At 45.9% G+C, this 1153433-nt stretch overlaps 1 protein-coding gene across 3 annotated transcripts; it reads right to left on the bottom strand.

The window, feature by feature from the left end:
* Window positions 1-395009: 395009 nt before the first annotated feature.
* On the bottom strand, window positions 395010-1116602 carry LOC138520143 (protein IWS1 homolog A-like). 3 transcript variants are annotated; one of them, XM_069632628.1, is made up of 24 exons: window positions 1116350-1116602; window positions 1017790-1017947; window positions 893595-893654; window positions 869772-869849; window positions 852542-852617; window positions 850467-850546; window positions 838784-838864; window positions 823972-824056; window positions 777353-777414; window positions 755521-755598; window positions 729437-729514; window positions 727307-727384; window positions 723627-723707; window positions 707483-707560; window positions 704962-705036; window positions 702831-702908; window positions 699539-699616; window positions 697410-697487; window positions 592510-592614; window positions 583693-583809; window positions 519297-519410; window positions 472138-472254; window positions 440358-440471; window positions 395010-395157 (listed from the first exon to the last, which is right to left on the bottom strand). In XM_069632628.1, the coding sequence occupies exons 2-24, from the start codon at window positions 1017922-1017924 to the stop codon at window positions 395125-395127; spliced, it is 1959 nt and encodes a 652-aa protein (XP_069488729.1). In that variant the 5' UTR covers window positions 1017925-1017947; window positions 1116350-1116602; the 3' UTR covers window positions 395010-395124. The 3 variants fall into 3 exon arrangements, with proteins under 3 accessions (XP_069488729.1, XP_069488730.1, XP_069488732.1); XM_069632629.1 differs by lacking the exon at window positions 852542-852617 and having other exon boundaries at window positions 850467-850544; XM_069632631.1 differs by lacking the exons at window positions 852542-852617; window positions 893595-893654 and having other exon boundaries at window positions 850467-850544.
* Between the last annotated feature and the right edge of the window lie 36831 nt (window positions 1116603-1153433).

Here is a 1153433-nt window from a genome sequence, read left to right as displayed (position 1 = left end):
TATACCCACCCAAACCCCCAGTTCCCACGTGGAGACTAAGAGCTGAGGCCCTTCTAGATACAGCCTTCCGAGAACATATAAGAGACAGTACTGAGGAATACTGGCAGAACAACCTAGATAGCGTAGACTACATCGGTACAGCTTGGGAGGCTTATAAAGTTGTTATGAGAGGAGAGATGATAGCTACAATTGGGGGTACCCTGAAGTCCATCACAACCTCCCTAGAGGGCGCAGAAAAAGAGCTGAGTGTGCTGGAGAGTAGGGCAGACTCGACCCCAGAACATATACAGGAAATAACTGATCTGCGACAAGCCTGCCTGTCTCACTGGGAGTCGCTGGGGAAATTGAGCTATGCTAAACACACTGAAAGGACGCACGCACTGGGGGATAAACCTGGTAAACTCTTAGCTTGGCTCTACAAGAGAGAAATCCCCAGGACGCCCATTTGCAGCATACTCAGACCCGACGGCACCACAGCACATACCCAAGATGAGATCAACTTGGTCTTCTCCGAGTTCTACCGTGAACTCTTCTCCAAGACCCTGCCCCCCCACCGACACTGAGATAGAGGACGCCCTGGATAGTATAAAGCTACCTAAACTAGACGCACAAGTGGCTGAAACCCTAGAGGACCCAATTACCCCAGACGAAGTGATGGCTATAATTAGATCCCTACCCTCTGGGAAAGCGCCAGGCACAGATGGAATTTTATAAGACATATGAAGATGCCCTCGCCCCAATGCTAGCACGGGTATTCAATGAGGCTTATGAGCGCGGCATCCTCCCAGATTCCATGAGTGAGGCCACAATAATCCCTCTGCTGAAGCCTGGAAAGGATGGAATAGGCTGTGGGTCATATAGACCACTTTCTATGCTAAATGTTGACTGCAAAATATTAACAGCAATCCTTGCCAATAGACTACGCAGAGTGATCCCTCAGTTGATCCACCAAGACGAGACTGGCTAGGTGCAGGGGCGCTCCATTACTGAAAACCTGCGTAGGTTACACCACATTATATACGGCACTGAGCACAGCCCCCATAAATACGCAGTGGCGTCACTGGACGCCACCAAGGGCTTCGATTTATGAGATGGGAGTGGTTGAATGCCACTATGGGTAAAATGGGAATTGGACCCGCCTTTCTGAAATGGACCCAACTGGTCTACGCCAGCCCCACCGCCAGGGTGCGCACTAACAAGACGTATTCTGTTAAATGGCCCCTTTACAGAGGCACCCGGCAAGGATGTCCACTGTCCCCTATGCTTTACATTATTGCCGCTTTGCCTGTAGCTGCATATCTCCGACAAGAATATGGTGACGGAGTCATTGAACTAGATGGGGTGACTCACCTCGTGTCCATGTATGCAGATGACATGCTACTGTACCTACACAATCCAAAGCACCTCCTGCCCTACATATTAGAGACCTTAGATTGTTTCCATAGACTTACGGGCATTAGGATTAATAAGGACAAGTCTTGCCTCTACCCCTTGGCTGCTTTGTACAAGGAGGAATATAGATCCCTACCCTCACTAGACCTTAAATGGCAGGTGACATCCTTTAGATACCTGGGTGTCACTATACACCGCAACCCCAGAACATATCCTTAACACAGTCAGGGCCAGAGTTTCCCTAGAGAAGTCCATGATTTTTTGGGGTAAACTCCCCCTCTCGGTGGCAGGGCGAGCAGGTCTTCTCAAAATGGTGGCACTCCCCCGACTATTACATTTCTTCACCAACGTCCCCTTCAACATTCCCCCCTCATTTTTAACAGACTTGAATAAACTCTGCAGGAGATTCCTCTGGGAGGGAGGTAGACACAGAGTGGCGTTGGAAATTCTCCAAAGACCATACGAGAGGGCAGGACTGAAAGTCCCTAATTTCGAACTATATTACCTGGCTAGCCAGTTGAGGCACGTGACGCAATGGATGGCTGACGAAACCACCACTGATACCCGACTTCTCCAGCCTGCCCTGCCTCGACTGCTACTTCGGGATATACTATGGGTTGAGAAAGAGGCCCTACGGCATTACCCTTATCTGGCTAAGCTCGGGACCCAACTCTGGAGGCGTGCCTGTGGAAGAGTGGGGTCGGCAGATCCACTCTCCCCGCAGATCCCTATCGCCACAATCATGGCTAAACATCCATGGGGGCACACGGAAACACACACCCAATGGGAGCCCTGGGGTGTGGCGGTGCTAGGGGACCTCACCCGTGAGCAGGAACTAATGTCATTCATCGACCTCAGCGAGTCCGCAGGTCTACCCACGGGCCAGTTTTTGCTCCACAGAGCAGTAATCCAGGCCATAAAGAAGAGATGACCTGAAGCTACTGACCTGGTCATAGAAAATGAGATCATCGAGTCAATGCTCGACACTGCTGAAGGAGGCCATGAAATCTCCAGACTCTATGAGACTTTGCTGCAGGGCACTACCAAGAACGAACTCAAATGCAAGGGTAGATGGGAGACCGAATTGGGAATAGAGTTCGAAGATAAAGCATAGGAGAAGATAACCCATTACCACAAAAAAATCTCTAGGAACGCCCGCCTACAGCTCATCCAACTATACATTACCAACAGAGCCATATCTAGGTTCAAAGGAGCCACAGTCCAGACATGCCCCAAATGCAACATGCCAAAGGCTGGAATGACCCACATGTTCTGGGGTTGTCCTGCGGTTCAGAGGTTCTGGGCCCAGGTGAAGGAAAGGGTGGCAAATGTGGAGATAGCAGTTGAAATTCTCGACCCAGCAGCTTGCATATTGGGGAGGTACAAGCAGAGCAGCAAAAACAAGTCCCTTAATAAGCTCAAAGACTTAATATATATAACGGCGAAAAGACGCATAGCCATGGGTTGGAAAAGCGCAAAAGACCTAAGTGAAGCCCTCTGGTGGGCAGACCTCAAAAGATGGATATCTGCTGAGACTGCTGCCTGGGAAACAGCAATCCAAGTGCAGAGATTAGACTCCAGCAAGGAACTACTCCGTTGGGTGGCATTAACTGTGCCATTGCTCCACCCAGCGGCGCAAGATAGCGCCTCAGATAGCACAGACAGTCCAGGCCCGCCAAGGGGCCAAAAAGAAGATTGAAGTTCTAACTGTGGTCTCGGAGGGAGTGGGCGGGGAGGGGGGAAGGGGGCATGTTATATGTTTCTTTCGAATTACTCATATGGTAATGATTAATCAATGATCTTCTGCTTATATCATTGTTGTAAAGTTAATAAAGAAATTAAAAAAAAAAAAATTTAAAAAATATCTACGTTCACCATCCACCTGATTTATAGACCACCCGGCCTTCTGATATCCTTTGAGGGAGACATAGCTACCCTTCTCACTACCAACACCAAACCTCTATCAAAAATGATCATCATGGGAGATTTCAACTTGGGCTGAATGACCCGCCAGACTTCCAGGCTACCACCATTGCCAACACCATAGAAGCACAAGGGTCTACCTTCAGAATCACAGGCCCTACCCACGACAAAGGATGCACACTAGATTGGTTAACTGACTTGAATTGGCTCACCAAAATCTTAGCTAACACACCTTGTCCTTGGTCAGACCACAATATCATTCAATTTAACATCAGCTTCTCATCTAAACCTAACATCCTACTGCAGCCTAACCCAGCGGCTCTCGCAAGAAATCACAAGAACATCACAAAGGACAACATACTTCCCCTGCTACTCGCAATCATCACCCACATAAACACCACCTCTAACCCTACCAACCTAGTAAACCTCTACAACCAAACCCTACAAGAGGCCATCGACAAAGTGGGCCCTTGCAAATCAAAACCCATTGCCCACTCCAACTCTTGGTTCACCAACAACCTAAAGAACCTTTGCACAGCCAAAAGAACAGCAGAGAACATCTGGAGAAAAAACTCAATCAAAAACAAATGTCTTTTCAACTCCCTAGCCACTGAATGCAAGACAGCCACCATCCACTAGAAAGGTAACACCTACAACATGAGAATCGAGAACGCCAACAAACTCTTCACCATACTTTGGGAGCTTGAATCACTTCCCTGTACCCAAGACCACTGCATCAAGGATCTCACTTGGTGTACGAACATCCAAATGCCCTATCTGACAAAGTCGCCACACTTCACAATAAAATTAAAGCCAAATCATCTAAGCTTGTCCCACTCAACCGGCTACCTGACCTGCCCCCTCCCAACTACAACCCCATCCCCAGTTTTGAATTCACCCCGATCTCCACCTCTGAAACGCTAAAAATCAGCAAAGGTCTTAAGCCATCTAAATGTCAAGGTGAGATCTGCCTGAGGAACTTGCACCGTTTATCACAACCCTAATCACTACAGTGCTATTTATTTTGAAAATCCTTGACAGAGTTGCGCCCTTACAAATTCAAATATACTTGGAAACCCACAACCTCCAAGGCTTCCGCCAACCAGGCTTCTGTCCAGGCCACGGGACAGAAACTGCCCTACTGGACCTCAACATCCAAATGGATCAAATCAAGCATAAAGGCAATCTAGCAATCCTCCTCCTCCTAGACCTGTCTGTTGCATTCGATTTTGTCAACCAAAATATCCTTTGTCAACACTTGGAACATGCAGCCCACTTCTCAACTAGCGCCATAAAATGGATCAAATCCTTCTTGGCAGACCAGACTACGAGAGTCTTTTCTTCCACCGCAGCAGCATAACCCATCCCTGTCACATGCGAAGTACCACAAGGCTCTTGTGTCTCCCCCACTCTCTATAATGTGTTTACCAAGCTGCTCTTTGACCTCCTCGACAAATTGGGCGTCACATACACTATTTATGATGACGACACCCAAGTACTCCGACCTATCTCGGGTAACTTCGACACTGACATTAAAGTCCTGAATAATATCTATCTCATAATTCCAGCCTGGATGATACAACACAAGCTTTGTCTGAACGATGAAAAAACCAAACTCCTCATCATCTGCAACCCCCATAGAGTAAACTCACTACCGCAAGCCTACAACGCCTTCAATATTTATGGTCACATCATCACAGTGGCCAAGGAGGTAAAACACTCTATGAGTCTATTTAGACTCCTCTGTGTCTCTTTCCAGACAAGTCGATGCCACTGCCTCATTGGCAGCCTACATTGCCAAATTGATCACAGCTAGCAGACGCTTCCTGATGACAGACAATTGCGTCACACTAGCCAGAGAACTCATCCTATCGAGAATCGAATACTGCAAATCCGTCTTTGCAGGCTCAAACTCCCGAAACATTAGTTAGCTGCAAATAATTCAAAATAACGCAATAAGAGCTGCCCTCAACATCTCCAAAATGGACCACATTTCCACAGCCAGGTGAAATCTCCACGGGTTACCAGTACGAGATCGCATTAAATTCAAGGTTTTGTCACTAACTCACAAATGCTTGTCCAATATTGCCCCAACCTACCTTGCCAACCACGTCGCCAAAGCCCAGACCAACAGACCTACCTGATCTGCCTACTCACATCTTCTGACTATCCCTACATTCAAACTGCAAAAAGCTGGATGCTGCAGCTTCCCAGTAATCGCGGACAAACAGTGTAATTCTTTGCCACCAGCTCTCAGAGAGGACTTGCCTCACTGGTCGTTGCGCAAAAGACTGAAATTGTGGCTGTTCTCCAAAGAAGGTGGCATGTAACCTGTTTGGAACCTGTTTGTAACCTATTAATGTACCTGCTTCATGACAACCTGTATGTAACTCAACATATATGTAAAACCTTTGGTATGTCTGTAACACCATGACCACAACAAACTAACCTGTAGCCATATTCTTAAGCTAAGCGCCCAGATTCCTCAGGGCTTGGTCGCGCTCTACAAATGTACAAATAAATAAACAAATAAACAAACAAACATGGGAAGGAGACCGCATTGTTAGACCTTAAATCTTTCATTGTGGGCATTGTGTAAAAAGGTCACTCAGCACTCCTGATGGTATTAGAGATCTCTGCAGCATTGTATCTCATTGATAATAAACTCCTGCAAGAGAGATTGAAAGGCATCACCAACTGTTCAGAGAGGGCCAACCAATGGATTGTGTCATTCCTGGGTCCTAGTACATCAAGAGTAGGTGAGAATGTGCATGCCTCCCCTATTATCACCACATGCAGAGTACCACAGGGTTCATGCCTATACCCCCCCCTATTCAACATCTACATCAGACCATTACTTGACCTCCTTGAAAGCCTGGGTGTCCAATACGCAAATTATGCTGCCGCAACTCAGGTACTCCTGGAGTTGTCAGGTATTCATTCAGACGATGCTAAGGCCCTGAATAGGGTTTATATGGCAATTCAATCCTGTATGGCATTAAACTCCCTGGCCCTTAACAATAACAAAAACAGAGCTTCTCATTATTGCATCCGGTGCCTGTCTAAAGAAATTAGACGAATTGCACACACACTTCACGATCTTGGGTAGTCAAATACCAATCATCAAATGTGTGAAAACATTGGGGGTATTCTTGGACTCTGAACTATCAATGAAAAAGAAAGTGTCTCATATGCGTTCATCATGTGGTTACGTGATTAAACTATTACACCAGATTAGACCCTACTTGACTACTAAAACCAGATCCCTACCTTCAACTGCCCTGGTAAACTCCCGGATTGACTACTGTAACAGCCTGCTTAATGGTACATCACAAACTAACCTGCACCGCTTACAGACAACACAGAACGAAGCAATCAGGGCAATCTCTTGACTCTCTAAACAAGATCACGCTACCTCGCACAGAAGGACCTTACATTTGTTGCCCATCAAACAGAGATTACTCATAAGATATGGGCCTCATTACGAGGTGGGCGGAATGGGTTTACCAGCACCGGTAATGGTGGCGATGCCAGTAAACCCATTCCACCCTATTACGAGGTTCCCTTGCGGGACTCGCTCAGAACATCTGCTCAGACAAGACGCCCTTTACGGTGTCGGGGGGAAATTCTGCCGGGGTCGGCCGGGCCGTCCGCAGACCTCCGGGCAGGGAGGCCCCAACTCCTCCCGTATATCCCAGACGAGATAGAGTATGAGACACACACAAGGAGCAAGGTGACTCTGCTGTTTATTTAGAAAAAACGGCAGGGATGGGTCAAGGAGCGTACGCGTTCGTCCTGACACACACACAATCGTGGGGCTCGCAGGCCCTTTTTACTGCACTATGACGCGCTACTTGCGTCACTTCAGAAAGTTAACAAAAAACCTATCGCCACTCTTAATTGGTTGCTCGAGTGGTAGGGTTAGTATAGTACACATATAGAGAATGATATTAGTGGACAAGGTGTAGTCAGGTGGTATATCTGGGTTGTCCCTACAATTAGATACATAAGAATTGTTACATGAAGACTCCTGAGGATTGGCTAGTATTACTGACGTCTGAGATAATAGCCCCATGTTCTGATTGGTGCATCCGTGAGCTTCCCAGCCTGGGACCACCGTTGTTCCCAGCTCTCGGTGTACCTGTGTTTGCAACAATGTTTCAATATGGGTACGTGCAGACAATGTGAGGATTTATTCATAGGTGGAAGGCTGACCGCTCCCACTGTAGCAGATGTCCATTGAGCCTTTCAAGTGTATCGGCCTGTGTCTCGTAGTGAGGGACCCAGACGCCTTTTCTCTCCTGGGCTTTGGCATCTCGTCAGGTTCGGCTTGGTCACGTGGGGAGGGACCGTGAAAGAGGCAGAATTCTGCACAATTAATATTGTTTTTTCTACTGCGCGTCTGGTTTAATTTGCCGGCGTGCCTTTATCGTTGAGGCGCGGAGTGCGAGGTTGCAACATCGTGCCTTTGATGATTTGTTCTTGGATGTGGGTTTGCAACATTGCGACCTTGGCTGGTTGCTCCACCGGGTTCTTTCTGCAGGATCAGCAACCTGACTCTTGCTTTGTTAATGTCCACGGGAGCTCTTGTTTGAGGCCTACTCGGCCTGGTGCTTAAGTAGTCTGTTTGGTGCATAGGTGCTTTTGGGTTATAATGGCATATATTTCCATGACCAGTATCGTGTTTCCATTATACCTCTCATGGTGGTAACGGGTTTCAAGAGAAGCGTGAGCAAGCGTTATAGATGAGTTCATGATGCGTCTTGCGTTTCTGCATTCTGAAAGCCTATGTAAAAATAATAAAGATGCACGTCCGTGAATATGCCTGTCGCCTACGTCAGAGCACTGAGTATGTTCTTCGTGTAGAGTGGTGTGGAAATGTTAAGTGTGTATATTTGTACAGATGTGCTTCCCGTTGTCTAGGTCGTCATGGCATCTCTAACGACGTGTGGTTTTTAGTCTAGCTGATCCGAGCCGCAGGTGTCGGCATGGCCAGTGCGGGCTGCTGGGCAGGCAGGTGGACACATCCGTATGTTCCTGTACCAGGGTACCTGGTCGTCTGGTAAATGGACAAACTCTTCTCGCGGCGGGTGTCTGGGCCGTGACCCTCTAGGCCAAGCGCGAGAGGTGAAGGACGGGAGCCTGGTCTTCCATTCTCCCACTTCAGTCCCCCCTCTGGTCGACTTCTCGACCACAAACATATCCTTCTCGTTATCTCCTCTTACCCTCCATATCTTAGTTATCCCTCCGAGATGTCCATAATGGTTTACATGATCTTCAAATGACCAATACATATATTCACATGTTCCTCCAGGAGTACAGTATACCCATCTTCCTATGTAGCTCCTGGGGTTCCTTGGGTTCTCGATCTTCACTGATGGTGGGTCTAGATGATTGGTGATGATTTGGGTGCGCAACTTCTCCCTTTCTTGTATTATCACACCTGTATGCTGGCCGTCATCTGCTGGCATTAAGGGGTGCATTCCCACCATTTCCAGCAACTCGTCAGTCGTGCGTGCCTTCTGGGCCTTCCAAAATCTAATTATGATCAGAGTAGCTCCAGCCAAAATAGTACACCCCACTATTATTTTCAGTCCATCTGACAGCCAAGATGGCATCCATGACCATAATAGTGAAAACCAGCTCTTATCCTTGTCTACACCGTTACTTTCATCCATCATTTTGGAGTGCATCTGGGCCAATTGTGAAACTGCTTCTGTCAGTGTACCATTGTCAGCATCGTTGGCAGGTATGAACGTGCAGCAAGATTGTCCTATCTTTGCACAAACTCCTCCTTCCATTGCTGTGAGAAGGTCCAATACATATCTGTTCTGGAGTGCTACCATCCTTACAGCTCGCAGCTCCTCTTTAATTGCGTTGAACCCATTTACTGTTGAATTGATGGTCATCATTAGTTCCCATCTGGTTATTTGGAGCCATTTTGCGTTTGCGTATGCCTGCAGTCCCGGATGTATTATTGAGGAGAAGAACATTGCTGCTCTGCTGAATAGTCTGTGTTCTGGCGGTATTGATGTTAGTTCCGTTTCCGACCTTCCCCACAGGTAATTTCCTGTCAGTGGCTCTCCTTGTCTTTTTCTCCTATTTAGGACAGTATCATTGCTGTTGGTCCTGTTCTCTTGCTCCTTCTGAAGTGGTGCAGATCTCTTTCTTCTCCTATCCCCTTCATCCATTTTAGGAAATTTCGCCACATCGACATTCTTCTTAGGTACCACTAGTGATGGTACATTGACGTGTACCATTGTGCACACACCATTCCACAGGGGAGGCAGTGTATGATATGCCTTTTCTCCGCAGGCCCAATAATGGTCCATTATTACTGCTGTTCCCGCTCCCCCCTCAGGTAACTCCATCACGCTTGCACAATTGGTGTTATATCCTACGTCCACCTCTCCTTTATGCTGGTAGCATACTTTGGGCGCAGTCAATGGTAGTATAGTTATTGGGTCTTCATCTTCTTCTACCCACGTGAGCATTGGTACATACTTGATCCACGTCGTCCAACATCGATGATTGTGTGTCTCGATAGTTGAGATAGTTTCTTTTGTTACCATGTTGCTGCCAATCACTCCTATCTCCCAGCTGTTGCCCAGATACACCTTTCCTGTTATCGTCAGTAGCGGCCTCTCCCAGCATCCTTGTTTACCCGGAACTTCAGTGGCGTACCAATCACATGGTAGATACTGCAGTGTTACCTTCTTTGTTTCTCCTTTTGCAGGGCCACTTGTTATGTACCTGAATGCTTCAGCATGTAAACTGGTCTTGTGATAACTCAGATAGGTCTTGAGGAAGTTGTTTTCATATGGGTATGAGTCTCGTGTTTTCCATGTCATGTGCACTACTGTTCCTTGAAATCTTCCTTTCGTTTGGAACAGGGCCAAATATATTATGCACTGTGCTGTTTTTTCATCTATTTCTGTGGCAACAAATGTTCGTGAAGCGCTCATGGCGTATGGTATTAATGAGCAAACGTAACAGCTATCCTCGGTTGTCTGCTTACCAATGCGGGTCATGTGCTGGTACCATATGTTGTTTGCGACGTGTGCTGAATCTTGTACATAATTATCAATACCTTTATTGTCTGAGTATGTGCTGCGTTTAACTCTATTTTGCTTGGGTGCAAAATTACTATTACCACCTGACGTAACACCTGTTGCAGCAGGGAACGGGGGTATATTAGGTTTGGGTGCAGCAATAAAATCGATAGCATAGCTGTACTGCCAGACAGAGGCAGCCAAGAACCCGGTGATCATAAAAATCCCTATTATTTTTATTACATATGCTAATCTCACCGGCATTTTGCTCTTACCTTGCTGCAGTCCTGGCAGCGTATTCTTGCGACGTTAAAGTTGCCCGCCTAAAAATTCTCAAAAGTGCTCGTTATTAAATGTTAGTTTTGTTTCCTTTAAGCTCTCCCTATCAAGTAGTCATTCAGTGCCCAGGCGAAGAGCTGCTCCCACGCTACTCTAAGTGATCGGTCTCTTAGGACCGGCAAGTATGGGCGGAGGTGGGGCATGTAATATTCTATGGCCAGGAGGAAGGCTGTGTAGTAGACACGTACCCTTCTCCTTTTTAGGTATGTTGGCCTTTTTATTTCGTATACAAATTGGTGTGACAATTCTTCTGGGTAGTTATCGTCTGGCAGCACCATCTACGCCTGTACACTGAACTTGTTAATTAGCTTTTTCTTAACAATACAATATTACGCAGTTCCTGTATGTGCGAGAGAAAAAAGGAGAACATTCACGTGTTTACATGTGTATTGGTGCAAGCAATGTCCTTCAGTTTTAGTTACAACTGTACTTAGCAGTCAATGGGGGGGGTTTGCGCTCAGATGGCGGAAGTATTTTTACTCTTTGAGCGTGTGACCATGGGGTGGGCAGTATGGGGATCACCCCCTTCTTCGTCAGTTATCGTCTCCGAGGGAACAATTGGGTCGTTGTCTGTGGTGGAACTTTCTTCCGCTGTCGGGGATGTTGTTGCTGTTCTTCCAATGGACCTGTCGTTGGCGCTGGGGCGGGTCTGCAGTTTGTAGATCTTTACGTCATGTAGGTGGTTCCAGGCACGCTTATCCTTTAGTTTTACTGCTCTTGTTGATACGTCCTCTACCAGATGGGGGCCAGTGAACCTCTTCTCGTTCCACTTTCTATTGAAATTGCGAAGTAGCACGTGGTCACCTTTGGCAAGTTTGCACAAGTTCTCCTTTCCCAATTCTGTACTTGCGCCTTTTTCTTGATTGCTGGTAGACCCGCCCCGTGTGCGCTCGAGCTGTTGAGACACAAACACGACACTAGTAATCAAAGAAGACACATATTGATACATTTCATCACCTAACACACTCGCTGAACTTTCGTGGTCGGTGAATGCCCTTGACGTTGGGGTTAGGGGAAGGCGCATTTGACGTCCAGTAACCACTTCGTGAGGGGTGAGGTGGTGGTCGGACCCTGGCCTATTTCTAAGTTCAAATAAAGCTAACGGAAGGCAATACAACCAACTTTTCTTTGTTGTTTGTTGTATTTTTGCAATTGCCTCCTTCAATAAGCCATTCAGGCGTTCACATACGCCATTAGCCTGTGGGTGGTATGCACATGCAAATTTGTGTTTAATGTTCAGCAGGGATGTGATATGTTGGAACATTTCGTTTGCGAAATGTGGGCCGTTGTCTGATCTTAACACCTCGCACACTCCCCACCTGGGGAAGACCTCCCTTACTATGAATTTGGCTGCTCTAAACGCATCAGGGTGTGAACAGGGCCCTGCTTCAATCCACCTAGAAAATGGGCATACTACTACAATCATATACCTATTACCTTGACATATGTTGATCATATCAACATAGTCAATGTGAAGGTGCCGAAAAGGTCCTTCTGGCCGGGGTATGGTACCTCTTATCACTTTTAGAGTATGACCGGCCGTAAACTGTTGACATGTGAGGCAATTGCTGATAAAATTTGACACATGAGAGTTTAACTCAGGACAAAACCAATCTTCTCTAATTCGTGCTGCGATTATTTCCTTGCCTGTATGGGCAGGGTGATGTAATTGGCTCAGGGCGGTATTTAACAGTGCCAACGGTATTACAACTTTCCCCGTGCCACCCTGGCGCCATAGTGCGTCGGTTGGGGACATTGTACATCCTCTTTTTACCCATACTTCTTTTTCGGCCATTGGTGCAGCCGCTTGTAGTTCCATAATCTGTGTGGCTGGGAGATGGGTGTACCCTTCTTTTATTAACATCTCCCTAGCTATTCCCCTCCCTCTCCCTCTCTGTGAGTCTGTGGGGTTCCATATCTCACCAAAGTATGCAGCATATTTCGCATGTGCGTCTGCTGCTGCATTCCCTTTTGATACGTAGTCTTCTCCATTGGTGTGTGCGGTGCACTTGACTAGGGCTAGTTCTTGGGGGTCGTTTATTACTTCAATTAGTTCAGCCAACAATAGGGCATGTTGTACTGGAGTGCCATCAGCTCTCCTAAACCCTCTTCTTCTCCATTTTGATAACCCTGAGTGGACAGTGGATGTAACATATGCACTGTCGGAATATATGGTTACTCTTTTATTAAAACTTTCCTTTAATGCCAATATGAGTGCAACCAGTTCTGCGGCTTGAGCAGAGTAGTGCTGTGGTAATTGTACACACTTCATAGCCACACACACCGGCGCCTCCATCATTTTTACTACTGCTGCCCCAGTCCTTCGTATCCCATCTCCTTGATCAATAGTTGATGACCCATCAATAAACAAAAGCTCACCTCCCTCTAGTGTGTTTTCTTCAACTTTTCTAGTACATGAGTACATTTTAGTTATTTGGGTGCAGTCGTGGGCGTAATCTCCCTCTTCAATTACTTCTGCTAGGAACCTTGCAGGGTTAACCGTGCTACATCTAACAATTGCTAGTTCAGCCTTAGACAAAATAATCTCATAACCTGATGCCCTCTGTGTCGTTAGTGTGGACTTAGGTTTGTTCAATATCGCAAATAGTGCATGTTCCACAAACAGTGTAGTTGGACACCCCATAGTTATTGCTGATGCTTTTTCTACTGCAAAGGCAGCTGCAGCGAGACCTTGTTCACAAGGGAAGTGGCCTAACATCACAGGGTCTAAGTGTCCGCTGTAAAATGCTACTGGTTTATATCCCATGCTCGTTTTTTGTGCCAAAACTGCCTTCATCACTGCTGAGTCGCAATGTGAAAATATAAAAAAGCGTCGCTCATAGTCTGGGGATGCCAGTACTGGAGCAGTTGATATCGCGTCTTTCAATTCGTCAAATGCCTCCCTCATTTCCATAGTCCATCCCAACTTTTTTCTCCCCTTTATTTGCTTCCTTCAAACCCTCAAGCAGGCGTCCTATGTATGAGCTGTAATCAAATACCCATGCTCTACAGTAGTTGCACAGCCCCAGAAATTGCTGCAGTTCTCTCAGTCTGTGGCACGGGAGTGCTTGAGATGGCCTGTGCTCTTTGTGGTGCAATCCTTCTTCCATGTTGGGATATCAGTTGGCCAATGTAAAGTACCTGTTCCTGACAGTATTGTATCTTTTCCATGTCTACCTTGTACCCCTTTTCAGCCAATATTGTCAACATCTTTAAGGAGTCCTCTCTACATTTACTTTCGTTTGTACTGCAAATTATTATGTCATCCACATACTGTAACACTGTGCTTTCCACCTCAACGTTACCCAAATCCATCTGTATTACTCTATTGAAAATTGAGGGTGATTCACAATACCCCTGTGGTAATCTGGTATGTTTCCACTTTGTATTTCGGTAAGTGAAGCTTGTCAAATCTTGTGAGTCTGGGTGTAATGGTATTGAGAAAAAAGCATTTTTAAGGTCAATCACTGTAAATCGTGATGCTTCTGCTGGAATGCCACACAATATTGTGGCCGGGTTTGCTGTTACTGGATACTCTGCTTCTACTATGTTGTTCAAGGGTCTGAGGTCCTGTATGAAGCGCCAAGACCCCCCTTTAGCCTTGCGCACCGGGTACACAGCTGTGTTACATGGTGATTCTGAGGGGACCAATATGCCATTGTTTATAAGGGCCGTTATAGTTTCATATATGCCTTCATCTGCCTCTTTTGACAATGGGTACTGTTTCACTCTTGGTAGTATGGCACCTTTTTTCAATTTTATCCTTACACCCCCTATGCTTTTTATGCATCCCACGTCATAAGGGCTAATAGTCCATAATGATTTGGGCACCTTTGACATATCCTCCTTAAAAAATGGGACTGGGGTGCCTGCGGGTGCCTCAAGTGCCATTGCAATTTTCTGTGCTACTTGTTTGTGAGCCACTCTTAGCCATATTTCTACACTCATCATGAACACCATTTCATCTTCTTCCTTTTCTTCTGAGAACAGCTCTTCATCTGACACCTGGGTCAGCCTACATCCTTCTGCTAGTGCTATCACCGCCCTCCATGCTCTCCCTTATTTATCTTGGGCGTGCACAGCAACATAATCAGCTGTTGCAATAATGCTCTCAATGTCCATTACAAACACCTTCCCTTCCAGTTCATTAACTGGTGTTTCTGGTTGGAACAGATAAGCTGCTGGCCTCCTCCATATTTTCCCTTCTATCCCTGGCATCCATGCAAATGCCATGTCTGTGCCATACTGGAATAGCTCGCCATCTACTGGCTCCGCCCTAATCGCTGTCTGTCCACAGTATGCTTGCAAAATCTGTCGTGCTGCGAGCATGTTAATCCCTGGAGTAGAGCAAATTATGCCATCCTCTGTAAAGGAGATCGTCATATTCAACCTGTTCATTATGTCTCTCCCCAGTATATTTACTGGTGAGGCACTATAATACAAAAGTGGAACTGACAGATCATAATCTCCAATAGATAAGGGAACGTTATCAGTAAATGGAACCAACCCTTTAGCCCCAGAAAATCCTTGGGTGTTCATGGCTTCGCCTGACATCTTAAATTTACCTTCCCTTATGCAAGACCGGGTTGCCCCGGTGTCAACAAGAAATGATAATTTTTTGTCACCTATCGTTACCTCTATGCGTGGTTCCTCCGCACTATTAGGTGTTACTGACAGGATGGGACACACCAAGGCCGTCTGTGGGCTGACCTATTGGGGGTACAATGATTGGCCATTCCCTGTGTAAGGGTTGTGTCCCAACACCGTCACCCTACCCAATTGCGTTTGTTGAGTTTGGGGTGGTGGTTGTATTAACGCTACTTGTTGTTGTGGCGGTGGCAGTTGCTGTGTTATTTGTTGTTGTGGCAGTGAATAGGTTTGTGGCTGTTGTGTTGTTTGTTGTTGTGGGTCACTCCCTTTTTGTGACATCTGCTGTTGTTGTATGCCCTGCTGTTCTTGTGAGGTCCTAGGTTGTGCTTGTTCATTCCATGCTGGTGTTCCTGGCCTGACCCTACATGTACGTGACATGTGTCCTAATAGTCCGCAGCTCCAACACACGGGTGGTTCCCTGCTTTGCCATGGGAAGCTCCCTGTGTTGTCCTGGTATACGGGTTGCCCTGTGGGGTAGTAATTTCTAAGTCCCCCAGCCTGTTGTTGGGTATTATATCCGTATCCTCTCCCCCTCATAAACCCTCCTCTCCCTCTGTTATAACTATAATACCCAGTTCCTTGCATTGGGTACCCTCCTCCCATGTTTGGTGCGTGTAATTGCAGAGGCGGCACTTGCTGTATTACACCTTGTGGAGGCGCTATTTGGGCGGGATCTTGTGCAGCCACTACTTGCGTTGGGCTTTGGGCCATTGGTGTGGGCGTAGTTATTAGTGCCCCTTCCATTGTGTATTTAGTAAGTTTTTTCTGTACTAGTTTGGCCTCTTCTGTTTTCCTATCCTCTTCCTTTTGTTTCATTTTTCCTTGCCATGTCCTGCAGTGATGTACTATAGTCAGTTGTATTTCTGGCCATGGTTTTGCTTCCATCCCCACTACTTTCTTTAGTTGTTTCTGAACCCCTTCTGGGAGCCCTTGTACTAGTATATGATAAAATATGGCTGGTGTTTTGTCCCATTGTTCTCTAGTTTCCATGCGCCACTTCTCTTGAATATCCTGGATATAATCAACAGGGTCCTCATTTTCACCCATCTTACGGGAAGTAATGGCTCCTATGTCTGATGTGTCTGGGTACTGCACTCTCAGTGCCTGCCATAACGCATGTCTACAGTTTGCAAATGGTGCCCCATCATGCGATGTGTTCGTTATTGTTACCCCATGGAATCCCGCTCTTTTCCAAATGTCATCCGCTCTATCCCCTAATATTGATATTAACAGGCCCTTCACATCTCCTACTGCTAGTTTCTGTCCTGCGGTGTGTTTTTCCATTTCATATATCCACTTACCCCCACCTCCACTTAGTGATGGGAGCCTACATTTTATATTTTCTTTATCCGTATGTTTCCAAGGTACATACTGTGGTCTAACCCCTCCTCTCTCCAACAGTGGCATTAAATTCTGTCTTGTGTCACCCTTTACGCTCCATAATATTGAGTCTTCACACCCCTCCTCTTCCCCCGTTTCCTTTACTACTTCAAATTCTTCCTTACTACCTCTGCTCCTACCTCCCTCTTCTTCCTTTCCCCTTTTTTCGTCATTTCCTGTGTTCAATATGGGTATGTCTATTTGTCTGTCTTGCCTGCGACTAGGGAGGTCCCTAAGCCGACATGCATAAGGTGTAAGTTCGTTCATGAAGGGCGCGAGCTTTATTCTGTGCAGTGAGCGTGCGGTGGTTGAACATGTATGGTGTGACGTGGGAGGGCGTGATGGAGATGTGGGTGGCGTGGTTTCATGGGTTTGTGTTTCCCCTATTCTTTTCACTCCCTCCTTACTCCTCTCCAGCTCCTCCCATCTTCTACTCATCCAGGGCGAATCTATGTTTGTTCTAGTGAGGTATAGCTTATCTAAGCTTTCCCTTTCACTCTTTCTTCCATCCTTCTCCACTCCTTCTTCCTCCTCACTGCAAAAGTCATTCATAAATGGCACCCCCCACTCTGCCTTTTTTCCTTTTATTGTTACTGTTTTTAAGTCTATTAAGTCTCTTTCTCCCCTTTCGTTGTTACCAACTGTTCCCCCTAGTGCTGATGTTGTTGCTACCTCTCTACTTTTATATACATCTCCCCATCTTTCACTCTCCCTACTCCTCCCTTCTCTTCCCCCTTCACTTCTCTCCTCCATTTCCCTACTATTTTCCTCCCTTTTTCTTTTCAATTCCTCCATTACTTCGTTGCTCATCTGTTCCAATATTCTTTCATCCTCTTTCTTCCTTTCCCATTTCACCCTTTCTCTTTCTACTATACTCTCTATTACCTTCCCCTCTTCATATTTCTTAGCTGTCTCTGATAGTACCCTCCTTCTCCATATTTCCATTTCCTTTTCCTTTTCTTCTTCTTCCTTCTTCTTCTCCCTCAGCACTACTCTTGATACCCTGTCTGCTGCTGCTTTTACCCTTTCAGCTTCTCTCCTTTGCTCCTCATTTTGTTCCCTTAATTTTTCCAATTCGTTCTTACCTTCTTTTCTTTTCCTCACTCTCTCTTTTTCCTCCCTCTCAAGCTGTTTGATCAGTTCATTCTGCTCATCCCTTAGCTTTGCTAATCTTTCCTCTAAAATCTCTTCCTTTTGCCATAATAGCTCCTCCCCCCTCATTTCACTCTCTCTTGCACTGTCCTCGTCTGTTCTCTTTACTACCTCCCTCTCTTCTCCAGTTAGTGAACCTCGTAATTTTAATAATATCTGTGCAGCTACCCACTCATCATGTCCTATCTCTACAGTCTGCTCTTCTCCAATCTTCCCCACCCCCACTGCCATTTTCCTATGAGCCACATATGGTGGAGGGCTGTATGCCGGGTTCGAGTATCCTTCAGCCGCCCTGAACTGTCCTTCTATTTCTCCTAATTCTCTTAAAGGGTACAACCCTCCTCCCTCTGTTTTCACTCCCGGTGTTATGGGTGTCTCATTGTTCCGTTCCTTTTTTATGTCGTTTGATTTATCAATCTTTTCTCCTCCCTGTCCTCCGTTCCCCGTATTCTTTGTGCTTTCGCACCCCTTTTCCCCATCCGTTCCTTCTTTCTTAATCTCCTTTTCTTCCGGTGTTTCCCCCATAGTGAACATTCCATTTGGTCCTGGTCGGGACCCCTGGAACATCCTCCATAAGTTAAACACCTCCACATGGTTTGCCAACTTCTTCCCCTTGTATGTATTGTGCAGATGGTTTAGTAGTGAATGTTGGGCATATGGATCGAAACTACCATTAGGCGGCCATGGTGTTAACATTTTGTTGTCCGTCCCCTGGGTCCACTCTATGCTGTACTTAATTAATTTCTCCCTATGTGGTGGCAGTGTGGTGCATATGTGTTGTAATGGGGTAGTGAGGGTGTTCCCCCACCCTCCCGACCCTCTCCCGTATGACATAGTTGCCCTCCCCTTGTTACCCTTCTCTTTACCAGCAGTTTACAATATACAACCTCGTATTGCTTACCTTGCCCCGCAAGTGTGGGGACTTACGACAATCCCTTGACAGATTATGCAATAATAATAAATATGATGTTATATTATATTCCTTCCCCTACGGCCCCCTGCGGCCGAAGCGCACGCAGCCCCCTGCGGCTGCGTACCCCTTACGACGATCTTATACAGTCGTCCTGTTTCTCCGTTCTCCTCCCCCTTTTACACTTGCCGTGGCCGGCGTTCTCTGTGCGCAGCCACGCCCCTTTCCCCTTCTCCTCTTTCAATCCACTCGTTTATCGTTTATCTCCGTATCCGCTCCTTTATCATTTTTCTCTTCCCCACCACTCTCAACCCAAAGTTTCTTGTGCTCGCGATATCTTATTAAATCCCTACTGGTGACGTCACCGATTTCTTCGAGCTACTGGTATATTCTTGTTATGTTCTTTAAGTTCAAAATACACTTGCAATCTACCCCGCTAACCCTACAGCTGTCTTCCTGTCTCTCCTGGAACAAGGTAATCTCATCAATAATATAACCGGACTGCGCACGCTGCGTCGCCTCGCGTGTGATACGCCCCTCAACAGGAGGGCTTAACCAGCCAATTATCTTCCGTTTTGGGCAACTATGTAACTAGCTACCGCCCACAGGGAAACGTCATCTACCTATCGAGTTTCTTGCTCGAACAATAGGAAACCTCATCTACTCATTGATCAATAAATGTCAAGTCGTAGGAAACCACACACACCCACCCTCACACGTAGTCGCAATTTAGGCCATCAGTGTCTTACGAGCGGCTGCACGTGATGTTTTCGTGCCCCGCCCCCCTCTTTCGCGTAACGTTAGCCGACTGTTCTCGCACTCGTTTCGCTACCATTCATTCCATTGGCAACACTCAGTTAAACCTTCGCCGCACATCTGTACAATACCTCCCTCCTCCCTTATTTACTTCCTCCCCCTCCCTCACAATTTCGCATTGCTTGTGCGTGTCATGCTCACCAAGTTCTCTCGATGCAGGGCCGCTCGACTGCGTGCACCCCTCCAAGCGGCTCGCCACCTCCCCTCGTCTGGACCACGTCTGGACACTCGCCGACCGCGGGCGGGATACTTCTCAACCGGCTCCCGAGGGCCAATATCCGGATTGCGCTGTCCGGTCTTCTCGCAGCTCCGCGATGGTCCTGTAGTCCTCAGAAGGGGGCAACGGCAGAGGGGGCCGCGCCGCCGGGCCTCCTCGCAACGGGAGTGCCTGGAAAAACTAAAAATAAAAGTCGATCTTAAACAGATCTCAGCAGTGCCTCCAACTTGTCGGGGGGAAATTCTGCCGGGGTCGGCCGGGCCGTCCGCAGACCTCCGGGCAGGGAGGCCCCAACTCCTCCCGTATATCCCAGACGAGATAGAGTATGAGACACACACAAGGAGCAAGGTGACTCTGCTGTTTATTTAGACAAAACGGCAGGGATGGGTCAAGGAGCGTACGCGTTCGTCCTGACACACACACAATCGTGGGGCTCGCAGGCCCTTTTTACTGCACTATGACGCGCTACTTGCGTCACTTCAGAAAGTTAACAAAAAACCTATCGCCACTCTTAATTGGTTGCTCGAGTGGTAGGGTTAGTATAGTACACATATAGAGAATGATATTAGTGGACAAGGTGTAGTCAGGTGGTATATCTGGGTTGTCCCTACAATTAGATACATAAGAATTGTTACATGAAGACTCCTGAGGATTGGCTAGTATTACTGACGTCTGAGATAAGAGCCCCATGTTCTGATTGGTGCATCCGTGAGCTTCCCAGCCTGGGACCACCGTTGTTCCCAGCTCTCGGTGTACCTGTGTTTGCAACAATGTTTCAATATGGGTACGTGAAGACAATGTGAGGATTTATTCATAGGTGGAAGGCTGACCGCTCCCACTGTAGCAGATGTCCATTGAGCCTTTCAAGTGTATCGGCCTGTGTCTCGTAGTGAGGGACCCAGACGCCTTTTCTCTCCTGGGCTTTGGCATCTCGTCAGGTTCGGCTTGGTCACGTGGGGAGGGACCGTGAAAGAGGCAGAATTCTGCACAATTAATATTGTTTTTTCTACTGCGCGTCTGGTTTAATTTGCCGGCGTGCCTTTATCGTTGAGGCGCGGAGTGCGAGGTTGCAACATCGTGCCTTTGATGATTTGTTCTTGGATGTGGGTTTGCAACATTGCGACCTTGGCTGGTTGCTCCACCGGGTTCTTTCTGCAGGATCAGCAACCTGATTCTTGCTTTGTTAATGTCCACGGGAGCTCTTGTTTGAGGCCTACTCGGCCTGGTGCTTAAGTAGTCTGTTTGGTGCATAGGTGCTTTTGGGTTATAATGGCATATATTTCCATGACCAGTATCGTGTTTCCATTATACCTCTCATGGTGGTAACGGGTTTCAAGAGAAGCGTGAGCAAGCGTTATAGATGAGTTCATGATGCGTCTTGCGTTTCTGCATTCTGAAAGCCTATGTAAAAATAATAAAGATGCACGTCCGTGAATATGCCTGTCGCCTACGTCAGAGCACTGAGTATGTTCTTCGTGTAGAGTGGTGTGGAAACACTGATCTGGAGTGTCAAAACACCATTGTACCACAGGCTGCTCAACTGCTTTTGGAGTTTTGGAGCGTGTTAGCGCATCTACATGTATTTCACCAATCAGGTGTTCTATAGAAACAACTCTCCCATCACAGCTCCAATTTTGGCTAACTGATCTGCCTTGTCATTCCCCTCTTTATCCTCACCTGATGTCTTCAAATGGCCACAGACTTTTCTGCAATGTATTACCAAATCATTTTCTGACACAAGTTTGTCTATGGCTTGAATCATCTTGTCATGTTTAAGTGTTTTTTTTTGTTATAGGTGAGCATTCCTTTTCCCTTCCAACCAGGTAAATATTCTACAAAACTATGTTGTGCATAATCAGAATCGGTTACCAACACTATCTTTTTGAGTTTGTTTTCTACTGCAGTAGCGACTGCTTTTTAAATAGCAGCCAATCCTGCCACCTGACTACTTCGAGGCCCAATCCTCATGCTTTCTCTTGAAATGTTGTCCTATTTAAATCAGATATTTCCTATTCCTGCAACAAGCTCTTTTATTGTGTTATTTTCTACATGGTATACACAACCATGTACATACACAGTTTGCAAATCCCTATATACCTCGTCATTGAACGCTTTGTGTGGGGATTGTTCAAATGCATTCAAATCTGATCCTATCTCTGTGGCCTCATATACACATTCTGCTGCACAATCATGCAAATCTGCTAGCCCTTGGGCAACCAGGCTCTTCTTATTTTGTCAATATCTCACTTCTACAGGAAAACCCTGAAGTGCTAACGTCCAAGAAGTAAATCTGGACTGGGCCAAATTCCCATATCTAATTCTCTTTGCAGAAACTGCAGAGGCTGATGATTTGTTTCAATAATTACTCTTTCCCCTTGAATTATAGGATGGAAATATTGCAATGCCCAAACGGAGGTCAGGAGTGCTTTTTCACATTCACTGAACTTAGTTTCAACCTGTGACAATGCCTTGCTGGCATATTCAGTAGTTTTGTTATTCACATCAATCTTTTGATATAGGTTTGCTGACATGCATTGATCAGTGAATCCTACCTTTACAATGAAATCATGGTTCTTTATGGGATATGCTAGACATGGCGCCTTCATGAGACATTATTTCAGCCTGGCCACCACTTCACATTGTTCCTTTTCCCATTTCCAGGGTACACCCTGCTTTAGTATGATATAATATGATATGATATGATATGATAGGTTAGGTTATTTATAACGTGCTTAATACCCAGATGTTTCTAAGCGCGGACCCGGGGATCGAACCTGCGTTGCTCCTTATCATCTTACTTCCAACGCGAGCACGTTGCCGCTGAGCTATCCTCCCATCCCGAGACTCACGTTAAAGGTTGTGTAATCGCTTCATAGTTCTTAATAACTTTCCTATTGTAACCTGTCATCCCTAATAAACCTTTGTAACCCTTTCAGATTGGTAGGATCTTTCAATCTATGTATCGCCTCCACTTTCTTCTTTTGTGGGTTTAACCCATTCTCGGTCACCTCATGACCTAAGAAGTTCACTTTCACTTTACACCATTGTGCTTTCTGTAAAGATACTTTGGCTCAAGGCTTCTGTAACTGGCTAAGTACATGTTTAATCTAATTGAAATGTATTTTCAAATCCTCACTCTTAATGAGCACAACATCCAGGTAAACCATTGTCGCCCTTTCTGCTGCATCTGGGAGCACCTTGCTCAGGAATATCCCAAATTCACTCCCACTATTAACATATCCAAAACGTGTCCGGGTCTAGGTGCATATTGTGATTTGTCAGAAGAAAATGCAAAAAAATGTTGGATATCTTCAGGCAGTGGTACACACCAGTATCCAGCTGTAAGATCTAATATGGTTATAACTTTGACCCATGAACCTGTGCAAGACCCTGATCAATAAATTGAAGTGGCCACCTTGAAACTGGTACCCTATTGTTTAATTCTCGTAGATCTGCGCACAAACACCATTGGCCGTTAGGTTTCAACACAGCCTATATGGCAGTGTTTGATGTGCTATGAATGGGCCTAATCATTCCTCTAGATTCTAAATTTGTAATGATTTTAGCTAGTGATTCCAAACATCACAAGGGCAACCTATATTGTCACACAAATAGTAGTTCCCTACCATGTCCTTCTGGTAATCTGGCAACATACAAAACTGTTAATCCACAATCATATGCGTCTTTGGCAAAAAAATCTTTGAATTCCTTAAATATTTTTCTCAATTGGTCTTTTTCTTCTTCATTTGTGCATGCATCTGCAGCCTGAATCTGCTCTTCTACCATTTTAGAGAACTCTGGGAAGTCCTCCAACGGAGGAACCTCTGTACTTCCCTCCAACCGTGTGGCTGTATCCCTTTGGCAAGTCGATACATTTAAATATTTTGGAATATTGACTTCCATTTGCATATGCTGCTTTTCTGTTTTAGCCTCATTTAATTTTAATAGGATACACTCATCTTGCTGATCAGCACACTATTTCACTTGGTTCTTAAGGATACACAGACTTAACTTTAAAGATTCCTTTAGGTTGGGAGTCCAAAGATTCTGGCAACTCACCCTGCACATTCACATACCTTTCAGGGATGTTCCCAATCACTACATTACTGAAGTCTGCAGTAAAATAAGATTTCTGTATTGCCATTCCTATTGCTGAATCCTCTTCTAAATGAATGTACTGGTACCCTCTATTGTCTACCAGAATTTTAATGGGTCCATCCCCAATCTCTGTCAGTGGTGTATATTCGCATTCTAGCCCTTGCTGCCTCATGAATTCATTTAGACATACAAATGCATCTGAATCTTTTCATTGTTGTCCCTTTTTGTATTTTAACACTATTGTAACTTGTCTGGTTAGTGCAGGGATGGTAACCTCGTTTCTCACCTGGAATTCAATTGCATAGGGCGCCTTCTTCATGATAAGCTTGTCTTTTATCCTCAAATTCAGGTGCAACCCCTCCTAATCTGGACCAAACCTTTTGATTTAGGAAGTCTAACACCATACACATTCTGTGCATGATGTCATTTCCCAAGTAACATTTATTTTGTGTCCCGCTCACGATCCAAACATTGGGTCTGATTACACGGAAGGCGGTAATCCAGGGTGCTATTAGCACCCTGGACCATGCCGGTAAATTACCGGCACCGCCTTGGTGGAAAGGGGAATTACCGCCCTATTCCAAGGTTGGCAGGGCGGTAATTCCCCCTTCCACCATTGCCCTTCCCCAGTCCCATTTTTGCCCCATAATAGAAAGTTTTGACTTATCTGAATGACTTAAAAGGGGATGTTTATTTTCTCCAGGAGACACACCTGTTGAAGGGTGATTTGGATGGTTTGGGGAAAGGTTGGGTAGGGAGAGCTTTCTTTTGAGTCACGGTCAAGGGGTGTGGTTATTCTTATTAGGAAACATGCACCGATTAGGGTTGTTAGAGAGATATGTGACACGGAAGGTAGAATGGTTGCTATTTTAACTAATATTCAGGGCAAAGAAGTGACCTTTTGTAATGTTTATACTCCAACGTCAGATGATGGTACCTTTTTCAGAAAGGTGGCTCAAGCAATTCAAGACCTTAAGTCCAGTAACATAATCTTGGAGGGGGACTTCAATACAGTTATTGACTCTGCCATGGATAGGAGTAGTACCAGACATTGCAGGAGGATGGACATGCAATCTCGGGCTTTACAGGATCTGCTGGAGGATCATAATCTAAAGGACTGTTGGAGGATTGACAATCCTTCAGTGAGAGAATATACTTTTTATTCCGGCGCACATGCTACGTATTCCAGAATTGACATGGTTTTGATGGCAGGAGACATGTTACAAAACTATAAAAGGAGTGATTTGGGTAATATTGTGCTGACTGACCATGCTCATGTTTCAGTGGATTTGAAGCGGAGTTACACTATGTGTAGATCTAAATCTTGGAGACTAAATACTAGTTTGTTGGACAATCTAGAGGAGATTAACAAAATTGCAACTGAAATTGACTATTTTGTTGAGGAGAATTGTACTGGAGAAGTTGGATCTGACATGATATCGGAGGCATTCAAGTGCACGGTTCGAGGTATGTTTATTAGTCTGCCGATTGGTTTGAAGAGAAAATGGGACAATACACAGACTGTACTGGAGTTGAAGATTAGGGACTTGTCAGGGGTTCTGATGGTGGATCCTACGAGAGTGGACTTGCTTCCCGAGTTAAATAGGCTGAAAAGGTAGTTGAAGGAGCTAATATCTATTAGGGTGGATAAAAAGTATTTCCATCAAAAATGTGCTTACTTTGAACATGGGGAGAAATGTGATCGCTGGTTAGCGTATAGATTGAGGTTGAGGGAGTCTGAGCGCTCGATTATGTCTATTACAGACTCCAGTGGTCAGGTCACATTCACTCCGGAAGGTTTAAATGACGTGTTCAGACATTTTTATGAGGATTTGTATAAGAATGAAAACCATATTGATGCGGCGAATGGAGATTTTCTGGAGGGTATTCAAGTTCCAGATATTTCAGGGGAAGAGGCTACTTTACTGGAGGGGGATATCACGGTGGATGAGGTCAAGAAGGCAATATCAAAATTGAATGTTGGCAGGTCACTGGGGCCAGATGGACTGCCAGTGGAATTCTATAGGTGGTTGCCTAATTCTGCGTTGACGCTTTTGACAGACATGTATATGACCTCCAAGGCTAGGGGTATACTTCCTGACACTACTAGACATGCTACTATTTCTGTCTTTTTAAAGAAAAGCAGGGATGAATCACTGGTGTCCAGTTACAGACCGATTAGTTTGATTAAAGTGGACAATAAGATTTTGGCTAAGATTCTAGCTCTGCGAATAGAAAATCTTTTGCCTAAATTGATAGATCGGAATCAGTCTCGTTTTGTTAAAGGTAGGATGACGTCCAGTAACATGAGACACTGCTTTGTACTATTGCGAAAGCGTCAGAGTTGTCTAAAGACTCGGCTGTCCTATCAGTTGATGCGGAGAAGGCATTCGATAGAGTTGATTGGCAATCCATGTTTAAAGTATTGGATAAGATGGGTTTTGGGATTCAGTTCTGTTCTTGGATTAAACTGCTGTATACCAGGCCTACAGCAGATGTTAAAACTAATGGTCGGAGATCGAAACCGTTTGAATTGGAACGTGGCACGAGACAAGGTCACCTTTGTTATTTGTAATTACTATTGAACCTTTGGCTATAAGATTGAGAAATGAGGAGGGATTACAGGGCATTCATTGTTGGGGAATGCAGCAAAAAATTTGGTTATACGCAGACGACTTATTATTGGTCGTTATGAACCTTGGAGAGTCAGTGCCGGTTCTCGAGTCCTTTCACCATTGCTCTGGATACAAGATCATTTGGGCAAAATCTGAGGTTTTACCATTGGTTCCGCTGTGCGACAAACAATTTATTACCAGGTTGGGTTTTAAGTGGTGTGCTGATAAGCTATTGCACTTGGGGGGGTTTGGATTTTGCCCAATGTTGCTGATTTTGTGAGTGTAAATATGACTATGGTGTGCACTAATTTCAAATTGGATTTGGAATGATGGTTATTGTTGAACCTTTCCCTTTGGGGGAAGGTAAACGCTTTGAAGATGGTGTTGACTCCTAGAGTAAGCTTTGTTCTGAGTATGATCCCAGTAGACATTGAGAAACATTTTTGGTGTGAGTTGGATAGACTCATGCAGGAATTTTTGTGGGATCGTAAACCTCTGCGTCTGAAATTGGCAAACTGCAATTACCTTTATCTAAAGGTGGGCTGGGGGTCCATAATTTCAAGGCATACCATCTGGGTTTTATGTCTCGGTATATATTTTTGCTTTTTTCAAATCGGAGCATGATGATTGGGTGTGTGCAGAGTCTAGCCATGTAGAACCTTTGTTGCCTGGGGCTGTGTTGACCAGTAAGCCACGTCAGGCTAAGGTGGTAGGCCCACTGACCAGGAGTTTGCGGAACTCATGGGTGGCATTGTGTGAGTGTTTGGGTTTCAAGGCATTGAAAGATCCGAGTGCTTCCATTTGGCTGAATCCAAGTATTACACATGAGGGGAAAATGTTGTTCTGGCATGATTGGTACCTGGCTGGGGTGCAGTGGATTGGTGATCTGTTCAATGGCTTGAATTGGATGACGGCTAGGGAGATACAGTTGAAGTTTGACATTCCTACTTTTTGCCTGGCAGATTATCGGAAGATCAGGAGGGCGGTGGGGGTGGTGGATATGGAAAAGAAAATCAATACGAACATGCTGGGTTGGGAGCCTGGAGTGAGTGGATGTGGCCTGGTTAGTTATGTTTATAGGCTGGTTGTGTCGAACTATCAGGCTAATGAGGCTTTAAGATTGGATTGGAATCGGAGAATTGAAGAAGATATTACGGAGGATGATTGGATGTGTATTTGTGAGAATGTGAAGCTGTGTTCTTTGAGTCTTGCAGACAGGTCGTGTCAAATAAAGATTTTGAATAGATTTTGAATAGGACATACTGGACGCCTGAGAGAATGATGAAGAGGGGAATGAGTGACAGCTCAGAATGTTGGGCATGTTTACACGAAGTGGGCACCTTTGAGCTAATGTTGTGGGAGTGCTCAAGGGTGAGAGGTATGTGGTTTGAATTTGACCAGATCTGTGAAAGGATTCTTGAAGTGAAGGTTCATATGGATTTTAAGACCATAGTGCTGGGTAGTGGGGATTTGTTGGACGACCGGACTACTTCTCATAAGAAATGGATCTTTCGTGGGGCAATGGTGGGGAAGAAGCTAATTTTGAGACATTGGAAAACATCTACCCCTGTTACTATTGAGGAATGGATTGCTGAGATGCATTCTTTAGCAGATATGGAGAGAGCGTTGTATCGGAGAGAAAAGAAAGATGCATTATTTAATAAGATCTGGGGCAAATTTCTGTTACTGTATTAGATTTGTTTTATTGCTTGTATTGTGACTCCAGGGGGGCAGTGGGGTGTTTCTGATGTATATAGTTAATGTTGATTTGCTGTGATTGCATGATGTTTGTATTTTGTTTCTGTTTTTGTTCATATGTTGTTATGATGTGATCTTTTTTAAATAGATATTTAAAAAAAAAAAAAGACTACTACATATAGTTTGGTCCCCTGTTCTATTATCCATTCTAGTGATTTGTTTCCTGTCAAAATCACAAATTAACTGGGATACAATCTCTTTTTGGAGAGCATAAAAGTATGCAGTCTTAAATTCTACAGAATTAGGATTAAAGGCTGCATTAAAGCATGAAAATGCTCTTTTTAAGTCTTGGAGGAACTGGCGCAGGGGCATATCTGGCTTTGCAGTCATTGTATATGCTGCTTTTTTGCATCTTGTATCGACTGATAATGTGAAAACTGATGTCTGACCTCTTTCTCAAAGTCAGCCCATGACAAATGTTCCTGTTCATTGAGACCCCAAATGTCACTAGCAGCTGCTGAATAAAGCATTAGGTGAAAGTACTGCCTATACTATTCCGTAGGTATCTGGAGGGCTTTGAATATATCATGGACTGTTTCTAAAAGGTCTACCATGCAACAATCTCCTCCCTTTTTGAATGGTTTAATCAAAGTTTTGATTGACTTCATGATTATGATAGGGCTACATGGTGCATTTTGGTGTGCATCATTCTGTCGCTCATTCCTGTTCTCTGGTGGGCAGGAATGATGGTAACAACTGGAGGGTTACTCATACCCCACCAGTGGGCTATAATCAAGTCTGGCCACAGTAATAGCTATTGGTACACTGTGAGCTGGGGTTAATCTCAACTCCATTGAATGTAGTGCCGTATCCCCTTTCGTGAGATTTTAGTCTAAATATTCCAAATTCTTGCATTGTCCATGACGTCGTTCAGCCCCCTGACAAAGAGTAGAATTCTCATCCCTAATTTTATTGATCACTGCTTGCAGCTCATTTATTTGCACCTAGCACTGGTCTAATGCTCTGTCCTTCTTATCATTCTCTTCCAACAATTTAACTATTTCTTGTTCTACAGCACAGAATTCCTTATCTTTCTTCATATTATTCTTTCTAAGTGTTTGAAATTCTGAAATGGCAGCATCTTTGTCTTGTCTTATTGCATCTAAAATCCCTTTTAAGTACATTCATTCTTACTCACTCTCATTAAATTATTTTTCCTTCTGAGCCAATTGCGTATCCACATTGCTACATTTAGATTGCAATTCTGTATTAGATCGCTCTAATTCTGTTTTTAGGCACTGTAGTTGATCAACTGCATCATCCAAACTACCCTGCAGCTCACTAGTTACCTTAGTATCTTATCCTTGCATTTTCAAAGACCGGTGCAATGGAAACCATAACTTGCCACATAGCCTTATGATACAATTCTTCTCCTCCTTTCGCTCTGGGGCTCCAAATAATCTCATGAGGCATACTTGCACAATGCTCCTTTTCTCAAAAATATTTTGCAGCAGTTCTTTCTCCACTTCCCCGCAAATCCTGTTTTTCCATATAATTGCATTTTCTGAAGACCAAACTCCATGAGCAAAAAACGTGAAGTGATATTTTCCATTAAACACCTCTCACACATTAATAGACTCGACTGAGTATTATCTTACCAAATTACTTTGTTCACGATGAAATTGGCAGGTGATGCAGTTTGAGAGAGAAAAAAATATCACAACAGCAATACAAATTCCTTCATGAACCTTTGAAATTGTATTTACTTTACATGTTGATAAACATTACACATGAAAACAATCTGATTTTCTATCTGGCAAATCCTCACTTGTGGCTCATATTACCGCCAAGCTGTGAATTTCTTTGTTTGATCGGACTGGAATGCCCCTCCGTTTATCCGCCTATAGTACACAGATAAGAACAGCTGCAACCTCAAAAAGCCTGCCGACACTGGACTCTGCCTGCACATCTCAGCTTCAGCATTCAGAAGGGTTTCTGTCCGTCTCCCAGGAGGTTCCTGAACATCTGACTAGCAAACCCACTAACAGTCCCTTTTATGAACTCTATCTGCCACTCAAAAGGAATCCTTTCCCTCGCCCAGATCAGGGGTTGAAGTGTACAAAAAGAAGTAGTGGAACTATGTTACCTGCTGGCCTATCACCGCACAAACCTCATCACCACGTCCCCTCCCGCCCACAATATATACCCCGAAACACTTGCACCTTCTTTTTAAGGGAACGTTCAGTGCAGTGCACTGAAAGTGCAAGTTTCAATTTCTTCCTACACATTTATTTTAAAACGAAACCATTCCGGAATGGTTTCTTTTTAAAACAAAAGTATAGGCGCTGTAGAAGTTAATTCAAAAAAGTAGAGGAGCACTGCTCCCGACTGCTCCCGCTCACTTCAACCACTGGCCCAGATCATACTATCCCAGTATTTTCCTTTTGAGAATGCCAATTCTGCTAAGTTACAAATCTAACATCTTCTTCCTGCACACACAATGATTTCCTTTAGCAGCACATATTTCATCTTCTGCAGCTTGCCACAAACTGCTGTTATGCTGAATGAAGCCACACACCTCCTATATGCATGAGAATACTTTCCAAAATCGTTTTCAAGTTATTTAATCTGGACCGATTTGCACTAAATTGTTAAGGAGATGTTACAAGTTATTGGGAAGGTGTTAGCCTGTTAGTTTATTTTTAGTATTTAGATGAAGTGCAAGCCAGTCAAATGAAATACTATCCTGAAATAAAACATTTTTAAACATGTGCTCTCAGTGAGAATGTGTGCATTTCCATCTGGTGCATGCGCCGGCTGCAGTTTCCATTGCTTGCTGTGTTTCTGTTGCCCTGTCTCTACATAAGCACACTAACACTACATATGCATAAACTAATAGACCCCTGTAACACAGCCCCCTAGCAATTCATAGCCCCCAACTATTCAGAGCCCCCAGCTATTCCTTCGGAGCCAAGGGCTCTTTTCTGTTACCTTGGGGTGTGTCAATGTCAGTGACAGCCAGGCTCTTTTCTGTTCCCTGCGTACAAAGGAGGAATCATATTAAGGTTGCAATTAGCTTTTTGGGATTGTGGGACTTTTTCCCTATTGTTCCACTTGTCGGCTACAGGTATCATTTGAAGGTATTGTTAACGATCCAGTATAGCTGACTGCTTTGTTTGAATGGGATTATTTTTGCCAGGGCTCTCCTATCCCATCTGATGATTGTGTTCTGAGCACTGGAGTAATAGTCCATCGCCAGGCGGGGTTTTGTGAGGGCCTGAGTATGATTTATCAAAGCCTCTGACTCTGACTGGTTTGCAAGAAATACTCTGTGCTTATAAAGGTAAACGTTTATGCAGTGCTTGTCGATCTACGTACGCCTTTGATACAGTCCTGCGGGCGCACTTATGGAAGGTACTTGAGGCGCTTGGCATTCCTGCTGCTTTGCTCTCAGCTATTCAGAGCCTCTATACAGGGAATTCAGCGGTGGTCCGCTGGTGCCTTGATGGAAGCCCTTCCTGCAGCATTGACATCCATGTCGGAGTGCGGCACGGATGTGTGCTGGTGCCCAGGCTGTTCTGTATCTTTATTAACAAAGTTTTGAAGAGGCTGTTGGCTGTCCAGACTGATGTCTCCTCGCTAGCAGGTGACAAGTTCCCTGCATTGTTGTTTGAAGATGATGCAATGCTCCTTTCTCTTATACCTGCCGGTGTGTATAAACAATTGGAGATTTTTGTGGCTTTTACCAAAAGGAATGGGTTTCCCTGAGTATTATTAAAACTAAGACCATGATTTTCAATGCCAATCCCAGGAAGAAGCAGAAGCATCTATCTCTCTCCCTAGAAGATGGTGTGATTGAGCAGGTCCATTCATGCGATTATTTAGGCTTGAGAGTCACAGTGTCATGTATTTGGAAAATGCAGGTTGTGAAGGCCAATCTCACCCTCCTTAGGTATAGCGGGGCTCTTGCCAGATTTACCAATGGGCATGGGTGGTGCTGGTCTCACTGGAGGCCTACAAAGCACAAGCCTGCCAGGCAGCATTCTACGGGGCAGAACTCTGGAGACAAGTGGAGATTCAGCCCCTTGTAGTGGCAGAGACCAGATTTATGAAAAATATCTTTGGGTTTCCCACTGCTGTCCCGAATATCCCAGTGCTTTTGGAAACTGGATTAGAGGGGTACGAGACAATCTGTAAACTGCTCCTGGTCCTCTATTGGGCCTGTCTGTGGTCCAATAATCATCTATGTAAATATAGAGAGGCAGTCATGGATGTTTTGTCCCAGCAGCTCTTAAAAGTGGGCTGTTCATGTGAAATGTTATTTGGGTTTTCTGGGTTTGGGGGAGTATTGGTCAAATCCCTCAGTGATTACATCTGTTTCCAAGGAAGTGATTAAGAGTGCAGCAGGAGCAAATTCCCGGCAGGATATCTTGGGAACATCCAGGGCCTAAGAGCAGCTTGCAATTAAGAAATGGGTGGGTTCCGAAGAGTACCAGGATTACGTCTCCCTTAGGTGGGAAAGGGCTCTATACCTAAAGTTCCGCATTGGAATTCTTCTAATTGCTGTATTTTGGCACAGATGGGAAAATGCCGTTTCAACATCATGTATTCTTTGCAGCGAGCCTGAGGAGACTGTTCAACATTACTTATTAATCTGTCCAGCCACTAAAACCTTGAGGAAGTGCTTTCTGAAGCCCTGCAGGTCATTGGGTGATGCCATGGCAATGTGCTTGGATACTGCAGACGTAGAGGCTGTCCTTGCTACTGATAGTTACTTGAGTTGGGCAGGAAAAATATATATGAGAAAAGCTAAGGTAGTAGAATAATGCCTTGGGTAGAAGAATCCACTTGCGCTAGCTGTCATTTCTGGCAAAATGTTGATCCTGCTTTCATTTGCTTTCTCTGGTAAAATTATGAATTTGTCTCCTGATTGTAAGTGATTTAGGAGTTAATTAATTCTGATGTTGTTAAATTTGTGATTTTGTTACCTGTGCATTGCTTTTATGACTTTTTTGTCAAATTAAATCTAATAAAGTAAAATTTATTTTGGAGTGTATTGTTTTAAGAATTGCCTGTAGTTATTTCTCCCTGGTCAAGGGAGTTGATAGGGGTTTTATACAAGAAGTCCCCAACATCCGTTTTTTAGGATGAGACAGAGGTTCGAGTGATTGGTATTTTGCAAGAATCTCTGCTTGTTTTAATTGATAGCGTGTTTTTTGTATAGTGGACATATTTGTCTGTAAGCACAATAACTAATAGCACAACAACAGATATATGGTTCCTACCTCACAAGACAGTCAGTAGAAGTGGAGGTAGAAAAAAATCCTGCTATTTCGATTGCGTGGTGCAAGAGTGAGGGTTCCTAGCTCACTCGTGCGAACCTCGCGCAAAGCGGCATTTACCAGTCTCCCAAATGCCCCAGTGCTTACATGCTGCCGATATAGTTTTAAGTCCCAGTTACTGCTGGGTATTGTAGTTCAATAGGACTACTGAAGTAATGTTAGTGCCTGAGGTATAAGCAGATGGGAAGCTCTGCAGATCCGGAAGCTAAGTACTTTGTTGTTTGCTACTCCAATGTGAGCCTATCAGATCTGGTCTAAGCAGTTGCAGAAAGTAATGAAATGCAATTATAAAATGCACCAGCGCGTTCTGCTTAGCCAGCACTGGTTCAAATATTGTCACTCAAAGGCAAGTTGGATTCTGGTTCAAAGTCACAGCTAGGTCATGAATACATCAAGTTTAAGCAAAAGCAGAAAGAACTTAATTACAAATGAAGTAATACAACACACAGCACCATGTTCTCACGGTCACACACACAAATGAGGCCAGTGGAGAAGTGTCCCTTTATAAGTACCGGCGTTAACCGGCCTCCCAAATGTGCCAATGCTAACGCGCCACAGACGTAGTTTTAAACCCCAGTTGCTGATGGGTATTGTAGTCAATAGGACTACTGAAGTAATGTGAGTGCCCAGCGTATAAGCAGATGGGAAGATCTACAGATCCTGAAGCTAAGTACTTTGATGTTTGCTATACCAACGTGTGACTATGAAATCTGGTCTAAGCGGTGGCAGAAAGTTATGAAATGCAATCATAAAACATGTGAGTGTATTCTGTTTAAATAACACTCGTTCAAATACTGTCACTTAAAGGCAAGTTGGATTATTGCTCAAAGTCACACTTAGGTCAAGAATAAATCAAGTTTAAGCAAAAGCAGAAATAACTTCATTTCAAATCAAGTAATATAACACACAGCACCATGTTCTCATGAGAACACATACAAATGAGGGCAGTGCAGAAATGTCCCCTTGTAAGTGACAAGATTAACCACCTCCCAATCGGCCGGGTCTAGTGCGCCGTCATGTAGTTTTAAGTCCAGTTGCTGCTGTGTATTTTAGTTCAATAGGACCATCGAAGTAATGTGAGTGCCTGCCATATGCATGGATGGGAAGCTCTATAGATCCTGAAGTTAAGTACTTTGATGTTTACTACACCAATGTGAGCCTATCAAATCTGGTCTAAGCAGTTGCAGAAAGTTATGAAATGCAATTATAAAACTCATGAGTGTGTTCTGCTTAACTAACACTCGTTCAAATACTGTCACTTAAAGGCAATTTGGATTCTTGCTCAAAGTCACAGTTAGGTCAAGAATAAATCAAGTTTAAGCAAAAGCAGAAATAACTTCATTTCAAATCAAGTAATATAACACACATCACCATGTTCTCATGAGAACACATACAAATGAGGGCAGTGCAGAAATGTCCCCTTGTAAGTAACAAGATTAACCACCTCCCAACCGGCCGGGTCTAGTGCGCCGTCATGTAGTTTTAAGTCCAGTTGCTGCTGGGTATTTTAGTTCAGTAGGACTATTGAAGTAATGCGAGTGCTTGGCGTATAAGCAGACGGTAAGCTCTACAGATCCTGAAGCTAAGTACTTTGATGTTTGCTACCCAAATATGAGCCTATCAAATCTGGTCTAAGCAGTTGCATAAAGTTATGAAATGCAATTATAAAACACATGAGCGTGTTCTGCTTAGCTAACACTGGTTCAAATACTGTCACTTAAAGGCAAGTTGGATTCTGACTGAAAGTCACAGTTAGGTCAATAATCAATAGAGTTTATGAAAAAGCAAAAAGAACTTAATTACAAATCAAGTAATACAACACACAACACCATATTCTTACGAGCACACATACAAATGAGGGCAGTGCAGTCGTGTCCCCTTATAAATACCAGCGTTAACTGGCCTCCCAAACGCGCCAGCGCTTGTGCGCCATTGACATAGTTTTAAGTCCCAGTTGCTGCTGGGTATGGTAGTTCAATAGGACTACTGAAGTAATGCGAGTGCCTGGCGTATTGACAGGAAGCTCTACAGATCCTAAAGCTATGTACTTTGATGTTTGCTACACCAATGTGAGCCTATCAAATCTAGTCTAAGCAGTTGCAGAAAGTAATGAAATGCAAATATAAAAAATGCAAGCGTGCTCTGCTTTGCTACAACTGGTTTAAATACTGTCACTTAAATGCAAGTTAGATTCTGGCTGAAAGTCACAGTTAGGTCAAGAAGCAATCACATTTATGCAAAGGCAAAAAGAACTTAATTACAAATCAAGCAATACAACACACAGCACTATGTACTCACGAGAACACATACAAAATAATTTCATTGGCCATCATCAGTGAGGTGTAGCTGCAGTTTGTAGGCATGGCACGTTCGGGACCCACATCTCTGCATAACCGTCCCACTAGGGTTCACTTAAGTGAGCTTAGAGCCCTTTGGATAACCTGCATGCAATAAATGGGATGCAGAGTAACTCCAACACCAAATAATCCAACCAACTCAGGAAGATGGCAAAGATTTCTGTTTTATCTGAAATCAGTCTCACCACTATACAAATACCCCAACAGGTTTCCACAATATATTGACAAGGATTTAAAATACCACCAAATACCACCATAATAAAAGATACCACAAAGTAATAGATATAGCCCTAAAATATATCCAACCGGCTATATCTGTTTTTTCATTTTGTCAGTTGTGGTTGCTACTTCTTTTGATTATCGTTCTTGCACTGCCTCTTATGTTATTGACCAGCGTTTCTCTATTCTTACTTTTCTATTTCCAACTCTTCCGGCTGGCTGTTGATCTATGTTTTATTATTTTACTCTCTCTAAAATTCTCTTTTGCTCTGCTTCTATCCCTCACTCCTATTTGTGTGTGTCCTATTAGTTACCTGTTTTCCTTCTCACTTTCTTTGTTGCTCTCTCATGTAGCTTATTGATCTCGCTCTTTCTGTTGCTTGAATTCCTGTTTTGGATTTCTAGTACATTTTCCTTTCTCTCGTCTCCGCCCACTTTGTTCTCCTGTATTGCTTTGATTCAGAGTTGCTCTTCCTTTCTTGTTTTTCTGTTTCTCTTTTGACATAGCAGCAATAAATATCTATATTTTTTTTTTAAATGTTATAGTTTAATTTCTTTAAACTTTTCATTTATCTGCCAGTTTAAAATAGGAAGAAATTAGTTTCTCTTTTGTTTTAGATATTAAGTGGTGGTTTTTCTAGATTGAGAATTTCTTGTAAAAAGTGGCATATTGTCAGGATGATTTTTCGCGATCTGCCGTTCAATATCTCCGTCCATCTTTCCTCTGTTTTCATTGTTTGTTTGTAGATCTTCTAGTATCTGCCAAATATTATTCTTTCCTCAGATATGGCTGTGCATTCCATGACTAGGTGAAAGATTGTTTCAGGTTTTTCGGTATCTGAGCAAAATCGACAGAAATTATCAGATGATGGAATTTGTCTTGTTTTGGCTAGGTAGTAGCGGGTTGGAAGTATGTTCATTCTGAGCCTCAGATATGTTGCTCGAGTTTTGGCGTCAGGGAAGATGGTCAGGTATGCCGGGAGTTCGTTGATAGATCTGAGGTCTGTTATGCATTGTAAATTCAGAGAATATTTTTTTTTCTCTTCAAGTGTTTTTATCCAGTCGTTGTCCATTATTTTCTTTTTCGCATGCTGAGGGCGAAGTGTAAGCATTTCATATGAAATATCTTCTGTTTGCATTCGCTGTTCTGGGCTGGCTTTCCACTTCTTCAGGATTGTATTGTTCATTGCTCCTTCTTTGGCTCTCAGGATTTCGATTGCCGGTGTTTTTTTGTCAGTAAGGAGCTTTCGGTATAAGTCCAGCTTTTTCCATAGAATTGTTGAGCCGATGGATTGTAGAGCTAATTTATGCCTGATTCTTGGCATAGGAAATGCAGGTGGAAGTTGTAGGATTTTACGCCAGAAGAGTGCCTCTAGTTTTGTCCAACAGGTCTGGTCTATTGCATGTATCATTGCCTCTGTTCCGTAAACTATTGTCGGGACTACTTTTTGTTTGTAAAATGAAATTATCGGTTTGAAAGAGTATTTCCCAAATTTGCGCTGTATTGAACATCCTTGTCTTGCTAAGGATTGAGTTCATTCTTCCAGTTTTAATGTCCACTCTTTTTCGCACTTTGATTGATTTATTAGAATGCCGAGGTATTTTAAGGTTGTTACTTCTTCTAGCTGCTTTGTATTGAGATAGATTTTCAGTTGTTTCTCATTTTTGATGTTTGATGCTCTCGTTAGTTGCATGATTTTGTTTTTTTTTGTATTGACAGTGAGTTCGTTGAGGAGCATATAAGAACTTAGTTGGTTAAGACTGTGTTGTAACCCTGACGGTGTCTTGTCCAGTAGGATTATATCATCTGCATATGTCATAATTCTGACCGGAGTTGAGTTGATTTTTGGAGGGTTGAGCGCGTCCGTCTGCAAGTGGGTTTCAATGTCTGCAGTGTAGAGGTTATATAGAGTTGCAGCTAGGGGGCACCCTTGTTTTAGTCCGTTTATGACATTTATTTTAGATGATGTATGACCTTCTCGTGTGAGTCTTATTGTAATAGAGGTATTTGTGTAGAGTTGTTTGATTGGGCCCAGTATGTCGTTAGGGCATTCCCATGTTTCCAGTTTGTTCCAAAGTTTTTGTCGAGAGATCCCATCGAAGGCCATATGGAGATCTATAAACACTGCGTACATTTTTATTTTGCTATTGATGGCTTCGTGTTTTATCAAGTTTAGTAGTAGGAGGTTGATGTTAGTCCCGACATTTGCGGTGAAGCCCGTTTGTCTTGTGGCGAAGTGTTTGGTTTGAGTTGCCCATTGGTTCAGTTTTTTCAAGAGGATTGAGGCAAACAACTTTCCTAATGGATCTAGTAGTGCTATTGGGCGGAAATTGGTCGGGTCATCTTTTGGACCTTGCTTATGGATAGGAACAATGGTTGCCGTTTTCCATGACTTTGGAATTTGGTTGAGGTTGTTTATGAGTATTATAATATTTTTCATCAGGTTTGCCCATGCATGTGGATTTTTCTTTAACATTGCATTTGATGTTCCATCTGGTCCTGGGGCTCGTGATGCATTTAGTTTTTGGATGATTTTGAAAATGTCTTGGTGAGTACATGTTATTGTCCATTTATCGCTCTGAGATTGTGAATTATTTTCAGCATCTGTTCTTGCTTTGTATAATTCTGTGTAATGGGAAATCCATTGTTGTTCCGTCACGTTACCAGTCAATTTTTGTTGTTGTGCAGAGTTGTTGTTCAGGAGGTTCCAAAGATCCCTAAGATTATGTTTTTTATAGGTTTCCAGGATTGCTTCTGCGTCAGATTGTAGTAGCATCATCTTGTGATTTTTTATCCAGTTCCTGTAGCTTTGTTTTGCTGCTTTTATTTTGATGATCGATTCTGTGTCTTTGTTTTTTGATAGTTGGCGAACTATGTTTCTCGTTAATCTTTTTCTTTCAGCGAGCTCTTTGTTGTAGCAATGCTGATGAATCTGTGAAGTTTGTTGTTTAAGTGTTTTGTAATTAGATTGGAGTAGCCATTGATAGTTTAATTTCTGATCGTCTGGTAGAGAATTTTGAATGAATTTGCTTGTAAGTTGAAGTGTTGCTTTTTGAGTAATGCGAAGTTTCTTTCCAGCTGCACAGACTTCAAGTGGAATGGGGTGTTCGGGCTGATGTTGGCGCAGGATATTTTTCCCTTGTGTGACTATTTGGTTGTGGTCACTTTTTGTTGTTGTTATTATGCTTATAGTTTCTATTGAGTCTTTTAGGTTGTTGGAAAGCTATATATAGTCAATTACGGCAGAGGATTTGCCTCGAAACCAGGTTGGTAGAAGGTTTCCTTTTTCGTCTTTTGGGTGATCGATGGGTTGTAAGTTACGAATCACGGTTTCCTTGGTCCATTTTTTGGCACGAATTGTTTGATTTTCACTTGATATTGGTTGTCCATCTTTTTGCCATAAGTGCAAATTTAGATCGCCGCACAGTATAAATTCGATTCCTATATGCTTCTGGATGAGATTGTCGATTGTTAGGAAAACGCCGTCTAAGAATGCTTCGTTTGTAATAGCCACCGGATTCCAGTATAGGTTCATAATTGCTATTTTCCTTTCGCGATTAATTTTTCACCAAAGCGCAGGTTGGTTCGCTGTTTGACATGATTTTGATGACTGTGTTCTGTATCCATGAGTTAATGTTTGTTGTCTCGAGTATAGACCATGTAGTGTCAATCTTAATTAGCGTTAATAGTCCCGAAGACGGTCTTCCTTTGGTTCTTATTGGGGCTGGATTAAGAAAGGCTAAAAAGCCATCACAACTCGGGGTAATGGAGAGCCAGGTTTCTTGGAAGCATATGATCTGATAGGAAACGAATTCAGGAGAGGGTTCGTTGAACAGGTGGGAGTTTCCTCGTGTATTCCAGGAACATAGGGTCCAGTTTTCCAGTTTGTTGGTTAATGGTTATGAGATATTGCTTAATTCTGCGGTATCTGAGTAATTTAGACTATCCTTTGATCCGTATTCACGTCTGATTGGACGATCGGTGTTGTAGCTTGTCTCTGTTTCGTCTTCGCTATATGTAATTTCTTGAGTGTCCTGTCGTCTAATTTGGTGATCTTCCGAGGTGTTCGGTTGTCTGAGTTGGCAATCTTCTAGGGTCTGCTGACGTCTGAAATGGCGGTCACTTCTGTGTTTGGGAGCAGCAGAATAATCTGTTTTGTGGTTATAGTCCGTTATCATTGATTGTTTTGTCTGATTTGTCTTTGTAGAGGTTTTTCTAGAGTTTTCTTTTTTGGCGATCTCTTCTCTACATGCCTTAGTGCCAGTTGAGCAGCTAAAGCCAAGTTTGTTTAAAGCATCTTTTGATGTTGTTATTTGATCCATGGTTGATTTGTTATGTAGTTTTAGCAGTATTTTGTCGCTAGAGTTTTCATCTATAAAAATTACCAGATCGATATCTCCAGAACATATTTGGTTAAGTTTTGGGATTGTTTGGAAGAGGATAAGAATGTTCGCTCTGTTCAATACTAGTTTGTTCGATCTGGTGGTAACATTTTCTATTTGCACTATATGCTTCTCTGTTGGCTGAAAGGGGTTTATAAATTTTGGTTATGGAAGATCTTGGTGTTCTCTTGGTTGGTTTGTGTCACAAAATTCTTGATATGATTTGGAAGGGATGTTTCCAGTAGTAATATTTGGTTTATCGAAAAGTGAAGATGAAGAGATTTCCTCGTAGGTCATTTCGTTAATTGAAGTGTTAAGTCGATTGATCGTTGAACTGTCAGAGATTTCTTCGCACGAGATTGAGTTGCTGGAGTGTTGGTCTTGCTTATATTCATCAATGATTATTAGGGTGGATTCTTTCCTTTCGTGGTTGTTTTTGTTGTTTTCTTGTGAGAGTTGATCTTCGTGTGTCATTAAATTGATTAGATCATCCAAGTCGGAGCTTTGATCTTTATTTGCTGACTTTAATGTCACTTTTGTTTGTTTCTGTAGGATTGACGGTTGTTGATCGTTGTGTGTTCTTGTGGGTTTCTTTACAGTGCTTTTAGGTCTTTTTTCAGATGACAAGGGTTGAACTGTTTTTTGAATTTTTTCTGGGTTCGCCGTTGAAATTGACAAATTTCGTAGGAAAGCTTGTGAGCCTGTTTGTTTGTACGATTGTTTGGTAGGTTTCTTTAGAGGTACTTTGTTGGTGTTCCTTGTTTCTTTGAAGATACCGAATGTGTCGTTGCTGATCAGGGTTCCAGGATCATCTGTTAGTTTTTTATTTCTTTTACATGGTTTTTGCGCAGTTTTTGGTTGTGATGATGAGGATATTTGAGGATTGTTTAGGGTGTGGATTGCTTGATCGAGGATCACTTTTTCTGGTGTCAGGCATCGTGGCATGCTGTCTTGTGTTGTTTTTTGTTGTGCGATCGATTGTTGTTGCTGGTTTTTGAGTAGGACCATGAGTTCTTTTGCAAGTTGGATCTTTTCTTCCTTGTCATCTCATGCTATGGTGAACAGTCTTTGTTGCCATGTACGGGATTGTTCTGCTTCGAAATCTAGGCGCTTCCCAATCGTGTTGATAAAGTCTTCTGTATGTATTTGTTTAGTATGGATCATTGTGAGGAGCGTTGCGTGGTCTCTTATATTATCTTTTATGGCTTCATGAAGTTTGAGAAAGGGTATCATGGATTGGGATACAACTGCTAGCAGCATGTTTTGTAGTTCAATCATGGTTGTAGGAAGTCTCTGATTTTGTGCGTTGTCAGCGAGGGAAGGGTATCTGTCTGCATGTATGGGTTCAGGAGTTTGATTGTCTGATTCGTTTCCTTGTGCTGGCGTGTGAAAGGAATCTTCTTTTTCATGTTCAAATTGGGTTACTTTTTGTTCGTTTTTTTTTTTGGGAGGGAGAGCATATGATCTTTCTCTGTGGTTATTGTGATTTCCAGCCGGACGGCAAATTGGTTGTGCAATTTTTTTTGGTGCTGGTGTCGACGTGCTAGATGGAGATATCAAATGTGATGGTTCTCCAAGGATTTTTCTCATTTTTTCAGCACTGTTCATAATGGATTTGATTTCTATTGTGTCTATCGATAATTGAGCAGTTTTTTCTGTGGATGTGTTCCGAGGAGGCTTGTTTGATTCATTATGTAGTTTTTGAGCATTGTGTGATTGCAGCCATTTCAGTTTTGCCTGTTTGGCTTTTTCTCTTTTATCCATCTTTGTCGTTTGCAGTTCCGGTGTGTTTGTCTGACTTGATTGGGTTGTTATTTCTTCGTTGTGTCTTTTGTCCCATGTTAGTTGTCTTTCCTTGAGTTTGTTGTTCTGATTCTTTACTGTGTTTGTGTTCCGAATGGAGCAGAGCTTCACTTGGATATTCTTCGCTATGTATTTTGTCCAATGTCGCCGGCACGTCGCAGTCATTTGTGCTTGTGGTTCTTTGTTTGTGTAGCTCTGGTTTTGAATGAGGCAGGGCTTCGCTTGGCTGTTCTGCGAGAATTCGTACTATAATATCAGATTGTTTTAGGATTTCATTTTTGCAAAAATCGCTGTGTCTGTGAATGTTTGATCTATATTAACAGCTTGTTTTTGTGTTTGTTTTTCTAGGTTTGGTGCATCCTGGATGGATGTAGACGGTTCGGTTATAGTAGTAATTTTGTTTGAATTTTTTAGTTGGAGTATCTGTTCCATTGTTGGTTGCATGGGATCTGCAGGACGCTTCCCTCTGAGCCTTGTGTTTGGCCGTGTATCTTGTCTTTTTTTTGGCTAGGGAGGATGGGAGGTTTGTTGACGGCTCCGGTGTTTTTGCGAGCGTTAGATTACAATTAGTTCCGGTTTGCATCCTGACGTTGGTAGATTTTCTCACTTTGTGCTCTTTTAGTTATTCCCAGTCAAGGTGTCTTTATACAGGATCAAAGGGGCAGGATCCCCCGCAGTCTCATGTGTTCTTAGTTAAGTGTTTGTTTGTTCAGGGTTAGTGTAGAAAGGCTGTAGGCCGCTATAGCCTTCTCTAGCCGGATATGTCCTCAGGTGGCTTGGTGCAGGATGTGCGCGTAAATTGAGGCGCCGAAAAGCTGGTTCCAGCCGGAAACAGCAGAAACAGCAATAAATATTGAAAAAGCTCAAAATGCCATTTTTATTTACAGATCTAGTGCAGCTTTGCTAGTGGGTTCTTCTGTTAGATGTGTGCAAATGTTCTTTTGACAATGGCATTGACCTGTCTTGTTAAGAAGATGAGTGTAGAGTCGATGTAGACCCCTAGAGTTTTTATCTCCTTGGCAACATTGATAGTATTGCAATCAATATTAAATGATTTATAGCTTTGTGGTAGGTTGTTTAGTTTAGATTTGCTCCCAATTATGATTAACTCTGTTTTCTCATCATTGAGACATAACTCGTTTTGTGCCATCCAAGCCTGGATAGTGAGGTAGATTTTGATGATTGTGTTTGAGTCAGTGTCATAGCATCCTGTGATGGGTAAGAGTATTTGGGTGTTGTCTGCATAATTATTATACGTTACACCCAATTTTTCTAGTTTGTTGAAGAGGAGCTTTGTGAAAACATTATATAATGTGGGTAGCACGCAAGAGCCTTGGGGTATGCCACATGATATCAGGGCTGGGGCGGCTGCTGACGATGCAGAGAAGACTCTCATACTACAATTAGAGAGAAATTAATCAATCCATTCGACAGATTCAGGGGAAAAATGAGCAGCTGTTGCTAAATGGTGGCAGAAAATGTTGTGGTTAACCAAATCAAATGCTGCGAATAGGTCGAGGAGGAGGAGGATGCAGAGGTCCCCTTTTGTCCTTGAACTGTCCCATTTTAGTTTTTAAGTCCAAAAGTGCTGTTTCCATTCCATGGCCAGGATGGAAACCGGACTGTCTCAGGCCTAGGAGTTTGTTAGATTCTCAAAAATGTTGGATCTGTAGGTAAGCTACGCGGTCGAGGGTTTTTTAGTAAGAATGGAACTGTGGTGATAGGTCGGAAGTTGGTTGGAATGTTAGGGTCAAACGTGTTTTTTTTAGCAACGGTAGTACGCAGGCTTCTTTTAGGTCGTCAGGAACTTTGCTAGTGGCAAATAAGCTGTTGATGAGTGTGATGATGAAGGGTGCCAACTCGTTGGCACATTCTTTGATAAAGGTAGCAGGACAGGTATCGCCTTTGCATCTTGATAGTTTTAAGCATTTAATGATTCTGATAGTTACCGGTGTGGTCAACGGTGTGAAAGCAAATGTGTGAGCAACTTGTGACCCTGTGATAGGGGCGTTAGCTAGAGGGGGGAGTGGTGATTGAGTTTTGTTTTCTTGATTTCGATTTTATTCTGAAGGAGAGTGATTTTGTCAGCTAGGGTATTTTGAATGTCGGAGCACCATTGCTGATCTTTAATACAGCGGTCAGGGGTAGGGGCTGGTGATTCTAACTCACAAAGTATGGCAAATCGTTCTCTGGAACTTGATTGGGCATTTTCTACTCTCTGGTTGTAGTAGTCACCTTTAGCTTTAATAATTGCTTCCTTGCAATCATTGGCTAGCACATAAAAGTGGCCCTTATTAGCAGTTGATGGTATTTTTAACCAGTTACTTTCGGCTGACCTTTTAGCCACACATAGGGTTTGCAGGTCTGCTGTGAATCAAGAATTTGCGCGCACTATTGGTTTTGCTTTTTTAGATTTCAGAGGAGCATATCAATGGCTGCTAACATGGTTTTGTTGTTGAGGGTGACTAGTAGTGTAGGATCAACGTGAGGACAAGTGGTATTAGTTATCAGCAGCAGGACGGGTAGCAAGTTATCTCGGTTAATGTTTTTTAGACTTCTTGACGGTAAGGTTGATGTAAGAAGGATAGGTTTGAGGGGTTTGGTGATTATAGTAGTAGAGAAGAGGATGGTATTGTGGTCCGACCAAGGACATGGGGAGTTGGCTAGAATGTCTGTGATGCAGTTATTGTCAGCAAGCCAGTCTAGGGTACTTCCTTTTTCATGAGTCGGGAGGGAGATACGATGAGTAAACCCTTGCGCTTTCATCGATTTGGCCAGGAGGCATGCCTGGGTGTCAAGAGGATTGTTCAGGCCAAGGTTGAAGTCACCTAGAATGATAATCTTAGAGAGGGGTTTCATGTTGGAGGCTAAGAGAGAGGTGATATCTTCAAAGGAAGATATTGGGCCTGAGGGTGTGTAGACAATGTGGAGGGTGAGGGTGCAGGTATGCGTGAGGGCAATTTTCAAGGTAATTACTTCACCTGAGATAATGGGTTATTCTCCCGATATTCTTAGATCATTGGTGCTTTTAGCAAGGAGAGCTCATCCTCCTCCTTTGCCTGTTATTCTGTCTTTCCTATATATCGTGTAGCCTTCTGGGATGGCTAAGGAGGGGGTGGGACCTGAAGCCACGTGGAGTCAGGTTTCCGTGTCAGCAAGGATGTCTAGGTCGTTTTCTTTAATGAGGTTTGCAATGTCAAGGGTGTGGGTAGTAAGTGATCTAGCATTGATGAGAGCCCCTTTCAAGCATATAGTATTATCGGTATGGTCAGTGTTCTTGATATTAGGTTTAGGGGTTTTCAGACTTTTTGCATGTCTGTTGAATGTGTCAATTGGTCTGCTAAAGAAGGAGGAATAAGCCTTTTGAGTGGTGAGGGGGAGTGGGCTTGCTACACTGATGTTGCTGTAGCTTGTGTGTTAGGCCTCAGGGATTGCTGGGGTCTCTGCAGAGTGGGGGAATGGGAGGTAGGAGATGGAGCCATAGTGGACCCACAGTGGTGGTGTGGGCCGGCCCATGAGGAGAGTCTAGATCGCCTTATGGACGCTTAGATGGAGCAGGTGGATGGTGGTGGTGTGGCTGGTGTCTTATGGTTAAGGTGTGCCTGGGCATGTGGTGGTAGTAGCTATTTTAGTGGTGGTACTAGTATGGGTGAGTTTAGAGGGAGGCTGGCTAAGTCAATGGTAGACATATTCTCTGTGGGCTGGGTAGTGGATGATGTGGCAATGTGGGGCTGAATTGCTGGTACAGGAAAGGGGGATGCTTTAGGGAGGAAGGGAATTGGGCATGGGAGGGGGTGGTGTCAGATGCACCAAAGTCCAGCAACGCCATTCCCCATCTGTGTGAATGAGCCTTCCCTGGCCTGGATGAGTCATTGAGGGATCGTGGTATCACCTGCTCAGATTGAAATTCGTTTGGAGGGGTTAGATAGGGCTAAAAAATTGACTGACTCTGGGAGTTCAAATCCTATACAGCTGAGACTGTGACTGGCAAGTTTTAGCAAGAGCAATCACTAAGGCTGCTTAGAAGCAGTGGACTAGCAATGGCAAGCTGTGTTTAGGCTGTTTTTAACTGAAATCCAATTGCTGTCATGATGCCTGCCCCCGGAAAGCCAGACCAGGCCCAGCAACCCCGGAAGCAGGCATCATGCCACTTGAAGCATGCCCAAAAACCCCAGTTAGGGGCTATTTGGCTACAGTCCTGGCGCCTATGGCGCCAGGCTCATAAGAATAAAGTCAGTCCTGGCGCCATGGGCGCCAGGCTCATTACAGAAAACTTACCTGATGCAGACCATGCTGCATACCTACCTGATGCAGACCATGCTGCACGAAGCCACAAGCCAAATGAGGCTTAGAGGGACTATTTTACCTCAGGGACTCCTTTCCTCTCGGGTGGGGCTGTGGCAGAATACTTACCTGGGACTTCTTCCAAGGCTATTTAAGCCACACCCGAACAGCCACACGTGCTTCGCGTTATTCTGCGTGCTGCAGCGTAACGCTCACCGTGTCTTCAGCAGCTCCAGTCTTCAGCCACGCCCGTTTCAGCCCTGGAACACCTGGAACAAGAAAAGGAGAAGGAGAAGAGGTCAGAACAAAACCCTTACCTGAATCCTTGATCCAGCACATCGTCGATCTGGAAGAGAGAAGCCTTCACAGGTGCGTTGCCACGCACCTCGCAGCGCCGCGCTGAACTCACCATCCGGGGCTGCATTCCTTTACTCCATCGCGAACCCAGCATCTCCAGGCCATTCTTCAACACCTGGGGGAGACAAGAACAAATAGGTGAGCAAGGGCAATACAAACCACCCCCAAAGACTTACCTGATTACCACAGGGGAGTACTCACCTCATCTCGGGTCGGCGCAGTCAATTCAGCATCACTGCCGCACCCCGGCCCCTAAGGGGAAAAACAAGGACAATACAACCTAATCCCAAAGACTTACCTGATTTACCACAGGGGGGTACTCACCTCGTTTCGGGTCGGCGCAGTTAATTCTGCATCATCGCTGTAACCCGGCCCCAAAGGGGAGAACCACAATAGACTTACCAGGATCTTACCAGTTGTCACTTGGAACTCTTCTAGTGGTTTAAATCTGCAACCTGCAAGGAATCTGGCAGAGTGAAGATCAGACTTTTGAACTCTTACAAACGATTGAACTTTAGAGTCAATACTGGAACTCGCTCGACGCAGGATGGAGAGCTCACCTTTCCAAATCATCAGGTGAGATTAAGAGGGGACTTCAGGAGTGTTGTGTGGGCAGACAAGGGGAGTGGGAAGGCGGGTTAACACTCAGATTACGGGAGGTTAATTCCCCTTCTCCATTGCAGAAAGATATTCGTACGAGGCCAACAAACGAAGCTAAGTGGGTCTGTCCAGTCTGTCATCTCGGCTCTACGTGTTACTCTGGTGGAAGCAACAGCGGGCCAGTCCAGATCGACGCCCCCGTGGGAATCAGGTGAGCGTAACAGAACGTGAAGCCTACCCACAAATACCCACCTGGGCGTCATGGAGACCTCGGAAACTGATCAGTTGGCCCAATTATTAGGGGAACTAAGGGCCGAAGTGCATTCCGCCCACCAGGAAACCAATGCCCTCAGGAGGGAATTGATAGTATCAAAAGAACAAACTGATGATTTGGCCAGACAGCTATTACAAAGCCAGGCTGGACAAACACCTCTACCTGGACTCGGGCCAGCCCAGCTCCGGTGCCACCGAGTAACCCGGTGCAGATAAACCTTCCTGGAGCCGTTCCCTTGGCTCCGCCTGAACGCTTTGCCGGAGACCCAAAAAGGTTTGCTATATTCATGAATCATTGTCGCTTACACTTTTTATGTAGACCTGGAGCTTTCCCAAATGATCAAGCCAAGGTAGCTTTTGTACTGTCATATCTCAGCGGCAGTGCAGCGGACTGGTCCATTCCGCTAGTAAATCAGGATGACCCGATTCTTCGAGATTTCCAAGGTTTTCGAACAAGCATGGAAAGACTGTTCGCCCGACATTCCCAAGGACAGGCTTTGGATAACAAACTTTTATCCTTACGGCAAGGTAATCAGGATCTTTTATCTTACATTGCAACTTTCAATAGATTAGTTGTGGAAACCGAATGGCCTGAAGCCAAGCGAATTACATTATTCCATCGAGGGCTTCGGGGAGAAATCAAGGATGTTTTAGCCCAAGTCGTGAACCCGCCTCTAGACTGTGCTGAATATATAGATTTTGTGGTCCAGTTAGATCACAGACTTCAAACCAGAAAGGCTGATCGAACCAAGTTTGAAAACAGGGTCTTGGTTAAAAGCTACGTAAGCTCTAAGAGGGTAGATGCCTCAGAACCCATGCAAATCGAGGGGGTTAGAGGACCCTTAACCCAAAAGGAAAGAGAAAGAAGACGGCAACAGCAATTATGTCTATATTGCGGAGCTACTGGTCATTTCCTTCGGAACTGCCCTGTAAAACCACCCAAGAAAACTATAGGAGCAGCAGACGAAAACCACTTGAAACCTGACTCGGGAAACGACCACCCTCGGCAAGCGTAGAGGTCAGCTTGCCGAGCTAAAAGAAGGACACTCTGACCTCGCATTTCACCATACCCATGGTCCTTATAGATCCAGAGCAGCCATCACGCATGCACGCGGTAAAGGCGTACGTAGATAGTGGAGCCATAGGAAACTATTTGGACTGCGGATTGGCTTCCAGGATGAATCTATCTCTCACCCGAAAGACCACTGCCGACGTTGTCACCACTGTTTATGGAACCGAAATTGCTTCTGGGCCCGTAACTCATTCCACTGCAGAGTTGACATTGCTGGGTCAGGATGTACACTGAGAGGTTATGGTGTTTGATTTAATCAAGGCTCCACAGTTTCAACTGATACTGGGAATCCCTTGGTTGGAAAAACACAATCCCTGTATTGATTGGCGAGAGAAGAGACTAACCTTCCCAGAATGTGCTAACACCTGTTACCCAAAGAGAACTTTAAATTCAGTACTGGCCCCAATAATCCCAGCTGCCATACAATTACCTGCTGAATACCAAGACTTTCAGGATGTCTTTCAAAAGGAGCAGGCAAACACCTTACCACCGCACAGATCGTATGATTGTCAAATAGATCTCCTACCAGGAGCACAACCACCTTGCAGCAGAATCCATGCCCTCACGGAACCTGAAAATCTCCACTTGCGCCAGTACCTAGACCAGTAACTTGCTAATGGCTTCATCCGCCCGTCCAAGTCCCCTGCATCTTCCGCTTTGTTCTTCTTGCCTAAAAAGGAAGGCGACCTTAGAACATGCATTGCCTACCGCGCACTGAATCAGATAACTATCAAGAATCGATACCCATTGCCTTTGATCCCTGAACTACTAGACCAGGTAAAGAACGCTTGTATATACACAAAACTAGACCTTCGGGGGGCATATCATCTGGTACGCGTCAAAGAGGGTGACGAATGTAAGACTGCTTTTCGCACCAAGTATGGATTATTTGAGTACCAGGTGATGCCTTTCGGACTGTGTAACGCACCGGCGGCCTTCCAGTTCTTCATGAACGATGTCTTCCGAGAGCTCATCGATGTTTGTGTAGTCGTTTACATCGACGATATCTTAGTATACTCCCTATCAGAATCCAATCATGTAAAGCACGTCCGAGCAGTCCTAGAGAAGTTACGCCAGTATAAGTTATATGCTAAACTGGAAAAGTGCATCTTTCACACTACGGAAGTAGAGTTCCTTGGATTTATTCTGACCCCGAAAGGAATCCGGATGGATACACGTAAGGTGGACGCAATTCTTAATTGGCCTTCACCAAGCTCAGTCAAAGGAGTTCAAAGCATGCTCGGCTTTGCCAATTTCTACCGCAGGTTTATCCCGGACTTCTCACACATTCTACATCCCATTACAACACTATTGCGAAAGAATAAACGCTTTGCATGGACAGAAGAAGCCGAGAACGCCTTCCAAGAGTTAAAAAAGAAATTCACGTCCGCTCCTGTATTACGACACCCGCGCCCAGAGCTTCCCTACATAGTGGAAACAGATGCATCCAGTTCAGCTATGGGAGCAGTGCTCTCCCAAAAGGATCCTGAAACTAACCAGCTGCACCCAGTGGCGTTTTGGTCAAGAAAGTTTTCGGCTCCCGAATTAAATTATGCCATAACCGACAAGGAGCTGTTGGCCATCAAGTCCGCCTTCAAGGCTTGGCGGCACTATCTGCTGGGCGCCAGACATACCATTACGGTCATCACTGATCACCGCAACTTACAATACCTAAAGGTAGCCAAGGCCCAATCTTCACGCCAACTCCGTTGGGCATTGTTCTTCGCCGAGTTTGATTTTGTAATAACCTATCGACCAGGTTGTAAAAATGGAAAAGCTGACGCCCTGTCCCGAATTGGAATGGAAGAAACAGAAAGAGCTTTAGAACCTGTACCCATAATTCCCGAACAGAGGATCCTTGGTCTGACATCCATACACTCTCTGGAGGACATTCAACAAAGGGTCCATCAACTCTTTGATTCCGATGCCTTACAGGGCTGGGCAGAGTATTCTGTCACCAACAATCTACCTTATTACCAAGGCCGGCTATTTCTGCTACTAGAGGAACTACAGAAACTTGTCATTTCTCATTACCACGACACCTTGATGGAAGGGGATCCTGGCATTGCAAAAACTGAAACCAAAATCAAGAAACAGTTTTAGTGGCCCACCTGGCGAAAAGATGTCAAGTTGTTTGTCATGTCTTGTGGCATTTGCGCTCAAAATAAAGGGGAAAAGAAAAAACCTGCTGGATTATTACAACCATTAGACATACCACCTACTCCTTGGCATACCTTGTCATTAGACTTTATCACGGATTTACCCCTGTGCAACGGTTATAACACCATTCTAGTTATTGTAGTACTTTTTTCTAAAATGGCCCATTTCATTCTATTAAAAGGAATACCTTCAGCTTCAATCCTGGCCAAGGAGTTCCTTGAAAATGTTGTCCGCCTACATGGCTTTCCTTCCGTGTTAATTTCGGACCGGGGAAGTCAATTTATTTCACATTTTTGGAGGAAGTGCTGCCAGCTGGCACAAATTGATGTTAGGCTTTCAACCAGCCACCATCCCCAGACCGACGGTCAAACACAGAGAACCAACCAGACTCTTGAGCAATACCTATGTTGTATGCTACATCAATCTGAGGGGGATTGGAAAGACATTCTTTGGATCGCCGAGTATGCATACAATAATTCTGTACACTCAGGAACTAAACAAAGCCCTTTTTTTTACCATATATGGTCACCATCCTTGAACCTCAGATTTAGATTCTCCCCAGCATTTAGAGATGCCCGCGGTGGACCATCTCCACGCTGTTACCACACAAGCCTTTAAAGAGGCGACTGCACATTTACAAAAGGCTATGGATAAATACAAGAAGGATGCTGATCAACACAGGAGTGAAGCACCGCAATACCAAGTAGGGGACCAAGTATGGTTAGCCACCAAGTACTTACCACTCAAGGGAACACGGACTTTTAACCCCAGGTATTTGGGACCTTATTCTATTAAGGCTATAATTAACCCAGTGGCGGTCAAGTTGGACCTGCCTGGTCATATGCGTGTTCATCCTGTTTTTCACGTGTCTCTTTTGAAGCCTGTGCAACCAGGAAATAGGCTAACCACCCCACCTGAACCTATCCTCATAGACGGAGAACCCAAATTCGAAGTCAAGAATATCTTGAACTCTAAAAGGGTGAGATCAAAACTCTTCTATCTCATTGATTGGAAAGGTTATGGTCCACAAGAAAGATCTTGGGAGCCTAGTGACCATGTGCATGCACCTCAATTAGTGAAAAGGTTCCACCAAGAATTTCCAGACAAACCTAGGCCGAGAGGGAGAACAGCTTTAGGAGGGGCCTTGAGGGGGAGTGCTGTCACAATGCCTGCCCCCGGAAAGCCAGACCTGGCCCAGCAACCCCGGAAGCAGGCATCATGCCACTTGAAGCATGCCCAAAAACCCCAGTTAGGTGCTATTTGGCTACAGTCCTGGCGCCTATGGCGCCAGGCTCATAAGAATAAAGTCAGTCCTGGCGCCATGGGCGCCAGGCTCATTACAGAAAACGTACCTGATGCAGACCATGCTGCATACCTACCTGATGCAGACCATGCTGCATGAAGCCACAAGCCAAATGAGGCTTAGAGGGACTATTTTACCTCAGGGACTCCTTTCCTCTCGGGTGGGGCTGTGGCAGAATACTTACCTGGGACTTCTTCCAAGGCTATTTAAGCCACACCCGAACAGCCACATGTGCTTCCCGTTATTCTGCGTGCTGCAGCGTAACGCACACCGTGTCTTCAACAGCTCCAGTCTTCAGCAATGCCCGCTTCAGCCCTGGAACACCTGGAACAAGAAAAGGAGAAGGAGAAGAGGTCAGAACAAAACCCTTACCTGAATCCTTGATCCAGCACATCGTCGATCTGGAAGAGAGAAGCCTTCACAGGTGCGTTGCCACGCACCTCGCAGCGCTGCGCTGAACTCACCATCCGGGGCTGCATTCCTTTACTCCATCGCAAACCCAGCATCTCCAGGCCATTCTTCAACACCTGGGGGAGACAAGAACAAATAGGTGAGCAAGGGCAATACAAACCACCCCCAAAGACTTACCTGATTACCACAGGGGGGTACTCACCTCATCTCGGGTCGGCGCAGTCAATTCAGCATCACCGCCGCACCCCGGCCCCTAAGGGGAAAAACAAGGACAATACAACCTAACCCCAAAGACTTACCTGATTTACCACAGGGGGGTACTCACCTCATTTCGGGTCAGCGCAGTTAATTCTGCATCATCGCTGTACCCCGGCCCCAAAGGGGAGAACCACAATAGACTTACCAGGATCTTACCAGTTGCCACTTGGAACTCTTCTAGCGGTTTACATCTGCAACCTGCAAGGAATCTGGCAGAGTGAAGATCAGACTTTTGAACTCTTACGAATGATTGAACTTTAGAGTCAATACTGGAACTCGCCAATTCCTCCACGCCAGTGAAGTAACTGGTCGTCTACGCGCCTCTGCGCTCGACGCAGGATGGAGAGCTCACCTTTCCAAATCATCAGGTGAGATTAAGAGGGGACTTCAGGAGTGTTCTGTGGCAGACAAGGGGAGTGGGAAGGCGGGTTAACGCTCAGATTACGGGAGGTTAATTCCCCTTCTCCATTGCAGAAAGATATTCGTACGAGGCCAACAAACGAAGCTAAGTGGGTCTGTCCAGTCTGTTATCTCTGCTCTACGTGTTACTCTGGTGGAAGCAACAGCGGGCCAGTCCAGATCGACGCCCCCGTGGGAATCAGGTGAGCGTAACATTGCAAAGGCTGCTTAGAAGCAGTAGAGTAGCAGTGACAGGCTATGTCTAGTCAATTTTCTAGCCAAGGGCAGTCGCTAACACTGCTTAGAAGCAGTAGACTAGCAGTGGCAGGCTATGCCTATGCAATTTTTAGCAAACAAGCAATCACTAAGGCTGCTTAGAAGCAGTAGACTAGCAGTGGTAGGCTATGTCTAGGCAATTTTTAGCAAAGAAAAACAATTGCTAAGGCTGCTTAGAAGCAGTAGACTAGCAGTGGCAGGCTATGTCTAGGCAATTTGTGCAAGAACACAATCACTCAGGCTACTTAGAAGCAGTACAGTAGCAGAGAAAGGTTCGGTCTAGGCAATTGTTAGCAAAAAAACTATCGCTAAGGCTGCTGAGAAGCAGTAGATTAGTAGCGGCAGGCTATGTCTAGGCAATTTTTAACTAAGAAAAGCAGTCTCTAAGGCTGCTTAGAAGCAGTAGACTAGCAGTGGCTGGCTATGTCTAGACAATTTGTAGCAAAAGAAACAATTGTTAAGGCTGCTTAGAAGCAGTAGAGGGGCAGTGGAAGGCTATGTCTAGGCAATTCTTAGCAACAAAAACAATCGCTAAGGCTGCTGAGAAGCAGTAGACTAGCAGTGGCAAGCTATGTCAAGGCAATTTTTGCTAAAACAATCACAGTATAAGTGATAATTTGCTTGCGTTAGTTGGGCATCGTACCAGTTGAGGCCGAGTTAGCATGGCGAGCAGGGCACTCCGAAAAGGTTTTAAACGTAATGTGTTTAAGGACCGGTATGGCATGGGCCATATAAAGGCACGAAGCACTAGGTTGAGAGTGCAGCAATATAGGTAGGATGGGTATTGAAAAACATAGCATACCTCGTGGTGTGCACACTGTGGTACCTAATAATGGAGTTAGTAATGGTAGGACATGGCCGTAGCCTGGGAATAGAGGGGCGTGCGATCATTAAACAAGATTTGTGAATCTGTAAATCACATGGTGCTTATATATGTTCAGGACAGTGGCTGAGACTAGCCCGAAGGCGTTTGTTGATGAAGTCAATCTTGGTGATCAGAGCGCATTGTTTGGATTGACTGTAGGGGGTTAGGTTGGGCGTGTGGCACAGAGGTACATGATAAGAAGTGGGGTGGGCAGAAAACATGGATCGCAATGTTTATAATAGATAGGTAGAGTAATTGCCGTATGTCGAGCATACACAGATGAGATAGGTCGAGCTTTCACGCTGCAGAGTGTCTTGGGGCAAATACTGGTCTGTCTTTTAGCAGTTTACCGACGGTCGTAAATTCGAATAGGGGGGGCGCTAGAGAGCCCACAGACAAGATGGCAGTGTCTTTGGCAGCCCGGGAGGACATAACCCAACCCTTCGGGACCTAGATCTGCAGTAGTTTGGCGGAAATAACTGCTGGAGACCCGAGGCAGCGCCTGGAGAAGTTTGACCGACTGGTGTGGCCGTGGCCGGGCAGGAGCGGAGACGGCCCGAAGAAGGAAGCCGGAGTGAGGTGGTGGGGTGGAGGGCCCGGGTCGGGGGTCATGGCTCGGAGAAACAAGGGTTCGAGTGCTTGTGCGCTGCCCGACTGCCAGTGATGGTGAGGCCGCAGTGGGGTGAGAAGGCGGTGGAGCGGGACAGCCCAGAGCCCTTGGGAAGGTGAGAGGAGTCTGGCACGGGCAGAGCCCTGCGGTGGGGAGAGGAGGCTTGTGACCGCGGCAGAGCAGGAGAGGAAGCAGCCTGAGGTTTGGAGAGAGGCGGCCAAGGTGCTGAGGTGTGGAGGAGGGTCCGGGTCAGGTGGCGCGGCTCGGAGTTGCAGGGGCCCGAGTGCTTGTGCGCCACCCAACAGCGGGCGGCATTGAATCCACTTGACGGTGGGGTGAGGAGGAGCGGCGTGGAGGAGGCAGCGCCCGTCGGCCAGCTGTGGAGCAGGGGCAGGCCAGGGCCCAGCGAGAAGAAGAGAAGTGCCTAGCGTGGGCTGAGCCCTACGGCGCGGGAGAGGAGGGGGTGCACCCTCGGCCTTGGAGGGACTCCGGCCGCGGCCCTTGGAAAGAACTGAGGGGGGGATACCAGCTCGGTGGTGAACTGGATCCCAGGGGGCGGCGGCAGGAGTGTTAATTGCAGCGGCGGAGGAGAGGATGCTCATCGAAGAGCTTGGGTCCGGAGGCGTGACGTGACTCTGTTGGAGCCTGAGTGTTCGCATGTGGCCGGCCCTGCTGAGACAGTGGGACACCGCGGCAGGCCAGAAAGGAGGTGAGATGGAGGCCGTGAGCAGCAAGCGCGGGTGTGGAACTCCTGCACGCACGGCCTGGTCCAGGGCCTCTATCCCCTGGTCTCCTGGATCTGGGGGAGGTCAGCGGTGAGCCCCTGGAGGGGGCAGAGAAGTGTGGTCCTGTGCAGTGGCCAGTGAGGGGTGGAGCCGGGTATCATAGTGTGGTGGCAGCATAAGCGACACCTACGACCGGGCGGTGCCCTGACCACCAGTAGGGCAATTAGTGTTGTGGGACATACAGAGGCGCAGCGATAGAAAGTGAATAACGACGAGGCTGCGGCTGGGAGACATGGTTGGGAGCCCCTGAGAGTGACTGTACCGTGGATCTCCCGCCAGCGTTAGTGGTGTGATATTCAGAGGAAGGTGGGGGCGGGTGGACATGGAAGGCCCTTGGACACCGTGGCTGGCTGATTCCCGGCTCTGAGTGCTGAAAAACACATGGGGCAGGTGCACGGGGGAGCAGGTCAGAGGGGTCACAGGCCTCGAGGACGGAAGAAGGGACCTGGTGGACTCTGCTGGCTGGGCAGAGGACAGGAGCGTGCTCTCTTTTTATACAATGGGGAGCTGGAGGCGAATTGTGGGGCTGCATAGGCTCTGGGCCGGTGCGGCAGCAGCTGAGGCCGAGACTCTGGTCTTAGCTGAAGGTTGTGACTCAACTGGAAGGTAAAGGTTCCGGAGGGGTGCATGGCAGCTGGTAACCGGAACAGCACTGCTGGAGATGGGCGGCAAGAAACAAACCTGTTTGCCGTTTGCGCATAAGGAGGGACCTCGGAAGGACCGGGAAGCACCTGAGCTGGGGACAACTGCAGTTGCTATGGCTCAAGCAAAGACCAGCATGGAGTCAGTAAAGGGTTCGAGTGGAGAGTCCTCCTCCTTAGAGTTGGGAATGATCCTGGCGGGGGTGAGATCCGGGTTCGCTGCCATCAACTCCAAGCTGGATGGACTGACGTATAAGGTTGACAGGATGCAAGAAAGGATTGACAAGGAAAGCAGCAGAACCTCAGAGGTGGAGACCAGGGTGGGGGTGCTAGAGGACACTGGCAATGAAATGGCCCAGGTGGTGCAGGAGCTGAGAAGAGAGGTGAAGGCCATGAGGGTTAAAAATGAGGACCTTGAAGCAAGGTTGCGCAGGAACAATGTGCGGGTGGTTGGTATCCCGGAATCGGTCCCCCAGCGGAACCTGGAGCTGTTCATGGAGACTTTCATCAAGGATGTTCTACAGGGACCTGCCTTGTTCTCGCAATTCTTAGGGGAGAGGGCGCACGGGGTAACGCAGGTGGTGCCAAGGCCGGGTCAAAACCCAAGGCCGATTATTGCTAAGGTGCTTGTCTACTGTGACCGGGACACCATACTTAGGCGGGCGAGGGATCTGAGAGATCTTACTTACGAGAGCAGTAGAGAATCTTTCTATCCTGACTTTACCTGGCAGTTCAGAAGGCTCGCATGTCATTTGCGGCTGTGAAGAGGAGGCTGCGAGATAAGGGTATGCAGTACTCTATGCAGTACCCGTCTAAACTCAGAGTGCAGCACAATGGGAGAGCATATTTCTTTACAGAGGTGGTGACTGCACACAAATTCATTGAGAACTTACCCGGCAGGGATGCTAAAGGATCAGGAGAAGGCCCGTCGGGTCGCACTTGAAGTGATAGGCGAGCAGGCGTTCTGTATGGTTGAAAGGTGGTCAAGTAGAAACTCGATTGCTCGGATCTTGTCCTTTGGAGGGTCATGCTGGAATATAACGAGTTATGAACCTAATCAGACCAGCGGCATACATGAATGTTATTATTCCATTTTGTTTCCTATTTAGGTGTCCTCCTCTGCAGCCGACGCATGGATGGCCGCTTGGAAAGTGGTGTCTGGCACCCCCACGAGCAGTGGCCCATGCTGTTGGTTGAGCGGGTTGGTTGGGGGGGGTGATCACTGCAAGTTGGGGGTGGGCAGTGTGGGGGGGGGGTGGCGGGAGGAGGGTCAGGGGGTTTACAAGCTGCCCAGTTGGCAGGGTTGGGGTTCATGAAAATTGTTCACATCACATTGGAAGGTCCACCATGGTGGATGGGCTGGTGGAGCCACCTGGGCGAGGTACATCGCTGCATGTAATTATATAGGCTAGAGCCATGGTGTATACGCTCTTAAGCTGGAACGTGCAGGGACTGAATGACCTACGAAAGGCAAGGAAAGTCATGCAGTGTTGTGAGCGACACAGCGCTAAAATCGTTCTGTTGCAAGAAACGCACCTCAAGGGACAAGGGAAGGAAGGGGTAGCCCGCGGGTGACATAAATGTAAGTTTTATACCACATATTCGTCGTACTCAGCGGGTGTGAGGAAATTGTTTCATAAATCATTGGGATTCAGGTTTAGTGGGTCGGAGATAGACCTGGCAGGTAGGTATGTGATTGTCTTGGGGTATTTGGGTCAATCAAAGCTGACGTTGGTTAATATCTATGGTCCCAATGTGGACGATCCAAGCTTTTTTGAGGGTCTTCTGGAAAAATGTTGAAATATCGGGATACATATATTGTGTGGGCCGGGGATTTCAATGTCATTCTGGACCCGGGGCTGGATTCAATTGGGGGGGAGGAAGAGGTACACGAAAGCGGTGGGTGCAGTGCTAGGGGCCATGGACCTCCTCATGCTGGGAGGTGTGTGGAGGGTTCTGCATCCGGGAATGACAGGGTTTTCCCAATATTCAACAGTATGTAACACGTCAACCAGGATAGATTATGTGTTGGGATGTCCCTACGTCATTCAGTGCACGGTGGGATGTGAAATGCTACCAAGGACATTGTCCGATCATTCCCCAGTCTTATGGTCAGTGGATATGGGGGAGCCGGTGTGTAGGCCCAGGTGGAGGTTTAAGTCAGAAGCCATGCGGGACATTGCTTTCAAAAGTGATATACATAGCATGATTAAGAACTACTTCCAGGAAAACGCTGTGTCAGTGCAGAGCAAGGTGATGCTTTGGGAAGCGTTTAAAGTGGTGCTGAGAGGGGGGTGTCTTTCTGCAGAACACAGGGTATTGAAGACGATACAAAGAGAACTTGATGGGGTGGAGACGGAGATAAAGCGATGGGAAGGGGAGGTAGAGAGGGTGGGCTCTTCACAGTCGCTGCTCAAGTTGAAGGAAGGATTGGATAGGTTTCGGGTGTTGGCAGACAGGGAGGTGCAGTACTTTGCGCACCCCTTGAGGACTCGTGTGTGTGGGGAGGAGGGGAGGCCGGGCAGATACCTAGCAGCTCTGGTCAGGGGTGAGCGAGGATCTGGGGAAATAGCAGCAGTGAGATTTAGTAGGGGTGAGATCTTGGTGAACCCACGTGAGATAGCCAGGGAGTTCCATAGGTTTTATGAATCCTTGTACACAGCGAGGGGTACGCCTCCGGGTCCTGCCCTGAGGGATTATATTGAGGACGTGGCGCTCCCCAGGTTTGACGTAGAGGCGGTGGAGTCACTCGCTAGGCCCATAACAGTGGAGGAAGTGCTGGGTGTGATGAAGGCCCTGCCCACTGCGAAGGCGCCGTGGACTGACGGGATAACGGCAGAGTTTTATAAAGAATGGGGTTCGGAGGTGGTTAGCTATATGCTAGGGGTTTGGAAAGAGGGGACGGAGAGGGGGCTACTCCCCCCAACACTTTCTGAGGCCATCATCACATTAATTCCAAAGGCGGGAAAGGACCCGCTCGATTGTTCGTCGTATTGGCCAATTTCCCTGCTAAATCTGGATACGAAAATCTTTGCGAAGGTCTTGGCAACTTCTCCGGACTTCGGTTGAATCGAGCCAAGTCCTCTCTCTTCTTCCTGAATGAGGCAACGACACCCCTGACTAACATGGAGGGGTTTGGGAGGGTACAGGACTTGATTACGTATCTAGGGGTGGTGGTTAGCAGGAAGGCCCAGGCCCTGTTGGATATGAATCATGGGGAGTATCTAAAGCTACCTAGGGTAAAGGTAGATCGGTGGTGTAAGCTTCCCCTCACCCTAATGTGCCGGGTGGCCATTATTAAAATGGTAGTTGTCCCCAAACTTTTGTACATGTTTGCAAACATACCCGTCTGGCTGGGGAAGAGTTTTTTCAAGGAGGTAAGGTCCCAGTTGATTCGCTTGACATGGTACCCCAAAACCCCGCGGATAGGCTGGGAAACTCTGGTGCAACCATGGGAACGTGAAGGAATAGGGTCACCGGATATAGAGACGTATTTTTTTAGCAGCCCAGCTGTCCTTTGTGAGGTACTGGATGCAGGAGGGGCAGGGGCCACCACATGTCCACATTGAAAGAGGTTCAGTATACCCCTACTCGCTACAGGGACTCTTAATTTTGGGAAAAGTGGCTAATAAATGCCGATGTGAACCTGTGGCATGCACTGTGCATGCATGGAGACGGGTTATGAAAAGGGTAGGGGTAGAACTCCTGTTTGACCCGGGCATCCGGCTGTGGCAGATTGAGGTATTGGCGCCCACGTGTGACAAGTCCATAGAAGGTGATTGGAGCGGGGTGGGGATTGAAACTTTGGGGGATTTGTATCCTGAGGGAACGTTCATGCCTCAGGAGGTATTGTGGGGGGTGATGGACAGGGGCCCTCAGCATAAGTTGCAATATTACAGGATGAGGGGAGCTCTCAAAGAATGGTCACCGGTGTTCCCGGAGGTCCCTCAGACCACACCCCTGCTGCAATACATACGTACCTTCCAGGGATGCAGAGGCGTGATGTCGACAATATATAAAATGATACTGGCAGGTACTCACCCCTTTCGAATAAAGGACACTGGGAGAGCGACAGTGGGGTCATACTCGAAGATACGCATTGGGGAAGAATATGTGAAATTACGCATACAGGGCGTTTAGTTCGAGGCTACAATTGATTCAACTTAAGAAGCTCCACAGGGTATATGTGTCACCAGCGAGGGCACATAAATTTGATGCAACTAGATCTGCTACCTGCCCGAGGTGTAGGAAGGATCAGGCAGAAATGATTCATATGTTGTGGGAGTGTGCTGTTCTGGGCCCCTTCTGGGAAGGGGTGTTCAAGGTTGTGACAGACATCATTGGGCAGAATGTCCCGCATGTGATGCTATGTGGAATGCTAGGGTGGTCCCCGGGTTTGCCTGTGAAATGTCGAAAACTTTTGGCATCCTGTATGATTATTGCTAGGAGATGTATACTAATGAAATGGACGCATCCCTCCCCCCGAAGGTCAAAGGGTGGATGAAGGACTATCTGCAGTTGAGCGATTCAGACAAAGACTACGCTGCCTTGTGTGGGATGCGGAACAGACCAAAGGACATATGGGGCCCGCTGACGGCATATCTGCTTGCCAGGGATCCGGATGGGGATGATATACTTCAGCATCCGGGTACTGGAGGAGTAGGGGGAGATGAATAATCAGCGGGGTGTGTTAAGTGACTCCTGGGTGTTGCATGATGTACAGTGCTGGAACTCAGCTGCTGGGCTCTCAGTTCACTATTGTATAAGTAACATGGTTTGTGATAGAGATGTGAACCTGTTAATAAAGTTAATAAAGAGATATTTTTAAAAATAACTGTGGCAAAGTGGTGGAAGGACGCATGGATATGTTTAAACCTATTTAATTGGATGTCTCTCACAGTTCAATAAACAAAGTTTAAAAAAAATAAAGTCGAATAGAACAAGGTTAAGAGTCGGGACGTTCACTCATTCCATCTGGCTCCAACAGGCTCGGACAGGACCCTTTGAAGATAGCCTTAGATGGTAGGGCCGGCTTCCACCTGCTGGTCACCCTGATAGGCAGATAGCTTGATCAGCAGCCAATCTGCTTGCAGCTGCTTGAACAAGCAGAATTACATGATTTCGCCGGCAGCCATCTTCAAGAATATTCAAACAACGTGTATGCGAGTGAGCACTGGAAAGAATGCTGAATTTGAGATGAAACGTGGTTTCCTGCAGCAAAGTAGCACTTGATGATGAAAAGTATAACAATTCTCAGCTAGTGGCAGGCTAAAAGCTGCATGTCACATGATGGTCAGCACGAGGTGCAATAAAGGCAGATTTTGAACTTTTGGGGAGATTGCCTACTAATTTATGAGGCCACCCAGAGTTAATAAAATGAGTGGCATTGTGAAGGGTAGCAGCAGCCTGCAAGGAAGGGCATGCTGCTGCTCTCCCCCACAGGCTCTATAATCTGTCCCACCGCCCGGGTGCATAGTGGTTCTTTGGGGGTTGCAAGGAACTATTTTGTAGTCACAAAAGCAACCGATTAATATTTGAAGGCCACCAAACACTTGGCTCAGTCACTTATCGACATTATTAGGTTCCTTTATTTGGAAGTTCATTTGGCCTGAGCCATGAGTTATATGACCTGACCACATGGGTAAAGCTCACGATCCTTCTTTAATGATGATCACTGGACACATGCTTCTGGATCCCAGAGCCGATAGATCCACCAATTTACCCGTTCTGACACTGCGGCAGCTGCACAGAATTGCAGATAATCTGATTTCTACAGGTGCAGTAAAAACGAGGATGCAAGCTAGAGAGTAAGATTGGGCGAGGAATGGGATGGTATTTTCTGCACGTAGTAATTTGTGAAGTCAGAAGAATAATTTAAAGCTAGGCCTTTGAAGATCCAGTAGGAAATGTAGCCCCTACTAATATGTGGTCCCTATGCTTGAGATCCGAAATCAACGTGCATCACTGCTTCTGCAACTTTCATCATTCAATCAATCAAAATAACTATATTTTGTCAACAGGCCATCAAAGTACATCCTAACGCAAACATTTCCTTAAATTTCCATATGCACCCAAAGAAAAACCAGGAAGAAATAGAAAGAAAATAGCAAAAAATGAAATAGCCTGTGGGGACACAATAATTTGAAAATGAGGAAGACCCTTATTTAATCAAGGCACAGTTCAAGGCTCTGCACGCTCAGACCCACAATCCCTTCCCATCAACCTTGACCCCAATGGTGTAAGGTTAGCACTCAATAGAACATGGTTAATTGGCATACTTCCAGGTAATCCAGCATTTCCAGGATGAGGGCATGGGCTGATTACAAGAGTCATGGGAGTTGTCGCCCTCCCTGGGCATTCTGTGACAACCCAGCAAGGTTTTAAAAAAGCACAGCCCCGGGTCATGCAGAGCCAGTGTAGACATTTGTTAAATTGGGCATCCGTAGGTTCTTGCTTCTTGCCATGTAGTAGTACCCCATGTAGGAATGCTGTAGCACTTCTTGGCCCCCCATAGTAATTACGCTTAAACCTAAGCCCCCTCCCCCCACCCCGTGGCAGTGCTGCATGTTCTGGCTTCATTTATGTTGGTGTATTGACTTGCCATTATGCGTTGCTTATGAGCCTCCAATACAAAGGGCATTTTGTTACGGTCGAGGATATTGCCAGGCATATTAGGCTGCAGTGGCATCACTGGCTTGGACTGCGTCATCTGGGAATAATTATGGGCGTTAGGCTCACAAGGGGCAAGAACCAGGGGGTCTTGCGTGGTCGAGATTAAGGCTTTTGGCATTCTCTTGTAGCTTGGGGATTACTTAGTTCTGGTTGTCTCATTAGTCTCAGTGTCCATTAGGGTGGGAGGATGTGTTGCAGAAGTGGGCAAATGATGAACCTGGGTATTTCCAAGCACAGGCAGACAAACAGGGGCCAGAGTGGAATAGTCAAAGAAAGGGGCATATGACAGGGCGGCCGCTGCTGCTGTTGGAAACTTCTCAGCTCCAAGGGTTATGAGATCGAATGAGCATTGTGAAATAGGCACATCAGAGGCTGCTAGAGAAACAGAGGTAGCACCGGCCATGGGGGTTTCTACTGGGGTTAGAGCCAGGGGATCTTTTCCGCTGGCGGGCACTTCGTCTTTGGCAGTGATCATACAAACAGATTTGCCCACAGTGCTGCTACGTCCTTCCAATATATCCCTATTACCATCTGTGGTGCATACCTCCTGATACGGAGCAGGCTGGCAACCCGGTTGCTGGGATTACCAGGAATTGCCACCCCCATGCTGAGGTTGCTGCCCCCCTCAATGAATCTTGGTTAAGTCCCAGGAAATGATGGATCTTGTTTATGAAAGAATACCCCCCTCCCCGTGGTGGTGATCATAGTGCCGTGTTTACCCCAGGAAGCAGAGATTGTATAAATGACGGAAGTACCTTCCTTGTCATGGCTCGGCGGGCGGGTCCCCTGCTTCTCCTCATAGTTAGTAATTTACGGTTGGACTTTTGTTCTAGGTCATCATGCATCATGCAAAACAGACTTGACGACCAGCTGTTTACAGAAGAGGAGTGGCAGGTAAGGGTAGGTTGGGGGGACTCTGTCGTCTCCATTTGAGGCTGTTGCAGGGTTGGCCAGGCAGCAACAGTGGACCCCCAACCCAACTGTGTCTCACCTTACTTTGGCCTTGAGATAGACTTCCAAACAGAGACCATAAATCTTCCACTCACTCACTTTCCGGAAGATTTCAAAGATGACCCCAGTGCGACCCAGTCCCGTGCAGTGCAGCCTGCTACGCCGAACACCTGCGGAGCCAAACACTGCACCCTTGCCCTACCGCGGGTTTCACAACTGCTGGGCTAGTGGAGTTGCCTTAAGCCCAGGGAGGCGTGGCCAAAGCAGGAAAGAGGAGCCAGACAGTCTCAGGGCAGCAACAAACACAGCTGATCTGGAAATGGAAGTACATTTTAGAGTTAAAGGGATGGTCTAGTAAAAATTTTTATTTAAAAAATAGATAGGCCACATAAAAAAAAATACTAGCATCCTCCGTTTTAAAACTTCCTATGTAAAATCTTGAGCTATTCAAGCTCAAAATTCGAAAAAGCAAGCACAGGGGCGCAGCCATTTTGTGAAATGGAGGCCCTCCTGTGCTGGCTTTTGCTTTTGCGGCACTAATGAAGGAAAAGCCAGCCAGCTGTAGTAAACAAAGTCTACCGCTGGGTGGCTTTCCCTTCATTAGTGCCGGGACTCGGAGGACGCGGACCGGAGACCAGAGCGGGAAAGCTGCAGCTGAATCTCGGTAAGTGCTATTTATTTTTTTTACAAAAAATAAGCACTAGCTGCGGTTTTTTTTCTAAGTTTTCCGGGCTTGAGGAGCCCGGAAAACATAGAAATAAAACCGCATCTTTAAAAACGTATTTATGTTTGCGGTCGCTTTTAAAGCGACCGCAAACATAAATACAACGTTATTGTGTTGGAAAACGCTGCGGTTTTTCTTTCCAAGTTTCTCAGGCTCCTCCGGTTCGGAGGAGCCTGAGAAACTTGGAAAGAAAAACCGCAGCGTTTTCCAACACAACCGCGTGTGTTTCTGCCTGCTGTGGCTATCACTTTGGGTCTCCGGTGCTCCCAGGGGAGCACCGGAGACCCAAAGTGAAAGCCACAGCAGGCAGAAACACACGCGGTTATGTTTACATGCCGCGTAGTGTTTCTACCTGCAGCTGATTTCCCATTTGGGGCTCTCGGGCTCCCCGTGGGGAGCACGAGAGCCCCAAATGGGAAATGCTAAATGCTGCGTTGTCTGCCTAAATTTGCTTTCCCATTTGGGGCTCTCGGGCTCCCCGTGGGGAGCCCGAGAGCCCCAAATGGGAAAGCAGATTCAGGTAGAAACAACGCGGTTGTTTTCCGCAATGCCGCGTTGTTTCTGCCTGAATCTGCTTTTCCATTTGGGGCTCTCGGGCTCCCCATGGGGAGCCCGAGAGCCCCAAATGGTAAAGCAGATTCAGGCAGACATAACGCGGTTGTGTTGGAAAACGCTGTGGTTTTTCTTTCCAAGTTTCTCAGGCACCTCCGAGCCGGAGGAGCCTGAGAAACTTGGAAAGAAAAACCGCAGCGTTTTCCAACACAATAACGTTGTATTTATGTTTGCGGTTGCTTCAAAAGCGACCGCAAACATAAATACGTTTTTAAAGCTGCGGTTTTATTTCTAAGTTTTCCGGGCTCCACCAGCCCGGAAAACTTAGAAAAAAAAACGCAGCTAGTGCTTATTTTTTGTAAAAAAAATAAATAGCACTTACTGAGATTCAGCTGCAGCTTTCCTGCTCTGGTCTCTGGTCCGCGTCCTCCGAGTCCCGGCACTAATGAAGGGAAAGCCACCCAGCAGTAGACTTTGTTTACTACAGCTGGCTGGCTTTTCCTTCATTAGTGCCGCAAAAGCAAAAGCCAGCACAGGAGGGCCTCCATTTCACAAAATGGCTGCGCCCCTGTGCTTGCTTTTTCGAATTTTGAGCTTGAATAGCTCAAAATTTGACATAGGAAGTTTTAAAACGGAGGATGCTAGTATTTTCTTTTTCATGTGGCCTATCTATTTTTTAAATAAAAATGTTTACTAGACCATCCCTTTAAGACAGTGAAGCAGGGCCTATCCGTGTCTATTCAGTGGAACACCCTCATATAACAGTGCGGTTCAGCAACCCTCACCATTCCTCTGTGATTACCAGATATTGCGCCTCAGGCACAAGACATGATTTTGCCTTTCTTTAGATGGTTTCACCATATGTGGAGATATTTTGTCTACACTACCTATCACTGTGGGCTTTTGTTTCTTAGAAAATCTATTGCGAAAGTATTTCTTCTGAATAACAATTGTTATTATTTTTTTTTTTTCAATTTCTTCAACATTTTTTTGAAACCATGTCTATTTATAACTGGTTTTATGAACATTGATATTCTGTATTCAGTAAAATAAATGCATCCAGTTTAGAACCACCGACACTAGCATGCTGGATACACTTGTGTATCCCTTTAAATATAAAGGTAAACACATGCAGGGCGGGATAGAAAACATGCTCACTTGATCATGTGACACGCGGCCGGGTCCGCGAATAAAAGCAGCTTTGCTGAGCCGAGTCCTCTTACTTCCGCGTTCTTGCGGGAGAGACTTTCAGGCAGCGACACACTTCCTTTGCGGGTATGTTTCGTGCACAAATAGAGAACACACGGCTATTCCGTTTCAGTCTTGGGTGAAAACGCTGTTTTAACATTTCTAGTTAGCTTTCCAAATTTTGTCTAATACTATGTGTTATAACTGGGAGCCAGTCCCAAACACAGATACGCATCAGGTGTTGCTATTAACCCGATGAGCTCACTCTTTAAATCGTGCTTAATTTGAGTGAGTTCATTTAGTTCAATGAAATAAATAACCGTGGTTTGTGTTATCCTTAGAGATTAATCTTCAATTATGATACTGAGCAGAGGCGATCAAGCTTCCATCTCTGCCCTCGTAGAACAACCATACCACAATGTAAGCACTTTTCCAATAATAGGGATATCTTGCATGCATAACTCAGTGGACATACATATAACAACTAAACATATCTGGGTCTTGAAAGAAGCAAGCCAGCATCCTTTACGGATAGATGTGGCTCTGTTCTAAACTACTTTCTTTGCCATCTATGAAATTATAGAAGTAAGTCTCTCGCCACTTCAACGGTTTTAACTGTGTTAGACAGTGTTAGTGAAGTAATAAATATTATAATGTTTATCTATGGGACCTCGCACATCTTCATAGTGCAATCAAGCTCAGAAATGAACAAATCGCCTCCGAGCCCACGTCTGCTAATCCAGTCAACAAATGTGAACGACTCTTGAGGATTTTGACATTTAACACATCACATCTCCAATGTAAGTCCTTTCACCCAAGCTCTTGGTAAATGGAAAAGAGGGCTTGTTAACTACATATTGTGCTGGATGCAATTTCTAGTTTTTGATTATTATTTTTGTGAGTGCCTTCTGAGGCTTTGCCATATGAAGCCCCCAAAGTTAGTACATGCCGTAGGGGCACCTTGGTGAGAAAACTGTATAAGGGAATATTAAGCAACCCCATCATCACAAAAGAAATGACAAGCAGTAACAGCCATGTGCCAAAATAATATGGACACTAAAGAAATTCCCATCTGTAGTCAAGTCCGAGAAACTATCTTACGCCTTCAGTAAATGCTCTTTAAGAGTGATCATGCTTGTTTCTGATGTTAGTTCCGTGGATACTGTAAAGCGTGCTTACATATTATGTGAAAGTCACTTACAGAGGTCTTCATTTGCGAAGCGGTGATAAAAAGAAGGACCCTTCATTTATATGACTGTCTTATGTGTCTTTATGTGTTTTTTTTAGAAAAAACACTTATGAACATCAACCTGGGGTACAGATGAATTACCGACTAAATTGGAGAAATTTTGTCCTGAAGATGGCCCATAAATTTAGATGAAAAAAGACACTACGGATAGTGTCTAATGTTTAATCAGGCCGAAACATGTCGACAATCTGAGACACCCACAAGGATAAATTTGTGTTCTTTCGATACAAAGTGGTCACTAATTATATGTACTGTTTTGTTCACCCCATTTCTAATTTGTGAATGTTGTATTCTGCATGTCTTTGTGTACTTTGTTTGAGAAAATATGTTTACTTGTGTCAATCATGACATAAAATGGAATACAAATGTTTGTTATGATAAACTTTATTTTATCTATTTTTGATAACTAATAAATCCATTTTTTTAATATAAGTTTCTGTCGGGTCCTACCATATTTTTAGTCTGTAGAATGAATTATCAAAACTCAATTTTTTCAGTCTGTAAGCATCACCACTCTAATTGCTTGGCGGCATAAAGAGGGGTAATCAGACTCGCATCTGCACATATACTTTTTGATTAAAGTTCCCTTTTGAGTACTGATCCCCCATTATCAAAAAAGTGGGAACTTACCTGATAGAGGTAAGACTGGGCAGGGGAGAAGATTCTAGAAGAGAAAGATCATTAAAGTAAGAAAAGGAAAATCTTTGAAGGGGAGGAGAAGATAGAGAACCTCGAAAAATTGTTCCCTGAGGGGCAACCTGGCATCTGTACTGTTGGCCCGGGCTATGTGCCTAGAGCAGCCTGTGTATCCACTGGGCCATGGCAGCTGTCAGCCTAACCCTCCTCAAAGGTACCGTGCCACATGTCTGCTGCGCCCGGGGTGAAGAATAAAGGGCTGCCCAGTAGGGGCCGCTTTTAGAGAGTAGCGGGACTGGGCAACCCGGACTTGCCCCTTGTTGGCCTGCCTCATGGCGGGCAAGGCGAGACCTGGAAAAAAGTCCTCCCAATCCATGCATTCAAGGCGGCCAAGGAGCTGAATGAGTGGTGAAGAGGGCAGAGAAGTGAATAAAAAGTCCAGACCCAGGCAGCCATGTCAGAGCAGTCCAGGTGAAGAGGAGGGCTCCGGCATGCAACCCCGAGCACAGCGCAATGCAGAGGGTGCAGGGCAGCAAAATGAAGGTGGTGTTACAGCATGGTGGTGATCATGGGTGGCCCCCCAATGGCATGGGGCCACCCAAGAAGATCTAGCAGGCCACAGACTGCTCCACTGACATTGGCCGCCCCCCCCAGGGAAAGGGGGCTGCCAAAAGGCATTGTGTGCTCCAGTTTGTGGCAGTGATCTTCGGTGGCCCCCCAGGGTATGGTGCCACCATGAAGACAAAACTTTGCCATGGGGTTGCGTTGGTGGCTGTGGTGGAATCACACCCGGGCCTGGGGGCTGCTGAAAAGGTAGAACATGTTCACAGGACTACATAATGATGTAAGGGGGCCTCAAGCAGTGGACATGGCCACCCAATCTCATCAGAGGTAGCCTAGAAACCCACCAGGACAGCACCATGAAGGTACTGAAAAAGGGTGGCTGACTGTTGCAGTCACCCCAGTGTGAAATAATGTATCATCTGTTCTTTATGTCATTGTTTGTTGTGTGTATACCTTTACATGTATATTTAAGTGCATGTTAATTGATAAGTAGGGTGCATGTTAAGGGGATGTTTAGAGAGTAGATGGAAAGAATTGAGGGTGTTTGTACCCTGGCATATGTCAGGTAAGGAAGGTGAAGAACTGCTTGAGGCAGCCTAGGGGGTGAGACCATCCACGACGGCCACCCTCTGGTCTTGCGCTCCAGTGGATGTGCCAGGTATATGGCAGGGATATGTTCCATTGGCTCCACTCCATGGGTCTCCCTGTGATCTCTCTATGGAAAGGTGTGCTGATGGGCCAGATCCCTTTAGAATTAACTCACACCAAATGACCTTGGAGGGGGATTAGGAGTTAGGGGATGGAAATGATCAAAAAGAAAGTTTGTGTTTTTACAAATGAAGAGGGGTCCCCATTGGGATCCCTAATAAATACACCTCAGTGTGTGTGTCCTACGAATGTATAAGGTAAGAGCTGAGAGTGTAGCTCATTTCCTGTTAACAGAAATTATGTTTTTCAGGTGCAGCTCCTTTCGCCATTGAAATTCAGTTAGTGGCAATCATTGTGAAATGAGACTGATGTGAGTTAAAGTGGCCTGTAAAGAAGGAAGATCTGTCAAAGAGAAAGTGCCTAATACAAATTCTCCGTGCGAGTTCAGTGGGGCGGCAATCGGAGGAAGCGAAAGGAATTTCTTGGAGAAATTTATGAGATTGGAGTGAGTGTGGGTTGGGCAGAAAAAAGTGATGGTTGGGAGAGGAGGAATGGATGGTGGTGGGCTAGAAGGAATAAGCAGGAAGTAGCAGTGTGGGAAGAATGCTGGGGTGAGCATGGAGTCTTCAGGTGAGAGGCGTGGAAAGGGTAGTTAGCGAAGGATGAGAATGTGTACGAATATGATGGGGGCAGATAGTGAGCAAATGTACCAGCTTCCCAGCGCAGTGAACCCAGGGAGCTGCACTGCGATCCAGTGGTCGAAGAGAGCGGGAGCGGTCGGGAGCGGTGCTCCTCTACTTTTTTAAATTACGTTTTACAGCTCCTATACTTTTATTTTAAAAAGAAACCTCTCCGGAATGGTTTCGTTTTAAAATAAAAGTGTAGGAAGACGTTTCAGCTTGCACTTTCAGTGCACTGCACTGAAAGTTCCCTCAAACAGCAGGTGCAAGAGTTTGGGGGTTTGTATTGTGTGTGGGAGGGGGCGGGGCGTGGTGATGGGGTTTGTGGGGAGTGGGTGCAGGCGAGCAGGGAACATAGTTCCACTACTTCTTTTTGGGCACTTCGAACACTGCTGCGATCTCCTTGTGTCTCACAGGAGACTTGCCAGGAGACTTGCCTGGCATTTTGAGGTTCACTGCCCTTGTGGGTGTGATCAGATTGGCAAGCTTATCAGTATTCTCTTCTGGGATGAAACAGAGAACGCAAACCTCGTTGAGGCGTTCATGTTTGGATTACACGCATACAATACGGCATGTATCCCCTTTTCTTTCTCACTAGGGGATTTAAAACATTGTTGTCGTATAATACAACAGTTCCCATGACATCACCGCGCACCAAAATGCACAAATGATACTAAAACATGGAAACATCAGAAAACATCGAAAAGGCATTTTAGAACCACTCCCACCTCCCCAGAGAAAAGTCAGCATCCAGCCCAGGGACTCCCACGTGTCTGAAGACTCCTGGATTAGCTATTCCGGTGTAGCAGCCGCTTTTACCTCGGGGCAGGATTGGTGTTGTTTCCTTTCCATGTCCAGTTCATATGTCAGACACTAAAACACTTCGATGATATTGCCTTGTAATCTGGTATTTTTCCGAAAGAGGGCGCTGCTGGCACATTCACGAGCGAACACAGGAAATACACAGATTAAATGTGCCTCATGTTGTGGACATTTGGGGCCTGAATTTGAAAATAGTGGAGAACAGGTGTTTCCTGAACTATTTATCAGTGTTTATAACTGTGTCTGGGATGGGTGGGGTGGGAGGAAGCAGTGGTTGAGGGTATTGGTTTCAATTCTGACCTCTGGGAATATTAAACCCCTGCTATTAACCGCCCTTACACGCTCATGTGTGTTTCATAAGACACAACAATGGTCTGTGAGATGCCTTATGTAGTGTGCCCATAAATACAGAGATTTCCAGTACCTGCAAAAAAAAAAAAATCCGATATTTTAACACAGGAAATATCTAAAAGTTAACAAAACAAATGTCTGTCAGAAATCGATCATTTGCAGATGTATTAATTTGAGTGATGTTTATGCCACACATCAGTCTGCTTAGTGTATTATTTTTTTATTTTGCTTATTTTATTATAGCTCTGAAACCCGTGGGTATCCAAGCGCTGTACTTGCAAGGGCATTAGTGCAATTGGCTATTATTGAGTGTCTTAAAAGTGCCTTACACAGATTTGGTACATGCAGAGAACATGTTACACATCTCATTTAAATGAATTCATGAAAAGACCATCTGGACGTGAACCTTTGATCCTACACTTTAGGCCCTTAATACCCCCGCCCTGTCAACATCAGACTCACCCCATTGCGTTTACAGTTCAGGAAGGAGCTTAAGATACTCCTCTTCAATAAATGGCTCCTCCCTAACACCTAGATCCACACATCATGCACTCACCACCATACCTGGGACTGGGTGATCTGATCCCCACTCCTTCCTGCCCTGGTTGCTTGTAGATCCCTTGCTGACGAATTGCCCGCCCACCCACTCCTCTGTTGTTAGCTCCTCCCCACTCCCTTGTTTCTCTGCTTCCATCACCCTGTTCTTCCTCCTATATTGTAAAGTGCTCTGTTGCTTCCCGACGCTCGGACCACGCTCAATAAATACTCTAATAATAATGACAATAATAACGTAAGCCTAGATTGCTGCAGCGGGCACGTGACCACTCCCCTAAGCTGTGCCACCAGCTTTCCTAGAATGGATGACTCCCAGAAACTTCCCTCGTGAAGCAGCGTGTAGCGTAGTTTCATCAAAAGAATGCCTAGGTGATTATTTACAACATGGGCCTCATTCCGAGGTTGGCGGTAAGGGGTTAACGGCGCCGGTAATGGAGCCGGTGCCGTTAACCCCTTACCGCCGCATTACGAGGTCCTTTAGTGGGTCCCGCTAGGTGCGGCTGGTTTTTCCAGGCGTCCTTAGTGGGAGCTGCTAAAGGACCAGCATGCTAATAACGGGCCCGTTATTAACGGGCCCGTTATTAGCATTGTCCCCATTCCAATTGAGCCCTATGGGGGCTCAAATGGGAATGGGAAATACCGGGCCCTCCAAGGTTGGAATAGCCCGGTAATTCCCCATTCAGGGAACCCGGACCAGGTATGCGGAATGCGGGTAGCCATGGTGCTAATAGTATAAAACGCGAGCACATTACAAAAGACAGAAAAGACCTCCACTGGCTGGAATCCCGCATTAAATGAAAACAAAAAACAGAAGAACAGGACATACAATTCCTTCATATTTTAATCTAAGGTTGAAGCAACAAAGCTGTTGTGTTTCATGACTACCTTGGAGTGACATTTGCCTCCAGTTTAAACGATGGACCTCTTGTCTCCAGGCAAGTCAATAGGAAGCAATAGACTTGGGGGGATTTTCATGTTTTTGGGCCACTTTAATGCCTAACCAGTAAACCTGCTCTTTGGGGTGCATGAGGTGGAGGTGAAGACATGAGTTTATGAATCTGGAGTATGGGTTTGCTGATGTCAAGCAGATCCAACTGGTGACAAACAAATGTTGTCGCACTTTCTGGGTCTCCCTCCCTCGGCCCCCACATATGCTGTGCATCCTTGATTGAGTCTGAAATATGTCCACGATCTGTCTAGACTGAACCCCATCCTCTTATTATCAAACACCTGAGTGAACCCGAAAGCTAACCTACTGCAAGAACTATTGCTTGACGCTTGCACAGTGAGAAAGGTCTTTATGCAGTGTGTCCCTTAGCTGCTAAATCAGTAATGCAAGTACTTTATTTGTCCCCCAATGGGGACATTCAGAGAGCCACAAAGTCCCCCATTTTAAGAAATGTTAGGCTTCCATTGTTGACAGGCATTGCTGCGTTTGATGTTCTGGAGTTTGTTGACAGCGTCTTGTGCACGTTTTGTGCAGGGATTTGCAAAGGAGGAAAACACATATTGTTGAATAGTTCGTTTTTAGAAGTGATGTCCATTAGTATCATATTTATAATTCTATTCGTTTACACACTGGTCACATTTGACGTGATTGTATTAAGAAAGGTTGTAGCATGAGGTGATTTGTCTGGACATACTGCATGATTTATTGAACTTATTTAACTTGTATGGGATGTATGAACGAAATATCTTTTTTTGAAATATTTTTATGAGTGCTTGTTTTGTTAATTATGTATAAGCTCACATTACTTTGAGCATCTTATGTCTAGCACAGAAACAGGAGGAGTGCAGTATTTCTAATAGTTGTACAGGAACTATAGACTACATCTTTCCAAGCCTATGAGAGGATGGTTTAACGATGAAACACCACATTTGTGTCCATTTTAGAGTCAGGCAATCCAGCCATTTACAGCATAACCGTCCCTTGCCCGAAAAAGCCCAATAGTGTGATGTTTCATCACTAGGCCGTCCTACGTCAGGTTCAGAAACAGGTTCAGTAGTTGCTCTTCACGGATTGGAACGACTGAAGTCCAGTTTCAGCGCTAGGCATATGATCATCTTATGATGATGAAGTTGTGGCCACCAGAAGGATATCCTTTTAACCCCCCCCCCCCCCCCACAGAAGCGGAACTGCTGCATTACACAGGCCAGAAATACTCTACCTGGACCTTGATGCCACCAAGAAGCAATAGTGACCACCCCCCTGCACTCCCCCACACACACACCCTTGGAGTGGAGTGAAGCTGTGGCGGGACCGTGTAACATGAGCCAAACTTCAATGTGATTGGTGATTCACAGACTGTGGCCAATGAAATCCAAGTGGCTGGATATGCTTGCCTCCTTCCTTATCTTTACAAGCTCTCCCAGGAGACCAGGAGACATATTTGAAATCTAGGATACTCCGAGACAATTCCAGAGTATAGGCAGCTATGTCTGCACAGAATTGTAGATATTCGGATTTACCATTGAACAGTACACATGAGGATGCTAATCTGATGGTACAATTATGTCCACAAAGACATTTGTGAGGGAAAGGCAAGGTTTGAAACCAGGCCATTGTTGTAGAAGCAAACGCAGTTCCTTCTAACCCCGAGGCACATTGGACCAGCAATTGACTGGCAATCAAAATGGATCCCTGCTTTTGCAAGCTTTATTTTGATCTAAAATGTACAGTCCATATTCTACATAATTGCAAGACGAGGCAGGGCTCCTTATGTACATTCTGAAGAAGGAAGGCAACAATGGAAGGACCATCATAAGCTTAACACTACATGTTATTTACCTGATCGTTTCCGAAGTTAAAATATATTATTTATTTAATCTAATTGTACATGGTTTAAAGCAAACCTGTACAATTTCAGGAACACATCAATTACATCTTCAAAAAAGAATATTATACACTCCCAAAACTGTAATCAAGCACAACGATAAGATATATGATGAAAACATTAAAAACAAGGGGCTTCATTATACGGAAGGCAGTGGAGGTTAACGGGGCCGGTAGAGATGCCGGTCCTGTTAACCCCCTACCGCCTCATTACAAGGTCTCCTCGAGGGTCCCGCGAGTAGACCAGGATGCAAACAGGCCCGTCATTAACGGGCCCGTTGTTTGCATCCTCCCCATTCCCATTGAGCCCTACGGGGGCTCGAATGGGAATGGGGATGTACAGGGTCTGTGTTCCTGGAATGGGGAAATAGCGGGCCCTCCAAGGTCGGAATGGCCCAGTATTTCCCCATTCCAGGAACCGGGACCCGGTACCCAGAATGGGGGTAGCCATGCCGGAAATAGCGGCATGGCTACCTCCCCGGTCCTAATGACCGCCAATATCTAAAATTTAAAATCAAAATGATAAACAAGCAAAACACCAAAATGCAGCCCTGGACACTCACTGCTGTGGGACAGCCTCTCTCTGAAGCTGAGGAATGCTTTTTGGATAATGCCAGGTCATTCAAATCCCCCCGCAGGTGTGCTGCACTAAGGAGGGCAGAGACTCATTGTGGAGAGACCGGGCTCCTTCAAAGATTGAGGTTTTTAGTCTTTCTAAACTTGTGATCACAACAACAGGCAACAAGTAGACGTAAATAGTAATGGCGATAGAGCAAATCCCCCGGTGCACCATCATGCACTACTGCAGTCATGGTGCAGTCCATGCCAGTGCCCCTTTCCTTCATACCAAAACCCATATGGATCCAGATATTGGCAATCACATTACATTTCATGTGGTGACCACGGGGGGTGGTCTCCCACTTGTCTTACCTTGATTACAGGCCTTAGGACTTTAGAGATTGAGGATGACATGAGAGGGGCTGCAGCCTTGCACACCTCTGCCTGTCAAGCTGCAGATTGTTTCCCAGAGAAGGTTCTTTGCATAGATGTCACTAGCGAAGTTAATAGTGAAGGGTGAGGGGGCCAGTTGGGAGGATATCAGTATGAGAAGACATTTTCCGAAGTCTGATCAAAACCTGGTCTTAATATTGTAGAAAGTTGGAATTGTGGGTATTGAGTGGTCACTGGTGGAGGACAGGGTGGGGGATTCACAGAATCCCCTGAATTCTTAGGTTTCCACATATCCCCATTTATATCTAGCAGCAAATCCTGTATGCAAATCCCACCCTCCCTTGCAGTTCATAACCTGCAGGCCCCTCATGCAGAATGAGAGGGCCGAGCTGCGACTCTGAGCCAAGCAGTCATGATCTCTTTGAGTCTATTGGGGTTTCTGCTGCTTGTGCCGACATGTAAGTTCTCCCCCGGTCTCAATCTGGGAAAGGTATTAATGTGTATGGATTGTGTTCATTTATACTATTTTCCTTTGTCCAGGTGTCCATTCCCAGTTGTCACTGGTGCAAACTGGTAAAGGGATTGTGCAGCCCTCACAGTCTTTGGAGCTCGATTGTGCAGTCTCAGGAGGCTCCATCACTGACAGCAAAGTATGGTCCATTCAGTGGGTCCGGCAGCCTGCGGGGCAAGGGATCCAGTGGGTCGGGGGAATATGGCATGATGGCACTCCAAGGTATGCTCAGTCTTTCCAGAGCCGATGCACCGTCAGTAGAGACACAGGCAAAAATTCTGTTCATCTACAACTGAGGCAGATGACAGCTGACGACAGAGCCACATATTACTGCGCAACAGACACAGTGAGACAGAGCAGTCCACCATCTGCACAAAAAGGGAAGCCTACCTCGCAGCTGTGAGGGCTGTGCACTGCATACATGCCCACATATTGGCATATTCATATTCTCTGTTTCCAAGAACATCAGAGCACAGTTGGAGCCATGGAATATTTTTAAACCAGGCATTTCAGAAGGAAAACGCCATTGTTTGTGAACCTACTAAACTTTAAACAGATTTATTTAATGTTAATTACAGTATTTCTGGCACAAGCATGCTTACAAAACAATTCAAGATTTATTTACAGAGTGGAGGACTAGTGTACTTAATAATCAGTGAGAGGATGTGGATATAAAACCAGGTGATCCACAGGAGGCAGAAACATGAACCAGGGCTAAGTGATAGGATGAAGGGGTGAGGGATAAGTGCCACGGGGTTGTTGTAGAAAGTTAAGGGGTGTGGAGAACAGGGAAATGTGACGGCATAGAATGGTTGTTCAGAAAGGAGGAGAGGCAGGAGGTTGGATCTAATTAGAGATAGGGGGGAGAAGCGCAGAAAGGTAGAGAAAAAGCATTTCAGTAAATAAAGTAACTAGATATATTACTTGTTTCACAGCACAAAGCATCGCCATGAATGTTTCACGGATGAGGACTTATTTGGCCATAGTGTCTTTCAGAATTGACACCAACATTTCATGCATACATTCCCTGGGAGTAGGAATCATGAAGGGAATTTTAAAGATCTTAGAAAGCAGCCAGTCAGTGAGATCTCATATGCAATTAGCAATTATCGCCAGATGAATTCATGGATGACGGCATTGCCTTTACGGCTCTTATCTTTGCCAGAATCCTCATTCATTGAGGTCCTCTGAGGTGCAGACAGACTTGTTCCAAAGAAAAACTTTGTCCACTCACCTTTTCCTGCTTGTTGATTCACCCACCTCCCTCATAACAGATATGGTCAGAAAGTTACACCTCTTGTTCTTTTATCAGCAAGAAGACTCCAGGGTTCAGATGGGTCAATTTGACCAAATGAGCTGACAATTAAGTTTTCTGTGATGCTCTGATGACTGCCATGGTGCCTCTCGGCCCACCTGCCATAGTGGGTAGGGATGCTATTTCGCCAGCTATGGATGATGCAGTTCCAGAATGGCCAGAAAGATTGCAAAAGGCTAGAACATTGTTTATCCACAGCCCAGAGTAGATTCTATGATCAAAACAAGTCCTTGTGATAATTTCTTTAGGGAATACAATCAGCAAGGTAGTGTGGATACATGGACACCACTGTGTAAAGTCTGCCAGATTTGTCAGGCAAATTAATTGCCACAAGAGTACTGAACAGACTAGGAAGGAAGGTGGGGGTTTGACTTGTCCTTTTATTGTTCCTTCTCTCCTTCGCCCAACCGTCACAAGAGCAGGAGGTCTCATGAATATAGATGATCATTTCTAAATAAGAGAGATAGAAGGTCCCAATCCTGACTTCACCCCAATGTAGGAAGGTCAATGCAATGAAAAATGCTATTTCATTTGACTGGGCTTATTGAGAAAATCTGGGCATGGCAAGGATTGTTGGATATATTCCCTGCCACTTTCCTTTTCCTTGAGCTAGGCTAGACACCAGAAGACTTTGTACTGTGACAGACACACACCATGGCCCTCATTACAACACCGGTGGTAACCAATGGCGCTATTAGCACCATGGTTGCTGCCGGTATTGTAACGAGTCTGCCATGGTGCAATGGGGAATTACCACCCCATTCCAAGGTTGGCAGGGCGGTAATTCCCCATGCACCATTGGTCCTTTCCCATTCCCATTTTTGCCCCATAGGGCTCAATGGGAATGGGGAAGACTGTAATTACGGTACCGGAAATTGCGGTACCGTAATTACCTTCAAGGTCCCTTTGTGAGTCCCTACTTTAATGGCTGGTCCAGACCAGCCGTTAAGGTCGGGAGCCGCAAAGGGACCTCGTAATTAGGCGCTAAGGGGTTAACGGCGCCGCAGCCTTTTACGGCACCGTTAACCCCTTAGCGCCAGGGTCATAATGACCCCCCATGTCTGGAAAATGATGCATTATGCATTAGACCAGCTGCACAATAAAACCGGACACAATAATCGCTACCACACATTGTCACATTTCTGCACTTAGGCATTTTTATATTCATTCATCAGAGAAAAATGCACATGTAGACAATCAAACAACCTCAAAACTGATACAGTTGTGAGCATAGAAACATTGGAAATAAATGTTGGCAATAAATACATGATAAGGAAAAGGAAAGACGCAAAACACATTGTCCTTTGGTTCAGCAGAGCACTTCACCATCAGCTAGTACTTTTATATAAAAGCAAATGGATAATAGATACTGCTTCAATCCTCATTTACTACTTGCCCTTTAACTGAGGTCAGGATATTATGAGATTAGATATAATGGACTCTTCTACATAGCAGAACAACCCCAATAACCAATTTTGATTCAGGCAATGACCTTCATCCCTGGGTACCTTAAGAATAAAGGGAGTTATGCATTTTGGGTCAGTTTGACCTGTCCAGATTACCCCAGCAAGAGATTCCAATTAATAACGTCCCTGTTAAAACTGACTCTACTTCACTTGAGACTTTGGTGAACCCAGCTCTTCAGCCCTGTCTGCAGTCTCAGCTACACTCGGCAGCTGCCCCCACCTTCCTTCCAGCTGCCAGGATTCCAGGACACCATGCTGCTCAGAACTATGTTGTGCTGCCAGCTGCCCAGATACAGTCAGCTCTACCATCAAGTTTCAAGATCTGTCTGCAGTCTTTCGATCAGGCTTGAAGTAACACACTGAACTTGCCAGCTCAGTTTTCTCACTCCATGCAAATAGAGGTTGCAAAAAGCTTTCTGTTAAGCCCCAAATATCTCTCAAGATCCGACAATCAACAGCCCCAGGCTTTGCTAGTAGTCAGAGTTTGTTAAAGCTCAGTCCTGTTTAAAATCCAGGCCAAAAAGCCCTACAGAGGAAACCAGGCCCGCAAGTGATGCAGCAAAACTACAGGCAAAAAAGCCCCTCCTTGCAGCTGACAGCCCATTATAAACCCTTCACCAGAACAATCACCCGCTTTTATATTGATTTATTTATTTATTTTAACATTTACAAAGTGCACAAAACCCCCTCGGGCATCAAGGCACTGTTTCATTGTCTGGCTGCTATGGAGCGGAAGCTTCTGCTGCCACGTTTAACTCGATGGAACATAGGTTTGATGAGCTGATGTGCATATGCTTATCTGACTGGCCTGGAGGACAGGGCTTTCTTGAACACTTGGGCAAGGAAAGGTGGCGCAGAGTTGGAAAGGCAAATGTGCGTTATTGATAAACCTCCACCACTCTACGTTCCCGACTGGTGCACAGAAACGCTAACCCAACACAAAAACACCCTATACAGCAATAACCCACAAATGCCGGCAGTGTCCGCAGCGGTACACAGAAGCACACATCTTCTTCCCCAAACACAACACTCCTACCCGACGGACACCGGCAGCATTTGCAGCAGCACACTGTGACAAACTCCTCCTTAGCCTAACACAACACCCATACACACCCATACCCCACAGATGCCGGCTGCTTTCGCAGAGGCAGACCAAAATTAAATATTGCCCAATTCCTCGCTGCCACCCTGCCATCCCTCTGGGCTCTCTCCCTCTGTTCAGACTTTTGTTCCAGGGAAATCACGAATAACGAGATCAACTAATTGGACTAGACCGAGAGAAAGAATACTGCAGTCGTACAACAGCTAAGCTTATGGTAATGGTACCTTACACCACATCTGTGGACACCGACCACAGGCACGGCCACCCATCCATGCACCCTAGAATGCAGCTATGGCTATGCCATTCTGGTCTAGCATCACAACCAGTCATCCACACTGAAAACCCTGACATACCTCAACACCTCTGCCATTAGTATACAGCGACAACCAACAAAATAAAATTTGGTTTAGCGGGGCACACATTGAATCTCCAACACTAGAACTCTATCCTAAATCTTCTAACAGCACCCACCCATTTGCCAGACCTCCGGTGTGCTTACTGGAGCCTAGCCAGCCCTCTTAAATTCTAACCAGGCAAAAATGCACACAAGCATCTTTAATTTAAACTCTAAGAAATTTAAACTCTTAGAAACTCCCCCACGTAGACTGCGGTAACCGAGGGTGTTCCAACCACAAAGGTTACCATCTACCGGCCTCCTGGTCAAATCACCTAATTTCTCTCTGAGTGGGCAGACCTCTCCTCCTCCCTCCTGGCCTCTACCACTCAACTCCTCCTCCTCTTTGACCTAAATATACATTTAGACTCTCCTTGCTCCTCCTCTGTATTCTTCCGTGACCTCTGCGACTCCCTCTCCCTGTCCATCCTCCCCTATGGCCCGATTCACTCTGCAGGGCACACACTCGATGTCTTGATCTCCTCTGACCTCCCCCTCTCCATCACTCTGTCCATTCCTCTCTCCTGGAGCGATCACTCCCTCCTCTCACCTCATCTCTCCCTCTCTTCCCCCCCAAGCTAAGCCTACCCCAACACTGCCACCTACCTTTTTGGACATCTGGCCCATGAAGCGTGTGTCAGTTGAGGCTTTTGCCGCCACTTTCTCTCCCCACCTCCACCTTTGGCTGTCTCACATCCTGACACAGCCCTATCTCTGCTCTACTCTTCAATTTCTGATACGCTTGATATCTTGCCCCTGTCATGAGCTTCCGTTTGAAGTCCAAAGCCAAGTGCAATTCCTGGTATGACTCTGACCTAGCTACACTCAAAGGTTAGTGTAGGGCAGCTGAGAGGAAATGGAGGACTTCCTGTTCATCCTCTGACAAACTGGCCTCTCGCCTGCTACACAAAAAGGCAATACCGACTCTCTGTCCTCACCAAGAAGAGAGTCCACATTCAAGCTTGCGTCTCTGAGGCATCTAACAACTCGGCTGAACTCTTTAAAATCTGCAAGGAGCTGGCCAACCCTGCTGCAGTCTCTACCCCTCCTGTTGCCTCCCAGGCTCTTTGCAATGCCCTTGCCTCTCACTTCATTTAAAAAACCCAGGACATCCTGTCCACCCTCTCCACCCACACCCCTCCTCTTCCCTCTCCATCTGGGCTTGCTGACCCTCCTTTAGCCACCCTCACACCATCCTTCTCGTCCTTTCCTCTTTTCACTCCTGACGAGGTTGCTAGACAAGTCCGATCTATGAAAGCCTCTTCAAAACAGGTTCATCCCTGTTCCTCTAAAACCATCAAGGACCACATTGACACCCTCGCTCCGGCCCTTGTTGATTTTTGCAACCACTCCTTTTCCTCTGGATCCTTCCCCTCCCCTCTGAAGCACTCCTTTGTGCATTCTCTTCTCAAGAAACCCACAGATGATACTTCTTGTCCAGCTAACTATCGCCCAATTTCCATTACTCCCTTTCTTGGCAAACTCCTGGAAAAGTTGGCCATCTCTCAGCAAAACCTTCATTCCAATTCTGTTGGCTGTCTCCATGACCACCAGTCTGGCTTCAGAGCTGCCAGAAGCACAGAAACTGCTCTCCTGAACCTCCGTGAAGATCTGCTCTCCAACCTTGACTCTAACATTCCCTCTGTCCTCATCCTCCTCGATCTCTCTTCTGCCTTCGACACGGTCAACCATACCATTCTGCTCAACCGTCTCTGTGAAAACCTTTGGTATCACTGATCAGGAACAGGCCTGGTTGACCTCTTTCCTCTCAGATCGACCCTCCCAGGTCCAACTTGGGTCCTTCCTTTCATCTATCTTCCTCTCTACCTGTGGTGTTCCCCAGGGGTCTAACCTCTCGCCCTGGCTTTTCATCCAATACCTGGCAACTCTCGCCCACTGCATTGCCCCTTTCTGCTCAAATTTCCAGTGCTACTCTGACGACACTCAACTAATTTTCAGGCTGCCCTCTGCCACCTCCTCTCCCTCTCTCAACTCTGATTGCCTAACTGCCATTCAAGATTGGTGTGCCACCAATGATCTTTGTCTGAATGCCAGCAAGATGGAGATCCTCCTCATCGACACACCTTCACCATCCTTTCCCCTCACTCTCTGGCCGGCCTCTCTTGGCCCTCATCCTACCCCCACCTGCGAGGCTAAGAACCTTGGGGTCATCTTTGACTCCACCCTTTCCTTCTCCGCCCACATCTCTGAGGTCTCTAAAAAGTCAAATTTCTGACTGCACCTCCTCAGAGGTACTCTGCCTTTCCTCTCCTTCCGCCTGAAGCTCATGTTATCCCAAGCTCTGGTTCTCTCTAGCTTGGACTATTGTAACAGCCTCTTTCTAAATCTACCTGCCTCTACTCTCCGCCCTCTGCAATTAATCCAGAACAGGACTGCGAGACTTGTCCTTAGCCTCAAGCCCTGGTATCATATCTCTCCAGCTCTGAAATCTCTCCACTGGCTCCCAGTGGATGCAAGGATTAAATTCAAAACCCTCTGCATTGTCCAAAAGGCTTTCTGGTGCCTGGGTCCAAAATACCCTCAGCAATCCCTCTGCAAATACCTCCCCTCTCAAGCTCTTCGCTCCTCTACCTCCAACTCCCTCAGGGTCAGTCGTTTTTCAAAGAAATGAGCTGGGAGTAGATCTCTGTCTTCAGCTGGGGCCTCCCTCTGGAACAGCCTCCCTGCCACTCTAAAACTTGAGGAGAACAATCTCCGGTTCGGGAAGCACCTCAAGACCTTTCTCTTTTCTTCTGCCTTCGCTCCCCCTCTCCCCTGCTGATCTGTTCTCTCTTCTCTCCTGGTACCGTGCACCTTGCCACCCTCTGTCCTTCGGGCCCAGGTACCTGCTCACCCTGCCACCCTCCTGCACTGCCTCCTGGCCATCTCTTGCACTGGGGTCTTGTAAGAGGATCCAATTCAACACTACAGCTAAGTCAACGCCTAGTCTAGAATACTGAATGAAAACCCTTATTGATATATCTTTATGTCCAGTTCATGCGTTCTGGATGACTACCCCTATATAACACACCTCTCTTGGAATCCCCCTGACCCCACTGAGCCAAGAAGTAGTTCTGTTTTGCAAGTTAAAAGGTTTATTTGATAATTTAAACAATATATATATATATATCACACTTTATGATAAATTAATACTTGGATATCACACTTAATCTGAGTAGTAATCAATAATGGATAGTCTGGCACTAGCACACTTGTGAATAGGAACAGAAGAATAAGGTGGTAGAGAATGCTTTATATAAGTTCAGATGGATGTAATGTTGAATGAAAATGCAATACAGAAAATACTCAATATGATTTCAACAAAACAATGTAATCACTTTTCTCTGGCAATCCCCTCCCCCCTTTATGCAATGCCAGGAAATGGAAGGAAAGCACACAGTTCTCAGAAATGCAATCAAATGTAATTCAGTTCACCCCAGCAAGCTTAGACTACAGAAGTTTGAAACACAGGACCAAAATGCTTTTATATGTGCTGGCAATGAAGTGAAAAATATGCTAAAATGCTTTTAATTCCCCCTAGAGGTTCAGGGTGAGTGGTATCTAGTTAATATTAGTCCAGGCTCACTCTAGCAATGATTCAGGGATGGTTCTTAAGAGGCAAACGAATTTTTAGCAAGGAAAGCAAGGAAGCTGCTGTTTTCCCACGTGGAGAAATTTGCAAATCGCGGCAAATTCGCGAGTGCGTTTTTCGTGATTGCGGCAAAAGTGTATGGAATAGGAATGCGGTTCTTGGTTCGTTGAAAAGCCAAGGCTCCCAGCTTTCAGAGGAAAGTTACTGCAAGTCTCTAAGACAAACGGTCACAGAGATATGAGCGATATGGTAAAGGTCGTTTTTCAGATTTGAAATTTTAAAGTTCAAAGTGACAAGTTACAGCTAGCAACTAGAAATGACAGGTGACAGCTTTGCAAATGACAGGTGACAGTTAGGAGGCAGTTCTACTTAGATTAAAATAGCTTGGATTATATTATTTTAACTAAGAGATTGGTTCTGCACAGTTCTGCTAGGTACTCACAATATATTTTGAAATAAATGGGCCTCGCCACGGATCTGGTCAGGTTTTCTTCACTCGCCACGGACGGTCTCTGCGCACAGCGTCGGGGTCAGCTCTACTCTGCGGGTCTGGTCTGGGTCTCTGGTTCTGATCAGGTTTGTGGGTCCGGATACAGCGGTCTCCGGTTCAGCTGGTCTCTCTCTGGATACAACACTGCTCTCTGGCAAATGGCAAGAGTTCTTGCAAAGAATTCAAACAGCTCGCCTGGCTGTGATAATGGCAATGATTTGAGTCCTGCTAAAGAGGGATTTAGCTTGTAGTTGACCTTTCTGCTACAAATTCTGAAGTAAAGTCTTGGTCTCTGAAGGTGGATAGATTGAAGTCTCTATGTTGGTCTCTATGTTTACCTCTATGAGGTAAAGTATGGATTTTCCCGGCAAAGCGTCCCGCAGCAGATGGAATAGAATGTCCCTATCTGTCCTGACTGTCTGCTTTTATGTGTTTTGAAAGTGGGTGTGTGTGCAGCATCACTAGCCAGCCCCTCTCTCAACTGCAGATTGGCCCAATTCTCCCCTCTCCCATGATTGGGGAAGGAACTGTGAGTCAGAGTGATGCTGTAGGTTTTATGGGTAAGAGGATCCTCCCCTGGTCAGTTTGCCCACAAAATCTATATTTGATCAAAATGCACACTCCATAGATACACAGTGGTTTGAAATTGCATGTACATATTACCTATCACATGAGGTAGTCTCTGTCCCAAATCTGCTCTTCCTGGGAGCTTGCATTCAGAAATGGCAACATTTGCACTTTTTAACTGGTTTCGTAATATCGGACATTACCCCAAATTTATACACATGTGCGCAAGGAGTATGGACATTAATTGATGAAGTGTCAGATTTTTAACATGCATACATTTTAAGTAATACCTTCTTAACTGCTAGCTTGCCCCCAGATCATGCCACCGGTTCTAAAAACCTCTTAAAATGTGGGCAGAAAAATCACAAGAATTATGGTATCATTTAAGTAATTATGACAAGTCCGTACTATGAGTTATTCATCTTTTTCTAAAACCATATTCTGGCTACAGGGGGTGTGGTTTCCCAAGTCACATGTGGTAGAAACCAGTTAGTCCACTTTCTTCAAGCTCAGCCTCTGTCTCCAGTTTCTCCCCCTCCCAGTTTCTGCCAAGAGGAAGCCATTTTTATGACCCCTGCAATAAACCATCTGCCTGGGCCCTGGAAGGCCCATTGTTCAAGAGGAAGCCATTTATGGCCACTTCAATAAACCCTCTGCCTGGGTCCTATGTTTAGTCTCTAGCAGTCCCTTGGTAATTCAATCAGAGAAGTGTCATATCCCTTTTGGTGGGAACAGCAAAAGGCAGCTAGGCCTGGGAACACAGCTGTTGTGCAAGTCTCAACTCCTGTCGGGGGTAGCTGGTGGGCAGAATTCAGTTCCTTAAGCCAGGCCCCAGCTAATGTCACTTTTAGTTACCCAGTTTTCTGCATTCAAATAAAACTAACCATTTTTACATATGCAGCTAGAATGCTGATTCTAAGTTTAAAACTATGACATTTAAACAATTGCAACCTATGTGACACTCAAAAGTAGGTCACTCATTTCTTTTAAACATTTAGATTTTTAGTGTCTTTCAGTCCAAATTTACTTAAACTGCTGAAATCCACAGCTCAGCCAGTCTTGTTATAAACCTTCAAGTCACTTCAGAATATAACTTTACATTGTATCCACCTCTCAGTAAGTCTTTCTTTGGCCTGCTTTGGGTTCATCTATTCAGTTTTACACAAAAAAAAAAAAGTCTGGTGTTGTTTTAAACCGCCGGCTTTCTGATAGTGGTGAGTACTGGTAATGCAACCATTTTTGGGATTTTTCTTGGATTAATGCATTCCAAACAGGAATGGTTCTTACATGGTAGTAAATCCTTGCTTAACATTGTTTTGTTGGGGCTCCTTACAGTAAAATGGTTATGTGGAACCCCACAAAAGGGTTGAATCTTTAAAGTGGTCCAATGAGTCACGATTTCAGCAACTTTTTGACATCAGTAACAGTGGATTTTGTTAACAAAGATCTTTCTTTACACTGGTGGGTGGCAAGTTAGGTAACCATTTTGGTGTGCGCACAAACTGCGTGGTTCTCCTGGATTCTGGCGCACTTGTGGGCTTTTTGGACATCTTGGATTTTCTAAGCCCACAGCACCAAATGTTGCAGCATGATAGCTCAAACGTGGGTCAGGACACCCAACAGATCCCCCCACGTGACTGCCCTTTGAATTTGAGTCGGTGAGGAGTCGGGTGCACAAGGGTTTTGACCCACGCACTGGTCTGTCCGCATAATCTTCTTCCAATTCTGCAAATGGCACAGTTCAGCATCTTTTCCTCCATTCGGTACTGATCGATCGGTTCTCCTCGCCGGTCCTGATGGGAATATTGGGCGGTACCCTGGGCCCCCCACGTCTCTGCTCCCGGTCTCCGGATCGTCGTCCTTGGCCAGTCTCGAGGTTTTCTTTCTCCTAGGACGACAAAGGAAGAGCGGCAATACCTATTCATAGACATTTTTCCCCCACCATTGATATAGTGGGGTGGCATATAAATTTATAGTCAAAACATATGGACATGCACATTTCTTTTTGCATTCAAAAATGAAAACACCCACATTGAAAAATTTGGAATTTGATAGGCGATATGTAGGATATTTTAAGTTAGAACTGAATTAATCTGAGACAGTACCCTCTAGGATTCCAGAGGATTCCTCCAGTTGTTGCAGAGTGTGCCTGGGATGGCAGCACTTCAACTGGTTTATGTGGACCCACTTGTCTTCCCCCTCTGCCAAACCGCCTTTGGGGATGCGGATCTTGTAGGCCACAGGGGAGATTTTGTCTATAATCTCAAAGGGTCCCTTCCATGTAGGCAAACATTTTCGCTGTTTGGCCTGGTTCCTTTGGAAATTGTATAGATAGACCCGGTCCCCCACCTGATATTCCTTCCTGGAAGTCTTCAGGTCATAGTGGGTCTTCATGCTATCAGCTGATCTTTCTAGATTCCGCTGAGCATAAGCAAAAGCATGTTGAAGGTGTTTCCTTAAATTCTCCACATACTCATGAGTTGTGGAGGCATTTATCAGTGTCTGCTCTTGGGTCCTGTAGAGCAAATGCTGAGGAAGCACCATCTTGCGCCCAGTCATCAACTCAAATGGTGACATTTTGGTTGCAGATGAAGGGGTAGATCTGATGGCCATTAGGACCAGAGGTAATCGGATATCCCAACTTGGCCCAGAATCTGCCACAAACTTCTTTAATATGCTCACAATGGTTCGGTTATATCTCTCTACTGCCCCAGAAGAAGCTGGCCGGTAAGCAATATGCAACTTCCTTTTGACCCCCAGTATCTCCCACATCTTTGTCATTACTTCACTGGTGAAGTGGCTACCCCTGTCTGACTCAATCCTTTGAGGTAGACCGAAACGGGAAAAGATGTGGTTAATCATCAGGGCAGCTGCAGTTTCTGCCTTGCAATTTGGGGCTGGGAGACATTCCACCCACTTGGTAAACAAGCATGTCACAGTCAACATGTACTTATTCCCCCTAGCAGAGCGAATCACGGGGCCTACAAAGTCGATTTGTAAATCTGACCATGGCAGTGTCATCCCCCTCTTTTGGAGAGGCGCACGGTGCGTGAGGGATGATGGCTGAAATTGTGCACACACAAGACACCCCTTCAAGTATTGGTCGAGGTCCTGCCCCATGTGTGGCCAGTATGCAACCTCTCTTAAGATTTCCAATGTTGTGTGAAACCCCCTATGACCGGCGGTGGCCGCATCATGGGCGTCACTTAACATCAGGCTTCGGAATGAGGTAGGAACAACCCACTGATCGTGGCGAGCTTTGGATTTCCTTACCAGCAAACCGTCTTGGATCCGGAACATTTTTGGACATTTCATCAACACCCTTAGGTCCTCTTTCCCAATGTAATCGGTATCCGTCAGGGGAAAGTTCTCAGGGTCCTCAAGGTGCTGGTAAAATTTACCAATTATTGGATCCCCCTTCTGAGCGGTAATCAAATCAGCATCAGGGGTCTCCTTACTTCATTGTGCAATTGAAAGGTTGTTGTGAGCATTTGTCTGGGACCTAGTGATAGCAGTGACCTGGATTTCCCTCAACAGGGACTCAATCTCAATTAGATCCCCTTGGATGGCCCCGGTTTTGGCCAGCTGATCAGCTAAGTCATTTCCAGTTTTGTCTGGTCCCTCTACTTTGGAATGACCCTTGATCTTTTTCCAATAGATGGTCATCTCATTCGAGGTGACCAGATCATCAATGTTTTGGATCAACTTCCCATGTTTCAAGGGTTTGTTGTTAGCACATAACATGCCTCTGGTTTTCCAATTAACCAGGTGCTCCACGAACCCGTTCCGTACATAATCCGAATCTGTGATTATGACCAGTTCGTGGAGTTGATGCTGGACAGCAGTGAGGATGGCCTGATGCACAGCCATCAATTCTGCCACCTGACTACTTCGGGGACCAATTTTGTATCCAGAGGAGGGTTCTGGGGACTCATTCACCCATGTATTCCCTACGCCGGCCACCAGTTCTTTCACCCCGTCGTTGTCAACATGGTAAGAGCATCCATCCACATATACAGTGGGCATTCCCTCACACTTGTCTTCTTCAAAGACTTTGTGGGGGGAATTAAGGTATGCCTCCATGTTGTCCTTTATTTTTAGACTTTCGTCCTCGAGACAGTTTTCTCTGGCACAATCATGCAAGTCAGCCAGACCTTGCGCGAGGGGACTCTTCTTGTTTTGGCCATATCTTACCTCCACAGGAAAGCCTTGCATTGACAGAATCCAGGAAGTAATTCGGGAATTACTCACATTTCCAGCCCGGATTCTGTCACTTTGGAGATATTGCAGAGGCTGGTGTGGAGTCTCCACTATGATGTGTTCCCCCTGGATAAACGGGCGGTAATTCTTCAATGCCCACACCGTTGCCAGGAGTGCCTTCTCACAATCGTTGAATTTTTCCTCCACAGAGGATAAAGTTTTGCTCGCATAGGAGATTACTTTATTGACCTTGTCATGCTTTTGGTATAATACTGCCGTCAAGCACGTATTAGAGAACCCCGTCTCCAGGAAGAACTCCTTGTTTCTGACAGGGTAAGCTAGGCAAGGCGCTTGTGAGAGGCTTCTCTTGAGTTGTTTTACTGCCTTGGCTTGTTCTGGACCCCATTTACACTTGACCCCCCCTTCAGGAGATGAATCAGGGGTCTGGTGATCTCTGCGTAGCCCTCAATGAACTTTCTGCTGTAATTAGTCAGTCCAAGGAGGCTCCTTAGTTCCCGCAGAGTTGTGGGGTCTTTCAATTTTTGGAGGGCTTCCACTTTCTTTTCTTGGGGACAGAGAACCTGAGGAGTAATCTCATGCCCCAAGAAATTAACACGGGTTCGACACCACTGTGCTTTCTGAAAGGAAAGTTTTGCTCCGGCGGCCCTCAACTGGGTCAGAACATAACGGATCTCCGCTATGTGTTCCTCCACAGATGAACTTTTGATGAGGACATCATCTACATAAGCCAGGTTACCCCTCGCACCCAGGTCGGGCATGGCCTTATGTAGGAAAATATTGAACTCATTACCGGAGTTAAGGTATCCGAAGGGAGTCCGGGTCCATGTGTACTGCTGGCCCCCAAAGGTAAAAGCCAGCTTGTATTGGTCCTCCCTACTGACAGGCACAGTCCAGTATCCATTGGTCAGGTCTATTGCAGTGAATACCTGTGACCCCTGGATCTGGGCCAGCCCTTGGTCAAAGTAGGGCAGAGGCCATCGGGAAGTATGGACCCGTTTGTTGAGCTCCCTGAGGTCAGCGCAGAGTCTCCAATGGCCGTTTGGCTTCAATATTCCCAGCACCGGATTATTGAAGGTGCTGTGGACTGGAAGGATTATTCCCCGGGACTCAAGGTTCTTAATTATTTCAGTAAGGGACTCCATTGATGCGAGAGGCAAGCGATATTGCTTCACAAACACAGGAGTCATGCCAGGGTCCGTGGGGATTGGCCCTAACAGTTCATTACCTAAATCAATGGAAAAATGTCGGTCATCAACCGCCATTCCAATAATGGTGCCTGCGGCTAGAGTAATACTCTTTAAGTCGCTGTTATCCACCTCTATTAGAATGGTGTCATGTTCTATGTTGACTAATGGAGTTGGGTTTACCCCCAACCCTTGCTGTTGGAGAGAAGCGTTTAGATGTATGTAAGCATCAGGGTTTTTCAAATGTTGTCCTCTTTTAGCTTTCACTTCCAGGGAGAATTGTCGGGTCCTTTCTGGGATGGTGACTTCCTCTTTGATCTGAATTTCAACTGCATAAGGTAGCAATTGAGCTGACCTAAATGCTTTATCTGGATCATCAAAGCCCATGGGATTATCCGCTAATCGGGACAAAGCTTTGAAGTTTATTAGGTCCAAACTAATGGCAAAGCGATTGAAAATGTCACTGCCTAAGTAAAAGGCGGCAGTAACGTCTCGCACGACCCAACAATTATGGACTATGCTCTTGTTGCCAATGGAGATTTTGAGCATACACCTGCTTGGCAGGAGATGTTTGGAATTGGGTGCTTCCAGGTCCATTTCCCATTTGTCTATCAGTTTGAATGTGGGAATGGCTGGATCTTTTGGGAGTTGGCGGAACATGGCTTCGCTGATGAAGCTCTTACCGTTGTTCACACACACTCGAGCGAGAACAGAGTCCTTCCCATCATTTAATTGGACAGGGATGAACAACTGCTCTCCAATTTGCTGAATATCAGCCAGGCTCTGAGCTGATTTCACATCTTTCTGGACTATAGGAGTGGGAGTTTCTGATTGTGGATTAGTAAAGAATTTCAGGGTGTTTCCTTCCAGTGTGGAATACCACCTTAAACTGGAAGGAAGGTTGATTTTCAGAAATAGAGAGGACCCCCCATCACCAGTCTGTTGTCCTACTGCTATTACTGTCACGTCTGGAATTTGGTTGTTCTGGAAGTGGAATTCTACTTGGTCAGATTTTTGTTCAACCATGTGGCATGTGCCGTTTAAACTAACATGGTTGACACTCTGTTTTAATTTTATGGGTCGGCTAGTCTGGGTCCAGAGGACCTTGTTTACACAATCTATTAGGGGTGACAACCTTCTCAGGAGGTCATTCCCTAGTAAACAAGGGGTGCCCTCTGGAGTCACTACTATGACCGGGTGTTTCACCTTGTGTCGCCCAATTTTAATGTCCAAATCTGCCGTCCCCTCGATGGGAATTTCCTTCCCGTCAAAGTTCTGCAGTTGTCCAGGAAGAGAGGTGAGAGGAATTTGGTAATTCTCTCCCCTTCCTGCATTCAGTTCGTCAAAGGCCCTTCTGGACAGAAGGGTAGCTTGAGATCCAGTGTCCACCAGTGCCAAAATTGTACCCTGCCCCTGTACTTGTACCGGGGCATAGTATCTTCCCTCCTTCTCCTCAAGGGGGCACAGATAATGCACATTTTTGGACAACTGGTGGGCTAACTTTCTGGTTTTGGACATCGCTAGCGAAGAGATTTGGGCAGAATTCTGTGGAGAGCCTTGGGAATCTGAAAGAAAAAGTTGGCAACTGGAGATCAGAGCCATTGTGGGTTCCCCTGGCTCCGGTTCTGGGCCGCCCCCCCCCTTTTTGGAGGCAGTCATCAGGATGGGTTTGAACCAGGGGATTTTTTTGCTGTTGGTTCTGGGATGAGATGATGGGCGGCGGTAGCTCAGTCTCCATATCTCCCCAGTCTGGATTGGAACCCTTTGGGACCCATTTTTCTTTGGGAGGAGTTCCCCCATCTCTGAAGGAGAAGATCCTTTTCCCAGGATCCTCTGAGGATCCTTCTCCCTCAAATTGGAAGACCTGTATTTCTTCCACAAAACGGGTCTGTTTGGGTACTTTGTTTCTCCTACCCCCCCTCTGCTCCTTGGGAGGCAGACTTTCAGGGGCAAGAGATTTTGTTTCCGGTTCCTGGGTTTCCAGGGGCTGTTTACAAGTTGGGAAGGAAGCTTCCTCCAAGGCTTTACACCCCCCTTCCCCTTGTGCCTCCTCCCTGGGAACCGGTGTGTTATCGGGGTGCTGCCCCGTCATTGCTCTGGAGCACCAGGTCCAGAGTTGGGTGCGTTCTGCGCCGGCATGCCGATCTGAGGGTTCTGCTGAGCCCTCAGTATGTGACCCAGATCCCGCGCCATGTTTAGAACCTGGCGCTCTAACTGGGAAACCCGCTCAGGCTGATACGGGGCCCTGTTTTCTCCCCTGGGCTGATCCCGGGAAGGGTAGCTATCCCTTCTTTGGTAGTACCCCTGGTTGGGAAGATTGGGATACCCCTCCACCCTTGGCCTCCCCTCTCCCGGATTCGGTTGTCTGGGCTCAGGGAATTGGGGAAAGAAGGATGGATGATTTTGGGGCTGGAAATTGGGTGGATACCTGGGGAAAAAGTTCTGCCCAGGATTTGGAGAATTTCTGCCCTCCAGTGGGAAGTTAGGAGGGAAGTTCCCTGGGTTAGGTGCTTGGCTGGATCCCCCCCCTTGGGCTGGAGGAGTCCACACATAACCCAGGATGGGTCGATTTCCCTTGTAACGGGGACTTACATAATCAGGAGAGCGAGGGACCCCATTTGTGGGGCTGCCTCCTTGGCTCCCTATCTGTGACTGGCCCGAGGACCTTCTGGGCCTAGCATTATTAGGTGCAGGTAGGTTTTTAGGCCCCCCCCATCTCCAAATCCAAAACGGGGGCAACCTTTACCTCTGCCCCTTGGCAGCAGCAGGGGTGCTGTTGGTTTTGGGGTTTTTAGGCTGGTTTTTGTTTTCCACCGGTTTCTGCACCTCATAGATCCGGGTCGCCTGTTCAATGACCCAGTCTAAAGATCTTTTCTCGTGAAAATCCCTCACAAGCTGGGTCATTATGTATTTGGGCAAGGCATGGAAAAACGTATTAATAAATTCTCTGCTATCCGTGCGCACCCTTCTTGTGGTCTGTGCAAAAGCACGCTTTAACTCCTGCACAAATTCTTGTGGGGCCTGATCCTCCCCACATTGTAAATTGTAGGCTGCCTTGCGAGCCTCTGGAGGATTTCTATGAGTAGAAAAATGTTACAAGATGGCCGCCTTATAGGTGGACCATCTTAAATGATTTTGGTCCTCCAGCCCCGCAAAGAAACTGGAGTATTCCGGGGAGAAGGTCCACTTTACATATTGAATACAGCTTTGGCTGTCCTTCAAATGGAAAGTCTCCATCATTTGCTCAAACAACTCTAAGTGCTCCCAAACAGAATACTTGGCGTTCTTATGATAAGGCGTGATGACGCTCCTGATTGCCTTAATCTGCTTTAAGGGGTCCTTAAGCAACGCCCGTTTTGCCTTATTGGCCCTTTTGGTCCGGGTAACCCTGGTCCATTCATCTTCTGACTCAGAGGCACTGCTCCCATAGGTTCCCGTCTGTTCTTCCAGATTTTCCCGGATTCTGCGAGCCTGGGAATGGCTGGCAGAATGTGGGGACCTGGTCTCCTGTCTCCTGTACCGCTCAGAGGAGTCTTCAGATTCCTCTTTGCTGCCAGGATTTGATGGGTACCCCCCCCCCCCAATGACCTAACTGGGCAGAGGTTTTCAGGATGCCCTTAATGGGCCTACTCTCCTGGGGTTCCCCACTAAATTGCACTGTGCTTGGGTGCCCATACCTGGATGCCCGCCCATCCATTCCTATGTGGTACTGGCCTATGAGCCCCATGCTTCTGGCTGGATAGTAATCTGCCATCCCTGTGGCCCTGTGCTCATGTGCGCCAGGGGACATGGGGGTGGCAGAGTCCAGGGACTGAGAGAGATAAAGGCCTCTGGTACTAGGGCTCCTGGGGTTATGCTCAGGAGTTTCTCTTTCCCAGCGAACCTCATCTCTATCCGCCCCTGCTCCCTGTTGCAATGCAAGAGCCTGTGCCTTCAGTTCCTCAGTTAAGGCCTTACTAGACTCTATCAGTCTCTCCTGCATCGCTACCTGTTGTTGGAGTCTATCATTGTGCTGGCAGAGAGCCTCATTCTCTCTCTGTGCCTCCTGATTGGTCCTGGAGCACTGGGCCAGTCTTTGCTGCAGGAGGGTTACCTCCTGAGCTGTGTCCCTATTGCCCTGCTCCTTTCTTGCCAGAGCATCCTCCACCCTCCTGGTGTGTTCTAACAAGTTCTGGTGTTCTTTTTGGAGGTCACACAGCCCCTGGAGGGCCAAGTGATTTTCTTCTGTTTTTCTTTTTAAATGGCAGACTTCCTGGCCTAAGGTATCCCTTTCCTGACTAAGAGCCTGCATCTGTGCCGCCAGGTCGTCCCTTTGCCTTTGGAAGGCACCAGCTTTCTGGCGCTCCTTGTCAAACTCTGCCTGGGTATGCAGGTCTTTCAAAATCAGTTTATTGCTCTCTGCCTTCTCCCCATCTAGGTGGCTTTGCAGGGTTACTACCTGCTCAGCACATGCCCTATTGAAGTCTAACTGTTGCTCCAGCTTTTTCTGGCTCTGCAGTAGGGAGTCCAAACCTTCTTGGTACTCCTTCTGCAAGGCCAGAAATCTGGTATCCTGGTCAGCCTTTTCCTGTTGCAGGATGTCCATATCCCTCTTTATTTTAATGATGTGCTGTCTACTCTCATTTTCTGACTCCTGGCTCCCCTGCAGCCTCTGCTCAGAAGAGACCAGGTCAGATTGGACCTTCTCTAACGCCATCTGTCGCTTATTCGCCAGATCTTGGCTTTCAGTACATTTATCCTGCATGTCTCCCATATATAGGTACAGGTATGCCGCTATCCTAACCATCTTGTCTTGTTCATCCTTAGCTTTAGGAGCCATGTATAGTTCACTCAGGGCCACATGTAAGGGACCCTGATCTCTCCATATATCTGACCCTGTTTCCGTGACCTGTTGCGTGATGGCCTGCAACAAGACCATGCGGTCCTGGTGAGTCCACTCACCTCTCACAAATAACTTATGTAAGAAGTGCTCTCTGGCTATTTTCATATCTACCAAGGTCGTCATTCTGGAATTTGAGTTCCTTCCTGACTTACAGAAGTTTGTATTTTATTTTTGCAAAACAGACCTTTTCCTTAGAGCGTTCCTTTGAGGAGTGCTTTACAGCGTAACACAGCGTGGTGATCTGACTGGATATGTGTATCTGGTCAGCTGGCACACTGTATTAATCTGCACAAGTGATAGATCTAATCCAGAATCCCCGGCTACGAGCCCCCAATTTGTAAGAGGATCCTATTCAACACTACAGATAAGTCAACGCCTAGTCTAGAATACTGAATGAAAACCCTGAATGATATATCTTTATGTCCAGTTCATGCGTTCTGGATGACTACCCCTATACAACACACCTCTCTTGGAATCCCCCTGACCCCACTGAGCCAAGAAGTAGTTCTGTTTTGCAAGTTAAAAGGTTTATTTGATAATTTAAACAATATATATATATATCACACTTTATGATAAATTAATACTTAGATATCACACTTAATCTGAGCAGTAATCAATAATGGATAGTCTGGCACTAGCACACTTGTGAATAGGAACAGAAGAATAAGGTGGTAGAGAATGCTTTATATAAGTTCAGATGGATGTAATGTTGAATGAAAATGCAATACAGAAAATACTCAATATGATTTCAACAAAACAATGTAATCACTTTTCTCTGGCAATCCCCTCCCCCCTTTATGCAATGCCAGGAAATGGAAGGAAAGCACACAGTTCTCAGAAATGCAATCAAATGTAATTCAGTTCACCCCAGCAAGCTTAGACTACAGAAGTTTGAAACACAGGCCCAAAATGCTTTTATATGTGCTGGCAATGAAGTGAAAAATATGCTAAAATGCTTTTAATTCCCCCTAGAGGTTCAGGGTGAGTGGTATCTAGTTAATATTAGTCCAGGCTCACTCTAGCAATGATTCAGGGATGGTTCTTAAGAGGCAAACGATTTTTTAGCAAGGAAAGCAAGGAAGCTGCTGTTTTCCCACGTGGTGAAATTTGCAAATCGCGGCAAATTCGCGAGTGCGTTTTTCGCGATTGCGGCAAAAGTTTATGGAATAGGAATGTTGTTCTAGGTTCGTTGAAAAGCCAAGATTCCCAGCTTTCAGAGGAAAGTTACTGCAAGTCTCTAAGACAAACGGTCACGGAGATATGAGCGATATGGTAAAGGTCGTTTTTCAGATTTGAAATTTTAAAGTTCAAAGTGACAAGTTACAGCTAGCAACTAGAAATGACAGGTGACAGCTTTGCAAATGACAGGTGACAGTTAGGAGGCAGTTCTACTTAGATTAAAATAGCTTGGATTATATTATTTTAACTAAGAGATTGGTTCTGCACAGTTCTGCTAGGTACTCACAATATATTTTGAAATAAATGGGCCTCGCCACGGATCTGGTCAGGTTTTCTTCACTCGCCACGGACGGTCTCTGCGCACAGCGTTGGGGTCAGCTCTACTCTGCGGGTCTGGTCTGGGTCTCTGGTTCTGATCAGGTCTGTGGGTCCGGATACAGCGGTCTCCGGTTCAGCTGGTCTCTCTCTGGATACAACACTGCTCTCTGGCAAATGGCAAGAGTTCTTGCAAAGAATTCAAACAGCTCGCCTGGCTGTGATAATGGCAATGATTTGAGGCCTGCTAAAGAGGGATTTAGCTTGTAGTTGACCTTTCTGCTACAAATTCTGAAGTAAAGTCTTGGTTTCTGACGGTGGATAGATTGAAGTCTCTATGTTGGCTCTCTGGAGGTTGATGGAGGTAAAGTATGGATTTTCCCGGCAGAGCGTCCCGCAGCAGATGGAATAGAATGTCCCTATCTGTCCTGACTGTCTGCTTTTATGTGTTTTGAAAGTGGGTGTGTGTGCAGCATCACTAGCCAGCCCCTCTCTCAACTGCAGATTGGCCCAATTCTCCCCTCTCCCATGATTGGGGAAGGAACTGTGAGTCAGAGTGATGCTGTAGGTTTTATGGGTCAGAGGATCCTCCCCTGGTCAGTTTGCCCACAAAATCTATATTTGATCAAAATGCACACTCCATAGATACACAGTGGTTTGAAATTGCATGTACATATTACCTATCACATGAGGTAGTTCTGTCCCAAATCTGCTCTTCCTGGGAGCTTGCATTCAGAAATGGCAACATTTGCACTTTTTAACTGGTTTCGTAATATCGGACATTACCCCAAATTTATACACATGTGCGCAAGGAGTATGGACATTAATTGATGAAGTGTCAGATTTTTAACATGCATACATTTTAAGTAATACCCTCTTAACTGCTAGCTTGCCCCCAGATCATGCCACCGGTTCTAAAAACCTCTTAAAATGTGGGCAGAAAAATCACAAGAATTATGGTATCATTTAAATAATTATGACAAGTCCGTACTATGAGTTATTCATCTTTTTCTAAAACCATATTCTGGCTACAGGGGTGTGGTTTCCCAAGTCACATGGTGTAGAAACCAGTTTTTCCACTTTCTTCAAGCTCAGCCTCTGTCTCCAGTTTCTCCCCCTCCCAGTTTCTGCCAAGAGGAAGCCATTTTTATGACCCCTGGAATAAACCATCTGCCTGGGCCCTGGAAGGCCCATTGTTCAAGAGGAAGCCATTTATGGCCACTTCAATAAACCCTCTGCCTGGGTCCTATGTTTAGTCTCTAGCAGTCCCTTGGTAATTCAATCAGAGAAGTGTCATATCCCTTTTGGTGGGAACAGCAAAAGGCAGCTAGGCCTGGGAACACAGCTGTTGTGCAAGTCTCAACTCCTGTCGGGGGTAGCTGGTGGGCAGAATTCAGTTCCTTAAGCCAGGCCCCAGCTAATGTCACTTTTAGTTACCCAGTTTTCTGCATTCAAATAAAACTAACCATTTTTACATATGCAGCTAGAATGCTGATTCTAAGTTTAAAACTATGACATTTAAACAATTGCAACCTATGTGACACTCAAAAGTAGGTCACTCATTTCTTTTAAACATTTAGATTTTTAGTGTCTTTCAGTCCAAATTTACTTAAACTGCTGAAATCCACAGCTCAGCCAGTCTTGTTATAAACCTTCAAGTCACTTCAGAATATAACTTTACATTGTATCCACCTCTCAGTAAGTCTTTCTTTGGCCTGCTTTGGGTTCATCTATTCAGTTTTACACAAAAAAAAAGTCTGGTGTTGTTTTAAACCGCCGGCTTTCTGATAGTGGTGAGTACTGGTAATGCAACCATTTTTGGGATTTTTCTTGGATTAATGCATTCCAAACAGGAATGGTTCTTACATGGTAGTAAATCCTTGCTTAACATTGTTTTGATGGGGCTCCTTACAGTAAAATGGTTATGTGGAACCCCACAAAAGGGTTGAATCTTTAAAGTGGTCCAATGTGTCACAATTTCAGCAACTTTTTGACATCAGTAACAGTGGATTTTGTTAACAAAGATCTTTCTTTACACTGGTGGGTGGCAAGTTAGGTAACCATTTTGGTGTGCGCACAAACTGCGTGGTTCTCCTGGATTCTGGCGCACTTGTGGGCTTTTTGGCCATCTTGGATTTTCTAAGCCCACAGCACCAAATGTTGCAGCATGATAGCTCAAACGTGGGTCAGGACACCCAACAGTCTGTATCTGTACCCATACAGCCTCCCCCCCTTCTTCCTGCACTTATCCGACCAACCCTCTCTGCTGCCTGAAACCTAGCACTTGCAAATTGCTGGCTGCATTACCACTGTTTGTTGCCTTTATTATTTCTTTATTGTTATTTATCTGTTTCTCCTCTGCTTTGCATTTTCCACTTCTCCCCCCTTCCATGCACTTTTCCCCTCCTCCCTCTCCCGTGCACTTGCGCTTTCTCAATGTCACTGGGCTTAGTAAGATCGCTGTTTTGTTCTCCCCTGTTCCCCTCCCTTGCCTTGTCGTGCTCTGAAACACTTGTGTACGAGCGCGATAGAAATAAAACATCAATCAATCAAAAGCACATTGAGGCCATACAAATGGGAAAAGGGTGCTATATAAATGACAAATACAATACAATACAATGAAGTCTTGAAAATTATTATTTCTCGGATAGGCAGCTAGTGGGCATCTTTCCTGGCCTGTGAGATGTGCTCTTGCTTAGTAATATAATTGTAATTGGTTATTTATAACACACTTAATACCCAGAGGTTTCTAGGCATGGACCCGGGATCAAACCTGTGTTGCTTTGCATCATCTTGCTTCCAAGACAAGCGCGGTGCCCCTGACCTATCCACCCAAGAATGTTGAGGGCTGCATCAATGGCATTTTTCTGGGTCACCTGCAACTTACGGATGTTGTATGTGGATATACCAGAAAAGATCATACAGAACTAATCCAGCTTTGAGCCAATGAGAGCTCTGGCAATGGAAATGCAGTTTTTAGGGGGAGAAGAAAGGTCTGGCAGCATTGATTGGTTTAGTGGTGTAGGCCTAGAGGAGGTGATGGTATTAACCTGGCGATACAGGGAGAGAGTATTATCAAGATAAACTCCCAGGGTCTTCACTGAGGAGGAGACTGGGATCTTGTTGCCCATCTATGTTGGAAGTGGATACGAGGAATTCAGTTTCTTGATAATTGCTGCTGGCCCCACCAACAAAATCTCTGTCTCCTCATTGTTCAGACAGAGGCCATTGGTCGCCATCCAGACTTGGAATTTCACTGCAGTTTCCAGTGAGGGGTAGAAGGATTTGCGTGTCATTGGCGTAATTAGTGTAAGAGATGCCGGGGGAGTCCAGGAGTACAAATAAGGGTTTATTGAATATATTTTAGAGGGTGGGGGAGACACAATAGCCTTGGGGCACACTGGATGAGATGGGTGAGGGGGAGGCACAGGCTGAATCGGCAAGCACTCTACAAGTTCTGTTGTCCAGGAAGGCGGCTACCCAAGACATGGCTTTCGGAGAGAAGCTGCATCAGACGTCAGGTGGTGGCACAACATTTTGTAGTTGACCAGATCAAAGGCGGGTCGAGAGGTCCAGGAGAAGGAGTTGGGCTGAATTTCCCTTGTCCTTGAATGTATAAAGCTGATAATTTTTAGATCTAGCAAGGCTGATTCTGTTCCATGGCCTGGTCTGAAATGTGACTGGGGCATGCCCAGGATATGGTGGTTTTCCAGGTAACACTGGATTTCAGTGTAGGCTGCCCTGTGGAGTATTTTTTGGAGGAAGGGGAACATTGTGATCAGGCAGTAGTTGTTGAGGGCCTGGGGGTCTAGGGTAGGTTTCTAGATTAGGCAGAGGACCCAGACTTCTTTCAGGCTAGCAGGGAGTGAGCATGAAGTGAAGGAGGCAATGATAAAGTTAGTGAGGAATGGAGTAAGGTGTTCAGTGCAGTCCTTGATGGTGATTGTGGGACGGATATCCCCTTTACACGTGGAGGCTTTCAAGCTCTTGAGAATGACTGCAACCTCTGTTTCACATATGGATTCTGAATATTTGTACCAACCTATCTTAATGATGTCAGCTGTTACCTCCTTCAAACTCCAGCCCATTTGTTGTGTCAATCCTAACATCAACACTTGACAAAGCCTTCAAGAATCTACCAGACTTTCTTGCACCTATCTCGTGTAATTTTCCGACCTTTGGGTAATATTCGGCACATCACCCGATAATGTAACATATTCTTTATTTCCTATTTTCTGCTCAGAAAAATTGGCATTTATCTTCAAAGCCCCTTTTTCTGAAACCTCACAGCACGAGCAAATGCAGTTTTCACTCTTCGCTTTAATCTTTGAAGCTGGCAAACCACAAGCGTATTTGTTCATGCACCTGCTGCAATGTTAGTATGTTAAGGCCTGCAGCCCCCACATCTAACCCCTGCATCAGTTGTTTGGTTCAAAATCACCCCCCATTTCAGTTCCTAATGCTACAGTCACTGTCCCTTGTGAGTAATCCATGTTGGTGATTTATGTTAGTAGCCTTTGTTTCACACTACAGAGTACAAAGCATGTGGTGCACTATTAGTATATGTCAAAATTATTAGCACACAACCTCCCTACAGGTTGCACCTTGTAGTGATGAGAGTGTGGACTAGGGTGCCTCTAAGGGAGGATCTAAATAAAAACACATTCTGAGATCCTGCGGGTGAGATGGATCTCTAGTTCCTGGTGGTGTCTGATTACAAAGGGGGTGCATTAGTTGGTAAGATTCTCCTACTGTACAGCTTCTTATAAGCTTAATGAGGATACTGACTGGACAAAATCTCTTTTCTGAACATTACCCTGTTCAGTGAGCAAGCATTTGCAGTCTGAAATTAGGGGTGGTGGGGCCTCGCCTGAATGGCAGGCAAAACAGTCCCCTTCTGTTTGTCCTGTCTCCGAGAAGGGGCAAGTCTTCCGCTCCACATTTTTGTTTGTTTCTTTCTGAGCCCTTTTTGGCCCCCTATTAAAATGCTATAATCCCAGGGAATCGATACAGAGCGTAGTGGGCAGATCCCCGCAAGAGAGAATGCACTATTTACGTATGATGTCGGCTATTGCCCGGGTGTGGCCGGTGTTCCTCGTACAACCGCAGATACACATTGGCATTGGATACATGTTAACAGCAGGAATTAACAACACAACGGCTTCAACGCTGTAGAAGCTTATTCTCATGACCCGACCACCAATGCTTAAAAATGCCAGAGGTAAATGGGAGACATACATGGAGTGCCACATCACCGATAAGCAATGGTCACTAATATGAGGCTTGACGAAATACATATCATGTAATACACGCTACAAACTGATACACTTCAAAATTATACACAGGATGCAGTATACCCCAGCAAGGTTATGACACATATACCACTCACACTGAACCTCTAGGGGGAATTAAAAGCATTTTAGCATATTTTTCACTTCATTGCCAGCACATATAAAAAATTGGGGGCTCGTAGCCGGGGATTCCGGATTAGATCTATCACTTGTGCAGATTAATACAGTGTGCCAGCTGACCAGATACACATATCCGGTCGGATCACCACACTGTGTTACGCTGTAAAGCACTCCTCAAAGGAACGCTCTAAGGAAAAGGTCTGTTTTGCAAAAATAAAATACAAACTTCTGTAAGTCAGGAAGGAACTCAAATTCCAGAATGACGACCTTGGTAGATATGAAAATAGCCAGAGAGCACTTCTTACATAAGTTATTTGTGAGAGGTGAGTGGACTCACCAGGACCGCATGGTCTGGTTGCAGGCCATCACGCAACAGGTCACGGAACAGGGTCAGATATATGGAGAGATCAGGGTCCCTTACATGTGGCCCTGAGTGAACTATACATGGCTCCTAAAGCTAAGGATGAACAAGACAAGATGGTTAGGATAGCAGCATACCTGTACCTATATATGGGAGACATGCAGGATAAATGTACTGAAAGCCAAGATCTGGCGAATAAGCGACAGATGGCGTTAGAGAAGGTCCAATCTGACCTGGTCTCTTCTGAGCAGAGGCTGCAGGGGAGCCAGGAGTCAGAAAATGAGAGTAGACAGCACATCATTAAAATAAAGAGGGATATGGACATCCTGCAACAGGAAAAGGCTGACCAGGATACCAGATTTCTGGCCTTGCAGAAGGAGTACCAAGAAGGTTTGGACTCCCTACTGCAGAGCCAGAAAAAGCTGGAGCAACAGTTAGACTTCAATAGGGCATGTGCTGAGCAGGTAGTCACCCTGCAAAGCCACCTAGATAGGGAGAAGGCAGAGAGCAATACACTGATTTTGAAAGACCTGCATACCCAGGCAGAGTTTGACCAGGAGCGCCAGAAAGCTGGTGCCTTCCAAAGGCAAAGGGACGACCTGGCAGCACAGATGCAGGCTCTTAGTCAGGAAAGGGATACCTTAGGCCAGGAAGTCTGCCATTTAAAAAGAAAAACAGAAGAAAATCACTTGGCCCTCCAGGGGCTGGGTGACCTCCAAAAAGAACACCAGAACTTGTTAGAACACACCAGGAGGGTGGAGGATGCTCTGGCAAGAAAGGAGCAGGCCAATAGGGACACAGCTCAGGAGGTAACCCTCCTGCAGCAAAGACTGGCCCAGTGCTCCAGGACCAATCAGGAGGCACAGAGAGAGAATGAGGCTCTCTGCCAGCACAATGATAGACTCCAACAACAGGTAGCGATGCAGGAGAGACTGATAGAGTCTAGTAAGGCCTTAACTGAGGAACTGAAGGCGCAGACTCTTGCATTGCAACAGGGAGCAGGGGCGGATAGAGATGAGGTTCGCTGGGAAAAAGAAACTCCTGAGCATAACCCCAGGAGCCCTAGTACCAGAGGCCTTTATCTCTCTCAGTCCCTGGACTCTGCCACCCCCATGTCCCCTGGCGCACATGAGCACAGGGCCACAGGGATGGCAGATTACTATCCAGCCAGAAGCATGGGGCTCATAGGCCAGTACCACCCAGGAAAGGAAGGGCGTGCATCCGGGTATGGGCACCCAAGCACAGTGCAATTTAGTGGGGAGCCCCAGGAGAGTAGGCCCATTAAGGGCATCCTGAAAACCTCTGCCCAGTTAGGTCAGTGGGGGGGGTACCCATCAAATCCTGGCAGCAAAGAGGAATCTGAAGACTCCTCTGAGCGGTACAGGACACAGGAGAGCAGGTCCCCACATTCTGCCAGCCATTCCCAGGCTCGCAGAATCCGGGAAAACCTGGAAGAACAGACGGGAACCTATGGGAGCAGTGCCTCTGAGTCAGAAGATGAATGGACCAGGGTTACCCGGACCAAAAGGGCCAATAAGGCAAAAAGGGCCTTGCTTAAGGACCCCTTAAAGCAGATTAAGGCAATCAGGAGCGTCATCACGCCTTATCATAAGAACGCCAAGTATTCTGTTTGGGAGCACTTAGAGTTGTTTGAGCAAATGATGGAGACTTTCCATTTGAAGGACAGCCAAAGCTGTATTCAATATGTAAAGTGGACCTTCTCCCCGGAATACTCCAGTTTCTTTGCAGGGCTGGAGGACCAAAATCATTTAAGATGGTCCACCTATAAGGCGGCCATCTTGAAACATTTTTCTACTCATAGAAATCCTCAAGAGGCTCGCAAGGCAGCCTACAATTTACAATGTGGGGAGGATCAGGCCCCACAAGAATTTGTGCAGGAGTTAAAGCCTGCTTTTGCACAGACCACAAGAAAGGTGCGCACGGATAGCAGAGAATTTATTAATATGTTTTTCCATGCCTTGCCCAAATACATAATGACCCAGCTCGTAAGGGATTTTCACGAGAAAAGATCTTTAGACTGGGTCATTGAACAGGCGACCCGGATCTATGAGGTGCAGAAACCGGTGGAAAACAAAAACCAGCCTAAAAACCCCAAAACCAACAGCACCCCTGCTGCTGCCAAGGTGGCAGAGGTAAAGGTTGCCCCCGTTTTGGATTTGGAGATGGGGGGGCCTAAAAACCTACCTGCACCTAATAATGCTAGGCCCAGAAGGTCCTCGGGCCAGTCACAGACAGGGAGCCAAGGAGGCAGCCCCACAAATGGGGTCCCTCGCTCTCCTGATTATGTAAGACCTCGTTACAAGGGAAATCGACCCATCCTGGGTTTTGTGTGGACTCCTCCAGCCCAAGGGGGGGGATCCAGCCAAGCACCTAACCCAGGGAACTTCCCCCCTAACTTCCCACTGGAGGGCATAAATTCTCCAAATCCTGGGCAGAACTTTTTCCCCAGGTATCCACCCAATTTCCAGCCCCAAAATCATCCATCCTTCTTTCCCCAATTCCCTGAGCCCAGACAACCGAATCCTGGAGAGGGGAGGCCAAGGGTGGAGGGTATCCCAATCTTCCCAACCAGGGGTACTACCAAAGAAGGGATAGCTACCCTTCCTGGGATCAGCCCAGGGGAGAAAACAGGGCCCCGTATCAGCCTGAGCGGGTTTCCCAGTTAGAGCGCCAGGTTCAAAACATGGCGCGGGATCTGGGTCACATACTGAGGGCTCAGCAGAACCCTCAGATTGGCATGCCGGCGCAGAACGCACCCAACTCTGGACCTGGTGCTCCAGAGCAATGACGGGGGCAGCACCCCGATAACACACCGGTTCCCAGGGAGGAGGCACAAGGGGAAGGGGGGTGTAAAGCCTTGGAGGAAGCTTCCTTCCCAACTTGTAAACAGCCCCTGGAAACCCAGGAACCGGAAACAAAATCTCTTGCCCCTGAAAGTCTGCCTCCCAAGGAGCAGAGGGGGGGTAGGAGAAACAAAGTACCCAAACAGACCCATTTTGTGGAAGAAATACAGGTCTTCCAATTTGAGGGAGAAGGATCCTCAGAGGATCCTGGGAAAAGGATCTTCTCCTTCAGAGATGGGGGAACTCCTCCCAAAGAAAAATGGGTCCCAAAGGATTCCAATCCAGACTGGGGAGATATGGAGACTGAGCTACCGCCGCCCATCATCTCATCCCAGAACCAACAGCAAAAAAATCCCCTGGTTCAAACCCATCCTGATGACTGCCTCCAAAAAGGGGGGGATGCCCAGAACCGGAGCCAGGGGAACCCACAATGGCTCTGATCTCCAGTTGCCAACTTTTTCTTTCAGATTCCCAAGGCTCTCCACAGAATTCTGCCCAAATCTCTTCGCTAGCGATGTCCAAAACCAGAAAGTTAGCCCACCAGTTGTCCAAAAATGTGCATTATCTGTGCCCCCTTGAGGAGAAGGAGGGAAGATACTATGCCCCGGTACAAGTACAGGGGCAGGGTACAATTTTGGCACCGGTGGACACTGGATCTCAAGCTACCCTTCTGTCCAGAAGGGCCTTTGACGAACTGAATGCAGGAAGGGGAGAGAATTACCAAATTCCTCTCACCTCTCTTCCTGGACAACTGCAGAACTTTGACGGGAAGGAAATTCCCGTCGAGGGGACGGCAGATTTGGACATTAAAATTCGGCGACACAAGGTGAAACACCCGGTCATAGTAGTGACTCCAGAGGGCACCCATTGTTTACTAGGTAATTACCTCCTGAGAAGGTTGTAACCCCTAATAGATTGTGTAAACAAGGCCCTCTGGACCCAGACTAGCCGACCCATAAAATTAAAACAGAGTGTCAACCATGTTAGTTTAAACGGCACATGCCACATGGTTGAACAAAAATCTGACCAAGTAGAATTCCACTTCCAGAACAACCAAATTCCAGACGTGACAGTAATAGCAGTAGGACAACAGACTGGTGATGGGGGGTCCTCTCTATTTCTGAAAATCAACCTTCCTTCCAGTTTAAGGTGGTATTCCACACTGGAAGGAAACACCCTGAAATTCTTTACTAATCCACAATCAGAAACTCTCACTCCTATAGTCCAGAAAGATGTGAAATCAGCTCAGAGCCTGGCTGATATTCAGCAAATTGGAGAGCAGTTGTTCATCCCTGTCCAATTAAATGATGGGAAGGACTCTGTTCTCGCTCGAGTGTGTGTGAACAACGGTAAGAGCTTCATCAGCGAAGCCATGTTCCGCCAACTCCCAAAAAATCCAGCCATTCCCACATTCAAACTGATAGCAAATGGGAAATGGACCTGGAAGCACCCAATTCCAAACATCTCGTGCCAAGCAGGTGTATGCTCAAAATCTCCATTGGCAACAAGAGCATAGTCCATAATTGTTGGGTCGTGCGAGACGTTACTGCCGCCTTTTACTTAGGCAGTGACATTCTCCATCGCTTTGCCATTAGTTTGGACCTAATAAACTTCAAAGCTTGGTCCCGATTAGCGGATAATCCCATGGGCTTTGATGATCCAGAAAAAGCATTTAGGTCATCTCAATTGCTACCTTATGCAGTTGAAATTCAGATCAAAGAGGAAGTCACCATCCCAGAAAGGACCCGACAATTCTCCCTGGAAGTGAAAGCTAAAAGAGGACAACATTTGAAAAACCCTGATGCTTACATACATCTAAACGCTTCTCTCCAACAGCAAGGGTTGGGGGTAAACCCAACTCCATTAGTCAACATAGAACATGACACCATTCTAATAGAGGTGGATAACAGCGACTTAAAGAGTATTACTCTAGCCGCAGGCACCATTATTGGAATGGCGGTTGATGACCGACATTTTTCCATTGATTTAGGTAATGAACTGTTAGGGCCAATCCCCACGGACCCTGGCATGACTCCTGTGTTTGTGAAGCAATATTGCTTGCCTCTCGCATCAATGGAGTCCCTTACTGAAATAATTAAGAACCTTGAGTCCCGGGGAATAATCTGTCCAGTCCACAGCACCTTCAATAATCCAGTGCTGGGAATATTGAAGCCAAACGGCCAGTGGAGACTCTGCGCCGACCTCAGGGAGCTCAACAAATGGGTCCATACTTCCCGATGGCCTCTGCCCTACATTGACCAAGGGCTGGCCGAGATCCAGGGGTCACAGGTATTCACTGCAATAGACCTGACCAATGGATACTGGACTGTGCCTGTCAGTAGGGAGGACCAATACAAGCTGGCTTTTACCTTTGGGGGCCAGCAGTACACATGGACCCGGACTCCCTTCGGATACCTTAACTCCGGTAATGAGTTCAATATTTTCCTACATAAGGCCATGCCCGACCTGGGTGCGAGGGGTAACCTGGCTTATGTAGATGATGTCCTCATCAAAAGTTCATCTGTGGAGGAACATATAGCGGAGATCCGTTATGTTCTGACCCAGTTGAGGGCCGCCGGAGCAAAACTTTCCTTTCAGAAAGCACAGTGGTGTCGAACCCGTGTTAATTTCTTGGGGCATGAGATTACTCCTCAGGGTCTCTGTCCCCAGGAAAAGAAAGTGGAAGCCCTCCAAAAATTGAAAGACCCCACAACTCTGCGGGAACTAAGGAGCCTTCTTGGACTGACTAATTACAGCAGAAAGTTCATTGAGGGCTACGCAGAGATCACCAGACCCCTGATTAATCTCCTGAAGGGGGGGTCAAGTGGGAATGGGGTCCAGAGCAAGCCGAGGCACTAAAACAACTCAAGAGAAGCCTCTCACAAGCGCCTTGCCTAGCTTACCCTGTCAGAAACAAGGAGTTCTTCCTGGAGACGGGGTTCTCTAATACGTGCTTGACGGCAGTATTATACCAAAAGCATGACAAGGTCAATAAAGTAATCTCCTATGCGAGCAAAACTTTATCCTCTGTGGAGGAAAAATTCAACGATTGTGAGAAGGCACTCCTGGCAACAGTGTGGGCATTGAAGAATTACCGCCCGTTTATCCAGGGGGAACACATCATAGTGGAGACTCCACAGCAGCCTCTGCAATATCTCCAAAGTGACAGAATCCGGGCCGGAAATGTGAGTAATTCCCGAATTACTTCCTGGATTCTGTCAATGCAAGGCTTTCCTGTGGAGGTCAGATATGGCCAAAACAAGAAGAGTCCCCTCGCGCAAGGTCTGGCTGACTTGCATGATTGTGCCAGAGAAAACTGTCTTGAGGACGAAAGTCTAAAAATAAAGGACAACATGGAGGCATACCTTAATTCCCCCCACAAAGTCTTTGAAGAAGACAAGTGTGAGGGAATGCCCACTGTATATGTGGATGGATGCTCTTACCATGTTGACAACGACGGGGTGAAAGAACTGGTGGCCGGCGTAGGGAATACATGGGTGAATGAGTCCCCAGAACCCTCCGCTGGATACAAAATTGGTCCCCGAAGTAGTCAGGTGGCAGAATGGATGGCTGTGCATCAGGCCATCCTCACTGCTGTCCAGCATCAACTCCACGAACTGGTCATAATCACAGATTCGGATTATGTACGGAACGGGTTCGTGGAGCACCTGGTTAATTGGAAAACCAGAGGTATGTTATGTGCTAACAACAACGACCATCTATTGGAAAAAGATCAAGGGTCATTCCAAATTAAAGGGACCAGACAAAACTGGAAATGACTTAGCTGATCAGCTGGCCAAAACCAGGGCCATCCAAGGGGATCTAATTGAGATTGAGTCCCTGTTGGGGGAAATCCAGGTCACTGCTATCACTAGGTCCCAGACAAATGCTCACAACTACCTTTCAATTGCACAATGGAGTAAGGAGACCCCTGATGCTGATTTGATTACCGCTCAGAAGGGGGATCCAATCATTGGTAAATTTTACCAGCACCTTGAGGACCCTGAGAACTTTCCCCTGACGGATACCGATTACATTGGGAAAGAGGACCTAAGGGTGTTGATGAAATGTCCAAAAATGTTCCGGATCCAAGACGGTTTGCTGTTAAGGAAATCCAAAGCTGGCCACGATCAGTGGGTGGTTCCTACCTCATTCCGAAGCCTGATGTTAAGTCACGCCCATGATGCGGCCACCGCCGGTCATAGGGGGTTTCACACAACATTGGAAATCTTAAGAGAGGTTGCATACTGGCCACACATGGGGCAGGACCTCGACCAATACTTGAAGGGGTGTCTTGTGTGTGCACAATTTCAGCCATCATCCCTCACGCACCGTGCGCCTCTCCAAAAGAGGGGGATGACACTGCCATGGTCAGATTTACAAATTGACTTTGTAGGCCCCGTGATTCGCTCTGCTAGGGGGAATAAGTACATGTTGACTGTGACATGCTTGTTTACCAAGTGGGTGGAATGTCTCCCAGCCCCAAATTGCAAGGCAGAAACTGCAGCTGCCCTGATGATTAACCACATCTTTTCCCGTTTCGGTCTACCTCAAAGGATTGTGTCAGACAGGGGTAGCCACTTCACCAGTGAAGTAATGACAAAGATGTGGGAGATACTGGGGGTCAAAAGGAAGTTGCATATTGCTTACCGGCCAGCTTCTTCTGGGGCAGTAGAGAGATATAACCGAACCATTGTGAGCATATTAAAGAAGTTTGTGGCAGATTCTGGGCCAAGTTGGGATATCCGATTACCTCTGGTCCTAATGGCCATCAGATCTACCCCTTCATCTGCAACCAAAATGTCACCATTTGAGTTGATGACTGGGCGCAAGATGGTGCTTCCTCAGCATTTGCTCTACAGGACCCAAGAGCAGACACTGATAAATGCCTCCACAACTCATGAGTATGTGGAGAATTTAAGGAAACACCTTCAACATGCTTTTGCTTATGCTCAGCGGAATCTAGAAAGATCAGCTGATAGCATGAAGACCCACTATGACCTGAAGACTTCCAGGAAGGAATATCAGGTGGGGGACCGGGTCTATCTATACAATTTCCAAAGGAACCAGGCCAAACAGCGAAAATTTTTGCCTACATGGAATGGACCCTTTGAGATTATAGACAAAATCTTCCCTGTGGCCTACAAGATCCGCATCCCCAAAGGCGGTTTGGCAGAGGGGGAAGACAAGTGGGTCCACATAAACAGTTGAAGTGCTGCCATCCCAGGCACACTCTGCAACAACTGGAGGAATCCTCTGGAATCCTAGAGGGTACTGTCTCAGATTAATTCAGTTCTAACTTAAAATATCCTACATATCGCCTATCAAATTCTAAGTTTCTCAATGTGGGTGTTTTCGTTTTTGAATGCAAAAAGAAATGCACATGTCCATATGTTTTGACTATAAATTTATATGCCACCCCACTATATCAATGGTGGGGGAAAAATGTCTATGAATAGGTATTGCCGCTCTTCCTTTGTCGTCCTAGGAGAAAGAAAACCTCGAGACTGGCCAAGGAGGACGATCCGGAGACCGGGAGCAGAGACACGGGGGGCCCAGGGTACCGCCCAATATTCCCATAAGGACCGGCGAGGAGAACCAATCGATCAATACCGGATGGAGGAAAAGATGCTGAACTGTGCCATTTGCAGAATTAGAAGAAGATTATGCGGACAGACCAGTGCGTGGGTCAAAACCCTTGTGCACCCGACTCCCCATCGACTCAAATTCAAAGGGCAGTCACGTGGGGGGATCTGTTGGGTGTCCTCCCCTCTCAAGCTCTTCGCTCCTCTACCTCCAACTCCCTCAGGGTCAGGCGTTTTTCAAAGAAATGAGCTGGGAGTAGATCTCTGTCTTCAGCTGGGGCCTCCCTCTGGAACAGCCTCCCTGCCACTCTAAAACTTGAGGAGAACAATCTCCGGTTCGGGAAGCACCTCAAGACCTTTCTCTTTTCTTCTGCCTTCGCTCCCCCTCTCCCCTGCTGATCTGTTCTCTCTTCTCTCCTGGTACCGTGCACCTGGCCACCCTCTGTCCTTCGGGCCCAGGTACCTCCTCACCCTGCCACCCTCCTGCACTGCCTCCTGGCCATCCCTTGCACTGGGGTCTTGTAAGAGGATCCAATTCAACACTACAGCTAAGTCAACGCCTAGTCTAGAATACTGAATGAAAACCCTTATTGATATATCTTTATGTCCAGTTCATGCGTTCTGGATGACTACCCCTATATAACACACCTCTCTTGGAATCCCCCTGACCCCACTGAGCCAAGAAGTAGTTCTGTTTTGCAAGTTAAAAGGTTTATTTGATAATTTAAACAATATATATATATATATATATATATATATCACACTTTATGATAAATTAATACTTGGATATCACACTTAATCTGAGCAGTAATCAATAATGGATAGTCTGGCACTAGCACACTTGTGAATAGGAACAGAAGAATAAGGTGGTAGAGAATGCTTTATATAAGTTCAGATGGATGTAATGTTGAATGAAAATGCAATACAGAAAATACTCAATATGATTTCAACAAAACAATGTAATCACTTTTCTCTGGCAATCCCCTCCCCCCTTTATGCAATGCCAGGAAATGGAAGGAAAGCACACAGTTCTCAGAAATGCAATCAAATGTAATTCAGTTCACCCCAGCAAGCTTAGACTACAGAAGTTTGAAACACAGGCCCAAAATGCTTTTATATGTGCTGGCAATAAAGTGAAAAATATGCTAAAATGCTTTTAATTCCCCCTAGAGGTTCAGGGTGAGTGGTATCTAGTTAATATTAGTCCAGGCTCACTCTAGCAATGATTCAGGGATGGTTCTTAAGAGGCAAACGAATTTTTAGCAAGGAAAGCAAGGAAGCTGCTGTTTTCCCACGTGGAGAAATTTGCAAATCGCGGCAAATTCGCGAGTGCGTTTTTCGCGATTGCGGCAGAAGTGTATGGAATAGGAATGCGTTTCTAGGTTCTTTGAAAAGCCAAGATTCCCAGCTTTCAGAGGAAAGTTACTGCAAGTCTCTAAGACAAACGGTCACGGAGATATGAGCGATATGGTAAAGGTCGTTTTTCAGATTTGAAATTTTAAAGTTCAAAGTGACAAGTTACAGCTAGCAACTAGAAATGACAGGTGACAGCTTTGCAAATGACAGGTGACAGTTAGGAGGCAGTTCTACTTAGATTAAAATAGCTTGGATTATATTATTTTAACTAAGAGATTGGTTCTGCACAGTTCTGCTATGTACTCACAATATATTTTGAAATAAATGGGCCTCGCCACGGATCTGGTCAGGTTTTCTTCACTCACCACGGACGGTCTCTGCGCACAGCGTCGGGGTCAGCTCTACTCTGCGGGTCTGGTCTGGGTCTCTGGTTCTGATCAGGTCTGTGGGTCCGGATACAGCGGTCTCCGGTTCAGCTGGTCTCTCTCTGGATACAACACTGCTCTCTGGCAAATGGCAAGAGTTCTTGCAAAGAATTCAAACAGCTCGCCTGGCTGTGATAATGGCAATGATTTGAGGCCTGCTAAAGAGGGATTTAGCTTGTAGTTGACCTTTCTGCTACAAATTCTGAAGTAAAGTCTTGGTCTCTGAAGGTGGATAGATTGAAGTCTCTATGTTGGCTCTCTGGAGGTTGATGGAGGTAAAGTATGGATTTTCCCGGCAGAGCGTCCCGCAGCAGATGGAATAGAATGTCCCTATCTGTCCTGACTGTCTGCTTTTATGTGTTTTGAAAGTGGGTGTGTGTGCAGCATCACTAGCCAGCCCCTCTCTCAACTGCAGATTGGCCCAATTCTCCCCTCTCCCATGATTGGGGAAGGAAATGTGAGTCAGAGTGATGCTGTAGGTTTTATGGGTCAGAGGATCCTCCCCTGGTCAGTTTGCCCACAAAATCTATATTTGATCAAAATGTACACTCCATAGATACGCAGTGGTTTGAAATTGCATGTACATATTACCTATCACATGAGGTAGTCTCTGTCCCAAATCTGCTCTTCCTGGGAGCTTGCATTCAGAAATGGCAACATTTGCACTTTTTAACTGGTTTCGTAATATCGGACATTACCCCAAATTTATACACATGTGCGCAAGGAGTATGGACATTAATTGATGAAGTGTCAGATTTTTAACATGCATACATTTTAAGTAATACCCTCTTAACTGCTAGCTTGCCCCCAGATCATGCCACCGGTTCTAAAAACCTCTTAAAATGTGGGCAGAAAAATCACAAGAATTATGGTATCATTTAAATAATTATGAGTCCGTACTATGAGTTATTCATCTTTTTCTAAAACCATATTCTGGCTACAGGGGTGTGGTTTCCCAAGTCACATGGTGTAATACAGGGGATGTTTGGGATATTTCTTCTCTGTGAAAGATAGTGAGCAAAAGACTCTGGGTAAGTCTCTCGTAACCAGGACTAATGTCTGGCAGAGGGACTCCCAGGAACCCCCTTGTTAATGTGCATATTTAAGTAGCTTTGGGTTTCTCCCTAAGTTACTAGGGGAATCCAGACGTGGACCTCTTGATCACTATTCTTAGAGAGGCACAGCTCGACCCTACTGATGAGGTCCAACCAGACTGAAACACATGTCTAGGGTTGCTGTTGGTACTCTTGTTCAGAGGAGAATTGCCTAGCATTTCGGTGCTGGACTTCTCCTGGGCAGGACAAAGACTGATATGTTTGGGATATTTCTTCTGTGTAAAAGATAGTGAGCTAACGACTCTGGGTAAGTCTCTCATAATGAGGACTCATGTCTGGCAGAGGGACTGCCAGGGCCCCCCTTGTTAATTTGCATATTTAAGTAACTTTGAGTCTCACCCTAAATTACTAGGGGAATCCAGACGTGGACCTCTTGATCACTATTCTTAGAGAGGCACGGCTCCACCCTACTGATGAGGTCCAACCAGACCGAAACACGTGTCTGGGGTTGCTGTTGGTACTTTTATTCAGAGGAGAATTGCCTTGCATTTCGGTGCTGGACTGCCCCTATGCAGGACAAAAACTGATATGTTTGGGATATTTCTTCTGTGTGAAAGATAGTGAGCTAAAGACTCTGGGTAAGTCTCTCGTAACCAGGACTAATGTCTGGCAGAGGGACTCCCAGGAACCCCTTTGTTAATTTGCATATTTAAGTAACTTTGGGTCTCACCCTAAGTTACTAGGGGAAACCAGACGTGGACCTCTTGCTCACTATTCTTAGAGAGGCACAGCTCCACCCTACGGATGAGGTCCAACCAGACTGAAACACGTGTCTGGGGTTGCTGTTGGTACTCTTGTTCAGAGGAGAATTGCCTAGCATTTCGGTGATGGACTGCTCCTGGGCAGGACAAAGACTGATATGTTTGGGATATTTCTTCTGTGTGAAAGATAGTGAGCTAAAGACTCTGGGTAAGTCTCTCATAACCAGGACTAATGTCTGGCAGAGGGACTCCCAGGACCCCCCTTGTTAATTTGCATATTTAAGTAACTTTGGGTCTCACTCAAAGTTACTAGGGGAATCCAGACTTGGACCCCTTACTCACTATTCTTAGAGATGCACAGCTCCACCCTACTGATGAGGTCCAACCAGGCTGAAACACATGTCTGGGGTTGCTGTTGGTACTCTTGTTCAGAGGAGAATTGCCTAGCATTGCTGGACTGCTCCTGGGCAGGACAAAGACTGATATGTTTGGTATATTTCTTCTCTGTGAAAGATAGTGAGCTCTAGACTCTGGGTAAGTGTCTCGTAACCAGGACTAATATCTGGCAGAGGGACTCCCAGGCCCCCCTTGTTAATTTACCCTGTTGAATGGACACCTGCACTATGTCTGCTTGGTGCCACTAGAAAGATGAACCCAACTTTGCGAAAAATGTTGAATCTTAGCCTGCTACTGGCACAACGAGTTATTCTTATGAAGTGGATGAGCCGTAGCCCCCCTACTAAGGCTGACTGGGACAGGGATATGGTGTGGGCTAACTATAGTGAGGAACTGTATATCGAACTGCTTCAACCCACTTCTCGCCCCCGAGACATCTGGGGGAGGATACAAACAATACTTGGCGGAGGAGTCGGAAGGAGTGGACAGTGAGACTGAGCCTAATAATGTATAATACAATCTGCTACTGTTGGAATGTACTACGTGATGTATGTAAATGCTATGACAGTAATGAACCTGTACCTGTGCGTGTTAAAATAAACATTTTTTTTTAAATGCTATAATACCAAAAAGTATATTTTAAAACCACAATAATACACTTGGCACAAGTTCAGCAGAAATAATTTTCATCTTCAAAAAATTACATTTACATATCTATTATGCTTGTTCAAAATTGCAATCATCGAACAGCTAAACATTTGCATTCGAAAACACACCATTAACGCCCGGCCATCCATGTCTCTCTCTCTCTCTCTCTAATCTGCTGTGTGATTTCATGTCACATATCTTAAAAGTCTTACATGTTTTGATTCTACTTTTGTTTCCTGTCCGGGTAATACTGACATTGAATTGAGTCGTGGCTTGGTGTGTTTTCCATACATCACCACGATGTCAAATACACATTGTTCTTTCCTCAACTTCAAACCATGACAGAAGATGGAATGATTTGAGGTCACATTCCCAGCTGCTAGATTCTTGCATGCTGTGGACGAAACATGAAATTATGTACAGTAAGTACAGGATACGAATAATTAATTGGATTCCTGCCATCTGAAAATATTATGTTAGTGTCCCAAAAACTTAGGTTCACAGATTGCAGCTATGTGGGCCAAAATTTGGCCCATTCTCTTGACGGCTGTCCATACTAAGTCCTTTCATTGCATTTATCTCTTTAAAGGCATGGTCTAGTAAAAAATGTTATTGTCCCTACGGATCGGCCATGTTTTTTTAAGCCTAAGTGGCTCGATTTTAGAAAACTTTCCTATGGACCTTAGCCGAGTTTTCGTCCATTGAATGCACGCGAAAACAAGCACCAGGGAGCCGCCATTTTCTGATAATCCTATCTTTTCCCCGATCGCCCTGGCTGACCTGCTTTTGCGGCACTAAATCAATTCCCCCGCCCCTGAGCCTGTCATCATCAGACTCGTACCGCCCATTTCCCAACGCCAAAGTACGTCTCGTGTCAACATTCGCTTCGCTTCAGCTAATGACGTGTCGCCATGGAAATGGCAGGACGCCTCTCTCCTCAATAAGTATAAACAGACCGTTTCACAACACACAGCAGCCGATTTTCGATTCCATTCTTCTCTCTGTGTTACTTTGAGTATTCTGTGACTCGTTTCAGTGCTCTGGTCAGCTACCTTCGCCGCTTGTAGCCCGTGTGAACAGATACCAGTACCACCGCTATAAATTATTTTAGTTTGTTTAACACACAATGGCTACAATAATGCCCTACATGTACGAGCCTGAGTATACAGAGGAGGAACTACTGGAAAGGGAAGCATGCGAAAACGATGGGGATTCGGACGGCAGTTGGCAGGACGAATCAACAGATAAAGAGCCTGGGCCTAGTCGAATGGACAGCGTCTCCACCTGGTGCACATGCAATCGGTGCGAGCTAATGCCAACCGAGGACGAGAACTGCTGCTGCCGAGAAAACTCGGGATGCCTGGCCTACATTTCGGAAGGCGAGCCACGACCGCAATGCATCACCGAGATGCCAGACTTCAGGGCAGCCTGCCTCACACGGGCCGTGTTGAGAATAATGATGGTGCTTATGCACGAACTTCGAGCAACTGTTCGTCCTCGTAATCCGAGTAACGAGTAAGTATACTCTGCTTGTCATGCCACTCCTATTTCATGGTCTTCTACTATATCCAAAATTACATCTACATATCATTGTAACGCATGTAAGTCGTTGAATAGTGTGCATTGTCTAGATAGCATTTGTCCGTGCAGAATGCCATTAGTTACAAGAATTGTCATTGACAACAAATGTTTATTAAACTTATCTTGGTAATTTAAAAACAGTTTGTTTCATTCCTTTTCACAGGTGGTACAGGCTGGTGGCCTATCGTTCCTTTACATGGTGGCTTCACGGGAGGCTTGGACACCGCGTTCGAAGAGTGATACCCGCCTGTGCCGTTCGTGCCATTAGAGCAACATTCCCGAGTGACAGCGGTCAGTACAGGGGATTTTCTCTCGCTGTGCTGCAACCTGACCTGTATAATCTTTAAAGTCTTGTTTTTTTTTCTGTCATGAAAATAAGATAAAAATAAAACACCACATATATTTCAACAACGGTTGTCTCGATTTTTCAAATGAATCAAATGTGTCTCCATTCAAGAATGGACGTCAGACATCTGTGCTCCGAATGGGTGAAGGTCTGGTTGCTGTGAAGCAGGGTGGTCACTATCTATCTAAGCTAACATAACATATTCTCGATAATGCATGCACTAAAACACACTTGTTCAAAGTCTTTCAGTAGGTTATGTCTCTATAAAAGTCACACATATATCTATACTAACATTTACCATTGGATTATACAGTCTTGACCACTATAATACACCAGTTGAAGTGTGGGTCTGTGCTCACAAGAATCTCCGGTATGTGGCATTTGTTAATGATAAGCAACGATATACTGATGCGCGCTGGCATGGGGGGCTGTGACGGGCGCGAACGGCCAAGGTGCCAAACTGCATGTACACTTCAAAAGGTGTCCCACGCCAAGGGGCCATCGGTCACATGGCCTCCTCAGACCCTGTGTCTCCAGGCAGGCCTCCCCTGAGGCAGGCCGCCCCCCTGCAATCCACATAAGTGTGTTTCCATTCAGCAGTCTTCCTGTGCCTTATCTGCATGCCCCAGGCCCATCCATCCCACCCCCCTCTATCAAAGGCGGTTCGCGCCGGTGGATGCGCGCTGGCATGGGGGGCTGTCAGGGGCGCGAAAGGCCAAGGTGCCAAACTGCATGTACACTTCAAAAGGTGTCCCACGCCAAGGGGCCATCGGTCACATGGCCTCCTCAGACCCCGTGTCTCCAGGCAGGCCTCCCCTGAGGCAGGCCGCCCCCCTGCAATCCACATGAGTGTGTCTCCATTCAGCAGTCTTCCTGTGCCTTATCTGCACGCCCCACGCCCATCCATCCCACCCCCATCTATCAAAGGCGGTTCGCGCCGGTGGATGCGCGCTGGCATGGGGGGCTGTCAGGGGCACGAAAGGCCAAGGTGCCAAACTGCTTGTACACTTCAAAAGGTGTCGCACGCCAAGGGGCCATCAGTCACATGGCCTCCTCAGACCTTGTGTCTCCAGGCAGGCCTCCCCTGAGGCAGGCCCCCTCCTAATACCACGACATACATACGTCATTCATTCACAAACACACCCCAGTTTCTAATACTTTAAAAACCACTCGATATGTCTCATGAGAACATCTTTGTGCTTTGCAAGTCAACTCTTGAACGTGCTACCTGGGAACCACTGAGATCTATGCTAATCTGCTCGTCATCGTGCTATCCGTGAACTTCTGTGACTGCTTCGAGCATACCCATCAGTGCGCTGCCTGTGGCCATCCACCTATTCTCCCGCAACATACTGCTCTGCTTGCTGAATCCAACTGTTTGTTGGTCAAGGTAAGGCCATGTATCCTGGTCATATTTCGCAGATTTTTAAATTTCTATCTATTTTCGAGTAGAGTACACAATAGTGCTATGTTCATTGGTCTCAATGGTATTGACTTGAGTTTCCATTGCTATGCTATCAATAGATCTATTTATTTTCATCTGTGACTATTGTGATTGAATTGCATCCTTCGGGGGTCCAGTCAATAATGTTAGCATGTTTCCTTCTCGTGCAAGACAGAACATCCAAGGGACGAGTCACATGTTCAGATTTCAGTCACATCAATTATACATTTCTGCAACTTATGCAAATACTAAGCAGCACATAATGAACTGGTATTGTTCCTGCGACCAAAACAAACCTTGCATTGATCATTGTATGATTCATTTACTTTTGTATCAAATCTTTACTCTTGAAGATCGTATAATAATGTCGATATTTACTTTTCAGATTTATCAACAATGCCTGCCTGTTCGATTAGCGGTTGCCCTTCGAAGACCCATGCGAAATCTGAAGGAACTACAATGCATGTATTCCCGAAAACTGTTGATCGAATAAGAGAATGGGTCAGACATTGCGGATATCCACTGGATGAGCTGGAAAGTAGAGTCCAACAAGTCTTAGAGGACAAGAGGGGTGATCGGTAGCGCATCTGCAGCCGGTACTTTTCCTTGGACATGTACACAACTTCTTGGGTAACAAAGAATAATAAACGGCGAACGACACGGAAATTGCGCGAAAACGCTATTCCCACTCTATTCGTCCACATTCCGCCACCGGTGAGTCAAGTGTCTGGATTTAGCTTTCGGCCTTGCGGTAGTGTGTAGCCGAATGGATTAATAGATATTGTAGGTGTTCTATCCCTTGTAATAATTTCGATATTGATATGAGTGTATAGTTTTTTGAATAATGACATTTATCAATATATTCTTTTTCGATTTCATAACCCACAAACGCAATGTATATATATATGGGGACAGGGAACTGTGCTGTATTGAGCATTCTTCAAGTATTCTGTCGGCTTACATGGCTATTTTTAATATTGGCATTTCATTATCAATCATTAATTGACCTTTACAACTTCTTGACTATCCCTTGAATCTGAAGCAAGAACATTCTACATCCTTGACGTGGTCGCAGTTATCAACCACTTCTAGCGCGTATCAGGTAATCTTGCTAGGCTAATCCGCTACATACTTGTTTTATGCATGTCAAGTAATAGTTTTATTCTATCGTGTAATTATTTTACCGAATGTTTGGTTACTGCTTTCCAATTGATATACACTTTAGTTATCGTCCACTGGTGTTTTTTTTCAGTTATAATTAGTGTTATCCATACTAATGCAAGTACTGTCTTTCAGGGAGATGCTGAAGCGTCCGCCACATCTACAACATTTCTAGATGTTTTTCAACATCAGGAGGTATGGATACTGACAGCTCCATCGAGCGTCATCATCAGAGCTGGAATTCTTGTCGTTTGATTATTCTACACAATGTTTCATTCGTGGTTAGCCGTTGATATGTACCTGTGCTGTCGACCCCAGGTGTGTGTTATGTTTTCACAATTGTAATCCTTACTAATGCAAGTACTATGTTTCAGGAAGTTGATGGAGCGTCAACCCCTGCACTTGATGCAGAGCCTGACATTCAAGTATACGAATCGGCGCAACAGCTTTCGGAAGTGCGCACTACATTTGCAACATCCATAGATATTCTTCAGCAGCACGAGGTATAGATAATGACAGCTCCATCACGCGTGATCATATAACGTGATTCCATTTGCTATACTTTCTTCCCTATTAACGCAAGTGCTGTGTTTCAGGGAGACGATGAAGCTTCCACCCCAATCACAACATCTCATTTAGATGATGCAGATGTAAAGGAATCGATGAAATAAGTTGATGAAATGTGATCATATTTGGATTGTCCTTGATTCTTTTGGACAATGCATCATTTGCGGTTATCTCTTTATATGTACCTGTGCCGTCGACCCCAAGTGTGTGTTGTGTTTCCAATATTGAAAAGTATACTAATGCAAGTATTGTGTTTCAGGGAGATGCGGATGCCTCCTCTCCAATACAACCATTCATGGCAGTCCATGCAGAGCCAGAGGTATGGATACTGACAGTTCCATCGAAATAGATCATCACTGGTCGAATACTTGTCGTTTGATTGTTGCACACAATGTTTAAATCGTATTTGGCTATTGAGATGTACCTGTGTGTTCGTCCTCACGTGTGTTTTATGCTAACAATATTTTGATACATAGTAATGAAAGTACTATGTTTCAGGGAGACGATGGAGCCTCATTCCGTGCTGTCTATGCGGATACAGAAAATATAGTTGTTGCAGCGCAAGAGGAAGGGAGGACATGCGGAAACAAATCAGAGCTACAGCGTGCAGATGTTGAAGGTCCAGTCAAAAAAGTTGCAAAGAAAAAAAACAAAAAAAGGATAGTTACAAACAGTTCATAACTTTAAAAAAATGTTTGTGCTGGAGACTATTTTATGTTTTTTTCCAGTCAATTCTACTACACTCCATCTTGTGTTTAAACTGAACATCCCTTTTCCAATCTCTCCTCCAGTTACCCTTGGGTGTCAGAACTATACACACACAGACAGTGAAGCGAATGAGAGATGTGGCTTGCCAGACCGTGTACACTATGGAGGAACTATTAATTGAGGCGAGGCGTGTTCAGGCTCGAGATGCTCATGTCCAATGGCCAGAACATTAATTAATTGTGTTTGGAGACTACAGCAAAGTTGCATTGGACCATAGCTACAGTGCGACCGCACCACCACAAGAAGATGTTATTGAATGTATTGAAGATAGCTCTGAAGTAGTTGCAGATCAATTTACACAATCTACACCCGCCAAAAATTTGCCACCAAAAAACCTGTCGACATTGTTGTGTTCTCCCATCAATGTCGAAGTAATAGATGTTGAAATGACAGAGAATGAACCAGGCGCAGCATCCATAGACGCATCAGAACTTGATATCAGCAATATTACTTACCAATGTGTTGAAATCTCCACAACGTCAAAGGCCGAAACAACATTGACGCAGGATGACAGTCTAATGAAAGAGAGCAAATACATTGTATTCGACAGTTGTTTGATGGAAATTATAAGAATGCTGAAATGTGTGCATTCCATTAGAGGGAAAGTATGTGGGAAGCCATTGATTAATGTGACTCGTCAAATAAAAGGCAGTAACGTCAAAATAAATGCCGCCTGTAGATTAAATCATAGGTTCTCATGGTCTGCACAACCGATGCTGGGGAAACTGCCAGCAGGCAATATACTGTGTGCAGCTGCATCACTTTTTAGTGGCTTCAGTTTTAGAAAGTTAGAGGCTTTCTTTCAGTTTGTGGGACTCCATTTCATTTCTAAAGCACTGTACTACACATACCAACGTGATTATCTGTTTCCGGCCATTAGTGATGCTTGGAAAATTGAACAATTGTCTCTAGCAAGTACATTCGAAGGCAAACGATTCAGGCTAGCCGGCGATGGACAGTGCGACAGCCCTGGATTTTCTGCCAAGTACTGCACCTACCACTTTCAGGACATGGATAGTAAGAAAATTGTGAGTTCGGTGGTCGTGCAGGTAACACAATGTACATCCTCAGTGGCCATGGAGAAACTAGGTTTTATAAAATCAGTGGAATATCTACAATCGAGGGGAATGCACATCGACCTCATAGCCACGGATAGACACGTTTCAATTGCCAAGACAATGAGAGAGCAGTTCCCACATATTAAACATCAATTTGACGTATGGCATCTTGCTAAATAAATCAATAAGAAAATCTCGGCTGCAGGTAAAAAAAAAAAGGTTTTGAAAGTATTTTGCAGTGGTCACATTCTATCACCAACCATCTTTGGTGGAGCTCAAAAACTTGTGAGGGGTCAGTGGAAATACTACTTGAAAAATGACGGTCACTGATGCACCACTGTAGCAACGTTCACCGCTGGACAGCAAATGAACATTTCCACCAATGTGAACATGGCCCTTTGTCCCCAGAGGAGGCATGGAAGAAGAAGTGGTTGATTCCATCTTCACCGACACACAAAGCCATTGAGAAGATTGTTTTCGACAAAACTCTATCAAGAGATTTGAGAGGACTGACAGAATTCTGTCACACAGGAGATTTGGAGGTGTTCCACAATATGTGCCTAAAGTACAGGCAAAAGCGCTTGCATTTTAGCTTTCGGGGCATGAAACATCGCACTCTACTAGCGGTCTTGGCCCATAACAGCAATGTCTGACGTGAACAATCTAGGACTAGGGGTAAAGTAAGGATGCCTCGCTACACTAAGGTGTTTTCAAAACGAAGTAAGCAATGGGTGATCAAACCAGTCTATAATGAAATGCAGTTCGACTTTGTGAAAGGCCTTATTGTTGCTGTGTTAGAGAAGCACAGATATGGAATCTTGGACGTTTCTGTGCAGAGCAGTGATCCATTGCCACCGAACATTGCGACTGTGCCATGCCCACCCGAAGCACAGCTGATTGTGAAGTACAAATCCCGGTTTAAATAATTGCAATACAATTGTCTTTTTGTAAATAAATGTTATTGTACAGTGTACCTGTAACCCTAACTCCTACCTCACCATCATGGGTGGCGAACAAGCTGGGTGTCATCTTTGAATTCTCTCTATTCACCTCATATATGTGTATGTATATATTTTTCTCATGTCTCATCTCATGTAAATGTAAATGCTGCGCACTGTTAACGGAGTGGAGGCTTGCGTATTGCAAATAATAAAACAAACAAACAATAAATCTCACTTTTAACTCAACTCTTGTGGTACTTTATACTTTCCCAGACCTTCCGTCAAAAATTAAATGTCTCAATTTGGGCTGCAAAGCTCGCAGACAACGGGGACAAAATTGGGGCACTTAGAACGCGCCAGCCAAGCGGCCCGTGGCATTTGGGAGAGAAGCCAGTTCGCATTTGCACATTGAGGCGCACTACATAGACGGATTCTAAACTTCAAGTTCTCACAGATGCCTATACTACATGATGTTGCAAATAAAGAATGCGAAGGACAGCGCCCAGATGAGGCCCACAAGTCACACTGGAAGTATAAGGGTCTATTGTTTTTTGACCTTGAGACAGGGACCATGCCGAAAGAACTACATTTGAAGGGAGTGCGCAATAACGTAAGAGACGATAAGGCAGAAAATTCAGAAACTAGACCGAGTTTCAGTTTTAGGTCAGTATACGAAAAATCATTGTCAAGAGCACGGTCCGTTTTACAGACTGCATTACGAAGAGGCACAATGGAAATTTCAAATATAATGTAAGTAAATCTTTACACGCTTTTATACCGGAATGAAGATTTAATGATTGGATGCATGAATAAATGAATGAATGAAGAGCTAGGAAAAGCAAGTAAAACTGTTCGTAGTGGGCACATGGGCATGCAGGTCCACTGGTCTCACCGATCTCGGTCCTTGGCCCAGCCACTTTTCCCTGCACTACGGGACTGTCTCTGTATCCTTCAGCCACTTCTCCCGGCATTTACCTTGCACTTGCCACCAGCTGGCCCTATTATTTAATTTGTATTCAACTAACCATGTACAGCCCTTCCCCATGCGCGATCAGAAAGACGCCTGGCCTAGTAGGATCGTTGTCTGTCTGCCCTTGTTCCCCACCTGCCTTGTCACGCCTAGAAACACTTGAGTATAGGCGCGTTACAAATGCCATATCATATATCATATCATTTTTCACGCATGTAGACTAACTGTCCTTTATCATTGTGTGTTGGCCTCTTTTTATTTCGTTACTTTTCGCATTGATTTTAGAGCCGGACATACTCCATTGAACTATCCTTGCAAGCAAAAAGTTTCTGATCGGCCGTAATAAATAAAATGAGTAATATTAATGAAGTTCGGCTAGGGAGACTAATTATCATTTTTTTGTTTTCATAACAGGTATTTGATCCCTTTCTGCCACTGCCACCTGTTTGAGACACCGGCGGATGGATTCTTCAGCAGACACCTGCAGCTTTGTGTCAACAACTGGAGCACGATCACCATATTATGGGACGATCGCCAAGGGCCCACATGCCCTTACGCTGTACTAGTGGCTAGAAGCAACATATCAACCTTTACGCTGGCCTAGTGCCTACTTGATGGAACAGCCTTGCGGTTCACCGTGCTTCCAAAGTGATTCTTTTTACGAAAATGAACACCCTGTGTACCATAAAGGAACAGCGCGTGACTCAAGATGAAACGGAACAGTTATTGCGGATACAGATAAAAGAAAATAAATGGCCTAGTAGGATCGTTGTCTGTCTGCCCTTGTTCCCCACCTGCCTTGTCACGCCTAGAAACACTTGAGTATAGGCGCGTTACAAATGCCATATCATATATCATATCATTTTTCACGCATGTAGACTAACTGTCCTTTATCATTGTGTGTTGGCCTCTTTTTATTTTGTTACTTTTCGCATTGATTTTAGAGCCGGACATACTCCATTGAACTATCCTTGCAAGCAAAAAGTTTCTGATCGGCCGTAATAAATAAAATGAGTAATATTAATGAAGTTCGGCTAGGGAGACTAATTATCATTTTTTTGTTTTCATAACAGGTATTTGATCCCTTTCTGCCACTGCCACCTGTTTGAGACACCGGCGGATGGATTCTTCAGCAGACACCTGCAGCTTTGTGTCAACAACTGGAGCACGATCACCATATTATGGGACGATCGCCAAGGGCCCACATGCCCTTACGCTGTACTAGTGGCTAGAAGCAACATATCAACCTTTACGCTGGCCTAGTGCCTACTTGATGGAACAGCCTTGCGGTTCACCGTGCTTCCAAAGTGATTCTTTTTACGAAAATGAACACCCTGTGTACCATAAAGGAACAGCGCGTGACTCAAGATGAAACGGAACAGTTATTGCGGATACAGATAAAAGAAAATAAATGGCTTCCGGAGTTCATATGTCAATTGCTGAATATTCTGTAAACATTTAATCTCAAATAAATGTACTTTACCAAAAGTACCGTGTTGCTGTTTCATTTTAAAGTACAGTTTCATATTCCGAATTGTGGCGCGCTGTGTTGTGAGTTGATCTGTGTTGGTTTCTGGGTTCTGTGTGGAGTCGCGCAGAAGACGACTGGGTGTGTTTGCCTACGCAGCACAGTAACGTCACGGAGAGAGGCGGGGAATATGAATGTTTTGATAATGTCAGGCTCAGGGGCGGGGGAATTGATTTAGTGCCGCAAAAACAGGTCAGCCAGGGCGATCGGGGAAAAGATAGGATTATCAGAAAATGGCGGCTCCCTGGTGCTTGTTTTCGCGTGCGTTCAATGGACGAAAACTCGGGTAAGGTCCATAGGAAAGTTTTCTAAAATCGAGCCACTTAGGCTTAAAAAAACATGGCCGATCCGTAGAGACAATAAACATTTTTACTAGACCATGCCTTTAACTCCTTTCTCAACTTTATTCTCTCCCTTTTCATCCCTGCAGACAGTGGTGATAGTGAGTGGCTTCTATGACATATTGGAACACTCTCGCACATGTGAAGAGTCACTCTTGCATATTAGGTGACTCACATTCCAGTCAGGAGTCTGAGGGTAGTCACTCCACGTAACATTTCCTTAGCCTCTTACCCAACAGCTTGTCTGTTACCTGCAGGAGGACAGGGTGACCCTGTAGAATTTGACCCACCCTGGCCGCTGGCACTGCTATGTGGTGCAGCCCTTCCTGACTGATCATCGTCTATCAATAGCCCCTCTATGCCCACCCAAATAGCGGCACACCCATAGGGCTACATGCAACAACAAGTTGTTGTGGCAGCAGTGCTGCTGTTGGTGCAAACAATGCCCTGATGGTGGTAACTGCTGAACCCATATGCATGCATTGGTATTGGCCGAACCCCAAACCCTCTCCCTTAATGATAGGCTCACAACATGTGTCAAGTGTTTGCAATAAAAGGCCGTAGGATTTTATTGTACAGATATGAGTTATGGCAAAGACACAATATCACATATCATGATGGTATCATACTTTTGGGCACCGGGTCCTGAGGTTACCCCCTCTGACCCGTGCCGCCTTCTTGTGTCCCATGACTTGTTGTGGGCACCGTACAGTGCCTTGTACTTCTTTTTGTTCTTCTTCCCTTTTTGTAGGGTGGGCGGGTTCTGTGGTAAAGAAGCAAGAAGATTTGGAAGACACTGAGTAAACAGTGAACCTCCTGTTTGCTTGGGTCCCCGTTCAGGGTCTACAAACAGATTGTGTTTACTCTGAGCATGCTGCTCATCTTTATAGGAGCCAGGGAGGCCCTGGGTCTTTGTTGTGTATGTGGTGGGGGCTGCTGTTGTCGCAACCCCCAGCCGGACAGCCGACTGTCTGGCCCCCTCGTGGGGGCAGATCTTTTGAACCTGGGCCCTGCCTGATGGTTGTTTTCCTTATGGTGCATATTGGAGGAAGGGTGAGATGACTCTTCGCACTTCACCCGTCTGTGGCTTTGTGCTGCCGAGACTGCGTGTCTCCGTAGCTGGGGGGAGGAGAGGAGCAGGCACAAAGAAAGTTGGGGCTGCCCCTCTCTCAGCTGCCGATTGTAACAGCAGTTACCCTGCCTCGCTTGTGGGATGCCCATGCAGCATTGCCCATAACTGCTGAACCCATATGCATGCATTGGTATTGTCCGAACCCCAAACCCTCTCCCTTAATGATAGGCTCACAACATGTGTCAAGTGTTGGCAATAAAAGGCTGTAGGATTTTATTGTACAGATATGAGTTATGGCAAATACACAATATCACATATCATGATGGTATCATACTTTTGGACACCGGGTCCTGAGGTTACCCCCTCTGACCCATGCCGCCACACACGCAGGTTGTGTGAGTATGCCCTAGAGACAGCCTCTGTGAGCAAGTGTTGCGTTGATTTCTCGAAAGAAATGCTCCATGCCCTGGTTAGTCAAATGGGTGGCGTCGTGGAGGAAGAGGTCTGGGTTGCCTAGTGTAATGGCTGGGTGTTTTATGAAACCCAGTCCTCTTGTAATACAGAATCTCTCTATCTCCCTGTTCAATTTTCTTCTGGATATGTCTATAGATTTGGAGCAGTTGGCCCCTAGCCCTTTCTTTCTTGGTAAGTTGGCTGAGAAGTATATTTTAGTACCCCTCCAGTTGTGCGAAATGCCTACTAGGGAGGAGCAGATTTCCTCGCACAGGATACGTCTAGCCGTGTTGACTAGGTCGTTGCCCCCTTTGTGAATGATCAGGAATTCTGGGGGGTCCCTGCATGCCACCAATTCTGCTAGGGTTTCGTGGACGTCGGCCCACCTTAGGCCTCTGTATCCCCACCATGAAGTAATGGTGTTTCTGAAGGGTGGCCCTTCTTTGGTCTCTTCTGCCCATCTGCCTGTCCTGGAAACGAATGAGTGGCCAACTATCCATGCTGATCGAAGTGTGGTCCTCGATATGCCTGTTGTTTCTGTGGTGGAGGGAGGGAGGGAAAAGAAAAGAAAATTTGAGGGAGGATGGCTATATCAGTTGTGGTCTGATATATCTTTTATAACAGTCTGACTTCCATCCCCCTATGTTTTTTAGTTGTTGCAGTGCTAAACCTCCCTGCCATGCTGCAGTGGCGGCACCTATCCTGAAGGAATGGGTGCCGAACTGATTGGGATCCCACCCCGCTATGCTGATTGCTTTTATCAGCACTCCTTTAAATTGGTAGCGGCTTAGGGCCGATGCATCCTTGTGGATTAAAAAACTCCCCCCCACTTTGGGTCGTTGGGTGTAATAGAGGTTGGTGATGCAAACCGGAGAGTTTTGTTGCTTCATCAATGCAACAAATGTTGATGGTTCTTTTTGCACCCGTTTTCGACAGTTGCATTTCTATGTTAACACTCTCCTGTCTCAACCTTACTTCCATGACACCCAGGCCGTTTGTGGCCTTGGTGCTGAAAGCGATGAGTTCTCCTACCCGGAAAGCCCCAAAGTAGGCTAGGAAAAAGGCTGTTTTAAATAACATTACCTCATATGGGTGCCAACATATGGCTTCCAACTGGCTTGCTATCTGCACCAGTTTGCTGAAATCTGAGCTCTATTCTGCTCCATCCCTTCATTGCATAAGAGACGAGGGCGTTCTGGGTGGGGTCTGAATCACCCCGTATTTTTGTAAAATATGAAATTGCCACCAGGTGTCTTTTGGCCCGATCCCTTTTGAAACCTTGTTCCCGAGCCCATTTCAAAAATACTTCTATATCTTTAATCGTTATTAATTCTACGTGGTTTACACCTGTGGCCTTGAATACTGTTTGCAAACACTTACTGTACTGTGTTGCCGTAGTGCTTGCCACTGCCCTCTCTGCCATCTCTGTTAGGAAGCCTGTGAGGTTGTTGGCACCCGTTTCGGAGGTGCCTGGTTTTCGTTGGGCATCTCGGCCTGTGCTCTCTGGCATTGGCGTTGATGCCGTTATTCTTGTCTTCCCATTATTGCCCAGCATTCTGCTGGTATTGGCGTCATCTGTTCTTGGGCATGCAGCACTAGCTCTCGGAATCTTGTCCACTGGAAGCGAGATAAAGCATCAGCAATGTTATTATCTGCCCCTGAAATGTGCTTCGCTTTGATTACAACGTTTTCTTGTAGTGTGACTGTTGTAATGGCTCGTACTACTTTCAGTACTGAAGGGCATTTCGTAGACCTTTTATGGAGCCTACTACAGCCATGTTATCGCACCAGATCAAAAGTTCCGTATTCGCTAGTCGCCTGCCCCAGATGTGTAATGTTAGCCAGATGGGAAATATTTCTAGTAGCGTGATGTTTCTTGTCCACCCTGCTGCTTGCCATGAATTGGGTCAGTGTCCTGCCACCCATTCGGAGTCTAGTATGGCTCCAAACCCCTTGCTCCCGGCTGCGTCGGTGTATAGGACCCTGTTTGACCAGGTATTTAAAGGCGTTCGCCAAAGTAAAGACCCGTTGAAATCTCTGAGGAATTTTCCCCATGTTTCCAGGTCTTGTTTCACTTCTCTACCTAGCCGGATATGCAAGTGTGGTTTGGTGAATGATTTGATTTTGAACTGTAGGCTTCTGGAAAATATCCTCCCTTGCGGTATTATTCTGGATGCAAAATTAAGGCTGCCCGCTAAGGATTGTATTTCCTTTACTGTCCCCTTTTCTTTCGTTGTCAGGTTTTGTATTTTAAACAGGAGTTCTGCTATTTTTATTTTGGGGATTCTGCAGAGGCCCTTTGCTGTGTCTATTTCGATGCCCAGGAAAATTATGTTTGTGTCTGGTTTGGTGGTTTCTTCCTTCGCTAGGGGAATTCCCCACTGTGCGGCCATGTGCTCAAGTTTTGCTAAAGCCCTGCCGCATTCCCTGGAGTTTGGTGGCCCTATGACCATGAAGTCGTCTAGATAATGCACTATTTTTGTCCCTGGTCTCTGCTTTATGAAAGCCCATTGGAAAAAGGAATTGAATTGCTCAAATAGTGCTCAGGATACTGTGCACCCCATGGGGAGGCATCTATCTACATAGAATTTGTTGTTAAAAGTGAAACCTAGCCACTGCTGTGAATCTGGGTGTACTGGCAAAAGTCTGAAAGCAGATTCGATGTCCAGTTTGGCCATCAAGGCGTTTCTGCCGCACTCTTGCATGAGCCTTACCGCCTCTTGGAAATGTGTATAAGATACGGCGGATTCTGTGTGTGGGATGCCGTCGTTTAAAGACTGGCCTTTAGGGTAGGAGAGATGATGGATTAGCCTCATTTTCCCAGGTTATTTTTTGGGGACCAGGCCTAGTGGAGATATTAAATAGTTCTTTAAAGGCATGCCGTCCCAGGGACCTGCCACCCTGCCTAGTTGCAGTTCTTTCTTGATTTTCATTTCTACTATCTGGGGGTTGTCCCTGGCTGACTTCAGGTTCATCGGGATGGTGTGTGACCCAGAGCCCTTGAATGGGATGGAAAAACCTTTGGTGAAACCCTGCCATAATATCTTGCTGATTTCCTTGTCTGGGAAGTTGTTTAGGGTGTCCCTAAAGTTCCCCGGATTGATGGGTGTTCGTCCTGGTTATAAAATTGGGGTTTGGGACCTATCATTCTTTCTTGGCTGGTAGTCTGGTGCAGTTGCTTGCTGCATGGTCGCCATTGCAGTTTGTGCAGGCGTGTTTGTACCAACATTCTTTGCCCCATGTACACTGGTTTTTCCGAGAATTTCTGCATGGGATGTTGGATTTGGCAGCCTGCTGTTTGTTCTGTCTGTGGGTATTATTCTTAGCCGCTCAGGGCTGGTGTAACGCTCACCTGATTCCCACGGAGGCGCAGGTCTGGCTTCGAGTGCTGATGCTTCTTCAATGGTGAAGCGCAGGACTCTGAAGATGGACAGGAAGGGCCCTCTACTCTGGCTTCTCCGGCTCGCAGGAATATTCCCCTGTGCGTGAGTATTACCTACTGACTGAGTTATGCTCAAGCCTCCCACTCTCCTCCAACCCTCCACGAGACCCTTCCACGATTCCCCGTGAAGTCTCACCTTAGGGTCTGAAAGGACGAGCTCTCCATCCTGCTTCTGACGCAGGGGCGCGTTGAACCCAGTTAATTCACTGGATTGAGGTTGGATGGGAGTTCAGGTAAGCTTGATTATACTGGTAAGGCGCTGTAAAAGTTCTGTTGTAAGTTCAAAAGTTCAAGCTTTAAATAATAATGTTCATTGTCTTTTTTCAGGTGATGAATGAAGATTCCTTTGGAGACTTCTTGCAACAAAGCGCTGATGTTGATGTCTTTTCCCCATAGGGGCCGGGGTTCGGAATGCCGGATATATGGCGCCGACCCGAAGTGAAACGTGCAGTTCCAGTAAAGATCTGGTAAGTCCTAGATGAGCGCTCAGGTAATGTTTTTGCATTCGCTCATCTAATGTCTTTGGCCCTCATTAGGACCTTGGCGGAGGACCATGGTGCAATTTGCACCATGGTCCATGGCGCAAAGCTGCCAACTCCGCCAAGGTGGTTGGCGGACTTACCGCCCCATGCCGACCTTGGCGGGGCGGTAAGTCCCCAATCCCCATTTTACCCTTCCCCATTCCCATTCTTGCCCCATAGGGTATAATGGGAGTGGGGAAGGCGTTAATTACGCCACCGTAAATTACGGTGGCCTAATTAACAATGAGTCCTGTAGCGCCTTGGATTTTTCCGCCTGCAAAAAGCAGGCGTAAAAATCCTTCCATGGCGCTACGGGAACTCGTAGTCTGGCGGAGAGGTACGCCATGCACTACGCCGGCGTAATACCCTCTCCGCCAGGGTCCTAATGAGGGCCTTTGTCTTTTTTCCCCATAGGGGCCGGGGTCCTGCTTGGAAGCAGCAAGACCCGAAATGAAATGGGAATGACCCAACAGGTAAGTCTTAGAAGGAAACTGAGCTTTTCCTATTCCCTTCCTTCTCTCACCTCTTATTCTTGTCTTTTTCTCTAGGCTCTGGGAAGTGGCTGTGTATCCGGATGATCGCTGCTGAAGATGGAGGAACCCAGGAAAGGTGAGTGAAATGCAGCGCTGCAGCGATCGTAACGAAATGCTTTTAAAAATGATGTCTTCCCTTTCAGGATCGTCGGTGATGTCTCCGTGGTGCAGATTAGCTGGTAGGTCTCTTGTCTCCCTTTGCAGGTGACCCAGGATGCTGACAGGCGTGGCTGAAGTCCAGATGCAGGAGCTGACACGGTGAGCGTCCAGCTGCGAGGAGCAGAACAACGCGAAGCGTGAGTTGCTGATCGGGTGTGGTTTAAATAGCTTTGGAAGAAGTTCCAAGTGTGTATCCTTCCTCCGATCAGGTATGTATGCTTCCCCGACCACACCCGGGTGGAAAGTAGTCCCACAGGTAAAGTAGTTCCTATTCAGGCCTCAAGAGGGCCTGGATGTGGCAGCATGGTCTGCATCAGGTAAGTGCACATTAAAACACTTGAACACATGTCTAGCTTTATGAGCTTGGCGCCTAAGGCGCTTGGACAGAGGTCCAACATGAGCCTGGCGCCTAAGGTGCCAGGACTGAGTCCAAAGTGCCCCAGCTTGGGCCCGCTGGCACTCCCCTGGGGGAAATGATGCCTGCCTCTGGGGTTGCTGGGTCAGACCTGGCTCCTTGGAGGTAGGCATCATGACAGTACCCCCCCTCAAGGCCCCTCCCAAGGTTCTTCCCTCCGGGGGTTTGGGCTTGTTCGGAAATCTCCAGTGAAACCTTTGTACTAATCGAGGTGCGTGGACATGGTTACTAGGCTCCCACGATCTCTCCTGAGGTCCATATCCCTTCCAGTCAACAAGATAGAAGAGTTTCGACTTTACCACCTTGGAGTCGAAAATGTCTTTAACTTCGAATTCTAATTCCCCTTCAATTTGAACTGGATCTGGAGGCTTGGACAATCGGGTTCCTGGTTGTACTGGCTTCAAAAGTGATGCATGAAAAACTGGATGAATACGCATTTTGGACGGTAGATCCAGTTTAAAGGCCACTGGGTTGATTATAGCTTTGATGGGATAAGGTCCTATGAATCTGGGATTGAAGGTTTGCGGGCCCTTGAGGGGTAAATGTTTAGTTGCTAGCCATACCTGGTCTCCTACTTGGTAAGGAGGAGTTTTAGTTCAGTGCAAATCAGCGTTTTCTTTATACTTTTTCTTGGCTTGCTGTAAATGAGTTGCAGCTTCTTTGAAGGCTCGGGTTATTGTGGAATGCAGATGATTTACTGCGGGCATTTCCAGGGTCAGAGGTGGATCTAGATCAGAGGTCCGAGGATGGTGACCATACAAAGTATAAAAGGGGGTTTGTCTGGTTCCAGAATGCACTGAATTGTTCTATGCATATTCTGCGATCCAAAGGATGTCTTTCCAATTTAACTCGGATTGGTGTAACATGCACCGAAGATATTGCTCGAGAGTCTGATTGGTTCTCTCGGTTTGTCCGTCGGTCTGGGGGTGGTGGCTGGTGGATAACCGCACATCTATTTGTGCTAGTTGGCAACACTTCTTCCAAAAATGTGAGATAAATTGACTTCCACGATCCGAGACTAAAATGGAAGGGAAACCATGTATGCGAACTATATTCTCCAGGAATTCCTTGGCCAAGGTGGAAGCTGAAGGCAAACCCTTTAAAGGGATAAAGTGGGCCATTTTGGAGAATAGGTCCACAATTACAAGGATTGTGTTGTAACCAGCACAAGGAGGCAGATCTGTTATAAAGTCCATTGACAGGGTGTGCCATGGTGCTGGTGGAATATCCAAGGGTTGAAGTAGGCCGGCTGGCCTTTTCTTTTGAGCCTTGTTTTGGGCGCAAATTCCACAAGACAGTACAAAAGACTTTATGTCTTTTCTCCAAGAAGGCCACCAGAAGTGGCGTTTGATTTTTACCTCCGTTTTAGCGATACCAGGGTGTCCTTCCATTAAAGATTCATGATGATGGGCAATAACAAGTTCTTGCAATTCTTTACTTGGCAGAAACAACCGCTCCTGGAAGTAGGGTAAGTAATTCTTAACGGTGTAATGAGGACCCTTTTGACTCCATTCCAGTAAGGTTGAAGAGTCTAGAAGTTGTTTTACTTGCGTTTGGATATCCTCAATATATTGCAATGAAGTTAAGCCTCAGATTCTTTGCTCAGGTATGATGGGCACAGGTTCTAAGCTCGAATTAGGTTCTTCCATGCCAATCCGGGATAAGGCGTCTGCTTTTCCATTCTTGCAGCCAGGGCGATAGGTAATTACAAAATCAAATTCTGCAAAGAATAGAGCCCATCGGAGTTGTCGTGAAGATTGAGCTTTGGCCGTCTTTAAATACTGTAAGTTTCTGTGGTCCGTAATTACGGTGATGGTGTGTCTTGCCCCGAGAAGGTAGTGACGCCAAGCCTTGAAAGCAGATTTGATGGCCAGTAACTCTTTATCGGTAATTGCGTAGTTGATTTCAGGAGGAGAAAATCTTCTGGGCCAAAAGGCCACTGGGTGTAGTTGGTTAGTTTTTGGGACAGGACAGCTCCCATGGCCGAACTGGAAGCATCGGTTTCCACTATGTACGGGAGATCTGGGTGCGGGTGCTTCAATACAGGTGCAGAGGTGAATTTGGTTTTCAGGTCCTGGAAGGCTTGTTCGGCCTCAAGAGTCCATTCGAAGCGTTTGCTTTTTTTTAGGAGAGCAGTGATGGGTTGGACTGTTCGGGAAAATTCCGGGATGAATCTTCGATAGAAATTGGCAAAGCCGAGCATGCTCTGAACTCCCTTCACCGAGCTTGGAGATGGCCATTTGAGGATGGCGTCCACCTTTCGCGAGTCCATTCGGACTCCTTGAGGTGTCAGGATGAATCCGAGAAACTCAACTTCTGTGGTATGAAAAACGCATTTTTCGAGTTTTGCAAATAGTCTGTGCTGGCGCAGTTTCTCAAGAACTGCCCTAACATGTTTTCTGTGATCAGATTCTGAAGAAGAGTACACCAAGATGTCGTCAATGTAAACAATGATGCAGACATCGATAAGTTCCCGAAGAACATCATTCATAAAGTACTGAAAGGCGGCAGGTGCATTGCACAAACCGAAGGGCATCACCTGATATTCGAAGAGCCCAAATTTGGTGCGGAATGCAGTCTTCCATTCGTCGCCTTCTTTTATGCGCACCTGTGATAAGCTCCTCAGAGATCTAACTTGGTGTACACACAAGCGTCTTTCACCTGGTCGATAAGCTCAGGGATCAAGGGCAGAGGATAACGATTCTTAATCGTTATTTGATTTAGGGCGCGATAGTCTATACACGTTCTAAGGTCGCCTTCTTTTTTTGGCACGAAGAACAGAGCTGAAGAGACAGGAGACGTGGACGGGCGAATAAAACCATTGGCTAGGTACTGATCTAAATACTGACGCAAATGCAGGTTCTCAGGTTCCGTAAGAGCATAAATCCTACTACAAGGTAGTTGAGCATTGGGTACCAGATCGATCTGGCAATCATAAGACCGATGGGGAGGTAACGTGTTAGCCTGTTCTTTCTGAAAAACGTCTTGGAATTCTTGGTATTCAGACGGTAGCTGTACAGTGGTGGAAGTTGCTGTGGCTAGACCCATAGCTGGATTTCTTGGATAACAAGTTGGTTCACAATCAGGAAAACTTATCTTCTTTGCTCGCCAGTCAATTCTGGGATTATGTGTTTCTAACCAAGGAATTCCAAGAATTACTTGAAATTGTGGGGCCTTGATCACATCAAACACGATTGCTTCCCGATGTCCATCCTGACCCACCAGTGTCACTTCAACAGTGGAATGCATTACAGGCCCTGAGGCTATTTCGGTTCCATCTACTGTAGTAATGACATCTTGGGTTACTTTCGGGCGGAGAGGAAGCTTAATCCTGGAAGCCAATTCACGGTCTATGTAATTTCCAATAGCTCCACTGTCGATGTATGCTTTTATAGCATGCAACTGCTGAGGCTGTTTTGGGTCCACCAGCACCATTGGCATGACGAAATGCGAGGTCAAAGAGTTAGTTTTTAAGCTCGGCAAGCGGACCCCTACGCTTGCCGGGCTAGGTCGTTTCCCGAATCAGGTGTCTCTAATTCATTATCAGTAGCTCCAACCACCTTCTTAAGTGGTTTAAATGGACAATTTCGAAGAAAGTGACCGGAAGTCCCGCAATACAGACAAAGTTGCATTTGCCGCCTTCTCTCTCGTTCTTTCTGCGTTAAAGGTCCTTTAACACCACCGATTTGCATAGGTTCAGATACGTCGGTACTCTTGGAGGTAGCGTGGGTTTTGATCGGTGCTCGGTTTTCATACTTGAACCGATCTGCTTTTCTATTTTGAAGTCTGTGATCAAGTTGAACCACCAAGTCAATGTAGTCTGCGCAGACCTGGGGTGGGTTTACTATCTGAGCTAGAACATCCTTAAGCTCTCCGCGCAGGCCTCGATGAAACAATGTGATCCTTTTGCTTTCTGGCCATCCAGTTTCCACAATCAGTCTGTTAAAGGTGGCTATGTAGGACAGAAGATCCTGATTACCTTGTCGTAAGGATAGCAGTTCGTTATCAAGGGCCTGTCCTTGAGAGTGTCGAGCGAACAATCTTTCCATGCTGGCCTGGAAGCCCTGAAAATTCTGGAGAATGGGATCATCCTGATTTACCAGTGGAATAGACCAATCGGCAGCACTGCCACTGAGGTAAGATAGTATAAAGGCTACCTTGGTCTGGTCGTTAGGGAAGGCTCTGGGTCTGCATAGAAAGTGTAAACGACATTGGTTCATAAAGACGGCATATTTCTTGGGATCCCCCGCAAAACGTTCAGGTGGGGCCAAAGGCATGTGTCCAGGTAGATTAATTTGTACTGGGTTACTCAAACCCATTGATGTGGAAATGTCTCTGGAATTAGGTAAAGGAGTGTGCCCTGCCTGGGCCTGTAATAACCTTTTGGCTAGGTCATCAGTCCTTTCCTTAGATAAGATCAGTTCTCTTTTGAGAGCCTTAGTCTCCTGGCGGGCTGAGTGCACCTCTGCCCGTAATTCCCCCAAAAGCTGGGCCAGCTGGTCAGTCTCGGAAGTCTCCATAGCGCCCGGGTGGGAAATTGTGGGTAGGCTTCGCCTTCTGTAACGCTCACCTGATTCCCACGGAGGCGCAGGTCTGGCTTCGAGTGCTGATGCTTCTTCAATGGTGAAGCGCAGGACTCTGAAGATGGACAGGAAGAGCCCTCTACTCTGGCTTCTCCGGCTCGCAGGAATATTCCCCTGTGCGTGAAAAGGGAGAATTACCTACTGACTGAGTTATGCTCAAGCCTACCACTCTCTTCCAACCCTCCACGAGACCCTTCCACGATTCCCCGTGAAGTCTCACCTTAGGGTCTGAAAGGACGAGCTCTCCATCCTGCTTCTGACGCAGGGGCGCGTTGAACCCAGTTAATTCACTGGATTGAGGTTGGATGGGAGTTCAGGTAAGCTTGATTATACTGGTAAGGCGCTGTAAAAGTTCTGTTGTAAGTTCAAAAGTTCAAGCTTTAAATAATAATGTTCATTGTCTTTTTTCAGGTGATGAATGAAGATTCCTTTGGAGACTTCTTGCAACAAAGCGCTGATGTTGATGTCTTTTCCCCATAGGGGCCGGGGTTCGGAATGCCGGAGATATGGCGCCGACCCGAAGTGAAACGTGCAGTTCCAGTAAAGATCTGGTAAGTCCTAGATGAGCGCTCAGGTAATGTTTTTGCATTCGCTCATCTAATGTCTTTGTCTTTTTTCCCCATAGGGGCCAGGGTCCTGCTTGGAAGCAGCAAGACCCGAAATGAAATGGGAATGACCCAACAGGTAAGTCTTAGAAGGAAACTATGTCTAGCTTTATGAGCCTGGCGCCTAAGGCGCCAGGACAGAGGTCCAACATGAGCCTGGCGCCTAAGACGCCAGGACTGAGTCCAAAAGGGCCCCAGCTTGGGCCCGCTGGCACTCCCCTGGGGGAAATGATGCCTGCCTCTGGGGTTGCTGGGTCAGACCTGGCTCCTTGGAGGTAGGCATCATGACAGCTGGTTCTTCCGAAAGGGCTGCTCCCCTTTTTTGGATTAATCAATGTCATGGGATTTGCTTCCTTGCAAATTTTTGCTATTTTTGGAAGAAGAATGCATGGTATCTTCTTCCTGGGGAGGTTCGGCGTTGAGGGTGTATAAATCGTTCTGGACTTCATCCCACGCAATGGCCGGCCTTTCTGACATGCTCCTCCTAAATCTGATGTCATATGCTAGCCATGTCTTCCCCCTTTGGGTTACTTTTACTTCCCTTATTTTATCAACGTATGCCCAGATCTTCCTACCATCCATGGGGAATTTTTCTTCATATATTGTTGCTAAGATGGCAAAGGCTTGTAACCAGTTGTCCCAGTTTTTTTCGACCTGGGCGTTTCTGGCAAACACTTTTTGTTCTATCTTTTTTGGGTCTCTGAAAGCATCTTTCCCTTTGCGTTGGGCTTCTATTAAGGAAAAGATTTCAATAAATTCCTTGGCCCATATGTATTCTTTGATTGTGGTATCAATGTTCCATGCCAGTCATCTTTTGTATCTATTTAATATCTCTGTTTGGAAAGATTTCATTTTTTGGTCTAACTGTGCATTACAGATTGTTACAATGTCAGTTGTATTGCTGCCGGGTGTCCCTGTCACGCCTGTATTATCTGTGCTGGGGGTTGCCCATGCTTTTAGAGCACCTGCTGCATCTGTTGATGGAGTTGTGGAGGCTGTTGTATTTATAGCTGTGGGTGCTACTGGCAACTGCTGTACTTGTGGCGGGATTGCTGTTGGTAGGGTTACGGGTGGGTTGACAACCGTTATTGTAGGTTCTACTGTGACGGTAGGGTTTGAAGCCCCAGGTTCCCTTGTGGGCGGTGTCTGTTTCCCCCTTACTTCTACCATTAGTTGCTGTAATTCCGCTACATTCTCGCATAGCTTTGACAATTTTTTGTTACCTTTTTGGCGCCTTCAGATACTTTCCTCCTTTTTAATGGTGCAGAAACCTCATCTTGGCTGGGTGGGCTGGTAATTCCTTCCCTGGGTAGGCCGTACATGTTTTCTCTAACCCATGCCCATCCATAGTGCTCTGCATCCTCAATGGCTACTAACAATTGTGGTGAATTGGGCTTTTGTGCTGGTGTTGAGGGTGCCCGTGCTTTCCGTTTAGGCCCCATGATTTTTTATGCCTGTTATAGGAAAAGGAAAAATGTTTTATCAAGCAGTTAAAACTGTTGCTATCGGCGAGCTCTTTGAGCCTGTTCTATTTGTTGCCCGTGCTGGGTAACTGCTGGCTGGTACCTTCTTGAAAGGGTTCAAAGAAAATTGTCTCCTAGTGTCCGCTTTGTGCAGTATTCATTTTAATAAATGGGCAGCGCCCAGACAGGTTTCAATGGTATTTAAATAATTGGTTTCGCTGTGAGGGCGCCCGTGCAAAATTACAGAAAATATTTTAAATCTGTAGTATTTGGGCCCGCCGAGCTTGGAATTGCGTTCACAAGCTCTGTGTGGATGTCAAGAACGAACGAGCTCCCGGCTTGCCGTGCTACCAGGCTGGCTGTGGCTCTGCCCACGTTAAAAACTGGTTTGTGTTATCTTGCACGCCTGCCTTATCAAGCGGGGGCTCCGGTCCACTGTAACAAATTATATCTCTTCCCGGACACAAGTGTCTATTTTTCCTCCCTCGTAGCCCCAGCGCGGTGGCTCACCTGTAAGTTGTTGAATCGGCCTCTGTCCACGCTGGGCTGCTCGGGTACCTCTCTCTCCTTCGTTCGTACTGGCTTAGGATGATTATGCAGCACGCGTCTTTGTTTGTTTCGTTTTGGACACGCTCGCCGCTCGCTTTTCCTCTATGCCGAAATGTTGAAATTGACGCCGGCTGCGCTGGCTGTTTGGTTGCCTCTTCCTCCTTCGTTAAGGCTGCAATGCAATTGCTTTGAACAGTACAATGTTCAGGAAAGAAAAAAGACGCTGCGATGTACAGCAAAGCAAGAAGATTTGGAAGACACTGAGTAAACAGTGAACCTCCTGTTTGCTTGGGTCCCCGATCAGGGTCCACAAACAGATTGTGTTCACTCTGAGCATGCTGCTCATCTTTATAGGACCCAGGGAGGCCCTGGGTCTTTGTTGTGTATGTGGTGGGGCTGCTGTTGTCGCAACCCCCGGCCAGATAGCCGACTGTCTGGCCCCCTGATGGGGGCAGATCTTTTGAACCTGGGCCCTGCCTGATGGTTGTTTTCCTTATGGTGCATAACACCTTGCTGTTTGGAGGAAGGGTGAGATGACTGTTTGCACCTTACCCTTCCGTGGCTTTGTGCTGTCGAGACTGCGTGTCTCTGTAGCTGGGGGGAGGGGAGGAGCAGGCACAAAGAAAGTTGGGGCTGCCCCTCTCTCAGCTGCCGATAGTAACAGCAGTTACCCTGCCTCGCTTGTGGGATGCCCATGCAGCATTGCCCAATAGTGGCACTAGCTCTTTATGTATGGATGTCAGAAGTACTTGGTCAGCTACCAAAGAAGGGAGATGGAGGGCATCTTTTGCCAGCATGTATTGGAGCAGTGATGGGTAAAGATGCCCTCTTGTGAGGACAATCCCTCATTGCTGATCCCACACATGAAGGGCGTGGTCAAAGTAGAAAGCTAATTTCCATGTAGGACTAGCCAGGCTATGATGTCGACATTTTTGCTTGTGCATTGTGATCCATAGAAGCAGCCCTCCTTAGAATAGCCGACTTCACTGATGTGTTGAATAGGTTGCATGTCAAATTGCCTGCCTGCCCCCTCAATGTCTTCCCCTGCTATGATCTAAAATACTCCCAGGTGCATGATAAGATGGGCACTGTCCAAATCTGGAAAGTTCTCCATTACCGCCTGGCACTTGGTGAGAGATACCTGCTCGCACCTTGCCATCTGTACAAGAGCAGGTGCCACCTTTTCTTTTTCCCCCTAAGAAATCTGCGGGTGGCAGCTCTGTCTGCTCAAAGTTCTGCTAATCTGACTCCACCTGCACCACCACTTGTTCCTCTCCTCATCCTGCTCCGGTGCAGCCCCACATCTCTGCTGTAACAAATTCCTACTTACCACCATCTTCTCTCCAACTCTGAAGCTGTTTAAGGCATTCTCCAACAAACACTTTGCTCGGCAGGCAACTACAAAGTCCTCCTCCTTCATCAAGTGAAGAATTGTACACCAGTTCTCCCCAGTCATATTCACTTCCTCTGGCATAAGAACACTGCACAAGCACTGTCTCCTACACAAACCCTCACCACCTCCCCCAAAGGCAGTGAAAAACCCACCATCAGCCCTACCTCTCTTCTTCCTGAGCCATCCTCCAATGACTGTCCCAGTTTAGGCAATAGTAACCCTGGGACTGGGTGCCTGGCACCTGCTGGGCCGATGACCAGAAGAAATACACCATTCTCGTCCATGACCACCTGCAACACCACGAGTTGTCAACTCCCTCTTCCAAATCCCTGCCCCATTTCATCATTGCTGTTTCCTTGATTCTTCTAAAGGACTAACACTCTAGACAACTTTTATTTTTGGAAAAACGTCCATAAAGCTTTACGTCATCAAAAGCATCAATTTATAAAATTAGTTTAACAACATAAAATATAAACCTAACCAACCAAGCTGTTTCTAAGTGGTTAGCTACCACAGCTATAACGTTCTTATTTTGTGTTGACATACAAAGGGCAGAAGCAAACCTTAGACTTCTTACACCCATGGTTAGCAGGGCAGGTCTCAATCAAACTTGTGTCACTGCTGCATATAGTGGGTGAAGGGAAAACAATTGGGCATAACCCTCCATAGCAGCTTAGCAAAAGGGACATGCAACATAAGGACTGCCAGGGGAGAATGTCTAAGTGGAGCTTAACAAATAAGATCATCACAGAAAAAGGTTCTACCTCATCCAAACAATCCTCAAAGCATAGTACACTTTTCTGTTGGAGTGGTACACTTTATTGGAAGCAGGATGTGGAGCAACACTGGTTCAATCCCTGGGTGCACGCTTAGAAACCTCTGGGTATTAAGCACGTTATAAGTAACCAATTACAATTACAATTTATATACAGGGAGGAGCAATCCTCTTTTATTCACAAAAGAATGTACAATAGATAAGATTTGACAGGAAGCAGTGAGCTTCTGACAATGGAGTGAGTTCGAGTGACATTCTGAACAGGTTGTGGAGAAGTAAATGGAGCAGTCACCGGGAATAACACATGGGTGGATTTACAGAGATTAAGGACATCCAACATTAGACATGTGTAAGTGCAGGTAGGTGGTACTTCCAGCTGTGTTAGGAATAATGATGTGTTATATATATAGCTCCTAAATCCAAAGCTCTTTACAGAGCACATATTTACATACAATATCACCCAACCGAAATTGGTACTCATTTATTGACCTCGGAAGGATGAAAGGCTGAGCTGGCCTTGCCAGGATTCAAACCTGCAACCTGCAGATCACGCTCAGATCGCAGCAGCAAGCGCTCAACCCGCTGAGCTATCTTACCAGCATATAGGGATGTGGACATGATGGATGAAGTTCTAGAGTGGTGGCAAAGAAAGTGAGGGACAGAGTCAGGTTAGAGGCGAGGGACACATGTAAGATAGAAGGCAGATGAGAGGCAGGTTAAGAGGGTAACTCAGAGGTAAGGAGGTAGGTTTTTAGTTTAGTTTTGAATAAGTCGGTGTGGACTGTTTCTTGGATGTCCAAGGGAAGAGAATTCCATGCAAGTGGAGCAAGAAGAGAGAAACAGTGGAAGAGAGAGGAAGCACAGGGAGGGTAGGTGCCACAATGGTAGTCAAAGAGGCACTTATGACTAACTAGTTATTCATTGTGGACAATAGCAGCAAAGAGACAGACATGGGCAAATACATTATTCACACAAGATTGTCAGGCATGCAAATGAAGGTGACTAAAACTGGAAGCAGCATTTTAAAAAGTAAAACATTGTTTTCACAGCTTTTTTGGGGGATTAAAGTCAAGGTGGGAAACATATCGAACAAGTTACGCGAGGCCTATTAGGATAAACACCAACCCTAATGGGATTAAGAATACACAGAGGAAAATTAACAGGAGAAAGGACAGCAAAAACGTTTGGAGTGGGAAAAAACTAGGGTTAAAAGGAAAGATGACAAAGGGGTCCAAATAAGAAAATATGCACAGAGACAAAGGGGGACGACTGAAGACTAAAAAGCACTCAAGTCAAATGCACTGTTGAGAAATGAAACCAAATTCCACCAACACGTACCAAACCTCTCTAGAACACAAGTTGTGGACTGGCCCCCAGCAGCCTAACCAAACCGAAAAAGAGAACGTGACAATTATTTGGCTCTTCTTTAGGGATCCCAACCCCCTCCGACCACAGCCACTCTCTCCAGGTGATTTCGTGACTGATTGGTCTCCCAATCCTTTCTACTCAAATGTGTGGGATGAGTTGGGGCTCATGATTGGCTGCCGGCAAATTCCACTGGATCCTGCAGGAACTCTAAATAATGTGGTGCATATTAGGTTCAAGGAGGGAAAAGAGTGGGAAGTGGCTCACCCACCCTTATTTGGCACCATTGACCTTATTAGCACCCAAATATTCAGTCAGAGAAATTATAATATGAACCCAGATGACTGTTGGTTCTAAAACTGTGCCCATAAAGAAAGGGGCTTATTTGCCAACATGCATCCCAATAGTAAAAGTGCCTTAACGCTTTGTTTATTTTGTTACATATGGTGGCAACTGATCAACTTCTTTTGCTCATAAAGGATTTTTAGCAACTCTGTTGTTTTCATTGCAAAGTTTGACTCTCATGTATTGATTAAATAAACACTTTGCCGTTCACCATAATGTAAATTGTGGAGGATCTGGAAAAATAACAGTTCTGAGACAAACTGTCTGACAAATGTCCATTAAAAAACACTTCTTGTTCATTGGAAAGTGATTTATTGTGGGAGAAAAAAGATAAGCAACATTTAAAATCCATACAAAATGTAATTTATTCAAATAAACATAAAATAACAACACACTTTATTTTCAAGAAAAAAGAATGCCGCCGCATTTTGACATTAAAACATCACACCAATAATTAAATCCACCCAGGAACATTTGTCTACTTATGCTTCCCAAAATAAAACATGACTTTCCCTGCGCAAAAAAAACAGTACTCACCTAAAATAAAGGCAACCTGCTAAAGACGTTAACGTCCTTCTGGCAAACCTGCCTGATCTTATTGTGCCCTTATTTTAGATCGCCACTCCCAAATCACCCTCTGTTCCACTGCTCTTTTATATCAATACGGAACAGTTCCAACTCCATGTACCAGCACCTCTAATTAGGCCTCTTATAATGGAGCGGCAACCCTCCTGTGCCTACCCTAGATTGACTGCAAATCACGGAATACTCCAACATTTAATTACTCCAGTTACAATCCCTAAAAATGCACACAATATATGAAAAACACAATCACACTTTACACTTGCATTTAAAAAGGTTCTATTCTTCTCAAGTGTATCAGTGGATCTACAATTATTTGTGTAAACTTTATTTATATATTTTACCATATGTTCCTAAATTATTTGAAGCTTCAGTAGGCTTTCGACACATCGCTCTGTCTCTTGAGTTTCATTTATTTTTCAAAATATTGATTTCCGAGCTGTTCATTTCAATCTGTTTTCAGATTGAAATTAGAAAAATCAATCCGTTGAGGCAATAACAATGGCGATGGTTTAGGAGCCGCATTTTTATGTTGCACATTGTAGACTTAAATAAACACAGCGTATCTCTCTCCTATGTAAAGAATTCAATGTATACCAATTTTCAATTGTACATTTTAAATTTGGTAAAATTTGCTAGTCTGTGATTGGAGCTGAGGCAGTGTGAACTTGAGTCATCCTGCGGCTCTTTCCCACACAACTTCCAAAAGCTGGGTGAGCCAAGCCAGAGCTGGCATGCATGGGCAAAATTCACTCTTTGTTCACGTAGGATCGGGGAATCCTAAGAGCCGGGTTGGACCTCAACCAGATCATTGGAGGCTTTATAGCATGGAGTGTTTAATAGCAGGGAGGATAATTGAAGTCACAGTGAATTTATCTTCGGTGTAAGGATATGGGCAGAGCTAAGGAAGCATGGGAGCTCCAGGAAAAGGACGTTCCCTCTCAGAATTTGGGAAACTATGAGGAGAGAAGGGCTGTGAGATTTGTGCCGTTGACACTGGATGAAATACACAGATGAGCGTTAGCTACTGGATATCGGGGGAAATCCAGGGTTCCGAGCATGGAAAGACAGGAAGTAGAGGAGTGATAAATTAAGTGGTGCTCAAAGGGAGAAGCAGTGCCAACATCAAGTCCTCGCTCAGTGGAGCCATCGAAAGGTAGCGTGAGAGCTTGCAGAAGGGATCTGACTTGATCAAGTTTGGGATCATTGTTTGAGTCTTAAATTCATATTTTGTGATAGTTTTAGGAATTGGGAAGGAGAATGGATAAAGGACATAGAAAGTGCAGCAAATGATGGCGTGGCTGCAAGGAGAGGGATCCATGAAGGGACAGAAGATTTGCGGAATACGAGAGGAAGATGAGGTTGAGTACATTGCCAGAGAGTGGCCAGGGAAAGTGGAGTACAGTTATGAGCATATCTCTTTTTCAGAAGGTTGGGGTCCCCAATGATTACTTCTGGGGCTGCACCAGGAAGAGATCTGAGAAGGAGATCAGGATCATGAAAGAAGAGGTTGAGCGTGTCAAGTGCCTGACAGTTGGGGGTAAGACTGAAGGGAGCAGGTGCGAGAACCTGGGCAGCAGCGTCTTCTAGTGAAGAAGGGATGAAATCAGATGATGGGGCAGTTGGGCTGCCTGCTTCTCATTTATCCATCCACTCCACCCTTCACATTGCAGCAAGAGGGCTGAGAGAAAGTTATTCTGTTAGTGGCAATCGTGGTGAGACAGGCTGGAGTGAGTGAAAGTGGCCACTAAAGGACGTTTTGTAGGCGAGAGAGTGGACATTACGGAGTCCTCCCCGCGTGAGTTCAGTGAGGCAGCAACAATAGGGAGAGATAGGAAGTTCTTGGAGAAGTAGATTTGGTTGGAGTGAGTGTGGGAGGAGCAGAATAAAGCGATGGCCAGGAGAGGAGGACCAGATGGGGATGGGCTAGAACAGTGCTCTGCATCTGTGGCTCTCCAGATGTTTTGGACTACAGTTCCCATGATCCGTTACCAGTGACTATTCTGTATAAGGCGGATGGGAGTTGTAGTCCAAACCATTTGGAGTGCCAATGATTGCAGACCCCTGGGCCAGAAGAAAAGTAGTATGGCAATGTGCGGGAATAATGTTGGAGTGATCATGAAGTATTCAGTTGATGTGTCTTGAAAGGGTAGTTAGCAAGAGGATGAGGATGTATACGAGTATTATGGGGGCAGTGAGTGAGAAAAGGCACTATTAGGACAATAGTAGCCCAGAGCAAAGTGGTTTGGTGGCTTTCAAACATAAAATATGGCTAGCCTGTTAGGGACTAAAGAAATACAATGATCAGGCCAGTATCAAACACACAATACAATGGTTTGGCCTGCAGTGACTAGGAATATGGTGGTTAAGGGTGAAATGACAAAATACAGTGGTTAAGTCCGAATTGACGCAAGTAACAAAATATGTCACTAGTACATCTGCTCGATTGGGGAAATATTCTGTCCCTTTGTGGTGCTGGGTGTCTAAGTGAGGGTGATAGCTTGTGATTTGGAACATAAACACAGCCTGGAATGCCCTCAGGTTTACCTGCTTATTCCTTACAATATCAGAGTCGCTATTTGCTTATCAGACTGATCGTGTCAATAACAGCAGTATGCATTTGTTGTTTTGTTTTGTCCTTGGTCCATGTTCCACTTTGTTCCCCACCCTCACAAACAGGCTTAATTTGTTCTCATATTTATTTTATTGAACACTAGAAAAAAATACCTATTCTCTGAACAGGTTCTGTAGACAGACATGACAACACTCTCATCAATTGATGAAAATCAATGATCCTGTAGGTCGCTGTTCCGATTCGTCAAGTGCTTGATGTGTTTTGCACTCTGAAGCAAGCTGCACTGAGAATGGGCGCATGTGGCTGGCTGACATACCCCGCAGCAGACGTTGGGGGGAGGCGAGAGTTGGTGTACTGCTGCATACTGGGACCTTTTGTGCTCTCTGCCCACCTGTTGCTTGAGCCTGGCGTGGTGCAGTTTGTTGCAGTTAATTGTGATGCAAATATCTCGGAAACCGTGCATTCTAGGGCCTTGAAATGTATTTTTTGAGGTCCCCTCTGGTTTTGTGCCCTGTGTCCAGACTGGTCCTTCTACAACCACATTGATGTTTTGCCCATTTCAGGCAACTGTCTCATGTGTGAAGGTGCTGGAATTTGGGGAAAGGGGTGGGGTGTCCAAATTGCATGCAGCCAGTAAGGTCCGGAGGCTCCTAGCAGGTAACTATACAAAATTTGGTGCAGATTGGTGAAACAGTGTGGCATTGTATAGAAAACAATGCTTCGCCATACCACAAACTCACAAATACATTTTGACCTTTGCTGAAATCCAGGAAAATGGGTGGGGTTTCCCAAATCTCATGTAGTCAGTAATGTATGGAGGGTCCAAGCGGGCAACTATACAACATTTGGTGCAGATTGGTGAAACGGTGTAGCATTGTATAAAGAACAATGCTTCGCCAAGCCACCACCCTCAAACAAATTTTGCCTTTTATTAATAAAGATGAACCTTTCTGGGCAATGCCTCCACCATCTGCAAATGCGCTATTGTAAGTCATTTCTCGTGCAAATTGGCATCCGTATTCTTCAAATAAATGCAAATATAAAATCGAATGATCTATTTATTTTGTATTTGTTCTTATTAGAGAATTGTGCGCATAGTACAACATATCTCATGACCTCACTGCAAACCAAAATGTGCCAATGATCTTAAAATCAGACAACATTGAAAAGACATTTCAGAACCGCTTCAGCCATCCCAGAGAAAAGGCAACATCCGTCCCAGTGCCTCCCACGCGGTCTGAGGACCCCTGGATTGGGTAGTTCAGGGCAGCGGCACTTTTACATTGGGGCCGAAGAGATGTTTTTTTCTATCCAAGCTGTCGACCTTGCTACGCCCGATTACATGTCAGACACTTATATTTAGATGATATTATCTTGTAATCTGGGTATTTTCCGAAAGAGGGCACTGCTGTCACGTTCATGAGGAAAACGTGCCTCATTTTGTGGTCACTTGGAGCCTGGCTTTGAACGTGGTGGAGAACAGGTGTTTCCTGTATTGTGTATCCGTGCCTGTGGCTGCCTCTGGGATGGTTGTGATGGGCGGAAGCAGTGGTTGGGGGTACGGGTTTCCATTCTGACCTCTGGGACTTTTAAACCCTTGCAATTAACCGCCCTGAAGGCAGATCCGCTCACATGTGTCTCATACAAGCTGAGAAGTATCAGTGACATGCTTTCTTTAGTCTGTCCAGAAATGCAGAGGTCTCCAGTAGATGCAGGGACGCCCTAACTTCCCGCAAAGCGGATAACAGAGCTGGGAAGGTCCTGCTACCTTTCATAGACTCGAAGTTAACCCACAAATAATCTTTCTCAGCATTTGATCTCTTTGCAATTTTATTAAATTCAGGGTGTTTTATCCCACAAATCAGGCTGCCTAGGGCATGGCACTGCTTAGAGAAGTGGGACATCGTAACGTTTTAAAATGGCTTTACACAGGTTATGAGTACAGATAGAGAACGTGAGACACATCACATTTAAATACAGCCATAAAGGGACCAGCTGGCCTTGAGGCCATGCCGTGCACCTGAGGTCTGCAACCTTTGGCTCTCCAGATGTTTTGGACTACAACTCCCATTAGTCCTAGCCAGTATATGTAAGGGGTCATGGAAGTTCTAGTCCAAAATATCTGGAGGGACCAAACTTTAAGCCTAGATGGTCCCTGTGGGCACCTGGCCATTGTGTCACCAGCTCTCACAGAACGTGTGAGTTCAAGAAACTTTCCTCGTGGGCGGATTCTAAGATCACCGGATAATGCACCCAGTTTGACTTCGGCTCTGGGCTCCACTGAGAGCCGCCCAGCTATTCCACCGTTTGTCAATAATCTTCTTCACCTAAGCTCCCTACATTTAAACATTAAAATCGTAGAACTTTCCGATTCCTGCAACGTGCACCCAAGAAGCATCCAAAACTGTGTCCAAAACTAGACAAACTCTCCTAGAGAAACAAATCATCATTAAATGACAACCAAGAAACAAGCTCCTGAAATTGTCTCTCTAAGCTGCAGTCACTAGGACAGCGCCTGGAGGTTCCGAGGCACATTTTATCAGCTAGATGTGTGCTCCTCTTTGAAAAGCCAGGTGTCTGTTAATTAGGTTACCATTAATATTATAATTAATTATCCTCGCACATAACCCACAAGTGCTGCAATCGGTGACTGCTTTTGTACACGTTTTCGGAGTTATTTGTGCTTGTAGCATAAACGTTGCCAAGACTGCCAGAGTCGTTTTTTTTGCAGAAAAATAGCAAATACAGTTTTTCCGTTTTTAATCTAAGGACGAAGCCAGAGAGGTGTTGAGTTTCGTGACTACCTTAGTACCTTGGGGCGAGGTTTGCCTCCTGTTTAAAGGGAGGGCCTCGTGTATAGGCAAATATGAAACAACACACGTTTCATTCATGTTTTTGGGGCACTTTCATACCCAACCAGTAAAAATGTTCCTTAGGGTGCATGACTCGGAGGCGAAGGCATGGGTGTATATGATTCTGGAGTATGGGACGGTCCAACTAGTGGACAACACATGTTGTCGCCGCTTGCTGGGTCCCCTCCTTCGGCCCCAACATATCGTGTGTATTCTGAAAGGAGTCAGTCATTACGACCCAGGCGGTAAATTACCGCCTGGGCCGTGACTTTACCACCATGGCGTAAACTACGTTTACGCCATGGTGGTTGGCGGACTTACCGCCCCATTCCGAGGTTGGCGGGGCGGTAAGTCCCCAATCCCCATTTACCCTTCCCCATTCCCATTTTTGCCCCATAGGGCATAATGGGAGTGGGGAAGGTGTTAATTACGCCACCGTAAATTACGGTGGAGTAATTAACTCCATGGTCCCTTAGCGCCATGGATTTTAACACCTGCTAAAAGCAGGTGTTAAATCCGCCATGGCGCTAAGGGACCTCGTACTCAGGCGGTAAGGGTCGGCGCTGTTTACGCCGCCGTAAAACCCTTACCGCCTGAGTCGTAATGAGGCCCAGTGACCCTTGGAGGCTGCATTCCTTCCTCATATTAGCAAACACCCGAGTGAACCTAAAAGCTACCCTATTGCAAGCACTATTGCTTGATGCTTGCAGAGTGAAAGGGCTTCGGCAATTCCCTGCATTAAACACGTTAGGTCTGAGCTACAAAAGGTCTTTGGCCCCTCTGAAAATGGGGACTTTACTGGTATATGTAAGGCTGTGGACCCTATTGTTATGACATTGCCTCCATTAACTTACTGATTGGCAGAAGGGTGAACTAAGACCATGCAGACAGAAGGCCCTGGAGATACTTTCTCTACCAATGTATTGCATCTGTCCTTGAATTGGATTCTGTCCTTGAAAGATCACATCCTAATAGCAAGACTGGGTCCTGTGATAAAATCGCCCAGGAAAAGGTCGTCAGGGGCAACATTCCCACAAATGTGCACTCCCACGACAATCATGCACTTTCACCAAATATTCTAGGACTGGAGTTAGAATAATAATTATTATCTGTCCTAGAATATGTGGTGGGAGGTTTTTTGGAGTTTCCTATGGGACATTTTCGCATAGAGCCCAAGAGTCCACTTATCTTGTTTATGACTGAGCAGGAAGTCTGGCAGATGTCTGGGAAGTCACTCTTGGATTGCCTTTGTCCAATTTGGCCCTTAGCTGTTGAATCTCCAATGCATGTCATTTATCGTCCCAAATGGGGGCACTCATAGAGCCACAAAGTATGCCATAGAGCCAATTATATGACATTTTAGGTTTTTGATGTGATATTATTCATTTATTTTTATATTGATTTATATTGCGCACCACTGACCCGGAGGCTTAAGGGCGTCGAATACACATACATAACAGAAGGAAGAAAGCGTCCGCCAGGCCAGAGGAGGCCAAACAAAGCCAATATCAATATATATAGACCAATGCATACATGGAAATTAACATTCTAACTAAACAGGAATGTCTTTAGTTTCTTTCTAAAGACAGGTGTAGAAATATCCTCTCTAAGACTCAAGGGAATTGTGTTCCATGCAGCCGGGGCTGCAGCAAAAGAAGCTCCCTTTTTGACCTGCGACAGCCTACAGGCAGGAGTTTATAGTTGTACGTACGGTGTTGTTTGATCTCAAGTTATGTATATGAGCTTTTAATGCCAATTCTTCCTTCAAATACACTGGGGCTGTGCTTCTCAAACACTTGTGAGTAATCAGTATAAGGCGAAAGGAGAGTCTATCTTTTATGGGCAACCAATGGAGATTTCTGCCCTCAGAGATATGGTCACTTTTATTGAGATCCATGGTAACTCTCACAGCATTGTTTTGCACCACCTGAAGCCGGTTGATCTCGGCTTTCGGAAGACCAACTAGTAGGCTACTACAATAATCTATTCTGTAGCCCATCATAGTCCTGGCAAGTGTTTCACGGTTCTCTCTTGATATGAATGGGCTTGCATGGGTCATTAGCTTAATGTTATATGAGGCTGAAGAAACCAGACTACTCACTTGTGCCTCCATATTCAGATTGTAGTCCAGATAAACCCCAAGGGTCTTGACTTTACTTTTTGTTTTGATCATACATCCATCAATTTGAATCCGGGCATATTCCATCTCCATCTTGCAAGCTTTTGCTTCTGAGCCCACCAGCATCAACTCAGTTTTGCTGGTGTTTAGTGCGAGACCATTGTTACACATACAGTTTTGGATCAGGCTGTTTATCCTCTTTATGTTAATCTCATCCTCCATAAAGTTGTCAGATATGGGGACAACACATTGTGTGTTGTCAGCATGATTTGTGAATTCAATTTTATTGCTTTCCAAAAAATCGAGAAAGGGAACAGTAAATATGTTATGAAAAATCGGAGACAAACAGGCTAGTTGTGGTGCTCCAAGCGTAAGCTCAATTGGTTGTGCATCCGCTATATCGCTGCTTACCCTGCATTGACGTGCACTGAGGAAAGATCTGACCCAGCCTGCTGCTGACACTGAAAACCCTGCCACCTCCTCCAACCTGCTGAAGAATAGAGCATGGTCCACCAGGTCGAAGGCGGCAGAGAGGTCGAGCATCATGAGCATAACCACCTGTCAATTGGCCATATGTCGAGGATCCTGGACTAAACGTCTAACAGCGCTGTCTCTGTTCCATGACTCTCCCTGAACCCAGACTGCCATCTGTTCAAAATGTTGTAAGATCTGAGATGTATCAAAAATTGTGAGTATGCCACTCGTTCCAGGATCTTGCGTACAAATGGAGAGTTGGAAATAGGGCAGTAATTCAACTGATCCAACGGACAGAGACCATTTTTTTTCAACAGGGTGGTTATGATATGGCATTTATAACGCGCTTATACACAAGTGTTTCTAGGTGCGAGATGTAGACCAGAGAATATATTTTTGTAGTCCTCAAGATTAATGGCCGTGACAAACCCAGAGTATAGGCAGCTATGGTCTGCATGGACTTGTAGATATTTGAATTTTCCATTAAACAGTAAAAAAGAAGATGCTAATCTGAGGGTGCGATTATGTCTACAAAGAAAGGTGTGAGGTAAAGACAAGGTTTGAAATCAGGCAATTGCTGCAGAAGCAGGCACAGTTCCTTCTAACCCCGAGGCACCTTGGAGTGGAACATGACATGGCAATCCAGATGGATCCCTGCTTTTGCCAGCTTTAGTTTTATATTAAATTTAAAATCCAGATTTTACATAATTGCAAGATGATCCTCGGCTCCTTATATAAATACTGAGGAAGGACGATAACAATGGAAGGACCACCATAAACTTAAAAATACATTTTATTTACCTTATCGATCTGAGAGTCAAAATACATTACAGGACCAAAAATGTCCTCCCAGTCCCTACCTGGTTTACAGGATGTAGGAATGCCTCAAGCTGAGGGGGAGAAGGAGTGTTTTTTGATTAATGAAGTTGGTTCCAGGTTAGGATGGCAGAGACTCATTCTGGAGATTCTTGGCCTCACTTAATGATGAAGTAAGGCTATGCGTCTTTCAAAAATTGCATGAACAATATTGGGCAACAAGTAAGTGTAAATAGCAATGGTGATAGAGCAAATCCCCATGCGTGCCATCATTTGCTACTGCAGTCATGATGCTCTGCAAGCTAGTGCCCCTTTCCTTTATACTGAAAACCCATATAGATCTAGACATTGCCAGTCAGATAGCACAGTGAGCTAAGCGCCCACCCCTGATATCTGTGGCCAGTCTGCTGTGGCAGATTTGAATCCTGGCAGGGTCAACTCAGCCTTTCATGCTTCCGAGGTCGATAAAATGAGTACCACTCTGTGGGATAATAATGTCTTCTGTTATTTGAGCGCTCTGAGACCTATCGGTGTGTAGCACTATATTAGAAATACATTATTATTGGCAGCCATATCACATTTCATGTAATGCTAGGTGGCGGTGTACACCTTCTTGCCTTCCGTCCACTACATGCCTTAGAGATTGTGAAGAGTTTGGGACGGCTAGAGATTAGAGCGTATCAAGCTGCCAAGCCTACGTGGTGACTGAGTAGAGAAGACGATTGTTTCCCTGAGATGCTTATTTAAGTTGCTGTCACTAAGTTTGTAAATAAGGGTAAGCAGCTCAGTTGGGAGGGATATTCATATGAGAAGACATTTTCCTAAGTGTGGCCAAGACCTGGTCTAAATTTTGTGAATAGCTAGAATTTTGGGAAAAGAATATTTATTGGTGGAGTGCTGAGGGCTCCTCGAACATGATCCACTTGTTATGTTATTTGATATTTATATAATGCTTACTGCCATTGTTATGGCTTCAAAGCACTATGGGGTGGACGGCCCTTCAGCAGACTGTAGTCTGTGCAAACAAGGAAAGAAAAGACCATTCATTTACATGCAAATAGTTTTTCGGATAAGGTGACCATTCAATTACTGGCAGAGATGGCTAGTTTCAAACATAATCAAAATCATGCAGAGCATTGTGCTCAGGCGCACAGATGACTGGTATGTCAGTGGCTATGTGACAGAAGGACTGCATTTTTCGTGGGGCTCATCTGTATTCTATGGATTGCACTGCACAAGAGGAAAGGGTATTATGAATATACGCACCCGGGAAAGACAGATTGCCCAATCACGATTTGCTTTTCCTGGGCGCGATTGTGCATTTACCGCCCGTGCCGGTGTAAAAAAAAAAAGTCATAAAATGATGCTGCCATTAAAATAGCAAAGGGACCAATCGCGGCGGCCATTTTTTTCTCATTTGTTTTTCCTCCGACAGAAGATGGGCTCACACTGAGCCCATCTCCCGTCTGACGGAAAGAAACAAAAACAATCTGCACCCCGGTAAATCCCAGGGTGCAAATAGCTTTCACGCCTCGGCTGGGGGATGGACATTGGTTTTAACAGCATTTAACAGCTTCGCTCAGGCCTGTGAAAGCTATAGTCTACCAACCAGTAGGGCAAGTGCCGACAGTTGGGGGCTCTGCTGTATTTTACATGCAGAACACATGCACACTGAATAACATTTAGTCAGGGCAAAACAACCTGCAACCCTGCACTCCCACTCCTGGCATCTTGCAAAACAGGACCCATTTCAATAGCTCACACTGCCCCCCTCTCTCTCTCTCTCTCTCTCTATATATATATATATATATATATCTCTCCCACTTGTGAAAAGACTTGTGTATGAGGGCGAAACAAATAAAATATCAATATCAATATCCCATGTGCAGCAAAACAAGCATCTTTGTGTTGGCAGATGGGGGAAGGGCTAGGCATTCTTTAAACACAAGTCAATTACCAAAATAAACAGCTAATGGTTATGGGAGACAACTTTTGGTTCAAAGAAGGGACTACTTGAAATGTGGGTCTGCTGTCACCTATTTTGCTTTGCTTTGCATGCTGGTTGGCGGGCTTAGAGATGCCTCAAAGCTCATTCTACATGCCCATGTGCTCTGTTCAGTGGCCTTCTGGGAATTTTGCCTGTTAGGGCAGGGCAAAAAAAGCATTTGTCAGGTGTATATCAAGCATTGGTTGGGCCAGGGCTTGTATCCCTAGTCATCTTGCCCCAAGGTCTTCCTTGCTGTCTCCCTCAAGCCATAAACTCTTTTCATTCAGTCTGCAGTGAAAATCCCCATCCACCGCTTCCCCCAGGCACAGTATTCCTCAAAGACTTGCTGTATCTTGTCATAAAAAAGGGGACAAGGAGGTGTGACGACCACAGGATGGTGGAGAGCAGTCTGTTGGAAGTGACAGACAGGGATTATGAAGCCGGGGCAGATGATGGGCTTTCTAATAAGTCAGCCATCTCGAGTTTGCAGTCCCTCTGGCCCCTTTATAGCTAAGGGACTCAGGGTGGGTGGGTGGGTTTGTTCAACATACATAGGTTCTGCACACATGTCTTTGAATATGTTGTGGGCGAGTTGTAGGTGCATGTGTAGTTTACTCAAGTAAAGTAATGTGGTGAAATGATTGCCTCCTATGATTGGGTGGAGGACAGCTTTGTACATGCCTTTGAGCTTGAGCAGTGCATTCTGGAGAGGTCCTGGGGGGTATTTTATCCATTTAGCACTAAGGGGATATTGACTCGGGTGACATTTAGTCAGTTGTGTAGATGGGGACTTTCCTTTAGTCAAAGGAGATATAGTTCATACCAGCAGTGTACGCTTTCAATTGTAATTTAATTCCTATCCTTTAAATTAATCTGAGAGAAATTAATCAGTCTGCCAAAGAATGTGCATGGCTTCCAAAGAAAATACCAACATAAACTAGCGATAAACTCATTGAGTAGAAGCACATCGCCTTAACCCCTTGCATCTTTTACTGAAATACATGAGTGTAATGTATGATAGTTTAGAATAAAAATGTTAACTAATGACACAATTAGTGGTGTTTTAGCATCACAGAATCTCCAGATCCCTTAGGTTTCCACATATCCCCATGTATATCTAGCTGCAAATCCTGTATGCAAATCCCACCCTCGCTTGCAGTTCATAACCTGCAGGCCCCTCATGCAGAATGAGAGGGCCGAGCTGCGACTCTGAGCCAACCAGTCATGATTTCTTTGTGTGTATTGGGGTTTCTGCTGCTTGTGCCGACATGTAAGTTCTCCTTCAGTCTCCATGTAGCAAATGTATTAATGTGTGTGGATTTATACTAACATATTCTGGATTTCCCTTTGTCCAGGTGTCCATTCCCAGTTTTCACTGGTGCAAACTGGTAAAGGGATTGTGCAGCCCTCACAGTCTTTGGAGCTCGATTGTGCAGTCTCAGGAGGCTCCATCACTGACAGCAGCAAAGTATGGTCCATTCAGTGGGTCCGGCAGCCTGCGGGGCAAGGGATCCAGTGGGTCGGGGGAATATGGCATGATGGCACTCCAAGGTATGCTCAGTCTTTCCAGAGCCGATGCACCGTCAGTAGAGACACAGGCAAAAATTCTGTTCATCTACAACTGAGGCAGATGACAGCTGACGACGGAGCCACATATTACTGTGCGAGAGAGACACAGTGAGACAGAGCAGTCCACCATCTGCACAAAAAGGGAAGCCTCCCTCGCAGCTGTGAGGGCTGTGCACTGCATACATGCCCACATATTGGCATAATTATATTATCTGTTTCTAAGAACACCAGAGCACACTTGGAGCCATGGAATATTTTTAAACCAGGCATTTCAGAAGGAAAACGCCATTGTTTGTGAACCTACTAAACTTTAAACAGATTTCTGTAATGTCAATTACAGTATTTATGGCACAAATATGCTAACAAAACAATTCAAGATTGATTTACAGAGTGGAGGATCAGTGTACTTAATAATGTGTGAGAGGATGTGGATATAAAACCAGGTGATGTACGGGAGGTAGAAACATGAACCAGGGACTAGGATAGTAGAGCAGGATATAGCGACAGGATAGTGGAGGAAGCGCTAATTGATAGGATGATGGGGTGAGGGATAAGTGCCATGGGGTTGTCGTAGAGAGGTAGGGGGAGTGGAGACCAGAACAATGTGGTGGCGTAGAATGGTTCTTCAGAAATGAGGAGAGGCAGGAGGTTGGATTTAAATAGAGATAGAGTGGGAGTAGTGCAGAGAGATAGAGGAACAACATTCCAGTAAATAAAGTAAAGTAACTATATATATGACTTGTTTCACAGCACAAAGCATCACCAGGAATGTTTCACAGCTGAGGACTTCTTTGGCCATAGTGTCTTTCAGAATTGACACAGCTTCATGCATAAATTCCCTGGGAGTAGGAATCATGAAGTAAATTTTGAAGAACTTAGAAAGCAGCCAGTCAGTGAGATCTCATAAGCAATTAGCAATTATCGCAAGATGAATTCAAGGATGATGGCATTGCCTTCACGGTTCGTATCTTTGCCAGAATCCTCATTCATTGAGGTCCTCTGAGCTGCAGACAGACTTGTTCCAATGAAAAACTTTGTCCACTCACCTTTTTCTGCTTGTGGATTCACCCACCATTACAGATATGATCAGAAAGTTACACTTCTTGTTCTTTTATCAGCAAGAAGAATCCAGGGTTCAGATGGGGCAATTTGACAAAATGAGCTAACAATTAAGTCTTTTTGTGATGTTCTGATGACTTCCATGGTGCCTCTTGGCCCACATGCCATAGTGGTTAGGGATGTTATGTCGCCAGCTATGGATGATGCAGTGCCATATTGGCTAGAAAGATTGCAAAAGGCTAGAGCATTGTTGATCCTCAGAGTAGATGCCAGATGTCCCTGTGATAATTTCTTTAGGGAGTACAGTCAGCAAAGTAGTATGGACACATGCACAACACTGTGTAAAGTCAGACAGATTTGTCAGGCAAATTAATTGCCACAATAGTACTGAACAGATTAGGAAGGGAAGGTGGGGGTTTGACTTGTCCATTTATTGTTCCTTCTCTTCTTCCCCCAACTGTCACAGGAGCGGGAGGTCTCAAGGATATGGGAGAACATTTCTAAATAAGAGAGATATAAGGTCCCTATCCTGGCTCCACCCAAATGTAGGAAGGTCAATGCAATGCAAAATGCTATTTCATTTGACTGGGCTTATTGAGAAAATCCAGGCTAGGCGAGGATTGTTGGATATATTCCCTGCCACTTTCCTTTTCCACGGGCTAGGCTAGACACCAGTAGACTTTGTACTACACCAGACACAATAATGGCCATCACACATTGTCACATTTCTGCAATTAGGCTTTTTCTTATTCATTCATCAGAGAAAAATGCACATGTAGACAATCAAACAACCCCAAAACTGATACAGTGGTGAGCATAGGAACATTGGAAATAAATGTCGGCAATGAATACATAAAAAGGAAAAGTAAAAACGCAAAACACTTTGTACTTTGCTTCAGCACAGCACTTCGCCCTCAGCTAGTACTTTTCTACAAATACAAATGCATAATAGATACTGCTTCAATCCTCATTTAGTCCTTTCCCTTTAACTTGCCTGAAACACTTGTGTATAGACATGTTGTAAATGCCATATTATAAATGGCATATCATAACTGAGGTCAGGATAGTATGAGATTAGATATAATGGACTCTGCTGCTTAGCAGAACAACCCCAATAACCAATGTTTTATTAAGGCAACGACCCTCATCTCTGTGTACCTTAGGAATAAAGGGAGTTATGCCTTGTGGGTCAATTTGAACCTGTCCAGATTACTCCAGGAAGATATTCCAGTTAATATTGTCCCTGTTAAAACTCACTCTACTTCACTTGAGACTTTGGTGAACCTAGCCCTTCAGACCTGTCTGCAGTCTCAGCTCTACTCGGCAGCTGTCCCCACCTTCCTTCCAGCTGACAGGATCCCAGGACACTATGCTGGTCAGAACTTTGTTGTGCTGCCAGCTGCCCAGATACAGTCAGCTCTACTGTCAAGTTTCAAATTCTGTCTGCAGTCTTTCGATCAGGCTCAAAGCAACACACTGAACTTGCCAGCTCAGTTTTCTCACTCCATGCAAATATAGTAGTCAAAGTTTGTTAAAGCTCAGTCCAGTTTAAGATCCAGGACAAAACGCCCTACAGAGAAAACCAGGTCCACAAGTGATGCAGCAAAACCCCTTGGCAAAAAAGCCCCTCCTTGCAGCTGACAGCCCATTATAAAACCTTCACCAGAGCCATCACCATCTCTTATATTTCTTTATTTATTTTTACATTTACAAAGCGCTCAAAAACCCCTAGGGCATCAAGGCGCTGTTCCATGGTCTGGCTGCTATGGAGGGAAAGCTTCTGCTGCCACCTTTAACTCGATGGAACATCGGTTTGATGAACTGATGTTCATATGCTTGTCTGACAGGCCTGGAGGACAGGGCTTTCTTGAACTTTTGGGCCAGGAAAGGTGGCGCAGAGTTGGAAAGGTATCTATGTGTGATGCATAAACCTCTGCCACTCTACATTCTCGACTGGTGCACAGAAACGCTAACCCAACACAACAACACCCTATCTGGGAATAACCCACAAACGCCATCAGCGTCTGCAGCGGCACACAGAGGTACACTTCTTTCTTCCCATAACACAACACTCCTCCCAGATGGACACAAGCAGCATTCACAGCAGCACACTGTGACAAACTCCTCCTTACCCAAACATAACAACACACCTTCACACCCATACCCCACGGATGTCGGCTGCTTTCAATGCCATCCCTCCCTCTACTCAGACTTTTGTTCCTGTGAAATCATGAATAACAAGATCAACCAATCAGACTAGACCAAGAAAAAGAACACTGCAGTCATTCTACAGCTAAGCCTATGGTAATTATACCTTACACCACGTCTGTGGACACAGGCCACAGGCACGGACACCCATCCATGCACCCTAGAATGCAGCTATGGCTATGCTATTCCGGTCTAGCATCACACACAGCCGTCCACACTGAAACCCCTGACATACCTCAATACCTCTGCCATTAGTATACAGCGACAACCAACAAAATAATATTCGGTTTAGGGGGGCACACATTGAATCTCCAACACTAGAGCTCTATCCTAAATCATCCTCTAACAGCACCCACCCACATACCTGACCTCCGGGCTGCTTACTGGAGCCAAGCCAGCCCACTTAAGTTCTAACCCAGCAAAAATGCACAAAAGCATCTTTAATTTAAACTCTTAGAAACTCCTCCACGTAGACTGCGGTCACTGAGAGCGTTCCAACCACAAAGCGCACTGAAGCCATACAAATGGGAAAAGGGCGCTATATAAATGACAAATACAATACAATACAATGAAGTCTTGAAAATTATTATTTCTCTGATAGGCAGCCAGTGGCCATCTCTCCTGGCATGTGAGATGTGCTCTTGTTTAGGAATATAATTGTAATTGGTTATTTATAACACACTTAATACCCAGCGGTTTCTAGTTGCGAACCCGGGAGCGATGCCCCGATCTATCCTCCCAGAAATGTAGAGGGCTACATGAATGGCATTGTTTTGGATCAACTGCAACTTGTGAATTTTGTGTGTGGATGTACCAGAAAAGAGCGCCTAACACTAATCCAACTTTGAGCCAATGAGATCTCTGGCAATGGAAATGCAGTTTTTAGGGGAGAAGAAAGGTCTGGTGGCATTGATTAGTTTAGTGGTTTAGGCCGTGGAGGAGTTGATGGTATTAACCTGACAGTACAAGGAGAGAGTAGTATGATATGATATGATATGGCATTTATAATGCGCCTATACACAAGTGTATCAAGAAAAACTCCCATGGTCTTCACTGAGGAGTAGACTGGGATCTGGAGCCCATTGATGTTGGAAGTTGATATGAGGAATTCAGTTTCTTGATAACTGCTGGTGGCCCCACCAACAAAATCTCTGTCTTCTCGTTGCTCAGACAGAGGCCGTTGGTCACCATCCAGACTTGGAGTTTCAGTGTAGTTGCCAGTTAGGGGTAGAAGGATTTGGGTGTCATTGGCATAATTAGTGTAGGAGATGCAGAGGGAGTCCAGGAGGTCAAATAAGTGTTTGGTTAATATATTGTAGAGGTTAGGGAAACACAAGAGCATTTGGGCACACCGGATGAGATGGATGAGGGGCAGGCACAGGCTGAATTGGCAAGCACTCTAAAAGTTCTGTTGTCCAAGAAGGAGGCTATCCAAGACATGGCTTTAGGAGAGAAGTTTACAGCAGACGTCATGTGGTGGCACAACATTTTGTGGTCGACCAGATCAAATGCGGCAGAGAGGTCCAGGAGAAGGAGGAGGGCCGGCTTTCCCTCATTCTTGAATGCATCAAGCTCATTTTCTTTAGGTCTAGCAAGGCTGATTTCGTTCCATGGCCCGGTCTGAAATCTGACTGGTGCATGCCCAGGATCTAGTGGTTTTCCAGGTAACACTTGATTTGACTGTAGGCTGCCCTGTGGAGTATATTTGGAGGAAGGGGAATGTTGTGATCAGGCAGTAGTTTTTGTGGGCCAGGGGGTCTAGTGTAGGTTTCCTGATTAGGGGGAGGACCCAGGCTTCCGTCAGGCTAGCAGGGACTGAGCATGAAGTGAAGGATGCATTGATAAAGTTAGTGAGGAAGGTATAAGGTGTTCATTGCAGTCATTGATGAAGGTGGCAGGGCAGATATCCCCTTTACACCTGAAGGCTTTCAAGCTCTTGAGAATCGCTGCAACCTCAATTTCACATATGGATTCTGAACATTTGTACTCACCTATCTTGATGATATCAGCACATTCTTCAAACTCCAGCCCATTTCTTGTGTCAATCCTGACCTCAACACGTGACAAAGCCTTTGAGAATCAACAAGTCCTTCTTGCACCTATATTCTGTAATTCTGTAAAGCCAGCCCTAAGAAACCTTTGAGCAGCATTCGGAACAACACTGGATAATGTAATGTATTCCTTTGTTTCTATTTTCTGCTCAGAAAAAATGGCATTTATCTTCAAAGTCCCTTTATCGCAAACCTCAAAGCACCAGCAAATGCAGTTTTCACTCTTTGCGATATTCTCTGAAGCTGGCAAACCACAAGCATATTTGTTCATGCACCTGCTGCAATGTTAGTATGTTAAGTACTGCAGCCCCCAAATGTAACCCCTACATCAGCTGTTTGGTTCAAAATCACATCCACTTCAGTTCCTAATGCTGCAGTCACTCCCCTTATGAGTAATCCATGTTGGTGATTTATGTTAGTAGCCCATGTTTCACACTACAGAGTACATAGCATATGCTGCACTATTATCATATGTCAAATTTATTAGCACACAACCTCCCTACAGGGTGCACCTGTTATTGATGAAAGTGTGGACTAGGGTGCCTCTAAGGGAGGATCTACATCAAACAAACATTCTGAGATCCTGCATTCTGAGTACCTGGTGTGTCTGATGGCAAAGGGGATGCATTTGTTGGTAAGATTCTCCTACTGTCAATCTCCTGATGAGCTTAATGAGGATACTAGCCAAAATCCCTTTTAAAACATTACCCTTTTCAGTGAGCATAGCATTTGCAATCTGAAACTATGGGCGGTGGGGCCTCGCCTGAATGGCAGGCAAATCAGTTCCCTTGTGTGTTTCTTGCCTCCGAGAAGGGGCAAGTCCCCTGCTACACATTTTTGTTTCTTTCTTGCAGAGCCCTTTTACTCCCTATTAAAATGCTTTAATAACATAAAGTGTATTTTAAAACCACAATAATACACTTGGCTCACGTACAGAAGAAATAATTATCATCTTCAAAAAGGATATTTACAGCTCTATTGTGCTTGTTCAAAATTGCAGTCAACGAACATCTAAACATTTGCTTTAGAAAACACACCATCAACGACCAGCCATCCATGAAAACGAGATGACAAATTTGCAGACCTTTCCAAGAAGGATGTTCAAACATTTGTCTCTCTCTCTAATCTGTTGTGTGATTTCATGTCACATATCTTAAAAGTCTTCCCTGTTTTGCTTCGACTTTTTTTCTGCCCAGGTAATATTGACATTGAATTCATTTATGGCTTGGTGTGTTTCCCATAAAACACCACGATGTCAACTACACATTATTCTTTCCTCAGGTTCAAACCATGACAGAAGATGGAATGATTTGACGGCACATTCCCAGTTGCTAGATTCTTGCATGCTGTGGATGAAACATGAAATTATGTACAGTAAGCACGGGATTCCGGCCATCTGAAGATATTATGGTAGTGTCCCAACAACTTAGGTTCACAGATTGCTGCTTTGTGGACCAAAATGTGGTCCATTCACTTAACGCCTGCCCAGACTAGGTCCTTTAATTGCAATTATCTCTTTAACTCCTGTCTTAACTTTATTCTCTTCCTTTTTAACCCTGCAGACAGTGGTGATCGTGAGTGGCTTCTATGACATATTGGAACACTCTTGCACATGTGAAGAGTCACTCTTGCATGTTAGGTGACTCACTTTTCAGTCAGGCGTCTGAGGGCAGTCACTCCACGTAACATGTTCTTAGCCTCTTACCCAATAGCTTGTCTATCACCTGCAGGAGGATAGGGTGACCCTGTAGAATCTGACCCACCCTAGCCTCTGTCACTGCCATGTGGTGCAGCTCTTCCTGACTGATCATCGTCTAGCAATAGACCTTCTATGCCGGCCCAAATCGCAGCACACCGATAGGGCTACATGCAACAACAAGTTGTAGATCCAGCAGTGCTGCTGTCGGTGGAAACAGTGCCCTGATGGTGAGTGGTGCCACAGGCTCTTTATGTAGGGATGCCAGAAGTACTTGGTCAGCTTCAGAGGGCGGGAGATGGAGGGAATCTTTTGCCAGCAGGTATTGGAGCAGTGATGCGCAAAGATGTCCTCTTGTGACAACAATAATATATGATAGTTTATTTGTATCATGATCATACACAAGTGTTTCAGAGCACGACAAGTCAAGGGAGGGGAACAGGGGAGAACACAACAACGATTTTACTAGGCCAAGTGACATTGAGAATGCGCAAGTGCATGGGAAAGGGAAAGGGGAAAAGTGCATGGAAGGGGAGAGTGTGGAGCAGAGGAAAAACAGATAAATTATAATAAATAAAAATAAATAGATAATCGAGGCAATAAACAGTGGTAGTGCAGCCAGCAATTGGCAAGTGCTGTGTTTACGGCAGCAGACTGGGTAAGTCTGATAAGTGCAGAAAAAGAAGAGAATGGGGGGGTGTGGGACTGTATGGGTACAAATAAAGTCCCCAGTACCAGGGGTGGCCAGGAGGCAGTGCAGGAGGGTGCCAAGGTGAGCGGGTACCTGGGCCCAGGGGACAGAGGGTGGCCAGATGCAGAATGCCAAGAGAGAGAAGATCAGCAGTGGAGAGGCGGGGCAAAGGTAGTAGCAAAGAGGAAGGTCTTGAGGTGTTTGCGGAAACAGAGATGGGTCTCCTCAAGTTTTAGAGTGGCAGGGAGGCCCCAGCCGAAGACAGAGATGTACCCCCAGCTTGTTTCTTTGAAAAACGACTGACCCTGAGGGAGTTAGAGGTAGAGGAGCGAAGCGCTCGAGAGGGGAGGTATTTGCACAGGGATAGCTGAAGGTATTTTTGACCCAGACCCCAGAAAGCCTTGTGGACAATGTAGAGGGTTTTGAATTTAATCCTTGCATCCACTGGGAGCCAATGGAGAGATTTCAGAGCTGGAGAGATACGACCCCAGGGCTTGAGGCCAAGCACATTTCTTGCAGTCCTGTTCTGGATTAGTTGCAGAGGGCGGGGAGTAGAGGCAAGTAGATTTAGAAAGAGGCTGTTACAATAGTCCAACCTAGAGAGAACCAGAGCTTGGGAGACAGTGAGCTTCTGGGGGGAAGGAGAGGAAAGGCAGAGTACCTCTGAAGAGGTGCAGTAGGAAGTTTTACTTTTAGAGACCTCAGAGATGTGGGCAGAGAAGGAAAGTGTGGAGTCAAAGATGACCCCAAGGTTCTTAGCCTCACAGGTGGGGGTGGGAGGAGGGTCAAAGGAGGCTGGCCAGAGAGTGAGGGGAAAGGATGGTGAAGGTGTGCCGATGAGGAGGATCTCTGTCTTGCTGGCGTTCAGACAAAGATCATTGGCGGCACACCAATCTTGAATGGCAGTTAGGCAATCAGAGATAAGAGGGGGAGAGGAGGTGGCCGAGGGCAGCCTGAAAATGAGTTGAGTGTCGTCAACATAGCACTGGAAATTTGAGCAGAAAAAGACAATGCAGTGGGCGAGAGTTGCCAGGTATGGTTGAAAAGCCATGGCGAGAGGTTAGACCCATGGGGAACACCACAAATAGAGAGAAAGATAGATGATAGGAAGGACCCAAGTTGGACCTGGGAGGGTCGATCAGAGAGGAAAGAGGTTAGCCAGACCAGAGCCTGATCAGTGATACGCATGTTCTTTCCTCCCATTGTCCCTGTTACGATCATCACAAGACATTCCATCTCGGTGTCCTCGGTCACTTGACAAAACCCTTTTGCCTAAAAGCTTGTGGACATTGTAGAAAAAGGTTTGAGCATAGCACATAAAGTGGCCCTTGATGCATTGTGCCACAGTTAATGCTTTGTTATAATATGTCTATTTTTACTATCTCCATGGCATGCTGTTTGCATGTATGAGGTAATGAGTGCCCAGAGTATGCGATGCTGTGTGAGTGTGATGCTTTCCCTGCGCTACTTTAAATTCTTTAATACACAGTTATGAACCCCACCAATGGTATGTATTTTGCCAACCTTTGAAGTCTGAAAAGTAGATCCACGCCAATCCCTCATTGCTGTTCCCACATGTGAAGGGCGTGGTCAAAGAGGGAAGCAAATTTCCATGTAGGACTAGCCAGACTATGATGTCAAAACCTTTGCTTGTGCTTTGTGATCCATAGAAGCAGCCCTCCTTAGGTTAGCCCACTTCACTGATCTGTTGAATAGGTTGCATGTCACATTGTGTTAAGGATTCCAATCGGGCGTCTCACACTGGACCAGGACACTTGGACTTAGCCTGGTATATGGTGCTCAATAGCAATGCGTTTCCTTTAATTTCAATGAATTCAAATTGAGCTGATACCCGACCCGTTTCACACCCCTTTTTGAAAAATACCCCGGGTCCCGATGCATGAACCAGGCCGGTTGGTGAAAATACAATGTTTATTTTGAAAGTTCACACACATTTTAATATGGGGCAGCAATCACCATTGGGGTGAGAATCACAATGGAACTGGAAGCAGTGCACTTGATTAACCTTTTAGTAGAACATATCCAAAGCACAATTTAATAGGAGCACTTTTTGAATTCGGATATATAGCACCCAAGTTAAGGTTTCCCCCTGCAATGCTCCCTCAACCCACCAAGAACCAAATTCTGTGGATAGAAAGAAGTAGCAGGTAGTCAGGAATACGAGGCAGTGAACAGAATCAAAATCCGACCTTCACTCACAAAATAATAATAAGGAAATTGGCAAATAAATACTGAATGTGCGGTTAAATCTTTGAGACCAATATGACTTCTCACCATGACAGTCATGCATAAACCCTAGCAATCACAAGGCAAGGGATCAACAAGAAGAATACAATTAGAAAACAAGTGGAAAATGATAACATGCTGCAGCCAAGTGACACATTGGAAAGTTGCAATTTTCTCAATTCCCGTTTAAAATGACACAAACGAATTTGAGGAAAAACGGGTGAAATACTTGAATTCTCAATGCGGCTATTGGGCTGGGGGATAGATAACTATCACAGGGACGATATAGAGGTGAGAATACGTCTCTATCTGGTGAATTGAGAGAGATTTGAAAAGTAGAGTGAGGTTTATTTTTAGGAAAATATAGCAGTGAAAAAGAGAAAATCAGTTTTAAAAGTGAAAGGCAAGTTTTATTTAAACTAGATTTAATGGCTAAGAAAAGAGGAACGCCACCCGTGAATATGAAAGTTACGTTGCAGTTGTAACCCTTCACGCAGTGTACCCCTTTTCTTCAGGGAAAATTAATGTATTAAATCAAAATATACCTAATGACTTATGATCTATGCAGAAGAAAAGGAAAATAGGAAAATGGCGCTAACACTGAGAAATTCAATGACAGGGTGCACAGAGAATTCTAACAGTTTTAACAAGTTACCAGGGTAGGGATAGGATTGTTTAGAGAGTGGAACAAAGACAAACGGGTCAAGATGGGGTAGACTATGTGTAATGGGATGTGGGATACTCGCAGTTCACGCTTAGGTTTGGGACCTTTGGAACAGTCAATGGGGTTCTGGTCACTGCACCGCTCGGGTCACCAGGTAGCGGACTCTCCTGGCAAAAGACAGTTGGGCAAAGGTCTGGTCATCGTATGGCAAGTATAGCTGGGTAATTCGGGTCACTCGATGGCACAGGTAGTGGACAAACGGTCTGATCTCAGGGTGCTAAGGTACCACAGCCTTTCCCCTTTTTAATGGGAGTTTAGTGGGATTTTCTTAATTCAGGCCTTTGCTGGAGTAGAGTCAGCTATGCTTTGGCCTGGCAGTGAAATCTGGTAAGTATTGCTTTGGCCTTGTATTGGAATCTGGAGACTGGTAGGATGAATGTGGAAGATCAAGAACGCAGGTGCTGGAAATTCAGCAGAGAGAGTCCGGAGCTCTGTCAACCACTCTTATTTATAGAGCATGGTTACAACACAGAATTAATGGTGGGCAGAAGTGAGCTAGGCCTACCTCCAAGAAACGATTAGGACAACAATATGTTGGTTGCCTTCTCGAGGAGGAGTCCCAGTTTATGAGGTTGCATTTTATGAGGTAAAAAGCCATCCCACAGTCCTTTTTGCCAAAAATCAGTCATAACCTAATTTACACATTTATACATTTGTGGCACTTTGACCAATCACATGGGCAGATAACATATTGTAAGTAGAGCATAGCAGTCTAATTCTCACGGTTGTGGGACCTTGTTTCGCCCTTCTACCAGTTTTTCATGCTTTTCAGTGAGAATTATATTACTTAAAATTCTATAACTTTATACATGGGTGTGGATTATCCTTAGGCATGTAAGTATTAAAATTTGCAATGGTATTATGGATACTTTCCTTATAATACCCAATTCTCTGGCATTTGCATTCCTGATGTGTCAGTGAAGTCTATGACGTCTTAAATGAAAGCTCATAAAATCACATTTAAACTGTTAACTTTTCAAGTTTTTGCAAAGTCCTGTGGCAAAGATAAAAGTCTTACAAATTTTAATTATAAAATAGTCTTTGGAAACAAATGTTCAGTATTGTTTCCCATATATGGCTATAGCTTCCAAGCTACCCCCTCAATCCAGGGTTGTCACAGATATTTCCTTTGAAGCTTCCTGTAGAAGTCACAAGTAGGTGTGATTTTTCACTTCGCGCATCCGTGTCCTGAAAGTTCCATTGTAAAATGGCTCAGCCCAGAGCCAAGTCTGAATAGTATGTGAAGTTTCTTTGTCTTGGTCAGTCAAAGTTTTCCAGCCTAGCAATTATCACTTTCGTGTCCTGGAAGTTTATGGTGCGTCCATTTTGGGGGAAGCCTTAGCTCTGCCAACAGGAACAACCTGTTTTGGGAGCTTTCAAAATCCAGCCCATGCAGTTTAACAGTTTTCTTTTTATTTTATTTTGTCCTGAATCAAAACAAGCCTGTTGAATATACAGCCCATGTAGGTTTCCCCAGCAACAACCCCATTACATTTCTAGGCACGGACAAGCTTTCATTCAACATTGTACTTTTTTAAAACAGGCATTTTTTTTCTCTGGTTTGTAAAAGCCCATTTTGACACGTGGTCAATGCTGCTGGGATTTATCATTCATCTACTTCCCAATATTGTTCTGTAGCTGTAGTCAGCTTGTTTTACACAACAGTCTGTACCAGGCAAAAGTCTTCATGAAATTGACATGTGCACAGAAAGCTATGATTTTCTTTTCAAGCAGTGATTTTTGACATTTTGGAGCAAAATTTAAGCATTTCCCGTGTAGCTGAAGGAAAGCTCTTGTTGATTTTCTCAAGCTTGGATGGCACAGCTTGTCTTTCGGGAATAATGCTCTTTTCTGATGGAGAACAATGTGAATATGGCTGGGCATGACAGGGTCTTTTGATAAAGGTAGCGTGATGAAGAACAGGGACAAATAGCATCAGAGCAGCATCATTTCAAAGGTGAAATATTCCCTTTTTCAATGGGAATTTAGGGCATGCAGCGAAACAGCACTGCTTTTTCACTCCCCTTCTTTTGTACATGTAAGAACACACTGGCATGCTTTCTCAGTGTGCCCCTTGTTCCATCCTGCCCAATATGTGCTTGGCAAGGAGATGCAGCCATCTTTTTGTCATTGCATCTTAGTGAAGTGGGGAAGTACTGCTGAGTGGGTAAATATATCCCACAATTTCCTGCCTGACCCCTTAATGTCTTCCCCTCCAGTACCAGCTGGAACTTCATGAGAGATACCTGCACCCACCTTGCCCTCTGTGCAATAGCAGGTACAGATACAGGGGCCACTTTTTCTTCTTCCTCCTAAGAATTCTGTGGGTGGCAGCTTTGTCTGCTCATAGTTCTGCTAATCTGACTCCACCTGAACCACCCTTGTTTCCTCTCCTCACCTGGCTCCAGTGTGTCAGGTCTGAATGTATGTGAGAAGTAAGATAGGTAGTATGTCTGGGTTAGGTAAAAACATTGATCAATGTGAGAGGGGAATTCATATTTGGTTGTTGTACTTAACCTCCCTTTTACAGAGTGAGAATTCCCCAAGTCATCATGGAGGAAGTGAAGGTAAAAACATTGATTAATTGTGAGAAGGGAATTCATAATTGGTTGTTGTACTTAACCTCCCTTTTACAGAAGGAGAATTCCCTAAGTCATCATGGAGGAAGTGACGCTGCTCACTGATTGGTGGAGTGAAGGGCCTCAGGGCAGCACTAACATTCTAAACTGCCTTTCATTGTTCACTCCCTAGCATGAAGGTCCTGCTTTTGTTAAGTTCCTGTGTTTAGACCCAATTTGAAGTTTTTATTAGAAGATTTGGCAGAGAGTTCTTTGAAATCTGGTTTCCAGTTGATCAAGGACTACGTGGAACAGGCAATGCTGTTAATCTGGTGGGAGCGCAGCGTTTCTTTCAAGTGGAAAGAGCATTACCTTTCCATCAAGTTTCCTATCTTCATTAGGTATCTAGTGAGTTAGGTATTTAGGTTGCTGTAGAGAGTTTACTTCTTAAAGACATTGTCAAGTGTTAGTTTGCTGGAAATCAACTCTACTTTAAGAAAGACATTCTGTAAAATACATGTTGAATGAATACTGAACCTGACATGTGAGCTGCATGCAAAGAATCCTTGTAAATTGAAGTCATGCTGGCTTACAGCAGTGTGGAAATGTGTGGTTAAAAAAACTGTGAATGAAAAAAGACATTCTTACCTGCATGTTTTTTTAAAAGAAAGAAAGACAAGACAAGTGCAAGAGCAACAGGGTTAATTGATACTTTAAGAACGCTGCTGCAATACTTTCAAAGGGAAGTGAAAAATGCTATGTCCAGGGTTATTCCAGGTGTTGATCTGTTAATTCATGAGTTGAGATCTGGGTTTTGCTGGCTGTGCTTTCACTTACACGCAAGACAGGAACATAATGGAGTTGGAATATCATGTAGTCACCTTTTGAGAGATAAGGTGTTTTTCTGCAATTTGGAACTCTGCTGCAATAATTTCAAAGGGAAGTGAAAGACGCTATGTCCAAGGTTGATTCGAGGTGTTGATCTGTTTATTCATGAGTTGAGATCTGGTTTTTGCTGGCTGTGCTTTCATTTACACGCAAGACAGGAACATGATGTAGTTGGAATGTCATGTAGTCACCTTTTGAGAGGATAAGGTTTTTTTCTGCAATTTGGAACTTAACTTCCCTTCAAAAGAATCCAAGTCTAATTGCAGGATACCCTAAGAACTCCTCAGAATAACCAAAGTTACTTACAAGTGCAAATAACATCCTCCAAGTTGTTAATGGAGGGTTAGTAGGCACTGATCCTATGAAGTAGTTTTGCATAATAGACTTTGTAGGTTATGCTGTTGTCTGATTTACCTTTTTCCTTCCCTTCTGCAGATTCGTAGCCATTCAGAAGTTGGAGTCTGTTGTTTTTTATTTTCTCCACATCCCCTTTCCCTTGGGATTGTTAGTTCTTCAGCTGGTAATTTACACAGCTGTTGATCAAACATTCTTGAGGGATCCGTGGGGTTACAGCTGCTCCCGTGAACAAGAAAAGTCAGGACGGGACAGATGAAAGGCCATTTTTAATCCGCCTGAGCTGTTGAACCTAGCAGATATTGAGGTGGAACATTTAGAAGGGGTGATTCATGAGTTGACGGAAGAACTTAGGATTGCACATCAGGAAAATTCAAAATTAAGTAAGAGGTTGGAGGAGTTGGGGGAGATGATGTCACAGGTGCAGGAGGTTCTGGGGGCTGAACATTCAGCTGAGACAGGAGATATTGTAAGGGAGATGCAGCCCTCTGTTTTAGCAGGGTCTCTGGTATTACATCAGTATTCGCTGGAGTCAGGAGATACTGGAAGGAAGGCTCAAACCCCAGTATTGATAAGAGAAGAACCGGAGACTAGGAGGGGAGCTACTGGAGGGCAGGTTTTGAATCAGGTCCCTATTCCGTTGGCACCTCCCAAACATTTTAGTGGAGAATCTAAGAAATTTCAAGTTTTTCAAACCCAATGCGAACTGCATTTTATTTGCAGCGCTGAGAGTTTTCAATCAGAAGTAGCCAAAGTGGCTTTTGCATTGTCTTACTTAACATGGGAAGCAGCTGCCTGGTCCGTTTTGTTGGTATCCCAGGAGAATCCCATTTTAAGAAAATGTAATCTATTCAAAGAGGAAATCAGGAAAATGTTTGGTAGGGGACTGATATCCCAGGAGGTGGATGGTGAGTTACTAGAACTCAAGCAAGGAAGTAAGGAGTTGGTGGTTATGTTACACAGTTCAGAGCTTTGGTTCTAGAAACAGGATGGTCGGAGGAAAACAGAGCTTCCTTGTATTATCGAGGGCTAAAAGATGAACTGAAAGAGCCCTTGTCTGCTGTTGAAGACTGACCCACTTCCTGTGATGCCTTAATAAATTTGGTTATGCCGATATATTATTGGTTGGGGTAAAGAAGGAATGAGCACAGGAAGGTAGGGGGTAGGTTAAGAATTGTCAACGTTTGGATAAATCTTGGATGGAGGGAGTGAGTAAGGAAGAGAGGATTCGGCCGGCGGGATAGATAGGTAGAGGGCGAGGGCCGCTATCTAAAGAAGAAAAGGACAGAAGAAAAGCTAATAATCTATGTTGATATTGTGGCAGGAGTGTTCATTTCTTACAGAATTGTCCTTACATGCCCAAAAGAAGTCAATCCGGCAACAATCGTTTTCAACAGGTGGCTAACACTCTTCAGGCTGCAGTCCCCCATATTACAATTAATGTATCTTTACACTTGAACGGAAAAGTAAAAGGATCAGGACCTGCTATTTTATTGATTGGGGGTTAGCAAAGTCATTGGGAATTCCTTTGGTTGAGAAACAAGTTGTGGAACAGGTGAGGTGTGGGATGTATTTACCCATGCATCCGGGCCCTACCTCAAAACTGTGCAGTACTGACATGAAAACATCATGATGGCCAGAGCTTCCCAGAAAATGCACAGGGAAATGCAGGAAGAATAGGCTGCCACCCATTTTTGCCGATGTTATGGGCACAGAAGGACACTGCCTAAAACCACCATTGGACTACCCGCACAGTAGTCTGAAACCATTGGGAATGGCAATGCTGATTGCCAAATGCAACTAGAATTGTGGGGAATTCATTTTCTTAAATCCCAAAAATGGGTACAGTACCAGTACTCACCACTATCCAAAAGCCGGCAATTTAAAACAACACCAGATTTTACTTTTTTGTAGAAAACTGAATAAATGAACCCAAAACATGCCAAAGAAAGACTTACTGAGAGGTGGATACAATGTAAAGTGATATTCTGAAGTGACTTGAAGGTTTATAACAAGACTGGCTGAGCTGTGGATTGCAGCAGTTTAAGTTGCACTGGATTAAAGACACTAAAATCGAAAATGTTTAGATTAAATGAGTGACCTATGTTGGTGTCACATGCCTTTGTAACTGTTGAAATGCCATAGTTTTGCACTTAGAATCAGCATTCTAGCTGCATATGTAAAGATGTTTAGTTTTATTTGAATGCAGGAACTGGGGAACAAAAAGTGACATTTTATCTGAAACCTGGCTTAAGGAACTGAATTCTGCCTGGCAACTACCCCCATCAGGAGTGAAACTTGAGTCACAGCTGTGTTCCCAGGCCTAGCTGCCCTTTTGCTGCTCACACTAAGGATATGCCATCTATCTGATAATTGAATTACCTGTGCTCTGCAGGAAAGTGAACAAAGCCCTGTCCTGGCTCAGGCAAAGGTTTTATTGGCAGGAGTCGTAAATGGTCGTAAAAAGTGGCTTCCTCCTGAGGAAAGGGGAGGAGCACTGCCTGTGAGAGCAAGCTGGCTTGGCAGAACTGGATAAACCAGTATTTCTACCTTGTGCTGAGAGGAAACCACACCCCTTTGGAGCCAGAACATAACTCTAAAAAGATGAATAACTCATAGAGCGGACATGTGAAAATTTTATAAATGATACCATAATTCTTGTGATTTTTCTGCCCACAGTTTAAGAGGTTTTTAGAACCGGTGGTATGTTCAGGGGGGTGTCAGCGGAAAAGTGGATATTACTCTAAATGTATGCATGTTAAAAGTCTGAAACTTCATCAGTTAATGTCCATACTCCCTGCGCACATGTATGTAAAGTTGGGTCAATGTCAGAAATTGAAAAATCAGTTAAAAAGTCAATTATGTGCCATTTCTGAATGCAAGCTCTTAAAAACAGCAGATTTGGACAGAGACATGGCTAAATTCAGCCACACCATGTATATGTAATTTCAAGCAACTGTGTAACTGTGAAATATGTCTTTTATTATCAAATATAGAATGTGTGCAATCTGACAGAGGAGTGTCCTATCTGCAAGCCATAAAATGACATCCCTCTGACTCACAGTTCATTCCCCAATCAAATGATAAATGGAAGTTTGACCAATTAGAAGCTGAGAGAGAGGTAGGGTCAGTGATGCTAGAACACACCCACATTCTAAACACATAAAAGCAGACAGACAGGACAGATAGGGACCTTCAATTCCATTTGCTGCAACACGCTCTGCCGGACCATACAACATCCAGAGATCCAGACTTCAAATTCATCAAACCTCCAGAGAGCCAAACTAGAGACTTCAATCTATCCAGAACTAGAGACCCAGACCAGAGAACCAGAGAGAGCTGACCCAGATCACTGTGAAGTGCAGAGACCAGAGGCGAGTTTAAAACCTGACCAGATCCATGGCGAGGCCCATTTCACTCAAGAATATAGTGTGAGTACCTAGAAAACTGTGCAGAACCAATCTCCTAGTTAAAATAATATAATTCAATCCATTTTTAATCTAAGTAGAACTGCAGCTTAGCAATTGTTATTCTGCCATCATTTTTAAAGCTGAAAAAGTGTGCGTTTAAAATTTGCAAAACCAAAAACGACCTTTATTTAATCGCTCATATCTCCGCGACCGTTTGTGCTAGAGACTTGCAGTAACTTTCATTTGAAAGCTTAGAATCTTAGCTTTGAATCGCACCAAGAACCACATTCCTACCCCTTATAGTTTTACCGCAATCGCGGAAAACGCATCCGCGAATTTTGCCGCGATTTGCAAATTTCTTCACGTGTAAAAAGACAGCAGTTTTGCCTTCCATTTGCCAGAAATTCGTTTAACCTGCTAACTATCCCTGCCTCATTGCTAGTGTGAGCCTGGACTAATATTAACTAGATACCACTCACCCTGAACCTCTGAAAGGGAATTAAAAGCATTTCCAGCATATTTCTCATCCATTGCTAGCACATATCAAAGCATTTGCCTGTGTTTTAAACTTCTGTTGTCTAAGCTTGCTGGGGTGAACTGATTTACATTGATTGCATTTCTGAGAACGGTGTGTTTTCCTTCCATTTCCTTGCCTTGCATCAAGGGGGGGAGGTGATTGCCAGAGAAAAGTGATTACATTGTTTGGTTGAAATCATATTGAGTATTTTCTGTACTGCATTCATTGAATATTGCATCCACCTGAGCTTACATAAAGCATCCTCTACCACATTATACTTTTGTTCCTATTTACCAGTGTGCTACCTTATCCATTTCATGTCAACTCATTAGTGATTATAAGAAGTGTGCTAGTGCCAGATTCTCCGTTGTTGATCTTTATCATATCAGATTAAGTGTGATATTCAATTATTAATTTATTATAAAGTGTGATATATATATATTTTAAATTATCAAATAAACCTTTTAAACTTGCAAAACAGAACTACTTCTTGGCTCAGTGGGGTCAGGGGATTCCAAGAGAGGGGTGTTATATAGGGGTAGTCATCCAGAACGCATGAACTGGACATAAAGATATATCAATAAGGGTTTCCATTCAGTATCCCAGACTAGGCATTGACTTAGCTGTAGTGTTGAATTGAATCCTCTTACAAATTGGGGGCTCGTCCGGGATCGTTGGGTTAGATTTACCACTTGTGCAGCTTAATACAGTGTGCTAACTGACGGGATACATACATCCGGTCGGATCACCACGCTGCATTACGCTGTGAAGCATTCCTCAAAAGGGACACTCCAAGAAAAGTTCTGTTCTGCAAAAATAAAATACAAACTTCTGTAAGTCAGGACAGAGACCAATCTCTAGAATGACGACCTTAGTAGACATGAAAATAGCCAGAGAGCACCTCTTGCATAAGCTATTTGTGAGAGGTGAATGGACCGAACAGGGCCAGGATGTGTGGTTGCAGGCCATCACACAACAGGTCACTGAAACAGGGTCAGATATATATAGAGATCAGGGTCCATTACATGTGGCCCTGAGTGAACTATATATGGCTCCTAAAGCCAAAGAGGAACACAATAAGATTGCCAGGATAGCAGCATACCTGTACCTATATATGGGAGACATGCAGGATAGATGTGCTGAAAGCCAAAATCTGGCAAATAGGCAACAGATGGCATTACAGAAGGCCCAATCTGACCTGGTCTCTTCTGAGCAGAGGCTGCAGAGGAGCCAGGAGTCAGAAGATGATAGTAGGCAGCACATCATTAAAATAAAGAAGGATATGGATGTGCTGCAACAGGAAAAGGTAGAACAGGATACCAGATTTCTGGCCTTGCAGAAGGAATACCAAGAAGGTTTGGACTCCCTACTGCAAAACCAGAAAAAGCTGGAGCAACAACTGGACTTCAACAGGGTATGTGCTGAGCAGGTAGTCACCCTGCAAGGCCACCTAGATAGAGTGAAGGCAGAGAGCAACAAACTAATTCTGAAAGACCTGGATACCCAGGCAGAGTTTGATCAGGAGCGCCAGAATGCTGGTGCCTTCAAAGGCAGAGGGACGACCTGGCGGCACAAATGCAGGCTCTTAGTCAGGAAAGAGACGCCTTAGGCCAGGAAGTCTGCCATTTAAAAAGAAAAATGGAAGAAAATCACCTGGCCCACCAGGGACTGGGTGATCTCCAAAAAGAACACCAGAACTTGTTAGAGCACACCAGGAGGGTGGAGGATGCTCTAGCAAGAAAGGAGCAGGCCAATAGGGACACAGCTCAGGAGGTAACCCTCCTGCAGCAAAGACTGGCCCAGTTCTCCAGGACCAACCAGGAAGCACAGAGGGAAAACGAGGCCCTCTGTGAACACAATGATAGGCTCCAACAACAGGTAGCGATGCAGGAGAGACTGATAGAGTCCAGTAAGGCCTTAACTGAAGAACTCAAGGCACAAATGCAGGCTCTTGCATTGCAACAGGGAGCAGGGGCGGATAGAGATGAGGTTCGCTGGGAAAGGGAAACTCCGGAGCATAACCTCAGGAGCCCTAGTACCAGAGGCCCTCATACCTCTCAGTCCCTGGACTCTGCCACCCCCATGTTCCCTGGCGCACATGAGCACAGGGCCACAGGGATGGCAGATTACTATCCAGCTAAGAGTATGGGGCTCATAGGCCAGAACCACTCAGGAATGGAGGGGTGGGCATCCGGGTATGGGCACCCAAGTACAGTACAGTTCAATGGGGAACCCCATGAGAGTAGGCCCATTAAGGGCATCCTGAAAACCTCTGCCCAGTTAGGTCAGTGGAGGGGGTACCCATCAAATCCTGGCAGCAAGGAGGAATCTGAAGACTCCTCTGAACTGCGCAGGACACAGGAGACCAGGTCCCCACATTCTGGCAGCCATTCCCAGGCTCGCAGAATCCGGGAAAACCTGGAAGAACAGACGGGAACCTCTGGGAGCAGTGCCTCTGAGTCCGAGGAAGAATGGACAAGGGTTACCCGAACCAAAAAGGCCAATAAGGCAAAAAGGGCCTTGCTTAAGGACCCCTTAAAGCAGATTAAGGCGATCAGGAGCGTCATCACGCCTTACCATAAGAACGCTAAGTATTCTGTTTGGGAGCACTTAGAGTTGTTTGAACAAATGATGGAGACTTTCCATTTGAAGGACAGCCAAAGCTGTATTCAATATGTAAAGTGGACATTCTCCCCGGAATACTCCAGTTTCTTTGCGGGGCTGGAGGACCAAAATCATTTAAGATGGTCCACATATAAGGCGGCCATCCTGAAACATTTTTCTGTTCACAGAAATCCTCAAGAGGCTCGCAAGGCAGCCTACAATTTGCAATGTGGGGAGGATCAGGCCCCACAAGAATTTGTGCAGGAGTTAAAGCGTGCTTTTGCACAGACCACAAGAAGGGTGCGCACGGATAGCAGGGAATTTATAAATACGTTTTTCCATGCCTTGCCCAAATATATCATGACCCAGCTCGTGAGGGATTTTCACGAGAAAAGATCTTTAGACTGGGTCATTGAACAGGCTACCCGGATCTATGAGGTGCAGAAACCGATAGATAGCAAAAGTAATGCCCAGAAAAACCCCAAAGCCAACAGCACCCCTGCTGCTGCCAAGGTGGCAGAGGTAAAGGTCACCCCCGTTTTGGATTTGGAGATGGGGGGGCCTAAAAACCTGCCTGCACCTAATAATGCTAGGCCCAGGAGGTCCTTGGGTCAGTCACAGACAGGGAGCCAAGGAGGCAGCCCCACAAATGGGGTCCCTCGCTCTCCTGATTATGTAAGTCCCCGTTACAAGGGAAATCGACCCATCCTGGGTTATGTGTGGACTCCTCCAGCCCAAGGGGGGGGATCCAGACAAGCACCTAACCCAGGGAACTTCCCTCCAAACTTCCCACAGGAGGGCAGAAATTTACCAAACCCTGGGCAGAACTTTTTCCCCAGATATCCACCCGACTTCCAGCCCCAAAACCATCCATCCTTCTTTCCCCAATTCCCTGAGCCCAGACCACTGAATCCGGGAGAGGGGAGGCCAAGGGTGGAGGGGTACCCAAATCTTCCCAACCCGGGGTATTACCAGAGGAGGGACAGCTACCCTTCCCGGGATCAGCCCAGGGGAGAAAACAGGGCCCCGTATCAGCCTGAGCGGGTTTCCCAGTTGGAGCGCCAGGTTCAAAACATGGCGCGGGATATGGGTCACATACTGAGGGCTCAGCAGAACCCTCAGATCAGCATGCCGGCGCAGAACGCACCCAACTCTGGACCTGGTGCTCCAGAACAATGACGGGGGCAGCACCCCGATAACTCACCGGTTCCCAGGGAGGAGGCACAAAGGGAAGGGGGGTGTAAAGCCTTGGAGAAAGCTTCCTTCCTCACTTGTAAACAGCCCCTGGAAACCCAGGAACCGGAAACAAAATCTCTTGCCCCTGAAAGTCTGCCTCCTAAGGAGCAGAGGGGGGGTAGGTGAAACAAAAGACCCAAACAGACTCAGTTTGAGGAGGAGGTACAGATCTTCCAATTTGAGGGAGAGGGATCCTCAGAGGATCCTGGGAAAAGGATCTTCTCCTTCAGAGAGGGGGGAACTCCTCCCAAAGAAAAATGGGTCCCTAGGGATGCAAATCCAGACTGGGGAGATGTGGAGACTGAGCTACCGCCGCCCACCATCTCATCCCAGAACCAACAGCAAGAAAATCCCCTGGTTCAAACCCATCCTGGTGACTGCCTCCAAAAAGGGGGGGGCGGCCCAGAACCGGAGCCAGGGGAACCCACAATGGCTCTGATCTCCAGTTGCCAAATTTTTCTTTCAGATTCCCAAGGCTCTCCACAGGATTCTGCCCAAATCTCTTCGCTAGCGATATCCAAAACCAGAAAATTAGCCCACCAGTTGTCCAAAAATGTACATTATCTGTGCCCCCTTGAGGAGAAGGAGGGAAGATACTATGCCCCGGTACAAGTACAGGGGCAGGGTACAATTTTGGCACTGGTGGACACTGGATCTCAAGCCACCCTTCTGTCCAGAAGGGCCTTTGATAAACTGAATGCAGGGAGGGGAGGGAATTACCAAATTCCTCTCACCTCTCTTCCTGGACAACTCCAGAACTTTGACGGGAAGGAAATTCCCGTCGAGGGGACGGCAGACTTGGACATTAAAATTGGGCGACACAAGTTGAAACACCCGGTCATAGTTGTGACTCCAGAGGGCACACCTTGTTTACTAGGGAATGACCTCCTGAGAAGGTTGTCACCCCTAATAGATTGCGTAAACAAGGTCCTCTGGACCCAGACTAGCCGACCAATAAAATTAAAACAGAGTGTCAACCATGTTAGTTTAAACGGCACATGCCACATGGTTGAACAAAAATCTGACCAAGTAGAATTTCACTTCCAGAATAGCCAAATTCCAGACGTGACAGTAATAGCAGTAGGACAACAGACTGGTGATGGGGGGTCCTCTCTATTTCTGAAAATCAACCTTCCTTCCAGTCTAAAGTGGTATTCCACGCTGGAAGGAAACACTTTGAAATTCTATACCAATCCACAATCTGAAACTCCCACTCCTATAGTCCAGAAAGATGTGAAATCAGCTCAGAGCCTGGCTGATATTCAGCAAATTGGAGAGCAGTTGTTCATCCCTGTTCAGTTAAATGATGGGAAGGACTCTGTTCTCGCTCGAGTGTGTGTGAACAACGGTAAGAGCTTCATCAGCGAAGCCATGTTCCGCCAACTCCCAAAAGATCCAGCCATTCCCACCTTCAAACTGATAGACAAGTGGGAAATGGACCTGGAAGCACCCAATTCAAAACATCTCCTGCCAAGCAGGTGTATGCTCAAAATCTCCATTGGCAACAAGAGCATAGTCCACAATTGTTGGGTCGTGCGAGACGTCCCTGCCGCCTTTTACTTAGGCAGTGACATTCTCAATCGCTTTGCCATTAGTTTGGACCTAATAAACTTCAAAGCTTGGTCCCGATTAGCGGATAATCCCATGGGCTTTGATGATCCAGAAAAAGCATTTAGGTCAGCTCAATTGCTACCTTATGCAGTTGAAATTCAGATCAAAGAGGAAGTCACCATCCCAGAAAGGACCCGACAATTCTCCCTGGAAGTGAAAGTTAAAAGAGGACAATATTTGCAAAACCCTGATGCTTACATACATCTAAATGCTTCTCTCCAACTGCAAGGGTTAGGGGTAAACCCAACTCCATTAGTCAACATAGAACATGACACCATTCTAATAGAGGTGGATAACAGCGACTTAAAGAGTATTACTCTAGCCGCAGGCACCATTATTGGAATGGCGGTTGATGACCGACATTTTTCCATCGACTTAGTAAATGAACTGTTAGGACCAATCCCCAAGGACTGTTTTGACAGTGACAGTGATGACAATACAACACCAGACAGGATTTTTACCCGGCATGGGGGGAACTTCCTGGTGTACACTTCCTGCCCCTATGGTAAGGAAGATGTGACTTGTGACTTCAGGAGGGAGGAGGTGATTTTCCAAGTCCATGAGGGCTGCCTTTTCCACCTGAAGCCTCCAGTCCAAATCAGCACTCTGACCAGGGACTTCTCCACCCAGCTGGAGGAGGCCGCTGAGATAGCCAAACCAGAAGTCTTTCCAGGCTTCAGGCAGATGGTGGAAGAGAGAGTCAACCTAGCTGATGCCTGTGTGACTCTGGAACAGAAGCAAAAGTTGAAACAAGTTTTCTTGGATTTCCAAGATCTCTTTGCGGTAGACTCATATGACTGTGGTCGCACTGACATCCACACAACAACAATCCCCACGGACCCTGGCATGACTCCTGTATTTGTGAAGCAATATCGTTTGCCTCTCGCATCAATGGAGTCCCTTACTGAAATAATTAAGAACCTTGAGTCCCGGGGAATAATCCGTCCAGTCCACAGCACCTTCAATAATCCGGTGCTGGGAATATTGAAGCCAAACGGCCAGTGGAGACTCTGTGCCGACCTCAGGGAGCTCAACAAACGGGTCCATACTTCCCGATGGCCTCTGCCCTACATTGACCAAGGGCTGGCCCAGATTCAGGGGTCACAGGTATTCACTGCAATAGACCTGACCAATGGATACTGGACTGTGCCTGTCAGTAGGGAGGACCAATACAAGCTGGCTTTTACCTTTGGGGGCCAGCAGTACACCTGGACCCGGACTCCCTTCGGATACCTCAACTCCGGCAATGAATTCAACATTTTTCTACACAAGGCCATGCCTGACTTGGGTGCAAGGGGTAACCTGGCTTATGTAGATGATGTCCTCATCAAAAGTTCATCTGTGGAGGAACACATAGCGGAGATCCGTTATGTTCTGACACAGTTGAGGGCTGCCGGAGCAAAACTTTCCTTTCAGAAAGCACAGTGGTGTAGAACCCGTGTTAATTTCTTGGGGCATGAGATTACTCCTCAGGGTCTCTGTCCCCAGGAAAAGAAAGTGGAAGCACTTCAGAAACTGAAAGACCCCACAACTCTGCGGGAACTAAGGAGCCTCCTTGGACTGACTAATTACAGCAGAAAGTTCATTGAGGGCTACGCAGAGATCACCAGACCCCTGATTCATCTCCTGAAGGGGGGGGTCAAGTGGGAATGGGGTCCAGAACAAGCCGAGGCAGTAAAACAACTCAAGAGAAGCCTCTCACAAGCGCCTTGCCTAGCTTACCCTGTCAGAAACAAGGAGTTCTTCCTGGAGACAGGGTTCTCTAATACGTGCTTGACGGCAGTATTATACCAAAAGCATGACAAGGTCAATAAAGTAATCTCATATGCGAGCAAAACTTTATCCTCTGTGGAGGAGAAATTCAACGATTGTGAGAAGGCACTCCTGGCGACGGTGTGGGCATTGAAGAATTACCGCCCGTTTATCCAGGGGGAGAACATCATAGTGGAGACTCCACACCAGCCTCTGCAATATCTCCAAAGTGACAGAATCCGGGCCGGAAATGTGAGTAATTCCCGAATTACTTCCTGGATTCTGTCAATGCAAGGCTTTCCTGTGGAGGTCAGATATGGCCAAAACAAGAAGAGTCCCCTCGCGCAAGGTCTGGCTGACTTGCATGATTGTGCCAGAGAAAACTGTCTCGAGGACGAAAGTCTGAAAATCAAGGACAACATGGAAGCATACCTTAATTCCCCACACAAAGTCTTTGAAGAAGACAAGTGTGAGGGAATGCCCACTGTGTATGTGGATGGATGCTCTTACCATGTTGACAACGACGGGGAGAAAGAACTGGTGGCCGGCGTAGGGAATGCATGGGTGAATGAGTCCGCAGAACCCTCCGCTGGATACAAAATTGGTCCCCGAAGTAGTCAGGTGGCAGAATTGATGGCTGTGCATCAGGCCATCCTCACCGCTGTCCAGCATCAACTCCACGAACTGGTCATAATCACAGATTCGGATTATGTACGGAACGGGTTCGTGGAGCACCTGGTTAATTGGAAAACCAGAGGCATGTTATGTGCTAACAACAAACCCTTGAAACATGGGAAGTTGATCCAAAACATTGATGATCTGGTCACATCGAATGGGATGACCATCTATTGGAAGAAGATTAAGGGTCATTCCAAAGTAGAGGGACCAGACAAAACTGGAAATGACTTAGCTGATCAGCTGGCCAAAACCGGAGCCATCCAAGGGGATCTAATTGAGATTGAGTCCCTGTTGGGGGAAATCCAGGTCACTGCCATCACTAGGTCCCAGACAAATGCTCACAACGACCTTTCAATTGCACAATGGAGTAAGGAGACCCCTGATGCTGATTTGATTACCGCTCAGAAGGGGGATCCAATAATTGGTAAATTTTACCAGCACCTTGAGGACCCTGAGAACTTTCCCCTGACGGATACCGATTACATTGGGAAAGAGGACCTAAGAGTGTTGATGAAATGTCCAAAAATGTTCCGAATCCAAGACGGTTTGTTGGTAAGGAAATCCAAAGCTGGCCACGATCAGTGGGTGGTTCCTACCTCATTCCGAAGCCTGATGTTAAGTCACGCCCATGATGCGGCCACCGCCGGTCATAGGGGGTTTCACACAACACTGGAAATCTTAAGAGAGGTTGCATACTGGCCACACATGGGCCAGGACCTCAACCAATATTTGAAGGGTTGTCTTGTGTGTGCACAATTTCAGCCGACATCCCTCACACACCGGGCGCCTTTACAAAAGAGGGGAATGACACTGCCATGGTCAGATTTACAAATCGACTTTGTAGGCCCTGTGATTCGCTCGGCTAGGGGGAATAAGTACATGTTGACTGTGACATGCTTGTTTACCAAGTGGGTGGAATGTCTCCCAGCCCCAAACTGCAAGGCAGAAACGGCAGCTGCCTTGATGATTAACCACATCTTTTCCCGTTTTGGTCTACCTCAAAGGATTGAGTCAGACAGAGGTAGCCACTTCACCAGTGAAGTAATGACAAAGATGTGGGAGATACTGGGGGTCAAGAGAAAGCTGCATATTGCTTATAGGCCAGCTTCTTCTGGGGCAGTAGAGAGATATAACCGAACCATTGTGAGCATATTAAAGAAGTTTGTGGCAGATTCTGGGCCAAGTTGGGATATCCGATTACCTCTGGTCCTAATGGCTATCAGATCTACCCCTTCATCTGCAACCAAAATGTCACCATTTGAGTTGATGACTGGGCGCAAGATGGTGCTTCCTCAGCATTTGCTCTATAGGACCCAAGAGCAGACACTGATAAATGCCTCCACTACTCATGAGTATGTAGAGAATGTAAGGAAACACCTCCAACATGCTTTTGCTTATGCTCAGCGGAATCTAGAAAGATCAGCTGATAGCATGAAGACCCATTATGATCTGAAAACTTCCAGGAAGGAATATCAGGTGGGAGACCGGGTCTATCTATACAACTTCCAAAGGAACCAGGCCAAGCAGCGCAAATTTTTGCCTACATGGAAGGGACCCTTTGAGATCATCGACAAGATCTCTCCTGTGGCCTACAAAATCCACATCCCCAAAGGTCCTTTGGCAGTGGGGGAAGACAAGTGGGTCCACATAAACCAGTTGAAATGTTGCCATCCCAGGCACGCTCTGCAACAACTGGAGGAATCCTCTGGAATCCTAGCGGGTACTGTCTCAGACTAATTCTGTTCCAATCATAAAACATACCACATCTAGTCTCTAAAATATTGTGATTTGCATGAAACTGTCTCTTAGTTATACTGTTTTTTTTTTCAAAATAAGAATGTAATGTTTCGTTATGATGAAATGCATATGCTGCCCCACTATCTCAACAGTGGCGGAAAAACGTCTATGAGTAGGTATTGCCGCTCTTCCTTTGTCGTCCTAGGAGAAAGAAAACCTGGAGACGGGCCAAGGAGGGCGATCCGGAGACCAGGAACGAAGATCCAATGGGCCCAGTGGACCGCCCAATATTCCCATCAGGACCGGCGAGGAGAACCGATCGATCAGTACCGGATGGAGAAGAAGATGCTGAACTGTGCCATCTATTGGAAGAAGATGAGGAAACATCCCAGGTCTTGCGAGTCCCATTCGTGAAATAGAATGGCCATCGCAAGAGGGGGGCTTGTGGGATGTATTTACCCATGCATCCGGGCCCTACCTCAAAACTGTGCAGTACTGACATGAAAACATCATGATGGCCAGAGCTTCCCAGAAAATGCACAGGGAAATGCAGGAAGAATAGGCTGCCACCCATTTTTGCCGATGTTATGGGCACAGAAGGACACTGCCTAAAACCACCATTGGACTACCCGCACAGTAGTCTGAAACCATTGGGAATGGCAATGCTGATTGCCAAATGCAACTAGAATTGTGGGGAATTCATTTTCTTAAATCCCAAAAATGGGTGCAGTACCAGTACTCACCACTATCCAAAAGCCGGCAATTTAAAACAACACCAGATTTTACTTTTTTGTAGAAAACTGAATAAATGAACCCAAAACATGCCAAAGAAAGACTTACTGAGAGGTGGATACAATGTAAAGTGATATTCTGAAGTGACTTGAAGGTTTATAACAAGACTGGCTGAGCTGTGGATTGCAGCAGTTTAAGTTGCACTGGATTAAAGACACTAAAATCGAAAATGTTTAGATTAAATGAGTGACCTATGTTGGTGTCACATGCCTTTGTAACTGTTGAAATGCCATAGTTTTGCACTTAGAATCAGAATTCTAGCTGCATATGTAAAAATGTTTAGTTTTATTTGAATGCAGGAACTGGGGAACAAAAAGTGACATTTTATCTGAAACCTGGCTTAAGGAACTGAATTCTGCCTGGCAACTACCCCCATCAGGAGTGAAACTTGAGTCACAGCTGTGTTCCCAGGCCTAGCTGCCCTTTTGCTGCTCACACTAAGGATATGCCATCTATCTGATAATTGAATTACCTGTGCTCTGCAGGAAAGTGAACAAAGCCCTGTCCTGGCTCAGGCAAAGGTTTTATTGGCAGGAGTCGTAAATGGTCGTAAAAAGTGGCTTCCTCCTGAGGAAAGGGGAGGAGCACTGCCTGTGAGAGCAAGCTGGCTTGGCAGAACTGGATAAACCAGTATTTCTACCTTGTGCTGAGAGGAAACCACACCCCTTTGGAGCCAGAACATAACTCTAAAAAGATGAATAACTCATAGAGCGGACATGTGAAAATTTTATAAATGATACCATAATTCTTGTGATTTTTCTGCCCACAGTTTAAGAGGTTTTTAGAACCGGTGGTATGTTCAGGGGGGTGTCAGCGGAAAAGTGGATATTACTCTAAATGTATGCATGTTAAAAGTCTGAAACTTCATCAGTTAATGTCCATACTCCCTGCGCACATGTATGTAAAGTTGGGTCAATGTCAGAAATTGAAAAATCAGTTAAAAAGTCAATTATGTGCCATTTCTGAATGCAAGCTCTTAGAAACAGCAGATTTGGACAGAGACATGGCTAAATTCAGCCACACCATGTATATGTAATTTCAAGCAACTGTGTAACTGTGAAATATGTCTTTTATTATCAAATATAGAATGTGTGCAATCTGAGAGAGGAGTGTCCTATCTGCAAGCCATAAAATGACATCCCTCTGACTCACAGTTCATTCCCCAATCAAATGATAAATGGAAGTTTGACCAATTAGAAGCTGAGAGAGAGGTAGGGTCAGTGATGCTAGAACACACCCACATTCTAAACACATAAAAGCAGACAGACAGGACAGATAGGGACCTTCAATTCCATTTGCTGCAACGCGCTCTGCCGGACCATACAACATCCAGAGATCCAGACTTCAAATTCATCAAACCTCCAGAGAGCCAAACTAGAGACTTCAATCTATCCAGAACTAGAGACCCAGACCAGAGAACCAGAGAGAGCTGACCCAGATCACTGTGAAGTGCAGAGACCAGAGGCGAGTTTAAAACCTGACCAGATCCATGGCGAGGCCCATTTCACTCAAGAATATAGTGTGAGTACCTAGAAAACTGTGCAGAACCAATCTCCTAGTTAAAATAATATAATTCAATCCATTTTTAATCTAAGTAGAACTGCAGCTTAGCAATTGTTATTCTGCCATCATTTGCTGAAAAAGTGTGCGTTTAAAATTTGCAAAACCAAAAACGACCTTTATTTAATCGCTCATATCTCCGCGACCGTTTGTGCTAGAGACTTGCAGTAACTTTCATTTGAAAGCTTAGAATCTTAGCTTTGAATCGCACCAAGAACCACATTCCTACCCCTTATAGTTTTACCGCAATCGCGGAAAACGCATCCGCGAATTTTGCCGCGATTTGCAAATTTCTTCACGTGTAAAAAGACAGCAGTTTTGCCTTCCATTTGCCAGAAATTCGTTTAACCTGCTAACTATCCCTGCCTCATTGCTAGTGTGAGCCTGGACTAATATTAACTAGATACCACTCACCCTGAACCTCTGAAAGGGAATTAAAAGCATTTCCAGCATATTTCTCATCCATTGCTAGCACATATCAAAGCATTTGCCTGTGTTTTAAACTTCTGTTGTCTAAGCTTGCTGGGGTGAACTGATTTACATTGATTGCATTTCTGAGAACGGTGTGTTTTCCTTCCATTTCCTTGCCTTGCATCAAGGGGGGGAGGGGATTGCCAGAGAAAAGTGATTACATTGTTTGGTTGAAATCATATTGAGTATTTTCTGTACTGCATTCATTGAATATTGCATCCACCTGAGCTTACATAAAGCATCCTCTACCACATTATACTTTTGTTCCTATTTACCAGTGTGCTACCTTATCCATTTCATGTCAACTCATTAGTGATTATAAGAAGTGTGTTAGTGCCAGATTCTCCGTTGTTGATCTTTATCATATCAGATTAAGTGTGATATTCAATTATTAATTTATTATAAAGTGTGATATATATATATTTTAAATTATCAAATAAACCTTTTAAACTTGCAAAACAGAACTACTTCTTGGCTCAGTGGGGTCAGGGGGATTCCAAGAGAGGGGTGTTATATAGGGGTAGTCATCCAGAACGCATGAACTGGACATAAAGATATATCAATAAGGGTTTCCATTCAGTATCCCAGACTAGGCATTGACTTAGCTGTAGTGTTGAATTGAATCCTCTTACAGAGGGCAGTTGGTGGTTCTCAGTTGACTTCCGGGCCTATAACTCACAAGACAGTCCCTCTGTTTATGTCTCTGTTAAGGAACCATGGAGAAGTTATTGTTTTTGAACTTATCGATGCTCCTCAATTACGAATCATTTTAGGAATACCTTGGTTAACTTATCATAATCCTACAATTGGTTGGAGTAGAAGAATTGTGGGCTTTCAATCTGACTTCTGTAAAGAACATTGTTTTGGTTTCATTCAAGAAAACTTGATTGAAAGGGATGATGGGGAACGAGTGGTAGCCTTGGTCGAAGGGTGTTTGGAAAGACATTTCATATGAGCAATTATGGGTGTATTACCTGAGTGTTATAAGAAGTATGTCAAGGTCTTTGATGAAGTTGAAGCATGGGAGTTGCCTCCTCATAGGTCTTTTGACTGTAAAATCGATTTGGAGGATGGAGCAATTTTACCCAGTAGCAGAGTGTATGCCTTGACTGAGAAGGAAAATTAGTACTTGAAGGAGTATATTGACGAAAATCTGAAGAAAGGATTTATCAGGCATTTTCAGTCTCCAGCAGCCTCGCCACTTTTTTTCATTCCGAAGAAGGAAGGGAAATTGAGGGCTTGCATAGACTATCGTTCTTCAAACAAGATTACAGTTAAGCATTGTTATCCCCTACCTCTGATTCCAGAAATGATGGACCGCATCCAAGGGTCTTCCATTTTCACCAAATTAGATTTAAGGGGGGGCTTACCATTTAATCAGGGTTAGCGAGGGCTACGAATGGAAAACAGCTTTTAAAACCCGCTTTGGATTATTCGAATATCAGGTAATGCCATTTGGTTTATGTAATGCCCCGGCCGCTTTCCAATTTTTTATCAATGATGTACTCAGGGAATACTTGGACATTTTTGTCATTGTATATATAGACAACATTTTGATCTTCTCTAGTGACCTGGAGCAACATCGGCATCATGTTAGTCAAGTTTACAAAAAAGCTGTTAGACAACAATCTTTTTTCAAGTTTGGAGAAAAGTCAGTTCCATACTGAAGTGGTGGCATTCTTGGGGTTTGTGATTTCCGCTCAGGGATTAGAGATGGACAACAAGAAAGTTCAGGCAGTAAAGGATTGGCCAAGTCCCACTAGAGTTAAAGACATTCAAAGTTTTTGGGGTTTTGCCAATTTCTATAGGAGATTCATTAAAGACTTTTCCTTGATATGTCTGCCAATCACTAAGCTTTTAAAGAAAGGAGTGAAGTGTCTGTGGAACGAGGAAGCTGAAGAAGCCTTTAATACTCTGAAAGAAAGATTTATCTCTGGTCCGATCCTGTTGCATCCTAATCCTGCTCAACCATTTTTTGTTGAAGCCGATGCCTCCAACTTGGCGATGGGAGCCATTTTGTCCCAAAGACACGGTGAAACGGGTCAATTGCATCCAGTCGCATACTTCTCAAGAAATTGTTCAATTGCTGAGAGTAACTATACTATAATGGACAAAGAATTACTGGCAATTAAGGCAGCATTTGAAGAATGGCAGCATTATTTGATGGGTGCTCGGCATACTGTTACTATGTTGACAGATCATCGGAATCTGCTTTTTCTTAAGTCAGCCAGAACTCTGTCCGCCAGGCAATTGTGATGGTCCTTATTCTTTGCAGACTTTGATTTTTTGGTGACCTATAGACGAAGGAAGTTGAACGAGAAAGCTGATGCACTTTCAAGGCAATTTCCGGGAAGTGAGAAGGAGTCAGAAATAAGCCCTGGACCAGTAATTCCAGAGTAGCATTTTATTTCAGCTAACTCATTTGAGGATGAAGATCTCCTAAAGCAAATTAAAAAGAGTTTGTCTTTAAATCAGATGGAGAATTGGGCATGCTTGGATCCTAGTAGATCTGTTTCTATGGGATTACCATATTTTGGCTCAAAATTGCTTCTTCCAAATAGTAGACTTCAAAAGAAGATTTTGAAGGAGTGTCATGATTCAGCTTTGGCAGGCCATCCTAGGTATAGGAAAACATTGGAACTGATTCAACGACATTTTTGGTGGGAGAGTATGAAAGAAGATACTTTGGAGTATGTAAAGACATGTGAGATCTGTGCCAAAACAAAGAGTACTTCTGGGAAGCCTGTTAGTCTTCTTGAACCTCTACCAATTCCTCCTCGGCCATGGCATACAATTTCACTAGATTTTATTGTTGATCTGCCAAAGGATCAAGGTTGTTCAACAATTTTAGTTGTGGTAGACTGTTTTTCTAAAGAAAGCAATTTTATACCCATGAAGAGGGAGGTGCAGCTTCTAATTTGGCTGAAAGGTTTATTCAAGAGATTGTACGATTACATGGGTTACCCAATCAAATTATATCTGACAGAGGGTCACAATTTATTTCTAAGTCCTGGAGGGAATTTTGTGAGAGTCTAGGTATCGAAGTTAAATTGTCTACAGCTTATCATTCAGAAGCTAATGGGCAGGTGGAAAGAATAAACCAGGAATTGGAAAAATATTTGCAATGCTTTGTGAATGAGGAATCAGATTGGATTAGGGTATTGTGGTCAGCGGAATTTGCATACAATAACTCCAAAACGATTCAACCTCTACGTCTCCATTTCTATGTTGTAGGGGCTTTCATCCATGGTTCATTTGGCAGATGAAGGATGATGAAGGTACAAGCCCTGCTGTAAGTGAAAGACTAGAACCTTTTAAAAGGGGGTGGGTCAAGGCTACGGAAATGCTACAGAAGAGTAAGGTATCTTACAAGAAATCTGTTGACAGAAAAAGAAGTGTGAGTCCTAGTTATGTGGAGGGAGATTTGGTGTGGCTTTCTACTAGGAATCTCAGAGTGAAAGGAAGAAATACAATTTGTCCTAAATTTGTTGGGCCTTTCAAGATCGAAAGGGTGATTGGACCAGTTTCAGTTAGACTGAAATTGCCTCTAGATTTGAAGGTACATTCTGTTTTTCACATTAGTCTTTTGAAACCAGTGGTCAAGGGAACGAGGTTGGGTGTCATTCCCCAGTCTATAATTTTGGAGAACAATTCAGAAGAATTTGAAGTAAGGAGGATCTTGGATTCGAGAAAAATTAGGGGGAAATTGCAGTATCTCATTGATTCGGAGGGCTATGGACCAGAGGAGAGAACCTGGGAGTTTGAATCTGACATACATGCTAAAAGGCTGTTGGCAAAATTTCACAGAAAGTTTCCTAATAAACCAAGCCCTGAAGTCAGGGCTTGAAGAGGGGGTACTGTCAGGTCTGAATGTATGTGAGAAGTAAGATAGGTAGTATGTCTGAGTTAGGTAAAAACATTGATTAACTGTGAGAAGGGAATTAATAATTAGTTATTGTACTTAATCTCCCTTTTGCAGAGTGAGAATTCCCCAAGTCATCATGGAGGAAGTGAAGGTAAAAACATTGATTAATTGTGAGAAGGGAATTCATAATTGGTTGTTGTACTTAACCTCCCTTTTACAGAGTGAGAATTCCTCAAGTCATCATGGAGGAAGTGAATCTGCTCACTGATTGGTGGAGTGAAGGACCTCATGGCAGCACTAACATTCTAAACTACCTTTCATTGTTCATTCCCTAGCAGGAAGGTCCTGCTTTTGTTAAGTTCCTGGTTTTCGGCCCAATTTGAAGTTTTTATGAGAAGATTTGGCAGGGAGTTCCTTGAAATCTGCTTTCCAGTTGATCAAGGACTATGTGGGACAGGCAATGCTGTTAATCTGGTGGGAGCGCAGTGTTTGTTTCAAGTGGAAAAAGCATTACCTCTTCATCAAGTTTCTTATCTTCATTAGGTATCTAGTGAGTTAGGTATTTAGGTTGCTGCAAAGAGTTTACTTCTTAAAGACATTGGGCCTCATTCCGAGGTTGGAGGTAAGGGTTAACGGTCACCGTTAATGGCAACGGTGACCGTTAACACTTACCACCATATTCCGAGTTCCCCTTTGCGGGTTGGCATTTAACGCCTGCTTTTAGCAGGCGTTAAAAATCCAACCCGCAAAGGGACCTTGGAGTAAATTACGGCACCGTAATTTACGGTGCCGTAATTTACTCCTTCCCCATTCCCATTGAGCCCTATGGGGGCAGGAATGGGGATGGGGAACCGGTATGGTGAATGGGGAATTACCGGTCCCTCCAACCTTGGAATGGACCGGTAATTACTCCATTGACCATGCCGGATTTCCATGGAGTAAATAGCTCTATGGTTGCTTACCATGGTGCTATTTACTCCATGGATAGCGCCAGCCTCGGAATGAGGCCCATTGTCAAGTGTTAGTTTGCTGGAAATCAACTCTACTTTAAGAAAGACATTCTGTAAAATACATGTTGAATGAATACTGAACCTGACATGTGAGCTGCATGCAAAGAATCCTTGCAAGTAGAAGTCAAGCTGGCTTACAGCATTGTGGAAATGTGTGGTTAAAAAACTGTGAATGAAAGAACGCATTCTTACCTGCATGTTTTTTTTAAAGACAGTGCAAGAGCAACCGGGTTAATTGATACTTTAAGAACTCTGCTGCAATACTTTCAAAGGGAAGTGAAAGACACTATGTCCAGTGTTGATATTGAAAGCAAACCTCGTTATGTCTCTTTTCCTTTGCAGCGATGGAAGCGTGGCATAGCGCGATGGAACTCAGGTAAGACTGATGGAATTCGATGTTTTGGAAGCGCGCGCTCTAATATTGTTTTTCTCTTTCTCGTTATTGCAGGTCGCAATGTTCGAACAGCAGCTGTGGTAGCGGTTTGCTGGAAGTCCTTAAGCTAGTACTCACAGGTGAGTGATGTTTCTTCTTCTCTTGGTTAACACAGATTGCAGCCCAGTTGAGATGCTGAGTGCTGGATGGTTTTTTCTCAGGTAAGGCAGAATAATCTTGTTCTTGGTCTTGCAGGATTACAGGAAGATGCTAAAGATCAGGAGCTGGACACAGTGAGCTTCACGCTGCGGGTTGCAGAATAACTCGAAGCGTGTTCTGCAGGAGGGAGTGGTTTACATAGCCCAGGTAAAGTAGTACAAAGAAAAGTAGTTTCAGGCCTACCACACCAAAAACACTAGACCGCATGGCTTGGTTCTTAGAACTTGACTGTGTGGGTGCTTCCAAGTTGGATTTAAAGGCCCATGTACGTAAATGGGACCTTGTTTGAACAGCCCTTCCTTCCAAATGAGCCTGGTGCCAAAGGCGCCACGACTCGCTCCAGGAGCCCTTTTGCAGTGGTTTTAAGGCCCTAAGGGTTCTGGTGGGAGCCTGCTTGTGGCATAACTTGTGCCAGCTCACAGTGGTCATGACAAGTGCAGAGCCCAGTTAAGGGGGGAAAAACCAAAACCTAAGATTTGTGAGTTTCACTGAAGTGCAGAGCCCAGTTAAGGGGAGGGGGGGGAACCAGAACATAAGATTTGTGTGTTTCACAGAAGTGCAGATCCCAGTTAATTACTGTGTGCCCTGTGCTTCTGCTGGGCTCTTTTGGTATATTGGAATGTTCACCAAAAGAGAAAGAAGTGGAAGAGTGCCATGCTGTCCTAAAATAGTGCAAGAGCAAGTAGTTGGTAATACCTAGCGGCCACGGAAGCTGTGTCACTGGGGCGCTTAATTCAGGGTCCCCGGATGATGCAAGTAATGTGGCAGTGTAGTGTCCTAAGATCAGTGAACAAAGTAAAGTGGAGGCTAAGCTTTACTACACAGGTTTTTGTACAAACATGTTAAGAGACTAGAAGGGCTCTCTTAGCAGGTTGAGTTACCTTGTGTACTGGAACCTGGAGCTACGGTGGAACGCTTCACTATATGGTCAGCAGCGCGCCTAAAATGGTGCGTATGCAGGGGCTCCTATCTCGGGGCTATGGAACAAAGAAAACAGGACCGAGAGTGAAGCACTTCTGTTGATGGCTCTGCGGAATTGCAGCATTCTAAGCAAGTGCCAGGAGGAGCGGCGGCGCGTTGTGGAGCTTAGCTTAGCATTGGAATTGTGTCCGTGTAGAAAGATGCTGCTCGTATCTCAAGTGGAGTGCAGCATATAGTTCTCTACTGAGGCGCATGCGTGCTGAGATGTACGTAGTCTGTGGAGACTAGAGTGCAGCTCCAGGTCGCGGGCCGCCATATTAGGTGAATCAGGGCTCGGCATCGGCTGTCTGCAAACATCAATGGATGCGTGCCGCCTGGAATTAAATGCTATATTTGTGTGGCCGCTTATGTGTCCTCGTAAGGGATCTATTAAAAAAATATATTATAATAGTAATAATAGTAGCATTATAATAAAAATGAAAATAATAATAAATAAAGGCGGGCAAGAGCCACATCTATATGGAGTGCTCTAGGCGTATGTTGAAGGATGGTATATCGCCAGAGTAATTGCCTGAAGCAGTGTGTCGGGAAAGAATATAATGTAGTTATATTGAAATTATATTGAAAGGTGATAATGAGTTCACTCTACACATGTATGTCCGCGTGACAGGCATGCAAAAAAGTCTGCGTGACAGGCATGCGAAAATGTCCGGCGGCTGCCGCAACTGGGTGGCGTGCACTGACAGTGTGTTGGAAAGCTGCAGCGCAGAATATTCCTAATGTCTTATGCTACCTGCAGGGAGGTGGTTATAGTCAAGGAGCTGCTAAAGGTTATAAGGGGCTCCTGTGGTGATTTGGTGCCAGTTGTAAAGGCAACCCGCCATCAGATCACCAGGCGCTTTTATGTCTTAGACACAAGTAGGTTCATAACATGGTATCGGGTAGTGCAATCCGAGTACCCGTCAGTACGGTGGTGTCCAAGGGACTCCTCCTGGGAGTGTTTCTCGTGGTGCCTGTGACATGACTCAATTTCTAGTTATTTTGAGATATATCATGGCCTGTAGGAAGATGCAAGATGCTTAGCCCTTCATGACTGCCAAGTCATTTCATTGGATTTGCTCATTCAGGCCTGATATATTGGTTTTGAGTCTAAAAATCCAACTTTGTTCTCTCTTGAGCAGCATATCATGGAGATTGCCTCCTCGTCTTGGAAGATATATTTTTTCTATAAGTGTCCATTTGAACTGTTCGGCACTGTGGCCAATTTGTAAAACATGATTCACAAGAGGCGCAGTGGATTTTTTCGTCCTAATACAGGATTTGTGCTCATTCATCCTGGTTTTGACCTTCCTGTGTGTCATAGCTACATACCGCAGATTTCAAGGGCATGTAATGAGGTAGATCACTGCTGGAGTGTTACAGTTCGTGGGCGTCCTTTGAATCCAAGGGATTTTGAGCCCTATATTGATCTGGGTACTTCAACATGTTTGTTGGCATACTGTACAGTTGCCACATGCGGAGTGTCCAGTCAGGGAAGTACTGTTCCAAAGTGTGGTTTGCATGGAGTTGCTCTTCTGTGGTTCTTGTAAAGTTTTAACGAGTTTGTCGCGGATGTTGGTTCTGCGCTTAAGGGCGAAGGAAGGCTCCTGAACTGGCTGTTCACCTGTGTTAAGAATGGGCCACAGTGTTTTAATTTTTCGCTTAATTTTATTGAAAAGGGGTGAATAACTGAACCCTGCCATGATTTTATCTCTAGTGGGTGGCTTAGGATGCTCTTGCAATGTAATGGCTCTGGGGATGTTACACGCCCTTCTGTATGTAGTCTTGAGAATCTCCTTGGGATATCCTCTGTTGATCAGTTGGATTTGAAGTTCTTTTGTTTGTGCCACATAGTCTGTGGTGTTGGTGCACAGGCGTCTGTACCTCAGAAACTGCCCAAATGGCAAATTGTCTCTAAGTGCCCTCAGGTGATAGCTAGAGAACGAGAGAAAGGAATTTCTATCTGTGTCTTTTTTATACACTTTGGAGACCAATCTGCCATTGTCGCTGGTGATCGACAGGTCCAAAAAATGTATGGTTTCTTTGCTGGGTTCAATGGTATATTGAAGGTATGGTTTACGTGAGTTAATCCACATGTGGAACTGGAGCAGTTCTTGTTGGGTACCTTTAAAGATAAAAAAACGTCATCAATATAACGACGCCAAATGGAGATTTGTCTCAAAAAAGGGTTGGACTGATGGTAAATGTTGTCCCTCTCGAAGGCATCCACATAGAGATTAGCCAAACTGGGGGCGAAGGTTGTCCCCATGGGGGTGGGTGATATCTGCTGGTAAAAGATATCATTATTGATGAAGACATTTTTGGTGAGAGCTATCTCAGCTAATTCGATAATAAATGAAGATGGTACTTCATAAAGTTCAATGCCAGAGTCGAGGAGTCTTTTAACCATCGACAATGTGGCTAACTGTGGAATTTTGGTGTAAAGGGACTCTATGTCCATCGTAACCATCCATTCATCAGCGGGATCAAAAGATAGAGTGTCCAACAACACTAGCATCACAGTGAAATCTTTTGTGTATGACTGCATTTTGGGAACTTCTTCTTTAATGAAAAAATTCATACATTGTGAAAGGGGTTCAAGCAAAGATTGTATACCAGAGACTATAGGCCTGCCTGGCGGGGGCAAAATGCCCTTGTGTATTTTAGGTGTTGAGTAAAACGCTGGAATCCTCGGGTGACTAGGACACAAAAAGGCCTCTTTTTTGCACAGAAATCCTTCTGCTGCAGCTTCTTCTATAAGCGTGTTAATGGTGTTCCTGAGAGCTTGTGTCGGGTCTCCTGGTAAGACTCGGTAGCTGGTTCTATCTGAAAGAAGTTTGTCTACCATCTGATTATATGCATCAGTATCCATATGGACTGTAGCACCACCCTTGTCGGCTGGCTTGATGGTTATAGTGGGATCTTCGGCCAAACAAGTCAATGCTAGAAGTTCCATTATGGTGCAGTTGGAGTGTACAAAAGGTATGTTTTCTTCCATTTTGGCCAAACTTTTCAAAAGGGCTTGCTCAAATTTGGCTGATTCCATTGTGTTGGTATGTGTAGGTGGAAACAATTTCGACTTATCTCTGAGTCCTGTAATGTCTGGTTCTTGTTGTGAAGCATCTTTGAATAATTGTTTCAGATGTATATTACGCAAGAGTTGGCATATTTTGTTTTGGGTTTGAAAGGGGTCATAGGTAGCTGTAGGCAGGAATGACAACCCTTTTTGTAATATGCTTTCTTCTTCTTTAGTAAGGGGGGTCCAACACCAATGCACCAGCACCTCTAAATACGCCTCTCATAATTAAGCGGCAACCCTCCTGTGCCTACTCTAGATTGACTGCAAAGCACAGAATATCCCAACATTTAATTACGTCAATTACATCCCTCAAAATGCACACAATATATGAAAAACACAATCACTCTTCACAGTTGCATTTAAAAAGGTTCTATTCTTCTAAAGTGTATCAGTGGATCTACATTTATTTTTGTAAACTTTATTTATATATTTTACCGAATGTTCCTAAATTATTTGAAGCTTCAGTAGGCTTTTGAAATATTTCTCTGTCTCTTGAGTCTCAATCATTTATTTTTCAAAATATTCCTTTTCAAGCTGTTCATTTCAATCTGTTAATTTTCAATCTAGAAAAATCAATCTTTTGAGGCAATAACAATGGCGATGGTTTAGGAGCCTCATTTTTATGTTGCACATCATAGACTTAAATAAAAAAGCTAAATAAAAACAGCTTATATCTCTGTTGTGTAGAGAATTCAATGTATACCAATTCTCAATTGTACATTTTTAATTTGATAAAATTTGCTCGTATGTGTTTGGCGCTGAGTTAATGTGAACTTGAGTCATCCTGCGGCTCTTTGCCACACAACTTCCAACAGCTGGCATTAGCCAAGCCAGGATTGGTGCGTGTCCTCTGCATGGCAATATTCACTCCTTGTTCACGTAGGATCGGGGAATTCTAAGAGCCGGGTTGGACCCCAAGCAGATCATTGGAGGTTGTATAGCATGGAGTGTTTAATAGCAGGGACGATAATTGAAGTCACTTATCTTTGGTTAAGGATATGGGCAGAGCTAAGGAAGCATAGGGAGCTCCCGGAAAGGGACGATCCCTCCCAGAATTCGGGAAACTGAGGAGCAAAGGACTCAGATTTGTGCCGTTGACACTGAATGAAATACACAGATGTCCTTATTTATTGGATAGCGTGGGAAATCCAGGGTTCAGGGCATGGAAAAGACAGGAAGTAGAGGAGTGATAAATTAAGTAGTGCGCAAAGGGAGAAGCAGTGCCACCATCAAATCCTCGCTCAGTGGAACCATCGCAAGGTAGCGTGAGAGCTTGCAGAAGGGACCTGACTTGGTCAAGTTTGGTATCATCGTTTGAGTCTTAAATTTGAATTGTGTGATAGTTTTAGGAATTGGGAAGGAATATGGATTAAAGACCTAGAAAGTGCAACAAATGACAGAGTGACCGTAAGGACAGGGATTCATGTAGGGACAGAAGATTTGCGGAATACGAGAGGAAGCCGGGGTTGAATACATTGCCAGAGAGTGGTCAGGGAAAGTGGAGTACAGCTATGGTCATTTCTCTTTTTCAGGAGGTTGGGGTCCCCCATGATTATATCTGGGGCTGAAGCAGGAAGAGATCTGAGTAGGAGATCAAGATCCTGAAAGAAGATGCTGACAGTGTCAAGCGCCTGACAGTTGGGGGTAAGACTGAAGGGTGCAGGTGCGAGAACCAGGGAAACAGCGTCTTCTAATGATAGAGGGATGACATCAGAGGATATGGGGCAGTTGGGCTGCCTGCTGCTCATTTATCCATCCACTTCACCCTTCACATTACAGCAAGAGGGCTGAGAGAAAGTTATTCTGTTGTGCCAATCATACTGAGACGAGTTTGGAGTGAGTGAAAGTGGCCAAAAGGACGTTTTGTAGGCGAGAGAGTGGATATTACAGAGTCCTCTCCGTGTAAGTTCAGTGAGGCAGCAAAAAGAGGGAGGGATAGGAAGTTCTTGGAGAAGTACATTTGGTTGGAGTGAGTGTGGTTGGAGCAGATTAACGTGATGGTCAGGAGAGGAGGAGCAGATGAGGATGGGCTAAAATAGGGCTCTGCAACCTGTGGCTCTTTGGACGTTTTGGACTACAAGTCCCATGATCCCTTACCAGTGAATAGTCTGTATAAGGCGGATGGAAGTTGTAGACCAAAACATTTGGAGAGGCAATGATTGCAGACGCCTGGGCCAGAAGAAAGACGTAAGAAGGAGATGTGGGGGAATAATGTTGGGGTGAGCAGGGAGTATTCAGTTGAGATGTTGTGAAAGGGTAGTTAGCAAGAGGATGAGCAAAGGTACTATTAGGACAATAGCAGCCAATAGCAAAGTGGTTTGGCGGATAGAAAACATTATGGCTAGCCTGTTAGGGACTAAATAAATACAATGGTTAGGCCAGTATATAACACACAATACAATGGTTTGGCCTGCAGTGACTAGGAATATGGTGGTGAAGGGGGCAATGACAAAATACAGTGGTTACGTCTGAATTGATGCAAGTAACACAATATGTCACTAGTGCATCTGCTCGATTGGGGAGATATTCTGCCCCTTTGTGGTGCTGAGTGTCTAAGTGAGGGTGATAGCTTGTGCTTTGGAACGTAAACAAAGCCCGGAATGGCCTCAGTTTTACCTGCTTATTCCTTACACTATCAGAGTCGCTATTTGCTTATCAGACTGATCGTGTCAATAACAGCAGTATGTATTTGTTGTTTTGATGTGTCCCTCGTCTACGTTCCACTTTGTACTCTCACAAACAGGCTCAATATCTTCTCATTTTTATTTTATTGAACACTAGCAAAAAATACCCATTCTCTGAACAGGTTCTGTAGACAGACATAACAACAATCTCATCAATTGTTGAAAATCAATGATCCTGTAGGTCGCTGTTCCGATTCGCTTAGTGCTTGATGTGTTTTGCACTCTGAAGCAAGCTGCACTGAGAATGGGCGCATGTGGCTGGCTGACATACCTCGCAGCAGACATTGGGGGGAGGCGAGAGTTGGTGTGCTGCTGCATACTGGGACCTTTTGTGCTCTCTTCCCACCTGTCGCCTCACCCTGGCGTGGTGCAGTTTGTTGCAGTGCATTGCAGTGCAAATATCTCGGAAACCGTGCATCCCAGGACCTTGAAACGTGGTTTTTGAGGTCCCCTCTGGTTTTGTGCCTTGTGTCGAGAATGGTCCTTCTACGACCACATTGATGTTTTGCTAATTTCAGGCAACTGTCTCATGTGTGAAGTGCTGAAATCTGGGGAAAGGGGTGGGTTGTCCAAATGGCATGCAGCCAGTAAGGCCTGGAGGCTCCTAACAGGTAACTATGCAATGTTTGGTGCAGATTGGTGCAACAGTGTGGAATTGTGTAAAGAACAATGCTTCGCCAAGCCACAGACACACACATTTTGACTTGCATTAATATAGATGGACATTTCCTGGCAATGCCTCCACCATCTGCAAATTTGCTATTGTAAGTCATTTCTCATGCAAACTGGCATCCCAATTCTTCAAATAAATGCAAATATAAAATCGAATAAGCTATTTATTTTGTATTCTTTCTTATTAGAGAATTGTGCGCATAGTACAACATATCTCATGACCTCACTGCAAACCAAGATGTACAATTTATCATAAAATTAGACAACATTGAAAAGACATTTTAGAACCGCTCCCACCAACCCAGACAAAAGGGAACATCCGTCCCAGTGACTGCCACGTTGTTTGAAGACACCTGGGGTGGCTAGTCCAGTGCAGTGGCCGCTTTTAAATTGGGGCCGAACACATATTTTTTCTATCAGAGCCGTTGACCTTGCTTCGACCCAACATGTCAGCCACTTAAACACTTAGATGATATTATCTTGTAATCTGGATATTTTCCGAAAGAGGGCACTGCTGTCACATTCGTGAGGAAGATGTGCCTCATTTTGTGGTCACTTGGAGCCTGGCTTTGAACGTGGTGGAGAACAGGTGTTTCCTAAATTGTGTATCCGTGCCTGTTGCTGCCTCTGGGATGGTTGTGATGGGCGGAAGCAGTGGTTGGGGGTACGGGTTTCCATTCTGACCTCTGGGACTTTTAAACCCTTGCAATTAACCGCCCTGAAGGCAGATCCGCTCACATGTGTCTCATACAAGCTGAGAAGTATCAGTGACATGCTTTCTTTAGTCTGTCCAGAAATGCAGAGGTCTCCAGTAGATGCAGGGACGCCCTAACTTCCCGCAAAGCGGATAACAGAGCTGGGAAGGTCATAGACTCGAAGTTAACCCACAAATAATCTTTCTCAGCATTTGACCTCTTTGCAATTTTATTAATTGGAGGGTGTTTTATCCCACAAATCAGGCTGCTTAGGGCATGGCACTGCTTAGAGAAGTGGGACATGGAAACGTTTTAAAATGGCTTTACACTGGTTATACGTACAGACGGAGAACGTGAGACACATCACATTTAAATACAGCCATAAAGGGACCAGCTGACGTTGAGCCTATGACGTGGACTTGGGGGCTGCAACCTTTGGCTCTCCAGATGTTTTGGACTACAACGCCCATCAGTCCTAGCCAGTATAGTCAATGTAAGGTGCCATGGAAGTTCTAGTCCAAAATATCTGGAGGGACCTTGACCTACACTTTAAGCCTAGATTGGCTATTTCTGGTTAATGTAGGACTTGGTAACCAGGCAACGGGCAGTAAACAGCCTCGTTTTGGCGTTGCGTCGTGCCCGACATTTTTAATCAGGCAATTGAAAACAAAGGCGCTCGCAGGCTGGTCTCCGCTTGCAGGAGCTGTAAGTGGGTGGGGGGGGCTAGCAGGGACCAGTGGCCATTGCAGGGGGTTCAGATTCTTAAGGCCTCACCATATTTCGGTTCTGCGGCAGAAGGCATGTTGTCTGATGCACATGGGGCCACAGGCAGCAGCGGTCCCACGTTGTGTGGCACGCAGCTCCTGCTGGTGCTGGGGCCTTTAGGAGTGGAGTGGTGAGGGCTCAAGCCCTCTCCACCTCGAGGTAGAAGGCTTCTGTGGATTCAGGGCAAACAGGGCCTTTTTCTAGGCCTTCTTCGTTGGCCGGCTATTCTGTCTGCCGGCAGATATTTCTGGTTAATGTAGGACTTGGTAACCAGACAACGAGCAGTAAAGAGCCTCGTTTTGACACCGCGTTGCGCCCAACATTTTTAAATCAGGCAAATGAAGACAAAGGCACTCGCAGGCTGGGCTCCACTTGCGGGAGCTGTACGTGGATGAGGGGGCTAGAAGGGACCAGTGGCCATTGCAGGAGGTTCAGATTCTCAAGGCCTCAGCATATTTCGATTCTGCAGCAGAAGGCACGTTGTCTGATGCACATGAGGCCGCAGGCAGCAGCGGTCCTGTGGTGTGTGGCACGCAGCTCCTGCTGGTGCTGAAGGCTCCAGGAGTGGAATGGTGGGGGATCCTGCCCTCTCCACCTCGAGGTTGCAGGCTTCTGTGGATTCAGGGCTAACAGGGTCATTTTACCACCAGCTCCGGTGTAAAAAGAAAAAAGTAATAAAATGGTCACTGCCATTAAAATAGAAAAGGGACTAGGTACCTTTTCGGATGATGGCAGCCATTTTGGATCCTGTTTTCCATGGGTGCCATTATCCGAAAAGGGACCTAGTCCCTTTTCCATTTTTATGGCAGCATCAATTTTTTTGTCATGTTTTTTTCCTCCGACGGGAGATGGGCTCACACTGTGCTCATCTCCCATCTGACGGAAAAAAACAAAAAAAATCAGAATCCTGGTAAATCCCAAGATGCGAATAGCTTTCACGCCTCGGCTGGGGGGTGGACATGGGGTTTAGCATTATTTAACAGCTTCGCTCAGGTCTACCAAAGCTCAGGCTGGCGGACCGTTAAACCCCATTTCAGCCCCCCATCCGCAGTGTGAAAGCTATACTCTACAGACCACTAGGACAACTGCCTACAGTTGAGGGTTCTGCTGTACTTTACATGAAGAACACATGCACACTGAATAACATTTAGTCGGGGCAAAACAGCCTGAAACCCTGCACTCCCACCAGTGGATTCTTGCAAAACAGGACCCATTTCACTAGCTCACACTGCCCCTGCTCTCTCTCTCTCTTTCTCTCTCTCTCTCTCTCTCTCTCTCTCTCTCTCTCTCTTTCTCTCTGTCTTTCTCTATCTCTCTCTCTCTCCCACTTGTGAAATCACTTGTGTACGAGCGCGATACAAAAAAAATATCAATACCAACATGCCATGTGCAGCAAAACAAGCATCTTTGAGTTGGAAGATGGGGGGAAGGGCTAGGCATTCTTTAAACACAAGTCAATGGTTCCATGTAATAATGTCCACTCACAAATATCGCCATGCAAACAAAAAACTGTCGTTTTTTGTGGGGACATTATTATATGGAACCACAACCCCCAAACCCTTTTTTATTTTTCATGGGGGGCGGGGGACACCCCTGCAACTCCTGCCTGCCCCTGTTCCAATATATATGGTCACCTATATAATGTTGCCACAACCTTTTCCCAGCGACATTATATACGGCGACCATGTATATAGGGATATTATTACCTGATACCAAGTCAATTACCATAAGAAACAGCTAATGTTTATGGGAGACAAGAACCTTTGGTTCAAAGAAGGGCTACTTGAAATGTGGGTCTGCTGTCACCCATTTTGCTTTGCTTAGCATGCTGGTTGGCAGGCTGAGAGATGCCTCAAAGCTCATTCTACATGCTCATGTGCTCTGTTCAGTGGCCTTCTGGGAATTTTGCCTGTTAGGGCAGGGCAAAGAAAGCCTTTGCCAGGTGTACATCAAGCATTGGTTGGGACAGATGATAGAATCCCTGGTCATTTTGTCCAGAGGTCTACCTTGCTGTCTCCCTCAAGCCACAAAGTCTTCTCATACAGTCCGCTGTCAACCCCCTCTCTTCACCGCCACCCACAGACACAAACTCACCAGATATTGTCATGGTACCAGGCCTTCAGTACCAACGATACTGCAATGCTGCAAAGTGTTTCTTTATGAGAAACGTGGAGCACAAAAGAAGGAGGGGGTGGAGATTCCTCAAATATGTGCTGTATCTTGTCATAAAAAATATGGACAGGGAGGTGTTACAGCCACAGAATGGTGAAGAGCTGTCTGTTGGCAGTGACAGGCAGGGATTATGGGGCTGGAGCAGAAGACGGGCTTTCCAATAAGTCAGCCATCTCAAGTTTACAGTCTCTCTGGCCCCTTTATAGCTAAGGGACTCAGGGGGGTCTGTGCAATGTACACAGGTTCTGCACACACGTCTTTGAATGTGTTGTGGGCGAGTAGTAGGTGCATGTGTGGTTTACTCAAGTAAAGCTATGTGGTTGAAATGACTGCCTCCTATGATTGGGTGGAGGACCACTTTGTGCATGCCTTTGAGCTTGAGCAGTGCTTCCTGGAGAGGACCTAAGGGATATTTCCTCTATTTAGCCCTAAGGGGATATTGACTTGGGCGACATTTAGTCAGTTGCCTGGATGGGGACTTTCCTTTAGTGATAGGAGATATACGTCATACCAGCAGAGTGTGCTTTAAATTGTAATTTCATTCAGATCCTTTAAATTCGTCTTAGAGAAATTAATCAGTTTGCCAAAAAATGTGCATGGCTTCCAAAGAAAATACCAACATAAACATCACCTTAACCCCTTGCATGTTTTACTGAAATACAAGAGTATAATATATGATAGTTTAGAATAAAAATGTTAACTAATGACACAATTAGTGGAGTTTTAGCATCACAGAATCTCCAGATCCCTTAGGTTTCCACATATCCCCATTTATATCTAGCTGCAAATCCTGTATGCAAATCCCACCCTCCCTTGCAGTTCATAACCTGCAGGCCCCTCATGCAGAATGAGAGGGCCGAGCTGCGACTCTGAGCCAAGCAGTCATGATCTCTTTGTGTGTATTGGGGTTTCTGCTGCTTTCACCGACATGTAAGTTCTCCTTCGGTCTCCATGTGGCAAAGGCATTAATGTGTGTGGGGTTTTTTTTATACTAACATATTCTGGATTTCCCTTTGTCCAGGTGTCCATTCCCAGTTGTCACTGGTGCAAACTGGTAAAGGGATTGTGCAGCCCTCACAGTCTTTGGAGCTCGACTGTGCAGTCTCAGGAGGCTCCATCACTGACAGCAGCAAAGTATGGTCCATTCAGTGGGTCCGGCAGCCTGCGGGGCAAGGGATCCAGTGGGTCGGGGGAATATGGCATGATGGCACTCCAAGGTATGCTCAGTCTTTCCAGAGCCGATGCACCGTCAGTAGAGACACAGGCAAAAATTCTGTTCATCTACAACTGAGGCAGATGACAGCTGACGACGGAGCCACATATTACTGTGCAAGAGACACAGTGAGACAGAGCAGTCCACCATCTGCACAAAAAGGGAAGCCTCCCTCGCAGCTGTGAGGGCTGTGCACTGCATACATGCCCACATATTGGCATAATTATACTGTTTGTCGGAACGCCACAGCACACTTGGAGCCAAGCAATGTTTGTAAGTCATGCACTTCAGAAAGAAAAACACTGTTGCCCACAAACCCGCTGACCGTGGAAAGTAAATAGAGACATTACTTATTTCACAGCGCAGCGCATCACCAGGAATGTTTTACAGCTGAGGACTTCTTTTCGCTACTGTGTCGTCCAGATCCGACACCCCAATTGCAAGCACCAGTTCCCTGGGAGCAGGCACTGGGAAGTAAGTGTTAACGAGCACAGGAAACAGCTGTTCTCTGAGGTTGCCGCTGGATTGCCAATCACTACCAGAGGACTGCACGAATTGCGGCATTGCTTTACGGCTGTTACCTTCGCCAGGCAGTGTCCTCATTAATTGAGGCCCTCTGAGCTTCAGACACACTTTTTCCTACGAAAACATTGCCCACTAACCTTTATCTGCTTGTTCATTCACAAACCTCCCACACATGGGTAGAACGTTTCCCACTTGTTCGTTTTTCTGCAAAAGACTCAACGGTTTAGATGGGGCAAGCTGACTGAATAGGCTGAAGATGCCGGACAGCCGTGGTGTCTGGCGGACCACATGCCACTGTGGGGAGGAATCCTGTTTCACCAGCTTTGGCTGATGCAGTGCCAGAGGGGACATAAAGCTCATAGAGGCTATGGCATTGATGATGCACAGTGCAGAGCAGATGGCATGATAAAAAGCTGTCCCTGTGATCCTTTAATTATTTATGGGAGACAGCCATGAAGGTGGTGTGGATGCATGCGTGATGTGGTGTAAAGACTGCCCGATGTGTCAGCTTGATGCCTTGTCACAAGTGTATGGAACAGACTGGGAAGGGAAAGCAATGTTTTGACTTGTCCATTTGTTCTTCCCTCTCTCCTTCCCCCAACCATCACAAGAACAGGAGGTCTCATGGACAGGGGAGATCATCCCCAAACAGGAGAGATATGTTAAGTTTATGCTTTGGAGTCAAAGTATGCGAGTGAAGCCGTTCATGGGTTCGACAGGTTTTTACTAGGTACAGACTTTAGGTAAAATACATTAGAAAAGTCAGGTAAAATACATAGGCAGGGAGAGACATCCACCGGCCCCCTCTTCCATTAAGTGCCAGGTCCCAACTGATTTTCTTAGAACCCTCATGCGCAGTGGAACACTCCTGCAAGGTCCTGTCCAAACATTCCACAACACACTCAGTACAGCACCAACACATACTCTCAGAATGGACAGGGGCAGATCAAAACCTAACAAGATACTAGGTCTCAATCTGGGCTCCACCGGGATGTAGGCAAGATCATTAAATGCAAGGCTAAATGCAATGTCCTCTGCCTTGTCAGATCCTGAGGATATGAACGAGCTGCTGGCACCTCCTGCGCGTCAAGGGAGTATTCTCTACCTTTTCCCAAGAAAGGAAAGCCTTACTGTCAGTAAAATTACACAGTAGAGGCTGTTTCCATTTCCCGGGCAGAGACGACTTATATGACATGCTTTCTGGCACAGTATTCCTGGTAATAGAGTCAGGAGCTGTACATAGGAAGAATGAACAGATAGAGAACACATGCTAGCAAATGTACACTCAGACTGAATGGGTATTGATTCATGAATTCCCTTTGCCCCAATATAAGTACCTTTACTACCCTGTTACTCTTGTGAATCACCAGTGATCACAATGTATTGTATTGTACTTGTCATTTATATAGTGACTTTTACCATTATTATAGGCTCGATGAGCTGTTAGTGGGAACACCCTCGGAGGACCGAAGTCCAGAGTGTTGGAAGTCATGGAGTCAAAATTAGGTTGCGTGTGGGCATTAAGCTAAAAAAGGCTTAGCCGGGCTGACCAGGCTCTGGTGGAGAGCAATCAATAAACTCCCTTGGTTCTCTTCACAGAGGAATTATTATTAAGTGGTTCCATTTAATCAAAGGAAGTAGGTCTGTCCCCATGTGTTTCTAGGATTGGAGACAATCTCTGAACAAGACCACAGGAGAACGTGACAAACCTTAAACACACAAACAAAGACTCATTACCTAAGCAAAGGTCTTTGGCCAGGACTGGATCATAGGCTGATTCTATTTGCTAGGTGCAGCATGAACCGCACCTGCACTCTTTATCTAAAACTGACGTGATTGTGATTACTCGCAGTGTACGTGAGCTAATGGAATTACATCTGAAAGTTTGTCAGCCATCTTCTGTGGGCCATCCTTGAAATTGTTACGAGAACTCATCCCAGTGCTTGGAGATTAGCAACAGGTCCAACGAGGTTGCAACAACCTGAGGGGGAGAAGGAGTGCATAACCATGTATGGGTCATTCCTAGTAGTAACCCCTTCCCGGACACAGGAGACTACCCTAGGTTTTTCTGGATTATTCTTGTGAAAGAGGTGTAGAAGTCTAGGGGCAAGAATTTCTTTGGCTGGGATTCAGGATCTATCTTCTGGTTTGTATCTTTTCCAATTCACCAAGTACTCCACTCCTTTTCTAGATCTATATGAATTCATTATTTTGGAAATCTCAAATTCCTCTTCAGGACCTACCGCTAGGGGAACAGAATTCAATCTGTTTGGGGATAGTTGGGAATGTTCTGCAGTTTTCAATAGTGAGACATGAAAAACAGGATGGATCTTGCATGATGGGGGCTAGGGTCAATTTCATAGCTACAGGATTCATGTTTTTCCTGATGGTGGAAGGGACAATTTAACAGGACTTTAACTTGTAAGGGCAAGCAGGAATGTGTAAGTGTCTGGCGAACAGCCATACTTCGTCTCCTAGAACATAACTGGGGCTTGGGAGACGTCTCTTATCAGTATTTTTTTTACTTACAGTTTTTCTGAGCTTTCAACACACTTTGGTGGACTTTCATCATTCCCTCTTGAAGACTACTCATAAGTTCTTTGGCAGCCAGGATAGGGGAAGTGATATCAGAATTTAAGGGTAGAGAAACCGGATGATACCCATATGTAGCATGAAAAAGGGTACCTTGTATAGAAGTGTGAAATGAATCATTATATGCAAATTCCACAAAGGGAAGGAACGAAACTTCCCACAGTGTTCTTTGGAGTAACATCTTAAATACTGGCATATGGTCTGTTTGACCCTCTCGGTCTGACCATCGCTTTGTGGATAATATGTTTAAGAATAGTTTCATGTTATGCCCAATATTTTCTTAAGAGCCTTCCAAAAGGCTGAAGTGAACTGAGACCCTCCATCCTTGAGATGGCAGTGGTGTTTTTTAGGAACTCCAGGTTACAATGCTCTGTGAGGACCATACTATCAAGCAGTGCACCTTCTAAAAAGTGCCTCCAGGTAATTAAGGAATCCATGATCACTAGAAGCTCTTTTCCAAAGATGTTGTAGTTCTGCACAGCTTGGGTGAGGGTTCGAGAGTGGTATGCTACGGGATGCATGAGAGCCGTACTTGGGTCTTTCTGCAATAACAGGATTCCTAGGGTATGTTGGATGCATTGGCCTCTACCACAGAGGGTTGATATAGCTCAGAGAGGAGTAAGGGGGGGTCCCTGGTAACCCTTTGTTATATGGTATTAAATGCTTACTGTGTTGTCTGTCCATAGGTAGGGTTTACACTTCTTGAGTAACCGGGTTAGAGCAATGAACAGATTGGAGTAATAGGTAATACGTGTAGGGAAAATAAGGCTGTGAATTTCAACTGGGGCTGAATTATAGCAAACTCAGACTCTGACAGCATGAGGTGTGAGACTCTGGTGAGACTCTGATGTGAATCTGGTGCTAATATTTACAGCTCAGTCCACAGCTCATTGGTGCAAAAGATTGGTGCAGATTGTTAGTAAAAATTGGCTCACTTTACGAGATTTGCAAGCACAGACCCTGCAATGTTGCTTGGAAAATAAACATACATAGCTGCTTCTGCATGAACATGTGAGCTGAGGAATGTGAAAAGTCACGCTGCTCAAAGTTGAGCACAGAGAGATGACAAAGGTACCACCCATTGAATTTGGGCTGAAACAGATTCCCAAATCATTAGTCCATTCTGCAATCAAATTCTCATTTTGTTCATTAGCAACACCCTCAGTTCTTCTTTCCCTTTTACAGTCTTCCTCAATCAGAGAATTATGTTCTGCATCAAGTAAATGATGATATAACAGACCAAAAATGGCATCTTGCTTTTGTGCCTTGACCAAGTCCTGATCAGGAGTATCAAAACTCCACTGTGCCACCGGCTGATCAAATGTTCTCTAAGTTTTTGAACGTGTTATTGCATTCACCTGGATTTCACCAAGCAGGTGTTCAATAGGAAACAACTTCCTCATCACAGTCCCATTCTTGGCTCACTGATCTACCTTGTCATTTCCTTCCTTGTCTTCCCTGGTGTTTTCAGATGGCACTGTATCTTCCTCCAATGAATGATTATGTCATTTTCTGAAACAGGTTTGTCTATGGCTTGGATCATTTTGCCATGTTTGAGAGATTTCTTGTTATAAGTGACCATTCATCTCTATTTCCACCCAGGTAAATATTTTCAAAAACTATTTCGGGCATAATCAGAATCAGTGACTAAAACTATTTCTTTTAATTTCTTTTGTACTGTTGTGGATATTGTTTTTTAGATAGCAGCAAGTTCTGCAACTTGACTGATTTTGGGGCCCAATTACCCATGGAATGCCATTACAGTTGACCCATATTTCCAATTCTGCCACTAATTCCTTTTCAGAATCATCTCCTACGTGGTATTCATATCCATCTACATACACAGTTGGGAGATCCTTGCATGTTCTTCATTGAACGTCTTGTTGGGGGACTGTTCCAATTCAGTTTAATCTGTTTCTAGCTCTGTGTTTTCAGCTGTACAAACAGCTGCACAATCATGTAAGTCTGCCAGTCCCTGTGCAACTGGGTTCTTTTTGTTCTGTCCATGCCTCACTTCCACTGGGAATCCCTGCAACGCCAATATCGATGATGTGATTCTTGACTGGGCCAAATTCCCTGATCTGATTATTTTGCTTTTTAAAAATTGTAAAGGCTGATGACTTGTTTCAACAATCATACATTCCGCTTGAATAATGCGGTGGAAATTTTATAATGCTCAAACAGTGGTCAAAAGTGCTTTTTCACATTCACTGAATTTGGTTTCTGCCTGTGACAATGCCTTACTGGCTTATACAATGGATTTGTTATTTACATTGGGCCTCATTACAAATCAGGCGGTCCGGAAATAACGGTGGCGGTAAACCCGCCGCCACCGTTGTTTCCGGACCGCCTGATCCCGACTCCTGCAGGCGGGAGGTGATGTTCCCGCCAGGTTTGACCTGGCTGGTTTAACACCGCCCTCCTGAAGGCAGACGAGGAAACACAGGCAGCATTACGAGATGCTGCCGGTGTTTCCATGATCCCCATTCCCATTGGGGATTAACACCATTCCGCCTCCGTGATTCCTGGAAAACCGGGGTTGTAATGCCCCGGTAATTCCGGGAATCACGGAGGCGGAATAGTAATACGAGTCCGGCGGTAACCAGGTGGTTTTACCGCCTCGGTTACCGCCGGACTCGTAATGAGGCCATTGTGTTTTCGGTACAGGACCGCTGACATACATTGATTTGTGAAACCTATCTCCATAAATTAATCCTGGTTATTTATTAGATAAGATAAACATGGGGATTTCATCAAACAGTCCTTTTAATTTGGCTACTACATCACTTTGTTCCTTTTCCCATTTCCAGGGTACCCCTTGCTTCTGTAATATAGTCAAAGGTTGTGTGATTTCTACATAATCTTCAATAAATTTCCTGTTGTAACTTGTCATTCCAAACAAGCTTTTAGGCCTCTCTAATTGGTGGGATCCTTTAGTTTCTGAATAGCTTCACCTTTTTCTTTTGTGGATTTACTCCATGCTCAGTTACTTAATGCCCTAGAAAGATTACCCTTTTGGTACACTACTGCACTTTCTGTAAAGATACTTTTGCTCCAGCCTTTTGCAAATGACCGAGCACATGCCTAATTTCATTGAATTTTTTATTTTTATTGTTGAGGGCATCTCATCCCCCTCTCCAGCATATCACCAAGATGACAGATGTCACCGACTGAAGCAGCCCCACAGACTATAACTGGATGACATCACAAAAGTAATTATGAAGAGGCGACATGGCTGCACACACACATGGATACATTAGCCAGGTGCAAAAGAGCATGCATGAACTGCATGCAGAAACCACAAAGCAACTACCATGAACAGCCATGAAAATGAAATGGAAGCCACAGCTGCATTGAATCGAATGGAAGGCATTTATGAAAGATTAAAACACTGAGAGAGGCCTGACACACTGATTTCCCTGAGAACCGCAATGCAGAGCTGGCAGTGAAGTAACTGTGCCCGACCTTGCCAAGGGCACAGGGAGAGAGTCATCAGAAAAGATAAAAGACCTGCAAAGTCTGGGAGCTGAAATTCTTCATAAATGCAAGCAGGGAAAATCAATCTTACGTCCCTAAACACGTGGTGTGAACTTGGAGGACAAGGCCCATTCATCTGAGGCAGGCAGGAACTGTTTTTCCCATCAAACTGAAGACAAAAGATGCAAAAGTGTAACACAGCATGAAGTTGGATACTGGAATGTCCTTGCTCAGGGCCAGAGGTGTCAGAGATGTGGTAACATTAGCAGGAAACAGGCGTAACTGTGAGGTCATTCTCCCCACCCATCATTTTTGCTCACTTGCTTGCTCGCATTTTTGCTCACATGATTCCAAACGTGGCGTTCCCAGGTGAGCTGTAGTGCCCCCCGACCCTTTCCGGGCACTTTTTCCATCTTTGGGCTGTGTCTCTGTGGGCCCCTCGGGCCGCGTGCAGCCTCTGTTTCCCTACCCCCTCCTTCCTCTTCCCCTCCCTCAGCCCGCCTCCCAGTCCTTTTCCCCACCCCTGATTGGTCCTCCAGGGCCAGCAATGTTTGCTGGAGTTCAGCTGGACCGTGGGACAACGCCATTCCAAACGCGGCGTTCCTAGGTGAGCTGTAGTGCCCCCGACCCTTTCCGGGCCCATTTCCATCTTTGGGCCGTGTCTCCGTGGGCCCCTCGGGCCGTGTGCAGCCTCTATTTCCCTACCCCCTCCTTCCTCTTCCCCTCCCTCGGCCCACCTCCCAGTCCTTTTCCCCACCCCTGATTGGTCCTCCAGGGCCAGCAATGTTTGCTGGAGTTCAGCTGCACCGTGGGACAATGCCATTCCAAACGCAGCGCTTGGCTTGGCAGTCCCCTCAGCGACCCTCCAGGGCCACGCTGTACTTGTCTTAAAGGCCTCCATGTGGCCCAGTGTCCGTGTGCAGCCCATCTCCCAGCCCCCTCCCCTGCCTCCAAGTCCCCATTCGTGTGCTTCTTCCTGCCTCCCCAACCCTCCCACCTCCCCTGATTGGACCATCTGGCTGTCATAAGCGATCCTTCCGGGGGAGCCCTCTGCCCAGCAGCCTCCTGTGGCTAAGGGCCCCAAGGGCGGCTCCGACATTGGTGGCTCCAAGATGTGTCTGCAGGTGTCCGCAGGGGATGCCAAGGAAGCCAGTCGCTAACAGACACCAACAAAAACTGTGAGTGTGGCATGGATGGGGAGTAGAGCAATTACTCTACTCCAAAAAACCACTGCCACCCTATCTTACCTCCCAATAATTTAGAGTGCCATAATATTAGCATGTCCACACTTAGATAGAATTGTGAGCATTAACCTGCGTCGCATCTAGATGGAATTGTAAATATTAGCATGTCCACACTTAAATAGAATTGTGAACATTAGCCTGCGTCGCATTTAGATGGAATTGTAAATATTAGCATGTCCACACTTAGATAGAATTATAAATATTAGCATGTCCACACTTAGATAAAATTGTGAACATTAGCTTGCTTCGCATCTAGATGGAATTGTGAATGCTGGCATGTCCACACTTAATTAGAATTGTAAATATTAGCATGTCCACACTTAGATAGAATTATAAATATTAGCATGTCCACACTTAGATAGAAATTGTAAATATTAGCATGTCCACATTTAGAAAGAATTTTAAATATTAGCATGTCCACACTTAGATAGAATTGTGAACATTAGACTGCGTCACATCCAGATAGGATTTTGATTGAAGGATAGCATGCCCGTGCCTAGATGAAACCGAATGTTAGCATGTGCCACACTTAAAACTGTGAACACCAGCCTGCGCTGCATCTAGATAGGATTGTGAATGTTGGCATGCCCACACCTAGATGGAATTCTGGACATTGGCCTGCGCCGCTTCTAGATAGGATTGTGAAGGCTAGCAAGTGCCCCACTTAGACAAAACTGTGAATGTTAGCATGCTAAAGGTCAGGTAATCCACTAACCAATATAACCTCAAACTCTGCATACTTATCGCACTCAAAAACACACACAACCATCTCTCGCACCACAAGCCGCACGCACTTCACAACACTGCAACAACACATAAGCCGGAGCAACAGCACAAGCGGACTGACACCGATCCAATACCCGCACCAAAGCTCAGCACCCGGTGTATACCGAGTTGAAGCTGCCAACAGAACACCACTCCTCTCACTATCCTACTCCCTCTTCACCTTACTAACCCATCCCACCTTATCGTTTACAGATCCGCCAGAGCGCCTGGGGACCAATTCCGTTGGTGACTGTGCGCGGTACAAATACCTTTAACATTTAACATTTAACATGCTGCTAAATTTCCCAAGTTGACAAGTCTCACACTGGCCTCCTGTGGGTGGTGCTAGACAGAGCTACCTGATATGGCCAGACAAATCAGATCACCTGTCCCCTATCGTATGTACACATGCGTATACTGTTACCCAATCCCATCTTGCCTAGAGCCCAGGAATGTAACGTTTGGCTGTGATGTCACATCAGCTTAAAACCTCACTACCAGCATGTAATGAGTTGAGAATGCATTGCAACTGCAGTATTCCATGTGCCTATCCCCGCTTTTTAAGATGTATTAATAAACGCAGTAATTTGTCACACTTCTGGACTCCTCTGGTTCTTGGTACTGGAGATTTCCCTGGAGACATTGGCCCTCATTTCGAGTTTGGCGGTAGCCATGGAGCTATTAGCTCCATGGCTGCCACCAAACCGGGCTCCTTTACCGGGTTCCTGCAATGAGGAATAACCGGGTCATTCAGACATAGGAGGACCCAGTAATTCCTCCTTGAAGGAACTATTCCCCATTCCCATTTGAGCCCCCATAGGGCTCCATGGGAATGGGGATGGAGGTAACAACGTGCACATTATAAGTGTCCCGTTGTTACCTCCCTCTTCCCCTCGCGGGACCCGGTAAAGACATCTGGTTTTACCAGATGTCTGATCTGGGTCCCGCGAAGGGAACCTCGTAATCGGCCCTGACGGAATGAAGGGGGCCAGTCCCGTACCGGCCCTCTTCATTCCGTCAGCGCCTGCCTCGTAATGAGGCCCATTCTCTGGTTTCTAAATTCTGCTTCAAAGTCTTCATTTTGTATTGGCACATTGTCCACATAAATCACAGTTCCTCTATCAGCTGCATCTGGGAGTGCTTTACTTAGGAATATCCCAAACTCACTTCCACTATTGATGTAGTCAAAGGGGGTCCTGGACCATGCATATTGTAACCGGTGCATTCGAGCCCTTGATGTCTTATGGAATCATTGAGGCACACAAATGCAACAGGCCCTTCCATTTGTTGTCCCTTTCTGTATTTAAATGCTATTGCAATTTGTCTGGTAAAAGCAGGAATAGTGGGATCCTTTTTTACCTGAAGCTCAACTGCATTTGGCATCATTTGGGCACAATGGTAAGCTTGTCTTTCGCTTTCAAATTCCGGTGCTGCTCCACCCAGCCTAGACCAAACCTTTTGGTTCAAGAAATCTGACACCATACACATTCTGTGCATGATGTAATTTCCCCAAGTACAACTTATTCTTCGTCCCACTTACAATCCAAGCATTGTGATAATGCTTTTGGAACAAATTGCGATTTTCAACATTCACCACCCCACAGTTCTTTGCCCAATTCAGGGTCATCAAGCCCAAAGATTTGTTGATTTTTCTATTTTAAAACTTGGTATTTCCTCTCTGTCAAGCATTTGTTTGAACATACTTTCATGAATGAAGCTCTTTTCCTGCTCTAGGGCCAGCACTGCTTCAGTCATTTCTGGAGGCCCATTCACATGCACCAAGATCCGGGCCTGCCCTTCTTTCATGTGTATGTCTGCAAAGTTTTCTCAGATGACTCTGCAGCAACATTTGGTTTGCATCTCTCCTCATTTAGATAGAAACAAAATGGGCCTCATCACAAGTTGGGCGGTATCCCAGTGATATTACCACTGGGATACTGCCAGGGCTAATAGCGCTACTGCCAAAATCCCCAGTGCTCTAAGCGCTGGATAACGTGTTTGGCAGAACAGTAATTCCCCATTCACCATTGGGCCCAATGGGGAATTTTTGGCACGACTACCGTCGGCGGTATTACTGCGTGGTAATTGCACTGAAAATTGGCAAATTCATGGCGGATTTACCCCCAGCTCAGAGCTGGGGGTAAATCCTGCCAAACCGGTGGACCCTTAAATGCAGTGGTAATAGTGTTACCGCCGCATTTATGGGTTACCACCAAACTCGTGATGAGGCTGAATGTGTTTTCATCAATCTGTGTCTGGCACTTATTCTTGGGGTACAGAAAATCTCTACAGATTGCTTTTCATTTTCCTCTTGCATTTTACTCTGATACATGAGAATGACAGTGACACTAGGAACACAGCCATTTTGAAGGTACCCTTCCACCATACTTTCTGATCTAGCAATGGTGTGACATTCTGCACTGTTACTCTGGGTTATTATCATTTTAGGTTTCAGGATTTTTTGGCCAAAGACCACATTACCGCATTTATCCCATCAATATACGGTGACAGTCTTCTAGGGCAATTTATTCATATAAGAAATGGCATCTCATCTATGGGTCTAACCACCACCTCCTGTCTCATTCTGTGTCTCCCTATCTTGATGTCAACTTCAGTGACACCCACCACTGGTCTTTCTTCCCCATTGAAATTATGTAAGGGGTCTTCACTCTGCCTCAATATCAGCATGTCCTAGGGGGATTTCCCCTCATGTATGCTTTGCATTAATTTCTAGGACATCCCGGTTGCCTGGGCACCTGTGTCAATCCTTGCCAAATCGTTACACCTCTCTTCAATAGTAATAGGGTAAAATATCTGTCCTTTCATTCTTCTATTATGCAAAGGACATGTGATTTGTTACTGATTTCAGGGTTTATTTTCCTTAGTCCTGCCTGACCTTTTGCTAGGCAAAGGGGCATGTGAAATGCCATTGTACCCTCTTTTTTGCCCATCTCTCTTTGTATTTCTTTGTTTATCTTGTTTAGTTTGGAAACCATTTGCAGCCCAGCTACTGACTGCCCCCTGTATTGAGACCACCAGTGTTCATCCTCCTTTCCTCTGCTGCTTTTTCCACCCTGTTTGGTTGTGGATTAACATGTGGGTGAGCAGTTGTGGGTGGTTCAGCCTCAAACACTGGACCATAGCTAGGTCTTGTCGAGTGGACAGATGCGGTCAAGTTTTCCTCACTAGAGCTGCGATTAAATTCAGCTTTAGTGAACATGTTGCACTGCCGCTTTTCCAGAAATTAAAACATGTGTGGTTTCAATTCTCTGCACTAAGCATGGAGCTGATGTTCTTTATGAAAAAAAGCAGCATTCTCCCCCCCCCGCCCACTTTAGTAATTACCCCTTGCAACTCATGAATTTGTGTCTGGTAATGATCAACTGTTTTTCCTTCATTTTCATCCAACAGATTAAATATTTCACTTTCCGTTGCATGCAATTCTTTAGCTTTTTCACTACCATCCTATCTAAGTGTTGGAATTTCAGAAATGCACAAATCTCTATCCTTTCGGACACTGTCTAACACGGTTTTCAAGTGTGTTACTTGTTCCTCACTCTCTGCAAACTGTTAGTCTTTCTGATCAACTGTGCACAGAGATCACTACATTTAGTTTGAAGATGTGTGTACAGCTCACTAAGTTCTTTCATTTGTCGTAACCATTCACGTTCAGCATCTAAATTACACTCTAACTCAGCAATGACATCAGAATATTTTTCTTGCAGCCTAATAAGCTTATGCAAGCTTATGCAAGGAAAACCAAATCGGCACATGAACAAATAATACAGCCAATCTCGTGTTTGCATTCTTTTGCTTGAAAGAGTCTAAGAAGACACAGTTGTACAATACTCCCTTTTTCAAAAATATCTTCAGGGTTTTCTTTCTCCATCTCAGTGCTGATCCTGTCTCGCCAGGTTAACAGATTTTCATATGACCACTTGGCAAAAGCACAATGTTTCATCTCTAAGTAATTAGATAAATAAGGAAACCCAACTTCTGTTTCCGACATCTCGGAACCGAATGCCAATAACACAATAAAAAAGAGGAACTCAGCGTGCACACTGCAAAATCACTGTCACTTCCCATGCAATGCACTTCAGGATAGGGAAAGAGCACACAATATGACTATGCTAAACAACGCCCAGTAATTGCTTTACCACTTCCTGGCCAACGCACCATAGATATGCTGGGGTATTTTGTGGACCCCCGAGACACAGGACCACCTGCTATTATTCTTATATTGGGTTCATGAGGGCAAGCTAAAAACTGGATTCAGTGCACACTAGGGCCCAATTTTTCTACTTTCGAGGTATTTCAACAGTGGTATTTCCTTGGTGGTAGTTCATTGGTAGTTTGGTGTAGAAACTCAACATAGACTTACCAGGTCACCAGGAAACTGTAATATGGGGAATCAGCTCTTTAGGATTTGCCCCAGTTCACAGTGCTTTGGTGTATCTTACTTTACACCGCTGACTGTAGTAAAATACTGCCTCTGCTTTTTACCTGTCTATACATTATCACAAGTGATTATGCCACCAATAAACAGCCATACGCATACTTTTTTATTTAATTACATGCTTTGTAGATCGTCTGCATGACTAGAACAAAATGCCACAGGAAAACACGACATGCCATCATTGCACATTAAACATTGTAGGCGAGCTAAAAGCACAGAAATGTACAATCATTTAGCAACACATGCCAGTTTCCTAAACTGTCAAAAATGATGCAACTTAGAGCGCTTTCTGTTTCTCACACACTAGATGAAAATTTCCCTTGGTCTGCCCAGTGACAATACTGCTGCTCTCCCCCCTGTTCTAAACTTGGCAGAATACACACGTTTTATAACTGAACCTTGAGATAGCCACTGCTCTTGGCAGCTTATTTCATTTCACAGAAACTTAATCTAGCAATGGAAAATGTGGAATTTGAAACAGCTTCCCAGATGCCTATTTCACCCTTTATGAATGATATGTGTAATTTTTGGCAGTCGCACACACACGCCCCTCATGTAGCACTGGATGCTCACCTAATAAATGTCTGAAGAGTTTGCAAAACCATTGCAGGACAGTCTCTGTGTGCCCTGTGTCACGGCTTGTTTGTTTGTTTGTTTGTTTGTTTGTTTGTTTTATTCACTTATAATGCGCACCAGACCCGAAGGTAACCGGGCGCAGCAGTACAGAAAATGCGAAGCTTAGGTTGCAGGGTGGGTTCATGGGATACATACACTGTACAAATACAAAATACAAATATAGAATGCAAAATATCACGGTAAAGCAGCAATTGCGGTTTACATGCAGAATAAATACAAAATATGATCAAGACAGTCTATGTACAGGTACTGTGTGGGCGAAAGCTCAACGGTCAGGTGGGCAAAGTGGGTGGGACCATAAGATCATGATGAAATGTATGTTCTAGGGTGGGGTGAAGGATAAGTGGGTGCCAGTAGGCTATTCATTGGCAGTCCTTAGCAGATTGATGTAGTTAGCTCAGTAGTTGGCTCAGCTGTCTTGCCTTCTGTGTATCCTCCTATTCAATTGTTGGAAAAGCCTCAGACACGGGCAGCTTTGTCTGCACTCACACATGTAAAACCCCTTCTCCTCTGCGATCTGACTCTTCTCCCTTTTGGCAGGAAAGGACCAGCAAACAGCCAACCAGTCACAGTCTGCAAAGGCAGCCAAATCCTCTGAGAGACAGGCCCCTGACTCGCTCTGCACTTTCCTTTTTGAGGCCTCTCCCTGTGATCTGCCCATTGATATCTGTGTAAAGTGTAAGAATTGACTGCCCCTGACTCTTATGTCACATGTCAATTAGACTCCACCTCCTCTGACCAAACCTCCTGGAAGCTTCCAGGGAACACGTGTTTTGCCTATCACCTCTCCGCAGAGATTCAGGGCAGAAAAAGGGATGCCACATTTGTCTATGCTGGTTTCCTGCAGCAAAACGTGAACAATGAGGATACTTTGAGCAACGTGACTTTTCACATTCCTCAACTCACATCTTCATACAGAAGCAGATTTTGCACGTTTATTTTCCAAGCTATATTGCAGGGCCTGTGCTTGCAAATCTCATAAAGTGAGCCAATTTGTACTAACGATCTGCAACAATGTATTGCGCCAATGAGCTATGGACTGAGCTGTAAATATTAGCAAGTGATTAGATGTTAGTAGGTTAGGTGTTAGGAGTTAATAATTGTGCATCTTATGCTTCATTGCATTTGAGTGCATGCTATACCATGGTCTGGTATACTATGCTACGGTATGGCTACCAGTCAAAGCTATGTTCACCTTTGTCTTTTTGCTTTGTTTTGCTGCACAGCACTGAGTCAAACCAGATTCACATCAGAGTCTCCCCAGAATATCACACCTCTTGCTGTTAGAGTCTGACTTTGCTAAAATTCTGTCCCAGCTAAAATTCAGAGCCCCATTTTCCATACATAATCCTCAGGTAACAATTAGTAAAACCTAAAAACCTTTGTAATTTCTTTACATATTTTGATATGGGCCAAATAAGGGTACATTCGATCTTAGTAGGGCCCATCTCAATTCCCTGTGTGGAAAAAATGTACCCTAAGTAGGCAATCCTTTTCAGATGAAAAAGGCATGTTGATAACTTGCCATATAACTGATGCTTCTGGACACTTTGAAATACATCTCTGACATGCAGGACATGTTTGTGGTGGGAAGTGGGATATACCAGAATATTGTTGAAGTAGATGACCACGTAAACGTCTAGGGTAGCCTTAACATTTTTTTTAAGGATATGCTTGGAAGCAGCAGGGGAATTACACAACCCAAATGGCATCAAAAGGTATTCAGCATGGTTGAATCTGGTGGGGAATGCCATTTTTCATTTGTCTCCTGGATATCATCTCACTAGGTTACATGCACCTTTACGGCCAAGCTTAGTATATATACTACAATTCCTCACCTGGTTGAGCAGAACTTGGATTAAGGGAAGTGGCTACCTATTCTTGACTGTGATAGAGTTAAATTGCCTGTACTCCACACACGGCTTTAGTTCTGTATCATCCTTTCTTGGGATTAAAAATATTGGAGCCCCCGCTGGGGATGTTGAATGATGGATTCATCCTTTCTTTAGGTTTTCCTCTACATAGTTTCTTGAGTATTTACTTTTCTGTAAGCGCATACGTCTTCCATAGGGAAGGCTGGCTCTAGGGAGGAGTTTCATCCTCGAATTATATGGCCTGTGTGGGGGGAGTTTATTGGCTTGTGTCAGGTCAAACACTGTTTGGAACTCCCTGTATTCTTGTGTTAGCTCCTCCTTCTGGATAGCTCTAACCATAGAACACCACATTGTAGGACAAGTGATTGCTTTAGGGGTTGGTTGGGCTGACTCCAATTAGTGGTTGCATATCTCTTAAAAGGGGATTCTAACATGACTACCCTTGTCTTCCAATCAATGCTAGGGTTGTGATATTCCAACCCTGGAATGCCTAATATGAGTTGGAAATTAGAATTTCCCGCCTTTCCAGAATTCTTTCTTTTACATTGATATATCGTATGGCATCAGTCACCACAGTAAAAATACATATCCAGCCTACTCCTATGCCCCATCTCTTCTGAAGTAACTGGGCCTCAGACACTCTCTAATTGCATTAGTTCAGTCCTCTGTCTCTGGTTTAAGAGAATATCTTTGATATTCGTGAGATCGTCTATCGCCCTTTCTTTCCTTCATTCTTTGATCAAGACACATGATTAATGATATATATACAGAGTCTCTGTGGCATATTGATGACTGAACATATCTTGGAAGGCCGTCTGAAATGTCTCATAATTAAGGAGGATATGGTCATTTGTAGCCACATATGGGGTTTCCCAGGCAGATGCTGTCTTGTCTAGATTGAGTAGAATAAAAGCTATCTTGGTTTGGTCTGAAGCATATAATGTGGGATGATCAAAAAAAAATGAATCCTGCATTGTGTCATAATAGCTCTGAGTTTGTGGTGATTTCCGCTGTATTTGGCAGGCATGGGTTGGGATGGAATGTTGGGACAGAGAGCCAGAAGATGGAGAGTTGCCACGGTTAGCACGGGCATACTCTCAGAGTGAGTAGTTGCTGGATTGCAAGGAACTGCTGCATCCCCCTTACTAGCACCTAGGGATGACCAGCTCCTGGGAATTTATTGGACAAAGAATCAACCTTGTCTTGCAGGGTCATCATGGTTTGGAACAGCACATCATTTCACTGCCTCGAGGCTGCTGCTTCAGTTTGAAACTTCTGTAACCGTGAGGCTAGGTCTTTTACAATACCTTCCATGACTCAGAGAAGAACAAAAATGTGTCCGATTCTCAGAATATGAACGAGTTGCTAACACCTAAAGAGGAGACAAAGGGAGTAATGTCTACCAATTCCCAAGAAAGGAAGGTCATCATTTTAGGCAAATTTCACATTACAGACTGCTTCACTTTCCCTGGTGGAGGCGACTTTTAAGGTGCACTTCCTCTCACAGTAATCCTGGTAATTCGGTCAGAATCTGTACATAGGGAGAATCAACAAGTAGGGAACACAGCTTAGCAAATGCACTCTCAGACTGAATGGGTATGGGTATTGATTCATTAATTCCCTCTGCCCCAATATACGTACCTTTAATACCCTGTTCCTCTCGTGAACCACTAGTGATTACATAAATAAATGCCCTCTGTTCTCTTCAAAGAGAATTATTATTAAGTAGTTTCCTTTGATCAAATGAAGTAGGTCTAGCCCCAAGGGTTTGTAGGCTTGGAGCCAACTCCTTCTTCCTGATGGCTTCAAAATCATTTCCAAGCCACAACCCCACCGTACTGGCAGAGGAGTTGCCTTGATTTTCCTAGAGGGGGTTCCTTCCTCCCTCATAGGCACCCAGCCCTACTCTTCCATTGAGAGCCTGGTTTTCAGATTGGTCGTCACTCCCTCCTCTTCTGTGACCATTGCCACTGTTTACAGGCCCCCCAGCAGTACCACCCTGTTCCTCTCTGAATGGGCTGACTTCTGCTCCTCTCTCCTCTCAACCACCTCCAATCTCCTCTTATTGGCCAACTTCAACATCCAATTGGACTCTCCTGGAACAGTGCCCACTCTCTTCCTTGACTTCTGCACTTCTCTATCCCTCTCCATACTCTCTTCTGGTCCAACCCACTCGGCTGGATACACTCTGGCTATTGGTCCAACCATTTGTTCCCTTCTTCTTATCTGGGTCCCTCCGTCCCCCTGAGTGCTCCTCTGCCAGCCCTCCCAACCTTGTTCATGGAAATCCATCTGATGAAACGAGTGTCAGCTGCTGCCTTTGCATCCACCTTCATCCCCCATATACCCGCAACCCCTGACTCACCACTGACTCTGCTCTCAGCAACCTCCATCTGGCCATCACTAGCTCTGGACATTCTGAGCACCGTTGCTACCCTCTCTCCTAACCTTCCTTTCACTCCCTTGTCTCCTATGGCCTCTCACCCTCCTCCTTCCCCTTTCTACTCCTTCTCCCCAGTCTCACAAGAAGAAGTCACCAGATTTGTCCACTCCATGAAGGTTTCTTCCAAACAGGTTTCCCTTGCTCCTCCAGAACCATCAAGGACAAAATTGGCTCTCTTGCCCCCGTCCTCACTGACCGCTGCAACCCCTCTTTGCCACTGGTTACTTCCTCTCCTCCCTCAAGCACTCCCTTGTGCACCTGTAAAAACCTTCACAGACCCTACCTGTCCAGCCAACTAGCACCCTATTTCTATCACTCCCTTCCTTGGGAAACTGCTGGAGAAGCTGACCTTTCCACAACTTAGGGGCACTGAAAGTGCTCTTCTGAACACCCATGAAGAATTACTTGCATCTCTGGATTCTAACTCTCCAGCTGTCCTTATCCTACTCAATCTTTCCTTTGCATTTGACACCTTCAACCACTCTATCCTCATAAAACGACTCCATGATACCGTTGGTATCTCGGATAGGGCACTGCACTGACTGACCTCCTTCCTAAATGACCACTCATCCCAAGTCATTCTGTGCACCCTCTCCTCACAGACTTCCTTCTCCACCTGTGGTGTACCGCAAGGCTCTAACCTCTTAACTTGCTCAGCTAGCACTCCTCATCTCCTCCTTCTACACCAACTTCCAGTGCCACTTAGATGACACACAACTCTTTTTCAAACTTCGTTCTGACCCTCTTGCATCCTTCATCATCCCTGACTGACTATCTGCCATCCAGTCCTGGTGCACTACTAACAATCTCTGCCTCAATGCCAGCAAGACTGACATTGTTCCCATTGGAAACCCTGCTCCCTCTTTTTTTTACCACAATCTGGCCTTCCGCTATGGGTTCACCCCCTGCTTCTTCATGTGAAACCTGAAACCTCTGAGTCATCTTCAGCTCCTCTCACTCCTTCCTCACTCAGACTCAGGACATTGCCAAGAAGTCCCACTTTCAACTCTTCCTTCTTAAAAGAATCCTCCCTTTTCTCATGTTCTCCCAGAAGCTCAATGTCACCCGAGCCCTGGTTCTCTGTAGGCTTAACTATTGCAACAGCTTTCTCCTGAATCTATCTTCTTTCACTCTACGATCCCTCCCACTAATCCAGAATAGGGCAGCAAGACGTATCCTTGACCTTATGCCCAGGGACCACATCTCTCCCACCCTGAAAACTCTTCACTGGCTCCTGGTTGCTGCACAGATAAAATTAAAATCCTTCACCCTTATCCACAAGACTGTCTGGAGCCGGGGACCACACTATCTGCAACTTTCTCTTACTAAATACTCTCCCTCTAGACCTCTCTCTTCCTCTGGCACCAATTATTTGTGTGTAAAAGATTTCGCTAAACAGAGGGCCCTAGGCCGTTCTCTTTCTTCAGCTGGCTCTCTTCTATGGAACAGCATCCCCCTTCCTCTTCGTCTTGAGCAGGACTTTCTCAAATTCCAGAAGCTCCTCAAGACTTTCCTCTTCACCTCCTCCTTCCCTTCGTCCCTCCCCTACTGATTTCACAGTCGCTGAGATTGGGCACTAGTGCCCTTATGTATCCTTTGGGTCCTGGCCTTCCACACCCCATTGACCCAGCCTCTGCCTACCTCAAAGCACTTCCTCTGCACCCACCGGTCTTCATCCTGCAGGCTTGCACTACACACACACACACACACACACACACACACACACGCACGTACGCACGCACGCATGCACGCACGCACGCACGCACACACACACACACACACCACACACTAAACACACACTAAACACACACTAAACACACACTAAATAAAACAAGACCACAGGAGAACATGATGAACCTTAAACAAACAAAAAAGACGAATTACCTGAGCAAAGGTATTTGACAAGGACTGTATCGGTGCTGATTCCGGTTGAAAAATGTGGGATCCGCGTCTCCTCTCTTTATCAGAAACCGATGTGATTACGTCTACTCGCGCTGTATGCGAGCCAATGGAATGACATCTGAAAGTCTGTTGTCATCTAGGATGGGGCATGGATGTCCTCTTCTGTCGGCTATCTTGGAAAGGGCTTGGTATTTTTATGGGAACTTGACCCAGTGCTGCGAGATAGTGGTGTGTCCAACAAGGCTGCCACGACGTTCCAGAGAGAGTGATGCATGACTCTGTACGGGGGAATTCCAAGCATGCATGCTCTTATATAGAAAATCCAGGCCAGACAAGAATTCACCTAATGCTGATGAGAGTGCAAACAGGGTGCCTTTAAGGCATGATTATGTATCTAAAAAAGCATCCCTAGGTCATGGCAGGTGTGATGGCCCTCTAGCTCCTGGTTGTCTCTGACAAAGGGGATGCATTAGTCGGTAAGATTCTACAGTACAGCATTTGCCAGTCCTAAAGACCTTAACGGGAATACTGGGAAAATATATGTTTATACACGTTACCATATTCAGGGTGTAGAGGCACAGTTATCGGAGTGAGTCCACGATGGATTAGCGTATGCCCATTATGGTTATCAAACTTTCAATGACCACAGAGAGTATGGCACCAAAAGCCTCCACTGAGAAGATGGATGACTCTTCTTTAAGTAGCCATTTGCTAGAATAAATGTGCCCCAGCGTACTGGCATTTACAAAACCTATCTAGTTTGGTCTGTGCCTAAGGGCTTTGAGCACCCACATGGCCCAATGAGAGAAAGAAGACTGCTCCAAGGTTCTGCATAACATGGAGCAACATGTAAAACTATTGACTGGATATTCAATAAACCGATGAAAGCAATCATTACGTAGAACCTTTGAGAGTACAACTGTGGCTGCTAGAATGTATCTACAGGTAGGGGAGTGGAAGACATATTCCTCTTAAAAGAATGTTAACCTGCGGGAATGCCATTCCCACGGGAGAAACAGTTTAGTCTTGCACACAACAACATGGTTAAGACGTTTTTTGAGGATCAGAAGCACTCATAACAACAACATGGTTAAGAAGTTTTTTGAGGATCAGAAGCACTCATACCCACTGCCTATAGTGACAACATCTAAGCATGCCTGTTCACCCTGTGGCGTTCAGAGGAGGTATGGTTTGTAGGTGCTAACTGATTTCGGAATCAGACCCAATGGTTTCTATTCAACACAAACTTTTGAATGTGAATCATAATATTGAGGTCTTAGTGCATAGAAGATTGTATGGGGTCTGTTTTTGGCAGCTGTTTCTGCATAGATGGATGCTGATGGCCAAAGGCAGATATGCCTGCCAGACAAGGGAGAAAGGCTACACAGTCAAGTTCATGTTTGTTGTGTCGGACATAGGTTTGAGATTACAGATGGAAACAGAACCTAGCAACACAATCTGATCATGCATGCAGTGACCAAATTATTTGCAAAGAAAGCAACAGAACCCGTTCCAGTCATCAAAAGGAGATCGTATTTCTACTAGATTGTGTTCTTGGTGGAACAAAGGGATACGGGATATTCAGGATAGAAGGAATTGTTCAAACAACTCAATCAATGGAAACCAACTGTCCATTTCAAGATTGCCACCCTACAAACAGTGATACCCTTAATCAGACTGGGAGAATATCTATCATGGTAGACCTGCAAGATACATACTATCTTGGTCCAGTTCACCCAAGTCACTTGAGGTTGCTCTGGTTTTTCATTTTGGAAACAATATCAGGGATAGGTTTTAAACGTTTGCTTGAAGACTGCCCATACGGTATTTTGTAAGGTTATTGCCCTGTGGGTGGGGTATTATATTAGGAGGGGAAAATGGTTCATCCATATCTGGAGGACTGGCTGTCACAACTTGATTGTCGCGAGGATTATAGCAACCTCCATCCAAAAGTACCGAACAGAGAATAAGAAACAACTCGCTGTTCAATCTTTGAGGCCACAGGTGGTGGTTAGGTACAGGAACGCCGGAGATCCCAGGTAAGCACTGAAAAGGAAACAAACAATTACATATACAATAATGCAGAACACATATGGCAGGTGTCACAAGAATGAACAAGAATGGTCTTACCAGGGTGTGGGATAAAGGATGCTTTGAAGAATGGAGTGTAAGCGAGTCCTGTACCCTCAGTGAAAGGAGGCACCACGAAGGAGTAGAATGCTGTAGAGCTACTGCCCTGATGAATTCACTGGATGCCCCAAAATAATGATTTGGACAAACACAGTACTGAAAAGGGGCAGGGTGCTGTAAATTCCAAAAGTAACCAAGTCCAAAGCAGAATTCAGTAGAAGAAGTCTGTTAGCAAATCCGAGGTCGAGGTCCAAGTAAGTCACGCCGTTTGACAAATCCAGAGGACAAAAGAAGAGGCAGTCCGTGAAGCAAAATCCGTGGTCCGTGATTCAAAGTAGTCAAGAAACAGAGTACGTGCCAAACAACCAAATAATACAGCTGTGAAGCACGGCAAAATGCTAATCGTGTCACGTGACCTTGTCTCCCTCCGTGTCACCTGACCGTCAACGATGCGTGTACCAATGGAAACACGAAGTCGTGGTCCTACGCCACGGTAGCTGCCAGTGAAGAAAGGGGCGCAGACCACGGGACACGCAGCAGCTGCGTAGCGTCCATTCTACTGAAGAACGAACGCTCGACCTTGAACGAGCTGAGGAGAGCCTAACATGCTGCCGTGAGGTGCGTGATTGTAAAAGTGCGGATGGAGATGATGAGCACAGCCATGGGGCATTGTGGGAGTTTGAGTGCGGGGAAGTGGGAGGCATGACACTGGCCAATCAATACAGCAATGGGACAGAGGTTGTGATGGGCTGTGATGGGACACATGTCATATTTGCGATCTTCCCCAAACAGGTAGGAGTTGAGGTAACAGAAGGAATTTTATGTGTGTCTGGGTTTAAAATAATTCCTTTTATACTGGACATAAGAATGCTATTTAGTCCTCCATTTTGTCAGTCCCAAATATCCGAGAGTCTGGAGGAGAGGGGACCAAGGACGAACACACTGAAAGAGCAGCTATTTTACATTAACCTTTCACAAAATATTCAGAAACACATATCTCCAATTGCCCCCTTAATCATTGAAATGTTCTAGCTTTTTATCTTACATTATCTATTTTTACTGTGCAAAGTGATGGGACCTGAAAAGCCAGGATTGTCTAAGCATCTCAAACTTGACAGCGGCCACCCTTAATATGACTTTAAACTCTCCTATGCGTTTGGAGTGGGCTAAAGTACGATAAAGACCCCAATTCTACTTTCTGCATACAAGTCACCCACAATAAAAGACAATCTGGAATGAACCAACACTTTTTTGACATGTAAGTATTACTGGCTGGCTGCTCAGAGTTCATCCCATGTTTAACATTTAAGGCGTTGGGGTCACCAACCGTGGAGAGGTCCCTGCACAAGGCCAATTTTTCAAGGGGGTGCCTAATACCTTCAGATATCACATAGTCAGTGCCACTGCATAGCTATGAGAGCAACAGAGGGTTTAATAGCTTAACAGGACCAGAGATTTATTTATTTATTTATTTATTCATTTATTAGCATTTTTAAAGCACGGAGCAGCTATCAGCCATTGTGGCGCTGTTACAGAAAAACTTGCTGGTTACAGAGGATGAAGAAGGCTTGGTGGTTACATAGCAGACCGTGGTTGCATTACAAACTTAGAGGTTACATAGCTTGGTGGTTACATAGCAATCAGTGGTTATGTTGCAGGCTTGGAGGTTACATGGTTGCATTACAAGCTTAGTGGTTATATAGCAATCAGTGGTTACATTACAGGCTTGGAGGTTACATAGGATGCAGACAACTTAGTTACTAGAGATGCTGAGTGGGGGAGAGGAGGAGCTAGTTGAACAGAGTGGTTTTGAGGTATTTGCAAAACGAGGATAAGGAGGGTTCAGCTCTGTGTGCGTTGGGTAGAGCATTCCACAGTTTGGGTGCTATGTGAGGAAAACCGATGCCTCCGGCATTAGCTCTTTTGATAGAGGGAACGCAGAGTTGGTTGGCGTGGTGACATCTTTTTGGGCGTTTCGAAGTGTCTCTTGATATGGTTTCTGATAGATAGGAGAGGGCAGTGAGATTGATGCATTTGTGTGTTAGGGTGAGGATCTTAAAGTTGCCCCTTTACTTTACTGGGAGCCAGTGGGCGGCTCGCCTGGCCTGGGAGATGTGGTCTCTTTTGGGGATGCAGAGGGCTGCGGGGAGCGCATTGTTTTGTACCGTTTGGAGCCTATTGAAGTTTTTTGCTGAGGTGCCTGCAAGGAGAGCATTACAGTAATCAAGTTTTGCTGCTATTGTGGCACAGGCGATAGAGAGGCAGTTTTGGGTGGTTACAAAAGGTTTTATGGCATTTATAAGTTTGTTAAGGACAAGGGACTACAAAGATATTACCGCCTTCTATGGAGAAGCGTGATGGGAGCCACAAAGAGGATCACAAGAAAACGCCTGGGTTAGGTCTTCAGTCTTTTCATTGGTTCACTGATTGGAACACTTCAGCCTTGTATCCTCATAGATACTTAAGTAAGTGTTCTCTTACATACCATTTGAAACTGTGAGCTGATGGATGTTTCAGAATGTACCACTGTGGCAGAACCTTTAGGCTGGATTTACCAAGAAGCCACCATCCAAGAGTAGCCCGTTATATGTGCTATATTTAGATAACAGAGCTGATGAGATGCCCAGCCCTTCTGCCATACATTAGTTAGTCTCTTAATACCCCATGGGTCGCTGGGAGATCATTTCAGCATGGTAGAGTGAACAAACATTTCTATAGCAGCGGTTGAGATAGAAATGCATTCAAATGCTGAGTTAAAAAGAGCAGAAATCACCCTTCTGTGCACTGCACACTCCCATGAGAGTCATCCGAACAGAAAAGGACAACACTTGCCTTTTCGGGAATTTCAATGTGCAAATGAGCATTCCATCTGCGAGTTTGGAATGGGCATTTGAATGTCTGCAAAGAGCCCCCTCTGGCTCCTAGTTTTCACAGTAGCGCACAGCAGAGACAGCTGGCCACCTTGATATGCATATTCAGATGCACTTTTTGAAAAGCCTGCCGTTTTTTCATGCAAATGAAGGGCATGTGCTAGTGCTGCACATTCACTTGAAAGAAACGGTATTTTGTGAATTGGGCCCATTGACCACGTGCAAGAAGAAGATCCTCTTTACCAAGGAATTTAGGGAGATAAATGGCATTGACTGTCTGAGGGATGCAGGATATCATAGAACTGTGAGCCAGTCCCCCCCCCACGCCCTCCACCGGTGGCCGCCCTGGGAGCTGCCCCAGAGCATTGTGGAAATAGTTGCGGTTGCACCATTAAATAGACTGTATTTTGGAAAGGCATTCCTGTGATGAACCTATGTATTTACCAGCACTTGAACGAAAGTGTGTTCATGAAGTACCTACTGCTCTAAAGGGTATGTAGTGATAAAATCGCGGTAAAAATGTCGCCTGTACAAAAACTTGCGGCAAAAATGCTGTTATTTGACCCCTTAACGGTGTACCCTATTACACCATTTAAGGGGAGAGGGGGTTGCAGGGGTGTCCCCCGCTCTGCTTAAATGGTATAATGGGTCCGGGGTTTGCGGGGGTGTCCTCTGTATCCTTTACATGGATTGCGGTGGCAAAACCACTGCCTTTTTGCCACAATATTTTGTGTCCACAGCCATTTTTGCAGTGATTTTAACACATGGAACCCTCTAAAACAGGAGAATGGTATTTACACATGTGACAATAGGGAATCTACTTGCTATCTCCTTGTACTTGTGTTTGTGTTCCTGGATTTGCATAGCGTTTTCACTTAAAAGCCTCATAATGAAAAAAAGTGCACAATAAAGTAAATTTACAAATTAATCAGTAATGTAGAGAGAGAAGATACGATTTAAGCGAGTCTCAGAATAAAGAAAGAGTGGGCAGAGACCTAATAGTTAGTAGTAGAAATTTCCAGCGTTTAGGTGTGAGTAAAGAAATCGAATTAAAACAGAATTGAGCACAAAGAGGATTGGGAAGAGATAGAAGGTAATGTGATTTCGAGTAGGGACCTCGATGGAGATTAAAGAAAAAGGGTACATCTAAAGACAATACATAACAAGTGAAAGAGCAGGCATGAATCAAAAGCTATGCGGGAAAAAGAAGAAAGACGGATGTAGATGCGTGGGAAGAAAGACAAAAGAGTGTAGCCAAAGCTGTGCTAAAAATAGGCCGCACTGGAGCAAGACGATAAACAGGCAGGCCAGTTAGTAAGACGGGACAATAGTCAAGACCTGAAAAAAACAGAGGGGGAATTAGAGGTTAGTAGCCGGAGAAGACAGAAATAGATGAGCTTTAGAAATGCTATAGAGTGTCAACTGACAGGAGAAGCATTTGAGATATAATCTACGAAGGAGAAAGAAGAGTCAAAGATAAGTCCGAGATTTTGAACAGACTGAGTGAAAGGAATAGTGGAGGGAGGAAAAAGGGAAAAAGAGTAAAAGAATGCAGGGTGGGACAGAAATAACAGACAGAAAAATGGATCTGGCAGGGTAAAAAAGAATTTCAGTGTTGGAAGCATTTACGTGGAGGAAATTGTAAAACATCCAAGATTGGATGGCCAGCAGGCAAGAAAAATGATCAGAGTGCAGAGAATCAGAAAAGGAAGAAAAGGAAGCAAAGATCTGTGAGTTGCGGGCATGGAAGAGACATGAAAGGTTAAACGACTTAACACTAGAAGCAGGAGGTGGAGGGGTTTGGCCATTTAGGGAAGCATGAAGCTGCTTCCCCTCTGATCTCCATGAGCCCATGCTCGCCGGGTGGTGCAGACTCCTACAAATCCTATCAGAGGAGGATGTTTTTCTCAATGTTAGATCAAGGTACCCTGAGGCAGCAGTTGTTGTCCTTAGCCTTCATTTAGGCTCCTGAGGCTGTAACGAGAAGGATATGATATGGCATTTATAACGCACCTATACACAAGCATTTTGGATAAAAGAAATGGACCCAACTTCCAAGATGCCATCTGGGTATAGAAGGATCATGATCGCTGCGACATAAAGCAGCCTCCTGCCCACAGGAAGATGTGTCCACTCCCATTGAAAGAGGCACTTCTGAATTGGAGTGAAGTACAGGACGTACCCAAGACGTATGAAGCGATGGTGGTGCACAGAACTCTGTTCACCTTTATTGAAGGACACTCGTTGCATCTGGTGAAAGCCCTGGGGGCTGGCTCAAGTGGGGCGTCTTGGCAGTGTACACCTCTCCACCTCCCACCGTGCGCTATATGCCAAGCTAAGTCACTTGTAGCCATAAAGAGGGGCAAATGTTATCTGCTGGCAGATTCCTGCCGGGGATTCGGGGGAGGAGCAGAGGGGGGCTCCTGAAAAGAGAAGGAGAGAAGAATCCATAAGGAGTGGGAAAGAAATGGGAGTGTAAAAAGTGAAAAACTTGAAGAGGAAATGAGGGAGAACAATGTGGAGGAGAGGAGCGTTAATGGTTCCCTACAAATCATGGTAGTGTCCAGGAAACAGAATGTGATACGTTTTAGAGAGGCCTCCATTTTGATATATCAGGACCTAGTGCAAGCAACACTGCAAAAGAGGAAGAGCTTAAGGATGGTCTCCAGCTGGCTGACAGAGAAGGATGTGAGATGTAGCTGGTCCTTTCCATGTAACCAGATATTTGAATATTGAGGAAAGTCTTATCATGACGCAAAAGAAGCGGAAGTTACAGAGCTCTTGGAAAAGGGTGAATCTACCTCACTGCCTGGGGCGTCCCCAGAAAGAGAACGAGAAGAGCAAGGGGAAAAGGGTATCGGAGAAAGAATGGTGGAAGAGCGGTTGTCCATACACCAGAGGGATATGGATAAAGGAGAACATCTTTCAAATGTCACTTGAGGAGGTTGTGGGAAGTGTTGATTGAAATGATTAAGATGACAGGAAGTATAAGTGCACAGTTTGCACTGTATTTATGGGTCATATGATGTCCGAGAGGGGGGATGTGGGCAATGAGGGTTCTTGAGGTATTCAAATGGCATGGTTCAGGGGGATGGTCGGGTGGAAGAGGTGAGTTGAGGGACGAGGAAAATTTCACAGAGGGGATAGGAGAATGGGGTCGGCAGTGGGCCCGGGCTCAGGAAACTGCCCAAGACTTGGATGCCTGATTGGATCCAAGGAGAGAGAGTTTGGAGGAAGTAAGTAAGGTTTGAAGTTACCACCATTTTTGTTATAGTTAGAATATTTTATATTTTAAAATTAAGTTTGATTCAACATGGTTGGGAAGGAGACACTGGGAAGTCATTCATAATAGATATGATGTTAAAATATCTATGGGCCAAGAAGGAATTGAAAGATGATGGATGATTTGGGATTTGTGACCCTGAATGTAAGCAGTCTCAACTCCCCTCCGAAGAGAGGCTTGATATCACAGAGGTTATCAGAAATGTGGGCGTCTATTGTTTTTGTACAGGAAACACATCTCCCAGGAAAAGAAGAAAGTGGAATGAGGCATAGGGCATAGCCTAATCAGTATTCCAAATCTAGAGGGCTCAAAAAGACAGGGGTAGTGATCCTATTTGGTAATGGGATTGGATTAATTAAGCAATATGTCTACAGAGACCCACAGGGTAGATATTTTATTCTCATGGGACTTCTAGAAGGGCAGCTCTTCACACATGTATCTTCTTATACCCCCCCCCCCCCCCCAGGACCACCAGGACCAATACCATGGTGCTCTTTTGGGAAGTTGGGGAGGCTTTGTGAGGGACATGTGATAATAGGAGTATACTTCAATTGAGAGATGGATCCAGAAATAGATAACACGCTTCCCCCACAGCAAATGACAAAGGCTTCTCCGGGAATTGGGGTTGATTGAAACTTGGCTCTTCTTCCATCAGGAGAAAAAAGACTGCACTCACTTTTCTGTAGTTCATACAGGCTATTCAGTATAGACATGGTTATGATTTGTGTAACATTGGTCCCAGTGGTACTCTCTGTGGAAATAGGTCTTCTTTATCTCTCGGACCATGCACTGGTTATATTGTGAGTACAGGTTGATAGGCCTCTGGAGAATAAGAGAAAGGTATGGCGTTTGTTTGAATGACCAGAAACTAAAAGATGTTTTGATAAGAGCACATACGGAAGAGGTGATTCAAAATTATTTTAAGTAAAATTAGGTGCAAAATATGGGCTGGAGGATTATCTGGTATGCGGCTAAGGTGGTGACTAGGTGGGAATTATAGGGAAGACTGTGGCTTTCCTGAAAGCACGGGAAACCACACAAATGGCATTGGAAGGTAGTGGAGGGAGCACGCACATAAATGCAGGGGTTACCTGAAGGTGTTGAGGGCTTTGATGAAGGCACGCAGTCAATTGGAGACACATTTAGCAGATTGGTCGGGCCAGCTGATATTACAAGCTAAACAATCCTACTATATAAAGGCAAATAAAGCAAACCGATTTTTGGCTGCAAAATTACATAGGCAAAGGATGAGGAATTATATACCCGAATTAAAGGATGAGATGGAAGTGAAGCACCACAGATAAACTGGGAATCATTGAGGCATATTACAAACAAACTCTGAAGGGGGAGATGCTGAAGTCTACTGGTCAAAAGAAATGTTTAGAAATGGCAGGATTGCCTCAGGTAGCAATAGAAGACTGTGTAGTGCTTGATAGTCCCATAACCTCTACACATGTGGGTCAGGCAATTGATGCTTTGCTTCGCAATAACACTGCAGGACAGGATGGCTTTGGGAACGGCTACTATAAGATGGTTAAACCATGGTTGGTACAACCATTGAGAAATCTATTTAAGGCAATAATGACAGATGGCGTGGTTTCTCGGAATATGGGACACTCAACAACATCATTACTACTTAAACCAAACAAAGACCATGGGAAATTGTCGAGCTATTGCCTAATATCTCTTCTTAATGGAGATGCTAGGATATAATAAGCCAAAATTCTATCCACTCAATTGATGACGATCCTACCAAAGCTAATACACACGGACCAGACATGCTTTATAATGGTTCTGAAAACCTGTGATAATATTGGGAGGGCAGTTAATGTTACTGACTGGGGGAAGCAATCCGGGCAGAAAATGCCTGTTTTGGCATTAGATGCCCATCGAGCATTTGATAGTATGGATTGGATGTATCTGAGATAAACATTGGAGAAGCTTGGTTTAGGGCCTACATTTATCCAAATGGTCTTGGCAAACTTCCAAATTCCTGCCACGAGAATTAATATTAATGGGATGTTATCGGCCCCTATTAGCATGATGAGAGGCACACATTAGGGCTGTCCACTCTCCCCCCTGATCTTCGCAATGGTAATGGATACTTTAGATTTCGTGTAATCAGACAGGATAACAGGATTGTGGGGGTGACACGTAAGGACCAACAACATAAAATTGCATTGTATGCAGATAATATTTGGTTGTTTTTGGGAGATAGAGGGACGTTTTTGCCAGTTGCGATGGAGGTCCTGCATAGGCTTGAGTAAGTGTCAGGGTTCCTGATTACTTTTACAAAATCGGAAGTCTTTTGGTGACGGTTGAGTAACGGTTTTGGGGTGGGGAATTTCCTATCATCTGGGAAAGAGATGGGGTTGATTACCTGGGGGTGAAACTGACACCATCCTATAAAGAGCTATCTAGGGCTAATATCCTTGGCTCCAGGTTTGGGTCCCCTGTCATCAATCAGTCATAACTCCGAATCGCACCTGGGATGAATACAAACTATTTGGAAGAATGGGAAGGACAAGGCACTATTACTTTGGGGCATCTATATAAGGAAGGGATCCCCCCCTCCTGCTTTAAGGAATGTAAAGTGAAATTCAGGATAGGAGAAAGGGAATGCTTTCGATATACTAAAATGTGACATTGGGTTACACATAGAGAGGTGTGAACGGCTGGCACAAGAGTACCTGGGGGAATTGTAATCACTATGATGGAAGGGGTGGAACAAAAAGGCTTTTCTATGTTCTATAAGCTGTTGGATAAAGCTTCTCCTGATGACAGACTACCCTACATGGAACATTGGGAAAGAGAGTGAGATACTGAAATATCATCGGAAGCGTGGGGACATATTTAGGATAGGGCACATAAGGCATTGAAATGCATTTCCATTAAAGAAATAGCATACAAAATATGTTTTGGATGGTAACTCACCCCCCTGCAAATTAATAGAATAACTAAATCCACCTCACCTCTGTTAGAGAGAGTGTGGTGAGATCGGTAACTTAGGCCATATGTGGTGGATCTAACGAATTCTAAAAAGTACTGGAAGGAGATATTGGGACATATTAAAGATATCACAGGGATACAGCGACCCCTAGACCCTATGGTTTTGATATTGGGAGCTGTGTCAGAGGGGTTCTGTGCAGAGAGAGACGCTGAAGCGGATCTACTTTCGCATTTGTTGAAAGTGGCTAGATTGACAACAGCCCAATATTGGAAAGTAAAAGATGTCCCGCTCCTTGCACAGTGGTGGGTTAAAATATGAGGGGAACTGAATAGAGAAAATATTTGCACTGGCCAATGGAAGCTTACCAAAATGTCATGAATACGTGAGGGAGAGAGAACAACATTTCTATAAGCCTATGTCACAGAAACACTTTTCAATATTATGATTCATATGTGCCTATCGGGTTGAATGAATATGGACCCAACCACTTATGGAGTAGGAGGGGAATAGTGAAAAATAATTGAGTAAGAGGGGAAACATTCGAAACCTCTTGCATCCCTACATGTTGCTAAATTATGTTCAAAGTTTAAATTGTAACTGAGTTTTTGAGAACACCCAGCTGGTCTGTGCACCTGTTGTGTAGGAATAAGTGAGAGATTGTATATGTTTAAAAATGTAAATTAAGTTCACAAAAAAGAAACAGGAGGCGTATATGTTGAAGGTGGAGGGGTCCAAGGGAAGACCTTTGCAGAGCACTATGTAATAGGGGAAAGATGAGGTAAAGTTTACTTGCCCAAGCGGCAGAGAAAGAACGACCCAAGAGGTAGGACTGAAACCATTGAAAACCCGATTAAGAAAAAAAAGGGTAGACTATAAGTGAAAGATGATCAATGGTATTGAAAACCACTGACAGATCAAGACGAATGAGAATAGAAGGATGCTACGAATGATATGCAGAAAAAATAGAAAAAGTAGCGCAAACACTAGTTTCCAGACTAGTTTTCCAGACTGGTGTGAGGAAAGAAGAGAATTATGGTCAAGGTGAGTAGAGACATAACTTAAACAACGTGATCAAAGATTTTTGTTAAATCATGAAAAAGTGAGATTTTTACGGTAGGTGGGAAGTGTAGAAGGATCAAGAGTAGACTTTTTACGATTAAAAAAATAGCAGTAAGCTTGAAATGAGAGGATGGTCTAGAAGTAGAAAGAGAATGTTTAACAGAGATGCAAGAGAAGAAAACAGACGAGGGAAGATCTTGGTATCAAGAGAAGGAAATGCATTGAGCAGAGAAGCAGTTGAATGAGCCTTAGAAAGGAATTGAGTGGTCTCCTTTATGTTTTGGCTCACGGCCGGTTTAATAGTAGTGTGGGGGTGAGTAGGCAGTTTAGCCACTACTTATGCATGTACTCCTGCAGAGCAGTAGTCACTTTGTCAAACCTCAGTGCTTTATATACCACCTCTCCCATTGGACAACAAGTGCCACATGCATCTATTTGTTTGTTTGTTTGTTTGTTTATTTATTTGTATGGCGCACCTTACCCAGAGGCAACAGGGCACAGGCAAAAGATAATTCGAAGCTTACAATGTTGCAGAAATATACACTTTGAAGTAGTAATAAAAATAATCAGAATTACAGGAATAAGAAATATACAAATCTTCATGCATACAAAGTCAATATCTATGCAGGGGTAAATATACAGATATGTACAGGGATGTTAGAGGCGGGTAATCCTGAAAAAATATTCAGGATTACAGGAATAAGAGGTATACAAATCTTCAAACATAAAAAGTCAATATCTATACAGGAGGTAAGTGTACAGATGTGTGCAGGGCTGTTAGAGGCGAGGGCAGAATCACGAACAAAAGTATCACTATCTATACATAGGTGTAGAAAGTGCAGCTAAATACAAGGGTTATTAAAAGAGTAGTGTAGAACGGGCAACACAGGGATTTCAAATCGCAGCCTCTTGCCACCTGACCGCTTTGCCCCTCTTTCTCTTTACAGTCCTGATGAAATGAAAGTGCGTCAATATTTGGAAAGCTGGCTGCCATGCATGCCATTGTAAAAAAGAAAATAGAAAAATGTTTCCCCCCACTCTTAACAATAGTAAAAGGCGGCTCTCTCATCCTGAGCAGCACTGTTTCCCCCTCTCCCTTCAGGAGACATGGCGAATAGAAATACCATGTTTTTGGGTGTGTTCAAGTTTACATTTAACGAAGAGGAACGTGAAAAACTTGCTAGTATGGCCACAATGCTTAGAATATTTGATCCTAAGACTGGAACTGTGAACCTTGCTTGTAATGGTTGTCTCCATGCTGCTGTCCAACCAAAGCCATGGCAGATGCTGGTGCTGTAAGTAAGCAGTCAGCCAACGGGTGCCAGTGGTGTTTCTCTTGCTTTCGTCTAATTAAAGGCATGTGTGTGCTCCAACCTGACCACATATTTCTCTGTCCGAATTGGATGCAGGGTCAGAGGAGCATGATATGAGCAGTCAGCCAAACTGTACTAATGATTCATTTCTTGCCTTCTTAGAATAACAAACATAGCAGTTATTTATGCATTAGGTTATTTGTATAATTAGACAGTTGTGTACAGAGCTGCATGCAGAGGAACCTGCTTCAGAGTACGGCTGTGATACTCGCCCTGTTCTTGAGGTGCCCGGTGTAGGTGTAGATTCTACGAACAGGCAACCACGTTTCAAAGCCTTGTTCTCAGAATCCACTTATGCACTTTCTGGGAACAAACATGCTGATCCCAACACACAAGGTGCGTTGTTTTAATCGTCCAATGTGCAATCAAGGAAGTGAAAGGCAGCAGAGGAATGGTCGTAAATGGTGGGTGCAGAGGAGTGGGTCAGGCAGGGGGCAAACAAACTAGGGAATGGAGGGGTGTAGAGGATGGGAGTGCGGGGTGAGGGAGGGGAGGGGAGAGTGTCGGGTGTTCTTGGAGTGTCTCTCGGATAAAGACAGAGGGTAGTCAGGGGCAGGTTGGGAAATGATAGGGGGAGAGACAGGGGCTCTTTGAGTGTCCCATGGAGAATGAGGAAGGGGAAGGAGAGGCAGGCAGGGGGCAGGGAGTGAGAGAGACCGTTTTCTGAACTCCCAATGCTTGAAGCTCCACAGAACAGGAATTTCATAAAGATTCTATATGAAATACATACATATAACACTATTAAACAGGCACATTCGACGCAAGCTCTGTCGCTAAAATATGGTGTCAATGTTTCCACCTGAGCGGACATGGGGCTCACCTGTTGAGTAACACAAGCACTGCCATTCATGCAATGAATACAAGGAATTCCAGCAGCTGAGATAGATAGAAAACTTGCGGACTTCGTGTGATTCCTAGCTGATATCATAGACACCCTGGCTTCTTACATTACCTGGGTACTAAGCACTAGTTAAAGTCCCATACTCGTTACCCAAAAGACAATGCAAAGACTATTTTTGTTTTGAGTTTAAACCAGTTGCCTTTTTTCCTCTTCTGTAATACCATTCTCAGAACTTTTCAGCCTGCATATTTATTATGCTGGCATTCACAAAATATTATAGTTAGTACAACTGTTTTCTATCCCTACCCCTCATCACAATTCTTCATTGCCTTTGGCATTTGCCTTCCTCAACAAAGTTCCTCATTATCTTTACCCTGAGATCCATCAACCTCATTTTAGTCCCTCATTACACCCGACATCCTTCATTTTTAGTCATAGTCCCTCATTTCCTCCACATCCCACTTCCTCATTATAGTCGTGTATTACCCCCACATCAGTCATCCTCGTCTCAGTTCATTACCCCAGCTTCTCTCATCCTTCTCAGAGTGCCTCAGTAGCCCAGCTGCACTCATCCTCATCTCACTCCCTCTGTTGTCCCACAAAGCTCATCCTCATCACAGACCCTTATTTCCTCCTGTCATAAGGCTGAGCAATTACATACAGGATGCTCTAAGATTGTGGTTAAGCAAAGTATTTGCATTTATTATTTTATCAGGGGCAGGACTGGTTAACCTCCCATAGGATCTAAGGATGTAACTCGAAGGAGTAAGTATTTCCTTCATAAAACAGTGTCAGGAATAGTGCAACACGCATGTTGAGTTGGTCCAGCTGCTCCAAACATCTGAATGTGATCCAAATAATACATTCTTTAATCCCAGTTCTGTTTTCCGAGTCCTTGTCCCTCATGGGACACCTTAGCCTACAAAATAATATTAAATACAGCGGCCAATCAAAAAGATCCCAAAACGTATTCTTAACAAGTCCTTAATCTCCCTGCTACCCTAAGCTCTAACACAAATGTTCAAAGCTTTCTCTAGCAAAATAGTTCTCAAAGCCTAGTGTAGAGAAGGAGCCAAGTACCCCAACCTCAAGCATCTCGCCCATATTGCCTATATGTTGGGAACCAGAGTGTGGGACATGTGCAGTACCAGTGAAAATACCAATACCAATAAGGTTCCTGGAATCAAGGTTCTCATTGAGAAAGCCTTACTTGCATACAAGACAGTATGATGTCCATTTGAATGAAATCCAAGAAGAAGCATGAAAAAAGAGCAAAAAAGCAGATTGGTGACGTCATGCAAAATCAAACTGACACACCTAGAAGAGATGCAGAGACAAGAAAATGATGATAGTCTATAAGGCATCAATAAAGTATTAAAGATAAGTAGCATTTCGGGATCGAAATGAAGAGGCTTATGCTACAAAAACAATGAAGATATCAAGTCTTTTTACACATGTACAGATGCAAAGAAACGCAAGCAGATTAAGTATTCTTCAGGCTACCTATGTAGTGAATAGATTGCAGCAAGCAACTACACATTAGCGGAGCTGGACTAGAAAAGGAAGGCCTATTTTCTAGTATGTCGCAGTTAAAAAAGCAATTGAATTACAGGAGTGAATCTCAGAAGGGCGAGGCTGGCTCAGCCCCAAGAAGCCAAGGTCATGTTGGACTGGGATGAGCAGACATTAGTTACAATTGTGTGAAAGAACAAAACTCCTGTTCAGAAGACTTGCATAAAAAAACAAGGAAGATGTCAGAGGTTCATTAAATAAAAGTATTTTAAAGGCACCAGAGCTCAAATTTGTGGTCTTCAGTTACATGGAGGAATGGAACTGGACAAACATGATAATGAACCACACCTACGCAGGGAGTGAGAGCGCTCCTCCACTCCCTCATATTCTCCAGAGCAAGGAACATGGCAAAGGCCAAGTTCAAAGCCTTAATTGATGTGTAGACCACTGAGGTGATGATAGATGATATGCTAATTGATGGGAAGCTATGGTTATGACCAACCCACCAGCACCTGGTAGTCCAGCCTGCAGGCTGCTGGTGTCAGTGGAAAGGTACTGACAGAGGTTATAGTGTCAACCAATTATAGGGGTCCACGTAGTTAAGACCGCTTTAGCTTGTATAACCAATGGGATGTTGTGTATTTAGTGATGTTCATAGTGACCTGTTTGAGGGATGGGCTTAGTAGTCCCACCTGACATTAAAGAACCTATCACTTTCTTAGACTAGTATGGAACATATACCTAGATGTTCTCTTTAAGCCTATCACAGTTGCCACTAGGTTTTTGAAGTTTGCCACGTAGGATGACATTAGCAAAATGTAGGTTGATGTCAGTGGTGATGAGTTTTTGCTATAAAAAGGATGTTTTTTATTAAATTCTGAGAGACCATGCTGTGAGATGTCCTTTGATGTCCGTTGTACTCCCTGTTTTAGATAATTGATATTAAAACAGTCAACTTTGCCAACTTCCTGAGTCATTTTGATTATTGATATTTGAGTATCTTCTGTATCCCCATTCATCTCAAAGTATTCCTACCTTGTCTAATGGGCTGGGTTGGCTGTCCTGGTTCACGTGGTAGCAGAGATGATGGTTAAAAAAACGTTATCCTAGTAAGCTTTGGGGTACCGCCAATATCGGATGTCTTCTGACATTCGGCTGAAAGGACATGAAGCTCCCTGTAGATAGCGGAATTAGTGTAAAAAATAAGCTTGTAAGCGTAGGTGAGACAGGTCCCTTGTTTTCGGCAAAACCTCTTCACCGATTTCAGGAAGCAGAACGGTTGGAAGGTTGAAGATAATGGTTAAAGAGGCGACGGAAGTCGAAAAAAATGAATGGTGAGTAAAATTGAAAGCGGTGACAAACTGTGAATGGGTATTGAATGAAGAGAGTGATAAGGGAAAAAAGTAACAGAGGGAGGCTTGGGGAAAACAACTCGAGATGACAAGTGTCAAGTTTTTAAGAAATTGACTTGAGGAGAAGAGCCAAGAAATTAAGAAACTGTGAGATGAAGAGCGTCACATTAGAGTAAGACCAGTGTCCTGCGCCATAGCATGTAGCAGAAGGAGTCATATCTAGACTCCCAATAGTGGATGACGTAGGCCACGGACATGTTTAAAGACTGTCTGAAGAGACTGACTCAAACGCCGTACAAGTATTTTTTAGGGGCATAGATATAATCTTGAGGAACGTAGGCTAATGTAAATGTTGGCCGGCAAATCCGTCAGTATTGTCTGCTTGTCTGCTTGTTCTATGTGTTGCATAGATGTACATAGATGTACATGTGGTAAAGATATAATAGATGAATTAAAAGATGTAAGAAAGAAAAGCACAAGATTTTAGAGTTGATTATTTATTTGTTCAGCTGAATTGATGGTGTTTTTTTAACAAAGTAGACTGGAATAAAACGAGATAGAAGGCTTGGAGCTGCAACGATGGGTGCACCCTCATATTGTATTATTTTTCTAAAAATGTACTTGTTGAAAAAGTGTAAAGTGTAAAGGTGTGTATTGACAGTCAAGTGTGATGAGTCAAAAAGGAGTATATTACTCTGCTTGTACATCTATGCAAGCAGTTGTCAAAACACGCACCCAAGCTTAAGCAGTACAGTGCAGAATAGGTTAAAGGCATGGCAGAAAAGATGTTCATGCCATGGCCACAAGGGGGGGTCACTATCAAAGGCAGTTTTGCAACACATGACGACATACTTGCACGCAGCATACACGGGAAAAAAGAAAAAAGGCTAGCGAGTTTAGAGCTCTGGAAAATGTACCAGGAGGAAAGGTAAGAGCCGCCTCCTGAAGACTGCATCCTTAATATATGCAAAGAGGAGTGTGAGGAGTCTTCTGCTCCCCCCGCCGTGCCTGAAGTAAAGGTGATAATACAAAGGATGACAGAGTGTACCCATTGAGAGAACTTAAGGCAGCAACAGGGTACAGCCATCCGGCATATGAGTCGCCTGCGCATTGCAGCAACGAAAGTCAAGAGAAGATTCCTGAAAATAGAGGTGATCTCCAAAAATCTGAGGGACAAAGAGAGATGGGATAAGGAAAGAAGTGATAGACCAAGCGCATCCTTTGATATAGGATAAGAAATAAAGAGATGGAAAGGAGAAAAAGACAAAGCTGATGAGGTAGCACTCATATAGAACAAATGGATGGGCGGTCAGATTTTGCTCAAACTTGATGGATAGAGCACTGAGGAAGTAAGGCAAAAGGAAGATGGAGACGAACAAGATAGAAAAGACAGAGAACAAGAAGAAAGATTGAAAGAAGATGGGACAAGGAGGAAGGATAGACAAAGATGGGAACATCTGTATCATGACAAACAGCTGAGAAAACAGGAAAGGGCAGAGGAACAAAGAACGTACGATAATAGACCAAGGTCAATCAAAGAAAGGGACAAACTTGAAAGGAAGAGAGATGAAGAACTAAAATTAAGGATAAAAGAATACAAAGACAATTTGATTCAGGATTTATGCCCGATTAACCAGATTGTAGAGGCCAAGTTTCTTCTAGTTCCTAATCCTGCGACAATCTTATGTAGTATCCCTGTTGACGCACGATATTTTACTGCGATCGACTCGAAAAATGTATTTTTCTCCATCCCATTGCATAAGGATTCTCAAGATCTGACGTCATTTACGTTCGGACAGACTAAGTTAAAAAGCACGAGATTACCCCAGGGGTACTGTGAGTCTCCATCGATTTTCAATTGAGTCCTACAGATGGAGCAAGCAATATTGATTTACAAAGTGTTGTGTTGCAATACGTGGATGACATCTTAGTCTGTAGCACCTCAGAGGAAGAGTGCAGACAGGACTCAGTTCAGCTAATGATTATTTTCGCAGAGAAAGGATATAAAGTAGTAAAGTAGACAAGGAGATATTACAGTATTGCCAAGAACATGTGCTATACAAAGGCCAGTTAATTGAGTATGAATTAAATAAAGTTACTCCTGAGAGAGCGGAGGCTATTTTAAAAAACAGCAAAGCCCCACACGAGAAAGCACATGAAAAGGTTTTTGAGGCTATGCAATTATGTTAGAGCATGGGTCTTCGAAGATAGTTCTTATTGCAGGCTCTGAAAAAAGCACAGGTAACTCAGGAAAAAATATTCCGGACTGAGGAAATGGAGGAAGGGTTTGATGAGTTGAAAAAAACAATTTGCACAGCTCCAGTTCTAGGGATTCCCAATTATACTGAGGAATTCTTCTTATTTTCATACTAGAATGGCACAGTCATGACAGCAGTACTTGCACAGAGAACCAGGTTAGGGTACAAACCTTTAGCATATTACAGTGGGATTCTGGACCCAGTAATGAGTGGTCAGTTTCCCTGTGAACAATCTTTGGCAGTGTTAAGACGGATTTCTGAACTCTGTCCTGGCGGCGCAGAAGTTCAGAAGGCCAACCTAATTACTTGGAACAGGGTAACCTCTGGACAAGCCAGACCAATCAGGGTAGCGATCGCGGTGGTCAAGACTAGGTATCAAGAGGGGTGAGTGAAAGCCCGCAATGAGCACACAAAGCAAGGACACTTACAAACTACTCCAAACAGGTGTTATATTAAAAATATATACACATTTATTCCAAGGCCTTTAAAACAATGACCGTAGCGAGAAATCACAATACAACTCTAGTAAACCAACACATACCAAATCAATACAATATATATACAAATACAAGCGAGTCTAAAGCGTTAGATGCACAAAATGTGTAGTCCACCTAGAAGGGAAGGAAAACAGGCAGTGCGAAATAATGGTTAGACCCAGTCCGCCTTCAGAGGCACCTAACTAAAAGGAAGTCCGAGCCCTACGAAGAGTGGAGCCTTGTGCTCAAAAGTACCTGCACACGCTGGTGCCAATGGGCAAAAAGGGGAGTCTCTTCGAGGGAAGCAGGCAGTTCAGGTTAGTGCACAAATGAAGAAGAACAGAGTTCCGCGACTGAAGCGCAGCCTCCACTGTGGGCAGAAGCAGAGCGTGAGTACGGAAAGGCGTGCTGTTTTGACACAGCGGGGAAAAGTTATGGGCTCCTGCAGGAGGGCGACCAGTTCCTAGCTATGCTACAGCAGCAGAGTTGAGTTAAAGATGTCCCAAACGAAGTGAACCCACACAGTTTGTTACCACAGCAGGGCAACGGAGCGGCCGTGTGTATCTCAGCCAAATGTACACTACTCACTTCAGACCTGGGAACGCCAAGTGTACGAATCGTGTGAGAGTGACAAGGACTCGAAATACTACACAACCTGGCGGCGGTTACAGAGCAAGACTCCTGGGTAGGCTGGTCAGTCTGCTGGATGTCCCAGAGACACTTCCGAAGGCTTACGGGCAGGAGATGGTGAAGATGCTGAGAATAGCTGTTCCCGCTATTCCAAGGGTCGAAGTACCAGTACAGGCCTTCTGGTTCGATCAGAGGTAAAAAGGGTTTCACAAAGCGACAGCAGTGCAGAGGAGCAGTCCTTCAGCGGGTCACCAGCGATTCCTCGGTTCAGCCTCGTGGTTGCAGGATACTTGGCTCCTGTATTCCTTCATTCGTGAGAACTCAGGAGATCGACATGGTAGTGGCGTTTCCAGCCCCCTCTTGTCCACGGTTCCCTTCGCGCCAAAACGGAGGGGACCCAATGGGAGATCCGCTCATCAATACTCACACCATACGTGGACCTATCACGGACCACGGTGGTCCCAGGCATTCACACCACCCTAGACTCTCTGGCACCCAGGATGTGTATTGGGACCAGACATCCCAGCCCACATCCTGGAGGCACACACAAGGCCTGTAGAAGCCCGCGAAAGCATCCGTGTTTCGCGGGAAAGTACATGCCCAAATAAGGAAGGCCCCGGGTCGGCTCGACCTGGGGAAGGTGAAGGGAGCAAGATGGTCAGCGGACAGGACAAAGGAGCCTCGTGGTCTGGCCATTTTGGGAGCCAGGCCACCATTTTGGGCTAAGCGCGAGAAACGCGCTTAAAACGCCAAAAGGAGCTCAAAACACAAGAAACGATCGCGGCCACCATTCCTGTCCGTGATTCACTTGCACCGATCAGTTACAATCCAAAAAGAGTATCTAGGGCCTGTAGAAGGCTAGAGACCCAAGAGAGCAGTAACTTAGCTTACAGTGCCCTCTTGTGTCATGTTGCACGAAAGCCGCAACATGATAAAGAAACTACGGAAAACAGCGTTTCCCGGTACTGACTGTCTTAAGGGCATGTCAGTTTCCCCGTAAGAATGGAGCGAAAGCCCAGAGGAGTGCGGCAGAAGGCTACACTTCTCTGGCAAAGTCTAGATCATGGTGAAAACAACAGCAACAAGTTTAGGGGTTGCCACATGGAAGGAAAATTACCCACAATTACGAAATCTTTCCTAACACTCGCCCTTCCCAGACTATGGACAGGGGGAACTAATCCACCCCTGGATGAGTCTCTTGTTCAGGTCGCTTAAACATTCTGGACAACCCATCAGCATTGCTATGTTGGACACCTGGCCTATGCTCAATAGTGAAGTCGAAGCCTTGTAGACTTATGGACCACCTAAGCAACTTTGGATTCTCCCCCTTCATGTTCATTAGCCACTTTAAGGGGTTATGGTCAGTTTGCACAGTGAAGTGGGTCCCATAGAGGTAGGGCCTCAGCTTCCGTAGGGCCCACACAACAGAGAAACATTCTTTCTCCACTGTGGACCATCTGAGCTCTCTGTCTTTAAGCTGGCGACTAATAAAACCAATAGGGTGTTCCTTACCCTTCTCATCTACTTGTGATAGTACAGCTCCTATCCCAGTGTCAGAGGCGTCCTTCTGCACAATAAAAGGTCTTTGATAATCAGGTGCCCTGAGGACAGGGGCCTGGCACAAGGAGTCTTTTAAGCCGTTGAAGGCCTTCTCACACTCGTCGGTCCAAGTTACCTTCTTAGGTTTCTTCGGAGTGGTGAGGGCAGTCATAGGGGCAGCTATGGTGCCATAGTCTGCCATCAAGTTGCGGTAATACCCTGTGAGTCCTAAGAAGGCTCTCACTTGGGTCTGTGTAGTGGGGGTAGGCCAGTCTTGTACTGCTTGTACTTTACTGGGAAGAGGCTGTATCCTTCCTCCACCTACTTCATGTCCAAGGTAAACCACTGAGCCTTGTCCAATCTGGCATTTACTAGCCTTTATGGTCAAGTGTGCTTTCTGAAGAGCCTGGAGCACAATCCCGAGGTGTTTCACATGGTCTTCCCAGGTGGCACTATGTCGTCCAGATATGCAAGACAGAATTCGTCCAACCCATTCAACACATGATTCACAAGCCTCTGGAAAGTGGCAGGTGCATTTTTCAACCCAAACGGCATTACCCTGAATTGGTAAAGGCCGTCTGGAGTAGAAAACGCTGTCTTCTCCTTGGCATGTTCTGCTAACGCTATTTGCCAATAGTCAGCAGTGAGGTCAAACGTGCTGAGGTACTTGGAGGCACCCAAAGTATCCACCAGCTCATCTGTTCGAGGCAAGGGGTGTGCATCTGTCTTTGTGACAGCATTCAGAGCCCTGTAATCCACGCAGAACCTCAATTCAGAAGTGCCTGCCTTTGGAACCAAAACCGCAGGGCTGGACCAAGGACTACTAGAGGGTTCAATCACCCCAAGGTCTAACATCTTGTTGACCTTGGTCTTAATATAAGACCGTGCTTTGTCTGACATCCTGTATCCCCTACTTTTGGTAGGTACACTGTCTCCTGTGTCTATGTTATGTTTGCACCAAGGTGTCAAACCAGGCGACTGTGAAAACAGGGGGGAAAACTGCCTAAGCAAACTTTTCACCTCAGCCTGCTGATCAGAAGTCAGGTGAGGGGCCACTCGGACACCCTCAAAGGAGCTATCTGAAGGACCGCTTTGGAACAGGTCGGGGAGAGGTTCAGACTCCTCTTCCTCAACATCTGAAGCCAGTAGCAGTGCTGCGATTTCGACTCTTGGGACAAAAGCCTTCAGCCTATTTACGTGAAACACTTTTGGAGCCTGTCCAGGCCTTCCAAGGTCCACTAAATAGTTAACCTCACCCAGGGGCTCCACCACTGTGTAAGGGCCTGACCATTTGTCCTGTAACGCTCGAGGCCTTATAGGGTTCATGATCAGGACTTGCTGACCAGGTGTAAAGTTGATGAGGGAAGCTTTCTGGTCGTACCAATGTTTCACCAGCGCTTGTCAATTTATCACTAGCCAAGCCCATCAGAAGTACCATCCGTTTTCTGAGCCCCAGCACATAATCTACTACGTTGGTAGTAACAGGGGCATTGGGCATCTCCCATCCCTCTTTGACTATGGCTAAGGGTCCCCGTACAGGATGACCGAACAGAAGTTCGAAGGGGCTGAAGCCAACACCCTCCTGTGGTACCTCTCGGTAGGCAAACAGTAAGCATGGTAAAAGAAGATCCCATTTTCTTCTCTGAGGTTCTTCCAGAGCCCGAATCATGCTCTTTAATGCTCTTTAACGTTCTGTTGAAACGTTCCACCAGACCATTGGTCTGGGGGTGTTATGCAGAAGAGAACTTGTAGGTGACCCCACATTCTTTCCACATAGCCTGCATATACTTCCACATAAAGTTGCTGCCACGATCCGACACAACTTCTTTAGGGAAGCCAACCCTAGTAAATATGCCAAGTAACACTTTTGCAACTGACTTGGCAGTTACAGTTTTCAATGGGATGGCCTCAGGATATCTGGTTGCATGGTCGACCAGCAACAGGATAAACCTATTGCCTGAGGATGTTTGCGGGTCAAGGGGACCAACGATGTCGATCCCTACCCTTTCGAATGGTATTCCCACAACTGGGAGTGGTACCAATGGAGCTTGGATTGTCGAGCCAACCTTCTCAGATAACTGGCAGGAGGCACAACTCCTGCAGTGACTTTCTACTTGCACCCCCATCTTGGGCCAGTAGAAGTGCATGGATAACCTTTGCTTGGTCCTCTTAATACCAAGGTGACCAGCAAGGGGGACTTCATGCGCCAACTGCAGGAGGAAGGGTCTTACAGCAAGGGGAACCACCAACCTCCTATGGTCTCCTTCTGTAGACTCTGTGGGCTCACTATACAGGAGTCCACCTTCCCAATAAATCTGATGCGTCCCAGGAGGTTCACCCTCAAGCTGGGAGCAGGCCTGTCTCCTTAGGCCTTCCAGAGATGGGCACTCACGTTGGCCTTTACTGAATTCGTCCCTATCAGGACCACCTTCTACTAACAAGTCTTTTAGTTCAGGATGGTCGTTGGGGTCAAATACTTCAGGCATCGCCACCTCCTCGTCAGGCCCGGGCGATTGACCAACTTCCTCCACCGCAGTGGTAGGTGAGCTTGGGGGAATATTCTCTTTCCCTCGACTTGACTTGTTTACTCCTTTCGCCTTGGGTTTCCCCTTCGGCTGGGGCGGCGCATTGGTCTTGGCCAATGCTGCCCGTGCTTGAGACCGTGTGTAGGGTCTGTCGGCAGTGTCTCCTACGAGCCCTAAAGCTCTGAGATCATTACCTAACAAGACCTTTCCTGGGACGTTTCTCTGAATGCTCACTGGAATCCTGACTGCTGTACCATTTAAAGTAAGATTTATAGGTATTACTGGGAACATACTGAGTGGGCCGTCAGCCAACTTAGTGGGCATCAGAGTAGCTCTGGCAACTTCCTCTGGGTCTACCAAGGTAGAATCCACTACAGTTCGACTGCACCCACTATCCCTAAGAGCTGGAGTATCTACTCCATTGATCAGCACACTGTCTTTAAAGTAGTGCTTGATATTATCTGGAATCCTAACATAAGCCTCTGCGACTTTAGGCTCCCAGGAACCCAGGGAAACTAAAACTACCTCAGCTTCTATCCCGCTGGGAAATGAGTCTGAGGAGAAGGATGCTCCTGTAATCTCTTCTTCCTCGTAGGAGGAGAAGGCCAGATTAGCGGAGTGGACCCCCAAAGGTTTAACCTTACACCGGGGATCCCCCTTCACATGGTCAGTTGCTCCACAAGCAAAACAAGATCCATTGGGTCTGTTTACATAGGGAGGCTTATTGTAACCAGAGTTCTGTTTCGGAGGCTGACCTCCACTACCCTGTGAGTTCTCTTGTGTCTTACCCTTATTTTTCTTTTTGTGGCCCTTTTGAGAAGAAGATTTATCAGATTCTCCACCCTCCTTATCTTTGGACTTTTTCCCTTCTCCTGCTTACCAGGATGAGTTTTGTCCTTATGGGACACTCGATGTGACACCCATAAGTCTGCTGCAATGGCCAGCTTCTTAGGATCTATCTCCTTCGAATCGGCCAAATGCTGCTTAAGCTCCGGGGAAGAAGATGCAAAAATGTGTTCCAGCATGACAAGATTTATCATGCCTTCAAAGGTAGAAACCTTATAACCTTCGACCCAGCCAGTCAAGTTTTTTAAGGATTCGGTGACATAAGATACCCAAGTACCACCTTCTTTTTTCTTGTACTCTCGGAATCGTTTTAAATATTGGGCCGGAGTCTTTCCAAACTTTGAAATGAGAGTTTGCTTTAACATTGCGAAATCAGCTCGCTCAGCCTTTGACATTTCCATAATGGCACTACAGCCAGAATGGGGCAGTCTGCTGAGTAACCAGGCAATTTTATCAGCATTGTCAACTTGTTGGACTTCACATGCATACTCAAATGCATTCAGCCAGTCCATAATGTCATTCCTTTCCTCATACACACTGAGCAGATCTTTCGGAAACCATGGATGAGAGGAGGCCCCTGACCCATGTCCAGGACCCTTGAACCCATTTGCAACCTGAAGCTTGGCCAGTTCCAACTGGTGATGCCTGTCTTTCTGTTTTTCTGCCTGTTCGATTTTTAGTTTGGCTATGCTGAATTCAAGCTCCTTCTGCCTAAACCGCAGCTCTTGCTTCTTGAATTCAAGCATAGCCTCCCCATCAGCACTGGCAGAGGAAACATTAGACATCTCATCCTCCCTGTCCTTGTGGTCGCGGTGGATCAGTGCAGCGGCAGAACCGTCAGTTCTATCAGTGAGAGCAGCCCCACCTCCTTCCGCACTGTCCTCAGAAGTTATAGCGTCAAGCTGCGCTTCTTGCCACGCCACGATTCTTTGGATCATATCCAATTTCGTGCCTTGAGAGGAAACACCTCTCTCCGCACACATCTTTTTCAATGTTTCTGATTTGGAAGCATTTAAAGTTAACAAGGTATTTGTTTCCATACTGTTAGATGGGACTATGGCCTTTTTAAAGTTAAACTATAACAATTCACTACGTGTCCTGGTAGGAATAACTTGAAATGCCTTAGTTCGTGCGCAACACTGGATACCTTCTGTCGTATCCCACCGCTGTACATCAATTTGTTAAGACTGTCCTGGCGGCGCAGAAGTTCAGAAGGCCAACCTAATTACTTGGAACAGGGTAACCTCTGGACAAGCCAGACCAATAAGGGTAGCGATCGCGGCGGTCAAGACTAGGTCTCAAGAGGGGTGAGGGTGTCTGAAAGCCCGCAATGAGCGCACAAAGCAAGGACACTTATAAACTACTCCAAACAGGTGTTATATTAAAAATATATACACATTTATTCCAAGGCCTTTAAAACAATGACCGTAGCGAGAAATCACAATACAACTCTAGTAAACCAACAAATACCAAATCAATACAATATATATACAAATACAAGCGAGTCTAAAGCGTTAGATGCACGAAATGTGTAGTCCACCTAGAAGGGAAGGAAAACAGGCAGTGCGAAATAATGCTTAGACCCAGTCCGCCTTCAGAGGCACCTAACTAAAAGGAAGTCCGAGCCCTACGAAGAGTGGAGCCTTGTGCTCAAAAGTACCTGCACACGCTGGTGCCAACGGGCAAAAAGGGGAGTCTCTTCAAGGGAAGCAGGCAGTTCAGGTTAGTGCACAAATGAAGAAGAACAGAGTTCCGCGACTCAAGCGCAGCCTCCACTGTGGGCAGAAGCAGAGCGCGAGTACCGAAAGGCGTGCTGTTTTGACACAGCGGGGAAAAGCTATGGGCTCCTGCAGGAGGGCGACCAGTTCCTAGCTATGCTACTCACCAGTCTCCGATGCAAGCAGACCCAGGCTTCTCCGCGTCAGTTTCAGTGCTGGCAGGTTCAGGAGAGCAGGGGACGTCTCGTTGTCGTGTAGATTCTGCAGCAGCAGAGTTGAGTTAAAGATGTCCAAACAAAGTGAACCCGCACAGTTTGTTACCACAGCAGGGCAACGGAGCGGCCGTGTGTATCTCAGCCAAATGTACACTACTCACTTCAGACCTGGGAACGCCAAGTGTACGAATCGTGTGAGAGTGACAAGGACTCAAAATACTACACAACCTGGCGGCGGTTACAGAGCAAGACTCCTGGGTAGGCTGGTCAGTCTGCTGGATGGCCCAGAGACACATCCGAAGGTTTAGGGCAGGAGATGGTGAAGATGCCGAGAATAGCTGTTCCCGCTATTCCAAGGGTCGAAGTACCAGTACAGGCCTTCTGGTTCGATCAGAGGTAAAAAGGGTTTCACAAAGCGACAGCAGTGCAGAGGAGCAGTCCTTCAGCGGGTCACCAGTGATTCCTCGGTTCAGCCTCGTGGTTGCAGGATACTTGGCTCCTGTATTCCTTTGTTCGTGAGAACTCAGGAGATCGACATGGTAGTGGCGTTTCCAGCCCCCTCTTATGCATGGTTCCCTTCGCGCCAAAACAGAGGGGACCCAATGGGAGATCCGCTCATCAACACTCACACCATACGTGGACCTATCACGGACCACGGTGGTCCCAGGCATTCACACCACCCTAGACTCTCTGGCACCCAGGATGTGTATTGGGACCAGACATCCCAGCCCACATCCTGGAGGCACACACAAGGCCTGGAGAAGCCTGCGAAAACATCTGTGTTTCGCGGGAAAGTACATGCCCAAATAAGGAAGGCCCCGGGTCGGCTCGACCTGGGGAAGGTGAAGGGAGCAAGACGGTCAGCGGACAGGACAAAGGAGCCTCGTGGTCTGGCCATTTTGGGAGCCAGGCCACCATTTTGGGCTAAGCGCGAGAAACGCGCTTAAAACGCCAAAAGGAGCTCAAAACACAAGAAACGATCGCTGCCACCATTCCCGTCTGTGATTCACTTGCACCGATCAGTTACAATCCAAAAAGAGTATCTAGGGCCTGTAGAAGGCTAGAGACCCAAGAGAGCAGTAACTTAGCTTACAGTGCCCTCTTGTGTCATGTTGCACGAAAGCCGCAACATGATAAAGAAACTACGGAAAACAGCGTTTCCTGGTACTGACTGTCTTAAGGGCATGTCAGTTTCCCCGTAAGAATGGAGCGAAAGCCCAGAGGAGTGCGGCAGAAGGATACACTTCTCTGGCAAAGTCTAGATCATGGTGAAAACAACAGCAAACATTTTAGGGGTTGCCACATGGAAGGAAAATTACCTACAATTATGAAATCTTTCCTAACAGGCAGCCACTGCGTTCACCATTGAGAAGGCAGCCAGCAATCACATTATTTGTTGAACATGCTATGTTTGCCATTTTGGAGAAACCTAAAGCTACGTTGACTTCTTAAAGGGCTTCTGCCTACAAGGTGGTCATATCTGATCCAGCGATTAAAATAGTCAGATGCAATATAGTGAACCCTGCTATATTTATAGCAGAACCACTGGCAGAAGACAAACATTCACATGATTGCTCAAATTTTGAGGAATTCTATGATGAGATCCCGAGGGTTAAAGAAAAAGCTTTGGCAGCTGAGTAGATTATCTTTATTGACGGTTCATTTAGAATCAATCAGAATGACAGACAAAGATATACAGGTGCCGTTATGGTAAAGCACAGAACGAATGGAGAGTTTGAAGTATTAATAAGTGCACGACTACCGTCTCACTTTTCAGCACAGGCTGCAGAATTAGTGGCGCTGATTGTCGCGCTCAAGAAAAATGCAGACCAGGAAGTAACCGTGTACAGTGACTCTGCCTATGTGACATTGATGGTACACGCAATAGAGCAAGTTCTCCAACATCCTGAGCACAGTGGGGAAACAGACAAATGCCCCTATCTAATGATAATGATCATAGACTAGTTGGGTTGGTCTTCTACTATTTGATCAAGGAATGCCTGTATCTTGCTGGAAGACAAACTGATGTTTGCACCTTCTTGAGAGATCCGAGGACTGCAGTGGCACTTAACGCATTGCTAATTGATACAATTGAACAAGTCAATCTATATTCTGAGAGAACACTGAGAACGTCCTGAATGAGACTTTCAAAGCAAGAGATCCAAAGCCTATTACCACAGTCTTTTACGTATTACTGGAGACGCACCTACATTTGACTGGCGAAAGGATGACTTCTTTCTGTACATCAGGAAATGTGTTAATCATCCTGTGATCAGCTAGCTGTTTGAAGAACTTGTGGAGCAGATCCAGATAGTACCAGAGTATTGCATGATGGTAAGCAATTAAAGTTTACTTTTTTCTTCCTTAAAAAAGAATAAGAATGGGGAATATAAACAGAAAAAACAATGTTGCTAACAACGAGAGGCCAACACGATGAGCAAGAAACTACTGCTGCATGAAGTGGGCCTATCTATATGTTATCTATACATGCATCTTGTTTATTGTGATTTTTTTCTCACTTACAGTTCATACAGCTTACTATTTGGATCCAAATAAAACAAGGATCCCTGTGTATCTTACTATGCAGAAGGAGGGTACAGATGTGGCAACTACAAGGCAGCCGAGACCTTATGTAATTGTCCCTACTCCAGTAGTCTGTGTAAAGATAACTCGTTCTGTGACAAATGTCACTAGACATCTTTCCTTAGAAAAAGGTGTTATAGATATGTTTCTTGAGCTTCGTAAACAAGCTTGTAAGGAAAGGCAAAGGAAGAGATCTTTTATGAGCATGCAGACTACCAATTCACTGGTATAGTAAAGGAAACCTAGGTGTGGTCCTATATTGCCAGTCACTGATTCGTTTAAACAGATTCTCCCGAAATCTGCAAAAAGACTGGTAACAATCGTGAGACCATATTGTATGGAGAAGCCTGGTTTGTTATCATTAGAGAATCATTACCTATTTATGGATTTAGTTATCCATCATTCTGATTAGTAGAGATATTAGACTATCCACATTATTCTGCAACTATGTAGCCATTTACATTTTCTATGGAATGAACCCTGATATATATGAAGTGCCTTGGTAGAGACATGTATAGGCACATGTTATATTTGTAGAAACTTGTAGAGATATGTTGTTATGTGTTATGTATGCATTAGAGACACCACGCATGAGTGTGCACTCAGAGTATGCATTGAGTCTGCATTATAGATAGTGCTTGGAATGAGTGAATGCGGTAGGCACTACATTCGAGAATAGAAAGCATGAGGCCTATGATTTTGAAGCCATCCTGAATGAGACACACAGAAGGGCCGCATACTGCGAAAGTTGTTACAGTGTACGAGGAATGCATAAACAGTTTCTTAGCAGACAGAGATTAGACGTGACTCTTGCTTTAGTAGAGACACGGAAAAGGGCTGGCTTATCAGGCCCTGGCTGGTTTTCGCAGATGAGTAAGTGGGAGCAGGCAGCAGAGAGCAGGGAGCTTGCAGACAGAGACATGCAAGGATAGAGGGATTTCAATGCAGGAATATGGAGAGAGATGGATGGTATGGTAACAGAAGCACTGATAGCATGGTACAATATAGGCTGAAATGTCACGATGACAAGAACACGCAGTAATTGAACAAGTACAAGTACATGCATCACAGACTTTTAGGCACTGCTTGGATTTAGAAATGCTGACAGATAGACAGGGAGGCATTTTAGCTTAGAGAGACATGTAACCATGGATATGTATGTACGTCATTGGACACTATAACTGAAACCTAGGTGTATACTGTCTCTGAGAGATTGAGAGATCGAGAGAGCTGCTCTCTGAGATTGAAGAGAGATGTTTGGCAGTGGCATAGGAGAGGAGTTTTAGATGGAGCTTCTCTCTGAGAGAGGAAGCATTAGGGAATCATTCTGATGAGAGCTGATGAGATTGATCTGGCAGGGAGACTGGCAGAGAGAGTTGGCAGGAAGACAAGACCACTGAGAGGAGAGGCCTGTCCCTGACTGACTGGCTGGTTGCAGAATTAGCTGGAGAGGAGAGACATGGCAAGAGGGGAGTATCGATCTGAATAAGACACGTGCATGGGGAAATAGGACAGACACTCACACAGTGCTTTGGTGACATGATAGATGGGGAAATCAGACAGGGATTGTCTTTGAGTGAGAGTGTGGTGAGGATTGGAGAGGAATGCTGAATGCTGACGCTTGCATTTGGCTTGCATTATAGATCCAGCCAATTAGATTGCTTGCATTAGAAGCCTGTAAGGCTTACAGTTATTGCATTGCATTGTAGATTTGCACCCAAAGCAGAAAAGGTGCAAATTTGAGGTTTGCATTATAGTAGTGTTTGCATCATGCATTGTTGTGCATGAATAAATGTATTAATTGTTATAATTGAAACTGACTTGTGTGTTTTCATTTTGTGTCCATTGTGCATTTTATTTCGTTTTGTGCCTATTCTTATGGTTATGGTAATAGTTTATGTTTGTGTGTCCATAGCATAGTAACTTAGCAGTAACACAGTGCACAATCACCCTGAGATACAAGAGTAGGGGGGACATAGTGATCCACAACCCCCCCCCCGAGGTAGATTTGGAGAACTAACACTCCAGGCTATCTCCAAATAGTTTACTGCTCTCAAAGGGAATTCTTAGTTCAATTGTTTTCTTGGACCCATCCATGCACCAGTCCCTTATGTGAAAGTGTTTCCCTCCAGATATGGTGGATCCTATGGACATTTCTGTGTTCTGAACCCCATCATAAGAAATGTCTAAAGCAATTTCATTTGGTTCTGCATCTCCTCATGGATAGGGGCAGAATCAGCCCCTTACTCAATTACTTTATTTAGTTTCTTAAATCTGCAAGTGCCATCTCTTCCATATTGTAGCCATAGGTATTGTGACTGGAGGATAGCACAGGGCCAACGTGCTGGTCTTAGAAGAAAGATCTCACAGAACAGCAGAGGTTCAAATCCTGAATCCACACTTAGACACCAAACTCAAGTATCGTATTAGGTGTGTTATCAAAAACAATTAAAATAAAATGAATTAGCTTTCAGGGCAAAATGGCCTCTGCATAGGCTCTCTTCAGTGTAGAATCCTTATTTTATCCACAGGGTGGCAGATTGCCGCTTCCTCAACTGCTATTGAAGACCGTCATACCAAACAAACTGGGAAGGATTGAATCCACTTCAACTGATTCTGGCATACTCTTTTATTCCTCGCTCCTCAGTAAATAAAGTTGTGTCATGACCGTAAGCCTCAGAATATGTTAAGGGTCTTTCCACTCATTAAGGATGTTAATCTTGATATCATTAATCAAGAGAAACCCTACTTTAGGAAAGTGCTTACATTGATTGATCTTAGGATCTGAGGAAGGACCGGGAGCAGCAGGGTCTACAACCCCGATGGATTCAGACACCTGCAAACATATTTTGTTCACCTCTGTCCAAATATTTCCCTTTATGATCTGGATCTTCATCCAAGGATAAAGAAGAGGTGGATGAAGAGGAGCTTGGACTGTAAGAAGATGATGTTGAAGCTGAAGTAGGAGAGGTGTCCTTGCTCTCTCTCCAGGACGCCCTCTGTTCTTGCAGCACCTCCTGCACAATCTGTTTCACCTCCCTTTTAGATACAGTTTTAATCGTCTTTTTCTTGCCTTGCTTATGGGCCCCAGACCCTTTCTATTTTTATGTGGCTGGTTTTCCAGGAAAGAATGTTACCCTCATCCTCCATAACAACTTTCCTCTTTTCTTTCTTTTTCAGGGACCCCATCGTTCCCACGACTGTGAGCCCTCTTTATCATGTGAAGACCCAGCTTTTTAACTTCTGTGGGTCCTTCCGTATGTGCACACTCCTGGATAATAACATCCCTAGATGAACCCTGGATATCCACCAAAGGAGCTGGTCAATTATCTGACCCGCCCCTTTGTCCTCCTGCTGAGCAGTGCCCTATCAAGCCTCTTGTAAGTACCATACTGCCTACTGTTGCCTGCTGCTAGCTCTGAGGCTCATCCCAACTGCCTTCTAATCCCAGCACGGGCCTTGCCTCTATGTCCCCCCAATGCCTACATGCAGCACTTTCGAATGCGTAGTCATGGGATGACCCTCCCATTCTTCATTTACTTTTCATCCCAGAGATTGGGCGCAAGCACCTGTTTGAGTACAAGGCATGGAGGGCACCAATATGGAGACAGCAAACAGCCCTCTTGTTTATTGTTGTGGTACGGCAAGGAAAAATCCTGCACTTCAGAGAGACAGAACAGTCCATCTTTGCTGATAGTGAGCATGTGAGGCCTAAAGCAGTACATACATCTCCTGACAGAACAGCGTGTGCAACATCATACATAACTGTTGCATCCTGCAAAACATTGCGGCATGCAATGGTGTAAATGCCGAAATAGTACCTGACCTCAGACCAAAGCCAGATGTGAGGCCACCAAGCCAGGGGGAGGCCAGTGCGACTACAGCGTGAGTCAACAGCTTCCTCACATGAGCACACATGCAGCTTGAAAGGAACAGTGAACGCATACGATACAGTGTCCATGAAGAAAGGATGACAAGTGACATGCACGGCCTGCACACACTCACCTGCCTGAGACACCCATGTAAACAGACATGTGGATATGCCAACACATAGGAACATGCATGCCTCCACACCCACAGCCTCACATCGAACTAAAAAGCAGTGGCCACATACAGACAACCATTCTGCTCTGCCATTGCTGCACATCAAGAAAATACCACAATGGATGAGCATGGAGCCATTTAGCCCTCAGCACAACCGGAATCTGAATCAGTGTCCACACATACACCCACACCACCCCACATGCGGGGTAGAAGACACGTCACACATTACAAATTGTCTGCATGTCATACCCACAAAAAGGACAAATAGCTTGTGACACAATGACAGGGCAGTGGAAGAGAGTGCAAACACTCACCTGCTGTGTAACAAGGACATCATACCGGCTTACTGACATATCAACATTGGCTGTTCTGACATGCTGATAGTCATACAGGGATTACGCCATCCCCTGACAGAACATCCGCAACCTTCCGATCGGCGCAATGAATCCAGTGAATGGGACACAACGGAGAGTGCACATGTGGTCAATATGCATTCATAAGTTGCATGTTTGTAGTTTCATTATGCACGGCCTGAGCCTGACCACTAATCACGCCACATGCATGATATGATATGATATGGCATTTATAACGCGCCTATACACAAGTGTTTCATGCATGGCCAACTATTTGCGCACACTACATGGAGTCTGAACGGACAGGACACTGTGTTCAATGGGAGCAGAAGTCACAAAGTTCCCCAATGGAGTAACCAAAACAATCATCCTTCCATCTGAAACTGGCCAACACACTACTGGAACACTAGGAGTGCTGGACCTTGCGATGCAAACGTGATGGACCTGCTGAAGAGACACACAGCATAGAACGATATGCCCTGGTCCCACCAAGTACAAAGTATGAAGGCATATACATCATCGTCTTCATACTGAGGAGGTTGGGGGGCGGCACAGGTGTGAGTCGAGTTTGGAACCAAAAGGGAAATTGCAAGGAAGGTACACATTGTAAGGCGACACCTGCAAACATGTCACATGCAGTGGCTATACAACTTTACCACAACGAGGCACAATGCCATCGGCAACAATGGAGAGTGTGGGTCAACATGACCAAACTCACTGACAGGACAATCGCCAGGCAGGACAGAAACAAGTACAGACAACAATCTTGGGGATGCACTGATGACAAAAGGCCTGTAACTGCAGTCTCCATCATGCAGAACATCAATAAGTGACAACGGATAGAAACACACACGTCAATCAACTAATGATGCCAATACATCATTGGCATAGAGTGCTTTGATAGTGAGGGCAGGTGGCGATATGAAAATGCTGATGCGCACTCGATATGCGTACTGCCTGGTATGCAGCATTAGGGTGAGAGTGTACTGCGTGGAACAACATTGACATATCTGAAAGGTTCAACCACACACTGGCAATAACTTCACTTCACTCGAATGAGGAAGAACAGCACCATACCCACCCACTGCGGAGAACAGCTATCCCTAAACGTGAGCTTCCCTCATCCTCCCATCCAACATGACAGCCCACGCCGAACTCTGATAACAAGTGAACATGCGTAAACCCTGAGTACCTGACGTATGACACTACCACAGTTGACCCATCTGAGAGCACCACAACACAGTTAATGGAAGAAGAATACATGACCCCTTCATGCCCCCAAAGAATGTCACACCTCTCCACAATGGACCGTGCTCTCACCTCTCCTGCATTGCCACTCAGCATGCACATAAGACAAGCATCCCATTTCCATCATACCACCAGGGCACCAGGATGAGCAGCTATCACCATGTACGTCACGCAGACATGTTCATGGTGCCTGGGATGACTGTAAACTTTATTAAAAATTGCACAGATTGCAGCACAGGGGTAGCACGAGGGCATTGGTCACCATCCAAAGCACAGCATGCAGGCAGATCAGTCCATACATGTCACTGTGCATGATCAACAGTGACCCGCCAAACGGAAGGTGAATGGGCATAACTTCATGAAAAACATTTTTTTTCAGGGCCAATTTTTCTGCACACAACAACAATTTTTCTAGGAACAGGGAGAAGGAAGGCACAATAAGAACCCAATATGGGACTTGAGACCCTATGCCTTCCTACAGCTAGCAGCAGCACACAGACATGTAACCATGCTAGTAAAGAAGTGTTCTTATATCAGATGCAAAGATAGACTTGGGTCAACATCCTGGCCCTGAGCACGGGTTCCACGCTGAGGCTGTAATACCTATAGGCAAATGCTCATGCAAGGGCTCAGAAAGTACACAACTCTTTACAATGACATACATCGTGGTACACACTGGTACTCACATACTCGCAACGTTCCCACCTGTAGTCCGATAGTATCCTGATGAGGAGCAGCTGGATGTCCAAGGAACCCCTTCCAGACACATTCTGCGGAAAATACTGGCAGGAAGGAAAATGGCACTCAAATACATAGTTATTGACCGAAGGATGCATGCACACCACACACATTTTAATGATGCATCCACTGTTTGACTACCTCTCCACTAATCAGTTGAGGTAGACCACAATAAACAGTGTGTCCTTCACTGTTGCAGATGAGCCTTTGAACCCATAACCCACAAGGTTGGAGAAAACAAGGCCCCATTCACCTTATCAACATAGCAGGAAGCCCCAAGATCAGCCAGTTGTTCCAGGACTTAGGCAGGCCATGGCAGCTGCATACCAAAATGCATGGCATGCAACACCCTCCTGCCAATCCACCAATGCTCCATCCAGGGATACTGTTTTCATTGCCCTTCCACATGGAAATGTGTCAGTGCTGCGCATACTGTCTCGATGCATCGACACATGCATTGACAGCACACCTCCATGCCTGCAAAATAAACTTGCAGCATCTACATGGCAAGGCGTGCACATCACTGATGGAGTGGACACACTGCCTCCATCACAGGACTACACACCTGACATACATGTGGATGCACATGTGTATCATAACACAATCACACAGACAAGCCATGCAAATGGGCACATATCAGGGCATGAGTATACATAGCACAAGTGTGAAGACCATGCAAAAAGATGCCTTGGCCAATTTTAGGTTCAGGGTCGACAATGACTCAACCACCACAAGCTACATAGATATGAGGTACACGCATATCGGGGATGGTACATGATATGTTGCATTGAAGAAGACATCACAGTGATGAAAACAATAAGGAAAACGGTGCACCTGCCCAGGTAATGCACAATTGAAGGGTTGAGTGCAGGTAAATGAAACATAGTGAAAGATGGTAGCATTTGCAGAGGCCAAGTTGTCAAAACCAAATTGAAAAACCAAAACAATATACAGCAGACACTTTTCAGGGAGAGTGAAATGTGATTGCCACAAAAGGGTCAAAAAAACTAAATCACAAGTCACTCTCTGACCCCTCCCAATCACTGTCCCCCACAACTACAACCTCCACCTCCTCTTCCTTCACTTTGCCTTTCAGGGGCCACTGGATTGGCGAGATAGAGGAAAATGAGATGATGGGGCCCGCTGTGTGTCCCTGCTGACCAACCCTGGGCGTTGGAGGAGTAGAAGTGCCTGAGAGTGCAGGGGACCTGTAAGGCAAAGGGGCTCTCTGTGTCATTGACAGATGTTGTTTGGTGGCACAGACAACACCCTTAATCGCCCTCAATTCCCCTCTATCTGCCTGCAATTCTGAGCTCAGCCATGTGGCCTCCTCCCTCAAAGCCCTCTGTTCCTGCAACTGTCTGTCCCCTGCTTCCCTCACCTCCCTTACCACCTCATGCAGGGCCACAAGCAACAGTTAATGGAAGTCCACACTGGCCCCTCCAGGTGTGGGGACATGAGCTGTGGTGACAACCGGCTAGTCCCCTGAAGGTGCAGTGGAAGTCTAAGGAAGTAACAATTTCCACCGTAGATGGCCGAGCTGCAGTCAGCACAGATGGTCCAGGTAGTGCAATGGGCAGTGTGGACCCCCCTCCTACAGATGTCGCAGGACATTGACGTGCATCATGCAGGGCATAAGAAGGTGTATACTCCATGCGCACTCGTAATGGCCCAAGCTCTGGAAGGGGGTGCAGGTCTCACAGGGGTACAAGGGCAAGATACGGTCCAGGAAGGAGAACTGGCCACATGCAACTGGCTTGGGGACACACATGCGAGTGGTGGGGGAACAGGTGGAGCAGGAGTTGGCACACGAGCCACAGCAGATGGAGCTACAGTAGTCGCTTGGGTGCGATATGCCCTGCATACACTGTCTCTTGCTGCTCCTGTTCCTCCTCATACCTCACATGGGGCTCCACCTTTGATAACTCCACCCCCACCCTTCCCCTCCTTGTGTGCATCCTTTGGGTGGGTCACAGCTCTGACACAGTGTTGTCGTCCTGGGCCATGGGTCACTAGCAACGGAGGCTGCAAGAGAAGAAAAAGAGACACATGCGACAAGGAGCATACCAAAGCACATATAGCATGCACATTTGGTGCACACATTACGTCTACACATGCAACAGACACCAGACAAAAAAGCACATTCAGATACCAACCCAACACTGTACTGCATTATGGGTGCAGTGAACATGCATGTGGCACACACATATGGGGAGGAAAAGGCATAACAAGAGCATCATCGACATGCCACAGTGGCTGATAAGGTGGAATACACCTATCAGCATATGCAGGGGCCTGACGATGTGTATGCCCCTCTCGTAGTCCTATGGACAAATCCACTGCAGGACCCGGAGTTCCAGGCTGCTGATGCAGGCATACAGCATGAGCCCGGGTGGATACTCTGACCCCACCACCAGCAACTTCTGTGCCTTCATGCCAGTGACATGCCTCAGGTCATCCCAACACTCCTTGGCCACCTTCATGTTGTGCTGGTAGACCTCAAGCATGCTGATGTCCCATGCTATCTTGGCCCAGGACATGACTCTTGCTGCTACCTTTGTGTGCAGCGAGCTGGGACCGGTGAGGTGCATATGCTTACTGAGCACCCCTGTCCACAGGACCTCCACCTCCTGTTGTGTGAAGTTGGGGTTTTGCAATTGAGAAGGTTGAGAGGAGGGATTATCCCGGGAATGTTTAGAGTTGTCCTGAAGTGTGGAAGGTGTTGTGGTGGTATGTGCATGGTGAAAGGAATATTGGCTGGTGGTGAGGTAAGGGTATCCTCCTCAGTGGGGTACTCTGCAGCGCCCATGTGGGTGGAGGACCCCCTCCTCTCCCTCTTCTTCATCCGGAGGCCGTAGAGGTCATGTGTAGGAGTGCCCTCCATGCCCTGAGCAGGGGCAGTGGGGATGTTGCACTCAGCAGGTGCACCGGTGCCAGTCGGCATGGCAGTTTTCTGCTAGTTCATGGTTCACCCTGCTCACAAAATGCTCTGATGTATGAGGAATCAGCATCCTCCGTGGTGGCCTGCCTGCCCCGGCTGTTCGTGGTCCTCCTGCACAGCCCAGAGTCCCTCCTGTGGATCACTGTCATCCCTGCCTCCATGACATTTCCTGCTCCCTTTCATGCCAGCTGTTCACCATGTGTACTCTGTTTATTGTATCCTAGGAGGAGGAGGGGCAGGGGACACATCTCCCACACCCTGGAGGACAGCCATGCTGAATCACATCGGGACACCGGTGCATGGGCCTCCAAAGCAACCTGCCTGCAGTGAAAGAAGTGCAGAGTACAGCAGCAGAGGCAACTCCATGCACCTCACATCCTTGCACTATCACTCCCTCACCTGTGCAACGCCATCCCTGGCACTGTCACCCTTTATGTGATGAGAGAGGCCTATGGTTGTTCTGTATGCTCACTGATGGCATGTAGCCAAACTAAGGCAGAAGTACAACGTGGGGTGGGGGGCATTCCACATTGGCCCAGCTATGTTCATGAGTTACACATGTGTGTCAGGAGTGGTGCATGCAGGTAACTTGGATTCTCCCACACACATACAGTGGAATCCACACACGCCTACATGCATATGCAAAGGAGCACATGTTGAAGCATTGGCATGTTCGTGTGCCAACTTTGTGTGCACAATCTACTTAGAATCAGTGATGTTTGTTTAATGCATTGAACAGACAGGACAGTCTCATGTACTGTATGACCTGTGCACATGCTGAGGACAATTTTACCCTGTCTCTCACTGTTAGGGAGAATTCTCACCCAAGTGCTAAATTCCCTCAACCTTAGAGCCCTCCAGCTCTTTTGCTATATTTTGGGACTTTGAACTTTTCATTTCCAATGTGTTTTACTTTTGTATTCTTTGGATATGGAGTTTTAGACAACTCCATAGGCATCATCTGTTTCTTTGTGTCACACAGCATCCTCAGTGCAGTGGCACAGGGATGTCTTTCAGACTTCCCAAGGTTTAAGTACCTTCTCTGGGACTGACTACTGTCTCCCAGTGCATGTAAAGTTAAATTGACTTTACTAGTCTCTTTAAATTCATAGACCCAGCACCCAATATCTTCCTATAGAGTACTGGAGGGGTTGCCTAGCATCCCCTGGGTCTAAACACTCATGTAGCAGTCAAATGCTACCCTTTCCTCTTGAAATGGCTGGTGGCAGTGGTTTTAGAAAAACTACCCTGGTTTTTCCCGACCGCGAACACCGGTAGCTAAAAATCGGCTCAGCCATGTTTTTCAATATGGCGCCCAAGACCTCTCTGTAAAAACAGACTCCGGTCATCTTTTTTCGCTGCTTCTTTTAGGAAAGGTCCTTCTAGTGTTTGTCTCTGCACGCCAAACCAGGTTTGGTCGCTTTGTTTGATGGCCTTTGGCGGGCTTCAGTGCTGAAGCCCTCCTCTGGCGCCTGAGTGTCTAGGGTGGACAGAATGTGAGGGAGGTGCCCGAAACTCCCTGTACTTAGTCTCCTAGGATACCTGAATGCACTCTGGCGTGATTGGCTGGCTGACTGCCCAGCAAGGACAGCCACCCTGCTGGGTGAGGGACAGCTATGCTGGAATGAATGGGAGAAAACTGTTTAAAAGCAGGTCTCTGAGATTTGGAAGGCAGAGTCAACCACTTGAACGAAAGAACCGAAGACGAGCTGAAGGAAGACGGCTGCTGCAACTCTTGGACCATTGGTTTTCCTGGTGAAGCCCTGCTGCAGGTCTGAATTGCCTGAAACTCCCTCTTCCCTTGAGCTGGTAGGAACAACCAACTTGCAAGCCACCTGGACACCGTCTCCATACTGGTCGAATTTTCTTCAGAGTGCGGTTGAAAACCGGATAGCCAGTGAGAAGGATACCAGTTTGTGGACTTTAAGGCACTCACAACTTAAAACCAACGTTTAGCCAAGCTTGTGGCGTCTTCCCTGGGCAGTGCAGGAACCTCCCGACGTCCTCCTTCTTGCCCCCACGACTGAAGCTCAGGCTTTTGATTTAGTGGATCACCCACTACTTCTAAAAAGATTGCAAGAAGTAGCCAATTTTAGTGACCAAGCGGTGTCCTGGATGCGATCTTTTTTGGGAAATAGAACTAATGGGTGTGTAGCAATACGGCAGAGGCCCAGTCAGTCCCGTTGAGATATGGAGTTCCGCTGGACGCCTGCCTGTCACCGTATGTGTATAATATTTTTACAATGCCACCGTTCCAGCTGCTAGAGAAGAATAAGATCTGCTTCTCAAATTACGCAGATGATACCCAATGTCTCATCCCTCTTACAGGGGAGTATCAGGAAGATGCAAGAGTGGTTAATGAAACCTATAATCTCATTCAGGACTGGATGCGCATGAGTGGTCTGGCGCAGAACCATGATACAGCTGAATTTATGGTTATAGGTTGCAGCCCTAGACTGAAAAATCTCAGTGCACAATACAAATGTTTCCATACTGCTGATTGTGAAATACTAACCAGGGACAAGATAAAGACACTTGGGGTCACATTAGACCAAAGCCTTGCAATGAAGGCACAGGTGAGTAGTCTGGTCTCCTCAGCTGCATGTTACATCAGGCTCCTCTCCCACATTAGCCCATTTCTGTACCAAAAAACATGTGAGACAGTGGCCCAATCGATTATTGGATCCAAGATTGATTACTGCAGTAGTCTATTGGTGGGGATTGGGAAGGAAGAGGTGGCTAGATTGTAGTACAAAATAGCACTATCAGAGCCATAATGAGACTCAAGAAATGTCAACATGTCTATAATGCCAGGAGATGCCTCCAGTAGCTACCTATAGAGGCTAGTTTTGAGTTTCCCCTTCTCACCATCACCCACAAATGTCTGTCAGGACAGTATCCACCATACGTGGTGGATAGACTGAGCAAGAAACAAGAAATCAGGAACCTCAGATCAAACAATCTTAAGCTTTCATTGGTGCCAAGATCTAATGTGGCCCTGGCTAGAAGAAGTACATTCTGGGTGTCAGCACCCATGAGCTGGAATGCATTGCCCCTTGATCTCAGAAGTTGAGAGTCTTTGGAGAGTTTTAAGAAAAACATGAAAACCTGTTTGTTTACATAAAAGCCTTCTAGGAGCTTCGACAGCTAGTTTGTAGGGGATGCGTGTAATGTCTACAACCATCTGTCTAGGTACCTAAGTCCTGGGCACCCATATGCCTCCGGGCCGTTTTGGCAGCGCTCCAAACAAATAAATTAAAGTAAAGGTCAAAGTAAAGTTTATTATGAATTTGTAAGGCGTACAAAACCCAAAGGCAATTATGTTGAATATAAACAAATCAATACGAAAAGGGAACAGTTACAAACCAAACTGTCAATGTAGAAGTATACCTTCCAAAGGATAAAAGTATCCTGAGATGACATTTCTAGCAAAGCAGATCTATACACACTGGCCTACATGTGGCTCACACCACTCATGTCCTGGATTATGACACAAAATGCATGCTTCCTCTGGGCCATACCACATTTGTAATAATGTGTAATAAACATTTAAATTTACATAATACTTTCAAGTGCCTGGACTATTGATATCGTAATCAAATAATCAAATATATCCTGCATCCGAAAGCAGTGTTTTAGTCATTACCTTTGTGAGTATTTGACTTCAGCTTAATGGAAAATTATTGCATGGTTAGTGTCACATATGTTTCCCATTGGGGTCTTCCTTTAATTATTTAATACATTTTGAGCATGTCAGATTAAAATGTTTATTGAGTAAGCGTTCTTGTAGCAATTCCTTTTACTTTTCAGTCCTAGCCTAAAAAACTATTCAACCCTCTGCTTGCCACAGCTACAAATCGTAAGACACAAGCCTACTAAGCTGATAATTCACTCTGCTGCACTCAGCAGACACGTCCTCCACTGCTAACACATGTCCCATACTGCATCTGGCAGAGATGAGAGGACGAGAGAGCGGATTGGTTGATTGGAGGGGATGGATGCAAAATAGCTGACTCGTGCAGGGAATACAGGAGAAGGTGGGCAGCCATAGGAGAAGGCCATGATTGTTTTTATCCTTCTCCCGAGTCACGCTGATTTTTTCATGGAAGGAAGTGCCCAGGGCAAAATGAAAATTGGGTCACCTTCTGCCAATAACACGTGACGTTTTCTAGCCTGCCCGAGCCCTTTTTCAATTTATTTTGTCTTTTTTCCCAATACAAAAGCTTTGACTGACTTCAGTCGACCTAAAACAGAAAAAAAACGTTGTCAAGACTAACATCGTCACCCACCTTAACTTCTGAGCACCTTGTGCACTATGTTGTCCATGTTAGCACAACTTCTAGAATAAAACACATGAATCCAGTTCAGCAGAATCCTTCCTGACAGACTGAGTAGAAGTCAGAGAGTCATCCTGGCGAAGGCAGCTGAGCATTGTTAGGCAGAATCCTGTGCAGGGCCCTTAGGGACCACTACACACAATTAAGACTACAGGTGACAATACAAGTTCTACCTTTGGTACAAGCCTGTACTACACAGTTAAAGTGGTAGCAGTAGCAGAGCAGCCAGACTTATCTCAAGAGTATATGAGCAGTAGCAGAGATTACACAAAGGGACCACAATTACTGTGACTCAAGCAAACACTTACTCAAGGTTTCAGGTAGAAAAATATAAGTACATTTATTTTTAAACCATTCGTTATCAACACACTTCTATTAAATTTTAAAACCACACATTAAATACACTACAACTGACCAATTCACTTTGTACGGTAGGAATCAGGGCAAGTACCCAGTGTTTGAGAGAACCGGTATTATGGAACAATACACTTTACCGTGAATACAATTGCGATCACTTTTTGACAGTTCGGTCTACTAAATAAAAGCATATCTGCGGCAAGAAATGCTACCGGGCAAAAACACACTTAGCACCTGAGATACCCAGAGAGAATTGGGGGCAAAAATCATAGGCAATATGTTAGTTAGGCAAACAGAATCGCAGAACACTCATGGTCAGAAACGCAAGAGTCAAGGGGCCGGAGCCCGTGTGAAGTGGAACCGGGTTCCTGTGTCGAGGATCACACGTCGGATAGTTCGCGATTCAAAGTTGCCAAGAGTACTTTAGATATTGTCAAATATTCGGAAGCAAAAGTTATAAGAAGGAGGGAAAAATAAGGGCAATCTTTATAAGCGAGAAATAGGGATTTCACCCCAAATTCCTCGAGCAGGACTCAGTACCTTTTCAAAGAAGAAGCTGGTGCCACGGCAGTTGTTCCTGTTAGTTTCCTTTAGACTCACGATTCCTGGCTTTGGCACCAAGAAGGACGATGAAGGGGGTCTACACCACACAGGGATGAGGTCGACAGCAGCGACGAAATAAAAGGTGCGCTCTTTAAAAACAGGAGAGGCTCTTCAGGTGGCTATCCGGACCACTACAGCAGTGTGCAGCGATTTCGACCACAAAGGGGACCTCTGGCTGAAGAAGATGAGCTGGTTATCCTCACCAGGCTCAAGGGAAGAAGACTCTGGACTGGATCTTCTCTTAGTCGTTGAAGGGTAGATAGCTCAGGACTGCAGCAGGGCTTCATCGGGACAGGATAGTTGCAGTAGTCGACCTTTCCTCCGCTTCTCTTCGGTTCCTTGTAGTTCCAGTGGCGACTCTCTGATTTCCAGCTCAAGAGACCTGCCTTTTATGCAAAAATGCTCCATTCACACAGCCTGGCTGTCAATCTCCCAGCAGGGGGGTTGTCCAGCCCAGACAACCACCTCAGCCAATCATGAAAAAGTGTGACTTGGGTTTCCTAGGATACCTTGTGCAGGCAGTGACTACACCCCTCCCTCACATTCAGCCCACCTAGAAACCCAGGCGCATTGAGGAGGGCTTCTTGGCAGAAGCCCGCCAAAAGACAGTGAACAAAGAATGCAAACCTAGTTTTCCGCGCAAAGTAAAACACAAGAAGGAGTTTAACAAAAAGAAATGGCGAATAAACCGCACCGGAGCCAAAAGAAAAAGCATTTGGTCAAGCGGGTTTAAGTCCGAGGCTAACACAATAGCCTACAATATTACCACGGTTATATAAGATAACCGCGGTAGAAAATTAGGGTAGATACCACTGCCACCAGCCATGTCTAAATGTTAAAAGAGCGAAACAATGCTCTAGGAGGTACAGATTAAAAAGGGTTAAGGAGTAACCCTTTCCAGCACTCCATGTAAAATGGGGTGTACTGGATCTGTGGTTAATTTAAGTAAAGTTAATGGTATCTTTACCCTTTTCTGGGGGACAATAGTCAGCCTCAGAAATGGAGTCGGTGGGAAGCCTGAACGACAACCTTGTGTCACTACACGGAAGGTGCTGTGTGACACACAAAGGAAGGGGGCTACTGAATTGGTGTACTCCAGAGTCCAGAATCACTAAAAACAGGTAAAAACACATAGCAAAACACAAGTAAGAGTGGGGGAAAAGCTCACACTCTTACCAAGTGGAAAGAAATAACCCCAGAGATCCAGCAACGCTGCTGAGGGACTCACTAGGTAAGGGAAATTAGCCACGAAATGAGAATTCTCCCTAACAAGCATAACAGAGCTGGCAAGAGCAGAACGACCATGCCTGGAACCCTACATGAGAAACGAGATGAAGTATCACCCAGGACACACAGCAATGTGGGAGCCATTCAGTGGCATTTATTATGGCTTAATGGCAGATGCATGCCTTGGCCTGAGCTTGCAAATCTTATGGAGGTCCCTGCATGGGCCACTTGTGGTCTGTGCACCAATGAGTGGCAGCTGTGGATCTTCCCTAAGAGTGACAGCTGTTATGTGGTCACTTGAGCATACTTGCGCTGTCATCCTGGCCATACCAGTGCTTGCTTGTCACTTTAACCTGATTTGTTTACAGGACCTTACAGCTCGAAGATGCCTCACAGAAATGACCATTGCCGAATGCACAAATAAAATCATTTGATCATTCATTCATCTTGATGTCAACCACATTTTACTACACTACCCTTTTCTTGACGCAGCTGCGTGGCTTATCCTTAGAGACCAGAATCCATTTTTAAAATCTCATGCCTGCCCATGAGGACATTTATTCAAATAAACGCTTTCTTGAAATCTAAATTGTTGATCTCCAGTTGGGCGGGTTCATGCACCTCAGGTGTAAGTCGATTTTTTAATTGGAAGTCTCCTCATAAATCGACTCTAAAAAGATCTTTTTCAGGTTCAGCTACATCTCAATGGAACCAGAACCCTCCAGCAGTGCATACGTCTGCTGTGCTCTTAAAAATCTTTGAAGACATGGTATGATTTCAAGTTGACTTTTCTGACACTTACTTGCTTATGTCTTCCTTTTGCCCTGTTTACTCATGGTGTGCATATTACTTGCATTGTGTCGGCTCCACCGTACAGTGCCCTGCTGTACCCTTTGTGCTTGGTCCCCGATTTATATAACCTGATTATAAATATATTCAAATAATGGATATCCACCACTTACAGTTTGATGACTCTGCTTGCTCACAGAATATAAAGCACCACAGGCAGGAACGTGACACCGTTAAAGAGGCAAATAAGCCTTTCTTCAGAACACCTACTGCATGCAAAACTCAAGGGAACACATTTTACTGGCTAGACTGCTGTTTATGTGTGTAACATATCGAACATGCCACATTCTTCGGAACCACAGTGTCTCTATGTCTTTCTCACGCGTCTACTTGTGCGATATCAGACATTTAGAAATGGCAGCGCACTGGGGGTTTGCACAGTTCCAGTTCTGCACAGTAGAAAAAAAAAGAAAGATCTAGTCGCACATCTTTATCGGTTGACAGTCCAGCTGCAACGGCTCCCCCACTATCGTTCTAAATGTAGAGCTTACATTGTCACGTGTTTTGTAACCGCCATTCCCTCGGGATGTCAGCAACAAACTGAACAACATGTTGAGATGATCATTTGTGGCAGAAAGGGGGCGCTGCTGGCTTCAGGCTTCGCTGCACTGAAGGGAAAAGACCACCTGCTTTATTCTTTCATGAGCATTTCTTCAGGCAGGGGAAACAGGTGTTTCCTTCACAAGTCATCCTCAAAAGTCACCGTTTCTGGATCAGAGGAAGCAGATGACTGAACTGCACAAAGAGTCTCAACGGCATTAGCACATTTAGCTTTATTTCTCTACCAAAATCCCTCAACAGGCATAGAACAGCAGATTCAAATCGGGCTCACAACAAAAATGCTGATAAGTGCTGAGCAAGGAGGAGGGATGTAGGATACAAGCTTTAGGGGGTAATTCATAGAATTTAGCACACAAGTGGCGCACGCGGCTGGTGCACAGTATGCGCGTGCGAATGTCTGCGCCAGCCGCGTGCGCTAAAATCCATTTCCGCGCACAGCGTATTCATGGATTTTAGCTGCCAAAACCAGCCGTGGCGCACAGTGGCGCAGCGACCCTACAGCAGCGCCAGTTACGCCCCCATGAACGTTCGCGGGAACTTTCACACGCGATTGGCCCTGTGCGAGTGGGGTACGTGTATTACTGGGGTTTGCGGGAAGCTTCACATACAATTGGCCCTGTGCGAGTGGGGTACATGTATTACTGGGGTTCGCGGGAAGTTTCACACACGAAAGGGCCTGTGCGAGTGGGGTACGTGTATTACTGGGGTTCGCGGGAAGTCTCACACGCGATTTGAGCAGGGTACGTGTATTTCGGGGGGTAAGCGGGAAATTTCACACGCGATTGGCCCTGTGCGAGCGGGGTACGTGTATAACTAGGGTTCGCGTGAAGTCTCACATGCGATTGGATCCGGGTACGTGTATTTCGGGGGTGCGCAGGAAGTTTCACACGCGATTGGCCCTGTGCGAGCAGGGTACGTGTACAACTGGGGTTCGTGTGAAGTCTCACACGCGATTTGAGCAGGGTACGTGTATTTCGGGGGTGCGCGGGGAGTCCTACATGTGAATTGGCAGTGTGGGTCCTCCCAGGTGTTCCCTCTACACCCTCCACGGCCCCTGCAGGCAGCCCACACCACAGGGGACTACCCTGCACCCCAAGTCATGTCCCGCAGGCAGCCCATCCACCATGGGCATGCCCCCCAGCCAAGCCACATGTCAGCTTGCACTAATGATCACCAACTCATGTCCCCCACCCCCCAGTAGTGCAGGGCACCTGCCAGCAGGCCCCCACTCATGTCCCCCTGCACCCCACCCCGCAGCAGTGCAGGGCACCTGCCAGCAGGCCCCCACTCATGTCCCCCAGCACCCCCCCCAACAGTGGGGGGTACCTGCCAGCAGGCCCCCACTCATGTCCCACTCATGTCCCCCTGCACCCCCCAGCAGTGCAGGGCACCTGCCAGCAAGCCCCCACTCATGTCCCCCTGCACCCCCACCCCCCGCAGTGCAGGGCAACTGCCAGCAGGCCCCCACTCATGTCCCACTCATGTCCCCCTGCACCCCCACCCCCAGCAGTGCAGGGCACCTGCCAGCAGGCCCCCACTCATGTCCCCCTGCACCCCCACCCCTCGGCAGTGCAGGGCGCCTGCCAGCAGGCCCCCACTCATGTCCCACTCATGTCCCCCAGCACCCCCCCAGCAGTGCGGGGCACCTGCCAGCAGGCCCCCACTCATGTCCCACTCATGTCCCCCTGCACCCCCACTCCCCAGCAGTGCAGGGCACCTGCCAGCAGGCCCCCACTCATGTCCCACTCATGTCCCCCAGCACCCCCAGCAGTGCGGGGCACCTGCCAGCAGGCCCCCATTCATGTCCCACTCATGTCCCCCTGCATACCCACCCCCCAGCAGTGCAGGGCACCTGCCAGCAGGCCCCCACTCATGTCCCCCTGCACCCCCACCCCCCAGCAGTGCAGGGCACCTGCCAGCAGGACCCCACTCATGTCCCACTCATGTCCCCCTGCCCCCACGTCATGACGATCCTCAATCATGGCCCTTATGGCCAGCCTCCACAGCCCAAAGACCCAACCAAGTATTGCATCCACCCACATAGAAAAGGCAATTACATGATACAACTCCAAAGGCAAGAATGTAAATGAACACATGTCTGTCACACACACACAATGGGTGCAAGTGAATGTGAAAACCCATACCATGACATGCATGAAACCAATGAGATAATACCACACATCGAAGTATGAAGAAAAAAATGTATTAAACACAACATGAATATAATTAAAAGAAAACACACAACAATGGGAATAATTAAAGAAATGCTGCATGTCCGTAAAAGAATAAAAAACAAGAAATCATAATCCAAAGAAATCCAAAAGAAATGGTGTCCAAAGTCACAGTCCAACAAAGCAAATCCAGAGGAAAAAAGAAAGTGAAATCCATTGCTCCATAGTGAAAATAAAAAAAATGAGAATAATCCAATGGTGAACTATGTACAAATGAACAATCCAGGGTCCATGAGCCCAACTGATGAAATGAAACCTACCAAAAATACTACCTAATAAAAAACTATATACAAAACGTGGTGCATTGTCCAAGCGCAGCCAGAATAAAAAAGAAAAGGAAAGTAAACCTAACACTATCTAACTATATACAATGGCATCGGGCAAGTCCTGCGGCTCACTCTGTGGTGTCCCCGGGCAGGGCATCATCGAACTCCATGTCGATGTCCTGGAGGCGGGCCTCTGCCCTGGCCCCGAGGTCTCGCAGGGATGCACTCATGGCCTGTTCCAACTCCCTGCGAGTCGCCTCAAGGCACTCTGCCCGCCTCAACGTCCGATGCATAGAGAACTCCGCCCTGACCATCGTGAGCTGCGCCTCTTCCGCCCGCCGCCGCTCCACATCTATGTGCTGGCGCAACCGCAGCAACACGGAAGACACATGCATTCCAGGGTCCTCCTGCCCTCTGGCCAATGCCTGTCCCCCTGATGTCGATGGCTCCGAGCCATCATTGCTCCCACCTAGAGCCTGCTCCTGCTGCTGCTGCTGCTGTCCATGTGCCCTGTCCGATGATGCCTGCACATCCTCCATCAGCTGGTCTCCAGTTGTGGTGTCCACCCCTGCTGGACCGCCGACTCCTGACTGTGGCAGGGATGGGATCTCCATCAAGCTGGCTGTGTTGGTCAGGCCAGATCCACAGGGGGCCCTGGTGGAATCTGGGCCGGGAGACAGCAGGGAGAACGACTGGCGCATAGTCTCCACAGAGGAGGAGAGGTCCGCCAGAGTGGGTGTCACATGAAGGAACCCACCAACCAGGGCCCCTCCCAACAGTGCCACGTCGCGACGCTGCTCTTCGTGATGGCGTGCGTTCTCTGCCCAGGAAGAATGCACGTCATCACGAATTTCACGCGTGCGCAACGGGACACCAATCAGGACGGAGCCCATACGTTCATGGGACCCCTCGTCCGCAGGTAGTGGAGAGGCAGATGACATAGCACTCTCCCCTACCTGCGGACGGGCCTGGGACGGGGCCTCCCTGCTGGTGCATGGTGGTGCAGTCACAGGGTCAAGTACAGGGACATGCACAGGCCCCTCCGCGGTGACCTGTGCTGCGTCCTGACATGGCCTTGGACTACACCGCTTGCACCAGTGGTACTACCCCCACCAGGCCCCATGTGCGGCTCAGTAGCGGGCTCCTCCTCCTCTGTGGAGACCACCAACCTGGATGTCTCCGTACCGTCTTCTGCCATTGCAAGCCCCTGTGGGGGCTCACCCGGCCCTTCCACCACAGCCGTAGTGGCAGACACGGCACCAGCCCCCTCGCTCCCGGATGATGGCAAGTCCTGGGAGGGTGGCTGGGTCTTGCGTCGCCGCCCAGTGGAGGCATCCCCGCCGCTTGGCTACACAGCGCCGTCTCCGCCCTCTTCTTCACTTGACGCTGCATAGAAGGAGACATAGAACACAAGCATCAGGGTACAGTACAATATTCCCCTAGACAGGAAGCAATAACACATGAGTGGCAGTGTCCAATGTCACTTCCATCCTGTCCCTCCACAACACATGGGTGAATGCACGCAACACACATGCATGAACAGGCATGGCGCCTGCAATCAACATCAGCATCCATGTACAAGGGCCTCTATTAATCAAAATGTTGCCTTCAAACTCACATGCATCCTGGCTCACACTGATCCCATGCACACACATCACCGGAGGGTCATGCATCATGCAGTGTACACCACAGGCACAGTGGATAGACACAGTGCATACAACGGTGACCGCACTGCTTGAGTGAATCTACACATCATCAAGGACATGTGTCATGAATCCATGGCGTATCAAAGTCACAGACACACTTCTCAGACACACACACATGCGCACCATACATGTACATGACAGCAGCACCAATCCCTCACACCCCCACCATGTGCAAGAACAGACACTGGCATGCTTTCATGTGTGCATTTACCATGCAGCTCCCCATGTAGCACTGGAACTCATGCACCAACCATGTGGTTCGCACATTACTGGTCTCACATGCATGACCATGATGTCCCTGCACACACACATCCATACATGCCCCATGTCACACATACAGGCAAGTATCAGACTACCAGCACACTGCAACATGCCCTGTCTCGCACACCAATGCTTGGCCACTTACCGCTCAACTCCAGACGGGTCTTCCTCTGAAGGATCTGGGCGTGGAGCGCTGGGCATACGTGTTCCAGGACCCTCATCTGGATGTCACTCATGCTGACCCGGCCGCCCTCCGTGAGGCGCCGGGCCTTGTGGAGGGTCCTGGACCTGAAGTCTTCCCAGCGCTTCTTGACGTGCTTGATGTCGCGGGTTGCCACCCCCTCCACGTTGATGGCAACCACTACGTCGTCCCTGATCCTCTCCCGTCCTTTCTTGTTGGCGCGTGATGTTCCAAAGAGGGCATCATAATGCCCCAGGACATGCTCCACCAGGACACCAACTTCCTTCACACTGAAGCTGGTGGCCCTCTGCCTCTCTGGCTGGGGGTTGCCAGTGGTCTCAGATGGTGTTTGCCCCGACATGGCGACCCCCGAGGCAGGCGTGGGTGGGCAACTGGGTCCTGGGGCTGGGCTGTGGAGCAATGGTATCCCAGTCGGGAGTCTTCTGTTCAGCAGGGGTGGACACAGCAACTGGAACCCTGGCTGACGTGCAGGCACCAAATAGCAGGGCAGGTGGGCAGCAGGCAGTCAGGCAGCAGCAGATGACAGCGTGCTCGGGGCTCTGGAGGGCAGGAAAATGGCCTTCAGGGCAGGAGCGTGGTCTTCCATGTGTGTACGCGTGGCCAGCTTGATACAGAGTGAATTGGCACATGAAAAAAGTGCACGTCAGTGTGAAATCCGAGGAAAGGCCCTTAGCGCGTAAGCGCGTCAGCACACGTACGTGATATCAGTGGACCAAAGGCCCTTAGTGCGTAAGCACGTCTGTGAGGTATCGTGCACGGGCGTTGCTCTGGCACGGGTTGAAGATCCCACGTGGCTTTCCATTGCTCTGTACGTGCTTTTCGTGGGGTGCGGGCGTGTTTTCTCCAGCCGTTGGGGTTCACACGCTATTCCTTCACAGCGGGTGGTGTTGGCTACGCATTCTTCTACACACAAGGCAGAAGGTGAATGGTATCCCGCTCGCCCAGGGCCAATCGCGTGTGAACCTACCCGGGATCTCCAGTAATACACGTACCCCACTCGCACAGGGCCAATCGCGTGTAAAATTTCCCGTGAACCCCAGTAATACACGTACCCCACTCGCACAGGGCCAATCGCGTGTGAAACTTCCCGCAAACCCCAGGAATACACGTAGCCCACTCGCACAGGGCCAATTGCGTGTAAAACTTCCCACGAACCCAGGAATACAAGTACCCCACTCGCACAGGGCCAATCACGTGTGAAACTTCCCGCGCACCCCCGAAATACACGCATACGCTATTTTTCACACAGTGGGTGTCATGCTTGTCACATACCCCTTTTTTTTACGGCCATACTGGCCTGCCTGTTGATCGCGTATGTTTTTTTGGGCTCATGGCTGCCACACCGTACTACGTGTGTCATTTTTGCATGCAAGTGGGCTACTGGGGGGCGCTTGTCTCTTTTTGTTCTTTTTATGGGGTGCCTGTGTGTTGCATGCACGTCATTTATCCTAGGGAGCCACAGTAGGGGACATTCATCATAGCTGTATATACGGGCTTTTTATTTGCGCACACTTTTGTAATGCACAGGGACGCTACCGCCTGCCTTCGTGTGGCGGACGTGTTTAGGCCTGTGCGTGTCTTTGCCCGTGCGTGGGTTTGCCCTATTCGATTCCATTAATACGTGTGGTTCACGTGCATGTGGGCATTCTGTGAACTTCCAAGCAGTACTTCACCAGTTACGCCTTCTTTTTCACACGTTGTTCCCCATTCCGCGTGTTACGCCCCATGTCCCGCCCCCTTTTTGGTGTGGGCGTGGACGCTGTGTGCTTTCCCTGTGCACGTCGCGCACAGCGTTTGAGCTGTTGCAATGACGTGTGCGCCCCTGTGCGCCACGCTTGGGTTTGGCGCACATCCCAAGGAAAATGCACGCAGGGACTTCCATGAATCGAACACATGCGCGTGTACCTGTTTTTTCATGCTTGCGCCTGCTTGCGCCTGCTTGCGCCTGCTTGCGCCAAGATTTTCGGTGCATGTTTGTTCCATGAATCGGCCCCTTAATGTGCTGAATCACCTGTGCCCATGTTATGGAGTGTTTATGCCAGCCCAGTTCCTCAATGTGCTGAACAGAATACAGGAAGGGCATATTCTTAGAAAATCTGTGCATGTATGATATTAGGTCGGTCTGAACCTCACAATCGTGCTTTCACAGCTTGGCACTCCCAAGACCGAAATCTAAAACGTGCATAAAGAGGTCTGGGAAACCCTCTACCAGAACGAGCAAGGCCCATTGACTTGTTCTTGGGTGGATGGCCCCCGTCTCAACCATGTTTCAGCTCACTATTTTTTTCAAAGAGGAGAAATGTCCATACACATATCAGTCTTTGTCCCACCCGTGGTATTCCAGCACCAAAATGGTAGGCAATTCTCCTCTGAGACAAATTTTTCGGCCTAGCCGGGCCTCATCAGTGAAGTGGAGCTGAGCCTATCCAAGCACAGTGAGCAAGGGGTCCACGTCTGGATTCCCCTGGCAACTTAGGGTGAGGATGCAAAGTACCCATAAAGATGTCTGGGAAACCCTCTACCGGTACAACACGGCCCATTGACTTGTTCTTGGGTGGATGGCCCCCAGGAGGGTCTCAACCATGCTTTAGCTCACTATGTTTTTCACAGAGGAGAAATTTCCATACACATATCAGTCTTTGTCCCACCCGTATATAGTCCAGCACCGAAATGGAAGGCAATTCTCTGAACAACAGTACAAACAGCAACCCCAGACACATGTCTCTCTAAGCACAGTGAAGAAGGGGTCCATGTCTGGGTTCCCATGGTAATTTAGGGTGAGAACCCAAAGTACCCAAAATGTGCATAAAGAGGTCTGGGAAACCCTCTACTTGGTCAGCAGGGTCTCAACCATGCTTTAGCTCACTATATTTTTCATAGAGGAGAAATGTTCATACACATATCAGTCTGTGTCCCACCCTTAGGAAGTCCAGCACCGAAATGGTAGGCAATTCTCCTCTGAACAAGAGTTCCAGCAGCAACCCCAGACACGTGTTTTTGCCTACTCAGGCTTCATCAGTGGGGTAGAGCTGTGCCTCTCTAAGCACAGCGAGAAAGGGGTCCATGTCTGGATTCCCCTGATAACTTAGGGTGAGAACCAAAGTACCAAAAATGTGCATAAAGATGTCTGTGAAACCCTCTAGGTACTGGCCCCCGGGAGGGTCTCAACCACACTTTAGCTCACTATGTTTTTCACAGAGGAGAAATTTCCATACACATGTAGTCTTTTTCCCACCCGTAGGTAGTCCAGCACCGAAATGGCAGGCAATTCTCCTCTAATAAGAGTACCAACAGCAACCCCAGACACATTTTTCGGCCTAGTCGGGGCCTTATCTAACTCATCTAACTTAATCCTTTGGTAACTTAGGCTGAGGACCCAAAGTACCCAAAACGTGCATAAAGAGATCTTGGGGCCTCACCCTAAGTTACCAGGGTAATCCAAAAGTGGACCCATCCTTTCTCACTGTGCTCATTGAGGCCTTTGGGTGGGACAAAGACTGATATGCATATGGAAATGTCTCCTCTGTGAAAAGTGCAGTGAGCTAAAGCATGGTTGAGACTCTCCTGGGAGCCATCCACCTAAGAACGGGTCAATGGGCTGTGTTTGTGCTTATAAAGTGACTCCCAAATCTTCTTTTGCATATTTTGAGGTACTTGGGGTCTCACCCTAAGTTACAGGGGTAATCCAGATGTGGACCCCTTGCTCACTGTGCTCAGAGAGCCACAGCTCCACCTCACTGACAAGGCCCGATTAGCCTGAAACACATGTCTGGGGATGCTGGTGATACTCTTGTTTAGAGTAGATCTGCCTAGCATTTTGGTGCTGAACTGCCTTTGGGTGGGACAAAGACTGATATGCGTACAGACATGTCTCCTCTGTGAAAATCGCAGTGAGCTAAAGTGTGGTTGAGACTCTCTGGTGGCCATGCACCCAAGAACAGGTCAATGGGCTGTGTTCGTGCCAGAAGAGGAACTCCCAGACCTTCTTTTGCATATTTTGAGGTACTTGGGGTCTCACCCTAAGGCCCTGATTCATGGAATTATTTGCTTATAAAACAGTGATATGCGTGCCATTCTGCCCGCAAATCCCTGTTTGACGAAAGGGGATTTGCAGGCAGAATGGCAGGCAAATCCCCATTTTACACGCAACTAATTCCATGAGACAGGGCCTTAGTTACCAGGGTAATACAGACATGGACCCCTTGCTCACTGTGCTCAGAGAAGCACAGCTCCACCTCACTGATGAGGCCCAAAAAGGCTGAAACATGTGTATGGGGTTGCTGTTGGTACTCTTGTTCAAAGGAGGTTTGCCTGGCATTTCGGTTCTGGACTGCCTTTGGGTGGGATGAAGACTGATATGCATATGGAAATGTCTCCTCTGTGAAAAGCGCAGGGAGCTAAAGCATGGTTGAGACTCTCCCGGGGGCCACCCACCCAAGAACAGGCCAAAGGCCAATGGGTTGTGTTTGTGCCAGCACAGGGGCTCACAGACCTTCTTTTGCATATGTTGTGGTACTTAGGGTCTCACCCTAAGTTACCAGGGTAATCCAGACATGGACCCTTGGATCACTGTGCTCAGAGAGGCACAGCTCCACCTCACTGATGAGGCCTGAGTAGGCTGAAACACGTGTCTGTGGTTGCTGTTGGTACTCTTGTTCAGAGATTTGCCTAGCATTTCGGTGCTGGACTACCTTTGGGTGGGACAAAGATTGAAATGCATATGGAAATTTCTCCGCTGTGATTGAGACTCTCACGGAGGCCATCCACCCAAGAACATGTCAATGGGCTGTGTTTGTGCTGCTAGTGGGACTTCCAGACCCTTTTTGCTAAATCTAAAAGGGTATTGTCAGTGGCTGTGTGTGGCTGACTTCAGGTTCACCTCCTGAATGCATTAGTGAGAGCACCCATCTCTAAAGTATTCAGATTATTCAAGCCAGCCCCGTACATGGTGGGTTGGAATCAGACCTCCACTGACGTCATGACCCCAAGGGGATTTATAGTGACAGGTCATAAAGGGCCCGTAATTCTGAATGCATTTGTTCCCTTTTAGTTTTTTTTTGTGAACTCGGCAGGGAACAATTAATAGAAACTATTCTTTGAAAGTGAATGATGTCACAGGTCTATGTAATTTCCTTTGTGCCATAAATCCAGCAAAGGTTCACAGGCACAGCGGAAAGAGAAACTAGATAGATCACATTCAAAGCTCATCATGATAGAATCAGGTATCTAGTTAATTTAACGAATACAAAACAAAGAATGACTTTAATAATGAAAAAATATTTAATTTAAAAACAAAAAAAAATATATATATATATACATATATATATATGGGGGTGGGGTAAGGGGTTAAAACGGGTGGGGAGGGGGTTGGGTGGGTTTAAATGCATAGGGAACAGGGGTGTTTGTGGGGACCCCCCTAATAACAAATACAAACAAATCAATGTTTTTTAATTATAAAAGTTTAATTGTAAAATCATTCTCTGTAATTTAATTTGGTAAAATCACATAGAACCTAGAATCAGGATGTGCTTTCTATTATGTGGTGACTCCTCTGTATGAGCAGGCGAGCACCGCCCCATGGCCTTGCGTGGGAGATTTACACTTCAGATTAACATTCTAATATACGTTTCGAATGTTGATTTAAGTTTACATCTCTCACAGTGCCAGGCAGCACAGTTCAACTGGGTGCTTTATTTGAACGGCGGACTGTGCTTCCAACTACTGAGCAGTGGCGTGTCCCTCTGCTATGTATTACATTTTGTATTTTCTGATCGAAGCCTTTCGGGCTCTATAAACATTGTAGATTACAATAATGAGAGGCCAGCAGGGCCGCCCTCTGTCTTGAGCATGATCTCCTCAAGTTCCGGAAACTCCTTAAGACATTCCTCTTCTCCTTAAGACATTCCTCTTCTCCTCTTCCTTCTCTCTCCCTCTACCTAGCTAACCTATCTCTCTGCTCGATTCCCTCACTCCTTCTCTGTACTGCATGCTGACTTGCCGCCTGGTGTACCACAGAGTCTCACAGGTCCCTGGCACGACCGCCAGTCCTCCTGCACTTGCCTCCAGGCCTTGCACTTCACCTCATCATCACTGCGCTTGGTCAATGACCCAGGAGAGTGGAAACTCTCTGTACTTACCCAAGTCACTACCAACTGGGCACACATGTACCCCCCCCCGTGTTCCCCATTCCCACTCCCCCCTGTAACCATCTGTGCACTTGCGCGAATCCGAATGTACCATGCCTAAAGATCTGTTTCGTGTTTTCGCCCTGTCTTCCCTCCCTGCATAGTGATGCCCTAAGGCACATGGAAAAACTTCAGCATTGTCGTCAGACATAATTGCTGTTACCTCTACTGTTAAATGTATTATATGCCATCATCTCAGAATTCAAGGACTCTGAACGACTGTTGTTTTTTCCCCTTGTTCCCTCCCTCCTTGAGCACTTTGAAACACTTGCCTTGTGTATAGGCGCTATACAAATACACATTACTATTACTATAGCAAGTCTGTGATTGACAGGAGAGGAGTCAGCATGCTGTTGAGAAAGGGGACTGGCCATCTGGTTGTTTGGGGGCGGTTGTGGTGTGTTGGTGGTGTGCGCAGGTACGTGAAGTATAATTTATGTATATGCAATGTGTTTGTATGAATGTGCACATGTATGTTTGTGTGTTTGTTTTTATGTACATGGGCATGCACAGTGTTATCTGAATTCTGTATGAATGTGTGGGTGAATGAGAGATACTATGAGTGAATGTCTACATGTGTGAAGGGGGTGGGCCTCTAAATTTAGAGGGGAGACAGTAGCTACTGGAGAAATGGCATTTTTTGCAGTGCATCAAGGTTTAAGCAAACATGATAAGTGTTATTATGTGTCAAGACCGTCCTAAATTGGTGGTGCTATTCTGGCCATATATTCTTACGGTGGCATGGCATTTGTTTCTGTGCATCAAGATTAATGCAAACATGATAAGTGTTATTACATGGCTAACCTGACCCACAGTGGTACAGCTAGTCTGATTATGCTTTCCTACTGTGACATTCCATTTTTTACTAGCATTAACAGCAAATAAACCATGATGAGTGTTATTACATGGCTAAACTGGCCTATATTTGTACAGCCAGGCTGGATATACTTTCTTACTGTGGCATAGCATTTGTCACTCGCTTGAAAATCCAACAGGCGTAAGTTCTTACACAGTAATACTGGTATATATTGTTGCAGCCTGTATGAACAGGTAAGGGAACAGCCAACATGAAAATGTTTTTGATACCGGCATATATTGTGGGCAAAGCCATCATGAAAATGCATTGGAAAATGCTCCTGTGCACTGTTGGGGACTTTTAGCTATTGGATGTGTGCATGCCCTACCATACAAATCCGATTGCAAGCTGTGGATTTTTACTCACTTTTCCACAGAGCGTGTGCTGCAAAATTAACCATTTTAACACATTCCTTTTTAAATAATCTGAGAGAGAGCTGCAATCCCACCAACCCCCCGATTCCCCAAACCGCACTGCATGATTCAGGCTGATAGCTATACCCGGTCGCTTCCCAATATTCATGGCAAACAGTTACACCACTGCAATTAAAAAACATTCATCAGCCTCCATTGTTTCTGGTATGCCTTGATAGCCACATTTCTCTCAGAGCCTGCAACCGAGCTGGACATATTATTCAATTTGCATTAGTGATATGCAAAATTAATTGCATGTTGCAAAAGCTTTTTTGCAAATCAGGTCCACACAGTTCGGGTCTTATGTGTGCATCTGCATGTGAGCATCTCACAATTCAGATGCAAATGCAAGTTTCAAGAATCAGGCAAAACAACCAAGTTACCATTATGAGACAAAACTCTGGATGGGCACTCTTCAATGGATATGTTTTTTTCTCCATAAAATTGGCCTTGTTTTGGGAATAGCTTGGAGAGAGATAAAGGGCTTTGCAATGTCTATGTAAACATCAAAAATACTAAGAAAGAGCACAATCAAGGGAGCCTTGTTGGTTAGATTGAACCCACATTTGCAAAGCCAATAAAGTCTGATTTTTATTTTATCAGCAATATTGCATACACTAAAGTATCTAAATAAAATGGGTCGTATCGAGAGGCCGTGGCTACTTAGGACAGAGTTTCTCTATGGTGAGTATTTTACACTGTGTCAGTCACCACCATTGTGGTATAACAGTGCAGAGGCATGTCCAGAGAATGCCCTTGCCCGGGCTTTCCAGACATTGTTCTGTGAGAGAAGAAAAATGGGGAATAGGGAAGATAAAGGGTAAAGGGAGCGTAAGTTACATGCATATAACAGATTTGGACAAATAGGAGGAAATGAGGGGAAAGGGATGAAGTTTGTGATAATTTGTAGAATGTGTAGCGTCATTGTGGAAAGATCAAACCTAACCTTGATTGGAGAAGGGGTTAATACTCACGCTTGTGAGAAAGAGTGTATACAATTGAGGACAGTTTCTAATACATACAGAAATTGGCTGAGTGGCTGAAAGATGAGCTTGATATGGCTCGAGTGCACCCTTGAAGCATGGAGGATCGTTTGTCTAGTCGGGCATTACCATAACATGAACAATCCATAGAAACTAATCTGGGATTGCCCAGGTGGTGATCAAGCACAGAGTAGATTTAATGCAGAAGGGAAGGAAGAGGAAGGATATGGTTGTTAGACCATGCTTTAGAATGCCATAGCGTTTTGGCCATATACTATCGGAACAGGTAATGCAAGAGGGAATAGTGCATTGTTATAAGAGGAGTCTATGGTACAAGGTAATGTGTGAATTTCCCAAACTTATTGGATGACCTACTTGCTCTCATGGTAGCAGGGGGCCAAAAAAGAAAGAAGAATTTAGAGAACTGCCATGGTCTCTATAGAGCAGGGGGGCAGCGGGGGTCATTCCATGCCTAGTATTAGGTGAGCGGATCTGATACAGCTCATCGTCTTTGTGCCAATTCATTCCGGCCGTTTCCCCACATTCTTTGCAGCATTTGTATGGGGGGGAACCCCACCATATCCCCTTCTATTCCCCGGACCCCATGACCTACCTTAAATATTTAATACAATTCCGTAACCTATAAAAATGCAGCAAAAAATGCAGGAAACGTTTGTAAAAAACAATTCTGAGAAACGGCAGTGGTGAGTTGGGCCGGTAGCGAGAGAAGCATGAAGCCAGCCATCCTATATTTCCTCCAGTGAATGAAGGGGGGGGCACGAGTACAATTCAGAACCTTTGAAGTATGCAGTGTATACACTTACCCACCCACATATGTGACACTGATATGGTGAAGAGCGCAAATTAAGAATATATGAGACTTCAATCGTTTGTTTGGGCCACAATGGCCACCTCCGGTTGCTGTTATACCTATCCTTGCATCTGAGTTAAAAATACATGCATATCACCAGCACCCAAAAGCTCAATAGAATGTTTCAGGGTCTAGCTCAAACATCCCTCTTGTGTACCTCGAAGCACAATGCAATGACATCCACAGCGCCCAATGTCTAGGGTGACCAGATTCTAAAAGTAAAAACCGTTAGTCCTACTTCTATGTCAGTGGCCTGTTCCGCGCAAAGTAGAGGTGTGTATTGCAAGCCATTGGAGGAGAGAAGCCATGGAGGAAGGGGGAGGGTATGAAACACCAAACAGGAAGACTTGTGCCCGGCCCGATTTCGGGATTTGTTCAAGGATTCCCAGCAAAAACTAGGACAATAGCCAGCCATCCCCCAAATCCTGGGACAGGGTTTTAAAACCCCAAAAGGTCTCGGGACACCAAGACCAAGAAGTAAATAATGTCAATGGCCCAGCAAAACCGGGATGTCTGCTCACACTACCAATGTCAGGCTGACAAGAGTGGGAGGCAACCTCTGGTGATTATCATTCTTGGGTCCAGAGGGAAACTCCTCCCATGAAATTCTCACCGCCCAGAAGACACGTCCTGCTACACATTGCTGCCCGATGGGTTGTATACTCCCCAAGCACAATTCTGCAAATCAACCCCAAAACGAAGATACCCCCCAATCACTGGCACCCATCAAATCTGAACATTGGGCTGCCCATCCAAGTGCTGGCACTGTCCTTGCTCCACGTAAATGATGGAAGGTCGCCTTTTTCATCAATTCAGGAATGGACCCTCTCCATTCTGCGACATGTGGTTAGCCTGCTTGTTGTTTACTTCTTTTTCTCAACTGCCTCCAAGTTGGCGACCAAGCTATCCCCACTTCACACCGCACCCAGCGATCCAGAGGTATACCTTGCAAGTGAGGTGCCACCCTTGATACACAGCCTCATCTCCAGCATTCATGGCCAGCCTCCGATCCTCCTCTGAAAGCCCTGCAACCACGTCAACACCAGACCTCCTCTCCAATCTTGGCCCGCTCATGCCAGAAGTACTATGTGCACACATAGCATGTATACCCAAGAACCTCCAGCCTGGGTAGCATGCACTGCTGAGAAATAACAGATAAAACCAATGCAGTTCTAAGGCTCTAAGCCTAAAGCTATAGACGCGATTGGTTAGCATGTTCTCTGATTTTGTCGATAGCATGTATCGAATGCTAGGAATTATGGCATGACTAAAACGACATCAGTTGAAAACGTACTGTAACATGGCAGGTCGTCTTCTATGAACTTTGCCACCAACACAAATGCATTCTTGGATTAATCAATACAGTAAATCACAAATGCAAAAAAAGAGGAGCAAAGGACAACAACTCTCTACTGCCCCAACACCTTTTCGTATCCCTGGGTAGACCTGCTGCTTGTGCATGGGAAATTCAATCGAAATGCCCTAATCCCCCAAATATGGAACGAGTGCTTAGCAGAGGTATTCAATGACACGAAAGCGCCGGGTTTAAATCTCAAAATTGAAAGTATTAAGGACAACACACACGTTGATGTAAATAATTACATTATTATTTGTGAATTTCAAAAATAATCAACATAATTATTAAAAGACAGCTAACTCATGTTTCATCCCACACAGATCTTTTTCAAGGCTCAATGTTGATCTCTTGTTAGATTGAAGAGTATGTGTGATAACATTGACTGAATTGATATTCTGTTGTACCTATACTCAGTTTGAATCAGATGCAAACGCCTATTCTTAGTCCACTTGACATCAACCTGTGTGTTGTTCTTAATACTTTCAACTTTGAGATTTGACCCTGGCGCGTTTGTGACCCCAGTAAAAAAAGTGACTACATAGTTCTGCTTCACCAGGAAAGGGCCAGTTGTAGGTTTTTGCCTTTAAACAAATTATGCATTTTGGGAGTTGCAGTCTTAATGCTACATGTCAATCAATGTGCAGTTCTGGTAGAAGAAAGCAAATGCATAGCTGTGTTGTAAAATAAAATCTCCTGTAGTTTTACTACTTTCCATCCCATACATCTTGATTTGTCCCCAATCTATTGAGAGTAGATTCTCCAGCCCTTGTGTATTGCATTCTGGCTCTTGTAGTACTGCCGTAAGTAAATAATGGAAAAGAAAGGCTGCAAGCACTAGGCTGAAGGCACATTATTGTTTCCTGTAAATGACACTGAAGCAGGAGACTATGCCAACACGCGTGTGTGTGTGTGTGTGTAACACTTCAATATGAAAATCTGTTTTTGCTTTTTTGTATTGTTTTTGGTTAATAAAAACCTTTAACAAATACCATCAGTCATCACTAAAACATTTTTTCAAATGGAGATCATCACAATTTCATCATAATTAGCATGGACATTTAAAGGAAAAAGAAATCATAGCACACATTACCCAACACAATTAAAATCGTCAAGAGTATCAATCCATAACATTGAAAGGATTCATAAAAGATGATAAAAATGCATGCAGATACGATCCACTGATTATCCAATAAGTTTAAACACTTAATAAAACCCACCACGGCAATCTTGTACGATGTAGAATTGCCCTTCAAACATCTTGTCCAAAAGTGCATGTTGTCAATAAACGCTAATGAATAAAACATTTTGTTTTTTAAATAGACAATTCGTCCTGTTAAGAGAGAAGAACATGACACGATTAAATGCTCCATGGTTTTGGTCTCATTCGAGTCATTACAAAACCGGCAAAACCTTTGATTAACACTAATCAATGTAGGCCTAGCCAGTAAGTGCCTCTGGGCTGAAGATTCAGCTTAAACCTCAAAAATGTGTTCTGTATGAATCGATTAGGGTATAATGACAGAAAAGGCGCAAGAGCTCCAACTTTCTTATATTCGAACCACAAATCATCCAAAGATTAGTTCAATAGAGCGACGCCAATCCCATACATATACAAGATTCGTCCCATACCCAGGCCACTTAAATAATTCATCTCCAGTAGCACCAATAGTTTAAAGCAGTGAGTCACAGGGCAACACAAAGTTCCTTATTTGAGTGACTTTCATACTCTCTAACATGATATATGATAGGTTATTTATACCATGGGATTTAAGTCTTCGTATAAGGAATTAGGAATGGGGGTTAACCGTTTTAAGAATAATGATAAGTACTTCCACATTGACCTGACTCAATAAAGACCTGCATCCAAGCCTTAAGATCTTCATATGGCATTCACATGTCACAGCTCTGCCAGATACTTGCTAGGGCATTGTCACGAGTTCTCGTGATGGGACCTTATCCCGGTTAGAAAAACAAAACATAAACACACAAAGGAACACACTGGGCCTCATTACGACCCAGGCGCTGGACCATGGTGCTATTAGCACCATGGTCCATGCCGGTCTCCGGCATGGTGGATGGCGGAATTACCGCCCCCATCACAAGGTTGGCGGGGGCGGTAATTCCCCATTCACCATTTGCCCTTCCCCATTCCCATTTTGCCCCATAGGGCATAATGGGGAAGGCGTTCATTACGGCACCGTAAATTACGGTTGCCGTAATTAGCTCCAAGGTCCCTTAGCGGGTTGGATTTTAACGCCTGCAAAAAGCAGGCGTTAAAGCCACCAACCCGCGAAGGGACCTTGTAATCAGGCGGTAATGGTTTAGCGTCGCTGACGCTCTTTACGGCGCCGTTAAACCATTAGCGCCAGGGTCGTAATGAGGCCCACTCTCTTGAAACATCAGCACACCGTGTAAAAATCATCCTTTTTGGTTTTGGAAAATTTTTGTGGTTCAAACCACAACATTGTTGAAACCATTGTTACAAAAGAGAGAGGGGAATGGGGTTCTGAACTGGGAATATCTGGTCGGCACAGCAACCAGCAATGCCACTGCATGAAATTGCCAACTCACAAACATTTCTTATTCCAAACTCCTCTGCAAAACTATCCAACAAGGAGGTCCCCAACAAGATTTGCTCCAATCAGCAGCTTTGTAAGAGGAAAGTCAGCTGGGCTTTCCATTTCCCAGCTGAGTGGTGATTTGCCATATTGGTCTATTTTGAGGTATTTCTTAACAATTTGGCTATTTTCTGGCTATTTTGGTGCCAATCTTTGTTTTATTCCCCCCCAAGGCTAACTCTCTGCTACCACCCTCCCACCCCATTCCCGCTCCTTCTACCCCCAATGAATTCACCCTCATTACATGTGCAGTTGGGCTACTTTTGGTGAGTATCCCAAGAGGCTGCTTTGTTATTCATGTTTCCTGCCCCAACCAACTATCACCACACAGCCACCCCATGCCATTCTCTCCACTCCCACCCACTCGGCTACTCCACTCCTGCCACCTTTAGCCCCACTTGCCTTTCCCCACTCTCTCTACCCCCACCCACTCTACGCCCCCTCTCTCTAACTTCACCCACCCACCCTAGACCAATTCTCCCAACCCCCACTCCCATATCCACCATGTAAGGGAGAATTCTCAATATGTGCTAATTCCCCTTACCTTTTGAGACCCACTGTTACGCTCACCTGGTTCCCACGGGGGCGTCGACCGGAACTGGGCCGCTGTTATTTCCACCAGCGTGACGTGTAGCGCCGAGATGACTGACTGGACTGGCCCGCTCAGCCTAGTTTGTCTGGCTCGCAAGAATATTCTTATGCAAAGGAGAAGAGGAATTAACCACCCGTGGAATTGAGTGTCAACCCACCTTCCCCACTCCTGTTGTCTTCCCACTGATCACTCTTGATGTCCCCTCCTTAGTCTCACCTGATGGTTTGGAAGGATGAGCTCTCCATCCTGCGTCGACCGCAGGGGCGCGTTGATGACCAGTTACTTCACTAGCGTAGAGGAATTGGTGAGTTCCAGTATTGACTCTAAAGTCCAATTGTTCGTAAGAGTTCAAATGTCTGCTCTTGACTCTGTCCGATTCCTTGCAGGTTTGCCAATTAATCCACTCGAAGATTTCCAAATGGCACTCGGTAAGATTCAGGTAAGTCTATTGTGTTTTTCCCCTTAGGGGCCGGGGTACGGCGATGAAGCAGAGTTGACTGTGTCGACCCGAGATGAGGTGAAACCCCCGTGGTAAATCAGGTAAGTTTTGTGGGGGGTAACTGGTATTCTCCTTGCTTTCTCCCCTTAGGTGCCGGGGTACGGCGATGAAGCAGAGTTGACAGCGCCGACCCGAAATGAGGTGAGTACCTCCCGTGGTAAATCAGGTAAGTCCTTGGGGGGTAGCTTGTATGGCCTTAGAGAGTCCCCTTGCTCACCTTGCTGTCTTTGTCTCCTTAGGTGTCGGAGGGCGGCCGCGAGATGGAGAGAGCGTGATGGAATGCTGAAGTACCACCAAGCAGGTGAGTTCAGCACGGCGCCGTAGGAATGCGAAGCGATGCTTCAAAGACTTCTGTCTTTCAGTTCCGTGGCGAAATGGATCAGGATTCAGTTAAGGATTAAAGTTAAAACTCCTATTCTAACCTTTATCCTTTTTGTCTTCTTGTTTCAGGAGTCCCAGGCCTGAAGCGGGCGTGGCTGAAGATTGGAGCTGCTGAAAACACAGTGAGCGTTACGCTGCAGCAAGCAGAATAACGCGAAGCACGTGTGGCTGTCCGGGCGTGGTTTAAATAGCCTTGTAAGAAGATCCAGGTAAGTATTCTTCCACAGCCCCACCCAAGTAACAAAATAGTCCCTTCAGTAAAATAGTCCCTCCTAAGCCTCATTTGGCTTGAGTCTTCATGCAGCATGGTCTGCCTCAGGTGAGTATGCAGCATGGTCTGCTTCAGGTAAGTTATCAATAATGAGCCTGGCGCCCATGGCGCCAGGACTGACTTTATCTTTATGAGCCTGGCTCCATAGGCGCCAGGACTGTACCCAAACAGCCCCTAACGGGGGCTTTTGGGCATGCTCCAAGTGGCATGATGCCTGCTTCCGGGGCTGCTGGGCCTGGTCTGGTCTTCCGGGGCAGGCATCATGACAGCACTCCCCCTCAAGGCCCCTCCTAAAGTCGTTCTCCCCCTTAGCCGTGGTTTGTCTGGAAATTCCCGATGGAACCTCTTGACTAAACAAGGTGCATGCACGTGGTCACTAGGCTCCCAAGACCTTTCCTGTGGACCATAACCTTTCCAGTCAATTAGGTAAAAGAGTTTTGATCTCACTCTTTTTGAGTCCAAAATATTCTTGACTTCGAACTCGGGCTCCCCGTCTATGAGGATAGGTTCAAGTGGAGTGGTTAGCCTTGTTCCTGGTTGCACTGGCTTCAAAAGAGACACGTGGAAAACCGGATGGATTCGCATATGAGCAGGTAGGTCCAACTTGACGGCCACTGGGTTTATAATTGCCTTGACAGAAAAAGGTCCCAAATACCTGGGGTTAAAGGTCCGAGTCCCTTTGAGTGGTAAGTGCTTAGCGGCTAACCATACTTGGTCCCCTATTTGGTATTGAGGAGCTTCACTTCTGTGCTGATCCGCATCCTTTTTGTATTCTTCCTTAGCCTTTTGCAAATGGATGGTTGCTTCTTTAAAGGCTTGTGTAATAACAGCGTGGAGATGGTCCACTGCAGGCATCTCTAAATGCTGGGGAGAGTCCAAATCCGAGGTTCGAGGATGGTGCCCATAATTGGTAAAAAAAGGACTTTGTCGAGTTCCTGAGTGTACGGAATTATTGTACGCATACTCTGCGATCCACAGAATGTCTTTCCAATTCCCCTCAGACTGATGTAGCATACAACGGAGGTACTGTTCAAGAGTCTGGTTGGTCCTCTCCGTTTGACCGTCGGTCTGAGGGTGGTGACTGGTCGAAAGCCTAACATCAATTTGTGCCAGTTGGCAGCATTTCCTCCAAAAATGTGAAATTAATTGACTGCCCCGATCTGAAATTAACACTGAAGGAAAGCCATGCAGGCGGACAACATTTTCAAGGAATTCCTTGGCCAGGGTTGAAGCTGAAGGTATCCCTTTTAAAGGAATGAAGTGGGCCATTTTAGAAAAAAGATCTACAATAACTAGAATGGTATTGTAACCTTGGTACGGGGGTAAATCCGTGATGAAGTCTAATGACAAGGTATGCCACCGGGTAGGTGGTATGTCTAATGGTTGCAATAATCCAGCAGGTTTTTTCTTTTGCCCTTTATTTTGTGCACAAATGTCAGAATACATGACAAATGACTTGACATCCTTTCGCCAGGTAGGCCACCAAAATTGCTTCCTAATTTTAGCTTCGGTTTTAGCAATTCCCGGAGGCCCTTCTATTAAGGTGTCATGGTAATGGGAAATGACAAGTTCCTGTAGTTCCTTTTGCGGTAAAAATAGCCGGCCTTGGTAATAAGGTAAATCATCGATGACAGAGTACTCTGGACCCTTCTTTGCCCAGTCCTGTAGGGCAATGGAATCAAATCAAAGAGTTGGTGGATCTTGTTTTGAATGTTCTCCAGTGTCTGTATGGAAGTCAGGCCAAGGATTCTCTGTTCCGGAATTATGGGTACGGGTTCTAAAGTTATTTCTGCTTCTCCCATTCCAATCCGGGACAAGGCGTCTGCTTTACCATTCTTACAACCTGGTCGATAGGTTATTACAAAATCAAACTCGGCGAAGAACAATGCCCAACAGAGTTGGCGCGAAGATTGGGCTTTGGCTGTCTTTAGGTATTGTAAGTTGCGGTAATCGGTGATGACCGTGATGGTATGTCTGGCACCCAGTAGATAGTGCCACCAAGCCTTGAAGGCGGACTTGATGGCCAGCAGCTCCTCGTCGGTTATGGCATAGTTTAATTCGGGGGCTGAACATTTTCTTGACCAGAACGCCACTGGGTGAAGCTGGTTAGTTTTGGGATCCTTTTGGGAAAGGACTGCTCCCATGGCTGAACTGGATGCATCTGTTTCCACTATGTAGGGAAGCTCGGGGCGTGGGTGTCTTAATATGGGAGCAGATGTGAATTTAGTTTTTAACTCTTGGAAGGCGTCCTCGGCTTCCTCTGTCCACACAAAGCGTTTGTTTTTTCGCAATAGTGTTGTGATGGGATGTACAATGTGCGAGAAGTCCGGGATAAACCTGCGGTTGAAATTGCCAAAGCCAAGCATGCTTTGAACTCCTTTGATTGAACTTGGCGAAGGCCAATTAAGAATGGCATCCACCTTTCGTGTATCCATCCGGATTCCTCTCGGGGTCAGAATAAATCCAAGGAATTCCACTTCCGTAGTGTGGAAGATGCATTTTTCCAGTTTAGCATATAATTTATGCTGGCGTAACTTCTCTAGGACTGCTCGGACGTGTTTTACATGCTCAGATTCTGATAAAGAGTATACTAAGATGTCGTCGATGTAAACGACCACACAAACGTCGATAAGCTCTCGGAGGACATCGTTCATGAAGAACTGGAAGGCTGCTGGTGCATTGCATAGTCCGAAGGGCATCACCTGGTACTCAAATAGTCCGTACTTGGTGCGAAAAGCAGTCTTCCATTCGTCAACCTCTTTGACACGTACCAGATGATATGCCCCCCGAAGGTCTAGTTTCGTGTATATACAAGCGTCCTTCACCTGGTCTAGTAATTCTGGGATCAAAGGCAGTGGGTATCGATTCTTGATGGTTATCTGATTCAGTGCGCGGTAGTCTGTACATGTTCTAAGGTCGCCTTCCTTTTTCGGTACGAAGAACAAAGCTGAAGATGCAGGGGATTTGGACGGGCGAATGAAGCCATTAGCAAGGTACTGGTCTAGGTACTGGCGCAAATGAAGATTTTCGGGTTCCGTAAGGGCATAGTTTCTGCTGGAAGGTGGTTGTGCTCCAGGTACAAGATCTATTTGACAATCATACGATCTGTGAGGTGGTAAGGTGTTTGCCTGTTCCTTTTGGAAGACATCCTGAAAGTCTTGGTATTCAACAGGTAATTGCATGGCTACTGGAATTACTGGGGCCAGGACTGAGTTTTGAGTTTTCCTTGGGTAGCAGGTGTGAGCACATTCTGGGAAGGTTAGTCTCTTCTCTCGCCAATCAATACAGGGATTATGTTTTTCCAACCAAGGTATTCCCAGTATCAGCTGAAACTGTGGGGCCTTGATTAAGTCAAACATCATAGCCTCTCGATGCCCATCTTGACTCAGCAATGGCATCTCTGCAGTGGAATGAGTTACGGGTCCAGAGGCAATTTCCGTTCCATCTACAGTGGTGACAACATCGGCCGTGGTCTTGCGGGTGAGAGATAGATTCATCCTGGTAGCCAATTCCCAGTCCAAGTAATTTCCTATGGCTCCACTGTCTACGTACGCCTTTACCGCGTGCATGCGTGATGGCTGCTCTGGATCTACAAGGACCATGGGTATGGTGAAATGCAAGGTCAGAGTGTCCTTCTTTAAGCTCGGCAAGCCGACCTCTACGCTTGCCGGGCGTGGTCGTTTCCCGAGTCAGATTTCACATGGTTTTCGTCTGCTGCTCCGATAACTTTCTTGGGTGGTTTTACAGGGCAGTTCCGAAGAAAATGACCAGCAGTTCCGCAATATAAACTTAATTGCAGTTGCCGTCTTCTATCTCTCTCCTTTTGGGTTAGGGGTCCTTTAACCCCCCCGATTTGCATTGGTTCTGAGACATCTACTCCCTTGGAGCTTACGTGGGTTTTAACCAACACCCTGTTCTCAAACTTGGTTCGGTCAGCCTTCCTGGTTTGAAGTCTGTGATCGAGCTGGACCACTAGATCTATATATTCAGCACAGTCTTGAGGCAGATTCACGATTTGGGCCAAAACATCTTTGAGTTCTCCTCGAAGTCCTCCATGGAATAATGTGATTCGCTTGGCTTCAGGCCATTCGGTTTCCACTACTAATCTATTGAAAGTTGCAATGTAAGATAAAAGATCCTGGTTACCTTGACGTAGGGATAAAAGTTTGTTGTCCAAAGCCTGTCCTCTGGAGTGTCGGGCAAATAGTCTATCCATGCTTGTTCGAAAACCCTGGAAATCTCGAAGAATCGGGTCATCCTGGTTAACTAGTGGAATGGACCAATCCGCCGCACTGCCACTGAGATATGACAGTACAAAGGCTACCTTGGCCTGATCGTTTGGGAAAGCTCCAGGTCTACATAAAAAGTGCAAGCGGCATTGATTCATGAATGTTGCAAACCCTTTTGGGTCTCCGGCAAAGCGTTCAGGCGGAGCCAAAGGAACGGCTCCAGGTAAATTTATCTGCACCGGGTTACTCGATGGTACAGGAGCTGGACTTGCCCCAAGTCCTGGTAGAGGTGTTTGTCCAGCCTGGCTCTGTAATAGTTGTCTGGCTAACTCATCAGTTCGTTCTTTTGACACTATCAGTTCCCTACTGAGGGCATTGGTTTCTTGGCGGGCGCCATGCACTTCGGCCCTTAATTCCCCTAATAATTGGGCCAACTGATCAGTTTCCGAGGTCTCCATGACGCCCAGGTGGGTATTTGTGGGTAGGCTTCTCGTTCTGTTACGCTCACCTGGTTCCCACGGGGGCGTCGACCAGAACTGGGCCGCTGTTATTTCCACCAGCGTGACGTGTAGCGCCGAGATGACACACTGGACTGGCCCGCTCAGACTAGTTTGTCTGGCTCGCAAGAATATTCTTCTGCAAAGGAGAAGAGGAATTAACCACCCGTGGAATTGAGTGTCAACCCACCTTCCCCACTCCCGTTGTCTTCCCACTGATCACTCTTGATGTCCCCTCCTTAGTCTCACCTGATGGTTTGGAAGGATGAGCTCTCCATCCTGCGTCGACCGCAGAGGCGCGTTGATGACCAGTTACTTCACTAGCGTAGAGGAATTGGTGAGTTCCAGTATTGACTCTAAAGTATAATTGTTCATAAGAGTTCAAATGTCTGCTCTTCACTCTGTCCGATTCCTTGCAGGTTTGCCAATTAATCCACTCGAAGATTTCCAAATGGCACTCGGTAAGATTCAGGTAAGTCTATTGTGTTTTTCCCCTTAGGGGCCGGGGTACGGCGATGAAGCAGAGTTGACTGTGCCGACCCGAGATGAGGTGAGACCCCTGTGGTAAATCAGGTAAGTTTTGTGCGGGGTAACTGGTATTGTCCTTGCTTTCTCCCCTTAGGGGCCGGGGCACGGCGATGAAGCAGAGTTGACAGCACCGACCCGAAATGAGGTGAGTACCTCCCGTGGTAAATCAGGTAAGTGCTTGGGGGGTAGCTTGTATGGCCTTAGAGAGTCCCCTTGCTCACCTTGCTGTCTTTGTCTCCTTAGGTGTCGGAGGGCGGCCGCGAGATAGAGAGAGCGTGATGGAATGCTGAAGTACCACCAAGCAGGTGAGTTCAGCGCGGCGCCGTAGGAATGCGTAGCAATGCTTCAAAGACTTCTGTCTTTCAGTTCCGTGGCGAAATGGATCAGGATTCATGTAAGGATTAAAGTTAAAACTCCTGTTCTAACCTTTATCCTTTTTGTCTTCTTGTTTCAGGAGTCCCAGGACTGAAGCGGGCGTGGCTGAAGACTGGAGCTGCTGAAAACACGGTGAGCGTTACGCTGCAGCAAGCAGAATAACGCGAAGCACGTGTGGCTGTCCGGGCGTGGTTTAAATAGCCTTGGAAGAAGATCCAGGTAAGTATTCTTCCACAGCCCCACCCAAGTAACAAAATAGTCCCTTCAGTAAAATAGTCCCTCCTAAGCCTCATTTGGCTTGAGTCTTCATGCAGCATGGTCTGCCTCATGTGAGTATGCAGCATGGTCTGCTTCGGGTAAGTTATCAATAATGAGCCTGGCGCCCATGGCGCCAGGACTGACTTTATCTTTATGAGCCTGGCGCCATCGGCGCCAGGACTGTACCCAAACAGCCCCTAACTGGGGTTTTTGGGCATGCTCCAAGTGGCATGATGCCTGCTTCCGGGGCTGCTGGGCCTGGTCTGGTCTTCCGGGGGCAGGCATCATGACACCCACAGCAAATTTCCTGGATTTCTAGGATTTGATTTTTCTACCTGGGAAGAGTGAGAGCCTTTTTTCCCACTCTTCAATGTATTTTGATGTGTGTTTTACATGTGTGTTCTTTGGTTATGGAGTTTTAAAACAACTCCATAGGCATCATCTTTTTCTGTGTGCCACACAGCACCTTCAGTGCAGTGGCACAGGGTTGTCTTTCAGACTCCCCACGGTTTAAATACCTTCGCTGGGACTGACTACTGTCTAATGTAAAGTTAAATTGAATTTACTAGTCTCTTTAAATTTACTGACCCAGCACACACTATCTTCCTATAGAGTGCTGGAGAGGTTGCCTAGCTTCCCCTGAGTCAAAACACTCATGTAACAGTCAAATATTACCCTTTCCTACTTTAAATGGCTGGTGGCAGTGGTTTAGATCAAACTATCATGATTTTTTCTGACCGCTAACAACGGTAGCTAAAAATCGGGTCAGCCATGTTTTTCAATATGGCGCCCAAGACCTATCTGTAAAAACAGACTCCAGTCCTCTTTTTTTGCCATTTCTTTTAGGAAAGGTCCTTCTTGTGTTTGTCTCTGCACGCCAAACCAGGTTTGGTCCCCTTGCTCGTTGGCCTTTGGCGGGCTTTAGTGCTGAAGCCCTCCTCTGGCACCAGGGTTTCTGGGGTGAACAGGATGTGAGGGAGGTGCCCGAAACTCCCTGTGCTTAGTCTCCTAGGAGACCTGAATGCACTCTGGCATGATTGGCCAGCTGTCTTTCTGGCAAGGACAGCCACCCTGCTGTGTGAGTGACAGCCAGGCTGGAATGAATGGGGGAAATCTGTTTAAACGCAGGTCTCTGGGACTTGGAAAGCAGAGTCGACCACTGGAACGAAAGAACCGAAGACGAGCTGAAGGAAGAGACTGCTGCAACTCCTGGACGACCGGTGAAGCCCTGCTGCAGGTCTGAATTGCCTGAAACTCCATCAACAGAGAAGCCCTTCAAGGGTAACTTCCTCCCTTGAGTTTGGTGAGTGCTGTTGAAAACCGGATAGCCAGAGTGAAGGAAACCAGCTTGTGGACTTTAAGGCACTCACACCTTAAACCGACATCTAAAGCTTTTGGCCTCATCCCTGGGCAGTGCAGGAACCTCCCGACGTCCTCCTACTTGTCCCCACGACTGAAGCACAGGAACAGCGAGATCTGCTCGAACTGCCAGGAACAACTGCCTCAGCTACAGCTCTTCTTCATTAACAAGGTACTGTGCACACACGGTCCGGAAATTTTTTCGGACATCAAGAAAGTGCGTGAAACTTTCCTCAACTATGAAGGCTTGTCCTTCCCTTAACATTACATTCGTCAAACTTTTTGCCTAGCCAAATTCTTCTAACCTCTGTGGCAAAGACTTAACCGTTATCTACCAGAACTGTGCTATCCTATACAAAAGACTCTGAACCATTGACTTTGGCCCAGGCCTATTGAGAAGAATTGCTGGTTGTATTTAACTGAAATCCTTTGCCCTGCTTATGAATGTATTTGGGCTGTCTATTCTTATAATCTTGTATTTTTACCCCTTTATTAAGTATCTGAAGTGCCATTTTCCTCCCACTTCAGGGGAGCTAAACTTGTTCATTTACTTACCGGCTGTGTAATTATGGTTTATTAGTGTGTGATATTGAGCTGCTTATGCTAGTGTAGTGTTTTCTAACTGACAGAGTAAATAAATGTATATTCTTTACCAAGAAACCTTGAGTAAGTGTATATTTGAATCACTGTATTTGTTGGTCCTTTGTGTAACTTGTTCTACTGCTCACTTAAACTCTTGAGATAAGTGTGGCTGCTCAGCCATCGCTACCACTTTACTGTGTAGTACAGGCTTGTACCAAAAGTGAAATTTTGCTTACACTACACTATTACACTAGTAGTCCTAATTGCCTGTAGTGTTCCCAAAGGGTACTGCAGGTGATTCTGCCTAACACACCCTAGCTCCACTCTCTCAAACCCACACCCATGCCCTACTCGCCCATCTGACCCCGCTCTCTCTACCCCCACAAACGTACCCACCCTACCCCCACCCACTCTATCCCCACCCACTACAACCCCACTCTCTCTAGCATTACCATCCACCCTACACCAAATATCTCTACCCCTACCCACAAACTATCCCCCACTCTCTCCAACCCCACCCACGCTACCCCATGATCTCTAACCCCACCCATGCTACTCCTGCTATCTCTCCCCCCACCCATCATCTTACTCCCACTCTCTCTTCCAGCAGCCACCCACCCTACCCCCACTCTCTCTACCCCACTCCCACCTTATCATCTTTCTCTCTAACTCCACCCACCCTAACCCCACACTCTCTACCCCCACCCACCTTAACCACACTCTATACCCCTACACATCAACCCTACCCCCACTATCTCTACCCACACCCACCCACACTCACTCTCTCTCCCTTGACCCACCCAACCTACCCCCACTCTCTCTATCCCAACCACTCATCCTAATCCCACTCTCTTCCCCTACCCATCCACTGTCATGATGCCTACCCCCGGAGCACCAGGCCAGGCCCAGCACCCCCGGAAGCAGGCATCATGCCCTCGGGTAAAAGCCCAGCGGCCCCTTATAGGGGCTCTTTGGACTCAGTCCTGGCGCCTTTGGCGCCAGGCTCATGTTGGACATAAGTCCTGGTGCCATAGGTGCCAGGCTCATAAAGGGAGGTGTTTTGTGCACTTACCTGATGCAGACCATGCTGCATGCTTCAGGCCTCCCTGAGACCTGAAAGGGACTATTTTTTCATAGGGACTATTTTTTCACTCGGGCGTGGCCAGGGAAGGATACATACCTAGTTGGGGAAGGATACATACCTGGGACTTCTTTGGAGGCTATTTAAGCCACGCCCAGACAGCAGCTCATGCTTTGCGTTGTTCTGCTTCCTGCAGCTTAACGCTCACCGTGTCTGCTCCTGCTCCTGGACTCCAGCCACGCCCGCCTCGAACCTGGAAGACCTGCAAGGAAGGAAGAGAAGAGAAAGGTGAAAACCAAGGACTATTTCAAACTTCTTACCTGCATCCGGAATCTTCTCGCCAGCATCCCTGAAGAAAGACTTCCATTTAAAAGCATTGCGTTGCTCGCTGTAGCGCCACGCTTCACTCACCTGTCCTCGAGACATCTCCCGGCTCCATCGTGGCTGTCAGCATCGGACGCCACATCTCTGCACCAAAGGGAAGAGAGGAAGAAACAAAAGGTGAGCAAAAGGAACACAGAAGGAAAGCCTGATTAACAGCCATAATACTTACCGGCTTTTCTACCACATTTCGGGTCGGCGCCGCCCCGTTGCCAGGTACCGTACCCCGGCCCCTATGGGGAAAGGACAAGAGACATTTCTGGGGAATGATAAGGACATTTAGAGGGATCGCCCTCATCACTACTCACCTCGGCAGTTTAACCCCTCGACGCATCGCCTTCATTCTGCACCTGAAATAAAGGACAGATCACAGGTTAGGAAGACAACATAAAGGGGGCCTCACTTGAACTTTGAACTTTCATACTTACGGCGCATCGCTCAGGAAAGTCAAGTGGATTTTGCCAGCGCCATTCTGAAAACCAGTGAAGTAACTGGACGAACACGCGCCCCTGCACCAGAAGCAGGATGGAGAGTTCATCCTTCCAAACCATAAGGTGAGCTTAAACCGGGGTTTGGAGGAAGTTAGAGAGGAACGAAGGGGGTAAGGGGGGGCTAGCACACTATTCTGCAGACTGTTAATCCCCTTTCTCATCTGCAGAAGGATATTCCTACGGGCCAGGCAAGCCCGATTTGGAGGTCCTGTCCAATCGGTGTTCCGGGTCCTGCGCATCACGCTAGAAGAGGCCACAGCAATCCAGACTTGACCAGCGCCCCCGTGGGAACCAGGTGAGCGTTACATCCACCCCCTACTCTCACTTCCCCACCAACCCTAACTCCACACTGTCTACCACCACCCACAGTTCCCCCACTCACCCACCCTACCCCCAAACTCTCTACCCCCTCCCACCTCATCCTCATTCTCTCTATCCCCACCCACCCTACCACACTCTCTCTACCCCAACCACTCATCCTTATACCACTCTATTCCCCTACCCACTCACCCCCACTCTCTCTACCCCCACCCACCCTAACTCCACACTCTCTGCTGCCACCCACCCTCCCCCCACTCTCCCTAACCCAACCAACCTACCCCCACTCACCAACCCTACCACCACCCCTCACACATGCTATCCCCACTCTCTCTATCCCCACCCACACTACCCCCACTCTCTGTCCAACTACTCTCTCTCTTACCCCAAAGCACCCACCCTACCCCCTACTGTCTCTACTCCCACCAGCCCCGCACTCTCTATCCCAACTCTCCCTACTCCCACCCAGCCCCCACATTGTCTACATACCCCCTCTCTCTACCCCCACCCATCCTACCCTCATCCACCCACCCTACCACCAATCTCCCTATCCACTCCCACTCTCTACCCACTCTCTCCACCCCCAGTCACCCTAGACACACTCTCTCTACCCCACCCACTCTAGCCCCATTATCTCTCACCCCTCCACCCATCCAACCACCTCTCTCTACCCCCACACACCCTACACCCATCCGCCCACCCTACCACTACTCTCCCTATCCCCTCCCTCTCTCTACCCCACTCTCTCCACCCCCACCCACCCTACCTCCACTATCTCTACTGCCACCAGTCCACACTTCCTACTCTCTCTATCCCACCCACCTACCCAATCGCACTACCTCTACTATCACCAACCCACCCTACCCCACCCCACCCTCTCTATCCCCACCCACCCATATTACCCAACTCTCTCTACCCCCACGCACCCTACTAACTCTCTCCTCCCTCTCCCACCCAGCCTACCAACTCTCTCTACTCCCACCAACTCCCACATTCTACTCATACCACCCTCTCTCTATCCCCACCCAACTCCCACTCTACCCCACCCACCCAACTGCTACTCTCTCTTCTGCCACAACCCACCCTCCCCACTCTCTGTACCCACACTCAACCACTCAATCCCACTATATCTACTCCCACCCAACTCTCCCTAAAAACCCAAATATCCCCACATTACCCAACTCTGTCCACCCACCCAGCCTACAAACTCTCTCTACTCCCACCCACCCCACATTCTCTTCATTCCATCCTCTCTCTATCCCCAGCCATCCTACTGCTACTCTCTCTACCCCCACTCACCCTACCGCACTTTCTCTAACCTCACTCACCATACACCCATGCTCAAACACACCCACCTTAACCCCACTTTCTCTAACCCACCACCCATTCCCCACTCTCTCTACCCTCCCCCACCCAACTCTCACTCTCTCTTCCCCACCTATGTCCACTCACCCACCATACCTCCAGTGTCTCTAACGACACCAGCCCACCTTTCCACTCTCTCTACCCCCAGCCACCCACCCTAAATCACCATCTCAACCCCCACTCACCCATTTAAATCAACTCTCTCTACACCCACCCTATACACTCTCTCTACCCCCACGCACTCAGCATTCCAAATCTAAATATCTCCACCCACCCCACCCCTCTCTCTCTATCTAGTCTTAACAGTAGTAAGTAGAACTTATTAAAATAAACCCTTGGTATCTGCATAGGCATACACTTAAACAGGTAGGTGTAGTATCACCATAGATACTGCAATCCTGCCAATAAGGAACATGGGGACCGTCAGCCAAAAGTGTATGGTCTTCTCAAATATAGCAAACAACCTCAGCACTTATTCCACAAACATGTCTCTCATTTGATGAATAAGCTGGATCCGCAAATGCTTGAAAGGGATGCTGACACCTGCAATGGAAGCCCCTTCAACATCTCAGCCACAACTCCAGCCAGTGCATTCATATCAGATTTCAATCAATTGATTTGGAGACGAGAAATCAAGCAAAGTCCTCTACCAATTCTATCATTGCATTAAATTTCCTGTCCTGTCTATGGTATAGGACAATATCATCAGAGTACAGGGAGATCATGTGGTGCTGCTCAGCTACTCTCATTCTGACCTCTATAAATTGAGTATGACAAATTCACCATATTTATCATTGATACAAGATGCAGCAATGATACATTCGGTGACTCAATGCACTATTGTACAGACCTCAGCCGAATGCATGCTGGAATCAATGCAACTACAGTCTGTAACTTATGCAAACAATGTCTGTGACTGCAACCTATGTAAACAATGTCTGTAACTGATTACCCATGCAAGCCAATAATGTAAAGTTTGTAACCTATCACCACTGCAAACAATTAATGTAATCTTAAGAAAATCACCTAGATGCCTGCGGGCTTGGTGCACTATACTTATGACAAATTAATAAAAAAGCAGACCAATGGTTCCATGGTGAGTGTGAACATTAGTGGCAACAGGGAGCAGCCCTGCTTATTTACTCTACCCACTGGCCATCTACAAGATAATATTCTATCAGCCCTGGCCCTCGCCACAGGTGATTCATACATTAACAACACCCATCTGAGGAAAACATTACCAAATATAAAACTCTCTAACACATCCTTCATGCAACATCAATACACACAGTCAAAAGCTTTCCGTGAATCGAGATTTACAATGGTGACTTCCTGGTCATCCATTTTAAGATGATCCAGTAAGAGACGTAGCCTGAAGAGACTTTACCTTGTACTCACGCGTAGCATGAAAGCTTCTTTGTTGCCATATACAATTGAACTGACTAATGTTAAGACACGTCCTGCCAGAAACCTAGGTACAATCGAGTTATAATGGAAGGAGCTCTATATGACCCACACACCAACATGTCTTTACCTATGCCAATGCCCAATTATGCATCTCTAGCAATCTAGGATTGTACATGTCTTTATAAGCCTTATAATCTTGGTAAGCCTTATAAAATGTTACAAAGAAGCCATCTCCAACTGGTGTCTTCCCACTACTCAAACCTTCAGTAGTGTATTCAACCTCCGCTAGTGTCAGCTGAGTGTCCATTTCCTCCCTATCTTTTTGGGCAAATGTAGAAGGCTAGCCTTATCTAATACCTCCTGAATATCCCTTCCAGATCAGCCCAAATCTGCTGTGGACAAAGAACCCTGTAGTATTCTTCAAACTCTCTTTATTACTGCCTGGTCATAAACTCGCTGCTACGAGAATTATTGACCATTTTGATTGCATTATCGCTGTAAGTATGTCTCCCTAACAATGTGAGTAGAACCCTGTGAAATCTCCTATTGTAGTGCAAGAAACACTGGTGTAGATGTCATATTCCATAGAAGGAGATGGTCATTGTGGCGCCGTTGGTCCCAATCACGGGTGGCGGCCATTTTTTCTCCCAAGATGGCGGCGCCGTCCGAGGGCGGTGTTCCAGTCTTGCAAGAGTTGCGGGCTGTGGAGGCTCCTCCTCCTCAGCAGAGATCCGGTTTTCTTGCGGCAGGCACAACGCTCGTGTGCGTTGCTACTCTTCCCAGTCAGCGCTTCGTAAGTTCGTCCCTAGGCTTACCACTATTTGCATTCTCATTTACTTCTTACTAAACCTTCTTCTGTCTCTGTTTGTATAGAAGCCTTCTTGTTGCACTCCAAAGACAGAGATTCCGCTTCCTAAACTCTATTTACGAGTTCCAGTGCTGATCAAAACAGATCCTTCTCCTTTCTTCGACAACCGCTTCCATTCACACCAGGTTGGACAGTTTACACACATTGATTCGAGTCAGCTGTTTCACTCATTTCCCAGCCGCGTTGTTCGTAAGGCTTTTGCTTCGATTCGAATCTGCTGCCAGGTACCCTTCTCTCCTTCTCTTCTCGTTATTTAGGACTACCTGCCCGCCTTTCCTACCTTCTAGTCTCCTCACGTTTCCTTTTATATATATCAGGCTCCCGAAGTTACATCGCGTTATCCACGAGTCATCACTCTCAACGTTCCACAGATGAAATCCGAACGGATGCAATCTTGAGGCAATATAGATCACAATCCTCTTTATACTGGTAACTATTAGGCTACTGACATCCGCTTCTACTCTGTGTTAAGCACATACTTACCTTTCTCTAATCTGTGCCTTTCTTATTTTTCTTTACGGTACCTGCATCCAGTCACCTGGAAATGTGTTAAAGACTCGCCCTTACCTGCTCACAGAGAAGACTTCCAACAACTGAGGCGGACAGGGTTTTCTTCCCCAGAGGGTTTCCCTGGGGAGTTCATTCCTTCCTGGTGTAAGCTATCACGGGATAGGAGGGGATTCCCCCGGGGGGGCTTCTCAAATTCCACCCGTCCGGGCTACAGGATCAGGTCAGTGGGTGCATGTTTATAGGGAAACATAATTATTACTGGAAACGACAGAAACTGAACAGAAATATTACAGTTAGCAACGCCTAAAATATATATAAATAGAGATTATCTTAGTCTCTTTTTATTTTACTTCCATTCGGTTTCCAGGCATAATTGTTCTTTCCCTTACGCTCACACTGAAATGGATCCGGCTCAACAACAACAATTACTGGCGGCGGTCCAGTCACTAACGGCCGAAGTCCAGGCACTTAAACAAGAGAATGCAGTGTTACGGCAACACATGGGGAGGTCCCCTAGTTGTTCCGAGCTACCTCCTGGACCTTTACCAGGGGGACGCTTTGATGGAGACCCGCATAAGTTGAGAGAGTTTTTAGAATCTTGCACAGTGCAGTTTACGTTTAAGACGGCATTCTTTCACACTGATAGGGATAAGGTGGGACACATGATTGCTCACCTTACCGGTCCCGCTCTAGCCTGGGCTACCCCTTTAGTCACTTCAAACAATCCAATTCATATCCCGCCTTTGTGAATAGTCTTAAGACCATGTTCGGGAGGCAGGAGGTCACAGTATCAGCTCAAGAACAACTATTAGACTTCCATCAGGGTTCTTTGGATCTCTTGGTTTATATTACCCGTTTCAAACAATTGGCAGCAGGCACGTCTTGGGCAGATGACGCCTTGATTACGCTTTTTAGACGGGGCTTGAATGAGGAACTAAAGGATGAGGTCTCTAGAGTTCCTCGCCCACCTAATTTGGCCGAATTAATATCCATGGTTATGCAGATGGACTATAGAATTTTGGAAAGACGTCAGGAAAAGAGACGGCAAAAGAATTTTAGGTCTCAGCCTGAAAAGTCAATGCCTGAAAAGTCAATGAACTCCCCCAAGGGAAACTTCTCTGACGAACCAATGCAAATAGGAGCTGCTCGGGGTCCTTTGTCCACTGAGGAGCGGCGTCGACGTCGCACCTTAGGGCTATGCATGTACTGTGGTTCCAAGGAGCATTCTTTACAAAATTGTCCGATAATTCTCTCTCGGAAGCAGGGAAACGCTCGAACCCGACCGTCAGGGGAACCGCGGTTAGGGAATCAGTGAGCGGTTCCCCTTCTTCCTCCATTTCATCCAATGGTACTGACGTCCCTGACACCTCTATGTTGGTTCTAAAGGTTACTTTTTCTTGTGATTCCTTGGGTTTAGTTGAGGTTCCCGCATTGGTGGACTGCGGGGCAGCAGGCAATTTTATTGATGACATTTGGGCGACCCAATTTAGAATTCCCCGTTCTTCCAAATCTATGGCTATTCCCGTTGAATCAGTTGATGGGAGTCCGTTGGTCTCAGGTCCCATTAAGGAGCAGACAGTTCCTTTACAGATGTCTATTGCTAATCATAGGGAAGTCATCACGTTAGACATTATCCGGACTGCCCATTATCCTGTGATATTGGGTTTACCTTGGCTTAGAGTGCACAACCCCTACATCAATTGGTCAGCGGGAACATTTTTTCTGGGTTCTGTTCACTGTCAAGCTCATTGTTTTATTCGTGGTACTGATGAACTACTTTCTGCCTCGTCACGCGAAGGGGAGGGATTAAGAACCACTGTGCTAAATCAGATTCAGGGGATTCCTGAACCTTATCAATCTTTCCATAAAGTATTTTCTAATACTGAATATGCTGAACTGCCACCTCATCGTAGGGATGATTGTGCCATTGATCTACTTCCGGACCTCCCTATCCCATTTGGTCGCTTGTACGTGCTATCCGCGAGAGAAAAGGAGGTTCTTAAAGAGTATCTTCGCAAGAATATGCACAATGGTCTCATTGCCGAATCCACCTCCCCTGCTGGGGCTTCCTTGTTTTTTATTCCCAAAAAAGACTCTGCTGAACTCCGACCTTGCATAGACTTTCGCGGATTGAACAGGATTACGGTTCCTGATCGTTATCCGATGCCCCTAATAGCTGACATCCTTGAAGCCATAAAAGGAGCCAGGATTTTCACCAAGCTAGATCTGCGAGGAGCCTACCATCTCATCCGCATCAAATCGGGTGATGAATGGAAGACGGCTTTTCGGACGCCATTTGGTCATTATGAGTATCGCGTGATGCCTTTTGGATTGTCCAATGCTCCGGCAGTTTTTCAGCGCTTTATGGACCATTTATTCTCTGACATTCTCCTGCATTCAGTTATTGTATATCTCGATGATATTTTGTTTTTTTCTAATACTCCCACTGAACACATTGGTCATGTTACGGATGTTCTACAGCGCCTTCTAGACAATCATTTGTTCTGTAAGCTGGACAAGTGTGAGTTTCATCAAGACAGTGTGGCATATTTGGGCTTCATTCTATCCGCTCAGGGGGTTTCTATGGATCCCCGGAAGGTTTCTGCTATCCGAGACTGGGCTTCTCCAAATTGCGTTAAGGATATCCAACGATTCCTGGGGTTTGCCAACTTCTATCGGCGATTTATTCCCAGATTCTCTGAGATCATCTTACCGTTAACGGCTCTCCTCAAGAAAGGGGTTCCATTCCATTGGTCCAAACAAGCAGAAGAAGCTTTCACCTCCCTGAAAGACTGTTTCATGACCGGGCCTATTCTACTCTCTCCTGATCAGGGAAAGCGATTTATCGTAGAATCGGATGCCTCCCACTTTGCCCTTGGAGCTATCCTTCTTCAAGAAGATGATCAGGGGGTGGAGTGTCCTGTGGCGTATATGTCTAAGACCCTATCTCCTTCAGAACTGAACTATACGGTCCTTGAGAAGGAGTTACTTGCCATCAAACGGGCTTTTGAGGAATGGCGACATTTACTGCTAGGAGCCCAATTTCCGGTGGAGGTTCGGACTGACCACCACAATCTTCGAGCCCTTCAGAATGCACAAACTCGCAATAGCAGACAAGCCCGTTGGGCTCATTTTTTCTCTCCATATGAGATCGTGTTTACCTTCATTCCTGGCAAAAGTAATCTAAAGGCTGATGCCTTATCTAGGAAGGAATCTACTGAGTGGGCTCATTTCCGGCCCAAACCTTTATTTCCCAATGCTCGTTTTGTGCATGTGATATCCAGTTTTCTTCAGTCCGTAGCAAGAGCTACATCGGTTTTCCAACAGGATAACCCTGACCTGTTTCGGGCCCTGGGACTCACTGTATTTCAGGACTGTGCTTACCGACATCAGAAACTGTTTTTACCCTCAGCGGAACTCCAAAAATCTGTTCTTACAATGTGTCATGACTCACTCATAGCTGGTCATCGAGGAGTCAACAATACTATGGAACTGGTCCGCCGCAACTTCTGGTGGCCTAGTCTTGTGGAAGATGTTAAACAATATGTGGCTGCCTGTACCGTCTGTTTACAATCAAAGGCACCTCGAGGTTCCCCCTTAGGTCTACTCACGAGAATGCCCGTGCCGATTCGTCCATGGCAGATCATTTCCACGGACTTTGTAGTGGACCTTCCTAAATCAGCAGGATGTACGACCATTATGGTCACTATTGACTATTTCACTAAAATGGCCCACTTCGTGGCCTTGCCTCAAGTACCTACCTCAGCACAGATGGCAAGGATCTTTATTACGCATATCTTTTCTGTTCACGGCTTACCAGATACTATCGTTTCGGACAGAGGACCCCAGTACACGTCTAGATATTGGCAGCCACTGTGCAAGATGCTTGGTGTTACCCGCGCCTTGAGCTCGGGTTTCCATCCTCAAACCAATGGACAGACGGAACGATTGAATCAGACCCTTGAGGGCTACCTCAGATGCTATGTTTCAGCATCTCAAGACAATTGGACGGAGTTATTGTCGTTGGCTGAATTTGCTTATAATAATGCGCATCACACATCATTGGGATCCAGTCCTTTTCACTGTTCCTATGGATTCCATCCTACTTGCTTCCCTGTGGGGGTGTCGTCTGCGTCTTCTTTCCCAGATGTAGTCTGTCTGCTGCAGGATATCCAGCAGGGTCACCAGAAGGCTCTATCTTCTCTTCAGAACGCTCAGGAACGAATCAAACGTTTTGCTGATCGCAGACGCTCTCCAGCTCCGGTTTTTGCATCCGGGGACAGGGTGTGGTTGGCCTCTCGTTTTCTTCCTCGACACCTGGTGCCTTCCAAACTTTCTCCTAAGTACTTTGGTCCGTTTCCTGTGCCTCAACGTCTGTTGGAGGCAGCCTATCGTCTACGTCTTCCTCCTTCTTGGTCCAGGATTCACCCAGTATTTCATGTTTCTCAGCTTAAACAGGACGTGGCGGATCGCTTTTCCCGTCATCAGTTGGCTCGTCCTCCTCCTATTTCGACTCCTTCGGGGCCGGAGTTTGAAGTTGCCGGCATTTGCGATTCCCGTTACCACCGGGGCCGTCTTCAGTACTTGGTGGATTGGCGGGGGTATTCGCCGGCTGAACGGTCCTGGGAACCGGCTTCTGCCGTTCATGCTCCACAACTGGTTCGCCGCTTTCATCGTTCTCATCCAGGCAAACCGGGTACGTCAGCTCTTTGGAGGGGGCATACTGTCATATTCCATAGAAGGAGATGGTCATTGTGGCGCCGTTGGTCCCAATCACGGGTGGCGGCCATTTTTTCCCCCAAGATGGCGGCGCCGTCCGAGGGCGGTGTTCCAGTCTTGAAAGAGTTGCGGGCTGTGGAGGCTCCTCCTCCTCAGCAGAGATCCGGTTATCTTGCGGCAGGCACAACGCTCGTGTGCGTTGCTACTCTTCCCAGTCAGCGCTTCGTAAGTTCGTCCCTAGGCTTACCACTATTTGCATTCTCATTTACTTCTTACTAAACCTTCTTCTGTCTCTGTTTGTATAGAAGCCTTCTTGTTGCACTCCAAAGACAGAGATTCCGCTTCCTAAACTCTATTTACGAGTTCCAGTGCTGATCAAAACAGATCCTTCTCCTTTCTTCGACAACCGCTTCCATTCACACCAGGTTGGACAGTTTACACACATTGATTCGAGTCAGCTGTTTCACTCATTTCCCAGCCGCGTTGTTCGTAAGGCTTTTGCTTCGATTCGAATCTGCTGCCAGGTACCCTTCTCTCCTTCTCTTCTCGTTATTTAGGACTACCTGCCCGCCTTTCCTACCTTCTAGTCTCCTCACGTTTCCTTTTATATATATTAGGCTCCCGAAGTTACATCGCGTTATCCACGAGTCATCACTCTCAATGTTCCACAGATGAAATCCGAACGGATGCAATCTTGAGGCAATATAGATCACAATCCTCTTTATACTGGTAACTATTAGGCTACTGACATCCGCTTCTACTCTGTGTTAAGCACATACTTACCTTTCTCTAATCTGTGCCTTTCTTATTTTTCTTTACGGTACCTGCATCCAGTCACCTGGAAATGTGTTAAAGACTCGCCCTTACCTGCTCACAGAGAAGACTTCCAACAACTGAGGCGGACAGGGTTTTCTTCCCCAGAGGGTTTCCCTGAGGAGTTCATTCCTTCCTGGTGTAAGCTATCACGGGATAGGAGGGGATTCCCCCGGGGGGGCTTCTCAAATTCCACCCGTCCGGGCTACAGGATCAGGTCAGTGGGTGCATGTTTATAGGGAAACATAATTATTACTGGAAACGACAGAAACTGAACAGAAATATTACAGTAGAAGCATGGGGATATTCAGAAACCTAGCTGAAAAATTAAATGATCAGTAGTAAACATTCTCTTTCCATTTCCTTACCAGATTTTCATGCTCCAAATCAGTTAAATGTGTCTTTTGTAGCATTCATATACTATCCAAATGCATACTCACACATTGGTCACCCCTTTAATAGCCTTGACATTCCAAGAGTGGAGGAGTCGGTCGTCCATATGTATCTGTGGGCTGTAACCTTTCCAAAATATCTGCAACCCATCCAATTATATAACACTGGAACGGTTTCACAAGCTCCATGACGCTAACATAACCATTTCATGCAGCCCCACCTGTGCAGCATAAAATCTCCTTAACAGTTGCTTCAACATTCTGTAGGGGGAATTTCTGCTGAGCCTCCGAGATGCCAGCTGAACCCCTAAATAATAGAAAGTGAACAATACGTTCCTGGTGAAATAACGCCAAGGTGAACTTCCGACGTCTCGCACCCCTCTCTCAGGAAGGGCTCAAGTCGAGGGCACGCAAAGACCGCCCACTTTTTTCAGATGATGAACACAATCACCCTGGGTATTTTAGAGGCCACTAGCTGCAATACCCGGCGTTGCCCATGTCCTGATCGAGCGGTGTCTCATGTGCCCAGGAGGATGTTGCTCTTGTCCGCATGTCAGCAAGTCTTGCTCAGTTTGTTCCGGCATTTCATTTACCCTGGAGAAAGTTGCACTTGTCCTCTGGTCGGCAAGTCATGCTGCTGTTTGTTGTTGTGTTTTAGAAGCTCTTGATATGATTTTCGCTTTGCATCAGATGAATCTTTTCCAAGTAATGTTCGTTTTTTGTGCAGCATTTTTCAGTCACTCAATGGGTTCAGCACATTTGAGAAAATGTCCAAGAAAGATTTATTGATTGTGCTTTCTTCTTTTGAATGAAGTTAAGTAAACTGTAACCTTGCCATTTCCCATGTTTGGAGTGGCGTGATAATAAAAAATAAAATCTTTGAATTCCCTTTAAAATGCTTTAATAAACACTTTTGAACTGTATACAGCAGTAATACATTTCAAAGGAATAACCAACACATTGAAGATTTTGGTTCGGCAACAGGCATTTTTCCAAATGTTGCCTCCTTCTAGTACCTTCTGTGATGAACCGGGGTGAGCATTAGTAAATGAGGGTGTCTACGGAGAGTGAATTTTTTGCAGCCAAACATAGACTACAATCTTGCCCCAGGCAAATGAGGAATACATGGAAAGTTTAGTAGCAGTGGGTTCAACGGTGTGAATTTGTATAGCCGGACAAACATGCACACACACATCCAACATTTTTTTTGGATATAAGATTTTTGCATCCAAACTTAGACTACGATCTTGCCCAGACAAAGGAGGAATCCATGCAAAATGTGTTAGACGTGAGTTCACCGGTGTGGATTTGAATAGTCAGACAAACATACTCACACACATACATACATTCAGCTTTATATATAAAGAATATTTGTAAAATAAGCCAACATTTCCTGTCTTGTTTAAACTTATGAATTTAGGCTGTCCTTGGGACTGGAACACTGGTTGCCTGATTAGCATACCAGGCACTTCATCGCTGTACCAAATAAGCTGATAAAAATTAGCAAACAACTAAAGTTGAAATGTTACATTACTGGATTGCATGTTCCAGGGGAAACCATTTTTATTGATTCTTGGAGTTTAAATCATGCACATCTTTTAACGTTTTCAAAACACTATTAGATGAAAATATCCTCTAGTTTTTTGTGTGCGTTGATTTTTTATGAAAGGCAAATGCCATTTGTCCTGTGTAAATTGTATGGTTATGCAAAGCCAATTGAATGTAATCTGCATATTTCACCTTGGTATGCACATGTCTGGTGACATCACATCCGATTTTGTATGTTGTCCCCTATTTTTAGGATTTGACCTCTGCCCCTGTGTAAATTGTTGATCTTAATAATAGCTAGAATCAACCCCCAATGTGTCAGAAGAGTGAGCTCCCCTCTGAGCCACAAATTAATTATGCAAAAGAAAGCAAGTACAACCCAAGATGGATAGAGTTTGCCCACAACCTATTAAACATAAATCCTTTAGTGTACGGCTGTCACACCTTGTACTATACAGCAGGAATATTAAGATTGGTTCAATTTCCCATCAAATCATTCAGTCTGTACGACCCCATCCTCACTTAGTACCCTATTTCCAACCACCAATTGTGCTAATTCCCAATGGACAAAAATAATGTGTCTGATCTACGCATATTAAGTTCATGTTTCTGTGTAATGTAGGGCTGCCTTTGGATCGTCAAACCACTGTCTCTTGCTTTTCACTTCACTTTGTAGCTTTGCAGGTGGCAAAAGCATTTAGGGAATCCCCTTCGTGCTGCACTGTTTTTTGGTTTCATCAAAACGTTTTTGAAACTTCTGCATCCCCACCCTGAACTCTGGACAGAAAAATAGGTTGCAGCCCTTGTAGGTGATTCCTCCCTGTGTCCATGCTGTGGATACATTTCCGAGTTAATCCTGATATCTCTGCAGTCAGATAATCACCAGTCTAGGCAGCGATCCTAGAGATTGCAGCTGCAAAATTGTCTACTTGCATGCCCTGAATCGCTTCTTTATCCTGAAACAGCGTTCAAGATCTCTGTGGCACCATGCTCCATTCCGTCTGGCAGCCCCAGTAGGTGCACGTTATTCCATCTTCAACAATCTTCCATGTCCCTCACTTTCACTGCATACAGCCTGGTCCTTGCTTGTAAATTGGTAATTACGGCTTCAAAACTATCAGACCATGCGCTACTCATCCTCTGTGGAGGATCTTATTTGTTCCCATATTTTGGTGGACCTCCTCAACAGAAACAGCCAGATTGTCTATTTCCTCTGCAATCTGGTTATAAATATCCATGGTTCAACTCTTCAATTTGACTTCAGGTACACCGCTGTCATCCGGGGTCTGCTGACAGGGGTCCCTGCTCAGCAATTTGCATGTTCCTTTGGCAATCGTCTCAGTGATTGACCTGACTCTTTGAGGTGTGTTCCCATCAGTTTGCTTTTTTATTTATTTATTTATTTATTTATTTAGTTTTTCATTAGTGTAGTGCACACAAAACCTGAGGCATCTTTACCACCCGCTCTTGTGTAGCCACAGCATTCAGCATGTTCTAATGTCTCAATGCCCCACTTGGGTACCTCCAATTCCATTTCTTTTATAATGTTAGAACACGCAGTCGCTCACAAACTCTCCACTGCTCAAAAAAACTTAGCGACTACCATTCACAAATGAATAAGATATTGTTTCTGTTGTACTATTGCTGCCTGAGGAAGAGACTCATGCAGCCTCGAAAGCTGGCAAGCAAACACTTGGAATTAGCTAAATAAAGGTGTCATTGCTGCAAAAACCCCTTTTGTTTTTTTGCTTGCACTTTTTTTTGACTAATACATATTCTTAATTCTCTTTGGCATCGCACAGTAATGCTGTTGGAGATACAGTTGAACAGTGGCACTACATCTGTTTATGTGGAAGTTGAATTGTACAGGGCATATACAGGGGGTTTGGGACTATTCTGTGAGTGCTTTATTGTGGGGGCATTGGACTCTGCTTCTTGCAAACCTACCTTATGTATCATCTTTATTTGTGAAAATCAAGTCATAATGTAAACACTGTATAAACAATCTTGAGCACCTCATATTTTTCCTTAGCATCCTGGTGCCATCATTTAAGTAAGTTGTAGCAACATTCAAACATTTTTAGTATCCCCACACAGAACTGGTAAGACAATGTGCTGGCCTCAACATATTTTGAGCTAATCACCACTTTGCCATATTTAAGATTATAGTTGACCCTCTGTTGATGATTGGCTGTTGAGTTTGTCGATTCTTTCTGGAAGAGAGAGAGTGTCTTTTCACGCAAATGAGCAACACCATAGATACAAGGAAATGTGGAGTGTTTTTAATCATTTGTGCATGTCACTGCACTGTTGGCCACCCCTTATCCTTCTCTAGCACCATGTCTTTCTTTTTCTTCTGTTTTCCTTCTTAAATATATCATTGCTTTGTTGCTCAATATATATTGTGCTTGTTTGTACTTGCTATTTATAATTGATGTGTCCATTTCTCTGTGTTACTCCATTTTAAAAAGAAAAAAAGATAAGAAAGAGTGTTGTTGTTTTCCATTTTCCTTTGTGGTTACATAACACTCCCAATAGTTCCCCGAGTGAACTATTCTCACTGCAGTCTCCACACAGCACACTGACTGGCTGTGGGGTGTGCAACTCATAAGGTCAAGTCACCAGCAGAGCATCCAGCCAATTCAGTTACTTCATTCTGCTGCTGATTTAAAATATGTGTATTGTAAGTGTGTATTTATTGAAACGTGCATATGTTATTTTGTACCACACACCAGCACTTTGTTCGTGCTTTAACATACTTTATAAATAAATAATACATGCAGTGTTTACTAAGTGAAAGGCTGGCATTTCATGCGCATGATCTCTGTTTAGTGAATGTATGGTGTATGACCACTCACCTTGTCTGAATAGACAGGGATCAGAGCCTGAGGATACACTAGCCAGGCCGCAGCTTCACTCACGACACAGACACAGTTCCAATCATAACCAAAGGAAGTGTTCCAGATTCCTCATATCAGCCTAAATGTACATCTATACATTTTTTTATTGCAGAACCCCTTTTCATACTTATAATAAAGTATGTAATTTCTGGAAAAGCAGCACCCTGACATACACAGTGTACAGGTCTGCAGAGGGTGGGTTTTATTCCAATTGGTCAGTGTGTTCATCTCACTCATACAGCAGAGTGAATCACATTCTAAATCAAGTTTTCAACAGGTTCATAGTTGTTTTTATTCCACATGCATAATCTATTCGTGCAAATTGAATAAGACCACCCAAAAGACTTTGAAACATTCTTTTAGCAAATGCAAGTTTATGATGTGCGTCCTGATGGAGAGCAATCGCCCTGAAGCACATATGTGAGTTGAAACATAGATATAATTGCCTCTTGGGTGTAGTTTACTTGCAAGCCATTACCCTGTTATCGTTAGACTTTGGAATCTTTTCGTATAAGCACATCACAGCACGTTTCGCACACAGCCTCACGTTCTCCTTTCTCACTGACACTTTAATTTGCTGATATCAATGTAACCATCATACATATGTTACAATGCTGTGGAGCAGACTGTGTTTGTCAGGGTGCTGCAGCTAACTTCCAGAAATGACATATTTTATTATAAGTGGAGCATATTGGTCTACTCTAATAACATACATTTATAATGAATGCATCTTGTGCTTTTTCTCGACAAAATATAATTAATGGGGATTTCTTTGATTAGGATTTAAATACGTATACACAGCACCATGATATTCTATACATGTTGTGCAGTAAAAACAGTACTTGCTATAGATTAATGATCTGTTGTTGGGATAATTAGTGCATGAATTTCAAATGTGCACTAATTCCAGCGGAACCACTGACTTCAGTAGAGATAGTGTGCACCAGTTTAAAATAATGATACCATTGCAGCACAGGAAATCTGTGAACAGTCTTTAAAAACAAGTTTGGTGGAATTAGAATGTGAAAGGGCTTGCCCAGCAGCAGGTAAATAATCTATTGAGTGTCCATGATTGTACAAGAACATACATCTGCGGGATCTGTGTGAAATGACTGAGTTAAAAGTCCGACTAGCAAAAGTCTGTCCCACCCCCATTTGTTTGCATATGTATGTGTGGGGGAGACCCCCTAGAACCCTCCACCTTACGCCTATACATTTTCTATTAACTTTACCCCCCCCACACATATACATATGCGAACAAATGGGGGTCAGACTTTTGGTACTAAGTCCTTTTGACCTCGGTCATTTTGGCCTAACCCCATCTGCGCACGCACTGAAAAGTGTGTTTTGACCACAGAGTTCTACTATAGAACTAGAGGGCCAACATTCTATGTCCATTGATACCACAAACTGAGGCAGCCATGGACGCCATGCTTGTGGAATAGAAGCAGTAGCATCCCCAGCATTTTCTATGGAGGATGCTGCAAAAAATTAGCAACATGTGTTTTTTTCATGTATAGCTTTATGTTAATAAACAAATAAAAAAGAGTGCAGGTATGTTCTTTCAGTCAGTGGTGGCCTCATAAATCTAAATTGTGATGGAATAATGTGCACCCACTGTACTCCAACATCCCCTTTTCCTGTTCTATACCCTAGCATTCATTCCTGTTTCACTCTTATTTTTTGCTTAATGCTTCCCAAGTTTTCCAGGTTTGTAAATTGGAAGATGTCGATAGGTTTTTACTTGCGGTTTGAAAGGGCATTGCCTGACCCTGGTATCCATGTGTTGCCAATCATCACGGGTGAAACTGAATTGTTGGGACAGCTACTGGTATTGTGGCTTACTATCACTCAAATATGTTTGAAAATCATACACCATTTTCTCCCTGACATGGACCTATAATAAATAAAATATCAAATACTTTCCCAGATGTATTCTGCCTGACTTAACACCACTGGGTGAGAGGGTAACATTTGGTTGCAGGAGTCATGGGTTTATGTATTTCTGATCCATTGTTAGGTAGATTTTACTTTTTGGGTGAAATTCTCCCACTTTGGGAGCACCCCAGCATTTTATCTTGGATTTCTGGACTGATTCTCCTGAGTTGAAACCTTTTGCCATACTCGCATTCTTTTACTCTGACCATGGGAATGCCTTGAACCTCTTTTTAATACTTTTTAATGGAGTTTCTCTTTCCTCCATCTGTTCTGGCATCTACATGTTATTATAGCAGGACACAGCATTTTCTGTGCAGTGTACAGGAAGCTCATCGAGCTTCCCCTTTTATTTTTACATGTGTTAACAGGTGTTACCAGGGCTGGGGAACACTTTTTGTCCGACCTGTATTTTATTTTGGGAGATCAGCATTCCCCACCTCAGTGAAGTGCTGAGGGGAAACATTGTTTCCCTTTTCTCACTTTCCAGTAACCTTTAGTTACTGTTACAAGTTCATCTGACAGGCAGTGAACCTTTTGCACAACTTTTTGTGGACTTTTGTCGCAGGCTGCCTTTGCAACTGTGGCAAGGGACACAAGCGTAAACATTTGCCTAAAATGGTGGCTGCACTTGTTTAAGCCCTGTTCTTGATGACTTGGTCTTTCTTGTACCTTCTTCTACCTGCCTGTTGGGGGAGCCCCTGATGGGTCTTTTGTCTTTGGCGGGTTTCCCTTGGAAAGCCCACCAAGGATGAGGGCCTAAAAGGACAGGGAGTGGGGGAGGTGACTGAAATTATCCTACAGTGAGAAGAAGAAGAAGAAGAAGAAGAAGAAGAAGAAGAAGAAGAAGAAGAAGAAGAAGAAGAAGAAGAAGAAGAAGAAGAAGAAGAAGAAGAAGAAGAAGAAGAAGAAGAAGAAGAAGGAGGAGAAGAAGCTCCACAGCCACTTCCAGCGACCACTAGAGCTGGCTGAGTAACTGCTGCAGTACCTACCTCAACTTCTTTGTGACAGGGAAGCTCCGAAGACGACAACTTCTTCCCTTGGATCAATGGGCCAACATGTTTGAAGACAAACTGAATTCTGCAGCATCCCTTTAAGAGCTGCGACCTCCACAGCCAGCAATTCCTCAATGCCCAGGGTCCTTTGACATTTTGTGGTGCAACATCTTCTGAAGTGCAGTTCCGTCTGAAACTTGGTAGGCATCCTTCTGGACCTCCAATGACTGGATCCCACTCCTGAAAGTCCCCTCAGCTGTGTCCAGAACCGATAAATGGTACAACTTCCACCGTACAACAACCGTCCTTCAACCAAGCCTTGAAAAAGGCTCCAACGAGCCAGTGCTGTGAAGATCTTCTGTTGGGTGTCCAACTGCTCAAGTGCAGCCACCAGATCCATCTACAGGTCTTTGCTTCAGTTGTCAAGGCCAAGAATCCGGAACCTGGATCTGCTGTCTCCTATGCTTGGGGACCGTTCTGCTGCACCAGCTTCTTCGCTTACAAGGTACTGTTCAGCCCATACTTACCTGCGGCCTGATTTGTTGTCCCTGTGCTTTGGAGGAATGCTGTTATGCTGTTACTCACACCCCCCAGTCCAACAGGCCTACCTTGAGTTACATTGCAGTGCATAACCATCAGAACGCAGTGTGAAGCAATGATCTTGTCATTCATTTAATTTCAGTTTGTGTCAGTAGGATTTCTTTTTGTATGTAGGTTCACTTTGTATGCTTGAACCTGTAGGCTTTCATTTTGGATGTGGAACATGAAGTTGCATTCATAGCTTTACCATACTCTAGCATGATATTAGATTGTTAAATTGGGTTATTGTGTGAGTTGTGTACTTTTAAAGTAATCTCTAAAAAACAGAGTATTATTTTGGGTATCCAAGCGAAGTCTTGTCAAAGCAGGTTCTCCCCTGCTCACCCAGAACAATCGAGGGCCACATTAACACCTTTGCTCCATCCTTTGGCCGATTTCTGCAATCACTTCTTGCCACTTGAACTTTCCCCTGCCCATTAAAGCACTCTCTTGTGCACCACCTTCTAAAGAAGGGAAGAAAGTTTGGCTTTATATAAGACTGGTCTTGTTCAGCGACTCCTTATAATACCTGATGGTTGGCTAAAAAACCATATAATCTGTACCTCTAGAATGTAAGGGCTTGCTTGTCGCGGTTAAGTGGAATCTAACGGTACAAAACCTAAACCATCCTAAAAATAGGTATCAAGAAAGAAGATGGACTCCACAACTCATCACCGTCACGAGACGGTGCTTAAGCCAACGCGTGAAATGGACTGGTCGCGGAAACATTCAACATTGGTTTAAGCCCATTTGAAATAAGCAAACAGATACACTGCGGAACAAACCAGCGAATGCATTCGGAAACAGCACAGATTTGAAAAAGGCTCAGTTGAGCCGAAACACGTGTAATAAATGGGCACAAACAAGATTTATCTGTGAATAAAAACAGAGTATTCATCACAAATATTGGCGCTGAGTTGTGGAGTCCATTTTCTTTCTTGATACCCTTCTAAAAAAGCCATCGACCGAGTCTTCCTCTCTAGCTAAATATTGCCTGATCTCCATCACTCATTCCCTGGGCAAACTCTTTCAAAAGTGGCCATCTCCCAGATGAATCTACATACTGAATCTTTTGGTTGCCTCCATGACCACCAGTCTGGCTTCAGAGCTGCCAGAAGCACAGAAACTGCCCTCCTGAACACCCGTGAAGACTTGCTTTCCAATCTTGACTCTAATCTCCCTTCTGTCCTCATTCTCCTCGATCTATCCTCTGCTTTTGACACGGTCAACCATGCCATCCTGCTCAATCGTCTCTGCGACAACCTAGGTATTACTGATCAGGCCCTGCCATGGTTGACCTCCTTTCTCACCGACCGACCCTCTCAGGTCCAACTGGGGTATTTCCTCTCTTCTATCTCTCCCCCTCTACTTGTGGTGTTCCCCAGGGGTCTCACCTCGCTCCCAGGCTCTTCAACCACTACCTGGCACCTCTTGCCCACTGCATCCCTACTTTCTGAACCAATTTCCAATGTTACTAGGATGACACTCGGCTCTCTTTCAAGCTCCCATCAGCTACTACTTCTTCTTCTCTAATACCAGACTGTCTGGCTGCAATTCAGGAATGGTGTGCCACCAATGATCTCTGCATTAATGCAAGTAAGACTGAGATCCTCTTCATTGGGACACCCACTCCCTCCTTTCCTCTCTCTCTCTCTGGCCACCCACTGTGGGCCCTCTTCCTGCTACTTCCTGTGAGGCTAAGAACATTGGTGTCATCTTCAAATCCACCCTCTCCTTCTATCCTCACATCTGTGACGTCTCTAAAAAGTCAAACTATCAGCTGCACCTCCTCAGAGTTATTCTTCCTTTTCTCACTTTCCCCCAGAAGCTCACTGTCTCAGAGCTCTGGTCCTCTCTAGGCTGGCCTATTGCAACAGCCTCTTTCTTAATGTCCTGCCTCTACTCGTCTGCCATTACAACTTATCCAGAACAGGACTGCGAGACTTGTCCTTGGACTCAAGCCCAGGGATCGTATCTCTCCAGCTCTGAAATCTCTGCATTTGCTCTTCGTGGCTGCAAGGATCAACTTCAAGAACCTTGGTATCATCAACAAGGCTTTTTGGGGCCTGGGACTGCTCTACCTCCAACTTTCTCTTCCAAAACATCTTCCTTCTCAAGCTCTCCACTCATCCACCTCCAACTCTCTGAACATCAGACGCTTCTCCAAGCAGCCCCAGAAGCTCACTGTCTCAGAGCTCTGGTCCTCTCTAGGCTGGCCTATTGCAACAGCCTCTTTCTTAATCGTCCTGCCTCTACTCGTCTGCCATTACAACTTATCCAGAACAGGACTGCGAGACTTGTCCTTGGACTCAAGCCCAGGGATCGTATCTCTCCAGCTCTGAAATCTCTGCATTTGCTCTTCGTGGCTGCAAGGATCAACTTCAAGAACCTTGGCATCATCAACAAGGCTTTTTGGGGCCTGGGACTGCTCTACCTCCAACTTTCTCTTCCAAAACATCTTCCTTCTCAAGCTCTCCACTCATCCACCTCCAACTCTCTGAACATCAGACGCTTCTCCAAGCAGAGGGTTGGGGACAGATTTATCTCGTCGGTTGGGGTCTCTCTCTGGAACAGCCTCCCTGCCTCTCTCAAACTTGAGCAGAACCACCTCCGGTCCCGGACGCAACTCAAAGCCTTGCTTTTCACTTCCGCTTTCTCTCTTCCTCTCCCCTGCTGATGCATCCGACTGCTCTGCGCACTGGTCACCCTCTGAACTCAAGCCCAGGCTCCTGCATGCCCAGTTGCCCTTGTACTGCCTCCGGGCTCCCCAGCACTTAAGGGTCTGTATCGGCAACCCTACAGTCCCTTCTCTCTGCACTTATGAGCCACCCACTGGCTGCACTTGTGAGTTAACTGCACTTCCTCCTTTGCTTCACCCAGGGACTTCTCACCTTCCTCCTTCGCCTCACTTGCACAATCTGAATGACACAAGGCCTAGTAAGATCGTTATTTTGTCCTCCCTTTGTTTCCCCCTCTTTGTCTTGTCACAACTAAAACACTTGTGTACAGGCACCTTATAAATGCCATATCATATCATTTCACATTAAATAAACATTTGTACCAATGTGCGCTGGGAAGATATGTGGTCAAGTGCCGGAATTTTAGTCTAGGAGAAAATCCTAGCTTCCCCACTTAACCAAAGCACAACGAATGACCATTTTCTATTCAAAATGCTAGTGGCTGCACAGAAAAGAGAGGCATTGCAAGGCTGCTTTATCCACCAACATGTGGTCCAGTGCTGACACCGTTTCTGGTTGGATGTTGGCCCTCTAGTTCTATCGTAGAACTCTGTGGTTTTGACATTAATTCTTGAGAATGCCTATCCAGGTATAGAAATATTATTGGCAACAGTCAAATAGAAGAAAGATAGCCACCTAAGTTTGTGACACAGAAGGACATTGTCCGACTATGAAACGCTTAAGCAACGAGTTAGGTTATGTGCAATTACATTGCTTTACATGTTTTAAAACCTGTTTTACAAAGTATCTCACAGGCGCTGCATATGTGACCTTCTTGGAGATGGCAGTGCAGAGGAGGTCTGTCTTCTTGTAGAAGGGAAGATGGCTAGAAGCGAGGGGTATCAACCCAAGACCTTCCTGTTAGTACAGGCAGGACTGAGTCAGCTCCCAATTCCACAGGATGGCACTTCCCTGATTTTCTTGGTGCTGGAACAGTTTAAGGAACGGCAAGAAAGGCCAAACGGAATTTCCTTTTGCTGTAGCAGTTGCTGTAGATGGGTAATTCCAGGTGAAGTATAGCAGGATGTGTCAGGATACAAGGTACCAAGCTGAGGCACGATGCAGAGGCAATGACCAGAACAAAGGCTGGGCTGGACAAGGCAAGGAGAGTAAAAGAGGTAGCGGAAGAAAGCAATCCTGGTGAAGGCAGCCAGCAGAAGAAGGCAGTGAGCAGGTAGGTCAGGCAGACAGAAGAGGAGAGGCTAGAAGGGCAGGGCCAAGGCAGGGAGCAGGCTAGGAATAAGGAGCAGAATCAGAGCGAGTGTACACAGTCAGGGACAAAACTGCATTGAGGCAAAATTTATGGGCATCCCGGCTCCCGGATACACCTCCGGGATGAAACCGAGGGTTGGAGTGCGAGCGAACGCTGTGGCAAGACCAGAAGAACTGTGCATGCACAGAGCATAGAGCACAGGCATCCGCGCATGCGCAGATAATGAAGCATAGCCACTCAGGGAACCGGGAGCCAAGGAAACCGAGGGAAGCGCCATCGGGTATACACTCACCATTGCAGCATCCACCGATCCCAGAGGCTCCGACCACAAGCACCGGTGAGTGGCGTGACAACACTCCTGATGTTTAGAAAATCGTCAATTAGTAAATGGTCATGGGGTCTGACTATGAATTGCACTGATGAGATACATGCAGGAGATACAAATAAAGTACAATATTGAATTTTATCAGGAAACGTCCCTATGGGAAACTGACATACTATCACCATGCCAAGATGGCAGCCACGCTACAGGGAAAGCAGTTTGGGCTTCACAAGGCCATAGCCATGGCAACTGGAAATATACCAGAATGGATGCAGTGCACCCGACCAGTTTGCCGGTTGGATGCCTTGTGGTCTGCATGAGCAATCAATGGAAATAGGGTGAGCATATGGTCATAAGCAATAGTAAGAATTCAGGCCAGTTAAGCCAGGCTGAATCTGCCGACCATACACGACGGGCTTGATGCTGATGGAGCTTCCATTCCCCCAGGTACACTGCAGACATATACAACTGAAATCATAGCGGAATGCTTGCATGGGTGTATACAGGAACCGACTGAGTGTTGGGTAAACCAAGCTGAGAGAGTCAGTTATAACACTCACAAGCTATGTATTTAACATTAAGATTGTGCTGGATTGGTTTGTCTGGTTTTTCAGTATTCTCTTCATGTACTTATGTAGATACTGGCAACATGAAGTAATGCTGGTGTCACCTGGAGGTCAGTGGCATTTAATTATGTACCTAGATTTATTTAATTATTAAGTTGTTATCTTAGGGGGATTAACATCGAATGATGAATATACAAATTGTTTATTTTAAAAATGTAAACAAATATGAACTGGCACTAGGAATCCACACCAATATGTCCTGTGAAGAAGGATTATACTGATATTCGAAACACGTCAGCTAAAAGACCTTGACATGAATATTTTCTTATGTTTATTGTTAATTAAATCTTGGTGTGGGAAACAATATAGGCATACATACAAAGAAGAACTAGTATATGTAACTAGTGAATAGCAAATTATATGGCCCACATTTGGGTCGGGAGGCCTGGTGACGTTAGGGTCTTTTGTTACTTTAAAAATGAATTTTGTTTGAAAGCTGGACATTATCTGAAAATCGAATTTTGAAATCATAGTTTATTTTCAATTTGTGGAAATTAAAAAGGGTATATTTTTAAGAGACTATGATTGTATGTGTTTAATGTACTTCATATGTTGAATTACTAGAATGCTTTGAAGGGATTTGTTCCTGGGTTGAGTGCACTGGGATTATCAATTGGCAACAACGGATTTGGGATAGATAACACTGCAGCACAAGCCAGGTGCTGTGTATGTTTTAATAAACTGACACTCATGTGTAGTTTAGGGTAAATTAAAATGAGCGTTCTCACTTATTCTGTGATGTCACCTCCCCTCATAATTTTCCAGCCCCTTTCACAATGTCACCTCTAACTACACCACATGCCGGAAACTTCCAGCACCCTTCTGAGCATTTTGTTCATCACCCCATCCTGCGGCCGGAGAAATATGCAACATCTTACTTCCCACTTTCTTTCCTGCATTCGCCTTTGTTTGAACAATAAATGTGCTCTCTTCAAGGACCATGACACTCTTCGCTGCCCTCTCTGAACGATGGCTGCTGTTCAGCTACCTCGCATTACTTTCTGAAACTGGTGATGATCAGTGATAGCGTTTTTGTACCTGCTGCAATATTAGTACACTTGCAGCCTGTGGCCTAAAAATTCTAGGCCACTCAATTCACCCCTATACTAAGTGTTAGGAACCAATGTCACCCCCTTAGTTGTCCCCAATACTAAATAATAGTAACTCATGTACTACACTACACACAGAATTTGCTGCACAAATTCTTAAGCTCATAACCTCCGCTACAGATCCCCTCTTTTCTGCAGAGGACACTGATCAAACATGGGGACTCTGCAGAACAACTAACCTCCAGGTCTAGAAATACTGTACCCCATTCAAAAGTATTTTGACGTATTCATACACGTCTTTTCCAGCTGCATTAAAATCTCTTTTACTGCTCTTTGATCCCGTTTCCTGCCTATTTTTAAACCCATTGTCTTACTTGAGTGGATTTAATTTATGTAAAATTGAGATTCCATTCCAAAACCATATCTGATCTGCTCTAGTATAAATGTTCTGATGTATGAGAGTTGTCTCTTCCCTATTATGAATATGGGGGCATCCTCCATCATAATTCCTGATGCTGGCCCTGGCTCAATCAGAACTTGTCCATTTGCCGGTGTGGCACTTGTCCAGGTTACTAGACATGTTTTAGCTAGTATATTTTTAAATAAAATACTTGATTTTGATACTCTTTTTCTTCCCATGTCGTGCGGACTGCCATGCTGTCAGCTGAATTTCCAGCTTGCGTCTGCCAGTATCGTTCCACCTGCCGGACTCTTCCTCTTCTCGTCCCGGGGACTCCATCCAGTGGTCGAAGTGTATGAATAGAAGTAGTGGAGCTCTGTTCCCTGCTTGCCTGGCCCTGCTCCCCACAAGCCCCATTGCCACAACCCTGATGCTGGCCCTGGCTCAATCAGAACTTGTCCATTTGCCGGTGTGGCACTTGTCCAGGTTACTAGACATGTTTTAGCTAGTATATTTTTAAATAAAATACTTGATTTTGATACTCTTTTTCCTCCCATGTCGTACGGACTGCCATGCTGTCAGCTGAATTTCCAGCTTGCGTCTGCCAGTATCGTTCCACCTGCCGGACTCTTCCTCTTCTCGTCCCGGGGACTCCATCCAGTGGTCGAAGTGTATGAATAGAAGTAGTGGAGCTATGTTCCCTGCTTGCCTAGCCCTGCTCCCCACAAGCCCCATTGCCACAACCCCTCCCACACACAATACACCCCTCAAAACACTTGCACCTGATGTTTAAGGGAACTTTCAGTGCAGTGCAGTGCACTGAAAGTGAAGGTTTCAACTTCTTCCTACACTTTTATTTTAAAAGAAAACCATTCCGGAACGGTTTCTTTTTAAAATAAAAGTATAGGAGCTGTACAAGGTAATTTAAAAAAGTATAGGAGCACCGCTCCCGACCGCTCCCGCTCACTTCGACCACTGACTCCATCTTGCTTCCTCCTGGTGCCTCCTCTATGGACATCAGGTTGCAGGGAACCTTTTTGGAGAAAAACGGGTTAACCCTTTCTAAAACAGAGGAAAGAGAGCAACAGATTACCATGCACCAATGATTGTATCCATTATTTCCACCTCATGTTTTGGTTGAAACGGTTTTATTTGATTCACGTGGACAAACTTTTCAACAATTTTGAATGGGCCACGCTAAGACGTCATGAACTTAGAATTCTTATTTTTCGCTTTTGTAAAATTGAACTTATATACCTGGTCAACTACCTCATACTCTGTAACAGATGACTTCCTGTCATAGAATGACTGGGCACCCTCAGCTGCTCTTTCTAGGTTCCGCTACACAACTGCAAATGCGTGCTGCATATGCTTTCTCAACTCGTGCACATACTTGTGAATTGGGGATACTTTTACTAAGACTTTTACTAAGACTTGTTCATTGGTTCTGTACAAAAAATGTCTTCCTGCCTGTGATAATCTTATGTGGAGTGAGATTCGTAGATGTTGATGGTGTTGCTCTAATGAACAAGCAGTAGACTCTTTCTATGCTGTTCTTACCCCTAACAGCAGTGGGGATGATTGGTTGCCATGCACTTTATTCGTGTATATTCAATATGAGTTGTATATATATATGCTGTTTTATTATGTACTTTGCACTATTTGTTATGCGGTTTGATGTGTGATTAATAAAGATATGCTATTTTTATACTATCCTTGACCTGGCCTATCCCCTTCTTGGTTCTTCCAACTTATGTCCAATTACCTCGCTTGATTGATCTAGCGGGTTGTACCGTGTGATCCATCCTCTCCTTCTGGTTTCATGGTGTTACTCTAATGGCCATCAGTACTAAAGGAGTCGTAAATCCCAACTAGAACCTGCTGCAGCCACAAACCTTTTAGGTATGTCAATTATTGATCTGTTGCATCTTTCCACCCCACCACTGGGGGATGGCCAATGTGAAATATGTAACTTCCTCTTTACCCCTAAAATGTGCCACATCTTGGTCATCACTGCACTGGTAAAATGACTTTGACGCTCTGACTCTATTCTCTGGGGCAATCCAAACCTGGAAAATATATGATTCACCAACAGCCACGGTCTGTGCCCTGCAATCAAGAGCAGGTATACATTCCAACCATTTTGACATTAAAGATGTAACTGTTAGCATGTACTTGTTGCCCAGTGATGATCTTTGGACTGTGCAAATGAAATCGATTTACAAATCTGACCAGGGAAGTGTCAAACCTCTCTTAATTACCTGTGCTCCTTGTGTTGGGAGCCGGACTGCAATTGCGCACACACCAAACAGCCTTTGGTATACAATTACACATCTGGGGACATATACGGCTAATGAGCATATTCTTTTACTATTTCCAATGTTTTATACAAACCTCTGTGCCCCACTGTGTTAGGCAGAATTACATGCAGTACTGTTTGGGAACACTACACACAATTAAGACTACAGGTGTAAACACAATCTAACCTTTGGTGCAAGCCTGTACTACACAGTTATGTGGTAGCAGTGGCTGAGCAGCCAGGCTTATCTCAAGAGTAATGTGAGCAGTACAAGACGTTACACAAAGGACTTGCAATCACAGTAGATCAAAAAAACACTATTCAAGGTTTCTTAGTAAAAGAATATACATTTATTTACACAGTCATTTGGAAAACATTCCACTAGTAAGAAAGCAGCTCAATATCACACACTAATATACTACAGTACACAACCAATACGTTTCTGAAAAAACTTCAGTTACTTTCAAAAGGGGTAGAAAGACAAGGTTAAAAGAAGTTAAAGGACAATTGATTTCAAAGGCAGGGCAAACAGTTTCAGTTCACTACAACCAGCAATTCAATTCAATAGGCCTGGGCCAAAGTCAATGGTTCACAGTCTTGGATAGGATAGCACAGTTCTGGTAGTAAACGGTTAAGTCTTTTTCAATGTTTGAGGAAGTAGTTTGCCAGAAAAAGAGTTATATGTCGGTTTAGGAGCAAATAAGGCCCCAAAGTTGGGAAAGTTTCACAAACTTTCACTGCGGCAGAAACAATTTCCACACCGTGTTTCCACAGTACCTTAGTGATGAAGAAATGCTGTAGCTGAAGCAGTTGTTCCTGGCAGTTCCTGCAGATCTCGCTGTTCCCGAGCTTCAGTTGTAGGGACAAGGAGGACGTCGGGAGGTTCCTGCACTGCCCAGGGAAGAGGCCACAAGCCTGGCTAAGCATTGGTTTAAGTTGTGAGTGCCTTAAAGCCCACACACTGGTATCCTTCTCACTGGTTATCCGGTTTTCAACATCACTCTAAATAAAATTCAACCAGTATGGAGATGGTGTCCAGGCGGCTTACGAGTTGGTTGTTCCTAATAGCTCAAGGGAAGAAGTCGTCCTTGAAGCAGATTCTCTGCGATGGAGATTCAGGCAATTTGGAACTGCAGCAGGGCTTCACCGAGCAAACCAACGGTCCAGGAGTTGCAGCAGTCGTCTTCCTTCAGCTCGTCTTCGGTTCTTTCGTTACAGTGGTCGACTCTGCCTTTCAGTCCTGGAGACTCCCCTTTTAAACAGTTTTCTCCCATTCATCCGAGCCTAGCTGTCACTCGCCCAGCAAGGTGGCTGTCCTTGCCAGACAGTCAGCCAGGCAATCACATCAGAGTGCATTCAGGTGTCCTAGGAGACAAAGCACAGGGAGTTTCGGGCACCTCCCTCACATTCTGTCCACTCCAGACACTCATGCACCAGAGGAGGGCTTCAGTACTGAAGCCCGTCAAAGGGCATCAAACAAAGGGACCAAACCAGGTTTGGCACGCAGAGCTAAACACAAGAAGGACCTTTCCTAAAAGAAACAATGAAAAAAGATGACTGGAGTCTGTTTTTACAGAGGGGTCATGGGCGCCATATTGAAAAACATGGCTGACCCGATTTTAAGCTACCGGTGTTCGCGATTGGGAAAAATCATGGTAGTTTGTTCTAAAACCACTGCCACCAACCATTTCAAGAGGAAAGGGTAACATTTGACTGTTACATGAGTGTTTAGACACAGGGGATGCTAAACAACCCCTCCAGCACTCTATAGGAAGATAGTGTGTGCTGGGCCTGTGAATTTAAAAGGACTAGTAAAGTCAATTTAACTTCACATGCTTTGGGAGACGGTAGTCAGTCCCAGAGAAGGTATTTCAACCTTGAGGAGTCTGAAAGACACCCCTGTGCCACTGCACTGAAGGAGCTGTGTGACACACAAGAAAAAAATTATGCCTATAGTGTTTGTCTAAAAACACCATATCCAAAGAACATAACATCAAAATACATGAAAGTGTGGGAGAAAAGGCTCACACTCTTTCCAGGTGAAAATTAAAATCCTAGAAATCCAGCAAAGTTGCTGCGGCGTCTCAAAAGGTAAGGGAAATTAGCACATTCTTGGATTTAATACACTCCTGGATGAATCTCCTTACTCCAGTCAGTCAAACATCCTGGAGAGAACATCAGCATTTTGGTTGTGACACCCAGACCTGTGTTCAATGGAAGAATCAAACCCTTGCAGGCTGATTGACCAGCTCAGTAGTTTAGGGTTTTCCCCTTTCACTTGCATCAACCACCTCAAGGGTTGGTGATAAGTCTGAATCACAGAAGTAGATCCATACAAGTATGGTCTAAACTTCTTCAGTGACCACACAATAGCAAAACATTCTCTTTCAGTGGTTTCCCACCTTGCTTCAGGTTCCTTCAGCTTCCTGCTGATGAAGTAAATGGGATGCTCCCTACTTTTCTCATCCAGCTGACTCGGAACTGCACCTATACCTGGATTGGAAGCATCAGTTTGCACAATGAAGATTTGGTTGTAGTCAGGAGCTCTTAAGACTGGAGCTTGACAAAGGGCTTTCTTAAGTCCTTCAAATGCTTGAGTGCACTCCTCATTCCACCTGACCTTTTTAGGAAATTTGGGTGAGGAGATCACATTCAAGGGAGAGGATATGGTCCCATAGTTCTCTATGAAGTTCCTATAGTAACCAGTGAGGCCTAGGAAGGCTCTCACCTGGGTTTGAGTAGTAGGGGTGGCCAAGTTTTGTACAGCTTGCACTTTGCTAGGCAATGGCCTGATTTCACCTCCTCCTATCTCATGTCCAAGGTAGACCACTTTACTCTGACCAATTTGACACTTACTCGCATTTATGGTCAGATGGGCCTGCTCAAGAGCCTGCAAAATATATCATAAGTGGTTAACAGATTCTTTCCAAGTAGGGCTGAACACGGCGATGTCATACAAGTATGCCATGCAGAAGTCCTTGTTATGCTCACCTGGTATCCACAGGGACGCCACCAAGCCGGGTTACTCGCTGGTATGCTTCTCAGCTTTGTCCTGATGTGGTCTGCGGGGAAGGTTCTGCCTTGTGACAGAATTAGGCGTGCTCTCCGTCCTGCCTTCTTTGAAGGGGCGCGTTGTCTTTCATGGGCGAGTGCGGTCCAGTTACTTCACTGACGCCGGCCCGTTTGATATTATTCTGGTAGGTCTTATTGCTGTTCTTTAGTTTTGTTGCTATCCTGCATGCCTTTCTTTGTTTAAAATGTCTCTTTTTTTCTCCCTTAGGTATGCAGAGCTTCAGCGCGGCGAACTGGCTTGGTTGAGCCCCGCTGGTAAATGACGGCGCATTAAGAGCGCTATGATGCTGTAAGTAAGCGCTATGCACAGAGCTGCAAAGTCTTGCCTTTGCTAACCTGTGTTTTCCTTCCTTGTAGGTTGCAGTGTTCTTCAGTGCAAGTGGAATGTCCGGCGTGGTGCCAGCCGAGAGGCGACCAGCCAGGTAAGCCTTTTGACCAGTTCGTAATTTGTAAATGTCTCTGCTGCTTTCTTTAATGTTGCCTCTATCTTCCTCTTTCAGGTCGTTCTGTCCGGGAGGTGTGCAGATTCAAGGAAGCTGTTCTCAGTAGCTGTGAGTGTTTAAAGATGAAGACTCCAGGTAAAATGCTGCTGCTAATGATGTACCTTTTGTCTAATTGCAGGTTCTGCTTCTCCGAGGTTCGAGGGAATAGCTGGACACGGTGAGCGTCACGTTGCAAGCTGCAAAATAACACGAAGCGTGTTGTCTTGCTCGGGTGTGGTTTAAATAGCCCCAACAAAATAGTCCAGGTAAAATAGTCCCTAGGCTACCACACCCATAACACAATACCGCATAGCTTGGTTCTTAGGAACCAAGGTATGTGGATGCCTCCATGTTTGCTGACAATACAATAAAGTAGTTCCCAAGCACATTGTTTTTCATGGTGTATGAGACTGGCGCCATAGGCGCCAGGACTAGCCCCGTGATGGCTTTTCAAGAGGATGCCAGGCTCTAGAGGCCCGAGTCCTGACTCCACCTGGGCAATGGGTTTGCCAGAGGGGGTTTTGGGCGAGAGTCGTGACAGCACTTCCCCCTAAGGCCCCTCCCATGGTGTTCCTTCTGTCTGGCCCAGGTTTGGTTGGGAAGTTCCGATGGAATTTCCTGATTAGACGTGGCGCGTGGATATTCTCACTGGGGTACCAGGATCTATCTTGTGGTCCAAATCCTTTCCAATCAACGAGATAATATAGCTTGGTCCTAAAGTATTTAGAGTCCAAGATATATTTGACTTCGAATTCTGGTTCTCTGTCAACAAGTATGGGCTTAGGTGGTGTCCCAATCTGTGTGTCGGGTTGCATTGGTTTCAGGAGGGACACATGGAATACTGGGTGGATGTGTAGATTAGGTGGTAAATCCAGTTTCACGGCTGCTGGGTTGATAATTGCCTTAATGGTATAGGGTCCTAAGAATCTGGGAGGAAAGGTCCGGGTTCCATTGATGGGTACGAATTTAGCGGCTAACCAAACTACTTGATAATCAGGGGCCTTTTTCCGGTGTTGGTCGGGGAATCTCTTTTGTTTTTCTTTGGCATGAATAAGGTGTTCCTTTGCCCTTTTGAAAGCCTGAGTAATGGTTGTGTGTAGAGTCTTTACCGCTGGCATTTCCTAGCTGGCTGGAAGGTCTAGTTCAGAGGTACGTGGATGTCTGCCAAAAAGGCTATAGAAGGGCATTTGTCCCGTGCTTGAATGCAAAGAATTGTTATTTGTATATTCGGCTATCCATAGTAGGTCTTTCCAATTCCTTTATTCGTGGTGCAGCATGCACCGTAAATATTGCTTGAGTGTCTGATTGGTTCTCTCGGTTTGGCCGTCCGTTTGGGGATGGTGACTGGTAGATAGCCGAACATCGATCTGCGCCATTGCACAACATTTTTTCCAGAAGTTTGAAACAAACTGGCTGCCTCGATCAGAGACCAGAACCGAAGGGAAGCCATGTAGCTTAACCCACACCCTCCAGGAACACTTTTGCTAAAGTGGCTGCGTCGGGGAGGCCTTTGAGAGGAATAAAATGGGCCATCTTCAAGAATAAGTCCACAACTACAAGGATGGTGTTGAACCCTAGGCTTGGAGGTAGATCAGTGATGAAGTCAAGGGAAAGAGTGTGCCATGGAACTGGAGGAATGTCCAATGGTTGTAGGAGACCAGATGGTTTTTGTTTCTGTGATTTATTTTGTGTGCAGACACCGCAGGACTGAATATACTGAATTATGTCCTTACGCCAGGTAGGCCACCAAAAGTTCTCTTTCACCTTAGCTAGGGTTTTGGCGATCCCAGGATGCCCTTCAATCAATGAATCGTGATAGTTTGAAATAATATGCTGTTGTAATTCCTTCTTGGGTACATATAGGCGATCCCTAAAAAAGGGTAGATGGTCCTTGATGGTATATTGTTCTCCTTGAGTCTGCCATGCGAGGTAGGCATCAGGATTCATTGTCCGTTGGATTTCTTTTCGTAGTTCTGCTTGGGTTAAGGCTGTCGTGATACCCAAGAGTTTGCCTTCAGGTATAATAGGTACTGGGTCTGGAGTTGTATATACTATTTCATCTATGCCCATGCAAGATAAGGCATCCGCCTTTCCATTTCTGACTCCTGGTCGAAATGTGATTACATAATCATTTTGGGCAAAGAAAAGGGCCCACCGTAATTGGCGCGAGGACTGGGCCTTGGCTGTTTTGAGATATTGCAGGTTTCGGTGGTCTGTGATGACTGTAATGGTGTGTCTGGCCCCCAGAAGGTAGTGCCTCCAAGCTTTAAAGGCGGATTTGATAGCCAGGAGTTCCTTGTCCGTGAAGGCATAATTAATCTCTGGAGGTGAGAACTTTTTCGACCAGAAGGCCACAGGATGTAGCTGGCTGGTTTCTGGGTCTCTCTGTGAAAGGACAGCCCCAATTGTGAGACTGGACGCATCAGTTTCAATGACATAAGGGAGGTCTGGACGAGGATGTTGCAGGATTTGAGCGGAGGGAAAGCTTTGTTTAAGTTCCTGAAAGGCTTCTTCAGTCCAATCAAACTTTTTATTGTTTTTTCGTAATAGTACTGTGATTGGGTGCACAACCTGAATGAAGTCTGGGATGAACCGGCGGTAGAAGTTCGCAAAGCCCAGCATGCTTTGTACCCCTTTCAGAGACGTCGGTGAAGGCCATTTCAGAATGGCATTGTCATGATGCCTGCTCCCGGGAAGCCGGTTCAAGCCCTGCGTCCCCGAAAGCGGACATCCAGTCCCCAAGGAAGGACCCAGCCACCCCATATAGGGGCCCTTTGGACAGTGTCCTGGCGCCTTTGGCGCCAGGCTCATAAAAAACATCAGTCCTGGCACCATAGGCGCCAGGCTCATTATGGGAGTGCTTGGGTGCACTTACCTGATGCAGACCATGCTGCAGGATCCCGGCCTCCTTGAGGCCTGAAAGGAACTGCTTTACCTGTGGGACTAATTTACCATCCGGGCGTGGTCGGGGAAGGATACATACCTGATTGGAGGAAGGATACATACCTGGAACTTCTTCCAAGGCTATTTAAACCACACCCGAACAGCCACACGTGCTTCGCGTTGTTCTGCATCTAGCAGCTGGACGCTCACCGTGTCTGCTCCTGCATCCTGACTTCTGCCACGCCTGCCAGCATCCTGAATCACCTGCAAAGGAAGAGAAGAAGAGAACAGAAGAAGGAAAAGTCCTTACCTGCTAAAACCGCATCCCGGAGACATCTCGCCGACAATCCTGAAAAGGAAGACTTTTATTTAAAAGCTCATCGCGTCGATCGCTGCAGCGCCGCATTCCACTAACCTTTACAGGGCGCCTCCATGTTCAGCAGTGATCATCCGGATTCGCAGTCACGCCCCAGCGCCTAGGGAGGAAAAGACCAGAACAAAAGGTGAGAGAGAGAAGGGAATATGGAAAGCTAAATCTCCATGTTAAGACTTACCTGCTGATTCATTCCCTCTCCATTTCGGGTCCGCGCCGCATCCTGGCATTTCCGGACCCCGGCCCCTAAGGGGAAAAAGAGACATCAACGTTAATGAGCGAATGAAAAGACATTACCAAAAAATGCTCATTAAAGACTTACCTGATTTCTACAAGGATTTCACCTCTCATCTCGGGTCGGTGCCTGTTCCCCGGCATTCCGTACCCCGGCCCCTATGGGGAAAAAGACACTAGCATTAGTACATTAATGCATGTACACAAGGGGAACCTCTTATCAAAAACTTACCTGGAAGTCAAGCAAGTTTGGTTCTCACCAATCCGAAAATCCAGTGAAGTAACTGGATACCAACGCGCCCCTTCATCAGAAGCAGGATGGAGAGCTCGTCCTTCCAGACCCTAAGGTGAGACGCTACGAGGAATCACAGAAGGGTTTCGAGGAGGGTGGGAGGGGAAAGTGGGAGGCCGATTGCATTACCCCACAGACAGTTAATCCCCTATTTTCGCCTACAGAAGGATACTTATGCGAGCCAGACAAGCCAGATTTGGGGGCCCGGTCCAGTCCGTCTTCCGAACCCTGCGCATCACCTTAGAAGAGGTCACAGCAGCGCGAACCAGGCCAGCGCCTCCGTGGGAGTCAGGTGAGCGTTACAGGCATCTACCTTGTGCACGTACATTCTGATGCCTCCTGGAGTAAGGATAAAACCAAGAAATTCTACTTCGGTGACGTGAAAAAAACATTTTTCAAGCTTTGCAAACAGGCGATGTTGACGGAGCTTGGTTAGGACTGAACAAACGTACTTGACATGATCTTGTTCCGAGGCTGAGTATACTAAGATGTCGTCTATGTACACTAAGGCGCACACATCAGTTAACTCCCTTAAGACGTCATTCATGAAATATTGGAATGCCGCAGGAGCGTTGCATAACCCGAAGGGCATGACTTGATATTCAAACAAGCCATACTTAGTACGGAAGGCGGTTTTCCATTCATCTCATTTTCTGACTCGGACCAGGTGGTACGCTCCTCGAAGGTCCAATTTGGTATAAATCTGGGCATCTTTGACTTGGTCTAGCATCTCAGGGATAAGTGGCAAGGGGTAGCGGTTCTTCACAGTGATCAGGTTCAATGCGCGTTAGTCAATACAGGTTCTCAAGTCTCCTTCCTTTTTCGGTACGAAGAACAAAGGACCGGCTGCAGGGGACTTTGAAGGACGGATAAATCTGTTTGCAAGGTACTGGTCTAAATAGGATTTCAAATGAAGGTTTTCTGGTTCTGTGAGAGGGTAGATCCTGCCGCAAGGGATTTGTGCACCAGGAACAAGGTCGATCTGACAGTCCTAGGGCCTGTGCGGTGGCAATGTATTGGCTTGGTCCTTTCGGAAAACATCCTGGAAATCATGGTATTGGCTTGGCAAGGTATAAGTTGCTTCCAGGGTTGATACCGTCGCTCCAGGAGTCATGAGGATACAGACTTCGGGTTTCTCCTCTTGGTAGTAGCAGGCAGGGGAGCAGTCACCGGGGAAGGTTAATTTTCATGCCCGCCAGTCTATCAAATGGTTTTGAGCAACGAACCATGGCATCCCTAGTATTAGCCTGAACTGAGGTGCCTTGATGAGATAGAATGAAATAGGCTCCCGATGTCCGTCTGGCACAGCAAGGTTACCCTGGCTGTGCACTAGGTTACTGGTCCGGAAGCGATTTCTGTCCCATCCACGGTGGTTACCTTGTCCATAGTTGGCTTAGAACACAAAGGAAGCCCCATCTCTGCTGCCAGTTCTTGATCAATATAATTTCCAACTTCTCCGCTATCGATGTATGCTTCAACGGCATGCATTCTTGACGAGTGTTGGTGGTTAATTAAGATCACTGGTATTGCAAAGTGCGAGGTCAGCAACTCTTTCTTCTCACTCGACAAACTGACCACTACGTTTGTCGAGCTTGGTAGTTTTCCGATTCCTTAGCTTCATCCTTCTCTGTGGCCCCGACTGTTCTTCTTGGGGGTTTTACTGGACAGTCCTTCAGGAAATGTCCTGGTTTCCCCCAATTCAAACAAAGCTGTTGTTGTCTTCTTTTGTCCCGCTCTTGTTTTGTTAATGGAGGCCGTATCCCTCCAATCTGCATGGGTTCTACAGCATTTTCAGGTACACGGGGTGTGTTTTCCCTTGGTCGAACATACACAGTCCGAGGGTCCGTCTTAGACCGGTCTGCCTTTCGGTCCTGCAACCAGTGGTCTAGCTGCACGACCAGATTTATGAATTCTGCACAGTCTCTGGGTGGATCAACCACCTGGGCTAAGACGTCCTTTAATTGACCTCGTAAGCCTCGATGGAATAACGTGGTTCTTTTGTTTTCTGGCCACCTAGCTTCGGAAACCAGTCTGTTGAAGGTAGAAATGTACGTTAACAAATCCTGATTCCCCTGTCGGAGGGACAAGAGTTCATTGTCTACTGCTTGTTCCTGGGTATGGCGAGCAAAAAGTTTTTCCATTTCTCTCTGGAACCCCCCAAAGTCATGTAATAGAGGATCGTCATGGGTTACCAACGGCACCAACCAATCTGCTGCACTACCACTTAGGTATGATAAAACAAAAGCTACCCAAGCTTGGTCGTTTGGAAATGCTAAAGGCCGACAAACAAAATGAAGGCGGCACTGATTGATGAATGCCGCATACTTCCGTGGGTCACCTGAGAACCTTTCTGGTGGTGCCAGGGGCACTGTTCCAGGTAACATGATCTGTACCGGAGTGGGTGGTTTGGCAGGGTTTTGCATTAGTGGATTGCTTCCAGGTAGAGGCGTCTGTCCTGCCTGTGATCGCAAGTATTGCCTGCTAATCTCTTCAGTGCGTTCTTTGGTCAATATTAGGTCTCTCCGGAGGGCATTAGTCTCTTGTCGGGCAGAATGAACCTCAGCACGAAGCTCTCCTAGTAATTGGGCCAATTGGTCCATTTCTGATGTCTCTGTGGCGCAGAGGTGGATTTGTTATGGTAGGCTTCGCGTTCTGTTACGCTCACCTGGTATCCACAGGGATGCCACCCAGCCGGGTTACTCGCTGGTATGCTTCTCAGCTTTGCCCTGATGTGGTCTGAGGGGGAGGTTCTGCCGTGTGGTAGAATTAGGCGTGCTCTCCATCCTGCCTTCTTTGCAGGGACGCGTTGTCTTTCATGGGCGAGTGCAGTCCAGTTACTTCACTGACGCCGGCACGTTTGATATTGTTCTGGTAGGTCTTATTGCTGTTCTTTAGTTTTGTTGCTATCCTGCATACCTTTCTTTGTTTAAAATGTCTCTTTTTTTCTCCCTTAGGTATGCAGAGCTTCATCGCGGCGAACTGGCTTGGTTGAGCCCTGCTGGTAAATGATGGCGCATTAAGAGCGCTATGATACTGAAAGTAAGCGCTATGCACAGCGCTGCAAAGTCTTGCCTTTGCTAACCTGTGTTTTCCTTCCTTGTAGGTCGCGGTGTTCTTCAGCCCGAGTGGAATGTCCGGAGTGGTGCCAGACGAGAGGCGACCAGCCAGGTAAGCCTTTTGAGCAGTTCTTAATTTGTAAATGTCTCTACTGCTTTCTTTAATGTTGCCTCTATCTTCCTCTTTCAGGTCGTTCTGTCCGGGAGGCGTGCAGATTCGAGTAAGCTGTTCTCAGTAGCTGCAAGTGTTTAAAGATGAAGACTGCAGGTAAGATGCTGCTGCTAATGATGTTCCTTTTGTCTCCTTGCAGGTTCTGCTTCTCCGAGGTTCGAGGGAATAGCTGGACACGGTCAGCGTCAAGTTGCAAGCTGCAAAGTAATGCAAAGCATGTTGTCTTGCTCGGGTGTGGTTTAAATAGCCTCAACAAAATAGTCCAGGTAAAGTAGTCCCTAGGCTACCACACACAAAACACTAGACTGCATAGCTTGGTTCTTGGGAACCAAGCTATGTGGATGCCTCCATGTTGGCTGACAATACAATAAAGTAGTCCCCAAGCACATTGTTTATCATGGTGTATGTGCCTGGCACCATAGGCGCCAGGACTGGCCCCGTGAGGGCTTTTGAAGAGGATGCCAGGCTCTAGAGGCCCGAGTCCTGACTCCACTTGGCCAATGGGTTTGCCAGAGGGGGTTTTGGGCGAGGGTCGTGACTGCCCTCCATCCCATTCAGAACCTGGTTAACCATCCTTTGGAATGTTGCAGGTGCATTTTTTAGTCCAAAAGGCATTACCTTAAACTGGTAGAGGCCTGCTGGAGTTGAGAATGCAGTTTTCTCCTTGGCATGGTCTGTCAGTGCTATTTGCCAATAGCCTGAAGGGAGGACAAATGTACTGAGGTACTTGGCTGAACCAAGCTTGTCCACCAGTTCATCTGTCCTTGGTAAAGGATGGGCATCAGTCTTTGTGACTGCATTAAGAGCTCTATAGTCCACACATAATCTCAACTCCTTGGATCCTGCCTTTGACACTAGTACAACTGGACTAGACCATGGACTTATTTATTTATTCATTTATTCGTATTTTTAAAGCGCACGCTCAGCCCATGGGCATCGTGGAGCTGTTACATATAAGCATTTGGCTGGTTACAGAAGGAAGGTTGTTAAGTTTACAGGTATTTTGATTTGCGGTATCATGTTTTAGATAAAATATGTTTACAAGGCATTTAGATTAACAGTATCATGTTTTAGTTACATACATAAGACATCAGGCAATATGTGTTGTTCATGTCGGATGGGGGGGTGGGAGGTGGTTATGTGAAGAGCATGGTTTTGAGGGATTTCCGAAAGGATAGCAGCGAGGGTTCCGCTCTGAGAGAGTTAGGGAGGTTGTTCCAGAGCTTAGGTGCTATGTGTGGGAAGCCAATGCCTCCAGCTTTCGCTCTTCTTATGGTGGGAACCCGGAGTTGGTTGTCATGGGGGGTTCTTATAGGATGAAGTTAGGATTTCCTGATGATGGTTTCTGCTAGGTAGGAGGGAGCGGTGTGGTTGATGCATTTGTGTGTAAGGGAGAGTACTTTGAAGTTAATTCTTTCTTTAACTGGGAGCCAGTGAGCATTTCTTCTGGCCTGCAAAACACGATCGAATTTGGGGATGTGCAGGGCAGCACAGAGCGCATTGTTTTCCACTGTTTGGAGCTTGTTTAGATTTTTAGTTGTAGATGGCTCTATTACCCCGAGATCAAGCATCTTGTTGACCTCTTCCTTTGTGTGGGATCTTACATGTTCTGACATACTGTAACCTCGGCTTTTAACAGGTAAACAGTCACCAGTGAGAATGTCATGCTTGCCCCAAGGGGTCAAGTCTGGTTATAGTGAAAACAGGGATGCAAACAGATTTAACAGAAACTTGCACTCCTCCTGTTGTTCCAGTGTCAGATTAAAAGAGGGATTGACTCCTTTTATATTCTCATCCAAAGGCTGGCCTCTGAGTAGGTCAGGTAGAGGTTCACTCTCCTCCTCCTCTGGAGCTGAAGCTAGAAGCAAAGCTCACACTTCTGGTCTTGAGACATAAGCTTTTAGACGGTTGGTGTGAAAGACTCTAGGAGCCTCCGTAGGACTGCCTAAGTCCACCACATAGTTGACCTCTCCAGGTTTGCCCACAACCTTGAAGGGTCCTATCCACTTGTCCTGTAAGGCCATCTGCCTTGTAGGTACCATAACTAGAACTTGCTGGTGTTGAGAAAAATGAACCATGTTGGCCTTCTGGTCATGCCAATGTTTCACCAGAGCCTGACCTGCTTTCAAGTTCTCTGATGCTTCTGCCATCATGTGTGACATTCTCCTCCGGAGACCTATCACATAGTCAGTGACTCTCACTCGCTTGGGGGAGGGAGCACTCTCCAACCCCTCCTTTAATCAGGGCCAAGGATCCTCTAACTGGATGGCCGTAGAGAAGTTCAAAGGGACTAAATCCAACTCTTTCCTGAGGGACTTCTCTATAAGCAAATAGAAGGCAGGCAGTAGAAGGTCCCACTTTCTTCTAAGGGGTTCTTCTAAAGCACCTATCATGCTCTTCATTGTATGATTAAACCTCTCCACCAATCCATTTGTCCATGGACGGTAGGCAGTTGAGAACTTGTAAGTCACTGGACAGTTCTTCCACATGGCCTGCATGTAGTGGGACATAAAATTGGATCCCCTGTCAGAGAGGACTTCCTTAGGAAAACCTACCCTGATAAAAATACCAAGTAGGACCTTAGCCACAGTCTGAGCTGTAACAGTCCTCATAGGTATTGTTTCAGGATACATAGTAGCGTGGTCTACTACAACCAGGATAAACCTGTTGCCTGAAGAAGTTGGAGGGGTGTCCAGACATTTGGTCGACTGAAAACTGGTTGAAAGACATTTGGTCGACGCAATTTGGTCGAAAACCAAATGGTCGAATTTTTTATTTTTTTATATATATATTTTTCGGGTTTTCGTTTTCAAAAAAAGCGTTTTTTAGAAAAAAAGGGGGTTGGGGGGACCCCCCCCCCAAAAAAGGGGTGAAAATAAAAAAATTAAAAAATTCGACCATTTGGTTTTCGACCAAATTGGTTCGACCATTTGTCCAGTCGACCAATTTTTTTCGACCAAATGTCTGGTAACCGTCGGAGGGCCTAAGGGACAAACAATGTCAATTCCTACCCTCTCAAAAGGGACTCCCACTACTGGGAGAGGAACCAATGGTGCCACATTCTTGGCTCTGCTCCTGCCAGATGTCTGACAAGTGTGACAACTTCTACAGAATTTATCTACATCAGACCCCAGTTTAGGCCAGTAGAAATATAGAGAAAGCCTTTCCTTAGTCGTCTTGAAACTCAAGTGACCAGCCAAAGGAATCTCATGGGCTAACTATAGGAACTGTTGTCTGCTTTCCAGAAGCACAACAAGTCTTCTTTAGTCCCCTGGAATAGAATCAGTAGGTTCACTGTAGAAGAGGCCATCCTACCAGTATAACCTATGCTTCCCTGGCTCTTGCCCTTCCAGCTGGGAAGCTGCCTGTTGGCGAAGCCCTTCAAGAGTAGGACACTCTCCTTGACCTCTTCTGATGTCTGCCCTGCATCGTCCACCTTCTGCCAGTAAATACTGCAGCTCAGGATAGTCTGCAGGATCCAGATCTCCAACAGGAGCAAGGTCCTCTTCCAGCTCTGATTCTTCAGCAGCTGATTCAACCACACTAGGTTGTTCCTCACACTCAGGCTCTGCTGGTGGAGGAGTGAGTCACAGGTGTGACTTTGGACAGTCCTCGCAGGGATGTCCTTGTTGGTAGCACAGGAGTTCTGGCTGACTTCTTCTTAGAGGTTTTAAGTTTCCCCTTCTCTTTCTTTTTGGAAATTGCAGCCAGTAAGTCCTGTGGACTGGGGGTTATAGTTTCCTCTATAAGTTCCCCTGCAAATCCCCTTAAGGTACTCTCTCTGGCCATCCTAGTCTGCGCCTGTTTCCTTTTGCTGGGAGGCTTGTGGGTGCTTGGTACAACTCCAAGAGTTTTTAAGTCATTCCCCAACAGGACTCTCCCAGGTACCTCACTCTGCACACTAACAGGTATCTTGACAGTCATGTCATTGCACTGGATGAGATCTGGTAACTGTGGAAGCATTTGGACAGGGCCTCCAGCAAGCTTAGTGAGGTATTTGGGTGCCTTAGCAACATCCTCTACCTTGAAAAAAGATTCATCCACTACAGTAATGCTGGCCCCAGTGTCTCTGATGGCAGGGGTCTCCTGACCATTCACAAGAACACTGTCTTTGTAATACTCTTAAGTATTGTCTGGAATGGAATTATAGGCATCTACGTTCTGCTGTTCCCACAGACCCAGGGACACTATAGACACACCGGCTGAGACTTTCTTGGGTTCCTCAGCCAGTAGGTGAAAGTTTTGCCTTGCCATTTGAACTTCTTCCTTGGGGAGAGGGCTAAGGAGACAGTGTGGACCCCTGAAGGTTTTCCTTTACATCTGGGATCCCCTTTCACATGGTCAGTTGCCCCACAAGAATAACATTTTCCAAATGTCTTTAAGAATGGGGGTTTGGCTTGACCCACCTCTGGTTTAGCACCAGGGATTACACTAGCCTGATTCGGTTTCCCTTGTGGCTTACCCTTGTTATGTTTGGGGCCTTCTTTTGGATTGGAGGTATTAGAATTCTCTTTGTTATCTTTCTTGTGCTGCTTTCCCTCATTATTCTTCTGATTTGCCCCTGAATACTTGTTATTAGCCCTGTTGGCAACCCACAAGTCAGCAACCCTTGCTAACTTCTTTGGATCAATTTCCTTAGAGTCAGCCAAGTGCTGTCTCAGCTCAGGAGAGCAGGAATCATAGATAGACTCCAACATAAACAGATTTCTCATACCTTCATAAGTGTTAACTCTGTAACCCTTAACCCAACCATCTAGGTTTTACAAACATTCACACACCTAGGTTGCCCAAGGTGTACCATCATACTTTTTGAGGGTTCTAAATCTCTTAAGATACTGGGAAAGAGTTTCCCCAAACCTAGCTATCAAAGCTAGTTTCACACTTTCATACTCCATTCTGTCCGCTTCTCCCATCTCCATTACAATATCAGATGCAACTGGGGGTAGCCTAGAAAAGAGCCAAGGAATCAGCTGATTCCCTTTAATGTTATGAATCCCATGGTTATACTCAAAAGTTGCCAGCCAATCCAAAATATCAAGCTTAACCTCATACATACTTACTGCATCTTTGGGCATGCAAGGCTTCTTAGGACCGGAAGACCTAGAAGACTCTGGGAGAGAACCATTCTCAAGAGACAACTTTTTCATTTCAAGTGCATGATTCAACTCCATTTCTCTGAGCTTAAGTTCTTGCTGTTTACTTTCAGTTTGGGCTTGTATTCTTTTTCATTCTAACTCAAGTCTCATCTTCTCAAGAGAGACAGACTCTGGATTCAACATTGGACCTGTTAGGGCCCATGTGGCAAAAGATTGAGGCCTAAGAGCAGGTAGAGCTAAAGTGAGGCCTACATCTTGAGACTCATCAATAACATTAGATTTGGGCTCTGAAACATCATCCTCAACATCATTTTCCACATTTTCATCAGAAGTAGGTACAGCAGACTTATTTCTTTGACTTTGATATTCCAACAACTTTTCTATCCATTCATTTTTCTTGCCTTTAGCAGTGAGGGTCCTAGCTTTAAACATTTCTCTCAGCTGAACAACTGTTAAAATGACTTAGGGTCTCCTGTCTGTATCTATCCATATCAGACATGATAAAACAATGGCTTTTCTAGTGGTGCTTAGCCTTGGGAGGGTTATTTGAACAAAGGTAAGAGAAGCACTCCCAATGTAACAACTATACTTGATCCTCACCACTGTACACTAGTGTTAGGCAGAATTACATGCAGTACCCTTTGGGAACACTACACACAATTAAGACAACAGGTGTAAGCACAATCTCAACTTTGAAAAAAGCCTGTACTACACAGTTATGTGGTAGCAGTGGCTGAGCTGCCAGACTAATCTCAAGAGTATTGTGAGCAGTGCAAGATGTTACACAAAGGACTTGCAATCACAGTAGTCCAAACAGAACTATTCAAGGTTTCTTGGAAAAAGAATATACATTTATTTACACAGTCATTTGGAAAACATTCTACTAGTAAGAAAGCAGCTCAATATCACACACTAATATACTCCAATACACAACCAATACGTTTCTGAACAAGTTAAACTCCCATGAAGTGGGAGCAAAATGGCACTTCAGTTACTTTCAAAAGGGGTAGAAAGACAAGGTTAAAAGGAATTAAAGCAAAATTACTTTCATAGGCAGGGTAAATAGTTTCAGTTCACTACAACCAGCAATTCAATTCAATAGGCCTGGGCCAGTCAATGTTTTTTTTTGTTGTCAATGTTCAAGGAAGTAGTTTGCCAGAAAAAGAGTTATGTGTCGGTTTAGGAGCGAACAAGGCCCCAAAGTTGGGAAAGTTTCACAAACCTTTACCGCGGCTGAAACAATTTCCACACCGCGTTTGCACAGTACCTTAGTGATGAAGAAAAGCTGTAGCTGAGCCAGTTGTTCCTGGCAGTTCCTGCAGATCTCGCTGTTCCTGAGCTTCAGTCGTGGGGACAAGAAGGAGGATGTCGGGAGGTTCCTGCACTGCCCAGGGAGGAGGCCACAAGCTTGGCTAAGCGTTGGTTTAAGATGTGAGTGCCTTAAAGCCCACAAACTGGTATCCTTCTCACTGGCTATCCGGTTTTCAACAGCACTCTGAAGAAAATTTGACCAGTATGGAGACTGTGTCAAGGCGGCTTACGAGTTGGTTCTTAACACCAGCTCAAGGGAAGAAGTCGTCCTTGTAGGAGCTTCTCTGTCGATGGAGTTTCAGGCAATTCAGACCTGCAGCAGGGCTTCACCGGGAAAACCAACGGTCCAGGAGTTGCAGCAGTCGTCTTCCTTCAGCTTGTCTCCGGTTCTTTCATTGCAGTGGTCGCCTCTGCCTTCCAGTCCTGGAAACTCGCCTTTTAAACAGTTTTCTCCCATTCATCCCAGCCTAGCTGTCACTCACCCAGCAGGGTGGCTGTCCTTGCCCGACAGTCAGCCAGCCAATCATGCCAGAGTGCATTCAGGTCTCCTAGGAGTCTCCTAGGAGACTAAACACAGGGAGTTTCTGGCACCTTCCTCACATCCTGTCCACCACAGACACTCAGGTGCCACAGAAGGGCTTCAGCACTGAATCCCGCCAAAGGGCATCGAAGAAAGGGACCAAACCTGGTTTGGCGTGCAGAGTTAAACACAAGAAGGACCTTTCCTAAAAGAAACAATGAAAAACGATGACCAGAGTTTGTTTTTACAGAGGGGTCATGGGCGCCATATTGAAAAACATGGCTAACCTGATTTTTAGCTACCGGTATTCGCGGTCGGGAAAAATCATGGTAGTTTGTTCTAAAACCACTGCCACCAGCCATTTCAAGAGGAAATGGTAACATTTGACTGTTACATGAGTGTTTAGACTCAGGGGATGCTAAGCAACCCCTCCAGCACTCTGAAGGAAGATAGTGTGTGCTGGGTATATGAATTTAAAAGGACTTGTAAAGTCAATTTAACTTCACATGCTCTGGGAGACAGTAGTTAGTCCCAGGGAAGGTATTTAAACCTTGCAGAGTCGGAAAGACACCCCTGTGCCACTGCACTGAACGTGCTGTGTGACACACAAGAAAAAGATAATGCCTATGGAGTTTGTCTAAAACACCATATCCAAAGAACACAAAAGTAAAACACACATCAAAATACATGAAAGAGTGGGAAAAAAGGCTCACACTCTTTCCAAGTGAAAATTAAAATCCTGGAAATCCAGCAAAGTTGCTGGGGGTCTCAAAAGGTAAGGGAAATTAGCCCAGTCTTGAGAAATCTCCCTAACACACTGTTATCTCATCATGGGTGTGATGTACCATTCACCCCTGAAATGACACAGGGACCACCCATTGGATATGAACTGAAGTGGATTTTCAGACCAACAGTCTGTCTTGCAGATGAAACTTTTTTAGTCTTCATCATCACCCTCAATTCCTTTCTTTCCTTGCAATCCTCCTCTGTTAAGGGGTTATTTTCTGCATCTGACACATGATTGTACAACATACCTATGACTGGGTCTTCTTTTTGTGCTTTAATCAAATCCTGATTAAGCGTATCAAAGCTCCAATGAACTAGTGGTTGATTCCATGTCACAGGAGATCTGAAATGTGTCACCACGTCTACTTGGATCTCACCGAGCAAATATTGAATGGAAAACAGTTCTCCCATTAACGTTCAATTTTGGCCAACCGATCAGCCTTATCATTCCCTTTCTTATCTTTTCCTGCTGTTTTGGAATGTCCTTTTAATTTCCGCCAATGAATTTTCACCTCATTCTCTGAAAAAAGATTGTCGATGGTCTGGATCAGTTTTCTATGATTGAGTGTTTTTTTTTGTTACAAGTGACCATCTCTCTCAGCTTCAATCCCAGTAAATATACCACAAAACTATTCCGGGCATAGTCAGAATCGGTAACCAACACATTTCTTTTAATTTGTTCTCTTCTGGTGTGGATATTGCTTTGTAAATTGCAGCCAACTCCGCCACATCACTACTCCTGGGACCTATCCTCATGCTCACTGACGAGATACCTTCACAACTGACCAACACATTCCCGATTCCTGCCACCAATTCCCTTTCACGTTCCTTATTCACGTGATACACACATCCACATATACGGTTGGGAGATTTGTACATTTTTCTTCATCAAATGCCTTGTATGATGATTGTTCACATTCAATCAAATCTGTTTCTAATTTTGTACTATCTGTAGTACCTTCTAATGCACAATCATGCTATTCTGCCAGCCCCTGAGTCAATGGACCTCTTTTATTCTGCCCATATCTCACTTCTACAGGGAATCTCAATAATACCAATGTTCATGATGTAATTCTTGATTGGGCTATATTTCCTGATCTGATTACCCTTACTCTGTAAACATTGCCGGGGTTGATGAGTAGTCTCAACAATCAGCATCTCTCCTTGAATAATGGGGCGGAAATGTTATAATGCCCAAACAGTCATCAATAGGGCTTTTTCACATTCATTAAATTTGGTTTCCACTTGTAATAAGGCTTTCCTGGCATATGCATTGGTCTGTGAACCCTATTTCTACATAGAAATCTGGATTCTTCTCTGAGTATACCAAATATAGGACCCTTACTAAACAATCTGTCAACTTGGCTGTTGCCTCACCTTGTTCCTGTCCTCATTTCCAGGGCACACCCTGTTTCAGTAGTATAGTCAATGGTTTCATGATTTATGCATAGTCTTCAATGAATTGTATATTGTAACTTGTCATCCCTAACAAGTTGTTTGGACACTTCAAATCTGTGGGATCCTTCAACCTTTGAATAGCTTGTACCCTTTTCTTCTGTGGGTTCAACCCATGGTCCGTGATTTCATGCCTCAAGAAATATACCCTTTGTCTACACCACTGCGCCTTCTGCAGAGATACCTTTGCTCCAGCCCTTTGCAATTGTCTGAGTACGTGTATGATTTCAAAGAAATTGCTTTTTATGTCCTCATTCTTATTCAGGACATCTTCCACATAAACCACAGTTCCTCTCTCAGCTGCATCCGGAAGTGCTTTATTGAGAAAAATTCCAAACTCACTCCCACTTTTGATGAAGCCAAAGGGGGTTCTTTCCCATGCATACTGTTTTCCCTGGAACGTAAACGCAAATAGATTGTGTATGTGCTTTGCTAAAGGCACACACCAATACCCAGCTGTCAGATCTAAAGTAGTAAAAACCTTTGACCCTTGAATTTATGTAAGGTCTTGATCAATGAATGGGAGGGGCCACCTTGACACTGGTACCCTTTTATTAAGGTCTCCCAAGTGGGCACATACTCGACACTGACCATTGGGCTTCAATACACCTAATATAGGCGTGTTTGATGTACTGTTCATTGGTCTAATGATTCCTCTGGACTCTAGGTTTTTGATTATTTCTGTCAAAGACTCTCGAGGGGCCAAGGGTAGCCTATATTGTCGCACAGAGACAGGTTCCCTACCATGACCTTCTGGCAGTGTAGCAACATGCAGGTTAATATGCCCACAATCAAAGGCATCTCTGCCAAATAAATCCATGAATTCATACATTATTTTCCCAAACTGGTATTTCTCCAACTCATTTGTGCATGCATCCACAGAATGGATGTGTTCCTCTACTATTTTAGAAAATTCTGGAAAATCCTCAGAGGAGGAATCTTTGTGCTTTCTTCTAATTCTGACAGCATCTCTTTGGACAGATGCCACTCTCAAGTATCTTGGCATTTCAGCCTCCAGCCCAATTTGCAGTGTTTCCTCTGTCTCATTTTCATCCACCTGGAATAGAATGCAATCATCCTGGTGATGACAAATCACATCCTTTAGTTCATATGGGTAACTGAATTATGACAATCCCGTTTTGTTTGGAGTCTATAGGCTCAGCCATTTCACCTTGTGTGGTCACTTAGCTTTCAGGAATATTCCCAATAAATGGGTTGTTCAAATCTGCAGTGTAAAATGACGTTTGCATTGCCATCCCTAATGGTGAACCTTCCTCCATGAAAATATTCTGACATCCTTTGTTATCCACTGGTATCCAGATGGGACCATCCCCAACTGCTACGAATGGTGTGTATTCACATTATAGCCCCTGCTGTTTAATGCATTCATTGAGGCATACAAATGCATCGGGCTCCATACTTTTCTGTCCCTTTCTGTATTTCAATGACACTGTAAAATATCTTGTGAATGCAGGAATGGTAGCATCTTTTTTTACTTGAAGTACAGCTGCGTATAGCATCATTTGTGCACAATGGTATGCTTGCCTTCTATTCCCCAATTTGGGTGCTACCCCACGCAGTCTGGAACAAACCTTCTGATTCAAAAATCTAAAACCATACTCATTCTGTGCATGAGGCCATTTCCTAGGTAGAATTTGGCATTAGTACCACATACACTCCATATATTGTGATGGATGCTTTTGAATCCTATTTGCATTTTCAACATGCAGCTCCCCATAAGTCTGTGTCCCAAATCAGGGCTGCCTAATCCAAATATTTGTAGATGTTTTATTGCAAACTTTGGTATTTCTTTTTTGTCAAGCATTTGCTTGAACACTTTCTGATTAATTAAACTCCTATGCTGTTCTAGGGCCAATACTGCCTCAATCATTTCCGGATGCCCATTCATGTGCACTGGTATACATGCTTGACCTTCATTCATGTGTATCTTTGCAATGGTTGCAGTATATTGTTCCTGATCTGACACCGAAGCATCACATTGTTTAAAATAATCTTCATCACTTTGATAGGACCGTAATGTGTCTTCATCCACTTGTGTTTTCCAGTTTTTCTAAGGATCTAGATGAATCTCCAAAGACTGCTTTTCTTTTCCCCCTGCATTTTATCCTGGCATATGAGAATGACAGTGACCAGTCCATTGTAATCGGCATTTACTTTCAGACTTCTATTGCCCTCTGTCATTAAATGAGCGAGGTTGCTTTGTAAGCACTGTATGTCCCAAGCAAACTGCCTATTGTCTTTATACAATGATTCAGTTTCTGCCAATGTGATGTTCCTATCCATTCAAATCTGCTCTTATTCCACTTTCAAATAGTTAAGTTCTTCCAAATTTTCCTTGGCTTGCTTTCTTTTAATTTCCAATTCAGTTTACACACTTCACAGCGCTGCGGGTCTGCCACTAATTGTGACAACTGACCCTTCAATTCATCACACCTACCCTGCAACTGTGAAAGCGGTGACGGTGACAGCATCTGATACATCTTCTATCTGATTCTTTTTTAATGTAATTCTTTCAATTCACCCTGACATTTCAGCATATTTTGTTCATCTTTGCTTTTGATTTCTAGTACAGGAGAAAACAATGTTTTGCACCTAACCAAATAAGGTTGACTTTTTGAGACTTATTATCACAATCAACAAATCTGGCACGGCAAATGTGTAATACTGTACCTGATTCAAATAATTTTCCAGGCCGTCTTTCCCTATTTCAGCAACTAGGTGCTCTCTAAACAAATTCAATTTATCTGAAGTCCATGTACCCAGAGCAAAGAATTTGGCTTCTGCATAATCTCAAAATCTGTAACATTAATCTCGGACATGCCTCCCACTGCTTGCATAAAGCATGGTGTGTCAACTTCAAAACCACGTAATGCACAGCACTATTGACAAACACGATTCCAACATGTGCGCAGCACAGCACACTATCGAGAAATACGATGCTGCCATGCCTGACTGATGCACTTACCTAAAACATTTAAGGCCAAAGCACCAAATATGTAGTAGAAATCCTGCCACAGTTTTATACCACAGGATTTTAGCTAGGAGTCTACAGACTTTGTACTGTGTATTTGATTCTAGATGTGCATTTACCTCTACGTGCAAACCAAAAGGAACTAGACACAATAATAACCACTTCACGCTTTTAGAGTTAGGCGCTTTAATATAGGTATTCAGTTTCGTCAGCCAGAAAAACCTACTGTGCATCAATAAGCATTTTACAATGGGCACATATATGAGTCTTTGCTCAAACCTGTGAAACCTAACTGGCGTTCATTAGTGAAGAAGGCAATACAAAATGATGGCCGTTTCAACCCCTGGTTATACCTCTGCCCTTGCATAATTTTAGATTGGTAGTAAGAGTATGATATTATGACCCTCTCTGTGTAGGAGAACAGACCACCATCTAATACTTTGGATTCTGGAAACTCCATTCGTCCTTTGGTACCTGAAGGAGGGAAGGAGTTTTGCCTTCTGTGTCCACTTTGACACCTTGCCAATTAAAATACCGTGCAGAAGGGGGTCCTGATTGATTGTTGACCTATTTGTACTCACTCTCTTAAGTGGTCCCTAGACACTCTGCCTCTTGGAATGCCTCTCGGAAAGGTCATCCTGCCCTTTAATTGCCAGCACCCTTTCTGCAGGTAAGAATGTCTTTGCCAGGCTCTGTCAGGACACAGACTTCCAAAATTCCCTGTGCCATTCTCTCTGCCAGGCTCCAAAAGATAGCAGGTAATCAATACCACCACCAGCCTAAGGCCCCAGCCTTTTGCAGTCTCCCAGTTTCAAACTGGAATTGCAAAAACCTAAAGTTTTAAATTCGGGAGTAGCAAAATTAACAAGCCAAGATTAAATATAATCAGAGACAGCAGAGACAGACTGCCCAAAAGCCCACTGGTTTTCAGCTCTTGCCAGCAAAGAACCCAGCCAACATAGGCCAAATCGAAGTCCAAAAACAAATTCCTTTCCTTTATGTCAGGTTTCCTTCTCTTATTCAAGTTTCCTTTTTATTATTATCCTTTTCAGATTAGCTTTGTGTGGGTGGGAAGTTTTCCATTATAGTTGGTTAAGCCTTAACTTGTTGATTCAGAATCCTGGTTCTGACCCAAGGCAAGATGGAGCCTCACAGTGACAGCTCTGATTGGCTAGAAGACAATGCTGAACAACAATGAACATTCTAAACTGTCACTCTGTGCCTTTCATCATCAAAACCCCATCTGAGAGGACGTGTTCAGTGGCTGCTCCTGCTTTAGTATTAGGCCTGGTGGATTTTATCCTTCAGATCTCAGCAGTTGAGCGGCTACTTTCTTGGGGGTTCAGGAGAAGTCTTCAGCTGGCAGGAATTCGTTTTGAAGATAGGAAAAGCAGGAAATCTTTGTGAATTCGCTCAGGAGATAAGTGACTTTATTTCTACTGTAAATCTGTTCATCTTAATAACATTCTCCTTGAAAATTCGTTAAAAGTAGTGTTTCTACTAAAACTATTGAACTATCGGAGTGCGCTTGTGTTTCCAGTGCGGTGTTCCTTAGCGCGAGATTTTGACTGTCGCGTGCGTATTCAAGTGAGCGCGTGCTTTCTAGCGTGTGTATTCCGAGCGCGAGTAGAGGTTGGTCTCGTGCCATTTTAAACGCGCGTGTGTTTTATTGCGCGGGTGATCCTTTGCACGAAAAGCTATACGCTGCGTGAGAACTACAAAGCGCGTGTGAAATACAAAGCGCGTGTGAAATACAAAGCGCGTGTGAAATACAAAGCGCGTGTGATTTTTAGCGCGGGTGTACAAAGCGCGTGTGAAATACTAAGCGCGTGTGAAATACAAAGCGCGTGTGATTTTTAGCGCGGGTGTACAAAGCGCGAGAATCTGTTTGTCGCGTGCCATGTGAGTGCGCACATGTTTTTTCCATCGCGAGTGATTTTGCGCGTGAGAATCACTTCGTTGCGTTTGAACTCAATATCGCGGGTGTTCTTATTTCGCGTGTCTCGCAGGAGAACATTATTGCGCGTGTGGACTATTGCGCGTGTGAATTATTGCGCGTGTGGACTATTGCGCGTGTGATTTTTTGCGCGTGTGGATTATTTTGATCGCGCGTCTTCATCCGTTTGCGCGTGTTCTTCAACCAGGAAGATTTCTATGTGAAGTTCATCGATAATTTTAATGGAAATAACCTGCGTGTGCAGTTAGCACGTGTTTCCTCTTTCTTCAAGGATTCAAAGACTCAAGATAATTATAAATAGTTTGAAAAGTTTTGAAATGACAAGAAAGAACATTTTAAAGACAATCTAATTGAACTACCAGTGCATGTTGGAAAAAAGACAAACAAAGAACTAAGACTTCCAGTTTTGCCTAATGTAAGAAGTTGCTGGGAATTTCAAATATCGCAAGTAAGAGAGATTTTCAGCTTCTTATCCGCTTCTCTAAGAAATTTCAAGAGAAGAACCAGGTAGGATTCTCAATTATTAGTTAAGGATTAATGCCTTCCCATTCATAAGGTTAAGTAAGTGAATTAAGGAAGTGTATATGTTATTCTTTATCCTCTGCAGGTTCAGCACTGATTAGCCTTGACGCAGTCTGCCTGGTGTTGTTTTGTTGTCCCATTCCCCCTTTCCCTTTGGGGTGTAGTTTACAGAGCTGTATTGAAAACTAGTTCTGGGAAATACATCTCAGGGGGATTGTCGGGGGTTCAGCAGCTTCCGCGGATACAGGACCTCTCAGCCTGACAGAATGAAAGGCCAATAATTTAGTCCGCCCGAGCTGTCATGAACCCCGACGAATCCATGGAGATGTTAGGATCTTTGATTAGGGAGTTACGGGAGGAGTTGAAAATTTCTCGGGAAGAAAATGCCTTACTTAGTCAAAAGGTAGATGACTTAAGTGTTAAAGTTACACAAATTCAACAGAGGGGAGAAAGGAGAGAGGATGAGGTTTCAGGGGGCGCAGGTTCTCCACCTGAGTTAGAAAGAGAAGATCAGTTACCACACATACAACGGGCGCCTTCAGTGGCAGAAGGGGTAAGGAGTATAATTATGCCAGTTCCTTTGGCGCCCCCAGAACGTTATCATGGGGATTCCAAGAGATTTAGGGTGTTCTTAACACAATGTGAATTACATTTTATGAGTAGACCAGAATTATTTCCATCGGATGCTTCTAAGATAACATTTATGTTGTCATATCTTTCTGGGGAGGCATCTGCTTGGGCTGGGTTGTTGGTGAGTCAAAAAAGTGCGGTTTTAGAAAATTATACCAGTTTTTTAGAGATATTCCGAAAAATGTTTGATAGAAGACAGTTATCTCTGGAAGTAGATGGTGAACTTTTAGAATTAAAACAAGGTAATAGAGACTTGATTGCTTATATAACACAATTTAAGTCCCTTGTGTTAGAAAGCAAGTGGCCCGAGGTTAAACAGGCCTCGTTGTTTTATCGGGGCCTTAGAGATGAGTTAAAGGATGCTTTGTCTGGAGTAGTTGAACGCCCTCCTACTTGTGAAGGTCTGATTGATTTGGTTATTCAATTGGACTTCCGTTTGAGTGAAAGGAAGGCAGAGAGACGTCATGGTCAGAGTGATGTAAAGTCTATACTTAGAGTAGATGGACCTAAAATAGAGAGTAAACCCAAAGGGAATAATTCATCTCCAAGAATCAGAGGCCCGTTAACAGTGGAGGAAAAGACTAGGAGGAGAGATAATAATCTTTGTTTATACTGTGGAAGAGGTGGGCACTTTTTAGGAAACTGTCCTTACACTCCCAAGAAGACTTCTTCCTGTAAGGATATTTGGCGTGTTACAGTACAGAGTACAGCAATACTGCACAAGTAGCAACATTTTTTTTTGCAGCACCACCACCACAAGGGTGCGGTGCATTGCTATATGGGTTAGCAGATTAACAAGGAAAGACAGACTATTCAGTCAAAAACGATTTTAACATATAAGATGCAAATCTATTTTTACAGTTAAAAGCACACGTGTTCATTTAAAAATGCACACTATTTTTCACCTGAAATGCCTATATTGCTAGAGACACATTTGAAAATTAACAGCTAACCTATTAACCATTAACCTGACTAATAAAACCTTATTTTAATATAACCCACTAATAAAATGTGTTCTCCACTGCAGAATTAGGCATACTCTGAAAACCATTTAAATGTGTGTGCAGATTTTTCTCTTCTCTTCTCTGCCTGATTCTCCGTGTTTTTGTGCACAGTAACTGCAGGAAGGAGGAAGTCAGATTTGCAACAATTGCAAATGTATAAGCGAAGCTATTGTTGAAGAGTAGGAGGATGAGAGATGATGGATTTCATTGGGACACGTCATACAGAGGGCTGAGAGGAAAGTTTTAGTGGGCAGTATCAGGGAAAAAGACAGGCAGACATCTTTCTGCACTACTGGGGAGAAGACCTGGCTGTGGGGTCCTGACTGAATGCAGATTCCGGTGTCCTGCTGCAGTCGAGACTGAAGAGAGCTGAAAGAAAAACCTTTCCACTGGCTGAGGCATTCCTATCTGAAAAAGCTGAGAATTCCAGGCAATGACCCCGGCTTGAGAAGGCAAGCGTTCCTTTTTGCTGGAGTTAATCCAAGAGAGCCACATTCACAAAGAGAACAACTGAAGAACACTCAGATAAGGTAATTACCTAAGCGTGGGAGCCGGGTGTGTGCACGAAAATATGCAGTCAGTGTAGGATTCCTGTGCGTGTCTTAATCAAATACCAATGTTGCAATTTGAGTTCTGTTCTCCGCCACGCTCTTTGCAGTGTGACATAGAAAATGCTTTTACTGTACCATTTTATTTATTTCTGTAAAGAATGAGATCATGTCTAAATGCAACTTTTATAATACAGAAAATATTTGAAAACAGACGGGTGGTTTATTTTCTATTTACCTTTACAATGCCAATGATGTGGGGAGATTTTTAAACAGTGCAATGGTCATTTTAAGACAGATGTGTGCATGTCAGAATCAGTATGAATAATTGTGAGTAACTGTAGCATAACTTGTTGGAGGTACATGAGCCAACGGGAAGAGAGACTCTCTGAACATAGCTCCCTACCGTATATAAGGTAGTGGAAATTACCACAAGACTACCACATATAGCTCTCTGTCATAAATAAGTCAGTGAGTTCGCCCATGGTGGCACACCAACACTATCACTGGAAATGTGGTATTCCTAGAATGCAGGTCTGAGGTCTCTCTAGTGATCACACGAAAAATCTAAGCAAAGATAAGGGATTCTGGACATTGGGGCCACAAATAAAACAAGGGAAGTATGCTCACCAAAATACCACCAACCACGTATACCAAATATGCAGGTCTGGGTGCTGAAATAATGCATGTCCATTGTATTATTGTTGCACATGGCCAAATCTGAATACAAAGAGTGATTATTGCTAAGTTATTTTTCGGCGGTAATAAAATACCGTCAGGCCCCAAATCTCCACAAAATACCCTACATATTTATGGTGCGTTGCAGGCCGGGAAAGTGATCATAGAGTACCTACTGGGCGTGGCAAGCGTGTCTCACACTGCCATTTGCACATTAAAGGGAACCCATTTTATAATAGCAGTGTGCCACTAAAAACGAATTTCAGAATGTCACAAAGGGAAACCACATTCTCAGATCTAGTGCAATATTTAGAGGCAAAGTTATTTGCACATGGGAATTGGTCTTCGAACAGTACCTTAGAATGGAGTAACCGCATTCAGGGTGAGGTGCAGAAAGAAAAACTAGACAATATTTTTGCAGAAGGCAGCATAATTCAGGTCTGCCTTACAAGATTATTGAATGCAGCCGATAAAAGTGCAGAGAAAGACTGTTTAATACGGCTATGCGGCAAAATATGGTTTATTTTAAACAAGTCCCTGCGAATGCAAGAGAATGATACTCAGCTAATTAACAGGTTAAAGACTGAATTAGACGGGGCAAGTAAAAATCAGGAAATGTTGAGAGCAGAATTGGATGTATGCCAAAAAGACATGCAATTAAAATGCAGAGACTTTGATACTCAGTTATCCAAAAGCAAGAAACAATTTGAAGATAGTGAGCAAGAATTGACACACTTAAAAGCCTTAGTGGATCACATTAGGCAGGATAAAGATGAGGTTGTTTCAGAAATGCAGATTTTACAAAAAGAACATTGCGAAAAAGAAGGTGATCTCCAGAGTGCAGAACAAGAAATGATTAAAATGATCCAAGAAAGAGACAAGAGAAATAAAGAGTTCAATGAATGCCAAATGCAAATGTGCGATATGCAGGAGGCGATTAATAAAATGAGTGATGAAAATAATTATTTGCATGATGAAGCCAACAGACTCCTTAAAAAGTGTAAGGACTTAGAACAGCAAATGTGCATTCCCAGGTCCCAGGAGAGGCGGCAGGGTACCACATTCAATGGAGTGGAGGTGAATTCTAGCTCTGCCCAAAGAGCTAGTGCCCCAGTGACAGGGCCGGTGACTGAACTTGGTTGCAGCGCCCTTGGGGGATTTGATACTCCCATTGGGGGCAGCCACCAATCTCATACACCTGAAAACAGGATTGAATCACAAAATAGTGCAATTCCATGCATTGCAACAAGTAGCCCCATAAAAATAATGAAATCCATTAAAGCCCTGATCAAACCATTTAAAAAGGGAGGTGAATGCTGCATTGAGGATCACTTAGAAGCGGTACATGACATTTTTAAAGCGCTCCAGATACCTAAGGAACAGTACAGACAATATTTTCATTTAACTTTAGATGCCCCGACGGCCAGCATCATAAGGGGATTAAATGAACAGCAGAATATGACATGGCTGGAGTTTGAAAAAGAAATTAGGCGTCATTTTTCTCCTTTTCAGTCATTGCAGGAGGCAAAGAAAGTCGCGTACACTATTACTGCTGGACCTAATACATCCCCTCGCCAATTTTTACAAGACTTAAAAAGAGCATTCTCTCGCTTTGATGTATCTTTTGACTCAAATTCCAATGAGTTTAAAACCGCATACTTCTATGGGCTACAGAAAGACATCATATCCCAATTGGTCCGTGAATTTGACCGTGACAAGTCCCTTGAATGGATTGTACATCAAAGCACAAAGCTATATGAGGTACTCTATTGTCAGGGTAGAGAAAGTGATAAAATGAAAGATACTAGGCCTAAATCTAAAGAACCCTCAGCCACAGTAATGGAAATCAGGTCAGCCAAAATGTCCCTTGAGTCTGCTCAAAGCCAAGGTAAAAATAATGTGACACCTGAACAAAGGGGTAATCAACAAAGATCGCCATTTCCTGTACCAATGTTCCAATCACATGATCCTAGTAATAGAGAGAGCTACATCAGCCCTAGATATTTAGGAGATAGACCCCGGGTAAGATACCGGTCTGATATGGCAGGTATGAACAATAACCAGAGACAAAATCAAGATCAAAGAAACGATGGTCCCTACCAGTCATTGGGGACACAGAGTAGGTTTGATCCCAACACCATGATATATGGTAATCAGGATAGGCCCCGATATGTGGATCGATTTACTGATAATGGAAATCAACATAGGGGCCAGTACCCACAATCTGAGAGACAGGACATGAGGCAAAACGTGAACTACAGTCCACGCCAGTACAATGATTCCCCACCAGGGGACTATAATCAAAGGATGGGTGCAACCCGCTCCCCTCCACAAATAAATCAAGAGTTCAGAAACCATCCCAACCGGTATCAATCACCTGAGAGGTATCAGAATAGATCCAATCAGGGGGAAAACAACCAATATCGACCTAGGCCACAGAAAGAGGATCCTAGAGAGATGGAAAGGTTCCAGTGCCTTGAGGCCCAAGTGAAAATGTTAGCTGAGCAAATAGGAAAGCTCTATACAGCGCAAAAACAACCTTCCAAAGAGGGGGCTGATGGCCATAGCAATGACCGGGGGGCTTCCGAAAAGTGACTAAGTACTCATGATAACTGCAGTGCCAAAATGACAGATTGCTCTGATATAATTTTGCATAACGACTCTGAGATGTCTAATGGATTAAAAATGAAAGTACCAGTAAATGAAATTGTGACAGAAAGTGCAAATACTTCTAAAAAAGAGGTACGGTTTAACTTAGAGCTAAATAAAACAGTAAAGATTTGCACAAATGAAAAAGAAACATTAGGAATTCCAAAAGAACAAAGGAACAGATTTAAGAAAAATGACTCATGCATGGGGAATACCAGTGAACAGGGAGTAAGTGGGGATGCCATAGCTCCTTCCCTGGGCAAGCAAAACAATGACCAAACACAGACAGAAAAAGGAAATACTCACAAGGAGGGTACAAGTCAATCACCTGAAAAATTCTTTGAGCCACATATTTTTGAAGAGGCTGAAAGGGCTGGTATTACACTAAATGATCACAAATGCACAGAATTAAAAAATGACAAATTGCTGAATGATGTTGTTACACATGTTCAGTTGGGAGGTTGTAATGTGGTCTCTGATGTTACCCAGATGGATGGGCGAACAGTGGCCACACTCCAAAAAACCTCTGAACATGGAGAAATGAATAAAATATCTCGCACAGAAATGGGTAAAAAGGAGGGAAAAATGTCTTTTCATTTACCAATGTGCTTAGCCAAAAGTGAAAAAGACCTGAGAAAGGTGAGCCCTGAAATCAGTAAGAATTCACATTTCTTATGTGTATTAGAGGAAGTTGAGGACAGATATTATGCACCCATCACTGTAGAAGAAAAATGCCACACCTTCGCTATGATTGACACTGGCGCACAGGCCACAATTATGTCCAAGGAGCTGGTAAAGAGTATCAATGAAGGGAGGCCTCCACAGAGTCAGATCACAGTGAAGGCAAATCAAGGCCCAGTGCATAACTTTAATGGGGAGGAGGTGCCCATCATAGGTGTAACTGAGGTTGACATAAAAATAGGAAAGCACAGAATGAAACAAGAGGTATTGATCACATCTATTTGTGAAATTCCATTTCTGATGGGGACAGATTGCCTGAAAAGATTGTCTCCTCTCATAGATGGGGTGAATGGAGTGCTGTGGTCCTTAACCAAAAAACCATTGAGGCCTAAGAAACTAAAATCACAAAACAGCAATATAAAAGAATGTCACACCGTTGCCAAAACAAATGATGCTGTGGAGGTATATCTCCAGAATAGCTGCATACCTAGTGTCACTGTTATATTAATGTGTCAAGACAAAGATCAGAGCGACAATGAAAAACTACCTGTACAAATATACTTGGACCCAAGGAAAGATTGGCAGACTGCCATAGACGAACACACATTACGTTTCTATTTAAAAGAGAAAACATGCAAACAGAATATTGTTCCTAAAACAGATTCAGAAAAACACATTACCACTCTGGCAGAAATACACATGGAAGATGAGCAACCATGGGTTCACGTTGGTATAAATGATTATCTTAAAACAATAAAAGCCACTTTAGCGCTTGAACATGAAAGGAGTTTCATTAATGAGAAATTGTTGCAAAAAATTATGGAGAGGGAAGAAATCCCGAAATTTAGGATTAAAAACCAATATGTTTCTGGGTTGGACAGTCCAGACTTTGAAAACCGAATTACAGGCAGATGCATGCTTAAAATTAGCATTGGGCAGAAAACAATTTACCATAATGTATGGATAGTGAATGGAGCACAAAATGAATTTTACATGGGCAATGACATCATGCACAGAATGTGTATGGTGTTAGATTTCCTTAATCAAAAAATATGGTCACGCCTAGGTGGGCCGGCACCTGAATTTGAAGACAAAAGAAGGGCTTATCATTGTGCACAACTGGTTCCTTATGCAGTCGAATTACAAATGAGGAAAGATACTATTATTCCTGCATTTACAAAATAGTTTGCAATAACACTGAAATGCAAAAATGGACAGCAGATGAAAGGCTCTGATGCATTTGTATGCCTGAATGAATCCATAAAACAGCAAGGCCTGGATTATGAATACATTCCATTGGTAGACATTGGTGAGGGATCTGTAAAAATCATGGTAAATAATAAAGGTTGTCAGGATATTCATTTAGAGGAAAACTCCCCATTAGGAATGGCCATACAAAAATCACATTATACGGCAGATTTAAATAACATGGTGATTGGGAATATTCCTGAAAAATATGTAGATGCCAAGGGCGAGTTGCCAGAACACCTGGACTCTCAGCCCAAAGGAATATTTAAAATTCATTCTGTGTATCCTTATGATTCAAATGAGACAGTGTGCTGCCATCAAGAGGATTGCATAATATTCAATTTAAATGAAAATGAAACAGGAAATCAGCCCATTGAAGTGGAAGCTGATATGCCAAAATATTTAAAAGTGGCAGCTCTACAAAAAGACACAGCCACACAGTTAGAGGAAAGCGCTGAGATTCCTTTACCAGAAGAGTTTCCAGAATTTTCCAGAATGGTAGAAGAGCAGATCTCCTTAGCGGATGCATGTGACAGCGATGAGGATCGAGACGACCTGAGGGAAATATTTATGGAGTTTAAGGATGTATTTGCAAAAGATGCTTATGATTGTGGTTTAACTGATTTACATGTGGCCACACTACCAGAAGGTTGTAGCAGAAATCCAGTGTTTGTACGCCAGTATAGACTACCGCTGGCATGTTTAGAATCATTGGCAGAGATTATTAAAAATTTGGAATCACGGGGAATAATTAGGCCCATTCATAGCACATCCAATACGCCTATTTTAGGTGTGTTAAAGCCAAATGGTCAATGGCGGCTGTGTGCAGACTTAAGAGAGTTAAATAAAAGAGTACCAGTATCTAGATGGCCACTACCATTCATTGATCAGGGCCTAGCTCAGATACATGGTTCAAATGTATTTACCACATTAGATCTCACATCTGGATATTGGTGTGTGCCATTGGCAGAGGAGATACAACACCTATTTTCCTTTACATTTGACAGGACTCAATATGCCTGGCTTAGAGCTCCGTTCGGGTACATCAATAGTGGGAGTGAATTTGGCATATTTTTGAGAAAGGCCATGCCAGATGCAGCGGAAAGAGGAACAATAGTTTATGTGGATGATGTCCTGATAAAAAATGAAAACCTTAAAAGCCATTTTGATGAAATAAGACATGTGCTTGGCCAATTGCAGAAAGCAGGCGCCAAAGTATCTTTGCAAAAAGCACAATGGTGCAAGAAAAAAGTGAACTTTCTAGGGCATGAAGTGACTGAACATGGGCTAAATCCACAAAGGAGGAAAATAGAGGCCATACAAAGATTAAAAGATCCTAAAAATGTGAAAGGAGTAAAAAGTTTATTAGGGATGACAGGCTATAACAGAAAGTTCATTGAGAATTATGCAGAAATCACTCAACCATTGACTAAACTGCTTAAACTAAATACTCCCTGGAGATGGGAAAGAGAGCAGTCTGATGCAGTGGCTAGATTGAAGGAATGTCTTGTAAAGGCACCATGTTTAGCATACCCCATAAAGGACAGGGATTTCTTTATAGAAATAGGCTTTTCTGAACATTGTATGTCAGCAGTGTTATCACAAAAACACGATTTGAATCACAAAACCATTGCATATGCAAGTAAGGCATTTTCCCAAGTTGAAATGAAATTTAATGAATGTGAAAAGGCCCTATTAACCACTGTGTGGGCGCTACAACATTTTCGCCCCATTGTTCAGGGAGAAAAGGTGATTATTGAAACAAATCATCAACCTTTGCAATTTTTAGAGAGTAAAAGAATTAGATCAGGCAATCTAGCGCAATCCAGAATCACTTCATGGACGCTGGCATTACAAGGTTTTCCCGTAGAAGTAAGATATGGACAAAATAAAAAGAGCCCAATTGCTCAAGTGTTAGCTGACTTACATGACTGTGCAGCTGAACAAATAACAAATGAAATGGATGTGGAAGCTAGTTTACAGGAATTTGAACAATCACCACACAAAGCTTTTGATGAAAAAACATGCAAGGATTTGCCAACTGTATATGTGGACGGTTGTGCTTTTCACATTGAAAATGACAATAATAAACAATTAGTGGCAGGAATAGGAAATGTCTGGTTGAAATGTGAAGGCGTTCCTAGTATAGGGATGAGGATTGGAGATAGGAGCAGTCAGGTGGCGGAATTGGCAGCCATCTATAAAGCAATTGCTACTGCAGTTGATAAAAAGTTCAGTGAAATTGTCCTGGTGACTGATTCTGACTATACACGGAATAGCTTTGTGGAGTATTTGCCTGGTTGGAAAGCAAGAGGCATGGTTACATACAACAAAAAGCCACTTAAACATGGAAAAATGATACAAGCCATAGACAAATTGGTGTCAGAAAATAATTTAACAATATACTGGAGAAAAATTCGTGGGCATTTAAAAACACCAGGAGAGGATAAGGAGGGAAATGATAAGGCAGACCATCTGGCTAAGATTGGGGCTGTGATAGGAGAATTGCTACCTATTGATTATTTAATGGGTGAAATACAAATTGATGCAGTCACACGTTCTAAAGCACCAAAGGAGGTAGATCAACCGGTGGTGCAGTGGAGTCATGACACGCCAGACCAAGATTTGATTGAGGCACAAAAGAATGATCAAATTTTGGGAATCTATTATAATCATTTGATAGATCCTGAACAAAATCCTTTAACAGAAAATGATTGTATGGGAAAAGAAGAGTTGAGGGTGTTATTAAAGAACAAAACACGAATTAGATTACAGGATGGACTCATGATTAGAGAGTCCATAACAGGGCAAATACAGTGGGTAGTACCCCTTTCATTCAGGGGACTAATGCTACACCATGCACACGATGCCATAACTGCAGGCCATAGAGGTTCACAAAAAACATTAGAAATACTAAAAGATTATGCTTACTGGCCTCATATGTCCCAAGATGTGGAATTATATACTAGAGGATGTCTAGTATGCGCCCAATTTAAACCTGCTTCACCAATGCATAGAGCACCATTGATGAAAAGAGGCCTAACTCTCCCATGGTCAGATTTGCAAATAGACTATGTAGGTCCTTTAAAAAGGTCGAGCAGGGGACACCGTTATATTTTGAGTGTGGTATGTTTGATGTCAAAGTGGATTGAGTGCATTCCTGCACCAGATTGTAGTGCGCAAACAGCAGCCACATTACTGGTGAACCATGTGTTCTCAAGGTTTGGGTTGCCGCAAAGAATTGAGTCAGACAGAGGAAGTCATTTCACAAGTACTCTAATGAGCAAGGTATGGCAAATACTAGGTGTGAAAAGGAAACTACATATCGCATATCGGGCGGCGTCTTCAGGTACAGTTGAAAGAAGCAATAGGTCTGTTGTGGATATTTTAAAGAAATTTGTGGCAGAAGCAGGTTCCAGCTGGGATTTGCGTTTACCATTGGTTCTGATGGCAATCAGGTCGACTCCTGCCAAAGCAACAGGTGTTAGCCCCCATGAGGTCTTAACAGGTAGGAAAATGGTGTTACCACAACACCTACTATACAGAACACATGAGCAAACTCTAGTGAGTGCATCCACGGTTCATGAATATATTGATGAACTGAGGAGGCATTTGCAACATGCATTTGCTTTTGTGCAGAGAAATCTGGAAAGAGCTGCTGACAGTGCAAAGTCAAATTATGATAAAAAGACATCAGTAAAGGAATACAGTGTAGGGGATCAGGTGTACAAGTTTCATTTTGGAAAAAGTAAACAGAAAAATTCTAAATTTCTAGCAGCCTGGCAGGGGCCATTTCGAATTATAGATAAAGTCTCTCCTGTAGTGTATAAAATTTTGAAAAATGAAGGTGAAACAGCAATAGAGCAGTTTGTCCATGTAAATCAAATCAAACCATGCCATCCCAGACATGAGATCAGGCAGCTTGAGCATGTGGAAACGGATAGAGTCCCTTGAGAAAATAAATGGGTGTAATCAGGAGGCAGTGACAAAGAAGTTAAAAAAAGTTGATTGTTATGATGGCACATAAACACTGTAATATATGTAAAAATATATAATATAAATAAATAAATAAATAAATAAATAAATAAATAAATAAATAAATGCACATATAATGGAAGCTCATGGTTGGTGTGCAGAGAGAAAGTGTATTAAATATTGAATGCTGTTTTATATATGCTTGTTTTCTTTTAACTTGTATTTGATTTCAGAAAAAAAAAAAACAGAAAAAAATATAAACGAAATATTTTTACCAAGCATGTTTTATTTTTGGCAAAAGGTGGAAATTAGTATTGTGCTATGTACTTAATCTGTTTATTTTCTATTTTGATTTAGACAATTAACATTATTTGGTCGGAGGTTCCGGGATCAGAGGCCACGGGAGACGATGGAGTCCTGGAGTCCCCTGGATGAAGACCAAAAGATGCCTGCCTCCAGGTGGAGGTGAAGACAAAATAACCGGAATGCCAAAAGAGATGACTACTGTGGATTCAAGATTGCCAAGATGAAAGAGTACTCGAATGAACCGAATAACATCGCTGGTCGGGACATACCAAAAGAGACAAAACAAAAGTTCCGGCATATGAAGTTCCACGTATTTATTATTTTAATTATTTATTTTAACTTGTTATATTACTTATTTATTTTAGTTAGTTGTTTTATTTCATTGTTTTTAATTGACTTGGAAAATTTAAACTTAAAGTAATGCCACTTCCATTGAGAGGGCAAATGTGGAACATTTTATGAACTGATGGACTCAGATGAAATGTTGATTGCAAATTTTCATTGATGCACATGAATATTCATTTTGTTGGATTGCTATATTGTAAAAAAAAAATAGAACAAGTTGTTTTTAGGAATTGGCTTGGATTATAGCCAAGTTCTAAAAACAAAAGGAGGGTATATGTAAGGATATTTGGCGTGTTACAGTACAGAGTACAGCAATACTGCACAAGTAGCAACATTTTTTTTTGCAGCACCACCACCACAAGGGTGCGGTGCATTGCTATATGGGTTAGCAGATTAACAAGGAAAGACAGACTATTCAGTCAAAAACGATTTTAACATATAAGATGCAAATCTATTTTTACAGTTAAAAGCACACGTGTTCATTTAAAAATGCACACTATTTTTCACCTGAAATGCCTATATTGCTAGAGACACATTTGAAAATTAACAGCTAACCTATTAACCATTAACCTGACTAATAAAACCTTATTTTAATATAACCCACTAATAAAATGTGTTCTCCACTGCAGAATTAGGCATACTCTGAAAACCATTTAAATGTGTGTGCAGATTTTTCTCTTCTCTTCTCTGCCTGATTCTCTGTGTTTTTGTGCACAGTAACTGCAGGAAGGAGGAAGTCAGATTTGCAACAATTGCAAATGTATAAGCGAAGCTATTGTTGAAGAGTAGGAGGATGAGAGATGATGGATTTCATTGGGACACGTCATACAGAGGGCTGAGAGGAAAGTTTTAGTGGGCAGTATCAGGGAAAAAGACAGGCAGACATCTTTCTGCACTACTGGGGAGAAGACCTGGCTGTGGGGTCCTGACTGAATGCAGATTCCGGTGTCCTGCTGCAGTCGAGACTGAAGAGAGCTGAAAGAAAAACCTTTCCACTGGCTGAGGCATTCCTATCTGAAAAAGCTGAGAATTCCAGGCAATGACCCCGGCTTGAGAAGGCAAGCGTTCCTTTTTGCTGGAGTTAATCCAAGAGAGCCACATTCACAAAGAGAACAACTGAAGAACACTCAGATAAGGTAATTACCTAAGCGTGGGAGCCGGGTGTGTGCACGAAAATATGCAGTCAGTGTAGGATTCCTGTGCGTGTCTTAATCAAATACCAATGTTGCAATTTGAGTTCTGTTCTCCGCCACGCTCTTTGCAGTGTGACATAGAAAATGCTTTTACTGTACCATTTTATTTATTTCTGTAAAGAATGAGATCATGTCTAAATGCAACTTTTATAATACAGAAAATATTTGAAAACAGACGGGTGGTTTATTTTCTATTTACCTTTACAATGCCAATGATGTGGGGAGATTTTTAAACAGTGCAATGGTCATTTTAAGACAGATGTGTGCATGTCAGAATCAGTATGAATAATTGTGAGTAACTGTAGCATAACTTGTTGGAGGTACATGAGCCAACGGGAAGAGAGACTCTCTGAACATAGCTCCCTACCGTATATAAGGTAGTGGAAATTACCACAAGACTACCACATATAGCTCTCTGTCGTAAATAAGTCAGTGAGTTCGCCCATGGTGGCACACCAACACTATCACTGGAAATGTGGTATTCCTAGAATGCAGGTCTGAGGTCTCTCTAGTGATCACACGAAAAATCTAAGCAAAGATAAGGGATTCTGGACATTGGGGCCACAAATAAAACAAGGGAAGTATGCTCACCAAAATACCACCAACCACGTATACCAAATATGCAGGTCTGGGTGCTGAAATAATGCATGTCCATTGTATTATTGTTGCACATGGCCAAATCTGAATACAAAGAGTGATTATTGCTAAGTTATTTTTCGGCGGTAATAAAATACCGTCAGGCCCCAAATCTCCACAAAATACCCTACATTCCTCAGCAATCAAGGTACAACAGATCGCTAATACGGTGCAGACAGCGGTTCCTCATATAACCATAAATGTATCCTTATTTTTTGATTTGGAGTGTAAGGGAAATGGTCCTGTAATGATTGACTCGGGTGCGACTGGGAATTTCATGGATTGGGGTCTGGCCAAATCGTTGGGAATTCCAATTATTCTGAAGGAGGTTGTAGAGCAGGCTAGGGCTGTTGATGGTACATGTTTATCTTCTGGTCCTATTACTCATAGAACTGGTTCTTTAACTTTGGAGTTATCAGGAGGTCACAAAGAGATAATTTCGTTTGAGTTAATTGATGCCCCTTTGTTGAAGATTATCTTGGGCATGCCTTGGCTTACTCTCCATAATCCGCTAATTGATTGGAGTGCTAGGACAATTGACATGCAATCCGATTTTTGTAAAGAGAATTGCTTTTCAGGAAGTCTCTTAGAGGAAGAGGTAAAACAAAGTAATTCCGTGTCTAGTTTTCTGGCTGAGACTGGAATTGGAGGTCATGATGTGGGAGCTGTAGTGGGTCAACTTCCCCAGTGATAAATAGTTTGAAAAGTTTTGAAATGTCAAGAAAGAACATTTTAAAGACAATGTTGGAAAAAAGACAAACAAAGAACTAAGACTTCCAGTTTTGCCTAATGTAAGAAGTTGCTGGGAATTTCAAATATCGCAAGTAAGAGAGATTTGCAGCTTCTTAACCGCTTCTCTAAGAAATTTCAAGAGAAGAACCAGGTAGGATTCTCAATTATTAGTTAAGGATTAATGTCTTCCCATTCATAAGGTTAAGTAAGTGAATTAAGGAAGTGTATATGTTATTCTTTATCCTCTGCAGGTTCAGCACTGATTAGCCTTGACGCAGTCTGCCTGGTGTTGTTTTGTTGTCCCATTCCCCCTTTCCCTTTGGGGTGTAGTTTACAGAGCTGTATTGAAAACTAGTTCTGGGAAATACATATCAGGGGGATTGTCGGGGGTTCAGCAGCTTCCGCGGATACAGGACCTCTCAGCCTGACACTCACGCAGCGTATAGCTTTTCGCGCAAAGGATCACCCGCGCAATAAAACACACGCGCGTTTAAAATGGCACGAGACCAACCTCTACTCGCGCTCGGAATACACACGCTAGAAAGCACGCGCTCACTTGAATACGCACGCGACAGTCAAAATCTCGCGCTAAGGAACACCGCACTGGAAACACAAGCGCACTCCGATATTTCAATAGTTTTAGTAGAAACACTTCTTTTAACGAATTTTCAAGGAGAATGTTATTAAGATGAACAGATTTACAGTAGAAATAAAGTCACTTATCTCCTGAGCGAATTCACAAAGATTTCCTGCTTTTCCTATCTTCAAAACGAATTCCTGCCAGCTGAAGACTTCTCCTGAACCCCCAAGAAAGTAGCCGCTCAACTGCTGAGATCTGAAGGATAAAATCCACCAGGCCTAATACTAAAGCAGGAGCAGCCACTGAACACGTCCTCTCAGATGGGGTTTTGATGATGAAAGGCACAGAGTGACAGTTTAGAATGTTCATTGTTGTTCAGCATTGTCTTCTAGCCAATCAGAGCTGTCACTGTGAGGCTCCATCTTGCCTTGGGTCAGAACCAGGATTCTGAATCAACAAGTTAAGGCCTAACCAACTATAATGGAAAACTTCCCACCCACACAAAGCTAATCTGAAAAGGATAATAATAAAAAGGAAACTTGAATAAGAGAAGGACACCTGACACTACCCCCCTCCTAATGCCCAGTCTCTGGGCCTATCTTGTGTGGGTTTTTAGCATGAAACTTAGCCACTAAACGGGGGGCATGTACATCAACTGAATCTTCCCAAGATCGTTCCTCCGGTCCATATCCCTCCCAATCAATCAAATACTGCAACCTTCCCTTCACTTTCCTAGAATCCAAAATTTGTTTAACCACAAATTCCTCAGATGAATCCTCCAAAATCACAGGGGAAGGTGGTGTTCTGAATCTAGTTCCTGAACAAACTGGTTTTAAAAGACTAACATGAAAAGTAGGATGTACCTTCAACTGCTTGGGTAATTTCAATCGTACTGCCACAGGGTTGATGATTTTCTCTACCTCAAAAGGGCCCACAAATCTTGGACTGAACTTATTCTTCCCCTTAATTTTCAGGTATCGGGTAGAAAGCCAAACTAAGTCTCCCATCTTATATTCAGGTCCAGTTTTTCTTCTCAAATCGGCATATCTCTTATATTTCAACTTATTTTCTCCCAGAACCTTTTTTGCTCTATCTAAGTTATTTTTCATTATCAACAAACGATCTTCCACTCTAGGATTCCCTGAATCTTCCTCCAACACCTCAAAACTCAGAAAACGAGGATGAAACCCACGACCCAACAAGAAAGGGGACATAGAAGTAGCATCTTTTCCACAATTGTTGTAAGAGAATTCTGCCAACCACACCAAATCCACCCATTCCTCTCTAGCTTGTAAATAACACCTTAAAAACTTCTCCAATTCTTGATTTACTCTCTCCACTTGTCCATTACTTTCCGGATGATACCCAGAAGTCAAACTAACTTCCACTCCAAGTTTCTTACAGAAGGCCCTCCAGAATTTTGAAATAAATTGAGATCCCCTGTCAGAGATAACTTGACTTGGGAGTCCATGTAGTCTAACTACACCCTGCAAAAAACTATGAGCCAGTTTTTCCGCGGTAACCTCTCCCTCTATTGGTAAAAAATGTGCTTCTTTAGTAAGAAGATCGACCACAACAAGAATGGTAGTACAACCCTTATCTTGAGGGAGATCAACTATGAAATCCATAGAAATTGTGTGCCAAGGACGAGGAGGAACAGGTAATGGCTCCAATAAACCATGTGGCTTCCCAACTTGACTTTTCTCTTGTGCACAGACTACACATGTTTTAACAAAATTCAAGGTGTCTTGGCGAATTTTTTTCCACCAAAAATTCCTTCGAACCAGTTCCAGAGTTTTTCTGAACCCAGGATGTCCTGCTAAAATGGATTCATGACAATTTCTCAAAACCTTTTCTCTCAACTCATCAGTAGGTACATAAAGCTTGTTATCAAAAAAAGGAAGATTGTCTTTCAACTTTATAGCTGGATCCAGTCTCACCCACTCTTCCATCTTCTGCAAGGACATATTTTGACGAACTTCATTCAAAAAATCAATTTCTTTAATGGCTCCAGCTAACAAAAAACGTTCTGGAGCAATTATAGGTTCTGGTTCTATAATCTCTTTGTCTTCACTTCCAGGAAATTGGCGAGATAACGCATCAGCTTTTTTGTTTTGACTTCCGGGTTTAAAAGTCACAATGAAATCATAATCTGCAAAGAACAAAGACCAACGAAGTTGGCGTGGAGACAAAGTTCTTGCAGATTTTAAAAACAATAAATTTCGATGATCAGTAAGGACCGTTACTGTATGTCTTGCTCCTTTAAGAAAATGTCTCCATTCTTCAAAAGCGGACTTTATTGCTAACAGTTCCCAATCAGCAATTGTGTAGTTCACTTCAGCAGCAGAAAACTTTCTAGAAAAGAATGCAACTGGATGTATTTGACCAGTAGTTTCATTCCTTTGAGAAAGCACCGCCCCCAACGCTAAATTTGAAGCGTCCGCCTCCAAAAAAAAAGGTTTGGAAAGATCTGGATGAATTAGAATTGGACTAGAAGTAAATCTTTGTTTTAACTCTTGAAAAGCCTTTTCTGCTTCAAGGTCCCAGTCAAATTTCACTCCTTTTTTCAAAAGCCTCGTTATAGGAGCAACCAGCCGAGAAAAACCTTCTATAAATCTCCTATAAAAATTGGCAAATCCTAAGAAACTTTGTATTTCCTTAACCTTAGTAGGAGAGGGCCATTCAAGAACGGCTTGCACTTTTTTAGGATTCATTTCTAAACCCTTAGGTGAAATTATAAAACCTAAAAACTCCACAGAATCGGTATGGAATTGACTTTTTTCCAAGTTGGCAAACAAATGATTTTCTCGCAACTTTTGTAACACCAAGCGCACATGTTTCTGATGTTGATCTAGGTCAGAAGAGAAAATCAAAATATCATCGATATAAACGACAACAAAAATATCCAAGTATTCTCTAAAAACCTCATCAATGAAAAATTGGAAAGCCGCTGGAGCATTACATAGACCGAATGGCATAACTTGATATTCAAACAGCCCAAATCTGGTCTTAAACGCTGTCTTCCATTCGTCCCCTTCCTGCACACGTACAAGATGGTAAGCTCCTCTCAGATCTAATTTTGAGAAAATATTTGCTCCTTGTATTTGATTAAGCATTTCTGAGATGAGAGGAAGAGGATACCGGTTCTTAATAGTGACTTTGTTAACTGCTTGATAATCTATGCAAGTTCTAAGCGAGCCATCCGGTTTTGGTACAAAAAATAAAGGAGAGGCCGCAGGTGACTTAGAATGACGAATAAATCCTTTGGCCAAATTTTCTGACAAATATTCTTTTAAATAATCATTCTCTTTCTCAGTAAGAGCATATACCCTACTACTAGGCAAAATTGTTCCTGGCTCCAGTTCAATTTTACAATCAAAGGATCTATGGGGTGGTAATTCTCCTGCCACTTTCTCATCAAATACGTCCCAGAAATCTTTGTAACACTGGGGAAGTTGACCCACTACAGCTCCCACATCATGACCTCCAATTCCAGTCTCAGCCAGAAAACTAGACACGGAATTACTTTGTTTTACCTCTTCCTCTAAGAGACTTCCTGAAAAGCAATTCTCTTTACAAAAATCGGATTGCATGTCAATTGTCCTAGCACTCCAATCAATTAGGGGATTATGGAGAGTAAGCCAAGGCATGCCCAAGATAATCTTCAACAAAGGGGCATCAATTAACTCAAACGAAATTATCTCTTTGTGACCTCCTGATAACTCCAAAGTTAAAGAACCAGTTCTATGAGTAATAGGACCAGAAGATAAACATGTACCATCAACAGCCCTAGCCTGCTCTACAACCTCCTTCAGAATAATTGGAATTCCCAACGATTTGGCCAGACCCCAATCCATGAAATTCCCAGCCGCACCCGAGTCAATCATTACAGGACCATTTCCCTTACACTCCAAATCAAAAAATAAGGATACATTTATGGTTATATGAGGAACCGCTGTCTGCACCGTATTAGCGATCTGTTGTACCTTGATTGCTGAGGAAGAAGTCTTCTTGGGAGTGTAAGGACAGTTTCCTAAAAAGTGCCCACCTCTTCCACAGTATAAACAAAGATTATTATCTCTCCTCCTAGTCTTTTCCTCCACTGTTAACGGGCCTCTGATTCTTGGAGATGAATTATTCCCTTTGGGTTTACTCTCTATTTTAGGTCCATCTACTCTAAGTATAGACTTTACATCACTCTGACCATGACGTCTCTCTGCCTTCCTTTCACTCAAACGGAAGTCCAATTGAATAACCAAATCAATCAGACCTTCACAAGTAGGAGGGCGTTCAACTACTCCAGACAAAGCGTCCTTTAACTCATCTCTAAGGCCCCGATAAAACAACGAGGCCTGTTTAACCTCGGGCCACTTGCTTTCTAACACAAGGGACTTAAATTGTGTTATATAAGCAATCAAGTCTCTATTACCTTGTTTTAATTCTAAAAGTTCACCATCTACTTCCAGAGATAACTGTCTTCTATCAAACATTTTTCGGAATATCTCTAAAAAACTGGTATAATTTTCTAAAACCGCACTCTTTTGACTCACCAACAACCCAGCCCAAGCAGATGCCTCCCCAGAAAGATATGACAACATAAATGTTATCTTAGAAGCATCCGATGGAAATAATTCTGGTCTACTCATAAAATGTAATTCACATTGTGTTAAGAACACCCTAAATCTCTTGGAATCCCCATGATAACGTTCTGGGGGCGCCAAAGGGACTGGCATAATTATACTCCTTACCCCTTCTGCCACTGAAGGCGCCCGTTGTATGTGTGGTAACTGATCTTCTTTTTCTAACTCAGGTGGAGAACCTGCGCCCCCTGAAACCTCATCCTCTCTCCTTTCTCCCCTCAGTTGAATTTGTGTAACTTTAACACTTAAGTCATCTACCTTTTGACTAAGTAAGGCATTTTCTTCCCAAGAAATTTTCAATTCCTCCCGTAACTCCCTAATCAAAGATCCTAACATCTCCATGGATTCGTCGGGGTTCATGACAGCTCGGGCGGACTAAATTATTGGCCTTTCATTCTGTCAGGCTGAGAGGTCCTGTATCCGCGGAAGCTGCTGAACCCCCGACAATCCCCCTGAGATGTATTTCCCAGAACTAGTTTTCAATACAGCTCTGTAAACTACACCCCAAAGGGAAATGGGAAATGGGACAACAAAACAACACCAGGCAGACTGCGTCAAGGCTAATCAGTGCTGAACCTGCAGAGCATAAAGAATAACATATACACTTCCTTAATTCACTTACTTAACCTTATGAATGGGAAGACATTAATCCTTAACTAATAATTGAGAATCCTACCTGGTTCTTCTCTTGAAATTTCTTAGAGAAGCGGTTAAGAAGCTGAAAATCTCTCTTACTTGCGATATTTGAAATTCCCAGCAACTTCTTACATTAGGCAAAACTGGAAGTCTTAGATCTTTGTTTGTCTTTTTTCCAACATGCTCTGGTAGTTCAATTAGATTGTCTTTAAAATGTTCTTTCTTGACATTTAAAAACTTTTCAAACTATTTATAATTATCTTGAGTCTTTGAATCCTTGAAGAAAGAGGAAACACGTGCTAACTGCACACGCAGGTTATTTCCATTAAAATTATCGATGAACTTCACATAGAAATCTTCCTGGTTGAAGAACACGCGCAAATGGATGAAGACGCGCGATCAAAATAATCCACACGCGCAAAAAAAATCACACGCGCAAAAGTCCACACGTGCAATAATTCACACGCGCAATAGTCCACACGCGCAATAATGTTCTCCTGCGAGACACGCGAAATAAGAACACCCGCGCTATTGAGTTCAAACGCAACGAAGTGATTCTCACGCGCAAAATTCACTCGCGATGGAAAAAACACACGCGCACTCACATGGCACGCGACGAACAGATTCTCGCGCTTTGTACACCCGCGCTAAAAATCACACGCGCTTTGTATTTCACACGCGCTTAGTATTTCACACGCGCTTTGTACACCCGCGCTAAAAATCACACGCGCTTTGTATTTCACACGCGCTTAGTATTTCACACGCGCTTTGTACACCCGCGCTAAAAATCACACGCGCTTAGTATTTCACACGCGCTTTGTATTTCACACGCGCTTTGTATTTCACACGCGCTTTGTAGTTCTCACGCAGCGTATAGCTTTTCGCGCAAAGGATCACCCGCGCAATAAAACACACGCGCGTTTAAAATGGCACGAGACCAACCTCTACTCGCGCTCGGAATACACACGCTAGAAAGCACGCGCTCACTTGAATACGCACGCGACAGTCAAAATCTCGCGCTAAGGAACACCGCACTGGAAACACAAGCGCACTCCGATATTTCAATAGTTTTAGTAGAAACACTACTTTTAACGAATTTTCAAGGAGAATGTTATTAAGATGAACAGATTTACAGTAGAAATAAAGTCACTTATCTCCTGAGCGAATTCACAAAGATTTCCTGCTTTTCCTATCTTCAAAACTAATTCCTGCCAGCTGAAGACTTCTCCTGAACCCCCAAGAAAGTAGCCGCTCAACTGCTGAGATCTGAAGGATAAAATCCACCAGGCCTAATACTTAAGCAGGAGCAGCCACTGAAGACGTCCTCTCAGATGGAGTTTTGATGATGAAAGGCACAGAGTGACAGTTTAGAATGTTCATTGTTGTTCAGCATTGTCTTCTAGCCAATCAGAGCTGTCACTGTGAGGCTCCATCTTGCCTTGGGTCAGAACCAGGATTCTGAATCAACAAGTTAAGGCCTAACCAACTATAATGGAAAACTTCCCACCCACACAAAGCTAATCTGAAAAGGATAATAATAAAAAGGAAACTTGAATAAGAGAAGGAAACCTGACAGTGAGAACTACAAAGCGCGTGTGAAATACAAAGCGCGTGTGAAATACAAAGCGCGTGTGAAATACAAAGCGCGTGTGATTTTTAGCGCGGGTGTACAAAGCGCGTGTGAAATACTAAGCGCGTGTGAAATACAAAGCGCGTGTGATTTTTAGCGCGGGTGTACAAAGCGCGAGAATCTGTTCGTCGCGTGCCATGTGAGTGCGCATGTGTTTTTTCCATCGCGAGTGATTTTGCGCGTGAGAATCACTTCGTTGCATTTGAACTCAATATCGCGGGTGTTCTTATTTCGCGTGTCTCGCAGGAGAACATTATTGCGCGTGTGGACTATTGCGCGTGTGAATTATTGCGCGTGTGGACTATTGCGCGTGTGATTTTTTGCGCGTGTGGATTATTTTGATCGCGCGTCTTCATCCGTTTGCGCGTGTTCTTCAACCAGGAAGATTTCTATGTGAAGTTCATCGATAATTTTAATGGAAATAACCTGCGTGTGCAGTTAGCACGTGTTTCCTCTTTCTTCAAGGATTCAAAGACTCAAGATAATTATAAATAGTTTGAAAAGTTTTGAAATGACAAGAAAGAACATTTTAAAGACAATCTAATTGAACTACCAGTGCATGTTGGAAAAAAGACAAACAAAGAACTAAGACTTCCAGTTTTGCCTAATGTAAGAAGTTGCTGGGAATTTCAAATATCGCAAGTAAGAGAGATTTTCAGCTTCTTATCCGCTTCTCTAAGAAATTTCAAGAGAAGAACCAGGTAGGATTCTCAATTATTAGTTAAGGATTAATGTCTTCCCATTCATAAGGTTAAGTAAGTGAATTAAGGAAGTGTATATGTTATTCTTTATCCTCTGCAGGTTCAGCACTGATTAGCCTTGACGCAGTCTGCCTGGTGTTGTTTTGTTGTCCCATTCCCCCTTTCCCTTTGGGGTGTAGTTTACAGAGCTGTATTGAAAACTAGTTCTGGGAAATACATCTCAGGGGGATTGTCGGGGGTTCAGCAGCTTCCGCGGATACAGGACCTCTCAGCCTGACACTTTATTCTCTCAGCATCTTTTTAAACCTTTTCCCAACACAGTTCCTTCCCTTCATTTGCCTATGTACATATTCTTTAACATTTTCTGTCCTATTCCGTGATGTCACCACCACGCATCATTTTCCAGCCCCTTTCACGATGTCACCTATAACCACATCATGTGCCAGAACCTTCCAGCACCCTTCTGACTCAACTCCTGGCTTTTGGAAAACATTTAACACCATTTTGTTCTTCGCCCCATCCTGCAGCCAGAGAAATATACAACATCTTACTTCCCTCTATCCTTCCTCCATTTGCTGCCTTTGTATGAACAATAAACATGCTCTTGTCAAGGACCATGACACTATTACATCGCGCTCTTTGAACTTTGCCTGCTGTCCAGCTTTCAATTTCGCAATAGTTTCTGAAACTGGTGATGATCAGTGATAGTGTTATTGCTCCTGCTGCAACATTAGTAAACTCAGAGCCTATGGCTTAACAAATCTAGGCCACTCAATTCACCACTATACGCAGTGTTGGTAACTAATGTAACCCCCCCTTTGTAGTCCCCAATACTGAATGTTAGTAACCTGTGTAATACACTACACACAGAATATGCTGCACACATTCTTCAGGTCATAACCTCCCAACATAGCACCTTAATGTGAATGTGTGCCCGTGTAGAGGTCTCTGCGTTGAGGACTTACCAAAAAACTGCCTTGTTGGTTAACTTGTGCCTCTGCTTGAGGTAGCTCTTATGTTGTGCTCAAACAAATTAATCAGATTTACGTCAGGAGATTCCAGGGGTATTCGAACCTAAGTAAGCCCCTATTCTGCCATAAAGACAGCTGCAGAGGAGTGCTAGGGGTCATTGTCCTGCACAATGCATTTTTTCTGGGTATTCACGGGTATTTCTCAGTTGATACAAGAACATCTTCTTCATAGTTATGATATCTTTAAAGAAGGCTGTGTCTGTTATGACCTCAACATTTTTAAGAGGTCCTGGGCTCTTCTTTGAGTTGGTGTCCCAGGCATGTACTTATTTGTGCTTATTGACATAATTCTTTGAAAAGTGTCCTTCTATCATGAATGGAACCCTTTGAATCTTTTCAGGGCAACAGTAGTCTAAGTGAGTAGGGTGTCGTAGAGTGAGTGAAGGGAAACCGGTGAATGGCATGAGAGTGAGGTGAGGTTGAGTGAGGTGAGGTAGAGAGAGTGAGTGAAGTGGAGTGGGGTGAGATTAGATGGGGTAAGGTAGAGTGGATTAGAGGGGTGCAGAAGAGTGGTTGTGTGTGGTGAGGCAGAGTGGGAGAGGTAGACTAGGTGACTGGGGTGAAGAAGAGTGGGAGAGTGGCACATAGTAGCAAAGTAAGTTCGAGCTGGTGGGATGAGTTAGAGTGTCTTGGTTTAGAATGGTTCTGTGGGGTGAGTACATGCATTGGTGAGGTACAGTGGGATGAGGTAGAGTTGAATGGGGTAGAGTATGGTACAGTAACAGGCCACGTAGTCTTAACCTTTCTAACAAGTATTTCAATTAATCATTAGACTAATCCAATAGGTTTACACTTTTTATTGCAACAATGGTGTTACAAAAGCAGATAATTGGAGCATGCAAGGTACTTGAGGTCAGTGTACACCTTTCCCTCGAAGTTTAAGAGACCTCCTACCTCTCTAGCGCAGTCTCTCTAATCCAACAGGTCATAGTGCACTGCTGATTCTCCACAGCCAAGTTACCGCTGCTTTCTAGCGTATCCATATCCTAAGTAGGTTCTAAAGGGATTGACTTATCTATCTGACAGTTAAGAAAAACAGGTGAAACATACTCCCTTTGCACCTAAAAATAATGTATACATAATTAATTATGAACATTAAAGACCTTTGGTCAATTATAGGTGTGTGTAATTAGCTTGCTACATGTGCCAGGTGTGGTAGTTATCTGACACTTAACACCCGTTAATTTTAAAATGAATGCAAATCCACATGGCACTATTGCGCAAAGTTTCAGAGACTAATCAGTCTTAGAAATTCTCTGTCCATAATTGAATAGCAAATATTTTGAAATTAACATACTTGCTCCAAATCAGATTGACAATGATTTTCAGGGTAGAAGAAGACATATTCAGCTTTCACTTATATAACAATAGACATAAGTAACTGGACATTGTTGCAATGTAAATGAAGGGATATCACAATTCCAGTACTTGGATCAGTTCTTTAGTCTTGATAAAGTCTTATTTAGAGAGACAAGCTTGTGCACACATGTCAAGTGTCAGCTTTTGTCATTACGCGTGTAAATACATATCTCTGATGCAAATCAGGTGTTTTGTATGGATTTAAATGCAATATATATATATTTTACATTTTCCATTGAAAATTATGGACAAAGAATTTTTAAGAATGATTAGTCTCTGAAATGTTGTGCCATGTGGATATGCATTCATTTTATCTATCTGACACTCGCTGGTACTTCCTATGTGATCTAGTAGGGTAGTTTGATTGCCCTGGAAACATTTTCCTCCAGATGGCCATGTCTCCACCTGTACCACTCTCTCATGTTACTACACCTGTCTCCTTACTCACCCTCCACCCTATGCTTGAACTATTACCTTGGGGGGCTGCGACTGCTCACAAAAGTGTTCATAAGCAACATTAGCACTGCACTCTTTTCAGCATCCATGTTTATAACACACTCCATGCGGTTGCTGTGATAGTTTGTTCTCAGGTGCTCCCCTGAATCAAGTAATTGATTGCCTAAAAAAAGGTTTTGGGGAGGGTTCCCCCGTCTCGCTGAATGGTGGGTTGTTCTCCCTGCTGATTATAGGTCTGCTTACGCTGCCCACTGCTCACCCATGGCCGGTCTATGGTTTGTGGGGTAGGTGTGTTGTCTCCCATTTGTCTGAGGAATGGGGAAGCCACGCCCATTCCCATTTGGTTAACTCGTCCAAACATCCTATTTTCAGATGGGGTCTTGTCTGTTGGGCCCAGATGCATCATAATATTTGTATTTGTCCTCTAGATGGAGCAGCTTCAGGATCCATCACAGCTTTCTGAGGAGTTGGATGCATGCTGATTACTGTTGTTTCTCAGGTACCATCTGAAAGCCTGGCCAAGACGGAGGCTGATAGGTATCAAGATAGAGACAGAGCTACCAATGTACATGCACAGCTCCACGCATACTGGGGAAGCAAGGCTGAGGGTCACTCTTAACTCCCCCACACCCGTTCTGGGGTAAGCCTAGATCTGGTCTTGCCCATCTAGGCCACCTATCATAGGTTAAGTGTGGTCCTTGGCCCCCTTTGATAGGGCCAACCCATGACCCAGCCGCATACCTCCAACCTTCTTTTTGGTTCCCCTTTTCTTCAACTGACTTCTGCTGGTACCTGGGGCCATGGGGCTCCTTAGTGGGCTTTTATAACGGCAAGCACGAAAGGTGTCTGTGCCCCAAAGGTCTGTGTTTACATGTAAATCCCCCATTTTACTGAGTCTCTCCCCATGTTTCTTATATGGAATATCACGGTTGGGGTTGCTCCTTCTACTTAATACTGCTATCTGCTATCCAGGGAATTCACCACCCCATCTATCCACTGAGGCTGATGCTGTGGTCGTTTCTCTGTTCAGCTTCTTTGATGCATCTTGGTCAGGGGTTTCTTCTGGCTATGTGGTTTCTGCATGTATTGTTGCCTCTTCCATGAATATATGGTTAGTTATTGGTATCAGGCTCTATTCTTACTAGAGGACTTGGTTCCTCTCAGGCTCACTGATCACCTCTTTGGTGGTATCGAACCATACACATTCTGGGACCAGACGCAAAGCTTCCTGTGGAGGATGGGTCTTAGCTTCCTTTTTAGTAAGGGCTCCCACCATTCCTCCAGTTGGGGATCTCACCTCACCTGCAGTTGACCCATCAGCCCTCTTGCTGATCAATGTTTCACCTTCTACTTGAGCCAGTTGTTTAGTTCTTTTGTAGATCCAGGCTTCAACATTACCTCTGTTCAGCGCTTCCAAGTGCTGTCAGTCTGTGTACCTGGCCTGGTGTCATTGCAGGACTTCTCTAGATCAATTATAGACATGCTGCTGACCCAGCCATTCCTGGATTTCAGGGTAGTGCTCTCTCAGAAGTTTAACAATTTGGCTTCTCGGCAGATCTCTCCCAGGCCTGAATATTACTGGTTGAATTCTTGTAGCCTATCTCCAGATCCTTAGGCGTAAGACTTAAGGAGGGTTGGTTGGACTCATCGTTAAAGGTATTATTTATAATATTAGGGCCTCCCTATGACTTCTTTTGGTATATGCCTGACTCTGGAGCATTTGGGCAAGAAGGTTCTCCAAGTTTGCCAGTCCTTTGTTTCCAGCAGAGTTCAGGTCCAATATCTGCTCATCCTCCAGTGATAATTTCTTTTTGGTCAAGCGCCTGGGTGAATTTGAGAGCCCACTATTTTCCCTGCATTTGAGGGACTCAAATCTCTGTGTTCACACCTACTCTTGCTTGCCTGAATGGTTCAGGATGTGTCTTGACAGTGTTTGTGAATTTTCCTGAGGTTCTGGTCTTCATTCTCCCATAACTGTCTTGTGTCTGACGGATCACAATATGTGCCTGTAGCCCAGGCGATCTCATTGGATGGGATAGCTTTCTATCCCTTGAGTTTGACCCACTGTGGCTCAACCTCTTCGATGAGCTTATCAGTGAAGTTATACTTGGGGCTTGCTTTAGTAGTCTTTTTCAGATATCCCCTCCCTTTCTCCATCTCTGATGTCTGCCCAGAGTATTTCTTCCTCCAAACCCACCGCTCAGTTTTGATCTTGACCTTGCTTTGGTATGTAGGGCTGGTCTTCTGTGGTTTGGTCCCTGGATGCCAAGTGCTTCTGTACCACATCTTCAGTGGGGTAAAATATTCAATGTCTTTGGGGTTTAGTGGAGTGGTTTCCTCTCTTTGAACATTTCCCAGGACAACCCACAGGGTACTGTGCTGAGCCCTTGGCAGGTATTCCTACCTCTCTCTGTGATACCCTTGTTGGTGAACCCTGTATCAGGATCTAACCTATCCCATGATTACACCCCTTGTGACAAGGTTCACTGGACAAATGCAATATGTTTACAGTTTATATTACAAAAATGCCATTACAAAGGAAGGCAACTGGGGCTTGCAATCTAGGTAGGGTTTCTGAACACCGTTCCCTCAATCTTTTGAGGGGGCTCTTATCTCTGTGCCTCAGTCTCCTTACTCCAAATTGGGATAGTTTGATTGCCTTTGCACCTTTGTCTTCTGGATGACCACCTCTCAACTTTTTCTCACGATTCTGCCCCTCAACCGGTCTCTGTTCTCTCTCTCTGCCTTCCATCTTCTCTCTCTATCTTTGTCAGATTCGGTCTCATGGTCTTCTCTCTTGCCTTCCACACTCTATCTTCTGGCTTGCTCTCTTTCCCTCTTTGTGTTTACAGTCTCCAGCTCACTTTTGATCTCTCCCCTCTCTGTACTCCATCGCCTGGTCTTGTCACATCTCTCATTTCTCCTCACTCTACTCTATGACTCCCTCCTGATCGTATCTACTTCCCTCCAGATCTCCCCACACTGCCCTGGCCCTGCTCTCCTGGACACCCCTGCCTCTCACTCCCGCGCCTCTCTCTTTCTCTCTGTCTCAACAGTGTACCTCGGACTGTCAACTAACTGTGACAGCTTTTTATAGCCGTTTCCTTTCTGGCAAGCAGCATTACTCTGCTTCCATTGGTTGCCCAAATTAGCTAGTTCCTTGGGCTAATCTCTGTTTGGGCTATCGCCTTGGGGATGGGACTTTTCCTGGAACTGTTCATAAGCACATTTTGAGCCTTTACCTTTGCTTAGTGGTTCATGCAGTCACTGTGGTTGTTTATTCTGTGTACCCCTCCTGGATTAAGTAAATCCTTGCCTATGAAGGTTTTGTTGAGGGTTTCCTGGTATCCATAGTGCAGGTGCTGGCCAGCTGCCGACTGGTTCTAGCTCCACCATTGCTGACCCACTGCTCCACTGGAGCCAGTCTGATGTTTGTGGGGTAGGTGTTTGGTCTTCCATTCTGTTCCTGAATGGGGAAGCCTGTGCATTCCTATTTGGGTACACAGCCAGCTCCTCCTGTTTCAGGCCGGGTCTTGTTTATTGGGCCACGGCGCATTGTGGTAATTCTTTTTCTGTTCTGGGTGGTGCAGCTTCCTGGGACCAATTATCCTTCATAGGTTTCTGAGGAGTCTAGTGCATAATGGTTGCTGTATTTTCTCAGGAACCATCTGAAAGAGTAAAGAAAGAGACCTTGCCAGAGGCTAATAGGCATCAAAGTACATGCAGCTTAATGCATACTGGGGAGCCAAGGATAAGGGTCCCTTTTAACTTCCCCACACCACCTCTGGGTTGAGTCTGGCTCTGACATTGCCCTGGTATGCTGCCTACCAAGCTGAGTGTGGTCTTTAGCCCCCCAAAACAGCTTTAAATCAAGGGCCCTGTCACACCTTCCAGCCAAGAGTCCGGCGAGCACCTTACCTATGCTAATTTTGATTGTGTGATCATGCAGCAGGAGTGTCTTCAACTGCTAAACTGTCCGTTTGCTTCAGCAGTTCACCTATGATCTTGTACAGATGCCTAAAGTGAAACTTAGAAAAGGGAGTGCTAATGTAAAATCTTAAAAACTACATCTCCGTCAAAAGTAACTCCCCATGCCCATGGTCAGACCACCACGTGATCTCGTTCCAGCAGCCCCACGTGCCCTAGCCTCTACTAGCCCTCACCCCCTACTTTTTCCTGCAGCTGCCGCAAACTCACCACAGAGAATCTCACCCCTTTTCTCAGTGTACTCAACCCTGACCAACTGGAGTCTACTGACCCAGAGGCTTTAGTACTTCACTATACCACCACCCTCACCAATGCCATTGACACAATTGGCCCCCTGATGCCGGAAAGAGCCAAACAAACCATCCACTCTGATAACTGATTAACCCCTGAGCTCTCTACTCTCAGAATGGGAAAAAGACTAGCAGAATCTAAATGGAATAACAACCCCTCCCATCCTGTAAACATGCTTTTTCCAACCAATCTAAGTTATACAAGAATGCCATCAAAGACGCCAAGACTGCCTCTCTCAACACAAGAATTGCCAATGCCAACTTTGACTCAAAATAATTATCCGCTATTCTGAACGAACTAGAGACTCCTATCCCCCAAGTTACAACACTCCTCAGGGGCTCGACCTTGTGCAACTCCATTCAAACTGCCCTACTACACAAATTGATAAGTTGCAAGTGAAATTCAGAGTAAAAAAGCCAGCATTCAGCAACAATCTCTTCCCATGCATGCATGTATAAACATCAGCCATGATGCCCCACTGTTTAACTTCAGAGAAGTCACCACCCAAGAAACCTGATGAATCCTACTGAGTCTAAAGCCCTCTAGATGCAAAGGGGACATATGCCCGGCAACCTACCCTGAATCTTTGTTGAAAGATGGCAGGCAAAACACGTGTTCTCTGGAAGCTTCCAGGAGGTTTGGTCAGAGGAGGTGGTTCTGATTGACATGTGACATCAGTCAGGGGCAGTCAATTCTTAAACTTTCTGTCAGAAAACATATATCAAGGGGCAGATCACAGAGAGAGGCCGAAAAAAGAGAATTGCAAAGAGAGTCAGGGGGCTACCTCTCAGAGGATTTGGCTGTCTTTGCTGACTGCGGCTGAGTGGCTGTTTTTATGCTTTATCTTCTGGTTTTCTCTTTTCCTTTATAAATATTATATTCTTTGCTCACATTGTTTTTTTTAATGATCACATGATTTATTTTTACAAATAAATAATCATTGCGCAAGTAATATCTAGTCTTTTTGCTGAAAAGCAAAATTGAAAAAATATAAAAACTTGTCATATCTTCAAGTTACTTTCACGCTATTTAAGTGCTCCCTATTCAGCAACTGGATGGCTGTAGTAGAAATGAACACACTGAAATCAATGTCTGTGATAAAAAGGAATTACTCCCAAAACCAATTTTCAGTGACTTTAAGAGTGACAATGCAATAAAGATTGGTGGTAACAAGTCCATCACAAGGCCTAAAGAGTGCCTGCGTCCATGCCACACAGCATTCTTTCTGAGACACTGTAAGTGTTGTCAGGATTATTTGTTGCATTTCTATGAAGGAGGAGCATTTGTAAACACAAACGGCTGGTCTGAGCCGTTCAAGTAAATGTTTTGAACAGTTGGTGGCAATTGGTACAGAAGATTGATTGACACATTTGCATAGCAATTTACACCAGGTGTGTTGGAAAATGTGAAAGGACCGGGAGTTCTGTCTCTGTGTCATTTGCTGGACCTGCACTTGTTTTTTTAGAAGACATATTCCTCTTTGTTTGTGCTGTTGGATGTGGACTTGCATTTGCACTACATAAGTTTGTGGTTGTGCTACTTGATGGAGTAGCTTCTGCTTTAAGTTTCTTTAATGGTATTGTTGCGAGATCTATTAGAAGTTCTGTTTGTATTATTTTTCTTTTAACAAGTTCACCTATTTGACGAACAGGGTACAAATCCAGATGCGGTGTGTAGACTGCATGTAGTCTGTTGTACTCTACGATGCAAGGAATTTCAGCCTTGACTTTGTATAAAAATTGATTAGAAATAGTCCTTCTAGTGTATGTAGATTTGACAGTGCTACGTAACTCATACATTCTTTAAAGACTGTACGGCCAATGTCAATCAATGCCTGCTCTAGGGTTAGACCTTGCAATTTGTAAATAGTGACTGCATATGCGAGATAGAGGTCATTGTTCTCTGCGTACATACATGTCTTTGAAGAGAAGGAATTGTGCTCTTGAGCGTCCTATCCTTTTAACTTCTGAAAGTTTGTCAAATTGGATGTTGATGGACTGAATTTTTTTGTCACGTGGATATGTCTGGAAGTTAACAACTGTTCCAATTGCTTCATTAACTAAACCTTGCTCCACATCAAGGTTATGTTTCAGAATTAAACACAATTTACACGTTACCATTTAGACACAATGTTAACATTTTTTTCCAAAGCACCTGTGTTGGAGATCCAATTTTCTAAGCTATTCAGTCATGCTGTTCCTTTTTGAGACCTAGGGAGTGTCATGCCGTCCACTTCCAGTTTGTCTGGGGAGTTCATATGCACTATTGGTTGCATTTCTTTTTTTTTTACCATTGTCTCATTGAATTGTGTATGTCCTTAATACAGTTGGCATTAAGGACATACATTTTACATTTTTGTGAGCAAACTGTTGCATGACATCAGGAGCAGATGTGTCATGCCCATATAGCTCATGGATGAGTATACTATTTAAGATAAATTGTGCATCTTTAGAAAGAAGACCAATCCTAATGATTTTTTAAATGTTAGCATAGGTGAGGTCTGCAAACTGACACATGTTTTGAGTTAGTTCTCTGTATTAAAAATGTTGCCAGAGATTTACATTTCCTATGCTGCCAAGTGTGTTGCAGCATTGTTTGTGTCCGAAGGTTTTTAAAATAGGTTCACCTTTCACTGGTGTTAATTCAAGGACATCTCCAAAAACAATAACATGTTTTCCTCCAAAGAGTTCTTAGTAGTTAGTTTTAAGGACTTCTTGTAATCTGAGGTGAATCAAAGCCAACATTAGGTTGGAGACCATGCACACCTCATCTATTAGGAGCATTTTTATTTGTTTCAGAATTCTACGTAGCTAAATAGCAGCTTTGTTTGATAGTTTATAGTGCTCTAATTCATTTTGGTGCTCTACTGGAAGGAGCAGTAATCAGTGTAAAGTATTACCTCCTATGTTGTAGGGATCTAAACCTGTGTGTGCTGTTACAACAGCTGAAAGTTTGCTGTTTTTAACTTTTGGAGTAATTTGCTGATGATTTTTATTAAGAATGTTTTGCCTGAACCAGCTTTACGGCTTACATAGGAGTACAGGTTTATAATTTTGACAGCTACAAGTTTTACTATCATGCTGCAAACCATGTTCAATTTCTTTACTCACTTTTTGGAAAATGATACGTTGCTTATCATTGAGTTGTGATTTGAGCAGTGCTAAGTTTTCTTCTAATTCCTCATAGTGACGCATGGTGTTTTCTACTTCAGTCATGGCTAATTCAATTACTATGAGTGGCTCTCCAAGGGGTTCTTGGCTTCCTGTAACAGAAGGTTGACTGCCCACAGGAATGTTTTCATTTAGTTGTGCTTCAACTTATTCCTCTTGTTAACGTTCATTGTCCAACATGTTTTTGTACTGCTTGAAATTGACATTTGTTATACTGCTTTCATGTGCATTGAAAGCATCTTCAAATGAATCATGGGTGCCTAATAAATCTTCTTTTCTCTGTGATTTAAAAAGTTGGAGTAGGGACATGTAGTACAGTTCTCTATTTTGAGGGCTTTTCAATGCTAGCTTCATATGATTAATTAGGCTGGGTTTGGTAGGTTAAACAAGGCTGCCTTCACAGGTTTTGACTATGTATTTTCCTTTTTGTTTAATCTGGATTTACAGGGTCAGGAGAGCACAGTTCCCCTGGTGTTTTTATGTCTATCCCTTCCTTGTTTTGGTTTGCTATGCATAGGAAGTCGTGAAAGTCCTCCCATGCATATTCTGCACAACTAAAGTGACAAACCATGTGGGTGGGACAAGGTTCTGTTGCATGCAACGTACATCAGCGTGACGTTGGAACCAGTATTCTTTTGTACCACGCATGTTTGCCAAGAGATTTGTGATACTTGGCTGCAAAACTTCATCTTTGTCTTAATCTTTTTAAGTAGTTGGGTAGAAGACATATCTAGAAAACTGGAACCTGTTTTCAATGTGTGTGCAACATAGAGTTGCTAGTTCAGCTGTCAGAAAACAGCGTGGATATAGACATTTGTTGATCAAAAACAGATCAGAAGGGCAGGGGGTTTTGGGTACATCTGGATAGAGGTAGTAAGGATTTGTGTCCAGTCAAGGTGGGAGCATGGTGGCGGGAAAGATGTAAAGGAAGAGATGATTTGGTTTTCCAGCATGAAAACGGGTCTGAGGTGACGGCATCTCAGGTTTTTGGTGCGATGAAGCGAGCCCTGTTGGCGCTGGGTGTTAAAGCTGAGAATTTTGGGACTCCTTCTTTTAGGATGGGGGTGGCATCGGAAGGTAGTAGGATGGGTATGTCTGAAAAAAAGGTTAAGAGTTTTGGATGCTGGAAATCAGCAAAGTACAAGGGATACATTAGAGAGCTGGGAAATGGGGAGTGTTAAGTAACAAAAGGGATTTGGGCAGGAGGCAAGGGGGTTGCTGGAGAGAAAGCTCACAAATGTTTTTCTTTTTCAGATGTGGCACGGAGGAGTGGTGAGTTGCCTCAGATCTGGATATGTGGACACTGTGTAGTGAAATGGGTGGGGAAAGATGCAGGGAAAAGGGTTTTCGGGACCTAGTTCAGGTGTAATTATAACGTGCCATTGTTGAGATGGTCTGGGGCTGGGGGGCTCAGGTGGGTCCAACTGTTGCCAATGCCAGTAGGTATGAGGGAGCTTCATGGGGTTCCAGCTCCTCTAATGCAGGGGAGAACGCTTTGGTTAGGGAAACATGTGTTTCACTGTTAAAAAAGATGAAGGGGGATCTTAGTTGGTTGAGGGAGATACACCCATGGGTGGGGTTGGTTGGGACCAAGTTGATGCTGAGAAGTGTATGGAAGGGGCCTTTGTAGGGGCGGTGGAACAAACAAAGTAAAAGATTAACAGGGAAATGGGGATGTTTTGCAGGTCCTGTGGGGTGCGATCGCTGGCACACCAGGCGACCATTTATGAGGCTTTTGATTTGTTTCGGCAGGATGGTGGGCACTTGTCACTCATGGGAAACCAATACTATTTGTGTGATGTTAGGATGGCGGTAGAGGATATTATAAAGGGTTTCAGGTAGATGAGAAGTGGTATGGGGGAGTGGGGCAGAACGAAGACCTCAGGGGAGGGTTTTTCTGGTGCCCGGGACATGGCCATTTGGGGTACTAGTGTGATAAAGGAGGGGGGTTGTGCTGTTTACGTGACCAGGCTACCCCGGGGGTGAAAAGAGAGGGAAGAGGTATTGAAAAAGTAGGGGCATGGCCTCTGGGAGAAGATTGAAGAATGCGGGAATAAAGGTTGAGAGGAATTGAGGGGGAGGGGAGGGAGCAAGGGACAGTAAGTGATGAACTGTAAATTGTTTATTTGTTTTGCCGATTTTTGATTGATCTTTTAGTCTGTAAGGCCAGAGAGCCAGGGTAGTGTGTTTTTTGTAAGGTGTGGTCTGTCACAATAATGAACCTTTTCCACTTTTAAGCGAGTCTGGGATTTTATGTGCAGTAAGCGCAGAGGGGGACCCAGGGAGTACACGCACGCATTTCCCCCCGGGGTTGTTTTGGGCGCTGCCCACGCCAGCGAGCACGTAGAGCGCCTTTTTCCTAGGTAAAAATGGGGTGAGATAAGGTTTGGGAGCAAGTGACGGATGGAGGCATAGCGTTTGTCCCCACCCTCCAGCCCCCTTTTATTTTGGATTTGGGTCCTGTTTTTTCTGTTTTGGTTCCCCCAAATTTTAGATTTTTTAGGTCTAAGAGGGGGTGATGCGTGGTCTATTATTGGGGGTTGGTGATTTTGTGTGACAGGCTAAGGCAGTAGAGGGACAATGTTATGTTAAAGGGATCATATTGTTGCTGGTGTGGCATGCCAGCCTGGCTGCAGGTCATATAATAGGTTTGAGGAAGATTGGTGTTGAGGGGAGCATGGTGGAGGAAACGGGGGTAATGGTGTTGCTGGGGACATTGCCCTTTGGAGGAGGGTCGGGGAAGCAAAAATGGGTACTAGCATGGTTAAGGAGAGGGGTGGTGCTGTTTGCATGAACAGGCTACCCCAGGGTTACAAAGAGGAGGAAGAGGTATTGAAAAAGGAGGGGCGAGGCTTCATGTAGTTGGAAGATAGGAGGAATGAAGATTGAGAGGAATTGAGCGGGGAGGGAGGGAGCAAGGGACAAGAAGTGATGAATTGTAAATTGTTTCATTATTTATTTGTTTTGGCAACTGTTAATTGATCTATTAGTCTGTAAGGCCAGGGAGCCAGGTTAGCGTGTTTTTTGTAAACTGTGGCCTGTCACATTAAAGCAACCTTTTCCACTTTAAGCGAGTCAGGGATTTATTGTGCAGTAAGTTCAAAGCCCTGCATGCCCCCTTCATGTCCACATGCTTGGTTCTCTTCTCAGGTCTGTAATCGGCCCATCCATGGTGATGCTGGGTATTGGAAGTCAAGTAATATAATGTACGAGGAACTTGTATAAGGTCCACAGGGAGGCGGGTAGAAGCAAAGGCTTTCACTAGATCACATGCTCCCAGCTTGTTGCAAGACTTTCTTCCCCACACCTGTAAGCGAGGGTGCATTGCTGCTGCCAACATGAACAAAGACGCTTCAGTTTTGCTCTTAGTTTGATAAGCAGATGTTATTTTATTTATTCAAACAAACAGTGAGCTGATAGTGACCTCCCAAACTAGCGGCTGATAACTGGGTACGTTTGTGTCCCTGAGTAGTCATTTCCTGTCCCCTTCCTCGTTTTAGTAATGGCTCAGCACAAGGCTTTTTCTCTTTTTGGTCACCGTCGTCCTGCTTAGTTGGCAGTGAAATGTTAGTGGGGTCTTAAATCGCCCTTCTGGCTGGCCCATGGATGTCTGCCTCATTGTGGCGAATGCGGACACCATTATCACGAACACACAGTTCCTATTTTTAGTTTTGTTTCTTAGGTAAACTATTGCATGAGTACATATAAGGAGAAATGGCAGATGAGGGCCACACAGCTTGTAGGTGTTTCATTATGTGCCCAACCACTGACAGCACATGGCCTGCCCTTCCCTGCCAAAAAACACGTCCTCCTGGGTACTCTTTGAGCTCGCTTTACTCAAGCCTTACCATCAAACTTTCCATGTGAATTACCTATCCGACAGTGTTTTTTTACACAACAGTCTCCTGAGAGATAATGGGCCTCATTACGAATCAGGCGTTAAGGGGTTAAAGGCGCCGTAAACGGCGCCGACCCTTAACGCCTGAATCCGAGGTCACTTAGCGTCATGGTGAGTTTAACGCCTGCTTTTTGCAGGCGTTAAAATCCATGGCGCTAAGGGACCATGGTGCTAATTACGCCACCGTAATTTACGGTGGCGTAATTAGCACCTTCCCCACTCCCATTATGCCCTATGGGGCAAAAATGGGAATGGGGAAGGGTAAAATGGGAAATGGGGATTTACCGCCCCACTCACCTTGGAATGGGGAGGTAAATCCGCCATCCACCATGGTATAAACAAACATAGTTTACACCATGGTGGTAAGGGTACGACCCAGGCGGTAACCTACCGCCTGGGTCGTAATGAGGCCCAATGACTTAATTGGAGTTGTAAACCTGTTACTGCATTCCAAGTTTCTGACGCATAAATCATCATTGGAAGAATTTTGGCAGTGTATAATTTAGCAAATAATCCCACCAAAAATCCACCACCCTTTTGGGCAAATGACAAAATTCAGCCCATTGTTTGAGCCGTGTGCAACTCATAGGCATAACCGATCCATTGCAGCATGACAGTCCCCAATTTAGGTGGAATACATTTGGGGACAGCCAGTGCCTCCCCCATGCCAGGTGGTATTAGATGTACAGGTACTCGCACCAATTTGTACCAGCTGCCATCAATGGCCAGGTAATACCACTACGACTCTGCCTGGCAAGTGCCTTTCCCATGCCTACACAAAAGCCCAAAATGTTGGCCTGGCCAATGCTTGTTCACGAATGCATTGGCAGCTCATCCCACCCCATATGTTATATTATTGTCATTAAGGACATACACGAGAACACTAAAGTGAGGATAGTTTTAAACCTGGCCAGTAAAATCAGCCAACAGCAGAGGTCGCACACTTTCCACATCAGTGCAGCTCTCCATGAATTCCTACATCAGAGAACAGCCTTCGTCACACACAACAAAGGAACATTATCAGGGTGTGAAATTATGTGTGTTTCGGCATATCCCACTGTTCCAAAAAGCACGATTGGGTTATTTTTGCTGCTTCTAGAGCAACGAATGGGCTGAGAAAGGAGATACCATTCATTCTTTAGGGAGCCATTTTCTATTTTCCTGCCTCTGCAGTGGAATGATAGCAGACTCCGCAGTCCACCTCTTGGTAAATGTCTGAAATTACCTCTCCTTCCAGGGCAGGCAAACCCGCTGACAGCTTTAATAAAGCAGGGGTGCCCTGACATTCCTCCGTAGGGAGAGCTGCTGTAAAGTTCTTTTCACCTTAGGGAGTGGCCATTTCCGTGAGGAGTCCTTCCACAGGCTCGCTGATCAGTGTGTGCCAGTGTGAGATGCAGATGCTTAATACAATGCTAAATAAACACTCAGTGGGTATTTTTCGGGCCATAGATGTCAGACTGTGTTCAAAGCAACACATAGGCACCGCCTTGGTTAGAGCTAGGCAGCAGGTGGGGTTGAATTTAAAGTGCAACTGTGCTCATCCACCATGCCAGCTCATACTCCCGAAACTACCGAGTTCGGTCCCTGAAAAACCTGCTCGTACACGTCTGGGTCACCACCTATTCACCAAAACTAGAAATGAAAGGATTGCTAATGATGGCATTGAAGGTGACCCATTTAGCTTTTACGGCTGATGGCAGATCACACATTATACATATGTTTTTAATCAGCAGGAGAGTATTCTACTGACACAAAAAAGTACACATTGGTACATTCTCAACTACAATTTTAATAACTTGTTTAAATTCGTCTGTCTGGATATTTGCAGAACTCAATATGTCAGCAAATATTTTACAGGTAGAGTTCTAACATTATTACAGCATCACACCACGTCTCAGGGAAGACACGGGTTGTAACAGCCCATCAGCCCAAGGCAAGGTAGACCTGAGAGAGGTCAGGGCCTTGCATGAGGGCTGAGGGCCTCTACCCCAGTACCTGACCTCGATTTCAAGGATTAACACTATTAGCATCCCGGGCAAAGGGGCAAAGTCGCCATAGATTTCTTTTACAGCGAATTAGCAGTATCCAGTCATTTTTTCGAAAACATAGTTTCGAATGCCAAAAGTTTCAAAACAATGCATCGAAAAAGTGCATTTTTTGTAGGTAAATTTTTTTTTATACTAAAATGGGTGTTAAGGGGTTAAAAAACGGGGGTTGGGGGAGACCCCCAATTATTTATTTTTCTAAAATGCGTCGTTAATTCAAAACTTTGCCATTCTAAACTATGGCGATCAAAAATATCACTATAAACCGGAATTAGCATCATTGCCGAAAGCAAGATCCATATTCTCTGAAAAAAATACAAACAAAAAGGCTGCCATATGAAACAGTAATAGAACAGAGTCCCTTTACTTTTTCAATGTGCAGGAGTATGGTGAGGTGTGCAAGAAAGTGGGAGTCAGGAAGTGTGTTGTGGGGGAAGGTTACTCGGTAAGGGTTGTGGGTTTGGGATTCCTAGGATGGGGGTGGGGTTGTAGGGTACAGATCTCCTAGAGAGCGGGTGGGGGTGTGGGGGGGATTGGGGACTATGGCCCGGGCACCGTCACAAAGAGAGGTGCAGGGGGCTGGCAGGGAATGCTGACATTCAATGCTGTATTCTGCCAAACTTCCAGACCATCTGATTCACTAGCCCCTCTCTCCCAGATGCTAACATGTGCTTAAACATGTTAACAAGACATGTTAGCATCTGTCAAATGATGACAGGTCTATGTTAACTGAAAGGTTTACCCAGGTATAATCACACCTTGTGAACCTGTGCTGTGTTGCCCGATGCACATTTTGAAGGGGGATATGTGGTGAGGGTTGGCACTACTTCTCGCTTTTGGTGTATTGTTTTGCCATGACAATGTATTGTTATCCCGCCTTGACCTATAATCCCTAGATAACATGACACATACACACTCTGCAACTACATATTATTGAAAGCCATGTCACTGTTCATGTTGATTTGGAATTCATTAAATTTAATATCTGAATTTGATAATATCATAGAACTTCAGAACTTCAGAGCAGGTGTATTGAATTGGAACCTGCATAATATTCTCCCACAGAATTCCATCAGTGTCCGGCTGGCTCTGCATCCTCCTCGGCCTGGAGGAAAGAGATGAAAGGTCAGTTACCAGGTACAGAGCATTGACATTATCATGGCAGGGCTATATGAGGTATGTCTACCCGAATAGTCTGCAGTGCACTAGAGCTCTAACTCTGAAAAGGGCATTCAGAAGAACCATTTAGGTGGCACAGCCCTTAATGTAAGTAGTGTTCGAGGCAACTATAAGTGTGTAATATAACCCACACATTAGTCCATCTCATAAATAGTGTAGAAGTAGCAGCCCAAGTAGCTGATGCTAGCTCCTTCACTGTTGATATTGCTGAAAAGTCCATATACGTATCTTAACTCATCTAAGTAGCTCAAACAGAAATAAAACAAGAAATTGCTAATGTGGTTAGAAAGGACAAGCAAGACATTCCCGCCCATAAATGATCATTGCTTTAAAGAGTTTCTAACTTGGATGGAATCTAGTCAGGAGACCATGAGAGTGGAAGAGCCTTCGCAAACATTTTCATTCATTGCATTTGGGAAGGTGCTGCATGCAAAGAATGCAACTGTTTGCGAAAGTTCTAACACTCTCATAAACTCCTGACCAGATCCCATCCAAGTTACAAACACTTTGGAGCAATGATCATCTATGGAGGGGATTTTCTTGCTTAAGCTAAAGGTCGAGATACTTAAAATTCCTAATCATCCCTGGAGGTTTGTGAATGTTGCGATCATGACCCGATCAGATATTTGCCTGGAATGCACTGATGTTGACAAGCAGTTGAAGACATGCTTTGTTAAATTCCAAAAATGAGGGGTCCTTGTTAACTGATAAAAACAAGATCCTGCACGCCCCAAACTACAGCAGAACGTGGAGCAGCTACTTGTCTTCATGATTGCGAATGCCGATGCTATGCATATATAATACCTATGCCCACACAAGCAAAAGAAGACTCCTCTGCAAGGACAATTAACTAAACATGTATATTGGTTCACACCCTCATCCTAAAGCCATAGGGATCACAATATAAGTTGGGGATTCATAGCATAATTACAATAAGAATTTAGGATAGTGATGGGGCTAAATGTCGAAAGTAGAGCTGGCCAATTATGAGTTATATTTTATATGAATCTATGTATCATCCATCTTTTATTCAAGCATGTTAAAAGATGTAAGCTTTATGTCAGCATACATGTAGAAATGTAAAATGTTTACAGGTACGCTACTATACACATAAACACATCAAAATCAGAACTGACTTTGATGTGAGTTGTCATGTGTATATGAGAGGAATAGGAGATGTACATTGCACGCTTATATAAAATAGAACACTCCTATATGCCTCTTATACATACTAAAAACTAAAATCAAAGTTACATCCTACTTCTCCCACAGCAGGCTAATCTTACACAAAGTAAGCACAAGAGCTAAGGGGGAGAGCCCGCCCTGGGAAATCAACAAATTTACGGCTAAAGAAACGTCAGAAATAGCCCCATGGAGGGCTTTTTTAATTGTCAGTCTAACAGGCCTTTTTTTATACAGCTACATACAGAGCTAAATCGAATTGATAGCCAGTCGCTGTGACACAGTCAGTAAGTGTCATGACTCATACTTGAAAGGTGGGTGCTTTTCGAACCAAGCCTACAGCCCCAATTCTGAACGGTTAGTTACAATTTTCTATATGACATCACTAGACACTTTCCCAGCACGGTAGACAGCAATTTGAGACATTTCACCAGTATAAGTGTAAAAAACCACTATTACAGACAAACAGGAACAGGAAGCTCAATAGTTTGACAACGGTGCAGAGTTTGCTGTCATAGCAAGAATCACTCATTAAGATTTATCTCTCCAACCGAAACAGGTAAAAAGAAAACATGGGTCCCAAACGAAAATCACGGGATGCCAATGCACCAGCGCAAAAACCCAAGTCCCCACACCTATTGGCAGCCACAGAAGCAGCAGAGCACTACGGTTGGACTTGGGTGAGGGAGAATATATACGGCCTGCCAAGGGACGGGATAACCATGCCACTCACCCACGATGACGTCACTACACCATCAAAGAGACAGAAAGTGACGGATGGCCCCAAGAAAAGGTAACAAAAAACTGGCAAAATTGTGCGAAACATGTCTGAAATGCAGCAGTTATTAAGGGAAATGAGGGAGAAACAATTACCTCAAACAGGGGAACAAGAGGCAACAAACCTCAACATACCTTTAGAACCTAGCATATTGATGACCCCCCCACACCTGCAACAATCCAAGCTATACCAACACCAGCCACAGCACAGCCGCAAGCGCCAGCTGCACCAACAACTGCCCCCACAGTTGCACCAACGGCAACCACGGCAGACGCAGCAGGGGCTCTAAAGGCATGGTCATCTCCCAATACAGTTACAGTAGGGCAAACGGAGCAGAGCAACAACAATCCAACAGACATAGCAATGATCTGCAATGCCCAATTAGATTTAAAAATGAAATCTTTCGAGACTGAAATACTGAACAGATATAAAAGATGCCTTGCATGGAATATTGATGTCACAATCAAAGAAGCCATAGTTGCCAAAGAATTCATAGAAGTCTTTTCATTAATAGAAGCCCAACACAAAGGAAAAGATGCCTTTAGAGACCTAAAAAGATAGAAGAGAAAGCCATAGCCAGAAACGCCCAGGTAGAACAGAACTGGGACAACTTGCTCCAAGCCTTTGCCATTTTGGCAACAATCTATGAGGAGAAATTTCCTCATAATGGGAGAAAAATATGGGCCTACATGGATAAAATAAGAGAGGTGAAAGTTGCGCAGAAAGGGAAGACCTGGCTAGCAGACGACCTCAGATTTAGGAGAAGCATGTCAGAGAGGCCAGCCATAGAATGGGACGAGGTCCAAAACGACTTGTACATGTTAAATGCTGAGCTCCCAGCGGAGAAAGAGGCCTCCCTGAACCCCTCCAAAAATACCATAAACGCAGGTCCCAGAAATAACAATAATGAGAAGCATAAAAAGGGAGAACAGCCTTTTTGTAAGAACCAGCTGTGGGCGGCTAAGTCCAATACTCAAAGGCAAAACAAAAACCATAGTTCAAAAGCCAACACTCCATGCAGGAATTTTGGTAAAAACCAATGCTCTTGGGGTAAGGAATGCTGGTACAAACACACTTGCACAAACTGCAACAGTGATCACGCAGCAAGCAACTGCACCAGACTTCCAGCCAAAACCCCAAAATCTTAGTGACAACCACGTTTTTACAACCACAGTTTTGGCACCAGGTAGTATCCCAATCAACCCAAACAATTTTAGAGACGCGCTATTGAACTACCCAGACAGAGAAACCAGCGAAAATATTTGGTGGGGTTTCTCCAAAGGTTTCATCATACCACTTCAGGGCACAGGGTCACAGAACATCCCACTGAACCTAAAATCGGCCAGGGACAACCCCCAAATAGTGGAAAGCAAAATCAAGAAAGAACTGCTTTTAGGCAGGATTGCTGGACCCTGGGACCACATGCCCCTCAAAGAGTACATAATATCACCGCTAGGATTGGTCCCCAAAAAAGAGCCTGATTTTACCACCGGGGGTATTAGTCTTCACAGGTCGGCGCAGCTTCCACTGCATCCTAGCCGAACCCCGGCCCCTAAGGGGAAACAAAAGGACAGCAAGATGAAACAAGGGACTAACAAGGGGAACCCTCCTCACCACAAAAGACTTACCTGATTTTACCGCCAGAGGCATTATCCCCGAGACTTCATACTTTCTCTCAGCGCCTGAATAAGGGAGAAAGCAACAGGTTACATGTGGACATTATTTTATCGAACTGTGTTGGATAATACAAAACCTTACCAGAACATTACCGGTTGCCACGAGGAACTCTTCAATAGGGTCAAGCTGCAACCTGCAAGGAATCGGACAGGAGTGAAAGTCAGGCATTTGAACTCTTACGAACTACATACTTACGGCATCTTGCCAGGAATATTGGAGTCAATATTGTCCTGGAACTCACCAATTCCTTCGAGCCAGTGAAGCAACTGGTTATCTACGTGCCCCTGCGCTCAATGCAGGATGGAGAGCTCATCTTTTCAAATCATCAGGTGAGACTATAAGAGGGAACATCCAAGGTGATCAGTGGGGAGAACAGCGGGGTGGGGGATTTACACTCAACTCCACAGGTGGTTAATTCCCTTTCTCCACTTGCATAAGAATATTCCTACGGGCCAACCAAACAAAGCTAGGTGGGCCAGTCCAGTCCCTCATCTTGGCCCTACGCGTCACACTGGGGGAGACCGCAGCAGTCCAGTCCAGATCGACGCCTCTGTGGGAGCCAGGTGAGCGTAACAACAGAGTGGGTGGCAGGACACTGGCCAAGCTCATGGCAACAGGCAGGGTGGACAAAAAACATCACCCTCCTAGAAATATTTCCCATCTGGCTAACATTACACATCTGGGGCAAGCAGCTCGCTAACACGGAACTCTTGGTATGGTGCGACATGGCAGTAGTAGGCTCCATAAACAGAAGGTCTACCAAATGCCCTTTAGTGCTAAAAGTCCTACGAGCCATCACAGCAGTCACATTACAAGAAAACATTGTGGTCAAAGCCAAGCACATTGCTGGGGCAGATAATAACATTGCAGATGTCTTATCTCGCTTTCAGTGGCCAAAATTCCAGGAGCTAGCGCCGCACACCCAGGAACAGATGATGCCAATACCGACGAAATTCTGGAAATAATAGGAAAACAAAAATAACAGCATCATCGCCAGCGCCAGAGAGCCCAGGCCGGGATACACAACATGAACCAGGCACCTCAAATACGGGTGCCAATATTATAACGGCATCAACGCCAGTGCCAGAGAGCCAAGGCCGGGATGTCCAACAAGAACCAGACACCTCAAAGACGGGTGTCAACACCTCCCTAGGCTTCCTCACGGAGATGGCAGGGAAAGCGCTGGCAAGCGCCACCGCAGCGCAGTACAGTAAGTGCTTACAAACAGTTTCTAAAGCCACAGGCACAAAACACGTAGAGTTAATAACGATTAAAGACATAGAAACTTTTTTTAAATGGGCACATGACCAAGGCTTTAAGCGAGACTGGGCTAAAAGACACCTAGTTGCAGTCTCATATTTCTCAAATATACAGGGTGATTCGGACCCCACCCAAAGCACCCTAATTTCTTACGCATTGAAAGGGTGAGGCAGAATAGAAGGCCCCCAGGTAGACACCCGTCGCCCCCTTGATTTCAACAAACTGGTACAAATCGCAAACCATGTGGAAGCCATATGTTGGCATCCATACGAGATCTTATTGTTCAGAGCGGCTTTCTTCCTGGCATACTTCGGGGCTTTCCGGGTGGGAGAGCTCATTGCTTCCAGCACCAAGGCCAGCAACGGGCTGAGCATCATGGAAGTCAGGGTCAGACAGGAGAGCGTCAGCATAGAAATCCAACAATCAAAAACTGGGGCAAAAAGAACCATCAACATTTGTTGCATAGATGAGGCAGTAAACTGCCCGGTATGCATTACCAACCTCTACTATACACAAAGACCCAAGGTTGCGGGGAGGTTTTTGATCCGCAGGGATGCCACGGAACTAAGCCGCTACCAGTTCAAAGGGGTGCTTATGAAAGCAATCAACAATGCGGGTTGGGATCCCAGGGGCTTCGGCACCCACTCTTTCCGAATAGGTGCTGCCACCTCAGCATGGCAAGGAGGTCTAGCTCCTCAACAACTAAAAAACATAGGGGTTTGGAAATCAGATTGTTACAAAAGATACATCAGACCGCAACTAATACAGCCAGCCACCCTCACCCCTCTCTTTTTCCCCCCCTTCATACAGAAACACCATGCGAAGGGAGGACCACTCTGCAATCTGCATGGATAGTCGGCCACTCTTTTATCTTCAGGCGGGCCGATGGGCAGAGGAGACCAAAGAAAGGCCACCTTTCAGGAACACCATTTCCTCATGGTGGGGCTACAGAGGCCTGCGATGGGCAGAAATCCACGAAACATTAGCAGAACTAGTCACATACAGAGACCCGCCAGAATTTCTGATCATCCACCTAGGGGGCAACGACCTAGTAGTCTTTGGAGGAGAAAGTTACTTGAGGACATGTGCTCATCCCTTGCAGGTATCTCACATAATTGGAGAGGAACGGAAATATACTTCTCGGCCATCCTACCCAGAAGGAAATGGCTAGAGGCCAACTGTTACAAATCTGTAGACATTTCCAGACGGGCTAGAAAACTTTTGTACAGCAAGAGGACTGGGCTTCATAAAGCACCCAGCCATTGAACTGGGTGACCCGGACCTTTTTCACAAAGACGGCACCCACCTATCAACCAAGGGCATGGAACATTTCTTTCGAGAAATTATAGCAACTCTAGCCTCCAGGGGTTGTCAATAGGAGATACTTTTGGGGGAACGCAGTCAGCCGTCAACCTGCCCACGTGTGGTGGCACGGGCCAGAGGGGGTAACCCCAAGACCCGGTGCCCAAAAGTATTGTTATTATCTTATGATATGTGATTATTGTTATTTGCATAACCATATCTGTACAATAAAACCCACAGCCTTTTATTGCCAACACTTGACAAACAATGTGTGAGCCAAATTATTCTGGGTGAGGGTATGGGTTCGGCAATGTACAAATATGCATGCATATGGGTTCAGCAGTTATGGGCAATGCTGTAGTGCCTCACAAATCGCGACAGGGTAACTGCTGTTACCATCAGCAGGCCCAGAGAGGGGCAGCCCAACCTCTTCCCCCCACTGCTCCTCTCCTCCCCCACTAGTCGAAGAGACACGCAGTCTGTACAGAACAATGCGAGGAAGGGTGAGGTGTGAGCAATCACCTCACCCTTCCTTCATGCAAGAAAGTGCTAAGCACCCAAGGAAACCAACAGGCAGGCAGGGATCAGGTTCAAAGACCTGCCCCCCCCTTGGGGGGCCAGATAGTCGGCTATCCAGCCGGGGCTGAAACTTAACAGCCCCCACTACTATACATATCAAAGACCCAGGGCTCCCCTGGGTCTTATAAATACAGAGCAATTGCTCTGAGAAAAACACAATCAGTTTGTGGACCCTGAATGGGGACTCAAACACACAGGAGGTGCACTGTTTACTCAGTGCCTTCCAAACCTTTGCTTCTTTACCACAAACCCTCCCACCCTACAAATAAGGGAGAAGAACAAAGGAAAAGAAGTACAGGGCACTGTACGGTGCCCACAACAAGTCGTGGGACATGAGAAGGCGGGCACGGGCCAGAGGGGGTGACCCCAAGACCCGGTGCCCAAAAGTATTGTTATTATCTTATGATATGTGATTATTGTTATTTGCATAACCATATCTGTACAATAATACCTACGGCCTTTTATTGCCAACACTTGACAAACAATGCGTGAGCCAAATTATTCTGGGTGAGGGTATGGGTTCGGCAATGTACAAATATGCATGCATATGGGTTCAGCAGTTAACGTCAAAGTCAATCCTCTTTGTAATGTAAGTTTACATATGAATAGTAGGTGTATAGGCCTTGTGCATTTCATGGCATCATGCCAAACACTAGTTATACACCATACAAATGCCTGGCACACACCAAACACTCAAATACCTTACAGCACACACTCTTAAAACCCACACGCACTTATGCCACATGCTTTTACACCACATGCACCTAGGCCACATAATCTCACATCACACACTCTTACAATACACACACTTGTGATGTGCAGTGGTATAACAGAAGTTCCTACGACACATGTTCCCATAACACCGGCTCTTATGTTAATTTTAATGTTAATGTTAAAGGATATTTGTACCGCACACTATCACCACCGGAGTGGTCCCCTGGCACTCTTATGCACATTCTCTTATAACATACTTGACCCACACACATATAACACACACCATTATGACACATCCTGTACAACACATACTCTTATGACACATGCTGTCAGGCACATGCTCTTACAACACACCCACTTACAACACACATGCATACAGCACGCTCTCTTACAACACACACTGGTACCACATATGGTCTTACAACACACCATCTTACAAAACACAATTACAACACTGCCTCTTATGAGACAAGCTCTTACAACACACACTATTACGACACACACTCTTACAACACACATTCTTATGACACACATTCTTACAACACATAGGGACTCATTATGAGCATGGCGGTAGCCATGCCTTTATGGCAGGCACGGCTACCGCCATGCTCGCTACCGGCACCGCCTCCCGCAATTGGGCAATAACCGGCCCATTATGAGATGAATGGGGTGGTAATTGCCCATTTGCGTGTGGTGGTAATGCCGGGCTCCCGATCCCCATTCTGCCTTATAAGGCAGAATGGGGGTGGGGAGCATGGTTGCACCGGCACCATTGATAACGGTGCCGGTGCAATCACGAGTTCTGCTCGCGGGTGCCACACAGCCCACCAGGTAAGACTTGGCGGACTGTCAGGAACCCGCAAGCAGAACTTGTAATGCGGCATCCCGGTATGAACGGTGCCGGTGCCTTACCGGCACCATTCATACCGTGGCCGCCACCCTTAGAATGAGGCCCATACTGTTTCACCATATGCTGAAAGAACACAAACTCTTATCACACACTGTTACGACACACGCTCGTACAAGACATGCTCTTATGACACATGCACATATGTTTTTGAAAATGTGTATAGCACCTTTTTACCATCGGTAGGATCTCAAAGCGCTGTGGGTTGAATGCCCTTGGGGACTGTAGACCAAGTCAGTGGAGATAGCAGGGTAGTAAGTAGTGCTTGGGTGCACTCTGTATGTGTGCGGCCAGGCCAACTTTTTCGTGGTGGGTCGCTACAGTCTAATGCTAGTAGTGGTGTGGGGTTGTGTGAGGTCAGTAGTATGCGTGCAGCAAGGCCAATTGACATGGAGGTAGCTGAATTCTAGCAGAGGTGCTTGTATATGTATATGTGATTATGTTCGCAGTTAGGCTGATTTGTTCATAGGGTATAGCTGTGTTCTAAAGAATTGCTGGGTGTTCATGGTGATGTATATTTAAGGGTGCAGCTAGGTTACATTAGTCGAGGTGAATAGCTGCATTCTATTATTTGTTGGTGCAGAGGAGAGTGTCAGCATATTTGTGTGTTTTTGAGTATCTGCAATTGGAGGAGGTCCCCTGTTCCTGCTTACCTTTCAGTGCCTGCCAAGGTAACTATTTCTCCTTATTTTAGAGGTTCCGTGCTTTAGGTCTCCTGGAAACATTCTCAGTCTAGTGTGGGCGTCAGTGTCCGGTGACAGACCAGGCTGTGTTGTTGGTGCTGTTCCTGTCTGGCTTTGTTACTTGTAGCAGAACTGTGCATGTTCTAGATCTAGTGTAAGGTTTGAGTATTGATCAACAGGTGATGCGCTTGTGACTTAAGAGCGTAGTACCTTGACAGAGAGATGAAGCTGGTCCATTTCTCTTGGTAGAGCATAAGTGCCTGAGTATTTGTTTAGGGTGAGTGGTTGGGTGTTCCCCTACAAGTTTATGGTTTGAGTTGTGAGTTATACTGCATCAAAGATCCATGTGAGTGCTAGATGTGCAAGAGATCTGATGGGAGAGCGTAGTGTTTATTTATTTATTTATTTATTTGCATTTACAAAGTACTCGCAGAGCCCACGGGAATTGAGACGATGTTAAAAGATTATGTTTTAGTTGCAGAACATGAGTGGGCGGTTAGGTTACATTAGCACGCAAAGTACATGTCATACAGCTGAAAATGCCAAACATTTTAACCATTCGGATTTCATTATAGCGAACAAGGGAAGCAAAGGTTCCGTGGATATCCCCCGCACCCTTGCTTGCTATAATGGAATCAGGGGTGGTGGAGGTGTGATTTTGAACAAAAAAAAGAAAATGTCCCTGCAGCGCCGGTTTCAATCCACGGAAGTGAAGGGAACTGGAGCTGCAGGGTCTCGGCGGCACACAGCGAAGTGTGCTGCCAAAAGGTAAGTGAGGGTGAGGGAGCGGGGTATAGAAATACCATGTAGTGGTGGGGTGGTTATTTTGAATACGAACATTTAGAATGTGAGATATTCATCTTCGAAATGATCGTATTTTAAATAATCCCGTACATCCAAGATAGACATCACCTGGTCAGAGAGCCTAGTGCATATCTGGTGGAAGACAAAGATTCAGCCCATTCATAGCGTAAGAGCATAAGTGCTACTGGACCCTGGGTTTGGATTCCTAGGCATTCATTTCCTGACAGATTTAGGGTAGGCAAAATCTGCACGTCGGCAACTGGGCCTCATTGCCGGACATGTAAGTGGGCGACAGATCGTTATATTTAATTTGTTACGGGCAGACCAGGTTCCATGTCTACGAGTTATTCTTACCTGCCCATAATGATGGAGTGTAGCATGGGTGGTTGGTCTTGAGCACAGATTTCATGGGTGAATGAAGGTCAAATCGGTCTTTGCACTAATTCAGAGGAAGATCCAGGTTTTTAGTGCTTTCAGAAAAGCCATTTAGTCTTGGGTGTGATGAATGAGGGTAGGCACTGAGTTCTACAATGTGGACACCAGGGTTGAGTAGGCAGATCCTCCAATCCTGGCTAAATTGGAGGCAGGGACCATTAGGAGGAGGGCAGTGTTTCACCTTAGAGTGCAGATTGGGTAGTGAGGCGTAATCTTTTCTTGTAGGTATTTGTGGCCTGTTATGTGCACCGCTCTGTGAGTAATACAATGGATTTTGAAGGTGGCGCTTTGCCCAATCGGGAGCCAGTGTAGGGTGAGGGGAGCTGGTGAGATGTGAACCCTTCGTCCGAGTGCAAGGAGTAGTCTTGCGGACGAGTTTTGGACTCTTTGGAGTTCGTTTAGATGGTAGGTTGGAGCAGGCAGGTTAAGGGAATTTGCATAGTCAAATCCTGCACATGACAATGGACATAAATGCTGTTAGTAAATTGGGGTAAGTTAGGTAGGGGAAGATGCATTTGGGAAGTCTAAGATGGAAGTGGCAGGATTTATACATGTTGTTAATCTGATGTGACAGAGTTAGGTCAAAGTCCATTGTGCAGCCAAGGTTTTTGCCAGTGGTCGAGGTTGGGGCTGGGGGCCGAGGGAGTTTTGCCAGGGTGACGGTTGCAGGAATGGAGCTGTCTCGCCACACACCATGATCTCCGTTTTCCCTGGGTTCAGAAGAAGATGGTTTTCCGTCATCCAAATGTCAATGTCTGTATGACAAACTGAAAGGTCTGGGAGAAGACCGTAGGTCGATTTGGGCACTCTCAGGATGATTTGTGTGTTATTGGCGTAGTAATAATAGGTGAGGTTGTGGGCGCAGATGAGCCCGGGCAGAGGCATCATGTAAAGGTTGAAGAGAAGGGGTGAGAGATGCAGGCGCCTTGGAGTATTCCAGTGCTCACTCAGCGTGCAACAGAGAGGAAAAAGAGAGATAGTTGATTTGCTGTCTGTTAGTAAGGAAAGAATCAATGCAGTTGAGCGCTGAATCTCAGATTCCTATGGAGTGTAATCTGTAAAGGAGGATTGTGTGGTGACAGTGTCAAACACTGCCGAGAGGTCAAGAAGAATGAGTGCTGCGCATCCTTCTGAGTCTGCAGTGACTTAGATGTCATCCCATATGGAGATCATTGAGGTTTCTGTTCCGCGGTGAGGACGGAAACCTGACTGTGTTTCGTTCTGGAGGCTATTGGTTTCCACAAAGCAGGTGAGCTGGCAGTATGCAGTGCAATCAATTAGTTTTTCCAGAATTCAGGTGAGATGGGCCTGTAGTTGATTGGTTTGAGAGGGTAAAGGGATGGTTTCTTTAGAAGCAGCTTGACATGCACGATTTTGAAGGGTTCTGGGAAGTTGCCAGACGTAAGGGAGTCATTAAGGATGGAGCTGTCCAGTTATCCTGTGGAGGTGTAGATTTCTTTGAGGGGAGCGGCAGGACAAGGGTCAAAGGGGGTGCCGGGTGGTCGCCTGTCGGTTAGCAGTATGATGAACTTCTCATTTGAGATAGGGTAGAAAGAGCAGAACCGAGGGGTTTCGAAGAGTAGGAGGGTTAATTCTACAGGAGTGGGTGTTGGGTGGGTGTTTTTTGGAGAGTAGTGCTGTTTTGTGCAAGTGTTCGTAGATGGAGTTGCAGAGCGTTTGCAAGGAGGTGGTGTGGGCAGAAGTGCAAGAAGGGTTTAGGAATTCTGAGATGATCCTGGGGAGTTCTTTGCTTTGAGGGGTTCTGAAGGCTCGCCAATTGTGCTTGAGGGAGCGGTTATGAGTTTTGAATACCTTTGGGTGGGGGATGAACCACTTGGGGGTCGGTCCTTGTGGGAGGGCATGGAGCTGAGGGGGTGAGGGGAAGGAGTGAGACATTTGGCCAGAGGTCAAAGAGCTCGATGGGTTGGGATCTATCTTTGGGCAGTCGTGAGGGGAGGGCACGTTGCAGGCCTTCTGCCAGGTCAGGTATAATCCAGACCGTGTTCCAGCACTTGAACTGAGATGGCAGAATGGAGCAAGCTTCCAGAGGTGGTGGGAGGTGAGTGGAGAGAGAAATGTATGAGTGAGTGGTCTGTCCAGATGAGGGGACTAGGGGTGAATGTGGAAAGGAGGTCGGATGTGCTGAAAATAGCATCAAGGGTGTGGCCGGCAGTGTGAGTGGGTCCTGTGATCTGCTCGTTAAGGTTGAGTGCCTCTAGGCTTTTGGCCAGGGGTTGAGTTATGGGTTATTGGGCACATCACACCAGATATTACAGTCCCCAGTAGGGTGAGTGCTGGGTGGCTGTCTAATGTAACTGCTAGCAAGTTGCATAGGGTGTTGGCGAAATGTCTGTCATATCCAGGGGGCCTGTACATGAGAAAGAAGATGTGGGAGAGGGTGCGTGGCAGAGTTTGACTAGTAGGGAGTTTGACTAGTATGGGTTTTTGGAAGGTGGCTACTCCTCCTTCTCTAAAGGGTCTGTTGTGATGAGCGAGTAGTCGGATGGGAATGCTTTGTGTACTATTGGTTCGAAATCGTCTGAGAACCATGTTTCAATGATGAAAACGAGATCCCATAGATGCTATATCTATTTTTGGCCACACATTGGGCATTGATAAAGAGGCAGGTGAGATTGTGGGAGGTGGCGGGGGGGTGCTTCTCAGTGTGTCTGCTGCTGTGAGGACAGTAGTCGTCAGAGTGGCTGGTGGGGTGGTATTGGTCTCTGGAAAGGATGGTGTGATTGGTGGGACTGGGTTGGTCGGTATGGCTGGGGGAATGTGTTGTTGGTCAGCTGCTGGGATTCTGTTGCTGGGAGCAGAGAGAATGGGAGGTGGATTGAGAGAGGCAGGAGGGAGCACGCTGCCACAGGCCTTTGGGAGAGGACTGGCATGGGATGGAAGGTTAGGTTCGGTTTGATGCGGATTGGTTCAGACGACGGGGTGGCAGGTGGAGCGTGCATGTTCAGTGGTGGGGGCTTGGTCTTGTTAGGTGTTTGATGCCCAAAGGAAGGCTTAGGTGGTGGTGTTATTGGAGATTGGAGGTATGAGTCGTGTTCAAAGAGAGAAGTGGAAGGCATATGTAGCAGAGGGGTCATGCAGGAGGAGGTAGGAAAGGTGTGGCAGGTAGACTGATGCAGGGCAGGAGAAGCATGTATACCTGTGGATGAGGGGCCTCTCCATCTAGAAAATATGGGTGCTAAAGGTGTGTGCGAGAGGGTGGGGGGGGTCAGCAGGGAAAGGGGTTGAGCCGATGGTTCGGTAGAGGGCAAGACATGCCATGTTGAAATAAGGGAAAAGAGTGGCAGGCCATGGTGGAAGGGTTTAGTGGTCAAAGTGGCATGATTGTCAGGGGAGGTGTGGATGTGGCAGGTGGGATGTATGTTTGGCCAGTCATGCTGGAAGGGTTAGGGGTGGTGAGCAATGGGAGTGGGCTCTGACTGTCACAGTCCTTGGAAGGGGGTTTTGGGAGGGTGTGGGACCAGCCAGAAGTGAGGAGGATAGTGGGTACGAGGTTGGATGGTGGATGTGGTGAGGGGGATATATTGGAATGGGGAGGAGCTCCTCTCATATGAGAGTTTGGCAAAGTGCAATGCAAGGTGGACCCAGGGGTTATGTCTATGGCAAAGAGGTACAGTTGGGGGGGCAGAAGTTGAAGGGCAGTTTTTGAATGTTGGTGTGTGGATTGTGCTGGTGTTTGGGCGGTCATGTTTTCTGCAGCACCAGAGAGCTCCTCTGTTCTGGGAGTTGGAAGCTGTGCAGTGTGTGGAAGAGAGAGGGTGTAGGTCTTCTGGTGGGTTAGGCAGGAAGGGGGGTTAGAGGAAAGGGCAGTGTGGCTAGAGGTAGTTTGGCAAGGGGCAGGGTTGGGGTGTAAGTTTGTGCACCAGACAGCTCCTCTGGTCTAAGAACAGGAGTTTTTGGTAAGTGGAGGTGAGAGGGTGTAAGCCTTCCAGTAGGGTAGGTGGGATTGGGGGCTGGAAATGAGGAGAGTGTGGGCAGAGGTAGTTGAGTAATGGGCAGGAATGGGGTGTTTCTTGGTACGCCAGAGAGCTCCTCTGGTCTGAGAGTTTTAAGGTGTGTGAGGGGAAGGGGTGGTGGGGGGTTCAGTCTATGGGAAAGGTAGGGGTGGAAAGGTTGTAGATGAAAATATTTTGTTGTGTGTCAGCAGAGTTCCTGCAAGGGTTACAGAGGCAGTGCGGGAAGGGCAATACTCTTACTGCCAGAGAGCTCCCATTCTTTGTATGTTTGAGAGTGAGTGGAGTGTGGCTGTGTATGGGAGAGTGACTCTGGGTGAGTTTGGTTCTAGCAGAGGAGAGTTACATGTGGAGGCGGTCGTCTTGGTTGTCGGTGTGCCCAGCTTGAGTGTGTGTTGGCAACCATGGTGGTGTTGGCATATGGCTCAGGTGGGAGATCAGGGTAGAGGGTATGGGACAGGGGTGCTATGTCTCCGTGTCTTACAGCAGCAGTAAAGGGAGGAGTGGACAGATTACAAATCTAGTGGTAATGTGAAGCACCTAGAGTCTAGGAACAGTGGTAACAGGACTACAACCTAGAACTGAAATAAGCCACAAGTGGTTAACACTTTGAATTGAGACAGGCAGTCGTGGGATAGACAGCCTACAATTGTAGCACATTAGTAACAGGAGAAACCCCTAGATTGGAAGCACAGCGGTAAGGGTACAAAACCTGGAACTGAAACTCACCAGTATTAAAAAAACACCTAGAATTGAAGCACAGCAGCAGTGGGAGAGATGCATAGAGTGGAGACACAGTGGTAGTGGGACAAACCCCAGACTTAAGAACACACGTGTATTTTTAACACACCTAGATTTTAAATGCAACAGCAGTGGGAGAGACACCTAGAGAGGAGACACAGTGGTAGTAGGACAAACCCCAGACTTAAGAACAGACTAATATTTTTAACACACCTAGATTTGAAGTACACCAGCAGTGGGAGAGACGCCTAGAGTGGACACACAGTGGTAGTCAGATAAAACCTAGATTTGGGAATACACTTGTACTTTAAAACACACCTATATTTGAAGTACAGCAGCAGTGGGAGAAACGCCTAGAGTGGAGACAACAGTGGTAGTGGGAAAAAACCTACATATGAGAACACACCAGTGTTTTAAAACACACCTAGATTTGAAGTACAGCAGCAGTGGGAGAAATGCCTAGAGTGCAGACAACAGTGGTAGTGGGACAAACCTAGATTTGAGAATACAGATTTGAATTACAGCAGCAGTAGAAGAGACGCCTAGAGTGGAGACAACAGTGGTGGTGGGACAAACCCAGACTTCAGAGCACACCACGCCTACGTTTGAGATCGAGCACCAATTGGGGAGCCGTCTGGATTTGGAACACGGTAGTGATAGGAAAACTACACTTCAGCCAATTAACTAGGGTGCGCTGTGTTAAGTAAGGTGATAAGAGTGGTAGAGCTATTAATGGAGTACAGTAATTGTATACTCCCCACCCAGACTATACTTACCTTTATAGTCACTGCTGGTTGATGGCGGCAGATTTCCCCGATGAACATGGGCAAACACAGACTGGAGCTGCTTCTTCGGGAGCTGCCCTTTGCCTTGTGGCCTTTAGACGACAGGGCTGCCTGGGCAGAGGCTGCCCTGATTGGATGTCTTAAAGGCAGGGAAACACCTGTTTCAGAAAAACTAACTTGAGCATTGCAACGCACCATCTACCTCTTCTGTCTGCTCTTCATGGTTTTGTGGTGCTTTGTTTGCGGTACAGTGGTGCCATCTTATTATGACATCAGGACGTAATAAGCGTTGAATGGTGTCCATTTTGTTGAGGGAACAATCTGATCCAGAACCCGGGTCATCTTGCATGTGGCATATCCCATAATAAATATGTCCAAAGGTTGCGTATTTCATAGCGTGTCTACCTTTCACACATAAGGACCAACCTCATGAGTGTAGATTCATGACATTTTGGCACACACTTTAACAGCACACACTTATGACACACTATTACGAAACACGCTGTTACAATACACACTTTTATGAAACTAACTCTTATGATGCACACTCTTGCAACACATTCTGTTACAAGATATGCTGTTATAAGAAACACTTTTTTGACACATGCTCTTATGGCACCTACTGTTATGACAAACGCTACACACACACACACACACACACAACACAGACACCTATGCTGCACACTCTTATGGCACATGTTCTTAGAACACACATTGTTAGGACATGGTGTCTGTGACAACGCGGTGGAAAGGAAGGAAGATCAGAGCCAGGACAAGACCTCTAGCAAGAAGCCAATCAGACCTTGGGGGATGAAGTCATAATGGAGGTGGGCTACAACCTGGGAGACCTTGGGGGAGGAGGTCATAATGGAGGGAGGCTACAACCTGGGAGAGACAGACAATTGGACCAATCGTAATGCTCTAGAACAAGAAAGATTCCAAGGATGTCATACTGATACAGTTCTCTGGTGTTTGCCTTTTGAGTTAGAGAGAAGAGTTGGAGGAGGGCCCGGGGCCTGAGGAGGAGGTGGCCTATGAGTGGGCCTATTGACGTCCGACCATAAGGAAACAGTAGTCCAAGTTGCACCGGTTGTGCCCTATCCTGTTATAACCCGTTTATAGAGACTTGCTAAGACATTTATCCCAAAAGAAGAAGTTAGCCCTGAGAGAGTTGTTGCTGACGACCCTAACGGCACTTGAGACCCAGCTGGAGACGTCTCTCATCCGTCTCTCTCATCAAAGGAGCTGTCGGATCCGCTCGCAGTGCTTGCAGCTGTTGTAAGTCACCGAGAAGGGGGCCAGAAGCAAAGGTGAGCATCGAGTGAATGAGAGGAAGAGTGAATGAACAGAGAGGCAAAGGACCATGTTAACGGTTGTCCAGGAAGCCTTCCAAACAAGGGGAGGGGCTGGGCCAAAGAGGCTGGAGTACAAGCAACACCAGTGTGGCTGTGAACTGGAGACTTCCCCTCTGGAGAATAATAGAGAAATGAACAGGGAGACTTATAAGACAATATGAGACTTTAAGGAATCGATGGTGAATGAGCCCTAGGAAAACAGTTTCCACAGAATAGAAGACAATAGAGCCCCATCTCCTGGAGAAAACCCCCGAACACTGTTAGCCTCAGCAGAATGATTCCTGAACAGTACCTTCATCTTTTGAGAAAGAAAAGCGGATGGCATGTTTTCCCCCATTTTCCCTAGAATTAAAGAAGCCTGTTGTTTCTGCAAATAAAAGTCAGTAGGTCTAAGTGTTGAAGGCTGGTCTTCTCATTTCCAAGTACCTACATTTGGTGGCAGCGGTGGGATCAAGAAACACAATGGAAGAGTTGATAAAGTCACTAACGGAGGGACAACAACTGCTGCAATAAGCCCTTCAGATACAGAGCCAGCAAGCCCAGGCTGACCGGCAAGCTTTCCAGCAAGCCATTCAAATGCAACAGGCTCAGCTGCTAGAAGCTACCGTAGTTAGAGCCCAGCTACAAGTACCTGTGTCAGTGTTGCAGAAATACTCCCCATGGGAAGATCCTGCCCATTTTTTTGCAAACTTTGAAAGGGTAGCCCGAAACGCTCAATGGCCAGTCGAGAGGTGGACACACTATTTTGCTCCCCTTATGATGGGGGAAATGCAGAGCGCATACCAGGCCGCTAACCCCATAGGAGATACCACATACCCTGAGATTAAACGGGCCGTCCTAGAGAGAATGGGCCACAATGAAGAAACCTACAGGATCAAGTTCAGAGATACCAAGCTGTTACCCGAGGAAACCCCCCGACAGTTGTTTTACAGAATCAAGGAACTTGGGGACAAGTGGTTGCAAACCACTTCTGTTACTGTGCATGAGATGGTAGAGAAGGTGGTCCTCGAGCAATTTGTGGAGGCCCTTCCTCCTCCAATGCAGAGATGGGTGTGACAACACCATAAACCCACCCTACTCGAAGCAGTGGACATAATGTCCCCCTACCAGAGAGCGGGACAGAGGAGATTGGCCTCCTATCCTCCTCAAGTTAGGGCTGTCGGAGTCCCTAATAACATAGGCTCTAGACAGGCCAACAATCCACGCTGGCCAAATTCGATGTTCCGCAGAACAGACTGGGACCCGTCAAGACCCCGACCTAACCATGAAACTCCTGGATCAACCTTCCCTTCCCGGACCCCAAGCGCCCCGCTGCGGGGCCCCTGTTAGTGAGAATTCTCTGTTTAGGCTGAATTTCCTAACCTAGTGAGTCCCCCAGCAGCTTTGCTGGATTTTTGGGGTTTATTTTTTTCTCCTGCCAAGAGTGAGACTCTTTTACCCTCACTCTTGGACATGATTTGAGTGTGTTTCTTTGGATCTAGATGTGTTTAATGGGCTATGGGGGCTTTTACCCCATAGGGCTTCATGTGTTTTTGTGATATGTGTTACACAGCACCCTCAGTGCAGTGACACAGGGGTGTCATAGTGACCCCCCAGTATAGACTCCATACCCTGGGACTGACTACTGTCTCCCAGGGCATGTAAAGTCACCATTGACTTTACTAGTCTTAAATTCAGAACAGAACCAGTACAAACCATCATATTGTGGATGTACTGGCTGGGGCAATTCGATCTCCGTCCCCCCTGATCGAGTTTTGGCTGGTGGCAGTGGATACTACTTTTTATATTCAACCGCAAATATTTTCCTATGGGATTTCCCATTGTTTTAGGCTACTACCTTTATTTAATTATTTACGGTAGCCTCAAACATACTGCCGGTTTATTTAATTAATATTAATTCGCCGGTTGGTATTTTTTGCCAAAACTTGATTCTAAAATGGCGTTTGTGTTCTCTTCTGTGACTCCAACCCAAGTCGAGCCCTTTGTTCCACTTTTTGGCGGGCTTCTTCACAGAAGCCCTCCAAAGTGGTGCCACTCTGTCTGGGATACTTAGGAGGGGTGGAGGGGAATTTAGGCACCCTGGACTGAGTTGCCTAGGCAACTCAAGTCGGACTCCGTCCTGATTGGCCCAAGTGGTGAGCCGGCCGGCTCACCACTTAGCATGTTTGAGTGACAGCTAGGCTGAGTGGATGGGGGTTTGCTGCATAAAAGCAGGGCTTTGGGGACTGGAACTTCAGAAGTCGCCACAGAACCTAAGAATCCGACGAGGGAGAAGCTGAGCCGACCTGCCACGACACCACCACCGGTGGAGCCCTGCTGGACTGCCTCACCACTTTTCCCAACGACAGAGAGTGCATGCAGCACCATCGCCGGCACTACAGAAGGGCCTGCCTGACCCTGTCCCTAAAGGTGCCTGACTCCCGCATGGCGGGTTCCGCGCGGCACGAAAGCGAGGCTGATCCTCGCTTGATGCAGTTCAAAACTGCATCCATCCGCCGGTAGGCGGAACCGCCGGTGGCCAGCACGAAGGCCACACAAAGGCCTGTTCCTGCGCCTGTGCCCCATTCCATCAAGCCTCGCCGAGGGTAGAGGGCAGGAGCCCCCCCTCCCATCCCTGAAGCTGCCCTACGCACACGGAGTGCATGCAGCACCATCGCCGGCACTACAGAAGGGCCTGCCTGACCCTGTCCCTAAAGGTGCCTGACTCCCGCATGCCGGGCGCCGCGCGGCACGAAAGCGAGGCTGATCCTCGCTTGATGCAGTTCAAAACTGCATCCATCCGCCGGTAGGCGGAACCGCCGGTGGCCAGCACGAAGGCCACACAAAGGCCTGTTCCTGCGCCTGTTACGCGCATGGGAGCGCGGCGTGGCCACCCCCCCTGCACAATTTTTCCACTCTCCAACCGATAGACTACCACCCGGACAATGAAAACGTACTGTAAGTACATGCCAACACCGGAGACACTACTGTATGTTTATAATCTTAACCGATTCTATTGAAATGTGCGCCCAGTCTCTAACACTGGTCGCCTACAGACCATATTAGACTGCTGTATTGTGCCCTTTGGTCGCCTACAGACCATATTAGACTGCTGTATTGTGCCCTTTGGTCGCCTACAGACCATACTAGACTGCTGTATTGTGCCCTTTGGTCGTCTACAGACCATACTAGACTGCTGTATTGTGCCCTTTGGTCGCCTACAGACCATATTAGACTGCTGTATTGTGCCCTTTGGTCGCCTACAGACCACTTTAGACTGCTGTATTGTGCCCTTTGGTCGTCTACAGACCATATTAGACTGCTGTATTGTGCCCTTTGGTCGCCTACAGACCATACTAGACTGCTGTATTGTGCCCTTTGGTCGCCTACAGACCACTTTAGACTGCTGTATTGTGCCCTTTGGTCGTCTACAGACCATACTAGACTGCTGTATTGTGCCCTTTGGTCGCCTACAGACCACTTTAGACTGCTGTATTGTGCCCTTTGGTCGTCTACAGACCATACTAGACTGCTGTATTGTGCCCTTTGGTCGCCTACAGACCACTTTAGACTGCTGTATTGTGCCCTTTGGTCGTCTACAGACCACTTTAGACTGCTGTATTGTGCCCTTTGGTCGTCTACAGACCATATTAGACTGCTGTATTGTGCCCTTTGGTCGCCTACAGACCATACTAGACTGCTGTATTGTGCCCTTTGGTCGTCTACAGACCATATTAGACTGCTGTATTGTGCCCTTTGGTCGCCTACAGACCATACTAGACTGCTGTATTGTGCCCTTTGGTCGCCTACAGACCACTTTAGACTGCTGTATTGTGCCCTTTGGTCGTCTACAGACCATACTAGACTGCTGTATTGTGCCCTTTGGTCGCCTACAGACCACTTTAGACTGCTGTATTGTGCCCTTTGGTCGTCTACAGACCATACTAGACTGCTGTATTGTGCCCTTTGGTCGCCTACAGACCACTTTAGACTGCTGTATTGTGCCCTTTGGTCGCCTACAGACCATATTAGACTGCTGTACTGTGCCCCTTGGTCGCCTACAGACCACTTTAGGTGCTAGCGCTGTGCCTTATGGTCGCAGCTCGCCCTGATACTAATCCAATATGCAAACTTGGTTGCCCCTCATCATGTTCCCGTTCTGCATTCTCCCCAACCACACACCCTGCTTGGGCCACTACTACTGGCCCCATATTAACGGTCTCAGCAAGCCGGCATGCCCCCGGCATCACCCTATCCCATGTCCTACACCATTCCTTCCCTCTACTCCCCCATTCCCAAACAACGCAAGTCTCACCCCCAGGACCGATCAGAATACCATCAAGCATCATGCTATCAGCCCTGATCCAATCTCACACGTATTGCCCATTTCAGAGTCACCTCACCACAGCCATACTGAAAAATTCTCTAACCCCGTGATAGGTGTAGCAAGACACTTCCGATTAAGGTCTCGTACCTTCAACCACCCCAACCCAGTCAAATATGAACACACACCTCCCAAACAAACTAGGCCCAGAGTACTTCCCCCTCATCAAAACCATACTCCTAGCCAGAAACCCAACACTACTTCCATACCAGCTCCAGACACCCCCAATAAATTACTATCCACCTTTAAAGGAGCGCTCATCAATGCCCGCTCCTTAGGGGCGCATGCTATAGAAGTGCACGACCTCATCATGGAATCACAGCTCGACATACTAGTAGTCACAGAGTCCTGGCTCCATCAAGCATCAGGTCCCCTACTAACTCTGGCAATCCCATCCGACTACACCATATTTAGAACAGATAGGACCCACTCACAAGGAGGCGGTGTTGCTATTATAGTCAAGACTAAATTACAGCTTAGATCTTGTCCCATCGAAAGTATAGAAGGGTATGAAACATTACTTGTAAAATTTCCCATAAATGCTAAAACTACTATTAATTTAATAGTAATTTACAGAGCACCTAGCCCTAACAACCACCCAGAAACTGAAATTCCGTTGCTATTAGCTCCACTAATAAAACCTAGCTCGAAATACATCATCCTGGGTGACCTTAACCTAGGTTTCAATGACAGCCAAGATGCCAAAGCAGAATCACTTCATTCCGCCCTGAAGGACATGGGTTTCAGCCAACTAGTTAATGCACCCACACATATCAAAGGCAGGACCCTTGACTGGATCCTCTCCCTTAATACCCCCATAACCATTGAGGCCATCTCCCCTCTCTCTTGGTCCGATCATCATAACATTGTTTTTACAATCAATCCCGCCGAACCCACACAAAAGAAACCTAAAACTATGATTACCTATGAAACTAGAAACGCCCGCAAACTCACGCCAGAAAACCTCACGCCTCCTCTTTCAAAAATCCTAGATTCTACCTCGATCACTAGTGACAACCCCTGTCACCTAGCTGACTTATATCACAACTGCCTCACTGCAACCATTAATGCTATAGCACCGCTTACCACCAAGGCAAAACGCTCAGACAAGCGATCTAGCTTCTGGTTCAATGAGGACCTTATCGCCCTCAGAAGAACCAAACGCGTGCGTGAACATGCCTACAGAAAGCATCCTACTGCAGAGGCAGAAAAAGCTTACCAAGAAATAAACAAAACCTATAAAACAGCTACTATTACTTATAAATCTAATGCGTACAATTATAGGATCAGCAATGCTACCTCAGATACCAAGGAATTATTTGCCATTTTAAAAGAATTGGAAAACCCTACCCCAGCCATAAACCCAACCATCCCCAGCAAGGAATGGTGCACCACTATTCAAGACGCACTAACAGCCAAAATTGAACTACTCCAAATAAAAATCACAACTAAAAAACAATCACTAGCCAATAAACCTGCCCTCCTTAATCTAAATCGACCACACCATGAATTCACCAGCTCCCCATTCCATTTCACACCAGTATCCCAAAATGTAGTGTTTGACACCATCGCCAAACTTAAAGCCTCCAACTGCAAAGGCGATTCTGTCCCTGCATCAGTAGTCAAATCCTGTGCCCACACCCTCACCCCTATTATCACCAACTTCGTGAACGCTTCTTTCAATACCAACCTAGTACCAGCTAGCATCAAAGAAGCTTGGGTCACCCCTCTCCTGAAAAAACCTACCCTAGACCCCACGGTGCCCACTAATTACAGCCCAATAACAACTGTCCCATTTCTCCTCAAAATATTGGATAAACTAGCATACAACCAAGTCCAAACTCACCTCGAACAAAACCACCTCCTTGGCACGAGGCAATCTGGCTTCCGCCCCAACCATAGCACAGAAACGGCACTCCTTGACTTAAAAATCCAAATGGATACCATCAGAGATTCAGGAAAACTCTGCATCCTCCTCCTACTCGATCTCTCCGCAGCGTTTGATTTAGTAGACCATAATAAACTGTGTGCCACACTAGCGAAAGACTTTAACTTCTCCACCGAAGCTACTACCTGGATCAAATCCTTTCTTGCTGACCACACCTCCAGGGTCGCCATAGGTAAAGAAGCCGCCAACCCAATCATAGTACCCATTGGTGTCCCCCAAGGGTCCTGTCTCTCACCAACATTATATAATGCATACACTAAACTCCTCCTCTCAGCGCTCGACGACATGGGTGTCATCTACACCAACTTTGCAGATGACACCCAGATCCTCATCCCTTTATCGGGAGATTACACTCAAGACACCGACACTATCAACAAAATATATGCCATAATCCAAAATTGGATGGCACTAAATAGCCTCTGCCTCAATGATGAGAAGACTGAGGTTCTCATTGTGGGCTCCCAATCCAAAATAGAAGCCTTACATCCTGATTACTCATCCATCAACATTGATGGCACAAACATATCAGTAGTCAAACAAGTCAAAACACTAGGTGTCTACCTAGATGCCAACCTCACCTTGACCAAGCACATTAACGCCCTCGCCTCCTCTACCTCCTACACCGCAAAACTCATTGCTCTCAGTCGCCAATTCTTGACACCCACCAACTGTATCACGCTGGCAAGAGCTTTAATCTTATCCAGGCTCGACTACTGCAACGTACTCTACCTGGGTACCTCAAAAGCCAATCTAAACAAACTACAGCTTATTCAAAATAAAGCCCTTCGGGCGGCCCTTGGAATAAGGAAGTCAGATCATATCTCAAATATTAGAAGAAACCATCACTGGCTCCCCATCAAAGCCAGGGTCACATTCAAAGCCCTGTGCGTCACATACAAATGCATCCACTCATGTGTCCCCATCTACCTCAACCACGCCATCACCAAAAAAGTATCAAAGAGGCCCCTCAGATCTAACAGTCAACTACTCCTAGCTATCCCCCGCTACAAGACAACCAAGGCAGGAGGCAGTAGTTTCCAATATCTCACACCCACATATTGGAACACTCTTCCCCTCCCCATCAAAAATGAGCAAACGTTCTCAGGCTTCAAGAAATCTCTGAAAACGTGGCTATTTAACCAAGACTAAAATCCCCTTCCATGCTCCATGAAATATCACTGTACTTAAGCCCTGCATTTAAAGTTGTCATGTATGATTATTTTGTATTCTCATGTACTGCGCCCGATTGGCAATTTCTAAGTAATGTTTTTAACCAAGCTGTCTGTAACATCGCCGTGGTACCTAAGGGTTTGGGTGAGTAACAAATGCAATAAAATAAAAATAAATAAAATAAATAAAGAGAAGATCTCCCGCCGGAAAGTCTTCTTCCTTTGACTGGTGGGGATAACCAGTTTCACCGTCTTTTCTCCTTCCCGACGTACCTCATGGCCGCCTTGCCCGTGCCAAGCACCCCGGCAACCGGGATACCACGTTTTACCACGAAACAAAGGTACCACCTTTAACCGGAAAACTCCACGGCTGGTTTCTGCCCTGGTAGTGCAACGACCTTCATCTTTCCTCCAAGTCGAGATCTCCTCTTCCCCTGGACGACGACGCAACTTGCACCCACTACCAGGAACAACTACCACCGCTGGAGGATCCTTCCCACTTAAGGTACCATGTCCCGCCTGGCTTCCCTTGCTACCGACTGTACGGGGTAGATTTAGCCCCCGGCTTTCGAACCTGGGTTAGCCTGGGACACCCTGGCTAAACTTTCCTAAGCCTCTCAACTCTTTTTGAACCCTCTGCAAGACTTTCTGAGCCTAGTGTAACCGTGTGATCTTGGGCGCATTTGTGCTCTGCTCTCTCTAAGAGTGGGCCCAGCCTTTGGACTTTGGCTCACCAGTGTCTTTTGCTCTTCTGCCTTGCTTATAGTGTTCCTGAATCTTAGAGTGGTGTACCTTTCCATATTCTGTCTTTTTCCCTCCCTTTCTCACAAACTTATTGGAGTGCAATCTAGTTAAGCGCTCACCTCTGTATGAAAATAAGTGGTGTTTTACTGTGACTTATCTGATAAGGAAAAAGGGGTGTATATATTACAATAGCAACTGTGTTTAGAATATTTTACAATAAGAGTGCTGGAGTGTTTCAAACTGTGTGTTTTTAAATAAATAATTATATACTTTGATACCAAAGCTCTGGTCAGTGTTTGCTTGCATTATTGTATCTGAGTGCCTATTGTGTATACTTTGCAGACTGCCTAACTCTTCTTGAGGGAAGTCTGACTGCTCAGCCACAGCTACCAAGTAAATCTGGGTGGTGCAGACTGCTACCAAGTGGGTTTACTGCCAACACCTGTAGTCTTAAATCTTTTGCGGTGGTCCCTAAGGGAACTGCACAGGTTTCTGCCTAACACTGGTATACAGCGATGGGATTTGTAGTGAGTATACACTTTAGAGTGCCTGAGGATACCTTAGTACAACTAACCACAAAGCTTAGCACTGAAAAAGTAATCTTTCTAACATGTCAACTATGGAAACTTATAGTCAAGAGTCCCTTGCTACAAAAACTGCTGATTGTTAAAGAGTATTATGTAAGCATAAGAACCTCCTGACTAAAGGCAAGAAAATGGAATTAATAGAAAGGTTGTTAGCTAACCAAAGTCTGGATGATGGTTTTGAGGAATCTACCATGACAGAAAATGTAGACAACAGTACAGAAATTGATATTGATCACAATGTTGATAATCTTGAGGAAGAGTCAGAAGAGGAGGGTGAGGCTGCTGTGACTGTCCCCTAGGCCTCTGTCTGCTCTACCTGCTGTACCTACTGGGCCTTTGCCAAGTCCCACACTTAGTCCTCAATATCTCGAATTAGAGAAAATGAAACTTGAACTAGAGTTCAAGAGACTAAATATCTGGCTGAACAGAGACATCAGGAAATGAATCACGAACTAAGGCTAAGGGAAATGGAGCTCAAGCATGAGCTAGAAATGAAGAAATTATCTGTTGAAAATGCTTCTCTCTCTGGCTCCTCTAGAAGTTCCAGTCCTAAAAGACCCCGGATGCCTAAAGAATTGGTTGGTATGTATGAGCCTAAGTTGGATGTGTTGGATTGGTTGTCTCTGTTTGAATATAATCATGGGCTCCAGAACATCACAGGAAATGACTTACTCACCTGGTTGTTCTCTAGGCTTCCCCCTGTTGCAACTGACGTGGTAATGGAGTTGGGGAGGAGGATAGGAAAGAGTATGAATGTGTGAAACTAGCTCTGATAGCTAGATTTGGGAAGACCCCTTCCAGTATCTTAAGAGGTTTAGAACCCTCAAAAAGCATGACGGTACCCCTTGGGCTACCTGGGTGAGTGAAGGGTTGAAAAACGTAGAGGGATGGATTAAGGGTTACAAAGTAAACACTTATGAAGGTATGAAGAATCTTTTTATGTTGGAGTCAATTTATGATGCCTGCTCTCCTGAGCTCAGACAGCACTTGGCTGATTCAAAGGAATTAGATTCCCGAAAACTAGCTAAGGCTGCTGACTTGTGGGTTGCCAACAGGGCCACTCACAAGGATTCTGGGGTAACTCAGAAAAAGGATGAGGGGAAACAGCCTAAAAAGGACTCCAAAGAGAATTCTAATACTGCAAATTCCAAAGAGGGCCCAAAACAAAACCAGAAGGGTAAGCCACCAGGGAAACCACAGCAGAATAGTGTCTCCTCTGGTGCCAAACCAGAGGGAGGTCAGAACAAGCCTCCATTCCAGAAGGCATTTGGTAAATGCTTTGTTTGTGGCTCTACTGACCATGTGAAAGGAGATCCCAGATGCAAGGGTAAACCTTCAGGGATCCAACTTGCCTCCTTAGCCTTCGCTCCAGAAGAGGAAGTCCCCATGGCAAGTGGAAACTTTCTACTGCTGGCTGATGAACCCATTGGTGTCTCAGCCAGTGTTTCTTTAGTCTCTCTGGGGTTGTGGGAACAACAGAATTTAGATGTGTATAATTATATCCCATATAATACTAAAGAGTATTATAAAGACAGTGTCCAGGTGAATGGTCAGGAGACTCCTGCCATTAGAGACACTGGGGCCAGCATAACTGGTGGTTGAATCATTTTCCAAGGCAGAGGATGTTGCTAAGGCACCCAAATGCCTTACCAAGTTAGCTGGAGGGCCTGTGCAGATGTGTCCCCATTTACCAGTTCTCATCCAGTGTAATGACATGGCTGTAAAAATACCTGTCAGTGTACAATGTGAAGTGCCAGGTAGGGTTCTGTTGGGTAATGACCTAAAAGCTCTTGGAGTTGTGTCACATACCCCCAGACCACCTAGTAAAAGGTTACAGGAGCTCACAAAACCTGCAAGAGAGAAAGTCCTGAGAGGGTTATCTCAGGAGATGATGACAGAGATCACTCCTTTACCACTGGAGCAACTCACTGCAGTAACTACCAGATCAGGAGCAAAGGGGCAACCCAAGACTCCTAGGAAAAAGTCTGCAGCAAGCACTCCAGTGCTTCCAACAGTTACACCTGTAACTCCACCTCCAGCTGAGGCTGAGAGGGAGGTACAACCCTGTATGGTTGAACTGGACTCTGAAGAAGAGCTAGTGGGAGGCCGAGAACTTATTGGAGATCTAGACCCTGAGGACCATCCTGAGCTGCAGTCTTGACTGGCAGAAGGTGGGCCCAGCAGGGCAGCTTTCCGTAAGGGACAAAGAGAATGTCCAACTCTGGAGGGTCTCCGCCAACAGGCAGCTGCTTAGGCTGATGGGCAAGAGTCTGGGAAGTATAGGTTGCACTGGGAAGATGGCCTCTTCTACAGTGAACCAACTGAGTCTGAACCTGGACACTACAAACGCCTTGTAGTACCTTAAGAAAACAGACAACAGTTCTTGCACTTAGACCACGAGATTCCTTTGGCTGGTCACTTGAGCTTCAAGAAGACCAAGGAAAGGCTCTCACTCTACTTCTATTGGCCAAAAATTGGGGCCGAAGTAGATAAGTTTTGGAAGAGCTGCCATACCTGCCAAACTTCTGGTAAGGTTGGCGCCAAGAATGTGGCACCCTTAGTGCCTCTCCCAGTTGTGGGAGTCCCATTTGAGAGGGTAGGGATTGACATTGTTGGTCCCCTTGATCCCCCTACCTCCTCAGGCAACAGGTTTATCCTTGTTGTAGTAGACCATGCTACTAGACACCCTGAGGCAATTCCTATGAGGACTGTTACAGCTCCGGCTGTGGCTAAGGCCCTCCTTGGTACATTTATACCAGGGTTGGGTTTCCTAAGGAAGTAATATCCGACAGGGGGTCGAACTTTATGTCCCACTACATGAAAGCCATGTGGAAAACCTGTGGAGTTACTTACAAGCTCTCAACCGCCTACCACCCCCAAACCAATGGATTGGCAGAAAGATTTAACAGAACCATGAAGAGCATGATAGGTGCTTTAGAGGAACCTCTGAAAAGAAAGTGGGACCTTCTACTGCCATGCCTTCTCTTTGCTTATAGAGAAGTCCCTCAGGAGGGAGTAGGTTATTCTCCCTTTGAACTTCTCTACGGCCATCCGGTCAGAGGTCCATTGGCCCTGATTAAGGAGGGGTTGGAAGGCGCTCCTCCCCTCAAGCCAGTCAGAGTGACTGACTATGTGATAGGTCTCCGAAGGAGAATGTCACACATGATGGCAGAAGCTAGTGATAACCTGAAAGCTGGACAAGCTTTGGTCAAGCATTGGCATGATCAAAAGGCTAACATGGTTGAGTTCACTCAAGACCAGTTAGTTCTCGTTATGCTCCCAACAAGGCAGAGGGCCTTGCAAGACAAATGGATGGGACCCTTCAAAGATGTGGGAAAACTTGGAGAGGTCAACTATCTGGTGGATCTGGGCAGACCCAGGGAAGCTCCTAGAGTCTTCCACACCAACCGACTGAAAGCGTACATCTCCAGACCTGAAGTAGGAGCCTTGCTTCTAGCTTCAGCAGCAGAGGAAGAAGAGAGTAAGTCTCTCCCTGATCTCCTCAGAGGTGTACCTTTGGATGAAAAAATTGAAGGAGTCAATCTCTCTTCAGATCTGACACCTGAGCAACAAGAGGAATGCAAATCTATGTTAAATCAGTTTGCCTCCCTGTTCTCACTCTCACCAGGCTTGACCCCTTGGGGACAGCACGAGATACTCACTGGTGACTGTCTGCCAGTCAAAAGCAGAGGATACCGAATGTCAGAAAATGTGAGAACCCATATCAAGGGGGAGGTCAAGAAGATGCTTGATCTCGGGGTAATAGAACCCTCTACTAGTCCATGGTCTAGCCCAGTGGTGTTAGTACCAAAGGCAGGATCCAGAGACTTGAGATTCTGTGTGGACTATAGAGCTCTTAATGCAGTCACCAAGGCTGATGCCCACCCTTTACCAAGGACAGATGAGTTGGTGGATAAACTTGGCGCAGCCAAGTACCTCAGCACATTTGACCTTACGTCAGGCTATTGGCAAATAGCCTTGACAGACCATGCCAAGGAGAAAACTGCATTTTCCACCCCAATTGGCTTGTACCAGTTTAAGGTCATTCCTTTTGGATTAAAAAATGCACCTGCTACATTCCAAAGGATGGTGAACCAAGTTCTAGCTGGGATGGAGGACTTCTGCATGGCATACTTGGATGACATTGCAGTCTTCAGCCACTCCTGGGAAGATCATGTGAACCACCTAGGACATGTTTTTCAGGCTCTTGGACAGGCCAATTTGACTATCAAGGCAAGTAAATGCCAGATAGGTCAAAGTAAGGTGGTCTACCTTGGGCATGAGGTAGGAGGTGGAGAAATAAGGCCTTTGCTCAGCAAGATTGAAGCTGTGCAAAATTGGACAACACCTACTACTCAAACCCAAGTGAGAGCCTTCCTAGGCCTCACTGGGTATTACAGGAATTTCATTTAGTACTATGGGACCATAGCTTCTCCACTGAATGTAATCTCCTCTCCAAAATTCCCGAAAAAGGTCAACTTGAATGAGGAGTGCAATCAGGCCTTTGAAAAACTGAAGAAAGCTCTATGCCAAGCTCCAGTATTGAGAGCTCCTGACTACCACCAAACTTTCATTGTACAAACTGATGCTTCCAATGTAGGTATAGGTGCAGTTCTGAGCCAACTGGATGAGAAGGGTAGGGAACACCCCATTTGCTTCATCAGCCGTAAGCTGAAGGATCCTGAGACAAGGTGGGCAACAATAGAAAGAGAATGCTTTGCTATTGTGTGGGCACTGAAGAAGTTTAGGCCATACTTGTATGGTTCTACTTTTGTCATTCAGACTGACCACCAACCCTTGAGATGGTTAATGCAAATGAAGGGAGAAAATCCAAAACTATTGAGATGGTCAATCTGCCTGCAAGGGTTTGATTTCACCATTGAGCACAGGTCAGGGTGTCACCATCAAAATGCTGATGGACTCTCTAAGATGTATGTCATCGACTAGAGGTATGATGTTCATCCAGGAGTGGATTAAATCCTCCTGTCCCTTAGTCTGGGGGGGGGGGCGAGTGTTAGGGAGAAATCTCTGTTTAGGCTGAATTTCCTAACCTAGTGAGTCCCCCAGCAGCTTTGCTGGATTTTTGGGGTTTATTTTTTCACCTGCCAAGAGTGAGACTCTTTTACCCTTACTCTTGGACATGATTTGAGTGTGTTTCTTTGGATCTAGATGTGTTTAATGGGCTATGGGGTCTTTTACCCCATAGGGCTTCATGTGCTTTTGTGATATGTGTTACACAGCACCCTCAGTGCAGTGACACAGGGGTGTCATAGTGACCCCCAGTATAGACTCCATACCCTGGGACCGACTACTGTCTCCCAGGGCATGTAAAGTCACCATTGACTTTACTAGTCTTAAATTCTGAACAGAACCACTACAAACCATCATATTGTGGACGTACTGGCTGGGGCAATTCGATTGCCCCAGGATCTGTTAGTCGAAGGGGCACGTCTCCGTCCCCCCTGATCGAGTTTTGGCTGGTGGCAGTTGATACTACTTATTATATTCAACCGTGAATATTTTCCTATGGGATTTCCCATTGTTTTAGGCTACTACCTTTATTTAATTATTTACGGTAGCCTCGAACATACCGCCGGTTTATTTCATTAATATTAATTCGCCGGTTAGTATTTTTTGCCAAAACTTGATTCTAAAAAGGCGTTTGTGTTCTCTTCTGTGACTCCAACCCAAATCGAGCCCTTTGTTCCACTTTTTGGCGGGCTTCTCCACAGAAGCCCTCCAAAGTGGTGCCACTCTGTCTGGGGTACTTAAGAGGGGTGGAGGGGAATTTAGGCACCCTGGACTGAGTTGCCTAGGCAACTCAAGTCGCACTCCGTCCTGATTGGCCCAAGTGGTGAGCCGGACAGCTCACCACTTAGCATGTTTGAGTGACAGCTAGGCTGAGTGAATGGGGGTTTGCTGCATAAAAGCAGGGCTTCGGGGACTGGAACTTCAGAAATCGCCACAGGACCTAAGAATCCGACGAGGGAGAAGCTGAGCTGACCTGCCACGACACCACCACCGGTGGAGCCCTGCTGGACTGCCTCACCACTTTTCCCAACGACAGAGAAGATCTCCCGCCGGAGAGTCTTCTCCCTTTGACTGGTGGGGATAACCAGTTTCACCGTCTTTTCGCCTTCCCGATGTACCATCGTGGCCGCCTTGCCCGTGCCAAGCACCCTGGCAACCGAGATACCACGTTTTACCACGACCGCGAAACAAAGGTACCACCTTTAACCGGAAAACTCCACGGCTGGTTTCTGCCCTGGTAGTGCAACGACCTTCATCTTTCCTCCAAGTTGAGATCTTCTCTTCCCCTGGATGACGACGCAACTTGCACCCACTACCAGGAACGGTGTCCAGTCAATTGGTCGAAAAAAAACTGGTCGACTGCAATTTGGTCGACGCAATTTGGTCGAAAACCAAATGGTCGAATTTTTTTTTTTATTTATATATTTATTTTTAGGGTTTTCGTTTAGTAAAAAAAGGGGTTTTTAGAGAAAAAAAGGGGGTTGGGGGGGGACCCCCCCAAAAAAATAAAAAAAAAGGGTTAAAATAATAAAAAAAAAAAATCGACCATTTGGTTTTCGACCAAATTGGTTCGACCATTTGTCTGGTCGACCAATTTTTTTCGACCAAATGTCTGGCAACCCCAGGAACAACTACCACCGCTGGAGGATCCTTCCCACTTAAGGTACCGTGTCCCGTCTGGCTTCCCTTGCTACCGACTGTACGGGGTAGATTTAGCCCCCGGCCTTCGAACCTGGGTTAGCCTGGGACACCCGGGCTAAACTTTCCTAAGCCTCTCTAAACTCTTTTTGAACCCTCTGCAAGACTTTCTGAGCCTAGTGTAACCGTGTGATCTTGGGAGCATTTGTGCTCTGCTCTCTCTAAGAGTGTGCCCAGCCTTTGGTCTTTGGCTCACCAGTGACTTTTGCTCTTCTGCCTTGCTTATAGTGGTGTACCTTTCCATATTCTGTCTTTTTCCCTCCCTTTCTCACAAACTTATTGGAGTGCAATCTAGTTAAGCGCTCACCTCTGTATAAAAATAAGTGGTGTTTTACTGTGACATATCTGATAAGGAAAAAGGGGTGTATATATTACAATAGTAACTGTGTTTAGAATATTTTACAATAAGAGTGCTGGAGTGTTTCAAACTGTGTGTTTTTAAATAAATAATTATATACTTTGATACCAAAGCTCTGGTCAGTGTTTGCTTGCATTATTGTATCTGAGTGCCTATTGTGTATACTTTGCATACTGCCTAACTCTTCTTGAGGGAAGTCTGACTGCTCAGCCATAGCTACCAGGTAAATCTGGGTGGTGCAGACTGCTACCAAGTGGGTTTACTGCCAACACCTGTAGTCTTAAATCTTTTGCAGTGGTCCCTAAGGGAACTGCACAGGTTTCTGCCTAACAGCCCCCAGTGTTTTGAATGTGGAGAATGGGGGCACTTGGAGAGGTTATGTCCAAAGAAAATCAAGTCAGAGCCAATGGACATCGGAAGTTTTGAAAGAGCTGGGGGAAAGGAAGTAGATCCATGCAGTTCAATCCTAAATCACCAGATCACCTATCCCTTTGTTTGTGAGTCTGAAGTGGAAGGTCGGCCAACCAGAGCCTTGTTGGACTCTGGAAGTCTACAGACAGCAGTCCAACCGGAACTGGTAAGAGAAGTGAGAGGTTCAAATGAAAGTATACCCATTCGATGTGTTCACGGGGATGTTAAAATATACCCACTTAAGAAAATCAAGATAAAGTTAGCAGGTGAGCAAATGGCTGTAAAAGCCGCTGTGATGCCAACGTTGCCTGAATCGCTTTTGATTGGCTCTGATGTCCCAGATCTTCGCTGCCTTATCCACAAATTGGAAAACCACTGGCTGAAAGAAGCCCCCTTTTATGACCAAGACCTAAACGGCGGAAAGCCTAAGTTGAAGAAGAGTAAGTCTACAAAGAGGCTACAAAAAAGGGGCTGGATAGAGAAAAATATGTGTCCGGTGGCGATAGATTGGAGGATTGATGAACAGGGGGACAGCTTTCGCATGGCACAAGAGCTAGACCCAATCCTGAAACACGCAAGAGCCTCAGTGGTCGACAAACCGGAGGGATGAATGCCATGCTTTGTGAAAGAGAACGGCTTATATTATCGCCTTACAGCATCTACAGAAAAAGCAACCACACAACAACTTCTGGTCCCTAGCAAATACTATCAGACTGTATTAGAAGTGGCTCATCTTCAAGTGGGAGATGGACACCTCTGGGCGGAGAAGACCACTCAGAAGATCTTGGCGAGATTCTACTGGCCAGGGATTTATGGCCAGGTGGTACGCTTTTGCCAGCGTTGTCCTGAGTGCCAAAAGAAGAACAATCCCAAAATTTTAAAGGCACCCCTCCAAACCATGCCGTTGATATTGGAACCCGTTCAACGTATAGGGATGGACATAGTCGGACCTCTGGACCCTTCAAGTCGGGGCCACAAATACCTATTAGTAATAGTAGATTATGCCACCAGGTACCCAGAGGCCTTTCCCTTGCGTTCTGCGAATACTCAACAAATATGCAACGTCTTGGTTCCTTTCATGGCCAGAGTGGGGATCCCTAAAGAAATAATCACGGATCGAGGCACTAACTTTATGTCCAGTATATTAAAACAAGTATGCTACACCCTATGTATCAAGCAAATCAGGACGGCAGTATATCATCCCGAGACGGATGGGCTCGTCGAAAGATAAACCAGACGATAAAGCAAATGCTGCGGAAAACCATCCTGCCAGGAGAGAGGAATTGGGACCGACTAATACCATGGATCTTGATGACGCTGAGAAATACCCCCCAATCATCTACGGGCTTCGCTCCTTTCGAGTTGTTATTCGGCAGACCAGTAAGGACTCTCCTGGATATCCTAAAGGAGAGTTGGGAGGAGCAGCCAATTACAGAAGTGTCATTGACCGAATATGCGGCTCAGCTGAAGTCCATAGTGGAGAAATTGCAGGAGGTGGCACAGTCACATCTACAACAGGCTCAGGTCAAACAAGAGCATTATTACAACCAAAGAACGAAGTTACGTACCTTCCAGGTGGGGGACCAAGTCCTTGTGCTACTCCCTAACACAGAAAATAAGGTGCTAGCATCTTGGAAGGGTCCATACCAGATAAAAGAAGTTTTGGGCTCTGTTACTTACCGAGTCCATCAACCTGGGAATAGAATTCTCTTTCAAACATACCACATTAATCTTTTAAAGGAATGGAAGGAGCCGGTGGCCACAATAGGGGCGTTCAAGACTGAAGAGATCCCATCAAAGCAGCTACTAAAGCTAGGGGGTCACGCCGTTAAGGAAACTTCAGATATTAATACTGAGCATGACCAAATATCTCCAGAATATCTACCCTCAGCGGAAGACCACATAGGAAAAGAAGCCCTGAATGTCAACCCAGACCTTGGCCCACGTCAAAAGAAAGAACTGTGTGACCTAATCAATCGTTACACAGGGATTTTTTCTTCAGTCCCAGGTAGAACATCATTGACATGTCACCACATACAAACACCCCCAGGTACAAAGGTGAGGCTGAGACCATATAGGATCCCGGGAGCCAGACTACAAGCGGTTAATAAAGAAATAGAAGAGATGCTACGCCTGAAGGTAATAGAACCATCTCACAGTGAGTGGTGTTCACCATTAGTAATGGTCCCTAAACCAGATGGGAGCACTCGCTTATGTATGGATTTTAGAAGGTTAAATGAAGTTTCGAATTTCGATGCATACCCTATGGCCAGAATTGACGATCTGTTAGAGAAGCTGGGCAAAGCGGAGTACCTGTCGACAATTGACCTGACAAAGGGCTATTGGCAGATACCACTGTTCCATGCTGACCGTGAGAAAACAGCTTTCGCATCCCTGGCCGGATTGTTCCAGTTTACTGTGTTACCCTTCGGGCTACATGGTGCCCCAGCCACATTCCAGAGGCTAATGAACTATTTGATAAAGGGCCATGAAGAATACATCAGAGCATATCTAGACGACATAGTGGTATACAGTCAAAGTTGGCCGGATCACTTAAAACATTTCAAGGCGATATTCCAAACCCTAAAGGAAGCCAGCTTACATGTCAATCCCAAAAAGACCCATTTGGCCAAAAGAAGCCCTGAATGTCAACCCAGACCTTGGCCCACGTCAAAAGAAAGAACTGTGTGACCTAATCAATCGTTACACAGGGATTTTTTCTTCAGTCCCAGGTAGAACATCATTGACATGTCACCACATACAAACACCCCCAGGTACAAAGGTGAGGCTGAGACCATATAGGATCCCGGGAGCCAGACTACAAGCGGTTAATAAAGAAATAGAAGAGATGCTACGCCTGAAGGTAATAGAACCATCTCACAGTGAGTGGTGTTCACCATTAGTAATGGTCCCTAAACCAGATGGGAGCACTCGCTTCTGTATGGATTTTAGAAGGTTAAATGAAGTTTCGAATTTCTATGCATATCCTATGGCCAGAATTGACGATCTGTTAGAGAAGCTGGGCAAAGCGGAGTACCTGTCGACAATTGACCTGACAAAGGGCTATTGGCAGATACCACTGTTCCATGCTGACCGTGAGAAAACAGCTTTCGCATCCCAGGCCGGATTGTTCCAGTTTACTGTGTTACCCTTCGGGCTACATGGTGCCCCAGCCACATTCCAGAGGCTAATGAACTATTTGATAAAGGGCCATGAAGAATACATCAGAGCATATCTAGACAACATAGTGGTATACAGTCAAAGTTGGCCGGATCACTTAAAACATTTCAAGGCGATATTCCAAACCCTAAAGGAAGCCAGCTTACATGTCAATCCCAAAAAGACCCATTTGGCCAAAAGAAGCCCTGAATGTCAACCCAGGCCTTGGCCCACGTCAAAAGAAAGAACTGTGTGACCTAATCAATCGTTACACAGGGATTTTTTCTTCAGTCCCAGGTAGAACATCATTGACATGTCACCACATACAAACACCCCCAGGTACAAAGGTGAGGCTGAGACCATATAGGATCCCGGAAGCCAGACTACAAGCGGTTAATAAAGAAATAGAAGAGATGCTACGGCTTAAGTTAATAGAACCATCTCACAGTGAGTGGTGTTCACCATTAGTAATGGTCCCTAAACCAGATGGGAGCACTCGCTTATGTATGGATTTTAGAAGGTTAAATGAAGTTTCGAATTTCGATGCATACCCTATGCCCAGAATTGACAATCTGTTAGAGAAGCTGGGCAAGGCGGAGTACCTGTCGACAATTGACCTAACAAAGGGCTATTGGCAGATACCACTGTTCCATGCTGACCACGAGAAAACAGCTTTCGCATCCCCGGCCGGATTGTTCCAGTTTACTGTGTTACCCTTCGGGCTACATAGTGCCCCAGCCACATTCCAGAGGCTAATGAACTATTTGATAAAGGGCCATGAAGAATACATCAGAGCATATCTAGACGACATAGTGGTATACAGTCAAAGTTGGCCGGATCACTTAAAACATTTAAAGGTGATATTCCAAACCCTAAAGGAAGCCGGCTTACATGTGAATCCCAAAAAGACCCATTTGGCCAACACATATACCAAATACCTTGGTTACTATGTTGGTCAAGGAGAAATCCGTCCTCAACAAGAGAAAGTAGAGGCCATCAGTAAGCTACAGTTCCCTGTAACGACTAGACAGGTCAGAGCCTTTCTGGGCTTCGTAGAATACTACGGGCGATTCATCCCACACTTCTCGGCAATCGCTGTCCCCCTGACGAACCTTCTGAAAGCCAATGCACCACGTAAGAGAGAATGGAGGAATACAGAAATTGAAGAGGCGTTTGTGGCCCTTAAGAGTGCCCTATCGGATAAGGCCATTCTAAGGTGTCCGGATTTCGAGAAACCTTTTTATCTACATACAGATGCCTCTGGTTCAGGATTAGGCGCTGTACTCTTCCAGAGTAAGGGAGAAGAAGAAAGGCCTGTCTTGTTCATCAGCAGAAAGCTCTTACCTCATGAAATGAATTACGCAACCATCAAAAAAGAGTGCCTGGCAGTGAAATGGGCCGTAGAAACTCTAAAGTACTATCTATTGGGAAGAACATTTACTCTGGTTACGGACCACACTCCCTTGGTCTGGCTGTCCAGGAATAAGGATACAAATCCCTGTGTCTTAAGATGGTTTCTCTCACTACAACCATACTCTTTCCACACCATCCATAAGCCGGGCAGGAAAATGGCTCAAGCTGATTACTTATCCAGATTGCCTGTCCTTCCCGATCGTAAGGGCTTAAGGGGGTGGATTTGTGACAAGGCGGTGGAAAGGAAGGAAGATCAGAGCCAGGACAAGACCTCTAGCAAGAAGCCAATCAGACCTTGGGGGATGAGGTCATAATGGAGGGAGGCTACAACCTGGGAGACCTTGGGGAATGAGGTCATAATGGAGGGAGGCTACAACCTGGGAGAGACAGACAATTGGACCAATGGTAATGCTCTAGAACAAGAAAGATTCCAAGGATATCATACTGATACAGGTCTCTGGCGTTTGTCTTTTGAGTTAGAGAGAAGCGTTGGAGGAGGGCCAGGGGCCTGAGGAGGAGGTGGCCTATGAGTGGGCCTATTGACGTCCAAGCATAAGGAAACAGTAGTCCAAGCTGCACCCGTTGTGCACTATCCTGTTATAACCTGTTTATAGAGACTTGCTAAGACATTTATCCCAAAAGAAGAAGTTAGCCCTGAGAGAGTTGTTGCTGACGGCCCTAACGGCACTTGAGACCCAGCTGGAGACGTCTCTCATCCGTCTCTCTCATCAAAGGAGCTGTCGGATCCGCACGCAGTGCTCGCAGCTGTTGTAAGTCACCAAGGAGGGGGCCGGAAGCAAAGGTGAGCGTTGAGTGAATGAGAGGAAGAGTGAATGAACAGAGAGGCAAAGGACCATGTTAAAGGTTGTCCAGGAAGCCTTCCCAACAAGGGGAGGGGCTGGGCCAAAGAGGCTGGAGTACAAGCAACACCAGTGAGGCTGTGAACTGGAGACTTCCCCTCTGGAGAATAATAGAGAAATGAACAGGGAGGCTTATAAGAAAATATGAGACTTTAAGGAATCGATGGTGAATGATCCCTAGGAAAACAGTTTCCACAGAATAAAAGACAATAGAGCCCCATCTCCTGGAGAAAACCCCCGAACACTGTTAGCCTCAGCAGAATGATTCCTGAACAGTATCTTCATCTTTTGAGAAAGAAAAGCAGATGACATGTTTTCCCCCATTTTCCCCAGAATTAAAGAAGCCTGTTGTTTCTGCAAATAAAAGTCAGTAGGTCTAAGTGTTGAAGGCTGGTATTCTCATTTCCAAGTACCTACAGTGTCCTACAACACATGCTCTTATGACACACAGTGTGGTTACATCACATGAAATCAACAAGTGAAATATAAGTTATGCCCACTTTTGTGTTATTCAACCTTATTAGATAAAGTACATTCACAGCATCACATACATTTCGATAGTCACTTTACTACTGAGTACTGCACAAAGTGATTGTACTCCCTTTGCACGTGGGAGGCCCCACCCATTGAATAACCAACACAGTTTGCTACATCAACATACACGGATTGCTGTACATGACAGACCAAGTCACAGATCGATTTTCCAGTGTTTGATGTGCAGGTTACCAAAGATACAGTATGATCATTGGATTGTAGTCATATATATAGTGGAGTGTGAGGTCACAGAGTAAACATTAGAATGCATGTGTGCATTTGGCCAAATAACGCTTAGCAGGGCTGACCAGGCTCCGGTAGAGAGCAACCCATAAGGTCAGGCATGTGGATGTGTTCTGACAGGAGTCAGGAGTGAGTGCTAGAGACTCACTATGTAATCAGCATGTTCGAATGTGTCATATGTCTTCACTGCATACTGATGCCAGAGGTTTTGAGGCATAGTCTAGTGTAAGTAAGCGGAAAATTATGTGATCAGCGCAACCCAATTTGTCATAGTCGCCGCTGTATTCTTATGTGTGCGGGTAGTCTTGCTTGTGGCCAATGTCCGACAGGAGTGGTGTGTTATACGTACCTAGCAGATTCAGTGGTTATTTGTTGTATGTGTACCCTATCAGTTCATGGCTTCCACTGTCGATTCTTGCAGCTGCGTTAAAACGGTTAGCGACAGCGACAGTCTATGCTTCAACACATTGCAACTAGAGAAGCAAAGGCTATACTTACATGATCTTCTTTGTGGATAGCATGGCAAATCTACCCAGATATTGTGTGCATACTTAAACCTCTCAATTGTTACCTTTACCATGGGCGGCCCAACCTGTGCACACTACCCGCCCATCCCACAAGTTATTTCAGTGTGATTCCAGGCTAGTTCTTGATTGCCTTGCCGGAGCAATGCACAAGAAAACCCCACCTGGACTTCTTACGCAAGACATGGCCATGGCACAATTTCTCCCATGACAATTCCCTGCACTACATCCCAAGTGCAGTGGTGGTGTTATTGTATCACAAGCGCTTTCAGTGCAATTTGCCTGTTTTCCCTGCGCATGCCAGGTGTAGTGACTTGTGGGATCCAAGGGCATGATTGGTGTATGATAGTGTGTGTTATCTGGGCTGCTGTGATAAGGTCCAGAGCGGCTAGGTGCTACAAGGTTGAGCCACCATGAAAACGGCCAGCACCTCCTGGTGGTGAATCTTCATGTGCTCCGATTGGAAATCGGATGGTTAGGGACCAGTTTCAGGATAATGCAGCGAATAGCCCTGTTTTGAGGACCTTTTTGAGGGAAAGGTAGTCTTCTATGCAACGGATGTGCAGCAGAAGAGGTATCCAGATGGTGGGAGATAGGATAGATAAAGCCGAGCTGCCAACTCTTCTAAAGTGGTAAGGGGAGTAGCGAGGAGGAGATCTGAGCCCAATCTTTTTTCTGGGGGGGTTGGTAGTGGATGATTTTATTCTGTAGGAATCCTGGTCCTGTGTTATGGAGGGATCAGTGTGTGATGCAGATGGTTTTGAAGGTCACTCTTAGGCTGATAGGGAGCCAGTGTAGTTCTCTGAAGGTGGTGGTGATGTGTTATCTGAACGTGAGGGCAAGGCGCAGTTTGGCTGCTGAGTTTTGGATTTGCTGGAGTTTCCTGAGGTGGCATGGTAGGACGCCAAGATTGAGGGAGTTGGCGTAGCCTAAGTGGGAGATGATGATGGACAGTATTCCGGCGATTCTTCGTGGACAGGTGAGATAAGGAAAGAATCACTGTAGGATGCGTAGGTGGAAGTGGCAGGCTCTGGAAACAGAGCTGATGTGTTTGTCGAGAGATAGGTCTGCGTCTATGGTGCCTCCAAGGTTTTTAACAGAAGTGGATGCAGCAGGAGGGGCTCACAGGGCTTGTGGCCCTGGTAATGGTTGGGGAATCAGTAGTTTTGCCACATATTAGGATTTCTGACATGCCCTGGTCGAAGATTAGGTGTTTGGTTGTCATACATAGGTCAATATCCGAGAGGCAAAAGGCAAAGTCGGAAGGTAGGGAGGCTGGAGTCTTGGGAATTTTGAAAATGTGCTGGGTGTCATCTGTGTAATTGTAGCAGGTAAGATTTAGAGAGTGAATGAGAACTGGCAGTGGGCTTAGGTAGATGTTGAAGAGGAGGGGTGAAAGGGAGGCTCCTTGTGGGATGAGGGGCGGAGGAGGAAGGTGGAAGGAGAATGATTTGCAAGCAATTTGAGATAAATTAGGTGATCCAAATAAGGGCAGAATCATTGATGCCTACGGTGGGGAGCCTGTTCCTGATTATTGTGTGGTCGTTGGTATCAAAGGCTGCAGATAGTTCCAGGAGGATGAGTGCATCACATCTTTCTGAATCAGTAGTTCTCTCGAGATAGAGACCAGTGAGGTTTTTGTTCCACAGAGGGGTTGGAACTCCGACTGGGCTGGGTGTAGGATTCTATTTGCTTCTGCAAAGAGGCCAAGTTCCTTGTATGCCATGTGGTCTGTTAGTTTAGCAATGAAGCAGGTTTTGGAGATTGGGTGGTAGCTGGATGGGAAGAGTGGGTCGAGGCTGTTATTTTTGAGTAGTGCTTTGACATGAGAGGTTTTGAAGGTGCCAGATAAGAGCAAATTATTGATGATGGAGTAGGCTATGCTGCCTACACAGGTGGAGGTAAGGATCTTTTTTAGAAGGCAGCTGAGCAAGGATCTCCAGGTGAACATGAGGGTCAGAAAAGTGCTAATAGGTTGCAGAAAATGGCCTGGGACAAAGGTTTGAATGAAGAGAAGGTAGATAGGGAGGGCAATGAAACGATTGGATTTGAGAGAAGGCAGGATGTGGAGGGGGGATTCAGAGCTAGTTTTGCAGTGATGGTGCAATGTCTTTCAAGCACAATGTTATGAAAGTGGTTGGATAGTTCATAGCAGAGAGCTTGTGAGCTGTGGGGCGTGGGGGTGGGGTGAGTGGATTGAATTCCCTTATGATTTTGTGAAGTTCCCTGCAAGGGTTTTTGGAGTTGGGGATTCTGTTTCCATAGTGGTTATTTTTGGCTTTCTTGATGCTGCACAGCTATGCCCTGTAGGGAGGGGCGACAGGATGGTGTGGGGGGGGGCATAGTTTTGGAGATCCAATGTTCAAAGAGGTCAATGGGAAGGTGTTCATCCTTGCGAGAGAAATCAGAGAGTGTAAGAGGTAGGGAATCTCCTAGCAAAGTGAGCGTGGGGTGCTGGATCAACGTGGTGGAGGGGGTGTCGCAGGTCAGTGAGATTCTGGTCGTAGCCCAGAGGCCTATATAGGAGAAGGAAAGTGTGGTTGATGGAAGGGCTCAGGTGGAACTTAGCGAGAAAAGACTTGCATTTAGTGCTACAAGGTAGATTCTCTGTGGATATTACTGAAGGATGGCTAGACCTCCTGCTCTGCTGGGTCTGTTATGTACGAGCAAGGAGTAGCTAGGTGGGAAGGCCTCATGTGCGATGGGGTAGAAGTCATCAGTGAACTAGGTTTTAGTGATGAATAGGATGCCTGGGCTGTCAGTGGCTATGAGGTCAAAGATGTTGTGCTTATTTTTGGCTACCGATCTGGTGTTGATGAGTACGCAAGATCATTTGAGAAAATTCTGGTGTATGGTCAGCTTTGCGAGTGGCAGGGGGTTGGGCGGGGTGGGGGGAAAGCCAGAGTGTAGGTGGGAAGATTGCACTGATTGGAGTACGAAAGGGCTTTGTAAACAATGGCGCAGTGGCTGCCAGTAAAGAGAGCAATTCTGCTAAATCTCTGTAAAACTGCAATTCTGAAATGTTTTGCAAATGCTTTCTTTACAACAGTAGATTGCCAGTTTACCACGTAAAGAAACAATGAGGAGAGCCAGTTGTTATGTGGTGCTGATCTAGGGAGCACGCTTAGTGCTGTGTGAGAATCTGATTGGAGCTGTCAGCTAGGTGTTACAAGGTCACATGGGTGGAGCTGTGAAAGGGGCCAACGTGTGGCCATATCAGGTGAAAGCCAAAACCTTTCCCAGGGTGGAAGGTGCATCTTGGGTAGCAGTTAAAAAAGAGGATTCAGGGATGGCTTTTGGAACCATAAGGGCTGCCAGATGAAAGAGCTATATTGTCAAGAGCTTGATATGCAGAGGATGGACACAGTGTACTTAAAAGTTTTGCTTATCCCACTCTACTTTCCTAGCTTTCTTCAAAGATATATCTATTTTTAAAAAGCTCAGCAGAGTGGGACTGCAATTTGGACTAAGTTGGACAGTACAATAAAATAGCACCAAATCCAGGGAAGAATCCAGTTTTAACCTCAGGATGTGGAGGGTATAATCTTCAGTCTAGACAGAGACAAATTGTCCAGTCTCCTATCCATGATTAAGAGTCTGCCGTGTTGATCTTGAAAAGGGGCAGAAAGGGACACCAGTCCTAACTCTATGTATTCACTTTGTTAACACCTGCCTCCCTGATAATAAAGCACATTGCAAAATTCCATTAAATTGTATAGCTTATGTCCTGAGGAGATGAACAGAGGACTCACGTAGGATAGGCTGTCTGTCAGTGTTAGTAACCAAGACTCGAATAAGCCCCAAAGCCCCATCCCTTGAATCGTGAAGTTGCAAAACATGTGACAATCCCTAGTATTTTTGGACCTAGCTTCTCAGATCTCTTTCTTATTCCTGGTTTATTCCTCATGGTCTGAAGATCCCAAAGCTTGTAGCTTCTCCGCACAGGCCTTGGGTGATAATAAGTTGGGGTGAAATACTATTGGACCAATCGCCCCTGCTAAAGAACAATGCATGGATGTTTTTATAGCAAAACTTTTAAGTACACTGTGTCCATCCTCTGCATATCAAGCTCTTGACAATATAGCTCTTTCATCTGGCAGCCCTTATGGTTCCAAAAGCCATCCCTGAATCCTCTTTTTTAACTGCTACCCAAGATGCACCTTCCACCCTGGGAAAGGTTTTGGCTTTCACCTGATATGGCCACACGTTGGCCCCTTTCACAGCTCCACCCATGTGACCTTGTAACACCTAGCTGACAGCTCCAATCAGATTCTCACACAGCACTAAGCGTGCTCCCTAGATCAGCACCACATAACAACTGGCTCTCCTCATTGTTTCTTTACGTGGTAAACTGGCAATCTACTGTTGTAAAGAAAGCATTTGCAAAACATTTCAGAATTGCAGTTTTACAGAGATTTAGCAGAATTGCTCTCTTTACTGGCAGCCACTGCGCCATTGTTTACAAAGCCCTTTCGTACTCCAATCAGTGCAATCTTGGATGCCTGTGTATGTGTGTATAGGGAGTGCCATTGCACACTCTGGGAAAATCGGGAGTAGGTGATCATGTGGCCATTAATAGACTCATACGCCAGGTCCAGCCTCATGTATGAAAGTGGCAAGCAGAGGCCTGTGTGTGCACACATCATACAACCAAAATATACCAGGTGAAGCCTGAACTGCCAAGCAAAAGCCTCATATACCAAATCGCATCATATATTATGCAAGGTGCACTCCAGCTAAGGTGTGCGTGTGTATGTGAGGGGGTCACTAGCAGTGCCAAGTGACATACTCACACACAAACACTCACCAAAACACCACCTACACTTGTGTATCCTGTTTCCACCTCCGTCTTGCTCACCCCCTATGACACTAAACCTTGATCGACTGTATCTTGGTCAGATGTTTACTTACTGATGATGTAGTTTCTTCACCAGCATTTGCCTCCTCTGAGGACTGGCCACAGCAGAATGCCTTCCATCTCTTTTCCTTAGAGAAACAGCACCATAATGTTCCTGATGCAGAGATCTGTATACAAAAAACACATGCTAAATTTACAGGACAGATCATTTAATATATCGTACATGAGTTGGGTTCTGGCAGGCATGGATGCACTGAGTAAATAGGGGATGTGGAGAAGCGAGAGGGCCTGTAATTGGAACACAATGTATTATGACAATCTGTGAGCATTGTGCTGAACCCCCAAAACACAGGTTCAAATCCCGGAAAGATTGATTAAGTTCTTTATCTTTGCAATGTTGATAAATTGAATACCAATAATAATAACATGAATTAGAATAATCAGTGATGGGAGGAAACTGACATGAAGCACATCTATAACCAAGACTCTATGTGGCAAGCAATAAAGGGACAATCTAGTGTGCATGTTGTATTGACATTAAAAGATGTCACATCATAGAAAAAGACATTAGTGCCCTCACTGTCTTTGATACTCAACGGCGTCATTGAAGTAATATTACAAGTTCCCATGAATGAACCAAGATTAAAATAACTTTGCTTGTAATGAACAACATATGAATGACCACTAATATTATACTGTTTGGAGCAATATAGTTTAATGAACCAAGAGTGGCAATTTGTATTAGTAGCATAAACTGTAAAGTGAATGCCTTCCTGTGAATCCCAATGTTGGTATATAAGACACAGTGAGATTCATGACTAGCCAAGGACAAACCACTTTTGTTAAGAAGTGAAACTAGCATTGAGCCCAATTTAGCGATTAACACGAGAGCTCTCTGTTCCCACCCCAGATCAGCAAAAGTAGGCGTGAAGGAGGCCAGCTCAACTCTAAACAAACTAATTTGCACTCCCTGACTGTACCAACTGTCTCTGTGCTAGGCCCTGAAGACCCTCCGCATATGGAAACAAGGCATAATCGCCATATACTAGAGATATGACAGACAGAAGGTTCGATTTCCAAGTACTAAGGTTTATTGCAAAGCAAATATATTCTCAGTCGGCCGACTGGGGTCTAACGTCTCGCAATGTGTGTTACCCAGATCTCGTGAGACGCAAGAGAGCGAACATTCTACAACAGTATCATATATATATAAACATGCAATCATACAATCTTTTTGTGACACATCAAAACCGCCCATAATGTATCTTCTCGAGCTAGGATTCAGTAATTGACAATTATGACAAATATGACACATTATGACAGGTTTCTTACTTAATCTATTATACTCGTTTTAGCAACAGTTGCAATTTGCAGTTAGCAGACATAGTTCTTTGTTATGAAGAACATAAGGCACTTGTTCGACAAGGATACTGTGTTTGTAGGAGAGGCACATTCCAAGGCTTGTTATCTACTGTTTTCTATTCATGAACTAGGGGTCAGCCTGATCTAAGAAGAGCCCCGAAGGGGGGCTGCTAGGAAAGTAGAATTCATGTTTAACGGCCTGATTCTACAGTTTTAGCGAGACCAGCCTGCACCTGGGCCGCTGATTAAATGCCTTTCTGCTTGCCTTCAAGGACTTGTGAGGGAGGAAAACAATGTATTTCTGTACTGTTTGGCATTTCTGTCTGGGCTGATCTTTCAACATACAAGCTGTGGCCTTGTAGCGTGTATGTGCTTTCAGAATATAATATGTTTTGCAAAGCGTTTGACAGAAAGAAAGAAAAGCAAATGGCAGATGTTACTCAAAATGGACGCCCTATGGTTATACTGACAATTCTATTGGTGGCGATGTAGGGCATATGATGCGATTGGTTTTTGGCCAACATAATATACCTTCTGTACTTGGTTAGGGTCGTTTCTAGACTTACATCTGCATATGTGAGACTTCCAACACCTTCCACAGCAAGAAATGGGGAATGAAGTGCTGGGGGAGTTGGGACACACTGCACAAAAAAAGCAACACAAGGGTTTGTTTCACACGGTTTATGAAGGACTATGTACAATGTTGGACAATGGAAAATGGGTCCGAATGACAAGTAGTCTTCTTAATTAGAATGTGTTCTCTAAATATCTCTTTCAGAACTCTCACTACTCTTACTCAAATCATCTTGTAGAAAGTTGCTCAGTTGAATGATGCATGGGTGAATTACTTGTTTGGGTTGCTATGAGGAATTGCTATCTGGCAAGGGTGTATCAACTAATAACATTATTCAGGTAATTCCATCTCAGAAAGGGTGACCTGCTAACCAAGTTGTCCTTTCCTAAAGCACCATGCCCAAAGGATAGTGCCCTGCTGCATCAGTATCCTGATCTGCAGCACCCAGTCTCCCAGGTACAGGTCACAGGGGCCCTTTTGACAGCTGTTGTGACAGCCAAAGTCACAACAGCGCAAGGGATGCATTTATGATATGCACCTCTGTTCCAAAAACTAAATAACTATGAGAATGCTATCCTGGTGGCATGTTAAACAGTACATATAATCCATAACTGGCTATCATATGTCCTAATTATCCAAGCCACATTAATTTGATGACGGTGAGAGCCAAGGTAGATCTGAACCTGAGATATATTCATCAACACATTTTAGGATGTATTTATTGGACGCCTGTGAGGATGAATGGGAGGGGATTAATGGATACAGACTTGTGTTGGGGATGTAATCGCTCAAGAGGGACTTATCTGCATATGCTTTGGGAGTGTAATAGAGTTCTGTTATGTGTCAAATGCTGCAGGTCTAGCCTTTTTCTCCAATAAAATGGATTCTAAGTACTCAATATGAGGGATTTCAAAACTACCATTGATTGGCCACTGAAGTTCGGAAGCATGTCTAGTTTGTCTGTGCCAAATATCATTAAACACTATACTACCAATGCCATGCTTACAGTACATAGTACAAGCCGGCGACCCCTCGTCATGCATCGGTCAGCCCTATGAGCCCAGATGAGCTGTGGAAGCGTTATGTGTATTCCCCCTCTGTCAGGGTGGCTTAGATTCTACCATCTAGAATGCAGCCCTGGGGGTCCCTCTCTATGATTGTTTGTGAGGGCAGGTAACATCCCCCCAAAGAGACAGCTTTTCCATGTGAAGCTGTCCTGGAAACAGGAATCAAAGGGCACATCCATTCATAAAACAAGTAGCCTCACACTAGGGTGCTGCATACCAAAATGGGACTTTGATTCTATTTAGGAGAGAAGGGTCCAGGGTTAGTGTAGACAGAGTGAGCTCTTTACAACTGGAGGAAGGTACCACCATCATGCTTCTCTCTGTCTCTATCTTCCTTCCTGTCTTCTCCACTTTTTGTAACACAAAGAACTTTGTGTGTTATGCCAGATGGCGACATTCACTTGCTCCAAGGACAAGAATTGAAACCTTGAAACAGGGTTGCTTTTTCCCAATCAGCTGCAGACCTTTGCCTTTATAGGAATGAGTCTTACATCACATCTTTGAATCTCTGCTGGACTTCAAACCTTCAAGAAGATTTTGTTGGACCTGATCAGAGAGCAGTCCTTTCCAAAGACCTCCAGTTTGGAGGTGAAGGGCGGTTTTCCAAGACCAAGACAAGCTCTGTACCCTAACCATCCCTAGAGACCATTGTGGGGAATAGCTGCTGGATCAAAACATGCATCTCTGCAGGCTGCACTAGTGCCCATAACCTCACTATGCGGATGGCGCCTGATGGTGTGCACCAGTCTCCTCCCTGATACCCTGGGGTAGTACTCGCAGCTCCTGAGAGTCAAAGCAGCCAGGATCCCTGCACTTTCACCGTCAAACTGCTGCAAGCTGTGATTCGAGCGCTTTTCATCCAGTTCGAACTCACAGGACTCTCCGGAGCTTTCTTTGGTACTCACTGACTTTCGAACCACAGTTCTGCCCATTCGAACCAGTTCAACACTACACTGCACCAGCTGAAGCGCACTGTTGCCTCTACTCAAACAAAGAAGCCTTGCTCCACCTGCATCGCTCGAACCACCAATTTGAACAACCAGCCTCTTCATTGCAAGTATAGCTGATGATCCTTAGAGCGCCGCATTGAACCAGCTCTCCTGCGCATCCCGTCATCAGCCCAACTGCCGGTGAATCTCAGCCATCAAACTGAACCTGGTGACTGCCATGATTTGCATTGCTCGAGCCTGCTTCATACCATAATTTCTTCAGTTTAACCCCACCTCGACATTCACTTGGTGCTGGAGACTGCGACTGCTGCATTTTGAACTGATTTGAACCACCAAACGGCGCTAAGAAGCCTGGTTAACTGTTGTCGAACCGCCAAGACAATGCAAAGGTATTATTGCTTGTTAACTACCCCCTTGGTCCATTTCAGCGCTTAAAGACTGGCTAGTTCACAATAATCTGTTTTTGCAACTCACAAACATATCCTTTATATGTTTATTTTTGTATTGTCCAGGCGCCCCCCCTGCCTCATCACCCTGAGTGCTGGATGTTTTGTATCTTGCATATTCTGTGTTCTTGCTATACAGGTGGGTTTTTGTAGTGTTTTCTATTCAGTTATTATTGCATATGGTATTTTTTAAATTAAATTATTTCTATTTTTAAAGATCCTTGATTGGTCATTCATTTATTTTGGACTGTTATACTTCACTGTTTTGGTTGCTATAGTTTCATATTCACACCCCTCTTGAGAGTAGCCTTTCCTTGGCCCACGTTGCCATAGACGTTGAAGGAGTCTCGTCTCCTCACTGTGTCTGCTTTACATTTATGATTGGTTTGGCTCTTGGTTTGTAGCAATGTGAGGGATGCGAAGGCTCTTGTGTCACTACTCGTCCTTGTACGCCTGCAAGGCCAAAGTCAATTCGTCACATTTCAAATGTTTGATGTTGACCAGACTGGCATCAATATTGATTGTACTTTAAGTCTGGTAATCTGGTAAGATAGCTCAGTGGGTTAATCACTCACTTCTGTGATCTGCAGTTCGCAGGTTTGAATCCCAGCAAGGTCTAATCAGCCTTACATCTTTCCTAGGTCGATAAAATGAGTACCAATTTTGATTGGGTAATAATAATTGTATATGTAAAATGTTCTATCGAAAAGCTTTTTGGATAAAAGCAATATATAAATAAGAAGTTATAGGTCAGAGAGAGATTTGTTAGGTTGACCTATTTGTAGAATGAACGAACCATCTAGCCCCCGTTTAAGGTTGCCATCCATTGTGAATGAGGTTGAAACAAACGTTTCAAGTTTCACAATGTACAGGATCGAGCAAGTCTTTGGGGTAAAACCAGAAATGCTGTATTGGGTCACGATTCATTTCATCCCCAGTATTTAAAGGATATGTTGCCTCAATGCCAACTTCTTCACATCCAATAAAATAGTTCTGACAAACCATTGAATGTTACAACCATGAGGGAACTCAGACAAATTGATCATGACATTCTGGAAACAGGCATCAAATAATAAGAGAGGCACTCCTTGGAGGAACTAATGAAAAAGATTGTGAGGAACGTTTGGCCTTTCAGAACAGAAATTGTACCAAATTTGTGCAAATCATGTTCATAATCAACAAACATCGGAATATTTTAAACAGAGGGGGGATAGATGGAGTCCCTCATGTTTGCCTTTAAATCAAGTTCCTCTATCAGAGATAAGGCTTATCAAAAGAGTGATATGAGAATATCCTGCACACTAAGAGGCCGATTCATGGAATAATTAGCGCGGCGCAAGTGGGCAAAAACGTGCGAATCGCAGTGGAATAGCGAAAATCGCAGTGAACGTGCGAAAATCGCACGAAAAGCAGCGCACGTCGATTCATGGAAGGCCGTGCGCGAGAAAACCAGCGGATGTGCGAAAAAAAAGTGCGCGGCGCACGTTGGCGCACGTTGGCGCACAGGCCATCTAACAGCGTGCGCCAGGTCACAGCGAAAATCGCACAGGCCACAGCGAAATTCGCACATAGCGCGGCGCACGCAATAAAAGTAGGCGGAACACGGGCGTAACACTCGGAATGGGGAACAACTTGCCAAAACGTGGGCGTCACGGGGGAAGTACAGGGCACAAGTGCGCGGAACGCCCACACGCTCGCCTACAACACGTATTCATGGAATAGAATAGGGGAAAAAAGCGCACGCTCAAACCAGCGCACAGGCACAAACACGACCGCCACAAGAAAGGAGGCGGTAGCGTCTCTGCGGCTGTAAGAAATGTGCGCCAAAAGGTGCGCCAACAAATAGCACCTATATACTGCCATGATGAATGTCCCATACTGTGGCCCTCCAGGAAAAATGACGTGCAAAGGGGTACCCACAAACACGGACACCCGCTGACAAAAAATACGTGTGCATGTATACCGGGGTGCGCGGGAAGTGTCACACGCGATTTGCAGGGTACGTGCATCACAGGGGTTCGCGTGAAGTTATTCACACGATCGGGCCTGGGGGAGCGGGCTACGTGTATTACAGGGGTTCGCGTGAAGTTCCTCACGCGATCGGGCCTGGGGGAGCGGGCTACGTGTATTACAGGGGTTCGCGTGAAGTTCCTCACGCGATCGGGCCTGGGGGAGCGGGCTACGTGTATTACAGGGGTTCGCGTGAAGTTCCTCACGCGATCGGGCCTGGGGGAGCGGGCTACGTGTATTTCAGGGGTTCGCGTGAAGTTCCACACGCGATCGGGCCTGGGGGAGCGGGCTACGTGTATTACAGGGGTTCGCGTGAAGTTCCACACGCGATCGGGCCTGGGGGAGCGGGCTACGTGTATTACAGGGGTTCGCGTGAAGTTCCTCACGCGATCGGGCCTGGGGGAGCGTGCTACGTGTATTTCAGGGGTTCGCGTGAAGTTTCACACGCGAATAGCCTGGGCGCGTGTATTTCAGGGGTGCGCGGGAAGTTTTACACGCGATTTCTGCACGGTACGTGTATTTCAGGGGTTCGCGTGAAGTTTCACACGCGAATAGACTGGGCGCGTGTATTTCAGGGGTGCGCGGGAAGTTTTACACGCGATTTCTGCACGGTACGTGTATTTCAGGGGTTCGCGTGAAGTTTCACACGCGAATAGCCTGGGCGCGTGAATTTGAGGGGTGCGCGGGAAGTTCCTCACGCGATCGGGCCTGGGGGAGCGGGCTACGTGTATTACAGGGGTTCGCGGGAAGTTCCACACGCGAATAGCCTGGGCGCGTGTATTTCAGGGGTTTGCGGGAAGTTCCACACGCGAATAGCCTGGGCGCGTGTATTTCAGGGGTGCGCGGGAAGTTCCACACGCGAATAGGCTGGGCGCGTGTATTTCAGGGGTGCGCGGGAAGTTCCACACGCGAATAGCCTGGGCGCGTGAATTTGAGGGGTGCGCGGGAAGTTCCTCACGCGATCGGGCCTGGGGGAGCGGGCTACGTGTATTACAGGGGTTCGCGGGAAGTTCCACACGCGAATAGCCTGGGCGCGTGTATTTCAGGGGTTCGCGGGAAGTTCCACACGCGAATAACCTGGGCGCGTGTATTTCAGGGGTGCGCGGGAAGTTCCACACGCGAATAGGCTGGGCGCGTGTATTTCAGGGGTGCGCGGGAAGTTCCACACGCGAATAGCCTGGGCGCGTGTATTTCAGGGGTTCGCGGGAAGTTCCACACGCGAATAGCCTGGGCGCGTGAATTTGAGGGGTGCGCGGGAAGTTCCACACGCGAATAGCCTGGGCGCGTGTATTTCAGGGGTGCGCGGGGAGTTCCACACGCGAATAGCCTGGGCCCGTGTATTTCAGGGGTGCGCGGGAAGTTCCACACGCGAATAGCCTGGGCGCGTGTATATCAGGGGTGCGCGGGAAGTTTTACACGCGAATAGCCTGGGCGCGTGTATTTCAGGGGTGCGCGGGAAGTTTTACACGCGAATAGCCTGGGCGCGTGTATTTCAGGGGTGCGCGGGAAGTTTTACACGCGAATAGCCTGGGCGCGTGTATTTCAGGGGTGCGCGGGAAGTTTTACATGCGATTTCTGCACGGTACGTGTATTTCAGGGGTGCCGGGGAGTCCCACATGTGATTTGACAGTGTGGGTCCTCCCAGGTGTACCCTGTACACCCTCCACGGCCCCTGCAGGCAGCCCACACCACAGGGGACTACCCTGCATCCATGGTCATGTCCCGCAGGCAGCCCACCCAACATGGGCATGCCCCCCAGCAAAGGCACATGTCTCCTTGAACTAATGAACACCAACACATGTCCCCTTGCACCCCCACCCCCCAGCACTGTGGGGCACATGCCAGCAGTCCCCCACCCATGTCCAACTCATGTCCCCCACCACCCCCACCCCCCAGCACTGTGGGGCACCTGCCAGTAGGCCCCCACCCATGTCCAACTCATGTCTCCCACCACCCCCACCCCCCAGCCACCAGGGTCACCCTCCACCAGGGCCCCACTCATGTCTCCGACCACCCCCACCCCCCAGCACTGTGGGGCACCTGCCAGCAGGCCCCCACCCATGTCCAACTCATGTCTCCCACCACCCCCACCCCCCAGCACTGTGGGGCACCTGCCAGTAGGCCCCCACCCATGTCCAACTCATGTCTCCCACCACCCCCACACCCCAGCACTGTGGGGCACCTGCCAGCAGGCCCCCACCCATGTCCAACTCATGTCTCCCACCACCCCCACACCCCAGCACTGTGGGGCACCTGCCAGCAGGCCCCCACCCATGTCCAACTCATGTCTCCCACCACCCCCACCCCCCAGCCACGAGGGTCACCCTCCACCAGGGCCCCACTCATGTCTCCCACCACCCCCACCCCCCAGCAGTGCAGGGTCACCCTCCACCAGGGCCCCACTCATGTCTCCCACCACCCCCACCCCCCAGCACTGTGGGGCACCTGCCAGCAGGCCCCCACCCATGTCCAACTCATGTCTCCCACCACCCCCACACCCCAGCACTGTGGGGCACCTGCCAGCAGGCCCCCACCCATGTCCAACTCATGTCTCCCACCACCCCCACCCCCCAGCCACCAGGGTCACCCTCCACCAGGGCCCCACTCATGTCTCCCACCACCCCCACCCCCCAGCAGTGCAGGGTCACCCTCCACCAGGGCCCCACTCATGTCTCCCACCACCCCCACCCCCCAGCACTGTGGGGCACCTGCCAGCAGGCCCCCATCCATGTCCAACTCATGTCTCCCACCACCCCCACACCCCAGCACTGTGGGGCACCTGCCAGCAGGCCCCCACCCATGTCCAACTCATGTCTCCCACCACCCCCACCCCCCAGCCACCAGGGTCACCCTCCACCAGGGCCCCACTCATGTCTCCCACCACCCCCACCCCCCAGCAGTGCAGGGTCACCCTTCACCAGGGCCCCACTCATGTCTCCCACCCCCCCACCCCCCAGCACTGTGGGGCACCTGCCAGCAGGCCCCCACCCATGTCCAACTCATGTCCCCCACCACCCCCACCCCCCAGCACTGTGGGGCACCTGCCAGTAGGCCCCCACCCATGTCCAACTCATGTCTCCCACCACCCCCACCCCCCAGCCACCAGGGTCACCCTCCACCAGGGCCCCACTCATGTCTCCCACCACCCCCACCCCCCAGCACTGTGGGGCACCTGCCAGTAGGCCCCCACCCATGTCCAACTCATGTCTCCCACCACCCCCACCCCCCAGCACTGTGGGGCACCTGCCAGCAGGCCCCCACCCATGTCCAACTCATGTCTCCCACCACCCCCACACCCCAGCACTGTGGGGCACCTGCCAGCAGGCCCCCACCCATATCCAACTCATGTCTCCCACCACCCCCACCCCCCAGCCACCAGGGTCACCCTCCACCAGGGCCCCACTCATGTCTCCCACCACCCCCACCCCCCAGCAGTGCAGGGTCACCCTCCACCAGGCCCCCACTCATGTCTCCCACCACCCCCACCCCCCAGCCACCAGGGTCACCCTCCACCAGGCCCCCACTCATGTCTCCCATCACCCCCACACCCCAGCAGTGCAGGGTCACCCTCCACCAGGCCCCCACTCATGTCTCCCACCACCCCCACCCCCCAGCAGTGCAGGCTCAACCTCCACCAGGCCCCCACTCATGTCCCCCTGCACCCCCACCCCCCTGCCACCATGTGCAGCCCCCACCAGGTCCTCACAATCCCCAATCATGTGCGTAATGGTCAGCCTCCACAGCCAAAAAGACCTACCAAGTAACCCATTCACCCACATGGAAATGGAAATCACATGTTACACCCCCAATGTACATGAAGCAAATGAACCCATGTCCGTCACACACATATTTTCAAATTGAATGGGAAAACACACAACATGACATGCATGAAACCAATGAGATGAAACCACACAGTGAACAATGTAAAAAAAAATGTATTGAAAAAAATACAAATGCCAAAGAAAGAAAACTAACTACAATGTAAATGTGAAAAAATAAGCTGCATGTCCGCATAAAAACACAAATCTAGAAAATCAAATCAAAAAAATTATGTCCAAAGTGAAATGTAAAAACTCTCCATGCAACAAAGAACTATGTACAAAAATAACAAGGGTCCATCATCACAACTGAACTAAGGAAACCTCCTAAAAAACCTACCTAAATATCAACTATATACAAAAAGTGGAGCAGTGTCCGTCGACTCCAAATAATAATAAGAACGAAAGGAAACCTAAAACTAAAGAACTATATACAAAGGCGGCGGGCAAGTCCAGCGGCTCACTCTGTGGTGTTCCGGGCCAGGGCATCATCGAACTCCTGTTCGATGTCCCGGAGGCGGTCCAGTTCCATGGCCCCGAGGGTCCGCAGGGACGACGCTGTGTCCTCCTCCAACCCCCTGCGGATTGCCTCGAGGCACTCGGCCCGCCTCAGGGCCCTCCGCATGGAGTTCTCCGCCCTGACCATTGTGAGCCGCGCCTCTTCCGCCCGCCGCCGCTCCGCACCTATGGCGTGGCCCAACCGCTGCCACACGGAAGACACTCTCTGTCCTGGGTCCTCCTGCCCTCCGGCCGATGCCTGCCCCTCCGATGTCGAAGGCCCCGAGCCTTCATGGCTCCCACCATCTTGCTGCTGCTGCTGCTCTGCCTCTGCCCGTGCACTGCCTCCTGCTGCCTGCACATCCTCCGCCGGCTGGGGTGCACCTGTTGATGTGGCCACCCCTGCTGGACGTCCGACTCCCGACTGTGGCAGGGATGCCTCCTCCACCAGCCTGGCCGCACTGTCAGAGGCAGCTCCACAGGGCACCCAGGTGACTGATGGGTGGGAAGATGGCACAGAGGACGACTGGCGCGTAAGGGGTCCAGTTGAGGAGGGGGTCGGAGCAAGCCCCATCAGACAGCGGAATCCGGCCTGGGTGACCTGTCCCAGCAGGCTGACGTGGTCAACGAGCCATTCGAGATGACGTGCAGTCTCTCCATGAAAAGACTGCAGGTCACCTCGCATGGCCCGTTGACGCAACGCCACACCAGCCAGGACAGGCTCAACCCGGTCCTGGATGGCCACGTCCGCAGGCAGAGGAAGGCCAGTTGACGTCAGCTCATCCCCTGCCTGAAAACGGGTCTGGACGTAGGCATCCCTGCTGGTGCAAGATGATGCAGGGACAGGATCGGGGACAGGATTGCACACAGGCACCTCCGCGGCCGCCTGTGCTGCCTCCTGTCCCTGGTCCTGGACTGCACCACTAGCACCAGTGGGATCCCCACCTCCAGACCCTGTCTCTGGTGCTTGCGCGGCCCCCTCCTCCACCAAACCCCCCACCAACCTGGATGACTCTGTGCCATCTTCCCCTGTTGGGCCCTGTGGGGTCCCAGCTGCCCCTTCTGCTGCCGAGGAGTCCAACTGCAACCTCCGCCTCTTGGACCTCCCCCCGGCAGCTGCGGCCTGGGACGCGGCACCGGACTCCTCACTCCCCGACGAGATGACAACACGGGAGGGGAGCCGGGCCTTGCGTCTCCGGCTGGCGGTCGGATCCCCGCCGCTGTGCTCCACAGCACCTTCTCCGCCCTCTTCATCAGTTGACGCTGCAGACAGGGAGAAACAAAACACAGGCATCAGGGCACTGTACAATGGACACATACACACATGACAGTTGTACATGAGTGGCATTGGCAAACCTCAGACATGCCATCACAATCCCCAACACACATGTCATTGCAACTGGCACACATGAGCCATACCACAGCCATATCGCAACTGCCACCACCATCCCCACACATACAACAGCATCAGCAGCCAAAGGGGAGCCATACATCACATGCAACACAGGAAGTGCACCACACATGTACACACACCACCACACTTGCATGCATGTCTACACCTCTGCCAAGTGTCGCACTGTTCAGACGGGCATCCATGTCACATCTGCCAATCAGGCTTCCACATACCGCTGTCACATGCATCCATGTAGCATCACTGTTGCACCTTTGACAAATACACACACATGCACATGTACACAGTGCTCATACATGCAGCCGAAAACAACATACATGCCTGACATCACGGACATGTCTACTTACATACACATTCATCCAAACATGTGTGCACGCACAACTGCATTTGCCATGCAAGCCCACACACACAAGCACCATCCATGTCTCACACATTACAGCCCTCGCATGTGTCAGCCCCACGGCCCTGTACACCCCCACCCATACTCCACCCCATACAAACAGATGTGCAACTGGCACAATGGGGAATGATCACCACACGCCCTGCTCACAACCAGGATGCATGTACACTCACCGCTCGACTCCAGACGGCTCTGCTTCTCTAGGACCTGGACGTGGAGCGCTGGGGATATGCGTTCCAGGACCCCCATCTGTTCTTCCGACAAGTGGCCCCGGCGCCCCTTGGCATCCGCTGCCTTCAAGAGGCGCCGGGCCTTGTTCAGGGTCCTGGACCTGAAGTCCTCCCAGCGCTTCCTGACATGTTGTAAGTCCCGGACTGCCACCCCCTCCGCGTTGATGGCAGTCACGATGTCTGTCCAGATCCGAGTCCGTCCTTCCTTGTCGGCGCGGGAACTTCCAAAGAGGGCATCATACTGCCCCAGGACTTGCTCCACCAGGACACCAACTTCGGTGGCACTGAAGCTGGTGCCCCTCTGCCTCTCTGGCCGGGGGTTGTCAGTGGTCACAGATGGTGTTAGCCCCGACATGACAACCCCAGAGGCAGGAGTGGGTGGGCAACTGGGTCCTGGGGCTGGGCTGTGGAGCGATGGAATTCCAGTCGGGAGTCTTCTGTTCCAGCAGGGGTGGTCACAGCAACAGCACCCCTGGCTGATGTGCAGGCAGCAAATGGCAGTGCACGTGGGCAGCAGGCAGTCAGGCAGCAGCAGATAGCAGGTGGGAGCGTGCTCGGGGCTCTGGGGGGCAGTAATTCGGCCTTCTGGGCAGGAGCGTGGTCTCCCGTGTGCTCACGCGTGGTCAGCTTGGTACGGAGTGAATTGGCACGTGAAAATCCTGCACGTCAGCGTGAAAACCGAGGAAAGGCCCTTAGCGCGTAAGCGCGTCAGCACGCATACGCGATTCCATTGGACCAAAGGCCCTCAGCGCGTAAGCGCGTCTGTGACGTGACCCGCACGGGTGTTTCCCACACAGCACGTGATGACAGAGCACACGTGGAAAGACTGCACGTCAGAGTCTCATTGCGTGTGATTGGTGGAAATGGCCGTACACCGGGATACAGGTGCGCTGACGTACTTGCGTGTGTAAGTGTCCGCGCACACCTCATATACACGTACATAGGCCAATCGCGTGTACACGCACTTTTGTCCAATTACACGCGATGAGACTCTGACGTGCAGTCTTTCCACGTGTGCTCTGTCATCACGTGCTGTGTGGGAAACACCCGTGCGGGTCACGTCACAGACGCGCTTACGCGCTGAGGGCCTTTGGTCCAATGGAATCGCGTATGCGTGCTGACGCGCTTACGCGCTAAGGGCCTTTCCTCGGTTTTCACGCTGACGTGCAGGATTTTCACGTGCCAATTCACTCCGTACCAAGCTGGCCACGCGTGAGCACACGGGAGACCACGCTCCTGCCCAGAAGGCCGAATTACTGCCCCCCAGAGCCCCGAGCACGCTCCCACCTGCTATCTGCTGCTGCCTGACTGCCTGCTGCCCACGTGCACTGCCATTTGCTGCCTGCACATCAGCCAGGGGTGCTGTTGCTGTGACCACCCCTGCTGGAACAGAAGACTCCCGACTGGAATTCCATCGCTCCACAGCCCAGCCCCAGGACCCAGTTGCCCACCCACTCCTGCCTCTGGGGTTGTCATGTCGGGGCTAACACCATCTGTGACCACTGACAACCCCCGGCCAGAGAGGCAGAGGGGCACCAGCTTCAGTGCCACCGAAGTTGGTGTCCTGGTGGAGCAAGTCCTGGGGCAGTATGATGCCCTCTTTGGAAGTTCCCGCGCCGACAAGGAAGGACGGACTCGGATCTGGACAGACATCGTGACTGCCATCAACGCGGAGGGGGTGGCAGTCCGGGACTTACAACATGTCAGGAAGCGCTGGGAGGACTTCAGGTCCAGGACCCTGAACAAGGCCCGGCGCCTCTTGAAGGCAGCGGATGCCAAGGGGCGCCGGGGCCACTTGTCGGAAGAACAGATGGGGGTCCTGGAACGCATATCCCCAGCGCTCCACGTCCAGGTCCTAGAGAAGCAGAGCCGTCTGGAGTCGAGCGGTGAGTGTACATGCATCCTGGTTGTGAGCAGGGCGTGTGGTGATCATTCCCCATTGTGCCAGTTGCACATCTGTTTGTATGGGGTGGAGTATGGGTGGGGGTGTACAGGGCTGTGGGGCTGACACATGCGAGGGCTGTAATGTGTGAGACATGGATGGTGCTTGTGTGTGTGGGCTTGCATGGCAAATGCAGTTGTGCGTGCACACATGTTTGGATGAATGTGTATGTAAGTAGACATGTCCGTGATGTCAGGCATGTATGTTGTTTTCGGCTGCATGTATGAGCACTGTGTACATGTGCATGTGTGTGTATTTGTCAAAGGTGCAACAGTGATGCTACATGGATGCATGTGACAGCGGTATGTGGAAGCCTGATTGGCAGATGTGACATGGATGCCCGTCTGAACAGTGCGACACTTGGCAGAGGTGTAGACATGCATGCAAGTGTGGTGGTGTGTGTACATGTGTGGTGCACTTCCTGTGTTGCATGTGATGTATGGCTCCCCTTTGGCTGCTGATGCTGTTGTATGTGTGGGGATGGTGGTGGCAGTTGCGATATGGCTGTGGTATGGCTCATGTGTGCCAGTTGCAATGACATGTGTGTTGGGGATTGTGATGGCATGTCTGAGGTTTGCCAATGCCACTCATGTACAACTGTCATGTGTGTATGTGTCCATTGTACAGTGCCCTGATGCCTGTGTTTTGTTTCTCCCTGTCTGCAGCGTCAACTGATGAAGAGGGCGGAGAAGGTGCTGTGGAGCACAGCGGCGGGGATCCGACCGCCAGCCGGAGACGCAAGGCCCGGCTCCCCTCCCGTGTTGTCATCTCGTCGGGGAGTGAGGAGTCCGGTGCCGCGTCCCAGGCCGCAGCTGCCGGGGGGAGGTCCAAGAGGCGGAGGTTGCAGTTGGACTCCTCGGCAGCAGAAGGGGCAGCTGGGACCCCACAGGGCCCAACAGGGGAAGATGGCACAGAGTCATCCAGGTTGGTGGGGGGTCTGGTGGAGGAGGAGGCCGTGCAAGCACCAGAGACGGGGTCTGGAGGTGGGGATCCCACTGGTGCTAGTGGTGCAGTCCAGGACCAGGGACAGGAGGCAGCACAGGCGGCCGCGGAGGTGCCTGTGTGCAATCCTGTCCCCGATCCTGTCCCTGCATCATCTTGCACCAGCAGGGATGCCTACGTCCAGACCCGTTTTCAGGCAGGGGATGAGCTGACGACAACTGGCCTTCCTCTGCCTGCGGACGTGGCTATCCAGGTCCGGGTTGAGCCTGTCCTGGCTGGTGTGGCGTTGCGTCAACGGGCCATGCGAGGTGACCTGCAGTCTTTTCATGGAGAGACTGCACGTCATCTCGAATGGCTCGTTGACCACGTCAGCCTGCTGGGACAGGTCACCCAGACCGGATTCCTCCGTCTGATGGGGCTTGTTCCGACCCCCTCCTCAACTGGACCCCCTACGCGCCAGTCGTCCTCTGTGCCATCTTCCCACCCATCAGTCACCTGGGTGCCCTGTGGAGCTGCCTCTGACAGTGCGGCCAGGCTGGTGGAGGAGGCATCTCTGCCACAGTCGGGAGTCGGACGTCCAGCAGGGGTGGCCACATCAACAACTGCACCCCAGCCGGCGGAGGATGTGCAGGCAGCAGGAGGCAGTGCACGGGCAGAGGCAGAGCAGCAGCAGCAGCAAGATGGTGGGAGCCATGAAGGCTCGGGGCCTTCGACATCGGAGGGGCAGGCATCGGCCGGAGGGCAGGAGGACCCAGGACAGAGAGTGTCTTCCGTGTGGCAGCGGTTGGGCCACGCCATAGGTGCGGAGCGGCGGCGGGCGGAAGAGGCGCGGCTCACAATGGTCAGGGCGGAGAACTCCATGCGGAGGGCCCTGAGGCGGGCCGAGTGCCTCGAGGCAATCCGCAGGGGGTTGGAGGAGGACACGGCGTCGTCCCTGCGGACCCTCGGGGCCATGGAACTGGACCGCCTCCGGGACATCGAACAGGAGTTCGATGATGCCCTGGCCCGGAACACCACAGAGTGAGCCGCTGGACTTGCCCGCCGCCTTTGTATATAGTTCTTTAGTTTTAGGTTTCCTTTGTTTTTTCTTATGATTTGGAGTCGACGGACACTGCTCCACTTTTTGTATATAGTTGATATTTAGGTAGGTTTTTTAGGAGGTTTCCTTAGTTCTGTTGTGATGATGGACCCTTGTTATTTTTGTACATAGTTCTTTGTTGCACGGAGAGTTTTGACATTTCACTTTGGACAACATTTTTTGGATTAGATTTTCTAGTTTTGTGTTTTTATGCGGACATGCAGCTTCTTTTTTCACATTTACATTGTAGTTAGTTTTCTTTCTTTAGCATTCGTATTTTTTTCTAATACATTTTTTTTTACATTGTTCACTGTGTGGTTTCATCTCATTGGTTTCATGCATGTCATGTTGTGTGTTTTCCCATTCAATTGGAAAATATGTGTGTGACGGACATGGGTTCATTTGCTTCATGAACATTGGGGGTGTAACATGTGATTTCCATTTCCATGTGGGTGAATGGGTTACTTGGTAGGGCTTTTTGGCTGTGGAGGCTGACCAATACGCACATTGTGAGGACCTGGTGGGGGCTGCACATGGTGGCAGGGGGGTGGGGGTGGTGGGAGACATGAGTGGGGGCCTGGTGGAGGGTGCCCCTGCACTGCTGGGGGGTGGGGGTGGTGGGAGACATGAGTGGGGGCCTGGTGGAGGGTGACCCTGGTGGCTGGGGGGTGGGGGTGGTGGGAGACATGAGTGGGGGCCTGGTGGAGGCTGCCCCAGCACTGCTGGGGGGTGGGGGTGGTGGGAGACATGAGTGGGGGCCTGGTGGGGGCTGCACATGGTGGCAGGGGGGTGGGGGTGGTGGGAGACATGAGTCGGGGCCTGGTGGAGGGTGCCCCTGCACTGCTGGGGGGTGGGGGTGGTGGGAGACATGAGTGGGGGCCTGGTGGAGGGTGACCCTGGTGGCTGGGGGGTGGGGGTGATAGGGGACATGAGTGGGGGCCTGGTCGAGGCTGCCCCTGCACTGCTGGGGGGTGGGGGTGGTGGGAGACATGAGTGGGGGCCTGGTGGAGGGTGCCCCTGGTGGCGGGGGGGTGGGGGTGATAGGGGACATGAGTGGGGGCCTGGTGGAGGCTGCCCCTGCACTGCTGGGGGGTGGGGGTGGTGGGAGACATGAGTGGGGGCCTGGTGGAGGGTGCCCCTGCACTGCTGGGGGGTGGGGGTGGTGGGAGACATGAGTGGGGGCCTGGTGGAGGGTGCCCCTGGTGGCTGGGGGGTGGGGGTGGTGGGAGACATGAGTGGGGGCCTGGTGGAGGGTGCCCCTGCACTGCTGGGGGGTGGGGGTGGTGGGAGACATGAGTGGGGGCCTGGTGGAGGGTGCCCCTGGTGGCTGGGGGGTGGGGGTGGTGGGAGACATGAGTGGGGGCCTGGTGGAGGGTGCCCCTGCACTGCTGGGGGGTGTGGGTGGTGGGAGACATATGTGGGGGCCTGGTGGAGGGTGCCCCTGGTGGCGGGGGGGTGGGGGTGATAGGGGACATGAGTGGGGGCCTGGTGGAGGCTGCCCCTGCACTGCTGGGGGGTGGGGGTGGTGGGAGACATGAGTGGGGGCCTGGTGGAGGGTGCCCCTGCACTGCTGGGGGGTGGGGGTGGTGGGAGACATGAGTGGGGGCCTGGTGGAGGGTGACCCTGGTGGCTGGGGGGTGGGGGTGGTGGGAGACATGAGTGGGGGCCTGGTGGAGGCTGCCCCTGCACTGCTGGGGGGTGGGGGTGGTGGGAGACATGAGTGGGGGCCTGGTGGGGGCTGCACATGGTGGCAGGGGGGTGGGGGTGGTGGGAGACATGAGTGGGGGCCTGGTGGAGGGTGCCCCTGCACTGCTGGGGGGTGGGGGTGGTGGGAGACATGAGTGGGGGCCTGGTGGAGGGTGACCCTGGTGGCTGGGGGGTGGGCGTGATAGGGGACATGAGTGGGGGCCTGGTGGAGGCTGCCCCTGCACTGCTGGGGGGTGGGGGTGGTGGGAGACATGAGTGGGGGCCTGGTGGAGGGTGCCCCTGGTGGCGGGGGGGTGGGGGTGATAGGGGACATGAGTGGGGGCCTGGTGGAGGCTGCCCCTGCACTGCTGGGGGGTGGGGGTGGTGGGAGACATGAGTGGGGGCCTGGTGGAGGGTGCCCCTGCACTGCTGGGGGGTGGTGGTGGTGGGAGACATGAGTGGGGGCCTGGTGGAGGGTGCCCCTGGTGGCTGGGGGGTGGGGGTGGTGGGAGACATGAGTGGGGGCCTGGTGGAGGGTGCCCCTGCACTGCTGGGGGGTGGGGGTGGTGGGAGACATGAGTGGGGGCCTGGTGGAGGGTGCCCCTGGTGGCTGGGGGGTGGGGGTGGTGGGAGACATGAGTGGGGGCCTGGTGGAGGGTGCCCCTGCACTGCTGGGGGGTGTGGGTGGTGGGAGACATATGTGGGGGCCTGGTGGAGGGTGCCCCTGGTGGCGGGGGGGTGGGGGTGATAGGGGACATGAGTGGGGGCCTGGTGGAGGCTGCCCCTGCACTGCTGGGGGGTGGGGGTGGTGGGAGACATGAGTGGGGGCCTGGTGGAGGGTGCCCCTGCACTGCTGGGGGGTGGGGGTGGTGGGAGACATGAGTGGGGGCCTGGTGGAGGGTGACCCTGGTGGCTGGGGGGTGGGGGTGGTGGGAGACATGAGTGGGGGCCTGGTGGAGGGTGCCCCTGCACTGCTGGGGGGTGGGGGTGGTGGGAGACATGAGTGGGGGCCTGGTGGAGGGTGCCCCTGCACTGCTGGGGGGTGGGGGTGGTGGGAGACATGAGTGGGGGCCTGGTGGAGGGTGCCCCTGGTGGCTGGGGGGTGGGGGTGATAGGGGACATGAGTGGGGGCCTGGTGGAGGTTGCCCCTGCACTGCTGGGGGGTGGGGGTGGTGGGAGACATGAGTGGGGGCCTGGTGGAGGGTGCCCCTGCACTGCTGGGGGGTGGGGGTGGTGGGAGACATGAGTGGGGGCCTGGTGGAGGGTGACCCTGGTGGCTGGGGGGTGGGGGTGGTGGGAGACATGAGTGGGGGCCTGGTGGAGGGTGCCCCTGCACTGCTGGGGGGTGGGGGTGGTGGGAGACATGAGTGGGGGCCTGGTGGAGGGTGCCCCTGCACTGCTGGGGGGTGGGGGTGGTGGGAGACATGAGTGGGGGCCTGGTGGAGGGTGACCCTGGTGGCTGGGGGGTGGGGGTGGTGGGAGACATGAGTGGGGGCCTGGTGGAGGGTGCCCCTGCACTGCTGGGGGGTGGGGGTGGTGGGAGACATGAGTGGGGGCGTGGTGGAGGGTGACCCTGGTGGCTGGGGGGTGGGGGTGGTGGGAGACATGAGTGGGGGCCTGGTGGAGGGTGCCCCTGCACTGCTGGGGGGTGGGGGTGGTGGGAGACATGAGTGGGGGCCTGGTGGAGGGTGCCCCTGCACTGCTGGGGGGTGGGGGTGGTGGGAGACATGAGTGGGGGCCTGGTGGAGGGTGCCCCTGGTGGCTGGGGGGTGGGGGTGGTGGGAGACATGAGTGGGGGCCTGGTGGAGGGTGCCCCAGCACTGCTGGGGGGTGGGGGTGGTGGGAGACATGAGTGGGGGCCTGGTGAAGGGTGCCCCTGGTGGCTGGGGGGTGGGGGTGGTGGGAGACATGAGTGGGGGCCTGGTGGAGGGTGCCCCTGCACTGCTGGGGGGTGGGGGTGGTGGGAGACATGAGTGGGGGCCTGGTGGAGGGTGCCCCTGCACTGCTGGGGGGTGGGGGTGGTGGGAGACATGAGTGGGGGCCTGGTGGAGGGTGACCCTGGTGGCTGGGGGGTGGGGGTGGTGGGAGACATGAGTGGGGGCCTGGTGGAGGGTGCCCCTGCACTGCTGGGGGGTGGGGGTGGTGGGAGACATGAGTGGGGGCCTGGTGGAGGGTGCCCCTGCACTGCTGGGGGGTGGGGGTGGTGGGAGACATGAGTGGGGGCCTGGTGGAGGGTGCCCCTGGTGGCTGGGGGGTGGGGGTGGTGGGAGACATGAGTGGGGGCCTGGTGGAGGGTGCCCCAGCACTGCTGGGGGGTGGGGGTGGTGGGAGACATGAGTGGGGGCCTGGTGGAGGGTGCCCCTGGTGGCTGGGGGGTGGGGGTGGTGGGAGACATGAGTGGGGGCCTGGTGGAGGGTGCCCCTGCACTGCTGGGGGGTGGGGGTGGTGGGAGACATGAGTGGGGGCCTGGTGGAGGGTGCCCCTGCACTGCTGGGGGGTGGGGGTGGTGGGAGACATGAGTGGGGGCCTGGTGGAGGGTGACCCTGGTGGCTGGGGGGTGGGGGTGGTGGGAGACATGAGTGGGGGCCTGGTGGAGGGTGCCCCAGCACTGCTGGGGGGTGGGGGTGGTGGGAGACATGAGTGGGGGCCTGGTGGAGGGTGACCCTGGTGGCTGGGGGGTGGGGGTGGTGGGAGACATGAGTGGGGGCCTGGTGGAGGGTGCCCCTGCACTGCTGGGGGGTGGGGGTGGTGGGAGACATGAGTGGGGGCCTGGTGGAGGGTGCCCCTGCACTGCTGGGGGGTGGGGGTGGTGGGAGACATGAGTGGGGGCCTGGTGGAGGGTGACCCTGGTGGCTGGGGGGTGGGGGTGGTGGGAGACATGAGTGGGGGCCTGGTGGAGGGTGCCCCTGCACTGCTGGGGGGTGGGGGTGGTGGGAGACATGAGTGGGGGCCTGGTGGAGGGTGCCCCTGCACTGCTGGGGGGTGGGGGTGGTGGGAGACATGAGTGGGGGCCTGGTGGAGGGTGCCCCTGGTGGCTGGGGGGTGGGGGTGGTGGGAGACATGAGTGGGGGCCTGGTGGAGGGTGCCCCAGCACTGCTGGGGGGTGGGGGTGGTGGGAGACATGAGTGGGGGCCTGGTGGAGGGTGCCCCTGGTGGCTGGGGGGTGGGGGTGGTGGGAGACATGAGTGGGGGCCTGGTGGAGGGTGCCCCTGCACTGCTGGGGGGTGGGGGTGGTGGGAGACATGAGTGGGGGCCTGGTGGAGGGTGCCCCTGCACTGCTGGGGGGTGGGGGTGGTGGGAGACATGAGTGGGGGCCTGGTGGAGGGTGACCCTGGTGGCTGGGGGGTGGGGGTGGTGGGAGACATGAGTGGGGGCCTGGTGGAGGGTGCCCCTGCACTGCTGGGGGGTGGGGGTGGTGGGAGACATGAGTGGGGGCCTGGTGGAGGGTGCCCCTGGTGGCTGGGGGGTGGGGGTGGTGGGAGACATGAGTGGGGGCCTGGTGGAGGGTGCCCCTGCACTGCTGGGGGGTGGGGGTGGTGGGAGACATATGTGGGGGCCTGGTGGAGGGTGCCCCTGGTGGCGGGGGTTGGGGGTGATAGGGGACATGAGTGGGGGCCTGGTGGAGGGTGCCCCTGGTGGCTGGGGGGTGGGGGTGGTGGGAGACATGAGTGGGGGCCTGGTGGAGGGTGCCCCTGCACTGCTGGGGGGTGGGGGTGCAGGGGGACATGAGCAGGTGTGCAGGGTAGTCCCCTGTTTTGTGGGCTGCCTGCAGGGGCTGTGGAGGGTGTACAGGGAACACCTGTGAGGACCCACCCAGCCTAATTGCGTGTGATAATTCCCGCACACCCCTGTAATACACGTACCAAGCCAAATCGCGTGTGATAATTCCCACGCACCCCTGTAATACACGTACCTGGCCAAATCGCATGTGAAACTTCCCGCATACCCCTGTAATACACGTACCCTGGCCAATCGCGTGTTGAACTTCCCGCGTACCCCTGTAATACACGTACCCTGGCCAATCGCGTGTTAAACTTCCCGCGTACCCCTGTAATATACGTACCCTGGCTAATCGCGTGTATAACTTCACGCGTACCCCTGTAATACACGTACCCTGGCCGATCGCGTGTTAAACTTCCCGCGTACCCCTGTAATACACGTACCCTGGCCAATCGCGTGTTAAACTTCCCGCGTACCCCTGTAATACACGTACCCTGGCTAATCGCGTGTTAAACTTCCCGCGTACCCCTGTAATACACTTACCCTGGCTAATCGCGTGTTAAACTTCCCGCGTACCCCTGTAATACACGTACCCTGGCCAATCGCGTGTTAAACTTCCCGCGTACCCCTGTAATACACGTACCCTGGCTAATCGCGTGTATGACTTCACGTGTACCCCTGTAATACACTTACACTGGCTAATCGCGTGTTAAACTTCCCGCGTACCCCTTTGATACACGTACCCTGGCCAATCGCGTGTTAAACTTCCCGCGTACCCCTGTAATACACGTACCCTGGCCAATCGCGTGTTAAACTTCCCGCGTACCCCTGTAATACACGTACCCTGGCCAATCGCGTGTTAAACTTCCCGCGTACCCCTGTAATACACGTACCCTGGCTAATCGCGTGTATAACTTCACGTGTACCCCTGTAATACACTTACCCTGGCTAATCGCGTGTATGACTTCACGTGTACCCCTGATATGCACGTTACCCGCTTTGCGTTCCTTGTTTGGCTGCCCTGTAAACTGGTCCAGGGTTAGCGCAGCCCTTTGCGATGATTTAGCGATTTTGCTGGCTTTTCCTTGCGCGAGGGCGTTCTTGGGGGCGTTACTGGCGCTGCTGCAGGGTCGCTGCGATACTCTGCGCCACGGCTGGTTTGGGAGCATGAAATCCATGAATACGCTGTGCGCGGAAATCGGTTTTAGCGCACGTGCCTGGCGCAGTCAATCGCACGCGGACACTCTGCGCCAGCCGCTTGCGACACTTTTCTGCGAAATTCTATGAATTACCCTGTCAATCCGTACAGAATTATATCCTTGAAGCCTACGGCCTGTTACCAGTTAAAGGGCATTTCCTGTGGGGGAGCTATTCAGTATGTAAGTTAATAAAAAAAATAAAGAAGTGGACATAGGTTGGAGATACCCAATGGTACAAACATATTGATGGTGCAATGCATCTGATGCCCATGTAGATTAATATACATTGGGAAGACTAAGAGAAAAGTAAAAGCATGGATATGTGAATATCGGAGCTGCATACGCAATTAAATAATTACCGCACTGTTAGTACAACTTTTTTTGGCTCAGACCTATGTAGATGATTATGTTAGTTGGACTGTGCTGAAAAGAATTACACATTCAGACTCAAGGATAACGGGAAAAGATCCCAGGCCTCATTGCGAGTGACCCGGTCTGGAAATAAAGGTGGCAGTTACAACATTGCTGGCCCCTTATCTGGACCGGATCACTCTGAGTCTGCCAGTAGGAGCACTGAACAACCAGCAGGCCTGACCTGCCGGTAGTTCAGGCCCATACCGGCAGTAAATTCACTGAAGCACTGGCACCGTTAACAAAGGTGAGTTGCTTCAGTGTTCCTATTCTGATGGAGTCCTTTGGGACTCCATAGGAATGGGAACTTACTGTACCGCCGCCACCTGTGATATCCTGGTAACACCGTGATGTCAGGCGAAACGGTAGAGCGAGTAGCACCAACGGGTTACCAGCAACCTCATAATGAGGCCCCTTGTCTAGAGCTGAACATATGATCTTTTTCACTAAAAGTTTTAGTAGAGGATCTAATGAGGCCATGGAATTGAAAAAAACAATAACATTTCTGTCAAACTAATTTTGAGTAGAATACAATTTACTTTAGAAATCTGTGTAAGTTTGGAAGTAACCATGTGTATGAGGGTGTCTTGTGCTATGGTGCATGTGATTTTATTCATCTGTTGGGAACCATAAGCAAATATATGGATCAGTGCACATTTGAAATCTGTGCATGTAAGTTTGAATGTAACCATGCTACAGATTCTGCAATGTTTTTGGGTGATGTGAGATGCATATTTGTGAACAGCAATGAGTGTTGCATGTATGTACTTCAAATATGTTTATTGAGGCTAAATATTAAATTGTAGGGTTGATAAGTTAGGATGAGTTCGTTTATGGACCTCAAGTCCTGGCATCTAGTTTTTTAATCTCTTATTTTGTATTTGTGTGTAGCACAAGTTTACATTTTTTTTTACGATTTTGTAAATGGTTGCATTGAACTTACATCAATTCTGTTGTACATATGCTCCTATTTGTGGTCTTGTCCAGCTGTGGATGTACTGTTAGAATATGCATTTGATTGTTATTGTAAACGGCTAGTAGTTGTATCCAATTTGCTATCTGTACTTCCACAGTCGGACACCATTCTAATTTGTGGAGCATTCATGTCCCTTGTAAACATCTGGGCATCTTTAGGATACAGCAATTCAGGGCTTCATCCGGTGTTATACCTGTGGCATCATCACATCTCCCACACCAGGTAATATTCTACTATCACGGATTCCATAATGGTAAGGACATCTTTCCCATTTAAAAATGTGCCTGTTTTTCAGTGTCATCAAGTGAGGTGAGATTCTCATCCTTTATTCAGACTGTTTGCCGTTGCCCCCTCTCATAGGTACAAGTATCTCTTTTTAGGTACAAGTGCCTCAAATAGTTCAAAACCTTTCTTTGTATCTAGTTATGGGGTATCATCAAGGCAAGGACTTGGAAGCGTAATAAATCATGTTTTTGTACTTATGTCATATGGTTTACACTACTTGGGTACCTACAAGCCCCAAGTTACCAATGCCCACCTACCTCAGATGGTTTATTTACATGTTCAATCATTTGAGCATTTGTTAATGCTCTCTGTACCCAGCACTGTCACTTTTCTTATTAATTGCAGTGTTCACGATGGCAGAAGTGCATTGTCTCAGTTGTATATTTCCTTCATGAAGAAGAACATGTTGGCATGCCACTGTTTCTAATTGTTTTCCTGATTCAGCCACTTTTTCCTTTCCCATTTTTTTTCTCCATTGTTTTCATTTGTCGTCGTAGTCACCTTTTTTTGCATAGCAAAATCTATAAAGTAAAATTATCATTTGCAGGACAAAGAACCCGGTATTAGAATAATTAAAAAAAATATTCAAATAAGGGAATGTTGTGTTACAGCCAACTAAAACACTGTCCAACTAGAATATGCATTAAACCACTCAAAGTGAAGGTGTTCTTCGTGAAGATCTGCTAATCAAAATACTGAAATTATGCAATGCCAAAATAATCCCTTTTACAGGTCATTGCACTGTGGTTAGATCAAGCATAAGGTAATCCACTGCTAGCAGAAAACGAATAGCACTGTCCAGAGAAAATGCTGTTGATCGAGGATCACCTCAACTCTTTCCAAAGATTCTGGGCAAGGAGGTTGTGCAAACAAGGCTGGAGCCCTTGGCAAGGAGAGGAAGATCATCAAGAAAACAAGACATGCACATGATCCTAGGTTCTCAAGCTCTATACAAGCCATGCCCTGACACTCAGGAATAGGCAGGGCCTCATTACAAGGTTGGCGGTAAACGGCAGGTGCTGCCAGTGGGTTGCCACTGACCGTGAAACACTGAATCCACTGCCTGACTTCCAGGTGTCACCGGGACATTACAAGTACCGGTGGAGCGGGAAGTCAGGCGGGGATTCGGTAAGTCCCCATTCCCATGGCGTCCCATAGGACACCATGTGAATGGGGAGTTGGAAGCACAAGCAGTGTTGCTAATGGTACTCGTGCTTCCATGACAACTCTGCCTATCGGGGCCATTGCACCCGGCAGGGTCAGACCTGCCGAGCACGGTGGCCCCGGTATGCAGACTTGTAGTGTGGCGGTCCGGAAACAAGGGTGCCAGTAACCTTACCGGCACCCTTGTTTCCCGACCGCCATATTCGTAACGAGGCCCAGTGTAATGTGAGGCTACTGGAGCTATCAATGTTCATGAGGACTATAATGGAAACAAAAGGCGGTCTGAGGTCATGGAGAGAGAAAACAGGAAGGCATTTCAGGAAGGAATGCTAGCCTGAGTTTTCTTGTAAATTTCACTGATCCTTTATCTACATGTATTATGAGGTTCTAACAATGTGGTCTGACAATATGGCACTACTACTTTTCTATTCTCTTGTTATTAGAAAATGCTGGATTATCTTTAAATGTACCCAGTGGATATTGTGCAGATGAGTGTAGCCCACGATAGGCTAACCTGCCTGGCTGCTTCTTATCCGACTCAATTGCCTTAGTTCTCTTCAGTGGTGTATCTATTTTGAAAAGTGCAGCAGAGTTGTTAGACCAGAAACGACCCTATAGTTTGCATAGTATGTTGGCCAGAAACCAATCGCATCATGTGACAAACATTGCAAATGCAGAATCGTCAATGTAACCAGAGAGCGTCCATGTTGTGAAATGTCAGCCATTTGCTTTCTTCCTTTCTGTAAAAACGCTTTGCAAAATGTATTCTATGCTTCGAACTCATACACGGTGCAAGGCCACGGCCTGAATGCTGAAAGACTAACACAGACAGGAATGTCGAACGATACAGAAACACATTGTTTTCCTCCCTCATTAAGTCCTTAAGTCCTTGAAGGCGAGCAGAAGCCGCATCAAATCAGTGGCCCAGGTGCCAGCCTGTCTTGCAAACGCTGTAGTAAAAGGCAGTTAAAGCATGAATATATTCTTTTAGCAGTACTCCTTCGCGGAGACTGGTATTTTCTGCCTCAGAACTGTCTGACCTTTGGTTCATGAACAGAAACACATAGATAATGTGCTAAGGATTGTTTCTCTCCTACGAACATGTTATCCTTGCTGAACTAAGAGCTTAATATTCCCCATAACAGAAAGCTGTCTCTGCTACTGTTGCTAGAATAACTATATTTAGACTGAATAGAGACTTGTCATAACGTGTCATAATTGTCATGATTGTCAATCACTGAACCCTAGCCTGAACGATACATTTATGGGAGGTTTGAATTGCCTTCAAAGATTGCATGTTATGCATATTTATTGCTGTTTGAGCGTTGTTCGCTCTCTTGCATCTCACGAGGTCTGGGTACACACGTTGCGAGACATTGAGACCCCAGTTGGCCGACTGAGAATACTTTGAAATAAACCACACTTGTTTGGAAATTGAACCTCGTGTCTGTCGTGTCACTAGAGTATATGGTTATTATGCCTTAGTTTCCATATGCAATCTTTATAGCCTAGCAGAGTGGGACTTAAGTGGGACTAAGAGGGACAGTTCCATAAAATAGCACTGACGCGCGGAAAGAATCCATTGATAACCACATGACGCGGGGGCTACAATTTTCAGTTTAGACACATTTGCATTGTCCGGTCTATTTTCCAAGGTGAAGTTTATACATGGATGATATGGGAAGGGGACAGAAAGGCACACTAGTCCTAACTCTATTCATTCACTTAGGCAATACCTGTCTCCCTGGTCCATGGTAATAAAGTACATTGCAAACTTACATCGAATTTATGTAGCCTATGTGACGAGGAGAGAGGAACAGAGTACTCGTAAGCATTTATTCCGTGTTCATGTATAACGTAAGCAGAGTGCATAGATAACAAGCAATGAAATAGTATCGGCCCTCTGCCAGTGTTAGTAACCAAGACTCGAATAAGCCCCACGGCTTGCAAATCACAAAAGACAATCCCTAGTATTGTTGGGACCTATCTTCTCATGTCTCTTTCTTATTCCTGGCTATTAGTCCTTGTCTGAAGATCCCAAGGGCTGTAGTTCCACTTCACGAGCCTGAGCAATGATGAGTTGGGGTGAAATTCTATAAGACTTATAGGCTGTCAGTAGACTGCATTACAAGCTCTTGACAATATAGCCTTTCATCTGGCAGCACTTGGGGTCCCAAACGCAGATCATGAATCCTCTTTTTTGCACTTTTTGCCCTAGAAAAAGTCTGGACTTTCACCTGACACAGTTCGCGGGTGACCCCTTTGTCAACACCACCCTTGTGACTTTGTAACACCTAGCTGAGAGATCCAAGGAGACTCACTCACACCACTAAACCTACTTTCTTCCTTATTATTTCATTACGTGGCACACATCTTCTATTATTTTTAAAAAAGCAGTTGCAAATAATCACAAAATGCCAGCTGAAGGCAGCTCAGCAGAATGACTCACAATACTGGCAGCCACTGCACTATTGTTTACATAGCCCTTTCCAATCACAAAATCACAACCAGTGACATATTGGATGTCTGTGTATGTTTTTACAGAGGGTTTGGCAAGTACTGCTACATGCTCTGGAAAATTGAGGAGAGGGTCATCATGTGGCCAGTAACAGACTCATATGCCATAGTGTAACCTCATGTGTGGTAATGTCAAGTAGAGGCATGTGTGCAAACATCATATAGCCAACATATGCCAAGTCCTCCCTGACATGCCAAGCAAAAGCCTCAAATGCCAAAACACATCATATGCTAGGTGCACTCGAGCTAAGGTATGTGTCTGTATGTGAGGGGGTCGCTGGTGGTGTCAAGTGACTGGCTCACACAAAAACAGGCAATCACCAAAACACTGCACTTGTGCACAGTGGAGTAACTTTGCTGAAAATGTTGGGGGGACAAGACAACAGAAGGAAAGGGGTTGGGTGGAGGAAGGGCAGATGGTGGCTCTGAGGGTTAACACTAAACTACTAAACCACAAGAGTCCCTTGCCAATGCTCTGTTATAACTTTCATAAGACTGGTGGCATATCTTTACAATTCAACTCTAAAGCTACTCCAGAAAGTTATAACCCCACACAAAGTCTTTATAATTCACTGCATTGACAACAGTAAGTCAGTGTGAGCCCCCTCTACCTAAAGAGGGCCAGCAAACACACAGAAGGGGGATGGTGTTTGATTATTGCCACCAGGGCATTGAATCAAACAAGCATATAGATATAATACAAAATAAATGCCTGCAAGATTTTAAAACACCACATGAAGTTGCTTATTCTGATTTCAAAATTACTTGCAACATGTATTTTATTTATAGGGCCTCATCACGAGTTTTGACTCAGCCCTTAAATGCGCTATTGCTGCTGCATTTAAGGGTTGGCCAAATCTCGAGTTGGGCGGTGAGTTGGAGTTTTACCACCAGCTTTTTGCTGGAGGTAAAAATTTCCATTTACGGCCTGTTTTCAGGCATTTTTGGCACTATTACTGTTGGTGGTAATAGTGCCCCAACCCCATAAATGGGGAATGGGGATTTAACACCCCCCCCCGACAACTCGAGATCCGGCGCAAATTAGCACTGGGGAACCACCCAACCTTTGATAGAGCACATAAGAGTTCTAAACACTAAAGTGTTTTACAAGTAAATGAAACGGTACAATTCAAGTGAAAATAACTGAAACAACCAAATCAGCAAGCAAGCAAATGAGTTTTTGAGACAAGAAAGGAAGTGTGGAAAAGAGGAGCGAGAGTGAAGGGGATGGGTAGTGCATTTTAATGTTTAAGAGTCGGTAAGGAAATGGAACGAAATCAAGAAATGGAGGATGCAGACTGTAAGTAGAAAAAGAGCCTGAGTTATAAGGGAGCAGGGACTAGAAGGAAGTGAAAGAGGAAAGATGGGGGAGCAAGCCATGGAGGCATTTGAAGACAAGAAAGAGAAAGTTAAAGAGAAGGCGTAGTTCAAAGAAGAGCATCTGGAGATAAAGAAGTGCAGGAGAGATAGTCAAACGAGGATAAAGAGAATAGGAGATGTATCGATTGGTAGTCAGGGAGGCCAAAAAGAAGAGTAAAACAGTAAAATAAATGAGAAAAATTAAGGAGAAACAAGAATTTGCGTAGCATTAAAGGAAAAGGGTTGTATCTTCCAACAATTTAAAAGCTGTAAGAGGCAAGAGCGAGATGAAGAAATATTGTCCCTCCAACCCAGAACTTCAAGGCCGAGAACTGCATGCCCCTGCCAGAGTTGCTGACTGATGATGATGCCAGTACAAAATCTCATGACAACCACTGACACAGTAAGAAAGGACTAGGCTGGCTGCCCCAAAATGCCAGCCTGAGTCTAGCCATGTAATATTTCATATTTGCCTTCTTGATGCCCATAAACAAATGCTGTGCCTGCCAAGCACCTCTCGCACCCACATAGACATACATACACACACACACACACACACACACACACACACACACACACACACACACACACACACACACACAAAAAGCGTACCCATTCACCATGGACGGCATCAGAGCCTTTCAACCATTGCAAATGAAAGAAGCCTTGAGCCCCAGGAGTGCCTCCCAACACCTGCCCCCATGTTGCCAGTCAGAACTCAGCAGTGTTGTAACACGGCAATATATTAATTTCGCTCTATTTTTGTTCTGGGGCTTAAAATGTGCACTTTGCAGCACTTGCATTACAAGCTGTGCTTTCTCTCCCCATGGGTTGCACAGAAGTGTTATCCCCTTATTCTTTTCTAACACTTGTTCCTCCTTATGAGCCACTTGCTGACAAAGAAGGATTTAGAGCTCTTCAGTGGGCATTTAGTGTTTAAGCTCCCTGCTGGCTGGGATAATTGGTGCCTATAAACCTTATCTTTGTCACAGTTTTAATGTATGCACCACATGGGTGCCTCAGATAGTTTTTAGCTCTAAGCAGGTGGCCCCCAAAAATCATGTTGAAAATAGTCCCCCACACATCTTCAGCGGTGACTGCCATTCACCCAGTGACACAGCAACATAACATTCACAAACTTCATTCCACCCAGAACATACAAACAGTGCAATAATTATCATTGATTCAGACACAAAAGTCCACACACATATGCTTGCACACACTCACTGACACACATGCACCCAGCACCTACATTGACACGCACTGAAACATTCATATGTACATTACATACACAATAGCACATGCAAACAGTGGCACAACAGCAATTGAGCAGACCAGGCGTTATCCCCCCTGATACACAGATTGTGTGGGTGATAAATCTTTAAGCCGTACATTTAATTGAATGATAACATACTATAAGGGCAAGTGGCCCAAAGCTGCCGATTGATGACATTTTCCAATTTATAAAATCAGCGTGTACATTTCTGTACTGAGCCGTGCGGGGCATCCCAGCCCCAAATGCTATTTATGTAATGAGACAGCGTGGGCTTGGCTGGATGCCCCTGCTAGGTTTGCGCTGTCCAATTGCTTGGCTGCAAAGCGCCCCCACACTCCTGCCCAACCCAACAAATGATGTGTGGACGAAAAGGCATGCCACAAAAGTTGGGGGGACTTTTTTCCCGCCCCCCCCCCCCTATAAGCCCATGCTTGTGTATTCTGCTTCCAGCGCTCCCTCTCACTCACTCCTTAAGACACTAGACTTCCATTCACTGCATCTTGGTTACTTACTGATGATGTGGGTTTTTCATCGGCATGTGCCTGCTTCTGGTAGGATTGGCCACAGCAGAACATCTTCCATCTTCTTTTCTTAGGGCAGCATCCCCATGCATTGCCGGATTCAATGATCTGTGTACAAAACACACGTTACAATTGCAGGACAGAACATTTAATATTTTATAGATGAGTTGGACTGTGTCAGTTAAAGAGGCACTGTGCAAAGAGGGCAGTGAAGATGGGAAGGGTATCTGTAAATAGAACATAATGTAATGTGACAATCTGGGAGTAACCAAACATTTGTGCTGAACACTGGTTCAAATTCAATCAAGTCCTTCATCTTTGCAATGTTGATAAATTGAGAACCAATCATAACAACACTAAATAGACTGCTTAATAGTGGGAGGAATCTGACACTACTATATCCAAGGCCTTATTGAAAAAACGACAAGAATATATTTGTTTCTATACATGTTTTACACCCATGTAGATTTCTCTTCATTTATGCCATTTTCCTCTTAAAGAAGTTCCGTCAGCAACCTCAGGGAATGAAACATGTTTGGTGAGAACTCTTCTGGTAACAATAGGACACACATAAGATTTTAAATTCCAAGTCTTCGACCAAGGGAGAAAAAGCTGAAAATTATTTGTTTGCAATCAACTTTCAGTGTTCCCTGCCACTGCCATTTCGGATAACTCACTTCCCCTCCTGCCCCCATAGTTACCCTGTGTCAGAACACTGCGGTGTGTGCCATCAACTCGCTGTGTCCCTGCAACGCCTGTTCCCTTTCACTTCCATGATCGGTAAACGGTGCCACAAGTTGCTTTCCTTTTTAAAAGAAAAATCTTTAAGCGGTCAGGTACGGGGGCCATCGGTGCGGTGGCCACCCGGGCAGTCCCCGCTCCCACTGTTCACTGCCATTGGAATGGGAGATTTGATCATAATGATCGTATTCAATAAAATCTCCCATTCAAAATAAATATTTCGGTCAAATTGGGTAAACCCGGAGAAATAGACATTTTCAAAAATGTGGTCTGACATTTTCTAAGTGTTTGCTACAAATCCATTAGAAACGGTTACAACTGACATCATGTTTCCAAAGATTATAAATGAAGCCGCAGACACCAGAGGAATACCAACAAGATGTACCTGATGCACACTGTGGAAAAGCATATGGTTTTTAGAAACTATGCAGCACTCATCACTTAATGTCAAGCTTAGGAGGCTCTTTACGGGTTTGGCGGTAACCCGCCCGTAATTCAGGCGGGTTACCAGCAAAGACGCCTTACCATTACCGGGCCCTGATATCCTGTTATTTCTGGGATATTATGGGTCCCGGCAACAGTAGTAAGTCCCACAGGACTCCATGGAATGGGTTTGCAGCAATTATTTGCTGGGAGGGGCCTGAACTACCTACCGGCAGGTCAGCCCTGCCGGTGGATCAGAGCCCTTATTAGCAAACCAGTATTTTCCCCAGCATTTTTACCAGACCTGCACACTCGTAATGAGCCCCCTGGGACTACTAAAATTAAAGGAATTATTGCTGAGATGCTCTAAATAATCTTAAATGACTTCTCAAATCTCCAGTGCAGCACATCATATTTGAGAATAAATATATTGCCTGTCATTGTAAGCACTGTTCTATGCCGCATTGAGGGAAACCTATCACCAATGGTCAACCATTACATATAATGACACATTGAAATGATAACTTTGATTAATCTGCTGTTTTAAAAGGAGCATCAGTAGCGGTATGTTTAGTTATGTTATGTTACATTGATTTATACCGCGCACCGCTGCCATTTGCATGGTCTCCAGGCGCTGCCGTGGCACTGTAAGAAAGTGGGTGGGGTTAGTTAGTGTGGGAAGAGGGATAGGATAGAGGGTGTGCTCTTCTGTTGATGCTTGCAGAACCAGGAGAAACTGGCATCTGTTTGTGTGTCGGTTTTCTGGGTGTGCTTTGTTGTGTTCACTGGGCTTGTTGTGTCCGGAGGGGTAACGTCCAGTGTCAGCGTTGTTTGCGGTCATTTGTTCTTGCAGCAGGTGTGTGTCTTGTGTGTTAGTGTAGCTACTGTTTTGGGCATGTGGGACGTGTGCAATAGAAGAGAATGGAACGGGATGGTTGGTTAGTTATTTACTATGACCTTGTAGAATTTTGCTGCAGTGAGAGCATTTCTCATAGTCAGAATGCAGCAGAGTACTTGAGTAAATGATATTTGGGTGAAGTATTGGCAGACAATTCAGTTGCAGCATGATAGTATAGTGATTTGCAGTTACGATCATGAAATCAGGTCTGAGGCTAATTTTAAATACTTTGTGGTGTGGCAATATCCGTGAAATGCCTTGCAATGTGTTTTTGAATACATTGGTGCCAGCGCTGTTTACACTTTATATTAATGGTCTGGAGAAGGTCGTGTTGGACACTAAGGTTGACTTCCAAAGTATTGGTAATCGCGGAATCCCAGTGCTGGCAACAGCGGATGATACTGTTTCGATTGCCCCTACTCCATAGGCACTTCAACTGTTAATTTTAACCTATACAACATGTATGTCTGATTTAGAATTAAAAGTGAACATAGTCAAATCTGCAGTCATGGCATGTGTGCCCAGGAACAAGGGAGTGAAGATTGGGAAATATGCTATGCCAGGGGGTGGTAATACCAAGGTGGACAGACTTTGATTATTAGGGCATGCGGTTTTTAAACTCTCTGTTAGGCACAGCCCATGTCACGAGAAAGAAAACGCATTCAGTCAAAGGCAGGGTGGCATTTCTCGATTCATTGGTATGTGTACGGGCAAACCGCTAGATTTGTTTATAACACCCAGTGTCTGGCAGCGACAAATTATGGTGCAGCTTTGTGGGGCTTTGAAGATGTCAGTTTTGCAGGAGGCTGAAAATACGTTTTCCAAGTCCCTATTAGGTTTACCAAATGCTGCCTCACATTTTGCAGTCCATGAGGAGTTAGGAGTTGGTTCTATTGAGGATGAAAAGCAGGTGGCACACCTTCTACGCTTGTTTCAGGTCTGGCTCAGGTACATGGTACAGTCTGGGTCATGGTACATGGTATCATTAATATAAATCTAATGATTCTACTTTTAATGCTTTCATTGTTTTTTGACATCGCACTTGTCACTCTGCATAATTATCATTCTTTGCTTGTTGTTACACTGCAAATTCTATTGTTAAATCCAGTGGCAGGTATGCAGTTGATTTAGTCCTTAACTATCTAATCTACACAGGGAGAGTTACCCAACCCATCATAGTGGTTTAGGAGCTGACAGATGATTGGTGGAGTTTCTGCTCTTGAAGCTTGAGCAGGCATTCTAATCAGTCTTTCATTGTACACGTTGTAGTAGAAGGTCTTGTTTAAAGAAAGCTAGAGCTTTCAGGCTTATGTAATGAGATGCAGTGAAAATGACAATGGAAAGAAGATCTCTCAAGATAGATACTTTTGTGGGACAAAACATTCAGTATCTTTGGTGGGAGCGCAGTGTTTAAATACTTATGAAAAGACTAAATACCAGAACTAAGAGATTCTCAAAGTAGTTGTAAATATTAGCAGTAAACTAGTTACTAGCTTAAGTATTTAGTCAGAGATATCAAGTTTCTTAGTTAATTTGCTTGCTCTGTTCAGCACAGCAAAACTGTTTAAAATTTGCTTTGCTAAAAAGAAGTTGTTTCCCTCAGCGTGCACTTCTGTATATTGAATTGTGCGCGCACGACTAAGGAGATCAATGACTCCTAACAAAGACTTGAGTAGTGTGTCAAAGGAGATCAATGACTCCTAACTTTCAAAAGACTTGAGCAGTGTGTCAAAAGAGAACAAAAGACTAGTGCATGTTTGAATGAACTGGTCCACAACTAGTGCGCTGCTGCGCGCATGATTTTTGGTGAGCAGCGTTCCTCAGCAATTTCCCATATCGCATTGTTCGCGCCTGGACGAGAGTAGTGTCTCAGGAGGACAGTTATTAAGTGTGCATGTGCGTTAACATAGAGCAGTGTCTCTGCTCTCCGAAATACATGGTGAGTAATTGAGAAGCTTTCCATGGTGTAAATCCATGTCGGAAGGGACTGTCAGGCTGAAAGTATTCCTGCGTCCACGAAAGCTGCTGAACCCCCGACAATCCCCCTGAAGTTTAATACTCAGAATCAGATATAATACAGCTCTGCTTACTACACCCCTAAGGGAAAGGAGGAAGTAGATAACATTAAAAAAAAACAGGTTGGTGACGTCAAGACTAGCTGATGCTGAACCTGCAGTAAATACATAAACAAACAGATTCCCTCATTACTCACTTGATATCAGAGCTTAGAAACGTTTATCCTTAACTAAAGAATTAAAGACTGCACCTGGTTCTTCTCCTAAAATATCCCAGAGAAGACTGTAAAAATTTGCTGGGAACAGGTTACTGAATTCTTTCTACCTCTTTCTTGAGTCTCTTGAAATTATCAGCAAAACCTTAACTTTGACTTTACAGCACTCCTTATGAACCTTGACTCTTGCTTTTTTAATCTGTACTTCGTTTCAGTTAATGTTCAGCTTTAAAATATTATGCTTCTATACTTGGAACACCAAACACGCATGTGATGAAGAAAACACGATGAAATGCACATCGTGCTCACGCGTTGAGGGATAAAACATGTAGCAGTAAATACCGCGCACACGCGCTGAAGAAAACACATAGTTTTTGCTGACTGCGCACTCGCGTTGAAGAAACCACGTAGCAAAATGTACATGCACATGCGCTGAAGGAAACTCGTAGTTTTGAAGACCGCGCACTCGCGTTGTAGTAACCACGTAGCAGAAATGTCCACACACACACGTAGAAGAGTTCACGCACACGCAAACAAGTATACACGCTGCAGAGTAGTCTGAACGCAAACATTATAGAATACACGTCGCAGCGAGGCTTCGCCTAGATCAAATAAACACAATCCTTGCGCGCACTTATCAGATGAAAACAAACTTACACGCGCTCCTCGAAAAAGAGTGGATAAATTGTTCTATCACATCAAGAAAAAACTATTTACATGCCAAAATTAAAAGTATACACGCTGCAGAGTAGTCTGTACGCAAACATTATAGAAAACACGTCGCAGCGAGGCCTCGCCTAGAGCAAACAAACACAATCCTTGCGCGCACTTAACCGATGAAAACAAACTTACACGCGCTCCTCGAAAAAGAGTGGATAAATTGTTCTATCACATCAAGAAAAAACTATTTACATGCCAAAATCTTGAATTTCCTAGAATGACGATTCAAGATAATCACTGACAAATGTATTTATGACCAAAGCAAACTCACTTATCTTTATTATGGTCTTCAAATGTTGCTTCAGGATTTCCAATGTCCAGAGTTATCTCCTGACATTCCTGACTTCTCTCCTGAAAGTCCCCACAAAGTAGCTGCTAGACTGCTAGAGACCTGACAGCTCAGATCCACAAGGCCCAAGCTTCAGCAGGGTTACGATGATGAAAGTCCTCTCAGCTGGGTTACAATGATGAAAGGCAGAGAAAGGCAGTTTAGAATGTTCATTGTTATTCTTGCTGTCCTCTCTAGCCAATCAGAGCTCCTATTGCGGAACTACATCTTGCCTGGGGCAGGTCTCAGTAGTCTGTATTTTTTTTGGCTCCCCATTGGGGAATTGAACACCGGTTTCCTGCGTGACAGGCGGGAATACTGACCACTATACTAGTAGTCTGTATTACAAAGTTAAGGCCACACCAACCAAAAGTAGAAAACTTCCCACTCACACCAAACACACCTACAAACCTCAAAACTAAGAGGAAACAAGAGAAAACCTGAAAGTGTCTACTTGAGTTCCATTTACAGAAATCCTCAAAGCCATCTTAAGAAAGTGATCTATAGTTGCTAAACTAGTTGTAAGCCTTCACTCTGTCCAAGATAAAGTCAATTCCTACCTGCTCTTTGCAGAACACAGCTACTAGTAGTAACTTGGGGAAGGGAGGAAACTCAGGGTCAGAGAGCAGAAGTAACATTGTTTTCTTGTTTTCTCGTCCTCTTCAGATAGTCATCTTGGCTGAAGACAAGAATCTGTGTTTTGTATTTTCTTCACTTCCCCTTTCCCTCAGGGCATTTGGATTTCAATTGTGAAAATATCAGTCGTCGACCAGACGCCTTAGGGGGTGTGTGGGGTTCAGCAGCTCCTGCGGATAAGGAAGTGCAAGACGGGACGCTTTTGGTCTAATCCGAAAGCACTTTTCACCCAATTTTTTATTATCTTTTTACTTGTTGGGAGCTGATCGAGTTCTGTGGCTTTTACAAGTAAAAAAGCAATTGGACCACCAATTAACTGTACCGGAAGGGTTGTTAACCCTACGTGTTTAACTGACCTGGGTGTGCCATGGGTCCGGTAGTTCCGCTAGATATGGGAGGGGACGGGAGTGCCACACTTAATTCTGATGTGGGCATAGCTGGTCCAAATACTTTGGTGCCTTTAAGGGCCCAGTTGCCACATCTTACTGCCTTGCTCTCAGAGGCTAGGGAGAACCCCACTCCTATCAGTGTGTCTCGGAGTGTTTCTTCGGGCCCAGGCTGTTGAGTTGTGTCATCCGACTGGATTTGGAGTGTCTATTAAACACGGGGGGACAATGGAACTCTTAGATCTCTGACTATGGAGGAGAGGAGGCAGATTCAAGAAAAAGGGTAGGGTGAGGCAGGAACCAGCCGGAAGGCTGAACACCCTAGTTTGTCATTGGTCTTGGAATAGGCCTTAAGAGTGTTGTGTGTCACTCACACTGAATAGAGCCTGTGCCTTGAAACTGTTTACAACAGTATCTTCACTATCACACCTTATTTCAGCTGACATTGACCAGGTAGAATTCTGGAACAATGTCAAACTGGATAGGGTTATACTTCATTTTAATTCAGGATTGGTATTGGAACAGGTTCTGCTGGCAACGCCTCAATTGAAAATGTGGGGTTTTTCAGTTGCTGGCTATGAAGTAAGTGCCCAAATCCTAAACCAACATGGTGTTACTCATCACCACCAGAATGTAGAAAACACTTTATGCCACGGATTGGCATTGTGTTAGACAAACAGTGAACCATTTTACGGACAATTTGGAATCAGACGATTGGAGTTGAGTTGCGGCCTGTTTGAATGCCTGCAAACACTAGCTACCAGGTGGCTCTGTGGAGCCTGAATCTAGCTCTTTTGAGTGCATTTCCTGGAATTCGAGAGGTTTTGTTCATTTGTTGTCTGATTCAGATTCTGTAATTTTTGGGGTATATATGTTCTGTATTCAGGAGCCATGTCTGATGGAATCCCCTATCATTGATGGGTATGATTGTCTTCTTAATCCTGCAGACAAAAGGGGATAAAGGGATACCTGCCTCTGGGCTGCATTTTGCGATCTGAAATTACATCAGAACTATTGCTTCACTCCTTGCCCAGCCATACTTGTTTGTACAGGCAGTAGAATTGGTATGGGATGGAAATATGTACTATGAGAAACCTGAAGGTGTCTCATCCGCTAGTTCCCGGAGATCTGTCATCCAATTCCTGGGAGTGCACCAGTGTGGGAGGATCACCTGGATGAGGCGTCTTCGGGGAGTGGGACACCTAATGGTGAGACGTGGTATCCCCTTCACTGTGACACCTTTATCTCATTCTAACAGGTAGGATATTAAGGAACTCAAAACCCCCCCGCCCTCCTTCACAGCACAAACACTTTCTCACGGACAACTCGCTATAAGAGAAAATGGACTAACACCCGAACTGTATACCTGACATGTCCCAATGTGATAGTCAGGCAGGGTAAGGCAATTACTGACCATCACACACACCTGACCTCCATCACATTTCCCCACACGGATGAAAGTCGGAGCGCGAGAGCACACTCTGAGTGAGGCAAAGCAAACAAGGAAGCAGCAGTTCTTAGATGGCAGTTTAGCAGGAGGAAAGTGCCCTTGACCTTTTCGACTAGGAACCATTACTTTCACGAAATCTCAGATACCTTAGACAGAGTAGACCGGCACCGGGTGTGTGCTCATTCGAAGGTCTCTGTAAGAGGTGACCACAGAGTGGTGGCAAAAGCGAAAGGGTGAGAAAGGATTGTGAATCAAAGTGTTCCTGCAACAGGTCAAGAAAATTCCTATACACTATCAAAAGTCTTCGATGTTAATATAGTAAAGAAAGTTGATGACAAAGCAAATTAAAGTTGGTCAGAGCCCGAATGAGGGAGACCAGCTGAGAGGTTTTGGTTAAAGCATGTCCGAGCATGGCAGAGGGAGACTGCCGAACTACTATCAGTGAAGTTAACCTTATCGCCTACCCAAACTGCCACAATGCACCTCATATATCGACCACCTGGACCCATCTCCTCCTTTGCTGAGGATATCCCCACCCTTCTCTCTGTCAATACTAAGACGAACTCAAAAACGATACTCCTTGGCGATCTCAACCTTGGTTTCCAAGACCTTAAGGACACAATAGGCCAGGACCGTGCCTCTGTTTTGACCGACCTTGGATTCAACCATCATATTCATGAGCCCACACACATCAAGGGAAGAACCCTCAATTGGCTGGCCGAATCTAATTGCTGCATTAATTTGCTCTTAGTCACTCCCTGTATCTGGACTGATCATCATAAGATAACGTTCACAGTCAAATCCTCTACCCTAAATCTGAAACCTAGTATAGCGCCTCCTACTCTTACCCACAGCAAGAAGGACATCACCAAAGAGAGACTGCTACCGCTCATCCTTCCCCTTCTTAATAAAGTCGCAGTATCCTGTTCAGACCCCACGGTCCCAGTATATACATACAACCAAACCATACTAAAAGCCCTAAACCTTAAATCACCTCTAAAACTGCGCAAACCTAAACAAAGAGTGCACCTCAACTCATAGTTCACACTGCAGTTGAAAGACCTACGCAAAACGAAAAGGAAGGCTGAGTCAAACTGGAAAAGTCATCCAACCGATGCAAACAAAATCACTTTGATCTCTGCGGCGGTGAATTATAAGGAAGCAATTCTCACAGCAAAAAAGGATACTTACAACAAGCGGATCCTTCAAGCGGAATCAAACACAAAAGTGCTCTGTAAAATCCTCAAAGAACTTGAGTCCCCATAACCCCTATAGACAAATGTATTAATAACGCTACATGGTGCACTAGCATACAAAAAGCTCTTATGGACAAAATAACTACCCTGAAGATTAAAATCAATAACAAACAATGTAGCCTACTAACAGATCCCCTTACTACAGTTCCTAATCTCAACCACTTGGCCAGCCCGAGCCTGTGCAAACCATTTAAATGTTCCCCCCTTACTACCTGGGAGGTGGAAAACATTATCAAAAACTTAAACCTTCAAACTGCCAAGGTGACTCTTGCCCCGCTCCTATCATCAAGAAAGCTGCCCATGATTTAGCCCCCTTCATTACATCCCTCATCAATATTTCTTTTAAAACAGGCGTGGTCCCAGATAACCTAACGGATGCTTGGGTCATCCCACTCATCAAAAAACCGAGCCTAGACCCTAGCAACCCCTCAAACTACAGACCGATCACTACAGTGCCCTTCTTAAAAATCTTAGACCGAGCAGCTTATCTACAAATTCAAGCATACCTTGAATTTAACAAACTCTTCGGCCTCCGGCAATCTGGCTTCCGATCGTAACATGGCACTGAGACTGCCCTCATTGACCTTACTACACAAATTCAGGATATTAAAGACAAAGGCAAGCTAGCTCTACTACTATTACTAGACCTCTCGGCAGCATTCGACCTGGTCGATCATCAAATACTCTGCCAACACCTAAAAACCTCAGCTTACTTCTCAGACGAAGCCACTGCTTGGATTAAATCTTTCCTTGCTAACAGAACCATGCGTGTCTTCTCGCCATCTGCCTCTTCTGAGCCCTCTCCTGTCACTTGCGGGGTACCACAGGGATCGTGTGTATCCCCTATGCTATACAACGTGTACACCAAACCTCTATTTGATATTCTTGATTATCTGAGTGTCACCTATAATAATTACACGGATGACATCCAGATACTCATTCCAATCACTGGTGTTTACACAACTGATTTAAAGGTGCTTAATGAAATCTACTCAGTCATCCAAGCCTGGATGGCACTTCATGGCTTATGTCTTAATGACGATAAGACTGAGTTACTTATCTTAGGCTCCCCTTTCAGACTCAAGAAATTTGACTCCTCCTTCAAAGTCTTTGTTATCGATGGGATCCCCATTAAGGTCACAAACACTACCAAAACATTGGGATTCCACCTTGATTCCTCTCTCTCTCTGATTAAACAAATCAACTTGGTAGTCTCTGCATCAGCCTATAAATGTGAACTTATTACAGCCTGCAGACCGTTCATCACCACCCCGAACTGCGTCACCCTCGCAAGAACTTTAGTGATGTCCAAAATTGACTGTTGTAATGCCCTGTATCTGGGGACCAGTAAAAAGAACATCAATAAGCTTTAAGTAACACAAAATAACGCTATTAGATCAGCCCTTAATCTCCCCAGAAAAATGCACATTTCCGATACCAGAAGGAACCTCTGTTGGCTCCCAGTGTCACATAGAATCTTGCTCAAAACCCTCGCTCTTACACATAAATGTCTGTCCAAACAAGCATCAGAATAAATGGCAAATCGTCTCACAGCACATTCCCCCTCTAGCCCACTTAGATCAGCACAAATTCACTCACAGACTATTCCAAGATTCAAATTACAAAGTGCAGGAGGGGCTAGCTTCCCAGTTCTTGCATCTAAACTTTGGAATACACTCCCAAACCAACTCAGAACTGAAACCCGTTTCTCTTCTTTTAAGTATGGAGCCAAAACTTGGGTAATGGAGCAAGATATGCCCACATCCCTCCACTGTTTGTAAATATCATCTTACCGTTCTGCCTCACTGATTAGACTTATATATGGGACTACGTAGTAAATTATGTTGGAAACTACCCCACTTTTTATGCTAAAACTATGTACTGTACATTAGAATTGTTCAACTTTTGATTGTTAACTTGGAAATTTAACCTGTAAAACTTAACCTGTATATATGTAAGAAAAGCGCCCAGATGCCCCCGGGCAGGATGCACTATACAAAATAAATAAATACAAATACAGATTGAATATTGTCTTGAAATGGATCTGAGCCCGATAGAGGGTGATCCGGGGTGAACCGTGAATCACCCGAGAAATTGGATACACAAATTGGATACATGAAAATCCTACAAGCATTGTGCTAAAGGGGATCCGGCTGAGGGGGTAAACACAACTCAGACTCAATGCTGCAGGGTAATGCATGGATGGAGCTCATGGATGCTTGGGGAATGAACATGCTGAATGGTATGATACCGGAGGTAAACCGTTGAAATGTACATGGCACAGGGGTGAGTCGAGGAGTATTATTGCCTACTTATTTGTTTCAGGAGACATTTTGTAGAACATATCCTCTCTTACAACAGTAAGCACAATTAATTACTTTGCTAGAGTTCCCATTATTTTGACATTTTACCAATAATTATTGGAACTAAATACCAAGTTTTGTCCTGGTTACAATATACCCAAGATTTACTTTGTGAATGGGTGTCCTCTTCCTGAGACGCATCAGCAAGAGCCTAAATTACTGCATAATGCAAGTAAGTGACAGGTGGTTTTGTCCCTATTAACTTCTACAATTACATAGAATGAGGGGCTGATTTCAATCTCCTGTTTGTTTCCACGGCTTTCTATTTTTTTGGAACCAGTGTGTGACACATGGAATGTTGGTTTATTAGAACTCTTCTATCCTAGTCTTCAGTTACCAAGAAGGTAAGGGTACATCAGATATTGGTGAGTCATAATTGTTCCTGTGTTATGAGTATAACAACAGGGGATCATAATGATATATATTTCTTTGTAGGGGAGGAGCAGGACGATTATCTGTGATTGAGAAACAGCTAGAGCAAAATTCAGAGATGCTTTTTGGTGAAAACAGGAAACAGTGACACCACACAGGTAGATGATAAACAGTCTACTTGTTACTCTTGGGGTGAAGGTATTTTTTCTCTAAATATGGCGTTATAGATACATATATAAAGATATGTTCAGCAATTCTGTATCAACTACTATAGGTAGCTGCAGGCAAACTACATGACAAAAAATAGAGGAATCCATCGCAAGTTTCAGTAAAAACCAGTAGATGTTGATACCAGTCACTTTTAAAATACACACACAGCCCCTGATGAATGTCCGGCATATCCTAGCCATTGAGGACAGAAACATATAAGAAGGGCAAAGATTATCATAGGTTGCAATTTAGGGTCAGAGGCCCTATACATGGGTAATCAGGTGATAGAGGGCCCCATTACGACCCAGACGGTAAGTTACCGCCTGGGTCGTACCTTTACCACCATGGCGTAAACTATGTTTACGCCATGGTGGTTGGCGGACTTACCGCCCCATTCCGAGGTTGGCGGGGCGGTAAGTCCCCAATCCCCATTTACCCTTCCCCATTCCCATTTTTGCCCCATAGGGCATAATGGGAGTGGGGAAGGCGTTAATTACGCCACCGTAAATTACGGTGGCGTAATTAACAACATGGTCCCTTAGCGCCATGGATTTTAACACCTGCTAAAAGCAGGTGTTAAATCCGCCATGGCGCTAAGGGACCTCGGAATCAGGCGGTAAGGGTCGGCGCTGTTTACGCCGCCGTAAACCCCTTACCGCCTTGGTCCTAATGAGGCCCAGAGAGTTGATTTTGCATTGATCTATTTGTGTTTTGTACCATCAGTAACATTTAAATGTGATTGCATAGTTATATTGCATAATAACATGTTTTGATGTTTTAATTAGATGGATGTGTAAACAATATCCTGCTAGGTGCTGCATGTATTGACATTTGAGATCTGATACACTGTCCTTATATGGTCTAGAGACCTTCCTTTTGTTTATACGAATATTAAAGGCTCACATTTATGGGAGGGTTAAGGGTATTAGAGAAGGTACTGAATTTAGGAAAAATGTTAACAGGAAATATGCCATTATCTGTCTCCCAGGCAGATTACATCCATATCTTGATTTCAGCAACTTTTCTGCTAATAGATGGCTGATAACCAGGGGCCAGGTTGGAGGCTCTAAACCTAATGGGTAATATTGCTAAATGGCATCCTGCGATGGAAGATACTAGCTGTCCTGCTTGTCAAGCGCAGAGGGAAGATCTACTTCATTTTATCTTTTTTTGCCCGGTTTATGGCACAATCCATAGACAGACACTTATACTTGTTCTTATACATTTTTTGTTTACTCAGTATCAAAATGCGCTTTATTTTATATTGAAGGCAGATTCGCACCTTATTGCATGGGCATTGTTATCTTTTATCAAGCAAGCTTCCAAGGTCAGGAAAATATACTTGTCTTAGCTTCTATTTGTGTTTTTATATTTACTATTTAAACCTCTTTTCATTCTATGGATATGTTTTATCATATATTGTATATGTTTTATTACTGTAATCAGTTGCTTTTATGGATTTGTATCCGAAATAAAGTATATGATGATGAATACTGTTGGGATGCATGTTCAGATCCCAGCCCCTCCCAAATGATTTTGATTGTGGAAAATATACTAATACAAGGGAAACCAACAAGAGCAGGGGTTGGGGGTGTCCTGTGGTCATAGGCAAATAGTGTGAGGTGTATTGATTTTAGAAGATTACATGGGGTTAATGTAAACTAAAAGTACCCCTATAGAGTGTTAGTTAGACATATTGTGTGTGTACATCACACATGGTACAAGTCCCCGCCCAATGATACATAGAAGTGTCACCATATACGACGGTGAGGGAGGGAACAGACACAGACAATTGTATCCTGTTAGAGCTTTGCAAAATTAGAAAAGAATGTGAACAGCCTAATACGAGTAGGGCTTTGGCCGATCGTGAAGGAAAAACCCATGGAGCCAGGACAGAGGTCTTGAACTGCAAAAGCACAAGTTGAGATTTAGGACACCAGCGACCCCCCAGGTTAACAGCCATCCCATTTCAACTACCAGATGTCTGTGAGCAAACCATCTAAATCCTTCACAAATTAGACTGATTAATGGGACTTGCAGAAGAACTAGGCCCTCCCCGCAAGGAGTAGCTGATAAGGGGGGAGCTAAGGGAACAACTTGGCCCGTGATTTGTAATAGGGAGGGCCAAGGGTGATGCCAATGCATACAAGATTGTGATGGAGAGGCATGGTGGGGTGCCTGTGTGTCTGGGATGAGAAAAGCGTTACTTTATTTGCAAGCACTAGACTGACCTCGAAGTTATCCATTGAGCTCATGTTGACAGCCAGGTGCACACCACATGATTAGGCTTCAGGGTAGGGTAGTGATTTTAGTAAACTAACCAATCTCATAACAGTAACACACAAGGTGAAGAGATCGAGAAGTTGGAGTCGAAGAGGACGTGGCCAAAGAACAGAGGGTTCATATATAATCAATAGTATGTATATAGGTGGCAGCCAGTGAGGGTGGGAGATGAACACTGTACATTGTGTGCGTCACAGATGATGATTTTTGCAATTATAATGTGCTGTTTGCTTTGATGAAGAGAGAGAGAGAGATCTCTGTGGCAGTGGACTTATAATACCCTGTCGCCATTTCCGTTTTGTATACAAATAAATCTCTTGTTCTTCTCACAAAAGGGTTCATCAGGCCTTTTCCTTAGAGATTTGTTATTTTCTGTCTGGTTGTTGGAGGTTTGCCCTACAAAATTGGTGACCCCAATGTGATCCCAGACTCCCCTGCAAGGATGGAGGATTCCTGGCCACACATCCTGAAGGGGTGTGCCCACCTGCAGCGACCAGTCCCCTTGCACGCACCTTGTAGAGGATTACAGGAGCCATGTCAGAATTCCTGTCTTTTCTTTGGAGCGGGGCATTGTCCCCAGATTGTGCAGGCCATTGATGGGACCCCACAATGGAGGATTTCAGGAAAGCCTGTAGATGTAAGTGCACCTTTTTGCAGAGAAAAACAAGCGGGCTAAGGGAGGGGAGTGTGCGTACCAGTGTGATTATAGTGAGAGAAGAATGGGTGGAAGGTGTGAAAGACCATGTGGCATTGTATATAGGTTGGTTTGGTTATAATATAGGGGATTGTGGTGTAACAGGACCCTACTATTACGAGGAAACAGGCAAAAGTACAGGTAAAGGCTCCTCTATATATTCACTGGGCCTGGGTTCGTCTCCGCCCGGTATAAGGAGGGCATGAGAACGAGAAGTAGTTGTGGTAGAGGCCCCTTTTGGACCTGGGATATCCCCATCTGATATACAGGAGTTGTGGCAATGGAAAAGTAGTTTTTATTTTAGATTTTATTGTTGTTTGTTTTAGTGTGACAATGATTATGTTGTGTGAGAGTAGGTGAGGGGGTGGTAGACTTTTGGAAAATGGTGGAAGACTTGGAAGATGTCCCTATTGATCCCCCTAAGATGGTGAACGGGCTGCCCATCACCTGTGTCCCGACCACTACCATGCCCACTGCCCAGAGCATTCCAGTACCTCCTGCCCCAGTGTCCCCTGCAGAAGCGGGCCAGTCTCCTCCGCTATGGTGTTACCCCATACACGCTGCATCAGGATACACATATCCTACTTATGTCCCTTTGCCCACTACCACTCCCCCACACCGGCTCAGTATCAGAACCTCCCCAATCCTACAGTGTCTGCAGCTGCGAGAGCTATAGCACAAGAAGAAACCGACATGAAGCCATAGAAGGAGTTGAAAGAAGCACTAAGAAAGGCTGCATTTTGATAGGAGAAATGGACAGCTTGCACCTTTGGGGACAGATTTGTATTTGTATTTATTTTATTTATAAAGCACAGCCAGGCCCTGGGGCATATGGGCGCGTCAGTTTAGGTTAGGTTACAGAACGTTACAGTTACATACAGAATAGTGTTACAGATACATACATATTGCAGTTGCAGGCATAAACAATGGGTGATACAGTTCAATACAGTTAAATAATAAAGTATGGTATTTACAGTAAGAACAGTGGGGCAGATAGCAAGTCTAAGATCCGGGAGCTTAAGCTGATAATGTATCCAAGTTCTGAAGCCAGCGCTTAGTGTTATTCTTGAATAAGTGGAAGGAATGTTCTGATCTGAGGGGAGCAGGGAGAGTGTTCCATAGCTTAGAAGCCTGTACTGTGAAGCTAGCTCCTCCCGAGTTGTGGAGTTTGAATCTTGGTATGGACATGGTGTTTGCTTCAGCTGCTCTAAGTGGTCTTGAGGATGTATGTGGGGTTAGGCGGTTGGTAAGGTAGGCTGGTGCGAGGTTGGCTCTGGCTTTGTGTATTAAGGCAAGAGTTTTGAGAGATATTCTATGCTCTACCGGGAGCCAGTGCAGATTGCGTCTAGTCTCTGAGATATGTGACTTCTTAGGGATGTTGAGGGCTGCACTGATGAGGTTATTTTGTAGTACTTGTAACTTGTTCATATTTGTGTGGCTGGTACCCAAATAGAGGGTGTTACAATAATCTAATTTGGACAGAACTAAAGTTCTGGCCAGTGTGATGCAGTTAGGCGTAGAAATGAATGGCCTGCAGGTGGTGATAAGTTTACAAGTATATGCGGAGGATGATGCTACCGCATTAGTTTGTTTGGAGAAGGATAAGGTGGCATCCCGGTAAATGCCAAGGGTTTTAGTGTTGTTTGAGACCGTGATGGGATTGCCATCTATAGTAAATGATTTAAAAGCAGTATTTAGTTTTTTTAGTTTAGAGTGAGTACCAAGGATGAGCAGCTCAGTTTTATCGTCATTGAGACAAAGACTGTGATGTGCCATTCACGCTTGTATTACTGCATAGATTTCGTTGAGGGTTTTGCTGTCGGTTGCATAGTCTCCAGTGATAGGAATGAGTATCTGGGTGTCGTCCGCATAGTTAGTACACGTGACACCCAGATAGCCAAGGATATCAAATAGGGGCTTTGTGAAGACATTATAGAGCGTTGGGGACACATAGGATCCTTGCGGGACCCCACAAAGTACATGCGAGGGTTCGTCCGAGTCAGTGGGAGAGAAGACCCTCATAGTTCTGTTCGCCAAGAAGGAGCTGATCCAGGCAGTGGCTGCGTCAGAGAAATGCGCTGCAGATTTCAGATGGTAGCAGAGCGTTTGGTGGTTGACCAAATCAAAAGCTGCTGACAGATCAAGCAGTAAGAGGAGTGCTAGTTTACCATTGTCTTTTAGAATTTGGATCTGAGTGGTGAGATCTATTAAGGCAGTTTCCGTGCCGTGTCTAGGTCGGAAACCAGATTGCCTTAGTCCCAGTAGATTGTTAGATTCTAGATAAGCCTGTATTTCCAGGTAAGCTGCTCAATCCAATATTTTCAGTAAAAAGGGTACTGTTGTTATGGGCCTATAGTTAGACGGGATGGCTGGGTCAAGGGTCGGTTTTTTGACGAGTGGAATGACCCAAGCGTCTTTTAAGTTATCAGGTACTACTCCAGTTTTGAAGGAGGCATTGATAAGGTTAGTAATAAATGGGGCAAGGTCATGTGCTGCTGCTTTGATGATCGGAGCAGGGCGTCTCCTTGACAATTCGAAGGTTTGAGTTTCCTAATGATATTTTCCACTTCCCAAATTGAAAGGGGCGAGAAACTAAATGGTTTACAGGTAGGCTCAAAGGTGGGAGTCTTATTGGGAAATTGTTTGTATTCAGGGTCAGAGAGTAACAAACATTTTTTCGGGTTAATTTTAGATTGTAGCAGAGCTACTTTATCTAATAGTGCCTTCTGAATGGTAGTGCACCATTGTGCATCTGTGATACATTTGTCAATAGAGGCGATGGGGGATTCTAATTCTTTTAGGATCTTAAAAAGTTCTTTAGTGTTTGATTCCGCTTGTCTAATCCTTTGTTGTAAGTATCTTTTTTGGTGAGTATAATGGCTTCTTTGTAATTAGAGGATGCTAGAGTTAGCTCATTTTTATTAATTACTGTAGGGCACTTTTTCCAATGTGCTTCTGCAGTTCTCTTAGTTTTACGTAGTTCTCTTAGATATGGCGTGAACCACGTATTCAAATGACATTGTGGTTTAGATTTCCGTAATTTTAGAGGGGCAATGGTATTCAGAGCTTTAAGTATTGCCTGATTGTAAATGTCCACTAGACTGTAGGGTCAGACGTGGCAGTATTGTTGAGAAGTGGGAGTAGTAACGGTAGGAGTTTATCCGGTGTAATGTCTTTCTTGATCCTAGTGCAGGTAGCTGGAGCGATGATTGGGGCCGGACGTTGTGTGTTGGCTTTGATAGAGAAGGTTATTTTATGGTGATCCGACCAAATACGTGGTTCATTAGATAGGAGATCGATAGTGCAGTTAAGGTTGGTGAGCCAATCAAACGTTCTTTCTTTGATATGTGTAGGCTCTTGAATGATGTGGGTGTGACCCAAGTCAGATAGAATGTTCGCTAGGTCATGGGCGTTAGTATCCATCGGGTCGTTAAGACCAAGATTAAAGTCCCCAAGTAGGATAGTTTGTGAGTTGGGTTTAGTGTCAGTGGATATGAAGGATACAGTGTCCTCAGTAAATAAGGAAATGGGTCCAGGTGGTCGGTAGATGAGGTGCACTGTGGCTGTATGGTTGGGTGATAGTGTTAGTTTGACGGACAAGGATTCAGCAGACGAGATTTGTAAGTCCTGAATGACTCTAATGTCGGTGGTGTTTCTGAAGATGAAGGCGAGTCAGCCTCCCTTCATCTGATTGGTGTTTCTATCACATCTGATGATAGCATAATCGCTCGGTATGGCTAGGGCCAAGGAAGGGCCGGAGGCTGCATTTAACCAAGTTTCTGTGACCGCAAGGAGATCAAGCTTTTCAGAGGTTAGGAAATCAGCGATGTCCAATGCGTAGGCGGGGAGGGACCTGGCATTTACCAAGGCTGCTTTGATGAATGTGTCTTTTGCAAGGGTTTTCTGTGGTGGTAAGGGTAAGTCATGCAAAGTGATAGTGGCTAACTTGGTGTCTGAGTCAATGGGCTGGTTGGATAGGTTATTATGCTTGCACAAGTGTTTGATACTCTTATGGACATGAGGCTGAGGGTTATTAGTCCACAGACGGGCTCCTAATCTAAAGTTTCTGATTGTGATGCTAGGGTGGTAAGAATGTGGTGAAGTTTGAGCATGGTTATTTGTGATATTGTTGCACAGTGGGGGTGAGCTATTATATAGTTTCGAGTATGGGCACTGTTTTAGTGGGGTGGCTCTAGAATTTATTTAGTCTAAGGTTTCTATTAGTAGTGGACCTGGGTTGATTGGGTGTTGGTCTAGTAGCAAAGTGGCGTCTTCAGAGTGCTGGATCATCCAGGTAAGGGTTGACACAGACCATAGTATTCATCCACAAAGTGTGGTTAATAGCTACCTCAGGTGTGAAGGTGGAAGTGTAGTCAGTATGTGGGAGGGACTGGCAAGTCCAGTGTCTGGTGTAGATGTGCATTAGGTGAAGGAGAGTAGTTAGGCACCAATACATAGTGGAGGTATGCAGTGGCTGTGTGCAAGGGTGTGAGCTGAAGCTCTGAATGAGTGGAACAATTGGATTGCACTTGTGTGAAATGCAATGGCTAGCGCCTGGATTCATGGTAGTTCATTTAGGCTGCAACAGCAGTGAGGCCACAACTTAGTTCCCAAGTTGATACGTTAGGCTAGGTTGCAGTAGAGCGATACCTAGCTTCAAGATAGGGGCAGTTTGGCTAAGGATTACAGGGTGCAACACCTAGTTTACAAGATAAGGCAATTGTCGATGCAATAAGTAACATCAAGATACGAACAATTGGCTAAAAGCAATGGACAGCAGCTAGGTTCAGGTTAAGGCAAATAGGCTAAAAGCAATGGGTAACATCAAGATAAGAACAATTGGCTAAAAGATAAAGGCAGCACCTAGTGCATGGAGAAACAGGCAGACACAGGTAATAAAAGATAGCTATGCTTCATCGACTTTGCACCATGTGGATTTAGGGGACGATCAGTTAATGTGTATAGCACAGGCCGTGGGTACACAGGTCAGTGCAGGACTGGCCACTATAAGACAGTTTACAAATTATTGAAGCAGTCCACGCAGGTAAAGGCAGTACGAGGTCCAGTGTAAGCAAATAACATAGGACATAGGACCACTGGGCTAAATCACACAGGTTTTTAGACCGGTTAAAGCATGTAATACATACTAGTGTAGGCAGTTGTGAGACAATTAAGGTAGGGCACTAGCCTTGTATTAGGCAATGTAACAAGCTAATAGACACTCGGTCAGTACGTGATAAGACTGCTGCCGAACTAAATAGTGTCGGTGATGGGTAACGGGCCCTAGTGCATACATGATAGAGCAGCGTTATACAAAGGGAGGGACGTTGCCACAGCAAAAGACAGGAATTTGTGTCAGATGTTCATTCACAATGTACAATGCTTAGTTGGCAAAGTTAAAAACAGTTCTGATGCCATAATCAGGATAAAAGCATGCGATTGCTGTGGCTGATTGTACTTGTGGTGTAACAGTTGTAATGCATTCAGCGGTATAGCGCTAGAAGTGCAAAGACGGCTGCCGGAGACGCAGTTGTGTGCGGAAATAGAATGGGCATGCTTCTAAAGGCATGGGCAACGATCAAACACTACTAGGAGGGGAGGCGGGAAGTCCTGGAAGCAATCATACAGGATCGCAGTTGCAAGCGAGAGTGGCAGCGTGTGAATAATGATGGCATATCTCACCTTGATTTAGTAGAGAACTGGCATACGTGGGGACCTGAGCACTCGAGCATGTCCAAGCTCGGTCAGGCTCAGTCAGGAGGAGCCTTTGTTGGTTGCCTTCGTGGGGAGCCGGTTTACACCTGCTGGTGCCTTCCAATGGGCTCTGAGGCCACAGGGACTCCAGAGGGGTTAGAGGCAAGCCACAAGTGCGGCAGCGGCCATCTTGGAATGGCGAAAACCTTGTGTTTTTGCTGGTTCGAATCTGGATAAATTGAACTTCGTTTTCATACCCCAGGATTACGAGGTGCTGGGAGTATGCAGAGAAGTAGCAGAAAGCAGCATCCTTGTAGCGTATGGGAATTTCAATTTTCGAGTGGATGCTAAAATCATTTTATAGCACAATGGTAAAGCCTCCTGGTTTACCTTAGGGACAGCCAAGGTGGCGGCTGATGAAGCTGCTCCAGCAGCAAGAGGGAAGAGGGAACAGGGAGCTCCTCCAGATGAATGGAGAGTGGAAGAAATTTTATTTAGAATTGACAGTTCTGCGATTATGTTCACACAGAGAAAGAGAGGGAGGAGAGAAGGAGAAGGTGGGCAGATAGTTTGGATTATGGGACAAATATGGTCTGATGATCACTATGAAATGACAAAAACAGGGGTGAGGAGTGGGATACTGTGGACCAGTTGGAAGACAAAGAAGAGCCACCCGCAATATCACCACAAGTTCAGATTTTGTGGGGACCTAGGTTAAGAAACAGATATGGGCACATAGCAGTGGCAAAACGAATGCAGGCGGGGAAGGAGAAAGTGACCAAGACTGTGGGGGCACAGCTTCCATTATTGCATAAGGGGCCGGGGCTGAGCAGGGACCAGTACATACCATGGACCCACATGGATAAAAATAATTTAATAAAGGCACTCCCGTCTCTCACCGCTGGAGCGGGTAAGTGGATATATGCTTTTGAAAAGCAGACAGCTGGTACTACCTTGGCAGTGGAAGATCTGAAAAGTTTATTTGTTGCAATACTGGGGGACCAGGCAGATGACATTTTGGTTAAAGCAGGGTAACTGGGAGTGAAATTAGGGGATGATAGCCATGATGGAGCACATTTTAATGACATTAGGCCCCAAATAGGGGTGGCACTGCAGCATACATATTCAGATATGCCAGATCTTCAATCGATAAAGCATCGGACAATGTGGGATGATGAAGACCCTGCTCAGTACATTTTGCAAATTCAACGAATGTGGAGGGCAGAAACAAGAAAATGTGGGGGGCAGAAACAGAAGATTCCATTTTTGTTATTTTATAGTAAAATGAGGACTCATAAAAGAAATACAGAAGACCCTCGATAAGATAGTGGGGATTGAAGCTAAGGGATGGGGGAAATACAATCTATTATTGTACACCATTACAAATGGTTAAAAGAGAAAGAGAAGGAAACAGCTCAGAATAACACAGCCATCCAGTATAATGAGCTCCTGTGCAACCCAATGCAGTGAGTTTGTTATGCTGGGTGGCTTTGATTGCGGTCATTCTTTATTTTTTAGTGTCTGCATTGCAGTTACGGCTGCTGTATTCTGTCTGAGGATACTGTTGCTATCCCAGTGTGTGTAGTGCCCCCGGTCTCCGGCCCCTTGCACGTGGCTCAGGCTAGATATGTCGGTCATGAGTGAGAAGGGTGGCGTGACTGTCCCAATAGCTTGGAATTTGAATCCTGCGGATCTTCACGGCAGCACACGAAGAACTGGTGTGGCAGATGCTGTGGGCTCGGTGGAGTCAACCTCTCTTTCAGCGGCATCTGCTTTGTGTCAAGTAGAATAATGGCCCCTGCTTATTGCTAGCATTTCCAAAGAGCTCTTACTATGCACTAGTCCCTTGATCTGGGTGTTCTGGTGGATGCTCTGAGTGCTTGGGTGGTGAATTTATGTGAGTCTAGAATATGAATGGTACCTCATATAGACGTGCTCCCTAGTCCATCCGCATTGTTACAACCGATAAAATTAGATTTTGCCTGTCAAGTTACTTTGCAAAGGGAGTCATCAGACTATGCTTCACAAACTGTATTCTCTTGTGTGGAGCCCTTAATGGCCAAGGGGGCAATTTTAGTGACTAATGAGGAAGCCAAGCCTTCTAAAGTATGTCTGAAAGGTGAGACACAGGATAAATCCTTACCCTCCTTGGTACCGGTGTCTGGTCAACAAGCAGCTAAACAACCTTTAGTGAGGGTCAATGAACGTGTGACGATTTCTTTGTGGAACTTGCAATCCCGAAAGTCACAATAGCCTAGAATAAATTATCAGAACACCTATGCCAGAGAACAGTACAGGGTGCTGTACAACGGTCTGACTTGTTGATTCTTCTTAGGTTGGACCCTAAGGACTGGTGTACCCAACTTAATAGTGACTGTGTATCAGTGGGCTGTGGAGGTAGCTCCCTATCTGCCTTTCTAAGATGCTGTAAATATCTTTCCATAGGCTCTTCGAATTGTGATTTGTTATTATAATGCAGGGTGGTACATAGTTCCTTGGCTTATTGCTTCTTTGTGCTTAAACTGTTCCTTCCCAGTCCATCTCCACTTTAGTTGTTTGATGCATTTCCTTTGCTTGACTTAATTATGTGAATTCCCAATCTTTGCATATGCTGTTTTTATGTTTCATGTTTGTTTGTGTTGTATGCGCCTTCACGCCTCCGGGTTTATTGGTGCGCGGTATAAGTGAAATAAAGTAAAAGTAAAGTAAAAGTAAAAGAGGGCTCAAATAGAGGATGCAAAACTTGTGCAGATGAAATTAACGAAAGTTGCATTGGAAGGGGCAGTAGCAGCAGTACAGACAGAAGGGCAGGCAGAGCCCAGAGTGATTCAGGCAGATGTGCGAATAGCACTGGGTTGGGGCGGTGATTACGATTGGAGCAGCGGGTACCTGTCTCAGTACCAGGGAGGTTTTCCAAGGGGGTATCACTGAAGAAGAGTATGCCTCTCAGGGGGCCAGGGAGGATGAGGTGGGTTTGGAGGAATAGGGCCACGGGGAGGAGGAGTGCGGCAGGGTTGGAATTGTGGACGGATGGGTCATTTTCTGAGAAAATGAAGGAGTAGACAAGCTTGCATACCCGCAGCAGCAGATGCCCCCGTACCTTCAGGGAGGACCCACCTCATACTACCTGATTTATTTATATGCACCCCCAGCAGCTCTATATGGTGCACCACCACCCACAGACCCCATGCTCCCTCACCATCATTTCCACAACTGCCAGCCCCAGTTTCTGGTGGTGCACCAACATACACAGGTTGGTGCACCACCAGAAACTGGGCAGCAGCAGGGCGCTCAAGTGCAGAATGGTAACACAGTACCTAATGGTACAGTGACGCATTATCAAGGGGCCACTGTCGTTGGAGGAAATCCATTTGTTTTTCCAGGAACAAATGTATGCCCAGATTAGGACAGCCCTCAGAGAGCTGTAGCCTGCCCAGTACTATTGGTACCTGCCAACCCAGAAAAGGAACCCTTGATGGGTGTGGAGATGGGCAATAAACCATTTATTTTCATGGTGGCTAAAGCTGCAACAAGGTTGTGCAATAGTGAGGAAAGATTCCCTTTGCCAGGTGAGGTAATGGACATGCAGGGCTTCTCTGGGGCAGTTCAATCGGTTCAGTTTGCCAAAGAATTACCCATTAAGATAGGGGACAGGATGATACAGGCACCCATTGTTGTTTTCCCATGCGACCCCGTCAATATATTGGGTGGAGTCATCCTAAGAAAGCTCAACTTGACCATCTTGTTTTCAACCCCCGGTATGTGTTACGTGTGGGTTATGCTGATCATACATGCCTTGGGAAATAAAGCAGTGCGAGAGGAATACCCGTGGCCCCTGATTAGTTTGTATATGGATAACAGTGCTTCTTAACACAGTCTCGTAGGTGGCCAACCAGTACTGGTGGGTGCCCTCAGACTTTTTGTTCAGACTAGCCCTGCCCCAGGAACTCGCTGCAGGGATTATTATCATATTTGATGTAGAAGGAGTGTTGGCGTCAAAGGAGAGGATTGCTTTAATAGCAACAGACGTTGATAGGAGAGAGTGGTGCAGGATTTTGTGTATTGATCCAACCCAGCCCCAGAGAGACATAATGGATGACGATCTTTTCGAGAATAAGGACGATGGGAAGATAATATTTGAAGTATGTGTCCCTTGTGAAATAATGATACAGTATCGAAAAGTCCAATGTCCAATGTTATTGGTAGGGCGTGCCATTTCATTTGCTCAAGAAGACCTATCTCAAGTATCTGACAAGTTGTGGACAAGGACCCCTCACGATGTTAGGCTTTTGAACAGGGTCACACCAATACACATCATATTGAAGCAAGGTGCAGTGTTATCTATAGTGAAACAGTACCCTCTATCCAAAGCAGCTGAAGAAGGGATACACAATACCATTAAGGCCCTCTCACACCAAGGCATCATAGTACCATTGAATTCCCCAATTAATAGGGCCATTTATCCTGTGAAAAGATTGAAGGGGTACAGTTGGAGAATCATTCAGGATTTGCATCCACTTAACAATATAGTACAGGAAGAGATTCCCATGCTCCCTAACCCTGCCACGATATTGTGCAATATACCCACTGCAGCCACACATTTTACTGTTACAGACCTTAAGAATGCTTTCTTTTCTGTCCCGCTGCACCAAGATAATCAATACCTCACTACGTTTATGTTTGCTGGGAGGCATTCCAACATACTAGTCTCTCACAAAGGTACTGTGAGTCCCCAGTATTTTTAACAGGGTTCTGCATGAAGATTTAGGTAGCATCCAAGTTCCAAGTACCATCATTCAGTATGTGAATGACCTGTTATTGTGTTACACTACTGAACAACAGTGTAAGGAACATTCCATTGCGTTTCGACAGTTTTTGGCTGACAAGGGGTACAAGGTGGATAGAACAAAGTTACATTGCTGTTAACAGGAGGAGGTGTATCTAGGACAATTGATCTCAGTAAATGGTAAGACAGTGACTCTAGAACGAGCAGCAGCGGTTTGTGGCACACCCCAGCCTGTAACTGTTAAGGACATGCAGAAATGTCTGGGGTTGTGTAAATTATTATAGGGCATGGAACTTTAACTATTCATTGTACACCCGGTCACCGCTGCAGGCGCTTAAAGAGGACCAAAGGATGAAAAGTGCTATTACTTGGACTGATGCAATGCTTAATAGTTTCCAGAAGTTGAAAGTTGTTATTTCCACTGCCCCGGTCCAAGAAACCTCTGATTACACGAGTTCAATCTTTTTTCACATTCTGATGGTCAGATTATGACGGCAGTTTTGACACAACATAGCACCATGAGCCACACACCTCTAGTGTATTAGAGTGGTATGTTAGATTTGGTCATGCAAGGACAGTGAATAAGCATTAGCTGCAGCTGCTTTTGCCATTGAGAAGTCCGCCACGATTACCATGGCGTGCTCAGTAATGCTGTACGTAGAACATGCAGTGTTCGCAATAATTGAGAGATGGAAGTCCACGTTGACAACACAGGGGGCTTCCGCGTATGAAGTTATTCTTTACTGTCCATCCATCCACATTGTTTGATGTAAAACCGGAAACACTGCTACCTTCTTGACAAACCCCATCACTGACTCTGGCGATGTTCATGACTGTGCTACATACGAGGGTCTAGACAATGACATACCCAAAGCCAGAGACTGCGTCCTAAATGATGCAGAGTTGTTCTTTGTTGATGGGTCAGCAACTATTTGCAAGGAGACAGGCCAGCAACATACTGTGGCAGCAGTGGTCCAGTTGGTTAATGGAGAGTATGAGGTTTGTATCCAAAGAATGGTTACCTGTGCATTATTCTGTCAGGCGGCTGAATTGATTGTTCTTATTGAGGCGCTAGATGCCACACAGGGATGTCGAGTGATAATTTTCTCTGACTCGGCTTATGTGACGACAACCGTGCACTCAGAGTTGTCGAGGTGGAAGAAGAGAGGGTTTCGGAGATTAGATAGGTCCCCAGGACAGCACGCATCCCTGTTGTACAGACTGTGATTCATGCCCTCTTGTGGCCAACACTTGTCGTAATCGTCAGGTGTGCCTCCCATGCTAATGGCGAAGACCCCATTTCATTTGGTAACAAAGCAGCAGAAGTAGCAGCAAAGTTAGCAGCATATTTAATATGCCAGACATCCCGGAGTACCCAGCACTTGCCAGCATGCAGTTGCAAATACATGTTCCGTACACTGCACTACCTATCACTGAAGTAAGAGAGTTGCAGGGTCAGGTGCTGCAGAGTGAGAAGTTGCTGTGGCAGAGGACAGGGAGTGTGCAGTCTCCCACAGACCTAGTGAAGGCAGGTTAGCATGTGGAAAGTAATGATGCCCGAAGAACTGGTTCTGATCGTGTACGACCAGTTGCACTACCCCTCGTGTGTGTCTAAGCAGCATATTGCTGCCGAAATACAGCAGTGTTGGTACGTGCCAAACATGCAGCAGTTATTGAATGTTTTCACCTCAAACTGTACTATTTTTCAGAACTATAACATTGGGCACACATTAAGGTCCCTGTGGGGCACATTACTCTGTCCAAACAGACAATTTCAAGACCTCCATATTGATTTTGCAGATATGGGAGACTGGAACAACACCTTTCGCTATCTCATAATAGTGGTGTGTCCCTTCTCCCACCACTGGATTGAGGCTGGTGCATGTGCACATCCTGATGCCAAATCGGCAGCTATATTTTTGGTGAACGAAGTGTTTCCCTGGTGACGAGTGTGCGAGAATCTTAAGAGTGCTAATGACACCCACTTCTTTAATGAGCTCTTTAAAGAGATTGCGGATCTTCTAGGGATTAAACACAAGATTTGCTCAATTTACCACCTGTAGGCCATCAGCATTGTTGAGAGGATGAATGGCCTCTTGAAGGCTAAACTGTCTAAACTATGCATTACTCTGAAAAAGAATTGCGTCCATTGCTTGCCTCTGGTCCTTTTCAGCTTGAGGACTCAGCCTTGTAATGACCATCACCTCTCCCCTCACAAGATAGTGACACATGCCACTCTCACCTGTACGAAATGCTTCTGATGCTCACAGGGTTGCATCAATTCCAGGAGAGGAGTTTAAGTGGTATTTGACCGAATTAACAAAGTCAATAAAATGCCTTTCTTGACAGATAGTGCAATGAAGAGCGGAAGAAGAACTCAGTGCTGCACCGGATTCTGCAAGCTTGCCGTCTCTTCAACTACATCTAGGCGCTATTTGTCCACAGGTGGAGTTTGTCCGCAGGTGGAGTGAGCTGCGCTATAACGGACCTTACACGGTAACGTATGCCACTCCATTTGCGGTCAAAGTGAAGGAACTGCTGTATTGGGTGCATCTATCCGATATCAGGTGGATTCCCCATGCATCACCTTCTATAAATATATTGTCTGAATGTTTCTTGTACATTACTATATTACTATATTGAAAAAAAGATTTGTGGACCATCAGCTCCATACAAACAGTATTATGACCCCGGTCCCCAAGCAGTCCAGTACGGCGCACCACCCTTGCCCGCTGCAGCCCTGCCCACTACACAGTTTCTGCAGTTGCAAGCACAGGTGCCCAATGGTTCAGCTCCTTATGCAGTGCATTGGGACCAACAACAAGCACCCCAACTAACCAACAGTAACACAGTTCCCAATGGTACCGTTAAACACTACCAAGGGGCGAGTGTGCTGGGGGAATTCCTTTCACCTTTCCGAAGACAAACACATACCCAGACTAGAATAGCCCACAGACAGCCTTGGCAAGCCCAGTACTGTCAGTCACTGCCAACCCAGAAAAAGACCCCTTGGTGGGCATGGACATAGGAGATAACCCCTTTGTTTTCATGGTGCATACAGGTGCAACCAAATCATATATTAATGAGTGGCACTTTCCTTTGTCAGGTGAGGTTATGGACATGCAACGCTTCTCTGGGGCAGTAAAAATCAGTTCCTTTTACAGAAGAATTAGCAATCAAGGTAGGGGGCAAGGTGGTATGGGCCCCTTTGTTGTTTTCAACAATGTCCCCTGTCAACCTGTTAGGAAGAGATGAGATGTGCTCAGCAATATGAACATGACTATCTAATTTACCTAGAGAGTAGTGGTGTTCTCAACCCCAGGGATGTGTGAGCAATGGTAGTTATTCATGTATTTGGGAGTGAGACAACGGCTCGGGGAATTCATTCACCCAGATGTGTTTGTTTATGGTGTTACTGTGCTCCTTGCGAGATTATGCTATAGTATCACAGGGTCTGTGTCCCATGCTTGTAGCAGAAAGTGTCCCATTGTTTGCCCAATGAGATTTAGTGCAGGTACCCGACATCTTGTGGACAACCAACTCTATTGACTTGGGGCTATTGTGGAGCATCGCTTCAATTCAAATTACCCTTAAGCCAGGAGCAGTGTTACCCCGAGTGAAGCAATACCCATTATCGAAAGAGGAAGAAGATGGGATACATGACACCATCACTGCACTATTACACCAAGCTATTGCTGTACCCTCCAATTCTCTGTGTAGCACAGCTATATACCCCATAAAGATATCAAAAGGATCTAGTTGGAGGATGATTCAAAATGTGTGCCCTTTGAATGATATAGTGCAAGCTAAGTTTCTGGTAGTGCCCAACTCCGCAACAATTCTGTGTAATATACCTACAAGAGCAAACCATTTTACTGTCATTGACTTGAAAAATGCATTCTTCGCAGTTCGATTGCATCCTGAGTCCCAATATCTCACAGCGTTTACGCATTTGGGAGATGATATCAACATCAAGACTGCCTCCGTTCGTTATCGTCAGTCCACCAGTATATATTTAACAGGGTATTACATGCAGATTTGGGTAACATACAGGTGACAAGCATCATTAATCAGTAGGCAGACAATTAGTGTTCATCTGTAGCGCAAACGAACAAAAGTGCAGGGGCGATTCTATCTTTCTAATGCAACTACTTGCTGACAAAGAGTACAAGGTAGACAGGGCAAAGTTGCAATACGGCCAGCAAGAAGTGTTATATATGTCAGCTTATCTCTGTCCATGGCAAGAAAATAACACCAGAATGTGCCACAACTGCGCAGAGTACACCCCAACCAGTGAAAGTTAATGACATGCAGAAATTGTGGGGTTGTGAAATTACTTCAGGGCATGGCTATTTGACTACACGACTTACACATGACCACTGTTACAGGCACTCAAGGGCCCTCATTAGGACCTTGGCGTTAAGGGGTTAATGGCGCCGTAAAAGGCTGCGGCGCCGTTAACCCCTTAACGCCTTACTATGAGGTCCCTTTGCGGCTCCCGACCTGAACGGCTGGTCTGTACCAGCCATTAAAGTAGGGACCCGCAAAGGGACCTTGATGGCAATTACGGTACCGCAATTTGCGGTACCGTAATTGCCGCCTTCCCCATTCCCATTGAGCCCTATGGGGCAAAAATGGTAATGGGGAAGGGCCATGGAGAAAGGGGGAATTACCGCCCTGCCAACCTTGGAATGGGGTGGTAATTCCCCCTTTCTCCATGGCAGACTCTGGCATGGACCATGGTGCTAATAGCACCATGGTTTAGCGCCGGAGTCCTAATGAGGGCCAAGGACTCCCAGAAAACAAAGGTCCCAATCACATGGACCCAAGATATGCTCACTAGTTTCCAAGAGTTGAAAAATGTCATTGCCACAGCCCCTGTCCTAGCTCATATTCAGACGGACAGATGATGGCCGTACTGACACAGAAGAGCATGATGGGCCATAAGCCCCAGGCATACTACAGGGGTATGCTGGTCTCAGTTATGCAGGGCCAATTTCTGTGTGAGCAAGCTCTCGCTGCACCAGCGTTTGCTAAAGAGAAGTCAGCCACCATTACGATGAGATGTTCAGGGACGCTGTATGTAGAACATGCAGTACTCACCATTTTGGAACGGTCTGAATCCACCCTGACTACACACCGAGCATCAGCCTATGAGGTTCTAATGTCCAGCCCTAACCTCCACATATTACGGTGTAAAACTGTGAACTCTGCCACCTTTTTGACAGAAATCATTACTGACAATGATGATGTCCATGACTGTGCCACCTATGAGGGACCTGACGATGACATCACAAAAGCACAATATGATGCCCTTGATGATAGGGAAGTATTTATTGTTGGCAGGTCATCAACTATTGACTGGGAGACAGGGAGTAGACACACGGGGTGCAGTGTTCCATCTAGTGGATGGAGAGTATGAAATATTAGTGCAAAAGAGGTTACCAATGCACTACTCAGCAGAAGCAGATGAGCGTATTGCTCTAATTGAGGCACTGGAAGCACCGCTGGGGTGCTGAGTTAACAATCTATTCCGACTTGGCATACGTCACAACCATAGTTCATTCAGGTTTGTTGCGAAGGAAAAGGAGGGGATTTATAAGAGCAGAGGGTCCCCCATGCAGCATTGCTAGACAGATTGATTTATGCTCTGTAGCGGGCAACTCTAGTAGCAGTGGTGAAATGCGCCACACATACGAATAACAAATGCAATTTCCCTCGCGAATGCTGCAGAAGATGCAACAGCAAAGTCAGCAGCGTATCTTCCAGACCATGATGTTTCTGAATATCCTGAGATCGCAAGTATGCAAGTAAAACTGCCAGTTCCATATACGTCTTTACCAATTACCCAAATCATTGAATTACAAGGTCTGGCACCACAGGAGGAGACGTTATTATGGCAGAAGAGAGGGTATGTGCAGTCTTCCACAGATTTGGCGGCAGGGCACTACAGGAAATGTTGTAACGCCCCATTAATTTGTGATAGTTACATTTGAGCAGATGCACTGTCCTTCCCAAGTGTCAAAGCAGCACATTGCTGCGGATATACAGGAGGATTGGTATGTGCCTAATATCCAGGAATATTTAAATATCGTTGTTTCTAAATGCATTGTGTGTCATACAACACTGGGCAAACACTATGAATGCTACAAGGCACATTGCCTTGCCCTACTGGGCCGTTTCGTGAGCATCATATCGATTACGTTGACATGGGAGAATGGTGCAACATTTTCCGATATTTGATTATGATAGTGTTCCCCTTGTCCCATTGGGTTGAGGCTGGTCCATGTGCACACCCAGATGCCAAGTCTGCAGCTGCATTTCTAGTAAAAGAAGTTTTTCCCCAATGGGTAGTGTGCAACGTATTAAAATCAGACAATGACACACACTTGTTTAACAAGCGGTTTAATGAAATTGCAGCTCTGTTAAGCATCAAGGATAAATTGTGTTCCATTTATCACCCAAAGCCAATGGTGTAGTTGAACGAATAAACATTCTTTTAAAGACCAAACTTTCAAAACTATGTGTTACCCTCAAGAAGAATTGGGTTCACGGTTTGCCCTTGGCCCTTTTCAGCTTGCGGACACATCCCTGTAAGTATCACCATTTGTTCCATCATGAAATGGTAATGGGCGGTGCATGCATACACCATTGTCGCCAGTAAGAAGTGGCTCTGATGCTCACAGGGCTGGGTTCATCTTGGGGGATGAGTTTTAGTAATATCTGCCTGTTTTAATGAAGTCAATCAAGCTTATTTCTCGACAGATAGCACTGCGGCAATCAGAAGACGACACAAGCACTAAACCAGATTCTGCAAGCTTTCCACCTCTCCAGCTGGCTCCAGGAGATTCTATAAACATGAGGAACTTTGTCCACAGGTGGAGAGAGCTGAGGTATAATGGTCCATTCACGGTCGTATACGACACTCAATTTGAGGTCAAAGTAAAGGAATTGCGATATTGGGTCACCTCTCTGATGTCTGGCGAGCCCCCCATACCACACCTCCTATATCTGAAACAGCACCACCAAATTCCTCACTGGTAAGATCATCTTGTTTATAAATTTATGGAAAGAATTTTCTCTTTCTAACCATATAGTGAAATAAGTTGTGGACTTTGATTTGTTTGGCTACATATGTATATACATTTTTGTGCATAGGTTTCAATGATTGTACCTCACCACTTCAAAGTCATCTCAGTGCACTCATTGATCTACCAACATCATCTGCCCCAATTTTGGAATGGCTAGCTGCTAAGCATTTTTAGTGCTTTTATCACTGCACTGCGTCAATTATACAGCACTTTTCAGGAAGCACATATATTTCAGTATCTGGCACAAGCACAGTATTTTCATCACTATTGTCGAATAATGTATACAGTAATATGTATGTGTTTTGGTTTTCATCTAGGATTCATTATTTACACGAGCAGCCAAGTTATATGGTTGAGGCATGTAAAGGGTGGTGATATGGATGGGTGTGTAAAAATGGGAGGGAATGCACTTGGGGAGTCAGCCCCCATGTGAGTTGGTGGGTATACAAGTGAACTTATTGATGTACAGGAGACAAAAGTGACTAGCACTGTTACACGAAAATGGTCATGTAGAGTAAAACTGGAGGTGGATGAAGGAAAGGTGTATGTTTAATATAAAGGGCTTGGATAAGATACAATGGTGGATATGCACCATCTTGAATTTAGTAATGAGTGGTATAGCCACGTGTGTTCAGTGGGGAGATGTCAGGCTTTCTCAAATCTGATGTTGTCCCCGGAAGCTGCTGAACCCCCGCAGTCCCCTTTGGATGCTAACCTCTTAACTGGTATCAAACAGTTCAGTTGAGAGCACCCCCAAGGGAAAGGGGGAAAATGGGACAAAATAATAAACTTCAGGTTTTGCTCAGCTTCTTTATCTGTCAACCTGTTGGTGAAAATAACAACAAATTCACTTTAGTCACTAACCTTTGAATTCCTTGGCTCTGACTTCTCGTTATAATATTTAAGTAAATAAACACGCCACCATACCTGATTATCCTCTGTGAATAACTTAGAGGACGTGTGAATTCAAATGAAGAAAACAGAAAAATAGAGTCTCAGATGCTCTTACTAATTTCTTCAATTCGGTTGTGAAAAAGCTGCTAATCTCTCTCAGTTTAATGAGTTAATCTTCAAGCAGTTCCAATGTCATTTACCCAAACAACCCGCTGGAAATATATACATGTAGTTTGTATTGATGATTTATAGCTGCTTCAATACCAATTCCAAAAATGACACTCTGGCTATTCAAGTTAAAATGGTTTGTTTCCTGAATATATAAAAGTGTTCATTAATTGGATCTTTTGCTGGCAAAGATGAACGCTCATAAAAGAAGCGTTCTTTTAACCAGAATATGCGCATGCGTGAAGATATTGTTTACTCCTTCTAAAATGGAAGCGCACAAAAACAAGGAAAAGAGTTCAAAAATGAAACTGGCATGGGCGCATGCGTAAATGAATAGTATTCCACTCTTCTTAAAATGAAGTGTTCAAACAGGAAGGAGAAAGTCCTCAGTTCCGGACACTAATCCTTGAAGAGGCAGCCCAGTGATGATCACGCGCCAGGTTAGAATGTTAGTAAATTAAACATAACGCTTCAGAGTCGCATGGCTACCACACTGTCACTTGCGCAGACAGTGTAAGATTTCTAACGCTAGTCCGACGCTAATAAAAGCACTGTTACCGAAAAAGGGTACAATACTCAATATTTTATACGGCCGAAAAAACACACGACGCTAAAATGATAAACAGACCTCCACACTCCAACTAGCCAATTGCAAAAAATGTGACGCAGTTCAGTAAATTTAAATACAGTTCTAGAAGTTCAAAAATAGATTCATGAAAGAACGAAATGAACTACTATTTTAACAAAAACTAATAAAAACAGGAACCAGTTAATTAATGGAATTAATATTTAACTCCTGCTTGAAAATCACAAAGATCCATAAAAGATAATGAATTCACTTAGCTTGCTTCTTTCTTTCACCGGAACGTTTTCTAAGTTTCTTCTTAAATCTCCAACACTTTCCAGAACCAAAATAACTAATTTTAGGCACAAGGGCCTAACTAAAGTTTTCTAAATCTTAAGAGCTTCAAACATAGGACCTTCCAGCTGGGCTTCTGACAATGAAAGGCGGTTTAGAATGTTCCAACAATGCCTTTCTGTTACTTCTGACCAATCACTGATCCTTTTGGAAGTCTCCATTTTGACTTGGGAAGCTCTCCACACTCTGCACAGAAAGTTAAGGCCCAAACCATACTTTATGTTAATCATATCCTCATTCTACCACATTCAACCAAATCCCACGAAACCTGACAGTAGACAGAGAGCAAATGGAAGATGTTATGTCTGCTCCTTGATCCCCCATGTGTCAGGAGCACCCAAAATGCTAGTAGCTCAGGAAATAGTATCTTTAGAAGCCCAGTGATTAGTCCATCTAGTGCAATGTCTGGTTTACATCTTATTTCAGGGAATGGAGTACGACTGTTGATAGATAGAGATGAAACAAAATGTGACAAGAACAAAGACCCACAATGCAGACCATGACCACTCTTGAGAATGGAAACAGTGTACTATTCGTATCGGACCGATGGCAAGAGGTGGTCGTAAGCTGTATGGCAGGGGCACTGGTGGGGTTTGACAAAGAAGTGATGTTGGACATTAGCAACAAGTGTGTCGCTATAAGGGTCACATATGTTCCTAAACTGACATGGATTGAACTTAAAGAAACGCCAGGGAAAGGTGCAGGCCCCAGAGGACTACCAGTTGTGTTTTCAGGGGGTTGGAAGTGTTCCAGTGGGAACCCACAGCAAATTTAACAAGACTTTGTACTTTCCAAATCTGAGCAAAGATACCAGAGCACTTATGGACATGTACTGGGTTTGTGGTCAAAAGGTGTACTTGCACCTTCCACCATCATGAAGGGGCACAAGTTCAATGGTGACCTTATACTCAGCCATTCTCATAGTTCTTGAGGCACACCTCACAATTGCACCACCTCCCAGTCAAGACAGCCCCCACCTGAGTGCCCGCAAACAAGCAGAAAGAAGCAGTTGTTGCAAAGACAGAAGAGGCGATCCAATTGCCTGACTGAAAACTCCTCCAAGTTGCTGAAAGAAATTCCAGATAAAAAACAGTGGTATACCAAGACCAAGGTTTTTGTTGCTTCCCTTCTGCTGCCAGGGGCCCAGGCTGCAGCCAACGGCAAATGGCTGCGGATTGTGATATGGGAAATGATCTAGTTGGCGAATGATGCTAAACAAGGATGTAATGCAATCAATAGTGAAAAGCGTGCTATCAGACGAATGACTCTTCTAAATAGATATGTATTAGACTTATTGACAGCCATGGAAGGAGTTATGTATATATCACACCAAATTATGCCGAAAACAGGTCTCTGTCACACATCATACATAGATTGAAGACTGGCATGAAGAGTGAAGGAGAAGTTGAAGTGGACTATTGGTTTGATACAATGTTCTTGTGGGCATCATCGTGCCTCGGAGCACTGGTGAAGATATTGATCCCTATCATGGTGCTCCTATTGGTGATATTCTCCAGATGATCCTTCAGTGCGATGTAAAGACTCTCCCAAATCGTGCTATGATGATGGTTTCAATTGGGGCAAGTAGGGCACCACGTCGTACAAAAGAGGGGCACGCTCAACAGATGATCCCACCAAACCTCACATGGTGAAAATTGGCAGAGCAAGAGATTCCCCACGGACAGTAAACACACCTCCGCCAGACCCATAATATTTCACAGAACATTCAAGTGATGGAGGGTGTATTACATATAGCCCAGAACAGTATATTCAAGCGGGTGAAAGATTATGCAACGTATGTAGGGTTTGGGTACTTATAGAAGGGACCTGGAGAGTGCAGGATACAAATTAACAAGGGGGGTCCTGGGAGTCCCTCTGCCAGACATTAGTCCTGGTTACGAGATACTTACCCAGAGGCTTTAGCTCACTATCTTTCACAGAGAAGAAATATCCCAAACATATCAGTCTTTGTCCTGCCCTGGGGCAGTCCAGCACCGAAATACTAAGCAATTCTCCTCTGAACAAGAGTACCAACAGCATCCCCAGACAAGTGTTTCGGTCTGGTTGGACCTCATCAGTAGGGAGGAGCTGTGCCTCTCTAAGAGTGGTGAGCAAGGGGTCCACGTCTGGATTCCCCTAGTAGATTAGGGTGAGACCCAAAGTTACTTGAATATGCAAATTAACAAGGGGGTTCCTGGGAGTCCCTCTGCCAGACATTAGTCCTGGTTACGAGAGACTTACCCAGAGTCTTTAGCTCACTATCTTTCACAGAGAAGAAATATTCCAAACATATCAGTCTTTGTTCTGCCCTGGGGCAGTCCAGCACCAATATGCTAGGCAATTCTCCTCTGAACAAGAGTACCAACAGCATTCCCAGACACGTGTTTCAGTCTGGTTGGACCTCATCAGAAGGGAGGAGCTGTGCCTCTCTAAGAGTAGTGAGCAAGGGGTCCATGTCTGGATTCCCCTAGTAAATTAGGGTGAGACCCAAAGTTACTTGAATATGAAAATTAACAAGGGGGGTCCTGGGAGTCCCTCTGCCAGACATTAGTCCTGGTTACGAGAGACTTACCCAGAGTCTTTAGCTCACTATCTTTCACAGAGAAGAAATATCCCAAACATATCAGTCTTTGTCCTGCCCTGGGGCAGTCCAGCACCGAAATGCTAGGCAATTCTCCTCTGAACAAGAGTATCAACAGCATCCCCAGACACGTGTTTCAGTCTGGTTGGACCTCATCAGTAGGGAGGAGCTGTGACTCTCTAAGAGTAGTGAGCAAGGGGTCTACGTCTGGATTCCCCTACTAAATTAGGGTGAGACCCAAAGTTACTTGAATATGCAAATTAACAAGGGGGGTCCTGGGAGTCCCTCTGCCAGACATTACTCCTGGTTACGAGAGACTTCCCCAGAGTCTTTAGCTCACTATCTTTCACAGAAAAGAAATATCCCAAACATATCAGTCTTTGTCCTGCCCTGGGGCAGTCCAGCACCGAAATGCTAGGCAATTCTCCTCTGAGTACCAACAGCATCCCCAGACACGTGATCCGGTCTGGTTGGACCTCATCAGTAGGGAGGAGCTGTGCCTCTCTAAGAGTAGTGAGCAAGGGGTCAACGTCTGGATTCCCCTAGTAAATTAGGGTGAGACCCAAAGTTACTTGAATATGCAAATTAACAAGGGGGTCCTGGGAGTCCCTCTGCCAGACATTAGTCCTGGTTACGAGACCCCCCTTGTTAATTTGCATGTTGGGTGACTTTGGGTCTCACCCTAAGTTACTAGGGGAATCCAGACGTGGACCCCTTGCTCACTATTCTTGTTCAGAGGAGAATTGCCTTGCATTTCGTGCTGGACTGCCCCAGGGCAGGACAAAGACTGATATGTTTGGGATATTTCTTTTCTGTGAAAGATAGTGAGCTAAAGACTCTGGGTAAGTCTCTCGTAACCAGGACTAATGTCTGGCAGAGGGACTCCCAGGACCCCCCTTGTTAATTTGAGTGCAGGATGCAGCAATGTTAGCAGCAGAGTTAGTTAATGTAGGACTGGCTAAAGAGGGAAATGTTGGGATGCACGTCGAAGTCCCTCGCCCTAAAATGACCCAGGTTGAGGAAAACATATTAAGAACTCAGAGAATCAGAGAGGCCCGGCTGGAGGGGGAGGTGGTATGCCACAGGCAAAATATAGGCAGTGTGTGGGGTATGGATGTGGTGTAGAGTATCCTGATAAGGGTCATGGGAAGGGGGTGTACCAGTGGGGGTAGGGAATACAATGGAAGGTAATATGAAAGAACACAGGAACAGTCAAACATGTTCCACTGTACAAAACATGCAAGCACTGCCATATTAAGATTGAGGCCTAGGAAGGCCCAGAGCACATTTGCAGCAATAGCGCATCTTGATATCCAGCACAAATACACTTTCCCATCCCCGTTCCCAGCCCAGACATCAGACGTGAAGGCCTTCAAGCCGGATGCAGTCCACTCATTGTCTTACGTTGCAGAACCATGCTATCAGAAAGGAATGCAAATAGCCAAGGGCTGTGCCTATCCCTGAAGGAGGATCTCCTAAGAGCCAGGGAAGAGGTCCTGAGCTGCCAAAACAGCATTACGGCATTAGGGCCAACTAAGATATGGTCACTCTATTTGAACTGCCAGATGCCCAACAAACTCATAGATGCCTTACTATTTGACAGATTAGTGTGGTCCTGGAGGAGCACAGGTGAAGGTCCGCGAAGGGGGCAGCCACCAAGGGAGGAGCATGGATCAGAATCACCTGTGATTTGTACTGCGAGATGCACTGGGTGAGGCCTAAAATCTAGTACAGTGCCTGAGAGGCATGGCAGGGGCGCCTGCGTGTTGGGATCCAAACAAGCGCCTCTCATTTCAGAGGACCAATTTGTCCTTGATAGCCATTGAGCTCATGTCTAATTACCAGGTGAACATGACCTGAGGTGTTCGTGGGGGAGGGAAACATTCTGAAGTTGGCCACCAATCATGTCTTTAGAACCCAAGGTGGCAAGGCCGAAGACCATGCGTAAGGGAATGAATGCAAGAAACAATAACCAATCATCTGGCATCCCATACAAAGTGGTTGGTATGTATATAGGGATGGCCAAAGAGTTTGGGGATTTGGTACTTTATACTGTATGTGCCATACATGACAACAATATCCTTTATAACCTGATTTTGTGCTTTGAACTAACCAGTGAGGTCCGTGGCATTTAGGTTTCAATGCTCCTACTGACATGTACCTTTTCTCTTTTGGATGAGAAATAAAACTTTGTTATCCTTGCAGGATTGTTTTTATTCTAGTTATCTTGTGGTCTGTCCTACACACCCTTTCACTTACTGGTGAAGGCATTTAATGCGAAGCAGACAAATTTAAAAGTCATGATCAGTGAGCAAGAGTGTTGGTTCCTAATCCATGTTAAATAAGAGTCAGAAAAGGGTAGCAACTAAATACTAATATAGGTATGAACCATAGGTTCCAGAACTTATGATTGTCTCTTAATGAATTTTGATCACTAAAATAAAGTTTCCTGAGGAGTGATTTGCAATTTTGCCCTATTTGAGTAGGATCATTGAACCGGTCTAAACCAATATGTGTTAACTCTGTCTTCACATACAATACCCTATGCAGAAAAGCATTTTCTACACTGACCAGTGGCTGGACATTACTATACCCCAAACACCCGCAGCATTGCCAGATTTCAAGAACTATCATCTGAATGGAGCATGGCATCTGCTGCCTTTCTTAGAAAACTCTTCGGCTGTCTGGACACAAGCTGAGACTAGTAGATGCACTCCTTTGGCACCCAGGGCTGTTCTGTTGTCGGAAGATGTGGCCGGATGCAGATCCTGCGCACAAACGAAATTTCTTAGGGAATGCTGGAAAGGTCTAATGAAAAAAAACACGAAAGAGGTCTCCTGTTCTAGTACCACGTGACTGGCTAAATTCAGACATTAAACTTGGAGGGAAAACGTCATTATGGCCAAATTGGCTATTAAGTGGAATCCAATGGTTGGGAGACCTATTTGAAGGTGAAAAAATGATTTGTTTTCAAAGATTAACCAAGGAAAAGGATCTTAAAGACTGCACTTTAGGGAAATACAGGAAACTAAAGAGAGCGGTGGAGAATGGGATCCCAGAAAGTGGCAAAGTCTGGCCTGAGTGGCTCCATGAATTTAAATTGGATGGTGACATAGCCTCAAAGGTTAAAAAACATTTGGCAAAATACAAGGAAACTAATAAAAAGTTACTGGACAAATGTTCAGAAGTGATAGGATCTAAGATGAGCGAGAGCAGGTGGATCAGTGTATGTAAAAATGTGGCATTGAGTTCTTTGAATATAGGGAAAAGAGTCAGACAAATTAAAATCTTAAACAGAGTATTCTTGACTCCGCAAAAACTATATGCAAGGGGCTTGATGCAAACGGAAGCCTGTTGGAGATGTAAACATAGTGTGGGTACTTTTGAGCACATGATGTGGGAATGTAACAGTTTCAGAAACCTTTGGAAACAGGTTAGATTAACAATGAACAAGGTATTGATGCTGGATGTAGATTATGATTACATGAAAATGATTCTGGGTGAAGAGGATCTGGTAGAAGATCTGACTTTCCCGCAGTGTTGCTGGTTTTTCAGGGCCTCGAATTCTGCAAAAAAGATTATTCTTAGGAAATGGAAAAGTGAGTAAATGCCAGAAGTGTCAGAGTGGATGTTGGACTTACAACTCATGTTAAGAATGGAGAGACTGATTCTATTCCAAGATAAGAAAAGAAGTTTATATGAACAAATTTGGGAAAGAGTTTTAGATTTGTGATTTATTCGTTAAATACAATGTAAATATGCCTTGGTTATGTGACTGGACTGTGAAGAAGGGAAGCTATAATTATTCTGTATACATGTTTGAGTTTAACTAGAATGTTGTGGTTTTTTTATGTTTAAAATTCAATAAATATGTAAATACAAAAAAAGAAAGCACCGGCAGAATCTCTGTTGGATGCTGTCATTCCCTTAGACCTGGTGAGTGGCTCTACCTGCAAGTGCATCAGAGAAATTCAGTCCTTCAGGCAGGTTGGCGAGTACCATTCCAGAGCCTTCTCACCTCACAGACCTCTGTCAAATGCTAGGGGCATCTGACGTTGACCCATGAATGCCATTGCGGGATGGTGCAGCCTCCACCTGAATCATCAGAATCAACTGCAACATTACAGGAGTTTGCTACTTCTATCACTGATGGAGAAAGTGCAACAGCAGGATCGTCGATGCATGGATTATGCAGCACTTCTGAGATGAGTGCCAAATCTTCGGTGTCTGTTCGGAGCACTGCTATGGCTTCAGCACAGGCTGTGCAGGCAGCTTCAGTCAGTGATGCAGTCTCGCCATCAGTGAATGCCAACACAGACACAGGAAAGTAGCAAACACAATCTTCTATTGCTTTCAAAGGTCCTCATTCTACTGTACAAGGGGATATAATTCCCGTTCATGCAGAGGAGAGAGCAGTGAGCAAAGGATTCTTTGAAATTAAGAATACACACTATTCTTTAAAGTGCCACGCTACCCTTTGCACAAGGGCGAAAAAAGACAGACAAAAACAGAGAAGCTGCAAAGAAATCAGTTGCTCAAGACACTTTTGCCTCCCCTTCTACAATTTTACCACTAGGCTATTCCAGTTTGTATTGGTTCCCTGGTCCTCATACACATGCATCAGCATATCCGACTATGCACAACTGCACTGACTATTCTGCTCATTCATTGACACAGCCCATTGACAACTACTATTTTCTGTTTGCATTATTATCCTTTTTGCTTCTAGCGCTGTGTGTAGCATAGCCACTGTTTGGGAACCTGTGAAGACAGAATGGACCTTTGAACTGTACATGGTATGATGTACCAAAAGTTAATCTTATCTGATTTCTCAAAGTAAATGTACACATCTTGCGATGCTGAAATGCATTCTTACTGTTGGAACATTTAATACTACTTATCAAGAAAGTAAGAACACTCTTGCTGCAGCGATTTGCGATTGGTTTCCAAATCTAATGGCCTTAAACTATATTATAGCCTGTATTCACAGACTCCAGACCTGCTCCAGAAGAAACCTTCGGCAATACATTTGACTTCTGCCCTAGGGTCTTCTCTGTTACATTAATGATGGCTCCTCATTATTTAGAGAGAACAGCTGTTTCAGATATTATCTATCCACCAGCAGTAGTGTCATCATTTACCTTGTCACTTTCATTTGAAAAAGGATTTTCTTTTGCAAACTCTGGCTATGCTACTTATCACTGGACCTATTGATGTGGGATGTGTGGTAGGTCAGACGCAGGAAACGGAAAAGAGGACATGTCTGAATGCAATCCCTTATTAACAACTTAAAGAAAAACGGATCTGTTCCCCACTAACTATGGTGGAGCCCAAAGCTAAAAAAAAAATAGGCGCTCGTCACAATGTCTTGCAAATTAATCTCTTTCCTCGGTCCAAACTTCAATCTAGCCTGTTTCCGTCCTTCCACTTAAAACAAAAAGAAAAAAAAGAGACCTAGCCTAGTTTAACGGTTAGTTCCCCTTCTTAGTCTTAGTAGAGGCTGGTATCCCGACCCCCAATCTAACAATGTTCTAAGTCTCCTTCCACTCCCTGCTGTATAGTCTTGTCAAAACGAAAGTTCAGAAAGAACAAAAAAGAAAGTTGCCCAGGTTTGGATGATGCAACGTTCTTATCACACAGCCCAGAACGTATCCACCCCTCTTGGGATTTAGTTTCAGGATGTTGATGGGTCTACTTGTCCCAAAACAACAATAGCAAACCTTACTCTTAATGATTTTGGTATCAATCCATCCAGCAGGGTCAGATAGGTTTTAGGCTGATTTAGCTTTCCAGTTCCATTTCCTTTTCCTACCCCCTCCTAGGGTATCTGTTTTTTCTGTCCCAGGTGGGCTATGGGCTTCCTCGGCCTGGGTGAGTTTGTTCCTTTGCTCTCCCTGCGGGGTCCTGCCTTTCTCAGCATCCTGTGGGCTCTTGGCGTGTTTATCCTTATTTAGTGAGTTTATTCATTCCCAACTTGAAGTCCTGCTTCTCTCAGTCCTGGTTGAGCTTTGGCTTTGTCAGTCTCAGAGGGTTTATTTTCTCCCTGCATGGGGTCTTGCTTCTCTCGGCCATGGGTGGTGTTTGGTTTGGTCGTCTTACTCAGTGGACTTATTCGGTTACCACCTGGGTTCTTGCTTTTGTCAACCCCAAGTGGGTATGGGGTTTGGTTAGCCCTTTCTACCTTTGGCTCTATTGCCCTCCAATCGATTTCCCCTCTCAGCCACAAACGTTTTTTTCTAATAGCAGGATTCGTGGTTGGTGTCAGATTGTTTGTGCCCTGGCAGTTCTCTGACATCTCTTCTACTTCAATTTTCATGTGTGCCTCAGTGTTTCTTTTGTTTCCTTTTCGGGTATCACTGTGTTTGTGCGTCGGTAGACTGGTACCTCAGGTGAAGTTGCGGTGTGTTTCCTGCTTCAGCGGTCCCATCTGGACTTGGGTCCTCTTCTTTATTGAAGCCTATGCTGTACTAATGGAGCCTTTGCTCCGTGCCCAACATGTCTCCTGCGTGGTCCTCAGTCCTCTGCTGGAGGATCCGTCTCTGTCCTCATGTCTCGGAGCAGGCTTGTGCTCCAGACTTCCTGATGGATGTTAGCCCACTGTGTTGTTCTTCTGCAGGTTTTAAGTTCCTTTGGAACTTATGAACAGATTCCATTGGCTGTCCGTGATTACTGGAGTGGGGAGTAAACCAAGGTTAGTCACCAAGCCATGCACCTTAAGGCAGCCTTGTCTACTATTGACAGAGTCACAGCCCATATCCCCAACAAACACTTAGGTCTGGTAGGGAGAGAGATGGGTTTTGAAACCTTGACTTGGATGTTCCTTGTCCCCAGAGAGCGGTGACATCACCAGTAGGATCCTGCTTGCCCTGTCGACTAGGGAGGGTTTTATGTAAAGGGATCACTTCCCCAGTCGCACATGGGGTATCTCCACCTTGGGGAGACCGTATGAATTTCCTGGATTCATCACAGATATCAGCCTATAGCTAGTTACCTATGGATTGACTGTTAAATGGCATAAGACCTGACTGCTTTCAGATGCCTCAAAAAACTGCCATCATTTCCAAGAAATAAAAGATAGTCTGGTTGGCAAACATTTAATGAAGGCATGGGATATTTAATGACTGGTCTAGGCATCAATCGTAATCGTGATAAGTCCCTGAAATGGTCCCGGCTGCTGAAGAGAGTGGTAATGACACCTCCATTTCCCATTCATTGATCATCCATGAGCAGGCAGACAAACTATGGAACTGCTGAACTGAATGACATCAAATACTAACCTAGCCTCAAAAGAAGATGTATGTGCTCTCGTGAGATCGGAAGACTAGACATGTATCCAAAATTGTGACGATATCTTACACATTAGAAAATCAGTGGCATATTAAACACACAGTAATTACACTGGGTGTTCCAGTTAGTCTTGGTTTACCAATGTTCATTTGGCTTGTTTGGAGCCCCCATACCACATATATCACTAATGATTTCGTTCCTAGAACCCTGCAGTGGATACAATGGAATTGATGGCGAGGACATTAATAGTCTTCTGTTGTTCGATCATGGTACATGAAAAGTTTATGCAGTGGACTAGCTATTTTCTGAAATGACGACCCGATGCTGAGATGCTATTTCCAGCCTCAGTGTCTTTCACTTGGTGCAGAATTTGCATACCTCATTGCAACTCCCCAGGATTCCTAACTGTCATCTGACGCTTTCTTCCTCATTCCTCCTTTGCCTGTGAGTCCTGAGTTTCCTTTCCTTATGTCCTCCCTCCTCATCTCTCTTCTCCCATCTCTTCCCATAATCCTACTGCCATCTGCCTCCATCCTGTGTTATTCCAGTCCTCTGGTCAGCTTTGTCCTGCTCCAATTGTTCTCCTCCTTCAGTCACCTAACCTCCCCTCCTGTCTGAAATAATGGGCAGAGTAATTTCTAGAGATCACCTTCTATATTGTGCTAGACCACCAGGAGGGCATTTTACCCAGTTAAGGTGTTTTCCCTTACAATGAGAGCATTCCTTCTGGGGACAATTCTGCCTCTTATGTAGGAATCAAGGAAGACAGGGTGAAAACTGGAAAGGGTCACCCTTACCTCTACTCTCTTTGGCTTCACACTAGGCATCAGGTGAGATTGGGTTGTGAGATTATCCTTCTTGGAATGTGTAGCATGTATTTACTGATCACATATGCTTTTAAATGTCTGGATGTCTGGATGAAAGTTTTTACTGATGAAGACCTCTGAAGAGATGTTTTAGAAAGAGACTGGTGTTTTGAGTTCGTACTTCAAATTATTTAGGAGTGTGAGGATAGTGGTAATTTGCCTCAAATGGGGTAGTCATGTGGAGACAAAATGCAGGTGTAACAACTCATTGTGTGTGTTGCGTGGCTGAAACAAGTTGTCGGGCTTTTGAATATCATATAACTTTGGTAATTCTCTAATATGGCCTGATACTGAATATCCATTGGCTGTATTCCTCATATGATGCGTTATTTTTATTCTAGCACTCTTTCCTCCGCTAGCATCGCATTTTACAGAATACGGCTTAGTCCTAGAAGCAATGTGGCACACTTGTCAATTAATCTGACATAACAATGCATGTTGCAGCTTAACATTCTTCAATCTACGGCTTCTATAATTTCACTGCACTTGTTACCTCTGCTAATAACTGAACAGTTTCTTAAATTATAACTACTATTTGCATTTAATGTGATGCTCCTTTTCTGCTGCCTGTTCAGAATGCTGGTATGTGAAAGGCCCCTTCAAACTACAGCAATTCAAAAACATAATAAAATAGCAGCAGACACTATACAAATATCAAGTAACATAACATAAACTAGCATAAGAAAGTGTGAGTCTTAAATTGCATTATGCATTCACATCTGTATAGATATCTCTTAAAGGTGTCCGGAGTCACCATGGAAGAACAGATCCGCCTGTCTCCTCATGGAAGTCCTTGCCTTAATTACATTGGAATTCATGTTCTAAGACACCTATATGTGTTGTTGGACAACGGGCAGGGAAACACAGCGTGGGGATTGCTTGGGGATAATGTGCCGTTCATGTCCATGTTCACCTTGCAGGGCTGCAATTTAAAACATATCAAACTAACCTCACCCAATATTAGAGTCCAGACTTTAATTTTCTCTACATCTTTGTTGAAAGATGGTGTTAGACGCCTTATTATAGGTACTACAGAAACTTTGCACTAGTGCAAGGGCAATTAGCACAAGTGAAAACATTGCTCTAATGTCAAAAAACATTCTTTCAAGGCATTTCAAACCACGGCAAAGGACTATCACTAGTGCAAACATTATTTGGAAAGGAAAGAGCAAGATTACTGCAGAAGATTGCACGAAATCAGGCGCTGATCGAGAAAGTTATGTATAAAGTGAGGGACTTTATGGCAGAGTGATAGACTCTGGAATGTTTTTGGAACTGTTAGGTGGAATATAAACTATGTACATACATTTACCAATCAACACTGGTTACTTAAAACAAGTTTAGAGAGTCAGGGATTGAGAGCTGATTTGATGATCATTACAGCGGTTTTCTTGTTTCAGCAGAAATAAGAGTCTACAATGTGTATTTCAAAGGGACTGCAAGTTAAAATTCTGCTTCATTGTTTTTGTCCTTGATAACCATGGTTTAGAGATTCTAATGTTACATAATTATTGCCATGAGTATCTTTGAAAACATTATTAAAATATATTTTGAAGGAAGTGATCAGTAAGTGACTTTTTGATCGGCCCAAGGAAATGTGCCTGAATTAGGGGAGAGAGTGAAGCACTGAGACTGTGGCCCCACGGTACTGAAACACCTGGCAAGAATCCAGGCTATTTGCCACATACTTTGTAACCCCATCACTGTTCATTTAAGCAACTCTAGTCCTTTTGTGAACAAGAATAAAGCAGCTGGGTACCTGACATGTGGTTCTGAATCACCTGTTGATCTCTCAGCTGTCACACCCTCCATCCCTCCCGCTCACTCCCCATGAAAACCACCTTCCACAGACAAAATATCAATCAGTCGCTCACCAATGATGGAGTGTCTTCATCCACAATTTGCAGATTTCCTGAGGATTGCTCAGAGTACTCAATAGCATTTCCTTTATTCGCGAACCAGCTGCTCAATTGGCTTCCTGGTGAGATCTGCATACAGAATGCATGTGTTCACATTGCAGAGGAGAGGATTGCACATTTTATAGATGAGTTGGGCTCTGCTAAATGAAAGTGCTGCAGTGGGGGAAACGGGTATGGAGGAGGGATGGGTTCTGTATTTGGAGCATAATGTAGTTTGTGAAACTGGGAGTATCCAAACATCTTTGTTGAGCCTGTAGCAATACTAAACCAAGCCCTTCATCCTTCTAATTTTGATAAAGTCAGTACCACCACATGAGATAACATTAACACCAACAATACCATGGACTAGATGGATGAATCTGGCATGAAGCACTTTATAAAAACACAACATTATTATTTCTGAAGTGCTTTGCCACAAAAGACATGCAGGCCCCCTAATTTGCCTATATATTGACATCAGCAGAAATGGTATCTGCCAGAAAGATAACATGGATTAATCAAGAGCCAGACACAACTTCTTATGGGTTTTAGTGTTTGGTCTAGGTCTCTTATAAATACGATTACAAAATAAAAATTGGGACGAAAATGGCAAATTTAAAGTATAGTCAACGGAACTCTTCCTGTAACCCAGTTCCTTCCCCGAGTAATCTTTCCAAAGACACAGAAATTAAAAAGAATGGGGTTGCTTGTCCACAAGTTCCGGTGTCAACAAGTCATATAATAGTTATTCTCTGTAAAGGTCAAAGCAAAAGTACATTGAAAAGTTTCTGAGTTCCAACAATCTGAAGAGTTTAGATCCCCACCCGGCAATTCTTGCAGGGATTTCGTCATTCACAGTCTGGAGACCTTCGCTGTCACCTGTACTTATTTCCAAATGTCCAACAACTGTTGACTTCTTCACTTTCTCGGCAGGATCCAGTTCTAGAGGTTACGTATCCAGGTATTGATAACCAATGGAATTAGGCTAGTGGTCTCTAAGCTTGAGCCCCACAAACTCCCAATGATTTTTGACTTGTATAATAGGCGGAAGGAAGGTGTTTTTCAATGCTTTTCTAGGTAATGGGCCTCATTATAACACTAGCGCTGCCGCCGGAGTTACATTTTGTTCCGGCCTCTGACAATGGGGAGCTACAAGGCCATTCTGACCTTGTATGTCCCCATTGCCAGGGGCAGGAATCCATTACTCCCCATTCCCATTCGAGGCCCATAGGGCTCAATCGGAATGGGGTGGTCAGATGCACCGGTTTATAACGGTGCCAGTGCATCCGACATGCTGTGCTTGAGGGTGCCTTTCTGCCCGCCAGGTCCAACCTGGCTATTTGCCACATACTTTGTAACCCCATCACCCCATCAAGGTCCAACCTGGCGGGCAGAAAGGCACCTGCGAGCACAACTCGTAGTTTGCCGGGCTGGGCACTACGGTACCGGCATGCTTACCGGTACCGTAGTTCCCGGACCGGCAAACTTATAATGAGGCCCAATGTCTTCCTGTTTTCTCGTTACTATCTTTGCATCAGTGAATACTCGCGTTCATTGGGGATACCTCTTTGATCTCTGATCAACTACATAATTACACTGTTCTTTACTCTGAAAAACTGTTACCTCCTCACAGCCTCGCCATTTGTACCCCATCAATTTCTACGACACTGCCCACCGAGAAGAGTGCTGTGTACCTGGAGTACCTTCCCACTCTGACGTACCTCTACTCTCCACAGTTTTACAAACAGCATCAGGTGAGATTGGGTTCCTGGACAGTTTTTCGGGCAATTTATTACATATATTTGCTGATTAAATGTGTTTTACAATGTCTGGAAAAGAACACTGTTAATTTCCTGAAAGGTCATGTGAAGCTTTTACGTAGGAAGGCTTCAGAAGAGTTGACAGAGAAAGACAATGGCATTTTTGAGTTTGTACTCTAGAAGCGTGAGTCCGTTGGTTCTATGCCTCAAAAGGGATTTTCTGAGAAGGAAAAATGCAGTTGGATGTAAATGATGCTTAAATAATGTAAGAAAGGCTATGCAATTGTATGTGAATCTAAATTGAAATAATACATGCATAGTTAAGTTAGATAACTAGGCCTTATATTCAGCATACAGGCCTAGTGTAGCATATCGAAACTCCATTTTGAATGATATGCTTGCTGACAGAATGCAGGAAAGAAACATGGCACACATAAGCAGTATGGTACAGTATTGTACTTGCATGCCAGCTTTCTGCAGCTTCAGTACGTATTTTTGAAACTTTGCCTAGTCTGCCAGAAGTGTATTTATGTACTGCTTCAAATAAATAATGAAAAGAAAATGTATGGAGAAAGGGGAACGGAATGATAACACGTGAAGATGGATTTCTGAACTGAGACATGAATACAAAGGTACATTTCAATTAACATATCTCATTCTATATGCACACAGGGCTGGCACCAGTTTTCTGGGCTTTGAATGTATTTTAGGTGTAGTAATTCTCTAATTTGACCCCTTTAAGATGTGTCCAGGATGTGCATTGCTTGACTCCTTTCAAAAGCGGGTGGGTAAGAGGTGGGAGAATCGGTGGGGCCCAGTTTACTATCAAGGACCAGCCTGGTGGTTCTACAATAGTCACACCTCCCCCCACCCGCCACCCCCACCCCCATGAGTGGCGATTTTTATTTTTTTGGGTGAGGAAACCCTGAGTGGGTAACCATTTTTAATCAATGATGAAAGACTCTGGCAAGCGCAAATATTTTCTGCATAGTGATCGTGTCATGCATGGTAAGCGAATACGCAGTGCAGGCAGGAACCATGGCTCTATAAGAGGTGCCCCACTCTCAAAGAAGGGGGTGAAGGATATATCCAGCAATACATTTGCACTTAATAACCAGCCCAAAATTACACATTTTCTGGAGGTGGCCCGTATGGCCCCTGTGGCTCGACTTACCTCCAGTGACTGCCGACTCAAGGGCTTTGGTTACTAATTTGGACTCCAATCACTCAGCACATTCTTTCATAATTGATAACAATGGTTCGTTATTAAATATGTGCTATAATGTTAAATGAAATTCATTGGGCTCTCCCATACAGCACTGTGATAATACAGCTGGCTCAAATTTAGCAGCAACTCTGAGATTGGAAACTCTTCTGCCAATTGTGGAAGTTTTGTTCGAAGAACCTGCTCGGGATGGTAAAGAGGCTAGTATAAGTCAGCCTACTAGTTTAGGGTTGACTCTTGCGCCCCTCTCAGATTTACTAATTGTAATCAAAAAGCTGGATGCGCTTTTGACCTTATCCCCCAAATTGACCTTCGACCAGCATCAACTTAAAGGCATCATAGTGAAAGTGGTCGATGTGATTTTTGGCCTCCAATCTGGAGCACCATGTAAGGCAGGAGCAATTGAATGAGGAAGCCCCATAACGACGACTTTGGCCCGGCCCATCAAAACCGTGGCAACACAGGCCATCCAAATGGGTACCCACCAGCTTAAACCTGTTACAACGTTCTATTCAGAGCAATTTCCGAGCGATGGCAGTAATGGCAGAATTAGAGGAGCATGCATTAGCAGCCCTACAGGCTGAACAGTCGTTGATGAAAAGACTGCAAAGGATGTGTAAAAACAAGATGCATCGTTTGAAGCGTCGCCCCTGGACAATCATTTGATGGCCGACCCACCTGATATGTCCACTATAAATGCTTCTCAGTCTTATATTGATCCGTTTGAGTGTACCTTAGTCACTAAGGAGCAAGGGATGGCCTTATAAGGCAGGTGGTTGAGCGTGGGCCAACTGACAAAACCTCTCGGCCTCCTCCTATTCTAGCTGATTCCTTAGTGCCAAGGGTGGAAGGTATGGCTGCAAACAACATGATGCAGGCTCAATCCATTGATTTTCTTGGGAGTTCTGGTCATGAAGCTACTGTGGAGCCAGTCTGTCCGATGCAATGGAGGGAAGCATCTTCATCCCTTATTTGCTGTTTAAGTTTCCGTCCTCCAACTTCGCTTTTGAAACCTTTACCTTGGGACCATGGAAAGATGCTTTTTGGGAATCTTATAAAAATCAAAGTAGTTTGCCCAAAGGCTGGGAGCCTGTTTTTGAATACATCTCGTCTGCTAGACCTTTGGAAACAGATTCGGGGCATCTCAGCAATTTCCAGCACTGATATCCTGCGAGTTGAACTCCCAAACTGGTCTAGTATGACAAACTTGGCCTTTATTGAGGTGCCACCTCTATCGTGTCCTCTTTATTATTCGTAGGTTTGGATATGTTGTTTAATTGGGGCTTTCGGCTAGTGGTCTGTGACCAGCAATCAGCAAGGGCCCATGAGGTAGCTAACCCCAGGGGACCTTCACATATTTCATCCTTTCATAATTGTGCTTTTGGTCGTGTGTCCAGTAGGGTTAATTTGTTGCCTGGGGGCATGTGTGTTTCAAGTATTGATTGCAGGCCGAGTGGTCCTACAGGGCGAGGGGAGGAGCCCATCATGGTGCACAGAATTTGACATCACACCAAGTTTGATTGTATTTCAACTTCCCACGGGGCAGTCAGTGTTTCTAACCCTGCCCAAATAATTCCAATTCCTTTGGTAGAACATTATGAGCCCAAACGTGTGATATGAGGAACATCGCTGGTATTTCGAAACATATGGAAGATTGAGTGGCTGGATCTAGTGCGCTCCTACGATTTGATAGCCATGTAGGAGACGTGGTGACACGTGGCCCATGATCTCGAGGGGTACTCCTCCTTTCATATACCAGCTGTAAAGGGGAAGAAAGGGCGCCTAGTGGTGGTCTGACACAAAATGGTTGCTGGGGGGAGTTATCAGAAATAATACAATTGTTATGTCTTTGTTCGAAAATGGTGAACCAGGCTTCTCGGAGCTGTTTGGTGGTAGAGTCTGTTTGAGTTGTAGCGGTCGTGGCCATCCATCAGCAGGCAGATCCTGAGCTAGTCCTTCAGAGTGTCAGTACTGGGAAACTAGGTTTTGCGTAGTCTTTTCACCTTGTTATGTGTTTGTGTAACCTTTTACTACTGCACACAACATCTTTCAGTGCAGTGCAATGGGGATACTTTTGTATCACCCTAGACTACTCTCAAAGTGATTTTGGTTACTTTTAAATGTGCCTAAAGAGAATCTGGAACCACAGCCTTCTTCGAGATGGGCTTGTACTTGAAGAAGGCTGTGGTTCATAGCAGCTCGAGGGATGCAGTTTGTGGGTGTCATCAGGTTTGGATCGACGGTTGTGGTTTGATGCCGGACGGGCTGATGGCGGCAAGTGCAGGTTAGTCGGTTCAATGAAGGCTCAAAGGATGCGCTCTGGGAGGAACACCAGGGTCAGTCCGATTGTTAACTCAATCAGTGATGAAGAGCCTGGTGGTTCAAACAGGGATGTGGCTGGAATAATTATGAGACTCTGGCCACCATACCCCGAATTTAGGGATGGCCTAATAATGCTTAATGTGCAACCAGGCTAGCATTCTCATAATTTGTAGTTTTCGTAACACAGGTGCATATCTTAAATGCAATCCCTGTGCCGTAGTGACTTTTGCTGTCACTGCAGTTGTCAAGAGGGCACCTGTGACTTGAACCTGCTCTGCGCCACTAGAGAGCAGGCTCTGCAGAGCAGGATGCTGATGCAGCAGGGCACAGGGACACACCATGCTTTTGGCATGGAGCTTTCTGAAATGGGGATCTGGTTAGCAGGTCACCCTTTCTGAGATGGAATATCCCGCACCATATTATTAGTTAATCAAAATAAAAAAGCAAGCAGCTTCTCCACCCTTGCCCGATGGCATTTCCTCACATTGATAAACTGTAAATAAATACATAAAATAAAAATAAACTGTTTTGTATTAGCTCCCATTGCTCCTTAAGAGCTGCACCCCATAGTTGCTGAGGTGCATGAAAAATGTGGTCCAGCAGTCACATAGTCTGTGCCATAGCTAGCAATCCATGCCGCGCCTCAACACTCTTCACTCTATGGTTTCTATAATTTCACTATAGTAGCGATCTCTGCGACTAACTAAACAGTTGCTCAACTTATAACTACTAGTTGCATCCATAGTGATTCTCATGTATGTTCAGACTACTGACTGCCAGAAGGCCATTCAACCTACTGCACTTTGAAGCAATAATAAAAGCAGCAGACACTAGACAAATGTCAGGTAACACAGTACAACATGAGAGAGTGTGAGCCTTCATTTCATTATGCATGCACATCTATATGGATTTATCTTAAAAGTTGGCAGGAGTGACATTGCAAGACCAGGACTGCCTGTCTCCCCATAGAAGTCCCTTCCGTTTACTGCATTAGAGTTCATGTACTAAAAAAACCTTTATCTGTTGTTGGACAACAGTTGGGGAAACACAGCTTAAGTATTGCATGGGGACTGTGTGCTGCCCATTTCTGTGTTCAGCCTGCAGTGCTGCTATTAAAAACTTAAAACTAACCTTACTCATGATTCAAGTGCAGAGTTTGCATTCCTATACATCTGTGTTTAAAAGGTGGTGTTAGGCACCTTATTATAAGCATTAGAGAAATGAAACACCACTGCAATAATGGCAATTAGCACAAGAGAAAACATTGTTCTAGTGCTATTCTTTCAATGCATTTTTACACGAGGGCAAAGGGCCATGGCTGGGGACATTGCTTTGGTGCAAAAATACATTGAAACTATGGGCTTCGTTACAAGTTTGGAGGTCTGGAGATAAGGGTGCCGGTTGCAGCATACCTGCATCCTTTTCGGACCGCCAAACTAAGAGTCTGCCGGTTGGGGGACAACATTCTCGGCAGGCCTGACCTGCCGGGAGCTCGGGCCCCTACCGGCAGGCTTTTCGCTGAAGCACTGGCGGTGCCGGTGCTTCAGGTCTCCCATCCCCATGGAGTCCATTGGGACTCCGTGGGAATGGGAAATAAACGTCCCACCGGTGGTACGGGGTCAGCAGGTGTTACCTCCGACCCCGTAATGAGGCCCAATATGTTTGTATTGGGGCAACATTTTACTTAGTGTTCATATTCCTGTAATACCACATTATCCCAGCATTGTTACCGATTTGCATTTTAATGTACATGTTAGCAATACATACACATTGGTAACAATAACAAAACTGAAAACCATAGTCAAAAGTAATGTGGGTACGTGGGTTATGTGGTGTGACAAATCGAGGGAATTCGTCCCTTTTCCCCAAGGAAGCCTAGCGAGGTCAATGAGCAAGAGTGAAGTCCCATTGGATGCACAGCATCCTAGAAGCAAGGAAAGAAATGAGAGGAAGAGTGGTGGCGTGACCACAAGACACCTGTGGTGGACCTGCGATCCCGTTAACAATGCTGATACCACTCCAGTGAAACAGAATGAACCAGTATTTGGAAAACCAGAGAACCTTCAGTTCCGGAAACACAAGAGAATAGATGTGAAGGAACCATCAAAGGCCAACTTGAGAAAGTGGACAAATGACAGGAAACAGAGAATCCAGGGACGTTATCCCTACCAGTCAAATGTAACAGGGAAGACGGGAGACCGTGGAGGGGAACGGAGAACCATTATTGGAACTCTCATACTCGTCCCAAAGAGACCATAACATTGAAAGTCAGTGAAGCTAATGAGAATCATCATTGGAATGCTCATATCCGTTCCAGTGTGGATAAAGACACTGTGACATTGAAAGTCAGTGAAGCTAATGAGACTCATCATTGGAAAGCTCATATCCGTTCCAGTGTGGATAAAGACACTGTGACATTGAAAGTCAGTGAAGCTAATGAGACTCATCATTGGAAAGCTCATATCCGTTCCAGTGTGGATAAAGACACTGTGACATTGAAAGTCAGTGAAGCTAATGAGAATCATCATTGGAAAGCTCATATCCGTTCCAGTGTGGATAAAGACACTGTGACATTGAAAGTCAGTGAAGCTAATGAGAATCATCATTGGAAAGCTCATATCCGTTCCAGTGTGGATAAAGACACTGTGACATTGAAAGTCAGTGAAGCTAATGAGAATCATCATTGGAAAGCTCATATCCGTTCCAGTGTGGATAAAGACACTGTGACATTGAAAGTCAGTGAAGCTAATGAGAATCATCATTGGAATGCTCATATCCGTTCCAGTGTGGATAAAGACACTGTGACATTGAAAGTCAGTGAAGCTAATGAGAATCATCATTGGAAAGCTCATATCCGTTCCTGTGTGGATAAAGACACTGTGACATTGAAAGTCAGTGAAGCTAATGAGAATCATCATTGGAAAGCTCATATCCGTTCCTGTGTGGATAAAGACACTGTGACATTGAAAGTCAGTGAAGCTAATGAGAATCATCATTGGAAAGCTAATATCCGTTCCAGTGTGGATAAAGACACTGTGACATTGAAAGTCAGTGAAGCTAATGAGAATCATCATTGGAATGCTCATATCCGTTCCAGTGTGGATAAAGACACTGTGACATTGAAAGTCAGTGAAGCTAATGAGAATCATCATTGGAAAGCTCATATCCGTTCCAGTGTGCATAAAGACACTGTGACATTGAAAGTCAGTGAAGCTAATGAGAATCATCATTGGAAAGCTCATATCCGTTCCAGTGTGGATAAAGACACTGTGACATTGAAAGTCAGTGAAGCTAATGAGAATCATCATTGGAAAGCTCATATCCGTTCCAGTGTGGATAAAGACACTGTGACATTGAAAGTCAGTGAAGCTAATGAGAATCATCATTGGAATGCTCATATCCGTTCCAGTGTGGATAAAGACACCGTGACATTGAAAGTCAGTGAAGCTAATGAGAATCATCATTGGAAAGCTCATATCCGTTCCAGTGTGGATAAAGACACCGTGACATTGAAAGTCAGTGAAGCTAATGAGAATCATCATTGGAATGCTCATATCCGTTCCAGTGTGGATAAAGACACCGTGACATTGAAAGTCAGTGAAGCTAATGAGAATCATCATTGGAAAGCTCATATCCGTTCCAGTGTGGATAAAGACACCGTGACATTGAAAGTCAGTGAAGCTAATGAGAATCATCATTGGAAAGCTCATATCCGTTCCAGTGTGGATAAAGACACCGTGACATTGAAAGTCAGTGAAGCTAATGAGAATCATCATTGGAATGCTCATATCCGTTCCAGTGTGGATAAAGACACCGTGACATTGAAAGTCAGTGAAGCTAATGAGAATCATCATTGGAAAGCTCATATCCGTTCCAGTGTGGATAAAGACACCGTGACATTGAAAGTCAGTGAAGCTAATGAGAATCATCATTGGAATGCTCATATCCGTTCCAGTGTGGATAAAGACACCGTGACATTGAAAGTCAGTGAAGCTAATGAGAATCATCATTGGAAAGCTCATATCCGTTCCAGTGTGGATAAAGACACCGTGACATTGAAAGTCAGTGAAGCTAATGAGAATCATCATTGGAAAGCTCATATCCGTTCCAGTGTGGATAAAGACACCGTGACATTGAAAGTCAGTGAAGCTAATGAGAATCATCATTGGAATGCTCATATCCGTTCCAGTGTGGATAAAGACACCGTGACATTGAAAGTCAGTGAAGCTAATGAGAATCATCATTGGAATGCTCATATCCGTTCCAGTGTGGATAAAGACACCGTGACATTGAAAGTCAGTGAAGCTAATGAGAATCATCATTGGAAAGCTCATATCCGTTCCAGTGTGGATAAAGACACCGTGACATTGAAAGTCAGTGAAGCTAATGAGAATCATCATTGGAATGCTCATATCCGTTCCAGTGTGGATAAAGACACCGTGACATTGAAAGTCAGTGAAGCTAATGAGAATCATCATTGGAAAGCTCATATCCGTTCCAGTGTGGATAAAGACACCGTGACATTGAAAGTCAGTGAAGCTAATGAGAATCATCATTGGAAAGCTCATTTCCGTTCCAGTGTGGATAAAGACACCGTGACATTGAAAGTCAGTGAAGCTAATGAGAATCATCATTGGAAAGCTCATATCCGTTCCAGTGTGGATAAAGACACCGTGACATTGAAAGTCAGTGAAGCTAATGAGAATCATCATTGGAATGCTCATATCCGTTCCAGTGTGGATAAAGACACCGTGACATTGAAAGTCAGTGAAGCTAATGAGAATCATCATTGGAATGCTCATATCCGTTCCAGTGTGGATAAAGACACCGTGACATTGAAAGTCAGTGAAGCTAATGAGAATCATCATTGGAAAGCTCATATCCGTTCCAGTGTGGATAAAGACACCGTGACATTGAAAGTCAGTGAAGCTAATGAGAATCATCATTGGAATGCTCATATCCGTTCCAGTGTGGATAAAGACACCGTGACATTGAAAGTCAGTGAAGCTAATGAGAATCATTATTGGAAAGCTCATACTCATACTAGTAAAGAAGAAGAATATATCACGTTGATGTGTAGGGAAGTTAAAGAAATATTCATTCCAGTCAAAGAGAGAGAAATATCAAGTTAATATCCAGAATAGCCAAAGAGAGTCAATGTTGGAATGTGCATAATCAGGTCAATCAGGAAAGACTAAGAGAAGAAGAGAAACCACGGAACAGAGAAGTATAAAGGGAGAAATGTGTCAAAATTGAACAATCCTACTAAGGGAAAAAGAGAATAGGGCAATTCAAAAGCAAGACAATTTGTAGAGGTTTAATTTAAACCATATACAATAAAACAAAAAGCAAGACAAGAAGAGAAGGAAAACCACAGGCCAAGAAAAGAGAGGGAAACACCACATAAAATACTAAGTGAACTGTGTGAGTTGATAAAAGTAGTCACCAGAGACTATTTGAAGATAACATTTGAATTAAAGTTTGCAAACAGCAAGCATAACAGGAGAAGGGAGTTATTCTCCTGTCCTTAGCTATTAGGTTAGTGTAAGGGCCAGAGAGGGTTAGTTTGGATGGTGGACAGATTAATTTAAGACTTTTCACGGACGACTGACAAGCACCTTAGCTAGTTTTGTTAGGAAGGAACTGTTAAGATGGATTTCTAAACTCTGGCCAAGGCTTAGTCTCAGGAGCGGTGAGTGTGGTCAGGGGTCCACAATGGGTCCACACAATGAGCAATCAAGGATTATAGTTAGACAACTAAATGCAAAAATACTCTATTACTGGACAGAAACATGCTATGAAAAAAGACTTAGAACAGGTACTAATATCACACAATACTAATATAACACATATATACAGTCACAGCAAGTCAGTGTATCATAATCAATTCAACTCCCAATCCCTGAAAAAAGGAAGGTAAGTAATTAGTATGGGGACTTGTGGCCAAAAGTTCACAAATGCTACATGCTGGACAAACTAAAGACTCCTGGAGTTGTGAGCCAAAATGCAGAACATCAACTCTTCTACTGCAGTATCCCAAATTGGAGTTGACCAGTCCACTGGATGGCCCAGGAATGCTTCTGAAGATTCCTAATGGCAGGGCACCAAGAAGACGTTGGGACAAGTTGTTCCCACCAGTCCTGAGGGTTAAACCACCAACGCAGGTCTTCTAATATCAGTAGCCAGAAAGGGCTCCAGGAGACGGCAGCAAGATAAAGATATGGTCGCCAGGCCTACTCAGGGTCAGTCCATGGGTCTTCTACAGTCTTCACGGCTACTCAGGATACATGGCTCCTCTTCAGATCGCTAAATATGGATACTGGACCCCTCTTCTTATCCCAAATTGAGGTGTGCACCGAAACTCATCCCAGGATTGCTCCAATCAGGGACCACTATTGTGGAAACTCATGCATACACTCCAGACATACTGAAACCAATTTGTGTATTGATACCAGCCAGTCCCTCCCACTTGCTGGCTTCCAACACACATTGAATGCGCTAGCCCGCGAAAATCAAGTCTTTGCTGGGCAAGTGCAAGACCAAAAAAGTAAATTCCTGACCTGAGAAGACAGGCAGAAGGTCAACAAACAAAATGGCCAAAAGAACAAGTGAACAACTTGTGGCGCAGCCATGTTAGGACACTAGCCACAGTTAGTAGCCAAACAGGGTAAATGCAAGAGAGCTAACACAACATACTGAAATAATAGTGATAAAGTAACTGCTGCAACCAGATTCTCTTTAGGCACATTTAAAAGTAACCAAAATCACTTTGAGAGTAGTCTAGGGTGATACAAAAGTATCCCCATTGCACTGCACTGAAAGATGTTGAGTGCAGTAGTAAAAGGTTACACAAACACATAACAAGGTGAAAAGAGTACGCAAAACCTAGTTTCCCAGTACTGACACTCTGAAGGACTAGTCAGTTTCACCATAGCAAGTGAGCAAAAGATCAGTGAAGTGAAGCGTAAGGCTTCACTTTACTGTAAAAAATCAGGACAAGGTGTAAAAACAAAAGCAGAACGTTTGGGGATCCATAGAATACGGAGGAAAAGTTGCTCAAAGGGAAAACCTTCCTAACCGGGGCACCGCACAGTATAGGGAAAGTTAAACCTTTGCTTTTCCTTCAATAAAGAATTCTTTCAAATCAATCATCAGACTCTGCGTCCTTCTTCTGACACCCTCACAGTGGTTAATCAGGAAAGTCTGCTGAGTTCCAAAACCACCCTGCAGAAATAGTATTTTATGTCAAGTCATAAGACTTCATTTTAAAACTCTTTGGTATAGCCAAAGTTCAATTATGATTGGTGGTAGTGCTCTACCACCCTATACATAGGAAGCTTGATACAACTAAAGATAAAGCAGCATTTTATCAAATAAACATGCTGTGGTATGACTAGAAAATAATGTATAGCCATATATCCCTTTTACCAGACACAAACATATTAAATGTGCCTACCGCTCATCAGCTCTTTATTAGATTGAAGGGGATATATGCTGTGATATCAGCCACTCTTTAGAACGAATACCAGATGAATGCATGTGAACTCTGGAAACACTTGTGTTACATAAATGGATACACTTTGCAACAACCAATTAAGAGGCTCAAATGGTGTAATGCCCCTTGAAGACTTAAGATGTCTGTACTTAGAACATGGAAGACATGAAATCCTGAGTCATACTGTGAATTAACAAGTTGAATGAAGGGAAGCATGGGAAAATGGCCTGAAGGAGGGTGTATGTCATGAGCCCCCATGCTTGTTACCGGTTGCTGTGGCAATGGGTGAGGTGGCCAGCGTAAATGCGCCAGACCTCAGGTGAGCTCTAAACCTAACCGTTTGTGGCATCCGCCAAATCCTATATCCATGGACTCTATGCAGGATCTCATCCAGGCAATGCAGGAATTGTCGTCCGAGGTCCAGACCCTTAAGGCCGAAAATGCTGCCTTAAAGCAAATGGTGCTGACATTTGAAGTTTTATCGCAAGAGAGTCCCTCACTTGGTATGGTCCTGTGTAAATATGACAGATCTCCTAAGCAACTAAGGCAGTTCCTGGAATCCTGCACCATCCACTTCACTTTCAAGCTCTTGTTCTATGCATCTGAAAGGGCGAAAGTCGGGTTTCTGATATCGCATTTGTCCGGGAATGCTCTCTCTTGGGCCACCCCCATAATTACTGGTGGTGACCCTCTTCTGGACTACAATGCAGGCTTCCTCATTGCCTTTATGGCCATATTAGACCACCCTAACTTGGCTTTCACAGCAGAAGAGTTTGTGCTTTATTTCTATCAGTAGTCCATGGCCTGCTTACCTATACCACGAAATGTAAGCAGATGGCTAAGTAGATAGGCTGGCATGAAGAAGCCTAGTTTTCATTGTATCGCAGTGGCCTGAATAATGACCTAAAGGATGAACTGGCTCCCGTACCTGCAACTGGAACCTTTACAGCCTTAGCCTCCTTGGTCTTACAAATTGTTTTTACTGAATACAGGAAAGACGTGCAGAAAGATGCAAAAACAGAATGCCTTGACTAAGACAGACTCCTTTGTCTGCACAACCAAGAACCAGCTCCTCACCAGATTCTGAACCTATTCAGTTAGGTGCAGTCATTGATCCTTTGATCCTTTGACCCCAGAAGAGAGGCTCTGTTTGTATTGTGGTTCCCGTAATTATCTGGTAATAGAATGCCCAAATGCGTCCCCACGCAGACGGGGAAATGTTGTCTCCTGTTCCTAGAAGGAACCTGGGCCCGTGAGAGCATTGAAAGCTCCAGAATACCTTTGTCCTTGGCCACCTTTTCTCAACCATCAATAATGGTCCTACAAGTAACCATCATTCCATCTAGCACAGAACTATTGTCAGCATTAGCCCTTGTGGACTGTGGATCAGCTGATCTCCTATATGGATAACACCTGGGTCCAGGGCCACAAGATACCAAGATGCCAAAGGATACGATTGAAGTAGTGGAAGGTATTTGACGGACAACCTTTATCATCTGGCCCAACAATAGGACAAACAGGCAGCCTGAGAATAAATATAGTCCAGCATACTGAGGATCTCTTTTTTGACTTGATGAAAGATGCTCATTTCCTGGTAATCCTGGGCATCTTTTGGTTCCAAGGGCATAATCCCTACATCAATTGGTTTGCCGAGACAGAGTTTATGGGATCCAAAATTTGTGTGCACCATTGTGCCATGGGAACTTCCCACATTTTATTTAATGTATGTATTTATGTATTTATTGGTTATTTGTAATGCGCCTACACACAAAAAGGTGTTTCAAGGTGCATCAAGACAAGGTAGGGGTACAAGGGAGAAAAATAAAACAGTAATGTTCCTACTAGCGCCTTGATACATTCGGATCATGCAAGTGCTATAAAAGAATGAGGGGGTGGGGGAAGGCGAGGTGAAGGAAGGGGACTAACAGGGTAGACAGACAGTAACATCCTTACTGTGACGTAGGGGAGAGGGGAGCACGGGTAGTGTAAGAAGGAGAAGACAAGGGTAAGAGACAGATAAAACACCCTTAATAGGTTGTGAGGCAAAACATAAAGAGGGCAGGGGGGAGGAGAGTAGGTGCAAGGGGGAAGGAAGGAGAGGGACAGGGGGAGGGAAAGAAGGATAGTAGGTGAACAGGTTCAAACAGCAAGGCTGGCATGAAGAAGCAACATTGGAGAGGGTGCACAATGGAAGGCCTCACCTGATCGTGGAGTGGTGAGGTGGGGAAGTGGAGGGGGGTAGACAAACAATAGCGTTCCTACTAGGTTGTGAGACAATTCGGAGCATGCAAGTGCAGTAACAGAAAGAGGGGAGAGGGGGTGGAGGAGAAGTGCAAAGTGGGGAGGAATGGTAATGCTAAGAAGGGGGAGAGAAGGGAGCATAACGTGCAAGTTACCCTGTTCACTTGCAGTATTGAGGGAGTGCTAGAGGAGAAAGGGCAACAGCCCAGTAGCAAGTTGTGATCGGAGAGTTCATCAGGCTGGAACAAAGGAGGCAATGTTGTCCTTGAAGTTCAGGAGGAGCAATACCTGTTGGAATTGACTCTCACAGAGCTGTGCTATCCAGAGACCACGCTAGGTATTGTGGGAGAGAAGAGGAGAGTAGGAGGGAAGGGAGAGGGGGGCCGTGAGAGACCTGAGAGCAGATGACGGAGAAGCATTAAGCAGCTTAAAGCAATAGCAATGCACTCAATGATCCAGTGTCCAGGATAAAAGGAGAGGCCTAGGTATCAACATACAGCAGAAAAAGCATTATACCTAGATATGACTTTGCTGGAAAGGGGGAAAAGGCTTATGTTTCAACATACAGCAGAAAAAGAATAAAACCTAGATACGACTTTCCTGGAAAGGGGGAAAAGGCTTAGGTTTCAACATATAGCAGAAAAACCATAGCATATAGATACAACATTCCCTTAAAGGGGGAAAAGGCCTAGGTTTCCAACATACTGCAGAAAAAGCATAACACCTAGATATGACTTTCCTGGAAAGGGGGAAAAGGACTAGGTTTTAAACATACTGCAGAAAAGGCATAACACCTAGATATGACTTCCCTGGAAAGTGGGAAAAGGCCGAGGTTTCAACATACAGCAGAAAAAGCATAACCCCTAGATAAGACTTTCCTGGAAAGGGGAAAAAGGCCTAGGTTCAAACACACAGCAGTAAAAACATGTTCAATAAAATGGATTCAAACAAGAAAATGATAACGATAATAATAAAAGCACTACAGCAACAGCATATAACTTAGAACGCTGGCTGCACTTAAAAAAAAAACTGCAAATGATACAGAACGCAGCAGCATGACTACTCCTAAGACTCATTAAGAGAGCACATCACAAGAGCACTAACATTCCTAAACTGGCTATCAGTCAAAAGAAGGATTTACTTCAAAGCATTCTGCATGACCCACAGAGCAATCCATGGTCCAAGAGCAGAATTCCTGCAAGAAATAATCTCTTTAGACCGAAATGAACCCTGGGATCCAGCAATTACCTTTCTTGAAGCCAAACAATGAAATATCATGGATCAGCCTTCTCAGACGGAGCTAATGATTTTTGGGCCACGACAGGCACGTGCAAAACTGGCCAAGGAATACAAGACCTTTCAGATCAGAAACTCTCCCATACGGGTCCTTGAAAAAAGTAAAACCCTGGGTATTTTTCTGGAGGCGTCAGTGAGCGCTGAATCCCATGTAAATAACTTGAACAGAAGCTGCGAATACTACCTGCGCCTGTTAAATCATATCAGAACTTTTTTGAATGAAAAAAACAGTGCCACTATAGCAAGGGCCACGATTCTGTCTAGGCTGGATTATGGAAACACCTTGATGTTAGGGACAAATAAGGGGTGCATTGCTCGATGTCAGATTATCCAGAACAGTGCGGTAAGAATTGTTAACAAGAAAGCCAGTAGGGACCATATTACCTCAGACAGGAAAACTCTGCACTGGCTGACACTCAAGGAACGGATCACGCTCAGGCCATAACCATAATCCATCGATGTCTTTTTGGACAATCCCCAGTCTATCTGAGGGAACAGATAACACACCTGGCCGCTCGTTGAGATCGGAATCTTCGGGGCAGATTGTAGGCCCATCTTTCAACCGATCTAATGGGCTAGGTAGCTCATTTCCAGTAAAAGCTGCCCAAACATGGAACAGATTGCAAAAGGCAGTCAGACTTGAAAGCAACTATCTAGTCTTTAGGAAAGCGCTGAAGACAACCATCTTTAAATAGCCATAGCAGATCCTTAGCAGAATTAAATAGCACCCAGTGATCCCGTTTAATTTTATGTTGTCCTAGTCTAAATGTATGTGCCCCAAAGCCTGCATGCTTCGGCGCAATATAAATAAAAAACAATAGAATACATCTCAACAAAACTCTGGAACTCATTCCACAAGGAAATACGCAAAATACAAGAACATCTCACTTTTAGGAAATCACTCAAAACCTTGCTCTTTGGGGGGGGGGCGCTGTTGCGCGTTATCAAGATGGCCACCTGATTTAGGTGCTCCACAGCTCAAGGACGCGGTACCAGTGCACTGATAAGTACCCAACTTTCTGGTGACTGCTCTGTAGCCTGAAGCCGGCACCTCACCAAATTCTAGGCATGCTGGTGCTCTTGGCCCATGGCTAGCCACACTGCGGCCCTGACAACTACTGCAGCCGATGACCTCTTGCGAGACACCACACTGGAGAGTTGACAACGCAGTGCGGCTGTGAGGGACGGCCTGATGTGAGGCGTTGCTGCTGCAGCCAGGGCTCCCTCGCTTGTCCTGCTCCTGTGGAGTCCACGGCCGGAGCGCGCCGAGTCGCCTAGCTGACCCGCTCAAATAGTGGGTCTTGCGGGTGCAACACCCCGGACAACAACCCAGCTGCTGAGACCCACCTGTATCATCATTGGGTCTCCATGCTCCCCTGTTCTTGCTGAGGGGCTGATCCGACACAGGCTGATCTGACGTGGCATTCAGGGCACTCTCCATGCTACCCGGTATCCTCTTGGGGCTTGCACTGCTATGCCTCGCTCCTGTCGTGACTGTGGTCTCGCACCGCTCATTCCGCTGGGACGGATTGCAGTACCGGTGCTGAGGAGCATTGTCTTTGGCAGTGAGGCGCGGGGGGCGCCCTATTATGCGCGGTCCATCCAAGGCCTCTACACTGCATCCACCTTGCTCCACTGGGCCCGCCGACCGAGGCCCCCGTATCCTGCTGTTGTGGTGTCCCGGCGACCAAGTCTACATGTGAAGCTGCACCATCTCACGGCGGAGACCCAGAATGTAAGTGACCCCAAAGCCCATAGCCCCTAATCATCAGCATCGCAGCTACGGAGCTCTAAGATACCGTTGGGAGACTGGACTTTCCCCTTGGCTGCGGTGTTCCCCGCAGAGGGACAGGGACACGTGGTCCTGCTTGAACCGTCGAATGCCATCATAAATTGGGCACTTTGGTTAGAGGCCCAACCTCTGTACTCACCGTCCTCTGGGACATGAATGGCCCCAACTGCTGAGGATGCAGCACTACATGCTAACAATAGGGCCACCAGGCCCACGGGACCCGTCGCCTAATCCCCGGTCATTACAGGTGATCCGCCTTAATCACATGCGACTTTAACTGGCTCCCCCATTGGCAAGCTCTTGGCACTCCTGACCCTGTTGCCTCCAGCTCGGGTGGTACAGCGTTGGTGCTACCCCGGCCCTGTCACCCTTGACTCATGGCACACTGCGCTCTGGTGGCATCTGTTATCACAGTGGAACATAAGCCCTTCAACATTCGCTGTCGCCCTGCCCCCGACTCCTCCTGCTGAATAAAGCTGGCTGTGCTTGTTAGGGAGAATTCTCCTTCTAGGGCTATTTTTCCCTCACCTAGTGAGTCCCCCAGCAGCTTTGCTGGATTTCTGGAGTTTATTTTTCCACCGGGTAACAGTGTACATCTTTTTTATTTTCACTGTTACATGTGTTTTGGCCTATGTGTTTTACTCATTGTGTGATCTAGGGCACTGGCGCACACCACTCCAGGTGTCCCTGTTCTTGTACGGGTTACACAGCACCTTCAGTGTAGTAACCCAGGGTTGTCTTTTAGACTTCCCTCTGACTCCATTTCGCTGGGGCTGACTACTGTCCCCCAGAGAAAGGTAAAGTTGCCATTTACTTTACATAGTCATTTATACCACAGACCCAGTACACCCCATCTTACATGGAGTACTGGAAAGGGCTAATCAGTACCCCTTTTCTGTCTGTACCTCCCTGAGCATTGTTTTGCTCTTTTCACATTTAGACTTGGCTGGTGGCAGTGGTATCTCCCCTAACTTTTCTACCGCGATTATATTAGGTAAACGTGGTACTGTTCTTGGCTATTATATTAGCCTCGAACATAAACCCAGCTTGACCAAATCGTCTTTATTTTGGCTCTGGTTGGGTTTATTCGTCATTTCTTTTTGTTAAAGTCCTTCTTGTGTTTTACTTTGCGCGGCAAACTAGGTTTGCCTTCTTTGTTCACCGTCTTTTTGGCGGGCTTCTGCAGAGAAGCCTTCCCCAAGGCACCTGGGTGTCTAGGTGGGCTGAATGTGAGGGAGTGGTGTAGTCACCCCCTGCACAGGGTATCCTAGGAAACCCAAGTCGCACTTTGCCATGATTGGCTGAGGTGGTTGTCCCGGCTGGACAACCCCCCTGCTGCGTGATTGACAGCCAGGCTGTGTGAATGGGGGTTTTGCGCATAAAAGGCAGGTCTCTTGGGCTAGAATTCAGAGTTGCCTCGGGAACTACAAGGAACTGAAGAGAAGCGGAGAGAACGACGGCTGCTGCAACTACCCCGTCCCGGTGAAGCCCTGCTGCAGTCCTGAGCTATCTACCCTTTGATGACTAAGAGAAGATCCAGTCCGGAGTCTTCTTCCCTTGAGCCTGGTGGGGATAACCAGCTCATCTTCTTCAGCCAGAGATCTCCGCTGTGGTCGCAATCGCTGCACACTGCTGTAGTGGTCTGGATAGCCACCTGCTGAGCCTCTCCTGTTTTTAAGGAGCACACCGTTTCATTGTTGCTGCTACCGGCTTCATCCCTGTGTGGTGCAGACCCCCTTCAGACGTCCTCCTTCACAACGAACCTCCAGGAATGGTGGGTCTGCGGGAAACCAACAGGAACAACTGCCAGGGCTCGAGCTGCATCATGGAAATAAGATACTGTGTTCTACTCGAGGAAACTGGGTGAACCCCTTTTCTTCATCTCCAAGGCTCGTCCTTGTCTTCCCTCCTTCTTATAACTTTTGCTTCCGAACATTGACAATATTCAAGTACTCTTGGGCTATACGGAATCGTGAACTGTCTAACGGTGTGATCTTCGGCACAGGCCTCCGGTGTCATCTAAACCTGGCTCCGACCCTTTGACTTTTGAACTCCTGTTTCTGAGTGTTTCTCGATACTGTCTGCCTAACCTAAATATTGCCTGTGATTTTTGCCTCCAACTCCCTCTGGGTATCTCAGGTGCTAAGTGTGTTTTTGCCACGGTAGCATTTCATGTCACGGATACGCGTTTATTTAGTAGACCGAACTGTCAAAAAGTGATCGCAACCGTATCCGCGGTACCGTGTTTTGTTCATAACACTGGTTCATTCAAACACAGGGTACTTACCTTGAGACTTACTGTCAAAAGTGAATTGGTTAGTTGTAGTATATTTAACGTGTGGTTTTGTTTAAAGTTTAATAGAGGTGTTGTGTTTATAACTGATGGTTTAAGAATAAATGTACTTATATGTTTTACCTGAAAACCTTGAGTCAGTGTTTGCTTGAGTCACATTAATTGTGGTCCCTTTGTGTAATCTCTGCTACTGCTCATATACTCTTGAGATAAGCCTGGCTACTCTGCTACTGCTACCACTATAACTTAGTAGTACAGGTTTGTACCAAAGGTAAAACTTGAATTGCCACCTGTAGTCTTAATTGTGTGTTGTGGTCCCTAAGGGCACTGCACAGGATTCTGCCTAATACTGGTGTACAGCGGTGAGGATTTGGATGTAGAGTGATTACACTTAGAGTTCTGCTATTGCTTTGGTTCAACTAACCACAAGGCTAACACCACTACATTTATTTAACTGAGAAATCATGTCAAATATGGAAAACTACACTGAAGAGTCTTTTACTCTATACTACTGAGGTTCTTAGAACCATGCGTAGGGATAAGAATCTCTCTGGTAAAGGAAAAAGTCTGAACTGGTTGCAAAGTTAATGGGAAAAAAGTCTGGAGAGTGGGTCAGAAGGGCCTACCACTCCAGCCAATGTGGATTTTGATGTTTCTGATTCTGAGAGTGTTAATTTATAAGAAGTAGATGAGTCCTTGCTAGGAAACCCTACAACTCCTTTGCCTGCTCAAAATGCACAACCTCTGTCCACAGGGACCCCCACAGGTCCTACACTTACTCCTGAATTTATTGCACTTGAGAAAATGAGACTTGAATTAGAAGTGAAACGTATTGATGCACAAACTGCCATGAAACATCAAGAGTTAAGGCTCAGAGAAATGGAGCTGAATCATGAACTAGAAATGAAGAAACTGTCTCTAGAAAATGCTTCTCTCCCAGAGTCTTCTAGGTCTTCCAGCCCTAAGAGACCCTGTATGCCAAAGGAAATGATTGGTATGTATGAGACTAACTTGATGTTTTGGATTGGTTAGCACTGTTTGAGTACAATCATGGGATTCAAGGTATCTCAGGGAATCAGTTGATTCCTTAGCTTTTCTCTAGGCTTCCCCCTGTTGCAAGTGATGCTGTAATGGAGTTGGGGGAGGAGGATAAGCAGGATTATGAATGTGTGAAACTAGCATTAATAGCTAGGTTTGGGAACACCCCTTCCCAGTATCTTAAGAGGTTTAGAACCCTCAAAAAGCATGATGGTACCCCTTGGGCTACCTGGGTGTGTGAATGTTTGAAAAACGTAGATGGTTGGGTTAAGGGTTACAAAGTGAACACTTATGAATGTTTGAGGAATCTTGTAATGTTGGAGTCTATTTTTGATGTCTGCTCTCCTGAGCTCAGACAGCACTTGGCTGATTCAAATGAGATAGATCCCAGGAAACTAGCTAAGGCTGCTGAACCCGTGCTAGCTGGCACAGTCCCACACAGCTTTCTTACCCACTATCCCTCTGAGGAGCGTAGCCATGGCCAAAGGCGGGGGCAAGAAACAAAGATCCATTAATATGTTTGCCGAAACCACTGCCAAGGCACCAGGGGAGGAGGACTAGGGTGTGCGGGCCCCTATCAGTCTACTGGTGTAGAGACCACAGAGATGCAACAGATGATGGACTTCATGCACAAAGGCTTCACAACCCTCATCACCAAACTCGATGACATGAGTGGGAAGATAAGTGCCATAAAGGCTTGTATGGAGAAGACTGATACTTGTGTCACGGAAGTTAAATCCAGAGTCGGGCTAACAGAAGATGACATTAACTTGCTCAGAAAAGACTTGACAGTGCTCACCAAGTAGGTGCAAATTATCAGCAAGAAAAATGAAGATTTGGAGTCCCGGCCACGCCGGAACAACATACACATAATTGGTGTCCCAGAGGATAACATTGCCGGCTCCATGGAGGACTTTGTGGAACGCACCCTTCTGCCCTTCCTTGAGAGCCCCAAACTCTCACCACAATGTTCCATAGATCGCACGCACCGACCACTAACTGCAAAACTGAAACCTGGTGCTCCTCCTTGCCCAATTATTGCCAGAGTCTTGAACTACCGAGACAGAGACACATTACTGCGGGCTGCCAGGGCCAAAGGGAAGCTCCTACTTGGTTGCAGCAGAATCCACTCGTACCTGGATGTTTCTGTCTCGGTGCAGCAGGAGCAGAAGTCCTTCATGGCTATTAAGAAGAGACTACGGCACCTTGGGGTCCGGTACACTATGTTGTTCCCCGCCAAATTGAGTATAGAACACTTGGATAAAGTATACTTCTTCACAATCCCAGAGGAAGATATGACGTTTCTAGATCAGAACTTCCCCGGATGAACCTGCTTCTCATCTTTCTACACTATCTACCAACTACAAGGGTCAAAGCTGTGGTACCAATGTGAGACCCACCAAAGATCTGTTTTCGCTTGACCTCTTGTTCCTGCTCCTATTCCTCCCCTACAATGGCTCAAATTGTAAACTAATGTGCATTCTACACTTGTTAATCATCGCCCCGCTTCGTTGCGGGCCGTGCTGAGCCTATCGTGTGTTTTCTCCTGCTGATTGTCTACTTTGTCGGCTACCATTGCACGTCATTGCCAGACTCACTGTGTGTACTTCTGCACCCCGACTTCAGCACCCATTGCCATTCTCTGCCAGTGTATGTTTTACTTGCAAACTATGGTGCACATAAGACTTGCTACACTCTGCCCTGCAGTGCTGCGGACTGGGCAGCAAGGCGCAAACAGCCCCCACATGCGAAGTTGCGAATGTTCTTGGTTACATGATTCTGGGGTACTCACCCCTCTGATTGGGATGGGGTGGGGATGGGGGCTAGTGGCGTTGAAAAGAAAAAGCTTAACAAGGGATATAGGGCTATTCCTGGGCAATCGCCTGCTAAAGCATATCTTACAAGGTTGTTGCCAGCTACATTGACTAAATGTTGAGAGTTCTACAGTAATATTTTGACTGTTTTGTACAGTATTGATAGTTTGCAGGGAACGGGAGGATTCAACCTTTGGATCTTCTTTTCGTCTTGGTAAACACGCCATACTCATGATTGGGCGGACACTTAAATGCGGCAGTAACCCTGTTACCACCACATTTAAGGGCTACCGTCCAACTCATGATGAGGCCCCTTGAATGGTGCTGTAAAGTCTTGCCCTGCAAGGACAAAGGATGCTCTGTTAATAGGTGTGTTGTTAACGTAACCAACTGAATGCACCTTACTTTCTGAAAAGGGCTCATTGTACAAAATCCTATAACTTCTGCCCCCATCAATGTTTTTTTTTTGGGGCAGTTACAATTTTACAGCAGGGATACTATGCCAGCCTCTGTCTACTTCTGCTGAGCTTTATAGAAATAAATATGGTCTACCTTCTCTGACTTCGGTTGCTTACTGGATTACATGGTGAGAGATTTGGGTTTCTACAAACCCATGGCCAAAATCATCCTGGAACATGAATTGATATTTCTTAAACAAGATTTTGAAAAGCACCAATAAGATGATAACGGCAAAGCCTTAATAACCCAGACGGAAAGAGGAAAACTATTTCTGAACAGTGATTGTGAGGTGGTTAGTAAGATGTCCCTGTCAAGAGGGTATACCCCCCTTCCCTGTTAGCCCAGGGTTGGAGGTCTATCAGAGTGGGAGCCAGTCCTACCCCAGAAGGAAAAGGTGGCAGTTGAGAGGGCCCCAATCCAAGGCCCTTCTTATAGTGCCAGTATGTTTGTGCAAGGTTCCACTGGTAATCACCCCATTATTTTTTTTTTGTTTTTTTTTATTTGTTTTGGCTTATGCCTTTACAAAAATAGTACAAATTTTTTAACATAAAACACATAAAAAATGACATTAAATTTCATCGTTTTCCACCAAACCTGCCAATTTTCTATTTTTCAGCTAAATCAATGTTTTGAATACTTTTGTCCTTTATTTTGTTATGTTAGATGATCAGTCCACTTTCTGTTATCACCTGGATTGCTGCAAATGTCAAAACTGCGTTGCTTCCTGAGGTAATTCTGTCCCAAAGGAGGTCTGAGATTATATCTTCCTCTCTCCACACAAAGTCTCTGAAAAGTCTTAGTCGTTGAGGCGATGTGCCTTCGCATTCCATTAGCACATGCCTTAATGTTTGTTTGGCAGGGTTGACACAGATTGAACATAGTTTTTTTGCCACGTCCCCTTGGTTGCGCTTTTCTAGAACAGCCCCACACTGGACAAGGTTCAGTCTCATTCTAAGAAAGTCTGAGCGCAGTTTCCTGTTTGGGGATTCTAGTAGATAGCAAGAGAGACACCCAAGCTTCTTTTCTCCCTTCAGAAATGGATTTTGAGTTGGTTTATCTCTTACTCTCTCCACTGTTTCGATCCAATCCCATTGTTCTAATCTTTTTTTCACTTTGAGTGGGTTTAGGATTAGGGTCTCTTTGTTTATATCTAAAGTCTTCAGTCTTTCCAATGTTCTCGCCTCTAACGAAGTGAGGATAGTTGATTTCTTTAGCAATGTTTCATGTCTGAGGTCTCCATACAGTGTTGAGTCCTTGCTTGTTGCTATTTCTCGAGACAATGTAATCAGCTTCCAGTCTGCCATACAGTTCAGCGATTTTAGACCTAGCTCAAATCTCAAGCTTTTTGAGGAAGCACAGTTTGGGAGACCCAGAGCTTTTTTCCATAGGCGGCCCTCAAAATTGTCCCAGTTTATAAACCAAAGATCGGGTTTGGCTTCTAAACCATACAGGATGACTGGGACCACTTTGGCAAGGTAGAACTTTACCAATGGGAGGTTAGAAAATTTACAAAGTTTGTAGTTTAATTTGATCATTTGTGATGTGAATTGTATTACTTTAGCCATGATTTCACTTTCTGCTTTGTATATTGCTGGATGGGCATGGATGTTATATCCCAGGTATTTTATGGTTTCTACTGTTCTTATCCGTTCTCCTCCCATATTCCAGTTTATGTGTTTTATTTTTGATAGCGGATGTTTGAAAATCAGGATATTTGATTTAGCCGGGTTTACTGTCAATTTGTTTACTCCCACATACTCACTCAGTTTGTCAAGTAAATGTTGTAGACCAATTGATGTTCTATCGAGGAGAACTATATCATCCGCGTACGCAAGTCAGCATATTTTTCTCCCATTTAATATTGGACTTAACAAAGCAGATGGTTGCAAAAAAAGGCCCATGTCTGCTAAGAACAGGTTGAAGAACAGAGGCGCTCCCAAGCACCCTTGTCTGACCCCCCTATTCACTTCAACCAGTCTTGAAAGGTGTCCCATTGCATCGAGCCTTACTCTCAGATTAGTTTCCCTATGTTATTCCACTAAGATGGACAATAGTGGTTCTGGCATTCCCCATTTCCGGAGTTTCTCCCAAAGTAAGACTCGTTCTATTTGATCGAAAGCTTTGGACAAGTCTATCCAGGCTCCGTACAATGTTTGTTTTTTTCCCCCTCTTTTTTGTTCACTTAGGATGCTTAAAATCAGGCCATTAGGAGATGTTGAGTGGCCTTTGCGGAATCCTGTTTGAAAGCGTGATAAGATATTGAAGTCTTCCACCCATTTTGAGATGTGATTTAGTAGAAGCTTCATAAAAATTTTGCTTTCAATGTCCAGCAATGCTATTGGTCTATAATTCATTGCTACACGACGATCCCCATGTTTAAAGAAGGGTATTATGAGGGCCGTTTTCCAAGATGCTGGGAAAGTCCGTTTTTTTAGGATTTCAACAAAGAGAACAAATAAAAGCTTTGACCACAGGATAGGTTCGCTTTTCAATGTCTGATAGGTCAAGCCATTTAGTCCCGAGGCCTTGGATGTTGAGGAATTAATTATGATTTCGTGTATGTCCTCTTCATTGAAATTAAGTTGCCAACGGAGTTCTGGCTTGTCTCTAAATTCACGGTTGTTGTCGCTTTTATATGTCTCTGTCAGATATCTCACCCAACCATCTTCTGGCACTAAATTACATAGTGATTGAGTGTGATCCCCTTCGAATTGGTTCATTATTTCCCAGAAGTTTTTGCTGTTGCTTTCTCTAAGGGTAATAAGTATATGCTCACCATCTGTCTGCATCCGAAGAGCTTTATGTGAGATTGACCATGATTTGTAATTTGCTTTTTGGTGTTTTATCGCGATTTGCATCTCTTAAAACGAATATCCTGTTTTTTGAATGTCTCTCAGAGCTTTTCTATGCTCTCTTTTTCTCCTTTGTGTAGGTTCGTCAAAGGCATGTAGATGTTTCTGTTTTATTTCTCCCGCTAAATATTTGGGTGCCAGAGTCGCCCATAAAAAATTGGTGAATCGGTCTGGGTTACATTGTGTTTTCCAGATATGTTCAGGGATCCCTTTAAGTTTTCCATTTAGTTTCTCTCCCCCGTCTTTGTATTTGACAACTCTGAGTTTTCCTTTTTTTTCTTCTAACAACTGTAGTTCTCTTTCAGCTTCTGTTATAAAAATGTTTTCCAATGACAGCTCCAATCTGCTGTGGTCACTGACAATTTCTTGTTTTATTATTAGAGTGGAAGGCAAAGCCTGCAAGGTTTTTGAAACAAAAATAAAATCCAATGCAGAGGATGAGTTTCCTCTTCGCCATGTTATATAAGGTTCACCATCCTGTGTACCAGCTACCATGTGGAGATCCCATTGCTCCATGAAATCCCGCCACTTTTTTCCCCAGCTCATTTTTCCTTGAGACCTTCGATCTGAATCTCCTTTCTGTGGATATAAACAGTTTGAGTTGAAGTCTCCTGCTACCACAATTTTACTGGTTACTAAGGTTGTTTTTAATAGTTCAAAAAGTAATGCTAGATCTTCCAAAAAACAACTTAGTTTTGATGTCACTGGGTTCCAGTAAATATTTACAAAGATCCAGGTTTTAGTGGTTTCTTGTGAGTTTACTTCAGCTCTACATGCCTGGATACCATGGGGATTTTTCCATATTTCTATTGCGTTTTTGAAGACTTGGTTTTTCAATGCTATCAATAAGCCTCCTGAAGGACGACCTAATGGTTTTTGTGCAGCTGATAAACAGTTCACTGTGTATCCTTCAATGGTTAAAGTATTTACCAGCCAGGTTTCTTGTAATAGGACTGCATCTCCCTGGTTGAATAGATATGTCTGTGTTTCTTTACCTCTGATGACACTAGAGCCTCTTGTGTTCCAACTAAAGATATTTATATTTTTCCTTCTAAAGTCGCTGTGTGCCCAATCCCAGCTTCTGTAATACTTCTGTCAGTATTTCTGGAAGGAGCATGAGAGTATTGTCTTTTGTCTTGGGATCTTTTTCTGCGTTTCTCTTCCCTGTAGGAATCGCCTCATTTTGGGATGATCTTCCTTTGTTTGGGCATACAGGGTTACGATGTTCACTCATGAAGTTTTTTTTTCTTTCATTGCATGAGACCTCTAATCCATAGGATTCCAGTTCAATTGAGTTTTGTAGGATAACATTTTTTATATTTTCAGACGTCAGTATAAGTTCTACTAAAAATGGATCATTTGACATTGGAAATTTCACGCTCTCAATGTCCTCAGATTTAAAGGAATGAAGATTTTTGATTTTGTGTATTATGCCTAAAATCACTCCCCGATTCAAAGATTTATGGTGCCCATAGTTTGATCGCAGCCTCAACCAAACCCTATGGATAATGTTTTCCCTTGGTATGCTTTGGATTGACTGATTGCATACTATAGAGGGGGTTTGAATGCCTGCAGTGTTCTCCTCATGCCTTGTAGGGATGTCAAGTCTTGCAAATTTCCCTTCTCCATTTTGAATTTTATTATCACTTATTTTAGATATGTTTTTTTCCACCACGTTTGCTAAAACAATTGAATTGGAGAGAGTTAGGCTTGGGCCCTTGGTAGCCACCTGTTTCTTTAATAGGAAGATAGGGGCAATTTTCCTGCTCTCATGTTGACTTAGAGCAATGACTTTCCCTTTGGATTTATTTTCTTCGAGCTGGAGTTTTTTTTTTAGAAAAATAGGGGCCCATTTTACTGTTTTTGCTATGGGCTCCTTTTGGAATTGAGTGTTTGAGGTGTTTTTTGCTGGTGATTTTTCTGAGTTTGGCTGCTCTTTCGAATCCTTATCAGCCTCTTTATTTTTTTTTTTGGATTCTCCTTTTGCTCTGTCTCCTCCTCTGTTTGCAAACCGATGCTTGCTTTTGTTACCAAAGCTATATCATCCAATTTGTTCCCTTCCATTGTTTTGATCTTTTTAGGGGTGGCAGTCTTACACTTCTGGTTTCCCTTTCCTGCAAAGGATTTATTTCTTTTTGTGTGATTTTGAGATGTTTTAGAATCGCCCATAATACTCTCTTGTTCCTCACTGTACCCATTTGGCTGTGTTTTGTGATGTATTTTTCCATTCTCTTTTTCATTTTTGTTGCATTTCAGCCCTTTATCTTGTTTTCTTTTCCCTTTAAGGTGTATAGACTTGGATCTCTCTCTCTTTGCGAGAAGATTCCTTCTTTTTCTTCTACCTCTTGATGTTTGTTCCCCTTGTTCTTGCCATTCTTGGGATTCACCCGTTTGTATATTTTTCCGTTGATCACAATCTGTTTCTTGTGTGTTTTTTCCAATATCTGCATCTTCCTCCATTAAGATAGCGAGTCTTAGAAATTCTTCCATTATCGAGTCTGACAGCGGTGTATCATCAAGTGAATACTCCCGAATTTTTTCTGGAGTTTTCTCTACTTGGGCTTGGGACGGGTGTCCTTTCAAGGTTGAGAGAACCTCTTGTAACAATCTGTTGTTAAGGTTTCCAATTTCATTTTTTTCCTTCAATGATTGCTGGATGGAGGAAATGTCAAGTCCTTGTTTTACAATCTCGAGGTTTAGAGCCTGAATTGGAGTGCTCAGTTTTGTGTTAATGACGTTTGAGAAGCCCACTAAGGTAGAATCACATAATGCGATTTCTTTTGTCATTTCTAGCAGTGTCCCGCTTTGCGATTGGACCTCTCCTTTTAACATCTCAAAGACTGTGACCAAAGAGCTAAGAACGAAGTTTAAGGCTTTCAATGTGTCTGTGTTTGACTTTGTTTTTGTCTTCTCATCATCTTTGAGGTCTGTTTCGCTTTGTTCCTGAAAGAATTGTGTAGCATTTTTTGTTGGTTGTAGGTTTTGTGACGATGGAGGAGTCGCATTATCCTCCTCAAATTGAATAGGGGCTTCTTTTTCCAGATGTGTTAATGTGGGATGTATTTCTGTGCTAGAAGCCGGGGTTTGGGAGTGTCTTGGATCTTCCCAGAGGATGAGTGATTCTCCTTCGATGTCACTGTGGCTTTTATGTCGTTTTCTCCCAAAATTAGTTTCTATTTTGCTTTGTATCCTTTTTGTCGTAACGGTGTATTCCAAGCCCCGCTTCCAGTTGTTCACTATTGCAGTGTTTGGGTTTTTCTCCGTGGAGCTTTTTACTGGGGTGCTATGAGATTCTTCAGCATGTACCAGTACTTGGATTTGCTGCGGGGTATTTGGATTTGCATTCTCCTGCACATGTTGGGCAGTTGATGTACTTGCTTCCTGACTTTTACTTAAATATGATCCATCCCCTGCTCCTTCCATTTCTTTTGTGCTACGAAGTTTCATTCAACTCTTTTTTGGGTTACAAAGCACTCTATAAAAATTGCAAAGTAATGCGTATATAGTAGTGTGAGACCTGAATGGAATGGAAGCTTTCTGTGTCAGAGATGCTTGTAACCTAGGATGTGTGTATCACGATAGTCTATCAATGAATCCCTTCCGAAGCCCAGAGAGGTAAGTATATCCCAAATCTTATTGGGCAAAACCAGCGTGATCAAAGGAAATAATATCCCGCAGTCTCACGCGGTATCCAATCTCAAGTACAATACTATACGAGTATGATGAAGCCCCTAACCTCAGTTCCACTTGACTTGTTGTTAGATAATACAGTCTCTGTTTGATTTCCGATGTAGGTATGATGGTGATCCTTTATAGGGCCATATGCGCCACCCGCGCCAAACAGCCGCAAAACAGCTAGCGCCCTTTACCCCTGACGGGCTTAACGCCGCAAGGGTGGTTTCCTCTGTGCTTTGTAGTGGAGAATAGTCACATGATGAATCACGTGTCAAGATCGAGCTCCGCCTCCTCCAGGAAGCGAGCGTATGCCAGCAAGAGCCCCTAGACAGCTTGCAATGCTCGCAATGCTGGAAGTAAATGAGTCACCCAACGAGCGTTCAGGCACAGGTAATTCCAGTAGTTTCTGTAAGGCAACAGCGCACGCCACTCGGGAGGTTTCCTCTGCGCTTTGTAGTGGAGAATAGTCACGTGATGAATCACGTGTCAAGATCGAGATCCGCCTCCTCCAGGAAGCGAGCGTATGCCAGCAAGAGCCCCTAGACAGCTCGCAATGCTCGCAATGCTGGAAGTAAATGAATCACCCAACGAGCGTTCAGGCACAGGTAATTCCAGTAGTTTCTGCTAGAAATCTGGTCCCCATTATCTGTCCTGCATGAAGAGGGACAGTTTATTTTACAAAACTACTGGTTCCAGAAAGCACAGCAAGCAGAGGACAACAGAACAGCCAGAGACTGACAGATTTAAGAGGAACCACGGTCCCAATCCTTCAACAGAATGAAGTGAAGCCACTAGTTGCCACAAACGGGAGAAAACTTAGTGCTGATAAGAACAGATGCTGCAAGCTCCTAATTGCTCCATAGTTTAAGGACATTTACATGTCATGGAGCCACAGAAGGGCTCTCCAGCCAAACCACCAGGACAGTGAGGTCCATGCACAAACTGGAATGCACACTCTCGAATTCTGGGCTGCCATTTCCAGGCGGACCCGCAAACAAGATGCCACACCATCGACTGGAAACTTGGAGGATACCTGTGTGACTGTGTCTCATATTAAACAAGTTCCTCAGGAATATCAGGACTTTCACAATGTATTTCCAGAATCATTGGAAAATAAACTACCCCCGCACAGGCTGGAGGATTTCTCAATTGAAACCTGGACTACCACGGTTTAAATCAGGTGACCCTCAAACCGCTAACATCTTGGGAGTGCGTACGTGGTGCTGTGATCTTTTCAAAACTGAACCTCTGTTGGGCTTATCATCTCATCTGTATGTGTCAGGGTGACGAATGGAAGACACCCTTCAGAACACCTTTTGAACATTATTAATATGTTGTTATGCCTTTTAGCTTGTTGATGCTCTGGCCATCTTCAGAAGATTTATGGACCGCATTTTCACACATATGTTTCATTGTGTCATAGTCTACCTTGATGACATCTCGATGTACACCTCCAACCACCGCGTTTTCAGACATATGTTTCATTGCGTCATAGTCTACCTTGATGACATCTCGATCTACTCCTCCAACCCCTCTGAACATAAAGACCATGTACTTCAACTTTTCACCAGATCACGTCAAAATAAGTTACTGGCCAAATCAGAAAAATGGCAGTTCGATCAGTGCTCAGTACATTACGTGGGTTTCGTTATATCCATATCTAGAGGATCCATGGACCCCTGAAAAGTGTCTGCTCTCCTGGATTGGCCTATTTGAACCTCAGTGAAACAAGTCCAACATTTCCCTGGATTAGCCAGTTTTTAAAGGAATATTATACCTGCCTTTTCACAAATTGTCTAGTCCATCCCATCTATTGAAAAAAGGAGTTCCCTTTGTGTGATCTATCGACACTGAAGAAGCATTTCTACTACTGAATAAATCACTCACACCAGGATGGTGTCAGCCAGACACCTCCAGACCTTTCATAGAAACCGATGCTTCGGAATGCGCATTAGGGCCATTCTAAAGCAAGCAAAAGAAGATGAAGAACATCCTAATGCCTATCTTTCATGCACCCCGAATGACAATGAAAGACATTACACTGTACTGGAGAAGGAGCTACTGGCCATAAGAAATGTTTTCCCATTGTCGAAATAACCTACTGCTGCAGAAATGTCTTAAGTCTTCTTTATGGAAATGTTTACACTACACAGTCTTCCTGCAACCATAATAGTAATAATAATAATAATTTAGCATTTATATAGAGCTACGAACCATTAGGCATCTGAGCGCTGCTTATTATTACCCACAGTGTGTGGTACTCATTTGTTGACCTCAGAAGGATGAAAAGCGGAGCTTTGCCCTGCCGGGATTCAAACCTGCCTCGGCAGGCTCTGCAGAGATGTCAAAGCGAGTGCTCTACTCGCTGTGTTATCAGACCGGCTTTGTCTCCAATGATATCTGATCATCAATATGTTTCTAAATTGTGGCCTACTCTTTTGCACATCATTGGAATCAAGAGACCATATCCTGGGGCTATCACCCCGAGAGTAATGGAATCACTGAAAGGGTTAACCAGACCTTAGAACAGTTTCTCCACTGTTTTTCTATCCAGGATCAAGATGATTGGGTCTGTGGGGAGTCCGAAATTAAACTCGGACACAAGTTAGCCATTATTTGGTTAAAGACTTTTATTTAAAGTACATTTATTATAACTGCCTGGTAATCACATACTTGTAATTGCCTGGCATATCCTTCTGCTAGGACTTATTGTATTCACACACACTTGTAATTGCCTGGTATACTCTCCTGCCAGGACTTCTTTTCATACGGGGCCTCTCCCCTACCCCAGAGCTGTGCATATACTTTGTTTGATAATGTATCTTCTTGATAATTTATCCTATTGGGGTTTCCCATATACTTGCACTGTATACATTCACATATCACAAACCTTCAGCACAACAAACCACACACACTTCACTACACTGCAACAACAAAACAATAAACACACATAGACTCGCACATCAGTACACGACGACTACCGGCCGCATACACCCAGGCCCAGCCGACGGACCCACTGGGCTGAGGCTGCCAACAGCACATCACGGCACTCTTGCACTTTTCCAGACTCCTCCCACTAACTCACCTTCCCTCCCTCTTTCAGAGCCGCCAGAGTGCCAGGGGACCACTCCAGTGATGATAGTGTGCGGTACAAATGTCCTTTCACATTAACATCTGTAAGGGTTTTGCTCATAGTTCAATTCCCCTTTAATAATAAGTCCTTCATTCTTTCTCTCTCTGTGGCTTTGTTTACCATCCCCTGCATTTGGCATTACAGTCGATATGCCCCAGTGTCCCTGCTGTCTCTGGGTGGACTCACTAGCTCTTGTTGGTGTTCCTGGATTCTTCCGCCATCAGCTTGTGAAGCGTTTCCATCTGCTTCCTTCCTGCTTACTCTTTGTTTTCCCATCTCTTGCTGCTTCTACTTGACAACTCTGCTTAATTCCAGGCTCTGGTAAATGAAGCGCTGCTTTCTGTCGCCTGGGAATGCCCAGGAGACTCTTGTCAGCTCCTGGCTTTCCTGCAGCATGTTGTTCTCATGCAGCAGTTTCTTTCTCCTTGGTCGATGAGTCACCTGGCTCCACCATGCTGGTCTCAGCCGTTCTGTCTCTCGATCTTCGCTGAGTTTCAGCTCTCCTGCCAGCAGCAGACATCTACCCTCTGCTTCTTCTTTTTAAATTTCCTGGGCACAGGTGTAAGTGAGCAAACACTAGAGCGCTCGCTGGACTTGTGGCCTCCTTCTCTCTGCATTGCTCGATCCTTCTTCCATGTACCAGTACTTTGTTAATTCTGGGAAGGAGTACATTTTTGACAATTGGCTCGAAAAACTTGGAAAAACATTCTCAATGGTTTTCAATGGCAAGAATGATTGATAGGTGGAACTGAAGAAAGCGGTTTCATAAGTTTCATAAGACTGACCAAAGTTGGAAGGTTGGCCTATTGGTCTTGCAGAATGGTTTCCCTATTCTTCATAGGAGAATGAGTAGATGTATGACAAAAGGCCATGAGGGTATTAGATATGGGAGGGTCCTCTTCAAGGGAAAATGGGGGATACCATGTCTCACCCGATGAATCCATGACATCTCCCCAGAGGCTGTCACACCCCATGTGACCCTCCCTTATAGAGCCACCGGCACGGTCAGGATCAGGTAGCAGCTGCCGTCCCCTAGCCACATGGGTGGGGGTCACCACCAGGAAATCAGTGATGACTCCATCGGATTCATCAGTGGTCACTCTTCTACCAGTGGCGGAATTTCCTATATAATGCCACATCCTTCAACCAAACACAGCCTAATTTTCAGAGGTTATGGGTTTCAACCCAATGTGTTTCCCACCTTTCATATGGAAGCCAGCACCATTCTCTCAGTGGGCTAGTGGATTACCGATCTACATAAATCAACAGCAAAAAACGTGGAAAGAAATCGGGAAGCCACCAAGAGATTTGCAGATTGTTACAGAAGTACTGAACCTCCTTTTGTGGTTAATGACCAAGTATGGCTGTCCCTAGGTATTTTGGACCTTTCTGCATCCTTCAAAAGATCAATCAGTGACCTACCAGCTTCTCCTACCACAATCATGGAAAATAACCCGCCCTGTGTTCCACCTGTCTCTATTGAAACCGCTCCATCCACTGTCTTCAAGGAAACGAGCTTTACCAGTGCCTGTCTTGGTCAAACAGTAACCTGAGTATGAAGTTGTTGTGATTTGTGACTCCTGTTATCTGCAGTCAACTCCAATACATTGTCGACTGGAAGGGCTATTGTCCCCACGACCGCTCTTGGGAGCCTGTTTCACATATCCATGATCCTGCATTGCTGCAAAGTTTACATAATCTCCACACAGGGAAACCTGGTAGGTCGAGCTTGCGGAGAGCATACTGTCATGAACCCTGTCCTCGTGACTGGTTGCTGTGGCAACAGTGGAGGCGGACAGTGTGGATCATACAGATCATCACAACAGACCCCAGCACTACCTCCTCCAAGATGGCCCACTCTGGGTTATATACTCACATACGTGCCTCATCCTGGATGACAACACATTCTCAAGACAGGACGTTGCTGCAGCGCTGATGGATTCCACTCTTCCGGCTACTTCAGTGTTGGACACTCATGGAACCTTGCATTGCCATGCTAAGGTATTGTGACCCTTAGCCAGTACACTTTCTAATTCCTCATTTTCTTTTTTCTTTCCTTCTGTTTCCTTTCTTGGACCGTTGATCCCCTCTTCCTTGATGCTCTGACGCTTCCTTGACTCCTCCTACCTTCTTAGCTTACCTCATCAGGCTCATCGTCCTGCTGCAGGATTACTCAATCCTTCTGCAAACCTGCGTCCTGAAGCTCTTCACTTTCAAGATGTTTTTCCCTTCTTATAGTTTTTCCTCTTGCTTGGAGGTTCTCTTCAGATGTCATCTGACCTATTTTACTACCTTACAAGCAGGGTGGCATCCAGAGAGAATCGCCCATGTCTCCAGGATTCCTGCTTTCAACCAAAATGTCAGGTCAGCACCATCACTGACTCATGGCAGACTTCAGGTGCGCTCTAGACCTAACAGTGTATTTGGAGAAACCGTAAATATGAAAGGTCCCATAGCTGCTTCATCACACTTCTTTAAGGCCCTGGTCGAAAAGAAGGCCAGTAAAAATAAAATGCAAATCATGGATGGGGAAAGAGATTCATAATTTGACTTACCCTTAGAAGAGTGGGACCTGCTTATCTCAACTGCCCAGAGAAGCACTTGAGCTTAGTACAGAGAAAGATTATATTCAAGATATACTGGACTCCTCTAGAAATGGCCAGATTGAGTCTTAATGCAACTTGGGTTATGAATATGTTTGTCGAATGTCCAGCCTTATGGTAGGCCAAGTAGTGAGACACGTGAATCAAGACGTGATGTTTCATAACTTCTTTTATTTAGACAACACAATGCCTAACGAGTCCTAGTGGTATCACTGCAAATGATATTCTAAGTTTTAAAATATGTGAGGGTCAGGATAAAGAAAAATGATAGTGATCCACCAAGGGATTCTGTCTCCCTCCTGTGGTACTTTCCCTATTCCTGTACATCATTGCCTGTCCCGGACATCCTACTCTAAAGAACATACCAAACTGCTGGCTGACAGAAAACAGGTTGCTACCCTATTCTGTTAATACAAGTTCCAACAGTTACCCAAAGTAAATAGCCAAAAAGGCAGAGTCGTTCACAGAGTCGTCTGGTCTTTGGTAGCGTGGCATTGCATTGCAGTCTTTCTAAAGTGATTATTACTTGGAGGAGGGGCAATGCCATAAAGAGTCAAGCAGAATGAAAAATGTTCACAGAGTTGTTCACAGAGTTGTCTGGTCTTTGGTGGTGTGGGTCTGCATTGCAGTCTTTCTACAGCGATTAGCTGTAGGAGGGGCAACTCCATAAAGAGTCAAGTAAAACGCGGAGCATTTGCAGAGTTGTTCACAGAGTCGTCTGGTCTTTGGTGTTCTTTAGCAGGTGACGGCGAAGGACTCTGAATCGTAACTTTTCTTCTCTCTGAAGTATAACTAAAGTGAGACTCAGACGGAAAGATTACTCTCCTTTCCCCACAGATAGTTTACTTGCACATGATTGGGTGACTGCAGGGTTGAAGCTACTTTCCTTTGAGCTCAGTACACATTGTTGGTTGAGAGCTGGCCTCGGATGCCAAAATGATTGCCTAGCAAAAATGACGCTCAGCGGTCCTCGACGGACCAGTTTGCGAAGCTCTGGCATAAACTTGGGGAAGAAAACGACCGCACTTCAATCAGTTTTAAAACTAAACTGAAAATTACTGACTATATGTCTGTTAGAAATCGGACAACCTGTGCCAAGAACCAGCAAGTAGTAACATCACCTACTGCAATAGATTTGTCTCCATCAAAATATTTTCCCCAGAGCAATTATGCTGCTACCAACTTACCCATAAATAATGATGCCTCCTTTGTATTACCGACAATCGAATATAATAACTCACTCCTGAAGATGTGCATCGGCCTTCAGAGCACAACAGTATCCTATGTCTCGAGAGGGAGATGAAGGTATTTTTAAGACAATATCCGCCATGTTGGAATAAGGCATCTTAGTGACGTCAGAGTCCCCATGTAAAACTTTGGTTTAGCCGATTAAAAAATCGAAAGGAGGATCGCGGTGTCTAATGCAAGATTTAAGACCGATTAACCAGATTGTTGAAGCTGAGTTCCCTCTAGTTCCTAATCCTGCAACTATTCTGTGTAATATCCCTGTTGAGGCACAATATTTCACTATAATTGACTTGAAAAATGCATTTTTCTCCATCCCATTGCACAAAGACTCACAGGATCAGATGTCATTTACGTTCAGACAGACTAAGCTGAAAAGTACTCGCTTGCCACAGGGGTACTGTGAGTCTCCATCACTTTTCAATAGTGTCCTGCAGATGGACTTAAGCAATATTGACATAGAAAGTGTTGCATTGCAGTACGTGGGTGACATATTGTTCTGCAGCCACACAGAGGAAGGGTGCAGACATGATTCGGCTCAACTGCTGTTTATTCTTGCATAGAACAGATATAAAGTAGACAAGGAGGGGGGGCGTGGCTACGAGAGCCATGTAAGGGGACGCGTTCTGGAGGAGCTCCCGAGATCCTGCAACGATCCGGGCAAATAAGTGCGCTAAGACGGACCGCCGACCACTTACAAAACACATGCCAGTGTGTGAATGAGTGGGCTACGCATGGTGAACTCCTGGATGGTGCAGGAGTGACGACGACGGAGATCGGTGCGGATGAGATAAAGGACACCGGGGACGAAGGACGATACAAAATGGCCGACCAGGGTCCGGAACAAAGGAAGAAGTGAGCCGCACGTTGACCCAGTGAAGGTGGCGCACTGCGTGCACATTTGTCACTTGAGCAAACTACAGATTCCCTGGGTCATGTCTAATAGGACGGTGCATCCGAAGTGAAACAGCCTACCCTAGATGACTTCACTAGGACGTCCCCGGGTCAGGACATCACCAAGAGCAGGGACGCGCTGGCTGCGAGCGGCATGATGACTTCGGGCGCCAACCAAGAAATCCTGGCGGCGATTTCGGACCTAAGGGCGGCCTGGGAATCTAAGCTCGAACTGGCCGTCACCGAACTAAAAACGGCGCTGGATCTCAAGGTCGGAGAGGTTCAAGAGGGCGTTAACCTACTCCGACAGGATGTCAGGGCCTTGGTGGAGCGCACAGAGTCCCTTGAGAAGGAAGTCGGCCCGAATACTGCGGATTGCGCCTCCCATAAAGCCGAATTGCACGCCCTGATACAAAGAGTGGGCAACCTGGAGAGCAGAGCGTAGGAGGCGGAAGGACGAGCCCGTCGTAATAACATCCGCATCGTGGGCCTGCCGGAGGGGATGGAGGGCCGTGACCCTACCGAATTCATTGAATCCATGTTATTACAAGAGATACCCGGAGGGGCCCTATCATAAGGATTTGCAGTAGAAAGGGCACACAGAGCCATAACGAGGAGGCCGCCGCCGGGGAACCCGCCTAGGCCTATGATCGCTAAAATTCTCAACTACCGCGACCGGGAGAGGATATTGGAACACTTTCGAAAAGGAGGAACGATCACACGAGGAGCGGCAAACATCACGGCTTACCCGGATTATACCCTGACTGTACAGCGTAGCCGCATGAATTTTGGGTCAGTAAAGCGGAGATTGAGAGAGGCGGGCCACAAATATATGTTACTTTATCCCGCAAAATTGAAGGTCATTCATGCACATAAAACTCTGTTTTTTGAGACCCCGGAGGAAGCCATGGGATGGCTCGATGCACAAGGATGCCCCCAGGAGTCAGAAGTTCGGACGAGAAAGAGCTCGGAAGAGATACGGGAGACATGAAGATGGCGTCGCAAGATGGCGTGGCACGTGGGACTTGAATATAGTTGTTTGCGCAGCCTTCGGTAGAGAAGGTCAGATGATTGCACTATTTGTCATGAGCACTGTGGTTAATGTTTACTTAACGGGAGCCTTACGGAACGATTCTCTTTACCCCACGATAGTTTTAGTTGGGTGGCCATTAGGGCGACCTCACCCTACTGAGCTCTGTGCATCGGTAGGTGCTTGCAAGGCTAGATGTGGGGGTGCCTGAGCTCCGAGGCTGGAGCTGGGCAGCAGTTGGGGTGTGTGATGTTGGGGAAGGGACAGGGGGGGAGGGGAGGAAAGTTGGGGTTTTGCTGTGTACATAGTTAAAGGGGGTTTGAGCTGGTACGAGGAGCTACTAGAACGAGATGCTATCTGTATCACGTGGGCAAAGGGGAGTCGCTACATGGGAAGCAAGAAGATACTCATGAGCCATGGGAGACCTTAAGATCGTAACCTGGAATGTCAGGGGACTTAACAGCTATTTAAAAAGGAACAAGGTCATGATGTACCTTAAAAGACAGAGGATTGACATTGCGCTGCTGCAGGAAACACACCTGACCCAACAGAAATTGGAACTGGTGGGGAAAAAGTGGAGAGGCACAGTAGTGGGCTCTCCGTACTCTGCCTACGCTAGGGGAGTGCTGATCTGGGTGGCACTGCATGTTCCGCTCCGACTCATACAGGAGGTGGTGGACAGGGAGGGCAGGCTGGTCATGCTGAGGGCCTTGGTAGAGAATAAGGAGGTGTGCATTATAAATACATATGCCCCCAACCAAAACACTGCCACGTATTTCAGAGCCCTATGCACTTACCTGGGCGCGTGTGTGGGGGGAGCGATTATTTGGGGAGGGGACTTTAACTGCATGCTCGACCCAAAGGCAGACAGGTCTGACAAGAAGATTGATCGGCCCACCCCGGCGGCCATGGTATTACAGGCATTACTAGAGGACTTTGGGCTGGCGGATGTTTGGAGACTGAAACACCCCAATACCACGCAGTACTCTCACTATTCTGCTCCGCAGCACTTACATACGAGATTGGATTATTTTTTTGCCACGCCAGATGTGGCGATAGAGACCACCCAAATAGAATATAGAGCAAGGGTCCTGTCGGACCACTTGCCCCTGGTGCTGACCTGGCAGTACTGTTGCCCTAGGGCACGGATACCGACGTGGCGCCTCCGTGCGGAGGCGCTTAGGGACTCAGTCTTCAGAGAAGAAATCAGGGATGCTATCTTGCAGTACTTTGAGGTAAACACGGGCAGTGTGGATTCAGCAAGTACACTCTGGGAGGCTTTTAAAAAAACCGGCGCCTGCTGTTGCCTCAGCCAATCAGCGGAGACCTTGGTCTTTATATGGCAGCTCCCCGCGGTCGCTCCGCACTGTATCTCGAAGAGAGAAAGCAGATCTCACAGCGCTGCCATGGCCCGTACTAAGCAGACCGCCCGCAAGTCCACCGGAGGCAAGGCGCCTCGCAAGCAGCTGGCCACAAAGGCTGCCCGTAAGAGCGCCCCCGCCACTGGCGGCGTTAAGAAACCTCACCGCTACCGTCCCGGCACTGTGGCTCTGAGGGAGATCCGCCGCTACCAGAAATCCACCGAGCTGCTCATCCGAAAGCTGCCCTTCCAGCGCCTGGTGAGAGAAATCGCCCAGGATTTCAAGACCGACCTGCGCTTCCAGAGCTCGGCCGTCATGGCACTGCAGGAGGCCAGCGAGGCCTACCTGGTTGGGCTCTTTGAGGACACCAACCTTTGCGCCATCCACGCCAAGAGGGTCACCATCATGCCCAAGGACATTCAGCTGGCCCGCCGCATCCGGGGCGAGAGGGCTTGAGGCACAGCAGCACCGCAACCGCACTAAAACACCACAAAGGCTCTTTTAAGAGCCGCCACATTGTCATGAACGAGCTGCTCGATTCCGCTCCTGCTCTTCGCTTGGCTACGCTCGTAGCTCGGGCGAGCTTTTGCTTCAAAGGCAAAAGCCAAACGTCCCGTTGGCCCCATATTTCACAGGGCTTCTCCGTGGCATGGAAGGCCCTCCAGTCCTGGGCGACGGAGGGAGGCACCCCTGACACGCCCGCTGGTGACTGTTTTTTGTGTTACTTCTTCACCTGCAGGGCGCCCCCCAGGGTAGCCACAGGCCTTATTTACGCACCATGCCAGGTCTGTGTCGTGGGCAGGGGTTCTCTGGGTGCAGGGTGCCCCTCGTAATAAGAGTGGCATTTGAATCTTAGCTTGGGAGCAACTCGCCAGCAGGGGCAGGGGTGTCGACATCATGGTGTGTGCCCCTAAGCCATCAAAAGAGGCGGCTGGCTGGCTGGCTGGCTGGCTGGCTGGCTGGCTGGCTGCGAGGCTCTTTGCTTGGCAAGCTCTCCTACCCCAGCCAGGAGACAAAGGCGGCCGACCGAAGCAACGGCCGAAAAAGCGCGGGCATTTCGAAATGCTGCCGTCTCCCCGCCCACCGGGACCTGCGCAGACCGTGCTGCGCACGACCGCCGGCAGCCCTCCCTCTGGTCCGCCCTCCCTCTGGTCCGCCCTCCCTCTGGTCCGCCCTCCCTCTGGTCCGCCCTCCCTCTGGTCCGCCCTCCCTCCGGTCCGCCCTCCCTCTGGTCCGCCCCCCCGGGTGCATATAAGCAGCGGCTCGGGAGGCGCACCCTCATTCAACGACTCATCAGCTACTGAGAGTGGTGGACACCATCAGCCACGGATTCAACATCAAGAAGTCCACAGGAATCGTCTTCCTGGATGTAGCCAAAGCATTCGACCGAGTCTGGCACAAGGGACTGCTGCACAAGATGATTGGCCTGGGATTTCCGAACTACCTGGTGAAGACGATTGCAAGCTACCTGGGAGGCCGCACCTTCCATGTCGCCATGCGGTCTGAGATGTCCTCTTCACATCCCATCCGAGCAGGCGTGCCACAGGGATCGAACCTCGGACCCTTCCTGTTCAACCTCTTCACCAACGACATCCCGACAGATCTCCACAAGACGAACCTGGCACTGTATGCAGACGATGTTGCAGTAATCTCCCAGTCTTTCAGCGAAAAGGAAGTGGCGAAGAACCTGCAAGCTTCATTGGATACCATCGCAAAGTGGTACAGCGACTGGCGGATAGAACTCAACACCAGCAAGACAACTGCAACGCTGTTCACCAGAAAGAAGATCAAGGAGCACCCACACATCAGCCTCAACGGGGAGACCATCAAATGGGAGAGCAGCAGCCGCTACCTCGGTGTGACCCTGGACAGCAAACTCAACTGGGAAAGCCACATCGAGAATACTCAGCAGAAGGCAACAGGAAAGATGGCAGCGCTGTACCCACTCCTGAAGAGCAAGTCCATGCCCCTCCGGACAAAGATCAACGTCTACAAGGCGATCATCAGACCAACCCTGACTTATGCCTCCCCAGCATGGATGACCTGCCATGAGCGACACCGGAAGAGTCTTCAGTTAGTCCAGAACAAGGCCCTGCGGATATCGTCTGGAGCTCCAATCTTCACAAGGATAGCAGACCTTCACAGAGACCTGGACATCGAGATGTTGGATGAACATCTAGCGAAGCTGAGTAAGAACTTCTGCCAAGAACTGGATCAGAACCCGAACCCTCTGATCAGAAGACTCACTGCCACCACTGCAAACCCCTTCGACCGCTACCCGCGGCCCATCACTGCGAAGACCCAGTGAAACCAGCCCTACTGTGACAAGACCACACAGACCAAGAAGAATACAAACCACGACTACACACTCAACCCGAGAAGATGGAGTAATGAGGCTCAAGCCTCGGTATCCAAAAATCACCGCTGATGGATAAAAATCTATCAGCAAGAAGAAGAACAAGCGCACCCTCATTCTCCGCTCGCTTGTGAAGAAGAGAAGAGTCACCATGTCTGGACGCGGCAAAGGAGGGAAAGGGCTCGGCAAAGGCGGCGCCAAGAGGCACAGGAAAGTCCTGCGAGACAACATCCAGGGCATCACCAAGCCCGCCATCCGCCGCCTGGCCCGCCGTGGTGGAGTCAAGCGCATCTCCGGCCTCATCTACGAGGAGACCCGGGGTGTGCTGAAGGTCTTCCTGGAGAACGTGATCCGGGACGCCGTCACCTACACCGAGCACGCCAAGAGGAAGACGGTCACTGCCATGGATGTGGTCTATGCCCTGAAGCGCCAGGGACGCACCCTGTACGGATTCGGGGGTTGAGCAGACCCACCCCACCGGACCCCACCTCTCGATCCAACACCAAAGGCTCTTTTAAGAGCCGCCCACAACATCCACGACCGAGCTGCTCATCTGCACTCTGCTTAAGCACTGTAGTCTGGCCCGCCTATGAATGTCGCTTGTGTGTGCATGGAGAAAGCGGTCTGAGCAAGCACATGGCATTTTTGTATCCTACTTGACAATTCTTTGTGTGCGCCCAGAATGCACCTGCATGAGAAAACAAAATCCCATGCCCAGGGTAAGACCTTTCACATGGCTGTGTCCTCTGCCCACATGGCCGTGCCTTCTGCCCGGTGGCTTTTTTAAGGTTGTGTTGCGGGGTACTGCCATTTCCAAGTCAAAGGGCCTGCAAGGTGGGGTCCTGACAGAACTAGAGAAGGCGGAGAAGCAACTGGAGCGCAAAAGCGACAGGGCAGGAGGGGACGTGGAACTAGTACTCGAGCTGCAGCAGAGGTGTGCAGAGCTTTGGGAAAGGCTCTGCAACCTTAACTATAAAAAATATGTCGAGAGGCAACATGCAGGTGGGGACAAAACTGGCCGCTTGCTGGCGTGGTTATATAAGAGCGAAACCCCCAGGCCCCCGATTAGGATAATAACTAGAGAGGACGGGGAGGAGGTTGACACCCAGGAAGGAGTCAATGGGGCATTTTTTGACTATTATAGAATACTATATGAGGACAGAGGAGGGGAAAACCAGAAAGAGATCAGAGAAACATTGAAACTCATGGAACTACCTAGGATTAGTGACGAAGAAAGGGAGGAACTAGACGCACCTATTACCCTGGATGAACTAGAGGAGGTGGTGAAACAGCTGCCCACCTGCAAGACCCCGGGCACGGACGGATTCCCGGGCGAGTTTTATAAAGTATATAGGGCAGAGGTACTCCCCCCTATGCTAGAGATGTTTAATGAGTCTTTTGAGAAGGGTTGGCTACCGGATACGCTTAGAGAAGCACTAATCGTACCGCTCCCCAAGCCCAACAAACCGGGGCATTGCTGCGGCTCGTATAGGCTGCTGTCAATGTTGAACCAGGACAGCAAGATCCTGACGGCGGTCCTAGCTAATAGGCTACGAAGGGTCATCAGTAAATTGATACACCCGGATCAGACAGGCTATGTCCCCAATAGAAATATAACTCACAACCACAGGCGACTCCACCGGGTGATTGAAGAGGGGAACAGAAGCGATGAAGAGATGGTGGTGGTGTCCCTAGATGCAGTCAAGGCTTTTGATTCAGTGAGGTGGCCATGGTTGCTTGCGGCCCTGGAAGAATACAGAATGGGGCCGGGTTATGTTAGGTGGGCGGAATTGTTGTACAGCGAACCACTGGCCAGAGTACGCACGGGACCAGTGATATCTAAGAGGTGGCAACTCAGTAGAGGCACCAGACAAGGGTGCCCCTGGTCCCCGATGTTATACATTCTAGCCCTGGAGCCCTTAGCAGTGTACCTCAGACAACAATATGACTTGGTTGGCATTGAAGTGGGGGGAGAGAAACACCTAATATCCTTATATGCTGACGATTTGTTACTGTATTTGAAATATCCGGAGGAAAATCTCCAGTACGTTTTAGAGGTCATGGAAAAGTATGCGGAACTGTCTGGGATAGCGGTAAACCCCCAAAAATCGAGCATGTTTCCATTGGGGAGCTACACAGGAGTCCCTCTGGAACGATTGCCAGTGTTGCCCGTGCCTTGGGCAGCTGATTCTTTCCGCTACCTCGGAATAGATGTATATCATACTGTGGAGGGGGAACACTTGCACAATACCGAGGTGGCTGTGAAGAAAATCCGCACAAATATGAAGTTTTGGGAGAAGCTGCCGCTGGCGATGATGGGGCAGGGGGCGATGCTCAAGATGGTGGTCCTGCCTAGGCTGTTGCACTTTTTCAGTAATATACCACACCTGATACCCAAGAAGTTCTTTGCCAAACTTAACAGCATGTGTAGGGACTTCCTGTGGCACGGCACCCGCAATAGAGTAGCGCTATGGCAGCTACAGAACTTCCATGATAGAGGGGGCATCAAGCTGCCGAACTTTGAGGCCTATTATGTAGCCAGCCAATTGCAATATGTAACTAAATGGCTTTCTGATGAAGAAACTCCTGAATCTAGGCTGGTTGGGCAGGACTGCGACCCGTTTTACCTAAAAGAGATCATCTGGGTTCCTAGACTTGAACTGAATGAACGCCCGAGTATGCTGTTGCTTGGGTGAAAGATGTGGCACAGAGCATGCCAAATGATGGAGAGCCCGTACCCGTGTTCCCCACAGGTGCCACTGGTTGCCTTAACTAAGGGAGACAGCCAGCTTAGGATGATAATCAGGACCTATTGGGAATCGGTTGGGCTGGCCACATTGGGAGATATATGGCAAGAAGGGGCTATTAAAGAATTCGAAAACCTAGGAGAAGAGACAGGGTTGCATGGGGGCCAATATGTTACGTATCTTAGGCTGGTGCAGACTATCCATAAAACCTGGCCGGAGACTGTGCTGGTGGAAGAACCAGACGCTCTAATTGGAACGATATATGACATATCGGAGGGAGGGCACGAGATCTCTAGACTATACGAGGTGGTGATGACCCGGGTGGGGAAGGACTTGATGGACTTGAGGTTGGACTGGGAAGCGGAGGTGGGGGCGCAGTTGACCGATGGGATGTGGGAACGGGCCATGGGATACCAAAAGAAAGTGTCCAGGAATGCTAGATTGCAGCAAATACAACTATACATTACGCATAGAGCCTATATGACCCCGAAAAGAATATCCAAGTTTGCGAACGCAGGAAGACAAGCATGTCCGAAATGCGATGAGGAAGACGCAGATATGACACACATGTTTTGGTCTTGCCCAGTGATTGAGGCTTTTTGGGGGGAAGTGGAACGGAAACTAGCAGACAAAGGGGTCCCGCTACACATAGATACGGCCTGGGCCTGCCTGTTGGGAGGGTTTCCCAGACCACGGAACACTAAACATCTTGGGAAACTGAGGGACCTGGCGTATGTGCTTGCTAAAAGAAGGATAGCCATGAGCTGGAAGCAATGCCACAAGCCACGGATAGAGGTATGGTGGCGGGACTTGCAAAAATGGGCGGAGTCTGAAACGGTGGTATGGCAGGAGGCATGTAGCAATTGCGGGGAGGAAGATGTAGGTAACCTGGTGGCTTGGAGGATGTTAATTACAGGACTGTTTGGCACGGTAGTGGACCCTGCGGCTTCGGAAGGAAGCGATACCTAGCCACACGTAGTGGATACAGAACCGAAATGTTGATAAGCTCTTGAGCGGGGGGGGGATTGGGGTGCAGTAACGTGTGTTAATTGAGGTTTACGAGTCTATTGTAATTAATGCTGCAAGTTTGGTTTGTATTGTTTATTCTCAAATTAAAATAAAAAAAAATTAAAAAAAAAAAAAGTAGACAAGGAGAAATTACAGTACTGTCAGGAGGAAGTACAAGGAGGGGAGTTGCTTTGATTTTAAAAAATCTGTGCCTCCGCCACACATCCTGTCTTGAGCCCCCAGGTTGCAAAATACTCAGTGAGGCACTTAGGATTTCCCCTTCCAAGACACTCTACATTATCATTTTCATCAATATTTCTTAGAACTGATTTTGTCTTTTCTGAAAAAGTAATTAATCATACTTGGAGACCTGAACCTTGATATTCTTTTGACACAAGGGACTCGATGCCCTAGCTCTGCATAATATTGTTATCAAGCTTGATTTTTCTTATATATAGGCCAGTTAATTTCACATGAAGGAAAGAAAAATACTCCTGAGAGTGCTGAGGCTTTTTTAAAAACAGCAAAGCCACAAATGTTAAAGCACATGCACACATTCTTGGGACTGTGTAATTATGTGAGAGCTTGGGTCTTTGATTACAGTACCTACATAAAGCCCTTGTTGCAAGCTTTAAAGAAAGCACAGGCAAATGAGGAAAACATTTTCTGGACTGAGGAAATGGAAGAAGGGTTTGATGAGTTGAAAAAGGCAATTTGCACTGCTACAGTTTTAGGGATTCCGAACTATGCAGAGGAATTCTTTTTGTTCTCGCATACGAATGGCACTGTTATGAAAGCTGTACTCATGCAGAGGACTAAGTTGGGGTACAAGCCCATTGCATATTACAGTGGAATTTTAGACCCAGTGATGAGGGGTCAATTTCCTTTCCAACTATCTTTGGCGGCTGCCGCGTTCGCCATTGAGAAGGCTGCCAGTATGGTAATGGGATGCTCTATGACACTATTTGTTGAACATTCATTATTTGCCATCTTGGAAAAACCTAAAGGTACATTGACGTCTCAAAGGGCTTAGGCTTATGAGGTGGTCATATCGAATCCAGCGATCGAAATAGTCAGATGTAAAATCGTGAACCAGAACCACTGGCAGAAGATGAGCAGGCACATGATTGTTCGAATTATGAAGAGATCTATGATGAACTCCCGAGGGTAAAGGCAAATGCGTTGGCTGCTGGGGAAATTCTCTTCTTTGACGGTTCTTCAAGAATCAATCAGAATGATGGGCAAAGATAAACAGGTGCTGCTGTGGTAAGGCACATGGCCTGGCCAGTGGAGATTTTGAGGTATTTACAAGTATACGACTACCGTCTCACTTTTTTAGCACAGGCTGCAGAATTAGTGGCGCTGATTATCACGCTCGAGAAACATGCAGTACAGGAAGTAACAGTGTTCAGTGACTCTGCCTATGTGACGTGACGTCCAAGGGCTAGCACGTTGGAAAAGGAGGGGCTACCTCAGAGCAGACGGTACTCCAGTGCAAAAAGCAGCTTTATTGGATAGACTCATCAAAGCACTACGACTCCCAGTAACCATTGCAGTAGTTAAATACGCTGCACATACTAAAGGAGCAGCTTTTATTTCACATGGAAATCAAAAAGCAGATGAGGAAGCCAAACGTATTGCATGTACAGATGACATCATGACATTTGAAACACCTGAAGTGAATGAAAGTATGGTGGGGATGATGAGTGTGCCTGATTGCTATAGTAATTTGTCTAAAACACAGTTAATGGAGGTCCAAGGGGAGGCGCCTCAGGATGAGAAGGACCTGTGGACACTGAGGGGCTGTTCTTTATCCTATTCCAAAGCATTGTGGTGACAAGACAGCACTGGTAGACCGGTGATGCCTGTAGCCTTATTGAGGGTGGCTTTGGAACAGCTACACTACCCTGCGCACGTCACTAGAGAGAGCCTTGCCGCAACTATTACGGAAAATGGTTTGTTCCAAATTTGTTAGAACACGTTGCATTTTATATAGTGAACTGCATTGTATGCCAAAGGTTTACCGCTGGGCACATGCGGCGCACCATTAGGGGAGTTAGTCCAAGGCCTAATGGCCCCTTTCAGCATTTACATATCGACTATGTCGACATGCTGCAAGTCTGCAATGGATACAGATATATGATTGTAGTGGTTTGTACCTTTTTGATGTGGATTGAGGCTGGTCCGTGTACACATCCAGACACCACCTGTGCTGCTAAATTTCTAGTACGAAAAGTGTTTCCTAGATGGGGAATATGTGAAGTATGGAGATCAGATAATGGCCCTCAGTTTGTAAATGAACTCTTTGAGCAGATAAGCTTGTTGCTTAGTATAAAGCATAAGTTTTTGTCTGCTTATCACACGCAAGCAAATGGTATCGGTGAGAGGCTCAACAGCTTGCTTAAGGAAAGAATAGCTAAATTGAAGCTTACCTTGAAGAAAGGATGGTTGCATTGCCTACCACTGGCATTGTATGTGTTGAGGAATTAACCAGGGTCAGACCACCATCTTACCCCCCACGAAATAGTGACAGGGAGGCGAATGAGGACACCTCTTACACCTGCACCTAGAACTAGAAGCGATGCCCAGTCAACAGCAGAATTGTTAGGAAAGGAGCTACGTGAGTACCTTACATGTATGATTGCAAGTATCTCTGTCATTTCAGATCAGCTCAAGCGACAGGGGTGTGTGGCAGCATAGAACACAGAAGGAGATGCTCCATCGACCGGAGTTAAAGGACTGTGTCTTCCCAAACATTTTCCTGGAGATTAAGTCTTAATACATAACTTTACTAGGAAGTGGCACGAGGCCAGATTAACGGCCTTTTCATTGTGGAAGACCTCACACCGCCTGCAGTCAAAGTGCAAGGAAAACACGTTTGGATCTTCCTCATTGACACAAAGATCTACACTAGAGAATCCCCTTCACCCTCACCCCCATCGAAATAAAGCATTGGGGAAGAACCACAGCATGTGCAGACTAGGTCTATGACAAGGAAGAAGGACGCAAAAGCGGCCAAATAAAAAGAAGGGATGCATTGGACCGTTGCTTGTTGTAGGACACTCTTTTAAGCTACTAAAAAAGGAGTTAGGGATAGTTATTCGTTCTTGAGCCACAGTGGTTGTTGACACTGGAATAAAAATTGTTCACGTCTTGATCGAGGAGGAGAGTATGCCAAATCATGAACTCCCTTTTTGACGATTGGGATAGGGTACACTAGCCTGATTCCTTTCCCACTGAAATTCTCTTTGGAGATGCCCATGGTCGTACCCAATGGCAATCCACACTGGATCGTTCTTGCTGAATTTATGTACATTTTGTGCTCTTATCCTTCACTCGTGGGGAGTACTTTTGACGTTCGTAAATTTCTGCAAGATGCTAAAAATGGTCCAATCGTGAGAACATTGCTCATGGCCATAATAGAGCAAGTGCTCGAGCTTCCTGAGTATCGTTCAAAAGACAGCACAGATGCCCCTATCTCATGATAATGCACACAGACTGGTTGGTATGGTCTTCTTTTACCTTATAAAGGAATGCCCACATATTGTTGGATGATCAACTGATGTTCAAACGTTCCTGAGAGATCCAAGCAATAACGCAGCGCTTAATCAAATATTAAGAGACATTATTGTGCAGGTGAAACGTTATTCCAAGAGAACATTGAGAACCGAATGAGGAGAATAGCTCAGCGGCAACGTGCACGCCTTGGAAACAAGAGGACAAGAAGCAACGCAGATTCGATCACCGGGTCCGTGCTTAGAAACCACTGGGTAATAAGCACGTTATACATACGCAACTAAAACTTATCTTCCTGTAACAGCGCCTTGGTGCCCCCAGGCTGTGTTAGTGTTTTAAAAATGCAAATAAAATAAAATGAAGCTTCTGAGTGAGGACATGGAGAACATACTTTCCTTTGTCTTCTACAATGTGAAAAAAAGAGGAAGGCGAGGCACGCACTCCAGTTCCCAGTCAATTATATCAAATGCAAGTAGTAACTGGGTTAAATCCCAAAATTGAACAAGTATTAACAGGGTTGAATCCCTTCTGCTGCAGTTCAGTTGTTCTGTTGTTATTCTCCTCCTAGCGCTTTCTTGTCACAAACAATCATCAGGGAGGCTATGTTTCTTTACAGGTGTTACTAATTAGTTGCTCTTTCAGTCTCAAAGGATTCTGGTAGCTGTAGTGATAACATTTTTACAATTCAGGTGACCAGGAACCGACACCCCTCCAAGAGCACAAATCTTTCCCAAAATTCGGTAAGGGTAGGCTCTTTCAGTCTCAAAGGATTCTGGTAGCTGTAGTGATGACATTTTTATAATTCAAGTGACCAGGAACCAATACCCCTCTAAGAGCACAAATCGTTCCCAAAATTCGGGGAGGAGAGACAACCATGAATATGGCTCTCTAAAGTGGGGCACATTAACCCCAGTGCTGCTGCCTCTGGAGCCCGGGACTGCCATAACATCAATTTTGGGATTTAACCCAGTTACTACTTGCATATGATATAATTGACTGGGAACTGCAGTGCGCGCCTCGCCTTCCTCTTTTTTCACATAATTTTATGGGAGTCCCGGGCTCCAGAGGCAGCAGCACCGGGTTTACTGTGCCACACTTTAGAGAGCCATATTGATGGTTTTCTCCCCTCCCCCAATTTTGGGAAAGATTTGTGCTCTTGGAGGGGTGTTGGTGCCTGGTCACCTGAATTGTAAAAATGTCATCAATACAGCTACCAGAATCCTTTGAGACTGAAAGAGCAAGTAACACCTGTAAAGAAATACAGCCTCCCTGATGATTGTTTGTGACAAGCAAGCGCTAGGCGTAGAAGAACAAAAGAGCAACTCAACTGCAGCAGAAGGGATTCAACCCTGTTATTACTTGTTCAATTTTGGGATTTAAGCCAGTTACTACTTGCATTTGATATAATTGACTGGGAACTGGAATGCGAGCACGCCTCGCCTTCCTCTTTTTTCACTTTGTCTTCTACTATCTGCTGGAGAAATATCCACATTATGTTTGGTGATAGGACAATGCTTTCGTGTATATAAGGAATCCTGTCAATTGTCCTATAATCAGTCAGCTGATCGAGGAGCTTGTGGAGAAGATCAAGGAGCTCCCGGAGTATGTTATGATGTTGCCCCAATAAATGTTTACTTCTTTCGCTTACAGTGCGTACAGCATATTGCTTTGATTCAAATAAAGAAAAAGGTATTGCTCATCTTTCTGTGCCAAAGGAGGGTGCAAGTGTGGCAACTACTAGACAGCTGAGACCATATGTGATTATCCCTACATTGAAGGTACATGTACAGGCAGTTAATCCTGAGATAGGTAAATCAGGGCTTCCTTTTAAAGAGAGGTCACGTATGTAGGTTTTAGCAGAATCTCTATGGCCATCATTTGCTGCTGCTAAGCAAAGGTTTTGAACTTTCTCATGCACAGATAGCACATGTAAACGCATCCACTCTACTGACAAATGATACTAGAATTGGTCCAGTAAGGAGAAGGTATGCTGATGTACTTAAGGAAATGATTGCAGAAGCCCAGAGAAAGAGAATGAGACCTAAAAGAAGTACTAAAGGGGATGATCACAAGTTAAATGTTTACCTGGACATTACAGCTCATTTGGGGAATAACCTATGGTATCAGCATATGAAAGAAGTGGGCAGGAGAAACTCGAAGGAGGAATACTTTGTATGTGCACTCCTGCCTTATAGTATGGGGAAGTCTAAAATCTGTATAGCTATTGCGGTAGATGCACATTGTCTATCACACCTTGCATTCTGTTGTACAAGAGGTCAGTTTATGGGCCGAGATGCCTATCTCAAATGGGCAACTTAATGGACAGATCCAGATGAAGATGATTATGTTCAAGATACAAAGACAGGAAACTGGCAGCATACCAAGAATTACGTGATCAGATATGAAAGGTGTGAAGTGAAAGGAGTGGGAATCAGATGGGAAGTAAACAAAAGACTTGAGAGCACAGGGAAATCTGCAGAAGATGTTTTGATCTGGAAAAATAGAGGCCTGAATCGACTGTTTGGAACACGCAAGTAGTGCGCAAGCCACTATGTCCGAAACTTGCTAAACTACTGACCTGGGCCGAAGACAGAGTAGGACCCTTGCAGATAGTGCCCTTGGAGAGTGCAAACTATACTTCAGAAACAAGGGCACAAGAGGAGTTGGAGAAAATCGGAAATGTGATTGCATCTTTGAGACATCAGGGATGAACATTGGAACAGCAGTAATTATGGATCACTATTTGGCTTGCGGAGCCAAGGCTTACATGAAGCTGCCCACGGACTGGGGAGGACAATGTTCCATAGTAAATGTTCAAGTTCCAGCATTAGTAATTCCTAAAAGTGATTTGAACATTAACAGTTTCCCAAAAGCAGACACTCACTTGAGAAGGAAGAGAGCTGCAGAGTTAAAAAGTAGAACAAAGAGGGAGAACTATTTAAAAGCCAAGTCAAAAGAAGCATTTGACTCTATTCCAGGAGCACATAGTGCTCAGCCAGACTTTGCTGATATTTACGATGATCTTCATGGCGAGAATCCAGGTTGGGGCAAATACTGTAATGCTCACCTGGTATCCACGGGGACGTCACTCAGCCTGTTCTGACCTCTTACAACATCAAACCCTTCCCTGGAGTCTACTCGACTGGAGACTGGGCCTTGAACACAGGATTGGTAGAGTTTAACTCCCTTTTGTGTGCTTGAACCCCTTCTTCCCCGGGGTCCAACCCTTCCCTTTGATCCACAGCTCACCTTGTTTTCTTGGAAAGTGTGCTCTCCGTCCTGCTTTCAGCGCAGGGGCGCGTTGATTGATGAGGGCTCGTTGCTGCCTAGCTACTTCACTGGCAAGAGTCCGACAGGTAAGTATAATGAGTCTTTTGAACAGTTCTCTAACTTCGTTCCTTTCCTTCCTTAGATGATGGCCAGCGTCTGGGGATGGCGACGTGCTGCTGAGATGAGTAGCGCTGAAGGTGAGTGAGAGCGCGATGCGCGATGCGCGATGCGACCCTTTCATATTTGTATTGAACTGAGTTCTTTTTCTGTTTCTTTTAGGTGCCGCGACGTTTTCAGCGTGGATGCCGGTTATGAAGAAGAAATGCAGTGAGTAAGCGCGGTATGCGGCACCTCTAGATGTTTCCACGCTAACCTGGAGTGTCTTTTCCCTCTTACAGATGGATGAGAAGTTCCCCCAGAGCAGCTGGGATTCAGGTAAGCATTTGAAGCTCGTACAGTCTTTAAAAATAAGCGAAGATTTGCTGAATGCTTACGAATGCGTTTTTTCTGTTCTTTTCCCTTTTCCTTAGGAAGCGGCATGCCGGGATGGGAATGACACCACCGAAGATGCCCGCAGAACAGAAGAAGCGATGAATGATGGGCAGAAGCGCCACAAGGTAAGGCTGTTCCTAACAGTGTTCTTGTTCTTGCAGAAGCTGATCGCAGAAGAAAGATGCAGTCTTACTGGATACCGATCCGAACATGTGAGTGTCACGCTGCAGGTGCAGAAAACACAAAGCATGTTTCTCAGCCTGGGCGTGGTTTAAATAGTCTCTGGGTATCCCAGGTGTCTCTGGGCTGAACCACACCCAATAGACTAGACTGCACATGCAGTTCTGGGAACCAAAATATGTGGGGGCATCCATCTTGTCCCCATCAATGCACTATAAATCCAATCCCCAATGTTATCCTATCGGAGTGAGTGAGTCTGGTGCCACAAGCGCCAAGTCTGACTCCAAGTGGGCTTTGGAGGGATGGAGAGGCCCTTGAGGGCCATGTAGGTGATCGTGGCCTGGCTCTAGCCTGACATCTTGGAGGGCTGGGGACATGAGGGGCAGGAATCATGACAAATACGAAATGGCTGCAGATTACCAGATGGGAATTGCTGCAGGCGATCAACACGACCATAAAAGGATTCAACACTAACAAGGAAGAATTGAGAGCTGTAAGACGGATGACTCTTCAAAATAGGTACGTCCTAGAAATGATTAGAGCTATAGATGGAGGTGTTTGTGCAAAAATTGGAGAATCGTGTTGCACATTCATACCTTCTTATGATGACAATGGCACCTTGCTGACAAAGCTACATGGCCAGATGATAGAAGAAGTAGAGGATACTGTTGATGACAGCTGGTTTGGATGACGCTTTTCTTGGATTCCGCAATGGATGGCAGATATGTTCAAGTTCCTGGGGCATTGATCTTGTTGGTGTTGCTCGGATTCTGTGTGATCAAGATAATAATTTTGCAATGCAAGAAGACTACACAGAAAGCCATAGGTATGAAGATTATGATCGGTGTTGAATCAGGATGGAAATTCAAGGACTTGACAGATGAGGAAATAAGAAACTTTGTGAAGGCCAGTATCCATGCACCTGAGGGAACGAAATTCCTGTATCAGAAGAACCATAAGAAATATGTGGAAAGATGGATCTATTGTAGTCCAAACGGACAGTGCATGCTTATGACATGGAACAAGGATGAGCATGTGAAAACAGCTAGATGCCTGACAGGATTCATAAAGATAAGGGTCCCGAAGAAACATTTCTTCAGACAAGGATGTCTGGATGTGAAGGATGAGGGGAGAGTGGTCGATGAATTGCCCAGAGGGGGGAGTGTGGAGAAGGAGCTAAGTACCCCCACCTCAACCACCTCACCCATATTGCCTATCTGTTGGGAAGCAGAGTGTGAAATCTGAGCTGTACCAGTGGAAGTGCCAACACCCAGAAGAATCCTGGAGACAAGGTTCCCATTGACAAAACCATACCTGCATACAAGACGATATGATGAAAACCCAGAAGGAACAGGACAAATGCACGAGATAGCAGATTGGGGACGTCACACGAGAGTCGAGCGGACGTACATAGGCAATGTTGCAGAGACTAAAGAATGCAAATATTCTATAAGGCATCAAGAAAGTATCAAAGATAAGCAACATCTCGGGCTCGAGATGAAGAGGCTTATGCTACAGAACCGATGAAGATATCAAGCCAGTTCACACGTGTACAGATGCAAAGTAACGAAAGCAGACAGAGTTTTCATGAGGCTAGCTTTATAGTGAATAGATTGCAGCAAGCACCAATGTACAGATATAAAAGAATGAAGGAAGAATGGAGGCTTCCACCACGTATTATAGCAGAGCCGGAGTAAGGGAAGGAAAGGCCTTCCTTTTCCAGTGTGTTGCAGTTAAAAAAGCACTTGTATTACAGGAATGAATCTCAGCAAGGCAAGATTGAATGAGCCAAGAAGCTACGGTCGTATCAGCCTGGGAATAATGGAAGCTGGATACAAATCGTATGAAGGGATGAACCACCTGTTCAGAAGGCGTGGATGAAAACAAAGAAGACGACAGAGGCTTATTAGAACATAGTCTTTTTAATACGCCTTAGCTCAATATTTGTGGTCTTCAGTCACGTGTAGGGAAGAAATTGGACCAACATGATGGTCACACCTATGCACGAGAGATGAGTGTATCTCTACTCCCCTGTATTCTCCAGGATCAGAGAACATTTTCAAGGACAAGTTCAAAAGACCTAAAACCACTGAGGTGATTATGGATGATGTTCTAATTGGTTATACTATGGTATTGACCAGCTGGCCAAGCAACTAGCAGTCTGGCATGTGTGCTGCTAGTGTGGGTGGAAGGGTATTGACAGGGGTTAGAGACCAACCAATGATAGATGGCCGCATGTTTAGGAGCCCTATAGTTGAGCAACCAATGGGACATTGTGTATTTAGTGACGTTCATAGTGACCTGTTTTGAGGGAGGGCTTAGTACTCACTAGTAGGTTTTGTAGTTTGCCACGTAGGATGACGTTAGTAATACGCAGGTTGAACGTCACCTGTGACGAGGATTTAGTATAAAAGGTTTAGATTATGCTGTGATACATCTGTTGACGTTCGTTGTACGCCCTGTTTGAAATAATTGACATTAAAACAGTTACCTTTTTGCCAACTTTCTGAGTCGTTTCAATCATTGATGTTTTGAGTAATCTCTGCATCCCCATTAATCTCAGAGTATCGCTACCTCGTCTTAAAGGGCTAGAAGTTCCCCAGTTCACCGGGTTGTAGGTTGGCCCCCATTTTATATACTCTGTATGTGGCGGACCTTCCTGAAGCCTTAAGCACAGCTCAAACGTTTCCTCCAAAAGTAAGCAGTGTCCCCATAAATTGGCTTTCTTATGCGGATGACACAGTCCTATTTGACTTAACACCTATACGATTACAAAGATCGATCATGGTGTTGTCATTGTACGCACAAAAAAATCATCTCTCTGTGAACACCACACAGACCAAGATAATGACTTTGAGCGGCACTAACCCAGGGAAATCCACATTTACTTGATTACTCAATGATATTCTTACTCAATGATATTCTTGAGGTCGTTGAGCACTATTGCTATCTGTGCTTCCACATTAAAAAGAACTCCAGTTTAGTTTATTATGCATAGAAGTGCATACCACATATTTGGAGCAAATGTTCTGCTGCAAAACAATATGTAGATAAAAATGGAAGACATAATATCACTGCCTTATTGGAGATCTATAAGGTGAGTGTAGTGCCCATTTGCTGCATGGGCTGGAAACCTTGCATTGTACCCACGTTAGGGGGCTAATTAAAATTGAAGGAAGGATATTGAGAAGCATAATAATTTGCCCTTTTGGCACCCCAGTAGAGGCCATCAGGCTGGATGATGGTCTTACTGACCTTAATACAAGTTGGGCCATTCAAAGAACGTTTCTATGTCTGAAAATGTTATCTAGCAAACTTGACACCAATGAATTGAGGATCAAATGCACTCATACCAAAATTCCACCCCAACCCCCCTTCCCTACTTACCTGTTCACTCGCCGCCTGGTTGACTGCAGCCCTGCGGCGTCAGATCTGTTCCTCAAATGCAGGTCGGATCTGACGCCGTAGGGCCCCTTTTTCTCTTTTTTTTTCTTTATTTTGGTCCACCGCCTCCAATATTGAGGAAGTGGGTACACCACCGCAACCTCCCCCCAAGGCTAATACATAGCGATCATAGAAGCGGGGGAAATCCACGCAACCCGCGCTCCACATGTTCGGTATGTATTCGCCAATTTGTACGTATTTATTCAGTCAAATGGAACAGGCCAAATTCGGTCAAATGTACCATTTGGCCAAATAAAAACAAACAAATGTACTAATGCCAATTAATTTGCCAATTGGGTTCAAGTAATTACTCAATGAGTAATAATGAGTATCTGATAGAACTGAGAACATTCACTATTGAATATCTGGGGAATTCAGAAATCTCCCTAGAAGATGCCTTGTTGTGCCCAAATATAGATGTAATGTTGAAAAATAAGGCAAACATTGGTGATAGGATCCTAAACATTGAAAAACTATCCAAGTCAGTTATATATGCGGACTATGCTAGACAAAGTTTTGAGGCAGACTCCCCTTTCCCTTATTTGACAAAGCTATGCTTGAAGGTGTTGAAGCGTTTTATAGTAAGCCTTTGCATGAATTTATTGCAAACAATGAATTATGTGGGAGCTTGGCAAGGCCTCCCCCGTGAAGTGCGCCTGTGTCGGTTATGTGGCGAGACCATAGAAACAATTCGACATGTATTAACAGCCTGCTGGAAAATTAAGCGTTGTTATGAAAAAGGTTATGGAAATATTTGTATGGATTTTAGATTATTTAATTCAGACCAATTCTGGAACACTTTGTTTACAGCGGACTCATATGGGAGGAATTTCTGAAACGCGTAGGATGAATAGGAAATGTTTTATGTGTTACTAGTTTTCAATGTTTTTATGTATAAGTATGAATTGTTCTTTTTAATAATGTATTTATTAATGATATAGATGGTGTATTGATGATTTTTATTGTGTTTAAGGCTTGTTTAATAGCCAGATTACACAATAAAGAATAAAACAGAAAATAGAAATAGCCAAAAACCTTACTCTTAGGAAGTCCACCTTTGCACTAATGTAGCAAAAATCAAAACTGTTATTTTATGCAACATTCTCATGGTAGTTACTCACAGTGTGGATCATTATTCAGTCTTCTTTACTTCCATCTGGTTTCTCCCTTACAGGCACCCTCCTGGTGTCAGGAGATAGGTTTTGCCCTCTCTTTGAGTTCCACGGTAGACCTCTAAGGACCTGGGTGTCTCATGATTTTCTGTGCTACCTTCAGAGACTTCAGACCAACTTGTTTGTTGGTACGGACAAAGGCCAGCCTTTCACCTTGGGGTAGCTGATGAAGTTCCTATGCGCTCGTGGCCCTCCAGTTGCCACAAAGCCTAGAGGTGCCGATCTCCACCTCCTAATCAGTCTTTTCATTCATGGTCCTCCTTTGGTCTTCAGTTGTCCCTCACAGATTTTAGCAGAGTTTGGCCAGCTTGTCGTCTTCCTGGTACATTGCCTTTCAGTTTCTGCCCCCAGCTGAAGGGGGCATGACAGACACATCAGTATCAATGAAGATCATCTTTTAGACTAGGAGGTCATTAAGTTGGCCAGTCGGTAATAAAGTGCTGGTTATGTTTAACAGCACTTTTACCGCTTGCCGGTAGGCATGGATGATATACCTCCAGCTAAGAGCGGGAGGTAAATTCGACCCCTTCTGGCAAAAAACTGCCTTTATTACTGCCACAGTAATACTGTTGCCATTAATACCAGCAACAACCCCCCGCCTTGGAGGCCTTTAGGACTCCATGGAATGAGAATTTACTGTTTAAACCATCACTTGTAATCTGCCGGTAATACCGGCAAACAAATCCCGGTACCAGTATCACTGTTTTCTGGTATCCCGGCAGTATTACCGCCAGGATACTGGGAAACTCGTAATGGTCCCCTATGTATTTCCAGACCCTTTTCTACTTTTGAAAACAGTGCTGTGCTTCTTCCTTCTGTTCCCATCAGTCATTACCATTCATAGTATGAACCAGGGATGGGTATTTGTTATTCTCTATGGTCCTGTTCTTCCCTCTCATTACTGCATTATCAATCCCATTTTTGGGTTGGTTACACATCTGATTATTCCTAATGAGAGTTTGTGAGGCAACAAAAGAATGATGCAGTGGTTGACGCGATCTTGGAATTCTTTGAGATGTGGAACGCAAGGTCGTGCAGTTCCACATCCCTTTGGCATCTCCATCCATGGCATCTCAACACTACTGTTCTCAAGCTTTGTCGTGATCCTCTATTTACAGGCTATTGCTCAGGTAAGCCTTGTTGTATCAAAGCATGAAGTACATGAATGTTGCAGGTTTGCGGTCCTCACAGTAGTCTACTCACACATTCAAAGGGTGAGGGTTAATGATGTTCCTGCTGTGCATGCCCCATTTTTAGAAGGGGCCTCGTAAATATCTGAAAGCTGATTCTTTCTGAACACTCAGAGGCGTTGGGTACACCTCTAGATTTTCAGTCTCCATGAGATGTCCGAAAAGGATTCTGGGACATGTTATTTTCTTAGACCCTTTTTATCCTAACATGTTTCAATGAGGTGTTAATGAGGTGCAGAGCATCAATCCTACAGGATCCCACTTGATCCACTCTTGTGGGTACATATTGGTTAGTGGCCAGATCAACCCAGTTCCTAGCGGCCTTCAGATCCGGCAGGTAATGATGGGCTTTCGTCACATGTTTACTGCTGGACTCTAACCTGCCAATTCTGGAAGAGATCACTTTTGGTAAGGGGTCAATCAGGGACGTCATTTCACTAAAATGCCAGTGGTAGCGAAAGTGACATCACATGACCCTTGACCTCTGATGACATTACAGGAAGTGATGTAATTTGACCCCACCCCAAAGTGATATCGCAGGACACGATGGAACATGACCTTTCAACCCTTGACAAAACAGGAAGTGGCATCACATAGCATTGTTCCTAAGTACACAACGAAAATTATGGTTACGATATCACTATAATGTGATGTACATTTCATACAAGAATGGATCGCCATATATATCATTAGGATCAGTGTGTATAGACCCATATTACCAAATTACTGTGAATGCAAGCAGACGTCCATGGCCAAATTATAATGGTGTGTTATTATATAGCACTTACGCTTAAGCGCTTTATATAGAAAAAATATACACCCAATATCACCCAACCTGTGTTGGTGCTCATTTATTGACCTCAGAAGGATGAAAGGCTGAGTTGAGGTGTTTAAGAACAGACTAAATCAGTGACTCACCCCTTGAAGTGTGCCTGAAATTAACCTTTAATGAGTCTCGCAATTTGTGTATAGAATTCCAGAAAGACACATTATTTGGTATTCCTATTCTTTCTTATTTAGGGTCACTGCAGAAAGTGTTAGACTTGAGGCGCCCGGTCCTTTTTTTTTTTCTTTTTTTAAGAGGCATAAACGAGAAAGGCAGCCACTCCAGAAGTAAAGAGCCACATGGTGCTGGCCACAGCCCAGGAGCTTGCATTATAAAAAAAAGACACTTTAAAAAAAACAAATGTTTAGGGGTAGCAAAGGAGAACACAGGGGTAGCAAGGGAGACCTCAGAGGTCGCAGTTGCGACCTCTGGCGACCCCTAAATGACATCCCTGGTGTCAATGCATGACATCAATGACAAGAGATCTTTCTCTAACAAACAATACTTATATCCAGACTTTGGAAATGGAGAGCAAGATTACTGCAGAAGATTGGACTTCAGAAATGACCCGTCAAGTGTACATTGAGAAAGTTATTTATCAAGTGAGGGTCTTGCTTTGAGAGACTCTGTAATAGTTTGTTGGAACTGTTAGAAAGATTATACCTTATTTTTAATTTAAAGTTTAGTTAGATAAACCCTACACTACTAGTAAAAATATATACACATTCATAATTCAACTGGACGGTCTCTGGACAATGACCTGCGCCGCATCTGGGTGGGAGTGTGAGTGTTGGCATGACCACGCCTGGATGGAGTCCTGGGCGTTGGCCTGCGCTCAGATGGAGTTGTGAATGTTGGCATGCCCACAACCGGACGGGTCTCTGGACACTGGCCTCTGCCGCGTCTGAGTGGGAGTGTGAGTGCTGGCACGACCACGCCTGGATGGAGCCCTGGGCGTTAGCCTGCACCGCGTCTGGATGGGAATGTGGAGGCTGACAGGTCCGCACTCGGACAGAGCTGTGAATGTTAGCATGGTAAAGGTCAGGTAACCCACTAACCAATATAAGCTCAAATAAAAAAAAAAACTCTGCATACTTATCTCACTCAAAAACTCACACAACCATCTCTCGCACAACAAGCCGCACGCACTTCACAACACTGCAACAACACACAAGCAGGAACAACAGCACACGCGGACTGACTCCGATCCGATACCCGCACCAAAGCTCAGCACCCGGTCTATACCGAGTTGATGCTGCCAACAGAACACCACTCCTCTCACTAACCTACTCCCTTCTTCACCTTACTAACCCATCCCACCTTTATCGTTTACAGATCCGCCTGAGCGCCTGGGGACCAATTCCGTTGTTGACGGTGCACGGTACAAATACCTTTAACATTTAACATTTAACATAAAACATGATACTTGTAAAATACATGATTCTCATCTAAAATTGTACTACTAAAATCAAAATGTTTTAAAGTGAGCATTCATCAGAAAAGATTGGAATATATATCTCTTATAAAGAGTTCTAGTTGAGAGCCATCTAAAATTCTTATCCCTATCCCCTACGCCAGCTTTTACTTTAATTTATTTAATGGCAATGTCAATGTTGTCAAAAGATCTTATATCGCAAGCAATCAGATCTAAAAACTCAAGCACCTTTTCCAGCCAACTTTTTAGGGCGATCTTGGGGTGGGGTTCTTGCAAAAAAAATATAAAAATTGCGATACATAGGGCCTCCTCACGAGTTGGGCGGTATCCCGACTGGGACACTGCCCAACTTCATTTGCGTTAGCACCCACCCATCCAGTGGTACGTGTTAGGCGCTAACCGGTACTCCCCATTCCCCATTGAGGAATTTTCAGTGCAAATACCATGCGGTAATACCGCCAGCGGGAATTTTGCTGAGAATGGGCATTTTTCCAGCATGTTTACTCCCAGCTCTGAGATGGGGGTAATAACACCAGACTTGAGATTGGGCAGAGCAGTAAATGCAGCGATATCACCATTACCGCTTCATTTTAAGACTACCACCCAACTTTATCTGCGTTTGCGCCCACCAATCTGGCGGTAATGGATTATGGGTTGGACGCTAACCATTACTCCCCATTCCCCAATGCGTCCTTTGGACCCATTGGGGAATTTTCGGTGCAATTGCCGCATGGCAATACTGCTGGCGGTAATTGCACCGAAAATGGGCATTTTCCTGGTGTGTTTACCTCGAGTTCTGAGCTGGGGGTAAACATTCCAGACTCAAGATTGGGCAGAGCAGTAAATGCAGAGGTAACACAGTTACCACCACATTTAAGGGCTACCGCCCACCTCGTGATGGGCCCATAGTGTTCAAATTATTTCCTTCTTCCCGAATTTTTACAAATAGCACAGAACCATTTTCTTTAGATTGCTAAGTGCCAATATGCCCAATTCATAATGAATAGCTTCTACAGGGGTACAATTTGGTAAACCAAGAGACCGTCGCTATAATTTCCCCTCCAACGGGTCCAGCCATGCAGTCTCTTTATCCGTAAATATCTCAGGGCCATACAGGATACTCGCAACAATGCTGGTCTTGTAGACTTTCTAAAGGCCCTCAGTCAGAGTAACGCCCTTTAGATTTTATGTATTGCGTTACAGCATTAAACTTTTTAAGCGTTTTAATGATGATATAATTTCCTAATTTAACACCATTATCCATTTTGAAGAAAGGTATACCTAGATAGGTGTACCTGTGTACTCTTTCAATTGATTCCTTTCCGATTATCCAATTATAAGCTTTTATTTTCTATTCCTTTTATGGAAAATCATTATGTTTGTTTTCTTATACTTTATTTATAAACCTATTTTCTCAGGAATAACTCTGTAGGGTTGTTAGTGTTCTATGTAATCCAATCTAAGTTTCATCTAGAACAAGAGTGTCATCAGCATATGAGAGCCAAGATACAGGTTAAAGGCCTACACAAGGGGGAAGATTATGACATTTCGCTAAATTTTCTTGTAGATCTGCGACATAGAGATTATGGAGAAGTGGGGCCAGTGCACAGCCCTGTATTAGTGCATGATTGGTGGGGAAAGGGTCAGGGAATGAGAAATGATTTTTAAGGCTTTTAGATATTTACAGCTGTTTTCTTGTTTCAGCAGAAATAATACTCTAGTAAGGCCTAACACTGACTCAATGGGTCTAAAATAAATGCAATGTAGATCATACTGCTGCTTAAATGTTATTATCCTTGCTTAGGATTCTAATGTGATGTAAATACATCTTAAACATCTTTAACAATATTAATAAATTGTATTATGAAAGAAGGGATTAGTATACTATTAAATTCCAGAGATTGCAAGGGACTCTTTGCACTACTCAGAATTATGCCTCTAAATTAAGGGATCATGTGAAGGACTGTGAACATGGCCCAATGGGAGTGAAAACCTCAGAGTGAAGGCTATTTGTCACACAATTTGTAACCCTATTACTGTTCTTTTAACCAACCCTAGTCATTTTGTGAACAAGAATAAAGCAGCTCAGGATCTGACATGTCGTTCTGAATCATCTGTTGATCCTGCAGCTGTCACAAAATCCACCCCTCCTGGTCAATCTCCATAAGACACAACTCCCCTGACTGAATATATCTGTCAATCACTCACCAATGATGGAGTGCCTTCATCCACACTTTGCTGATTTCCTTGGGGTTGCCCACAGCACTCAGTGGCTTTTCTCCATTTCATTGAGAAGCAGCAGCTACATTTTCTTTGTGTTGAGATCTGCGTACAACATGCACATGTTAAAATTGCAGAAGAGATGATTTCACAATTTGCTGTTGAGTTGGGCTCTGCTAGATGCTATGTTATGTTATATTGATTCATACCAGGCACCGCTACCACCCAAGGTAGTTTCTGCAGGTTCTGCAGTTATGAGTGGGGTTCTGGAGGAGGGAGGGGTTCTGCATTTGGAGCATGAGGTAGTTTGTGAGACTAGTAGTATTTATTCATATGGGTTGAGCTAGCAGGATACAGTTTAAAATGCCCAAAAGTCTAATTTAGCCCTTCATTATTCCAAATTAAGTACTAGTAAATCAGATAATGCTAACAGTAAATGTATCATGCAATCGATGAGGAATCCCACATGAAGTAGTCTACAAAACATGTCACTATTATATCTGAAGCTCCCTGCCACAAAAAACATGACGCCCCCCTAATTTGCATATGTATTGACATGAGCAAAAGTGGCATCTGCTAGAAAGGTAGCATGGATCAATCAAGAGCCAGAGACAACTTCTTATGGGTGTTAGTGTTTATTCTGAGCCTGTTACAAATGATATCGAAAAACAGTTAAATGGGATTAGGAAGATAAATGTAAATAATAGTCTGGAGACCTCCTCCTGTGACTTGGTTCCTTTCCTGATGATTCCTTCCTAGGACACAAGGTGTAACAAAGAACTTCATGCCTTCTCTGGGTTCTGGTAGAAGCAAGGCAAAATAAAGTTCTTCTACATAAGGTCAAAGCAGTAGTAAACCAAAAGAATGTTTTCGAGTTCCAACAATCTCAAGATTCCAGGACTTTTCCCAGCAGTCCTTATGGGGGTTTCATTCACTCACAGTCAAGTCCTCAGCTGTCACCTGCACTTCTTTCCAAACGTCTGAAAACTGGTATCTTCTCCTTCTGCACCTTCTCCAGGATTCTGTTCCAGTGGTTGCATATCCATATATGGGCAATCAGTGGAATAAGCCACACAGTGTCCCAACAGTCTTTGACTAGTTGAATAGGCTTAAGGTAGGTTTTTATTGATGTTCCGTGGCATATCCTCCTGATGCCCCACTCCCCTTTCTGTTGACTCAGCATGAGACTCCAGATATTTCTCATTTACTGGGGATACTTCTCTGATCTCCTATCAATTACAAAATGTATTCCATTGCTCATTCTGAACAGCTATTACCTCGTCACCACCTCACCACCTCACCATGTGCTTGCACCTCGTCCCGTCTACCACAATGGCTTACCAAGAGGACTGTGTACCTGGGCTACCAGCCCACTCTTTCGTACTCTACCCAGGCTAGGCACCTCTTAAACTGATGCCTCTGCTATCTCCTCCAGAGGACTCTATCTCCTCCTCTCCAACTGATATATTTCCCTTTATTCTCGCTGTGGTCTCACCATCTCTTCCTCTGAATATGTTAATACTTACTCCTGTTACCTCACCAACTCCTCATTCTTTATCACCAACTCACAACTGTTCTTCCACCACCTCTTCTCGTTCCATTATCTCCTTTTGATATCTTTCCTGACTGCCTCCTCCCATCCTCTCACCACAGGCTCTTGTTGCCCCACCACCTGACAGGGCTTTTTAGTTGCATGAGAGTATCCCATTAGGGTTCTGGAGAGTGTTTTGGTGGGACAAGTGAACTTTAGCTTCAGGGTCATTTTGATTTAAAAAAGTATTCTCCTTAACTAAAACTTGTTTCAGGGAGTGGGTATTAGCCTAAGCCAAGATGATTGAAGACTGGATTGTCCGTGAGATGAGGTAGGCAGCTTGGAACTGTGATAACGGTTCTAAAGTGCCTTTTCATCAAATGAACTTCAGGGAGCAGGACTACTTTGAGGATCATTTCATAAGAAGCTCCAGAATTAAGCCTTTTAAAGATTGGAACATTGTCTGAAATGATCTTTTGGGTAAAAAAAATATATATTTTAACACCAATAGGTACAATCACATATGTGTACAAAAGTAATACACGCATAACATATCAACAATATGCAAACTTGTTGAACATTCTACATATCGGGATATTCTAGTGGTCCCAAAGTGAAGAAAGAGAAAAAAAAACATAACAATTTGTATCAATGTCACACCCCCTTTCCATACAAAAGGATGCAATTGTAGAAACAACAACGCAAATTGATCATGTGACAATACATTTCAGGAAACCATCAGAACATACACATTTCATGAAGCAATAAAATAACATCATTTAGCCATAAGTCTCCAGGAAAAGGCCCAAGAGATCATTGAATTTATCAGATTCTCCTCTGTATTTAAAAATCGTCATACACAGACACAGTCAGCAGTTCTCCACCCAGTCATCAATGGTGAAGCTGTTGGGGGATTTCCACGCACACAAAATAATTTTTTTGGCAAGCATGCAGCCTCTAACACCCACAGTTTCTTTGGAAATGATAGGTCTTTTAATTGGGTGACATCCCTAGAATCAGAAGTGAAGCCTTTCTCAGAATTGAACCCTGCTACACTAGGTCCATCCTCTCACACACACCCTCCCAGAAATCTCTGCTTTTGGTGCAAAACCAAAGTGACTTAAAGTGCCTACTGAGCGATTACACTTCCAGCATAGATCATTATCAGAGAGACTTCTTCTGAACATTCATTCGGGTGACCAATATGCCCTAAAAAGTAGGTTAGTCTGTGAGGCCCTGAGACCCCAGTCCATGCTAGAGAGGCAAACATGGTTACAGCATCTCTGGCAACATTCAGGACTAATTTCCTCTCCTAGTTCATCAGCCCCAAGATCTGAGACCCCTTCTCGTTGGGATGCCAGACGCTTGCAAGATCTGAGGCGCCCTCTCGTTGGGATGCCAGACGCTTGCAAGATCTGAGGCGCCCTCTCGTTGGGATGCCAGACGCTTGCAAGATCTGAGGCGCCCTCTCGTTGGGATGCCAGACGCTTGCAAGATCTGAGGCGCCCTCTCGTTGGGATGCCAGACGCTTGCAAGATCTGAGGCGCCCTCTCGTTGGGATGCCAGACGCTTGCAAGATCTGAGGCGCCCTCTCGTTGGGATGCCAGACGCTTGCAAGATCTGAGGCGCCCTCTCGTTGGGATGCCAGACGCTTGCAAGATCTGAGACCCCTTCTCGTTGGGATGCCAGACGCTTGCAAGATCTGAGGCGCCCTCTCGTTAAGATGCAATGACATTATCTTTTGCGGGACAGGCGCCAGTCTACAGAGTGAGATTATTATTTTATGTAACTTTGTGACTGAAAAGAGGTTCAAGAGTAGCCTACATCTGTTGAAATGTATTCCACCCTGGTGTCAGAGTAGGTGGAGAAAATACTAAGGGCCTGATTCACAGAGCGTTTTCCTATGGGATTGTGCCTTTATAAAATACTTCAGTGAATCAGCCCTTACGTGTCTAGCCTGCAAATAAATAAAGTGCTTTGTTGTTCAGTGCTCATGCTCAACTTTAGGGACCGGTTCGGCGCATCCTATCTCAGACCACGTGCACTCCTCTTTCTCTAATAAAGCAGGAATAGAAGGAAAGTGTGAAAAGAAGGCCTCTGTTCTTGTTTAGAGCAAGACCGCGGTTGTGGTTGTGCAATGCCTAAGCTTGCAATTGTGCAATGCTGTCCGCCTTTGTGTGGAAAGTGAGACTGCACTGCACTCTGCATCCGGAGCAAAGTCTTGAGAAATGGAACATTGTCTGAAGTTATCCTTCAATGGACAGGCTCTGCCGAATGGGATTATTAAATGATGTAACTTTGTGAATGAAAAGAAGTTCAAGAGTAGTTTACATCTGTTGAAATGTATTTTAACCTGGTGTCAGACTAGGTGGAGAAAATATTAAGGGCCCGACTCCTGGAAAAGTGTGTATGTCTCCTGCAATTGCTGTGTGCCGTGAACGACATTGCGCGAGCCTGCGCACAGAAGAAAAAAAATGCAGCCCTCGTATTCATGAAATTTACAGTACAAATTAATTGTATTCTTAAGTCGCGCCTGAAATGCCCATGCAAAGCATAAACAGCTTGCCTGTGTGAACTCCACGCAAGTCCTGTAAATGTACCGCGCATTTGATTCCATGAATCGACGAACAGGATTTTGCATGCAGTATGGCGCGCAAGTTCCCTATTTCCCACACAAATAATTCCATGAATTGGGCCATAAGTTCTGGCCTGAGAATAAATAAAGTGGTTTGTTGTTCAGTGGTCATGCTCATCTATTAAGGGAAAGTTTCCACACATTGGGCCTCATTACGACCTTGCCGGTCCGGAAAGAACGGTGGTGGTAAAACCGCTGCCACCGGCTGATTAAGAGTCCTGCAGGCGGGAGGTGTCACTGCCGCCAGGTCTGACCTGGCGAGTTTAACACCACCCGCCTGCAGGCGGACATGGAAACACTGGCTATGTCAAACACTGGCTATGTCATAGTCCCTAGTGGACTCCATGGGAATGGGGACTTACGGAATTCTGCCTCCGGAATTCCAGAGTCACCGGGGTCATAATGCCCCGGTAATTCCAGGGATCACGGAGGTGGAATGGTAATGCGAGTCCGGTGGCAACCTGCTGGTTTTTCCAGCTCTGTTACCGCCGGACTCGTAATGAGGCCCATTGTATCTTAGTCCACGTTCACTCCTCTTTACCTCTTCAAGGAGGAATAGGAGGAAAGCATGAAAAGAAGACCTCTCTCCTTGCGCAAAGCAAGACCGCAGTTGTGCTGAATGTTTTACCCCATGTAGGGAACGAGACAGTAGCTCGCAATTGTGTGATGCTGTCTGCCTTAGTGTGGAAAGTGAGACTGCACACAGCATCCGGACCAAAGTCTCAGTGTCGAGGGTCAGAGAGGAAGTCGGACTCGCCCTCCACATTGGCATGCAGCAGCATAGCAGTGGCTGCGTCAAAACATATTTTTAACAAAAACAAGTTAACCAATTAGTCCTGAACAAAAGAAAGATGTGGAATTCAACAAAACAGTAGAAGACATTATTTAAAAAAGGAAGATTAGTGTTAAATATATATGTATAGCCAAACATCATAAGGAAGACCTTAGAATGCACAACACTCACTGGGGTTTCATTGCTTCATATATTTAATCAAATCACCATCACTCCATTCTTCTCCAATTCACAATTTATTATTGAATCGTAGCAGTGGGTGGACAGACTGGTGTGTGTCACCCTATCAGGCTTCCTCCGAGTCAATGAACCCAGATGTCCCGTCAAAATATGTACACACGTACCCACACAGAAGCCCTCTTCTGTGTCTCCCAACACATCATGGTGAATTCAAAATGGTTAAACTGCCTGCCATATTGGAACATACACTCACTGGGCCTGATCACGACCTCGGCGGTAACCCTTAAATCCGGCGGTAGCGCTATTACTGCCGGACTTAAGGGTCCGCCGAAGCTTCGGCGGATTTCGCACCAGCTCTTGGCTGGGGGGAAATCCGCCGAAAATTTGCGCTATTACCGCCGGCGGGAAATCCGCCGGTGGTAAGAGCGCGAATTTTCCCCATTGAGCCCAATGGGGAATGGGGCATTCCCGAATGGGCTCAATGGGGACTTCCAAGTCCGCCCAACTCGTGATCCCGCGCTATTAGCGCCGGGGGCTATGGCGGTCGCGCTAATAGCCCCCACGCTAATAGCGTTAGCGTTACCGCCGAGGTCGTGATCAGGCCCACTGTGTTTTCCCTCATCACTTCATTGTGTTCAGAGTGATGGTCATTGCTGCCAATTTGCAAGAAACTACCCAGGTTACTGGTGATGACAGTTTTGGGTGATGAACCTTGGCATGGAATCCTGGAATTGATTTTTCAACTTGTTATATAGATCGTTATTTTCAACTTCCCTCGTGCTCGATGTTCCTCAGATTGGACTGGGATTCTGTTATTGGATTTTTAACTGTACTAGGAATTTTCACCTGAAAGAAAGTGGTGCGTTTCCTAGGAATGTTTCTTTGAGGCTTAGTACTCTTCTGTGCTGTAAGGGAGTGACTGAGCTACCTTCTCTCTGATTTTGAAGGAGAGTAGGCGAATGAAGAATTGATGCGAAGAGAGGGAGCAAATCCCAGAACACGTTAACGAGAAAGGAAAAGCAGATAAACAGGAAGGGAGGCAGGTTTCCCAGGAGTGTACCAAAGAATTCACACAAGGCTGCTGAGCAGGGCTTAGCAGAGAGGACTCAAAGACTTAGAAGATATGGGAAAGAAGCAATTAAGGTGCTGTTATGAATTCTGGGAGTTCGTCCCCTACCCCCTTTGGGACTAGGAAGGTTGGCATAACACACCATAGGGAACAGAGCGGGCAGGATTCCAGTGGGGGTGCCCCCCATGTAGAGGGCAGGCAATCCCGAGATAGGGGATACGTGTTATCCTCCCTTGTCTCAAAAATTCCTATAGGTTTATTGGTTGCATGGGAATTATAATGAGTTATCAATGCAAACATCTAAAGTTAGTGGAGGTTTCTGACCCAATTTAAGCACCATCCTCAAATCTACCCGGAGAACATATAAGCCTTTCCCCTGGCTACAAGGAGAATGGAGGGCCCATCCTCATTCTTGGAAAGGCTGAGAGAGGCCAGTGGAGCCATACAGAAGAACTCTCCTTCTGGTAGGTGTGGCATGGAGAGACGAGTTGGTACCACACCTTGTACTTCCACTCACGGTAGAGTGTGCTAAATGCTCAGCTGGTGAGCTGCAAGAGAGAAGAGAGAGGTAGGGGGAACTGGAGTGACCTGACTGCGAGGAGACAGAGCCGCTGCCAAGATCACGCTAGGATCTGGCTGGAAGGGAGAACCTGCTCCAACCAAGTGGAAGGAAGTTGACTGAACAAGAGCCTGCCATCCCCCAATATGTCCAGCCGGAGGAACACTGACTGAAGAGAAAATGTGCACGGTTTCTCATGGACATTGGGAAGTAGGCGGCAAGGTCAAAAGAGACCCCAAGGTGGGGTAGAACCAATCAACCCAAGGTGGAGCGAGAAGCAATGAACCCCCATCCGGGATAAGAACCTAAAGACCCAAAGCAGGATTAAAACATAATGACCCCAAGGCGGGGTGTCAACATAACGACCCCAAAGCAGGATAGGAAGTAATTGGTCCCAAGGCGGGATTGAGAAGCAATTCACCCCAAGGCAGGGTAAATACTTAATGACCCAGGGGAAGAAGCAAACAACCTCAAAGCGGCATTAGGGCAATTCGAAGTCAAGGCGGGGTAAAAGTAACCCAGAAGAGAAAAAACCCAATGTTTGGTGTGTAACCTGAGACTCTAGGCTGAGATAACCGACAGCTAGAGTGGAGAGGACATTACAGGAATTCTTCAAATATAAGTCCCAGGATGTATGACAAACCCAAGGAGAAATAGAGAAAGAGGAAAGGCAGGGCGCTGATTTAAAGTGTAACTCTCAACCCAAGATGGGGGATGAGAAAGAGATATGTTCCTGACTGAGCTAGGGGCCAAGAACCCCTTTGTGAGGAAGAAACAGAAGAAAGGGTCATCAGCCAACCACTGTTCCATCCTTGGGCAAGAAGCCATAACTTTGTTTTTGTTCGTTTTTATTCTATATTAGTGGTTGGGACAGGAATCAGGGTAGATTAGGCTTCTGTACAATGGAGGAACATTATGTTGTTGGACATCCTGAAGAACTCACTTTTGACTTATTTCTTTTATTTAGCATATGGCCAACACAGTTAGGGAAAGAAGAGATCATTTTGAATAAACAGACCAGTAATTCAAAATGCCACGCTATCCATCTCCTGATTTTGACTTATCACAGAGTGTTGCAGCAAAAAGGTAAATGGCCTTTTAAAGTCTCGTTTCTGTTGCAGTCGACCCGGAAGTGAAACCTATGCCATGTTGGTAGAGGTAGTGCCTCAAATAAGGTGCTATCCTACAGTGGGCATAAACAACCCGTAAAACAACTTGAGATCCACATGAAGGGGCCAGCAGCACCAGGTTTGCTCGCTTGAGAGTATACCCCCTTCCAGGCCTGGGTGAATCTGGCTTCTCAGTATGATGTAGCTAGAACTCTGGAATCTAACAGGATGCAGGCTGCTTGTGCATAAGTAGCTGATTCTCAGGATCTCTCACAATAGTGCTGCAGGCGGCCCCTTCTAATATGGGAATGACAGATTCCATGCTCTTCACATTTCAGGTGTTTATCCTTCACCTTGGGAGGTGTGGATTTGGTCTTCTTCTCGCCCCTTCTGGTGTAAAAGAACTTCAGCAAGGAAGTGTGTACCACAGAATGAATTTGCAACCAGGAAGCAGGTATTTCGAGGTGAATTGTGACCAGGTTGACTTGCTTCTCGATTACAAATGGGCCAAAATATTAAGGTGCCAGCATAGATGGTACAAAGTGTTTAGTGAGGTTCTTGGATTACTACCACACCTGGCATCTGGGCCAAAAGGGAGGAGCTCCTAGAGGTCTTAGATTGCCTTGCTTTTTTCATCCATGTCTGCATTTCCTTAAAGATTTGCCTTGCTTTTTTCATCCATGTCTGCATTTCCTTAAAGATTTGTGCAGCGATGTGCTCAGCATCGCGAAGGTCCCTCAAGTGCTTTTCCAGTGAAAGAGCCAGAATGTCCAGAGGTGACATAAGAGGGAATGTTCTAGGATGAAACCCATACATTTTAAACAAACAGTCAATGCTATTGGGATCAATCCAATTGCTGCTATAGGAAACTATTTGCTGGACGAAATAAGACACAGGTTCAACCATATAACACAACATTTACAATGTACCTTTGCAGGAGAAGACGTTTTCATCAACATTACGTCTTCTTTTGTGCAAATTATGTCGTCATAAACTGTTGTCGAGCCTGAGCTGGAATCATCAGCATCAACCAGCTACATATTTGGAAACAAATTTGAAAAGAGGACATGGGTTAATGTTCCTTTTATGAATAAAAAAGTGTTTGCTTGCACAATTACTTGACTAGACGAGATGTCGGATAAGCATTGCCACCAGTTTGACCTCTGGCGCAATACCTCTAAAGCAGCTAAGTCATATAATGATGTGCTGCCCCTAGTGGCAGTTATGAAAACAAATGTTCTCAAGCTAATGTTTAACTCTTGGTGATGTGCCAAACGTAGTAAACATTGAATTGTATTCCATCTACGTATACCCTTGTCATTCATTGATATATGTATGATTGTTCATAAACATTGTATTGCAATACCCAGGTTCCACCATTGAGCAATGCATTGAACTACTCAAATGCCCCCATTTAACATAGCATTCAATTTATGTGCATTACTCATATTTTACACAGGTGTAAATTCTGATGATTTCTCAGGCTACGTAACATTTAAACCTGAAACAGCTTTCTAATTGGAACTGCATTCTTCCCACTAAGGGTTTTGCCATCAGGCTGCACTTTGGGAAAATGTTAAGCACTTAAGAACAGTAGACACGGCACAAAGGTGAGCCCAGGGGCTCTTAAATGAGACTTGCTGTCTTATTGCTGTCTTACATTAGTTAGACAACCCATGGACAAGGTGTTGCAGGAGCTCAGCTTATGTGTGTTAAGTCTATAGCCAGACTCCCATTCCTGCCTGCTGCAGTTTGTTAAACTCAAATACAGGAATACTGTTTTGGGTAAAGCACTGCTGCAAATAACCTAATGTGAGACAATCACTTGGGAGCGAATGTGGGCTTTTCTTTGGAACGCATATATGTGGACGGGGACTGCTTCCTTTTCCACAATGATGGTCCCTGAAGAGGGGTATGAGAAATCCGCCAGCACCTTCATTCCACCCCTACGCATATGCGTTGTGCATGACAGAGTTACCAGTAAGTCTCACTGTGTTCCCTAGTTCGTAGCCTTCATTGTGACAAGAGTAAATAATTGAGTATTGTAAACGTCGGCTACATCCTCATGTTCTTAGACCTTGGCGAGCTGAAATATAAATATATCAGAGAGTAACAGGTGCGTACAATTAGTTTTCTGGATTTGCCATGAGTCAGCACAGTGCATGCCCAGTGGAATCTATGATTAGTCTATCAGCTCAACAGGACAAGGAATTAGTCAGGTGAAAAACATAACAACCACACAGTTCAGATGCGTGGAATGGGACGTGAGCAGGTATGAAGTAAGTTCTGCATGAATTGAAGATGGCGGACCGCTCTTATATGCCATCAGTGTGAAGCGCAGCACACATACCTTGATACAAGTGAATGCACATGAGGGAATATTAGACCATTCAGGTCCCCATCCATCAAAGTACCAGCTTCTAATTGTCCTACAGCTGCTACAGGTTTCCGGTTCTTGAACCCAAATACGTTCTTCTGTGGGATTTAAAGTGGAGTCCAACCAAGGGAGTAGTTTGAGAGTAATATGAGTAGTTGGTGAACATGTACAGAAGGGAGAGGAGAGTGAGGCAGATGAGAGAGGCGGAGGTCGTCAGAGTGGAGAGAGGAAAACTGGGGACAACAAGAACAAATATCTGGTGAGAGCAGAAGATTAGGAGGAGAAATATCTAGAGAGATAGTGGCAGGGGCACATTAAATAAATGAGATGAGAAGATAAGAGGTAATGCACGCGGTGGTGGAAGGCAAAGACAGAGAGGAGGACTCTGTTTTGTTCCACTGACCCTGGGAAACCCTGGTACCTTCTCTGCCTTCAGCTGTGCTCCAGCGGAATGGCAACCCAGCAGGGATGTTGATGTTCACCCTCCTTCATGGCGTCTCCGGCATGTAAACGTCTTCTGGCAGTCTCTGCATTCCTTGCATTCTAAGTAGAGGATTTGTTCTACCATTCTGTCCTGGCCTCGGTGCAGTTTCATGGGTCCCAGACACACCACAGCTGCTGTGTGGTCCCACCACGAGGAAAGACGTCCTTCCATCCCCTTCTCTTTCTTGGTTGTATCGTTTTTCTTTGTGCTGGCCTTTATTAGGGAGAATTCTCCAGAATGGCTAATTTTCCTTACCTACTGAGTCCCTTAGCAGCTTTGCCAGGATTTCTAGGATTTATGTTTTTCACCTGGTAAGAGTGTGAGCCTTTTTCCCACTCTTAGATGTGTTTAGCTGTGTGTGTTTTTACAATTTGTGTGATCGTGGGCTGAGGAGCCTCACCTACTCCTCAGGCATCATCTTTTTACTGTGTGTTACACAGCACCTTCAGTGCAGTGACACAGGGTTGTCTTTTAGACTTCCCACCTCTGACTCCATTTTCTGGGGCTGAGTACTGTTCCCCAGAAAAGATAAAGTTGCCATTAACTTTATTTAGTCTCTTTAACCACAGACCCAGTACACCCCATCTTACATGGAGTATTGGAAAAGGTTAATCTTTACCCCTTTTTGTCTGTTTCCCTTGGAGCATTGTTTCGCTCCCTTTTCATCAAGACTTGGCTGGTGGCAGTGGTAACTACCCTATGTTTCCTACCACGATTATCTTAAATGACCATGGTATTGATTTAGGCTATCTTGGGAGCCTTGAACTTAAACCTGCTTGACCATATTGTTTTTAATATTGTTCTGGCTGGGTTTAGTCACCATTTCTTTTTGAAAATGTCTTTCTCGTGTTCGTCTCTACATGTCAAACCAGTTTTGGTTCCTTTCTTCACCGTCTTTTCACGGGCTTCTGCACAGAAGCCCTCCTTTAGGTGCCTGAAAGTCTGGGTAGGCAGGATGTGAGGGAGGGCTTTTAGGACCCCTGCCATGGGTTCCCTTGGTAAGCCAAGTCACACTCCTGTTTGATTGGCTGGGTGACTGCCCTTCCCAGGACAGCCACCCTGCTGTGTGATTTACAGCCAGGCTGTGTGAATGGGGGAAAACTGCATAAAAAGAAGGTCTCTGGGACTGGAAAGGCAGAGTCGCCACTGGAACGAAAGAACCGGCGAGGAGCTGACAGAAGAGGACCCCTACAACGACTGAACTGCCCAGTGAAGCCCTGCTGCAGGTCTGCATCTTCAGAATCTGACGACAGAAAGGATCCTCCAGGAATCTTCTTCCCTTGAGCTGGTGGGACCAACCAGTTCGCCCAAACTTCAAGCCAGGACCCCTCCTCTGGTCGAATTCACTGTACAGAGCTAAAGTGGGCCGGATAGCCAGGAAGGTCGGACCCTGCTTGGGTTTTAAGGAGCTCACCTTTTATTCGTTGTTTGGCTCTGCTGCTGGTTTCTTCCCTGGCTAGTGCAGGACCCTCCAGTCTTCCTACTTCTTGTCAGTCCGACAGTCGCTTCAGGAACCATGAGCCTGCGGGAACTACCGGGAACGTCCGCCTTAGCTACAGCTTCTTCTCCGCTTTAAGGTACTGTGCAAATCCGTTTGTTCATTTCGTTCAGCCGCGGTGAAAGTGTATGAAATCTTTCTCCAATCCGAGGGCTATTCCTTCTCTTATCTTTGAACTAACTTTTCTACCGACAAACTTCGTCCGGAACTCATGGCAAGAACTTTACTGTGAATTACCCTGAACCGTGTGATCTTGAGCAAAATACTTTTGTCCTATTGAGTTTGACCCTAAGCCTTTTTTACCTGATTCTATCACTGTAGTTCCTCTTGCTCAATTGCCCTGAGTACTTACCTGTAGGTGTGGTTCAAATTCTATTAACTTTGTCTTTCCCTCCCTTTTAAATTGCTGGAGTGCCATTTTACTCCCACTTCATTTTGTGAGCTTAACTTGTCTGGAACTTATTGGGAGTGGTGTGGTGTATTAAGAGTGTGATTTTTAAACTGCTTTACTTTACTGAAATGTTATAGAACTGATGTGTAAATAAATGTATATTCTTTTACTCAGAAACCTTGAGTCAGTGTTTGTTTGAATCATAGAAATTGCTGTCCTTTGTGTAACTATTTGATACTGCTCACTTACTCTTGAGATAAGTCTGGCTGCTCAGCCATCGCTACCACTTTACTGTGTAGTATGGGCTTGTACCAAAGGTGAATTTGTACTGTCACTTGTAGTCTTAATTGTGTGTGGTGTTCCCAAAGGGTACTGCATATAATTCTGCCTAACAGCCTTCCAGTGTCTCTTACTTCTCGCTGTGTCTCTCCATGGTACCACTGGCTCCACGGTGTAGCATAGCTCCAGCCCTCTGGGATGTTTGTACGTCAGAGGCTTGCCTCTGCAAAGGATTCTTAATCCTCTATTCAAGGCTCTTCATCCCTTTATTCTCGCAGCCATACTTCAAAGGGGCGTGTTGCTTTTTGTCAGTTGCTGAGTTCAGGGGAATGCAACTATTATCTTCAGCCAATGATAAAAAAGCAATGTCAGTATTTTTTGGATGCAAAACAGAAGTAACATCAGTTTCTTCTATTCCCATATATATGGAAAGTGTCATATGGAGTTACTTGTAGGTATGGGTAACCTTATCCCCTATCTGGGAGTCACTACTGTCTGACCCCAAGGGAGGGTCTTGCTTAGCAGGGTCACATCTCTAGCCTCAAATGGGTTATCTCCCCCCCTGAGAAGAAGGGACGACTTGTACAGAGTCATTCCTCCCCTGCTGTTAAGCAAGATGCTGCCAATGGTTGGGAAGAGGGAAGCGACTTAAAAAGTCCATGTTTCCTTGTTCCTTCCCTTTTCAATGTTCTACAGAGAAACAAAATAGTTGGAGATTGTCAGGCTGAGAGTTCCTGTGTCCGCGGAAGCTGCTGAACCCCTGACAATCCCCCTGAAGTGTAATTCTCAGAACCAGAAATACTACTCAGCTCTGTTAACTACACCCCTAAGGGAAAGGGGGAAGTGGATAAGATAAAAACACCAGGCTCACTGCGTCAAGACCAACCGAAACTGAACCTGCAGAGAATACAAGAAAACAGATGCAAATCCTCTCATTACTTACTTAACTTCTCTGATTAGAATTGACTTTTAAATCCATCACTAATAAGTTAAGAATCATACCTGGTTCTTCTCCTAAAACTTCTCAGAGAAGTTTGCAGAAGTAGCTGAACATTTGTCTTACTTGAGTCTCTTGAAATTTACAGAAACTTCTTATTCATGGCAAACCTGAGAAGTCTTGCTCTTGCCTTTTCAAAGTTGACAAATTGTTCCAGTAAGATTGTCTTTAGTAATGTCTTTGTTTTATTCTTTTCTTAAGTTCCAAACTATTTACAAAACAATTGAGTACGTAGATTCTTGAAGAAACGCGCGCAAAGATGCACACGCGCTGAAGAATACCTGTGCTAAAATCACACGCGCTGAAAAGTCCACGTGTTAAGGCGCACCCGCGCTGTAGAATACCCGCGCTAAAATCACACGCGCTGGAAAGTCCACATGTTGAAGGGCACCCGCGCTGAAGAACACACGCGCTAAAATCCCACCGCTGAAGAGTCCACGCACTGCAGAGTTCATGCGCTAAAACACACGTGCTTAAAAACACACGCACAGCAGAGTACCCGCGCTGAAACACACGCGCTTGAAAACACTTGCACAGCAGGGTTCATGTGCAGAAGGATTCTCACGCTAGGAAACACACGCACTGGTAAAGACACGCTCAGCAGAGTTCTCGCGCGCCGAGGATTTCTCGCGATAGGAATCTCACGCGCATAACACACTCGTGCTTTCTAAGTACACGCGCAGACGAATTCTCGCGCTAAGAAACACGCGCTGGTTACTCTCGAGCAGTAGAGTTCTCGTGCAGACAAGTTCTCGCGCCAAGGAATTCTTGCGATAGAAAGCCCACGCGCATAACACACGTTAAACCTCGCGCTTACTTTCAAACGAACACCAAAGTTCACGCACTTAAGCAATTCAAAGTTAAAGGCTCCAAGAAAACATTTTACGAATTCTCTCTCAAACGACTTCAAGATGAAGGCAAAGCAGTAGGATTAAAATCTCAAAAGATAGTCACTTATCTCCAAAATGATTTCTAAATATCTTCAAGGTTTCCTGTCTTCAGATCACTATCCTGGTAAACAAAGATCTTCTCCTGACACCCTCTAGAGAGTAGCCGCTCAACTGCTAGCGCCTGAAGGATAAAATCCACCAGGCCCAAGACTAAAGCAGGAGCAGCCACTACACAAGTCCTCTCAGCTGGGTGTTAGATGATGAAAGGCAAAGAGTGACAGTTTGGAATGTTCATTGTTGTTCTGCAGGGTTCTCTAGCCAATCAGAGCAGTCACTGAGAAACTCCATCTTGCCTTGGGCCAGAATCAGGATTCTGTATTAAGAAGTTAAGGCCAAACCAACTACAATAGAAAACTTCCCACCCACATAAGGCCAATCTAAAAGGGATAATAATAATAATAATAATAATAATAAAGAGATAAAGGAAAAGAAACCTGACAGAGATCTAGATTCTTGAAGAAACGCGCGCAAAGATGCACACGCGCTGAAGAATACCTGTGCTAAAATCACACGCGCTGAAAAGTCCACGTGTTAAGGCGCACCCGCGCTGTAGAATACCCGCGCTAAAATCACACGCGCTGGAAAGTCCACATGTTGAAGGGCACCCGCGCTGAAGAACACACGCGCTAAAATCCCACGCGCTGAAGAGTCCACGCACTGCAGAGTTCATGCGCTAAAACACACGTGCTTAAAAACACACGCACAGCAGAGTACCCGCGCTGAAACACACGCGCTTGAAAACACTCGCACAGCAGGGTTCATGTGCAGAAGGATTCTCACGCTAGGAAACACACGCACTGGTAAAGACACGCTCAGCAGAGTTCTCGCGCGCCGAGGATTTCTCGCGATAGGAATCTCACGCGCATAACACACTCGTGCTTTCTAAGTACACGCACAGACGAATTCTCGCGCTAAGAAACACACGCTGGTTACTCTCGAGCAGTAGAGTTCTCGTGCAGACAAGTTCTCGCGCCAAGGAATTCTTGCGATAGAAAGCCCACGCGCATAACACACGTTAAACCTCGCGCTTACTTTCAAACGAACACCAAAGTTCACGCACTTAAGCAATTCAAAGTTAAAGGCTCCAAGAAAACATTTTACGAATTCTCTCTCAAACGACTTCAAGATGAAGGCAAAGCAGTAGGATTAAAATCTCAAAAGATAGTCACTTATCTCCAAAATGATTTCTAAATATCTTCAAGGTTTCCTGTCTTCAGATCACTATCCTGGTAAACAAAGATCTTCTCCTAACACCCTCTAGAGAGTAGCCGCTCAACTGCTAGCGCCTGAAGGATAAAATCCACCAGGCCCAAGACTAAAGCAGGAGCAGCCACTACACAAGTCCTCTCAGCTGGGTGTTAGATGATGAAAGGCAAAGAGTGACAGTTTGGAATGTTCATTGTTGTTCTGCAGGGTTCTCTAGCCAATCAGAGCAGTCACTGAGAAACTCCATCTTGCTTTGGGCCAGAATCAGGATTCTGTATTAAGAAGTTAAGGCCAAACCAACTACAATAGAAAACTTCCCACCCACATAAGGCCAATCTAAAAGGAATAATAATAATAATAATAATAATAATAATAATAATAATAATAATAATAATAATAATAATAATAAAGAGATAAAGGAAAAGAAACCTGACAGAGATCTAGAAACCATCTCATGACCCGGGCTTTGGAATCTGTCTGAAGACTCATACAGGCTAGTGGTGAATGGTCTGTCCTTTGTGTAACTTCTGGTACTGCTCACTTTACTCTTGAGATAAGTCTGGCTGCTCAGCCATCGCTACCACTTTACTGTGTAGTACATGCTTTTACCAAAGGTGAATTTGTACTGTCACTTGTAGTCTTAATTGCGTGTGGTGTTCTGCATATGATTCTGCCTAACACCCACCAGCCCACACACTGTATTAAAAATGGGGGCTAGTGCAGACTCGAACCGCTGGAGTCTCTATCACCAGAATCAAGGAAGAGATGGATAAACTACTTTTTGAAATAGGATCAACTGTGGAAGAGCTGATCGTAAATCAGGTGAAAGTAAAACGAAAGCTGTTTTATTATGATTCGGGTAAAACATCAGAGGATATCACCAAATCAAGACTGTATAAAGAGTATGCAAGACTTGTATATAGGAGGGAACAAATTCTGAGGTATATACTTATCTTTCCATGCTCTAAAAGAAGATCTCTACACCTTTGGTTTCGAATTAACTAATTTCTAACTCTCAAGAGGGTGGGAAATTGGCATGGTCTCACAACCAGTGGAGTAACTTTACTGAAAAAGTTGGGGGGGACATGACAACTGAAGGAAAGGGGCGGGGTGGAGGAAGGGTGGATGGTGGCTCTGAGGGATAACGCTAAACTACGACACCACAAGAGTCCTGTGCTGACGCTCTGTTATTACTTGCATAAGAGTGGTGCTGTATCTTTAAAATTCAATTTTAAAGACAATAATTCACTGCATTGACAACAGTACAAAATGCCAGTCTAGCCAATTAATAACACATACCATGCTTGCTTTATAAAGATGCCCAGACTAAAGTCATGTCACAGAAAGAAAGGGCTAGACTGGCAGCCCCAAAATCACAGTCTGAGTCTAGCCAGGAAATATTTCATATTTGCCTTCTCGATGCCCATAAACAAGTGCTGCACCTGCAAAGCACCTCTCACACACACATATACATACACACACACTAAAAATGCATACCCATTCTCCATGGATGGCATCAGGGCCTTTCAACCTTTTCAAATAAAAGACTCCCCGAGCCTCAGGGGTGGCCCCCAGCACCTGCCCCCATGTTGCTAGCCAGCACACAGCAGTCTTGTAACACAGCATTATATACATTTCTCTCTATTTTAGTGCTGGGCTTAAAATATGCACTTTGCAATGCTCGCATTACAAACTGCGTTTTCTCTTCCCACGGGATACACTGAAGTGTTATCACCTCTTTGCCTCATAACACTGGTTCCTCCACATCAGCCACATGCTGTCAAAGAAGGGTTTAGAGCTCTTCAATTGGCATTTAGCTGCCTGGCCTCATCAAGATAATTGGGGGCTATTAACCTTATCTTTGTCACCATTGTAATGTATGCACTCATCACTCACACACACATGCACCTATCACCTCCATTGCAATTCAGTGTGTGTCCACAACATTCATATGTACATTACGTACACAATAACACATGCAAACAGTGGTGCAACAGCCATTGAGCAGACCATGCTTTATCCCCCTGGCCCTGACACCCGAAATGTTGGGCTAGTGACTTGACCTTGCTGAACTACAATGCCATAGCAGGATAGGACAGGACCCCTAGCTTGGGGGAGAGTGCATTTTTAACAAAGGCTAGGCAATTAGTAATAATTTAGCGCATTTCACTGTTAGCACTTATGCATACATTTTTAGGCAATTGAAATCATGATGAGTGACTTAGTACTTGCATGTCAACCGAGTGAGCAAGAAATGGGAGACAGTAGGCAGCTCATTCTCACAGTTCTTAAGTAAGTGTCCCTTTCTGACACAGAGTGTCAACAGCTTTTAACATTTAAGCTGACTAGAATAGTCTCATTAGAATATGCACCCACCAAGTTTGCCCCTCTCCCGGCTATTCCCGCAGTCTTGAAAAGTTAGCCCCTCACTACAAGGTTAGCCCACAGTCAGGGCCAGCCCTAGGATTTGCGGGATCCTGGGCAAAAAGAAACGCGTGGGTCCCGTCGTAGAAAATGATCTGAAAACATTAGTCATTAATATCCTTTGGGATCAGATAAACTGATGTTCAATATCTAAATTTTAACTGTTAATATTGTGGTTATTTTGGAGTAACAGACCAAGTGAGCTGAATCATTTGTAGAGATGGGGACCTCAAAAGAAAATACTGTGACAAGGAAGAGCAGGGCAAAGAGTAATGAAGATCACCGTTAAGTAATCCGAACATACCTAAGGTGACTGCACATTCCAAGGATGTAAGGGCAGGGATTGCTCCTGGGCGAGACAGGGCAAAGTGCTTTTGCTGAAGGATGGTGAAATCGTAACCAGGGGTGTTGCTAGGTCTGGAAAAGATCTGGGGCTACACTAATGTTAGGACTGTCAGGACTAGGGGCTAGCTAGCCTTTTGGTTGTAGACCCTGAGATTGTATCCGGCGCTACAATCAAAATACCCGGGGCTATAGCCCCCAAGCACTCCCTAGCAACGTATCTGATCGTAACAAAGACTATTTACCCAAAAGGTACTAAGGCAGTCGGAGTAAGCAATTACGCAGGTCTTCAAATGTCATCAATAGGTATCAAGTTCAGAAAAAAGTGGGGTGGTTTGTTAACATACGCACAGCGACTGAATGTATCCTACAGTGAAATATGCAAATTTAATTCAACTGGTCTGTCCTAATGGAAGAAAATTAAAAATAAAAATGAAAATTGTTTATTACAAAATGAATCATCAATACTCAGAGAAAATCAGCTAGAAGAGATGTTCCTAGAACACTGCTGGAAACGTGTAAAAGGCGTGTGCACCTTTTAACCCAAAAATATATATTGAAATATTCTATGGAAAGCAAAATACCAATACAAGATTTGTGCTTTGGGGACATTTTCATGTGGTTTTGTAGGTTCAAATCCTGGTGGGTGAAAACCTAAGCAAACAAGCTTTTTTTCATGCTGGCCTCAAAAACACCCAAGGGGGAAGGAGTCGGCCAGGGGTGGACTGGGAACCAAAAGAGGCACTGGAAATAATGTCCAAAGTAGCCCCATATTACACATTTTCAGTAAACCCATACCTTTTCCTATGGGAACATTTGTAAATGCCAAACAAAAGAGGCCCAGGGTGCAGAGGCCTACAGGGAAATCTCCAGAGTTCCCTACAGGCCAGTCCACCCCTAGAGTCAGCACTGTGAAAAAAGTGAGTGGACGCAGTCAACCCACATGTAATCTCAACTTGTACCCTGCAAATCAACTCAGGACCAGGGAGAACATCTTCAGTCCAGCAACCTCTCTTCCCACATCCATAGACCTGGTAAATTATCACAACACATGTGCCCTCTGATCCTTTCCCCTCCTCATCATGACGTTTGGCATTCAGCAATAATCTGTTTTATAAATCAGACCTGAAAATTACACATATCATAATTAAAGTACTGCAACAATATAGGAATCCTTATTGAAGTATGTCAAAAAATAAAGAGTACAAATGTGTTATTTTCACCCCATCTTGAAGACTACAAATACCAGAATGCAATTCCACAAAATTATAAAGAGTGTCTTGTAAGCTGTCTTTCAAGACTTAATCATAACAAAAGATAATGTGAAATGGCAACCTTTTGCATCTTTTAACAAAGGTATTCTACCCAAAAAATAAAACATGTATTTAACACACTAAATGCGAACATATAAATACTATCAATGAATACTATGAATGCCACCCAGCCCAGAACCCTGGCAGTGGCTATTGACTTTGAGTCAGGCCACCAGCTGGGGAGAGGAACTGAGCCGCGTGGGGTATCCCTGCCGCCCGCTTTATGTAATGGACAGCCAGGCCTGCGCTGTCCAATTACATAATTGATGCAGTGGCTGCAATGCGAGCCCACAGCCTTGCCCTGCCCCCGCAAAAATATGAGGGGGACAATTTAACATGCCACAAAAGTTGGGGGGGGGGACTTTCCCCCCTTTAATTATGCCCATGCTCACAACAGATCTAAGCTGTAGGTTATGTGGTAAGACTGCAGTAAAAGAAACTACTAAGCAGCTGGTTTTGGGCTGTACAGCACTTGAGGAAGATTGGAAGAGATGCTTGGATATGGAACAGAGCATGGAAGCCTGTTGGGTCACTGTGATGGGGGGCCAAGCACAGAGCCGCATTCTAGCCTTATATATATATATATATAAAGGGGGGTCGCGGGGGGTTTCCCCCCACAGATATGTAACAATTGACCTTCACAATTCGGTCAATTGTGCAAAGGTCAATTGTGATTCGAACAATTGTAGTTCGAACAATTCGTATACATCCATGCTGAGACACTTGCATCTTGGTTGATTGACTACCCTTAGGACCTCTTTCACCTGGGTGCATAGAACAAGGGGTGTGGGGGTTATTGAACATAAACTCTTCCATCTATAATGTTTCTCAATAGGCGGTGGATGATTCCTAGCAAAATCTCTAATAACACCCTGTACATTGGCTAGATGATCAACTGATGGAATGGCTTGGCTACTGGACATACTCCTTGGGTTGCTTGGGCCAGAAGAATATGATGGAATAGGGTGAGACATTCCCTCTTTAATGATACTGAAGTCCCAGGTGAGGGAGCGTACAGTATGAGTTAACTCTTCAATAAGCGCATGCAAAGTTTTCACGTGTCGGGTTAAGTTGGTGCAATTCATGCAGGGGGGACAGAATCGGATGTACTGATGGATGGTTGTATGTGCATCATGGAGGACCTCATTGTGATTGCTTGGCCAACCTAAATCTTCTCTAATAGGTGCCATAGCCATCTCAATATGTTCAGTTGGGACGTTGTCTATGTGTCATGCTGAGAACCTGGTGTCTGCAGAAGCTGCTGAACCCCCGACAATCCACCCAAAATGTGGCACTCTGAGCTGACATAAATATAACTGCTCAGTTTACCTCACTTTCAGGGGAAAGGGGGAAGGGACAAAGAAACAAACACCAGGCTGGAAGCTATCAACTCGCTGGTTCTTCACCTGTAGTTAAAACACAAACATGCAAAATTCCTCATTACACATTGATCACTATACTAACCTTTAACTCTAAATCCATAATCAAAATAGTTTAAAATCCATACCTGGTTCTTCTCTACAGAATGCCCAGAGAAGTGAAAAGCAGACAAGACTTCCTTACTTGGGGACCAGAATCTTATAGAAAACTCAGCCTTTTCCTTAGGTCCATGAGTGTAAATTAACTTTGTAGTTGTAGTTAGTCTGCTCAAATCAAGATTCTTGAACTAGGTCTTCAAGTAAGATTAATGAAGTTCTTTTTTGTTCTGGTATTGGCTTTTAATATTTTATTTGTTGAAAGTCTTTTTCTCTAGACGAATTAAACTTGCGCTGAAATCTTCACGTGGAAAGCCAGAAACCGCGGGAAGAAAAAAAAATCACGCGCTTCTTCTCCAAATCGCGGGAAACACGCACACGCGTAAAAAACGCTCTCGCGCTATAGTCCAAGACGCGATAAAAATTACACACGCTATCCTCCAAGTCGCGGGAAACACGCACACGCGCTGACGCCTCAATTCGCGGTAAACGCACTCGCGCTAATGTCCAAGACGCATAAAAATTACACGCGCTTTCCTCCAAGTCGCGGGAAACTCGCACACGCGCTGACGCCTCAATTCGCGGGTAAATCGCACTCGCGCTGATGTCCAAGACGCGATAAAAATGACACGCGCTTTTATCCAAGTCGCGGAAAACACGCACTCGCGCTGGCAACTCAATTCGCGGGTAAACGCACTCGCGCTAATGTCCAACTTACGAATTGATAAAGTACACGCGCAACATTCACACGCGCTAATATTATCTCGCGGAAAAAACCCTTGCGTAAATGAACAGTATCCGCGAGTCCAAAGTACACGCTCGCGCTTCACTCTCACACGCAGAGACACACGCGCGGGTAAAAAATAACGGACAAAAAACTCTCGCGCTAGTTTGATTTAACTTGTAGCGATAAAAACAAACGTATGCGCTTCAATCTTTTTGATACAGATTTGATTACAGTCTCATAGATAAATATAACCTTTTTACACGTTCAACAAATCTGGAAAGTCACTTATCTTGAAAAAGACTGGAAAACTTCTTTCCTCAGAAGTTTCTGACTCCTGTCCTGTGTCTCCACCAAACTCCAAACATGACTCCTGTTTCTTATTCAGATCTTCCGCTCTACCGCTAGAAACTTGTCACCCTTGACAAAGTTAAGCAGGAGCAACCAGGCACACGACCTCTCAGCTGGGCTAGGACGATGAAAGGCAGTTTAGAATGTTCATTGTCCTCCCTATAAACAATCTCCAGCCAATCAGAATTTTGACTGAGAACCTCCATCTTGGCTTCGGGCATTTTCCATAGACTGCAATGAAGGTTAAGGGCAAAATTGGCTGTATAAAAATATAACCCATAATAACTTCCTAAAACCTTTCTAAACTAAATATGTGTCTCCCCTGACCCAATGTAAGTGAGAATATGATACTGTATGTAAAGAATATGTCCCTCCAACCTGACAGTACCTGACAGTACCCCCCCTCCTAACGCCCAGTCCCTGGGCCACTCTTCAATGGAAATTTTTTATGGAATCTTTCTACCAAACGAGGAGCATGTACATCACTAGCTTTTTCCCAAGTGCGCTCTTCTGGACCAAAGCCCTCCCAATCAACCAGATACTGTAGCCTTCCTCTTACTCTTCTAGAGTCCAGAATTCTTTTAACCAGAAATTCTTCGGAAGCATCTTCCTCAATCACAACTGCCGAAGAAGTAGGAGTTAATCTAGTTCCTTTAACCACAGGTTTTAACAAACTAACATGGAAAGTTGGATGTTGGATGAGTTTTCATATGCCTGGGTAATTTAAGACGAACAGCCACTGGATTAATCACCTTTTCAACAACAAACGGTCCTACGAAACGAGGACAAATCTTATTTCTTCCTTTAATTCTCAAAAACTTGGCTGATAACCACACCAAATCTCCCTCACTATATCGAGGAATAATCTTCCTTTTACGATCAGCAAACTCTTTGTATTTTTGTTTACTCTCCACCAACACCCCTTTTGCCTTTTCCAAATTTCTTTTCATACTTTCTAGTCTTCTTTCGACTTCTGGGTTTCTAGAATCATTATTAATCTCAATACTAAGAAAACGCGGATGAAAACCTCGTCCCAAATAAAACGGAGACATAGAGGTGGCATCCTTACTACAGTTGTTATATGCGAATTCTGCAACCCACAACAAATCTACCCATTCCTCACCTGTCTGCAGATAGCACCTCAAATATTTATTCAACTCCTGATTTATCCTTTCTACCTGCCCATTGGTTTCTGGATGGTAACCTGATGATAAGCATACTTCCACTCCCAATCTCTTACAAAAAGCTCTCCAAAACTTAGAAATAAATTGAGAACCTCTATCTGAGATGACCTGACTGGGAATTCCATGTAATCTTACCACTTCTTGCAAGAAACTATGAGCTAAACCATCATCGGTAACCTCTCCCTTCATTGGAATGAAATGTGCTTCTTTGGTGAGTAAATCAACTACAACCAATACCGAAGTACAACCCTTATCTTGTGGAAGATCTGTGATGAAATCTAAAGACACTGAGTACCAAGGCCGCGGTGGAACTGGTAACGGCTCCAATAACCCAGAAGGCTTTCCGATGAGATTCTTAGATCTGGCACAAACTTCACAGGTCTTAACAAAATTGAGGGTATCTTGTCGAATTCGTTCCCACCAAAAATGTCTTCTGATCAACTCGAGAGTCTTCCGATTCCCTGGATGTCCTGCCAAGACTGATTCGTGACATTCCTTCAACATTTTTTCTCTAAGTTCAGTTGATGGTAAGTAAAGTCTGTCATCTAAATAAGGTAAACCATCTTTAATTTTGCGAGCTGGATCCAAACGAACCCAATCTTCAAGTTGTGTCTCCGAAATGGATTCCCTTACTTTTTTGAAGATTTCGTTCTCCTTTTCAACCCCAGCTAGAACAAAACGTTCTGGAGCGATCAATGGAAGAGGCTCACAAACCGACTTAACCTCACTTTCAGGAAACTGCCGAGACAGAGCATCTGCCTTTTTATTTTGATTACCTGGCTTAAAAGTAAATATAAAGTCATAATCCGCAAAAAATAATGACCACCTAAGTTGTCGAGGTGTCAGAGTTTTTGCTGTCTTCAAAAAGAGTAAATTTCGGTGGTCAGTTAATACTGTCACAGTGTGACGTGCTCCTTTTAAAAAATGTCGCCATTCCTCAAATGCTGCTTTGATAGCAAGAAGCTCTCCATTCTTCCCAGAAACCTAACCTCTCCCTGAGTACGTCTACGCTCAGAACGTCTTTCTGTTAAACGAAAATCCAACTGTACCACCAAATCAATTAAGGCATCTAAAGTATTTGGTCGCTCCAAAACTCCAGCCAGAGCATCTTTTAACTCATCCTTTAAGCCCCTATAAAATAAGGAAGCCCTCTTCTCCTCTGGCCATTTACTTTCTAAAATTAAAGTTCTAAATTGAGTGATATAAGAAATCAACTCCTTTCCTCCCTGGCGCAATTCCAGTAATTCTCCATCAACCTCTAAAGATAACTGTCTCTTATCAAACATTTTCTTAAATTCAGTCTGGAAAAGTGAATAATTATTCAAAGCCAAATTCTTTTGACTAACCAAAAGACTTCCCCACGCAGAAGCTTCTCCAGATAAATATGATAAGATGAATGTTACTTTTGAAGCATCTGTGGAAAATAACTCTGGACGACTTAGAAAATGCAATTCACACTGAGTCTGAAAGATTTGAAACTTTCTAGAATCTCCTAAGAAACGTTCTGGGGCTGCCAAAGGAACAGGTATAACTAAAGTTCCTAAACCTCTCTCTGCCCCCCTGGGAAGCCTAGGTTCTTGTTCTTCTCCTACTCTTACCAACTCAGGTGGGTTTCCTGCACCTTCCGAAACTTCACCCTCTCTTTCTTGTATCTGTGTTACCTTTAAATTTAACTCATCCATTCTTTGACAAAGACTTGAATACTCTTGATGAGCCACCCGTAACTCTTCTCTCATTTCCCTAACCATTACTCCCAATGCCTCCATGGTTGTCTCGTCGGGGTTCAAACAGCTCGGGCAGACACTTTTTATTATTGGCCTTTCATACTGTCATGCTGAGAACCTGGTGTCTGCAGAAGCTGCTGAACCCCCGACAATCCACCCAAAATGTGGCACTCTGAGCTGACATAAATATAACTGCTCAGTTTACCTCACTTTCAGGGGAAAGGGGGAAGGGACAAAGAAACAAACACCAGGCTGGAAGCTATCAACTCGCTGGTTCTTCACCTGTAGTTAAAACACAAACATGCAAAATTCCTCATTACACATTGATCACTATACTAACCTTTAACTCTAAATCCATAATCAAAATAGTTTAAAATCCATACCTGGTTCTTCTCTACAGAATGCCCAGAGAAGTGAAAAGCAGACAAGACTTCCTTACTTGGGGACCAGAATCTTATAGAAAACTCAGCCTTTTCCTTAGGTCCATGAGTGTAAATTAACTTTGTAGTTGTAGTTAGTCTGCTCAAATCAAGATTCTTGAACTAGGTCTTCAAGTAAGATTAATGAAGTTCTTTTTTGTTCTGGTATTGGCTTTTAATATTTTCTTTGTTGAAAGTCTTTTTCTCTAGACGAATTAAACTTGCGCTGAAATCTTCACGTGGAAAGCCAGAAACTGCGGGAAGAAAAAAAAATCACGCGCTTCTTCTCCAAATCGCGGGAAACACGCACACGCGTAAAAAACGCTCTCGCGCTATAGTCCAAGACGCGATAAAAATTACACGCGCTATCCTCCAAGTCGCGGGAAACACGCACGCGCGCTGACGCCTCAATTCGCGGTAAACGCACTCGCGCTAATGTCCAAGACGCATAAAAATTACACGCGCTTTCCTCCAAGTCGCGGGAAACTCGCACACGCGCTGACGCCTCAATTCGCGGGTAAATCGCACTCGCGCTGATGTCCAAGACGCAATAAAAATGACACGCGCTTTTATCCAAGTCGCGGAAAACACGCAGTCGCGCTGGCAACTCAATTCGCGGGTAAACGCACTCGCGCTAATGTCCAACTTACGAATTGATAAAGTACACGCGCAACATTCACACGCGCTTATATTATCTCGCGGAAAAAACCCTTGCGTAAATGAACAGTATCCGCGAGTCCAAAGTACACGCTCGTGCTTCACTCTCACACGCAGAGACACACGCGCGGGTAAAAAATAACGGACAAAAAACTCTCGCGCTAGTTTGATTTAACTTGTAGCGATAAAAACAAACGTATGCGCTTCAATCTTTTTGATACAGATTTGATTACAGTCTCATAGATAAATATAACCTTTTTACACGTTCAACAAATCTGGAAAGTCACTTATCTTGAAAAAGACTGGAAAACTTCTTTCCTCAGAAGTTTCTGACTCCTGTCCTGTGTCTCCACCAAACTCCAAACATGACTCCTGTTTCTTATTCAGATCTTCCGCTCTACCGCTAGAAACTTGTCACCCTTGACAAAGTTAAGCAGGAGCAACCAGGCACACAACCTCTCAGCTGGGCTAGGACGATGAAAGGCAGTTTAGAATGTTCATTGTCCTCCCTATAAACAATCTCCAGCCAATCAGAATTTTGACTGAGAACCTCCATCTTGGCTTGGGGCATTCTCCATAGACTGCAATGAAGGTTAAGGGCAAAATTGGCTGTATAAAAATATAACCCATAATAACTTCCTAAAACCTTTCTAAACTAAATATGTGTCTCCCCTGACCCAATGTAAGTGAGAATATGATACTGTATGTAAAGAATATGTCCCTCCAACCTGACAGTACCTGACACTATGTCAGACAATGGTGCAAAACCATAGGTATCAAACCTCTCTCATTAGGTGTTATGAGGACCTCCTCTACATTATATCAATTGGATACGATAAATTGTGGGAGTCTTGGCCTTTGGGGCTAATCTGGTAAATAGCATGGGTCCCAGACCTCTACCGCCTGGTCTCGATCCCACTCGTACACCATTTGTGGCAAACAAGAAGAAGGATTGGGACTCAAGAAGCTATCAAAGTAAAAGAGTACTAGCTCCTTCTCACTGGAATGCTCTTCCCCTATCTCTTTGTCCTATTATATTTTACTCTCTATTTCGTATTAAGCTTGAGACCTATCTTCTTCACTTAGAACGACAACCATGAATACTTTTTCATAGTTTTTAACCCTGCATGTTTAGGTACTGTTAAGTGTTCTTTGTTCAGCGCTTTGGTGTAAAGCGCTATATGAGTCACAAATAAATACAAAAAAATACATATTTATGGGTGAGAAGAAAAGGCCTATATATACCTACATACCTGCATATATCTATATCTATACCTGCATCACTCTCCATGGACAAACACGTCACTGCAGAGTGTCAGGCTGGTCATCTCCAGCTGAAAGTTCTGAAGAAGGTGCTACCCTTGATCCCGCTCCTCTACATCCCCCGGTAGTGGCAGCCATGGTTATATCATGGCTAGACTACTGTTATTCCCTGTACCTAGCTCAACCTAAGGGCTTGATCCAACGGCTGCAGCAGCTTCAGAACATGCTTCTGATTCTCCACTGGCTCCCTGTGGCCCAGCGGGTCGAATTTAAGGCACTATGTATAGTGCATCGTGCCCTTCACAATCAGGGCGCCGAATAGCTTCAAGCTAAATTTGCTCGCTACTACCTTACATGTAGTCTTCTCTCTGCCACAGCCAAGCAACTTCTTGTGCCTAGATACAAACAGTCTCGGGTTGGTGGCCAGGCTTTTCTATTGCCGCAGCAACTTTATGGAATGATATTCTGCTTTTCATAAAGAAAACTTCGAACTATCTAGCCCTTAGAAGGCTCGTTAAAACCCATCTATTCTAGGCTTGCTGATAGTGACCTCTCTCTCTTCTCCCAAAGCGCCAAGATACCTTCGGGCGGCCGTGCGTTCTAGAAGTGATCATAACATAACATAACCTACTGTTAATAAGGATTTTCCCTATCTACAAAACTAAGCTAAGGGTGCTTGTCTGTCGTCAAAATCAAAAGTAGTCCTCAGTCCAAAGCTAATTGCTATCTGGCCCTAACATTATGAAAAAAGCCACAACAATATAAGCCAAAGCAAAAGCCTTTCAGCTTAGGTTTTGGTCGGCCAATTGTCCTTTGGATCACTCTCTCTGGAGATGGTTTTCAGTACATATAAAAACAGTTCAGAAAAGAAAAGTTCTCAGCTCTCCTGTTAGCCTCTTCAGATAGGCGTGTAGGTTTATTTATAAATCAAATGCCTCAAGTTCATTACATAAAGGAATGTTTTCCTTATTCCTTTTCCACCACCTTGGCAACTTTCTCTCTATTGGTTTTATATCTTGCACAAGTGGAATGACCACTCCAGGTTCCCTTCTCCCTGTGTTTTTACAAGTGCCACTTATTTCTCAAGGGTTCGCCAGATCCCTCTGGCTTTCAAGTTTCCTTAACCTCTCTCTGGTTGTATCAATGATTCTTGCCTACATTCAATATTTGGGTTTCTGGGGCTCCCGTAACCCTCCTGGTCAGTTTCTTTCTCTCTGTTTCATTCTGCTCCCCTCCCTTCACCATAGGTAACCCTAGTACCTTCTCTGTCTTAGTGTGTACTCAAACAGGATTGCGTCCCAGTGGGGATGTTGTAGTTTGGCCTTCTCTGCAGCGTCACCAGCACATAAGCAACTGCTTCACTGCTTCTGCCTGACTATGCAGTCTCTGTGTTCCTTGCGTTCCATGTGGCGGATTTGCCCCTCCATTCTGTCCTTGCTTCAGCATAGTTTTCTGGGTCCCAGACCTCCCATGGCTGCGGCATATTCATGCCGCCAAGTAAGACAGTCCTTCCATCCCCATCTCTACCTTGGTTGTGTTGCCTTTCTTGGCGCCGGCCTTCTGATGTCTCTGCCTTCTTTCTGCATCTCTCCATGCTACTGCTGGCTCCGCAGTGAGGTACAGCTTCACCACTCCGAGATGTTTGTATGTCAGAGGCTCAGCTCTGCGTAGGATTCTTCATTCTCCATTCAGGTTCTTCATCCCTTTATTCTTGCCCCAGTACTTCAAATGGGGGGTATTTGCTTTTTGTCAGTTTCTGAGCTCAAGGGAATGGTAGTATTACCATGAGCCAATGATATAAAAGCAATGTCAGTATTTGTTGGATGCAAAACAAAATTAACACGAGTCTCTTCTAGTACCGTGTATGCGAACATTGTATTATAGGGAGTTCCTTGCAGGAATGATAGTCCTTGTCGTCTAGAGGAGTGTCACTACCAGTGAGACCCTGCTTTCCCTGACCCCTAGGGAGGGTCTTGCTTTGCAGGCTCACCTCCCTAGCATCAGGGGCTGACTACCCCCTGGGAAGAAGGGACTAATTGTCCATATTTGTCACCGTAGGGACAAAAGACTGGAGATGTGACTTCCGATACAGAGCAAAGTTTTGAGGGACAATTTGTGAGAGTTAAAACGAGGCGAAGATGGAAGTACCTTGGATTCAAACTGTTGCTGACATTTCCTATTCACGACACCTCTCGAAAGACTCAAGCTTATCAGGTACTGAAACCTGGCAAATGAGTAGGAAGGACTGATATGGCAACCCTGATTTATCATGCACCAACCAAGAACGATAAGGATCAAGAAAGAGGTACTTAGAACAATCTGGGAAGCTGTGAGGAGGTTTGAATGACACAGGGTGGAGGGCATGCATGCACAGTGGATGCATGCATAGTGGAACCTGTGATCAGTCTATCAGCTCAATAGGACAAGGGATTTAAAGTGGAGTCTGACCAAGAGGGTAGTTTGGGAGTAATGTGACTATTGGCGAACATGTGCAGAGGAGAGAGGAGAGTAAGGCAGAAGAGAGAGGCAGAGCAGGAGAGAGGAAACATGTGGACAATGAGCACAGACATCTGAAGAGAGAAGAAGATTGGTAGGAGATGGAATATCTGGACAGAGACAGAGGATGTAGCGTAGGCAGAGGAACATTAAAAAAGGAGAGATGAGAGGTAACGCACAATGTGGAGAGAGTAAAACACAGAGAAGAGGATGAGTAATGGCACCTGGAAGCGGGAAGAGTAGGCCAGAGTGAAGAGAACACAAAGTAAGTGATTATTGGAAGAAGAAGAAGAAGTGTGGAGGGCTCTTTAAAACATGGGCAATGAGGGTGTTCCTAAGCAGGTGGAGAAAGAGGGAAAACAAGGGCCAGAGGTAAAGTAGGGAAAACAAAGACAAGTGGATGTGACTTTCGATACAGCTCAAAGTTTACAGGGGCAACTTGTGATTGAAAAGGAGGGAAAGATTGAACTACCCTGGATTCAAACTGTTGCTGATGTTTGTCATTCCCAACACCCCTTGAAAGACTCAAGCGTATCATGTGCTGAAACCTGGAACATGAGTAAGAAGGACCAATGGACATCCTGATTTATCATGCACCAAGGAAGACAAGGATCAAGAAAGAGGGGCACCTGTGTGAGGCTCAGGTCCAGGAGGCTATCAGAGCCTGTTTAACTGCCTGGGTTTTTCCCCCCAGTGCCAAGGCATTTTTTGGTGATTTCGGTATGCCGCCATTCAATCCCTTGTAACCTTTTTGTTACATGAGATATCTCGACCAAATTTTGACCCTTTTTTTCCCACATGTAGGCGGTCTTAACGCCACCAAGGAACAAGGAATCCTAGTTTTCTTTAGGGGGGGGGTGAGAGAAAATACCCAAAAAACTAGAACTTTATTTTTTTTAATTGCCAATAAAATGATGTACAAAGAAGCCTGTGGTTTTTTCCTTGTAAGAGCTAGGAACAAATGGTTTGCAGTGCTGAATTCGCCATTTTCCACGCTTTCGAGAACAGGTTGAGTGCAAACCAAAAAAATCATATTTTTATATGGTTACCAGCCGTTTTGTGAGAGATGGTCGATTTTGGCCTTTTTTCCCAGTAGGACATGCATGGACGGAATGGAAGAGGAGGGCGGGAAAGCTGAATGGGAAGACAGAAAGGCATACATTTCTGAAAAGTAGACAAAATTCCAAATTCAGGAAGGGGTGATTTGCGGCAATCGGCCCAAAATGTATTACCCACAGTCTGAAATTTGGAGAAAAAAACACAATTTTCAGACATTTCCCCCTGGCCTACCACGGAAACGCGCCACCATCAGCACATGTCCTACTGCCCCGTGGTCCACAGGTTCCCCAATGTAAATGGTACCTCACATGTGTGGGTGCACCTACCTGGTCGCAAAGGGAAAAGGCTAAACCACTTGGTAACACCAAGACTTTCAGCAGTGCAGATTTTGAGGAATTTTGCTCTGGTGGACAACCTACAGATTTGGGCCTAGGGTGTCCATGCCACCAAGGAAAACAGGGAACCTCATGCATTTTTGAAAAGAAGGCATCCAGAGGTGTGACTTGCGCCAATCGGCCCAGAATGTATTTCCCACAATCCCCAGCAAAGTCTCAAATTTGGTGAAAAAAACTAAATTTTCAGACATTTCCCTCTGGCCACCCACCGAAACACGCCGCCAACAACACATGTCCTACCGTCCCGTGTTCCCATACGTGTCCCAATGAAAACGATACCTCACATGTGTGGGTGCACCTACCTGGGCGCAAAGGGAAAAGGCTAAACCACTGGTAATCCCAATGTCTTTCAGCAGAGCAGATTTTGAGGAATTTTGCTCTGGTGGACAACCTACAGATTTGGGCATAGAGTGTTGCAGCCACCAAGGAAAACAGGGAACCCCATGCATTTCCACAAAGAAGGCATCCGTGGGAATCCACAGAGGTCTGACTGCGCGAATCAGCCCAGAATGTATTACCCACAATCCCTGGCAAATTATGAAATTTGCCAAAAGAAACACAATTTTCAGACATTTCACTCTGCCCACACACTGAAACACGCCGCCAACACCACATGTCCCATCTTCCTGCATTCCCACACGGGTCCCGATAAAAACAGATGCTCACATGTTTGGGTGCACCTACCTGGGCACAAAGGGAAAAGGCTAAACCACTGGTAACCCCATGTCTTTCTGGCAGATCAGATTTTGAGGGATTTTGCTCATGTGGACAACCTACAGATTTGGGCCTAGGGTGTTGATGCCACTGAGGAAAACATAGAACCCCATGCACTTCCAAAAAGAAGACACCCGTGGGCACCCCATTTCCACTAAAATCATCCATGGTTGTTTAGTGGCCCCCTCAACCCTCACCCAAAACAAGTTATTATTATTTTTTTTTATTTTTGTTTTGCCCCTTTCCTAGGGGCAGATGGGCACATGCATTGGGGGGCCATTCCAATGTTTTCTGGTGGCCGTCTCCCCCCGCACCCAAATGGATGGGGGGCATCTCATGTACTCCTTCCTAGGGGCAGATTGTACTAGCTATCTGACCCCAGGGAGGGCTACATGAGATGTCCCCCCATCCATTTGGGGTGTGGGGAGAGGTTCACCCCCCCTTTCCACTAAAATATTCCGTTGTGGTTTAATGCTCCCCCACACCCACCCAAAAAAAAGTTATATATTTATATATTTTTTTATTTTTTTGCTCCTTTCCTAGGGGCAGATGGGCACATGTGTTCAGACTTCAACCCTTTTCGCCAGCACATTGAGAACTGGAGGCGATACATAGATTATATTATTTTCATCTGGCACGGCACCACTGACGACCTGAATGCCTTCTTGCTATGGTTGAACCAATGTCACCATACCATCAAATTCACACTTTCCAAGAGCAATACACAAATTCCTTTTCTTGATCGTCTAATCCAGCACCAGACTAACAAACTGGCATGTTCATTATTCACTAAACCCACAGATCGCAATACACTATTGCATTTTGACAGCTATCACCCACGTACACAAAAAGAAAATTTACCGTACTCCCAATTTTTGAGATTAAGGAGAAACTTCACATTCATATTGGACTATGATCACCATGCGTGGACCCTTACCACTAAATTTAAACAACCTGGCTACCCTAAAAAACGGGTTTCAAATTCATACAAACGGGCAAGATTTACCCCCCGTGAAATTCTGCTACAACCTAAGGATCAGGCACCACATGATAAACTAGTGTGCGCCCTTACGTATAGCCCACACACCTTTCTAATAAAAAAAAACAATTAAAAACATTGGTCTGTGGCACAACTCTCTCTACCGGAAGAACCATGGCCGATCTTTGCTATGAAAAGACAGAAGAATTTAAAGGACCAATTGGTCCATGCTTCCATGCAAAGTAAATCCTCAAGATCCATCACATCAAGCTGGGATCTATGCCCTCTTTTCCTGTGGAACTTGTTCCATTTGTAAATTTGCTATCAAAACAAAAGCGTTCCCCCTGCAGGGTAAAACTTGGGAAATACGACATTACTCTAATTGCAAGACACTGTGGGTGATTTATTGCATTGAGTGCCCTTGCGGGCTCAAATATATAGGCAAAACCACATGGCCGGTCCATACACGCATCACGGAGCACGCTGTAAAGCCATTAACTCACCCCTAGTGAGCCATTTTATGGAATATGGTCACACAACTGAAGACCTACGTTAGTGGGTGATTGACGTTGTTAAGAATTCATCTAACCCACTCCAAGCACTGGCAAACAAGGAGGCACGCTGAATTTTTGCACTGGACACGATTAAACATGGGCTCAATGAAGCATCTCCAGTTTGGTGATAATCATCGGCCACAATATTTTCTTTTCCTAACCAAATTCTCATTAAAAACTTTTTTGCCCCATACACTACATCCATGTTTGCCCTGGGGCTGTTCCCATTTCATTATAGCATGAGGAGAGATCTGTCCCTGCTATATGCGACTTCCGAAGGATGCACCATGCAGGTCTGCTCTGTTGCTCATCCCTTTGCTTTGTTTCATTCATTTTTTCTTACCCATTGCATTGATTCTTTTAATTTATTTCCTTGACTCTAATCTGCACATTTCATTGCGATGTAACCCACGGTGTCTCATTGCGTATCGAGACGCCTGGGGAACAATGACTTGAGTCCTCTTTCTATGCCCATTAATGCAGCAATAGCCACGCCTCCGGAAGTCTATACACTCTACCTGGTTCCCAGGCGCCATTCAGTACGCGCACTCAGGACAGTACGAATAATTCCCTGGAGGCGATGACTTAATTGAAGGTAAGCGCTTATGAGTCTGCTTTTATACAGCTGACTGTGCCTAGCGCCCTTCGATGATGCCAATATATTTGCTTGGTTTCCTAGCAATCCAAATATAGTGCACAAAGGCGGCCACGTTGGTTTCAGAGCTATTATGCTCCCGGTGTGACCAGTGCCGGATTACCACGGTGCTCCCTTCCACACGACTCCACTGCCGGCGGCAGGTTCGTTCTTTCAAGTGAATATATAGTATTTTACATTCAAAATTGATGAATAATAAATATTTTCAATTCTGTTACGCCACACATTTTGTTACAGACGTGTTTTCATAGTCCAGAGGCGGCATCCGCAAATTCGAGTCAACCTTTCTTGGTGATCTGTCTAATGACTTTAGAATGCCTGTCTAGGAGGCATCCTCAGTATAACTTTAGGTATGGACTCAGTATCCCTGTAAGTGGTTATGTGAGCTATCCTCTTGGTGATTTGTTTTCCTTTCTTTCCCATTCTACTTTTTAATCATTAATTGTTCTAAACACTATGTATGGGTCTTTACATTCATATTCATCTTTATTTTATTTTTATTTTTTCTTCCTCCATCCCTTTATTTAGAATACTTCCACACAATGGATATGGGTTTTTCACAACTAGTTGGCTTTACCTCTACTTTATTTTGGTCACGGGAAATAGGAGTGGGGTGGCCGGGGACCACCTGTCATCACAAAAAGGCTGGTTGCCTGTTTATTTACACCATTTGTTGGTTTTCCCAAATCACCTTTCGTGCTAATTCTTTATATTGAATAAAAAATCTTTTTTGAGACAATCTAAAATGATGGGATGACATTTGATTGAATTTGTAGGGGCTGAATTTAGGATAGAATCTCCTGAGGAAGGTGGTCTTTATCTGTCAACACGCCAACTTCGCCATGCCCTAGGCATAGGTGCACATGTACCTCTGACCAGAGGACGCGGCCACTCACGCTTACTATACCATTGGATAGAGGAAGGCGTAGTACATCATTTCAGCCTGTTGTACAATCTTCTAGTTTGCTGTTTCATCAAAAGAAATTTTGTACATCATTTCTGTCTGTTGTACAATCTTCTAGTTGTCTGTTTTTTCGCATTAGTAAGGCTATTGTACATCATTTCAGCATGTTGTACAATTGTCCAGTTAGTCTTCTGTTTCTTCCTATGAATAAGGCTACCATTTAATTGCCACCTATGTTATAACTAAATCTCAAGGTCAAAAAATAACAACCTCGATTAGTTAGGGCCAGTTAGCTACAGTCTGCGTTATGCCCAACTCAGCTCACTCAACTGTACGGATAGATAAAGGCTTCTATTAGATCAAGTGTTTTCTGTCAAACTCATCGCTTCTGTTTGTTTCTCTGCCCCTCTACCCCTCTTCTTCCCTCCATCTTTTTTCCCTTCCCAAAAACACTTAATGTATTTTGTATATATATTTGAAGATTTGTCTATATATGTTTACTTATTTGTGTACATTTTCTTATTATCGAAGTCAACAAGTTGTTATCTTTATGTTCACTTTCATAAATAATTATATTTATATTATATATAGTCTTTTTTGTGTTATGTGCTATCAACAATAGGCACAATTGAAGTTTAGCATGACTGGCGGCATAGTGCATATGTCAAATTGAATGATTTATTCTGTTTAGCTACCAGTTGAATAATCACTGATAGCTTCCTAAGCTATTTTCTAACTTCAGCCAGACGGGAACGCCCTTTGTTGTATCCAGACTTGGGGGGGCCTGGGGCTATAATTCCAGTGGCCTCCCCCACTCCCCAAATGGATGGGGGACATCTCATGTACCCCTTACTAGGGGCAGAAATCTGCCCCCAGGGAGGGCTACACAAGGAGCTCCCCCATCCACTTAGAGTGGGGCGAGAGGGCCACCCCCCTTTCAATGTAAAAAATCCTGATTGTCTAGAGGGCCCCCCGGACCCCACACCCCCACCCAAATCTTTTTATGTTCTATTTTTTATTTTGCCCCTAGGGGCAGATAGACACCCATCTGCCCCCAGGGTGGTCCAATACTTGTGACCCCATGCTTTTGGAGCTGGGGGGGTAGGGCTGATTACTGTAAGCAGACCCCCTCCCCCCACTTCACAAAGAGATCCCTGGTGGTCTAGTGGCATTGCTGGGTGTGGACAGAGCACTCTGCGCCCGATCCACACCCAGCAATGCTTCATAAAAAGGTGTCGTTGGAAAGGGGAGAGTCTCCCCTTTCCAACAACACCTCCCTCGATCTGAACAGCACAATAGTGCCGCAGATCGAGGTGGAGAAAGGTGGAGACTCACCTTTTATTTTCACTGCCGCATCTGCTTTTGGCTGCAGCAGTGAAAATGACTTTCAGTTTCATGTCGGTGTGCATTACGCACGTCAATGTGAAACTGAAGGAAATCCAACCCCCGGGGCTTGAGGAAGAACCTCCTCCTCACATAGCCTGGGGTTGGATTACAGTTTTGTGCCAAAAAGGACAAGCTATCTCGTTGTTAACTTGCCCAAGGTTAATGAGGAGCACCTTGCTGTGAAGAACATCCTGCTCTCTACCAAGGATCCCTAACTTCCCCATTGCCCAGCAAGAGCTTTGCCATGGCGCAAAAGGTCAGTATGGCATGTCTTCTAGCCCCTGCCCTTGAAATGAAAAGATAATTTGTTTTAATTTGTATTCTGAGATGGACCTCCTACTATAAGAAAAACATGCATTTGTGTCAATTTCTAGCACAAGGCCAGTCATCCGTGAAAATATCATTTCATCAGAGGCATTCATTTTAAAATACTAAAAGTATGTTTTCTATTTCTCATACAGGCCCAACTTCACTGGATGGGCTACACTGAATGGGCATCTTGTTAAAAATGGAAAACAAGGCATCAGAAAATACGTGCTATCCTGGGTTAGGTCATAAGGATGTGTACTCGCCAGGAGGATGGTGTCAGTGCAAGATGTTTACTGGGGGATGGAGGTCTCGGAGGCTTCTCTGCATGAGGGTAAATATATGGACACACGGTCTCATTGATTTCAAACCCGCTTTCATGGCAGTGTCATGGCAGTGGATATACATTCTATGCTACCAAAGGCCAACTTGAATTAATAATGAAGTTCAGGAGCCCTCAGACACCTGACACATACATACAGGTCACAAAATCTTTGCATTGCTGACCTGTCAATGTTTAGCCAAACTTTGTATTGGTAGGTTTGTTTCCTGGTCCTTGGATTGACACTTTACTGATTGTAGTCTAGTTTGTGGTCAGTGATTATTTGTAGTTGATGAGGTTGATGTTGTGGAACCAGGGGCTCGAGCCCTCATTTTTTGATTGTTTTACCAGTTTTCCTTTGTGGCTCAGTTTGGTTTTTGTGGTGCGCAGCCCTATCCTGTGCCGAGGATTGCTAGAGACTTGCACAGTGCCAGCTGGGTTGGGTGGAAGGGATGCAGGATCTTGGTGGTTGTGGGGAGCACTGTTTAGCCCCTTTAGTCAAGGGTAACTTTGGTAGAGAGACCTTTGAGGGAGGCTATGGGGCGTGGTTCTGTACCTGGGCAATGTGGGGGAGCTAAGGATGCTAGCTTTAGAACCCAGCACTGGTGGTGGAGCACCTAAATTGGGGTACTGCACTCGTGGGAAACCGAGTTGTACAGTACTTTGATTTGGAGGGTTAACACCTAGGATCGGATCACAGCAGTAGTATGAAGTACATAAGATTATAGCATAGTGATAGAGGGGAAACACTTAGAATTTGGCACAAGAGCAGTGGGGAAACACCTAGAATCGGATCACAGCAATGGTGGGGAAACAACTAGAAGTGGAGCACAGTGATAGAGAGAAAAACCCCTGGAATAGGAAGAAGCCAAAATGGGAAAAGATGCTTAAATTGGAGACACATCAGTAAAATGGAGACACTTATATTTGACATACCTGGTGAGTGGGAAACAACTCCTAAATTGGGGATACAACAATAAGTGGAAACACTTAGTTTTGAGATGCATGGGTAGCGGGAAAGAAACACTTGAAGTGGAGACAACAACAGTAAATGGATAAGATTGAGAGTTGAGATGCGTTGGAAGTGGGGAAAAATTCCTGATTTGGAGACACCAATAGTAAATGGAAAATACCTAGATTTGATAGATATGGGAAGTGGAAATAAAATGCCAAAATTGGAGACACAACAGTAAATGGAAAAACCCCAGATTTGAGATGCCTGGGAAGTGGGAAAAGTCTAAATTGGAAGTGGGAAAAATGTCTAAATTAGAGACACGACAGTAAAATGGGGACACCTAGATTTGAAACTGGGAAGTGGAAGAATTGCCTAAATTGGTGTCACAACAGTAAAATGGAGACACCTAGATTTGAGATACCTGGGAAGTGGGACGAACACCTAAATTGGAGATAGCAGTAAATGGATACACCTAGGAAACGGTACACAGCAGTGATTGGGAATGTATATACTAGCTGCCTAGCATTGGTGGGTAAAAGAGTGTAAGGCGTTTCTGGAATACAGTAATGGCTGTACTCCCCACCCAGATCACACTTAGCTTATCAGTCACTGCTGGTTTTACCCCGGCAGGCTTCCCAGGCGAACAAAGGCAAACACGGACTGGAGCTGTTTCTTAATGAGCTGCCCTTTGCATTGGACCCTTAGATGAGGGTTGCCGAGCAGGGGTCTGCTCTGGGAGGTGAGTCTGAAATAGTGCTTAAGGCCTAATCAGAGGCAGTGGGAGGCGGGAAAAGGCTGGCACAAAAGCTGCCAACAAGGAAGCAGCCTTGGGGAAACAGGGGCATGAGATACACACACCAGAAGTGCAAAATGCTAACACAAATGATTTAAAAGACACAAAATACAATTTACAGGGTTGCAGACTGACCTACTGTACCTGGGCAAGCTGGGGGACCTAAAGAAGCTCAGCCCAGGTCTCGATGGGAAGGGACCCTCTCCGCTGGTAATGCAGAGCAGAGGCCCAATCAGAGGCAGTGGGATGCAGGAGGAGGCAGAAACAAACACCGGCAATAAGGAAGCAGCCAAGGGGAGGCAGGGGCACGAGATATAAGCACACCAGAAATGTTGGAAGCTAAAAAAAAAAATCTTATACAGGAGCAAGCTATGGCCTTCTTAAAAGAGGTTGAAAGGGAAACCAAACCCAGTCTTCTTAAAAGAGGTTGAAAGGGAAACCAAACCCAGTTCCATCCGAAAAAGCTTCAATTGGCAGAGAATGGTTCCACGCCAAATATTTCACTCCAAAATCTTTAGCCATTTTAACTTCCTAGCAACATACATTTCAAGGCTATATAAAATTCTGTGCACAGTTGCTATGTTAGAAGCTTGCCTTATTCCTTCCGCAGTATAGCCCCAGAAGTGTGGACAAAGGTCTTTATCAAGCCCAGTCTGCATAGGGCCTTGTTATGCACATGTTTCTTGAGCAGATCTGAGGAGCACCGCAAGCTCAACAAGGACCCCAGATATACATAAGATGCAACAACCTACATTTTTTCCTTTTAGATTGTCCTATAAAATTTCCCAAATCTCTCTTTTTTCTCCACAGTCATAATTTTAGTTTTTGCCTTGCCTTTATACCATTGGCCATTGAACATTTATATAGTGCAGACAGCGAGCGTTGAAGGCTGATTGCAGTACTGTCCAAGAGGACCGTATCATCGGCATACATTAACCAAGCATCCTGTTGGTAACCAAGCTACCCAACAGGTTACTTGGTTAATGTATTCCGACGATACAGTGCTCTTGGGACAGTTTCTGATTTTCCACAGTTTTGAAGTGTATGCAGAAGGTCAGCGACATATACATTAAAGAGCATGTGTGTGAGAACAAACCCCTGCTTCAAACGTTTCACCGAGGTGAGAAATGTTGTCATGGGGCCATATTGATTAAAGGAATGGTTCGGTCAGAATTATTATTGGGCAAAAGGATGGCCAATAATAAAACAAATATCTAAAATATATATTTTTTTAAGTCCCTATGGAAAGTTTTGAGCAAATGAAGCTCAAACTTTAAAATTGCAAGCACTAGGGGGCATCCATTTTGTGAAATGGATGCCGCCTGTGCTTGCGTTTGCAGCACTAATGAAGCAAAAGCCAGCCAGCTGTAGTAAACAAAAGCTACCACTGGGTGGCTTTTGCTTCATTGGTGCCAGACTGGGGGACGGGGACCAAAGACTACAGGCAGGAAAGCTGCAGCTGCATCTCGGTAAGTGCTATTTTTTTTTTTTAAATAAGCACTAGTTGCGTTTTTTTTCTAAGTTTTCTGGGCTGGAGTGCATGCCTATACTGATAAAAGTCTCTTCCTATAAACAGTGGTAAAACATACTTTTTCCTTGGAACACTATAGGCTGGACAACAAAAATAGGAAGTGTGCTACATCTTCAAACTCAGCATTGTACATAGGACATTTAGCTTCAAAGGCCCAGCCCGATCTCCGGCTTCGAACCTCACCCAACTCAAGATACCCAAAGCGCCCCCTTGTAATAGGTGCTATTTGGAACTTTCAGTTTTTCCAAACTAAATATTCCTTTATGTCGTTAGACATTATTCTCATCAATTCTCTATTTGTGGGTTTCATTAGCTGTTCTGTCTCTCTGGTGTTGTTTACCCACTATGCTAGTCTCTTTATGAGGAGGCAACACCTGCCTTTTTCTAATACTGGTAGAGGTTCATTAAGTATACTACTGGCATTCACTTCCCCCAGCATTTTCTTTACATTTTCTAGCCAACCTATTTTGTTAGCACCCTTTTTCCCCAATAGATCCTTAAGTAATTTCTGTGTGAACCTCGCCTTTTGATTAGACCATACACGCAACCATAGCCTACAGGGCCGGGCCTAGCTCTCCGTGGGAAGCAAAATTTGGCGCCGACGTAGGTAAGCCCAGCAGTGATTTCACAAACCTGTTTTCCTCTTTTTTTGCAACATACACAGATCTCCATACCCCAAAATTGCGGCACCATATTTAATTGCCGCTATAATGTGGGAATTACAGACTTTTTCCACAATACAAAGTGGCTGTTGCTTATGCTGCTTCATAAATCTATAGATACCACCAATTGATTGTTTCATCACAGGGACCTGTTTCTGTAAATGAACCTGCCCAGTGAACTTCTCGTTGAAACGCACCCCAAGATAGTCCTTTTTTGGGAACCTTCATGCTCTTTTCTTCCCTAAACACCCTATTACTGCTGATTTGGTGGTGTTAACATGAGGGACAGATTTTTCAAATAGGTGGAGAATTTACTAACCAAGATCTGCAGTGCTCTAGGGGTCCATGCAATGAGGACTGCATTGCCCGCATAAATTAGCGCTGTACAATGACCCTCACTACCAGAACGGATGCATGCCTCATTGTCCTTCTGAAGGGCTTCCAGGGTGTCCAATATGACAGCTGGGCAATCATAGGACCTGAACACCTCCCACAATCTTTTCCGATTTACTTTGTCAAAGGCAGTGCTCAGGTCCATAAGCGCCAGGTATATTGGTTCTTGTTTTATATGCAAGGAATGGGCAATTATCATATACAAGTTTAAGCACTGTTCCAGTGTCCCTAGTTTGGGCCTAAAGCACAATTGGATTGGGGATAGAATTGTGTTAGTTTATCGAGTAGGCACTTCCCAAAAATTCAAAAACAAGTATTCAGGAGAGATATAGGCCGATATGATTGTATCATTTTTCTACAACCTTTTTTGTAGATTGGGACAATTATTGCTCCTCGCCATTACCTTGGTATCAATTTTGCACTCAATATTGCATTAAACGGTATTGTTTAAACAGGTCCCCATAATTTGTCATTATCTTGGTAAAACTCAGCCGGTTGCCATCACTACCAGAGACACACCTTCTTTTGGCAAATTGGATTGCTTTTGTCACCTTTGTAAGTGATAAAAAACATCACCCCTAGCATTATCCCCACTTCTGATATAACAGCGGGGCATGTTTCACATTATTATCCCATCCCTCTGCTTTATATACCATAGTAAAATGGTCCACCCACAACTGGTCTTGAATACCACATTACAAACCTGTTAATTGCTCACTATATACAGGGCAACGATTAACTTCTTTCCAAAAGCTACAAGGATCATTATCTTTACTTGCTATGTCTAGCCTATCCCATGCTTGATTGTCCAGCTCTATATTACGTTTTCTAATCTGGTCTTTATGCTTTGCCCTTGCATGGGCAATCTCCTTCTCAGAGGACTGTGGATTTGTAAGTATGCTTAGTAGGTTTGCCTCAGCCAATCTACAATATTTGTCAAGCCATTCTACCTTTGAGCCCTTTTTCACTTTTGACGCGCATCTCCCGGAGCATCCCTCTTCAATGTTCAACAGCAGGTGCATAAATGTTTGTATTATTATCACAGGGTTAGTATCTGGGTTCAACAGTGTCTCAATAAGGGCCATATTAGTGGTCTCAGTCTTTTAGTGGTAGTGCCTTTCACTGGCAATTCTTGTGATGCGATCAATTTGGTTACCTCTCCACCTAGTACCTGGCCATTTTAAGACTAGATCTAGAGCATAATGGTCACTATATACATGATCCCTCATTCTAAAGTCCTTAACCAGTCCACATACGTTGACAGATACCAGGAAATAATCTATGGTCGACCCGCCTCTCGTAAATGTGATCGCATCAGGTATATCCCGCTTACATCTACCATTAGTTGATCTAAGTCCTGTCTCCATCAACCAGTGCCAAAATCGAAGGCCCACACCACCCATCCTCTTATCCATCATTTGTGGCCAAGGGACACCTAGTACCCCATCTTCATCCAGGTCATGCAGACCTTCAGATGGGCCATTACCCATTTTTAGGTTCAGATCACCTCCACACATAATCATTACAACTGCCAATCACCTCTTTCAAAGCTTCAATTGGACACAGACCATCTTTTTCAGAGGGGATATTATAAATGTTAATCCAAGACACTGGGAGGCCCTCTGGTGGAATCAGTTTAAGAACTTGAATCAACGTTTGCCTTTCCACTTTTACTTCTTTGATCTCACAAGCTAGTGAGCCCTTAACCAAAATTGCCAGGCCGCCGTAATACCCTCCTCTTTGCCCCTTTTTTGCCTTTATCTGGTAGACCAAATACCCATCAAGTACCATTTCCCCTTCTTCCCATGTCTCTTGCAAAAGGATAATCACAAACCCATTCAGTTTCTCTTTTATGACATTATCAATTAATTTCCCCTTGGAGCCCGCTTTATTCCATGACAATATTGACAGTGAATCCCCATTAACAGTCAAATTCACACCCTCCGACTGACAGTCCGTAGTAGATTCTAATAGAGAACCCCCTGAAATTATTGTCTCTAGTGTTATTTGTTCACCCTCCTGGGATTTTGAGGACACACCTTGAGTGTCATATTCAACCACTGGAGGAGGATTCATTCGTGGTCAATCCAATTCTTCAATGGTCGATTAAGTGTCACATCTATTTGATAGCACAATATTATTTTGGACCACTTGTTCTTTTGCGACTTACCCTTTTGTAATTGGCAATTCAGTAGCTCTATCCAGTAGATTCCTAATCAAATATTCGTTGGACCGGTCTTTCGCTGCGTGGGGAACCAAGGTTGTGTCGGGATGAAAAAATGCCAGCAGGACTATCCTATATGAGGAGCTTCCAGAGGCATATATGAGATTCAAGCCTAATATATAGGATGCCATTTGCGGGGATAAAAAGGAGACATCACCTTTGATCGATTTGATTGTACCTCCAACCCACCAAACCCTTCTGGCCATTAATATAGAACCTGGATTAATTTCATATGATTCATTGGATAAGGGATCAACCCCTACTATTAGGCCCACTAATGGTCCCTTTACAGGTGGGAGATTTAAAATCGCTTTTCCGTTCCTGATGTTTTCAGGCCTCTTCCCTTGAGACCTTTCAGCTATATTTGTGTTGTTCCAGCAGTTATGTGAGTACTTCCCAGGCTTTAAGTTCGGGATGAGGGCCCTGTTATTAGTGTGCATTTCATTTGGCCTTGTACACAACATTGGGGTTGTTGTCTGTTGGCCATTTATGGATAACTTCTCAGTGGCTTCACTTGGGGCCAGATTGCCCTTTGGCTCCCCATTTCCCCTGCTATTATTGTCCTTTTTATACACCTGAGTCAGTATATTCCCCATACTCATTTTCAAACCACATACCTCATTTTTTGTTTGTCTTGTCATATCATCCATCAAATTTAGGAAGGTAAACAAGTGGCTTTCAACTTTAGGAAATCCGATATTGGTTGCAATGAATCTTTTATTATTTTGCTAACACACTCTTTGAATTGATCCACTCGCGCTCCCACAGCAATCAAACTAGTCTCATGGTCGAATATAGTACTTATATCATGGACTTCCAAGACCATCCTATCACATAATGTTTACACATCACATGCAAGACCCATTACAGATTTCCAAAGGAGTTTCTCCTTCTCTAGCCAGAATGACAACGTTTTCCTGGTTTAAATGAACATTTGTGCTCTCCTGCTGGTAAGGTAGTTGTGACATGTCTAGACAATGTATTTCTATAATTTGTGCGCTGGCTACCATTGCTACAGAAGCACATTCCCGTTCACCCAAGGTTCCCATTGATTCTGCCAGAGAGAGTACGAGGCACAGAGCTGCCTCTTGTCCTTCTGGCAAACACAACCCTGTTTCCCTTAATTCCTTTTCCACATATAGAATTTGTTTTTCATGTTTTCCTGATATGTCTTTGAGATAATTGTCTAGAACTGATTTGGACTGTGGTTACAATCCCTTAATTCGATTAGTCACATTCATGTTTGAATTTTTTGTATACTAGTTTCACGCAAACTTGAGTTTGCTTTCCTTTTCCATTACTCTATATGATATATGGCTTAATGTATCGATATTTTGTCAGTTAGGCATATATTTTTGGAACTATTTGTAAAACATAGTCATTTATTAGACTGAAAACTATTTATAAAGCCAAGCTACAAGCAGCGATAAACATCAATGAGGTGCACTAATTGCGATCATATGCAATATAATGTGCTAAGGTGCAGTGCAATTAAGTGCAGTGCATTCAAAGTGCAATGGACTATGAATAGGGCAATCTTGGGAAATTGGCAATATTGGAAAAATAATATTAAAATGATGAAAAGGACATGATACACAATTTCGGAACAGCAACGCTTTGGAACTCTATAAAATCCAAATCAGTCCTACACACTTTAGAAGTGAATTTCGTGAACTAATGCTTGATTTAAAAATCTGTTAGAAAATATAGGGCGATTTCAACAAGGGAATCGTCAAGAGTCAAGTAAAATCTTGGAGCCACTAAAGTCAATAAGGCCGCTAAAATCAAAATCACAATAGCATAATACCCAAATGCCACATGCCACGTGCCCAAAATCTAGAACAGCGAATACGTAAAAGCATCTGTTGGCCATTTGTGAGAAGCCTGCAGTTTCGCTTGTTTTTGCTGCTTTAGTTTGCTTGATTCGTTTGCATTAAATCACTTCTGGATTGGGTACAGCGGTGTCGGTTTAATCCGGCCAAAAGTAAATGCACATAAGGCAAGGAACGCCCGACTTGCTTGAAGGGCTTCCTGAGTCCGGCTCCCCCACTTGCACCTATGCGCAAATGTCAGAGTCAAACTCAATACACTCTCAGGCCACAAATGTAGCCAGTACCACAACCACAGCCACAGCTGTGCTCCAAGAGCAAGAACGGGAGCCGGGGAGAAATATTCCTGGAGTGCTTTCACTAGTGTGTTCACCAGCAACAGCGTCTCACCAGGACATTCCAGGCACAAGAAGGACACAATGGGCCTCATTACAAGGTTTGCGCTCCGGTAATAATGGTACCGGTAAGGCAATACCGGCATCCATTACCGGGCCGGTGCATTAGGACCCTAGATGCCGGTATTACCGGCATCAACAGGGACCAGCTGTGGCCGTGCACCACCATACCGGCGTGCGTGCGAGCACGCGGGTGCCGTGCCAGTAACACCAGCATGCAGCAAGGAAGAGGACATTACGGGTAGCACAAACATGCAAATACCAGCACCCAGATGCCGGTAAGAAGGGCCACCATGATGCCTGCAATACTGGCATCGCGGATCACCCATTAACAGCAATCTGCTGTGTTCCCAACCGCCACAGGTGCACACAATTGGCACACTTGGAGGCAATGGAGTCTGGGCCAGCACAAAAGGAGCACCCCCACGCACCACACCCCTTCCCACACCAAAATGATCACACTTGCTGTTGCGATTTTGGGGCTGGAGGACATGCCTGCACTGATACTCCATGAGCAGCAACTACAACAGGCACTACATAGGAGGCGCACGAGGAGAAGGAGGGTTAGACAGGCCCAGCAAGTTCCACCAGTGCAGGCAGTGGTTCCACAGAGGCAGCCACCAATCCCTCGCATCAGGGCATGTCCATTCAACCTAACCCCTGTGCAGCTACACACCCTGTACCGCATGGAACGGGGCACCATCACCTCCATTGTGGACATGATACACAACGACATAGTCAGCCTGCTTGAAATCCGCACCGCCATCCACCCCTCAACTGAAAGAAGTGTCTGTGCTCCACTTCCTGGCCACAGGCACCTACCAGCACACAGTTGGTCAGCTGCATAGTATATCGCAATCCTGTTTTTCACGCATGCTGAATCAAGCGCTGGATGCCCTCCTGAAGTACGCAAGGGACTACATATCCCTACCATGGACTGCCCAGGAGGTGAATGACACAAAAATTGATTTCCATGCACTGGCAAGCATGCCTAATTGCATCGGTGCCCTCGACTACACCCATGTGGAATTGGTGGTCCCTCATGGCATGGATGTGGTGTGCCGCAATCATAAGCTATACCACTCCATCAATGTGCAGATGGTATGTGACTCCAGCAAGATGATCACATATTGATGTGCCCGATACCCCGGATCAACTCAAGATGCAATGGTGCTGTGGAACTCCATGCTTCCCTGCTACATGGAGCGACATGCTGCTCAACGTGTCTGGCTGCTAAGTAAGTCGACTGACAGGCCCATGGTAGTGAAATGGGGGGGTGCATATACCACCTGGGTGAGTCTGGGGACAGGAGAGATGCATATACCACCTGGGTGAGTCTGGGGGGGAGAGATTCATATACCACCTGGGTGAGTCTGGGGGGCAGATGCATATACCACCTGGGTGAGTCTGGGGGGAGAGATTCATATACCACCTGGGTGAGTCTGGTGGGGGAGATGCATATACCACCTGGGTGAGCCTGGGGGGGAGAGATGCATATACCACCTGGGTGAGAATGGGGTGGTCACTGTGCACTGTCCATACTGCAAAACACTGTGCCCCTGAATATCCCAACCAGAACAGGACACTGAATATGTCATCCACCTTCCCCTAGCGGCACACCAATGCCAAAATGTCAGTCTAGCAAGCAGCCCACACCCCATATCATGTCCACTGCACATCATCAGACCGTACCCTCAGCAAAACAATTCAGCAACATGCAGTCAGTAAGCAAAATATACATGACCGCATCAAAGCACCACACAGGTCATGCATTCATGAGTGCGCATGGATGAATCCCACCCAGAGAATCCACTGATTGTCACTGCCCCTCCACGACAGTAGCACTTCATGCCACCATGGCCAAATGAACAGATGAATGACAATGACAAAGTTGTGACAAGACTGCTAATAGACCTACAAACCAAGTAGTCAACAACACATATATGAGTGTGATTTCAGTGGAAGGCATCCACAGTACCACCATGCAAGTGGCCACCCTGCATCATCATAGGAACGCAAGCCCACACCTGTGTACCATACCACCCAACACATTGTGGCATTTTCACATGTGTGCAGATGTCCTGGGACATGTGCATGGCATCATCAAATAGCTGCAATCATAAGAGTGCAAAGTACATGTGACATGGTGGACACCAGCCTAAGGCACCAAACATTAGCCAACATGACATTTGTCACATCACCTGACACACTGGTTCCTACATCATGGTCCCTCTCACACCATCTGGTTGAGTGGTGAGTGTGATGTGAAGGACCCTCAGTCTTGTATGTCACACATGCCCTCCACCATGTCCTGGCCGTGTTGTCAACAGGCCAGTCCGTTGCGCATATTTGCAGCCAATGGCTGCCATCGGAGATATCCTGCGTACCAACATGAACAATGAACAGGCTAAGTACAGGTGTCATAGAAGAAATACCCTCACTCATACCTTATTGTGCTCCCATGCAGGGGATGCTGGATATCCCCTGAGACTGTGGCTCCTCACCCCTGTCAGGAATCCACAGAACAGGCACGAAGAGGACTACAATCAGGCTCATACCCAAACCCGTGTTGTGATTGAGCAGAGCTGTTGCCTATTGAAGGCACGGTTCTGCTGCCTCAGCAGGTCTGGTGGCGCACTCCTCTACGGGCCTGAGAAGGTGGGAAAGATCATCATGGTCTGTGCCATGCTGCAAAACATGTGCATCCGGCAGAACATACCTCTGCCACCTGACATTGACGAGCAAGCACCGGGTGAGGATGAGGATGAGGAGGGAGAAGATGTCGGTTATTACTGAGACACTGGGATGCAGAGGGTGCAATGAATGCTGTACTCTGGGCACTGGGATGGTGTGTATATGGACACAGGGTGTTGGGGTAGATGGCCACCGTGCACTGTCATGCATTGAATAAACACACGCTAAAGAACCAATGTCACTCATGATATTGTTTTGCACAACAGGTGTATTATACAGTATCCTATTTGTGAACGGAGCCTCCAATTCACACACACCCTCTCCCCCCTCCCCCCAACACCCCTAGACCATCCCTCCCCACTTCCCCTCCTCCCAAAACCCCCACACACACCCTCCCCCCTAACACCACCACACACCCCCAGATGCCCCCCTGACTCCCAACACCACCACACATGATGTGCAATAAATATTATTGGATGCAACTGCAGTCAGCACATGCACGGTGCCCTTGCTACTGGCGGTCTCTCTTAGGATCCAGGGGCTGCATTTCTGAGCACTGTGTGTTGCGCATGGCCCCTCGCACAGGGCTGGTTTGGGTGGAGCTGGCAGGTGTGCCAGATTATGTTTATGTGCCTGGTTGTGAGTTGGTTGATGCAGGAGGCTGCTGCTCCAAGTTCTCTGCTATCCTGGCCAGGACCTGGGTGACTGCTGCTAACACGTCATGGATCAGCTTGCTGTTCTTGTTCATGGCCTCTACGATGCCAACAGTGTTAGCACAAACTTCACGCCGTGTTAACTCACCCTCGGCCACATACTGCTTAACAAGGTCTGTCATCTGCTGCTGGTGCCCCTCCATTTGCGTCATGCGCCCCTCTATGTCCCGAATAGCAGCTGAGGTGGACGGGGCATTTGCAGTGGGGCCCAATGCAGGGCTGTCCGCTGATGGGGACCAAACCTCTTGTCTCCCATGTCCTCCAGACTAGAGCTGAGGGGTGCCGTCTGGTGTGCCATCTGGAGTGTGCTGGGGGGTGGATTGGGGGCGTGGTGTATGTGCAGCATCCCCAGACAGGTTGTCATTTTCCTGTGAGTACACCTCACCGTGGCCCTCTCCCTCGTCACTACTATGGGGCGCTGAGTCAGCTGTAACCCCGATGGAGCTGGTGGCGACCGACTGTGTCCCGTCCGCCTCTGATACAGCAACAGTGGACATGTCCTCTGTTAGGGTTTCCTCCTGTGGTGTTTCAGCTGGTGTTTGGCGGTCCTGTGCATTGGGCTGTGATGATGGTGGTGCTTTGAGTGGCAGTTGGGGCATTCGAATGCCACTCGATGTTGATGGTCTGCTGCCATCATCCCCGGGCCTGGACTTTTTCACAGCTGCCCTGGCCTGTGTGGCTGCATCCTGTCCATCGCTGTCTGCATCCGCGACTCTGGGGGACCGAGAGAGGCAGGGCATCAGTGAAGGTAGTTCGTGCATCATGCATACATTGGTGTCAGTGCAGGTAATCCCATGTGATTCATTGCATTCTTGTGGTTGTGGCAGACAGGGAGCTTGCAATATGGGGGGTTTATATTGGCATAGGTCGGGTTCTCACATGTTTGCGGTGGTGTCTGCTGTGGGGCCAGCCGTTGTGTTGTGGTTTACGTGCTCTGTGACACATGCTGTTTTTCTGTGTGTAGGGTGTGTATTGGATATGGAACTGGCATGCAGCATGCATGTTAATGTGACAGTGGTGGGGCCAGCATCTGGACAGGGATATGTCAATGTGTGTATGCTGGGCCATGCATTTCCTTACATCACTATCACATCAGTTGGCCAACATCATGCTTCGGTTATCTATGGTTTGTGTGGACACTCACCTTCATCTGCCGATGACGGTACGGGCCCCACCTCCTGTTGCCAGCCCCGGGTTGGGAGGGTGGGCCCCACCTCCTGTTGCCAGCCCCAGGTTGCGGTTGGCTGACAATATGTTCTTTACGCGGAGGCGTAGGTCATCCCACCGCTTTTTGCAATCTTTGACCGTGCGGGCGGTGGTGCCGACCGCACTGACCTTCCTGGCCACTTCCTCCCATATGTCCTTCTTGCAAAGTTGTGCAGGACGACTCAGGTCTGCAGCAAATCCTTCATCTGCATGCCCCACCAATGTGTCTGCCATCATATTGAGCTCTTCATCAGAGAATCTTGCCTTGCGCTGCCGGGGGGTGCCTTTTCTTGTTGCTTTTGACATCTTTAGCAGGTTATGAGTGCTGTCTGGACAGTACAGTTCCTGTGTGTAGAGGATTGGAAATGGATTGTGTTTTTGAAGATGGCCGCCGGTGCATTTCCCGTTCCGGCTCAATGACGTTACTTCCGGGTCTGGTATGCTGGTGCCGTTATTTAGGGGTGGGAGGAGGCGGAGGCGGTATCAGCGCATTACATGATGCCACTATCGGGGGGTTTGAGGGTCGTTAACGGCAGGGCAGTACGGCCGTTAGCGGCATGCCAGTATGCGCGTGCACGCCCTCTCGTAATCGGCCGCTATATGTGGCTTCAAGTCAACCCAGACACTTTCTTACCGCCATACCGGTAATGACTAATTTTTACCGCGATTCTCATAATGAGGCCCAATGTATTGCACAGCTGTTACTGACCGTCCTTGTAAAGACCTCTCGCTCCTCTCACTCATACGAGATCAGGAACCTAATGCAAAGGTATCTGCGGTATGCAGTATGCCTCTTCTTTACAGCAAGCCTAAAATGCAAATGTGCTATGCAAGCACACACCTTCTTGGTTCGCCGTGAATATGTATACACTGTATGCCCCAGCACAGTGCCAGGACCACAGAACAGAAAAAACACTTGACCTGACTCTGCCACGCTCCGCTAGGGACTGGTGTTCTGTAGGCAGGCAGGCAATTTAGAGGCAGGCTCCCAGATAGTGCCCAGTAAAAGCAGACTTCAGTTCCTCTAGAGAAACGAAACACACTCGACTTCACTCCTTCAGTTGTTCACACTTGGTACGATTAAGATGGCAAAACCCATATGTGTTGTGAAAAACCTGATGGTATTCTCCCAACAACTTCCTCAGGATATATCATTCAGGTGGCCAGGGAAGGGCCATTGCTTCTGGATCCTGACCCTGGGATTGGACAAGCGAGGGAGGATCACCTGAGTGGAGGGTCACGAAGGATTGGGAGGAGGATGCTGAAGGGTGAGACATGGTATTCCCCCAGTCCCAAAAACACCCCAACTTACACTCCCTCAGCCTTCATGTGGTATCCCCAATCTCTCCCCATCTCCCCCTCCCCATTTTTAACAAATACTAAGACGGGGAAGAGGCAACTAAGATCAGTACAGAATACCCATAGGAATAACATGGGGAAACTAAGGGCAACCTACCCTAGAAAGAACTTGAGTTGTCCCACTAATAGAGTCAGGCAGTTAATAGTGACCATTTACACCTGACTTCACTTGACTGGCTTCTGCACTATAAAAGATGTGGTTTGACACAGGTGAATTAGCTGAAGAAGCATTTTGGACCAGAGCAGCCACGCAGCTGGGAGCTGCAGGAAGGAGGATCCGGAAGAGGGTGGCATGCTGCAACGCTGGCCCAGTGTGTGAGGAGGGTTGCAGCGTGTCTGGGGAGCCATGCCTCCTGCGAGCCAGACCAAGGCAGCAGGGACCCCGCTGGCAGAGTCTGTGCAAGTGCTTGTTCCCTTGGGCCGTGTGCAAGGCCCAAGGGTGTCTGAGGGGTAGGTGGTGAGACCCTGACCTCGACCCAAAACATTCTGAAGAAACTGTTCACCAGCGCCACACTCCCCAGTGAGTTTTGCATGAAAGAGAAGGAGAAACTCAGGAGAGTGCGGGTGGCTGGAACGTGAAAGGGAAAAGGAAGGCACGATTGGTACAATGGCACAAAGCAGAAAACAAGAAACATAAATTAGAAAGAAAGCAAGTAAATGATGCGTGAGAGTGGCGCAGAAATAAAAGGACAGGAAGAAGGTAGATTTAAGGGAAAGGGCAAGCAGCCCGAAATCAAAGTTAAGAGCGAACAGAAGCAAAGTGAAAAGAAGGTGCATGTCAGCACCGAGAAAGAAAAGTGACAGTATTAAGGTGTAATTGAGCATAGAGAAGGAAAGTCTATTAAAGGTCCAAAAACGCATGTTAAGGGAAGTAGGTCAAGAGAGGGCAAGTGACCCGGAATTTAAGAAAAGGTGCAAGTGAACACAGAGAAGGAAATGACAGTATTAAAGGTGCAAGAATAGGGGTGAATGAAAAGAAGTCCCAGTGGGCACAACCACACACAGAAGAAAAAAACAGAAGGGCAGACGAAGCCCACTAATGTAGGAAGATACAGGAGGCATAGCAGGAGCACAGAGTGGAGATAGCACAGTGCAAATGTGCACTCCAAAGTGAAAGCAGGACGAGGAAATACAAATGTGCATAAAGGAAGACCTGAGGATGAAAGGTACCAAGGCAATTGCCAGTAAGAAACACAGAGAGGGGCAAAGAGTCAGAGTGGTTGCGCTGAGGAAAAGCAAAGAGCCTGGCGTTTTCGAAGACCTCTGATGCTATTCCATGCGGACATTTTGTATGAGAAAACGTATAAACAAGAAAAGGGCACATCCTTATTAACTGACTTTTATGTTTGGAATTAGAGGGACCTAAGCTTGGGGAAGGGCTCCCTGAGAAACCTAAAGAAGAAATGTGATATATTTTGTTTTGTATTCAAAGTTGGAAGAGGCTTGTGCTTGGGGAAGGGAACGCTGGCCTACTTAAGTAATCAAAGTACATCCTGATAAAAACTGGACTTTGTGTTTGATAGCTGGAAGGGGGCCTGGGCTTAGGGAAGGGAACCCTGAGAGGCCTAGATGAATTGGAAATGTATTGGTTTGTTTTATAAGTACTAATAGCATCTAGAAGTGCACCGGAAGTGCTGTTTGGGCTTGTCGTTCTGCCGGTCATGGTGCTGCAGAGTATGAGTGGATCACAAGCTGGGTGAATTTCTTTACCACATCGTGTCTCTTGACTTTTTCTACTTGTTGGTCTGCAGAAAGTTGAACACTACTGATTTTTAAAAATGTTAAAGGACTTTAAAAAGACCTTTTATCTATTATTTTATTTATTCTTAGGTTGGCCCATCCCACCCCCAGAAAGACAGCTACAAAGGGAGCAGCAGTGCACATTTGCACATGCACATCTAGAAGTGCACCGGAAGTGTTGTTTGCTGACTATGGGGTGAGGAGGTGAGCGTAAGTCATAAGAACTATTGTAAGCCTACCTGCCCCCAAGTTCATTTGGGAGTATTTTTATCTTTGACTAACATCAGCCGGAAACAGAAGTGTATTAGAGGCTGTGATTGAACCTTACTGTTGCTAGTCTTTGGCTGTTCAGCCTCTAGTGGAAATGGACATGACCATGCTAGACGTAAGTTAGTATGACTGCATAAGAGTATAAATCGAACTAGAAGAGTGTATAAAGATTGTGGCATGGGCACTGAAAAGATGTCAGTATATAAACAAATATATACAAACACTGAAGTTCTACCTGAGTTAAAAGCGAGGCTAGAAGTGCAAGGTAACCAGGAAAATGCTGCTCATGCATTAGGATCTGCAACAATAGTTATATCTAGCACCATAGCCAAAGAAATTAGTGATGATTATAATATAGAAGAAACCAATAAGGACCAACTGCAAAGACACCTCCGAAAGAGAAAGTGAGAACTAAGCAGAAAACAAAAAACAAGGTAATATCACAGGTTGCAATTTATAGTCTGAAAGAAAAAACGAGAATGGTCAAAGGGTGCATCGCACACAACAATGCAATTTTACTCAATATCGTATGGGACTCAGGGGGCCTCATTACGAGGTAGGAGGTAAGGGATTACCGGCAGCGGTAAGGGCACCGGTGCCGGTAATCCCTTACCGCCCTACTACGAGTTCCCTTTAGGGGTCCTTCCTTAATGCCTGTTTTTTTCAGGTGTTAAGGACGGGACCCACAAAAGGACTCTAGAGCTAATAACGGTACCGCAATTTGCGGTACCGTTATTAGCACCATCCCCATTCCCATTGAGCCCTATGGGGGCTCAAATGGGGATGGGGAATGGCCCTGGTGAATGGGGAATTACCTGTCCCTCCGACCTGGGAATGGACTGGTAATTGCTCCATTCACCAGGGCAGAGTCAGAAGGGTTTTGGAGGCAGCCATGGAGCCAAGAGCTCCATGGCTACCTCCAACCTCGTAATGAGGCCGAAGGTGTGATAGGGCTGAAAAAGCAATGGTACTCCCTGACCATGGTCCCTGTAGCATTTAGCAATCCCAAGCTGTAGCCACTGCACACGCAGCGATTGAGATACATCATGATGAATGTTCCTCTGGCACTAACTATACCAAAGAATCCTCTTATCCCAATGATAGTCGTAAATATCCATGTGATCCCATAGGTGAGTCTCGATGTCAGAAGAGTAAGAAATCTACTAGTAGTCCAGTTGACAGGCCAAAATCTCTTAAAAAGGAAAAACAAAATCCGGCCATAGGTGTAAGAGATTGTGTCTTAGAAGCTGTCAAGTGCATGTTTGTAGAGACAGAAGACTAATGGAAACATGGTACTAATACACTAGACAGGGATCCACACATTGCTACTAGGTTGACTGAACCTGCTTCACAAACTAAGGAGAAACACAGCACAAAGACACCCACTCAGTTAAGTTCTAGTGCCACACGCAGAAACACAGGGGTAGAGAATTTTGCTACGGAACAGAAAAGTGTACAAAACCAAAACGTAGCAGTTAAATATGATATAATAAGGGCCCTGCATCTAGGCCCGCCCCCAGGCCTATTCATCTGGGTGGGCCAGGTTTGTAATAAGGGGTGCCCAAATGACATTGGGTTTGGGTCTAGGGGCATCCTAATGAAAGTGCTTGCGTCGATCCATATTACACTGATCTGTGATCCTGCAAAAACTTCTTCCCAGAAAAATATATTTGCACCCCTCTATCAAAAAACAGTACAGAGCAAAAGGAGAAGCAAGGAAAATAGTGTTGCAAAATCAATCTACCTATCTCCCTTCCCATCTGCTCTTCCATTGATATTATGTCCTATCCTCCTTCACCTTTCACCCCGTCGCCTTCCTTCAGCTCCCCTAATCACCATTCCCATTTAACGCCACTCCCACCGACTCTGACCAACCCAGAGCATGTCTTTCTTAGCCTGGCTCAGGATGTTCGAGGCTGATACATCCTCCTCCACCTCCTCTGAGAGAGCTGAGCAGTGAGGCCCCCAGTCTTGTACCATCTCAGATGATGGTGTTCGCCCAACAATTCCTTCCTGAACACTGTAGCTACTCCCAAGAGGCCCCAGAGGAGGTGAGTGTGGTCCCTCCATCTTATGTGAAAAACACACCCTCCAGAATACTGAAGTAAGGAATAGGAGATTGTCTTTCTTAGAAAATTACATTACATTTTTGCAGCACATTTTAATTGAGTTGAGGGTGTGAGGGAGTGCTAGCATGTAGGAGAGAATGCTAGGGCTGGGAGAACTGCATGAGGAGGCAGACTGTGCAGATTGAGGGGTTTCCGGCCTCCTGTTATCACTCCTGGTGGGGTGTGGCCAGCAGGAGAGGGCCTTGCTCAACCTGCCTTGCCCCTGTACATCATTGTTGGGTACATACTGTTTATAATATGTAATTGTCTTTGATGACTTTTTGCTTGATGTGTTTAATTTGATTTGCTATTAAATAACACAATTTTGTTCAATAAATGCAGCTTGATATTTTTAAAGTTGTGTGTGTCTGTGTGTGTGTGTGTGTGTGTGTGTGTGTGTTCTTGGCGGGTTCCAATGCTTGTGCTACCCATCTATTAAACCAGGAATGCAGCATTTAGAATAGCGTATAATGCTAAATGAATCACTTCTAAGGGTACCTCATTTTAGCAGGTATGACATAGTCAAATTACATACTTTGTACAGGATCAATACTTTGGTTGAGTGGTAAAGCCAGAATTTGAGCATAGCCTAAAATTTAGATACTTGGCCATGCATCTTCCAAGCACAACGTGGTACACATATGTATTGAAGTATGGTCTTGAGTACCTACAATAATATTAATAATGCTTAATTTTATATAAGAACAAAGTTATGGTAGAAAAAGTCACAAGTCCACAGCGCTTATACAGTGATTAAGAAAATAAACATCAAGGCTGCGGGTATCTGGGCGGTGTGGGTGTACTGCCAATACACATCCACAGGAATAGTTGAAGAAAAACAAAGATGTTCCCAGTCTCACTTTTCATCAGAGGTTTAGGTTGCAGCAATAAGAACTCCACATTTAGAGTAGGACAATGCCAGATACAGTTATGATGATATGATATGATATGATATGATATGGCATTTGTAACGCGCCTATACACAGGTGTTTCAAGGCGCGACGAGGCAGGGAGGGGGGAACAAAGGGAAGACAGACAACGATCCTACTAGGCCAGGTGTCATTCAGACTGCGCAAGTGCAGGGGTAGGGGGAAGGGAAAAATGCAAGGGGAAGGGGGAGGGGGGGTGCAATACAAATAGTAGAATAGAAATAAAATAATAAATAAATAGGGCCAGCTGGTGGCAAGTGCAAGGTAAGTGCAGACAAGTGCTGGGGAGGGGGTGGGGGGGCTGTAGTGATACAGAGACAGTCCCGCAGTGCAGGGGTTGCCAGGGAGGCAGTGCAAGTGAAGAGTGACTGGGTCCAGGACCGAGGTCGGTGAGAGTGGCCCAGTTGCAGGATCAGTGCAGTTTTGGTGAAGAATTTGGCAGGGGAGAGGGAGAGAGAAAGCAGAAGCAAAGAGGAAGGTTTTGAGGTGCTTCCGGAACCGGAGATGGTTCTCCTCAAGTTTCAGGGAGGCAGGAAGGCTGTTCCAGAGGGAGGCACCTGCCGTGGAGAGAGATCTACCCCCAGCTCATTGCTTCGAGAAGCGGCTGACCCAGAGGGAGTTGGAGACGGATGAGTGTAGGGCTCGGGAAGGAAGACATTTAGGAAGAGAGAGTTGAAGGTATTTAGGCCCCAGGCCCCAGAAGGCCTTGTGGACAATGCAGAGGGTTTTGAACTTAATCCTCGCAGCCACTGGGAGGCAGTGTAGAAATTTCAGTCCTGGAGAGATACGGTTCCTGGGCTTGAGGCCAAGGACAAGTCTCGCAGTTCTGTTCTGGAAAAGTTCTCAAAATGCCTTGCAGTTGTGGAAAGCTCAATGACCGTTTGTTTCAGTATACTCGTGTTACCATTGCACCAATATGCCTAAGCCTCTGATGAAAAGCTGTACACAGCTTGAAACACGTGTCAGGCTTCTCTTTGCACAAACAATAAAGGCTTCTCTTTGCACAAACAACTAATTAAAATTTCTTGGCGCAGTGAGACTGGGAACATCTTTGTTTTTCTTAATTTTATATAGATTACTTTAAAAATACACAAATCAAATAATAAATAAACCTGACAATGTATTCATCATTCTAGAAACATGTTGATGAAAAGAGTAAGAGGGGCATTTTCTTTAGAATCCTAAATTGCCCAGGAAGGGACACTCCTGTTTGCACTTTTTGCAAAAGGGGCAATTAATTAATTGTAATTGTTTCAACCAAGTACTGGAAAAGTAAAGTGTAAAACACAGGCGAACATGTCCTTTGATCTTAACATTTCCGCTACATGTTTGGGAAAGTGTAAATCACTTCTACAATTAATGATTGAGGCAGCCATCCACAATGGATTCCTTTGGAATCTGCCTGCGTTTACCAGGTGTAAATGTCAGACAGATCCCAGAGGAATCCATTGGTTTTCTGCCAACATAAAAATACATGCTGGTGGAAAACCAATCTGATTTGGCAGGGGGACCTCTGGTCTCCAACTTCACATGCCACATCATATAAAATCCTGCAGGTTATTAAAATTGGAGATAAATACATTAATCACCACTTCTTCATAGTTTCACACCGCTTGTTATGTATCCTAATCATCCAACAATCAAACTTAAATAGCTTGTTAAAACCCTATATAATTTAAAGAAAAAAGTGCCACAGCAATGGTCACTACCTATTACATTTTCTCATCTCTAATTACTTTCTGTTAATCACTTCCTGTTGTAAATAAGTTGCCTCTAGACACGTTATAAAGATACAACCTCAGTGGGAGGCCCTGTGCAGCTCTGGCTGTTTGTATTTCAGGGAGAGAGGCAGAGCTGGGGGGGGCATGGGCATTTGTCCCAGGTCCAAATGTTAAATCCACCTATGATTACACTCTTTAGGAAATATTTAAATACTGCTTTTTAGTTTTAAAAAATGTACACCTTTTATACTTTGCATGTAGCATTATAGGAAATGCTCTTCTCTCGTGTTATTTTAAAGGTGCTCTTTAAGGGATTCCGGCATGGCCTAAACACCCATCACCCAGGATTTACATTATACTTTACAAACAAGACCTACAATGCATGTGATGTATTCTGTTGGAATGCAAACTCTGTTAAGTTACTCAAACAGTATGAGCGTCTCAAGTCGGTACTTAGTTTGAATCATGAAACGTTCTGGCAGACTAGCCTAGGCTTCCACACAGGAAAAGATACATTCAGTTTAGGTCAGAGCCCCACTGTTAAGTATGCATGAGAAGATCTGAAACCGGTCCATATATGCCATCGTAGCCTTATAATTTTCAGGTAGGGCCTTGTTGGACCAAATCAGTGAGGTGCAGCATGATTCCCTTGGCGTAGCAAGCAAGGCATTTACATCTCGGCATATACATGTTCACTTCGTGAGATAAACTGAAACCAACATGCATTGACAAAGCAAACAGCATGGGCTTTTGATCAGGCATGGATAGGCTTGCCAGGCACTGCCATAAGGGTACCACTTGGCCATAAAATGGGAACAGCAGGAAAATTGTGTGAGAACCTGTGCATATAATGGCATTGCCTGGCAAATGTCTAATACCTATACACAAGCAAAAACTGTTGGCTTTGCGATCGCTTGTTTAAAAGAGTGCTTCAGGCAGAGGCATTGACAAAGATATTGCTTATAATATCAACTGGCTGAAGATGCACATTAAGTGTTTTTCTAATCATACCAGGAGGTAATTTACAGTTGTAATTAAGTATTTAAACACTAAAAGAATGTTTAGATATAACACTGGCAGGCCCTAAATAGCAACACTTTTGGTGTTACTTTGTGATAGAGCGTGCTCAAAGAGTTCAAGAAAGCTTACGTTTTGGTGGCGAGAGGCAGGTAGTTGATGGTAATGCCATGGCTAGTCGTTGAGTGGGTAAATGACCAAATACACCCATAGGATGTGTGTTTCTCCTTACATTTTATCTCCATCCTCTCTGTGTTGCACTGCATGAGTTCTATCTTGAATCTAATAGGAAAAAGTCTGAATCAATTATAACCACTGGCATTGCACTGGCCAGTCTTCTTTACCATTGTTTGCAAATCAGCCTTGGCCAATTCACCAAAGTGAAAATAAATCCTGGCCGACCTCCTGCAGTTCAGCCTTTCAGAACATCTCTGAGGTTGCTGCTGCATGTATAGAGTGAAATCCACCTCCATACCCATATTCCCTCACGTCCCACTGGCAAGGTCTACTTTATAGGGGAGCCAGAGCGTGGCCTTGCGGGGTCTGGCCCCCTGTCCCCACTGCTAGAGCCCAGCCTGCCTGCAGATGAGGTCTGTATCTGGAATTGACCGATATCCACAATTGAATAGGACTACAGTGTTACATATCCTGCAGGAAATTGTTCCAATTCGAGTGATAATGACGGAAGACATTGCTATAGTCCATCATCTAGAGGACAAGATAAATGTGACATCTAATATATGGCCTAAATCCAATTCCATTATGGAATGCATATTTCAATATGAAGATGAGCTATTCAAACTAGGTTACTGCTGTAAAGAAATAAATATGAGAAAAGCAAAATATTCAACTTGGACTGATGAGACAAGAATAAGAGCTTCCAATGTTGAAGTAACCACAAGATCTAGGAAAAGCCCCTTGACTATGAGCGCCCGACGATCAAGAGATTTCCCACTGTGCCTCCCAGAAGAGCTGAAAATGCGTCACAATATGAAGAAGAGAGTGACAACGCTGGGTATTGGCAAGGCTCCCAAACGTCTTTTAGGCTCACTTTTTGGAAATACCTTGATAACACTAGTGTAGTGTCCTCCTGGAGCACCAGAGGTTTCGGCCATCTATCTGCAACAGATGGACTACTACAAACATTGATCTGTTTCGAATAGCAGCATTTCAGGAGACCTGGATGACTGAGTCCTGCGAGATAGATGGTCAAAGTACATAACATGCATTGGCAATAAAGGGCCCTGTTGGAAGACTGCAAGGGGGCCTGCTAGTCACTGTCTGATACCCATGCCGCCTAGTAGACACCCAATGGCCACCGAATTCAACATTGCCACAGTAAGAACTATCCTGCAAATGTCCAACTTTGAGATGCCTATCTTAGTCCTGGGCAATTTTAATGTAAGAATGAGCATGCACACTGATTGGCTGCTAGATTGGAATGAATCTGGTCCACATAAGGCTTCTGATACAAACAAGCGGGTAGAGGTTGGATGGAGTTGTTCAATCTCTTTAACCTCACTATGTTAAACGGGCGCTGTGAGGGTGATGCAGCAAAGGCACACACTTGTGTTAGTGGGAAAAGCGCCTTGACTCTTGATTATGCATCTGTTAATGAGCTGGGGCTTAGTATTGTTAAAGACCTGGTCATATTACCACGAGAGCAAAGTCACAAATCATCTTGTCTGTTTGTTTCTGAATACATCCATGATTGACAACTACCTTGAAAAACATGGCAGCATCTTTTTGAATACGGGTGCGAATTGAATATGTTGTAACCCTGTTAATCTAGAGACGGCAAAAAGATGCCACAATTAAAGTGAAACCAATGGCGTAGCAATGGTGGCAGTTTTCACCAAAGTTATTGCTTCAATCAAAGCGGTCACACAGAAAAAAAGGTAGCTTTAACACTCCTAGAGAGCGTTGGAATAGAACCCTTAATGATAGTCGACAGTACAACTACACAAAACAATCTGCAAAAAAACAACTGCGGCAGGCCATCGCCCAAGTATTGAATTGTGGAGTTGGAGAGTTTGCGAATGTTGACATTCCTAACTATATTAAAACCCTTAAAACAAAGTACTGTGGATGATTGAGAAGGCACCAAGCAAAGAACAATTTTGAGTTGTGGATGCGCCCAGCTCATTATGCCTGTACTAATAATTACACAGGCATTTGATCCACCATCAGAGGGACCGCTAAGAAACACACACCTATTAATAGTGTGCCTGAAGAGAGCTAGTTTAAAAGTCTATTGAAGTTATCCCCTAGTATCTGGGCCAATGCACTACATCCCTATTTGTATTAATTGGGTCCATAGTGAGTTACCTGCTTCCTGGAAAGGGAGTACTATCCTCCCAATCTATAAAAATGGCTGTTGGAAAATCCCATCTGATTACTGCATGCTGTCCATGTTACGAATACCGGAGAGAGAGAGGCATGTATTACTACCTGCCAACCCTTAGTGCACTCCCAAGGGAATATAATCCCAAAACATGTAAATGTGGCAGGCACGTGGCGCGCAACAAGAAGTACCCAAAAGTGCCTGTTGTGCCTGGGAAGCTGCCTGAATGCCGTCTGAGGACTTATTTTGTTGTATCCTGTATTGTCTGTATTTTCGTCATCGGAATATACTGGACTGCCACTATAGTAACTGTTTTGACGAAGAATAAACTCCACGAAGTACGAGTGTCCTTACACAGAACAGATTAGGTGCAGCCATACCTATCTACAAGAAGTTGTCCAAAAATCAGAAAGCAGATGCCAGTGGCATCAGAAAAAGGAATTTAATTTTGGAAGAAGTAGTATCATTTAGCCCTGAAGATGGACTGTCAGAAAAGTCCGAAACGCGTTGGCAACACATTGATAAATCTGGATATTATTTTGTTTTGTTGACTATAACTAGGAAATCTGTTTGACTACTTTTCTTGTTGCTACTCTAAAAATTAGTTATTTTTTTGTTGTTACCCTAAAGGGTCTTTGTGAATTTATGTACATAAAGAAACAAACCTTATGTATTTATGAATAAGATGTCGTTAACTGTACAAATTATGGATCTTGACGAATTTTGAAAGTGAAAAAATTGTTTTGGTTTGATTAAAAACAACCCATGAAGGGTCTCTTTACTTTCCCAAAAGTTGTATTGGTTTACATCAATGAATTAATATACTTATTGTAAAACTCTATGAAGTGAACTTAGAAAGGTAAACACAGCTGCTTGGCAACCTTATCGGGTAGCAGCGATCACACATCTGACCACTCTATTTACCCCACCAACTGTGAACCCTAGATAAAAGAGATCTACACCTTTAGCTAAAGTCAGAATCGCAAGCAGTGGAAGCTTTATCGGAGCTCACGTGCCTGCCACATTTACATGTTTTGGGATTATATTCCCTTGGGAGTTCACTAAGGGTTGGCAGGTAGTAATACATGCCTCTCTCTCTCCAGTTTCTTTACCAGTCCCGAGTGGCCCTGTGACATTCGCCCTGGTGCACCTGAAACCTTAACTACACTATAAATAAACAACACACGGATACATTCCGTCATCTGTGAATAATAGACACATACAAATAACCTATTGTAGTGCTTCCTCCCCCTTTCCTCACAACATGTTACGAATTCCAACAAAACCTTTTGCGTAAATTCTAATAATTTCTCAGGCTATGTCACATTAAACCTGAAACAGCTTGGTGATTTGGCACAACATTCTTCCATACTAACTGTTTTGTAGCAGACTACACTTAGGGAGATGTTTAATTACTTAAGCAAAGCAGACACTACCAAAAAGTGAGTCCATGGACTCTTCAATGAGATTTGCTGTCTTATTGCTGTCTTACATTAATTAGACAACACATGGACAGGGTGTTGCAGGAGCATCAGCCTATGTATGTTAGGTCTATATAGCCAGACTCCCATTACAACCTGCTGAAGTTTGTTAAGCTCAAGCACACAGTCATACTGTTTTTGGTAAAGCACTACTGGAAACAACCTAATGTGTGGCAATTGCTATGGAGAGAATATGGGTTTGCTTTGGGATGCCTTAGGAGATGGGGACTGCTGTCTTCTCCAAATGGCGGTCCCTGTAACGATATAGGGGAAATCTGCCAGAGCCTTCATTACACCCCTATGCATGTGTGGTGTGCATGACAGAGCTACCAGGCGTTCTTACTGTGTTCCCTCATTTGTAGCCTGCAGTGTGACAAGAGGAAAGCATGGAGTATAGTAAATGTGAGTTACATGTTCATGTCATGGACGTTGGAGAGCTGCATATGAACCCCAAAATATACCAGAGTGTGACAGGTGTGCAAGATACATTTTCAGAACATGCGCAGGGGAACCCATGATCAGCCTATCAGGTCAAATGAACAGATCAGCCTATCAGGTCAAATGAACAATGAATTAGTCAGGTAGAAAACCCAACAGCAGCACAGTTCTGGAGCGTGGAATGGGAGTTGAGCAGGTAGGAAGTAACTACTGCCCGAATCGAAGATGGCAGACCGCCTTATTGCCCATCAGTGTGCTGAACAGCACACGTTCCTTCTTACAAATGAATGCACATGAGGGAATTTATTCGACCATTCAGGACCCCATCAATCAGAGTATCTGCTCCTGATTGCCAAACAGCTGCCGCAGATTTCCTATTCTTGAACACAAACATGTCCCATGTGTGATTTAAAGGAGCGTTCAATCAAGAGGGTGGTGCCAGAGTAATGTGACTAATTGTGAACATGTAATTAGGGGAGAGGAGAGTAATGCAGGAGTGAGGCAGTGGAGGTCAGGGTGGAGTGAGAAGAAAATGGGGACACAGGGAACAAACATTTGGAGAAAGAGGAAAATTAGGAGACATATATACAGAAATATCGGTAGAAGGTGGAGACGAGGTAGTGGAATATTAAATAAATCGAGAAATGAGAGGTAAAGGATGGTGTGAGGAGAGGCAAAAACAGAGTGGAGAATGGGTGATGGCGATCGCAAGCAGGAAGAGAAAACCATTAGACCAAGTAAAAGGATCCATAGAACCCAATGATTCCAAGCAAAACAATTGCAACAAGCCAAAGTTAGCTTTATAATCTCCCATTCCGACTAGGACATTCCAATTCATGCTTCGTGTCCAAATTTACGACTGCAACATTATACCCATTTCTGCAGAAATTAAAGCACTCGTCCTTACTCGAGTAAAACAGTCTGGATGGACACCGTTGAAAATTGAAATCTCCCACAAGAATGTAATTTCTGCATTGCTGTAAAGGTGCAAACACACTGCTGCCAATGGGGGGTAGCACAGTATAATGTGAACTATACAATGACAACAAAGATATATAGTCTGCAAGTAAGTAAAGCCACCTGGGTTTCCTACAGGCAAACCCTATATTTCGGGGCAGGTAGGAATTTCCTGAGCAGTCTGCCCCCCACGTGTTGCTGGAGAAATGTTTCAATCTAACTGTTCCCAAGAGACTGCAGTCACTGGGAGATGGTTCCAGCAAATCCTATCGACGTCAGTGAGCCAGGCTCCTGGCCACTCAGTGGTAAAGTATGATGTTCAATTAATGAACACTTGTAACTTGAAGGATCATTGTGGTGCGGCTAGCATTTTCAAATCGTCCCTTGGCAGATGGTCCTGGGAAGAGGGTTGTGGGGTGAGGCGATGAGCCGAGAGAAGACCAATCAGGTGTTGAGTTTCATTATCCTGAGGGTGCAACAGTGTCTTGTGGCCTCGCCAATGTATGTGGGGCACCTCATTGGTGAGATGCTGTGTGAATGTCTCCTCTTTGCCAAACCTAGGTTGCATTGTGTTTCTCATGAGAACTGGCAGAGGGAAGATTAATAAAGTTCCAGTGGTCAGCACAGCTATGCTATGAAAGCTTTGTGATTGTGGGGCAGTGTGGGAAGGTCGGTGATGTCACCGTGGGTAGTTTTGGGAAGAGGAGAACAAAAGGAGTAGCTCCACATGTTTGAGTAATTTTGTGATAGGGGGCTGGCGTAGTACAGCCAATAAGCTTTTTAGGATGATTAAAAAGTGTTGCTTATTTTGTTCTATGTTCATAATGTTTAACTCTATAAAATGTTTGGCCGTCATAGGCAGTGCTGACAGCTTCCTTTGTTCAATACTGTTCCACTGTGCTGAATGAATTGCGCTCTTCCTGCTGTGTCTAGACCTGTAATAAACAGTATTACTTCTTGTTGGGTGTATGCTCCATTTTTAACTACTTTTGTGTTTCCACTGGTACGAGCCAGAGAGCACCAGTGATACATTTGGAGGCCCCAGCGAGATCCTCAGTTTCCTCGGCCAGCTAATGGTATTCCGGCCGTCCTCCAGGGGGGCACAGGTCAGGCGACCGCAGACCATTACAACGTGAACCACCAAGGAGGCCTTGCAGATGCCGAGTTGATGAAGGTCTGCTTGGTCCTGGGCACCGCCCCCACTCAGGTAGAGGGAATGCCAAATTGAAGGCTCGGTGCCGGGAGGACTCAAGGATCTTTATGACATGTGAGTGTACCCTCGCATGAACACGCAGCAGTGGTGTTGCATGTCCATGGGGGAGGGAGTATTTTTATGGTGTTTAGGACGCATCCTACAGGAGGGTAGGACAATCGACCAAAATAGTGGTAGATTTGAGTTCCATCCATCCGATAAGGTGTGGATATGTGGCAGGCACATCTGCGTTAGAGCAGAATGGTGCATATACAGTGGCAAGCACCAGCAATTGTATAGTTGTGTCATTATGGGAATAGGGTGTTTTTGAGGTATTGGGCAAAGATGCGCGGTAGAGGATTGCACGTTGAATTAATCTGTTTGACGATTATACTATGGGTGTCTTCGTTTCATCATAACAGAAGAGTATTTGTTGATTAATGTGGAGTTGGCCAAGGTGGAAGGGTTGGCACCAGAGATAACTTGTATATAAGCACTTTGCATTACAGCGGCAGGCGCGTCCCCGGAGGAGGGGTATGGCCCAGTGTGCTGTGTATTAACATACTAGGATGTGGGTGTGTACAGAGGGCTGTTGCTGAACTAACACAGAGAGAGTGGGCAGACCTGAGTTGAAGGCCAGCATGTGTGTTACAGGTGTGAGTGGGTGGGCCTGTGGAAAAGGCTGTTGAATGTGGTTAGGGTATGAGCTAAGGAGTGGTAAGTGTATGTGTGTGTGCAGGGAGTAAAAAAGTGGTGGGTGAGGAAGAGAAGAGTGAAAGAGGAGAATTTAAAAAAATTGAAGAAAGAGAGGAGGTGGATAGAAGCTGGTAGAAGGTAGTATAAGGGTGGGATTGACAGGGTTAGGATGGCTTTTATGGACATGCCAATGGATCACTAATGTAATAGGTTGCCAAATATTGTGATAAAATAGTGAAGTATCACAGTGTTTCTGTGAATGGCCCAGGGAAGGAACCTTCGACAGCGGAACAATAGAACACATGTTCTCACACTTGTCAGCAACATATAAATGATCAAAGCTGAAGAGCAGACAAAATATATTAGGGGTTTGGAAGCTTTATAACGAGACAACGAAAGATCCCAACAGGAAGGGCAAGCAAGACAGTGACAAGACAGAATTACCTAGCATTCCACTCCCTCCATATGGGATGTATCCAACATTAAAACCTGCCGCATGGTACGCCAACCCATGGCACGTGTCCCCGAATAGGGATGACTCCAGTACGGGTGAGGACCACAAGGAAAAGGTGACTGAAAGTATCTAGCAAACATAAAAAAGAGCATGCAATGACTGATGGAAACAATGTTCAAGGAGGTAAAGACGATGCTAGAAAAAGAAATGCAGTGAAAGGAAAAGAGCAGGGCAGCACAAGGAGTGACAATGGATGAACATCAGGAAAAATAAAGTTCCAACTGTACAATGAGGAGTCAAAGGGGAGGAAGGGATGGACACATCCAACATAGAATAGACAAAGAGCATTCAGAGGAGGAGCAAGAGGTGTAGGTATGTATGAGGTTCGAAGATACATGGATGTTGGGTAGGGAGAATGAAAGGGGGTAGAAGCAAAGGAGGAAGGAGGAGAACGGGGAAGGAAGCAGAGATTGGTCAACAATCCTCCACAGTAAAACGGCAAAGATAGGGATGGCAAAGGTCACAAAAAGGAGGCAGGTCATAGGGCCACGGACAACCCAAATGCCCCTGTTACAGAAGGGCAGGGGGGACGCACACTATGTACTATGGAAGACTATGGACAGAGACAATTTAATGTGCAGTTTGTACTTCATGGCTAGAGCAAGCAAATGGATATATGCTTTTGAAAAGAGACAGCAGGAATTACTCTGGTGATAGGAGACATCAAAAGCCTGTTTGCAGCAAGAATAGGCGAGCAAGGGTAAAAAATATGGGAACAAGCGGGCTAAAACGGTGCTAAACTAAGTACAAGCATGCACAACAGATCTGCCTTCAATAACTGCTGCGCTCACCTGTGGAAAGTACTGGGAATCATGTATCTGATAGCTCAGATTTAGGGGTAGAAATGGCCCACAAAATGGAGATAGATGATGACCCCACCGAGTATATACGACATGTTCAAAATATGCAAGCATCAGGCTTTTCGTTACATTCAGCATTCAAAATTGTAAATGTCCATATTTTCATTAGATTCAGCATTCAAGATTCCAAGCATTCAGCTTTTCGGATTCAAGATTGCAAGTGTCCAGCTTTTCATTACGTTTGGCATTCAATGTATCAAGCATCTGGCTTTTTTTTACATTCAGCATTCAAGATTGCAAGTATCAGGCTCAACAGCCCCTCCTGGAGTGCCCCGTCATATCGAGAGTCCACTGACACTTACTGGATTGCATCTCTGTTTTGCTGGGTGCTTCCTTCAGCATGTCCCGGCCTTCGTAGCGTCACTCTCTACCATCCTGACAAGGGTTCCCAGTCCAGCACTGCACTCCACATGTCTGCGTTTTGGCACTTCGGCTTCTCGTCCCCTCTGCAAGGCACCTCTCATGTTCTCCTGTCCTCCTGCACCTTTTGCAGCACTCTGATTTCTCGAACCTCTCCCCTATTCCTCATTTTGCATGGTACCTTTTTTTATATGTTCCCTGTCTGTTACTGAATTGCAGGTGGAACAAGCCATTCTTAATTGCCTGACTTTGTGTATACTCATTAGTGTGACATGTCAGATCTTCATGCATAGCTCTCAACTCACCCGCTTTTGGCGGGTGTCACCCGCCTTGAAAGCTGATGAATCACCCGCCAAGCCCCTCCTACGCCCATTCACTTCTATGGACCTTTCACCCGCCAAAAAGAAAATCGGGTGTTTTCACCCGCCTTGGTGACACAAAAGGTTGGGAGCTATGCTTCATGCCAATATGCATCTAAACCTCTCTTCCTCCTCAAAGTACCATAGTGGTTTTTACAATGGGAAATCTGCATTGCTCCTTGTTGCCTCTTATTCACAGCACTCAAGGGGAATTTGCAGGGGATGATGGAATGAGACTGTCAACAGCCCATAAAGGCTGTGGGACGGGAGGGTAGGCAATGTCAGGAAAGGGGGGATACCATGTCCTGTCATCAGGTAGCCTCTCTCCAATCCCCAAGGACCCTCCACTCAGGAGATCCTCCCTTGCTTGTCCACCCCCAGGGTCAGGATGCCAGAGTGATCGCCCTTATCCGGCCACCTGAACAGAGGATCCCAGGGGAGTAGATGTGAGAGTACCTTCAGTTATCTCACAGGCCTTGCTTCATATGTGGTAACCAAGGAAGTTTCGCACAACAGGCCCCACCCCCACAGCAAGAGCCTCCCCAACAGTTCCCGCCTCAGCAGATTCAGCCCGAGTAGCCCCCAAAACAGACACAGACACCGGCCCAAGTAGCACCTACATGGGTCCCGGGGACACCCACACAGGCAGTTCAAGCACCCGCACAAACACCTCCACAAGAGGATTGTACACTGTTACAGCAGAATGTAGTACCCCATTACACAGAAGTGACTGTCCCTGGGGGTACCCTTTTCCGTTCCCTCAGATAATATTGCCTCAATAGAATAGCCCACAAAAAGTATGTTCGACGAGGTACACAAGGTCACAGTGAAGATAGGACAATGAGACTTCTTTTTGATAGACACAGGGGCCTCCAAATCTTGAATAAGGGACAGTGGGTTTGCACTGTCAAACAAAGAAGGACACAGACAACTGATTGAAAGTTAAAAAAAATGTTATTATTAAAGTAAATTTCAGGATGGTAGAAGGCCTAACTTGCCCTATACTAAGAAGGGATTTCCCTCCCTGAATGAAATTAAGGAACATCTGAGTCAAATAGTTCAACTTAAAAGTCTATGGGCCTCATTACGAGGTGTGCGTTAGCCATAGTGCTATTAGCACCATGGCTACCCCCTTACTGCATTCCGGGTCCAGGTTCCTGAAATAGGGGCTTACCGGGTCATTCCAACCTTGGAGGACCCGGTAAGTTCCCATTCCGAGAACCATTCCCCATTCCCATTCGAGCCCCCATAGGGCTCAATGGGAATGGGGATGAAGCTAATAACTGGGCCGTTATTAGCACCCTGGAGCTAATAGCGGGCCCGTTATTAGCTCCCTGGTCCCTTAGCGGCTCCCGCTAAGGGCATCTGCTAAAACCAGGTGCCAATAGCGGGACCCGCTAAGGGACCTTGGAATAGGGCGGTAAGGCTTTACCAGCACCGGTCTCCTTACCGGTGCCCTTTAACTCTTATCGCCCACTTCGTAATGAGGCCCTATCTCTGTTCAAAGCCTATCCTTGCCCTCACAACTAAAGCTAAACAATGTCCAGGGATGTCAACAATTAAAGAAATGGTGGTCAAAACAAAGTTCTGATCTTCTTCCAGCTCTTAGCTTCCTTTTCAGCTCCTCTTCCCCAAGATGACACCATCTCAAGTTCAAACACTTCCACAAACAATTGAGGTTCCCTTCTCCAAGTTCAAGGTAATACAGTTCCACACAATCCTCGGGGTTCCCTTCCCCAAGTTCAAGGCAACACAGTTCAAAAGTAAGGGGTCTTGAGGCTAAGTCCTCAACACAATGTTGGCAGTTCATCAAGTATCAGGGTTCCTTTCCCCAAGACGTCATCTTAGCAACTTGTACTTGTTTCAGTTTTTCTATGTCCAACACAGCTTCAAGGCAACTTTATACTCTTTTGAAATTGTACTGACAGTTCACAAAAGTGCTCCTCCTTGATTGACTTTCACAATTTTAGGGCTCCCTGGTCTAGGTGCAGTTGCTAGACCACACAGTCCACCAATCACAGGTCGCACAACCAGGAACAATAGGCTCTTCAGCCCATACAGGTTCTTCTGTAGGTGTGCCGATTTGTACAGATTTACATTCACTTAGCTCCTTTGGTTGGCCTCCTGGCTTTATATGTACTTTCACATGCTCCTGGCCTCTCCTAGTTAGCCCATTGGCTTTGCCATCAGGTGTCACATGCCTTATGCCAGTCTTTGGCCCTGCCACAATGTTTCCATTCATCAAATTCACTTTGAGGTTGTCTTCCCCACCTTTTTGTCATACTCTCTCACACTCGTGCTCTTATGTCATATGTTTTACTTTCATATATTTCCTATATACTTGTTCCCTTTGGGTCTTTTTACAATGGCCATACTTTATTGGCTTTAGCCAATGCTTGTTTTCTCCTCTCTTATGTTCTTTTCTCAAGGGGTCTGCTTCCCAGGCATTGCTATAACTTTCCTTATTTGTATTCACAAATGCTTTATGGTTCGCACCACTCCAAAAGGCTTGCGAGTGTTGTTTCGTGTTTTGAAACGGAGTGGGAAATTCAATAGTGCCTTTCCATACAAGTTTGTTCACACGCAAGCAGCCCTGAACTGCAGACCAACTTTCTTTCATGCACGGCCGAAGATGGAGCACTCCAGTCTAAAAGCACACAATGGCCTCACCGCATATGTCGGACTCTCCAACTGCGTACACTGCATATTCTTTGATTTCTCTCTCTCTGGGTTTCTGTTTCCCAGTCTTCCTTGTCGGCAGAGAGTTTCCTTCGCTGCACACCCACACCAGGGAAAAGGGGAGCTATCTTCAGTCACAAGCAGTCTCTTGCACCCGCCAGCCTTCGGGACGTCTCCACATGCAGTTCTCTGTCTCCAGCTCGCTTCCTTGGCTTCTCTCTCCTTCCTTGCTCACCTCAATCTGCACCTGAGGGAGATGTTCATCCTGCACAGCGTTACCCAGGTGCTGGTCATTTTCCTCCATCTTTGATTATGGTACTTTTGGTACTCAAAGTTCATCTTCGCCCTATACAAGAGTGGTTTTTCACTGTCTTCTTGGTGTGAGTACCAAATTGGTGTTCTGAACTTTGATTGAAAAGTGGAGGATAGGGAAAGGGTCTACACAAGCCTATAACGTCTGGAGGGCTTGGCTGTTCTTCAATAGGGAAAGGCTGATACCATATCTCTCCTTTGGGAACCCCACTTCCAGTGCCCAAGGACCATCCACCCAGGTGATCCTTCCTTGCTTCTACAACACCAGAGTCGAGATCCAAGAGCGATGGCCTTTCCCTGGCCACCTGAGCACAGGATATAGCGGGACTAGGAGTGAGGATAGCCTCAGATTTTTCATAACACAGAGGGCTTTTCTTGTCTATTGCTACAGTTCCAGTAGGATTTGCCCCTAACAATAAGAATGCAGCACCTTGTAACCTCTATTGTACTCAAAGGACACCTCCATTAATATCTTTGGGAAGGATTTGCTGATGTTGAATCCTATCATCTCATTCACAGAAAAAGGTATGGTGTGCTGCTCACTCCTGGTGTATAGGGTGGCGGCTGTCTTACAGGCCCACTACGCCCATAGCACCTCACGGGGACAGCCCCTGCAACCTGAAGTGTTCCTATATGGGGTCCAGATACTATTGGGTTGGGTGCCCGGGATAAAGGGAAAGGCATTCAGACTATCTTCAGAATTTCTATTCACGCCCTCATGGCACTCAGACATTTTCCCAGACACACGGATACTACGGTATCTAGAGGAGGGGATCACAAAAAAAGACATGGATATTATGTGGGGCAGATGAGGATGACATTGAATGGTGTACAGTATCCTGTTTCGACCCCACCTTAACATTGACTGACATGGCTGATGTAGATCTCTTTGCAAATGTGGAAGAGGAAGCAGAGGGAGAAGTGGTGTTGCAACGACACATCCCATACCCCACAAGGGTGATAGAAAGGCTGCTACCACTGATGCAAGTTGTCGAAAAACAGGCAGATTACCATCAAGAAGACTTAAAAAAGGTTCCCACGGCATTGTGGAAAAAGGGGCCCCATGACGTGAGATTGCTCAAAGAAGTAGTGGCTGTCAGCATAATATTGAAAGAAGGGGCGCTGCTGCCCCAGGCAAAACAGTACCCTCTCTGCTGGGAAGCAGATGAGGGCATTGATGACACACTTCACGCGTTGTGGCAACTGGGCATAATACAGATGTCAATGTCCCCATGCAACACGCCATGTACCCGATAAAGAAAGCAAAGGGATGGGTGTGGTGATTCATACAGGACTTACACCCCCTGAACAATGTTGTAGAGGCTACGTTTCCACTTGTGCCAAACCCCACCACAATATTGTGCAACATACCTTTGAATGGCAAACACTTTACAGTGATGATTTCAAGAACATGTTCTTTTCTATTCCATTGCATCCCAAATCCAGATATCTCACTGCTTTCACCTATCACAGGGTTACCATGATACAAGGTTACCTCAGGGGTACTGTGATTCTGCCAGTTGTTTAACATATTAATAAAGATGGATCTGGGCAATTTACAGGTACCCAGCACAGTGATACAGTATGCAGATGACCTCATAGTGTGTAGCACACCAGAGGGACAGTGCAGGTCAGACTCCATCAAACTCATGACACTGCCAGAAGAAAAGGGGTACAAGGTAGACAAGGAAGTGTTACAGTACTGCCAGCAGGAGGGGGTATATTTGGCACAGATAATATCCACAGAGGGCTTAAAGAATACACGAGAATGAGTAGAGGCAATACACAAGGCCTCACCCAGGGACAGTGAAGAAGAAAATAATTCTTGGGATTATGCAACTACTGCAGTGCATTGGTATTTGACTGTTCAACATTCACCAAACCCCTTCTTAAGGCACTGAAGGAAGCAGAGAAGGGAAAGGGACATATCAAGTGGACTGCAGAAATAAAAGAGAATTTTGACAAACTCAAAGAGGAACTGGTGCATGCACCAGTGTTGGCAACTACCAACTACAAAGCAAAGTTTCACTTGTTCTCTCATTTGGATGGAACATGAATGATGGCTGTTGTTAAGACGGATTTCTGAACTCTGTCCTGGTGGCGCAGAAGTTCAGAAGGCCAACCCAATTACTTGGAACAGGGTAACCTCTGGACAAGCCAGACCAATCAAGGTAGCGATCGCGGCGGTCAAGACTAGGTCTCAAGAGGGGTGAGGGTGACTGAAAGCCCGCAATGAGCACACAAAGCAAGAGCGCTTACAAACTACTCCAAACAGTTGTTATATCAAAAATATAAACACATTTATTTTAAGGCCTTTAAAACAACGACCGTAGCGAGAAAATCACAATAACACAGTATTAAGCCAACACATACCAAATCAACACAATATATATACAAATACACAGTCGCAAGCGTTTAAAGCACGAAATATGTAGTCCACCTGAAAGGAAAGGAAAACAGGCAGTGCGATAACGCTTTTGACTCAGTTCGCCTTTAGAGGCACCTAACTAGATGGAAGTCCGAGCCCTGCGAAGAGTGGAGCCTTGTGCTCAAAGTACCTGCCACGCCGGTGCCAACGGGCAAAAGGGGAAGCTCTTCGGAGGAAGTCAGGCAGTTCGGGTTAGTGCACAGCAGAAGGAGAACAGGTTCCGCAACTCAAGCGCAGCCTCCACAGCAGGCAGAAGCAGAGCGCGAGTACGGCCAAAAGGGTGCTGTTTTTACGCAGCAGGGAAAAGCAATGGGATACTGCAGGAGGGCGACCAGATCCTAGCTAAACTACTCACCGGTCCCCGAAGCAAGCAGGCCCAGGCTTCTCCACGTTAGTTTCAGCAGCTGGCAGGTTCAGAAGTGCAGGGAACGCCTCGTAGTCGTGTAGAGTAAAAAGACGTCCCAATCGACAAAACCAGCACAGTTTTGTTGCCGCAGCAGGACAACGGAGCGGCCGTGTGTATTCAAGCCAAATGTACACTCCTCCCTTCAGACTTGGGAACGCCAAGTGTACGAAGCGTGGGAGAGTGACAAGGACTCGAAATACAACACAACCTGGCGGCAGTTACAGAGCAGGACTCCCTTGTAAGCTGGTCAGTCAACTGGATGGCCCAGAGACACTTCCGAAGGCTTACTTGGCAGGAGATGATGAAGTCGCCGAGAATAGCTGTTCCTGCTATTCCAAAGGTCGAAGCACCAGTACAGGCCTTCTGGTTCGATCCAAGGAGGAAAGGGTTTCACAGGACGACAGCAGTGCAAAGGAGGATTCCTTCAGCGGGTCACCAGCGATTCCTCGGTCCAGCCTCGTAGTTGCAGGATACTTGGCTCCTGTATTCCTTCGTTCGTGAGAACTCAGGAGATCGACATGGCAGTGGTGTTTCCAGCTCCCTCTTATCCACGGTTCCCTTCGCGCCAAAACGGAGGGGAGCCAATGGGAGATCCGCACATCAACACACATACCATACGTGGACCAATCACGGACCACGGTGGTCCCAGGCATTCATACCACCCCAGACTCTCTGGCACCCAGGATGTGTATTGGGACCAGACATCCCAGCCCACACCCTGGAGGCACGCAAACGACATGTAGAAGCCCGCGAAAGCAACCACGTTTCGCGGGAAAGTACATGCCCAAATAAGGAAGGCCCCGGGTCGTCTGACCTGGGGAAGGTGAAGGGAGAAAGCCGGTCAGTGGACAAGACAAAGGAGCCTCGCGGCCTGGCCATTTTGGGAGCCAGGCCACCATTTTGGGTTCAGGGCAAAAACGTGCTCAGAACGCCAAAAGGAGCTCAAAATAAACAAAGCGATCGCTGCCACCATTCGAGTCCCTGAATGACTTGCACCGATCAAATACCATCCTAAAAGAGTATCTAGGGCCTGTAGAAGGCTAGAGACCCAAGAGAGCTGTAACTTAGCTTACAGTGCCCTCTTGTGTCGTGTTGCACTAAAGCTGCGACACGATAAAAGAAACTACGGGAAACCACGTTCCCCGGTACTGACTGTCTTAAGGGCATGTCAGTTTCCCCGTAAGAAAGGAGCGAAAGCCCAGAGAAGTGCGGCAGAAGGCTGTACTTCTCTGGCAAAGTCAACAACAAGGTTAAAAACAATAGCAAAAAGTTTAGGGGTTGCCACATGGAAGGAAAATTCCCTACAATAACGAAATCTTTCCTAACACTCGCCCCTCCCAGACTATGGACAGGGGGAACTAATCCACCCCTGGATGAGTCTCTTGTTCAGGTCGGTTAAACATTCTGGACAACCCATCAGCATTGCTATGTTGGACACCTGGTCTATGCTCAATAGTGAAGTCGAAGCCTTGAAGACTTATGGACCACCTAAGCAACTTTGGATTCTCCCCCTTCATGTTCATTAGCCACTTTAACGGCTTATGGTCAGTCTGCACAGTGAAGTGGGTCCCATAGAGGTAGGGCCTCAGCTTCCTTAGGGCCCACACAACAGAGAAACATTCTTTCTCTACCGTGGACCATCTGAGCTCTCTGTCCTTAAGCTGGCGACTAATAAAACCGATAGGGTGTTCCTTACCCTTCTCATCTACTTGTGATAGTACAGCTCCTATCCCAGTGTCAGAGGCATCCGTCTGCACGATAAAAGGTCTTTGATAATCAGGGGCCCTGAGCACAGGGGCCTGGCACAAGGAGTCTTTTAAGCCATTGAAGGCCTTCTCACACTCGTCGGTCCAAGTTACCTTCTTGGGTTTCTTCGGAGTTGTGAGGGCAGTCAGAGGAGCAGCTATGGTGCCATAGTCTGCCACAAAATTGCGGTAATACCCCGTGAGTCCTAAAAAGGCTCTCACTTGGGTTTGCGTAGTGGGGGTAGGCCAGTCTTGTACTGCTTGTACCTGACTGAATAGAGGCTGTCTCCTCCCTCCACCTACTTCATGTCCAAGGTAAACCACTGAGCCTTGTCCATTTTGGTGAGGGGCCACTCGGACACCCTCAAAAGAGCTATCTGAAGGACTGCTCGGGAACAGGTCGGGGAGAGGTTCAGACTCCTCTCCCGCAACGTCTGAAGCCAATAGCAGTGCTGCGATTTCGCCGCTTGGGACGAAAGCCTTCAGCCTATTCACGTGAAACACTTTTGGAGCCTGTCCAGGCCTTCCAAGGTCCACTGAATAGTTAACCTCACCCAGGGGCTCCACCACTGGGCAAGGACCTGACCATTTATCCTGTAAAGCTCGAGGCCTTATGAGATTCATGATCAGGACTTGCTGACCAAGTGTAAAGTTGATGAGGGAAGCTTTCTGGTCGTACCAATGTTTCACCAGCGCTTGCCCTGCCTTCAATTTATCACTGGCCAAGCCCATCAGAAGTACCATCCGTTTTCTGAGCCCTAGCACATAATCAACTACATTGGTAGTAACAGGGGGAGTGGGCATCTCCCATCCCTCCTTGACAATGGCTAAGGGTCCCCGTACGGGATGACCGAACAGAAGTTCGAAGGGGCTGAAGCCAACACCCTCCTGTGGTACCTCTCGGTAGGCAAACAGTAAGCATGAAACAAGAAGATCCCATTTTCTTCTCTGAGGCTCCTCCAGAGCCCCAATCATGCTCATTAACGTCCTGTTGAGACGCCCCCCCAGACCATTGGTCTGGGGGCGGTATGCAGAAGAGAACCTGTAGGTGTCCCCACATTCTTTCCACATAGCCTGTCTATACTTCGACATAAAGTTGCTGCCATGATCCGACACAACTTCTTTAGGGAAGCCAACCCTAGTAAACATGCCGAGTAAAGCTTCTGCAACTGGCTTGGCAGTTACAGTTGTAAATGGGACGGCCTCAGGATACCTGGTTGCATGGTCGACCAGCACCAGGATAAACCTATTGCCTGAGGATGTTTGCGGGTCAAGGGGACCAACCATGTCGATCCCTACCCTTTCAAATGGTACCCCCACAACTGGGAGCGGTACCAACGGAGCTTGGATTGTCGCGCCAACCTTACCAGACAACCGGCAGGAGGCACAACTCCTGCAGTGACTTTCTACTTGCTCCCCCATCTTGGGCCAGTAGAAGTGCATGGATAACCTTTGCTTGGTCTTCCTCATACCGAGGTGACCAGCAAGGGGAACTTCATGCGCCAACTGCAGGAGGAAGGGCCTAACAGCAAGGGGAACCACCAACCTCCTATGGTCTCCTTCTGTAGACTCTGTGGGCTCACTATACAGGAGTCCACCTTCCTGGTAAATCCTATGCATCCCAGGAGGTTCACCCTCAAGCTGGGAGCAGGCCTGTCTCCTTAGGCCTTTCAGAGATGGGCACTCACGTTGGCCTTTACTGAATTCGTCCCTATCAGGACCTCCTTCAACTAACAAGTCTTTTAGTTCAGGATGATCGCTGGGGTCGAATACTTCAGGCATCGCCACCTCCTCGTCAGGCCCGGGCGATTGACCAACTTCCTCCACCGCAGTGGTAGGCGAGCTCGGGGGAACATTCTCTTTCCCTCGTCTTGACTTGTAGACTCCTTTCGCCTTGGGTTTCCCCTTCGGCTGGGGCGGCGTATTGGACTTGGCCAATGCTGCCCGTGCTTGAGACCGTGTGTAGGGTCGTTCGGCAGTGTCTCCTACGAGCCCTAAAGCTCTGAGATCATTACCTAATAAGACCTTTCCCGGGACGTTTCTCTGAATGCTCACTGGAATCCTGACTGCTGTACCATTTAAAGTTAGATTAACAGGGATCACGGGAAACATACGGAGGGGGCCGTCAGCCAACTTAGTGGGCATCAGAGTAGCTCTGGCAACTTCCTCTGAGTCTACCAAGGTAGAATCCACTACAGTTCGACTGCACCCACTATCCCTAAGAGCTGGAGTATCCACTCCATTGATCAGCACACTGTCTTTAAAGTAGTGCTTGGTATTATCCGGAATCCTAGCATACGCCTCTGCGACTTTAGGCTCCCAGGAACCCAGGGACACTAAAACTACCTCAGCCTCTATTCCGCTGGGAAATGAGTCTGAGGAGAAGGATGCTCCTGTAATCTCTTCTTCCTCGTAGGAGGAGAAGGCCAGATTAGCGGAGTGGACCCCCAAAGGTCTAACCTTACAACGGGGATCCCCCTTCACATGGTCAGTTGCTCCACAAGAAAAACAAGCCCCAGTGGGTCTGTTTACGTAGGGAGGCTTATTGTAACCAGAGTTCTGTTTCGGAGGCGCACCTCCACTACCCTGTGAGTTCTCTTGTGTCTTACCCTTGTGTTTCTTTTTGTGGCCCTTATGGGAAGAAGATTTAGCAGATTCCCCACCCTCCATATCTTTGGACTTTTTCCCTTCCTCCTGCTTACCAGGATGAGTTTTGTCCTTATGGGACACTCGATGTGACACCCACAAGTCTGCTGCAATGGCCAGCTTCTTAGGATCTATCTCCTTCGAATCGGCCAAATGCTGCTTAAGCTCCGGGGAAGAAGAAGCAAAAATGTGTTCCAGCATGACCAGATTGATCATGCCTTCGAAGGTAGAAACCTTATAACCTTCGACCCAGCCAGTTAAGTTTTTCAAAGATTCAGCGACATAAGATACCCAAGTACCACCTTCCTTTTTCTTATACTCTCGAAAACGCTTTAAATATTGGGCCGGAGTCTTCCCAAACTTTAAAATGAGAGTCTGCTTTAACATTGCGAAATCAGCCCGCTCAGCCTTCGACATTTCCATAATGGCACTACAGCCAGAATGGGGCAGTCTACTGAGCAACCACGCAATCTTATCAGCATTGTCAACTTCCTGGACCTCGCATGCATACTCAAACGCATTCAGCCAGTCCATAATGTCATTCCTCTCTTCATACACACTGAGCAGATCTTTTGGAAACCGTGGATGAGAGGAAGCCCCAGACCCATGTCTAGGACCCTTGGATCCATTTGCAACCTGAAGCTTGGCCAGTTCCAACTGGTGATCCCTGTCTTTCTGTTTTTCTGCCTGTTCGATTTTTAGTTTGGCTATGCTGAATTCAAGCTCCTGCTGCCTAAACCGCAGCTCTTGCTTCTTGAATTCAAGCATAGCCTCCCCATCAACACTGGCAGAGGAAACATTAGACATTACATCCTCCCTGTCCTCGTGGTTGCGGTGGATCAGTGCAGCGGCAGAACCGTCGGTTCTGCCAGTGAGAGCAGCCCCACCACCTTCTGCACTGTCCTCGGAAGTTATAGCGTCAAGCTGCGCTTCTTGCCACGCCACGATTCTCTGGATCATTTCCAATTTCGTGCCTTGAGAGGAAACACCTCTCTCCGCACACATCTTTTTCAATGTTTCTGACTTGGAAGCATTTAAAGTTAACAACGTATTTGTTTCCATACTGTTTGATAGGACTATGGCCTTTTTAAAGTTATATTACAACAATTCACTACGTGCACTGTTTGGAATAACCCGAAATGCCTTAGTTCGAGCGCAACACTGGATACCTTCAGTCGTATCCCACCGCTGTACACCAATATGTTAAGACGGATTTCTGAACTCTGTCCTGGTGGCGCAGAAGTTCAGAAGGCCAACCCAATTACTTGGAACAGGGTAACCTCTGGACAAGCCAGACCAATCAAGGTAGCGATCGCGGCGGTCAAGACTAGGTCTCAAGAGGGGTGAGGGTGACTGAAAGCCCGCAATGAGCACACAAAGCAAGAGCGCTTACAAACTACTCCAAACAGTTGTTATATCAAAAATATAAACACATTTATTTTAAGGCCTTTAAAACAACGACCGTAGCGAGAAAATCACAATAACACAGTATTAAGCCAACACATACCAAATCAACACAATATATATACAAATACACAGTCGCAAGCGTTTAAAGCACGAAATATGTAGTCCACCTGAAAGGAAAGGAAAACAGGCAGTGCGATAACGCTTTTGACTCAGTTCGCCTTTAGAGGCACCTAACTAGATGGAAGTCCGAGCCCTGCGAAGAGTGGAGCCTTGTGCTCAAAGTACCTGCCACGCCGGTGCCAACGGGCAAAAGGGGAAGCTCTTCGGAGGAAGTCAGGCAGTTCGGGTTAGTGCACAGCAGAAGGAGAACAGGTTCCGCAACTCAAGCGCAGCCTCCACAGCAGGCAGAAGCAGAGCGCGAGTACGGCCAAAAGGGTGCTGTTTTTACGCAGCAGGGAAAAGCAATGGGATACTGCAGGAGGGCGACCAGATCCTAGCTAAACTACTCACCGGTCCCCGAAGCAAGCAGGCCCAGGCTTCTCCACGTTAGTTTCAGCAGCTGGCAGGTTCAGAAGTGCAGGGAACGCCTCGTAGTCGTGTAGAGTAAAAAGACGTCCCAATCGACAAAACCAGCACAGTTTTGTTGCCGCAGCAGGACAACGGAGCGGCCGTGTGTATTCAAGCCAAATGTACACTCCTCCCTTCAGACTTGGGAACGCCAAGTGTACGAAGCGTGGGAGAGTGACAAGGACTCGAAAAACAACACAACCTGGCGGCAGTTACAGAGCAGGACTCCCTTGTAAGCTGGTCAGTCAACTGGATGGCCCAGAGACACTTCCGAAGGCTTACTTGGCAGGAGATGATGAAGTCGCCGAGAATAGCTGTTCCTGCTATTCCAAAGGTCGAAGCACCCGTACAGGCCTTCTGGTTCGATCCAAGGAGGAAAGGGTTTCACAGGACGACAGCAGTGCAAAGGAGGATTCCTTCAGCGGGTCACCAGCGATTCCTCGGTCCAGCCTCGTAGTTGCAGGATACTTGGCTCCTGTATTCCTTCGTTCGTGAGAACTCAGGAGATCGACATGGCAGTGGTGTTTCCAGCTCCCTCTTATCCACGGTTCCCTTCGCGCCAAAACGGAGGGGAGCCAATGGGAGATCCGCACATCAACACACATACCATACGTGGACCAATCACGGACCACGGTGGTCCCAGGCATTCACACCACCCCAGACTCTCTGGCACCCAGGATGTGTATTGGGACCAGACATCCCAGCCCACACCCTGGAGGCACGCAAACGACATGTAGAAGCCCGCGAAAGCAACCACGTTTCGCGGGAAAGTACATGCCCAAATAAGGAAGGCCCCGGGTCGTCTGACCTGGGGAAGGTGAAGGGAGCAAGCCGGTCAGTGGACAAGACAAAGGAGCCTCGCGGCCTGGCCATTTTGGGAGCCAGGCCACCATTTTGGGTTCAGGGCAAAAACGTGCTCAGAACGCCAAAAGGAGCTCAAAATAAACAAAGCGATCGCTGCCACCATTCGAGTCCCTGAATGACTTGCACCGATCAAATACCATCCTAAAAGAGTATCTAGGGCCTGTAGAAGGCTAGAGACCCAAGAGAGCTGTAACTTAGCTTACAGTGCCCTCTTGTGTCGTGTTGCACTAAAGCTGCGACACGATAAAAGAAACTACGGGAAACCACGTTCCCCGGTACTGACTGTCTTATGTCAGTTTCCCCGTAAGAAAGGAGCGAAAGCCCAGAGAAGTGCGGCAGAAGGCTGTACTTCTCTGGCAAAGTCAACAACAAGGTTAAAAACAATAGCAAAAAGTTTAGGGGTTGCCACATGGAAGGAAAATTCCCTACAATAACGAAATCTTTCCTAACAGCTGTCCAAACACATAAGAAACTACAGGGGCACAATCCCCTGGCGTGCAGCTGCAGGGTTTGGAATAGTGAAGGCAACAATGATTACCATGGGGTGCCCTTTAGTATTGCACGTGGAGCACTTGCTTTTCGCAATATTGGAAAAGTCAAAACCCACATTGGCTATGCAAAGGGCCTCATGGTGACATAATACTGATGCACCTAGCAATTGAGGTAGTAAGATGTTGTGTGGTGAGCCCAGCAGAATTTATAGCAGTGGCCATGGAGCAAGTAGAGTATGTTCACGATTGAGACTCTTACATGGAAAGAATGGAAGGGAACCCCCAGGTGTCATGAGCACTGCTCCCGAGGAGCCAGGACTGGCCCAGCATCCTCGGAAGCAGGCCCGCCTTTCATTCTTCCGGACCCAGCAGACCCCTACAGGGGCCCTTTGGACCGTGTCCTGGCGCCTTTGGCGCCAGGCTCATAAAGGTTTCAGTCCCGGCGCCATAGGCGCCGGGCTCATATGGGTAAACCATGTCATAATGCTTGGGTGGACTTACCTGGGGCAGACCATGCTGCATACTCACCCAGAGCAACCCAGTCAGGCTGAAGTCCCCAGCCAGCAGGGCTGGGAGGAACTACTTCCTCAAATCAGGAACTCTTTTCTTACCTGGATGGGGCTGGAGGAAGAACACGCACCAAAGCTCTGCTACACTATTTAAACCACGCCCGATGGATTTCACGTGCTTCGCGTTATTCTGCAGCAGCAGCAGGACGCTCACCGTGTCGGCTCCTGCATTCCTGGTCCAGATACATCCTCAGCTTCCCGAGCAGCAACCTGGGGATAAGAAAACACGCCGGAATTCATACATACCTGAATTCAGCCTCCAGAATCCAGTCTCCGAGACCTGCAAAGAAAAGTTCAAGGTTAGAAAACGTGCAAAACGCCCTCAGTCGCGCTCGCTTACCTTATCCATCCTTGATCACTCCAAGGCTTACGGCGGCATCCTCCACAGCATCCCAGCACCTGAAAGGGAAAAAGACATTGTTTAAGGCGCCCATTAGGATAAGGCCACAGTTCAGTTATACTTACCGGCCTCCGCACGTGCAGCAACGGCGACATCGGCACCGCATCCCAGCACCTGAAAGGGAAAAGACACTGTTAAAGGCACCCATTTGGAAAAGGCCACAGTTCAATTATATTTACGTGCCTCCTCACGTGCAGCAACGGCGGCATCGCCCACCGCAACCCAGCACCTGCAAGGAAGGGAAAGACATTGTTACAGGTGCCATTTTGGAAAAGACCATAGTTCAATTATACTCACGTGTCTCCGCAAGTGCAACTGCAACAGCATCGCCCAACAGAGTCTCTGCACCTAAAGACTATTACAAAAGGACTCTAAACCTGCACATTGAATTCATCCAGTGACGTAACTGGACTCCATGCGCCCCTGCACCAGAAGCAGGATGGAGAGCTCACCTTCACCAAGCCAAAGGTAAGAGCTCGCTGAGACTTGTTGAAAGCCTAGAAGTGGGAGAAGCAAAGACTGGGGGGGAACCTCATCGTATCACTTGGGTATTTACCCCTTTTTCCCCATCTACAGAAAAATACATCACAAACCGGGGCGTTCGTATTCGGAGGTCCCGTCCTGAGCGCATCCCGAACCCAGGGTCGCAGTCCAGCCTGAGTCAGCGCCTCCGTAGGAACCAGGTGAGCGTTACAGAACGCGAAGCCTACCAAAAATTTCCTACCCAGGCGCTATGGAAACTTCTGACACAGACCAGTTGGCCCAGTTGTTGGGAGAATTAAGGGCCGAAGTCCATGCTGCTCGCCAGGAAACAAACGCCCTTAGGAGGGAATTGATAGTGTCAAAGGAACGAACTGATGAACTCGCTAGACAGTTAGTACAGAGTCAAGCAGGACAAACCCCTCTACCTAACTCAGGGGGGAATAATATTCCAGTGGCCTCAGCCAATCCATTTCAAATCAACATACCTGGAAATGTGCCTTTGGCGCCACCTGAACACTATTCTGGTGATCCTAAAAGATTTGCAGTATTTATGAATCAGTGCCGTTTGCACTTTCTTTGTAGACCTGCAGCCTTTCCGACGGACCAGACCAAGGTAGCCTTTGTACTTTCGTATCTTAGCGGCAGCGCTGCGGATTGGTCGATCCCTCTAGTTACAGAGGACGATCCAATCCTTCGTGATTTCCCGGCCTTCCAGGCCAATATGGAAAGACTTTTTGCAAGGCATTCCCAGGGGCAGGCCCTGGACAATGAACTCCTTTCCTTACGACAGGGCATCCAAGATCTTTTGACCTATATTGCATCATTCAATAGGCTAATCGTGGAAACCAGATGGCCCGAGGATAAAAGGATCACGCTTTTTTACAGAGGTTTGCGTGGCGAACTCAAAGATGTCCTTGCCCAGGTAGTGAATCCTCCTCAGGATTGTTCCGAGTACATTGATTTGGTGGTCCAATTGGATCACAGGCTACAAAACAGAAAGATGGATCGATCCAGGTTTGAAACACAAGTGCTCCCTAAGTCTCAAAGTTACACCAAGGGAGTAGAAGCCGTCGAACCGATGCAAATTGGGGTTGTAAAGGGTCCCTTAACCCAGAAAGAACGTGACCGGAGACGACAAATGCAACTATGTCTCTATTGTGGGAGTCCTGGGCATTTTCTTCGAGATTGCCCGGTGAAACCACCTAAGAAGACAGTGGGAGTCTCTGATAAGAGTTCTGAAAAATCTGAGCCGGGAAACGACCTCGCCCGACAAGTGTAGAGGTCCGCTTGCCGAGCGTAAAAACCAGTTCTTTGACCTCGCATTTCATAATGCCAATGGTCCTCATAAACCCAGAGCAATCGGATCGCTTGCATGCAATTAAGGCATACATTGATAGCGGAGCTGTTGGAAATTATGTGGACCGCGAATTGGCCTCCAGGATGAACCTACCTCTTTGTCCAAAGGTGGTTAGAGACGTCATTACCACGGTGGATGGGACGGAAATTGCCTCCGGACCAGTGACCCATACCACTACTGAAGTGACGATACTAGGCCAAGACGGACATCAGGAGGTAATCGTGTTCGACGTGATCAAGGCTCCTCAATTCCAGGTAATTCTAGGGATTCCTTGGTTGGAGAAACACAATCCTCAGATTGATTGGCGAGCAAAGACGATACAGTTCCCAGAGTGTGCAACCACTTGTTATCCTCGACCCAGTATTGGCCTAGCGGTAGCAACGGCCGAAGGACCGCAATTGCCTCCAGAGTATCAAGAATTCAGAGATGTCTTCCAGAAGGAACAGGCTAATACCCTGCCTCCCCACAGATCTTATGACTGTCAAATATACCTGATACCCGGAGCCACTCCCCCTTGCAGTAGAATTTACGCCCTTACCGAGCCTGAGAATCTTCATCTGCGAAAGTATTTAGACCAGTTCCTGGCCAATGGCTTTATCCGTCCGTCGAAGTCCCCTGCATCCTCAGCTCTGTTCTTCGTACCAAAAAAAGAAGGTGACCTTAGAGCCTGTATTGATTATCGCGCTCTGAACCAGATAACTGTAAAAAATCGGTACCCAATACCTCTGATCCCAGAGCTCATTGACCAAGTGAAAAACACCTGTATTTATACTAAGCTAGATCTCCGGGGAGCTTATCACTTGGTACGGGTCAAGGAAGGGGACGAATGGAAGACGGCATTTCGTACCAAGTATGGGCTGTTTGAATATCAAGTTATGCCCTTCGGACTATGCAATGCACCGGCCGCCTTCCAGTTTTTAATGAATGATGTCCTCAGAGAGCTCATTGATGTCTGCGTTGTCGTCTATATAGATGACATTCTTGTATACTCATCTTCAGAAGCTGACCATCGAAACCATGTCAGAGCGGTCCTTGAAAAACTTCACCAACATAAACTTTTTGCCAAGCTTGAAAAATGTGTTTTTCATGTCACGGAAGTCGAATTTTTGGGATTCATTCTGTCACCAAAAGGGGTCCACATGGACTCAAGAAAAGTTGACGCTATCCTCAAATGGCCATCTCCTACTTCCGTGAAAGGCGTTCAAAGCATGCTTGGCTTTGCCAATTTTTACCGCAGATTTATTCTAGAGTTTTCACGAGTGGTACAACCCATCACCACCCTCTTAAGAAAGAATAAACGCTTCGAATGGTCTGCGGAAGCAGAACAAGCCTTCCAAGAGCTAAAGGCTAAATTTACCTCAGCGCCAATTTTGAAACACCCACGCCCAGACCTCCCCTATATCGTTGAAACCGATGCCTCCAGCATAGCAATTGGAGCTGTCTTATCACAAAGAGATCCAGAGACTAACCAGCTGCATCCTGTGGCATTCTGGTCTCGGAAGTTCTCGGCGCCGGAGATCAACTACACCATTACAGACAAAGAGCTTCTAGCGATTAAATCCACCTTTAAGGCCTGGCAGCATTATCTTCTTGGGGCCAAACACATCGTCACAGTGATCACAGATCATCGAAATCTGCAGTATTTGAAAACCGCTAAGGCTCACTCTTCCAGACAACTTCGCTGGGCTCTATACTTTGCTGAATTTGACTTCGTAATCACCTATCGCCCAGGCCACAAGAACGGCAAAGCGGATGCTCTTTCCCGAATTGGAATGGGAGATAACGTTGCCAATCCAGAACCTGTACCAATAATTCCTGAGCTAAGAATTGTGGGCCTGATTTCTTCACAATCCCTCGAGGATATTGAGGAAAAAACAAAACAACTTGTGACCCCATCTGACTTACAGAATTGGTTACAAAAAGGAAAAGATTTCACGGTGAGCAATGATTTGCCTTATTTCAAAGGAAGATTATTTCTACCACACACCGATTTACAAGGACTGGTAATCTCCTGCTATCATGATTCTTTAATTGAGGGTCACCCTGGCATTGCCAAAACCACTGAAAAGGTGAAGAGACACTTCTGGTGGCCCTCGTGGAGAAAAGACATTAAAAATGTTGTGATGTCCTGCGGTGTATGCGTTCAAAACAAGGGTCAGAAGAAAAGGCCGGCTGGTCTTCTGCAACCATTAGACATTCCACTGTGTCCCTGGCATACCCTTTCCATGGACTTCATCACAGACTTACCCTCCTGTTCCGGGTACAACACCATTCTTGTTATTGTAGACTTGTTTTCTAAAATGGCCCACTTTATTCCGCTAAAAGGTTTGCCCTCAGCTTCAGTCCTAGCCAGAGTATTTCTCAAAAACATCGTCCGATTACACGGATTCCCATCGATAGTAATCTCAGATAGGGGAAGCCAGTTTGTTTCCCACTTTTGGCGCAGCTGTTGTCGATTAGCTCAAATCGATGTAAGACTTTCAACCAGCCATCATCCCCAAACCGACGGACAAACCGAGAGAACCAACCAGACTCTCGAGCAATATTTAAGATGCATGCTACAACAGTCAGAGAGCAACTGGAAGGACATCCTTTGGATAGCAGAATATGCATACAACAATTCAGTTCATTCAGGAACCGGGAAGAGTCCCTTCTACATTTTGTATGGTATTCATCCTCGAACTTCCGACCTTGATCCACCTCAAGATCTTGGAACGCCCGCCGTGGATCAATTGCATACTGTTATCACCCAAACCTTTAAAGAAGCGACTGCACATCTTCAACGAGCCAAAGAAAGGTACAAGAAGGGAGCAGACCAACACCGAAGCGATGCCCCTCAATACCAGGTTGGAGATCAAGTTTGGCTGTCCACCAAACATTTATCGCTTAAAGGGCCTCGCACCTTCAACCCCAAATACCTGGGACCATATCCAATTACGGCCATAGTTAATCCGGTAGCCGTCAAATTAAAATTGCCAACCCATATGAAAATACATCCTGTATTTCACGTTTTTCTTTTGAAACCCATGCAACCGGGAACCAGATTGACCAGTTCTCCAGAGCCTGTTCAAGTGAATGGAGAACCCGAATTTGAGGTTAAAGATATTTTGGACTCTAAGATCATCAAATCAAAACTATTCTACCTCATCGATTGGAAAGGCTACGGACCTCAGGAGAGATCATGGGAACCCTATGACCACGTCCATGCTCCTCGTTTAGTCAGAAAATGTCACCGGACTTTTCCCAATAAACCAAAACCCCCGGGGAGGCCATGTTTGGGAGGGGCCTTGCGGGGGGGTACTGTCATGAGCACTGCTCCCGAGGAGCCAGGACTGGCCCAGCATCCTCGGAAGCAGGCCCGCCTTTCATTCTTCCGGACCCAGCAGACCCCTACAGGGGCCCTTTGGACCGTGTCCTGGCGCCTTTGGCGCCAGGCTCATAAAGGGTTTCAGTCCCGGCGCCATAGGCGCCGGGCTCATATGGGCAAACCATGTCATAATGCTTGGGTGGACTTACCTGGGGCAGACCATGCTGCATACTCACCCAGAGCAACCCAGTCAGGCTGAAGTCCCCAGCCAGCAGGGCTGGGAGGAACTACTTCCTCAAATCAGGAACTCTTTTCTTACCTGGGTGGGGCTGGAGGAAGAACACACACCAAAGCTCTGCTACACTATTTAAACCACGCCCGATGGATTTCACGTGCTTCGCGTTATTCTGCAGCAGCAGCAGGACGCTCACCGTGTCGGCTCCTGCATTCCTGGTCCGGATACATCCTCAGCTTCCCGAGCAGCAACCTGGGGATAAGAAAACACCCCGGAATTCATACGTACCTGAATTCAGCCTCCAGAATCCAGTCTCCGAGAACTGCAAAGAAAAGTTCAAGGTTAGAAAACGTGCAAAACGCCCGCAGCCGCGCTCGCTTACCTTATCCATCCTTGATCACTCCAAGGCTTACGGCGGCATCCTCCACAGCATCCCAGCACCTGAAAGGGAAAAAGACATTGGGCCTCATTACGACTCAGGCGGTAAGGGTTTTACGACGGCGTAAACAGCGCCGACCCTTACCGCCTGAGTACGAGGTCCCTTAGCGCCATGGCGGATTTAACACCTGCTTTTAGCAGGTTTTAAAATCCATGGCGCTAAGGGACCATGGAGTTAATTACGCCACCGTAATTTACGGTGGCGTAATTAACGCCTTCCCCACTCCCATTATGCCCTATGGGGCAAAAATGGGAATGGGGAAGGGTAAATGGGGATTGGGGACTTACCGCCCCGCCAAGGTCGGAATGGGGCGGTAAGTCTGCCAACCACCATGGCGTAAACGTAGTTTACGCCATGGTGGTAAAGTCACGGCCCAGGTGGTAACTTACCGCCTGGGTCGTAATGAGGCCCATTGTTTAAGGCGCCCATTAGGATAAGGCCACAGTTCAGTTATACTTACCGGCCTCCGCATGTGCAGAAACGGCGACATCGCCCACCGCATCCCAGCACCTGAAAGGGAAAAGACACTGTTAAAGGCACCCATTTGGAAAAGGCCACAGTTCAATTATATTTACGTGCCTCCGCATGTGCAGCAACGGCGGCATCGCCCACAGAAACCCAGCACCTGCAAGGAAGGGAAAGACATTGTTACAGGTGCCATTTTGGAAAAGACCATAGTTCAATTATACTCACGTGTCTACGCACGTGCAACTGCAACAGCATCGCCCAACTGAGTCTCTGCACCTAAAGACTATTACAAAAGGACTCTAAACCTGCACATTGAATTCATCCAGTGACGTAACTGGACTCCATGCGCCCCTGCACCAGAAGCAGGATGGAGAGCTCACCTTCACCAAGCCAAAGGTAAGAGCTCGCTGAGACTTGTTGAAAGCCTAGAAGTGGGAGAAGCAAAGACTGGGGGGGAACCTCATCGTATCACTTGGGTATTTATCCCTTTTTTCCCATCTACAGAAAAATACCTCACAAACCAGGGCGTTCGTATTCGGAGGTCCCGTCCTGAGCGCATCGCGAACCCAGGGTCGCAGTCCAGCCTGAGTCAGCGCCTCCGTAGGAACCAGGTGAGCGTTACACCAGGTGAAGGAGGAAGAAATAGAGTGAGGGAACATGATGTTCGTTGATGGGTCATCAATAATAGATCCGACCACAGGATGCAGGCATATGGGTGTGGCAGTGGTGGGCCACAGAAAGGGAGATTTTTATATTTGCTTGCAGAACCGCTTGCCACCTCACTACTTGGCACAGGCAGCAGAATAAGTGGGTCTTATAGGGAATTATCGAATAGAGTAAGCTCCCTTATTTGGGAACTTCCATCCCCTGCACACTATCTATGGCTAAAAAAGCCCAATCATTTTAGAGCAGTGGAAGTAGTAAAAAGCGGTATTTAAATTGAAATTAGGACATAATCAGTATATTCTATATAGATCTATGTTACAAACAAGAACATAAATGCAAGGTTCACAGAAGTTTTTGTCCATTTCTCTCAAACATAATTTTATTCCAAACATATGTAAGCCCAACACGTTTCGAGAAAAAATATCTCCATAAGGGGCTGATAGTTGTTTTCAATTTTCATACATCTATCAATTCAAGAGAGAAAATGCAAATCAATTAATCAAAGTAACAAAAATCTGAACCAAAAATGTATTTCTGCTTATTTCCTATCTCATTCATCAGCTGTGCAAATAATGATATCTAGTAATGCACTCTTACTAACCTGGTTAGTTCCTAAATGTTCATTAACAAAGGAATAATCCCACACACTTGATGTGCATGGTGTCTAAATTTGATTTGTTTCTTAAAAGGGAATTAGACATGTCAGAAGGGCACCTGGTCAATGTGTTCTCTGCCTCTGCTTATGTCACACCCACAGTGCACTCAGGGCTAGCGAAATGGGAGAGGAGTGGGTTTATAAGAAGCAACATGTCCCCTGTCCAACATGCAGGATTATTAAACCAGCTTATTAGGGAATCATCAGTCTCGCTGGAGGTAGCAATAATAATGTGCTCCACCCACCCAGAAAGACAGGACTTTATCTCTCAGGGGAATAACAGGGCCAAGAGAGCAGCCAAAGAAGCAGCTTACCTGCCCAAAGGCACCAGCAAGCTCTTTGCTTGTCCACACGAAACGTTACCCATGATGGTAGAAGGGACAAAAAAGAGTGCAAATACAGATGTTACATAGTCATTCAATACACTGCCCATATTTGAATTGACTGAACTACAGGGAGAAGCACCCCAAGCAGAAAATGAATTATGGATACATAGGAGTGTTCTCCATCACAGACAGACCTGGTCTGAAGGCAGAATTTCACAGGGAAACCAGTTTGCATAAAAACGACTTACCATAGCTTTAGAACAGCTTCATTTTCCAGCTCACATATCAAAATAACATGTGGCTACGGAAATAAGAAAAATGTGGTTTGCCCCAAAGCTGCACGAAATAGTAGCAGAATTTATAGGAGACTATATCACCTTCAACAGATTTCTGGCAGGTCATACACTGAAAACAGTGCAAGGAACACTACTGAGACTCAAGGACCCGTCTGGCACTTGCATTGTGACCATGTCGATATGCAAGACAGATGTTCCTCTTACAGGTACATGCTTGTTGTCGTCTGTCCTTTTTCACGTTGGCTTGAAGCGGGACCCTGTGCACACAATGATGCCAAATCGGCGGCTATGTTTCTGGTATGGGAGATATTTCCAAGAATGGGGAATATGCAATGAATTATGGTCTGATAATGGGACACATTTTGCAAATGAAATGTTTATGGAGACAACTATAACAGTCCTGGGGATAAAGCACTGCCTGCGTTCAGTGTACAGGCTACAAGCAAACGGCATTGTTGAGAAATTAAACGGCCTGCTTAAAGAGCACTTAGCAAAGCTAAGAACTACACTTGGCAAAATTGGCTATGTTGTCTCCCTCTCTATTCACAATACATAACTCCCCAAGTGCGGATCACCATTTGCCTCTGCACAAAATTGTCACTAGCTGGAGAATGCATGCTCCTTCCTCTCCTACACATACAATTTCAGATACTCATAACTCATTGCAGGTACTGGGGGAAGCATTTAAAATGTCCTTGACTGAAGTCACCAAAGCAATTGCCTATCTATCCCATCAAGCGGTCACCAATACCGCACCTCCCAACACACAAGAAGAAGAGGTCTTCCCACCAGCCACACCCCTCTATCCGGCAACATAGTTTTTATACAAAATCACATGAGGAATTGGAAAGATGGAAGGTTCTCAGAGCCACACACGGTGGTGCATGTAACCCCACCACGATAAAAGTGACTGGTAAGAACCATGGATCCATCTTTCAGACGTCCATCGAGACAACAGCAACAACAGCACCAGCAATTCAAACTCCCTCGGAGAAGAGGAGAGGGCAACAGCACCTTGATGGGGAGTATTCAGTTAAGTTTGACTTATTTGGCTACTAGATTTTAAAGCAGGCCTGTGGAGGAGGGAGAAAGTAGAAGTGCCCTGAACTAATGGTAACAATACACACCTACAAAAAATGAATGTTTTATGAACTATTTTGGCTTTTCTCTCTGTCTCTCACTCTTCTCTGTTTTCTGGTTAACAAAAGGACTGAGAGCACTTTAAGAGATAATGGAAAAAATATGAGACAGAAAATGAGTGTGTTGAATTCAGATATATCACACTATGCAATAGTGGGCAGGCAAGACAATGCATCTGGAAACGTCTGTTATGACGATATGCGGCATGTGGAGAGAGGGAGGGCTAATGACACTTGTTATGCGTGATCTGTCAGCCGACACATCACAGGGGAGCCTGAAATATTTCTACTGCAAGAGGTACCAGTGGGGGAAGAGGGATGCTTAGTGAACCTGTTATTGTGTAAGGCACTGGGACTCTTCCAGGACCACTCTGTAACGGTTCATTGGGTAGAGGAAGGGGAGAAGGTATAGGCCAACAACTTCATACAACTAGACAGGATGGCCACAAAAGAAGTAACTAAGCACATAATAGTAGAATATATAAAGGGAGGAGCAAGGAAAGGAGAACAGTTGTTCACAAATCAAGTAAGAGTACAGTGCATAAAATCAACAGGGCACAACATTCCATGGTGCCACCAAGGCCTTGGATGAGAATAAAAGGGTCAGTACTTACGGACGGCAAATGGGAGAGGGAAATGGTGCAATGTCGTGCGGAAGGATTAGTAGGATATGAGGGGGGATGTAGTAGGAAAAATCAACAACACCTGTAAAACATTGTGGAATAGCAAAGTGCATGCTCTAATGTGGTTAGATAAGAGACATCCATCAGTCCACATAAAGCTTTTTACACAATTCTCCTTGTGTTTCAATTCAGTAGGGAGCACATATCTGGTGGTCAACACTGGCTGCACAAAGGTGATGAGCACCATGGCACTGCAGAGGGGAACAACGGCTGTGATGGACCACTGGTGGCCATGTCAGACAAAAGTGTATGAGCAGCTGCCTCCGGACTGGGGAGGGCTGTGTTCCCTCATCACACTTCACAGCCCTACCCTAGTAGTACCTAAAGCTGATTTGGAACGGTTGAATGACCAACCAGCACTGTTGCAAAGAAAGAGGATTGAAGAACAGCCTCTTCACAGCATTTGGAAAATATACCCCACCACCGACAGCTCTTTTCAAAGGCATCTGTTTTCTTCACCTCACTCCTGATTCCTGGGGTCCAGGCAGACACAAATGCAAAGTGGATGCACGTCACCCATTACAAGCTGTTGCAACTGAAAAATTCAACAGAAAAGGGGTTTAATGCATTGCATGAAGAATACTGTGCACCACGACCAGTTGCACTACAAAACAGGTACGTTCTAGACGTGTCAATAGCAATGGAGGTTGGTATCTGCCACAAGATAGGAAGTACCTGCTAAACAGTGGTGCCTGCCAATCATGCCCCCAACTGTGGGAGAGGACTCATGGTTTCACTCCCTCTTCTCGTGGGTGCCATTGTAGTTGATTAATATCTTCAAAGTGACTGTGCCCTGTAGTATAATTTAGTGTGTTTTGGATACAGCGACACTGCATATGTTCACAGTATTGCTATAATGTGGCACACATATAGCCAGTCATATGTCACCAGTGTAACATATGGATATGCAAATGAAGACAGGTTACAGATTTAAGAGAACACTAGAATTTCTTTCTTATTTGAAATGCCTTATTTACAGGAGACCACATTAGCTATCTAATTGACTGACTTAATTAACAAATACACCGATACTAACTCAATAACATTATAATGTGCTCTCCATGTGGAAAAAGAGGCAGAAGAGACATGATCTGAGAGTCATTTTAAACGTGCATTTAGATTTTTTTCCTTGCTCCCTCTGTTCACTGTGTGGCAGGAAGCGAAATCTGCATGCCAGGAAATGTGTATAGATACAGTTTCTTACTGTAAAAATGAAGCCATTGTGGAAGGAAGGAGGATACAGTCTTTTGAATTTGATTGGTGCAGAGTGTCTGAAGTGATTACACGTAATAATAGGGGTATGCAACATAGTTCTGCTGGACGAGCTCTGACAGAATTAAGTTCAGATCGCTATGGCTGAGCTGCTGTGAGGAGTTTGTTTCAGCTGGGCTGCTGACCTTCAGAGACTCGGCATTTCTGGTCTCACTTGGCACCGGCTTGAAAACTGTGTGTTTTCACTGTGCCCTTCAAGTTGCAAGTTTACGAGGACAACCCTGGGTCATTCCTCGGAAGCGGCAAGCCAAGGGAGTTCGCGTGCAGGAGAGCTACAAATAGCTGGTAATTATAAAGTAAATTGAGGGTATGCCGCACGGATGAAATGTTTCTCAGGCAGGAAGAATAGCAATAGGGAATATCTGTGTTTAACTGGCACGTTATAATGTTGCAATGTAAATGCTGTTCCATTGATGTACATTTTTCTTTTTCTTGTTACAAATAATGTGAAGTGAATTTCGTTGTATTATTCCATCTGTTTCTCTTCTGTTTATTTCAGAGAGGACTGTATCACAAGAAGGGTAATGCATTATTTTGAAATGAAATTGTTATAACACATAGTCTGTGTAGAGTGTTTTTGCCTTTGTTTTTTTCTTTGGTGCATCTAAAATAATATCCTGCAAGAAGGGGAAGATGTTTAAGTAATACATGTGTCATGTTTCCCATACAGATGGAGTAATGTCATTAGCAATTATAAATAGCTGTGTGCGTGATTCCACTCAGTGTATATGTGTGTGTGGTTTCTGAGTGGAATATAATACAATAGTTTTTGCTGGGCGTACATGAATCAGAAAAAAGAGGCCTATGGAACCATAATTCACTAATGTAAATAAATTAGTGATAATACCACAGGTGTTATTGAGAATGCTATATGTAATAATTGTGGTATTTCTGAATGTAGGTCAGAGGCCTCTGGAGATCACACGAACAGTCTAGGCAAAAAGAAGGGGTTTTGTATGTTGGGGCCACAAATACAAATAAAACAGAAAAATTATGCTCACCAAAATACCACCAACAAAATGTATACCACTAAATGATTCTGTGTACTGAAATAAGGAATGGTCCCTGAAAGGAAATAAGGCCAAACCCAATCTAAATGCAAGGAGTAGTCATTGCAAATTATCATTATTTTTGGCGGTAAGAAAATACTGCCAGGCCCCAAATCTACACAAAATACCCTACAGCCCCTGCTCGTCCTGGTATTCCTCACCTTCTGTGCATGACAACGTTTATTAAAGAATTGCAACTGTATAAGGGGGAGGAGGAGATACATGATGTCCATGAAGGTTGGTGGGGAGGACGGCAACACACAGGGGAATAATCAGAGTGCAACACATTCTGAAACCACTGGGGAAGATGTACACGTGGCACTTGCAGTGCCACCTGCTAATTCTGACAAATACAATGCATTTTGAGTGGACTGTTCTGCCAATGGGCAGGAATGTACGGTACTGGGAACATCACTGGGAGCATACGAGGAAGAAGGGGGGACACGAGCAGAGTAGGTTTGCTGTGGATAGCCAGAAGGTAAGTAACATTTGGTGGGCAAAGTGTGTTGATCAATAGATAGTTCGAATGGGGTAATGCAGTTAAGGTGCAAATACAGCACTGCCAAGGGGGGCTTATCTACCAGTTGCTGGAATGATGAGTGAAGAGAAGGGGCATCACTAGGGGGTGTTACGCTCACCTGGTATCCACAGGGACGCCACCCAGCTGGGTTACTTGCTGGTATGCTTCTCAGCTTTGCCCTGATGTGGTCTGCAGGGAAGGTTCTGCCTGAAAATACAGGAGGACTGTGTTCAAGACTGACCGACTGGGGTACGTATCCTCCCTCCACAGCCGTATGCTTTCAGTCCCTCTCGTGCCCTCTCCTCACCTTGTGGTAGAATTAGGCGTGCTCTCCGTCCTGCCTTCTTTGCAGGGGCGCATTGTCTTTCATGGGCGAGTGCGGTCCAGTTACTTCACTGACACCGGGCCGTTTGATATTGTTCAGGTAGGTCTTATTGCTGTTTTTTATTTTTCTTGCTATCCTGCATGCCTTTCTTTGTTTAAAATGTCGATTTTTTCTCCCTTAGGTATGCAGAGCATCAGCGCGGCGAACTGGCTTGGTTAAGCCCCGCTGGTAAATGATGGTGCATTAAGAGTGCTATGATGCGGTAAGTAAGCGCTATGCGCAGCGCTGCGAAGTCTTGCCTTTGCTAACCTGTGTTTTCCTTCCTTGTAGGTCGCAGTGTTCTTCAGCGCGAATGGAATGTCCGGAGTGGTGCCAGCCGAGAGGCGACCAGCCAGGTAAGCCTTTTGAGCAGTTCGTAATTTGTAAATTTCTCTACAGCTTTCTTTAATGTTGCCTCTATCTTCCTCTTTCAGGTTGTTCTGTCCGGGAGGCGTGCAGATTCGAGGAAGCTGTTCTTAGTAGCTGCGAGTGTTTAAAGATGAAGACTGCAGGTAAGATGCTGCTGCTAATGATGTTCCTTTTGTCTCCTTGCAGGTTCTGCTTCTCTGAGGTTCGAGGGAATAGCTGGACACGGTGAGCGTCACGTTGCAAGCTGCAAAGTAACACGAAGCATGTTCTGCAGTCAGGGTGTGGTTTATATAGCCCAGTTAAAGTAGTACCAGGGAAAGTAGTTCCAGGTCTGCCACACCCAAAACACTAGACTGCATAGCTTGGTTCTTAGTAACCAAGCTATGTGTATGCCTCCATGTTGGCTGACAATTCAATAAAGTAGTTCCCAAGCACATTGTTGTTCATGGTGTATGAGCCTGGCGCCATAGGCGCCAGGACTGGCCCCGTGAGGGCTTTTGAAGAGGATGCCAGGCTCTAGAGGCCAGAGTCCTGACTCCACCTGGCCAATGAGTTTGCCAGAGGGGGTTTTGGGCGAGGGTGGTGACAGCACTCCCCCCTAAGGCCCCTCCCATGGTGTTCCTTCTGTCTGGCCCAGGTTTGGTTGGGAAGTTCTGATGGAATTTCCTGAATAGACGTGGTGCGTGGATATTCTCATTGGGCTCCCAGGATCTATCTTGTGGTCCAAATCCTTTCCAATCGACGAGATAATATAGCTTGGTCCTAGAGTATTTAGAGTCCAAGATATTTTTGACTTCGAATTCTGGTTCTCCGTCAACAAGTATGGGCTTAGGTGGTGTCCCAATTCGTGTGCTGGGTTGCATTGGTTTCAGGAGGGACACATGGAATACCAGGTGGATGTTTAGATTAGGTGGTAAATCCAGTTTCACGGCTGCTGGGTTGATAATTGCCTTAATGGTATAGGGTCCTAAGAATCTGGGATGAAAGGTCCGGGTTCCCTTGATGGGTTTGAATTTATCGGCTAACCAAACTTTGTCTCCCACTTGATAATCAGGGGCCTTTTTCCGGTGTTGGTCTGCGAATCTCTTTTATTCTTTGGCATGAATAAGGTGTTCGATTGCCCTTTTGAAAGCCTGAGTAATGGTTGGGTGAAGAGTCTTTACCGCTGGCATTTCCAAGCTGGCTGGAAGGTCTAGTTCAAAGGTACGTGGATGTCTGCCATGAAGGGTATAGAAGGGCGTTTGTCCCGTGCTTGAATGCAAAGAATTGTTATATGCATATTCGGCTATCCATAGTAGGTCTTTCCAATTCCTTTGTTCGTGGTGCAGCATGCACCGTAAATATTGCTTGTGAGTCTGATTGGTTCTCCCGGTTTGGCCGTCCGTTTGGGGATGGTGACTAGTAGATAGCCGAACGTCGATCTGCACCATTGCACGCCATTTTTTCCAGAAGTTTGAAACTAACTGGCTGCTCGATCAGAGACCAGAACCGAAGGGAAGCCATGTAGCTTAACCACGTCCTCCAGGAACACTTTTGCTAAAGTGGCTGCATCTGGGAGGCCTTTGAGAGGAATAAAATGGGCCATCTTCAAGAATAAGTCCACAACTACAAGGATGGTGTTGAACCCTTGGATTGGAGGTAGATCAGTGATGAAGTCAAGGGAAAGAGTGTGCCATGGAACTGGAGGAATGTCCAATGGTTGAAGGAGACCAGATGGTTTGTGTTTCTGTGATTTATTTTGTACGCAGACACCGCAGGACTGAATATACTGAATGATGTCCTTACGCCAGGTAGGCCACCAAAAGTTCTCTTTCACTTTAGCTAGGGTTTTGGCGATCCCAGGATGCCCTTCGATCAGTGAATCTTGATAGTTTGAAATAATATGCTGTTGTAATTCCTTCTTGGGTACATATAGGCGATCCCTAAAAAAGGGTAGGTGGTCCTTGATCGTATATTGTTCTCCTTGAGTTTGCCATGCGAGGTAGGCATCAGGATTCATTGTCCGTTGGATTTATTTTCATAGTTCTGCTTGTGTTAAGGCTGTCGTGATACCCAAGAGTTTGTCTTCAGGTATAATAGGTACTGGGTCTGGAGTTGTACATGCTATTTCATCTATGCCCATGCAAGATAAGGCATCCGCTTTTCTGTTTCTGACTCCTTGTCGAAATGTGATTACATAATCGTATTCGGCGAAAAAACCGCCCACCGTAATTGGCGCGAGGACTGGGCCTTGGCTGATTTGAGATATTGCAGGTTTCGGTGGTCTGTGATGACTGTAATGGTAAGTCTGACCCCCAGAAGGTAGTGCCTCCAGGCTTTAAAGGTGGATTTGATAGCCAGGAGTTCCTTGTCCATGATGGCATAATTAATCTCTGGTGGTGAGAACTTTTTCGACCAGAAGGCCACAGGATATAGCTGGCCGGTTTCCGGGTCTCTCTGTGAATGGACAGCCCCCATTGCGAGACTGGATGCATCAGTTTCAACGACATAAGGGAGGTCTGGATGAGGATGTCACAGGATTGGAGCAGAGGTAAACCTTTGTTTAAGTTCCTGAAAGGCTTCTTCTTTTTCTTCGGTCCAAGCAAACTTTTTATTGTTTTTTCGTAATAGTACTGTGATTGGGTGCACAACCTGAGAGAAGTCTGGGATGAACCGGCAGTAGAAGTTCGCAAAGCCCAGCATGCTTTGTACCCCTTTCAGAGACGTCGGTGAAGGTAATTTCAGAATGGCATCTACCTTGTGCACGTCCATTCTGATGCCTCCTTGTCATGATCTCTGCTTCCAAAAGGTCAGGGTTTTCCCAACTCCCTTGGAAGCAGATCCATAACCCAGGTTCCGAGTGCCAACCAGTCCCAATTGGGACCTTTTGGACCCAGTCCTGGCGCCAGTGGCACCAGGCTCATAAATATGCCCAGTCCCAGCGCTGGAAGCGCCGGGCTCATAATGCTTGGGTGGACTTACCTGCAGCAGACCATGCTGCTTACTTGCCTGCCAGTTGAGCCTCTGATCCTCTTCTGTTTGGAACTACTTTTCCTGTTGGGTGGGGCTGGAGCCACTCCCTAGATTCAGAACACTGGAACTCTTCTGGAAGGCAGGAACTCTTTTTTTACCAGGAACTCTTTTCTTACTTAGGCGTGGCTGTGGAAGGAGACACCTAAGCACTACAGGAGGCTATTTAAACCACACCCGGTGGATGAATCTTGCTTTGCGTTATTCTGCACCCTCTGCAGCAGAACGCTCATCGTGTCTTCTGCATCCGCTCCTGGGCCTAAGGAAAAAGGCTTACCATCCTGAATCCAGTCTTCAGCAACACCTATAAAGACAAGAAAGAACAGGTTAGCATTCCGGCATCTGAAAGGCAAAGGCTTACCTACTCTTCGTGCGCTCCGGAGGTCTTCACACTGCATTCCGGCATCTGAAAGACAAAAGCTTAACAACTCTTCGCACGCTCCGGAGGCCGTCGACGCTGCATCTCGCATCTGAAAGACAAAACAAGGTGCGTTTAAAGACATTGGGGAACTTTAATACTCACGTGCCATTACTCCTTTCCACATCTAACCCAGTGGGTATCCCGGCACCCTGCAGCCGCTCCGAACTTGTACCTGCAAAATAAAAAGACAGTTAGAGCGATTTGTGAAGCTGGCAACAAGCGCTTACTTACGTGCTTCCAGGCGCTTCTATTCATCACACGGGCTCCATCTTCAACTCACTTCAGCCCATCATCCGCCATCGCCGGAACCCTGCAAAACAAGAGACATCATTATTAAAGACTTTAAAGACATTTGAGTTACTCGAAACTTACCGTTCGTGCAGTAAACGACGGACAGCAGTCCTCTGAAGTCAAGAGGCCTGCGCTACCTATCCAGTGAAGAAACTGGCTACAGCACCCTGCCCCGAGGCAGATGGAGAGCTCGGCATTCACTTACCTAAGGTGAGAGCGTTAACCTGTGGGGGTCTACAGGAGAGGAGAAGAGGAAAGAGATAGGGACACCCCAATAACCCCAGTTCATTAACCCCGTATTTTCTATCTGCAGACATCTTACTCTGCACGTCAGGCATACAGGGCACAGAGGTCCAGCCCAGAGAGCCAATCGGGTGCTGCACATCACCTTTGAAGATACGGTAGTCGCCCAGTCAAGACCGGCGCCTCTGCGAGAATCAGGTGAGCGTTACACTCCTGGAGTAAGGATAAAACAAAGAAATTCTACTTTGGTGACGTGAAAAAAGCATTTTTCAAGCTTTGCAAACAAGCGATGTTAATGGAGCTTGGTGAAGACTGAACGAACGTGCCTGACATGATCTTGTTCCGAGGCTGAGTATACTAAGATGTCGTCTATTTACACTAAGGCACACACATCAATTAACTCCCTTAAGACGTCATTCATGAAATATTGGAATGCCGCAGGAGCGTTGCATAACCCGTAGGGCATGACTTGATATTCAAACAAGCCGTACTTAGTACAGAAGGTGGTTTTCCAATCATCTCCTTTTCTGACTCGGACCAGGTGGTACGCTCCTCGAAGGTCCAATTTGGTATAAATCTGGGCATCTTTAACTTGGTCTAGCATCTCAGGGATAATTGGCAAGGTGTAGTGGTTCTTCATGGTGGTCTGGTTCAATGCGCGGTAGTCAATACAGGTTCACAAGTCTCCTTCCTTTTTCGGTACAAAGAACAAAGGACTGGCTGCGGGGGACTTCGAAGGACGGATACATCCATTTGCAAGGTACTGGTCTAAATAGGATTTCAAATGAAGGTTTTCTGGTTCTGTGAGAGCGTAGATCCTGCTGCAAGGGATTTGTGCACCAGGAACAAGGTCCATCTGACAGTCATAGGGCCTGTGCGGCGGCAATGTATTGGCTTGGTCCTTTCAGAAAACATCCTGGAAATCATGGTATTCACTTGGCAAGGTATTAGTTGCTCCCAGGTTTGATACTGTCGCTCTGGGAGTCATGGGGATACAGACATTGGGTTTGTCCTCTTGGTAATAGCAGGCAGGGGAGCAGTCACCGGGGAAGGTTAATTTTTGTGCCCGCCAGTCTATCAAAGGGTTGTGAGCATCCAACCATGGCATCCCTAGTATTAGCCTGAACTGAGGTGCCTTGATGGGATCGAATGAAATAGACTCCTGATGTCCGTCCTGACACAGCAAGGTTACCCTGGCTGTGCACTGGGTGACTGGTCCGGAAGCGATTTCTGTCCCATCCACGGTGATTACCTTGTCCATAGGTGCCTTAGAACACAAAGGAAGCCCCCTCTCTGCTGGCAGTTCTTGATCAATATAATTTCCACTTCTCCGCTATTGATGTATGCTTCAAAGGCATGCATTCTTGACAACTGTTGGTGGTTAATTAAGATCACTGGTATTGAAAAGTGCGAGGTCAGCAACTCTTTCTTCTCACTCAACAAACTGACCTCTACGTTTGTCGAGCTTGGCAGTTTCCCGATTCCTTAGCTTCATCTTTCTCTGTGGCCCCGACTGTTCTTCTTGGGGGTTTTACTGGACAGTCCTTCAGGAAATGTCCTGGTTTCCCACAATAAAAACAAAGCTGCTGTTGTCTTCTTTTGTCCTGCTCTTGTTTTGTTAATGGAGGCCGTATGCCTCCAATCTGCATGGGTTCTGCAGCATTTTCAGGTTCATGGGATGTGTTTTCCCTTGGTCGAACATACACGGTCCGAGGGTCCGTCTTAGACCGGTCTGCCTTTCGGTCCTGCAACCGGTGGTCTAGCTGCACGACCAGATTTATGTATTCTGCACAGTCTCTGGGTGGATCAACCACCTGGGCTAAGACGTCCTTTAATTCGCCCTGTAAGCCTCAAGGGAATAACGTGGTTCTTTTGTTTTCTGGCCACCTAGCTTCGGTAATCAGTCTGTTGAAGGTAGCAATGTACGTTAACAAGTCCTGATTCCCCTGTTGGAGGGACATGAGTTCATTGTCTACTGCTTGTTCCTGGGTATGGCGAGCAAAAACTTTTTCCATTTCTCTCTGGAACCCCCCAACGTCATGTAATAGAGGATCGTTATGGGTTACCAATGGCACCGACCAATCTGCTGCACCACCAATCAGGTATGATAGGACAAAAGCTACCCGAGCTTGATCATTTGGAAATGCTCCAGGCCTATAAAGAAAATGAAGGCGGCACTGATTGATGAATGCCACATACTTCTGTGGGTCACCTGAGAACCTGTCTGGTGGTGCCAGGGGCACTGTTCCAGGTAACGTGATCTGTACCGGAGTGGGTGGTATGGCAGGGTTTTGCATCATTGGATTGCTTCCAGGTAGAGGCGTCTGTCCTGCCTGTGATTGCAAGTATTGCCTGCTAATCTCTTCAGTGCGTTCTTTGGTCACTATTAGGTCTCTCCGGAGGGCATTAGTCTCTTGTCGGGCAGAATGAACCTCAGCATAAAGCTCTCCTAGTAATTGGGCCAATTGGTCCATTTGTGATGTCTCCATGGCGCCCAGGTGGATTTGTTATGGTAGGCTTCATGTTCTGTTACGCTCACCTGGTATCCACAGGGATGCCACCCAGCTGGGTTACTCACTGGTATGCTTCTCAGCTTTGCCCTGAATTGGTCTGCGGGGAAGGTTCTGCCTGAAAATACACGAGGACTGTGTTCAAGGCTGACCGACTGGGGTAAGTATCCTCCCTCCACACCCGTATGCTTTCAGTCCCTCTGGTGCCCTCTCCTCACCTTGTGGTAGAATTAGGCGTGCTCTCCGTCCTGCCTTCTTTGCAGGGGCGCGTTGTCTTTCATGGGTGAGTGCGGTCCAGTTACTTCACTGATGCCGGCCCGTTTGATATTGTTCAGGTAGATCTTATTGCTGTTCTTTAGTTTTGTTGCTATCCTGCATGCTTTTCTTTGTTTAAAATGTCTCTTTTTTCTCCCTTAGGTATGCAGAGCATCAGCGCGGTGAACTGGCTTGGTTGAGCCCCGCTGGTAAATGATGGCGCATTAAGAGCGCTATGATGCGGTAAGTAAGCGCTATGCGCAGCGCTGCAAAGTCTTGCCTTTGCTAACCTGTGTTTTCCTTCCTTGTAGTTCGCGGTGTTCTTCAGCGCAAGTGGAATGTCCGGAGTGGTGCCAGCCGAGAGGCGGCCAGCCAGGTAAGCCTTTTGAGCAGTTCGTCATTTGAAAATGTCTCTACAGCTTTCTTTAATGTTGCCTCTATCTTCCTCTTTCAGGTCTTTCAGTCCGGGAGGCATGAAGATTCGAGGAAGGTAAAGTTGTACCTGGGAAAGCAGTTCCAGGCCTGCCACACCCAAAACACTAGACCGCATAGCTTGGTTCTTAGGAACCAAGCTATGTGGATGCCTCCATGTTGGCTGACAATACAATAAAGTAGTTCCCAAGCACATTGTTGTTCATGGTGTATGAGCCTGGCACCATAGGTGCCAGGACTGGCCCCATGAGGGCTTTTGAAGAGGATGCCAGGCTCTAGAGGCCTGAGTCTAGACTCCGCCTGGCCAATAGGTTTGCCAGAGGGGGTTTTGGGCGAGGGTCGTGACAGGGGGGGAGAGAACACCATTGACAGTCGCACCATGTACCACATGTACCGCATGTACACACGCAGCTTGAGGAGTCCATGGGACACCGCAGGAGTGAGGGGATCTGAGGGGACTGGGATCCGGGGACAGGGACAATTGGCAGCGGTAGTAGCACAGTGTAATATAAACTATACAATGACCACAACAACTATAGGCCATAGGTAAGTAAAGGCATCTGAGTTTCCATACTGACAAACCCCATATTTCGGGGCAGGCATGAATTTCCGGAGCACTCTGCCCTTGCGTGTTGCTGGAAAATTGGTTTCAATCCAACTGTCCTCAGGCGACTGCAGTAACTGGGAGGTGGGTCCAGCAGATATTTTCTAGTTCAGTGAGCCATGTTCCTGGGCCCTCACTGGGAAAGGAAGATGTTTAATGAAGAAACACTGGTAAATTGAAGGAGCATCATGGTGGGCTTAGCGGTTTCAAATTGCCCCTTGGCATACAGGCCTGGGACAGAGTTGTGGGGTGAGGGGATGAGCCGGAATGGGACCAATCAGGTACTGAGGTTTGTTATCCGGAGGGTTCAACAGTGTTGTGTGGCCTTGCAAATGTCAGTGGGGCACCTCATTGGTTAGATGCTATGTGAATAGCTCTACATTGCCAAACCCAGGTTCCATTGTGTTTCTCATGAAAACTGGCCATTGGAAAATTAATGAAGTTCTGGTAGTCAGCACAGTTATGTCATGAAAATTTTGTCATTGTGGGGTGGTGTAGGAAGGTTGATGATGTAACTGTGGATGGTTTTGGGCAGAGGGGATCAAGAGGGCTTGTTCCAATCATGTTTGACTAAAGTAATCCTTGCTATATGGGGCTGATGTGGTCCTGCCAATAAGCTGTGTAGGATGCTTAAACAATGTTGCTAATTTTGTTCTATGCTAATAATGTTTAAATGTACAGCCACGATAGGCAGCTCACTTCAATCAGTCCTGTTCCACTGTGCTGAATGAATTGTGCTCTCCCAGCCGAGTCTGGACCTGTAATAAACCAGCTAGTTGTACGCTCCTTTTTTAACAAGTTTTGTTTATCCACTGGTATGAGCCCAAGCGGACCTCTGATACATTGTGGATAAGAAAACAACCACTCACTTAGAATATATTCCACCTAGGATATAATATCACTCATTTCTGAATTAGTGGGAGGGTCATAAATATTAATTATTAGTATGCTCTGTAACATACCACTAAATCTAATCATTAATATACCAGTTAGAACAAAAGGATTAGGAGTATAAGTCAAAATTCAGTGATGTGTGAACTATTCCTGACACCAATTTCTGAGCCATTCTTTTTATGATATGTTAACCATCCAAATAGTATTTCTGAGTGAGCCATGTTTTGTGTAACATAAAGACGTTGGATTCCAATAAAAAAGGAGGCCCCTAACATTTGTGGTAAATGGACTGAAACCCCTAGTTTTCCATGAAAGGATCACCAATTAAAGTATTTCAATACATCCTGGTCAGTTCACTCCATCAAAGTCCTTTAATCTGTTACTGGGCTAATTTTCCATAATGTATTAGTATAACCCTCAAACACAGAGGCTAACATACCAATAAGGCCCTTCAAATCATTTGGGACAGAACCTTCAGGACTTTTCACTACAACCTCCTTTTCATTGATTGCATTACTTATTAGAGCATCCGTGACATGATTTAGATCAAAGCCCAAGAAGGTGAGATTTTTTGCGCTGTCTCACAAAAAATGTCCCCGGCGTCTGGCTGCCTGTAGAATGGCATCTCTGTCCCTAAAATGAAACCATTTTTCCACAATTGCATGTAGAGGGGCTCCTGCCAGGGGTGCCCTCCCCAGTACCCTCTGCGCTCTTTCAACTTTGAACAGTTTGGATAGCCCTCTCAGCTTAACGTCCTCCAATAATAGCTTCTCCAAAAAGAACTCCATGCATCAGCCTTCTCCCTCCGATACCGTGTGCAGGCAGATGCTACACCTCCTAGAGCAGCATTCCGCATCTTCAGCCCTCTCTTCCAGCATCTTGGTCACCCCCACCAGGCCCTTTACCTGATTCATCAATAGGGTTAGGGCGTCCTCAACATCACTCACTATTTGCTCCACTTTGCGTCACCGTGTCACTCATCTTCCTCATGTCTGCTCTTATCAGGGTCACATCTATTCCAACTTCTTGGATCTTTCCCTCCAAGGACACTCTCAATTTCTTTATTGCCAGCAGGAGGCTTTCCATGGTGACTTCCTCCGGGGTGGCCAACACCCCCTCTTGGTCGCTTGTTGCCTCTCCTGGGCACCTCCCCTGCTTGAGTTGTGTCCCCACAAACTGCTCAATCTTCTGCTGCCCTTTAACAGAACCTCACCGCCAGCCCCATAGACAGTACTGTAGTATAAATGAGGGCTAATATTATAATTAATACAGTATTTATTGTTACACTTAAGTATTATGAATATAGATATATAAAAGGGGATATGAGAGGAGTCTCGGAAGGAAGATGCTTCAGTCTCTCCAACTGTCTCTTCAGTGTTCTCCTCTCCACCTCCACATTCTCCTTCCAGAATCCCTGCAGATTCCACACCTCCAAGCCCCCTTCTCGATTGTTGCATACGACTTTTCTGCTCCTTTTAGCAGCCGTGAAGCAAACGCAATTACCTTCTCCCCTCCATTATGTAGTTGCGCCAACACTACACCCAGGCCCACATTACTGGCATCTGTTGTGATTACTGTTCGCTGTCCCCTATCAAAGTTCTTCAGCGCCGGTGCAGTTGTCAGAGCACTCTTTATGTAATTGAATTCCTTCTCGCAATTTTCATTCCATTCATATTTGACATTCATCCTAGTGAGATCCCTCAATACAGCCGTGTGATCAGCAAACCTTCTAACGTACTTAGAATAATATTCAGCCATTCCCAAGAATGTTCTCAATTCTTCTTTGTTGCTAGGCGTAGCCATATTATTGATCGCAAACATCCAGTCTGGCTTGGGTGTAGTCCCTTGCTCTGATATAACATGGCCTAAGTATTCAATTTGTTTCCTATGGATCTTTGATTTCTCTTTGCTCAATGTCATTCCCATTTTATACAACTTCCTTAATGCTCCATCCAGAATTGTACCATGCTCTGCTTGATCTTTGGCAAATATAAGAATATCATCTTGAAAAAAAAGAATGCCCATCACCATCAAAAATGTGGTTCATGGTCTTCTGAAACACTGAAGCTGCTGATATAAGACCAAACGGCATCCTCTTATATTGATACAACCTCTCTGGGGTTATAAACGCTGTCAGATGCCTTGAGTCTTCATGCAGACGAATCTGGTGATATGCTGAAGTGAGATCTAAGGTCGAAAACACTTTTGCTGACCCCATCATTGATAGCAGCTCTTGAATGTTGGGAAGTGGATGTCTCTCAGGGATGATGCACTTGTTCAGTTCTCTAAGGTCTATACACACTCTTACTTTTCCAGAGCTTTTCCTCACCACTACTAACGGTGATACCCACTCTGAAGCATCAATCTTTTCGATTATATCCTGTTCTTCCAGTTTCCCCAATTCACTTTTGACCTCATCTCTCATTGCTAAAGGCACATTCCTCAGCTTCTGTGCGACTGGCTTACAATTCCTTTTGAGCTGTATTCTGTGCATAATCCCTTTTGCACAGCCTATTTCATCCTTGAACACTTCCTTCTTCACTTCTTCTGTAGACATCTCATTGGATTCAATCACATAGATGGACTCCTCAGCAATGGCATCCAATCTAACCTTGAGCCATGCTTGATGCGTCCAACTAAGTAAAGGCGTTGTTCCTTTTCTTGATACATAGACTTTCCCTTTGGTAGTTCTATCCTTGAAGGCTAATTTTGCTTCAAACCATCCAATAATATCTATTTTCACGCCACCATAAGCACTTGGATTAATGTCTGATTCATTAAGCCATCTTGGACCAATTATTCTCCATATCTTTTCAGGCAGCAACGTATATTTCGCTCCTGAATCCGTCATCATCCTCACTGGAGCATCATTTATCTTAATGATGGTTTGGGGGCTCTCCAGCTCCGTTCCATTCTCATTATCGCTAACAGCAAAGACACATTCTTCCTCTTCATATTCCTCTGGACCTCCAATCCAATTCATGCTTCCTTTATCAGCCCTACAACATTTGGCCATATGGCCTCTTCCATTGCAGTTTTTGCATATAATGTGGATAGCCGGACACTCGGGACTGTTAGCCCAGTGCATGCGACTATCGCACCTAAAGCATGTCCTAATCCTTCCTCTGCCTCTCTGGCTCATTTGAGAGCGTCTGTTACTCATGAACCGTCCTCTGTTGTATCCTCCATAACCACGTGCAACTCCTCTACTTTTTACATCATTACTGTATCTGTAAGTGCTTTGCATCTTGGGCTCCTCCTTCCATTTCACTACAGCATTTTGGTTGTTCCCATTGTCAAATGTTGTCATTTGAATTGCATTGATAGGATTTTCTGGCTTTAGAGTAGTATTCTTCACTCTATCCTCAAGCGTCTTGACACAATTCTCCATATGTTCAACCTCTTTGGCTATACGCAGTACTACATCCAAATCAGGATCGTCTTCAGCCCAAAGTCTCTCTCTAATTTTAGCACTATTACACTCCAGCATGAATTGATCTCTGAGCCTTTCATCTAATTGTGGCCCAAATTTGCAATTCTTTGCTAACTTTCTCAGGACAGTTATAAATTGTTCCACGCTCTCTCCACTTTCTTGCGACCTCTTACCAAACTTATACCTTTCCAAGATTGTACTCAATTTCTTTTCATAGTGTTTATTCAATTTGGCAACACATTTTTCATATTCATTCATATCCCCTTCATCATTAGGTAAGTTCGGCAAGTCCTCATACTTTTCTTGTCCTGCTGGTCCCAAACAGTGAAGTAACAGTGACTTTTTTCTCTCCACACTGTAATTTGATCCACAAACCACTGAAGCATAATGCTCAAATGACTTCAACCACCTTTTCCATGGTAGGTTTGGTTCTCCAGCTTCGAGTAAAAACATGGCCGGTGGTGGAACTGTGTGCATTGTCATGTTTCTGGCCACCGGTTGATCACCTGCCCCTCTGTTGTCTATGATTGCTGCAGACACCCTTGTGTAGAAACTAGACAGTTCCTCTTTATTGAGAACAAAATAATATGCATTGCTTGTCCAATCTCTGTCTTGGTATGAGAATATATTTTTTTTTTTTTTACCCTTTTAACATATACAGGTACTGTGACGAGTAGGAGCAGATCACTCGATCTTCATTAGCTTCCTTTACCCTTATTATTATTATTTTTTTTTTATCAATGAGCACAGCGTGCAATAGCAAGCACAGAGATTATTGCCAACTTTCACTGTATGGCACGTAAAAGAACCTTTTATTTATTATTATTATTATTATTTACTTTTCTTTTTTTTTTTATTGTTATTTTTTTTATGCGATCGTATTCTCCTTAAGATCTTGCACACGTACGTCGAGTTTTCGTCCAATCCTCTTTATCCGTGTCAGTTCCTTTACTTCGACCGTAAGGCACTTCACTTTGCCATGCATTCACTTTCAGTGACATCCGTTTGTATCTGTTTGTAAACAATAAAACTATCCAAGATGGCCGCACGCCGGTCACGTGATTCGTGACGCTGCGGGTCCTTTTCTCTGACACGCTTGCTTAACAACGCTATGGACAGTTCGCAACCCACTCGAGACCGTGTTTATTTACAATACGCGGCTCGAGGCGGTCACACTGCTCATCAACAGCATCATTTATTCATATATCATGTACACAGGAAATGTTTTACACCAATTACGCTAATTCCTGCAGGCGCATTTAAACAGTGACTTTTCCTATGCAATTGAATTGATTCTTGCTGCTCACCTTCCGATCTTTAGTCACACCGCCCAAGCGTTCCTCTTATCACGGACAGTCAGGTTTCCTCGTCGCCAATTGTAGTATAAATGAGGGGCAAATGTTATAATGAATAAAGTATTTATTGTTACACTTAAGTATTATGAATATAGATATATAAAAGGGGATATGAGAGGAGTCTCTGAAGGAAGATGCTTCAGTCTCTCCAACTGTCTCTTCAGTGTTCTCCTCTCCACCTCCACATTCTCCTTCCAGAATCCCTGCAGATTCCACACTAATGTAGCTACAAGTACTCTGTTTCCTGAGCGTGCTGCCAATCACTTTCACCCACACTCCACCAACCTTGGGGCAATTTCGTTAGGGCTACCAGGCAACAGCCCCAAATACAAATAATGGGCCCCTGTTTTTCTTATGTCCTGGGCAAGTCACTCCACCAGCAGTCTACTGAGCGCTACAGAGCAACAGAACCTAAATGCACAGATGGGCCTCTGCCTTGCATATGTCCTGCGCAACTCAATCCACCAGTCTTGGCACAATGTTCTGAGGGCTGCAGGGCAACAGGCCCTAAGTGTAAAGGATGGGCCTCTGTTTTTTTAATGTTCTGGGCAACTCACGAGTGTTAGCCTGGATCAGGCCAAGCGACCTCCATCACTGCCACCCACCTTCTCGGTCATCCGACCTATGAAGCACGTGTCACTTGAGGTTTTCGCCACCACCTTCTCACCCCCTCTTCCCCCTTTGGAATTATCAGGATTTGATGTGAGTCAGTACCATGCATGCCCATTGGAACCGTGATGAGTTTATAAACTCAACAGGACAAGGAAATAGTTGGAAAAGCTCAACAGCCACACAGTTCAGACGTATGGAATGGGAGCTGAGAGGGTAGGCAGTTATTTCTGATTGAATTGAAGATGATGCAATGCCCAAATATACCCTTAATGGGCAGATTGTCACACATACCTTGTTACAAGTTGATACACATGAGAGCATTTCAGACAATTCAAGTCCCCTACATTCAGAGTATGTGCTCCTCAGTTTCATACAGATACTATAGGTTTGGTATCCTTGAACAAAATACCTTCCCATGTGTAATTTAAAATCAAGTCCGACCAAGAGGGTAGTTTGGGAGTAATATGACTATTAGCAAAGATGTACAGAAAGAAGGGGAGAGTAAAGAAGAAGAGGGTGTCAGAGGAGGTCAAAGTGGAGGGAGGAAAAGTTGGAACAACAAGAACACACATCTGGAGAGAGGAGGAAGAGATATACATAGAGAAATATATAGGGAGACAGAGAATAGAGAGGAAGCAGAGGAACATTAAATAAAGGAGAGATGAGAGGTAAAATCCGGTGTAGGGAGAGACAAACACATGGTAGAGGATGAGTAATGGCAACTGGAAGCAGGAAGAGAAGGAGATTAAGACATTCTATCACATTTCTTTTACAGAAACGTCAATTTCTCAGATCGCGTTGGAGCTTATTTATCAAACCCTGGATCTCATTGTATGGTATTAAATTAATTCTTATATTTGGGGAATAAAGTCTCCAAAGGGCTTCTGTGAATGTATTCATATTGTCAGGAATCATTTGGAGAGGATTCCCATCCAATGGAATATAATGGGGATAAGCATATTGCTTGCATTCTTCAATGGTCTGAATCCAGTCAGTTACCCAAAGGCGCTTCTTCACATCTAAAGGTTTCATGATCATTATGTAAATTGTAAAAACTAAAATAAAATCAATGTGAATCAATATTCACTTCATTTCCCCTAAGATAATGATTTTCCTTACATGTGAACCTAGTCAATCTCAAGTTAACACGTATAGTTACTTTATGTTAAACATTTAAATGAATGAAACAGAGGCAATTAAAAGCAGTACATTTAGGAAGCAGCTTGTGCTGACCATGAGTGAAAGTTCATCTCCAGGACTGATGAGGGGCCCAGGGCATCCATTGTATTGCAGCATAAGTATGCTGCAATATGCCAAGGGGAATAGGGCAGGTCGAATTCACCATAAACACATTGAGGTGACACCTGGAAAAAAGACAGTTCCTGATGTAGAGCATCATATATTTACTGCTCTTTGGTCTAATACAAAAAGTGGCTGAATTCATGAAGTGAGCATCTGCATGGGTGAAAGTCACTCTATTATGCAGTAGTGCTCAGTATCTTACAATAAAGTATCATGATGGCACAGTTTGATAATTGTGGTACTTGGAACATGCCCCAGAAAAACAAAGAGGGGAAAAGAGAGGTTTCCCAGAGATCATTTGGTTCAAGGTGACACTGTGTGATCCCTGGAAGCAGGATACAGAGTCTCTGGATTGCTGCTCAGGAGTGATCAGGGAGAGGTGTCCTATATCCCACACTATTAGAGCCCTCTTTCTCTCTTCCTGAAACCCAGAGAAGTTTATGGGAAAAAGGTGCCTTCAGATGGAAATCACTGTTCTGGTACTGCCTTCAGAAACATTCCTCAAATATTCTCTATTCATGTATGCTACAAATCAATTCACAAATAATAAAACACATTTTATGATTGCATGCTTTTCTGTATGAAAGGCACTTGTCCCAATGTCAAATGACTTGTCAAATCTTCATAGGGATATATGGTATTTCAGAACAGACATTCAATGATATTGGGATAAATGCAAGTGCTGCTCGACGTGATTATTTCTTGGAAAAAAAGGCACAGGTTCAACCATGTACCACAATGAAACATTTACAATGTACCTTTTCAGGAGAAGATTTGTTGATCGGGATTAAATCTTCACTGTCACTTTTTTCATCCACAGCCACAGATTCGGCCAGCTACATATTTGAAAACAAATGTAAAAAGAAGACATGTATAATGTGCTTTTTATGAATTAAAATGTGTTTGTTTACAACGTTACTTGACTAGATGACATGTGGGACAAGTATTAACATCTGTTTGAGCTCTATAGCAATAGCCCAAAAGCAAATAAGCCATATATTGATTCACTGCCCCTAGTGGCAGTTATGAAGTCATTTCTGATTGAAATGAAGATGATGGAATGCCCAAATATACCATTAATGAGCAGTTGGCATACATACCTTGTTACAAGTGTATACACATGATTGCATTTTAGACCATTCAAGTCCACTAAATTCAGATCATGTGCTCCTGAGTTTCATACAGCTACCATAGGTTTCCTATCCTTGAACAAAATACCTTCCTGTGTGGAATTTAAAATTGAGTCCAACCAAGAGGGTAGTTTGGGAGTAATATGACTATTAGCAAACATGTACAGAAATGAGAGGAGAGTAAGGAACAAGAGGAAGGCAGAGGAGGTGAAAGTGGAGGGCGGAAAAGTGGGGACAACAAGAACACACATTTGGAGAGATAAAATTAGGAGGTGAAGAGATATATCTAGAGAAATGTATAGGAAGACAGAGAATAGAGAGGAAGCAGAGGAACATTAAATAAAGGAGATATGAGAGGTAAAGGCCGGTGTAGGGAGAGGCAAACACAGGGTGGAGGATGAGTAATGGCAACTGGAAGCAGGAAGAGAAGACCTTAGAAGGGGCCTAAGACATTCTATCACATTTGTTTTACAGAAATGGCAAGTTCTCAGATCTTGTTGGAGCTTATTTATCAAACCCTGGATCTCATTGTATGGTCCTAAATTAATTCTTATGTTTGGGAAAATAAAGTCTCCAAAGGGCGTCTGGGAATGTAGTCACATTGTCAGGAATCATTTGGAGAGGATTCCCATCCAATGGAATATAATGGGGATAAGTATATTGCTTGCATTCTTCAATGGTCTGAATCCAGTCATTTACCCAAAGGGGCTTCTTCACCTCTAAAGGTTTCATGATCATTATGTGAATTGTAAAAATTAAGATAAAATGTATGTGAATCAATATTCACTTCATTCCTCCTACAATAATGATTTTCCATACATGTAAACCTAGTCAATCTCATGTTAACATGTACAGTTACTCTATGGTAAACATCTAAATGAATGAAACAGAGGCAATTCAAAGCAGTACATTTAGGAAGTAGCTTGTGCTGACCATGAGCGAAAGTACATCTCCAGGACTGTGGATGGGCCCCGGGCATCCATTGTATTGCAGCATAAGTATGCTGCAGTATGCCAAGGGGAATAGGGCAGGTAGAATCCACCACAAATACATTGAGGTAACACCTGGAAAAAAGACAGTTCCTGATCTAGAGCATCATATCTTTACCGCTCTTAAGTCTAATACAACAAGTGGCTGAATACATGAAGTGAGCTTCTGCATGGGTGAAAGTCACTCTATTATGCAGTAGTGCTCAGTATCTTACAAGAAAGTATAATGATGGCACAGTTTGATAATTGTGGAACATTACCCAGAAAAACAAAGAGGGGAAAAGAGAAGTTTCCCAGAGATCATTTGGTCCAAGATGACACTGTGTGACTCCTGGAAGCAGGATACAGAGTCTCTGGATTGATGCACAGGGGTGATCAGGGAGGGGTGTCCTATATCCCAGACTATTAGAACCCTCTTTCTCTCTTCCTGAAACCCAGAGAAGCTTATGGGGAAAAAAGGTGCCTGTAGATGGAAAGCACTGTTCTGGTACTACCTTCAGAAACATTCCTCAAATATACACTATTCATTTATGCTACAAATCAATTTACAAATAATAAAACACATTTTATGATTGTATGTTTTTCTGTATGAAAGGCACTTGTCCCAATGTCAAATGACTTGTCATATCTTAATAGGGATCTATGGTATTTCTGAACAGACATTCAATGTTGTTGGGATAAATGCAAGTGCTGCTAGATGTGATTATTTCTTGGACACAATAAGGCACAGGTTCAACCATGTAACACCATGAAACATTTACAATGTACCTTTTCAGGAGAAGATTTGTTGATTGGAATTAAATCTTCACTGTCACTTATTTCATTCACAGCCACAGATTCGGCCGGCTACATATTTGAAAACAAATGTAAAAAGAGGACATGTATAATATGCTTTTTATGAATTAAAATGTGTTTTTTTACAACGTTACTTGCCTAAATGGCATGTGGGATAAGTATGAACACCTGTTTGTGCTCTGTAGCAATTGCCCAAAAGCATCTAAGCCATATATTGATTCACTGACCCTAGTGGCCGTTATGAAAATAAACGTTCTGACACTAATGTTTAACTCCTCAAGGTGTGCAATTAGTGTAAACATTGAACTGTGATTTAGCTGGGAATACTGTTGTCATCTATATATATATATGATTGTTCATGAACATTGCATTGCAGTACCCAAGTTTCACCAAACGAGCAACACATTGAACTATTCAAATGCCCCAATTTAACTTTACTGAAAGTGAGGTCTTTTGCAAGTCCCTTGGTAAGTTAGGCATGAGCAGCACACACATTGAGCATACAGTACACATTGTTAAGTTACACTTATTCATAGAGCATTCAATTTATGTGCATCACTCATATTTTAGACAAGTGTAAATTCTAATAATTTCTCAGGCTATGTCACATTTCAACCTGAAACAGCTTAGTGATTTGGCACAACATTCTTCCCTACTAACTGTTTTGTAGCAGACTACACTTAGGGAGATTTTTAATTACTCAAGCAAAGCAGACGCTACCAAAAGGTGAGTCCATGGACTCTTCAGTGAGATTTGCTCTCTTATTGCTTTCTTGCATTAATTAGACAACCAATGGAAAACTTGTTGCAGGAGCTCAGCTCATGTATGTTACGTCTATAGCCTTAACCCCTTTACTGCCTGCTGTAGTTTGTTGAACTCAGCCACAGGAATACTGTTTTGGATAAAGCACTGCTGTAAATAAACTAATGTGAGTCAATCATTTTGCAGAGAATATGGGTTTTGCTTTGGGATGCCTTAGGACAGGGGCACCACTGCATTCCCCAATATAGTGGCCTCGGAGCCGATATAGTGAAATCCATCAGAAACTTCATTCTACTCAAACGCATGTGGGCTGTGCATGACAGAATTACCATACAGTCTCAATGTGCTCCCTAATGTATGGCCTGCAGTGTTTCAAGATAAAAGCATTGAGTATAGTAAATGTTTGTAAGTGCTCATGTTTGTGGACATTGGTGAGCTGCTTATTAACCTGGAAATGCACCAGCATGTGACTGGTGACCAATATTCGTTTTCAGGATTTGCTGTTAGTCAGTACCATGCATGCCCATTGGAACTGTGATGTGCTTATAAGCTCAACAGGACAAGGAAATAGTTAGTTGGAAAAGCCCAACAGCTGCACAGTTCAGATGTATGGAATGGGAGCTGAGTGGGTATGCACTAATTTCTGATTGAATTGAAGATGATGGAATGCCCAAATATACCATTAATGGGCAGATTGGCACACATACCTTGTTACAAGTGTATACACATGAGAGCATTTTAGACAATTCAAGTCCCCTACATTGAGAGTACGTGCTCCTGAGTTTCATACAGCTACCATAGGTTTCCTATCCTTGAACAAAATACCTTCCCGTGTGGAATTTAAAATCGAGTCCGACCAAAAGGGTAGTTTGGGAGTAATATGACTATTAGCAAAGATGTACAGAAATGAGAGGAGAGTAAGGAACAAGAGGGAGGCAGAGGAGGTCAAAGTGGAGGGAGGAAAAGTGGGGACAACAAGAACACACATCTGGAGAGATAAGATTAGGAGGAGGAAGAGATATATCTAGAGAAATATATAGGGAGACAGAGAATAGAGAGGAAGCAGAGGAACATTAAATAAAGGAGAGATGAGAGGTAAAGGCTGGTGTAGGGAGAGGCAAACACAGGGTGGAGGATGAGTAATGGCAACTGGAAGCAGGTAGAGAAGACCTTAGAAGGGGCCTCAGACATTCTATCACATTTGTTTTACATAAACGGCAAGTTCTCAGATCGCATTGGAGCTTATTTATCAAACCCTGGATCTCATTGTACGGTATTAAATTAATTCTTATATTTGGGGAAATAAAGTCTCAGAAGGACGTCTGGGAATGAAGTCATATAGTCAGCAATCATTTGGAGAGGATTCCCATCCAATGGAATATAATGGGGATAAGTGTATTGCTTGCATTCTTCAATGTTCTGAATCCAGTCAGTTACCCAAAGGCGCTTCTTCACCTCTAAAGGTTGCATGATCATTATGTGAATTGTAAACATTACGATAAAATGAACGTGAATTAATATTCACTTCATTCCCCCTAAAATAATGATTCTCCATACATGTGAACCTAGTCAATCTCAAGTTAACACGTACAGTTACTTTATGTTAAACATCTAAATGAATGAAACCATGGCAATTAAAAGCAGTACATTTAGGAAGCAGCTTGTGCTGACCATGAGTGAAAGTTCATCTCCAGGACTGTTTAGGGGCTAAGGGCATCCATTGTATTGCAGCATAAGTATGCTGCAGTATGCCAAGGGGAATAGGGCAGGTCAAATTCACCATAAATACATTGAGGTGACACCTGGAAAAAAGGACAGTTCCTGATCTCGAGCATCATATCGTTACTGCTCTTTAGTCTAATACAAAAAGTGGCTGAATTCATTAAGTGAGCTTCTGCATGGGAGAAAGTCACTCTATTATGCAGTAGTGCTCAGTATCTTACAAGAAAGTATCATGATGGCACAGTTTGATAATTGTGGTACTTGGAACATGCCCCAGAAAAACAAAGAGGGGAAAAGAGAAGTTTCCCAGAGATCATTTGGTTCAAGGTGAGACTGCGTGACTCCTGGAAGTAGGATACAGAGTCTCTGGATTGCTGCTCAGGAGTGATCAGGGAGCGGTGTCCTATATCCCACACTATTAGAGCCCTCTTTCTCTCTTCCTGAAACCCAGAGAAGCATATAGGAAAAATGGTGCCTTCAGATGGAAATTACTGTTCTGGTACTGCCTTCAGAAACATTCCTCAAAATATTCTCTATTCATGTATGCTACAAATCAATTTATAAATAATAAAACACATTTTATGATTGTATGCGTTTCTGTATGAAAGGCACTTGTCACAATGTCAAATGACCTGTCAAATCTTAATAGGGATCTATGGTATTTCTGAACAGACATTCAATGTAATTGGGATCAATGCAATTGTAGCTAGATGTGATTGTTTATTGGACACAATAAGGCACAGGTTCAACCATGTACCACAATGAAACATTTACAATGTACCTTTTCAGGAGAAGATTTGTTGATCGGAATTAAATCTTCACTGTCACTTTTTTCATTCACAGCCACAGATTCAGCCAGCTATATATTTGAAAGCAAATGGAAAAAGATGACATGTATAATGTGCTTTTTATGAATTAAAATGTGTTTGTTTACAACATTACTTGACTAAATGACATGTGGGATAAGTATTAACACCTGTTTCAGCTCTATAGCAATAGCCCAAAAGCAAATAAGCCATATATTGATTCACTGCCCCTAGTGGCAGTTATGAAGTAATTTCTGATTGAAATGAAGATGATGGAATGCCCAAATATACCATTAATGAGCAGATTGGCATACGTACCTTGTTACAAGTGTATACACATGATTGCATTTTAGACAATTCAAGTCCCCTAAATTCAGAGTATGTGCTCCTGAGTTTCATACAGCTACCATAGGTTTCCTATCCTTGAACAAAATACCTTCCATGTGGAAATTAAAATTGAGTCCAACCAAAAGGGTAGTTTGGGAGTAATATGACTATTAGCAAACATCTGCAGAAAGAGGAGAGTAAGGAACAAGAAGGAGGCAGAGGAGGTCAAAGTGGAGGGAGGAAAAGTGGGGACTACAAGAACACACATCTGGAGAGATAAGATTAGGAGGAGGAAGAGATATATATAGAGAAATATATAGGGAGACAGAATAGAGAGGAAGCAGGGGAACATTAAATAAAGGAGATATGAGAGGTAAAGGCCGGTGTAGGGAGAGGCAAACACAGGGTGAAGGATGAGTAATGGCAACTGGAAGCAGGAAGAGAAGACCTTAGAAGGGGCCTAAGACATTCTATCACATTTGTTTTACAGAAACGGCAAGTTCTCTGATCGCGTTGGAGCTTATTTATCAAACCCTGGATCTCATTGTATGGTACTAAATTAATTCTTATGTTTGTGAAAATAAAGTCTCCAAAGGGCGTCTGGGAATGTAGTCATATTGTCAGTAATCATTTGGAGAGGATTCCCATCCAATGGAATATAATGGGGATAAGTATATTGCTTGCATTCTTCAATGTTCTGAATCCAGTCAGTTAACCAAAGGCGCTTCTTCACCTATAAAGGCTTCATGATCATTATGTGAATTGTAAACATTAAGATAAAATGAACGTGAATAAATATTCACTTCATTCCCCTAAAAATAATGATTTTCCATACATGTGAACCTAGTCAATCTCAAGTTAGCACGTACAGTAACTTTATGTTAAACATCTGAATGAATGAAACAGAGGTAATTAAAAGCAGTACATTTAGGAAGCAGCTTGTGCTGACCATGAGTGAAAGTTCATCTCCAGGAATGGTGAGGGGCCCCGGGCATCCATTGTATTGGAGCATAAGTATGCTGCAGTATGCCAAGGGGAATAGGGCAGGTCGAATTCACCATAAACACATTGAGGTGACACCTGGAAAAAAGACAGTTCCTGATCTAGAGCATTATATCTTTCCCGCTATTTGGTCTAATACACAAAGTGGCTGAATACATGAAGTGAGCTTCTGCATGGGTGAAAGTCACTCTATTATGCAGTAGTGCTCAGTATCTTACAATAAAGTATCATGATGGCACAGTTTGATAATGGTGCTACTTGGACCATGCCCCAGAAAAACAAAGAGGGGAAAAGAGAAGTTTCCCAGAGATCATTTGGTTCAAGGTGTGACTGCGTGACTCCTGGAAACAGGATACAGAGTCTCTGAATTGATGCACAGGAGTGATCAGGGAGAGGTGTCCTATATCCCACACTATTAGAGCCCTCTTTCTCTCTTCCTGAAACCCAGAGAAGCTTAAGGGAAAAAAAGTGCCTTCAGATGGAAAGCACTGTTCTGGTACTACCTTCAGAAACAGTCCTCAAATATACACTATTCATTTATGCTACAAATCAATTTACAAATAATAAAACACATGTTCTGATTGTATGCTTTTCTGTATGAAAGGCACGTGTACCAATGTCAAATGACTTAACAAATCTTCATAGGGATATATGGTATTTCAGAACAGACATTCAATGTTATTGGGATAAATGCAATTGCTGCTAGATGTTATTATTTCTTGGACACAATAAGGCGCAGGTTCAACCATGTAACACAATGAAACATTTACAATGTACCTTTTCAGGAGATTTGTTGATCGGAATTATATCTTCACTGTCACTTTTTTCATCCACAGCCACTGATTCGGCCAGCTACATATTTGAAAACAAATGTAAAAAGAAGACATGTATAATGTGCTTTTTATGAATTAAAATGTGTTTGTTTACAACGTTACTTGACTAGATGACATGTGGGATAAGTATTAACACCTGTTTCAGCTCTATAGCAATAGCCCAAAAGCAAATGAACCATATATTGATTCACTGCCCCTAGTGGCAGTTATGAAGTAATTTCTGATTGGAATGAAGATGATGGAATGCCCAAATATACCATTAATGAGCAGATTGGCATACATACCTTGTTACAAGTGTATACACATGAGAGCATTTTAGACAATTCAAGTCCCTTACTTTCAGAGTATGTGCTCCTGAGCTTCATACAGCTACCATAGATTTCCTACCCTTGAACAAAATACCTTCCTGTGTGGAATTTAAAATTGAGTCCGACCCAAGAGGGTAGTTTGGGAGTAATATGACTATTAGCAAACATCTGCAGAAAGGAGAGGAGAGTAAGGAACAAGAAGGAGACAGAGGTCAAAGTGGAGGGAGGAAAAGTGGGGACAACAAGAACACACATCTGGAGAGATAAAATTAGGAGGTGAAAAGATATAGCTAGAGAAATATATAGGGAGACATAGAATAGAGATGAAGCGGAGGAACATTAAATAAAGGAGATATGAGAGGTAAAGGCCGGTGTAGGGAGAGGCAAACACAGGGTGAAGGATGAGTAATGGCAACTGGAAGCAGGAAGAGAAGACCTTAGAAGGGGCCTAAGACATTCTATCACATTTGCTTTACAGAAACGGCAAGTTCTCAGATCGCATTGGAGCTTATTTATCAAACCCTGGGTCTCATTGTATGGTACTAAATTAATATTTATGTTTAGGAAAATAAAGTCTCCAAAGGGCATCTGGGAATGTAGTCATATTGTCAGTAATCATTTGGAGAGAATTCCCATCCAATGGAATATAATGGGGATAAGTGTATTGCTTGCATTCTTCAATGTTCTGAATCCAGTCAGTTACCCAAAGGCGCTTCGTCACCTCTAAAGGTTTCATGATCATTATGTGAATTGTAAACATTAAGATAAAATAAACGTGAATCAATATTCACTTCTTTCCCCCTAAAATAGTGATTTTCCATACATGTGAACCTAGTCAATCTCAAGTTAACACATACAGTTACTTTATGTTAAACATCTAAATGAATGAAACAGAGGCAATTAAAAGCAGTACATTTAGGAAGCAGCTTGTGCTGACCATGAGTGAAAGTTCATCTCCAGGACTGTTGAGGGGTTAAGGGCATCCATTGTATTGCAGCATAAGTATTCTGCAGTATGCCAAGGGGAATAGGGCAGGTCGAATTCACCATAAACACATTGACGTGACACCTGGAAAAAAGGACAGTTCCTGATCTCGAGCATCATATCGTTACTGCTCTTTAGTCTAATACAAAAAGTGGCTGAATTCATTAAGTGAGCTTCTGCATGGGTGAAAGTCACTCTATTATGCAGTAGTGCTCAGTATCTTACAATAATGTATCATGATGGCGCAGTTTGATAATTGTGGTACTTGGAACATGCCCCAGAAAAACAAAGAGGGGAAAAGAGAAGTTTCCCAGAGATCATTTGGTTCAAGGTGACACTGTGGCAGGATACAGAGGGCCTCATTACACGGAAGGCGGTAAGGGTTAACGGTCACCGGTAAGGCTACCGGTAACCGTTAACCCTTACCGCTTTACTACGAGGTCCCTTTGCGGGACCCGACCTCAACGGCTGGTGTAGACCAGCCGTTAAAGTTGGGACCTGCAAAGGGACTTTGGTGCTAATTACGGTACCGCAATTTGCGGTACCGTAATTAGCTCCTTCCCCATTCCCATTATGCCCTATGGGGCAAAAATGGGAATGGGGAAGGGCCATGGAGAAAGGGGAATTACCGCCCCGCCGACCTTGGAATGGGGTGATAATTCCCATTTCCTCCATGGTGGTACCGGTATGGTACCGGCGGCAACCATGGTGCTAGTAGCACCATGGTTTACCGCCTAACGTGTAATGAGGCCCAGAGTCTCTGGATTGCTGATCAGGAGTGATCAGGGAGAGGTGTCCTATATCCCACACTATTAGAGCCCTCTTTCTCTCTTCCTGAAACCCAGAGAAGCTTACGGGAAAAAGGTGCCTTCAGATGGAAATCACTGTTCTGGTACTGCCTTCAGAAACATTCCTCAAATATACACTATTCATTTATGCTACAAATCAATTCACAAATAATAAAACACATTTTATGATTGTATGCTTTTCTGTATGAAAGGCACTTGTCCGAATGTCAAATGACTTGTCAAATCTTAATAGGGATATATGGTATTTCAGAACAGACATTCAATGTTATTGGGATAAATGCAATTGCTGCTAGATGTGATTATTTATTGGACACAATAAGGCACAGGTTCAACCATGTACCACAGTGAAACATTTGCAATGTACCTTTTCAGGAGAAGATTTGTTGATCGGAATTAAATCTTCACTGTCACTTTTTTCATCCACAGCCACAGATTCGGCCAGCTACATATTTGAAAACAAATGTAAAAAGAAGACATGTATAATGTGCTTTTCATGACTAAAAATGTGTTTGTTTACAACGTTACTTGACAAAATGACATGTGGGATACGTATTTACACCTGTTTGAGCTCTGTAGCAATAGCCCAAAAGCAAATAAGCCATATCTTGATTCACTGCCCCTAGTGGCAGTTATGAAGTAATTTCTGTTTGAAAGGAAGATGATGGAATGCCCAAATATATCATTAATGGGCAGATTGGCACACGTACCTTGTTACAAGTGTATACACATAAGAGCATTTTAGACAATTCAAGTCCCCTACATTCAGAGTACGTGCTCCTGAGTTTCATACAGCTACCATAGGTTTCCTATTCTTGAACAAAATACCTTCCTGTGTGGAATTTAAAATTGAGTCCAACCAAGAGGGTAGTTTGGGAGTAATATGACTATTAGCAAACATCTGCACAAAGGAGAGGAGAGTAAGGAACAAGAGGGAGGCAGAGGGCGGAAAAGTGGGGACAACAAGAACACACATCTGGAGAGATAAGATTAGGAGGTGGAAGAGATATATCTAGAGAAATATGTAGGGAGACAGAGAATAGAGAGGAAGCAGAGGAACATTAAATAAAGGAGATATGAGAGGTTGTAAGATTATTTAGCATTTTTTTCATGCAGCACCACTGCATGGGTTTGGTGCATTGCTATAATGCGGTACAGCAAGGCATGTGTTGCCAGTGTGACATGGACATGTAAATGAAAACAGGCTATTCATTCAAAAACGATTTCTACATCTAAAATGCAAATACATTTTTTCACAGTTAAAAGCATATATTTTTTTTTTCACCTGAAATTCCTCTGTTGCAGGAGACACATTTGAGGATTAATGAACTAACCTCATTAACAATACTAACATGATTCTAACTCATTAATAATATAATGTGTTCTCCAGTGCAAAATGAGATGGAAAAGACAGGCTCTGAAAGTCATTTTAAATGTGCATCCAGATTTTTTTTCTCTTTGCTTCCATCTGTGCTCTTTCCACAGCATTTGCAGGAAGCAAAGACTCGAATAAGCAGGAAATCAGTTTTGTTACAGTTGCAACTGTATAAGCCAAGCCATTGTTGAAAGTAGGAGTATAGGACATGATGGGTTTTATTGGATGCACGTCACATTAAGGGAGGTAACAAGAGTTTTCCTGTAGAATCTCGGGGAAGAAAAGAGTTAGAAGACATTTTACACAGCTCGGAGAAAGACCTGGCTGGTGGCTGGGGAGTTTCCTGATTGAAAATAGCAGATCCCAGTGCACTGCTGCAGAAACTGGGAATTACAGTCAATAAGCCCCAGTTTGAGTGACGACAGATGCTCGTCCTTGCTGGTGTGAATTAAGAGGGAGCATTGAGCCACTTCCAGAAGGCGACCAGCCAAAGAATTTCACATGCTGGACAGGCTTGGTAATTATATTGCAGAGTGCGGGGGCAGTGTGTATGTGTGCGAAACTATTCAGTCAGAGTAGAAGAGGGAATTCCAGTGTTTTATCAACATGTTTAATGTTGCAAATTGAATATGTTCTCGCCGCACTCTTCTCATTTTGTTACAGATAATGTTGTTACTGTGCAATTTCCATTTATTTATGTAAAAAGAGTAAGATCGTGTTGAAATGCAATTTTTATAATACATAAAAATATCTGAAAGCAGATGGGTAGTGTGTTTTATTTTTCTCTTTTCTTTGTGCATCTACCATTATAGCACTGATAATATGGGAAGATGTGCAATTGTCATTTTTAAGGTAGCTAAAAATAAGACTTAGCGGTAGCTGTGTGCACGATTCCATTCAGTATATAAGTGTGTGTGATTTTTGAACGGAACATAATAATAACATAATGAAATAGCCTGCTGCTGGAGGTACATGAGTCAGCAGAAAGAGAGGCCCTGGACATAGTTCACTGAACTGATGTAGATAAGTTGGTGATGAATACCACATGTTAGCTCGCTGTCGTAGATAAGTCAGTGAGAACAGCCCATGGTGGCACTCCAAATGAAAATGTGGTGTTCCTGAAATGTAAGCCTGAGGCCTCTCTAGTGATCACACGAACAAACTAAACATAAATAAGGGGTTCTAGCTATTGTGGCCACATATAAAACAAAGGAATTATGCTCACCAGAAATACCACCAATAACGCATACCAACATAATGTATACCACTAAATGTATCTGTGTGCTGAAATAATGTATGTATACTGTAGTACTATATACGAAATCCAATCTGAATGCAAAGAGTGATTATTACTGAATTATTTTCATTTTTGGCGGTAAGAAAATACCGCTAGGCCCCAAATCTATACAAAATACCCAACATATTTATGGTGCGTTGCAGGCCGGGAAAGTGATCATAGAGCACCTATTGGGCGTGTTAAGTGTGTCTCACACTGCCATCTGTACATTAAAGGGAACCCATTTCATAATAACAGTGTGTCACCAAAAACGAATTTCCGAATGTCACAAAGGGAAACCAAGTTCTCAGACCTAGTGCAATATTTAGAGGCAAAGTTGTTTGCACATGGGATGTGGTCATCAAACAGTACCTCAGAATGGCATGACCGCATTCAGGGTGAGGTGCAGAAAGAAAAACTAGACAATATTTTTACAGAAGGCAACATAATTCAGGTCTGCCTTACAAGGTTATTGAATGCAGCCGATAAAAGTGCAGAGAAAGACTGTTTAATACGGCTATGCGCCAAAATATGGTTTATTTTGAATAGGTCCCTGCGAATGCAAGAAAATGATACCCAGCTAATTAACAGGTTAAAGACTGACTTAGATGGGGCAAGTAAAAAAGAGGAGATGTTAAGAACAGAATTAGAAGGATGCCAAAAAGACATGCAATTAAAATGCTTTTGATTTTGATGCTCAGTTGTCCAAAAGCAAGAAACAATTTGAGGATAGTGAGCAAGAATTGGTACACTTAAAAGCCTTAGTGGACCACATTAGACAGGATAAAGATGAGATTGTTTCAGAAATGCAGATTTTACAAAAAGAAAATTTTGAAAAAGAAAGTGATCTCCAAGGCGCAGAGCAAGAAATGGTTAAAATGATTCAAGAAAGAGACAAGACAAACAAAGAATTCAATGAATGCCAAATGCAAATGTGCGACATGCAGGAGGTAATATATAAAATGAGTGATGAAAACAACTATCTGCAAAATGAAGCAGACAGGCTCCTTAAAAAGTGCAAGGACTTTCAACAGCAAATTTGCATTCCCAGGTCCCAGGAGAGGCGGCAGGGTACTACATTCAATGGAGTGGAGGTGAATTCTATTTCTACCCAAAGAGCTAGTGCTCCAGTGACTGGGCCGGTGACTGAACTTGGTTGCAGCGCCCTTGGGGGATTTGATACTCCCATTGGGAGCCGCTACCAATCCCATACACCTGGAACCAGGATTGAGTCACCAAGTAGTGCAATTCCATGCATTGCAACAAGTAGCCCCATGAAAATAATGAAATCTATTAAAGCTCTGATCAAACCATTTAAAAAAGGAGGGGAATGCTGCATTGAGGATCACTTAGAAGCGGTTCATGACATTTTTAAAGCACTCCAGATACCTAAGGAACAGTACAGGCAGTATTTTCATTTAACTTTAGATGCTCTGACGGCCAGCATCATAAGAGGATTGAATGAACAGCAGAATATGACATGGGTGGAGTTTGAAAAAGAAATTAGGTGTCATTTTTCTCCTTTCCAGTCATTACAGGAGGCAAAGAAAGTTGCTTACACACTTACTGCTGGGCCTAATACATCCCCTCGTCAGTTTTTACAAGACTTAAAAAGAGCATTTTCTCGCTTTGATGTATCTTTTGACCCCAATTCTAATGAATTTAAAACCGCTTACTTCTATGGGCTACAGAAAGACATCATATCCCAATTGGTCCGTGAATTTGATTGTGACAAGTCCCTTGAGTGGATTGTGCATCAAAGCACACAACTATATGAGGTACTCTATTGTCAGGGTAGAGAAAGGGACAAAATGAAAGATACTAGACCTAAATCTAAAGAACCCTCAGCAACAGTGATGGAAATCAGGTCAGCCAAGATGTCCCTTGAATCTGCTCAAAGTCCAGGTAAAAATAATTCGGCACCTGAACAAAGGGTTTATCAACAAAGGTCATCACCCTCTGCACCAATGTTTCAATCACATGATCCTAGTAAATAAGGAGAGCTACATCAGTCCTAGGTATTTAGGAGATAGGCCCCGGGCAGGCTATCGATCTGATATGTTAGGTATGAACCATAATCAGAGACAAAACCAAGATCAAAGAAATGATGGTCCCTACCAGACATTGGGGACACAAAGCAAATTTGATCCCAACACCATGATATATGGTAATCAGGATAGACCCCGATATGTGGATCAATTTGTTGATAATGGGAATCAACATAGGGGCCAGGACCCACAACATGAGAGACAGGACATGAGACAGAACATGAATTAAACTCCACGTCAGTACAATGATTCCCCACCAGGGGACTACAACCAAAGGATGGGTGCACCCTGCTCCCCTCCACAAATGAATCAAGAGTTCAGAAACTATCCCAATAGAAATCACTCACCTGAGAGGTATCAGAATAGATCCAATCAGGGAGAAAGCAATCAATATCGATCTACACCACAGAGAGAGGATTCTAGAGAGATGGAAAGGTTCCAGTGCCTTGAGGCCCAAGTGAAAATGTTAGCTGAACAAATAGGGAAGCTTTGTACAGCACAAAAACAGTCATCAAAGGAGGGGGCTGATGGCCATAGCAATGACCGGGGGGCTTTTTCTGAAAAGTGACTAAGTACTCATGATACCTGCAGTACCAAAAAGACAGATTGCTCTGATGTAATTTCGCATAATGACTCTGAGATGTCTAATGATTTCAAAGTAAAGATGCCAGTAAATGAACATGTAACAGAAAGTGCAAATACTTCTAAAAGAGAGGTACGGTTTAACCTAGAGTTAAATCAAACATTGGAGATTTGTACAAATGAAATAAGAAAACCTGAAAACCCAAAAGAACAAAGAGACAGATTTAAGAAAAATGACTCATGCATGGGGAATACCAGTAAACAGGGAGTAAATGGGGATGCTATAATTACTTCCCTGGGCAGTCAAAACAATGACCAAACACAGGCAGAAAAAGGAAATACTCCAAAGGAGGGTACATGCCAATCACCTGAAGAATTCTTTGAGCCACATATTTTTGAAGAGGCTGAAAGGGGTGGTACCACACTAAATGGTCACAAATGCACAGAATTAAACAATGACAGATTGCTGAATGATGTTGTTACACATGTTCAGTTGGAGGGTTGTAATGTGGCCCCTGATGATACCTGGATGGATATGCGAACAGTGGCCACACTCCAAAAAACCTCTGAACATGGAGAAATTAATAAAGTCTCTCGCGCAGAAATGGGTAAAAAGGAGGGAAAAATGTCTTTCCATTTACCAATGTGCTTAGCCAAAAGTGAAAAAGGCCTGAGAAAGGTGAGTCCTGAAATCAGTAAGAATTCACACTTCTTATGTGTATTAGAGGAAGTTGAGGACAGGTTATGCTCCCATCACTGTAGAAGAAAAATGCCAAACATTTGCAATGATTGACACTGGCGCACAGGCCACAATTATGTCCAAGGAGCTGGTAAAGAGTATCAATGAAGGGAGATCCACACAGAATCAAATCACAGTGAAGGAAAATCAAGGTCCAGTGGATAACTTTAATGGGGAGGAGGTGCCCAATATAGGTATAACTGAGGTTGATATAAAAATAGGAAAACACAGAATGAAACAAGAGTTATTGATCACATCTATTTGTGAAATTCCATTTCTGATGGGGACAGATTGCCTGAAAAGATTGTCTCCTCTCATAGATGGGGTGAATGGAGTGCTGTGGTCCTTAACCAAAAAAACATTGAGACCTAAGAAACTAAAATCACAAAATAGCAACATAAATGAATGTCACACCGTTGCCAAAACAAATGATGCTGTGGAGATATATCTCCAGAATAGTTGCATACCTAGTGTCATTGTTATATTAATGTGTCAAGACAAAATGCAGAGCGACAATGAAAAACTACCTGTACAAATATACTTGGACCCAAGGAAAAATTGGCAGACCGCCATAGATGAGCACACATTACGTTTTTATTTAAAAGAAAAGACATGCAAACAAAATATTACTCCTAAAGCAGATTCAGAAAAACACATTACCACTCTTGCTGAAATACACATGGAAGATGAGCAACCATGGGTTCATGTTGGTATAAATGCCTGTTTTAAAACAATAAAAGCCACTTTAGCGCTTGAGCAGGAGGGGAGCTTCATTAATGAGAAATTGTTGCAAAAAATAATGGAGAGGGAGGAAATCCCGAAGTTTAGGATTAAAAACCAATATGTTTCTGGGTTGGACAGTCCAGATTTTGAAAACCGAATTGCAGGCAGATGCATGCAAAAAATTAGCATCGGCAGAAAACAATTTACCATAATGTATGGATAGTGAGTGGAGCACAAAATAATCTTTTACATGGGCAATGACATCATGCACAGAATGTGTATGGTGTTAGATTTCCTTAATCAAAAAATTTGGTCACGCCTCTGTGGGCCAGCACTTGAATTTGAAGACAAAAGAAGGGCTTATCATTGTGCACAACTGGTTCCTTATGCAATCGAAATACAAATGAGGATAGATACTATTATTCCTGCATTTACAAAACAGTTTGCAATAACACTGAAATGCAAAAATGGACAGCAGATGAAAGACTCTGATGCATTTGTGTGCCTGAATGAATCCATAAAACAGCAAGGCCTGGATTATGAATACATTCCATTGGTAGATATTGGTGAAGGGTCTGTAAGAATTATGGTAAATAATAAGGGTTGTCAAGATATTCATTTAGAGGAAAACTCCCCATTAGGAATGGCCATACAAAAATCACATTATACTGCAGATCTAAATAACATGGTGATGGGAAATATCCCTGAAAAGTATGTAGATGCCAAGAGTGAGTTGCCAGAATACCTGGGCTCTCAGCCCAAAGGAATATTTAAAATTCATTCTGTGTACCCTTATGATTCAAGTGAGACAGTGTGCTGTTATCAAGAGAGTTGTATAACATTTGATTTAAGTGAAAATGAAATGGAAAATCAGCCCATTGAAATGGAAGCTGACATGCCAAAACATTTAAAAGTGGCAGCTTTACAAAGAGACACAGCTAGAGGAAAGTGCCGAGATTCCACTGCCGGAACATTTTCCGGAATTTTCCAAAATGGTAGAAGAGCAGATCTTATCAGCGGATGCGTGTGACAACGATGAGGATAGAAATGAATTGAGGAAGATATTTATGGAATTTAAAGATGTATTTGCAAAAGATGCTTATGATTGCGGGCTAACTAACTTACATGTGGCCACACTTCCGGAAGGGTGCAGCAGAAGTCCAGTATTTGTACGCCAGTATAGAATACCGCTGGCATGTTTAGAATCATTGGCAGAGATTATTAAAAATTTAGAATCGCGGAGAATCATCAGGCCTATCCATAGCACATCCAACACGCCCATTTTAGGTGTGTTAAAGCCAAATGGTCAATGGCAGCTATGTGCAGACTTGAGGGAGTTAAATAAAAGAGTACTAGTGTCCAGATGGCAACTGCCATTCATTGATCAGGGCCTAGCTCAGGTACATGGTTCAAAGGTGTTTACCACATTAGATCTCACCTCTGGATATTGGTACATCCCATTGGCAGAGGAGATACAGAATGTATTTTCCTTTACATTTGACAGAACTCAATACGCATGGGTTAGAACTCCGTTCGGGTACGTTAATAGTGGGAGTGAATTTGGAATATTTTTGAGGAAGGCCATGCCTGATGCGGCAGAAAGAGGAACCATAGTTTATGTGGATGATGTCCTGATAAAAAACGAAAGTTTAAAAAACCATTTTGATGAAATAAGACATGTGCTTGGCCAATTGCAGAAAGCAGGCGCCAAAGTGTCTTTACAAAAAGCACAATGGTGCAAGGAAAAAAGTGAATTTTCTAGGCCATGAAGTAACTGAATATGGGCTAAATCCACAAAAGAAGAAAATAGAGGCCATACGAAAACTAAAAGACCCTAAAAATGTGAAAGGGGTAAAAAATGTATTAGGAATGACAGGATATAACAGGAAGTTCATTGAAAATTATGCTGAAATCACTCAACCATTAACTAAACTGCTAAAAATTAATACACCCTGGAAATGGGAAAAAGAGCAGTCTGAGGCTGTGGCTAAATTAAAAGAATGTCTTGTAAAGGCACCATGTTTAGCATATCCCATAAAGGACAGGGATTTCTTTATAGAAATAGGTTTCTCTGAACATTGTATGTCAGCAGTGTTATCACAAAAACATGATGTGAATCACAAAACCATTGCCTATGCAAGTAAAGCATTTTCCCAAGTTGAAATGAAATTCAATGAATGTGAAAAGGCCCTATTAACCACTGTGTGGGCGCTACAACATTTACGCCCATTGTTCAGGGAGAAAAGGTGATTATTGAAAAAAATCATCAACCTTTGCAATTCTTAGACAGTAAAAGAATTAGGTCAGGTAATCTAGCGCAATCCAGAATCACTTCAGCGACCGTAGCATTACAAGGTTTTCCTGTAGAAGTGAGATATGGCCAAAATAAAAAGAGCCCAATTGCTCAAGGTTTAGCAGATTTACATGACTGTGCAGCTGAACAAGCATCAAAAGAAATGGAAATAGAACCTAATTTACAGGAGTTTGAACAATCACCACACAAAGCTTTTGATGAAAAGACATGCAAGGACTTGCCAGCTGTATATGTTGATGGTTGTGCTTTTCACATTGAAAATGACAGTAATAAACAATTACTGTCAGGAATAGGAAATGTCTGGTTGAAATGTGAAGCTATCCCCAGCATAGGGATGAGAATTGGAGCTAGGAGCAGTCAAGTAGCGGAATTGGCAGCCATTTATAAAGCAATTGCTACTGCAATTGATAATAAATTCAGTGAAATTGTCCTGGTGACTGATTCTGACTATGCACGAAATAGCTTTGTGGAGTATCTACCTGGCTGGAAGGCGAGAGGCATGATTACATACAACAAAAAGCCACTTAAGCATGGAAAAATGATACAAGCCATAGACAAATTGGTGTCAGAAAATAATTTGACAATATACTGGAGAACAATTTCTGGGCATTTAAAAACTCCAGGAGAGGATAAGGAGGGAAATGATAAGGCAGACCACCTGGCTAAAATTGGGGTTGTGATGGGGGAATTGCTACCTATTGAACATTTACTGGGTGAAATACAGATTGATGCAGTAACACGTTCTAAAGCACCAAAGGAGACAGAACAATCAGTGGTACAATCGAGTTACAACACCCCAGACCAAGATTTGATTGAGGCACAAAAGAATGATCAAATTTTGGGAATCTATTATAACCATTTGATAGATCTGTTACGCTCACCTGGTTCCCACGGGGGCATCGACCGGAACTGGGCCGCTGTTGTTTCCACCAGCGTGACGTGTAGCGCCGAGATGACTGACTGGACTGGCCCGCTCAGCCTAGTTCGTCTGGCTCGCAGGAATATTCTTCTGCAAAGGAGAAGGGGAATTAACCACCCGTGGAACTGAGTGTCAACCCACCTTCCCCACTCCCGTTGTCTTCCCACAGATCACTCTTGATATTCCCTCCTTAGTCTCACCTGATGGTTTGGAAGGATGAGCTCTCCATCCTGCGTCGACCGCAGGGGCGCGTTGATGACCAGTTACTTCACTGGCATAGAGGAATTGGTGAGTTCCAGTATTGACTCTAAAGTCCAATTGTTCATAAGAGTTCAAATGTCTGATCTTCACTCTGTCCGATTCCTTGCAGGTTGCCGATTAATCCACTCGAAGATTTCCAAATGGCAATTGGTAAGATTCAGGTAAGTCTATTGTTGTTTTCCCCTTAGGGGCCGGGGTTGGCGATGAAGCAGAGTTGACTGCGCCGACCCGAGATGAGGTGAGTACCCCCCGTGGTAAATCTGGTAAGTCCTTGGGGGTAGCTTGTATAGCCTTAGAGAGTCCCCTTGCTCACCTTGCTGTCTTTGTCTCCTTAGGTGTCGGAGGGCGGCCGCGAGATGGAGAGAGCATGATGGAATGCTGAAGTACCGCCAAGCAGGTGAGTTCAGCGTGGCGCCGTAGGAATGCAAAGCGATGTTTCAAAGACTTCTGTCTTTCAGCTCCGTGGAGAAATGGATCAGGATTCAGGTAAGGATTAAAGTTAAAACTCCTGTTGTAACCTTTATCCTTCTTTTCTTCTTGTTTCAGGAGTCCCAGGACTGAAGGGGCGTGGCTGAAGACTGGAGCTGCTGAAAAAACGGTGAGCGTTACGCTGCACCAAGCAGAATAACGCGAAGCACGTGTGGCTGTCCGGGCGTGGTTTAAATAGCCTTGGAAGAAGTTCCAGGTAAGTATTCTTCCACAGCCCCACCCAAGTAACAAAATAGTCCCTTCAGTAAAATAGTCCCTCCTAAGCCATTTGGCTTGAGTCTTCATGCAGCATGGTCTGCCTCAGGTGAGTATGCAGCATGGTCTGCTTCAGGTAAGTTATCAATAATGAGCCTGGCGCCCATGGCGCCAGGACAGACTTTATCTTTATGAGCCTGGCGCCATAGGCGCCAGGACTGCACCCAAACAGCCCCTAACTGGGGCTTTTGGGCATGCTCCAAGTGGCATGATGCCTGCTTCCGGGGCTGCTGGGCCTGGTCTGGTCTTCCGGGGGCAGGGATCATGACAGATCCTGGACAAAACCCTTTAACAGAAGATGATTGTGTGGGAAAAGAGGAATTGAGGGTGCTATTAAAGAATGAAAAACGAATTAGACTACAGGATGGACTCATGGTTAGAGAGTCCATAACAGGACAGATACAATGGGTGGTACCCCTTTCATTTAGAGGGCTAATGCTACGCCATGCACATGATGCCATAACTGCAGGCCACAGAGGTTCACAAAAAACATTGGAAATACTAAAAGATTATGCTTATTGGCCACATATGTCCCATGATGTGGAATTGTATACTAGAAGATGTCTAGTATGTGCCCAATTTAAACCTGCTTCACCAATCCACAGAGCTCCACTAATGAAAAGAGGCCTAAACCTTCCATGGTCAGATTTGCAAATAGACTATGTAGAGCCTTTAAAAAAGTCGAGCAGAGGAAACCGTTATATTTTGAGTGTGGTATGTTTGATGTCGAAAAGGATTGAATGTATTCCTGCACCAGATTGTAGTGCGCAAACAGCAGCCACATTGCTAGTGAATCATGTGTTCTCAAGGTTTGGGTTGCCACAAAGAATTGAGTCAGACAGAGGAAGTCATTTCACAAGGGCTCTAATGAGCAAAGTATGGCAAATACTGGGTGTGAAAAGGAAACTACATATCGCATATCGGGAGGCTTCTTCAGGTGGAGTTGAACGGGGTAATAGGTCTGTTGCGGACATTTTAAAGAAATTTGTAGCTGAAGCAGGTTCCAGCTGGGATTTACGTTTACCGTTGGTTTTGATGGCAATCAGATCAACTCCTGCCAAAGTAACAGGTATTAGCCCACATGAGGTCTTGACAGGTAGGAAAATGGTGTTGCCGCAACACCTGCTATACAGAACACATGAGCAAACACTTGTAAGCGCATCTACAGTTCATGAATACATTGATGAGCTCAGGAAGCATTTACAACATGCATTTGCTTTTGTACAGAGAAATCTGGAAAGGGCTGCTGATAGTGCTAAAACATATTATGATAAAAAGTCAACAGTAAAGGAATATTGTGTAGGGGATCAGGTGTATAAATTTCATTTTGGAAAAAGTAAACAGAAAAATTCCAAATTCCTAGCAGCCTGGCAGGGGCCATTCCGAATTATAGATAAAGTCTCTCCTGTAGTTTATAAAATTTTAAAGACTGAAGGTGAAACAGCAACAGAACAGTTTGTGCATTTAAACCAAATCAAGCCATGTCATCCAAGCCATGAGATAAAAAATCTGGAGCGTGTAGAAACAGATAAAGTCCCTTGAACACAAAAAGGTAAAATAAATGGGTACAGTCAGGAGGCAGTGACAGAGAAGTTAAATAAAGATGGTTGATTATAATGGCACATAAACACTGTAATATATGTAAATATATATATAATATAAAAAAAATAGAAGCTGACGTTTATGGAGTTGGTGTGCAGAATGAAAATGCATTAAATATTGAATGTTGTTTTATGAATGCTTGTTTTCTTTTTAACCTGTGCTTAATTTCAAAAGGCGAAAGAAAAATGGTGAAATGTTTTACAAAGCATGTTTTATTTTTGGCAAAAGGGTGGAGTTAGTATTGTGCTGTATACTTAATCTGTTTCTTTTCTATTTGGTTTAGAATGTTAACATATTTGTACCGGAGGTCACGGGAGACGATGGAGTCCTAGAGTCCCCTGGATGAAGATCGAATGATGCCTGCCTCCGGGTGGAGGTGAAGACAAAATAACCGGAATGCCAAAGAAAAGATGACTTCTATAGAAAAGGATCCAAGAGTACCAAGATGGAAGAACACCCGAATGAACCAAATGATTTGACATCGCTGGTCGGGACATATCAGAGGCAGACAAGTGGCCTGGAGTATGGAGTTCCACGTATTTATTATTTTAATTAATTATTTTAATCTGTTATGTTAATTCTTAGTTTTAGTGATTTGTTTTATCTTATTGTGTTTGACTGACTTCAAGTATAAAATTGAAGCACTGGACTATGGACACTTCCATTGAAGGAACATATGGACCCAAAGATGAATTTTGATATTATGTTGATTGGACAGTGGTTTTTCAACTTTTTCGTTTTTGCATGTGAATATTCATTTTGTTGGATTGCTACATTTTAAAAGAAGGAAGGGAGCAAGTTGATTTTCCTCTAATTATGGCTTGGACTGCCAAATTCTCAGAAAAAAGGAGGGAATATGTAAGATTATTTAGCAATTTTTTCATGCAGCACACCTGCATTGGTTTGGTGCATTGCTATAATGCGGTACATCAGGGCATGTGCTGCCAGTGTGACATGGACATGTAAATGAAAACAGGCTATTCAGTTAAAAACGATTTCTACATCTAAAATGCTAATACATTTTTTCACAGTTAAAAGCATATATATTTTTTTTCACCTGAAATTCCTCTGTTGCAGGAGACACATTTGAGGATTAATGAACTAACCTCATGAACAATACTAACATGATTCTAACACATTAATAATATAATGTGTTCTCCAGTGCAAAATGAGATGGAAAAGACAGGCTCTGAAAGTCATTTTAAACATGCATCCAGATTTTTTTTCTCTTTGCTTCTATCTGTGCTCTGTCCACAGCGTTTGCAGGAAGCAAAGACTCGAATAAGCAGGAAATCAGTTTTGTTACAGTTGCAACTGTATAAGCCAAGCCATTGTTGAAAGTAGGAGTATAGGACATGATGGATTTTATTGGATGCACGTCACATTGAGGGAGGTAACAAGAGTTTTCCTGTAGAATCTCGGGGAAGAAAAGAGTTAGAAGACATTTTACACAGCTCGGAGAAGGACCTGGCTGGTGGCTGGGGAGTTTCCTGATTGAAAAAAGCAGATCCCAGTGCACTGCTGCAGAGACTGGGAATTACAGTCAATAAGCCCCGGTTTGAGTGACAACAGATGCTCGTCCTTGCTGGGGTGAATTAAGAGCGAGCATTGAGCCACTTCCAGAAGGCGACCTGCCGAAGAATTTCACATGCTGGACAGGCTTGGTAATTATATTGTAGAGTGCGGGGGCAGTGTGTATGTGTGCGAAACTATTCAGTCAGAGTAGAAGAGGGAATTCCAGTGTTTTATCAACATGTTTAATGTTGCAAATTGAATATGTTCTTCCCGCTCTCTTCTCATTTTGTTACAGATAATGTTGTTGCTGTGCAATTTCCATTTATTTCTGTAAAAAGAGTAAGATCGTGTTGAAATGCAATTTTTATAATACACAAAAATATCTGAAAGCAGACGGGTAGTGTGTTTTATTTTTCTCTTTTCTTTGTGCATCTACCATTATAGCACTGATAATATAGGAAGATGTTTAGACAGTGCAATTGTCATTTTTAAGGTAGCTAAAAATAAGACTTGGCGGTAGCTGTGTGCACGATTCCATTCAGTATATAAGTGTGTGTGTTTTTTGAACGGAACATAATAATAACATAATGAAATAGCCTGCTGCTGGAGTTACATGAGTCAGAAGAAAGAGAGGCCCTGGATATAGTTCACTGATGTAGATAAGTTGGTGATGAATACCACATGTTAGCTCGCTGTCGTAGATAAGTCAGTGAGAACAGCCCATGGTGGCACTCCAAATGAAAATGTGGTGTTCCTGAAATGTAAGCATGAGGCCTCTCTAGTGATCCCACGAGCAAACTAAACAAAAATAAGGTGTTCTGGATATTGTGGCCACATATAAAACAAAGGAATTATGCTCACCAGAAATACCACCAATAACGCATACCAACATAATGTATACCACTAAATGTATCTGTGTGCTGAAATAATGTATGTATACTGTAGTACTATATACCAAATCCAATCTGAATGCAAAGAGTGATTATTACTGAATTATTTTCATTTTTGGCGGTAAGAAAATACCGCTAGGCCCCAAATCTATGCAAAATACCCAACAGGTAAAGGCCGGTGTAGGGAGAGGCAAACACAGAGTGGAGGATGAGTAATGGCAACTGGAAGCAGGAAGAGAAGACCTTAGAAGGGGCCTAAGACATTCTATCACATTTGTTTTACAGAAATGGCAAGTTCTCAGATCTTGTTGGAGCTTATTTATCAAACCCTGGATCTCATTGTATGGTACTAAATTAATTCTTATATTTGGGAAAATAAAGTCTCCAGAGGGTGTCTGGAATGTAGCCATATTGTCAGTAATCATTTGGAGAGGATACCCATCCAATGGAATATAATGGGGATAAGTATATTGCTTGCATTCGTCAATGGTCTGAATCCAGTCATTTACCCAAAGGCGCTTCTTCACCTCTAAACGTTTCATGATCATTGTGTGAATTGTAAAAATTAAGATAAAATGTATGTGAATCAATATTCACTTCATTCCCCCTACAATAATGATTTTCCATACCTGTAAACCTAGTCAATCTCAAGTTAACATGTACAGTTACTTTATGTTAAACATCTAAATGAATGAAACAGAGGCAATTTAAAGCAGTACATTCAAGAAGCAGCTTGTGCTGACCATGAGTGAAAGTTCATCTCCAGGGCTGTGGAGGGGCCCAGGGCATCCATTTTATTGCAGCATAAGTATGCTGCAGTATGCCAAGGCGAATAGGGCAGGTAGAATCCACCACAAATACATTGAGGTGACACCTGAAAAATAGAGAGTTCCTGATCTAGAGCATCACATCTTTACCGCTCTTTAGTCTAATACAAAAAGTGGCTGAACACATGAAGTGAGCATCTGCATGGGTGAAAGCCACTCTATTATGCAGTAGTGCTCAGTATCTTACAAGAACGTATCATGATGTCACCATTTCATAATTGTGCTACTTGGACCATGCCCCAGAAAAACAAAGAGGGGAAAAGAGAAGTTTCCCAGAGATCATTTGGTCCAAGATCACACTGCGTGACTCCTGGAAGCAGGATACAGAGTCTCTGGATTGATGCACAGGAGTGATCAGGGAAACCCAGAGAACCTTATGGGAAAAAGGTGCCTTCAGATGGAAAGCACTGTTCTGGTACTACCTTCAGAAACATTCCTCAAAGATACACTTTTCATTTATGCTGCAAATCAATTTACAAATAATAAAACACATTTTATGATTGTATGCTGTTCTGTATGAAAGGCACTTGTCCCAATGTGAAATGACTTAAAACATCTTCATAGGGATATATGGTATTTCAGAACAGACATTCAATGTTATTGGGATAAATGCAAGTGCTGCTAGATTTGATTATTTCTTGGACAAAAAAAGGCATAGGTTCAACCATGTACCACAATGAAACATTTGTAGTGTACCTTTTCAGGAGAAGATGTGTTGATCGGAATGAAATCTTCTTCACGGTCCCTTTTTTCATCCACAGCCACAGATTCGGCCAGCTACATATTTGCAAACAAATGTAAAAAGAGGACATGTATAATGTGATTTTTATTAATAAAAATGTGTTTGTTTACAACGTTACTTGCCTAAATGACATGTGGGATGAATATTAACACCTGCTTGTGCTCTGTAGCAATTGCCCAAAAGAAACTAAGCCATATATTGATTCACTGACCCTAGTGGCAGTTATGAAAATAAACGTTCTCACACTAATGTTTAACTCATCAAGGTATGCAATTAGTGTAAACATTGAATTGTGATTATCTGGGAATACTGTTGTCATCTATATATATATATGATTGTTCATGAACATTGCATTGCAGTACCCAAGTTTGACCAAACGAGCAACACATTGAACTAGTCAAATGCCCCCATTTAACTTTACTGAAAGTGAGGTCTATTGCAAGTCCCTTGGTAAGTTAAGCATGAGCAGCACACACATTGAGCATACAGTACACAATGTTAAGTTACACTTATTCATAGAGCATTCAATTTATGTGCATCACTCATATTTTGGACAAGTGTAAATTCTAATAATTTCTCAGGCTATGTCACATTTCAACCTGAAACAGCTTAGTGATTTGGCACAACATTCTTCCCTACTAACTGTTTTGTAGCAGACTACACTTAGGGAGATTTTTAATTACTCAAGCAAAGCAGACACTACCAAAAGGTGAGTCCATGGACTCTTCAATGAGATTTGCTCTCTTATTGCTTTCTGGCATTAATTAGACAACCAATGGAAAACGTGTTGCAGGAGCTCAGCTTATGTTTGTTACGTCTATAGCCAGAACCCCTTTACTGCCTGCTGTAATTTGTTGAACTCAGCCACAGGAATACGGTTTTTGGATAAAGCACTGCTGTAAATAAACTAATGTGAGTCAATCATTTTGCAGAGAATATGGGTTTTGCTTTGGGATGCCTTAGGACAGGGCACCACTGCATTCCCCAATATAGTGGCCTCGGAGCCGATATAGTGAAATCCATCAGAAACTTAATTCTACTCAAACACATGTGGGCTGTGCATGACAGAATTACCATACCGTCTCAATGTGCTCCCTAATGTATGGCCTGCAGTGTTTCAAGATAAAAGCATTGAGTATAGTAAATGTTTGTAAGTGCTCATGTTTGTGGACATTGGTGAGCTGCTTATTAACCTGGAAATGCACCAGCATGTGACTGGTGAGCAATATTCGTTTTCAGGATTTGCTGTTAGTCAGTACCATGCATGCCCATTGGAACTGTGATGAGCTTATAGCTCAACAGGACAAGGAAATAGTTAGTTGGAAAAGCCCAACAGCTGCACAGTTCAGATGTATGGAATGGGAGCTGAGTGGGTATGCACTAATTTCTGATTGAATTGAAGATGATGGAATGCCCAAATATACCATTAATGGGCAGATTGGCACACGTACCTTGTTACAAGTGCATACACATGAGCGCATTTTAGACAATTCAAGTCCCCTACATTGAGGGTATGTGCTCCTGAGTTTCATACAGCTACCATAGGTTTCCTATACTTGAACAAAATACCTTCCTGTGTGGAATTTAAAATCGAGTCCGACTAAGAGTGTAGTTTGGGAGTAATAGGACTATTAGCAAACATGTACAGAAATGAGAGGAGAGTAAGGAACAAGAGGGAGGCAGAGGAGGTCAAAGTGGAGGGTGGAAAAGTGGGGACAACAAGAACACACATCTGGAGAGATAAGATTAGGAGGAGAAAGAGATATATCTAGAGAAATATATAGGGAGACAGAGAATAGAGAGGAAGCAGTGGAACATTAAATAAAGGAGAAATGAGAGGTAAAGGTCGGTGTAGGGAGAGGCAAACACAGGGTGGAGGATGAGTAATGGCAACTGGAAGCAGGAAGAGAAGACCTTAGAAGGGGCCTAAAACATTCTTTCACATTTGCTTCACAGAAACGGCAAGTTCTCAGATCGCGTTGGAGCTTATTTATCAAACCCTGGATCTCATTGTACGGTATTAAATTAATTCTTATATTTGAGGAAATAAAGTCTCCAAAGGGCGTCTGGGAATGTAGTCATATTGTCAGTAATCATTTGGAGAGGATTCCCAGCCAATGGAATATAATGGGATAAGTGTATTGCTTGCATTCTTCAATGGTCTGAATCCAGTCAGTTACCCAAAGGCGCTTCTTCACCTCTAAAGGTTTCATGATCATTATGTGAATTGTAAACATTACGATAAAATGAACGTGAATTAATATTCACTTCATTCCCCCTAAAATAATGATTCTCCATACATGTGAACCTAGTCAATCTCAAGTTAACACGTACAGTTACTTTATGTTAAACATCTAAATGAATGAAACAGAGGCAATTAAAAGCAGTACATTTAGGAAGCAGCTTGTGCTGACGATGAGTGAAAGTTCATCTCCAGGACTGTTGAGGGGCTAAGGGCATCCATTGTATTGCAGCATAAGTATGCTGCAGTATGCCAAGGGGAATATGGCAGGTCGAATTCACCATAAACACATTGAGGTGACACCTGGAAAAAAGACAGTTCCTGATCTAGAGCATCATATCTTTACTGCTCTTTGGTCTAATACAAAAAGTGGCTGAATTCATGAAGTGAGCTTCTGCATGGATGAAAGTCACTCTATTATGCAGTAGTGCTCAGTATCTTACAATAAAGTATCATGATGGCACAGTTTGATAATTGTGGTACTTGGAACATGCCCCAGAAAAACAAAGAGGGGAAAAGAGAAGTTTCCCAGAGATCATTTGGTTGAAGGTGACACTGTGGCAGGATACAGAGGGCCTCATTACACGGAAGCCGGTAAGGGTTAACGGTCACCGGTAAGGGTACCGGTGACCGTTAACCCTTACCGCCTTACTACGAGGTCCCTTCGCGGGACCCGACCTTAACGGCTGGTGTAGACCAGCTGTTAAAGTTGGGACCTGCAAAGGGACTTTGGTGCTAATTACGGTACCGCAATTTGCGGTACCGTAATTAGCTCCTTCCCCATTCCCATTATGCCCTATGGGGCAAGAATGGGAATGGGGAAGGGCCATGGAGAAAGGGGAATTATCGCCCCGCCAACCTTGGAATGGGGTGGTAATTCCCCTTTCCTCCATGGTGGTACCGGTATGGTACCGGCGGCAACCATGGTGCTAATAGCACCATGGTTTACTGCCTACCGTGTAATGAGGCCCAGAGTCTCTGGATTGCTGCTCAGGAGTGATCAGGGAGAGGTGTCCTATATCCCACACTATTAGAGCCCTCTTTCTCTCTTCCTGAAACCCAGAGAAGCTTATGGGAAAAAAGGTGCCTTCAGATGGAAAGCACTGTTCTGGTACCACCTTCAGAAACATTCCCCAAATATACACTATTCATTTATGCTACAAATCAATTTACAAATAATAAAACACATGTTCTGATTGTATGCTTTTCTGTATGAAAGGCACTTGTCCGAATGTCAAATGACTTGTCAAATCTTAATAGGGATATATGGTATTTCAGAACAGACATTCAATGTTATTGGGATAAATGCAATTGCTGCTAGATGTGATTATTTATTGGACACAATAAGGCGCAGGTTCAACCATGTAACACCATGAAACATTTACAATGTACCTTTTCAGGAGAAGATTTGTTGATCAGAATTAAATCTTCACTGTCACTTTTTTCATCCACAGCCACAGATTCGGCCGGCTACATATTTGAAAACAAATGTAAAAAGAAGATATGTATAATGTGCTTTTTATGAATTAAAATGTTTTTGTTTACAACGTTACTTGACTAAATGACATGTGGGATAAGTATTAACACCTGTTTGAGCTCTATAGCAATAGCCCAAAAGCAAATAAGCCATATATTGATTCACCGCCCCTAGTGGCAGTTATGAAGTCATTTCTGATTGAAATGAAGATGATGGACTACCCAGATATACCATTAATGAACAGATTGGCATACATACCTTGTTACAAGTGTATAAACATGATTGCATTTTAGACCATTCAAGTCCACTAAATTCAGAGTATGTGCTCCTGAGCTTCATACAGCTACCATAGGTTTCCTATCCTTGAACAAAATACCTTCCTGTGTGGAATTTAAAATTGAGTCCAACCAAGAGTGTAGTTTGGGAGTAATATGACTATTAGCAAACTTCTGCAGAAAGGAGAGGAGAGTAAGGAACAAGAGGGAGGCAGAGGAGGGGAAAGTGGAGGGCGGAAAAGTGGGGACAACAAGAACACACATCTGGAGAGATAAGATTAGGAGGTGGAAGAGATATATCTAGAGAAATATGTAGGGAGACAGAGAATAGAGAGGAAGCAGAGGAACATTAAATAAAGGAGATATGAGAGGTAAAGGCCGGTGTAGGGAGAGGCAAACACAGGGTGGAGGATGAGTAATGTCAACTGGAAGCAGGAAGAGAAGACCTTAGAAGGGGCGTAAGACATTCTATCACATTTGTTTTACAGAAACGGCAAGTTCTCAGATCTTGGTGGAGCTTATTTATCAAACCCTGGATCTCATTGTATGGAACTAAATTAATTCTTATGTTTGGGAAAATAAAGTCTCCAAAGGGCGTCTGGAATGTAGTCATATTGTCAGGAATCATTTGGAGAGGATTCCCATCCGATGGAATATAATGGGGATAGGTATATTGCTTGCATTCTTCAATGGTCTGAATCCAGTCATTTACCCAAAGGCGCTTCTTCACCTCTAAACGTTTCATGATCATTGTGTGAATTGTAAAAATTAAGATAAAATGTATGTGAATCAATATTCACTTCATTCCCCCTACAATAATGATTTTCCATACCTGTAAACCTAGTCAATCTCAAGTTAAAATGTACAGTTACTTTATGTTAAACATCTAAATGAATGAAACAGAGGCAATTAAAAGCAGTACATTTAAGAAGCAGCTTATGCTGACCATGAGTGAAAGTTTATCTCCAGGACTGTTGAGGGGCCCCGGGCATTCATTGTATTGCAGCATAAGTATTCTGCAGTATGCCAAGGGGAATAGGGCAGGTAGAAACCACCACAAATACATTGAGGTGACACCTGAAAAAAAGACAGTTCCTGATCTAGAGCATTATATCTTTACCGCTCTTTGGTGTAATACAAAAAGTGGCTGAATACATGAAGTGAGCTTCTGCATGGGTGAAAGTCACTCTATTATGCAGTAGTGCTCAGTATCTTTCAAGAAAGTATAATGATGGCACAGTTTGATAATTGTGGAACATTACCCAGAAAAACAAAGAGGGGAAAAGAGAATTTTCCCAGAGATCATTTGGTCCAAGATCACACTGTGTGACTCCTGGAAGCAGGATAAAGAGTCTCTGGATTGATGCACAGGAGTGATCAGGGAGAGGTGTCCTATATCCCAGACTTTTAGAGCCCTCTTTCTCTCTTCCTGAAACCCAGAGAAGCTTATGGGAAAAAAACGTGCCTTCAGATGGAAAGCACTGTTCTGGTATTACCTTCAGAAACATTCCTCAAATATTCTCTATTTTTGTATACTACAAATCAATTCACAAATAATAAAACACATTTTATGATTGTATGCTTTTCTATATGAAAGGCACTTGTCCGAATGTCAAATGACTTGTCAAATCTTCATAGGGATATATGGTATTTCTGAACAGACATTCAATGTTATTGGGATAAATGCAAGTGCTGCTAGATGTGATTGTTTATTGGACACAATAAGGCACAGGTTCAACCATGTACCACAGTGAAACATTTACAATGTACCTTTTCAGGAGAAGATTTGATGATCGGAATTAAATCTTCACTGTCACTTTTTTCATCCACAGCCACAGATTCGGCCAGCTACATATTTGAAAACAAATGTAAAAAGAAGACATGTATAACATGCTTTTTATGAATTAAAATGTGCTTGTTTATAACGTTACTTGACTAAATGACATGTGGGATAAGTATTAACACCTGTTTGAGCTCTGTAGCAATAGCCCAAAAGCAAATAAGCCATATATGGATTCACTGCCCCTAGTGGCCGTTATGAAGTAATTTCTGATTGAAATGAAGATGATGGAATGCCCAAATATACCATTAATGAGCAGATTGGCATACGTACCTTGTTACAAGTGTATACACATGATTGCATTTTAGACAATTCAAGTCCCCTAAATTCAGAGTATGTGCTCCTGGGTTTCATACAGCTACCATAGGTTTCCTATCCTTGAACAAAATACCTTCCATGTGGAATTTAAAATTGAGTCCAACCAAGAGAGTAGTTTGGGAGTAATATGACTATTAGCAAACATCTGCAGAAAGGAGAGGAGAGTAGGGAACAAGAAGGAGGCAGAGGAGGTTAAAGTGGAGGGAGGAAAAGTGGGGACTACAAGAACACACATCTGGAGAGGTAAGATTAGGAGGAGGAAGAGATATATCTAGAGAAATATATAGGGAGACAGAACAGAGGGGAAGCAGAGGAACATTAAATAAAGGAGATATGAGAGGTAAAGGCCGGTGTAGGGAGAGGCAAACACAGGGTGAAGGATGAGTAATGGCAACTGGAAGCAGGAAGAGAAGACCTTAGAAGGGGCCTAAGACATTCTAGCACATTTGTTTTACAGAAACAGCAAGTTCTCAGATCGCGTTGGAGCTTATTTATCAAACCCTGGATCTCATTGTATGGTACTAAATTAATTCTTATGTTTGGGAAAATAAAGTATCCAAAGGGCGTCTGGGAATGTAGTCATATTGTCAGTAATCATTTGGAGAGGATTCCCATCCAATGGAATATAATGGGGATAAGTATATTGCTTGCATTCTTCAATGGTCTGAATCCAGTCAGTTACTCAAAGGCGCTTCTTCACCTCTAGAGGTTTCATGATCATTATGTGAATTGTAAACATTAAGATAAAATGAATGTGAATCAATATTCACTTCATTCCCCCTAAAATAATGATTTTCCATGCATGTGAACCTAGTCAATCTCAAGTTAACACGTACAGTAACTTTATGTTGAACATCTGAATGAATGAAACAGAGGCAATTAAAAGCAGTATATTTAGGAAGCAGCTTGTGCTGACCATGAGTGAAAGTTCATCTCCAGGATTGTTGAGGGGCCCAGGGCATCCATTGTATTGCAGCATCAGTATGCTGCAGTATGCCAAGGGGAATAGGGCAGGTCGAATTCACCATAAATACATTGCGGTGACACCTGGAAAAAAGGCAGTTCCTGATCTAGAGCATCATATCTTTACTGTTCTTTGGTCTGATACAAAAAGGGCTGAATACATGAAGTGAGCTTCTGCATGGGTGAAAGTCACTCTATTATGTAGTAGTGCTCAGTATCTTACAATAAAGTATCATGATGGCACAGTTTGATAATTGTGCTACTTGGACCATGCCCCAGAAAAACAAAGAGGGAAAAAGAGAAATTTCCCAGAGATCATTTGGTCCAAGATCACACTGCGTGACTTCTGGAGGCAGGATACAGAGTCTCTGAATTGATGCACAGGAGTGAACAGGGAGAGGTGTCCTATATCCCAGACTATTGGAGCCCTCTTTCTCTATTCCTGAAACCCAGAGAAGCTTATGGGAAAAATGGTGCCTTCAGGTGGAAAGCACTGTTCTGGTACCACCTTCAGAAACATTCCTCAAATATACACTATTCATTTATGCTATAAATCAATTTACAAATAATAAAACACATTTTCTGATTGTATGCTTTTCTATGAAAGGCACTTGTCCCAATGTCAAATAGCTTGTCAAATCTTTATAGGGATTTATGGTATTTCAGAACAGACATTCACAGGCCGATTCATGGAATTAATGTGCGCTGAAAGCGTGCAAATCGCAGTGCCAGTGCGAAAATCGCAGCAAAACCCGTGCACAGCGATTCATGGAAGTCCGTGCGTGAGTAAATTCCAGGATGTGCGCCAAAATTCTGCGTGCCGCACGCTGGCACACACGTCTCCAAACAGCATGCGCTACGCGCACAGCAAAATCGCACATAGCGCGGCACACACAACAAAAGTAGGAGAAACAGGGGGCGTTACACGCGGAATGGGGAACAACGCGTGAAAATGTGGGCGTCACGGGGGAAGTACAGGAGGCAAATGCGCGGAACGCCCACACACACGTTCAAAACACGTATTCATGGAATCGAACGGGGCTGACGCGTGCGCCAAAAAAGACGCGCTAATCCGGAAACACGTACGCCAGCAGGAAGCAGGCGTACGTGGACCCGCGCAGCATAAAAGTGCGCACAAACAACAAACAAGCCCAGACGCCAGGATGAATATATGTCAGGTGCAGTCAGGTTGGAGCGACATATTCTTTACATACAGTATCATATACACATTTACATTGGGTCAGGGGAGACACATATTTAGTATAGAAAGGTTTTGGGAAGTTATTATGGGTTATATTTTTAAACAGCCAATTTTGCTCTTAACCTTCATTGCAGTCTATGGAAAATGCCCCAAGCCAAGATGGAGGTTCTCAGTCTAAATTCTAATTGGCTGGAGATTGTTTATAGGGAGGACAGTGAACATTCTAAACTGCCTTTCATCGTCTTTGCCCAGCTGAGAGGTCGTGTGCTTTGCTGCTCCTGCTTAACTTGTTCAAGGGTGTCAAGTTTCAAGCAGTCGAGTGGCATCTTTGAAAATATAACAGGAGTCGTGTATGGAGTTTGGTGGAGACACAGGACAGGTTTGAGAAATTTCCAATTTCCTGAGAAAAGAAGTTTTCAAGTCTCAATCACAAGATAAGTGACTTACATGTTTTGATGAACTTTGTAAAAAGGTTATATTAATTTAAAAGGATTGAAATCGCAAATCTGTATCTAAAAAACTGAAGCACGTACGTTTGTTTTCTTTCCTACGTATCATTTCAAACTAGCGCGTGATTTTTTTTTCCCGTTACTTTGAGCCTGCGCGTGTGACTCTGCGCGTGAGAGTGAAGCGCGAGCGTGAACTTTGGACTCGCGTTTACTGTTCATATACGCGTGGGTTTTTTCTACGTGAGTTCGCGTGTGTGTTATATTACGCGTCTCGTATCTGCACGTGCGCAAGAACTAATCTATGTGGAGCTTTCGCGCAAGCTCTCAGAAGTGTCACGTGATAAAATAAAAGCGCGTGTGCTTTTTTCCCACGATTTGTTTTTTGCGCTTATGCGTATTTTTTCGTGGGTTGGACTTTAGCGCGAGTGAGTTTTAATCGCGTCTTGGACATTAGCGTGTGTGCGTCTTAGCCGCGATTTGGATTTTCAGCGCGTGTGCATATTTCCCGCGACTTGGAGAAAAGCGCGTGTGTTTTTTCCCGCGGTTTGGATTTTCAGCGCGTGTGCGTATTTCCCGCGTCTTGGATTAAAGCGCGTGTGTTTTATCCCTCGGTTTGGATTTTCAGCGCGTTTGCGTTTTACCCGCTGTTTGGATTTAAGCACGTGTGCTGACTTGTCCATGTGAAGATTTCATCGCAAGTTTAAAATTCGTTACTGAGTAAAAGACACTCTAAAAAGAACATATAAAAACAAATACAAGAACTTAAAAGAACTTCCTTAAACTTATTTGAAGAACTTTAGATCTTGTTCAAGAATCTTGAGGTTGAGAAGACGAACTACAAAGTTAAATATTACATTCATGGACCTACTGAGAAGGCTGAATGATCTTTAAGATTCTGGTCAACAAGTAAGGAAGTCTTGTCTGCTTATCACTTCTTTGGGCATACTGAAGAGAAGTACCAGGTGAAGAACCAGCGAGTTGATAGCGTCCAGCCTGGTGTTTGTTTCTTTGTCCCTTCCCCCTTTCCCCTGAAAGTGAGGTAAACTGAGCGGTTATATATATATCAGCTCAGAGTGCCACATTTTGGGTGGATTGTCAGGGGTTCAGCAGCTTCCGCAGACACCAGGATCTCAGCCTGATAGAATGAAAGGCCAATAAAAAAAAGTGTCTGCCCAAGCTGTTATGAACCCCGATGAGACAGCCATGGAGGCATTGGGAGTAATGGTTAGGGAAATGAGAGAAGAGTTACGGGTGGCTCATCAGGAATATTCAAGTCTTTGTCAAAGAATGGATGAGTTAAATTTAAAGGTAACTCAAATACAAGAAAGAGAAGTTTAAGTTTCGCAAGGTGCAGGAAACCCACCTGAGTTGGTGAGAGTGGGAGAAGAACAAGAACCTAGACTTCCCAGAGGGGCATAGGGAGGTTTAGGAACTTTAGTTATGCCTGTTCCTTTGGCCGCTCCCGAACGTTTCTTAGGAGATTCAAGAAAGTTTCAAATTTTTCAGACTCAGTGTGAATTGCATTTTTTAAGTCGTCCAGAGTTGTTTTCCACAGATGCTTCAAAGGTAACATTCACCTTATCATATTTATCTGGAGAAGCTTCTGCGTGGGGAAGTCTTTTGGTGAGTCAAAAGAGTTTGGCTTTGAATAATTGTTCCCTTTTGCAGTCCAAATTTAAGAAAATGTTTGATAAGAGACAGTTATCTTTAGAGGTTGATGGAGAATTACTGGAACTGCGCCAGGGAGGAAAGGAGTTGATTTCTTATATCACTCAATTTAGAACTTTAATTTTAGAAAGTAAATGGCCAGAGGAGAAGAGGGCTTCCTTATTTTATAGGGGCTTAAAGGATGAGTTAAAACATGCTCTGGCTGGAGTTTTGGAGCGACCAAATACTTTAGATGCCTTAATTGATTTGGTAGTTCAGTTGGATTTTCGTTTAACAGAAAGACGTTTAGAGCGTAGACGTTCTCAGGGAGAAGTTAGGTTTCCAGGAAGAATGGAGAGGCCTAAAGTTGAGGTGGTGAACAGAGAAGTGAAGTCAAAGATAATTGACCAGCAGAGCCGGGTGAGAGGTCCGTTGTCCAAGGAAGAGAAGGCAAGAAGAAGGGAGAATAATTTGTGCTTATACTGTGGTAGGAGTGGCCATTTTCTTGAAAACTGTCCTTTTACCCCCAAGAAGATCTCCAAATCTTCAGGCAGAGTACAACAAGTGGCTAACACAATACAGACAGCGGTTCCTCACATAACTGTGAACGTATCCTTGATATTTGAAAAAGTAATTTTAGGTTCTGGGCCAATTATTATTGATTCAGGAGCTACGGGTAATTTTATGGATAGGGGATTGGCAAAAACTCTAGGTGTTCCTATAGTTGCAAAGAAAGAAATGGAGCAGGTCAGGGCAGTTGATGGGACATCTCTTTCTTCAGGTCCAATCACTCATAATACAGAGTTACTTGAGATGGAGATGACTGGAGGTCATAAAGAAAATATCTCTTTTGAGTTAATTGACGCTCCAATCTTGAAAATTATTTTGGGTATGCCCTGGCTTACACTTCATAATCCCAGAATTGATTGTTGTGCAAGAATTGTATCCTTAGAATCAACCTTTTGTTTGGAACATTGTCCTTCAGGAAAATCTTTTGAAGAGAAAGAAAAAGTTGTGAATTCCGTTTCATTTTCGCTTGCAGAAAGAGGGGCAATAGGTTTTGACATTGGAGCAGTTGTGGGTGAACTTCCAACTTGTTATCAGGATTTTTGGGATGTATTTGATGAAAAGGAAGCTGGAGAGTTGCCTCCTCATAGACCTTTTGACTGCAAGATAGAGTTAGAGCCTGGAGCTATTTTACCTAGCAGTAGGGTTTATGCCTTGACAGAAAAAGAGAATGATTATTTGGAAGAATATTTAAAGGAAAATTTGGCTAAGGGATTTATTCGGCACTCTCAATCGCCGGCAGCCTCACCATTGTTCTTTGTGCCTAAAGCTGATGGTTCTCTCAGAACTTGTATAGATTACAGGGCGGTAAATAGAATGACAGTGAAAAATCGGTATCCTCTCCCTCTCATTTCAGAAATGTTAAATCAAATCCAAGGTGCTACCATATTTTCTAAGTTGGATTTATGTGGAGCTTATCATCTTGTAAGGGTCCAAGAGGGGGATGAGTGGAAGACGGCATTTAAGACCAGATTTGGCCTGTATGAGTACCAAGTGATGCCTTTCGGTCTTTGCAATGCCACAGCGGCTTTTCAATTTTTTATTGATGAGGTTCTTCGGGAATTTCTTGATGTTTTTGTTATCGTCTATATTGACAACATTTTGATTTTTTCCCAGAATTTGGAGAAACACAAAATTCATGTTCGACAGGTCTTAAGAAAATTGAGAGAGAATAATCTTTACGCTAAATTGGAGAAGAGTAAGTTCCATACGGATTCGGTAGAATTTTTAGGATTTGTGATCACTCCTTGTGGCCTGGAAATGAATCCAAAAAAGGTGGAAGCGGTTTGTGATTTACCTACTCCAACTAAGGTGAAGGGGATCCAGAGCTTTTTGGGATTTGCCAATTTTTACCGAAGATTCATTGAAGGCTTCTCCAGTTTAGTAGCTCAAATTATTCGACTTTTAAGAAAAGGAGTTCCATTTGTTTGGGAAGCCAAGGCTGATGAGGCTTTTCAAATTCTGAAGGAGAAATTCATTACCTCTCCTATCTTGATTCATCCTGATACTTCCAAACCATTTTTTGTAGAGGCTGATGCTTCCAATGTGGCAATGGGAGCAGTGTTGTCTCAGAGGCATAATGTTACAGGACAATTGCATCCAGTGGCCTACTTTTCTAAGAGATTTTCACCTGCGGAGGAAAATTACACCATTTTAGACCGAGAGCTTCTTGCTATCAAAGCAGCATTTGAAGAATGGCGACATTTTTTAAAAGGAGCACGTCACACTGTGACAGTATTAACTGACCACCGAAATTTACTTTTTTTGAAGACAGCAAAAACTCTGACACCTCGACAACTTAGGTGGTCCTTATCTTTTGTGGATTATGACTTTATAGTTACTTTTAAGCCAGGTAATCAAAATAAAAAAGCAGATGCTCTGTCACGGCAGTTTCCAGAAAGTGAGGTTAAGTCGGTCTGTGAGCTTCTTCCATTGATCGCTCCAGAACGTTTTGTTCTTGCTGGGATTGAAAAGGAGAACAAAATCTTCAAGAAAGTACGGGAATCCATTTCTGAGACACAACTCGAAGATTGGGTTCGTTTGGATCCAGCTCGCAAAATTAAAGATGGTTTACCTTATTTAGATGACAGACTCTATTTACCATCAATTGAACTTAGAGAAAAAATGTTGAAGGAGTGTCACAAATCAGTTTTGACAGGACATCCAGGGTATCGGAAGACTCTTGAGTTGATCAGAAGAAATTTTTGGTTGGAAAAAATTCGACAAGATACCCTTAATTTTGTTAAGACCTGTGAAGTTTGTGCTAGATCTAAGAATCTCATCGGAAAGCCTTCTGGGTTATTGGGGCCGTTACCAGTTCCACCGCGGCCTTGGTACTCAGTGTCCTTAGATTTCATCACGGATCTTCCACAAGATAAAGGGTGTACATCGGTATTGGTTGTAGTTGATTTACTCACTAAAGAAGCACATTTCATTCCAATGAAGGGAGAGGTTACTGCTGATAGTTTAGCTCAAAGTTTCTTGCAAGAAGTGGTAAGATTACATGGAATTCCCAGTCAGGTCATCTCAGATAGAGGGTCTCAATTTATTTCTAAGTTTTGGAGAGCTTTTTGTAAGAGATTGGGAGTTGAGGTATGTCTATCATCAGGTTACCATCCCGAAACCAATGGGCAGGTAGAAAGGATAAATCAGGAGTTGGAAAAATATTTGAGGTATTATCTGCAGACAGGTGAAGAGTGGGTAGATTTGTTGTGGGTTGCAGAATTCGCATATAACAACTGTAGTAAGGATGCCACCTCTATGTCTCCGTTTTATTTGGGACAAGGTTTTCATCCTCGTTTTCTTAGTATTGAGATCAATAATGATTCAGGAAACCCAGAAGTCGAAAGGAGACTAGAAGTCATGAAAAGAAATTTGGAAAAGGCAAAAGGGGTGTTGGTGGAGAGTAAACAAAAATACAAAGGGTTTGCTGACCGTAAAAGAAAGATTAGTCCTCAATATAGTGAGGGAGATTTGGTGTGGTTATCAACCAAGTTTTTGAGAATTAAAGGAAGAAATAAGTTTTGTCCTCGTTTCGTAGGACCGTTTGTTGTTGAAAAGGTGATTAATCCAGTGGCTGTTCGTCTTAGATTACCCAGTCATATGAAAACTCATCCAACTTTCCATGTTAGTTTATTAAAAGCTGTGGTTAAAGGAAATAGATTAACACCTACTCCTTCAGCAGTTGTGATTGAGGAAGATGCTTCTGAAGAATTTCTGGTTAAGAGAATTCTGGACTCTAGAAGAGTAAGAGGAAAGCTACAGTATCTCATTGATTGGGAGGGTTTTGGTCCTGAAGAGCGCACTTGGGAGAAAGCAAGTGATGTGCATGCTCCTCGTTTGGTTGAAAGATTCCATAAAAAATTTCCATTGAAAAGTGGCCCAGGGACTGGGCGTTAGGAGGGGGGTACTGTCAGGTACAGTCAGGTTGGAGTGACATATTCTTTACATACAGTATCATATACTCGTTTACATTGGGTCAGGGGAGACACATATTTAGTATAGAAAGGTTTTGGGAAGTTATATGGGTTATATTTTTAAACAGCCAATTTTGCCCTTAACCTTCATTGCAGTCTATGGAAAATGCCCCAAGCCAAGATGGAGGTTCTCAGTCTAAATTCTAATTGGCTGGAGATTGTTTATAGGGAGGACAGTGAACATTCTAAACTGCCTTTCATCGTCTTTGCCCAGCTGAGAGGTCGTGTGCTTTGCTGCTCCTGCTTAACTTGTTCAAGGGTGTCAAGTTTCAAGCAGTCGAGCGGCATCTTTGAAAATATAACAGGAGTCGTGTATGGAGTTTGGTGGAGACACAGGACAGGAATGAGAAATTTCCAATTTCCTGAGAAAAGAAGTTTTCAAGGCTCAATCACAAGATAAGTGACTTTCATGTTTTGATGAACTTTTTAAAAAGGTTATATTAATTTAAAAGGATTGAAATCGCAAATCTGTATCTAAAAAACTGAAGCGCGTACGTTTGTTTTCTTTCCTACGTATCATTTCAAACTAGCGCGTGATTTTTTTTTCCCGTTACTTTGAGCCTGCGCGTGTGACTCTGCGCGTGAGAGTGAAGCGCGAGCGTGAACTTTGGACTCGCGTTTACTGTTCATATACACGTGGGTTTTTTGTACGTGAGTTCGCGCGTGTGTTATATTACGCGTTTCGTATCTGAGCGTGCGCAAGAACTAATCTATGTGGAGCTTTCGCGCGAGCTCTCTGAAGTGCCACGTGATAAAATAAATGCGCGTGTGCTTTTTTCCCGCGATTTGGTTTTTGCACGTATGCGTATTTTTTCGTGGGTTGGACTTTAGCGCGAGTGAGTTTTAATCGCGTCTTGGACTTTAGCGCGTGTGCGTCTTACCCGCGATTTGGATTTTCAGCGCGTGTGCATATTTTCCGCATCTTGGATTAAAGCGCGTGTGTTTTATCCCGCGGTTTGGATTTTCTGCGCGTGTGCGTCTTACCCGCGATTTGGATTTTCAGCGCGTGTGCATATTTTCCGCATCTTCGATTAAAGCGCGTGTGTTTTATCCCGCGGTTTGGATTTTCTGCGCGTTTGCGTTTTACCCGCGGTTTGGATTTTAGCGCGTGTGCTGGCTTGTCCACGTGAACATTTTATCGCAAGTTTAAAATTCGTTCCTGAGTAAAAGACACTCTAAAAAGAAAATATAAAAACAAATACAAGAACTTAAAAGAACTTCCTTAAACTTATTTGAAGAACTTTAGATCTTGTTCAAGAATCTTGAGGTTGAGAAGACGAACTACAAAATTAAATATTACATTCATGAACCTGCTGAGAAGGCTGAATGATCTTTAAGATTCTGGTCAACAAGTAAGGAAGTCTTGTCTGCTTATCACTTCTCTGGGCATACTGAAGAGAAGTACCAGGTGAAGAACCAGCGAGTTGATAGCTTCCAGCCTGGTGTTTGTTTCTTTGTCCCTTCCCCCTTTCCCCTGAAAGTGAGGTAAACTGAGCGGTTATATATATATCAGCTCAGAGTGCCACATTTTGGGTGGATTGTCGGGGTATCAGCAGCTTCCGCAGACACCAGGATCTCAGCCTGATAATATACCGTTCCTAGCAGCAGTGGTCGTGGGATACCGCAGGAGGAGGAGAAGGATAGTCAGGCCGAGAATTTTCACACCCACAACCAGCCTTTTTGGGATGCCTGATGACCAGGTGTATGGGAGGTACAGGTTTCAACCTCACCTAATACTCGACCTGGTGAGTGAGTGGGAGGAGGACCTCACATCACCCATCCTGTGCTCCCAAGCACTCAGCCCCCACGAGAAGGTCCTCAATGTACTGCACTTCTTGGCCACTGGATCATTTCAGCGGACAAGTGCTATAGTGGGGGGCTGTCACAGGCCACGCAGTCACGCTGCGTACACCAGGTCTTAGCCATCATGACTGCACTGCCATCAGTCCGCAGGCACATATACCTGCCCAGAACACCTGCAGAAAGGCAGGCTGCCGTCCAGGATTTCTACGGGGTGGCACAATTCCCCAAATTCCTAGGTGCCATTGATTGCACCCATGTGGCTCTACGTCCCCCCAGGGCATCAGAGCACATCTATAGAAACCGCAAGCACTGGCATTCCATCAACGTGCAGGTAGTATGTGATGCCAAGGGAATCATCACCTCAGCATATACCAACTATCCAGGGTCCACCCATGACAGTTTTATTTACAGAATGTCAACCCTAAACCGGGACCTAGAAGCTGGGCGGCATCGCGATACATGGCTGCTCGGTGAGTATAAATGCCACAGCACATGCATGCATGTCAGATACTGAGTAATGTCACAACCCCACTAATGATACCCATCACCGCCTCCCCAGGGGACAGTGCCTACCCTCTGAGCACCCACATGATGACGCCAATTGGGAACCCCACCACGCCACCCGAGGTAAGATACAACACAGCCCACATTGCAACCGGGGAATAGTGGAGCGCACATTCGCAGACCTCAAGTCACGCTTTCGCTCCCTTGACCGTTCTCGGGTGGCAGCTGTTGTACTCTCCCCCAGTAGTGTGCAGGATCATAGTGGCAGCATGTGTCCTGCACAACGTTGCAACACGCCGGGGCCTGCCGGTGGACATGGTGGTGCCCCCACATCCCCAACCACATGCACGGCTGCTGCGCATGGGAGGGAAAGGGCACGGGGTGAGGCAGCCTGTACGCAGCTGGTGGCTAATTACTTCTCCTATAATCACACCCCTGTGGAGTGCACACAGCCCTGGCACATACCAGCTGACAATCAATGATGATGACATAAGGGACAGTCAACTGTCACAACCATAACAGCCTGAGATTGGTCACCTGGAAGTGTTACATTGTGTGCATCCCTACCTACACAAACACCACCAATGCTGTGTCATCAAAAGACACACTTCTATGCTGCTAAATTCATTACCCCCTTGCAAAATACAACATGACAACAGTGCCATGTCACCCAACCCGTCCCCAGTACCGCCACCCAACACACCATGGCATGTCATGCTATGTGAGAGCAAACAAAGTAATCCCCAAAACCTGACACAAGTGTCACAAAATACAGTGTCCCTAATAGAAACTGGCCACACACAATATGCTCCCAGTAATGTAGAACTAACAACGCACATGTCCAAATACTTACCAACAATACAATGCAGCTACACAACCTCAAACATAGCAAAAACATGACAGTACTAAGTTAAAGTAGTGGTAGTCTTACAACCTGATTATGCCAGCACATCGACCCCTTCCAACTGTACAGTGTTGCTGCCACGCAAATGTGTAAGTGCACTGCTTACAACATGAACTCCATCTCCAAAGTAGACGGCCTTGTGAAGACATGAGGAATGAACCTGCAAATTAGGAGGAAGACATGGATTCACATTCACATATCAATACACCATGCAGTGTACAATACAACAACAATATCCACTAGGAATCTATACACAGTATTGACTACAGACTGCCCACACAGCTCATGGGAGTCCAACGTCATTGTGTAATTCACTGTCACTTGGGCACACACTTTGCAAGCCCATGGAAACGGGAAGCAGGAGAGGTGTGTGTCTCACGAACCCAAGCATCTAACCCAAACTCAGGACAAGCCTGCATGTGCCCAGCCGGAATACAGTGGATGCCCACGGGAGCCAGACAAGGCAACACATTGTAAAATAAAATCAAAAATCAAAAACCAAAAATGCCCATGTGGGGGCCGGGGGGCGAGGCCACCCAGGAGGTCCGAGGACAGGGTGCGCACCAACAGCCACCTGTGTGGATGTTGGGAAAAAAAAACCTCCATGGGCTCATGGCCTGCACGTCTATGCCATTTTGGGAGAACTGCTGCTGTCGCTCTCATCACCCTCTGCTGCTGCATCAGGAGGTGGTGGTGCTATGGGAGGCAGCCCACGCAAAGCCCTGGTATGGTCCTCCATGGCAGCAAGCATGAGGGTGTGGAATGTCTCGTTCTGGAGGATTATAGTGTGGAGATCCCCATGCAGCACCAGACGTGATGCCCGGATCTCCTCCTGAGTTGCCTGCATCACAGCTGAGAGTGAACGTGTGAGCCGCTCCAGCTGCTCTTCTGTCCTCAAGTTAGTGGAAGCCTCAAGGTCAACATGAGTCTCCCTGAGGGGATGGAGTTCTACCCTCAGGGCTTCCCTGTGGCCCTGGGACTCTATTGATATCAATTGGCGTAGAGTCTCCAGTGCCACCCGTCGGTCCATGTTGGACGCCAACATGTCTTCCCTGTGTGATTGGCAAATGGAGTCTGTTGCCTGCTGTAGTTGCTCCATCTGCCTTTCAGTGGGGACAATGGAAGTGGCCACCCTCTCCATTGCTTGAGCCATCATCTCAACTGATGCTGCCTGTTGGGTTGCCATACCGTACATGGATTGTTCCCATACGGTATTGCCTGGTGGCGTACGGCCACCGCGTTGGGGGGCACCACACCTTGCTGTGCCGGCACTGCCTGAGGCTGCAGGACTGCATTCCCCCTCTGATCTGCTGGCCCAGGAACAGGATCAGATGTTGTGGAGTGTGACCCTGCATCCGTAACCGCCAAAGGCATATTTACCAACACTGACATCCCCATAGAAGGTTCTACCCCTGGTGCAGGTGGGTTGGACAGAACAGAATCCCTGCCAGAAACACTTACCTGTGACAGCACATAGGTCTCATCATCCGAATCAGCACCTGAATAGAGGTCTGGGGAGGTGCACCCAGAGACACCCTTGGACAGAATGTTCTGCAGCAAGATTGGGTTCTCACCCACCACCACACCACGCCCCCCACTGGTGCCCGGTTGTGCCTAAGATCCTGGGTCTGCACCATCTCCTCAACCTCAACAGCATCAAGTGCGTCATCCCCTGCAAAAACATGAGAAGACAAAAAATGCAAACAGGCATTAGCACCATAGCACACAAATAGGCCTGACAAGCTGCAGAACCAGTACACGATTTACACATGTCCCACATGACTATAACTTTCCCATGCATGCACTGTCACTGAGTTGGAAGGGGAGGCAAAAGGCAGACACTGATGACACCAAGATGGAAGAGCAACACATTTGCTGCATGCTGGGTAGCACTGCCATCACACATTGGCCTGTGAGAGGCAAGTCCAATACACATACATGACACATGCCATCACACAGATGGCATGTACCATAGCCATGGTACATTCCACAAGTACATCCATATGTCAGTGAATGAGTACTGTCAGCCACCCATGTGAGATGGACATGATGAGATGAAAAATGCTACAAAGTGTGATAAAATACGCATGTGCCACACACTGCAACACATCCAGTATACAAAAATACAGTGATTGCAGGCCGATGTACACATCAATGGTTGTGCACTTCAACATGACAGGAAACAACTATCATGTTCCACATTCAAACAGGCCCCAAAAATGTATTTGATCAGGCCAATACTCAATCAGCCTGAATGGTCAAATCATTCACCTAACAAGGTAACACATCTGGGCCAATGTGGGCTTCAACAATGACAGAAGTATGTCACAAATGTGAAAATAGGGCTGAGGAATGCGTAGCAAAAGTGGGAGAATTGAAACAATCAGCCTGCACGAACACTGAAAAATACAAACAATGTTGTTGCAAGATGCCACTTCAAGGGCAACTGCCGTAATGTTGCGCTAAATTACTACTGTGGGCAGAAGGGATACTGTCACACCCAAATCCAAGGCCGCTGAATGTTTTGGTTGAAGCACATGGGTGACCCATACCACTCAGGCACACACATCCTCACCTGGCACGCAATCAGAACCCATCACCCAAACAACATACACATGCATTACACACACATGCATGGGCACTCACCGGACAATGCATCATAATCAGGTAGTTTTCCCACACCTGGGATCTGTTCCTCTGTGACGAAGGCCCCAGCAACAGACTCATGTTCCGTGAGTTTGTTGTCCTCTTGTGGAGACCCACCGCCAGTCACCAGAGTAGCGGCATGATTTGAGGCCAGCTTGTTCTTTGCTCTGCGTTTCAGGTCATTCCACCGCTTGTAGCCATCATCAGCTGTGCGCCACACAAATCCAAGGGCACTTATGCGGTCGGCGATGATCTGCCAGTGTGCCTTACGTTAACCAGTTGTGGTCTTGGACCCTGCAGTCACCAGCATTTCGTGGCTATGTGCCGACACATAGGACACAAGTGCATCAAGTTCTGCGTCATTAAAGCAAGGCTTCCTTGACGTGCCGGAGTGTGTAGCCGTGTCTCGGGTCTTAGCCTGTCGTGCCAGAGCACCCTTCTTCCTCTTCTTTAAAAGTGGAGCGGAGCCAGAGTGGCTTACGCCGCTCAGGTCAGTAGGGGCAGAATCACCGGTGGACTGGGTAGTAGGAGTGTGGGAATGCACAATGACCATAGGTCTTGATGCAGGCATTGGTTGCAGGGTAATGTTGGCAGGGGGAACGTCAGTTTGATGGACCTGGACTGACACTGTCCGAGCTGGGAGAGTCAGAGCTGGGGCGGATGGAGCTGCAGCTGCCCCTGCAGCCTCCCCACCCTGCATACTTGGAGCAGCAGATACCATAGCTGCCCCAGATCCACGTGGCTTGGTGACAACAACTTGCACCGCCACACATGGCCTAGACTTGCTCACCTGGAAGTCAGCCTGGGAGTCATCCTGTGCCAGGTCAGGTGCCACAATGGGCTGGTCCAACAGGGGCTGAGCTGGGATGGTGTCAGCCATGTTTCCCTCAACCATGGGGGGGGTATGGGTGTCCCTGATTGTTCCTCCACACATGGGGGTATAGGGGCACCCTGCAAATCCCGGCCATGTCCCCTACCGTGCCCACCACGCGTGGCCTGGTCCACCTTTTGAAGGTCGGCCACCTTTGCCTCCAATACCGCTTGGTCGCCTCCCAACCATGGCACTGATGTTGTTGTGCGTATGGGAGTTGCAGTAAACTATTGTGCTGGGCAATTGGGGGTCAAAGCGGTAGGATACTAGATGAAATTCGTACCCTAGTGCTCTAACAAGGCTGTCTGTGACCCCTGGGCGAAGATGACGGGTCACGCAACACGCACAGGCAGCCCAAAATCAAAAATTAACGTGCACGCAACCCCTCGTAGACCACGTGCATGAAAAAATGAACCCGCACTAGGCTATGGCACCCAGAAACACAAAATTAAGTGTACGCGTAATACACGAAGCCTACAATGACCTCTGAAGGGGAACGCGACACACGGGGCAAGCACAGTTGCTAAGTACGTGCAGAACTCACCGTCTGCCTGGAAAAAGAACATGAAAAATACGCACGTGTGCGCGTTGGCAACACCTCCGCCAAAAGAAGAATTGTACGCTGTCTGAGGAGACAGGACAAAAGGAGAAGTGAACTCTGTTTGAGGAAACAGGCCCAACAAAAAATCAGAAAAGAGCTGTCAGAGGTAACAGGGAGTACGAACTAGAAACGCTGTGAAGTAATCGCATGTGAACCGACAAGAAGTACAGATTTCACCCACTCGCTCTCCACGAAAATCACATACAAGGAAATGGCCTCCTACACGTAGCTTTTAAACTGGCCCACACGTACACGTCAGATACGCGTGTACGCGGGCCCTTTTCTCCAATTACACGGGATGACACTCGGACGTGCAGTTTTTCCACGTGTGCTCTGTCATCACGTGCTATGAGGGAAACGGCCGCGCTCGTAATGTAACTTACGCGCTTACGCGGTAAGTGCCTTTGGTCCAATGTAATCGCGTGTGTGTGCTGATGCGCTTACACGCTAAGGCCCTTTCCTTGAATTACACGCTGACGTGCAATTTTTTCACATGCCAAATCACTCCGTATCAAGCTGGCCACGCAAAAACACACGGAAGACCCTGCTCCTGCCCAGAAGGCCGAATTACTGCCCCCCAGAGCCGCGAGCACGCTCCCACCTGCCATCTGCTGCTGCCTGACTGCCTGCTGCCCACGTGCCCTGCCATTTGCTGCCTGCACATCAGCCAGGGGTGTAGTTGCTGTGACCACCCCTGCTGGAACCAAAGACTCCCGACTGGGATTCCATCGCTCCACATCCCAGCCCCAGGACCCAGTTGCCCACCCACTCCTGCCTCTGGGGTTACCATGTCCAGCACAACTGGCAGCACTGGCAACCCCCAGCCAGAGAGGCAGAGGGCCACCAGCTTCACTGCCACTGAAGTTGGTGTCCTGGTGGAGCAAGTCCTGGGGCAGTATGAGGCCCTCTTTGGAAGTTAGCGCACTGACAATGAAGGACGGACCAGGATCTGGATGGACATTGTGACTGCCATCAACACGGAGGGGGTGGCAGTCCACGACTTATATCATGTCAAGAAGCGCTGGGAGGACTTCAGGTCCAGGACCCTCAACAAGGCCCAGCGCCTCGCTAAGGCAGCGGATGCCAAGGGGCACCGGGGCCAGTTGTCGAACCATCAAATGAGGGTCCTGGAACGAATATGCCCAGCGCTCTACGTCCAGATCCTTGAGAGGCAGCCCCGTCTGGAGTCGAGCGGTAAGTGTACATGCATGTTGATAGTACGCTGTGCGTGTCGTGGTGTGCCAGTAGTGTGCAGGTTGCACATGTGTTTATGTAGGGCCATGTAGGGATGTGTATGAACATGGGCGTGAGGCTGCCACTTGTGAGTCCTCTCAGTTGTGAGACACATTGATGGTGTATGTGTTGGTAGGCATGCTGGGCAAATGCAGGTGTGGGAGCACACATGTTTGAATTTCTGTGTATGTACATTGGCATGGTTGTGGCATGGATGGTGGTTCATAATGCATGCATCTGCACTGTGTGCATGTGCATGTATGTGTACCTGACAAGTGTGCAACTGTGATGCAACATAGATGCACGTGACACTGATATGTAGAAGGCTGAATGGCAGATGTGACATGTATGGCGATCTCATCACTGCAACAGTTGGAGGAGATGTAGACATGCATGTAAGTGTGGTGGCGTGTGTGCATGTCTAGTGCACTCCTTGTGTTTCATGTGATGTCAGGCTCACCTTTGGTTATTCATGCTGTTGTATGTGTATGGATGTTGCTGCCTGGTGCAATATTGCTGTTGAAATGTTCATGTGTGTGAGTTAAAATGACATGTGTGTCCTGGAGTGTGATGCCGTGTCTGTAGTTAAACAATGCCACTCATGTGCAACTGTCATGTGTGTATCAGTCCATTGTACAGTGCCCTGATGCCTGTGTTTTATCTCTCCCTGTCTGCAGCGTCAACTGAAGAAGACGGTGGTGAGGGTGCTGTGGAGCACAGCGGCAGGGATCGTCCCGCCAGCCAGAGACGCAAGGCCCGGCTCCCCTCCCAGGTTGTCATCTTGTCGGGGAGTGAGGAGTTCGGTGCCGCGTCCCAGGCCACAGCTGCCAAGGGAAGGTCCAAGAGGCAGAGGTCGGAGTTGGACTCCTCGGCAGCAGAAGGGGCAGCTGAGACCCCACAGGTTCCGACGGAGGAAGATGGCACAGAGTCATACAGGTTGGTGTGGGGTTTGGTGGAGGAGGGGGCCGTGCAAGGGACAGACACGGGGTCTGGAGGTGGGGATTCCACTGGTGTTAGTGATGCAGGGGCAGGGACAGGCACCATTTCGAGACGCCTGCACCTCGTTGCTGCCTGCCGGCAACCGCACCAGGGCTCTCAAGACGAATCTTACCCATGAGCTCTCCAGCCTCGAAGATTTTTCTCTTGGTTATCCCCCGTTTGGGCTCCCCATGCTCACACACCACGTGCTCCTCCAACCTGAGACAGTTTCACTGAGGTGCCACTTCCCGTGGACCCTCCTCAGACCCTGTCCATCGCATCAGGGATTCCGTACCAGCCACACACAAGGGTCGCCTCCCACCAACCAGGCCAGCCCTTATACCCACGCAGCTCCAACCTGCTTCCTCACCTGCCCCATTTTGGAAAGATACTGCGTCCATCTACGCTTACTGGAAGCACGACATGTGAGTCGTCTGACTTTTTTTGGCCCAAGAAGAAGGCTATCTACCTATCCTGCCGAAACGTCAGCAGCACACCCACCCAGACTTTCTATGGGCCTTTTTTGTTGTGCTGCCCCTTAAATCCCTAACATCATATCCAGACGTAGACCGAATATAAGGTCAGACTTTAGCCAGGCACAGGAGACATAGCTTCAACTGTCTCCCCATCTTACATTCTCACAGTGTGTTCTCCATTCTCAATGACATAGGACATTTTGATTTTCAAGTTGTTGGTCATATGCAAAAATGATGAACCTACATCTCATGTCACTGAGTACAGTTTCCTTTATATAGTGAATTTTCAACTATGTATGTTTTTTCATGAATGGACATCATGGATTGTTATGAAAAGAAACAACTGGAATTTTTTGCAATATAAAGTTTATTAAAAAAAAGCTCATAATAGAAAGTTAAATGATGAATTAAAATTCATTTTACATATATTTTTGAGTCATGTGTTTAGCATCAGCAAGCATGTTGCTTTTCTTAATGGTTGCCCAGAATGATATGTGTTCCCATTAGGGTCTAAATAACCAGTGTACACTGAATTCTCCCCGTACACCTCCTAGATTTATAGAGGGGAGGACAACCCCCTTGTTACAGCTTCTCCAGCTCTCCAGTCCTTCCCGCTCCAGGGCAGCCTCCTTTTGTTCAACTGGGGCAGGGACAGGAGGCAGCACAGGCCACCGCGGAGGTGCCCGTGTGTAATCCTGTCCCCGATCCTGTGACTGCATCGTCCCGCACCAGCAGGGATGCCTACGTCCAGACCCGTTTTCAGGGAGGGGATCCGCTTACAACAACTGGCCTTCTTCTCCCTGCGGACATGGCTAACCGGGACCGGTTTGAGCCTGTCCTGGGTGGGGTGGCGTTGCGTCAACGGGCCATGCGAGGTGACCTGCAGTCTTTCCATGAGGAGACTGCACGTCATCTCGAATAGCTCGTTGACCGCGTTGACCTACTGGGACAGCTCACCAGGGACGGAATCCTCTGTTTGCTGGACCTTGTTCCGACCCCCTGCTCAACTGAACCCCCTATGCGCCAGTCGTACTGCATGCCATCTTCCCACCCATGCATCACCTGAGTACCCTGTGGAGCTGCCTCTGACCCTGTGGCCAGGCTTGTGGAGGACACCTCCCTGCCACAGTTGGGAGTCGGACGTACAGCAGGGGTGGCCACATCAACAACTGCACCCCAGCCGGAGGAGGATGTGCAGGCAGCAAGAGCCAGGGCACAGGCAGAGGCACAGCAGCAGCAGCAACAAGGTGGGAGCCATGATGGCTCGGGGCCTTCGTCATCAGAGGGGCCGGCATCGGCCAAAGGGCAGGAGGACCCAGGACTGGAAGTGTCTTCCGTGTGGCAGCCGTTAGGCCATGCTATAGATGCGGAGTGGCAGCGGGCAGAAGAGGGACGGCTCACGATGGTCAGGGCAGAGAACTCCATGTGGAGGGCCCTGAGGCGGGCAGAGTGCCTCGAGGCAATTCGCAGGGATTTGGAGGAGAACATGTCGTCGTCCCTGCGAACCCTCGGGGGCCATGGAAGAGGACCGCCTCCAGGACATTGAGCAGGAGTTTGATGATGCCCTGGCCCGGGACATCCAAAAGCGAGCCGTCAGACTAGCCCGCTGCCATTATAAATAGTTTTTAGAGTTAGGTTTCCTTTTTGTTTTCCTTTTATTTGTGATCAATGGACAATGCCACACACAGTTGTATATAGTTATATTTTTAGGTAGTTTCTTAGGTAGGTTACATTTGTTAAGTTGGGCTCATTGACCCTTTACATCGTTGGACAATGGATTGATTTATTTTTGGGATTTTTGCACATGGATTAATGGATTTTTATTTTGGACAATGGATTGTATATAGTTACATCATGGATTCATTTGGATTTTTTTTTTTCATTATGGACATGAAACAATGGATATCTTTTTTTTACCTTTTTTTGGATTTGCGTTGGTGGAGGGAGAGTTTGGACTGATTTTCTTTCAAATTAAATTGCATTGCTCATCATTTTCATTCACTCATCTTTTTCACATGCTTTTCGTTTCATGTTTGATATTTTGGTATGCTTTAATTTCATTTATTTATTTATGTACATAATACATTTTCATATTTTAGTTCCATGTGTTGGATTTGCTCATTGGGTTGATGCATGTGAAATTGTGGGTTTACACAAGCAATGCCAACCAGTGTATGTGTGTGATGGACATGTGTTGATGTACATAGTTGAGTTTTGGTTTGTGTCTTGAGATCGGCATGTCAGTGTGGGGTGGATTGGGAAATCATTGCGTCTCAAGAATGGGGTGGCATGATGTGGTATTTTTTGGTGTAGAAGTGGGCCATGACTGTGCATCTTTATTTTGTGTAGGGGGGGACATGAGTGGGACATGAGTGGGGGCATGCTGGCAGGTGCCCCGCACTGCTGGGGGGGTGGGGATGCAGGGGAACATGAGTGGGACATAAGTGGAGGCCTGCTGGCAGGTGCCCCTGACTGCTGGGGGTTGGGGGTTAAAGGGGGACATGAGTGGGACATGAGTGGGGGCCTGCTGGAAGGTGCCCCTGACTGCTGGGGGGTGGGGGTGCAGGGGGACATGAGTGGGACATGAGTGGGGGCCTGCTGGCAGGTGCTCCTGACTGCTGGCGAGTGGGGGTGCAAAGGTCATGAGTGTGACATGAGTGGGGACCTGCTGGCAGGTGCCCCTGACTGCTGGGGAGTGGGGGTGCAAAGGGACATGAGTGGGACATGAGTGGGGGCCTGCTGGCAGGTGACCCTGACTGCTGCGGGGTGGGGGTGCAGGGGGACATGAGTGGGGGCCTGCTGGCAGGTGCCCCTGACTACTGGGGGGTGGGGGTGCAAAGGGACATGTGTGGGACATGAGTGGGGGCCTGCTGGCAGGTGCCCCAGACTGCTGGGGGTTGGGGGTGCAAAGGGACATGAGTGGGACATGAGTGGGGGCCTGCTGGCAGGTGCCCCTGACTGCTGGGGGTGGGGGCGCAGGGGGACATGAGTGGAGGCCTGATGGCAGGTGCCCCGCACTGCTGGGGGGTGGGGGTGCAGGGGGACATGAGTGGGGGCCTGATGGCAGGTGCCCCTGACTGCTGGGGGGGGGGGGTGCAGGGGGGAATGAGTGGGGGCCTGCTGGCAGGTGCCCCTGACTGCTGGGGGGTGGGGGTGCAGGGGGACATGAGTGGGACATGAGTGGGGGCCTGCTGGCAGGTGACCCTGACTGCTGCGGGGTGGGGGTGCAGGGGGACATGAGTGGGACATGAGTGGGGGCCTGCTGGCAGGTGCCCCAGACTGCTGGGGGTTGGGGGTGCAAAGGGACATGAGTGGGACATGAGTGGGGGCCTGCTGGCAGGTGCCCCTGACTGCTGGGGGTGGGGGCACAGGGGGACATGAGTGGAGGCCTGATGGCAGGTGCCCCGCACTGCTGGGGGGTGGGGGTGCAGGGGGACATGAGTGGGGGCCTGATGGCAGGTGCCCCTGACTGCTGGGAGGTGGGGGTGCAACGGGATATGAGTGGGACATGAGTGGGGGCCTGCTGGCAGGTGCCCCTGACTCCTGGGGGTGTAAAGGGACATGAGTGGGACATGAGTGGGGGCCTGCTGGCAGGTGCCCCTTACTGCTGGGGGGTTGGGGTGCAGGGGGATATGAGTGGGGGCGTGCTGGCAGGTGCCCCTGACTGCTGGGGGGTGGGGGTGCAGGGGGACATGAGTGGGGGCCTGATGGCAGGTGCCATGCACTGCTGGGTGGTGGGGGTGCAGGGGGACATGAGTGGGGGCCTGATGGCAGGTGCCCCTGACTGCTGGGGGGTGGGGGTACAGGGGTCCATGAATGGGACATGCGTGGGGGCCTGCTGGCAGTTGCCCCTGACTGCTGGGGGGTGGGGGTGCAGGGGGACATGAGTGGGACATGAGTGGGGGCCTGCTGGCAGGTGCCCCTGACTGCTGGGGGGTGGGGGTGCAGGGAGACATGCGTGGGACATGAGTGGGGGCCTGCTGGCAGGTGCCCCTGACTGCTGGGGGGTGGGGGTGCAGGGAGACATGCGTGGGACATGAGTGGGGGCCTGCTGGCAGGTGTCCCTGACTGCTGGGGGTTGGGGGTGCACAGAGACATGAGTGGGACATGAGTGGGGGCCTGCTGGCAGGTGCCCCTGACTGCTGGGGGGTGGGGGTGCAGGGAGACATGCGTGGGACATGAGTGGGGGCATGCTGGCAGGTGCCCCTGACTGCTGGGGGTTGGGGGTGCACAGAGACATGAGTGGGACATGAGTGGGGGCCTGCTGGCAGGTGCCCCTGACTGCTGGGGGTGGGGGTGCAGGGGGAAGTGAGTGGGGGACTGCTGGCAGGTGCCCCTGACTGCTGGGGGCTGGGGGTCCAGGGGGACATGAGTGGGACATGAGTGGGGGCCTGATGGCAGGTGCCCCTGACTGCTGGGGGGTGGGGGTGCAGGGGGACATAAGTGGGGGCCTGCTGGCAGGTGCCCCTGCTGCTGGGGGGTGGGGATGCAGGGGAACATGAGTGGGACATGAGTGGAGGCCTGCTGGCAGGTGCCCCTGACTGCTTGGGGGTGGGGGTGCAGAGAGACATGAGTGGGACATGAGTGGGGGCCTGCTGGCAGGTGCTCCTGAGTGCTGGCGAGTGGGGGTGCAAAGGGCATGAGTGGGACATGAGTGGGGGCCTGCTGGCAGGTGACCCTGACTGCTGCGGGGTGGGGGTGCAGGGGACATGAGTGGGGGCCTGCTGTCAGGTGCCCCTGACTGCTGCGGGGTGGGGGTGCAAAGGGACATGAGTGGGACATGAGTGGGGGCCTGCTGGCAGGTGCCCCTGACTGCTGGGGGGTGGGGGTGCAGGGGGACATGAGTGGGGGCCTGCTGGCAGGTGCCCCTGACTGCTGGGGGTGGGCGTGCAGGGGGACATGAGTGGGACATGAGTGGGGGCCTGATGGCAGGTGCCCCGCACTGCTGGGGGGTGGGGGTGCAGGGGGACATGAGTGGGGGCCTGATGGCAGGTGCCCCTGACTGCTGGGGGGTGGGGGTGCAGGGGGAAATGAGTGGGGGCCTGCTGGCAGGTGCCCCTGACTGCTGGGGGGTGGGGGTTTAGGGGGACATGAGTGGGACATGAGTGGGGGCCTGCTGGCAGGTGCCCCTGACTGCTGGGAGGTGGGGGTACAAAGGGACATGAGTGGGACATGAGTGGGGGCCTGCTGGCAGGTGCCCCTGACTCCTGGGGGTGTAAAGGGACATGAGTGGGACATGAGTGGGGGCCTGCTGGCAGGTGCCCCTTACTGCTGGGGGGTTGGGGTGCAGGGGGACATGAGTGGGGGCATGCTGGCAGGTGCCCCTGACTGCTGGGGGGTGGGGTGCAGGGGGACATGAGTGCGACATGAGTGGGGGCCTGATGGCAGGTGCCATGCACTGCTGGGTGGTGGGGGTGCAGGGGGACATGAGTGGGGGCCTGATGGCAGGTGCCCCTGACTGCTGGGGGGTGGGGGCGCAGGGGTCCATGAATGGGACATGAGTGGGGGCCTGCTGGCAGTTGCCCCTGACTGCTGGGGGGTGGGGGTGCAAAGGGCATGAGTGGGACATGAGTTGGGGCCTGCTGGCAGGTGCCCCTGACTGCTGGGGGGTGGGGGTGCAGGGAGACATGAGTGGGACATGAGTGGGGGCCTGCTGGCAGGTGCCCCTGACTGCTGGGGGTTGGGGGTGCACAGAGACATGAGTGGGACATGAGTGGGGGCCTGCTGGCAGGTGCCCCTGACTGCTGGGGGTGGGGTGTGCAGGGGGACCTGAGTGGGGGCCTGCTGGCAGGTGCCCCTGACTGCTGGGGCTGGGGGTGCAGGGGGACATGAGTGGGACATGAATGGGGGCCTGATGGCAGGTGCCCCTGACTGTTGGGGGGTGGGGGTGCAAAGGGACATGAGTGGGACATGAGTGGGGGCCTGATGGCAGGTGCCCCTGACTGCTGGGGGGTGGGGGTGCAGGGGGACATAAGTGGGGGCCTGCTGGCAGGTGCCCCTGACTGCTGGGGGGTGGGGGTGCAAAGGGACATGAGTGGGTGATCAGTAGTGCAAGCTGACACGTGGCTTGGCTGGGGGGCATGTCCATGGTAGATGGGCTGCCTGCGGGACATGACCAGGGATGCAGGGTCGTCCCCTGTGATGTGGGCTGCCTGCAGGGGCCGTGGGGGGTGTAGAGGAAACACCTGGGAGGACCCACACTGCCAATCCACGTGTAGGACTCCCTGCGCACCCACGAAATTCAGTACACAACTCTGACAGCAAAATTGCGTGTGAAACTTCCTGCGCACCCCAGGGATACACATACCCCACTCCCACAGGGCCAATCACGTGTGAAACTTCCCACGCACCCCCAAATTACACGTACCCTGCTCAAATCGTGTGTGAAACTTCCCGTGCACCCCAGGAATACACGTACCCCACTCGCACAAGGCAAATCGCGTGTGAAACTTCCCGTGTACCCCCGAAATACACGTACCCTGCTCAAATCGCGTGTGAAACTTCCCGCGCACGCCAGCAATACACGTACCCCACTCGCACAGGGCCAATCGCGTGTGAAACTTCCTGCGCACCCCAGGAATACACTTACCCCACTCGCACAGGCCCAATCGCGTGTGAAACTTCCCGTGCACTACCGAAATACATGTACCCTGCTCAAATCGCATGTGAGACTTCCTGCGCACCCCAGTTATCCACATACCCCAATCGCTCAGGGCCAATCGCATGTGAAACTTCCCGCGCACCCCCGAAATACACGTACCCTGCTCAAGTCGCATGTGAAACTTCCCGTGCACCCCAGGAATACACGTACCCCACTCGCAGAGGCCCAATCGCATGTGAAACTTCCTGCGCACCCTCGAAATACAGGTACCCTGCTAAAATCGCGTGTGAGACTTCCCGCGCACCCCAGTTATCCACATACCCCACTCGCATGTGAAACTTCCTGCGCACCCCCGAAATACATGTACCCTGCTTGGCGTTTGCTGTTTGGCAGCCCTGTAAACTGGTCCAGGGTTAGCGCAGCCCTTTGCGATTGATTGGGGATTTTGATGGCTTTTCCTTGTGCTAGGGGCGTTCTTGGGGGCGTAACTGGCGCTGCTGCAGGGTCGCAGCGCCACTCTGTGGCACGGCTGGTTTGGGAGGCTAAAATCCATGAATATGATGTGCGCGGAAATGGATTTTAGCGCACGCGGCTAGTGCAGACATTCGCACGCGCACACTGTGCGCCAGCCGCGTCCGCCACTTGTGCACGAAATTCTATGAATTACCCCCTCAATGTTATTGGGATAAATGCAACTGCTGCTAGATGTGATTATTTCTTGGACACAATAAGGCACAGGTTCAACCATGCAACACAATGAAACATTTACAATGTACCTTTTCAGGAGAAGATTTGTTGATCGGAATTAAATCTTCACTGTCACTTTTTTCATCCACAGCCACAGATTCGGCCAGCTACATATTTGAAAACAAATGTAAAAAGAAGAAATGTATAATGTGCTTTTCATGAATAAAAATGTGTTTGTTTACAACGTTACTTGACTAAATGACATGTGGGATAAGTATTAACACATGCTTGAGCTCTGTAGCAATAGCCCAAAAGCAAATAAACCATATATTGATTAACTGCCCCTAGTGGCAGTTATGAAGTAATTTCTGATAGAAATGAAGATGATGGAATGCCCATATATACCATTAATGAGCAGATTGGCATACGTACCTTGTTACGAGTGTATACACATGATTGCATTTTAGACAATTCAAGTCCCCTAAATTCAGAGTATGTGCTCCTGAGTTTCATACAGCTACCAGAGGTTTCCTATCCTTGAACAAAATACCTTCCCGTGTGGAATTTAAAATTGAGTCCAAACAAGAGAGTAATTTGGGTGTAATATGACTATTAGCAAACATCTGCAGAAAGGAGAGGAGAGTAAGGAACAAGAAGGAGGCAGAGGAGGTCAAAGTGGAGGGAGGAAAAGTGGGGACAACAAGAACACACATCTGGAGGGATAAAATTAGGAGGTGAAGAGACATATCTTGAGAAATATATAGGGAGCCAGAGAATAGAGAGGAAGCGGAGGAACATTAAATAAAGGAGATATGAGAGGTAAAGGACGGTGTAGGGAGAGGCAAACACAGGGTGAAGGATGAGTAATTGTTTTTTTTTTATTGACTTTAGTTTGAAAAAATAAGCAAACTTTTTTTGTCACCGTTTCATCATTACATTTCAAATTCCTAATGGGGGTGCAAAAAAAGGTACATTAATGATGGGCAAGAAAAACAACAAAACAAGAGCGTGTCCCTCAAATTGCTCCTTTTTGGCTTTCTGCCATAGTTTATTTCTTCTAGTCGTCATAGTCCCACTCAACTCAATTTTTTTTCCCAAATTTCGTACTCGATTCTCTTCTTCAGCTCCCCCTACTTAAATTTAGCGCTTCACGTCTTATTCTCGCTCAGCTTTCGTTGCCATGGAAGTATCATATCAACAAAATTGATGAGCGAGCATGTCAAGTTGGTGTTAATCCCTGATATAGCATAACTCCACCATTCAGCCATGTTTCCATTCTTTGGCGCAAAGTGCGACAGATGTAGTGAACGCTGGTTGGCAATATTTGGGCATTCAATTATCAGATGTTTCAATGATTCGATCTCTATCAGACAATAGCGACAGATGGCACTTGTCGCTGGATCGTTCCTTTTCATTAGGATCTCACGAGTGTGGTAAAGATTAAGCCGCAGTCTTAAGAATTGGTTTATGTGGTATTGTGATGGAAATCTGGTAAGATACTTAGGTGGGTCTCCTACTTTAGTTGAAGACATACCTGGATCAATATTCATCGGCAATACATCTTTCATGTTGTTATTTATGATCCAGTTCCATTGGTTGAACTTGATTTTTGCCAATTGCGGAGTATTCATTACCATTTCCATTTTTATGTCTGCCGCATCTAAAATGGCCAACAATTTCTCTTCCCTTTTGTTTAGCAATTCTGCGGACGGATCTTGATCTTGATATTTAAAATCAAATATTGTTTCGCTCCCGGTGGTAACCTCATTTTAAGGAGCAAACATATTGACCTCCATAAAACTACTGAATACAAGGAGTTCAGTCCAAGCTCATTATGGATTTTTACCATTGGGGTACATTGTGGTAGTTTGAGAACTTTGCGCCAGAATTTGCCTTCCACTTGAGACCAAAAGCTTGCATTAATATTCCAACTTGTTTCGCTTCCAAAACATAGTATTGGGACCACTTTTTGGGCATAGAAAGTGATTAATGGTAATAATGAAAATTTCCCATAGGTCGCGTGTAATTTTGTTCCTTGTAGGGCTAAGATTTTCATTCTCGAAGTCACTTCGTTTGTCCAGCTCCCCTCCCTTATTGAGATATTGAACACAATTCCCAGATATCTAATTGTATCTGCCTTGCACAACGCTTCATTATTTATTTTCCACGTGAATGTATTAGCCTTGTTGTTTGTTTTTGGTCCCAGTGCAATGACTTGCGACTTCTTTACATTTATTGTCATGTGATTTCGTGTTAGATAAGCTTGCAAGGACGATAACAGTCTTTGGAGTCCTATTTCCGTACTATCTAGTAGTACTATGTCATCAGCATATACTATATGGCTTATCTGATTTCCATTTACTTTTGGTGGAAAACATCTTGTTTGTCTTAGTACAGCTGGGAGATTGGCAATGAACAGTTTAAATAATAGGGCCGCTAGGGGACAGCCTTGTTTCACGCCCTTTGAAGTTGATATTTCATCTGTTAGATCCCCTTCTCTATTTAAACGTACACAAATGCTAGTATTTGCATAAAGAGCCATTAGTGGGGCCAGTAGTTGATTTGGACATCCCCAATTTTTCAGTTTGTTCCAGAGGAGTTGGCGGTTGATACTGTCAAAAGCTTGTTTTTAATCGACGAATGCCAAAAAGAGCCTCTTTTTTGTTTTAGCGCGTTCAGTTTGGCTATATTCAATATCACTAGATTCAATTCTACTCCAAAGCCTTTGGTGAAGCCTGTTTGTCTGTTGTCTGATATTAATGCGTTTTCTGCCCATTGGGTAATTTTCTTTTGAAAGAATGTGGTAAAGACTTTACCCATGGTGTCTAGCAGCGCAATGGGGCGGTAGTTCTCTGGATCACCACGATTTCTTTTTTTTTAAATTGGAACTACCACCGCGCTGGTCCAAGATGTGGGTATCTTTTTTGTCATTGCGATAAACTCAAATAGTATTTTAATAAATTTCGCCCAATTTTCTTTATGTGCTTTGAGCATTCAATTTGAAATGCCATCTGGTCCGGCTACTCGCGAGGTTGACAATTTTTGAATTGCTAATTCAATATCTTCTACTGTTTCGATGACGTTCCACGTTTCTGCTTCGACCCTTCATTTAACTTCTCACTTTCCTGATCATTAAATACTGTTGTAAAGTGATTTACCCAACTAGTTGCATTCACTCCATTGGCTAATATATCAGACTTCTTCAATTTTCCAGTATTTATAAGTTGCCAGATGTTACGGCTATCTTTTTGTATCAATAGACGGAGCATCAGTTCGGCTTGTTCTTGAAATCGTATGTGATTAAATGACTTTAGCCAATTACGATAGCGTTGTCGTCTTTTCTTCATAAGCGACTCTATTTTGATCCACCTTTTTTTCTTATCTGCTTCAGATCTTTTTGCAGCTGTTTCTTTGCCTCATCTAAGGCAGGGCTGAATTGATGTATATTTGAGATGGATCCTGTTTTTGGATTGTTTGTGTTGGAAAACTTTTTTAATAACGATATATATTCCACTTGCTTCTGTACTTTTTGCATTTGGGTATATCCCATTGTTAGTTTGTCAATTTGCTTGCTGTTAATTTGAATTCAATTTTGTGCATTATTTATTTCTAGTGGAATTATATATCTTTGCAACTGCTTTTTGTACGGATCCTCCCATGACAGTATTAGCGGATTATGGTCACTGTTTTCACTCTTCTTTATCACTAGAGTTGTGATATGCGAGTGAAGATTTTCGGAGGCCCAAATATAATCAAGGGTTTTTGACGTGTCTCCTTGCTGCCACGTAGCCGCTGCTGGGATGTCTCGCTCGATTTCACCATTCAACATTGTACATTGTTGCAGCATCAACTGGAATTCCCATTTTGTACCGCGATCGTCTGCTTCTGATGGACTTTTTAGTAATTTACCTGGTTTATGCATTTTTCTCTTATCAAACCATGTATAATTTAAATCTCCACATGCTATCACAAACAGGTCAGAGAAACATGCATAGCATTTATCTATTTCCGTGTAACGCATCTAGAAAATCTTTTTCTGCAATCATCGCGGGATTCCAGTACAAGTTCAATAGTAATAGTTGTTGATTTTGAAATTTCCCATTCTGGGTTTCCGCTACTGTTTGCAATGTTAGATCTTGAACAAACAAATTTGTATTGCGAGTGTATAACACGTCCCAACCTGCCGAGTTCTTTACCATGGTTACAAGGCCAGAGAAGGGACGTCCAAATATACTTTTTCCTGCTGTATTTAGAAACGTTGTGTATCCATCACTTGAAGGAAGCTCTCACAGCCACGTTTGTTGCAGACAAATAAAGGTGCTTTTTAGATCTTGTATATTGAAGTCCTTAAATAAATTAGCAAAACCACGGGTGTTCCAGGATGTTTGAAGTTGGGTCGCACCTCTTAACCCTACATGATCCTAAACATGGATCTTGTCGTCATGCGATCTAATTACATTAGACCCTTGCTGTTTCATTTGTTTCCATAAGTCATTTCTTTTGTTGTTATTTGAGGATCTGTTTTGCTTCTGCTCCTTTGCCTCATCTATTATTGACTGTTGGGCGTCACAAACCGTCAGATCAAACCCAAAAAACAAAAGATCTTCTTTTGCCTCCAAAAGTGGTTTAGCTAAGTTCTTGGATTTCATATGGAGCACCACCCAATCTGATCTCCTTTCAGATTTGTATTTGACGATGGCAATGTCATCTGATCTTATGTTACGTAGTGCTGGTAAATAATGCAGTAACCTCATTACATTAGCTCTATTTCAATTTAGGTCACTGTTGTTGTCCAATATGTTTTCCAATTCCAATTTCCACCAACTGTTTTTTCCATGTGCATATACCGTCGCCTTTTCATTTTGTGTTTTTTGCTTTTGTTTTTGCGCTTGCGCTGTGGTATATTTAGGATTACACTTTAAGGGTGCATTTTGTAATGCTTCTTGCAAGTTATTACTTGTTTTATCTTGGGCATCTGAGATGACTGAGTCTCTCTTGTTACTGTTTTGTGGTTGTTCCTTTGGGTGCAACTGAACGTACCGGCTGTGCCACATAATTTTTCTTTTGAGATCTTTTCTGGTCTCATCTTCAGTCAGTGTTTCCTGGTCTTCATTCGACTTTATCATATTTTCTGAGTAAACTTCTTCATCAATTGAGTAAGTCGATAAATCACATAAGTCTATTGAATTATTATCCACCTCTTCATCTTCGGATATTGTTTCTTCACGAGAACGTTTTGTTGCCAATTGTTGGGTTTTCACTATTTCCTTGGCTAACATTAGGAGAGAAATCGACTCTTTGCCTGGATTCTTGCTTTGCACAGTTGATTTACTCTTTTAGCACATTCCACTCGAGGGGGAGTTGTCAGATTTTGTATGAATTTTTTTGCATCATTTGTGCGGGGACGTTTAGAGGCTGGCCCCTTGCCTTTTTTGGTACAGTTTTTGCTATTTTACTTTTTTGTGATTCTGTCTTGGTAGCTACTGATTCTCCGAAAAGATTCCATAGGAGGCTATTTGTTCCTCTACTAAGTCAGCACTCTTATGACTTAATTGTGGTATAATTACCACTTCAGTAGATTTACTATTCTCTTGCGGTTCAATTATCATATTCTTACTTGCTTCTTGTGTGCCTGACGATTTAGAGTTCTCTACTTCTATGACCGCACTTTCATTAGTTTTTAGGATCTCCATCCTTGCGGCCATTCTTTTCTGCTGTTGTTGTTAGCCTACTAGGCTCATTGTCTCTCGACTTCTCTTTGGGAGCAGCTACTTCTTTTGGTAAGACGTCCCTTGTGGATTCTGGCATTGTGTTGCTTGTCTGTGTAAGATTCCCCAAGTCGTTAACATGTTGCAGACTGCTACGTCTTGTTTCCTCGCAGCGGCCTATCGGCTGTACTGACACATTGTGTCTGATCCACTTTGTACATTCTACAATGGCTTCCGTTAAATCAAACTTTTCATGGGCTTCATGCTTCGTTATTTTATTAAGTCGCGAATGCCATTGACGCGAAGTCGCTGCTTCTGAGTCTAACTGTGAAATTAAATGCTCATTCAATTTCTCCATTGCCGAGATTTTGTTGTTTAAGGTTCCTAGAACAGAATTCTGATCTCTCAGTGCATCGTTTAAAGATTCATATAGTTTCATAAATGGCATCATCGAGATGGATGTGGCCGCCAAAACATTATTATGGATTTGGATCCCTGCGGCTATGGAAATGTTCGCCTTGGAGGATGCTGAGTTTTCAAGTTGATGATTAGCTAGTTGCTGAGCATCATTCGAGCAATGTTTTTTTGTTTGACATCCTAACACTTGCTCTTCCTCCTCCAGATCCAAGGTCATTGCAGGGTTATTCTCACTTATTTCTTGGCCCACATCTGTGATATCAAGGTTGATGGGGCATAATGTTATCAACGGGTTTTGCAGTGAGGATTCTTTCCCATTTCTGTGTGTAATTTCCTTTGTCAGAGTGCTCATGTTTCGCTTAGCCCAAAGATTCTGCTCTTTTTTCTTAGGAAAGCTATCGTTGAGATGCTCTCTCATTTGGATGAAATCTGCTTTGAGCCGTTCGGTAAAGCGCGCTTCACAAGCCGCCACATCGAAGTTTGTTGTGGTATGTACCACTGTTCTCGGATTGAGCCTTTGTATCAGAGTATTTGCGGGTTCTGCCTGATCTGGTTTATTATTTTCTTTTTCCCTTGTCGGTTCGTTGTCTCCGCTGGATGCCTTTCCTTCAACCCGTTTCTCCTTGGTCTTGGGGTCAATATTTTCTTCCATATTAATTTGTACATCTTGTCTCACCTGCTTATTTGTATTTACCACTTCTGGGGTGGCAACAGCTTCTGCTATTTTACAAATGTTGTCAAATTCTATACAATGCTCGTTTTGTTGTTGATTAGAGCTTTCCTTTTGAAATAATATCTGTGGTACTTCCTCTGCTGGTGACCTGATCGCTAAAATATCAGCGTCTGTTATGTCAAAAGGGAAGGTTGTCTCTGAGGCATCATGATATTCAGTAATTGGTGGAGGAGTATTCATTTCTGAAATTATTACTGGCTTAACTCGCAATGCTACATTCTCGCTTTGAATTATACACTGCTTTAATGAGTCATCATCTTGCCTCAATTCAGTATTCAATGACAATAGATCAGCACCTGACTTGGAAAGAGCTAATGTTTTTTTCTGATCCTCTGTTTCCCTCGTCTGTGATCTTTATATAGCTGCCTCTTTCACTTTCAGCATCTGCAATAGAAATCAACAACACTGCTTCTGAAGTGTCTCTGCCATTTACATTCAAAATGTTAATGTCGGTCAAGGCGGTGTTTGCGATAGACAGACTCTTTTGCGCCACATGGGGCTGATGTATCGCAGCTACTGCCATTACTGCAGCAGGAGTACACTCCGAGCTGCTTCCTACTTTAGGCGAAGAAACACACGTTTGTCCCGTCTCCCGTAGCTTACAGCTACCGGGGGGGCCTAGATGACTCGCATGCCTCGCTTACCTTCGTTCTGTTGGTTGCTTTAGTTTGAAGCCACCGCAGTTGTAGTAGACGGTTTCGCGTATGAAGACCGACTCCCGATGATGACGCTTCCTGATCGTTGTAGGCATTCGGAAATGAGTCCATGGTGTCTCCTGCTTCGGACAGCGGCGGACTGAAGCTCTGCACCGAACTCCACCAAATTATTTGTTTATTCGAGGTGGTGAGTACAACCAGGCTCCTGTCTCCGCTCTGGATGAAAACGCTGAAATGTTAGTTGTCCGCAAGGCAATTACCTTTATATTGCGCTCCTCCAGCGCCAAACAGCCGCACAACAGCCAGAGGGGCTTGTCTACACCGGGCTTAACGCCACAAGGGTGTTAGCCTCGGACTCTTGAAGGAGTCCAAGATCACGTGACCACTACACATGGTGGATTGCCCCGCCTCCTCCAGGAAGCGTGCTGGAACGCTGATGCCGGCAAGATCCTTCACTCGCAATGCCGGGTGAGTGAAAGTGAAAAGCAGCTTGCGCTGTAGAATAAATTACTGTCCTCCTGGGAAAAGCACAAACACACAGTGGGGGGCAGCCTCGGATTCTTGAGGGAGTCCAAGATCACGTGACCACTACATGTGGTGGATTGCCCCGCCTCTTCCAGGAAGCGTGCTGGAACGCTGATGCCGGTAAGATCCTTGAAATGAAAATGAAAAGCAGCTTGCACTGTAGAATAAATTACTGTCCTCCTGGGAAAAAGCACAAACACACGGCAGGCGGCAGCCTCGGACTCTTGAGGGAGTCCAAGATCATGAGACCACTACACGTGGTGGATTGCCCCGCCTCCTCCAGGAAGCGTGCAGGCAAGATCCTTCACTCTTGCCGCCTCGATCCACGTGCCGGCAAGATCCTTCACTCGCAATGCCAGGTGAGTGAAAGTGAAAAGCAGCTTGCGCTGTAGAATAAATTACTGTCCACCTGGGAAAAGCACAAACATGAGTAATGGCAACTGGAAGCAGGAAGAGAAGACCTTAGAAGGGGCCTAAGACATTCTATCACATTTGGTTTACAGAAACGGCAAGTTCTCAGATTGCGTTGGAGCTTATTTATCAAACCCTGGATCTCATTGTATGGTACTAAATTAATTTTTATGTTTAGGAAAATAAAGTCTCCAAAGGGCGTCTGGGAATGTAGTCACATTGTCAGTAATCATTTGGAGAGGATTCCCATCCAATGGAATATAATGGGGATAAGTATATTGCTTGCGTTCTTCAATGTTCTGAATCCAGTCAGTTACCCGAAGGCGCTTCTTCACCTCTAAAGGTTTCATGATCATTATGTGAATTGTAAACATTAAGATAAAATGAAAGTGAATCAATATTCACTTCATTGCCCCTAAAATAAAGATTTTCCATACATGTAAACCTTGTCAATCTCAAGTTAACACGTACAGTAACTTTATGTTAAACATCTGAATGAATGAAACAGAGGCAATTAAAAGCAGTACATGTCATGATCCGTCGATCACGCCCTTTCTGGTCTTCCTGGTCACTGGCACATCGGGGGTTACTCGCTGTAGTACGCCCAACATGGCCGTATACACGGAACGCGGTCTATCGACCTTTACGTCCTATGCCGCACGTTCTATAAATTAGCCACTCCCCTGCGGTTCCGCGCGTCTCAACGCTACCGATAGCTGTGGCCTGACGTGCTCCGTAGTTCATTTTCCTGAACTGTGTTGCTTCCTGGTTCCCGGACCTTCCTCCTTCTCCTTTCCTTCTACCTTCCTTGATCCTGTTTCTTCCGCGTTCCATGCAGACCGTCTTTGTGTGGTGCCTCCATTCCAAGCTTCCTGGAGTTTCCATAGATCCCGGATGAAGAAGCTGAACGAATCCTGGAATCCGAAGACGGCCGAGCGGGCTTGTACAAGACCCGAAATGCTCGGAAGAAAACCCCGACAAAGGACTCCGCAAAACAGAAAAAACAGGTAAGAAAAGGGGAAACCTATGACAGATTGAGACGCCACCTGACCGATCTCGATACAGACATGGAAACGGCCGTCCAGGATCTTATGCGTGGCATGCAAGAGCTGACGGAAAACGCTGTGTTAAAACAATTGGTGTTATCCCGTGATTCCACCACGATGGAGAGTGTAATTCTAGGCGGCGTCGTTGACAAGTACGACGGTTCAGCAAAGAGCCTTCGTGGATTCCTAGATTCTTGTTTGATCCACTTTACATTTAAGCTTTATTATTTTTCTACGCCCAGGGCTAAAGTGGGCTTTATTATTTCGCATCTTTCCGGGAGAACCTTGACCTGGGCCACCCCATTGGTTAACTCTGGTGATGCTCTCCTGGATGACTACGACGGCTTTATAGAGGCCCTCAAGACCATGTTCGAACACCCGAAACAAGTTTACAGTGCCCAGGAACGTTTACTCGACTTTCCGCCCAGGGCTAAAGTGGGCTTTATTATTTTGCATCTTTCCGGGAGAACCTTGACCTGGGCCACCCCATTGGTGAACTCTGGTGATGTTCTCCTGGATGACTACGACGGCTTTATAGAGGCCCTCAAGACCATGTTCGAACACCCGAAACAAAGTTTACAGTGCCCAGGAACGTTTACTCGACTTTCATCAGGGTACCCATGATTTGCTCTCGTATGTTACACGCTTCAAACAGCTGGCTAAGGAAGCGGATTGGTCCTCTGAAGCTTGTTTTACTTTATTTCGAAGAGGGCTAAACGAAGAGATCAAGGATGAACTAGCCAGAGTGGCACGCCCGGGTTCCTTTCAAGCCCTAATGGATCTCGCTCTACAGATTGACTTTTGCATTCGGGAGAGAAAGGCAGAAAAAAAGAAAACCAAGTTACCACTCCAGAAAAACCCCATTGGAACCCCTTCGAGCTCTCGAACCTATGCAATTAGGGGCCTTCCGTGGACCCATTACTCCCCAAGAGAGGATCCGAAGGAGTCATACTGGATTATGTATGTATTGTGCATCCAAAAAACATTTAATAAGAGAATGTCCGATTGCCCCCCCACGGCGCTCGGGAAACGCCAGCACCCGATCCTAAACGGAGAGATGTCTGCTCCACCTCTATTCCATCCTTGAACTCTCCTGGACAAAATTCCTTGGTAATCTTACAGGCCTTCTTGACAACATCCAAGAAAGAAATATACCCCATCCTGGCACTGGTCGACTGTGGAGCTATGGGGGTATTCATAGATCATGAATGGGTCCTAAAACACCATATTCCTTATGAATCCCAGATTGCCATGCAACCTGTAGAAGCAATTGATGGAAGACCCCTTTCTTCTGGACCTATAACCCTGCAGACCAAGGAGATCAAGCTTGCTATAAATCAACATCGAGAAAGGATAAGATTTGACATCATCAAGTCAGCCCATTAGCCCATGGTTTTGGGAATGCCCTGGCTTCAAAGACACAACCCCTATATCAATTGGGCAGCGGGATCCTTGTTTCCGGGTTCTGAGTTTTGTATGTCCCACTGCTTACATCCAGACCTTGATCCTACACCATTGAAGGGATTTCCTACAACTCATCAGAACACAATCTCAGTCTCAAACATCATCCGGGTTCCGGAGGCTTACCAGGAATATTCCGATGTTTTCTCCTCTGCCATTGTTCAGGCCTTACCTCCCCACAGACCTGAAGATTGTGCTATTGAAACGGAACCTTCCGCGGTGATTCCTTTTGGAAGGATGTTCATCCTATCAGAACCTGAAAAGAAAGCCCTTCGTGAATACCTGGATACAAATCTTGCAAATGGCACCATACGACCATCTAAATCTCCATCAGGGGCCTCCCTGTTCTTCGTTCCTAAAAAAGACACTAAAGAACTCAGACCGTGTCTGGATTATCGAGGTCTAAATCAATGTACTCTCAAGGACCGCTATCCGTTGCCCTTGATCTCAGACATCCTGGAGGCAGTAAGAGGCGCAGTTGTGTTCACCAAGCTGGATCTCAGGGGTGCCTATCATTTGATTCGTATCAGGGCAGGTGACGAGTGGAAGACAGCCTTTAGAACACCCTTTGGGCATTTTGAATACTTAGTCATACCCTTTGGACTTGCTAATGCCCCAGCGGTGTTCCAAGGTTTCATGGATCGAGTGTTCTCGGACATGCTGTTCCTTTTTGTGATTGTCTATCTGGACGATATTCTAATATTTTCGAAGGACCCTCTCAAGCACGAAGAACATGTGAAAGCAGTATTACAACGCTTACGTGAAAATAAACTCCTGGCGAAGCCCGAGAAATGCATCTTCCATACTTCTACTGTTCACTACCTAGGGTTTGTCCTTACTCCCGATGGTATCGGTATGGATCCATCCAAGGTTAAGGCTATTTTATCCTGGCCCAGCCCCGCCTCGGTGAAACAGATACAATCCTTCCTGGGCTTGGCTAATTTCTATAGGAAATTCATACCTTCCTTTTCCGAGATTGTCCAACCAATAATTGCCTTATTGAAAAAAGATGTTCCCTTACATTGGACCATGGCCCAAGAGAAAGCCTTCCAACAGTTAAAGTCTGAATTTACACAAGCTCCCATTCTTGCTCAGCCTGATGTTAATCGACCATTCATAGTGGAGACAGACGCTCCAATTACGCCATTGGAGCCGTCATAAAACAGCAATTCGAGGATAGCTTGGAACATCCCATTGCCTACCTTTCTCTGACATTAACTCCTAGTGAAACCCATTACTCCGTCCTAGAGAAAGAGCTGCTAGCCATCCGTCAAGCCTTCACAGAATGGTGTCATTTACTCTAGGAGCCAAATTTCCGGTCCATGTCCGCACGGATCATCGAAACCTACAAGTGTTGCAAGCCCTGGAATGTAGGAATAGTCGCCAAGCTCGGTGGGCCTTCTTTTTTGCCCGATATCAGTTTCAGATTCACCACGTCCCTGGAAACCAAATTGTAGTAGCTGATGCACTTTCTCGTCATCCAGACTATGAACCTCCGGGAGATCGGACGTATCCCAAGATGTTTCCTCATACCATATTGTAGCTCAAGCAAACAACCCCCTGGAAGAGATTCGTATGCAAACTCAGACTTCGGAACTTTTGAAAGGAATTTCAGAAAGGAATCAATGGAACTTCAGAGTCAAGGACGGATACTTGTTCAAAGATACCAATCTGGTCATTACCACACAAAAATTACAACAAAGAATAATAAATCTCTGCCATCATACTCTTCATTCCGGTCATTGTGGTATTTCCAACACCCTCCGTCTAATACAAAGACAATTTTGGTGGCCCAAGATGAAGACCGATGTACAACTGTATATTCAATCTTGCTCCGTCTGTAATCAGAACAAACATGATAACCAGGGGGCGTGGCTTGGACGGCCATGTAAAGGGACGTGCTCTCGTGGAGCTCCGCTGATCCTACAATGATCCTGGAGGAGAAGTGCGTGCACGGGAACCGGCTGGCACTGGAAAATAATGCCTATGCGTGTGAAGATGATGGCTACACTCGCTGAAACTTTGATGCGAGTGGAGGGTGAGGACACTGCGTTATACTCGTCTGCGGGCCGCGGGCCCCAGATCAGCGAGTGGAACAAGATGGCGGCAGAGACAAAGAGGACAACAGGGGTCACGAGATGTAAGTCCTGTAAAGCCCCTGCATCGAACTCCAAGACCAGCGATTAGAAGCAGACCGTGGCACTTGACCGGAATGCGCTGTTGCTTCAATGAGGCGGCGCATATCTGTGGACACACGTACCCGGAGCTGGTACAACCTACGGACTGTACATTGCCGAGACTCATCGAGCACATTGGTAACCGACGCTGGGCCCGCGGCGTAATCAGATCGAACGCCGGCGGGACCCAGGAGGATTCATTGTGGCAGCGCACCAATTAGGTGGCCGCGGATCCTGGGGCCGACGCGAACGAGCATGCGGTGGTGGCTGCAGTTTTCCACAGCGCAGCGGATCAACTCTGTATACATGGGAAGATGGGAGAAATCCCATAGAGTCAGACGAAACATCGGCGCAGACCAGTGGTTAAGGCCGATGCGAGACAATTGCAGATCCCCTGCACTTAGAGCGGCCCCTCTGGGCCTGGGCATTGTGGGCCGGATGGGCTTGTGATCGCGGAAGAGGGGGAACAAAGGGAGTGCGGCGAATAGGTGAGCGCACTCGAGCACTGGCCACGGAAGGAACACGACAGAGACCGGGCCACGACACCAAGAGGGTACGAGCACATGGGAGGAGACGGCCCACTTTGAGCGTGAGAGAAGACACAAGTACATACAAGTACATGCTTGGCCTGCTGAGAGTGGTCCGTGACCACGCGGACCTTTGTGCGGAGGGAGGCACGGCAGGCCCTCGCCCAGCTAACATAGCAGGATGTCCTCTAAAGTGGTTAGACCCAGGATCCGACAGTCCACGATGGAGACCTACGCCAGGTCGCCCCCAGAAGCGGAGGGGGGCAAGAGAAAGGAGACCCCCACGGCAGCGGCGGAAACACCGGGCATGATCCAGGAGGTGCTGGCAGCGATCACAGACTTAAAGGTGGCCTGGGAGACTAAGTTGGGCCAGGCAATGAAAGAGCTGCGGGAGGGCCTGAACCTCAAGATCGGAGCAGTCCAGGAGGAGGTGAACCTGCTGAGACAGGACGTGCGAACGATTGCGGAGCGCACTGGGGCCTTGGAGAAGGAGATGGCCCCGAACACGGAGGCGTGCGCCGCACATGGAAAGGAGCTCCATGCCCTCGTGCAACGGGTGGACAATCTGGAGGACAGAGCTGAGCAAGCAGAAGGGCACGCCAGACGCAATAACATGCGTATAGTGGGCCTGCCGGAAGGTATGGAAGGGTCAAACCCCACAGAATACGTGGAATCCATGCTATTACAGGAGATAACAGGCGGGGTGCTGACCCAGGGGTTCGCGGTTGAAAGGGCGCACAGGGCCTTAACAAGAAGACCTGCCCCCTTGAGCCCCCCCGCAGCCGCTGATCGCAAAGATCCTGAACTATCGGTATCGGGAGAAGATCCTCGAATTTTTCTGGAGGGGAGGAACGATTGAAAAGGGGTCCACAAAAATCACGGCCTACCCGGACTATACGCTGCTTGTACAGCGTAGTGGGATGAACTTCAGATCGGTGAAAAGGAGGCTGACGGACGCAGGCCTTCGCTACATGTTGCTCTACCCAGCCAAGTTGAAAGTGTTTTATAAGAACAGATCCCTTTTTTTTGAGACGCCGACCGAGGCAATGGACTGGCTGGACATGCAGGGCCAACCTCAAGAACCGGATGTCCAGATGGGAGCTGCAGGAGATAAGTAGCGGACGGCTGTGGCACCTGGGGTGACATGGCCAAGGCATTGGGACTTGATTATAGAGTTGTATTAAGCTTGTGGGGAGTGTGTTGTAGTATCAACTGGCTGGACCCGCTGGACGCACCAATCCTAAAATAGACGACTGGGAGCTCCTGGGATGCATCCCTTGTACCCAATAGTAATATACTTAATTAGGTCACTGTTAGATCGGTGACGCCCCGCGGGGTCCTAGTCCTCGGCGACGGGACAGGACCAGACACGGGTGGGCCTGAGATCCAGGGAAGGAGCTGGGCATTTGTTGGGGTAGGGCAGGGTGGGGGGAGGGGCTGGGTTGTGTGCAGTGGATGTGAGTTGGGGAACAGGGAGGGGGAAACTGTTGAGAGGGAGAAGGGGGAGAGCCGGAAAACAAACCATCAAGGGAAGCATTGAAGGGAGAGGTGGGTTGGGAACAAACCGAGTAGATGGCATCGGGTAACCTCAGAATTGTGAACTGGAATGTACGGGGCCTTAATAGCTATCTGAAACGTAACAAAGTGATGCTGTATCTAAAAAGGATGCACATTGATGTGGCCCTGCTGCAGGAGACTCATCTCACAAGGGAGAAGTTGGAGGTTGTCAGGCGAAAATGGAGGGGACATGTTGTGGGGGCTACGTATTCTGGTACGCTAGAGGGGTTATCACTTGGGTGGCACCGCACGTGCCGCTCCAGGTGCTTAGCTCAACGGTAGACCCAGAGGGCAGAATGGTGGCGGTGACAGGACTCCTGGAGAACAGGGAAGTGCATATCATAAATCTGTACGCCCCCAACCATGATACAGCGGCTTATTTTAGATCCCTTTAAAGCAAAATTAGCCCCGTGGCTGGGGGTGCGGTGGTGTGGGGAGGGGACTTTAATTGCACCCTGAATCCCAAAATGGATAGGTCAGTCAACAAAGCGGGGAAGCCAGCGCCGACGGCCAAAGCACTGGGGACATTGTTAAAAGATCTAGGCCTAGAAGACGTGTGGAGAAGGTTGCATCCAATGGATAGGCAATACTCGCACTATGCAGCACCACATGACCTGCACATGAGGCTAGATTATGTGTTCGTAGCGGCTGAGATAGTGGGAGAAATGGTGGGAGCGGAATACAAGGGCCGGGTACTATCTGACCACTCGCCGTTGGTGGTAGAGTGGTGACACCAACCCCCCATAGAGACTTAGGACTGAGGCATTACAAGATGAGGGGTTCCGGAAGGATTTGAGGGAAGCCATTGAGGAATATTTTGATATAAACATGGGCAGTGTGCGCTCGGTTGGAAAAGTATGGGAGGCGTTCAAGGTGGTGGTGCGTGGAGTAGCCATTTCGAAATCTAAAGGGCTCCAGGGGGGCATTGAAAGGGAACTTCAGGAAACGGAAAGGGAGCTGGAGGGCCTCACGCGACATGAGGATACCGCCTGGAAGAATAGCGATAAGATAAAAGACCTACAGTTAACCTGCAGTGGACTCCGGGATAGGCTATGCAGACTAAATTACAAGAAATACACGGCGAGGCTACACGCAGGGGGCGATAAGCCGGGCAGATTGCTAGACTGGCTGTATAAGAGTGGGACCCCCCGCACAGTGATCAGTGAGATAAGGGATGAGGAAGGTCGCATCTGTAATACCCAGGAGGGGGTGAACGAGGAGTTCCTCAAGTTTTACAGACACTTATATGAGGACGCAGGGGAGGATAGGAGCCAAGACATACTGGACACGTTAGAGGACACAGAGCTGCCCACCCTGGACGACATAGAACGTGCGGAATTGGACGCCCCTATCACCTCGGAAGAGCTGGAGGTAGCGATCCAACATCTGCCCACGTGTAAGGCACCCGAGACGGACGGGTTGCCTAGCGAGTTTTACAAGACATACAAACAGGAGCTGTTTCAGCCACTGCTTGCTATGTTCAACGAGGCCTATGAGCAGGGGGAACTGCCATTGTCCCTTGGCGAGGCGATGATCATCCCACTCCTAAAACCAGGTAAGCCGGCCGCGGAGTGTGGGTCTTACAGACCCTTGTCTATGCTGAATCAGGACAGCAAAATACTTACGGCAGTGCTGGCCAATAGGCTGAAGAGGGTGATCGGTAAGCTGATACACCCAGACCAGACGGGATATGTCCCCGGCAGGAACATCACAGATAACCATAGGAGGCTACACCACATCATTGACCACACTGAGGAAGATACGGGTGAGCTGGCCATCGTGTCGCTAGACGCGGTCAAAGCCTTTGACTCGGTGCGATGGCCGTGGTTGAAAGCAGCCCTGACGGGATACGGAATGGGACCTGGGTATATCAGGTGGGTTCAGTTGTTATACAGCACCCCGGTTGCGAGAGTTAAAACACCTGGGTATATCAGGTGGGTTCAGTTGTTATACAGCACCCCGGTGGCGAGAGTTAAAACAGGATCCATAATCTCAGATACTTGGCAACTCAGCAGGGGGACCAGACAGGGATGCCCCTGGTCGCCCATGCTATACATTCTGGCATTAGAGCCGCTGGCAATATGTCTGAGGCAACAATACGGGGAGATGGGGATTAGTACAGTATGTGGTAGACACCTGGCATCGCTGTACGCAGATGACATGCTCCTTTATCTGCGCTATCCAGAGGAGAACTTGCAGTATGTGCTAGAGGTGATGGACCCATATGCCACCCTCTCGGGCATATCAGTGAACCCTAGGAAGTCTAGTCTGTTCCCCTTGGGTAGATACAAGAATGTCCCATTACAGAGGCTGCCTAGCCTGCCGATACCATGGCAGACTGAGACATTTAGGTATTTGGGAGTAAATATTTACCACAGGATCGAGGCGGAGCACCAACATAATACAGAGAAAGCAATTGAGGGGGTCAAGAACAGCATGCTGTTTTGGTCCAGATTGCCCCTGACCATGATGGGGAGAGCGGCCTTGCTTAAGATGGTGGTCCTGCCCAGACTCCTGCACTTCTTTGTGAATGTCCCGTTTTTGATTCCCAGGAGCCTATTTGTGAGACTTCATAGCGTGTGCAGGGGCTTCATATGGGGTAACTCCAGGAACAGATTGGCCCTGTGGAAACTCCGGAACCCATGTGACATGGGGGGCATAGGCCTGCCAAATTTTGAGCTTTATAATCTGGCGGGGCAGCTGCTGTATGTGGCCAGGTGGCTGTCGACTGAAGACTCGGCGGAAGCCAGGCTTCTGCGGGAAGACTCGGCCCCATACTTTTTGAATGAGGTGGTGTGGTTACAAAAGAACAAACTGCTGGGAAGAGGGTGGCTGTTGAGGCTGGGCTGGGAGGTTTGGCGCAAAATGTGGAGAATGATGGGTGACATAGAGCCGTTCTCTCAGCAGGCCCCGCTAGTGGCACTATGCGGGAATGACTCACAACTGTTCGAAGCGGTCCGTAGATATTGGGAACCGGTGGGCCTGGCCACCCTTGGGGACATATGGCAGGAAGGGGAGGCATTAGAATTTCAGAGGTTGCAACAAGAGACAGGGGTGCATAGAGGCCAGTATATAACCTACGCTAGGCTCATGAAACGGGTAAGGGAGAGATGGCCGGAGACAGTGCTAGCGGATGACCCTGATGCCTCCCTGGAAATGATGTATGATGTTTCGGAGGGCAGGCACGAGATATCTAGAATATACAAGCTTCTAAGAGCAAAGGTAGGGAAGGAGCTGCTTCAATTGAGGCAGAACTGGGAGGAGGAAGTAGGAGGACCCGATCTGAATGACAGCTGGCCTAGTAGGATCGTTGTCTGTCTTTCCCCCCTGTTCTCCCCTCCCTGCCTCGTCGCGCCTTGAAACACTTGTGTATAGGCGCGTTATAAATGCCATATCATATCATATCATATCATATCATATCATGACAGATGGGCAATGGGAGAGAGCCCAAAGGTACCATAAAAAGGTATCCCGGAATGCGAGAATCCAACAACTCCAATTGTATGTCACTCATAGGGCTTATTTAACTCCCAGGAAAATTGCAATGTTTGGAGGCTCAGCTACGCAGAAATGCCCCAGTTGTGGGGAGGTAGAAGCGGGGCTGCTACACATGTTCTGGACTTGCCCGGAGGTGCACAGATTTTGGGACGAGAATAAAACTAAATTGGCTGGTGGGGGAGTGGAGCTGGACGTGGGATCACCTTGGACATGCATGCTCGAGATTTTTCCCAGGCCACGGGATTTAAAGCACATGAGCAAAATGAAGGACTTAGTCTACATCCTGGCCAAGCGCAGGATCGCAATGGGTTGGAAGGCGGCCCACAGACCCAAGGTGGAGCTATGGTGGACGGACCTCCTAAGATGGGCGGAGGCGGAATCCGTAGTTTGGTTTGAAGCGGTTACTGGGGGGGAGAGGAGGAAGTAGGGCCCTTGTTGGCCTGGCGGCAATTGGTGACCTCTATGGCAAACCCTCACCAAGACAATAGCGAATCAGAGGACTCTGATGAGTGCACAAGCACTGCGATACCTGATAAGGCCCCCTTAGATGACATGAGTGAGACGGCTCTAGTTTGTGGGGTGGGAGGGGGGAGGACGGAGAATTATACTGTATAATGTGATGGTTTGATGCTGATTATGTACGTCCTAAACAGTTGTAATGTGTGTTATTTTGTTTGGTTTTATTGAAAATAAAAATAAATTAAAAACAAAAACAAAAAATGATAACCAGAAACCAGTAGGTCTCTTATTACAGCCTACACCACCAACCAGACCTTGGGAAATCATTGCTACAGACTTCATTGCGGAATTGCCGCCTTCTAGAGGTTATACCACTATCATGGTCACCATTGATCTATTCACTCATATGGCTCACTTTACTCCTCTGTATAAATTACCATCCTCCTCAGAACTTGCTGGTATTTTCCTGGAACACGTCTTCCGACTGCATGGACTTCCTTCCAAGATCATATTGGACAGAGGACCCCAGTATGTTTCTCAATTCTGGAAACACCTCTGCAGGATACGAGGGATTCAACGAGCTCTCTTCTCGGGATATCATCCCCAACCCAACGGTGTCACAGAACAAGTAAATCAAACCCTTGAACAATATCTTCGTTGTTTCTCTACCAAAGTCCAGGATGATTGGTCACTTTTAGTACCAGTAGCCGAATTCGCTTACAATAATTCGGACCATTCGGCTGTTAAGACCAGCCCTTTTTTCTGCAGCCAAGGATTTCACCCTTAGGTCTTACCTTCTGTTCTTCCACACCCTACACCTGTTCCTACTGTCGATTCCTGGATTGAAACACTCATAAATGTTCAGAGAGAAGCCAAGGAACATCTCGAAAGAGCGCAAATCCAAACCAAACACTATGCAGATTCACGGAGAAGACCAGGGCCTTCATACTCCATTGGGGATAAAGTATGGCTATCCTCGAAACTTCTACCCCGACATCTCAGACTGAATAAGTTGGCTCCCCGGTATTATGAACCCTTCTCTATAAAAGAGATCATCAATCCTGTGGCCTTTTCGACTCCAACTCCCGGACTCCTGGAAGAAGATACATCCAGTTTTTCACAAAATCCCTGTTGAAGCCTTTCATCCAAACTACCCGGACTACTCTTAGACCTAGTCCTGTGCTTGTCAATGACCAGCTGGAATATGAAGTTTCTCGTATTTGTGATTCCCGATATAGACGAGGCAACCTTCAATACCTGGTGGAATGGAAAGGTTATCCACCCAGCGAACGTACCGGGGAACCAGTCTCAAATTTTAACTCCCCCAGATTGCTCAGAAGGTTCCACTGAATTCATCCAGGTATACCCGGTGGAACGGGTTTTAAAAGGGGGCATGCTGTCATGATCCGTCGATCATGCCCTTTCTGGTCCCTGGCACATCAGGGCTTACTCGCTGCAGTACACCCAACATGGCCGTATACACGGAACGCGGTCTATCGACCTTTACGTCCTATGCAGCACGTTCTATAAATTAGCCACTCCCCTGCGGTTCCGCGCGTCTCAACGCTACAGATAGCTGTGGCCTGACGTGCTCCGTAGTGCATTCTCCTGAACTGTGTTGCTTCCTGGTTCCCGGACCTTCCTTCTTCTCCTTTCCTTCTACCTTCCTTGATCCTGTTTCTTCCGCGTTCCGCGCAGACTGCATCCGTGTGCTGCCTCCATTCCAAGCTTCCTGGAGTTTCCATAGATCTCGGACGAAGAAGCTGAACAAATCCTGGAATCCGAAGATGGCTGAGCTGGCTTGTACAAGACCCGAACTGCTCGGAAGAAAACCCCGACAAAGGACTCCGCAAAACCGAGAAAATAGGTGAGAAAAGGGGAAACCTGTGACAGTACATTTAGGAAGCAGCTTGTGCTGACCATGAGTGAAAGTTCATCTCCAGGACTGTTGAGGGGCCCAGAGCATCCATTGTATTGCAGCATAGGCATGCTGCAGTATGCCAAGGGGAATAGGGCAGGTTGAATTCACCATAAATACATTGAGGTGACACCTGGAAAAAAGACAGTTCCTGATCTAGAGCATCATATCTTTACTGCTCTTTGGTCTAATACAAAAAGTGGCTGAATACATAAAGTGAGCTTCTGCATGGGTGAAAGTCACTCTATTATGCAGTAGTGTTCAGTATCTTACAATAAAGTATAATGATGGCACAGTTTGATCATTTTGGAACATTACCCAGAAAAACAAAGAGGGGAAAAGAGAAGTTTCCCCGAGATCATTTGGTTCAAGGTGACACTGCAAGAGTCCTGGAAGCAGGATACAGAGTCTCTGGATCACTGCAGAGGAGTGATCAGGGAGAGGTGTCCAATATCCCAGACTATTAGAGACCTCTTTTTTCTGTCTTCCTGAAACCCAGAGAAGCTTATGGGAAAAAAGGTGCCTTCAGATGGAAAGCACTGTTCTGGTACTACCTTCAGAAACATTCCTCAAATATACACTATTCATTTATGCTACAAATCAATTTACAAATAATAAAACACATTTTATGATTGTATGCTTTTCTGTATGAAAGGCACTTGTCCCAATGTCAAATGACTTAACAAATCTTCATAGGGATATATGGTATTTCAGAACAGACATTCAATGTTATTGGGATAAATGCAAGTGCTGCTAGATATGATTATTTCTTGGACAAAAAAAGGCACAGGTTCAACCATGTAACACAATGAAACATTTACAATGTACCTTTTCAGGAGAAGATTTGTTGATCGGAATTAAATCTTCCCTACTAACTGTTTTGTAGCAGACTATACTTAGGGAGATTTTTAATTACGCAAGCAAAGCAGACACTACCAAAAGGTGAGTACATGGACTCTTCAATGAGATTTTCTCTCTTATTGCTTTCTTGCATTAATTAGACAACCAATGGAAAACGTGTTGCAGGAGCTCAGCTTATGATTGTTACGTCTATAGCCAGAACCCCTTTATTGCCTGCTGTAGTTTGTTGAACTCAGCCACAGGAATACTGTTTTGGATAAAGCACTGCCGTAAATAACCTAATGTGAGTCAATCATTTTGCAGAGAATATGGGTTTTGCTTTGGGATGCCTTAGGACAGGGGCACCACTGCATTCTCCAATATAGTGGCCTCTGAGCCGATATAGTGAAATCCATCAGAAACTTCATTCTACTCAAACACATGTGGGCTGTGCATGACAGAATTACCATACAGTCTCAATGTGCTCCCTAACGTATGGCCTGTAGTGTTTCAAGATAAAAGCATTGAGTATAGTAAATGTTTGTAAGTGCTCATGTTTGTGGACATTGGTGAGCTGCTTATTAACCTGAAAATGTACCAGCATGTGACTGGCGAGCAATATTCGTTTTCAGGATTTGCTGTTAGTCAGTACCATGCATGCCCATTGGAACTGTGATGAGCTTATAAGCTCAACAGGACAAGGAAATAGTTGGAAAAGCCCAACAGCTGCACAGTTCAGATGTATGGAATGGGAGCTGAGTTGGTATGCACTAATTTCTGATTGAATTGAAGATGATGGAATGCCCAAATATACCATTAATGGGCAGATTGGCACACGTACCTTGTTACAAGTGTATACACATGAGAGCATGTTAGACAATTCAAGTCCCTTACATTCAGAGTATGTGCTCCTGAGTTTCATACAGCTACCATAGGTTTCCTATCCTTGAACAAAATACCTTCCCGTGTGGAATTTAAAATCGAGTCCGAACAAGAGGGTAGTTTGGGAGTAATATGACTATTAGCAAACATGTACAGAAATGAGAGGAGAGTAAGGAACAAGAGGGAGACAAAGGAGGTCAAAGTGGAGGGAGGAAAAATGGGGACAACAAGATAACACATCTGGAGAGATAAGATTAGGAGGAGGAAGAGATATATCTAGAGAAATATATAGGGATACAGAGAATAGAGAGGAATCAGAGAAACATTAAATAAATGAAAGATGAGAGGTAAAGGTCTGTGTAGGGAGATGCAAACACAGGGTGGAGGATGAGTAATGGCAACTGGAAGCAGGAAGAGAAGACCTTAGAAGGGGCATAAGACATTCTATCACATTTATTTTACAGAAACGCAAGTTCTCAGATCGCGTTGGAGCTTATTTATCAAACCCTGGATCTCATTGTATGGTATTAAATTAATTCTTATATTTGGGGAACTAAAGTCCCCACAGGGCGTCTGGGAATGTAGTCATATTGTCAGGAATCATTTGGAGTGGATTCCCATCCAATGGAATATAATGGGGATAAGAATATTGCTTGCATTCTTCAATGGTCTGAATCCAGTCAGTTACCCAAAGGCGCTTCTTCACCTCTAAAGGTTTCATGATCATTATGTGAATTGTAAAAATTGAGATAAAATGAATGTGAATCAATATTCACTTCATTCCCCCTAAAATAATGATTTTTCTTACATTTAAACCTAGTCAATCTCAAGTTAAAATGTACAGTTACTTTATGTTAAACATCTAAATGAATGAAACAGAGGCAATTAAAAGCAGTACATTTAAGAAGCAGCTTCTGCTGACCATGAGTAAAGGTTTATATCCAGGACTGTTGAGGGGCCCAGGGCATTCATTGTATTGCAGCATAAGTATGCTGCAGTATGCCAAGGCGAATAGGGCAGGTTGAATTCACCATAAATACATTGAGGTGACACCTGGAAAAAAGACAGTTCCTGATCTAGAGCATCATATCTTTCCCGCTCTTTGGTCTAATACACAAACTGGCTGAATACATGAAGTGAGCTTCTGCATGGGTGAAAGTCACTCTATTATGCAGTAGTGCTCAGTATCTTACAATAAAGTATCATGATGGCACAGTTTGATAATTGTGGTACTTGGACCATGTTCCAGAAAAACAAAGAGGAGAAAAGAAGTTTCGCAGAGATCATTTGGTCCAAGATCACACTGCGTTTCTCCTGGAAGCAGGATACAGAGTCTCTGAATTGATGCACAGGAGTGATCAGGGAGAGGTGTCCTATATCCCACACTATTAGAACCATCTTTCTCTCTTCCTGAAACCCAGAGAAGCTTATGGGAAAAAAGGTGCCTTCAGATGGAAAGCACTGTTCTGGTACCACCTTCAGAAACATTCCTCAAATATACACTATTCATTTATGCTACAAATCAATTTACAAATAATAAAACACATTTTCTGATTGTATGCTTTTCTGTATGAAAGGCACTTGTCCCAATGTCAAATAACTTGTCAAATCTTTATGGGGATTTATGGTATTTCAGAACAGACATTCACAGGCCGATTCATAGAATTAATGTGCGCTGAAATTGTCGGCGCAAGCGTGCGAAAGCATGCGAATCGCAGTGCCAGTGCGAAAATCACAGCAAAACCCGCGCACAGCGATTCATGGAAGTCCGTGCGCGTGTAAATCCCAGGATGTGCGCCAAAATTCTGCGTGGCGCACGCTGGCGCACACGTCTCCAAACAGCGTGCGCACAGCGAAATCGCACATAGCGCGGCGCACACAACAAAAGTAGGAGGAACAGGGGGCGTGACACGCGGAATGGGGAAGAACGCGTGAAAATGTGGGCGTCACAGGGGAAGTACAGGAGGCAAATGCGCGGAACGCCCACACGCATGTTCAAAACACGTATTCATGGAATCGAGCGGGGCTAACGCGTGCGCCAAAAAAGACGCGCTAATCTGGAAACACGTACGCCAGCAGGAAGCAGGCGTACGTGGACCCGCGCAGCCTAAAAGTGCGCACAAACAACAAACATGCTCAGACGCCAGGATGAATATACCGTTCCTAGCAGCAGTGGTCATGGGATACCGCAGGAGGAGGAGGAGGATAGTCAGGCCCAGAATTTTCACACCCAGAACCAGCCTTTTTGGGATGCCTGATGACCAGGTGTATGGGAGGTACAGGTTTCCAACTCACCTAATACTCGACCTGGTGAGTGAGTGGGAGGATGACCTCACATCACCCACCCTGTGCTCCCAAGCACTCAGTCCCCTGGAGAAGGTCCTCAACGTACTGCACTTCTTGGCCACTGGATCATTTCAGCGGACAAGTGCTAAAGTGGGGGGGGTGTCACAGGCCACGCAGTCACGGTGCGTACACCAGGTCTTGGCCATCATGACTGCACGGCCATCAGTCTGCAGGCACATATAACTGCCCAGAACACCTGAAGAAAGGCAGGCCGCCGTCCAGGATTTCTACGGGGTGGCACAATTCCCCAAAGTCCTAGGTGCCATTGATTGCACCAATGTGCCTCTACGTCCCACAAGGGCATCAGAGCACATCTATAGAAATCGCAAGCACTGGCATTCCTTCAACGTGCAGGTAGTATGTGATGCCAAGGGAATCATCATCTCAGTATATGCCAACTATCCAGGGTCCACCCACGACAGTTTTATTTACAGAATGTCAACCCTAAACCGGGACCTAGAAGCTGGGCGGCATGGCGATACATGGCTGCTCGGTGAGTATAAATGCCACAGCACATGCATGCATGTCAGATACTAAGTAATGTCACAACCCCACTAATGATACCCATCACCACCCCCCCAGGGGACAGTGCCTATCCTCTGAGCACCCACATGATGACGGCAATTCGGAACCCCACCACGCCACCCGAGGCAAGATACAACACAGCCCACATTGCAACCCGGGGCATAGTGGAGCGCACATTCGCAGTCCTCAAGTCACGCTTTCGCTCCCTTGACCGTTCTGGCGGGCAGCTGTTATACGCTCCCCAGTAGTGTGCAGGATCATAGTGGCAGCATGTGTCCTGCACAACGTTGCAACATGCCGGGGCCTACCGGTGGACATGGTGGTGCCCCCACATCCACAACCACATGCACGGCTGCTGCGCATGGGAGGGGAAAGGGCACGGGGTGAGGCAGCCCGTACGCAGCTGGTGGCTAATTACTTCACTTAAAATCACACCCCTGTGGAGTTCACACAGCCCTGGCACATACCAGCTGAAAATCAATGATGATGACATAAGGGAGAGTCAACTGTCAAAACCATACCAGCCTGGGATTGGTCACCTGGAAGTGTTACATTGTGTGCATCCCTATCTACACAAACACCACCAATGCTGTGTCATCAAAAGACACACTTCTATGCTGCTAAATTCATTACCACCTTGCAAAATACAACATGACAACAGTGCCATGTCACCCAACCCCTCCCCAGCACCGCCACCCAATACACCATGGCACGTCATGCTATGTGAGAGCAAACAAAGCAATCCCCAAAACCCGACACAAGTGTCACAAAGTACAGTGTCCCTAATGGAAACTGGCAACACACAATATGCTCCCAGTAATGTAGAACTAACAACACACATGACCAAATACTTACCAACAATACAATGCAGCTACACAACCTCAAACATAGCAAAAACATGACAGTACTAAGTTAAAGTAGTGGTAGTCTTACAACCTGATTATGCCAGCACATCGACCCCTTCCAACTGTACAGTGTTGCTGCCACGCAAATATGTAAGTGCACTGCTTACAACATGAACTCCATCTCCAAAGTAGATGGCCTTGTGAAGACATGAGGAATGAACCTGCAAATTAGGAGGAAGACATGGATGCACATTCACATATCAATACACCATGCAGTGTACAATACAACAACAATATCCACTAGGAATGTATACACAGTATTGACCACAGACTGCCCACACATGGGAGTCCAACGTCACTGTGTAATTCACTGTCACTTGGGCACACCCTTTGCAAGCCCATGGAAACGGGAAGCAGGAGGGGTGTGTGTCTCACGAACCCAAGCATCTAACCCAAACTCAGGACAAGCCTGCATGTGCCCAGCCGGAATACAGTGGATGCCCACGGGAGCCACACAAGGCAACATACTGTAAAAAAAATCAAAAATCAAAAACCAAAAATGCCCATGTGGGGGGCGGGGGGGGCGAGGCCACCCAGGAGGTCTGAGGACAGGGTGCGCACCAACAGCCACCTGTGTGGATGTGGGAAAAAAAAACACCTCCATGGGCTCATGGCCTACACGTCTATGCCATTGTGGGAGTACTGCTGCTGTCGCTCTCATCACCCTCTGCTGCTGCATCAGGAGGTGGTGGTGCTATGGGAGGCAGCCCACGCGAAGCCCTGGTATGGTCCTCCATGGCAGCAAGCATGCGGGTGTGGAAGGTCTCGTTCTGGAGGATTATAGTGCAGAGATCCCCATGCAGCACCTGACGTGATGCCCGGATCTCCTCCCGAGTTGCCTGCATAACAGCTGAGAGCGAACATGTGAGCCGCTCCAGCTGCTGTTCTGTCCTCAAGTTAGTGGAAGCCTCAAGGTCAACATTAGTCTCCCTGAGGGGATGGAGTTCTACCCTCAGGGCTTCCCTGTGGCCCTGGGACTCTATTGATATCGATTGGCGTAGAGTCTCCAGTGCCGCCCGTCGGTCCCTGTTGGACGCCAACATGTCTTCCCTGTGTGATTGGCAAATGGAGTCTGTTGCCTGCTGTAGTTGCTCCATCTGCCTTTCAGGGGGGACAATGGAAGTGGCCACCCTCTCCATTGCTTGAGCCATCATCTCAACTGATGCTGCCTGTTGGGTTGCCATACCGTACATGGATTGTTCCCATACGGTATTGCCTGGTGGCGTACGGCCACCGCGTTGGCGGGCACCACACCTTGCTGTGCCGGCACTGCCTGAGGATGCAGGACTGCATTCCCCCTCTGATCTGCTGGCCCATGAACAGGATCAGATGTTGTGGAGTGTGACCCTGCATCCGTAACCGCAAAAGGCAGACTTACCAACACTGACATCCCCATAGAGGGTTCTACCCCTGGTGCAGGTGGGTTGGACAGAACAGAATCCCTGCCAGAAACACTTACCTGCGACAGCACATAGGTCTCATCATCCGAATCAGCACCTGAATAGAGGTCTGGGGAGGTGCACCCAGAGACACCCCTGGACAGAATGTTCTGCAGCAAGATTGGGTTCTCACCCACCACCACACCACGCCCCCCACTGGTGCCCGGTCATGCCTGAGATTCCTCCTGGGTCTGCACACATTGGCCTGTGAGTGGCATGTCCAATACACATACATGACACATGCCATCACACAGATGGCATGTACCATAGCCATGGTACATTCCACAAGTACATCCATATGTCAGTGAATGAGTACTGTCAGCCATCCATGTGAGATGGACATGATGAGATGAAAAATGCTACAAAGTGTGATAAAATACGCATGTGCCACACACTGCAACACATCCAGTGTACAAAAATACAGTGATTGCAGGCCGATGTACACATCAATGGTTGTGCACTTCAACATGACAGGAAACAACTATCATGTTCCACATTCAAACAGGCCCCAAAAATGTATTTGATCAGGCCAATACTCAATCAGCCTGAATGGTCAAATCATTCACCTAACAAGGTAACACATCTGGGCCAATGTGGGGTTCATCAATGACAGAAGTATGTCACAAATGTGACAATAGGGCTGAGGAATGCGTAGCAAAAGTGGGAGAATTGAAACAATCAGCCTGAACGAACACTGAAAAATACAAACAATGTTGTTGCAAGATGTCACTTCAAGGGCAACTGCCGTAATTTTGCGCTAAATTACTACTGTGGGCAGAAGGGATACTGTCACACCCAAATCCAAGGCCGCTGAATGTTTTGGTTGAAGCACATGGGTGACCCATACCACTCAGGCACACACACCCTCACTTGGCACTCAATCAGAACCCATCACCCAAACAACATACACATGCATTACACACACATGCATGGGCACTCACTGGACAATGCATCATAATCAGGTAGTTTTCCCACACCTGGGATCTGTTCCTCTGTGACGAAGGCCCCAGCAACAGACTCATGTTCCGTGAGTTTGTTGTCCTCTTGTGGAGACCCACCGCCAGTCACCAGAGTAGCGGCATGATTTGTGGCCAGCTTGTTCTTTGCTCTGCGTTTCATGTCATTCCTCCGCTTGTAGTCATCATCAGCTGTGCGCCACATAAATCTAAGGGCACTTATGCGTTCGGCGATGATCTGCCAGTGTGCCTTACGTTGACCAGTTGTGGTCTTGGACCCTGCAGTCACCAGCATTTCGTGGATATGTGCCGACACAATGGACACAAGTGCATCAAGTTCTGCGTCATTAAAGCAAGGCTTCCTTGACGTGCCGGAGTGTGTAGCCGTGTCTGGGGTCTCAGCCTGTCGTGCCAGAGCACCCTTCTTCCTCTTCTTTAGAAGTGCAGCGGAGCCAGAGTGGCTTACGTCGCTCTGATCAGTACGGGCAGAATCACCGGTGGACTGGGTAGTAGGAGTGTGGGAATGCACAATGACCATAGGTCTTGATGCAGGCATTGGTTGCAGGGTAATGTTGGCAGGGGGAACTTCAGTTTGATGGACCTGGACTGACACTGTCCTAGCTGCGAGGGTCAGAGCTGGGGCGGATGGAGCTGCAGCTGCCCCTGCAGCCTCCCCACCCTGCATACTTGGAGCAGCAGATACCATAGCTGCCCCAGATCCACGTGGCTTGGTGACAACAACTTGCACCGCCACACGTGGCCTAGACTTGCTCACCTGGAAGTCAGCCTGGGAGTCATCCTGTGCCAGGTCAGGTGCCACAATGGGCTGGTCCTACAGGGGCTGAGCTGGGATGGTGTCAGCCATGTTTCCCTCAACCATGGGGGGGGCATTGGTGTCCCTGATTGTTCCTCCACACATGGGGGTATAGGGGCACCCTGCAAATCCCGGCCATGTCCCCTATCGTGCCCACCACGCGTGGGCGTGGTCCACCTTTTGAAGGTCGGCCACCTTTGCCTCCAATACCGCTTGGTCGCCTCCCAACCATGGCACTGATGTTGTTGTGCGTATGGGAGTTGCAGTAAACTATTGTCCTGGGCAATTGGGGGTCAAAGCGCTAGGATACTAAATGAAATTCGTACCCTAGTGCTCTAACAAGGCTGTCTGTGGCCCCTGGGGGAAGATGAAAGGTCACGCAACACGCACAGGCAGTCCAAAATCAAAAATGAACGTGCACGCAACCCCTCGTAGACCAAGTGCGTGAGAAAATGAACCCGCACTACGCTATGGCACCCAGAAACACAAAAATAAGTGTACGCGTAATACACGCAGCCTACAATGACCTCTGAAGGGGAACGCGACACACGGGGCAAGCACAGTTGCTAAGTACGTGTGGAACTCACCGTCTGACTGGAAAAAGAACATGAAAAATACACGCGTGTGCGCGTTGGCAACACCCCCGCCAAAAGAAGAATTGTACGCTGTCTGAGGAGACAGGACAAAGGGAGAAGTGAACTCTGTTTGAGGAAACAGGCCCAACAAAAAATCCGAAAAGAGCTGTCAGAGGTAACAGGGAGTACGAACTAGAAACGCTGTGAAGTAATCGCGTGTGAACCGACAAGAAGTACAGATTTCACCCACTCGCTCTCCACGAAAATCACGTACAAGGAAATGGCCTCCTACACGTAGCTTTTAAACCGGCCCACACGTACACGTCAGATACGCGTGTACACGGGCCCTTTTCTCCAATTACACGGGATGACACTCGGACGTGCAGTTTTTCCACATGTGCTCTGTCATCACGTGCTATGAGGGAAACGGCCGCGCTCGTAATGTAACTTACGCGCTTATGCGCTAAGGGCCTTTGGTCCAGTGAAATCGCGTGCGTGTGCTGACGCGCTTACACGCTAAGGCCCTTTCCTTGAATTACACGCTGAAGTGCAATTTTTTCACGTGCCAAATCACTCCGTATCAAGCTGGCCACGCGAAAACACACGGAAGACCATGATCCTGCCCAGAAGGCCGAATTACTGCCCCCCAGAGCCACGTGCACGCTCCCACCTGCCATCTGCTGCTGCCTGACTGCCTGCTGCCCACGTGCCCTGCCATTTGCTGCCTGCACGTCAGCCAGGGGTGTAGTTGCTGTGACCACCCCTGCTGGAACCAAAGACTCCCGACTGGGATTCCATCGCTCCACATCCCAGCCCCAGGACCCAGTTGCCCACCCACTCCTGCCTCTGGGGTTGCCATGTCCAGCACCACACCATCTGGCGGCACTGGCAACCCCCAGCCAGAGAGGCAGAGGGCCACCAGCTTCACTGCCACCGAAGTTGGTTTCCTGGTGGAGCAAGTCCTGGGGCAGTATGAGGCCCTCTTTGGAAGTTTGCGCGCTGACAATGAAGGACGGACCAGGATCTGGATGGACATTGTGACTGCCATCAACACAGAGGGGGGTGGCAGTCCACGACTTACATCATGTCAAGATGCGCTGGGAGGACTTCAGGTCCAGGACCCTCAACAAGGCCCAGCGCCTCGCTAAGGCAGCGGATGCCAAGGGGCACCGGGGCCAGCTGTCGAACCATCAAATGAGGGTCCTGGAACGCATATGCCCAGCGCTCTACGTCCAGATCCTTGAGAGGCAGCCCCGTCTGGAGTCGAGCGGTAAGTGTACATGCATGTTGATAGTACGCTGTGCGTGTCGTGGTGTGCCAGTAGTGTGCAGGCTGCACATGGGTTTATGTAGGGCCATGTAGGGATGTGTATGAACATGGGCGTGAGGCTGCCACATGTGAGTCCTCTCAGTTGTGAGACACATTGATGGTGTATGTGTTGGTAAGCATGCTGGGCAAATGCAGGTGTGGGAGCACACATGTTTGAATTTCTGTGTATGTACATTGGCATGGTTGTGGCATGGATGGTGGTTCATAATGCATGTATCTGCACTGTGTACATGTGCATGTATTTGTATCTGACAAGTGTGCAACTGTGATGCAACATGGATGCATGTGACACTGATATGTAGAAGGCTGAATGGCAGATGTGACATGTATGGCGATCTCATCCTGCAACAGTTGGAGGAGATGTAGACATGCATGTAAGTGTGGTGGCGTGTGTGCATGTCTAGTGCACTCCTTGTGTTTCATGTGATGTCAGGCTCACCTTTGGTTGTTCATGCTGTTGTATGTGTATGGATGGTGCTGTCTGGTGCCATATTGCTGTTGAAATGTTCATGTGTGTGAGTTAAAATGACATGTGTGTCGAGGAGTGTGATGCCGTGTCTGTAGTTAAACAATGCCACTCATGTGCAACTGTCATGTGTGTATCAGTCCATTATACAGTGCCCTGATGCCTGTGTTTTATCTCTCCCTGTCTGCACCATCAACTGAAGAAGTGGGTGTAGAGGGTGCTGTGGAGCACAGCGGCAGGGATTGTCCCGCCAGCCGGAGACGCAAGGCCCGGCTCCCCTCCGAGGTTGTCATCTTGTCGGGGAGTGAGGAGTCCGGTGCCGTGTCCCAGGCCACAGCTGCCGAGGGAAGGTCCAAGAGGCGGAAGTCGGAGTTGGACTCCTCGGCAGCAGAAGGGGCAGCTGAGACCCCAGAGGGTCCGACGGAGGAAGATGGCACGGAGTCATCCAGGTTGGTGGGAGGTTTGGTGGAGGAGAAGGCCGTGCAAGGGACAGACACGGGGTCTGGAGGTGAGGATTCCACTAGTGCTAGTGGTGCAGTGCAGGGGCAGGGACAGGAGGCAGCACAGGCCACCGCGGAGGTGCCTGTGTGTAATCCGGCCCCGATCCTGTGACTGCATCATCCTGCACCAGCAGGGATGCCTACGTCCAGACCCGTTTTCACGGAGGGGATCCGCTTACAACAACTGGCGTTCCTCTCCCTGCGGACGTAGCTATCCGGGACCGGGTTGAGCTTGTCCTGGGTGGGGTGGCGTTTCGGGCCATGCAAGGTGAACTGCAGTCTTTTCATGAGGGCCGGATTCCTCCGTTTGCTGGACCTTGTTCCGACCCCCTCCTCAACTGAACCCCCTATGCGCCAGTAGTACTCCATGCCATCTTCCCACCCATGCATCACCTGGGTACCCTGTGGAGCTGCCTTTGACCCTGTGGCCAGGCTGGTGGAGGACACATACACATCCCTGCCACAGCTGGGAGTCGGACGTCCAGCAGGGGTGGCCACATCAACAACTGCACCCCAGCCGGAGGAGGATGTGCAGGCAGCAAGAGCCAGGGCACAGGCAGAGGCACAACAGCAGCAGCAACAAGGTGGGAGCCATGATGGCTCAGGGCCTTCGCCATCGGAGGGGCAGGCATCGGTCAGAGGGCAGGACGACCCAGGACTGGAAGTGTCTTCCGTGTGGCAGCAGTTAGGCCATGCTATAGATGCGGAGCGGCAGCGGGCAGATGAGGGACGGCTCACGATGGTCAGGGCAGAGAACTCCATGCAGAGGGCCCTGAGGCGGGCCGAGTGCCTCGAAGCAATTCGCAGGGAGTTGGAGGAGAACATGTCGTCATCCCTGCGATCCCTCAGGGCCAGGGAAGAGGACCGCATCCAGGACATTGAGCAGGAGTTCAATGATGCCCTGGCTCTCGACATCCAAAAGCGAGCCGTCGGACTAGCCCGCTGCCATTGTAAATAGTTTTTAGAGTTAGGTTTCCTTTTCGTTTTCCTTTTATTTGTGGTCAATGGACAATGCCACACACATTTGTATATAGTTATATTTTTAGGTAGTTTCTTAGGTAGGTTTCATTTGTTTAGTTGGGCTCATGGACCCTTTACATCGTTGGACAATGGATTGATTTATTTTTGGGATTTTTTTCACATGGATTAATGGATTTTTATTTTGGACAATGGATTGTATATAGTTACATCATGGATTCATTTGGATTATTTTTTCATTATGGACATGGGGTAATCGTTTTTTTTCAGGACAATGTATTGTAAATAGTTGGACTATGGATTGATTTCGCATTTTTATTTATCATTATGAACATGAAACAATGGATATCTTTTTTTACCTTTTTTTGGATTTGCGTTGGTGGAGGGAGAGTTTGGACTGTTTTTCTTTCAAATTTTTTTGCATTGCTTATCATTTTCATTCACTCATCTTTTTCACATGCTTTTCGTTTCATGTGTGATATTTTGGTATGCTTTCATTTCATTTATTTATTTATTTATGTACATAATACATTTTCATATTTTAGTTCCATGTGTGGGATTTGCTCATTGGGTTGATGCATGTGAAATTGTGGGTTTACACAAGCAATGCCAACCAGTGTATGTGTGTGATGGACATGTGTTGATGTACATAGTTGAGTTTTGGTTTGTGTCTTGAGATAGGCATGTCAGTGTGGGGTGGATTGGGAAATCATTGCGTCTCAAGAATGGGGTGGCGTGATGTGCTATTTTTTGGTGTAGAAGTGGGCCATGACTGTACATCTTTATTTCGTGTAGGGGGGACATGAGTGGGACATGAGTGGGGGCCTGCTGGCAGGTGCCCCGCACTGCTGGGGGGTGGGGATGCAGGGGGACACGAGTGGGACATGAGTGGAGGCCTGCTGGCAGGTGCCCCTGACTGCTGGGGGTGGGGGTGCAGGGGGACATGAGTGGGACATGAGTGGGGGCCTGCTGGCAGGTGCCCCCGACTGCTGGGGGTGGGGGTGTAGGGGGACATGAGTGGGACATGAGTGGGGGCCTGCTGGCAGGTGCCCCTGACTGCTGGGGGGTGGGGGTGCAAAGGGACATGAGTGGGACATGAGTGGGGGCCTGCTGGCAGGTGCCCCTGACTGCTGGGGGGTGGGGGTGCAGGGGGACATGAGTGGGACATGAGTGGGGCCTGCTGGCAGGTGCCCCTGACTGCTGGGTCGTGAGGGTGCAAAGGGACATGAGTGGGACATGAGTGGGGGCCTGCTGGCAGGTGCCTCTGACTGCTGGGGGGTGGGGTTGCAAAGGGACATGAGTGGGACATGAGTGGGGGCCTGCTGGCAGGTGCCCCTGACTGCTGGGGGGTAGGGGTGCAGGGAGACATGAGTGGGGGCCTGATGGCAGGTGCCCCTGACTGCTGGGGGTTGGGGGTGCAGGGGGACATGAGTGGGGGCCTGCTGGCAGGTGCCCCTGACTGCTGGGGGGTAGGGGTGCAAAGGGACATGAGTGGGACATGAGTGGGGGCCTGCTGGCAGGTGCCCCTGACTGCTGGGGGCTGGGGGTGCAAAGGGACATGAGTGGGACATGAGTGGGGGCCTGCTGGCTGGTGGCCCTGACTGCTGGGGGTGGGGGTGCAGGGGGACATGAGTGGGGGCCTGCTGGCAGGTGCCCCTGACTGCGGGGGGTGGGGGTGCAGGGGGACATGAGTGGGACATGAGTGGGGGCCTGCTGGCAGGTGCCCCTGACTGCTGGGGGGTGGGGGTGCAAAGGGACATGAGTGGGACATGAGTGGGGGCCTGCTGGCAGGTGCCCCTGACTGCTGGGGGTTCGGGGTGCAGGGGGACATGAGTGGGACATGAGTGGGGCCTGCTGGCAGGTGCCCCTGACTGCTGGGGGTGGGGGTGCAAAGGGACATGAGTGGGACATGAGTGGGGGCCTGCTGGCAGGTACCCCTGACTGCTGGGGGGTGGGGGTGGAAAGGGACATGAGTGGGACATGAGTGGGGGCCTGCTGGCAGGTGCCCCTGACTGCTGGGGGGTGGGGGTGCAAAGGGACATGAGTGGGACATGAGTGGGGGCCTGCTGGCAGGTGCCCCTGACTGCTGGGGGGTGGGGGTGCAGGGGGACATGAGTGGGACATGAGTGGGGCCTGCTGGCAGGTGCCCCTGACTGCTGGGTCGTGAGGGTGCAAAGGGACATGAGTGGGGGCCTGCTGGCAGGTGCCTCTGACTGCTGGGGGGTGGGGTTGCAAAGGGACATGAGTGGGACATGAGTGGGGGCCTGCTGGCAGGTGCCCCTGACTGCTGGGGGGTAGGGGTGCAGGGAGACATGAGTGGGGGCCTGATGGCAGGTGCCCCTGACTGCTGGGGGTTGGGGGTGCAGGGGGACATGAGTGGGGGCCTGCTGGCAGGTGCCCCTGACTGCTGGGGGTGGGGGTGCAAAGGGACATGAGTGTGACATGAGTGGGGGCCTGCTGGCAGGTGCCCCTGACTGCTGGGGGTGCAAAGGGACATGAGTGGGACATGAGTGGGGGCCTGCTGGCTGGTGGCCCTGACTGCTGGGGGTGGGGGTGCAGGGGGACATGAGTGGGGGCCTGCTGGCAGGTGCCCCTGACTGCGGGGGGTGGGGGTGCAGGGGGACATGTGTGGGACATGAGTGGGGGCCTGCTGGCAGGTGCCCCTGACTGCTGGGGGGTGGGGGTGCAAAGGGACATGAGTGGGACATGAGTGGGGGCCTGCTGGCAAGTGCCCCTGACTGCTGGGGGGTGGGGGTGCAGGGGGACATGAGTGGGACATGAGTGGGGCCTGCTGGCAGGTGCCCCTGACTGCTGGGGGTGGGGGTGCAAAGGGACATGAGTGGGACATGAGTGGGGGCCTGCTGGCAGGTACCCCTGACTGCTGGGGGGTGGGGGTGCAAAGGGACATGAGTGGGACATGAGTGGGGGCCTGCTGGCAGGTGCCCCTGACTGCTGGGGGGTGGGGGTGCAGGGAGACATGAGTGGGGGCCTGATGGCAGGTGCCCCTGACTGCTGGGGGTTGGGGGTGCAGGGGGACATGAGTGGGGGCCTGCTGGCTTGTGCCCCTGACTGCTGGGGGGTGGGGGTGCAAAGGGACATCAGTGGGACATGAATGGGGGCCTGCTGGCAAGTGGCCCTGACTGCTGGGGGGTGGGGGCCTGCTGGCAGGTGCCCCTGACTGCTGGGGAGTGGGGGTGGAGGGGGACATGAGTGGGGGCCTGATGGCAGGTGCCCTGCACTGCTGGGGGGTGGGGGTGCAGGGGACATGAGTGGGGGCCTGCTGGCAGGTGCCCCTGACTGCTGGGGGGTGGGGGTGCAAAGGGACATGAGTGGGACATGAGTGGGGGCCTGCTGGCAGGTGCCCCTGACTGCTGGGGGGTGGGGGTGCAGGGGGACATGAGTGGGACATGAGTGGGGCCTGCTGGCAGGTGCCCCTGACTGCTGGGTCATGAGGGTGCAAAGGGACATGAGTGGGGGCCTGCTGGCAGGTGCCTCTGACTGCTGGGGGGTGGGGTTGCAAATGGACATGAGTGGGACATGAGTGGGGGCCTGCTGGCAGGTGCCCCTGACTGCTAGGGGGTAGGGGTGCAGGGAGACATGAGTGGGGGCCTGATGGCAGGTGCCCCTGACTGCTGGGGGTTGGGGGTGCAGGGGGACATGAGTGGGGGCCTGCTGGCAGGTGCCCCTGACTGCTGGGCGGTGGGGGTGCAAAGGGACATGAGTGGGACATGAGTGGGGGCCTGCTGGCAGGTGCCCCTGACTGCTGGGGGCTGGGGGTGCAAAGGGACATGAGTGGGACATGAGTGGGGGCCTGCTGGCTGGTGGCCCTGACTGCTGGGGGTGGGGGTGCAGGGGGACATGAGTGGGGGCCTGCTGGCAGGTGCCCCTGACTGCGGGGGGTGGGGGTGCAGGGGGACATGAGTGGGACATGAGTGGGGGCCTGCTGGCAGGTGCCCCTGACTGCTGGGGGGTGGGGGTGCAAAGGGACATGAGTGGGACATGAGTGGGGGCCTGCTGGCAAGTGCCCCTGACTGCTGGGGGGTGGGGGTGCAGGGGGACATGAGTGGGACATGAGTGGGGCCTGCTGGCAGGTGCCCCTGACTGCTGGGGGTGGGGGTGCAAAGGGACATGAGTGGGACATGAGTGGGGGCCTGCTGGCAGGTACCCCTGACTGCTGGGGGGTGGGGGTGCAAAGGGACATGAGTGGGACATGAGTGGGGGCCTGCTGGCAGGTGCCCCTGACTGCTGGGGGGTGGGGGTGCAGGGAGACATGAGTGGGGGCCTGATGGCAGGTGCCCCTGACTGCTGGGGGTTGGGGGTGCATGGGGACATGAGTGGGGGCCTGCTGGCTTGTGCCCCTGACTGCTGGGGGGTGGGGGTGCAAAGGGACATCAGTGGGACATGAATGGGGGCCTGCTGGCAAGTGGCCCTGACTGCTGGGGGGTGGGGGCCTGCTGGCAGGTGCCCCTGACTGCTGGGGAGTGGGGGTGGAGGGGGACATGAGTGGGGGCCTGATGGCAGGTGCCCTGCACTGCTGGGGGGTGGGGGTGCAGGGGACATGAGTGGGGGCCTGATGGCAGGTGCCCCTGACTGCTGGGGGTTGGGGTTGCAGGGGGACATGAGTGGGGGCCTGCTGGCAGGTGCCCCTGACTGCTGGGGGTAGGGGTGCAGGGGGACATGAGTGGGGCATGAGTTGGGGCCTACTGGCAGGTGCCCCTGACTGCTGGGGGGTGGGGGTGTAAAGGGACATGAGTGGGACATGAGTGGGGGCCTGATGGCAGGTGCCCCGCACCGCTGGGTGGTAGGGGTGCAGGGGGACATGAGTGGGGGCCTGATGGCAGGTGCCCCTGACTGCTGGGGGTTGGGGGTGCAGGGGGACATGAGTGGGGGCCTGCTGGCAGGTGCCCCTGACTGCTGGGGGGTAGGGGTGCAAAGGGACATGAGTGGGACATGAGTGGGGGCCTGCTGGCAGGTGCCCCTGACTGCTGGGGGCTGGGGGTGCAAAGGGACATGAGTGGGACATGAGTGGGGGCCTGCTGGCTGGTGGCCCTGACTGCTGGGGGTGGGGATGCAGGGGGACATGAGTGGGGGCCTGCTGGCAGGTGCCCCTGACTGCGGGGGGTGGGGGTGCAGGGGGACATGAGTGGGACATGAGTGGGGGCCTGCTGGCAGGTGCCCCTGACTGCTGGGGGGTGGGGGTGCAAAGGGACATGAGTGGGACATGAGTGGGGGCCTGCTGGCAGGTGCCCCTGACTGCTGGGGGGTGGGGGTGCAGGGGGGCATGAGTTGGACATGAGTGGGGCCTGCTGGCAGGTGCCCCTGACTGCTGGGGGTGGGGGTGCAAAGGGACATGAGTGGGACATGAGTGGGGGCCTGCTGGCAGGTACCCCTGACTGCTGGGGGGTGGGGGTGCAAAGGGACATGAGTGGGACATGAGTGGGGGCCTGCTGGCAGGTGCCCCTGACTGCTGGGGGGTGGGGGTGCAAATGGACATGAGTGGGACATGAGTGGGGGCCTGCTGGCAGGTGCCCCTGACTGCTGGGGGGTGGGGGTGCAGGGGGACATGAGTGGGACATGAGTGGGGCCTGCTGGCAGGTGCCCCTGACTGCTGGGTCGTGAGGGTGCAAAGGGACATGAGTGGGACATGAGTGGGGGCCTGCTGGCAGGTGCCTCTGACTGCTGGGGGGTGGGGTTGCAAAGGGACATGAGTGGGACATGAGTGGGGGCCTGCTGGCAGGTGCCCCTGACTGCTGGGGGGTAGGGGTGCAGGGAGACATGAGTGGGGGCCTGATGGCAGGTGCCCCTGACTGCTGGGGGTTGGGGGTGCAGGGGGACATGAGTGGGGGCCTGCTGGCAGGTGCCCCTGACTGCTGGGGGGTGGGGGTGCAAAGGGACATGAGTGGGACATGAGTGGGGGCCTGCTGGCAGGTGCCCCTGACTGCTGGGGGCTGGGGGTGCAAAGGGACATGAGTGGGACATGAGTGGGGGCCTTCTGGCTGGTGGCCCTGACTGCTGGGGGTGGGGGTGCAGGGGGACATGAGTGGGGGCCTGCTGGCAGGTGCCCCTGACTGCGGGGGGTGGGGGTGCAGGGGGACATGAGTGGGACATGAGTGGGGGCCTGCTGGCAGGTGCCCCTGACTGCTGGGGGTGGGGGTGCAAAGGGACATGAGTGGGACATGAGTGGGGGCCTGCTGGCAGGTGCCCCTGACTGCTGGGGGGTGGGGGTGCAGGGGGACATGAGTGGGACATGAGTGGGGCCTGCTGGCAGGTACCCCTGACTGCTGGGGGTGGGGGTGCAAAGGGACATGAGTGGGACATGAGTGGGGGCCTGCTGGCAGGTACCCCTGACTGCTGGGGGGTGGGGGTGCAAAGGGACATGAGTGGGGCCTGCTGGCAGGTGCCCCTGACTGCTGGGGGGTGGGGGTGCAGGGAGACATGAGTGGGGGCCTGATGGCAGGTGCCCCTGACTGCTGGGGGTTGGGGGTGCAGGGGGACATGAGTGGGGGCCTGCTGGCTTGTGCCCCTGACTGCTGGGGTGTGGGGGTGCAAAGGGACATCAGTGGGACATGAATGGGGGCCTGCTGGCAGGTGGCCCTGACTGCTGGGGGGTGGGGGCCTGCTGGCAGGTGCCCCTGACTGCTGGGGAGTGGGTGTGAAGGGGGACATGAGTGGGGGCCTGATGGCAGGTGCCCTGCACTGCTGGGGGGTGGGGGTGCAGGGGACATGAGTGGGGGCCTGATGGCAGGTGCCCCTGACTGCTGGGGGTTGGGGTTGCAGGGGGACATGAGTGGGGGCCTGCTGGCAGGTGCCCCTGACTGCTGGGGGTAGGGGTGCAGGGGGACATGAGTGGGGCATGAGTTGGGGCCTACTGGCAGGTGCCCCTGACTGCTGGGGGGTGGGGGTGTAAAGGGACATGAGTGGGACATGAGTGGGGGCCTGATGGCAGGTGCCCCGCACCGCTGGGTGGTAGGGGTGCAGGGGACATGAGTGGGGGCCTGATGGCAGGTGCCCATGACTGCTGGGGGGTGGGGGTGCAGGGGGCCATGAGTGGGACATGAGTGGGGGCCTGCTGGCGGGTGCCCCTGACTGCTGGGGGGTGGGGATGCAGGGGGACATGAGTGGGACATGAGTGGGGGCCTGCTGGCAGGTGCCCCTGACTACTGGGGGGTGGGGGTGCAGGGAGGCATGAGTGGGACATGAATGGGGGTCTGCTGGCAGGTGCCCCTGACTGCTGGGGTTAGGGGGTGCAAAGGGACATGGATGGGACATGAGTGGGGGCCTGCTGGCAGGTACCCCTGACTGCTGGGGGGTGGGGGTGCAAAGGGACATGAGTGGGACATGAGTGGGGGCCTGATGGCAGGTGCCCCTGACTGCTGGGGGGTGGGGGTGTAGGGGGACATGAGTGGGGGCCTGCTGGGGGTGGGGGTTTGTTTGTTTGTTTATTCACTTTTTATGCGCGCCAGACCCAGGGGTAGCAGGGCGCAGTGGCAAGAAAATGCAAAGCTTACAGGTTGCATCAAAGCATAGCGTGCAATATAAAATACAGTGATTACAAAGTATACAAAATTCGAGAAAGGTCAATCAAGTTACAGGTTACATCATGGCAGAATGTACAGTAGAAAATACTGTGAGGTCATGGGACACAGATAATTACAAAATATACATGGGACACAGATAGTTACAAATATGCAAGGTTCAACTGAGGGCAATCAAGGTTGTAGGTGACATAGGTCATGTGTGGTCAGCTGAGGTCAGTCGAGGTGAGGAGTTGGATGACATTTTTTCTAAAGCGAGGGTAGGGTGAGTCCACTCTCAAGTCTTGTGGTAGTGAGTTCCAGGTCTTTGCAGCCTTTACCTGAAAGCTATAACCTCCGATCATCTTAAGTCTAAAGTTCGGTATTGTCAGACAATTGGAATTGACAGCTCTAGTCGGTCTGAGGGATGTTCTCCTGTGGAATTTGTCAATCAGGTATTTGGGGGCGGAGTTATTAAGGGCTTTGTGGGTCAGGGATAACATCTTAAGTGTTATTTTGTTCACAGTGGTCAACCAGTTGTGATGGCGTCTGGCGGCAGAGATGTGGGATCTTTTGTTTATGCCTAGTGCTGCTCTCAGGGCATTATTTTGTAATATTTGTAGTCTTTGCGTTATAGTTTTATTCGCTACGGTGTAGAGAGTGTTGCAGTAGTCAATCCTAGAGAGTATTAAGGCTCTAGCCAAGATTAAGCAGCTCTTATTGGAAAGGAAAGGTTTACCGGCTCTTATCAATTTGCACATGTAAGCCGTGGAACAGGCAAGGGATTTTAGCTGTTTGTCAAGAGATAGGGTAGAATCAAGGTAGAATCCCAGGGTTTTTACATCCTTGGACACTTGGATGATATTCCTGTCTATGTTAAATGAGGAGAATTCCTGACCTAGTTTTTTGATATTAGTTTGAGTGCCCAGGATAATCAACTCTGTCTTACCATCGTTCAGACAGAGGCCATGAGTGGCCATCCAAGCCTGGATGATAAGATATACCTTGTTCACCAATTCCGTGTCTTTCGCATGATCCCCAGAAAGCGGGAGGAGGATCTGTGTATCATCTGCGTAATTAGTGTAGGTGATACCGAGATGGTCCAAATCATCAAACAAGGGCTTGGTGAAGATGTTGTATAGAGTTGGGGAAACGCAGGAGCCCTGGGGGACACCGCATGAGATAGGGGTGGGATCTGCCGCTGTCGAGGGGGAGAAGACTCTCATCGTTCTTTCACTCAGAAATGACTCAATCCATCTGATGGCTTCCGGGGAGAAATGGGCAGCGGAATCTAGGTGACTACAGAGGACTTTATGATCCACCAAATCAAAGGCGGCTGAGAGGTCAAGGAGTAGCAGAAGTACTGTTCTCCCTTTGTCTCGCAGCTCGTCAATTTGGGATTTCAAGTCAATAAGGGCAGTTTCGGTTCCATGCAAGGGACGGAAGCCCGATTGTCTCTCTCCTAGGAGGTTGTGTAGTTCTAGATGCTTTTGAATTTGGTTATAAGCGGCTTTGTCCAGAATCTTGAGAAGAAACGGTACCGTAGTAATAGGGTGGTAATTAGTAGGGATGAGGGGTTCTAATATCTGCTTTTTAAGTAGGGGGAGTACCCAGGACTGTTTAAGGTTGGCAGGGATGGTGGCTGAGGCAAAGGAGGCGTTAATCAGTTTGGTGATAAAGGGCGATAATTCTCTGGCAGCGTCTTTTATTAACTGTGCTGGGCAGAGGTCACCTTTACAGTTAGATGGTTTAAGCGACAGGATGATTTTTTCTACTTCCAAGGTGGTCATTTTAGAGAAGTGGAAGGAATCACTGTGAGCCAATAGATTATTGGTGTTGGGCATTTTAGGCGAATCCTGAATTTTAAGTACTTCTTTTTTTTGCTGGATTTTATTTTGGAGAGTAGTAATTTTATTTGTTAGGGCTTGCTGGATATCTTTGCACCAAGGTTTGTCCTTGGTACAGGCGTCCGGTGTGGCAATAGGAGACTCAAGTTCCTTTAGAATAGAAAAGAGCTCTTTCATGCTGGAATTAGAGTTGGCTATGCGGTCATCATATGAGTTACGTTTTGCCTGGCAAACTTCTTTTTTGTAGAGTGAGGAGAGAGAGTTTAGTTTGGCTTTGTTGTCGACTGAAGGACAGAGCCTCCAGGTAGTTTCACTTTTTCTTTGATGCGCAAGTCTCTTAGCTGTGGAGTAAACCATTTGTTTAGGTGGGCTTTTGGTTTGCTTGATCTGAGTTTGAGAGGTGCCAGTTTATCTAAGGTGATGAGCATGATATTATTGAATTCTTGTACTATCGTGCTGGGGCTTAGATTAGCTAATAATGCATTGAGGGTCGGTAATATAGCTGGGATTACTTTCTCTACCGTAATGCATTTTTTATTTCTGGTTAAGCAAGGCGGTGCTATTGGAAGGACTGTGGGGATAGGTCTGGCAGTGGCTAGGTTAATGGACACTAAAGAATGGTCTGTCCAAGATAGGGGTCTTATGGATAGGATAGTGGCTGAGCAGTTACAGTCGGCTATCCAATCTAGCGTTCTTCCCTTGAGGTGCGTAGGCTTGTCAACTCTTTGAGTTAGGCCTAGTGCGTGAATAGTGTTGGCTACCACTGTAGCATTAGTATCCGTGGTATCATGGAAACCTAAGTTAAAGTCCCCAAGGAGGATTATTTGAGAACAAGGTTTAAGGTTATTAGTGAGAAGGTTGTGGAGATCCTCTTCAAAGGTGCCTAGGGGGCCTGGAGGTCTATATAAAAGGTGGATGGTGAGAGTTTGATTATTATTTATCTGGAGTTTAGCGGATAAGGTCTCGCAAGATTGGATCGATTGTGTGGGTACTAGTCTGAGTGAAAGGCTTGTTTTGGAGATTATGGCGATGCCGCCGCCTCTTGCACCTTCTCGGTCATTTCTGATTATCGTATAGCCATCCGGGATGGCTAGCATGAGCGAGAGTCCTGCTGCATTGTGTAGCCACGTCTCTGTAATAGCGAGAAAGTCAAGGTTGCCTTCTGAGATTAGGTCGGCAATGTCTAGGGCGTGGGCGACAAGCGATCTCACGTCAGGAGTGCTCCAACGATAATTGGGGTCTTGGAGACCTCTGTGGCTTGGGGAGATGGAGTAGTGGGTGTGTTAGGTGTAGTGGGCCTATTGTTCTGAGCTGGACAGGTATTGGAATTGGGTGAAGGAGGTGGTCTGGTACAGCGAGGATTGCAGATCTGCTGGAGGTTAGTTTTGATGTTGGTAGGGGGAAGAGACCTACGGGGAGGTTCATACAGTTTAGTTAGCCTGGCGTGGAGTCTAAGGTTTCTACTAAGTGTATCACATGGACGTGATACAGAGGTGGCTGTCTCAAGGGATCCATGGCTAGGATATAGGTATTGGCCTGGAGAGTTACAAGTCAGATGCATTACCGATGTCAAAGGAGGCATGGTGTTAGGTAGGTTAACATCTGGCATGATGAGTAGAAGTAGGATAGTCCTCAGTAGGACTGTGTAAATAACTGGTAGATACATAGTTGTATAAGGAGGCCTATCTAAAGTACCACATTAGTAGTCGGTGGGAGCGTTGGTAACAAGTACAAAGCATGATGTATGCTAGAAGTATTAGCATGTAGGAACAATCTGGTAGTAAGAGTCACCTAGATACTAAGTGCTAATATGATGTGTGTAGTCAATGACTCAATAGCAATGATTCAGCTATACCGGCTAGGTAGGTACAAGAGCAAATGCAATCAAGGTCTCAGTGGCAGAGGTTTAACTATGCTGGCTAAGAAAGTACATGTGCAAATGTAATCAGTGACTCAGTGGCTGGGCCGACTAGGTAAGTACAGAATCAAATGCAAGCAGGTCTCAGCAACAAAGGTTCAGCTATACTGACTAGGAGGGTGCAGGACCAAAAGTACAATCAATAATTCTAGGCAATAGTTTGGCTAGGTCGAGTAGATGAATGCAGCGGGTTACAGGTAGGTAGGTAGACATCACAGTTATATGGGTGGTGATCATGAAAGTGCAATGCGGCATGCATATGAACAATAGCGGAAGAGGTAGTAATTCATGCCAAAGTAATAGTATAGGCGTAGTGGCCACTTTTGAAATACGCCTCAGAGGGGAATGTTTTGTTGGCCAGTACCGTGGACAAGGAAATCTGGCATGGAGATATCTCTCGTGCGAGCCGTATGGTGCTAATGTCCATGAGGTACAAGAGAAGAGTACATACACACGTTTTATGTGAGCAAGGTGAATTACAGCAGAGCCCGGAATTTTACCTTAAATCACTAGGAGTTAGAAGACCAGGGGGTCTGGCAGACGGCAGTACTGGCAGTTAACAGGCTGAGAACAGGCACCAGCCTTGTTTCCGAGGGCCTGGGAGGGAGAGGGCCGGCTTCGCCTGCCGGCGCCCAATGGCAGGGGATGTAGTCAGAGTGGCCAATCAGGCAATGCCAAGACTACTGCTGTGTGCCTGGTAGGGCACAGGGTGAGACAAGCCTAAAAAGCGGTGGCCATCTTGGAAAGGGTACCTCGTGTACCTTGGTGCTGCAAACAGGGCAGAATCGTGCTCTTGCAGGTGCGGGGCAGGTGTAGGGCTGCCTAGGTGCAGGGGGACATGAGTGGGACATGAGTGGGGGCCTGATGGCAGGTGTCCCTGACTGCTGGGGCGTGGGGGTGCAAAGGGACATAAGTGGGACATGAGTGGGGGCCTGATTGCAGGTGCCCCTGACTGCTGGGGTGTTGGGGTGCAGGGGGACATGAGTGGGGGCCTGCTGGCAGGTACCCCTGACTGCTGGGGGGTGGGGGTGCAAAGGGACATGAGTGGGTGATTAGTAGTGCAAGCTGACATATGGCTTGGCTGGGGGGCATGTCCATGGTAGATGGGCTGCCTGTGGGACATGACCAGGGGTGCAGGGTAGTCCCCTGTGGTGTGGGCTGCCTGCAGGGGCCGTGTGGGGTGTAGAGGGAACACCTGGGAGGACCCACACTGCCAATTCACGTGTAGGACTCCCCGCGCACCCCCGAAATTCAGTACACTACTCTGACAGCAAAATCGCGTGTGAAATTCCTGCACACCCAAGGGATACACGTACCCCACTCGCACAGGGCCAATCGCGTGTGAAACTTCCCACGTACCCCCGAAATACACGTACCCTGCTCAAATCGCGTGTGAAACTTCCCGCGCACCCCAGGAATACACGTACCCCACTCGCACAGGGCCAATCGCATGTGAAACTTCCCACGTAACCCCGAAATACACGTACCCTGCTCAAATCGCGTGTGAAACTTCCCGCGCACCCCAGCAATACACGTACGCCATTCGCAGAGGGCCAATTGCGTGTGAAACTTCCCGCGCACCCCCGAAATACACGTACCCTGCTCAAGTCGCGTCTGAAACTTCCCGCGCACCCCAGGAATACACATACCCCACTCGCACAGGCCCAATCGCGTGTGAAACTTCCCGTGCACCACTGAAATACACGTACCCTGCTCAAGTCGCGTGTGAAACTTCCTGTGCACCCCAGGAATACACGTACCCCATATGACTATTAGCAAACATCTGCAGAAAGGAGAGGAGAGTAAGGAACAAGAAGGAGGCAGAGGAGGACAAAGTGGAGGGAGGAAAAGTGGGGACAACAAGAACACACATCTGGAGAGATAAAATTAGGAGGTGAAGAGATATATCTAGAGAAATATATGGGGAGCCAGAGAATAGAGAGGAAGCGTATAGGCACATTAAATAAAGGAGATATGAGAGGCAAAGGCCGGTGTAGGGAGAGGCAAACACAGGGTAAAGGATGAGTAATTGTTTTTTTTTTATTGACTTTAGTTTGAAAAAATAAACAAACTTTTTTTGTCACAGTTTCATCATTACATTTCAAATTCCTAATGGGGGAGCAAAAAAAGGTACTTTAATGATGGGCAAGAAAAACAACAAAACAAGAGCGTGTCCCTCAGATTGCTCCTTTTTGGCTTTTCGCCATAGTTTATTTCTTCTAGTCGTCATAGTCCCACTCAATCAACAAAATTGATGAGCGAGCATGTCAAGTTGGTGTTAATCCCTGATATAGCATAACTCCACCATTTAGCCATGTTTCCATTCTTTGGCGCAAAGCGCGACAGATGTAGTGAATGCTGGTTGGCAATCTTTGTGCATTCAATTATCAGATGTTTCAATGATTCGATCTCTATCAGACAATAGCGACAGATGGCACTTGTCGCTGGATCGTTCCTTTTCATCAGGATCTCACGAGTGTGGTAAAGATTAAGCCGCAGTCTTAAGAATTGGTTTCTGTGGTATTGTGATGGAAATCTGGTAAGATACTTAGGTGGGTCTCCTACTTTAGTTGAAGACATACCTGCATCAATATTCATCGGCAATACTTCTTTCATGTTGTTATTTATGATCCAGTTCCATTGGTTGAACTTGATTTTTGCCAATTGCGGAGTATTCATTACAATTTCCATTTTCATGTCTGCCGCATCTAAAATGGCCAACAATTTCTCTTCCCATTTGTTTAGCAATTCTGCGGATGGATCTTGACTCTTGTTATTTAAAATCAAATATTGTTTTGCTCCCGGTGTTAACCTCATTTTAAGGAGCAAACATATTGACTTCCATAAAACTACTGAATACAAGGAGTTCAGTCCAAGCTCATTGCGGATTTTTACCATTGGGGTACATTGTGGTAGTTTGAGAACTTTGCGCCAGAATTTGCCTTCCACTTGAGACCAAAAGCTTGCATTAATATTCCAACTTGTTTCGCTTCCAAAACAGGGTCATTGTCTCTCGACTTCTCTTTGGGTGCAGCTACTTCTTTTGGTAAGACGTCCCTTGTGGATTCTGGCAGTGTGTTGCTTGTCTGTGTAAGATTGTCGTTAACATGTTGCAGACTGCTACGTCTTGTTCCTCGCAGCAGCCTATCGGCTGTACTACCACATTGTGTCTGATCCACTTTGTACATTCTACAATGGTTCCGTTAAATCAAACTTTTCATGGGCTTCACGCTTTGTTATTTCAGTAAGTCGCGAATGCCATTGACGCAAAGTCGCTGCTTCTGAGTCTAACCGTGAAATGAAATGCTCATTCAATTTCTCCATTGCCGAGATTTTGTTGTTTAAGGTTCCTAGAACAGAATTCTGATCTCTCAGTGCATCGTTTAAAGATTCATAAACGGCATCATCGAGATGGATGTGGCCGCCAAAACGTTATTATGGATTTGGATCCCTGCGGCTATGGAAATGTTCGCCTTGGAGGATGCTGAGTTTTCAATTTGATGATTAGCTAGTTGCTGAGCATCATTCGAGCAATGTTTTTTTGTTTGACATCCTAACACTTGCTCTTCCTTCTCCTGATCCAAGGTCATTGCAGGGTTATTCTCACTTATTTCTTGGCCCGCATCTGTGATATGAAGGTTGATGGGGCATAATGTTATCAACAGGTTTTGCAGTGAGGATTCTTTCCCATTTCTGTGTGTAATTTCCTTTGTCAGAGTGCTCACGTTTCACTTAGCCCAAAGATTCTTCTCTTTTTTCTTAGGAAAGCTAGCGTTGAGACGCTCTCTCATTTGGATGAAATCTGCTTTGAGCCGTTCGGTAAGGCGCGCTTCACGAGCCGCCACATCAAAGTTTGTTGTGGTATGTACCACTGTTCCTGGATTGAGCCTTTGTATCGGAGTATTTGCGGGTTCTGCCTGATCTGGTTTATTATTTTCTTTTTCCCTTGTCGGTTCGTTGTCTCCGCTGGATGCTTTTCCTTCAACCCGTTTCTCCTTGGTCTTGGTGTCCATATTTTCTTCCATATTAATGTGTACATCTTGTCTTACCTGCTTATTTGTAATTACCACTTCTGGGGTGGCAACAGCTTCTGCTATTTTACAAATTTTGTCAAATTCTATACAATGCTCGTTTTGTTGTTGATTAGAGCTTTCCTTTTGAAATAATATCTGGGGCACTTCCTCTGCTGGTGACCTGATCGCTAAAATATCAGCGTCTGTTATGTCAAAAGGGAAGGTTGTCTCTGAGGCATCATGATATTCAGTAATTGGTGGAGGAGTATTCATTTCTGAAATTATTACTGGCTTAACTCGCAATGCTACATTCTCGCTTTGAATTATACACTGCTTTAATGAGTCATCATCTTGCCTCAATTCAGTATTCAACGACAATAGATCAGCACCTGACTTGGAAAGAGCTAATGTTTTTTCTGATACTTTGTTTCCCTATCCGGTGATCTTTATATAGCTGCCTCTTTCACTTTCAGCATCTGCAATAGAAATCAACAACACTGCTTCTGAAGTGTCTCTATCATTTACATTCAAAATGTTAATGTCGTCAAGGCGGTGTTTGCGATAGACAGACTCTTTTGCGCCACATGGGGCTGATATATCGCAGCTACCGCCATTACTGCAGCAGGAGTACACTCCGAGCTGCTTCCTACTTTAGGCGAAGAAACACACGTTTGTCCCGTCTCCCATAGCTTACAGCTACCGGGGGGGCCTAGATGACTCGCACGCCTAGCTTACCTTCGTTTTGTTGGTTTCTTTGGTTTGAAGCCGCCGCAGTTGTAGTAGACGGTTTCGCGCATAAAGACCGACTCCCGATGATGACGCTTCCTGATCGTTGTAGGCATTCGGAACTGAGTCCATGGTGTCTCCTGCTTCGGACAGCGGCGGACTGAAGTTCTGCACCGAACTCCACCAAATTACTTGTTTATTCGAGGTGGTAAGTACAACCAGGCTCCTGTCTCCGCTCTGGATGAAAACGCTGAAATGTTAGTTGTTTGCAAGCCAATTACCTTTATATTGCGCTCCTCCTGCACCAAACAGCCGCACAACAGCCAGTGGGGCTTGTCTCCACCGGGCTTAACGCCACAAGGGTGGTAGCCTCGGACTCTTGAGGGAGTCCAAGATCACGTGACCACTACACGTGGTGGATTGCCCCGCCTCCTCCAGGAAGCGTGCTGGAACGCTGATGCCGGCAAGATCCTTCACTCGCAATGCCGGGTGAGTGAAAGTGAAAAGCAGCTTGCGCTGTAGAATAAATGACTGTCCTCCTGGGAAAAGCACAAACACACGGCGGGCGGCAGCCTCGGACTCTTGAGGGAGTCCAAGATCACGTGACCACTACACGTGGTGGATTGCCCCGCCTCCTCCAGGAAGCGTGCTGGAACGCTGATGCCGGCAAGATCCTTCACTCGCAATGCCGGGTGAGTGAAAGTGAAAAGCAGCTTGCGCTGTAGAATAAATTACTGTCCTCCTGGGAAAAGCACAAACACACGGCGGCCGGCAGCCTCGGACTCATGATGGAGTCCAAGATCACGTGACCACTACATGTGGTGGATTGCCCCGCCTCCTCCAGGAAGCGTGCTGGAACGCTGATGCCGGCAAGATCCTTCACTCGCAATGCCGGGTGAGTGAAAGTGAAAAGCAGCTTGCGCTGTAGAATAAATTACTGTCCTCCTGGGAAAAGCAGAAACACACGGCGGGCGGCAGCCTTGGACTCTTGAGGGAGTCCAAGATCACATGACCACTACACGTGGTGGATTGCCCTGCCTCATCCAGGAAGTGTGCTGGAACGCTGATGCCGGAAAGATCCTTCACTCGCAATGCCGGGTGAGTGAAAGTGAAAAGTAGCTTGCGCTGTAGAATAAATGACTGTCCTCCTGGGAAAAGCACAAACACACGGCGGGCGACAGCCTCGGACTCTTGAGGGAGTCCAAGATCACGTGACCACTACACGTGGTGGAATGCCCCGCCTCCTCCAGGAAGCGTGCTGGAACGCTGATGCCGGCAAGATCATTCACCCGCAATGCCGGGTGAGTGAAAGTGAAAAGCAGCTTGCGCTGTAGAATAAATTACTGTCCTCCTTGGAAAAGCACAAACACACGGCGGGCGGCAGCCTCGGACTCTTGAGGGAGTCCAAGATCACGTGACCACTACACGTGGTGGATTGCCCCGCCTCCTCCAGGAAGCATGCTGGAACGCTGATGCCGGCAAGATCCTTCACTCGCAATGCCGGGTGAGTGAAAGTAAAAAGCAGCTTGCGCTGTAGAATAAATTACTGTCCTCCTGGGAAAAGCAGAAACACACGGCGGGCGGCAGCCTTGGACTTTTGAGGGAGTCCAAGATCACATGACCACTACACATGGTGGATTGCCCCCGCCTCATCCAGGAATCGTGCTGGAACGCTGATGCCGGAAAGATCCTTCACTCGCAATGCCGGGTGAGTGAAAGTGAAAAGTAGCTTGCGCTGTAGAATAAATTACTGTCCTCCTGGGAAAAGCACAAACACACGGCGGGCGACAGCCTCGGACTCTTGAGGGAGTCCAAGATCATGTGACCACTACACGTGGTGGATTGCCCCGCCTCCTCCAGGAAGCGTGCTGGAACGCTGATGCCGGCAAGATCCTTCACTCGCAATGACGGGTGAGTGATAGTGAAAAGCAGCTTGCGCTGTAGAATAAATTACTGTCCTCCTGGGAAATGCACAAACACACGGCGGGCGGCAGCCTCGGACTCTTGAGGGAGTCCAAGATCACGTGACCACTACACGTGGTGGATTGCCCCGCCTCCTCCAGGAAGCGTGCTGGAACGCTGATGCCGGCAATATCCTTCACTCGCAATGCCGGGTGAGTGAAAGTGAAAAGCAGCTTGCGCTGTAGAATAAATTACTGTCCTCCTGGGAAAAGCACAAACATGAGTAATGGCAACTGGAAGCAGGAAGAGAAGACCTTAGAAGGGGCCTAAGACATTCTATCACATTTGCTTTACAGAAACGGCAAGTTCTCAAATCGTGTTGGAGCTTATTCATCAAACCCTGGATCTCATTGTATGGTACTAAATTAATTTTTATGTTTAGGAAAATAAAGTCTCCAAAGGGCATCTGATAATGTAGTCATATTGTCAGTAATCATTTGGAGAGGATTCCCATCCAATGGAATATAATGGGGATAAGTATATTGCTTGCATTCTTCAATGTTCTGAATCCAGTCAGTTACCCAAAGGCGCTTCTTCACCTCTAAAGGTTTCATGATCATAATGTGAATTGGAAACATTAAGATAAAATGAATGTGAATCAATATTCACTTCATTCCCCCTAAAATAATGATTTTCCATACATGTAAACGTAGTCAATCTCAAGTTAACACGTACAGTAACTTTATGTTAAACATCTGAATGAATGAAACAGAGGCAATTAAAAGCAGTACATGTCATGATCCGTCGATCACGCACTTTCTGGTCTTCCTGGTCCCTGGCACATCGGGGGTTACTCGCTGTAGTACACCCAACATGGCCGTATACACGGAACGCGGTCTATTGACCTTTACGTCCTATGCAGCACGTTCTATAAATTAGCCACTCCCCTGCGGTTCCACACTTCTCAACGCTACCGATAGCTGTGGCCTGACGTGCTCCGTAGTTCGTTCTCCTGAACTGTGTTGCTTCCTGGTTCCCAGACCTTCCTCCTTCTCCTTTCCTTCTACCTTCCTTGATCCTGTTTCTTCCGTGTTCCGCGCAGACCGCCTCCGTGTGCTGCCTCCATTCCAAGCTTCCTGGAGTTTCCATAGATCCCGGACGAAGAAGCTGAACGAATCCTGGAATCCGAAGACGGCCGAGGGGGCTCGTACAAGACCCGAACTGCTCAGAAGAAAGCCCCGACAAAGGACTCTGCAAAACAGGAAAAACAGGTGAGAAAAGGGGAAACCTGTGACAGATTGAGACGCCACCTGACCGATCTCGATACAGACTTGGAAGCGGCCGTCCAGGATCTTATGCGTGGCATGCAAGAGCTGACAACCGAAGTGCAAAACTTAAAGGCGGAAAACGCTGCCTTAAAACAATTGGTGTTATCCCGTGATTTCGCCACGAAGGAGAGTTTAATTCTAGGCGGCGTTGTTGACAAGTACGACGGTTCAGCAAAGAGCCATCGTGGATTCCTAGATTCTTGTTTGGTCCACTTTACATTTAAGCCTTATTATTTTTCTACGCCCAGGGCTAAAGTGGGCTTTATTATTTCGCATCTTTCCGGGAATGCCTTGACCTGGGGCCACCCCATTGGTTAACTCTGGTGATGCTCTCCAGGATGACTACGACGGCTTTATAGAGGCCCTCAAGACCATGTTCAAACGCCCGGAACAAGTTTACAGTGCCCAGGAACGTTTACTCGACTTTCATCAGGGTACCCATGATTTGCTCTCGTATGTCACACGCTTCAAACAGCTGGCTAAAGAAGCGGATTGGTCCTCTGAAGCTTGTTTTACTTTATTTTGAAGAGGGCTAAACGAAGAGATCAAGGATGAATTAGCCAGAGTGGCACGCCCGGGTTCCTTTCAAGCCCTAATGGATCTCACTCTACAGATTGACTTTCGCATTCAGGAGAGAAAGGCAGAAAAAAAGAAAAGCAAGTTACCTCTCCAGAAAAACCCCATTGGAACCCCTTCGAGCTCAGAAGGCATTTCTACTCCAAGCAATGAGCCTGAACCTATGCAATTAGGGGCATTCCGTGGACCCATTACTGCCCAAGAGTGGATGCGTAGGATTCGTACTGGATTAAGTATGTTTTGTGCATCCGACAAACATTTAGTAAGAGAATGTCCGATTGCCCCCCCCACGGCGCTCGGGAAACGCCAGCTCCCGATCCTAAACGGAGCGCAGGTTCGGGAGAGAGATGTCTGCTCCACCTCTATTCCATCCTTGAACTCTCCTGGACAAAATTCCTTGGTAATCTTACAGGCCTTCTTGACAACATGCAAGAAAGAAATATACCCCATCCTGTCACTGGTCGACTGTGGAGCTATGGGGGTATTCATAGATCATGAATGGGTCCTAAAACCCCATATTCCTTACGAATCCCGGACTATCATGCAACCTGTAGAAGCAATTGATGAAAGACCCCTTTCTTCTGGACCAGTAACCCTGCAGACCAAGGAGATCAAGCTTGCTGTAAATCAACATCGAGAAAGGATAAGATTTGACTTCATCAAGTCAGCCCATTACCCCATGGTTTTGGGAATGCCCTGGCTTCAAGGACACAACCCCTATATCAATTGGGCAGCAGGATCCTTGTTTCCGGGTTCTGAGTTTTGTAAGTCCCACTGCTTACATCCAGACCTTGATCCTACACCATCGAAGGGATTTCCTACAACTCATCAGAACACAATCTCTGTCTCAAACATCATCCGGGTTCCGGAGGCTTACCAGGAATATTCCGATGTTTTCTCCTCAGATATTGTTCAGGCCTTACCTCCCCACAGACCTGAAGATTGTACTATTGAAACGGAACCTTCCGCAGTGATTCCTTTTGGAAGGATGTTCATCCTATCAGCCTAAAGCCCTTTGTGAATACCTGGATACAAATCTTGCAAATGGCACCATACGACCATCTAAATCTCCATCAGTGGTCTCCCTGTTCTTTGTTCCTAAAAAAGACACTAAAGAACTCAGACTGTGTCTGGATTATCGAGGTCTAAATCAATGTACTCTGAAGGACCGCTATCCGTTGCCCTTGATCTCAGACATCCTGGAGGCAGTAAGAGGCGCAGTTGTGTTCACCAAGCTGGATCTCAGGGGCGCCTATAATTTGATTCGTATCAGGGCAGGTGACGAGTGGAAGACAGCCTTTAGAACACCCTTTGAGCATTTTGAATACTTAGTCATGCCCTTTGGACTTGCTAATTCCCCAGCGGTGTTCCAACGTTTCATAGATCGAGTGTTCTCGGACATGCTGCTCCATTTTGTGATTGTCTATCTGGACGATATTCTAATATTTTCGAAGGACCCTCTCAAGCACGAAGAACATGTGAAAGCAGTATTACAACGCTTACGCGAAAATAAACTCCTGGCGAAGCCCGAGAAATGCATCTTCCATACTTCTACTGTTCACTACCTAGGGTTTGTCCTTACTCCCGATGGTATCGGTATGGATCTATCCAAGGTTAAGGCTATTTTATCCTGGCCCAACTCCGCCTCGGTGAAACAGATACAATCCTTCCGGGGCTTGGCTAATTTCTATAGGAAATTCATACCTTCCTTTTCCGAGATTGTCCAACCAATAATTGCCTTATTGAAAAAAGATGTTCCCTTCTATTGGACCATGGCCCAAGAGAAAGCCTTTCAACAGTTAAAGTTTGAATTTACACAAGCTCCCATTCTTGCTCAGCCTGATGTTAATCGACCATTCATAGTGGAGACAGACGCCTCCAATTACGCCATTGGAGCCGTCCTAAAACAGCAATTCGAGGATAGCTTGGAACATCCCATCGCCTACCTTTCTTGGACATTAACTCCTAGTGAAACCCATTACTCCGCCCTAGAGAAAGAGCTGCTAGCCATCCGTCAAGCCTTCATAGAATGGTGTCATTTACTTCTAGGAGCCAAATTTCCGGTCCATGTCTGCACGGATCATCGAAACCTACAAGTGTTGCAAGCCCTGGACTGTAGGAATAGTCGCCAAGCTTGGTGGGCCTTCTTTTTTGCCCAATATCAGTTTCAGATTCACCACGTCCCTGGAACCCAAAATGTAATAGCTGATGCACTTTCTCGTCGTCCAGACTATGAACCTCCGGAAGATCGGACGTATCCCAAGATGTTTCCTCATACCATATTGTAGCTCAAGCAAACAACCCCCTGGAAGAGATTCGTATGCAAACTCAGACTTCAGAACTTTTGAAAGGAATTTCAGAAAGGAATCAATGGAACTTGAGAGTCAAGGACGGAAACTTGTTCAAAGATACCAATCTGGTCATTCCTACACAAAATTTACAACAAAGAATAATAAATCTCTGACATGATACTCTTCATTCCGGTCATCGTGGTATTTCCAGCACCCTCTGTCTAATACAAAGACAATTTTGGTAGCCCAAGATGAAGACCGATGTACAACTGTATATTCAATCTTGCTCCATCTTTAATCAGAACAAACATGATAACCAGAAACCAGCAGGTCTCTTATTACAGCCTACACGACCAACCAGACCTTGGGAAATCATTGCTACAGACTTCATTGTGGAATTGCCGCCTTCTAGAGGTTATACCACTATCATGGTCACCATTGATCTATTCACTCATATGGCTCACTTTACTCCTCTGTATAAATTACCATCCTCCTCAGAACTTGCTTGTATTTTCCTGGAACACGTCTTCCGACTGCATGGACTTCCTTCCAAGATCATATCGGACAGAGGACCCCAGTATGTATCTCAATTCTGGAAACACCTCTGCAGGATACTAGGGATTCAACAAGCTCTCTCTCCTCGGGATAACATCCCCAAACCAAAGGTGTCACAGAACGAGTAAATCAAACCCTTGAACAATATCTTTGTTGTTTCTCTACCAAAGTCCAGGATGATTGGTCACTTTTAGTACCAGTAGCCAAATTCGCTTACAATAATTCGGACCATTCGGCTGTTAAGACCAGCCCTTTTTTCTGCAGCCAAGGATTTCACCCTTCGGTCTTACCTTCTGTTCTTCCACACCCTACACCTGTTCCTACTGTCGATTCCTGGATTGAAACACTCATAAATGTTCAGAGAGAAGCCAAGGAACATCTCAAAAGAGCGCGAATCCAAACCAAACACTACGCAGATTCAAGGAGAAGACCAGGGCCTTCATACTCATTTGGGGATAAAGTATGGCTATCCTCAAAACTTCTACCCTGACATCTCAGACCGAATATGTTGGCTCCCCGGTATTATGAACCCTTCTCTACAAAAGAGATCATCAATCCTGTGGCCTTTCGACTCCAACTCCCGGACTCCTGGAAGAAGATACATCCAGTTTTTCACAAATCCCTGTTGAAGCCTTTCATCCAAACTACCCGGACTACTCTTAGACCTAGTCCTGTGCTTGTCAATGACCAGCTGGAATACGAAGTTTCTCGTATTTGTGATTCCCGATATAGACGAAGCAAACTTCAATACCTGGTGGAATGGAAAGGTTATCCACCCAGCGAACGTACCTGGGAACCAGTCTCAAATTTGAACTCCCCCAGATTGCTCAGAAGGTTCCACCGAATTCATCCAGGTAAACCCGGTGGAACGGGTTTTAGAAGGGGGCATGCTGTCATGATCCGCCGATCACGCCCTTTCTGGTCCCTGGCATATCAGGGGTTACTCGCTGTAGTACACCCAACATGGCCGTATACACGGAACGCGGTCTATCGACCTTTACGTCCTATGCAGCACGTTCTATAAATTAGCCACTCCCCTGCGGTTCCGCGTGTCTCAACGCTACCGATAGCTGTGGCCTGACGTGCTCCGTAGTTCGTTCTCCTGAACTGTGTTGCTTCCTGGTTCCCGGACCTTCCTTCTTCTCCTTTCCTTCTACCTTCCTTGATCCTGTTTCTTCCGCGTTCCGCGCAGACCGCCTCCGTGTGCTGCCTCCATTCCAAGCTTCCTGGAGTTTCCATAGATCCCGGAAGAAGAAGCTGAACGAATCCTGGAATCCGAAGACAGCCGAGCGGGCTTGTACAAGACCTGAACTGCTTGGAAGAAAACCCCGACAAAGGACTCCGCAAAACAGAGAAAATAGGTGAGAAAGGGGAAACCTGTGACAGTACATTTAGGAAGCAGCATGTGCTGACCATGAGTGAAAGTTCATCTCCAGGACAGTTGAGGGGCCCAGGGCATCCAATGTATTGCAGCATAAGTATGCTGCAGTATGCCAAGGGGAATAGGGCAGGTCGAATGCACCATAAATACATTGAGGTGACACCTGGAAAAAAGACAGTTCCTGATGTAGAGCATCATATCTTTACTGCTCTTTGGTCTGATACAAAAAGTGGCTGAATACATGAAGTGAGCTTCTGCATGGGTGAAAGTCACTCTATTATGCAGTAGAGTTCAGTATCTTACAATAAAGTATAATGATGGCACAGTTTGATAATTGTGGAACATTACCCAGAAAAACAAAGAGGGGAAAAGAGAAGTTTCCCCGAGATCATTTGGTTCAAGGTGACACTGCGTGACTCTGTCAGGTACTGTTAGGATACAGTGACATATTCTGAATTACATTAGGTCTGGGGAAAATTAGTATAGAAAGGTTTTTGGAAGTTATTATGAGTTTAATTTTAAAACAGCCAATTTTGCCCTTAACATTCATTGCAGTCTATGGAGAATGCCCCAAGCCAAGATGGAGATTCTCAGTCTAAGTTCTGATTGACTGGTGATTGTTTATAGGGAAGACAGTGAACATTCTAAACTGCCTTTCATCGTCTTTGCCAGCTGAGAGGTTGTGTATTAAGCTGCTCCTGCTTAACTTGTTCAGGGGTTTCAAGTTTCAAGCGGTCGAGCGGCTTATTTGGAAAAGCAAACAGGAATCTTGCGGAGATTCATTTTTGGCACTGAACAGGAGTAAGAAGATTTCGAGTTATCCAAAAAGAAAAAAGTTTCAAAGACTCTTCACAAGATAAGTCCTTTTAAAACTCAAGACTCTTTCTAAAATGTCATTGTAGAAGATTTAATCTGATTTTCAAGTTCATATGAAAAATATTTACTAAGAACTATATTGCTGTCGTATGTTTGGCTTTGCTACGCTACGTTTTCTATCAAGCGCGTGGTTTTTCCGTTAACAGAAGCCTGCGCGTGAGAGTCTTCGCTTGAGTATCTAGCGCGAGCTCTTTGGTGTCGCGTGATACTATTGTGCGTGTGTTTTTTCTACCCGCGGTTGGATTTCCGCGCGTGTGCATCTTGTATTAAGCGCGTGTGGATTTTTCCCGCAGTTTCGACTTTAGCGCGTGTGCGTGTGATCGCATCTTGGACTAAGCGCGTGTGGATTTTTTACCCGCGGTTTGTTGTCAACGCGTGTGCGTGTGATCGCATCTTGGACTAAGCGCATGTGGATTTTTACTCGCGGTTTGTCGTCAGCGCGTGTGCGTGTGCTCGCATCTTGGACTAAGCGCGTGTGGATATTTCCCGCGGTTGAACTTCAGCCCGTGTGCGTGTTTTCGTTTAATCGCGTGTGGATTTTTTTCCCGCGGATTCGACTTAGCGCGTGTGAGTGTATTCGCTCCTTGGATAAGCGCGTGTGGTTTTTCCTGCGGTTTAATCTACAGCGCTTCAACGATCTTCACTCAGTTTGGATCCCTATGCGAGTTCAAGAGATTTCCACGTGAGATTTTTTGACGCAAGTTTCAAGAACTGTTTATTTAAGCAAAAACACTCTCTAAAAAAATTAATAAGAAGAAATATAAATAATTTCCAGAAACACTAGATCTTCCATTTACTTTTAATGAACTTAAGACTTTGTTCAAGCTTCTTGAGTTTAAAGAAGATTACCTGCAAAGTTAATTTCACATTCATGGACCTACTAAGAAGGCTGAATGATCGTTGAGATTCAAGTCAACTAGTAAGGAAGCCTAGTCAGCTTATCACTTCTCTGGGCATTTGTAGAGAAGTTCCAGGTATGGTTTTTACTTTATTTGGTAAAGGATATTGATACTTAAGGTTAGTATAGTGCCCCATGAATAACAAGGTGTATTATATGTTTATGTTTTACTACAGGTGAAGAACCAGCTAGTCTTAGCTTCCAGCCTGGTGTTTGTTAATTTGTCCCTTCCCCCTTTCCCCTGGAAGTGAGGTAAACTGAGCAGTTTATAGTATCAGCTCAGAGTGCCACATTTTGGGTGGATTGTCGGGGGCTCAGCAGCTTCTGCAGACACCAGGATCTCAGCCTGACAGACTCCTGGAAGCAGAATACAGAGTCTCTGGATTGCTGCTCAATAGTGATCAGGGAGAGGTGTCCAATATCCCAGATTATTAGAGACCTCTTTCTGTCTTCCTGAAACCCAGAGAAGCTCATGTGAAAAAAGGTGCCTTCAGATGGAAAGCACTGTTCTGGTACTACCTTCAGAAACATCACTGTCATGCTGAGAACCTGGTGTCTGCAGAAGCTGCTGAACCCCCGACAATCCACCCAAAATGTGGCACTCTGAGCTGACATAAATATAACTGCTCAGTTTACCTCACTTTCAGGGGAAAGGGGGAAGGGACAAAGAAACAAACACCAGGCTGGAAGCTATCAACTCGCAGGTTCTTCACCTGGTTGTTCTCTTCAGAATGCCCAGAGAAGTGAAAAGCAGACAAGACTTCCTTACTTGTGGACCAGAATCTTATAGATAATTCAGCCTTCTCAGTAGGTCCATGAATGCAATTTAACTTTGTAGTTAGTCTGCTCAAATCAAAGATTCTTGAACAAGGTCTTCAAGTAAGATTTATGAAGTTCTTTTAAGTTCTTGTATTTGTTTTTAATATTTTCTTTGTAGAGAGTCTTTTTCTCAGGAACGAATTTAACTTGCGCTGGAATCTTCACGTGGAAAGCCAGAAACTGCGGGAAGAAAAAATCACGCGCTTTTTCTCCAAATCGCAGGAAATACGCACACGCGTAAAAACGCACTCGCGCTAAAGACCAAGACGCGATAGAAATTTCACACGCTTTCCTCCAAGTCGCGGGAAACACGCACACACGCTGACGATTCAATTCGCGGGTAAAACGCACTCGCACTGAAATCCAAGACGCGATAAAAATTACACGCGCTTTCCTCCAAGTCGCGGGAAACACGCACACACGCTGACGATTCAATTCACGGGTAAAACGCACTCGCGCTAAAATCCAAGACGCGATAAAAATTACACGCGCTTTCCTCCAAGTCGCGGGAAACACGCACATGCGCTGACGATTCAATTCGCGGGTAAAACGCACTCGCGCTAATGTCCAACTCACGAATAAATACGTACACGCGCAACATACACACGCACTTATTTTATCACGCAGAAAAAACCCTTGCGTAAACGAACAGTAAACGCGAGTCCAAAGTACACGCTCGCGCTTCACTCTCACGCGCAGAGACACACGCGCGGGCGAAAAGTAACGGACAAAAACCTCTCGCGCTAGTTTGATTTGACATATAGCGATAAAAACAAACGTACGCGCTTCAATCTTTTTAGATGCAGATTTGATTTCACTCCCTTAGATAAATATAACCTTTTTACAAAGTTCAACAAATCTGGAAAGTCACTTATCTTGAATAAGACTTGAAAACTTATTTTCTCAGAATAAATGGAATTTTCTGACTCCTGTCCTGTGTCTCCAACAAACTCCAAACATGACTCCTGTTATACTTTCAGATCTTCCGCTCAACTGCCAGAAACTTGTCACCCTTGACAAAGTTAAGCAGGAGCAACAAGGCACACGACCTCTCAGCTGGGCAAGGACGATGAAAGGCAGTTTAGAATGTTCATTGTCCTCCCTATAAACAATCTCCAGCCAATCAGAATTTAGACTGAGAACCTCCATCTTGGCTTGGGGCAATCTCCATAGACTGCAATGAAGGTTAAGGGCAAAATTGGGTGTATAAAAAAATATAACCCATAATAACTTCCTAAAACCTTTCTATACTAAATATGTGTCTCCCCTGACCCAATGTAAATGATACTGTATGTAAAGAATATATCACTCCAACCTGACAGTACCTGACAGTACCCCCCCCTCCTAACGCCCAGTCCCTGGGCCACTCTTCAATGGAAATTTTTTATGGAATCTTTCTACCAAACGAGGAGAATGTACATCACTAGCTTTCTCCCAAGTGCGCTCTTCAGGACCAAAGCCCTCCCAATCAATGAGATACTGTAGCTTTCCTCTTACTCTTCTAGAGTCCAGAATTCTCTTAACCAGAAATTCTTCGGAAGCATCTTCCTCAATCACAACTGCTGAAGGAGTAGGTGTTAATCTAGTTCCTTTAACCACAGGTTTTAATAAACTAACATGGAAAGTTGGATGAGTTTTCATATGACTGGGTAATTTAAGACGAACAGCCACTGGATTAATCACCTTTTCAACAACAAACGGTCCTACGAAACGAGGACAAAACTTATTTCTTCCTTTAATTCTCAAAAACTTGGTTGATAACCACACCAAATCTCCCTCACTATATTGAGGACTAATCTTCCTTTTACGGTCAGCAAACTCTTTGTATTTTTGTTTACTCCCCACCAACACCCCTTTTGCCTTTTCCAAATTTCTTTTCATAACTTCTAGTCTCCTTTCGACTTCTGGGTTTCCAGAATCATTATTAAACTCAATAATAAGAAAACGAGGATGAAAACCTCGTCCCAAATAAAACAGAGACATAGAGGTGGCATCCTTACTACAGTTGTTATATGCGAATTCTGCAACCCACAACAAATCTACCCACTCTTCACCTGTCTGCAGCTAACACCTCAAATATTTTTCCAACTCCTGATTTATCCTTTCTACCTGCCCATTGGTTTCTGGATGGTAACCTGATGATAAACATACCTCCACTCCCAATCTCTTACAAAAAGCTCTCCAAAACTTAGAAATAAATTGAGAACCTCTATCTGAGATGACCTGACTGGGAATTCCATGTAATCTTACCACTTCTTGCAAGAAACTATGAGCTAAACTATCAGCGGTAACCTCTCCCTTCATTGGAATGAAATGTGCTTCTTTGGTGAGTAAATCAACTACAACCAATACCGAAGTACAACCTTTATCTTGTGGAAGATCCGTGCTGAAATCTAAAGACACTGAGTACCAAGGCCGCAGTGGAACTGGTAACGGCTCCAATATGAGTACCAAGGCCGCAGTGGAACTGGTAACGGCTCCAATAACCCAGAAGGCTTTCCGATGAGATTCTTAGATCTAGCACAAATTTCACAGGTCTTAACAAAATTGAGGGTATCTTGTCGAATTCGTTCCAACCAAAAATGTCTTCTGAAAAACTCAAGAGTCTTCCGATACCCTTGATGTCCTGCCAAGACTGATTCGTGACACTCCTTCAACATTTTTTCTCTAAATTCAATTGATGGTAAGTAGAGTCTGTCATCTAAATAAGGTAAATCATCTTTAATTTTGCGAGCTGGATCCAAACGAACCCAATCTTCAAGTTGTGTCTCAGAAATGGATTCCCTTCCTTTCTTGAAGATTTCGTTCTCCTTTTCAACCCCAGCAAGAACAAAACGTTCTGGAGCGATCAATGGAAGAGGCTCACAAACCGACTTAACCTCACTTTCTGGAAACTGCTGTGACAGAGCATCTACCTTTTTATTTTGATTACCTGGCTTAAAAGTAACTATAAAGTCATAATCCGCAAAAAATAATGACCACCTAAGTTGTGGAGGTGTCAGAGTTTTTGCTGTCTTCAAAAAGAGTAAATTTCGGTGGTCAGTTAATACAGTCACAGTGTGACGTGCTCCTTTTAAAAAATGTCGCCATTCTTCAAATGCTGCTTTGATAGCAAGAAGCTCTCGGTCTGAAATGGTGTAATTTTCCTCTGCAGGTGAAAATCTCTTAGAAAAGTAAGCCACTGGATGCAATTGTCCTGTAACATTATGCCTCTGAGACAACACTGCTCCTATTGCCACATTGGAAGCATCAGCCTCTACAAAAAATGGTTTGGAAGTATCAGGATGAATCAAAATAGGAGAGGTAATGAATTTCTCCTTCAAAATATGAAAAGCCTCATCAGCCTTAGCTTCCCAAACAAATGGAACTCCTTTTCTTAAAAGTCGAGTAATTGGAGCTACTAAACTGGAGAAGCCTTCAATGAATCTTCGGTAAAAATTGGCAAATCCCAAAAAGCTCTGGATCTCCTTCACCTTAGTTGGAGCAGGCCAATCACGAACGGCTTACACCTTTTTTGGATTCATTTCCAGACCACAAGGAGTAATCACAAATCCTAAAAATTCTACCGAATCCGTATGGAACTGACTCTTCGCCAATTTAGCGAAAAGATTATTCTCTCTCAATTTCCTCAAGACCTGTCGAACGTGAATTTTGTGTTTCTCCAAATTCTGTGAAAAAATCAAAATGTCGTCAATATAGACAATAACAAAAACATCAAGAAATTCCCGAAGAACCTCATCGATAAAAAATTGAAAAGACGCTGGGGCATTGCAAAGACCGAAAGGCATCACTTGGTACTCGTACAGGCCAAATCTGGTTTTAAATGCCGTCTTCCACTCATCCCCCTCTTGGACCCTTACAAGATGATAAGCTCCATGTAAATCCAACTTAGAAAATATGGTTGCACCTTGGATTTGATTTAACATTTCTGAAATAAGAGGGAGAGGATACCGATGTTTCCCTGTCATTCTATTTACTGCCCTGTAATCTATACAAGTTCTGAGAGAACCATCAGCTTTAGGCACAAAGAACAATGGCGAGGCTGCCGGCGATTGAGAGTGCCGAATAAATCCCTTAGCCAAATTTTCCTTTAAATATTCTTTCAAATAATCAATCTCTTTTTCAGTTAAGGCAGAAACCCTACTGCTTGGCAAAATAGCTCCAGGCTCCAACTCTATCTTGCAGTCAAAAGGCCTGTGAGGAGGCAACTCACCAGCTTCCTTTTCATCAAAAACATCCCAGAAATCCTGATAACAAGTTGGAAGTTCACCCACAACTGCTCCAATGTCAAAACCTATTGCCCCTCTTTCTGCAAGCGAGAATGAAACGGAATTCACAACTTTTTCTTTCTCTTCAAAAGATTTTCCTGAAAGACAATGTTCCTGACAAAAGGTTGATTCTAAGGATACAATTCTTGCACTCCAATCAATTCTGGGATTATGAAGTGTAAGCCAGGGCATACCCAAAATAATTTTCAAGATTGGAGCGTCAATTAACTCAAAAGAGATATTTTCTTTATGACTTCCAGTCATCTCCATCTCAAGTAACTCTGTATTATGAGTGATTGGACCTGAAGAAAGAGATGCCCCATCAACTGCTCTGACCTGCTCCATTTCTTTCTTAGCAACAATAGGAACACCTAGAGTTTTAGCCAATCCTCTATCCATAAAATTACCCGTAGCTCCTGAATCAATAATAATTGGCCCAGAACCTAAAAATACCTTTTCAAACATCAAGGATACGTTCACCATTATGTGAGGAACCGCTGTCTGTATTGTGTTTGCCACTTGTTGTACTCTGCCTGAAGATTTGGAGATCTTCTTGGGGGTAAAAGGACAGGTTTCAAGAAAATGACCCCTCCTACCACAGTATAAGCACAAATTATTCTCCCTTCTTCTTGCCTTCTCTTCCTTGGACAATGGGCCTCTCACCCGGCTCTGCTGGTCAATCATCTTTGACTTCACTTCTCTGTTCACCACCTCAACTTTAGGCCTCTCCATTCTTCCCGGAAACCTAACCTCTCCCTGAGTACGTCTACGCTCAGAACGTCTTTCTGTTAAACGAAAATCCAACTGTACCACCAAATCAATTAAGGCATCTAAAGTATTTGGTCGCTCCAAAACTCCAGCCAGAGCATCTTTTAAATCATCCTTTAAGCCCCTATAAAATAAGGAAGCCCTCTTCTCCTCTGGCCATTTACTTTCTAAAATTAAAGTTCTAAATTGAGTGATATAAGAAATCAACTCCTTTCCTCCCTGGCGCAGTTCCAGTAATTCTCCATCATCCTCTAAAGATAACTGTCTCTTATCAAACATTTTCTTCAATTCTGTCTGGAAATGGGAATAATTATTCAAAGCCAAATTCTTTTGACTAACCAAAAGATTTCCCCACACAGAAGCTTCTCCAGATAAATATGATAAGATGAATGTTACCTTTGAAGCATCTGTGGAAAACAACTCTGGTCGACTTAGAAAATGCAATTCACACTGAGTCTGAAAGATTTGAAACTTTCTAGAATCTCCTAAGAAACGTTCTGGGGCTGCCAAAGGAACAGACATAACTAAAGTTCCTAAACCTCTCTCTGCCCCCCTGGGAAGCCTAGGTTCTTGTTCTTCTCCTACTCTTACCAACTCAGGTGGGTTTCCTGCACCTTCCGAAACTTCACCTTCTCTTTCTTGTATTTGTGTTACCTTTAAATTTAACTCATCCATTCTTTGACAAAGACTTGAATACTCCTGATGAGCCACCTGTAACTCTTCTCTCATTTCCCTAACCATTACTCCCAATGCCTCCATGGTTGTCTCGTTGGGGTTGATAACAGCTCGGGCAGACACTTTTTCATACTGTCATGCTGAGAACCTGGTGTCTGCAGAAACTGCTGAACCCCCGACAATCCACCCAAAATGTGGCACTCTGAGCTGACATAATTATAACTGCTCAGTTTACCTCACTTTCAGGGGAAAGGGGGAAGGGACAAAGAAACAAACACCAGGCTGGAAGCTATCAACTCGCTGGTTCTTCACCTGGTTCTTCTCTTCAGAATGCCCAGAGAAGTGAAAAGCAGACAAGGCTTCCTTACTTGTGGACCAGAATCTTATAGATAATTCAGCCTTCTCAGTAGGTCCATGAATGTAATTTAACTTTGTAGTTAGTCTGCTCAAATCAAAGATTCTTGAACAAGGTCTTCAAGTAAGATTTATGAAGTTCTTTTAAGTTCTTGTATTTGTTTTTAATATTTTCTTTGTAGAGAGTCTTTTTCTCAGTAACAAATTTAACTTGCGCTGGAATCTTCACGTGGAAAGCCAGAAACCACGGGAAGAAAAAATCACGCGCTTTTTCTCCAAATCGCGGGAAATACGCACACGCGTAAAAACGCACTCGCGCTAAAGTCCAAGACGCGATAGAAATGTCGCACGCTTTCCTCCAAGTCGCGGGAAACACGCACACGCGCTGACGATTCAATTTGCGGGTAAAAAGCACTCGCGCTGAAATCCAAGACACGATAAAAATTACACGCGCTTTCCTCCAAGTCGCGGGAAACACGCACACGCGCTGACGATTCAATTCGCGGGTAAAACGCACTTGTGCTAAAATCCAAGACGCGATCAAAATTACACGCGCTTTCCTCCAAGTCGCGGGAAACACGCACATGCGCTGACGATTCAATTCGCGGGTAAAACGCACTCGCGCTAATGTCCAACTCACGAATAAATACGTAGACGCGCAACATACACACGCGCTTATTTTATCACGCAGAAAAAACCCTTGCGTAAACGAACAGTAAACGCGAGTCCAAAGTACATGCTCGCGCTTAACTCTCACGCGCATAGACACACGTGCGGGCGAAAAGTAACGGACAAAAAACTCTTGCGCTAGTTTGATTTGACATATAGCGATAAAAACAAACGTACGCGCTTCAATCTTTTTAGATACAGATTTGATTTCAATCCCTTAGATAAATATTACCTTTTTACAAAGTTCAACAAATCTGGAAAGTCACTTATCTTGAATAAGACTTGAAAACTTCTTTTCTCAGAATAAATGGAATTTTCTGACTCCTGTCCTGTGTCTCCAACAAACTCGAAACATGACTCCTGTTATACTTTCAGATCTTCCGTTCAACTGCTAGAAACTTGTCACCCTTGACAAAGTTAAGCAGGAGCAACAAGGCACACGACCTCTCAGCTGGGCAAGGACGATGAAAGGCAGTTTAGAATGTTCATTGTCCTCCCTATAAACAATCTCCAGCCAATCAGAATTTAGACGGAGAACCTCCATCTTGGCTTCGGGCAATCTCTATAGCCAGAACCATTTTACTGCCTGCTGTAGTTTGTTGAACTCAGCCACAGGAATACTGTTTTGGATAAAGCACTGCCGTAAATAACTTAATGTGAGTCAATCATTTTGCAGAGAATATGGGTTTTGATTTGGGATGCCTTAGGACAGGGGGACCACTGCATTCCCCAATATAGCGGCCTCTGAGCCGATATAGTGAAATCCATCAGAAACTTCATTCTACTCAAACACGTGTGGGCTGTGCATGACAGAATGGTGTAGACCAGCCGTTAAAGTTGGGACCTGCAAAGGGGCTTTGGTGCTAATTACGGTACCGCAATTTGCGGTACCATAATTAGCTCCTTCCCCATTCCCATTATGCCCTATGGGGCAAAAATGGGAATGGGGAAGGGCCATGGAGAAAGGGGGAATTACCGCCCCGCCAACCTTGGAATGTGGTGGTAATTCCCCTTTCCTCCATGGTGGTACCGGTATGGTACCAGTGGCAACCATCGTGCTAATAGCACCATGGTTTACCGCCTACCGTGTAATGAGGCCCAGAGTCTCTGGATTGCTGCTCAGGAGTGATCAGGGAGAGGTGTCCTATATCCCACACTATTAGAGCCCTCTTTCTCTCTTCCTGCAACCCAGAGAAGCTTATGGGAAAAAAGGTATCTTCAGATGGAAATCACTGTTCTGGTACTGCCTTCAGAAACATTCCTCAAATATTCTCTATTCATGTATGCTACAAATCAATTTATAAATAATAAAACACATTTTATGATTGTATGCGTTTCTGTATGAAAGGCACTTGTCCGAATGTCAAATGACTTGTCAAATCTTCATAGGGATATATGGTATTTCTGAACAGACATTCAATGTAATTGGGATCAATGCAATTGCTGCTAGATATGATTATTTATTTGACACAATAAGGCGCAGGTTCAACCATGTAACACAATAAAACATTTACAATGTACCTTTTCAGGAGAAGATTTGTTGATCGGAATTAAATCTTCACTGTCACTTTTTTCATCCACAGCCACAGATTCGGCCAGCTACATATTTGAAAACAAATGTAAAAAGAAGATATGTATAATGTGCTTTTCATGAATAAAAATGTGTTTGTTTACAACGTTACTTGACTAAATGACATGTGGGATAAGTATTAACACCTGTTTGAGCTCTATAGCAATAGCCCAAAAGCAAATAAGCCATATATTCATTCACTGCCCCTAGTGGCAGTTATGAAGTAATTTCTGATTGAAATGAAGATGATGGAATGCCCAAATATACCATTAATGAGCAGATTGGCATACATACCTTGTTACAAGTGTATACACATGATTGCATTTTAGACCATTCAAGTCCACTAAATTCAGAGTATGTGCTCCTGAGTTTCATACAGCTACCATAGGTTTCCTATCCTTGAACAAAAAACCTTCCTGTGTGGAATTTAAAATTGAGTCCAACCAAGAGGGTAGTTTGGGAGTAATATGACTATTAGCAAACATCTGCAGAAAGGAGAGGAGAGTAAGGAACAAGAAGGAGGCAGAAGAGGTCAAAGTGGAGGGAGGAAACGTGGGGACAACAAGAACACACATCTGGAGAGATAAGATTAGGAGGTGGAAGAGATATATCTAGAGAAATATGTAGGGTCACAGAGAATAGAGAGGAAGCAGAGGAACATTAAATAAAGGAGATATGAGAGGTTTTAAGATTATTTAGCATTTTTTTCATGCAGCACCACTGCATGGGTTTGGTGCATTGCTATAATGCGGTACAGCAAGGCATGTGTTGCCAGTGTGACATGGACATGTAAATGACAACAGGCTATTCAGTCAAAAACGATTTCTACATCTAAAATGCAAATACATTTGTTCACAGTTAAAAGCATATATATATTTTTTTCACCTGAAATTCCTCTGTTGCAGGAAACACATTTGAGGATTAATGAACTAACCTCATTAACAATAATAACATGATTCTAACTCATTAATAATATAATGTGTTCTCCAGTGCAAAATGAGATGGAAAAGACAGGCTCTGAAAGTCATTTTAAACGTGCATCCAGATTTTTTTTCTCTTTGCTTCTATCTGTGCTCTGTCCACAGCATTTGCAGGAAGCAAAGACTCGAATAAGCAGGAAATCAGTTTTGTTACAGTTGCAACTGTATAAGCCAAGCCATTGTTGAAAGTAGGAGTATAGGACATGATGGGTTTTATTGGATGCACTTCACATTAAGGGAGGTAACAAGAGTTTTCCTGTAGAATCTCGGGGAAGAAAAGAGTTAGAAGACATCTTACACAGCTCGGAGAAAGACCTGGCTGGTGGCTGGGGAGTTTCCTGATTGAAAAAAGCAGATCCCAGTGCACTGCTGCAGAGACTGGGAATTACAGTCAATAAGCCCCAGTTTGAGTGACGATAGATGCTCGTCCTTGCTGGGGTGAATTAAGAGGGAGCATTGAGCCACTTCCAGAAGGCGACCAGCCGAAGAATTTCACATGCTGGACAGGCTTGGTAATTATATTGCAGAGTGCGGGGGCAGTGTGTATGTGTGCGAAACTATTCTGTCAGAGGAGAAGAGGCAATTCCAGTGTTTTATCAACATGTTTAATGTTGCAAATTGAATATGTTCTCGCCGCTCTCTTCTCATTTTGTTACAGATAATGTTGTTACTGTGCAATTTCCATTTATTTCTGTAAAAAGAGTAAGATCGTGTTGAAATGCAATTTTTATAATGCATAAAAATATCTGAAAGCAGACGGGTAGTGTGTTTTATTTTTCTCTTTTCTTTGTGCATCTACCATTATAGCACTGATAATATGGGAAGATGTGCAATTCTCATTTTTAAGGTAGCTAAAAATAAGACTTGGCGGTAGCTGTGTGCACGATTCCATTCAGTATATAAGTGTGTGTGTTTTTTTAACAGAACATAATAATAACATAATGAAATAGCCTGCTGCTGGAGGTACATGAGTCAGCAGAAAGAGAGGCCCTGGACATAGTTCACTGATGTAGATAAGTTGTTGATGAATACCACATGTTAGCTCGCTGTCGTAGATAAGTCAGTGAGAACAGCCCATGGTGGCACTCCAAATGAAAATGTGGTGTTCCTGAAATGTAAGCCTGAGGCCTCTCTAGTGATCACACGAACAGACTAAACAAAAATAAGGGGTTCTAGCTATTGTGGCCACATATAAAACAAAGGAATTATGCTCACCAGAAATACCACCAATAACGCATACCAACATAATGTATACCACTAAATGTATCTGTGTGCTGAAATAATGTATGTATACTGTAGTACTATATACCAAATCCAATCTGAATGCAAAGAGTGATTATTACTGAATTATTTTCATTTTTGGCGGTAAGAAAATACTGCTAGGCCCCAAATCTATACAAAATACCCAACATATTTATGGTGCATTGCAGGCCGGGAAAGTGATCATAGAGCACCTATTGGGCGTGGCAAGTGTGTCTCACACTGCCATCTGTACATTAAAGGGAACCCATTTCATAATAACAGTGTGTCACCAAAAACGAATTTCAGAATGTCACGAAGGGAAACCACATTCTCAGACCTAGTGCAATATTTAGAGGCAAAGTTGTTTGCACATGGGACGTGGTCATCAAACAGTACCTCAGAATGGCATGACCGGATTCAGGGTGAGGTGCAGAAAGAAAAACTAGACAATATTTTTACAGAAGGCAGCATAATTCAGGTCTGCCTTACAAGGTTATTGAATGCAGCCGATAAAAGTGCAGAGAAAGACTGTTTAATACGGCTATGCGCCAAAATATGGTTTATTTTGAATAGGTCCCTGCGAATGCAAGAAAATGATACCCAGCTAATTCACAGGTTAAAGACTGACTTAGATGGGGCAAGTAAAAAAGAGGAGATGTTAAGAACAGAATTAGAAGGATGCCAAAAAGACATGCAATTAAAATGCAGAGATTTTGATGCTCAGTTGTCCAAAAGCAAGAAACAATTTGAGGATAGTGAGCAAGAATTGGTACACTTAAAAGCCTTAGTGGACCACATTAGACAGGATAAAGATGAGATTGTTTCAGAAATCCAGATTTTACAAAAAGAATATTTTGAAAAAGAAAGTGATCTCCAAGGTGCAGAGCAAGAAATGGTTAAAATGATTCAAGAAAAAGACAAGAGAAACAAAGAATTCCATGAATGCCAAATGCAAATGTGCGACATGCAGGAGGTAATAAATAAAATGAGTGATGAAAACAACTATCTGCAAAATGAATCCTTAAAAAGTGCAAGGACTTAGAACAGCAAATGTGCATTCCCAGGTCCCAGGAGAGGCGGCAGGGTACTACATTCAATGGAGTGGAGGTGAATTCTATTTCTACCCAAAGAGCTAGTGCTCCAGTGACTGGGCCGGTGACTGAACTTGGTTGCAGCACCCTTGGGGGATTTGATACTCCCATTGGGGGCCGCCACCAATCCCATACACCTGGAACCAGGATTGAGTCACCAAGTAGTGCAATTCCATGCATTGCAACAAGTAGCCCCATAAAAATAATGAAATCTATTAAAGGTCTGATCAAACCATTTAATAAAGGAGGGGAATGCTGCATTGAGGATCACTTAGAAGTGGTTCATGACATTTTTAAAGCACTCCAGATACCTAAGGAACAGTACAGGCAGTATTTTCATTTAACTTTAGATGCTCCGATGGCCAGCATCATAAGAGGATTCAATGAACAGCAGAATATGACATGGGTGGAGTTTGAAAAATAAATTAGGCGTCATTTTTCTCCTTTCCAGTCATTACAGGAGGCAAAGAAAGTTGCTTACACACTTACTGCTGGGCCTAATACATCCCCTCGCCAGTTTTTACAAGACTTAAAAAGAGCATTTTCTCGCTTTGATGTATCTTTTGACCCCAATTCTAATGAATTTAAAACCGCCTACTTCTTACAGAAAGACATCATATCCCAATTGGTCCGTGAATTTGATTGTGACAAGTCCCTTGAGTGGATTGTGCATCAAAGCACAAAACTATATGAAGTACTCTATTGTCAGGGTAGAGAAAGTGACAAAATGAAAGATACTAGACCTAAATCTAAAGAACCCTCAGCAACAGTGATGGAAATCAGGCCAGCCAAGATGTCCCTTGAATCTGCTCAAAGTCCAGGTAAAAATAATTCGGCACCTGAACAAAGGGTTAATCAACAAAGGTCATCACCCTCTGCACCAATGTTTCAATCACATCATCCTAGTAATAGGGAGAGCTACATCAGTCCTAGGTATTTAGGAGATAGGCCCCGGGCAGTCTATCGATCTGAAATGTCAGGTATGAACATAATCAGAGACAAAACCAAGATCAAAGAAATTATGATCCCTACCAGACATTGGGGACACAGAGCAAATTTGATCCCAACACCATGATATATGGTAATCAGGATAGACCCCGATATGTGGATCAATTTGTTGATAATGGGAATCAACATAGGGGCCAGTACCCACAACATGAGAGACAGGACATGAGACAGAACATGAATTAAACTCCACGTCAGTACAATGATTCCCCACCAGGGGACTACAACCAAAGGATGGGTGCATCCCGCTCCCCTCCACAAATGAATCAAGAGTTCAGAAACTATCCCAATAGAAATCACTCACCTGAGAGGTATCAGAATAGATCCAATCAGGGAGAAAGCAATCAATATCGATCTAGACCACAGCGAGAGGATTCTAGAGAGATGGAAAGGTTCCAGTGCCTTGAGGCCCAAGTGAAAGTGAAGGAGGGTGCTGATGGCCATAGCAATGACCGGGGGGCTTCTTCTGAAAAGTGACTAAGTACTCATCATACCTGCAGTACCAAAAACACAGATTGCTCTGATGTAATTCCGCATAATGACTCTGAGATGCCTAATGATTTAAAAGTAAAGTTGCCAGTAAATGAACATGTAACAGAAAGTGTAAATACTTCTAAAAGAGAGGTACGGTTTAACCTAGAGTTAAATCAAACATTGGAGATTTGTACAAATGAAATAAGAAAACCTGAAAACCCAAACGAACAAAGAGACAGATTTAAGAAAAATGACTCATGCATGGGGAATACCAGTAAAGAGGGAGTAAATGGGGATGCTATAATTACTTCCCTGGGCAGTCAAAACACTGACCAAACACAGGCAGAAAAAGGAAATACTCCAAAGGAGGGTACATGCCAATCACCTGAAGAATTCTTTGAGCCACATATTTTTGAAGAGGCTGAAAGGGCTGGTACCACACTAAATGGTCACAAATGCACAGAATTAAACAATGACAGATTGCTGAATGATGTTGTTACACATGTTCAGTTGTAGGGTTGTAATGTGGCCCCTGATGATACCTGGATGGATAGGCAACAGTGGCCACACTCCAAAAAACCTCTGAACATGGAGAAATGAATAAAGTCTCTCACGCAGAAATGGGTAAAAAGGAGGGAAAAATGTCTTTCCATTTACCAATGTGCTTAGCCAAAAGTGAAAAAGGCCTGAGAAAGGTGAGTCCTGAAATCAGTAAGAATTCACACTTCTTATGTGTATTAGAGGAAGTTGAGGACAGGTATTATGCTCCCATGAGTGTAGAAGAAAAATGGCAAACATTTGCAATGATTGACACTGGCGCACAGGCCACAATTATGTCCAAGGAGCTGGTAAAGAGTATCAATGAAGGGAGATCCCCACAGAATCAAATCACAGTGAAGGAAAATCAAGGTCCAGTGCATAACTTTAATGGGGAGGAGGTGCCCATCATAGGTGTAACTGAGGTTGATATAAAAATAGGAAAACACAGAATGAAACAAGAGGTATTGATCACATCTATTTGTGAAATTCCATTTCTGATGGGGACAGATTGCCTGAAAAGATTGTCTCCTCTCATAGATGGGGTGAATGGAGTGCTGTGGTCCTTAACCAAAAAACCATTGAGACCTAAGAAACTAAAATCACAAAACAGCAACATAAATGAATGTCACACCGTTGCCAAAACAAATGATGCTGTGGAGATATATCTCCAGAATAGTTGAATACCTAGTGTCACTGTTATATTAATGTGTCAAGACAAAATGCAGAGCGACAATGAAAAACTACCTGTACAAATATACTTGGACCCAAGGAAAAATTGGCAGACCGCCATAGATGAGCACACATTACGTTTTTATTTAAAAGAAAAGACATGCAAACAAAATATTACTCCTAAAGCAGATGCAGAAAAACACATTACCACTCTTGCTGAAATACACATGGAAGATGAGCAACCATGGGTTCATGTTGGTATAAATTACTGTTTTAAAACAATAAAAGCCACTTTAGCGCTTGAGCAGGAGGGGAGCTTCATTAATGAGAAATTGTTGCAAAAAATAATGGAGAGGGAGGAAATCCCAAAGTTTAGGATTAAACACCAATATGTTTCTGGGTTGGACAGTCCAGATTTTGAAAACCGAATTGCAGGCAGATGCATGCTAAAAATTAGCATCGGCAGAAAACAATTTACCATAATGTAAGGATAGTGAGTGGAGCACAAAATGATTTTTTACATGGGCAATGACATCATGCACAGAATGTGTATGCTGTTAGATTTCCTTAATCAAAAAATATGGTCACGCCTAGGTGGGCCAGCACCTGAATTTGAAGACAAAAGAAGGGCTTATCATTGTGCACAACTGGTTCCTTATGCAATCGAACTACAAATGAGGAAAGATAATATTATTCCTGCATTTACAAAACAGTTTGCAATAACACTGAAATCCAAAAATGGACAGCAGACGAAAGACTCTGATGCATTTGTTTGTCTGAATGAATCCATAAAACAGCAAGGCCTGGATTATGAATACATTCCATTGGTAGATATTGGTGAAGAGTCTGTAAGAATTATGGTAAATAATAAAGGTTGTCAAGATATTCATTTAGAGGAAAACTCCCCATTAGGAATGGCCATACAAAAATCACATTATACTGCAGATCTAAATAACATGGTGATGGGAAATATCCCTGAAAGGTATGTAGATGCCAAGGGTGAGTTGCCAGAATACCTGTACTCTCAGCCCAAAGGAATATTTAAAATTCATTCTGTGTACCCTTATGATTCAAGTGAGACAGTGTGCTGTTATCAAGAGAGTTGTATAACATTTGATTTAAGTGAAAATGAAATGGAAAATCAGCCCATTGAAATGGAAGCTGACATGCCAAAACATTTATAAGTGGCAGCTTTACAAAGAGACACAGCCACACAGCTAGAGGAAAGCGCCGAGATTCCACTACCGGAACATTTTCCGGAATTTTCCAAAATGGTAGAAGAGCAGATCTTATTAGCGGATGCGTGTGACAACGATGAGGATAGAAATTAATTGAGGAAGATATTTATGGAATTTAAAGATGTATTTGCAAAAGATACTTATGATTGCGGGCTAACTAATTTACATGTGGCCACACTTCCGGAAGGGTGCAGCAGAAGTCCAGTATTTGTACGCCAGTATAGACTAACGCTGGCATGTTTAGAATCATTGGCAGAGATTATTAAAAATTTAGAATCGCAGAGAATCATCAGGCCTATCCATAGCACATCCAACACGCCCATTTTAGGTGTGTTAAAGCCAAATGGTCAATGGCGGCTATGTGCAGACTTGAGGGAGTTAAATAAAAGAGTACCAGTGTCCAGATGGCCACTACCATTCATTGATCAGGGGCTAGCTCAGGTACATGGTTCAAAGGTGTTTACCACATTAGATCTCACCTCTGGATATTGGTGCGTCCCATTGGCAGAGGAGATACAGAATTTATTTTTCTTTACATTTGACAGAACTCAATACGCATGGGTTAGAACTCTGTTCGGGTACGTTAATAGTGGGAGTGAATTTGGAATATTTTTGAGGAAGGCCATGCCTGATGCGGCAGAAAGAGGAACCATAGTTTATGTGGATGATGTCCTGATAAAAAATGAAAGTTTAAAAATCCATTTTGATGAAATAAGACATGTGCTTGGCCAATTGCAGAAAGCAGGGCCAAAGTGTCTTTACAAAAAGCACAATGGTGCAAGAAAAAAGTGAATTTTCTAGGCCATGAAGTAATTGAATATGGGCTAAATCCACAAAAGAAGAAAATAGAGGCCATACGAAAACTAAAAGACCCTAAAAATGTGAAAGGGGTAAAAAGTTTATTAGGAATGACAGGATATAACAGGAAGTTCATTGAAAATTATGCTGAAATCACTCAACCATTAACTAAACTGCTAAAAATTAATACACCCTGGAAATGGGAAAAAGAGCAGTCTGAGGCTGTGGCTAAATTAAAAGAATGTCTTGTAAAGGCACCATGTTTAGCATATCCCATAAAGGACAGGGATTTCTTTATAGAAATAGGTTTCTCTGAACATTGTATGTCAGCAGTGTTATCACAAAAACATGATGTGAATCACAAAACCATTGCCTATGCAAGTAAAGCATTTTCCCAAGTTGAAATGAAATTCAATGAATGTGAAAAGGCCCTATTAACCACTGTTTGGGCGCTACAACATTTCCGCCCCATTGTTCAGGGAGAAAAGGTGATTAATGAAAAAAAGCATCAACCTTTGCAATTCTTAGAGAGTAAAAGAATTAGGTCAGGTAATCTAGCGCAGTCCAGAATCACTTCAGCGACCGTAGCATTACAAGGTTTTCCTGTAGAAGTGAGATATGGCCAAAATAAAAAGAGCCCAATTGCTTAAGGTTTAGCAAATTTACATGACTGTGCAGCTGAACAAGCATCAAACGAAATGGAAATAGAACCTAATTTACAGGAGTTAGAACAATCACCACACAAAGCTTTTGATGAAAAGACATGCAAGGACTTGCCAACTGTATATGTTGATGGTTGTGCTTTTCACATTGAAAATGACAGTAATAAACAATTACTGTCAGGAATAGGAAATGTCTGGTTGAAATGTGAAGGTATCCCCAGCATAGGGATGAGAATTGGAGCTAGGAGCAGTCAAGTAGCGGAATTGGCAGCCAAGTATAAAGCAATTGCTACTGCAATTGATAATAAATTCAGTGAAATTGTCCCGGTGACTGATTCTGACTATGCACGAAATAGCTTTGTGGAATATCTACCTGGCTGGAAAGCGAGAGGCATGATTACATACAACAAAAAGCCACTTAAGCATGGAAAAATGATACAAGCCATAGACAAATTGGTGTCAGAAAATAATTTGACAATATACCGGAGAAACATTTGTGGGCATTTAAAAACTCCAGGAGAGGATAAGGAGGGAAATGATAAAGCAGACCACCTGGCTAAAATTGGGGCTGTGATGGGAGAATTGCTACCTATTGAACATTTACTGGGTGAAATACAGATTGATGCAGTAACACGTTCTAAAGCACAAAAGGAGACAGAACAATCAGTGGTACAATGGAGTTACAACACCCCAGACCAAGATTTTATTGAGGCACAAAAGAATGATCGAATTTTGGGAATCTCTTATAACCATTTGATAGATCCTGGACAAAACCCTTTAACAGAAGATGATTGTGTGGGAAAAGAGGAATAGAGGGTGCTATTAAAGAATGAAAAACGAATTAGACTACAGGATGGACTCATGGTTAGAGAGTCCATAACAGGACAGATACAATGGGTGGTACCGCTTTCATTTAGAGGGCTAATGCTACACCATGCACATGATGCCATAACTGCAGGCCACAGAGGTTCACAAAAAACATTGGAAATACTAAAAGATTATGCTTATTGGCCACATATGTCCCAAGATGTGGAATTGTATACTAGAGGATGTCTAGTATGTGCCCAATTTAAACCTGCTTCACCAATGCACAGAGCTCAACTAATGAAAAGAGGCCTAACCCTTCCATGGTCAGATTTGCAAATAAGACTATGTAGGGCCTTTAAAAAGGTCGAGCAGAGGAAACCGTTATATTTTGAGTGTGGTATGTTTGATGTCGAAGTGGATTGAATGTATTCCTGCACCAGATTGTAGTGCACAAACAGCAGCCACATTGCTAGTGAATCATGTGTTCTCAAGGTTTGGGTTGCGACAAAGAATTGAGTCAAACAGAGGAAGTCTTTTCACAAGTGCTCTAATGAGCAAAGTATGGCAAATACTGGGTGTGAAAAGGAAACTACATATCGCATATCGGGCGGCTTCTTCAGGTGGAGTTGAACGGGGTAATAGGTCTGTTGTGGACATTTTAAAGAAATTTGTAGCTGAAGCAGGTTCCAGCTGGGATTTACGTTTACCGTTGGTTTTGATGGCAATCAGATCAACTCCTGCCAAAGCAACAGGTATTAGCCCACATGAGGTCTTGACAGGTAGGAAAATGGTGTTGCTGCAACACCTACTATACAGAACACATGAGCAAACACTTGTAAGCGCATCTACAGTTCATTAATACATTGATGAGCTCCGGAAGCATTTACAACATACATTTGCTTTTGTACAGAGAAATCTGGAAAGGGCTGCTGATAGTGCTAAAACATATTATGATAAAAAGTCAACAGTAAAGGAGTATTGTGTAGGGGATCAGGTGTATAAATTTCATTTTGGAAAAAGTAAACAGAAAATTTCCAAATTCCTAGCAGCCTAGCAGGGGCCATTCCGAATTATAGATAAAGTCTCTCCTGTAGTTTATAAAATTTTAAAGACTGAAGGTGAAACAGAAACAGAACAGTTTGTGCATGTAAACCAAATCAAGCCATGTCATCCAAGACATGAGATAAAAAATCTGGAGCGTGTAGAAACAGATAAAGTCCCTTGAACACAAAAAGGTAAAATAAATGGGTACAGTCAGGAGGAAGTGACAGAGAAGTTAAATAAAGATGGTTGATTATAATGGCAAATAAACACTGTAATATATGTAAATATATATAAAATATAAAAAAAAATAGAAGCTGAAGTTTATGGAGTTGGTGTGCAGAATGAAAATGCATTAAATATTGAATGTTGTTTTATGTATGCTTGTTTTCTTTTTAACCTGTGCTTAATTTCAGAAGGCGAAAGAAAAAGGGTGAAATGTTTTACAAAGCATGTTTTATTTTTGGCAAAAGGGTGAAGTTAGTATTGTGCTACATACCTAATCTGTTTTTTTTCTATTTGATTTCGAATACTAACATATTTGTACCGGAGGTCACGGGAGACGATGGAGTCCTGGAGTCCCCTGGATGAAGATCGAATGATGCCTGCCTCCGGGTGGAGGTGAAGACAAAATAAACGGAATGCCAAAGAAAAGATAACTTCTATAGAAAAGGATCCAAGTGTACCAAGATGGAAGAACACCCGAATGAACCAAATGATGTGACATCGCTAGTCGGGACATATCAGAGGCAGACAATTGTCCTGGCGTATGGAGTTCCACATATTTATTATTTTAATTAATTATTTTAATCTGTTATGTTAATTCTTGTTTTAGTTATTTGTTTTATCTTATTGTTTTTGATTGACTTCACGTATAAAATTGAAGCACTGGACTATAGACACTTCCATTGGGAAGGAACATATGGACCCAAAGATTAATTTTGATATTATGTTGATTGGACAGTGGTTTTTCAACTTTTTCGTTTTTTGCATGTGAATATTCATTTTGTTGGATTGCTACATTTTAGGGAGCAAGTTGATTTTCCTCTAATTATGGCTTGGACTGCCAAATTCTCAGAAAAAAGGAGGGAATATGTAAGAATATTTAGCATTTTTTTCATGCAGCACCACTGCATGGGTTTGGTGCATTGCTATAATGCGGTACATCAATGCATGTGTTGCCAGTGTGACATGGGCATGTGAATGAAAACAGGCTATTCAGTCAAAAACGATTTCTACATCTAAAATGCAAAGAAATTTTTTCACAGTTAAAAGCATATATATTTTTTTTTCACCTGAAATTCCTCTGTTGCAGGAGACACATTTGAGGATTAATGAACTAACCTCATGAACAATACTAACACGATTCTAACTCATTAATAATATAATGTGTTCCCCAGTGCAAAATGAGATGGAAAAGACAGGCTCTGAAAGTCATTTTAAATGTGCATCCAGATTTTTTGTCTCTTTGCTTCTATCTGTGCTCTGTCCACAGTATTTGCAGGAAGCAAAGAATCGAATAAGCAGGAAATCAGTTTTGTTACAGTTGCAACTGTATAAGCCAAGCCATTGTTGAAAGTAGGAGTATAGGACATGATGGATTTTATTGGATGCACGTCACATTAAGGGAGGTAACAAGAGTTTTCCTGTAGAATCTCGGGGAAGAAAAGAGTTAGAAGACATTTTACACAGCTCGGAGAAAGACCTGGCTGGTGGCTAGGGAGTTTCCTGATTGAAAAAAGCAGATCCCAGTGCACTGCTGCAGAGACTGGGAATTACAGTCAATAAGCCCCGGTTTGAGTGACCACAGATGCTCGTCCTTGCTGGGGTGAATTAAGAGGGAGCATTGAGCCACTTCCAGAAGGCGACCAGCCGAAGAATTTCACATGCTGGACAGGCTTGGTAATTATATTGCAGAGTGCGGGGGCAGTGTGTATGTGTGCGAAACTACTCAGTCAGAGTAGAAGAGGGAATTCCAGTGTTTTATCAACATGTTTAATGTTGAAAATTGAATATGTTCTCGCCGCTCTCTTCTCATTTTGTTACAGATAATGTTGTTGCTGTGCAATTTCCATTTATTTCTGTAAAAAGAGTAAGATTGTGTTGAAATGCAATTTTTATAATACACAAAAATATCTGAAATTAGACGGGTAGTGTGTTTTATTTTTCTCTTTTCTTTGTGCATCTACCATTATAGCAGTGATAATATGGGAAGATGTTTAGACAGTGCAATTGTCATTTTTAAGGTAGCTAAAAATAAGACCTGGCGGTAGCTGTGTGCACGATTCCATTCAGTATATGAGTGTGTGTGTTTTTTGAACGGAACATAATAATAACATAATGAAATAGCCTGCTGCTGGAGGTACATGAGTCAGCAGAAAGAGAGGCCCTGGACATAGTTCACTGATGTAGATAAATTGGTGATGAATACCACATGTTAGCTCGCTGTCGTAGATAAGTCAGTGAGAACAGCCCATGGTGGCACTCCAAATGAAAATGTGGTGTTCCTGAAATGCAAGCCTGAGCCCTCTCTAGTGATCACACGAACAAACTAAACAAAAATAAGGGGTTCTGGATATTGTGGCCACATATAAAACAAAGGAATTATGCTCACCAGAAATACCACCAATAACGCATACCAACATAATGTATATCACTAAATGTATCTGTGTGCTGAAATAATGTATATATACTGTAGTACTATATACCAAATCCAATCTGAATGCAAAGAGTGATTATTACTGAATTATTTTCATTTTTGGCGGTAAGAAAATACCACTAGGCCCAAATCTATACAAAATACCCAGCAGGTAAAGGCCGGTGTAGGGAGAGGCAAACACAGGGTGGAGGATGAGTAATGACAACTGGAAGCAGGAAGAGAAGACCTTAGAAGGGGCCTAAGACATTCTATCACATTTGTTTTACAGAAATGGCAAGTTCTCAGATCTTGTTGGAGCTTATTTATCAAACCCTAGATCTCATTGTATGGTACTAAATTAATTCTTATATTTGGGAAAATAAAGTCTCCAAAGGGCGTCTGGAATGTAGTCATATTGTCAGTAATCATTTGGAGAGGATACCCATCCAATGCAATATAATAGGGATAAGTATATTGCTTGCATTCTTCAATGGTCTGAATACAGTCAGTTACCCAAAGGCGCTTCTTCACCTCTAAAGGTTTCATGATCATTATGTGAATTGTAAAAATTAAAATAAAACGTATGTGAATCAATATTCACTTCATTCCTCCTACAATAATGATTTTCCATACCTGTAAACCTAGTCAATCTCATGTTAACAGGTACAGTTACTTTATGTTAAACATCTAAATGAATGAAACCATGGCAATTAAAAGCAGTACATTTAAGAAGCAGCTTGTGCTGACCATGAGTGAAAGTTCATCTCCAGGACTGTGAAGGGGCCCAGGGAATCCATTTTATTGCAGCATAAGTATGCTGCAGTATGCCAAGGGGAATAGGGCAGGTAGAATCCACCACAAATACATTGAGGTGACACCTGAAAAAAAGAAAGTTCCTGATCTAGAGCATCATATCATTACCGCTCTTTAGTCTAATACAAAAAGTGGCTGAACACATGAAGTGAGCATCTACATGGGTGAAAGTCACTCTTTTATGCAGTAGTGCTCAGTATCTTACAAGAAAGTATAATGATGGCACCGTTTGATAATTGTGGAACATTACCCAGAAAAACAAAGAGGGGGAAAAGAGAAGTTTCCCAGACATCATTTGGTCCAAGATGACACTGCGTGACTCCTGGAAGCAGGATACAGAGTCTCTGGATTGATGCACAGGAGTGATCAGGGAGAGGTGTCCTATATCCCAGACTATTAGAGCCTTCATTCTCTCTTCCTGAAACCCAGAGAAGCATATGGGAAAAAAGGTGCCTTCAGATGGAAAGCACTGTTCTGGTACTACCTTCAGAAACATTCCTCAAAGATAAACTTTTCATTTATGCTACAAATCAATTTACAAATAATAAAACACATTTTATCATTGTATGCTTTTCTGTATGAAAGGCACTTGTCCCAATGTCAAATGACCTGTCAAATCTTCATAGGGATATATGGAATTTCAGAACAGACATTCAATGTTATTGGGATAAATGCAAGTGCTGCTAGATGTGATTATATCTTGGACAAAAAAAGGCACAGGTTCAACCATGTACCACAATGAAACATTTGTAGTGTACCTTTTCAGGTGAAGATTTGTTGATCGGAATGAAATCTTCTTCACTGTCCCTTTTTTCATCCACAGCCACAGATTCGGCCAGCTACATATTTGCAAACAAATGTAAAAAGAGGACATGTATAATGTGATTTTTATTAATAAAAATGTGTTTGTTTACAACGTTACTTGCCTAAATGACATGTGGGATGAATATTAACACCTTTTTGTGCTCTGTAGCAATTACCCAAAAGCATCTAAGCCATATATTGATTCACTGACCCTAGTGGCAGTTATGAAAATAAACGTTCTCACACTAATGTTTAACTCATCAAGGTGTGCAATTAGTGTAAACATTGAATTATGATTTATCTGGGAATACAGTTGTCATCTATATATATATATGATTGTTCATGAACATTGCATTGCAGTACCCAAGTTTGACCAAACAAGCAACACATTGAACTAGTCAAATGCCCCCATTTTACTTTACTGAAAGTGAGGTCTATTGCAAGTCCCTTGGTAAGTTAGGCATGAGCAGCACACACATTGAGCATACAGTACACATTGTTAAGTTACACTTATTAATAGAGCATTCAATTTATGTGCATCACTCATATTTTAGACAAGTGTAAATTCTAATAATTTCTCAGGCTATGTCACATTTCAACCTGAAACAGCTTAGTGATTTGGCACAACATTCTTCCCTACTAACTGTTTTGTAGCAGACTACACTTAGGGAGATTTTTAATTACTCAAGCAAAGCAGACACCACCAAAAGGTGAGTCCATGGACTCTTCAATGAGATTTGCTCTCTTATTGCTTTCTTGCATTAATTAGACAACCAATGGAAAACGTGTTGCAGGAGCTCAGCTTATGTATGTTACGTCTATAGCCAGAACCCCTTTACTGCCTGCTGTAGTTTGTTGAACTCAGCCACAGGAATACTGTTTTGGATAAAGCACTGCTGTAAATAACCTAATGTGAGTCAATCATTTTGCAGAGAATATGGGTTTTGCTTTGGGATGCCTTAGGACAGGGGGGCCACTGCATTCCCCAATATAGTGGCCTCTGAGCCGATATAGTGAAATCCATCAGAAACTTCATTCTACTCAAACACATGTGGGCTGTGCATGCCAGAATTACCATACAGTCTCAATGTGCTCCCTAACGTATGGCCTGTAGTGTTTCAAGATAAAAGCATTGAGTATAGTAAATGTTTGTAAATGCTCATGTTTGTGGACATTGGTGAGCTGCTTATTAACCTGAAAATGTACCAGCATGTGACTGGTGAGCAATATTCGTTTTCAGGATTTGCTGTTAGTCAGTACCATGCATGCCCATTGGAACTGTGATGAGCTTATAAGCTCAACAGGACAAGGAAATAGTTAGTTGGAAAAGCCCAACAGTTGCACAGTTCAGATGTATGGAATGGGAGCTGAGTGGGTATGCACTAATTTCTGATTGAATTGAAGATGATGGAATGCCTAAATATACCATTAATGAGCATACTTTCAGGTTTCCTTCTCTTATTTAAGTTTCCTTTTCATTATTTATCCTTTTTAGATTAGTTTTGTGTGGGTGGGAAGTTTTCTATTATAGTTGGTTAGGCCTTAACTTGCTGATTCAGACTCCTGGTTCTAACCCAAGGCAAGATGGAGCCTCACAGTGACAGCTCTGATTGGCTGGAAGACAATGCTGAACAACAATGAACATTCTAAACTGTCACTCTGTGCCTTTCATCATCAAAACCCCATCTGAGAGGACGTGTTTAGTGGCTGCTCCTGCTTTAGACTTGGGCCTGGTGGATTTTATCCTTCAGGTGTTAGCAGTTGAGCGGCTACTTTCTTGGGGGTTCCGGGAGAAGACATTTGTGAACAGGAATTCGATTTTTAAGACATGAGAATCCGAAGATCTTTATGAATTCGCTCAAGAGATAAGTGACTTTATTTGTACAGTAACTCTGTTCTTCCCCAATGACATTTTCCTTGAAAGCATTTGAGAAAAGTTATTTTTTTTTAACTAGTACTATTGAACTTTTCAAGTGCGCGTGTGTCTTCAAGCGCGGTAGCGCGAGAATCTGTTTGTCGCGTGCGATTTCAAGTGCGCGTGTGTCTTCAAGCGCGGTAGCGCGAGAATCTGTTTGTCGCGTGCGACTTCAAGTGCGCGTGTGTCTTCAAGCGCGGATGCGCGAGGATCTGTTGGTCGCGTGTGACTTCAAGTGCGCGCGAGTTTCCCAGCGTGGTAGCGGGAGAATCTGTTTGTCGCGTGCGACTTCAAGTGCGCGTGTGTTTTCCTAGCGCGAGAGTTCTGTAGCGCGAGGATCTAAGAATCGCGTGCGTTTTCCTATTGCGCGTGTGTTTTTTCCAGCGCGGGTGTTCCGGAGCGCGTGAATTTGAGAATCGCGTGTTTATTTAAGTGCGCATGTGTTTTCCAGTGCGGGTGTTCCGTAGCGCGTGGATTTGGGAATCGCGTGCGTTTTATTTGCGCGTGTTTTCTACAGCGCTAGTGATTTTAGGCGCTAAAGACTTTTATTCGCGTGTGAACTAATGAGCGCGTGTGTTTTCTGACGCGTAATCTAAGAACTGCGTGAGATTATTGTTGCGCGTGTGTTTTCTAGCGCGTGTCCTTTTTTCTTCCGCGTGAATTCATTCTTTGGAGAACTTTTTGCGCACGTTCTTCAATCCAGGAAGATTTCAACGAGAAGCTCATCTGTATGGACATTATTCGCACGTGAATTCTTCAAGGATTAAAAACTCAACAGAGGTGTATTTAGTTTTGGACAGTTTTGAAAGAAAAAATAAGAAAGAATCTATATTAAACAATCTATCTGGAGATCTGTGCATTTTGGAAAAGAGACAATGAACTAAGCTTTCCCTTTCCAGAATGACCTAAAGTAAGAAGTTGTTATCTACTTCATGAGTCTCAAGTAAGAGAGATCTTTCAGCTTCTTATAATTTTCTCAAAGAAATTTCAAGAGAAGAACCAGGTATGAGTCTTAAATATTAGTTAAGGATTTAATGTTTTCCCATTCATAAGGTTAGTAAGTAAATAAAGGAATTGTATCTGCTTTGCTTATATCCTCTGCAGGTTCAGCTCTGATTAGCCTTGACGCAGTCTGCCTGGTGTTGTTTTGTTATCCACTTCCCCCTTTCCCTTTGGGGTGTAGTTAACAGAGCTGAATTGAAAACTAGTTCTGGGAATTACATTTCAGGGGGATTGTCGGGGGTTCAGCAGCTTCCGCGGACACAGGACCTCTCAGCCTGACAGAATGAAAGGCCTATAATTTAGTCCGCCCGAGCTGTCATGAACCCCGACGAATCCATGGAGATGTTAGGATCTTTGATCAGGGAGTTAAGGGAGGAGTTGAAAATATCTCGGGATGAAAATGCATTACTTAGTCAAAAGGTGGATGACTTGAGTGTTAAGGTTACACAAATCCAACACAGGGGAGTAAGGAGAGAGGATGAGGTTTCAGGGGGCGCTGGTTCTCCACCAGAGTTAGAAAGGGAAGATGAAGATCATTTACCACCAATACAACGAGCGCCTCCAATGACAGAAGGGGTAAGGAGTTTAATTATGCCAGTTCCTTTGGCGCCTCCAGAACGTTATCATGGGGATCATAAGAGGTTTAGGGTGTTTTTGACACAATGTGAATTACATTTTATGAGCAGACCAGAATTATTTCCATCGGATGCTTCTAAGATAACTTTTATGTTGTCCTATCTTTCTGGAGAGGCATCTTCTTGGGCTGGGTTGTTGGTGAGTCAGAAGAGTGCGGTTTTAGGAAACTACACTAGTTTTTTAGAGACATTCCGAAAGATGTTTGATAGAAGACAGTTATCTTTGGAAGTGGATGGTGAACTTTTAGAACTAAAGCAAGGAAATAGAGACTTGGTTGCTTATATAACACAATTTAAGTCCCTTGTGTTAGAAAGTAAGTGGCCCGAGGATAAGCAGGCTTCGTTGTTTTATCGGGGCCTTAGAGATGAGTTAAAAGATGCATTGTCTGGAGTCGTTGAACGCCCTTCTACTTGTGAAGGTCTGATTGATTTGGTTATTCAATTGGACTTTCGTTTGAGTGAAAGGAAGGCAGAGAGGCGTCATGGTGGGAGTGAAGTCAAGTCTTTTGTTAGAGTTGATAAACCTAAAGTAGAGAGTAGATTCAAAGGAAATAATCCATCTTCTAGAATCAGAGGTCCTTTAACAGTGGAAGAAAAGACTAGGAGGAGAGAAAACAATCTGTGTTTATATTGTGGAAGAGGTGGTCACTTTTTAGGAAATTGTCCGTACACCCCCAAGAAGACTTCTTCCTCCGCAGTCAAGGTACAACAGATCGCCAATACGGTGCAGACAGCGGTTCCCCATATAACCGTAAATGTATCCTTATTTTTTGAGTTGGAATGTAAGGGAAATGGGCCTGTAATAATTGATTCTGGTGCCACTGGAAATTTTATGGATTGGGGGTTGGCAAAATCTTTGGGAATTCCAATTATTCAGAAGGAGGTTGTGGAGCAGGCTAGGGCTGTTGATGGTACGTATCTATCTTCGGGGCCAATTACTCATAGAACTGGTTCTTTAACTTTGGAGTTATCAGGAGGTCACAAAGAGATAATTTCATTTGAGTTAATTGATGCTCCTTTGTTGAAGATCATCTTGGGCATGCCTTGGCTTACTCTCCATAATCCCCTGATTGATTGGAGTGCTAGAACAATTGACATGCAGTCAGAATTTTGTAAGGAGAATTGCTTTACAGGAAGTCTCTTAGGGGAAGATGTAAAACAAAGTAATTCTGTGTCAAGTTTTCTGGCTGAGACTGGAATTGGGTGTCATGATGTGGGAGCTGTAGTGGGCCAACTTCCCCAGTGTTACAAAGATTTTTGGGATGTATTTGATGAGAAAGTGGCAGGAGAATTACCACCTCATAGGCCCTTTGATTGTAAAATTGAATTGGAGCCAGGAACAATTTTGCCTAGTAGTAGGGTATACGCTCTTACTGAGAAAGAGAATGATTATTTAAAAGAATATTTGTCGGAAAATTTGGCCAAAGGGTTTATTCGTCATTCTAAGTCACCGGCGGCCTCTCCTTTATTTTTTGTACCAAAACCGGATGGCACGCTTAGGACTTGCATAGATTATCGAGCAGTTAACAAAGTCACTATTAAGAACCGGTATCCTCTTCCTCTCATCTCGGAAATGCTTAATCAAATACAAGGAGCAAATATTTTTTCTAAATTAGATTTGAGAGGAGCTTATCATCTTGTACGTGTGCAGGAGGGGGACGAATGGAAAACAGCGTTTAAGACCAGGTTTGGGCTGTTTGAATATCAAGTTATGCCATTCGGTCTATGTAATGCTCCAGCGGCTTTCCAATTTTTTATTGATGAAGTTTTTAGAGAATACCTGGATATTTTTGTTGTGGTGTATATCGATGATATTTTGATTTTCTCTTCGGACCTGGATCAACATCAGAAACATGTGCGCTTAGTTTTACAAAAGCTGCGAGAAAACCATTTGTTTGCCAAATTGGAAAAAAGTCAATTCCATACAGATTCTGTGGAGTTTTTAGGTTTTATCATTTCACCAAAGGGTTTAGAAATGAATCCTAAAAAGGTGCAAGCAGTTCTTGAATGGCCTTCTCCTACTAAGGTTAAAGAAATACAAAGTTTTTTAGGGTTTGCCAATTTTTATAGGAGATTTATTGAAGGTTTTTCTCGGCTGGTTGCTCCTATAACGAGACTTTTGAAAAAAGGAGTGAAATTTGACTGGGACTTTGAAGCAGAAAAAGCTTTTCAAGAGTTAAAACAAAGATTCACTTCTAGTCCTATTCTAATTCATCCTGATCTCTCTAAACCTTTTTTTGTGGAGGCAGACGCTTCAAATTTGGCGTTGGGGGCGGTGCTTTCTCAAAGGAATGAAACTACTGGTCAAATACATCCAGTTGCTTTTTTCTCTAGGAAGTTTTCCGCTGCTGAAGTGAACTACACAATTGCTGATCGTGAACTATTAGCAATAAAGTCAGCTTTTGAAGAATGGAGACATTTTCTAAAAGGAGCAAGACATACAGTAACAGTCCTTACTGATCATCGAAATTTATTGTTTTTAAAATCTGCAAGAACTTTGTCTCCACGACAACTTTGTTGGTCCTTATTCTTTGCCGATTATGATTTCATTGTGACTTTTAAACCCGGAAGTCAGAACAAAAAGGCTGATGCGTTATCCCGCCAATTTCCTGGAAGTGAGGAGAGAGAGATTCTAGAACCAGAACCTATTATTGCTCCAGAACGTTTTTTGTTAGCCGGAGCCATTAAAGAAATGGATTTCTTGAATGAAGTTCGTCAGAATATGTCTTTGCAGAAGATGGAGGAGTGGGTGAGACTGGATCCAGCCAGAAGTTTGAAAGACGATCTACCTTATTTTGATAACAAGCTTTATGTACCTACTGAAATGTTAAGAGAAAAGGTTTTGAGAAATTGTCATGAATCCATTTTATCTGGACATCCTGGTTTCCGAAAAACTCTGGAATTGGTTCGAAGAAATTTTTGGTGGGAAAAAATTCGCCAAGACACATTGAACTTTGTGAAAACTTGTGTAGTCTGTGCACAAGCAAAAAGTCAAGTTGGGAAGCCGCATGGTTTATTGGAGCCGTTGCCTGTTCCTCCTCGTCCTTGGCACACTATTTCTATGGATTTCATAGTTGATCTCCCTCAAGATAAAGGTTGTACTACCATTCTTGTTGTGGTCGATCTTCTTACGAAAGAAGCACATTTTTTACCAATGGAGGGAGAGGTTACCGCGGAAAAATTGGCTCATAGTTTTTTGCAAGGTATAGTTAGACTACATGGACTCCCAAGCCAAGTTATCTCTGACAGGGGATCTCAATTTATTTCAAAATTCTGGAGGGCTTTCTGTAAGAAACTTGGAGTGGAAGTTAGTTTGACTTCTGGATATCATCCGGAGAGTAATGGACAAGTGGAGAGAGTAAATCAAGAATTGGAGAAGTTTTTAAGGTGTTACTTACAAGCTAGAGAGGAATGGGTGGATTTGGTGTGGTTGGCTGAATTCTCTTACAACAATTGTGGTAAAGATGCTACTTCTATGTCCCCTTTCTTTTTGGGTAGGGGGTTTCATCCTCGCTTTCTGAGTTTTGAGGTGTTGGAGGATTCAGGGAATCCTAGAGTGGAAGATCGTTTGTTGCTAATGAAAAATAACTTGGATAGAGCAAAAAAGGTACTGGGAGAAAACAAGTTGAAATACAAAAGGTGTGCAGATTTGAGAAGGAAGGCTGGTCCTGAATATAAGGTGGGAGACTTAGTTTGGCTTTCTACACGATACCTGAAAATTAAGGGAAAGAATAAGTTCAGTCCACGATTTGTAGGCCCTTTTGAGGTAGAGAGAATCATCAATCCTGTGGCAGTACGATTGAAATTACCCAAGCAATTAAAGGTACATCCCACTTTCCATGTTAGTCTTTTAAAACCAGTTTGTTCAGGAACTAGATTTAGAACACCACCTTCCCCTGTGATTTTGGAGGATTCATCTGAGGAATTTGTGGTTAAACAAATTTTGGATTCTAGGAAAGTGAGGGGAAGACTGCAGTATTTGATTGATTGGGAGGGATATGGACCGGAGGAACGATCTTGGGAAGATTCAATTGATGTGCATGCCCCCCGATTAGTTGCGAAGTTTCACGCTAAAAAACCACACAAGATAGGCCCAGAGACTGGGCATTAGGAGGGGGGTACTGTCAGGTTTCCTTCTCTTATTTAAGTTTCCTTTTCATTATTTATCCTTTTTAGATTAGTTTTGTGTGGGTGGGAAGTTTTCTATTATAGTTGGTTAGGCCTTAACTTGCTGATTCAGACTCCTGGTTCTAACCCAAGGCAAGATGGAGCCTCACAGTGACAGCTCTGATTGGCTGGAAGACAATGCTCAACAACAATGAACATTCTAAACTGTCACTCTGTGCCTTTCATCATCAAAACCCCATCTGAGAGGACGTGTTTAGTGGCTGCTCCTGCTTTAGACTTGGGCCTGGTGGATTTTATCCTTCAGGTGTTAGCAGTTGAGCGGCTACTTTCTTGGGGGTTCCGGGAGAAGACATTTGTGAACAGGAATTCGATTTTTAAGACATGAGAATCCGAAGATCTTTATGAATTCGCTCAAGAGATAAGTGACTTTATTTGTACAGTAACTCTGTTCTTCCCCAATGACATTTTCCTTGAAAGCATTTGAGAAAAGTTATTTTTTTTGAACTAGTACTATTGAACTTTTCAAGTGCGCGTGTGTCTTCAAGCGTGGTAGCGCGAGAATCTGTTTGTCGCGTGCGATTTCAAGTGCGCGTGTGTCTTCAAGCGCGGTAGCGCAAGAATCTTTTTGTCGCGTGCGACTTCAAGTGCGCGTGTGTCTTCAAGCGCGGATGCGCGAGGATCTGTTGGTCGCGTGTGACTTCAAGTGCGCGCGAGTTTCCCAGCGTGGTAGCGGGAGAATCTGTTTGTCGCGTGCGACTTCAAGTGCGCGTGTGTTTTCCTAGCGCAAGAGTTCTGTAGCGCGAGGATCTAAGAATCGCGTGCGTTTTCCTATTGCGCGTGTGTTTTTTCCAGCGCGGGTGTTCCGGAGCGCGTGAATTTGAGAATCGCGTGTTTATTTAAGTGCGCGTGTGTTTTCCAGTGCGGGTGTTCCGTAGCGCGTGGATTTGGGAATCGCGTGCGTTTTATTTGCGCGTGTTTTCTACAGCGCTAGTGATTTTAGGCGCTAAAGACTTTTATTCGCATGTGAACTAATGAGCGCGTGTGTTTTCTGACGCGTAATCTAAGAACTGCGTGAGATTATTGTTGCGCGTGTGTTTTCTAGCGCGTGTCCTTTTTTCTTCCGCGTGAATTCGTTCTTTGGAGAACTTTTTGCGCGCGTTCTTCAATCCAGGAAGATTTCAACGAGAAGCTCATCTGTATGGACATTATTCGCACGTGAATTCTTCAAGGATTAAAAACTCAACAGAGGTGTATTTAGTTTTGGACAGTTTTGAAAGAAAAAATAAGAAAGAATCTATATTAAACAATCTATCTGGAGATCTGTGCATTTTGGAAAAGAGACAATGAACTAAGCTTTCCCTTTCCAGAATGACCTAAAGTAAGAAGTTGTTATCTACTTCATGAGTCTCAAGTAAGAGAGATCTTTCAGCTTCTTATAATTTTCTCAAAGAAATTTCAAGAGAAGAACCAGGTATGAGTCTTAAATATTAGTTAAGGATTTAATGTTTTCCCATTCATAAGGTTAGTAAGTAAATAAAGGAATTGTATCTGCTTTGCTTATATCCTCTGCAGGTTCAGCTCTGATTAGCCTTGACGCAGTCTGCCTGGTGTTGTTTTGTTATCCACTTCCCCCTTTCCCTTTGGGGTGTAGTTAACAGAGCTGAATTGAAAACTAGTTCTGGGAATTACATTTCAGGGGGATTGTCGGGGGTTCAGCAGCTTCCGCGGACACAGGACCTCTCAGCCTGACAATGAGCATACTGGCACACGTACCTTTTTACAAGTGTATACACATGACAGCATTTTAGACAATTCAAGTCCCCTACATTCAGAGTACATGCTCCTGAGTTTCATACAGCTACCATAGGTTTCTTATCCTTGAACAAAATACCTTCCCGTGTGGAATTGAAAATCGAGTCCGACCAAGAGTGTAGTTTGGGAGTAATATGACTATTAGCAAACATGTACAGAAACGAGAGGAGAGTAAGGAACAAGAGGGAGGCAGAGGAGGTCAAAGTGGAGCGAGGAAAAGTGGGGACAACAAGAACACACATCTGGAGAGATAAGATTAGGAGGAGAAAGAGATATATCTAGAGAAATATATAGGGAGACAGAGAATAGAGAGGAAGCAGAGGAACATTAAATAAAGGAGAAATGAGAGGTAAAGGTCGGTGTAGGGAGAGGCAAACACAGGGTGGAGGATGAGTAATGGCAACTGGAAGCAGGAAGAGAAGACCTAAGAAGGGGCCTAAAACATTCTATCACATTTGCTTTACAGGAACAGCAAGTTCTCAGATCGCGTTGGAGCTTATTTATCAAACCCTGGATCTCATTGTACGGTATTAAATTAATTCATATATTTGAGGAAATAAAGTCTCCAAAGGACGTCTGGGAATTAAGTCATATTGTCAGGAATCATTTGGAGAGGATTCCCATCCAATGGAATATAATGGGATAAGTATATTGCTTGCATTCTTCAATGGTCTGAATCCAGTCAGTTACCCAAAGGCGCTTCTTCACCTCTAAAGGCTTCATGATCATTATGTGAATTGTAAACATTACGATAAAATGAACGTGAATCAATATTCACTTCATTCCCCCTAAAATAATGATTCTCCATACATGTGAACCTAGTCAATCTCAAGTTAACACGTACAGTTACTTTATGTTAAACATCTAAATGAATGAAACAGAGGCAATTAAAAGCAGTACATTTAGGAAGCAGCTTGTGCTGACCATGAGTGAAAGTTCATCTCCAGGACTGTTTAGGGGCTAAGGGCATCCATTGTATTGCAGCATAAGTATGCTGCAGTATGCCAAGGGGAATAGGGCAGGTCGAATTCACCATAAACACATTGAGGTGACACCTGGAAAAAAGACAGTTCCTGATCTAGAGCATCATATCTTTACTGCTCTTTGGTCTAATACAAAAAGTGGCTGAATTCATGAAGTGAGCTTCTGCATGGGTGAAAGTCACTCTATTATGCAGTAGTGTTCAGTATCTTACAATAAAGTATCATGATGGCACAGTTTGATAATTGTGGTACTTGGAACATGCCCCAGAAAAACAAAGAGGGGAAAAGAGAAGTTTCCCAGAGATCATTTGGTTCAAGGTGACACTGTGGCAGGATACAGAGGGCCTCATTACACGGAAGCCGGTAAGGGTTAACGGTCACCGGTAAGGGTACCGGTGACCGTTAACCCTTACCGCCTTACTACGAGGTCCCTTTGAGGGACACAACCTTAACTGCTGGTGTAGACCAGCCGTTAAAGTCGGGACCTGCAAAGGGACTTTGGTGCTAAATACGGTACCGCAATTTGCGGTACCGTAATTAGCTCCTTCCCCATTCCCATTATGCCCTATGGGGAAAAAATGGGAATGGGGAAGGGCCATGGAGAAAGGGGAATTACTGCCCCGCCAACCTTAGAATGGGGTGGTAATTCCCCTTTCCTCCATGGTTGTACCGGTATGGTACCGGCGGCAACCATGGTGCTAATAGCACCATGGTTTACCACCTACCGTGTAATGAGGCCCAGAGTCTCTGGATTGCTGCTCAGGAGTGATCAGGGAGAGGTGTCCTATATCCCACACTATTAGAGCCCTCTTTCTCTCTTCCTGAAACCCAGAGAAGCTTATGGGGAAAAAAGATGCCTTCAGATGGAAATCATTGTTCTGGTACTGCCTTCAGAAACATTCCTCAAATGTACACTATTCATTTATGCTACAAATCAATTCACAAATAATAAAACACATTTTATGATTGTATGCTTTTCTGTATGAAAGGCACTTGTCCGAATGTCAAATGACTTGTCAAATCTTAATAGGGATCTATGGTATTTTAGAACAGACATTTAATATTATTGGGATAAATGCAATTGCTGCTAGATGTTATTATTTCTTGGACACAATAAGGCGCAGGTTCAACCATTTACCACAATGAAACATTTACAATGTACCTTTTCAGGAGCAGATTTGTTGATCGGAATTAAATCTTCACTGTCACTTTTTTCATCCAAAGCCACAGATTCGGCCAGCTACATATTTGAAAACAAATGTAAAAAGAAGACATGTATAATGTGCTTTTTATGAATTAAAATGTTTTTTGTTTACAACGTTACTTGACTAAATGACATGTGGGATAAGTATTAACACCTGTTTGAGCTCTGTAGCAATAGCCCAAAAGCAAATAAGCCATATATTGATGCACTGCCCCTAGAGGCAGTTATGAAGTAATTTCTGATTGAAATGAAGATGATGGAATGCCCAAATATACCATTAATGAGTAGATTGGCATACATACCTTGTTACAAGTGTATACACATGATTGCATTTTAGACCATTCAAGTCCACTAAATTCAGAGTATGTGCTCCTGAGTTTCATACAGCTAACATAGGTTTCCTATTTTTGAACAAAATACCTTCCCGTGCTATTAGCAAACATCTGCAGAAAGGAGAGGAGAGTAAGGAACAAGAGGGAGGCAGAGGAGGTGAAAGTGGAGGGCGGAAAAGTGGGGACAACAAGAACACACATCTGGAGAGATAAGATTAGGAGGTGGTAGAGAAATATGTAGGGAGACAGAGAATAGAGAGGAAGCAGAGGAACATTAAATAAAGGAGAGATGAGAGGTAAAGGCCGGTGTAGGGAGAGGCAAACACAGGGTGCAGGATGAATAATGTCAACTGGAAGCAGGTAGAGAAGACCTTAGAAGGGGCATAAGACATTCTATCACATTTGTTTTACAGAAACGCAAGTTCTCAGATCGCGTTGGAGCTTATTTATCAAACCCTGGATCTCATTGTATGGTACTAAATTAATTCTTATGTTTGGGAAAATAAAGTCTCCAAAGGGCGTCTGGGAATGTAGTCATATTGTCAGTAATCATTTGTAGAGGATTCCCATCCAATGGAATATAATGGGGATAAGTATATTGCTTGCATTCTTCAATGTTCTGAATCCAGTCAGTTACCCAAAGGCGCTCCTTCACCTCTAAAGGTTGCATGATCATTATGTGAAATGTAAAAATTAAGATAAAATGTATTTGAATCAATATTCACTTCATTCCCCCTACAATAATGATTTTCCATACCTGTAAACCTAGTCAATCTCAAGTTAACATGTACAGTTACTTTATGGTAAACATCTAAATGAATGAAACAGAGGCAATTAAAAGCAGGACATTTAGGAAGCAGCTTGTGCTGACCATGAGTGAAAGTTCATCTCCAGGACTGTGGAGGAGCCCAGGGCATCCATTGTATTGGAGCATAAGTATGCTGCAGTACGCCAAGGGGAATAGGGCAGGTCAAATTCACCATAAATACATTGAGGTGACACCTGGAAAAAAGACAGTTCCTGATCTAGAGCATATCTTTACTGCGCTTTGGTCTAATACAAAAAGTGGCTGAATACATGAAGTGAGCTTCTGCATGGGTGAAAGTCACTCTGTTATGCAGTAGTGCTCAGTATCTTACAAGAAAGTATAATGATGGCACAGTTTGATAATTGTGGTACTTGGAACATGCCCCAGAAAAACAAAGAGGGGAAAAGAAAAGTTTCCCAGAGATCATTTGGTTCAAGGTGTGACTGCGTGACTCCTGGAGGCAGGATACAGAGTCTCTGGATTGCTGCTCAGGAGTGATCAGGGAGAGGTGTCCTATATCCCACACTATTAGAGCCCTCTTTCTCTCTTCCTGAAACCAAGAGAAGCATATGGGAAAAATGGTGCCTTCAGATGGAAATTACTGTTCTGGTACTGCCTTCAGAAACATTCCTCAAAATATTCTCTATTCATGTATGCTACAAATCAATTTACAAATAATAAAACACATTTTATGATTGTATGCTTTTCTGTATGAAAGGCACTTGTCCCAATGTCAAATGACCTGTCAAATCTTAATAGGGATCTATGGTATTTCTGAACAGACATTCAATGTAATTGGGATCAATGCAACTGCTGCTAGATGTTATTATTTCTTGGACACAATAAGGCACAGGTTCAACCATGTACCACAATGAAACATTTACAATGTTCCTTTTCAGGAGAAGATTTGTTGATCGGAATTAAATCTTCACTGTCACTTATTTCATTCACAGCCACAGATTCGGCCGGCTACATATTTGAAAACAAATGTAAAAAGAAGACATGTATTATGTGCTTTTTATTAATTAAAATGTGTTTGTTTACAACGTTACTTGACTAAATGACAAGTGGGATAAGTATTAACACCTGTTTGAGCTCTGTAGCAATGGCCCAAAAGCAAATAAGCCATATATTGATGCACTGCCCTTAGTGGCAGTTATGACGTAATTTCTGATTGAAATGAAGATGATGGAATACCCAAATATACCATTAATGAGTAGATTGGCATACATACCTTGTTACAAGTGTATACACATGATAGCATTTTAGACAATCCAAGTCCATTAAATTCAGAGTATGGGCTCCTGAGTTTCATACAGCTACCATAGGTTTCCTATCCTTGAACAAAATACCTTCCCGTGTGGAATTTAAAAGTGAGTCCAACCAAGAGGGTAGTATGGGAGTAATATGACTATTAGCAAACATCTGCAGAAAGGAGAGGAGAGTAAGGAACAAGAGGGAGGCAGAGGAGGTCAAAGTGGAGGGAGGAAAAGTGGGGGATAACAAGAACACACATCTGGAGAGATACGATTAGGAGATGGAAGAGATATATCTAGAGAAATATGTAGGGAGGCAGAGAATAGAGAGGAAGCGGAGGAACATTAAATAAAGGGGATATGAGAGGTAAAGGCTGGTGTAGGGAGAGGCAAACACAGGGTGGAGGATGAGTAATGGCAACTGGAAGCAGGAAGAGAAGACCTTAGAAGGGGCCTAAGACATTCTATCACATTTGTTTTACAGAAACGGCAAGTTCTCAGATAGTGTTGGAGCTTATTTATCAAACCCTGGATCTCATTGTATGGTAATAAGTTAATTCTTATGTTTGGGAAAATAAAGTCTCCAAAGGGCGTCTGGGAATGTAGTCATATTGTCAGGAATCATTTGGAGAGGATTCCCATCCAATGGAATATAATAGGGATAAGTATATTGCTTGCATTCTTCAATGGTCTGAATCCAGTCAGTTACCCAAAGGCGCTTCTTCACCTCTAAAGGTTTCATAATCATTATGTGAATTGTAGAAATTAAAATAAAATGTATGTGAATCAATATTCACTTCATTCCCCCCACAATATTGATTTTCCTTACATTTAAACCTAGTCAATATCAAGTTAAAATGTACAGTTACTTTATGTTAAACATCTAAATGAATAAAACAGAGACAATTAAAAGCAGTACATTTAAGAAGCAGCTTCTGCTGACCATGAGTGAAAGTGTATCTCCAGGACTGTTGAGGGGCCCAGGGCATTCATTGTATTGCAGCATAAGTATGCTGCAGTATGCCAAGGGGAATAGGGCAGGTAGAAACCACCACAAATACATTGAGGTGACACCTGGAAAAAAGACAGTCCCTGATCTAGAGCATTATATCTTTACTGTTCTTTGGTGTGATACAAAAAGTGGCTGAATACATGAAGTGAGCTTCTGCATGGGTGAAAGTCACTCTATTATGCAGTAGTGCTCAGTATCTTACAATAAAGTATCATGATGGCACAGTTTGATAATTGTGCTACTTGGACCATGTCCCAGAAAAACAAAGAGGGGAAAAGAGAAATTTCCCAGAGATCATTTGGTCCAAGATCACACTGCGTGACTTCTGGAGGCAGGATACAGAGTCTCTGAATTGATGCACAGGAGTGATCAGAGAGAGGTGTCCTATATCCCAGACTATTAGAGCCCTCTTTCTCTATTCCTGAAACCCAGAGAAGCTTATGGGAAAAAAGGTGCCTTCAGATGGAAAGCACTGTTCTGATACGACCTTCATAAACATTCCTCAAATATACACTATTCATTTATGCTACAAATCAATTTACAAATAATAAAACGCATTTTCTGATTGTATGCTTTTCTGTATGAAAGGCACTTGTCCCAATGTCAAATAACTTGTCAAATCTTTATAGGGTTTTATGGTATTTCAGAACAGACATTCACAGGCCGATTCATGGAATTAATGTGCGCTGACATTTTCGGCGCAAGCGTGCGAAAGCGTGCGAAAGCGTGCGAATCGCAGTGCCAGTGCGAAAATCGCAGCAAAACCCGCGCACAGCGATTCATGAAAGTTCGTGCGTGAGTAAATCCCAGGATGTGCGCCAAAATTCTGCGTGGCGCATGCTGGCGCACACGTCTCCAAACAGCGTGCGCTACGCGCACAGCGAAATCGCACATAGCGCGGCGCACACAACAAAAGTAGGAGGAACAGGGGGCGTGACACGCAGAATGGGGAACGTGTGAAAATGGGGGCGTCACGGGGGAAGTACACGAGGCAAATGCGCGGAATGCCCACACACACGTTCAAAACACGTATTCATGGAATCGAACGGGGCTAACGCGTGCACCAAAAAAGACGCGCTAATCCGGAAACACGTACGCCAGCAGGAAGCAGGCGTACGTGGACCCGCGCAGCATAAAAGTGCGCACAAACAACAAACAAGCTCAGACGCCAGGATGAATATACCGTTCCTAGCAGCAGTGGTCGTGGGATAACGCAGGAGGAGGAGAAGGATAGTCAGGCCCAGAATTTTCACACCCAGAACCATCCTTTTTGGGATGCCTGATGACCAGGTGTATGGGAGGTACAGGTTTCCACCTCACCTAATACTCGACCTGGTGAGTGAGTGGGAGGAGGACCTCACATCACCCACACTGTGCTCCCAAGCACTCAGCCCCCTGGAGAAGGTCCTCAATGTACTGCACTTCTTGGCCACTGGATCATTTCAGCGGACAAGTGCTATAGTGGGGGGGTGTCACATTCCACGCAGTCACGCTGCGTAGACCAGGTCTTGGCCATCATGACTGCACTGCCATCAGTCCGCAGGCACATATACCTGCCCAGAACACCTGCAGAAAGGCAGGCTGCCATCCAGGATTTCTATGGGGTGGCACAATTCCCAAAGTCCTAGGTGCCATTGATTGCACCCATGTGGCTCTACGTCCCCCCAGGGCATCAGAGCACATCTATAGAAACCGCAAGCACTGGCATTCCATCAACGTGCAGGTAGTATTTGATGCCAAGGGAATCATCACCTCAGCATATGCCAACTATCCAGGGTCCACCCATGACAGTTTTATTTACAGAATGTCAACCCTAAACCGGGACCTAGAAGCTGGGCGGCATGGCGATACATGGTTGCTCGGTGAGTATAAATGCCACAGTACATGCATGCATGTCAGATACTGAGTAATGTCACAACCCCACTAATGATACCCATCACCACCTCCCCAGGGGACAGTGCCTACCCTCTGAGCACCCACATGATGACGCCAATTCGGAACCCCACCACGCCACCCGAGGTAAGATACAACACAGCCCACATTGCAACCGGGGAATAGTGGAGCGCACATTCGCAGTCCTCAAGTCACGCTTTCGCTCCCTTGACCGTTCTGGCGGGCAGCTGTTATACGCTCCCCCAGTAGTGTGCAGGATCATAGTGGCAGCATGTGTCCTGCACAACGTTGCAACACGCCGGGGCCTGCCGGTGGACATGGTGGTGCCCCCACATCCCCAACCACATGCACGGCTGCTGCGCATGGGAGGGGAAAGGGCACGGGGTGGGGCAGCCCGTACGCAGCTGGTGGCTAATTACTTCACCTATAATCAAACCCCTGTGGAGTGCACACAGCCCTGGCACATACCAGCTAACAATCAATGATGATGACATAAGGGAGAGTCAACTGTCACAACCATACTAGCCTGAGATTGGTCACCTGGAAGTGTTACATTGTGTGCATCCCTACCTACACAAACACCACCAATGCTGTGTCATCAAAAGACACACTTCTATGCTGCTAAATTCATTACCCCCTTGCAAAATAGAACATGACAACAGTGCCATGTCACCCAACCCGTCCCCAGCACCGCCACCCAACACACCATGGCATGTCATGCTATGTGAGAGCAAACAAAGTAATCCCCGAAACCTGACACAAGTTTCACAAAGTACAGTGTCCCTAATGGAAACTGGCCACACACAATATGCTCCCAGTAATGTAGAACTAACAACACACATGTCCAAATACTTACCAACAATACAATGCAGCTACACAACCTCAAACATAGCAAAAACATGACAGTACTAAGTTAAAGTAGTGGTAGTCTTACAACCTGATTATGCCAGCACATCGACCCCTTCCAACTGTACAGTGTTGCTGCTACGCAAATGTGTAAGTGCACTGCTTACAACATGAACTCCATCTCAAAAGTAGAGGAAGACATGGATGCACATTCACATATCAATACACCATGCAGTGTACAATACAACAACAATATCCACTAGGAATGTATACACAGTATTGACTACAGACTGCCCACACAGCTCATGGGAGTCCAACATCACTGTGTAATTCACTGTCACTTGGGCACACCCTTTGCAAGCCCATGGAAACGGGAAGCAGGAGGGGTGTGTGTCTCACGAACTCAAGCATCTAACCCAAACTCAGGACAAGCCTGCATGTGCCCAACCGGAATACAGTGGATGCCCACGGGAGCCACACAAGGCAACATACTGTAAAAAAAAAATCAAAAATCAAAAACCAAAAATGCCCATGTGGAGGCCGGGGGGCGAGGCCACCCAGGAGGTCCGAGGTCAGGGTGCGCACCAACAGCCACCTGTGTGGATGTTGGAAAACAAAAAAAAACTCCATGGGCTCATGGCCTGCACGTCTATGCCATTGTGGGAGAACTGCTGCTGTCGATCTCATCACCCTCTGCTGCTGCATCAATAGGTGGTGGTGCTATGGGAAGCAGCCCACGCAAAGCCCTGGTATGGTCCTCCATAGCAGCAAGCATGAGGGTGTGGAAGGTCTCGTTCTGGAGGATTATAGTGCGGAGATCCCCATGCAGCACCTGACGTGATGCCCGGATCTCCTCCCGAGTTGCCTGCATCACAGCTGAGAGCGAACGTGTGAGCCGCTCCAGCTGCTGTTCTGTCCTCAAGTTAGTGGAAGCCTCTAGGTCAACATGAGTCTCCCTGAGGGGGTGGAGTTCTACCCTCAGGGCTTCCCTGTGGCCCTGGGACTCTATTGATATCAATTGGCGTAGAGTCTCCAGTGCCGCCCGTCGGTCCCTGTTGGACGCCAACATGTCTTCCCTGTGTGATTGGCAAATGGAGTCTGTTGCCTGCTGTAGTTGCTCCATCTGCCTTTCAGGGGGGACAATGGAAGTGGCCACCCTCTCCATTGCTTGAGCCATCATCTCAACTGATGCTGCCTGTTGAGTTGCCATACCGTACATGGATTGTTCCCATACGGTATTGCCTGGTGGCGTACGGCCACCGCGTCGGCGGGCACCACAACTGTTTGGGGCAAGGCGATCTGCGCCTTGCTGTGCCGGCACTGCCTGAGGCTGCAGGACTGCATTCCCCCTCTGATCTGCTGGCCCAGGAACAGGATCAGATGTTGTGGAGTGTGACCCTGCATCCATAACCGCCAAAGGCAGACTTACCAACACTGACATCCCCATAGAGTGTTTTACCCCTGGTGCAGGTGGGTTGGACAGAACATAATCCCTGCCAGAAACACTTACGGCACATAGGTCTCATCATCCGAATCAGCACCTCACTAGAGGTCTGGGGAGGTGCACCCAGAGACACCCCTGGACAGAATGGTCTGCAGCAAGATTTGGTTCTCACCCACCACCACACCACGTCCCCCACTGGTGCCCGGTCGTGCCTGAGATTCCTCCTGGGTCTGCACCATCTCCTCAACCTCAACAGCATCAAGTGCGTCATCCCCTGCAAAAACATGAGAAAACAAAAAATAGAAACAGGCATTAGCACAATAGCACACAAATAGGCCTGACAAGCTAAAGAACCAGTACATGATTTACACATGTCCCACATGACTATAACCCTCCCATACTTGCACTGTCACTGAGTTGGAAGGGGAGGCAAAAGGCAGACACTGATGACGCCAAGATGGAAGAGCAACACATTTGCTGCATGCTGGGTAGCACTGCCATCACACATTGGCGTGTGAGTCGCATGTCCAATACACATACATGACACATGCCATCACACAGATGGCATGTACCATAGCCATGGCACATTCCACAAGTACATCCATATGTCAGTGAATGAGTACTGTCAGCCATCCATGTGAGATGGACATGATGAGATGAAAAATGCTACATAGTGTGACAAAATACGCATGTGCCACACACTGCAATACATCCAGTGTACAAAAATACAGTGATTGCAGGGCGATGTACACATCAATGGTTGTGCACTTCAACATGACAGGAAACAACTATCATGTTCCACATTCAAACAGGCCCCAAAAATGTATGTGATCAGGCCAATACTCAATCAGCCTGAATGGTAAAATCATTCACCTAACAAGGTAACACATGTGGTCCAATGTGGGGTTCATCAATGACAGAAGCATGTCACAAATGTGACAATGGGGCTGAGGAATGCGTAGCAAAAGTGGGAGAATTGAAACAATCAGCCTGAACGAACACTGAAAAATACAAACAATGTTGTTGCAAGATGCCACTTCAAGGGCAACTGCCGTAATGTTGCGCTAAATTACTACTGTGGGCAGAAGGGATACTGTCACACCCAAATCCAAGGCCACTGAATGTTTTGTTTAAAGCACATGGGTGACCCATACCACTCAGGCACACACACGCTCAGCTGGCACTCAATCAGAACCCGTCACCCAAACAACATACACATGCATTACACACACATGCATGGGCACTCACCGGACAATGCATCATAATCAGGTAGTTCTCCCACACCTTGGATCTGTTCCTCTGTGACGAAGGCCCCAGCAACAGAATGATGTTCAGTTAGTTCATTGTCCTCTTGTGGAGACCCACCGCCAGTCACCAGTGTAGCGGCATGATTTGAGGTCAGCTTGTTCTTTGCTCTGCGTTTCAGGTCATTTCACCGCTTGTAGCAATCATCAGCTGTTCGCCACACAAATCCAAGAGCACTTATGCGGTCGGCAATGATCTGCCAGTGTGCCTTACGTTGACCAGTTGTGGTCTTGGGCCCTGCAGTCACCAGCATTTTGTGGCTATGTGCCGACACATAGGACACAAGTGCATCAAGTTCCGCGTCATTAAAGCAAGGATTCCTTGACGTGCCGGAGTGTGTAGCCGTGTCTGGGGTCTCAGCCTGTCGTGCCAGAGAACCCTTCTTCCTCTTCTTTAAAGGTGGAGCAGAGCCAGAGTGGCTTACGCCGCTCTGGTGTGTAGGGGCAGAATCACCTGTGGACTGGGTAGTCGGAGTGTGGGAATGCACAATGACCATAGGTCTTGATGCAGGCATTGGTTGCAGGGTAATGTTGGTAGGGGGAAGGTCAGTTTGATGGACCTGGACTGACACTGTCCTGGCTGGGAGAGTCAGAGCTGGGGCGGATGGAGCTGCAGCTGCCCCTGCAGCCTCCCCACCCTGCATACTTGGGGCAGCAGATACCATAGCTGCCCCAGATCCACGTGGCTTGGTGACAACAACTTGCACCGCCACACGTGGCCTAGACTTGCTCACCTGGAAGTCAGCCTGGGAGTCATCCTGTGCCAGGTCAGGTGCCACAATGGGCTGGTCCAACAGGGGCTGAGCTGGGATGGTGTCAGCCACGTTTCCCTCAACCATGGGGGGGGCATGAGTGTCCCTGATTGTTCCCCCACACATGGGGGTGTAGGGGCACCCTGCAAATCCCGGCCACGTCCCATACCGTGCCCACCACGTCCACCTTTTGAAGATCGGCCACCTTTGCCTCCCTTACCGCTTTGTCGCCTCCCAACCATGGCACTGATGTTGTTGTGCGTATGGGAGTTGCAGTAAACTATTGTCCTGGGCAATTGGGGGTCAAAGGGGTAGGATACTAGATGGAATTCGTACCCTAGTGCTCTAACAAGACTGTCTGTGACCCCTGGGGGAAGATGACGGGTCACGCAACACGCACAGGCAGCCCAAAATCAAAAATTAACGTGCACGCAACCCCTCGTAGACCACGTGCGTGAAAAAATGAACCCGCACTACGCTGTGGCACCCAGAAACACAAAAATAAGCGTACGCGTAATACACGCAGCCTACAATGACCTCTGAAGGGGAACGCGACACACGGGGCAAAGTACGTGCGGAACTCACCGTCTGCCTGGAAAAAGAATGTGAAAAATATGCGTGTGTGCGCATTGGCAACACCCCCGCCAAAAGAAGAATTGTACGCTGTCTGAGGAGACAGGACAAAAGGAGAAGTGAACTCTGAGGAAACAGACCCAACAAAAAATCAGAAAAGAGCTGTCAGAGGTAACAGGGAGTACGAACTAGAAATGCTGTGACGTAATCGCATGTGAACCGACAAGAAGTACAGATTTCACCCACTCGCTCTCCACGAAAAGCACGTACAAGGAAATGGCGTCCTACACGTAGCTATTAAACCGGTCCACACGTACACGTCAGATACGCGTGTACACGGGCCCTTTTCTGCAATTACACGCGATGACACTCGGACGTGCAGTTTTTCCACGTGTGCTCTGTCATCACGTGCTATGAGGGAAAAGTCTGCGCTCGTAATGTAACTTACGCGCTTACACGGTAAGGGCCTTTGGTCCAATGAAATCGCGTGCGTGTGCTGACGTGCTTACACGCTAAGGCCCTTTCCTCGAATTACACGCTGACGTGCAATTTTTTCACGTGCCAAATCACTCCGTATCAAGCTGGCCACACGAAAACACACGGAAGACCACGCTCCTGCCCAGAAGGCCGAATTACTGCCCCCAAGAGCCCTGAGCACGCTCCCACCTGCCATCTGCTGCTGCCTGACTGCCTGCTGCCCACATGCCCTGCCATTTGCTGCCTGCACGTCAGCCAGGGGTGTAGTTGCTGTGACCACCCCTGCTGGAACCAAAGACTCCCGACTGGGATTCCATCGCTCCACAGCCCAGCTCCAGGACCCAGTTGCCCACCCACTCCTGCCTCTGGGGTTGCCATGTCCAGCACAACACCATCTGGCAGCACTGGCAACCCCCATCCAGAGAGGCAGAGGGCCACCAGCTTCACTGCCACCGAAGTTGGTGTCCTGGTGGAGCAAGTCCTGGGGCAGTATGATGCCCTCTTTGGAAGTTTGCGCGGCGACAATGAAGGACGGACCAGGATCTGGATGGACATCGTGACTGCCATCAACACGGAGGGGGTGGCAGTCCACGACTTACATCATGTCAAGAAGCGCTGGGAGGACTTCAGGTCCAGGACCCTCAACAAGGCCCAGCGCCTCGCTAAGGCAGCGGATGCCAAGGGGCGCCGGGGCCAGCTGTCGAACCATCAAATGAGGGTCCTGGAACATATATGCCCAGCGCTCTACGTCCAGATCCTTGAGAGGCAGCCACGTCTGGAGTTGAGCGGTAAGTGTACATGCATGTTGATAGTACGCTGTGTGTGTCGTGGTGTGCCAGTAGTGTGCAGGTTGCACATGTGTTTATGTAGGGCCATGTAGGGATGTGTATGAACATGGGCGTGAGGCTGCCACATGTGAGTCCTCTCAGTTGTGAGACACATTGATGGTGGATGTGCTGGTAAGCATGCTGGGAAAATGCAGGTGTGGGAGCACTCATGTTTTAATTTCTGTGTATGTACATTGGCATGGTTGTGGCATGGATGGTAGTTCATAATGCATGTATCTGCACTGTGTACATGTGCATGTATGTGTATCTGACAAGTGTGCAACTGTGATGCAACATGGATGCACGTGACACTGATATGTAGAAGGATGAATGGCAGATATGACATGTATGGTGATCTCATCACTGCAACAGCTGGAAGAGATGTAGACATGCATGTAAGTGCAGTGGCGTGTGTGCATGTCTAGTGCACTCCTTGTGTTTCATGTGATGTCAGGCTCACCTTTGGTTATTCATGCTGTTGTATGTGTATGGATGTTGCTGCCTGGTGCAATATTGCTGTTGAAATGTTCATGTGTGTGAGTTAAAATGACATGTGTGTCCTGGAGTGTGATGCTGTGTCTGTAGTTAAACAATGCCACTCATGTGCAACTGTCATGTGTGTATGAGTCCATTGTACAGTGCCCTGATGCCTGTGTTTTATCTCTCCCTGTCTGCAGCGTCAACTGAAGAAGACGGTGGAGAGGGTGCTGTGGAGCACAGCGGCAGGGATTGTCCCGCCAGCCGGAGACGCAAGGCCCGGCTCCCCTCCGAGGTTGTCATCTTGTCGGGGAGTGAGGAGTCCGGTGCCGCGTCCCAGGCCACAGCTGCCGAGGGAAGGTCCAAGAGGCGGAGGTCGGAGTTGGACTCCTCGGCAGCAGAAGGGGCAGCTGAGACCCCACAGGTTCCGACGGAGGAAGATGGCACGGAGTCATCCAGGTTGGTGGGGGGTTTAGTGGAGGAGGAGGCCGTGCAAGGGACAGACACGGGGTCTGGAGGTGGGGATTCCACTAGTGCTAGTGGTGCAGTGCAGGGGCAGGTACAGGCACCATTTTGAGACGCCTGCACCTCGTTGCTGCCTGCCGGCAACCGCACCAGGGCTCACAAGACGAATCTTACCGATGAGCTCCCCAGCCTCGAAGATTTTTCTCTTGATTATCCCCCGTTTGGGCTCCCCATGCTCACACACCACGTGCTCCTCCAACCTGAGACAGTTTCACTGAGGTGCCACTTCCCGTGGACCCTCCTCAGACCCTGTCCATCGCATCAGGGATTCCATACAAGCCACACACAAGGGTCGCCTCCCACCAACCAGGCCAGCCCTTATACCCACGCAGCTCCAACCTGCTTCCTCACCTGCCCCGTTTTGGAAAGATACTGCGTCCATCTACGCTTACTGGAAGCACGACATGTGAGTCTCCTGACTTTTTTTGGCCCAAGAAGAAGGCTATCAACCTATCCTGCCGAAACGTCAGCAGCACACCCACCCAGACTTTCTATGGGCCTTTTTTGTTGTGCTGCCCCTTAAATCTCTAACATCATATCCAGACGTAGACCGAATATAAGGTCAGACTTTAGCCTGGCACAGGAGACATAGATTCAACCGTCTCCCCATCTTACATTCTCACAGTGTGTTCTCCATTCTCAATGACGTAGGACATTTTGATTTTCAAGTTGTTGGTCACATGCAAAAATGATGAACCTACATCTCATGTCACTGAGTACAGTTTCCTTTATATAGTGAATTTTCAACTATGTATGTTTTTTCATGAATGTTCATCAGGGATTGTTATGAAAAGAAACAACTGGAATTTTTTGCAATATAAAGTTTATTAAAAAAAAAAGCTCAAAATAGAAAGTTAAATGATAAATTAAAATTCATTTTACATATATTTTTGAGTCATGTGTGTAGCATCAGCAAGCATGTTGCTTTTCTTAATGGTTGCCCAGAATGATATGTGTTCCCGTTAGGGTCTAAATAACCAGTGTACACTGAATTCCCCCTGTACACCTCCTAGATTTATAGAGGGGAGGACAACCCCCTTGTTACAGCTTCTCCAGCCCTCCAGTCCTTCCCGCTCCAGGGCAGCCTCTTTTTGTTCAACTGGGGCTGGGACAGGAGGCAGCACAGGCCACCGCGGAGGTGCCTGTGTGTAATCCTGTCCCCGATCCTGTGACTGCATCATCCCGCACCAGCAGAGATGCCTACGTCCAGACCCGTTTTCAGGGAGGGGATCCGCTTACAACAACTGGCCTTCCTCTCCCTGCGGACGTGGCTATCCGGGACCGGTTTGAGCCTGTCCTGGGTGGGGTGGTGTTGTGTCAACGGGCCATGCGAGGTGACCTGCAGTCTTTTCATGAGGAGACTGCATGTCATCTCGAATGGCTCGTTGACCGCGTTGACCTACTGGGACAGCTCACCAGGGCCGGATTCTTCCATTTGCTGGACCTTGTTCCGACCCCCTGCTCAACTGAACCACCTATGCGCCAGTCGTACTCCATGCCATCTTCCCACCCATGCATCACCTGGGTACCCTGTGGAGCTGCCTCTGACCCTGTGGCCAGGCTGGTGGAGGACACATCCCTGCCACAGTTGGGAGTCGGACGTCCAGCAGGGGTGGCCACATCAACAACTGCACCCCAGCCGGAGGAGGATGTGCAGACAGCAAGAGCCAGGGCACAGGCAGAGGCACAGCAGCAGCAGCAACAAGGTGGGAGCCATGATGGCTCGGGGCCTTCATCATCAGAGGGGCAGGCATCGGCCTGAGGGCAGGAGGACCCAGGACTGGAAGTGTCTTCCATGTGGCAGCGGTTAGGCCATAGTATAGATGCGGAGCGGCAGCGGGCAGAAGAGGGACGGCTCACGATGGTCAGGGCGGAGAACTCCATGAGGGTCCTGAGGCGAGCTGAGTGCCTTGGGGCAATTCGCAGGGAGTTGGAGGAGAACATGTCATCGTCCCTGCGAACCCTCGGGGGCCCTGGAAGAGGACCGCCTCCAGGACATTGAGCAGGAGTTCGATGATGCCCTGGCCCGGGACATCCAAAAGCGAGTCGTCAGACTAGCCCGCTGCCATTGTAAATAGTTTTTAGAGTTAGGTTTCCTTTTCGTTTTCCTTTTATTTGTGGTCAATGGACAATGCCACACACATTTGTATATAGTTATATTTTTAGGTAGTTTCTTAGGTAGGTTTCATTTGTTTAGTTGGGCTCATGGACCCTTTACATCGTTGGACAATGGATTGATTTATTTTTGGGATTTTTGCACATGGATTAATGGATTTTTATTTTGGACAATGGATTGTATATAGTTACATCATGGATTCATTTGGATTATTTTTTTCATTATGGACATGGAGTAATGTTTTTTTTTTTTCAGGACAATGTATTGTAAATAGTTGGACTATGGATTGATTTCGCATTTTTTTTTATCATTATGAACATGAAACAATGGATATCTTTTTTTTACCTTTTTTTGGATTTGCGTTGGTGGAGGGAGAGTTTGGACTATTTTTCTTTCAAATTTTTTTGCATTGCTTATCATTTTCATTCACTCATCTTTTTCACATGCTTTTCGTTTCATGTGTGATATTTTGGTATGCTTTCATTTCATTTATTTATTTATTTATGTACATAATACATTTTCATATTTTAGTTCCATGTGTGGGATTTGCTCATTGGGTTGATGCATGTGAAATTGTGGGTTTACACAAGCAATGCCAACAAGTGTATGTGTGTGATGGACATGTGTTGATGTACATAGTTGAGTTTTGGTTTGTGTCTTGAGATAGGCATGTCAGTGTGGGGTGGATTGGGAAATCATTGCGTCTCAAGAATGGGGTGGCGTGATGTGGTATTTTTTGGTGTAGAAGTGGGCCATGACTGTGCATCTTTATTTCGTGTAGGGGGGGACATGAGTGGGACATGAGTGGGGGCCTGCTGGCAGGTGCCCCACACTGCTGGGAGCGTGGGGATGTAGGGGGACATGAGTGGAGGCCTGCTGGCAGGTGCCCCTGACTGCTGGGGGGTGGGGGTGCAGGGGGACATGAGTGGGACACAAGTGGGGGCCTGCTGGCAGGTGCCCCTGACTGCTGGGGGGTGGGGGTGCAGGGGGACATGAGTGGGACATGAGTGGGGGCCTGCTAGCAGGTGCCCCTGACTGCTGGCGAGTGGGGGTGCAAAGGGACATGAGTGGGACATGAGTGGGGGCCTGCTGGCAGGTGCCCCTGACTGCTGGGGGGTGGGGGTGCAGGGAGACATGAGTGGGGGCCTGCTGGCAGGTGCCCCTGACTACTGGGGGGTGGGGGTGCAAAGGGACATGAGTGGGACATGAGTGGGGGCCTGCTGGCAGGTTCCCCTGACTGCTGGGGGGTGGGGGTGCAAAGGGACATCAGTGGGACATGAGTGGGGGCCTGCTGGCAGGTGCCCCTGACTGCTGGGGCGTGGGGGTGCAGGGGGACATGAGTGGGGGCCTGCTGGCAGGTCCCCCTGACTGCTGGGGGGGGTGGGGGTGCAGGGGGACATGAGTGGGACATGAGTGGGGGCCTGATGGCAGGTGCCCCGCACTGCTGGGGGTTGGGGGTGCAGGGGGACATGAGTGGGGGCCTGATGGCAGGTGCCCCTGACTGCTGGGGGGTGGGGGTGCAGGGGGACATGAGTGGGACATGAGTGGGGGCCTGCTGGCAGGTGCCCCTGACTGCTGGGGGGTGGGGGTGCAAAGGGACATGAGTGGGACATGAGTGTGGGCCTGCTGGCAGGTGCCCCTGACTGCTGGGGGGTGGTGGTGTAAAGGGGCATGAGTGGGACATGAGTGGGGGCCTGCTGGCAGGTGCCCCTTACTGCTGGGGGGTTGGGGTGCAGGGGGACATGAGTGGGAGAATGCTGGCAGGTGCCCCTGACTGCTGGGGGGTGGGGGTGCAGGGGGACATGAGTGGGGGCCTGATGGCAGATGCCCCACACTGCTGGGTGGTGGGGGTGCAGGGGGACATGAGTGGGGGCCTGATGGCAGGTGCCCCTGACTGCTGGGGGGTGGGGGTGCAGGGGGCCATGAATGGGACATGAGTGGGGCCTGCTGGCAGGTGCCCCTGACTGCTGGGGGTTGGGGGTGCACAGAGACATGAGTGGGACATGAGTGGGGGCCTGCTGGCAGGTGCCCCTGACTGCTGGGGGGTGGGGGTGCAAAGGGACATGAGTGGGACATGAGTGGGGGCCTGCTGGCAGGTGCCCCTGACGGCTGGGGGTTGGGGGTGGACAGAGACATGAGTGGGACATGAGTGGGGGCCTGCTGGCAGGTGCCCCTGACTGCTGGGGGGTGGGGGTGCAAAGGGACATGAGTGGGACATGAGTGGGGGCCTGCTGGCAGGTGCCCCTGACTGCTGGGGGTTGGGGGTGCACAGAGACATGAGTGGGACATGAGTGGGGGCCTGCTGGCAGGTGCCCCTGACTGCTGGGGGGTGGGGGTGCAAAGGGACATGAGTGGGACATGAGTGGGGGCCTGCTGGCAGGTGCCCCTAACTGCTGGGGGTGGGGTGCAGGGGGACATGAGTGGGGGCCTGCTGGCAGGTGCCCCTGACTGCTGGGGGCTGGGGGTGCAGGGGAACATGAGTGGGACATGAGTGGGGGCCTGCTGGCAGGTGCCCCTGACTGCTGGGGGTGCAGGGGGACATGAGTGGGACATGAATGGGGGTCTGCTGGCAGGTGCCCGTGCAAAGGGACATGAGTGGGTGATCAGTAGTGCAAGCTGACATGTGGCTTGGCTGGGGGGCATGTCCATGGTAGATGGGCTGCCTGCGGGACATGACCAGGGATGCAGGGTAGTCCCCTGTGATGTGGGCTGCCTGCAGGGGCCGTGGGGGGTGTAGAGGGAACATCTGAGAGGACCCACACTGCCAATTCACGTGTAGGACTCCCCGCGCACCCCCGAAATTCAGTACACCACTCTGACAGCAAAATCGCGTGTGAAACTTCCTGCGCTCCCTAGGGATACACGTAGCCCACTCCCACAGGGCCAATCGCGTGTGAATCTTTCCACGTACCCCCAAAATACACATACCCTGCTCAAATCGCGTGTGAAACTTCCCGCGCACCCTAGGAATACAAGTACCCCACTCGCACATTGCCAATCGCGCGTGAAACTTCCCGCGTACCCCCGAAATACACGTACCCTGCTCAAATTGCGTGTGAAACTTCCTGCGCACCCCAGGAATACACGTACCCCACTCGCACAGGGCCAATCGCGTGTGAAACTTCCCGCGTACCCCCGAAATACACGTACCCTGCTCAAATCGCGTGTGAAACTTCCTGCGCACCCCAGCAATACACGTACCCCACTCGCAGAGGGCCAATCGCGTGTGAAACTTCCCGCGCACCCCTTAAATACACATACCCTGCTCAAGTCGCGTGTGAAACTTCCCGCGCACCCCAGGAATACACATACCCCACTCGAACAGGCCCAATCGCGTGTGAAACTTCCCGTGCACCACCGAAATACGCGTACCCTGCTCAAATCGCGTGTGAGACTTCCCGCGCACCCCAATTATCCAAGTACCCCGCTCGCACAGGGCCAATCGCGTGTGAAAATTCCCGCGCACCCCAGGAATACACATACCCCACTCGCACAGGCCCAATCATGTGTGAAACTTCCCGTGCACCACCGAAATACACTTACCCTGCTCAAATCGCGTGTGAGACTTCCCGCGCACCCCAGTTATCCACATACCCCACTCGCACAGGGCCAATCGCATGTGATTCTTCCCGCGCACCCCGGAAATACACGTACCCTGCTCAAGTCGCATCTGAAACTTCCCATGCACCCCAGGAATACACGTACCCCACTCGCACAGGCCCAATCGCATGTGAAACTTCCCGCGCACCCCTGAAATACACGTACCCTGCTCAAATCGCGTGTGAGACTTCCCGCGCACCCCAGTTATCCACATGCCCCACTCGCACAGAGCCAATCGTGTGTGAAACTTCCTGTGCACCCCCGAAATACACGTACCCTGCTCAAATCGAGTTTGTGAGACTTCACGCGCACCCCAGTTATCCACATACCCCACTCGCACAGGGCCAATCACGTGTGAAACTTCCCGCGCACCCCCGAAATACACGTACCCTGCTCAAATCGCGTGTGAGACTTCACGAAAAAACCCAGTTATCCACATACCCCACTCACACAGGGCCAATCGCGTGTCAAACTTCCTGCGAAACCCCGAAATACACGTACCCTGCTCAAATCGCGTGTGAGACTTCACGCGAAACCCAGTTATCCACGTACCCCACTCGCACAGGGCCTATCGCGTGTGAAACTTCACCCGAACCCCAGTAATACCCGATCCCCGCTTGGCGTTTGCTGTTTGGCAGCCCTGTAAACTGGTCCAGGGTTAGCGCAGCCCTTTGCGCTGGATTGGGGATTTTGATGGCTTTTCCTTGCGCTAGGGGCGTTCTTGGGGGCCTAACTGGCGCTGCTGCAGGGTCGCTGTGCCACTCTGCACCACGGCTGGTTTGGGAGGCTAAAATCCATGAATACGCTGTGCGTGGAAATGGATTTTAGCGCACGCGGCTGGTGGAGACATTCGCACTTGCACACTGTGCGCCAGCCGCGTGCGCCACTTGTGCACGAAATTCTATGAATTACCCCCTCAATGTTATTGGGATAAATGCAACTGCTGCTAGATGTGATTATTTCTTGGACACAATAAGGCACAGGTTCAACCATGCAACACAATGAAACATTTACAATGTACCTTTTCAGGAGAAGATTTGTTGATCGGAATTAAATCTTCACTGTCACTTTTTTCATCCACAGCCACAGATTCGGCCAGCTACATATTTGAAAACAAGTGTAAAAAGAAAACATGTATAATGTGCTTTTCATGAATAAAAATATGTTTGTTTACAACGTTACTTGACTAAATGACATGTGGGATAAGTATTAACACCTGCTTGAGTTCTGTAGCAATAGCCCAAAAGCAAATAAGCCATATATTGATTAACTGCCCCTAGTGGCAGTTATGAAGTAATTTCTAATTGAAATGAAGATGATGGAATGCCCATATATACCATTAATGAGCAGATTGGCATACATACCTTGTTACAAGTGTATACACATGATTGCATTTTAGACAATTCAAGTTCATTAAATTCAGAGTATGTGCTCCTGAGTTTCATACAGCTACCATAGGTTTCCTATCCTTGAACAAAATACCTTCCCGTGTGGAATTTAAAATTGAGTCCAACCAAGAGGGTAGTTTGGGTGTAATATGTAATATGACTATTAGCAAACATCTGCAGAAAGGAGAGGAGAGTAAGGAACAAGAAGGAGGCAGAGGAGGTCAAAGTGGAGGGAGGAAAAGTGGGGACAACAAGAACACACATCTGGAGAGATAAAATTAGGAGGTGAAGGGACATATCTAGAGAAATATATAGGGAGCCAGAGAATAGAGAGGAAGCGGAGGAACATTAAATAAAGGAGATATGAGAGGTAAAGGCCGGTGTAGGGAGAGGCAAACACAGGGTGAAGGAAAACATTTGTTTGAAAAAATAAGCAAACTTTTTTGGTCACAGTTTCATCAATAGATTTCAAATTCCTAATGGGGTAGCAAAAAAAGGTACATTAATGATGGGCAAGAAAAACAACAAAACAAGAGTGTGTCCCTCAGATTGCTCCTTTTTGGCTTTCCGCCATAGTTTATTTCTTCTAGTCGTCATAGTCCCACTCAACTCAATTTCTTTTCCCAAATTTCTTACTCGATTCTCTTCTTCAGCTCCCCCTACTTAAATTTAGCGCTTCACGTCTTGTTCTCGCTCAGCTTTCGTTGCCATGGAAGTATCATATCAACAAAATTGATGAGCGAGCATGTCAAGTTGGTGTTAATCCCTGATATAGCATAACTCCACCATTCAGCCATGTTTCCATTCTTTGGCGCAAAGTGTGACAGATGCAGTGAACGCTGGTTGGCAATCTTTGGGCATTCAATTATCAGATGTTTCAATGATTCGATCTCTATCAGACAATAGCGACAGATGGCACTTGTTGTCACTGGATCGTTCCTTTTCATCAGGATCTCACGAGTGTGGTAAAGATTAAGCCGCAGTCTTAAGAATTGGTTTCTGTGGTATTGTGATGGAAATCTGGTAAGATACTTAGGTGGGTCTCCTACTTTAGTTGAAGACATACCTGGATCAATATTCATCGGCAATACATCTTTCATGTTGTTATTCATGATACAGTTCCATTGGTTGAACTTGATTTTTGCCAATTGCGGAGTATTTATTACCATTTCCATTTTTATGTCTGCCGCATCTAAAATGGCCAACAATTTCTCTTCCCATTTGTTTAGCAATTCTGCGGATGGATCTTGATCTTGTTATTTAAAATCAAATATTGTTTTGCTCCCGGTGTTAACCTCATTTTAAGGAGAAAACATATTGACCTCCATAAAACTACTGAATACAAGGAGTTCAGTCCAAGCTCATTGCAGATTTTTACCATTGGGGTACATTGTGGTAGTTTGAGAACTTTGCGCCAGAATTTGCCTTCCACTTGAGACCAAAAGCTTGCATTAATATTCCAACTTGTTTCGCTTCCAAAGCATAGTATTGGGACCACTTTTTGGGCATAGAAAGTGATTAATGGTAATAATGAAAATTTCCCATAGGTCGCGTGTAATTTTGTTCCTTGTAGGGCTAAGATTTTCATTCTCGAAGTCACTTCGTTTGTCCAGCTCCACTCCCTTATCGAGATATTGAACACAATTCCCAGATATCTAATTGTATATGCCTTGCACAACGCTTTATTATTTATTTTCCACGTGAATGTTTTAGCCTTGTTGTTTGTTTTTGATCCCAGTGCAATGACTTGCGACTTCTTTACATTTATTGTCTTGTGATTTGCTGTTAGATAAGCTTGCAAGGACGATAACAGTCTTTGGAGTCCTATTTCCGTACTATCTAGTAGTACTATGTCATCAGCATATACTATATGGCTTATCTGATTTCCATTTACTTTTGGTGGAAAACATCTTGTTTGTCTTAGTACAGCTGGGAGATCGGCAATGAACAGTTTAAATAATAGGGCCGCTAGGGGACAGCCTTGTTTCATGCCCTTTGAAGTTGATATTTCATCTGTTAGATCCCCTTCTCTATTTAAACGTACACGAATGCTAGTATTTGCATAAAGAGCCATTAGTGGAGCCAGTAGTTGATTTGGACAGCCCCAATTTTTCAGTTTGTTCCAGAGGAGTTGGCGGTTGATACTGTCGAAAGCTTGTTTTAAATCGACGAATGCCAAAAAGAGCCTCTTTTTTTGTTTTAGCCCGTTCAGTTTGGCTATATTCAATATCACTAGATTCAATTCTACTCCAACGCCTTTGGTGAAGCCTGTTTGTCTGTGGTCTGATATTAATGCGTTTTCTGCCCATTGGGTAATTTGTTTTTGAAGGAATGTGGTAAAGACTTTATCCATGGTGTCTAGCAGCGCAATGGGGCGGTAGTTCTCTGGATCACCACGATTTCCTTTTTTAAAAATTGGAACTACCACCGTGCTTGTCCAAGATGTGGGTATCTTTTTTGTCATTGCGATAAGCTCAAATAGTCTTTTAATAAATTTCGCCCAATTTTCTTTATGTGCTTTGAGCATTAAATTTGAAATGCCATCTGGTCAGGCTGCTCGCGAGGTTGACAATTTTCGAATTGCTAATTCAATGTCTTCTACGGTTTCGAGGACGTTCCATGTTTCTGCTTCGACCCTTGGATCCTTTAACTTCTCACTTTCCTGATCATTAAATACTGTGGTAAAGTGATTTACCCAACTAGTTGCATTCACTCCATTGGCTAATATATCAGACTTCTTCAATTTTCCAGTATTTATAATTTGCAAGATGTTACGGCTATCTTTTTGTATCAATAGACGGAGCATCAGTTCGGCTTGTTCTTGAAATCGTATGTGATTAAATGACTTTAGCCAATTACGATAGCGTTGTCGTCTTTTCTTCATAAGCAACTCTTTTTTTGATCCACCTTTATTTCTTATCTGCTTCAGATCTTTTTGCAGCTGTTTCTTTGCCTCATCTAAGGCAGGGCTGAATTGATGTATATTTGAGATGGATCCTGTTTTTGGATTGTTTGTGTGGGAAATTTTTTTTAATAACGATATATATTCCACTTGCTTCTGTACTTTTTGCATTTGGGTATATCCCATTGTTAGTTTGTCAATTTGCTTGCTGTTAATTTGAATTCGATTTTGTGCATTATTTATTTCTAGTGGAATTATATATCTTTGCAATGGCTTTTTGTGCGGATCCTCCCATGACAGTATTAGCGTATCATGGTCACTGTTTTCACTCTTCTTTATCACTAGAGTTGTGATATGCGAGTGAAGATTTTCGGAGGCCCAAATATAATCAAGAGTTTTTGACGTGTCTCCTTGCTGCCACGTATCCGCTGCTGGGATGTCTCCCTCGATTTCACCATTCAACATTGTACATTGTCGCAGCATCAACTGGAATTCCCATTTTGTACTGCGATCGTCTGCTTCTGATGGACTTTTTAATAATTTACCTGGTTTATGCATTTTGCTCTTATCAAACCATGTATAATTTAAATCTCCACATGCTATCACAAACGGGTCAGAGAAACATGCATAGCATTTATCTATTTCCGTTGTAACCGCATCTAGAAAATCTTTTTCGGCAATCATCGCGGGATTCCAGTACAAGTTCAATAGTAATAGTTGTTGATTTTGAAATTTCCCATTCTGGGTTTCAGCTACTGTTTGCAATGTTAGAGCTTGAACAAACAAATTTCGATTGTTAGTGTATAACACTTCCCAACCTGCCGAGTTCTTTACCATGGTTAGAAGGCCAGAGAAGGGACGTCCAAATATATTTTTTCCTGCTGTATTTAGAAACGTTGTGTATCCATCACTTGAAGGAAGCTCTCACAGCCACGTTTCTTGCAGACAAATAAAGGTACTTTTTAGATCTTGTATATTGAAGTCCTTAAATAAATGAGCAAAACCACGGGTGTTCCAGGATGTTAGAAGTTGGGTCGCACCTCTTGACCCTACATGATCCGAAACATGGATCTTGTCGTCATGCGATCTAATTACATTAGACCCTTGCTGTTTCATTTGTTTCCATAAGTCATTTCGTTTGTTGTTATTTGAGGATCTGTTTTGCTTCTGCTCCTTTGCCTCATCTATTATTGACTGTTGGGCGTCACAAACCGTCAGATCAAACCCAAAAAACAAAAGATCTTCTTTTGCCTCCAAAAGTGGTTTAGCTAAGTTCTTGGATTTCATATGGAGCACCACCTAATCTGATCTCCTTTCAGATTTGTATTTGACGATGGCAATGTCGTCTGATCTTATGTTACGTAGTGTTGGTACATAATGCAGTAACCTCATTACATTAGCTCTATTTAAATTTAGGTCACTGTTGTCGTCCAATATGTTTTCCAATTCCAGTTTCCACCAACTGTTTTTTCCATGTGCATATACCGTCGCCTTTTCATTTTGTGTTTTTTGCTTTTGTTTTTGCGCTTGCGCTGTGGTATATTTAGGATTACACTTTAAGGGTGCATTTTGCAATGCTTCTTGCAAGTTATTACTTGTTTTATCTCGGGCATCTGAGATGACTGAGTCTCTCTTGTTAGTGTTTTGTGGTTGTTCCTTTGGGTGCAACAACCAACAGGAGTAACAAGGGATAACAGGCATATCTCAGTCCTATGGTCTGGCCTGTATATAACCTAATATTCATTTAAACGTCAAAGACCATAGAACTCGTGAATCTGTGTTAGAGAGTTCATGTCTACAATTGGTTAGCAAAAGTTCATTTGTTACCTATATCTAAACAGGAGGACCACATATCCATATTTCACGACAATGTGTGAGGAGAAAGAATTCAATTCTACTCACTAGGACATAATACAATCATAAATATTTTATTCATATATCAACTTTATATAAAAAAACACATATAAAAATCCATTTTAAAGTCCTAAAAATTCAAAAATTCATCAGAAGTACCTATGACAGTGCAAATCTAGAATCAGTTAGTGATCAAATAACTCATCTGATTAGGTACCACAACAATATCATATCTCAAAGTAAGAATACCTCAGACATACTTCATTCATACACACTCGCACATTCTAACCTTATCATTTTTAATACATTCAAATCTAAACAGTTATACCACAAATATAAAACAAATATCTAAAATACAATCACAGGTCACTATTGTTCGGAAAAAATGACAAATCAACAACCTTCTGAGGTATAAATCGCTACTGCTGTTGTGATTTGATCTAATTTTAACAATACTATACAACATAGGATTGATTTCCCCAACCCAACATGTTTCTTTCTGTACTCGGATTATTATGCAGAAATTCTTCAGGGGTTAAGTATATCTTGTGTATTCAGAACTGAGATATTTTTCAATGTAGACCACCGTACAGTAGCATGAACTCACCTATAAAAAACAAACAAACACAGAAACATGCTCAATCAGGCTATAAATGCAATAATTTACTGATTGATATAAGCTGACTTCGTACTATTAATGAACGAAGTGCACAATTAAAGAGGTAATTTCTAACCCCTACAACATCGTCTTCTGAACAGAAGAGGTCACTTTTACCAAATGGTAAAGTAACTAGGGGACCAACTCAATTGGTCTAATCCTAACATACTACCACTATTGTGATCATCGTTAGACTCACCCATATCACCAGAACTATATGGTAATTTTAGACACATTGTGGTGGTGTCATTAGTATTTTAATCATAGTTGTCATACGACATACGCCACAAATGAGGGCGAACAATTACCTTATAACCCCATCACCAGATATGGTTCTGTGTTACATAAAACCAACAGGTGGATATTAAAACACAATGTGTCATAGACTTCAAAAGCATCATGAACTCACTGTTAGAGAGTAATTCCAACTCTTTAGGGTTTATATCTCTGAGCAATTTCGTATCTCGGCATCAGTTGGTTACAGTCTACTATTTTATAAATCAATGTAGCTGCTATTCGGCCCCTCGTAATTGGAGAACTTACGTGTCCAATATACTTTGGACAATCTCTACAGAAAAGAAAGAATAACAAAACAATGGCATGAAGGCCATTCGAAAACACTTTTATGATGTCAAGTTTCTTTTTAAAAAGGGTATACAGCCAGGATCTATTATTATTACAATCTATCTTACGATCTTAACAGGGTGGCCGTGGCAGTACCCACCTTGTCACTGACTGTGATCAATACTGGCAGTATTCATTGTGTAGAATATCAACTCAACAATAAGATGTCATGGGCAACCAGTGGAGCGAGTTTTCCTCTTATTACGTTCCTCATTTATGCGTCCAATCTGTGTGTACGACAAAGCGGGAACAATATTATAGTTCGAAAGGTTCAAACTCAAACTCTTTTTTACATTTTAAATCCCTTCTAAGTTATGTTAGTTGTCCGATAACTGTAAGGCTTTGCGTTTTAGTAAAACAATCTAGATACGCATACGTTCTCAATACACAAAAGAGTATCAGTAATTCCATAATCTATAATTACACTTACCGAAAGACATACGTTGTGTCCATCGTCAGTTGTTTTCCGTATAGCCGACTCCGTCTGCAAAGCAGTACTTAGGCTTTAAATACGTTCTAAGGTCTAGCGTATACTCACATGACAGTCGCGTATCCAGCGTCATTAGATCCAAGGGATCAGCAACAAATGCACAGTAGTTTGTGCGTTTCTGACATTGGTGTCAGACCCTTCCGCCTATCTAAAATTTTCACTTGGCATTAGCGAGCCCCTCTATGTTGTTATTGTCAGGGGGCCCGGGCCCTACTCCCTGTTATTTACGTGCAACAAAGCGCAGGCGGACAATATAACGGGATCACTACGTTTCTCAAGCGTACAACTCTTCATATCGTAACATGTGAGTATCGTACCTCTGTACATGTCGGACTATTATTCATATTGTCATTCATACTCTGGTCATTCTAGCACGGTAGGAGATAAAATGAAGTATTCCAATAGTATAAATTATATATTCCAGTTTATTAATTCGTTTAGGCCGGTCACGTGACTATTACTCATATAAATGAGTTTCAGTCAGTTCCTCTCTGGACAAGATTTGTTTATCAGCAGCTCTATTATTAGTAATAGGGAATTTTTTCAACACTGTCCACTTTAGGTCATTACAGTTGTGGTCACGCATTATAAAATGGCCAACCATCGGAGCCGTGAGGTTTTTAGTCCTGATACAGCTTCTATGCTCATTTATAAGGATCTTAATTTTTCGCTCTGTTTTGCCGATATATAATTTCAGACATGGGCACCATATAGCATAAATTACATTTTGGGAATTGCAATTAGAAAACATTTTCTGTTCCCATGGTCTAGATAACCCAATGTCAATTTCTGTAGTTCGACTAGTAAACTGACAACATACACAGGCACCGCAAGGTACATGTCCTCTAGGTTTTGACATCCCCCATTGTTGAGTAATGGTCATTTGGTCATTATTTCTGATGCTAATATCATTTCTGCTGATCAGTTCTTTGATATTGCGGCCACGTTTAAAAGCGCAACGGGGGACTGGAATTGATATTTTGGCTTGTGCTAGTAAATGCCAATGTTTTTTTATTATTTTCACCACATGGTTATATAAATGGTTAAATGTGCTAACAAAAACCAAAGGATCGGTTTTGTTGGAAACTGTCTTGGACCGATATTCCAGAAGAGCATTACGATGGTTGTTCGATGCCCTTTTCAAAGATCTCCTTACAATTTTGGCTGGGTGGCCTCTATGGATCAAATTCTGGCTAAGACTAAGTGCTTCCGACTGAAATATTTCTTTGCTACTGCTATTCCATTTCAGTCTGAGAAATTGGCCAAACGGTAAGTTGTCTCTTAGAGCTTTAGGGTGGAAGCTATCGTATCTCAAGAACAAGTTCCGGACTGTAGCCTTGTGATATGGTTTAAGAATCAATCGTCGAATAGACTGATCAGCGCAGATTGTCAGATCTAAAAAGTCTATCGAATCCCTGTGGTAACTGATAGTAAATTTAAGAAAGGGATTTACCCCGTTTAACCACTGAAAAAAAGCTAAAAGAGTCATTTCATCTCTGTGCCAAATTCATAACACGTCATCGATGTATCTCTTCCATATCTTAATGTGGTGTTTATAGATGTTATTGTCACTGTAGATACTCATTTGCGCAACGAAATCTACATATTAGTTAGCCAAGGAGGCTGTTCCTTTGGGTGCAACTGCACGTACCGGCTGTGCCACATAATTTTTCTTTTGAGATCTTTTCTGGTCTCATCTTCAGTCAGTGTTTCCTGGTCTCCATTCGACTTTATCATATTTTCTGAGTCAACTTCTTCATCAATTGAGTAAGTCGATAAATCACATAAGTCTATTGAATTATTATCCACCTCTTCATCTTCGGATATTGTTTCTTCACGAGAACGTTTTGTTGCCAATTGTTGGGTTTTCACTATTTCCTTGGGTAACATTAGGAGAGGATTCGACTCTTTGCCTGGATTCTTGCTTTGCACAGTTGATTTACTGCTTTTAGCACATTCCACTCGAGGGGGAGTGGTCAGATTTCGTATGAATTTTTTTGCATCATTTGTGCGGGGACGTTTGGAGGCTGGCCCCTTGCCTTTTTTTGGTACAGTTTTTGCTATTTAACTTTTTTGTGATTCTGACTTGGTAGCTACTGATTCCCCAAAAAGATTCCAAAGGAGGCTATTTGTTCCTCTACTAAGTCAGCACTCTTATGACTTAATTGTGGTATAATTACCACTTCAGTAGATGTACTACTCTCTTGCGGTTCAATTATCATATTCTTACTTGCTTCTTGTGTGCCTGACGATTTAGAGTTCTCTACTTCTATAACGGCACTTTCATTCGTTTTTAGGATCTCTGCCTTGCGGCCATTCTTTTCTGCTGTTGTTGTTAGCCTACTAGGCTCATTGTCTCTCGACTTCTCTTTGGGTGCAGCTACTTCTTTTGGTAAGACGTCCCTTGTGGATTCTGGCATTGTGTTGCTTGTCTGCGTAAGATTCCCCAAGTCGTTAACATGTTGCAGACTGCTACGTCTTGTTTCCTCGCAGCAGCCTATCGGCTGTACTGCCGCATTGTGTCTGATCCACTTTGTACATTCTACAATGGCTTCCGTTAAATCAAACTTTTCATGGGCTTCACGCTTCGTTATTTCATGAAGTTGCGAATGCCATTGACGCGAAGTCGCTGCTTCCGAGTCTAACTGTGAAATTAAATGCTCATTCAATTTCTCCATTGCCGAGATTTTGTTGTTTAAGGTTCCTAGAACAGAATTCTGATCTCTCAGAGCATCGTTTAAAGATTCATATAGTTTCATAAACGGCATCATCAAGATGGATGTGGCCGCCAAAACGTTATTATGGATTTGGATCCCTTTGGCTATGGAAATGTTCGCCTTGGAGGATGCTGAGTTTTCAAGTTGATGATTAGCTAGTTGCTGAGCATCATTCTTTTGCTGAGCATCATTCATCGTTTTTTTGTTTGACATCCTAACACTTGCTCTTCCTCCTCCAGATCCAAGGTCATTGCAGGGTTATTCTCACTTATTTCTTGGCCCACATCTGTGATATCAAGGTTCATGGGGCATAATGTTATCAACGGGTTTTGCAGTGAGGATTCTTTCCCATTTCTGTGTGTAATTTCCTTTGTCAGAGTGCTCACGTTTTCCTTAGCCGAAAGATTCTGCTCTTTTTTCTTAGGAAAGCTATCGTTGAGATGCTCTCTCATTTGGATGAAATCTGCTTTGAGCCGTTCGGTAAGGCGTGCTTCACGAGCCGCCACATTAAAGTTTGTTGTGGTATGTACCACTGTTCTCGGATTGAGCCTTTGTATCGGAGTATTTGCGGGTTCTGCCTGATCTGGTTTATTATTTTCTTTTTCCCTTGTCGGTTCGTTGTCTCCGCTGGATGCCTTTCCTTCAACCCGTTTCTCCTTGGTCTTGGGGTCCATATTTTCTTCCATATTAATGTGTACATCTTGTCTCACCTGCTTATTTGTAATTACCACTTCTGGGGTGGCAACAGCTTCTGCTATTTTACAAATTTTGTCAAATTCTATACAATGCTCGTTTTGTTTTTGATTAGAGCTTTCCTTTTGAAATAATATCTAGGGTACTTCCTCTGCTGGTGACCTGATCGCTAAAATATCAGCGTCTGTTATGTCAAAAGGGAAGGTTGTCTCTGAGGCATCATGATATTCAGTAATTGGTAGAGGAGTATTCATTTCTGAAATTATTACTGGCTTAACTCGCAATGCTACATTCTCGCTTTGAATTATACACTGCTTTAATGAGTCATTATCTTGCCTCAATTCAGTATTCAACGACAATAGATCAGCACCTGACTTGGAAAGAGCTAATGTTTTTTCTGATCCTGTGTTTCCCTCGTCTGTGATCTTTATATAGCTGCCTCTTTCACTTTCAGCATCTGCAATAGAAATCAACAAAACTGCTTCTGAAGTGTCTCTGCCATTTACATTCAAAATGTTAATGTCGGTCAAGGCGGTGTTTGCGATAGACTCTTTTGCGCAACATGGGGCTGATGTATCGCAGCTACCACCATTACTGCAGCAGGAGTACACTCCGAGCTGCTTCCTACTTTAGGCGAAGAAACACACGTCTGTCCCATCTCCCGTAACTTACAGCTACCCGGGGGGGGAGGGGCTAGATGGCTCGCACACCTCGCTTACCTTCGTTCTGTTGGTTGCTTTGGTTTGAAGCCGCCGCAGTTGTAGTAGACGGTTTCGCGTATGAAGACCGACCTCCGATGATGACGCTTCCTGATCGTTGTAGGCATTCGGAACTGAGTCCATGGTGCCTCCTGCGTCGGACAGCGGCGGACTGAAGCTCTGCACCGAACTCCACCAAATTATTTGTTTATTCGAGGTGGTGAGTACAACCAGGCTCCTGTCTCCGCTCTGGATGAAAACGCTGAAATGTTAGTTGTCCGCAAGCCAATTACCTTTATATTGCGCTCCTCCAGCGCCAAACAGCCACACAACAGCCAGTGGGGCTTGTCTCCACCGGGTTTAACGCCACAAGGGTGGTAGCCTCAGACTCTTGAGGGAGTCCAAGATCACGTGACCACTACACGTGGAGGATTGCCCCGCCTCCTCCAGGAAGCGTGCTGGAACGCTGATGCCGGCAATATCCTTCACTCGCAATGCCGGGTGAGTGAAAGTGAAAAGCAGCTTGCGCTGTAGAATAAATTACTGTCCTCCTGGGGAAAGCACAAACACACGGCGGGCGGCAGCCTCGGATTCTTGAGGGAGTCCCAGATCACGTGACCACTAGACATGCAAGATGACATGTCTAGACTCGCAGACGCAGGTGGAGTTGGAGCTCTGATTCTGCTGGATTTGTCTGCCGCATTTGATACAGTGGACCATCCTATTCTCCTCTCTCGCCTAGCACAAATCGGGATCTCTGGATCAGTTCTGGCTTGGTTTACCAGACCGCACTCAGACCCTTGCCATGCCCCCTTTCCTTTCTGTCCCCTGTGCCCTCACCTGTGGTGTTCCCCAGGGATCCTCTCTTTCCCCTATTCTATTCAATATCTACATATGGGCTCTGGTCTGCCTTATCCGTTCGTATGGACTTAATTGCTATTCCTACGCGGATGACACTCAAATCCTGATCCGTTTGGATCAGGATCATATCAAGGCTTCAGCTTCTCTTCACGACTGTTTGACATCAGTCGGCATTTGGATGGACCAAAATTGGCTCAAGCTTAACGGCGATAAAACTGAGGTGATGTTGGTGGGTTGTCCCCCCCGCCCATCACTTTGGACCCCTGCTTTCTGGCCCACCTCACTGGGCCCTCTGCCTTGTCCAGTGGACAAAGTAAAGAACTTAGGAGTTATTCTCTCCACTTCCTTGTCCATGTCAAACCAGGTCTCTACGGTCTGCCAATCTGCCCATCACCAGATCAGGATACTCAAGAGGGTCCTCCCTATGATCCCAGAGGCTATGCGTCCTCCTGTGGTAGCCGCATTAGTCCTCTCACGGTTGGACTATTGCAACTCCTTATACCTTGCCCAGCCAATGGGCCTTCTCCAACGTCTCCAGCGCATACAGAACCTGGCAGCCAGACTGGCCACAGGTTCCCCCTATGGAGCTCACATCTCGCCAGTGCTTCGCCAACTTCACTGGCTCCCGGTGGCCCAGCGAGTTAAGTTCAAGTCACTATGCATTGTCCACCGGGCAATCCAGGGCCTAGGTGCTGAGTTTCTCCAAACTAAATTTGTCCGTTATATACCAGAACGCAACCTTCGCTCCCTGAACACCAACCTTTTGGTGGTTCCTAAGTACAATCGGGAAAGACTCGGCGGCAGAGCATTTTCCATTGCTGCGGCAAGGCTGTGGAACGCCCTCCCACTGCCACTCAAGTCTATCTCCAACCATTTGGCTTTCAGGAAAGCCCTGAAAACTACCTTATTCTAGCCCCCCGACTTTTACTACTCTTCCTGTGTGACAGTTTCCTCATCAGCGCCATGATGCCCCTGGGCGACCGTGCGCTCTACAAATTTAGGTAACATAACATAACATAACATGGTGGATTGCCCCGCCTCCTCCAGGAAGCGTGCTGGAACGCTGATGCCGGCAAGATCCTTCACTCGCAATGCCGGGTGAGTGAAAGTGAAAAGCAGCTTGCGCTGTAGAATAAATTACTGTCCTCCTGGGAGAAGCACAAACACACGGCGGGCGGCAGCCTCGGACTCTTGAGGGAGTCCAAGATCACGTGGCCACTAGACATGGTGGATTGCCCCGCCTCCTCCAGGAAGCGTGCTGGAACGCTGATGCCGGCAAGATCCTTCACTCGCAATGCCGGGTGAGTGAAAGTGAAAAGCAGCTTGCGCTGCAGAATAAATTACTCTCCTCCTGGGAAAAGCACAAACACACGGCGGGCGGCAGCCTCGGACTCTTGAGGGGGTCCAAGATCACGTGACCACTACACTTGGTGGATTGCCCCGCCTCCTCAAGAAAGCGCGCTGGAGCGCTGATGCCGGCAAGATCCTTCACTCGCAATGCCGGATCAGTGAAAGTGAAAAGCAGCTCGCGCTGTAGAATAAATTACTGTCCTCCTGTGAAAAGCACAAACACACGGCGGGCGGCAGCCTCGGACTCTTGAGGGAGTCCAAGATCACGTGACCACTACACGTGGTGGATTGCCCCGCCTCCTCCAGGAAGCGTGCTGGAACGCTGATGCCGGCAAGATCCTTCACTCGCAATGCCGGGTGAGTGAAAGTGAAAAGCAGCTTGCGTTGTAGAATAAATTACTGTCCTCCTGGGGAAAGCACAAACACACGGCGGGCGGCAGCCTCGGACTCTTGAGGGAGTCCAAGATCACGTGACCACTACACGTGGTGGATTGCCCCGCCTCCTCCAGGAAGCGTGCTGGAACGCTGATGCCGGCAAGATCCTTCACTCGCAATGCCGGGTGAGTGAAAGTGAAAAGCAGCTTGCGCTGTAGAATAAATTACTGTCCTCCTGGGAAAAGCACAAACATGAGTAATGGCAACTGGAAGCAGGAAGAGAAGACCTTAGAAGGGGCCTAAGACATTCTATCACATTTGCTTTACAGAAACGGCAAGTTCTCAGATTGCGTTGGAGCTTATTTATCAAACCCTGGATCTCATTGTATGGTACTAAATTAATTTTTATGTTTAGGAAAATAAAGTCTCCAAAGGGCGTCTGGGAATGTAGTCATATTGTCAGTAATCATTTGGAGAGGATTCCCATCCAATGGAATATAATGGGGATGGATAAGTATATTGCTTGCATTCTTCAATGTTCTGAATCCAGTCAGTTACCCAAGGCGCTTCTTCACCTCTAAGGGTTTCATGATCATAATGTGAATTGTAAACATTAAGATAAAATGAATGTGAATCAATATTCACTTCATTCCCCCTAAAATAAAGATTTTCCATACATGTAAACCTTGTCAATCTCAAGTTAACACGTACAGTAACTTTATGTTAAACATCTGAATGAATGAAATGGAGGCAATTAAAAGCAGTACATGTCATGATCCGTCGATCACGCCCTTTCTGGTCTTCCTGGTCCCTGGCACATCGGGGGTTACTCGCTGTAGTACACCCAACCTGGCCGTGTACAGGGAAAACGCAGTCTATCGACCTTTACGTCCTATGCAGCACGTTCTATAAATTAGCCACTCCCCTGCGGTTCCGCGCGTCTCAACGCTACCGATAGCTGTGGCCTGATGTGCTCTGTAGTTCATTCTCCTGAACTGTGTTGCTTCCTGGTACCCGGACCTTTCTCCTTCTCCTTTCCTTCTACCTTCCTTGATTCTGTTTCTTCCGCGTTACGCGCAGACCACCTTCGTGTGCTGCCTCCATTCCAAGCTTCCTGGAGTTTCCATAGATCCCGGACGAAGAAGCTGAACGAATCCTGGAATCCGAAGACGGCCGAGCGGGCTTGTACAAGACCCGAACTGCTCGGAAGAAAACCCTGACAAAGGACTCCGCAAAACAGAAAAAACAGGTGAGAAAAGGGGAAACCTGTGACAGATTGAGACGCCACCTGACCGATCTCGATACAGACATGGAAACGGCCGTCCAGGATCTTATGCGCGGCATGCAAGAGCTGACGACAGAAGTGCAAAACTTAAAGGCGGAAAACGCTGCGTTAAAACAATTGGTGTTATCCCGTGATTCCGCCACGAAGGAGAGTGTAATTCTAGGCAGCGTCGTTGACAAGTACGACGGTTCAGCAAAGAGCCTTCATGGATTCCTAGATTCTTGTTTGGTCCACTTTAAATTTAAGCCTTATTATTTTTCTACGCCCAGGGCTAAAGGGGGCTTTATTATTTCGCATCTTTCCGGGAATGCCTTGACCTGGGCCACCCCATTGGTTAACTCTGGTGATGCTCTCCTGGATGACTACGACGGCTTTATAGAGGCCCTCAAGACCATGTTCGAATGCCGAACAAGTTTACAGTGCCCAGGAATGTTTACTCGACTTTCATCAGGGTACCCATGATTTGCTCTCGTATGTCACACGCTTCAAACAGCTGGCTAAGGAAGCGGATTGGTCCTCTGAAGCTTGTTTTACTTTATTTCGAAGAGGGCTAAAAGAAGAGATCAAGGATGAACTAGCCAGAGTGGCACGCCCGGGTTCCTTTCAAGCCCTAATGGATCTCGCTCTACAGATTGACTTTCGCATTCAGGAGAGAAAGGCAGAAAAAAAGAAAACCAAGTTACCACTCCAGAAAAACCCCATTGGAACCCCTTCGAGCTCAGAAGGCATTTCTACTCCAAGCAATGAGCCTGAACCTATGCAATTAGGGGCCTTCCGTGGACCCATTACTCCCCAAGAGAGGATGCGAAGGATTCATACTGGATTATGTATGTATTGTGCATCCGACAAACATTTAGTAAGAGAATGCCCAATTGCCCCCCCACGGTGCTCGGGAAACGCCAGCTCCCGATCCTAAACGGAGCGCAGGTTCGGGAGAGAGATGTCTGCTCCACCTCTATTCCATCCTTGAACTCTCCTGGACAAAATTCCTTGGTAATCTTACAGGCCTTCTTGACAACATCCAAGAAAGCAATATACCCCATCCTGGCACTGGTCGACTGTGGAGCTATGGGGGTATTCATAGATCATGAATGGGTCCTAAAACACCATATTCCTTACGAATCCCAGACTATCATGCAACCTGTAGAAGCAATTGATGGAAGACCCCTTTCTTCTGGACCTATAACCCTGCAGACCAAGGAGATCAAGCTTGCTCTAAATCAACATCGAGAAAAGATAAGATTTGACATCATCAAGTCAGCCCATTAGCCCATGGTTTTGGGAATGCCCTGGCTTCAAAGACCAACCCGTATATCAATTGGGCAGCGGGATCCTTGTATCCGGGTTATGAGTTTTGTATGTCCCACTGCTTACATCCAGACCTTGATCCTACACTATCGAAGGGATTTCCTACAACTCATCAGAACACAATCTCAGTCTCAAACATCAACCGGGTTCCGGAGGCTTATCAGGAATATTCCGATGTTTTCTCCTCTGCCATTGTTCAGGCCTTACCTCCCCACAGACCTGAAGATTGTGCTATTGAAACGGAACCTTCCGCGGTGATTCCTTTTGGAAGGATGTTCATCCTATCAGAACCTGAAAAGAAAGCCCTTCGTGAATACCTGGATACAAATCTTGCAAATGGCACCATACGACCATCTAAATCTCCATCAGGGGCCTCCCTGTTCTTCGTTCCTAAAAAAGACACTAAAGAACTCAGACCGTGTCTGGATTATCGAGGTCTAAATCAATGTACTCTCAAGGACCGCTATCCCTTGCCCTTGATCTCAGACATCCTGGAGGCAGTAAGAGGCGCAGTTGTGTTCACCAAGCTGGCTCTCCGGGGCGCCTATCATTTGATTTGTATCAGGGCAGGTGACGAGTGGAAGACAGCCTTTAGAACACCCTTTGGGCATTTTGAATACTTAGTCATGCCCTTTGGACTTGCTAATGCCCCAGCGGTGTTCCAACGTTTCATGGATCAAGTGTTCTTGGACATGCTGTTCCTTTTTGTGATTGTCTATCTGGACGATATTCTAATATTTTCGAAGGACCCTCTCAAGCACGAAGAACATGTGAAAGCAGTATTACAAGGCTTACGCGAAAATAAACTCCTGGCGAAGCCCGAGAAATGCATCTTCCATACTTCTACTGTTCACTACCTAGGGTTTGTCCTTACTCCCGATGGTATCGGTATGGATCAATCCAAGGTTAAGGCTATTTTATCCTGGCCCAGCCCCGCCTTGGTGAACCAGATACAATCCTTCCTGGGCTTGGCTAATTTCTATAGGAAATTCATACCTTCCTTTTCCGAGATTGTCCAACCAATAATTGCCTTATTGAAAAAAGATGTTCCCTTCCATTGGACAATGGCCCAAGAGAAAGCCTTCCAACAGTTAAAGTCTGAATTTACACAAGCTCCCATTCTTGCTCAGCCTGATGTTAATCGACCATTCATAGTGGAGACAGACGCTCCAATTACGCCATTGGAGCCGTTATAAAACAGCAATTCGAGGATAGCTTGGAACATCCCATTGCCTACCTTTCTCGGACATTAACTCCTAGTGAAACCCATTACTCTGTCCTAGAGAAAGAGCTGCTAGCCATCCGTCAAGCCTTCACAGAATGGTGTCATTTACTTCTAGGAGCCAAATTTCCAGTCCATGTCCGCACGGATCATCGAAACCTACAAGTGTTGCAAGCCCTGGAATGTAGGAATAGTCGCCAAGCTCGGTGGGCCTTCTTTTTTGCCCGATATCAGTTTCAGATTCACCACGTCCCTGGAACCCAAAATGTAATAGCTGATGCACTTTCTCGTCGTCCAGACTATGAACCTCCGGAAGATCGGACATATCCCAAGATGTTTCCTCATACCATATTGTAGCTGAAGCAAACAACCCCCTGGAAGAGATTCGTATGCAAACTCAGACTTCGGCACTTTTTAAAGGAATTTTTGAAAGGAATCAATGGAACTTGAGAGTCAAGGACGGATACTTGTTCAAAGATACCAGTCTGGTCATTCCTACACAAAAATTACAACAAAGAATAATAAATCTCTGCCATGATACTCTTCATTCCGGTCATCGTGGTATTTCCAACACCCTCCGTCTAATACAAAGACAATTTTTGTGGCCCAAGATGAAGACCGATGTACAACTGTATATTCAATCTTGCTCCGTCTGTAATCAGAACAAACATGATAACCAGGGGGCATGGCTTGGACGGCCATGTAAAGGGACGTGCTCTCGTGGAGCTCCGCTGATCCGACAATGATCCTGGAGGAGAAGTGCGTGCACGGGAACCGGCTGGCACTGGAAAATAATGCCCATGCGTGTGAAGATGATGGCTACACTCGCTGAAACTTTGATGCGAGTGGAGGGTGAGGACACTGAGTTATACTCGTCTGCGGGCCGCGGGCCCCAGATCGACGAGTGGAACAAGATGGCGGCAGAGACAAAGAGGACAACAGGGGTCACGAGATGTAAGTACTGTAAAGCCCCTGCATCGAACTCCAAGACCAGCGATTAGAAGCAGACCGCGGCACTTGACCGGAATGCGCTGTTGCTTCACTGAGGCGGCACACATCTGTGGGCACACGTACCCGGAGCTGGTACAACCTACGGACTGTACATTGCCGAGACTCATCGAGCACATTGGTAACCGACGCTGGGCCCGCGGCGTAATCGGATCGAACGCCTGCGGAACCCAGGAGGATTCATTGTGGCAGCGCACCAATTAGGTGGCCGCGGATCCTGGGGCCGACGCGAACGAGCGGGCAGTGGTGGCTGCAGTTTTCCACAGCGCAGCGGATCAACTCTGTATACACGGGAAGATGGGAGAAATCCCAAAGAGTCAGACGAAACATCGGCGCAGGCCAGTGGTTGAGGCCGATGCGAGACAATTGCTGATCCCCTGCACTTAGAGCGGCCCCTCTGGGCCTGGGCATTGTGGGCCGGATGGCCTTGTGATCGCGGAAGAGGGGGAACAAAGGGAGTGTGGCAAACAGGTGAGCACAGTCGAGCACTGGCCATGGAAGGAACACGACAGAGGCCGGGCCACAACACCAAGAGGGTACGAGCACATGGGAGGAGACGGCCCACTTTGAGCGCGAGAGAAGAGACAAGTACATACAAGTACATGCTTGGCCTGCTGAGAGTGGTCCTTGACCACGCTGACCTTTGTGCGGAGGGAGGCACGGCAGGCCCTCGCCCAGCTAACATAGCAGGATGTTCTCTGAAGTGGTAAGACCCAGGATCCGACAGTCCACGATGGATGCTACGCCAGGTCGCCCCCAGAAGCGGAGGGGGCAAGAGCAAGGAGACCCCCATGGCAGCGGCGGAAACACTGGGCACGATCCAGGAGGTGCTGGCAGCGATCGCAGACTTAAAGGTGGCCTGGGAGACTAAGTTGGGCCAGGCAATGAAAGAGCTGCAGGAGGGCCTGGACCTCAAGATCGGAGCGGTCCAGGAGGAGGTGAACCTGCTGAGACAGGACGTGCGAACGATTGCGGAGCGCACTGGCGCCTTGGAGAAGGAGATGGCCCCGAACACGGAGGCGTGCGCCGCACATGGAAAGGAGCTCCATGCCCTCGTGCAACAGGTGGGCAATCTGGAGGACAGAGCTGAGCAAGCAAAAGGGCGGCGCCAGACGCATTAACATCTGTATAGTGGGCCTGCCGGAAGGTATGGAAGGGTCAAACCCCACTGAATACGTGGAATCCATGCTATTACAGGAGATAACAGGTGGGGTGCTGACCCAGGGCTTCGCGGTCGAAAGTGCGCACAGGGCCTTGACAAGAAGACCACCCCCTGGAGCCCCCCCGCGGCCGCTGATCGCAAAGATCCTGAACTATCGGGATCGGGAGAAGATCCTCGAATTTTTCCGTAGGGGAGGAACGATTTAAAAGGGTTCCGCAAAAATCACAGCCTACCCGGACTTTACGCTGCTTGTACAGCGTAGTAGGATGAACTTCGGAATGGTGAAAAGGAGGCTGAAGGGTGCAGGCCATCGCTACATGTTGCTCTACCTACCCAGCCAAGTTGAAAGTGTTTTATAAGAACAGATCCCTTTTTTTTTGAGACGCCGACCGAGGCAATGGACTGGCTGGACATGCAGGGCCGGCCTCAAGAACCGGATGTCCAGATGGGAGCTGCAGGAGATAAGTAGCGGACGGCTGTGGCACCTGGGGTGACATGGCCAAGACATTCGGACTTGATTATAGAGTTGTATTAAGCTTGTGGGGAGTGTGTTGTAGTATCAACTGGCTGGACCCGCTGGACGCACCAATCCTAAAATAGATGCCTGGGAGCTCTTGGGAGGCATCCCTTGTACCCAATAGTAATATACTTAGTTAGGTCACTGTTAGATCGGTGACGCCCCGCGGGGTCCTAGTCCTCGGCGACGGGACAGGACCAGACGCGGGTGGGCATGAGATCCAGGGATGGAGCTGGGCATTTGTTGGGGTAGGGCAGGGATGGGGGGAGGGTCTGGGTTGTGTGCAGTGGATGTGAGTTGGGGAACAGGGAGGGGGGAAACTGTTGAGGGGGTAAAGGGGAAGAGCCGGAAAACAAACCATCAAGGGAAGCATTGAAGGGAGAGGTGGGTTGGGAACAAACAGAGTAGATGGCATCGGGTACCCTCAGAATTGTGACCTGGAATGTACGGCGCCTTAATAGCTATCTGAAACGTAACAAAGTGATGCTGTATCTAAAAAGGATGCACATTGATGTGGCCCTGCTGCAGGAGACTCATCTCACAAGGGAGAAGTTGGAGGTTGTCAGGCGAAAATGGAGGGGACATGTTGTGGGGGCTACGTATTCTGCGTACGCTAGAGGGGTTATCACTTGGGTGGCACCGCACGTGCCGCTCCAGGTGCTTAGCTCAACGGTAGACCCAGAGGGCAGAATGGTGGCGGTGACAGGACTCCTGGAGAACAGGGAAGTGCATATCATAAATCTGTACGCCCCAACCATGATACAGCGGCTTATTTTATATCCCTTTACAGCAAAATTAGCCCCGTGGTTGGGGGTGCGGTGGTGTGGGGAGGGGACTTTAGTTGCACCCTGAATCCCAAAATAGATAGGTCAGTCGACAAAGCGGGGAAACCGGCGCCGGCGGCCAAAGCACTGGGGTCATTGTTAAAAGATCTAGGCCTAGAAGACGTGTGGAGAAGGTTGCATCCAATGGATAGGCAATACTCGCACTATGCAGCACCACATGACCTGCACACGAGGCTAGATTATGTGTTCGTAGCGGCTGAGATAGCGGGAGAAATGGTGGGAGCGGAATACAAGGCCCGGGTAATATCTGACCACTCGCCGTTGGTGGTAGAGTGGCGACACCAACCCCCCAGAGCACGGATCCCGACATGGAGACTTAGGACTGAGGCATTACAAGATGAGGGGTTCCGGAAGGATTTGAGGGAAGCCATCGAGGAATATTTTGATATAAACATGGGCAGTGTGCGCTCGGTTGGAACAGTATGGGAGGCGTTCAAGGTGGTGGTGCGTGGAGTAGCCATTTCGAAATCTAAAGGGCTCCAGGGGGGCATTGAAAGGGAACTTCAGGAAATGGAAAGGGAGCTGGAGGGCCTCACGCGACATGAGGATACCGCCCGGAAGAATAGCGATAAGATAAAAGACCTACAGTTAACCTGCAGTGGACTCTGGGATAGGCTATGTAGACTAAATTACAAGAAATACACTGCAAGGCTACACGCAGGGGGCGATAAGCCGGGCAGATTGCTGGCCTGACTGTATAAGAGTGAGACCCCCCACACAGTGATCAGTGAGATAAGGGATGAGGAAGGTCGCATCTGTAATACCCAGGAGGGGGTGAACGAGGAGTTCCTCAAGTTTTACAGACACTTATATGAGGACGCAGGGGAGGATAGGAGCCAAGACATACTGGACACGTTAGAGGACACAGAGCTGCCTACCCTGGACGTCCTAGAACGCGCGGAATTGGACGCCCCTATCACCTCGGAAGAGCTGGAGGTAGCGATCCAACATTTGCCCACGTGTAAGGCACCCAGGACGGACGGGTTGCCTAGCGAGTTTTACAAGACATCCAAACAGGAGCTGCTTCAGCCACTGCTTGCTATGTTCAACGAGGCCTATGAGCAGGGGGAACTGCCATTGTCCCTTCGCGAGGCGATGATCATCCCACTCCTAAACCCAGGCAAGCCGGCCGCGGAGTGTGGGTCTTACAGACCCTTGTCTATGCTGAATCAGGACAGCAAAATACTTACGGCAGTGCTGGCCAATATGCTGGCAGACTGAGACATTTAGGTATTTGGGAGTAAATATTTACCACAGGATCGAGGCGGAGCACCATCATAATACAGAGAAAGCAATAGAGGGGGTCAAGAACAGCATGGTGGTTTGGTCCACATTGCCCCTGACCATGAGATCTAGAGCATCATATCTTTACTGCTCTTTGGTCTAATACAAAAAGTGGCTGAATTCATGAAGTGAGCTTCTGCATGGGTGAAAGTCACTCTATTATGCAGTAGTGCTCCGTATCTTACAATAAAGTATCATGATGGCACAGTTTGATAATTGTTCTGCTTGGACCATGCCCCAGAAAAACAAAGAGGGGAAAAGAGAAGTTTCCCAGAGATCATTTGGTCCAAGATCACACTGCGTGACTCCTGGAAACAGGATACAGAGTCTCTGAATTGATGCACAGGAGTGATCAGGGAGAGGTGTCCTATATCCCAGACTATTAGAGCCCTCTTTCTCTCTTCCTGAAACCTAGAGAAGCTTATGGGGAAAAAAGGTGCCTTCAGATGGAAAGCACTGTTCTGGTACTACCTTCAGAAACATTCCTCAAAGATACACTTTTCATTCATGCTACAAATCAATTTACAAATAATAAAACACATTTTATGATTGTATGCTTTTCTGTATGAAAGGCACTTGTCCCAATGTCAAATACTTTTCAAAGTGTCAAATCTTCATAGGGATATATGGTGTTTTCTGAACAGACATTCAATGTTATTGGGATTAAAGCAAGTTGCTGCTATATGTAATTATTTGCTGAACAAAATAAGGCACAGGTTCAACCATGTAACACAATGAAACATTTGCAATGGACCTTTTTTCAGGAGAAGATGTTTGCATTGCATATTATGTTTTGTCCTTATTTTAACCATCCACTGTTGTGGAATCCACAGATTCAGCCTGCTGCATATTTTGAAACAAGTGTAAAAAGAGGACATGTATAATGTGCCTTTTATCAATAAAAATTTGTTTACACCATTACTTGACTAAACGGCATGTAGGATAAGTATTGACACCTGTTTGAGCTCTGTAGCAATAACTCAAAAGCAGCTACGTCATATAATGACTCGCTGCCCATAATGGCAGTTAGGAAAATAAACGTTCTCAAACTACTGTTTAGCACTTCACGGTGTGCCAATTAGTGTAAACATACCCACGTGTATTTCATCTGGGAATACTGTTGTCATTACTATAGGTATGATTGTTCATGAACATTGCATTGCACTACCTAAGTTTCACCAATGAGCAATCCATTGAACTACTCAAATGCACTAATTTAATTTAACTGAAACCGAGGACTTTTGCAAGTCCCTTCGTAAATTAGGCATGAGCAGCGCACACATTGAGCATACAGTACACATTGATAAGTTACACTTATTCAAAAGCATTCAATTTATGAGAATCACTCACAGTTTACACGGGTGTACATTCTAATAATTTGTCAGGCTAAGTCACATTTAAATTAGAAAGAGCTTTGTGATTTGGCACAATATTCTTCCCCTACTTACTGTGCATCAGACTACACTTCGGGAGAATTATAAGCGCTCAAGCATAGCAGACACATCCAGAAGGTGAGCCCATGGGCTCTTCCATGAGACGTGTTGTCTTATTGCTGTCTTACATTAATTAGACAGCCCATGGACAATGTGATGTGGGAACTTACCTTATGGATGTTAAGTCTGAACGCAGGATATAGAATCTGAGGACTCCAGCACAGAAGCTTCTGGAAAAATAAGTCGCCTTTAATTGGAAATCATTTTTCTGGTTCTACTCTACTACAAACATTTGTCAAATAGTTTAAATGTATGCTACAAATCCATTTTGAAATAATAAGACCACAGTGTATGATTACTGGCTTTTCAGTATAGAACACAGGTGTTAGGCAGAATTATATGCAGTACCCTTTGGGAACACCACACACAATTAAGACTTCAAGTGACAGTACAATTTCAAAAGTGAGCAGTATCAAATAGTTACACAAAGGGAGCAATTACTTTGAGTCAGTCAACCCCTTACTCAAAGTTTTCAAGTAAAAGAATATACATTGATTTCACTCTTCAGTTGTATAATGTTACACTATTATAAGCAGTCTAAAAATCACTCTCTTAATACACCACAACACTTCCCATAAATTCCAGACAAGCTAAGCTCACAAAATGAAGTAGGAGCAAAATGGCACTCGAGCAAGTTAAAAGGGAAAGACAAAAGTTAAAAGAAATTGATCCACACCAACGGGTAAGTACTCAGGGCAAGTGAACAAGAGAGACTACAATGATAAAATCAGATAGAAAAGGCTTAGGGCCAAAGTCAATGCTTCAGAAGTCTTTTGCTCAAGATAATACAGTTCAGGGTAGTTTGCGGTAAAGTTCGTGGCACGGTTTCCGGACAAGGTTGGTTGGTAGAAAAGTTAGTTCAAAGAGAGGAGAGGGATAAGCCCTCGGATTGGAGAAAGATTTCAAACACTTTCACCGCGGCTGAACGAAACGAAGAACCGGATTTGCACAGTACCTTAAAACGGAGAGGGAGATGTAGCTGAGACAGACGTTCCTGGTAGTTCCTGCAGGCTCACAGTTCCTGAAGCGACTGTCGGATTGATCAGAAGAAGGAAGACTGGAGGGTCCTGCACTACCCAGGGAAGAAACCAGCAGCAGAGCAAAGCAACAAATAAAAGGTGCGCTCCTTAAAACCCAAGCAGGGTCCGACCTTCCTGGCTATCCGGCCCATTGTAGCTATGTACAGCGAATTCAACCAGAGGAGGGGTCCTGGCTTGCAGTTTGGGTGAACTGGTTGGTCCCACCAGTTCAAGGGAAGAAGTTTCCTGGAGGATCTTCTCTGTCGTTGGATTCTGGAGATTCGGACCTGCAGCAGGGCTTCACTGGGCGGTTCAGTCACTGTAGGGGTCCTCTTCTTCCAGATCCTCATTGGTTCTTTTGTTCCAGTGGCGACCCTGCTCTTCCAGTCCCAGAGACCTGCTTTTTATGCAGTTTTCCACCATTCATACAGCCTGGCTGTCAATCACACAGCAGGGTGGCTGGCCTGGCAAGGCCAGTCCCCTTAGCCAATCAGATAGGAGTGTGACTTGGGTTACCAAGTGAACCCATGGCAGGGCTCCTAACACCCCTCCCTCACATCCTGCCTACCCAGACTGTCAGGCGACTAAAGGAGGGCTTCTGTGTGGAAGCCCGCGAAAAAGCAATGAACAAAGGGACCAAACCGGGTTTGGCGTGCAGAGAAAAACACAAGAAAGACTTTAACGAAAAGAAATGGCGAATAATCCCAGCCAGAGCCAAAATAAAATGTATTTGTTCAAGCAGGTTTATGTTTGAGGCTAATATACTAGTCTAAAACATTAGCAGGTTTATATAAGATAATTGTGGTAGAAAAGTTAGGGTAGATACCACTGCCACCATCCAAGTCTTAATGTAAAGGGAGTGAAACAATGCTCCAAGAGGCACCGACGAAAAGGGATAAGGGTTAACCCTTTCCAATACTCCATGGAAGATGGGGTGTACTGGGTCTGTGATTTAAAGTGACTAAAGTAAAGTTAATGGCAACTTTACCCTTTTCTGGGGGACTGTAGTCAGCCCCAGAAAATGGAGTTGGTGGGAAGTCTAAAAGAAGGTGCTGTGTAACACACATGAAAAATATGGTGCCCTGCAGTAGGTGAGGCTCCAGTGCCCAAGATCACACAAAAAGTAAAAACACACATGGCAAAACACATGTATGAGTGGGAAAAAAGGCTCACACGCTAACCAGGTGAAAAAAAAAAATCCTAGAATCCAGCAAAGCTGCTGAGGGACTCAGTAGGTAAAGGAAATCAACCATTTATGAAATTTCTTCCAAACAACAGGTGCCAGATAATTGACAGGGGGATATATTAGACTTCAACTCCAGGAAGCCATTTTGTTTTACATAACATGAATCCATGCAGCCATTTCTTATTTATTTAATATCATAAATCAATATACTGAAACAAGAGACATCTCAAATGCCCATAGAGACACATGGTATTTCAGAACAGATATTCAATGTTTTTGGTATCAATTCAAGTGCTGCTATTTGTAATTATTTGCTGGAAGAAATAAGGCACAGGTTCAACCATGTAGACCATTACTTGACTAAATGACATGGAGATTAAGTAATGACACCTGTTTAATCTGTGTGTCGATATTCGGAAAGTGGCTAATTGTTAATGCTGGCCCTAGTGGTAGTTATGAAACAGATGTTCTCAAACTAATGTCTACCTCTTCATGGTGTGCCAATTAGTGTGAATTGCAATTCATCTGTGAATAGCCTTGTCATTTTTATATGTGTGATTGCTCATGAACAATGCATTGCACTACCCAAGTTCCAGAGTTTAACTTCACTGAAAGAATGCCTTTTGCAAATGTGTTGGTTGGTTAGACATGAGTATTATAGACATTAAGCATAAAGTACACATTTGTAATTTAGACTCACATAGAATTCACCTTTTGTAGACCACTCATATTTTACACATGTGTACAGTTTAAGCATTTCCCAGGATAAGTAATTTTTAAACTTGAAACACATCTTTGTTTTTTGGCACAACGTTCTTCACCTACTGTTTTGCCTTCAAACGGTACGTCTGGAGATGTGTAACGCTCACCTGATTCCCACGGAGGCGCCGACCTGTTCTGGACTGCTATGACCTCTTCTAAGGTGATGCGCACGACTCGGAAGATGGACTGGACTGGACCCCCAAAGCTCGCCTGTCTGGCCCGTAGAAGAATCCTTCTGTAGATGGAAAAGGGGATTAACTGCTGGATAATCTGTCGGATTCCCCCCTTGCCCCTCTCACACTCCTCGAACCCCCTCCGCGATTCCCCATAGAGTCTCACCTTAGAGTCTGAAAGGACGAGCTCTCCCTCCTGCTTCCGATGCAGGGGCGCGTTGATTTCCAGTTACTTCACTGGATCTCGGGTTTGGTGAGTATTCAACTCTGCTTGACTTTTCCGATATGAGGCCGTAAGTATTCAGTTGCAAAAGTTCAAGCCTTAATTGTCCGTTGTCCTTTTCTCTATTTCAGATGCAGGATGAAGAATCCGCGTTGAGGAATGGATTCGCCGAAGGTAAACTCTGGTGAGTCTTTTTGATGGATGGTTCCCTTAGAGATCTTGATTTCACCCACTAATGCGTGTGTCTTTTTCCCCTTAGGGGCCGGGGTGCGGAAGTGCCAAAGAAGCGGCGCCGACCCGAGGTGAGGAAAGATTGTCCCAACAATAATCAGGTAAGTCTTAAGGTGGAAGAACCAGGCCTTCCTCAATCTGTTCCTTCGCTCACCTTTGTTTTGTCTCTTTTTCTCCTTAGGCGCTGAAAGGCGACGGATGGTGCCAATGGTTGCTGAAGAGCCCGAGGGCGCCTCGTGAAGGTGAGTGGAACGCGGCGCTGCAGCGAGCGATGCGATGCGCTTCTAAAAATAATGTCTTTTCTCAGGATCGTCGGAGTGATGGTTCCGGACTCCGGATGGAGGTAGGTAAAGTTCAATTATTCACCTTTCTCTCCTTTCCTTCCTTTTCAGGTGTTCCAGGTTGCAGGCGGGCGTGGCTGGAGCCAGGATGCAGGAGCAGACACAGTGAGCGTCCAGCTGCTAGATGCAGAACGCGAAGCGTGCGCTGCTGTCTGGGCGTGGTTTAAATAGCCCCCAAAGTAGTTCCAGGTAGGTATTCTTCATCAGCCACGCCCGAGTGGTAAAATAGTCCCATAGGTAAAATAGTCCCTTTCAGACCTCAAGGAGGTCTGGATCCGGCAGCATGGTCTGCATCAGGTAAATCCATCCAAGCACTCCCATAATGAGCCTGGCGCCTATGGTGCCAGGACTGATGCCTTCTATGAGCTTGGCGCCAAAGGCGCCAGGACAATGTCCAAAGAGCCCCTATAAGGGGTTGCTGGGTCCCTCCCTGGGGACATGATGTCTGCTTTCGGGGACGCTGGTCCTGAACTGGCTTCCCGGGAGCAGGCATCATGACAAGATGTTTGAGTTTTACCACAGCAAACACTACCAAAAAGTTCGTTAGCCCATGGGCTCTATAAAGAGACCTGCTACCTTCCATTTAGGTGACAACCCGTGGACAGGAAATTGTGGGAGCTGAGCTAATGTATTTTCAGTCTTTAGCCAAACTCACATTCTTCTAGGTCTGCTGCAGTTTCGTAAACTTAGACACTGGAACACTATTTTGAGCAAAAAGAAAAACATGGAGCCCAGTAAATGCAGGTTAAGAGCCAAAGTTCGCAGAGCTTAGCGATCTGCATATTAACACCTGCAACTACCAGATAAAAGAGTATGGCCGGTGTACAAAGCTTAGTTTCTAAGATGTACCATGAGTTAGCCCTACCCAGACACAGCAAGAAATCTGTCATTGAGAAATTCAACAGCAGCATAGCTATGCCCCAGAGAACTGGACTAGTGTGGGTATAGAGCAAGGTCCACCAGACTCCAAAATAGCAGACCTTTATTATATCAATCAGTGTGAAGAGCTGAAAATTTTTTTCATTACAAGTGAATAAACGTGAGGCAATTGTAGATCATGCAGGTCCCCATCAATAAGAGAATTTACTCCCAAGTAGTATACAGCTACCCCAATTTTCCCCTTCTTGAGCCTAATTACAAACCCATTTGGGATCTAAAGGGGAGTCCAACCAATGAGGTGTGAGAAAAGCATGGTATCAAGAGAAACACAGACTCAAGTTTTATGGTTTCAAAACGTTTATTTACTATAATGCTGGGGTTGGTGAAATACCTACCTGGCCCTAACTCTAAAGGAATGGTTCCATTAACTGATGCTTCTAAGTGCCATTGAAGTTCTTACACTCCGTTCCAACAATTCCCAATGGGCCTCATTACGACCCGGGCGGTAGGTGAATAACAATGCCGGTAAAGGATTACCGGCATCGCTTACGGCTCCGCGCGATTATGATACGTCAACCCGCTATTAGCGGCACCGTAATTAACGGTGCCGCTAATAGCGGCAGGAGAGCGTGCACGCGACCCTACATGCCGGCATTACCGGCATGGCGTAAACAGGGGAACATCACAAGTCAGGCGGACATGCAAATAACGCCCTACTGAAGCCCGAAATATACCATACCGGCATGGAGCAAATACCGGCATCGCGGACCACCCGCATACGGCCATGTGCAGTGTTCCCAACTGCCACAGGTGCACACAATTAGCACAGGTGGAGGCAATACAGACTGGGCCAGCCCAAAAGGAGCACATCCCACCCCTTACCACACCCAGTCACACACCAAAATGATCCCAATACTACTAGCAATGCTGGGGCTGGAGGACAGGATTGCAGTGGAACTGCTGCAACAACATCAACAACAACAACAGACAGCACAGAGGAGACGCAGGAGGAGAAGGAGGGTGAGGCAGGCCCAGCATGCCCAACCAGGGCAGCCAGTGGCACCAGGCAGGCAGCCCCCAATCCCTCGCATCAGAGCCAGTCCATTCAACCTGACCCCTGAGCAGATCCACACCCTGTACCGTCTGGACCGGGACACCATCACCACCATTGTGGACATGATTCATGACGACCTTGTCAGCCTGATTGAAACATGCACCGCCATCCCACCCCTACTGAAGGTAGTGTCTGTGCTCCACTGTCATGATCTCTGCTTCCAAAAGGTCAGGGTTTTCCCAACTCCCTTGGAAGCAGATCCATAACCCAGGTTCCGAGTGCCAACCAGTCCCAATTGGGACCTTTTGGACCCAGTCCTGGCGCCAGTGGCACCAGGCTCATAAATATGCCCAGTCCCAGCGCTGGAAGCGCCGGGCTCATAATGCTTGGGTGGACTTACCTGCAGCAGACCAAGCTGCTTACTTGCCTGCCAGTTGAGCCTCTGATCCTCTTCTGTTTGGAACTACTTTTCCTGTTGGGTGGGGCAGGAGCCACTCCCTAGGTTCAGAACACTGGAACTCTTCTGGAAAGCAGGAACTCTTTTCTTACCTAGGCGTGGCTGTGGAAGGAGACACCTAAGCACTACAGGAGGCTATTTAAACCACACCCAATGGATGAATCTTGCTTTGCGTTATTCTGCATCCTCTGCAGCAGAACGCTCATCGTGTCTTCTGCATCTGATCCTGGGCCTAAGGAAAAAGGCTTACCATCCTGAATCCAGTCTTCAGCAACACCTATAAAGACAAGAAAGAACAGGTTAGCATTACGGTCTTCAGTGACAGCGCTTCACTTACCTGGTCCATCGGCTGTCACCAACGCCTCGCGCTGCATTCCGGCATCTGAAAGACAAAGGCTTACCTACTCTTCGTGCGCTCCGGAGGTCTTCGCACTGCATTCCGGCATCTGAAAGACAAAAGCTTACCAACTCTTCGCACGCTCCGGAGGCCTTCGGCGCTGCATCCCGCATCTGAAAGACAAAACAAGGTGCGTTTAAAGACATTGGGGAACTTTAATACTCACGTGCCATTACTCCTTTCCACATCTAACCCAGTGGGTATTCCGGCACCCTGCAGCCGCTCCGAACTTGTACCTGCAAAATAAAAAGACAGTTAGAGCGCATCGTGAAGCAGGCAACAAGCGCTTAATTACGTGCTTCCAGGCGCTTCTATTCATCACACGGGTTCCATCTTCAACTTACTTCAGCCCGTCATCCGCCATCGCCGGAACCCTGCAAAACAAGAGACATCATTACTAAAGACTTTTAAAGACATTAGAATTACTCGAAACTTACGGTTCGTGTAGTAAACGACGGACAGCAGTCCTCTGAAGTCAAGAGGCTTGCTCCCCTTATCCAGTGAAGAAACTGGTTACAGCACCCTGCCCCGAAGCAGATGGAGAGCACGGCATTCACTTACCTAAGACACCTTACCCTTCGAGTCAGACATACAGTGCACAGAGGTCCAGCCCAAAGAGCCAGCCGTGTGTTACACATCACCTTTGAAGATACGGTATACGCTCAGTCAAGACCGGCGCCTCTACGGGAATCAGGTGAGCATTACAGAACGCAAAGCCTACCACAAAACTCCCGTCCAGGCGCTATGGAAACCTCGGATACCGACCAGCTAGCCCAGTTACTTGGGGAACTAAGGGCAGAAGTGCATGCAGCCCGTCAGGAAACGAACGCTCTAAGAAGGGAACTGATTATTTCCAAGGAACGAACAGATGATCTCGCTAGACAATTGCTACAGTCACAAGCCGGACAGACCCCGTTACCCGCATCTGGGGGAAATCTTCCTTCTACATCCTCTATGAATCCAGTGCAGATCAACCTACCTGGGAATGTACCTCTGGCTCCGCCCGAACGATTTTCTGGTGACCCAAAGAGGTTTGCAGTATTTATCAATCAGTGCCGGTTGCATTTCCTATGCCGGCCAGCAGCCTTTCCAACTGATCAAGCTAAAGTAGCTTTCGTGCTTTCGTACCTTAGTGGCAATGCGGCAGACTGGTCGATCACTCTAGTAAATCAAGATGATCCGGTCCTCCATGATTTTCAAGCTTTTCAGCTCAGTATGGAAAAACTGTTCGCAAGACATTCACTGGGGCAGGCCTTGGACAATGAGCTTCTTTCGTTGCGACAAGGTAATCAAGACCTTTTGGCTTATATTGCGTCTTTCAACAGACTGATAGTGGAAACTCAATGGCCTGAGGACAAAAGGATTACGCTGTTTTATAGAGGTCTACGTGGAGAGCTCAAAGATGTGTTAGCCCAAGTAGTGAATCCCCCACAAGATTGTTCGGACTATATAGACTTAGTCGTTCAAATAGATCACAGGCTGCAGAACAGGAAGGCCGATCGTTCCAAGTTTGATGCTCGAGTATTTTCCAAACCGCCAACTCCTTCCAAAGGAGTAGACTCCGGGGAACCCATGCAAATAGGGGGCCTGAAAGGTCCTCTAACACAAAAGGAGCGGGAAAGGAGAAAACAGTTGCAATTATGCCTCTATTGCGGAAACTCAGGGCACTTTCTTCGAGACTGTCCGGTGAAACCTGCCAAGAAGGCAGTAGGAGCTGCAGTTACTAAAGTTACAAACTCTGAGCAGGGAAACGACCTCGCCCGACAAGAATAGAGGTCCTCTTGCCGAGCGTCAAAACCAGTTCCGTGACCTCGCATTTCGTGATACCTATGGTCCTCATAAGCCCTGATAATCCGGATCGATTACATGCAATTGAAGCTTACGTCGACAGCGGTGCCATCGGCAATTATGTGGATCATGAAATGGTTTTGAGGATGAATCTAACTCTTTGTCCCAAGGCTGTAAAGGACGTCATTACTACGGTGGATGGGACGGAGATAGCCTCCGGACCAGTAACGCATACCACTCAAGAAGTGACGCTAGTAAGTCAAGATGGACACCATGAGAAGATCGTGTTCGATGTGATCAAGGCCCCTCAGTTTCAGATTATTCTAGGAATACCTTGGTTAGAGAAACACAATCCTCTGATCGATTGGCAAGCAAGAACGGTCCAGTTTCCAGAATGTGTCTCTACTTGTCACCCTCCACCTGGTGTTGCACTGGCAGCAATTTCTTCAGAGACTCCCCAGTTACCTCCCGAATACCTAGAATACCAAGATGTTTTCCGGAAGGATCAGGCTAACTCTCTACCTCCTCATAGGTTTTATGACTGCCAGATAGACCTGATACCTGGATCTACTCCTCCTTGTAGTAGAATTTATGCCCTCACCGAGCCTGAGAACCTTCACCTTCGACAATACCTGGATCAATACCTGGCAAATGGGTTTATTCGTCCTTCCAAGTCCCCTGCTTCTTCAGATTTGTTCTTCGTTCCAAAAAAGGAAGGAGACCTTAGAACTTGTATAGATTATCGCTCCCTGAACCAGATCACCGTCAAGAATAGATATCCGTTACCTTTGATCCCTGAACTCCTGGACCAAGTCAGAAAAGCATGCATATATACAAAGCTGGATCTTAGAGGAGCCTACCACTTGGTACGAATAAAAGAGGGCGATGAATGGAAGACGGCCTTCCGCACCAAATATGGGCTATTTGAATATCAGGTCATGCCCTTCGGACTTTGCAATGCCCCGGCCGCCTTTCAATATTTTATGAACGATGTCCTCAGAGAGCTCATAGATGTGTGTGTTGTTGTTTACATTGATGACATCCTCGTTTATTCTTCATCGGAATCTGAACATCGGAAACACGTGAAAATGGTCCTCGAAAGATTGCGTCAACACAAACTTTTCGCTAAGTTGGAAAAATGTGTTTTCAACGTGACTGACGTTGAATTCTTGGGATTCATATTATCACCTAGCGGAGTGCGTATGGATTCAAAGAAGGTCGATGCAGTTCTCAAATGGCCATCACCATCCTCCGTAAAAGGTGTGCAAAGCATGTTAGGCTTCGCTAACTTTTACCGCAGGTTTATCCCCGAATTTTCTCGAATAGTCCAGCCCATCACTGCCTTGTTAAAGAAAAACAAACGTTTTGAATGGTCTACCGAGGCGGAACAAGCTTTCCAGGATTTGAAGACTAAATTTATCTCTGCACCAATCTTAAAACACCCTCGCCCCGAACTCCCGTACATCGTGGAAACTGATGCTTCAAGCCTTGCCATGGGGGCATTTCTATCACAAAAGGACCCGGTAACCAATCAGTTGCATCCCGTGGCATTTTGGTCCCGCAAATTCTCGCCTCCTGAAATCAATTACACGATTACTGACAAGGAACTTCTGGCTATCAAGTCTGCCTTTAAGGCTTGGCGGCATTATCTGCTGGGGGCCCGACACACCGTTACTGTGATTACGGATCACCGAAACCTGCAATATTTCAAAACCGCAAAAGCCCAATCCTCTAGACAACTCCGTTGGGCATTATTCTTTGGCGAGTTTGACTTCATAATCACCTATCGACCTGGTACAAAAAACGGTAAAGCTGATGCCCTTTCTCGGATGGGAGTGGAAGAACACTTGATCAACCCTAAACCTGTACCAATCATTCCCGAACAAAGAATTCTGGGTGTAATCGCCACACAATCCATAGAGGAAGTTAAGGATAAAGCCAGGCAACTTGTAACTCCAGCAGACATACAGAATTGGCATCTGCAGGGAAAGGACTTTGCAGTAAAGGACAACTTATTGTATTTCCAAGAACGATTATACCTGCCCAGCACAGATTTACAGAAAAAAGTAATCTCTTGTTATCACGATTCTTTAATGGAAGGACATCCCGGTATGGCCAAGACCTCAGAAAAGATCAAGCGCTACTTCTGGTGGCCGTCTTGGAAAAAAGATATCAGAGACTTTATAATGTCCTGTGGAGTATGCACCCAAAACAAGAGTCAAAAGGAAAGACCAGCAGGCCTCTTACGCCCTATTGACATCCCACCTCGCCCTTGGCATACGCTTTCTATGGACTTCATCACCGATCTACCTCCATGCTCCGGATACAATACGATTCTAGTAATCGTGGACTTATTCTCCAAGATGGCGCATTTCATTCCGCTCAAAGGCTTGCCAACAGCAGCAACTCTGGCCCGAGAATTTCTCGAAAACATCGTCCGACTGCACGGTTTTCCTTCGGTTCTAATATCGGATCGAGGTAGTCAATTTATTTCGCATTTTTGGCGAAGTTGCTGTCGGTCGGCTCAAATTGATGTGAGACTATCGACCAGTCACCACCCTCAGACCGACGGACAAACCGAGAGGACCAATCAAACTCTGGAACAGTATTTACGCTGCATGCTGCAATAAACTGAAAAAACTTGGAAAGACATCCTTTGGATAGCCGAATATGCCTACAATAACTCTGTCCATTCGGGAACTGGGAAAACCCCGTTTTTTCTTTTATACGGCAGTCACCCTCGAACCTCGGAGTTGGATCCCCTCCAAGATCTTGAAACACCAGCAGTAGACTACCTGCATTCTACAATCACCCAAGCCTTTAAGGAAGCTGTTTCTCACCTTCAAAGGGCTAAAGAACAATACAAGAAAGGAGCAGATCAACATCGGAAGGAAGCCCCTCAATATCAAGTAGGGGATCAAGTCTGGTTATCCACCAAATAAATACCTCTAAAAAGGCCACACACATTCAACCCAAGATACCTTGGTCCCTATTCCATCACTACCATAGTAAACCCAGTAGCGGTCAAGTTGGACTTGCCCCCGCACATGAAGATACATCCGGTCTTCCACGTCTCTCTATTAAAACCCGTGCAACCTCAAACCCGACTAACTAAATCTCCAAAACCTATCCTAGTTGATGGAGAACTCGAGTTTGAAGTCAAAAGCATTCTGGACTCCAAGATCTCCAAATCTAAACTATTTTACCTAATTGACTGGAAAGGCTACAGCCCCCAAGAGAGATCCTGGGAACCTGCTGAATATGTCCACGCTCCTCGCCTAATCAAAAGATTTCACCGAACATTTCCTGACAAGCCAAAACCCCCGGAGAAGCCCGGTTTGGGAGGGGCCTTGAGGGGGGGTACTGTCATGATCTCTGCTTCCAAAAGGTCAGGGTTTTCCCAACTCCCTTGGAAGCAGATCCATAACCCAGGTTCCGAGTGCCAACCAGTCCCAATTGGGACCTTTTGGACCCAGTCCTGGCGCCAGTGGCACCAGGCTCATAAATATGCCCAGTCCCAGCGCTGGAAGCGCCGGGCTCATAATGCTTGGGTGGACTTACCTGCAGCAGACCATGCTGCTTACTTGCCTGCCAGTTGAGCCTCTGATCCTCTTCTGTTTGGAACTACTTTTCCTGTTGGGTGGGGCAGGAGCCACTCCCTAGGTTCAGAACACTGGAACTCTTCTGGAAAGCAGGAACTCTTTTCTTACCTAGGCGTGGCTGTGGAAGGAGACACCTAAGCACTACAGGAGGCTATTTAAACCACACCCGATGGATGAATCTTGCTTTGCGTTATTCTGCATCCTCTGCAGCAGAACGCTCATCGTGTCTTCTGCATCTGATCCTGGGCCTAAGGAAAAAGGCTTACCATCCTGAATCCAGTCTTCAGCAACACCTATAAAGACAAGAAAGAACAGGTTAGCATTACGGTCTTCAGTGACAGCGCTTCACTTACCTGGTCCATCGGCTGTCACCAACGCCTCGCGCTGCATTCCGGCATCTGAAAGACAAAGGCTTACCTACTCTTCGTGCGCTCCGGAGGTCTTCGCACTGCATTCCGGCATCTGAAAGACAAAAGCTTACCAACTCTTCGCACGCTCCGGAGGCCTTCGGCGCTGCATCCCGCATCTGAAAGACAAAACAAGGTGCGTTTAAAGACATTGGGGAACTTTAATACTCACGTGCCATTACTCCTTTCCACATCTAACCCAGTGGGTATTCCGGCACCCTGCAGCCGCTCCGAACTTGTACCTGCAAAATAAAAAGACAGTTAGAGCGCATCGTGAAGCAGGCAACAAGCGCTTACTTACGTGCTTCCAGGCGCTTCTATTCATTACACGGGTTCCATCTTCAACCCACTTCAGCCCGTCATCCGCCATCGCCGGAACCCTGCAAAACAAGAGACATCATTACTAAAGACTTTTAAAGACATTAGAATTACTCGAAACTTACCGTTCGTGTAGTAAACGACGGACAGCAGTCCTCTGAAGTCAAGAGGCCTGCTCCCCTTATCCAGTGAAGAAACTGGTTACAGCACCCTGCCCCGAAGCAGATGGAGAGCACAGCGTTCACTTACCTAAGACACCTTACCCTTCGAGTCAGACATACAGTGCACAGAGGTCCAGCCCAAAGAGCCAGCCGTGTGTTACACATCACCTTTGAAGATACGGTATACGCCCAGTAAAGACTGGCGCCTCTACGGGAATCAGGTGAGCGTTACATCCACTTCCTGGCCACAGACACCTACCAGCACACAGTGGGGCACATGCATGGCATATCACAACCATTATTCTCACGTACGCTGAACCAAGTGCTTGATGCCCTCCTGCAGCACACAGGTGACCACATTTACCTACCACGGACTGGCCAGGAGATCTCAAACACCAAAGTTGGTTTCCATTCAATGGCCGGCATCCCTGGTTACATTGGCACCATAGACTGCACCCATGTGGAATTGGTGGTCCCACATGCCATGGAGGTAGCGTACCGCAATCGTAAGTTATACCACTCCATCAGCGTGCAAATGGTATGTGACTCAAACAAGATCATCACACATTGTTGTGCCCGATTCCCCGGATCAACCCATGATTCAATGGTACTGCGGAACTCCACGATACCACGCTACATGGAGCGAATACAGGGCAGAGATCCTGGCTTCTCGGTGAGTTGGATGTTAGGCTCATGGAAATGTGATGTGGGTAGGTGATTGGGGGAGAGATGCATACTTCACCTGGCTGAGATGGGGGGAGAGATGCACACTTCACCTGGCTGTGAGTGCCTGAGAGAATGGACCATGCTCATACCCCAAAGCAGGCCAGACCGGACCTGACACCTGACCACATAATGCAAGATGAAAGCTGCCCTACCATGTAAATGATGCAGTGCCACAACCATTCCATAGCCATCTACATGTGCAATGTACTTAATCAGACCATATCCCCCTCAACACAATGCAGCTACAAGCAATTACTAAGGCCAATACACAGCACCAAATAACATCAACTGAAAGGACAGTCCCCCATTACTGTGTACAAAGGAGTCACATGATGGCCAAATACATTAGTACACCACTACACTGACACAGAGGTCCAACAAAAGTGCATGTCACCATTTGTTGTGCATAGTGAGAGCATCATGTGGCTGACATCAACGGTGCCAAGATGAAAGCATACAAATTACAGGAAATCAGCCAGATCATGGCAACAACCGGCGTGGACTGACACAGTGCATGAGCACTCACAAGGAACTGGACCCCCCTGCGCCCACTAGTTGATTGCATGCACACCAGTCCATCAGAGGAATACACACATTGCAGTCAAATCGTGTGTCTCCATTCATGCATAGGAATGCGGTTGCTATCAGGAAATAAATGCATGCTATGGTGTCATTAAAACAGGTCCCACATGATGTGATGACTCACACATATACATTGTTGCCCACATGCAGGTGATGCAGGTTATCCCTTGAAGAGGTGGCTCCTTACCCCAGTCCGGAACCCACAGAACAGGCACAAGTAGGACTACAATCGTGCACATACACGTACCCGTGTGGTGATTGAGTAGACATTTGGCCTCTTGAAGGCACGGTTTCACTGCCTCAACAGGTCTGGTGGGGCACTCCTGTACCGCCATGAGAAGGTGGCAAAGATCGTCATGGCATGTGTCATGCTACACAACATGTGCATCAGACGGAATGTGCCTCTGCCACCTGACGATGAGGATGAGGAGGGTGGGGATGGGGCAGCACCTCAGGGAGGCAGCGATGCACAGGAGGGACGTGCAATGCGTCAGACTCTGATCAACCAATGTTTCTAGCACACATGGACGGGGAGTGTGACATGGAGGTGGTACTCGGGGCACTGGGTGTGTCAGGGACATGGACACTGTAGACTGTTCACCAATAACGCACACGTACACAATAGGCAATGTCCACACATGTGAATCATGAGTTACCAAAATGTGTATTAAAGAATTATGACAATGTGAACAAGCCCTCCACCCCACACACCCTCTCCCCTCTCCCCCCTCAACTCCCCCACACACCCTCTCCCCCCTCGCCCCTCAACTCCCCCACACCCACTCCCCCCTCAACTCCCCCACACACCATCTCCCCCTCCCCCTCAACTCCCCCACACACCCTCTCCCCCTCCCCCCTCAACTCCCCCACACACCCGCTCCCACTTCCCCCTCCCCCTTGACTTCCCCACACATGGTGTTGCAGTAGCATGCACCAGTAGTCCACTTGGCATCAGTATGCATGGCTGTACCTACTGCCCTCCCCCTCTTCCAGCACCAGGTGCCCCCCTGCCCGATTTGTGCAGGTTCCTGCCAGACCTACGCACGGGGCTGGTCTTGGTTGAACTAGCATTAGAGGATGTACCAGGTTGTTCTGGCAACTGTGGTGGATGCATGGCCTGCATTGCTGCCACCATTTCAGAGAGGACATGCCGCACTGCAGCCAATTCTGCACAAATGTCCTTCGAGGAAGACTTGATAGCTGTTTTCAAGGATGCAGCACATTCCCGAATGTAATCCATTGCACTCCCACATTCCATAATATGCTGCCTCAACAGGCCTGTGAGCTCCTCCTGGCGCCTCTGAATGTCCCGGATCCCCTCTTGGCTGGTTGGAGCTGCGGTGGATATGCAAGGGGTTTCCAACATGCTATATTCCTCGGGCACAGTTGGCGTGGGGCTGGGAGTTTCTGGCCATGAAGGAACCGGGGACAGCCCGTGCATGCTGCTGTCGTGCATGCTGGACGGGGATAGTTGTGGGGAATGCAGGGGGCCTGTGGCGGGAGTTGCACCATGCAGCTGATCATGTTCCTCATCGTCAGAAACAGCTGTTGTGGCTGCTGTCTCACCCACTGTGCTGCTGGCAGCCGATGCAGTGCCTTCTGCCGCTGCCTCCTCGGTGCTGGTAGCTGTAGTGGGTGCTGTAGCGGGGGCCAAACTGCACATTGGTGCTCTGGCCTGTGGGGTTTTCTTGGCCTTCTGCTGTGTTGCCTGTTGTCCTATACCCCTTGAAGTGGAGGGGCGGTGTTCTCCCTCCTGGCCCCTGGCATGGTGTGGAATCTTCTTCCCTGGTGTCCTCATCACCGCTGTCTGAACGCGTGCCTGTGGGGGACCAATAGAGGGAGAGGGTCAGTGATGGGTCGACAGGCATTGGGCATGCATTGGAGTGGCTGCATTCATATGGAATGGCAGATGATTGACATTGGGGGAGTGACATACGAGTTGCTTGGCTTTTGGGTGGGTGATGCATGGAGGTATCTGGTCTGACAAATATGGGGTGCATTCTGCATGTGGACAAGGTGATGCTCTCCACTGCCTGTAGGCAGTCTTGTACTCATGTGTCTGGTGGGCACTACTCTACATCATTGCACTGTCAGTTCAGGTGGACATCATTGTGGTGGTATTAGCATTGTATCATTTGGGACACCTACCTGCATCAGCTGATTATGGGGCTCCTCGCTCCATGTGCCCGACTAACTGGATTGCCTCTGTCCCTATGGTGGTGGTGCATATCTCCTCCCATGGTTGAAGTTTGATGGGGGACTCCGTACCTCCGCCTGTCGCCATACTCAGGTTGCGGTTGGCGGAGAGGATGCTCCGCATGCGTAAACGCAGGTCATCCCAGCGCTTACGGCAGTCTTTGGGAGTGTGGGATGTAGTGCCAACTGCACTGACTTTCTGGGTGACTCCCACCCATATTTGTTTTTTGCACTGCACTGCAGCACGGGACATGTCTGTGGAAAACACGACATCTGCATGTTTCTGCAGCGTCTCTGCCAGCATGGTTAACTCCTCTCGGGAGAAGCGCTCCTTGCGCAGGCGATCAGTGTTTTTTTTACGGATTTCGGCATGGTGAGATGCAGCAGGTTGTGTTGGAGGTGTGGCAGAGTTCTGGGGGTCAGATGGCTCCTGGTTGTGGTGGATGGCAATGGATTGTGTTTTTAAAGATGACCGCCGTGCTCTTTCCCGTTCCTGTGTGATGACGCTACTTCCGGTTCTGCTTATTTGCGGTCACCACTAATAGCGGTTGCCGCTATTAGAGGTGACCGCTATTAGCGGTCACCGGTATTGCTGATGGCTTGGATGCCGGAGGAAATATTTGCACTACAGACGATGCCGGAAAGGGGGATTTTTCAACCTTTACGGCATGGCGGTGGGGTCATTACCGGCATGGCGCAAAGCTTGTGCCCGCGTACTCGTAATAGGGCACTTTTAGAGGTCTATTGCCAGCACGGACACGGTACTTCCGCCATGCCGGTAATGACCGGTACTTCCCGCCCGGGTCGTAATGAGGCCCAATGTCTTTAGTTCCTGGGGATTCCCTGCCCCAAGCTTCACTCCTTCCAAGTTTCAGACAAAACCAAAATATAACCGTGCTTCATCCAGGCTTCTCAGGGTTCCCTTTCCCAAGCGTATGCCTCCTTGTTTCACCAAATAAGGGTTCCCCTTTGTTAGGCCTCTCAGGGTTCCGTTCCCCATGCTCAGGCCCCCGTGAGTTCCAAACACAAAATTCAGCGTGTCAAGATGCTCTCTTCTTTTATTTACAGTTCTTTTCATACACAACCTTCTCATGGGGTAATATCAGAGACTTTAAAAAATGCTAGGTTCTTGGCTCCTCCTAAGCACGACCACTCTGATCTTTGGCCCCTCTCACTTTGCTGTGCACACTTGCACCTTCTTAGTCTTTCTCTTCTCTCACCTTGCCGTGCCCCTGGAACCTTCCTTTAGGTTCACTTTCTCTTCCCTGAGCCTCTTACACATTCATTTTTTTGTTTGTGTGCACCCTTGCACCTGTCCTTTTCCTTTCTGTGCCTCTTGCACACTTGTTTCACTCTCGGGTGCTCACGTCCACCTTTCCTTCACTTTTGGGTTGCTTCCACCCTTCTTATTTTCTTTCAAGCCCTTTGCTTCTTTTCTGCGTGCTTTAGCGCTTCAGTGCCCACTGGAACCTTTCATTTACTTTTGGGTCAATCGCACCCTTCTTATCTACTTTCAAGTCCTTTTCTTCCTTTCTGCTCTCTCAGCTCCTTTCCCTCACTTTCCAATCATTTTCCATTATTGTTCTTGCTTTCCACTTTGTTCCACTTGCAAACTCTGCCTTTCTCCCTTTCCGCTCCACCTAGTCCTACGCTCTTGAGTTTCTCTCGCTTTCAGGCTTGAAACTCACTGGGTAGTGTTGCGCTGGTGAGCGGTCCTCTCCGGGGATATTGGATCAAGGTCTGGGTCTCACCACCTGCCCCTGAGACCCCCTTGGGACCAGCACATGTCCTTAGTGGAACGAGCACTTCACCACATGCCACCAGCAGGGCTCAGACTGCCTCAATCCGGCTCACAAGAGACACATCGCCCTAGCCACACTGCAGCCCGCCAGAAGCACCGGCCAGCATCTCAGGCATGCTGCTCACTTCTGGATCCTCCAAGCTTCTTTCCCAGGTTCTCGGCTTATTTTTTTCCGGATACGCAGCTCACCCCTTTGATTGTGCAAAACCACACCTTTTATGATTAAAACAACAGTCAAGTGGAGTCAGGTGTGAGTAGTCAGTGTGACATGCTTGACCCTGCATAACCCTAAATATTGGGACAACCTAATGGTAGTTGGTGGCAGTCTTTCTTTTGTTTCACAAGGTGTTTTGTGCAGGTAATCCTCACTACTCTCGGTTGCCTATTCTTCTTGCCAGTATATGAAATGGGCAGGGGAGATGGAATGGGATTGCAAATATCCCATTAAAGCTGAGGAAGGGTTTTCTGATGGAAAATGGGACGAGGAAGAATACCATATCTCACCCTTATGTATTCTCTTCCCAATCCCTCCTGACCCTCCACTCAGGTGATCCTCCCTCACTTGTCCAACCCCAGGGTCGGGATCAAAAGGCGATAGCCCTTCCCTGGCCTCCAGAATGGAAGATCCCAGGGGAGTAGGTGAGAGAACACCATCAGGTTTCTGACAAACCCTCCCCCTATGCAGTTTGTAAAAAAATTGCTTCACTGGGGAAGCTTGAAAGGAAGTCTATGTTTCCCTGTTTTTGACCCTTTCTGTGTTCCAGTGAGAAGCAATAGGGTTGCAAGTCCAAAAACCATTGCATAACTCTTGGGTTAGACTCTTTCCTCTGACTGATCCATATTAGGGGGGAGTGATCAGTGATCAACCTAAACCTTCGGCCTAGTAATATTTGAGATGTAAAACGGCCCTTGTTATTGCTAGAGCTTCCAATTCCATCACTGAATAGGTTTTTCTGCTAGCATATAAAATGGGATGTTCCAGCTCATCATGAATGTTTGACAGTACTGCTACTCGTCCAGTCAGGGATTTGTCTGTAATATAAAGTATTTATAAAAGTCTGCTACTTTCAGAACTGGGCTTTTTAACATCTTGCACCCCAAAGCTGCATTGCATTTTGTGTCCCTCTTGTAACTACTAGGCCACCCAGTGAGTTTGGGCTAGGACTGTGCAGTGCTTCCACCCCTCTATCCTCCTCTACCCTTTGCCACCCTGAGGACACTCACCATCGCTCCGATCTCCTCTAACTGCTACACCTATCACCTACCCCCCCCCTATCTTATGATTTATGATGTCTGGAGGAAAAAAGCACAACAAAACATCCTGGGTACCAACCCTGGCCTACCCATTGCAGACACCTATGTCAGTGCAACTTCCAGACAGGTCTTCATCGATATCCTTTCTCTGTCCCCTCCCCAGATCTATGGACTTCTCATCTCATCTCTACTCTCTCGCCTTTCACATTATCCCCCATTCAATGGTGGCCCCAAGTGGGAAGTTCTCTTGGTGGGCTTGTCATCATCACAGTGTATCATTAATGTTTACCACACTGGCACTATCTAGGTTCTGGGTCCTCAACCCAACCTCCTTCTCTTCAACCGGTGCCTGCCATCCCTCATTAACTTCCTTCCCTCACCTGCCTCCTCCCGAACACTCTCTCTGTCCATCCCACTCTGACTGGTGTGCAACGCCCACACCCCTGTAATCCTCGGAAAACCTTCAAAGGTTGAGACCTCCTTTACGTTACCACACTTAATGCCCACTCAGCCAACAAACACTCCATTGAATCTGCCTCCTTCTTGAAGACATTAACCTCGACATTCTCGTTCTTACAGAGACATGGTTCATTGCCAGCTCAGTCACTGCTTTTGACTCCTTTCTCCCCGATGGCTACAAGATTATTTCCAAGCCACTACCTAACCGCGCTGGCAGTGGATTTGCCTTGATCTTCCCTGAGTGGGTTCCTTCCTCCCTCATATCCACTCAGCCTTACTCTTCATTTGAGAGCCTGGTTTGTAAGCTGGTCATCTCTCCCTCCTCCTCCTCTCTAACCATTGCTACGATCGACAGGCCCCCCGGCACTACCACCCTTTTCTTCTCTGAATGGGCTGATTTATGCTCTTCTCTCCTATCAACCTCTCCTAAACTCCTTCTCTTGGGTGACTTAAAAATCCACTTGGACTCCTCTATCACAGCACCCACTCCCTTCCTTGACATATACACCTCGCTCTTCCTCTCCATTCTCCCTTCTGGTCCAACCCACACGGCAGGACACAATCTTGACACACTCATCCACTCTTATCTTTCACTCTCCATCCCACTGATCACACCTCTCTCCTGGCCAGATCAATCTCTCCTCTCCTCTTACCTGGGCCCCCTGGACCCTCTGACCTCACCAACCTCATTCACAAACATCCGTCTGATGAAATGAGTATCAGCTGCTGCCTGCATCCCCCTCTCTCACCTCACCCCTGACTCTACCGCTGACTCTGCTCTCAGCAACCTCCATCTGGCCATTTCTAACACTTTGGAAATTCTTGCCCCAGTCATGAGGATCTGCCTGAAACCTGCCTCCAAGCATAATACCTGGTATGACTCAGAACTTGCAGCCCTGAAATGCAGGTTTCGGAGCTTTGGAGCAGAAATTGCCAACCCTCAGGCTCACCCTCTGACAAACTGGCCTGCAGCATGCTGCAAAGGCAATACAGATTCTCCATCTGTGGCAAACTAAGGGCCCACATCCAGGCACGGGTATCTGGGGCATCCAACAACACAGCTGACCTCTTTAAAATCTGCAGGGAACTAGCCAACCCTTCCGCAGTATCCTCCTCCCCTCTTCCGTCCCATGCACTCTGCAAAGCACTGGCCACGCACTTCACCACAAATGCTCTGGACATCATGGGAACCCTTGCTATCCTGTCCCCCAACCCCTTCCAAACTCCCTTGCATCTTATGACCTTCTTCTCTCTCCTCCTTCACCCGAGTCACACCTGACAAGGTCACCAGAGATGTCCACTCTATAAAGGTCTCTTACAAACAAGTCTCCCCTTACTCCTCCAGAACAATCAAGGACAACATTGGATCTCTTTGCCCTGCAGTTGCTGATTTCTGAAACCACTATTTTGCTACTCACTTGTGCACCCCCTCTTGAGAAAAAATTCAACTGACCCTACCTGACCAGCCAACTACCACCCTATTTCTATCAATGTTAGGGAGAATACTCAAAAATGTGCTAATTCCCTCTACCTTAGAGCCCTCCAGCTCTTTTGCTAAACTTTGGGGCTTTGAACTTTTTAATTCTGTTTGTTTTCTGTGTTCATTTCTTTTTGTTATGGAGTTTTAAGACAACTCCATAGGCATCATCTTTTCTTGTGTGTCACACAGAACCCTCAGTGCAGTGGCACAGGGTTGTCTGTCAGACTTCCCAAGGTTTAAATACCTTCCCTGGGACTGACTACTGTCTCCCAGTGAATGTGAAGTTAAATTGACTTTAAAGTTAAATTGCCAGACCGAGCACACACTGCCTTACAGCAGCAGCATGCTGGAGGGAATACCTAGTATTCCCTATGCCTGGAAACCTCATGCAGCACTCAAATGCTACCCTTTCCTCTCAGAATGGCTGGTGGCAGTGGTATTACCATGATTTTCCAGACCGCAAAACGTTTAAACGCTCCGGTAGCTAAACTCCACCAGAGCCATGTTTTTCAAGATGGTGTCTGAGCCCTGTTACGCTCACCTGGTTCCCACAGGGGCGTCGGTCGGACCCGACAGCTGCGGTCTCCACCCACGTGATGCGTAGTGCAGCGATGACTGACTGGATCTGCCCTCCTAATCTTGTGTGCTTAACCCGTAGAAATATTCTCCTGCAAGTGGAGAGATGGATTTAGCCACTTGTGGATTCAAGTGATGGCACCCCCACAGTCCTCCCCAACTAATCACCTCCGAAATGCCCTCCTGCGTGAATTTGCAGGGGCGCGTCGATTCCAGTTACTTTACTGGTTTGAAGGCTCGGGAGAGTTCCGGAGAGTATTGACTCTGAGGTTCCTGGTGAGGACCAGTAAGTATTAAGTTCATAGAGTTCAATATGTCCGATGTTCACTCTTGTTCCCCCCTTCCTTTCTTGTCTTGCAGCTGGCTCGTGAAAAGATGCTCTTGTGGCAGCTGGTGGCGCTCAGGTAAGAGTCTGTATTACCCGGCGCTGTCCGGTAAATGTTGCATGAGGAAAACGTGTTGTTTTGTCTCTCTTTACAGATGCGGTACGTGAAAATATGGAGAGTCACAAAAGGATGCCTCCGGTCAGGGGTTTAAGTGGGGTAAGAAATCGAGGGGGGGCCGTCGTTTGGGGGCGTGGCTTGTAACATATTTCTACGTTTATAAAAGATGACTTGCAAAGTACACAAACCATAGTAAGGTACGCACACAAATATATAACGTTTATATATATTTGTGTGCATACCCTACGGTTTGCTTAGTTTTCAGGCCATCTTTTCTAACCATTTCAGGTTTATAAAAGATGGCTTTGAAAGTACACAAGTACACATCTTTTATAAAGCTTTGACTACGGACAAAATTGTCCGTCGGCAAAGCTTTATAAAAGATGGCTTGAAATGTGTACTTTCAAAGCCATCTTTTATAAACCTCGAAATATGTTGAGGAATCCCCAGGTTCGCCGAGGGTTAAAGACACCTCGGCGACCTGGGGAAACAAAGGGACAGTAACTGCCTCTGGTGACCTCTCGCGCGAGGGGTCACCAGATGCAGTTACTGTGACTGACGGAAGTGGCAGGCAGTCACAGCGTCCCTGTGGCTGGCTGCCACTTCAGTTAGCTTGCCTGACTTCATTGCAGGCGCATTATCCTGATAATGGGATAATGCATCCCGCCAATGTTGCGGTAGGACGGGGCCCCGGCAGGGCCCCTGCTCAGTCCCACTTTTTGGAGACTGCCGGGGCCCGGCCCCAGCAGGCCCCGGCCCACTTTAAGCACTGCCTCCGGTGGTAAATCAGGTAAGTCTATGGTGGTAAGAATTATATTTGTTGGTTCCCTCGGCTCACCTTGTGGTTTTCTTTTGTCTCCTAGGTGCCGAAGTTCGGCGAAGAAATGATGGCGGCAGCTCCGACCCGAAGGATGCTGTAAAGACTGGTGAGTATGGCGCAGCGCTGCAGCTGGAGGTGCGGCGCGTGCAGAAATGATGTTCTTTACAGGTCCGGAGACAAGATGGGTCCAGAATCAGGTGTGGAATAGAAATAAGTTTGTTTTCTAACCTTGTCCCTTTCTTTCCTCTTTGTTTTAGGAGCTCCAGATTCGAGGCGGGCGTGGCAGAAGACTGGATGCAGGTTGCAGGCACGGTGAGTGTTACGCTGCTGGATGCAGAATAACGCGAAGCGTGTGTTGCTGGTCGGGTGTGGTTTAAATAGCCTCAAAAGTAGTCCCAGATAAGAAGTCCCTAGAACCACATCCAAGTAAAAAATAGTCCCTGTAGAAAAATAGTCCCTTTCAGGCATCATGTTGGATTGGAGTCATTTGCAGCATGGTCTGCCTGAGGTAAGTAATGACTATGAGCCTTGCACCTTAGGCGCCAGGACTGATTCCTACTATGAGCCTGGCGCCTAAGGCGCCAGGACTGAACCCAGATAGCCCCTAGCCGGGGCTGCTGAGGTTTTATTAAATGTCTAGATGCCTGCTCCCGGGGCTGATGGGCTTGGTCCGGATGCCTGGGGGTAGGCATCATGACAGCACTCCCCCCCCACCAAGGCCCCTCCTAAAGTTGTTCTTCCCCTGGGCCCTGGTTTGTCTGGGAAGTTCCGATGGAATCTTTTCACCAACCGAGGTGCATGGACGTGGTCACTAGGTTCCCATGACCTTTCTTGTGGTCCGTAGCCCTTCCAATCGATTAAATAAAAAAGTTTTGATTTAACCATCTTGGAGTCCAGGATATTTTTTACCTGGAATTCAGGTTCTCCATCTATCAAGATGAGGTCGGTGGTTTGGTTAATCTTGTTCCTGGTTGAACTGGTTTTAAAAGTGAAACATGAAAGACAGGATGAATGTGCATATTAGAGGGTAATTCCAATTTGACGGCTACCGGGTTGATAATGGCCTTAATAGTGTAAGGTCCCAAATATCTAGGGTTAAAAGTCCGAGTTCCCTTCAGAGGTATGTGTTTTGTAGCCAGCCAAACTTGATCCCCAATCTGGTATTGTGGAGTTTCACTTCTATGTTGATCAGCATTTTTCTTATATTTCTCTTTTGCTTGTTTCAAATGTTCTGTTGCCTCTTTAAAGGCTTGTGTAATAGTAGAATGCAAATGACTAACTGCAGGCATTTCTAAATGCTGAGGCGAATCTAGTTCTGAGGTTCGAGGGTGATGTCCATATATGGTATAAAAGGGGCTTTGTCCGGTTCCTGAATGTACAGACTTATTGTATGCATACTCGGAAATCCATAAAATATCTTTCCAATTACTTTCGGTCTGGTGTAGCATGCAACGTAGGTACTGTTCAAGGGTCTGGTTGGTCCTCTCCGTCTGACCATCAGTCTGGGGATGGTGACTGGTTGATAACCTCACGTCGATTTGCGCCAGTTGACAACATTTCTTCCAAAAATGTGAAATGAATTTACTACCTCGGTCAGAGACCAATACGGAAGGAAATCCGTGTATTAGAACAATGTTTTCGAGGGACTCCTTGGCCAGAATTGAAGCAGAAGGTAATCCATTTAGAGGAATAAAGTGGGCCATCTTGGAAAAAAGATCCACAATAACTAGAATGGTGTTAAATCCATTACATGGAGGTAGATCTGTAATAAAGTCTAAAGATAAGGTGTGCCATGGTGTAGGTGGAATATCCGAAGGTTGTAAGAGGCCAGCTGGTTTTTTCTTCTGACTTTTGTTTTGGGCGAAACTGCCACAAGACATTACAAATGACTTTACGTCTTTTCGCCAGGTGGGCCACCAGAATTGGCTCTTAATTTTAGCTTCAGTTTTTGCGATACCTGGGTGTCCTTCCATCAGGGTGTCATGATAATTAGAGATGACTAGTTCTTGTAGTTCCTTGTGTGGTAGAAATAGTCGCCCTTGATAACAAGGTAGGTCATTGATGACTGAGTAGTCCGGGCCTTTCTTCACCCAGTCCTGCAGGGCTGTTGGATCGAAGAGTTGTTGGATCTTTACTTGAATATCCTCTAGCGTCTGTAGAGTGGTTATGCCAAGAATTCTTTGTTCGGAAATTATAGGCACTGGTTCCGGGTTTGCATATGCTTCTCCCATCCCTATTCGGGATAAGGCATCTGCCTTGCCATTTTTACAACCTGGTCGATAAGTGATCACAAAATCGAACTCGGCAAAGAACAATGCCCATCGAAGTTGACGCAACGATTGGGCCTTGGCTGTTTTTAAATACTGAAGTTCTGGTGATCGGTGATTACCGTAATGGTATGCCTGGCACCGAGAAGATAATGCCGCCAAGCCTTGAAGGAGGAATTGATGGCTAATAATTCTTTATTGGTAACCGCATAGTTTAACTCGGGTGCGGAAAATTTTCTGGACCAAAATGCTACTGGGTGAAGTTGACCGGTTTCAGGATCCTTCTGGGACAGGACAGCTCCCATGGCTAAACTGGATGCATCAGTTTCAACTATGTATGGAAGTTCGGGGCGTGGATGCTTTAAGACTGGTGCAGACGTGAATTTCGCTTTCAGCTCTTGGAAGGCCTTTTCAGCTTCTTCGGTCCACAAAAAGCTTTTGTTTTTTTGCAAAAGTGCTGTGATAGGGTGTACAACATGTGAGAAATACGGAATGAATCTGCGGTAGAAATGAGCAAATCCGAGCATGCTTTGTACCCCTTTAACTGAACTGGGTGATGGCCACTTGAGAATTGTGTCCACCTTTCGAGAGTCCATTCGGACTCCTTTTGGAGTCAGGATAAATCCAAGGAATTCAACTTCCGTAGCATGAAAAACGCATTTTTCCAATTTTGCATATAACTTGTGCTGGCGTAGTTTCTCAAGGACTGCACGAACGTGCTTCACATGGTCTGATTCTGAAGAGGAGTACACTAGAATATAGTCTATGTATAAAACAACACAGACGTCAATGAGTTCACGAAGGACATCGTCCATAAAATACTGGAAGGCTGCTGGTGCATTGCACAACCCGAAGGGCATCACCTGGTATTCGAATAACCCGTACTTAGTGCGAAAAGCAGTCTCCCATTCGTCGCCTTTCTTTACACGTACCAGATGATATGCCCCTCGGAGATCTAATTTAGTGTAGATGCAAGCGTCCTTTACTTGGTCTAGTAATTCGGGGATCAGAGGCAATGGGTATCGGTTCTTAACCGTGATCTTATTTAATGCGCGGTAGTCTATGCACGTTCTGAGGTCACCTTCATTTTTAGGCACGAAGAACAAAACTGAAGATGCAGGGGACTTGGATGGATGAATGAAGCCATTAGCAAGGTATTGGTCCAAGTATTGTCGTAGGTGAAGGTTTTCGGGTTCTGTAAGGGCGTAGATCCTACTACATGGAGGTTGTGCACCGGGTATGAGATCGATTTGACAATCGTATGATCTGTGAGGTGGTAGGGGTTTGCCTGTTCCTTTTGGAAAACATCCTGGAATTCTTGATATTCCTGAGGTAACTGCACGACTGGAGTAGCGACTCTGGCCAGGCCTTGGTTCAAGGTTTTTTTTGGGTAACACGTATTTGCACAATCCGGGAAGGTTATTCTCTTCTCTCGCCAATCAATACAAGGATTATGTGTTTCCAACCAAAGTATCCCCAGTATTATTTGGAACTGTAGAGATTTGATTAAATCAAACACAATAGTCTCTCGATGCCCATCCTGACACAATGGTGTCATCTCTGCGGTGGAATGAGTTACAGGTCCAGAGGCAATTTCAGTTCCATCGACTGTGGTGATGACATCCGAAGTGGTCTTTTTGCAGAGAGATAGATTCATCCTAGAAGCCAACTCGTGGTCCATATAGTTTCCTATGGCCCCGCTATCAATGTATGCCCTCTCTGTGTGCATACGTGATGGCTGCCTTGGATCTATAAGGACCATTGGTATGATGAAGTGCGAGGTCTGAGTATCCTTCTTCAAGCTCGGCAAGCGGACCTCTACGCTTGTCGGGCGTGGTCATTTCCCGAATCAGGCTCTGTTTGATTTTTATCAGCAACTCCGACTACTTTTTTTGATGTTTTTATAGGGCAATCCCGTAGAAAATGTCCTGTGGCCTCACAGTACAGACACAATTGCATCTGCCGTCTTCTTTCTCTTTCCTTTTGAGTTAAGGGTCACTTGACCCCCCCGATCTGCATCGGTTCTGATACATCTGTTCCTTTGAGGGTAACATTGGGTTTAACCAATACCCGATTCTCGAACTTAGCTCGATCAGCCTTTCTATTCTGAAGTCCGTGGTCTAACTGGACCACTAATTCTATATATTCTGCACAATCCTGAGGTCGGTTCACAACTTGGGCCAAAACGTCTTTGAGTTCACCCCGAAGTCCACGATGAAATAATGTAATTCGTTTTTACCTCTGGCCATCCGGTTTCCACCACTAACCTATTGAAAGTGGCGATATAGGTTAGTAGATCCTGGTTACCTTGTCGTAATGATAAACGTTTGTTATCCAGGGCCTGTCCCTGTGAATGTCTGGCAAATAGTCTTTCCATACTCAATTGAAAACCTTGAAAATCCCAAAGAAGAGGGTCATCCTGGTTAACTAATGGAATTGACCAATCCGCTGCGCTGCCACTAAGATCTGATAGTACAAAGGCTACTTTGGTTTGGTCGTTCGGAAAAGCTCCAGGTCTGCATAAAAAGTTCAAGCGGCATTGGTTCATAAACACGGCAAAATGTTTTGGGTCCCCAGCAAAACGTTCGGGTGGAGCCAAAGGAATGCTCCCTGGTAGAACCACTTGCACAGGATTGCTCGATGAAACAGGAGTTGGATTCCCCCCCCCCGAGTCCAGGTAATGGTGTTTGCCCAGCTTGGTTTGGCAATAATTGTCTAGCAAGATCATCAGTGCGCTCCTTTGACACAATCAGTTCTCTCCTGAGGGCATTAGTCTCTTGGCGCGCGGAGTGCACTTCTGCCCTAAGTTCCCCTAACAATAGGGCTAGTTGATCGGTTTCTGAGGTTTCCATAACGTCTGGGTGGGGATTTGTAGATAGGCTTTGCGTTCTGTTACGCTCACCTGGCTCCCACAGGGGCGTCGGTCGGACCCGGACAGCTGCGGTCTCCACCCAGGTGATGCGTAGGGCAGCGATGACTGACTGGATCTGCCCTCCTAATCTTGTCTGCTTAACCCGTACAAATATTCTCCTGCAAGTGGAGAGATGGATTTAGCCACTTGTGGATTCAAGTGATGGCACCCCCACATTCCTCCCCAACTAATCACCTCCGAAATGCCCTCACAGCAATCTCACCTTATATTCTTGAAAGATGAGCTCTCCATCCTGCGTGGATTAGCAGGGGCACGTCGATTCCAGTTACTTCACTGGTTTGAAGGCTCGGAGAGTTCCGGAGAGTATTGACTCTGAGGTTCCTGGTGAGGATCAGTAAGTATTCAGTTCATAGAGTTCAATATGTCCGATGTTCACTCTTGTTCCCCCCTTCCTTCTTGTCTTGCAGCTGGCTCGTGAAAAGATGCTCTTGTGGCAGCTGGTGGTGCTCAGGTAAGAGTCTGTATTACCCGGCGCTGTCCTGTAAATGTTGCACAAGGAAAACGTGTTGTTTTGTCTCTCTTTACAGATGCGGCACATGAAAATATGTGAGTCACAAAAGGATGCCTCCGGTGGTAAATCAGGTAAGTCTATGGTGGTAAGAATTATATTTGTTGGTTCCCTCGGCTCACCGTGTGGTTTTCTTTTGTCTCCTAGGTGCCGAAGTTCGGCGAAGACATGATGGAGGCAGCGCCGACCCGAAGGATGCTGTGAAGACTGGTGAGTATGGCGCGGCGCTGCAGCTGGAGGTGCGGCGCGTGCAGAAATGATGTTCTTTACAGGTCCGGAGACAAGATGCATCCAGAATCAGGTATGGAATAGAAATAAGTTTGTTTTCTAACCTTGTCCCTTTCTTTCCTCTTTGTTTTAGGAGCTCCGGATTCGAGGCGGGCGTGGCAGAAGACTGGATGCAGGCTGCAGGCATGGTGAGTGTTACGCTGCTGGATGCAGAATAACGCGAAGCGTGTGTTGCTGCTCGGGTGTGGTTTAAATAGCCTCAAAAGTAGTCCCAGGTAAGAAGTCCCTAGAACCACACCCGAGTAAAAAGTAGTCCCTGTAGAAAAATAGTCCCTTTCAGGCATCATGTTGGATTGGAGTCATTTGCAGCATGGTCTGCCTGAGGTAAGTAATGACTATGAGCCTGGTGCCTTAGGCGCCAGGACTGATTCCTACTATGAGCCTGGCGCCTAAGGCGCCAGGACTGAACCCAGATAGCCCCTAGCCGGGGCTGCTGAGGTTTTATTAAATGTCTAGATGCCTGCTCCCGGGGCCAGGACTGAACCCAGATAGCCCCTAGCCGGGGCTGCTGAGGTTTTATTAAATGTCTAGATGCCTGCTCCCGGGGCTGATGGGCTTGGTCCGGATGCCTGGGGGTAGGCATCATGACAGCCCCCTCTGTAAAAACAGGTTCCGATTGACTTTTTTCGCCATTTCTTTTTGGAAAGGTCCTTCTAGTGTTTGTCTCTGTGCGCCAAACCAGGTTTGATCCCTATGTTCATGAGCCTTTGGCGGGCTTCAGGACTGAAGTCCGTCCTAGGAGTCTGAGCGCCCTGGGTGGACAGAATGTGAGGGAGGTGCCCGAAACTCCCTGTGCTTAGTCTCCTAGGAGACCCAAATGAACTCTGGCATGATTGGCTGGCTGACTGTCCGGCAAGGACAGCCACCCTGATGGGTGAGTGACAGCTAGGCTGGAATGAATGGGAGCAAACTGTTTAAAAGCAGGTCTCTGGGACTTGGAAGGCAGAGTCGACCACTGAAACGAAAGAACCGAAGACGAGTTGAAGGAAGACGACTGCTACAACTCCTGGACCAATGGTTTGCCCAGAAAAGCCCTGCTGCAGGGCCGAATTGCCTGAAACTGCCTCGACAGAGAAGCCCCTTCAAGGACAACATCTTCCCTTGTGCTGGTGGGAACAACCAGCTCGCAAGCCACCTGGAAACCGTCTCCATACTGGTCGAATTTTCTTCAGAGTGCTGTTGAAAACCGGATAGCCAGTGAGAAGGATACCAGCTTGTGGACTTTAAGCCACTCACACCTTAAACTGACGTGTTGCCAAGCTTGTCGAACCGTACCCATGCAGTGCAGGAGCCTCCAGATGTCCTCCCTCTTGTCCCCACGACTGAGGCCCAGGAACAGCGAGATCTAACTGAATGTGTAAATACATTAATATTGTTTTACCAAGAAACCTTGAGTAAGTGTGTGTTTGAAATACTGCAATTAGAAGTCCTTTGTGTAACATCTTGTACTGCTTACATCCCTGTTGAGATACGCCTGATTTCTCAGCCCTGCTACCACAAAACTGTATAGTACAGCATTATACCAAAGGTGAGATTGTGCTTACACCTGTAGTCTTAATTGTGTGCAGTGTTCCCAAAGGGTACTGCACGTAATTCTGCCTAACAATCACCCCCTTCCTTGGGAAACTCCTGGAGAAGCTGGCCTTCCCCTTACTTACCCCTTAATGTGTTGGCAGTCTCCACAACCATCAATCAGGATTCCGAGCTTCAAAAGGCATGGAAACTGCTATTCTGAACACCCAAGAAGAATTGCTCGCTTCTCTGGACTCTAAAACTGGAGCTGTCCTCATTCTACTTGATCTCTCCTCTGCTTATGACAAGGTCCACCACCCCATCCTCATCAAACTGCTCCACAATACCCTGGGTGTTTCGGAGCAGGCACTGGACTGGCTGACCTCCTTCCTAACTGACCGTTCATCCCAGGTTATTCTGGCCACCTTCTCACCTACCTCTTTCTCCACCTATGGTGTCCCCCAGGGCTCCAACTTCTCCCCCTGGATCTTTAACATTTACCTTGCTCAGCTGGCACCCCTCACTTTGGCCATCCTCTATTGGCTCTCCCCCTTCTCCTTCATCTGAAGTCAGAAACCTTGATGTTATCTTCGACTCCTCTTTCCTTCCTCCCTCATATTCAGGATATCGCGAAGAAGTCCAACTTTTAACTCTTCCTTCTCAAAGATATTCTCCCATTTCTCTCCTTCCAGCAAAAGCTCAATGTTGCCAGAGCTCTGGTTCTCTCTAGGATAAACTGCTCTAATAGCCTTCTCTTGAATCTACCCTCTTCCTCTCTACGACCCCTCCAGCTAATCCAGAATAGGGCAGCAAGACTTATCCTTGGCCTGAAGCCCAGGGACCACATCTCCCCTGCCCTAAAAACTCTTCACTGGCTCCTGGTTGCTGCAACAATCAAGTTTATATCCCTCTGTATCATCCATAAGGCTATCTGGCACTGGGGACGACGCCATATACAACTTGCTCTTACTAAATACTCTCCCTCTAGTCCTCTAAATTCTTCTGGCACTGACTCTCTGTGGGTCAAGCATTTCACTAAACAGAGTGCCGGAAGCCGAACTCTTTCCTCAGCTGGTGCCCTCTTATGGAGCAGACTCCCCCTTCCACTTCGTCATAAGCCGGACCTCCTCAAATTCTGGAAGCTCCTCAAGACTTGCCTTTTCACCTCCTCCTTCCTTTCTTCCCTCCTCTGCTAATCTCACAGTCGCTGTGATTGGTGAGCAGGGCCCTTATGTATCTTTCAGGACCCTGGCCTCTGACAGCCAATCATCTTCAGCCTCTGCCTTGGCAATTACTGGCCTTTGCCACTGTAGGCCTGCATTTACCCGTTTATATTTATATTTGTTGCAGTTGAAAGTTCCCTAGCACTTCCTACAGTGGGATACTTACACCTGCTGCTCACTCACGAGCGCGGGCACTCCAGCACTTACCCGCCCTCTCCTCTCTCTGCACTTGCACGCTCTGAATGCTGAAAAGGCCTAGGAGGTTTGTCTTTATCCTCCAGTGTATTCATTGTTTTCAATTCCATGTTCCCTCCCTGCTGCCCTGTGAGTGCTTTGAAACACAATTTACTTGTTGTATAAGTGCCTAACAAATGTACAAAAAATAAATAAATAAATTAAAAGGTGTATTTGAGGGTTGATAGCATTTGCCTTCCTCATCATCCCATTTAAGTTTCTGGGGTCCTGCATTTTGTAAATTGTCGGTCAACTTGTCAGTCTTGCTAGAAAAGTTAGGTAAACATCTTCTGTAATAGCCAATCAACCAGAGGAAAGATTTTAAATCCCTTTTGGTTTTAGGTTTGGGTGATTCTATAATGGCTCTAACTTTTTCTTCTTGCTGTTGGAAACTTCCATTTGCAAAAAAAAAAAAAAAATACTTAACAGCCGATCGAGCTAATCTGCATTTCTTGGGATTGGCTGTTAGCCCTGCTTTTCTTAAGGCTCTTACTACCATATACAAATGGTACAAATGGTCTTCACATGGGTTACTATGGATTACTATATCATCAATTTACGCCCCACAAAATTCCGAACAAGGTATGAGGATCTTATCCATCAACTTTTGGAAAGTTGCTGAGGCCCCATGCAATCCAAAGGGTAGGACTTTCAATTGGTAGACACCTACTGGGGTGGTAAAAGCGGTCTTTTCTTTGTCTGGTTGATGCAATGGGCCTTGCCAATAACCCTTGGTCAAATCTAGGGTAGATAAATATGTGGCATTTCCCAGCTTATCGATGAGATCATCTATATGAGGCATGGGATATGCATCAAAGGCTGACTTGTTAGTCACCTCCCGGAAGTCAGTGCAAAATCTCCAACTTTTGTCTGGCTTTTCTACCAGTACAATAAGAGAGGACCAGGGACTGGCAGACAGCTCTATTATATTAGCTTGGCCATTTGTTCTATCTTGTTCACAACAATGGTTTTTCTTGCTTCAGGTAGGTGATATAGTTTCTGATGTACTAACTTACCGGCAGGGGTGTAGATATGATGACATACCTTTCACCCTGCCAGGTACCTCACAAAAAACATCAGGAAACTGACATAGCAAATCAAACAGGTCCTGTTGCTGAATATTAGAAATATTGGAGGGAATTAAGTTGTTCCTGCTCACCTCTTCTGTTATAAAACAGCTGTATTATATTAGCTTGGAGCATTTGTTCTATCTCATTCACAACAATGGTTTTTCGAGCTTCAAGTAGGCGATATGGTTTCTGATGTACTACATTACTGGCAGTGGTGCAGATATGATGATATATCCCTTTCACCCTGCCAGGTACCTCACAAAAAACATCAGGAAACTGACAAAGCAAATCAAATAGGTCTTGTTGCTGATTATTAGAAATATTGAAGGGAATTACATTCTTACTGCTCACCTCTTCTGGTATCAAGCATAATAATATAGTGGTGTTAGATTCAGTTTTATTCTCCTTCCACTCTTTTTAGTAAGTTGATGTAGTATACCTGTACCTTCTGACGGTGGTCTGGTTGGGTGATTTTATAATTGCATGGCCCTGTCTTCTCTAATACCTCATATGGTCAATGCCACTTTGAGATAAGTTTGTTGTCTGATGTAGGAGGACGCACTAGGACATTTTACCCAATTGAAAAAGACAGAAGGGAGATCTTTTTATCATACAAGGCCTTTTGCTGGCTTTGAGCTTTACCAAGATGGTCTTATACTAAGGCTCGGACCGCGGTCATGTGTTCTTTCAATCTGGCAGCTGTCTGGGAGAGTAGTATTGGAGCCTCTTCTCTCAAAGAATATCTAAAACATATCTGGCTTCTTGCCAATAGAGTAGTTCAAAGGGTGAGAAACTGGTTGAGGCTTGAGGGGTTTATTTGATGGCAAACAATGCCCATGGAATCATCTGATCCCAGTTGGTGCCTTTATTATCGACAAATTTTCTAAGAATGGTTCTTAGGGTCTTGTTAAGACGCTCAACCAATCCGTCTGTTTGTGGATGATATACAGATATCCTCAAGGTGGTTATATGTAGTGGTTCTTTTGCTTCTTCCATGAGTTTACTCATGAAGGTGATACACTGTTCCATTAGGATCTCTTTAGGGAAACCCACCTGAGAAAAAAAGGGGTCAGATATTTTAGTATCTGTTGAGTGGCATTATTCCAGAGAGGAAATGCCTCGGGATATCGTGTAGCGTAATCAAGTATTACCAGCACATATTTTTTTCCCAGTTTCGATTTTTCAAGTGATACAATACTGTCCATCCCAATCCTCAAGAAAGGTACTTGCAATATGGGTCTGAGTTTTATCTTGGCCTAGATGTCCTCCTGTAAAATGGAAGTGCGCAATCTCAAGCACTACCTGTCTGTGACTTCGGGGAATCACTAGTTGTACTTTTGGTAATCCCTCTGGAGTAACATCCCCTCTATATAGGAGACCGTTTTAAGAACAAAGAAATGGACCACCTCCTTCCGATCCCTCATATTCAGGTATAAATTGGAGAAGGGTTTCCGACAACAAGGGGTTATTGCGCTGAGCAAAGGCCAGATCTGGGAGCATGTTAGAAGTCTCATCACTTGTTAGAGGTAGTTGGGAAGAAGTAAGTTGTTTATCAGCATCCTCAAAGCTTAAAGTATCCCTCTCAGTGGTATCTCATCCAGCCTCCTCCTTCGGGATAGGTAGCATTACCCTCTCAAGTATTCCTTGGGCTATATGATTGTCTGCCTGTATCTGAAAGGTTTCCTCTCCAGGATTATGGAGCAGTACCTTTACATCCCCTCTAAAATCCAGATCAATCACTCCTGCCAGGACATCAATACCAAATTTCCAGGAAAGCCCTGACTTGGGGGCAAACCGGATATAGGTTCCCGGAGGTGGTATAAAGAGTAGATCTGTAGGGATAAGATGTCTTTCTTTTGGTGGAATGGTTTCTGACTGACTGCTACAAAGGCCAAACCCAACAGAGCCTTTTGTGGATACTGTGCGGTTGGACGCTCTGCTGCTTAACTTTTCATACCTTAGGGTTTTTCAACTTGTTTTAGTTGAGTCACATCCTACTGCTGCCACCATATGTGAGACAGGCATGGTATCAAGAGAGATGCAGACTCAAGTATTATAGTTTCAAAAGCTGTATTCACTATAATGCTGGGGTTGTTGTGCGAAAGTCCTAATACACCATCCATCTGTGTCTAAACTATGCTTGCCCTCACTCTCTGATAAAATGTGGTAGGAAGTCTCTTTAAAGATAAAATAGTGATTCAAAAAGAAATATATACCAAAGCTGGTTTCAGGTGGTTTTCTCATCAGCTGTGGTTTGCTCATTATCAACAAAGTTCAGCACAATCAAAAAGAAGTTGTTCATTAGCTCTTCTCTGAAAAGTTCTTACACTGTTCAACAAAGTTCAGCACAATCAAAAAGAAGTTGTTCATTAGCTCGTCTCTGCAAAGTTCTGGCACTCTGTTCCAACAACTCCCACTTTCTTTAGTTCCGGGGGATTCCCTTCCCCAAGCTACACTCCTTCCAAGTTTCAGACAAAACAAAAATATAAGTGTTTCTTCCAGGCTTCTCAGGATTCCCTTTTCGAAGCTTATTCCTTCTTTTTTCACCAAATAAGGGCTCACATTTGTTAGACCTCTTAGGGTTCCCTCCCCAAGCTCAGACCCCTTCAGTTGCAAACACAAGTTCAGTTACAAACACAAAATTCAACTTTTCAAGATGTTTCCTTTTATTTACAGTTACTTTCACACACAACCTTCTCATGGGGTAAAATCAGAGACTTTTGAAAACGCTAGGTTCTTGGCTCCTCCTAAGTGCGGCCACTCTGATCTTTGGCCCCTCTCACTTTGCTGTGCACACTTGCACCTTCTTTGTCTTTCTCTTCTCTTATCTTGCCATGCCCCTGGCACCTTCCGTTAGGTTTACTTTCTCTTTACTGTGCCTCTTGCACATTCACTTCTTTGCTTTTGTGCACCCTTGCACCTGTCATTTTTTCGTTTCCGTACCTCCTGCATATTTGTTTTGCTCTGCGGTTCTCACTTGCACCTTTCCTTCACCTTTGGTTACTCGCACCCTACTTATTTACTTTCAAGCCTTGTTGCTTCTTTTCTGCTCTCTTTAGTGCTTCGGTGCCCACTGGCACATTTCCTTTACCTTTGGGTCACTCACACCCTTCGTATCTACTTCCAAGTCATTTTCTTCATTTCCAATGTCTCAGCGCCTTTCATTTTCCATTCACTTGCTATTATCCTTCTTGCTTTCATCTTCATGCAGCTTGCATTCCCCATCCTCCCATTTCTGCTTCATGCAGCTTGCATTCCCCCATCCCACTCCAGCTAGCCACACCCTCCAGAGTTTTTCTTTCTTTCAGGCTTGAAACTCACCAGGTAGTGTTGCGCTGGTGGGTGGTCCTCTCCGGGCATATGGGATTGAGGTCAGGGTCTCACCACCTGCCCCTCAGACCCGCTTGGGACCGGCGCACATCCCGAGGGAATTAGCACTTCTCCACATGCCACCAGCAGTGCACGGGCTGCCTCAATTTGGCTCCCTGGAGACACGGCTCCCTAGCCATGCGGAAGCTCCTCACACGCACAGGGCCAGCATCTCGGCATGCTGCTCTCCTCCAGATCCACCAGGCTTATCTTCCTTCAGCTCATTGGCTTCTCTGCTTCTTTCTGGATACACAGCTTGCTCCTTTGATTGTGCAAAACCACACCTTTTATACTTAAAACAAGAGCCAAGTGGAGTCAGGTGTGAGTAATCAGTGTGAAATGCCTGACCCTCCCTGACCTTATTAATGGGACAACCTAATGGTAGTAGGTGGTAGTCTTCCTTTTGTTTCTTAAGGTGTTTTGTGCAGGTAATTTTCACTACGCTCTGTTACCGCTCCTCCTTTCCAGCATTTGTCAGAAATGGGGAGGGGGATATGGAATGGGATTGCAAATATCCCATGAAAGCTGAGGAAGGGGTTTCAGATGGAAAATGGGGAGAGGGGGAATACCATGTCTCGCCCTCAGGTATTCTCTTCCCAATCCCTCGTGACCCTCCACTCAGGTGATCCTCCATCGATTGCCCACCCACAGGGCCGGATCCAAAAGCGATGGCCCTTCCCAGGCCACCTGAATGGAAGATCCCATGGGATTAGGGGAGAGAACACCATCAGGTTTCTCACAGGGGATGGTTGTGAACATGGAGAGAGGCAAAAGGACAGGTCACAGAGTTGCGCAGAGAAAATGTTTTCAGGCAGAAAACAGATCTAGAGGGGAAGGGGGAAGATAAAGGAGAGGTGGGGGAAATCTAGAGAAAGAGGAAGGAGAGGAGGCAGATGAAAAAAAAAGAAGGCAGAGAGAAGGAAATAATTGCATGAGGTGAGGGACAGACAGAGAGGTGAACAAGTAAAGGCAATTGAATGTAGAAAGGGACTGTCAGAGGAGGAGAGGGAATATTGGGAGGAAGGAGAGTAGAGCATTCGTTTAGACATGGCTCAGAAGGGTCCTCCTAAACTGCTGGAAAATCAGGCAGTCCAAGGGACAGAATGAAAGTGGAGACATGAGTCTCTGGGAAGAGAACCTCTAAACAATTTAGAGGGCCTACTGATGGCATTTAATAGGAGGAACATGTTGAGTATGCATGGGTCCAATATGAGCTGAGGTTTCTGATGCTTGCACCCTCAGACAGATGATTTAAGTGTGCCCGTTGGTGGCACATGATAGCAGAGTCAGGAGGGCCAGTGTGATTTTTTGTCAGGGTTCTATTCAGGGTTATTTACCTGGGCCCCTGAGTTGCACTGGTAGGCACAGATCCATTCACTATGTTAAATAAATGTCATAGTTTGCTTCCAGTGATGGAGAAATTCTGACTATCTACCATAAGTACCCGGCGAGGGTCAATCAGAATGTAACAAACAATCTGATTGGCCCTTGCCGGGGATTACCCAACCGGGAATCTCTCTCCTGGATTCCTTTCCTTTGTGCCCAATGGGGGGGGGGGTGGCGCGTGGCAGCCCCTCAGCCAATGATGAGGCTTGAAACAGGACAATCCCCATTCTGAGCATCCACTCGGCTGAAGGCTGCAATCCTCCCCTGCCGGTGTTTCAGATAAATGTTTTGTCCCTCTCCCCCACCCCACCCTCCAAAGAATCCCCTCCCTGCCCTCCCAAACACACATACCTTCTTCTTTTGGGTCCTTTTTTGGGAGCAAACATGTGGTAACACTTCTGTCCCAAGCGCGTCCGAACCAGATGGCCACCATAGAAAGGAAAAACAGACTCCGTTTTCCCTTCCAGGCGGGCATTTTTTTGACTTTTTTTTGTCTGTTACGAAACGCTGCAGCGTTTCGGAACACAAAAACAATACTATTAGTACCCCGGTCTTGCAGGCTGGGGTAGTAATAGCAATAAGCCCCTCGCCACGGGGGAATTGTCAGGCTTGATCATGAAGGATGTCCGCAGAAGCTGCTGAACCCCCATAATCTCCCAGAAATGTAGTCCACTAAAATTAGTTTATAACAACTAAGATGGATACACCTCTAAGGAAAAAGGGGAAATGGGATAAAATAACAAAGAGCCAGATTCTGTGTGAAGATTGTTTCTTAACCTGTTAAAGGAAAAGGAAATTCACTATAACTTTCTACTAACCTTTTATGAACTGGCTTAACATAAATAATCCTTATTATACTTAAATATAAACACCATACCTGGCTTTCCTCAACTGAGTGCTCTGAGGATTTTTACTTATCAACTGCATCCAAGAAAGCAAACATCTGCTTCAATCTTCATTAGAATAAAATTGGTTGAATTCAGAAATGTTCCTTGTTAACTTCAAAGGACAAGATCCGGGCTGTCCATGCATCAATGTTTGTCTTTTAAAGTTTAGCTTTTAGAGAATATGCGCCTGAGCACGCACGTTAAATGAAAATTCAAGAGGTTCTGCACGATGCGCTATGAGTTTTTAATGAGATGTGGATCAATTCGGATCCGCATGGTTCACGCGAGACTTTACGAGTGAGTCTCCGTACCGCGCATGAGTTAGTATTATTAATATTTGTAGTGAGCTCCATACTACGCATGCGCAAAGATTTGTAGTGAACTCCGTACCGCGCATGCGCAAGGATTTATAGTGAGCACTGTACCGCGCATGCGTTTTTTTTTTTTTATTTCAATTTTATTGGTTTTGTAAAAGAGAGACAGTCAATTACATTCAAATTCCAACACTGAGTCGAAAGAAAAAAATTGTTCACAGCAAGTAACATTTTCATATCGAGCGTATAAAGTCTCTTGGAATCAAATAAATAACCAATAACATCAACAAAACCCACTTTCTTTACCCCGCCCCCCTCGCCTCTTCACATGGCACCGTCCGGGGATTGAAAAAAAATGTAAACATTACCAAAGAACCGCTAATATACTCATGACATAAGGCAAGTGTGGACAGCATAACACATGACCCTGGCATAACAGGCTCCAACAGCAATTGACTAAAATGACACAAAATTCAACAGTGTTTTGCACACATTCTTTTCATGTGACATATGTAGCACGAAATTCTGACCATGCATTCTCAACAGTGGTACGATCTCCATGTAAGGCTGCAGTCAGGTTTTCCATTCTGTAAATACTCAGAGCAACACCCAGCCACTCAGTCTTGTTAGGGAGTGTGGCTCTTTTCCATACCATGGTTAGACAGGCTCGTGCAGCCATCAACAGACCTAACACCATTTTGGGTGCTTTCATGATCGTGTCATTGTGTCCTCCGTTTCAATCAAGCCGAACAAAATCAGCAGTGGTTGTTTCTCTCTTTCGACATCATCTAGGTCCCTAATCCAGCTAAGAACCTCTGACCAACAGGCTTGGACCACTGCACATCCCCACCACATATGCCAATAATCAGCTCGCTTCCCGCAGCCCCTCCAGCAGTATGGGCTTACTCCTTGATACATTTTGGCAAGCCGGGTTGGGTCATATTGCCATCTATACATTAACTTGATAGCATGTAGTTTATACTGAGAAGACATAGATGATTTCGCCGTCCGTCTGCATATTTGAAGCCATAACTTCTGTGAAATTTGCCTACCCATATCCGCTTCCCATCTGCTTTGAGTGTCAGGGAGGGTGTAATATCGACCTCAATCAATTCCAGGTACATTGCACTTATCAAACCTCTGGAGCCCATGCATGTGTCAAGAATTCTCTCGAATGGGGTAAGGTCCCTCTGCAATTGTTCTTTCCATATCGGCCTTGTCAATACCCCCTTGGGTCTCATGTACAGGAAGACCGAGAGCGGGCCTATGCCAAGCGCCTCCTGAAGTTCCTGAATGGTTATAAAAGAGCCATTTCTCCATAGTTCACCTGCCCTTTTTAGGCCTGCCTGATACCAGGTCTCAAAGCTTCCAGGTTCCGGGATTGCATCTCGGATCCCCGGGGACCATAGGTGCCCCAGAGGAGAGGGCCATGTCGTAACTCCAACCATTTTCTTGCCTGGTTTCCATATTGCCCATATTGTACCTATAATGGGGTGAGATTTGATGCTATTACGTAATTGGGACCCAGGCACCCATAGCCATTCACCAAAAATAAAGGGACGGAGGTGATAATTATCCAGGGCTAGCCACTGTGGCACTGACTGCTGCTTGACATGTGGAAGGAGGACCCGGAGTTGGGCCTCCCTATAATATGTTTCGATGTCCGGTAGGCCTACCCCTGCATTATCTTTTCGAAGCTGGTGCAAGGATCTCAGAATTCTAGGCTTTTGGCTGTGCCACAAGAAGGCTAGTAGCAATTTTCTCACATTTGTGAAGTATTCTGGAGGCATTTTGAAGGGAAGCATTTGGAACAAATATAGTATCTTAGGGAGGATCACCATTTTTATGGCATTTAAACGGCCCAGCCAAGAGATGGTGAGCTTGGACCATCTTTGAATATCTTTTTGAAGGGCAAGTGACAATGGTGGGAAATTGGCTTCATATAGGGATCCTAGGTCCTGAGTAACATTAATACCCAAGTATCGGAGCGTGGTGAGACTGACTTTTACTCCTAGGGGGGCAAAGCGTTCGACCTCAGAGTCTCTACTTTTGTGAATTGGGAGGAGGACAGATTTCGCAGCGTTAATTTTCAGGCCGGCCAACTCACCATATTCTTCAATTATTTCGAGCGTGGCCGGGACCGAATCCAAGGGATCAGTTAAGTGTAATAAGATATCATCGGCATATAGGCCCAGTTTGTATTCTCAATCACCTACTGTGATACCTTTGACTCTTCTATCGTGTCTCAATTTTTGAGCTAACGGCTCAAGGGACATTACAAATAATATCGCTGACAGTGGGCAGCCCTGCCTCGTCCCCCTTTCCAGTGGAAACCATGGTGAATAACCTCCATTCACCACTACTGAAGTTGTGGGGGAGGTGTAGAGCGCTTTGATGGCGCAGCAGAGTTTTGGCCCTAACCCGTTCGAGACCAATACCTGTTCCAGAAAATCCCATGACACCCTATCAAAGGCCTTCTTGGCATCTAACGACAAAAGTGATGGGTCCCCTCCCATACCATGTGCCTCGTGGAGTAAGTGGAGTGTTTTTCTCATAGTGTCTGCGCCCTGTCTCCCAAGAACGAAGCCAACTTGGTCAGAATGTATTAACCTAGGGAGGTGCGTTTCAAGCCGGGCCGCAAAGACCCTGGCATAAATCTTAGCGTCGATGTTTAGGAGAGAAATGGGACGATAGGAGCTGCAGTATTTAGGATCTCTACCCTCCTTCGGAATGACTGCAAGGAGGGCCTGAGATAAGGATGGAGGAGTGTGACCTGTGTCGAAGATGTGGTTGAACAGGGATGCAAGAAAGGGGGCAATGAGAGTGGAGAATGTCTTGTAGAAACCGGGCGTGAATCCATCATCTCCTGGGGCTTTACCTGTCTTCTAGCACTTTATGGCTTCTACAACTTCCTCCTCTGTGACTGACATGTCTAGAGAATCGGCCTCCGTGAGTGTGAGTGAGGGGATCCGCACCTCCTTGAGGTACGTGTCTATGCTTCCCACGGGAGGAGGGGGGTCACTTACATATAGATCTTCATAGAAGAAGGCAAATGCTTCTTGTACGTCCTCGGGGGAAGTCACTGTCGTGTCCATGAGGGTGCCATCTGTCCTTTCGATAAGTTCAACCCATCTCTCCGCCTTCTGTGCGCGGAGACGAGCCGCCAAGAGGCCATCCGCCTTGTCGCCCTTCTCATAATATTTTTATTTGAGGTATTGTACGGTCTGGGCAGTTTTGCCCACGATAAGTATTTTCAACTCCTCTCTGAGTAGTTTAGCCTCTGCAATATACTTGGGTCTTTCAGATGGGGAGGACTGTGCCAGGCTCTGGGCCTTACAGAGCCTTTTCCTAATGCCCTTCTCTATCAAGGCACGTTCTTGTTTTTTTTGGGCCCCTTCCCTTATAAGCATCCCCCTCCAAGTTGCCTTGGCTGCCGCCCACATGGATGTCTTCCCTACCTCCCGTGTGTCATTAGAAGTGAAGAATTGCTCGATCTCGGTTTCCAAAGCTTCCTTGAAGAACGAGTCAGCCCATAAGGAGTCATTACATCTCCATTTGGTATTCGGGGGGGGCCAGGTCGTTCCAAAGTATATCCACCATAACCATATCATGATCCGTCCAAGCAGAGGGGTATATAGTTGCCGCTTGCAATGTGCGCAAGAGGCCATCTGAGAGGAAGATGTCATCGATACGCGTGAGCGTGTCGTGGGGGAGGGAGTGGAAGGTGAAGCCTCTGTCCGTCGGGTGCAAATGGCGCCAACTGTTCACGAGACCATAAAGATTAATGGTTAGTTTAATGTCCGCCTCATTCCGCATGTTGGGTGGATCTGCCACGTCAGCTCTAGTTTGCCTATCCTTTGAACTGTCCATCCATGTGTTAAAATCCCCACCGAGAACTATGTGTCCCCTGGCCATGCAGAAAACCTTCTCACTGATTTTGTGGAGGAACCTATTTTGCCCTTGGTTAGGCGCATAAAGCGTAGCAAGGGTAACTGTTGTGCCCCATATGTTTTCCACGACTATGAGACCCCTCCCCTCCCTGTCCATCCATGTCTCAAGAATTGTCATCTGGAGGCCTTTGCGGATTAGGATCCCCACTCCCGCTTCTTTCGAGATACCTGAGCTCCAGAAGGAGGGTCCGATCTCCCGTGCTGGGATCACTCTCTCCTCACCCTTTCGAGATCGCGTTTCTTGGAGGAATAGAATATCAATATTTGATCTCCTAAATTCCCTGGCGACCATGGATCTCTTTGTGGGGGAGTTCAAACCCTTGACATTGAGTGTGCAAATGCGTAACGTGTCCTTATAGAGTGTAGGTGCCATCTTGAGCTTTGGGTAAGTGTGTAAGCAGCCAGTTCGTCTGCTTCATGGTCCGTGTCATGTTTGATGTTGCAGTGTGTGGTTCGTGTTCTTCGGAATGGGTTTTCGTGCCCCTCAGGTCTGTGTTGTGACAAAGTATGTGTTTCCCACCCGCCGCCCCCTCCCCTCTCCCTCTTTCCCCCCCTACGTTCGGCGCCCAACCCGTCCGGGTTAACATCACCCAGTCGGTCTCGGACCACCAGTGGAGACCGCGAAACAAGCGGTCCTATCTTAGACATCAATAACAGTGAGCCCCCAACCATGTGCTCGTAACTTATCAACAAAGCAAAAACAAGAACTCTGACCCCCCAAAGGCATAGTTCCAGCATATGTGTTACCTCATAACTCTTTCTGGGCATCCTAAACATACATGGTCAAGTTCACCATTCGCACGAAACGAGTAACACATTGGAGTCTAAAGGTGCGACCAAAGAATCGGGCACATCATTGGTGTATATTATACATGAACCCTTCAGTCTGACGCACCCTCATCACTTCTCTCTGCCTCGGGCAGCGCCCAAACGACCAGCTTCAACCGGATTACTCACCACAGAGTTTGTTTTCCCCCAGCGGCCTAGCATGCCAGTCTGGTGGCCAGATTAGTGTTCCATGTCCTGTGAATTGTTCATTCTCCGAAATTTCCTGGAGCCTTAGAGCTGTCTGCGCCGCGGGCCCTTAGTCTGCCATTCACCTTCCTCCCTCCTCGACTATCCATGGGAGGGGCCCTCCTCCTGGGTACCCAACATGTCAGATATGCAGTCTGCAATGTCCTTTTCCGCAACCAGTTTCACTGTTGAACTCTCCCACTCAAAGGTGAGTGAGAACGGATAACCCCACGATACCTGGTGCCTTTATCCTTCAGCATTTTCATAATCGGGGAGCATTTCTTCCCCATTGCGAGCGTGAGCGATGATAGGTCTTGGTAAAGCGAGATGGTAGCATTGCCGAGAGTAAGCAACAAAGCATGTCTGGCTTTATCTAAAATCCTGGCTCTGTCCGCATAGTTGTGAAACCTAGCCAGGACCGAACGCGGACCTCCTGGCCTGCCTCCGGCTCTGTGGATGCGATCAAGTTTGCGTTCATCCACTGTCTCATCCTTAAAAAGGAGCTTCAGGATGGCGTGCAGGGTCTTTTTCAGGTCTGAATCAGATTCTCCTTCCTTTTCGGGGATGCCAAAGACACGTATGTTATTACGGCGTTCCCTGTTTTCAAGATCGTCAACCTTTAGGCGTGTTGCCTCTTCCTTGTGTTCTACTTCCGCAATGCGGTGGTCCATTTGGGCTTCCAACGTATTAAAGGAGGTTTGATTGTGTTCGACCTGCTCCAGCCTGTCCTCCATTTTGTCCATTCTCTGTGTAATTTTGACAATTTTGCTGCCTATGTCTGCCCTCATGCTTCGCATCTCCGCGAGTAGATCAGCGACATCCACCTTGGTTGCCGCGGCCTCAGACCCAACAGTCGACATCTTAAGGTCAATGGGGGACTTCAGAGTTTCGTGGGTTGGTGTGAACTTGTATTTTGCCAATCTGTCCGTATGGGTCATGGGCGGCGGGACCCCGTCGATGAAGTGGGTAGGTCTCAACAATGCGCCAGAGGTCAGCCCCGCGAGAGTGGGCGCTTGAAAGGTATGAGCTTATGTGCGAAAGCAGGATGTCGTGTGAGAATTCAATATCCTATGTTCTCGTTCACTTGGTGTATCGACCTTCAATTTGGGTCCCGGGTGGTCCCCCAAGGAGAGGAGTCCACGCACAGCCTCTTCAGGCCACCCTCATGCGCGCGGCCTAGCCCAGGCCCAATGCTCAGTGTACTTCGTGTCGGTAAGCCTCAGGGTTCAAGTGGGGGGCCGAGGAGGACACACCCCTGAGAAACAGGGGCCCAACCCCCAGCCCTCTGTCGCCTGGAGAAGCCTGCCCAGGGCCCCCTCCCGTATCTCCGGTACTCAGAGCACTGCGGTTCTTTCCACCTATGCCACTGAGGGGGGGGTCACCTCAAGAGCCCCAGGCCTCACTCACCAATCGATTCATCAGCCGAGTTGGAATCCAGAAGGGGGCTCGGCGCACACGGCGAGCAACAGGAGCAGCTCAAGCAAGTGGGGTGAAGAGAGGTGATGCCGCGTCACCGTAGGGCAGGGGCGTTTCACGGGCCAGAGCCAACGCCGCAGGGGATCCGGCGACCAGACGGCCCTCGTCCGGGCATCAGATTCTGGAGGCCACAGGGCAGCTGGATGGCCCTGCGGGAGGAGATATGCGTGTACTTTAGAGTGGGCCCCAGCAGCGATGTGGATTTGAGTGCTCTCCCCGGTGCCGCGCGTATCACAGCTCCACGTATGGAAGAGGCACGCGGGCCCCTCCAGCCTTTGTGCTGCGTGTAGCGCAGGGGGAGTTTTCTCCGCAAAAAAAGGCTCCGTTTTGCTTCAGGTTTACTCCGGGTGGTGCCTGGACACTTCCGATGCTGGTTTTCATCGATGAAGTAGGAGATGGGGGTCTCGTGGTGGGGGCTCAACCCACTTTTCAGGACCCTGGCGCGGAGCCTACACGGAGAGCGATACCATCTGTGCGCCCCCTGGTGGCCAACCTCACTGCGCATGCGTTTTAACGCCTATTCTAGCTTAATAAGTTTCTTGCCAGTACTCCAGGCATTCATAAATAGATTTCTGCTGAACACGCACCGTACTGTTTACATAACACAATGGAAAATTATGCGGTTTAATTTTCAGATTGCGCACGCTCGCTCCAGGTCCTATGACGTAAATTCCCTACGCCATTTACACTTGCGCAGTTAATGGAATATGACCTACCCGACACATTAACTCCACGTCGGATTTTCTCTATAAAGAGAAAACTCCTCAAATACATTGCGGCTGCCAAACACTCACGCTCGCTCAGGAAAACTCTTTCATACCCTCTCTCTCAGTTTAAAGAATAAATGAATCAATCCAAGAACTTTTCAGGCTCAAATTATAGTTCAAATATTCTTACACTCTTGCTCTCTCCTGGATAAAGTTTAGTAGATATTTTTTCCTTATTTAAACAACTAAAAATCCAAGTTTAACTATATTACAAAGTTCACTGAATGTCAATCAAAGAAATATCTTATAGAAAACATAAAGGTTCACTTAGCTTGTATCTTCTAAGTTTATGGCTTGACTCCTAATGACTTCCTGGTTCCATCCTGCGTCAGTAATGTTAAAGTTTCCTTCTAAAACCTGAAATTAACATTTCTTCCCAGAAGCTCTTAAACATAAGTCCTCTCAGTTGAGCTGCTGACAATGAAAGGCAGTTTAGAATGTTCTCTACCTGCCTTTTATTCACTCCATCGTATCAAAAGGCTTGTTGCAAATTATGCTGAGAGTCACCATTTTGACCTGGGAAGTTCTCATTACTCTGAATCATAGAGTTAAGGCCAAACCAATTAATTGAACAACAGTCATATCTACTGTTCGCCACATACAACCTTCAAATAATTAAATAAGACCTGACAGTACTCCCCCTCCTAACGCTCTGTCCCAGGGCCAACCTTGGATGGATTTCTTCTATGGAATTTAGCCACTAAATGTGGATCATGCACATCAGACTCATTCTCCCAACTTCTTTCCTCAGGCCCAAAACCTTCCCAATCAATCAGGTATTGTAATCTTCCTCTAACCCGTCTAGAATCTATAATCCTTCTCACTTTAAATTCTTCAGAAGAATTCTCTAACACCACAGGTAAAGGAGATTTCAATAACCTAGTCCCCTTATTGACTGACTTCAAAAGACTGATGTGAAAAATTGGGTGTATCTTTAAAGTTCCAGGTAAACGTGAATGCACCGCCACTGGATTAATCACCTCATCCACTGGAAAAGGCCCAACATATCTAGGACTGAATTTATTTTTTCCTTTGATTAGTAGGTATTTAGTAGATAACCAGACCAAATCCCCCACTTCATACTTTGGGCCTCACCTTCTTTTCTGATCTGCACATTTTTTGTAACTCATTTTATTGTCGCACAACACCTTTTTAGCTTTCTCAAGATTTTTCCTCATAACCTGTAAAGGATCTTCTACACCAGGATTCTGTCAGGCTGAGAGGTCCTGTGTCCGCGGAAGCTGCTGAACCCCCGACAATCCCCCTGAAATGTAATTCCCAGAACTAGATATTAATTCAGCTCTGCAAACTACACCCCAAAGGGAAAGGGGGAAGTGGATAACATAACAACACCATGCTGACTGCGTCAAGGCTAACCAAAGCTGAACCTGCAGAGGATATAAGAAAAGCAGATACAAATCCTTTTATTACTTACTTAACCTTTATAGTTGGAAAGACTTTAAATCCTTAACTAATAAGTAAGAATCATACCTGGTTCTTCTCTTGAAATTTCTTAGAGAAGCTTGTAAAGAAGCTGACAATCTCTCTTACTTGAGTCTCTTGAAATTCACAGCAACTTCTTATTTTGGGCAAACCTGGAAAGTTTTGCTCTTTGCCTTTTTTTTCCCAAAATTCACTAATTGTCCAGTAAAATTGTCTTTAATATTTTCTTTCTTTTTCTTTCCAAACTTTTCTTTAGTTTCCAAAACCTTTTTACAATTCAATAGAGTTTGAGAATTCTTGAAGAAACACGTGCTAAGTTCACACGCAGATGATCTCAATGCTGAAGCTTCGCACGTTGAAAACTTCCCGCACTGAAGAACACGCACACTGTAAGAAAAGTCCACGCGCAGAAAGCACACGCGCTTGTAAACACACGCGAAGCAGAATTCACGCGCAAACGGATCCACGCGCAGATAACACACGCGCTTGTAAACACACGCGCTGTTGAACTCCCGTGCCTATTCACACGCGCCTTATAACCCACGCGCAAAAGAGTTTACACGCGGTCCAGTTCACGCGTTAAAAAGCACACGCGCTGGTAATCACACGCGCAATTGAGTTCTCGCGCAGAAGCACACGCGTTTGAAAACACACGCGCAATAGAGTTCTCACGCGGCGAACAGATTCTCACGCTAGGAAGCACACGTGCTGGAAAACACACACGCTATAGAGTTCTCACGCGGCGAACAGATTCTCACGCTAGGAAGCACACGCGCTGGAAAACACACGCGCCGTTGAATTCTCTCGCCTGGAAGTACACGCGCTGGAAACACACGCGCAATTGAATTCTCACGCCGAAACAACGTGCTTGAAAACACACGCGCTATTTTCACTCGCACGCGCAAAGGTTCAACGGTTAGTTTCAGATTACACGTAGTACGTGTTTAACAAATAGCGTTCACCCGTTAACCTCGCGTAAAATTTCAAGCGCACTCAAACAGTTCAAAATATAAATTCAAAGAAAACATTTTACAAGTTCTCACTAAAATGTCTTTAAAATAAACAGAGCGGCAGTCTAACAATCTCTAAACAAAGTCACTTATCTCCAGAACGATTTCCTAAAGATCTTCAGAGTTTCCTGTCTTCAAATCACATTCCTGACAGCTGAGAACTTCTCCTGAAACCCCCAAGAAAGTAGCCGCTCAACTCCACCAGGCCCAAGTCTTAAGCAGGAGCAGCCACTACACACGTCCTCTCAGCTGGGGCTTAGACGATGAAAGGCAAAGGGTGACAGTTTAGAATGTTCATTGTTGTTCTGCAGTGTTTTCCAACCAATCGGAGCTGTCACTGCGAAACTCCATTTTGCCTTGGGTCAGAACCAGGATTCTGAATCAGGAAGTTAAGGCCAAATCAACTACAATAGAAAACGTCCCACCCACACAAGGCTAATCTAAAAAAGGATAATAAAAGAGAAATAATGGGAAAGAAACTTGAATAAGGGAAAATAGCCTGAATAGGGGAAAGAAACCTGACAGTACCCCCCTCCTAATGCCCAGTCCCTGGGCCCACCTTATGTGGATTTTTAGCATGAAACTTAGCAACTAAACGGGGAGCATGTACATCAACTGAATCTTCCCAAGATCGTTCTTCAGGTCCATATCCCTCCAATCAATTAAATACTGCAACCTTCCCTTCACTCTCCTGGAATCCAAAATTTGTTTAACCACATTTTCCTCAGATGAATCCTCCAAAATCACAGGGGAAGGTGGTGTTCTAAATCTAGTTCCTGAGCAAACTGGTTTTAAAAGGCTAACATGGAAAGTAGGATGTACCTTCAAATGCGTGGGTAATTTCAATCGTACTGCCACAGGGTTGATGATTCTCTCTACCTCGAATGGGCCTACAAATCGTGGACTGAATTTATTCTTCCCCTTAATTTTTAGGTACTGGGTAGAAAGCCAAACTAAGTCTCCCACCTTATATTCAGGACCAGCCTTCCTTCTCAAATCTGTACACCTTTTATATGTCAACTTGTTTTCTCCCAGCACCTTTTTTGCTCTATCCAAGTTATTCTTCATTACCAGCAAACGATCTTCCACTCTAGGATTCCCGGAATCCTCCAACACCTCAAAACTCAGAAAGCGAGGATGAAATCCACGACCCAAAAAGAAAGGGGACATAGAAGTAGCATCTTTACCACAATTGTTGTAAGAGAATTCTGCCAACTATACCAAATCCACCCATTCCTCTCCAGCTTGTAAGTAACACCTTAAAAATTTCTCCAATTTACTGATTTACTCTCTCCACTTGTCCATTAGCCTCTGGATGATACCCAGAAGTTAAACTAACGTCTACCCCAAGTTTCCTACAGAAGGCCCTCCAGAATTTTGAAATAAATTGAGATCCCCTATCAGAGATAACTTGACTTGGGAGTCCATGTAGTCTAACCACACCTTGCAAGAAACTATGAGCCAGTTTTTCCGCGGTAACCTCCCCCTCCATTGGTAAAAATGCGCTTCTTTAGTAAGAAGATCCACCACAACAAGAATGGTAGTACAACCCTTATCTTGAGGGAGACCAACAATGAAATCCATAGAAATAGTGTGCCAAGGACGAGGAGGAACAGGTAACGGCTCCAATAAACCATGCGGCTTCCCAACTTGACTTTTTGCTTGTGCACAGACTACACATGTTTTAACAAAGTTCAATGTGTCTTGGCAAATTTTTTCCCACCAAAAGTTCCTTCGAACCAATTCCAGAGTTTTTCTGAAACCAGGATGTCCTGATAAAATGGATTCATGACAATTTCTCAAAACCTTTTCTCTTAACTCTTCAGTAGGTAAATAAAGCTTGTTATCAAAAAATGGAAGACCGTCTTTCAAACTTCTGGCTGAATCCAGTCTCACCCACTCCTCCATCTTCTGCAAGGACATGTTCTGGCGAACTTCGTTAAAAAAATCCATTCCTTTAATGGCTCCGGCTAACAAAAAACGTTCTGGAGCAATTAGAGGTTCTGGCTGCAGAACCTCTCTCTCCTCACTGCCAGGAAATTGGCGGGATAAGGCATCAGCTTTTTTGTTCAGACTTCCGGGTTTAAAGGTCACAACGAAATCATGATCGGCAAAGAATAAGGACCAACGAAGTTGTCGTGGAGACAAAGTTATTGCAGATTTTAAAAACAATAAATTTCGATGATCAGTAAGAACCGTTACTGTATGTCTTGCCCCTTTCAGAAAATGCCTCCATTCTTCAAAAGCGGACTTTATTGCTAACAGTTCACGATCTGCAATTGTATAGTTCACTTCAGCAGCAGAAAACTTCCTAGAAAAGAATGCAACTGGATGTAGTTGACCAGTAGTTTCATTCCTTTGAGAAAGCACCGCCCCCAACGCTAAATTTGAAGTGTCCGCCTCCACAAAAAAAGGTTTAGAGAGATCAGGATGAATTAGAATCGGACTAGAAGTAAATTTTTCTTTTAACTCTTGAAAAGCTTTTTCTGCTTCAAGGTCCCAGTGAAATTTCACTCCTTTTTTCAAAAGTCTCGTTATAGGAGCAACCAGCCGAGAAAAACCTTCGATAAATCTCCTATAAAAATTGGCAAACCCTAAAAAACTTTGTATTTCCTTAACCTTAGTAGGAGTGGGCCATTCAAGAACTGCTTGAACCTTTTTAGGATTCATTTCTAAACCCTTGGGTGAAATTATAAAACCTAAAAACTTCACAGAATCTGTATGGAATTGACCTTTTTTCCAATTTGGCAAACAAATGGTTTTCTCGCAACTTTTGTAAGACTAAGTAAAGCATTTTCATCCCGAGATATTTTCAACTCCTCCCGTAACTCCCTGATCAAAGATCCTAACGCCTCCATGGATTCGTCGGGGTTCATGACAGCTCGGACGGACTAAATTATTGGCCTTTCATTCTGTCAGGCTGAGAGGTCCTGTGTCCGCGGAAGCTGCTGAACCCCCGACAATCCCCCTGAAATGTAATTCCCAGAACTAGATATTAATTCAGCTCTGCAAACTACACCCCAAAGGGAAAGGGGGAAGTGGATAACATAACAACACCAGGCTGACTGTGTCAAGGCTAACCAAAGCTGAACCTGCATAGGATATAAGAAAAGCAGATACAAATCCTTTTATTACTTACTTAACCTTTAAAGTTGGAAAGACTTTAAATCCTTAACTAATAAGTAAGAATCATACCTGGTTCTTCTCTTGAAATTTCTTAGAGAAGCTTGTAAAGAAGCTGAAAATCTCTTTACTTGAGTCTCTTGAAATTCACAGCAACTTCTTATTTTGGGCAAACCTGGAAAGTTTTGCTCTTTGCCTTTTTTTTCCAGAATTCACTAATTGTCCAGTAAAATTGTCTTTAATATTTTCTTTCTTTTTCTTTCCAAACTTTTCTTTAGTTTCCAAAACCTTTTTACAATTCAATAGAGTTTGAGAATTCTTGAAGAAACACGTGCTAAGTACACACGCAGATGATCTCAATGCTGAAGCTTCTCACGTTGAAAACTTCCCGCGCTGAAGAACACGCGCACTGTAAGAAAAGTCCACGCACAGAAAACACACGCGCTTGCAAACATACGCGAAGCTGAATTCATGCGCAAACGGATTCACGCGCAGATAACACACGCGCTTGTAAACACACGCGCTGTTGAACTCCCGCACCTATTCAAACGCGCCTTATAACCCACGCGCAAAAGAGTTCACACGCGGTCGAGTTCACGCGTTAAAAAGCACACGCGCTGGTAATCACACGCGCAATTGAGTTCTCGCGCAGAAGCACACGCGTTTGAAAACACACGCACAATAGAGTTCTCACGCGGAAGCACACGCGTTTGAAAACACACGCGCAATAGAGTTCTCACGCAGCGAACAGGTTCTCGCGCTAGGAAGCAAACGCACTGGAAAACACACGCGCAATAGAGTTCTCACGCGGCGAACAGATTCTCGCGCTAGGAAGCACACGCGCTGGAAAACACACGCGCAATAGAGTTCTCACGCGGCGAACAGATTCTCGCGCTAGGAAGCACACGTGCTGGAAAACACACGCGCAGTTGAATTCTCTCGCCTGGAAGTACACGCGCTGGAAACACACGCGCAATTGAATTCTCACGCCGAAACAACACGCTTGAAAACACACGCGCTATTTTCACTCGCACGCGCAAAGGTTCAACGGTTAGTTTCAGATTACACGTAGTACGTGTTTAACAAATAGCGTTCACCCGTTAACCTCGCGCAAAATTTCAAGTGCACTCAAACAGTTCAAAATATAAATTCAAAGAAAACATTTTACAAGTTCTCACTAAAATGTCTTTAAGATAAACAGAGCGGCAGTCTAACAATCTCTAAACAAAGTCACTTATCTCCAGAACGATTTCCTAAGGATCTTCAGAGTTTCCTGTCTTCAAATCACATTCCTGACAGCTGAGAACTTCTCCTGAAACCCCCAAGAAAGTAGCCGCTCAACTGCTAGCGCCTGAAGGATAAAATCCACCAGGCCCAAGTCTTAAGCAGGAGCAGCCACTACACACGTCCTCTCAGCTGGGGCTTAGACGATGAAAGGCAAAGGGTGACAGTTTAGAATGTTCATTGTTGTTCTGCAGTGTTGTCCAACCAATCAGAGCTGTCACTGCGAAACTCCATTTTGCCTTGGGTCAGAACCAGGATTCTGAATCAGGAAGTTAAGGCCAAACCAACTACAATAGAAAACTTCCCACCCACACAAGGCTAATCTAAAAAAGGATATTAAAAGAGAAATAATGGGAAAGAAACTTGAATAAGGGAAAATAGCCTGAATAGGGGAAAGAAACCTGACAGTTTCTTTGAATCTTCAGATAATTCAAAACTTAAAAATCATGGATGAAAACCCCTGCCTAAAAAGAATGGAGACATAGAAGTAGAATCCCTACTGCAATTGTTATAAGCAAACTCAGCTAATCAGATTAAATCTACCCAATCCTCCTCCACTTGTAGATAACACCTGAGATATTTCTCTAGCTCCTGATTAACCCTTTCCACCTGGCCATTACTTTCTGGATGATAACTAGACGACAACCCAATCTCCACTCCCAGTCTCCTGCAAAAAGCCCTCCAAAACTTTGAGATGAACTGAGACCCTCTATCAGAGATGATTTTACTGGGAAGACAGTGTAACCTAACTACACCTTGTAAAAATGTAAGTGCCAGACAGTCTGCGGTAACCTCCCGCTTCATAGGAATAAGATGTGCTTCCTTAGACAACAGATCCACCACAACCAAAATTGAAGTGTATCCCTTGTCACTTGGCAGATCTGTAATAAAATCCAAAGAGATGGTGTGCCAGGGGCGCGGTGGAACAGGTAACAGTTCCAACAATCCACATGGTTTTCCCACTTGATTCTTTGCTTGTGCACATACAACACAAGTGTTTACAAAATTTTATGTATCTTGTCTAATCCTTTCCCACCAGAAGTTTCTCCTCACCAATTCAAGGGTCTTATGAAAACCTGGATGCCCAGACAGTTTTGAATCATGACACTCACTAAGCTCCCTGTCACGTAATTCCACCGAGGGTAAATTAACTCTATCTTCTAAATAGGGTAATCCTTCTTTTACACAACGGACTGGGTCCTGGCATGCCCACTCCTCCATCAATAACAAAGACCTAGAATTACGAACCTCTTCCTCTACTTCAGCTCGACCTTGCATCCCAGCTGATATGAAACTATTTGGCACAATCACTGCAACTGGTTCGCATACTGTCTTATTCTCACTTCCAGGAAATTGCTGCGACAATGCATCAGCTTTTCCATTAAATTTACCTGGTCTGAAAGTTACTACAAAGTCATAGTCCGAGAAAAATAACGACCACCTTTACTGTCTTGGAGTGAGAGTCTTTGCCGATTTTAGAAACAATACATTTCGATGGTCTGTTAGGACAGTCACAGTATGTCTAGCTCCCTTCAGAAAGTGCTGCCACTCTTCAAATGCAAATTTAATTGCTAGAAGCTCTTGATCCGAAATGGTATAATTCTGCTCAGCATGGAGAAAACTTCTTAGAATAGAAGGCCACTGGATGCAGCTGACCTGACACTTCATGACGCTGTGAAAGCACTGCTCCCATTGCTAAATTCGAAGCATCTGCTTCCACAAAAAACGGTGTAGATGGATCCGGATGAAGTAAAATTGGTCCTGAGATAAACCTCTTTTTTAATTCTTGAAAAGCTTCCTCAGCTTCATACTCCAATCAAAAGGTACGCCTTTCTTTAATAACTTAGTGATAGGTGTAACCAAACGTGAGAACCCCTCAGTAAATCTCTGATAAAAGTTGGCATAACCAATAACACTTTGAATTTCTTTTACCTTTGTCGGTCGGAGTAGGCCAATCACGCACTGCCTGAACTTTACTAGGGTTCATCTCTAGACCCTTAGGAGACACTATATATCACAAAACCTCCACAGACTCAGTATGAAACTGGCTTTTTTCCAGTTTTGCAAAAAGGTGATTTTCTCTGAGATTTTGCAGTACCTGTTTGACATGGACCTTATGTTCTTCAATACTCTGGGAATAAATCAAGATGCCATCAATATAAACTATCACAAATATGTCCAAAAACTCCCGCAACACCTCATCCATGAAAAACTGAAAAGCTGCTGGAGCATTACATAGCCCAAACGGCATTACTTGGTATTCATAAAGACCAAATCTGGTCTTGAAAGCCGTTTTCCACTCGTCACCTTCCTGTACTCGCACCAAGTGATAGGCTCCCCGCAAATCAAGTTTTGAGAACACCATCGCTCCCTGGACCTGGTTTAAAATCTCTGAAATAAGAGGGAGAGGATACCTATTCTTGACTGTCACTTTGTTTACTACTCTATAATCGATACAAGTTCTAAGAGAACCATCAGGCTTAGGTACAAAAAATAATGGAGATGCTGCTGGAGATTGGGAATGGCGAATAAACCCCTTAGCTAAATTTTCCATCAAGTACTCCTTTAAGTAATCGTTTCCCTTCTCTGTAGAGCATACACCCTGCTACTGGGTAAAATAGCTCCCGGTATCAAATTCAATCTTACAATCAAAACTTCTATGAGGGGGTAACTCACCAGCAACCTTTTCATTGAAGACGTCCCTATAGTCTTGATAACATTGAGGAAGATGTCCTAAAATTGCCCAAATATCATGACCAACCTCCCCCATCTCTGATAAGAAGAAAGGCACTGAACCTGCCTGTTTCTGAAAACCCTTCAGATCTTGTCCTGTGAAACAACGTTCCCGACAAAAGTTAGAATTCAATTCCACCACTCGGCCACTCCAATCTATTTTTGGGTTGTGCAATGTTAACCATGGCATGCCTAGAATGATTTTTAAAATTGGGGCATCAATCAGTTCAAAGAAAATCTCTTCACTGTGACCTCCCACCACCTCCATAGTTAAAACACTAGTCATATGAGTGATAGGACCATAAGACAGAGACGTTCCATCCACTGCCCTTACTTGTTCCACAACCTCTTTTATTACCACTGGAATACCTAAAGATTTTGCTACTCCCCAATCCATAAAGTTCCCAGTAGCCCCTGAATCCACCACCACTGGACCAGTTCCCACCACTTTTGATTCCACCATTAAGGATACATTGACAACAATATGTGGAACTGCAGCCTGCATAGTATTAGCAATGTGTTGCACCTTGCCTGTAGATGAAGAAGACTTCTTTGGAGTAAATGGACAATTTCCTAAAAAGTGACCGCTACTGCCACAATATAAACACAAATTGTTTTCCCTCCTTACTGCCCTGTCCTCCTTAGACAAAAGTCCTCTCATCTTTAACTGCTCATTTCCTTTTTGTTTAACCTCCCGATTCATATTTTCTAGTCTGAACCGGTCTCCTTTCACTGCTGGTCTTATGTCCCCCTGAAACCTACGACGGCGTTCAGCCCTTCTCTCGCTCAAACGAAAATCTAATTGAATAACTAAATCAATCAGAGCATCAAACGAAGTAGGGCGTTGTACCACATTTGATAAAGCATCCTTCAGTTCCTCTCTTAGCCCCCTGTAAAACAGCAAATACCTCTTCTCCTCAGGCCAATTACTCTCTAAAATCGATGCTCTAAATTGAGTAATGTATGTGATTAAGTCTCTATTTCCCTGTTGTAAATCTAGCAGTTCTCCATCGACCTCTAAGGAGACTTGACGTCTGTCAAACATTTTTCTAAACTCCTCCACAAAAAGGGGAAATCTTTTTAAAGCTGCACTCTTTTGATTTACGGGGGACAAGGGCGCGGGTGTTGGCGTCCCGCGGAGGGTGTTTTGGCCCAGGAGGGCCTCCATTACTGCAGACCACGCCCCCTCCACTACTTTCCCGACGCCTCTCGGCCCGCCAGGGTGAAGCCCGCGGGGGACAAGGGCGCGGGTGTTGGCGTCCCGCGGAGGGTGTTTTGGCCCAGGAGGGCCTCCATTACTGCAGACCACGCCCCCTCCACTACTTTCCCGACGCCTCTCGGCCCGCCAGGGTGAAGCCCGCGGGGGACAAGGGCGCGGGTGTTGGCGTCCCGCGGAGGGTGTTTTGGCCCAGGAGGGCCTCCATTACTGCAGACCACGCCCCCTCCACTACTTTCCCGACGCCTCTCGGCCCGCCAGGGTGAAGCCCGCGGGGGACAAGGGCGCGGGTGTTGGCGTCCCGCGGAGGGTGTTTTGGCCCAGGAGGGCCTCCATTACTGCAGACCACGCCCCCTCCACTACTTTCCCGACGCCTCTCGGCCCGCCAGGGTGAAGCCCGCGGGGGACAAGGGCGCGGGTGTTGGCGTCCCGCGGAGGGTGTTCGCGGACCCGTGGTGGTGCACCTGGACTGTGAGGTGAGACTGAGGCATTTACTGTAGGGAGGGCCAACAAAGCCAACAAAGCCTATAGCGTGTATAGAGGGCCAGACCTCTACTACCCCCCCCTGCAGGCGCTCAAGGTCATATCATGGCGGGTCTTCCCCAGGAAATCGCCAATGGAGCCACGGAAGGTGGAGACATTTCCTCTCCTTTTTCCCCACTTCACCTCTCTAAATCCTCTCTTCTATCGAGTCTACAGGGACCCTTGGCCCCACTGGTGAATCGGAAGCCAATTAAGGGCAGAAGGCTGAGGGGAGGTATGTTGCGTAAAGCACTGGGGGCTACGCAGGCAAAGGGATCTGGTATTGGGAGTCTCCGTGGGAAAGGAGTTCCTGTCCAACTGTCCTCGGTCACTGCTTGCACCAAAGAGGGAGCCTCGTTAGAATCCTTGCTTAAGCCACCCTGCCCCCCCAGCTTGCAGGTGGGGCCCCTACCTAGTCCCTCTGGGACCTCCTGCGATCATGTTTCAATCCCTCTTCTCACAACTGGACATTTAAGCCCATTTCTGGATGACCTTGGGTCCCCTGTCAACCTGTTAACCCCTGGAGGGGGTCTTGACTGTGTGGCTACAGCCGGACTTCTGGACACTTTGGCCAACGGATGTGAGAGGATCTCAATAGGGTTTTCGAAACTGATTAAAGGGAATCCTCATACTTATATTGAAGCTGAAGCCCATCCCGCCGCCTCCCCTGTGCCCATGTTTGTGGCTCCTGAGGCCTTGGGTCCAGTCGACTTGAGCAGGGGAGAGAAGTCCTGCCATCCGTCCAGACCTGGTATTAAGCCAACCTCTGATGCTCCCCCAGGGGTTGGCTCCTTGCCCCGTCTTAGCCCTCCCCTGGCCTCTAAATCCATCCCAAATGGTGAACATTCTCTACCAGCCCAAACTTCCTCTGATTCTGCAACCCTCCCTAGCTGTCCCTGGAACCTCCTGTTATCAGAGATGGCCGAGATCAAAAATCTTTTGTTAGTGTTGATCAAGGGGACACGGGGGACCTGGGGGGAGGAGGGTACGGGTAGGGAAGGTGAGAGCGCAGTAGGGTCCGGCCCTAGGGGTCCTAATCTTGCCTTTGATAAAGGGTCACATCCCCTGATCCCCTGTCCGTCCCTGGCTACTTCCGTGGCTAGGTCTCCTCAGTTCCTGAGGAGCCGACCAAAGCTAGGTTTTCCCCCACTGTCACCCCGAAGGAGTGAAACCACTGTTCTAGACTCAAGGACTAAGCCCCCATTGATGCAGCACCCTGTGGGGAGGAGGGCAAGTGCCTCAATCCCCGGTCCGGGCAGGCCGAGGTTGGGGCGCCACACTAATGAAGGCTGTAGTAGCTCCATGGTCCTCCTTCATGGTGTTCTAAAACCCACTTTTGGCACAAGAGAACCAAGGGACGCCCTGCGGAATAAATGTTTACATTGGTTGCGGGCTGTGGGGGAGTGTGAGTTTGTGTCCATGGGCTCTTTGTTGGAGTGCACCAGACTGTCCAATTCTTCAGCCAAAACGGACATCGTCAAACTGGTTTTTGGGAGCGCCCATCTGGCAAGGGCCGTATTGGAAAAATGTAATGGCCATTGGCTGATAGGGAAAAGTGGTATCACTGTCAGCGCACCCCCTATACCTGCCCTTGTGTGCCCTGCAAGAGCCTCCTCTGGGTTTAGTCCCCTTTCAGGGGCAAATCTAACCGCCTTGGGCCCGAGGGAAAGTAGGGGAGGGACAGAATTAGGGATTTAATGAATTGTTGAGTTATTGTTTTTATTCGGGAGTAGTGATTGTAATTGCCTATTTGTGATGTTTTTGCATTCTGTTTTTTGTGTTTGATGGATTTCTTTGAAAATCCGAATAAACCTGTTTGACTTGACTTGACTTGATTTACCAACAACCCCGCCCAAGTTGATGCTTCCACTGAAAGATAGGACATCATAAAGGTGACTTTAGATGCTTCAATAGGAAACAACTCAGGGCGACTAAGAAAATGTAACTCACATTGAGTTAAAAATACTTGAAACCTTTTTGCGTCACCAGAATAACGTTCGGGGGCTGCCAAAGGAACCGGCATAACCAGTGCCCTAAAACCACCTTCTGCCCCCATTCCTCTACTGGCACCTTGATCTTCATCCTCTCTTTCAAGAACTGGAGGATAGCCTGCCCCTCCTGACACAACTTCCACCCTCTGCAACTTAGTAACTTTACCACTTAACTCTTTTTCCTGAATCTAAGTTTTCTCTATGCACCTCTCTTAACTCCTCCCTCAACTCTCTAATCAAGGAAGTAATAGTCTCCATTGTTACCTCCTCGGAGTTCAAGACAGCTTGGGCAGACTTATTTTTTATGGCCTTTCATACTGTCAGGCTTGATCATGAAGGATGTCCGCAGAAGCTGCTGAACCTCCATAATCCCCCAGAAATGTACTCCACTAAACTGAGTTTATAACAGCTAAGAGGGATACACCTCTAAGGGAAAAGGGGAAATGGGATAAAATAACAAAGACGCCAGGTTCTGTGTGAAGATTGTTTCTTAACCTGTTAAAGAAAAAGGAAATTCACTATAACTTTCTACAATCCTTTTATGAACTGGCTGAACACAAATAATCCTTATTATACTTAAATATAAACACCATACCTGGCTTTCCTCAACTGAGTGCCCTGAGGATTTTTACTTATCAACTGCATCCAAGAAAGCGAACATCTGCTTCAATCTTCATTAGAATAAAGTTGGTTGAATTCAGAAATGTTCCTTGTTAACTTCAAAGGACAAGATCCGGGCTGTCCATGCATCAATGTTTGTCTTTTAAAGTTTAGCTTTTAGAGAATATGCGCCTGAGCACGCACGTTAAATGAAAATTCAAGAGGTTCTGCACGATGCGCTATGAGTTTTTAATGAGATGTGGATCAATTCGGATCCGCATGGTTCACGCGAGACTTTACGAGTGAGTCCCCGTACTGTGCATGAGTTAGTATTATTAATATTTGTAGTGATCTCCGTACTACGCATGCACAAAGATTTGTAGTGAACTCCGTACCGCGCATGCGCAAGGATTTATAGTGAGCTCCGTACTGCGCATGCGTTTTAACGCCTATTCAAGCTTAATTTGATTCTTGCCGGTACTCCAGGCATTCATAAATAGATTTCTGCTGAACACACACCGTACTGTTTACATAACACGATGGAAAATTATGCGGTTTAATTTACAGATTGCGCGCGTTCGCTCCAGGTCCTACGACGTAAATTCCCTACGCCATTAACACTTGCACAGTTAATGGAATATGACCTACCCGACACATTAACTCCACGTCGGATTTTCTCTATAAAGAGAAACTCCTCAAATACATTGGCGGCCGCCAAACTCTCGCGCTCGTTCAGGAAAACTCTTTCATACCCTCTCTCTCAGTTTGAAGAATAAATGAATCAATCCAAGAACTTTTCAGGCGCAAATTATAGTTCAAATATTCTTACACTCTTGCTCTCTCCTGGATAAAGTTTAGTAGATATTTTTTCCTTATTTAAACAACTTAAAATCCAAGTTTAACTATATTACAAAGTTCACTGAATGTCAATCAAAGAAATCTCTTATAGAAAACATAAAGGTTCACTTAGCTTTTATCTTCTAAGTTTATGGCTTGACTCGTAATGACTTCCTGGTTCCATCCTGCTTCAGTAATGTTAAAGTTTCCTTCTAAAACCTGAAATTAACATTTCTTCCCAGAAGCTCTTAAACATAAGTCCTCTCAGTTGAGCTGCTGACAAAAAAAGGCAGTTTAGAATGTTCTCTACCTGCCTTTTATTCAATCTATCCAATCAAAAGGCTTGGTGCAAATTATGCTGAGAGTCACCATCTTGACCTGGGAAGCTCTCAATACTCTGAATCATAGAGTTAAGGCCAAACCAATTAATTGAACAACACTCATATCTACTCTTCCCCACATACAACCTTCAAATAATTAAATAAGACCTGACAGGAATTTACTGAGTAAGGTAATACCCCGGGGCCTTTGTTAAGGCCATCACTTCGCTCGGGTCTGTAACTGTGGGCCCTGGGGCATTACCTGACTCTGTAATGCCGCCGCGGCTCGGGGATTATTGCTTAATTGTTATATCCTGTTTTTAGTAAACTAGCATAGGCAATGAAGGACTGGATAGCATGGACCTTCATTATTAAAATCTCTTAACCATGGTCCTTTCATCAGCTGCTGGTGAATGAACAGTAGGAGCCAATCTTCAAAAAAAATGATCACACGCAAGCATCAGCTAACTTTCATTGCTAGGGCCAGCTGCATGCTTATCCGAGTCTGCCAGTTTCTCTTAAGCTCCCATAGTGTGACGATACACCCAGGATCACTGTTCTTCTCTCTGATAAGTAATTTAGGTATCACCTTATGAGACGGAGAACCAGTTAAAGAATTTGAAAGATTACCTGAAAGAGGGGTTTCAGTGATGGGTACGTTTAGTGCCAATTTACTAGGAAGTTAATCTACAGCTGCTGGGTAAAAAAAACGTCTACAGGGAATCAGTGTTTGGAAATCTTAATTTTCCAATAGCCATGTATCCAATTAGCTCAACACCAGTTCTGTAGCATTAAACAAGATTCAGATTAAGGTAAATAGTTTAAGAGACAGAATCAGCAGGTAATTTAGGTTACAAATTAGAAACGTAGTTTAGGTTCCTTGGGTCACCTGCAGTCACCTCACAACTAGAGGTCTTTCGAAAGAACTGATCTCCCAGCAGTGTCAAAGGAATTCTTCTTAAAGGTTGGAAGTCCAGAGATTATTCAAAGAAGGGGTGGAAGAGCCCATCTTTTAAAGGGAAAAGACAAAGGTGATTATACAGCAGCAAGCCTGCTTTTAAGGGTCTAATCTTTGTCCTTGAGACAGACAAGTGCCCCTTGCCTTCTGACATCAGAAAGAAACAAGATGGTGAAATCCTTCCACTTTGCTGAGCTTGCTGCCTACACTAACGTCTCCCCCTTGCCTTGTCATTAGCATCAAAGGCCATTTTGGTATGCAACATTCTGGTGTGAGGCTACTTCTTTCGGAAAGGATGTGCCCTTTGATTGCTGATCCCAGGACAGCTTTCTGCTGAGGGGCTGTCACAACAGAGAGAGGTGTTACCCTACCAAATAATGGATAAAACAATGGATCAAAGAGAAGCAACATCATGTATACAGTCTTGCTGGGAGGTGCAGAGACAAGCTGGCTGGAGGGAATACACACAGCCTGTCCACCGTTGGGTTGGGCACATAGTGGTGACACATTTATGAGACTAGATTTATGTGGCTGTAATAATTATGAGAATTATCATCCAGCACACCGTGAGGTATTGCTTATACTTAAAGTTTACAACTGCTACCTGGAGGGTAATACTCATAATTATGCCTTTTGGGAACAGAGGTGCAGAGCCTAAATGGAGCCTCTGTGTTGTAGTGACTTGGCTGTCTCAGCAACGGTCAATTCAGAAGCTGTGTTCTGAAACTGCTCTGTGTCACTGGGAAACAGGCTCTGTAGATCAGGATACTGATCGAGAAGGGCATAGGTGTACAATAAGCTTTTGGCATGGAGCCTATGGAGACGAGATCTAGTTAGCAGATCACCCTTTTTGGTATATAATTACCTGCATCATTTCATTATTTAATAAAATATAAAAGAGTGAAGACAAAAACTACACCCCCACACATATAAAACAACAGTAAATGCACCTAAATATTTACCTGTTCCAACAGTCCAACAACCATTAGACTTGTAATAAGCAGATTTATATACATCCAAACATCTATCCTGAACTATACTCAACAGTCGCCCCAGACCAGCTTCAACACATATCAAACTTTAATTCAATTTCCTTACTTTTAAGCAAAAACATCTTGAAATGTACCCACTACTTAAGTATTTATCTCTTAAAAACTCTTTTTACCTATCTTATCTATTCTATTACTTTAATTCATAGACCATGCCTTTCTGCAGATCACCAAAAACTATCACCTCAAGCACACAACTGCACTCCATCGGCTCTCCCATTAGACAACTCACAATTTCCATTTCTCATTTGCATTAGGCCGTTTGATGTCTCAGAGGATATCAAAACCACTATTCCCTTTTTCCCAAAAATTCAGTTCTCTGTCAATAATAGCAGCTTTCCAAAACCACCCTATATTGAATTGCTGCATATTGATTCATGCACCAGAATATTTTGCAATATTTTGCAATATCATTCTGCAGACTATAGCTAGTCTGCATATTCCTAAATGTCACCTAGCTAACCTACTATCAATAGCACCTATAATAGTTCACTCTTCATGACCCTTAATGTCATCAATGTTCTTAGCCAATACCCCCCCATCCACTCCTATACCACACATGTTTCACTTCTTTCTCCATCTCCCACTTCTTGTTGAATGCTTTTGTCTCACGATTGATTCTGAAGATAGAAAGTTTAAGCTTATTAAAGGTAGTTTCATATCTGCAGATAAGAATAGTAGTACTTGTATAGTGAGATATTAATCTGTTAAACTTTGTTTTGTGGAACGTTAAAGGCACTGGATGTGTGATTAAACGACGGAAAGTTTTGGCACGGATATGGAGGAGCAGAGGTGATGTGATATTTCTTCAAGAGACAAATTTAGATTAACAAATTGGGGTTTACTTGTCTAATCATAGATATCCACAAGTGGTTTCAAATTATTATTACTGTAAATCTAGGGGAGTTGGCATATTGTTCAGAAGAAGATTACTGATTAATATAAAAAAGTAAGTAAAAGAGAAAGAGAGAAGTATTCTATTAATTGATGTGATATATAATGGGAAGAAAATAACTGTCAGGACAGTATATACTCCATGCACACCAAATATAAACTTTTTTAGGAATATGAATAGTCCTTTGAATGAGATGGAGGGAGAAGTTATCATTTTGGGTGGAGACTTCAACTTAGTGATGGATAGTAAACTGGACAGGAGATCAGATTGCAGGTACAATGATGAAAAACTTAGTGAAGAATTGAAAAGGTTTGTGTTTAGGTACAAACTTGTAGACATCTGGAGGGTGCTCCATCAAAGAGATAGAAAATACTCATTTTACTCAATGGTTCATAATTCATACTCACGGATAGATTTTTTTAGAAATTAGTGACAAACTAGTTGATCAGACATTTTGTTCTAGTATTAGCGAGAGAAGTATTTCAGACCATGCATTAATAGACCTAAACATTAATTTGAATAGTATATGTAGGAAAAATAACAGGTGGAGAATGCAATAATAAGTAAAGGTCTAGATGATTTCATAATGGAATATTTTAGGGAAAATACTGGTTTGGCAGATGTAAAGATAGTATGGGACTGTTTTAAGGCAGTTTTGAGCGGTGAAATGATTTGTAGATCTTTGCATGCTAAAAAAGGAAAAAAGAAAGGATTGAACAACTAGAAAAAGAGGTTGTAGAACTACAAAAATGTTGTGCGCAAGTAGAATCAGAATTCAAAAAATCAAAGTTAAAAAGACTAGAGGAAGAATTGAGGAATGAAGAGCAGACACATGCAGGGAAAGGGTTGTTCTATAAAAAGCAATTATTTTGGGAATATAGTGACAAAAATAGAAAACCTTTAGAAAATAAGCTTAAAGGTCTAATGACTGATACATGTATTCCATCTAGTGAAAATGATGAAGAAGAATTGTTTCACAGAAGTGCAGATATCTGTGAAACATTTAGATCCTTTTATCAAAAACTACATAAGGAAGAAGTGCATCCTAATAATACAGATCTACAGACTTTTTTTGATAAAGTAACTCTTACAGAACTGAGAAGGCATACAAAATTATTACATGAATCTATGATAGATGTAGCAGAAGTGCATACTGCTATCTTATAAAAGATGGGAAATCACCGGGGCCAGACGGGATCATCTCAGAGTTTTATAAAAAATGTGCAAGTCAACTGTCGGCAATTTTATGTACACTTTTTAATGATTTTTTAATGACAGGAACAATATGTGGATCGATGACAGAGGACATAATTATTGTTATTCCTAAACCTGATAAGGATCACAAAAAGTGTGGGAACTATAGACTAATTTCATTGCTAAATGTGGACTTTAAAATATTTACAATAGTATGGGAAAATCGGATTATGGTAAATATGGGGGATTTGGTGGATGAGTCACAAGTTGGCTTCATTCCAGGGATATATATAGATATGACAACATTAGGACGGAATTAAACGTTATAGGGATGCATTACAATAAATTCTTAATGGGAATCATAGGGTTTTTTGATGCAGAAAAAGCATTTGATAGGGTTCATTTGAGATTTTTAGAGCATACCTTATTGAGGATGGGTTTTGGGCCGATTTTTATGAGAATGATCGAATGTATTCACCATGAGGTTAAAGCAAGAGTGACTATAAATGGTTTGATCTCTGGGTCTTTTGCATTTACTAAAGGCACGAGACAAGGATTCCCTCTGTCTCCATTTTTATTTGACCTAGCACTTGAACCACTAGCTGCTTATATCAGGCAATGTGAAAAAAATAAAGAATTGTGTGTTGGGAATATAGAGGTTAAAATCTTATCCTATGCAGATGACATGGTAGTCCTGTTGTCAAACCCAGAAGTATGTGGATTAGACAGCTGTTTGAGGAAGTAGGTATGCTATCTGGTCATAAAGTGAACTGGGACAAGACTGAGATTTTCCTGCTGTCGAAAATTCATAGCAAAAACAAAAAGCAAAATGTCTCCTATTGTCAGACCAGACTACAGCACTCGAAGGCACTATAAATTGCAGGGACGCCCCATTGCACAGTATCCTCTTTGAAAGTTGAGGGCAGCTGTTATCTAGTCTCTTAGCTCAAGGGTCGTGTACAGTCAGGGGGTGGTGGGCTTTAAGGTGTTTTGTGCTGTTTCTTTCTTCACTGCAGTGTCTGGGAGGTGTGTTGGAACTTTCAGCCTTTCTGCTAAACTGCATAATGTTTAAACATGTGGCATATCAGGAGAACCGTCAGAGGGATCTTGTGCATGGGACATAAGCGATCCCTTTATCATAGAAAAGAGCGGTCTCAGCGCAGGCGTGGGATCCCTGAGGTGTTGATTGGGGGAGAGTCCATGCTGCTATTTATGAATGACTAAAATGGCTACTTATTTCTTTGATACTGTTAAAAAATGTCAGGTTCACTTGTCTCTTGAGATGGATGTGCTGTAATTTATAGTAATTCTTTGTTTATTTAACTACTTAGACAATTCATACACAGTTCAGATTAAAACTTACCTTAACTTCCTGTTAGGAAAGATTTCATATTTGAATGTAATTTTCCCTCCATGTGTCAACCCCCAAACTTTTTGCTGCTGTTTTACACCCTGATCTAAACTTTGCCAGAGAAGCACAGCCCTCAGCTGCACTCCTCTGGGCTTACGCTCATTTTTTTATGAGGAAACTGACATGCCCTTAAGACAGTCAGTAGTGGGAGACTTTGTTTCCCTTAGTCCTTTCCTCATGGCACGAAGGGAACTTTGGATAAGAGGAGGCTGAAAACACCACTACCATGTCGATCTCCTGAGTTCACACGAACAAAGGATAAGGAGCCAAGTATTCTGCAACAAGAAGCCGAGTCGAGGAACCGCTGGTGACCCGCTGGAAGGTGTGGCACCCTGAGCTGCTGTCGTCCTGTGAGACCCCTCTGCATCTGATCGTCCTAGAAGGTCTGCGAAGACGCTTCGACCCATTGGAATAGTGCGATTAACTATTCTCGGCACCTTCATCAAACCCTGCAAGTACGCCTCTGCAGAAGTGTCCCTGGGCCAACCAGTGGGCTGACCAGCTTACACGGGATGTTTGCTCTGTTACCGCTGTGGTTTTGAGGAGGCCCTCGAAACTTGGTATACTGCTTGCTCTGTGTCCACGGCATCCTCACACCGAATTTCGTACACTTGGCATTCCCAGGTCTGAAGTGAGATGAGTGTGCCCGGACCAGAGTAAACGCAGTTACCGTGTTGCCCTGCTGTGGCAACGACCTGTGCAAGTTTGCTGCATTTATGACCCCCTTGACCCTGAAGCCTGCTGCAGTGGAATTGGGTGGATTACTCCACCCAGAGCAGAGAGATCGCCACTGTCCCATTTGGGAATCCTCGCTGTATCTCGGAAACTACACAGTGTCGAGGCGTCCTGATTGTCGCATTCGATCCTGCCAGCATCGGGGACCAGTGAGTAGTCCCTACCCCAACCTGTGGCCCCTAGCACAGAAGCCCATTTTTATGCACGAAGTGGTACTGAGGGCCCCTTTCCTTTGCACAGCTATTACGAAATAGCGACTCCATCCCGCACTCTCAAACTGCCTCTGCCCTCAAGTGGAGGTCCTGCTTGAATAGTGGGAACTTGTTCTTCATCGCCATATCCACCTTTCTGAGCTACTAGAGACCCTTGAAGAGACCCTATTTTGTCAATTGGCACAAGCGCGTGTATGTACTAATGAGCATAAGGCTCCTCTCTTCGAAGGGCTTGGACTGCCGCTTAGTTAGGTGTATTATTGATGTTGAACTGGGTCTAAAGATTACTTGCACTGCCTGTTTTCCTCCCCATCTAGGCAGTCTACATATTTCATGCTTTTAATCCCTTAGACCCTCCTGGTCTTGTGTATATATTGTGGTGATTGTGATGTATTGGTTTACTTTAGTTTTATTGTGATTCTTTGCTATGGTCTATGTTACAAAGGCCTGGTAATAAATGTGTCTATATTTTTAATATAACACCTGTCTGGAGTAATTTGTAAGTGTCCTTGCTTTGTGTGCTCATTGAGGTCTTTCAGTCACCCTCACCCCTCTTGAGACTTAGTCTTGACCGCCTGCCATAGCTACCATGATTGGTCTGGCTTGTCCAGAGGTTACCCTCTTCCAAGAAACTAGTTTGGCCTTCTGAACCTTTGCCCTCCCAGGTCAGAGTTCAGAAATCCTTCTTAACACTTCCATTGTTCAGAAGGAGAGTTCCCCAAGCCATGATAGTGGTGAGGAGGCACGGTCCTGATTGGATGAGAACATTCCACAAGATGATTGGAGGCTGAGGTGGCTTGGAAACTGAAAGAGATTTCCAAACTGCCTTTCATTGTCCTCACCTTAACAGCAAGGTCCTGTTTTATGTATCTCTTGAAGTAGGCCCCATTTTAATCTTTTAATTCAACCGAGGTTGCTGAAGAGGCAAGGTTGGAGTCCAGATCCACAAGGGACAAGACAAGCAGAGATCTGGTGGGAGTGCAGCACTCTGATTTCTAGAGAAAGGTTCTTATACAAATCTACTAAAGAAGTAATCTGCATTCATGAAAAGTTAAGAAGTGACTGTAAGTTTTTTTTTAATCTCTTAGCTTAGGTATTTAGTCAGTTAGTTTTAAATGCCAATAGGAAGCAACCTTTGTGAGTTCAAGTTTGGAGCAGCGTTCTGCAAGGAACTGTAATTTTAAGCTGACAGCAGTAAAACCAGTCACACTTGTAAGCGTTGATTTTCTCTCTGAAGGAAACTCTAGATGAATCCGCATGAACATTAAATGCTGTTAAGAAAGACTGCTGTCAGGGATAAAGATGGTGATAATAATATGCACGTGCTACGGCAGACCTTTCCTTTATTTGCTGCTGCTCGCGCGCATGTCACTGGCAGGGACTGTGGGGCTCAGCAGCTCCCGCAGAAAAAGATTCAGGACCAGACAATAACTGAACTGCAGACTGTCATGGTTGGCAACAGGAGACTTAAATGCAGGGCTGACTGGGTGCCAGTAGTTGTGCACACAGTGGGAAGTTTTTATTTTTAATAGAACATTGTTTATTGGCTTTATACGGTTACACAATATAGATAACGTTTTGCCATTATCAAAACAATGTTAAAATCGTTTTTTCTGTAACATTTAGTTAAACTCAAACTCTCTAAAAAAAAAATAGCATTTTGCCATTATCCAAACAAGGTTGAAAACGGTATTCCATCACAGTTCGTTACATTCAGATTAACTGTTTTACTTTACATAGTTTCTTCAATATCCGTGAATATTTTTAGCAGTAATTGTATCAATGCTACAGTCAGAGTTATATGGTTCCCACTAAACAGCTCAATCCACCATTCTTCCATCGTCCGGGAGCCATATTTGATAGTAAAGTGTTCCTCATAGCTGAACAATATAGCACAAGGTGCTTCAGTTTCATGAGTCCTCTTCCTTACACAGTCTGCAGGTGGTTACGCTTTCTTACTTCTTTCCTCTGCTTAGTATTTCTCTCGTCAGAAATAAATTCAGCCGAAATCTCAGGCACTGGTCCCTAAAATACCAGTTCGGAAATCGTACAAGATATTTCGGCAAGCTGTTCAGCTTTCTTGGTTCCTGAGTTGGCCTCCCGTATAGTTTGAGTTGTTGGCGTTTTTTTGGGGTATGATCCAGTCTTGAGTATACAGTTTTTGATGTATCCGGTCTGGATTCTCCAACAGGGTTAATTCAGATTCTCCTAGTTGTTGCATAATTTCCTGACACAAGACTCGCCATTCTGACAGCTTTTTTGATCATTGGCCACCAATGCTTTTCTTAAAGCTGCAAACCTACTTTTTTGTTGTCATCCATGCACTTGTTGTACAAACATAGAGATTTCCAGACACCTGTTGTCTTCATAGCTGTCAGACCTCACTCCATCAGAATTGCTTTTAGACAAGCAAAGCACGCTCTTCCAAAATAAATCTTTGATTTTCCCCCAATTTTCTTCACCAAATGTAAACGAAGCTTCCACCCCATATGTAGGTATTGGATGTGCCTTCATATGGTAGAAGGATATTAGTGGAAGGATAGAATAACCACAGAACTTCTTCAGCAATAGTCTTCCGTGGCTGGCCAGGTTGAATGCTTTTGCTCTTAGAAGTTTGACTCTTGGCAGATCCCTTTTATTTGTGTTCAAGCACATACCCAGATATGTTAGAGAGTTTACCTCTGGGATTTTTTTACCTTGGAGGAACCATGCATTATTGAGTATAAATATGATGATCTTAAGAAAATATTGAAGGAACATTTTGCGACACAAAGAAACGTTGATTCCACACCACGACTCAACTTCCAGGCGAAAGCATGGACAAACTTGTGACCCACCTCAAATCAAGGGGATTCTACCAGTCTGTTTCCGAGGTGGACCAGGTGAATGAAAGTATATGAGCCTACGTAGACACAGCAGGCCTGCAAGAAGACAAATACATATTTGGATTACACACTGTTACGGCTGGTCCCGAGGTACGTAACATCATTTTTAAGTTACCAGAAGATGTAGAGTATAAATATGATGATCTTAAGAAAATATTGAAGGAACATTTTGCGACACACAGAAACGTCGATTATGACAGGCACGTGATCCACACCACGACTCAACCTCCAGGGGCGAAAGCATGGCCAAAATTGTGACGCGCCTCAAATCCTGGGTAAAAGACTGCAAATTTCCCTTGCACAACAACAATGAGGCCCATTAAGTCCCAGGTCATAGCCGGTTGTGAGTCTTTGATACTAAAGAAGAAACTATTACAGACACCACACACGCTGGCTGAGATTCTCTAGAGGCAAGAACGTCGTCTGCATTGGACCTCCAAATATCCAAGACCCACATCTCCTCAACGCCAACCATCAAGGAAGATGAAATTTGCAAACTCATCTCACAACAACAGTCACTCAGCATGAGAAAAGACAGTGTTTTCGGTGTGGGTGCGATCTCCCCCATGATGGCTCATGCCCAGCAATCGGCCAAACATGCTCTGCATGTAGGGGTGAGGATAATTTGCGCACCATATCCTGCAATACGAAGGCGGCGAGAGCTGGCTCGACTGAAAGAAAATCTGACTGTCACAAATCACCGTCCCAACATCAAGATGAGAAAACAAGGATCCCAGAGAAATAGCACTACAAAGAAAGTCGCCACATGAGAGGAAAGACTGGCCTATCACCAGACAGTCGCTGCAAGGGTAGAAGGCGAATCCACCACCTCCGCATGAGACCACCATCCTCAAGCAAGTCTAATTCTCAATTCAGCACGGACAGGAAGAGAAGAAGATACCTATAAACGCTAGGTAATCCCACTGCATCAGAGCACAGTCCCACTCTACCATTATCCGTACAAGGACAAGACTTAGAATTCCTCGTCCACTCAGGAGCGACCATCAACGCGATGACGGAATCAGAGTACTGATACACATCCTCTATCAGATTATGGCAAACAAATGCATCTCGCCTGCAGCCAACATAACAGCACATTTTCCAAACCTCTTCAAAGGAATTGGGAAACCAAAAGGGTGGAAAAATCCGGCTGCACATTGACTCGCCTGTAAAACCTATTGCCCAACACTTTAGAGGGATTCCTTTCAACATTCAAAACCAGGTAGAAAAGGAACTCATTGCTCTGCTGGAGGCATCCATAATCAAACCGGCATCAGGTGAACACCATGGCCATAATCGAACCGGCATCAGGTCAATACCATGGGTTTCCCCAGTGGTACCAGTGCCCAAAAGGGGTCCAGAAGGAAAAATTAGACTCTGCGTGGACATGACGGCCCCAAACCAAGCCATCCTCAGGGAGCACCATCAGTCACCAAGAATCACCAATATGATGCACTTGCTAAATGGGGCCACAGTCTTCTCTCGCCTGGACTTGAAAAAGGGGTACCATCAGATTGAACTCAGAGAAGCGTCGAGATACATTACGACGTTCACCACCCACCCTGGGCTATTTCGCTACAAACGCCTGAGCTTTGGGATTTCATCTGCTGCAATGATCTTCCAGGAAGAAATACACAAAATCATCTGCCACATACCCCACTGTCTAAGCTACAGTGATCATATTCTAATATTGGGACAAACCCAGGAGGTTCCTGGTGCCACCCTAACGAACGTTTGCACAGCGATCAGTGATGCCAACCTGACACTCAATAAAAACAAATGTGATTTTAACAAGAGCACATTTAAATTCTTTGGTCACATTTTCTCAGTAAAAAGAATCCAACCTGATCCCCACTTTGAAAGTCCCGCCCACCTGGTGCCTTCCTGCTTGCCACTCTTTTTCCTACTTAAAGAGCCCTCCAGCCTCTTTTCCTTTGCAGCTGGGGAGCAGGTGCAAGTGGATCTAGGTCACCTGGCCTAAGCCCCGCCCACCTGGTGCCTTTCTGGTACCTTCCTGGTTGCTGCTCTTTTTCACCACTTAGCAAGCCCCGCTGAAATGTCATCAGGCCTAGTACAGTAGTTGCCTGTCTGTTTCCATCTCCTTCCCACTCTCCCCCTCCCTTCCTTGTCTATGTCTTAGCTCTTGCTCTATCTGAAATGTCGTCAGGCCGAGTACAATAGTTAATTTCACATCCTTACTGTTCATGGCCTGTAAGAATGTCACTGTATTTTCCCTTGTTCCCTTCCATTGCCTTGAAGCACTTTGAAACACATTGGCCCTCATTACGACCCAGGCGGTAAGGGGTTTACGCCAGCGTAAACATCGCCGACCCTTACCGCCTGAGTACGAGGTCCCTTTGCGCCATGGTGAGTTTAACGCCTGCTTTTTGCAGGCGTTAAAATCCATGGCGCTAAGGGACCTTGATGTTAATTACGCCACCGTAATTTACGGTGGCGTAATTAACGCCTTCCCCACTCCCATTATGCCCTATGGGGCAAAAATGGGAATGGGGAAGGGCAAAATGGGGATTGGGGACTTACCGCCCCGCCAAGGTCGGAATGGGGCGGTAAGTCCGCCAACCACCATGGCGGAATTGCACCCTTAGCGCCATGGACCATGGTGCTAATAGCACCATGGTCCTCCGCCAAGGTCGTAATGAGGGCCATTGTGTATAGGCGCTATATAAATAAACTATCTTATCATATCATATCCAGATAAGATCCGCGCCTTGACGGATGCCCAGCAAATGTCGCACAAGTGAGATCATGCTTAGGTTTGGCAAGCTACTGCACCAGGTACCTGTCGGACTTCGCCATGACGAGCGCCTCCCTCCGCCTGCTCACGAAACATGATGCACATTTCAAATCGGGCCCATCACAGTAAGAAGCTTTTGACAAAATGAGGAGAGACATTGATGCAGCGGTGTACATGTCGTACTTTGATCCCAACATGCATACCAAGGTTACAGTGGAGCCAAGTCTGGTGGGTCTTGGGGCAATCCTGACTCAACACTCTGGAAGTAATCACCCACAAGGAAAATTGTACCCTATGCCGGTAACAGCCGGTAAAAGCCTCACTGAAGTGGAACAAAGATACCTACAAGCGGAGAAGGAGGCCCTAGCAGTTGTGTGGGTGTGCAAACATTTCCATCTGTTCTTCTATGGAAAGCCCTTCATGATAATCACAGATCATCAGGCTCTTGTCACCATCTACGGGAAGCCAACCGCACAGATGTCAACCAGAATAGCACAATGGGGACTGCGCCTAGAGGAGCACAAATATGCAATTCTAAACAAGCCAGGCAAAGATGAAAACCCGGTGAACTTTCTCTGGAGACACCCGCTTGCAGGTTCACAGACATCAAGCAACCGGGTGGATGGCTACATAAATGACATCCTCCATCACACTGTGCCACCAGCCATCTTGATTGCGGAGATAACAAAACACACACAAGAGGACGCAGCGCTCTCGCTATTCACCTTGTGCATAAGAAATGGATGATGGACGTCAGCCCAAGCCTCCATTCGAGATAACCAGGCTTTTGACAGGCAATTGCTCAATATACACACCAAATCAAAATACGAGCTGTCTGTATCCCCCTCATCTCTGGTCAACAAGGGTGATCGAATAGTACTACCAGCAGCCCTCCACCAACCCGCAGTTGACATAGAGCTTGAACGACACAGGTGCATCGTGTCCACCAAACGCATGCTCAGGAGAAAAGTATGGTTCCCGGGAATGAACAAAATTATTGAATCAACACTATAATCATGTCACATATGTCTCAGTATGCAACCACCAGCATTCCCTGAACCTCTGCAAATGACACCGCTCCCCAAAGTGGTGTAGGAGGAGGTAGCAATCGACTTTTTCGGACCACTGACTTTGGGAGAGTACATACTAGTGATGCTGGAAGAGCACTCAGATACCCAGAAGCAGAATTAGTAACGTCCACTGCGGCCACTACCATCATTCCTGCGCTGGATCTGATTTACTCAGCATTCAGAGACCCCAAAGTGGTCAAATCAAACAATGGCCCCGGCTTCACCAGCAGAGATTTTCATGATTTTGACACATACATGAACTTCCATCAGTACAAAGTTACCCCACTGTGGCCTCAAGCAAACGGAGCAGTGGAGCGTCTCATGTCTAACATCAAGAGGGCTATCCGCATTGCCAATATCACCCACATGCCTGTGGAACAGGCATTATACTAGCTCTTGCGGGACTACTGCAACACACTGCATGACTCCACGGGGACCAGCCCAGCTGAACTGATGTTGGGCTTCCACTTAGAGCAAGACTGCCCCAGGAAAGTCAGACGGAGGAGGAGAATGCCAAAGAGCAGGAAGCAAGGAGACGAGACTGACATGCAAAGAAAAAATGAAGTTGTATGCGGACCAAAGGAACAGGGCACAAGCAGCAGACCTGGAAGCAGAACATGTCCTAGTACGACAGAAACAGTCCCACAAGAATTCATAGAATCCAGCGCACAAGTAGCGCACGCGGCTGGCGCACAGCGTGCGCCTGCGATAGTCTGCGCCAGGCACGTGCGCTAAAACAGATTTCCGCGCACAGCGTATTCATGGATTTCAAGCTCCCAAACCAGCCGTGGCGCAGAGAATCGCAGCGAGCCTGCAGCAGCGCCAGTAACGCCCCCAAGAACGCCCTCGCGCAAGGAAAAGCCATCAAAATCGCTAAATCATCGCTAAGGGCTGCGCTAACCCTGGACCACTTCACAGGGCAGGCAAACAAGGAAAGAAAAGCGGGCAATCATCAAATCAGGAGTACGCGGGAAGTACTACACGCGACTAGGCAGGGAACGTGAATTACAGGGGTACGCGGGAATCATCACACGCGAACAGCCAGGGTGCGTGTATTACAGGGGTAGCGGGAAGTTCAACACGCGATTGGCCAGGGTACGTGTATTACAGGGGTACGCGTGAAGTAGAACACGCGATAGGCCAGGGAACGTGTATTACAGGGGTACGCGGGAATTATCACACGCGAACAGCCAGGGTGCGTGTATTACAGGGGTAGCGGGAAGTTCAACACGCGATTGGCCAGGGAACGTGTATTACAGGGGGACGCGTGAAGTAGAACACGCGATAGGCCAGGGAACGTGTATTACAGGGGTACGCGGCAATTATCACACGCGAACAGCCAGGGTGCGTGTATTACAGGGGTAGCGGGAAGTACAACACGCGATTGGCCAGGGAACGTGTATTACAGGGGGACGCGTGAAGTAGAACACGCGATAGGCCAGGGAACGTGTATCACAGGGGTACGCGGCAATTATCACACGCGAACAGCCAGGGTGCGTGTATTACAGGGGTAGCGGGAAGTTCAACACGCGATTGGCCAGGGTACGTGTATCACAGGGGTGCGTGGGAATTATCACATGCGAATAGGCTGGGTGGGCCCTCACAGGTGTACCCTGTACACCCTCCACGGCCCCTGCAGGCAGCCCACAAAACAGTGGACTACCCTGCACACCTGATCATGTCCCCCTGCACCCCCATCCACCAGGGGCACCCTCCACCAGGCCCCCACCCATGTCTCCCACCACCCCCACCCCCCAGCAGTGCAGGGGCACCTGCCATCAGGCCCCCATCCATGTCTCCCACCACCCCCACCCCCCATCCACCAGGGGCACCCTCCACCAGGCCCCCACCCATGTCTCCCACCACCCCCACCCACCAGCACTGTGGGGCACGTGGCCAGCAGGCAGTCAGGCAGCAGCCGATGGCAGGTGGGAGCGTGCTCAGGGCTCTGGGGGACTTAAATTTGGCCTCCTGGCCAGGAGCGTGGTCTTTCGTGTTTGAACGCGTGGACAGCCTGATAGGGAGTGATTTTGCACGTGAAAACCCCACACTCAGCGAATCGCGCGAAAACCCGTCACCAGCATATGTGCGTCAATAGTTACCTGCACGTGCAGTGTCAAAGCGTGTGATTGGTGAACATGGATCTACACGCAGGAGTGACAAAGCGTGTGATTGGTGAAAAGTGAGCTACACGCAGGAGTGTCAAAGCGTGTGATTGGTGAAAAAGGATCCACACGCAGGAGTGACAAAGCGTGTGATTGGTGAAAAGTGAGCTACACGCAGGAGTGTCAAAGCGTGTGATTGGTGAACATGGGCCAAGCACGTACACGCCGTAAGTGACGCTGTACGTGTGGGCCTGTATAAAAGGTAGTGTTGAACACCATTTCCTTGTACGTGCTTTTCGTGGAGAGCGAGTGGGTGAATTCTGTACTTCTTGTCGTTTCACACGCGATTTACTTCACGGCGTTTCCAGTTCGTACTCCCTGTTACCTCTGACAGCTTTTTCTCTTTTTCCTCTTGTACTGGTTTACCTGGGCCTGTTCCCTCAAACAGTGTCCCCTTCTACTGTTGTCCTGTCTCCTCAGACAGCGTACACATCTTCTTTTGGCGGGGGTGTTGCCAACCAAAAGCGCTCATTTTTCACGCTCTTTTACCTGGCAGACGGTGAGTCACGCACGTATCTAACATCTGTGCTTGCCCCGTGTGTAGCCTACCCCTTCAGAGGTCAATCTAGGCTGCGTGTGACACGCATACGTTCATTGTGTTACTGGATGCCACAGCGTAGTGCAGGGTTTTCCATCAGCACACGTGGTCTAGGAGGGGTATTGTGCACGTTCCTTAACTTTTTTGGGGTGCCTGTGCGTTGCGTGACCCGTCATCTTTCCCCAGGGGTGTCATATAGCCTTGCCACTGCACTAGGGTACGAATACCATCTGGTACCCAACCCCTTTGACACCCAATTGCCCAGGACAATTGTGCACACCGACTCCCATACGCACAATACCATCAGTGCCATGGTTGGGAGGCGTGCAAGCCGTAAGGGTGGCAAAGGTGGCCGAGCCACACGTGGTGGCCGTGGAGGATCCACTAGGGGACGTGGTTGTGACTTGCAGGGTGCCCCTGTCCCCCCCAGTCTGGAGGAACAGTCAGGGACACCCATGCCCCCCCCCCCCAGTTGAGAGTCATGTGGCTGATACCAACCCTGATCAGCCCTTGTTGGACCAGGCCATTGTGGCACCAGACCTGTCTGAGGGTGATCCCATCGCTGACATCCAGGTCAGCAGGTCCACTGCACGTGCACCGGTGCACATTGGTGTCATCAGGGCACGCGCATCTATGCCAGATAGGTCATCTGCTGGCCCCCGTAGCCAGGGTGTGGCTCCATCCACCCCACCTCTCATACACCCTGCCAAGACTGTGTCGGTCCTAGTTCATGCACCTCAGATCAGGCCTGACCCCATCCCACTACCCCCAATGCCTGCACCTACTCCCATGCTGAGTGGGCAATCCCACACACCCAGTACTGAGTCCACCACGACTCCTGCCCCTAGTGTCCACAGCGGCGTAGGACACTCTGGATCCCCACCCCCTTCCAAGCGCAAGAGGAAGAGTGCACGTCCGGCACAGGCTGATGCCCCAGGCACGGCTGCACAGTCCGGCCCATCAAGGAAGCCAAGCTTCACAGACGCCGAACTGAATGCACTTGTTCAGTATGTGTCAGATCATGATAGGGAAATGGTCATCGTTGCAGGGTCCAAGACCACACATGCCAGACGCCAGGCACACTGGCAGACCATTGCTGACAGAATAAGTGCCCTTGGAGTAGTGAGGCGCACAGCTAGTGATTGCCAGAAGCGCTGGAATGACCTTAAGCGCAGGGCAAAGGATAAGCTGGCCTCAAGTCATGCCGCAACCTTGGTGACTGGAGGTGGGTCCCCAGCACAGGAAATAGAACTCACACCACACGAGTCCGTAGCTGGATCCTACGTCACCGAGGGACAACTCCAAGGTGTGGGAGACCTCCCTGATTACGAGGCATCATCCGGTGAGTGCACATGCATGTGTGTATCATCCATGTGCATGGTGTGTGTGTGAAGCATTCATGTTGGGTGCCTGTCAAGGGGGTGTGTGGCAGAGTTGATAGTGGCACCCATGTGCCTCATCCAGTATGTTCAGTGCAACACCATCTGGCCACAGCACTATCCCTACTGGCAACAGTGCACATATGGGCCGACACCATGGAAGTTGCCCTTGAATTGTCATTTTGTCACTACATTGTTGCTCATACTCCCCTGTCTATTCATCTGATGTCTTACATACCATTCCTATCCTTTCCCCCAGCCATTCAAGTTTCATCTTCACATGCCTGACATGCAATGATACCACATGCTAATGCGTCCTCTGTATATAAATGCCAACCAACATGCTGTCATACTGTGGATGTTGCCTTGACATCCACCTCCTACCTGTGGGCTTTGGTACCGTCTGGTTTCGAGCCCCATTCCCTCACACTCCATGCTGCTCTTCATGGTCTATCTTCCATGACTTCTACAGTTCAGACCATCGTGCCCTACTCACGACACCTGCTTGCCAAAAGTCAAATGAGGGCACCCTGCCCTCCAATGCGACCCACCCTATTGCTGACCAGTGCATCTGAGCCTACTCTAAGCTAACTCTCACTGACATCTGCTCATACATGTCTTTGCCTGTCCCATAGACCCTTCACATGGTCCCTGTCCTCTCTCCTTGCTCCTCTTCCACCATCATTGGTGGGACCCGTTGGGGTGTACTCCTGGCCTCCTTCCAATCCTCAGAGGCCACTATTGATGTGAATGGTAATGGGAGCGTCTCAGTCCAAGGCCCTTAGGCCAACCTCAATCTCCTTGAGAAATGCTACCCACATCTCATCAACTTCCTTACCTCTCCTGCTGTCCCCCCTCCTCTCTCCTCATCAATCCTGCACTGCCTCCCTGCACCCTCCCATGAACCTTCTCCGCCTCCCACTCCAACTCCTACACATGCTGCACCTCTGATCTCTAGCACTCCCCGTAAGTCCTACAAGGCTGTCAACCTCCTCCACAATTACACTCCTTTCACTGCGGCTGCATCAGGCATTCCTCCGATATCTGTCACTTACATGAGGTTATGCACCTTGACATCCTTGGTCTCATGGAAACATGTCTGATGGCCAGCTCTGTCTGCATCCTTGACCCTCTCCTTGGCCCGCCACTACTGTGCAGGGGGGGTGTGCCCTTGGCTTCCCTGAGGGTATTCCTGCCACTGTCACTCCTACTTAGACCTACTCCACTCTGGAATGGCTTGTGTGAGGTCTCTCTCCACCACACCTTGACATTCTCAAACAGTGCGTACTGTGTCTGGGAAAACTGGTCAAATGTACTACTTCCTTTCTGAGTGTCCTCACCTCTCCTCCTCACTCATGTCCCCAGACACAGAAATCCTCATCCTTGGTGCTGTACGCATCCACCTGCATGCTTGTTGACGCCCCCACGTGACCTTTCTGTGACCTCAGCAACTCCCTCTCACCCTCTAGACTCCCGTCTGTCCCTACTCATTCTGCAGGGCACACTCTTGATGCTCTGATCTCATCTGACTTTCCCCTCTCCGTCCATCTCTGCACTCCTCTCTCCTGGAGTGATCACATTCTCCTCTCCTCCCAGCTCACCCTCACCACCCCACAGGCAAAGCCACCCTCACCACTGTCACACACCTTCTTGGTATTCCGACCCATGAAGTGTGTGTCAGTCGAGGCTCATGCTGCCAAAATCTCCCCCCCATCCAGCTCCCCCTTAGGCTCACTCCCATCCTGACAGGGCCCACTCCATGCTCCACTCCATGTCAGGTACACTGGATGTCTTTGCCACGGTCATGACCACCTGTCTGAAGCCCCATGCCAATGCAGAGTCCTGGCATGACTCGGATCTTGTGAACCCAAACCACAGGTGCCGGGTGGCAGAGAGGGAATGTCCTGCATCATGGCCATCCTCTGGCAAACTGGCCTGCCACATGCTCCAAAGGCAATAGCGCCTCACCCTTTTCACCAAGATGAGATCCCCAATCCAAGGGCACATATCTGCGGCATGTGACAACTCTGCAGGACACATAGAAATCTGAAAGGACCTTGCCGAGCCAGAAGCAGTGTGTACCTCCCCTGTCCCCTCCGAGCCCACAGCACTGCATGAATGTCTCTGTACCCCTATAGGCCACCCCCCCAGCACTTGTCTGCGCCTAACACCATCTGCCCTTGACGTCAAGTCCTACTTACCTTGTACAGCACTTCCAGCCGCCACTTCCCCTTGCACTTCATTGTGCCACCCACCCCTGCACTTGCGTGACATGAATGACACCAGCACCAGTTGGATTGTTGACTGGCATCCCCTTCTGCCCCACCACCCCTCAGTGCTCCGCTGTACCTTCATACATTACTTGACCGGTGCTTCACGAATGCAATATGAATCCTTTACAGGTGATGGGGAGGTGGAATCACATTGTTTACTGCATTTTGTTGATGTAGACAAGGCACTGTGCATCGTTGCCAATTTGGACTAGCAGATCCATGTACAACATGTATACTTATTGATGTGACGATGCAATGTCAGGACCAGAGTGGTTGAAATCCAAAAAAGTAGCCCTCCTCTCCCTCTTCACTTGGTGGCTATGTCACATGCCATGTGTGTGATGGCATGTGCCTTTGACATGGCAATCAACGGCCAATGTGTGATGGCAGTGCTAGGCAGCAAGGTGAGCAGGCGTTGCTCTCCAATCTGTACATTGTATGCCCTGAGCCTCCCCTACAGACCCAGTGATGGTGAATGCATAGGAGGTCTCCCAGTCATGTTGGACATGTGTCGTAGAACTACTGCCTCTGTTGTTCATCAGCCCTTGTTGTATGCCATGGTGCTAATGCCTGTTTCCATTTTTCTCTTTCATGTCTTTGCAGGGGACGAAGCACTTGTTGATGCTGGGGATGTGGTGGTGGAGCCGTCCCAGGAGGGCAACCCGGGCCGACCTACCACAAGTGAGGGACGTGGTGTGTTTGTGGGTGAAAACCCACAAGTGCTGCAGGCCGTGCTGTCGAGGGGTGTCTCTGGGGGTTCCTCCCCCGAGCAGTATTCAGGTGTAGACTCGGAGGATGACACCTATGTGCAGTCGCAGGTGAGTGTTCTTGGGAGAGAATCTCCTCTGTCCGACCCACCTGCAGCCGGGCCATTGCCCTCAATGGGGATGTCAGTGTCGGCAGATCAGCCTCCGGTGGTTACGGATGCAGGGCCACACCACCCAATCTCTGATCCTGTTCCTGGGGCTGCAGATCAGAGAGGGAATGCAGTCCTGCAGCCTGAGGCCTTGCCGGCACAGCAAGGCGCAGTCCGCCTTGCCCCAGGCAGGTGTGGTGCCCGTCAACGTGGTGGCCGTATGCCACCTGGCAATACCGTTTGGGAGCAATCCATCTACGGTATGGCCACCCAACAGGCAGCATCATCCGAGATGATTGCACAGGCCATGGATAGGGTGGCCACTTCCATTGTCCCCCCAGAAAGGCTGATGGAGCGACTGGAGCAGGCTACAGAGTCCATCTGCCAGGCACACAGGGAGGATATGTTGGCGTCCAACATGGACAGGCGGGCGGCACTGGCGACTCTGCGGGAATCACTTTCCATGGAGTCCCAGCGCCACAGGGAAGGCCTGAGGGAAGAACTCCGTCACCTCAGGTCGACCCTGTTAGAGCTTGAGGCTTCATCCCATAGAAGGACAGAGGAGCAGCTGGAGCGTCTGACACGGACGCTCTCGGCCGAGATGCAGGCAACTCGTGCGGAGGTCAGGTCATCCCGGGAGTTACTGCATGGGGACCTCCGCATGATTATAACCCAGAACCAGAACTACCAGACCCGCCTGCTTGCAGCCATGGAGGAGCAAACTCGTGCTTTGCGTGGGCTGCCTCCCATTGTCACACCATCTTCTGAGGCAGCTCCCCCACCTCCAGAGTCAGCTGCAAGGTCTGGCCAGAGCCATAGCGACTCATCTCCCACAACAGAGTAGCCGTGTGGGCCACGAGCCTATGGGGTGTTTTCCTTTCCCATGATCCACACAGGTGGATTGTGGCGTGCATCCTGTCCTCGGACCTCATAGGTGGCCCCCCCCCCCCCGCCGGCCCTTTCATGGCCATTTTTTCTCATTTTTATTTTTATTTTGCAAGAGTGTTGCCTTGTGTGGGTACCTGGGCATACACTGTATTGTGGCTGGGCACATGCAGGCTTGTCCTGAGTTTGGTTTCGATGCTTGGGTAGCAGACATCCACACCCCTCCTGCTTCCGTTTCCATGGGCTTGCAAAGGGTGTGCCCAAGTGACAGCAAATTACACGGTGACATTGGACTCCCATGAGCTGTTGGCCAGTCCATAGTCAATACTGTGTAGACATTCATAGTGTTCATTGTTGTTGCACCTAACTATGCATGATGGTTTGATATGTGCCTCTACTTACATATGTTGCTCATGTTTTGCAGGTATTTCACACAGATCTTCACAAGGGCATACTCTCTGGAGTCAGACTACATGTCGGTAGATGTGCACTGACACTTTTGCATGGCGCCATCACTGTACATCTGGACGGTGAGGACATACCAGCAGAATCAGGTAATGACACTACCATTGATTACATGCAATGTGTCTTGTTTGGGTGGGCTTCAGGGTGGGTTGGTGTGTAATTTGATTGAAAATACTCTTACACAGGTGTGTAGTAGTGGCTCCAGGGCGGTTAGCTGCTCAAGTGCGGCTATGTTCCATTTGGGGCACTGCTATTTGTGACACTGGTGTCATGTTGTGATGGCCAGTTTGTTTGCTGTCACATACCATGACATGGTGTCCTCAGTGGCGGGACTGTGAAGGGAATGGGTGACATGGCAATGTTGTCATGTAGTGAATCGCCTGTGGCAATGCATATTAGATTGATGGAGTTGTGTCTTTGCGTTGTGATGCATTGCTGGTGTATGTGTAGCTAGGGGTGCACACATATTGACACTTCCATGTTAACAATCTCAGGCTGATGTGTATCTGACTGTTTATTGTCAAGTAATTTTCAGACATTGTCAGGTAGTGTCATCATTGATTGTCAGATGGTATGTGCCAGAGCAGTGTGCACTAGCCAGCACTGTGATTCCTAGGTGAAGAAGTTGGCCACCAGTTGCGTACGGGCTGCCTCCCCCCGTGCCCTTTCCCCTCCCATGCGCAGCGGGCGTGCATGTGGTTGTGGATGTGGGGGCACCACCATGTCCACGGGCAGGCCCCGGCGTGTTGCAACGTTGTGCCGGACACATGCTGCCACTATGATCCTGCACACTATTCGGGGAGCATATAACAGCTGCCCGCCAGAACGGTCAAGGGAGCGAAAGCGTGACTTGAGCACTCCGAATGTGCGCTCCACTATGCCCCGTGTTGCAATGTGGGCTGTGTTGTACCTTACCTGGGGTGGCGTGGTGGGGTTCCGGATTGGGGTCATCATGTGGGGGCTGATAGGGTAGGCACTGTCCCCTGCGGAGGTGGTGATGGGTATCATTAGTGGTGTTGTGTCATGACCCAGTATCTGACATGCATGCATGTGCAGTGGCATTCATGCTCACCAAGCAGCCATGTATCTCCATGCTGGCCAGCCTCTAGGTCCCGGCATAGGGTAGACATTCTGTAGATGAAGCTGTCGTGGGTGGACCCTGGATAGTTGGCATATACTGATGTGATTATTCCCTTGGCATTGCATGCAACTTGCACGTTGATGGAATGCCAGTGCTTGCGGTTTCTATAGATGTGCTCTGTTGCCCTGGGTGGACGTAGAGCCACATGTGTGCAGTCAATTGCACCAAGCACTTTGGGGAATTGAGCCACACCATAGAATTCCTGGATGCACGTCCGCCTTTCTGCATGAGTCCTGGGGAGATATATGTGCCTGCGGACTGATGGCCGTGCAGTGATGATGTTCAAGACCTGGTGTAGGCAGCGTGACTGCGTGGCCTGTGACACACCACCCACTATGGCACTTGTCCGCTGAAAGGATCCAGTGGCCAAGAAGTGCAGTACATTCAGGACCTTCTGCAGGGGGCTGAGTGCTTGGGAGCACAGGGTGGTTGATGTGAGGTCATCCTCCCACTCACTGACCAGGTCCAGTATGATGTGTGCTGGAAACCTGTACCTCCCATACACCTGGTCATCAGGCATCCCGAATAGGCTGGTTCTGGGTGTGAATATTCTGGCCCTGACTCTCCTCCTCCTCCTCCTTTGGTAGCCCACTGCCACTGCTGCTAGGAACGGTATGTTCATCCTGGCATCTGGCTTGTTTATTGAAAAGTGCGCAAATTAATGCCTTGCGCGTGTTGTAGGCGAGCGTGTGAGCCTCGCACCCCTGGAATCGAGTTCCCACTCCAATCGCGTGTGGAAATTCCCACGCAGCAGGCATACAGGTGCGCTGACGTACTTGCTTGTGTAAGTGGCCGCGCGCCCCTTAAATACACGTACTTAGGCCAATGGCGCGTACGCGCACTTTTGGCCAATTACACGCGATGAAATACACGTACATAGGCCAATGGCGTGTACGCGCACTTTTGGCCAATTACACGCGATGACACTCTGACGTGCTGTATTTCCACGTGTGCTCCGTCTTCACGTGCTGAGTGGGGAACGCCCGTGCGGATCACGTCAGACGCGCTTACGCGATGAGGGACTCTGGTCCAATAGAATCGCGTATGCGTGCTGACGCACTTACGCGCTAAGGGCCTTTCCTCAGATTTCACGCTGACGTGCAGGAATTTCACGTGCCAAATCACTCCGTATCAAGCTGGCCACCCGAAAACACACGGAACACCACGCTCCTGCCCCGAAGGCCGAGTTACTGCCCCCCCAGTGCCCTGAGCAGCCTCCCACGTGCTATCTGCTGCTGCCTGCCTGCCTGCCTGCCTGCTGCCACCGTGCCCTGCCATTTGGTGCCTGCACATCAGCCATCTGCAGGGGTCCACTTGCTGTGTCCACCCCTGCTGGAACTGAAGACTCCCAACTGGGATTACATCGCTCCACAGCCCAGCCCCAGGACCCAGTTGCCCACCCACACCTGCCTCTGGGGTTGCCATGTCGGGCACTTCTACATCTGGCACCAGTGGCAACCCCAGGCCAGAGGGGCAGAGGGGCACCAGCTTCACTGCCACCGAAGTTGGTGTCCTGGTGGAGCATGTCCTGGGGCAGTATGATGCCCTCTTTGGATCGTCCCGCGCCAGCAAGGAAGGACGGGAGAGGATCTGGGCCGACTGTGTGGTTGCCATCAACGCGGAGGGGGTGGCAACCCGCAACGTCTTGAAGATCAAGAAGCGCTGGGAGGACTTGAGGTCCAGGACCCTTGTGAAGGCCCGGCGCCTCGTGGAGGGGGGCCGGGGCCCCATGAGTTCCATCCAGAAGAGGGTCCTGGAACGCGTACGCCCAGCGCTCCACGCCCAGATCCTTGAGAGGGAGACCCGTCTGGAGTTGAGCGGTAAGTGTCCAAGCATCACTGTGTGAGACAGGGCATGTTGCGGTGTGCTGGTTCTATGATACTTGCCTGTATGTGTGCCATGGGCCATGTATGCATGTATGTGTGCTGGGACATCATGGTAATGCATGTGCGACCAGTGATGTGTGACCCACATGGTTGTTGCATGTGTTGAAATGCGGCATGGGGAGCACTACGCAGATTTGGGACATGAGAGCATGCCAGTCTCTGTACCTGGACATGGATGGGGGTGAAGGATGGGTGCTGATGCCAGGTACATATATGGTAGCCATGTCTGTGTGCCTGACCTGCATGTCTGTGACTTGTGCATGCCATGGATGCATGACTCATGTGTGTGACAATGCACAGATTCAGTGACGCACCCAACTTACCCTTGTTTTGCCTGTGTTCGGTGTGATTGTGGCCAGATGGATGTGACTGAGGTGAAGTGTGTGCATGTGATGTGCATGAGCCATGATGCATGTGAGTTACATATCATTGAATGTTTCAAGAGTCAATTGGACATGCATGGAAATGTGCATGGCATGCACCATGCCTGTTACTGTGTGTGTTTTGCCTGGACTGACCCATGTGTTGTGGAGGGACATGATGGAAGTGTACTTTGACAGGGGTGCTCATCTGCTATTGCTTCCTGTCTAGGGGACCATTGTACAGTAGCCTGATGCTTGTGTCCTTTGTCTCCCTCTACGCAGCGGCTAGTGAAGAAGAGGGCGGAGACGGCGCTGTGGAGCAAGGCGGCGGGGATGCCCCCACGGCTGCAGCGGAAGGGGTGGGTGAGCCCCCACAGGGGCCTGCTACGGCGGGAGACGGTGAGGAGCCATCCAGGTTGGTGGTTTGCACAGAGGAGGAGGAGGCCGACACTGGTGCACACATGGGGCCTGGTGGGAGCATCCCTGCTGGTGCAAGTGGTGCAGTCCAGGGCCAGGGGCAGGAGGCAGCACAGGTCACCGTGGAGGTGCCTGTGCATGTCGCTGTCCCTGACCCTGTGAGTGCACCACCATGCACCAGCAGGGATGCCCCGTCCCAGGCCCGTCCGCAGGTAGAGGGGATGTCCATGTCAACTGACTCCCCTCCACCTGCGGCCGTGGGAACCCCTGGCCGCGTGGAGCAGGTCCTGATTGGGGTCGCGATGCGCACGGCTGTGATTCGTGATGCCGTGCGTGCTTCCCGGGAGGAGCACGCACGTCATCACGAAGTGCACCGTGCCGACGTGGCCCAATTGGGATCGGCCATGTTTGGGAGGTTCCTGCATGTGTTGGCCAATCTGACGGCCCTCTCCTCCTCTGTGCAGGCTATCCACCGGTCGTTCTCCTTGCCGTCTTCCGGCCCAGATGCCACCATGGCCCCCTGTGGACCTGCCCCGACCAATGCAGCGAGCTCGGTGGGGATCCCATCCCTGCCGCAGTTGGGAGTCGGAGGTCCAGCAGGGGTGGACGACACAGCAAGTGGACCCCAGCAGATGGAAGATGTGCCGGCATCATCGGGCAGGGCACGTGCACGACGGCGTCGGTGGTTACCATCAGCCTGGATGCCGTCGTGCTGGCAGAGGCAGTGGCGTCGGAGGCAGCAGCGGGCTCGACGTGGGAGGCATCATGGCTCAGGGCCATCAAGATCGGAGGGGCAGGCATCGGCCGGAGGGCAGGGCAACCCTGGCATGGCAGTGTGTTCCGTGTGGGAGGAGTTTGGCCAGCGGATAGGTGCGGAGCGGCAGCGGGCGGAAGAGGAGCGGCTCGCCATGGCCAGGGCGGAGATCTCCATGCATCAGGCATTGAGGCGGGCTGAGTGCCTCGAGGAGGCTCGCAGGGAATTTGGTGAGCACATGGGGTTGTCCCTGCGAGACCTCGGGGCCAGGACTGAGTCCCGCCTCCAGGACATTGACATGGAGTTCGAGGATGCCCTGGCCAGCATCACCAAGTGAGCCGCAGGACTAGCCCGCTGCCTTTGTATATAGTTTTTTAGTTAGTTAGTGCTAGGTTTCCTTTATTTCTTTTTATTATTTTGGACCGCTTGGACAATGGCCACTTCTTTGTACATATTTTTTAAATTAGTTAGTATTAGGTTTCATTAGTGGTGTTGGGCTCATGGACCCTTGAACATTCCTGTATATATAGTTATTTTTTGGGAGGTACATTTTTTTACTTTCATATTGTTTACACCATGTCGTAATGGTTTTTCTTTCATTTCATACTACATGTGTTTACTTTAGACAAAATCTGTTGATTTTTCTATCCTTTGTTTTTTGGTTTCTCATTTTTGTTCCCGGACATGGACCTTTTATTTGCTTTGCCAGATAGTTGTATTAGTTTACTTGTTTTTTTTTAAAATAAATTTTTATATTATCTTACACTTGTGTCATTTTTTATTTGGTTTCTTACATGTCATGATATGGGTTTTGACATTCACTTGCACCCATTGTGTATGTGTGTGTGGCGGACATGTGTTCTTTTGCATACTTGCCTTTGGGGTTGTGTCATGTGATTGCATTCACTATGTGGGTGCATGCAATCCTTGCCTGGGTGTTTGTGCTGGGTATGCTGACCATTACTGCCATTATTGTGTATCGTCAGGACCAGGGGCCAGGGGGACATGGGTGGGGGCCTGGTGGAGGGTGTCCCTGGTGGATGGGGGGTGGGGGGTGGTGGGAGACATGGGTGGGGGCCTGGTGGAGGGTGCCCCTGGTGGATGGGGGGTTGGGGGTGGTGGGAGACATGGGTTGGACATGGGTGGGGGCCTGCTGGCAGGTTCCCCACAGTGCTGGGGGTGGGGGTGGTGGGAGACATGGGTGGGGGCCTGGTGGAGGGTGTCCCTGGTGGATGGGGGGTTGGGGGTGGTGGGAGACATGGGTTGGACATGGGTGGGGGCCTGCTGGCAGGTTCCCCACAGTGCTGGGGGTGGGGGTGGTGGGAGACATGGGTGGGGGCCTGGTGGAGGGTGTCCCTGGTGGATGGGGGTTGGGGGTGGTGGGAGACATGGGTTGGACATGGGTGGGGGCCTGGTGGAGGGTGTCCCTGGTGGATGGGGGTTGGGGGTGGTGGGAGACATGGGTTGGACATGGGTGGGGGCCTGGTGGAGGGTGTCCCTGGTGGATGGGGGTTGGGGGTGGTGGGAGACATGGGTTGGACATGGGTGGGGGCCTGGTGGAGGGTGTCCCTGGTGGATGGGGGGTGGGGGTGGTGGGAGACATGGGTTGGACATGGGTGGGGGCCTGGTGGAGGGTGTCCCTGGTGGATGGGGGGTGGGGGGTGGTGGGAGACATGGGTTGGACATGGGTGGGGGCCTGCTGGCAGGTTCCCCACAGTGCTGGGGGTGGGGGTGGTGGGAGACATGGGTGGGGGCCTGGTGGAGGGTGCCCCTGGTGGATGGGGGGTTGGGGGTGGTGGGAGACATGGGTTGGACATGGGTGGGGGCCTGCTGGCAGGTTCCCCACAGTGCTGGGGGTGGGGGTGGTGGGAGACATGGGTGGGGGCCTGGTGGAGGGTGTCCCTGGTGGATGGGGGGTTGGGGGTGGTGGGAGACATGGGTTGGACATGGGTGGGGGCCTGCTGGCAGGTTCCCCACAGTGCTGGGGGTGGGGGTGGTGGGAGACATGGGTGGGGGCCTGGTGGAGGGTGTCCCTGGTGGATGGGGGTTGGGGGTGGTGGGAGACATGGGTTGGACATGGGTGGGGGCCTGGTGGAGGGTGTCCCTGGTGGATGGGGGTTGGGGGTGGTGGGAGACATGGGTTGGACATGGGTGGGGGCCTGGTGGAGGGTGTCCCTGGTGGATGGGGGTTGGGGGTGGTGGGAGACATGGGTTGGACATGGGTGGGGGCCTGGTGGAGGGTGCCCCTGGTGGATGGGGGGTTGGGGGTGGTGGGAGACATGAGCAGGTGTGCAGGGTAGTTCCCTGTGGTGTGTGCTGCCTGCAGGGGCCGTGGAGGGTGTACAGGTAATGCCTGGGAGCACACAGCCAATTCGCGTGTGGAACTTCCCGCGCACTCCTGCAATCCACGTACCCGGCCATATCGCGTGTGGAACTTCCCGCGCACCCCTGCAATCCACGTACCCGGCCATATCGCGTGTGGAACTTCCCGTGCACCCCTGGAATCCACGTACCCGGCCATATCGCGTGTGGAACTTCCCACGCACCCCTGCAATCCACGTACCCGGCCATATCGCGTGTGGAACTTCCCGCGCACCCCTGGAATCCACGTAGCCGGCCATATCGCGTGTGGAACTTCCCGCGCACCCCTGGAATCCACGTACCCGGCCATATCGCGTGTGGAACTTCCCGCGCACCCCTGCAATCCACGTACCCGGCCATATCGCGTGTGGAACTTCCCGCGCACCCCTGCAATCCACGTAACCGGCCATATCGCGTGTGGAACTTCCCGCGCACCCCTGGAATCCACGTAGCCGGCCATATCGCGTGTGCAACTTCCCGCGCACCCCTGGAATCCACGTAGCCGGCCATTTCGCGTGTGGAACTTCCCGCGCACCCCTGATATCCACGTAGCCGGCCTTTTCGCGTGTGCAACTTCCCGCGCACACCTGAAATCCACGTACCCTGCCATATCGCGTGTGGAACTTCCCGCGCACCCCTGTAATCCACGTAGCCGGCCATATCGCGTGTGCAACTTCCCGCGCACCCCTGGAATCCACGTAGCCGGCCATTTCGCGTGTGGAACTTCCCGCGCACCCCTGATATCCACGTAGCCGGCCTTTTCGCGTGTGCAACTTCCCGCGCACCCCTGAAATCCACGTACCCTGCCATATCGCGTGTGGAACTTCCCGCGCACCCCTGAAATCCACGTAGCCGGCCTTTTCGCGTGTGCAACTTCCCGCGCACACCTGAAATCCACGTACCCTGCAATATCGCGTGTGGAACTTCCCGCGCACCCCTGGAATCCACGTAGCCGGCCATATCGCGTGTGCAACTTCCCGCGCTCCCCTGGAATCCACGTAGCCGGCCATTTCGCGTGTGGAACTTCCCGCGCACCCCTGATATCCACGTAGCCGGCCTTTTCGCGTGTGCAACTTCCCGCGCACCCCTGAAATCCACGTACCCTGCCATATCGCGTGTGGAACTTCCCGCGCACCCCTGAAATCCACGTAGCCGGCCTTTTCGCGTGTGCAACTTCCCGCGCACCCCTGAAATCCACGTACCCTGCCATATCGCGTGTGGAACTTCCCGCGCACCCCTGCAATCCACGTAGCCGGCCATTTCGCGTGTGGAACTTCCCGCGCACCCCTGTAATCCACGTACCCTGCCATATCGCGTGTGGAACTTCCCGCGCACCCCTGAAATCCACGTACCCGGCCATATCGCGTGTGCAACTTACCGCGCACCCCGGTATGCACGCACACGTTTATTTTTTCTCTCTGCGCGTGTCTGTGTTTGTGGGTACCCCTTTGTACGTCTTTTGTCCTGGAGGGCCACAGTATTGGACATTGATCATGTCTGTATATAGGTGCTATTTGTTGGCGCACCTTTTAGCGCACATTTCTTGCAGGCGCAGAGACGCTACCGCCTGCTTTCTTGTGGCGGTCGTGTTTGTGCCTGTTTGTGCCTGTGCGCTGCTTTGAGCGTGCGCTTTTTTGCCCTATTCTATTCCATGAATACGTGTTGTATGCGAGCGTGTGGGCGTTCCGCGCACTTGCCTCCTGAACTTTCCCCGTGCCGCCCACATTCTTCCCCATTCCGAGTGTTGTGCCCCATTTTATTCCCCATTCCGAGTATCCCGCCCTGTGTCCCGCCTACTTTAGAGCTGTGCGCTGCGCTCGGAGTGATGGCGCAGTGGCCGTGGCGCACGACGTTGGTTGACCTGTGCGCCGGCCTGCGCCGCGCCTTTTTTCCGCGCACGTCCTCTGCTTTTCTTGCGCAGGGACTTCCATGAATCGACGTGCGCTGGTTTCCCTGCGCTTTGCGCTGATTTTCGGCGCAGCGCACGTATTGGCCCCTCTGCGCCGGGATTTTCGGCGCACATTTATTCCATGAATCGGCCTGTGATCCGCGACCACTGACGGTGACTCATGTAAAATAATCCATAGTAACGGCAGAGAGAGAGGGGAACACAGTGACAAGAAACAGTTTGTTTTTCAGAAAAGCTTTGAAGAACAGTTCACAAGTGATTCAGACATGGAGTGAGGAGGAGGACAATGAACGGGTCAAGGCAGTATACCCAGGAGACGAAGAGGAATCTGACGAAGGAGAACAGAACGCAGCTGAAGAAAGTCGAGAGGGAAGCCATGCCATGCACCAGGACAGCAGCAACAGACCCTGTCATAGCATTAGAAAGCAAAGAAGATGGATGGGGAAATGGGGCAGGACAATGCTATTTTGGGCGGAGATGTAGCATCCCCGCTGTCACATGACTCGGCCACAATGATCCGTGAGGAATCGGTCAGCTGACCGAGGTTAACGTGATCGTGCTGAGCGCGCAAATAAAGTTCATAGATAAACCCCAACGTCGTGGTACCATTCTTTGGTGTTGCCTGTGATGTCATGAGTGCCCTGTCCCCCACAAGGTGGGACATAACAGGCAGAGTCACTTTTATGGTGTGCACTGAGGCCCAGCGCACTGGGCCCAACACTCTGTTTGTTTTTCATTGACCTGGCCTGCACAGATGAAGCAATATGCGACTTGGGTGTCGCATTCTTTAGCTTAGGAAGCCAGGCAGTACTACTTCTTTGCTAGTGCTCAGACGGGTCGGAGTGCTTTCTGGCAGAAGGGCCCCCTTGTGCAGGGGGAGGCAGCTGGCTGCCTACTGTCCGAGGCCAGGCCTTATTTTCTGCTGACATGGACGGCAGTCCCCATGGCTTCCCTCTCAGAACAACCTTTCCTTTTCACAGGCACCTGTTTTTATTTACAGCCATTCTATGAATTATGTTTCTGGATTTTAAATTATTGTGGACGGTTTTATAGAATATGTAATGAGGATTCTGTTTAATCAATTATGTTTTGTTGCATTGCTGTTATTGTGTAAATAAATGTATGATTTGTAAATAAACTAATGATGAAGTAGTACAGCCCATTGTTCACACCATTCACTCCCTTCCCAGAGGCGTGACATGTTAATTTAGCAATGTATCTCCGCCAAGGATCTGAGTCCCCCCCACTGGGTCACATCTTCCAAGCCCATTTAGTAAAATGACCAGTCAGGTACTTTTGAAAACTTTAAAAAGGTGTCCATGCTTACATTGCTTTGCCTATCACAGGAACCAGGACTTACATTACGCCACAGGCAATTCATTTGCCCTAGAACAGTATGATGTCAAATGTTTCCAAATGCAAATTACATTCACATATAGCGTATTACAATTTCATTTCTAAATATCAAAGTATGTTTCACTTTTCCTGGTTTACTGTGTCTTTCTTTTTTCCACTACATGTACACATATTGTATTTCTTTATCATAAAATATAATTTATCATGCCTTAGGCGCGAGGAACAAAGTGTTCCGCTACATTATTTATGGCAGCTTCACTCCCCCTACCCTAAAACATATCCTCAAGGGTACAGGGTTCCATTGTGTTAACTTTGTGAGGTGTGTCCCCCTTTTGGGGTTTGGCTGGGGGAATGACCAGGATGCATGAGGTAAATAAAGGAGACTGCTCTCACCAGGGCCGGCAGCAAGGTTCTTGGATATATTTATGGGAACGCATAAAGGTGACTAAACTGGCAGGTGCACCCCCATTTGCACTAACACTGCTTCCCGGAAGCTTCATAGCTTCATAACTTAGCTTGTTTATGGGCCTCACACTTCCCGATTCGTCTTCAGGCAAACAGGGTATCCAGGGTAGCAGCCGGTTCCAACCACACGTATAGAGGCTAGTCCGCTGCAGAGGTGTCGGGTAGGTTCACATGCCGGGTCTCATGTCCAAGTGACCAGGACTGGGTCTTCAAAGGGTACTTCTCTGGCCTATTTCATGATGCCTGTCTCTAAAGAACTGCATGGCATTCATGCCAGTCCACTGAAGGTGTAAAATCTACTGGTCCCGCATATCACTTATGTACTTGGTGTATTTGTGGGGAGCCCAAAGCATAGTTCGAATTATATCACAAACTACATGTTTAGTAACATACACATTTTTGTAACAAAACTATAACAATACATTAACTAAAGTGAGGGAAGAGTGAGGCAAAATGTCTGAAAAAGGGAGAAGAAAAGAAAGACCAAAAATTGGCTTGTTTTCGTTTGTGGGGCGTTTTGGAAAAGAGCAGAGCTACTGAGTCGATAGTGGATTTGAGGCAATTGTGGTAGAAGGTGGAGATGCTGTTGGGGTTGGTGTCTGTCATAGGGTATGTCTTGAGGGAGTTTACAAGAATATGTACACATTTTTCTGCTGTGAGATTGCAGGTGTTTCTAATAGATATAGGGCATGGGCTAGTTGGTGATAGAGCCAGAGCCTTTGTGGTCAGGATATCAAAACATATCAGGTGGCGATCCGTCCAAGTAACTTCAGAAATAGATTCTAGAGTTCTACTTAAATTTAATGTCAAGATCCAGTCTAAGATTGTTCCTTTGGAATGCGTGGGAGAATTGACGATTTGAGTGAAATGTATTTCGTGAAGGGCTGTGGAGAATGCGGTAGGTTTATGGTCCAGTTTATCATTGTATCCAATGTTAATACCTCCTAGGATGATGAATTTAGTGTTAGGTTTTAGGGGTTGGCGATGAGTAACGGAATGTCAGATTCGGGGTGGTTGGAGTTATTTGGTTGTCTATAGATGATGAGAAAGTTGATTGTAGTTTTAGGGTCAGTCGTAAGTTTTAGTAGAAGGAGTTTGTATCCAGTTAATGGATCTGTTAGCTCTTAGGGCCTCATTAAAGAACTGACTCACACCAGCTTCAAATTAACACATCTTCTTTATTTAGGTAGCAAGCGGAAAGTGCCTTCTCCTCCTCCCCCTCCCTATTCCTCCGTCACATCCACTCGTGACGTCACCTCAGACTGTGGTCCTTTAAAGGGGCGGTGCCCTGCAACAACACCCCTGGACAATTGTCCTTGCGCAGGCTTTAACTGTAACTATGCCAACCGTGGCTTAATATTCCTCCACTAACCTCGGAGGTCTCTTGATCACTCGTAGTGGTCTTTCACGTGGCTCTTGACTTGAGCCACTGTCAGTCTCTCGGGCAGGAACCAACTGACGTAGAACCGTCTGTTCGCGAGGTACCCACTCTTTGTCGTGCTCCCCCTAATGTTCAGGGTCCGGGTCAACTGTTGAAGGTCTTTCATCCTCTCCTCCCATCACATGTTTGAACAAGGAACTGTTTGCAGAACACACCTCTTCTCCAGTTGTTAGCCTTTAGGGCCTCATTAAAGAACTGACACACACCAGCTTCAAATTAATACGTCTTCTTTATTTAGCTAGCAAGCCAAAAGTGCCTTCTCCCCCTCCCGCCTCCCGATCCCTCCGTCACGTCCGCTTGGGACGTTGCCTCAGGCTGTGGTCCCTTAAAGGGGCAGTGCCCTGCAACAGGATCTAGAGGGCATGATCTGAACTGCAGTGTGGATTTGGTTATTAGGGCTATGCCACCTCCTAAGGTGTCCTGGCAGTCTGCCCTGAAGATTGTAAAGACTGGGGGGATGGCTAGAGCGAAGGAAGGGCCTGAGGCTAGTATAGCTAAGTTTCCGTTATAATGAGGAAGTCTAGATTATGGTAGAGAAGTAGGTTATGGATGTCAATAGCATGAGCTCCTAAAGAGTGAGCATTTATTAGTGTACCTTTGAGGCTGAAGTTGGAGGTTGTTGAACAGAATGTAGGATCAGTGGGAGGGGTAGAGGGGGCAATAGGGATGGGCTCCTTATGTGGTGTAGATTCCTGGTCTTGCTGTTGTGTAGAAAAAGTAATGTGTGGAGGGGGTAGTACTGGTGGTGGTTCAAGCACGTTTGTGATGATAATCTCACCTGTCTTGTGGTCCCTGAGATGGGACGAGTAGTGGGGGGTGGGTTAGGGAGAATTCTCAGAAATGTGCTAATTCCTCTCTACCTTAGAGACTCCCAGGAACTTTGCTGGATTTTTAACCTGGAGAGAGTGGGACCCTTTTTCCCATTCTCATGTATTTTAATGTGATTTTGAACTGTGTGTCTCTTTTGGTTGTGGAGTCTGACAAACTCCATGGGCATCATCTTTTACATTGTGTCAGACAGCACCTTCAGTGCAGCAGCACAGGGAAGTCTTTTAGATTATGGTTCAAATACCTTCTCTTGGATAAACTACTGTTTAAAGTGAAATTGACTTTACTTACATTTGTAGCTTTCTAGACCCAGCACACACTATCTTACAATAGGGTGCTGGCAGGGTTATTTAGTATCCCCTTTGTCTGGTTTCTCATGGTGTTCGCAGCTGTAGTAAAGCACCCAAGGGTGCCATTTTTGTCAAAATGGACCCGGTCTTCTTTTTTTGCCATTTCTTTATGGAAAGGTCCTTCTTGAGATTTACTCTGCGTCCCAAACCAGGTTTGGTCCCTTTGTTTGCTTTGCCTTTGGCGGGATTCACAAGTAAAGCCTGCCTCTTGCTCCAGGGTGTCTGGTGTAGGCAGGAAGTGAGGGAGGTGCCTGAAACTCCCTGTGCTTAGTCCCCTAGGAGAAACAAATGCACTCTGTGGTGATTGGCCAGCTGACTGTCCAGCAAGGACAGCCACCCTGCTGGGTGATTGACAGCTAGGCTGTCATGAATGGGAGAGAACTGAATAAAAGGCGAGGCCTTTGGCTTGGAAGGCAGAGTCGACCACTGGATAAAGAAATCAAAAAAGAACTTGAAAAGGACGCCTGCCGCAACTCCCGGACCATTGGTTTGCCTGGTGAATCCCTGCTGCTGTGCTGAAACTCCAAATTCGTATCGACAGAGAAGCCCATGCAAGGACGACTTCTCCCCTTGAGTTGGTGGGACCAATCAACTCCAAAGTAAGCCACCTGGACATCCTCTCAGTGCTGGTTGAATTTCCACAGAGTTGCTGCTGGAACTGAAACACCAGGGAGAGGAACACCAGATTGTGTATGTTGCTTTTAAGCTGGCCAAGAGCTCCAGGAAGATCCTCCGGACTCCCAGTAAGCAGGACTGACCGAGTCTGAGCCACCTCAACAGAGTGCTGGACCCCAGATGCAAGGAAAGTCCATCTCGACAGTCAAGAACCACAGTGGTGCTGTCAGCAGTAGATGCGAGGAGCTGAAACACTGAAGTACCACTTGTTTGAAGATTGCCGGTTGCGGTCAATGACCTTCCCATTGCAGTGCAGGAGTCCTCAGAAGTCCTCCTTCTTGTCCCCACAACTAAGGCACAGGAACACCAGGATCTGCAGAGCTGCACAGGAACCTTGTGTGTAAGAGTTTATGTGAATACCTGTCACTGTGAATCTCTGTGTAACTCCCCTACAGCTCACATTAACACCTCTTGAGATAAGCCTGGCTGCTCAAGCACGCTACCAACCTGTGTAGTACAGACTTATACCAAAGGTTGGGTTCCTATTGCTAAGAGGTCAGGGTTGTTGTAGTGCGACCAAAGAGTACTGCATACAATCTTGCCTAAATGGGTGCGATTGCTGCTGTTCGCGAGCTAAGGTGCTCACAGCGAGAAGTGCCTAGGCATGGGTGAGAGGGTTCAGTTTGGCCTAAAAATCAAGATGTTGTAGCATATAGTGTGGGGGGATATGGTATGGGTTTGGGGAGGAGAGGAGTGTGAGAGGGTGGTGGAGAGATATGTAGGTGTGGGGGCGCATGGGAATGGTGTTGGTGAAGTGTTGCAAGTAAGGCTGGAAGGGAGTTTGTAGGCTACTATGCCTTTGGGCTTGGTGGGTATTGTTACAGTGTCAGATAGCTGTGAGGTGGGTGGTGGGAAAGGAGATACTTTGGGTGGGAAGGGTGTAGGGCAAGGGTTGGTAGAGGTGATGGCGTGGACACCAGAGTCCAGTGAGGCCATTCCCGATCTGAGTAAACGCACCCGCCATGTCGCGCAATACACTCTTCATATATTGGATAGTGTTATGCCTATAATTGGTAAATTGTGCAATTGGTAAGCTGGTAAACTGCAGGGGGCTCGAGTAGGGGACATAGGCTTTTTCCTCCTGCTTGCACTTGGATGCTGCATCATGTAAAGAGAGGCAAGTGTTAAATATAAGCGGAGGCAATTTAGTGTCCTGGGGTATTCACGTTCATAGTTAGGAATATCATTAGCCAGAGTTATTGGCAGGAGGTTACAAGGGCTTGGCTACTGGCAATAGGGAGCAATGTTATTTACTACATAGGCACTCGTTTGAGGACACATTCTGGCATAACAGATGCTAAGGGCAAAAATAGTGACCAGCGTTAGTAGATAGTCACCTGTACACGTGGAGTGGCATAGGAGAACATTTTTGAAGCATATAAGGATGAGGAGCAGGGGTGCTACAAGTGAGTGAGTAGGATGATAAGACAGTATGGGATACTATGGTAGCACTCGCACAATGCAATTTCATCTACAAACAGTGAGAAGCATGAATACATTAGGAGCAGGTGCTTGATATTCGGCAGACACAAAAGTCATTGAGGGGGCGCAGAGCATCTGTATAGGACAAGAACTGTCTGATTAGGTCTGGAGCATGAGAAATGACTCCGGTGAAGAGGCCCATAGGTAGCAGCCAAGGAGGTCTGTTGCGGCGGTAATGCAAACTGAGTCAGAGTGGAGTCTCAGTAAGACAGAAGCTTCTAACTGTGAAGTTGAGCATACGGTGGGGAAAGGGTGTCGGCTCACAGCTCCACAGTCACAGACAGTCACAGACAGCGGCCTTTGAATCTAGGCTTTCGCAGATGGGGCCGGGTTACGTCTACCAATTGGCTACTTTAGCGAGGGTAAGCCAATCACCTGTAGGCAGTGGCAAGCATGGTAATGGCCATGAAGATCATGCAAAGCCATATGAGTCTGCCATTTTTGACGTGTTCCAGGCTGACTTGCCTCAAATGCAAAAGCTATCAGGCAAGAGGGATAGTAATCAGTAGCAACTATTCCGGTGTGCGAAACGAGTTGAAAGCAGCTATGAAAGTAGATATATCAACCAGTAGAATGTCTCCCATCTCCTGGTATAAATAGTTCCTTGGTATGATCAACACATCCTTTACATCAGATGCTGAAACTCCTGGCACAGTTTCCCTCAGTGTGTGTTGCACTTTACACCCTGAGTAATGGTCCAAATATCCTCTCTTAGGTTCTCTGGTGATTTAGCAATGATTGCCAACTTTGAACAGCATTTTTCTTGATGAGATTGGTATGAGAGTTTACTTTTGACCCACACTGCACCATGCTTTTCTTCAGTAGTTTCCTCACTGCTACTGTGCTGAGGGAGACCACCCTGATGTCAAGATGTGAGTTCTTTCCCAATGCACAGGTTATACAGTTTCTTTAACCAGTAGCCTTATCTCTGCCACTGGGCCAAGGGATAGGACTCTCAATGCACAGGTCACATTCTCTTTCACCAGTAGCCTTATCTCTGCCACTGGGCCAAGGGATAGGAGTCTCAATGCACAGGTCGCATTCTCTTTCACCAGTAGCCTTATCTCTGCCACTGGGCCAAGGGATAGGACTCTCAATGCACAGGTCACATTCTCTTTCACCAGTAGCCTTATCTCTGCCACTGGGCCAAGGGATAGGACTCTCAATGCACAGGTCACATTCTCTTTCACCAGTAGCCTTATCTCTGCCACTGGGCCAAGGGATAGGACTCTCAATGCACAGGTCACATTCTCTTTCACCAGTAGCCTTATCTCTGCCACTGGGCCAAGGGATAGGACTCTCAATGCACAGGTCACATTCTCTTTCACCAGTAGCCTTATCTCTGCCACTGGGCCGAGGGAGATTACTCCTGATGCAGAGGTTACAGTTTCCTTCCCCTGTAGCCTTATCTCTGCCATGTGATTCTGGGCTCAGGGGTGGTGTAAGGAAGATCCCCGGACTTAACCCACCATGACCCTTATAGATGGACGGGGATCACTACAGGGAGCACGTTCATGCCCCTCTTGCTTCACATGAAGTCACCACCCTGAATAGACCCTGTCAGAAGGCCTACACAGGATGCTCAGACGACTCCATCCAGATAGCCTTCTTCATAGTTGATTATTTCTATACAGTTCAAATGAAAGGGGGACACATAGACAAGGATCACATCTCTCACACTCTCTCACACTCCAAAGTGGTTTTACCCTATCTCCCCCTCCTCTCTTGTCACCAACTTTTCTGCTGTTATTTTGAGATCTCCCTCTTGTTACTGCTACCATATCTTCTTATATGACAGCCACCACCTGCTTGGACACTGCCACCACCTCCTCCTCTGATGTTACTGTCACAATCGCTGCTCTCTTCTCCCCCTTTCATCTTCAGTACCTCCTTATTTCCCCAGTTAACATATTCCAATACTGTCTTACCCCTCACAACAACCTTCTGCAACACCCTGCACTGTCTGACTCTGGCTGTGTGCTTTCATTATGGGCCTCATTACGTCCCAGGCGTTAAGGGTTAACGCCGTCGTTAACCCTTAACGCCTATTCTGATTTTAACGGCTGCTCTGAGCAGCCGTTAAAATCCATGGTGCTAACCTGCCATGATGCTAATTACGCCACCGTAATTTACGGTGGCGTAATTAGCGCCTTCCCCACTCCCATTATGCCCTATGGGGCAAAAATGGGAATGGGGAAGGGAAAATGGGAAATGGGGATTTACCGCCCCACTCACCTTGGAATGGGGCGGTAAATCCGCCATCCACCATGGTGTAAACGTAGTTTACACCATGGTGGTAAAGTCGGCGCAATTAGCGCCTGGGTCGTAATGACCCCCTATGTGTTCCTTCCTCCCGCTGGGTCCATCTTCAACTGTGAGTTTGCACCTCAGGCATATAAACTAGTGAGAGCTGTGACTATCCTTTTTCATCTGAGGATGCTCTGGGCTCACAGGCTTATGCGCCAAGTGTATAATTGGCCTGCCCACGATCTTGGGTTTGAATCCTTCTCCCCTGACCCTCCTGGGTGCTGCCTGTTTTATACTGAGCTCCCTGTTTTCAGAAGGTAATTTACTACCTGTCAACACACTGGGTAAGCTTGCATATTACTTTGTTTCACTGAGTTGGTGGGTGAACATTAGCATTGTACCCACAGTATGAACTCCTCTTGCCAGGGAACAATTATTTTACAGTTCTTTATCCAAAGCTTATGTTTTAGGATTTGGTAAGTCACAAACTGCTAACATTGTGTCCACGAAAATGCGAAGTGCTTCTTTGGTCACCCAAGCTTGCTGAGAAGAGGTCTTTGATGTGTCTAGTGAAGCAGCATCAGTAGTCAGACGTTTGAAACATTTGCTGGTTGCAGGGAAGCCATACCCACTAACGGGAAAGCATCACACACTACTTTGCATGTTTGGGTATGCTTATGAGAAGCTTCCAGCTACAGCATTATTTACTACTTTGCATGTTTGGGTCTGCTTATGAGAACCTTCCAGCTACCTCAACATTCAGGGTCTTAAAGCAGCATTACCCAGCAGGGTTGTATTAGGGACTTGGGAGAGGCCAGGTTTACATGACTGGCCTGCTCTACAAGTCAGTGATGGGGAAAACCCCAGTCCTCGGCCAAGTGCCACAGAGCAATATGGGATGACCAGGGGAACCTCTGCATGGCAACCCCAGACAAAACATCCACTGGCTCAGATCAACCACATACCCTTCAGTCACCACTTTGGTGAGGACAGCACCAAGCATGGGGCTTAAGCACAGCCCTCTAAAGCATCACTCTTTAAAAAGAAAATGTATTGATCACTTATTAGGCTCTTATACAATTAGCAAAACTGCTTCAAAGTGCTCACAGGGCAAACAGGGTGGGGACATGGGACAATGAATTACAGCAAGAATGAATAATTGCATTAATAGTACAAATAAAGGGAAGGGGGAACAAAGCCACTAGGCTTTGTGAGTGTTCAGAACGTGCAAGTGCAGAGGGGCCAGGGGGAAAGGATCAATGCTTTGATACTCATGGAGAAGGGCTCAGGGTAAGTGTTAAGTGGAGAAGGAGCACAAACTATGGTTCAAATGCATTCAGAAGGTCCCATAACACCTCCTGTGGGAAGTTCCTACAATCCTGTAGTAACTTCTGGTTTGATTACCACTGGGCCACTAGAAGGGAAAAGTCCCCAAACTCTGGATTACACGATAAGACAATGGTCGAAGCACTACAGTCAAGGCAATCACACACTCAATCATCACACACAAGCGGCCCCTCAATAAGACACCTTCATTAACCCGAACTACTTGTGTCACCCCAGCTGGACGTGAAGAATGTAGCTCTGTGGTTGCAGACTCACTTTGCACGTGCACAGAGCGGCATTCAAATCCTGCGTGCAGCCTCCATGAAGGCTCATACCGCAGCTCTGAGCAATTGGGGTGGAGCGGCAGGGACCATGGGAGAACTACCACCAGTTTGAAACACAGCCATCTATTCAAACCATGAGCATGCTCAACTGAATATAGTTAAGTAGGGGAGCTGCCTCATGGGGGACAGCATACAGAAGTTTGGAGGCAGAGGAAGAGCACCATTAGCGAGTTCTAAGCAGCAACAGCAGAAGGAAGCTGAGTTTGAGCAGGAGGAAGGAGGCTGGAGTGGGGAGGCCAGAGAGAAGATTGAGTAAAAGCATTAGGTGGAGAGTAAAGAGATGGTGAAAGCCAAGGAGAAGTAGGGAGGGCAAATGAAAAGACTCCAGAGGTCTTAAGGAAAGATAAAAGAAGAGAGGAAGGAAGCACACAACACATGTTGATGTCTTGGAATGTGTTTGATGGTAACAGCATTAAAGGAGAGAAGAGGTGGATTATGGAAGAGGGTGGAGAAAAACCAGATGAGGAGAAGTGGAGAATCATAAGGAGGAGGTTGGAAGAAACATAGCAGGGGGATAGATGGAGAGCCATAGGAAAGAGGTTGGGAGAATTCAGAGCATGACAGGTATAGAGTTGTAAGGAGAAGGGTGTCCATAATATTTGGAGGAGCGATGAAGAGGCTCAAATATGAGGTTCGGAGCGATATTATAACAATAGTGAGATACAGAACCAATTAATATGTTCCTACGGTTTTTATTTGTTAGCAAGTAAAGGTAGGGAACATGTCTTTGAGAGGTGGGATGCATAAGGAGGTGGTTTAAAGAAACATTAGGAGGGGGATAGATGGAGAGCCATAGGAAAGAGGTTGGGAGAAATCAGAGGATGAGAGGTGTAGAGTCATAAGGAGAATGGTGTCCGAAATATTTGGAGTAGATGTGAAAAAGCTTAAAGATGAGGATCTGAGAAACATTAAAACAATAGTGAGATACAGAACCACTGAATATATTTCTATGGTTTTTATTTGTTAGCGAGGAAAGGTAGGGAAAATGTCCTTCGGTCCCTAGGGGAAAACTGCCATCAATAACCTTACAACCAAAATGTTGTAGGGCTTGCATAACAAACATAGTGATCTCCTGGGACAGTTTTTCTGTTCGCTTCCTCGTGGTACAATTTCCCTATTGTTAATTATTTTTGTCTTCCTTGAGACACCCTACTCTACAATTAAAAGGTTCCATATGGTGGGTAACAAAAGAGTCACAAATGTATCTTCTATATGTTTCTATATGATTCCTCAGCCATATGTCTCCCTGCCATAAAACAAGGAATGGTCAAAACAAGTTAATAACTTCTCTACTCTTTATCAGCCCTTCTCTACAACATGTTCTTGTATGGTTTAATAAAAATCTCACTTTCACCTCATACAGTCTACTTTCAGACAGTGTCCCCCTATGTGTGAATGTGAAAACCAGGAGTGGAGTTGGAGGGGTGCTGAAAGGTTATGGCATGTGATGTCATTAGATGTGACATTGTGAAGGGGGCTGGAAAATGATGAGGGGTGGTGACAGATGACATCACAGAATAGGAGGGAAATGTTAAAGAATACATACAGATTCATATGAAAGGGCAGTGTTGGGAAAAGGTTTTCAAAGATCTTTGAAGAAGACCGGAATAAAATTCATTTTTGGACTTTGATTTGGGCTAAATTGGCTGGGTTCTTTGCCAGACAGAGCTGAAAACCTTTGAGCAGATTGGCTCTGCTGGCTCCGAATGAACTGAGTGAGAAATCTTGGGACACACTGGTTAAATTGTCACTACTTCTGAATATAAAACATTTGGTTTTTGCAATTCCGGTTCAAAATGGGAGAGTGCGAAAGGCCGCGGCCTTGGGCTGCTGGTGGTTGCAATTACCTACTATCATTTGGAACCTGTAGAGAGAAAGATGCAGGGAATTCTTGAAGGCTGTTTCCTGACAGAGCCAGGCCGAGACGTTCCTAACTGCAGAAAGAGAGGCAGAGTGTCTAGGGACCGCTCCAGGGGGCGAGCACAAATAGGTCAACAATCAATCAGGACCCCTTCCACAGGATATATTAATTGACAAGGTGTCACAGTGGACACAGAAGGCACAACTCCCTCCATCCTTGAGGTACCAAAGGATGAATGGAGGAGTCAGAATTCAAAGTGTTACATTGGGGTCTGTTCTCCTAAACAGAGGGAGTCATAATCTTATAATCTTACTACCAATCTAATGTTATACAAAGGTAGGTGTATAACCAAGGGTTGAAACTGGCATTATATTGTGTTGCCCTCATCACTAATGAATACCAGTTAGGGTTTCCCAGGTTAGAGCAAAGACTCATATATGTGCCTATTGTAAAATGCTTGTTGATGCTGAGTGTGTTTTCTTGTATTCTCATGTGCCCAATGTAAAATGCTTATTGATGTTGAGTGTGTTTTCTGGCTGATGAAACTGAGTACCCATATACAAGTGCCTAACTGTGAAAGCGTGCAGTGGTCATTATTGTTTTTAGTTCCTTTTGGTTTGCACCTAGAGGTAAGTATACATCTAGAATGAAATGTACGGTGCAATGTCTGTAGGTGCCTAGCTAAGATCCTGTGGTATAACACTATAGCAGATTTATCCTACAGGTTGTTCTTATCTCCCTTCTCAAGGCAAACGCTTTGGCTTGGTTTCACTTCTCCAACAGGAGGCCTTTTATTTCTCCATATGTCCTTAACGTCAGGATGGGGAGCCCTCTGGTGGGAGAATCTACGCAAATCCCTTTTTGTGGCCCTCTCATGCCATTCCCCAGCTACTACTGCCTCACATTCTCTTGTTAACTTGGGTTCTCTTTGAGCTGCCTTGGTACCTTGTAGCGCAAATGGGTATTCCTCCCCCCTTCTCTGGGTGCTTTTTGGGCAGTGAACATTCTTTCCTTTTGCCCTCATGCTACAGGCCTTCATGTCGCAGGCGCAGGTTTCGTATGGGGTACCTGCAGGTTCCAGAAGATTAGCCCTTTGCTTTTGCTTGTCTGGTCAGTGTCATGTTTCTCAACTCCTGCTACAACCAACCCTCCTGCCCATTTCACTCTCCCACAGCCTAGTAAAGGGCCACCTGGCTGCAGTTAACTGAATTTGTGTTGCGAGCTAGAAGGCACCTCTTGCATCAAGAGATCGGGACCTAAAAAAGTATCTTGTGAGGATCTCCACCCTGACTGTTTCTTCCCAATCTCTTTTATATTCCTCTGCTTAGGGATGTGTCCACTCTTCAGCCCCTATTGGTTCTCCTTGTTCCCAGTTTGAATTGGGAGGGCTGATTACGCATCGTTCCTGGGTCTCACTAGCAGGGTTTATTGAGGGTTTAAAGGGGAACAAGAGTGTCACTGCCATTTTGATTCAAATCTTGTAAGTGGAAATGCGCCTTAATGCAATTACACTTAGGCAAAATAGTGTTGAGACTCATTGCAGAGCTAGATGAGAACGGGATGTTAGGAATTGGACTCAGGACCCATGGACAACAAGGAGAAGGTAACCAACCTCATCTGGCAGATAAATGCAAGTGACTGATCTCATAATGGGAGCTGTGGGACTCCATTTTGTGCTACCTTTCCCTAGCCTCTACCACCACAGAGGCCTAATATGCAGGCACACATAGGGGTGAGACCCAGGCAAAGAGTTCTCAAAGAAGTACAGGACAAGAAGCATATGGGCTAAACTATTGGAACAAGGAACCAAGATAGAAGTGTGGGGACACTCAAACCCCCACACTTTCAGGCTAATTCATAGAATCCAGCGCACAAGTAGCGCACGCGGCTGGCGCACAGCGTGCGCCTGCGATAGTCTGCGCCAGGCACGTGCGCTAAAACAGATTTCCGCGCACAGCGTATTCATGGATTTCAAGCTCCCAAAACAGCCGTGGCGCAGAGAATCGCAGCGAGCCTGCAGCAGCGCCAGTAACGCCCCCAAGAACGCCCTCGCGCACGGAAAAGCCATCAAAAGCGCTAAATCATCGCTAAGGGCTGCGCTAACCCCGGACCACTTCACAGGGCAGGCAAACAAGGAAAGCAAAGCGGGCAATCTCCAAATCAGGAGTACGCGGGAAGTACTACACGCGACTAGGCAGGGAACGTGAATCACAGGGGTACGCGGGAATCATCACACGCGAACAGCCAGGGTGCGTGTATTACAGGGGTAGCGGGAAGTCCAACACGCGATGGGCCAGGGAACGTGTATTACAGGGGGACGCGTGAAGTAGAACACGCGATAGGCCAGGGAACGTGCATCACAGGGGTACGCGGGAATCATCACACGCGAACAGCCAGGATGCGTGTATTACAGGGGTAGCGGGAAGTTCAACACGCGATGGGCCAGGGAACGTGTATTACAGGGGGACGCGTGAAGTAGAACACGCGATAGGCCAGGGAACGTGTATTACAGGGGTACGCGGGAATCATCACACGCGAACAGGCAGGGTGCGTGTATTACAGGGGTAGCGGGAAGTTCAACACGCGATTGGCCAGGGTACGTGTATCACAGGGGTGCGTGGGAATTATCACATGCGAATAGGCTGGGTGGGCCCCCACAGGTGTACCCTGTACACCCTCCCCGGCCCCTGCAGGCAGCCCACAAAACAGTGGACTACCCTGCACACCTGATCATGTCCCCCTGCACCCCCATCCACCCGGGGCACCCTCCACCAGGCCCCCACCCATGTCTCCCACCACCCCCACCCCCCAGCAGTGCAGGGGCACCTGCCATCAGGCCCCCATCCATGTCTCCCACCACCCCAACCCCCATCCACCAGGGGCACCCTCCACCAGGCCCCCACCCATGTCTCCCACCACCCCCACCCACCAGCACTGTGGGGCACGTGGCCAGCAGGCAGTCAGGCAGCAGCCGATGGCAGGTGGGAGCGTGCTCAGGGTTCTTGGGGACTTAAATTCGGCCTCCTGGCCAGGAGCGTGGTCTTTCGTGTTAGAACGCGTGGACAGCCTGATAGGGAGTGATTTTGCACCAGAAAACCCCACACTCATCGCGCGAAAACCCGCATCGCGCGAAAACCCGTCACCAGCATATGTGCGTCAATAGTTACCTGCACGTGCAGTGTCAAAGCGTGTGATTGGTGAAAAGTGAGCGACACGCAGGAGTGTCGAAGCGCGTGATTGGTGAAAAAGGATCCACATGCAGGAGTGACAAAGCGTGTGATTGGTGAAAAGAGAGCTACACGCAGGAGTGTCGAAGCGCGTGATTGGTGAAAAAGGATCCACATGCAGGAGTGACAAAGCGTGTGATTGGTGAAAAGATACCTACACGCAGGAGTGCCAAAGCGTGTGATTGGTGAAAATGGGCCAAGCACGTACACGCCGTAAGTGACGATGTACGTGTGGGCCTGTATAAAAGGTAGTGTTGAACACAATTTCCTTGTACGTGCTTTTCGTGGCGAGCGAGTGGGTGAATTCGGTACTTCTTGTCGTTTCACACGCGATTTACTTCACGGCGTTTCCAGTTCGTACTCCCTGTTACCTCTGACAGCTCTTTTCTCTTTTTCCTCTTGTACTGGTTTTCCTGGGCCTGTTCCCTCAAACAGTGTCCCCTTCTACAGTTGTCCTGTCTCCTCAGACAGCGTACACCTCTTCTTTTGGCGGGGGTGTTGCCAACCAAAAGTGCTATTTTTTCACGCTCTTTTACCTGGCAGACGGTGAGTCACGCACGTATCTAACATCTGTGCTTGCCCCGTGTGTAGCCTACCCCTTCAGAGGTCAATCTAGGCCGCGTGTGACACGCATACGTTCATTGTGTTACTGGATGCCACAGCGTAGTGCAGGGTTTTCCATCAGCACACGTGGTCTAGGAGGGGTATTGTGCACGTTCCTTAACTTTTTTGGGGTGCCTGTGCGTTGCGTGACCCGTCATCTTTCCCCAGGGGTGTCATATAGCCTTGCCACTGCACTAGGGTACGAATACCATCTGGTACCCAACCCCTTTGACACCCAATTGCCCAGGACAATTGTGCACACCCACTCCCATACGCACAATACCATCAGTGCCATGGTTGGGAGGCGTGCAAGCCGTAAGGGTGGCAAAGGTGGCCGAGCCACACGTGGTGGCCGTGGAGGATCCAACAGGGGACGTGGTTGTGACTTGCAGGGCGCCCCTGTTCCCCCCAGTCTGGAGGAACAGTCAGGGACACCCATGCCCCCCCCCCCCCCCCCCCAGTTGAGAGTCATGTGGCTGATACCAACCCTGATCAGCCCATGTCGGACCAGGCCATTGTGGCACCAGACCTGTCCGAGGGTGATTCCATCGCTGACATCCAGGTCAGCAGGTCCACTGTACGTGCACCGGTGCACATTGGTGTCATCAGGGCACGCGCATCTATGCCAGATAGGTCATCTGCTGGCCCCCGTAGCCAGGGTGTGGCTCAATCCACCCCACCTCTCATACACCCTGCCAAGACTGTGTCGGTCCTAGTTCATGCACCTCAGATCAGGCCTGACCCCATCCCACTACCCCCAATGCCTGCACCTACTCCCATGCTGAGTGGGCAATCACACACACCCAGTACAGAGTCCACCACGGCTCCTGCCCCTAGTGTCCACAGCGGCGTAGGACACTCTGGATCCCCACCCCCTTCCAAGCGCAAGAGGAAGAGTGCACGTCCGGCACAGGCTGATGCCCCAGACACGGCTGCACAGTCCGGCCCATCAAGGAAGCCAAGCTTCACAGACGCCGAACTTAATGCACTTGTTCAGTATGTGTCAGATCATGATAGGGAAATGGTCATCGTTGCAGGGTCCAAGACCACACATGCCAGACGCCAGGCACACTGGCAGACCATTGCTGACAGAATAAGTGCCCTTGGAGTAGTGAGGCGCACAGCTAGTGATTGCCAGAAGCGCTGGAATGACCTTAAGCGCAGGGCAAAGGATAAGCTGGCCTCAAGTCATGCCGCAACCTTGGTGACTGGAGGTGGGTCCCCAGCACAGGAAATAGAACTCACACCACACGAGTCCGTAGCTGGATCCTACGTCACCGAGGGACAACTCCAAGGTGTGGGAGACCTCCCTGATTACGAGGCATCATCCGGTGAGTGCACATGCATGTGTGTATCATCCATGTGCATGGTGTGTGTGTGAAGCATTCATGTTGGGTGCCTGTCAAGGGGGTGTGTGGCAGAGTTGACAGTGGCACCCATGTGCCTCATCCAGTATGTTCAGTGCAACACCATCTGGCCACAGCACTATCCCTACTGGCAACAGTGCACATATGGGCCAACACCATGGAAGTTGCCCTTGATTAGTAATTTTGTCACTACATTGTTGCTCATACTCCCCTGTCTATTCATCTGATGTCTTACATACCATTCCTCTCCTTTCCCCCAGCCATTAAAGTTTCATCTTCACATGCCTGACATGCAATGATACCACATGCTAATGCGTCCTCTGTATATTAATGCCTACCAACATGCAGTCATAATGTGGATGTAGCCTTGACATCCACCTCCTTCCTGGGTCCTTTGGTACCGTCTGGTTTCGAGCCCCATTCCCTCACACTCCATGCTGCTCTTCATGGTCTATCTTCCATGACTTCTACAGTTCAGACCATCGTGCCCTACGCACGACACCTGCTTGCCAAAAGTCAAATGAGGGCAGCCTGCCCTCCAATGCGACCCACCCTATTGCTGACCAGTGCATCTGAGCCTACTCTAAGCTAACTCTCACTGACATCTGCTCATACATGCCTTTGCCTGTCCCATAGACCCTTCACATGGTCCCTGTCCTCTCTCCTTGCTCCTCTTCCACCATCATAGGTGGGACCCGTTGGGGTGTACTCCTGGCCTCCTTCCAATCCTCAGATACCACTAATGATGTGCATGGTAATGGGAGCGTCTCAGTCCAAGGCCCTTAGGCCAACCTCAATCTCCTTGAGAAATGCTACCCACATCTCATCAACTTCCTTACCTCTCCTGCTGTCCCCCCTCCTCTCTCCTCATCAATCCTGCACTGCCTCCCTGCACCCTCCCATGAACCTTCTCCGCCTCCCACTCCAACTCCTACACATGCGGCACCTCTGATCTCTAGCACTCCCCGTAAGTCCTACAAGGCTGTCAACCTCCTCCACAATTACACTCCTTTCACTGCGGCTGCATCAGGCATTCCTCCGATAACTGTCACTTACATGAGGTTATGCACCTTGACATCCTTGGTCTCATGGAAACATGTCTGACGGCCAGCTCTGTCTGCATCCTTGACCCTCTCCTTGGCCCGCCACTACTGTGCAGGGGGGGTGTGCCCTTGGCTTCCCTGAGGGTATTCCTGCCACTGTCACACCTACTTAGACCTACTCCACTCTGGAATGGCTTGTGTGAGGTTTCTGTCCACCACACCTTGACATTCCAAACAGTGCGTACTGTGTCTGGGAAAACTGGTCAAATGTACTACTTCCTTTCTGAGTGTCCTCACCTCTCCTCCTCACTCATGTCCCCAGACACAGAATTCCTCATCCTTGGTGCGGTACGCATCCACCTGCATGCCTGTTGACGCCCCCACGTGACCTTTCTGTGACCTCAGCAACTCCCTCTCACCCTCTAGACTCCCGTCTGTCCCTACTCATTCTGCAGGGCACACTCTTGATGCTCTGATCTCATCTGACTTTCCCCTCTCCGTCCATCTCTGCACTCCTCTCTCCTGGAGTGATCACATTCTCCTCTCCTCCCAGCTCACCCTCAACACCCCACAGGCAAAGCCACCCTCACCACTGTCACACACCTTCTTGGTATTCCGACCCATGAAGTGTGTGTCAGTCGAGGCTCATGCTGCCAAAATGTCCCCCCCATCCAGCTCCCCCTTAGGCTCACTCCCATCCTGACAGGGCCCACTCCATGCTCCACTCCATGTCAGGTACACTGGATGTCTTAGCCACGGTCATGACCACCTGTCTGAAGCCCCATGCCAATGCAGAGTCCTGGCATGACTCGGATCTTGGGAACCCAAACCACAGGTGCCGGGTGGCAGAGAGGGAATGTCCTGCATCATGGCCATCCTCTGGCAAACTGGCCTGCCACATGCTCCAAAGGCAATAGCGCCTCACCCTTCTCACCAAGATGAGATCCCCAATCCAAGGGCACATATCTGCGGCATGTGACAACTCTGCAGGACACATAGAAATCTGAAAGGACCTTGCCGAGCCAGAGGCAGTGTGTACCTCCCCTGTCCCCTCCGAGCCCACAGCACAGCATGATTGTCTCTGTACCCCTATAGGCCACCCCCCCAGCACTTGTCTGCGCCTAACACCATCTGCCCTTGACGTCAAGTCCTACTTACCTTGTACAGCACTTCCAGCCGCCACTCCCCCTTGCACTTCATTGTGCCACCCACCCCTGCACTTGCGTGACATGAATGACACCAGCACCAGTAGTATTGTTGACTGGCATCCCCTTCTGCCCCACCACCCCTCAGTGCTCCGCTGCACCTACAAACATTACTTGACCGGTGCTTCACGAATGCAAAATTATTCCGTTACAGGTGTTGGGGAGGTGGAATCACAAAGTTTACTGCATTATGTTGATCTAGACAAGGCACTGTGCATCGTTGCCAATTTGGACTAGCAGATCCATGTACAACATGTATACTAATTGATGTGACGATGCAATGTCAGGACCAGAGTGGTAGAAATCCAAAAAAGTAGCCCTCCTCTCCCTCTTCACTTGGTGGCTATGTCACATGCCATGTGTGTGATGGCATGTGCCTTTGACATGGCAATCACCGCCCAATGTGTGATGGCAGTGCTAGGCATCAAGGTGAGCAGGCGTTGCTCTCCAATCAGTACATAGTATGCCCTGAGCCTCCCCTACAGACCCAGTGATGGTGAATGCATAGGAGGACTCCCAGTCATGTAGGACATGTGTCGTAGGACTACTGCCTATGTTGTTCATCAGCCCTTGTTGCATGCCATGGTGCTAATGCCTGTTTCCATTTTTCTCTTTCATGTCTTTGCAGGGGACGAAGCACTTGTTGATGCTGGGGATGTGGTGGTGGAGCCGTCCCAGGAGGGCAACCCGGGCCGACCTACCACAAGTGAGGGACGTGGTGTGTTTGTGGGTGAAAACCCACAAGTGCTGCAGGCCGTGCTGTCGAGGGGTGTCTCTGGGGGTTCCTCCCCCGAGCAGTATTCAGGTGTAGACTCGGAGGATGACACCTATGTGCAGTCGCAGGTGAGTGTTCTTGGGAGAGAATCTCCTCTGTCCGACCCACCTGCAGCCAGGCCATTGGCCTCAATGGGGATGTCAGTGTCGGCAGATCAGCCTCAGGTGGTTACGGATGCAGGGCCACACCACCCAATCTCTGATCCTGTTCCTGGGGCTGCAGATCAGAGAGGGAATGCAGTCCTGCAGCCTGAGGCCTTGCCGGCACAGCAAGGCGCAGTCCGCCTTGCCCCAGGCAGGTGTGGTGCCCGTCAACGTGGTGGCCGTATGCCACCTGGCAATACCGTATGGGAGCAATCCATCTACGGTATGGCCACCCAACAGGCAGCATCATCCGAGATGATTGCACAGGCCATGGATAGGGTGGCCACTTCCATTGTCCCCCCAGAAAGGCTGATGGAGCGACTGGAGCAGGCTACAGAGTCCATCTGCCAGGCACACAGGGAGGATATGTTGGCGTCCAACATGGACAGGCGGGCGGCACTGGCGACTCTGGGGGAATCACTTTCCATGGAGTCCCAGCGCCACAGGGAAGCCCTGAGGGAAGAACTCCGTCACCTCAGGTCGACCCTGTTAGAGCTTGAGGCTTCATCCCATAGAAGGACAGAGGAGCAGCTGGAGCGTCTGACACGGACGCTCTCGGCCGAGATGCAGGCAACTCGTGCGGAGGTCAGGTCATCCCGGGAGTTACTGCATGGGGACCTCCGCATGATTATAACCCAGAACCAGAACTACCAGACCCGCCTGCTTGCAGCCATGGAGGAGCAAACTCGTGCTTTGCGTGGGCTGCCTCCCATTGTCACACCATCTTCTGAGGCAGCTCCCCCACCTCCAGAGTCAGCTGCAGGGTCTGGGCAGAGCCATAGCGACTCATCTCCCACAACAGAGTAGCCGTGTGGGCCACGAGCCTATGGGGTGTTTTCCTTTCCCATGATCCACACAGGTGGATTGTGGCGTGCATCCTGTCCTCGGACCTCATAGGTGCCCCCCCCCCCCGCCGGCCCTTTCATGGCCATTTTTTCTCTTTTTCATTTTTATTTTGCAAGAGTGTTGCCTTGTGTGGGTACCTGGGCATACACTGTATTGTGGCTGGGCACATGCAGGCTTGTCCTGAGTTTGGTTTCGATGCTTGGGTAGCAGACATCCACACCCCTCCTGCTTCCCTTTCCATGGGCTTGCAAAGGGTGTGCCCAAGTGACAGCAAATTACACGGTGACATTGGACTCCCATGAGCTGTTGGCCAGTCCATAGTCAATACTGTGTAGACATTCATAGTGTTCATTGTTGTTGCACCTAACTATGCATGATGGTATGATATGTGCCTCTACTTACATATGTTGCTCATGTTTTGCAGGTATTTCACACAGATCTTCACAAGGGCATACTCTCTGGAGTCACACTACATGTCGGTAGATGTGCACTGACACTTTTGCATGGCGCCATCACTGTACATCTGGACGGTGAGGACATACCAGCTGAATCAGGTAATGAGACTACCATTGATTACATGCAATGTGTCTTGTTTGGGTGGGCTTCAGGGTGGGTTGGTGTGTAATTTGATAGAAATTACTCTTACACAGGTGTGTAGTAGTGGCTCCAGGGCGGTTAGCTGCTCAAGTGCGGCTATGTTCCATTTGGGGCACTGCTATTTGTGACACTGGTGTCATGTTGTGATGGCCAGTTTGTTTGCTGTCACATACCATGACATGGTGTCCTCAGTGGCGGGACTGTGAAGGGAGTGGGTGACATGGCAATGTTGTCATGTAGTGAATCGCCTGTGGCAATGCATTTTAGAATGATGGAGTTGTGTCTTTGCGTTGTGATGCATAGCTGGTGTATGTGTAGCTAGGGGTGCACACATATTGACACTTCCATGTTAACAATCTCAGGCTGATGTGTATCTGACAGTTCATTGTCAAGTACTTTTCAGACATTGTCAGGTAGAGTCATCATTGATTGTCAGATGGTATGTGCCAGAGCAGTGTGCACTAGCCAGCACTGTGATTCCTAGGTGAAGAAGTTGGCCACCAGTTGCGTACGGGCTGCCTCCCCCCGTGCCCTTTCCCCTCCCATGCGCAGCGGGCGTGCATGTGGTTGTGGATGTGGGGGCACCACCATGTCCACGGGCAGGCCCCGGCGTGTTGCAACGTTGTGCAGGACACATGCTGCCACTATGATCCTGCACACTATTCGGGGAGCATATAACAGCTGCCCGCCAGAACGGTCAAGGGAGCGAAAGCGTGACTTGAGCACTCCGAATGTGCGCTCCACTATGCCCCGTGTAGCAATGTGGGCTGTGTTGTACCTTACCTTGGGTGGCGTGGTGGGGTTCCGGATTGGGGTCATCATGTGGGGGCTGATAGGGTAGGCACTGTCCCCTGCGGAGGTGGTGATGGGTATCATTAGTGGTGTTGTGTCATGACCCAGTATCTGACATGCATGCATGTGGAGTGGCATTCATGCTCACCAAGCAGCCATGTATCTCCATGCTGGCCAGCCTCTAGGTCCCGGCATAGGGTAGACATTCTGTAGATGAAGCTGTCGTGGGTGGACCCTGGATAGTTGGCATATACTGATGTGATGATTCCCTTGGCATTGCATACAACTTGGACGTTGATGGAATGCCAGTGCTTGCGGTTTCTATAGATGTGCTCTGTTGCCCTGGGTGGACGTAGAGCCACATGTGTGCAGTCAATTGCACCAAGCACTTTGGGGAATTGAGCCACACCATAGAATTCCTGGATGCACGTCCGCCTTTCTGCATGAGTCCTGGGGAGATATATGTGCCTGCGGACTGAAGGCCGTGCAGTGATGATGTTCAAGACCTGGTGTAGGCAGCGTGACTGCGTGGCCTGTGACACACCACCCACTATGGCACTTGTCCGCTGAAAGGATCCAGTGGCCAAGAAGTGCAGTACATTCAGGACCTTCTGCAGGGGGCTGAGTGCTTGGGAGCACAGGGTGGGTGATGTGAGGTCATCCTCCCACTCACTGACCAGGTCCAGTATGATGTGTGCTGGAAACCTGTACCTCCCATACACCTGGTCATCAGGCATCCCGAATAGGCTGGTTCTGGGTGTGAATATTCTGGCCCTGACTCTCCTCCTCATCCTCCTTTGGTAGCCCACTGCCACTGCTGCTAGGAACGGTATGTTCATCCTGGCATCTTGCTTGTTTATTGAAAAGTGCGCAAATTAATGCCTTGCGCGTGTAGTAGGCAGCGTGTGAGCCTCGCACCCCTGGAATCGGGTTCCCACTCCAATCGCGTGTGGAAATTCCCACGCTGCAGGCATACAGGTGCGCTGACGTACTTGGCTGTGTAAGTGGCCGCGCGCCCCTGAAATACACGTACATAGGCCAATGGCGTGTACGCGCACTTTTGGGCAATTACACGCGATGAAATACACGTACATAGGCCAATGGCGTGTACGCGCACTTTTGGCCAATTACACGCGATGACACTCTGACGTGCAGGATTTCCACGTGTGCTCGTCTTCACGTGCTGAGTGGGGAACGCCCGTGCGGATCACGTCAGACGCGCTTACGCGATGAGGGACTCTGGTCCAATAGAATCGCGTATGCGTGCTGACGCACTTACGCGCTAAGGGCCTTTCCTCGGATTTCACGCTGACGTGCAGGAATTTCACGTGCCAAATCACTCCGTATCAAGCTGGCCACCCGAAAACACACGGAACACCACGCTCCTGCCCCGAAGGCCGAGTTACTGCCCCCCAAGTGCCCTGAGCAGCCTCCCACGTGCTATCTGCTGCTGCCTGCCTGCCTGCCTGCCTGCTGCCACCGTGCCCTGCCATTTGGTGCCTGCACATCAGCCATCTGCAGGGGTCCAGTTGCTGTGTCCACCCCTGCTGGAACTGAAGACTCCCAACTGGGATTACATCGCTCCACAGCCCAGCCCCAGGACCCAGTTGCCCACCCACACCTGCCTCTGGGGTTGCCATGTCGGGCACTTCTACATCTGGCACCAGTGGCAACCCCAGGCCAGAGGGGCAGAGGGGCACCAGCTTCACTGCCACCGAAGTTGGTGTCCTGGTGGAGCATGTCCTGGGGCAGTATGATGCCCTCTTTGGATCGTCCCGCGCCAGCAAGGAAGGACGGGAGAGGATCTGGGCCGACTGTGTGGTTGCCATCAACGCGGAGGGGGTGGCAACCCGCAACGTCTTGAAGATCAAGAAGCGCTGGGAGGACTTGAGGTCCAGGACCCTTGTGAAGGCCCGGCGCCTCGTGGAGGGGGGCCGGGGCCACATGAGTTCCATCCAGAAGAGGGTCCTGGAACGCGTACGCCCAGCGCTCCACGCCCAGATCCTTGAGAGGGAGACCCGTCTGGAGTTGAGCGGTAAGTGTCCAAGCATCACTGTGTGAGACAGGGCATGTTGCGGTGTGCTGGTTCTATGATACTTGCCTGTATGTGTGCCATGTGCCATGTATGCATGTATGTGTGCTGGGACATCATGGTAATGCATGTGCGACCAGTGATGTGTGACCCACATGGTTGTTGCATGTGTAGAAATGCGGCATGGGGAGCACTATGCAGATTTGGGACATGAGAGCATGCCAGTCTCTGTACCTGGACATGGATGGGGGTGAGGATGGGTGCTGATGCCAGGTACATATATGGTAGCCATGTCTGTGTGCCTGACCTGCATGTCTGTGACTTGTGCATGCCATGGATGCATGACTCATGTGTGTGACAATGCACAGATTCAGTGACGCACCCACCTTACCCTTGTTTTGCCTGTGTTTGGTGTGATTGTGGCCAGATGGATGTGACTGAGGTGTAGTGTGTGCATGTGATGTGCATGAGCCATGATGCATGTGAGTTACATTTCATTGAATGTTTCAAGAGTCAATTGGACATGCATGGAAATGTGCATGGCATGCACCATGCCTGTTACTGTGTGTGTTTTGCCAGGACTGACCCATGTGTTGTGGAGGGACATGATGGAAGTGTACTTTGACAGGGGTGCTCATCTGCTATTGCTTCCTGTCTAGGGGACCATTGTACAGTAGCCTGATGCTTGTGTTCTTTGTCTCCCTCTACGCAGCGGCTAGTGAAGAAGAGGGCGGAGACGGCGCTGTGGAGCAAGGCGGCGGGGATGCCCCCACGGCTGCAGCGGAAGGGGTGGGTGAGCCCCCACAGGGGCCTGCTACGGCGGGAGACGGTGAGGAGCCATCCAGGTTGGTGGTTTGCACAGAGGAGGAGGAGGCCGACACTGGTGCACACATGGGCCCTGGTGGGAGCATCCCTGCTGGTGCAAGTGGTGCAGTCCAGGGCCAGGGGCAGGAGGCAGCACAGGTCACCGTGGAGGGGCCTGTGCATGTCGCTGTCCCTGACCCTGTGAGTGCACCACCATGCACCAGCAGGGATGCCCCGTCCCAGGCCCGTCCGCAGGTAGAGGGGATGTCCATGTCAACTGACTCCCCTCCACCTGCGGCCGTGGGAACCCCTGGCCGCGTGGAGCAGGTCCTGATTGGGGTCGCGATGCGCACGGCTGTGATTCGTGATGCCGTGCGTGCTTCCCGGGAGGAGCACGCACGTCATCACGAAGTGCACCGTGCCGACGTGGCCCAATTGGGATCGGCCATGTTCGGGGGGTTCCTGCATGTGTTGGCCAATCTGACGGCCCTCTCCTCCTCTGTGCAGGCTATCCACCAGTCGTTCTCCTTGCCGTCTTCCGGCCCAGATGCCACCATGGCCCCCTGTGGACCTGCCCCGACCAATGCAGCCAGCTCGGTGGGGATCCCATCCCTGCCACAGTTGGGAGTCGGAGGTCCAGCAGGGGTGGACGACACAGCAAGTGGACCCCAGCAGATGGAAGATGTGCCGGCATCATCGGGCAGGGCACGTGCACGACGGCGTCGGTGGTTACCATCAGCCTGGATGCCGTCGTGCTGGCAGAGGCAGTGGCGTCGCAGGCAGCAGCGGGCTCGACGTGGGAGGCATCATGGCTCAGGGCCATCAAGATCGGAGGGGCAGGCATCGGCCGGAGGGCAGGGCAACCCTGGCATGGCGGTGTGTTCCGTGTGGGAGGAGTTTGGCCAGCGGATAGGTGCGGAGCGGCAGCGGGCGGAAGAGGAGCGGCTCGCCATGGCCAGGGCGGAGATCTCCATGCATCAGGCATTGAGGCGGGCTGAGTGCCTCGAGGAGGCTCGCAGGGAATTTGGAGAGCACATGGGGTTGTCCCTGCGAGACCTCGGGGCCAGGACTGAGTCCCGCCTCCAGGACATTGACGTGGAGTTCGAGGATGCCCTGGCCAGCATCACCAAGTGAGCCGCAGGACTAGCCCGCTGCCTTTGTATATAGTTTTTTAGTTAGTTAGTGCTAGGTTTCCTTTATTTAATTTTTTTTTTTTGGACCGCTTGGACAATGGCCACTTCTTTGTACATATTTTTTTAAATAGTTAGTATTAGGTTTAATTTGTGGTGTTGGGCTCATGGACCCTTGAACAATCCTGTAAATATAGTTATTTTTTGTGAGAATAATTTTTTAACTTTCATATTGGTCACACCATGTCGTAATGGTTTATCTTTCATTTCATTCTACATGTGTTTACTTTGGACAAAATCTATTCATTTTTCTATCCTTTGTTTTTTTGTTTCTAATTTTTGTTCCCGGACATGGACCTTTTATTTGCTTTACCAGATAGTTGTCAGAGTTTACTTTATTTTTATTTTTAATACATTTTGATATTATCTTACACTTGTGTCATTTTTTCTTTGGTTTCTTACATGCCATGATATGGGTTTTGACATTGACTTGCACCCATTGTGTATGTGTGTGTGGCGGACATGTGTTCTTTTGCTTACTTGCCTTTGGGGTTGTGTCATGTGATTGCATTCACTATGTGGGTGCATGCAATCCTTGCCTGGGTGTTTGTGCTGGGTATGCTGGTCATTACTGCCATTATTGTGTATCGTCAGGACCAGGGGCCAGGGGGACATGGGTGGGGGCCTGGTGGAGGGTGCCCCAGGTGGATGGGGGGTTGGGGGTGGTGGGAGACATGGGTTGGCCATGGGTGGGGGCCTGCTGGCAGGTTGCCCACAGTGCTGGGGGTGGGGGTGGTGGGAGACATGGGTTGGCCATGGGTGGGGGCCTGCTGGCTGGTTGCCCACAGTGCTGGGGGTGGGGGTGGTGGGAGACATGGGTTGGCCATGGGTGGGGGCCTGCTGGCAGGTTCCCCACAGTGCTGGGGGTGGGGGTGGTGGGAGACATGGGTTGGCCATGGGTGGGGGCCTGCTGGCAGGTTCCCCACAGTGCTGGGGGTGGGGGTGGTGGGAGACATGGGTTGGCCATGGGTGGGGGCCTGCTGGCAGGTTGCCCACAGTGCTGGGGGTGGGGGTGGTGGGAGACATGGGTTGGCCATGGGTGGGGGCCTGCTGGCTGGTTGCCCACAGTGCTGGGGGTGGGGGTGGTGGGAGACATGGGTTGGCCATGGGTGGGGGCCTGCTGGCAGGTTCCCCACAGTGCTGGAGGTGGGGGTGGTGGGAGACATGGGTTGGCCATGGGTGGGGGCCTGCTGGCAGGTTCCCCACAGTGCTGGGGGTGGGGGTGGTGGGAGACATGGGTTGGCCATGGGTGGGGGCCTGCTGGCAGGTTGCCCACAGTGCTGGGGGTGGGGGTGGTGGGAGACATGAGCAGGTGTGCAGGGTAGTTCCCTGTGGTGTGTGCTGCCTGCAGGGGCCGTGGAGGGTGTACAGGTAATGCCTGGGAGCTCACAGCCAAATCGCGTGTGCAACTTCCCGCGCACCCCTCAAATCCACGTTCCCTGCCATATCGCGTGTGGAACTTCCCGCGCGCCCCAGTAATCCACGTACCCGGCCATTTCGCGTGTGGAACTTCCCGCGCACTCCTGCAATCCACGTACCCGGCCATATCGCGTGTGGAACTTCCTGCGCGCCCCTGATAACCACGTACCCGGCCATTTCGCGTGTGCAACTTCCCGCGCACCCCTCGAATCCACGTACCCGGCCATTTCGCGTGTGGAACTTCCCGCGCGCCCCTGAAAACCACGTACCCGGCCATATCGCGTGTGCAACTTCCCGCGCACTCCTGCAATCCACGTACCCGGCCATTTCGCGTGTGCAACTTCCCGCGCACCCCTCGAATCCACGTTCCCTGCCATATCGCGTGTGGGACTTCCCGCGCGCCCCTGAAAGCCACGTACCCGGCCATTTCGCGTGTGCAACTTCCCGCGCACCCCTCGAATCCACGTTCCCTGCCATATCGCGTGTGCAACTTCCCGCGCACTCCTGCAATCCACGTACCCGGCCATTTCGCGTGTGCAACTTCCCGCGCACCCCTCGAATCCACGTTCCCTGCCATATCGCGTGTGGAACTTCCCGCGCGCCCCAGAAATCCACGTACCCGGCCATGTCGCGTGTGGAACTTCCCGCGCGCCCCTGAAAACCACGTACCCGGCCATATCGCGTGTGCAACTTCCCGCGCACTCCTGCAATCCACGTACCCGGCCATTTCGCGTGTGCAACTTCCCGCGCACCCCTCGAATCCATGTTCCCTGCCATATCGCGTGTGGGACTTCCCGCGCGCCCCTGAAAGCCACGTACCCGGCCATTTCGCGTGTGCAACTTCCCGCGCACTCCTGCAATCCACGTACCCGGCCATTTCGCGTGTGCAACTTCCCGCGCACCCCTCGAATCCACGTTCCCTGCCATATCGCGTGTGGAACTTCCCGCGCGCCCCAGAAATCCACGTACCCGGCCATGTCGCGTGTGGAACTTCCCGCGCGCCCCTGAAAACCACGTACCCGGCCATATCGCGTGTGCAACTTCCCGCGCACTCCTGCAATCCACGTACCCGGCCATTTCGCGTGTGCAACTTCCCGCGCACCCCTCGAATCCACGTTCCCTGCCATATCGCGTGTGGGACTTCCCGCGCGCCCCTGAAAGCCATGTACCCGGCCATTTCGCGTGTGCAACTTCCCGCGCACCCCTCGAATCCACGTTCCCTGCCATATCGCGTGTGCAACTTCCCGCGCACTCCTGCAATCCACGTACCCGGCCATTTCGCGTGTGCAACTTCCCGCGCACCCCTCGAATCCACGTTCCCTGCCATATCGCGTGTGGAACTTCCCGCGCGCCCCAGAAATCCACGTACCCGGCCATGTCGCGTGTGGAACTTCCCGCGCGCCCCTGAAAACCACGTACCCGGCCATATCGCGTGTGCAACTTCCCGCGCACTCCTGCAATCCACGTACCCGGCCATTTCGCGTGTGCTACTTCCCGCGCACCCCTCGAATCCACGTTCCCTGCCATATCGCGTGTGGGACTTCCCGCGCGCCCCTGAAAGCCACGTACCCGGCCATTTCGCGTGTGCAACTTCCCGCGCACCCCTCGAATCCACGTTCCCTGCCATATCGCGTGTGCAACTTCCCGCGCACTCCTGCAATCCACGTACCCGCCCAGCCCATATCGCGTGTGGAACTTACCGCGCACCCCGGTATGCACGCACACGTTTATTTTTTCTCTCTGCGCGTGTCTGTGTTTGTGGGTACCCCTTTGTACGTCATTTGTCCAGGAGGGCAACAGTATTGTACATTGGTCATGTCTGTATATAGGTGCTATTTGTTGGCGCGCCTTTTAGCGCACATTTCTTGCAGGCGCAGACACGCTACCGCCTGCTTTCTTGTGGCGGTCGTGTTTGTGCCTGTTTGTGCCTGTGCGCTGCTTTGAGCGTGCGCTTTTTTGCCCTATTCTATTCCATGAATACGTGTTGTATGCGAGCGTGTGGGCGTTCCGCGCACTTGCCTCCTGAACTTTCCCCGTGCCGCCCACATTCTTCCCCATTCCGAGTGTTGTGCCCCATTTTATTCCCCATTCCGAGTGTCCCGCCCTGTGTTCCGCCTACTTTAGAGCTGTGCGCTGCGCTCGGAGTGATGGCGCAGTGGCCGTGGCGCACGACGTTGGTTGACCTGTGCGCCGGCCTGCGCCGCGCGCTTTTTCGGCGCACGTCCTCTGCTTTTCTTGCGCACGGACTTCCATGAATCGACGTGCGCTGGTTTCCCTGCGCTTTGCGCTGATTTTCGGCGCAGCGCACGTATTGGCCCCTCTGCGCCGGGATTTTCGGCGCACATTTATTCCATGAATCGGCCTGTTAATGTCAACGAAAAGTAGACTATGCTGAAAAGGTATCTCTGGCTTGAGGATTATGAAACCTAAAGTCTTGTTTGAACCCAAAGATTTGTTGTTATTGAAGTACAGGACAAGAAGCAGATGGGCTAAACTATTGGAACAAGGAACCAAGATATAAGTGTGGGGACACTCAAACGCCCACACTTTATGGCAACGAAAAGTAGACTATGCTGGAAAGGTATCTCTGGCTTGAGGATTATGAAACCTAAAGTCTTGTTTGAACCCAAAGATTTGTTGTTATTTTAATCCCAGAGCAAAGACACTGCTCTATTGAGTTTTATTTTCTTAGTTTGTTTTCGTAGTTCGCCCACTGAAATAGAAATCCCTTGAAAGATTATATGTTGTAAAACCAAACTCTTCTGTGTCTCCTATATATTAATCATGCTAGGCTTTGTTGTTGTCATGAACCTTGTCTTCTGCAAAGAGTTTCAAGACTTATCCTTGGCCTCAAGCCTAGGGACCATATCTCTCCAGCCCTGAAATCTCTTTCTGGCTCTGGGTGGCTGCAAGGATCAAGTTCAAGACCCTCTGCATTGTCCGCAAGGATTTCTGGGGCCGGGGCCTGCATTACATCCAACTCTCTCTTCGAAAATACCTTCTTTCCCGAGCCCTTCGCTCAGCTACCTCCAACTCTCTAAGTGTCTGATGTTTCTCCAGGCACAGTGTGGAGGGTAGATCTGGAAGCAGCTCAAGACCCTCCTTTGCCCTCTGCTTTCTCTCTCTCACACCCCTGCTGGCCTACACGATGCTGCGTTGACTTGTGGCAATCCTCAGAGCTTCAATGGGCACCAGGCTGCTCCATGATCAGTCTCCACTGCACTGCCTCATATCATGTAGAATTTGCAGTGTCATCATTTCTGACCTTCGTTTTCTTTTGGAAATTAAAGCCACTCTTTACAATAGAGTGTACACCACATTTGGAGTGGCTGACGTGGTCCTATTTCATAAGTAGAACCTGAAATATCCTGATGTGAATATAGCAAGAGTTAATTTGTTGACATTCCCCTATCATTCTTGAATGTTAAGAAAATGCCTGATTCATGGTTTTGTGCTAGTGTTATTATTGTTTTAAATTAGCCCCAAACGAAAAAACGTTCTTCCCTTTTTCAACGAGCTTCCATGTGCATTATTTGGTCATTAAGGCATTAGATAATTTCAGTAGCTGTGACTGAGAATATTAAATTGGGGGATCTAATACTGGCACTGTGTATTCTCTCTTCAAAGAGCATATATATATATTGCCATGGGGAAAAGACTGGCCATTGTCTGCCAAGTCTTCAAATTAGACTCTATAATCTGCATTATATTCAACACTTACCACTGAGGAAAGCTGTTCAAATTCAGTGCCATCAGGCTCTTCTAAAATTAGGAGGTGCCGCCTCCCCCTTTTCTTCACCCTTGCCCGTCCAGTTGGCTGCCATGGGGGTTTTGGTGTGGCTGATACAGGATCCATCCCAATTTTAAAGATGGCGCCTTCTGAAAAAAAAATAGATTATGTTAGTTTTTACCCACTAAACTGTCGCACTTCTCTTTCTGGTAAGTACACTCTTCAATTTGTATTTGCACCCCACTCCTCATCTTTGAAGCACTTGTTTTTGCTTCCTGCACCCCCAGTTGTTTATCATTTTCAATTGGTGCTACTGGTTGAAATAAATGTTTCCAGGGACTGTGTTTGTATAGCTTACCCAAACAAGGGTTTGTCCCCCTCACGTGACCTCTGCTCACAAGAGGTGGCTGTGGTTGAGCAGACAAATTAATACTCTTGGGAGTATATGTGAGCCATCATAAAATATAATAATATTTTATTACCTTGAATACATTAATCTCCAGACTTTGTTAACCATAACTAATACTATTTACCTTTTTGAGGTTGGGTACAAAAATATCTACAAGAGTGGTTGGGCAAATTATGTTGAATACTAAAAAGCTACATAGGGATTTTTTTTTACCAATACAATCTAACCTGCAATGCAGAGGCACACACAATTCCTAGGGATATATAGCCCCCTTGTTCAGACTTTGCATCAAAGCCGGCGAGTAGTCAGGTCAAAGCTAACACGTTGTCCAAAAAGCAACATTTTTTTCAAAGAAATGTGTCACTTGTTACTTGTTACCAAACGGTAGAACAACTGGTTGGTCTCTTCTTTAGTGACCTGGGTTTTCCCAAAAAGAAAATGGAGCAGCAGTCCTTTCTTCACCGAACTTTCTCACTGCAATGTGTGTGCTAAGTCAGAGATAGGAGATGGGCTAAAAGACATGTTTTAAATCATAATATGTCTCTTCTTTCCCTACTTCTACAATTATGGTTTCCCTACTCTTCAAAGAAAATAACAAACGGGTGCTCTTCAGGATGTCTTATGAAAACTCTGTCCTATGTCCATATCTACACTAACCTACAATCTGGCCCTAACTCTAATACAAAAATGAAACCAACTTAGCCCTGGAAAGAATGACTCCCCCTTTCAGTTGACTGGTGGTGGTTGGTTTTCTGAGCCCCACCCAAAGAGTTCTCAGTTCTCTTCTAGGCTGGAGACCTGCTGGTGGGGTTCAAATGGGACTCCCACCTGTAAAGACCTATTTGATATGTCTTGTGTCTAACTGGTTATGTAACAGCACCTTGATGCCCTTGGGTTTAGTGAGCTTAATACATGGGAAAATAAATAAAGTAAATGTCTTTAGTCTTCCTCGCCCTCTGCCTGGTGGTGCTCGGTGCAGGACCCAACCCATGTGTCTGTATCAGTTGCAACAGTTCAAGTTCGAAAATCTGTCTACGGTCTCTCTGTGGCTGCTCCTCATCAGAGATAACAAGAGTTATTACTCTGCTGTGGCCTGTCTTTGCATAAAGGACAATGTGCCTCATTAAAAGTATGGCGGTAAGGTAATAACTGTGCCGGTAGTGCTACTGGCACAGTTGCTACCGTACCGCCATATTATGAGCTGTGCTTGCGGGTGCCTGTCAGCCCGCCAGGTCTGACCTGGAGGGCAGAGTGGCACCCGCGAGCACAGCAAGTCAGATGCACCAGCACCATTATAAACAGTGCTGGTGCACCCGACGGTTCTGGCACCCACGAAAGGGCAATTATCGGTTCCAGCGGGGCCGGAATACCCCGGTAATTGCCCATTCGCGGGTGCCGAACGCGGTTGTGAGTTTGGAGGTAGCCTTGTCGGTTTTACCGGCAAGGCTACCTCCAAACTCGTAATGAGGCCCAGTGGTTTTTTTCCCTGGTTGGGTTGGGGGGTTCCTCAAACCTCGTGGGGTATCTTGGAGTTTAGCCCAGCTTAGGCTACTTGGCTCTTTTGGCGTTGTTGTCTTATCAGTGCTCTCATTGCCTCGTGGGTATCTTGGTTCTCAGCCTGGTATAGGTTATTTATTTTATTATTATTTATTTAATGTGATACAGTTTACGAGTAAACTTTACACATAAGAAATCAATGTTACACAATCATACACATAATACATGTTTGTATAATGTATTTATTTATTTGTATACAGGAGTAGCAATGCTCTTTTGATTAAAAAATAAAATATAATAGATAAGAAATCAGATGTGACGGGAAGCTGTGAGCTTCTTACAATAAGGTGAGTTTGAGGGACATTCTGGCCAGGTTGTGGAGGGGAGTGAATGGTCACCAGGAACAATACATAAGTGGACACGCATAGATTCAGGACAATGATTATTTAACATTTTTAAGTGCAGGTAGGTGGTACGGCCAGCTGTGCTCGGGATGTCACCATGATGGATGAAGTACTAGAGTGGAGGCAGAGGAAGTGAGGGACAGAGGCAGGTTAGAGGCGAGGAAATAATGTTAGCTAGCAGGCAGATGAGAGGTAGGTTAAGAGAGTAACTCAGAGGCGAGGAGGAATGCTTTTAGTATGATTTTGAACAAATCAGCGTGGTCTGTTTCTCAGATGTCCGGGGGAAGAGAATTCCATGTAAGTTGAGGAAGAAGTGAGAAGGAGTGGAAGTGGAAGGAAGCACAGGGAGGGTGAGGAGCCACAAAAGTAGTGGAAAAGGCAGAGCAGAGATTACGAGAAGGCTTGTAGAGTTGGATAAAGGTTGATAGATACAGTGGTGCCTTTCCATGAATAGATTTGTGATCCAGGAGTAGGCATTTAAATCTAGCCCTGGTTAGCATTGTCAGCCATCAGCCAGGTGATGGTACGGGGAAGTATGTGTGAAGTGAGGAAATTCAAAGAACGTTCTGCTAGCAAAGTTAATTACTGTGTCCAGAGGACAGAAAGCATAGTTGGGGAGCCCAAAGAGGATGCTTACAAAGTAGTCCAGTTTAGAGAAGCCAAAGGTGGTTAAGATATGCTTGGTGGTGTTTGTCAGGTTTCCCATGTTGCCATGCTTTCTTATGTTATGTTTTTATTACACTTTGGGCAGGTTCATCCTTAGCTTCCATTATATTAGAGGGAGAGTGTCCCAATCCAGCATGGTGGTAAGGAAGTAGGGCATTGATTGGTCATGAAGAAGTGGCAAGATAATTGGAGGACAATGGTACATGGGAATAGCTGCAGAGTTCTAAACTGCCTTTCATTGTCCTACCTTGAACAGGAAGGTACGGTTTCAAGAGTTTTCTGAGTTTAGGCCCCATTGTATTCCCTAGTGTTCCTGGCCAAGCTGATTAAGGAGCTGGTTTGAAGCAAGTACATGTGGGACAAGACAAGCAGACAATCTGGTGGGAGTGCAGCACTCTAGGCTACTTTGAGAGGAGTCTTCATAGCTTCATGTCAATTCAAGAAATAGTTCCAAGAACTAAGTTATGTTTAAATTTATCTTAGAAGATTTAGGTATTTAGTGAGTTAGGAGTTCATTAGATTCTGTGTAGTTCTGCAAAAAAAATATTGGAGGGAGAGTGTCCCAATCCAGCATGGTGGTGAGGAAGTAGGGCATTGATTGGTCATGAATAAGTGGCAAGATAATTGGAGGACAATGGTACATGGGAATAGCTGCAGAGTTCTAAACTGCCTTTCATTGTCCTACCTTGAACAGGAAGGTCCGGTTTCAAGAGTTTTCTGAGTTTAGGCCCCATTGTATTCCCTAGTGTTCCTGGCCAAGCTGATTAAGGAGCTGGTTTGAAGCAAGTACTTGTGGGACAAGACAAGCAGACGATCTGGTGGGAGCGCAGCACTCTAGGCTACTTTGAGAGGAGTCTTCATAGCTTCATGTCAATTCAAGAAATAGTTCCAAGAACTAAGTTATGTTTAAATTTATCTTAGAACGTTTAGGTATTTAGTGAGTTAGGAGTTCATTAGATTCTGTGTAGTTCTGCACCAGTCTGTAGCATTTTAGGGAAGAACAAGAAATTGATGTTCAGAAAGATTTGAAATCCAAGAAGATTTTGTTTCCTTGTCAAGCGCACAGTTGTTTCCCCTTTACGCGCTTCAGAAAGTATATATTCTGTAACTGTTAGGATCAAAAGAGAACAAGAAAAGGAGCAAACTAATCGTGCAAGTTCCACGACAAGTGAAATTTGAGTAATACGCTGTTTTTTGCTCGCTCATTACTCCTGAGCAGCGTGTCAAAACACTAATCACCTTCTTGTGCGCAGGGGAAGGTGATTAGTATTTCCCTTTTCTGGGAAAGAAACAAACTAGAGCACAGACTGCAGTAAAGATTCAAATTGAAATTCCAATCTATAAATAGTAGTTTCAAGTAAAAGGTCGAAGCAATATAATGGATACACTTCAATCCACTGAACTGAGAGAACAGGAGAATCACGTTCTTGAACATTAAGAATATTGGTTATTGTGAGAGAAGTAAAGTCACAGTAAATATCAGTGCATACCGTTCTTCAGGAAGTGAACATTTTAGGTGTTGAATTTTTGAACCTTCTAAACAGCTCTCCTAGTTTCCAGTTGTAGAGATACTTTTTATTAGAGACAACTAATTCAAATCAAGCCACTACAAGTCAAGTCTAACTCCAGAGGTTCAAGAACTCATATCAGTCAGGTGACAAGACACAGCCTCCTTGGTTGTTTCAAATCCACAATCTTTAACTTTAAGCAAGATGGAACAAGAGTTTGAATAGAAGAGAACTACTTATCACGCCTTCCAGCTCTCAGGGAGGCTAAAACAGGTATTTCACATTTCTAGGATGAACAAGGAGAGGGCAATGTTACAGACAGGAAATAATATTTTCATTTTCTTTCCCACTGTAGGCGCCCAGCTGGTTGGAGGGAGAGAGTGGCCTCTGTTCTGCTTTTTATTTTATCCACTTCCCCGTTTCCCTCTCGGGTGTTGAGACTTCTGCTGTCAGTCTTCAGTACTTGACTACACACCTAAGGGGGAATTGTGGGGCTCAGCAGCTCCTGTGGATCAAGAACCAGGACCGGACAGAGTTGAAAGGAAGGGGTGCCTGATTTCCTATTATATAGAAGGTTGAGGCGAGCTGCTGTTTCAGTTTTGGAGATAAATGTAGAGATGACGCTGAGATTTTCTAGCTGAAGAAGAATAGGGGAGAGTGTCAGGTGGGAACTGGATAGTAGAGGAAGAGATGGGAGAGAGCATTTTGCAGGGGAGAAGAGAACCTCGGTATTGGCAGTTTATTATTTAATGGCAGAGAGACGGTTGGAAATTGTGTTACAGAGATCAGGAAAAGAGAAAAAGATCTGGGTGTCATCCACAAAGAGTTGGTTCGAGAAACCCAAAGGAGGAGATTAGTGCCCCAAGAGCAGAGTGTAAAGAGTAGCGGACCACGGGACAAAGCCTTGTGGAAAACTAAGAGTTATGAAAGTGAGGTGAGAGGTGTTGTTGCTCCAGGAGACAGAGAATTGGTGAGGCACAAGGTAGGATTCAATCCAGGTAAGGGTTTGTTCACGAATCCCAAGGAGAAAAAAGAGTATTAAGGAGATCAGAGTGATCAACAGTGTCAAAGGCAAAAGACAGGTGCAGGAGAATTAGGATGGAGTAAAGCTTGGATCGATTTGCAGAGGTGATGAAGTTGGACACATACATGAGAGTAGTTTCCATAGAGTGACAGGCAGCCGGAAAGCTGCTTGTAGGGGGTCTCAAAGGTTGTGGGTGTCTAAGAAACTGGCAAGACGGTTGAACAAAATCCTTTCAAGCACTAAACTGTACTGTGGAAGGAGTGACACAGGGCAAAAGTTAGCCGCTAAGTTCAGATCAGTCCCTTGATTTTTTAGGAAGGATGACTGTGGCTGTTTTGAAAACAGAGGGAAAGCGATCGGAGTGGAAGGACAGGTTGAAGAGTTCAGTGAGGTGCATGAGAGGGATTCGACAATCCGCACAGGGAGTGTGCGTTCGCCTGGGCTTTTTTGATTTTTTAGGAAATGGAATGATGGGAGATCAACCTCAGACAATGTGTGGAGCTAATCTGCACACATTTCCTAATGCTTGCCGCACAACAAATACATAGTCCAGTCCACTGTGGGGGACACAGCCTACAGGTGCAGTCCTCCATGTCACATTTATTTGACAGGTGACAGCGAGAGGTGCACAAAAACATCCAGAGGAGAAGAGCAACATCTTCCTCCTGCCATGGCCAGCCTAATTAAATATCAAAGGCTTCATGGATCCGCCCTGTTTTATTGTCTAAGTTCTGTGTGGTGGTGGTGGCACATACTGACGAGAGTAAATTGAAGCAGGCCTGTGCGAAGGACCAGAGGGGGGTGTCTGTACTCCAGCTCTCTATGTGGCAGAGGAGAGGCACAATGGACCCCAGCCAAGATTCTCTATTATTGGTATTGTGGCGATCAATCAAGGCCTAGCTTCTCCAGAGGTGATGCGGCTGGTTCTTAAGCACAGTGTAGTCCCCAAGCACCCACAAAGGAATGTCCACACACTATGTTAGTTAAAACTCAGTCTTTATATAAATAAGGTTCACGTTATATACACAATCCCAATAACAAACTTTGTGCTCCGACAATTCTAAAATGGTACAAATATCCAGTTTTAGGTGGTACCACGATTACTGATTCCATTAAAATGCATCCACTGTACTCAGTTCAAATAGCATACAAATCAACACAGCAAAACAATATCAACCATAGACTTAGGAAGAAGACAAGTTGGTTAGACAATTGGCAGAATACGGAGCCCCTACCACTAAGCACAATTCTTAATGAGGATCCCCCACCTGGGCAACCTGTAAATGAAGATGCACTACAAGCCCAGTCCATATATTGTCTATTAGAGTCTTATCTTCTTCTATAGTTCTGCAATCCAAATGTACCTTGTGTTGTAGAGTTCTTTGTTGGAGAATCGACGGGCCCTTCTTGAGTGTGCTCCTTTTCGAGCAGGAGCTACTGGTCGTCGAACTTCCGAGATGAAGAAAAGGTAAACGTTGTCATTGAAGCAGCAGCTTCAGTCCTTGGGGTGCTCATTGACAATCGGTCAAAAACGTCCTGCAACAGGGGAGGCATGCGGTGCACCTCAATGACGATGATTCGTTGCCGCGAAGAATCAGTGGAGAACTTTGGTCCAGCAAGGGCATCGAATCATCGGCATCGGGCGTTTGTGAACGGGACGTGACCACAGCTGGCTTCAGTAGCTTCGTCTGTGTCTCTGAGGTTTTCGACGGCCTTAACTTTCTCCGGCAGGACGAAAGTTGTCGACGATGATGAACAAGGGAGTCCGTGGATCAAAATGTTCTTAGACAAATGGAGCGCGGTGGCTCCGGTCGGCGACTGCGGTCGTCGACGGTGGACGGCTCGTTGCTTCTCTTCATTCTCCTGGGCGGCCCCCTTCTCCAGTCGGCAGCCTTTCGTAGGTCTGTCTACCAGGGAGCTTTGGCAAAGATCAGCTGGTGCACTATGGTCCCTTATAGCTCGGGGAGAGGTCTCCTAGCCAGGTCCTGTCTTGGATCAGTTCTTGAAGGCCCTGCAACTTTCATATTGCATGGAAGGGAACAGCGGTTTACATTCTTCTTCCGGCTCAACTTTGAGAGTAAGCATCAAGTATCAACTTCAGCTTCTGAATGATTTCTAACAGAGGGAGGCCCCCAGATATACTGTTGATCTCCCATTCACTCTGCTGGGCACACTGAGGCAACCAATCACTAAGAAAGGCATTCAGACAGTCAGGCAGCCAATCAAGTGCACGGTACATTCAGGCCATTCTTCTCCATCCAGACACTCACAACAAAGTATGTGGATTCAGACAAGTACTCTGCCATTCAGCACTACACACTGCATTCATACCAGTTTCGGGCAGGGCAGTCTCAGTCATTGTGTCAAACACCAGATACTAGACACCCATAACACAGAATGTGTATTCGTCATGCACTTCATTCACCCAGGTCCCACCCCATGGGCGTACCCACAACATACAGTCATTGAGAAGGCCAGCTTGTTTCCTATCAGGAATCCACCAATTCCAATAACAGAGCCTGGGCACCCCAAAATGGAGGATGCACAGGGCACCTGTTAATTCAGCATGGAGCTGCGACCAGCCCATACCCAGCTCTGTGGGTCACACGCAGGTGCCCAAAAAACATACACTAGGTGTACAGGGTCATACTCCCACCCATCGTTGCCATAAGGGTATCTCAAGGGTCTGTTCACCAAACCAAAGACAGGAGGAGCTGCACTGCCAGGAGTCCCACATGAACTCCTGCACGGTAAACAAGTCAGAACATGCATGATAAGGCAATAAAGGGCAAGGATTCAGAGGCCCTGTCCCTCTGATGCATTTCCAGCATCACAGCCTGCAAATAGGTCTAGTCACAGAACTTAGCAATGGGCAGGAAAACTAACACCTCTTTGATATGCAATGTGTCACCGTGAAGTTAGCTCCCACCCCTCTGTACAAAGGTCAGTGAATATCATGTCTGGGACAACTGTTTACAGTAGACAAACTCCCTCTCAGAGGGAAGTATGTGCTTTGAGGGAGACAGAAGTCTGTTCTCACCACAAACTTCCAGGGAGACCTGCGCTTTGATCAAGAGCAACAGAGGGCACAGTTAACCTGAGAGACACTTTCATCTACAACGGACAGGAAGATGGGTGGGACCTAGGAGTACAAGTTGTCACCCCTTACCTTTCCAAAGCACTCTGTTCCTGACATCACACATAAAAAGGGATTGTTGGTGCAGACCTCAGATTGGTTCCTTAAGGTAGGCTTACCCTGCACCAATCACTGGGGCCCATTTGGCTTTAAAATATGACTGAGCCTCTCACTTAGTAAATCATCCGACGACTTTCAAAGGAGTAAAAAGAAGGAATCATTTGGACTCTTGCTGAAGGTAGAGACTGCCTCATAGCTTCCACCGGTGAAAGAAGGCCATGATTTCTAAGAACGAAGCAAGATCCCTCCCCTAAACAACTCCCAGGGAATAGAGGTAGGTACTGGACTCAGAGGACCCATCCAGCAGCTCCAAAACCAGCACCCAGAGAGCCTGCCCTGCTAGGGTCAGCCAGCAAGCTTCCTAGGTGGGAAGTGCCAGAGAGTCTCTGACCAAAGGACAAGGCCATTGCTCAGCTTTGGGCCTTCCGGCTTAAAAGACACAAGCCCTGCGAAGAATCTAGGAGGAGCGCCACAATAAGCATGAACCAGCCTCCATCTTTTAAGGAAACTTTTGAGGCAGTTGAGCCCTCCAAACGCAACCAGCTGCACTACCGACCGTTGTCATGTTGCAGTCATTAAAGCCGTCCAAGATGCCTCGACCAGCATTCCAGATCCACCAACCAGCACAGAGACAATGGGCCTCATTACGAGGCTGGCAGCCATGGAATGAACGGTGCTGGTAAGGTACCAAAACCGTTTATTCCGGGCCGCCACATTACAAGTTTGCCCGCGGGTGGCGGTATGCATGTCTGGGCCAGACCAGAGGTGCATACTGACACCTACGAACAGGCCAGGATGCTAACAACGGACCCGTCATTAATTTTTCCCGAATGGACCGAATTTTTCCCCTTTTCTTAAATGCAGTTAAAGTAGGGGATCTTTTCCAGATGCAATGAAGAGGAGACAGAATGTTTTAAACTTAAAAATTCGGCCCATTTGGGAAAAGGACCGAATATTTCAAGAACAATGTTTCAGCCAGGCACAGGCTAACCATACAAATTGCAGAGCGAAGAATAATAACATTTTCTCTTGTGGATGGAACGTATACAGTATCGATTTCACAAATGCTTGCAGGCATACATGCCTTTCAAATAATCAAACCAGAATATATAGCATAAAATTTTATCGGCCTGCAGAGTTTGCAGCTTTTCAGTCGGCATAATTATAGGACACAGGATGTCAAGATACAATCAAATATGTAACTATTTCAAATACTGTGAACAACAATATACCTTGTCGCAACAAGCTATAACCCCAGAAATCAAGATTTAGCGAGACAAGCAAAAGTGTCAGATGTGACTTATTTTTGGTCAATATGGCTAATAGGTTATTGGTTTCTGGAGGAAAGTGATTGAACTGTTTGCCCTGATGAAGGCCTTAATAGGCTGAAACACATGTTGGCAAATTTTCTTTGGCAAATGGTCGATATCTTTTTTGATGTTTTTTTTGACAACTACTCTTTGACAAATGGTTCATGTATCTTCTGACAAATGCCTATCTTTGCAAATGCTTTAATGAATGGTTACATTTGTGAAAATTACAAACTTTTTTTGAACTGTATTTGAAGCTTTTTCAGTCACAAATAATATTTGTATCATGAGTTAAATGCTCTATAGCAAATGGTATAAGGATTTTTAAGATAATGGTCATATGACACCTTGGTTTTTGAAGGACTACGTTTGTGAAAATAACAAACCATTTGAAATTGATTTTTATGTTTTTGTAGTTACAAGGACTACGTTTGTGAAAATAACAAACTATTTGAAAATTATTCTGATATTTTTGTAGCTACAAATGAAATCGAGTCTTGTTTCAATAAATATAGCCGCTCTGGCATATTATAAACCTGTTATCTGACGTGTCATATATATACACTATCATTTAACACTTTTAGAGCTGAGCGTAGACAGGATTAGTCAAAACATCATACCTTTCCAGAAGGTATGTTGATCGTCTGGATGAGAGCGTCAATCTCGTGGGAGATTAGACGCCCTACCTCAGTCTGGGGGGGCAACTGTGATGCTAGAAATGCATCGGAGGGACAGGGCCTCTGTATCCTTGTCCTTTATTGCCTTATCATGTATGTTCTGTCCTGTTTTCCACACAGGAGTTCATGTGTGATTCCTGGCGGTGCAGCTCTTCCTCTTTTTGGTTTGGTAAACAGACCCTTGGGATACCCTTATGGCACCCATGGGTGGGAGTGGGACCCTGTACTCCTAGTGTATGTTTTGGGCACCTGTGTGTGGCCCACAGAGCAGGGTGTGAGCTGGTGGCAGCTCTGTGCTGAATTGACAGGTGCCCTGTGCATTCTCCATTTTGGGATGACCATGCCCTGTTATTGGAATCAGTGGATTACTGATAGGAAACAAGATGGCCCCTGTGGCCTCTTACTTTCTATTGCCTGTTACCTTACTTTTCCCAAATTGCCGGGAAGCCATTGTACTAGTGAGGGACCACTGACCGACCCATAGAGTCAGAGCTTGCTCTTTAGTACTTTAAGACGAGATAGCTGCACCTTGAGGTGTATGGGGGTGTAGGATTTCTTACTCCACTACCAAAAACTCAATGGTTTGGCAAAGGGGAGTCTGGTTAATGAAAAGTACAAAAAACAGGGAAACATGGAAATCAACAGTGATGCGATAGCCCATCTCGCTTCAACTCCCAACGACTTCATGCAAACAGTAACAGTTATACCCAACATTTGTCATCATTGACGTGTAACACTCAAAAGTTTGTCATGCAATTCTATTGGTTGGAAAAAGTAACTTTAATATAGGTTCTATATCTGTATATGGTAACGGAGTGTGGGGATTGGATAAACACTATCAGGTGGGCATCTAAACCCTTCCTTCAAAAATAACGACGGTGGACGTTACTAAAAGTACAACGTCCTATTGGTTCTACTGTCTATAGGACCCTAGATTATTTGGTCCATTGTGATTGAGTTGGCTTCAACACAATGCATAAATCTACACTTTAATTAGCAGCACGCAGAATGGTCAACCAGGTGCAGGATGCCCCAAGATTCACCCGGCCTCCCTTCCATCAATCAGTACTTTAGTACTATGTGTCAATTAGTTGGCTGTGGTCGGCCTCGAAACTGTAGCTTCTTGTCAGAAAAAGTTATGGTATCTTCTGCTTGGGAGACAGCCAGGCGTAGGTGCCTCTTCTCGTTCGGCTGGTCACGTGCTAGCACACTGTGAATTTGCTTAGTTTTCCTTCTATTTGTGCATTTAATACTTATTTGGTTTGCCACCTGCCTGGGCCTCCTTATCTCGGCCTTCCTGGGGCACGCTGCTCTGTTCTTGAGTTTCGATTCTCCGAAGCTACTGTCCGCCTCCCTCTCTTGGTCTGATCTCGACTTCCCGGGCATGGGTTGCTCCTGCTGCATTTCGATTCAGTAGTTTCTTCTCGTTTTAGCTGGGGTACGGATCCTGTCCTGTTTGACCCCTAGTAACCTGAGTTAATTCTGCTTTTGTGTAAAGTGGAGTCGCACTCGTATAGTGTGCTTTGTTGCCGCTCTATTCTTCTACTAAGCATAGCAACCTGCACTGTTTTCTTAGCTTCTTTCGGTTCCAAGCATATGTACAAGCGTTAGCTGGTTGAATATCTTCATCTTGCTTTACAGTTTGAGTTTCTTTATATTTCAACATTGTCTCCCCTTCTACGTTCATGATGTCCTTATTCATGACGTTTCGTCTCTGTGTGTCATCTTTTGATTGTCGTTTCTTTCATTTGTGAGTCTGTCCGGGCCCTCGTGACATCACCATTCGTCTTCAATTAAGGCTTGTTGAGTTTCCTCTGGGACAGTGTTTAAGCAATCTTCATTTCGTGTCATTTGCTGGTAGGGTTTTCTCAATGGATACCTTACTGTCCATGGTTGTCTGGTTATAGGCACTTCAATAGGTATTGCTCTTCTGTTAGCACTGGGCAGAGCCCTAATGCGGCTCTCTGCTGGTTTATTTGCTCATTATACGTCACATATCTCAGTGTGAACGTTCTTGGTATTTCAAAATGGGTGACTGGAGTGCGGGCTATATTTGGGACCTCCTCTACACTCCCCCCTCTGGTCGGTTTATCGACCACTTCCTCTTCCTCTCCTCTTCCTCTTTTGGATTCATCTTACTTGGTTCTTGTGTGTCCATTTCTTCTTCATCTTCCGGGTTTGTACATGATGGTTCGAAGGAGTGTCTCTTTGAAGTCCATATTTTTATCACTCCTTATAGGCTTCCTGCTGTCTTTACATGTTCGTCTTTGTTCCATGTCATTAGCTGACATTGTCCATTTAGACTGCAATAGATCCATTTCCCTTCATAATTTCTGCGTTTTCTGGGATACAGAAACTTCGTACCTTCTGGCGCATGTTCGCTGGCCTTCACAAAGTCTCTTATTTCATCATCAGTTAGATCTCTGGGCTTCATCCTGGTTTGATATCAATCATGATCTTCATCCCTATGGCTTTCATCGCAGTTTTCTGGCATTGCGAGATTATTATCTTTATAACATAAAACCCTAGTAATATCATTACTAGCAGGGCTCCTAGGAACTTGAGTGCATCCGCCATCCATTGCGGAATCCATGAAAACAGCGATCCAAACCAGCTGTCATCATCAACTTCATCACTTTCATTGATCATCTGGTTCTGTAGGTTTGTCAGCATACCTATGGCCTTTGTTAAAGTTCCATTCTCTTCTTTGTGAGAAGGTATAAATGTGCAACATGATTCTCTAATTTTTGCACAAACTCCTCCATCCATAGTTGTGATCATGTCAAGCACATATCTGTTCTGGAGAGTCATCAGTCGGATGGCTCTTAACTCTTGCTTGATCGCATTGAATCCTTTTATTGTCGAGTTGATGGTTTGCAGTAACTCCAATCTGGTTATCTGCAACCATTTAGTATTTGCTCCAACTTGGAATCTTGGCACGAGAATTGTCACCAACAATGATGAGGTGAGGCTGAACAGCCTGTGTTCATATGGGATTGCGTGAAATGCTTCCTCTGATTAGGTAGAGAAATAATCTTCTCTTTTTGCTCGAGTTATCAGTTCCACAGATCTCTTTTTCCTCAGGTGAGCATCTGCTTTTGGGAAACTATCAATAGTCAGGTCACTTTTCGGGATCACTAGTGCTGGAACGTGGACATTCACTATTGTGCATAACCCTCCCCAATGTTTTGGTAGTCTGATGTATGCTTTGGATCCACATGCCCAATAATGATCCATGATTACTGCAGTCCCGTGAGTCATTACTGGAGCTTCAACAATTCGTCTGCAGTTCTGATTCTCTCCCATCTTCCTTGTACCATTGTTCCTGAAGCACAATTTCGGGCTTTCTAGTGACACTATCTGCCAGGGTCTTCCTCTGTCCTCGACCCATGTCAGTAATCTTGTAGGATTTGGCCATAGTGGTTTGTACAGTCTCTGTGAGTTTTCTATTGCTTCCTTGCAGGCTCCAAGGACCATCCATGCTCGGCAGATCACTACTCCTTCTTTCCATCTGTTTGGTGAAAGCACTGTTCCCCAAATTGGCATTTGGCCTCTGTTTTTCCAAATTTGAGCTTCTTCTGGAGTTTTCCCTTTGTCCTTCAGTCTCGTGTTTACATCCCATCTTATTCCTGCTCCCTTTACTTCAAGTTTCTCGTACCTGATCCTGTGATTCCTAGTATGGGCTCTATTTCTCGTCTTAATGTTCTGAACATAATCATCTTCATCTGGATAATCTGTGTCAGTTGCCCATACCAATGAGGCATCACTTCCCATGAACTGGCCTCTGGTGTTGCACATTGCTATGTGTGAGAGACAGTGTGCTGTCGGGACATCTATTTCTACAGCCACAAAGATCTTGGATTTTCCCATGCTATACGGTAGAAGTGCACAAACAAAGCATTCTCCTTCTGAATTTAATCTTCCAACTTCTCTCATGTGCTGGTACCAAATGTTGTTCCCTAGAAGTGCTGTACTGTCCAGGTAATCATTCAGTTCATTATTGTCTTCATGTAAGATTCTCTTGATTCTTAATGTTTTCCTGTAGTTTGCTATAACTACATCTCTGAATGCCTCTGTATGGCTTTTTCTTGCTGGGGAGGGGTGGAGGGGGGGGTTCTCAGGCATCCTGGTCCATGGTACAGGCTTCCTCATCTGCTCCTCCATTCGAGTGGACAAGAGTCTGGCAGCTCTTTACCTGGTCCTCATGAATCTTTTCTCTGCTGTGTGCAAGTGCCCATGCTAACCAGCCTAACACTGGTCCGGTATGTGGTTGTATTGCAGGCCTGGTAATTGTCTCTTGTGTTGGAGTCTGCATGCTGGGTAATACAATCTCTGTCGTTTCGTTCTTCAGTTCCTCTTGTCATTTTCTCGCTCTGGTTATGTGGGGAACAGAAAGTCTACTAACATTTGTGTCCTTGCGGAGAGTTTTTCTGAGGCTGCTTCTGTTTTCTTAAGGGCTTCTGTAGGTCTTTCTTTTAATTCTTCTCGTTTTCTTTCACTATTTCCTGTGACGGATTTTTTAGTAGGCAGTCTCATCTTCTCTGCTGCTTTCGTTTGAGGTTCTGTGGTCATTGACACGCGGCCTGGTTAGTGTGCATTTAGTGTGTGTATGCGTGTAGTCGTCAGTACTTTTTCTCTATTCTTTTCGTGCCGACCCCGTCTCCAGCTTTCCTGTACATTCGTTGCCATAACTGTTCCTGTACATTCGTTGCCATAACTGTGTGCATATGACTATTAATCACGTTCATTTCAAGTTCATTTACTGTACCATCAGATTTTCTAGCGACTGGAATGACTACATAAGGTCTGGGTGCTTTTGTGGGTTTCGTGCGTGTATCATCAGGTGGGTGCAATGAAATCGGAACGCTTCGAGCACCAATAGAAAATGCAGTTCTGATTGTTCATGACAGTAAAATAATGATAAATACAATGCATTAATACATTATAGTTCGATATGTAAGGCGACAACATTTTCTTACAGAGAAGCGGGGATGCCTCTCTGCTTGTGGGAGGATCAGGTTACTGTTCTGGGCCCCCATCTCGATCTTTCGCCAAATGTCAATGTTATCGTTTCCCCAAGTTCTGTGTCAAAAGTGTCAGGTGCTTCACAAGTGACCCCCCACTTGCGAGTGACGATTGTCTCTTATACAGTTCTTTTGCTAAACTATGGGAAAAATGGATTAAAATAACACTTTGATGAGTCACATTTACTGTGCATGTTCCAAGTACGTGAGTTCCCAGTCCACTCTTCGAATCTGCTTCAGTCCTGAGGACATGTTGGACACTGGTCAGTATGAAGAAATAGGGAAAAACGAAAACTAATATAACAAATAAGGTTCTTGACTCTGCTCCCTCGATCTGTCCCTCAGCGAAAGTCTCCTCAGGATCTCCTCAGGATTCGATGGAGATTGGAATTTTTAATTTGGGCTACAATGGCATGCAAGAGCATGTTTAGCTGAGTACACTTTACGGGATCTCTGAGAACATTGGTTGGTCTTCCCACTAGCTCTGAAAGTTCCCAATGAGGTGAAAGAAGACATGGTATGCATATCTGCTGTCTCCTGGCGATAGGGACATTTGTCCTGTCTTTGTTGAGATTCAGGATTATACGTTCTTTCCTTGATGTAAACAATGTCTGCACTGTCCGGTTGCGTGGAGTGCGACAAAAATAATTACTTTATTTAAAAGATGACTCAAATGTTCAGTGTTTGCTGGATCTTGAAGGAATGTTAATGTATCAGTTGCTTTCCTGACAATTATACGAAAGAAAAGTGTATTTATGAGTTGATCTATTTCCTCCTGTGGTGGTAGCATTTGTTTCCTTCTCATTGTACTCAGGGAGTACGATAAATTGTTCGGCAATGACAGTCAGCAGTTGTCTTATTATTTTTTCATTTTCAGGATCTTGGAGAAAGTCTGTGACATTGCTGAGCCTCCCTACCAGTGACGGGTATGATCTTAACACTAAGTTAAAATATATGACCACGTCCTTTGTGATGTCGCTACTGTGGGACACCATAAGTGCTTCCAAACAAAGTCTCGGTTTTTAATGAATAGGGATGCTGTATCTGTTTCCAATATAAATATCCTGGATCAAAGTTTGTCATAGTCTTTTTGAAAAAAAAAAATCTTTTCATAGCTTGAGAGTGCTTCAGTTCAAAAGTTCAAGTCAACAAAACATGTTGTGGCTTATACATGCAATTTTCTTCTTCACCCTGCAACTAGGATGCACAGAGTGCCCATTTTGTATGTCCTTATCGCCTTTTCTGCTTAGAGAAAGTGTCCAGGTTAATCCACAACTTGCAAAAGTTCTTTGGGCCTCATTACACGGTAGGCGGTAAGGGTTTACCGGTGCCGTTAAGGGCACCGGTACCGGTAAACCCTTACCGCCTTACTACGAGGTCCCTTTGCGGGACTGGACCGTAATGGCTGGTGTAGACCAGCCGTTAAAGTTGGGACCTGCAAAGGGACCTTGGTGCTAATTACAGTACCGCAATTTGCGGTACCGTAATTAGCTCCTTCCCCATTCCGATTGAGCCCTATGGGGCAAACATGGGAATGGGGAAGGGCCATGGAGAAAGGGGGAATTACCGGCCCGCCAACCTTGGAATGGGGTGGTAATTCCCCTTTTCTCCATGGTGGTACCGATATGGTACCGGCAGCAACCATGGTGCTAATAGCACCATGGTTTACCGCATAACGTGTAATGAGGCCCTTTGTCTTTACTTTGCTGGTCATGCGTCCTTCTTCCTCGTCATGGATCTCGTCTGCACGTGCTGTGGTTCTTCCCAGTTGTCTGTAGTTTCTTTGCGGCGGTGTGCAGGCAGGGGGGTTCATCCAATGTAGGGCTTGATATCACCCAGAAAGATCCAAGCTCTTCTTCCTTGCAGCTTGAATGCGGATGGAGTAACGTCTTCAACAAAGAATGGTCCATTGAACCTTGGCTCGTCCCACTTTTTCTTTGTGTGATTCCTCACCAAGACGGCGTCTCCGGGAAGACGAATGGAACACGTAGACCTTGAGCTGAGTCTGGTGTAGTGTCTCCTTCTGTATTCTGTGCTGCCCTGCACCCTTTTTCGTCATCGCTTCAGCTGGTCTGAAATTACAGTAAGGCAAGATGTCATGCAGTTCAGATAATTTTGCATTTCAGATCCAGGAACCGCTCCTATCGACTGAGCATCACATCTAGCTCTATCTCGGGGTGTGAGGGGAGTTCTCATTCTTCTTCCTGTGGCTATCTCATGTGGTGTAAGATGATCGTCGTAGCCAGGTTGGTTACGAAGAGCATACAGTGCCAGTGGAAGGCAGTGCAACCATCCCTTCTTTAGAGTAAGCTTCAACTTGGCTATCTTTTCCTTCGATAAGCCGTTGAACCTCTCATAGACCCATTACCTTCTGGACGATACGCCGACGAGAACTTGTGCTTTATACCAAGCAGCAAGCTAATCTGCTCAAAAACTGCATTTACAAAATGAGCTCCATTATCTGATCTCATCACTTCACACAACCCCCACCTGGGGAACACTTCCCTCACTAAAAATGTGGCCGCAAGGTAGAGTTTGGGTGTGTACCTGGACCTGCTTCTATCCATCTAGAGAATGGACACACCACAACAATTAAGTATCTGTACCCGTTGCATACTTGAATCATGTCAACGTAACGACATGCAAGTGCTGAAAAGGCCCATTTGGCCTGGGGATGACTCCTCTCATTACTTTTAATGTGTGCCCAGCGGTGAATTGCTGCCAGATTATGCAGTTCACCATAAAGAATGCAACATGCTCAACTAAATTCGATATGAACCAGTCTTCCGCGAGCGATGCTGCTAGATTCTCTTTTGACATGTGGGTTGGGTAATGTAACTGTTCCAGCGCTATTTTTAGTAGAGCTACAGGCATTACTGGTTTACCAGTGCTGTCTTGTCGCCACAACAATATTCTTTACCCTCTATAACGACATCCACCCTAGGTTCCCTATGAGGGTCTGGTGTCACTGATAGGATAGAGCACATCAGGGTTCCCAGTAAGCTGTCCTAGTTTATATATAACTTTGGCCCACTGTGCACTTGTGGATTTTCCCCATTTCTAGTGTTGCTTCCCCTTCCAGGGTTGCAGTGGTGCCTCTTGGGATTGTCCTTGTGGAAAATTCCAAATGTTTTGTGGTTGCGCCCCTAGTTGCGCTCCTTGCGCTTATTGCTGCACCGTGTGATTCTGTGCAACGCCCTGTTGTAAAACTGCATGTGGATTTGCCGTGCCTGCTCCCATTCCTTGGCCGTTTTGCATCATGCCTTGACTTCTAGGTGTGCGCGCCAAATGCCCTGTCATTCCACACAGCCAACATATTGGTGGTGGTCGGATTACTTGTCCATTTGACATATACTGGTTACCATTTTGCACATTTTGAAAGCCTCCTTGATTACTTTTGAAACATCCCTGATTGCTCTGCCATCCTCCACCTCTAAATCCTCTTCCCCGTTGGTAAAACCCTACGTTACCCAGGTTATTCTGCTGTGGATTAGCCACCTGCTGCATGCTTGATTCAGCTACGTTAGTTAGCATGGCTCCTTCAAGAGCATACTTTGATAACTTCTTTTGCACCAGCTTTGCTTCCTCACCCTTTCGAGTTGCCTCCTTTTTGTGATTCTTTTCTTGCAACAGTCTACAGTAATGTGTGCTAGTCAACTGTATTTCAGCCCAAGGCTTAGCCTCAACTCCTACCAATTTCTTGAGTTGTTTTTGCACCGGTTCTGGCAACCCTTGGCACAATACATGGTAAAACACAGGTATTGATTTCGCCCAAGATTCATGCGTTTCGAGCACCCACGCATCTTGGAACTTCTGTATATAAATTAACGGATCTTACGACTCCTTCATTTTCCGAGTCATTATAGCTCCCATATCGGAAGTGTCTGGGTAAAGCACTCATAGCACTTTCTATACTGCTGCTCCGCAATTGTTAAATGGTGCTCCGTCATGCGCAGTGTTAATTGTGGTTACACCAGGGTGGCCTGCCCGTGTCCACACATCGTCTGCTCTTTCAGCAAGTATGGCGATCAGGAGACCCTTAATATCCCCTATAGCTAGAGTGTTTCCTCCTGTCATTTTCTCTAACTCATGTATCCACTTTCCGGCTCCCGATGTCAGCATTGGAAGCTTGTTTTTCAAGTTTTCTTGATCCATGTGTGGCCATGGAATATATTGTGGTCTTGCTCACCCTTTTTCTAGTAGCAGAAATTGGAATGTGCAGCCCTCTTTCTCTTCTCTCATAGTTCTCCTGTCCATTGCAGGGGTAATGTTCCCGCATCGCCGTCTACCTGGCAATGTCCTCAGTCTGTCTACATAGGGCGGTGATGACACCCCCTCTGACCATGCCTTCATATCGGTCAGACTGTGTGGCTGACTCTGATGCCCTCGGTGCGGACTTGCTAGTGTCTGACCATCAGATCCCTCTTTCCCTTGGGAGTAGTCTTTTGCGCTGTCTCCCTTCCTCGTTTGCCGTTTGCCTCGTGCTCCTCCCCTTCGGAGTTGGCCATTGTTTGTTCCCAATTCACGCAACTTCTTGTATCCTCATCGTTTCTACTCATTTCTAATCGGTCCAGGGACAGTTTCCTATTCCCACTGCTTCGGGTGACATCCTCAGTGTCATACAGTTGAGTGCTTTCCAAGCGCTCGCTCTCCCCTTCTCCTTGGGATATTTGTTCTAGCCCCATTTCATCATATACTCTATCGATTGTTTCTCTGATGCTTCTGGTGTCGCAGTCATCTTCCATATTTGCCCAAGAAGTGCCTGGTACTGAATCGTACGCAGGAAAGAATTCTTCAATGTCTTCCCAGTCTACAACTGGATCGGGTTTTTTAACTTCCCTCTCCAATTACTGAAGATCGCGTGCTCTCTGTCTTCACTTACGTTCAATATCGTCATCAAATTCTTCGCGCTTCCTTGCCTCTTCTCTGACCTTATCTTCTTCCTTTTTCTTTTCATTTGTACATTCATCTGCCCTTCGCATTTCCTCATCTCTTCGTCTCCTTATTCTACTCTCAGTACCCTTTGCTCTTCTAACCTTTGCTGTTTCTGTCTGTCTTGATCATAGTCTGCTCTCGAGTTGCGATCAAGCTGTTTTTCTTGCTCATCGCGATATAGCTGTTCTCGCCTTAGTCTATCTTTCCTTCTTATCCTTTCATCTCTTAACTCCTTCTCTTTCTGCTTTCTCCGTGCCTCATCTAACCTCTCCTGTGGTATCATGTCATCACTGCCTTTCCCATCGAGTTTCAATAAGATTTGTCCTCCCATCCATTCATCCTATGTGAATGCTATCTCATCAGTTCTGTCTTCGCTCCCTTTCTATTTCTTCCCCTCTCTCTCCTTGTCGAGAGATGCACTTGTCTGTGCCTGATCCTTCCTTTCGTCATCGCGTCTCCCCTTTTCCCTTGGGACTGCGGAGGAAGTATTATTGTCCTTATCCTTCACCTGATTTTCGTCACTACTATAGGTGACTCACATGTGGGGTTGCTGTACCCCGTGGCTGCTTTAAGCTCTCTTAACGGGTATAATCCCTCATTCTTACTTCCTTCACTTGCCGTTTCAGGTGGGGCAGGTGGGGCAGGTGGTGCGGTAGGCGTCTCACACCCCTCTGTGCATGCATTTAGTATCCAATCTACTGGAGGCTCTACCTCCTTTGTCTGTTCATACATCTTCCAAAGTTCTAGAACAACGAGGCGTTTTTCTAACTTCTTGCCTGTATATGTGGCATGCAAATATGTCGTCATATGTTGTAAGACGGCTTTAAATAAAGACTCATTTTGCGGCCATGGCATAAACATCTTGTGGGCAGTATCTTTAACCCACTCGGTGCTATACTTCTTTAGCTTGGGTGCATGTTTTGGCAACTGCTTGCATAAGTGTGCTAATGGAGTTATGTCTTCCATGTTTAAATCTGTTCTCTTTCCTCTTATATACCACTTGTTAATGCTTTCATGCAACTTCAACACTTCCAAAAATATGAGCGAGCACCAAACACCGCAAGATCCAATCCAAATTTTCCACTAACATTTTTATATTACCAATTTGCTCCAAAAACATCAATTCATGTGCGATTCTGTTTCAGCTATCGAATCGCGCAAGATTTTTAATCAGTTCTCTTAACAAAAAATGTTCACGTATGATGTCACAACAAAACATGTAAGACAGACACTTAACAGACTAGATGGACAAAAGCTGGACACAGATATCTCTGCCTCTAATCATTACCCCTTCATAGAGTCTAAATGAAACCCTTTCACAACGTCTTTAAACGTTGTGGTAGTCTAATTGTTCTGGGTACACGTTTCGTCTGGCCGCTATATTAAAGCTCAGGAATAAGGTGAATCCTCTCACTTTTCAGGTGTCCGCCCTGGTAACCTCTCTCTTCTTGGGTGTCCACCCTGGTAACCTCTATTCATTTATTCTCGAGTCATTATCCCCATATATATATATATATATATATATATATATATATATATATATATACAGTCTTGTCTGCTTCTGACTATTTTATTTTTTTCTCCTCCCTCTGTTACCTTTTCCCTTTACTTGTTCTTAAGGTGTACACTGTTTGCCAAAGCACTCAATTTTTGCTTCACTCACCGTTCTCATGGTTCCTTTCTGGACCCTCGGGATCACTTTGTTACCACCTTCTTCAGATTTTCACCCGATCAGCTGCCCATCGGAATGGGAAGGGATGTGTTGGGAAAACGGGTCCCTTCAGGCCCCGACTGCAGTTTTGCTTTATACTACCATTGTCTACGGGGAGCTTCACGGTCTACTCAGCCGAGTGGCAAAGGACTCATGATGTTGCCGAAGACCTAGAGTTACTTTATGTCGATGGTCAATAGGTGTCTTATTTTAATCAATAATCGATGGTCACCAACCATCCTCTGCTACCAAGTGTACTAGCGAGGGACCCCTGGCCGGCCCATAGAGTCAGAGCTTGCTCTTTAGTACTTTAAGATGAGATAACTGCACCTTGAGGATGGGGGTGTAGGATTTCTTACTCCAACACCAATCAAAAAGGACAACTCAATGGTTTGGCAAAGGGGAGTCCATTTAATGACAAGTACAAAAAACGGGGAAACATGGAAATCAACAGTGATGCGATGGCCCGTCTCGCTTCAACTCCCAACGACTTCATGCAAACAGTAACAGTTATACCCAAAATTTGTCATCATTGACGTGTAACACTCAAAAGTTTGTCATGCAATTCTATTGGTTGGAAAAAGGTAACTTTAATATAGGTTCTATATCTGTATATGGTAACGGAGTGTGGGGATTGGCGTCTAAGCCCTTCCTTCAAAAATGACTATGGTGGACATCACTAAAAGTACAACGTCCTATTGGTTCTACTATCTATAGGACCCTAGATTAGATGGTCCATCGTGATTGGGTTGGCTTCAACCCCATGCATAAATCTCCACTTTAATTTTCAGCATGCAGAATGGTCAACCAGGTGCAGGATGCCAAGATTCACCCGGCCTCCCTTCCATCAATCAGTACTTTAGTACTATGTGTCATATAGTTGGCTGTGGACAGCCTCGAAACTGTAGCTTCTTGTCAGAGAAAGTTATGGTATCTTCTGCTTGGGAGACAGCCAGGCGTAGGTGCCTCTTCTCACTCGGCCGGTCATGTGCTAGCACACCGCAAATCTGCTTAGTTTTCCTTCTATTTGTGCATTTAATACTTATTTGGTTTGCTACTTCCCTGGGCCTCCTTATCTCGACCTTCCTGGGGCAGGCTGCTCTGTTCTTGAGTTTTGATTTTCAGAAGCTACTGTCCGCCTCCCTTCTCTTGTTCTGACCTCGAATTCCCAGGCACGGGTTGCTCCTGCTGAGTTTCGATTCATTCGTCGGTTCTCATTTTAGCTGGGGTACGGATCCTGTCCTGTTTGACCCCTAGTAACCTGAGTTAATTCTGATTTTGTGTAAAGTGGACTCGCACTCATATATAGTGTGCTTTATTGAGGTAGATATATAGGTGGCGCTTGCCGCTCTATTCTTCTACTAAACATAGCAAGCTGCACTGTTTTCTTAGCTTCAGGCTACCCTCGGCCTCCTCCTCTGCTTCCCTCATCTCTGACTGTCAGGAGTGGTATGCTGCCAACGACCTCTGCCCTAATGCCAGTAAGACTGAGATTGTACTCATCGGCACATCCACGCCCTCCTTCCCTGCAGCTCTCTGGCGGCCTCTCTTGGCACTCTTCCTACTCCATCCTGCAAGGCTAAAAACCTCGGGGTCATCTTCGACTCTGCTTCTCCCCTCACATCTCTGACATCTCTAAGAAGTCACACTACCAGCTGCACCTCCTTAGAGGTATTCTTCCTTTCCTCTCCTTCCCACAGAAGATCACTGTCTCCAGAGCTCTGGTCCTCTCTAGGCTGGACTATTGTAACGGCCTCTATCTAAATCTCCCTGCCTCTACTCTCCACCCTCTGCAACTTATCCAGAACAGGACTGCGAGATTTGTCCTTTGCCTCAAGCCAAGCGATCATATCTCTCCAGGACTGAAATCTCTGCACTGGCTCCCAGTGGCTGCGAGGATTAAGTTCAAAACCCTCTGCATTGTACACAAAGCCTTCTGGGGTCTGGGGCCGCAATACCTTCAACTCTCTCTTCCTAAATATCTTCCTTCTCAAGCTCTTCGCTCATCCGCCTCCAACTCCCTCAGTGTCAGTTGCTTCTCCAAGCAACGAGTTGGTGGCAGATCACGCTCTTCAGCAGGGGCCTCTCTCTGGAACAGCCTTCCTGCCTCCCTGAAACTCGAGAGAACCATTTCCGGTTCAGGAAGCACCTCAAAACCTTCCTCTTTGCCCCTGCTTTCTCTCCCCCTCAACTCTGCTGATTTCCTGACTGAAAATGCTCTGGTTACCTGGCCACCCTTTCTGATCTCTGGCCCAGGCCCCGTCAATTGCCCACTTGCACTGCCTCCCTGGCAACCCCTGCACATGGGCACCGTTGTTCTGTATCCGTACAGTCCCCCTACCAGCACTTTTGTCTGCACTTCCTTGCACTTGCCACCACCTGGACGTTTATTTATTTATCTTATTTATTCCACTTTTTCCCATGTACTGTACTTTCCCCTCTCCCTTCCCCCACGCACTTTTCCTTTTCCCCCCTTCCCATGCACTTGCGCGGTCTGAATGACACTTGGCCTAGTAGGATCGTTGTCTGTTCTCCCTTTGTTTCCCCCCCTTGCCTCATCGTGCCTTGAAACACTTGTGTATAGGCACATTATAAATGCCATATCATATCATATCATGTCATACAAGCATATGTACAAGTGTTAGCTGGTTGAATATCTTCATCTTGCTTTACAGTTTGAGTTTCTTTATATTTCAACATTGTCTCCCCTTCTACGTTCATGATGTCCTTATTCATGACGTTTCGTCTCTGTGTGTCATCTTTTGATTGTCATTTCTTTCATTTGTGAGTCTGTCCGAGCCCTCGTGACATCACCATTCGTCTTCAATTAAGGCCTGTTGAGTTTCTTCTGGGACAGTGTTTAAGCAATCTTCATTTCATGTCATTTGCTGATAGGGTTTTCTCAATGGGTACTTTACTGTCCATGGTTGTCTGGTTATAGGCACTTCAATAGGTATTGCTCTTCTGATAGGCACTGGGCAGAGTCCTAATGTGGCTCTCTGCTGGTTTATTTGCTCATCATTCATCACATATCTTGGTGTGAACGTTCCTGTTACTTCAAAATGGGCGACTGGAGTGCAGGCTATATTTGGGACCTCCTCTACACCCTGACTCTGTCCCTTCTCCCTGACTGATTGTTGGGTGGATGTTCCATATATGGTGTTGAGGGGAAGTCCAGGCCAGACTAGCTGGAGCCTTCCCAATGACTGTATGTTGTGGGTATGTCCGTGGGTAGGACCTGGGTGAATGGAGTTGGTAACGCATACGCATTTTGTGTTATCGGTGTCTAGTATCTGGTGTTTGACACAATGACTGAGACAGCCCTGCCCGAAACTGGTATGAATGTAGTGGGTAGTGCTGAATGGCTGGGTACTTGTCCGAATCCACATCCCGTGTTGTGAGTGTCTGGATGGAGAAGAATGGCCTGAATGCCCTTCTGAGTGATTGGTTGCCTGAGTGTGACCCAGCAGAGTGAATGGGAGATCAACAGTATATCTGGGGACCTCTCATTACTAGAAATCGGTCAGAGGCTGAAGTAGAAACTGACATTGAAACTGCTGCCAGTCAGAAGCTGAAGTTGAAACTGATGCTTAACTTTGAGGCCCACTCGAAGAAGAAGAACTGCTGCTGCTCTCCTTCGCTAATCTGAAAGCTGATGTGCCTTCAAGGAACTGATCCAAGAGAGGACCTGGCTGGAAGACTTATTCCCGAGCTACGAGGCACCATCGTGCACCAGCTGATCTTTGCCAAAGCTCACTGGTAGACAGACCTACGAAAGGCTGCCGACCGGAGAAGGCAACCGCTAAGGAGAACAAAGAGAAGCACCGGACAGCCATCCACTGTCGCCGACCACCATCGCCGACCACCGTCGCTGACCAGAGCCGTAGTTCTCCCATTGGCTAAGACATTTGATCCAAGGACTTCCTTGCTCATCCTCGTCGACTGCTTTCATCCTACCGGAGAAAGTCAAGGCCGCCGACGACAGAGGAGAATCAGCCAGTGGGTTTCCCGCCACCCGAAGACCTCAGAGACGCTGACGAAGCTACTGAAGCCAGCGTGATCCCGTCCCCTTCGCCGACGCCAGACGCCGACGACCCGACGCCCTCACTGGCCCAAAGTTCTTCATTGACTCTTTGTGGCAACGAACACTCGTCGTCGAGGTGCATCAATGCCTCCGTTTGCAGGACGTTTTCGACTGATCGTCAATGAGCACCTCAAGAACAGAAGAGGCTGCTGCAACAACAGTGTTCACCCTTTATCCTCGTGGGATCTCGACAATCCTTGGCTCCCTGCCTTAAAGGGAGCCGCTCAAGAAGGATACGTTGACTACCCGACGTCGAACTCTGCTATTCAAGGTACATTGGGGTTGTAGAACTATTTAGAAGGAAATAAGACTCTTGTGAACAATATAAGGACTGGGCTTGCACAAGATATCTTTATTTACAAGTTGCCCAGGTGAGTGGATCCTCATACAGAATTGTGCCTGGTGATAGGGGGTCAGTATTCTGACTATTTTTCTAACCAACTGCTTTCCTCCAATGTCTATGTTTGGTTCTCTCCATTACTTGATTTGTGTGGCATTTAAACTAAGTCCAGTTGATGCACTTTAATGAAATCTGATAGTAATTGTGGTACCACGATGAACTCTGTATATATTTGCCATTGTAAATTAACTGAGCACAAAGTGAATTACTGTGATTGTGTATATAACTTTGAACCTTAATTATATAAAGAACTGTGTTTTCACTAATACAGTGTGTGGACATTCTGTTGTGGGTGCTTGGGGACTACACTGTACTTAAGAACCAGCCCGCATCACCTCCTGAGAAGCTAGGCCTTGATTGCTCGCCACGTTTACCAACATAGAGAATCTTGGCTGGGGTCCTCTTTGCCTCTCTTCTGCCATATAGAGAGCAGGAATACAGACACCGCCCTGCAATCTTTACAGCAAGAGTGGCCAAAGGCTCCATGGATCCACCCTGTTCTATTGCCTAAGTTCTGTGTGGGCTGGCGCATACTGATGAGAGTTAATTGAAGCAGGCCTGCAAATCGGCCTAGTCACAGAACTTAACAATGGGCAGGAAAGCTAACACTTCTTTGATATGCAATGTATCACCTTGAAGCTATCTCCCACCCTTCTGTACGAAGGACAGTGAATCTCATGTATGAGACCACTGTTTACAGTAGGCAAACTCCCTTTCAGAGGGATGAAGTATGTGATTTGAGGGAGACAGAAGGTTGTTCTCACCACAAACATCAAAGGAAATCTGTGCTTTGATCAAGAGCCACAGACAACTCAGGTAAGCAGAGAGATGTTCTGATCTACAAAAAACAGGAAGATGGGAGTGTATAGGAGTACATTTTGTCACCCCTTACCTTTCCTGTTGCAAAGCACTCTGATCCTGACCTCACACATAACAGAAGATTGTTGGTGGGGACCCCGGATTGATTCTTTAAGGTAGGCACTTAGAGAGTGTCTAAACAAATGACAAGGCTGTTGCCTGCAAGCACTCTCCTCAGCATTGGGCTGTCTACCTTAAAGAATGACATGAGCCCTGTGAAGAAGCTAGGAGGAGTGCCACAACAAGGATCAACCAGCATCCATTTTTTAAGGACATTTTTGAGGCAGTCAAGCCCTCAAACCGTGACCCGTTGCCGTCACTAAAGCCACCAGAGACACCTCAACCAGCGTTCCAGTTCCGCCAACCAGCACACAGACAGCGATTATTGACCCTGAGCCGCCATGTAGGCCAGCCTGCAGCCAATCCGTCCAGCCTCGCTTGCCAAACTGCCTGCTGTCAGGTTTCCTATGTTTTGTATTGTATTTTGTAATTAATTCCAAAGTAATCCTTCTAAGTACCCTTTTAATCCTTAACTTTCATTATAACAGAGGGAGAGTATCCCAGTTCAACATGGTGGTAAGGAAGCAGGGGTTTGATTGGTCATTAATAAACACTAAGGTGATTGGAGAACAATGAGACAAGGGAGCATCAACAGGATTCTAAACTGCCTTTCATTGTCACACCTGAAGCAGGAAGGCCCTGTTTCTTATTTAGTCTAAGTTTTGGCCCAGTATAAGAAGATAAAATATCTTGGATATGAGTCAGCTTTCGAGTTTAACCTTCAGGGGACAAGACAAGCGGTCATTTTGGTGGGAGCGCTGCGCTCTAGAACTTTAGGAAAAAAGACTATTTGCAACTCATTTGTTTTCAAGTAGTTTCAAGAAGAAGTTGAACCAGAAGGTTAGTGAACAAGTTCTAAAATATAGTTTAGGTATTTAGCTAGGTTTAGGAATCAAATTCTTCAGAGACTGTTGTTATGTAGAGATTCTGCAGATTGGAAGTTAATGTGGTTTCTTTACAATTTTCTAAAGCGCTTTACATTTGCTTGCCGTTTTGTTTTGTTTAATATTGCAGTTTGGATATAATACACTATCTGCTTTAGGAATCAAATTCTTCAGAGACTGTTATGTAAAGATTCTGCATATTGGAAGTTAATGTGGATTCTTTACAATTTTCTGAAGCGCTTTACATTTGCTTGCCATTTTGTTCTGTTTAATATTGCAGTTTGGATATAATGCGCTATCTGCTTACTTGACTAGGTGTCTTGATCAAACACTTCTTTCATTATGCGCATAGGAGAGCCACTGTTCTTTATTTCCTTGTGCGTGTTAACTGCAAGGAAGAAGTGTTAAATATATTCATGTCTAATTTAGCAATGTAATTCAGGAACATGATGTTCTTTAGATATTAACACTATGAGCATAGTATTTTGAATTCTATGTAATATTGAAACTATTCTTTGAAAGAAAAGACATTTAAACATTTTCACTAAAGAAAAGAAAAGGTTCATTTGAAAAGAAGATTTAATCTAAAGATTTATCTATCAATTCAAAACAGCAATTTTAGAACTCTTATGAAAAAGAGACTTTATTAATGGTTCTCACAGGAATACAGTCACAGTTTACTTTTCTCAAAGGAAGAAAAGGACATACGTCATTTTGGAAGTGAACTATTAGGTGTCTGACAGTTTGAACTTGCAATCTGCTTTCCTAGCTTCCATGATTTAAGGTGAATATACATGTGGAACTATTTATTCTGGAAGGATTCAACACATAAAGCATATTCTACCAGTTAACTCAAAAAGACAATTAATTTAAAGAATTTGCAATAATTATTGTTTATGAGTTAAAGAAGTTTTTCTTTCATCGGTTCTAAAAGTTTAAGACCTATCAAGGAAACTTCTTAAATACAAGCCTTTCAGATATCAGGAAGGCTAAACAGGTATAAATCTTGTCTAGGGGAACTAGGTGGGAGAGAGATATTTAGAGAGAAAGTAACTCTATAATTTTCTCGGCCTCTGCAGGTGCTCAGCTGTTTCGAGAGAGAGAGAGCGACCTGTGTTCTGTTTTTATTTTCTCCCACTTCCCCTTTTCCCTCTGGGGTGTGGAGACTTCTGCTGTGACCTTCAGTAGTTGACTGCACATCTTTGGGGGACCTGTGGGGCCAGCAGCTTCTGTGGAGAAAAGAATCAGGACCTGACTGAATGAAAGGCCATTGTTGTTTCCACCTGAGCTGCTGAACCCATTAGGTGATCATGGCAGAGTTAGAGAATTTGATTAAGGAACTTAGAGATGAGTTACGTATTTCTCATAGAGAGAATGTTAACATCAGAAGGAGAGTAGAAGAATTGGGGGAAGTTGTATCTCAGATTCAGGGATCTCTCGGACAACGGGGTTTGGAGGCAGGGGATCCTAGAGAACAGCAACCTCCGGTTTTGATTAAAGAAAATGCAAGAAATAGTCAAGGTGCTATAGGAGGAATGGAGATTTTGGGGGTTCCCACTCCTTTGGCTCCGCCAGAGCGTTTTGGAGGAGATCAAAAGAGATTTCAAACCTTTGTTACACAATGTGAACTTCATTTTCTTTGCAGACCAGGAGGTTTCCCTACAGCTGAGTCTAGAGTAGTGTTTATGTTATCCTACTTTAGTGGGGAGGCTGCAGCATGGTCTGTGTTGCTTGTTAGTCAGAAAAGTCCAGTTTTAAAAGATTTTGAACAGTTTCAGAGAGAATTCAAAAAGATATTTGGAAAAATACAACTCTCGATAGAGGTAGAAGGGGAGTTGTTAGAGTTAAGACAGGGTAGTAGAGATTTAACTAGTTATATCACACAATTTAAGTCTTTGGTTATGGAATGTAGTTGGCCTGAGGACAAAAGGGCAACACTTTTTTATCAAGGTCTTCGAGAAGAATTAAAAGATGCTCTGGCTAATATAGTTGATAGACCCTCAACTTGTGAAGCTCTAATAGATTTAGTCATGCCAGTAGATTTTAGGCTTAATGAAAGACGTTGTGAGAGGAGGAAAGGTTTGGGTGAGGTCAGGTTTGTTCAGCGGGGTGAAAAGTCTAAAGATCCAACAAGTAAAGAGGAAAGGAACAAGGTTGTAGAATCTGGAGGAAGAAAGAGAGGTCCGTTGACTAAAGAAGAGAAGGAGAGGCGTAGGTCGGATAATTTATGTCTATATTGTGGAAGGAGTGGACATTTTCTGAGTAATTGCCCTCATACCCCAAAAAGACTCCAGACATTTGGATCCAGAACACAGGTTGCTGCTAACACTCTTCAGGCTGCTGTACCACATATTACCATCAATATATCCCTGAATTATGAAGGTATTTTGAAGGGGACAGGTCCAGCCATGATTGACTCTGGGGCAACTGGAAATGTTATTGATAAGAAACTAGCAGAGTCTTTACAAATCCCTTTGATGCGAAAAGTTGTTTGCGAACAAGTCAGGGCGGTGGATGGTTCTTATTTGACATCTGGTTTAATTACACATGAAACTGTTCCTTTACATTTGATAATAGGGAATGATCATGAGGAACACATTTCCTTTGAATTAATAGATGCCCCTCAGTTAAAGATAATCCTAGGGATGCCCTGGTTGACTTCACACAATCCTGTAATTGATTGGGTAAGAAGAGTAGTGAAGTTTAGTTCAGAGTTTTGTAAAGAGCATTGTTTTAATTTTAAAGATTCAGTAATAGTTGAAGGAGAGAACAGATTAGGCACACAATCTTTGGCCTGTAGTAGTGGAATAAGTCATTCTATTGGAGCAGCTATGGGAACTTTGCCTAATTGTTATTCAGATTTTGGAGATGGTTTTGATGAGATTGAGGCTGGGGAGTTGCCTCCACATAGATCCTACGATTGTAGGATAGATTTGGAGGATGGTGCATTGTTGCCTAATAGTCAAGTCTATTCACTAACTGAGAAGGAGAATGAATATTTAAAGGAATATTTGGAGGAAAATCTAGCTAGGGTTTCATTAGACACTATCAATCTCCAGCCGCTTCTCCCTTATTTTTTGTCCCTAAAAAAGATGGTAAATTACAAACTTGTATTGATTATCGCTCCTTAAATAAGGTAACTATTAAGAGCAAGTATCCTTTACCTTTAATTTCTGAAATGTTAGATCGCATTCAAGGAGCTGAGATATTTTCTAAATTAGATCTCAGAGGGGCCTATCATCTAGTCAGAGTCAGACAAGGAGATGAATGGAAAACAGCTTTCAAGACACGTTTTGGGTTGTATGAGTATCAGGTAATGCCCTTTGGATTATGTAATACTTGAGCAGCTTTTCAGTTTTTTATTGATGATATTCTTAGAGAGTTCTTGGATGTCTTTGTAGTTGTGTATATAGATGATATCTTGATTTTTTCCTCGGATGAGAAACAGCATCAGAAGCATGTTAGGTTGGCATTAAATAAGTTGAGAGAAAATCATCTTTTTGCAAAACTAGAGAAAAATCAATTTCATACAAAGATAGTTGAATTTCTCGGGTTTGTAGTCTCTCCTTCAGGTTTGGAAATGGATGACAAAAAAGTACAAGCAGTGAAAGATTGGCCAACTCCAACTCGTGTAAAGGAAGTACAAAGTTTCCTTGGATTCACCAATTTTTTCAGGAGATTTATTGAGGGTTTCTCTCAGATAATTCCACCAATTACCAAGTTGTTGAAGAAGGGGGTTAAATTCAGTTGGAGTAAGGAAGCTGAAGAAGCTTTTCAGGTTTTGAAAAACAAATGTATCTCTGGTCCAATTCTGATACATCCGGATCCATCAAAAGTATTCTTCGTAGAAGCTGATGCTTCAAATCAAGCCATGGGAGCTATTCTTTCACAGCGACATGAGCACACAGGACAATTACATCCGGTAGCCTATTTCTCCCAAAAAATTTCTGAAGCAGAATGTAATTATACCATTATGGATCGGGAATTGCTGACCATAAAGGTGGCTTTTATGGAATGGAGACATTATCTGATGGGAGCAAGACATACTGTCACTGTTCTAACGGATCATCTAAATCTTTTATTTTTGAAGTCAGCAAGAACTTTAACTCCCAGACAGTTGCACTGGTCATTGTTTTTTGCAGATTTTGATTTTATTGTAACCTTTATACCAGGGAAATTGAATGGAAAAGCAGATGCCCTGTCGAGACAATTTCCAGGTAGTGAACAAGAAATGGGAATTGTTCCAAGGTCTTTAATTCCTGCAGATCATTTTCTTTCGGCAAGTTTTTCTACCAGTAGAGAATTAAAACAAGAAATTCAAGACGTCCTAAATGAGCAAGATATGGAGAATTGGGCACGTCAAGATTCGACTAGATCAATCCATGAAGGCTTACCTTATGTAGGAGACAGATTATATTTACCCAATGAAGAATTGCGAGAAAGAATCTTGCACAAAGGTCATGATCAAGAACTTGCAGGACATTCAGGTTTTCGTAAGACACTAGATCTAGTACAAAGACATTTTTGGTGGAAGACCATGAGGGTCGATACATTACATTTTGTTAAAACTTGTGAGGTTTGTGCAAAGGCAAAATCTTCCTGCGGTAAGTCGGCCGGCTTATTGAATCCACTGAATATTCCTCCTCATCCATGGCATACTGTATCAGTGGACTTTATTGTTGACTTACCAATCGATCATGGTAGTTCTTTAATTTTGGTTGTAGTTGATTGTTTGACTAAAGAAGCTCATTTTATTCCTGTCAAGGGTCAGGCTACTGCTTCGGTTTTGGCTCAGAAATTTCTTCAAGAAATAGTTTGATTGCATGGATTGCCTAGTCAAGTGATTTCTGATCGAGGACCACAATTTGTGTCTAAATTTTGAAATGCTTTCTATAAACAATTAGCCATGGAATTTCAACTTCAGTGTACCATCCCGAATTCCATGATCAAGTTGAACGAATCAATCAGGAAGTGGAGAAGTATTTAAGATGTTTCTGGAATGAAAATTAAAGTTGGATAGATCTTCTTTGGATGGTAGAATTTGCTTATAATAACTCCAGTAAAGATTCGACGTCGATGTCTCCTTTCTTTTGCAGTAGGGGTTTTCATCCACCTTTCTTGCGTGATTTGGTGAAGGAAGAGTCATTAAGTCCGGCTGTGGAGGAGAGATTACAAACTATGCGAGAGGGGTTGGAAAAGGTAACTAGATCTTTACAGTTAAGTCAGAAAAATTATAAGAAATTTGTGGATAAAAAGAGAAATCCTTGTCCCAAGTATAAAATTGGAGATCTGGTCTGGTTATCTCCTAAATATCTGAGATTAAAGGAAAGTAAATTTAGTCCTCGATTTGTTGGTCCCTTTAAGGTTGAAATAATCATGAATCCACTGTCAGTTAGATTGAATTTACCTGCAGGACTGAAGGTACATCCGACGTTTCATGTTAGTTTACTGAAACCAGTTATAAAAGGGACAAGATTAAATCCTGTCCCTCAAATGATTGTGACAGAAGATGATTCTGAAGAATTCAAAATTAAGGCCATTTTGGATTCAAGAATGAGTAGAGGGAGATTACAATATCTGATTGATTGGAAAGGATTTGGCCCAGAAGAAAGATCTTGGGAGGTAGCAGAGCATGTTCATGCCCCTAATTTTGTCATGAAATTCCATCGCAAGTTTCCAAATAAGCCTAGCCCTGTGGACAGGGCTTGAGAAGGGTGTACTGTCAGGTTTCCTATGTTTTGTATTGTATTTTGTAATTAATTCCAAAGTAATCCTCCTAAGTACCCTTTTAATCCTTAACTTTCATTATAAGAGAGGGAGAGTATCCCAGTTCAACAGGGTGGTAAGGAAGCAGGGGTTTGATTGGTCATTAGTAAACAGTAAGGTGATTGGAGAACAATGAGACAAGGGAGCATCAGCAGGATTCTAAACTGCCTTTCATTGTCACACCTGAAGCAGAAAGGTCCTGTTTCTTATTTAGTCTATGTTTTGGCCCAGTATAAGCTTCCAGAAGATAAAATATCTTGGATATGAGTCAGCTTTCGAGTTTAATCTTCGTGGGACAAGACAAGCAGTCATTTTGGTGGGAGCGCTGCACTCTAGAACTTTAGGAAAAAAGACTATTTGCAACTCATATGTTTTCAAGTAGTTTCAAGAAGAAGTTGAACCAGAAGGTTAATGAACAAGTTCTAAAATATAGTTTAGGTATTTAGCTAGGTTTAGGAATCAAATTCTTCAGAGACTGTTGTTATGTAGAGATTCTGCAGATTGGAAGTTAATGTGGTTTCTTTACAATTTTCTGAAGCGCTTTACATTTGCTTGCCATTTTGTTCTGTTTAATATTGCAGTTTGGATATAATACGCTATCTGCTTTAGGAATCAAATTCTTCAGAGACTGTTGTTATGTAAAGATTCTGCAGATTGGAAGTTAATGTGGTTTCTTTACAATTTTCTGAAGCGCTTTACATTTGCTTGCCATTTTGTTCTGTTTAATATTGCAGTTTTGATATAATGCGCTATCTGCTTACTTGACTAGGTGTCTTGATCAAACACTTCTTTCATTATGCGCATAGGAGAGCCACTGTTCTTTATTTCCTTGTGCGTGTTAACTGCAAGTAAGAAGTGTTAAATATATTCATGTCTAATTTAACAATGTAATTCAGGAACATGATGTTCTTTAGATATGAACAACACTATGAAAAGAAAAGGTTCATTTGAAAAAAAGATTTAATCTAAAGATTTATCTATCAATTCAAACCAGCAATTTAAGAACTCTTATGAAAAAGAGACTTTATTAATGGTTCTCACAGGAATACAGTCACAGTTTACTTTTCTCAAAGGAAGAAAAGGACATACGTCATTTTGGAAGTGAACTATTAGGTGTCTGAGAGTTTGAACTTGCAATCTGCTTTCCTAGCTTCCATGATTTAAGGTGAATATACATGTGGAACTATTTATTCTGGAAGGATTCAACACATAAAGCATATTCTACCAGTTAACTCAAAAAGACAATTAATTTAAAGAATTTGCAATAATTATTGTTTATGAGTTAAAGAAGTTGTTCTTTAATCGGTTCTAAAAGTTTAAGACCTATCAAGGAAACTTCTTAAATACAAGCCTTTCAGATATCAGGAAGGCTAAACAGGTATAAATCTTGTCTAGGGGAACTAGGTGGGAGAGAGATATTTAGAGAGAAAGTAACTCTATAATTTTCTCGGCCTCTGCAGGTGCTCAGCTGTTTCGAGAGAGAGAGAGCGACCTGTGTTCTGTTTTTATTTTCTCCCACTTCCCCTTTTCCCTCTGGGGTGTGGAGACTTCTGCTGTGACCTCAGTAGTTGACTGCACATCTTTGGGGGACCTGTGGGGCCAGCAGCTTCTGTGGAGAAAAGAATCAGGACCTGACACCTGCCGCCTGATACCCGCAGCTGTCGCCCCTCTCAAACTCTGTTGCAGGAGTTGCAAAGCATCCTGGAACTGACTTGACATTGTTGAGCATCAAAAACATCTCAAGCACCAGGTACATTGTGGTTCTGTCTCCCTAGTCCTTCTCCGAAGGCCCCTAGTGACATTTATGACCCCTTTCTCCCTTGGTGCTGAAACCAAATAACCTTGAACTGTTAAGACTGATTGCTTTACCGACTACCCTCCTGTCAGTATCCAGAGTGCATCCCTTTCCTTCGTGAAACTGTTGGTCCACGGTGTTCCGTTCCAGTGTGGGTTTTATTTTGTAGTCTAGAACTGTCTGTTGTAATAATAATAGAGTAGATATTTGTAAACAACCTTGACTGGACAGTCCCTTTTATCATTGGGTAATAATTGTATTTTCGGTGTGTTGCAACTAACCAACGATCTACGACCTTGCAGAGATAAGTTCCATCCACGTTACCAAAATTGGACAAGGAGGTTTATAATTTACTTGTCTTGCAATCTTTTTGGATCACTTGTGGTGTACTAGAGGTGTGGGTGTTAGGACAGTTTTTCTGAAGTCCAACTAAGGGCTTAGTAAAACCATTCAACTGAGACAGACTCCACTTTTAGTATAAGGCTGTACCACCTGAGTATATGGTAGCGTAGACAGAGCAGCCAGGCTTATCTTAGGAGGGAGAGAGGGCTGTAGAATCAGTACAAGTGAAATTCTCATACAAATGATACAAAGAAACACTGAAACACTATGTATTGTGAAAAGAAAGGATTTATTTAAATACAGGTAGGCCCAGATAAATCCAGGGGTAAGTAAGCACTAAAACATTATATGTATTCACAGTATAAAAACACAACACTATACTTGAAAGTACACAGACCTAAGTATAGACCTCATTTGAAGTACCTAGCAGTAGTTCTAGGGGAGTCAAAACCTTTTTCTACACATTCAGTATAGGTCAAGCCTATTCTTGGGGAGTAAAAACCCATGCTTACTTTTTAATATTACATTCAGTAATGCAAGGTCAGTAGACCCTTCTAGTTGTATAGTGATTCTTAGCACAAATCACTTAATCAGTCAACTGGACAACATACTTTTGGGGTAATAGTGGAATACTTATTCTAGGTGCAGTAAAAACCTATAACTACTTTTGTCATAACACACAGTTGTACTTGGTAATTAAAACCTAAGGATGTAATATACAATTACAGATGCTTTTGAAATCAGGGAACCCCAGATTGAGGTGAGCAGTAACTCTTGTAACTTATTTTGGGTGCCACACAGCTAACACAAGGTAAGTAAAACCCACATGCTTTGGTTAACTTCACAATGAAGGGAAAGTAAAACCCAATGTCACACTTTACTGAGTGACTCAAAGTTATTCTAGGTAGGCAACAACCTAATGTAGACTTATTAAGGACAGACTAGCAGCAAGTCAGGGGAAGCAAGACCCAGTTGGGGGACACTCATACAATTATCCTCAAGGGACTATTCTGGTGATACCAACACTTTACTTTTGGGAAGAGGCACAACCTAATAACAGGAGAGTAAAATACCTTCACATCTACATTCTATTAGGTGGCAAAACAGTGGCTAAGAAAGATAAGATGTTAACCATTATTTTAAGAATAGTGCATCACACATTCAAGATAGGTAATAACTTTTGTAACTGTTCACTCTCAGAATTACAGTTACCAACCAACTCTTTCCAAGTAAGTAACTTTGAAGCGCGTATTTTCTTTTCTAGGCAGAAGTCCCCGTCCCTTGCACAAGTCCCAGTCCCTTGACAGTCTTTCCCTTATTCTTGGAGCATGAGTGTTCTCAGTGGCAGAAGGGGGGTCACTAGGACTAGTGACCAACAGGCAGTGTCAGAATAGGTTCTTTTGTAGCAAAAGTCAGAGTTCCTTAGGAAAACTGGGCTAACAGGTGAGTATTTCACTTTAGAGTTAGATGAGGGTCGAGGGGCTTTGCAGAAGACACCCCAGCAGGATTCTAGCAGTGAGGCTGGGTGTACTGGATGAGAGGGCTCCCCATCACAGAAAACACCACACAGCTACACAGAAATCCTAACAGGCTTATTGTAAGTATATACCCAAGCCAACACAGTACCTCAGCAAGATTTAGCAGCAGGAGAACTTCAGGGTCTGCAGCCAAATACCTGGTCAGTGGATTCCTTGTCGTGGAGACTGAAAACAAGACCTCAGAAGGGACTTTCAAGCAGGGATCGATGAAGAAGGCTATAAGCAAGGTTTTCCTCGTGGCTGAATGTGGTTTTGTGGATTTGGTGCCTCTGTAGGGAGCACAGAAGAAGACAGAAAATAGCTGTGGAATTCTCGTCGTTACAAAGGTACAGCACTCTGGTGAGGGGACTTTTTAGTCTTGATTCGTATCTATGGAGATCCACCAGGATGCCCACAAAGTTTCAGCAAGATTCAGAATTCGGTAGACTGTGGACCACACAGTGGCTGGAGGTCCCCGGGTATTAGGGTATTGCAACAACGCAAGGTTGCAGCAATGTGTGGGATGGCTCAAAATGCAGGTCTACTTGAGTCTAGTGGGTCTCACTAGTATGTGCGTTTGGGTCGTCATTTTCGGAGTCCGCAGGTCGATTGGAAGAAAGGCTGCAGCAGGCTCTGGTTACACAGCAGACTCTGTAGTCGTTAGAAGTAAGTAATTCCCACCGCTTTTCCTTCGTCATCCTCTTCAGTTGAAATTCCAGTGGTCGACATATCTTCAGCTTCCAAGTTTGCAGTATTTATCAGGAATTACAGCACAACCTCTGCACTCTCTACCTGCATTTTACAAAAAGGGGCAGTCTGGTTGTCCATTCAGGACAGCCAGCCCCCCACTGGGATTTGTCCCCATTCAAGCAAGGCATAAAACAAAGGGCTCAGGAGTTTTGGACTCTTCCCTCACTTTCTGCTCTCACGGACAGACTGGAGCCTGGGCGTGGAGTCCAGGGGACTCCCACCGAAGACAAAAATCACACAAAGGAATTTCCGCCCCTGGGTGGTCAGGGGATGGAACAAGAAATGGCAAGAAACACTAAAATGGCAAAAAAAGAAGACAGGGCCATTTTGGTGAAATGGACACCCTTCGGTCCCTTCACTGCAGCTGTGAACACAGCTCGCGGTAAAGGTGCACTAAATTAATAAAAGGTATCACTGCCACCAGCGATTGAAGGTACGCTTGTCACTGTAACAGAATTGTTACAGTATTAGTGTGAAAGGGGATACATTGTATCTCCCCAACACTCCACATAAGGTGGGGTGTGCTGGTTTCACCTAACAAAATGTAAAAGGGATCCAAAGATCCTTTCTACCCTTGGGAACTGTAGTTCACTCAAGGTTAGCACAATAAAGTTAAAAGGGGAGCCCCTAGGGCAACCCAGCAACAACAGGAACCTATTGTCAATAAGTTGTTAAAGATGATAACTTTAAAAAGACACTATGGAGAGTTTTAAAAATGACACCCAGAAAAACAGTTAAAGATTATGTGAGTGTGGAAAAAGGTTCCCACTCACTGAGGTATTAATGAAAAATATCGCACTAATAAAGCAAAATGTTCTGGGGTTTTGAACCAGGAAAGGAAGATTTACTAGTTCTGGGCAAATCTTACCTAACACTCGTCCCCCTAGACTTAGGAACAGGAGAAACTAATCCTCACAAGGATGGATCTCTTGTTTCAAGTCAATTAAACTGTTTGCTAAATCAACTTTGTAACCCTTTCTGTGTTACTTTTTAAATATTAGTTATCATTTGCAAACTATATGACCTACAAGTAGTGTTGGGTACTTTATTCTTGGCTAATGTATAGGGGATCTGATTTAACAGTCCCTCAGAAGTTGTGACAACTTGTGAACCTACAATAGGCTTTTTAAAAGGGTTCTTATAAAGAAATCCCTTAGACCTAGAGGGGTCTCCATAATTCCTCACCACCTCTCTCACAGGAGCAGGTTGGGTCTCAGGTATCCTAGTTGGAGGGGTTGTTTGTTTGCTTGTTTGTTTATTTGTAATACACGCCAGACCCGAAGGTATCAGGGTGCAAAGGTACAAGAAGGCTTATAGCTTAGTTACATACAAGGTGATGTACAGTGGGTTTTACAGCTTAGTTATATACAGGTAAGGTACGATGAGTAAAAATTACAGACATAGAATTGATACATAGAAGATAGGGTTAAATAAATTATGTAGCGATGAGATAGTAAGGCAGGTTTTAAATAATATAATACAATATAATACAAGTGTGCACATAGTATGTGTTTAATATATACATGGTGGTTCAAAGTTAGAGGGGCAGGAGGTGGGAAGGTTTGATGGTTGCGGTATTCATTATCCGGGAGCCAGTTACTAGTCGGAGTCTTTAAGCCACTTAGTGAGGTTCTGCCTAAATTTAATGTAGGTTTGGTCAGCTCGAAGAGGATAGGGTAGGGAGTTCCAAAGCAGCGCTGCCTTGTCTGAGAAGCTGCCGCCGCCGACTTTGGAGAGTTTGAATCTCGGCACAGAAAGGCAGTTAGTGTTCGGTGTTCTAGTAGGCCTGCTTGTGGCAAAGCATTTTACATCACTGTACTTCCTCTTAGATCTGTTTTTACCTTGGTTAGGATTTTCCCTTCTAACACTAGGATTTAGAAGGGGGTCTTCAGCAGAAGCGCCCACAATGTCAAGGGATTTAGCCTTTGACATATCTTTTCTGGATTTCCACCAGCTTTGAGGTTTACCAGTCCTCAAAGGCCTAGTTAAGTTTCCAACTTGTCTAGCCACCCCTTCCTCCGAAGCAGTGTGGGTCAAAGACTTTAGAATTGGAACTGAAATGGTAGAGCATGGTTTGGGCTCCCATTTCCCTAACAGTCTAGATGTTGATTTGCCTTTGTTAGACGTTTCCCTGCTAACATTAGGACTTTCAGTAGGATTCGCTATAGAGGATCCCACAGGTTTAGAGTGGTCTTTTGAAACATAGACCCTAGCCTTGTCAGAACACCTATCCATCTCTCCTGTCGGAGTAGTTGGAGTCACAGGCTTTTTATTAGAAGGCCTAGTAAGAAAGCTATTCTTAGGTTTCTTATAACTTTTTTTGGTTTTCAGTTTTTCAAGCCTAGAAGTTTCATTCTGCGCACTCTGAACTAAAGGAGAAAACACAATTCCTTCATTGGTGTCAAGGAAACTCAATGTCCTCTCAGGTTTGTTAAAAAAACATGACTTTTTTTACATCCATCTGGATCACCTCCACTGTAAGTGGGTTTTCAGGTGTATCCATGTTTAGAGTTTTAGGAAGCACTTTGTCATGATCTCTGCTTCCAAAAGGTCAGGGTTTTCCCAACTCCCTTGGAAGCAGATCCATAACCCAGGTTCCGAGTGCCAACCAGTCCCAATTGGGACCTTTTGGACCCAGTCCTGGCGCTAGTGGCACCAGGCTCATAAATATGCCCAGTCCCAGCGCTGGAAGCGCCGGGCTCATAATGCTTGGGTGGACTTACCTGCAGCAGACCATGCTGCTTACTTGCCTGCCAGTTGAGCCTCTGATCCTCTTCTGTTTGGAACTACTTTTCCTGTTGGGTGGGGCAGGAGCCACTCCCTAGATTCAGAACACTGGAACTCTTCTGGAAAGCAGGAACTCTTTTCTTACCTAGGCGTGGCTGTGGAAGGAGACACCTAAGCACTACAGGAGGCTATTTAAACCACACCCGATGGATGAATCTTGCTTTGCGTTATTCTGCATCCTCTGCAGCAGAACGCTCATCGTGTCTTCTGCATCTGATCCTGGGCCTAAGGAAAAAGGCTTACCATCCTGAATCCAGTCTTCAGCAACACCTATAAAGACAAGAAAATCCAGTCTTCAGCAACACCTATAAATACAAGAAAGAACAGGTTAGCATTACGGTCTTCAGTGACAGCTCTTCACTTACCTGGTCCATCGGCTGTCACCAACGCCTCGCGCTGCATTCCAGCATCTGAAAGACAAAGGCTTACCTACTCTTCGTGCGCTCCGGAGGTCTTCACACTGCATTCCGGCATCTGAAAGATAAAAGCTTACCAACTCTTCGCACGCTCCGGAGGCCTTCGGCGCTGCATCCCACATCTGAAAGACAAAACAAGGTGCGTTTAAAGACATTGGGGAACTTTAATACTCACGTGCCATTACTCCTTTCCACATCTAACCCAGTGGGTATTCCGGCACCCTGCAGCCGCTCCGAACTTGTACCTGCAAAATAAAAAGACAGTTAGAGCGCATCGTGAAGCGGACAACAAGCGCTTACTTACGTGCTTCCAGGCGCTTCTATTCATCACACGGGCTCCATCTTCAACACACTTCAGCCCGTCATCCGCCATCGCCGGAACCTTGCAAAACAAGAAACATCATTACTAAAGACTTTAAAGACATTAGAATTACTCGAAACTTACCGTTCGTGCAGTAAACGACGGACAGCAGTCCTCTGAAGTCAAGAGGCCTGCTCCCCTTATCCAGTGAAGAAACTGGTTACAGCACCCTGCCCCGAGGCAGATGGAGAGCACGGCGTTCACTTACCTAAGGTGAGAGCGTTAACCTTTGGGGTTCTACAGGAGAAGAGAAAGGGAAGAAGAGAGAGACATTCAATAACCCAGTTCCTTAATCCCATATTTTCTATCTGCAGACATCTTACCCTTTGAGTCAGACATACAGTGCACAGAGGTCCAGCCCAAAGAGCCAGCCGTGTGTTACACATCACCTTTGAAGATACGGTATACGCCCAGTCAAGACCGGCGCCTCTACGGGAATCAGGTGAGCGTTACAGAACGCAAAGCGTACCACAAAACTCCCGTCCAGGCGCTATGGAAACCTCGGATACCGACCAGCTAGCCCAGTTACTTGGGGAACTAAGGGCAGAAGTGCATGCAGCCCGTCAGGAAACGAACGCTCTAAGAAGGGAACTGATTATTTCCAAGGAGCGAACAGATGATCTCGCTAGACAATTGCTACAGTCACAAGCCGGACAGACCCCGTTACCCGCATCTGGGGGAAATCTTCCTTCTACATCCTCTATGAATCCAGTGCAGATCAACCTACCTGGGAATGCACCTCTGGCTCCACCCGAACGATTTTCTGGTGACCCAAAGAGGTTTGCAGTATTTATCAATCAGTGCCGGTTGCATTTCATATGCCGGCCAGCAGCCTTTCCAACTGATCAAGCTAAAGTAGCTTTCGTGCTTTCGTACCTTAGTGGCAATGCGGCAGACTGGTCGATCCCTCTAGTAAATCAAGATGATCCGGTCCTCCATGATTTTCAAGCTTTTCAGCTCAGTATGGAAAAACTGTTCGCAAGACATTCACAGGGGCAGGCCTTGGACAATGAGCTTCTTTCGTTGCGACAAGGTAATCAAGACCTTTTGGCTTATATTGCATCTTTCAACAGACTGATAGTGGAAACTCAATGGCCTGAGGACAAAAGGATTACGCTGTTTTATAGAGGTCTACGTGGAGAGCTCAAAGATGTGTTAGCCCAAGTAGTGAATCCCCCACAAGATTGTTCGGACTATATAGACTTAGTCGTTCAAATAGATCACAGACTGCAGAACAGGAAGGCCGATCGTTCCAAGTTTGATGCTCGAGTATTTTCCAAACCGCCAACTCCTTCCAAAGGAGTAGACTCCGGGGAACCCATGCAAATAGGGGGTCTGAAAGGTCCTCTAACACAAAAGGAGCGGGAAAGGAGAAAACAGTTGCAATTATGCCTCTATTGTGGAAACTCAGGGCACTTTCTTCGAGACTGTCCGGTGAAACCTGCCAAGAAGGCAGTAGAAGCTGCAGTTACCAAAGTTACAAACTCTGAGCAGGGAAACAACCTCGCCTGACAAGAATAGAGGTCCTCTTGCCGAGCGTGAAAACCAGTTCCGTGACCTCGCATTTCGTGATACCTATGGTCCTCATTAGCCCTGATAATCCGGATCGATTACATGCAATTGAAGCTTACGTCGACAGCGGTGCCATCGGCAATTATGTGGATCATGAAATGGTTTTGAGGATGAATCTAACTCTTTGTCCCAAGACTGTAAAGGACGTCATTACTACGGTGGATGGTACGGAGATAGCCTCCGGGCCAGTAACGCATACCACTCAAGAGGTGACGCTAGTAAGTCAAGATGGACACCATGAGAAGATCGTGTTCGATGTGATCAAGGCCCCTAAGTTTCAGATTATTCTAGGAATACCTTGGTTAGAGAAACACAATCCTCTGATCGATTGGCGAGCAAGAACGGTCCAGTTTCCAGAATGTGTCTCTACTTGTCACCCTCCACCTGGTGTTGCACTGGCAGCAATTTCTTCAGAGACTCCCCAGTTACCTCCCGAATACCTAGAATACCAAGATGTTTTTCGGAAGGATCAGGCTAACTCTCTACCTCCTCATAGGTCTTATGACTGCCAGATAGACCTGATACCTGGATCTACTCCTCCTTGTAGTAGAATTTATGCCCTCACCGAGCCTGAGAACCTTCACCTTCGACAATACCTGGATCAATACCTGGCAAATGGGTTTATTCGTCCTTCCAAGTCCCCTACTTCTTCAGCTTTGTTCTTCGTTCCAAAAAAGGAAGGAGACCTTAGAACTTGTATAGATTATCGCTCCCTGAACCAGATCACCGTTAAGAATAGATATCCGTTACCTTTGATCCCTGAACTCCTGGACCAAGTCAAAAAAGCATGCATATATACAAAGCTGGATCTTAGAGGAGCTTACCACTTGGTACGAGTAAAAGAGGGCGATGAATGGAAGACGGCCTTCCGCACCAAGTATGGGCTATTTGAATATCAGGTCATGCCCTTCGGACTTTGCAATGCCCCGGCCGCCTTTCAATATTTTATGAACGATGTCCTCAGAGAGCTCATAGATGTGTGTGTTGTTGTTTACATTGACGACATCCTCGTTTATTCTTCATTGGAATCTGAACATCGGAAACACGTGAAAATGGTCCTCGAAAGATTGCGTCAACACAAACTTTTCGCTAAGTTGGAAAAATGTGTTTTCAACGTGACTGAAGTTGAATTCTTGGGATTCATATTATCACCTGGCGGAGTGCGTATGGATTCAAAGAAGGTCGATGCAGTTCTCAAATGGCCATCACCATCCTCCGTAAAAGGTGTGCAAAGCATGTTAGGCTTCGCTAACTTTTACCGCAGGTTTATCCCCGAATTCTCTCGAATAGTCCAGCCCATCACTGCCTTGTTAAAGAAAAACAAACGTTTTGAATGGTCTACCGAGGCGGAACAAGCTTTCCAGGATTTGAAGACTAAATTTATCTCTGCACCAATCTTAAAACACCCTCGCCCCGAACTCCCCTACATCGTGGAAACTGATGCTTCAAGCCTTGCCATGGGGGCAGTTCTATCACAAAAGGACCCAGTAACCAATCAGTTGCATCCCGTGGCATTTTGGTCCCGCAAATTCTCGCCTCCTGAAATCAATTACACGATTACTGACAAGGAACTTCTGGCTATCAAGTCTGCCTTTAAGGCTTGGCGGCATTATCTGCTGGGGGCCCGACACATCGTTACTGTGATTACGGATCACCGAAACCTGCAATATTTGAAAACCGCAAAAGCCCAATTCTCTAGACAACTCCGTTGGGCATTATTCTTTGCCGAGTTTGACTTCATAATTACCTATCGACCTGGTACAAAGAACGGTAAAGCTGATGCCCTTTCTCGGATGGGAGTAGAAGAACACTTGATCAACCCTAAACCTGTACCAATCATTCCCGAACAAAGAATTCTGGGTGTAATCGCCACAGAATCCATAGAGGAAGTTAAGGATAAAGCCAGGCAACTTGTAACTCCAGCAGACATACAGAATTGGCATCTGCAGGGAAAGGACTTTGCAGTAAAGGACAACTTATTGTATTTCCAAGAACGATTATACCTACCCAGCACAGATTTACAGAAAAAAGTAATCTCTTGTTATCACGATTCTTTAATGGAAGGACATCCCGGTATGGCCAAGACCTCAGAAAAGATCAAGCGCTACTTCTGGTGGCCGTCTTGGAAAAAAGATATCAGAGACTTTATAATGTCCTGTGGAGTATGCGCCCAAAACAAGAGTCAAAAGGAAAGACCAGCAGGCCTCTTACGCCCTATTGACATCCCACCTCGCCCTTGGCATACGCTTTCTATGGACTTCATCACCGATCTACCTCCATGCTCCAGATACAATACGATTCTAGTAATCGTGGACTTATTCTCCAAGATGGCGCATTTCATTCCGCTCAAAGGCTTGCCAACAGCAGCAACTCTGGCCCGAGAATTTCTCGAAAACATCGTCCGACTGCACGGTTTTCCTTCGGTTCTAATTTCGCATCGAGGTAGTCAATTTATTTCTCATTTTTGGCGAAGTTGCTGTCGGTCGGCTCAAATTGATGTGAGACTATCGACCAGTCACCACCCTCAGACCGACGGACAAACCGAGAGGACCAATCAAACTCTGGAACAGTATTTACGCTGCATGCTGCAACAAACTGAAAAAACTTGGAAAGACATCCTTTGGATAGCCGAATATGCCTACAATAACTCTGTCCATTCGGGAACTGGGAAAACCCCGTTTTTTCTTTTGTACGGCAGTCACCCTCGAACCTCGGAGTTGGATCCCCTCCAAGATCTTGAAACACCAGCAGTAGACTACCTGCATTCTACAATCACCCAAGCCTTTAAGGAAGCTGTTTCTCACCTTCAAAGGGCTAAAGAACAATACAAGAAAGGAGCAGATCAACATCGGAAGGAAGCCCCTCAATATCAAGTAGGGGATCAAGTCTGGTTATCCACCAAATATCTACCTCTAAAAGGGCCACGCACATTCAACCCAAGATACCTTGGTCCCTATTCCATCACTACCATAGTAAACCCAGTAGCGGTCAAGTTGGACTTGCCCCCGCACATGAAGATACATCCGGTCTTCCACGTCTCTCTATTAAAACCCGTGCAACCTCAAACCCGACTAACTAAATCTCCAAAACCTATCCTAGTTGATGGAGAACTCGAGTTTGAAGTCAAAAGCATTCTGGACTCCAAGATCTCCAAATCTAAACTATTTTACCTAATTTACTGGAAAGGCTACGGCCCCCAAGAGAGATCCTGGGAACCTGCTGAATATGTCCACGCTCCTCGCCTAATCAAAAGATTTCACCGAACATTTCCTGACAAGCCAAAACCCCCGGAGAAGCCCAGTTTGGGAGGGGCCTTGAGGGGGGGTACTGTCATGATCTCTGCTTCCAAAAGGTCAGGGTTTTCCCAACTCCCTTGGAAGCAGATCCATAACCCAGGTTCTGAGTGCCAACCAGTCCCAATTGGGACCTTTTGGACCCAGTCCTGGCGCTAGTGGCACCAAGCTCATAAATATGCCCAGTCCCAGCGCTGGAAGCGCCGGGCTCATAATGCTTGGGTGGACTTACCTGCAGCAGACCATGCTGCTTACTTGCCTGCCAGTTGAGCCTCTGATCCTCTTCTGTTTGGAACTACTTTTCCTGTTGGGCGGGGCAGGAGCCACTCCCTAGATTCAGAACACTGGAACTCTTCTGGAAAGCAGGAACTCTTTTCTTACCTAGGCGTGGCTGTGGAAGGAGGCACCTAAGCACTACAGGAGGCTATTTAAACCACACCCGATGGATGAATCTTGCTTTGCGTTATTCTGCATCCTCTGCAGCAGAACGCTCATCGTGTCTTCTGCATCTGATCCTGGGCATAAGGAAAAAGGCTTACCATCCTGAATCCAGTCTTCAGCAACACCTATAAAGACAAGAAAATCCAGTCTTCAGCAACACTTATAAAGACAAGAAAGAACAGGTTAGCATTACGGTCTTCAGTGACAGCTCTTCACTTACCTGGTCCATCGGCTGTCACCAACGCCTCGCGCTGCATTCCAGCATCTGAAAGACAAAGGCTTACCTACACTTTGTGCGCTCCGGAGGTCTTCACACTGCATTCCGGCATCTGAAAGACAAAAGCTTACCAACTCTTCGCACGCTCCGGAGGCCTTCGGCGCTGCATCCCACATCTGAAAGACAAAACAAGGTGCGTTTAAAGACATTGGGGAACTTTAATACTCATGTGCCATTACTCCTTTCCACATCTAACCGAGTGGGTATTCCGGCACCCTGCAGCCGCTCCGAACTTGTACCTGCAAAATAAAAAGACAGTTAGAGCGCATCGTGAAGCGGGCAACAAGCGCTTACTTACGTGCTTCCAGGCGCTTCTATTCATCACACGGGCTCCATCTTCAACTCACTTCAGCCCGTCATCCGCCATCGCCGGAACCCTGCAAAACAAGAAACATCATTACTAAAGACTTTAAAGACATTAGAATTACTCGAAACTTACCGTTCGTGCAGTAAACGACGGACAGCAGTCCTCTGAAGTCAAGAGGCCTGCTCCCCTTATCCAGTGAAGAAACTGGTTACAGCACCCTGCCCCGAGGCAGATGGAGAGCACGGCGTTCACTTACCTAAGGTGAGAGCGTTAACCTTTGGGGTTCTACAGGAGAAGAGAAAGGGAAGAAGAGAGAGACATTCAATAACCCAGTTCCTTAAACCCATATTTTCTATCTGCAGACAACTTACCCTTTGAGTCAGACATACAGTGCACAGAGGTCCAGCCCAAAGAGCCAGCCGTGTGTTACACATCACCTTTGAAGATACGGTATACGCCCAGTCAAGACCGGCGCCTCTACGGGAATCAGGTGAGCGTTACACACTTTCACTGTAAGTGGGTTTTCAAATGGTACAGCCACTACAGGTTTAACTGAAGGGGGCTTTATTCTAAAGGACAAACACCACACAGGGTGTGTGACATGAACACTAAGGTTCTTGTCAGCCCTAGGAATTGCCTCTGCAGCAGTGGGTCGAGACTCTACCGTCTGTGAGGTTTCAGAGGGACTTTCTACCTTAGGCTCACCTGAAGGCAGAGTCACATCAGTGACTTCAACAAAATTGTTACACAGTGTTATAGTTTGGACAGGAATATTTAAGTTTATATGGACAGAGTGAACTACTTCCACTCCAGGTGGGTTTTCAAGAGGTTCTTTCACCTCAGTGTTAACTGAAGGTGGGGGTCACACCAGTGACCTGCTTAATGGTATTACACCATATTGGTACTAGGACAGACGTTTTTAAGTTTCTGGGAACTAGTTGAACCACTTCCACTACATGTGGTTTTTCAAGAGGCTCTATCACCATAGCAGCAGCTAAAGGTGGGGTCACAGGAGTGACCTCTAGCTTTGTGGGCCTAGGGGCTTTATCCCTGTTTGAAGTTATGGGTGCTACACACAAGTGCCCTTCAGAGTGGCAGTAAATGCCTTTTATCTCTAAGGTGGGGTATCCTAACGGGACCTCTCTCACTCCAAGGTTAAGAGCCTCAGCCTTTTTACAAGAGGGCTCAGCTGAGCCAAAGGCTACAGCTTTTCTGTTAGACTCAGTATTAACAGATTTCTTATGGGATGAGAAGATAGCACTTTTAGACCTACCTCTATTCTCAGAGTCCCTTAAGGGACATATAGAGATATGGAGAAGCTTTCTTCTTATATTTAACTATGAGAGCTTCTTTTACCCTATCCCAGTTACTTCTTTCTACCTCATGCAAATCCAAGTGCACTTGGTAGTCTCTCCTGGGAAGTATAAAAAGAACCCAGGGTATTCTATCACTCACACACAGACCAAACCTTTTACAAGTGAGGTCAAAGGGTTTCAGTCATACAACAATGTCATACTTCGTGTCATACTGACTCACCAATTCTGGGAACCTGGGAGCTGCAGACACTGAAGACCTGGAAAAAGAAGCGGGGTCCTGAAAACTGTCTTCTAAAGACATGTTAAGATTCTTTCCCATTTCCCAAATTTCCAATTTGTTTTTCCACAGGTATTGTCTTGTACCCAGTTCTTTGGATATCTCAGAGCACATGGTAGGCAGTAAGGTAGAGGCAGGAGAAGGAGAGGGGATGAACTAACCCTCATATTCATCAGAACCCTCATATTCCTCCTCTGAGGAGCTTGGACAGCTGTCTAAACCCTCATCATCCTCACTTTCAACAATATTGTTAGAAATGGACACAGGTCCACTGAAACCAAGCATATGGTCCCATAACCTTTGTAATAGGTGAAGCGTACTTCCTTTATAATTGAGGCCCTTCTCTTTACACATTGTGACCACACTTTTCATTGCAGCATAAGAGTGGTCCTCATGCCTAAAGCAGGCCATGGTGTTGGTTTTTGTGTTAAATACAATAAGTACACTTTACCCCTGCTAAACCAAACCTACTGGATGGTTTCCTTTGGACAAAGTATATAAATAATCAATGCAATGCAATCCACATTTATCCCACCACTGCCACCAGTGTTGGACAGTTTTTCTGAAGTCCAACTAAGGGCATAGTAAAACCATTCAACTGAGGCAGTACACGACTCCACTCTTAGTATAAGGCTGTACCACCTGAGTATATGGTAGCATAGACAGAGCAGCCAGGTTTATCTTAGGAGGGAGAGAGGGCTGTAGAATCAGTACAAGTGAAATTGTCCTACAAATGATCCAAAGAAACACTGAAACACTATGTATTGTAAAAATAAAGGATGTATTTAAATACAGGTAGGCCCAGATGGCCCAGATAAATCTAGGGGTAAGTAAGCACTAAAACATTGTATGAAATCACAGTATAAAAACACAACACTATCCTTGAAAGTACACAGACCCAAGTATAGACCTTATTTGATGTACCTAACAGTAGTTGTAGGGGGGTCAAACCCTTTTCATACACATTCAGTATAGGTCAAGCCTATTCTTGGGGAATACAAACCAATGGTTACTTTTACAATTACATTCAGTAATGCAAGAACAGTAGACCCTTCCAGTTGTATAATGATATGATATGATATGGCATTTATAACACGCTTATACACAAGTGTTTCAAGGCGCCATGAGACAAAGGAGGGGAACAAAGGGAGGACGGACAACCATCCTACTAGGCCAGGTTTCATTCAGATTGCGCAAGTGCATGGGGAGGGGGCAAGGACAGTGCAGTACATGGGAAAAGATAACAATAGTAAGTAACGGCCAACAAGTGGCAAGTGCAAGGGTAAGTGCATAAATCAGGTGTCAAGAGCTGGTAGGGGGACTGTAGGGAAACAGAAACAGTCCCCAAGTGTGGGGGTTGCAAGGTGGGCAGTGCAGGTGTGTGATGCAGGTGGGGGAGGGACCTGGGCCCGACATCAGAGGGTGTCTAGGTAGCCAGTGCAGTTCCGGTTACAGCCAGGAGAACAGCAGAGGAGAGGAGGAGAAAAGGCAGAAGCGAAGTGAAAGGTTTTGAGGTGCTTCTGGAACCGGAGATGGTTTTCCTCAAGTTTAAGGGAGGCAGGGAGGCTGTTCCAGAAGGAGGCACCAGCCGAAGAACGAGATCGACCACCAACTCGTTGCTTGGAGAAGCGACTAACCTTGAGGGAGTTGGAGGCGGATGAGCGAAGAGCTCGAGAAGGAAGATATTTAGGAAGAGAGAGTTGAATGTATTGAGGCTCCAGGCCCCAGTAGGCCTTGTGGACAATGCAGAGGGTTTTAAACTTAATCCTCGCAGCCACTGGGGGCCAGTGCAGAGATTTCAGTCCTGGAGAGATACGATCCCTGGGCTTGAGGCCAAGGACAAGTCTCGCAGTCCTGTTCTAGATAAGTTGCAGAGGGCGGAGAGTAGAAGCAAGCATATTTCGAAAGAGGCTCTTGCAATAGTCCATCCTAGAGAGAACCAGCGCTCTGGAGACAGTGAGCTTCTGGGGGAAGGAGAGGAAAGGAAGAATACCTCTGAGGAGGTGCAGTTGGTAGTGTGACTTCTTAGAGACTTCAGAGATGTGAGGAGAAAAGGAGAGTTTGGAGTCGAAGATGACCCTGAGGTTTTTAGCCTTGCAGGTGGGAGCAGGAAGAGGGCTAAGAGAGGCCGGCCAGAGAGCTACAGGGAAGAAGGGAGCAGGTGTGCTGATGAGGAGAATCTCAGTCTTACTGGCATTAAGGCAGAGGTCATTGGCGGCACACCACTCCTGGATAGCTGACACACAGTCAGATATGAGGGAAGGAGAGGAGGAGGCCGAGGGTAGCCTGAAAATGAGCTGGGTGTCATCCGCGTAGCACTGAAAGTTGGGGCATAGAGCGGCGATGCGGTGGGCAAGAAGTGCCATGTATTGGTTGAACAGCCAGGGAGAGAGGTTAGACCCCTGGGGGACACCACAGGTAGATAAAAAGATAGCGTAGAGGAAGGACCCAAGTTGGAGCTGGCAGGGTCGGTCAGAGAGGAAAGAAGGCAGCCACGCCAGAGCCTGACCAATGATACCCAGGTTATCACGGAGACAGTTGAGCAGGATGGCATGGTTGACAGTGTCAAGGGCAGAAGAGAGATCAAGCAGGATGAGGATGCAAGGGGTCTTAGAGTCACGGTTGGAGAGCAGGTCTTCACAGATGTTCAGGAGAGCAGTTTCCGTGCTTCTGGTAGTTCTGAAGCCAGACTGATGGTCATGAAGACAACCGATAGATTCAGTGTGGAGATTAAGCTGGGACATGGCCAGTTTCTCCAGGAGCTTGCCCAGGAAGGGAGTGATAGAGATGGGGCGATAGTTAGCCGGGCAGGAGGGGTCGGCGGAGGGTTTCTTAAGAAGAGGGTGCACAAAGAAGTGCTTCAGGGGGGATGGGAAGACTCCAGTGGCGAAGGAGTGATTGCAGAAGTCGGCCAGGGCATGAGCCAGGGAGTCGTTGTAGTCCTTGATAGTTTTGGAGGAACAGGGGTGAACCTGTTTCGACAAGACTTTCATAGATCGTACTTGTCTAGAAACTTTGTCTGCGGAGAACAGGGTAAAGGCAGAGAAGGAGGGAGGAGAGGTGGCTGCAGAAGGGCCAGAGGAAGAGCAGGCAGTAGGGGGGAGGGATAGAAGGAGAGTGAGGACAGGATGTCCTGAGTTTTAGAGATGAAGTGAGAAGCCAGTGCCGTGGAGAGAGCCTGGGAGGGGACAGGAGAGGTAGAGACTGCGACAGGATTGGCCAATTCCTTGCAGATTTTAAAGAGTTCAGCCAAGTTGTTAGATGCCGCATAGACACAGGCTTGGATATGAGCTCTCTTCTTGGTTAGGACAGAGAGCCAGTATTGACTTAGCAGCAGGTGGCAGGCCAGTTTCAGGGTGACAACGTCTGAGTCGTACCAGGAGTTGCACTTGGCTTTGGGCTTCAGGCGGATTCTCATGACAGGGGGCAAGGATATCAAGAGTATCAGATATAGCAGAGTGGAGCGTGGAGAGGGCTGTGTCAGGGTGAGAGTCAGCCAAAGGCGGGGGGGTCTGAAGGTGGCGGCGAAAGCCTCAGCTGACACACGCTTCATGGGTCGGATAATTGAGAAGGTGGGTGGCAGTGATGGAAGTGGCTTGGCCTGAGGGGTAGGGAGGGTGAGGTGAGAGGAGAGGAGAAAGTGATCACTCCAGAGAGAGGAGGGGTAGGAGGGATAGAAAGGGGAAGGTCTGAGAAGATCAGAACATCCAGAGTGTGCCCTGCAGAGTGAGTCGGGCCAAAGGGGAGAACAGTGAGTGAAAGAGAGTCACAGTGGTCGCGAGGGAGGACAGGAGGCATCCAGGTGGATGTTGAAGTCTCCAAGGAGGAGTTGAGTGGTTGAGGCCAAGAGTGAGGAGAAGAGGTCCACCCACTCAGAGAGGAAGGTGGAGATCTGACCAGGTGGTGAATAGATAGTAGCCACAGTAAGGGAATGACCAGCGGAGAGAGACAGCCTGCAGACGAGGCATTCAAAAGAGGAGTAGGCCTGCGTAGGAGTGACAGAGGCAGGAATCCACTCAGGGAAGATCAGGGCTACACCCTCACCAGAGCGGTTGGACCTGGGCGCAGAGAGGATCTTGTAGCCATCAGGTAGGAGTGTGTCAAAGCTAGTGACAGAGCTGGCCATGAACCATGTCTCAATGAGACCAAGGACATCCAGGTCAAGTTCTTCCAGAAGGCGGCAGATATCAGAGGAGTATCTGACAGTGGAGCGAGAGTTAAGAGTGGAAATATGGAGAAGGTTGTCATCCTTGAAGGACTTCCCGGGAGGGTTACAGATCAGAGGTATGCCCTGTGGAGGTGTAGAAGGAGCCCGAGAAGGGGCAGCGAGGGATGGGGAAGGCAAGGTTGCCAAGGAGGAGGAGGAAGGGGGAAGCGAGGTAGTCACGGAGAGGGGAGAGGGGACAGCAGGAGAAGAAAGGAAGTTAATGAGAAGCGGGAAGCGTCTATCAAAGAGGTGAAGGTTGGCCTGAGGGCATCGGACCAAGACGGTCCCATTAGACTAAAAATGAATGATGACCTTAGAGGAATGGAAGGAGGCCAGGCGGGCATCCCAACGGGTGCCAGCATTAATGGGAGAAGAGGAGAAAGGAGAGAGCACAGAGACCATATGAAGGGTCCAGAGGTCTGGCAAAGGCACGAGAAAGAGGATGTTGGTGAGAGGAGGCACTGGTGTAGGTGTCAGCAATAGGGAGGCCTGGGTTGGAGACCAAGATGTCCTTTTTAAACTTCTTCCTACCAGATTTAGTGAGGAGAGCAGGATAGTCGATAGAGAAGCAGCTAGAGAAGATAGGAGAGACGGAGAGCACCATAGAGTAGGTAGGAGAGGAGAGGGGGTGGAAGTGAGAGGGGGAGACACTAGCGAAGGACACTAGAGTATGCAGACAGGAGGCGAGAGGCAAGCAAATTGAGCAGTAGGGCAAGATGACAACACTCAGGATTAAAGAGCTCACAAAATGCACATTTTAAGACAGATGAGAAGACATTTTTAAATACTGATACAGTGCATATTATAACATCATGGGGAAAACACAACTAAGCTTGAGAATCCTGAATGGGGGAGAAAAGGTCTAGTTTTCACAATGCAATTTTTAAATACTGATACAGTGCATATTATATCATCACAGGGAAAGCACAACTAAGTTTGAGACTCCTGAATGGGGGAGAAAAGGCCTAGTTTTCACAATGCAATGTTTAAATACTGATACAGTGCATATTATAACATCAGGTGGAAAACACAACCAGGTCTAAGAGTACAAAGGTGGAGCGGGGGATAGGCAGGGAAGATGACAAAGGGAGGGAACATCCGATCATATTCATCAGTAGACAACTCAAGGGTAGAGAACTTAGGTTGGCTACCGTTGAAAAGGAATGTTTGAGTATAGTTTGGAGCCTTAGGCATTTTAGGCCCTACCTTACAAGGTCTACCTTGAAGGTCCAAACAGACCATAAGCACTTAAAGTGGCTTATGCAGATGAAGGGTGAAACCCCGAAACTGCTCAGGTGGTCCATTAGCCTGCAAGGGCTAGACTTCACCATACAGCATAGACTAGGGAAGAGTCATGATAATGCAGGTGGCCTTTCCAGAAGGTATGTTGACCGTCTGGATGAGTGTGTCAATCTCATGGGAGATTAGACACCTTAACCTTAGTTTTGGGGGGATGACTGTGATGCTGGAAATGCATTGGAGGGACAGGGCCTCCCTGTCCTTGTCCTGTAGTCCTTTTTCATATGTTTTTTGTATTGTTTTCTACCCAGGAGTCCATGTGGGACTCCTGGCAGTGCAGCTCTTCCTATTTTTGGTTTGGTGTACAGACCCTTGGGATACCCTTATGGCACCCATGTGTGGGGGTACAACCCTGTGCTCCTAGTGTATGTTTCTGGGCACCTGTGTGTGGCCCAGAGAGCAGGGTATGGGCTGGTGGCAGCCTCATGCTGAATTTGACAGGTGCTCCGAGTATCTTCCATTTTGAGGATATCCATACCCTGCCATTGGAATCAGTTGATTCCTGGTAGGAGACAAGATGGCCCCTGTGGCCTCTTGCTTTCTATTGCCTGTTACCTTGTTTCCCCAAAGTCCTGGGAAGCCCTGACTCTGTCCCTTCCCCCTGACTGGCTGTTGGGTGGAAGTTCCACATATGGCATAGCGGGAAAGCCCAGGCCAGACTGGCTGGAGTCTTCACAGTGACTGTATGTTGTAGGTACACCCTGTGGGTGGGACCTGGGTGAATGGAGCGTGTGACCAATATGCACTTCTTGTTATGGGTGTCTGGTTTCTGGTATGAAATACAATGAATGAGACAGACCTGCCCAAAACTGGTTTGAATGTAGTTTGAAGTGTTGAATGGCTGGGCACTGTGAGCCTGTTTGGCTTCCTGACTGCATAAATGCCCTTCAGAGTGATTGGTTGCCTGAGTGTAACCCAGCAGAATGGATGAAAGACAGAACAGTATATCTGGGGGCCTCTCACTGCTAGAATTCATTCAGAAGCTGAAGTTGATACTTGATGCTTATACTTAAAGCACAGCTGGAAGAAAAAGACTTGCTGCTGCATTTGCTTCGACCCAATTCGAAAGCTGTCGAGTTTATCGAGGACTGATCCGAGAAAGGACCTGGTTACGAGACCTCTTCCAGAGCTACAAGGGACCACTGAGCACCGCTAACCTTTGCCAAAGCTCCCTGGAAGTCAGACCCTCGACAGGCTGCTGACCGGATACGGGGACCGCTGAGGAGAACGAAGAGCAGCACCGGACATTCCGTCCACCGTCGTCAACCAGGGTTCACAGGTTTGCTATAACCGCTGTAGGCCTGTCAAAGCTGTGTTGCCCAGAAGCGGCCCAACGACCAGAGCCACAACGCTCCACCTGATTAAGACACTTACCTACCAGAAGTGCTTCATCTCATGTAGACTTTCGCCCTTTGACTTTGGCCTAACCTGTTATACTGAATGACTCTGCTTAGGGGATCCAAAAGTGTTAGCCTGCTTAAGAATATTTGTGATCTGTTGCTTGTTCTAATAACCTTTTCCTTTGACCAATTCCTAAGAATATTCTAAATGCAACAGTAAGATATTAATGTCCTCAGCACCCTAACTATTGAAGTCACCTGAGGGTGTAGGTTGTGACTGTGGGCCATCCCAAAAGGGTCTTTACTGATTCAGAACCTAAGAGTGTTTAGTTGTGGAGTGTATTTGTGTGTTGCTTCTATATTGCTCCCTTCTGAAGAAGGCTTATTCCAACTGACTGATAAATACATTAATAATTGTTTATTCAAGAAACCTTGTGTGTAAGTGTTTATTTGAATACTTGTCACTGTGAATCTCTGTGTAACTCTTCTACAGCTCACATTGATCTCTCTTGAGAAAAGCCTAACTGCTCAACATGCTAACAACAGAGGCATTGCTTGGCGGGGCTGAGGGGGCTATACCCTGGATATTTTGGTTGAAGCCCCGGATAGAAGCTCAGATGTGGTGGACTAAGTACTCGGCCTATGGTCTAGAATGGCCAAGTACATGGAACAGTCAACAAAGAAACTAAAGGCCAGTCAGGAGCTGATGAAGCACTGGAACAACCAGCAGGCCAAAGTGACAGTCTATTCTCCAGGCCAGTGGGTGTGGATAATGGAGCCTGTCAATCCAAGTGCCCTTCAGGACAAGTGTACTGGACCTTACTGCGTACTAGAAAAGGTCAGTGAAGTGAATGATCTCATTCACATGAAAGGACCTAAACAGATATGCAGTGTCTTTCAAGTCAACCACTAACACCCCATTATAGCCGGATGACTTGGTCATCGCATAAGTGACAGACTGAAAGACTGAGGAGACCAATCCCCTCCAAGACCTCTTGCACCTCTTGCACACTGAAGCCAAAGATGTGTCAGTTGAAGGTGTCAACCTTGTAACTGACCTGTCAGAACAGCAACCGACAGACTGTCGCCGGTTACAGGGACAGTTTGCCGGTCTGTATTCTCAGAGGCTGACCAGCCCCCGCAGGGGGCGCTAGAAGGACAGCCTACATAGCGGGCTGTCCCCTCTGGCCACCCCTTACCGGGGCTGGGGACAGCCTCTACTCTTCCTCCCCGGTTCAGGCGGAAGAGGCGTCCCCCTGGACTTGACTTCCGGTCCAGGTTCCCGGGGGACGCTTATAAGGCGGGAGCTGCGGACAAACAGTCTTTGTCCAGCAGCTCCTGCTGTGTTGTTTGCTTTTTCACGGTTTCACGGAAGGATTCTTCATTCCCTACGAGGGACCTCTGACTTGCCGGTTAGCGAAGAACTTACCTTCCGCTATGGATCTGCCAGGTGAGGTGGATAAAAAATGAACTGGAAATGGGCAGAATTTCCGGACCTTTTTCAGGCACCCCCCTTCCCAACTTCATTGTGTCACCACTAGGCATAGTTCCTAAGAAAGAACCCGGTAAGTTCAGGCTCATTCACCTTCTATCTTTCCCAAGAGGTGAGTCGGTGAACGACTGGTTGAGCCCTAAACAATGTTCGGTGCATTATGCATCCTTTGACCAGGCCATGGTGGTGGTGGCAAGCATGGGAAGGGGGCTTTGCTAGCAAAAGTTGGAATAGAGTCTGCATTCAGTTTACTACCGGTGAACCCGGCCAGCTTCCACTTGCTCGGTTTTCAATGGAATGGTGACTTTTATGTGGATAAATGTATGTCCATGGGTTGCTCGGTGTCTTGTTCTCTTTTTGAAACATTAAGGACTTTTTTGGAGTGGGCAGCGCACAGGGCAGAGCAACGAGGTGCCATTGTACATTACTTAGATCATTTTTTGTTTTCAGGCAGGGAGGGGTCGAGTGACTGCACGCTTGCCATGTCTTCTTTCCAGCGTTTAATGAGTGAAATGGGGGTCCCGTTAGCTCTAGGGAAGACGGAGGGGCCGTGTAGGGTCCTGACTTTCCTTGGAATTGAAATAGACACTGTTGAAGGGACGTACAGGTTACCAGAAGAGAAAGTCAAGGGTTTGATGGCAGAGATTGAGAATAATCTGGCAAAAGACAGAACCACCTTGGAAAAAATGCAGAAACTCCTTGGGAAACTTAATTTTGCAGCCAAAGTGATCTCAGCAGGCAGGGTTTTTGCGCCCAGGCTAGCTAGGGCAACTGCAGGTGTAGTACGGAAACAACATCACATTAGATTAAGCGCGGCCCTAAAGGCAGACTTAAGGATGTGGCGCAGATTTCTAGAAAGTTTCAATGGAGTACAGATTTGGCGGACTCCTTGGGAGACCAGTGTTGAGCTGCAGATTTTATCAGATGCTGCAGGTTCGAGGGTTTTGGAGTGATTTTAGGGCCAGAGTGGTGCGCCCAGCAATGGCCACAACAGTGGCACAAAAAAGGCAGGACTAAAAACATCATGGTCTTGGAAATGTTCCCCATCGTGGTCGCACTATTGTTGTGGCCGAAGGCGCTGGTGAACAAGAGAGTGCGCTTTTGGCCTGACAACAAGGCCGTGGTCCAGGCAATTCATTTACAGTCAGCATCTTGCCCGGCGATGATGAGCCTTCTCCAGAAATTTGTGGAGATCTATCTTTACAGTAATATTGAAGTTAGGGCTCGGAATGTGCCGGGCACTGCAAATATTGCTGCTGACGCTCTTTCTCGCTTTCAGTGGGCCAAGTTCCGGAAGGCCCACCCAGTGGCCAGGTTGGAAGGAGCGCAGTTCCGGAAGGAGGCAGTGGCAGCTGGTAGCGTGGACAGGGCGCTCTGCGAGTTAAGTGAGCGTTCGCTTACACCCGGCGTCCGATTTAGATATCAGCAGAATTATGGTAAGTTCAGGAATGTAACTGCTGCTTTGAATTGCAGCAAACACAATGCCGAGGAAAAGGTACGCGTGTTTGTGGTCTGGGCACACAAGGAAGGCAAATCAAAAAGCTGGGCAGCATAGCATCTAGCGGCAGTAGCTTTTCATTTTAAACTGGAGGGAAAAAGTGATCCCACGAAAGGTTTCTTGGTGCGCACCGCTCTAAAAGGCTGGGCCCGATTGGAGCTTAGGCACAAGGATGTGCGCAAGCCCATTGACTTCGAGTTACTAGTAAAGTTGTTATCGGCCTTGTCAAGTGTGTGCTTTAGTGAGTATAAAATATCCTTATTCAGGCTGGCATTCGCATGGGCTTTTTTTGGGGCTTTTAGGATTAGTGAGCTGGTTTCCGCATCCAAGAATGACATATCGGGGAGGGCCATTGCCTTGGGAGATGTCTCTTTGTTTTGCATGGGCAAGGGAGAAGGGGTCACAATCCAGTTGAGGAAAAGCAAAACAGACCAGCAAGGTAAAGGTTTTTGTATTTAATTGCATGAGTCTCCTCTCAAGGATTGTTGCCCGGTTCATCTCCTCAAGCTCTTCCTGGGGATCAGTTCATCGAGGGCTGGCCCCCTGTTAACCCACGCTGACGCATCCCCACTTTCTGTTTTTCAATTCCGGAAGGTTCTGGCTATGTCCCTGGGGGTCCTGGGTATCCAAGGGGAGGGCTGGTACACCCAGAGCTTTAAAATAGGGCCTGGGTTATGTGGGAAATTGCTGCTTGAACTCCCTACCTTCCCATTTCCATGCAGATGGTGTTCACCTATCAGACAAAGGCAATGACGTGTTCTTGACAGCAATACAAGTGGCACTAAGAAGGGCTGGTTGCAGATTATTGTTATGGTGAGTATTGTCCTAAGGTTTATGTTGTGATGGTGAGTAATGTCCTAAGGTATGGGGGCATTGGTGGCAGCGTAAGACACCACCAAAGCATGGCAGAGTATCGGGACGGTCCTAGCCAATGAGGGACTTTCACGCTGCAGCTTCGGCGGCAGTGGCTCAGGATTGGCCGGGCTCGAGCCAAATCCATCGACGGGCATTGACTTCCCTTTGAGGACTCGATGCCAACTCGATGCCAACAACTTCCTTGTCAGTGCCCCTAGTGTCCTACTGGTAGTAACCAGTGCTAGCCTGGTAGTAACCAGAAGCTTGTCAGTTTGTGCCGGTGGCAAATAGGGTAACACGGTTCACCCTTACCTGACTGTAATGATATATGTGGCTGGGACCGTCCCAAGTTTATTGTCTGCTCCAAATGAACTGTGACCTTGTACATTCCAAAAAACCTTAAAAAGTTGTCTGTGGTTATTTCATCTTATGTGTTTTACACTGGCCAAAGGAGGTGGGGGTGTCCAATGGTGATCTCCCCGCTATGACAACAGATTACACAGATTGGTGCACCCATGATGTGGACACTGGAGACAGTAAGCCGGTGAACAGTAGAATTCACCGGATATCCGATAAGGGCAGGGGCACCATCAAGGTGGATGTTTCCAAGATTCTGTACCTTGGAGTGATAGAGACATTCCGCAGGCCCTGGGCTAGCCCAGTTGTACTGGTAGCAAAAAAGACCAGTGGTGGGAAGCCTGAAGTTCACTTTTGTGAGGGCTACAAGGGGCTCAATTTTGTCACAAAGACAGACGCTCACCCCATTCCTTGGGCAGTTGAGCTCATTGACAAGCTCAGCACTGCCAATTACATGAGTACCTTTGACATCAAAGGAAAGTATTAGCAGGTTGGCTTGACAGTTGGAGCGAGAGAGAGGTCAGCATTATCAACCCCGGAAGGACATTATCAGTTCACAGTGATCCCCTCTGGATTGAAGAATGTCCCTGCTACTTTTCAGTGGATGGTTAACCAGGTTTTGCCTAGTCTGGAAAACTTCAGTTTAGATGACAATGCTGTGTTCAGCCACACCAGGGAGGATAATTTATCCCACCTGAAACAAGTGCTTCAGGCGCTGCAGACTGCAGGTCTGACTATCAAGGACACAAAGTGCCAGATAGCGCAGGGTACCATGACTTACCTAGGCCACCTGGTCGGTGGAGGTAAGAAAAAAACTCTTGAAGCAAAGGTACAGGCTGTGAAGGAGTGGGTCATCCCCACCAGTCAGATCCAGGTGAGAGCCTTTCTAGGTCGCACCGGGTACAACTGGTCGTTCATCAGAGAATATGGGACCATTGCCATGCCCCTGAATGATGCAAATTCCAAGAGGATGCCAAAGAAGGTAACTTGGACCCCCGCCTGTCAAAACTCCTTTCAGGATTTAAAGGATGGATTGTGCAGGGCCCCAGTTCTGAAAGTGCCAGACTATGATCAGGAGTTCATTATCCAGACAGAAGCCTGTGATTTTGGTATTGGAGCAGTGATGGCACAGCTGAACTCTGAGGGGGTAGAGCAACCTTTTGCCTATATTAGCAGGCGGTTGACAAACAGGGAAAGGAACTGGGCTGTTATAGAAAAAGAGGCATATGCGGTCGTGTGGGCCATAAAGAAGCTGAAACCCTACATCTTTGGATCTCACTTTACGATCCAGGTGGACCACAGTCCTCTGTCATGGTTAATGACCATGCAAGGGGGAGACCCCTAAGCTTTTGCGTTGGGCCATATCACTACAGGGATTAGATATGGACATCCAGCACAAGCCAGTCTCCCAGCATGGAAATTCAGATGGCCTCAGCTGGTACTTTGGCCTTGATGACGAACCAGTACGGTGATGGTTCACATGTTGGCGATGGGGGGCATATGAGGGATTCAACCATCTGCATGCTCTCATGGGCTTTTTTGATTTTTTAGGAAATTGAATTTTGGGAGATCAACCCGGCTAATCTGTCGGGCTAATCTGCACACATTTTCTACTGCTCGCCACACAACAAACACATAGTCCAGTATATTCTGGGGGACACAGTCTGCAGGTGTGGTCCTCCATGTCACATTTCTTTGACAGGTGACAGCAAGGGGTGCACAAAAACATCCAGAGGCGAAGAGTGTAATGCTTACTTTGGGACTCTGCAGGAGCGTAATGCCTTTTCAACTAGAGTACCGGTTATCTGGGCTCTAATTCTGTGGAAACAACAATTATAACAACAAGACTACTGTAATTCCCATTTGCAAACAAAAACTGTGGTGCAGTGAATAGACCCTCCCTTCTCATCTGTGCTTATGTTTTGTGGAGCTCTCCATCCTGTATTGTACAGGGGCGCGTTGGGCTGAATAACTTTAATATGAGGGGCTATGGTGTTGGCAGATTCTTAACTGACTGAAGTCCGATCCTCTTCTAGAGGTATCTTGGGTAAGTCGTTTGGTGAAAATAGGATTATGTACAGGTCATCAGATTTCTGAGTTGCCCCTATGTTGGACAGATCTCTCTTACTAAAATTCTCCTTTATTTTTGCAGGTTCTTGGTTTCTAGAAAAGGAGAGATGCTGCGGTATGGATGCAACTTTACTCGGTTTGAGGAAACTTTAAAAAACGTAAGTTCATCGAAACGGAGTAATAGCTGCCTTCAGAGACAAGCACGGTAATAATTAAGCGAAGAAAAGCCTTGCTGAGACTTCAGGTAAGCACATATGTAACTTCTTTCTTTTCTTTTATACAAGTTAATTCATTCAATAAATACCTTGGTTTTGCAGGTCTTTCGGAAAAACTGTTTAAGAAAATACCTTCAGGATGACGCAGAGACTGCTGAAGAAAACATTTGGATGAAGGCACTGCGACTGCGAAGGAAGGCTGCTGCGAGAAAGAAGGCTGTGGCTGCGACGGAACTTCTGACAGAAGATGCAGTGACTATGAAAATAACTGCAGACTAAGGAAAGCTTTGGAAACAACTTTGGTAAGTCTTTAAAATTATACTGGTATTCTGTTGTTTTGCTGTGGAAATTAATATCTTTTATCTCGTTTTTTCTACTGACAGGTTCTGTCAGGAGATCGCTGGTAGCGTCACCCGCTGTCAGTGGAGAAGACGTGAAGCCAGCGTTCCAGCGGAGGCGGGGTTTAAGTGGCTACCTCTGCAACAGGTGTAGCATGCACTGCGAGTTAACTATGGGATTAGCGGTATTCATGCTGAGTGTAGGGAAGAAAACAATGTAAGTGCAATGAGCCTATGGGTGCAAAGCTAAGAGTCAGGAAAAGGCCTTTTGTGCCAGGCTTGAAGCCACTGTTTCCCAACTGATAGATATGAAGTTCTTTGTCTCCCTAATGTTTCTGAAATGGATCTGTATTGCTTTGCTGGGATTATGACAGTTTTCCCCCTATTACCCCTCACAAGGGTGAACCCTCCGGTCCTGGCTTAGTCGGCTGATTTTGATTAAACCTTTGGAGTAGTCTGGGGGCATGAATGTTTGAAGTAGGTTCCCAAGTCCTATCCTGAGGACCAAACCCTTTCCAATCTACCAGGTAGAACAATTTCTTTTTAACAATCTTAGAATCTAAAATTTCCTTTACAATGAATTCTAGTTCACCTTTTATGATTTGGGGTTTTGGTGGTGGCTGTAATCTGGTCCCTGGACTCAGTGGTTTGATCAAAGAGACATGAAACATTGGATGGATTTGCATGTGAAGTGGTAACTTTAGCTTTACTGCTGCAGGATTGATAATAGTCTCCACCAGAAATGGGCCTCGGAATCTAGGTTGGAATTTTCGTGAGCCTTTGAGTACAATCTACTTGGAAGACAACCAAACCTTGTCTCCCACCTTATACTCTGGTGACGTTTGTCGAAGTCTATCTGCAAATTTCTTTTGATCCTTCTTTGCTGTAGCCAAATGTTGTAGAACTTCTTCCTGTACACTGGTGATGTTATCATCAAGACTCTGTACTACTGGCATCTCTAAAGACTCTGTGGGATCGAAAGGGGAGGTCCGAGGCTGTAAACTGTTCAGAGTGTAGAAAGGAGTATAGCCCGTGAAGTACGTTCTTAGTTATTATAATCATACTCTGTGATCCAAAAGACATCCACCCAAGAACAATCTATCTGGTGAATAAGACATCGAAGATATTGTTCAAGAGTCTGATTGGTTCTTTCTGTTTGACCGTCATTCTGTGGGTGGTGACTGGTAGATAGACGCACTTCAATCTTGGCCAATTCACAACATTTTCTCCAGAATTGGGATACAAATGTGCTCCCCCTAAGATCACAGTAGATGGAAATCCATGAAGACATACAATTTGTTCCAGGAATACCTGTCATGCACCACTCTCCGTGGTGCTTGTAGCCCAGAGCACGCCTCGGGAGCCATTGATCTTTCCACCACATTATGCTCGCAGCGCATGCTGCGGTCTAGTGTTTCCATTGTCTCTTTGGCTGAGTACTTAGGCCACGCCCACTCCCCCATCCGGCGCATTGCAACCTTTGCAGACGGTTCCCTGCTGCCTTTGGTTTCCAACGCCAGTGTTTTTCTCTGTACCTTGCTTGGTACTTTCCGTTGTCTTTTCCTTTGTGCTCTTCTTGACGCCCCGGCCTCCTTCGGAATGACTGCGCTCCTTCTCTCTGGCTCTACGTGGCTGTTCCACCTCTTTGCAGCAGTGGCTCTTCTATTCTCCTCGCTCTTCCTTTGTAGGCTCCCGGCTGATACCTACTTACCGGGTTCTGTTTCCTATTGTGCTCTGCAAGTACTGGTCTCTCTCGCTCTCTCCGCTTGTGGTGTCAGGCTCCTCTTACTTCTGTACCCACCTCTTTCTTCCCCCAGAGTTATCTTGGTTCCTCAGTGCTTCAAGAATCCCAGTCATAGGAGCCCATCTCCCATCGAACCCTCCGGCAAGCAAAGGTTGGAATTTCATTACAGATCATCTACTTCAACTGCTGTTTTTTTTTGTACCTGGTGAGGCTTTTTCCCCAGATATCCCTTCCGGGATTGGGACCCCGGGGAAGCTGAGTCTGAAGCTTCCACTCTGGCTGTTTTTCAGGAGAGGCACTTTCGGCCCCAAAAAAAGAAGAAGGATTACCACGCCCGAAGACCGCAGTTATCCATCAGCTCGGGTTCTAGCCTTTTAGGTGAGGAGGGGATGAAGAGTGGGGGTTCCAGGGAAGAGAAGTCAGCTGGGGCTGACAGTTTGCAAAACCAATATTCAGTAATCGCTACCGCAGAGCAGTTCCAAGAACTAGGAGCAGCCGTTCAGAACTTGTCCGTTGAAGTGCAGAATTTAAAGGCAGAAAACAATGTATTGCGCCAGATGGTGGCTACAAGAGACCCCAGACACGCTGATTTACCCCCCAGTACCGTTCCCTCCTGGCAAGTTCGACAGAACCCCAAAGAAGTTAAGGGAATTCTTGGATGCTTGCCACATACATTTTGCCTTCAGGGCTAATACCTATACCTCTGACCATGCCAGGGTGGGGTTTCTCATCTCAAACATGACGGGAAACGCCCTGATCTGGGCCACTCCACTGGTCACCAGTTCTAGCCCAGTGTTACAGGATTTTGGGGCCTTTACTACTCAGTTTAAGCAAGCCTTTGAAAGGCCTGAAATCACCTATACTGCCTGTGAAGACCTATTGGACGCCTGACAGGGGAAGCTGGATGTGCTCTCATACAGAACCACCTTCAAGAGACTTGCCACCGAAGCTGGGTTGCCGGAGCAATATTAATATGTCATATTCTGGCGTGAACTCAAGGAGGAGATCAAGGATGAGTTGCCTAGGGCCCCTCGCCCAGCTATGTTTCCCGCAGCAGCACTTCAGATAGAATTCCGACTCCAAGAAAGAAGATATGAAAGGTGTCGCTTGTGGAACCCTCCTCTGGGAACAGAAGCACCACCTCCTCTCACTGCATCCGCTTTGCGGACTGCCGATGCTATGCAGATCGGCACGACCTGCGTCCCCTTAACACCAGAAGAGCAGAAATGCAGAAGAGAGAAAGGCCTATGTGCCTATTGCGGATCCGGCACCCATTTGATCCGGGACTGTACAGAGATACCACCATGACACTCGGGAAACAAGCACCCCCGGTCCTAGGAGGGGCCGGGCACGGAGGGGTTCCTTCTAGTCCCTATGTTTCACTCTCTATCAGTCCTACAACATCCTAAGAGAACTCCAGACTAATGGTGATTGGGGTACAACTCACTTTAGAACATCGCAAATTAGAGGTCTTAGCCTCACTGGACTGCGGGGTAGCAGGCAACTTCATGGACACAGTATGGGCTGTCCAGGTGGGCCTTCGCAGAATGGACCGCAAGTAAGACCAAAACGTCGAAGGAGACGATGGCAGCCCTCTCAGTTCTGGTCCCATTACACAAACCACAGAAGATTTACAAATCACCATTCACCAACATGCAGAAGTAATTAGATTCAACATAATCTGTGCTGCCCATTTCCCCATGATCCTAGGGATCAGCTAGCTATGTAAGCATAATCCTTGGATCGACTGGTCCACAAACCAATTGGTGTTTGACTCTCAGTTCTGCAAGAAGAATTGCCTCCAGAAATAGCCTATCAAAAAGTTGACACTCTTCCCTCTATCACTGGTACTACAGTAGGAGTACACACCATTCCATTCGACCTGTCTAGCTATGAAGCAGTATTCACGGACAAGGCCCAGCTGGAGCTGCCTCCCATCAACCAGAAGATTGTTCCATCGACTTAGTACCAAACGCTTTGGTCCCCTTTGATTGGATGTTTTCATTATCACAGACTAAGAGGAAAACACTCCGATCCTATCTGGACGATAACCTGTGTAACAGACTTATTCGGCTCATGATCTCCGACCTTGTATTGACTTTGGAGGACTCAACAAGGTCACCTTCCGAGATCATTATCCCATGCCCCTCATTACGGATATTCTGGAGGCGGTACGGGGGCTAAAATCTTTTCCAAAGTGGACCTCCGCAGTGCATACCACCTATTGCAGATCCGCGCTGGGGATGAGTGGAAGATGGCATTCCGCGTGCTGTTCGGGTTATTTGAGTAATGTTTGATGCCGTTTGGCCTAGTAAATGCCACAGCTGTCTTCCAACGGTTTATGGACTGCATTTTTTCTGATCTTCTGATCATTTCGGTGATAATATACCTGGATGACCTTCTGGTCTTCTCCCGGAACTACCATGATCACAAAACTCATCTGTAGGAGGTCCTCAACCAATTAAAGAACCATTGTCTGTTGGCCAAAAGAGAAACATGCTTATTTGGAGTTGACACCATACTTTACCTTGGGTTCGTATTGTCCCAGAGTGACATACAGATGGAGAAGAAGAAGATTGAGGCTATACTGGACTGGACCACCCCCACTTGGGTCAAAGAAGTACAGAGGTTCCTGGGGCTAGCTAATTTTTATAGATGGTTTATCCCTAGTTTCTCTGAGGTGGTTCTGCCCATAACACAGCTACTAAAGAAATCATCGGCACCTTTCGTTTGGAGTCCCGAAGCAGACAAAAGTTTTCGCTCACTGAAGGATTTGTTCTGCAGCGCTCCCATCTTGCGTCACCCGGACCAAAGGAAGTCCTTCATTTTGGAGACCGATGCCACGGCAGTGGCCATAGGAGCAGTTGTGCTGCAAGAACAAGATGGTGAAGAACATCCAGTCGCATACCTTTTGCGTACCCTCACTGAAAGCCAACGAAACTACTCCATCTTGGAGAAAGAACTTTTGGCCATGAGGCTCGCCTGCGAGGAGTGGAGGCACCTTTTACTAGGGCGTGCTTACCCCGTCACAATAAGGACAGACAACAAAAACCTCCAGGTGCTTCAGTCGATGGACTGTGTAAACTCACGACAGGCCAGGTGGGCCCATTTCTTCGCACAGTAACGATTTTAAAATCACATACATTCCAGATAGTCAGAACACCATAGCAGACACCCTGTCACGCAAGATGGTTCTACAGTCATCTTCCGCCCTTCAGCCAGATTCGTCGTCCACATCACAACCTTCCTTCAGCAGGTCAAGGAAGCTGTGGTCAATGAGGGACCTCCAGAGACAGGAAGCACGTTGGGTTGGTCAAACAAGATGGCCTCTTATTCTACGGAAATCGATTGTACTTGGCTACCATGCCACTTTGAAAGAATGCCCTGGAATGGTGTCATAACGCCAAAGTTGCAGGGCATCGAGGACAAGCAAGTACTCTGGAGCTACTCAGGCGATCGTTTTAGTGGCCCAATTTAGCAGCTGATGTGATAAGATACATACAGTCCTGCACCGTGCGTGCAAGAAGTAAGCAGGTCATTTCCAGGCCCTTCAGCCTACTTGAGTCTGGTTCCTACCCATCCATGGAGCCACATCACGACAGATTTTATCGTTGACTTACCACCATCACAATCCTGCACTTGTATAATGGTAACTGTGGATACACTATCCAAGATGGCTCATTTTTCTCCCCTACGAGGGAAACCCACGGCAGCAGGTATGGCAGAGGTATTTCTCAAGGACATTTTTCGCCTTCATGGTCTTCCAGAAAAGATCACCTCTGACAGGGGCAGTCAATAAACCTCCAAATTTTGGAGATTGCTGTGTGTCAACTTGGGGATCGAACAGGCACTGTCATCAGGGTTTCATCACAGACTAACAGACAAACGGAAAGGCTGAACAGCACATTAGAACAGTATCAATTGGGTGGCTCAAGAGGGTGGCTCTATTACCAACAGCGAAGTTTGCTTATACTAATCCTTGTCATTCGGCTACAGGGTTCACCCTGTTCTACTGTACCTATGGACAGCATATCCTTACTGTGTTTCCCACATCTTCTATATAGTCCAATCTACCAGCTATCGAAAACACATTGTCCCGGCAGTCAGAAGCTCACAGGACTGCCAAGCTCAGCCTAGAAGATAGTCAGAAGACTTACAAAACCCAAGCCAATCGACATCGTTGAGAGGTGCCCGGATGGAAGGTGGGCTCCAGGGTATGGCTATCTACCAAGTATTTTCCACGTTGGGTAAGACCAAACAAAGTTTCCCCACAATACATTTGACCATATGCCATTGTGACCAAGCTCAATCCGGTTGCGTTTCGGCTCAAATCACCCCCAAGCCTACAATGCATTCACCCTGTATTACACTCTTCTCTGCTCAAGGAGGTGGCACCGAAATCCGCTCCACGTCCGTGTCCGTTAAGGTTGCCAGCCCTCCCAGACCTTGAGTACGAGGTTTCTCAAATTTGCGATTCACGTTACAAGCAGGGTCGTCTGGAGGGTATTACCCAAATTGTTCGTTTACAATTGTTCGAATGAACAATTGACCAAATTTAAAGGGTCACAATTGACCTTTTCACAATTGACCGTATATATATATATATATATATATATCTGTTTGGTAATATATATTTATTTATATATATAGGGGTTTTGGGGGGTTTGGCGTTAGGTGGGGGGTTGTGGGGGGTTTCCCCCCACATATATGTTACAATTGACCTTCACAATTCGGTCAATTGTGAAAAGGTCAATTGTAATTCGAACAGTTGTAAAACAAACAAATCGTATACAACCGTCTGGAGTACTTGGTACACTGGAAGGGGTACCCCAGGTCAGAGTATTCTTAGGAACTTGTGTCCCATATTTCGGCTCCTGATCTCATGAGGAAATACCATCGGGCCCATCCGGAGAAACTGTGTAGCTCCCATTTTGAGAGGGGGCATACTGTTATGTGCCGCTCTCCATGGCGCTTGTGGCCCAGAGCACGCCTCGGGAGCCATTGATCTTTCCATCACGTTATGTTCGCATTGCATGCTGCATTCAAGTGTTTCCATCATCACTTCGGACGAGTGCTTAGACCACGCCCACTCCCCCATCCGGCGCGTTACAACCTTTGCGGATGGTTCCCCGCTGCCTTTGGTTTCCAACGCTAGTGTCATTCTCTGTACCTTTTTTGGTACTTTCCGTTGCTTTTTCCTTGGTGCTCCTCTTGACCAGGGGTGGACTGGCCTATAGGAAACTCTGGAGATTTCCCGGTAGGCCTCTGTACACTGCGCCTCTTTTGTGTGGCATTTCTAAATTGTCTCATAGGCAAAGGTTCCATGGATCCGCCCCGTTCTATTGTCTAAGTTCTGTGTGGTGGTGGCACATACTGATGAGAGTTAATTGAAGCAGGCCTGAAAATAGGCCTTATCAATGGGCAGGTAAACTAACACCTCTTTGATATGCAATATGTCACCATGAAGCTAGCTCCCACCCCTCTGCACAAAGGGTAGCGAAGGCCATGTCTGGGACAACTGTTTACTGTAGACAAACTCCCTTTCAGAGGGACGAAGTATGTGATTTAAGTCTGTTCTCACCACAAACTTCAAGGGAGACCTGCGCTTTGATCAAGAGCCAGAGAGGGCTCAGTTAACCAGAGAGACACTTTGATCTACAACAGACAGGAAGATGGGTGGGACTTATGAGTACATGTTGTCACCCCTTACCTTTCCTGTTGCAAAGCACTCTGGTCCTGACCTCATGCATAACAGAAGATTGTTAGTGGGGACCTTGGAAGGCTATATTAAGGTAGCCTTAGCCTGCACCAATCACTGGGGCCCATTTGGCTTTAAAAGAGGGCTGAGCCCCTCACTTAGCTGATTATCTGATGACTTTGAAAGGAATAAGAAGGACTCATTTGGAACCTGGCTGAAGGTACAGTCTGCCTTATAGCTTCCACCAGTAAAGGAAGGCCATGGTTTCTAAGAGGGAAGCAAGATCCCTCCCTTATTCCTCTCCCAGGGAACAGAGGGAGACACCAAACTCAGAGGACCCGTCCAGCAGCTCCAGAACTTGTACCCAGCCAGCAAACAGCATGCCCTATAGGTTCTGCCAGCAAGCTTTCTAGGTGGGACGTGCCAGAGAGTCTCTGAACAAAGGACAAAGCCATTGCCTGCAAGCACTGTCCTCAGCTTTAGGCCATCCAGCTTAAAGGATGACACAAGCCCTGCAAAGAAGCTAGGAGGAGCGCCACAACAAGCCTCAACCAGCATCCATCTTTTAAGGACATTTTCGAGGCAGTCAAACCCTTTAATCCAAGACCGGCTGCAACACTGACTGTTGTCACGCTGCAGTCACTAAAGCCATCTGAGACACCTCGACCAGCGTTCCAGATCCGCCAACCAGCACAGAGACCAGGATTCTCGACCCTGAGCCCCTGTGTAGGCCAGCCTGCAGCCATCCATCCAGTCTTGCTTGCCGAACTGCCTGCTGCCTGATACCCACAGCTGTCTCCCATCTCTGTTGCAGGAGTTGCAAAGCATCCCCAAACCGACTTGACATAGTCGAGCATCAAGAACATATTAAGCACCGGGCACTTTGTGGTTCTGTCCCCCTGGTCGTTCTCCGAAGGCCCCTAGTCACATTTATGACCTCTTGCTCCCTTGGTACTGAAACCAACCAACCTTGAACAGTTAAGACTGATTGCTTTACCGACTACCCTCCTGTCAGTATCCCTAGTGCATCAATTTCCTTCATGAAACTGTCCATCCTCTGTGGCCCTTTACTTTGTGGGTTGTATTTTGAAGTGTGCTAGAACTGTCGGTTGTAAAAATAATAAAGTAGATATTTGTATACAACCTTGACTGGACAGTCCCTGGTTAATAATATGATGTTTGCTGTGTTGCAACTAACCAATGATCCACAACCCTACGGAGATAAGCCTGACGTTCTGTCCACATTACCAAAATTGGACAAAGAGGTTTATAATGTACTTGTGTTCCAATCTGTTCGGCTCCCTTGTGGTGTACTAGAGGTGTGGGGCTGATTGATCGTTTAGAAACTGATATTCAACCCGGGACCACTGGTGCCCAGGAAGCTGATTCGTCACATTGGTGGCAAGTGGTCAAATCAGTTGGAGCCTTGCATACAGCTTAGTCACCCAATGTTAAAAGTACTGTTGCAGGCATTGTTTAGTCACTGCTAGGTATTCGTAATAGTCATGGAGGATGACATGGAGACTTTAAAATGCATGACCAAGGATGTCCTGTGCGTCTCATGTCAAGAGAGGAAACTTCCTGTCAGGTTTCCTTCCCCTATTCAGGCTATTTTCCCTTATTCAAGTTTCTTTCCCATTATTTCTCTTTTATTATCCTTTTTAGATTAGCCTTGTGTGGGTGGGAAGTTTTCTATTGTAGTTGGTTTGGCCTTAACTTGCTGATTCAGAATCCTGGTTCTGACCCAAGGCAAAATGGAGTTTCACAGTGACAGCTCTGATTGGTTAGAAAACACTGCTGAACAACAATGAACATTCTAAACTGTCACTCTTTGCCTTTCATCATCTAAACCCCAGCTGAGAGGACGTGTTTAGTGGCTGCTCCTGCTTTAGACTTGGGCTTGGTGGATTTTATCCTTCAGGCATTAGCAGTTCAGCGGCTACTTTCTTGGGGGTTTCAGGAGAAGCTATCAGCTGTCAGGAATTCGTTTTGAAGACAGGAAACTCTGAAGATCTTTAAGAAATCGTTCTGGAGATAAGTGACTTTGTTTTAACTGCAGCTCTGTTTATCTAAATGACATTTAAGTGAGAACTCGTCAAAATGTTACCTTTGAATTTATATTTTTGAACTTTCTGAGTGCACTTGAACGCTATTTGTAAAACGCGTACTACGTGTAATCTGAAACTAACCGTTGAACCTTTGCGCGTGCGAGAGTATTCAACTGCGCATGTGTTTTCCAGCGCGTGTGCTTCCTGGCGCGTGAACCTGTTCGTCACGTGAGAATTCTATAGCGTGTGTGTTTTCCAGCGCGGGTGCTTCTTAGCGCGAGAATCGTTCGTCGCGTGAGAACTCTATAGCGTGTGTGTTTCCAGCGCGTGTGCTTCCTGGCGCGATAATCTGTTTGCCGCGTGAGAACTCTATTGCGCGTGTGTTTTCAAGCGCGTGTGCTTCAGGGCGAGAACTCAATAGCGCGTGTGGTTACCTGCGCGTGTGCTTTTTTAGCGCGTGTACTCGACCGCGTGTGAACTCTTTTGCGCGTGGGTTATAAGGCGCGTGTGAATAGGCGCGGAAATTCCTCAGCGCGGGAATTTACTAGCGCGTGTGTTATCTGCGCGTGATTCCGTTTGCGCGTGAATTCTGCTTTGCGTGTTTTTACAAGCGCGGGTGTTTTCTGCACGTGGACTTTTCTTACAGTGCGCGTGTTCTTCAACGCAGGAAGTTTTCAACGTGCAAATCTTCTGTATTGAGATTATCCGCGGCTGTGTTTAGCACGTGTTTCTTCAAGAATTCACAAACTTTATTGAATTGTAAAAAGTTTGAAAACAAAAGAAAAGTTTGAAAGAAAAAGAAAGAAAAAATAAAGACTATTTAAGTGGACAACTAGTGAATTTTGGAAAAAAGGCAAAGAACAAAACTTTCCAGGTTTGCCCAAATTAAGAAGTTGCTGTGAATTTCAAGAGTCTCAAGTAAGAGAGATTTTCAGCTTCTTTACAAGCTTCTCTAAGAAATTTCAAGAGAAGAACCAGGTATGATTCTTAATTATTAGTTAAGGATTTAAAGTCTTTCCCACTCTTAAGGTTAAGTAAGTAATAAAAGGATTTGTATCTGCTTTTCTTATATCCTCTGCAGGTTCAGCTTTGGTTAGCCTTGACGCAGTCAGCCTGGTGTTGTTTTGTTATCCACTTCCCCTTTTCCCTTTGGGGTGTAGTTTGCAGAGCTGAATTGAAATCTAGTTCTGGGAATTACATTTCAGGGGGATTGTCGGGGGTTCAGCAGCTTCCGCGGACACAGGACCTCTCTGCCTGACACTTCCCTACAGCTCCAAGTTTAATAAACCTGATTTGCTGGCCAGCCTCCAAGCTTGGGTGGAAGCGAGGGAAGTTGGGGAGATGACCCCAGGGGATGGGGTAGGCCATGTGTACCCAAACAGACAAGACTGTCGGGGGGAATGACAAGGACGACCGCATGAGCAGTGTTTCTTGCCAATAATGCTGCCAGGGGCAAGTGTGGTTTCTCAACACTCAAGAGTGTCAGTGAGGACAGGGGCAAGTGCAGCATTCCGCAGGTCCCAGGCATCAGCACAGTATCTAAGTGACCCAGTAATTGTTCCTACTGGTAATGAGGTAGCTGCTAGAAAGCTCCTGCTCAAGGAGTGGAGACTAGCCTAGCGCTAGAGGGGCAGAAACAGCGGGGCAAGGTCACCATAGAGCTGCACGAGCTGGCACTTCAAGAGAAGGAGGCCAACAGACCCACCTCTAGCGATAGCAATAATAGTGGCTCGAACCAGAGTGCCCGGGATAAACCCTGGCGACATATCCCCAAAGACTTAGTGCAGGCCTATGAAGTATCAATGGACACAAAACTCCTGCGTTCTGAGACACTGTGGCTAGCGTCACTGCAGTCACCCGGCAGTGGGTACAGCCAGGCTAGTATATTGATTGGACTGATTGTAGCGTAAGTGGGTTTGATGGAAAGAGTAAGTGACCCTTGGCGATAGTGGAGTTCAGCTGGTAAAATGAAACGATCCAGCACTGTCTTGCTGTGACAGACTCCATCCCTGTCCCATGTTTGTTGGATAATAATCTTCCTGATCCCGAGATAGTCATAGCGGTTACCCGATCAAGGGCCAAAGAGATCACCAGATTGAACACTCTCAGAGTGTTAGGGCCTGGAGTGTTTCCAGAAGGCTTGTGGAAAAAGCATGGCCGGTAGCCCCTAGTTGTCAGGTTCAGGTTCAAACTCCCCCTTCTCCTCACCTGAATCCTCAGAAGAGCGATCCTTAAGAACGGCTTCAGGCTTCTTATTGTCCTTCTTCCTTTCGTTGGGTTGGTTATCCTTTTGTTTCTGAACCTTTCTTTCGTGTAAATAAGGTCTGGCCCCTCCAGAGGCCACCGTGACAGAGATGAGAAACTGCCCAGGGAGGCCCCCAGGAGGGCCAGCCTCGCCCCAGGGAAAAAGCCGGAAGGCAGAAAAAACCCTGGTTCTGGAGTGTTTGCGGAGGTCAGGTAAGTTGTTTCCAAAGACCAATTTCCAGTAATGATTAGAGTACTGCAAGATGAGAAGGGCTCAATAGCACAGAAGGAAATGGAAAGAATATTATGAACAGAATTTCAGGGGAAAAGGCACTGGAGCTGACAGGAAATGTTATAAAATAAGCTGTGGTAAAGAAGCCCCTAATACCGAAAAAGTAGGAAGTAGAAGTCAAGTAAGAACGGCTAGGCGCCGGGTGCAAATAAGTACAAAAATGGAAGTCGCGAGAGCTGCTCGCGCACAGAAAAGAAATACTGCCGCTCGCGTGTAAATTAAGCGGCTGGGTTTGTATGGCAAGGCGCCGTACATGCAAGCAAGGAGGAAGAAAGGGTAGAATAGCGACAGAAAGAAAAAACAGAAACTAGGCAGCGGTTATACAGCAGGATTTCCGTACGAGAAAGAAGGAAAGAACTGAAAACACAGATACCAGAATGGATAGATCCCGGGGGATCCGGGATACAAAGAACGGGAGAAATCACAATGAAATATGCGTAAGTATAGCACAGGAGTGCGAGCGAAGTAGCTAGAGGAAAAACAGAAACTAGGCAGCGGTTATACAGCAGGATTTCCGTACGAGAAAGAAGGAAAGAACTGAAAACACAGATACCAGAATGGATAAATCCCGGAGGATCCGGGATACAAAGAACGGGAGAAATCACAATGAAATATGCGTAAGTATAGCACAGGAGTGCGAGCGAAGTAGCTAGAGGAAAAACAGATACAACGCACCGGCGGAAGGGGTGTAGCCGGAAGTTATAGCGCCGGCTGCCATGTTAGATGAGGACTAGAACGATACCCTGAATAGAATTAATGTCGCCAGCAATTCCATAATTTCCACCCGCCGGTCCTGACAGTATACCCCCTTCTCCTCGGGGGTCCCCCAGGTTTGCCCGGGTGGAAGTGGTGAAATCTCTTAATCAATCGGGGTGCATGAATATGGCTCACTGGTTCCCAGGACCTCTCATCCAACGGATAACCCTTCCAATGCACTAGGTATTGTAACCTACCCCGGCGGTACCGGGAATCAACCAAATAGGCCACTTCGTATTCTTCAGGTGCTGGGTTAACTTGAGCACGTACTCGGTGGATTGGTCTTTGGAAAGGATCTTCCTTGTATTCCTTGAGTAAGGAGACATGGAAGACCGGATGAACCTTCTTGAGGTAATCAGGGAGTCTGAGCTTAAACGCTACCGGATTGATCCGTTGCACAATGGGGAAAGGTCCGAGGAATCGGGGGGAAAACTTGCCAGAATGGACCCACCTGGGCAGAAAACGGGTAGACAACCAGACCAATTGTCCCACCTGCCACGTAGGGTTGGGGCTTCTTCTCTTGTCTGCCCATTTCTTTTGTGCCTGTTGACTGACCAGGTGAGCCTTTTGCGCAAGTTCATGTACCTCATGTAAGTCCTTCAGAACTCCGTCCACAGCAGGAATCTTGGTGGAAGGGGCACTGAGCCAGGGCAAATGTTGGGGATTATACCCATAGGTACAAAAGAAAGGACTCATTTGGATGGATGTATGAAGGGCATTGTTGTAGGCGAACTCTGCTTGCGGAAGGAAGCGATACCAGTTCTCCTGCTGAGGGCTACAAAAACACCTTAGATACTGTTCCAGACTGGCATTTAATCTCTCGGTTTGTTCATTACTCTGAGGATGGTAACCCGAAGAAAGAGCCCTGTGAATTCCCAGTGATTGGCAAAGAGAAGCCCAAAATTTCGAAGTAAATTGAGGTCCTCGATCTGAAACCACTGTCCGAGGCAAACCATGTAAGCGGACTATATCCCGGAGGAATACAGCCGCTGTCTCTGAGGCTGACGGAACATGCTTGAAAGCGGACAAGTGAGCTAACTTACTGAAATAATCGACGGTTACCATGATCACAGTCATGTCATCCGAAGGGGGGAGATCCACGATAAAATCAGTGGAAATATGTTCCCATGGGCGTTCAGGTAAGGTGTCTTGCTGTAATAGTCCTAGCGGTCTTCCCGTTCAATGTTTGTTGGAGGCACAAACCGAACAGGTAGAAACATACCGGCAAACATTGTTCCGAATGGTAGGCCACCAAAAGCCCCTGTGTAGCAGGTTGTAAGTCTTCCTGATTCCTGGGTGTCCTGTTAAAGGGGTGTCGTGGCACCAGGACAGTACTAGAGTCTGAAGTGATTTGGTGGGAATGAACAAAGCATCTCCATGATAATATAACCCATCCTTGCCTAGGATGATAGAGGAAGGGAGAGCAGAGCCTGTTTGATATTGAGGTATCAAATCTTGAAGAGAGGAGAGAGTGGATGCAACAATCCTGAGCCCTGGGAAGACCAATTTGTGTCCTGTGTAGGTTCCAGAGCTTTCCCCTAGACTGCGAGACAAGGCATCAGCCTTTATATTTTCTGTACCCGGAATGTAGGTGATGTTAAAGTCATACTGCAGGAAGAAATATGCCCACCTGGCGTGGCGTGCATTGGTGCATTCCATTTGTTGTAAGACCCGAAGGTTGCGATGGTCAGTTCTGATGTCAAAGCTGTGAGCGGCCCCTTGCAACAGATGACGCCACTCTTGACATGCTAACTTGATTGCCAAAAGTTCCCTTTCCAGTACTGAATAGTTGCGCTCACTAGTAGTAAGGATCTTGGAATAATAGGCCACAGGATGTTCCACCTCGTCCTCTGACTTCTGTAATAGGATAGCCCCGACTGCACCTAAGGAAGCATCCGTTTCCAAAATGTACGGTTTAGTCAGATCCGGCTGAACCAGTATAGGTGCCTTAGAAAAGCATTCCTTGAGTGTTATAAGGGCTCTTTTGAGTTCCTCATCAAAGACGACCCTTACGCCCTTCTTCAACAGGGAAGTAAGCGGAAGCACAGTATTAGAAAGATTGGGTATAAATCTTCGATAAAAGTTTGCTAAACCCAGGAAACTCTGTAGCTCCCTTATATTGGTAGGTTCTTTCCAGCTTCTGATAGCCTTGATCTTGATCGGATCCATCTCTATACCCTCCTTAGATAGGATGAAACCTAAGTAGGATACTGATGTAGCTTCAAATTGACACTTTTCCGGTTTGATAAGCAGCTGATGGAACTTAAGGCGCTGCAACACCTGCAAGACGAGTCTTCTGTGCTCTGAAAGTGTCTTGGAAAATATCAAGATATCATAAAGGTAAACCACCACCGTTATGAACAACATATCGGAAAACACCTTGTCCATGTATCTTTGGAATACTGCTGGAGTGTTTACAAGGCCAAATGGCATGACTCTATATTCATATAGACCAAATGGGGTGCGTTATGCCGTCTTCCACTCGTCTCCTTGTCTTATACGCAATAGGTGATATGCACCTCTTAGGTCGAGCTTTGTAAAATAGACAGCTCCTTGTACAGCTTCTAATATATCCCTTATAAGTGGCATGGGATATCTGTCATGGATGGTAACTTTATTCAAGCCTCGATAGTCTATACAAGGACGTAACTCTGCTGAATCCTTTTTTGGGATGCAAAATAACGAAGCTCCACAGGAAGACTTTGATTCTCTGATAAGACCATTTTGTAGATTTGCATTCAAGTACTCCGGAAGAGCATTCCGTTCCAGAAGCGATAACGGGTACATGCGTCCAAAGGGAACTACGGCTTCTGGTATCAAGTCGATGCCGCAGTCCTCTGCCCTATGCGGTGGCAGCATCTTGGGTATAGTATCCAGGAATACCTCGGAAAATGCCTGATATTGAAGAGGGACAGAAGAAATGATCATGGAATTGTGGGTTGATCTTCCTTCTTCCAATCTAGCATTGGTGGTTTGGGTAGTGGAGAGGTCCATGCAGTTGGTCTTACAAAACAGTGAATCGAAGCTCACTTTGTTGTCTGTCCAGTTAATGTGTGGGTTATGCTTTCTTAACCATGGGATCCCAATAACCACGGGAAAATGAGCTGCTCTTATCTGATCAAATACCATGATCTCTTCATGGTGGCCCATCTCCATCTTCAGCGGGAAAGTCTCTGAGGTGATGGGTCCAGATGATAAAGGTCTGCCGTCAACCCCTTCTACTGGAATAGGAGCTGACTTGAGTCTGGTAGCCACCTGGTGTTCCGTGGCCCATCTAAGGTCCATGAAATTGCCTGCTGCTCCGCAGTCCAACATGGCTAATACCTCAGTAGGAGCAGAATCAGACAGCCACAGTTTAACTTTGAACACCATCAGACTGTTTTCCTCCGTGTTGTCTAAGGTTCTTGAGTTGTTGCAAGGGTATTTGTCAAGTCCCCCGACACTTCCCTTGCAGTAGAGCGGGGGCTGAAGTTTTCCTTCCGCCGAGGGGGTACCTCCGGGCAGTCTCTCAGTAAGTGTTTGGAAGAACCACAGTACATACACAATCCTGTGTCCCGTCGTCTTCTTCGCTCTTCTGGAGTCAGGGGACCTCGAGTAGCTCCTATCTGCATGGGTTCTTCAGCCATGGCTGAGGTTCTTGCTTGAGGAGAAGGGGCGGGAGATTTATAGTCTGAGGAGTTCCTCTGGATCGTCTTCTTTCTTGTCGTCTTTCCTGTAGGCGGAATTCTATCTGGAGAGACAATGTTACCAAATCTCGGAATGACCTCGTCTGAAAATGGTCTGTTGGGCCGAATCTGGCCAGTCTGCCTTGGCTGCTAGTCTCTGGAAGCGGGAAACGTAGGTTTGAAGATCAGAGTTACCTTGACTGACATCCAGAATAGCCTCCAAGGAGGAGTAGAAAACCTCCGGTCTGTCAAACCTTTCCTGGAACAGCTCAACAAAACGGTCATAATCATTTAGAGACGGGTCATTATTAGTAACTAACGGTGTGACCCAGGACAATGCGTTTCCAGAAAGGTTTGCGATGATGAAACCGACCCTTGATCTGGCCGTATCATAAGCATGGGTCCTGAAGGCAAAGTGCATCTAGAAAGTCCTTAAGACCTCCAGGGTAGCCGTTGTACTTTCCGAAGGAGAGTGGCATAGTGGGCAAGTCGCCATGATCATCCCGACGTAGAACTACCCGTTGTCGGAGTGCAATATTCTCTGTTCTCAGGGCTTGAACCTCCACGGTTAAATTCTGCATAGCAGCAAACAGGTCTTGGTATTGCTCCAATGAAGCCATAGTGTGAGTTGGGCGTTGTATACTGTCAGGTTCAGTGCCGGTCCTGACACTAGTCCAGTTCCAGACTACTGAGTCACCTACTCCTCCAGGAGAAGGGCTAGTAGCCACTGAGGAACCTACTTTGGTAGCAGGGGACTCAGTGACTCCAGAGTTACCTAGCACAGAGCAGGAACCTGAGGTGGAGGACCAGGTGGGCGCAGGTCTGAAGACCTGCCCAAGATAGATGAGTTTGCATCAGCTGGGATCCCAGGTCAGACTGACTTCTTCACAGCTCAGAAAGAGTGTCCTACTCTGGCGTGTCTGTGGAAGCATGCAGAGGAGCAGGCTAAGGGTGAGGTCCCTGGACTGTTCCAAGTGTACTGGGAGGATAGACTCCTGTACAGTGAGACAAAAGAGTCTGAGGACGAGGGCACCATGAGGTTAGTGATTCCCCAAAGCCTTTTGGATTTGTCTCACCAAATTCCTTTAGCAGGTCACTTGGGAGTGACTAAGACATCGGACCGGTTGCCTGCACACATTTACTGGCCGCAGTTCAGCGTAAAAGTTAAGGAATTTGTGCAGTCCTGCCCAACTTGTCAAGCTTCTGGCAAGTCAGGTGGTGCCCCAAAGACCCCCTTAATTCCACTACCCGGGGTTGGGCGGCCTTTCGACAGAATAGGCATGGATATTGTGGGTTCTTTGGTGGCAGGCCAAGCCACAAGATAGACTGATGCTGTCCCTGCTCTGATTGGAATATTTCCCGTGTTGCATTCCCCAAGCAAGTCATTTCTGACAGGGGATCAAACTTCATATCAGCATATATGAAGGCCATGTGGGAAGATTGTCGAGTCGCCTATAGGTTCTCTACATCCTTCCATCCAGAAACAAATGGGTTTGTTGAGCGGTTCAACAAGGCCCTGAAAGGCATGGTAGGTGGATTGGAAGAGCACTTGCAGAGTACCACCAAGTACTGTCTGCTGAAATGCTGGGTCCCGCTGCCTCTGCCTCGCTGCCACGCGACATCTATAATCAACTACAGAGGATGTGCATTTTGGACTTTACTTTACTTGCTGGGCCACTACCCCAGTCACGCGACCACAAATAAATACAGACACCGCACGCACCAGCACGCACGCACCAAGCAGAGTACCAGAGAGTACTGTCTGCTAAACTGCTGGGTCCCGCTGCCTCTGCCTCGCTGCCACGCGACATCTACAATCAACTACAGAGGATCTGCAGATTGGACTTTACTTTACTTGCTGGGGTATAATACCTACACCCTACACTTCCCCAATATATTAGACTACTTACTACCCTATTTCACGTATTTACAACTGTTTTTTTTTAATATTTCTATAGCCACACCCCCACAGTCACGTGACCGCAAATAAATACGGACACTGTCTGTTGTCTGCTGTGCTGTGAGACGTGGGGCGGTGATCGGGTCACGGTTGGTGTACGCACGCACCAAGCAGAGTACCAGAGAGTACTGTCTGCTGAACTGCTGGGTCCCGCTGCCTCTGCCTCACTGCCACGTGACATCTACAATCAACTACAGAGGATCTGCATATTGGACTTTACTTTACTTGCTGGGGTATAATACCTACACCCTACACTTCCCCAATATATTAGACTACTTACTACCCTATTTCACCGATTTACAACTGTTTTTTTTAATATTCCTATTGCCACACCCCCACAGTCACGTGACCGCAAATAAATACGGACACTGTCTGTTGTCCGCTCTGCTGTGAGACGTGGGGCGGTGATCGGGTCATGGTTGGTGTACAATTAGGACAACGTACACATAACCCTGCCATGCCCCTTGTTTAATTACGGTCACCACTAGCTTTACTCATCATGGCAGCATATAGACTTACCAGTAATATGCCGATACCTTCACTGCCCTTGCCGCAACGCCCTCTGCCTTCCAAGCCCCTTACAACTGTTTTTTTTATATTCCTATAGCCACGCCCCCACAGTCACATGACAGCAAATAAATACGGACACCGCGCACACCAGCGCGCCCGCACCAAGCAGAATACCATAGAGTGCTGTCTGCTGTCCGCTGTGCTGTGAGACGTGGGGCAGTGATCGGGTCACGGTTGGTGTACAATTAGAACAATGTACACATAACCCTGTTGTGCCCTGGTTTAATTACGGTCACCACTAGCTCTACTCATCATATAGACTTACCCATAATATGCCGACACATTCACCGCGCTTGCCACAACGCGCTCTGCCTTCCAAGCACCCTCCACAACATGCGCTGTTTAGGCCATTCACGGCTCTGAACTTCGCAGCCTCAAACGCGGATATCAGAAAACAACTACCTGCAAGCAAAACTGTACCGCACGGCTCATCTGCTGCCTCCGCTGCATCTCCATCATGCCAATGGCCAAGGGTAGTGTCAGTTTCCCGGCCCAGACACGTACCACTGGAGGTTGAAAAATGCCCCCTACTATCTGATGCTACAATGTAAGTGTGTAGTCTGCCCTCCCCTGCTGAGGGGAATAGAGAAGAATGTTTTACCCCCACGTACAACAGGGTTTCATCACCCGCCACACAAGCAAGCCTAAATTTGCATGATATAGCTCTCTCACCAGTGCCTCCTCTCTACTCCCAGGTGACACAACAGGGGCTTGACCCACCGTTGCCTCTAGCTACACATAGAAAAAAGGTAACTGTCATAGAGTCATTTGCCCCCTCTGGTCTCTGTGGATACTGATACTGCACCGAGAGTACCACAACAATCCCCATGGCAACACCCATCCCCTGAGCACTTGACTCCCTCCAGACTTTCCACTTCCCCAGTGCTATTCTCAAACAATTATCGAGACACCAAAAATTGCAACCCCTCATTTGACTCGGAATCCTCACTGGTAGCCTCCTTTTCTAACCCAATCCCACGACCCTCATTTGGTTTTCCTTCAACATCGAACCCGGCCCTTGACGCAGCCTTGGTAGCAATAAACACCAGTATTTTTGCTCTTACTAAGCTATTAGAAGTTCTTGATCACAAGATGATCTCACAGTCACTAGGCATGGACATAGTGACAAAAAAACTAGACTGGTTAGTATGGAATCTACCGGTTCTCTTAAAACTCAATCCTATAACAGACTCAATTGAAATTTGCGATTCTGATGTGATTGGGGCTACCAAAGTGGTGGTGCCACTATACAAAAATGAAGATGACCCCCAAATAATTATGGTTACCCCAGAAATTTCAAATGATTCACCTGAACCAGAAATGACAAATTGCTCACCTGAACCAGTGCCCCGTTCTTCCCCAAAAAATCCAGTCTCTGAAACAGAGACTTCATCAACTAAGATACCATTACCTGAACGTCCGCAATATGATGTCTTTAAACAGAAAGTACAAGGTACCAAAAGACAGAGAAAAAGAAACAGACAACGAACATCGATGCTTACATCAGAATTGAAAACAAAAAAATCCAAAAATAAAAAAATAACAATAAACAACTGGTGGATATCCTGTTGGAACAGAAATAAGACAACAAATCTGCAAAAACATCTATTGCGATTGGTCCATTTTCTCCCACCAAACAGATCAGCCCTGGCATACTTCCGGCTGCGATCACTGCCGACTCGGTGGGTTCAGATCTAAATGTCCCAAGAAAGGGAGTCAACACTCATCTCCCTTCAAACTGGAATGTGGCACCATCAAAAGGTAAGCCCAATTTACCTGTATCTATACCACCTAAGGCATGTATGTCCAACAAAGATTCTGTAAATGCTTCGAAACCTGATAGTATCTCAAACGAAGAACTTATGAATCTATCTGACTATACCAACAATGACATATCAGTTATACAATCAGTCCATCAGAGCCTCCATGCAAATAATGACAAGACTAATGCTCTGCAAACTTTCTTTGTAAATTTGAATAGCGCACCAGCAGCATTCAAAACTTTAGATCAAAGACGTGAAATATCTCATCGAGACCCACAATGAACGAAGACCAGACCTTAAAAGTCTCAAACCCAAGTACTACTATTGAAACTCCGGAAATGTGGTAACTTCTCAATCTAATCTAAACATCCATAACCACCCACCATCTGCTCAGATCCCAGACTCTGCACTAACAATACATGAAAATATAAAAATCACCATGCTTGACCGTACCTACGATGACCCATACCCAAACAGGATGACCTTATTGAAGATCTTTAATTCGGTTTCATCTTAACAACATATAAGATTGACAGATATAGGATGGCTTTGTTACCCCAAACCAGCGATCCAAGACAAAGTTGAAATTAATATACCCTCTCGAATCATCAAAAACCTTTTATGGCAAGAAAGAGCAACTCTGCAAGCTAAAGGTCTGCTCTTAGAAACAGTCCTCTACTCAGATCAGCCCGACACGAAATGGTACCCTGCCCCACAAAATCAAATGAATGGCAATTCTAACACACAAACAAACCAAAGTGCTATTCCATGTTGTAATTGCAACCCAAATCAACAAATGAACCAAACTCGTCCAAAATCAAAGTGGTTATGGGTCACCGAAAGATGAGAAAACTATATCAACCCTGAAAATAAAAAGCATGAGACAAAGTGCATCTTGCACACCTGCACAATGGCCTCTTGGAATACTAGGGGGTTTTCACATCTACTAAAAAAGCTCCCACCATATTTAGAGGATTTTGATCTTATCATCTTACAAGAAACATAGATGACAACAGCCGCTGTATGCAGGGTCGGACTGGGACAAGAAATAGGCCCGGACACCCAAAAAAAAGTGGCCCACCCCTCGCCTCAAAAAAGTGGCCACCCCTCGCCTCAAAAAAGTGGCCCAACCCTTGCCTCCAAAAAAGTGGCCATCAAACCATAATTTGTGAATAACATCAATTCATGACTTTACAGAAAATGCTACTTATGGAGGGTTCATGTGTCTGTTAATTTACAACACATTACCACTGTAACACATTTTCATGCTGCCTGCCTCTTGTCCCACTTCTGCCCCACACATGTCACTCTTGGTGAAAGCTGCTATCCCTGCTCGAATTCCACCCCATGGCTGCCATTGTACTGCCCCATATGAAATTCGATCGCTGGGAGAATGTGATGAATTATTCAATTTGAGTGTAATAACATGTTGGCATACAATGACTTGGATTCGCCTAGTAATAGTGAATAACCATTGGCATGCAAATGCATGTCAAATGATGCTTCTTTAAAACGGATCACATGGCTAGAATTGGTGAATCGCTTAAATGGTGTGAACCTGGTTCCTCAGTGTCAGCAGGTTACAGAACTGCCAGTGCCACTGCCAGCTATGACTAGGCCGGATCCACACTGCGGATCCACACTGCGCACAGGAGGTATGTCCGGCACACAGTTGGGCAGGTGGGAATTCCACATGTTCCCAAAAGGGTGCAAGGTAGGATGCCATATGCACACGGATTGGAAAAGGGAGAGTTACATAAAATGGACGGGGCAATATGCACTGGCCGGACAGAGGGAACAGGTGCCATGTGCACACAGTGGGGACTGCGGAGTGTGCTATGTGCAGTGCCAGTGGGCGTGTGGGGAAAGAGTAGCACTCCACATGCACAAGAGGGCGCAGGGCATTATACCACGTGCACAAAGAGAGGGTGGGAGCTAGGTGAGAGTTCCACATGAAACCACTAGGGCCTTATATCATGTGCAAGGGGGGTCCTCAATCATCATTCGCCCAGAAGGGACAGGACAGTATGCCTTCTTTGCACAAAGAGGCGTGTACCGTGTGCACACAAATGGTGAGTGAGAGTTTGCCGTGCAGAAAGAAAGGGCAGTATACAGTACACTGTATACTGTCAGGGCATGTGTATATCCAGAAGGCACCGAGCAGCATCATGCTACATCGTGCACAGAGAGAGCACGGGTGCATGCGTCACCTACAGGCGCTGTGATGTGTGCTTGCTTGCTGAAATTGCCTACTAAATGCACACATTTCAGCCGGCAGGGCATGTTCATGCATTCAGTGAACACACCATATCTTTAATGGTTTGCTAAAAATGTGGCAGCTTCTCTAATGAGAACAAACTCGGCCAAAGAACCCATCCTCTGGGAATGCGCCCACTCAGGAGAGTTATAAGCACTTGAGCTTATTGTGCTGCTCACAGGCGAGAAATCAAACTTGAATATCAGTCTTGTCCTATGAAAAAGAGTACCACCAACAACCCCAGGTTACTCTAATGGTGTTTGCTAAAGATGCCGCAATGCTCCAATCACAAGGACGTCACAGAGCGCCACAGTGATGACCCCCAATGAGCGTGAACTTGCAGAGAGATTTACTGCGAGAAACGGATTTTCAGGCACTTGGTCCTCCCAAAAAGTTGAATCCCACCCTCTGATTTACATAACATTCATGCACTAATACACTCAGACACACAGAAAAGTTCACCAAAGGGACATGACAAACAATCTAAACAATATGTGAAAAACAGTGCTGACTTTTTTTTCTTTGGTTCTCTTAACGATCCATATTCAGTGTGTAGGTTTTTTCCCTGACTCTGGAACAGGCTAGTGAAACCAATTGCATTGCATGTACAGCTACAGATTCCAATAGCCACTACCAACAGGGATTCCCGCTTTAACAATTCTGAATCCCTAATGTTTGCAATGCCAGGGCCACCAGAGAGAGCAATGCAAACTGATCTCAGCCATGAACGCATTCTTGTGCTCTTCAGAGATCACTAATGAAAAACATGGCGACTACAATTGCACCTACTGATCCTGCCGATTAGCACAGCACCCACTAAAAAGCAAGCAAAGTCCAGAGACATTCCTGGCATCCCGTTTACATGAGTAAAACAAGCATTCCAGACACAGACGTAGTTGTATTAACTGCCCACACAAAACTGTTGACTTTGACAATGTTTGCTTGTTTTTAACAGGACGTCAGTGAAGGACACAGAGTGCTTATAAATCGAGTGGCTGAAGGGAGACCTGGTAAGACATTTCTATTACACCAGTAGTGGGTTTACAACTCCAAAGATATTACTCGTAAAAAACAGTGTAATAAAAAAGAAAAACTGGCATCTACTTTGAGTGAAAAGTTTGATGGTAAGGCTTGAATAAAGCGAGCTCAAAGAGTTCCCATCAGAAGGTGTTTTGGGTGGGGAGGGTGAAGAACTGGTTGGGAATGGCCATAGGGATTAGCATGGCTATGGGCAGTGAATAGGTGGGTACATAACCAGACAACACTTACAGGCTCTGTCTCCCCTCCCTCCTCATAAGACATTCTTGATTCCTCCCTAGCTGTACTCTAATGCATAGGTTTATAGGTGTCACAATTTAGCTTCTCCTAATAGGCCAAACTAATGATACTGCAAGGATGTATGCAGATTCCCCAAATGAAGCAGAAACTCACAGACATGATTTTCCATCAGATTCCTGCTCCATGCCGACAATCTCTAACAAAATAGAACATATTTCGGGAAAAACAGCGAAAGCATGTTTTCGCTTGTTTTTCACCTTGACCATACTCATCAAAAGCTGGATGTATCATGGCACATGCACAAAGAGAGGTGGGGGAGAGTTCAATATGCACCCAGCAGCAGGGGAAAGGCAGTGTTCCATGTGTGCACACAGAAGGGGGCAGGCAGGGGCAGTGCAGTGTGCTCCACACTCTACGCCGGGACAGTGGAGCATACCGTGTGCACGCAAAAGGGACAGGAGGAGAGAGATCCCCATACACGCCCCGGGGGAAACAGTATGCAAGCTGTGGGCGTACAATGTAGGCGAGAGGGAGTGTTGTACTAGCAAACAGAAATAACACGATAGAACAGACACTAGCCATGTGCACAACAGAGCAGAGTTGCCCCCAAAAGAAGCATGCTAGTACCATCTTTTGCAAGCTCAGGTGCCTCTTGCAGTGCTCACTTGAAGGTCTCCGTATAACGGTCCAGGAACTGGAGGTTCTTCTTGGCCTTCAAGCGTCTGTACAGCTGGTGCCTGGTGGCTCTCTGTCTCTCTGCCCCACTGCGATGTCACATCATGTGCTGCCTGCTGCTCTGTGTGGTGTGAGCGGCCGGCGTGCCCATAAATCATGCACAGGGTCAGGGTGGGTCAGAGGCCCAAGGCAATTAGCATGGCGGCACAGAGTCTATTGGGCGGGCGGGCAGGTGCAGCCTGCCCTCCTCCTGCAGCCGAATTTACATTGGCTTGTTCCGTGGCGGTCCCCCCAGGAGGCACAAGTTAACTTCAATTTTGCAAAGAAGTGCTAACAACTGTTGTTACTTCCTGCAAACTAATTGAAGCAACTGTGTGAAATGTTGCTGCCGGGACCCAGCTCAGCCCTGCAGGCACGCTGCCCCCAGGGTCAGGACTCGGAGGGAGGCAGGTGTTCACTTGCTTTAGTGTTTGCAATTGCTTCATCCTGCCTCCCTCCACAGATCAAAGTAACTTTACTCAGGCCGCCGCCGCCCGAGCAGAACGTGAGCCGAGCACACCACACGGCACCGGCCCCCTGCAGTGGCGGCACGGCCGCCGGTGACCCACCGCCGTGATGATGCACGTCCATCTGCATCTGCATGCATCATAAATTATGATGCATGCATGATGCAGATGCAATCTACAAAGCAAGGTAACAACATCTAGTGTTACCTTGCTATGATGAATTGTGTGCAGTCTGCAGACAGGGCCGCTGGCGCGCGCCTCTCTCCTGGCTCCTGCCCTGCCCAGCCCAGCGCAGCGGCCGAGCCCCCCCCCATTTTACTTCCCGGCCGCGGACGGCCTGCTGATGAGTGACTGACTGTGAGTGTGAGCCTAGCGAGCTGGAGCTGCTCGTGCGGGCCGCGGCGCCGCACACACACAGACAGTGACACTGTTACTGTGGTGAGCAGGCCGGGCCTGCCAATAAAAAAAAAAATGACATTGTAATTTTTTTTAAAAAACGTGACATTTTTTTTTTTTTTTTAAAAACGGCCCAGAGGTGGCTGCCGAAAAACCGGCCCCCTGGGACCTCAAAGTTGTTCGGCCACGGGCCGAAAGACCGAAAGGGCCAGTCCGACCCTGGCTGTATGGAGCAACCACCAAATTGTAGTATTACCGGCAAAGAAACCAGCAAAAGGACGTCCCACAGCTGGACTCCTTATAGCAATCCGGCTGGATTCAGAATTGACACTTAAAGCCTGGTTATGTCCAGATGCGGGCATACAAGCAGTAAAGGTCACAACCAATAACTCCAACCACGCGTTGTTTCCATTAGCCATAATAATAAACGTATACTGGAATCCCGCCTCACCAACTGAATCTCAATTTCTAGGAAAAATAGAAACCATCCTAGATTTGATACTCCCTGACAACTCTATACAAACCACTTTAATAGTGGGGGATTTCAATATGAACTGCATCGCAGCCGTAAATATGGAGGCTAAACCGTGAGCAGCAACATGGCTTGCCCTGATGAAACTCGAAAATTTAAAATGCTAAATGGTTCATCAGCAAAGGATTCCCCAGCTGCTCCAACATGGTCCCGAGATAAGATCTCCTCGGTGATTTCTTCATTTCGAATAATGCAAACAAATACATAGATCCCTTCAAAATATTACCTCCTACGGCCAGCGACCACAACATTCTTGCTAATTACTGGGGTCTGCATGACATCAAAGAGGGTGAATTCTATGATTTTCACTTTGACATTAACAATGCTAGAAATAGAATTCACTGGAATCCCAGACTCTCAAAACAACTTAAAACCAACTTCAGAGAAGCAAATAACCCGGAAACAATAACAGCTTCCAACAGCTACTCTGAGGTAATCCAGCTCATTAGTGAATCCTTCCAATCAAAATCCAACTCTAAATATAACCAATAAAATGAATGGCAGATCAAAGAACTAAAAACATCCTACCGCCGAGCAATGAGGCTCTTATCTCCAATCACACAAAAAACAGAATGAATTAAACTTAGAACCCGCCATAAAAACACCATTAAACAAATCAGAGCATTAAAGAAACCACAGGAGGGGGAGAAAATGCTCCAAGCCCTTATGATGAAATCGACAGGTGCAATATGGAGTATAATTAACGCATCACATGCAAATGCGAATAAATCGATTCTTCTCAACTCAATAACTGAAGAAGATTGGATATTACACGTTGGAACACTCCTAGTGAGCAATACACCGGAGGCAACTCCATTACTTCCTGTCAGCCCTGATCTGTCAAAATGTGTCTTTGATTCTCTAGATATTTTGATGATAATAAAAAAATTAAGCAGCTCGAGAGCACCGGGCCCCGATAATCTATCGAATTTATCATGAAAAAAAATCCAGAAGCATGGGCAGTAGCACTGGAACTAATTTTTAAAAAAGTTATTTCAACTGGGAAAATTCCCAATTACTGGAAAGAAGCCATTATTATTTCCGATTCGTAAGAAGGGCGACAGAAACCTAACAAAAAACTATAGACCAATTGCCCTACTAGATGTTCCGGGGAAGATATTTGCAAAACTGCTACTTAGAGACTTTTTAAAATGGCTTGCCCAAGAAAAACTTTTAGATGTTAATCAATCAGGATTTGTAGCAGGTATCTGAACAACATTAAATTTACACTAAAAAAACAGTCCTCTCAATGAAAAAAAAATCTTTCTATATCGCTATGTTTGACTTCAAACAAGCCTTCGATTCAATCCCACATGTAATTTCATGGGACAAACTTGCAAGAAATAGATGCCCAGCGTACATTCATTACTTAATACAACAATTCTATACTGAAACATCCATCAAAGTGAAACTGACTACAACAGGTATTTTATCAAATGCTGTTTTAACAAACACTGGATTGAAGCAGGGCTGCCCATTCACGTCCATTCTTTTTAACTTTTTTATCTCAGTCAGATCTTTCCCACCAAAATTAGGAAATACGGAAATTTCCTATCTACTATATGCAGGCGATCTGATTATAATGGACAGAACTTCCATTGTCTTGCAAAACAAATTGAGCGCCCTGAGCACGTATGCATCAGAAAATAATCTCACTATAAATATCCAAAAATCAAATATACTTATCTTCCAACATCAGGCTAAAAAAGCAGATTACGCCTTCAATTGGCAGCTTACAAAAACTGCGTTAACTCAAATTCACCAATACAAATATTTGGGGGTTATCACCAACTCCCCTCGCTCGGACCAACCATATAAAATAGGAATCGATGTAAGAATGAGACTCTTAGCAATTCAGGGGAATGCTTTACAAACGAAATTTGGGAGATTCACAATATCACCAGCTAGAATCTTTTACCTACAAAAAGTCGTCCCCATAATTACCTATGGCAGTCACACAAAAACGAATCCTGACAATTAATTGGGACTGAGTGGAAGGGATGTACTGGAAACACATACTACCTGTACCACAAAGTATACCAATAGCAATAATCAGATATGAGCTAGGCTTAATCTCACTATATACAACAATAATTTGGTCTATGCTATCGGTATACAGAAAGGCTATCCTTGCAACATGTGACTCCCAAAATCTTTTCCCAATTGTGAAAAACCTTATAGCAACACCAGGCGAGGGACCGCTACTGCACAGGAAAGATATCTGCATAAACAGAATGGTCATAGCTGATATTAATCATACCCTCTTAGTAGAAAATCCTGAAAAAGCGAAAAGTAAACTATGGATCTGGGATTGGATCACAACTAGAGAAAAGTGTAATGCCTATGAGGCCTTCAAGGTGGGCGCCTTCCCTGACAAAACATTGAACACAGTCCCTAGCTATCTAAATAAATTCCCTGACAGGACATATGCAGATAATTTTGTAAGACTTCATATGAATCTGATACAGGCTAAAGTAATCACTGCTCAATATAACAAGAACCCCATCACAGATTTATCTTGTAGATTCTGTAATGATATTAACCATAATGAAACAATGCAACATGTGATCACCGAGTGCCCTATGATAATTGAAATGAGAACTAGATATTAACATAAACATTTCCTAAACCAAGGGCTTTTCACGAATGAAGAGTTGTGGAATAAGATCTTTAATGCAACTAAAGTACCACTAATTATTGATATTGTACAATTCATCAAGAATCTGAAATTAGAACCTGATGTGAGTGTAATTAATAATGCAGAGTGATTCTTTATGTGTATAGATCTCAAAAGAACAAAATGTGCAATGTTTGCTAAATGTAAAAGAGCCAAAGGACTTACAATGTAGGATAACCATCAGAGCAGAAACTATACAAAGTCTGCCTTAAATTATGAATTGTTGTAGCATCATAGGGGCGAAATGTTTTATTTTCGTTTTCTCTGTTTTTTAGAAATATAATCAGTTGTTCTAAGGTATCACAAACAATTTATGGACACTATTTTAATGTACGGAAACATGCAAAAATGACTCCAACGAAGAACTACACGATTATGTATAACCTTATACTAAGAATGTTAAGGATCATGAGAATTATGCTGTGACTGTATCATATTGAAAAGGTTGGTTTATCAACCAAAACAATTTTCTAAATAAAAAATAAATAGAAATTAAATAAAAGAGCACCTGAGGAGAAAATGGGATATTCTCCTGCCACACCTTTTGTTCGCCTACTGGGAGGTGCCACAGAACGGAGTGGGGTTTCGATCCTTTGAGCTTCTGTTTGGACACCCTGTACGAGGTTACATCAGTCTAGTGAAAAAGGGATGGGAAAACAAACCCTCATCCCCTACATAAGATATGGTGGACTATGCCCTCAGCCTTTGGTCCAAAATGGCCAAGTAGATGGAACAGTCAACAAAGAACCTAAAGTCCAGTCGGGAGCTGATGGAGCAGTGTAACAACCAGAAGGACAAAGTGACAGTCTATTCTCCAGGCCAGTGGGTGTGGATTATGGAGCCTGTCAAACTCAGTGCCCTTCAGGAAAAGTGGACTGGACCTTACTGGGGATCTAGAAAAGATCAGTGAAGTGAAATTTCTCATTTACGTGAAAGGACCTAAACAGATGTGCAGGGTCTTTCACGTGAAAGAGCTAAAACCCCATAATACCTGGGATGACTTGGTCATGGCATTAGTGACAGACAGAGAGACTGAGGAGGAGACCGATCTCTTCCAAGACCTATTGCACACTGAAGCCATGGATGGGTCAGTTGAATGTGTTAACATTTCAACTGACCTGTCAGAACAGCAACTGACAGACTGTCACCGTTTACTGGGACAGTTTGCCGGTCTGTATTCTCTGACTCCAGGTTGTGCAGATTGGTGCACCCATGATGTGGACACTGGAGACAGTAAGCTGGTGAAGAAAAGGATTCAATGGACATTCGATAAGGTCAGGGACACCATGAAGGAGGAAGTTTCCAAAATGCCGTCCCTTGGAGCGATAGAACCATCCTGCAACTTCTGGGCTAGCCCAGAGGTACTGGTCCCTAAAAAGACCAGAGGTGGGAAGACTGAAGTTTGCTTTTGTGTGCACTACAGGGGGCTCAATTGTGTCACAAAGACAGGTGCTCATCCCATTCCGCGGGCAGATGAGCTCATTTACAAGCTCAGTACTGCCAAGTACATGAGTACCTTTGACCTCAAAGCAGGTATTGGCAGGTTGGCTTGACAGATGGAGCAACAGAGAGGTCAGCATTTTCAACCCCGAAAGGACATTATCAGTTCATGGTGATGCCCTTTGAATTGAAGAATGCTGCTGCCACTTTTCATCGGATAGTTAACCAGGTTTTGCCTGGTCTGGAAAACTTCAGTTTCGCCTATTTAGATGACACTGCTGTGTTTTTCAGCCACACCTGAGAGGATCATTTATCCTAATGGAAACAAGTGCTTCAGGCGATGCTGAATGCAGGTCTGACTGTCAAGGCCACAGAGTGCCGGACAGCGCAGGGTACCATGAATTACTTAGGCCACCTGGTCGGTGGAGGTAAGAAACAACCTCTCGAAGTGAAGGTACAGGCTGTGAAGGAGTAGGACATCCCCACCACTCAGCACCACTCAGATACAGGTTAGAGCCTTTCTAGGTCTCACTGGGTACTACCAGTCATTCATCAGAGGGTATGGGACCATTGACATGCCCCAGAATGATATAACTTTGGATCGGATGCCGAAGAAGGTAACCTGGACCTCCTCCTGTCAAACCTACTTTCTGGATTTAAAGGATGGATTGTGCAGGGCCCCAGTTCTGAAAGTGACAGACTATAGTCAGGAGTTCATTATCCAGACAGACGCCTGTGATTTTGGGATTGGAGCGTTGTTAGCACAGCTGAACTCTGAAGGGGTAGCGCAACCTTTCGCCTATATTAGTAGGCGGTTGCCAAAAAGGGAAAGGAACTGGGCTGTTGTAGAAAAAGAGGCATATGCGGTCGTGTGGGCCATAGAGAAGCTGAAACCCTACATCTTTGGGTCTCACTTTACGATCCAGACAGACCACAGTCCTCTGCAATGGCTAATGGCCATGCAAGGGTAGAACCCTATGCTTTTGCGTATGAGCATATCCCTACAGAGATTAGATATGCCATCCAGCACAAACCAGGCTCCCTGCATGGAAATGGAGATGGCCTCAGCTGGTACTTTCACCATGATGACGAACCAGACCCTCAGTAGGAAGGTGGTTCAGATGTGGAGGCTGGGTGGCATGTGAGGGATTTGACTATCCGCACAGGGACTGTGCGCTCGCCTGGGCTTTTTTGATTTTTTAGGAAATTGAATTTTGGGAGATCAACCTCCGAATGTGGGCTAATCTGCACACATTTTCTAATGTTTGCAGCACAACAAACACACAGTCCAGTGTATTCTTTCGGAGACAGCCTACAGGTGCAGTCCTCCCTGTCACATTTATTTGACAGGTGACAGCAAGAGTGCACGAAAATATCCAGAGAAGAGCTACACCTTCCTCCTCCCACAGCAAGCCTAATTAAATATCAAAGGCTTCATGGATCCACCCTATTTTATTGTCTAAGTTCTGTGTGGTGGCAGCATATACTGATGAGAGTTAATTGAAGCAGGCCTGCGAATAGGCCTGGTCAAAGAACTTAACAATGCGCAGGAAAACTAACACCTCTTTGATATGCAGTGTATCACCTTGTAGCTATCTCCCACTCCTCTGTATGAAGGGCAGTGAATCTCATGTCTGGGACAACTGTTTATAGTAGGTAGAATCCCTTTCAGAGGGACGAAGTATGTGATTTGAGGGAGACAGAAGGTTGTTCTCACCACAAACATCAAGGAAGATCTGCGTTTCTATCAAGAGCCACAGACAGCTCAGGTAACCAGAGAGACACTTTGATCTACAACACACAGGAAGATGGGTGGGACATAGGAGTGCATGCTGTCACCCCTTACTTTTCCTGTTGCAAAGCACTCTGGTCCTGACCTCACACATAACAGAAGATAGTTGGTGGGCACCCCGGATTGGTTCCTTAAGGTAGTCTTAGCCTGCACCAATCACTGGGGCCTGTTTGGCTTTGAAAGAGGGCTGAGCCCCTCACTTAGCAGATCATCCGACGAGTTTGAAAGCAGTAAAAAGATGGACTCATTTGGACCCTGGCTGAAGGTAAAGTCTGCCTCATAGCTCCTGCCAGTAAAGGAAGGCCAGGATTTCCAAGAGGGAAGCAAGACCCCCTCCCCTAAACATCTCCAAGGGAACAGAGGTGGATACCAAACTCAGAGGACCCATCCAGCAGCTCCAGAACAGGTACGCAGCCAGAACACAGCATGCCATGCTAGGTTCTGCAAGCAAGCCTCCTATGTGGGAAGTGCAGAGAGTGTCGAAACAAAGGACAAGCCAGTTGCCTGCAAGCACTCTCAATTGCTTTTGGCCATCCACCTTAAAGGATGACCCAAACCCTGCGTTGAAGCTAGAAGGTGTGCCACAACAAGCCTCAACCGGCATCCAGATTTTAAGGACATTTTCGAGTCCATCAAGCCCTCTAACCACGACCGGCTGCAACACTGACTGTTGTCATGCTGCAGTCACTAAAGCCATCCGAGAGACCTCGACCAGTGTTCCAGATCCGCCAACCAGCACAGAGATGATTCTTGACCCCGAGCCGCTGAACCGACTTGACGCTGTTGAGCATCAAAAACATCTCAAGCAACAGGTACATTGTGGTTCTGTCTCCCTTGTTCTTCTCCGAAAGCCCCTAGTGACATTTACAACCCCTTGCTCCCTTGGTGCTGAAACTAAATAATCTTGAACAGTTAAGACTGATTGCTTGACCCACTAACCTCCTGTCAGTATCCAGAGTGCATCCCTTTCCTTCGTGAAACGGTCTGTCCTCTGTGTTCCTTTACGGCGTCGGTTGTATTTTGTAGTGTGCTATAACTGTCTGTTGTGATAATAATGGAGTAGATATTTTTATACAACCTTGATTGGACAGTCCCTTTTATCATTGGGTAATAATTGTATTTTTGCTGTGATTAATACCTGGCCTCCTGGTTTAGCAACAGAAAGGATGGGGTCAGAGGTGCACACCTTATATCATTATGAGTTAAATCTAGTAAATAAGTCCAGGCACGCTGGCTTCAAATTCTAAAGGTGCTGGGGAGGAAAAAAAAGACCTTGGCACAAGGTCTCACAATCCACATGCACGAAAATAGAGGATCCACAATAGGAACCCTGCCGTCCCCTGCACACTATCTGAAATCCACCAAAGAGGTGTTTATTGTACTTAGATAGTATTGCATTCAAGTTAGATAACGGGATTCGCTAAGAGCAGTTCTTAGTTGGTTGATTCACAAAATAATATTCTAAAAACACAAACTGTGTTGGTAATAACAAGTATTTTAATCACAAGTTCAGTACAATGTGGCTTTATGCCTTTCAAGGAGATTCCTCTTCACCAGAAGCCTATATTGAACTGTTGGTGGTCGGTAATGGAAAGGAAAAAATGAAAACATAAATACGGTAACGGGATGTTAAAACAGTGAAACAAATGAAAAGACAGTTCTAACTTAACAGTTGAATTTTCTAATAATTCTCAACATTCTTGAGTGTTATGATATACTTTAACCTGTGAGGCTAGGACTGATAGAAATGTCTTCAAACTTTTAAAGTGAGAGTAACATGAGAGAGGTGGCTGCACTTCGTACTACACAGCAGTCCTGAATTCCTATTCCGGGGTTCACACTGTGGAAAAATGTAATCCATGTCAAAAAGCCACCATTATTTAATTAGGGGGCTGGAGAGCACCTTTGACTCATCCTCTGCCCCTAGACAATCCTTTTGATGCCAGGCACGGGTAGAACATACCATCCTTTCTACAATATCTATATATGGCCCATTTATTACATTTATAAAGCACACAAAACTCTCGGGCATCACAGCGCTGAATCCATCACCAAGGGTTTAAAAAGTGTAGATTTTCAAAGGTTCCATAAGGAGATGCACCCCTTGCCATACGAGCTAGATAAACATGTCTTCTTAACTTAGACATGGATTTAATTTAGAAGTGTGACAATGTCTTATCTTAAATTAGTCATAAAGTACTAATTAAAGATTTCAGAATGGTTTTAGGCAATCTCTGCTTAAGCATTCACAGCCTGAGAAATCCACTATTACCCGTAATGACAGAAAATATTAATGTTTCAGAAGACAAGTTCTCATCTACGCAAAAAGAAACATCTTTACTGTTTTATAAGTGATCTGTGATATATTTGATGTCTATGGGAAGGCTGCACGGGGCACCCTATAGGTGCAGTTTAGGAATATTTTAGGCATTTATGTATGACGAAAGGCCATATCCATGTGCTTTCTAAGTGAATGTATGATCTCCGCGAGGAAGCAAGAGTTTGGCAGTGATGGGCAAAACTTTTGAGGAGCCATGGCATGGCATCAATCTACGCCATTAAGACAAATTACAAGTATTGGAAAATGTTCTATCAAGGATAGCTTCATAAAGTTTCAGTATGATATTAAAAAAGGATAGATGTGGAACAGTTTTTGAATTGGTCATCGACTGTCAAAGGACCAATTATAAGCATTTAAATTATTGTTTTAAAAGTTCACCTACCTTTTTCTCTGCATTCTATTTCGTGCAGCACAAAATGTGTGCTTTGAAAAAAGGAGATCACCGGCGCCTTCTTCACCGCAATATTCCCCCCCCCCCCAGAGGGAGGGGGAATGTGGAATTGAGAAAGAGAGAGATAGACTCTCTCGCAGTGGCTAGCTTCCCTGGCTGAGAAAATATGAATACAATGCAAAGTACACTAGTCCTTCGCCCACACCAAACTAGCTGCACCTTTCTAACCTTCAGGGTAAGAAATGCTCAAATATGCTCCCCCCTGCAGTGAGGCCCCCTCCCTGTCATCACAATGCCAGCATTATGGCCTACAGCTGAGTGCTATGACAATGGCTGGAGGCCATAATGCTGCCATGACAACCAGGCCCAGAATTGATGCAGGCTTATAAGTATATGTTTGAAGCTGTTTGATAAGGGCTAATTGGAGATAAGCCAGGTCTCTAATGTTGAAAGAAGGTGTATCACAACATGCTTTAATACTAGTTTTCCCATTTCTAACTGTTTCTATATTAAGTTTTCCATCCATACCATCCTGGGTTTATGTGCAAAGGTAGCAATAACAGAGTATAATTCACAAGAATAAGCAAGTATAATTGAGAATCCCCTACAATTGTACTCATATGAACAGCTCTATAGCATTTGAAAATGAATATTGATTTGATCACATTTCAAAGCATTAATAAACCTGTGTTGCATTTCGTTTGGTTGATCGTTTGCATTCAAATACATGCAAGCTCTGCATTTGGGATTCACAATGGCTTAACTAAGGACTTCATGTGACAAATGTAAGAAAAAGGACTGGACTACCCTATTCTGAATGGAGTGGGCCATGTTAGCATGTATCTAGCCTAAGACTGTGTGTGCCCCGGTTGTACTTGTTTCTGCATAAACAGGATCAAGGGCAACTATCATTATGATAAAATTAGTAGAATGTTTAAAATTGCTTTCTTAATATGCTATCAAGGGATTTAGCAGAAATCTCTCAAGCTTTTATTTGAAAAACGATGAGAAATCGAGTGTTTTGTCTTTTGTGCTTGCTCTGTGTAACCTGTGATTCAACAATGTGTAAAACTGGATGGGATCCTGGACTTAGGGCACTCTACTGTGTACTCTTTTTGGGGCTGATGTGATGAGGAACTTGGAAAAGAAGAAGAGATGCTATGTCCCAAATGGAGGCAGTGTGTTAACAACGTGTCTGATGAGAAAGTGGTCGGAGGCAGGACACACTGATTGCTAGGCTCATTTGAGGGCAGCAGGGGGCAAAGTGGGTGAAGTACCTCTTTGAGCAAGGAAAGTGCCCTGTGAATAAAATTGCTTTGCGCAAAGGCCCTTGTTGTGTCTTGTGTTCCCTTGCCTTGGTCCTGCATGAATCCTTGCCTGAGAGAATGCCTGATGGAATGTTAGGTCTGTGGAATGTTGTGCTGTGAGTGCCCCTGTAAGCTCCATGAAGGTCAGTTGGAGTGAAGCAGCCTGTGAGAGAGGAGGCCAGGGGACTTATCCTGTGTTCCTTCCAACTTACTTACCCTTGGACTTACCTGATGTATATACCTTGTCAATGGAACTTAGTAAAGAAGTTTACTTCCCTTACCTGAGTATCAGACCTTTCATTTCACCCGGCTACATTGGCGACGAGGTGGCTTGAGGGAAGGGCAAGGAACCTACAGCTATCCAGAGTAAGCAGTGATTGAAGGAAGAAAGGAAGCAGTGAGACCAGGGCAGAGGACTTCCACAGGCCCCCCACCCCCAAAGGTGAGCACCCCTGATCCATAGCCCAACAGCAGTTGCATGGAAGGAAGGAGGCAGCTGGGGGCAGGAGGTAACTGTAGTAGCAGTTGGAGTTCCAGTGGGGCCACCTTAAAGTCCCGGGCCACTGAAGCAGCATTTACCAGCAGGGCCACCTTACATTTATCTGACCACTGAAGCAGCATTTCCCAGCAGTGCCATCTTACAGTTAATTGGCCTTTGGAGCAGCATTTCCCAGCAGGACCACCTTACATTTATCTGGCCACTGAAGCAGCATTTCCCAGCAGTGCCATCTTACAGTTAATTGGCCTTTGGAGCAGCATTTCCCAGCAGGGCCACCTTACAGTTAATTGGCCACTGGAGCAGCATTTCCCAGCGGGCCACCTCACAGATTCTGGCCACTTTAAGCATCTTGGCCACTGAAATAGTATTGAGCATCAGTGGGGCCACCTTTAAGTATTTTTGCCACTGGAAAAGGAGTTACAAAGATTTTCAGCAGTTCCCTGCGGATTGGTCACTGCTTTACAGTGGGGCCACCTTACAGATTTTGGCCACTGGAGCAGCATTTCCCAGCAGGGCCACCGTGCACTTCCTGGCCACTGGAGTTAACATATGGTAGCAGCTGTTGCAGCAGCATTTCCCAGTGGGACCACGTTGAAATTATTTTTGGCCACTTGAGCAACACACGTGATCATTGGCACAGATACAGCCAGGGAGAGATTAAGTAGTTAGAGGATCAGGAACCAGCGTGGGCACCTCACAGCACCATGGCCTTATCAAGTATGCAGTTCAGCAGGTGGGCACAGACAATGGTGAGACAGTGAGCACTCACAGTCATCAAAGGAAAAGATACTGTTGCAAGCATTTCGTTCTGTGCCCTGCATGCTGTTCGGCGCCAGAGGAGGCATCTGCTCGTTGGAGGGAGACTTGGGGATATTGCAGATGTGGTGGTGCTACACTTGAGGAGTCTGAGAGCACATATCTCATGGTTTTGGAAGAACTTGATCCTGATTTTTTGGCATTTTTCCAAGAGCTTTCAGTATATAACAGAGAATACTGTTGTGTGTGATGTGAGGCCTGTGATATGTTTTGCGTCCTGCCTGGTTATGTTTGGTTCAGTTCCCTTTGGTTTGGTTGTGGTTAAAGAGAATCTTGGTGCAGTTGAAAGGTTGACATGGCCTCTGTTTAGAACAGTTGAAATGCTTTGTAATCATTGGCTATGACAGCAATGCATTAGTGAAAAGTGATGTGTCTTGCACTAACAATTTTTCTTCCACAGGACCAACGTGTACTTTATGGACTGTTTCACAAAATGTTTAGAGTTTCAAGATTTGGATTGCAGTTTTCACCTTGTATGTGGTTGAGGGTGATGGACTTTGGGAGAATGGTGGAAGTTTTGCTTGGTAGCAATTGGCACATGTTTTATAGGGGTGTTCTGCCATCCATGCCATATATTTTGGGGTTTGGAACCTGCCACTAGTTTAATAGGGGTGTTCTGCCACCCGAGCCACAAATTTTGGGGTTTGGAACCCAGCACTAGTTTTATAGGGATGTTCTGCCACCCATGCCACAGAGTTTGGGGTTTGGAACCTGGTACTAGTTTTATAGGGGGGTTCTGCCACCCATGCCACAAATATTGGGGTGTTGGACACCGCACTTGAGGGGGTTTCCTGGCCGTGCCTTGGGGAGTTGGACGCCGGTACCTTAGGGGGTGGTCCTCTCTGCCTGCCTTGTACAGAGTGGGTGCCTGTGCTCTGTGCATTTTGAACTTGGATTATTTGTTCTGGTTTAGTATACTAGAAGTTGAAGGGTGTGCTGTGTTTCAGTACACCTTAGTTGCTGGCAGCAGGATGAATGAGGGCGTTGTTTTGGAATTGTGTGGCAATGTTGTTGTGTTGAGTGTTAAGGCTGGTTCCTTGGTCTGAATATCTGTGGTAGGCCTGCTACAGACTCTGAGTGTATTGCATAGTGGATTGGTCGCTTTGCAGGTCCTTGAAGGGACTATGTTGGTGGGAGCATGAGGCATATCTCCTTGTTCTTCCGAATGGAGTGAATGGGATTTGGATTTGAGTTTGGAGTGGAGGTGCCCAGAGTGTTGTTCTTTTCGTACCTTTATCTTGGTTCCTGTTGAGAAGGGAGATGTGTTGTGTCTTGTCTACCCTGCTTTGGTCCTGCACAAATACTTGCCTGAGAGAATGCCTGATGGAATGTTATGACTATGGAATTTTGTGGTGTGAGTGCCCCTATAAGCTCCATGAAGGTCAGTTGGAGTGAAGCAGCCTATGAGAGAGGAGGCCAGTGGACGTCTCCTGTGTGCCTTCCTATTTACTTACCCTTGGATTTACACTTGTCCTTGTCACTGGAACTTAGTAAAGAAGTTTACTTCCCTTACCTGAGAATCAGACCTTTCATTTCACCCCGCAATAGTCCTCCACCTGGAGTGGTTTGCAAGTCAAAACCTCAAGGACTACTTGTGAAAGTAAACACCAGACCTTGCAGTGCACACAATGCAAAAATAAACAATGGAAAAAAATCGCAGTTTCAACAAAATGAATGGTTACCCAGCACCAGGGATGTCAGTTAGGGGTCGCTCCTGTGACCCCTGAAGTCTCCTTTGCTACTTCTGTGCTCTCCCATGCTACCCCTAAAAAATGTAAAAACTAATATGTATATAGTTATAATATATATATAGTTTTTTTTAAAAAAAATTGAAACTCCTGGGCTGTGGCCAGTGCCATGTGGTTCTTTGTTTCTGGAGTGGGTGGCTTTCCTGTTCAGGCCTCTTACAAAACAGGGGGTTCCACAACTGTAACACTTTGAGCAGTGACACTAAATAAGAAAGTATATGAATAACACATGTCTTTGTGGAATGCTATACAATAAGTGCTAGACGCAACAAAGGTTCATTCAGGCACACTTCAGGGGGTAAGTCATTGATTTAGTCTGTTCTTAACACCTCAAATTCACAATGCAGACACCAACTTAAAAACGCAGTTAGAGTAGGACAAGCATCCATTTCAGACTTTGCATTTTGTTTTTCACAAGTTGCATTTATAGCATTTTATTCTGCTATTGTCTATGTTCTGATCATCACAAGAAATTCCATATCGGTGTCCTCGTTCACTTGACAAAATCTGTGTGCCTAAAAGCTTGTGTATAGTGTAGAAATGTTTGACCATAGCACATCAAGTGGCCATTGATTTCATTGGGCCACAATTAATGATTTGTTGTAATGTGCCCATCTTTCCCATCTCCATGGCATTCTGTTCAGGATGGTTGTTTGCATGTATGAGGTAACGAGTACCCAGAGTACAGGATGCTTTGTGAGTGCACTGCTTTCCCTGCACTATTCTAAATTATTTAATACACTTTTATGAACCCTCCCAATGATATTTATTTTGCCAACCTCTTAAGCCTGAAAAGTAGATCCACACAGGCTTGACATGTGGCCAACTTTGTACCAGACCTGCAGATGAACTGGTCTGCTGTTAAATCTCAGTTACCAGTTGAATGGTATGCACTACAGAGTGTAATTTGCTTTCTGACTTTGAGAACATTCAGACATTTAATTACTCATTTTATTATAGCCGGAAACATAGCAATAGCTGGTACAATAGCTATAGCCGGTTAGATGGCTCAGTGGGCTGAGCGCTTGCTGCTGTAATGTGTGTGTGTGATCTGCAGGTTCGAATCCCGGCAAGGCCAACTAAGCCTTGCATCCTTCTGAGGTTGATAAATAAGGACCTACACAGGTTGATTGATATTTTATATATATTTGTTCTATATAAAGCACTTAAGCATAAGTGCTATATAATCACAGATTATCATTTGGCCTTGGATGCCTTGGACGTCTGCTTGCATTCACAGTAATTTGGTAATATGGGCCGATACACACTGTTATTAACGATACATATGGTGATCCATTCTTGTATGAAATGTATATCACATTACAGTGATACCGTAACCATTTCGTAGTGTACTTAGGAACAATGCTATGTGATGCCACTTCCTGTTTTGTCAAGAGGTGAAAGGTAGTGTTTCATCGCTTCCTGTGATGTCATTCGGGGTGGGGTCAAATTACATCACTTCCTGTGATGTCATCAGAGGTCAAGGATCCTGTAATGTCACTTCCGCTACCCCAGGCATTTTGGTGAAATGACATCCCTGCCCAACACTACTTTAGCAATTGAAACAGTATATGTGTTTCAACCACAAATAGGGCAGCATGCAATGCATCTACCTGCACTCTCTTTTTTGGGCTAAACTGCACAAAATACCCATACTCACCATTAGTGGAAAAGGTTCCTTTAAGATGATAGGCCACAGCTTACAAACTATGCTCACCTAGCCCCTCGGCCTTACAGACTAAACAAAACATTGACCTTTAATAGTCATGAAGGGTTCCTCGACCATTGACTATTTTTGTATTTCTGTGGGACTATGGGAACAGGTTTTTAGTTTCGAGGTGCTCGCAGATGTGAACAGTGACCACCACCCCATCTGTTTGACACTGAAGGGGGTGCTAGGGGATGGGGGTTCATCTAATACTGTAATCTGCCCAGTGAAGGGGTGGCTTCACTGGGAAAAACTCATGCTGAACAGATAAGGTAATTACAGAAGTGTGGGAGCTGTGCGAAAGTGTGCGAAACTGTTCAGTCAGTGTATTCGAGGGAGTCCCAGTCCCTTATCAGCATATTTAATGTTACCAATTGAATATATTCTCGCAGCTCTCTGTTCTTTTTATCACAAATAATGTTGTACCATTTCATTTATTTCTGTAAAAAAAGGTTAAACTGTGTTTAAAGGAAATTTCTATAATACAAAAATATCTGAAAACAGATAGCTAGTGTGTATTATTTCTCTCTTTCATTTTGCATGGGAAAAGGTTTAAACGTGGGTAGATTTTTAAACAGTGCAATTGTCATTTTAAAATAGATGTGTGCATGATTATATTCAGTATGGACAGTTGTGAGTGACTGTTTGTAGCATAGCTTGTTGGAGGTACATGAGCCAACGGGAAGAGAGACTCTCTGGACATAGTTCCATACCGTATATAAGGTAATGGAAATTACCACAAAAATACCACAATAGCCCATGGTGGCACACAACACTAACACTGAAAATTTGGTATCCCTAAAATGTAGGCCTGAGGTCTCTCTAGTGATCAAGAACAATCTAGATAAAAAACAAGGGATGTTGGATATTGGGGCCACAAATAAACCAACCACTATACCAACCAACCATGCAAATTATCCCGCACATTATCTAAATAGGTCTGAATTCTGAAATAATGCAATGTATTGTTGTTATGTGTGATCCAATATGAATACAGAGAGTGATTATTGCTAAAGGTATTTTGGCGGTAAGAAAATACCGCAAAGCCCCAAATATCCACAAAATACCCAACATATTTATGGTGCATTGCAGGCCGGGAATGTGATCATAGAGTACCTACTGGGCGTGGCAAGCGTGTCTCACACTGCCATTTGCACATTAAAGGGAACCCATTTTACAATAGCAGTGTGCCACTAAAAACGAATTTCAGCATGTCATGTCACAAAGGGAAACCACATTTTCAGACCTAGTGCAATATTTAGAGGCAAAGTTGTTTGCACATGGGACGTTTGTCGTCGAACAGCACCTTAGAATGGCGTGACCGCATTCAGGGTGAGGTGCAGAAAGAACAACTAGACAATATTTTTACAGAAGGCAGCATAATTCAGGTCTGCCTTACAAGATTATTGAATGCAGCCGATAAAAGTGCAGAGAAAGACTGTTTAATACGGCTATGCGGCAAAATATGGTTTATTTTGAATAAGTCCCTGCGAATGCAGGAGAATGATACCCAGCTAATTAACAAGTTAAAGACTGAATTAGATGGGGCAAGTAAAAATCAGGAAATATTAAGAGCAGAATTGGATGTATGCCAAAAAGACATGCAATTAAAATGCAGAGACTTTGATGCTCAGTTATCCAAAAGCAAGAAACAATTTGAGGATAGTGAGCAAGAATTGGTACACTTAAAAGCCTTAGTGGACCACATTAGACAGGATAAAGATGAGGTTGTTACAGAAATGCAGACTTTACAAAAAGAACATTGTGAAAAAGAATGTGATCTCCAGAGTGCAGAACAAGAAATGATTAAAATGATTCAAGAAAGAGACAAGAGAAATAAAGAGTTCAATGAATGCCAAATGCAAATGTGCGACATGCAGGAGGTGATTAATAAGATGAGTGATGAAAACAACTATTTGCAAAATGAAGCAAACAGACTCCTTAAAAAGTGTAAGGACTTGGAACAGCAAATGTGCATTTCCAGGTCCCAGGAGAGGCGGCAGGGTACCACATTCAATGGAGTGGAGGTGAATTCTAGCTCTGCCCAAAGAGCTAGTGCTCCAGTGACTGGGCCGGTGACTGAACTTGGTTGCAGCGCCCTTGGGGGATTTGATACTCCCATTGGGGGCAGCCACCAATCTCATACACCTGAAAACAGGATTGAATCACAAAATAGTGCAATTCCATGCAATGCAACAAGTAGCCCCATAAAAATAATGAAATCCATTAAAGCCCTGATCAAACCATTTAAAAAGGGAGGTGAATGCTGCATTGAGGATCACTTAGAAGCGGTGCATGACATTTTTAAAGCACTCCAGATACCTAAGGAACAGTACAGACAATATTTTCATTTAACTTTAGATGCCCCGACGGCCAGCATCATAAGGGGATTAAATGAACAGCAGAATATGACCTGGTTGGAGTTTGAAAAAGAAATTAGGCATCATTTTTCTCCTTTTCAGTCATTGCAGGAGGCAAAGAAAGTCGCTTGCACAATTACTGCTGGACCTAATACATCCCCTCGCCAATTTTTACAAAACTTAAAAAGAGCATTTTCTCGCTTTGATGTATCTTTTGACCCAAATTCCAATGAGTTTAAAACTGCATACTTCTATGGGCTACAGAAAGACATCATATCCCAATTGGTCAGTGAATTTGACTGTGACAAGTCCCTTGAATGGATTGTACATCAAAGCACAAAACTATATGAGGTACTCTATTGTCGGGTAGAGAAAGTGATAAAATGAAAGATACTAGACCTAAATCTAAAGAACCCTCAGCCACAGTAATGGAAATCAGGTCAGCCAAAATGTCCCTTGAGTCTGCTCAAAGCCAAGGTAAAAATAATGTGACACCTGAACAAAGGGGTAATCAACAAAGATCGCCATTTCCTGTACCAATGTTCCAATCACATGATCCTAGTAATAGAGAGAGCTACATCAGCCCTAGGTATTTAGGGGACAGACCCCGGGTAGGATATCGGCCTGATATGGCAGGTATGAACAATAACCAGAGACAAAATCAAGATCAAAGAAATGATGGTCCCTACCAGTCATTGGGGACACAGAGCAGATTTGATCCCAACACCATGATATATGGTAATCAGGATAGACCCCGATCTGTGGATCGATTTACTGATAATGGAAATCAACATAGGGGCCAGTACCCACAATCTGAGAGACAGGACATGAGGCAAAACGTGAACTACAATCCACGTCAGTACAATGATTCCCCACCAGGGGACTATAACCAAAGGATGGGTGCAACCCGCTCCCCTCCACAAATGAATCAAGAGTTCAGAAACCATCCCAACCGACATCAATCACCTGAGAGGTATCAGAATAGATCCAATCAGGGGGAAAACAACCAATATCGACCTAGGCCACAGAAAGAGGATTCTAGAGAGATGGAAAGGTTCCAGTGCCTTGAGGCCCAAGTGAAAATGTTAGCTGAGCAAATAGGAAAGCTCTATACAGCGCAAAAAGAACCTTCCAAAGAGGGGGCTGATGGCCATAGCAATGACCGGGGGGCTTCCGAAAAGTGACTAAGTACTCATGATAACTGCAGTGCCAAAATGACAGATTGCTCTGATATAATTTTGCATAACGACTCTGAGATGCCTAATGGATTAAAAATGAAAGTGCCAGTAAATGAACTTGTGACAGAAAGTGCAAATACTTCTAAAAAAGAGGTACGGTTTAACCTAGAGCTAAATAAAACAATAAGGATTTGCACAAATGAAAAAGAAACATTAGGAATTCCAAAAGAGCAAAGGGACAGATTTAAGAAAAATGACTCATGCCTGGGGAATACCAGTGAACAGGGAGTAAGTGGGGATGCTATAGCTCCTTCCCTGGGCAAGCAAAACAATGACCAAACACAGACAGAAAAAGGAAATACTCAAAAGGAGGGTACAAGTCAATCACCTGAAGAATTCTTTGAGCCACATATTTTTGAAGAGGCTGAAAGGGCTGGTATCACACTAAATGATCACAAATGCACAGAATTAAAAAATGACAAATTGCTGAATGATGTTGTTACACATGTTCAGTTGGAAGGTTGTAATGTGGTCTCTGATGTTACCCAGATGGATGGGCGAACAGTGGCCACACTCCAAAAAACCTCTGATCATGGAGAAATTAATAAAGTCCCTCGCGCAGAAATGGGTAAAAAGGAGGGAAACATGTCTTTCCATTTACCAATGTGCTTAGCCAAAAGTGAAAAAGACCTCAGAAAGGTGAGCCCTGCAATCAGTAAGAATTCACACTTCTTATGTGTATTAGAGGAAGTTGAGGACAGATATTATGCACCCATCACTGTAGAAGAAAAATGCCACACCTTTGCTATGATTGACACTGCCCACAGGCCACAATTATGTCCAAGGAGCTGGTAAAGAGTATCAATGAAGGGAGACCCCCACAGAGTCAGATCACAGTGAAGGAAAATCAAGGTCCAGTGCATAACTTTAATGGGGAGGAGGTGCCCATCATAGGTATAACTGAGGTTGACATAAAAATAGGAAAGCACAGAATGAAACAAGAGGTATTGATCACATCTATTTGTGAAATTCCATTTCTGATGGGGACAGATTGCCTGAAAAGATTGTCTCCTCTCATAGATGGGGTGAATGGAGTGCTGTGGTCCTTAACCAAAAAACCATTGAGGCCTAAGAAACTAAAATCACAAAACAGCAATATAAATGAATGTCACACCGTTGCCAAAACAAATGATGCTGTGGAGGTATATCTCCAGAATAGCTGCATACCTAGTGTCACTGTTATATTAATGTGTCAAGACAAAATGCAGAGCGACAATGAAAAACTACCTGTACAAATATACTTGGACCCAAGGAAAAATTGGCAGACTGCCATAGATGAGCACACATTACGTTTTTATTTAAAAGAGAAAACATGCAAACAGAATATTGCTCCTAAAACAGATTCAGAAAAACACATTACCACTCTGGCAGAAATACACATGGAAGATGAGCAACCATGGGTTCATATTGGTATAAATGACTATTTTAAAACAATAAAAGCCACTTTAGCGCTTGGACATGAAAGGAGTTTCATTAATGAGAAATTGTTGCAAAAAATAATGGAGAGGGAAGAAATCCCGAAATTTAGGATTAAAAACCAATATGTTTCTGGGTTGGACAGTCCAGACTTTGAAAACCGAATTGCAGGCAGATGCATGCTTAAAATTAGCATTGGGCAGAAAACAATTTACCATAATGTATGGATAGTGAGTGGAGCACAAAATGAATTTTACATGGGCAATGACATCATGCACAGAATGTGTATGGTGTTAGATTTCCTTAATCAAAAAATATGGTCACGCCTAGGTGGTCCGGCACCTGAATTTGAAGACAAAAGAAGGGCTTATCATTGTGCACAACTGGTTCCTTATGCAATCGAATTACAAATGAGGAAAGATACTACTATTCCTGCATTTACAAAACAGTTTGCAATAACACTGAAATGCAAAAATGGACAGCAGATGAAAGGCTCTGATGCATTTATATGCCTGAATGAATCCATAAAACAGCAAGGCCTGTATTATGAATACATTCCATTGGTAGACATTGGTGAAGGATCTGTAAAAATTATGGTAAATAATAAAGGTTGTCAGGATATTCATTTAGAGGAAAACTCCCCATTAGGAATGGCCATACAAAAATCACATTATATGGCAGATTTAAATAACATGGTGATTGGAAATATCCCTGAAAAGTATGTAGATGCCAATGGTGAGTTGCCAGAACACCTGGACTCTCAGCCCAAAGGAATATTTAAAATTCATTCTGTGTATCCTTATGATTCAAATGAGACAGTGTGCTGCCATCAAGAGGATTGCATAATATTTAATTTAAATGAAAATGAAACAGAAAATCAGCCCATTGAAGTGGAAGCTGATATGCCAAAATATTTAAAAGTGGCAGCTTTACAAAAAGACACAGCCGCACAGTTAGAGGAAAGCACCGAGATTCCCTTACCAGAAGATTTTCCAGAATTTTCCAAAATGGTAGAAGAGCAGATCTCCTTAGCGGATGCGTGTGAAAGCAATGAGGATAGGGACAATCTGAGGGAGATATTTATGGAGTTTAAGGATGTATTTGCAAAAGATGCTTATGATTGTGGTTTAACTGATTTACATGTGGCCACACTACCAGAAGGGTGTAGCAGAAATCCAGTGTTTGTACGCCAGTATAGACTACCGCTGGCATGTTTAGAATCATTGGCAGAGATTATTAAAAATTTGGAATCGCGGGGAATCATCAGGCCCATTCAATGTTACATCCAATACACCTATTTTAGTTGTGTTAAAGCCAAATGGTCAATGGCGGCTATGTGCAGACTTGAGAGAGTTGAATAAAAGAGTACCAGTATCTAGATGGCCACTGCCATTCATTGATCAGGGCCTAGCTCAGGTACATGGTTCAAATGTATTTACCACATTAGATCTCACCTCTGGATATTGGTGCGTGCCATTGGCAGAGGAGATACAACATTTATTTTCCTTTACATTTGACAGGACTCAATACGCCTGGCTTAGAGCTCCGTTCGGGTACATCAATAGTGGGAGTGAATTTGGCATATTTTTGAGAAAGGCCATGCCGGATGCAGCGGAAAGAGGAACAATAGTTTACGTGGACGATGCCTTATAAAAAATGAAAGCCTGAAAAGCCATTTTGATGAAATAAGACATGTGCTTGGCCAATTGCAGAAAGCAGGCGCCAAAGTATCTTTGCAAAAGCACAATGGTGCAAGAAAAAAGTGAACTTTCTAGGACATGAAGTGACTGAACATGGGCTAAATCCACAAAAGAAGAAAATAGAGGCCATACAAAGATTAAAAGATCCTAAAAATGTGAAAGGAGTAAAAAGTTTATTAGGGATGACAGGCTATAACAGAAAGTTCATTGAAAATTATGCAGAAATCACTCAACCATTGACTAAACTGCTTAAACTGAATACTCCCTGGAAATGGGAAAAAGAGCAGTCTGATGCAGTGGCTAAATTAAAGGAATGTCTTGTAAAGACACCATGTTTAGCATAGCCCATAAAGGACAGGGATTTCTTTATAGAAATAGGTTTTTCTGAACATTGTATGTCAGCAGTGTTATCACAAAAACACGATTTGAATCACAAAACCATTGCCTATGCAAGTAAGGCATTTTCCCAAGTTGAAATGAAATTTAATGAAAGGCCCTATTAACCACTGTGTGGGCGCTACAACATTTCCGCCCCATTGTTCAGGGAGAAAAGGTGATTATTGAAACAAATCATCAACCTTTGCAATTTTTAGAGAGTAAAAGAATTAGATCAGGTAATCTAGCGCAGTCCAGAATCACTTCATGGACGCTGGCATTACAAGGTTTTCCCGTAGAAGTGAGATATGGACAAAATAAAAAGAACCCAATTGCTCAAGGGTTAGCTGACTTACATGACTGCGCAGCTGAACAAATACCAAATTAAATGGAAGTGGAAACTAGTTTGCAGGAATTTGAACAATCACCACACAAAGCTTTTGATGAAAAAACATGCAAGTATTTGCCAACTGTATATGTGGATGGTTGTGCTTTTCACATTGAAAATGACAGTAATAAACAATTAGTGGCAGGAATAGGAAATGTCTGGTTGAAATGTGAAGGCGTCCCCAGTATAGGGATGAGGATTGGAGATAGGAGCAGTCAGGTGGCGGAATTGGCAGCCATTTATAAAGCAATTGCTACTGAAGTTGATAAAAAGTTCAGTGAAATTGTCCTGGTGACTGATTCTGACTATGCACGGAATATCTTTGTGGAGTATTTGCCTGGTTGGAAAGCAAGAGGCATGGTTACATACAACAAAAAGCCACTTAAACATGGAAAAATGATACAAGCCATAGACAAATTGGTGTCAGAGAATAATTTAACAATATACTGGAGAAAAATTTGTGGGCATTTAAAAACACCAGGAGAGGATAAGGAGGGAAATGATAAGGCAGACCACCTGGCTAAGATTGGGACTGTGATGGGAGAATTGCTACCTATTGATTATTTAATGGGTGAAATACAAATTGATGCAGTAACACGTTCTAAAGCACCAAAGGAGGTAGATCAACCAGTGGTACAGTGGAGTCATGACACGCCAGATCAAGATTTGATTGAGGCACAAAAGAATGATCGAATTTTGGGAATCTGTTATAATCATTTGATAGATCCTGAACAAAACCCTTTAACAGAAAATGATTGTATGGGAAAAGAAGAGTTGAGGGTGCTATTGAAGAACAAAACACGAATTAGATTACAGGATGGACTCATGATTAGAGGGTCCATAACAGGACAAATACAGTGGGTGGTACCCCTTTCATTCAGAGGGCTAATGCTACACCATGCACATGATGCCATAACTGCAGGCCATAGAGGTTCACAAAAAACATTAGAAATACTAAAAGATTATGCTTACTGGCCACATATGTCCCAAGATGTGGAATTATATACTAGAGGATGTCTAGTATGCGCCCAATTTAAACCTGCTTCACCAATGCATAGAGCACCATTGAGGAAAAGAGGCCTAACTCTCCCATGGTCAGATTTGCAAATAGACTATGTAGGTCCTTTAAAAAGGTTGAGCAGGGGAAACCGTTATATTTTAAGTGTGGTATGTTTGATGTCGAAGTGGTTGAATGCATTCCTGCACCAGATTGTAGTGCGAAAACAGCAGCCACATTGCTGGTGAACCATGTGTTCTCAAGGTTTGGGTTGCCACAAAGAATTGAGTCAGACAGAGGAAGTCATTTCACAAGTACTCTAATGAGTAAGGTATGGCAAATACTAGGTGTGAAAAGGAAACTACATATCGCATATCGGGCAGCGTCTTCAGGTACAGTTGAAAGGAGCAATAGGTCTGTTGTGGATATTTTAAAGAAATTTGTGGCAGAAGCAGGTTCCAGCTGGGATTTAAGTTTACTGTTGGTTTTGATGGCAATCAGATCAACTCCTGCCAAAGCAACAGGTGTTAGCCCCCATGAGGTCTTGACAGGTAGGAAAATGGTGTTACCACAACACCTACTATACAGAACACATGAGCAAACACTTGTGAGTGCATCCAGAGTTCATGAATATATTGATGAACTGAGGAGGCATTTGCAACATGCATTTGCTTTTGTGCAGAGAAATCTGGAAAGAGCTGCTGACAGTGCAAAGTCTTATTATGACAAAAAGACATCAGTAAAGGAATACAGTGTAGGGGATCAGGTGTACAAGTTTCATTTTGGAAAAAATAAACAAAAAAATTCTAAATTTCTAGCAGCCTGGCAGGGGCCATTTCGAATTATAGATAAGGTCTCTCCTGTAGTTTATAAAATTTTGAAAAATTAAGGTGAAACGGCAATAGAGCAGTTCGTCCATGTAAATCAAATCAAACCATGCCATCCCAGACATGAGATCAGGCAGCTTGAGCATGTAGAAACAGATAAAGTCCCTTGAACACAAAAAGAGAAAATAAATGGGTACAATCAGGAGGCAGTGACAGAGAAGTTAAAAAGTTGATTGTTATAATGGCACATAAACACTGTAATATATGTAAAAATATATAATATAAAATAAATAAATAAATAAATATATATAATGGTAGCTCATGGTTGGTGTGCAGAGAGAAAATGTATTAAATATTGAATGCTTTTTTATATGTGCTTGTTTTCTTTTTAACTTGTGTTTAATTTCAGAAAAAAAAAAAAAAAAAACGAAATGTTTTTACCAAGCATGTTTTATGTTTCGCAAAAGGGTGAAGTTAGTTTTGTGCTATGTACTTAATTTGTTTCTTTTCTATTTGATTTAGAAAATTAACATTATTTGGTCGGAGGTTCCGGGATCAGAGGCCACGGGAGACGATGGAGTCCTGGAGTCCCCTGGATGAAGACCAAAAGATGCCTGCCTCCAGGTGGAGGTGAAGACAAGATAACCAGAATGCCAAAAAAGATGACTCCTATGGATCCAAGATTGCCAAGATGAAAGTGTACTCGAATGAACCAAATAACATCGCTGGTCGGGACATATCAGAGGCAGACAAGAGTCCTGACATATGGAGTTCCACGTATTTATTATTTTAATTATTTATTTTAATTTGTTATATTAATTATTTGTTTTAGTTAGTTGTTTTATTTTATTGTTTTTAATTGACTTGTAAAATCGAAACTTAGAGTAATGCCACTTCCACTGAGAAGGCACATGTAGAACATTTTGTAAACTAATGAACTCAGATGAATACTGTGTTGATTGCAACTTTTTCATTGATGCACATGAATATTCATTTTGTTGGATTGCTATATTGTGAAAAGAAGAAAAAGAACAAGTTGTTTTTAGGAATTGGCTTGGATCGTAGCCAAGTTCTAAAAACAAAAGGAGGGTATGTAAGGATATTTGGCGTGTTACAGCACAGAGTACAGCACTACTGCACAGGTAGCATTTTTTTTTGATGCAGCACCACCACATGGGTGTTGCCAGAGTAACATGGACATATAAGTAAAGACAGGCTATTCAGTCAAAAACGATTTTTACATATAAGATGCAAATCTATTTTTACAGTTAAAAGCACACATGTGCACATTCAAAAATGCACACTATTTTTCACCTGAAATGCCTATGTTGCAAGAGACACATTTGAAAATTAATAACTAACCTTATTAATAGCTAACCTGACTAATAAAACTTCATTTAACATAACCCACTAATAAAAATGTGTCTCCACTGCAGAATTAGGTCTACTCTGAAAGTGAACTTTTACACGCACATTCATTTTTTTTTCTCTGCTGCTCTGTCCACATAACTACAGGAAGCAAAGAGCTCGAAGGAACAGGAAATCAGTTTGTTACAATTTTTACTGTAGAAATGAGCCATTGTGTAGTGAGGGAGGAGATGACATGATTGATTCTGGTTGGAGCAGCGTCATAGCAAGTATCATGCTAGAGGCTGTGATTAGAGTTTTGCTGGGGAAGCTTGAGGAGAGGGGGAGGCAATCGAGATCTTGCAGAGCTGGGAGAAGGACCTGTTTCCTGGCTGAGGATTCCTGCTGCAAAAGCTGAGAATTCCAGGCAATAACCCCGGTTTGAGAACGGCAGACGCTTGTTTTCACTAGGGTTAATCTTCAAGGGAGCCAAATTCAGAAAGAGAATAGCCGGAGAAAACTCATGCTGAACAAATAAGGTAATTACAGAAGTGTGGGAGCTGTGCGAAAGTGTGCGAAACTGTTCAGTCAGTGTATTCGAGGGAGTCCCAGTCCCTTATCAGCATATTTAATGTTACCAATTGAATATATTCTCGCAGCTCTCTGTTCTTTTTATCACAAATAATGTTGTACCATTTCATTTATTTCTGTAAAAAAAGGTTAAACTGTGTTTAAAGGAAATTTCTATAATACAAAAATATCTGAAAACAGATAGCTAGTGTGTATTATTTCTCTCTTTCATTTTGCATGGGAAAAGGTTTAAACATGGGTAGATTTTTAAACAGTGCGATTGTCATTTTAAAACAGATGTGTGCATGATTATATTCAGTATGGACAGTTGTGAGTGACTGTTTGTAGCATAGCTTGTTGGAGGTACATGAGCCAACGGGAAGAGAGACTCTCTGGACATAGTTCCATACCGTATATAAGGTAGTGGAAATTACCACAAAAATACCACAATAGCCCATGGTGGCACACAACACTAACACTCAAAATGTGGTATCCCTAAAATGTAGGCCTGAGGTCTCTCTAGTGATCAAGAACAATCTAGATAAAAAACAAGGGATGTTGGATATTGGGGCCACAAATAAACCAACCACTATACCAACCAACCACGCAAATTATCGCGCACATTATCTAAATAGGTCTGAATTCTGAAATAATGCAATGTATTATTGTTATGTGTGATCCAATATGAATACAGAGAGTGATTATTGCTAAAGGTATTTTGGCGGTAAGAAAATACCGCAAAGCCCCAAATATCCACAAAATAGCCAACAGACCCCCAGCAGGGAGAGACCATGGCGCCCTCCAGGTCCCGTTTGGATGCCCCACGCATCAGTGATCCATGGCTCTCTAACAGGTGCAGCATTGGGAAGGATTTCGGTGGCCGGAGAGCTGCAGGGACGTTCCTCACACGAGCAACTAGGTGAGGATCGCCGGAGCCGAGAAAAGAAAGGGAGCAGTCCTTGCGCGAATTGCCAGCCGGGGGTGGAAGGACCTCCTGGCAGTCCGTGCCCTGCAAACGTAGGACGTGTGGATCCTTCCCCACACGAGCAACTCAGTGAGGATTGCCGGCGGCGAGAAAAGAAGAGGAGCAGTTCCTGTGCGAACTGCCGAGCGGGGGTGGAAGGACCTGCCGGTCCGTGCCATGCAAACGTGGGACGAGCGGACCAGGAAGCGAATCGAACAAAATAAAAACTGCGGTGGCTGAGCGTAAGCCTGTTTGCTGTGTCACGCTCTGCCGTGGAAGGAACCCGACGTCCCTCTCCGCATTGAAGCAGGACGCGTACGCGCTCTGCCCATGTGACACGTGCAGCCAATTGCCTTATTATCCGCAAGAGGAGGAAGTGAAAATCTGCGGGGGGTCACGTGTGTTGTCTCCAGGAAGGATTACGTCATTACGCCTGGTTTGCTCGGCCCTGGATTGAATGGATGGCTTGTCTGACCTGTTTATTCTGCCCAGGGCCCATCCGGGAAGGCGGACTGAAGTGCGTGTTCATTCTGGAGAGCAGCAACTGGGCTGCTGAGATGTGTTCTTTGGTGGGGCCGTAAGACATAATAATTTTGGGTTGCCCAAATAAGGAGGTACACGGTTCTGCGTTCTGAATGTAACAGTGGGCAGTACATTTTCCCGTTTGATACTCACGCATTTCAATATTTGCGATATTGTCAATCTTAAGTTTATTGTGTGCTGCCTAGTAGCCATGGCTCTGTCAGGTGTCCCAGGGCCACAGGTGTTCTTACCTACTCCAGGCCAGCCTAGAATTAAGTGGGGTCTATGGAAAAGGGGATTCTTACATTATGTCAAGGCAACTTGTGGCAATGGAATGTCTACAGAGAGAAAGGTGTCCATGTTAATGCACTTTTTGGGATATGAGGGCCAGAGGATTTATGAAACACTGCGTGATGTTGGGGAATTGGATGCGGAAGGGGGTGGAAATGACTCTGATGCGGCTTTGCTGAAATTGGATAAACATTTTGAGTCAAAACGTAGCACTGTTTTGGAGCGTTACCATTTTGGGATGAGGTTTCAGCATGATGGGGAGACTGTGGAGGACTACATCACAGCGCTGAGACATTTGTCATTAAACTGTAAATTTGGTGGGGGTTTGGATGAACACATAAGGGATCAATTTATGTTACATTGCTCAAATGACAAGATTCGGGAGGAGGTATGGCTAAAGGATGACCCTAACTTAGATGAGGTCATATCTATCGCTAAAAAGGTTGAGCATACCATGCAATGTGTGGCAAAGCTGGCTACCAGAGATACAAAGTACAAAGTCCTCGCAGGCCATTGAAGCGTTAAAGATTGGTGAAAGTAGAAAGGGGGGAGCTAAGGATAAAAAGAAGCCGAAAAACAGAAATGTGAGGGGAAATGATGTTGTCCAAGGGAAAAGTACTGGATGTCAGGGTCAGATGGGTGGTAAGAATGCCCAAAAAGAGGCTACCCAGAGAGGTCCAAGGAGAGATGATCGTTTGTGTTTTAGGTGTGGCAGCGCACGTCATTTGTCAACGTCCCCGATATGTCCTGGGACCTAAAACCTTTCTATACTAAATATGTGTCTCCCCTGACCCAATGTAAATGAGTATATGATGCTGTATGTAAAGAATATGTCACTCCAACCTGACAGTACCTGACAGTACCCCCCCCTCCTAACGCCCAGTCCCTGGGCCACTTTTCAATGGAAATTTTTCATGGAATCTTTCAACCAAACGAGGAGCATGCACATCACTTGCTTTCTCCCAAGTGGCTCATCAGGAGTATTCAAGTCTTTGTCAAAGAATGGATGAGTTAAATTTAAAGGTAACTCAAATACAAGAAAGAGAAGTTGAAGTTTCGGAAGGTGCAGGAAACCCACCTGAGTTGGTGAGAGTAGGAGAAGAACAAGAACCTAGGCTTCCCAGAGGGGCACAGGGAGGTTTAGGAACTTTAGTTATGCCTGTTCCTTTAGCCGGTCCCGAACGTTTCTTAGGAGATTCTAGAAAGTTTCAAATTTTTCAGACTCAGTGTGAATTGCATTTTTCAAGTCGTCCAGAGTTGTTTTCCACAGATGCTTCAAAGGTAACATTCATCTTATCATATTTATCTGGAGAAGCTTCTGCGTGGGAAAGTCTTTTGGTGAGTCAAAAGAATTTGGCTTTGAATAATTATTCCCTTTTCCAGACCGAATTTAAGAAAATGTTTGATAAGAGACAGTTATCTTTAGAGGTTGATGGAGAATTACTGGAACTGCGCCAGGGAGGAAAGGAGTTGATTTCTTATATCACTCAATTTAGAACTTTAATTTTAGAAAGTAAATGGCCAGAGGAGAAGAGGGCTTCCTTATTTTATAGGGGCTTAAAGGATGAGTTAAAAGATGCTCTTGCTGGAGTTTTGGAGCGACCAAATACTTTAGATGCCTTAATTGATTTGGTAGTTCAGTTGGATTTTCGTTTAACAGAAAGACGTTTAGAGCGTAGACGTACTGAGGGAGAGGTTAGGTTTCCAGGAAGAATGGAGAGGCCTAAAGTTGAGGTGGTGAACAGGGAAGTAAAGTCAAAGATTATTGACCAGCAGAGCCGGGTGAGAGGTCTGTTGTCCAAGGAAGAGAAGGCAAGAAGAAGGGAGAATAATTTGTGCTTATACTGTGGTAGGAGTGGTCATTTTCTTGAAACCTGTCCTTTTACCCCCAAGAAGATCTCCAAATCTTCAGGCAGAGTACAACAAGTGGCTAACACAATACAGACAGCGGTTCCTCACATAACTGTGAACGTATCCTTGATGTTTGAAAAGGTACTTTTAGGTTCTGGGCCAATTATTATTGATTCAGGAGCTACGGGTAATTTTATGGATAGACGATTGGCAAAAACTCTAGGTGTTCCTATAGTTGCTAAGAAAGAAATGGAGCAGGTCAGGGCAGTTGATGGGACATCTCTTTCTTCAGGTCCAATCACTCATAATACAGAGTTACTTGAGATGGAGATGACTGGAGGTCATAAAGAAAATATCTCTTTTGAGTTAATTGACGCGGCAATCTTGAAAATTATTTTGGGTATGCCCTGGCTTACACTTCATAATCCCAGAATTGATTGGAGTGCAAGAATTGTATCCTTAGAATCAACCTTTTGTCAGGAACATTGTCTTTCAGGAAAATCTTTTGAAGAGAAAGAAAAAGTTGTCAATTCCGTTTCATTCTCGCTTGCAGAAAGAGGGGCAATAGATTTTGACATTGGAGCAGTTGTGGGTGAACTTCCAACTTGTTATCAGGATTTTTGCGATGTTTTTGATGAAAAGGAAGCTGGAGAGTTGCCTCCTCATAGACCTTTTGACTGCAAGATAGAGTTGGAGCCTGGAGCTATTTTACCAAGCAGTAGGGTTTATGCCTTAACTGAAAAAGAGAATGATTATTTGAAAGAATATTTAAAGGAAAATTTGGCTAAGGGATTTATTCAGCACTCTCAATCGCCGGCAGCCTCACCATTGTTCTTTGTGCCTAAAGCTGATGGTTCTCTCAGAACTTATATAGATTACAGGGCGGTAAATAGAATGACAGTGAAAAATCGGTATCCTCTCCCTCTCATTTCAGAAATGTTAAATCAAATCCAAGGTGCTACCATATTTTCTAAGTTGAATTTACGTGGAGCTTATCATCTTGTAAGGGTCCAAGAGGGGGATGAGTGGAAGACGGCATTTAAAACCAGATTTGGCCTGTACGAGTACCAAGTGATGCCTTTCGGTCTTTGCAATGCCCCAGCGGCTTTTCCATTTTTTATCGATGAGGTTCTTCGGGAATTTCTTGATGTTTTTGTTATCGTCTATATTGACGACATTTTGATTTTTTCCCAGAATTTGGAGAAACACAAAATTCACGTTCTACAGGTCTTAAGGAAATTGAGAGAGAATAATCTTTATGCTAAATTGGAGAAGAATCAGTTCTATACGGATTCGGTAGAATTTTTAGGATTTGTGATCACTCCTTGTGGCCTTAAATGAATCCAAAAAAGGTGGAAGCGGTTCGTGATTGGCCTACTCCAACTAAGGTGAAGGAGATCCAGAGCTTTTTGGGATTTGCCAATTTTTACCGAAGATTCATTGAAGGCTTCTCCAGTTTAGTAGCTCCAATTACTCGACTTTTAAGAAAAGGAGTTCCATTTGTTTGGGAAGCTAAGGCTGATGAGGCTTTTCAAATTTTGAAGGAGAAATTCATTACCTCTCCTATCTTGATTCACCCTGATACTTCCAAACCATTTTTTGTAGAGGCTGATGCTTCCAATGTGGCAATGGGAGCAGTGTTGTCTCAGAGGCATAATGTTAAGGGACAATTGTATCCGGTGGCCTACTTTTCTAAGAGATTTTCACCTGCGGAGGAAAATTACACCATTTCAGACCGAGAGCTTCTTGCTATCAAAGCAGCATTTGAAGAATGGCGACATTTTTTAAAAGGAGCACGTCACACAGTGACAGTATTAACTGACCACCGAAATTTACTTTTTTTGAAGACAGCAAAAACTCTGACACCTCGACAATTTAGGTGGTCATTATCTTTTGCGGATTATGACTTTATAGTTACTTTTAAGCCAGGTAATCAAAATAAAAAGGCAGATGCTCTGTCACGGCAGTTTCCAGAAAGTGAGGTTAAGTCGGTCTGTGAGCCTCTTCCATTGATCGCTCCAGAACGTTTTGTTCTTGCTGGGATTGAAAAGGAGAACGAAATCTTCAAGAAAGTACGGGAATCCATTTCTGAGACACAACTTGAAGATTGGGTTCGTTTGGATCCAGCTCGCAAAATTAAAGATGGTTTACCTTATTTAGATGACAGACTCTATTTACCATCAATTGAACTTAGAGAAAAAATGTTGAAGGAGTGTCACGAATCAGTCTTGGCAGGACATCCAGGGTATCGGAAGACTCTTGAGTTGATCAGAAGAAATTTTTGGTGGGAAAAAATTTGACAAGATACCCTTAATTTTGTTAAGACCTGTGAAGTTTGTGCTAGATCTAAGAATCTCATCGGAAAGCCTTCTGGGTTATTGGAGCCGTTACCAGTTCCACCGCGGCCTTGGTACTCAGTGTCTTTAGATTTCATTACGGATCTTCTACAAGATAAAGGGTGTACTTCGGTATTGGTTGTAGTTGATTTACTCACTAAAGAAGCACATTTCATTCCAATGAAGGGAGAGGTTACAGCTGATAGTTTAGCTCACAGTTTCTTGCAAGAAGTGGTAAGATTACATGGAATTCCCAGTCAGGTCATCTCAGATAGAGGGTCTCAATTTATTTCTAAGTTTTGGAGAGCTTTTTGTAAGAGATTGGGAGTTGAGGTATGTTTATCATCAGGTTACCATCCCGAAACCAATGGGCAGGTAGAAAGGATAAATCAGGAGTTGGAAAAATATTTGAGGTGTTATCTGCAGACAGGTGAAGAATGGGTAGATTTGTTGTGGGTTGCAGAATTCGCATATAACAACTTTAGTAAGGATGCCACCTCTATGTCTTCGTTTTATTTGGGACGAGGTTTTCATCCTCGTTTTCTTAGTGTTGAGATTAATAATGATTCAGGAAACCCAGAAGTCGAAAGGAGACTAGAAGTCATGAAAATAAATTTGGAAAAGGCAAAAGGGGTGTTGGTGGAGAGTAAACAAAAATACAAAGGGTTTGCTGACCGTAAAAGAAAGATTAGTCCTCAATATAGTGAGGGAGATTTGGTGTGGTTATCAACCAAGTTTTTGAGAATTAAAGGAAGAAATAAGTTTTGTCCTCGTTTCGTAGGACCGTTTGTTGTTGAAAAGGTGATTAATCCAGTGGCTGTTCGTCTTAAATTACCCAGTCATATGAAAACTCATCCAACTTTCCATGTTAGTTTACTAAAACCTGTGGTTAAAGGAACTAGATTAACACCTACTCCTTCGGCAGTTGTGATTGAGGAAGATGCTTCCGAAGAATTTCTGGTTAAGAGAATTCTGGACTCTAGAAGAGTAAGAGGAAAGCTACAGTATCTCATTTATTGGGAGGGTTTTGGTCCTGAAGAGCGCATTGGGAGAAAGCAAGTGATGTGCATGCTCCTCGTTTGGTTGAAAGATTCCATGAAAAATTTCCATTGAAAAGTGGCCCAGGGACTGGGTGTTAGGAGGGGGGGTACTGTCAGGTACTGTCAGGTTTGAGTGACATATTCTTTACATACAGCATCATATACTCATTTACATTGGGTCAGGGGAGACACATATTTAGTATAGAAAGGTTTTAGGAAGTGATTATGGGTTATATTTTTAAACAGCCAATTTTGCTCTTAACCTTCATTGCAGTCTATGGAAAATGCCCCAAGCCAAGATGGAGGTTCTCAGTCTAAATTCTAATTGGCTGGAGATTGTTTATAGGGAGGACAATGAACATTCTAAACTGCCTTTCATCGTCCTTGCCCAGCTGAGAGGTCGTGTGCCTTGCAGCTCCTGCTTAACTTGGTCAAGGGTGACAAGTTTCTAGCAGTTGAGCAGAAAATCTGAAAGTATAACAGGAGTCGTGTATGGAGTTTGGTGAAGACACAGGACAGGAGTCAGAAACTTCCAATTTTCTGAGAAAAGAAGTTTTCAAGTCTCAATCACAAGATAAGTGACTTTCCATTTTTGTTGAACTTTGTAAAAAGGTTATATTTATTTTAAGGGATTGAAATCACAAATCTGTATCTAAAAAGATTGAAGCGCGTACGTTAGTTTTTTTATCTCTACGTGTCAATTCAAACTAGCGCATGAGTTTTTTCCCGTTACTTTGAGCCCGCGCGTGTGTCTTTGCGCGTGAGAGTGAAGCGGGAGCGTGAACTTTGGACTCACGTTTACTGTTCATTTACGCAAGGGTTTTTTTTCTACGTGGTAAAATAAAAGCGCGTGTGCTTTTTCCCGCGATTTGGTTTTTTGCGCGTATGCGTATTTATTCGTGGGTTGGACTTTAGCGCGTGTAATTTTTTATCGCGTCTTGGACTTTAGCGCGAGTGCGTTTTACCCGCGAATTGGATTGTCAGCGTGTGTGCGTATTTCCCGCGACTTGGAGAAAAGCGCGTGTGTTTATTCCCGCGGTTTGGATTTTCAGCGTGTTTGCGTTTTACCCGCGGTTTGGATTTTTAGCGCATGTGCTGGCTTTCCACGTGAAGATTTCATCGCAAGTTTAAAATTCGTTCCTGAGTAAAAGACACTATACAAAGAAAATATAAAAAAACAAATACAAGAACTTAAAAGAACTTCTTTAATCTTATTTGAAGAACTTTAGACCTTGTTCAAGAATCTTAGGGTTGAGCAGACAAACTACAAAGTTAAAAATTACATTCATGGACCTACTGAGAAGGCTGAATGATCTATAAGATTCTGGTCCACAAGTAAGGAAGTCTTGTCTGCATATCACTTCTCTGGGCATTCTGAAGAGAAGTACCAGGTATGGTTTTTTAACTATTTTGGTAAAGGATATAGAGTTTAAGGTTAGTATAGTAACCCATGAGTAATGAGGTGTATTGCATGTTTATGTTTTAACTACAGGTGAAGAACCAGCGAGTTGATAGCTTCCAGCCTGGTGTTTGTTTCTTTGTCCCTTCCCCCTTTCCCCTGAAAGTGAGGTAAACTGAGAGGTAATATATATGTCAGCTCAGAGTGCCACATTTTGGGTGGATTGTCGGGGGTTCAGCAGCTTCTGCAGACACCAGGTTCTCAGCATGACACGGGCGAAGTGCTGCTTATGTAAGAAATGGGGACATTTCGAAAATTGCTGCAAGAATTACCGGATAGGTGGAGGGAGAACCACCATGTTTGTTGAGGAATGCGATGTGGGATCATCTGGAGATGGTGAAGAATCTGAGTGTGAGGTTGTCACAGTAAATATGGTCAAATGTTTGGAGAGTGATGAGTGTGAGCACCCTGCTGCTTGGATCAAAGTGAATGGTCAACAAGTAAAAATGTTGGCTGACTCGTGCTCGAAGATAACTTTGATGCCCAAAGCTACCTATGAAAATGTGGTACAAGGGCGGTTGGAGGATTTAATTCCTTCTGATAAGGATCCAGGAGATTATAATGGGGGAAGAATAGAGGTGCTGGGATGTTGTATGGGCCATTTTTCCTTTAAGGGGAGGACGACCTATGGTAAGATATATGTCGCAAAGAAGGGAGAAACGTTACTTGGCTGGAGGGAACAAAGAAGTTTGGGCATCAGACTAGATCCGAATACTGAGGAACAAGTTCTAAATATTGGTAACGTGATGGAAAACGGTGAGGTGGGAGATGACATGAATGATTTGATAGTAAGATACCCAAAGGTTTTCAATAATGGTATAGGATGTCTCAGGGGCATGGTGCACAGGATTACGCTGAAGGATGGCAGTAGGCCAGTTTGCGCAAAGCTCAGACCTTTACCCATGAATATGCGTGATGCTGTGAAAGGGGAACTTAGGAAGCTAGAAAAAGCTGGTATTATTGAACCAGCCAAAGCTATAGAGTGGATATCCCCTGTGGTAGTAGTAAGAAAAACCAGTGGAGAACTAAGAGTTTGCATAGATTTGAGGGAACTCAATAAATGTGTCATAGCAGATCGCTACCCACTTCCGAACATGGGTGAGTTACTGAGTAGGATTGGTAATTCTAAGTTCTTTGCAAAATTGGACATGGCAAGTGCATACCATCAGATTCCTTTGGATGATGAATCACGCAAACTCACTGCTTTCATAACATACGAAGGAATCTATCAATTTCGCCGTATGCCCTTTGGGTTATTTCTGCTTCTTCAGTTTTTCAAAAAGTCATGGACAAGTTGTTGAGAGGGGTGAGTGATGTTTGGTGCTTCCAAGATGATGTGCTGGTGTGTGGGAAAAGTGAGGAAGCGTTGAAACAAAAGGTAGAGACTCTCATAAAGATATTCAAAGACCGAGGAATTACATTACGAGGAGAGAAATGTGTTTTCTGCACCCGCTCGGTGGAGTATTTAGGTCATGAAATATCAGAGGAGGGTCTTAAACCAAAGAGAGATTTGGTGGATGGCATTAAAAGGATGCAGGTTCCAAGGAACAAGGCTGAATTAAGGTCATTTTTAGGCACCATAGAATTCTATCATCGTTTTGTAGAGAACTATCCTAATAAAATAACATCTTTGAGAGCTTTGTTGAAGAAGGGTGTCGAATTTGACTGGGATAGTGAATGCCAGAAGGAATTTGATGAAATAAAATTGAGTATTGACATGGAGAAACCATTAGTTATGTATGATACCAAGAAAAGAACTATTTTTTCTGTGGATGCTAGTGAAAAGGGGATTGGCGTAGTAATGTCGCAAGTAGGTGGTGATTGCACGGAGGAAGTAGTGTTACATGCTTCACGGATTTTGAAAGGGGCTGAGTTGAACTATTCCGTTTTAGAGAAAGAGGCTTTAGCATGTCACTGGGGAATTGAGAAACTTAAGAATTTTGTGTGGGGTCAGGAATTTACTCTTAGAACTGATCACAAACCATTGAAGGCAATTTTTGAAAGCAAAGGACTGGACAAAGTTTCAAGAGGAGTTGCGTGCTGGGTAACTAGGTTACAATGCCTTAAATTCAATATTGAGGTAGTTCCTGGTAAAAATAACGTACAGGCGGATTATGCTTCAAGGTTAAGAGTTAAAAGTAACAATGGAGAAGATGACAAATATGTGGATAGTAGCAATATGGTATTTGCCACCACGGAAGGTGTAATACAGAAGGAGGAGTGGATTGAAGCTTTACAATTTGATGTGGGATGGAAGCGCATTACTGGTTTTGTCAAGGATGGATGGCCGGAGAAGAGATTATTATCGGGAGAGGAAAGACTGCTATGGGAGGTGAGATGGGAACTGTCAGTGAGAGATGGGTTGTTATATCGTTGGGACAAGTTGGTTGTTCCTAGTAGTTTGATGATGAGATTGCCCACAAGGGTCATGTGGGCGTTTCCAAAACCAAAGAAGTTATAAAGGCGGATTATTGGTGGCCAGCATGTGCTCGAGAAATTGAGAAAAGGGTTGGTGAATGTGCATCTCCGGATCCGGAAGCACCTCAAGACATTCCTCTTTGCTTTTACCTTCACTCCCCCTCTCCCCTGCTGATCTGTTCTCTCTTGGAATTGTGCACCTGGCCACCCTCCCGCACAGCCTTGGGGCCACCACTTACACTGGGGTCTGTATCTGTACCCATACAGCCCCCCTTTTTTCTTCCTGAACTTATCAGACCTACCCTGTCTGCTGCCTTAAACCCAGCACTGTGAAGTACGAAGATTTACTGTTACCTGTTGCTGGGTCCAGGTCATTCCTTCCACTGCTGCTGGACTTTTATGTGTTTTCCCATTGCAGCGAGATCGTATCAGGAGGATTGCTTTAAAAGCAACACCAAATTGCTGCAGCTCCTTTAAGAAGCTTGCTGGACTGGTGGCTCCGCCCCCTGAACTCTGTAGTGTTTGTTGCCTACAAATACCCACAACCAAGCGCACTTGCGCACGCACCATGAAGTACGAAGAAGTACTGTTTACTGGTGCTGGCTGCTGGTGATTCCTTCCACTGCTGCTGGACTTTTATGTGTTTTCCTATTGTAACGTGCGGCGAGATCATATCAGGAGGATTACTTTAAAAGCAACACCAAATTGCTGCAGCTCCTTTAAGAAATAAGAAGATCTTTGGGTGTGTATGTGTTTCGTTTCAAACAGCATAAGCCTTGCCCCTAAAACGTACTTTGCACTTTCAGGCTTGCTGGACTGGTGGCTCTGCCCCCTGAACTCTGTAGTGTTTGTTGACTACAAATACACACAACCCAGCGCACTCGCGCGCGCACCGTGAAGTACTGTTTACTGTTCACGGTGCGCGCGCGGGTGCGAGTGCTGGCTGGTTTAGTGAATTTAAGAGGTAAATGCCCACTCACATTGGCCTTGGTTGACGGTGAACTCGAGTCCAAGGGGTTCTGTTGAAGTCTTTGGATGGACTTGAATGACTATCTCATTTTGTTACATTCATTATTAATTTTGCTTTTTTCCTGCTTTTATTACTGGTTGAAACTATCAACTGACATATTATTGTACTAATTTTATTATATAACATTTCTGTGGATTTTGATATTGCTTTGCATACTTATTTATTTGATATTTGTATTCGTTTGCTTTTAAAAACTACACATGGCTGCCGGCTCCTATACTCTAAAAACAGGCATGCCGCTCAATGCGAATGCGGAGCAGGACGAATGATCTGTGGTCCTAGAGACCCGAAAACAAACGCACCAGCCCCCCAAATCTAAAATAGGAGGCTTACAAAAAAGAAAGGAATGTTCGGTTTCCCTAGCCTCCGATATACGCCAATTTTGTATTGGTGATCTATCAACACGTGAACAAAAAGCGCAAAACTTCACTATTTCGGGCCTAAGCTGTCATACAATCACAAAATCCCTGACTTTACTGCCATCTAACACGGCCAATAGTATTAGTAATATTACACTTAATCAGCAGTGCCAGGCTAACTCTGCCGATGTTCAGTCAGAATTAGGCTCAATCAATGTGGTTCCTCATTTCTTAACTGAAACTATTCTCAACACAGCTTCCGACATACCATGCTCGACTTTCATCACCACTAGCACTCAACTGCAAGTATCCTTAGGAGCCTTAGATGAACCTGCTCTAGGACTGGTTAAAGAAACTTCAGATCTAACCATACTTGCTGCATGTAATAGTGGTGAGTTGATTACAACACAGCAAATGGCCTTGGAAAAAGATTTTGATCCATCGAACGGGCCTGTACCACTCTGCACTGTTCTGGCTCAACAAAATCTATGTGCAGTGCATGAGGCCATGATTATTGCAGGCGAGATAGATGAGGACATGATTAGTTTCATGAACACATCTAATACCACCTGCGTAGATGCCAATGATGTTATGTATATCTGCTCCAACACACGTGACTTGACCCAGCTGAAACAAGATAGCATAGCTATATCTCAAAAAAGTGTGTCTTCTAAGCACACTATAGCTCTGAATCCTGAACCTGTGGCAACGGGGATAACAACTCTGTCTAACAAACTATCCAAATCTCCAACTATGTTTGACAAATCCTCAGCCTGCTCATCTAGCCACTCAGTATCTTTCATCGTGACCACCCCTCGGGGGACAAGGTTTGATGAGTGCCCCTCTGATCATCACTTCTTCATAAATGGCCTGTGAGCTGGTCGTCCCTCCTTTCCGAAAGCACCAGCTCTCAATAACACACTAAGTGCCATGAACACAGCTCTTATGACAATAGCAAGACTATATGAGGTTCTAGAAACCAAAATGAATAATCAGACGGAGATAATGCACGAGTTACTAGGAAAAGGGGCAAGAGCCCCTGATGCAGCTCCACCGACTGGAGTGGTGTCCCCTCCGCTGACGTCCAAAGCTCTTGTGGCTCACAACACACCCTCGCAAACTAATTGCTGCGATGATCAACTAAATACACTGCAAACCGGACAAATGTCACAGCAAACTCTAGGGTCAGTGGAACCACTGAGGATTGGAAAAAACCTCTCTAATGGCACAGTGGATACTCAAAATCCCGAACAAACGTACACAAATGAACTTCCAAAAAATACAATTCGCCCAGGCAAAATTCATGAGAATGATGAAATGCCTTAAACGAAAATATCAGCACTGACCACTAGTCTAATAAGTGTGAGAGAGATGGATAATGCCAATTCATTGATTGTTGCGGACCAACTGTGCCTCAAACAAGCCAAAACTTCAGAGCAACAACTCACCTTAAAATTGACCAATCCTTTCTCCCTAATGAGGAAGACCACGATGCATCAGCAATCGAAAAGGAAGAAAACCGTGCTGCCAGTCAAACGCAAACTTTTGAAGCATCCGCCAATGAAAAAGGCTTGCTTAAAAACTATTATTCCAGATAAGAGCAAAACACAGGGCCCAACTGCAATACAAATAAGTCAGTCTAATATAAATCAAAAACCAAACATGAGCTGCCCCCAACAGCATGAGCCCCTGAATACCTTGGTAGCTCTAATATCTAAACCTGACACACAGGACAGCGACATAGCTTTTCAAAAAGAGCACCAAAGTGCTACTTTGCATTCTGGTCCTTCATTAGAAGAGATACGTCAAGAAATTATGAAGACTATAGCCCTCCATCTTACCCAAACTTCTGCACCACTTGCTAAACCCAGCACTTTACAATTGATGGCTGCACTACCACTGTTTGTTGCCTTTATTATTTATTTATTTATTATTATTTATCTGTTTCCACTTCTCCCCCCTTCCATGCACTTTTCCCCTCCCCCTCTTCCATGCACTTGCGCGTTCTCAATGTCACTGGGCCTAGTAAGATCGTTGTTTCTTTCTCCCCTGTTCCCCTCCCTTGCATTGTCACCCTCTGAAACACTTATGTACGAGCGCAATAGAAATAAATTATCAATATCAATATCAAGTCCCCCTTTTTTTAACACCAACTTCACTGTCTCAAACATCCCCACAATTGAATCATTGTAAACCTACACCAGCACCCTTATGATGCACAACCCCCCTGGACCCTACGCCCTTAACCTCGATCAGCCCACTTCGTCTGACATCTCCGCCTTTCCTTGCTAATTCCCCCTTTCACCATCCTCCTCACCTCTTTTTGACCAATCCAACCCACATGCTCTCCTGCATAAACTCTTCGTCAGAGCTGTAATAGGCCCTTGTCAGAACCTTGCACCCTTTGGCCTAATATCTTTCTTTTTGTGCTGCACCCGCCTGTCCTTATTCCACATGTTCATGTGCTCCTGTTTCCCCGATACAGCCTGCTCACCAGCCCTTTGCTGACGCCAAACAAATGTGCCCACTGATGCTCCCCTTACTTATTTTCACCTAAAGAAACTAAGGACTGTGGTGTTAAGATGGATTTCTAAACTCTGACCTGGTAGGCAGAGGTTTAGTAGGCCACCCTAGTTTAGTGGAACAGGGGAACCTTCTGGACTAGCCAGACCAATCTAGGTAGCTTGGCAGGCAGTCAAGACTAAGTCTCAGGAGGGGTGAGAGCGATCGGAAGCCCACAATGAGCACATGCAGTAATTAACCACAAACTAATTACTCTTAGACAAGTGTATATGAAAAATATCCATATATTTTTTGTCAGCCTGAACAACATACACAAGGAAACTTTCATTATATGAAAACAGTTACCACACAAACTCTACTATATAACATATATTCAATACGTTTCCAAATACAGCAAAGGAGTAAAACACAGCCACAACCTGTAAAGAAAGGGGTGATTTAACACACTAGGAGCATTAGACAATTCTTCGGAGTTGTTCCCTAACTTTTGAGTCCAGCCCTTAGAAGTGGGGAGCCTTGTGCTCAACAGTACAGTTGTGCGTAAATTCGCATGATCACGCAGGCAAAGCAAAACGTTGTAGCAAGTCAGGAAGGGGCTTGAGGCGATGAAGAATTGGTTCCCACTATTTGAGTAGGATCTGCCTTTGGTGGCAGAGCAGTTTTCAAAAGGTGGGAATAGCTAGGGAGCGCAGGCTAAGCCAGCCAAGATTGAATACCTTTTGAGGGGTATTCGTGCATAAAAGGGATTGGTTGTGCCATGGGGCCACCGGTAAGTGATGCAAGCACTCACCAACCATCGGCACAGTCCGGACCAAACTTTGCCAGTTTAGTCGAGGTCACTAGTGGGTTTGAGTCCAGCAGTTTCGCTCCGCTGTGGCTCTCAGAGGCTGTAGGAAAACGATCGTCTGTGACGGGACAGTTGCCTTTCTCCGATTCCGAAGGAGGCATGAAGAAAATTCTGGTGCAGCAGGCTTCAGGGCACAGGAGAGCAAAACAGCAAGGCATGAACAGCAAGGCTTCTACAGCAACTCTACCAACAGGTAGTGACGTGGCAATCACAGATGTGGGCAGCATTACGCACTCTCCTATTTGGGGACCTAGAGGAGCTAGGCATGTGAAATTTGGTGGGAGAGGGCAAGGGACGACAAGCAAGCGATGTCCCAAGTCTCAGGTTTCAACTCGAGATGGTGGCGGTTCTGCTGGATACACTGAGGTACAGCTGAACAGTTCACTGGATGGCCCAGGAACTTTTCAGAAAGGGCTAGCTCGGTGGGTAAGCAGGGGGCTCTGTGAGTAGTTGTTCCCACTACTCCAAAGGGGTGAAGCGCCTTGGCAGGCCTTCTTGATCGATGAAGAAAATAGGGATCGGACGGGACAGCAGAGGGTGAAGGTTGCCAAAACCTTCCAAAGCGTCTCCGGCGGTTTTAGAAGTCTGTCTCTTCATGCAGGATACTTGGCTCCTCCTGTAGTTCGGGGCGAACTCAGGTGATCAACCTGGAAAGGATGCAGAGCTACTTCTCTTATCCACGATTAGCTTTGTGCCAAAATCGAGGACTTCAATCGAAGATCTGCTCTCATGCAGGCATCCCATTCGTGGATCAATCACAGTCCAGGGTGGTCCCAGTAATTCAGGCACTCCAGACATCCTGGCACCAGTAGTGTGGATTGGGACCAGACCCTGCTTCCTGGGCACACACACGTGACATGCAGAAGCCCACGAAAGAGATTGGTTTTCACGGAAGGCTGCATGCCCAAATAAGGAAAACCCGGGTTACTTGACCTCGGTGAAGGCAAGGGACAAAATGGCCATGAGACAGAACAAAAGACTTTGTGGCTCAGACATTTTCGGACCTGCCCACAATCTTGAAACAAATGCGGTAAACACAATATGATTCTGTAAAAAGAAGTAAAACACATAAAAAGTAACTGCTGCCACCAGTTTGTCCCAGGCACACTTATGCATTCACCCAAAAAATCCTTTGAGGGTGTCTAGGGCCATAAAACAATAAGGAACTCAGCGCTTGATACTGGGCGGTGCATTGTGCACTTTTAAAAAGTAAACCAAGAATTAGCAACTTAGTGAAAGACTAAGGGAAACGCAGTTTCCCAGTACTGACAGTCTGAAGGACATGTCAGTTTTCCCATAACAAGTGAGTAAAAGCACAGGGGAGCGCAGCTGAAGGCTGTGCGCCACTGCCAAAAGTCAGGATAGGATAGCCAAACAAAAGCAAAACGTTTGGGGGGGAGGGGTCCACAAATGCAGGGAAAATTACACATTGATGACATCTTTCCTAACACATGGAACATAATGTGGTATCAATGTATTAAGCACAATAAAATACATCAATCCCCCGGTCTATTCTACCAACAGTATGCACTCCCCTTAATGACCTACAAATGTTTCTGAAACAACCCTCTGTACTGTCCACTATTCATCACTCCAACCATAACCCTTCCTTTGCCTTCCTTTTACCTTTACTCCTCTTTTTTTTGTTGACGCCCGCATCTCCATCCCTGTGTAAAGAAATATTTAACCCCACGCATATCTGCGTCATCGACAACTGTGACTGCAGAGCCCCCCACCAAATTGTGCCCTTAATCCCTACGTCCTACCACACAGGACCCCAACATAGTGCTGCACCTCCCCACACCACCAGTGCACCAAGGGCCGTCCTATGTCCTCTGTCCATACACTTCCCCTCACACTCCCAGGTAACTTATTGTTACACAGCCATGCTGCCACAAACCTGCCCTATTATCCCTCCTTAGCTATCCTTCTGCACCCTTTTACACCCCACGTCCAACCCCCACGTACTGCCCCCTTCCTGTGTGTCATCCCTCACACTTTCCAACCCTTCCTTGCCACATGACCTCTTTGCCACATGCTAGAATAACCTCTTTCATATGGTGCCCTATTGAAAATGCTTTTAGGGCTTTGTTTTTTTTGTTTTTTAATGAAAACATTTGTTTATGTATTCCCGTTCTCCAACCATACTGAAAAAACTTCCATTCACAACTTGGACCCTTCAACCCGTTCCCTCTCATACCCTCATTGCAACACTGAGTGCTCTTCTGCACCCCTCATCCACAATATTCCCTCCCTTTGGTACTCCTCTACAAAGATCGTACCCTCAAATTCACCTTTCCTTCTCCCTATCAAACCTTTCCGAGTTAAATGACATTTGCTGCATCCCTGAACATCCAAATTCCCCATTAATCTAAACTTCTTTGTTGACCTGTATTCACCCATCCTAACTGTCACCCACCTTAAATGTCACCCACCCAAACGTTCAGTTAAGCCAAACAAAACTCCCAATCAATACGACAAAACACATTACTTTGTTTCCGTGCACCCAAACCCAACAACTTCTTGACCCTATATGTACCTATCCCCCAATATTCTTTCTTTGTTGGTGCCCCTTCCAACAGATCACCACTGCCCCTTCTGTTGCAACCCCTACCCCGAAGATTGCTGGCTGCCTCTGCCTCCTGTCCCCCACAGCCCTGTCTTGGGTGAGATGACCGTTAACTGGTTGGAAAAAGACACGAGCCGGGCCTGTAGTTTCAATGAGCTCCTAAACCACAACGCCTAGAGGGCCATCCAACCATAAAACTCCCATCCCGCTCCTTGCTCTTTGCCGGGTCTTGGCCCAATACCTCATGCCCCCAACACTAGAGCAGGCCATCCCCTATTTCACCTTAACTACTGCACACTTCTCTCACTTACCCACTCACCCGCACCTTAGCACCAAATCCCTGTCTTCACATTCAAATAGAACTCAAAACTATCCGCCTCCCCACCCCCACTGACCCCCAACTCTCACTCTTTTCTTCCTCATCATCCCTTTTATCTACCTTCTTATCCCTCAAGCTCCTCAATGCCATTTCTTTTTTATGATCATTATTACCAGTCCAATGCTGTTCCAATCTGGGTTACACTCTCTTCTTTTCTATATTTATTATTTGTTTTTCTTTATTCTTTTATTTATTTATTATATTTATTTATTCATTGCATCTTTTAACCACCAAGTACACCTCCAACATCACCTTCACACCACCTACCTTAACGTTCCGCTTCCCCAAATACCAATGCACCTTCAGTTCAAATCTTTGCTCACCTCCTCTCCCAATGGAGCCCCTTCCCACTGTTTCCTCTGCACCGTTCCTTGTCACCCTATCTTTTTCTGTCCCACTTCACTGCTGCCAAATAAAGGAAGAACCTTGTCTGCACACCGTCGTAGCGCTAAGTGCACACCCCATCGCCGCTGCACCAACGCTGGGGGGGAGCCGTCCAAACTCTCTCCCCACTCTCACCGGATCCCATCACTGATGCACCGCTGCTGGGAGTGAGCCGTCCAAAATCTCTCCCCACTCTCTGCAGGTGACAGCGTTCCAGCCATCTCTCTACACAGTGATATCCAACTCAGGGTTGTCCTGTTCCCCTTCTGCCCCTGCCGTAGGGAGGGCCGCCATAGCCCCTCCCCATGCTGCTGCTCACTGATATGATGGCGTTCCTCCAACTCCCCTAACCCCTTTGTACAAACTTGGGGCCATAATGAGCCCTCCGACAACACGCCCAACGGTGACCCTGTGGTCCTCCTTGGGTGGCGACCCCCAGCAAACACCACACTGCTCCCTATACCCATTCCCCCACACCTACTCTGGCACACCTCCCCGCCTCTGAGCTACCCGCTGGCTGCCAACCCTTCATATGCCCCTGTAGGAAGCCAACCAACTCTGGCGCCCCCACCCGCTGGCAATGTCAGTCTAACAACACCGCGCTGGCTGCCCTCCCCCATATGCCCCATTGATACCTGACAAAACTAGCACCCCCTCTCAAAACCCAAGGGGATTTGGGGGTGGCCCTGTCCCACCCTGGACAAACCGGGGAACTACCACTGCCTCAGGTGATGCTACACAGAACATGGTGCTACACACTTAAGGCATTGCCAGGTGAATTCTGGATGAAGCCTGCTCAGTTTCACA

Source organism: Ambystoma mexicanum, chromosome 13, assembly GCF_040938575.1.
Source record: "Ambystoma mexicanum isolate Mex_15411 chromosome 13, UKY_AmexF1_1, whole genome shotgun sequence".
In the NCBI taxonomy this organism is placed as follows: domain Eukaryota; kingdom Metazoa; phylum Chordata; class Amphibia; order Caudata; family Ambystomatidae; genus Ambystoma; species Ambystoma mexicanum.
Note: the sequence above shows the minus strand (reverse complement) of the source record. Positions and strands in the feature narration are given on the sequence as shown.

What these genes read in the sequence shown, in the direction of transcription:
- LOC138520143 (XM_069632628.1), bottom strand. Translation starts at nt 1,017,924, where the DNA reads ATGGATCCTGTATCAGCCACACCAAAACCCCCATGGCAGCCAACTGGA. An exon ending in ACAAATCTTCTCCTGAAAAG is followed by an intron (nt 755,599 to 777,352) that starts GTACATTGTAAA and finishes TCAAATATGTAG; the next exon opens with CTGGCCGAATCTGTGGCTGT. An exon ending in ACAAATCTTCTCCTGAAAAG is followed by an intron (nt 729,515 to 755,520) that starts GTACATTGTAAA and finishes TCAAATATGTAG; the next exon opens with CTGGCCGAATCTGTGGCTGT.